We start from the raw sequence: 1,153,433 nt of genomic DNA on the forward strand, positions 1-1,153,433 counted from the left end.
TGAGTGTAAGCATGAGTGTAGGCAAGTGGTTCCCTTTAGAGCAGCCTCCTGCCCCTCTCCCAGTGTTAGGGAGACACCTCTCCCCTCTCCCACTATTGAGTGGGAGACTTATTCTTCCCTGCAATGACATTATGGGAGGTTTTCAGACTGGGCCCTAGGATTAGAAAATCTTTTTCTCTCTCTTTAAAGCCTGGCTTTCAGGCCCCTCCTGGACTCAGGAATTCTAATTGGAATGTCAAGTGCTGGACAGTGACCGTTCTTTGCATTCCTGTTGTTAAAATTCTGATTGTCTATGAGACAAGGATGTCCCTGGTTGTAGAGTAGACCTGTCCCTAGAAATGGAACACAAACAGGAAAAGAATACAGACATTTCAGACAGTATCACTCCCCTGTGTCACACATGACACAGGTCTGCAGGCCACTACAGGGCCCCTCTCTGCATCTGATACAGTCTCCCTCAGCCCTGACAACTGTACCCTAAGACCTACTCTAGAAGAAATAACTCAGGGTGGAGGATCTTCTTCTAGGAGAAGAGGGTGATGGTTCCTGCAGGGAGAAGGGAGGTCTCCCCATACATAGTCACAGACACAGGAGGCACTTTCCAGAAATGTTGAGTGGACACAGTGGCAGAGGGTTAGTGACTGTGCCTGGGGTAATGATGTGGGGGCCCAGGGAAGACTGTGGTCCCTTGGTTGCTGTCCCCACACTGCAGCATAAAGTATTAGCCATTGTCCTCTGCAATTCTCTTTAATGATCTTTATTGATGTCCAGCCTTCAATCCCGGGTCTGGTACAGCCTTGTGCGTTGCCTTGTCTGGAGTTACAGCCCCTGAGATCAAACCCTGGCTTCCTGCTCACCAGCTGAGGAAGCTGCCAAGCCCCTCCAAGCTTCAGTTCATTCATCTGTAAGGTACAATAAGGGGTATTATGGTAAACAAAGGCCATCATCCAAAGCAGAGCATTGGTGAGTGAGCCATACATCCCAGTTGTCTACTGGCTTCAAGAAGCCACAAAGACCAGAATTTTGGATGCATTTTTCCCCTTTTTTTGCTTATCTGTACTTTTAAAATTTTTCATAACGACTGTTTTGGTTTTTTAGCAAAAAAAAGCGGGGGGGAGGGGGGAAAGAAAAAGAAGAAGAAACAGAAGGAACCAAAGAAAAAACAGAAAAAATTCCCAGAAGGACAATGGCCAAGGTCCCTCTGAGAGTCCTTGAAAACAGCCACTGCCAAGTTGTTCATAAAAACTCTAATGAGACGAGACAAGCCAGGGTGACAATGCGCTTACTGTCCCATCCCCAGGGGCACAATATAAAGAATGTGTGACATTGTGGTTCATGAGCCAGGTAACTGGTTGGCTAATTGTTCCTCTTGGGAATAAAACAGCCACATACTCTATATTTACAAAAAACCACTGCCTTTTCCATTAGATTACAAATAGGTCAGGACCTAGAGACTGAAATTTTAAGGCAACTGTTCACTCATATTTGTTGGCAAGTTCAGTTTGCCAGGACCAATTGGAGAGTGGATCCACTAGACACCTACAAAGTCATTTTTCACTTGCCTGTTATTTTTCTGAAAACATGCAAGAGAAGAGGGGGAAGAACACCAGATTCCCAGATGGATCACCGATGACCAAGGTTCACCAAGACGAGGCCTGGACTCAGCATTGCATTTTGCCAACAGTCTGCCCACAGTTGACCTATTTCAGTGCGTCGTGCACATTTGGGGGCTCCACAAGCAAGGAAATGCTGGGGGGGAAGCCATGATGATGGAAGCTGGTTTGGTTGAGAGTCTCCAAGGTCACCTTAGTCCTTCACTCTCCATCCAGCCTTGAGCACAGAGCACACCGGAGGCAGCATGTTGGCATGGCTCCAGCTGAGACTTATGGCCTCGTGTCCCTAATCCTCTGTCCACCTCTGCTGGGTCTGGTGACCTCAGGTGTTCACCCCCTGCCCCACAGCCCTCAAGGGCTTATCATGTGTCCTATTGTATCTGGACTGTCTGATATTCTAAAACTTTCAGTGATATATCTTAAGATATGACACCAACAAGGATGTTTTGATGATAAGAGCCCTCTTAAATTCCAGAACATCATTTAGCATAATAATAGTAGCTACATTCTAGGGATTGTATGCTGACCACCATATCCTCTATAATCCTTAGAAATAGACATTTTTTATTCCCTTTGACAGGTGAGACTATAGACCCTCCAAGGTGAAGTGTCTTGCCAAAGTTACATGACTGTTGAGAAGCAGAATCAAAATTTGAAACTAAAACTGTTTTGCTTCAAAATCAATGGCCTGAATTAGTAAATATTTATTTACATATCATGTCTCTTGCCTGCCAACCACCATGTTCACCACTCACCTGATATATGATTGGCCTAAAATAAATATTTGTTGAATGAATGAATGCTATCTCCCCTCCAGACCTAGGGAATGGAGGCATAATGGTGGAATGACAGATCATTGTTTTGTTTTGCAGTTCATTGAACTATTAGGGCCAGTTGCCTATGGCTCCAAGGAGTCCAGCCAACTCCATGGTGCCTATAAAAGGGGGGATGCCTTGTTGCATTGCAGAAGTACGTTAGTTCAAAACTTCTATAAGATTTCTTTTTTCTTTATCTGCACTCTGCATGTTAGATTCATTAGCTCTAGCTGTTATAAATCCAAAAAATTCTGAATTAAGTAGAAAACATGAACAAAGAGGCGCCTGGGTGGCTCAGTGGGTCGAGCATCCGAGTTCAGCTTAGGTCATGATCTTGCACTTCCTGAGTTTGAGCCCCGTGTCAGAATCTGTGCTGACATCTCAGAGCCTAGAGCCTGCTTCGGATTCTGCGTCTCCCTCTCTCTCTGCCCCTCCCCTGCTCACGCTCTCTCTTAAAAATAAACTTAAAAAAAAAAAAAAAAGAAAAAAGGAAACATAAACAAAATGATTTTCAAAAGGGAAAAAACTAACTCTAGCTCAAATGGAAGTTCCTTGCCCAAAATATCACTTCCTCTAAAAAATATGGCTAGCTTTGTTTAAGGTCATCCGTGGATTGCTGACAACTTTCTAGAAAGGTTTTTGAATGTTTCTTTTGGCCACTGGGGACAGAACTGCTGAAGCACCAGGGAGCATAAAGGAAATGGTCAGATGGAGGAGGCTGAGGGAAGCGGAAGGCCCAGCGGTGATCCCTCAGGGCTGTGTCAGCATGATGAGAAGGCGGGACCCACATGCCCCAGGCAGAAGGGCCTGTCCCTCCGACCCCACGCCTGGGAGAAAGGACTTGACTTTCTCCCACAGATGAGAGTCATTATTAATTACATTGGAAGTGCAGGATGCATTTCTGCCCCTTTCTCCACCCAACCTCCCACAAATAGAAGCCTCAGGTAATAGTAGCTTGCCCTGATACCAGGAGCTAGTTCAGTCAAATGTATTTTTAATTTCAACATCTCCTGAAAATCCTGGCACACTCCCCAGCTAGTTACGTTTCCAGTTGTGTTTCTTAAATGCTTAGTTACATAAATTAATATTCATATATAAACATATTTTCCTCCATTGAAAATATTCTTACAAACTGCCATGGAAGTCCTGGCATTACATGTAAATTAAAGTAATAACCACCGAAGTAAAAGTCATTCAAGCAAATTTCTTAAATCTAAAGAAAAACATGTCGGATACTGAGGAACATAATACTCCATAACACAGAGAGTGGGAAAGAAAAAGCAGTTTCTACATTTTGCCTTTCTTTTATTAAGCCAGATTTTTCTGTAAATGACACGTTTCTGTCAGTTCTGAGGAAAGAAGAATCCCTGCCTGGGGGAGGCAGGACAGGAGCCTTACCAAATGCCACGCCTTCCCCGGACACCCCTCCCCGTCTGCCCCTTTCCCTGAAAGGACTTGAGCCTTGCCCAGCGCATGCCCCGTGTGGGGCACTGTCAGCCCTCTCCAGATTCTTCATAACCCAGGGGCATCCCATCCTGATACAGTGATAACACCTCCCCCTGCGGGCTCTGCATCCTCCGCCAACCCTCCGGGAGATTTTAACCCAAAACGCTAGAACTAAAGGACAGGAAGGGTGACGCTGAAAACCCACTTGGGGCTCCCTGTGAGGTTCTTTACGTGAACCACCTGCCAACACATAAATTCGTGGTAATTAGTTGATCCGGGTCCCCAGGGAGACGCCGGACCCCTCCACGGGGCTGTCACTGGTCCCCCGGCTCACCTCCCCCGGGGCCACTGAAGCAGGTAGGGCCTCCTCTCTGGGACAATTGATCCAGGCAACTCACTCCCCAGGCGAACAGAGCTCCAGGGCACAGAAGCCCCGCCCACAGGCTGGCTCAGCCACTCGCAGCCTGAGCAAGGCGAGCAGGGCGGGGCTGGCCGGGCCGAATCCTAGGTCTTAAACGGGTGGCTGCCGGCCCAGTGCAGGGCCTTCTGGACTCCCGGACCTGCACCTGTGACTGAGATTGCTCAGCTGCACCTACCACAGCTGGTCTGCCCCCCGCCAAACCCGAGCAGGGGGGCCATCCGAGGAACCAGCGAGGCCACCTGCCTTGGGGGTCGGAGGTTCGTGGCTCCCAGGAGGCGCTGTCCCCGGGCCTGACCTCTCCTTATGCGGCAGCCTGAGCCTCCGACGCCGCGCTGCGAGGCCCTCCCCTCCCTGCGCCAAGATCCAAATCCCTTGCCAGTGGGAGGCGGGTCTCAGGGAGGGGAGCAGGGCAGCAGGCCCCCAGCACATCCCACATCCTCAGCCTTCCTTCCCAGCCCTGTGCAAACGCTTGGGAGGATAAATTCAATTCCACCTTAGTGGCTCTAACATCTCAGAAGAAAGGAGGATGGCTTGCTCTAATTAGAAACTCATTTCCCTTTCTAGGTTTTGAAACATGCATCCTTCTCTCTTCCTGGCTGCCCTTTGCTTGGGAATAGCCTCAGCTGCTCCGCAACTCAACCAGAGCTTAGATGAACTATGGTCCCAGTGGAAGGCAACACACAGGAAGCTATATGGCATGGTTGGTAACATTTAAACTGCACAGAGGGACCCCCGCAGAGAACAGTCTGTGCTGGTGGGAGTTCATAGCAGGGAGTAGCTTCTTGAGGCCGCTCTTACCAAGGCAGTAACCGGGGCACCTTGACTGTACGTGGGCATATGTCCTGCTGTGTGGTTGCTGGAGTACAGCTTGCGGAAGCATCAGGCCATCCCTGGCTGTGGTTTCTCCTCCTCTCTGTGAGCACACCCGCTAGGTGCAGGTGAGTTGGTTTTAAATAGAAATAAAGATGATGAATTATATGTTTGTCTCCAGGATGAAGAAGGATGGAGGAAAGAGGTGTGGGAGAAGAATATGAAAATGATCAGACAGCACAATTGGGAACACAGCCAAGGGAAACACAGCTTCACGGTGGCAATGAATGGCTTTGGTGACATGGTGAGTGTGGCATGGATTGCTGACTTTTTGTGCTTCCTCTCCCCAATACTTTACCAAAAAAATCTCATGCTTGTCAAACATTGTATTCCCTTTTCCTTGAAGACCAATGAAGAATTCAAGCAGGTGATGAATGGCCTTCAAATGCAGAAGCACAAGAAGGGGAAAGTGTTCCAAGCACCTCTCTTTGCTAAGATCCCTTCATCTGTGGACTGGAGAGAGAAAGGCTATGTAACTCCTGTGAAGGATCAGGTGGGACAATGTTCAGCAGGTCCCTCTCAAGAGTAAAGGCTAAAGGAATCAGTGTCCTTGCTATGGTAGACTGAGAAACAATGTGCAGTTCGCCATGTTTTAAGAGTTTTCAAATCTGTGGGCTGTTGTCAAATCTTGATATTTGTTTTGTAGACTGAGAGCTTTATGATTTGTTTTCAGGGTCCATGTGGTTCTTGTTGGGCTTTTAGTGCAACTGGTGCTCTTGAAGGACAGATGTTCCGGAAAACTGGCAAACTTGTTTCACTGAGTGAGCAGAACCTGGTGGACTGCTCTCAGGCTGAAGGCAATGAGGGCTGCAATGGTGGCCTAATGAATAATGCCTTCCAGTATGTTAAGGACAACGGAGGCCTGGACACAGAGGAATCCTATCCATATCATGCACAGGTGAGTGGAGCTCTTTACCTGTCATTCCAGTTCTGTTTTTTAGAGTTAAATACATTTGAAGAAAACAGATACCACATTTAATATGTGCATTTTATTTTTAACGTTTATTTATTTTTGAGAGAGAGAGAGAGTGGAGGAGGGGCAGAGAGAGAAAGAGACACAGAATCTGAAGCAGGCTCCAGGCTCTGAGCTCTCAGCACAGAACCCAATGCGGGGCTCGAACTCATGAATCATGAGGTCATGACCCGAGCTGAAGTCAGACGCTTTAACTGCTTAACCGACTAAGCCACCCAGGCATCGCTTAATATGAATATGCACATTTTAAATTGTAGACTCTAGATCTGCAAACTGTCAGATCTGTCATTAAACTGTATCGGCCGGGCACATTTCTCTGCTTAGATCGTTACCATATAGCTGTTCCTATTTCTATGTTTGTGGTGATATACATACCATTCTATATATATTGCAAATTTCTCCAGAGCAACAAAATTCTTATGGACAGGTAGACTGAGAGTGTCTCATTAAATACACACCAGCGAATATTTCCATTTCAAAACAACCAATAGCATTTAAACTCCTGGGATGTGTTAACAAACCTGACTTGGAAATCTTTTACCTGTAAGCTGTCTTGAAGTCATGTTCCCAGTGGATGGTAGTGATTAAGTCTTTTCCCCTTCACCTTTGAAAGGATGAATCCTGCAAATACAAGCCCCAGGATTCTGCTGCCAATGACACTGGCTTCTTTGACATCCCTCAGCAGGAGAAGGCCCTCATGGTGGCTGTAGCAACCAAGGGTCCCATCTCTGTTGGTATAGATGCAAGCCATTTTACCTTCCAGTTCTATCATGAAGGTAAGCTCTGTCTATGTAGAAATTTAGGCAGAAAAATGGGGAAACCACCATAAGGTACAGCAAGATTGACTCTTTGTTATGTAGAAGTCGATGTAGAATTTTGGAGGGTGTAGATTTAACATCATTCTGTACATGTAATTTTTGTGCCTGTTGTTTGTTTGACATGACTTGAACCACATCCCCACAATTTTAAGTACGCCATAAATATATTTAAATGGCTATATAGTTCAATTGGCATACTTTAATTTACTTTCTTCTAATTGTTAGACCATGAAACATTCCAAAGAATTTTACCACTGTTGTTGAGATTGGACAGAATCCCTTGGCTCAAGTAATTTAGTGTTCTGTGCTGTTTCCTTAAGCTGACATCCTAAAAGTCAAATCACAAGGTTTCAATGAGTGCTCTTTTAAGCCTCTTGACAGGTTGTTTTATGCTTCTTGCCAAATTGTCTTTCTGCCGGTACTAGATGAGAGCCTCAATCCCTAGCCTAGCTCAGAAAAGATCTGCTTCTAACTCTTATCTGGTGTTATGTCATTTCGCTGAAGGTTGAAATGCCTCCCTTACTCTGGTTGATAGGCTGGGTTGCTATCACATGTCACATGGGAATCCTCACCCTAGCATTGAGTTTCACTTTTCCAGGCATTTATTATGATCCAGATTGCAGCAGTGAAGACCTGGACCATGGTGTTCTGGTGATTGGCTATGGCACTGAAAAAGGACAGTCGATAAACAATACATATTGGATTGTCAAGAACAGGTATAAGAAGCCAAAAATACTTATCTTTAAAATTGAAAAGGGAATCCTTTCCGAAATCAGTGTTTGGAGGCATGTTCTCAAACCCTTGAGCACACTTCTGAAATCACAGAAGTCTTTACCCTACGTAGGGGAAACACAGACATATTCATTTCATGACAACATGAAGACACTGTCTCAAGCTTGCTAAGGTAGTGCTATAGTTTTGGTACCACTGCATTTCTAAATTGGAAATTTTTCCTTATTTCAGAAACACATCTGATCCCAAGTGCTTTGGGGTCTCTCATTTTGTGGGCTGTGAAAGGTCTGGGGATAGAATTCTGTGCTGGGTTAGAATCCAATCATGAACAAGAATGGCCTCTCCTGATTCTTCCTGAATCTGCCGTAGCCTCTGGTGCACTGCTCAGTATCGGGTATTGTTGTTCATAAAGATAAATGTGTTTGTTTGTAATAAATGGCAAACCCTGTCTTCTTTCAGCTGGGGTGCAAATTGGGGCATAGATGGCTACATAAAGATGGCCAAAGACCGGAAAAACCACTGTGGAATCGCCACCATGGCCAGCTTTCCTGTTGTATGAGATGATCTCTGTAGAAGGCCTTGATTGGGAACAGAATACTACGAAGAAGAATTTTATCTTACAACTGACCACACCTTATTGTGTGGAGCAAAACACCTGGAGCTCGAACTTGTGATTTGATTCTGTGACATTTTATACCAGTAAAATGTTACTTCTTTAAATACTGCTTTGAACAGCTTTGTGTGATTGATTTGTCTAATAACTTCTGAATGTTTATATTTTGTACTGATGTATAAAGTTTTACCTTTTAAAATAAAACCATTTCAAAGTAGAAGTGGGGTCAGTTTTCAATATATTAACTTTCTGTAGAATCAAGCTGTTAAATAACAAAAACTCAACCAAGTAAATTATAAAGAGCTAATTGGTTCAATGAAGGATTTATGGTTCATGAAGGATTCATGAAGGATTTATGAATCAGGCAGCTTCTCATCTATCTAGCAAGTAGAAGAGAGCTCCAAGAGCTACAGAAAAAGAAAGGTTTGTAAAGGTAGAGAGGGAACAGAAAAAAGGAAATTATTAGCAAAGAATCTTATTTTAGGCAAGATCACTTTCCTAAGAAGAGAAAGAGTCTGTTGATGTATTTCCTAGTGCTGACCAGGACATTCCCATTATTACTGGTTAAAGGTTATATTTCAGTGGGAAGGGAGTTGAAACTGCAGTTAGGTTAGATACTGAGTCTTCATTTGCTGATTTGCTTCATTTAACTAAGTGCTACCATATTGGGCCTGTAGCTCAAAAGACCTAACAATGTGCCCATGGTCCACTAGGAGAATGCTGGGTGGGGTCTGGCTCTCGTAGTTGTAAATAGGCACATGTCATCTCAGCTGCCCTTTGGCTGTGTCTGTCCCAACCCTTGAATGGAGCAAATAGGAAATACATTTGAGGGCAGGAGGCAAAACTAGTGGAAGATGAGGGTTATTTAGGAATTGTGTCTGCACAGAGATGTGTTCAGTGCTGTCTTCCAGCCTCCAGTGATCAGGATGTTCTCTTGCTGGAAACTTTCTCAGGGGAGAACACCTTTCTCAGGGAAATTTTATGACCTGCTTCTGGAAAGGGGATGTCAGAGAGCCCTTCCTGCATCTATCTGCTGCTTCTCAAGTGCCTTCATCTCAAAATAACCAATATGCCACTGTGGCTTATTTTGGAGTAGCGTGTCCTGAACCCCTATATCCTTATTGGGTCATTTGAAAGTCTTAGGAGCAAAACTGAGGTCTCCAAGGGAAGAAGGAATTCGGCCTCAAGACTGTGGCATAGGGTGTGTGTCTGTGTGTCTGTGTGTCTGTCTGTGTGTGTCAGGGCAGGAAGGCTTGAATCCTATTGGTTGTGTTTCTCTGGAGAACTCAGACTGGTACACAGACCCATCTTATAGACCCACCCACCATGTCCTACTTTCCTGCATATCTTTCTCATGCCATTTCCCCTTCTTTGCAAATAATAATAATAATAATGATAGAAGATGGTTAGATTTCATTACAGGAAGTGAATACAGAGAGTAAAGATGGTGTTGTCATCAGGTTAGGTGGAGCAAAAGGGCTTAGCATGGTGCCAATATATTTATTTCTTTCCACATTTGTCTATTGTGATGTCCCTTGAACTAGGGAAGGGATTTATTTCCATGTTCATAAAAGCTGGAGCAGGTTTCTAAGTAATTCGCAACTTTCTCAAACCACTGAAGAGCTTTCCACAGTCAACCATCTCCCTACTGCTGGACACTTCGATCCTTCCCATCTTTTTGCTCTTACAGACAATATGTAACTTTAGAAAGGCTCATCTAGGTTTTCCTGCTGACCCGCAGGTCAGAGGGCCTGCTTATCTAAACTTCGCAATGTCCACAGAGCTGCCACATTGCCGTCCCGTGGCTGTCCTGTGATCTGTCTCTCCAGCAGGCAGAAGAGGGCCATGTCCCAGCACCTGAGGACATCTGAAAGGATCAGTCACTGCTGTTTATTGTGCATCTGCTAAGTGAGAACAGATGGGCCATGTTCTTCTCATTTCCTGATCCTTAGGGAGTCTCACCATCTTCCCACTAGTTTATAGACTATTTGTATTTTTCTCTTCACAAACTGCAGTTTTATATCCTTAGTTTATCTCTCTGGGGGGGGTGGTTTATCTTTTTTCTCTTAATATGTATGATCCTTAATGTGCCTTTTATTACCTGTCACAAACATTTTCTCCTGCACTTTGGAGTGACTTAACTTTGTGTGGGGGATGTTGTTAAATCGCATCTCTTTCCTTTATACATTTTTCTTGCTGTCTTTTGGTCCCGTTTAGGGTCATAAATATATCCCTTTCATACTTCCATTTTTTATGTTTAATTCTGGAATCCGTCTGTAATATGTTTTGCAAATCCACTTCTATTTTTTTCCCAGACGACTAGCTAATTATCCACCATTCTCTTCCCACTGATTTGAAACAGCATGCCTTCTTCTTATTTTTAAAAAACATCTATTAAAATAATCATATGGCTTTTTTCCTTGTGTTAATGGCTCTGCCTTCCAGTTGCTGAAGCCCATTTGCCCAGAGTACAATGCAAACCAGTGAATAGTCCCACCTTCCCCAAGTGGGGCCAGACCCATAAAGAGTACTTTGGGAAATGCTAGAGAATGGAAAGCAAACCAAGGGGCGCCTGGGTGGCTGAGTTGGTTAAGTGTCCAATGTCGGCACAGGTTATGATCTCATGGCTCATGGGTTCGAGCCCCACATTGGGCTCTGTGCTGACAGCTCAGAACCTGGAGTCTGCTTCAGATTCTGTCTCCAACTCTCTCTGCCCCTTCCTCTCTCTCTCTCTCTTACTCTCTCTCTCTCTCAAAAATAAACATTATTATTATTATTATTTTTAGAAAATGGAAAGAACACCTGGATCCCCCCTGAGACAGGCCCAAACATTTAACCTGGGAAGGCAATCAGGAGAGAATGAGAAACCAAGAAGAAAGGGATCCTCAGATCACTTAGACCAGAGATCCCACCAATAATTCTTCTGTCCCCTGCCTATGGAAGGACAGTCACTCAGGCACCATTCCACCAATTCCCTCGAATCTTTGATATGTGGCCTCTGAGAATGGAGTGGGGGAGTCCTAAGCTCTTCCCAGCTCCTTGTTTCAGGATTTCACTTACAGGGACCCACGGTCTCAGCCTGAAGAAGGAGGTGTATGAATGGTGCATGGATCTTCTGAGCGTCCGCCACACTTATCAAAGCAACACACACCATGACCGAAGGTGCTGTCTCTCACCTCTGTTTCCAGCAAAACCTTCTCCTCATGGCTGTGCAGTCTTTAGACCAGGTGCTGTACGCTCACCAAATCAAAGTGTTCCTAAGAGATTTTGAAGTGAAGACTTCAGTTGGGATCTTTGAGATAAACATTTCAGATGAAGTCTATAATAAAGTAGCCCATTGGTTAAAATCAGAATGTTTCTTAAAAAAAAAAAAAATTGATGTGTCCTTTGGAGAGGCTGAAAGCATTTCAATTACATATTAAAATTTTGCGGCTATTGTTACTGCTGCCAAGCCATATTTAGCTGAGGAACAACGCTGAGTCCTGAATTATACACATGCTGACATCTGCATTGGGTTGTATGAACCACCCACCCAAAGCCACAGTGAGAAAGGAGAGCCTCGCTTCTGCCCATGGCTCCTCCTAGTCCCCACCTCCCCACCACCATTGCCTAATGCATTACTTTAGTGGATTTTCTAATGTTAAGTCACTCTTGAATCCCTGGGTTAAGCCTGATGTTGTCCTGATGCATCTTTGTTTTAAGTACTTCTGGATTTGATTTGTCAATATTTCATTAAGGATTTTTGTCCTCTGGGTCCATATACATATATAGTAATTCTTGTGAAAACAAGCTGAGGTTCCTGATGTATATGCCACCCCAATCGCAATGCTGACATGATTTTGAAAAATGATTGATATTTAACTATGCACTCTGGTCAGGCCCTAGGATAAATTAAAATCTTCTCCCCAAAATGAAAATTCAAAGTTAAGGGGTTGAGAAAAGTACGTATTAATTTTTAAATCTTAACTCTGTTTCATATGTGGCTTAGTCAACAGGTGACCACACCTTTCTGTTCAAACAATTATTGGGCATCCAAATCATCACTCCCGAAAAAGGCTCAATCTGAAGCTTCAGAATTTAATAGCCATAAGATTTCTAACTCAAAACTTATCCAAAGTAAGACAAAAGCTCTTCCGTAACTGCCAGCCATTTAAGTACATGTAAATATACATTTAAATATAGAATATATATTAAATACGTTTATCTCTTTCACAAGAAAAGAAATGAATCACTACAGGATAATACATTAGGTTCAAATTATAAGCCAACCAAGACAAATTCTTAGCTAATCTCTGGACTTTTTGCCGCAAGTCGGTAGTTGCCAATTCCCTGGCTGGCAGACTTAGAACTATATCTCTACTAGCTGCCGCCCATGAAAGAAGACAAATCAAAGTTGTTCTTTTCACACGTGGGTTTTTATTTTGAGCCCTTTACACTGAGCACAGAACCGCCTCTAGGGTCTGGATCTGTGACAAGCAGTTCACTGCTGTTCTGGATGTGACTCAGGAGCTTTGCCTTTTGTTACTCGTCACCATTGTTTCCACTTATCGTTTATTTAGGGCCCTTAATAGAAGGGACAAGGCAAAGAGAAGACAGCTTGCAGGGTCAAACCCACTACCTGCCTGCCTGGCTTTTCTGTACACAGGTGAGGTATTCCTGCACATCATCCGGGGACCCTAGAATGAGGGGAACTCGTTGGTGAATGGACTCGGGCTTCACATCCAGAACAGGCTGGGTGCCTGTGGTCGCCATGCCTCCCGCCTGCTCTATGATGTAGGACACGGGATTGCACTCGTACAGGAGCCGGAGCTGTGGAGAAACAGAGTCAGGTGGACAAGCTTGGCAAGCTGCCAAAAGTCCTATGACACACCCCTAAAGCTCAGTGAAGGAATTACAACTGCTGAACTTCTGTCTCATTAGCATGAGCACACTGGGCACCCCAGCAGAGTGGGCTTCCTGAAGTCAGGGCCCTCCAGAAGGCTGGGTGCATCAGACGTTGTTCATCATCACATCTTTGGGGCACTGCTGGTCAGTATCTACCCATCTTGTGACCTTTGTGTTCATAGGAGACCTGCCTCCTTGTCTGGAAGTATGAGATCTAGATACTAGTTTCTTACAGTTTGGCAATGAGGCAAATTGACGCTGAGGCCTGGTCAGGAGCCTCTGTACGTGAGGCCTTATGACTAGGAAGGAGTCCAGCTTGGGTGGGATGGGAGGTCACCTGGAGAATACTAGGTAGCCTCTCAGGATAACCTCAGTGTCTGAGATCATATGGAGGAATTCCACATCTCAAGCATCAACTTGACGAGGTAGGTTGCTAGTATTTAAATGGTCTTTTCTCTTAGCCCCCGAGACTGAATTAACTTCTACTGCTTGCACTCCAATAGCACATCCCTCTTCATATATTTGTCACACTGAGCTCTGTTTAGTAACTGCCTTCCTCCTTATATGCTCCCCCTTGAAGGCAGCAACAGAGTCTGTCTTGGTTGGTCATTGTGATATCTCCGTTCCCAGGACTTGCTGACACAAGGAAGTGTCCAAACAAGGCTACTGCATCCGTTACCCAAGGGTTCCCAGTGGAGGGCCACAGGGGGCAGGGTAAGGAGAGTAAAGTCAGCCTTTGTCCTGCTTGCCAAGTTGTGCGTGTGGACCCAGGGCTGAGACTGTCCTGAGGAAGGGCTGCCTTTTCTAAGAGGCACTAAGGGAACTAGCAGGTGTCTGCCCTGCATCCAGTGAGTACTTAATAAGTTGAAATGAAATGGGCTGGACCGAATGCTTTTTGGGATCTATTTCTGTGATTATGTTGTGATTCCCTCCTCCTCACCACCCCCACCCCCACCAGACACACACACACATATCACATTAGATCCAGGGGGATGGTCCAGCTGCATGTTCTACCTCAATATCGTACCACCTTCTCCTTCCTTCCCCAATAGGTATAAAATTTGCATTTAAAAGAAAACCAGTTCATTTCTGTAATCAGCTTCCAAAGTGGTTGGCCCAGCTCTCTGCAGCTTTTTCTTTTCTATTCTTTTCTTCAAATCGATTCTGAAGATCATTTGAAACTACCTTGAGAAGCAGTCATATTCTGTGCTGGTTTTTGAATTATTATTATTTCACAGTGAGGAGCAAAAGATCTCTGGTCTAGGTTGGAGAGCCGGACATTCAGGAGACAGTAAGTTAAGATTCCAGAGGGCATTTACTGCCATTTTGGTAAAACAGTGTATGCTGCCCTCTCCCTAGACCTCTAGCTCTCAGAGTTGTGGGCATCCTAGCAGAGTGCAAAGAAGCCCCAGTGGGTGTGGACACACTTGGATTGGCTAGTTTTGTCTCTGATCATCCACAGGAGGGACACTGGAAGCCAATCGGTCCTAGGTCAGCTTATAGACCTCAGCCCCTTCTTCCCTTGCCTGGGAATTTGGGATGTCAGCAATAAAGTCTCAGACTGTAACCAAGTAGCCTTTGTTTGTACCATGTTGATTCAGATACTTTAAAAAAACAACATAGGATTCTCGCATAAAGTTTGTCCAAGGCTGCCCTTCACCTTAAGTTTCCCTTAGAGTAAATCCATCTTAAGACACAATTCTCAGGTTTTCAGAGTTTGGCCTGCTGTCCTCATGATCTACTTTATTCTGCAGTTAAAATCTAAATGGATAAAAAGAGACAAGCACACATAGGAGGAAAGGTGTACACAACCACCCCACCCCCAAAATACACACCAGTGTGGTCACAGAGACCACAAAAGCTAAAACACTGAGTTCAGGAACCAATGGTATTTTCAATAGGGATGATGGTTATGGTGTTATGAATATAGATCTATATATGGAATTATATGTACTTACAGAAATGTCTAGGTCATTATATGTGGATATTTTCTGACTTATTTTAAATCATTTTATTTTGTTTTACTTGTATTTAAATCCAAATTAGTTAACATATAGTGTAATAATGATTTCAGTAGAATTTGGTGAATCATCACTTTTAAGTCATTTTAACAATTATTAATAATTAGCCTAATGTTTTCTGTGTTGAACTGAGTAGGCAGCAAGAGTGGTTGTATTTAAGCATTTCCTCATTTTCTGGATCTCATTCAATCCTCCAGGCCAGCACCTCTCATGCAGACTTATCTGTGATTCTTACTCCCAAAGGTTATAACATACATGAACTAAACACTCGCATGAAGAGAAATTCTGATACACCAATCTGCATATTAAAAATCTTCCTTCTGGTCCCATGTGCTCTGAGATTTCTTACCATGGCTTTGAATCCGGCATTCCAATAATTCAAATTGCACACCCTGGGAGACATATATACATGTGGCTAATTGTTGCTGTGCCCCAAGAATACAGTAGATCTGTGTTTTGATGTGTCTACTTACCTATGATTTCTGTGATTGGCTAAAAAACAGACACGTTTCTATGGGAGGGTCTATTCAAGACAGATGCACTTGGATCATAAGATTCCCACCTAATAATACAAGTATTTTGGGGTTTGTGTCATAAACTAGCAGTAAGATCTTCCAGGAGCTACCTTTGTAGAAATATTGAATAAGTTCTGATCAGTTTTTATTCTAGAGTTTGGGAACTCTCTAGGGGCTTCATGGGTAGACTTCAGGTCATCTGTGAACCCCCTAAAAACGTATGTAGTGTGTATGTTTATGTGCATTTTTTTTTCTGGAATGTGAGTCCATACTCTTCATTAGATCTTTAAAGGATCCTTAATCTAGAATCAGGTGGTGCTGAAGCTACAGGTCAGGCACAATATGTAGAAAGTGGTAGATGAACACAGCTGACTCATGGTGAGTTACAGGCATGAGGAAAAGGGGAAGTGAAGGCCAGTGAAAATTGCCAACAACGACAATTTTCGTCTCTCCACAGCCTCAAATTCATTAATGGGAAATAGCCCTCATTTCTCTTCCACATGCCCACTCACAAGTGGACGCGAAAAGGACAGAGCAGTAACTAAAAAGCAGACGTGAAGAGAAAGGGAACTCCAACTGGCTTACTGACCAGAGCCACTGGACAAAAGAGAATTACCTTGCCCTTAGGACTTTTCTGGTTCGCTGGGTATAGGAAGATCCCTCCATACACCAGGGTGCGGTGCACATCAGCCACCATGGAGCCCACGTATCTGGCCCCATAGGGAGCACTGCCATCCTAAAAGGCAGAGAGAGGAGATAAGATGCTCATCTGAATTAGATACTCCATTACCAAAGTATCCTGGTTTAGGAAGTTTGCAACGCACGGGAAATTAACTATTAAAGGCTTCTAAGGAAAGAGGGAGACCCCAAAAGCATTTAGGCTTGGATTAGACAGCAAGAGAAATTCACCCAACAAAACAAATTGGAATGCAATAAAAACAGGCACTGTAGGTGATTCCAAACCCTGAATATTAGATGCAATGCAAAATCTGCAATATGCTCTCCTAGATAACAACATGAGTAGCCATGTTCAGAAATCTTGTATAAATTCAGCTCAATAAATAATTTTCAGGGGCACCTGGGCGGCTCAGTTAAGTGTCCAAATCCTGATTTTGGCTCAAGTCATTATCTCACGGTTTATGAGACTGAGCCCCATGCTAACATGGGGCCTGCTTGGGATTTTCTCTCTCTCTCTCTCTCTCTCTCTCTCTCTCTCTCAAAATAAATAAATAAACATTAAAACAATTTTTTTTCAGCATCTTCTTTATACCAGGCACAAGGCTGGGCCCCGAGGAGGCCAAAATTGGGAAGACAGTCCCAAGGAAATCACCAACTAAAGGGGGAGACTAGCATACATAAATGAGTAAAAATAAATGAATTTACAATTCAATGGTAAGAAAATGAATAATCCAATGTTACAAAAAACCGAAAAGCTTACCTTATACCATATGACAAATTAACTCAAAGTTGATAGATGACCTAAACATAAGAGCTAAGACTCTAAAACTCTTAGAAAATATCAAGACTTTTTGGGGAAGAAACTTGAAAGAAATGATATTAAAATTATCTGCCAAAGTAAACCTGAACATTTATGAAAATGAAGAACAAGAGAAACATATGTATCTCTACCAAATCTAAGAACATATAGTGAACTAACAATGTTTACATATTTAAAGAAGAAATGCAAACACCAAACAGTAGATCAGAATAGAGCATGGTCCTGGGCCTAAAGATAGACAAGAAATTCATTTATGGTTAACATGACCTTCCAATCAACATGGAAGAGCACTATATAGAGAGCAGCACTGGGCTAGCTGCTTAGAAAACAGGTGTGTAAGACTCCTACCCTCATTCTTGACAACCAAATTACTTCAAGATGGAGATAGACTTAAAAGGAGAAACTCACAAATAATTTAGAATAAGGCTGTCCAATGAAATTCTTTGTGATGATGAAAATGCTTTTTATCACCATGTTCAACTGTTCAACATGGCAGCCCCTGACCACATGTGGCTGTTGAGCTCTGGCAATGAGACTAGTATAGATGAAAATGGAATTTTACATGTTATTTAATGGTAATTAATTTAAATTTAAATAGCGACATGTGGGTAGTAGCTATGTATTGGACAGCACAGAAGAAGGAAACATGAATACGTTAATTTATAATTTGGTACACAAAATCCATTAGATATAACAAAAAATAAATATATAGAAAAGACCCTGAATAGCCAAAGCAATCTTGAAAAAGAAAACCAAAGCAGGAGGCATCACAATCCCAGACTTCAAGCTATACTACAAAGCTGTAACCATCAAGAAAGTATGGTACTGGCACGAGAACAGACACTCAGATCAATGGAACAGAACAGAGAACCCAAAAATGGACCCACAAATGTGTGGCCAACTAATCTTTGACAAAGCAGGAAAGAATATCCAACAGAATAAAGACAGTCTTTTCAGCAAATGGTGCTGGGAAAACTGGACCGCGACATGCAGAAGAATGAACCTGGACCACTTTGTTACACCATACACAAAAATAAACTCAAAATGGATGAAAGACCTAAATGTAAGACAGGAAGCCATCAAAATCCTCGAGGAGAAAGCAGGCAAAAACCTCTTTGATCTTGGCCGCAGCAACTTCTTACTCAACACATCTCCGGAGGCAAGGGAAACAAAAGCAAAATGAACTACTGGGACCTCATCAAAATAAAATCTTCTGCACAACGAAGGAAACAATCAGCAAAACTAAAAGGCAACTGACAGAATGGGAGAAGATATTTGCAGATGACATATCAGATAAAGGGTTAGTATCCAAAATCTATAAAGAACTTATCAAACTCAACACCCAAAAAACAAATAATCCAGTGAAGAAATGGGCAAAAGACATGAATAGACACTTCTCCAAAGAAGACATCCAGGTGGCCAACTGACACATGAAAAAATGCTCCACCTCACTCATCATCAGGGAAATACAAATCAAAACCACAATGAGATGCCACCTTACACCTGTCAGAATGGCTAACATTAACAACTCAGGCAACAACAGATATTGGTGAGGATGCGGAGAAAGAGGATCTCTTTTGCATTGTTGGTGGCAATGCAAGCTGGTGCAGCCACTCTGGAAAATAGTATGGACGTTCCTCAAAAAACTAAAAATAAACCCTACGACCCAGAATTGCACTACCAGGCATTTATCCACGGGATACAGGTGTGCTGTTTCGAAGGGACACATGCACCCCCCATGTTTATAACAGCACTATCAACAATAGCCAAAGTATGGAAAGAGCCCAAATGTCCACCGACGGATGAATGGATAAAGAAGATGTGGTATATATATACAATGGAATATTACTCAGCAATCAAAAAGAATGAAATCTTGCCATTTGCAACTATGTGGATGGAAGTGGAGGGTATTATGCTAAGTGAAATTAGTCAGAGAAGGACAAATATCATATGACTTCACTCATATGAGGACTTTAAGAGACAAAACAGATGAACCTAAGGGAAGGGAAGCAAAAATAATATAAAAACAGAGAGGGGTACAAAACGTAAGAGACTCATAAATATGGAGAACAAACTCAGGGTTACTGGAGGGATTGTGGGAGGGGGGATGGGCTAAATGGGTAAAGGGCACTAAGGAATCTACTCTTGAAATCATTGTTTCACTATATGATAACTAATTTGGATGTAAATTTTAAAAAATAAAAAATCAATAAATAAAATAAAAATAAATAAATATAACATGAAATTGTAAGCATCTCTATAGGATCAAAAGTTGAAAGTCCCGATATATTCCTAATATGAATAACACACAAAGGCTATTTTCCTTCATTTACTAAGAACTTATACAAAGCAACAAGAAAAAGATAAATAATACTAATTAAATATTTGAAAAGATAGAAATAGGCAATTTACCAAGACAAAAGTAGATGCTTAATAAATACAAGCAAACATGTATGACATAAATCATAATTACACACTAGTCAAGCCACAAGGTTCATTGTTTACCATCAGATGGACAGAAATTTTTAAAGATTCACCATATCTAGCACCATCAGGGATGCAGGGAAACGGGTACTCTTTCATATGGCACCAGAGACTAAATTGATGCAACTTTTGTGGAAGAGTATTTGATAACATTAACATGTTAAGTGCTCATATACTTGGATCCAGTAACCCCAGTAAGCAATGTGCTGTGCATATCTACTTGCACAAGGTCACGAGTGTACACATTTGGGCATCTCCATTGCAGCTCTGGGTCTCCTGGTGGAAAATCAGAGGCAAGCAAAGCTTTTCTCCATAAGGAATTAGCTCATTCTGTCCTCTCAACACAAGGCTGGGCAGCCCCTTCAGTCAATGCCACAAATCTGTCTGTGCTTGTGTAGAACAATCTTCAAGTCACGAAAGAGAAAATCAGGTGAGACTAATATGCTCTACCTGATCTTAAGGGGTGAAGGGGTAGATATGGAGATGGATGTACATAATCCCTCCCGCTGTCCCAGCTCAAAGAATAGAAGCAACACTAAGCAGTGGTCATCCCTGGAAAGAGCAACTTGGCTGGGGGTATGGGAGGGGGGAGGCTTTTGCTTTTAATTTTGTATATTTCTGTATGTTTTACATTTCCTCATCTTAGATCACATTTTAAAATTGAAGTAAAATTCACATCAGATAAAATTAACAACTTTAAAGTGCATAATTCAGTGGCATTTAGTACACGTTCATAATGTTGTGCAACAATGACTGTCAGATTACAGAACATTTCCATCAGCCAAAGGCAAACCCTGTACCCATTAAGTAGACCCTGCCATCCCCTCCCTCAGCCCCTGGCAACCACTAATCTGACTCTATACATTAACCTTGTCCTTGCATCTGGCTCCTTCTGCTCAGCATAAATGTTTCTGAGACTCACTCATGCTGTGGTATGCAACAGTACTTCACTCCTTTTTGTGACTGAATAATATTACCGTGTGTGGATGTACCATCACTTATTCATCCATTCTTCAGTTGATGGACATTGAATTGTTTCCATCTTTGGTTATTATAAATAACGTTGCTATGAACATTTGTGTATAAGGTGGGGCTTTGTGTGTGTGTGTGTGCGTGTGCGTGTGTGTGTGTGTGTGTGTGTGTGTTTAAATCCCTGTTTTCAGTTATCCGGGGTATATACATAAAAGCACAATTGTTGGGTCAGATTGTAATTCTATGTTTAACTTTTGAGATATATTACTTTTTAAATTTTGTTAACAAGAATAGAAATCAGAGTTTCAGTCAAGTAGAAACATTGCAAACTATTTTTTGCCTTCTTCTTTGGACCTTTCTTTTTTGTTTTTTTTTGTTTGTTTGTTTTTAATTTTTATTTCTTCATTGGGGGGGGCATGAATGAGAGAGGGGCAGAGAGAGAGAGAATCCCACGAGGGGCAGAGAGAGAAAGAGAGCAGGAGGGAGAGAAAATCCCATGCTGACAGCACAGAGCCCAAAGCGGGGCTTGAGCTCACCTGATGAGGGGCTCTAGCTCATGAGATCATGACCTGAGATGAAGTTGGATGCTTAACTGACTGAGCCACTCAGGTAACTCTGGGCCTTCCTTTATTTAAAAATAGTAAAAAGTACTTAATAAAATAAAGCAACAGCTTCAAGCCAACACCCATCAGGCCAACCTCTCCTGCTTTCATCTCTGCCCCTCTCTCTTCACAGAGAATTTTTGAGGAAGGGGGCACAGATTATTTTCCCTAATTTTCTTTTAATTTCTTTAAGGGATCCCTGCAAACCTCCACTACAGCCAGGAGGATGCCCACCACCCTGTTGAGTGTATTCCCATTTGTCCAAAGTCAAAATTCCTTTTTGTATTTTTAGGTAGAAATTCTGGGACCCAACTCTAGGTTTCATTCTGTTCTTCTGATCAGTCAGAATTGGACGCTCCCAAGACCATCTGGCACTTGAGTCAAAATGGATCATTGTTTTTACATCCAGAAGAAAGTACCTCCCTGGACTCTCAAGCATTGCCTGAGAAAATTATCAAGCATTCACACTAGTTTCCAGCCATTGCATGTAGACTAAACTTTCTGAAGCCAGAAAGCGACTTTCCCTAACAACTAATCCCTAGTCTTCAGTTTATGGAACTTGTAAGGGATTTTATGTAAAAGTAGCAAGCAAAACCAAAACGTCCTATAGGCAAAACAATGCCTTTTATGCTAAGAACAGATACATAGTAAATCTCAGGTTTCACATTAAAAGGCAACTGGAGGATTCTGGAGATTTGCTTTATATTGGGAAATAGGTACCTTCCTTTGCTGTTTAAAAGGGTCTCATCTTTGATTCCGTATAGAAATATTGGTTAATATGTTGGGCTCAGCAGTCTACCATTTCTGTGATAAGTGAACACTGACTTTTTAATTCCAATGACATGCCCCAGAGTTTGGTGAGAGAGGGTCCCACTTGTAAACAAGCTTGAGCCCCTCTTCCAACTTAGACCAGAATTTACACTTCTGGTCTAGAAATTCTTTGGCTCTGCTCCCATGCCTGTCTTAAAAGCTCTCTTAGTATGGTGGACATACTGACTAGAGTGTTTGGGCTGCATTAACAGCCACATGAAGTCTAGAACGTGGTAATCCCTTTGAGAGACAAAAAACGTCCTAAAGCTTGGGGTAAACACAAGGCCCTGATATTAGGGCATATGAATGGGACTTTCAAATAGAATTAATTATTCCATCTAAAATGGAATGACCAGGGGCGCCTGGGTGGCTCAGTCGGTTGGGCGGCCGACTTCGGCTCAGGTCATGATCTCGCTGTCTGTGAGTTCGGGCCCCGAGTTGGGCTCTGTACTGACCGCGCAGAGCCTGGAGCCTGTTTCGGATTCTGTGTCTCCCTCTCTCTCTGACCCTCCCCCGTTCATGCTCTGTCTCTCTCTGTCTCAAAAATAAATAAACGTTAAAAAAATAAATAAATAAAATAAAATGGAATGACCAGAATCTACATAGGTGGTAGCTCAATAAACAAATGACTTGAGAAGTTCAGGCCTGAATCCTGAATTTTGAAAATGTAGTCTGTCTTCTTCATAAACAATGTCTCCTAAAAAAACTAACTGGGGAATATTATCTTGAGTAGGTAACTTTAGCTATAAAAGACTTTGGTCATTTATGAAGAAAGGCAGGGTCAGTCATTCTCATACCAACCAGAGCCATAATCAGTGGCACCGACCTCTGTCAGCCAGGCTCCCAAAGCCACCACCCAAACAGGGATCCAGTGAGGCAGCATTCTCCCTGCTACTGTGTTAGGCTTCCTTCACTCACCTCTGGAAATTTCTTCTTCTTCACATATTCCGAAGTGCCAGCATCAAAATACTTGGCATAGCCCTCATTCAGACTGAAAATCTTTCCTTTCTTTTTTATCTTGACATCTTTTTCCACCAGGATAAATTCACCGAGAGCCTAGAAAGATGAAGAGAAACACCTGGAAGAAGAGAGAAACCAGGAAACAGAAGCCCACAGCACACTGCCGAGCAATCAGAGAGCATCAGAAAATGTGGGACTGCTGGAGGAACCCAGGGGTGCCACATCCTTCCATAGCTCCACCAGCAAGAGATGAAATAATTCAAAGGAAAGCAGGAACGGTTCCTTGGTAATGTTCACTGCCTGCCCAGTTACTCATTTATAGGGAAGCTTGCAGTATTTATCCCCCAAGTTCTCATCCCCAGTTAATTCCTAATGTTTCAAGGGAGTTTTGGGCCATAGACAATGAGAGGAAGAAGTTTCACGGATTGGATTTGTCATAAGGGTGGGCGATGCAGTTCCCCTACCAATGTGTGGTCCATTTATGTAAATGACTCAGTCTTAGAAACCATTAAAAGTTCCTGATATCCCAGTGACTCTTACACAAGTTAAGGAGGAAATCCCTTCCATCAGAAACTGTATTCACTTGGCATAAGGAGTAAAATGGATAAAAATTTTTAAAATCTTCAGAATCATTAATAAAAATGTGGCAGTGCCCCCACTGTGGTTGCTCTGCAGGATATCCCCAGTGTACCCCTTTATCTGAGTGCTGGTATTATAAGGACATCCCTCAGGTACCTGTTTATCTGAGTACTTATGGATGTGATTAGGTGGTTGCAGGTATCACTTTGAAAGGCTAGATATCTCTCTAAGTCACTAAGAGGAAAACCAGGCTTGGAAATGTAATCAGCTTTAATGAACTTCAAAGACTAAGAAAGTGAAAATCCCCCACGATGACAGCTCACAGCTGGCAGCTAGACTAGAAGGTTCCTAATAAACATAGGAATTTACATTCCAAGAGTATAAAGAGGCAAGACCATGTTGACCATGTCTGAAATAAGACAATGATAAGAATACTCAACAGCCACAAAAGTAACTAAGCATCCCTCTCTTCTGTATGTGATGATTGCTTCTTTCCCAATGAATCTCTACCCTCACTTTAATCTTCCCACCTCCTAGATAAAAATTATTGATATACAATCATTAATTGTGCCCACTTCTAGACAACTCCCAAACCAGAACTAACCCTCTCTTTCTTGAATCCTCCTGAGATCAAGCAAAAGCCCACTTGCTATATAGTTAAGTCCATCCCAACTCCCTCCTACCACAACACTCTACAGTTCCTCTAGAACACATCCTCCCTTGTTCAGTAAACCCAACTTCTTTTTATTAGAGGCAAGTTCTTGGTGGTTTTTAGTTCATTAAATTTAATAACTTGCTGTGGACATTTGTTGCTTTGGAACAGCCCAGTGTGGAGTAATACTTCCTAAAAGCAGCCTGACTCCCTTTGAAGAACTAACTCTCCTCAGTGGATGCCAATCTAGGAAGACTAGACTGAGCCTCCTCTAGCTCAGTTCATGCATTTGACTTATCTTGGCAAATTAAATTCTCCTCCCTGGCAAGTGAACCTGGAGTGAAAGACACAGAATCAGAGGTAGTGTCCAAACCAGACTGGCCAAGCTGCAAGCCCATTCCTGTGACTCCTGCTTCCTGGTTCTCAAGACCTGCCCATTTCAGCTTTCATTTTGAGCTTTACCATTAATGCAGTAACATCCTTTACTTAATTGGGAAGAACATGTATGTTAGAGGCAGTCCTACAAACCCAGCTGTCCAATAGGGTAGTCACTTAAGTTAATTAAAATAAAATAAAATTTAAAACCCAGTTTCTTAATCACACTAATCACGTTACAAGTATTCAATAGCCACATGGGGCCAGTGGCTACCAAATTGGACAGCACAGATTATAGAACATATCCATGGTCACAGAAAGTTCTATTGCATGGTGCTGCTCTAAAAAGTCCATGTTACTGTCTAGACATTGGCAACATTATGATTTTTTAAATCATTGTATTCCCATAAGCCAAAGAGGTTTAACACATTTTTAGATTAGAAACTCCTTATGGACAGGGTCTGGGTTGATAAGACAGACCCCTAAGAACCCTTCAAATGTCCTCCATTACACAAAAGTCTTTAACGTTTTTTGATGTTGGTGTTGGCTCACCAACTAGACTCTCTGGCCCCAAAAAGCAAGTATTAAGAATGACCAGAAAACTATCCCAGGGGACTGGAATTAAAGCACAGAGGCACATGGAGTCCTAAGTACTGATGCTGCCATATTGGGTACCTACAGGGTCAAGCATGAAGAGGTCCACTCCCTGCCCAGTGGAAAGAGCCACGAGGGTTGCACTGCCATAGAGGGCATAGCCCGCAGCCACAATATTTCGACCTGGCTGCAAAGCATCCTTTTCGGAAGGCTCGTCGTCTGAGGTCTGCGGAAGAGAAAAGAGGAACACGGTGTGTTATTGTCTCTGGACAGAACCCTTTGCCAGAGGCCGCTGGCACTGAAGGAAGCGCAGTTCTCAGCATTTTGAGCTGAAGCACATGCACCTGGAGGGAATGACCTGCCATATTAATGAACAGTTCTACCTGAGCCATTTTGCAAAGGCCATTCTTGGACTTCTCCCTGGTTTCTGAACACATTCGTCTGCATCCTGCCAAGAAATCACTCAAGATGCTAAAACCACAGCCTCTCTTCATAGTCATAAGCAAGAGGGAAAAATCTTTATCAACTCCATTGTGTAGATGAAGCACTCAGAATCTAAATGTTTGGATAACTCACCCGACATCAAGAAGCCTCAGAGGTGGAGTCAAACCCAGGCAGCCTGGCCCAGGGCTCTTCCCTGTTCCATGTGTTGTACCTTGAAGGCCTAGTCCTTGCCTGCTCCCCACCTCCATCCCCACACCACAATGAGCCCATGTCTACAGTTCGGAACATTTTCTTCAGGAAGCCTCCCCCTTTGCCATGGCAGCAATGCAGGTGTGAGTGAGAATTCAGAGACAGGACAGGTGGGGATGCCAAGGAAGAAGCAACAAATATTCTCGATGGAGGGATAGAGCTGCAGCTGAGACTCTATTTCATAACCCAGTTTCCCCAATACCTCTCGAAGGTTCCTTCCCTCCCCACCTCCTTATGCTCTAAAAGGCAAGTTTATCAAAACTTATGAGTTTGGTGGGGCATCTGGGTGTATCAGTCGGTTAAGTGTCCAACTTCAGCTCAGGTCATGATCTCATGGTTGGTAAGTTTAGGCCCTGCATTGGACTCTGTGCTGATAGCTCAGAGCCTGGAGCCTGCTTCGGATTCTCTCTCTCTCTCTCTCTCTCTCTCAAAAATAAACATTTAGGGGCGCCTGGGTGGCTCAGTCGGGTGAGCGTCCAACTTCAGCTCAGGTCACGATCTTGCGGTCCGTGAGTTCGAGCCCCGCGTCGGGCTCTGGGCTGATGGCTCAGAGCCTGGAGCCTGCTTCCGATTCTGTGTCTCCCTCTCTCTCTGCCCCTCCCCCATTCATGCTCTGTCTCTCTCTGTCTCAAAAATAAATAAATGTTAAAAAAAAATTTTTTTAAAAATAAATAAACATTTAAAAAATTTCTTAAAAATAGAAGAGATGGAGGTCAGGGGAGGTACCCACACAACATCTTGAAACCAGTGAGTGATAAAGCTGGGACAGACCCACATCTCCCAATGCTAAGCCAGCATCCTTCATCCTTCAACACTGTCACAGAACATGGGGCTAGTCTGACCGTTGCAAACAATATCCTAACAACTTGATTATAATTACCAAACCTTACCCTTCTTTAAAAATGGCATGTTCCTTTTAATAGTTTTTCCTTTTCCCATCTTACATTCTTTCAAATAACTTTTTTTTTTTTTGCAAATAATTACATTTCCATCTGACTTGGACACATATTCAATAAATTGGCCTTACTTCCAGATTTACTGGTCACATACAGATTCTGAGAACCAGACCCCAGAGCAGATTCTCAAAGTGGACCAGCAGCATCAGTATCCCCAGGGATCTTGTTAGGAGAGCAAATATTTGTCCCCCCTCCTCCCCCAATCTGGCTAGGCCTACAGAATCAGAAACTCTGGACCTCCAGAGTCAAGCTTCCAGGTGATTCTGAAACATGATAGTTTGGGAACCACAGCTTTAAAGAATGAGCTCTAAAGACTTTTCAGAAAATTGAAAGGTTTTTAATTAAAACTTTTAGTCTTCACCATTGATGCTCCTAAAACACCTCCATTCGGCCATCAGAAGGACCACATTTTCTGTGTATGAAACTAGGGTTCCTTCCCACTGATTTTTCCCTGACCAGAGGCTGTTCTATCTTTGAGCTGTGATCCTGTAGCCCCTGCACAGGGTACCACCCTCTCCATGGCCCTCTGGCCTCTTCCCCATGGCTGGAGGAGAACCACTCCTTCCCCTTGGCTTCACTAGCTTTTAATAACAGGTAGAACTCTCTGGTCTAAAGAAATAACAAAAAATACATTCCAGATCCCAAAACTTCCCTCTAGCCATTGCCCTATCTCTGTCTTCATGTAGATCCTGGAGTCTGAAATGCCTGTCTACAGTAGCTGTCTTTCTTCTCCTGCTACCACCGCAGGCTACCAGCTGTCCACTCTATCAGGAGCACACTGTCCAGTCCTCCTGACCTAACCCCTGGGCAATGTTGGGTCCCTTGACTACTGTCACCTTTTTAGGTCCCTTGACCACTGTCACCTGCTTGGGTCTCTCCTAAGCATCTGTCCACTTCCCTCTTTTCTGGACTGCAATATTGTGATTTATAAGAAATATGTATTTGCTCCTTCAGATGACCAAAATGCATTTCTCCTATATATTTGGTTTTTGCCCACAGTCCCTGGCTCACAACTTCCAAAACACTCAGACTTTCCTAAGTGTTAAGAGTGATGAAGGTGTCTTTGTCATGATGATGAGTGACTTTGGGACAGCACCTAAGGAGGAGGGCTGGTTGCCCAGAGAATCAACCACGTGATCACATGATTAGAAGGCTGAAACTTTCTTCTTCACCCTCTGACCTCCTGGAGAGGTGAGGAGATGGAGATTGAATCAATTGCCAATGGTCAGTGATTTAATCAACCATGCCTATGTAATGAAGCCTCCATAAAACCCGAAAAGGACAAGGTTTGAAGAACTTCTGGATTGGTAAACATCTGGAGATACAAGGAAAGTGGTGTACCTGGAAAGGACAGGGAAGTTCTGCACCCTTTCCCGCTTACCCTGCCCTAGGGATCTCTTCCATCTGGCTGTTCCTGAGTTATATCCTTTAATAATAAACTGGTGATCTAACAACATGTTTCTCTGAGTTCTGTGAGCTGCTCTAGCAAATTAATCAAACCTGAGGAGGGGGTCTTGGGAACCTCTGATTTATAACCAGTCAGAAGCACAGGAAAAACCTCGGCTCTCGACTGGCATCTGAATTGAGTTGCTGGCAGGGGCAGTGGAGGGAGTCATTGGAGCTTTCAATCTATAGCATGTTGGTCAGAAGTACAGGCTTGCCTTGTAGGACTGAGCCCTTAACCCCTGGAATCTGATGCTATCTCCGGATAGATAGTGTCAGAATTGAGTTGATTTCTTGGACACCTGCTGGTGTCTGAGAATTGCTTGATGCTATGTGGGGACCCCATGGCATCCCCATGTTGGAATTGGGTCCAGGAACCTTTCATGGACTTCTTTTGAACTCTCTCGCTGTGCGTTCTCATTTGTTTTTGCCATCCCCTATTCTTCTGATCCCTTAATGCAGGTACTCCTCCTGGTTCTCCGCAGTGCAAAATGGACTTTCTTAACTGCCACCCTATCCAATGTGGAGACTCTGAATTGCTGTGAGACAGAAAAATTTAATGAGGTCTGGGGTAGATGCCTGACCCAAACTTCCCCAATCACAGTCTACCCAGAAATCCAGATTTGGGGCTAGAACACTCTGGTTTATGTCAACTTGGGAGCTGTGGGATGGCACCTTTCTTCTGCCATTGGCCAAAGAAGCAGAGAAAACTTGGTCCACAGAAAGAAGAAGTGAACTGGCCACGTGGCAGGAAGGCAAGATAAGAGACTCTTTTCTGGTCCTAGCTTTCCCTGAGGCTGGCCATATTCCTACCTTGGAGTTTCCTAATCCATTCCTGCCATTCCTGCCATTTGCACCAGAGCCCTAACTAATAAAGCTCTCTTCTTAGTCTGCACACTGCTCGGTAATCTCACCCACAACCAGAGTTCAAAGCCCTACACACACTCCCAGTCCTCCATCTTCATCTCCCCTGAGAGCCCAGCCTTGGAGTCACCTGCCCACCAGATATCCCTAGTCAGGTATCCCACAGATACCCCAAACTCAATATCATCTAAGATGGAATTTGTCTGCCCCATCTCAACCCCAAAATCCCTGCTCTTCTGCCATTGCTTCCTGTCTCAGCAAATGGCGCTGTCATTTGCCCAGTAGAAACCTCAGGGTCACCTGCCCCTCCCTTTCCCTGACCACCCTCCTTGCCCTTACCCCATGCCCTCCACTCAGTCACTGAGCCCAGTCTCTCCTAGCACCCACTCTTCACAACTCCATGGCCTCCTCTCCATCCTTACCATCACCGCTTGGCCCCAAGTGACCTTTACCTCCTTCCTGATCCCCCAACTCCACCCTTGCCCCACTCTGGTCCATGTCACTTCTCGCTTAAAACACGTTATTGACTTCCCACTGCCTCAACGTCTGATATTAACTCATTTTACCAGGTATTCCATGATCTGTCCCCCATTGGTTGACCAGCCTTGTCCAACACCATCCTCCACCCCACACCCAGGCCCCACACCGCAAAAATACCGAGCTTCTTTTCTCTTCTTGAACATTCCACCACCCTGCATCTGAGCTCCAAGAATCTGTATATGACTTTCTTTCTAGCCAGCATGGCCCAATCTTTTCTCCTCACACCTTCTGCCTGAGGAACTCATAGTTAACCTTCACATCCCAGGTGAAGCATCATCTTTCCATGGAGGCCTTCTCTGACCTCTTGGTTAGTCTTCCAGGTACTTAGTGCTTCTCCTGGGAAGCTCCCAACACACCTTCATTAGTGCTGTTTAATGTCTGCCTTCCTAAATAGACTGTAAGCTGCATGGTGGCAGGTGCCAGTTGTCTTGTTCAGGCCTGTTTTCCCACCATGAGGTGCAATCTGGCACATGGTTATGGCATTCAGTTGATTCACACATGCAAACATCCATGCAAGTTAATACATGTGCATATATATGCATGCATACATACATTTTCAGGAGCATGCTGGACAGGCAATTGCAAGGCATTCCCAAATTTCATCAACCTCTTATATAAATTTAGACTTTCCTGAATTTTAACCTTTTATTTTAAAATAATTAAAGATTCACTGGAAGTTGCACAGATAGTACAGAGATCCCATGTACCTTTCATCCAATTTCCTTCAATAGTTGCACTGTAAATATTTTGCTACAGTACAATATCAAAACCAGGAAATTGGCATTGGTATTAAGTCTGTGTACCACTCTGTGCCATCTTGTCACATGTGTAGACACCACATAAAGACACAGAACTATACCATCAGGCACAGAAGTCTCCCTCATGCTACCCCTTTATGGTCATTCCCACCCTCCGCCCCTCCCTGCTATCCCTAACCCCTGCGACCACTGATCCAGCTCTATAAGTATGCCTTTTAGAGAATATCACATAAATGGGATCATAAAGTTTGTGAACTTCTGAAATTTTTTACTCAGCATGAAACCCATGAGATCCATCAAAGTTGTTACATGTATTGATAGTTTATTCCATCTTATTGCTGAGTGGTTCCCCATGGTATGAATGTATCACTATTCAACCATTCATCTGTTGTAGGACGTTTGGGTTATTTTCAGCTGTGGGCTATTACAAATAAAGCTGCCATGAGCAATCACGTGCAGGTTTTTGTGTGGACATAAATCTTCAATTCTCTGGGAAAAATGCAAAAACTGCCAAACTTTTCCTGAGTGGCTGTGTCACTTCACATTTCCACTAACAATGCATGCCCTTGTAGCAGTTGGTATTGTCACTGTTTTCTATTTCAGGGGTTCTATTAGGTATGTAGTGATGACTCATCATGGTCTTACTTTGCATTTCCCTAATGGCTAGTGATGTTGAACATCTTTTATGTGCTTCTTTGCCAAGGAACTTCTTTTCACCTGTTTGGTGACACGTCTCTTTATGTTTTATGTTCTAATTGGATTGTTTCGAGTTTTTTACTGTTGAGTTTTGAGTCCTTTGTCAAACTCTCATTCTGTAGCTTGTGCGCTCATCCTCTTTACAGAGTGTGCTTTTTGAAGAATTGCTCATCTAACTTGTCCAATTTATGCAGGTAGAGGTGTTTATAGTATTCCCTTTTTATCCTTTAGATGTCTCCTTTTTTTCAATATCAAAACAACTCTGAGATGAATAGTCTAGTGAACAAATACATGTTTCCCTGATTATTTTCCCCAGAGAAATTCCAAATAATGAAATTATTGGGTGAAAGACTTTTGATATATATTGAAAAGTTGCCCCTCAGAAAGACTGCATTAACTTATAGCTTTACCATCAGTGATAAAAAGCATTCACTTTAATTCAACCTCATGAACATAAAAGAGCACTATCTTTTCAACTTGGCCAATTTGGTGACTGAAAAAAAATGATACTTCTTTTGTTTTAATTTCCATTTTTTATAGTTAACAAAGTAAACTTCATAGCCTTCTTGTCCATTTTTATTTCTTATTTTGTAAGTTGCCTGTTTCATATCTTTGCATATTTTTCTCTCAGGGTGTTTGTATTCTTGTTGTTTATTGTAATACCTTTTTACATATGAGAGATATTAATGCCATATATTTGTTACACCTATTTTCCTCAATTGTCATCTGCTTTTTAATTTTATTTACAGTGTCCTTTTCTTTTGCAGTGCAGTTTTTCTAGTAATTGAAATTATTAACTACAGCCCACATTATTTTCTTCTCTTGTCTTTATGGTTAGATAGAATTTCCCCTACATCAAAACAAAGCCAGACAAATATTATTCTGTTTTTGCTCCAGTTTCATCTCCCATCTCTCCATCAAGTCCATTAAACCATCTGTAATTTACTTTAGTGCATGGAAAAAAGAAAGGCTCATTTTTTTCTGGTTCTGAGACTTCAAAAATCTACTTCACATTAGTAATCTCTATTGCCATGACACTTCTCTCAGAAAATCTCAGAATAGTTTGCAAATGATTTGGTGTTATCTTTATCAGGTGTTTTTTTTTTTAATGTTTTATTTATTTTTTGAGAGACAGAGCACAAATGGGGGAAGGGCAGGGAGGTAGGGGGACAGAAGATCCAAAGCAGGCTCTGCACTGACAGGCTGACTGCAGGGGGCCTGATGCGGGGCTCGAACCCATGAACTGTGAGATCATGACCTGTGCCAAAGTCGGATGCTCAACCAACTGAGCCACCCAGGTGCCCCTCTCGGGTCTTTTTATTTCTTCCTACCCCAATAAAATATCTAAATCTGTCACGGGTAAAGGAAGGGATGCATCATATGGCAACTTACCAGTAAAGTTAGTGACAATTGCAAAGGCTCAATGTGTTGGTGGTAGAGGGTATGGAAAAGTAGACTATTTTTCTTTTTGTTGAGGTATAACTTAAACATAGCAAAGCACACAAATCTGAATTGTTCAGTTCAATGAATTTTTACATACGTGTAGTATATATTCATGTAACTACTGAGATTAGCTTGCAGAATATTTCCAGGGCACCTGGGTGGCTCAGTCGGTTACACATCTGGCTCTTGACTTCAGCTCAGGTCATGATCTCACAGTTTGTGGGTTTGAGCCCTATATTGGGCTCTGCATTGACAGTACAGAGCCTGCTTGGCATTCTCTCTCTCTTCCTCTCTCTCTGCCCCTCCCCTGCTCTTGTCACTCTCCCTCTCTCTCTCTCTTTCAAAATAAATACACTTTAATTAAAAAAAAAATTACAGAACATCTCCAACAACCTAGCAGTCTCTGGATACCTCTTCAGTCATTATCACAGCCTCCAAAGGTATCATGTGGACATCAAAAGGATAATCGCCTTTGCCTGTTTTCATATAAATGAAATTACAAAGCATGTGTTCTTTTGCATCTGCTTATGTTTCACAACATTACGTCTTTGCAATTTTATCTATGTCTTTGCATTCAGAAACTTCTTGTTCTTTTTCATTGCTATGTAGTTTTCTGTTATATGAATATATCACAATTATTTATCCATTCTAATGTTGATACACACTTGGGCTTTGTTTTCTAGTTAGGGGCTACTATGAATAATTTGTGCATGTCTTTGGGCAGTCACAAGTGCTCGCTTATCCTAGGTGAGTACCAGCAGTAGACTTGCTGGGCCACAATGTATTACTACATGTTTATCATCACAGGTGCCATGCCAACCTTTCCAAAGTATTTGTATTACTTTTTACTGCCATCAACAATGTACAATTCCAGTTTCTTCATCAACACTTGGTATACATTTTTCATTTGAGCCATTCTTGTGGGGATGAATGATGTCTCATTGTTTAACATCCATTTCCCAGATGACTAACGACTTTGAGCATCTTCCTTGTGCTTATTAACCAGTTGTGTGGAAAATATCTCTTTAGTGAAGTGCTTATTCAAGCTTTTGCCCATCCCTTTGATTATACTGATGGTATTTTTTTATTGATTTGTAGAAGTCCTTGATTTATTCTGCATAGGCGTTCCTTGTTGGAAATATGTATTGAAAATCTTTTCTCCCAGTCTTTTCACTTATCTTGTCTTATGATGAATGAAAGTTCTTAATCTTAATGAACTACAGTTTATTAGCCTTTTTTTTCATGGTTAGTGCTTTCTGTGTCCTATTTAAGAAATATTTACCTTCCCCAAAGTCAGGAAGATATTGTCCTATGTTATTTTCTTTTTTTTTTTTTTTAATTTTATTTTTATTTTTTAATATATGAAATTTACTGTCAAATTGGTTTCCATACAACACCCAGTGCTCATCCCAAAAGGTGCCCTCCTCAATACCCATCACCCACCCTGCCCTCCCTCCCACCCCCCATCAACCCTCAGTTTGTTCTCAGTTTTTAACAGTCTCTTATGCTTTGGCTCTCTCCCACTCTAACCTCTTTTTTTTTTTTTTTTCCTTCCCCTCCCCCATGGGTTTCTGTTTCGTTTCTCAGGATCCACATAAGAGTGAAACCATATGGTATCTGTCTTTCTCTGTATGGCTTATTTCACTTAGCATCACACTCTCCAGTTCCATCCATGTTGCTACAAAAGGCCATATTTCATTTTTTCTCATTGCCACGTAGTATTCCATTGTGTATATAAACCACAATTTCTTTATCCATTCATCAGTTGATGGACATTTAGGCTCTTTCCATAATTTAGCTATTGTTGAGAGTGCTGCTATAAACATTGGGGTACAAGTGCCCCTATGCATCAGTACTCCTGTATCCCTTGGATAAATTCCTAGCAGTGCTATTCTGGGTCATAGGGTAGGTCTATTTTTAATTTTCTGAGGAACCTCCACACTGCTTTCCAGAGCGGCTGCACCAATTTGCATTCCCACCAACAGTGCAAGAGGGTTCCTGTTTCTCCACATCCTCTCCAGCATCTATAGTCTCCTGATTTCTTCATTTTGGCCACTCTGACTGGCATGAGGTGGTATCTGAGTGTGGTTTTGATTTGTATTTCCCTGATAAGGAGCGACGTTGAACATCTTTTCATGTGCCTGTTGGCCATCCGGATGTCTTCTTTAGAGAAGTGTCTATTCATGTTTTCTGCCCATTTCTTCACTGGGTTATTTGTTTTTCGGGTGTGGAGTTTGATGAGCTCTTTATAGATTTTGGATACTAGCCCTTTGTCCGATGTGTCATTTGCAAATATCTTTTCCCATTCCGTTGGTTGCCTTTTAGTTTTGTTGGTTGTTTCCTTTGCTGTGCAGAAGCTTTTGATCTTCATAAGGTCCCAGTAATTCACTTTTGCTTTTAATTCCCTTGCCTTTGGGGATGTGCCGAGTAAGAGATTGCTACGGCTGAGGTCAGAGAGGTCTTTTCCTGCTTTCTCCTCTAAGGTTTTGATGGTTTCCTGTCTCACATTCAGGTCCTTTATCCATTTTGAGTTTATTTTTGTGAATGGTGTGAGAAAGTGGTCTAGTTTCAACCTTCTGCATGTTGCTGTCCAGTTCTCCCAGCACCATTTGTTAAAGAGACTGTCTTTTTTCCATTGGATGTTCTTTCCTGCTTTGTCAAAGATGAGTTGGCCATATGTTTGTGGGTCTAGTTCTGGGGTTTCTATTCTATTCCATTGGTCTATGTGTCTGTTTTTATGCCAATACCATGCTGTCTTGATGATGACAGCTTTGTAGTAGAGGCTAAAGTCTGGGATTGTGATGCCTCCTGCTTTGGTCTTCTTCTTCAAAATTACTTTGGCTATTCGGGGCCTTTTGTGGTTCCATATGAATTTTAGGATTGCTTGTTCTAGTTTCGAGAAGAATGCTGGTGCAATTTTGATTGGGATTGCATTGAATGTGTAGATAGCTTTGGGTAGTATTGACATTTTGACAATATTTATTCTTCCAATCCATGAGCAGGGAATGTCTTTCCATTTCTTTATATCTTCTTCAATTACCTGCATAAGCTTTCTATAGTTTTCAGCATACAGATCTTTTACATCTTTGGTTAGATTTATTCCTAGGTATTTTATGCTTCTTGGTGCAATTGTGAATGGGATCAGTTTCTTCATTTGTCTTTCTGTTGCTTCATTGTTAGTGTATAAGAATGCAACTGATTTCTGCACATTGATTTTGTATCCTGCAACTTTGCTGAATTCATGTATCAGTTCTAGCAGACTTTTGGTGGAGTCTATCGGATTTTCCATGTATAATATCATGTCATCTGCAAAAAGCGAAAGCTTGACTTCATCTTTGCCAATTTTGATGCCTTTGATTTCCTTTTGTTGTCTGATTGCTGATGTTAGAACTTCCAGCACTATATTAAACAACAGCGGTGAGAGTGGGCATCCCTGTCGTGTTCCTGATCTCAGGGAAAAAGCTCTCAGTTTTTCCCCGTTGAGGATGATGTTAGCTGTGGGCTTTTCATAAATGGCCTTTATGATCTTTAAGTATGTTCCTTCTATCCCGACTTTCTCAAGGGTTTTTATTAAGAAAGGGTGCTGGATTTTGTCAAAGGCCTTTTCTGCATCGATTGACAGGATCATATGGTTCTTCTCTTTTTTTTTGTTAATGTGATGTATCACGTTGATCGATTTGCAAATGTTGAACCAACCCTGCATCCCAGGAATGAATCCCACTTGATCATGTTGAATAATTCTTTTTATATGCTGTTGAATTCGATTTGCTAGTATCTTATTGAGAATTTTTGCATCCATATTCATCAGGGATATTGGCCTGTAGTTCTCTTTTTTTACTGGGTCTCTGTCTGGTTTAGGAATCAAAGTAATACTGGCTTCATAGAATGAGTCTGGAAGTTTTCCTTCCCTTTCTATTTCTTGGAATAGCTTGAGAAGGATAGGTATTATCTCTGCTTTAAATGTCTGGTAGAACTCCCCTGGGAAGCCATCTGGTCCTGGACTCTTATTTGTTGGGAGATTTTTGATAACCGATTCAATTTCTTCTCTGGTTATGGGTCTGTTCAAGCTTTCTATTTCCTCCTGATTGAGTTTTGGAAGAGTGTGGGTGTTTAGAAATTTGTCCATTTCTTCCAGGTTGTCCAATTTGTTGGCATATAATTTTTCATAGTATTCCCTGATAATTGTTTGTATCTCTGAGGGATTGGTTGTAATCATTCCATTTTCATTCATGATTTTATCTATTTGGGTCATCTCCCTTTTCTTTTTGAGAAGCCTGGCTAGAGGTTTGTCAATTTTGTTTATTTTTTCAAAAAACCAACTCTTGGTTTCGTTGATCTGCTCTACAGTTTTTTTAGATTCTATATTGTTTATTTCTGCTCTGATCTTTATGATTTCTCTTCTTCTGCTGGGTTTAGGCTGCCTTTGCTGTTCTGCTTCTATTTCCTTTAGGTGTGCTGTTAGATTTTGTATTTGGGATTTTTCTTGTTTCTTGAGATAGGCCTGGATTGCAATGTATTTTCCTCTCAGGACTGCCTTCGCTGCATCCCAAAGCGTTTGGATTGTTGTATTTTCATTTTCGTTTGTTTCCATATATTTTTTAATTTCTTCTCTAATTGCCTGGTTGACCCACTCATTCGTTAGTAGGGTGTTCTTTAACCTCCATGCTTTTGGAGGTTTTCCAGACTTTTTCCTGTGGTTGATTTCAAGCTTCATAGCATTGTGGTCTGAAAGTATGCATGGTATAATTTCAATTCTTGTAAACTTATGAAGGGCTGTTTTGTGACCCAGTATATGATCTATCTTGGAGAATGTTCCATGTGCACTCGAGAAGAAAGTATATTCTGTTGCTTTGGGATGCAGAGTTCTAAATATATCTGTCAAGTCCATCTGATCCAATGTATCATTCAGGGCCCTTGTTTCTTTATTGACTGTGTGTCTAGATGATCTATCCATTTCTGTAAGTGGGGTGTTAAAGTCCCCTGCAATGACCACATTCTTATCAATAAGGTTGCTTATGTTTATGAGTAATTGTTTTATATACCTGGGGGCTCCGGTATTTGGCGCATAGACATTTATAATAGTTAGCTCTTCCTGATGGATAGACCCTGTGATTATTATATAATGCCCTTCTTCATCTCTTGTTACAGCCTTTAATTTAAAGTCTAGTTTGTCTGATATAAGTATGGCTACTCCAGCTTTCTTTTGGCTTCCAGGAGCATGATAAGTAGTTCTCCATCCCCTCACTCTCAATCTAAAGGTGTCCTCAGATCTAAAATGAGTCTCTTGTAGACAGCAAATAGATGGGTCTTGTTTTTTTATCCATTCTGATACCCTATGTCTTTTAGTTGGCGCATTTAATCCATTTACATTCAGTGTTATTATAGAAAGATATGGGTTTAGAGTCATTGTGATGGCTGTATGTTTTATGCTTGTAGTGATGTCTCTGGTACTTTGTCTCACAGGATCCCCCTTAGGATCTCTTGTAGGGCTGGTTTCGTGGTGACAAATTCCTTCAGTTTTTGTTTGTTTGGGAAGACCTTTATCTCTCCTTCTATTCTAAATGACAGACTTGCTGGATAAAGGATTCTCGGCTGCATATTTTTTCTGTTTAGCACACTGTAGATATCGTGCCAAGCCTTTCTGGCCTGCCAAGTTTCAAAGGAGAGATCAGTCACGAGTCTTATAGGTCTCCCTTTATATGTGAGGGCACGTTTATCCCTTGCTGCTTTCAGAATTTTCTCTTTATCCTTGTATTTTGCCAGTTTCACTATGATATGTCGTGCAGAAGATCGATTCAAGTTACGTCTGAAGGGAGTTCTCTGTGCCTCTTGGATTTCAATGCCTTTTTCCTTCCCCAGTTCAGGGAAGTTCTCAGCTATAATTTCTTCAAGTACCCCTTCAGCACCTTTCCCTCTCTCTTCCTCCTCTGGGATACCAATTATGCGTATATTATTTCTTTTTAGTGTATCACTTAGTTCTCTAATTTTCCCCTCATACTCCTGGATTTTTTTATCTCTCTTTCTTTCAGCTTCCTCTTTTTCCATAACTTTATCTTCTAGTTCACCTATTCTCTCCTCTGCCTCTTCAAGCCGAGCCGTCGTGGTTTCCATTTTGTTTTGCATTTCGTTTAAAGCGTTTTTCAGCTCCTCGTGACTGTTCCTTAGTCCCTTGATCTCTGTGGCAAGAGATTCTCTGCTGTCCTGTATACTGTTTTCAAGCCCAGCGATTAATTTTATGACTATTATTCTAAATTCACTTTCTGTTATATTATTTAAATCCTTTTTGATCAGTTCATTAGCTGTTGTTATTTCCTGGAGATTCTTCTGAGGGGAATTCTTCCGTTTGGTCATTTTGGAGAGCCCCTGGAGTGGTGAGGACCTGCAGGGCACTTCCCCTGTGCTGTGGTGTATAACTGGAGTTAGTGGGCGGGGCCGCAGTCCGACCCGATGTCTGCCCCCAGCCCACTGCTGGGGCCACAGTCAGACTGGTGTGTGCCTTCTCTTCCCCTCTCCTAGGGGCGGGATTCACTGTGGGGTGGCGTGGCCCGTCTGGGCTACTTGCACACTGCCAGGCTTGTGGTGCTGGGGATCTGGCGTATTAGCTGGGGTGGGTAGGCAAGGTGCACGGGGGCTGGAGGGGCAGGCTTAGCTCGCTTCTCCTTAGGTGATCCACTTCAGGAGGGGCCCTGTGGCAGCGGGAGGGAGTCAGATCCGCTGCCGGAGGTTTGGCTCCGCAGAAGCACAGAGTTGGGTGTTTGCGCTGCGCGAGCAAGTTCCCTGGCAGGAACTGGTTCCCTTTGGGATTTTGGCTGGGGGATGGGCGGGGGAGATGGCGCTGGCGAGCGCCTTTGTTCCCCGCCAAGCTGAGCTCTGCCCTCCGGGGGCTCAGCAGCTCTCCCTCCCTTTGTCCTCCAGCCTTCCCGCTTTCCGAGCAGAGCTGTTAACTTATGACCTCCCAGACGCTAAGTCGCGCTTGCTGTCGGAACACAGTCTGTCCGGCCCCTCCGCTTTTGCCAGCCAGACTCGGGGGCTCTGCTTGGCCGGGGAGCCGCCCCTCCGCCCCGGCTCCCTCCCGCCGGTCCGTGGAGCGCGCACCGCCTCGCCGCCCTTCCTACCCTCTTCCGTGGGCCTCTAGTCTGCGCTTGACTCCTGAGACTCCCTTCTGCTAATCCTCTGGCGGTTTTCTGGGTTCTTTAGGCAGGTGTAGGTGGAATCTAAGTGATCGGCAGGACGCGCTGTGAGCCCCGCGTCCTCCTACGCCGCCATCTTCCGGAACCTCTGAGCTTGATACTTTTGAAGTGATCTTAAAAACATCTGGAATTCCAGGCGACCTCGGGATGCCGCCAGCATGGGCGTTTCCTGAACACCCCGGACCTCGGGAGAACCAGCCAGCCTCTTCCGGTCCTTCCAGAATCTGTCCTATGTTATTTTCTAGAAACATATTGGTAGTTGCCAGAAGCAGGGGTGGAAGGATGAGGGGGAAATGAGTGAAGGTGGTCAAAGGGTACAAACTTCCAGTAAATAGATGAATAAATCCTAAGGATGTAATGTACAGTGTGGCGACTATAGTTAACAATACTGATTGTATGCTTGAAAGTTGCTATGAGAGTAGATCTTAAAAGCTCTCATCACCAGACAAAAATTTTGTTTAACTAGGGTGATTGATGTTCATCAAACTTACTGTGGTTATCATTTCAATATACATATATTATATATATCAAATCATTATGTTGTTCACCTATTCTAATACAATGCTATACATCAATCAGATCTCAGTAAAATTGGGAGTGGGGGCAAGGAGCTATTAAGAGCCATGATGGCAGAGTTGGAGAGCCTGTTTGAATTCTTGTCCTTCACGTACCAACTGGTGATTTTAGTTGAGTTACTTAACTTCTCTGTGCTTCAATTTGTTCCCTAGTAAAAAAAAAAAAATGTAAAAAAAAAAATGGTAGCAGTGTGTGCACCTGCCTCATGGGCTGAGGTGATGAGTGACCCAGGAGCACTGTGCTTGTAGGTGGGCAGAAGAGTTCCTGACTCATGCTCAACAGTCAACAGTATTGGCCACAATGAAAAAGCCAATGTTGAAAGCTACCTCAAAGATACAACTGGTGTCTTTTTTCAGAATCTCATAAAGATCATACCACCTATCTCTTTATTTTTATTTCCAAGCTATACTTCAAAAAGAGAAGTAACGTTCCTTTATACACCTATCTCATTTTGGCTTAACCTTCAAATATCATATTAGTCTTTCACTTTCTCAAACACCAGAGAAAGTGTCTTGGGTCATTTTCTCCTGCTCCCTCAGCAAAATTCTCCTTTTCTCTCTTCACAAGAAAAAGAGAGAGACAGAGAGAGAGAGAGAGAGACAGAGAGAAACACCAATTGGGAAACATTCTCAGAATATTCTAGCCTGGGCTGGCTTGGCTTACATTTGGTTCTCCAAAACAGAAGTAACAGAGCCCCCATCCTGCTCCTTGATTTTCTTCACAGAAAGAAAGTTTAGGCTAATTCACATATTCTGCTAAGGTTAGGTTTCTGCTAAGCTTTTGCCCCTGAAAATCAAATTCTGGCCTCTTTCTTTGGACAACCGTCAGCCAAGCACAAATAATCTTGCAATATCAATATCTACAGACAACACACTGGGCGACATGGGATGTACCCAATCCTCCCCCACATTTATAATCTAAGAGCATGAAGGAAAACACTCATAGAAAGTTAATTACATACACATTACATGATTAGTGCCAAATTGGTAGCATAGAAATCAGTGATGCCTGTGTGTGTTTGATCATAGTTTAGTAGAAAGAATGTGTGCTGTGGAGCCAGAGGTATGGGCCTCTAAGACCAGCCCAGAGGGCAGATTACCCAACCGAACAATCCTTAAGACCATCCAGAGCCTGTAGTGTCCCTTCGGCCTGACAGCCCCCCTGGGGAAAAGGCTCAGCCATTCTGATTAGAGTGAGGACTGATCTCAAACTGAGATATACTGTGGACTATGTTGTGTGACATGAAGTTTCTGGTAATACTGGGTGGTCACCAACCCACCCATAAGATCCTCTGTTGGCAGGTATGTGGTGTATACGCGAAATGGCCCCAAACAGGTCCTAATGCCCAGAGTCTGTGACTAGGTTGCATTACATGGCACAAGGGACTTTGCAGATGCAATTAGGGTCACTAATTTAAAATAGAGAGTTATCATTGTGGATTTTCCAGATGGGCCCAATCTAATCAAATGAGCCCTTAAAAGCAGAGAACTTTCTGTGGCTGAGGACAGGGGAGACAAGGCAAAGTGGGGATATCAGAGAGATTAGAAGCCTGAGCAAGACTTGGCCTGCCTTCACTGCCTTGGAGGAGAAAGGAAGCACAAGCCCGGGAATATAGGAAGCCTCTAGAAGCTGAGAATGACCCCAGTATCAGCCAGAAAAAGAAAAAAAAAAAAAAAACAAAAACCAAGGACCTCCATCCTACAGCAGAATGGAACTGAATTCTGCCAACAACCTAAAAGAGCCTGGAAGCTAATTCCCCACCCCCCAGCCTTTCGATAGGAAGCCAGACTGGCTGACACCCAGATTTTGGCCTTATGAGACCCTGAGCAGAGAACTCAGTCATGCCTTTCAGACTTCTGACCTACAGAATGGTATATACTAAATGGGGGTTATTTTAAGCCTCCAAATGTGTGGTTATTACAGCAGCAATAGAAAACTAATGCAATAAGATTTGAGAAACATAAAGAAGAAACAGAAGAGTCCTCAAATGCCACCTGGAACCTAATACTCTATCTGATATTTGTGCCACTCCCATTTTCTTAAAACCAAGACTCATCTGTCCTCTTATTTTACCTTCCCACCCATGCAGTGAAGAAGGCAGATGGAAAATTACCGTATCAGCTCTTCCAATGAGGAGCCCGAGGCCAGAGTGAGTTATGGTTTGCTTACAATGGTGGGTCTGGTCAGTGGGAAGATAGAGGCTAGAACTCCAAACTTGTGGCTCCCAGGCCAGGAACCTTCCAGAAGCCACCAAGAGGGAAAAGGCATTAAAGATCAGACTCACCTTTCTGTAGATGGCAAAGATGGTTCCAATGGAGGCCAGGCAGTCGATGTTAGAAGATCCATCCAGTGGGTCAAAGCAGACCACGTACTTCCCCTAAATGCACAGAGAGAAGAACCACCTGATTGGTGCCCTTCCAACCAATACACTCTGTGAAGTGGCAGTGCATGGTCGGTACCACTACATCAAAAGTGACCCAGAGCAAAGGGATATCCTTACCAAAAACTGCAATTACTTAAGGAGGGCAAAGTGTGTCAGCATCTATGAATCCTGAGCTCAGGGCCAACGTGCCCATAGACAGATGAGTCGATGCCCACATGGGGCGGCGGAAATCCCATCCACCTCCGTGCCTCCTCTGGCTCTGCCCTTCCCTCCAGGGTGGGCCCATGGGGGCCTCATAGCAGTGGAGGGTGTGAGAGGAAACCATGTCTGAAACTGGCACCTGGCCGGGAAGAGATAGAGGAGCTGAAGATAAACCTGCGCGAGCTCTACCCATATCCACAGTAAAGTCAGTAAAGTCAGTTATGGATTTATTCATGATTCTTTCTGAACCTCTATGCAGACAGGCTTTTCTCACTGGGGAGCAGTTTTGCCAAAAGACTTCAGAAAATCTCAGAACAATGTCCCAGGGCCTCTGGATCTGTCTTATTAAGAGAGCTGGCATGTATACATACGTCAGGAGAATAAAAATACTGTCCCAGGTTTTGCTGCATCCAACCCACCTGTCCTGTGTGAAGGCCAGAAGACAGATCTGGATCTTTCCAGCCCACCCACACCGCTGTCACAGTCTGCTCCAGCCAACATTCCACGGGAAGAAATCATCAGATACTTTTTACAGGCCTCCTATGTGCAAGGTTCTGGGAGAGCTTTAGTGATGGGGACCAGAGTTTCCTGGCTAATTAGGCTAATTAAATACTGGTAATATAACATCAAGTAAGATGGAAGTCATTTCTCCCACCACTAAAATTACTTTTCCCTGACTTTCTGGTGACTTAATGCCCTAGCTTAAGCTATTTTTTTTTCCCCTCTCTCACTGGGGGTGGAGATGGGCTAAAAAATGGGATAATCCATAAGTTTGGAAATTTCCCATTCTCCCTGTGGATAATTCAACTGAACCCATTCAATCATTCATGCATTCATTCAACAGATATCTTTTGAACATCTAGCATATGCTGGAAAATGTTCAAAGAACTGGTGTGGAAGTAGGCATAGAATATTCAAGAACCAGCACTAAGACCTGTATAGATCAGGCCAAATGGGGAAGAAAACAATAGATTAGATAGGAGAGATGATTGAGAGGCATGTAACAGTGGGAACTGAAAGTTGAAAATAATAGGTGTGATTTAGCTTAAATTGTGTGAGACAACAAGAGTAAAGTGCTTTGCACAGTCCCTGGTATAAGGTAGATGTTTCATACATTTGCTTTTACCTTTTTCATCCTCTCAGCTAATTATGAAGAAATGGTCTCCAACACCCAATATATAAAACAAGGCCCAGTCCCAGTATTTACTTTGTATCACAGCTGGACATGGGTTGAATTGTTGGCCACTAGCAAACCTCTGACATTAATGAACTGTTTTTGTGAAACCAGAGTAGCTACAGACCCTGCCTGGTCATGCCCTGCACTAACCAAGTTTGCCATTGTATTAAGGCAAGAGGGCACAATCTTTACAGTTTCTTTTCTATATTGGCTAACAGTTTGTCAGGAATGAAGAAATCTCTGATGAAACCAGAGCCCCTTGGAGAAGTGTGTGTTGGGGAGAGGGAGAATAGAAGTGGGGATGGGAAGAGTACAGGTCTGCTCTTCCCAGGAGCTCTAGTTTTTACTGGACTCGATGGTTTTGAAACCACAAAAAATGCAGCACTTGTTCCTGGCAAATGAAGACAAAACCCCACCCACTGAGGCATTTTCAGGAAATTACTCTTTACCCTGAATGAATCACCCCCCTGTTGTGGATTTTTTTTTTCCACTAGACAGCGTAAGACTTCTAAAAAAGTATGCAATCTCCCCCCCCCCCCCCCCCCCCAGAAAATAAAAGTTAAGGAATAGGAATATCCCAGGAACTAAAGAAAAGCAACCAGATTCTTCCCAACTCAGTAGTACCATCTACTGGTGGCTAGGGGAACTGCATCCCGTCCCCACACCCACCCTCTTCTCCTTGGGGGTGATAATCGCGTCTTTATTCTCCTCAGAGACCAGGACACAGGTGCCGTAGGAGGACTGGAGCATGTTGATCACCAGAGAATTGGATAACACGTCCAGTTTCTTCACCTCATCCCCGGTCACATTCACGCTTCCCGCAATTCCATACCTAAGAAGACGAAAGACTGAATGAAATTGTTAAGGGAATCCAAAACTCCATCAGAGAAGCCCAGATGGGGGTGGCGTGGGGGGGGGGGGGGCGCACCCGGGTGGCTCAGTTAGTTAAGCATGCCACTTCTGCTCAGGTCATGATCTCACCGTTTGTGCGTTCGAGCCCCACATCAGGCTCTTTGCTCTCAGCACAGAGCGTGCTTCATTCAGATCCTCTGTCCCCCCTCTCTCTGCCCCTCCCCTGCTTGCACTTTCTTTCTCTCTCCCTCTCTCTCTCTCTCTCTCTCAAAATAAATAAACTTTAAAAAAAAAAAGGCCCAGACACCATTATTATAAGCCACTTTTCCCTTCATTGCTGCCAAATCTCCAATTTATACAGACCAAGTGCAACGTGTCTCAAAGCTGTGATTCTCAACCTTGCTTCCTTTACACCGTGAGGATATTGTCATAGCCCCGTATTCTCCCAACAACGCTAACTGGAATTCAATCTTATAAAAATACAAACCTGCAATGGGCAGTGGGAGGTGAAGGGAAAGAGCCAATTCATAAAGTCAGACATGTTGCCATCATTACTAACCCCAAAACTAAAGGACCATGGCTTCCCAGCACAGGAATTTCAAGTATCACCCTCAAATAATGGCCTGGTGGACTGAATGAGAAATTTGCCCTGTGGTGGCTTTGCATTACTTAAGATGGAAATTTGGGGACAGACTTAACTAATTTAATTTTTTTCTTCGTTACCATTTCAAGCAACGTAAGAAAAATTCTATCTCGCTTTATGTTTTAGAATATCAGTATGCAAAGGTCTCCTAACTTCCACCGTCATGGGCAGGGTCCTTCTTTTTTTTTTTTTTTTTTTTTTTTTATTTTTTAATATATGAAATTTACTGTCAAATTGGTTTCCATACAACACCCAGTGCTCATCCCAAAAGGTGCCCTCCTCAATACCCATCACCCACCCTGCCCTCCCTCCCACCCTGCCCTCCCTCCCACCCCCCATCAACCCTCAGTTTGTTCTCAGTTTTTAACAGTCTCTTATGCTTTGGCTCTCTCCCACTCTAACCTCTTTTTTTTTTTTTTTTTTTTTTTCCTTCCCCTCCCCCATGGGTTTCTGTTATGTTTCTCAGGATCCACATAAGAGTGAAACCATATGGTATCTGTCTTTCTCTGTATGGCTTATTTCACTTAGCATCACACTCTCCAGTTCCATCCATGTTGCTACAAAAGGCCATATTTCATTTTTTCTCATTGCCACGTAGTATTCCATTGTGTATATAAACCACAATTTCTTTATCCATTCATCAGTTGATGGACATTTAGGCTCTTTCCATAATTTGGCTATTGTTGAGAGTGCCGCTATAAACATTGGGGTACAGGTGCCCCTATGGGTCCTTCTAAAATACCAACAAGATCACTCTGGTCTCACCCAGAATCCCCAAGTTCCCCATGGTGGACTTAAGGCCTCACCAAGCAAGCCCTGTTCCCATGCTGGCATTGCCTCTTGTCCCACTGACCTCACTCAGCCAGTCTCAGCCTCTGGAATCCACTAGGCACACACTTGTCTTACACCGACCCCTCGGTTGGCTGCCCCATCCCCGCACTCTTCCCGCCAAGAGTGGCATGGCTATACCCACTCAAGCCTTTTTCATCTCAACAGCCACAAAAGTCCTGTGGCCACTAGTACCCAGAAAGATGCTCCTCTCTTCTTCACCCTCACTTATGGTGTTCACTCCACAGGAATGCTGTCTGCCTACCATGAGCTTCTCCCTACTCTCCCTCCTGATCCATTCCAGAGGCTTCCTTGGCCCCAACACCACCAGGCACACCCCTGTCATCTTTCCACAGCAGTTTGTGATCTGTTCATGGGAATACCTTTCCTGGTAGATTATCTGCTCACTGAAGGCTAGAACAGTGGCTTATTATACTGGTTTCCACAGCACCCAAGGATGTGGTAAATGCTCAATATATGTTCACTGAATTATGAAGAAAGCATGGCAGGAAAATAATTTCTCTACATCCCCACACCTTTTTTTTTTTTTTTTTTTTTTATTTTTATTTTTATTTTTTTTATTTTTGGGACAGAGAGAGACAGAGCATGAACGGGGGAGGGGCAGAGAGAGAGGGAGACACAGAATCGGAAACAGGCTCCAGGCTCCGAGCCATCAGCCCAGAGCCTGACGCGGGGCTCGAACTCACGGACCGCGAGATCGTGACCTGGCTGAAGTCGGAGGCTTAACCGACTGCGCCACCCAGGCGCCCCCCCCACACCTTTTTTAAAGCCATGTATTTGCTGAAGGAATCCTCGGGTGGCTCTAACAGGTAGCCCGGTTGAGAACCACTGATGTACCCTAAGCAGGGGACAATTCTCTTCCCACCCTCTTCCTTGACTGACAACCTTCCTCCAGGTGCCCTTTACCCTTAACCCCCATTAGCACCCCTCCTTCCAGAAAGAATGGAAGCACATTCATAATGAGATCTGTCTGACACCTGCTCCAAGTTAGATCATGGATACAGCAGAGCTTTATAATCCACAGGACAATATCTTTTACTATTTTTTGAAAGCTTTACTGATAATTTTTGAATGGGATATTCTACCACTTTGGCAGAAACCCATGAAGATGCTTCCAGGAGAAGGATTTTAGCATTCCCTTCTTCCTACAGCAATGAACAGACAAAAGAGAAGAAAAAGCATGAACATTTTTTATCACGTTTGCATTCATTGAGCTTGTGCCTAAAATGTCTTCCCAAAAAGAGGAAGCAAAGAATGAGGGGCTTGAGGCTCCCTAGATGAGAAAAGGGGCAGGAGCATGTGAAAATCCTATTTTCAGGAGCAGAATTGTTCCAGGACAGAGAACGACCTTTTAGCAATATGAGAAGCAATTCCAGGGTCCTCTTAAAATAACCTCAGCATTTTGTTAGAAAGAAGGATTTTCCAGGCAATGGGCATCTCACACTGCCACTTTGGTGTTTCAGTGAGGGGTCAGGAGAAGGATGACATCTGAATTGGCAGAATGTGGGGCTTCTGCCAGCCTGAGGACCCCGGCCTCAGCCTCTGAGAAAATAGTGGATCCTGAAGTCTTGATTCCATGGGCTACACCTGCCACCTAGTGGACATTCAGCAGCATGGAACAGCCAGCGGGCAAATTTCCCCAGATCTAGGCTTGGACCCACTGTAATAATGAGCATTTACTGAGCATTTATTATGGATCTGGCGCTGTTGAAATTATCATCACATGGAGTCAATAAGCTTTACAACAATCCTATAAGTTAGGGGCTATTCCCATCCCCTCTGTTTTACAAATGGGGAACTGAGGTCCTAACAAGAGTAGACAGTCACATGGAAGGCAGCCAAGTTAAATGAACACATTATCCAGTTCCTGAGTCTACTTCATCTGGACACTCGACAACCACGAAGTTAGAGTTCTGAAGCCGCGTAGTACAACTGTACCACCGCATCCACTGCCTAGCTAAGCGTCCTGCACAGAAGATGAGCACATTAAGGCGGGTAAATAATACTGAAAAGCAGTGGAGATGCCCAGAAAATGGCTCTAAGCATAGCAGAGCCATATGCAGGGACAGGTGAAGTCACTACTTAGTGTCACTCAGCACAGCCCATCACCTGGTGGGATCAGGACAGAGGCAAATGGCTGTACCTCGCGTTCATAAAGACCGTTACAAGTAAAGGTTGGCCATTATTGGTCTATGAGGCAATACAGTTATAGCAATACACAGAGATCAGGGAGGGCCGATCATAATGCGTCTTTAAATTGGATGTCATTACTGGGTTACAAAACCTTATCCGTTATAAATAAATCCTATAGTTATCTTGTGAGAATTACATCTTGTGATATAACGCTATCAAATTTTTGGTTCAAAAGTACTAAATTGTTAAGAATTACTATTTTAAATTATTAGACTTTATTTCTTCATTTGGGGGAATAATAATAATGGGCCCCTTCACCTTTGGAGAGGACCTTTGCTACAAAAAAAAAAAAAAAATGGAAGTGCAAAGAAAGTCAGCTTCTTTTCAGCACAGACTTAAACTGGACTCTTGGCTGTGTGAACGTTAAGGAAAACCTCACTAAAATTGAGTCGGGAGGCCAGAAGGGGGAGCCCTCACACTGTAGCACTGGAGGTCATTGCAGGAAGTGTCAATTCCAGACTAACAGAAAAATCCTCCGGGGAAAGAATCATCAGTTAGGGGCTCCTAGAAGGAAGGATGTACATTGCCTCTCCTGCAAGAAATTGACTTGCCAACTCAGCCAATAAGAAACCATTATGGCCCTGAACTCTTGCTTTTCACCAATGGACTTTGGTTCAAAACAGCTCCTGCCAATGTCCTCCTTCATAAAATAAACTTCTTCTCCTTTGTTAAACCAGCCTATGGTTTTTGGCATAGTTCACTTGTCCCATATTGTAATTCTCTTACTATTCCCAAATAAACTCATTTTTGGGGGGTAAAATAACTGACTTATTGGGGTATCTGGGTGGCTCAGTCCGTTAAGCTCAGGTCATGATTTCAGGGTCATAAGATTGGAACCCACATTGGGTTCTGCACTGGGCTTGGAGCCTGCTTAAGATTCACTCTCTGCCTCTCCCTCTGCCCCTCCTCCTGCGCTTGCTCTCTCTCTCTCTCTCTCTCAGTAAAATAAAATAAAATAACTGGCTTATTTTTTAAGGTCAGCAGCTGTGACATTCAGCAGCCATAGTATGAACTTGGCCTTCTTCTGTGCTTGGATAAAGTACTGAAGAGAACAAAGTGGAAGAATGCTCTTCATTTCCTCCTCCTGGACCCAGAACCTCCCAGCTTCCTGCACACCAAGTAGAGAAAAAGATAATGAGTCTCAGAGAAGAAATAAAAAATTGTTTTGAAAGCAAAAGACTCCTTCCCTCAGTAAGGACAGAGACGCAGGGCAGGAAGTCATTTTGTAAATGATTGCTAGCTCCTAACACAATGGCAAAGTTCATGGCAATAAAATGCTACTACCTGTAAAAATCATAAAGCAAAATCTCAAGTCCTATTTGCTGTTTCTTTGTGCCATAAGAAACAAGCTGGGATAATACAGTCTATGTTTTTAATGCAACCAGCCACTGAGCTTCTCATCGTTATAATACATGGCAACTGGAAAAATTATATATTTTTTTCTTCATACCATGTCTCCAAGTATTTCGTTCCTTTCTGGAAACAAGTCAACGGCCCCTTTATCAACAGACAGAAACTTTAAAAGCGTCTTCCCTCCAGAGCACAGAGGCAAATAGCTTTTAACATGGTCGCCTGCCCAAGTGACCTGCACCTGTGGCTTTGCCCACGCCCCACCTGGGCCCGAATCCCTATACATCAGGGGCAGGTCTGTGCACCCACACCTACTCCCCCAGGACTCACAGGTGGGCCAGCCCGGCCTTGCGCACAGCCGAGGATATGGCTTTGATGGCTGTCAGCATGGAGTTCAGCAGCTGTGTGAGCTCCCCGGTCCCTTTGGCCTGACGCCCCTTTTCCATAACGTAGCGAGTCAGGGTGAGCATGTCCGTTTCAAAGGGGCTGCTGTCTGACATGGTGGCGGATAAGTGTTCAAAATCTTCTTCTCCTGGAAAGCCTTGTTTATCTCTGAAATCTGTGGCTCTTTGGTATCAGAGCTGGTTTGCGCTAGCCCTGCCAGGACCTTTAACGAAAAAGTGCCCCAACCCACGTGATTAAGATAACTGGGCAAGCCCTCAAGGAAATCTCTCTGGCAAGGTTGATGTTGAAGGCTGCCAATGCACCATAAGCAAGCTGTAAATAGAATCAGGCAGCCCAGAAACACACCTACTTTCTTTTGATGAACCTTTTTATTTAAAGATCCTAAGAAGGAGCCATTTAGAAACTGGTGGAAGATGAGAAATCCAGCCACTAAAAAATGATCCCTAGAACCCTCTCATTCAAGGACTCAGAAGGATTCTTTGCATATATCTACTGTAGAATCCAGTTCCCCAATCACTCTAAGAGGCAGACTGGCAGATCTTACCTAGGGTATAGGTCACACAATAAAATATGGCAATCCTGGGACCTCTCAGCCAGGGGTCTTTTATGTACTTTTGCAAAGGATGCTTTTTATTTCCAAAAAGACATATGCCTGAGTGGATATCCTTAAAAGCCACCCAAATCTAGAAGAAAAAAATTACATTCCTAGCACAGTGCCTAGCATCAGGTTATTTTTATCAATTCCTTTAGATTTGCACATCTAATTCAAAAATACTACTTTCTTGGGATGCCTGGGTAGCTGAATAGGTTAAATGTCCGACTTTAGCTCAGGTCATGATCTCGCAGTTTATGAGTTCAAGCCCTGCTTCGGACTCTGTGCTGACAGCTCAGAGCCTAGAGCCTGCTTTGGATTCTGTGTCTCCCTCTCTCTCTGCCCTTCCCCCACTAGTGTTCTCTCTCTCTCTCTCTCTCTCTCTCTCTCAAAAATAAACATAAAAAATTTTTAGATACTACTTTCTTACTGAAAAGGAAACACTACAGAAGTATATAAAAGAAAAAGTGAGAGTCCTCACCACCAGCCCATCTCCCAGCCTACTCTCTAGAAATAACTGAGCTGGTGGGGGTCTGTACTGGTATTAGGCACTGGCAGGGGCCTGGGTGGCATAGACCAAGACCTTTCTCTAGGGGCACATAGACCTGGCACTGAGTCCCAACCTAATTATCTGCTAGTTGTCCTGGGAAAGTTCCTGAAGCCTCAGTTTCCTCTCCTATAAATGGGAATAGAAGTAAAACATCTATGTTATAGAGTGGTTTTCAGGATTAAAAGTGATAAGATGTGCCTGGCACAGAGCAGGTTCCCAGTACTTGGTAGTTATTACTACCCTTCCAAATTTTTGATGCATATATAATTATTATGTATACATATATAACTCCACTTTATAAAATAGAGGAATATGCATGCTGCTTTGTAGAATACATACATTGGTCTGCAATATGATTTTTCTTTTGATGGTTATTTCAATCAGAATGTGTTCAGCTGCAAGTAAGAGAAACCTCAGATGATTTAAATATTGTAGGGGGTTATTTTTCTCATATTTTCTCATGCGTTCACGAGGAAGTGGCTGCTAGCATTTATTTAGCTCTTTAAAGACTCCATTTTAGGGGCCCCTCTGTCTCTTCTGTTACCCTGGGTCAGCTGGCTTCTGCCTCCAAGCTGAAACATCTTATGAGCACAAAATGGCAACTACCATTCTGCCCATCTAGCCCACACTGAAGGCCCAAAGAAGGGAGAAGGGCACTCTAATCACATCAGTTCCCTTTTATTAGAAAAGAAATATTTCCTCAGAACACCCCCCCCACACACACACACACACGCACCAGTGGATTTCCACTTCCATAGCTTCGGCCAGATTTGTTTCACATGGTGACCCCTCACTGCAAGAGTTGGGCACTGGTATTGGATCAACCAATCTAAGGTGGCTGCCATAGCCTACCATCTTGGAAATACACATCCATGTTGGTACATAGAGGTATGCTGCATTCTAGTGTGTGAACAATTAATTTACTTTGGAAATGTGCATCCTTGAGATAATGCTTCCACAAGCTTCCTTATCTTTGTGCATGCTCTTGTGTGAGGACTTCAGTCAGAACATTTTCATGTTGATATCACCAGGATCTAAACCAGAAAGCTCTCATTCTTTTCGGAAAGCTTCAGGGAACTGTAAGAACTATAGAAGGGAACTTTCTTTGATCCTGATGTGTCATGTTGCCATTAACAAATAACTAAGCTTTGTCTTTCAAGTGAGAGATCAACAATGATTCTTCTGACATAATTATAGGAAGACCAGTGGCTGCATGTTAGGAGTTCTGGGCCAGTAAGTGAATATAAGAGAAGAGGGTGTCCTGCTTGTAGGTTTCCAGGTTTCCTTTGAAGTACAACATTGTCTTCAAAGGATTTGAAGGTGAACATTGGATTTGAAGGATTTCAAATCCTTTGTACTTCAAAGGATTTGAAGTACAACATTGTCTTCAAAGGATTTGAGAGTGAAAAACAATGCCAGTTGCAGTGGGCCTTTACATCTTTCCTAAAGAAATGATTATGTATATTCACACAAACACCCATTCACAAATATTAATAGCAGCTCTATTTATGTAAGAGACTGCAACCTCAAATGCTCTTCAGTGAATGGATAAGCAAACTGGGGTAGATCCATAAAATGGACTACTATTCAGCAAGAAAAAAGAACAACCTTGCTACACGCAGCACTAGAACGAATCTCAAAGACATCGTGCTAAGTGAAAGAAGCCAGTCAAGGTGGCCGGGGTGGCTCAGTTGGTTGAGCATCCAACTCTCAACTTCAGCTCAGGTCATGATCCTAGGATCGTGGGATCGTGCTCTGCATCAGGCTCCATGCATAACATGGAGCCTGCTTAAGATTATCTCTCTTTCCCCTGCCCCTCCTCCTGGCTCGTGCTCTCTCTCTCTCTTTCTAAAATAAATGAAAAGAATTTTTAAAGAAAGAAGCCAGTCTCAAAGATTATATATGGTATGATTCCATTTATATTTTGAAAATACAAAATTATATACAAAGAGAACAATTCTGTGGCCATGTGGGGAGGGTCAGGACAAGGGAGGGTTTTTTGGCCTGATGGAACTTTTCTGTATCCTAATTATGGTGATGGAAATTTGAATCTATTTAAAACCCAAATAATTCTACATTTTTTTAAAATTCATTTTACTGTAAAACAAAATGCAAGGTGGATCATGGACAGTCTGCAAACTGTACTAGGCCATGACAAAGTTAGTAGAAAAATTGGCAGTATTTAGAAATTTCTATAGCAACTTCTCTGTGTTACATTTGCTCTGACTATATTAAAATGCAATTTAAATCTAGCAATAAAATGTCATTTAAATTTAAATGAAGTTACAACCTAACACTAAACAGTTGGGGCCTGCCTTTTGTAGGTAATCGTTTTTTATTTCATTTTTCCAGGTTTTCTTTTTGGACCATTTTAGCCATTTTTAAGCATACAGTGCAATGTCATTAAGTACATTCACAGTGTTGTGCGACCATCACCACCATCCATCTCCAGAACTTTTTCATCTCCCCCAGCTGAAACTCTGCTTAAACAATAACTCTCATTCTTGGCCTTTCCTGTAATTCTTTATATTACATTCTATAAAGTATCTGTTAACAAGAGATTGGAAGTGAAACCAACCAATCAGTGCTTCAGCACAACTCCCTGGAGAAGCTCTGGGCCCAGCACACTACAGATGCTAAGAGTAGGCAGAAGACTGGAGAATTTGGAGACCAGGAAGGAGAAGTATTGGCTAGTGTCATTTATAAGCGGTCAATTACTCATCTTAAAGGGAACTGGGGAGGGTCTGCTATTTTTGCCACTGTCTGGCTTAGGCTGGCAGCTGGGTACAGCAATCATACCCTTTTGCAGCTACATTTAAATGTTAGAAGTTCGAGTTACCCAATGGTCTAAAATTGCAACTGATGACCTTTCAGCAAATGCCAAAGTTCTTTCAGGGCACACGACAGGGTGGAAACATAGAACAGCCGTGGAGAAAGCCTGGAGAAAAGGAGAGAGCATCCAGCTTACATTTATTTCAGGGCCACTGATACACCGGGGACCTCAAAGCTCTCTATGGCCTTGCTCCACTTTGGGAAAGATGCTCACAGACCTGAGTCAAAGTGAGTAAGGGCAAGCAGACCTTCCTGATAGTTGAGACAATCTTGCTCTTACATCAGATCTGAAGACAAAAGCAGGGATCTAAAATGTGACTTAGGGTATCAACAGAGGGACCATTCTTTGTTAGCCAAACTCTTACTGAGATAGTTTACGTACACTCTCTCAGGCAATGTCAACATATGGGAGGTTTTTTTGTTTTTTTTTTTAGTTTTCACTCAGAAAAGATTTTATTCTAAGAATGATGCCATCAGGTAAAAATGAAAAACAATGCAGTTGTGGCACAATGTTTAAAAATATCTATACCTCTTCCCTCGTAGGACTGCAGTGTTTCCTATGTACCTGAGCATGGAACACGGAGCGCCCTTATAAGCTGCTCCACGTGGGGAATCTGATTCCTTGCAGGTCAACCTACTTTTCCTCATGTACTAATGAAATCGGCTTAAGCCTCAACTTTGTAGGATTAACAGAACACAAAGATGGAAAATCAAGAATCCAATTTCTACTTTCCTGTAATATGGTTATACCAAGTCCAGTCTTCACTGTATAAAAAATACATAGGAAAGTGCTGTATACATTCTTCACATGGAAAAAACAAAGTTAAAGCAGAGCTGACCTATGTCAGACCTGTATTTTAGTTCTGTGGTGACCACTGTGCCTCATGCTATGCATTTAAAAAAAAATTAAGACTTCGTTTTTTAGAGCAGATTAAGCTTACAGCAAAATTGAGAGGAGATACAGATTTCCCATTTCCTCCCACACCCACACATGCACAGCCTCCCCTGTGACCAACATCATTCACCAGAGTGATATGTGTGTGTGTGAATATATATATATATATATATATATATATATATATATATATAAACAAATGATGAACACATCATTATCACCCAAAGTCCATAGTTTGCCTTAGGGTTTACTCTTGATGTTGTACATTCTATGGGTTTAGACAAATGTATAATGGCATACATGTATCATTATAACATCATACAGAGTATTTTCACTGCCCCAGAAATCCTCTGTGCTCTTCCTACTTATCTGTCCTCCTCCGCCTATCCCTAGTAACCACTGATCTTTTTACTGTCTCCATTGTATAACAGAAGGTCATATAGTTAGAATCATACACCCTGTAGCCTTTTCAGATTGGCTTCTTTCACTTAGAAATATGCATCTGAGTTTCTTCCATGGCTTTTCATGATTTTTGAGTGCTGAATAATAGTCCATTGTCTAAGTGTACCACAGATTATTTATCCATTCACCCATGGAAGGGCATCCTGATCGCTTCCAATTTTTGGCAACTGTGAATAAAGCTGCTATAAATTACTTTCTGCAGATTTTTTTGTACAATGTAAGTTTTCAGCTCCCTTGGGTAAGTATCAAGTCCTGTGATTGCTGAATCATGTGGGGAGTATGTTTAATTTGTAAGAAACTGCCAAGCTGTCTTTCAGAGTGTCTGCACTACTTTGCACTCCCACCAGCAATGGATGGGAGGTCCCCGTTGCTCCACATCCTCGTCAGCATTTGGTGATGTCAGTGTTCTGGATTTTGGCCATTCTAAAAGGTATGTAGGGGTGTTGCTTTAATTTGCATTTCCCTGATGACATCTTCCCATATGCTTATTTGCCATTTTGCCATCCATATATCTTCTTTGATGAGGTATCTGTTAAGGTCTGTGGCTCATTTTTTAATCAGCTGTTTTCTTATTGTTGAATTTTTAGAGAGTTCTTCATATATTTTGGATAACAGTCCTTTATCAGATATGTCTTTTTCAAATATTTTCTCCCAGTCTGTGACCTGTCTTCTCATCCTCTTGACACTGTCTTTCCCAAAGAAGCTTTTTATCTTAATGAAGTCCAGCCTATCAATCATTTCTTTCATGGACCATGTCTTTGGTGTCATATCTAAAAAGTCATTGCCACACCCAAGCTCATCTAGGTTTTCTCCTATATTACCTTCTAGGAGTTTCACATTTATATTTGTATTTATATTGAGTTTAATTTTTGTGAGGGCTGTAAGTTCTGTGTCTGGATTCATTTTGTGCATGTGGATGTCTGGTTGTTCCAGCACCATTTGTTCAAGAGACTATCTTTGCTCCATTGCATTGTCTTTATCAAATATCAGTTGACTATATTTATGGGGGTCTGCTTGTGGGCTCTCTATCCTGTTTCATTGGTCTATTTGTTTATTCTTTTACCAATACCACACAGTCTTAATTGCTATAGATTTATAGTACATCTTAAAGTCGGTAGCATCAGTCCTCCAGCTGTGTTCTTCTCCTTCAAAATTGTGTCAGCTATTCTGGGTCTTTTGCCTCTCCATATAAACTTTAGAATCAGTTTGTCAATATCCATAAAGTAACTTGCTGGGAAATTGGTTGGGATTGCACTGAATCTATAAATCAAGTTGGGAAGAACTGACATTTTGACAATATTGAGTCTTTCTATCCATGAACATAGAATAACTCTCCCTCAAGTTCATCTTTGAACTTTCATGCTTCAAAGTTTTGTAGATCTTATACATATTTTGATAGATTTATATCTAAGTATTTCATTGTGTTGGGTGCTTCATCTAGGGATGAATCCTTCTTTGGCTTCTCCAGCTTCTGGTGGCTATTGGCATTCTTTGGTTTCTTTGGCTTGTGGAGACTCTAGTCTCTGCTTCCATCTTCACATTGCATTCTCTGTGTGTCTCTTCTAAAAACACATTTCATTGGATTTTGGACCCACCCAGGTAATTCAGGATGATCTTATCTCAAGTCCCTTAATTAAATCTGCAAAGACCCTCTTCCTAAATAAGTTCATATTCACAGGTTCCAGAGGTTTGGATGTGGACATGTGGGTTGTTTTTTTTTTTTTTTGAGGGGGGTGGGCAGAGGGACACCATTCAACCTGCTATAGTAATCTTGAAATTATTTCCAATTCTGAAGCTGGGGACCACAGTCGCTCTGAGAATTTTGAGAAACAGTGATTTTCATCCTCAGTTTCTACTCTTTTCCTGGTCAGTCACAGGGTGTCCTGTCGAAAGCCCAGTAGCATAGCATGGTGGCAAACCATGGCAGATAGGTGCTTCAAGTCGAACTGGACTTAGCTTTGGGTGAAAGACACAAAGCAGCAAGTATGTCATTGTGGAGAAACTTCTCTATTGATTTACTTTAAAATATTTAGAATTTAAGCTTAACTCCAGGAATGGTTTCAACTTGGAACATGAGGAGTAAGGCTATGGAAACTCTAAGTACCAAAGTCAGACCTGTAGGTGGCAGCAGGGAGGCGTGGGGACCTCTACCAATCCTGCTAATGATGTTACTGAAGAACCTAACAGAAAATCCCTAGCAGTCAAATATTTGAGTTAAAGGGGGGTTAAAGGGGATGCTTTCCTTTGCAAAGAGAACATTATGTGTTTTGATTAGTAGGAGAGAGCTCCCATTTTAGGGACAGCATGACATGAGCCTGAGAACCAGCAGACCTGAGTTCCTGCCAAGTCTCTACATAATGCACCACAAACACCATCCCTTCGCCCTTATCCGTGAAGGGCATCTCAGGGTTTCCAAGGTCAAATCCAACTTTGAGATTCCATGGATCATCAGAGGAGAATCACTGTTCATGCTGCTGATTCTGTGTCTGTCTTCCTTTCTCAGAGAAAAAGAGAAAGACTCGATGCATCCATAGCAGAAAACAGGCACCAGATGAAAACTCTTAGTTAAATAAGCCAACGGCCCCATCGAAAGACACCATACAGAACATAAAACAAAAACAGGGAGAAGGTATCTTTTTGTGATTTTGCTTGGCTTCCTCACGGCAGCGGGGTAGGAGACTATTATCTCCCATCTAGCTGTCTTTATAGTAAGAAATGGCTCCCAGACCACCACATCTCCCTCAGTGCTTCGAGAACCAGAAGTTACAAGACCTAAGCTACAAGGTTAAAAATCAAAAGGTGCTTTGTGAGTTCAGGAGACTTCCCTGAGAGGTCCAGCCACAGCTGGAGTGGGAAAAATACTAGCTTTGGGTCTAGTCAGTGGACAAAAGTGGACCCAATGCTTAAACTCAAACTAAGTTCCTTGTTGGAAAACACGAAATTGGCAGGGATTATTTGGAGGGAAAAGAGCAGGATTTACAGACACATATTTAAACTTACAAGTAAAAATATATATATATTTATCTATTACATATCTATATTTTATTAATACATTAAATATATTAAGTAAAATATTAAATGTTTTAATATGGTAAATATGTTTGATAAAATATTTTACTGTATCAATATAATTATGGATTAATATAGCAAATAACATTTATTATATATTAACATATCTGTTTAAATCTAGAGCTCAAGAAAGCCCACAGATGTTTTTTAACATATAACTTGCCATGATCTGGGAATTCTAGTCCAGGGTCAGCTAAGGGAGACACTGTTTATACAGTGAGCCTAGTGAGAAATAGACTTGCTTGCAATAAATTGTATTTCCTTAAATTACATTTTATGATGAATCTTTTTACTTAAGGTAATTAGACCTTAGGAATTATTAGGCTTTGTTGTTCAATAGAGTGCTATGTTTTTATTGAAAAGTCACTACTGAGTGGCAACATAAGCCTTTAGACTCAGAAGGTTAGGTCATAGATGGGTGGCCCCCTAACTTTTCACCTGTCCAGTTCCCAGGAAGGCATAAACAGCTCTCTCTGCTCAGGTTAGTTCTGCTCACTCAGACCTGAACGGGCAACACAAAGAACAAGGGACACATTAACTGTAAGTTCAGTGGCCAGAGTACCTGGGCTTGTATCCCAGCGCTGCCGCGCATCGGTTGGACACCTTGGGCAAATTACTTCACCTCTCTGTTCATTCCATCACCTGTGAAATGGGTCATTTATAGATGGTGCCTAGTTGGTAAGGTTGTTGTGAAGATTAAATCAGCTATCTAATTTCTATGCATTCACTGTTATTGTTATTATTATCACTACTACTATTGTTTGACACAAAGCAAGGACGACTCTTTTTTTAGAAATAGAAAGAAGACGTTTATTTCTCTCCTATCCACTCAAAACATGCCATCCATAGCATTACTGAGATAGTAAGGCAGCACCAAGCACCACACAGCATTTGACAGTGAAACTATGCATGCTTTTTATTTCTGCTGTTTAGGAATGTATGATGCGCAGTCAGAAAGGGGTAGCACCGTGTGGGATAAAAGGTCCAGGTAAATGGCACTTCTTTCTGGTGTGGGCAAGGCCATTTCTTCATTTGGCAGCGTGCTTCTTATAGATCTCCAGGAACTCCTTCACGTCTTCAGGCGACCCCAAGATGATTGGCGCCCTCTGGTGGATCTCAGTGGGAACAATGTCCAGTACAGCTTCCTTGCCAGTGGTAGCCAATCCTCCAGCCTTCTCCATGACGTAGGCCATTGGGTTACATTCGTAGAGCAGTCTCAACTGAAAAAAAGAGCCAAGAGCAGCGCCCTCACACCAGAATATTACATAGAAAAGGGATTTGTTCTATACCAAGCTAATACAGAGCTAGTGGGAGTTTCCAAGGTAACATGTAACTCTCCCTTTCCTTCTATGAGGTTGTAATATCCCCCACCCCCAAGGCTGCCTCTAAGACCAAATGGTTAACTTAACCATTTGGTTAAATGAAGCCATTCATCAAGCCAGAGCCAGAGCCAGCAATAGATGGCCTGATGCAAGTGGGAGACAGACCACCTGGACTCAGGACTGAATGACATTTTGGCAGAACTGATGGTTCCCTTCTCTTTATAGCACGGAGACTGGACCTAATGAGTGACTCGGTGTGTGTTTTGGATGGAGCTTTGCCTATTCTAAAAGCATTAAACATCCATGGTAGTGTCTGGCTGCAGACATCTGGAAAGCAGACTGGCTCCTCCAAACAGTATGATATTGTTTGCAGCGCTGTGCACGTTCCTTTTACAATTCTCCAAAGGCTTCAGGGTTGGGATTTAGTATGTTATACATCTTGGCATTTACTTTTAAATATTAACTTTTTTATTGTGTTCATTTTCATGCAGTCTGCCTATTGAGCAGACAGCTTTTTGCAGGTGTTTCCTGACTCTATTTCCATACAGGTGTCATGGCCAGATTTGCAAAATTGAGGGGAAGAAAGGAGGCACCTCAATATCTGTGTTCAGAAACAATTTTTTGAGGCATTAAAGAAAAGTGCTATGGAGCAGGCTAATCACACAGGCTGAGATGCCTGACGTGGCTGTGGCAAGGGCGCTGTTTTAAGCAAATAAGAATGCCTTCAGCAAACTGGACACCACCAGCTGTAAACAGAGATCTGAACATATCTGGAACATATACACTTCTAACTATCCTAAGGGGATTATTGTTCCCATTCCTTTTCTTGCATTAAAAAAAAAAAAAAAAAAAGACAGTCTGTCTATCGGGGAAAACAAAGGGACAATATTTGGGAGGGAAACACACTGTCACTGTGTAGAAGAAAAGCGGGGCATCCCTCAGCCAGTGTTAAGCAAGCACAGCTCACCCCATGGCTTCGGGACTCTGTGGGCATTAGACCAGTGCAGTCAGTGGTAACAGCTTCCCTGAAAGCTCTAGGTTTCCCCAGAGAGTCTTTCTTTCCCTAGGAAGGTTTCATTTTCCAAGCAGCCAATGTCAGCTCATTAGTTATTTCTATTTTATGCCTCTTGAAAACAATCAAAGGAAACCTCTACTTGGATACATATTCGATTTTTCTGCCTTGGCAATGAAGCTGAACTGTTTCATTTCACATTATGAATGGCATTCATTTTTCCCAGGCCAAACCACGCACCCACTGGAAGCACCTGTCCTCACCATAACACTATTACTTATCTTTAGCAATGGAAGGGCTCTCAAGAGACCATTTTGAGCTGATATCACCTGGCTTTAATGAGGACAACCTCTAATCTAGGAAAGAAGATGCCACACATATCCTTAGCATCCTACTGCAGAGCACAATGGCAATATAATAGCTACTGTCATCTTTCTTTCTTCCGAAGTCAAATTCCCTGGGCTGCAAAGGAACTCCAGTGCCTCTCAATCACCTTTCAGGGGATTTGTTTACCTTTCCATTGGGGCTCTTCTTGTTAGCTGGGTACAGAAAGATCCCTCCATAGACCAGGGTGCGGTGGACATCAGCCACCATGGAGCCCACGTACCTGGCGCCATAGGGCGCTGTGTTGTCCTGCAAGGTTAAGATTAACAATAATTAGGGTTGCCGCAAAGAAAATGAGTTCTGTGTCCTCTATGCTCATCTGATTCAACAGTCATTTAATGAACACCTACGAGGCGCTTATTTGGGGCTATGATAGGCAATGTGATGAATATCCTGTTCCCAAGGAGCAGAAACGAATAGCCCCATTCTTACACATCTCACAATAGGTCAAATTACCTGCAGAAGCCCCAACCGGGGACGGGTTGATTCTGGTTATGGGGTTGGGATGGCCATCACAAAATCATACGTTTTACCGGGACATTGCAGGCTGAGAAGGATTTTGCCAAGCTAAGGAGCTGGGCAAGGGGGGAAGGGAACCGCCGAAGCAAAGTATGGCAACACAGAGAAGGCAAATGCAAATGCTGTCCACCAGGGGTCTGGGGAGGACCCTGGTGCAGTGCGTGTGTGCAGGCTTCAGTGGTGGGAGGGGAATCCAGGGTAAGGTGGAAAGAGAGATAGTAAAGCTGGAAAGAGAGCCTGGGGCCAGCTCTGAGGCCCTGAATGCCAAACAGTATCTGGGCTTCCTCCTCAGTGGCATTTAAGTAGGAGTATGACAAAACTGGATATTCCTGCATAGAACCAACTTTATAAACAGCCATTCCTTCTCTTTGTATTTGGTAATTTGTAACCTCTTCAGAAAGATGCCAAGATGGACACTCTTAATCTTGAGATGGTGGATAGAAATCCATTGGACACCACAAGGTGGGCACCTGGGTACGAGAACCACATTCTGTGCCATCTGAGATCAGGGACTACAGAAGTGAAATGTTTCACTGCCATGAACGAACTCATTCATCCGGCGACTTTATTATCCTAATTTTCTTCTGCCAAGAGAAAGTAGCTAAGGCTGATACGGACCCTCGGACTTTGACTTCTGAGGGCAGGGGCTCCAGTGCCCAGGACTAGGTGGGAATTTCATCATGGGGTCAGTGCACAGTGGAATCCAAGGCCCTGTGATCCCTGCCACCTTTAGCCTCCAGGCTAAATCATGAACCAACAGATCTGTGCATAACTCACGGGCCCTTGCCCAGAGCCCTCACTTACCGGGGGGAACTTCTTCCTCTGGACATACTCAGTGACAGCAGGGTCGAATTCCTTGGCATAGCCCTCATTGAGGCTGAAGATATTTCCTTTCTTTTTGATTTTCACGTCCCTGTCCACCAAAATGAACTCTCCAATGGCCTGGAAACAGGAAGGAGAGGGAGAGGTGATGAGCTGCCTCCTCCAGGCTTGTGTGAGGGCTGGGCTGGGCTGGGCTGGCCTGAGCTGGGCTGAGCTGGGCTGGGGGTCCTGAGGCTGGGGGGCACAGGATGCTTCTCCTGGAGCTGGGACACTATGTCCCCAGCCTGCCACTTCAGTAATGGCGAACAGGACAAGGGAAGAGTCAGTGGGCGAAAAGGAAAGAAGAGAAGAGGCTGCTGCAGATGTTAGGGGATCAAAATTTTTGGGTTTGCTTTCAAATGGTTTCAGTAAAACAAGAGAGAAACCAGACAAAAACAGGGAGGGGAGAAATAGGTAAAACAGCAGCAAAACCTGAGGGAGATTAAGAATTGTGTGTCCACTCATATGTGGAATTTAAGAAACAAAACAAATGAGCAAAGGAAAAAAGAAGAGAGAGAGAAAGACAAACCAAGAACCAAACTCTTAACTACAAAGAACAAACTGATGGTTACCAGAGGGGAGGTCAGTGAGGAGATGGGTCTGCAAAGTGTTTCTCAGAACTCAGTCCTGCCACCAAGTCCCAGTGCTGAGTTGATGCCTTTAGGGCTGAGGTACTTTAGAGGAGATGGCAATCTGGAAGGAAAGTGTCACCTAACTCCTACTGCTCTGGACTGAGGGTTGTTTGGGGCTCCTACATGTCCTGAGAAGAGGGCGCTTGAAGATCTGTCCTGTGGGGAGGGGGCTGTTCCATGGAGGTGAGAGGGAAGAAAGGAGGTATCAATACACCTGTCTCCAGCCATTTACCTCCCCCCCAGCAGAGAGTGGTTCCTGCAGACAGGGAGTGTGTCTGACCTAGAAAGAGAGGAATAGACGGAGGAAAGGAAGGCAGAATGGAAGGAGAACAGGAAGGATGAGGAAAAGGAGAAAAAGAGACTGGAATTAACAGTGGTCATTGGAAGGCTTCATTGTGAGTGATTCTTCTTTTTTCCTTTTATGCTTTTTTTTTCCCAAAAATTCTGACCACAGTTATGTAGAAACATTCTTTTATAATCAGAAAACTAAATAAATAAATAACTATATTTAGAAAAGAATTCTTGAGGGGCGCCTGAGTGACTCAGTCAGTGAGTGACTGGCTCTTGATCTCAACTCAGGTCAGGATCTCATGTTCATGGGATTGAGCCCCGAGTTGGGCTCTGCATGGAGAGCATAGAGCCTATTTAGGATTCTTTCTCCCTCTCTCTCTGCCCTTCCCCCTCCCTCCCTCTCTCTCTCTCTCTCTCTTTCTCTCAAAATAAATAAACATTTTTTTTAAAAGCATTTTAAAAAAGAAAGAAAAAAGTCTTGAAAACAAATCCATCACACAACAGGTGCCGAGAGCTCACGAAGCCATGCTTCCAGATGCCCTGCCCTGGTACCTGGCCAGAGCATGCAAGACATGAAGGAGCAAAGTCTCTTGCAAGTGCAGACAAGAGACTAAAAAGCCTTCTGAAAGTTAAAGACTGCTGGAAACGCAGAGAGAGCTGTCTCAGTATTTTTAGCAGAAACCATCAGCCAAAATGAAAAGAAAGCGCTAAGGGGGTCCGAGGTTCGCCCCACAGGCACCAGAGAGCAGTGGGTTAATGAGATGGTGTCCCCAGCAGGGGACCATTACAGCAGGCGTGCACCATTCTTCCAGACACCGAGGGGCCATTAGGTCTCAGGATGGCAAAAGACTATCAAATACACAGAAACTTACTCCCAGAAACACCGGTCTACGATCTGGAAACAAGAAAAGATTTCATTTTTTCTACACGTCCACCAACTCAAAGGTAACAGAGAAGTCACCAGAAGAATGTCTGGGGGAAGCAGTACATCTCTGGCAAAACAGTAAATCTGCAAACATCAGTGATTCCAGAAACTGTCCGCTGGGCTCCGGGTGAACTTTGCTCTGGTTCTGCCACTATTTTCCCCTGAGGTCACCTCATTTGGAGGCTTAATCTGGTATTGTTCCCTTAGCCTCGTCTATCTATTAAGCACCGGTTCTTCCAAGGAGGCAAAGTCCAGTTGTGCAAGATTGTAGGGGGCCAAGGCAGCCTACGTTCTCATTTATACCATCTGCCATGCACAGAGTCCAGGGCCTCACCAGGAACAAACTGTCTCCCGCCAGGTGCCAGCCAGGCATCTATACCTTGTGTTCAGTGCGTCAACAAAAAGCACCAAATAGATGAAGTTTCGTTACTGTCATAGGAGGACCCGTCGAAAACTAAAAGGTATTTATAAGCCCAGTTCTTTTCCCTTTGGGGCACTGTATCGAATGCACAATGAACGTGCCAACCTACTGAATTCTACATTCAACAGTAGGTTTTAAGTGGGCCAGATATTTAAAGAGATTTCTTTCCCCAATTCATCTGCTTTGTTGAAACCGTCATCTACCTGAATAAAGAGATAATTCTAATCAACAGGCATGTGGAAGGAATTACCAACAAATTAAAACTGTTAATATTTTCACGCCACCTTGGACTCCTATTTGTAAGGTAGCTTTTCTCTATAAGGTGGAAGGAGGAATTATCTTCATTTCCTTCTTTAAGTTCTCTTCCTTGAGTTTTTCAAAGCCTTATCAAAACTGCAAGGGTTCACAGAAGGTGTGCATGCATGAGCACAACAGCAAATGAATTAGGTAGCTATTTTTAAAGAAATGTAAGCCACTGCATTGGGACACCCATTCACCTCTGCAAAACAAGCTAGTTAACGGAGATACTCAGTGGCAAACAGACCATCTACAGGCCCTATCTGGTCCATAAATGTGTTTTAGTTGGCTAGCACGTACGTTTTTTAAATCCAGTGTTTCTTGAAAGATTGGAAGCCTTGGCAAGACTGGGCCCCTATTCCCAAATAGTAACAATTGCTAGACCTCTCCAGCTAGCTTTCCCCATTCCCCACCATTGCCCCAGTCTTCTTTCCCCAGCACACTGCATTCACTTACGTGGCCTGCCTGGACTTGGTGGACATTTGAATCCATTTGGTAATGTCTGTTCTAAAGAATTAATCTTGGAACAAAGTCCCCTGCTTATGCTCTGGACAAATATTATTTCTCACCTCAGTAGGCTTCTCACGATATACACAGTGCCCCCTCCATCTCCCTCACTCTTTCCCCACTCCATCGTCTCTGCCCCACTGTGGGCCTCATTTCCCACCTCTACATACCCCCCCCCTTCACCCTCCCACACAAATAACAGACATTTGCAGTCACCAGCCAAGCACCTAACTTCACACAGTGTCTCTCACCGGGTCCAGCATGAAGCAGTTGACGCCATTCGCCATGGCCAGGACCAACATGGTGGCACTGCCATACAGGGCGTAGCCGGCAGCCACCAGTTTCCTGCCTGGCTGCAAAGCGTCCTTCTCAGAAGGCTCATCAGCTGAACTCTGGGATAAGAAAGAAAACACAACATGTTTTTGTTTTGTTTTATGTTTCCTTTTTCCAGTTCAATCATTAGCAAGATGCATTATCAAGGTACTCTCCTAATACAACAGGGCATCTTCCTAGAAGGGCCTTCCTCCACACATCAGTAATATCCTGATTACATTACCACAGCAGCCTTCCCCCCATACTGCAGATTTCCTGCATCTGGATCCTTCTTCCAGGCAGGGGCCTCCTCCAATTTTACTAATTTGATATTCCCTCATTTCTCCATTATCACTTTCGAAAAAGAGCATGCCTCCTTGCCAGCTCCCACTAATTTAATCTTATTACAGGCATCAATGTCTTTCACCTGCCTACTCCATCTTTATTTAAACATATTAAGGCTGGGCTGCAGGACTGTTAGTCTGGCGAGGAAATCAATTTTGTGGGCTTTGGCCAGTTGCTGCGCGTGCCTTAGTGGGCAGTGTGGCCTATTGCCTCACACATCCAAGCAATTCTCAGAAATACGGGAATTTAGAAGATCTCTCCAGAGTCATTCCAGGATAGGGCAGTTGCTTTCCATTTTGTTGACCACATCCCACAGTAAAAAAATACACTCACACCACAAACCAGTACCAACACACGTGCACATGCACACGCGACTACACAAATTTAATAAAGCAATACTCACACTTAGAACATTACATGCACCCTAATCTTTTCATTTTTCATTAAAAACATAGCCCACCGGGTCATGTGACCATAGTTTGATACTAAGGAAGGGGACGCCTTAAGGGGATCTTCTTTATTAACACCTGATTGGCTTCTTCAGTCCTCAAAACAGCCCCAGACAAATCTTTCAGCTCAAATACTCTCTACTTGGATTCAAACAGAATAAAAAATGAGCAATTTCTGCCAATTTCATTTATTCCTTCCCCAATCAGAGATTCCAGTAGCTGAAAATAAGTACACACACCTGTATCACAATGCCGGAGATGGAAGTCATCCCAGCAAAAACATCCCTGGTAATTTTTCCCTGTAACTTTGACACTGTGGCCCAGAGGCCATCTGCATCAGAATCACTCAGTACACCTATTAAAAATGTGTATTCTGGGGGCGCCTGGGTGGCTCAGTCGGTTAAGCGTCCGACTTCGGCTCAGGTCATGATCTCGTGGTATGTGGGTTCGAGCCCCGCGTTGGGTTCTGTGCTGACTACTCAGAGCCTGGAGCCTGTTTCAGATTCTGTGTCTCCCTCTCTCTCTGCCCCTCCCCTGTTCATGCTCTGTCTCTCTCTGTCTCAAAAATAAATAAATGTTAAAAAAAATTTTTTTTTTAAATGTGTATTCTGGGGATGCAGCCTAAGCTTACTAAGCCAGACTTTCTAAGGGGGAATCTGCATTTTACTGTGCACCATACATGACTCTTGCACTGTAGTTTATAAAAAAGGAAGAGTCCAAAAGCCATTTTTTCTCCTTTTTCCCCTCATTCCCACTCCTGTGTCTAATAAATGGTTTTCACTAAGGCGGTTTGTTGGTTTTTTGGCTGGATTGGGTCATGTTATTTGATTTAGTTTGGTTTGTGTTCATAGAGCAGTGCATTGCATCTAAACACAGACCAAACACGCTATCAAGATTTTGAGTTGTTTTCCCAAACTCCAAATTTTGCCAGTGTCCAACCTGAAAAAAAGAACCAGCTTTCTTCAAAGCCAGTGACATAGGGGAGGACTCAGTCCTCCAATTATCCTCTATCACAACTACTTAACCCTGCCAATGCAGTGAGAAATCAGGTAACAGCAATATGTAAACGAATGAGTTGACTGGGAGCCACTAAAGTCTTGAAATAATCAGTTCTCCAGTAAGAAAAGTCCCTCAAAGACCCATCTCACCCAGAACCATCTGTGCCTGCCTGTGCCAACAGTGCAAGAGTAAACAGCTTTTCCTGAAATGTCGCCACCTGAAAAACTTACCCTCTGACTTCCATAGAATAAGAAATGGTCACGTTGTCTATGATCCACACACTCAGAAAAAATAATGCCATGGAATCATGGATTAGGAGGAATTCTTTCCTAGCCTGATCTTTCTAATGCATGGGTTCCCTCCTTCAAACCCCAGCAGTGAAGGCCTTTGTTCCAAGGGATCCATCACATTCCCATGCAGATGCTCACGGACCCACCGATGAGCCCTAGGCAAAATTAGAGAAAGTCTCTAGACCCTACCTTTCACTACCTATCCCAGGCCCCCACCTGCTGCAGGTATGGGTTTGTTTTACTCCACACCACCTCATGAGGAAGACATCATGGAGTCTGGAGACTTAAGGCAGTGGAAGAGAATATCAGGCAAGAGTGGAGCTATGCTATCTTGTCACTTATCTGGTCTTCCCTCAGAGGGGCAGCCAAATCCTCCTCGGAAGGGCTCACAGGCATTTGAGAGTCCCCCATAACTCAGCCAATATTGCTCATCTACTATTACACTAGACAACCTAGCCTACAAAAAATAGATAAAACAAAGCCCCTGCCCTCTCAAGGGGTTTATAATCACTAGTGAACATGGGTAGGTTTTGCCTGGTCAGCAACCACAATCCTTCTGATGATAACTGCACTCACTGTTAATCTCCTTAACATACTCCCGGGCCCTCAGCTCTGGGGGGGGGGGGGGGGGGGGACATGACCCTGGCCTGACCAACAAAATCATCGCCTCAAGCCATAGTGATTAGTTGAGGGATGGCCAGGTGATCAAAGCCAAGCCAATCAGACCCAATGAGATGACATTCTTATTGCAATTGTTGGAAAAGAGGCTTCCATCTTCTGCTCGACTTAATTGAGAGGGATGGGTGTGAGCCTGGATTTGCTAGGTGCTGTTTTGCCACCAGAGAGGAGGAGCGCAGTAGAGATGGAGAGGAAGCGTCTCCTGGTTGCATGGTCTGAGTCCTTGAACGCAGCTGCACCTGAAGCAAATCTATCCACTGGGCTTTCTACTTATGAGAACCAATAATTTTCTTCTACTTTCCTTCCTTCCCTCCCTCACTCCCTCCCTTTTTTCATTCCGTTCTTTAGTTTGAGTTCTGATACTTTCCATTGAATGTTCACATACAAACCAAGTAATATTAATAGCTAACATTTATCAAACACTTTTTTTGTGCCAGATACTATTTTGGGGGCATTATTTTTAAGTTTCAGTACCTCCCCTTTACAGATAAGGAAACAAGAGGTACAGAGAGTTAGTTACTTTGCCCAAGGTCCTATAGAACTGGTAAGTGTCAGTGTTAGGAAGCTGCATTCCATATGGCTATTAATTAATAAGTCTCCCTGTGCTCAGTTAAAGGACTTGAATTGGATTCTGAAACTGCCCGAGCACTTGTGAAACTACATTTAGTTGTGGGTACTGGATATTTCCAAAATCATCTCATATGAAACACGTTTAGCTTAAAAACATTTTTTTTTTTAAGGAAAGGAGGACAGGGCAGGGCAGGAAAACCATTTCCAAACATGTAAAACAAAAACAACCTTATTTTCTGAAGCTTTAAAAGGCCAAATGAGGGGCACCTAGGTGGCTCAGTTGGTTAAATGTCTGACTTCGGCTCAGGTCATGATCTTACAGTTGGTGAGTTTGAGCCCCGCATCAGGCTCTGGGCTGACAGCTCACATTTACAGCAGTAAATGTGTCACTTGAAGCATCAGACACATGGATGTTTACCCCCCACCCCAAGCTCTCAAATGGTTTCAAAGAATCAATAAGATGTTTGAAAATTGAAATAACATAAAGGCAGGTGTCACACTCATCTTTTCTTTTTTTTCTTTTTTTTTTATTTTTGGCTTTTAAGAGAGCCACTTCAGGTTTATTAAGAGCATGGAGACCTGTTGTTGAGTTTTAGCATTCATCAAGCTGCTGTTGCAAGCTGCTTTGATTTTGATATATATATATATATATTTTTTTTTTTTTTTTTTTTTTTTTTGGTTGATAGCTAGTTTTCTGGCTCTCAGTTTTCTAGGGATTTTTTTCTTTCCTTAAAAGAGTCTTTATTTAGGGTTTTGAGATAGAGACTGTGGCTGGCAAACATCAACACTCCTTTAGTTTTGGTGAAGTCATTAACCAGGAAGGAGTCTACCATCATAGGAAGAATTTTGCTAGAAACCTCTCTTGCTCTACTGTGGATTCGATACTTGATAAGTAAAAATTACCTCCCTCCATGTCTTTAATAGGAATGTATGTTTCACGGTATGACTTGGAAAATAACTGAGTTGTTGCCTTTGCCTTTTTGTTATGAGCATTAGAATCCTCTATTACCCAAACTGATTTTGATGTGGATCTGCCTCTCAGCCAAGACAGAAAACCAAAATCCACACCAATGATGAAAGAAAACCATCCCACGGTGGTCCTACTTTCCATGTGTTCAAAAGGAGATTATGGGCAACACCAGACAAATCACTCTGAGAAATAAGGTGCAAACTGTGGTCCCGCCTGTCAAGCTGTGGCCTCCCTCTGTCTCCCGAACAGGAAAGCTGGGAGGAAACTCAGAGGTCAGCTGAATGAAGCTGCCTCATCCACTGAGATGAAGGAATGGGCTCAGGCTTTACTGAGGTTTTATTTCTAAAATAAACAAGAGGGGCAGAAGTCAAGATGACATACTTTAGATTTCATAATGTTTATGATGGGCAATGGGGACCCATTCTATTTTTTACCAGTCTGTGTACTTGAGTTATTACACACACACACACACACACACACACACACACACACACACCGAAAAAGAAGGAAAGAGAGGCTCTGGAGGTAGAGTTACCCACCCAGTTCACATAAGCGAGAGACCCAGGCCAGGAGTCTGGGGCCCCATGCTGCACCAGTGTGCAGCAAACCCTCCACAGAGGGACAGAGGGTAAACATTCTAGGCTTCACCATCACAATCGCCATCACAACTACTTTACCTTGCTGGTGCAGCTCAAAATCAGCCAAGGGCAATATGTGAGCAAACGAGTTGACCGTACGCCATTAAAACTTTATTTATGGACAGTGAAAACTAAATTTTATATGAATGTCATGGGTCACAAAATGAGTGTTTAGATTTTTTTTTTCAGCCATTTAAAAATGCAAAAGGGGCTAGGGTGCCTGGGTGGCTCAGTCTGTTAAGGGTCTGGTTCTTGGTTTCAGCTCAGGTCATGATCTCACAGCTTTGTGGGTTCGAGCCCCACATTGGGCTCTGTGCTGGCAGTGCAGAGCCTGCTTGTGATTCTCTTTCCCTCTCTCGCTGCCCCTCCCCCACTCGTGCTATCTCTGTCTCTCTCAAAATAAATAAATAAACTTAAAAATTTTTTTAAATAAAATAAAAATGCAAAGGGGCATTTTCTTCTCACAGGCCATACAAATCAGGCAATGAGCTGGATTTGGCCCCAGGGAGTCATGGTTTGCAGACTCCTGATTCAGGGTCTTTAAAGGACAATTTTGACATAACTATTACTTTATTGTTGTATATATAATTCTCAGTTCACATAGTATGATCACTGTGACAAATCTATATTGATCCTTATTTTTATTCTCATTTTCCTTCATAAAAGAAAGCAAGATATAGCTAAAAGAGAGAAATAGCATTCTCTTCCCACCCACCCATGTTTTCCTATATTTTCTTTTAAACGACTTAATGGATCATCATCAAGACGTTAATGCTGGAAAAGTGGGAACTTGAGATACAAACCCATTTCAAGCCTCCCAGTTTCCATGATATACATTCTGACAGCTCCACCCATAGAGAAATAGTACTGGGTGCTCAACCTTAACTTTTCTTTTTATCTCAAACAAGGGGCTTGACATATTACATGTTACCTTTTTATAGATGCCAAAAATTGTTCCAATGGACACAAGGCAGTCAATATTGGAAGATCCATCGAGGGGATCAAAACAGACCACATATTTACCCTGAGCAGAGAAAAAGGAAATACAACTTTACTTTTAAAATTATAGCAAAACAACAAGAATACACTAAGGGGATAAAACAAGGGACTCTAGGGGAAAGTTCAAGAAATGTGAGTCATTTATCCTCTGTCATGTAAGGGATAAGGTGGCATACAGAATGAAAACAACAACAACAAAGTATGCATCCCAAAAGATCATTAGGCAAAGAAAACAGAGAATAACAGGTCTAGATGAAAATGATGAAATACAGATAAATAAGTCAAAAATTCCTACACCGTTGATACAGATGGATCATGATTTTGGTTTGAGTTTCCTGGCAGCCAGAGGAAAAAAAGAAACAAGGTTAGTCACTTATTTTTCTTTATTCATAAGGGCAAAAAAACGTAACAATTCCTTAGGTGAAGCAAAGACAGAATTAAGATCTGTAAAAAATCTTCTCGTGCAGATAAATAATGATACTTGAGGTTATAGCACACAGAGCTCTCAGCAATATCCCTACTGTGATTCCCAAAGGGCATAACTCTCTGTGGTAGTTGGACTATCAAAATGTCACCCTTTGAACTGGATTTTCAGCGGTGTGCTGGAGCTGGTCCCTATGGGTGCCCAAGAGCTAATGGTGCACATCTCTTCCCAACTGTGCTTTCAGTGATGTCATGTTGGTAGCTTGAAATAAACTATGGGAGTATTGACACAGTTGAAATTGGCATGTGCTACACATCAGAGATTTTTTTTTTTTTTTAAGAGAGAGAGAGGGGCGCCTGGGTGGCTCCGTCAGTTAAGCGTCCAACTTCGGCTCGGGTCATGATCTTGCGGTTTATGGTTTATGAGTTCAAGCCCCACGTCAGGCTCTATGCTGACAGCTCAGAGCCTGGAGCCTGCTTCTGATTCTGATTCTGTGTCTCCCTCTCTCTCTGCCCCTCCCCTGTTCACACTCTGTCTCTCAATAATAAATAAAGGTTAAAAAAAAAAGTTTTTTTTAAAAAGAGAGAGAGAGAGAGAGGGAGAGAGTTTACCAGTACACCACTGGGGATTTTCCATCTCCAAATCCACCACTTTAAGATGTGGTTTTTAAATGTTCTGCATCAAATTAAGAGGTTTCTCTGATTCCCTGACCTATTGCTCTTAACAAATCACCCTGGCTGATGCAGAGGAAGCTGTCATCTGGAAAACAGAAACATGCCTATTATCAAGGCATGTTACAGTCAGGGAAGTTTGAGGTAACTGATAGAGGATATTAAACACAAAATTCAATCCACATGCCTAAAACTGCCAAGTACCTTGAGAAGCCCAGCAGAGAAAAACATGAACTTTGAATCTGACATGATGTGGTATTTTAGGAATGATGTAAAACAAGTTAATCCGATATGGCTTCCCACCCCTCTTATAAAGGTCAAAACTGGGTAGCAGGCAACCCCTTTAAATTAATCCTCCAATTGCTTTTTTCTAATGCTACTCCTTCCTGTCCCCAGTTCATCTCAAACAGGGAAAGGCAGAAAGCCCATATAAGTGCACATCACATCTCAAAAGGTTTTTTTTAAATCATGATTGCTGTTCTTCAAAAACTGGCTATACTCTTTCATTCACTTCTTCAACAACAATTTATTGTTGAGCCCCTACAAGCTGCCAGGCAAGATGCTGGGATACATAAAAGAATATAACCCATCAATGCCTTCAAGAAGCAATCAAATCAATGGGATCCAAATAGATTATAATGCATAAATCAGTGATAGGAATTGAAAGCAATTTTTTTAAGTGTATTTATTTTGAGACAGAGTGCACAAGTGGGAGAAGGGCAGAGAGAGAGAGAGAGAGAGGCAGAGAGAGAGAGAGAGAGAGAGAGAGAGAGAGAGAGAATCCCAAGCAGGCCCCATGCTGTCAGCATGGAGCCCCACACGGGGCTTGATCCCACAAACCGTGAGATCATGACCTAAGCTGAAATCAAGAGTCAGACACTTAACTGACTGAGCCACCCAGGCGACCTGAGCTGTTTAAATTGGCAAGAAAGGTGAGTGTGAAGGTTGGCTATTTGGTGGGTGGAGATGAAGTGAAAGAGGTAGTTAACAGAAGCCAGACTTTGAAGAGCCTTGAACATGACAACAAAAATTTAGGGTTGGGGATGAGTAGGAGTACATAAGAGTCTCTCCAATGTATGAGTTCAGTGGTGGGGTGGTATTGGCATGAACTATGGGGTAGACAGTAAATTTCAGATACGGAAGTGAGGTGCAGTCTGTGAATGATGACTGATGGTTTGAGAAGAAGATAGGATTCCTAGGAATCCAGCTTGGCTGAACAAGTGGAGCCATTTATAAAGCTAGGAAGAAAATGGTTACATTGAACCCCTCAACAGTAGAAATGCAGACCCACCCTTTTTTCGGGCTCTACTATAATGGCATGCTTATCTTCTTCTGACACAAGAACACAGGTGGCAAAGGATGACTTTAACATGTTAATAACCAGGTCATTGGAGAGGACATCCAGCTTCTTCACTTGGTCACCTGTCACGTTGGTAGAGCCAGCAATTCCATAGCTAGAGGAAAGAAAAGCCACAAAAATATAAGCCATGGCCACCAGAATATGCTAATGCACCTATAAACCCATTGGAAATGGGTATTAGTAGGATTTAGAAGACAGGAAGGAAGACACATGGTTTGGGAGAAAAAAAAAAAAAAAACAAGAAGAACGGTCATCTCCCTGGATTATTCATCTGTCCAGTACCTATCAAGTTTCCCAGCACACATTTGTGGTTACATCCATGTTTCTCAACTGTTTTTTAATGGCCCCTAGGAAGGCTTTTTAGCTTTTTTTCCTAATCATACTCCTCCATGAAATTTTAATTTGAATACTACAAATATAGTGTGTATCTGTGCTTTATATATTAAAAAGACTGATCTTTCTCACTTCCCCCCAAAACCAATCTTTACCTCCCGGAAGCACAGGTTTAATGCAGAATGAATCTGCTGAGAGGTACAGCAGGCAAGGGAAACTTCTGGGGGGGGGGGGAGGGGCGGGGAGCCTTAGATATGAGCAAAGACAAGGGATGCTATGATTTTAGAGCTGTAAAGCTCCTGAAAGAAAATATTGACTGGTCGCATCACCTCATTTTATAGAGAAGGAAGCTCACACCCAGACAGCAACAGGCTTGTCTGAACCAGAGAAGCAGAGCAGAGGTGAGAAGCTGCAGGAAGTGGAAAATCTGGAGTTTCTACTTTATTTTCAAGGTACCTGTAAGTCCGTAATTGCAGAATTCCAGAAGCGGAGTGGCTTGTGCAAAATGCAGCCTAGTTTGGTAGAATGAAGTAAGAGGCAGGTTGTTCTAGCCCAGTGTTGAGCAGGAACACTGAGAAGAGGGAACCGTTTTGGAGAAAATGCACAGTCCAAGAGAAGAGATTGCATGTGGGGAGGGCAAGTAGGAGCGTTGAAGACACCGCCAAACAGCTGAGAGTGGGTGACAAGGGGCACAGTGGCGGCCCTCGCTGAGGCTGCCAGGAGCACTTGCCTGGGAACCGGTGGTCCCAGGAGCCCCTGCTTCAACTCCTGCAAATTTGTTTTCTCTAAACAGAACTCACATTTCTCTGGCTGGACGGACAAACCTGAGCCAACACTGGGAACCGTGCCACCCAAAACGCCTGGCCTGGCCTGACCTGGCCTGACCATCTCCAGAAGGTAACTCCGGCTTCCCAGCAAGCCCACCTCTAGTGCTGCCTCAATGTCATTCACCTGCCCACCTGGGGATGGTGTCTCATCCCACCAGCCCTCTGCCCACTGCCACCCTTCCCACCGTGTCGCTCCTCGTTCATAAGTCAAAGACGGAGAGATCTGTCAGACCCACAGCTGTAGCCCGTGGTCCGGGCGTTGGGTCCTCTCCCCACATAATCTTTCTCTCACCTCAACGGTGAAGCCGATGCTGCTGGAGAAAGAAGGCAGCCAGATTCTGGGTGGAACGAGAGGGGCTTGGCAGGGCCACCAACCCAAATATACCTCCCTCCCTAGCCCCACTGGCCCTCACTGCTGCTCCTTCTAAAGTCACTATGAATTCAGGCAGACAAACAGGCTGTGGAAAGGAACCTGAGCTCTCTAACAGAGACCCAGCTCACACCTCACCTCTGCAAGTCGCTTTCCTCTCTGTGCCTCCTTTGGTGCATGAGCCCACTGAGGGCAGTGATACCTTGTGCGGTGCTAGAGGATTCCATGAGATGAGGCACGCAAAGGGCTTAGCACAGCCTTTGGCATGTAGTAAGAAAAAATGTTAATTATCTTGGTTGCTCTCTCAAGGGAGCCCTCATTAGGGATCTGCACCTGCTGAGGGAGGTGAAGCGGGGGTGTCAGAGAGCCCCCAGGCTTCATCCCCCATCATGTTAGCATGGATGGTTTATCCTTCACTCCTGTGAGGAGGACGACAGGGGTATGTTTTCCTCCATTGTGTCCCGGCTTCCAGCACATAGTAGGCCCTCAATAAACACTTGCTGCATGAATGAATGGCATACACCCAGGAGAGCAGAAACCTGAGCCTGAAGGAATGAGTATAGGAGCAATGGACTTTCAAGGTCATTCCACGCCTTACAATGCCGGGGAAAGCCACTGGCACGGTCTCCAGAGGGGCAGGCCTATGGGGACAGCTCCACAGAGGCCTGGAAGCCTGGGGCAGAGGGACGAGGCACCTGAGGTAGGCATGGGAAAGGCCTATTTCACACTTCGGCCTATGTCCCACCTGCTCAGGTACCTCATCCAGCAGTATGGGGGAAGAAGAGTCAGACTCCAAGGCTTCCTAGAGGCTCGTGTGAGTGTCCATTCATTTCACAATATTTATCATGCCCCCAGGAGATGTTCTGAGTGCTGGGGGTACAGTGTGGAGCAAGACAGATGAGACCACTGCCCTCATAGAGCTTATATTCAAGTGAGTGAGACAAACAAGAAACAGTAAGTGCTCTGGAATGGTCAAGACCACCAGCCTGGTTCCTTACTGGTTCCCGAGTGTTAAGCTCCTGCTCTGGGTCACAGCGGGTGGCACCACCTTTCTGTAATGGGTGTCAGGTGCACCATATAACACTCTGGGGACACGTGCTACACCTGGCACTGAAATGGCCATGTTCCCTGCCAAACCAGTGCAGGTAACTGGCCACCTCTCTGGCTCCAACTCCCTGCAAGGTTGGGTGGTTACCTTTCCCTTTCTCCTCTTTACGCCATTGAGGGTCCCTCCTCTGTTCTAACGAGAAGGACCCTTTCCCAACTATCCTCCAGTTGCTTGTGAAACATGAAAACAAAATATATGGAGATATAATGTTCTAGGCCCCTCAAACTCAAAATTCAGGTACTTTACAACTTTCTTAGGTCTTCTTGTGGCAGGGTTTCCCCTGGTGACGCCTGGTGTTTAAGAAAGTCTTTTATAAAGGCATAGGAAAGTGATTCTGAGGTAGAATCAGGATTCAGGAGAATGAGTTCCCAGACTGCCGCGTTGATAGTAATTACAACCAAGTTCATATCCTATCACTGGGTGTTCTTTGCGTTTTGTCTTAGCACACAAAGTTACCCTGACTCGTGTTTGTCCCCTGCATTATTCCGCTCAGGGATGATAAGCCAGGCAGGACAAATGCTCAGTCGGGCTTCTCCCAACACACCACAGGAGGGGCCCTCAGAAGAGCTGCAAGATGTCCCTGAGGGAACACATTTCCACAGCCCAATGAAAAGCCAGAAGCATGCAGGGCTCCTGCAACTCTGACAGAGGAGAAACGTCCTCAGAAATACCCTCAAGGAACTAATTAGCTGAACAACACATGGAGCTTATTTTCTCCCAAGTTTTCAGAAACCCTCTTGAAACAAGAAATGTCTGCCTTCTGATCAGTCATCATTCCTCAAAGGCCCCAAAAGGATAGATGACAAAGAGCCTTCACTGTGTATTCTGATGGCCACAAGGAAAGAGCAGTGTCACCCGCCTTTGAGATGGACAGCAGATGTGGGCCTTGGCTTCTAGTGAGGCGGCCCATGCTTCTGCCCGGACACTTTAACTAGAACTTGGAAAGTGAATCAACTGTGTTCCCCAAACCAGAATTCTAGACGGATTCCAGAAGAGCCCAGCAGAGGCCAGAAGCCTAGCCTGGTGTAGAAGCAACTTTCGTGCCAGCTGTTGTGAACAGGAGGGCACGGAACCAACTACCCTTTAACACACCACCAGGCTCTTTCTTACATCAGTTCCCAATCTGCAGTTCCCTGGGGCCAGAATCAGGCAGCAAATGAGGCTGCAAGGTTGTGGGGAAACCATAATACAACTCTGTCAAAAAAAGCCTTCCAGAGTCCAACTATGCCTTACGATCAGTGGAGAAAGAGAATCAAGCCAAAAGGTGAAAAAATGGGTTGCCCTAAGCAAGCTGTAAACCTCTAGGCTGAGCTCCACCCTCCACCCCACCCAGAGGACTCAGTTGGGCACTGATCATGCAGAGATGGGGTCATCAGTTGTGACCGACCGAGCTAGTCATTTGATCTGCCAACGAAGCTTTTCCTAAATGCAAGTTATCACAGAGGGAAAGGGAACACATCATGGGCTTGAACTCCACATGATGAGGGAGCATAAGTCAAGCTGAGGGGCAAGCACCAAGTAGCATTACCCCTGCCCTCCCCAGGTGGGATATGTGTGACATTCCTCAGGCAATCCTGGCTGCCCAACAACAAAGGAAAGGACAGAAAACAGATGGCTGGACTGGTCAGAGTCTCCATCAGTTTACAAATCTCTTAGTCAATTACAAGAAAAAGGCAATTTTATCAATAGCCTAAATCTCCAGAAACCTATACACTCCCTTTCCTGGAACCCCAACACCACCCTCTCCTCCATAGTGATGTGGGGGAACAAAGGAAGGAAGAAAATAGCAGATAAAATTGAATCTCCGTATAACCTACAGCCCATTGACAGATACTTGAGGCAGGCAGAGTAAAAGTTTCTCCAGGAACTCCCTACTGGTCTCAATGTTAACACTTTGCTAGAGGGAAAAACAACCTTGGCCTGACAATAGCTAGGCCTCCAGTAATCTGTGAGTCTTTAGCATATGAAAATCTCTTTGGAAACTTCCCTTTTGACATAACCTCCCCCAGCCCCAAAGTATATAAAAAGCCACTCTTCACAGCCTTAGTGCAGCTTTCTGCCCACAGGTCCTGTCCTCATGCTTTAATAAAATCACCTTTTTTGCACCAAAGACTTCTTCAAGAATTCTTCCTTAACCGTCAGCTCCGAACCCCACCGTCACCCCAAAACCTCATCACACAGGTTAGGACTCTAGATTACTGGAGTCCAAGTCCTGGCTCTGTCACAGGCTAAGCAAGCCAAGGAAAGTCACTTAGCATCTCTAACCTTTGGTTCATCTGTAAAAATGAAAATTAAGTACATCTACTTGGTAACATATGGGGGAAGCGAGGGCCAATGAATTGATACAGGCTTAGAATAGAGCCTGGCATATATAGGTGAGTAGGCAAGAATTGGTATCATTCCATTCCCATCCCTAATTTTCCTTGGAAATAATACACCCACGCTAAGAACCAGGGTGGGTCCTGGCAAGAACACTGCACCAGAGACACCGGAGTCCAAATTCTGTCTCTCCTTCCGAGTATTTATCAAGGTGCCTCAATTCCCTGATGGATTGTTTCTGCTTCTACATTTTGTAAGGACGAGGGTTAATCCACCAATGCACCTGGTTCACAGTAGCCAAACGGCAGCCATGATGTTATCAAGCAAGCCCCACAGGCATCCACTGAGTAAATGTTAGTTGATGATGGGGGAGGGGCAACCATGACCTCTAAACCAGTTTTGCCTGCAGCTTTTGAGAAGTCAGCCAGTGCAGAACTGTGTCACAGGTAACTGGCAACAAAAGAAAGTGCTCAAAAGTTTGCATTTGAAGAGTCTTAATGGGGATAGTATTACATTTGAAATACCTTCAGATGCACTCCATTTTTATTCAAATTGTTGGCCTTGCAGTCTAAGTAATCCAAGGGTGGGAAGCATCCTGTCAGGGTTTGAGTCCTTGTGAATTGTTCCTTCTCTTTTTGGAGGTTGGGGAACAAAAATCAACTTGAAAAGTATCTGCTTTCACTAGCACTGTAAACCTCCCTGAAAATTTGAAAAAGCTACATTGCTTTAATTCATATAATAGGGAACTCCTTAAAAGGATAGGCTAAATTTGGCCAGTATTTTAAAAGCCTTAGACATTTGGATTAAATATTAGCATTGTGTTTCAAATTTGCACATGACTTCTAGAATGGATGTGCCATTTCGCAGCCATAAAGTTTGTGATTTATGATGATCAGGGGAAAGCCGCCTTTAGCAACATTTCTGTAGCACAGCCCGAGAGACCAGGATTGGAGCCAACACCCCTCTCAGGGAAGAACTCTCCAGAGCATTTCTTCCTGACGTCAACAGGACAGCAGACAGCAAGCAAAAGAACCAAATGAAAGAGCTCATTTTCAGAACACCCACCTGAAGAGAAAGGAAGACAGATTACTATTTACTCCTTATCACTGCAGTGGAACGTAATAAGACCTGTTATTGATTGATTCTGAGGTAAATGACCAACTGTTCACCCACACAGGGATATCCAAGGGTCACATTGGAAGTTTGTTGAAAGGGCGCCTGAGGGGCTCAGTCGGTTAACTGACTTCGGCTCAGGTCATGATCTCGGGGTCTGTGAGTTCAAGCCCCACATCAAGCTCTGTGCTGACAGCTTGGAGCCTGGAGCCTGCTTGGGATTCTGTGTCTCCCTCTTTCTCTCTCCGCCCCTCTCCCCCCCCACTTCAAAAATAAACATTACAAAAAAAAAAAAAAAAAACTTTGACACAAATGCTTAGAGCAAAAAAAAGAAAAAGAAAAAGAAATTCGTTGAAGAAGAGATGCCAACCGGAACAGCGTTCAAAAGTCACAAACCCCAACCTTCGCTTGTGTTCCTGCCAGTCAAAAGCAGACAAATGGGATTCTCTGTGACTGGCTGTGCTTCTCATATGGAAAGGAAGTTACAGTTCACTCTCTGGTAATAAGGAGAAGATAATTTAAGAAATATAAAATAAATCTGATAAAGTTTGAAAAATTCAATATCATAAACTCTGCAAATTTGAAAATAAACATGTTAACTGATCTGTAATTCCAAAATTAAAACTGAAGTTCCTTATTATTTTTTTCCATCAAACAACCAAGAGAACCCCATATGTAAAAGCAACTTTTATGGGGCACCTGGGTAGCTCAGTTGGTTGAGCGTCCAACTTTGGCTCAGGTCATGATCTCAGGGTTTGTGGGTTCGAGGCCCGTATCAGGCTCTGTGCTGCCAGCTCAGAGCCTGGAGCCTGCTTTGGGTTCTGTGTCTCCCTCTCTCTGCCCCTCCCCCACTCGTGCTCTGTATCTCTTTCTCTCAAAAATAAAAACATTGAAAAAAAAATTTTTTTTAAGTGCTATTGGGGCACCTGGGTGGCTCACTCGGTTAAGTGTACAACTTTGGCTCAGGTCATGCTCTCACAGTTTGTGGGTTCAAGCCCCACATTGGGCTCTGTGCTGACAGCTCAGAGCCTGGAGCCTGCTTTGAAGTCTGTGTCCCTCTCTCTCTGTTCCTCTCCTGCTTGTGCTCTTCCTCTCTCTCAAAAATAAACATTAAAAAAAAAAATTTTAAAGCAACTTTTCTGGATACCACATGAGCAGTATAGGAGATTTCCTGTAATCGACCTGATGGTGCAACGTTGCTCTTATAACGTTCCATCCTGAAATACATGCCTGGGAATGTATGAGTGCACATGGGTAACTACTATGGATTGAAAGGCAAAATAGAAAGACATACCAGCTTATAACAAAAATAATAATAATCTTCAGCCTAACAAAGTAATGACGATATTGGTACCTGTTTAATGAACACAATTCATCCTTACACAACGTTCTGAGGTTGAAGAAAAACAGTGGTCTCCATCTTATTAAGTGGGAAAACTAAGGCTCAGAGATATTCCATCAATTGCCCAAATCCTCACAGAAACTGAATAGCACAGCAGGACTCCAAGCCCAACTCCACTGCTCCCCAAAACATGCTCTGAAGTCCTGCATGTTCTGTTAAATCCAGTCCTGATTTTCTTCCCCTCTTCCTCTCTGCCTCAGGGCAAAGGTGCCAAAATCCAGTGGCCAAACCGTGAGGCAGGATTTCTTGCCCTAATCCTACACAGCCCATCCAACAGCAGGCTGAACAACACCTCCAACTGGATAGCGCTCCAACATAACAAGTTTAACATTTCCAAAATGTTGGAATCACCTTCTCATCCATCCCCAGCCTCTAAAACCAGCTTCTGCTTTGGAATTCTGTTTTGGGGTTTTGTTTTGCTTTGTTTTTGAATGGCATGGCCCTACTCTCAATTGCTAGAACCTTCTCTTTGAGAACCTCACTGCCCTTTCTCACCCAATCCACACTCAAGACTTCCCTGGGGTCTCTCTCCACTCCCCTCCAATGCTCCAGCTCAGCTCAGTGCTTTCCTCACTCCCCACCCTCAATGACTTTTCCCAATATTTCAGCTGCCTTCCAAGTCTAGACTTCCAGCCATATCTTCCCCAGATTAATTGCTAATCATGCCACTGACCCACTCAACAACTTGTACTCACTCTCTCCCCTTTGCATACACCCGCAAAATATATTCACCCCTGCCATTGGATGCTCCCAACACACTCAGATTTAACATCCACAAATGCCCCACCATATGTGCTCCTTGATTTAGTCAAACTAAATGAGCATATTCTCCAGAAATATCTTCCCACCACCCCTTACCTTCCCTCACACAACTGCTCACCTCAAAATGCTCTCTAGCCATCAGGACTTGGGATCATCTTTCCCTGCTCACTGCCAATGCCCATCTCAGTGCCCCACAATCCTTTGCATCTGAAAGGCCTGAGAAAATTGAAACTTAAAAGCTTAAGTTAAGGGAAACTGAAACCTAACCAAGCTTAACCAGCTTGTTCCGCTTCTGTACAATTGCTTGGCGCGCCCATGTATTCCTGATCAATCATTGTTGCCTGGCACATCCATATATTCCTGATCAACCATTGTTACTTGGCACATCTGTGTACTCCTGATCAATCATTGTTGTCTGGCACATCCGTGTATTCCTGATCAATCATTGTGATACCCGTACCCCCGGTTGTGGTCTGACCTAAAGGCAGGAACCAATCGAATACTGTTAAGTGTCCAACTTTAAACACCAACCAATCGCAGCTCTGTAACTGTGAAAAATTCCTGGTTTCCCCATGACTTGTTTGTACCTGTCTATAAAAGGGGTGTAAAAACCTCTCTCAGGGCCTCTTGGCGTCACCGGCAACGGGGGCGCAGAGGTCCAGGTTCGAACCTGCAATAAATGACCCTTGCCGCTTGGCTTTGACTTACGACTCTGGTGGTCTTTTGTGGGAGGTTTCAGAACTTCGGGCATAACACATCCATCCACATTGTATTTTTGGCATCTCTATGAAAGCATCTTTCAGGAACTCTATTGTGTTTTGTAACTAATTCTATACTTGTCTTACAGCATAAACTCTCTGTTGTTCTCATCCCTCAATCTCTCCTAGAATTCTGCATGTTGTGGGTGTTCAATAACGTTCTGTTGAATTAAACAGAACCAGCGAATTCTTCAGGCAATGATTTGGAAACACGTACAAAGGGAAATCAACTTCATATGCCTTAAGCAAAAGCCTAAACCACTGGAGAACCACTTTCTCCCAAAGGAGTGAAAACAAAGACAAGAGCAATCACTTCAGTTTGAACCATAAATTCATCAGATCCACTTACAGGCTGCTGACTCCTCTCCTTGGGAGAACAGAAGGTGGGTTGCCCCTTGTATGAATGGCATTACCTTCGCTCCAGAGAATGGATGGAGGGGAGGCAGAAGCACAGAGATAAGCCTTCAAGAACAGGTTTTATAGAAGCACAATGGCTTCTTGAGGTACAATTCTTAATTTGCATCAAAAATAAAATTAATGGGTAAGGTTTAGAGTCAGATGAGCTTTAACTGACTTCGGAAAAATAAAGTCGGAGCCGCGTGGTATAAAGACTCCCAGCCTGGGCAACAGGTCTATGCATCTCACCCTCAGCCCTCCCCCCGCGCCCCCCCCCCCCCCCGGGCCCTCAGGGCCCTCATCTGTACAAAGAGGGGCTAGACTAGGTGACTTCTGAGTCTTTCAAAACTCTGTGATTCTATGAATATCTTATCAACTACAATGAAGCTGGCTACCACAGCAACTATCAGTTGAAAGAGAGAGACAGACAAAGAGAGAGAGAGAGCAAGAGAGATATCGCACTCCAGGCTCTACTTTTAAACTGATGTGTCCCTGGTGAGACATGACTGAGCTCTATAAACTGGCTTCTGTGAGGTTCCTACAAATTTGCAATCATGTTGTTCCTCTGGGTACATGCCCTCCTAAGGGCAAGTCTTCAGCAGTAACAAGTTATTTGCAGGCACAGCCTTTTCATCAAAGCCTATAATGAATGTAATTTGGAGGCCTGGCTTGAGATCTTGTCTTACTGCTGCCTGCCCAACTGACCATGTCATACTGAGATAACCAAGTTCTTATTTTCCCACAGGGGTTCAGAAGTGTCCAAGTTCCTGGTCCTCCCATCAACTACCCACACAACCAGGCATCAACCCCTATTCTATAGGTACAACACTGCTTGAAACAAAGACCTGTGTAATGCCCTACCATAGAGGAAGGGTTAAATAGCCCATGATACACTAAATAGCTCATGAAACACTACACAACAGTTACAAAGAAGGAGGTGGATTTATATGTCCTGACATTGAAGGCTTTTCATTATATATGTTAAATGACGGGAGCAAACTACAGAAGAATATATTAAGTGTGATGCCATTTTGTTTGCTATATTACATATAGGCTATATACATATGTAAATACATATCCATATATAAAATTGTATGAGTATAAAGAAGTATCTGGGAAGATAACCAGTAAATTATTAATAGTTGATACCCCAAGAAATGGATATGAGATGGGTTTCACTTTTTCCCTTGTGTTCTTTTGAGTGATATGAAGTTTTGTCAAGGAGTACAACTTATTAGGTAGCTTATAGTAATAACAGCAACATATTTTTTTCAAGTATGTTTCACGCCTGACGCAGAGCCCAGTGTGGGGCATGAACTCACAACCCTGAGATCAAGACCAGAACTGAGATCAAGAGTTGAACGCTCAATGGACTGAGCCACCCAGGCGCCCCACAACAGCAATATTTTTTTAATCTGGTATTTACAACTATCTGGTCTAAAATACACACGCTAGGGGTGCCTGGGTGGTTCAGTCAGTTAAGCGTCCGACTTTGTCTCAGGTCATGATCTCGCAGTTTGTGAGTTCGAGCCCCGCCTCGGGCTCTGTGCTGACAGCTCAGAGCCTGGAGCCTGCTTCCGATTCTGTGTCCCTGCTCATACTCTGTGTCTGTCTCTCAATGATAAATGAATGTTAAAAAATTTTTTTTTAAATATACACTCTTATCTAGCACCCTTTTGTCCAGGTCCCTCTAAGGCTGAGGCTATTTTAAAGGTGAGAAAGATACACATCAGAGCACATCTTGGGTTTCTGAGTCTTTTGAGGATTTTGAAAGGTACTGACATGTTTTTTAAATAATACAAGAAATGCCAAGCACCCTTTTTCACAAAGCTCCCTGGTCCTCAAAGGCAAGAAAGGTGGTGAGGGCACCTATACTTGTAAATTAAATCTGAACGAAGATGTTAACTGAGTATTTCCTAAAACAAAGGCTCCTTTGAAACATATTATTAAAAGTGGCTGTAGGTGAAATAGTAATGGAACCACCACCTTCCTAACATACTTGTTCCAATCCCAGCAAGGCCCGTCTCTGCTTATCATCTGAATAAACGTGATCGACATCCCCCCCCTTTTTTTAAGAATTAGCTCCGCCAACCCACTGTATGGGACCAAAGCCAGACAGCTCACTAGAAAAGGAATCCAGGTTGTCCACATTATATTTTTTCAGATCAGCTATGAGCATCATACACATTTTTACAGTATTCCTAAGTGTAGGAAACATTAGGAAGCAGTGTGGGCAGAGGACCAATCTAAATATAAAGTACCTGTGCACACCAGAGTAAACCGAAGGGTATCTGTGTTACTTACAAAAGCCTCATAAAAAGGCGCCCTTTGAATCCCATGTCCCATGATTCCTCTGCTACACACACAACATGATGTGCAGATTCTCAGCATCTGCACCACCTACCGCAGAGCTTCTTAGAAATGCAGACTCTCAGACACCCCAGACCTATAGCAGCCCTTTGCTCGCAATCATTGCTACTCTTGGGAGCTCTGGGCATGCAGGCTTCCTCCCAGCCTACCTTGGGTTTCCTTTCTTCCTAACGGGACTTGTTTAGGGTCAAGGAGGTACTACTAAATCAGAAACCTGAGCTTGGGACCCCAATTCCAGAGGAAGTGAAGGAGGTCAAAGAAGACAAAGGGAAAGGAGGCACCTGCGCCAGCACTCTCCTGTAGGAGGCCCGGTTGCGTATGGTGGGCAGGCCAGGTGCTCGGCCTGGCTAGCCAGTTTCACCAGGGAGAGGCGGAGAGTGGGTGCAAAGCAGGTTGCTCAGCCCAGAGGAGAGGGCTGCAGAATGGAGACGGCTGTGGACTGTGAGCCAGGTCCAACCCCCCCTTGGGGCACCCCCAAGCTCAAGGGAGGGGAGCCAGGGCATAAGTGCAGTTGGACAGGCTTTGGGAGAAAGAGGCTACCAGGAAAAGGGAAAGAGAGAGACAGACTCCCATCTGTCAGACAGACAGGCAGGCTGGCATTAGGAGGAAGGGGACCACACATCCCCAGCGGAACAGACAGGACGCTGCTGCCCGATGGCCAGAGGCCTGACTCACAGGTGCGCAATGCCCGCTTTGCGCACGGCGGTGGAGATGGCTTTGACCGCAGTACAGAGCGAGTTGAGCAGCTGGGTCATCTCGCCTGTGCCGCGGGCCTTCCTGCCCTCTTCCATGACGAAGCGGGTCAGGGTGACGATATCCGTGTCGAAGGCCGCCCGGTCCGTCATGCTGAGGCCGGGCTGTGGCGGGCTGGGCAGCAGGTGCAGGCAGCAGGTGCGTACGGCTGGACGCCGTGAGAGGACTGAGCAACCGCGCAGCGCGTCGGCACCACTCGGAGCGTAACTGGCCAAGGCCAGGTTCAGGCGGTGTGTCCTAGGGGAGCCTATAGACACAGATTGCCGCCTCCCGCCCCCGGGAACACCTCCGCGCCCAGGCCTCCGCCCTGCTCAGATTGCGGCTCCGCCCACGCCGACCCGCGGCTGACGTCCGGGATTCTGGCCGCAGGCTCTGCCTCCAGGCGCCGCCACCTGTCCTGCCTCCGCCGTCGCCTCACCACGCTTGCGCGCCGCCTGCCCAAGGCCTCCGACTTTGCGGAGCGGTCCTCAGGCCCACCTGCATGATCTCCGCGAGTCCCCGCAACGACCCTGCCATGAGGTGCAGCCCTGAACACCCCTCCCCTCGTTATAAAACGGAAGTTCGGCAGGTTACGTTAGTGCTCCCTGCGGCGGGCTGGTGGGTGCGCGCTCTAGGCCACTTGCGGGTGTCTGCGCTCGCGCTCCTACCGGCTGCCGCTCGCCGCCCCACTTGCCCCCTGGTCGCCAACCTGCCCCCTGCCCTCTACCAACCTGCTGGGCCTGTGATCTGGCTCTTCTCACCAACCTCCAGAGAAGTGGCTTCCCTGTGCCTCACTTGTCTGATGGCCCTGGCTGGTTCCTTCATTCGGGCTTTGAGGAGTCCTATAATCCCAGAGCTATTGGCAGACCAGTTTTCAGTGTCTGCGTGTGGCAGAAAAAAACAGTCGCCGACACAGGGAAATGCCTCCTGAATGCCCCACTGAGGCCAGAGACTCAGTAGACCACATCCTGATCTCTTTGTAGCCAGGAGCTTTTGTCTTCAGGCAGTTCATACACTGATTCGTGGAACAACATTTATTGAACACCTATTACGTGCCAGGCACTGTCCTGTGCTGCACTGGGGACAGAGCCTGAACAAAACAGACAAGACTCCTGCCTTTTTTTGACCTTACATTTTAACAGCGACGATTAAACATAAACAATAGATGGGTATGTTAGATGAGCCATAGGAGCTGTAGAGAAAAATGAAATAGGAAACCAAGACAGGGAATGTTGAAGGTGAAGGTTAGAGTAGCGAAGGAAGGCTTCACTGAGAAAAAAGGCTGGGAAGTGAAATACTTAAATATAATATCTGAAACGTAGCGACTACTTCTTTGGCCTAGAAACCAGCGCCATTCAAGGGTTTGTGGGGTTCTGTGTCAGAAACTTAGCCCCCGGGACATCTCACGTTAGCTAGGACCCCAGAAGTCAGCTGGTCCAATCCAGTGCCTCTGATGTTTAATCCTTTGGAAACTGGCCGTGGTGAGTGCTCGAGAACTCTGGATTGGGGTAGTCAGGCCTGCTGGATTCCCAGCTCCAGCCTCACCAGCCCAGAGACCTAGGCCAGTTACCCAATCTCTTTAATTCCAGTATATTTGCCTGGTAAGCGAGATGACCATTTTAGCTGGCAGGGGTGTCACGAGCCTGACGTGAGATGCTGTTGGCAGAGTGCTCAGCTCCAAGCCAGACACAGAGGATACGCTAAATACACGCCAGAGACCTCTCTGTCTAGCTCGGTTGCTGACCCCTGTCGTTGAAGGATTTTTTACTGCAATACCCAGTGTTCGTTGTCTCGCTACTTGGAAGAATGACGAGGTGGGCACCAAATGGGCAGCAGGCACAAGTTTATTAGAGTATAAGATCAGAAAGGAAGAATAGTATGAAAGCTCTCTTTACAGAGAGAGGACATTCGAAAGTGAATGCTTGAGGACTGTAGGCAAGGGTCCTGTTTTATAAGGTCCTGGTCACACCGCCCCATCCCTTCCCCGTTATTCCTTCTCAGGTCCTACCCTTACTGACCGGGTAGCTCTCCGTGCTGGGTTGTCCATTCCTGATTGGCTCGTTTCCATCGTGTTGGGCTGGTGGGGGGGGGGGGCGCATCTGTGGCCGTCCATTCCCGATTGGCTCATTCTCACCGTGAGGACCGTTCCTTGTGGGTCATACGTTTTAAGGTCTACTTGTTTTCAGTTAGGTCTTTCGTCAATTCCTGAGGGAACCTGAGGGGGAGTAGGTGGTGTCTGTTACATTCTTAAGGGGAACCTGACGCCCGAGGGGGTTTGCTGTGGTCAGACCCTCCCAGCATTGTTCCAAACTATGTGTTTTTCCCCACCCAGGGACCTCAGGTCTGTCCTTTCCCTCTCTGCCTACTGAATCGTATCTTTTCCTATCAGACTGTCACCACAGTGACGGGAAGCCCACCGTGGACAAGGCAAACCATCCCCCTTAGACATAGGCCAGTTTGCATGGCGATCGAGTACGCACTCCGGAGCCAGACCGCCTGGGTTACCGTCCTGGCCTTGCCCGTCGCCGGTGGCATAAGCCTGTGCAAGTTACTAACCTCACTGAGGAGCATTTCACTCATCTGTAAATGGGGGGTAATGATGCTGGCCACCGCATAGGATTATACAAGCGACACCGGTGAAGTGCTGCAGAACCGTGCCCAGGCTGCCGTGAGTGCATGCCGTGTAGGTGTTTCCTTCTTTGTATGGATAGTGTCAGCTGCTGTTGTCATCTGAATAGAAGAAAGAAATTTCCCTTGCCGTCACAAAGGAGCAGAAGGGACATAGAGATGATAGCCTCAGCCTGTATTTACCTATTGTGCAATGGTGTCCCCTCTGTCATGTTGGCTGACTGTGACCAGCTCTTTTCTGGGTCAGGATGCATAAACCTGTCACCTGCGTGTTAGCCAGAGGAAGGAAGGTGCAGGACCAGCGGAAGGTGGGCTCCTCTACACACAGGGCCTCTCCCTCCCTGTTCCACCCACCCCTGTGGCAGAGCTGCTCCCAGCAGGACCCCAGCTTTCTCCTGCTGCTTCATCACAAAACACACTCAGCTTCACACAGTAGTAGCGCAGATTGGAGTGACGTGTGCCATATTGGGACTCTTGTAACGGCTAGGAGTCCTGCGAAGAAACCGCTCACTGTTTCCTCACCTGCCTCCAACCCCAGGAGATCAGCTCTGGTTTGTGTCAGTGGCAGGAAATGGACAAGTTACAGTCTAGATGGTAACTCACGACCCCCACCCCCACCCCTGAACCCAGGGAACTTCTGCTTGCTTCTTCCGGCCCCCAGGGCAGTTAGTGTGACAGGGAACAAAATATCAGCTGGTTGCCTGGGAAGGGATTGTGGCAGCATGGTCCCCATGTGAGTCCCCAGCTCTTGTGGCCTCATGGAGGTAATGGCAGTAGGACCAGTAATCTCTGAAGCAACAGAAACTGAACAGCCAAACTGCAGAGCTAACATCTATTGAGCACTCGCTAAGTGCCCAGCACTCACTGAGGGCTTCCCAAGTTTAGTCATCCCAGTGCCCCTAGGGAGTGGTTTCAGCTCATACTCCTATCCTTACAGATGAGAGAACTGAGGCTTTTCAAGGTCAAGGAACCTGTCCGAGGCTTGTGGCCAGCTGGGAATTGGCAGAGCCAAGATGTACACCCTGATCTATCTGACTGCAAACCCCACATTCCCAGTGGCCTGCTGGTTCCCTGCTAAGTGACATTCACCTCCATGGTGAGGCTTTGAGCCTGTCAGCTACAGCTTCAAAAGTCTGCTCTACAGATTGTCCACCTCTCAGCTCTAGAGCTATTTTTGAGGCCTGTGCTCATTCATTATTTTACTCAACAAATAGTTATGAGCACCTGCCGTGTGCCAAACCCATACCACATCCTTTAGGTACAGTGGTGAAGAGGACAGACATATCTCTTTTCATGTCAGGTTTGCATTCTCTATGAGAGATAGTCAGGAGACAGAATCACATAAGAAGCAAAGATGCAAAACCATCTCAGTAAGCAAAGAGTCCTAGGAAGGACACAAAACAGGGCAATGAGGTAGGGACTGAACAAAACAGGGAAAGGAGTGAATAAAGAGCTCATAGAAGAACAGCCAAAGAGAGCAGCTGGTGCACAGGTCCTGAAGTAGCAATTGGCTGGTGTAGCAAAACCATCTCAGGAAGCAAAGAGTCCTAGGAAGGACACAAAACAGGGCAATGAGGTAGGAACTGGTTAAGGGAATATTTCTTACGAAATAACCTTTGGTTCAAGACTGAACAAAACAGGGAAAGGAGTGAATAAAGAGCTCATAGAAGAACAGCCAAAGAGAGCAGCTGGTGCAAAGGTCCTGAGGTAGCAATGGGCTGGTGTATTCAGCGAACAGCAAAAAGAAGGCCAGTGCAGCTAGAAGAGTAAGTGAGGGGAAGATACAGTAGAGATAAGGTGGGAAAGTGAAAGCAAGAACAAGATTAGGAAAGACCTCCACATCATTGAAAAGACACTTGTGTTCTACAAATAGTATGGCAAGTGGCTTCTGGGTAGCCCAGTCGGTTAAGCATCTGACTCTTGATTTCAGCTTAGGTCGTGATCTCGCAGTTGTGAGATCGAGCTCCATGTCAGGCTCTGTGCTGGGAGCCTGCTTGAAGTTTCTCTTCCTGCCTCTCCCCTGCTCAGGTTCTCCCTCTCTTTCTCTCTCTCTCTCTCTCTCTATCTCTCTCAAAGGAATAAAAAAGAGTATAAATAGTATGGTGAAAAGCCACTGGAGGATTTTCAGCTGGAGAGCGATATGACCTGATCTGAATGTGTGGGAATGAACTGTAGAGGGTCAAAGGGAAGACCCAGCAGAAGGGTTTGATCCAGCCCCTACTTGATTGCCTGTAAATATGTGAAGAATGCGGTCATAATCTTCCCAAATCTCTCCTTCTCTACCAAATATTTTCACTTCCTTCACCTGTTTCTCCTGTGGCAAGGTTTTGAAGTTCTCCCTATCCTACTTTGGACCCACTGACTTCTTGAAACTCCTTCCCAAACCATGTTCTAGTTCTGTGGTTCCTCCTCTTCTCCAAATCTGCTCCACCCCATACCCCAGTGGTCCATTCTCCTATGTAAAGCAATTAGCCCTATTTCCTCACCCCTCCTGAGAATATTAGCAACAGGCTGGTTACCGCAGCACCAGGGTGGGCAGAGGGGAGAAGCTGAGCCACGGTGCGGTTGCAGTAAGGAGCCCAGCGGGCCCTGCCTAGAGCTCTAAGCTGGGATGACCCTTCAGAGTTGTCCTGGGTTGGGGGCAAGAGGGCCAGCAATTACATCCCCAGGTCAACCCATCATTAGCTATAGGCTGCCCTGGAAAGGGGCATGACACAGGATAGGTGGCTCTCTTCTGCCAAGGCAACAGTGCCAGGGGCTGGAGAACAAGTTTTTTGTCCTCAGTGAAGAACCGGGTGGCATATCCCAGCATCCACTAGAATAAGCAAAGAAGACCAGGACTGGAGGCAGGGGCTGTCCCTGCATTGCTCAGCTTCCCTCTCCTCTGTGTGTTACCACTTTCAGACATCCCTCCCCTTACAGTAGCGCGTATGACCTCAGGCATTTCCAGACCCAAGTTCTATCAGCTGAGCTCTTCCCCCTTGTTCTAGCAAAAATTGGTGTTGAACTCTTACTGGCCCAGATAGGTGACCATTCCTCAGCTGATGATTGTTGTTAGAGCGAGAACCCTGGATCTGCTCTGATTTATAAAAGATGTTACAAATGTTAGTAACTACCTGTTACATAGATTCAGTGAAATCGTGAGTAAAAGCACAGGGCCTGGAAATTAGGAAATCCTCAATCTACATCTGCTGCCGCTGCTGTTAGAATTTAAATAGGCATCAAGGGTTGGTAGCCAGGATGGAGCATTCTAGGGCCAGGGGAACATGAAATAGCCTGAGAAAGCTGAAGATGAATCTGAAGGACAGCGAGCAAGCCAGATTGACATGGTGGAGCGTGTCAATGAGAGACCAATGGCCAGCAAGCCTGGAGCGTAGTTTGCCTGAGGGTTTGAACAAGAGGGTAAGGAGTTGGAATGTTGTCCTGTAGACCACTGCCACTGTGGGTGGCAGTGACTTTGCTCTGCAAAGTCGGTTGTCCACCCATAACAAATACAGAATCTGAGCACAAAAAGCCATAGCAATTTGACAGAATAAATTTATGTCTATTGAATCTGATAATAAATATTTGGGATGTATATTTTACATCTTTTTTATTTCATTTTTCTGGAAATTAACTTTTAGGGTATTTTATGAAAACAATGACCCATGATGGACTGGAAATGTTTTTTAAAACTGGTCCTTCACCCCGGATAGTTTGAGAAGCAACACTGAGGCCGGCAGAGGGCCATCAGAGTTACTCAATGATGAGTAACATGTGCAGGATACTACTTTTCCTAGTCGTAACACGTAGGGTAGATTGAAGTGGAGAGAAAATGGAGCAAGAAACAACAAGCAGGAGGCTCCTGTGACCATCTGGGTTAGAGTCTGTACCAGCCAGTGGCAGCAGAGACCTTGGGGAGGAAGGAATCAGGGCGGGGACTCCTTCTCTACCAGGGTCTTGACTTCATGGAGCCTTTATGTGCAAGGAGAATTATAATCTTCGTAGGTACTGACCTACCTAGAGGCCCCCACAGTCCAGACACCATGTGGAGTAAACCTGGGACTCCGAGCAGGATCTTTGGACAAGATGACATTGCTACCTGTCTGATGACACAGACCCGCAACCTCAGCGGAGTCTTGACCCTGCTGTATTCCTGGGCCCCACACCCAATCAGGCCACATTTGTTCTGCTTCTGAAACAGCTCTCCCATCCCCCTACTTCTCTCTAGTCTCCTTTCTGTCATCGTCCATCTCTGCCCTTAATGCTTTATCTCCCCTGAAGGCGCTCAAATCTTGTCACTCCCTCACTCCAGAATCTCTCATGGCCCCCCCACTGTCTGGGAAAAACAAACCCAGCTCTTGAGCAGGACGTGTAAGACCACCACTACATGTCACCAAACCCCACAATTCCTTCCAGTGAACTGCCTCTTCTCCCTCTCCCAGTGTTCCAGCTGCTGCAGAACAGCTTCCTGCCCTTTTCCCCTTCCTCCCACATCTCACTCTGCAGCAATGAATTTGTACCTACTATATTGAACCAACTCCAAGGCCACTCCCCGAACCAAAGGATACATAGGGAAATTTGACCATTTCATGGTCTGCCGGGTTGCTCACCTGAGACCTGGCTTCTGTGTGACGGCTTCATCATTTTAGCTAATGAGAAGAAAGGTCACAAAGGAGGCATAAGGAAGCTGCCTTGGCTGGGTTTCTTGCTGGTGTCCTAGCTGCCTGTCATCTAGTTTAATCCCTTCTTGAAAAGGAGGGGATCAGGGCAGAGCCTCCTTTTTTTACCAGGATTTTGGCTACGTAAGAGTTTCAACGTGTAAGGAGAATTATGATGAATTGGGTACTAGGTGCTGATCTACTCAGGAGGTTCCCACAACATAATGAGGTGTTTGACCCAATTTATAGCAGAAGTTTAGACAGGTTTACTGTGGTGTCTAATACCATGGAGTAGTAAGTAGCAGAGTGGGGATTCGAACCCAAACACTATACATGTTGCTTCTTTATCATCAGATGAGACCGAGAAAGGAAACACCCAGATTCCAGGACCAGCTCTGCCAGAAACCAGCTCCCCTTAGGAATGTCACTTAGTATCTTTTATCAGAGTGGGGATTTGAGCCCAAGCACTAAGCATATTGCTTCTTTATCATCAGATGAGACTGAGAAAGTGAACACCCGGATTCCAGGAACAGCTCTTCTAGAAACCAACTCACTTTAGGAATGTCACTTAATTTCTTTGAAAAATAAGGAGGTAGAACTACATGTTTTTGCAAGATTCCTTCCTTACATTCTTTGACCCTGTGTAATAATAATAGCTGCTATTTGTTGAGTGTGTTTTACACACCTAGCATCATGCTAAGTGTGCTTTCAAACCAATTATCTCATTTGACCCCACAAGGCCTTGTGACTAAGTGCAGCTGTGATTGCCCTTTGACAAAGGAGGAGATTGTGGTTTGGAGAAAAGTCGCTCTCCCAAGGTCACGCAGTTAATAAGCAGGGGAACCAGGTTCTAACTCAGACGGGCTGACTCCAGAGCCCATGCCCAGCCTGTCTGGCTCCCAGACTTTCCAAATCCAGGTCTCATGTAAGGCTTGGCTCTCTCCAGCCTCAAGGCTGGACCACCCACTGCCTCCTCACTGAAACCATCCACCCACCTCCACCAGCTCTAGTCCTTGGTAATTTCCTTCCACCAGACAGGTCTCCAGAGGCCCAGCCCCTGTGCTGGGTCAGCTACCCTCTTGTGGTCCCTCCTGCTGCCTGGATCTCCTCCATTATTTTCTTCCTACTCTGCTCTTTCCCTTCTGCCCTCCACACTGGTCTATAAGCTCCAAGGACAGCAGGAACTGCCTTTGCTTCTCCAGGGCATGGAACAACACACTGTACTGTGAAAGAAAATGTGTTCACTTAAGAGCAGGACTTGCTGAGGAGATAGCAAAACTGAATGCTGCTTCCCCTCAACTGGTTCTCACCGGCTGATGTGACCCTAGACCCTAGGCCCATAATGGCAGTCACTGAAGACTCCTTTGTGACCAAAGAACAATAGGACTTTTTTCTAAACCATCCTATCCAGGGTACTATTGTCAATCCTTAATTAGCATAGCCACCTTGAAACTGGTTTTTCCTTTCTTTGTTTTTTTTTTTAAAGGAGAGGATGATTCTTTTTTTTTTAATTTTTTTTTAAATGTTTTTATGTATTTTTGAAGGAGAGAGAGACAGAGCATCAGCGGGAGAGGAGCAGAAAGAGAGGGAGACATAGAATTTGAAGGAGGCTGCAGGCTCTAAGCTGTCAGCACAGAGCCCGACGCCGGGCTCGAACTCACGAACTGTGAGATCATGAACTGAGCCGAAGTCAGACGCTTAACTGACTGAGCCACCAGGTGCCCCTGATTCTTTTTTTTTTTTTTTAAAGCTTATTTATTTATTTTGAGAGAGAGAGAGAGAGAATGAGTAGGGGAAGGGCAGAGAGAGAGGGTGACAAAGAATCCCAAGCAGGCTCTCTGGCACAGACCCGGGTGCGGGGCTCAATCTCACAAACCGTGGGATCATTACCTGACCCTAAACTGAGAGTTGGACACTTAACTGACTGAGCCACCCAGGTGCCCCTGTTTTTCCTAATTCTTTTTTTTTTTAATTTTTTTTAACGTTTTTTATTTATTTTTGAGACAGAGAGAGACAGAGCGTGAATGGGGGAGGGGCAGAGAGAGAGGGAGACACAGAATCGGAAGCAGGCTCCAGGCTCTGAGCCATCAGCCCAGAGCCCGACACGGGGCTCGAACCCACAGACCACGAGATCATGACCTGAGCTGAAGTCGGATGCTTAACCGACTGAGCCACCCAGGCGCCCCTGTTTTTCCTAATTCTTAAAACACAAACCCCAAGTTTCCTCCTCCCAGAAACCATGTCAGTGAATTTCTTCACTGGTGTGTTCCCTTGCCTGGCAAGTAAAAAACCCAGCATTATTATGACTTATGGTTATGATTAATCATTCTATTTATGAATGGCTCTGATAACTGCTTTAGTCTTTGGCAACGTGTAGTAGGTTCAGCAAAGTTTTGTTGAGCATCATAAACACAAACAACCACTGCCTTGGGTGAGGGCTAATATCTCCATGGATGCCTGAAGAACCAGGGGGGAGGCAGAATCTCTTCTCCCCAAGACAACTGGGGAAACATTCACAGAGGGAGTGAACTCAGGCTTGCTCGTCATCTTTTATTTTTTCCTAATCCAGTTCTTTGTTCCAGCCTTCCTTTTCCATCATAGATCCCAGAAGGCATCAATTCAGCATCCTTCTTGGCAATATTCTCAACGCCTTACCCTCCTGTCTTCCATCACCTCCCCCTAGATACGCTCAACCATCTGCTCTCCCCACTGGGCACCGCTGGAGGTCACACCAACTGGATACCTGGAGTTCACCATAAATTCATAAGGCGACACTTTTCTCTCAACACTGTTGGACATGTCTCCACCCAGTTCACTCACCTATTCTAAAACTTCCAGCCACTCACCTCGTCCTTCACTGATTTACTAAAAGCCTCAGCTAGAAATCTAACTATATCTGCCCCAACCAATTCTTTAACTTCTCCTGCCTCAGCTAGAAATCTAACTACATCTTCTGCAACCAGTTCTCCTTCCCTCTTGTAAAGCCAGTTCTACATCTGAGTTTTGGAGCTGATCCACTGACCTTCTCAGTAAACTCTGCCCCACCTCCCCTTTCTCCTTCTTGCATATTCACCTACCTCCTCTCAAATGGATCCATCTCATTATCAGTTAAATATGTTCAAATCCTTCACATCTTAAAAGCAAACCAAAATCCTTCTCTCCCTCCCTCCCTCTCTCTCTCTCTCTCTCTCTCTCTCTTTTTCTTTAGTAATCTCTACATCCAGCATGGAGCTCAAACTCACAACCCAAGATCAAGAGTCCTATGTTCTATGGACTGAACCAGCCAGGCACCCTTCACAATCCTTCTCTTAACCCCCTTACTCCTCTCCAGCTACAGTTGCACGGTCAAATCTCTTGAGAAAATGGAAAAAGGTTACTTTCACTTCTATTCACCCATTGAAAGAACTCTTGCCAGGGTCATGTCACTGATGACTTTCATGTTACTAAACTTAACAGATAATTTTCAGTTCTCCTCTTGACTTCTTAGGAACACATACCCGACATACACCCTTTTTCTTGCAACTCTCAGAGTTTGTCACACCCTCCCCTGCTTTTCCTGTTACCTCTCGAGTTCTTCATGGACCCTCTCAGTGGGTGGTCTCCCAAGGCTAGCTCATGATCTTAATTACCATCTGTTTTCTTATGGATTCTAAATCCAGTCTCTATCTTACATCTCCCCTTAGAGCTCCAGATCCATATATCCAATTTCTCCCCTGTTTTGCTAAGCCTATATCTTAAAGCTGTGTTAAGATCACAACAAAATTGACAGGAAGGTATAGAAATTTCCCATATACCCTATTCCCCACACATGCATAGCCTATCCCATTACAGCATCACTCACCAGAACAGTACATTTGTTACCAAGGATGTACCTACATATACACATCATAATCACTCAAAGTCCTTAGTTTACCTTAGGGTTCATTTTTGGTATTGTACATCTCATGGTTTGGACAAATGAATAATGACATATATCCATCATTACAGTATCACATAGAGAATTATCACTGCCCTAAAAATCCTCTGTGTTCTGCCTATTCATCCCTCCCCCCCAACAATTGATCCCTGATAACAACCAATCTCTTTTACTGTCTCCACAGTTTTGCCTTTTCCAGAATGCCATATAATTAGAGTCATATGTATGTAGCCATATCAGATTGGCTTCTTTACTTAGTAATATTCATCTAAGCTTCCTCCATTTCTTTTCATGGCTTGATAGCTCTTTTCTTTTTAATGCCAAATAATATTGCATTGTCAGGAAGTAGCACGGTTTATTTATCCATTCACCTACTAAAGGACATGTTGATTGCTTCCAAGTTTTGGCAATTATGAATAAAGTTGCCATAAATGTCCTTATGCAGATTTTTGGGTGGACCTAAGTTTTCAACTCCTTTGAATAAATACCAAGGAGTGTAAATGCTAAATTACAGGGTACGAGTATGTATAGTTTTGTGAGAAATCACCAAACTGTCCTCCAAAGTGGCTGTGCCATTTTACATTCCCATTAGCTACACATGAGAGTTCCTATGGTTTCACATCTTGTCAGCATTTGGTGTCATCAGCTCCAACTGCTTCTTGACTTCCCTACCTAGATGCCTACCTGGATCAAACCCAAGACTGTACTCATGGTCTTCCCACCCCCTCCACACCAAACCAGATCTTCAGCCCATCTCTTGGATGATGACATGACCAACAAACAGAAACCTAAGTTTCTTCTTTGATACCCTCCTCCCTCATTCTCTGTATTCAATCCACCCCCAATTTTCTTATTCATTTTATCTTCATCATGCCTTTTGGATTGGTCCAGTTCTCTTCAGCTCCTCTGGTGCCAGTCCAGCCCAAGCTGCCATCTTTCATCCAGGCTATGGCAAAAACCCCTAACTGGTCTTCTTCTATCTACCCTATTCCCTGTGTGGCATCCAAAGTGATGTTTCCAAAACCTTGAAATGATCACGAAACTGCCTTGTACCTAGTGGGAGCTTAGTAAATCTTGGTAGGACTGAACTGAATTGAATTGATGCTCCATACTATTAATCAGAATGCCATACCAACTCCACTCTGAAATATGTCTTGGACTGTCATTTACTGAGCAGAGAACTATGTGCTCATTGTTATGCTGAGTGATTTTCATGTGTTACCCGATTTAATCCTGAAGACATTATGAGATGGATATTATTTTATTTAATTTTTATAAATGAAGGGGCTGCATCAGTTCAGATCTCTATGGAGATCTCAACTCCACTCAACTCAGGGTGATTTCAGAAGAATTACATAAAGGGACTCTTGACAAGGCTTTGTGCAGGGGAAAAGTAAGACACAAGAGAGGATGCAATACTCTAGGGCAAGTAAGGACTGGAAGGACTTCATTACTATTCCTAGGCCTGAAGGTTACCAGGACCTCCTTACCACAAAGAGGGCAGGGTGGAGGAGGCTGCCAGTCAGGAGCTGAGACCAGGGGTGGAGGGATGACAGTGACCCTGAAGGAACATGAATAAAATGCCCCAACATTACTTTCCTCCCTCTCTCTACAGTGACACTACATTGACTGAACCCAACTGGAAGCCAGAGAGCAAGGGAATCCTTGATACTGTATTATAGTTCAGCTTCCCAAGGCCTATAGCAGCTGGGGAAGGATGGAGAATAGAGCTGGAGATGCAAAACTAGAAACACACAGCACGAGTCCCAAGAGCACAGCCCTCAGAGACAGAGCTCTCTTCCCCCTAAGGTCTAGGCTGCCCACCTCCAGAGCCCTCAGAAAACATAGACTCGTTGTGCACGTAACCACCTTCTTGGAATGGAGATCAGAGAAGTTGAGTTCTTCTGCCAGCCAAGTAATGATGAGTTGATATTCTGAGACTGAGTCATTAACTGGGACAACATGGGCGGTGGTCCAGGAGATATAGGAAGTACAGAGAGGACATATCAGGGTGGTCACCAACCCAGCAGGTTCCCAGTATCCATGTCTAGGAGGACCCAGAGGAAGGGAGGAAAGAAGAGTCTATCCTGACCTTATTCATCCACAGGGTGGAGGGAATATGAAATCCAGACACTTTTATGACTCATGCTATGGATCCAATCCTATACTTTAAAACAGGTCATTTGAGAACAGGCTAACTCACCTAATGTCCATTTTGCCCTGATTTAAATCTGGCCACTGTGGTTCTTATGACACATCCCATACCCTTAGACTTCCCCAGTGGCTCACTCTCCAAAATGAGGATCAGAGAACATGGGGACATCCCACACTTGCATAATTCTAATGACCATCTGCAAAGGAAGTACAGTGAGCTGTTATTATCTATTATGAGCATTCTTTCCAACATCTTCCTCTTTCTATTTTCAACGGAAACTTTTTTCAGAACATTATTTATTTATTTTGAGAGAGAGAGAGAGCATGGGAGAGGGACAAAGAGAGAAGTGAGAGAAAGAATCCCAAGCAGGCCCCACACTGTCAGCACAGAGCCCAATGCGGGGCTTGAACCCATGAACCGTGGGTCATGAAACCAGGAGTCAGATGCTTAACTGCCTGAGCCACCCAGGCTCCCCTCCACAGAAGCTTTTAAGACTAGTAGACATCAACCAGCTGAAGGAGAAATACAAAAGTTATTAACCAAGAGGCACCAATTCTGGCAAACTTGGCTCAGTGCTGACAGTTGCTCCTTCTACTTCCTTGATAATTGAATACAACTCCTGCTGGCCACACATTTTGTTGTTGTTGTTGTTGTTGTTGTTGTTGTTATGGTGCCACAGGCTGCTTGAAAGTTTTACTTCCTTGTCCAGTTTGCATAAATTTGTCATCAATAAATTTTTGTTCTCAACATAGCCCCTCCTCCCACCATAGCAAATTATTGGATGCATTTTTTACATGGCTATGTTGAAGAAACGTATTTTCAGACAATATGAAAATGTCAAAATTCATCATACCTTTTATGCTACTCAATAGACAACTTGAACTTGTTGAAGCTTGACCAAATGTTGACATCCAGACCAAAATATGAGGACAATAGCACTAAAGAGGACTGTAGTGGGTTGAATGGTGGCTCCCTCCAAAAGATATGTCCACCCAGAACCTCTGAATGCGGCCTTATTTGGAAAAAGGTTCTCTGTAGATGTATTTAAGGATGTTGAGATGAGTTCACCCAGGATTACCCAGGTGGGCCCTAATGCAAGGACAAGTGCCCCTTCAGGAGAAAGGTGGAAAGAGATTTGAGACACACAGAGAGGAAGGTGATATGAAGAGAGAGGCAAAACCTGGAATGATGTGGCCACCAAACTGAGGAGCATGCAGAGCTGACTCCTTCCAGGAAGGGTTCTCCCCTGGAGCCATTAAAGGAACCGCAGCCCTGCTGACACCTTGATTTTCAGATTTAGTCTCCACAAATGTGAGGAAGTACATTTCTGTCGGTACCTAGGCCATGGTACCTTGTGATGGCAGCTACAGAAACTAACACAGGGACTCTTCAAATCCCCTGATTGAATTCCTTTGTTACAGATGAGGAAAATAACAGCATTCACAAGTATGAAATGTTTCACATAACTGATCATGTTCAGTCTCTCTAGCAGCTCCGCGAGGTGGCCATTCCTGCTCAAGAGGGAACTTAAGCCCGAAGAAGTTCAATGATTCATGCGAGAAGAAGTAACTGGGCAACAGTCACAGCAGGTGGGTTCTTCCTGCAAAGCTGATACTTTTCCTACAGAACTTCCATGCCTGGGGTTCAGAGATGTGCAGCAACATGTCCATATAACACAGGGGATGAGAAATTGTCTAGAACACAGATCTTTTTTTTTTTCTCCCCACAGCTGCTGTAGGGGTCTACCCAGGTATGACAGCTGCATCTTAAGGTCAAAACTGTTGAACAGTAAGTTAATTTGATTAAATGGGATGACTTCAAAGCTCATTGCTTAGATCCTGGGGCTAAATAAAAATTGATGCCTCCAAACGCAGGGGTAGTAAGCCACCAGTTATTTGAATGGGTGGTACAGGCTATTCATTTGTTCATGAAATATGCTTTAAGATTCTCCAAACACTCATAAAATCAACATAATCAACAGTTCCCCAAGGCCAAGCTGGTTTGGGTGACCCTCCCTTCTGGTTTGTCTTATAAAATGCTTTATTTACGTGCTACAAGGGCCCCACTTCAAAGTCTCAGTGGTTCCAATGGTAATGAGTGAATAATCCAGTTGAGCAAGTAATCAAAGAACAATAACAATTGTTCTAACCATAAAGCCCCCAGTTTGCAATTACTTAGCAGTTTAAATTCACTTCATTTAGAAAATTTTGCCTCTGAGGCAGGCTGAGACTCTCATTCAGAGGCCAATTAGATTAAATTAGGAGTGACACGTTAGCTGGGGAGACTTAATTCATTTTGGGTTATTTGTAGCTTTAATTATAATCCAGACACAGCCAGAGCCACATTTTGGAACATTTTCTTGCCTCTGTGGGTGCTGGAGGTGATTGGATCCCTGGGAGAGATGTTCCAGGTGGCATGTGGCCAGCCAAGTGACCGAAGGCTGCTTTGTCATCAGACTCTGCTCTAGACCTATTCTCCCAGCTGCTGTTGAAGACTCACAGGAAGTGAGCTTGTCTACAAGATCTTCCTTTTTAAAAAGTAACTTTATTAAGATATAATTAACAAAACAAACACATTTAAAATACACAATTTGGTAAGTTTGACACATGTATATACCTGTTTAATTATTCTCACAATCAAACTAAATAAACATATCCGTTGCTCTCCTAAATTGCCCCATATCCCTTTGTAATCTCTCCTACCTCGACCCCACACACTCAGGCAAACACTGGTCTGTTTTTTGTCACAATAATTTGTATTTTCCAGGATTTCACATAAACAGAATCATACGATAGGTACTCTTATTCTTTCACACAGCATGATTACTTTGACATTTGCCTAAGTTGTTTCTAGTATCAATAATTGATCCTTTTTTATTGTTCCATAGCATTCCATTGAATTGATATACCACAGACTGTCTCTCTATTCAGATGTTGAGAAATGTGGGCTGTTCCAGGTTGGGGTTGTTACAGACAAAGACGCTACACAATTTATGTGCATATGTTTTCATTTCTCTCGGCAAAATACATAGGAATAGAATGGCTGGCTCATATGATAGCTATATGGTTTGTTTTTCAGAAGCCACCAAACTGTTTTCCAAGCCATTGTACCATTTTACATTGCCATCAGCATTGTATGGAAAGTTCCAGTTGATCTACATTTTCACCAGCACTTGCTATAGTTAATCATTTCAATTTTGCTTCTTCTTTTTTTTTTCTTTTGAGAGAGAAGGGGGGAGGGGCAAGAAGAAGAGAGAGAGAGAGAGAGAGAGAGAGAGAGAGACAGAAGCTTAAGCAGGCTTCACGCTCAGCACAGAGCCCGACGCAGGGCTTGATCCCACAATCCTGGGGTCACAACCTGAGGCAAAATCAAGAGTCAGATGTTCAACTGGCTGAGCCATCAGGGTGCCCCTCAATTGTAGTCATTCTAATAGTGGTATCTCATTGTAATTTTAACTTGCATTTCAATTATGACAATGATATTGAATATCTGTCTTTTCATATGCTTATTTGTCAACATGTGTCTTCCTCTCCCAAGTGTCTGCTCAAATCTCTTGCTCATTTTTAAAATTTAGCTGTGTTTTTACTGAATTTTGAAAGTTCTTTACATATTATGCATACAAGTGTTTTTATCAAATATATGATTTGCAAATATTTTCTCCCAGACTGTGGTTTGTCTTTCCATTCTCTTAACAGTATCTTTTGAAGGGTTGAAGTTTTTAATTTTGGTGAAGCTCTGTTGACCAAGTTTGGTTTTTTTGTTTGTTTGTTTTGTTTTTTATGGATTGTGTTTTGGTGTCCTATCTAAGAAAATCTTTGCCTAGCCTAAGCTTGCAAAATTGTCTCCTATGTTTTCTTCTACATGTTTTACAATTTCAGGTGTGCCTTTAGGCCTACTACATTTTGAGTTGACTCTTCTTTTTGGTGCAAGGTACAGATCCAAGTTGAAATTTTGGCATGTGGAAATCCAGTGGTTTGGTACCTTCCCTTCTCCACTGAACTGCCTTTGCAACTTTGTGAGAAAAAAGTTATCCGTATATATGTGCATCTCATTTCTGGACTCCATATTCTGTTCCATTGATCTGTTTGTCTGTCTTATAGCAATACCATATGTTTTGAATATTGTATCATTAAAATAAGTCTCGAAGTCAGGTAGTGTTAGTCTTCCAACTTTGTTCTTCTCTTTAAAAGCTGTTTGGGCTATTCTAGGTCCTTGCAATTCCATATGAATTTTAGTTTATCAATTTCTACAAAATCCCACAAGAATTTTTTTTTTTTTTGAGAGACAGAGAGAGAGAGATAGTGTGAACAGGGAAGGGGCAGAGAGAGAGAAGCAGGCTCCAGGCTCTGAGCTGTCAGCACAGAGCCTGATGTGGGGCTTGAACCCATGAACCATGAGGTCATGACCTGAGCTGAAGTTGGATGCTCAACCAACTGAGCCACCCAGGCACCCCACAAGATCCCCCAAGCATTTTGATTGACATTTTGACCCACAATTACAGCAGCATGTGTCTTGATTTATCTAGCTATTCTTTCATTTCTGTCGGCAGTGTTTTGTAGTTTTCAAGTTACCTGATTTGTTCATCTTTTGTCATATTTAGTCCTATTTTATAATTTGATGTTATAATAAATAGCATGGTTTTTTGTTTTAATTCAACCTCTGATAGTTCATTGCTAGTATATGTAGAGGGAAAAACTGATATAATGTTGTGTCTGACCACCCGTTGTTTTGTCCAGCCTTTTCCAGGTATTTCCAGGTATATTCCCCGTTATTCCCTGTTATTCCCTGTTGGCTCAGAAGTCCTCTTTGAAAGTTCCTAATTAGAATTTGGATTCCTTTCTTCTCTTACATGGCTGTATCCCTTTCCATTCCTAGCACCTGACTGCCTTTTTATTATATCATAATTATTATCATTACCATTATGACTATTAAGCTTCAAACTGCATTGTAATTTCTCATTTGCTGTAATTACACCCCAGAACCAGAACAGATGTCAGGCAGTTGAGAAGGAACTTTTGCACTAGGGTAAAGCCTTGATTCTCCATTGTTTTAAATCTCCTGTTACTGAAAATTCCCATAGGGTAGTTTTCCTCAAATTCTGGTGTGCATCAGAATCATCAGAGGAGCATATTTTTAAAAAATAGATTCCCAGCAGAACTTCTGCCCCACCCAAGGAAGCTGAATCCAGGAAATCTGTATTTTTAAGCCACTACACAGGAGAATCTGTTATATACCAAAGTGTAGGCACCTCTGTTACAGCCAAGTCTTGTGAACCACCCGGTTCAGCCACTTGGAAAACCACTGAGCTGTAAAACTTGTCTCCTCGGTGTTCCTATTCTTCATTTTTTCTCTACTCAGGCTCTTTGGTTTCTCAGTTCTCTCTCTAGCAAAGCAGACTTCGGCAAATTATTTTCAAGTGTTGTTCTAAGGATATCATATTGGCATGCTTTCTCACACTTCCTTCCAAGAGAAGTTACACAGTCAACAGCCCCTCCTGGCCTAGGAGGCCCTGTGACCCGGCCTCAACCCAGTCCCCCACCAGCCACAGCTTACTGGTTCAGGGTAAAGTAAACTGGAACAGTGGCTGGCGCTGGTCTCCTGCAAGGGCAGTGTCTAAGCTGGGCCAGAGCAATTCCTGCATTCCCTGCCCAAATGTCCAGAACGGGTAAATCCATAGAGACAGAAATCAGATGGTGGTTGCCGGCGGCTGTGGAGAGAGGGGTGGGGTGTGGCTGCTTAGGGTTATGGGGTTTCTTTGGGGGCGATGACAATGTTTTGGAACTAGATGGAGGTGATGGTCACACAACATTATGATTGTACTAAACGCCACTGAATCGTTTACTTTTGAATAGTGAATTTCCACCAAAGAACAAAAGTCTGAGCAGTGGGTGCTGGGGTGGTGATGTGAGCACCCCAGAGCTCCCAGAGGTCATGTTCCTCAGGAGATCCTAGAGGATTCACCTTCTGTGTCAGGGATGGTGAGGGACACCAGGATCACTCAGAAGTTCTATATGATCACCTCTGCAGGCAGGGGCGAGGGTAGGAGAGAAGGTCATGGAGCTTGGCTCTCTCAGAGCAGTGGGGCTTGCACCTTAGACTGGAAGCAGAAGGTCAAATGGCAGGGCCCCAGGTAGATGGAAAGGGAAATTCTGTCTCTGTGCCTTCTTTTCCTTGGCCCGGATTTTGAAGAGTTAGGCTAGTTAACGACATCCCTGAATGATAAGGAAAATGGTTCCAGCCATGTGCGGGCAGGCCAGCAGCCAGGTCCAGAGGCTTCCCTGTGAGGCAGTAGGTCCCAAATGTGGGTGTGTATCAGAATCTACTGGAAGCTTCAAAATATTATACCTACCCCAGGGCTTCACTCCCAGAAAAGTTTCATTTCAGAAGGTGGAGGAAAGGAAGGGCAGGTGGGAATCATATTTTCAAACATCAATCCAGGGGAATTTAAGGCATATTCCCTAGAAGAGAGCAACTGCTAGGAACCCTCGGGTGCCACTGAAGATGAGTAAAACACAGACCAGCATGAACAGAGTCCTGGGTGGTGGAGAGCAATGCAGAGCCACAGTAAAGGGTTTAGATTTTATCCCATTTGCAAAAGAGGACATTGGAGCATTACAACTGGGAAATGATAGGATCTGACTCACACTTCAAAAATTATTATCTCAGAGCAATTAAAATACCATGATACTAAAGGGTTGATCTTATCCACTTGTAGAAGAAAGGCAAATTGTAAGCTTTTAGGGTTATGCAGGGTAACTTCCCTTCGTGTCTCCGCTGTCTGCCGAGTTTTATCTAAAGCAAGTGTGAGTTGGTAATTCTAACATTTTACCAAGGAATTCGAAAAATATTGGCTTGGCAAAGACCTCAAGAGAACATGTGGTCCGACCTGCAGACTTCCAGGTAGGTCCAGACATAAATCATCTCAGAGAGATAAATACCCAAATCACATGCCAATGCTGATCCTGAGAAGCAGCTTCCCATCTTCTCTGGTCTGACGAGGACACTCATCACCACTGATTAGAGGTTTGAAAATGTTCTCGTTGTTCTAAAGAAATTAAACAACAAGAAAAACAGGAAACTAAAAAAATATGGGATACCTTTAGATGCTCAGAATCTGGTTTCTTCATATCCCCCCTCAGACCACTGCAATCTATCATTTGACTTTTTCCATTGAATGCATTGATTCAATTCACATCCAGTCCTCAAATGTTGGTGGAGCACCCAGTAACTGCATGGTCCTCGGAGGACACAGGACGGTCACTGACACCTAAGACAGGGTCCTAAAAAAGGCAAACTCGACCTCTTAAAAATCACATGAAAAGTGATATTTATAAGCATGGACACATGATCTCTGTATGTTAGTATGTAAAAATAGTAATGCAAATGTAAACAATGTAAATTTTAAAAAAGAGGGAAAGACTGGAATAATTTTCTTTTTAATATTTATTTGTTTTTGAGAGAGAGAGAGCACGAGCTGGGGAGGGGCAGAGAGAGGGGGACAGAGGATCCCAAGTGGGCTCCGTCACGGACAGCAGCGAGCCTGACGGGGGGCTCGAACTCTCAAGCCACGAGATCATGACCTGAGCCGAAGACGGCCGCTCAACCGACTGAGCCACCCAGGTGCCCCTAGAATAATTTTCAAGTTACAAGTTTAAAAGAAAAACAATAATAAAATGTATGACTGTATGCGCAGCATTCTTCAGCTTGTGTTTTAAAAGCTGTATATAAGGGATTGGAAAATCCTATCACAGGACTTCTTGTTTAAATCACTTGCTATTATAAGAAAAGGCAACATAATAAAGAGCAAAACAAATCAAAAAATAAAATAAGGCTGCTTGTGGTATGGCAGGAGGCAAAAAGAAACACTGGAAAAAATCTGCCAAGATCCACATCATCCTGATGTTCTCCGTTGTTTTCAGACACCCTCCCAGCAGTTTTGCTGTCTCGGGCACGTATCGACACATGCCGGTAATGGGAGCGTGTTAGAGCAGCAGTACTCTGAGGAATCCGTCCGGCTTTTAAATGTGGTTCCATTATGGCATTACACGGCGCCTCCGAGTCCCATGGCCACGTGCAGAGGATAGGAGACGTGACCCAGGGAACTCGGGCAAAATGACAAAAGAGACCAGTCAGGCTCTGTGGCAGCAGATAACATTTTCTTCTTCCAACAAACCACAGAGCCTTTTAAAAAACAAATAGAATAATGATGTGGGCGAGAAGTACCCCTCCCTGGGATCAGCAGATGGAGAGGAAGAAAGTAGAAAGCAGGTGAATTGCCAAAGAAAAGGCAGGAAAGTGAAAAACATTAAAATTTCAGAGTTAATTATATACCACTGCTCAAGAAATGAGAGATAAGAAGCCAGAAAAATACTAATTTAGTGAGGGTTGAACAAACAATTCTTCTCCCAGTGGCAAAGAAAGGAAGGAGCAAGCATTTCTAAACGCTGGCGATTATACAGATGGCAGAAAGAATAAAGACGAAATTTCATTGACGACGCAAGCCCACATAATAAGGGAGAGTATTAGGAAGACAACAGCAATCTGAAGTGTTTACAGTGTTGAGTGCAGCAACAGCTCAGCAAGCACGTAGAACACATTATCTGAGTTGTGAAAAATTACCCTCAGAAATCATGGAAATTAATCCAGAAGTTAAACATTTATTAAAAACAAGATTAGAGATTACAGGAGAAAGGTCGAGTCTGAAGGGTCAACGAGAGCTGCATCAGCTGGTTTCTGCACCGCCCGCCAAGTGGGTTGTGTTTGATTGGGAGCGCAAGGTCCAGATGGAAGTGGAGCTTCTGGGGGCCCCATCCTCTTGGGGGGCCTCCAGTCTGCGCACGGGGAAATCGCCATTGGTGTCAGCCGTTCTTGCAAAAAGCGGATGATGCAACGAGGACCCCTGACCCCTGATCCCTCCGTGACGTTCGTAACCTGGGAAGGGAAGTCAGCCTCTGTGTGTGATTAACTGCGTGGCTTGAGTACTGGACAACATTCAAAATTGAACCCAGCCCCTTCCAGCACTCGGCTGCCAAGGTATTGACTCCAACGCCCAGGTGAATGAAGCACTTTGCTGTGGGTGGCAGAGTTTTTGCCTCCCATCCTTTTTTGTCAAAAGCGTCAAGCAAACAGGAAAGATCATTTGAATAGACAAGGGAGAGTCTGATGTGTTTCTTAGCACAGCACTGGAAACGAGGGATGTTGCAGGAATGCGCACAGAGCCATTCTGTGGGTGCAGGTGAAGAACAGGTTTTCTTGATGACTAATGAGTTTGTACCATACACCCGTCTGCGTGTGAGTTCTTTCCACGCCAAGAGTGAGATTCACCTAGCGTCAGGTCCTCTTGAAGCTCTGCAAAAATGTGAATGGCCCAGAATCCTTAGGTAGTCGAGAGAGAAACAAAAAGGAAAATTTCCTGTCCTCCTACTTTGGTCTAATTTATTTTCTTGTGGGTATGCATTACTGGCTCCTTCCCCCTAGAACTCCATGGATTCGGACATATATAAAAATTTTACATGACCCAAATTTTCATCAGGAAAAGAAATAAGATTCAAAAGAAAAAAAAATCCATCCCCTTAACACCCTTTAGTTACATTAGAATTTGCAGCCCACAGCCTGAACTTCTCAAAACTCCGTGAAACCCTATTCTCTCCAGCAGGTGCTATTTTGGGAGACAAAGTTGGAATGGTTATGAACTTGGGAGTCAAAAAGGTCTAGGTTTTCAAATGCTAGATTTGTCAGTTACCAGTTGTGTGACCATGAAGGTGTTCAATCTCAGTGTCATCAGTTGTAAAATGGAAACAATAACATCTACCTTATGGAAACATCCAATGCATGAGATAAAAGGCGTTTTAGCACAGTGACTGGAGCATAGGAAGATGTCAGTAAATAGCAGTTGTTGTTGCTCTTATTATTATCATTATTATTAAAATAAGCTAGAATTTTGGAATAAATTTTTTCTCTAAATGATTAACTTTAAACCATTACACGGACTTTAATACAAACCACTTTCTGGGCCAAATGTGCCATATGAATAAATGCATGCTATACTGTGACAAAGCAAGAAAGTACTCAGCATTAGAAATATCTTATGGCGCACCTGGGTGGCTCAGTCGGTTGACTGTCCCACTGGCTCAGGTCATGATCTTGCAGTATGTGAGTTCGAGCCCCGCATCGGGCTCTGTGCTGACAGCTCAGAGCCTGGAGCCTGCTTCGGATTCTGTGTCTACCTCTCCCTCTGCCCTTCCCCTGCCTGTGCTCTCTTTCTCTCAGAAATAAATAAACATTTTAAAGAATTTAGAAATATCTCATACAAATATTAAGAAGAAAAAAATTAGGGGCGCCTGGGTGGCTCAGTCGGTTAAGCGGCCAACTTCAGCTCGGGTCATGATCTCGCGGTCCGTGAGTTCGAGCCCCGCGTCGGGCTCTGTGCTGACAGCTCAGAGCCTGGAGCCTGTTTCAGATTCTGTGTCTCCCTCTCTCTGACCCTCCCCCGTTCATGCTCTGTCTCTCTCTGTCTCAAAAATAAATAAACATTAAAAAATAAAAAAAGAAGAAAAAAATTAAATGTTCCTATCCTCCAGTAACTCTTCTTGAGTCAGGTGTGTTTGTTCTTTCGCCAGGCACCCTAATTTCAAACTGAATGAAACCTCTGGTATTTCTCCTGATGCCTAAAGTTTTGAGATGTGACAATGTTTGTATTCCAGTATCCTACCATTCCAGGAAGTTCAGGTGATGACATAATATAAATTCTAAAATAAGAATACATTGTGAAAAATGTTTGTGTTTCAAATAATGTGCATTCATATTCAGAGAGAAAAGGAGAAAAATGGGTCTTCACAGAGCTCCTCCTGACCATGATTAATTGTGAATATATGCCTCACACTTAGGAGAGTGAAATGTATCAGCAGCAGAAAATAGAAGTGCCCTGGGCACTTGAAGCACAAAAGGATTTAATGTTATGTGAGTTATGTGCTTACCAAATTATCAGAAAGATAGGAGGAATCGCCTTCCAGGAGCTGTTTGTTGCCTCGCCATCGTCAGAAAGGTTGGGAATCGAGAAGCTGCCTTCTGGGGTACCTTTGATGCGGGTCAGGGATCAGAAAGCCTCGTGATCTCAACTGTTTCCCCAGAACCACACCTCTTGTCCTCCATCTGCACTGGCAAGAGCAAGTGTTCTTCGCCTCTTGACTCCCACGTGGCTGTGCTGTAGCATCTCACCTCCATCTCCAGGTTTGCCAACAGAAAGAGTAGAAATGTGCTCTGTGCTAACTTCTACTTTCAGACATCCTGGGAGCACATCTACTCCAAGTAACCCCAATTGTATCCAGAACCCAACTATAGGGGTGTCTGGAGAGGAGCTTACTTCTGAAGGAGGTGCAGGTGAAGGTGTGAAGGAAGGCTTGCTAGAAGGGGTTGGAAATGATGATGAGTAGTATAACCACCCTCATGTCCCATGTGGTGTGGAGCGGGACTGGGTCCAGAAACTGAAGAGCCACATATGACCCCTGACTCTGCCCTTGCCAATAGCTGTGTGGTTGCGGTGAAAGCTTTTGGTTCCCTCACAGGTAAAACAAGGAGGTTGGGCTACACCCTTTCTAAGAACCCTGTCAGTTCTTGAAGCAAAAATGCACTTCTATAAAAAGCATGAGGAGAAACCATCTCCTCTCACCATCCTCCTGCCCTTACTTCCCAAATGTAGCATTGTTTTTGTCTTCGTGGTTCTTGTCTTTTCTTGGAAGCTGATAGTGGCAGCTGGAGGTCAGCTGTTCTCTGCTTAGAAGATTCCTCTAGAAGTCCTCCAACAGATCCCACCTTGGAACTTTACAATATGATGGAGTTGGGTGTAGGTAGAAGTAGGAATAGAGCAAGAAAAAAAAAGTTGGCAGGGCCGAAGTTCTCTGATTTCACACCTGAATTTCCAAGAGTCTCTAGATAGCCTCTGCCATCAGCCAATATTCTTTGAGCCACTTTTGTGAACAGAACTGAGCTGAAGACCTGTTTCAGGGCCCATAGGTTTGGCATTGGGCCTCCACACAGCCTAAGACAAATCTTTCTTCTTAAGAAACTCAGAGCACTGCTTCTCAGACTTCCATGTGTATGCAGAGCCTTAGGATCTTGTGAAAATGCAGATCCTGAGCCAGTGTGTGTGAGGAGGGGCCTGAGATTACACATGTCTGACAAATTCAGGTTCCACTACCACTGCTTTGTAGACCGTGCTTTGAATAGCAAGGTTTAGGTTTGCATGCACAACCCTCCCACCAGCCTCACCCCACGTGGGCTGATTTAAATGCAAATATCTGGGATAGACTGTCATAAATTGAGGATTCTGTAAAGAACCCTGAAGATAAGGAGCTGAGGGATTTTTTTCCCCAGTAAATATTAAGTACCGATCCTGATGTAATAGGCACCACACAATGTGTTGCTCAGAGACACATAGACCAATAGTCCTGGTCTCACAGTTGCTCCCCTTCCCATATCATCACTTTTTCCTTGCCCACCCTTTCTTCTGAATCTAGCTCTCTGGGTTTGGGCCTCAGGTTCCTCATCTATAAAATGGGTAGAAATATCTGCCTATAGAACTGGTCAGAAGAATAAGTAAGATACTACATGCCAAGAGCACCTGGTATATTACTAGAAGCTTTGAAATGTTACTTGTTTCCTCATCATTATGGGTGTCATTGCCTAATCCTGCTTCACCCTGGCACCTCTCTTCCCTCAGGTGTAAAGAAAGATACTACTCACAGTTGCTTGTCTCATCTTCATAACATGGAAAATCTGCCATTCACTCTCAAAGGATAAGGGGGAATATTGATTGAATGGTATGAAACAGAGTTGTAAAAGCTTGAAAAAAATATCTTAAGTTTATTTATTTATTATGCGAGAGAATGAGCAAGCAAGCAGGGGAGGGGCAGAGAAAGAGGGAGAGAGAGAATCCCAAGCAGACTCTGCACTGTCAGCACAGAGCCTGGTGTGGAGCTCAAACCCACAAACTGTGAGATCATGAGCTGAGCCAAAACCAAGAGTCTGATGCTTAACCAACTGAGTCACCCAGGAGCCCCCAAAAGCTTGAAAATTTTTATTCTAAAGTGTTACCCTGTGAATTTATAGAACTGCTTGGCCTAGTAAGTTAGGGTAAGAAAAACAGAAAAAAGTAAGTGACAAAAAAGAAGAAATTGAGCAAATGATCAAAATATAGGCATAAGTTAAGAATGAGGATGTTCATGGCAGCTTTTTATCTAATGACAAAAAAATTAGGAACAACCTAAATGCCCAGCATTCCAGATACGGGTGTGTAAAACACTGCATATCTGTACACAGAATATTGCGTAGCCTTTAATGTTTACTTTAGATTTTTAGAGGCATGAAAAAGGCTTTTAACATGATGTTTGGAGTAAAAAGAAAATCAAGCTACAAATTTGTATATACCAAATGAAAACATACAGAGAAAAAAGGGAAGAAGGAAACATGCTATAGTGTAAATCGTGGTTGCATCTGAGTGGCTGTGGTTTTGTTTGTCTCCTTGTACTTCTCATACTTCTGAAACCCTCAGTAAAGTAACCACAGTGTATTATGAGCACAAGTGGTGGAGCCAGATTGTGGCTGTACTGGTGTTTTACCGTCTTTGCCACCTACCAGCTGGGCTAGTCACTGCACACAGTTCTCTCCATGTCTCTATTTCCTCATCAGTAAACTGGGGATAGTAATAACATTTAACTGTTGGAATCCTGTCAGGATGAAATGAGTGAATATGTATGAAGTACTTAGAGCAGTGGCTTACACAAAATAAGTGCTTTGCAAGTATTAGCTCTTATTATGTTCATTGTTATTCATATCATCAAAAGAAAATCAGTAAAAACTGAAAGAAAAATCAAGAATTAGAGAAAGATCTATAAATATTAGCATGAGATCTGTTTTAAGTCGACATTTTATTTTGAACTAATTTTAGATTAATAGAAAAGTTGCAAAGAGTTCAGAGAGACCCCATATATCTCTCACCCAATTTCCTTGATTGCTAACGTTTTACATTAGTATAGTATAGGCATCAAAACTGTGACATTATCATTGGTACATTACTATTAACTGAAACCCAGCTTTTGTTTGAAAGTCACCTATTTTTCCATTTATGTACTTTTTCTGTTCTGGAAGGGTAAAATTTCTGAATTCTGACTAATGTGGCTGGGTTGGTTTTAATTGTGAAGCATACATAAAAGCTTATAAAACAAAAATGCAGTGTTTAAAAGAAACAAGAAATAGAACACCACTAGTACCTTTGAACCTCACTTGGTAGCCTTTTTCCATCACATTTTCCTTCCACCTTTCCACCCCAGAGATAATTATCACCCTGAATTTTGTGGCAATAATATCCTTGCTTTCCTTTATAATGTTACCATCCAGCTGTGAATATCCCAATAAAATATTTTTGCTTCTTTTTGAACTTTATGTACGTGAAATCATATTGTATATACTCTTTCATTCAACATTATTTTGTGGTTGGGTTTTGTGTGTGTCTATGGCTCATTCAGTTTCATTGCTATGTGATACTCAACTAATGTGTTTTTTGTTATTTCCTTCTGCTCCCTACCCTTCCCTGATCAAATAGACCTTCTGCTTTCATGCCCTAAGGATGGCAATAAAACAACAGAAAATCAGATTAAAATGCTTTTTAAAAAATTATTACTTCAAAAGCCCAGATCTTCAAAGATTTAAAGCTTAAACGATTTACTATAGGATTTCTCTGCCTCCACCTTATAGACATTTTAGTCCAGATAATTCTTTGTTGTGGGAGTTGTCCTGTGCATTGTAAAATGTTTAGCAACATCCCTGGTTTCTATCTACTAGATGTTTGTAGTACCTACTTCATCCCCAGTTGTGACAACAAAAAAATATCTTCAGACATTGCCAACATCCCTGAGACACACCTGAGAACCACCAGTTTCGAAGACTAAGGAAAGAGCCCATGTAAACTGCTTGAATCACATGAAAATTCTCTAGGTGGGAAATTAAGAGAGTGAGAAAGGAATACAGGAGCATGGAATGAGATGCCTGTGAGATGGGCTCCATAGTCAGTCCCACCCCATGACCAGATCCTGGGATACAGGGTCAAATGACCAAAGCTCCATGTTTATTGGGGACTCCAAAGGAATTCATATTCACCATGTCCAGGAAGAGCCCAGGGTACATGTTCTCCTGTTGCCCATCAGGGCAAGAGAGCAATGTTATGTTTAAGCAGACAGATCTAAGACAGTCTCAACAGAGTTTCCTGCAACCAGAGAAACTTGGGAGCTATTGAATGTTTTGTGAGTACCCAAGGGCTATAACAAGGTAGCACAGAGAGCTAGAAATCTGAGAAGGCCAACAGCTTGGGCCAGGAAGGACAAAGCAGTGCTCTCCATGCATCAAGGGCTGAACACTCAATAGAAACAGGAATGAAGGTGGGACCAAGGACCAGCCACTGCTCTCCTCTATTGATAACTTAATTCCGTATAAGCTTCCTAAGAAATTAGGCACAAGTCCAGAAAATGCACAGCAGATCCAAATTGATAATTATGATTCCATGGCTTGGCAAAATAGAAGCTTAAGAGGAAATTATTGTTTAAAAATAAAGTAAATCCAGGCTAATTAGATAAGAAAAAGAAATAAAAGACATCTATATTGGTAAAGAAGAAGTAAAACCATCTGTATTCACAGATCACATGATTTTATATATAGAAAATCCTAAGGAACACACACACACACACACACACACACACAAACACACACACGACCTATTAGGACTAATAAACAAGTATATCAAGTTTGCAGGATATAGGTTCAATATACAAAAATCAATTGTATTTCTAAACACTAGTAGTGAACAATCCAAAAAATAAGGTAAGAAAATTTATAATTTAACAATTAACAAAATTCACAATTCAATTTACAGCAGCATCAAAAAGAGTAATTATTTAGGAATAAACTTAACAAAAGAAGTGTTGTAAGACTTGTATACTGAAAACTACTGTTAAAGAAACTAAAGACCTAAATAAATAGAAAGACATTCTATGTTCATAGATCAGAAGACTTCATGTTGTTAAAGTGGCTATTTTTTTCAAATTGTTATACAGATTCAACACAGACTATCAAAACCTCAGCTTCCCTTTTTGCATAAATTGAAAAGTTGATACTAAAATTTATGTAGAAATGCAAGAGATCCAAAATTACCTAAATAAGCCTGAAAAAGAACAAAGTAGAGGAGCTCACACTTCCTATAGCTATATAGGAAGCAAGCTATAGCTATAGCTATAGCTATAGCTATAGCTATATAGGAAGCAAGCTATAGCTTCCTATAGCTATGAAGCTACAATTATCAAGACAATAGTATTGGCATAAGGATAGACATATTGTATAAATCAATATAATAGAATTGAAAGTCCAGAAATAAGCCATTCATTTATGGCCAACTGCTTTCCAACAAGTGACAATATAATTCAATGAGGAAAGGACAATCTTTTCAACAAATGATGCTCAGACACCCAGATATCCATGAGCAAAAGAATGCAGTTGGACTCCTACCTCACACCACATATGAAAACTAATTCAAAATAGATCAAAGACCTACATGTAAGAGCTAAAACCATAAAACTCTTAGAAAATGTAAGTGTAAATCTTTGATTTTAAATTAGGCATTAGATATTACCCCAAAACACAAGCAATTTTTTTAAAAAATTATAAATTCAACTTCATCAAAATTTTAGTACTTTTTTTCTATAAAAGACATAATTTAAAAAGTAAAAAGAATGCACAGGATGGGAGAAAATAATTGTAAATCATATATTTGATAAGGGACTTGTATCAAAAGTATACAAAGAACTCTTACAACTCAACAGTAAAAGAGCAAATAACCCTACCACTAAATAGACAAAGGGTTTGAAAGACCTTTCACCAAAGAAGACATACAAATGGCCAATAAGCACAAGAAAAGATGTTCAACATCATTAGTCACTAGGGAAATGGCAACTTAAAACCACAATGAGATAACACTTTACACAAATCCGGATAATTATGATAATAAAATAATAAGTGTTACCAAGGTTGTGGAAAAACTGGAGCCCTCATACACTACTGGGAGGTATGTAAAATGGTGCAGCCACTTTGGAAAACAGTATGACAGTTACTCGAAAAGTTAAACAGGGTTACCATATGACCCAATAATTCCTCTCCTAGGTATATACTCAAAAGAGTTGAAAACATATAGCCACTTAAAAACTTTTACACAAATGTTCATTGCAGCATTATTTTATTTATTTATTCTTAATAGTCTTTTTTTAATGATTCATTTATTTTGAGAGAGAAAGAGAGAGAGAGAGTTGGGGGAGGGGCAGAGAGAGGAGAGAAAAAGAATCCCAAACTGACAGCACAGAGCCAAACACGGGGCTCAATTCCACGAACTGTGAGGTCATGACCTGAGCTGAAACCAAGAGTCTGACACCCAAGAGCCACCCAGGCATCCACTCCATTATTTTAAATAGCCAAAGACTCCACTGATTGATGGATGGATAAACAAATGTAATGTATCTATGTAATGGAATATTATTCAGCAATAAAAAGGAATGAAGTACTTATTTATGCAACAATATGGAGAACACTTGAAAACACTGTGCTAAGTGAAAGGAGCCAGTCACAAAAGGTCACATATTATATGATTCCATTTAAATGAAATGTCCAGAATAGGCAAATCCATAGAGACAGAAAGTGATTAATAGTTGCCAGGTGCTAGATGAAATGGAGTGACCCTTAAGGAGTATGAGATTTCTCTTTGGGGTGATGAAAATGTTCAGGAATTAAATAGTTGTAATGGTTGTACAACTTTGTAAATATACTAAAAACCTCTGAATTGTACACTTTAAGAGAGTGAATTCTATTGTATATAAATCATATTTCAATTATTCTTCCAAAAAATGTTTCTCAGGTTAAGCATTAATAGTAAATAAACCACAAAAGCAAAAAATTAATTGACTAATTAAATATGTCCTATTTCTTGCAGACCTGAGTTTGTAGCCTGAATATTATACTGGCCACAACTATTCTGAGACATCTCCTATTTTAATTTTTTGTCTATTTTTTTTTCTTAGAGGGTGAGCATGAATTGGGGAGAGGGGCAGAGGGACAGGGAGAGAGAAAGAGACAGAGAATCTTAAGCAGACTCCATGCTCAATGTGGAACCCAGTGCAGGGCTTGATCCCACGACCCTGGGGATCATGACCTGAGCCAAATCAGGAGTCGGACACTTGACCAACTGCGCCACCCAGGTGCCCCTCCCCTATTTTAATTTTGAAATTTGCTCTCTCAGTGGTCTTAGCTGCCCTGCGCATCCTCAGGGTTCGTGTGTCCGCCACAGTCTCCCCACACATCTTCATCTCTGGGGCCCCCTGAGACTGTGCCAAAAGCACCTTGGAGATGCCACATGATGGGCTTTGTGGATTGTGGTATTTTATATAAATATAAACTCTCTATTTGTGACCCTCTTTGTGACAAAAGAGCAACCCTACACTTGCTCATCTCTTTGCCAAGATTCCAAAACCTGTATTTCCATCCCTGACCTTGGAGTCTTCAACTGCCCACAGGGGCATTCACAATTAGCTATTCCACCATCACTTTCCCTATCCAGGTAGATACTTCATATTTCATAAAACCAAGTGGTGAAGAGAGCCTCTCTTCTCTCTTTCTGTCTGTCACTATTAACAGCCTGTATTTCCACTTTGATGGAAGTTTAGTGTGTACTCTCATACAACCTCCTTGGACTCACAACAAGACCTTTGTGAGGTTGCCCTTACTGCTCTTTCCATTTTACACACGAGGAAACTGAGACTTCAAAGAGGTGAAGGATGTGGCAAATCCAGGACAACCAACCCAGGTCTCAAATGTCCACACCTATGAGGAAACATTCTGTCCTCCATTTCTTCTAGCCTTCCACAGCCATTCAGCAAGGTGTAGCCTGTGTGAGCCAAGGACTGACTGAGTGGACAGAAAAGTTTAGCACTGATTCATCCTTCATAACATTTCACCAGGTGGCCCTCTCCATCCCTACTTCCACTGCTAGATGGTTCTCAGGCTCCATCATTGTCTGGGGGGCCTGTTAAAACACAGATTGCTGGGTCCCATCCCCAGAGTTTCTGATTCAGTAGGTCTGGAGTACAGCCTGAGAGTTGGCATTTCTAACCCCATGGCTGGCACTGCATTTCCCTGCTCTGGTCCATCCTGCACACCACCATCCTATTGACTTGCCATCTTGTCTTTCTTCCCAACTAGACTGTGAGTCTGAGGAATGAGGCTCATTCCTCTTTGTCTCTTTTCTGTCTCACCCATTACCCTGCACAGGCCTAGCATGTAGGCTCCTCCTAGTCTCACCTGAGCCCTCATCCTGAATTCAAAATCCTGCCTGTGGATAATTCCTTGACCCTGGAAAGTCACTCAGCCTTTTCAAAGACAGTGTCTACCTCTGTAAAAATGAGATGATAAGAATGCCTATATGTGGGGTTATTGAGAGATTTAATGAGAATAATGTTGAAGGGCTTAGCACAACCAAATGGACTGTAGGTGCTCACTAAACACTATTATTATTTCCCATTCTGCCCCTTGACCATGGCATGCACCTTACCCCTCTATGCCTTTACTCATAACTCTCTTCCAGCCTAGAATATTAGCTCTCTTCAGCCCCTTTTCTCCACCTAGGCTCTTTCCATCCTTTCAAATTCTGCCTCCACCCTATGCCTCCATTGATTTGTCCAACATGTGGGGTTCTGTCTTGTAAATTTGGAGCCCTTAGCTATCTTTATCCCTCACTAGTCCAGACTCTCAGACTGCCTTATACCATCCTTTTCACAATTGTATTGGTTAATTGTCACATATTTGCAACTAAATTGTAGGAAGCTCATACAATGCTTGCATATTAACGTCCATAGCCCCAACCCCAAATCTCAAGGAGTATTTGTGGAATGAAAAGTTCTGTTCTTAATGGACTCGACAGAGAATTAAGGCATCCAGTTGTATGCCATGTAAAGAAGTAACAAGCAACATGAGAATACCAATTGTTAAATGTTTTGGCTTCAAGGTTTAATTCAGCTGTTAGCACTGGATCTGTTTTCATTGTGGCTTGGAATATTTTTTTCTTAAACGTGAGTTTCTTGGCTGAAATGCAGTGTGTTGCCGCTCTGTAGTGAAACTTGCAACCATTCAATATAAGTGAATTCTATGTTGAGGGGAAAAGTCAAGAGCCTGATCTGGGAACTTTGATGCTCTTATCTCCCAAATTTAAAAGAACAACCCTGCCCCAGTGAGACAACAGATGGAGGTGTGAACTTTTGCTCTAGGTCTACATGATATTTTTTTTAAAGGTAGAAACAAGGTGGAGTAAATATTTCCAGCATTCTCTGAATTCCTGAAGCAATGTTGAAATAGACATTTTCCCGAGGAGCTGTTAGAAGCTATTGTGTTTGACTACTACAGAGTGAGTCTTTTCCATCCAAAGTTATTTAATTCTTGCTTATTATTATTCTGCAGAAATATTTTTGGATCCCATCCTATCCCACCACTTTCATGAATATAGTCATAACAGCTGCACATCACTGTTGGACCAGGATCCAAGTCTGTCACCACATCCAAGTGTCTGCCCTGTTTCCTTGTGACCTACTGATCACAGGTTCCTCATCATTTTGTAGATGATTAGGAGCTCTCTGGTCAATGGCTGAGCACTTAGGAGTTCCCATCATCTTTTCCCTTAGCAACCATTTATTTGAATACTAAGGTTTTTAATTCATTATCCTGTTTCATCCTCAAAACAGCTCATGAGAATGTTGTATAATTGTCTTCATCTGACCAAAGAACAGAAATGAGACTCAGAAACCCCCAAAGAGCTAGACGGCACAACCCGGAAGTAATGGGCATTTGGACGTCTAGGGATGACCACTGAGATGCAAGAGACAAGATGGAATTGGGAAGTGGGTAGGTTCTACCTCTGCCATGGAGTTGTAACCCTTCCAGAAAATCCCCCTTGGACAGTGGATGTGCCTGCCTGCCGTACAGTCTGCTGGTTCTCTTCGTGGGTCATTGTGATGTCATCACGTCTCTTCTTTCCTTACAGCTCCCTTTTCTCTACCCCTGCTGCCCTAGGTCTGCACCTCCCAAATGACATCAGCACTTTCATCCTTGCCTCAGGCTTCACTTTCTTGAGGACCCGGGTTAAGACAATTATGTTCTACTCCCAATTTAAAAAGTTAGGTTATTGTTTTAAAATGGTTCAGTGAAGCCTGGAGAGAAAATGGAACACAGTAACATAAACTACAGTTCAGAAAAGCATCTCAAATATAAGCAGTGGGTAGGACTCCCTTATGAATATGGAATATGAATCTGTGTAGATCAGACAAGTGATTACGTCACATAAAAGTAAAAGTCAAGTTGAACACGTATTGTCTTCTTTGAGGTTTTGTCAAACTTTTGCTTTATTCTCACATAAAACATTCTGGGCTCTCTAGTAGAACAACTGAGTTTTTCTAGAATGAGTACAAGACAATGCTTTCCAGTATGCAATTTTGTTGCTAAGGCCTAAGAAGAGACAAAAACCATAGAGACATCATTTGAACTCCCACTCCTTTTTAGTAAAAACAAGTAGTTTACTTCTCTGCCAAGATTATTATGAAACCAGCCCCAAATTTACAAATGTTATGCCAGGAGAAAAAGCAGAAAAATTTATTCATAAAATTCCTATATAAAACATCTCTATGGACATCACATAAAATTCAATGGCATAAAATGTGGAAAAGCCATTACTATCGTATGTGTATGAGCAGATATTTTACTTTATAGCTGGATAAAAATGCTCATGTCCAAAGTATGAGTCAACTTTTGGCCTACATACAAGCCAAGTTAGACTGGACTACATGGAGCAACAAATAAACCCTGAAACCACGCCTTTATAAAGTCTGATGCAGCTGGGTGATCCCCTCTTGTATTGTAGCTGGGCCATGTAGAACGAGGGTCTTCCAAGATCATTGCAGCATGGAAAGAGTTGGCAAAGGCACACCAGCTCTTAAATACACTGGCCTGGAAATGACACCATTGGGAAATGCTGGGAGGAAACAATGTGGGGACATCATAACACTGTCCTTGCCATAGTATTTGTATGAGGGAGAAAAATTAATGACTTTATCACTGCTGATTACCAATAAGAATCCATGCTATGGGGAAATGATGTGTGCGTGTGTGTGTGTGTGTGTGTGTGTGTGTGTGTGTGTGTGATTAAATAACCTGAGCAATGTCATGTGACCTGGAAGAGCAGTCATGTGATCAGTACTGATGGGGTGTGAGTCTTATGTCCACAAGAGGGGCCATTACTAGGTAAAGAGAAGAGAAATGGATACATTCCTAGAAACACATTACCTCCCAAAACTGAAGCAGAAAGAGATAGAACATTTTGATAGACTGATTACCAGCAATGAAATTAGATCAGAAGTGAAAAAACTCCCAACAAACAAAAGTCCAGGACCAGATGGCTTCACAGGTGCATTTTACCAAACATTTGAACAAGAATTAATACCTCTTCTTCTCAAACTATTCCAAAAACATAGAAAAGAAAAGTTCCAAATTCATTTTATGAGGCCAGTGTGACCCTGACAACAAAACCAGATAAAGACACTACAAAAAAAAAAAAAAAAAACTATAGGCCAATTATGTCTAATGAACATAGAAGCAAAAATGCTCAACAAAATATTAGCAAACAATACATCCCAACAATACATTAGAAAAATCATACACCACAATCAAGTGGGATTTATTCCCAGGATGCAAGGGTGATTCAATATTTGCAAAACAACCAATGTATCCATCACATCAATAAGAGAAAGGATAAAAACCATATGATCATTTCAGTAGATGCAGAAAAAGTTTTTGACCAATGTGAGACCTGAAGGCATAAAAATCCTTGAAGAGAGCACAAGCAGTAATTTCTCTGACATCAGCCATAACAACATTTTTCTAAATATGTCTCCTGAGGCAAAGGAAATAAAAGCAAAAAAGATCAAAATAAAAAGCTTCCACACAGCAAAGGAAACAATCAACAAAACTAAAAGGCAACTTATGGAATCGGAGAAGATATTTGCAAATGACGTCTGATAAAGGATTTCTATGCAAAATATGTAAAGAACTTATATAACTCAACACCAAAAAACCCCAAATAATCAATTTTAAAAATAGGCAGAAGGCATGGACATTTTTCCAAAGAAGACATACAAATGACCAACAGACACATGAAAAGATGTTCAATATCAGTCATCTTCAGGGAAATGCAAATCAAAACTACAATGAGATATCACCTCACACTTGTCAGAATGGCTAAAATAAAATAAAAAAATCCACGAAACAGCAAGTGTTGGCATGGATATCGAGAAAAAGGAACCTTCATGCACTGCTGGTGGGGATGCAAACTGGTGCAGCCACTGTGGAATACAGTATGGAAGTTCCTCAGAAAATTAAAAATAGAACTACTCTACAATCCAGGAATTGCACTAGTGGGTATTTACCCCCAAAATACAAAAACACCCATTCAAAGGGATACATATATCTGTACATTTATTGCAGCATTATTCACAATACCCAAGATACAGAAGCAGCCCAAGTGTTCATCAATAGATGAATGGACAAAGAAGATATGGTATATATACATACACACACACACACACACACACACACACACACACACAAAATGGGAATATTATGCAGCCATAAAAAAGAATGAAATCTTGCCATTTGCAATGACATGGATGGAGCTAAAGAGTATAATGCTAAACAAAATAAGTCAGAGAAAGACAAATACCATATAATCTCACTCGTGTGGAATTTAAAAACTGACACAAATGAGCAAAGGATAAAAAGGGAGAGACAGACCAAGAAACAGTCTCTTAACTATAGAGAACAAACTGGTTACTAGAGGGGAAATGGGTGGGGGGATTAAAGAGTATCATGATGAAAAAAATAAAATAAAACAAAGAAAAGAGGCTACATATGAATGTCAATCCACACTCAGCGTTATCCCCAGAGAACAGCCAGTAGTCGATAGCATATTCCTGATCTTGAATCAGTATTTAAGAAAACGGAGAAAATTCCACCTGTAATCCAAATGCATGCACCTTTTTTTCAGTATATATGTTTCAATTATAGATGCAATTTCCACTGTGGCAAGAAACAAGCAGCAAATACGAGACATTGCTTTTCCAAAATGAATTATGACAGCTGTCAAAGTAAAGAAGGCTCACATGAAGTTTTGAAGTGAAGGATGATAATTTCAGCAAAGATCATTTCTGTGATTTCAGGAAGATTATTCAAGGGACATCTGGCAGCAAACTTTTCAGTATCTTGAAAGACCTGAATCAATCACTTCAGGCCCAAACTAGAAAAATTCTTAGCATTGAGAATAGGCTATCCAGACTTCATTAAGACAACCAAGCCGAATTGCAAACAACTTAGTCCCTGAGAGCTGGACTGTTCTCAACTCTAGGTGATTTCCTTCGCTTATCGGTAGAGTAGATTGATGGCATATTGTTGGGCATACTTAAAAACTCAAGCCCAAATGTTGTGACAGAACATGAAGAAATTATTTCTAGGAACATATGCAACCCAAGAATGGATTAGGTACCCAAGCATTCAGGACTACTTTCCAGGCTGAAACATTCCATCTTTCAGCTTCCTGTCAATATCACAATTGCAGGGTGCTATGAGGTGTCCTAAGGAGAAATCTCCCCATAAAGAAACTCTGACAAAGTCACCACACATTTGCCATTCTCAATGACCTATGCCCTTGAGATAGGATGCTCTAGAAATACGGAATAAGAAAATAACAAATGGGGGGGGGGGTGTTCATCTATGCACAAATCCATTTTCCTCCTAGCCAGATACATATTTCTGGTGAAATAGTATAAAAATATTATCCTTGTCACTAATATGAAATATATTATCTAAAATGTTAACTGCTTTTATTTAAAATCATGATGAATCTTTTAAGTTTTCCTGAAATTGCCTGCGTATCATTAAATGGCTCATAAATGAAAAGATGTTCCAGGAATATTCTTAGCTGCTCCTGTGAATAGCCTTTGAGGAGTCAGTACAAGTGTAGGGCTTATCTTCTGGCTTCTGTTAACTTCTAGGCCCCAGGGGAGGCTGGGCCAAGAGGAAGTCATAGTCCCCGACTCCCTGGTGGTCTTTTTACCTGCTTCTGTTCCCTTTGTCTCCTGGTCCACAGGTCTGAGCAGGGATGTCCAAACACTTAAGATCCAGATGGTGAAATTCCATCCAGATACGAGGAGACAGTTACTAAAGGGCTGGAGACAAATAGCAGCTACTGGCCAATGGAAAAGGTCTCTACTCCATGACCTTGAGCACTGGGAAAGCAGGAAGGTTTTACTGATGTTGCAGGCTGCCTATTATCATGGTGTTTCTCAATTTTTTTTTTTTGCCTACATTTTTTGGTAAGAAATATAAATGTATATAATATATAACTATATATATAATGGAAACAGAAATTTCCTAAATCAATATTTTCCCCTCCCCTTTGAAATATGCTTATTTTCTCTCATTTTCTATTCTGCTCTATTCTATTTCATTTCTAAAATGTCGCTCAGATGGAAAACAAATCTGTGGTTTCCAGGGGTTATGAACAGTATGTCTGGCAGGAGGAGACAGTGACTATAAAAAGGTAATTTTGCCTTTCGTGGTGAGGGAGAGTTTTGTATCTTGATTATGGTGGCAGTGATCATACACATATATATGTATGACAGAATTGCACACACGCATAAAGGTGTGCTCGTAATAATGGGAAATCTGAGTAAGGCCACTAGTCTGTAGTAGTTAAATGTACTGGGCCAGTGTCAGTTTCCTGGTTTTGATAAGGTGCTATAGTCAGCTAAGATGTGTCTATTGGGTGAAGCTGGGCGATGGGTACACGGGACCCCTCTGAACTACTTTTGCAACTTCTTGCGCATGTCTATTTCAAAACAAAAATGTTTTGAATGTTACTCAAGACCCATTAAATTACTCAAGGTCACAATCCGTAGTTTAAAAATGAAACCCCGGTTCACCAAGAGTGGATGTTGGATCAGCAGCAGCTGTGCCTACATAAACTGATTTGTCTGAAGAGATACATCGGCCTGTGCAGACTGTATTTGAACTGGCTGGGACTCCACAACCTTAAGTCTCACTAACCCCCGCCTCAACCCCTGCCAGTGGACTGGGAAGCTAGGGGTTGCACAGAGTAGACAGACTTTTATTTCATTTTCTTTGTGTGTCATCCTCTAAATGTCCCTACCCTATCCCTCCCCCATTTTTTTTTAAAGACACTTGATCCTGGGGCACCTGGGTGGCTCAGTCAGTTAAGAGTCAGACTTTGGCTCAGGTCATGATCTGACAGTTCCTGGAACCCCGCGACAGGCTCTGTGCTGACAGCTCAGAACCTGGAAACTTCTTCGGCTTCTTTGTCTCCCTCTCTCTCTGCCCCTGCCCCGCTCATACTCTTTCTTCCTCTCGCTCAGAAATAAAAAACAAAAAAGTTAAAAACACTGATCCTCATTTCACCGCTCGGACATTAGAGCACTGTTTCTCAAAGCGCTGTCGTTGGCCCCCTGCCTCACTTAAGGCTATGAATGCAGATTCCTGCTACTCACTGAAACTCACTTAATTAGATTCTTTGGAGGCGGTGTTCAGAAATATACACTTTTAAACAAGCTTGCCAGAGGTTTTTATGTGCACCACGTTGGCTTGAGAAGCTTGTTGAAACCCGATCCGTGAATATGCAGGACGTCAATTACAACACTGGAAGTGAATTTGAGTTAAAAAGTTCCTCTGTTGTGAAGATAGGATTTCTGAGGTTAGCTTTCGTTCCAACTTATATGATCTTTGAGCAATAAAGTTTCCAATGTTGACATAAGCCATGTTTCCTGCCTTTTATGACAAAAACATTACTTTGGTGACTCAGTTTCTCCAAATGTGAGGACAAAAATTCCAGTAATCTCCCTAATTCACAGCACTTCCGTAGATAATGACCGTTTGTTCTCAGATGGAAGTAATTTCATTAGCATAAGTGGATGCATATTTTATAAACACAGACGCATGTGTTTCATATTCTTCTCATATTTATTTACACATTCTGTAAACACATGTATACACAGAGCCACATGGACATTTTTAGAGGAGCACATGGAACGTTTTGCACATGTAAATACCACGGTTGATGCCTCCGGGGCTTTTTTTCTCAGGTGGCAAATCGGTTACCACTCAGAGGCTCTCAGTTACTACTTTTCCCAAATAAAAATACACCCAGGTCAGCCTCTGGACTCTTCTCAATCTCCCTCCTCCTCTCGGAATGTCCTGGCCTCTAGAGCGTCTAATTTATTGGGGAACTGATGCATCCTAAAATGGTAATGATTTCTAGTAAGTCAATATCATGGCTTTCCAGATAACATCTCTAAATGTACCCAGCCTTAAAGAAGAGAAGTTAGATTGACGAGGCGCCTACTTTCCGCCAAGATTTTATAGCTCCCTCCTATGAACACCAAAGGTCTTGGACATACTTGGAGTCAAGTTAAAGTGAACCTTGTCCTGGAAATTCAGGCCCACACAGAGCTTGGTGGTGGAACGCGTGGAATGGCAAAGGTGGAAAAGGTACTCTTAGATGTTAAAATATTTTCTTTCGGGGCACCTGCCTGGCTCAGTTGGAAGAGCATGCAACTCTTGATCTCTGGGTTGTAATTTCGAGCCCCTCGTTGGGTGTAGAGGTTACTTAAAATGAATAAATTTTTAAAATAATAAAATAAAATGAATAAATAAATTTTGGAGCGCCTGGGTGGCTCAGTGGGTTAAGTGTCTGACTTCGGCTCAGGTCATGATCTCACCGTCCATGAGTTTGAGCCCCACATCAGACTCTGTGCCAACAGCTCAGAGCCTGGAGCCTGCTTTGGATTCTGTGTCTCCCTATCTCTCTGCCCCTCCCCCTGGTTGCACTCTGTCTCTCTGTCTCTCTGTCTCTCTCAAAAATAAAATAAAAACATAAAAAATAAATAAAAAATAAAATTTGAAAATAATAATAAAACAAATGAATAAATAAATTAAAACTTAAAAAAAAAAATAGTTTCTCTCTACTGAGCCTCTTACACGAGGCTGAAATAGACCCAAATGTTATCTCCTGCATCAGAAGCACTCAGTTAACTACAATCCAGTGTCTCTTGAACTAAATTTTATTTTTTTCCAGATACTAAATATAATGTGAGAGGGAAAAGAATATTAGGTAGAAATGATGCTCTACCAATGTTCTCTTGATTTAAACAGTGTGTTTTGGTCCAGAGACCGTGTGATCCTGTTTTCCCCCCTCTTTAAATTGGTTAAGTTTTGGTTTTTTTTCTGATAGTGAAGGCAAAAATAATAACTGTCGCCTGCTAAGGGTTTATGTTGCACCAGGAACATCCTAAACCCTTTTACATTCATCCTTGCAAAAGGGCTAGGGGGTTAGTGTTCTTGTCCTCATTTTATACGTGAGAAAATGGATGCTCAGAAAGAGCCAATGGCTTGTTCAAGATTACACAGCTAATTAGTAACTGATTAATAAAAAGATGTGAATCTAACACCCATGTACTGGGTTGGATAGTGTTCCCCCAAGTTGACCTATTTCCCAGAACTTCAGAATGTGACCTTATTTGGAAATAGGGTCATCACAAACATAATTAGTTAAAGTCATAGTGGAGTAGGGTGGGCCCCTACTCCAATATGGTGGTGTCTATAAAAAGAGAAGAGACACAGAGCTCCGGGAGAATGCCACGTGATGACAGAAGAGGCAGAGATTGGGGTGATGAGGATGGCTGGTAACACGTGAAGCTGAGAGAAAGACACGGAACAAATTCTCTCCTAGAGCCTTCAGAGAGGACATGACCCTATTGACAAGTTGCTTACCGACTTTCAGTTTCCAGAAGTGTGAGACAATAAAATTTTTGTTGTTTCAAGCCACCCATTGTGTGGTACTGTGCTACGGTGGCCCTTGGAAACTAATACAGCCCATGACATACTCTCCAACCTGTTTACTGTTGAAATTTTGGAAAATTTCAAAGAGAATTTACTTGATCTCAAGTTCCAGAGCCAACCACTGTGGATTGTTACATTTCAGGCTCCCTTTACTTCCTCCCCACCGCCATTCCACCCGTTTCTATGTTTTAAAAATAGTACCAGCACTATTGTGTATTTTCTTCTCCTTTGTTGTTTGGTCAGCTGTATTCTTTACGGGATGTGCCTTTAGGATAGTGAAAACAGCTGTGAACGCCAGCATCCTCTGTGTTCTATCATCATCATCAACAACCTCATCCTCATCATTTCAGTTCCTGGAAATTGGTCTGGTTGAGATGATGGTGGGACCCATCTGTGATGTGGAACATTGGCATAAACAATGGAACAACTGGCTATGCGTGAGGTCCCCAGAAGATGGCAGTGTGCATCATAAAACCATGCCATCCACATTTGGCCACTTAGCCACCAGCCTGTGAATCCTGGTAGATGGCAGGCGACAGGCCTTAGGCTCCGGGAACGACCTTTGTGAAGGATACTGGAAACAGCAATCAGACCGCTAATTAGCCTGAGAGGCCACTTGGAGTGAATATTTTCAGGCTTTGCAAGGTCTTTCTTGTTTTGTTTTGTTTTATAATTAAATTGTTTTGTTTACTTTTTAAGTTTATTTATTTTGAGAGAGAGAGAAAAGATGAGGGGGGAGGGGCAAAAAGAGAGGGGGACAGATAATCTGAGGCAGGTTCTCTGCTGACAGCAGAGAGCCCGATGTGGGGCCTGAACCCACAAACTGTAAGATCATGACCTGAACTGAAAGTCAGATGCTTAACCAACTGAGCCACCCAGGTGCCCTGCAAGGTCTTTCTTGGTAAAGAGAGAAACTGAACTGCCACTCTAAGCCCTTCGCTTGAAGAAATTTCCCATTCAGACATTGGAGATTGTTGTCACTAATATTTTGATGTATCAACTACAATCTCTATAATCTGTCCCTTACTGATCTAAGGGTTTAAGGCAGGCATCTCAGTTCCCATGTATATAGACTGTGCATAAAAGAAGGGACAGCTCAGCAAGAATGAAGCAGGGAAAGCTTGCAAGGAGCAAGGAGACAGAACACCAGGACACTATTTCTTCAGTGTTTACTAGCTGTGTGATTCTGGGGTTCTCACTTAACCTGTCTGAGCCTAAGTATCCTCTTGTTCTGTTTTTATTTTGTTTTTCATAGGCAGAATGTCTGTTCTGCTGATCCTGCACTGTCATAGCATAGCTCAAATGAGAAATGACTATTAAAGCTATAAAATATTTTTGTTTTCAATTATTTTCATAGCAGTAATTCTCAGACATTATCTTAGATTAGAATCACGGGCAGAGCTTACTAAACCATGGATTGCTGGGCCCTGCCCCAGAGTTTCTTTCTTTTTCTTTCTTCTTTCTTTCTTTCTTTCTTTCTTTCTTTCTTTCTTTCTTTCGAGAGTGAGCATGAACAGGGGAGGGGCAAAGAGGGAGGGAGACAGAGAATCCGAAGCAGGCTCCGTACTGTCAGTGGGCAGCCCAACATGGGGCTCGAACACACAAACCACGAGATAATGACCTGAGCTGAAACCAAGAGTCGGATGCTTAACCAACTGAGTCACTCAGGCGCCCCACCAGAGTTTCTGATTCAGTAAGTCTGGGTGGGCCGGAGAATTTGCAGCCCAGACAAATCCCGGGGGGATACTAATGCTGCTGTCAAGGAGGACACCTCGAGAGCTCTCGAAGACACCTCTAGGTTACTTCTTAATGCAAATTAAAGAAATTATTTTCAAAACATTGGGAAATGGTGTCCTAGCCTTTATCCTGTGTGTATGTGTGGTCAGTACCTAGATGTAGTCAAATATGTAACTATCTTTTAGATCGTGTCTCTTCTGCTGGTCTATAATTTGCAAGAGGAGGTGTTTTTGCCTTATGGTATCTGCCATAGTCCACCCACCATGGCTGCCACCACCAGCTAATGGTTGCTGCATGCCTAGTGGGACCAATGTGGCCCACAGGGTATCCTCAAAGGCCAGAAGGGAAGCTCAGTGAAGACAAGCACCAGTCTTGGGAATGCTACCAGAAGTGGTTGGAAGTGTTTGGGTCACTGCTGGCTCTCTAGCCCCTTACCCTGCTCTATTTTCACCATAGTACCCCAAGTCTTATAATACAATTTTCTCTTGTTTCTTAGGTTTATTTCTTGTTTACCATCTTTCTCTCTGCCCCCAAATATAAGGAGCAAGAGTTTTGTTTACTTCAGTATGTCCCGAGAGCAGTGGCCAGTGAATAAGAGGTGCACAAACATTGCCCTGCATGAATGGATAAATGCTGGCCATGCCCTGCCTTTTCCAGTCACTCCTGATTCCGCAAAGCACACATGAGCCTACTTACCGCCTTCCAGGATGACCACAAGGACTGTGGCATTGTTTTAGGGAAACACACACTAACCACAATGAACTATAAAACCCAGGTACTCAGTTCACGTTTAGAGCATGAGGTGGGGTTTACTGTATTTAGATTTTACCAAAAATGACAGTGCTGCTGCATTTTCTACATTTTATGGATTCTGAGGTCAAGACTAGGTAGCTATTATTACCAGTTTGAGATTCTGTTTTTTCTGATCCTATAACTTGTGATTTGGGTTTTGGGATGGAACTGATCATAAGGTTGGTTCAAGATGATGATTAAGATTCTGCACTAAGAGCCTGAATAGACTAGGAAGTTGTAAAGAGAAGGCTCAGAGGAACCAGAAGCTCAGAGAAAGTATAACCTGAAGAAAAAAGATATGCACACCCAAATAAATGCTCCCCAAGTCCAGTTAAAAGGCAGTACTATGGGGCACCTGGGTGGCTCAGTCAGTTATGCATCTGACTCTTGATTTCGGCTCTGGTCATGATCTTACCATTTGTGAGAATGAGCCCCGCATTGGGCTCTGTGCTGACAGTGTGGAACCTGCTTGGGATTCTCTCTCTCTCTGTCCCTTCCCTGCTTGAGTGTGTGCTCTCTCTCTCTCAAAATAAATAAATAAACTTTTTTTCTTTTAAAGGCAGTATTAGTGGAACTAGCAACCATTGAACACTGACAACGTTGCAGGTGGCAAGCCAAGTGCTTAGTCTTCAGGAACATTTAATTCCCTACCCTATAAAGTATATGCTAGGCTGTACCATATGAAATTGTCATTTTTATAAGTCAAAAAAAGGTTGAGCACAGCAATATCATTTGCTCAAACTAAAAATTATCATCCCCATCTTATAGATAAGGAAAATGAGCCTCAGAGGGGATAAATAACCTGTCATCAAGCATTTGGCTAGAAAACTATGGAGTAAAAGATTTTGAACCCAAATCTGGTAGTCTCCAAAGACCATTCCCTTCCCACTATATTATGAGGCTCTTGAAAGAAGGTGAAGCTTAGGAAAAGCCATAAAAAGCCAGTTTGTATTGTACTGGTCAACATTTCTTTTAATAACTTATAGTTCTTTACTCTTCCTTTATAGTCATAAATAATGCACTTCAGGAGAACTGTATGTACAACGTTGAAGGAGCCTGAGTACTGAAAGAACCACAAATGGCTGTTTTCAGGTTATCAAATTTTAATAACATTATTTTGTTGCAATACTGCATTGAGCCTTTTAAAGAGAATGTTCCAAGAACTCATTATGTGATTATAAAATAATAAGCCTGTTTTTACAGAGTGATGAACAAGAGCCAGTCCCTCCTTGTGACAATATTCAGAATGCCCTAAATTTTTTAAAATCCTAAGCACATAATCCTCAAGCAAGAGTAGATAAAGCACAAAGTAATATAAGCAGAGAACTAAACAAAACGTGATCAAAATTAATCTGGTACATATTAAAGACACTCTTTTTTTAATGTTTTTATTCATTTTTGAGAGGCAAAGCACGAACGGAGGAGGGGCAGAGAGAGAGGAAGACACAGAACATGAAGCTGGTGCCAGGCTCTGAGCTGTCAGCACAGAGCCTGATGTGGGGCTCAAACCCACTAATCGCGAGATTATGACGTGAGCCAAAATCAGACGCTTAACTGACTGAGTCACCCAGGCGCCCTGTGACACTCTTGATCATATCTCTGAATGATAATAGTCTAGACGTTGGTGATTTTTCAGGTAACTGTGATGGGAATCTTTGGGGTCTTGTCTTCATTGTTCTGGTTTCATTGTTCTAAGTTTTCCCTTATAGTGTGTTGTTTCATCCTAAACGCACACATTTTCGTGGCACTACTTAGAGGCTTAATAAATATGGCACAAGTAAGTGATGTTGAAAGACGAACATCTTGGTATCATTTTATCAGACAGGTGGTAACCACTGTGCTAAACACCGGGATGAAAATAAAGCAGCATTAGACATGTTTCTGGCTGCTCACATTATATGTCTCCAGATGAAACTTCTGTGATCCGACACTGATTGGTGGATGAACAGAACAGAAACAGTTTTGGACTTCATGAGATTTTGACACTACAGCAGTAAGAGGGGTAAAAATGTGAGTTGGTCAGTTTAGATGTCCTCATTCACATGCAATGGGTAAAAATCCTGCTATTTCCACAGTATCAATACCCACTCTCCAATAACTGGCTTTTTCTAATTGTGACAAGTTGTAACAAGACAAGATGGAGGCACACAAGCAGCTGTGCCAGAGGGTTAAATGTATAAGGAATGGGGTAAACGGATTATAATGGGGATTCTTATGTCCAACTTCACTTAATGAAGGATCCTGACCAGAATCAAATACATACGATGCTTCATGGTATCTGTGGTGTCCAGTGTCACCTTGTTTAAGATAAAAACCTGTTGGGGTGCCTGGGTGGCTCAGATGGTTGAGCATCTGGCTTCGGCTCAGGTCATGATCTCACAGTTTTTGAGTTCGAGCCCCGTGTCGGGCTCTGTGATGACCGCTCAGGGCCTGGAGCCTGTTTCAGATTCTGTGTCTCCCTCTCTGCTCCTCCCCTGCTCGTGCTCTCTCTCTCTCAAACATTAAAAAAAAATGAGAAAAAAAAGATAAAAACTTGTTTCCCAGAATCTCCTCCCTGTGTGGTTCCAGGTTAGATTAGCTCAAAAGAGGAATTTACATGAGGAAGTGAAGCAACAGCCATACCTTTTGGAAGGTCACAGTGGTTAGACGCAGTGACAGACATTCTTACAGGTGCTGGAAGATTCCAGGTTTTTCTGTCTCCTGTGCTCCATATCTCACTCTTCTTCCTGGCTTCCGGCCCCACTGACCGATGGCAGCCCCCAGGGCCATCAATCAGATGCCTAGCTGTGTAGCCCCAAACACAACAATTTCTCCTCCAGCTGCTTCTTGGTGGTCTCATCTGGGGGGTCTGGATGTGCTTGGCTTCTGGGACTGATGATGCCAGACTCCTGTGATCCCCTGATCTTCCTTTTAAGCCTTCACTTCTCAACACCTCCCACCATTTTGTAAGGCCAAATTCCTGTAACAGAACTTTCATAACTCAAGATGGTTCCCTTTTCCTCATTGGACTCTGACAGAAATGGCAACAATTTAATTTGTAATAGCTTTGTTGTTTGAAATTGAATACACATTCATAATCTAAAAAGTTGAGCAATATACAAAAGTATAAGGAAGAAAGCAAAGAAATAACCCCAGATCCCATTTACTTAGTCTCACTAACCAGAAATAGATTCGGTGTTAATTTTCCACCAATTTACCTTCTATCCATCCACAGAAAAAAGGAGGAAATTGAATGGATCTGGGTAAATAATTAAGTTTCATGCCATTGCCAGCCTGAATCCTGTATGTGGATTATTTTTTGGATTGAAAAATAGATGTGCTTATTTCTCATTCTACGAGCCTGCTTCATAAGCATATATGTGAAAGAAAATTTTAAGTGGCATTTCTCCCTCATTTTAATTAGGCTCCATATATAAGACATTTTTGTTCCAATTGTAACTATAACTACAAATACCTCCCTTCCTCAACCCAAAGAAGCAGAGTTGAGTGTAATTTGTGGCACACTCCATTTCTAACTTGAGTATCATTGCATTTTTTCCCAGAAGAGCAATCTCTTGGGAAAAGAGTCAGGATACTTTGGGTAAGATGTCATAGCAACAGCTTAAATGGAGAAAAGATTGTGGAAATATATCTTCCCACACTTTCCAAACCCAGACTTATGCTCCATTCATGCTTTTAACCATGAAAGACCCAAATAAAGCATGAGAAATTGAAATCATTTTTATTTCTTTAAAAGCACCCCTTAATTTCCCCTCCAGAAAACAGGTTGGAAGAGAAAATTTGGCCCTTGGCCCTTTGCCATAGATAGATCCCAAGACCTTCCAACTCTGCAAACCCTCCAGCATGTACCACAGGATGGAACAATGGGATTGAGCTGAGCTGTGGTTGCTGGACAAGGGGACAGCCTCACTCACTAGTTTGGGGGCTCCCTCCTACAGACCAGCTTCCCAGAACAGAGGATTCAAGGCTGTGCCAAGGCATAAGTGTCAAGCTACCGCACCACTTGAAATAGCTCAAAGCTCAAATATTGACTCTGCAACAACTAGGAGTAATGCAGTAATACATTTCACTTCTGGTCTGAAGATCCAAAGTTTAGCTCCAGCGCAGACACACATGTGATCTTACGTAAATTACCCAAACTCTCTGTTGTACAAGGTGGAGATAAAAATGACATAATATCTGAAAACATTTTGTGAATTGTAAAATGCCATGTGCACTTTATAGAGTGTATCATGGCAATCCGAGGGACTGGTATGAGAAGGGACCATTCACTCCAAAGCATTTCCTGAATCTTCCACAAATTCTCCAGGCTCTGTATTCTCAGTGTCATCCCTGGCTTCATCCTTCCTTCTGCTTCCTCTGAGTCCCACTTCTGTATCATTTCAGATTCCCTACTTGCTGTTCCTGCACCATAATGTGGCAACCCAGATGTGGAATTCAGGTCCTTTCCTCAGTTTTTCCCCCCAAAACTTCACACAAGGCCTGTGCCCATAGCAGACTTTGCTAAAGTTTTTAAGGAAACAAAGTGGGTTTGCAGAATCTCCAAACAACGTAAAACTGAGTCACCGAGTGAAGTTTCCCTCCCTGCTCTTTGATCTATTTCCCTCACAAAACCAACATTGCTGACACTCTTTCTGGTCTCTTGCTACACTGCCTAAGGGACCTCCTCCTCCGTATTTAACCTGTGCTCCCTGCACTCGATCCAGGCAAGTCGCCAACACCAGGTGTCTCCCTTTCTTTTTCTTCACCCCAGTCTTTGCAGGGGAAAGGGAGCGATAAAGAAATTTTATCTTCTCCTGGAGGATAAAGTGTGTGAACATCACCCCTCCCCCTTAGAAGACAGAAGCAGCTATGTAGTCCGTTTGTTTTTAACAATTTTTTTCAACTGTTCATTCATTCAATGAGTATTGAATTCCTTCAATGTGCCAGGTCCTGTTCTAGATGCTGAGATGCAGCCACAACAGACAAAAATCCTGCCATTGTGGAGCTTCTACTCTAGAGCAGGGGGCAGGGGAGACAATAAACAAACGCATGATTAAAAGGAATGTATATCCAGGTATGAGAAGTAGAGAAAGATAAAGCAAGATAGGGCAATAGGAAGAAATGATGGTGGGAAGGTAGCTTGCAATTTTATGCTAAGGAGTCAAGAAAGGCCTCTTTGAGAAGGAGCCTTTTTAGCAAAGACCAGCAACATGCTTGGGAATGGATCATGAGATCAGGGGGGATGATGTTGCAGGCAGAAGAATGAGCCTGTGTAAAGGCCCCGAGGCAGCTTGCTATCACAACGGTATTCTATCTCCATGAAAGATAAGATTTCACTTTTAGCTTAGCTCAATGTTAAGAGTTCCTTTAGGGTCCCAGAAGTTCCTCAAATTTATCCTTACCTTCCTTTTGTATATCCTTTTGGTTGTACCTCCTAAATATATCTTGAGTCTATCCCTTCCTCTCCATCTGACTTACCACTGCATTCATGGGTTCTCCCCTGAATTACAGACATTGCTTCCCAACTGGAGAGTACAGCCCATTTCAGTCCCCATCCGAGTGATTTAGAATTCAAATACAAACGCATTGCTCTGCTGCACTAAATAGCTCAACCAACTCCCTCCAGCTCCCATACACTTACAGTAAAATCCCACCCTCTCAGCATGGCTGCAGCAAAGATTATCAGGGCCCTACTCCTATCCGCTAGCACTGGCTGTTCCAGGATATGCCCAGAGCATCCTAGTGTAAGCACCTGCTGCTCTTCACTTGAGGGAGTTCTTAGTTGTGAGCAATGGAGCATAAGTGCCAGGAAATTAATGCTCCTGGGCAGCAGGCTTCAGTCAATGATAAATGGGAACTGAAGGATGAATTCTCCATCTTCCTGGCTCCTGGGGCAGGGAAGCAGGGGAAGAGGGAGAGAATAACTGAGGTATTGTCCATGATATCTCCCAGATTTTCCCAGTGGAATAGACCCCAATGGCCCACAGGAGCAGTCTGCTCCATAATGCACATTATTTTTGCTTCCTTCCCTTCTCTGTCTTGCTTCCCCACTCCTCCACCAGTGCTTCATAGAATCACCCCTCCCAAAAAAACTACTTGTACTCAAAACTTTGTGCTTTTGTTATTGTTGTAAGTTGAATTGTGTTTCCCAAAATCATATGTTGAGTTCCTAACTCCCAGCTACCTGTGTATATGACCTTATTTCTTTATAGATGTAATTAAGATGAGGTCACACTTGATCAGGGTGGGCCCTAATCCATCCAATATGATGTGTGTCCTTGTGTGTATTTGTGTGTCTCTGTGTGTGTGTGTGTGTGTGTGTGTGTGTGTGTGTGTTTAGTTACTTTAAGACAGAGTACGAGCAGGGGAGGGGCAGCAAGACAGGGAGAGAAAGAATCCCAAGCAGGCTCTGCGCTGTCAGCTCAATCCCACAAACCGTGAGATCATGATCTGAGCTGAAATCAAGAGCTGGTCACCCAACCGACTGAGACACCCAGGCATCCCAAAGTGTGTTCTTTTAAGAAGAGGGGAGACACGCACAGGGAGGAGAAGGCCATGTGAGGGGAAAGCCATGTGTGACAACAACACAGGGAGAATGCCATGTGACAAAGGCAGAGGTTGGAGCGATACATCTACAAGCCAAGGAATTCCAAGGATTGCCAGGAACACCACAAGCTAAGAGAAAAGCAAGGAACAGATTCCTCCATAGAGCCATCAAAGAGAGCATGCCAACACATTGGTTTCTGACTTCTGGCCTCCAGAACTATGAGATAGTACATTTCTGTTGTTTTAACTACCCAGTGTGTGGTACTTTGTCATGGCAACCCTAGGGACATCAATGCAGTTATCTATTGCTGTGCATAACAACTGCCTCAGAACTCAGTGACAAAAACAATGGCCATTTTGTTTTATCTCACAACTTCCTGGGTCAGGAATTTGAGAAGGACTCAGCACAGTCTTCTGTCCCATGTGCTGTTGACTGAAGTTACTCACTGGTATTCAACTAATAACAGGGCAAGTCCAGAGTATCCAAGACAGCTCGTTCATGTGTCTGGCACTTGGGTAGGGATTTCAGGGATAGAAGGCTGGACTCAGCTGGGACAGTTGTCCAGAAGGTCTCCACATGGTCTCTCTAACATGGCTATCTTAGGGTTGTCATGGTCCATATGTGGCAGCTGAGGGCTCCCAGAGAAAAGGTGTTCCATGAGACCCAAGCCGAAGATGCAAGCTTTCTGTGACTTGACATCAAAAGTCCCAGAAGGTCGCAAATGAATAAATAAACAAAAAGCAGAATCAGACCTATAAGTACAGAGAACAGACTGACGGTTGCCAAAGGGGAGAGCGATGGGGGGATGGGCAGAATGGGTAAAGGGGAGTGGGAGATACAGGTTTCCAGTTGTAGAACGAGTAAGTCACAGGGAATATAGCATAGGGAATATAGTCAATGCTATTGTAATAGTGCCATAAGGTGACAGATGGTAGCTACACTTGCAAATATAGCACAAGCTATAAACTTGTCGAATCAGTTCGTTGTACACTTGAAACTAATGTAACAATGTGTGTCAACTGCACTAGAATTAAAAAAAAAATTTTTTAAAGGATGGCACTTCTAACGCATTCTATTGTTCAAGAGGGTCACTAAATTCAGTCCAGATTCAAAGTGTTGGGAATAAGATTCCCCCTGTCTCAGTGGGAGAAGTAGCAAATCTACTCACCTGTCTCACCTGTCTCAGCGTCTGCTGCTGGGGGAACCCAACCTGACACAACAGCCTACAAGAGCCTTTAGCATCTGGCCCCTGATCATCTCTAGGGGCATCTCTGGCCCTCACATTCACCTTTGGTACCTGATATGCCAGATTCCTCACTCTTTTCTAACACCCCAAGTTTTTGTCTTGCTTCCATGCCTTTACTTCATTTTTTTATACATAAAGTAAAAAATATGTATACACAATAGTTGTTCTTGCTCTTCTCTGCCCAAAATGTCTTTCCCCCTGATTTTTGCTCACCAGGCAGGTGAACTCCTCCTTCAAGACCTAGATTACTGGACATCACCTTCATCCCAGCAAGGTCACACATCTCTCTTCTTGCTTCTGTCTCAACTGCTGGGTAAATATCTGTTTGCTTGTCAGTAAGTTCCTCAGGAGAATGGACTCTTCTACTCTCTATCTCTGTACATGCACGTCTGTTGATGGATGAATGATCTGTGGGCCCTAAGAACCCCAGGGTAAGTATCCAATCAATTAAGCAGATTGCTGAAGTCTTATATCAGTGTTATGCCAATTCTTGAGTGATTTTCTTGATTTCAACCAGCTCAGTGTAGGAGATGGTCCTCAAGCTGTCATGGGAAAAAGAGACATAGGTGAGAAGACAAATCAGAGGAGATGGGGGGGGGGGGGGGCGGGATGAAAGAGGTGATGGGGATTAAAGAAGTCACTTGGTGTGATGAACATTGGATGATGTATGGAAGTGTTGAATCACTACAGTGTACACCCAAAACTAATATTACATTGTATGTTAAGTATACTAGAATGAAAATTAGAAAAATAAAAATAAAATAATGGGACAGCACATGCACTGGATTGTCTCTACACCACCATTTAATTCTCCTTGTTCCCTAATAGGCTTTGTTGACATCTTGAGAGAGTTGTCTCTTTCTTGTCCCATGTCCAGTATAAAGGAAGTCACAAGGGCTCCCAACAGGGAAACTTTTGTTCATAGATTCTGTCAGTCCTACTGAATATAAGCTGGAATAAAGCACAAAGGCAGTGCAGGCATTGGTAAAATCTTTCTACATAGGGATCAATAGTAAATATTTTAGACTTTGTGTGCCAAGAGGCAAAATTGAGAATATTTTGTGTAGATGCTTATATAACCAATTTAAATGCAACCTTTGAAACATTTTTTAAAAACATCCTTGAGCTGGCAGTCAGTGGGCCAGATTTGGACCATGGGTCACGGTTTGCCAAGCCAGGGTGTAGCAGATTGGGAGCAAGATTTGAGGCAAGGAGAGCTGGGCTCAAGCCCATACCTGGTCACTTATCACATGATCCTCGGCAGCCTCCTCTAGTGCAGAAGGCCCCATGGAGATTCTACAATATAGAGTCTCTGCTTCTGAGAGGATGGAGTAGAGTTAGGAATCCTGGCTAACCTCCCATGTTCCAGGGCCAAAGGGAGCTCCAGATACTTGATCCTAGCAGAGGAACAGAGAAAAGGAATATACTTAGAGCATTGAACCCCAGGGAACAAACTGTGAGCTTAAACCCCACCTTAACACCATGTTGAAGGCCTAGTTATGCTGGGCCATGGATTTTGTAAAGGGACCTATATGGTGGACCTCCAGCCAATGCAGTGACAGTGGTTCCAAGCAGAGGTCCCCACCCAACATCCCATCCATTTGCATGAAGGCCCAAACACGCCTCTCACAATCCTGGATCCAGTTCTTTTGTTAGTTAGGGATTAACTTATACTCAAGTCCCATTATCCAGGAATTCAATAAGCCCAAGTGTTCTCAGCCAAGGGTTGTAGTGTGCTCCTGCAGCATCTGCAAATGTGCAAAGGTGTTTCTGGTCAGCCCACTGGCCTTTAGGGAAGCGCATTTGCCAGAGATGATACACATTCTACAATTCATGGAACAGACCCACACAATGAAGACATGTCCTGACCAAATGCCATTAACACTTCCATTGAGAAACATGGCTACTGAGGCACTCCAGCCTCTCTGGGCTGTTGGAATGGGGATAGGCGAGACATCCTCTTTATCTTTAACTCCAACGAACTTCACCTTTCTCATCTAAGCTCACAGATGCTTGCAAGAATCAAGACATTATGCATATGAGAGACTTTTGTAGAGTGGCAAATGTTAAAAATCTATCAACCATTGTTATTGTTATGAACAACGGTGTTCTCAGGTAGCTTCTAAATATGATGCCCTTTTTGAAAAAGTAAATGAGATATAACCTACATGCAGTATTGTGGACAAATCTTAAGGTATAGCTCAATGACTTCTCACAGGTGTGCATACACTTCTTTACCACCCAGATCAAGATATAAGATATTCCCACCACCGCTAGAAAGCTCCCTCATGCCACTTTTCAGTCAGTACCCCCTCCCAGAGGCAACCACTCTTTTGAACTCTCCGTAGATTACTTTGCATATTCTTGAACTTCGTATAAATGGAATTACACCACATACACTCTTTTGTGCCTTCTTTTGAGACTCAGCCATGTTACATTGCTTGTATCAGCAGTTTATCCCTTTTTATTGCTGTATCATGACATATATCTTTTTTGGGTTGAAAGGAATTTTTTAACCTCACACTTAGAGCAGAAGCAACAAAAAATCATTTCCTTCCCAGCACGACTTCTGATCCTGGTCTCTTTACCAGCCTTGCTCCCATGCTTGGGGAATTATAAAGTCAATTAGCTTTCAGCTGCATTAGATTCAGACCACACTGTCATCCCTAACAACGACAGGGTCCTAGAGGGGAAAAGGATCTGTTAGCTTAACATTCATTAATCTATTTATCTGTCCTTCCAATCAAAATTTGTTTGTCCCATAATTAACTGTTTTATTTACACAGAAATAAGAGAGACAGACTACTCTCTCAATTTGGGAACATGGTGCCTTAACACAAAAAGTACACATGCTGCAAACAAGACATGGGGAGTGGAATGGAAAACTCCACTGAGTGCTTTCCTGGCTTCTTGCCATTCTGTGACTACTTAATGATATATATATATATATATATATATATATACATATATATATATATGTATATATATATATATATATATTTTTTTTTTTTTTTTTTTTTTAGCCAACTGGTCTCACATTTAGGCCAATTTTTCTTTTACTAACATGGTCTTTTTTGTCTTCGATCCAAAACAGATTGAGAATCAAGGAAGATATATTCTATCCATAGTTTTATTTCAATAGTCTGTTCAATTTCCACTAATGACAATCATTTATATATCTTTAAATATAATATTGGTGCTAAAGAACACAAGGCAAAGGCAACATTCGGAGCCCAAGTTGAGTAAGAATTCCACAGAGATGCAGGTGAGGTGGGGTTTTATCAGATTGGTCAATTTGGTCTGCTAATGCCCCTTGCTGGAAACGAGTGCCCCTCAAGGAAACGAGTGAGCCCATAGGGAAGTGTCTGTCAACAATCTACAGGTTTACGTATATGGTGCCTAACACATATTGTCAATGGTGCCATATTAAGTTGAATCTGGACTCCCTTCAAGGCTGAAAAGAAACTCAGGGAGAAATGACTTTACATTACCCCTGCCCCCACTTCTTGTCACTGACATCACTGCACCAATCAATATTGCCAGTATGAGTCTTTGTATTTCATTGCTCTGTCCCAGGGCTCACCCCAGTTTTGTTCTCAACTAACCCAAGAGGTGATTAGGAAAATGTTATTGCCACACTGAGAAGTTTATGGGGCTAAATGAAGCCTGTAAATAATGTAGTTAGCAAGTGGAGGCGGTTCTGCCCCTTTTCCTCTTCTGCCTCCAGGTCATTCAAGCTGCCCTAAGGAAAGCATCAGAATAAGCCCTTCAGAATATTTCGTAAAGGCTAATTAAAAGACAGACTCCCGGGGCGCCTGGGTGGCTCAGTCGGTTAAGTGTCCGGCTTCAGCTCAGGTCACGATCTCGCGGTCCGCGAGTTCGAGCCCCGCGTCGGGCTCTGGGCTGATGGCTCAGAGCCTGGAGCCTGCTTCCGATTCTGTGTCTCCCTCTCTCTCTGCCCCTCCCCCGTTCATGCTCTGTCTCTCTCTGTCTCAAAAATAAATAAACGTTAAAAAAAAAAAATTTAAAAAAAAAAATAAAAGACAGACTCCCTATTTTCATGTAATTAAATAGAAATCTTGCCTGTAGAATCAGAATAAAGTTGCTTCACTTGTCCCACTGAACTGACTAAAAATAATCAGGTGTTCTGACTTACTGTCTGTCTTCTCTCCCACCACTAAAAAATAAGCTCAAATAGGACAGTGACTTTGTTCAGTTCACCATTATATGCCTGGTGCCTAGACCAGCGCCCGACACGTAGTAGATAGACTACACCTACTTGTTAAATAAATGAGGGGTTGTAGAAAAGAAAGAGGAAGGAAGGAAGGAAGGAAAGAAAGAGTAAAACTGAGATAGGTGAAGTGCCTCGCCCAAGGCCCCATAACCACAGTAACCTGGGTATTCAAGAAAGATTGACTGTAAATATCACCTCTTTGTTAAATCTTTTCATTTCTTTCTTCATATCTATTGGCAGTATTCATGGTCTTTAGAGGGGATAAAAGAGGAGAAGAGTTGTCACTTTTCTAGATAAACACTTGTAATGAGTCATCAGAGTTACTGTATATCATACATGAGAAAAAGAGCAATAAAGATGCTTTGGGAGTGAATACTGGTGACTGGCTAGGCCCAACAACCAGCCAGTAACTTGCTGACTTACAGCATATGATTCAAATCCACAGGTCACAACATATCCGAGATCTTAGCCAGGCTAAGAATGCTGTAATTGCATGGGTATTAAAGGTCTGGGTAGTTAGTTGCCCCAAGGGTCTTCTATTCAATCTACTTTTTTTTTTTAACCATATAACCTAAGATTCTTGTGTATCACAAGACATGCCCATAGAAAAGGTAGAGTTGAGAGCTGATGCTCTTTTTCTTCATGCTTAGGGTATACGAAAGAAATATATCTGTTCACAAATATGCAAATAATTGACTTAAAGTCCAACTGATTTGTAAGAAAGTTCTTGAATCACCTCCTGGTGTTCTAGGAATTCAGCATTTCTCAGTGCAAATATCAGACTCCTACTCAGATACACCAAATGGAGACTTGGCTGCTTTTGAAGCATCTATTTACTTAGAAGAATAAAGCCCACACTTAAGAGAAAATGTGCCTTATTTTATTTGATGTTCCAAATGCTTCTTTGCTTAAGGATTACTCCACAGAGATGCCAGCACAGACAATGCAGCTTTATAGTGAAAAGTAGATCCAATCCAGCTCAATATTACCTATTCATATTTCACAAAACTATAAGGCTCACAGCAAGGAGAAGGAGGAACCAACACAGAGAGAAAGTGCTCCTGCTTCCTGGAAAAAAAGGAGATGCCAATATGGGGATGGTACCACATAGCATACCTTAATGCCTTTTTAAAAATTTATGTGTGTACCTTTCTCCTTCTAGTATGTGTTCTCAAGATAGAGAGCAAATCTGTGGCTTTACAATGTTTTCTACCAGCAGAAAAATCACAGTAACCAAGCATACCTGAAAGCTCATAATTTTCCTGGCCAGCCATCTTTAGGTTTATTCCTTTCATTGCATTAGAAACGGAGGCTAATTAAGGCAACTGGGGAGAGAGCAAGCCAAATTGGATTTTTCTTATAGCTTTCCCTTCATCTCACAGAATGATGTCATTAAATGTTCAGACTATGAAATGCCAAGGACAGCCTATTTCCACCGTACTATGGGTCATGCTGGAATGCCAGGGAAATATGCCACAGAATGTCATAAAGCTTTACAGCGCTACAATAAAACCTACATGGAGGCCAAGCAGAGTATGGGCATTTACTTCTCTTTGTAAACAGACTCCATGAAGCCAGAAGGAACCTAGGTGGGAAGCAGTGCAGGAAATAATGAAGTGAACAGCATTGCATTGCCACTCTGCAGGCTTTTTGGTCTGGAGGCCTCTTGAATGACTCAAAGGCTTTATGTAGAACTGAGGATTGGGACTGCCAAATCACACACCTTCTTGGCAGATATACTTGACCACAGGTGGCTCTTGAGTTATAGGGCTCTATTACGTGGCCCCTTGATACCTCTTTATAATTGAGCAAGCTCCAGTGGGCTTTCATAATTGAGATATATTAGTCAAATCGGTTTACCTCATTTGTTTGCATGAACCCTGTGATTTGAAGAGTTAAGAGTTAGGTTATAATCCACTAACCAAGTTTGCTTCATACAATTGATTTCCTTAAATTAGGATAGCTTGATTTCATTCTCAGGTGAAAATTATGTAGTCAGACTCCTCTGCTTTTATTGTTTTCATGTGTCTAAGCAGCAGTTGAGTCCTTAACCTTACCCAGATATAACCATTTGTGTTGATGTTGATCAAAACATGTGACTATTACCAACTACCCAGCCCATATTACTAATCTGTACTGTGTGTAAGGCATGGCTCTAAGTGCTAGGAGATAGCCATTGATCCAAAAGCAATAACACCTGCTCACAAAAAAATAAACTAAACACACATTAAGATGATTAATAACATAAGCCTATGAAAAGGGCAGAGAAATGCAGCAGTTTAAATTAATAACTGGAAGAACATGAATGGAAACAAGGTCAAAAGGGGTAAATATAGCTTATGAAGATCAGGGAAGATGTAAAATTTAAGGGCGGTCACCTGTAAGGATAGTTAAGCAGAGAAAAGGAACAAACAAGTGGAAACTGTTACCAGACATCTGACTAGAATAAAAGGTTGGTTATGTTCCTCTTATGGACTATCTCAACTGCAAAGCTGAGGAATTTAAACTTGTTTTTATAGACAATGGGGAGATATAGAAGTTTCTTAACAAGGGACTTACATTACCTGGGACTATTTTATCATGAGCAACAGAGAAGCCAAGTTGACCTGGCCCAAACAATACAGTGACTTTCTTGGCTTACAGAATGGAAATATCCACAGGTGATACTGGCCTCCAGTGAGGCTTGATCTAGCGGTCCCAACAAGGACATCAGGGGACTTCTCTATGTCATCTCCATCCTCACATGCCATACTGTCTCTCCTTCCCATCCCATCTGCCTCACTGGCAGCTCCAGGCTACTTGTGGTAGCAAAATGGCTGTAGCAATCCCAGACCCCAGATCCCCTCCCACATCTTCCAGGGGAAGAATGAATATCTTTTCTGGTAGCACCTGTGTAAGATAGAGGTCTCAATGTCTCCTTGTGCCTTGATGGATCTGACTGGGTTACTGGCATATCTGGGAACCAGTGAAAGAAGTAAGATAAATGAAAAAAGCTGAGTCTAAGCCAGGAGAAGTAGGTGGGGTCTATCCCCTCTAAACCATAAGGCTCAAAATGAGGAAGGAGAGATTTCATAAAGGAATATCCAGGTACTGTTAGGAAGAAAGAATGGCTACTTGGTAGCTAGAAAGTGACAGATGTCCACTAGAGGGAATAACACAATAAAAGAAGGATTATGTGATAGGCAAGACCAGTCTACCAAGGTGGTGATTTCAGACCAGACCCAAGGGTGATTTCTCAAGTAGAAAGAATTCTTAAAATTTTTATTTGGAAATAAAGGAATTATCTTTCTAGAGATGTCAGCATTATTCAGAAATCATATCCATAGTTTTCAAGTTTATTCTGCACATTGACCAGCCAAGAGAAGGCAGTGGGCATTCAGAATGCATGCGAAAAGCATGGTCGGCCTTGAAAACTGCCTTTTTGTGTGTGTGTTCCTTTTTTTAAACTATTGGGCTCAGCCCTTTGGCCCTCACAAAAGCAAATTTTGACACTGACTTCAATAGAAGAAGGAAGCCACATTTTCAATAGAAGGGCATTTTTTTTGTCTGGCTTCAGTCACTGCAGCCGGAACCCATTGTGAACTACAAAGCTATCTGCGCACAAATTAGGAGCACACCCACCAGGCCTTGCCAGCTGTTCTGCCTTCTTCAATGAAGTCACAACTGTCGTTGCCACCATAGTTCAATGCCACAGCAACAATTGTGAGGGCTTAGTGTCTGTATTTCTCAAAGTTTCTTGGGGTGGGGGAGGGAGACAGGTGTCCCCCACCTGGCTTCCTACAACAGAGGCTCACACTCCCCCCAACCCTTACTTATCTGCTCTTTGCAAACGAATGCAGTCCCAGGTCTCAGGACAGTGTGAAACTAGGCAGTGCTGGGAGAAAATCCTTGAATGAGAAGGGTTGACTGAAGGAAGGACAGCGAATTCTAAAGAAGACAGTTTGATGGTGATTGGAGATGTGTCCCTTATCAAGTGCATCTGAGCTTGACATGATTCTCTAACCCTAAGAGGAACTCCTTTATGTATGGAAGGCTTTTAATTCACACAAACAGGCTGAACCATCACAGCTCTTGATTGGGAAGGAAAATGTAAGTTCAAGTCAGAAAGAAAAATGAGGAGTGAAGCAGGAGTCTTCCACTCCCAGCCTAGGCTTGTTGGTACTCATTGAACAGCTGGACAGAGAGGGATTTATTCTTATCCTCTCTGGCAGTAAACACACTCAGAATGAGGAACGCTAATTTGATGCTAAGACCAAAGGCTCCAGGTTTAAAAAAAAAAAATCGTCTTCCCCATGCAGATGGCGCGCCCTTCTTAAACACAGCAGCTGATAAATGACCCATTGAAGATAATACTGTGTGTCTGAAAAAATTCGATACCGATGAAAAGTGAAGAGAAATGAACATCTGCAAATTGCTTAGTGTCAAATAAACAGGGCCTAGGTATAGAGAGGCAGAGAATGAGAACAAGAGGAAGCTAGGAGGCCCGGGATGGGTGACACATGATAGAATGTTTTTCCCCAAGTGTATCAAGCACTTGGTCAGTACTAAGGTTTTTGACATTTAAAGCTAGTGGGAGCTATTTCCACTACTGATGGCACCAAGGAAGTGACCTTGGACTTGTTTCTTCCCTTTCCTTCCCTTTCCCTTGTTCCCTATTCTAAAATATCTCTTTGCTAAGTAGCTTGAGCTTTGCCAAGTAGTTTCTAAGGGCCTTGAGGCACAAAACAAATGCAAACAGCTCTAATTCAATTTTCTGAAAGCTCACCAAACAGATGCCACTAATGACATTGCTCACTTTTGCCTAAAGAGAACAGGACAACCACATCTTTGTGCCACAACAGCAACATCTTTTTCTTGACTTTTTATCAGTCTGTGCCCATGACAGTGAGTGACACAGAGCAGCTCCTGATAAAATCAGTAGTCTTCCCCACAGCCCCCCTCATTCTGCTCCAGTCATTGAAAAAATAAAGTGATATTTCTGTGTTTAGTTCTTCTGGCGGTTTCTATCACAACTCCGTATTTTATGCTTATTTCTCAATTTCTTGACTTTAACATGAGACTTTTTTACTAACTCTGGTAAGAAAGATGATGTTTCAGTTGACTTTTGTCTCCCCCATCACTTCTTTCTACTTCTTTAGTGCTTGAGAGTTGTTAGATGGTGATTATTAGATCTTCTACGGGTGATTGTTTAACTATAAATAATATACTATACTTAAATATTATTATAAGATAATAAATAGTATACTTGAATCTCTAGTTATTCCAGCAACTTCCCCTTTTATAAGATGAGGATGTTGCCTAATCGGGGCTTGTCTCCTTTTCTCCCCACTTCTTGCTCTCCGCCTTCTGTTGGCTACAGCCTTTCCATCATATCACCAAGATGTGGCCTAAACCTCCACCATGTCTTCTGTGCTTTGACTGAGACTAGTTCTCAAACTGGAAATCCAATGCACAGAGGTGACCACTCTTTTACTCTTGGTGCCTGCCAAAGAGATGGATTCCTTTCCAAAGTCAACTATATTACCAAGCACCAGCTCAAAGAGGCACCTATTTGATTGGGGGAGACAATCATAACAGAGACTTTTAGCATCCTACTCATTTTCCTGGCCTGAGAGTTTCAAGATATAACCTTGAACCTTGCTTCTTCAGTCATTGTTTTTGTGTAAATTAACACCACTTCACCTGCTAAACAAACCCACCACCCAAGGTTTTCTGATGCAGGGAACAAAGCACCAAACTACAAACGCACAGAACTTTTGGCAGTCAAATGCCCCATTTTAATTGTTAATGGTGTCAAAGTGTATTCATCAACATTTAATGGTGCCCCTTGAGCAATCTTCTAAATATGTAGAACTCAAACACACCTCTTTCCAGTAATGGAGATCTAAACGTGACTAGGGTTAATAGGAATAAATTTGCTTTTTAAAATATAAGCTGGAAAAATTTTCATTGCAACCCAACGTTTCTTGATAATTGACAGAAAACAATCTTCATATGTTACTTGAAGTTTAAAGTAAATGCAATAGTATAGCAGTACTTAACTTTTTCTGAGCAGCTGCTAAGATGGCCAACTGTCCTAGTTTGCCTGGAACTTCCTCAGGTTTAACACTGAAAGGCCCACATCCCAGGGAAGCCCTGAATCCTGGAAAAGCCTGAGATGGTTGATGCCCCTGCATATGGTAACAATGATGACAGTAATATTATTTGTGTTCATTATGGGCCAGGTGCTATGGTAAGTGATTTAGATCGTTTTCAATTTTAACCTTCATAATAACCATGCAAAGTAGGTATTACTAGTATCCCCATTTTAGAGTTGGGAACACTACAGCCTGACAAAGCCAAATTACTTCCCAAGCTTGCAGAACTAAGTGGCTGAACTAAGATTCAAACCCAGGTTATCTGAGTCCATATTCGCTCCCATATTAAAACAAATTCCATCGCATTTTAGATTAAGGTTGTCAGATAAAATACAAGGCACCAAATCAAATTCAAATTTCAGAAAGGCAACAAGTAATTTTGTAGTGTGTTCCCAACTGCATGGGACGTACTGATCCTAAAAAATTATTCATTGTTAACAGAAATTCAAATTTAACTGGACAACTTATAATTTATTTGCTAAATCTGATGGTCGTAGTTTGGGGCAATCACCTGTTCCAATAAAAATAAATTTTTATTGATGCTTTATGTGGCCCAGTATATTTATGGGCTGGTGAGATCTAGCGAGACAGGTTTCAAATTAAAGGAAACCAAATAAATTAGAGCAAAAATGCATCCACGTGTTGTTTTATTTGAGCAACCTGGTTGATCTAAATAGCCTCTTTCTGAGATAGAGTCGTAATTCTGATATATTTGGCTATGAGAATGGAATGAAAGTAGGGGACATTTACCCATTCATTCATTCATTCATCGTGTGTTGAGTGCCTACTATGTTCCAGGCACTATTCCAGATATTAGGTTACAGCCAAATAAAACCAACTCCTAGTTCTCCTAGAGCTTACATTTTCTAGGGGGGAAATGGGCACTCAATAGATACACTAGCAAGTAACATGGTTTCTGGGAGTGGTATAAACCATGAAAAAGAATATAGCAGGATAGGAGGCCAAAATGAAGCGAGGTGTTGCAATAGCTATAGTCAAGAGAAAGTATCCAGTAAGGAATAAAATCCTGAATGAAGAAACTGAAGCCCTGTGTATATGTGGGAAGAAAGATGTTAAGTAGAAGAAAGAGCAAGTGCTAAGACCCAGAGGTGAGAATGTGCTGGGCATGTCAAAGGCATAGCACAGAGGCTGCAGACAATTAGGTAAATTGCAGAGTAGGAGGCAATGAAGCTAGAGAGAAAGAGGCAGGGGTTAGTCACGTAGGGCCCATTGGCTGTGGTGATAACCTTGGATTTTATTCTAAGTGTGAAAGATTATGAGCAGGATGTTAAGTGATCAGGTTTATACTTCAGATTCACTGTGGGTGCTGTGCAAATAGAGATACTGTTGCAGAAGTAGAGGAGAGAGATGCTAGTGGCCTGAATTAAGATGGGAGCAGTAGAGAAGGGGACTGTCACATTTAAGCTATATCCAGACGGTGTGACCCAGGCAAATGTGACATTTAAAATCATTACCAGTGTCGTCACAAGGGAATCTCCAAGATTAAGGAGCACTGCTACTTTACATTATGATAAGTCATTTGGACTATTAGTTCAGAGTTTTTCAATGTGGTTGCACTTAGTAAGCACCCAGGGGACTTAAAAAATACTAACGCTTTGGTCCCATCCTTTGAGATTATGGGAGTACAGGCCTGGACATTGGGTTTTTGTTGGTTTGTTTTTTATTTCTTTATTTTTAAAGAGAGAGTGAGATCCCACAGGGGAGAGGGGCAGAGAGAGAGAATCTTAAGCAGGCTCCGGGCTAAGCATGGAGCCCAATGCTAGGCTCAGTTCCACAATCCTGGGATCATGACCTGAGCCAAAAGGAAGAGTTGGATGCTCAACTGACTAAGCCACCCAGGAGCCCGACATTAATTTTAAAGTCTCCTTGGATGATTCTTATGTTCAGGCAAGTTGAACATCTCTGATCTAAGAATAGTGGGAACGCTGGGGTGTGAAGAGATAACATTTCAGGGCATGGGGCAGGAAAGGAACAAGAGTAGATAAATGAGGGCAAGGAATTCATCAACAAAGCTTTGTTGTTAAAGCAAGTCCTATTAAAAACACGCAGAGATGAAAAAAGGATGGGGGAGGTGCCTGGGTGTCTCAGTCGATTAAGCATCCGACTTTGGCTCAGGCCATGATCTTGCAGTTTGTGAGTTTGAGCCCCGTGTCAGGCTCTATGCTGATAGCTCAGAGCCTGGAGGCTGCTTCAGATTCTGTGTCTCCCCCTCTCTCTGCTCCTCCCCTGCTTGTGCTCTGTCTCTGTCTCTTAATAATAAATAAGTGTTAAAAAAAATTAAAACAAAACACTCAGAGATGGCTCTAACCATGTATGGTTCCAAAGCCTCTGGCTCTGGAGAGATAGGACAAGTGTTCTGCATGACTACAAACTTTGGGGCTGCCACAGCCTCCCCCACTTCCTGCTTCCCTTTCCCATATACACTCAGAAGCAGATCTGGTCAGCAGTAATTATTGTTGCCTTGCCCTCAAAGCCTGCCATGGCCAGGTGGTGACCTAACTTGCAAGTGTCATCTCCTTCATCAATTTTTGCCTAGGCCAATTCAGTTTCCATGGGACTTCAAGGTCTTAGAGATTGCAAGATAAATTGGGAGGTGCCCAGACCGCAGTTCTCTTTTGTTCCTTTCCAGGGAAGGCATATGGCGACCATTCTCCTATACTCTCAGGAGCAGGCCTGAAATTCCCTTGCCATTGATGGGAAAACTCAAACAAAAATCAAAGTAATAATCAATGTCACTTAGTGAATTAGTGATGGAGACAGGAACAGAATCCAGACTTTCTAACTTGGGGATCTCCTGCTTTTAAGTCTAAATGCTTTTTATTTTAATCCAGCTGTGCTGAGTTAATAAGACTTTGACGAAATCCAGCCCTGTATTTTGTAGAGTTAACATATTTGATATTTACCTCAGCTATTTGTTGTCTGTTTAATAAGTTTTGTTTGTCTTCCCAGATGCACACTATTTGGCAGTGTATAATCACATACAATTGTTTACACCATTTACTGTTTGCTTTCAAGTCTTGCCAAGCAGGACTCGGTGTAAACTAGCTGTCTGCAGCAGCCACACTAAGTTAAGCCTTTAAAAGGGTCTAATCGGGCCTATATAAATAAACAAAATGATATGGAAAATAAGCCCATACAAATTTACTCCGTGCCTGGCCAGCTGGTAAATATTCAGACCTTTTCTCCTACGGAACAGATGGGATTAAATCTTACTCAGGACAGTACAGTCCCTTTGTAATGATTACAGATAGCTATTTAAGTTTTAATTTAGAGCTATAGCCAAACCCTACATGCACACACATGCACGCACACACACAAACACATACACGAGAAATCCTTTCTGTGGAAATAAATTTCAGTCATGTGATTAGCAAAGCTTCACTCTTATTTTCAGAGAAAATGGTCAGGGAAGCAAATTTCATAGCTGCTCATTAGAAGGCCAATGGGCAGGTCATGACAGCTGGGGAAGCACAGACAGTTTGATCATCTTTTAAACTAATAAAGGAGATCAGCAAAAATTCACCAACTAACTGCTTAGGCTTCTGAAGGAACTCCGAGTCTAAGGAGAGCAGTTTCTTTCTGAAAGTGTCCAGTGCAAGCCATCCCTTATTGTAAAATAGCTCAATGCTTACTTCTTCCCAGTAGTGGTTGCAGGGGTCCTATGGCATAGTCTTTGTGTATGAAAACAATGCAATATCACATAGGAGTTTTCGAACTGGCTGCGAGTTAATATTAATAGTCCCTTGGGTAAAAAGTGAGTTTTACATTCATTTCTTCAGTAAATGTTAGTTGAATAGCCACTGCATGTCGGACACTGTGCTAGGTGTCACAGGCCAGGGCAGCAGATTTGCAAAGATGGAAGGCCTAGTCTTTGCTCTTGAAGAATAAATAATTTAGGAGATTTTGTCTTCTTCTTTTTTTTAAATTTTTTTAATGTTTTTATTTTTGAAAGAGAGAGAGACACAGCACAGGCAGGGAAAGGGGCAGAGAGAAAGGGAGACAAGGAGTCTGAAGCAGGCTCCAGGCTCTGGGCTGTCAACACAGAGCCCCACACAGGGCTGGAACTCATGAACTGCAAGATCATGACCTGAGCCGAAGTCGGATACTTAACCGACTGAGTCACCCAGGCGCCCCAGATTTTGTCTTCTTTATGCCTTTGTTCACGCTCCTTCCTCCAGTGAAAAGCCCTCTTCTGCTACTTCAGAAGAGGCACACATCCTTCAGAACTCTTTGATTGCTCAAGCTATGTGTACACTCATTCATACCTGGTTCCTCCTGCTTTGAGTCACATGTACTTGGATGTAAACCTGTATACTCCATAAACCTCAAGGGCAAAGGTCAGATCTTGTCGATCTTGGTATCCTGCACCTAGCAAGATGGGCATTCAATGAATACCCGTTGAATCAATGAGTAAGTGAACAATAGTAATATTTCTTTGAAAAATGGCAAGCTATTTGAATAGTTGATTGGTGTGCTTGAATTTACCTCCCCTGAAGTGGTAACAGAATGGTATTTGAACTTGTCCACATTGTGTAATTAATACCAGAAAGGTTTCTGCTGGCTAAAATCCGGGGAGAGCATTTCTATTTCATCCAACAAATTTTATTTAAAGTGCCTTTTTTTGGAATTGCTGTTGATTTTGGAGCGTGTGTGATGAGGGCATTGTGGTTATGTTTAAAAGGGAGAGTCCTTGTGTGTCAGAAGTACATACTGAAATATTCACAGATGAAATTAGGTGATGTCTGGAATTTGCTTCACAATAACTGGGGAGGGATAAAGAGTAGGAATTAAAATGAAGAAAGACCAGCCACGAGTTGATTGTTGTTGGGATGATGGATACATGAAGGTTTGTTAAACTATTCCCTTTACTTTTGTATGTTTTAAATTTTCCACATATAATTAAATTTTTTCTTTACATTACAAAAAAGAATAATCCTTTTTAAAAAAATGTTTATTTATTTGGAGGTGGGGAGAGATTGCACAGGGGAGGGGCAGAGAGTGAGAGAGAGAGAGAGAGAGAGAGAGAGAGAGAGACACAGAGAGAGAGAATCCTAAGCAGTCTCCATGCTGTCATAGCAGAGCCCGATGTGCGGCTTGATCTCACAGACCATGACATCACGACCTAAGCTGACATCAACAGTCGGATGCTTAACTGACTGAGCCACCCAGGAGCTCCCAGAAGAGAATAATCTGATGTAAGGATCACAACTGGACAACAAGATGTAAAACCACAGATCAAAGTTGCTTCTGCTCAGAACACCCACAATGCTGTAGTTTGGGGATGAAGTAAAAAAAAAAAAAAAAAAAAAAAAAGAAAGAAAGAAATGTACACTTGCTTCACTTCTTTAAAAGATTTTTTTAAATGTTTATTTATTTTTGAGAGACAGAGACAGAGTGTGAGCAGGGAAAGGTCAGAGAGAGAGGGAGACACAGCATCCAAAGCAGGCTCCAGGTTCTGAGCTGTCAACACAGAGCCTGAGCACAGAGCCGGAGCCTGGGACGCTCAACCAACTGAGCCACCCAGGCGCCCCTACACTTGCTTCACTTCTGACCATGCCATTTCTTGACCCTCAGAAGTTGTCACTTTTCTGAGGGCCAAGATTCATTTTCAAGGATTACAACCTGACCATTTCCTCTTATAAGCACATTTGCTATAATTATTTATGGTACACTCTGAGAACCTGTGTAGACAAAGGAAAGAAGTGTATGGTGATGCCAGGATCTCACCCCAGAAATACGTTGAGCTCAACTCTGGAACACCTCCACTGAGGATGAGTAAATGAAAAATCTTCCACCTCCTACCCCCATGCTGTGCTCCATTCTAGCAATTTTCGTGAACCACGTATTTCTTGGATAGCGTTGTTAGATAAAATATAATTTTAAATATATATATTTTATATTATATATACTATTATATTATATAATTATATAATATAATAGTATATAAAATATAATTTTAAAAGTTAAATTTGAATTTTGGGTAAACATTAAATAATCCTTTATTAAATAGAATTATGTCTCAAATACCCATGTGGGACATATTCATTTTTGTTTGCTAAATCTGACAACCCTATTCTTGGGGTTTATATGGTGCTTATAGCTCCAATAGTTAGATTAGTTGATTAATTAATTAAAGGATGATTTTCCATATTCAGTTGGTTTAATTATCCTGAAAAGCCTTTCAGCCCTGCCCTTCAGTAAAACAATGAACTGAAAAAGGCCCAACTTTACTCAAAACCACCAAACTGTGTAGAATACCTGTATTTTCAAATCTATCTTTATTTTAAGCAAAGAACATATATACATTGTTAAAATCAAATAACACTAAAAGGCTGATAATAAAAAAAATATTAGGCTTCTGCGATCCACTCACTCCTTAGAACCAAGAGTAAGGTGAAGTCATCAGTCCAGTGGCTACCTTCATATCACTAAAAAATAGCCATATTATGTTATTTCAATTTTTGGCATTATATATTGAGTTTCCTTTTAATACGTAGGGATTTCACTTCTTTCCCACTATTCTCATTCTGTCCTTCTGGTTTTATTACCACTTTTAGGGAAATCAATAATCACATGTTTGCATCATTGTCATTATTTCTATGGAATGAATCATGTCCTTCAACATTCATATGTTGAAACCCTAACCTCCAATGTGATGGTATTTGGAAACAGGGGCCTTGGGAAGTACTTAGGTTTAGATGAGGTCATGAAGGTGGGGCCCCACGTGGGGTTAGTGCCCTTACAGGAAAAGGAAGAGAGACCAGACTGCTCATTCTCCTCTGTTTCCATGTCTGTCTCTCTCTCCCTACCCCCCTTTTCTCTCCCTCTCCCCCTTTTTCTCATCATGTGAGGACACAGTGAGAAAGCAGCAGTGTACAAGACAGGAAAAGAGCTCTTACCAAGAACAGAGTCTACTGGCACCTTGATGTTAGACTTCCTAGCCTCCAGAACTTTGAGAAATAAATATATTTGCTAAAGCTACCCACTCTGTGGTATTTTGTTATAGCAACCTGAGTAGACTGATATAACCATACATATACTCACTGCAGAGCCAAATAATGTATTATGATTACATTTTATTTCTTTTATTAATTTTTAGATAAGATTTTCTTTGTTTTTTTTCTAGCTTTATATCCTTAATTATTTGCATACATTCTATTATAGTGCAATTCAAAGTATGGCCCCACAGACCAACAATCAATACCATGTGGGAACTTATCTAAAATGCTTAAAATATTAGATATCCACATGCAAAAAAATATATTTAAAAAAATTGTCCAACTGTTTTTCAAAGTAGTTATACCATTTTAAATGCCACCAATAGTGTATAAGAATTCTAGTTCCTCTACATCCTTGCCAACATTTGATATGGTCAGGTTTTTAAAAATTTTAGCCATTTCAGTAAATTTGTAGTGGTACAATGTTGTGATTTTAATTTGCATATCTGTAATGATGTCAAACGTAATGATATCAAAATTGACTAATGATATCAAACATATTTTCATGCCCATATTTTCCAGCCATATATCTTCTTTGGTGAAGTGTCTGTTGAAATCTTTTTCCCATTTTCTCTTTGTTGTTGTTTATTTATTTTGAGAGAGAATGAGAGAGAGATAGAGAGCAGGGAGGGGCAGAGAGGCTCACCACTGTCAGCACAGAGCCCAACACAAGGCTTAATCCCATGAACCATGAGTGAGATCATGACCTGAGCAAAAATCAAAAGTCAGATATTCAACCAACTGAGTCACCCAGGAGCCCCTGAAATCTTTTGCCAATTTTCTATTGGCTTGTTTCCTTATTACTGAGCACTTTTTATATATTCTTGCATAAGTCTTTATCACGTATATTCTTTGAAAATATTTCTCTAGTGTATGACTTGTCTTTTCACTATTGTAAAGTGTTTTTCAAACAGTGTAAGTTCTTAAATTGATAAAATCCAATTTGTCAATTTTATTTTGTCTAACGGATCATGTTTTTGTCTTTAAAAATTAAACACATGATACAGGCATCCCATTTCTAGGTATTTACCCAAAAGAAATGAAAGTGTATGTCTACCCAAAGACTTGTACATAAATATTTGTCACAGCCTTATTTGTAATAACTAATAACTGACAACAATGCAATGTCCATTAATAGGTGAATGGATAAACAGATTGTGGTATACCCATTCAATGGAATTCTATGTAGTAATAAAGAGAAATGAATTACAGTTTACCCTTGAATAACAGGGGTTTGAACTGTATTGGTCCACTTACATGTGGATTTTATATATATATATATATATATATATATATATATATATATATAGTACCATACCATAAATGCATTTTCTCTTACTTATGGTTTTCTTAATAACATTGTCTTTTCTCTAGCTTAACTTTATTTTAAGAACATAGAATATAATGCATAAAATATACAAAATATGTGTGAATCAACTGTTTATGTTGTCAGTAATGCTTCCAATCAACAGTAGGGTATTAGTACTTAAGGTTTTGGGGAATCAGTTCCCATAACCCCTGAATTGTTCAAAGGTCAACTCTCCTAACACACACTACAACATGACTGAATCTCAAAATAATTATGCTGTCAAAGAAACCAGACCGAGAAAGAATACATACTGTAGGATTACATTTATGTGAAATTCTAGAAAATGCACACAATCTATAGTGACAAAGAAAAAAAGATCAGTGGTTGCCTAGGAAGGTAGAGGAGTGCGAGAGAAGAGAGGATCACAAAGGGACAAGATGAACTTTCTGGGATGACAGGACGTCACAGGTATGCAAATTATCAAAAAAATACCAAATTTTACACTTTAAATATGTGTGCAGTTTGTCATATGTCAATTATACCTTGATAAAGCTGTTAAAAAATGCTGACTGATAATCATGGCGTTATGTGGGTTGAGGGGAAATGTGGGGGGCGCTTTTCTTGGGCAGCTTCACAGCAAAGGAGATTGTTTTTGTAACTCCTAGAAGCATGATGGTACTGTCAAGAAACTAAAGTATCAAAATAAGTTCATGGAAAGGGCAACGCACACTGAGAAATGTTAGCTGCTGATGCAGTGGGTCTGCAACAATGCAAAAACTGCAAACTTTTCATCAAGGTAGAAAATAATGCCATGAGCTGTTCGTGTGTTCGGTTGGCGGTGACAGTCTTGCTGTCTATGTGACCCAGTCCACCCCTCCTTTAGTATTGATTTATAGGTGCATGTTGCCACTTACACAGTTTTCCATCTCTTAGTGCAGGTTTTTCATCCCTTTTCGGTTGTTTAAAAATTTTAACCATGATCATGTGTAGTTTCTTTCTTGGAAACGTCAGTCAGTTGAGTATGATATCAGCAAAGAATTATTCCTTGAAATCTTTCAGTGCCCCTACCTCTCCAGTATCTCTGCGAATTGTCTTTGTCTCTCCTCTTTTCTATCATTACCTCTGCCCTCAAATTGTTGAGGATATCTAGAAGGTTCCCTTGGCTGGTTCAGGACCACTGAACCTGTGATTTTATAACATTGTCCCACCCTGCCTTTCATGCAATTTTTTCTTGTGACTCAAGACTGCCTAGTTTCACCCTAGGTTTGCTGCAATATAAATTGATTCCAGAGAAAGCCTCTCCAGGCTGGTCACAAGTTATCTGTATCCTCATGGGACATTAAACACTCTGAAGACTCTCTTCTCTTACAATTGGTATTTTGTACTAGTTTGAGTCAACAACAGTTTTGGAGTAGTTTAAGGTGACCATAGTTTTCTTCCACTTCCAGGTACCTTAAAAGCCTCCCTCCCCTAAGTAAAAGAATTCCCTAGGACCCCAGCACACTAGGAATGCTAACAATATGCTGGGACATTCTAGAGTTCTGTGTGTTCACACACAGACAAAATTACACAGATGCTCCTTTAATTAAAGCCATGGGGACTTATTTGAACAAAGTTCAGAAGTCAGTGGAAATCCAAGACTGGAATAGTCAAGGTGTCTTCAATCAACTGTGCAGTAAACTCTACTCCTTTCTGGAAGCTGGCATGGCTCAAGCCAAGCCATCTGTTGTTCCCTCTAAGAACGACTAAAGCCACCCTCACTGTGTCTGCAAAAGTAAAGTAGATTTGCAAACCTTATGAAAGATTCAAGTAGGACACTATATTGTGCCGTTGGATAGGTACTTTTAGAAAAGCCACCAAACGCATACCACTTTCAAAGACTGGAGTTCATGCTCAAATTATAATTTGAGGCATAAAGCCCACCCATGACATGTTTGCCAAGATATGGTCTTTTAAATAGAAAATGTGAAATAAAAGATGGTGAAATTATTTATGACTGTAGCTAGAGATTTGGCAAGCTTTACTTCATATCTTGATAAATCATCCAAACACTGAATAGCATTTGTGTTCAATGGAGATAGAACTAGAATTAATAGGGTAATGTCATCCAAGAGTGTATATTATTAATTCTTAATGGTGTGACATTATTTTCACTGATGGAGATATTTAATGTCCTGGAATCAGAGCAAAGAGGAATATATTAGAAAAGAAGTACTATTGCTCTATCTTACCCCCATATAGGGCCACCTACATGCAAAATTGTCATCTTTCTCTTTCCATCATTTGTTTCTGTTCCCTCTTTGAAGTTGTCACCTTCTACCCAAAGTAATGGACCCATTAGGAGTCATAAATGGCTCCTTTGTACCCATTGGTACAGGGCCATGTACTCATTAAAGTCTCATTAAATTGATCTCAAAATAAGGGAAGTTTTTGGAAATTCTCCAACTGCTATTAAGACAGGCATAGACTGTACTCGTTATGAGTTGTCTTAATTTGGGTTCCCCCAACAACAGACCCTGAGACAGGGATTTAAGTGCAAGTAACTTATACCAAAGCTGATCAAGCACTGAGGGAGAATTAAGGAGGGAGGAAGGCCAATAAAAGGTAAATTACTGATCAACTTATCTCTGTGGGCAAGTAAGGCTAATTTCTACCAGGGACCCTCTGAGAGACTTTGCACAGCATACCTCAGAATCACCTGAGTGAGGGGTGAAGAAGCTGACCTTTTCATTTACCAACTCTTGTCCTCACTGGTTGAGGGTCACTTCTATGAATTAAATCTCTGTGCACAGGTCAAGTGGGTGCCAGTAACCAGAGAAGACCCTCACGCAGAGATATCCAAGAAGCCTGTGGGGCATAGAGGGAGACTCTTTGCAGGTGACCTCCCAGGTGAGTGTGTGGGGGCTGACTGAAGGGGGCCTCAGAGGTGGGTGTGAGGGGGGTCATCTGCAGGTACCCTCCTGGTGGGCCAAGGGGGTATTGGTGGAGCACCAATCACATCTGCTACAAGAACTCTGGTCAGGCCGACCTCAATTCAAATCCTCACTCTGAAACTTACTAGCTGTTTGGTCCTGACTAAGGTGGTTCATCTCTCTCAGCCTTGATTTCTTCATCTGGGAGGATAATAATAATTGTGCACACCCAGTGGCAGTTCCAGATCCCAGGGTATTAGGAAGGAGTGCTTAAGGACTTGTCTAGAAGCTGCATTTCCATTGTAAGCACACTGTTGCATTATAAGAATACATGTTTAGGGGCGCCTGGGTGGCTCAGTCGGTTAAGCGGCCGACTTCGGCTCAGGTCATGATCTTGCGGTCCGTGCGTTCGAGCCCCGCATCGGGCTCTGTGCTGACAGCTCAGAGCCTGAAGCCTGTTTCAGATTCTGTGTCTCCCTCTCTCTGACCCTCCCCCGTTCATGCTCTGTCTCTCTCTGTCTCAAAAATAAATAAACGTTAAAAAAAATTTTTTTTAAATAAAAAAAAAAAAAAAAGAATACATGTTTATTTGGGGTGCTTGGTAAAGATTACAAGGTTGCTAAGCTTCCCTAAAGCTAGTTCCATTGTACTTACCTTAGAGAAATACTGTAAAGATAAAATGCCTATAGGGCAAATGTGATTGCATCACTCCCTTATTTAAAACTCCTCAATGGCTTTGCATTACCTTCAGGAAATGCCTTTTTTTATTTTATTTATTTATTTTTTTTTTAGGGAAAAGACCAACACAAGGCACAAGACCATGTAAACCTGACACCCTCCCTATTAACTGAAGTCTTCTTTCCTATCTTTGTCCTCCTCTCTTCTGTAAGTTTCTTGGATGTACCTGTCTGCCACAGGATCTTTGCATATACTGTCCCTCCTGGAATGCTACTCAGTCCTCACATCCTTAGACTAACCTGAACTTTCACCACTTAACTCTTCTTCTTACTCTTCTCCTTGCTTGGGCCAGCTCTGCCTTGACCCCACAGTACCCTGGCTCTCCCATCACCCATTATCATCACTGGATGGCAGGGGGTAATTTCCAGGCACCTTAAACTTCAGCTTTCCAAGAGAAAATCCATTCTAAAGCTAGGGAGATAAAATGCAGAACACGAAGACTTCTTGGGATGGGGAAAGACAGCTACTCCCCACTCATTCCTACAGCACTAAGAAGAGACCCCAAATTAATATCCTACCATAATCATCTCATCAAAAGCTGGTTTCATATCTTACCCATATCCATTCATTATTAATGTAGGAAAAAAATTGCTTACTGCTTGAAGTTCCTTTTATACACATGTTATCTTTTCAAAATATTACTATATTTCCCCGTAATGAGGAACTTCACAGTCAACAGCTGCTTTGACCATTGGCCTTTTCTGAGTACATTTCAGTCAGTGAAAATACTTACTCATGTCTGCTTTTCTTTTAATTTAGCCAGAAGAAAATATTGAATTATCAGTTTCTCTGGATGAAAACCCAAAACACCGATGGAGAATAGGAGATATGGTGGAACATATTAATGTGTTTTTTTTTCCTGTGTTCAAAAGAATCTCTCAAGAGCCTCTGCAGTGTGACTCTGTCCCTGGATTCCTGCTCTCTAAAACTTAGTCAGTAATAGAAAGCTACATGTTTTTTTTAAATCTATAAACACCGCCAACCAGAACAGTGAATGTTCACGTTGTCCCACATGCAACTTCATCACAGGGTACCTTCCTCTGAAAAGGCTAAAGGTAGGTAGAGAAAGATTGGTTGTGATTCTCCTCAACTGATTCTATCTTTTCCATTCTTGAGAATTAAAAAAAAAATTTCCTCTGAAATTAGGTTTTAATAACTTAAAAGAGACTAAAGCTTATGAGAAAGAACATAGAAATAGGCCAGACTGTATAATCTCTATTGATCTCCGTGATGTGATTAATCACATTAGTTTTCTGGCAGCAAAAGTAAAACAGTGCTCAGTGCAAGAAACTTTTCTGAAATTCTTGTGCTATTGTTGGTCTTATTTACAATGAACACCACGGTTATACAGCCCAAGGGGTATGCAAGCATTTAACTTGGGATCTTATCTGGTGACCTGCAGATTTTAGTCAAGCTTTTCCGGGGGTGCAGTGAAGGATAGGAGGCAGCAATACTGTCCAGCTGCCAAGATTTATCTTTGTCCTCTCTGTAAGCCAACATTCTCATATTGCTATACGATAGGCCAATGATTACCTAGAGCCGGGTGTCTAAATTTTATCTAAAAATTTGCATGATTAGCATAGGGATTTGCTTCATCTGCTGGGTGGGGTATTTTCACACTCCTGGCAATTAAACATGAGACTTGGGGATCTCTCTCCCCCCATCCTCTTCCAGAGAAGGCTACTCAGCAGTGATGTTTGTGTTCCCTGGCCAGAGATGAGTGGATTAGGCATACACACTTGACCTAAAATGGTCTTAATCGTGTTCTTTCTTTCAGTGATTTGGAATTGGAATTAAGAGATCTGCTATCTCTTAGAAGGAAGAGATATAAACTTGAGTATTCTGAGATGACCATCTTTGCTTATTACATGGCTACAGAGCAAGAAAAAGTGTATCTAGGAAGAAAAAAAAAAAGAGAAAAGCAGAAATACTTGAAAACAAGAGAAGAGAGAAGACAGCTCTACAGGCTTCCCATGGTTCCTCTGACCCAGATGCATTCCTGCCTTTGGGTTCTGTGAGTCACTACTGTGTTTTTATAAGAAATTCCCTTATATGATACTTGAAACCAGAGTCACAACTAATACAAGCATCCAGCCAGTGCTAACCTTTTGTTATAAGACAAGAGATTAGTGTTTATCAATCCTTTTATGGAAGTGTTTATATTTTAAGTGGGTTTGAAAACCAGTTATTACTGACAGTAATGGAACTAGAAAAAATTAGTGACTTTTGAAGGGCTTTCAATCAAGTTGAATCCTACAGATTCTTAGGAATATATCTCTCTAGGTTGAGACAAATAGCAAGTTTTTGCATTCAGATAGAGTATGAATGTGGGATGTGCAGACAGAGAGGGGGATACAGAATCTGAAGCAGGCTCCAGGCTCCGAGCTGTCAGCACAGAGCACAACACGGGGCTTGAACTCATGAACCACGAGATCATGATCTGAGCCAAAGTTGGACACTTAACAGACTGAGCCACCCAGGTGCCCCCACCCATTCTTTTAATAAATAAACATATTGAGCACCTCTGGATGAGTCAGAACTGGGTGTTGAGATCAGCTGCTCACACTAGCCTGAGGCTGGCAAACCACTTAGTCTCTCCCATTCTGTCAACCACAACCACAACCACAAAAACCATCCTAGGGTCACGCAGGCTATCTTCCTTTGACTTCTTGCACTCAATCTGTCTTCAGCTTTTTTAAAAAATATAATTTATTGTCAAATTGGCTAACATACAGTGTGTAAAGTGAGCTCTTGGTTTTGGGGTAGATTCCAATGATTCATGGTTTACATACAACATCCAGTGCTCAACCTGGCAAGTGCCCTCCTCAGTGCCCATCACCCATTTTCCCCTCTCCACCACACCCCCAGCAAACCTCAGTTTGTTTTCTGTAATTAAGAGTCTCTTATGGTTTGCCTTCCTCCCTCTCTGTTTGTAACTATTTTTTCCCCTTCCCTTCTCCCACAGTCTTCTGTTGTTTCTCAAGCATATGATATCTATCTTTCTCTGACTGACTTATTTCACTCAGCAAAATACCTTCCAGTTCCATCCAGGTTGCTGCAAATGGCATGATTTCATTCTTTCTTATTGCCAAGTAGTATTCCATCATATATATAAACCACATCTTCTTTATCCATTCATCAGTTGATGGACATTTAGGCTCTTTCCATAATTTAGCTATTGTTGAAAGTGCTGCTATAAACATTGGGGTACAGGTGCTCCTATGAATCAGCACTCCTGTATCGTTTGGATAAATTCCTAGCAGTGCTATTGCTGGATCGTTGGGTAGTTCTATTTTTAAATTTCTGAGGAACCTCCACACTGTTTTCCAGAGTGGCTACACCAGTTTACATTCCCACCAACAGTGCCAGAGGGTTCCTGTTTCTCCACATCCTCTCCAGCATCTGTTGTTTCCTGAGTTGTTAATTTTAGCCACTGTGACCGGTGTGAGGTGGTATCTTAGTGTGGTTTTGATTTGTATTTCCCTGATGATGAGTGATGTTGAGCATCTTTTCATGTGTCTGTTGGCCATTTGTATGTCTTCTTTGGAAAAATGTCTATTCATGTCTTCTGCCCATTTTTTTCCACTGGATTTTTTGTTTTTCATGTGTGAGTTTGGTAAGTTATAGATTTTTGGATACTAACCCTTTATCCATTATGTCATATGCAAATATCTTTTCCCATTCTGTCAGCTGCCTTAGTTTTGTTGATTATTTCCTTTGCAGTGCAGAAGCTTTTTATCTTGATGAGGTCCCAATAGTTCAATTTGCTTTTAATTCCCTTGCCTTTGGAGATGTGTCGAGCAAGAAATTGCCTGCTTTCACCTCTAGGGTTTTGATGGTTTCCTGTCTCACATTTAGGTCTTTCATCCACTTTGAGTTTATTTTGTGTATGGTGTAAGAAAGTGGTCTAGTTTCATTCTTCTGCATGTTGCTATCCAGTTCTCCCAGCACCATTTGCTAAAGAGGCTGTCTTTTTCCATTGAACACTCTTTTCTGCTTTGTCAAAGATTAGTTGGCCATACTTTTGTGGGTCTAATTCTTGAGTTTCTATTCTATTCCATTGGTCTATGTGTCTCGTTTTTGTACCAATATCATGCTGTGTTGATGGTTACAACTTTGTAGTAGAGGCTAAAGTCTGGGATTGTGATGCCTCCCGCTTTGATTTTCTTATTCAATATTACTTTGGCTATTTAGGGTCTTTTGTGGTTCCATACAAATTTTAGAATTGTTTGTTCTAGTTTTGAGAAGAATGCTGGTGCAATTTTGATTGGGATTGCATTGAATGTGTAGATTTCTTTAAGTAGTATTGACATTTTAACAATATTTATTCTTCCCATCCATCAGCATGGAATGTTTTTCCATTTCTTTGTGTCTTCTTCAATTTCCTTCATAAGCTTTCTATAGTTTTCAGCATACAGATCTTTTACATCTTTGGTTAGGTTTATTCCTAGGTATTTTATGGGTTTGGTGCAATTGTAAATGGAATCAATTTCCTGATTTCTCTTTCTGTTGCTTCATTATTGGTGTATAGAAATTCAACTGATTTCTGTATCTTGATTTTCTACCCTGCAACTTTGCTGAATTCACATATCAGTTCTAGCAGACTTTTGGTGGAGTATTCTGAGTTTTACATGTAGAGTATCATGTTATCTGCGAAAAGTGAAAGTTTGACTTCTTTGCCAATTTTGATGCATTTGATTTCATTTTGTTGTCTGTTGCTGATGCTAGGACTTCCAACACTATGTTAAACAACAGGGGTGAGAGTGGACATCTTGTTCGTGCTCCTGATCTCAGGGGGAAAGATCTCAGGCTTTCCCCATTGAGGACGATATTAGCTGTGGGTTTTTCATATATAGCTTTTATGATGTTGAGGTATGTTCCTTCTATCCCAACTTTCTTGAGGGTTTTTATTAGGAAAGGATGCTATATTTTGTCAAATGCTTTTTCTGCATTTGAAGCAGCCCTGAAGCCCAGGAATGAATCCCACCTGATCGTGGTGAATAATTCTTTTGATATGCTGTTGAATTTGATTTGCTAGTATCTTGTTGATAATTTTTGAATCCATGTTCATCAGGGATATTGGCCTGTAATTCTCCTTTTTTGTGGGGTCTCTGTCTGGTTTGGGAATCAAGGTATTGCTGGCTTCATAGAATGAGTCTGGAAGTTTTCCTTCCATTTCTATTTTTTGGAACGGCTTGAGAAGGACAGGTATTAATTCTGCTTTAAATGTCTGGTAGAATTCCCCTGGGAGGCCATCTGGCCCGGGACTATTATTTCTTGGGAGATTTTTGATAACTGATTCAATTTCTTCACTAGTTATGGGTCTGTTCAAATTTTCTATTTCTTCCTGTTTGAGTTTTGGTAGTGTGTGGGTGTCTAGGAATTTGTCCTTTTCTTTCAGGTTGTCCAGTTTGTTGGCATATAATTTTTCATAGTATTCTCTGATAATTGCTTGTATTTCTGAGGGATTAGTTGTGATAAGTCCATTTTCATTCATGATTTTATCTATTTGGGCTCCCTCTCTTTTCTTTTGGAGAAGTCTGGCTAGGGGTATATAAATTTTATTTAATTTTTCAAAAAACCAGCTCCTAGTTTCATTGATCTATTCTACTGTTTTTTGTTTTGTTTTGTTTTTGGATTCTATATTGTTTATTTCTCCTCTGATCTTTATTATTTCTCTTCTTCTGCTAGCCTTGGGGTTTATTTGTTTTTCTGCTTCTAGTGCCTTTAGGCGTGCTGTTAGATGGTGTATTGGTGATTTTTCTTGTTTCTTGAGATAGGCCTGGATTGCAATGTATTTTCCTATTAGGACTGCCTTTGCTGCATCCCAAAGCGTTTAGACTGTTGTGTTTTCAATTCATTTGTTTCCATATATTTTTTAATTTCTTCTTTAGCTGGCTGGTTGACCCATTCATTCTTTAGTAAAATGTTCTTTAACTTCCATGCATTTGGAGGTTTTCCAAACTTTTTCCTGTGGTTGATTTCAAGTTTCTTAGCATTGTGATCCAAAAGTGTGCATGGTACTATCTCAATTCTTTTATATTTATTGAGGGCTGTTTTATGACTCCGTATGTGATCTGTCTTAGAGAAAGTTCCATGTGCACTCGAGAAGAATGTGTATTCTGCTGTTTTAGGATGAAAAGTTCTGAATATATCTGTCAAGTCCATCTGGTCCAGTGTATCATTCAGGGCCATTGTTTCTTTATTGATTTTCTATCTAGGTGATCTGTCCATTATTTTAAGTGGAGTATTAAAGTCCCCTGCAGTTACCACATTCTTACCAATAAGATTGCTTATGTTTGTGATTAATTATTTTATATATTTGGGTGCCTCCAAATTTGGTGCATAGACATTTATAATAGTTAGCTCTTCTTGATGGATAGACCAAATAATTATGATATAATGCCCTTCTTCATCTCTTGTTATAGCCTTTAGTTTAAAATTTTTTTTTAACGTTTATTTATCTTTGAGACAGAGAGAGACAGAGCATGAACGGGGGAGGGGCAGAGAGAGAGGGAGACACAGAATCGGAAGCAGGCTCCAGGCTCTGAGCCATCAGCCCAGAGCCCGATGCGGGGCTCGAACTCACAAACCTCGACATCGTGACCTGAGTCGAAGTCGGATGTGTAACCAACTGAGCCACCCAGGCGCCAGACAGCCTTTAGTTTAAAATCTAGTTTGTCTGATATAAGTATGGGTACTCCAGCTTTCTTTTGACTTCCAGTAGCATGATAGATAGTTCTCCATCCCCTCACTTTCAATCTGAAGGTGTCCTCAGGTCTAAAATAGGTCTCTTGTAGACAGCAAATAGATGGGTCTTTTTTTTTTTTATCCATTCTGATACCCTATGTCTTTTGATTGCAGCATTTAGTCCATTTATATTCAGTGTTATTATTGAACTATTTATATTCATTGTGTTATCTGTAGGTTTCATCCTTGTAGTGATGTCTCTGGTCCTTTGTGGTCTTTGCAACATTCCACTCACAGAGTTCCCCTTAGGATCTCTTGTAGGCTGATTTAGTGGTGATGAATTCCTTCAGTTTTTGTTTGTCTGGGAAAACCTTTATTTCTCCTTCTATTCTGAATGACAGGCTTGCTCGGTAAGGGAGATTCTTGGCTGCATATTTTTCCTATTCAGCACATTGAAAATTTCCTGCCACTCCTTTCTGGCCTGCCCAGTTTCAGTAGATAGGTCTGCTACTACCCCTATGTGTCTACCCTTGTAGGTCAAATCCCGTTTGTCCCTAGCTGCTTTCAGAATTCTCTCTTTATCTCTGTATTTTGCCAGTTTCACTATGATATGTCATGCAGAAGATTGATTCAAGTTACATCTGAAGGGAGTTCTCTGTGCCTCCTGTATTTCAATGTCTGTTTCCTTCCCCAAACTGGGGAAGTTGTCAGCTATGATTTGTTCAAGTACACCTTCTGCCCCTTTCTCTCTCTCTTGTTTTTCTGGAACTCCTATGATACGTATATTATTATGTTTCATTGAATCACTTACTTTTCTAATTCTATTCTCATGGTCCAGAATTTTATTTCTCTTTTTCTCAGCTTCATATTTTTCCATAATTTTATCTTCTATTTCACCTATTCTCCCCTCTACCTCATCAATCCTCACTGTCACTGCTTCTATTCTGTGCCTCACTTACAGTATTTTTTAATGGATCATGACTATTTTTAGGTTCCTTGATCTCTGTAGCAATAGATTCTTTGCTGTCTTCTATGTTTTTTTCAAGCCCAGTGATTAATCTTATGACTATTATTCTAAATTCTTGTTCAGTTATATTGTATATATCTGTTTTGATCAATTCTTTAGCTGTGATTTCTTCCTGGGATTTCTTTTGAGGATAATTCTTCCATTTTGTCATTTGGCTAGTTTTCTGTCCCTTATGTGTTTTACAAGCTTGTTATGTGCCCTGCACCTGTGAGCACTACTATATTAAAGAGGGGTCATACACTGTCCAGGGCCTGGCCCTTCAGGAGGTGTTTTTTGGAGAGTGTTATTTGCTCTCTGTTTTTGTGACTTGGATGACTTTATCTCCCTACTCATAGTGATGTTTTGGACCCTCCACCAGGTGTGGTTTGATTTGTTTGCTGAAGTAGCCTTGGAAAGGAAAACAAACAAAAAATAAACAACAACAAAAAAAACAACACACACACAAACAAAAAACCCAAAAACAAAAAACCAGAAACACCAGCTACAAGTAAACAGCAGGCTGGGGGTGGCGCTGATGGAAAAGGTCTTATCCCATACAAAGATAGAAATGACAGAGGCAAGGAAAAATAAAATAAAATAAAATTGACCAGACAGAGAAACTATACGACTTAATCCAGAGAGTGAGAAAGGAAAATAAAGAACGGGGTGTAGAACAGGTATAAAGAGAATAGATTAAATATGTCTGCTTAAATAAACCAACAACCAGAATAACCAGACTAGAGGAGAGGAGAGATAATAAGGAGAAAAGGAAGGAATAAATATATATATACACAATATATATAATATAATAGAACATAATAAATATATTATATTAAATTATATATTATATTATTGTATATTATATTTTATATAATATATATTATATTATTATATTTTATATAATACAAGTATATTATATTAAAATATAATAATACAATATAAAAGATATATAATATTATATATATATAAGAATTGTCTGAGAATGAAATCAGGCCATGCAAAACTGCTGGGTGCCTTGGAACCCGTGGCGGTGCTGGTCTGGCTCGGAGGAAGGGCTGTCTGGTTCCTCAGCATCAATCCCACTCTTAGATGCGGAGTTACAAGGGGCAAAGGGGCGTGGTTTGGTGCAGGCGGGTACCGCCTCCCCTGTGGGTCCCCTGTCCCAGGCCCACCTTGTTGGTGATGGGGAGAAAAATGGAGACACCCAAGTCTCTCCTCCACAGACTGGGTGTCCAAACCACTGTGTTCATCCCATTCTCACTGTGCCTCAGGCACCAATGAGGCAGTTTTTCCTGCTCCACCAACTCCCACGCCTGCCTGGTGCTTGGCTGGAATTTAAACCCCGATGTCTTAAAGGGGCGCACTTGCGGGTGCAGATAGTCTTTGTCCTTTGAATGGTTATATACTTCTTCCCACAGCACTCCAGGGAGGGGATCGCTTTCTCCTACTGTGGATTGCGCCTCTGAACTAGTTACTGAGCCCAGGGCTGGCTCCCCTCCTCCCCAGGTGCGGGAACAGGGCAGCCAGTCCCAGTCCAGAGATAGCTCCACAGTTAGAGATTGGGTCTATCTCCAATCCCCGTCTGTGGGTTTTCTCTTGTCCAGATACAGTCCTACGCTTTCCAGCCTCTTTCTCTTCCCTTTGTCTCTCTGCGGAAGGGCATCCTTCCCCTCCGTTCCTCCTCCGCTCCTCCTCCGCCCATTTTATCTCTGCCGGTTCGCAGTCACACACCCATGGCCTGTCATGTTGTCCCAGTGGGTCCCTGGAGGCGTCTCTCTCACTCTGCTGCCCGGACTCTTGGAGTTCAAGGTCCTTTGGCCTCAACACCGCTATGTTTGAGGGACAGGGGAACTTCGGTTCTGTACTTCTCTGCCATGTTGGATTGTCTTCAGCTTTCTTGGTTTCTCAATATCCATCTCTCTTCCCCAATTTTATCTTCATGTCCTGGTTTGTCTTTTTCACCATCCTGGCTTTGCTATTTGGAACCCACCTAGGACACAATTCCAGAGCTCTGATCTCTAATGAAATATACCCCTTTTATCTCCGCAATAGCCTGGAAGTTCTTTGATGTCAGGGACATATTTTTCATCTTTGTATCCTCAGACCCCAGAAATGTACCCAATTCATGGCAGCACTCAGGAAATGTTGCGAAAAGAAAAAGAATGAATGTGGCTATATGACACACGTCCAGTTAGCAAGGAATGTATCAATCTTATATCTCACATATCCTCTTTTCCATTGAACATACTCCTGCGTTAGAGAAGAAAAGAGAGACCAGAGATGAGTGTAGAAGGACTTTCTTTTCTAGAAGCCAGAGGCTCTGTGCCATCTATGGCTGAGCCACTTTAGTGTTTGCTTTCACTGGAATCCTTTGAAAACTGTTGTTTCCTTCTCTGGTAGAAATAAATATTTTATCATGAACGCCACTCTCTTTCTTTCTAGGAATCACTGTATTCCATCCATTTTGACAATACTTTGATGGCTTCCTGTGCCTTTTTTTCTTACTTTTAGTAAAAGGATCATCATTTTCAGTTTTAGTGCTCTTGGAAATGACCCTGTCACTCTAAGCCACAGGATCTCTTCTGTGTTTACTTTTCACATCAGCCTCAGTGTGGCAATAAGATCTGTGGCCTAAACTGCTATATGACTATAAAGTTAACCCTTAAACAACTTGGGGGTTAGGGGCACTGACCCCATCCCCACCCTGTGCTGTCAAAAAATACACATATAACTTTTGACTCTGCCAAAACTTAGCTACTAATAGCCTACTGTTGGCCAGAAGCCTTACCAATAACATAAATTGGTTTTATTGATATATATTTATATGTTATATGTAATACATACTGTATTCTTCCAATAAAGTAAGCAAGAGAAAAGAAAATGTTATCAAGAAAATCATAAGGAAGAGAAAATACACTTCTTACGTTACTGAACTGTATTTATCAAAGAAAAAATCTGTGGTAAAAGGACCCACACAGCTCAGATCCCTGTTGTTTGATTGACTGTATATAAAATCTATAGTAATCTCTTCAATCTATATTGACCAAGTCACTGAGATGACCTGTGGCCTATGTTTGTTAGGCCTGTCATTATATTCAACTTTCATTTACCAACCATCCTTCTCTGGTATGATTTTCCTTTTAAAAACTTGCAAACATTTCGTATCCTGCATTTATATTTTGACACATTCACCCCACCTGTCTCTCATCAATCCATAGGGATTTTTAGAGAGAATTCTTTTTGCCACAACTCCTGCCTTAGGCAATGATGGCATGCAACCCATGCTGGGTTCTAACATGCTCACTCCCTTACGTGTGACATGTGGCTGGACTATGGTGACATTAAATGGGCCAGAGACATGCACACAGGCTTTAGGCTAATTTCCTTATTCTTTAAGAATTTTTTTTAATGTTTTCTATCATTTTTGAGAGAGAGAGACAGTGTGAGCAGGGGAGCAGCAGAGGGAGAGGGAGACACAGAATCCAAAGCAGGCTTCAGGCTCTGAGCTGTCAGCACAGAGCCCGAGGCACGGCTTGAACTCACAGACTGCAAGATCATGACCCAAGCCAAAGTCAGACGCTTAACCAACTGATCCACCCGGGCGCCCCTAATTTCTTATTCTTAAGGAAATTCTATTAAGAGTTTAGAGGCTTATGTAACTATGTTTGGTAGTTAGGGGAAGTTAGAAAAGTAGAAATTTGAAATTAAGAAAAAATGACAACAAGCATGAAATCATTTAGTGACATTTTCTCATTATACAAATGAAGAAAATGCAAACTCAGACAAGATGAATAAGTTGCTGGGGCCATGCAGATAGTGGCAGAATCAGGGATAATTATGAATTTTCCTTTAGTGGATGGGAATTTAGTAGACCACTCATACCAGAAATCCTGGGGCCTCTTATAACAAGGCAAAACACAAACTTTATCTTCTAGAGAACACGAAGACCCATTTCCTTTCTGTGAACTCCTCATAGTTCATCCTAAAATAGTGGTAATGGCTTATCAAAAACCGCACTGGTATTAGAGCTAGGCAAAAGGGTATTGTAAAGATTGTTTAAATCTAGTGTACAGTAGAGTAAGTTGTGGATAAGTGTTTATTTAGCACATTCAAAGAGTAAGATGGTAGCAGTGACAAAAACAAAAACAAAAACAGAACAGGAGAGGGGCACCCGGTGGCTCAGTCGGTTAAGCGTCTGACTCTTGGTTTTGGCTTAGGTCATTGTCTCACAACTCATGAGTTCAAGCTCTGCATCGGGCTCTGAGCTGACGGCACGGAGTCCTGCTTGCAATTCTCTGTCTCTGTCTCTCTCTGTCCCTCCCTTGTTCATGCTCTCTGTCTCTCTCAAAAATAAATAAATACATTAAAAAAAAAAAAAAAAGCAAGAACAGCCATAACAGCAGAAGCATCAGCACGGAGTACTATTTAAACATGGAAGAGAAGGTTTGGTATAGAAAAGAGTGAAGAGGTAAATCTACAACCCCCCAAATGCTGGAATTATCCGCCCCTTTATTTTCTTTAAAAACATTTTTTTAACATTTATTTATTATCGAGAGACAGAAATAGAGCATGAGCATGGGAGGGGCAGAGAGAGGGGAGAGACAGAATCTGAAGCAGGCTCCAGGCCCTGAACTGTCAGCACAGAGTCCAATGCAGGGCTCGAACTCACAAACTGTGAGATCATGACCCAAGCCGAAGTCAGACGCTTAACAGACTGAGCCACCCAGGCACCCTTATGCCCCCTTTTTAATTGCACACAACAAAAATTAATTGCACCTAGCAGCAGCAGCAACAACAACAACAAACTTTACTAATGGGCAAAAACCAGAAACAGTATTGTTTACTAAGAAGTCCAAAGAGATATCAGGGTCAGCATCTCAATGTCAGCAATGACTCAGGATCCGCTCTCTTTCTCCTCCTCCTTTGTCAGCACATTGGCTTTTCATCCTTTCTTAACTTTTTTTTAAAGTCTATTTATTTAGTTTTGAGAAAGAGAGGGCACGAGTTGGGTAGGGACAGAGAGAGAGAGGGAGAGAGAATTCCAAGCAGGCTCCGTGTTGTCAGCGCAGAGTCTGATGCGGGGCTTAGACTTACGAACTGTGAGATCCTGACCTGAGCCGAGATCAAGGGTTAGACGCTTAACTGACTGAGCCACCCAGGCACCCACCTTTTCATCCTTAGGCTTACCATCCAAGGTCAAGATGGCTGCCACACTCCAGCATCTTTGCCCTCAGGCCAGCTAGCTCTTCTTTTATGACTATCTTTTTGTTAGAAAGGTAAAATCTGTCCCGGGAGCACTTAGCAGTCTTCCCCTTCCTTTTCATTGCCCAGATGGTCCCACATGACGTAACTTAGCTGTAAGGAAAGCTGGGACCATGAGGAAGGGCAGAGAGGAACCGGATTCCATAACCAGTTTAGATTTGTAACTGTTCATCCATTGAGACTGAAGGAGGGGCCTACCTTCTTTGAGGTCAATGGATTTTCTTCCACAAAATCAGGGTTCTGTTACCAGGGGAAATGAGGGATATTACGTAGGATACGAGTGAGGCTACAAGAGGGAAGTATCTGATTTATCAAGAAACTGAATTTAGGAGTTAATGCCTTCAGACAGTATCTCTTACAGGCCTCTGTTATGTTCTCTCAGGGGCTTGGGGTTACAAAAGTGAGCCTCCACTTCCTCTGAGAGGATTTTTCTTTTTGGTACTCAGGTCTACATTCAATCCACAAATGCGTTTACTGTGTATTTTTCTTTTGACCCCTAGTCCTCATATCAGTTAGTTTTAGTAGAAGAAACAAACCCAAAATAAAGTGACTTTAAAAAGAAAGCAGCCTATATTTCTCTTGGTACAAGTGCAGAGATGGATAGTTTAGAGCTGGTATGGTGGTTCTGTCCACAAAGTCCTCAGGGGTCTGGACTTCCATCTTGGTGCTTTTCCTTAAGGTTCTGAAGATTGAATTATAACCCAAGATAGCTACTGTGGGAATAACCAAGGCGCCTGGGTGGCTCAGTCAGTTAGCATCTGACTTCCGCCCAGGTCATGATCTCATGGTTCGTGAGTTTGAGTCCCACATTGGGTGAGCTTGAGCCCTGCTTCTGGTGGTTCAAGCCCAGGTTTGGGGGAGCCCCGCTTCTCTCTCTCTCTCTCTCTCCCTCACTCACTTGCATCCTCTCTCTCTCTCTCAGTAAAAAAAAAAAAAAAAAGGAATAACTAACACATCTGTGTTCCACTCAATGGACAGGAGGATGGGAAGAACACAAACTATGTCCCATCTGTTTTGAATTTTTTTATGTTTTCTTATCTATGAGAGGGAGAGAGAAAGAGACAGAGCGTGAGTGGTGGGGGTGGGGGGAGAGGGAGACATAGACTCTGAAGCAGGCTCCAGGTTCTTAGCTCTCAGTACAAAGCCTGACACGGGGCTTGAACTCATGAACCATGAGATCATGACCTGAGTCAAAGTCAGATGCTTAATTGACTGAGCCACCCAGGTGCCCCTGTCCCATCTGTTTTGAAAGGATGGTTGCTACATTATACTTACTCTTACTGCCATTATCCAGCACTTAGTTACAGAGCCACATCTAGCTGCAAGGGAGGCTGAAAGGTAGTCTAGATACTTTTTTAAATATTTATTTATTTTTTAGAGAGAGAGAGTGTGAGCAGGGAAGGGGCAGAGAGAGGGGGAGACACAGAATCTAAGGCAGGCTCCAGGCTCTGAGCTGTCAGTACAGAGCCTGATGTGGGGCTTGAACGCACAAACCGAGAGATCACGACCTGAGCCAAAGTCGGACACTTAACCCACTGAGCCACCCAGCTGCCCCAGAACTGTCTTTATGTTGAGTGGCCATGTGTCTGGCTAAGATAGGATTTTCTATTATTTAAAATTTGAGGGTTCTATTATTATGAAAAAAGAGATTAGATATTGAGGAATAGCCAGCAGTCTCTGTCTTCCCCTCCTCTATTGTACAGAGTTCACCTGAGCCAAGCCAGAAATTCCCTTGAAAATGTTCCAGTGCACTAAATCGCAGTGGATATCAACAGATTTCATGGGCTGATAGCCTCAAGGGGAAAAACAGTCATTAATGAAAAGCATATCTGCTATACGCATTCCAATTATTCCAGAATTTAGGAAATACCTCTGCTTGCGGCATGAATAAATACTCATAAATGTGAGTTTTATAACTGAAAGACCAGCTAAAGATTTTCAAGAGTTACTGAATAAATACAAGATGTTGACTCTGTCATTTTGATTCTGTGGGGTGATGATTTTGTATATGTGATCATAAACCTTTAAATCAAAATTATACCTACATCAACAATTTTATTAAAAAAACAGTATTTTCTAGAAAACTGTTTTTTAAATGGATTATGGCAGCATTCAAAATAAACGTCCTGAACACTCTTGGACCCAATCAAAATACTTGCTTTTTCTGAGAAATTTCTTGAGAGACCTTTGAGATTTATCTTTAAGAAATAACACACAAGTGGGGTGCCTGGGTGGCTCAGTTGGTTAAGCATTGACCTCAACTCAGGTCATGATCTCATGGTTCGTGAGTTCGAGCCCCATGTCAGGCTCTGTGCTGATAGCTTGGAGCCTGGAGCCTGCTTTGGATTCTATGTCTCCCTCTTTCTCTGCCCCTCCCTGACTCATGCTCTGTCTCTCTCTCTCTCTCTCTCTCTCTCAAAAATAAATAAACATTAAAAAAAAAAAAAGAAGTAACATGCAAGTTAAGGTAAGCCAAAAGCAGGGATGGGTGGACTTCTCCTTCAGTTTGGTGGCCTGGATACTTCAGCTTTACAAGCTGAGGGATTCTTTTCCATCAAAAGACAAATACCGTATTTTAAAATATCTAAAGACTGAAGCTACAAATGTAGAACTAGGAACAGAGTGTTTAAAAAGGCAGTGAGTTTGATTCTTTAAATATTCATTTTTAATCTATGTTTGTGTGAAGAGTGAAAATTTGTTGACATTTACAAAATCGTGTTTGAAAGAAAACATTTATCACATAGCTGTTTGTGTATGAAGAATATAAAGTGACTTAAAAATATCTTTGTCTATGTATTTTGAGATATGAGAAATTGACACAAAAATATTTGGACTTTTTAATGTTTCAGATTTAAACGCATCTTCTGTATAGGAAAGATGGCACTTATGTAATTATAGTCTTAACTGTTGTGCAAAGAGTCTTCACAGAACATACCCACTTGACATAGGCCAGAGTCAAAACCTAGAAATCTATTCCTTAAAAAAAAAAGATTCCATCTTTTCATAATAACTTACTTTGTAAAATATAATTTATCCTATATAAACATGAGAAACAGGTGGGAAGAAAAAAGACAGTGGAAGGGGACCTTTATTCTTATTCTTATGAGTAACAAACAACAATATAATTGGTAATGCATGAATAACTTAGAAAAACAAGATAGCTTTTACCATGTGGTTTGTTGTCTTGGCTATAGTTGTTGGTTAGCTGCCATACACAGAGTTTTAAGTGAGTACTTGTCCACTTTTCTGAGTTCTTTTTACTCTGAATCATCAAAATGAGAAAACTCTTTTTTTCCCCCTTTTTTTAGATGGGTGGGGGGAGGAGGGGCAGCGAAGAGGGAGAGTGAGAGAGAGAGAGAGGGAGAATCCCAGGCAGGCTCCATGCCCAGTGCAGAGCCCAATGCAGGGCTCAATCCCAGGACCGTGAGATCATGACCTGAGCTGAAACTAAGAGTTGGATGCTCAATTAACTGAGCCACCCAGGCATCCAAAAATGAAAAAATTTTGCATGTAAACCAACTTCTAATGACTGTTAATATCAGAAATCACCATACTCTCAACTTCAACTCCAGGTTTTAAAATTCTACTCGAAATCTTTAAAATCAGATATTAAATTCTTTAGAATAAAAAAAGGGCAAATTTCATCATGCTATTGAAATGCCATGTTCGATTTTATATAAAATTTGTTTCTTGTTTTTCCATTGTACCAAAATTATTTTTACTGGAATCAGTTTCAGTTTATTTACATATAAACTTTACACTAAAGTTAAAATTCAGTATTTTTTTTCTTCATGAAAAATTATAGCCATTAGAGCTTCTGGTATTATGAACTTTCTTTTGCGGTTAATTAACCAAGACAGATTTTTTTCTGCACAAACCTTGTAGATTTAAATTCTGTCAAGAATATTTGTTTTCCCATCAACATTTAATAAAAGAGAAATTGCATTTGCCATGTCTGTTTTTCTCAATTTTTCCAGTTTTCAATATTACCAACCAGTAGCTTCTTTCATTTTTTATTCTGTAACAAAACTGTGTGTAGTTTTAGCTATTTGTTAATTTCATTTTGTATTGCTTATTTTAATCAAGTCCTTTTTTTCCCTGTTAACCTATTCACAATATCTTTGGTATTAAAACAGCCAGGCAAAAACCACAAAAAAATTCTAGGCAGTGATTGTGATATGTTTGGTGGCTTTAGAAGACAGAATTTTACAAATGGAACAGATCTTAGAAATCAACTAGCTCAATCCTCTCATTTTACAAGTGAAAAAACAGAGGCGCAGAAAGGTTATGTGACTTTCCCAAAGAGAGATACAAATGCTTCATCAAAGGCAGTAGTCAGTTAAGAATGGAGGTGATGGGCAGATGTGATAAATATTGAGAAGATCAAGGTCAGCACATGTTTAGTTGGACTGTGGGATAAGGGAGAGATACAAGTCTGGGATCATCCTGGATTTTAGGCTTGGGTGACTTGGTGGATGTTGATACTGTTAACAGAGACAGAGAATAACTAAGTAGGTTGGGTTTGAGGGTGAGGGTAGATGATGAGTTCAGTTTTAAATGTCAAGTTTGAGATGAGAACTGGATGTCTAGGTGAAGTTTGAGTATTTCGATAGGAAATTTTAGAAAGGCTTGGGTGGAGAAACAGACTTGGGAGTTATCAGCTTACAAGTTGTAGTCCCACAAGAGTAGATGAAGTCACCCTGCTGGGAAAATATCCACCAAGGAGGCAAAGTTGTAGCCTGCAGATGTGTTTTGTTTGGTCCAAAATAAAAATTTAACAAAATTTGAATTAGTGACTAACATTTAAAATTTAAGAAATTTTATGTAAGTATCTGTATATTTATCCGTATATTGATTTATCTTTAAAAATGAGAGGATCTGACATCACCAAGCCAGCACTCCTGTTTGGCAAAAATCATCTAGAACTGAGTAGGGACCATGAACTCCATTCCTCCATAGTCTCCATTCGCGAGCTGGCCCATAATTTAGGAGTAATTTTTGACACCTTTCTTTCCCTTTATCGCCTTATGTAATCCATCTCCAAGGCTGTCATCTCTAGCCCCAAATTATTAAATTTGTCAACTTTTCTCCATCATTCCTTACACCATCACTGCAAAAGCAATTGTCTCTTTGCATCCTTTCTTGTCTTCCAATGAACTACTATAGACAATATCGTTCATTGTATACACAACAGCTAGGGCGGTTTTATAAAATCAGATCCTGTTACTTGCATGTCTAAACCTCTTCACTGTCTACCCATTACACTTCAAATAAAACCCATGCCACTTATGATAACCCAGAAAGGCTCTGCAATATCAGGACTCTCCTTGCCTTGTTGTTCTCATCTTCGGTTTTTTTCCCTACCCTACTTTCTCACTTTCTCAAGGGCACCACATTTTATTTCCTCCTCATAGCTTGCGAACATGTCAACACTTCTCTTGGTTGTTCTTCCTCCAGATCTTGACAGAGCTGGCTTCTTCTCAGTTCAACAAGTCTCTTCACAGTTACTTCCTTAACATCTCAAACTAATAGGGCACCCTCTGTCCTTTAGTTTCTGCGGCAACTTTTTCCCTCCACACACTTCTGATCTCTACAAATGCATGTGGATTTGTTGAGTTATTCAATATGTACTTTCTCAACTAGAAAGGAATCTCCACAAAGAGATTACTGTTTTGTGCACTGCCGTACCCCAGACTGCTTGCCGGGCACATAGTTGGATTTTAATAAATTGTGGTGGAGTGAATATGTACACTTACACTCATATATAACAGAGGCCGAAAAAAAATAAGGAAAAAAGTGCACTACTGTAATTCGGTAACTTTTCCTTTCCTAAATACTTGTAAGACTTTGCAATTAGAAACAATCGAGAAACAAGGGCAACCCCACACTTCCCAAAACCAGCCGAACATTCCCCACCAGCCCACGCTCGCCGCAGCTCTGCGCTTGCGCAGACCTCCCCTCGGAGACTCCGCCCAGTCTTCCTGAAGGGGTGGGCCGGGCCGGCAGCGTCCCGGGCGCGCGTGGATGACGTCACTCGACGCGGCCGGGGTAGCCCGTGGTAACCCAGAGTCTGCGGAAGTGGAGACCGGTGGGCAGGCGACTGAGACAGGTAACATGTACGCTCCCAGTTGGGTCCTTGCCTTCCTCTCCTTTCGCGCCGCGATGGCGGCGGGGACAGCAGCATCCTGTTCTAGAGGCGACCGGGAACCCTCCTCAATCCTCATCTTCCGTCGGTGGGGTACCTATCCCTTCTGAGTCGTCTCAGACTCCTGAGGCTGAACCCGTCCTGGGGACTTGGGCTGAGCTGCCACTTCTCTCCGCCTCAGCTCTTGGGGTGGCGATGGGCACTGACCTCTCCTCTCCCCACTGGCACAGACCCTTCTTCAGCCTGCATTTGTCTCCTTCTTTTGCCTCCAGGCCCACTTCACACCCCCCCCCCCCCCCCCCCCCCCCGCTCCTAGCTCCACAAGACTCATTTCCAGTCGTGTTTAAGGAGACAAAAACAGTTTACAGGTCTCTTAATTTCCACTTGCAGTGAAGCCCAACCACCTTCCCTGCCCCCCAACCCTGTACCACCCCCAACACCCGCCCCAAGAATCCTTACTGAGATCACCAAGCTTTGAATTTGGGTGTCCCTAAAGAGCATTCTTTCTGTCAGTCAGTTTTACTCCTTAACGCACGTATTTGTTGAATAAGGGAATGGCGAAGGAATGTGAAAATCTAGTGTGATAATAAATGATCCACATGGGATCCAATCAACTGCTGAGATGGATGGAACAGTTACAGCATCTCATTAAAATATTCCTTATTCCTAGTTTTCTTTTTGGTTTTCAAGCGGTGGTGACAAGTACCTTTGCAAAGTTAGTCAGCAAAATAAGTATCAGAACCCCACTGGGAATGTGTAGACAGCAAAAAAAAAAAAAAAAAAAAAAAAAAAAATTCATATTGTTGATAGTGGGACACCGGTTGTTACAAAACCAACCAGAATAGATATGGGAGGAAAGGCAGGATTCTGAAATCTATGATCTGGTGATGGTTTGGTTTTGTGTTTGTCTTTAAGTATGTTCCATTTTTGAATAGAGCATATCTTCATATAATTTTGAGAAGCCTGCCAATTACTTGCTAATTGGTAAGATTAGGTTCTTCTAATATTAGGGGGACAAAGTAGAATAAGGTTATGGAAATAATAGTCACTCATTGTTAACCATCTGCTGTGTCTCAGGGACTTCATTTGACACTTTGCATATGTTTTCTTCTTAGCTCACACAACAACCTTGTGTGAGTTAGGAATTACTAATCCTCAATTTACAGAGAAGGAAACGAGCGCAGGTATGTGAGGTTAACTTGCCAAAAACTCTAACTAAATGCTGGAGCCAGGCTTTAAGTTCAGGTCCGTGTATGACTTCAAAGCATATACCTTTTTTTTGTTTGTTTGTTTTTAAATGACTCTACTATAAATGACAAAATTCCAGCCTTTTCACAGTAGTCACATCTAATTGTGTGAGTTTATTCACTCATCTATCTAAATGATTTGACACTTTGTAATATCTTTAGTATTAAGTTCTTATATACCTGGAATTAAAATGCCTGGAAAGCTTAATTTATGATTCCCCCTAGACATACACACACACACACACACACACACACACACACACACACACACACAATCCTTAAGAATGAGATAAGTGGGAAGCAAGATTGCTCAGTACAACCCTTCTTCCTTCTTTTTAGACCCCTCAGGGAATGTGTAATTCATGATTTTGGAAAGTTTTACCCCTTTAAGAATTGAAAACCCTATTGACTATTTTGGATAGAAAAATTTTAAATGTCCTAAACAATTCCTTGCCTTCTTAAATACTAAGTATACTGATGTATTTTAATCTTTTCTTAATGTCTTAGAGCAGTCATTTTATTTATTTATTCTTTAATATTTATTTATTTTGGAGAGAGTTCAAGCAGGGGAGGGGCACAGTGAGGGGGACAGAGGATCTGAAGTGGGCTCTGTGCTAACAGCAGAGAGCCCAATGTGGGACTCGAACTCACAAACCATGAGATCATGACCTGAGCTGAAGTCTGACGTTCAACTGACTGAACCACCCTGATGCTGCTCAGAGCAGTCATTTTATTTTTTTAATTAAAATTTTTTAAATTTATTTTTTATTTTTATTTATTTATAATATAATTTATTGTCAAATTGGCTAACATACAGTGTGTGAAATGTGCTCTTGGTTTTTGGGGTAGATTCCTGTGGTTCATTGTTTACATACAACATCCAGTGCTCATCCCAACAAGTGCCCTCTTACTGTCCTGTGTTATAATTTGGTAATTTCCTCAGAGATTTTATTATATTTGACCACCCAAACTGCTTTGCATTTGGAGTTTACCTATACTTTATGTATTCCATTCCTCACTGTCACCAAGAGATAGTAAACCATAGTGATTAACCATAGGGATGGGGTTGGGGGGAGCGTGGGGTGGCTCCTGGGTGGCTGTCATGATCTCACGGTTTGTGAGTTAAGGCCCCTCGTTGGGCTCTGCGCTGGCTGCGTGGAGCCTGCTTGGGATTTTTTTCTGCCTCTGCCTCTGTCTCTGCCCTTTGTCTCCTCCTCTCTCTCTCTCTCTCTCTCTCTCTCTCTCAAAATAAATAAATAAACATTAAAAAAATAAAAACATTCAGGGACTGGGGAACCACACTTCCATTATTCAGGTCCTAGCTCTGTCACTTACTAGCAGCTCAGTGAGCCCAGACAGGACAGTTGACCCCTCTACACCTCAATTTGCTCATTTGTAAAATGGGAATAATAAGATACTTTTTATCAGAAGATGTTGTGAGGGTAAAGTGAGTTACTTTATGAAAAGGGCTTAGAACAAATCAGGCATATTGGAAGAGCCATGTAAGTGTTTGCTAATATTATTAGTCTAGTTTGGGCCTTAGGTTCTTTGAAAATTGCATTCTAGTTCTCTGAAAATTGTCATTCTTTGAATGATATTTGATATATAATATTTATGACTTTACTGGAGAATTAAATTATCCTAACTAGAGTGCCTTAACCTTAGCCATTCTGGGAAAATGCTAATTTATTAAATTTACTTTCATTTCGTCTTTGAAATGCAATATGCTTTTTGGTTGCACTGTTTGGAGTGAAGACTTCAAATATTTCATGTTATTATATGCATCAAAATAATAGACCTTTAATTTCTGTTTTGAATTTGGGGGATATTTCAGTGGTTTAAATTATGGTTTACCAATATATGGGAACCCACTCTACTTTTGAATTGAATACCAGTTGATTTATATATCTGTTTATTGTGCTCTGCACAGGTATGCTGTTGCTCTCATGTTATGATTCTATGTGGATAAATACCTCCTCATAGAACTAACCATTATGCATTGGTCACATATAAAGCTACCTTCTCAGTGTAATTCTCTTTTTCTGTCTTCAATGAGCTAAAAAAAAAATTGACTATACGCAAAATGAAATAATGTTCCTTATTGAATTTACAAAGTGTGTACCCATTTTCAAGCATGTATTTTAAACCAAGTTCAAGCTAGGAGTTCATATTGACTCCTTTGGTATCCCTAGTCAGGAACTTGAGAATAAGTGATCTACTTTTTTAATTTTAGTACCATTAAAGCTGATACTCATGTTAAAACTTCCTGTTGAAAATGTAGGTTGTATGTTTTAAAGATTTTGATTGTGGTAAAATATTCATAATATAAAATTAACTATTTTAACCATTTTTAAGCATATAATTCATTGCAATTAAGCACATTTGTAGTATTGTTTAATTATCACCATTATCCATTTCCATATTTTTTTCATCATTCCAAACAGAAACTCTATACCCATGAAAAAATGATTCCCTATTCCCCTCTCCTCCTCCCCCCAGCCCCTGGTAACCTCTATTCTACTTTCTGTTTCTATGAATTTACCTATTCTAGGTGGAGTCATACACTATCCTTTTGTATCTGGTTTATTTCACTTCATATATTTTCAGTGTTCACCCATGTTGTAGTAGAGTTCATCTGTGTGGTAGCATCTATCAGAATTTCATTCCTTTTATGGCTGAGTAACATTCCATTGTATGTGTATAGCATATACTATACTTTTGATGCATATTGAATCATGCTTTTATAGACTTCTCATTCCATATAGTATGAATTTAATACTTGGTGATTTGGTTTGTGAACTTCTAGAGGATGGGAATGGAAATACTTGAAATAATGTTATTGAACAGTAAACAAAATGCCTGGTAATAGTGTTAAACTGGAGCTTGAGCATGCATTATAGTGTAATTTTTCTTCTCACCTATTATTTAGTCTAAATATAATAAGGGAAATAATAATCATGATAACATTACATAGTATTTCTACAGTGTTTACAGCATGCCCGGCATTATTCCAAGCACTTTACCTGTGAAGTAGGTACTATCACCATTCTCTTTTATAGATGAAGAAACCAGGCACAGAGAAAAGTAATTGAATTGTTAAAATTGCAAGGCTGGCAAAGTGGTGAAATTGGGATTTGAACTCAGGCTAGGTGGCTCCAGAGTTGATTTATCCTATGTTTTGTGTTGACATTTGGCTCACTACCAATTTTGCAACGTAAATTCTCTTGCCTGCCACACTCTTCCTCTACCTTCTCTTTTTATACCGTTTTTAAAATAGAACATTACTTCTGAGCTCAGTAGGTAACAGAAGAGCCTCTGAACCCAAATTGTCAAAAGGATGACAGGTGCTTCTTATTTGGCTGGGCGATAACATTTGAATGACATTCAAACTGCGTTTTCAAAGCTTAGTTCGTATTATCTTTCTCTGAGAGCCTGTCTTTGAAAAAACAGATTTTGAAACGTTTTAAGATCTCATATTGCATATATATTTTGTTGGCATTGACTTTAGATGTCTCACAATTCCTGCACTCTTTTTCTGTGTGTAAAAAGAGTTTTTTGTTTATAACGTTACTGTCAGGATCGTTTATGGCACATTCATTTTGTTGCTAACTCATTACTCTGCATGGTTTGATTCCTGAAGAAATTATCTTCAGATAACATTTTTATATATATAATCAATTTCATTATAATTTTTTCTTGGCTTTTTCCTTTGTTTACATTTTATTTCTTTGACACTTGCAGTTGAAGGTTTGGTTTTTGAAACTGATGGGAATTGGGATATGCTTGATAGATTTTGGCAGCAAAAGAGAGATATATCAGCCTATTTCATTTGCAGTAATAATGTTTTGCATATGTAGCAAGTATGGTGCATATTTGGAGGTATCAACTGTCTGAGTAATGTCTGGCGGAAATAGAATTATAGAATGAATGTTAAGGGTGCAAAGGGTCCTTAGATATTTCTCTCATACCCTTCATTCAGCAGTTGGGAATCTGAAGCCTGGGATGCTTAAATGATTTCCCTATATTCAAACAGTATTAGAATCCATTTTTTTAAAAAGAGTTCCAATGTTCTGTGTTCTTTTTAATCATACCTCATTGTACGTATGTAGCATCCTTACTTGTAAGAGGGACTCCCATTTTTACTCATATGTACTTAATCTTATAATACGTTCTAGGTGAGAGAGAATGACTTGAATTGGATAGGTTGCCAAGAGAATGAATTGATATGATGGATTCAAGAGGTATTCAAGTTAAATCAGTAAGACTTTGCAATTGTTTACGTGTGGCTGAGAGTAAGAAATCTGGGGTACTTGGGTAACTGAGTAGATGGTGGTGTTGTTCACTAGGAAAACTTAGAGGAGATCAGGACTGGGTGTATGAGGTCAAAGTGAATAGAGCATGGATTGCACATGAGAAAAATTGAAGCTAGAGCTGGAGGACACACCAGCATCTACGAAGGGGGAGAAGGAAGCACCAAATTGGCAGGAAGGGATAGAGGAGAATGGTATCACAAATACCAAAAGAGGAGAGAAATTTAAGGAGGGTACAGTCATGTGTGTTAATGCTCCAGAATTCAGGACTGGAAGAACCTACTGCAGTTGATAAATAGGAAGTCATCTGCCTCCATTGTGGAATTTTTGTGGCACGGTAGGATGTAAGCAGTGGACTGGAAGGGAGATGGAATAATGGGGCTGGGAAGTGAAGACAGTCCCTTTTAGGAATTTGGCTGTGAGGGGAGAGAGAGAGAGAAGAGCTGGAGGGGAATGTGAGAGTAAGGAAGGGTTTTTGTTCATGTTCCCCCCCCCCCCCACCCCAAGAAGAGATTGGAACAATCACTTATTACTGAGATGTAAAGGGTGGAGAGAGAGAGGATGAAGTTGAGGGAGGGGCCTTAGGGGCTGGATGATTGATGAAGCAGGGTTCCAGAGAAGGCCAGTGGGAGAGGATGTCACAGGCTGTGATCAGGGAGTCCTGGGACAGGAAGGACACTTACTCCACCTTCCTGGAAGGGACTGCTTGGGGAAGGGTGGGGATAAATGTGAATAAGTTTGTAGGTGGGGAGGGAATATGGGAAAATTCTTGCCTGATGGTAGCAAACTTTCCTAAATGAAGCGGGTAAATTTGCTGATATTGAGTGCTGATTCGGTGGAGGATTGGGGATAGAGGTAAAAGTTTAGAGTAGTCACTGAGGGGAAAGAACAGGAGTTGAGGGAGCAACTAGAGAGAGACACATGAAAGGTTGCCTGCCTGGTAATGCTGGGGGTCTCATTGAGGTTGGAATCTGTGAATATGTAGCATCCACCTTTTGCATGGTCGTGTGATATTTATTTAATAATTTATTTCTTTAGCTTTGGTTGAGTTCAGTACACTGACTTTAGAAGTAGAAAACTTGGGTGTTCAGTTGGTTGAAAGGTTTTATAGAATAGGTATCAGAAGGATGAAAGAACAAGAGAATTGAGGTTAAAATGTTCTAAGAGTGATTGAAGAAAGGAACCACATTATCTAAAGAAGACCACAGAGTAGAGATTCTCAACTTCAGAAATGTAGAAGCTGTGGGGCTGTTTTGTGCGGTGTAGGATGTTTAGCCTTCTTGGCCTCTACCTACTATATGCCTCCCCCTCTAGTTGTGACCATCAAAAATATCTCCAAACATTGCCAGATACTCTCTGAGGGGCACTCCCCGATTGGAGCCTCTGTCCTAGAACCAGAGGGAGCAGATGCATTGAAGATAATGGAAAAGCTGAGGGACTGGAGTTTCAATATAATAAGAGTTGGTGAATAATTAAGAGAAAGAATAGGGAGAATAGGAAGCCATGCTCTGATATAAGATTATGGAAATGAAGTATTTAAGTGATGGAACTGTTCCAAGTAGTGAAAATGTCAAGAATGGACCATTGGTTCACCGAATGGAGTGAAGGCAAAGGTTGTTGGCACTGAGTAGGTAATTTGGGGAGAGAGAGAAAGCCTATAGTTACGGAACAAGCTGGGAAAGCAGCTGCCAGAACTGATTTTTTGGATGTTTGTTTCTTTACTCTATCCATTAAGTGTTTCTCAGTTCTTTTTCTAACATTATCAATTCCCTGACCATGGACCTTCCTTCTGTAGTGTTTTAAAAAGTCATGGTGGGGACAGCGGGGGCACGTGGGTGGCTCAGTATCCGACTTCAGCTCAGATCATGATCTCATGGTTTGTGGGTTCTGGCCCCGCATCAGGTTCTGTGCTGACAGCTTAGAGCCTGGAACCTACTTCAGATTCTGTCTCCTTCTCTCTCTGCCCCTCCACAGCTCATGCTCTGTCTCTCTCTCTCTGTCTTTCAAAAATGAATAAATGTAAAAAAAAAATATTTTTAAAAAAGTCATGGAATTTATTCAGCTTGGTTTTTGTAGTATTTTTTAGGTGAGGAGTTCTTTTTTGTTTCTTTTTCAGTATTTTCTTGATCTGATTTTGTGATCCTTTACTTATAAGTATATTACTTTTCAATAAGCCCAGGTTCTGTGCTGTGTGACCTAATCTCAGGGTATTTCTTTTGCATTTGGGCACCTCATTATGAAGTCTGCTATCTTTGGCAGAAGACGTATCAACATATCCTTAAATCTTACAACCTCTTAGAGATGTTCTTCTTTTCCCTTGCCTTCCCCCACCCCATTGTTTTCTCTTTTGCTCTTTATTATTTCATATTTATTATTTAAAAAAAAATTAATGTTTATTTTTGAGAGAGAGAGAGAGAGAGAGAGAGGGACACAGAGTATGAGCAGGGGAGGGGCAGAGAGAGAGGGAGACACAGAATCTGAAGCAGGCTCCAGGCTCTGAGCTGTCAGCACAGATCCCCACGTGGGGCGCGAACCCACGAGCTGTGAGATCATGACCTGAGCCGAAGTTGGACACCCAACCGACTGAGCCACCCAGGCGCCCCTGTTTCATATTTATTTTTAAGCTGTGATTATATGTATGTGTGGTGTTGATTGACAAGTAATTACAGTGGACTCAGTAAGCTGGACATATTCATAGAATATGCCTTTAGATGCTTTTCCTATGTAATAATGCTTACTTTGCATTATTCATCAAGAAAGTGCAATAACTCCCACCTCTTTTACAAGGCATTAAAAAAAAACTTATCCACAGATATAAGCTGATGTAGGTTTTATTGTAATATCTCAAGTATTGTCTTGCAAAATAGGAAGTAAGTAGGTGGCATTAAAAGCCTTGACATTTTTACTTGATTCTTACATGAATTATTTTTTGTGAGTGCTGATCTATTTGATCAGTATTATACTATGTTTGATCTAGTATAATAAGTAGCTCTGTCTAGGAATATCCTATTATGGCTAAATCCCCTAATGGTGATGAACTGATTTTTTATGACCTTATTTCTATACTTAAATATGAGGATTTCCAAGAAAAAGATTAATCTGTTACTTCAATAAAGAACGATGAGCAGTTTTTCTTGAGGACTTAATTTTGGTATTTAGGATCTAACACCTCAAAGGAGAAATGAGTTGTTCTCTCCAAACCACGAAAACGGACATTCATCCTAAGTACAAAAGCAGGCCAGAAACATTTTATCGCAGAAGTTGTGCTTTAAAAAGCAGCAGCATTACATCCCCATCGGTTGTTCTCTAGCGGCAGATGACACTTGACGATTTTTGTGCTCAGTCTGCAACCACATTCAGTATTGGACAAATATAAGATTCTTCAGTGATGGCATTCGAACACACGTATGCCCAAGGACTTTGTTGTTAGTAACAAATCATTTTGATTCTGAACATGGTTTAATGACTTTTCTAATAGAGTGTTTTAGGTTCTGGAAATACCATGGTCATAGAATATGTTTTGTTTAGTCATTTTCTTACAATGATTTAAGAAAGTCATATTTTTCACACTCCTTGTAAATTGTTAATGTTATGCAGTATTTGCAGCATTTAACCAGTTTGTGGCTAACATTTTAAAAATATCCTTCCAGCTTTGTGCAGTGGCAGTATCGTAGCCAATGAGATTTATCCGAGGCGCGATTATTGCTAATTGAAAACTTTCCTAAAAATATCCTTCCCTGTTGGGGCACCTCAGTGGTTCAGTTGGTTGAGCATCTGACTTTGGCTCAGGTCATGATCTCGCAGATTGTGGGTTCGAGCCCCGTGTCTGGCTCTGTGCTGAAAGCTCAGAGCCTGGAGCCTGCTTTGGCTCCTTCTCTCTCTGCCCCTAACCCACTTCCATTCTGCCAGTGTCTGTCTCAAAAATAAATAAACATTAAAAAAATTTTTTTTTAAATATCCTTCCCTGTTGCTATTGTTCTGTATCATTCTCCAGGTCTATACTTTTTCCTTAAGCATATATCGAAGTCTCAAAGAAAAATGAATTGTTTTTTTTTTAACGTTTATTTATTATTGCAAAACAGAGAGAAACAGAGCAAGAGCATGGGAGGGGCAGAGAGAAGGGGAGACACAGAATCTGAGGCAGACTCCAGGCTCTGAGCTGTCAGCACAGAGCCCGATGCAGGACTTGAACTCACAAACCACAAGATCATGACCTGAGCCGAAGTCAGATGCTTAACTGAGCCACCCAGGCGCCCTGAAAAATAAACTGTTTAGCCTGCCTTTTAAATCATCCTAATTAATTTTAACATGGTCTCCAATTACATATGTTCAGTTGTATATTCAAATTGAAAAGATAATGGAGATCCTGGAGATCTTCTAAGATATTGAAGCTATATCAAATATGTTTTCTTTATTATCTTTCTCCCAAATGCTTTTCAGTTTCTAGGAATTAGTTGAAATCTCTTTTCTTGGGAAGGATGAACTGCATATATGTTCAGTTCACCACTGAGACCATGATAATCACTAGGAGTATATTTTAAACCTCAGTGAGATGGATTTGAAAGCCATTTACAGAGAATGGGACACCTATTTGTAGTGTGTAAATTGTGGACCTATCTCTCAATGGAGAAATCTGTTATATATTTATTCCCATGGAAGAGCAGAGTGTAAATATTGAGATCTGAATGCTATTTCTAAAGAATCTAATTTTGTCAAATTTTGCCTTTGGGTACAGTACTCCTTTCCTTGTCCTTGGTTGTCTGTAGCTGTAGCCCTGTGACAATCACCAAATAAATCACTAAGTAGAGGGAGTCTGTCTTGATTTCTGGCTAAAGGAAATGTAGTTTCCTAACACAGGAACAGAGTGACCTCTTGTCCTTCCTACAGCTTTCCTGCTGTAGGAAGTATGGTTTCCTATAGAGGACAGAAAGGTTGTCCACGCAGGGTAGGAAGTGGGGGCTGTAAGGTCAGACAGAGTCCAGGAATTAGGGGAGGGATGTGAAGGGTATTTATCCCTGCAGATGCCAAGAAAGGACAAACTTTTCACCCATACTACAAGTTCTGAATGATGGAAACTTCTTGAAGATACTGAGAAGAGTCTTACACAAGAAGCCCTATGGAAAGTGGTTAGAGAATTTGCCAAGTGGAGCCATTTTTTAGCATCATTGAACTCCACAGTGAATCCTAAACAGTGTTGATTGGGAGGAGACCAGAGTTACTATAACCAGAGTTAGATTAAGCCAGTGGTTCTCGAAGTCTGGTTGCTAGACCAGCAGCGTCAATATGGAATTTGTTAGAAATGCACATTCTTGGAGCTCACTAGTTGGTATTTTAACAAGATCTTATTATTATTATTTTTTTTTTTACGTTTCTTTATTTTGAGTAAGAGCACATGAGCAGGGCAAGGGCAGAGAGGGGGAGAGAGACAACCCCAAGTAGGTTCTGTGCTGTCCTTGCAGAGCATGACACGGGGCTTGACCCCACCATGATCATGAGATCATGACCTAAGCCGAAATCAAGAGTCAGACGCTTAATGGATTGAGCAACCCAGGTGCCCCTCACCAGATCATTCTTATGCATGTGATCCTCAGCCTACGCTTTGAGAAACACCGTGCTAGATCTTTGAGAAGAGCAGTAATTTATTGGATTACAATTTTATCCTTGAGGAGTTCTGAGATACAGATGTGTTCCTGAATTGCTGGAGATATTCACAGATATGAATCTTAATTGCTAGCAGTGAAGCTCTCTGAATATTTAATACTCACTAGTAAATTGTATAGAGATGCTTGGGATAAAGTTCTAGAAATCATGAGTATCCTTCCTAGGTTAAAGATGCCCCCCAAAGGCCAGTTGGACAGTATAACATTATAACACAAAACCAGTCAGATTTAAAAATTTGTTGTATATAGTTCATGTTTTCCAAATAGTCTTTAGGAAGCCTACGTTTATAGTTATGGGGCTACATATTAAAACTTTATACAGAAAAGGAATGGATTTAGTTGAGAAAATACTGGAAAAGTGTATCTTTTTGCAGCCTCCAAGCCATGTGTTAGAAGCCAAAAAGGGATCAATAGTATTAAGAAAATACTGTGTCAGTGTGCCTATAGGCTAGTACCCTAAGTTCACTGTTGGGGCAGGAGTAGATTTATCTAAAATGATATATGATTTTTTACTGCATAGAATTATATAAAAATTATTTTATCTAGTTACCAGAAAAATGATTCAAGAACAAAAATTGGGGCAGGAAGCATCTCTCTCTCTCTCTCTCTCACACCCTCCCCCTTCCCTCTCCCAGTTCTCTTTGGAGACAGCCTCAGTTACCGGCTTTCTCTATGCCTCACTACCTAGGACTCAGTTAGGGCTTCTTGAAATGAATAAGAATAAAGGCAGTGACTTATAATTGTGTCACTTATTTAGGATAGATAACTACAAAAAGAGGTAGTCCTCTTTGCAGTGTGAAAAGGAAGTGAAAAAAAAAGTGGTTAAATATCCAGTGTCTTCAGGGTGTTTTTTTTTTTTTTTTTTTTTGAGGGGTGTGAGGGCATGGTATCATGACATCCCCCATCAGGAATGGGGGTAAGCTCCTTTCAGGAAGCTGTTTCAAACCACCTACGGTGCTAAAATTTCAGAATGAAATCTAACCCATATGTCTTCTAGATGGGAGGAACAGGTGTGGTAGAGCCCAGACTCTTTCTTTGCCCTAGAATACTACTTTAGGAGTGGGCCCTTCTGCAGGCTTTCAGTACTGGTGTTGGCAGGAAGGAAGCAGGATAAATAAAAAGCCCTGCCCACCTGTCCATTAGGCAGTCGGTCTTCTGCCAAGTTCAGCTCTGTGGCTGTAGCAAGAACCCAAGAATTTGTAAAGAGGACCTAGCATCCTTGTTCTTTCAGCTGCTTCCCTCATGGAGGCCTACTGCCTGCCATCTTTCTGTACCATCCACTCCCGTGTTATTCTCAAATACGTTTTCTTGGCTGAATGCCAGCCCTGTGGCTCCCACTGATAATGTGCCTTCATAGAGTAGGACAGTCCTAAATTTTGCTGCAAAGTGGCTTTTGAACATTCTGATTTCCTTAACAGTTTTTAAAGTATAGATACAGATATGTTACCAGGCTCAGCTGATTTTTTAAAACCAGTGTTTTCTTGACTTGTGTGCAAGATGATTTAAAGTGGTACATGGATAAGCATCTTTTGAATTTTAATAGTTATGTGTCCATTTTAATATACGGTGGAAAAATGTAAATTAGCCAGTCAAACCCATGATTTCATGGATATTATAAAAGTTGAGTCAGTGGTAAAGTGGATTGAAGAAAAAGTATTTAATAAATAACAAGGTGGTATGAAGATGGCAAAAATACTGAAGGTGGTACATACATGACCGAAGTTTAGGAGATACTCAGGGCTTACACTTTTTGAAATAGTCTTTAAAACAATATACAAAATAAATTCTGAGGTTGAAATGCCATGCCATGTTGGAAGATGTGCACTGGGTGTAGCATAGATCTTTAACTACAAGTTCCTATTCAAGTCAATGTACATCTCTTATTTAAAAAAAATTTTTTTAACGTTTATTCATTTTTTGAGAGACAGAGCATGAGTGGGGGAGGGGCAGAGAGAGAGGGAGACACGGTATCCGAAGAAGGCTCCAGGCTCTGAACTGACAGCACAGAGCCCGACATGGGGCTCAAACTCACAGACTATGAGATCTTGACCTGAGCCGAAGTCGGATACTTAACCGACTGAGCCACCCAGGCGCCCCAATGTACATCTCTTTTAAATGGCCCTTTTAAAACATGAAACTTATACTAATCCTTGCTAATATCATTGATACGTTTTTACTGAGTCTTTTCTAAATTATGTAAGATTTTCTATCTTCTGTAGGACATGGGTAAGAAAACCACTGTAAGACTTTGTTAAAACAGTTTGCTGTTCTTTTTTGCCACTTTTAAAAATAATAGCTTTGGGGCATCTGGCTGGCTCTATTGGTAGAGAATGCAACTTTTGATTTCCGGGTCATGAGTTCAAACCCTAAATTGGGTGTAGAGCCTACTTAAACAAATAGCTTTGTTGAGATGTAATTTACATAAAATTTAGCCTCTAAAACTGTATAATTCAGTGGCTTTTAGGATATTCACAGAGTTGTGCAGCCATCTCCTCTGTCTAATTTTCAGGTATTATCATCACTCCAAAAGATATTTTGGACTCCTAAACAATATTTTAAAATGCCTGAGGTCTTTGGGGCACTTGGGTAGCTCAGTTGGTTAAGTGTCTGACTCTTGATCTTGACCCTGATCATGACCTCCCAGTTCATGGGTTCGAGCCCCATATTGGGCTCTGTGCTGACAGTGCAGAGCCTAGTTGGGATTCTCTTTCTTCTCTTTCTCTGCCCCTATCCCACTCTCACTCTCTCTTGAAATAAACTTTTGAAAAATTAAAAAAAAAAAAAATTAAAATACCTGGAATCTTTGAATAGCTACTAGATGACTTCTGTTGGTGTGTTGTAGAGGAGCCTTGTGCAGTGAGTGGGAACTGAATTTTGAGTCTCTTGTTGTCATGGATTCAAGGAGTCTGTATCTGTCATCTGTTTTTGCTAGTAAAATGTATTTTCCTATGAGCCAGAGCAGTGACTTTTTCTCTGTAGCAGAATGTTCATTAATAAACTATTTTCACAATTCCTTTTTAAGTACTGAGTTTCCAAAATAGTTTCTATTTAAAAATAGTGTTTTTCTTTTTTTCTTTTCTTTTTTTAACGTTTATTTATTTTTGAGAGAGAGACAGAGCATGAACCGGGGAGGGGCAGAGAGAGAGGGAGGCACAGAATTGGAAGCAGGCTCCAGGCTCTGAGCCATCAGCCCAGAGCCCGACGCGGGGCTCGAACTCACGGACCGTGAGATCGTGACCCGAGCTGAAGTCGGATGCTTAACCGACTGAGCCACCCAGGCGCCCCAAAAATAGTGTTTTTCAACAATTCTAGAAGAGGAAATCTTAAGGAAAAAGCTGATATTTTTGTCTATATTTTCTTTTCCGATTTCTTTATTTTTACCCTACTGAACTCTGTAACCCAGCTCTATTAATCTAGATCTTGTTTCCACTCTATGAATATTTATAGATAATAATAAATTATATTAATTCTCTTAATGGAGTTTGAAAAGTTTTGTTAACTTTTATCCTAGCACAGAAAATTCCTGGGTGGTCTGATAAAACCCTCATCTTTCTTAAATATTAAGCCAGTTCTTTTAATTAATTATTATTATTATTTTTTTTTTTTTTGAGAGAGAGAGAGAGAGGGTGCAGTGAGGGGCAGAGAGAGAGAGAGAGAGAGAGAGAGAGAGAATCCCAAGAGGGGCAGAGAGGGAGAGAGAGAAGCGGGGCTCACCCAAAGCAGTGTTCGAGTTCACCCACTGTGGGGCTCGAGGTCACCAACTGTGAGATCATGACCTGAGCTGAAGTTTGATGCTTAACCGACTGAGCCACCCAGGTGGCTTTTTATGTTTAAAGGCTGTATTAACTGAATTATGTCTACTAAAATGTTCAATAGTTATTTATCTTGGACCTGTAGTGTACAAAGCACTTCATGGAATAATAGCCCTTCCTTTTGCTTCTGCTGAAGTCCTGCCTGATTTCAACCATTGTACTCAAATTCTGCAGTGAGGACAGCGAATGAATTTGAGCACGAGCTGGGATTATGAAGGTTTTAGAACCATTGTTGGGTGAGTAGCAGGTGAAAGAACTGAGCTTGGAAGAGAAGACTTGGGCAGTATCATGAGGGCTCTCCCAGCCATTCCGAGTTTGTCTTGTTCTGGAGAGTAGTGGGGGAAGTTGGTGTGAAAGACGCATATGTCAACAAGGCTGGAACTTCTGCCAGCTGAGGAGGCCTACAACATGAGTTTGTGTTCTCATGTTCTAATTTCCATCCTTAAATACCTTTCCACCATCTTCCAGTTCCTAGAATATCTTGTCCAGTGTCTGATGGTAAGAATGGTTTCTGGACAGCGTTTTGGCTATTCATGGATATATGGAATGTTACGTTATTACATGAATGCATGATTTTATCTTTAACACATAGAATACAAACATGTAGCATTGTTTGGTATAATGCAGTTTTATGTAGTTGTATTATTAGGTCAGGATTTAAATATACTTTGCATTTGGTGTATGTGGAAGATTTTGTTGCTCCTTGAAATGTAGGATCTATAGAATAGTATAAACCCTCTTGCCCATAAACAACAGAATATGGTGTTAAGAGTGGTGGGGAAGACTCTGGTAACAGTGGGTGTCCATGTTTGTATGGGGATATGGGGATAGTCCTTGACCTGTTTCACTGTTGCTTGTGTCATTCAACTTACAGGGTTAGGATCTAACGAGCTTTGCTGCACTTGAAATGGGTATTTTTGATCTAGGCTTGGACTGTATTTGAGGTAATACAGTATAGTGCTGATCTAGGGTCTAGAGCCAGACCATAAGAATCTAAATTTCAACTATGGCATCTAATAACTGTGAACTTAGGGAAGTTATCTTAACCTCTCTGGGCTTCAGTTTACTCATCTGTAAAATGGAGATAACGGACCTCACTGGATAGTGAGGAGTAAATGAAATTATGTATTTAATATGCCTTGCTTATCTCATAGCAAGTACCCAATAGATGTTAGATGCAGTTGCTAATTGTTATTCATACTGGGATATAAAGGTCAAGTGCCTTCTCAAAGATTTCTAAATAGTCCAGATGAGTTCTGAATTGACTGAGTCCCCAAAGGAAAAAGACTCTGGTCTTCTTGGTCTTTCCAAGGACTTTTAGATTCATGTTGCTTGTTTGGGACCAACGCATTCTAGGGAAGTTTTGGGTGAATGGCATTCTCCTGGCTGGCGATAATCTGGATATCTTCCATACTTTGTTCCTGGAACCTCTGAAACATGGAGCGTTTGTGGGATGGGAGTTTCTCTGGCATTTTTTCAAAGTCCATGGCTGAATGTGCAGATACTCCAAAGAAATATTGCAAGAACACTTTGAAATATATCAGAGCACTTTGAAAAATTGTACCACCTTATGCTACAGGAGAAAAGCAGTATATTTGTCTCAAGGGAGATATAGTAAAGGACACAAAGAGTTTAAGTTAATAGGATGACAAAGTGTACTATATCTAAATCTTCATGAGTGTCATAAAACTATACTCAATTTTATAAGATTGAGGTATTCATTCAACAAGTGTCGATTAAGCACTTATTCATACTGGTTAGCTTTGAGTGTTAGTTACCTAGGAGAGTGTTAGGAAACCCCTTGGCTTTTGTTGCTAAGACTGCTTCTCAAATCAAGGTAGGATCTTCATGCTCTTTTCCTGGTGGCAGATTTCAGGGGCTTATCCTGGTTTTCTCTCTCAGAACTGCCTCCACCCACTCCTTTCCTGGGATTTTATTTTTCCCAAGACTGGCTGCAGATAGGCTACACTATCCTTAGCTTTCACCTTTCCTTGTTGCCCCTATGGTTATCTTCAGATCCTTGTGGGATTCAGGATTTTACTGCTAATCCTTATGGAAAAAATAGAAGGCGGCTAACAAATGCAGAGTTTAAAGATTTGGTGTTTTTACAATTATAGTTACCAATTCAGTGCTAAGATAGTAACTGTTACAATTAAGACTGAAAGACAATTGAAAAATAACTAGGGCTTCTCTTTTCCTTATGCTGAACATGAAGTTCACCAAGTATATTCTATTCTATATTTTTTGTTTCTTCTACCCCCTTGAAAATCCTTTTTCTATCTCTTCTATCCCCCGTGAAAATCCTTCTTTCCAACAACACAGAGATTGATGGAATCAAGAGAGAGCCTTAAGAATCCTCCCTGATATCAAGTATGTAGTTTGCATTCCCAAAGAGCTCCTAATAGGATGATAACATGTTTTAACATGGACCCGGCATTTGTTTTAATCAGGTATGATCAGGTGACAGACATGGAGATGAGTTGTCTTTGAAAGAAAAGTTTCTTATTTACAGTTCCCAAGAGGAGGGGCATACCCCTAAAGCCACACATGGGAGCACCAGGGTTGGTCAGGAGGCAGAAGAGCAAGGGTAGAGCAGGAGCCTGAGCCTTTATTGTGGTTTCTGGGGAAGACCAGGCAGGGCAAAGTCAGCAGACTTAGGACTGGCTAGTTTGAGTCCTTTTGGAGGGGTCTGGGCTTTTGGGGTGGTCCCTAGTCCTTGATAGCTTGCCCTGGGAAGAATTGGGGCTGGGGGAATATTGGCTTGGTGTATGAGTATTAAAGGAGGTGGTTGGGAGCAACTTCTTACTCAACATGTCTCCAAAGGGAAGGGAAATAAAAGCAAAAATGAACTATTGGGACTTCATCAAGATAAAAAGCTTCTGCACTGCAAAGGAAACAATCAAAAAAACTAAAAGGCAGCCAACAGGATGGGAGAAGACACTTGCAAACATATCGGATAAAGGGTTATTATCCAAAGATCTATAAAAAACTAACCAAACTCAACACACTAAAAACAAATAATCCAGTGAAGAAATGGGCAGAAGACATGAATAGACACTTTTCCAAAGAAGACAGCCAGATGGCCAACTGACACATGAAAAAATGCTCAACATCACTCATCATCAGGGAAATACAAATCAAAACCACCTTGAGATACCACCTCACACCGGTCAGAGTGGCTAAAATTAACTCAGGAAACAGCAGATGCTAGTGAGGATGTGGAGAAATGGGAGCCCTCTTGCACTGTTGGGAATGCAAACTGGTGTAGCCGCTCTGGAAAACAGTGTGGAGGTTCCTCAAAAAATTAAAAATGGAACTACCTTACAACCCAGCAATTGCACTATTAGGAATTTATCCAAAGGATACAGGAGTGCTGATTCATAGGGGCATGTATACCCCCAATGTTTATAGCAGCACTTTGAACAATAGCCAAATCATGGAAAGAGCCCAAATGTCCATCAACTGATGAATGGATAAAGAAGATGTGGTTTATATATATCCTGCCATTTGCAATGACGTGGATGGAACTGGAAGGTATTCTGCTGAGTGAAATAAGTCAGTCAGAGAAAGATATCCTATGTTTTCACTCATATGTGGAACTTGAGAAACTGAACAGAAGACCATGGGGGAAGAGAAGGGGAAAAAAATAGTTTCAAACAGAGAGGGAGGCAAACCCATAAAAGACTCTTAAATACAGAGAACAAACTGAGGGTTGATGGGGGCTGGGGAGAGGGGAAAATGGGCGATGCGCACTGAGGAGGGCACTTGTTGGGATGAGCACTGGGTGTTGTATGTAAGCGATGAATCATGGGAATCTACCCCCGAAACCAAGAGCATACTGTATGCAATGTGTGTTAGCTAACTTGACCATAAATTATATTAAGAAAAATAAAATAAAGAGAAAATTAAAAAGATAAAAAGAGGTGGTTGGGGATGTGAATTCTGGATTGGTTGATTTGCATATCGGCTAGCCCTGGAAAGACTTGTCTGTCTGGGGGCAGCAGGGCCCCAAGATGTCAAAGCATCATCAAATACAGAAAATGAAAACCATGATTAACAGATCTCCTGTCTGGTAGACCTGTGCTTTTATCACAGAAGGGACTCTTTCAGCAGCGTTTTACTGACTGATACAAAACATGGTAACGTGGCTCCCTGACCTTCAGGAACTTACAGTCTAGCTTAATAGAGAAAGCCTGCACGCATCAGTGACTGGTCATGCAGGGCACAAGGTTATGTACTGGGGAGATCTCCAGAGTGTCCTGGAAGTTCAGTGGAAGGGGAGACAGAGTGTCCTGGAAGCAGTAGAGGGCAGTGGTTAGGAGGATGGGCTGCTGGGTTCATCCGGCTTTGTCATTTATTCGCTGTGTGGTTTTGAGCAAGTTACTTAATCCGCATGTTTTAGTTTCCTCATCTGTAAAATGAGTTTAATAATAATAGTACTCATCTCATAGAGTTACTTGAGGAGTAAATTAGTTAATACATGACAAATGCTTAGAACAAAACCTAGCACTTAACAAGTATTCAGTGTTAGCTGTTGGTAGAGCTGTGGGGGAAAGTTTGATTGAGTAGATAGAATTGATTATTTACCATAAAGAGAAGAGAGAAGGGAAGTGTTCCTTTTTTGGGGGCATGGGTTGGTGGGTGACTGGAAGGGAGCCTGACAGTTCAGGAAATGAGAGGTTAGTCTGGTAGGATAAGACTGAAAAAATAGGTTGGTAAGAGTTCTGAATGCCAAGGAGTTTGCATTTTTCTTTAATAGAAATTCATTCAAGGTCCTTTTTTTTTTAGTAGAGCTAGGATATTAAATTCACACTTCAAGAATCAGTCGTGGTAAGTATGGTTTTAGAGAGAGGAGAGGCTTGGTACAGAGTGTATGAGTCAGAATAGGTTAAGTTAGCATAGTAACAAATAACTCTAAAATCTTTGTGGTTTTAACAAGGTAAAGGTATGTTTCCTGCTAATGCTGCATGTCTATCACAGCTCAACTGGGGACTCTACTTATAATCATCCAGGCTGACAGAAAAGCCACCCTCTCATGTTTTGTTTGCCCAAAGAGAGAAGAGAGCACTCTGGAAGGTCATGCACTAGCAATTAAATATTAGGCCTGGAAGTGACACTCATGCTTCCATTTATAACTTATTGGCTAGAACTAGATGGCAGTCACAGGCTACCAGAAATTGCAGTCCTTCTATGTATGAGGATTAGGGACTGGGGAAGAAGAACTGGGAATATTTGTAAATAGCACTAATGACTGCTCACCACCCATGGAGACTCATTTAGAGGGTTGTTGTATAATAGTTCAAGTGTGTGGTCTTAGTGTATGGATTAGAGTTGTCCCAGGCAATGTGGAGAAGAGCTGGATAAAAGAAAGAATTTGAAGGAGTAGAATTTAAAGGTTGATAATTGATTGGGTAGAGTTACAAAGGAGGGAGGAGTCAAGATGAGGCAGAACTCTTAGACCCAGTGGAAGGTGATGCTGCCATAGCAGACAGAAGTGTGGAAGTTGGTGTGTGTTAGGGAATGGTAGGGGCCCAGTCCATGCCCTGCAGGCCTCTGGAGCAGTGCTCCTTAAGGAGTAGTCTGCCAGCCAGTGCTCAAACAGAGAGTAATCATTTAAAAACTATTATAGTGGGGTGCCTGGGTGGCTCAGTCAGTTGAGTGTCCCACTCTTGATTTCAGCTCAGGTCATGATTTCATGGTCCTGAGATTGAGCCCCATGTCAACACGGACGCTGCTTGGGTTTCTCTCTCTCCCTCTCTCTCTGCCCTTCCCCCTCTCATTCTCTCTCTCTCTCTCTCTCAATAAATAAACATTAAAAAAACTATTATAGTAATTATTTTCTTCTTTCCCATGTTATGGTTTATTCTGGTTGCGCTTATGTTAAATCCGATGATAAAATAATCAGGGCTTGTGTTTTGTAGGGTTTTTTTTCTTTTTGTGATTTGTTTTCATTATGTTTTACAAAAGTGTTGACCTGTAACGGGAAAAAATAACTAGCCCTTCGCCACAGATAGTTTGAGAAGTATTGCTTTGAAGGTAAGGACAGGGACTTAAAGACAGAGCTGGAGGTAAGGAGCTGAGTCCTTTCCATAGGGAGGTTAGTTGAGTACCAGAGATGTGAGCAAAAGATAGATTCCAGAATGAGAAGAGGGCCCAGGACTGTGAGCCTGGGGGACATCCAATGTCTGAGAGCAGAGATGTAAGAGGGGGTGTAGACAGTATAGTCTCCTAGGAATCATTGGAGGTGATGGGAGATTAGTAGTGACAGATGCCACAGAGAGTCAAGGAAAAGGACTGAGGTCAAGCTAGATTTGGCAAGAAGAAAATCCCTGTGAATGTTTAAAAATAAACTTTTAGTGAAGTGGTATGGTCAGATACCAGATTTCAACATTGTAAGAAATGTGTGATCATAAAATAGAAGAGGGTATGGGCTATTGGCTGGGAAAGTTTGATAGTAAGACAGAGGCAAAAGCTCGAATGGTACTGTTGGGCCAAGTAAGGGAAAGCATATTTTGCTGTTACTGGGGTTTTTTGTTGTTGTTGTTTTGTTTTATTTTGTTTTGTTTGCTGTAGGAGAACCTGAGCAGCTTTAAAGGCTCCTATCAGCTGGGAGGTGGGAGAGTAGATGTGGGAAGGAAGGAGGCGGTGGCCGTGTTCATAGCAGGAGCAGGAGTGGAGAGCAGAGGTCATGAGTGAGCCTGGGGGGGTGGGAATGGGCTCTGCCTGAACAGGAATGGAGCATAACCCAGTAACTGCTGGTAGATGGCAAACTGAGGGTGGTTAGCAGGAGAAATGGATGGGAACTCGCAAGTCTCTGTGGCTTCAAAACCGAAAATGCATGGTAGGGCATTACAGGGGTGAAACACTGATGTGGTCCGAGTTCAGTGAGCAGGGACTCAGAAGCCCTGGTGAGAGCATTGGTGAAATGGCTCGAAACAGCATGGGTCCAGCCTGGGAAATTCAGCTTCATACTCCAATCACTGCTCAGTAGATAGGAGTTACTGAGAGACAGAGTCCTGGGGAGATGGGGAGTGGGCGTCATATAATCCCCATCATGGTTCAAAGAAGAATAAAAATGTGGTAAGAAATGGACTTAACATAAAATTATTTAATTAAACTTACATCTGATATTTAGAAACACAATTGTTATTCATTAAAAGTATGAAAAAGTACAAGTATGTTTTAGGTACTGTAAACATTATAATATTTGAAATGCACCTTAAAACCCTCTACCTGTCAAAATCATCTGTTAATTAATTTCTCATTTTCATGGACTTCTCTCTTAAGTATTAGAATGGGGGAGGGGCACCTGGGTGGCTCAGTTGGTTAAGTATCTGACTCTTGATTTGGCTCAGGTTGTGATCTCATGGTTTGTGGGTTCGAGCTCCACATCAGGCTCTGTGCTGCCAACACAGAGCCTGCTTGGGATTCTCTCTCTCTATTCCTCCCCTGCTTGTGCTCTCTCTTTCTCTCTCTCTCAAAAAAAAACCAAAACAAAACAAAAAACACAACAACACCAAAAACAACAACAACAACAACAACAAAACAACTTAAAAAAAAGTATTAGAACGGGACAAGAGCTGGGCAGAGATGCAGTGTCTGTTGTTTGTCCTCACCCCTCCCTTCCCTGACCTAATTTTGCTCCCTTCATACTCGTGTACCCAGTTCTAGGTTTTCCCCTCACCTCCGCGGTTTTCTATGATGGGCTTCTGTTTGGTTTTACCTGTGACATTAACACGCGGTGGCATGCCGTGGTTACTCTGTAGGATTGCCCTGCAGTAGAGGGCAAGAGCACTCTGGAGTCCAACTACTTGAGTTCAAATCTTGGTAATCTTGGACACTTAGCTTCTCCCCACATCATTTCCTCATCTGTAAAAGGGGATAAAGAATAAAAATAGAATAGAATAGTATTACAGTAAACATCAATTATTTCTTCTTCTAGATAGATTATCTCTAACAGATGTTTTCATTGCTTTTCGCTAGTGTCCAGTTTTTCATAAAGGCACTTAAAAAAAAAAACCTGACAAATCATGGCCTTTGCCTCTGGATAATGGAGAGTTGTCAGTATATGTTAGTAGGTCTTGTGCCATCAACAAGACGGCAAAGAACACAGGAAGGGGGAAGGATAAAGGGATTCTGTGAGGACAAAGTCAGCTTGTCTGGAGAGGTGTATCCACAACAGGCCACGCTATGATTGATGAGTTCTTTGTTGTGTTCTATTGACATGTCTAACAGTTTTGACACAGAAAAGCTGTTTTCTAGTTTTAAAGTTTAGATGTTTATATGAAACCTTTAATTGTTGTTAGTGCCAGGAAACAAATCAGTGTTGATGAAGATACATCTCCTAAGGAGGAATGAGATGTTGCAGTTCAGCAGGTAAAGAACTTTTCCACTGCCTTTGCTGGTCAGTATGACTTCTTGAAAAAGGAGTAGAAAAGTGAAATTTCTATTTTCTGTAACTGTAATGTGTTCTAGGAATCCTTTTGCGATCACTCTGCTATAATTTAGTTTAAGTGGCACTTTTAGAAAACTGGAACAAGTTCTACTTTGCAAGCAAGTAGCAATCAAAGGGATAAATTCTTTTCTCTTTGAAAATAGAGTGAAATCACTTCCAATCTGATCTTTGCAACCCAATGCCTGCTGATACTGTGAGCATAAACACATTAGGCACCAGAGAGGAATGGCATCTGGATGCTGAGATGGGATCAGAATAGCCAGAATAAACACAAGCTGCCATCAGGGAAGCTGAATTCCATCATATCACATCATGTTCAAACATAATTCAGGGCAGTCATATACTGATGTGAGTAAAATCAGTTTTTGTTTTCTGTTTTCACATGTTAGACCTCTCTCCCTCCCCCCTCCCCCCTCCCCCCCTCCCCCGCCCCGACTGGTTATAATATATAAATCAAGCCACAGCTGACAGTGATTTGCTTTCTTTATCCGGAAAAAGGCCTTTGACTCTAGTTCTGACTTGGCCTCACTGCACTGATCTTCATCACAGGCACTTTCTTTAATTCCCACAACAACATTAACTCCAGTTGTTGTGTTTTTTCCCCCACATATACATATCACAATAGCTCTTTCATTGCAGGATCACAAATTATATGCAGTCACCCTTATATGCTTCATGAAAGCAGTAAATTTAAAGAAAAGAGAGTCTATTTAAAACTTGAGACCAGAGACCATAGTTTATCTTATTTACAGTTTGGTTTAAAGATTGGTATTTAATCTTTATTAAATCATACATATCATACCACATGGTAATCCTGAAAAGTGCTACATATTTTTATTTATAGTTAAGGGAATAAAGCAAAATCCCCTTTTCAGTATGTTATCTTGCATTATTTACTCAGTGATAAATGACATTGCCTCACAGGTATGAGTTTTGCAATGAAAGACCCTATTGTAGCATATATTTATACCACGGGCGGGGTGGGGGTGCAGTGCAGGCTGTTAGAATTAGGGTTCCAGAGGGAATTTAAACTCTGAATATCCTGGTAGTTTGTTCAGTTAAAACATATAGCTTAATGTTGTTTTAACACTGCATTTTTACTTGAAGTAGAAGAAAAATAAAAAGAAATGAACAAAAGGGGAAAGCTTAATGTTAAAATGCTGGAAACCAAATAAAGTGACTGAAGGCATATTGGCATATCCTAAACTCAAAGATCAAAACTGTACCAGAGATAATGGTGATTATCTGATTGGCTTGTTTCTGCTGTTTAAAAATAACTTCAACTTTGAAAGTTTATTAACTGTTTAAGGCATCAGTGAACCATTGCTATCAAATTGGCAAGGTATTAAAATGAGCAGCTGAGGGGCGCCTGGGTGGCTCAGTCGGTTGAGCTTCCGACTTCGGCTCAGGTCATGATCTCACAGTTTGTGAGTTCGAGCCCCGCGTCAGGCTCTGTGCTGACAGCTCAGAGCCTGGAGCCTGCTCCACATTCTGTGTCTCCCCGTCTCTCTGCCCCTCCCCTGCTCATGCTCTGTCTCTCTCTGTCTCTCAATAATAAAGAAACGTTAAAAAATTAAAAAAAAATAAAAAATAAAAAAATAAAATGAGCAGCTGAAAGAAGAGTTCTGAGGGGCCAGACACTTTAATAGCTACTCAAACTTTTGGGTGGAAAACCTGCTCCATGCTATGTCAACTTGTCCGTGATTCATGAGCATTTCTATTGAGAAGGAAAGAGCCAGGTATTTTGGAGAGAGGATTAGTCTTTTAGAGTATACATTTGTCTTTAAATACAAAGAATTAAAAATTTAAAAGTAAGAGGAAATACCAATTTTAAATTAAAGTAGAAATTGGTCCAGGCCCCCTTTATTCAGAAGTTTGGATAATTTAAGCGGAAATGGGTTGCCGTCATGCTAAGCACAAAAACAAGAGCTTCCTAGTAAATTGTTCTTATAAAATAAATAGTATTTTAGGACTAATATATTTGAGGCAAATGTGCTTCCCCAAATTCATTAAACACTTACAAGATATCATTCCATTGTTTTCTGAGCTACCATGATTTCTGATAAGTGTTGTTCTGATGAGACGCCAGATGTCATTTGTGTCATTTTCCTCCTGTATGTAATATCATTTTGTTCTGGCTAGTTTCAAGATTTTTTTCCTTATTTTTGGTTTTTAGCAGTTTGTGTCACACCTAGCTGTGGTTTCCTTTGCATTTATCTTGCTTGAGTTCTCAGATTCTTGAATCTTTAGATTTATATCTCTCACCAAATTTGGAAAATTTTAACTGTTCTAAAAATAAATGGTTTCTTTTGTGATACTTTCAGATTTACCAGAAGATTTGCAAAGATACTATAGAGTTCCCATATATGTATCACCCAGCTTCCCATAATCTTACATAATCGTGGTGTATTTGTTAAATTATAAAAGTAAATTGGCACAATGCCACTAATAACTACAGTTTTCCCACTAGTGTCCTTTTTTATTTTCTTCTTTTCCTGTTTTGGGATCCAGTCTAAGATACTACATTACATTTTATCATCATGCCCTAAGCCTCCTTCAATCTGTAACAGTTTTTCAGATTTTACTCGCTTTTCATTGTGTTGACAATTTTGAAGAATACTGGACAAATATTTTTTAGAATGTCCTTCAGTGTGGGTTTGTCAGATGTTTTATAATACTTAAACTGAGCTTATGGATTTGGAGAAGAATACTACAGAGGTCAGGTGCCCTTCTCAATGATTGAATCATAGGATGGGATAATGATACCAGAATGACTTATCACTGGTGATACTAACCTCGATAATGTGGTTAAGTGTATGTCTGCCACATTTCTCTACTCTAAATTTTGTAGTTCTTCTTTTCCATTCTCTATTCTTTGGAAGTGAGTCACTAAGCGGAGCTCATACTCAAGGGGAAGGAAATTAAGCCTTACCCCTGCCTTTTGGAAGAGGTAGTATCAATTTCTGTTATTTGGAATTATTTAAGGAAGATGTTCCCTTCTTCCCCATTTATCAATCATTTGTTTTTATCAAAATTGAGTTATAGGTGTTTATTTTACTCTTTGGGTTCTAATCCAATACTGTCATTATTTATTTTCCTGCTCAGATTGTTCTACTTTTGGCTATTGGAAGCTCCTGCAGTTAGTTCCTGTGTCCTTTTGAGATGCCCATTCTCCCCCACCCACTGCCTTTTTTTTTTTTTTTTTTTTTTTTTTTTTTTTTTTTTAAGCTTTCTTACTTTTGGGATCTATATGATGCTGTAGGCTCATCTTCTGTTTTTCCTGCCCCAGTCCTAGAATCAGCCCTTCCTCCTAGGAGTTCCTTTCATTGGAAAATGGTATTTAGGAACCGTAACCTGGGTGCTGGTTGTTGTCACTGCTCATTATTTTTTAATGTATTCTTTGCTGCAGCATTCTTATTCACCTGTTCTTCTTGGACTTCAGTTCTATATATGTTAAATCTTTGACCCAAAGTACCTGGGACTCTGTTCATTGATTCATATTTTTTCTCCCTGGTCTTCAGATTGCTAATAATAATATTTGCTATATAAATATTGCCATATAAATATTTTTGCTATATAAATATTTTCAAGATTACTTATTCTTCTATAATCTCTGTTAAACTTCAGTGGATTTTTTATTTCAGACATAGTATTTTTCAGTTCTTAGAATTTCCTTTTTTTTTTTTTTTTTTTTAAGTAATTTCTTTTTCTCTGCTGAGTGTACCTTAGTTCATTCATTATGGTATTTGTGTCCTTAACTATGATACTAATAACTGCTTTAAAGTCCTTGTTTGCTGTTTCTAGCATTCTAATATTTGGGTCCACTCATGTCAGTTTCCATTTGATTGCTTTTTAAGTATGGGTCATATTTTCCTGTTTCTTTTTGTGTTTAATAATTTTGGATTTTATCTTGGACATTGTGATTGATACTTTAGTAGAAACTGGATTTATGTTCCTCTGAAGAGTATTAATGTTTTGTATTTGTATTAGGAGGCAATTAACTTGGCTGAACTTAAACTTTCAACTTTGCCTTCCCTGAAGTGGGCAGCAGCAGAAATCTTACTTCAGTTCATTTAGCCATACTTGGACTATTTGGTCTGCCTCTAAATGCATGGTTCAGGGGTTCCATAGAAAAGTAGGCAGTATATATGCAGAATATGGGCCTCATACCTTTTCTGAAGTTTTCCTTCTTTACTTTCCAGGTACTGAGTCAGTCCTGAACTCTGTTTTCTGATTTTTTAGCCAGTAAGGTTGCAGGTCTCAGTCTGAATTTTAGTAGTATAGTGCCAACTAGGGTCTGCCCTCAGATGAAAAGCAATAACCCAGGAAACTCAGTGCCATTCCCTTCTCCCAAGTGTTAACTCCCTACAGTTTCTGTCAGCTTTCTGTTCATTCTCATGAACCTTCAGATTTTTATTGTTGATGTCTAGAGTTTACGAGTGCTATCAATAAGAGGATGGGTTTGATATAAGCTACTCTGCTATTACCAGAAGTGGTACTCTCTTTCATTTAAGAGGAAGAACAATATTAATTAAACAATCAAACAAAAAATGGAAAATGAAAACTATAGTGCTATAAAGAAGTATACAGTGCTATGAGATCTAATAGGGAAATTGACTTAATCGGTGAGGTCTGGAAAGTTTTCCTTGAGGACATGGTTGGGAGAGAGAAAAAGGTAATAAAGAGAATAGAAGAGGATTCCACATAGTTGTTGAATGAATGAGCAATATGGTCCAGCTTTCTTTGCATCTTGGCTTCTTTGCATGTATTCTTATCCCCTCAGTCTTTAATCATCTCTCTAGGCTTCTGTGATGATGAAAGGGAGGGAATCTGTCGCTATGGTGCCTAGAAAGTTATACAGCAAACCATGGCCTGCATGAAAACTTCTTAAGCCAGGGGACTTGTGGCTGTGGACCATTTAATTGGTAAAGTGGATTTCGTGGGTTTCTGGTCAGTATGATGAACTGAATTATGAGGAATTCCCCACCCCCCCCTTCAAGTATTTAGAAATGCTGGGGGCATCTGAGTGGCTCAGTTGGTTAAGCGTCCGACTCTTTTATCTGAGCTCAGGTTGTGATCTCAGGGTTGTGAGTTCAAGCCCCGTGTTGGGCTTCATGCTGGGTGTGGAGCCTACTTAAAAAACAACAATAACAAACAAAAAACTTACCAAGTATTTAGAAATGCTGGACAAAGTATAACACACACACACACACACACACACACACACACACGCAGATTCACAACCAAGAAAGAGTTATCCTAGTTAACCAAAATGGAGAGGGAAAATGTAGGCTTAATCACAAGGGGGTTGGATCCTGATATATACCAAGGAAGAGGTGTTTGGCCATAGACCTAGTACCTGTGGAGAACTGAAACTGAGATACCTGTATAAAGCCAGAAGCCATGAAGGGGCAAATGGAGAAAGAAAATTCCATTACACTGTCTCAATAGAGAGGCAAGGAAAATTTCTGTCTACTTGGCGTTATACATGGAAAGAATTCCTCAGACTAAAGGAGCACACTGAATCTTGAGCAAGCCATATAAAAATAAATTCACATTTAAATACATCAAATGAGACAATAGAACATCGAAGATAATGAAAAAGTATAAAAGCCACTAGGGAGAAAAAAACAGATACATATCAAGAAATGCAGATTAATATCAAATGCCTTATCAGCACAAAGAAATGTCAGAATATAGTATAGTAATATGTTCAAAGTACTAAGTGAAAATAACTATCAGCCTAAAATCTACACTTAGTTAAGTGATCATTCAATAGTGAGGATATAATAATGACATTTTCAAACATATGGATGTTGAAAGTTTACTACTCATGGACTCCTGAAAGAATTACTAAAGACATACTTAAGTAACAAGGAAATTGTGACAGAGTGTATTTTCCCAAAATGGCCATAACAGTGTCTACCTTCTCACAGGCCACTCTGCAGTATGACCTAGCCACTCTCCCATCAAGACATGAAGTTGAGTTCCCTCTCCTTGAATCTGGACTAGCTTAGCTATACAACTCTTTTTGAAACCAATAGGATATGGTAGAGTGATACCACAGTGACTTTTGAGGCTAGGTCAGAAAAGGTCATTCAGCTTTCAACGGGTCCTTTGGGACACGTGCTCTGAGGCCCACCAGTTGCCATATAAGTTGTCCAGCTCTTCTGAAACCTCTATGTTAGATGGGCTGTGTATGACTGCTCCTGGTCATCAGAGCCCCCAGATGAGCCATCCTCTTACCACTGAGTGCCGTAGTCATTTTCATAAGATTCAGAAAATGGCCCAGCTGAATGATACCCAAATTCCTGACCCACAGAACAGAATCAAATGGTTGCTTTTTGAAGCCACAAAGTCTTGAGTTAATTTTTCAGGTAGCAATAGCAACTGGGACAAAATTGAACCCTGACAGGATGAATGGAATGCATAAATCAGTCATGAGTAAGGAATCTGGTAAACAAATACAAGTAAGTATTAACTTTTTTTTTTTTTCCTAAGTTGGATGAGGGTTGTTAAAGATGTGATATTGGGCTGCCTGGGTGGTTCATTCATTAAGTGTCTGACTCTTGACTTCAGTTCAGGTCATGATCTCATAGTTCATGAGTTTGAGCCCAATGTTGGGCTCTGCACTGGTAGTACTGAGGCTGCTTGGTATTTTCCCTTGCCTCCCAGTCTCTCTCTGCCCCTCCCCCTCTTGCATGTATGCCCTCTCAAAATAAATAAACTTAAAAAACCCCACAATGTGATATTAAGGCATTAGCAACAATAATGTGGAAGCTGATATATCAGAGAGTGGGGAAGAGGAGAGACTGAGGGTAAAACTTTCTAGGGTCTTATTATTTAGAAGACTACTAGAGATTGACTTTAAGTAGGCACGTTAAAGAAATAGATTGTATAACTTATGAAACAGTAGAGGGAAAAAATATTTCAGAAATGCAGCAAAAAGCAGAAAGTAAAAGCTAAGTAGCAAAGAAATCATGGTAGATAGAAGACACAAAATAGGGGCACCTGGGTGGCTCAGTCAGTTAAGCCTCTGGCTTTGGCTCGGGTCATGATCTCACATTTCGTGAGTTTGAGTCCTGTGTCATGCTCTATGCTGACAGCTCAGAGCCTGGAGCCTGCTTGGGATTTTGTGTCTTCCTCTGTCTCTGCCCCTCCCATGCTCACGATCTGTTTCTCTCTCTCTCTCTCTCTCTCTCAAAAATAAATAAACATTTAAGAAAGAAAGAAAGAAAGAAAGAAAGAAAGAAAGAAAGAAAGAAAGAAAGAAAGAAAGAAAGAAAAAGAAAGAAAACATAAAATAAATTGGTTGAGATGAGATCAGTGCTGTTATAGCAGTAATCATGATAAATGTTAAGTAAATTAACCTCAGTTATTAAAAATGATAATTATATGTTTTAAATACAGCCAACTGTTGCTTTAAAAGGATACTCAAGGCAAAACAACCCAGAGCAGTTAACAATAAAAATAAAGAGATAAAAAAGATGTATCAGTTAAAAACAAACCAAAAGAAAGTTGGTGTGGCAATACTAATCTGAGGCCAAATGGAATTTCTAGGTGTTTCACCCAGGGAACACTTGCACCAGGAGACCTATATAGGGATGTTCATTGTAGCATGGTGTATAATAATGACAAATTTAAAAGGATTTAAGTATCAGTAGGGAAATGTGTAGATAAATTGTAGAATATTCATATAGGGACACTAAGCAGCATTTACAAGACATGAGCCAGATTTATGTGTATCTACATGGCTGTATTTCAAAACCACTGAGTGAAAGAAATAAGTTACAGAGTAATATGTCAGTGTGACATTTCTAAATACAAAATAATACATTTGTGCTTCTAAGATTCCTTCTAATTCTGAAATTATTTTATCAAATTTCACAGCAATAAGCTATGTTCCTATGATTATATGCATTTGAGTGTCTGAGGAACTGTGCCCAGAAACAGTATACTTCAGCAAGTAAACTGGCTGTCATTAGAGCAATCACTGTATTCTACAGAAGGAACACACTTGGAATAGCAGAAAGCTATCTTCCTCTGAACAAGTAGTCTGTAGAATGAAATATTTTGTAACCACTCATAGTGTGCTCAGTGGTATACGGTAAATTTCTCCTTTTCCCTTGACTTGCTTACAAGGAAAGAGATGTGGCATAAAGAGGGACAGGTATGAGAAGAAAAAGTGAGAACCATTTGGAGAAAGATGTTTTTTAAGCCATAACTTTCTACTAGAACCTATGCAAGCCAGAATCCCTGCTCTGTAGATAGCTAGACATAGAAGTCATAAATGACCTCAGATGTCAATTCCACAGATATTTGCTGAGAACCTACTGTGTACGTTCTACTCAACGTGGCCATGCATACAAAGATGAATCAGGAATCTCTAGTTGTTTTTAGACCATGGAAGGGTAGAGGTAACTGCAGAATGAGGCAGGATAAGGGAAGGGTCATGAGAATCACACATGTGGCTTTGTAGCTTGAAAGGAGAGTGAAATTATTTTCTTTAGAGGTATCTGGAATGGCTCTACAGAGGCTATTTTACACATTTGTAGGTGTGTGCACTTCTGTTTGGCGAGTGAAAGTGGCAGGGCAGTTTCTTCAGTGTGCCATAACTGTTTAGCATTTGATCCTCTCTTTTGCCCCCTCCTCCCACGTTTCTCAAGAAAAATATTGCTGTACGTTAATCCTTTTGAAGCCTTTACTGGTGTTGCTAAGACAATCATTTAAGCGTTTAAAATACATACCACGCAGTACACTTATTTTAGAGGCAGCAGTGGTTAGCCACTGGAAACTAACCATTGGGTTTGATAAAGGGGGGAATTTTATATGTTATGGCTTATGACAGAGAATGGAAAAATGCTTCAGTGAGACAAACTGGCATTTTAAATTGGAGCACAATAATAGCAAAAAGTGCTGAAGTCAACAGACTGCTTAGAAATATGGTTACTATTTGCTGAGAGAAGCCTTACAAGGTGGCCACGTACTCTCATTTGCAACCACAGTTAGTTCAGTTCTTCCCTAAAAACGTGGGGCTGTGACCCTGATTGACATCAGTGAGAGTTGTGAACTTGTCGAGAAAGGAGATTCAGGTCATCTAAGAATCCAAGGCAAGGAGGAAATAGGTGTAATAAGCAACGAGTTTAACAGACTTACATACATATTGTACACAGCTTAGGTTGGAAACCATGCAGAGGTGACCGTGATCTTCTGAATCTTCTGGGGCTGGCCTAAAAATTCTCCTTTCCCCACAAAGCTATTACAGTATGAAATGAGTCTAGTCCATATGACTTTAAGGATAGGAATGGGAGCATGGGAATACAGGAAGACAGTCTTAGGAGGTGACATTTGATTTATGACTTGGACAACATAAAGAAAATGGCCACAAGAGCTGGAGAATGAGAATTGCAAGGGAAAGAATTGGCAAGGAGAAAAGCATCAGAAATGAGTGACCTTGGCACATTGCTTTACCTCTCTGGGCCTCATTGTCATGATTTGTAGAACTAGACAGTTGCACTAAGCCCTAAGGAATCTGTCAGTTCCAGAATGCAAAGAAATAAAAACTTAGTTAACATAGGCAGCAGGGTCGAATGTTTTTGTTTGTTTTTATTTTTTTCCAGTTTAATTGATGTAATTGACATACAACATTGTATTAGGTTAAGGTGTATAACATACTGCTTTGATATGGATATATTGCAATGTTTGTTTTTGAAGATGGCAGCCCCTGGGAGTGTTTGAAACATTGGGAATAGGATAGAAACACTGAGAGGAAGAAGATGTTGGCAAGAGAAAAACATTTTTTGTCAAATGTAAGAAGATTCCAAATTAGTAGGAGGAGATAGAGTTTGAGGGAAAGCTTCTTATTTCTGATATTTCCTGTCTTGTGAAGGGTGCTTAATTACTGTAAAATTCTTGATCACTTTACTCCTTCCCTCTTAAAGGAGGTGGAGCGGGAAGAAGAAATCGAGCATGTTCTGTTCCTTTGAGTTCCTCCCTTTTGCTTTTAGGCCAGCAGTCCTGACCTTGGAGGGCTATTCTCCTTACTTCTCCAGGCCCTAATTCTTACCTGGAGAGGGTACCTTTTGTGGGAGCTTTGACCTGATCCAGTGTTTCCTGTGACCCTGGGGGTAAATCTATTGAATTTTGGGATTGAGTTTTCAGGTACCTTTGGCTCCCACACTAAACCATCTTCTCCAGTTTAACCTTCACCTGTAATAATAGTGATATTTTGGTATCCCTCTGCCATATCCTCATCTTATATTTCAGTGTGTTCAGAATTTGAGTGGGCAAGAAGAGTGCTATTCATTTGGCCCTTTCATACCCCAGAAGCTAGGATTCAAGGGGAAAGGAATTAGCTTTGGGGAGAAGGGATACTATTGTTTTCTTTGAGTCAAAAAGGAGAAGGCAATAGTTGTGAAGAACTACAGATACTTGAGCCATGAGGGAGTTTCAGAGATTTGAAATAATCTCAGTAAAGTGGGAGGCCAAATAGCCGAGAATGAGTCAGCAGGCATGGAACTGGAAAGTTAAAAGAAGAAAAGATTTAGAACTGCAGCTATGGGGAGTGTACTCAAGAATCCCTGGAAGAGAAGCAAATGATTCCAGTTAGGGTGACGAGGTGATGTTAACAGGCTTGGATGGATGGGATTCTCAGGCTGCCTTATTATCGGCCACCAGGGACAAAAGTGGTGACAACTGCTCTATAGAATACATTTTATTCTTAAATTATATTAATTTTTACAAGTAAATGAAAGGATCTATTAGGGTTAGACTATGAATTATTCTTTACATGACAAGTTCAATTGCTTTCATGCAGAAAAGAAAACACTCTGTCTTCCTCCCTTGGCCTATTGATTCTTCTAGAGCCCAGGCGAGTGCCAACTTCTTTATAAAGTAATCTCAAAATATTCTTTGCATCCCTGATTTCTCTCAGTTCCTATTACTTTTAAAGTCAAACTGTATATTGCCACATACAGTTTGGTGAAGGGTGGGAGAATAGAGAGTAAGGAAGGATTTCAGGAGGTGATTGCACTTGAACTGGGTGTGGAGACAGAATAGAATTTGGCAGGTGGCTATGGGAACACTCCAGGTATGGCCACTGCCTAGTCCAAAGAGCAGGTCATATTTAGGGACAGACTGTTGAGCAGGCCCTTTGGCTAGAGGACACGGATGCAAAGGGAGTATGGTCTCCGTGCCGGGAAAATAGCTTGAAACCAGATTGGACAAGGATGCAGGAAGCCAGGTTTTCCACCCCCCTCCCGCTTAGGGTAGGTAGGATTTTCCTGAGGAAGTAGCCTGTGGAGAGGTAGAAAATGAAAATTCAATAGGTTTGATTTCTGGAATGAGATTCTAAAAGGAAGGAAATAAGAGTCTAGTAGACAGGCAGATAAAATCTGAGGGGAAGTGAGGAGGAGTTAAACAGAATAAAAAGGGAGGGTTCAGTTTTACTTGAAAAGTCAAGCAAGCGATGTTTTGTAGTTGATACAAGAATACCTCCTGATATGTAGAAATACAAAGATTATTTTAAATATATCTACCCTGTCAGAGTTGTTATTTCTTTCCCCCGTTTTCATTTTTGGTAAAAGAATAAAAAATAAAGAACAGCATATGCTGAAAGAAATTAGGTACACAACAGGGACTGAAATAATTTCAAATAATTTTTCTTATAGCCGGATTGCTATTATAAAATAAGAATACATTTTGATTCAGAACTTTTATGAAGAACTTGAGCATTTTATTACAACATCTGTTTCTACATTTTAATTTCTCTTTTTCCTTTTATAGGTATTTGCATACTATTTTTTTTTCAAGTGAGAAGACCTTTTTGTTTGCCACAAGAAGGCTATTATCCAGAATGTTAATGGGTTTTCAGCTATTAAGATGTAATGATATACCTTGAGTATTTAACTATAAATTTGAAAAATCTCCATGAACAATCTCAAAGGAATACTTAGAATGCACTCCTGGTAAATTGGCTCATTTTCCTGTAATTTACTGGAAGTGCTGATATGAGAGCAGGCCTAATGTGAAAAGTACATTAATCCCTGGAGTTACATTTTATGTATTAAATTATTACTCTCAAAGAATAAAACGTATGAGGCCATTTAGCCTTCGTTCACATTTGTTACTTAGAATCACAGTAGAGAAACAATCACTTATCTTTGATGCACAAAATTAGAAATGATGCATTTAATATCTTTTAAAACAAGAGGCGCAGTGATGCTCAGTTATGCTTTTGCATAACAATTGCTCTTTCCCAGAACAAGGACTGTTCTAGTTAAGAGCAAGAATCTTCAGGCTTTGTGGAGGCCCCTTTCATTCCATTGGTAATTGAAATATTTTTAGAAACCCATAATGCAGCCTTCTTTGATGTCAGTCAGAAAGATTAGTCTGCCTTCTAGCCATGAGCTTCTACCACATTGGGGGATTATTTAAGGAAGGAGTCAGTTTGCTGAAGTGAAGCAGTGGTTGTAGGAACATTTAGGGTCTTGTTTGGAATTTTGTCTAATGGTGTTTTTCTTCTTTGCCAGGGGACTGAAAGAGCCATAATTATGACATCAGGTGTTTTTTTGGTAAGCGGCCATTTATGATTCCGGAAGATTAAGGCAGCTAGGAAGCCCCTTCTGAGATTTTAACAAAGCTCTCGAACAACAACCAACGCCATGGACACAAAGCTGGACCCTTCCCGGGATGACCTACCTCTCATGGCCAACACCAGCCACATACTTGTGAAGCACTATGTACTGGATTTAGATGTGGACTTTGAAAGTCAAATCATCGAGGGCACCATAGTGCTTTTCTTTGAGTCTGGAAACAGATTCCAGAAACAGAGTGGGTCCACCAAGGAACCCTGCCGATCAGAGTCAAACGAAGCCTGCAGATTTAGGATGCCTGAACCCTGCCATAGTCCTGTGACAGATACAAGGACCTTCTCCTCTAAAACAAGATCTAATGATTTTACAATCTGTGGTAAAGGTGAAAAAGATACTTCTGGTAAAGATGGTAACCATGACAACTGGGAACAGGCTTCTGGGATTTCTAGCTCAAAGTACTGCTGTGACACAGGGAATCATGGGAGTGAGGATTTTTTGCTAGTGTTGGACTGCTGTGATTTATCTGTGTTAAAGGTTGAGGAGGTGGATGTTGCTGCTGTGCCAGGTATTGAAAAATTGACAAGGTCTCCCAAGCTCACAGTTGTTTCTGAGGAGCTCAGGAATCAGATTGTGTGTGAACTTGTGACTCTGCCTGCAGATCGTTGGAGGGAGCAGTTAGACTATTATGCTCGTTGCAGCCAGGCTCCTGGCTGTGGGGAACTCCTGTTTGACACTGACACTTGGAGCTTGCAGATCAGGAAGACAGGGGCTCAGACAGCTACTGACTTTCCTCACGCCATAAGGATACGGTACAGCACCAAACCCCAGGGGCGATCAGTTACCTGGACCTCAGACCAGAGTGGCAGGTAGGTTATCTGGGCGCCCCACAGCCCCCTGCCCGTTCATCTCACACACTGGGAGAGGAGCCTTTGCAGGGACACTCTCAGGAGACAGTCTCTGCAAAGATGCTCCTCTTTATTCTGTGGCATTACCCATCTAGCCTCAAATCCCTAGACCCACGGTGAAGCAGGTAAATTCCCAGGCATGCTCAACTCTTAATGGGATTATTTCCCTTAAGTCAGGATGAAAAGATTACCTTATTAAGCCCCTGTATTTCTGAGTTAGGAGATTGAAAGGCAAGCCTAATGATTAAATCCCGAGCCTACCTCTCTGTTGGGATCTCTGCTGGCGACTTGAGTGCTGTAGATGGAAGCGATATGTGGCTCTGAGCAAATACTTTCTCAAAGTTCCTTCAGATTCCCCCTGAGGGAACAAACTGCCGCCAAGCTTTGTTGGTGTGAGGCCTGCTAAAGTGGTTCCAAATAACGCCAGCTCTGCTTGGGGACTTTTCTTACTGTACCTGTGTCTTGGCAGCTGTGCCTCCCAGACTGTCAGTTGTCAGGTAGCGTGAACCCCCACAACACTGGAATGGTGTGTTTTTGTGGGGTGTGGCGGTCCTGCTGAGACTGCACACTTGCTCCTTTGGCGCTAATTCTTCATATTTGACACCAGGAGCCTCTGGGTTTTTCGTGTGGAGAGAAGGAATTGATGAAGCATCAATTTCCAAGGGCACGTTAGGTTAGGCAGCCATTTGTTCTGTTCTTCTTGCCCTTCCTCCCACAATTGTTCGAGGTTTTTAGAATTTAAGGATTTTTAAATCAAACTTTTTTGATTCCTCATTATTTTACTTATGTCTTTGTGCTAATGTACTGCAAATCGATAGGAATGCTGATCTCCATGATCTTGTTTTGAGCGCCTTCTTTTATGGCATCAGACTCCCTTGACAGAAGTGGTCGTCTCTGGAAATTGCTTAGATCTCTTCCCTAACCCCCTTCCCCCTCAAACCTTTTAGATTTGCTTTTTTTAAAGCATCACTTTAATTTTGGGCTCTAATTATCCTATTCCTTGCCTCCAATCTTACCTCTCTGCTCTGGTCTCCCACTCTACTTACAATGAGTTCAGTTCTTGTCTTATTTCTGTTGGAGTCTGAGACAGTCTTTGGGAAATTGCAGGGTTGGTACAAACTTACACCAGTACAAAAGCATACTGATTTATGTATAGAATAACTTATTGGATATTCTTGGGAAACCAGGAGAGAAAGAAACAAGTGTTCTTTCTTTTTTTTTTTTTTTTCTTTTTTAAGTTTATTTATTTATTTTGAGACAGAGGGAGAGCGCCAGCAGGGGAAGGGCAGGGAGAGAGGGAGAGAAAGAATCCCAAGCAGGCTCCATGCTGTCAGTACAGGGCCTGACGCGGGGCTCAATCTCACAAACCGGGAGGTCGTGACCTGAGGAGAAATCAAAAGCTGGACACTTAACTGACTGAGCCACCCAGGCTCAAAGAAACAGGTGTTCTAATTGTATCTTTAAAATTTTTTGAAATTATTAAGGATAGGGTTTTCAATGAGATTTAACAACATATGGTCTCTGAATACTTGATTAGGAAATCGGTTTTTAATACTCCTAGATATTTCATTTTTGAAATAAAATAATGGGGAAGAAGAATCTATTAATAGTAATTGGAAGAAATATTCATTAATGGCCTCACACATGGCTTCCTTCTCAGTGCTCACTACACAGAAAGAGATTAGATTTTTGAATTACGTTCCATGTCAGGTGTGAATTACGTATGGATAAATGCTGCTTTCTGTAAAGGAACTGAAGGGGTGCTTGGGCACATCTTGTTCCTGCAAAGGTTGTCTTGGCAAATTTACTTGTAATGTTTCCTCTTCTGATAATTCAATAAAATGCATGATCATAGCAGGAGTTTAAACTGTATCCTTGGAAATTTGTGATTATGTGTTAGTAAATAAATGGCATTTATGCAGCCTTACGAGGATAATAAATTTTGTTTTAAAAAAGAAATCCTCAAAAGATGTTTCCTCTCCCTTTTGTCCTTTTTTGGGGTAATTTATGGCCACTAAATCTTTTTAAACTCTCCCACATGCTTAAGAATAAATCTAGGTGTATATTGGTAACTGTTTGGATAGTTTAAGGACTTTAAAATGCCTAAGGATCCCAGGTTGCTAGACAGAAAAAATTCCTCAGTGATAAGAAGTTAATCATCATCAGGGTTACTAGGCTTTATGAATACGATTGTGTGAAAATAGAAAATTTTACTATTGTATGAAAAATATAATTGGGTAGAGCTTATTTTCTCCAAGGCATAGAGTCTGCTTTTATTAAAACTAACATTTTATCCTTGAGTGGCAGAATACTATCTGCATACCTACCATAAATTCTTAGTCCTGGATAAGAAATGTTTTATTCTCATTTTACAATTAGGAAAATTGGATAAAGTTACTGAAAGCTCCTAGAAAAATCCATGTTTCAATTATAAGAGGGAACTATGTTTCTTACTTTTGATCTTTACCATGTCCATTTTTATGTGCAAAGATTTCAATATGTTTAAAAAATAATTACATTAGTTTTCAATAAATTTCTATTTTTAATCAGTAGAAACTTAAGAAAATCTCTAAATTGTTAATACCTTCCCTTTTGAGTTCCATCAGTACCTTCTCCCCTTGTCACGCTCCCCCTGCCCCATGTTGAAAATAAAACTTAAATTATTTAATTTGATAATATATAAATAATTATCATTTAGGAGATCAGAGGATCCCAGGCTGGAATGCACATTGTGACCAAACAATCTAACTGTATTAAAAATGTATGAAACAACCTCGCTGGCAGGGGTTGGGGGAGAAGGTGCTGACCTGTCACTTTGGAAATGAGGGGAGTCTGTAAAACTAAAGGCAAAAGGCAGTGCACCTCAGTACTGTGCTGTAGTTGATTAAGGTATTTCCCATGGGGATACAGGTTAACAAGTCCAGGACCACTATACATGTCTACTGGAATTGAGCAATTCAGTCAGTTATGTAAACCTGGGAACCAGGTTTCCTACTTTTGAAGTGGGAGGTTACAGAGAGCCAGGGGAGGACCCTAGAATGATCTATGTGCTGATAGATTAGAATTGGAGGCATCACTGTAAACTTATGTTTGGCTTAAGAGGGATACAGATGGTTGTATGTAGAAATACTGTAATTATAAGTAGGTGTTTTCCAAGGGTTAGCATGAAAGCATAAATTTCCTTGCTTGTCAGCCAAGAGGGTCTAAAAGCACAGTGCCTGGATCTTGGTTTTTACCATTCTCCAGTAAGGAAACCAGGGCTTCTTGGAGGAATGGCTAGGACTGGAGGAAATAGACAAGATGAGCCCTGGACACCTTGTAGTGCCAGAAAATAAGGAAGTGCTCAAACAGCAGCAGTAGTAGCCTGCAATTGCGAGTATATGCCCAAGGTCCAAGGAGCCATCTGAAAGAACTCCTAATGAACAAAGCTGGGCAACAATGTAAAATAGTTTTGGATGATGACCTAAAGTATAAAATAAATATTCATGAGTTCACATTGATATAAATATTTGAATAAACAAATGGAGGCGAACAGACAAATCTAAGGTATAGAAGTTGTCCAAATTATGTAGATACTCTATCCTCAAGGAGATGGAACATAACTCCTGGCTCCTTACCAAGTATGGACTGAGAAAAATGAGTAACTTTACATTAGAAAAACCTGACAATCATGACCTGTCAGTGAGGAGGTCAAAATTAACATCAGTAGTGATGAGTCATGTTGATAGTGTGTACCCTTGGTATGATGTGATGAAATGACATCTTTGTGATTGTCCTCCCTCCAAACCCATCATCCCAATGGAACCAAGAGAAAAACGTCAGATAAATCCCAGTTGAGGGACATTCAAAAAATACCCAACCTGTACTCCTCAAAACTCTCAGGGCTAACATAAACAAAGAAAAGAAAGTCTTAAACTGTCACAGTCCAGAGGAGCCTAAGGAGACATGAAGGAGATAAAAATAGTATATCCTGGAACAGAAAAAGGATATTAGGGAGAACCAAGGAAATCTGAATAAAATACAGACTTTAGTTAATAATGTATCAATATTGGTTTATCAGTTGTGACAAATATACTAACGGAAAATGTTAATAAAAGTGAGTATGGGGTAAATGGGAAATCTATGTATTATCTTTTGCACTTGTAAAAATAAATCTAAACCTGATCTAAAATAATGTTTATTAAAAAAATAAACTACAAATTTGGAAAGCAGTCACCATCTTTATACCTTAAAACCTCCTTTTTGTAAGGGAGATTTTTATCAAGTGACCGTGTTTTCTGGGGAACTGAAAATGTATTTGAAGCTATAATAGAGTATTTCTTCCAATAGTTTTCAGTAATTTCTTCTTCCCCATTATTATTCTAGTTCTAAAGTGAGATATCTGGGGGTGCCTATGTGGCTCGGTTGATTAAGTATCCGACTTCCGCTCAGGTCATGATCTCACCACTCGTGAGTTGGAGCCCTGTGTCAGGTTCTCTGCTGACATCTTAGAGCCTGGAACCTGCTTCAGATTCTGTGTCTCTATCTCTCTCCCCTTCCCCCACTCATGCGTTGTCTCTCTCTCTCTCTCTGTCTCTCTCTCTCAAAAGTGAATAAACATTTAAAAACATTTTAAAAAAATAAAGTGAGATATCTGGTAGTGTGAAAGCTACAGTTTCCTACCGAGGTTTAGCCATTGTGGGATTATGGAAGATCTTGAACTGAAATGCTCTTTCTTGCCTCAGTCATTACAGGTGACATTTAAAAAGGACTGCCAAAACAAACATGTATGTAACAATTTGATACAACATGCTTCTTGAAAACCCTGTTTACGTTTTGTAGTGTGAATGTGTGTGCCCTCTCAAACTATTTTGAAGAACTATTTCAGAACAGGGACTGAGTCAAGAATGTGTTAAGGAGTTATTGTTAAGCTGGGAAGGAAGGGGACTTAATATCTTTTTGGTTCTAGATCCCTAGTATACCTAAGAAAAAAACTTTTAGAAATGAAAATCTTTAAGGGTGGTGCCTGGCTGGCTCAGTTGGTTAAGTGTCAGACTCTTGATTTCAGGTCAGGTCATGATCCCATGGCCATGAGATCAAGCCTGAGTCTGCTTAAGATTCATTCTCTCTCTCTCTCTCTGCCTCTCCCCTCTAGACCTCTGCCCCTCCCCTGCTGGAGCGCGTGCATGCTCTCTCTCTCTCAAAAAAAAAAAAAAAAAAAAAAAAAAGTCTTAAAAAAAAAAATAAAGAAGGGGTGCCTGGGTGGCTCAGTCAGTTAAGCATCTGACTCTGGATTTCAGCTCAGGTCATGATCTCACAATTTCTTGAGTTCGAGCTCTACATGGGCTCAGTGCTGACAGTGTGGAGCCTGCTTGAGATTCTCCCTCTTTCTCTGCCCCTTCCCCACTGCACTCTCTCTGTCTCTCTCAAAATAAATAAATAAATTTAAGGGAAAAAAAAGAAATGGAAATCTTTAATTCAAAGTTTATGTACGTTTCCATTTACTTTTCTTTTCCACTGAATAAAATGTTATTTAAAACCAAAGCATTCTCTCTGGTAACCCATTCTCTTTTCCCTTAGGATCATTATAATAGTCGTGGAACCAGCCAAGTGGTGTAGATAATCTGGGTTTAAGCTGATGACATCACTGAACAGGAGTTGGAGTTGAAATTCAGTTAAATATAGGAAATTTATTTTTAAAGCCCCACTTACTTGGATCATCGTTAAAGATAAGGAAACTGATTAGGAAAATACACTATAATTTAAAGTAATATTAAAAGTTTTTAATTCCTTACATCACTATGATGTTGTTTTAGACAAGACCAGAATGAAGTTGGCAAGATACTAAAGAGAATAATTTTTTTCAATTATGTTTATTATTTAGCTATTGGACCAAGGAAAATGTAGACTTCAGGAGTATTTTTAGTTTGATATCCAAACCAGATGTTAAAACATGTTTCCCCTCCCCCACTGAAGTAGTTTCATTGTTTAATATCTCACTATAAAGGAAAGATTTAAGAGAATTGAGCAGATCTTTTGGAAGAGATTTCAGGTCTGAAAGAACATTTCTACAGCTAATCCTTTTTTTTTCTTGCTTGCTTCAAGAAACCAATACAAAATTCATGAGGACTGAGGTAGGGATGCACAATAATGCTGTGATACCATTGTAAGAGGAGGAAGTGATAGTCCCAAACTTAAAAGTTTGCAAGCGTTCTACTCTAGCCTCTTTCTCCCCTTGCTGACATTCTAGATCTATCTCTGTTTCCTAGAATCCCAGGAGAAAAGGCAAGGATGGACTGTCTTAATTTACAAAAGTAACCCAAATGACTAACCAACCAAACAGAAAAACCCTGAATAACCAAACATCAGTAGAAAATAACAAATCACAATGACCTATACCAAAGAGCATAGTATGTTGGAAAGAAGCTGGAAAGTGAGAGCCAGGAGACCTGAGGACTTGTCCCTTGTCCGAGCTGTGCTGCCCATTAGCTGTTTGACTTCAGATAAGGCATTTTACTTCCCTGGAGCTTAATTTTCTCATGTGCTAAAAAGAGATTTCATTGTAGGATCTCCAGATGAGACTTCCAGATGAGAAATACTGTCTTTGCCTTTATAAACAACTTGCCTATTCTGTACCCAAAACACTTGTGCTGAAAAGTGGGGAGTTTCTGACTCAAAGCCACTTCCATTCAGTCCAGTTCATTTTGTACACAAAATCTGAGTCAAAGTAGCATTCTCCTTGTACCTGCCACATGTCCAGTATGATTGATGGATCCTGGTTTCAGTAATTATGCCATGAAGGAGAATATAATGAGGAAGGTGTGTGTGGAGAGTTGAGGGGAGAGAGTGAGTCATAGTTGACATTTCCTATTTTAGTAGTTCGGTGCTTGGTTTTTGTGGCACAAGAAAGCAAGAGGGTTGCTTGCCTATAACTTGGGTTTAAGGAGAACATGGAGTCTTACAAAAGATCAGGTGCTGGAAAGGGAAGAGATGGTAATGAACTGAAAGAGGCCTGATGACTTTGTCACCCTGGCAAGTTTATGAAAGAATCCGACCCACCGGCACTGTTAACATCTGCGGCCCCCTAGCCTCCAGTGACCAGATCAGTATCTCATTATGGGAAAACACCCCAATAAGCTACACTCATGGCAGCTTCAAGCTCATCACCTCCTGCCTGCTTCTCCTGAAGCAGCCCTCTCCCCAGTCACTGAACCAAGTCTCTGAAAACAGGTGATTTTATGGAAAGCGGTGGAATTTGAAATGTTATTTAAAATAAGAATAACCCCCTTTTCACACTGACTGCAAAAAGACAAATCATATAATCATCACCTGAAGAAAAAGAAAATATGTGGTTTGAATCAATCCCCTTCAAGTGTTCTTTCTATCTAGAAGTTTATCTTCTGTCTATAAGGTGGCTCCTTAAGACAATGAGCAAGCATGGGAGTGTTTGCCGACCTCTTACCTTGGAAGGCATAGGTCATAGTCCATTGGGCTACTATAACAAGATGCCACAAATTTATTTCCTACTGTTCTGGAGGCTGGGAGTCCAAGATCAGGGTGCCAGTGTGGTCAGGTTCTGATGAAGGCACTCTTCTGGGTTGCAGACTGCTGATTTCTAGCATGGGGGAAGGGGCTTAGGAGCTAATGGTATCCGTCATGTTCATGCAATCCTTGTCCTCATGTGACCTAAGCACCTCCCAAAGGCCCCACCTTATAATCCCATCAGTCACATTGGGCATTAGGATTTCAACATAGGAATTTGAGGGGACACATTCAGCCCATAGCAGCATAGTGTGTCTCACCCTTGTTTGACCACTCCACGAACACAAACGTGTCAAACTGAAGTAGTAGCCATTCTGACAAGTTCTTCCTCCACTTAGAAGTTCTCTTTTATTTATTTATTTATTTATTTATTTATTTATTTTATTTTTTAACGTTTATGTATTTTTGAGAGACAGAGAGTGACAGACAACGAGCAGGGGGAGGGGCAGAGAGAGGGAGACACAGAATCTGAAGGAGGCTCTGGGCTCCCAGCTGTCAGCACAGAGCCTGACGTGGGGCTCGAACCCACAAACTGTGAGATCATGACCTGAGCAAAGTCAGATGCCCAACCAACTGAGCCACCCAGGCACCCCCAACTTAGAAGCTCTTTAATGGCAGCAAGTCATGGGGCCGCTCTTACGCTGTCTTACCCTGTTCTTTTTCTGATTTTCAGTGTCTTCCTCCACATTCCCACAACTCCTGTGCAGTTAACTGAGCTCTCCAGGAAGTCTTTCATTGGGTGGCTATCCCAGGGCATGTGGGATGAGCCCTGGTGTGGGAGAATTTTCCTTTGCGTGCTAGAAGGAATTTTTCAGTCTGGAAATAATGAAGTTCTAAGCATTGGAGACTGGCGCCTGCACATCTGTCCCGTGAGCGTTTTAGCAACATGGCCGAGGTGCAAGGCTGTGCATGTTGAATAAACACAGCTGCATTTATTTCTGTGATTACACATCCAGATAGCTGCATAGCATGTTTATAAATGCACATAGATTTTCCTCCCCTCTTGGAGCACCAGGGGTGGGGGACAGGAAATCAGTTGTCTGTAGTTCTTGTTTGTAGGTGTGCATGATGGGAGCCATCTTTACTCTTGAATCACTATGTGGGGAGTAAGATTTTCATGATTCAGTGAAGTCCCTACATTCCTTATTCTCCACTTTTTGTTGGATGCCCCAAATTCCACCATTAGAGTTTTATCCAGAGGTTAAAGTTTTCATCTCTGTTAAAATATAGTTACTTAACTTTAAATTGTATTAGATATTTGCACTAGGGCATGTGACATGCATAAGGATACCAGGTTGTAAAAGCTCAAAGCGCCATTGCTTATAAAGTCCCTGGTGCTTGGTTTGGGCATGTTGGGAAGGAAGGAGAGAGGCTGCAACTGAGAAAGAAGAAAAGGCCAAGAAAGGAGGAGGCTGAGAGCACGAAGATAATCTGCGATTTCAAGAAATTTTGCCTAGGACCTCCCTCTTTGGTGATTATTTTCCTATTGGCGAAAACATTCCAATAAGAAAGCAATGGTGTCTTCTATTAGACGTGGCTATATTTATGGATGGGGCTTCTACACTTTCAGAGTTACTGCTCTGGAGACCAAGGGGAAAGTGTGGTGTTTCTCCTAATCAGATGGTGCGGGGGGGGGGGTCCCCAAATGTGGGGCGTCCTGATAGGGTGGGGGCAGGCAGCATGGGCAGTGAAAGAATTCACCAAAGGCAGAGCAAGGGAGATAGAAGTTTACTGAATACACTGCAAGGGAGCCCAAGGGAGGACAGCAAAGGACAGACTGTCTGCATCAAGGCTGTGGTTGGGGCTGTTTTTAAGGGGGAAGGTGAGGACATAATGGGGACATAAGGAATTTTCCCCTTTTTTCGTACCTGCGCCTGGTTGTAAGTAGCTCATAAGTCAGTTGGGGCCTGTGGATATTTTGAGGTTTGTCACCTGATGAGCTAGGTGGTTGCCGTGGGCCCTTTTGCCTTCCTCTCCATTCCATTACTGAAGCCTGTTGCCTAAAAGTGGCCTCTACAGAAAATAGAAAACACATAGATTAAAGAAAAAAAATGTTTAATGTTTATTTTTGAGAGAGAGAGAGAGCAGGGAAGGGGCAGAGAGAGAGGAAGACACAGAATCCCAAGCAGGCTCTGTGCTGTTGGCGTAGAGCCTGATGCGGGGCTTGATCCCGTAAACTGTGAGATCATGACCTGAGCTGAAGTTGGGCGCTCAACTGACTGAGCCACCCAGGCGCCCCTAAAACACATCGATTCTAGCAGCAAGGATGCCCCCGCCCCCATGTAAAGAGAAGGTTGCAGAAGAGGATTGTGAGGACAGTGGGGGGGGGGGGGGGCGGGAGGCAAGAGCTTTCTGGGGACCTGGCTGCGTAACTAATCTCCTTGATGGGAGAGTCCTGGAACCCAGTGACAATAGGACAGAAAGAGCCTTCAAGAGGATGCCAGGGAGGTCAAGACAGAATTCTAGAATAAAGTATCTAGAACTAGACCATTTAGAGGATAAATAATGGAGAATGGGAGAAGAAAGAATGGTGATAACAGTGCTTTTTAAAAATCCAGCCAATGGAAGGATTTCCTTCCCCACACACTCCCTGATTTGTGGGTGGTACCCAGACTCAAATCTGCCAGCAGCATCAGTAGTTAGTTCATAAACCCATCATTCCTCAGTTTTCTAAGATCGGTCTGATTTCTAACACTCAGTCCCATTGCTGAACACTGTACTGTTTGTGGTTAGAAAATCATGATCTCTGTGCCCATACAAGTGTCCTCTGCCATAGAGTGTGTAAAGCCCTGTATGGGCAAATTAATTAGGAATTCTTCTTCCTTGTCCCTTCCTGTGACCTTGCTTGTCATCTTGAGTTTCCTTTCTTGCTTAATAGCTTTGCAATCCATCTTATCACCTGAGCCAGAAACCTGAGAAAATTCTCTTATCTATTGCTGCATAACAAATTACCCCAAACTTAACTGCTTAAAAGAACAAACATTTATTATCTCACAGGGTTTCTGAGGGTTAAGATTCTAGGAGCAGCTTAATCGGGTGGTTCTGGCTCAGGATCTCTTACAAGGTTGCAGTCAGCTATCTGTCAGGACCACAGGCATCTCAGCTGGACAATTCTCTTCCAAATTCATTTGCATGGTTATTGACAGACCTCAGGTCCTCCCTGACTGTACACCAGAGGTCTCTATATTCTAGCACATGGGCCCCTCCAGAGACTGTGTGAGTACTGTCTTGACATGGCAGCTGGGTGCCCTCCAGAGCAAGTGATAGGGAGGGAGGCAGGCGGGGGGGTGGGAGGAAGGGAGGGAGAGAGAGACACTGAGAGACCCTAAAATGAAAGTCACAGATTTTTAAATTCTCTAATCTCAGAAATGACATCTCTTCTGCCATATCCTATTGGTCACACAGACCAACCCTGCTACAGTGTGGTTGGGGACTCCATAAGGGTATGAATACCAGGAGGCAAGGGTTATTGGGGGCCACCTTGGAAGCAGCTATCTCTGAGTGGCTCCTTTCCTTCTTCTCCTTCAGCAGATCATTAAGTCCTTCTGATTCTTCCTCTACAGTGTTTTTCAGACATGACAGCATCTGAAATCTGTTTCTTCAGGGAAGAGGCATGGAGGCTGATGGAGGAAGCCTTGGGGACCACACACCTAAGGGCACAGGGGGAATATATAATACTATGCTCCAGCCCAAACTTATAGCAAGAAGGAGAGCATACCTCTTGGCAAGCCAGTCTTTTGGGGAGGATTCATTCCCTGTGCAGGGAAGGGGAGACATGTAACACTAGAGTCACCCTACAGAAACCAGGTGCTGAGCACAATAGCAAGTGAGCACGGGTGCTTTCAGACTTGATCTAAGCACCTAGGATTTAAGACCATAATATGACGTCAGCTCCCCCTTTGCATGAGGCAGAGAAAGTCTTTTTTTTTTTTAAATTTTTTTTAATGTTTATTTTTGACAGATTGTGAGAGAGGGAGAGAAAGAGAGAGAGAGAGAGAGAGAGACAGAGACAGAGACAGAGCATGAGCAGGGGAGGGGCAGAGAGAGAGACACAGAATCTGAAACAGGCTCTAGGCTCTGAGCTGTCAGCACAGAGCCCGATGCGGGGCAGGAACTCACAGACCACGAGATCATGACCTGAGCCGAAGTCAGACACTCAGTCGACTGAGCCACCCAGGCGCCCCTTGGGCAGAGAAAGTCTTAGGAGATCTCCAGTCAAAGGTCTGTCACTTCCTTGTAAATATCACAAATAGGTTTAACTCCACATGTCTACTTAGATTGGAAGTGGCTTCCTAGAGCTCTTGAACTGAGAAAAGTTGTGGGATCCATTCTGCTTCAGTGAGGAAGAAAGCCTTGATTCTCAATGTCTACCATTGTCAGAGGAAACGAGTTTATACCTGCCATTTGGCTGGTGGGAATACACCCCATTTCCACTGATGATACCTTTCTTCCTTGAGACCCTCCTATAAGATGGGCTTTGGGGGAAAAAGCAAAACAGTTAGTAGAGTTTTCAGAAGTAGGCATACCTTGAACCCCAACTCCCATGAGCTACTTGAGCTGCTACAGCACTGTCCCACCATGCACCCACCACTACCAGCCCCACCTGGGAGGAAGCTGGGAGAACCTCATTAGGTTCTTCAACAGTCTAAAGCTGGATGGTTAACCAAGATTAAGTCAACTGACTAAGGGTCCAAGGAGGCCAAGGTGGGAGTTCAGAACTCGTTGGTGGGAGATTCTGGGCCTTCTATGAAAATTTACCTTTGTTCTTAGATTTATAAACTTGGGACCAGAATCATAAGTTTATGGCCCAGAATAGAGGTCGGCTCTCCCCTCCATCGCCGTTTGACTTGGGACTCGGAGAGGTCAAGGGACTTTCTCACAGTCATTTGATAAGTTGGCCAGGACCACGGGCTCCTCCATTTCTAATCTTTCCCTGCCCTGTGTTGGACTTGCGAGCACACTGGCATGCACACTGCCTGGACAGAGAGGCTCCCGCTGCCTGTTTGCTCTGACATCCAGTTTCTGCCCTCCTTGTGACCTCTGAATGACAAGGAACCTCATTTCCCAGGCTGCCTTGTCTTCTGCCTCCTACTAGGTTTGGCCCACGGTTTGGGGCACTGGTGGAAAATTTGAGAGCAGGAGTTGGTGAGAAACAAGGTATTTCTTCCTCCCTCCCTGCTTTCTTTGGCATCTCCAGCAGTGACTGAGTCTCCCCTGGTCCCAGCACCCGTTGGACAGTCCCCACTGTGCCTCTGGCTTCTGCCACATGACCCCTTGAGCTGCAACCCAGTAATTCCCAGTAACACCAGCTCCCTCAGCCTGAGGACTCACTGCTGTTTACCCCTTCAACTAATCCCCGGGTTGCCTCATTTTCCTCTGGCTTCTCAGCTCTTCTATTATTTGTATAGCCAGTTGCCTATGTTAAATTACTTATGTTTGGTAAGATCTAGACTGGTGTGTCCTTTCCTTACTGGGCCCTGAATGATGGAGTAGGACCATCATTCTGTGTTTTCCCTCACATTATAGGAACACAATAAATGTTGAGTCATAATCATGTTAATGAAAAAGGAAAACCAGTTTACCCAAGAGAGTTAGTGCTCTGCTCTATTCCTTTACTCTGTAAATCAAACTGATTAAAACTACATCATGTTGTGCTCACTTCGGCAGCACATATACTAAAATTGGAACGATACAGAGAAGATTAGCATGGCTCCTGCGCAAGGATGACACGCAAATTCATGAAGCATTCCATATTTTTGGGTAAGGGGCATCAAGGAATCTACCCCTGAAATCATTGTTTCACTATATGCTAACTAATTTGGATGCAAATTTTAAAAAGTAAAAAATAAAATTAAAAAAAAAAACCCTACATCATGTTTGTCATAATTCCTGAAAAGCAAAAAAGTGGAGACATTTTCTTAAGACATTTTCCTGAGGGTCAGTCGTGTGCCTTCAACTCTGGTGTCAAAAGAATGGATTTCTTTGATCTCCTGGATCTTTTCCATCTCTGTCCTCTGATTTAATCATGGAAAGGATCGTTCTTGGTATGGGTGGGTCTGTAATTTTTAATTGTTGCAGAACGAGCCCTAACGTCATACTATTTGGTTTCCTCCACTCGCTTTGGTAATGACTCTACACTTGGCCTTCCCATCACAAGCTTGGTTGTTGTGACCTACGGTCCTGTTTATATGCCAACCCCTGTTCTTGGCCTCCACACAAGGATTCCCACAAGGGTTCCATTTGAGATGGTGGTTTCCAACATTGGGGATATCTGCCCGCCAGCAACTGGATTTGAGACCACCAGCTTGTTTTTCCAAACATTAATATCTCAGTGATCTCTAAACATATTTTCTTTTCCAGAATGTTTTCCAAAAGGTTTGTAAGAATGTCTCTAAACCTTTTTGTTTTCTTCTGAAGGTATTAAGGGCCTAAGGGGAGGGGCATGGGTAATATAAATTTTAAATTGGCAGAATAGTGGGGCACCTGGGTGGCCCATTCGGTTAAGCGTCCCACTTGGTTTCAGCTCAGGTCATGATCTCACAGTTTGTGAGTTCAAGCCCCACGTAGGGCTCCCTGCTTGGGATTCTCTCTCTCTCTCTCTCTCTCTCTCTGGCCCTTCTCTGTTTGTACTCTCTCTCAAAAATAGATATATAGATAAACTTAAAAAAAATAAATTGACAGAATGGTATTTAAAGCTATATCCAAAAATATATTCTTCCCTTAAAAAAAAAACAAAAAACAATTCTCTTTACATATTTAAGTAATTCATTTGGGAGAAGTTACTACCCAGCTATTCACATAGCCAGCCCTTGGCAGTTTTAGTTCAAAATGCTTTGAAACCAGTCAACTACAAAGCCTCAAATGTTTTCTCTTTAAAAGCTCAACTTAACCTTCACTATGGCGGTGGTGAGAAAAGTGACAACTCATTTAAAGATTCTCCCCTTTTGTTTCTTTGTCTTTCTTCTGCAGGCCATGTGTTTATACTATGGGATCTCCCATAAACAACAGGGCCCTTTTTCCCTGCCAGGAGCCACCCGTTGCCATGTCAACATGGCAAGCTACAGTTCGAGCAGCTGCATCTTTTGTTGTTTTAATGAGTGGGGAAAATTCTGCCAAGCCAACACAGCTTCGGGAAGGTACCGTACATGTGTTCTGTGCTTCTTTCTGTATTGCGCACATGCTGGACCCAGGGATCCAGTACGCAATGTTTTTCTCGACTTTAAAGAGCTCCTTGATTAGTTGGGTTGGAATGAACCTACTAAAAACATTTTGCCAGAGAAAACAGCAGGGGATGGGGAGGGGCACTTGAGAGTCTGGACAAAGCATGCGGGGCTCTTCATGCCAGAGTTATCAATTCCTAGATTATTTTAGCAGTTGCTTTCACCTGGTGGTTTGTGGGCCATAAGCGGGTGGTCTCAGCTGAAGACTTTTGGGCAGGCAAATGTGTCACAGAAACACTGTTACAGTTGGGTTGTCTGGAGTTCAGTCATGGAGCCTGTACCAGGTTATTTGTTGCACTGAGCAATCGAACTCCTGTTGGCTGACCCACTGGAGATGCCCTGCTAAGGCATCTGTTCTACACACTGTTTGCCGATTCGGTTCTGAACCAAAGGTGTGTAAGAAAGATGGAAGGCAAGTGCTAACGCATCAACGTTTTGTCTGCGAGTCACGTGCCTATTGCACTAGCTAACATTTTCAGTTAAGATCCAGAGTGTGTTGACGCCAGGTAAAACTTTTGTAATTATAATATATATTATTTCTTCATTTAAAATATGGTGTCTCCTCCTATGTACTTATTATAGAAACTTTAACACTTATAGAAAAGCAGAAGTAACACAAAATAACTTTAGAGAAAATGGTTGCTAACATTTTGCTGCATTTCCCCCCAGTGTTTGAAATCAGTATGTATAATACGTGTTATCATTTCAAAATTGTCGTCGCAGCATGTAAGAGTTTTATATTCCACTCTTTTCACTTGTACTGTATCTTGAATTTTTTCAGGCCACTAAGTATTTTTCAAAAATATGATTTTAATGTCTGCATAATAACTTTGTTGTATATATATCAGATTTTATTTAACGTTTCCACAGTATCAGGCATTTTTATTATTTACAGGGTGTTTTTCCTATTACGAATAAAGTTGCATTAAATTCCTGAGGAGATAGTGTGTATAAAATGAGATAGTGTGTGTTGAGTCAAAAGTTTTGAACGTGTTTAAGGTTGTTGGTACATATCTCAAGTTATTTTCCAGAAAGGTTGCACCAATTTCCATACCTATCTAGCTCTGAGGTTAACCTGGAGCTTCACCTGTCTGACAGGCAAGAGAAAGTCTCTCTTTAATTGGACCGCTTCGGTTATCAGTGAGGTTGCACCTGTCCTTGTGGGTTTCTTAACCATTTTCATTAACTATTCACTTCCTTTGCCCATTTTTATTCTAATAAATAAGCCTTAGTGAAGCTTTTCGAAAGTTTGTTTCACCTTTTAATTTGATTGGGTCTTTAAAAAATAAAGATACTCGGGGCGCCTGGGTGGCTCAGTCGGTTGAGCGGCCGACTTCGGCTCAGGTCACGATCTCGCGGTCCGTGAGTTCGAGCCCGGCGTCGGGCTCTGTGCTAACAGCTCAGAGCCTGGAGCCCGTTTCAGATTCTGTGTCTCCCTCTCTCTGACCCTCCCCCGTTCATGCTCTGTCTCTCTCTGTCTCAAAAATAAACAAACGTTAAAAAAAAAAAAAATTATAAAAAAAAAAAAAATAAATAAAGATAGTGGAGCCTCCAAGTTGGTAAATGTGAAGATGCAGAGAGAAGGCATGGATGTTTCATACCTCTTCCCACGTCCCTTCTCATATGTGTCTCTTCCATCTAGCTGTTCCTGACTTGTCTACTCTTCATCAAACGTAGCAGAGAAGTACACTGGCTGAGGGTTTCTTTGGCTCTTTGTTTCCTTATGGGGCCCCCTCATCACATAAAACTTATATTAAACAAATCTGTAAGCTCATCTCCTATATAAAAGAATAAAATAAAATAAAATTATTAATCTCGTATGATATTTGTGGAAGTATTTTTCCCAGTTTATAATATGCCTTTTAATTTCATATAATGTTTTTGACCTAGAGGAGATTTTAATTTTTATGTAGTCAAATCTGTCAAGTTTCTCTTAGAAAGTCTTTTGTTGCTCTGAGATTCATCTGCTTTGTTCTAATATTTTTACTTAAATTTTAGTTTAATTTTTGTAATTTAATCTGTTGGCAGTTTATTCTGGTCAGCTGTATGAAATGAGAACTAAACTTTTTTTTTTTCCCCAAATAGGAAACCAGTTGCTCCAAGATCATTTATTAGATTTTGCTGACTTGTAGTATCTCCTTTTTTAAAACAAAAAAATTATCTTTATTTTTGAGAGGGAGTGAGAGAGAGAGAGAGAAACTGAGAGGGAGAGTGGGGGAGGAGCAGAGAGACAGACAGACAGACAAACAGACAGACAGACATAGAATCTGAGGCCCAAGCTCTGAGCTGTCAGCACAGAGCCCCATGTGGGGCTCAAACTCAGGAACCATGAGATCATGACCTGAGCCAAAGTTGGACGCTCAACGGACTGAGCCACTCAGGCTCACCCCTCTCCTTTTTTTAAGTTTTTTATTTTAACGCCAGTATAGTTAACATACAGTGTTATATTGGTTTCAGGTGTAAAATCTAGCGATTCAACAATTCTCTGCAGTACTCAGTGCTCATCATGACAAGTGTTATCTTTTGATTTGTGAGATCTCCTGTGTCAGAAACTAGTTTTATGCATGTACTGGAGGGTTCAGTGACTGTTTACTTGATTCCCAAGGTCAAAGCCAAACAAAACAAGCAATATATTTAAAAATTTTATTTGTGAGGCAACTGGGGGGTTTAGTCGGTTGAGCATCTGACTTTGGCTCAGGTCACAATCTCACGGTTTGTGAGTTCGAGCCCCACGTTGGGCTCTGTGCAGAGAGCACAGAGCCCGCTTCTGATCCTCTGTCCCCCTCTTTCTCTGCCCCCTCCCAGCTCACGTTCTCTCTCTCTCAAAAATAATAATAAAAATAATTATAATTTTAATTTAAAAAATAGTAAGTAAATTTTTACTTTTAAAAATTGGTCACATTTACGTGGCTCATTTGGAAATGAACAAAGGACCGGGGTGCCTGGGTGGCTCCTTTGGTTAAGTGTCCTACTTTGGCTCAGGTTAGGATCTCACAGTTTGTGAGTTTGAGCCCCACGTCAGGCTCTGTGCTGACAGTTCAGAGCCTGGAGCCTGCTTCAGATTCCATGTCTCCTCCTCTTTCTGCCCCTCCCCCACTCACACTCTGTTGCTCTCTCTCTCTCTCTCTCAAAAATAAATGTTAAAAAAATTAGAAAATTTTTTAAACAAATGAACAAAGGACAAGAAAATTGCAATAAAGTTACCTTTTTTGCTCCTAATTTCCACCTACCCAGTAATTGTCCCCCAAGGCAATCAAGGTGACCAATTTTCTTTGTGGATGGTATAGTTTCTCCTTTTTTGTTGCACAAATCATAACATGCTATACACCTTTTTGTATTATGCTTCCTCCTCTAGAATAAATGTGTCTTATAGCTAATCTTATATCTGAACATAATAACTTCCTCATTATTTTTATGACTACAGAGTATTCTGTAAATGGATGTTTCACAATTTAGTTAACTGATAGCTCTTGACTTCACTCTTTATCAAATAATAAATTTAATGAGCATTTACTTCTCTCCTCTTCCCTCATCCACATTCCCCAGTTTTAATTAATACAGTTTGTGGTTTGGGACTGATATTATCTTTATATTTTGTTTTTGTATTATACCTTGTTCATTTAAGCCTTGTTCATGAGGTGTGACAAATATATATCTCTGTGTAATTAATCAGCCCCCCTATGAAGACATAGACTCTTTCTGTTCCCCTGGTAATTCCCCGGGCCTTTGCCATCTCTCCTTAAGTCATTTCTCCCCAGCCGCACACCAGTCTCCCACTGCTCTGATTTCCATATCTCTGCCTCTCCTGTGGATTCACATAAATGGACTTATTCTTTCATGTTGGGCTGCTTTTGCTCTGCATGTTTGTGAGTTGCATCCATATTGTTGTTGGTGTCAATAGTTTACTTTTTTATTATTTTTTTTATTAAATTTTTTTTTTTAATCTTTATTTTTGAGAGAGAGACAGAGTGTGAGCAGGGGAGGAGCAGAGAGAGAGGGAGACAAAGAATCCGAAGCAGGCTCCAGGCCCTGAGCTGTCAGCACAGAGCCTGACACGGGGCTTGAACTCACGAACCGTGAGATCATGACCTGAGCTGAAGTCTGACGCTCAACTGACTGAGCCACCCAGGCGCCCCAATATTTTACTCTTTTAAGGAAATTGGTGGCGGGGGGGGCCTTGGCTGGCTCAGTCGGTGGAGCATATCTCTAATCTCAAGGTTGTGAGTTTGAGCCCCATGTCGGGAGTAGACTTTGCTTAGAACATTTTTGTTTTTTTAAATAAGATAATTGATGAGTAGTCACCCATTATATGAATGAACTGCACGGGTTTTTGTTTGTTTTTTGTTTTATCTGCCCACCTGGTGAGAGACATTTGAATTGTTTTTGACCATCACAGAGCATATGCTGTGGACATTCAATTATAAGTCTTTTTGCAGATACAGGTTTTTATTTCTGAGTAATCGTGGAGTGGAATTGTGGGATCATATATGTATATTTTAACTCTGTAAGTATCTGCCAGACTAGTTCCAAAGTGATGGAGTCATTTTCTGTTCCACCAGCAGAACACGTGGTGTTGTCAGTCCTTTTAATTTTAGCCCTCCAGCTGGTGGTAAAAAACTTCTCCTTGTGGCTTTAATTCACATTTCTCTGATGGCTAATGATGGTGAGCAACTTTTCATGTGCTTATTGTACATTCCTATATCTTCCTTTAAAAAAACATCTCTTCAACTCACTCATTTATTAAATGTGGGTTTTTGGTTGTTTTTATTATTAGATTGTAACAATACTTTATATACTCTAGATACAAACCTTCTGTCCGATGTATGTATTGCAAATACACTCTTCCAGTCTGTATGGCTTGCCTTTTCATTTTTTACTAGTAGTCTATAATATAACACTGATTTTCCTTAGAGACGTTTTGTTCTGTAGTAATTCCATTACAGATTAAGTTGTTTCTGTAACAGTTTCTTGCAATCCTTCCTCATCTTTTTTATCTCATTACTTTGTTGTCTTTTGATCTCACTATGTTACACTGTCTCAGCCTGTTGCCTTCGCGTGGTTTTTTACTATTTTTTTAATAGAAGTTATATCTCGTATCATAATTGGAATGCCAGTTTGCTGAACTTGTTTGGGGTCTAGTAAATTGACTTCCAAGGCTTGTTCTTCCTCTGAGTCCTTAGAACAATGTTTTCTTTGACCTTTATTTTGAGGTTTTTTGTTTTTTGTTTTTTAATAGTGTTCATGGCTTTCCTCTCTGCTATGTACCGACAGGATAAAGTCTATGGATTTCCCTGCATTCCATTCACTGTCTACTTATATGCTGCCTAAAACCCTCTCTCTGTTAATCACAGGAGAGGTTACAAAGCACACCGCTCCTTTATCCAGGCTCTGGTGCCTTCTTGCAAGTTGTCTAATGAACTTCTGCTGGGCTCACACAGGGTCTTTTTCTACCCTCCCTATGTGGTTCCGTGACATGCTGAATTGATTGAGTATATGAAATGCCACAGCCTCAAGCAGGCACTGATACCTGAACTCCTCCAGCCTCTGTGGCTGCCTATTGTGGTTTACTTGTGATAACTACACTTCCTCAGATGCTGTGTGGCTCTCCCTCCTCCCACTTCACCACGGCTACATACTTCCTCATTCATAATTTGGCTCTGCAGTTCAGATATAAAGGCTGTGTTTGGCAGTGTTTCTCAAACTTGAGTATTATTTGTCTTTTTGGAGGGGAAAAAAAAATCCCCTGATTCACTGGAGTTGACTTAAATTACTTGTTTTAGAATGATATTTTAGAAAGTATAAATGGAAGACTGGGTATAAACTTTTACATAATATATGTTATATTACATTATGGATATATTATTGATATATATTATTATGATATATGTGATATGGTCAGTATATTTATTATTATATATTTCGATAATATTTGTTATATATGTTATTATTATGTAATAACTCTTACACATCTATAAAGCCAAAATCAAATATAAACTAAACATAGACCAAACTATTAAATCAATAAAATTCAAATTAGCAACTTAATTTAATGAAAAGATTATTATTTCGCTGAAATGAAATTGCCCCTCACTATAACTGTAGTGTGGACAGCTCCATGAAGGTTCTGTTGAGATTATTGTGCGTCTTCTACCCTGAGCCACACAAGGATCTTGTCCTCCACCGCTTTTCTTCCACGTGTTGTAAAGCTTTTGTTTACACAGCATACTATTATGTCATCTAGTCCTTATTCACCAAAAACATCATCCATATGTTCTTTTCTTGTTATCTTTCAATAATTAAAGCAGTTTTGCATGTCCCTGTGCAATCATATACACTAATGCAGATGTAAACTGTGAAATTGTTTACCAGTACTCAGTTATATCTGGATGATCCAGCCTGCTTGCCAAATCTGGCCTGCTACCTGTTTTTGTAAATAAAGTTTTACTGAAACATGGCCATCGCCTATGGCTGCTTTCGTGCTACAGTGGCAGAGCTGAACTATTGTGATAAAGATTGTATGGCCTGCAAAGCCTAAAATGTTTATTAACTAGCTTATTACAGAAAAAAAGCCTTCTGACCCCTTTCGTATCTGTCTATAATTGTCTATTTGAAGATTATCAAAATTAGAACAAGAATTGATTTTAAAATTTTCATGGAAATTTTTCATGCCTGCAGGAATATATCTGAGAATCTTTTTTTCAGAATTAACCAGTTCAGGGCAGAGTTGTAATAAAGGAGATGCCTACTGGGATTTGCTTATGTTCATACCACTTACACTTACGTGATATCATGGAGTAGACTTTACCAATTCAAACTGAGAAAAGATTGAGTGAGACAAGGAAAAATACTCATACTAATACCTAATACTGCAGTTCCCCTACAGACCACAGCTGAGGTTTTCCAAAGGACAACCGGAAAAGAGTACTAGCAAAGCTCTTTGCTAGTTCCAAAATGGCTATCTTGAGGATGGAATAATGCCTCCAAATTTCTGTGCGCTCCCTAGAGAAAAAGGGTATGTGGCTACAAGATGATACTACTTCCTTTCTAAGTTATGTTTTCTAGATTGTAGAGTGGTCTCCTAGGTCCTCCACTCTGTTGTGCACAATGCCCTTTAAAACGATGAGCTCCCCTCCAAAACATGAGCGGAAAACTGGGCCCCCAAGTCACAGTTGCCATCACAGTGACACATCAGTGTGATTAGCACATTTGGCAGGCACCAGCTGATTTCTCGAAAGAAGCAAAGCACCTGGGAGCAGCATAATGTAATGAGGCAGATAACAGCAACAGAAATGACAGCAGCCTTTGGGCAGGGGACAGACATCAGAAGATGGACCTCTGAGCCCTTGCTACAGGAGGGAAATCATTCCTCTTCGCTCTTTACAAAAAGAAGGCTGATGGTTTAGATTGCAGCATGATGACCATCATAAGAATTTTATTAGCTCAGAAGTCACTAGCCTTTTTTTTTTTTTTAACGTTTATTTATTTTTGAGACAGAGAGAGACAGAGCATGAACAGGGGAGGGGCAGAGAGAGAGGGGGAGACACAGAATCCGAAACAGGCTCCAGGCTCTGAGCTGTCAGCACAGAGCCCGACGCGGGGCTCGAACTCACGGATCGCGAGATCATGACCTGAGCCGAAGTCGGACGCCCAACCCACTGAGCCACCCAGGAGCCCCTCACTAGCCTTTTTTTAAGAAGGCTACATCAAAGCTATCAATTTAGATTGGCTGGTTTGGCCCCTTTATTATTTAACTTCCCCAGCATAATTTCATTTGGGCAGATAGAAATGTTAGCTTGTATGTTACGGTTGGCCTCTGTTGCCTGCCAAAATGTAGCTCAACTATTATGCACAGAGACCCATTGCCCCCCAAAAGTGCTTTGTATGTAATAGGTGCTCAGTACTTGCTTTAAAAAATGTGTTCTGTATTATCAGATAGAAGTTCATGGAAGGAGCATTTAAAAGCACTACTGAATAGTAACAAAAAAGATTGCGGGGTCATTTCTGTACTTATGCTTCTGTTTAGAGTTTATGCCTTTTTTCCTAGGCTCAATAGATAATAAAAGAAAAAAGAACGACACAACATTCTTATTTTTCCCTGTTCTGCAGTTCTTTTGTTTAGTTTAGTTTTATTTTATTTTTGTAGAGTCTAATTTAGTTTTATTTTTGTAGAGTCTAATTTAGTGTATTCCTACTTACTAGATAAATAAAACATTCCACTTATTTTTCATGGAAAGCCTGATGTAAATGAATAAAACTAACCTAAGCTGCTTACAAAAGTAGGAGAAGAAGCATATGAACAAGAGAAAGGTGTTAAAAACTCTATGTGCCCTCGCATAGTATCTGATTTCATTTTTCTGTGCAAAAGTAAGAAACTGTAGACATTACTTCATCCTGGGCAAAATGCTACTCTGGCCTGCCCAATAGACTAAGTCTCTGACATTCTCTCTCTTGACTCTGTGTGGGGAAATTCCAGGAAAAAGCCAGGATTTCAGGGTCCAGACCCTCCTGTGTGCAATTGAAAGCCAACTTTCTTTCCTCTTGATGGCTCAAAATGAGCAATACTACTTAGACTGCTCCCACAGTATGCAACCAGGAATTACGTATAAGGAAATGATAAAGTAAAAGACGTTTAGGAATGGTTATGATTAAGAGTTTTCACCACAAAGAGAGAATGCAACGTAGAGAAAGCTCCTTGTTTCTAGAACTGAGGAAACTGTATTCTGAGCTAGCACACATACATATGTTTCAAGGGATAGGAGTACAGAGTGAATGCATTCACCTTTTTCTCTTTAGAAAGCTCCTGGTGATCGAGACAGTGTTGTGCTCCGTTACATCCCTCACTTTAAGGCCTCACATCATGTCTCAGCACTTTCTAAATCTTTGTCCATTCATTCTTTTCATTGTGACTTGCTTCTGACTGGCTCTTGCTTGCCCTCCTAGTGCTCTACTTACCATATTTGGCATACGGGAAGTCATCATGATGTCTTTTGGCTAATGATGATTACAACAGGCATGGACCAATTCTTTTTGCTATGGATTTTTGTCTTAGGCTTGACATTCATGAATTTTCTCATGTGAATAAAGTTCTCAAGTGTACCTGTGACCATCTGCAGCAGTATGATTTGGTGCCTGGTTTGCTGACCCATTTTGTACTTAAGTTTAAGGGGAACTGGGTAATCTGTGTCACAGGTCAGAATGGTGGGTGAGATGTGGAATAACAAGCCTGGTGAAATGCGATGTATTCCTTTAGGTATTCGTTAACCGCGAGGGAAAACCTCAAAACCAATGGAGGTACTTGTGTTCTCAGTTCAGTAGGTGGCGCTCTTTTACCTGGTTCATAAGAATGATCTTGAAGGTCATTCTCTTCGGGGAGTCCTGTGCCGCAGGCAGTACCATGTTGCGGGGAAGGAAACCCGAAGCCCTGCTGGGTGGCATCAGTGCCTGAGAAGTGGTGGCATGACCTGGCACTTGGCCCTGGTTAGGCAGTGCCGGTGCATACCAGCCCAGGGCATTCTTACTGTCTCCTTTGTTCTGGTGCCAGTTCCCGCCCTTGAGCAACAGCAGAGAAGAACTAACGAAAGACAGTCACGCCATGGGTATTCAAGAGGGTGGCACTAGCTCATAAAACCAGAACGTGTAGACTCAGCAGCTCAAAAGTACTGAAAGAGAAAGGGCTGGGGTTTGCTGAAAGACCCAAGCACTGGACAGGCAAGCCAAGAGAGGAAGAGCAACCCAAACCGGGACCTTTCCCTCCTTTTTATTTATCTGTGATTATTAAAAAAAAAACAACACAACACATATATAACCTGCGCATTGTGTATGGTGTGACTATCTCTTACACTTAAAAATACACATTTTCCTTTATACACGTGTTCCTATACACCTTTAATTTGTAATACAAAGATACTGCAAAATCATAAAATAGCTTGATACATGGAATAATTTGGGCAGGAAATTCTGAAATTAAGAAGAGGGGCTGGAGAAAAAAAAATCAGTCGTGAGGTAGGAAACAAGCAGGGGCTACAGAAGAATTGAGGAAAGAAACCCGATATGTTAAGTAAAAGCATGTATCAATCTGATGTTTCCAAATGCTTCATGTTATTTGTCTAACCTACAGTGGAAGGGTTTAAAAGATAAAGTGAGAGCTTTTAATAGGAAGAATTTAAGTGCCTGTTTTAATTTTCAGGGAAAACAATAACTCCTTAAATAACAAAAAAATTCTGTGAGATGTTTAACTTTGCAAAGATAAATTATCTGCCTTTGCCTCTAGAAGCAGGGTGGTTGTGGATGGGGTGGCTGTATTTTTACAGTGTGTTTTGTATTTCCAAGACTCCCCTAAGAATAGGATAATGACTTTCCATATATTTTGTATTTAATTTACTATTCGTGGGCATAATTGATGTGTCAAAATGACTACAGTATCTTAATTTTCTTCTGGTTTTCTTTTTATAAAAGTGATCTTCCCAAATAATGAGCAAGGTTTTTTACAGGCTTAGTGTAAAAAAGTTCTTTCTGCTTCCATGGGCTGATTCCATCAAATTCTTCCTTTTTCCTCTTTCCTCTTCCGATGGAGGAAGACTGAACCTTTAAAACTATTCATAGGATGGTGTCTTAAAATGTGATAAATAAGAAAATAATTAAGGGAATTGTTTTAACACTCCAGTTATAAGAATTTTTAAAACTAAACTTTGAACTGCCTCTTATGATTTAAAAAGTGACCTATTTCAAATCCTTATCATACCTACAAAAAATACAATCATCTTCAAAGAAAATTTCAATTCCATTCTGGACACGAACAGGTCTATTTGGATCTTATAGCAGCTGCTATTGTGATCATAAGAACAATACTTGATATGATGTATCTGTCTTACTCGTGAGACCATCGGAGTATAAGAATTTTCCACCCTTAGTAAGTTCCAGTTTGAGGAGGTGGTGAAGGGGTATTCAGGAGCTTTCTGAGGAGGCCCAGAAGGGAGGCAAGATGGGTGGCTGCTCAAGCCTGCTTGGTTAGGGAGTGCCACTTCCTCTGGGCCCCTTCCTACCTCCCCCCTCCCTGTTAGTCTTGCTAATGAATCCGGCCTGGCCGTGAAATCATCCAGTGGTGTGATGGGCTTCTGGCCTTTGCAGAGGAAAAACTCTGGGTTAATTCAAGTACAGCGTGTTCTCTTTGTTTTGCAGCTGGTGTAGCAAGGGAGTCTAGGGCAAGTGGATTGAATCAAAAAGGAAAATGAAGGCATTCACTGTCTGTTTCATCGAGGATGGCTCATTTAAAGTAAACACCATTTAAATAGTCTCCAAATGGCCCATTCTATATGAAGTCATACAGGATGCCCCCTTTGGGCTGTCATTCTCCTTTAAATGGATCGCTTTGTGTGCACTGCGTTTTAATGCCATTCAACCTTAAACCCCCATATGTGGGCCTCATCAGGCCACAGGCTTTGGTGCACATGTGGCAGCCATACCTTCAACATTCTTTGTCTCTGTCTCCAGACAGTCAGCCCAAGCAACAGGGGGAGGTAGTTGTAAAGACAACAGCAGTTAACATTTCTTCAACACTTATTATGTGCCAATTACTATGTCGAGTGATTTCTATATATATTATCTAATTTAATCCTCACATAATCCTATGAGGCAGATACTATGATTATTCCCTTGTTATAGATGAGGAAACTGATGCATAGAGAGATTAAGCAATGTGCCCAAACTGGTAAGTGTGGCTCAGGGAGTTGGACCCCAGCAGTCAGATTCCAGAGCTGGAACTTAATCAATGGACATATTCAGAAGAAATAAGCTCTCATCAATTCTCTTTGCAAGGTAGGCTTATCCCAAACAATAGATAATCCAGAAATTATTTCTCTTTGTCTTTGGAATGCATGCTCTGCTTTCTGGGGCAGTATTTCCACCTTGTTACTTGCATTTTTTGCCGTTGGGTTCGAAGATGAGATCAGGTATTCCTTGAGCAGCTAGCTCCCTGTGGCAGTGGGCAGTCTTCATACAAGATTGGGCTCAGTGGAATAATCCATTAACAGACAACCCCAATGAGACTTTTCTACCAGACATGCCCTCATAGTAAGAAACTAGTAAAAACCTCCCCCAGAGAACTGAAAGCGTTCAGTTGTCACAGCGGTTGCTCCAACATTCACCCAGGGTTGGGCAAGAAGCCCAGGGCTGGACAGCTTTGGGGAGCCTCTGTGAAGGGTCCAACAAGGGTCTTTGGGAAACGCATTTCTAGCCAGTTTTTATTTGGCCCAGCGCATTGATCCGCCCCTGTTTAACCATCACTTGGTAGCCTAGAGAAACTTTTTTGCTGTTAAGGCTCGAAATATGAAACAGTTTATTCTAAATGACCTCCACTAAGTAAAGGAACTTTAAGAATCTTAAAAAATGAAAAATCCTGAGGATCATATAGAAGAAAATCATCTTGAACATTTAAGATATGGGTTTGAGTGATATTTTCAATACATCCTGCCCCCCAAATCCTTTCTTTCCATTGTTTAACTTCAGAGAAGACTACAAGGGAGCAGTGGCAGTTTGGATATATTTTTGCTGGGCTTGACTGAGGTTCTGCTATCACTTTTGCTATCTCACTCCCAAACTTCAGGTCGTTTAAGGTTTCTGCCCGAAAAAAAATAAAATAAAATAAAACAAACACATTGATCTCTCCCTCTTCCCTGCCACATCTCTTTATGGCTTCCAGTGCCCTCCCCACATCACCTCTAGGATACAGACATTCCAGTAAAGGCCCTGGGACAGGATGTGATTGGGCCCTCTCTGTGACCTTGCATAGCATCTAGCAGAAACCACTTATTCCATTAGCACTGTTCTCTCTGGAAAGCAGTTCTAGTTCTTGCTGTTTCCAGAAGCCTCCTCTTGCCCATGTGCCAGTTGTATGGTACAAGAACCAAAGAGACAGTAAACATCAGATCAAAACTTCAGTGCAGAGCGTAGGGAGAAAGCCTGTTGTGTACACGGTTTCCTCTCTTTTCCCTCTCAGCTTTACTGAGATATAATTGACATATAACATTGCTTACGGTGTACAACGTCATGATTTGATATCTGTATATACTGCAAAATGATTACCACAATAATGTTAGTTAACACATCCATCACCCCATGTAATTACATTTTTTTTGTTTTAAGAACTTTTAAGATCCACTCTCTGATCAACTTTCACATATACAATACAGGATTGTTAACTGTAGTCACCTTGCTGTACATTACACCCTGTGAACTTATTTATCTTGTAACTGGAAGTTTGTTTCCTTTGACCACCTTCACCCATTTCTCTGCCACCTCCCCTGCCCCCCAACCCCTGGCAGCCACCAATTTATAATCTGTCTCTGTGAGTTTGATGATTTTTTTAGATTCCACAAATATGTGAGGTCATTCAGTATTTGTCTTTCTCTGTCTGATGTGTTTTACTTAGGATAATGCCTCCAAGGTCCACCCATGTTGTCAAAATGGCGGGATTTCCTTCTTTTTTTATGGCAAGTAGTATTCCGTTGTGCGCGTATACTTCACTTTCTTTATCCATTCATGTGTCGATGGACACTTAGGTTGTTTCCATGCCTTGGCCTTTGTAAAGAACATTGCAATGAACATAGGAGTGTAGAAATCTCTTTGAGATAGTGATTTCATTTTCTTCAGGCACAAACCCAGAAGAGGAAGTGCTGGATCGTATGTTAGTTTTATTTTTAATTTTTTTGAGGAACCTCTATACTCTTTTCCACAGGGCTGCACCAATTTACACTCCCAGTAACAGTGCACAACAGGCCCCTTTCTCTGTTCCACATTCTCACCAAAACTTGTTGTTTCTTGACTTTTTGATAGTAGCCATTCTGGCAGGTGGGAGGTGATCTCTCACTGTTGTTTCGATTTGCATTTCCCTGATGACTAGTGATGTTGAGCGTGGTTTCATGTACCTGTTGGTGATTTGAATATCTTTGGAAAAATGTCTATCCAGGTTCTTTACTCATTTTTAATCGTATTTTTTGCTGTTGATTTGTAGGAGTTCCTTATATGTTTTGGATATTAATTCCTTATCAGATAGGTGGTTTGCAAATATTTTCTCCCATTCTGTAGGTTGCCCTTTGATTTTGTTGATGATTTTCGTGGGTTGTTTTATTTTTTTTTTCTGTGCAGAAGCTTTTTAGTTTGATGTAGTCCTGCTTGTCTAGTTTTGCTTTTGTTGCTTATGCTTTTCATGTCATATCCAAAGAGTCATTGCCAGTGCTTTATTCTTAGAAGGACTTTCTAATAGGTTAGTACCTCTTCCTTATCTCTAAATTGCCTCTTACTTCTGAGTTGTATGTTATCATTTCAGTATAATCTTAGGACCAAAAATATTGTTCTTTTTTCATTAGTTGACTGATTATTTTTATTTTTTTATACTAAAAAGGCACATATTCAAAGAGTGAAATAGTTCTATTGGGTTTATTATACTCCTCCCCAAAATACCTCTACTGTATTTCTTCTGTTTCAGAAGTAACCCCTTTCACATCTTTTAGCTGATTATCTGATATATATGTCCATGTTGTTCAGTAAGATGCAGGACTGTTCAGGGTTGATCTTCCCACTCTGGCAGGTGAGGATTTAGCTCTCTCCATGCCCTCGTAACACACATACCCCCTTCCCCAAATCCCATCGTCCCGATGTAATAAATTTCATAACCTTGATTAGATCAATGTTCTTCACATCATTATATCTATGTTCTTAGAAGCTGAGTCTTGTACAGCTTTGATTATGTTATTGTTTCTGTACATGTTAGTTTTTCATGGCGTTAATCATTGTTTTATTGTTTGTTTTTCCTATTTGCTTAGTATTTACCAACCCCAGAGGTGTTGAAAGTTGTTTCAATCTTCTAAGGTGCTCGAATACATCAAGTTGCCTATCAATTTCCTCCTGAAGCAGTCTTTCCCAGGGTCCTGGAATCTGCTGAAGAGCTGGGTTACCCTCTCTGCTGGGCGCATAGTTGACGCCTGGGATCACCCTTCTCCATTAGTCTACAGATTCCCTGTGCTTCTCTCTTGTATTGGCTTGTCTGCCTTCCTCTTGGTTTACTATATCTTTGTGAAGCATATTTTACATACTTAAGTAGCTTCCAGAGAATAGGATACGTGGGAGGTGAATTTTTTGTGAAACTGCATGTCTGAAAATGTCCTTATTATATGTTGATTTTTTTCCTTCTTTTTGGAAGCTTGTGGAATCTTGTCTTTGTCCCTAGGGTTCTAAATTTCAAAATGAAGTATCTTGATGTGGATTGATTTGTATCTAGTGTCCTGGGTTATGTGCCCTTTCAATCTGGAAACTCATGGCCCCTTAAATTTGAGGAAATCTTCTCAAATTTTTTAACTGATGATTTTTTTTCCCTTTCTCTTTTCTCTGTTGTCTTTTTCTGGAGCTTCTATTACTTGGATATTGGGCCTGCGGAACTGGTTTCTATTTTTCCCTCTTTTTTTTTTTTTTCTTCTTTCGCTACTTTTTGGGAGATTTCCTCAGCTTTCCATTCCATCTCACACCTTTATTGAATTTTTCTTTTCTTCTATCGTGGTTTTAATTCTCTTTACTTTGGAATGCTCCTTTTTTATATTATACTCTTCTTATTTCAGCACTGCAATACTTAGCAGTGTATACTTAGTGGGTATATGTTTGGTGTTCTTTGAAGTTTTCTTCTCCTCACAACACCACTGACCTTCAAGTTGCTCGTTTTCATCTCTGTTTCACGTCAGAGGCTTTCTAGATGTCCTGGAGGTGCTTGATTTGTCTGTAGGCATTCAGGAGTAGGGACTAAAATACTGACCGGAAGCTCTGTGCCCACGTAGGGCTTCTCAGCTGTGAGCTAGCTTCACCATAGGCTGATCATAGGACACCTCCAACTTAAGTCTCCTTAGTTGCCTTCTCTTGGGCTGTTCAGCTTTTTCATTCCTCTGCCTGGAGGGTAAAAGACTGATTGCCTGCACTCTGGGAACCAAATGAGAAGCTGGCTGGTGGTCTCAGCATCTGATATGCGTATGTTCATCTAATCCCATTCATTTGCCTTCAACTGTGCCAGTTTCCTCCCTTCTTCCCCACCCCCACCCACAGCCGCCCCCAGTCTAGAGGCCTTCTCTCTTACTCTCTATAGAAAACAAATCTCCAGTTATTTGCTGGGGTGTTGTGGGGGGCAGTGTGCGGGGGAGCTAGCACAGGTGTGTGGAGTAGGGGAGTCCATCTGGGGATCTAAGCCCTTCTTAGATGGTCATTCAGCCAGGCCTGCTTAGTTTTGTGCTTCTTCCACCCCCAGCTTTCTGGGGTTTCTAGAGGATAAAATGAGGTGGCTCTTGTCTTTCTCCGTTGCCAACTCAGGATTCAGATCGGCTGCGTCTTTAGCCCTGCCTCCATCCGCATGGTAGCTTCCAGTATTTTGCAGCTCCTGTCTCCTATTTTATTCTCCCTGTTCTTCTTGGTGTATGGATTTTTTTTTTTTAAATCCTTTTACGGGGTGCCTGTCTGGCTCAGTCATTGGAGTGTGCGACTCTTGATCTTGACATTGTGAGTTTGAGCCCCATGTTGGGTGTAGAGATTACTTAAAAATTTTAAAAATCTTAAAAAAAAAAAATCCTTTTACTGTCCTTTAATTGGGCTTTGAGAGGAAGCAAAAGTAGCTTCATGTGTTCAGTCTTCCATTTTTACCTGAAAGCCTCACCATTGCTATTTATCGAATGCCCAGTGTCTGAAGTTTTTAAAAGGAAAATTCAATGGCCCACGGTAAACACTGCAAAGTGTACATCACAGAAAGCATGACCAGACCACAGCCCTTTGATTAAGAGAATTTTGTTAGTCAAGATTTTTCTTTTAAACCGAGGCTGTTCCAAAGATTTAGTTCCTCACCCACAACTCCTTTCCTCTTCTTTCATCTCCAGCCTCCCCTCAACCTCTCATCGTGTTCAGTCCAAACTGAAGGTCTTCATGGAGCAACCATGGGGCGGCATCAGGTTGCAGGGAATGAGGTAGTTAAGGGAAGGTAGAAAAACGAGGGAGGTGGGCTCAGTGCAGCGTGTCCTGCTGAGTCCATGTCATGCTTTTATTAGGTCTGCTGTGACTGTCTCTACCCTCTTCTTACTGGCTGGGGATCAGAGCAGCTGTTCTCTTTAAAGCTGTGGCTTTCTTTCAAGCTGAGTAGAAGCTACACACATCACCGGATTGGCTCCAACATCACTGGATTTAGTTGTCTCTTTAAAGAGGAGTGTGCCTTTAGCTTCTTAGAGTGGCCGTTCTGACTCCAGAAGCAGGATGAACTTACAAACAGGTTTGGGAGCATGGCTGCCTCTGTGATGGGTTTCCAGTAGTTCTGAGTGTGCCCTTCTATATTCTTTCATCAAATATCTCCTCCAGTGACTTCCAAACTTCATGTCCTATCATACTTATTCAAACTTGATATCATAGTTTTTCTTTATGTTTAAGCCTTTGTTTTCTATTTAAATTTTTTTCTTAAGATTTTATTTTATTTTGGGGTGCCTGGGTGACTCAGTCGGTTAAGCATCTGACTTTGGCTTAGGTCATGAATCTCACGGTTCATGGTTTGAGCCCCTCATCGGGCTCTGTGCTGACAGCTCAGAGCCTGGAGCCTGCTTCAGGTTCTGTGTCTCCCTCTCTCTCTCTCAAAAATAAACAAACATAAAAAAAAAGATTGTATTATTATTTTTTTAATGTTTATTTATTTCTGAGACAGAGACAGAGCACGAGCAGGGGAGGGACAGAGAGAGAGGGAGACACAGAATCAGAAGCAGGCTCCAGGCTCTGAGCTGTCAGCACAGAGCCCGACATGTGGCTCGAACTCACAAACCGTGAGATCGTGACCTGAGCCGAAGTCGGTCGCTCAACTGACTGAGCCACCCAGGCACCCCAAGATTTTATGTTAAGTATATTTTGAGAGAGAACGGGCGCGTGCAAGTGGGAGGAGGGGCAGAGAGAGAGAGAGAGAGAGCTCTGCTGTTAGCACAGAGCCCGATGCAGGGCTTTATCCCACAAGCCATGAGATCATGATACAAGCCAAAATCAAGAGTTGGACATTTAACTGACTGAGCCACCCAGCTGGTCCAGATTTTATTTTTAAGTAATCTTTACACCCAACGTGGGGCTTGAACTTACAACCCCAAGATCAAGAGTTCTGTGCTCCACTGACTGAGTCAACCAGGTGCCCCTAAAATTTTGTTTCTTTGGATCTAAGTTGGTAGTTTCAGGGGATAATAAATAATGACCCCTCTAGCTTTTGGAGTTTCAAATGAGTTGAGAGACAGAGAAGACAAGCATAGGGAGATCGAAATCTAACCTTTATTATTGATTTTTACAGGTAAAAAAACACTTTGAAAAATGTCATGTTAGGTCTACTGGCCAATGTGGGCATGTTAACTATTTGACTCTGAATTTGACATCTTATCCACTCACTGATCATATTGGACAATCACAGGCCACTCCATGAGTGTATGGCCCTCTAAAACTTTTAACAAGAATGACAAAGGGGCGCCTGGGTGGCTCAATTGGTTAAGTGTCCGACTTCGGCTCAGGTCATGATCTCACGGTCTGTGAGTTCGAGCCCCACGTCGGGCTCTGTGCTGACAGCTCAGAGCCTGGAGCCCGTTTCAGATTCTGTGTCTCCCTCTCTCTCTGCCCCTCCCTGTTCATGCTCTGTCTCTCTCTGTCTCAAAAATAAATAAACGTTAAAAAAAATACATTTACTTTAAAAAAAGAATGACAAGAATAGCTCCTGCAAAAGAATTAGTATGGGGCTGAAAGAGAGACTAGGGCTATTTGAGTAATGGAAGTTCCCTACATGGAACATGAGGAAAGGAGAAGTGTGTTCCATAACAAGAGGTGATATGAATTCTCCTTAAGCACATCATCAATTTATAGCAGATGCTCAGGAAAAAAAAAAAATACTGTATTAGATCAGGTTGTAGGGTGCATTCAGATATCAGAAACAGTGAAAGCATTTTCCCATCGTAGAAGTAAGAAGTATAGTGTTATAAACTATCAGTCATTTGTTTTTTTTGTAAACACCTTCACTATGTTTTGGCCTAAGTGGAACACACACCCTTGGCTGGGGTGGGGAGCCTCAGCTGAAATTCCAGGCCTGTTACAAACTAGCTGGGAGTCCTTGGCTCCCCTGAAACTCTCTAGGCCTGGTTTTCATCTGCTCCTTAAGGAATGGGGGAGGAGCCCAATACCTGTACAGATAAAAAGGATAAGGGATAAACCTAAGCTTCCAGAGCTAATTAGTTTCAGAGTTGGGACTAAAACCCAGGTATCTTCCTTCCCTGGTCTCTCCATTCTCTACCATATCCATTTTAGATGGACTTAAATTGAATTTAGACAAAATAGTTTAGCAGCACAGTAGTGATCATTCATGTGTTCATTTCTTCATCTATGTATTCAGCAGAGCATCTTTTTTTTATGCCAAACACTGCTCTAGGCAATATGTATGAACAAAAGATGTTCTTGTTTCTATAGCAGCATACAGCCTGTGCCCTTTATGTGTTTGTAGCCCTTACGTGACCATCTCAAGTGCCACCCTTTATTTATAGCCTCACTTGAAGTGCTTCAAACTGATCCCTGGTCTTTAAGGAGATACAAACTTCCTTAGCTGCCCTGAAACCGTCATCCCTCTAGGCTCTGCCTGAGAACTGCAGTGATGCCCCTTGAGTAGATATGACCCATCTCCAGGAGTAGCTCATGCCATCTTATCACACAAATTCTTTAAGTGCCTAAAGCGAAAAGGTACAGAGTGACGTCCAGAACCATTCATTGGCCTCATTACGGATTTTCTCCTTCTGTTTATAGGGTGCTCAAGCTGGCATTACTATGTAACCATGCCAATGCCGGCCTCCACCTTCACAATCGCAGTGGGATCCTGGACAGAAATGAAGCCAGAGACCTGCTCATCCAATGATCTGGCAGCAGAGAGATCTCTGTCACCTTCCGAGGCTGACTTCAGGTTCGTATTTGGGAACTTGCTGAAAAACAAACACTTAAGGGAGCAGTATGATGCATTTATTCCAAGCACTGGGAATGTGAGTCATCCCTGCTGAGAAACTAAACCAAAATATGATTAATCAAAGCAGGAAAACCCTACTGGGAGGGAAAGGGAGTTGAGAGGCAGAAATGTGGGCATATTGTTTATGCAGAAAGAAAGAAAAGAAAAGAAGTATATATGAAATCCTCTGTGAAGTCAGGTGAAATATTTTTATGTGTTTGGTTAAGTCAACAGAATCCTCAGATTCAATGCCTTCCCTCCTTCTACACTTTTTAATTTTGGTTTTCAATGCCAATTTGGTCAAAAACACAATAAAGAGGAGTTGCTTGTCTGCTGGATTACTTCGTAGGCCACTCTACTGTTTTCGTTCCAAGGACTGCTGTTAGCAGTGCGTTTGTAGGGGTGGCCCTCCATCAGTGGGGCTTGTCAGTCTACTTTGGAGCACAGGACACAAGGTAGCTTGTCACAAGGTCATGGTTACAAGTAACCTCCTGGGTTAGGACTCCATTAACTTGAGTAGTGATTCCTTCTTTTTCAAAGTGGACCAGAGAAAATCAGTTTAAAGTGTTTAAAAATCAGCATAGGCCATTGGATATTCACTTGCAGCTTCCCCAGACCTTCAACTGTTTCTAGCTTTGAGAACCAAAAGGGAGGAAGGGAATGGACATAGGAGGTACGAAGTGTCCAAATTGTGCATTATTGCATCATGCTTCATTCCTGGGACTTGTACACCCAGCTTAGTTTAACCACTTTTCCTGTTTATACACAGTCACTATGTCCAGTACCTTCTGGTAGAGAAAGCCCAGAGTAAACCAACCAAGATACGCTTTTAGTGCAAATTCCCTTGTGTTGGTTGTGTTTTGCCATGTTGTTTTCACTCTTACTGCAGTGGTTGCAGTGGTGGTTGGTACTGTTAGGACATAAAGCCATTGAGCCCTCTCCTATGACAAGCATGTCTTACCACTTGCATTTTGCTTTTTGGAGGAATAGAAGGGATTTCCACTTCCTGCTTAGTAACTTGCCTATTTTGGACTAGTCTTCCCTGAGCTATACACAGTATCCTAGATTGCTTATTGGATTTTACTTATGCACTCTTGGGAAGAGGAGAGTTGTGGATAGAAGTGACACATATTACTTTCACGTGGGAATACTTACTTGCACGTGAGACCCTTTCCTGCCACTGAGCTCAGAGTAGGCCAATGTGGCCTACTCTGTTTTGGGTGGCAAAATTTCTGCATAGGGAGGACAGGTGCTCTAGAGAGTTAGTGCGATCCTCAGTGGACTTGTTAGGAACAAGAAATAAACTTTTTTCTGTTGTTAAGCTACTGAAACACTGAGGATGTTTGTTATTGCAACATACCCTAGCCTATCCCAAAATGATAGAGAAGTCATTGGATGCTTGAAATCAGGAAAAGTCTTGACTTAAATGTCATCTTGATTAGTCCTGAGGATAAGCCTATAAGATAGATAGGCTTTATTATCTCCATTTTATAGATAAAGGTATTGAGGTTTTAGACAGCAATATGTCCGTGTTCATATCTCTACTGAGTTACAACACCTGGATTCCCATCTGGGCTTGATCCCCTATAGAAGTGATTCAGAATCTTTCCTGGGGAGTTTTAAAAACTGTGTATAATGTCCATGCCTTACTTGGAGTCTGATCCACCTTCCCACCTGGAGAGTCACTGCCATGTCTGAGTCACTCTTATTGATTGGAATGAGTCGCCTTAGAACGGAAGACAGAAATTGAGAATTCTGCCTTTGAGCATGAGGGTGCTGTCCCTACTGGTTGGGTAGGTTTCCTGGGGCAAAGCTGTACTGTGCTTCTCTGTAGAATAAAGACTGCTTGGGGTTGTCAAATTCTTCATGATGAAGAAGCACTGTGCTCTTCACCTACAGCCTCAGGGCTGCTTGACTGTTAGAGGAGGTGTGCAGTTGAAAACCGTGCGCTGTAGTGCAAGGCAAAGAAAGACATTTGTTATTTTTTCCTTCTAGCCATATTCCCAGGGATACGAGGTTGGGGAGTGGGCAGGACCACTTCTTATGTGCTCTTTCTACTGCCCATAGCAACAGAGATGGCTTTTCACTTTGTGCCCGTAATTGTGAAGGAGGAAGCCATGGCCATTTCCATTGGGCATTCTGGGAAGAGATGGCATCTGAAATTCCCGTTGGGGTTCAGGGGAAGGGGATGTTGTCCTTTAGAGTTTACAGCCAGCTGAGACACCATAGAAGGAGAGCACAGTAAAGGTTTTGTTACTGACAGAAGCTGGACTTGGGAATACTCAGGTATACAGTCACAGTGGGCTTTCTAATACTCCATTTCCAAACTAGACAAACTTACCCGTCCAGTTACCTGCCTACCTGGACTGCTTCTGGCCTCCACAACACAGATACACGCAGCCTGCCTCTTGGCCAAAAAGTACACCGTCTGTGGGCAAGCAGATAGGAAAAGAGGCAGCCCAGAGTGGCCAAGCCAATCAGAGCAGCTGGAGAGAGGTCAGAGGTGCCACTCCAGGGGAGCATGTCCTTGTGTGGAGAGACCTGAGGAACGGAGTCCTTCCCACACTCCCTTCCATGTCTGACATGCTATGACTAAGTTTTCCCTTCATTTATCACTGTGCTTGTCTATCAAAAATGTACTGCTGATAAAATAATAGCTTGCATTTGCTTAATCCTTCCCTGGCTGCGTGCTTCATGTGTGCTGTCTTTAGTCATCAGAGGGTAGCTTTGTGTTTTTATCCATTAAATCTCTGGCTCCATGCTACGTTTGCCAACAAAGGTACTCTGAAGTGCCAACTGCAACAGTGTTTTCGGTTATGTTCACATCTGGTCCCCTTGCTTTCCCCACCCCCCTCTTCTACTTCAAACCTTCCCAAGACCACCAGTTCAATGCACGTAAATGTAACTTTTATAGGGGCCTTATATACCACAGGCTTTCATTTACCTAAAGTGTTCATCTGGGTCCCAGAAATTTGGCCAAAGTATTGGTCACTGAACTTTTGATCACTGTTCATGTGGGCTAAATTATAGGAAGAACATTCCCTCTTCCAACTCAATTCCACACGTGCTCCAGCCCACTCTGGGTGAGCATTTTCATAAATACGTTAATTAGAAGGCACTTAGGTAAACCATTGAAAGTTTTATTAATTTTCTTCGGCTGCAATATAACCTTCTCTGGCCACAGAGGAATCTTTTTATTATGTTTAACCTCTGGAGGCCTTTGTTAAAGCATTGTCTTCACTTTGGGCCCATACAGTTTAAGCATGACACGGAAACTTGGATAAAGTCCAGAGGAACTCAGGAAAAATGATTAAAAGCGTGGAAAATAGGCACCACAAAGAAAAGGCATTGAGGTTGCTCATCCTAAAGAAGGGAAAGCTTGGGTGGGGGCAGGGGGGAAGCAGTTTTCTTTAGAGTTGTGGGTCTGTGGAAAGTTGCCTTGTGAACCTAGCAGAGTGAGGCCCTATTTCTGTGTCTTTGGAAGGCTAGGAAAGAACGAATGATATATAAATCATAGGGGAAAATGCCAATTTCCAGTACACGCTTTGCTGTAGAGAAGCCTTTCCAAATCTTCTTGGCTTGGTTTGATTTCTCCAGCTCTAGCTCCCTGGTATATTTCAGCTTTCTGGCTTTTATTGTACATCCTGCATTTTGCTTTGCATTATACGAGAATTCCCCTAGGAAATGCATCCAGCTTTCAGATACGACTGCATCACTGCGTATGTATTGTCATCATTGCCAACAGCTCACTGGTGGCTGGTGGTGGCATTTTGAACACTTGTGATCTTTACGGTATGAAAGCATCTACTCTGCTTGCTAAAATATGTTAATAAATTGTCCAAACATCTTAGAGTGTCGTTGTATGTACCAGAATTTTAAATTTTTTCTTCCATTAAAACTGTAAACTCTTCAAAGGTAGGGTCAGAAATTTATTCCTATGTGTATACGTGGCACACCTTTGGGGTGCCTCGAGTAGAGCAAGAATGCAGGAAATCATTACTAAATGATTGAGTTGAACTGTCAAAAAAGGACCTGCATCCCTAAGGGAAATTTTGGTGATTCCTTTTGAGCCTATGACAGGGAAATGTCTTTGTCAGCTAGTTTCCATACATCTCATTCTGGAAACAAGAGGAGGACCAGAGGAGAACCTCTGTAGGCAGTGTCCAATCTTGTGATTCTGAATAAAACCTGGTCACTCTTCTTCCTTGAAAGACCTCATGTGAAATGATTTCAGCCTAGGAATCGCAGGAGAGGGAACCAGTGGTCTGGTTCCCATCATTTATCAACCTAACATTTATTTCACCAGTTCTTCCCACTCTTGGCAATATTAATGGGCAATATCGACAAGGAGGAACAGGAAACCAGAGAACCACAGAGCAGCTGAGCTCAGCTTCTAGAAAAATCTAGGATCCAAATTTACTCAAGAAGATTAACGGAGTATGTGGGGAAGGAAGGTCGGGAGGGAGGAGCTTGTGATGACTCACGATGTGATGAAAAGAACAGTTCTTATTCCTCAGGAATGCTGTGTGGATTAATTGGGATAATGCACATGAAGTGTTCAGAACAGTTCTTGGCACACAGTGAATGTTCAATAGCAGTTGTGGTAGGAGTTATTGTTTACTATTCTTAATTCTCATCAGTATGGATTATTTATAAATAACAATCAAGCATTATTATTAATCTTTAACTATTAAAATGTTTACCCTGATTATGAGCCTGGGCACAGGGAATAGCTATTTACAAATGCTTGACTTGTTGATGATACTAAGAGTGGGTTGGAGCAGGCACAGCTATAGAAATGAACGGTCGAAGGTGAGTGTGAGAAGAAGCATCTTTGAGTTCATACTGCTTTCATAGAGGACTATTCATGACTTCATAAACGTACAATATGAAGAGGGGCGAGGGCCTCATGTGGAGAGTTGTCAGAGAATCACAGTACCAGAAGAAACCTTGGAAGCCATGTTTTTTGTTTGTTTTTAACGAAAGTATAATTAACATAAAACAAAGTGCACAGATTTTAAGTCTGAGTTTTTGCCAATTGTTTACACCCTAAACTAATAGAGGACGTTCCAGCATCCAGTAGTTCCCTCACCTCCTTTCCAGTCAGTTCCTCCCCTCCCCCTGCAGCCATTTTCATGAGACCACATTAGAGACGAGAAAGGAGCCCTGGGCACTGAGTTGCTTGCCTCACATCACAGTTAGCCCGTGTGAGAACAGCCACTGAAGCCCAGCTTTCCTGATCCCAACGTTGGAACTTATGTGTGGCCTTCCCTGATGCCACGTACATTTTTATTGGGAGAGCCTTAATAGTCTCATTTATCTATAGGTTGATTACCTTAAAGTCCTGCATTTTCTCCCAGGCTTTGATTATTAAAAAATGGTGCTAATACACACAACTGGAATAACCTTCATTCCCCCTGGCTAGTGCCATTCATGTCCAGAGAGAATTTAACTCACTTTTTCTCTTCAACAAGTTGACTTTTTTTGATACCTCAAATTATTTTCTGATCTTTCTTGGCTGCAGGAAATAGTCTGGCCCCGTGGTATGTGTCTAGATAGGCCAGTGGAATGCCTCGTTGCGAAATTGTGCTTTGACACATAGAATTTAAACTTATGCCCCACATTTGTACTGAAGATGCCTCCGCACCTCCAGTTTCTCTATTATTTAATGTGCTCTGAAAGTTTTTCAGGAAGTGTAAGCTTTAATTATTATAGCCCATTATGTCCCTATGTAAATATCTTAGGTGGTTAACTCAATAAATGGCTTTCTTTTTTATTTTATTTATTTAGAGAGACAGAGAGCACGTGAGCAGGGGAAGGGGGTTGGAGAAAGAGAAAGAATCTTAAGCAGGCTCCATGCTCAGCGTGGAGCCCGGTGTGGGACTTGATCCTACTACCCTGGGATCATGATTTGAACTGAAATCAATAGACACTCAACCAACTGAGCCACCCAGGCACCCCTTAATAAATAGACTTCTTTACTTAATGAGACCTTTGAATGTATACACCAGTACAGTACTTGTCATTAGGTGGACATTTGAAGCCTTTTCAGGTAAATGTTTACCAACAGGCACCTTTAGTCACTTTCTCCATAAAGCAAGGTTATCAACCCAGGGGCTTTGGCTAGCATTCAATGTCAATAATTATATTCTCCCTGTTGCCTTATCCTGGCAGAAGTGTTTATGGGTCTCCACCCATTTTTCTTACCCTCAACAGCGGTAAAATGTCACTGGTGCTGGAAGCTGTGTTCTATGCACCAAGCTGTGGGAGGGCAAGGCTCATCTCCATAGCTGTGTGGATCTCCTTGGGCAGTGCTGGCCTTGGATAAGTGAAAGCCACTTCAGAAACTTGGAGAGGAATTATTGTTGTGGCCTGACCCTATTGGGACATGCCAGCATTTTAAGGTTTTTCATTATTCACTGTGAATCCAACAAGCACCCATAGGTAAAATTGTAATTTGTAAATTAAAATTAGAGGGGTTTTCCATTGTGTTTGAATAAAGGACGTGCTAACAGGCAAAAAAATAGAGTTCCCTTTGATGTGGGTTTCTTTGGGTAGATGAGTTCTCTCGAGGCCTGTGAGTCAAGTTCTAGGAATTCTTTTTCAGCTCCACCTTTGACAGAATAACTGGCAGCGATCAGATGGTACAGGCTGAGCTCTGATCTGTTTCCTTAAAAGGTTGATTCTGTTCAATTTGTATCAAAAGTGGATTGGGGAAAATAAAAAAGTGTCTCTGTATTCCATAAGAGCACAACTTCTGATGGCTTTTAACATGAGCATCTGGATTACTTTTTTAGTAAAATGGACTGGGTTCTTTTGAAAAGTCGAAACCTGTCCTGTCATTTGGTTCATTTTTTATTCTAGGAAATTCTAGAATGGGATCTTTAATTTGGCTCTGCACCATCCTTGCCTTTCTAAGTTATGAACTGTTTCTGATTTGGAGATTTTTTTCCATGGTGATACTTGAAAAGCACATTTCTGAGGGGCAGAAATTTTGCTTTTTATTTTCGGGAGGGGGTTGTTTTGTTGTTTTGAGGCTTGGGAGGTTTTCCTTGTTTACTCTAAAATAAGTAGGAAAATCTACTTTCACTTAGTTTAGATTGAAGCTACTCGGTCAATTCAGCACATCAGTAAGTATTTTGACCTATAGTTTTTCACTGCTGCAGAGAAACAGACAAGCCAAGAATTCCATTGAACTGTCTTGATCGTGAGCCCATCTGAACTGCCATCTCTTAGAAGTTGTGCATGTCTGTGAGAGTTCCCCAGCTCCATGGCAAGAATAAACCTGATTTACCATAAAGTGCATCTATTTATTTCGTGTTGTTCCCAGGTATGTTGACATTTGTGGTCACATGGAATACCCCTGCCGCTTCCAGAATCCTTCTGCCACCACCCAGGAAATTATTCCTCATCGGGTCTTTGCCCCAGTGTGCCTCAAGGGTGCCTGCCAAGAGACCCTTCTGCAACTGGTCCCTCCTTGCCTCTCAGCAGCACACCGTGTCCTGGGAACACACCCGTTCTCCAGGCTGGACATACTCATCGTCCCCGGCAATTTTCCGAGTCTGGGGATGGCCAGGTACGTTGTTCTATTGTGGCACTTGGATAACATGCTTTGGACATCCTTTGACTATTTCTTGCTTTCCCTGGGCTCTGTCAGGGCTCCGTTAGGATGGAAGGGCCACAGTTGCTCATGCTTGGACATCTCATTGCTGCCTCGAGGGACAGTTTGTGTGTAGCCTCCACCACGCGGGAGCCTTTGGGTGTCGTGGGCTCAATCAGCTGCTCTGAAAATAACAAGCTCACATTGTTGCTTGGATTGAAAACACATTGTGCCCCCAGAGTGATGTATGTTGGATCGTGGCTGATGAGTGACTGGTTAGCTTGTGGTGAGAGCATAATGCTAATGGGCCCAAGGTCACAACTCTGGGCAGAGGAACACAACTTAGTTCCTGGGCCACAGGCTGCTCGCCTAATCCTGACCAGCTGTCTCATCCATTCTCGCCATTGGTCATAAGGGCAACGACTTGAGAGCCCCTGTGTCAGAGAGACTGTGGATGGATCAGTGTAAATCCATCACCACTGCTGGAAAAACAGCTCAAAGCAGATGGCTTACCGGGGGGTGGGGCAGTGGGGGGGGGTGTCACTTGTCTTGCTAATATTTTTTAATGTAATAAATGCATTATTCTTAATGTTTTCTCACTTTAGTTCTCGTGGATAATCCAGGCCTGCAAGGTGAACCTTTCCCTATATATTATTGACACCTAAAACCCATTCGTTAAAGCTATTGTTCCTTCAATAATAGGTACCTGTGTTCCACTCAGCATTTTACTTGTTACATACTCAGGATTTCACTTGGTTATATTTCTATGTGAAAATCTTAATCATTAACAGTGAATATGCTTGACTGAAGATAGGAAAAATAAGCTCATCAAAACATGTGACTTTAAGTTTTTCCCTATTAGTCAAGGAAATTCCTGCTGCCAATTAATTTCCATGCTTTTGAACAGCTGTCATTTGTGGTGTTTTCCCTGAAAACTGCATACATTCTTAGTAAGACCCATGAGTAGAAAAGAACTGACCAGAACATTTGCTTTTGATCTTTACTACATACGTATACTTTTTAAAGCTGGCTGGCTAGTCTTAATCCTTGAGGAGGTCTGAGAAAGTCATTTTGGCTGATTTTTATCCTGTATTTATGAAGATAATGAGAACGTAGAAACTAGGATAATTATATATATTTGGTTATGTGCATCAATATTGTTTTGGATGTCTATATATAGAATTTGTCTTAACAAGGGGGATTCTTTGGTCCCTTTGAAGAGTCTGCTGGACTTAATTTAAGCAGAATTATTGGCGAAGAAAGGGTTGTTCATTAAATGTTTCTCATTTGTACCTAGTTTTGAGGGCCTCTATTTATTTGGGAGTTTTTAGCACTTTATGAGAGTTGTAGCTTTTCAGGGCATGTTTGCTAACAGTTCCAAGTTCTGACGTGAGGGGACCAAAGGCAGAGTATTTTTCGTACAGAGGACCTCATTTTCTGTAGCTCCTTCCTGACAGCAGTCTGCCAAAACCAGAATTTGTTGACCTGCAGGCCATTCTGGAAAGCCTCTCTTTTCGAGTTTGCGTGCCCAAGCAGGTAGGCAGTGGGTTTGCTGCTCTTTGAGATATTTAAAGTGACTTAAACATGCTTTGCTCTGTATTTTGAAAGTAATAAGCCTAAGAACCCTAAGGCCAAATGGTACTGGGCACAAATGTCAGAAAATGTGATGGTTATAACTCAGCAGCAACAAGACCGTTTTTATGCTTTAAAAACAGGAGACCCGTACATTTAAAATTTTGTGGTTGGTTGTCAAATATCATTTTCCCCCCATTTTTTTCTTTCCTTTTAGACTGTGGAAGTAGTCTGCCCTGGTCTAGATGTTTTCCTGGGCTTAGTTACGGTTCCCCATATTTGAGCTGTGGAGGGGGGATTGTGTATCTTCCACTGCCAGCCAGGGGTGGGGGGAGCACTCTGTTTTTCCTAACTCTGGCCTAAATTGATTCCACTTGCTTGGCTTGACTCTCGCGGGATCCCAACACCTTGAGCCACATGCGAGTGAGTGGGGTTTATGACTCAGCTGGCTCCGGGGGCCCTGCTGCCTTATTTATGGTCAGGGCTTTGCTTGGGGCTCTGTAAAAGCAAAGCTGGAACAAAAAATGACAGTCTTGTAGGTCAACCCTGTACCCTAAACAGGAACAGAGAAATCCCAAGTGTAGTAGGAGCCATCCAAAAAGACCTCTGCACTGAAACTTGCCATTGTCCTGTTAATTGCAATGCACTAGAGATCAAAGGATTTCTTGGTAGATTAAATGGTTCTTTGCCGAGTCCACATTTATAAACATGTAAGCAAGATCATAAATTCCATACCTCTGGACTTCTCGAGTGATTAGGTCTTAATCATAATGAATACCATTTTTTACCATTGTAGTATTCTTTTTTGGTGAATGGCATTAAACATTCCCACATGAACTAAAATGGGTAAATTGTTGGTAACCATTTTCAAGAATTTTCAAAAACTTTGGATGATATCCATAAAGATTCTACTGTATTTCAAATATTACATATCGTAGTTTGTATGGAAAAATCTTAAAACTCTCCTCTCTGAGTCTGTTTGGAGCCTGATTCTGATATTTCAGTAAAGTAGGGAGAAACACACTTGTATAATATGATACTTTGAACGTATGATAATGACAAATCAATTTATAAGAAGGCAAACAACACGTACACATTGTTTTAGAATTTGGCGGGCTTTTCAAACATAGCAGTAACTAGAACATCTATCAAAACCGCACCTCAGAGGGGGACCTGGGTGGCTCAGTCAGTTGAGCGTCCAACTTCAGCTCAGGTCATGATCTCATGGCCTGTGGGTTCAAGCCCCACATCAGGCTCTGTGCTGACAGCCCAGAGCCTGGAGCCTGCTTTGGATTCTGTGCCTCCCTCTCTCTCTGACCCTAACCCACCCACATTCTGTCTCTGTCTCTCTCAAAAATAAATAAACATTAAAACAAAAATTAAAAAGAAAAAACTACGGGGCGCCTGGGTGGCTCAGTCGGTTAAGCGTCTGACTTCGGCTCAGGTCACGATCTCGCGGTATGTGAGTTCGAGCCCCGCATCGGGCTCTGTGCTGACTGCTCAGAGCCTGGAGCCCGTTTCAGATTCTGTGTCTCCCTCTCTCTCTGACCCTCCCCCGTTCATGCTCTGTCTCTCTCTGTCTCAAAAATAAATAAATGTTAAAAAAAAAAAAAATTAAAAGAAAAAAGAAAAAAACTGCACCTCATTTTTTGGGTCACCTTTAATATAATAGGAGCCATTACTTATCAACCTCCTTTTCTCAGTCACTGTTCTGGGGAGAGATGCTTTCATTCTCTTCTGATTCTGAGAAGAATCACCGGTTTGCCCCTGAGACACTACTGACTAGTTCCATTCCCTTAATTTTCTCACTTGGTGCATGTACGCTTTCTCTTTGTTTCATTTTGCTTGTGCCTTCCATAGAGGTTGAATCTGCCATATAAGGAGTATACCTTTCTTGGATTGAGTAATATGGTGTCTAGCCAAAGACGTGAATGCATTTTAAGTGAATCTCCAATGTATAGATCCACTCTCTTTGTGTGGGTATAATTAGTGTTCTGCCATTTTCATTGTGTCCTCATGTTTTTCTCAGGTGTCTCAGCTAGAGATTGACGAGTAAGCCTCGTTTCCCAGGTATTGAGAAATACATGAAAGGAACTCATCATCGTGCTTACATTCTTTGTTATAATAATAATAATGTTAATGGAATAATATCCTGGAACCAGATTGATGACAGTTGCTTAAAAATTAACACCTCAGTCTTACCTCTGTGTGTGTTTATAATAAATGCTTTGCTTTGCCATTTGTCTTTCAGCGGTTCACAATTACATGTCACGGGGCATAATTAGGTTGGCAGAACTACCTTGCTGACATCCAAATACATTCTTTTTTTTCCTCCTCTATTTGAATTTCAAGAATCTTCTGCCATCATTTCAGAGCGGTTTTGTGTTTAAAGCACTGGAAAAAAAAAAAGCTGTGTTTTCTGTGAGTCTCCTTCTCAGATCTACTGTTTGCATGTAGCTTCACCCCTGGTTCCGCTTGGAAAGTTGAAAAAAAATACAGTGGCATTGTGGTTGACATTAGGTGATGATTCTGCTTTGACTTGTTTTTCCACTGGTTTCATAGCAGATTGTCTTGTTCGTCTGACCATTGTTTGCCTATTTATTTATCTGGTCATCCTTTCAGTAAATTTCTATTAAGCACATACTGTGTACCAGGTAGGATTTAAGATGCTGAGTCTATGGGGGTGAACAAGATTGATGAGATCTCTGTCATTGCAGAACTTACATGCTGGTCAGGGGAGAAAATCGTATACTTAAAAACAAGAAACTAAGATGTGTGCTATGAAGAATGAAAACCAAGTAAGTGACAGGGTGATCGTTAGGGTGGAGAGGCAAAGACTTCTTTAAAGAGTGATGTTTGCTATGAGACAGAAGAACAGAAAGGAGCCAGCCTGTGACGGTCTGGTGGAAAAGCAACCCAGGCTGAGGTAGTGCAGGTCCAAAGGCCCCGAGATGAGAACCACTGAAATGGGCTGGAGGGGCAGAAAGAGAGCAGTGAGCTTTTAGAATGGCTTCTCTTAGCTCCTTCCATAAAGTCATTTTGGGTGCCAGGAGATTCCATGGTCCCTCAGTGCTTGGGTCACCAAGCCACCTGCACACCCTCATGAGGAGCACTAGCAAGAACGACCAAGAAATGGCAGAGATTGAGTGGGGATTGATGGTTCCAGGCAGTGAGGTGTTATGGAGAGAGAGCTGCAAGAGAAGTCAGATCTTTTCTCCGTTTTGTGAGGACCAACAGTGCCATACCATCTTGTGACTGGCTAGTTAGAACCTGACTTGGCTTAGCATTTGCTGTCCTTGAGCAGAATTCTCCATCGCGGGGCATCAGAACACCTGGCAAGGACTGCCAACTCTCCTCTTGTGGAGAAGAGAGAACACAGTCTCAGGCCACCACATGGCCTTTCCCAATGGCTGATTGATTCCTTCCAAGCTTTTTTGACACATTGGATCCAGGGAAGGAGGCTGTGTTTATATGCTCTCATCCTAATTTTATTTATTTATTTATTTATTTATTTATTTATTTATTTATTTACTTACTTACTTACTTACTTACTTACTTACTTTGAGGGGGAGAGGCAGAGAGAGAGGGAGGGAGAGGAAATCCCAAGCAAGCTCCACACTTGGCACAGAGCCTGACACAGGGCTCGATCCCACGAACCCATGAGATCATGACCCAAGCCGAAACCAAGAGTAGGACACTTAACCAACTGAGCCACTCAGGTGCCCCTACTCATCCTAATTTTTAAGTTTTTCAAAGACTGAACAAAAATAGGATTGATAAAGAGCATAGAGAAATAATCACTAATTACTTAAATATCTTCAGTGCACTTCACAGCAGAGAAAAACTATAAAGCTCCCTATTATACATGGCTTATCCTAAAAGATGTGATTGTGCAATAAAAGGCTTCTGGGTGCTTATACTAGTTCCTGACTGTTGCAGGCACAATTTTCTCAAGTACCTCAATTTGGGAATGAACGGTGTGCACATACATGCCCAAGAATGAACGTCACCAGCTTTCCCTCCGCCCCCTCCTCCTGGGGTTAGACAGGGTGTTGTCCTGTTTATTCTTATCTCCCAGCCAGTGTGTAATAGAATAAGCAAAACATAACATGCTGGTACAAAGGGCCTGTTGTTTTCAGCCTTCTAATTGTGCTCCTTTTTGCTGGGGAAGGAAGCAGTCATAAATTTCTGTCATTATCTTAAATAGCAAGGTTTCACAGCTTTGGGAATTTTTCTTTGCTTGTTCTTTGTTGGCTTCTACTTGAATTTTTTCACCCCCTCCCCCCAAACTGAAACCGCCATATTTTTAAATAGCCCTTTAAATTTTAGGGGATGTGACCCCATGGTTTCAATGCAGGATGCAACTGTAGTGATTCTTCCATTCAGGAATCTGATTTGAGCCGTAAATGAGGGCACCTTTCTGTTCACCAAGGCTGCCAGCTCTTCCCCTCTCTGATGTGCTGAGGATTTGGGGAGTCTGTGTGTGGGTTTTGTTTCTTTGTTGTTGCTGTTTGTTTCCCAAACTCTCAAATTCTCAAATTTCTTTCTGAGTGGATTGGTTTTAAAAATGTCTTGAAGGGGCATTTCGTTCCCATGTTTTCTAGTATAACGCTTCTGTGTTTTTTCAAGTAGGTGGGTGTGAATGATAGAAAGCAGCTCGAACCATCCTTCTCTTTTTCCTGAAAGACTTTAATCCTGTGTTTACTGGCACGCCAGCCCTTGCCATAGTGATGAACAAGCAACATGTGGGTGAGTGGTGAGGTCCCACGCAAGGAGGCTTAGCTCACAAGTGTCCCCTTTGTGGCTTCCTTTGTGTTCATTCCTCCATTTTGTTTTTGATCTCCATTTTTCTTCTTGAGAAAATTATCTGACTTCTTTTCCCTACTGTCTTACAGAGAAGGGTCTAACATGTTCTAGTTCTTCTGTTTTTCTTTCTTGAAATAGAAACTGGTATTCCTACAGTCACATTCTTCTGAGACCTTGAAAGCCCTTGGCCGTGATTATTTGGTTAGTTTTGACACTACGAGTTTATACTGAGTGGGGCAGGTAGTGAGAAGGTGTATGTATGCTCCGTTCTTCATGGCACAGGTGCAGGAGGATCTATGATGCCTCCAAGTCACTTAAAGCCAGCATGTCAGAGAGAGAAGTAAAACGGCCTCATCACGGGATGGCTGTCAGAGTCTGGGGTTCAGACTTAGGTGAGTGTTTTCTGGAACCCTCTCTGAGGTGTATGTATTTGCTTCAGGGTCTCTTCCTGGGAATCCTAGTGTCATGGAGTCTACCTGAAGGTCAGCTTTTCACCGTGGGCTCATTTTGAGGCAGCCACAGAGTCTGGGTAACCAGGCAGATTCCTGGATCACATGAGTAAGTTGGGGCCAGGCTCTCTCTCTCTCTCTCTTCTGTTGGAACAACAGCAGAGTGAACTCACAGCTTTTGGCTTAGCCAGAATCTTCTTCTTGCCATCAAACAGCTGTGCGGCTTGTCAGACCCAGAAGTAGCATTTTATCATCATTACGCCACGATTCCTCACCCTCTGAAAGATTAGGCTTAAGTGTTTTGTTTTCTTTGAACTGTTCTCCACACACATAGACTGACAGTCCTACCTTCACAGAACACTGCTGGGGCCATCCTTCAAGAGAAGTTGTCAGGCCTTTGAAAGGCCTTCCTGAAGCAATCATCCCTCTGCCTACATTTGTAATCTTCTTCTCTCCATAGGCCCCTAATCTCTTCCAGCCCTTGAGCCTGAGATGGCCAGTCAGCACTACCTTCCCATTTTTCCACTGCAAAGAAAAGGCTTTTATTTTTTCCCCCTCCCACTTATTTCTCCACAGAAGCGTCATTACTAAATAGAACATACACTCCCTGGCTGAAAAAGAACAATGGAATTCAGTGCGCAAAGTTGCCTGAGTTGGAATGTTCCCAACCTTGTGGGTTCTCACTCCTCAGACCACTACACAGAGTGAGCAAATGCTACCAGCTTCTGGACTGTATTATATATGTATGTGGGCATGGAGTAGACTCCTTTGGGGGAAAACACCAACTCTGGAAACAGTCCTCAAGCAAGGCACAATGCATGAATAACTCTGCTCGGTGGGAACATTGCCTCTGCTGTATTACAGCCAATATGCACCTGCAACCCCCCGACATCTGAGCCACAGAGGCCTGTGTGCATAAAGTGGGTGATTGTCACTTTACCCCACCACTGAAATGTAACTGGAAAAGTGTGCTAGCTACCTTTTATAAAAAGTAGTATTCACTTTAAAAGGCCAAAGATGTGATCCTTTCGAAAATGGATTACTTTTTAAGAAATTGATTGCTTAGTGGGACTTGCGGGTACAATGCAAAAGTTCACCTTGATTTAACCCGAGTGGAGCTCAGAGTAGAGCATGTTATATTTCTTAGTTAACTAACCATGCTATTTATAGAGGTGACTCCTCAGAAAGTCTAGACATTGTTCCGGGAAGACAGAATGCCAGATCTGCCCTTCACTTTCCCAGTTAGCTTGCTGAAAATAACCACCTCCCCTTCTCACCAGAAAATGGAAAACTTAGAATTCCATTTCAGGAAAGTGTGAATGATACTTGGGCTCCTCAGCCAGGATTTGGGATGGGCAAAGAAGAGGGGGTGCTCTTGTGATCCTGGGGGCCCATCACTGGGCCTTTATTCCTTAGAGGCCAGCTTGCTGAGTTGTGGGGACTGTGGTTGGCAGATCCTCATATTTGAGTTGGTCCACTCCAAGAAGAGACCCTGAGAACCTGCTTTGAGAATGAGCCAGCTGCAGTTCCTGGCTTTTATCACACATGTGCAATTTCTGAACATCCTATTGAAAGCTGGCAGGTGGAAAGGCCTGGATGGGCAAAGCCAAGAATTCATTCAGTAGATGCATATCAATGGACAGGTATGATGAATGCTGGTGATTCTGTGGCTGCAAGGAAGTAGGAGACCTTTAGTCTAAATTAGGGTTTTCTACAGTAGGTTCCAAGGAAGACTAGTTTTGTGGAATGTTAATAATGTGGGAAAAGGAACTGTGGCGTAATTAATTCAGGAAATGAATGGATTAAACAGAGTTAAAATGGAGTCTTTGCTGGAGGACTTCTAAGAAAGCCTTTAATATCCTATTATCCTGATTTAATATCCTGGTGTATATGTGCCTACTGAAGATGGGCCAGAAGGTGCAGTATCCCTCCTTATGTGCCCAGGGATTCTCCTTTACAGTATACATTCCTCTTATGGTCTCAAAAAAACCTCCTCAAAACAGAACTTTGAGAAGGAATTCTATTCCAAAATATCTTGGAGCCCACTGTACAGCTGGCTGTGGAATCCACCTTTCATTGTGTCAGTGTCAGTGTCAGTTGAGGACCTGCCATGTGTCAGGCACTGGTGAGAGCCTTGCTTTATCGCAGTGAGGAAGATGGGCTCACAGTTTAGTGCAGGAGGCCCTACACTTTTCTGATTCTACATCTCTTTTTGAACTGTCACCCGCACAAGGAATTTACAGGTGTTTATAAGTTGTATACATTTCATACAGCGTTAATATACTTGGGCACACTTTAAAATGCACACAAAAATGGAAATGAGATAGGATGAGAAAAATTTTAAGGAGTTTCTATTTCTCCTTGCATCTAGTGGGTTGGCTAGAGCCCTGGCATCCCTAGAACCTGGGTTCCACCACGGAGACTCAGATTCGGTGGGTTTGCAGTGGGGTCTTGCCATCAGCAAATTTAACACGTCCACACAGGTGATTCTGCTCAGGTGTTAGAGAGCAGTGTGTGCACTGGGGACTGTGCAGGGTTGGCAGGCATCTCTGGACAGGTTAAATTCTCCTGGGAAGCTCTGAGACTCCACACCCTGCCATCTTCTCTCAGGTGAGAATGTCAGACTGAGGAAAGAGGATAGCAGGGATGCTCCGTGGTAAGGCTCCCTGCTTGTCTGTTACTCGAAAGGAAGGGGTGTTCTGGAGGAGCTGAACCCAGTGACAGGCCAGGATCCCAGGAAAAAGGAAGGGGCCGATTTATTTATTTATTTTATTTTATTTTTTTTACTCTGATTTACTTTTTATTGGAAAATAAAATTGAGGTATACATTATAATTAGAATTATTTTTAAAATACTACCACTATTTGATTACTTGTACTCTTTTTTTTTTTAATTTATTTTTTAATATATGAAATTTACTGTCAAATGGGTTTCCATACAACACCCAGTGCTCATCCCAAAAGGTGAAGGGGCCGATTTAGAATCGCCTGCAGAGTGTCTTAGAGCCCTAACCTTCATTGATTTAATTAGGTTTTTATGCTGAGTTTTTATGCTGAACAGGAGTGGAGGTGATTCAATTTCATTTAGCAATTTACATACACATATATTTTCTTTTTGATGTAAGAGCGAGTTAGTCATAAGCTTGGGATTTTCTTGTACTCCTTGGGCACCTAGGCAGCAGTGGGCGTTTAAATTTTAGGCCCGCAAGCAGAAGGTTCAGAAGGGGCCTCTCTTAGTCCTGGTTAATTGCAAAATAAACAGATCTCAAGGGCAAGGGCCCCTTCCTTTCATAATAACCGCCTCTGCTCAGCACACCGTCAGTGCAAAACAGCGTTTCCAAATACCGCATCAGGAGCACGCTCCGTGGATAAAGGCCTTCATCCTCCAGCCCAGCCATTTACAACTAAGACCCCCTCCCCTCACCCCCTCTGAGATGGCAGCTAACTTGTTCCCCCACCCCTTGTTTTTAGCCTCCAGATACCTCCATTTGCAAGCTAATAAGTTGCACGTACATATGTTTGAACAGTTGTCAGGCTTGTCTGCCGCTCAAACTGTGCTTTGGTTTAAAACAAACAACAACAGAGAACCCAGAGGAGGGGATGGATGAAGACATTTTAGTTGTACCTGCAGGTGGTGTTGTTTTGACCTTGACAGTCAGTTTTAAACGACCTGTCAAGCACCTTTGTGTGCTTCTGGGCACACCCACCTGGAAGATATTATATCCCCTAAGCTTTATGTGCCCCAGCAGGCCAGCCCCAGGTCCCTGGATTTTGTTTTCATCGATGGAGGGTTAATGCATGCATGGCAGGACTTTACTGAAAGGGGCCCAGCTACAGACACTGTTTTCATTTAATTCTGATTTCTCTTCTCTCTTGTCCTAACCCTCCCCACCCTCAGGCCCTCCCCACCCATCCCCTCCAGACTCCCTCCACCCCCAATCAGCCTTTCCTGCTCTCTCACCCCTCTGTTTGGCTTCAAACCATTTCTTCCTGGCTTTGATATCTTCTTGCAGAGCTGCAAGCAATCAAGAGATTATGGGCCCCAGAGCTCAGCAGGGCACACTGCCTGGTAGGGGGCTCAGGCCCCAGGCCACCGCAGGAAATGGGGCCCAGAAAGCCTGCCAGCCTCCAGGACCCTGCAGCCTGGCCCCCTTCCCCAGGGCAGGGGGCGGGGGCACCTCCTCATCTTCAGTGCTATCTGGGGAGACATGTTTGGGAAGGAGTCTTACCTTACCTATGTGGTCCAGGGTCACCTCTGTTGTATCTGTTTGAAATTTATCTTTTACAACTTCGAGTCTCCCCTCTGCTTCTGAGCTGTGCATGGTGGTGCTGGAACTTGGGGTGAGAGTGAACGGACGAACAAAAGGAGCCCATTGGATCCAGCCTCGTGCCTGCCAGCACAGGGATAGTTTCATGTTATTTGAGGATACAGATGATGGCTCTTCACCTGGGGAATGCCTCTTCTGTGGCTTCCATGTCTGAGGCCCCAAGTTGTTGAAGGAAGTCTGTCCCCCCCCCCCCCAAAAAAAAAAACGATGAAGAAGGCAGCAGAATAGAACCGCCAGACATTTTTGGTTCAGGTCAAATTCATTTCTAAAAGAAGAGATGACAAAGAAGGTGCTTGTTGTCAAGACTCAAGACCAAGTGTCTATCTTCTCACTCTGTAATACTTCCTCCAGAGGCCCAGATCTAGACAGTCACCTAACCGGCATTGCCACCAGCACGATGTGTTCACAGAGGTGGACAGAGGAGGGGGTCTCACCGAGGTCTGACTCAGGGTCTGAGAGGAGACTGGTGCTTGTCAGCCTGTCCTCCTCAGACCCCAGGAACCTTCCCAGGCCGTGGCTGTACCTCACAGTGCCTCCCTCCCACAGCCACGTGCTACTCATGTTCGTAACTTCTCCCCCGAGGCACCTGTGTACTGGAACCTTAAGATGGGCATGAGTTCCTCCCTGGGATCTCCCAGTCGGGGATGAGGGGCAGAGGGGGCTGAGGAGTGTGTGGGGTGGGAGTGACCCGGCTGGGTCTCCATTAGCAGGAGGAGCCTGGTCTCAGATTGGAAGAGGAGCAGAAATCTGGGCGAGAAATGGCATTCATGTGTGCCCCTGCTCTTCCCGTGGGTCTGCGAACCTTCCCACAGAGCTCTGTTTGGTCCAAGCTGGTTGAGTTGGTTTTCTGTCATTTACAACCCAGGGCCCTGACGAATTTACAAGGGCTACTTCTTTTTCACATGTACAGACAAAGTATCATTAGACCTTAGGATTGCAAAGATGAGTCAGTGGCTTTGAGCAACTTGGGATCCTTTCCCTTCCAATTCTTACATGGTAATACCATTGACCAACTCTTCCCAGCTTGCGGAGGGTCTTCGTGCATATATTCTGTCATTTGATCCTCACAGACAAGCTCTCAGCCCTGTAATGGCCCAGCTGTCACAGGCTCCCCGAAGCTACCTTCAGGACCAGCCCGCTCTCCTCATGGAATCCCTCCTACTCAGAGAGGCCTGTCTGCCCAGCGCCTGTCATGATTTTCCATTCTCCCCCCGTGCCCCGGCAGGGCAAGCTCTGCTTTCTGCTTGGCCCAGGAGTTTATCTTGTGGGGCGATGAGTCTCAGCAGGTGCCGACAGCCAGGATCAGGACCTGGGCTTCTGTCACTCTTGGCCTCTGAGGCATCGGGCAAGTGGATTCTTTCTTTTTTTTTTTTTAATTTTTTTTTTTAACATTTATTTATTACTGAGAGACAGAGAGACACAGAGTGTGAGCAGGGGAGGGGTAGAGAGACATGGAGACACAGAATCTGAAGTAGGCTCCAGGCTCTGAGCTGTCAGCACAGAGCCTGACGTGGGCTCGAACTCACAGACTGCAAGATCATGACCTGAGCCGAAGTGGGTCGCTTAACCAACTGAGCCACCCAGGCACCCCAAGGACAAGTGGATTCTAATGGTGGGTTGTTTGCTTGAGGTGAGGAATAGAAACCTGTAGACCCATGCACAGACTGTGAGCTTAAGCAAGGGCAAGACGTGCAGTTAATATCCTTTCCTGTGGTTTATTTCTCCTTGGTTAGCCTTTTGAACCATTGTGCTGTTACTGCACGCTTTTTCAGAGCCTATGTCAGTCCTTCCGTCCTTGGGACGTAGATGATGGAAGGAGACACAGATTTTGGAGTGAGGAAAGACTGTGTGTCGTGCAGCTGTGCCACTGACTGTTGTGACACTCGGCCCAGTTAGTCGTTTGTAAAATCTCTGTGGCTGCTCACCTCCGGGACTCCTGTTTGCATCAGATAAGATCACGTTAACAGCTGGTGCATAGTAGGCTCTTGGCAGATATCAGTCCCTTGCTTCGGTAGGCTTGGAGACATTTGGTAGTTTTATGGATCAGAAAGCACCTCTGTGATTGGCTGCTTACTAGTATGAATCACAAAATTTAAGGTTCCCTACCAACCCAGGATGTCCATGATTCTCTGAAGTAATAGCTCCAGGGAAAAAATAAAAATAGGTGTGATAAGTTACCATGGTACTATGAAAACATGAATGGTTTGTTACAAAGAGTTATTGAGCCCAGATTACTCAGACCGTACAAATGGAATTTCTCAATTCAGTGGAGCATTTTAGAGTAGCGCCTACATTCTTGTTAGGTCTCCCTTCAAGGATGTAGCTGAACTTTAGTAGTTCACATATTAACTTTTCTCCTCCTCCCCAAAAAAGTTGAAGATGGCAGCAGAATAAAACCAGCAGACATTTTTGATTCAGGTCACATTCATTTCTTAGTTCCTTTTCCACATCTAAAAGAAATCCTGAACTTCTGGGGATTTGGGATCCCACCCGGACTCAGCTGGACTGTCCGAGCCCCCTGGGGCTCTGGGTCCAGCAGTTGGAGAAAGCTCTGTGTCCTTGACCCCTTTTCCTGTGGCTTTTGGATCAGAGATGGAGCCCTGTTCACTCCTGAGGCAGCAGTGTCTGGTCCGTTCTCGGTGGTATCGGAGGCATTATCTGACCTACGCTTGAAAGGACTATGTGATGGAAACTTCCAAAAAAACCCTGTGTCACCACCCCTGCCACTTCCAAATGGAGCCAGAGAGGCTCCGAATCAGGAAGAAGGCCAGGCTGGAGAGGGGCGAGCAGCGGCGGGGCGGGGTGATGTCCTGCTCTGCTCTGCTTTGAATGCCAGCCCTGCTCAGGCTGCCTTCCCAAGGCCCCTCTCCCAGAAGCCCACACACCATTTTGTAAGTAGTACTCTCCTGTGTTGGTTGAGATAATCCTGTAGGCCAGAATGGGAATGGCTCAAGACACTTTTGCAAAGGAATCAACCTTAAAAGGCCTTTGAATAGTAAGTTTCTATAGTGAAATTGTTTTCTATTTTTGTTCCTAACCTCTGTTCCCATATACCTCATTCCTCATTCTTTAGGTACTTTTATTAGCTTTTTATATAACTTCCTGTGTCTCTTCATGCAAATGCAATAACACCCAGTAAAACTATATGGATATTACCACCCCTCCCTTTCCTTACACAAAAGGAGGCAGCACACACACACCCTGTTTACTCTGTACTTTTTATCACTTCACATTACATCCTGGGCTGCTTTCTACCAGTAAGTCCTAGTAAGTTTTCTCTCTCTCTCTCTCTCTCTCTTTTTTTAAACTTAGTGGCATTGGTGTTCTACTCTGAGGATGTTCCCTTTTTATTTTTCCAAAATACAGATCTTTGAGCTTTCCCCCCAGTATTTTACTGTTGTCAACAATGCTGCACTGAGTATTTGGTGCATTTTGAGGAGTCAGTAAATGCACAAAGATTCCATCGATTTGCCTGCTAGTTGCGGGAATTAGGGCTGTGCCTGCATCTTATTCATCCCCCACTACAGGTGGGACCGCATGAAGTTTCTCAGGAAGTTTCAAAAGCAATCAAATGTCAGCACTTTCGTGTGGCTCTCGAAAACTTGGAGGAACCTACATGCAATAAAGCAGGGATGGAAACGAGAATAATAATCTTCACCTCAAACCTAACATTCCATGGTGAGGCTTTTGTTCCTTTAGACCCAAGCCACAATTGATGATCCCTTCTCAGTGTTTGGTAATGATGTTGTTTTTCAGATTTCTTAATTTCAGCAATTTTAAAGATGTATTCATCCCATTCTCAGTAACTTGGGAAATTGAGAGAGAGCCTCTTTTTTAAAAATGAACCTACATGTTTGACATTTTTAAATAGCCCATTTAATAGCTATCTCTTTTCAACCGCATTAAGAAATGCCATTTATTTTTCTGGTTAAGAGAACTAAATATTGTTTATACAATTTGGGCTGTTGGTTTTATTTATTTGGGTTGTGCCCTGGTGTTGAGTGAATGGTTGTAGCTGGTGGAGGGACCCACAGCTGGGCTCTCGGCAGCTGGGTGTTTACTCCAGAGACACAGAGGTGGGCAGGCAAGGGGCCGGGCTGAGCCCAGGCCAAAAGGTCAGCAACCCATCTTATAAAATAGTGCTGCTGTGTAGGTTTCAAGTCAAAAAGTTTGAAAGAGGAAAAGGAGAAATATGCTTTTAACCTTGTAAGAGAGAAAAATAAAGGGGAAAGCCAATGCGGGCTCTTTTTTGTAAATAGGAGGATGTTGAGAAGACAGAGATTTTTAATGGTTTTAATCTTCAGACTTGGGCAGAAAGCCAAGCATGATCCGAAAACAGAAAAAGTGGAATGAAATGCCAGAAAGGGAAGTGGAAAGTAGTGGGATATGGAAACAACCAAACGTGTCCGAATTTCCCGGCTTCTCAAGGAATGGGTTGAATTGTGGCAGAGTTGCTGAGACATGTTTTTCTAAGTCCAGATGAATGTCCATTTACCACCCCCCACATAATTCTAGAGCATGTCACCCAAAACTCAATTTTAAATAGTGAGCAGAGGCTAGGCAGCTACCCCATTATGGTTTCATGTTGGCTAGAATAATCTAATTTTTTTCAGTGACATCAACGGGAGGTAAGCAAGGGATGTGATTTATCTCAGCTTTAATAAGGCATGACACTGAAGAACAAATTCAGAAGATGTTCTTTATTAGCATAGCAAATAATTTTTTTTAATCTCTAAAGGGCAACCATCTTAGTGGATTCAAAATTGATACGAACTGCAGGCCTTTGCGCTGCGTGTGTGCAGACACACACACACAAGCATTCAGCCTGTTGACCTCCCTGGTACATATTTACCAGAGATACACAAAATACAGTGATCCTGGCTGGGCAGGACACTGTATTTTGTGTGTGACACTGTTAAGGACAGTCATCACTTGAGGGGAACAGACAAAGAGAGCCATCACAGAAAGGCTCAGAGAGCAGGGTGAGGGGAGCTACTGGCCATTTGTGTTACTTCCCCTACGTGGCAGGACCCCTAGGCCCCTTTAGGGATGTGGTGATCTTGTTAGAAGCCGGAAGGTCATTTTTCCTATGCTCTCAAATGGATGTCTGGTTTGGTGAGAAATAGACTTGTGCTTGTCTGACTCTGAGGCCAAGGGAAATGACTCTTCATAAAAAGAAAATTATAAGCGAGTCCTTTTCTATAGCTAACCCTTGCTCCTCTTGCTGCAGCAACATACGTCCTACCATGACCGAACTCCAGCAGCAGAACAGCTGGTCACCCCATGCTGAATAACGGGGTGCCTTACTGCTGTTTTGCTTTCTTGCTAAGCCTGTTCCAGCTTTTGCTTTGCCAGCCTAGATAATCCCAACAGTTTTACCGAGCTCCTTTTGGTAATTTCTGTTTTCCTTTTCTTTAATCATCTCACTTGCCTTCTTCTGGATCACTTTCTAGTTCTCTTCATTGCCCAGAAATTGGAAAGTCCAAACCAGGCCCAGGAAGCTACAAAAGTGTATCTCCTTGGTGAATATAGGATCGATTTATGGAGCACTTAATTCTAGGCCCAGCACTTGCTGGGGACATTTCATGTGTGTCTGTCTCATGTAAGCCTTACAACCGCTTCTGGGTAGAGGCTAGTATTATTGGCATTTGATAGATGAGGAAACCAAAAAGACTAGTTGGGTCTTGCTCAGTCTCCCAAGTTACAAGGCTGAAACTCAACCAGGGTATCTGACTGTGTAGCCTGCGGTTTGAGCCATGTCTCCCCGGTGCCGTGATTTCATTCACTAATCCCAGGTCCTTATGTTTGACAACTGTGCTGGGTAGCTGTCTTGCTTTCCATTTAAAGATTGTTATGGCCACCTTTTTCTACTTTATTAGCACATGGGTCTTCATTCCTTACTTCAGACTGGTCTGCACATGTTCCTGGAAATTCATTTTATTTAACTACTTTTCTAAGCTCTTTGATGCTCCTTGAATTTGAATTCAAGCCTTTCAAGAAGCTGTTTAACCTCTCTTAGCTCGATTGCCTGGAGGATCTAATGAAGTCTCTTACCTGGCGAGTGCCTCCTGGGAGTCTTGGGTGACCAGTGCCCTCCCTGATGTCACCCGCACACTTCCCTTGGTCCTTCCCTGGGTTTCCATGGCATATGGAATGGAAGGATGTGTAGCGTGAGCCACAGTGTGGGCTGCCCAGTCCAAATTTGGGAGAATTTCACAGTAACTTCAGACCTGGGGAAAACTAACTTGCATTTTGTTTCAAGGCCAGGGTTATCATGCACTCATGGCTCTCACCAAGAACCTGGGGCACTGCCAAGATAGCATTTTGTGGAAGCCATGCCTTTGGAATGAAAAAATACCACCTATGAAAAATATTCACCTGACGTTGAATTGTATCACAGCCAGCACGCTACACAGTACCAGGCGTGTAGAGGACATTCAGTTGATTTATTTATTATTTATAAAGTGAAGGAAAGAATGAATGCCCGTAGGGATAGCAATAGTGATGAAGGTCGTTTTACTTTTGGCAAAGATAGCTAGTGTAATCTCCCCAGTGTCTGGACAGCAGTTTAAGCAAGAGAAGGCAAGACAGGAATCACCATTACAGTTATCTTCCAAATTACAATTAAAGTAAAAAAAGTTCTCGTAACACATATTTTAGGACTAGCAGCAGCAACAACAACACGTCAATGTTCCAGAATCTCCTCATGCCCCTGAAACAAGGATTTCGAGAGTCTCTGGTCTTTAGCTTTTCTTTCCTTCTCTCCTTCTCTGGTTTCTTGCCCAAAGATGTTAAAATCCGCCAAGGATGGTCTCCTGCAAATCGCTTGCAATTATACCCATCATTACAAGTACAGTGTCGTGTCTACTGCGTTTAAGAGCTCAGAAGTACTTGGAAACACTGCTGGGAATAGTTGCTAACTTTCAAGTGGAACCAGAAAATAAACAATTCCTTTTTTTTTTTTAACGTTTATTTATTATTGAGAGACAGAGAGATGCAGAGCGTTAATAGGGGAGGGGTAGAGAGAGGGGGAGACACAGAATCCGAAGCAAGCTCCAGGCCCTGAGCTGTCAGCACAGGGCCCGACGCGGGGGCCTCACAAACTGTGAGATCATGACCTGAGCCGAAGCTGGTCGCCCAACCGACTGAGCCACCCAGGCGCCCCAACAATTTCTGCCTCCACGATTATGCTCTTCCAACTGTTTGTCACATTCAGCTCAGAGCAGGATCTTGAGTACAGAATATTTTTTCTGGTTGCCGCGTGGCTCACGGAATCTGTAAACCATGGGAGTGTGTTATTGAGAGCACTTGCAGAAGGGTGGGACCAGGAGCTTGGGCTGGGAAGGCTTTTCGTTATTTACAGGGCAAGGCAGTGAACCCCGAGACTTGAGTTCCCTGTCTCCTCCAGGGAACTGAGGGTGCATTCCTTTACCTTGATGGAGGAAGAGAATTAAAAAGAGAAAACAACCATTCTTTTACATCTCTTTTTCCTCTTTCAATTTCACTGTCTAGTTTTTGTCATTTACCCTTCTCAAGTCTTGAAAATACAACTGCTTCCCATTTGGTAAGCTATTTTTTTCCCCCTTTTCCATTTGGCAACAGCATTTTCCTGTGTTTTCAATGGCACCAAAATTAACATGGCTGTTTTTATTTAACAGGAACAACTTCAAGTTTTACATTACACGCCCAGCCAAAGAATCTTTGATTTTGCCCTGGCGTTTCCCAAGAAGTTATCGTGGCTTTGAGAACTGGGCTGCTTAACTGCTCTTGCAAAGACAGCGGGGGCAGGAGGGCAGGTTGGGGAGGCAGGAGGGAGAGAAAGAAGGGAGGAGATGAGGGAAGATTGGCCTCCCCCAAGTTGCTATTTTTAATGTTTGCTTGCCTACTGAATAGCTCGATTTACCAATCCTACTGGATATCGTTTTGACCTTCCCCAGTTTTCTTTCCTGTTGAAAGCGTGATGGATGCGTTGCTGGGACACAAACCATTTGTTCTGTAGATTTTGCCATGTGCCTGCTCCCTTATGAACACCAGACCCTCCACTCCCCTCAATATGGGATACCCACATGGTCAAAGGCATCATGCGTGCGGGAGGTGTCCAAGCCCAGAATTTCCTAGGAGGTGGGATCTGAAACCCCAATTAGAAACACTCCAGGAAACACACATCTTTATTTGTTAAACAAATAGCCTTATGTGAGCCTTGGCAAAGACACTCACTTATTTTAAATAAGTGAAGTAAACATTACCGTGCAGGGGAGTGCCTCCTTAGGCAGACTGTGACTTTGAAGCCCAGTTTTAAGGTTTTAAGTTGGAACATGCACTGTTCTTTTTTTCCTTGGCTTGGGTTCTAGAAAATGTTGTTTCCTCATTTAGTAATTGGAGAGTTAATGGGGTTCTTTGTGATGCTACTGTAGAAGAGAGACTGTGTTTTATTCGATTCTGGGACTGTAATTAAAGTGGCGCCCATCGGCGTACTTAGAGTTAAGGTTGCTTCAGCTTTTCCAATATAAACTCATATTTCAGGGGTTTATAACCAGCTATAAAAATTTGCTTCTAGCTACAGACCTGGCATATTCAATGTCAGCCTAGGAATAACCTTTACGCTTTAAAAAGTCTTAAAAAGGATAATTAAAAATTCAGTTTAGCTGTTTATAACTGCTAAGTTACAAGGATACAAGGAAATAAAAATAGCTTCTTTTTATTTTAGCAAAAAGTTGTGACCCATTTTTAAAAATGTGGGCAAGGTTCTTTGAGATTTGTTACGTCTTCAAAGGAAAATACGGCAAAATCTCTGTGAAAGATACTTTAAACGGATATTGTTTCAGTTTTCCTCATGGCGACAGGCGGGGCACTAGTAAATGCCTGCCTCGTCTTCCAAGACATGAGCCTCCCATAGGAGTCCTGGCAAAGCTGTTTTGCCATTGGACTTCAAGTCATTGGAACAGAACTCCTGGCTGAGGAGTGCACAGCAGCCTCTTGCTCGCATCTGGAAACACGGCCAGTCCTTCCGGTTACGAGGCCGGGGCTACTCTCGCATCCCACCCAGCCCTAGCCTTCTGGCCCCTGCATGTGGGGATACGGTGAGCAGCCCCAGTACAAAACCATGTTAGAGATCCACTTGGGGGCCTGAGAACCGTCTCCCAGCCGTTGCTCTGTGAGTGTAGGGAAGGGGAAGAGGGAGATTGCCCCTCTGAGAATCTCTCTTAAGCTCATTGGCAGTTGCTGCGGCAAGTAGCTTTAGGTGGGGCCATTTTTGTTCCTGCTGAGAGATGGGTGTGATCCTGTTTTCACACGTGATTCAGAAGTCCACCAAATAGAACCTTCCTTAAGGCTTCATGCTAAACAGCTTTACCTTCAGTCATTCCTTCTTTAGTAGCTGGGGTTTTGATTGATGCCCTGTGGTGATAATGATGGTAGTGGTGGTTGTGATGGGGGAAGGTCCTGATGATTGGGTTGATGGTATTACTAGTGGAGGAGGCGATGGCCACAGTGGTTGTCGTGGCGGTACCAACACTGCAGTGATGGTGGTGATGGCAACACTGGGAGTGACAAACTTCTGCCTGCCCAGGCTCTTTGCAAAGGCAGTGGCGTTGGGAATCTGTTTGTTGTGCTTTCCCAACACGTAGTATGCCCAGTGGAGCCAACAACTGGCTTTTGATAGATTTCGCCTTCCAGCGAACAATGAGTTTGGTTTGTAGGAGAGGTGATTACACGCCCTTTTTAAAGGGCAGGTCTCCCTTTGAGAGCCAGAGAACAACTCATCTTCTTTTCTGTGGCTCCCAGTTTAGGAACTTTAGAACCCTAGACCTGTTACTAGAGACACAGCGGGACATAGGTAATATTTCTACCAAAATTGAATTGCTTGTTATGTCCCAGGAGCTACGCCCTGTGCTTTCCATGCATTGTGTCTGTAAATCCTTTCAACAACTCTGTAAGGCAAGCTTTTATTATCTTTGTTTTGCAGCTTAGGAAAGTGAAGCAGTGGCTCATAGGTAGCAAAACTGGGGCTTGAAAATGGTGATTTTTGTGACATCAAACCCTTTTTACTTCTTCCTCCACTGTGGCCGCAAGATAGCTTTTCAGTCCTCCTAGGACTTTCTGGAATATCTCTTATCTTTCCTTAGGTAAGGGTATGGGAAGAAATTCATAAGAGATTATTCTATATTTGGTTTTCTGCTGTAACTTAGCATGAGTGCAGAGAATGTCTTTGCTCCCTACATATTTCCTTATACTCATCATGTACTCAGATGACCCTGTTAAGATTCATATGGGAACTGTTTGGAGGCTCTTCCCGCATGTTTTCAAGGCTAGAACTGTGGAGTGATCTTTTCCTGACCTGGCTGGTCTTTGGCCAAATAGGACATTGGGCAAGCCAGAAACCAGGCCCCAACAGAAAAAAGCAAATAGAGATAAATATTTATCCTCATCCCAGTGGGATCCCTCCATTTTCAGGATCAAAGGCCTACTTTGTGTGTGTCTGTTCGTGAGCCTTGGGTAAGTACACAGAAGCGGGCGACCTGTAGTATGGCAAAGACTCTGTGGTACCCAGGATCTTTAACCCTCAAACAAATTCCCTGGTGATGTTAGGAAAAAAAGAAAAGAAAAGAAAAAAGAAAAGAAACACAAAAAACCAGAATCCTATTTATAAAAATAAAAATATAAATTGCATTCCCTAGACACAGAATAAGAAAAAGGAGGAATGGGGTGGGAGCAAAAAGAAAAGAAAGATGAGAAGAAATGGAAAAGACCAGAGACAGAAGGCTAGAAAAGAAATGATGGAGAATAGTGGTTTTGGAGTAGGCGCTGGGGAATATTTTTATAGGAAGCATGGAAGCAGGCGATAGATGTGTATTCCTCCTGTTGTGTGCGTTGTCTTCTCACTTGTCTTGATAATATCCTTTGAGGCATAAAGGTTTAGTTTTGATGAAGTCCAATATATCTGTTTCTTTCTTGGTTGCTCGTGCCCTTGGTGTCCCATCTGAGAAACCATGGCCCAATCCAAGGTCATGAAGATGTGCACCCGTGCTTTGTGATAGTGTTATAGCCTTAGCTCCTACATTTAGGTCTTTCATCCATTTTGAGTCAAGTGTTGTGTGTGGCATGAGAATGTCATCCCTTGCATGTAGATGCCCACTTGCCCTAGATTCGTATTCCTTCATGTAACAAACAGGTATGACATACATATTGTGTGCCAGGCATTGTGAAAGATGCCAAGGAGAAAACCGTCAACAAAATAATCATCAGTGTCAGAGTGTTTCAGAACCTGGGGACAAAAAAGGCAGTTTAAGAAATTTGGGGGTAAGGTAGACTTTCAGAGGACTTAGACTTTTGAGCAGAGTTTGTTTTTGTTTTGTTTTATTTGGTTTTCCAAAAAAAAACTGGGAAATGAGGAAACCTGCATTAGGATTACCTGGAATGCTTGTCAGGAGAGCAGAGTGATTTTATATACATGTGATTCTTCTATGACTAGGTATAAGATACAGTGCTTTATTTTTTAAAATTTGTTTTAAACATGTGTTCATTTATTTGAGAAAGAGAGCGCTCATGCACACACACGGGGAAGGGCAGAGACAGAAGCCCAAGCAGGCTCCGTGCTGTCAGTGCAGAGGCCCACGCAGGGCTCAGTTCCACGAACCATGAGATCATGACCTGAGCTGAAATCAAGAGCTGGACACTCAACCTGACTGAGTCACCCAGGCGCCCCTAAGATACACTGGTTTGTATTAGAAGCCAGCTAGGCCTGGTTATTATTTCCTCTTAGATTATTATCAAATATCTGAGTAACATTGATTTATATATTTTAACATTAAAAAAAAAAATCAGATCTTTTTTGTGGTCTTATTTTGAAATCCAAAGAAGTGAGGCTGTTGTCTAACCACATACCAGACTGCAGTTGTGGAAGTCATTCTCCTAAAAGCCTATTGATGAAGAAATGTTTTAGATGGGAAACATGATCTGTGTCTGGAAAGGGACGTTAGAAACTGTTCCCCATTTCTAAATTGGATGCACTTCACAAAACAGGCCATGCCCATGATGCCAGGGCACTGGGCAGAGTTTCCCTGAGCAGCTGGCTGCAGCTGCTCATTCAACCAAAGTTCTTCTTTCTTCCACAAAAACACCCACAAAAGGACTGTGCGAGTACCCCCAACTCACCCTGGCCGCTTGGCAGATCCCGATTGGCCCTAGGTAGAATTCATTATTCCCTTGCTCCTAGATTTCCTTTGCTGTTCATTCCCTGAATAGAGATGGAATAAAATGCCTTGACTCTAGCTCTCTCTTGGCATTTGAGGCACTTGGTGGTTTGGATTTCACCTGACGTTATGACTGCAGGTGACAAGGGGAGCTCCGTAAAGGAAAACACAATGATACATTCACATGCATGTCTCTGTGCTTTGCCTGCACAATCCAAGGGATCATGCGTGTGAAAGAACAGCATTACCAGAAAGACTACGTGAACTACATCAGACGTTTGACTTTTAAAAAGAGAAATTAGTTGCTTACAACTTGTGAATTGATTGGATATAAGACTGTTTTTGTATATACTCTAAGGGACTGAGGGCAAAAGGGTGAAGATCATTAAAAATATTGTGTTAAGTTCTAGAAGAAAAACATGAGTGAATTCCTTTTTTAACCTCAAGCTGAAGAAAACTTCTGGGTTCAAAATAGAGAACCAATAAAACAAAACATTGATAAATTAGGGCACCTGAAAACAAAATGCTTTTGCATGTAAAAAAAAAAAAAAAAGCAAAGCAAATGACTCATTGGGAAAAAAAAATATCTGTACTTTATGCCATAGACAAATAAATAATGAGCTTCTAAAAATGAAAGAGGAAAAAAAAAACCCAATAACCATATAGAAAAATGAACTACAGATATAAACAAACAGTTCACAGAAATCAAGTATCTCTTAAAGCTATGAGAAGACACTCAACTTTGCTCATCATAGAAGAAGTGTACATTAAAACCACTATCATTTCTTACCTATCAGGATAAGAGTCTGACAACATACACTGCTGGTGGAGCTGCAGGGAAACAGGCAATTTACATTGCTGGTAGAAATGCAAAACAGTTTAACCTCCATGGAGGGGAATTTACATATCTAATAAAATTAGATAGTCCTTTTCTTCAACAGTCCAGCTCGTAAGAAATTATCTTACAGATACATTGGCAAAAACAGGAAAATACTCATGTAGAAGGTTATTTATTGGCACAGTAAAAGACCAGAAGCAGCCCAAATGCCCACCAATTTGACTACCTTAGAGAAACTATGGTACATTCACACAATGGAGCACTATGCGGCTATAAAAAAAAATTGCAGACTCTCTCAAAGGCCATGTAATCTTTATATATATTGTTACATGAAAAGAGCAAGGTAGAGGAAGTATGTACAGTATCAATTGTTAAATTGATACTAAACATCAATTCCTTTGATATTTAACAAGAACAATGGAAATATAAATGATAAAAGTTTTTAAAATGGTTACCTTTGGTGGAAGGGAATCAGATGATAGGGACAGAGATAGGAGCTAGACTTCTTTTAACCACACCTTGTGTTGGAGACTTCACTTTGGAACTGAGAAAATATTATACATAATTGTAAACCTATGGTATTTTTTTAAGGAATCCCTAAAAATTGAAAGCAAAATGAAACAAGTGAACTTAACTGTGTTTCAGATTGGCAGCATGACTATACAGAGTAACTATTCCAAGTACTTTAAAGTACAGTAGTTTGATTGTATACTTCCAGTGGAGTTACTCTGTTCTATTATATTGTGAGTGGTAGTGATGATGTTAATTTGAGGCTGTTGTCTGTTGTAGGATAAAGCAAATGAGTAATTATGTTGGGGTCTTTGAGGACTGAGATTTAAGCCATTGGAGAAAGAAGATCCAGATGTAAAATTGATGGAAGTTAAGTAAAAACTCCATAGTTATGAATTTGAAATGGAAGTGTTTATGGGCTTATCATGTAGTTCATGTTGAGAAAAAAAAATTTCCTATCTGTGTCAACTGAAAGGCCAAGGGATAATGTAGCAATGAGCATCTCTAGCACATAGTTTGTGGTTTCTAAATACCATTTCTCACTAAAGGGAACTAGTACTCCTAGTAGAAATGATTGTTTCCAAATTTGGGGCAGGAAATGTACAACTTGTGCTTGAAGGTTTTTGGGTTTTTTTTGTTTGTTTTCGTTTTTTTGTTTTTTTTTATCATACCAGAAAGCAAAGAAGCTGTCAAAGACAACTGGAGCCACAGTCAAAGGACTTGAGAGCCAAACTGAAGACTTTGCCCACTGGGGCAATTTGAGCATTAATAGGATAGTAACTGCAATGGTTTAAAATACATCAAACATGTTTAGATCCATGAATTAATAATAATAAAAATAAACTCACATAATTGCTCATCCTCTAATGGTGCCAGAGAATGAATTCATTATTTTGAAAACAGATAAACAAAGAGAAAGAATCAAGCATTTATCCTGTCTTTCCTGCATGAGCTGTATCTCAGCATAATCAAATTGTTAAGAAAGGGAGTTTCTCTTTATAGAAGAATTCCAGCTCATAAATTAAGAAGTGATGATAGAATGGAGTATTACCATTTTGCAACCCCTGCTTAATTAATGGATGTAGGCAGTGATCATTTAGGCCTACTAATGGGGGGGACAAAGGCGCACACCTCTGTTGAAATTTTCTTAGCCAGCTAAAACCAACCTAAAGTTGCTCAAGCTTCTAGATGTGATTATCAATTTACAGGAAATACAGAGGACAGAGAAACAAATTAAATGACAGACACTACAGGCATATAATGAGCAAAATCCGGGTAATCTTAAAGACTAACAATCTGGTTTTTCACATAAATTGCAGAGAAGAGGGGCATTGGAATCTAAAAAGAAACTTAGAGAAATACCAACCAGTTCTAATTATGGACCTTATTTGGATTTCAGTGTAGACAAACCCAACTGTAAACAAGCATTTATGAGATAATTAAGGAAATTTTAACACTAGGTAGTTGATGATATTGATGTAAATACAATATTTAAGGTATAAGAATAGTATTGTAGCTTTGTTTTAAAATGAGTCCTTTTAGGGGTATCTGGGTGGCTCAGTTGGTTAAACGTCTGACTCTTGGTTTTGGCTCAGGTCACCATTTCATGGTTTTGTGAGTTCGAGCCCCATGTCAGGCTCCGTGCTGACAGTGCAGAGCCTGCTTAGGATTCTCTGTTCTTCCTCTCTTTCTACCCCTCCTCCACTCGCATTGTCTCTGTCTCTCTCTAAATAAACTTTAAGGAAAAAAATGAGTCCTTCTGGAGCTACATACTGAAATATTTATTTGAGGGATACAAAATGTACATCATGAAACAATTATAACGTGTTATAGTGAATGGTATGAGAGAGCATATATTGAATTGTTTTTGTCTGTTTACTTGATTCTTTCCTAACTAGTCTGTAAGTCTCTGGGCAATGATGACCCTTTATTTTCATTTCTTTCTCCTCGTGAGGTGCCTACCACCATGCTTTGCCATGGTAGAGCCTCAGTAGCTCTTTGGAATGAATATTGAATCACATTTAAGGTTGGAAGAGTATGATATTGGCATGTATTGTAAGTATAATGAGAACTATAGACAGTGAGAGAAGAAATCTTTTGATACATACAATTATCAAGGAATGCTTCATGGCTGGAGAAGGGCAGGCAATGTTTTAAGGATGGTAGGAGGAGCATCCTAGGATGACAGGAAGAGTGACATGGATCCCCAGGATGATAGGGCAGCGCTGATAATGCTGTATTCAGGGAATGGAACGGGGGTGGGGGGGTTTGGGGGGGCAGGGAGGTGGAGTTGAGGTAGGTCCAACTGAACCTGAAAGTTGTTGGAAGTACTTTGTTAAGAATGGAAATTTTATACTTGTTTTGATGGACAATGAGGAGCCATTATAGATCCTTGAAAAAGGAAGAGACATGGTAAAGGACAGGGGACAGGGATGCTATAAGAAGACCCACAAATAGGGGCACCTGGTGGCTCAGTTCAGTTGAGCATCTGACTTTGGCTCGGGTCATGATCTCATGATTCATAAGTTCGAGCCCTTCATCAGGGTCGCTGCTGTCAGCACAGAGCCCGCTTTGCATCCTTTGTCTTCCTCTGTCTCTGCCCTTCCCCTGCTCCTGCTCTCTCTCTCAAAAAAAAAATAAAATAAAACCTTAAAAAAAAAAAGACCCACAAATATATGGTCAATTCATTTTTGACAGAGATGCCAGGTTACTTCATGTAGGATAAGACAATCTTTTCAACAAATAGTTCTGGAACAACCAGATAGCCTTTTTTAAAAAAAATTAATTTTTTTCAATAGAAAGCTTGGACTTTGGTTTTATTAAAACATTTTTTTTAATTGAGATATATAATTCACATATAATGTTATATTAGTTTCAGGTATACAACATAATGATCAGATGTTTGTGTATATTGCAAAATGGTCACCACAGTAAGTGTACTTAACATCCATCACCATACATAGTTATAAAATTTTTTTTCTTGTGATGAGAACTTTTAATTTCTACTCTCTTAGCAACTATCCAATATATAATACAGTATTATATATTAATTATAGTCACCATGCTGTACATTACAACTGCAGGACTTTTTTTGTGTTTTATATAAATTTATATTTTATATTTTACTATTTTACTATTTTACAGCTGGAAGTTTGTACTTTTTAACCCCCTTCACCCATTTTCCTCACCCCCACAACCCTAGATTACTGTACTAAAAATGAATAGTGCCCTTAACCTCATGCAATACACAAAAATTTACTTAAAACAGATCATAAACCTAAATTAAAGGTAACATAGAACTTCTACAAAAAAACAGAAGAGAAAATCTTCATGACCTTTGGATAGGAAAATATCTCTTAGGATACAAAATACATGAACCATAAAAGAAAATATTGATAAATAAGAATTCATCAAAATTGAAAATTTCTCCTACTTGAAAAATATAGTGAAGACAATTAAAAAGGCAAGCCAGAAGACTGGGAGAAAATATTCATAATACATATGTCTGACAAAGGACTTTTATTCACAATAAATATAATTCTTACAACTCAATAAGAAGATAATCCAATAAATAATTGACAAGTATTTTTTAACAGATACTTTAGAAAAGTAGATAGACAGATTGTCAACAAATACTTGAAAAGGGATCATGCAAATTGACCCCCCAGTGATACCCCAGTTGACTTCTACATATTAGAATGGATAAAATTAAAAAGACTGACTGACAATATCAAGTTTGGCAAGGATATGGAGCAACTGAGACACTCCTACATTGTTGCTGGGAATGCAAAATTGTAAATAACTCTGCAGAACAGTTTGGCAGTTTATAAGTTAAATATACATTTTCCAAATGACTCAACCATTCCACTCCTAGTTAGTTCCCCGAGAGAAATTAAAGTTGTAAATGTCCACACAATAACTTACATACCAGTATTCATTGCTGCTTAAACTGCAAACAACCAAATGTCCACCATTATGTGCATGGATAAACAAATTTGGTATATCCATGCTATCCATATAATGGAAACCTACTCAACAATAAAAAGAAATGATACATCTAGCAACATAGTTGCATCTCAAAAGCGTTATGCTAAAAGAAGCCAGACATGAAAGAGTATATATATGGGATAATTACATTCATATGAAACTCTAGAAAAGGTAAATCTTTAGTGACAGAGAGCAGATCAGATCTCCTGAGTTGGGGCACAAGTCAACTTTTTGGCAAGATGGAAAATATTCTATATCTTGACTGTTGGGTGGTTATGTGGGTGTACATATTTGTTAGAACTTATCAAAATGTACCCTTTAAACCAGTGCATTTTATTGTATGTAATTGAGTGAGCAGAATAGATTGGATGGGTAAGAGTCCAGCTAGGGGAGTGCCACCACAGGATGTACAGGAGTGAGTCTGTCCTCTGTCCCCCGCCCCCCACCCCAGCAATGTGTATTTAACTCTTTACTAAGGGTTCATGGAGTCAGAGTTTTTCTTTGGCTCAACTGTTGCCTGTTGTGTGGTCATCCTTGGTCTGTGCCTTCCTAGCTTTAGCCAATATTTTCCTTTAGTCTCTACATCACTAGAAACAACAGGACACTGGGGAGAATTTGGTGATTGATGGAAGAGAGCACAGAAAATATTCCACCATCAAATGAGCCTCTATTTTTTCTCCTTTAAAACTGGGGCACCTGAAACAAAACATTAAAAAGAATGTTTTTAAGGAGTGCCTGGGTGACCCAGTCAGTTAAGTATCTGACTTTGGTTCAGGTCATGATCTTGCAGTTTGTGTGTTCAAGCCCTGCACTGGGCTCTGTGCTGACAGCTCAGAGCCTGGAGCCTGGTTCAGATTCTGTATCTCCCTTTCTCTCTGCCCCTCCCCTGCACACACTCCATCTCTCTCTGTCTCTCAGAAATAAGTAAAACGTTAAAAAAAAAAAAAAAAAAAAAAGCAGGGCGCCTGGGTGGCTCAGTCAGTTGAGCGTTTGACTTCGGCTCAAGTCATGATCTCATGGTTCGGTTTGTGAATTTGAGCCCCACATATGTCTTGCTGCTGTCAGCAAAGAGCCTGCTTTGTATCCTCTGTCTCCCTCTCTCTGCTCCTGTCCTGCTAATGTGCCTGTACTTGCACTCGTTCTCTCAAAAATACATAAACAAAAAAAGGTAGTCTAACTTACCCTCATGGTCTCTAACTTAATTTCCTGCATTTCTCAGTGACTTAAATTAGAGGTATGAAACTTCGCTAAGAAATGCATTAAGACTCCTGCTTATTTAAAAAAAAATGTTTTTAATGTTTATTTATTTTTGAGAGAGAGGGAGACAGAGTGTACCTGGGGGAGGGGCAAAGAGAGAGGGAGACACAGAATCCGAAGTAGGCTCCAGGCTCTGAGCTGTCAGCACAGAGCCTGATGTGGAACTTGAACCTGGGAACCATGAGATCATGACTTGAACCGAAGTCGGATGCTTAACCAACTGAGCCACCCAGATGCACTGAGACTTCAGCTTATTTTTAAATTTTGGTCTATTAACCAGACAAGAGCAAAGACTTTGACACAGAGTTAGGTGAGTGCTTGAACTTTTTTCTTTTTGCTTCAGTTGAAATGGTATCTGTGTAAAATCCCAAAGAGCAGGTGAGTGGAGGGAGTAGACAGCCAAGGCAATTCTGTATTTATGACTAGTCCCAAGTGTGTCTTCCAAGTGATGAGTTCAGAGGCTCTGATGTTTTAGTGGGTTTTTCTTAATTCTTCTATTGTTCCTTGTTTTTGCCTTTGTTCTCTTTGCATCCCCAAATCAGTCAATCCCAATTGAGGGGATCTTGAACTCAGAGATGTAGTGGTGTAGGGGAGGGATGTGTAGCTGGACATGTTTATCTGCAGGAGAAAGCACCTTGATGAGATTGCACACATTTGGCTGACCTTTTCCCCTCGTGGCTTGTGTGCGTGTGTGCACATGTGTGTGTGCATACATATATATTGCAAGTGCATACCTTTTCCCAGGAAAAGGTAATTGCCACATAACTTAAGACGTGCATAGAATTTCTACAAACATTCATATACAGGTTTTTGTAGGAGCATAAGTTTTGATTTCTCTAGAGTAGATACCTAGAAGCAGGGTTGCTAGGTCATATGTTAAGTATATGTTTAACTTTTTAAGAAACTTCCTAACTTGTTTTTGCAGTATTACCTTCCCATTAGCAATGAACAGGTGTTCCGCTTGCTCCACATCCTGGCCAACACTTGGTATTGTCAGTTTAAAAAGTTTTAGTCATGGGTCGCCTGGGCAGCTCAGTTGGTTAAGCATCTGACTTCAGCTCAGGTCATGATCTTGCGGTTTGTGAGTTCGAGCCCCCTGTTGGGCTCTGTGCTGACAGCTCAGAGCCTGGAGCCTGCTTCAGATTCTGTGTTTACCTCTCTCTCTCTGCCGCTCCCTGCTCACTCTCTCTCTCTCTCTCTCTCTCTCTCTCTCTCACACATAAATAAACATTAAAAATTTTTAAAAAAATTTTTAGTCATTCTTTTAGGTAGATAGTGGTATCTTATTGTGATTTTCATTGCATTTCCCTATAGTTCATGATGTTAAACATTTTTTTATATGCTTATTTTCTTTGGTGTAATGTGTGTTCAGATATTTTACCTATTATTAATTGGATTGTTTTCCTACTGTTGAGTTTTGAGAGTTCATAATTTATTTTGAATAGAAGTCCTTTGTCAGATATGTGATGTGCTAATATTTTCTCCCGCTTGTAGCTTGTCTCTTCATTCCCTCATATTGTTCATGATATTGTTCAAGTCTCTTTCAAAGAGAAAGTGATATTAATTTTGATGGAGTCTAATTTATCAATTTTTTCTTTATAGATTCTGTTTTGGTGTTATGTCTAGGAATTCTTTGTCTAACTCCAGGTCATGGAGATTTTCTATTATGTTTTTTTAAAAAGTTAATAGTTAGGAGCACCTGGGTGGCTCAGTCAGTTGAGCATCTGATTTTAGCTCAGGTCTTGATCTCACGGTTCATGGGTTTGAGCCCCACATGGGGCTCAGTGCTGACAGCTCAGAGCCTGGAGCCTGCTTCAGATTCTGTGTGTGTGTGTCTCTCTCTGCCCTTACCTTACCTGCTCATGCTCTGTCTCTCTCTTTCTCTCAGAAACTAAATAAACATTAAAAAATTTTTTTTTTAAGTTAATAGTTTTATGCTTCATGTTTAGATCTGCGATCAATTTGAGAAAAAATTTTTGGTAAGATGTACTGTTTAGGTCAAGGTTCATTTTTTTGCCTATGTATGCCCAATGATGTTTTAACATCATTTGTTGAAATACTACTCTTTCTCCATTGGATTGCCTTTGCACATTTGTCAAAAAATCAGTGACCATATTTTTGTGGTCTATTTCTGTACCTTCTAATCTCTTCCATTGATCTGTGTCTAATGGCATACCTGCTTTGATTCCTGAAGCTTCTTTATAATAATTCTTCAAATTGGGCAGTATGATTCCTCCAACTTTCTAATTATTTTCAAAAATTGTTTTAGCTAGTATAATTCTTCTGGCTTTCCATATAAATTTTAGAATTAACTTATCTATATCTGCAAAACATATACATATACTGGAATTTAGATCATTTTTGCACTAAATCCAGAGATAAATTTGGAGAGCTGACATCTTTACTGTGAGTCCTTACTTTGAGTCTTCCAATTCATGAACATGATGGTGTATCTCTCCATTTTTTTTAGGTCTTCTTTGATTTATTTCATCAGTGTTTTGTACTTTATAGCATACAGATTCTATACTTGTTTTATTAGATCAAGTCCTAAGTGTTTCACTTTTTACAGTTACTATAACTGGTATTCTTTTTAAACTGTGGTTTTCAGTTTTCATAGGTAGTACATATACATACAATTGCATTGACTTTCTATTTGCGATCTTATTTCTCATTTATTAGTTCTAGGAGTCAGAGGAAAAGGGTGGTTCTATTTCTTCTTGTGTACTTTGTGTGACTTTTTTTTTTTTTCTTGCCTTATTGCACACTTAGGACTTCCAATACAATGTTGAAGAGGACTGGTATGGGTAAACATCCTTGCCTTGTTCCTGATCTTAAGGAAAGTGCATTCAGTCTTTCACCATTAAGTGTGATATTACCTATGGGTTTTTGTACATGTCCTCTCCAGGTTGAGTATACTCTCTTCTGTTCCTAGTTTGCTGAGAAATTTTAACATGAATGGATGTTGAACTTTATCAGATGCTTTTTTCTGTGTTAGCTGATATGATTATCTGGGTTTTGTTCTTTTTTTTTTTTTTTTTCTGGAATGTTTATTTATTTTTGAGAGAGAGAGCATGAGTGCAGGAGGGGCAGAGAGAGAGGGAGACACAGAATCCGAAGCAGGCTCCAGGCTCTGAGCTGACAGCACAGAGCCCGATGCAGGGCTCGAACTCATGAGCCATGAGATCATGACCTGAGCCGAAGTCGGAGGCTCAACGGACTAAGCCACTCAAGTGCCCCTGGGTTTTGTTCTTTAGGTTGTCAATATGGTGGATCACACTGATTGATTTTCAAATATTGAACCACCTTTGCATTTCCAGGACAAACCCACACTTGATTGTGGTATATGGTTCTTTTTCTATACTGCTGGATTCAATTAATTGATATTTTGTTGAGGATTTTTGTATCTATGTTCATGAGCTATATTGGCCTACAGTTTTCTTATATTATCTGACTGGTTTTGATATCAGGGTTATTCTGGCTTTATCAAACTGAGCTGGGAAGTGTGGGAGTTTTTTTTGTTTGTTTTGTTTTGTTGTTGTGTTTTCCTCTTCTGTTTTCTGCAAGAGATTATGTAGAATTGATGTTATTTATTCTTTATACATTTGGTAGAAACCACCAGTGAAACCATCTGGGCCTAGAGAATTTCTTTCTTAGAAGTTTTCTAACTACGAATTCAGTTTTATTAAAGTTACAGTACTATTCAGGTTATCGGTTTCATCTTGGCAGAGTTTTGGATGTTTGTGGTTTTCATGCACTTGTCTTTTATCTAAGTTGTTGAATTTTTGTGTGTAGAATTGCTGATAGTATTCCCTTACTATCCTCTTAATGTCTGCAGAGTGTGTAATGATAATTTCATTCCTGATATTGGTAATTTGCTTCTTTTGTCTTTATTTATTTATTTGTTTGTTTATTTATTTTTGTCTTTCTGAGTAGAGATTTATCACTTTTATTGATCTTTTCCAAGAACCAACTTTTGGTTTCTTTGATTTTTCTCTGTTGTTGTTTTTTCTGTTTATAGTTTAATAGATTTCTGCCCTTATTTTTATTACTTCCTTCCTCTGCTTGCTTTGTATTTATTTTTCTCTTCTTTTTCTAATCTCTAAAGATAGAAACTTAGCTTGTTGATTTGAGACCTTTCTTTACTCATATAAACACTTTATGACATAAATTTCCCTTAGGCACTGCTTTAGCTGTATTCCACACATCTTGATATATTATGCTTTCATTTTTGTTCACTTCAATATTTTTTAATTTCCTTTGAGACTTTCTCTTTGACCCATGGGCTGTTTAGAAGGTGTTGATTGATTTCCAATTGTTTGGAGATTCTCCTCTTTTATTATTGATATCTAGTTAATTCTGTTATTGTCAGAGACCAAATTTTTTGTGGTTTCAATTTTTTTTTTTTTATTTGAGGTTTTTATGACCCAGGATATGTTGTGTCTTGGTGAATGTTCCACATGCACTTCAAAAGAGTTTCTGTTCTGCTGTTATTAGACAGAGTTCTATAAGCGTTCCTTTACCTGTCTCTCTTGTGTTGTACTTGTCTTGTATATAACATCTGCAAAGATTGTAAATCTCACCAGACAGTGTTATATTTACTTCCAACTGTCAAACATATTTTAAAGAACTCAGTAAGAGAAGTATTATATTTATAGAGACATTTGCCATTTCTCTTGTTCTTCCTTCATTTCTAATATTCCAGATTTTCTTCTGGTGTCTTTTTTTATGTGTTTGAAGAACTTTTTTTTCCAATTTTAGAGCACATCTGCTAACAAGAAATTATCTTAATTTACCTTCATTTGAGTGTGTCATTATTTTATTTGAAGGATATTTTCACATAGACTCCTGGGTATATCTTTTCTTTTAGCACTTTAAAAATACTGTTACTTCCTCTGGCCTCTTTAGTTTCTGATGAGAAATCCACAGTCATTCAAATCATTGTCCCCTTATAAGTGATTTTTCTGGATGCTTTCAGGAGTTTTTCGTCTATAGTTTTCAGCAGTTTGATTCTGATTTGTTTTGGAATTGATTTCTTTCAGTTGATTTTGCTTAAACTTGCCCATCTTTTTGAATCTGTAGGTTTATATCTTTTGGCAGATTTGTGGGGTTGTCAGCCATCATGTCTTCAAATATTAAAAAAAAATTTTTTTTAATGTTTATTTATTTTTGACAGGGAGAGAGACAGAGCAAGAGAGGGGCAGAGAGAGAGAGGTAGTCACAGAATTGGAAGCAGGCTCCAGGCTCTGAGCTGTCAGCACAGAGCCCAATGAGGGGCTGAAACTCACCAACTGTGAGATCCTCAAACTCACCAACTGTGAGATCGTGACCTGAACCGAAGTTGGTCACTTAACTGACTGAGCCACCCAGTCGCCCCTCAAGTATTTTTTCCTGCACTGCAGTCTCTCTTCTCTTTGGGACTTTAAATGACACAATGTTAACTTTTTTAGTGTTATTACACAGGAACCTGAAGTTTTGAGCATTTTTTTTAACTTTTTTTTTTCTCTTTGTTGTTCAGCTTGGATTCTATCACTGTATCTTCAAGTTTACTGAATCTTTCCTTTGTCACTTTTAATCTGTTATTGAGCCTATCCAGTGAGGGTTTTTGTTTGTTTTTTTGCTTCTGCTTTGTATCTTCTATTTCTTTGCTGAAACTTTCTACCATTTTATTTCAAGAGTGTTCACCCTTACTTCCTTGAGCATTTTACAACTACTTTTAAAGTCTTTCTCAGATAATTTTAACGTCTCTGTCATCTCTGCATTGTCATGCATTGACTGTCTTTTTCATGTGACTGACATCGTCTTGATTCTTCACGTGACAAATAATTTAGGATTATATTCAAGACATTTTAAATTTTAATGAGATTTGTGTCTTGTTTAAATCTATGAATAATTTCTTTTTTTTTAAGCATGCAACCAGTGCAGTTAGGTTTAGGCTAGAAATTCTGACCAGTCGTTTGTAGATTACGGTTTCAATGTCTGCCCTGTTTTAAAAGTCTTTGCACTGCTGTTTGGATGTGTCCATCCTCTGTACCACCCTGTGGGAAGCCTAGTGGTCTTTTGTGCAGTTCTCAAACTCTTTGGTATGCTGTTTATGGTCAGATCCCCACATACATGGCTTGGGTTGGGAGTAAACTCAGAAGTTTATAAACAGTGTTATTGGGTGCTGGGCCCTTCCCTCTCTGCAGTCTTCCTTTACTATCTGGTTACCTGGGTCTCCTTTTTTTTTTGGTCCTCTGACCAGAAAGCTGGGGCTTTAGTTGCCCCCTTCTGTTATACACTGCCCACATCTGTGCCCTTGTCCAGGGTCAAACAGCAGAAGTATTGACATAGGAAAAAAAAAAAAAAAAAGCAATAGGTGTTTACCCCAGCCTTTTGGACCAAGGCTTCAAAGGAAGCTTACCTCCCTCAGTTTTAGGTGCTTTCCACCACCCCTCCTCCCCCCCTGCTGTCTCCACTGCCTGTCACCACAGCCACTGTAGATTGTCTCGGGCTAGGGAGTGAGCAAACAGAGAAAAGAAAAGAAGAGGAAATGGGGAATTTGTCATCTGCCCCCCTCCCCGCATAGATCTTTAGTACCTTATCATTGCTTTGAGTCCAGCCTGGGGAATATTGCGTGATAAATGGAGATTTCACTGGTTCCATAGTATTTTGAGTTCTAGTCTTTATCTACAACTTTTTCTGCTATTTCTTTTTCAGAGTCTTCAAATAGTCATTCCATGCATCTGTCAATATCTCAGATTTGCCTTCATTGGGAGAGAGGGGGTGATGGGAGCTTATTCCACCTGACTTGCAACCAGAAATCCTCTGGGCCTGTGTTCTTTTCATTAACATGTGGGGCCCCTGTGTGGACCAAGAGTTTTCCTCAAAGGACTTTATGGTATTCTTAACTTTTGCTTGTAGTTTGCATTGTAATGACACTAATAAGAACTTACTGAAATTGATTATAGTGGTAGTTTAGAAGGTTAACAATTTATTAATTCTTTTTTATTCACCAAAACTGGATAAAATTCCAAAATGTTTTCATATTATGACTGAAATGTTTATCTTATATGGAAGTAATAATACTGAAGAAGAAACAAACAGAGGTAGTAAGAAAATGGTGAAGTCTTCAAAAATTACATGCTTCCTTCCAAACAACTTACTCATGTGCCAGTAAACTTATTGCATTGTTTGAAGGCTGTGGGGAGCCAAGTCCTGTGGTTTTTCACTTTCTCTCAGCAGGTGAGGTCAACTATGTCACTTCTGCTTTATTTACTGTGACCTTTGTGTGGTGCAACAAGTGTAGGGGCACAGTACCAGGGAAGCAATGCCCTTGACCCTGTGAGACCAGATCTCTCCAGAGAGGCCACAGGCAGGGCTGTCCCACCTACTTTCTCCTCAGGCTGGCTCTGGAAGTTCCAGAGAACAACCGGAGTGTAATGGAGGCCCCACTGCCACGTTCCGGCCGAGGTGAGTGCATGGATGCACCAGTTCTTTAATAGTTGTCACCTTCCTCCCTTCTGTCTTCCCCTCTTCTCTTTTGGTTAGTGGCGTTGCCATCCACTCAGTGACCGAGGTCACAAAGCTCCACATGAGTCTGAACTCTTGCTGACCTCCCACTCACTCCATCAGTCAGTCATCAGACGCTTCCTGCTTTTCCTCCAAAGTATTTCTGAGCCCTCTCTTCTCCCTTCTGAGGGTGTTTCCTGATTAGAAACCCTGTCATTTCAGTTGGCCTTTGAGGAAGCCTCCTCCTGGGTGCCCCTGCCTTTGGCCTTGCTCCCCTCAAAATCTGTTTTCTTCACCATAACGGAACCGTCCTCCTAAATCGCAAACCTGATTATCCAACCTGCCTGAAAAGTGACTAGAATTGGCTGCTGATCACCTTAGCACAGTATACAAGGCCCTTTCCTGCCTGCCTGTGCCCAGGTCATAACACGGCACCCCACAGAACCAGATTTCTTCTCAGCTCAGATTCCTCCCCCATCCAGGTTTTTTGGGCCTCTGCATCTTCTTACATCTTGTTCCTTGGGCCCAACTTGTCCCTGTTTCCCCACCCCCACCCCCTTTGCTGCCTGGCAAGCTTGTACTCATCTCTGAAAAGTTGCTTCAGGAGTATCATCCTCAGTGGTCCATCTCTGATCCCTCAGCGTGAGTTCATCCCAGCCTCCTCTTTTCCCATGGTACATTCTACATGTTTCTATTACTGTACTTTTCATTCTTGTGTTGGTCTGTGTTCATGTTTCCTTCTCGTAGGCCCGGTTCTCAAGGAACTCACAGTCTACTGTGTCTTATTTGTACTTCTGTCCCCGGCGCCTGGCACAGTGTCTGGCATCTAGACGAGGCTCAACTGTGTATAACTAGTTTGTTATTGTTGCCATTCTTGCTCCTTCAGTCTCCTGGGTAAGTTGAGTACCAGACACAGAATGCCTGTGAGTCTTTGAAACCAAGTTTTTTATGGAAATTATAGATAAAATTTATTCAATTTAACCAAGACTCTCTTTTTGCTTTGTCTGATATTGCTGTAATGATTATAGCTTTTGAATACTCTATTACTCTTCAGAACAGAAAAGATTATGTTGTTCATAGTTTTGGGGTTTTTTTTTTTTGTTTTTTTTCCCCCCTCACAAGCCAAAGTTTAGATTTTACACTTGGCTTTTTATTTCCCTCCAGTATACCTTCCCTTCTTTTTTTATGTGCATCTCAGTGTTATTTTTTTCAACTATTACTATCTCAGTATTGGTAAGATCTATGCTATGGAAAATAATTTCTGATAAATCTAGGTACAGTATTGCTTTATCTCACTATAGCTGGGTTATTTATTTTTCCTCCCCAGAGTTGCCAAGTCATACCGGGCATATTATTTAAATCTGTAAACACGTAGTCAACAGCCACTTGGTGCCAGAAACCCTTAGCACAGGGGATGCAAGTTAATGCAGAAAATGTGCCCTGGAGGAACTCACGGTCCCCAAGGACAGATGGGCCTGCTCTGAGGGGCTAGGGTGGGGCTGCCTGTGGACGTGGAGTTCAGGGGGAATGGTGTGAAGCCTGTTGGGCCAGGGCATAAGTTACCTGTGCCAGTCAGTGAATACCATGTAGAAACTTAAAAAGTGTCCATTTCAGAAAAACAGTAAAGAAGCCCAAGAATTTAGTCATCCATGCAGTCTGTCAATTAACAAATACTTGTTGAACACTTACTGTGTAGTACATACTGTTCTAGTTGTTCAAACCAGACAAAGTTCGTTCCTTTATGGAGCTTAAGTCCTGTTGGGGGAGACAAATAATAAATGAGTGCGTATGTGGGGAGATAATGAAAGTGCTAGGTAGAATAAAGCAGGGTAAGGGCACTAAGAGTATGGAACTTGCTATTTTGCAAATGGTGGTGGTTCTACTTCTTCTTTTCCAATTTGGATGCCTTATATTTCTTTCTTATATTTTCCCTAATTGCTCTGGCCAGGACTTCCAATACTGTGTTGATACAGTGGTGTCGTGGGCATCCTTAACTTTGTCTTATTTTGATCTTTGAAGAAGAGCTTTCATCTTTTCACCATTGAGTATGATGTTGGCTATGGGGGGAAATTGCTATTGTATATGGCCAGTTCAGGGGGAACTCTCTAATGATGTGATATTTGAGCACAGACTTGTTGGAAGCAGCCGAGCGGGCCAGGTGAAGCAGAGCCCCTGAAGTAGACATGTATTTAGCAAGTTGGAAAAACTGCCAAGAAGGCCAGGTTTCTTATGCTGAATGACTAAAGGGAAGAATGGCAGGAAGTGTACATGGAGAAGTTGCTGAGGATCCAGTAGTGTAAGGCCTTCTAGGTCTTTCATTTTGCGTGGTAGGGGGAACCGCCTGAAGGTTTTGTGTAGTTAGTAACATGATTTGATTTATACCTTGAAATGGTCATTCTGGATGGATGCCTGATATTTTGGTTTGGGGGATAGGGACGGGTAAGAGCAGAAGCAGGCAAACAAATTAGAAAGCAAATGGAAAAATCCATGTGAGAGAAAATGATAGCTTGGACTGGGGTGGTGGTAGTGAATGAGGTAAGTAGTGTTCATATTTGGGATATTTTGAAAATAGAGCTGATGAGATTTTGGAGAGGATTGTGTGTAAGACAGGAAAGAAAGAGGAGACCGGGACCACTTAAAGATTTGTGGCCTGAACAAAATGTTGATGCCATTTTGTTGAGATGGAAACAGCAGGGAAAGAGTAAGGTTGTAAGAGAAAATCAAGATTGGTTTTAAGTTCGTTGATTTTGAGATGTCTAAGTGGAACTGTCACTAGAATTCAAAGGGAAGCCCCTGACTGGAGATATAAATTTGGAGGGTGTTTAGGATGTAGATGGTACTTAAAGTCATGGGACTGGAAGAGCATGTTGTGGAAGGAGGTAGAAAGAGAGGATAAGAGGTGTGAGCACTGAGATGTGGTGGGCAAGAGTGTGAGCCACTGAGAAGTGGATTACATGAGGACTGTGGGATTTGGTCCAGTGGAGGTCACTGGTGACCTTGAAAAGAGCAATGGTGATGGAATGGTGGAAAAGGACGCTTACTTGCAGAGAGTTAAGGAGAGGATGGGGGCAGGAAGTTGAGACATAAGTACAGGAAGCTCTTTCAAAGAGTTCTGTTGTAAAGAGGACCAGAGGGCTGGGGAAGTTGCTGGGCAACCTGCGAAGTCCCGTGAACATGTTTCAAGGACGGACTGTATCAGAGCACACGTGTGTGCTGATGAGAATGATCTGAGTAAAGAGGAAGAAGTGATGAGAAAGGAGAGAAAGGATGGGTGATGGTGGCACATGTGTGGTTGTGGCACAAGGGATGGGGGTCCAGAGTTAGAGCAGAGTGGACCTTCGATGAGAGCAGAAGAGGCTCATCTCCCTGTCAGAGAAGAGGAGGCAAACATGGAGGCGGGTGCAGGTAGGGTGGTAAATTTGGTGGTGAAAGAGCGAGGGAGTCCTGTGTCGATTGCTTCTGTTCCCCACATGGGACTAGGTGGAGAAAGCCTGGGGGCAGGAGGACATTCAGAGGCCATTGCTTGGAACAGGTGGCATCTCTCTTTAGTTCTTTATGCTATTGATTTCTTGTTAACATCTACTTTTTTGAAATTGAATAGATTCTTATAGAAGATTGAAGAGAATGAAGTTCATTCAAAAAGTAATGAAGCAGAACTGTGTTATTAGGTGCCAGGCGAGGAGCTGATTTCTTTAATGGGTTGAATCATTAATGGGGTGGGAGATGGGGGCCTTCTGTGCGGTAAGAGAGGAAACAGATATGAGTGGGAGAAAATTTGAGTTATGTTGGAACCGAAACAATCTCATTAGTTACTCTTAATATCCTTAGACATTCTGTAGGGACAGTTGATATCCTTTAGCAGATGAAGAATGAGAGCCCAGGGCATTTCAGTAACTGCCCATAGCATCCAGCAAATTAGTGATAGATCCAGGAGTTAAGTGGTGTCCTTGAACTTCTAGTTCATCACTTGGTCCCTGGACTGAAGCAAAGTGCTAAATCTTGACTGTAAACCACCTGCAGGATCGGGGACATATCCTCTTTAACGTTCAGGCCCTCACTGCTTCACAATTATTCTTCACAATAATTTCTACAATTAAGATGGGAATTATTTGGCTACTGGCTCCAGGGGAAATGTGATACTCCAATTAGTTGTTCAGTTCCCAATTTAAGGCCCTCTGTAGAAGAGAGCATCTCATCAGCATACATTTGGTTAATGAGGGTTAATGAGTAAAACATGGAGGCTGACTCCATGATGGCTGTAACTGCTGTGTTTCTTCTTTTTTTTTTTTTTTTTTTGGATTTATTTATTTGTGATAGAGACAGAGCACAAGTCGGGGAGGGGCAGAGAGAGAAGGAGACAGAATCTGAAGCAGGCTCCAGGCTCCGAGCAGTCAGCACAGAGCCCAGCATGGAGCTCGAACTCACCGTGAGATCATGACCTGAGCCGAAGTCGGACGCTTAACTGACTGAGCCACCCAGGCGCCCCCTGTGTTTCCTTCTTTATGCAAGTGCACTTCCAACATCATAACCGGGCAGATACATACACACACACACACACACACACACACACACACACACTCTACTATAGTAAATATAAACATTGAATGTAAGATGCATTCTGATTTTAGCAATGTTAAAATAGGAGTAGGGAAGAGAGGCAGAGGAGAAAACATGTCTTAAAACTAGAAATTAGGTAGCTCAAGTTTTCATTTGATGTTGTACTGTGGAAACATTAACACTTTGAAGACAAATCTGTATTTTGTTTGAGGTTAGCTTTAAGACAGTTTCACTGGTAGCGATGCCTGGATGGCTCAGTCACTTGAGTGTCTCTTAGTTTCAGCTCAGGTCATGATCCCAGGGTCATGGGATCGAGCCCCCACATAGGGCTCTGTGCTGAGCATGGAGCCTGCTTGAGAGTCTCTCTCTCTCTCTCTCTCTCTCTCTCTCTCTCTCTCCCTCTCTCTCTCTGTCTCTCTCTCTGTCTCTCTCTCTGTCTCTCTCTCCCCCTCTGGCCCTGTATCCTGCTCACGCACTCTCTATCTTTCTCCAAAAAAAAAAAAGTATTTTACTGGCAAACCTGACTCCATGGATTGGTTTTAGGATTAAATGAGATAATGTGTGTAAGGCATTGATAGCAGTCTCCAGCACATAGTAAAGGCTCAGTAAATACTCATTGTAAGTAATAATAATTATTGTATTTCTCTTAATATATTTTTCAGTGAGCAATAGATTTTTTGAAGTATTTGTAATGGTAAAATGTTACTTTTAGTCAGTAACAGCTTTTGCTAGCAATAAGAAGAACTGTACCTTTTGGGGTGCCTGGGTGGCTTAGTCGGTTAGGCATCTGACTTTGGCTCAGGTCATGATCTCATGGTTTGTGAGTTCAAGCCCTGTGTTGGGCTCTGTACTGACAGCTCAGAGCCTGGAGCCTGCTTTGAAATCAGTGTGTCCCTCTCTCTCCCTGTCCCTCCCCTGCTCATGCTGTGTCTGTCTCTCTCTCTCTCAAAAATACACATTGAACATTTTTTTAAAAAAGAAGAAATTTACCATTTAATTAAGTTATTAATATGCAAAAAATGCACAAATGAATTATTGAACGCCTAATTGACCATGGTACTGGGCTCAGTACTCATCAGAGAGAAGTCTTCTCCCCCACAGATCTGGTCCCTGCCCATTAGGTGTTTATAATCTATGACAGATGCCTTGGAGGTGAAGATGACCACTAACGTTGATTAAGCCTTAATGTGTGCCAGAGTCTGTTCTAAGCACTATACATTTATTCCTGCCAGCAGCCCTCTTAGTTAGGGACTCTGGTTATTCCTTTTTCAGAGAGAAGAAACTAAAGGCTGCACATTCAGGTAGTCAATGGTCCAGTGGGATTTGAGCCCACTGCCTGACTCCCTTGGCCACTGTGCTCTGTAGCCTGTTTCCAACATGAAGTAAGTACACTAAGGCTGACCCCATTGATTGCCTGCCTAAAATCCAGTTCCACTGTCTTGCTTGCTGGAAGAGCCTTGATTCTGTTTGGTTCTTTGCCCCTCTCTATGTTTCTCAGAGAAGATGAATCCTGTCCACATTTCCCTTAGTAAATCCTGCTTCATCTGAGCCAGTCATGGTGTCCTCTTTCCCCTTGTCAAGAATGTGGTTAGGCAGGGGCATTTTACAAGATTCTGGCCAAGGACTATGAGGGGTGACTTTTTGCATACTTCCGAGAAAGAGAAAGGGGTTTCTTCACTGAGAGAAATAGACACATAAGGAAGGACACCTCTCTTTTTCTCTTGACCTTTCTTGATCACATTTGGATGTGATACCTAGGAATGTGGCAGCCGTCTTGCCACTGACCTAAAAAGGAAGCCAATACCCAGAGTAAGGCACTGCAGAGACCGTGGCTGAGAAGCAGAACAGGACCTGACATTCTATACCTGGAGGCACTTAGCTCCTGCCTGTCTTGTTATATGAGAGAATAAGACCCCTCATTATTTAAGTTAGTTTGAATTGGCTTTCTGTTACTGGTATCTAAAGGCATCCTCATTCGGAGCATCCCCACAGGTGTGCCATGGCATGCTGGTGTTCTGTAGATGTGTAACAGGTATGCTGAAATCTAGATGCCCTCAGCTTTCAGGTGGCTGGGAAGGACCAGGGGCAGCCAGAGTCCCAGACCTATTACCTTTAGCCACAGGCAAGCTTGGTGTTTAATCCAGAGAATTTACAGATATTTTCTATGTGTATCGTGGCATTGAAAAGGTTGGGAGGATGAAAAGATGCCCCACGTCACATGTCGTCAGGGAAATGCAAATTAAAACAAAAATGAGGTGCATGATTAGGATGCCATTAGGAGGTGCACATCCCTATTAGGATGGCGAAACACCAGATGCTGGTGAGGCGGTGGAGCAACAGGGACTCTCATTCATTACCAGTGGGAATGCAAAATGGTACAGCCACTTTGGAAGACAGTTTGGCAGTTTCTTACAACACACTCTTACCATATGACCCAGCAATCACACTCTTTGGTATTGTAACCAAAGTTGAAAACATGTCCACACAACAACTTGCACACTGATGTTTATAAAGGCTTTCTTCATATAATTGTCAAAAGTTGGAAGTAACCAAAAGGTCCGTTAGTGGGTGAATTGGATGAATAAACTGTGGTACATCCAGACAGTGGAGTGTCATTCGTCACCAAAAAGAAGTGAGCTATCAAGCCATGAAGACATGGAGAAACCTTAAATGCATATTACTAGGTGAAAGAAGCCAATTTACAGTATACTGTATGATTCTGACTACATGACATTCTGAAAAAGACAAAAAAAAACCAAAAAACAAACCATGGACACAGTAAAAACATCAGTGGTTAATAGGGATTGAGGGTGGGGAGGGATGAATAGGAAAAGTGAAGAGAATTTTTAGGGCAGTGAAACTGTCCCATATGGTACTACAATGGTGGATACATATCATTTTACACTTGTCCAAACCCATAGTATATAACACCTGGGGTGAACCTTAATGTAGACTGTAGACTCTGTGTTATAATAGTGTATCAATGTAGGTTAATCAGTTGTAACAAATGTACCACTCTGGTGCAGGGAAGCTGATAATGGAGGAGGCTCCACCTGTGTGTAGGGTTAAGAGCTATAGGGGAAGTCTCTGTACCTTCCATTTAATTTTGATGTGAATCTAACACTACTCTAAAAAATAAAGTCTATTTTAAAAAGTCAAAATACACAAAAAGCCTTAGAAGTAAGATGAAAATGTACCTATGGCTGTGGCAGTTAGCTATATTGGTTGGAAAAAAAGGTTGGGAAACCCTGTCCTAAGTTATCAAAAATATATGATAAAAGTATTTTGGGGGCCCCTGGCTGGCTTCGTTGGGAGACACGCGACTCTTGATCTTGGAGTCATGAGTTCGAGCCCCATGTTGGGTGTAGAGATTACTTAAGTAAATAAAAACTTAGGGGTGCCCAGATGGCTCAGTCACTTAAGCATCGGACTTTTGGTTTTGGCTCAGGTCATGGTCTCACAGTTCGCTAGATCAAATCCCACATCAGGCTCCATGCTGACATCACAGAGTCTGCTTGGGATTGTCTCTCCTTCTCTCTTCTCTCTCCCTCTCTCTCTCTGCCCCTCCCCCTCTTGCTAGCTACGTACGCTTGTGCACTCCCTCTCAAAATAAATAAACATTAAAAAAATAAAAACTTAAAAAATATATTCTGCATCAGTGTGTCAATAATAAAAATATATTTAAAAAAATTTGTTTGAGAATGAGTGGGGGAAGGGCAGAGAGAGAGGGGAGAGAGAAGCTTAACCGACTGAGCCACCCAGGCACCCCAAGAATAAAAGTATTTTAAAAGATAAACATATGTTTCTAAGAAAACATCCTTTTTCCCTGTTACTCTTCCAGTCTGATGACACCCTCAAGACCCTGTTCAAGTAGAATTTCCTCCAAGAAGCCTTCCTCAGGCCTTTAATTGCTCCCTCCTCTGTGTCCTATAAAAGGTTTTTCATATTTCCATTGTAGTACTGACATCACTGTGATTTAAAGATTGGTTTTTCAAGTCTGTCTCTGCCAGTAGACTGTAAGTTCTTGAGTGAAGAGATTTCCCTATTGAGAATGGCTGTCAGGAAGCCAGAACCGAGCTCAGTAGTCGTTGCTAAATGAAGCTAGACGTGGTCATAGAAAGATACTTCAGGTCCCACAGTATTGATTCTCAATCTGGGCTGCTTTTTAGCAACACTTGTGCCTAGTTCCCATCCCCAAAGGTGATGATTTATTGGGTGTGGGTTGCGGCCTGGATGCTGGTACTTGAAAGGCCCCAACGATTCCAAAGCGCAGTCAAGTTGAGAACCACCATCCTGGAGGGAGAGAAGAACAGCCAGAGGGAAAGATGATGAAGGCCATTTGAGATCTGTGGCAACAATAGGTGTAAAAGGCACCAGCATCAGTAGGTCCACTAGCCAGAGAATCCAGCAGGGGGCTTGTCACAGTAGCCCTGATGAGAGATGGTGATCCCAGCAGGTGGGTGAGAATATTCAGACATAGTAATGGACGGGCCACTATGGGAGATGCCTTCGAGCAGTGCCACCTATGGCAGCGATTCTTATTCTGCCTACGTGTCAGAGTCATTGGGGAAGCTTTGTAAAAACATAAGTACTGGGGCCTCATCCCAGAGATTGTGGTCGAACTGATATGGAGTGGAGTCTAGGCAACGGTACTGTTTAATCTTTTTAAAGCTCTCCAGGTGATTCTAATGAGTTGCCGCGATTGAGAACTACTGCCTTAGAGAAAGACCAATAGAATTTGACCACACTTCGATATGAGAAATTGAGCAGAGGTTATCCCAAGCTTCCTGACTTGAGATGTTGTGGGTAAATTTGCATAGACCAGGGGTGGTGAGAGGACTGGCTGGAAGTTGGACATAGGGTAAGGGATGAGGGGAAAAGATATGAAGATAACTTTTTCATGAGGTTCAGCTTGAGTTGACAGTGGGTCTGAAATCCATGACAGTTTTTGGTGGAGTGTTACATAGACCCAAGTCAAGCTGGAAGTCTGAGAGCAGTTTTTCAGTGTGGCTCATCTGGATCTCCCCACCCCCATTCCATTCTGTCAGGTGGTCTGCAGGTGCTTTGGCAGTTCTGGGGGATAAACCAATGAAGTCATTTTATTCATACACATTTTACTTATTAGAAATAATATTATTTTCATGGGAATCCTGTTCTTAATAATCTTTACCCTCTTAAAGATAGTATCTGTGCTAGAAAGACTGTCAGTCACTTTGTCTTAGACAATACTTGGTCAGCTGAATGAAGTTCATCTCAGCTGACATGTTTTTATTTCATCTGCCATTATTGTTCACATAAATTTTCATGTATCACAGCTATACGCCAATTTGAAAAAAAATGGCTCAATGGTGAAGGGAAAAAGTAGAATGGAATGAGTCATATTAGCACTCAGAGTAATGTTAGAACTTTAACAGTGAACAGGACACCAGTGAAAATATAGAATATGTATCTGTAGCTGGTGGGACAAATGATTCCATGAGTAGGATGATTTAACGTACGTGACCAAATAAGGATGAAAAGCATGCTGATGGATATCTAAAATTAGATTTTATTGAGACAGCCATCTCCTCAACCCTACCTCATTGTAAACTGCCCTTTTTATCAAATAGTGGCACGACATGACTGAAGCTTTTCTGTCACTGACTGAGACAATATTCGGTGCCCCACTTCATGTAGAGAAAAGCAGGCACAAATCACACTACTGTTGAAGAGTTCATAAGGGTTTCTCCCAAGTTAGTGGCGAGTATAATTCTCAAACAAAGCAGACTAGGGAATTTGGCAAAATTCTCTTATGAAATGGAAATTACAAAACATCCATGGTACAAATGTGTAAAAGCAGTTACTATTGGATGTACATGTTAGTAGATCTTTTACGTCACATTTGGGCAAAGCCAGTGATGTGCAGATTAAGAGACTCTTGGCGTATATGCAGTACTTATATGAAACGAATTGCTTGAAGAGTTTTTGTTCATGAAAACCCGTGTCACCAGAAAAGGTTTGCTTTGGTTAATGATAATGTTGTGAGCCATGAAGGGCAATGAAAAAGGTAAGGAGGGACCAGTAGTGACAGATTCGGGAGGAAAAAGAACACCACCACATGAATAAAAGAAGTTACACTAGAATGTGATAACATTATTTTATTCTCAGAGAACAGTTTGTGATCTGTAACATGCCTCTTGATCCTGATTACAGTTGAAAAAAAATAACAAAAAGTGTGACAATTTCTCATAAATGAAGAAAATGGGCAGCATGTAGCATATTGGAGGCAAAGGTCCCTCTCAAAAGATTTTAGAACATGATATGAGTTATAAGCATGTCTTCATGACCCTGATTAGTGTCTGTAAAAGCCATTTCTATTATTTAGGTGGCTTTTTCAAGTGATATGCTATTTGGGGGCTGAACATTAAGATATTTAATGTTAAGTACAAGAAATCCTGTTATCTTGTGGATATATGAGGACAGAGACCCTATCTTGTGACCCTAGTGCCCAGCAGTGTCCGCAGTAGCTCAATAAATACTTGATGAGTGAATGGATCTTTATTCCTTAGAGAAAGAACTAATGGTGTATTGTAAGTTACGCTTTAAAGCCATATCCAAATGCTGCTACATGCTTGCCAAATGCAACCAAAAAATAGATTTGACATCTATCGGCTGCTCTCTGCCCTGATGGAACATTCAGCCCTATGTTCCAGCTCTTGGATCTGATGTGCTCATCAGTTTGTGTTTACCAAGCCCAATTTATGTTTCCTTGGTGAGAAATCACCCCATAATTTTTAGGACAGTGCTGAATCTGAATATCCAAATGTATCTAACAGAGCTACCAAACACTTGTAGCCCTTTCTGACAGTCTCTACATACAAGGATTCTGATTTAGTAGAAATACAGAATAAGAAACTACGTAGAAGACAGCTCAAACTATTTGTCATTTTATGTCTGACAAATTAGTTTGTCATTATAGATATAATGTCAAATATACATTAGGTAAATACTTATATACCATATCATCCCTCTCACTGATGTGAACTAATTTAAAATAACTTTGTGGGGCTCAGTGGGTGGAGCATCCTTCTTTGGCTCAGGTCTGTGAGTTCAAGCCCCGCATCGGGCTCTGTGCTGACAGCTGAGCCTGGAGCCTTCTTTGATTCTGTGTCTCCCTCTCTGTTCCTCCCAAGCTTGCACTCTGTCTCCCTCTCTCTCTTTCTCTCAAAAATAAATAAACATTAAACAAAATTTTTAAAAAATGATAATTTTGTAATATGCTTTAGTTTATCTTTAAAATTGTAATGAATCTTATTTTTTGTTGTTTTTTGTTGTTTTTTTTTTTTTTTTTTTTGAGAGAGATAGAAAGCCGGGATCAGGGGCAGAGGGGGAGAGAGAGAGAGGGAGAGAGGGGAAGAGAGAGAGAGAGAGAGAGAGAGAGAGAGAGAGAGAGAGAATCTTAAGCAGGCTCCATGATCAGCATGGAGCCCAACGTGGGGCTCAATCCCACAACCCTGGGATCATGGCCTGAGCCAAAATTAAGAGTTGAACGTTCAGCCAACTGAGCCACCCAGGCACCCTGGAACATTTTTTAAGAACAACATACATGAGAGTCTGGCGCTCAACCAGTCGGTTGATCCACCCGGGGTCATGAGGAATTTTATTTTTCATATACCTAGAACTGTTGGTCGATGTGTGGGTCAAATGCCCATTATGTTTGATAAATAATGGCCTAGAGATAGATAAAAAGAATGTATTTGCAGTTTATCCTTATAAAAACTACATTATACAAAGTCACAGGTGTCCTCCTCTTGGACTCTGGCGTGAGACCCAAAGAATATATGAGAAAGGAGAGACACTCTCTTGTCACCAGATGTTCATGAGTCATCACCGAAGAAACATTAGAATATAAACCTGGCAAAGGGGCATGTACGTGGGGTTCATACCTTAGGGTTACACACCAAAGTTCTTTCTACCTAAGGCCAAGAAGCAAGCTCCTGCTAGGGAGGCTGATGCCCTGGGCATCAGCTCTGGAGTAGGGGCACAGCAGCAGGAAGGTCAGTGCCCCTGAGCACTGCAGCTGGGCACACACCATCTAGTGATACGACTCAGGCCACATGCTCACAGACCAGTATGCACGAGCACACCCACCCAGCATCTGCTCCTGTCAACACAGGCTGCTGTCTTCAGGGTGGCTGATAATAACTCAGGTGTAAAAACTGGATCATCTCAGTGAAAACAAGTTATTTGGCCAAATAGCTATTTACCACCCAGGAGATTAAAGGGAGACCAAGGGTAAAGGAAGACGCAGGAAGATGACGAGATGCTACATCTGTTTGAACATCATATTGAAAAGAATTGATAAAAAGCAATCAGCTTGAAATAGCTCATTATAGAATATGTCTACAGTGCTTAAATATCAATTTGCCTCTAAGAAATAAAAGGTAATTTGCCATTATTTAAGCTAGTAGACGCACCTCTCACGTCTGAAATCAATGTGGAGGGGCAGAGCACACAGCACCAGAGGAGGGTCGAACAGACCTGAGTTTGAGCCCCAGCTCGGCCACTTGATAGCAGACTGTCCTTGGGAAACCCTTGGTGGCTTCAGTTTCTGATACATAAAATGGGGCAGTTGAGCTAAATGATCTTCGGAGTTTTGTTTCGTTTTTTACTTTCAAAATCTCATGACAAGTGAAGTGCTTTATAATATATCTGACTGCTTCCCAAATAAGCTCTGGGCTCTGTGAGAATCATCTTTGCTGAGATTTTCTTACATTGAAATGTCCTCACCTTCCTGCCCTGCCCTCTGTCAAGACTCAGCAAACTTGAACCACTGCACCTAATTGCCTCAACCATATTTTCTCACTCCCTCTCATCTGGAGCTTTCTTTATGCTCTCTTACAGCAGTTCTTATGATCATCGTTTCTTCAACCAGATTTTAACTGCTGTGAATTCACCTCATGTATGTTCATCTTTAACTGCAGAGCCATATTGACAACAGCTTTGAAAATTTCCGATTTCCTTTGGCAGGATTAATTTCCAACGACTTAATATCCTTTTCCCATCTGGAAGCTCTGAACGGAATAATAGCAAGATGGCTGCTCCGGCAAGAGGGCTATTATCCCTGTCCTCTGGGTGGGAATATTGAGGTTATGTTAAAATGTATTTCTTCACAGTGTGTCTCACCTCATAAATATTATTTGACTTCTTTTATAATGTTAAAATGAGTCATTGGAAATTTATATTTCTAGGCATCTTGTCTTACAAAATTGTAGATTGTCTTAAAGCAGCGTACGTTATCTGTCTGCCAAATCCGAACTAGTAATATATGAGGCAGGACCATGACCAAGAGGCAAGCCGAAGGACGAATCTGAAAGTACAAGGCCTTTACTTTCATGGAATTGAATTCTCGAGCTATTCTAAAGCAGTTGTTTATCTATTATAAATGTTTTACTGTATTATGTAGGTGAAAACAGAAGATCTTCATGGATCCTAAACATTTTGGAAGCAATACTAAGACATTGTTCACTTTGGTTTTTATACAAGTCCTCAGCTTTGAGGCATTTTACCCCTAGTGGTCAGTGGTTTCTTCTGTCTTGCCTTACAGTTTTCTCATTCCTCACTGCTAATTCTTGACTTAGGGCGTGTGTGGTAGAGGTGGTGCCACGAGTGCCATGGTGGAGCCATGTTTACCTGTGACTGAACAGTGTATGGCACAGTACAGACGGGGGATGTTGGGAAGGGGTAAAACTTTTCCAGATGTAAACCGCTGCGTTTTAGCAAGGTAACGTTATGGACTGTATACTACTTTCCTTGGTCTGCTGTAACAAATTGTCCCAAACTTGGTGGCTTGAAACAATGGAAATTGATTCTCTTATGGTTCTGGAGACCAGAAGTCTAAAATCAGTATGACTGGGCTGAAATCTAGCTGTTGTCAGGGTTACACTCTTCCCCCAAGTCTATAGAGAGAACCTGTTTCTTGCCTCTTTCAGCTTGTGTTGGTCACCGACATTCCTTGACTTGTGGCTACATCACTTCACCATTCAAGGCCAGCATCTTCAGATCCCTTTCTGCTATATTTTCATATCCCCGTTTCTTCTGTGTGTCAAATCTCACTCTGCTTCTCTCTTTTAAGGACAGTTGTGACTGTATCTAGGGCCTGTCTGGATAATCCAGGATCATTTCCTCATCTCAAGATTCTTAGCTTAATCACTTCTTAAAGGATTTTCCCCCTTATTCCTCCCTTCCCTTCCCTTCCCTTCCCTTCCCTTCCCTTCCCTTCCCTTCCCTTCCCTTCCCTTCCCTTCCCTTCCTCTCTTTCTTTCTTATGTATTTGCCATATAAGTTAACATTCATAGACTTCAGGAATTAGGGCATGGATATCTCTTGGGGTGGGGGGGGGTCATTTTTTAGCCTATCCCAAACTCCATTTGTTCCAAATGAATCAACTAACCTTCAAGGCTCCTATATCTTCTCTCTCTTCCCATGCAATCTGGTAAGTGTTAAAAGCAAACATATATTAATTCACCACATATTTATTTAGGACCTACTATGTGCCTGCCACTAAATTCTTTGGCTACAATGATGAACAAATAGATGTGGTCCCTTGCCCTCATGGGGCTTATAGTCTGGTTGGGGAGATGGACATTAAACAAATACTTGAAAAAATACAGTACCACACACTGGTAAATGCTACACAGAAGGGGTAGCTTCTAGCAGGGTCCTGAGGAAGGTCCATCAGAGGAAGTAATGTTTAGGCTGAGGTTTTGAAGGACAGTGAGAAGTAAGCCAGGCTAGGAATAGAAAGGAGAGCATTTCATGCAAAGGGCCAGCCTATGGCTGGAAGGAACTTGGAGCTTTGGAGGAACTGAAAGAAGTGTTGGTAGAACTTACAAAGCTGTGGGAAGACTGGAGTGAAATGAGATTGGAGATGTCATCAGGGGTCAGACTAGGCAGGGCCTTCTAGAAATGTGAGCTTCATCGAAGTGCACTAGGAAGACCGGAAGCTTAAGTAGTGGCAGGGTGGGAACAGGTGGGCATGGCATGATCTTGTTTATGTTGTTACAGAATTACTCTGCCTTCTGGTTGGAGAATGGGTTGACAGGACGAGGGTGGTGGCAGTGGCATGGTGAGATCCAAGGTGTGACCATAGTTCCAGACAAGAGGCAAAGTTGGCATGGACTGGGGCTGGCGATATTGATGGTGGAGAACGTTGGAGAGATGCAAAATATGCCCCGGAGAAATGACAGGAGGGTCTCAAAAACTCAAGAGTTTTATGTGAGGGAGTCATGAGGAAGAGGGAGGTGTCAAGGATGACTCCAGGCTCCTGGCATAAGCAGCTAGATGGATGAGGGGGTGCCATTTGATGAAAGCAGGAGGACATATGGAGGAGCAGATTTAGAGAAAAGATCCTGAGTTCAAGTTTGTATATGCTAACCTTGAAGAAGTCAGTTGGCACAGTGCCTGGCACAGAGCACACTGGAAATAGGAGCTTCTGTTTTAGTCATTTTAGAATCATAACTGGCCTTTAAGTCTGTACATTTAGGTTCTAGCCCTGGCTAGGCCACTTCAGATAAATAAACCTCTCTAGGCATTAGTGTCCTCATCTATAAATTGGCAGTTGAACTGGATGCATTTTGTGGTCCCTTTCAGCTTTAATATGCCTACGATGCTATGAAATTCTTTGGTCTTGACCACCTGGACGCTGCTCTGGCCAGCTGGATCTGCTTCAGAGAGGCCGATGAACTAGAACCCTGCACATGGGTGGCAGTTTCTGGTGGAAGCTGACGCAGGGGGAGCCCTGGCCAAGGCAAACTGTGGCTAGTGAGGAGGCCTCATGACGAAGGGGAAGGATGTGGTTTGAGGAGACCAGCAGCTGCCTGCTGTCACCAGACAAGCATGAAATTTGCTGAGCTGCAGAGGAGATTGTGGCCGAGGAGGGCTGCTTATTAATTGGTGAATTAATGTGATTTGGGGCATATGGAGAAATGGCGACGGGCAGAAAAGAAGATGAAGTCAGAAAGAAAATCTTATTTCCTTCTTTCCTGTGCACTTGTCTGTTCTTGGCAGAGTGGGTTTCAGGGATAGATCATCTCGAGTCCAACTCCTTATCACTGACAGATAAAGAAAGCAAGGTCAACACCAAGTTCCTCAGCCCCAGAACCATGCCCGCCCTCAAGTCTTTTCACACCTGGCCCGTGCTTTCCTGCCCCACCAGGATGCTAGGGATGGTTTCCAGGAGCCATTTTAGGCCCAATTTTGGAAAAAGGGTCAAGTTTGGTTTCATTCGTCTTAGAGCCCACCCCTTGAGAGATTATTCATTCCTCCACACCCCCAGATATAAAAACACTGTATGTAATTTGCTACACTTTGGGCTCCTCTCCTCAGTCAGTGCTTTATTACTCAAAGTAAACCTGGCTGGGCCCTGATTCCACAGGGCTCCTTCTGTTCAGCTGATCTCGTCTGGGCTCCTTGGTGGCCATAACGGCACTTGCTCTCCTGAAACACATCCTGTGAGGGAAGCCTGTGTCCAGGTCTTCCATTAGCTTCGACAGCGCCTTCCTTTTCCTCAGGTGTTGATTGGTTGATTTTTAAAAACTGAACAATGGCTTTGTTTATGAGGAACAGCTGAAAGGGAACTTATTAGGAAAGTTGCTGCTTCATCCTGTGATTGTGGTTAGCTTGTGAGTAATCTAATTCCCTGGCCTCTTCTTTGGAAGCAATGAGCGGTCAGTCTGTGGCTTTATTGTTATTTCACAACGTAGGAGGCACAGCACCCTACCCCTACCTAACAGTTTAATTTAAAACACCTCATCGGAGGATGTAAGCAAGACTTCAGATGGGTCTGTTGTATGGGAGGAAGCACATTTCTCTAGAAGTCACTACTGGGCTGAGGTCTGAGCAGAATCCTTAAAGAAAAGCAGGGGTCCTGGGCCTGAGGCATATTGTAGAGGAGGCTCAGGGGACTTGTAAGCAATATCAGGCATGTGTTATATGCAAGGCAGGGAGAATCTGGAGCAGAGATTCCTCTCCTAAATGGGAGGAGGGGGGTGAATGGTGAGGTGAGCCATCCTTTACGAGATCCTCTTTAAGGCTGAGAGACCACATTCTGAGAAACGGGAGGGCTTGGTTTCCAGAGGCCACACATCTGGTTGACCTCCTTCCAGTCTCCTTGAACATGTTGTGCTCATTACTGAAACAGAGGCTTCCCTGCTGTCGGTCCCCACCCGGGGGACACCCAGCCCATTTCCACCGCTTCTGCAGGTTGCCCCTCTTGCAAGTCTCACCTCAAGGGCCAGTTCATCCCTGGAACCTTCGCCAAGAACCCTTGTCTTCACTGGCCCTTTGGTTTCTGCATTCTTTCCACAGTTGCAGGCTTAGCACATAGTTTCACTTTGTTTTTTGCTGCTGTGTGTTGTTTCCTCTGGGTGGCTGTCGGGAAGATGGGCAGGTTGTGCGTGTTCATTTTCACTGGCTAAATCACTGACATCTTAAGGGGAAGAGCTAAGTCTTGAATTACTCTGTATCCTCTGACAGTATCAGACTTAATTCTGAGGACAAAATACGTGCTCACAAGTACTTGCCTACTTGTTGGTTGTCAGTGTTTTTGTCAAGTAATAGATTTTTTCAAGGCACGTGTAAAGTCTACCTGTGTCTCATTTTCCGAATTATTTTCAAAATCATATTGCTAAGATTTAATGTGGCTGCATGAGACAGAAAACTGGAAGTATGACTTAATTAAGATAGGACATTCTTTCTTTTTCCATGCGATGGAAGGGCAGAGGGAAGAGTCCAGGGTGGGTGGGACCCCACAGGGCAAGCACCCAGCCCTTAGCCTTCTCTTTCTTGCTGATCTGCCCCATAACAAGTGATTTTCATTCTCAAGATCAACACATAATCTACAGTGGCTGATTGAGCTCCAACCATTTTAGGAGTACATTTTAGGCAGGAAGAAGGAGAGAGGGAGGAGGAGGAAAAAGGGACAAAAGGCTCGCATCAGCTGCCTCCCAAGGAGCTTTCCCTGAAGCTGCTGCAGAATGCTTTTGTTTGCATCTTATTAGTTCAGACCTAGTGACACCTAGCTACAAGGGAGGCTGGAAAATGTAGGCTTTATTCTAGGTGGCCATGTATTCAGTGGAAACTTGGGGGTATTAAGGAAGAAGGGGAAATACAGCTAGAGACTCTGACACATGCGACCAATTAGATAAAGTGAGGTACACAGGAATAACTGAGTCCTTTTAGCTTTGTCTCATCAGACCGTTCAAGAATTCTCCAGTGCGCCACTCTTTGCGTCGACTGTGTGCCTGTTACTATGCTGTGTGTTAACAGTAGAGAAGAGAACAAGACAAATGTGGTCTTTACGTTCAGGAAGTTTACATTCAGGTTGGGGAGACAACAGTAAGCAGGAGAATAAATAAGTGAGCAATAAATAGTACTGAAAAGAAAATAAAATCACATGGCCTTGGTTGGTTTTAAAAACTATCCATCCATTGGGTATGCTTAGAGTTGTTTACTACATGAAGGAAACAGTCTTCTTCAAAGCTATTTTGGTTTCTCTCTTGGATTGTGCTTCTAAATCTCTATGAGCTTTTTAGGTGAATAAATGTGTTAAAATTGCTTTGCTAGACCAGTCATAGGAAGATTTATTTAGACTGGATAGTTTTAAGCTCACGTTTCTAAAAAGTTTATATCTGAGTATGTTTATATTAATTAGGGTTTTATTTATATAATGTAAATGCACATTTTCAGGAGCCATTTATTTAAACATGTAACGACCATTAAGCAAAGTGTTGTCAGTTCTAGAAGAGACTTCTGATGCTATGTGTTTAATAAAGCTGTGTAATTTATAAAATACTTAGAAAAATGTTAATGTTTTATACTTTTTTCCCCAAGGGAGGAATTTTTGTTTCCCTATGTTCCAGACACAATGGTATGATTAAGTTATTTAAATTTTATAATAGGTTGCCATCAGAGTAAGATATGTCTTTGCAAAGGATTTTTTTTTTTTTAAGTGAATAAAAAAAACAAAGAGCCATCAGCAACAGTTGGGTGGCTTTGATTTGATGTGCTTTGTAGCAGTCCAAGCTGATTTCTCAAATCCTATGGTAAGATTGCTTAGGGTTAAAGAGACACTTGGTGAAACTTTCATTGTGTGACTCTTTTATTAACCCATACTTGAATAACTTTCTACTTTCTAATAGTAATTTTCAGCTATTTCAGGCCACGGTTTATCATCTTCTAATTATGGTCAACTCCTCAATCTGAAGAAGAAAGAGAACATCCACATTGTTTAGAGTATCTTTAAGTAAAAAGTCCTGGAGACCAGTTCTGGACTGGACACGTAGGAATGTTAATCAGCAGCAGTAAACTGTGCGCTGAAGACGTGTTTAAAACAAACCAGGGCTTAGGGAAAAACAGGAAATTTGACCAAACAACTCTTCCTCGTAACAGGTTTTGTGTGTCTTTGTTAAGATCATCACAGCTTGTTTTAATTCTTCTTTAACTTCCTTTCCAACATGTGACGTTATGTTTCTTTGCAGTTTTATATACAGCTTTCATTTAATAAGCGCTCTTCCCTTCAGACAAACCAGGTTCCTATAACAGGAATTGCAAATGAAAGGAATCTATAATGAAATTGCAATGCTGCGTATTAGTCCGTAGGCAAATTGGTGTTATAGACTGCTCATTAACCAGTCTTACGCTGGGATGGCGTTTAAACAGCCTTCCAGCCCAACTTGTAAGTGGTGACATTATCTGGCATTTGGAAGAATGGGAACACATTTTGCTTACCATTCCTAGCCTTATTCTTATATTCTTAATTTTAAACTTGACCCTTTGTTGTCATCGTAATGTAAGAAACCATTCCCATTTAATCTGGGACAGACAGCTGCAGATGTTTAGAGACTGTAATGCATAAGTTCTCACAGAAACCTGACCTAAAACGGACAGATGTTTGAACTCCTATGTAAAAATCTACTCTAAACATTCTGGGCTACTGCTAGACAGGAATGCCAAACATTCCCAACCACAAATTATACTTGATAATAACCACCTTGATAACAGAAAGCAGCAGACCCCCAGTTCCATTACATGATCTGGAGGAAGATAACAGGGCTTTGGCATTTTAGCTTGGCTTTGGTATATTTATAGATGATTAAGACCAGTGCAAATTGCATCGTTGTGAAAGTTAGGAACGATTAATTCATAAACAAAAATTCGCTGAGCACAAAGGTGTAGACTCTCTTCTCCATGTAACTGGACGGGAGCAGCGAGTCAGTCCCTGACTGTGAAGCAGAAACAAGCCTAAAACCTGGCAGGCTGAGTACACAAAAAGCCATATGGCTCAAGAGAGGAAATGGCCACGCGTTCCCTTTTCAAGGTTCTGAAATCAGTGTATTCCTGAAGAACCATTTAAATAAGCTCACCAGCATGTTTTATTTTATGAAACGTGGGGTGTGCCGGTTATGAAATGGGAAGCCTGAAATGTGATACATCCATCTTAACCAGCTCAGGGTTTTTATTCAATTCTTCAAGCTTTAATCCTATTAACTCTCATGCACAAAGGAAATGCAGGGCTCCTCTCTGCCCAGGCCTGGTGGCATTTGTAAACCAAGTCTTGAATTTTACAAATAAAGCCTATTGGTTGATCAAAAATATAGCAAGCATCAGTGAAGCCACTTTTCAAAAAAAATTATCTTAGATTGTTTACTTTAAGAAAAACCCTTAGGAGAGATTGATGACTTAAATCAGTGTATAGATTTTGGATTATTTTGTTTTTAAAGCAGCTCACTTGGATATGCAGATTTTTGTGGCTTTTTTAAACCAAGTCTTTCGTTGATTTAGGAAAGCTCATTGGTTGATTAAAAATATAAGCAGCATCAATGTAACCACTGTCCAAAAGGATTTTTTTCTTTAGACCTTTTACTTAAGGAGTTTTGAAGGGTCTGGTGATTCACCATCAGTTTATAAAATCAAGGATTGTTTTAAAAGCAACTTTACTTAAGTAAGTCAGAATTTTGGTGTGAAGTGCATCATACTTACTTCTGGCTGTATGTCCTTTGGATATAGATCTAACCCAGCAAAATACCAAGATCTGATTATGATGCTGTTGGGAGTTAATCTCATTGTCGTGAACATGGGCTAATAACACATTAGTCCATATTATATTATACCCTTTCCAGCCTGTGGCCTGCTGTTTTGATTAAATTTGGTTCTTGCCGTTCAGATTTGAAACCTCAAAGTCCTCCTGTTACCACCTATCCCGTTTATAAAGCCTTTCTCTAAAATTTTGAGCTATTTTAGATCTCTATTACTTACAAAATTGTATCCCAACGTAGAATGTTATCACTAATGTAAAATCAGAGAGGGTATTTCCATCCATCCATCCCCTTTGTGTTCAGAAATACTTGCTATTTACAGGTGGCGGGTTGTCATTAGCACAGCCTGCCCTATGCTGTGGTGGCCTGGAATGTCTAGCATTTTGGTTTACATAACAGTTTCACTGGGGTGTTTGCTTTCAGAGGTCACTTCAGTGTCAACCTCACCGGCACACACATAAGTCTGCCTGTTCCATGCAATTGGCCAAGGAAAAAGAAAATATTTTATCCAAGCATTCCCCCCTACTTCATTTCCTTAACCTAAATTATTTGAATATACATTGAAAGAGTGATAAAATTCACCTCATATTCTGAAGAGTAGGTTTATTTTTCTGTCTGATTTCCTATCCTGTCTGACTCTTTTCCTGCCTGGGAGGCACCTGGCCTATTAGCTAGGATGGCTGACTGCTCCCTTTCCAAACACCTTGGCCTGAAGTTAGGAATGCCACTAGGTCAGTACCCCTTAAGACCGTCACCAGAGTCCTCCCAGCTCTGATAGGATCCATTCTGACTCAGAACACCAAGGAACATTCTCTTGGTGAATGAACCTGGGTACTTATGTGCTAGTGCATTGATTTTCCTATGGCTGGGTTTAAGCCAGTTGCCTTTCATTTCAAAAATGCCAAAGTATCACATAAAGGTATGACATCAGACCAGCTAGGAAAATGAGAGTTAACATGTTTATAACATAATATGATATGATATAATATAATATAATGTAATATAACATAATATAATATAATATAGTATAATATAAGTATATGTATGCATATACATATACGTATACATATACATATAAATATGTGATGTTTATATAAATCCTTCTTGTTTTCCCAATCCTTGCTTCCCTGGCTGTTTTCCATTTTGACAGTCAGAACACTCTGGAGATTTGCCTACAGACAGTGGCCACCAATTTAAGGATTTGTTGATTATTTATTAAGGAAAATTGCAAAGCTCAAATAAACAAACCCGTGCTGGGTGAAACAGTTGACCAAAATTAGCAATTCCCAAGATTCATTAGCATTAATGAGCATAACAGCCAGGGTGGGCAGGCCTTTGTGTCACTCAGTCCCCAGGAAAGCCACAAGTGGCTCCATCTTTTTTCCAGACCTAGCACAGTTCTGCAGTGTGGGCAGGGCAGTCTGCTGTAGTAAGAATACCTGCCGGTCCTTGATCTGGAGGACTGTGCTTTCTGCACTTGGAGAAAATGTTTCAAAACGTTGATTTTCCAGTCATTGCGATTACACATCACATGTCTCTCAGGCTTCTGAGCCATTTGAGGAATGTTTGTGAAATGCTTTAAGTAGGATAAATGAAGGTAAAACTGATTCTTAGCTGGGAATCTGAGGAGGCGCCCGAGGGAGTTACCAGCAGCCCAGAACTAGGCCTCTAAGCCCCACTCTGCTTAGTGTGCACTTCTGAGTGTTCTTTCTCTCTCTTTCTCGCCCTCCTCCTCTCCCCCTCCCTCCCTCCCTCCCTTTCCGGCTCTCTCACTCTCTCTCTTTCTCTCACACAGAGGTATTCAAGGTAGCTTCACCACAAAGTATGACCATAACTACTTAATGACATTTGGGGAAAAGGTGGTTCCAGAAGAGAATGTGATTAGCATTACCAAATAACATTAGGGAAGGAAGGATATATTCCAATTAGATTCTTGCCTTCTCTTTAAAATGGCAGACTCGGGCACCTGGCTGGCCTAGTGGAGTGTGTGACTCTTGATCTCAGGGTTGGAAGTTCAAGCCCTATGTTGGTTGTAGAGATTATTTAAAAATGTTTTTTAAATCTTGAAAACTAATAAAATGGCTGACTTTTCTTTTTAATTTTGCTGTCTTTCAAAGCATGTATTCAAAACTCACACAGTCCAAGATGCTATTCAGGAGTTGCCCTTAAATACAGATACTATCAGTTAATTGCTCATTTGAGACTATTAGAAACCATACTTCTTTGGGACAGAAGTTGGTAGTTAAGTATTCCCTGGACTGGCTACATAATTGGTGGGGCTCGGTGCAGAATCAAAATTCAGGGCCCCTTATTCAAATGCCAGGAGAAAGGTATTAATATAGAGGACTTTTCCTTTTATTCCTCAGTCTTGGTCTCAACTTGTTCTATGTTTTATTTATTGCTTAATGTGATTTTTAAGTAAAGAAAAATTTTACAAATTTAATTATTATTACAACTCATCTTTATATTATGAAAAGCCAATTTTAAAAGCTTTTTAAAAATTTTTATTTATTTTGAGAGAGACAGGGAGAGAGAGAGAGAGAATGAGCCCATGAGATCTGGGAGGGGCAGAGGGAGAGAGAGAGAGCAAGAATCCCAAGCAGGCTCCACACTGTCAGCATAGAGCCCTACAAGAGCTTTATCCCAGGAACTGTGAGATCATGACCTGAGCCGAAATCAAGAGTCAGACTCAACCGACTGAACCACCCAGGCGTCCCTAACTGATTTTTAATGCAAATATAAGAACATTCAACTCACATGCAAAGTCATTGAAATCACATAGCTCTTTGTAGCATATACATACCTAGATTTTCTTACCAGAAGTGGAAAGGCTGCAGAAAACTAGCTCACTCTTTTTTATTTCACTTCTTGATGCATGCACATTCTACCAACACTGTCTACTTTTGACTTCCTGATGACTGAGGAAGAACTAAGAAGAAAATGAACTATATAGCTCACCCTATCCTACCCTTTTCTTCTGTCCCATCATTTTCAGCATCTGTGGTTGGCTAATACAGGGAAGTAACAGGAGTAAAAATGATTAGCTGGGGTTCCTCAGTTGTTAGTGTTTCTTAGAACTCTTTTTGATTTCTGGCTTCAGATTTTCCGAAGAAAATTCTGGCTCAAATGGAAAGCAGAGCCTCTTGGGTAATCCCACTTACTCAGTCTCAGCCATAGCACAGCTACCTTGTGCTCACTTTGAGTCTTCCTGAACTCCCATGCAGTGTGGGTCCACCAGAATTCTTTGTTCATGGGCATTGTGACTGCTCTGTGCGGATAGAGTGGCAGGGACCATAGTCAGACACATACGATGCACATAATAGCTTCTCTGCTCATGTGCATGCTCCATTGTCCCATTGTCTTGGCTTATAAAACACAAGTTCAAAGATAACATTATTTAAGAATTTCAAGACTGAGACATTAAACCAAGCACAGGGAACACAGGGCCTGTGCACAGGTGGCACACCCATGAAGTTTGCCCTGAGTACTCCTGTGCTTTAGCTGACTTCCAGTGTAGACCAAGATCCTAAAAGGTGTAAGGCTTCATGCTTTACCGCTCTCATTTTTTTTTTTTTTTTTTTTTTTTTTTTTGCCTGATGGGAAGGTCTAGAGAACAAGAAGATGCCAGAGGCTGATGCCCTACCCTGACCCAGGTTGCCTCCATCAACAAGTGATCCAAGGGGGGGGGGGGGCCATCAGGGGGGTCTTCTTCCCTTTAGCTCAGCTCTTATCAAACCTTCATCCAGTCTTACTCCCCACCCAACCTAGTGAAATGGAAATAAGAATTGCAGAGGTCCGTTTTATTATCACTAAGAGCTTACAGATATTATCAGACTTTATTTCTCTCCTAGGTCAACAGCTTCCCACCATGGAATTATTTTTATTTTTTGTATTTTCTTAGCATGAAATATTTCAGAAATAGAAAAAGATTTAGAGAATTACGTAAGTATCCAAGGGCACCCATCATCCGAATGAGACCTGAGATATTACAAATACAACAGAAGTTCCCTGTGTTACCTTCCCCAATTTCATTTCTCTCCGTGCCCCTCCCTCCAGCAACCCCTATTCTTTCTCATTCTCCTTCATTTCTCTACAATTTTACTTCATATGTATATACTCTCAAAACATTTATTTAGTATTTCTTGTCATGTTTTAAAGCTTAACATGAATGTGAATTCAGTTCCTATCTGACAGCTTGTTTTTTACCCTCAAAAACTGTATGTTTTTGAAATGTGTCCATGTTGCTGTGGCAGCCTTTGTGTCCAGTTTAATTTTATGTTTCCGAAGTTCCAAGTTTTTGATCTTGTACAGGGTTGTTGATTGTTAGTGAATGCCCTATTTCTAGCTTGGGTGGATTGCATCTAGTGATTAGCCTTTGAAACTTTATGTAACCAAAAATTTGTTTGGAGGCTTGAGTCATCAACTCTTATCTGTTCTATTGAGTTTTCCATTCAGCCTATTGTCTGGGCAAAATATGTGTTGGAAAAGTTTACTAGTATCTCTTGGCAGTCGTTTGCTGTGGATGGCACAGCCGTGTAGAATGAGCTGGGTAATTTTTTTTTAATCACACCATTTACCTTTAAATTAGATTGAATTAGTATAAAAGGAAGTATGTAGAGATACAGAATCCAAGCCAGATAAGACTCATCTCACCTAAAAGCAGAATGAATGATTACTCATCTATAGAGTGCCATTTGGGGACAGCCTATCTGCTGTGACTATCTCTCCACAGATTACTCTTTTATGTAATCATTGCCCAATACCATTATATGCATTGCTTTTTAAAGTCTGTAATATTGAGCATCGTCCTTTGATATGAGTAACATTACCAAATTGATTTCTCTCCTGACAGGAAAGATAGAGCATGATAAGGGCACTCAGCACTTGGGCAGGAGAAAGCCATGAATGTTTTTTAAAGGGAGACGAAATGGTCAAAACACGATTTTTTTTTTAATTTTTAAATTATTTATTTTTTTAAAGGACAAGAGTACAGTGAGTTGATAATAATTGTTTCCATTTCTAGAGTACCAGTTACATGCCCAGCACATACTAAGTGTTTTACATGCATTCAAATTCCACTGAGTCCTCATAGTGACCCTGCAGAATAAATATGTGTTTCATCATTTGATAAATGAAAAAAGTTCAAAGGCATTAAGACAGTTCCCTCCAAGTCCCAGAATTGGTAATGGGAGGGCCAGAATTGGACCCGGATGTATGTGTTCACAGAGGCAGGGCTCTTTCCACACTCCAGTAAACCAAGCTTGCTGATGCCACAGTTTAGCAACAACCCAGCCCTGCCTTAGGCAGGAATCACCACTGGTGCCTGGCACAGCACGATGACTGCATGTATGCCGTGTCTCTTGTGGATCGGGAATATATAAGCTGGATGTGTGTCCTCTCAGTGGGAAAAGAAGTAGAATGTTAGTGGTTATGTGGTTTCCAAGGAAGAGCCAGAAAAACTAAAAAGTCACTGTGATTTGGGTTTTTACAGACCCGCCTTTGGCCTGGAAGGATCCCTGCCCTACTTGAGGTCTGTCTCAAGTAGCTGGCTGGCTTCTGAAGGGTGGTCGAGCCATCACCCGCCTCTCTCTGCCTGCATTGGGTTAGGCCAGTATCCACTGCTCCAGCAGAAATAATGGCCAGCCGTTCCTCTTACTCTCCATCCCTCTCTCGGCCTTCTGCCCCAACTCTTGAAACCTGGGAGTAACTTCCAATTCCATTCTCTAAAAAGGTCTGTACGCTGGAGTGCATTCTGGTGCCCCACCCTGACATCATATTTTTGAGCCTGTGTCAGCAACTTTTCTACTCACTCTCATTATAGCTCTTTCATATGACCTTGATTCATCTTGCTATCTTTAGCTTTTCTCTCTTAACCATAGCCACAGGTAATGCTGCGACTCAAGCGATCACAGGATCTCTGCGCCATGGGTGCTTTTCGGCCTTTCTGTTTTAAATGTGTCTTTCATTTATCATCCACCCAGGAACCTCTCTGGGTTGATGGCATAATTTTCAGACTTCCTGACATCTGAATGCGGCACGTACACACCCTCCTTAATGTTGCCTGATTTCAATCTTCTCGGCCACAATAAATCTGACACATACCTCAAGCCAATGGCATGCTTGTCTTGATATTTTGATCCTTTTTGCTTTACCACAGTGCTTGCTTGATTTAAGAAAGTAGCTCTGGCATGTACTATTTTTACTAACATTGATGTGTCAAGTTGGGCTTGAATTTCTGCGACCCCTTACCAACCTGATCATTCCAGACTTAAAAGTATTTTGCCTATCTGATATTTGCTAGTATGACAATTAGGTTTTTTCCTTGTCTTGTATCTCATAGAATAATAATAAATATGATGAGTTGAAGTTTTTTTTACTAGTTTTTTATAGTCCAACAAGATAGGAACTAAATGGTTCTACGACAGTAAAAAGTAGACTCTAGAATTTTCATATGACTTTTCATCCTCTCTTCTCCAGGTCTTGTTTGGGTGGCATATCTTTGCAAATCTGAAAAAGTGGTCCTCTGAATGGGGCATATGTTTAGATAGATTACACTATTCCGATTGAAACGGGGGTACTGATTCTTTACTCTTGGTTTTTTTTTTTTTTTTTTTTTTTTTTGGCTTGTTTGGTTTTTAAATGTCATCTATCCAACTCCCTCATTTTACAGAGGAGAAAACCAAAGCCAAGAAAGGTTGACCTACTCATGGTTTTTCATGTAACTCATAGCAGAAATGAGCTCAAACCCAGGGCTCATGAGTTCATACGTGCAGAACTTCTAGGAGAAATTTTGAAACCTCACTTCCACATAATATTGGGTCACTAACTGATGAAGCAATAGAAATGACTCTTTGAGGCCAGAGTTCTATACTCTATTATTTATCCTCATAGCTATGTGTTTCCTATATTCTCAAGTAAAAGAGTTTAAATATCTAAAATTCATTTAACCTCAAATCCTGTTACCCCCAAAGAGGCCATCACTTATTTCCATGAGATATGTTCACTGTCCTACTCAATCAGTGACCATTTGTTCAAGTGATACTGCGTGTTTTCTGAGACTTAGCTGTACTATTCCCTGTGCTTGAGTGGAAAGAAGAGACAAAAAAGATTATAATTTGGAAATGCTCATTTGGAAAGAAAAGACACAAAAGATTATCTAGCAGTAATAAAGTGCTAATTGTGTGGTACCAATCATTAGTGCCATGGAACTTTAAGGGAAATGAAAATCACTGCAAGTTGGAGCAGTCAGGGAGGCTTCCGGAGCGGTTTCTCACTTGCAGGATAGTTAAGCTTTCCACAGGGAAGTTAAGCAGCAAGACAGGAAGATTTGTCAAAGAGGAACCCACAGGTCAGGAGAGGCAACAAGAACAGAAAACATATCCAAGGGGGTAGTGAGTTATAACACAAATAAATAGATCAAGAAGGATAGCAGAGGTATGGACGATCCAAAGAAAAAACCAACAAGGAAGGGTGGGAAAAGGAAACGGGAAAAAAAATGGGGAAGAAAAAAAAGATGAAAATGAATCACCTAATTAATGGGTGGGAATGCTGGCTGATGGTTTCCAGGGCCACTGTTTCCAGGCCAATTATCTGTCAAAAATGCTTTGGTTTGGTGGCCAAAGGAAACCGAGGCGAAAACTCCCTGCGAAAATACTTGAATGCTTTCCCCAAACCTCGACTTTTATTTCTCTGATTTGAAAGAAGGCGTTACACTATTTGCCCAAGAATATGACTTGAAAGTTCTGATTCTAGAATTCTTTGGAATTAACATACGTGTGGTGTGGTCTTTATCTCATCACTTCGGGAAGCACCTGACGTCTTTGGAGCCAAAGCATAACTTAATAAATTACAGTTGCCTGGGTGGTTAGGAGGTAACTCTGCGAAGGAACTAGGGACTTTGGCCAAGTTGGAAGAAGGAACAAAGAGGAGGGGAAATTGCTGCTCTTCATTTCACTTTTCTCTCCCATATTTGGTTCGTTCACAAGAATTCACCAACTCGCAGAACCTAGAGCAATTACTTGGGGACCATCAAAAACTTTTTTGTTTTCTTTATTCTGTTTGTTTGACTTACATGCGTTATACACTAACTTAATAAAGGCCAAGAAAATGCTTAGTATAATTGTTTTCAAACTGCTTCTTTGAAACAGTAATATCTTCTCTGTCTCACCAGCATGGCTATAAAACGTTGTAGGTAGTAAATGCTAAATTCCTGACATAATTCAGTGTAGTCCCGGCCACTGTGCTCAGTGAAGTGATGAGATAACATGCCCTGCTCTCAGTGGAGGGTGAGTAAACCATTAGTAGTTGACTGAGGACATTCCGTCTTGTGTGCGGCCTCGACGAGGAACACAGCTTCTCTTCAAAAACAGAAGGTACAGCCCGGAGCATGTAAAGAATATGAGAGAATTATGTTCGATTTTGTGACCATGGAGAAATATGGGTTCCCTCTAAAACTAAATAGAAAAAAGGTGGAAAACTGTGATTAGAAAATTACTTGTTAAAGGTCATTGATATGATTATTAAAAAATTTTGAGTGTGTTATACAATTCTCCAGTGTTCCCATCCTGGCATTCTCAAAGGCATTGCTCAACCACCTACTCCCTTTTTTTTAATCCTAGAAAAGTACTGATGATTTAATGTTCTTCTACAAGAATATCCTCCTTTTGGTGGTTTTCATTATTTTTTTTAATTGGTTATAAACAGCAACCAAAAGAACATTCCTGTTTAAAGAAAAAAATAACCACAGGAAAATAGAGTTATTTTTATAATGATAATACTTTATACAGATCTGTGGTCTTTCATCTCAAAACGTTCAAGCACTTTTCAAATGTTGACTCATCACTTAGAAGATTGGGCAGTAATTCTGCTTCCATTTGATTTCAAAGAACTCACTGTGTCCTAAGACATGTGGACTCTCTTTTTTCTTTTTTTTCCTTTCATCCTCCCTTCCTCCCTCCCCTTTTCCTTCCTTCCTTCCTTCCCTCCCTCCCTTCCTCTCTCTCTCTCTTTCTTTTGTTCATTTGTTTGTTAAAAGCCAGAAGAAATGTGGCTTTATCCCAACCCACTAGGCACTCTATGGATGAAGGAAGGAGCCATAGAAAAGCTCTTCGAAATTCTCAATAACACATGCTACAACTTAAAAACCAGAGACGGAAATCTCTACACGTTTTTGAAGGTCCAGAAAGGCATTCAGAAGATTTCAAGGCCTGAGTTATTCCAAGATTCAGAAAGCAGACTGCTTTCTGTTTCTTATTTATTTTTTTTAATAGGGCAGTTATGTTATTTCTCATAACCCTGCCAAACATGAATTTATGCCTTTCACCTGTGTAGGGAAAGATGATCAAGGATGAATTCTTGGCTGAAGAATATTGTAAATATTGTAAATATTTCTCAGGCCAAGGATAGGAAAATAAGCTGCCAATAATTAAAAGGCTTATGAAGTATACGTTAAGATTTTGTTGACTAACAGTCTCAAGATTTAGCCTTTATTGTCTTACTGATTTCCTGTGGTAGGTAGATTTCAATGGCCCGTCTAGCTACTTGTAAGTTGTTAAAGTAGAAGACTAGGTTGGGGGCTCTTATTCAACTCAGGGTCCATAGTTTTTCACCCAGATGCTTTTTAACTCCTCCACTTCCAGTTCAAGAATAGTATGAAAATATTTTTATGAGTATGGATCATTAGTATGAGAATAATAAAGTAATGGGAATAAGGTAGTTACTTCTAAGTATCAGAAAAATATGTTTCTCTCTCGTCTATGTGTCTAGCATAAGTATACTCCTATGAAATAATTTAGGTCAGTGGCAGAAGATATTAGTTAAAAATTTTAAACGTGAATTGAGGGTTGAGATAGAGATCAGGTTAATATTGTCTGACATACTAGAGACCATATAGAGAAAGTGAGAGGAGAGACCCCACAGAATGATGGGTATTTGAGACCTCCATCCCAGGTACAGGCTCTGAAAGCTGGGACCTAGGGCAGCCTTCTGGCCACCACTTTATTTCTCAGAACTACACCCGAAGATGGAGGCACTCAAGGCTTAGAATTTCATGAGGAGCATCACTAACTCATGGTCATCCTCTTTGGGATGCAAATTGCCACCTGGATCTTCCTTGGGGGCCTCTGTCTTCATCGCACTAAGCAGATCACAAGCCCAGGAAAAAGCCCTTCCCCTCTTGGTCTGGAGAGGGATGGAGAAAGGAAGAAACCAAAGAAACCATAAAATCCCTTTTAATGCTGCTGTTTACTTCTTCCTTTGTCTCAGATTTCCCCCCATATATTAGCAGGTAATATTGCTAAATAAAGATGCTTCAGTGAGGCTTTGAAATCCATACCCAAGATAAGCTGTTTTACCAACTAAAGAATGAATTCTTAAGGAATTGGCTGTGGCACCCCAACTTGACTTCTAGGAAAGCTGAAGATGAGATTCTCTTAGGCAGTTAGGGCTTTCAGACTGGACATATATTTAGGCTAACCTTGAATTATCACAAAATATGAGACATGTGTTAGCAATTCAAAAAGAATCAGACTGAGCACAGACACTGGAGTTGGAACTTCAGGGTGCTGACTTCAGCCCTGCCATTTAACCGTGTGATCTTAGGGAAGTCACTTAATCTCCATGCATCTCAGTTTCCTCATCTGAGAAGTGGGGACAATAGTACCTATCTCACAGGGTTGTCATGATGAAAGAAATTAATGCATGTATAGCTCTACAATCAGGGACTGGCACAAAGTAGATGCTATAATAATATTTGCTGCTGTTACTATTGTCGTTGTTTTAGATAGATAGATAGATAGATAGATAGATAGATAGATAGATAGATAGATAGCTTATACTAGTTATCTACTGACATTCAGATCGTTGAAGGGGAAAGAGCATGGAGTATACGCAGGAAGCTTTTATGAGCTGAGCCCTGGTCATGGCGAACATCACTCCTATTCATATTCCGCTGGCTACAACTCAGTCACATGGCCACAGCTAACTGCCCGGGAAGCTAGAAAATATAGCCTAACATTGAGAGTCCAGTAACAAGAGGAGAGTGGATTTTGGTGAAGAGAATCTTCTGCCACAACCCTAAAACCCATCAGTAATCCCCTAGCTTTTTTTGCTTTTTCAAGAGATCAAGTGCGTAAAGTACATGTGATACATTTAATAAAACATGTATTTTGCTAACTAAACATTGAAATATGTGGCTTAAATTTTTTACTTGAAAAGTCTTACAAAATCATCAAAATTAAATTAGTTTGGTTTCATATTTAAAGAGTTATGTTAATTGAAAAGGATATCAATGTGTGAAATCAAAGCAGTGCCAGAAGATGTGAAACACATTCTTTTTTCGGTAACAACTGACCCACCATTATAATAAAATCTACATTCACTCCATTGGCTCCACGGCCAAGGTCAATGTCAGTACAATCTGAGGTTAGTGCAGTTGAAACCAGAAAGTATTGGTGAAAATTAAAACCACAAAGCATTGTGGAAAATTGAGAGATCTGGATGGAATACAAAGGTCAGAACGGTAGAAAATTGTCTGATGAAAAAGCTAACCCCAAAGAAAAGCAAAAGTAATGTGCATCTGACAGGTGGTAGGCAATGGAGTTTCTTTGGCAGTTATTAAAGCATACAAATAAAATATAGCCAAGAGCCAGATGTGCTTTGCTGGATGTATAAACACTTTTGAGAAGATGTCTATAAACTGCATTTGTAGAAATCCAGTTTTAATGCTTTAAAAAAGATACCTATGGGGCACCTGGTAGCTCAGTCGGTAAGCATCCGACTTCAGCTCAGGTCATGATCTCATGGTTCATGGGTTCAAGCCCCGCATTGGACTCTGTGCTGACAGCTCAGAGCCTGGAGTCTGCTTTGGATTCTGTATCTCCCTCTTTCTCTGCCCTTCCCCTGCTCGTGCGCACACTCTCGCTCTCTCTCTCTCTCTCTCTCTCTCAAAAATGAATAAACATTTAAAAATTTTTTTAAATAATAAAAAAAGATATCTATGTAATCAAGTCCTACAAAAAAGGCTAAACCTTTTATTTCCATGGTCTATTAGCCTAAGTAGTTACTCATTTTTTGAAGTAGGTCATCCTATCAGGTCACGTTATATGTGTATGAAAGCAAACTTGTGATAATTTAAAAAATCTGGAATAGACATGGGCTGACTTTATGCTTTTTTCTTTTCAAATATATCAGTTTTAAAAGAAAAGTAAAAAAGAAGGTGATATCATGCAAAATTTCTTTAAAAAATGGGTTTAAACTGATTTCCTACAGTGGGATTGTTCTTTGCTCCTTAGTATTGTTGAAATTTGTGGGACAGTACAGTCAGTTTTCGACAGGGTTAATACAACACGTTATATTAAGTTTTGTAAGTCCCAATATTTGAAATTATCTTTAAAATGCCTTAAAACATCCATAAAATATACTATATGTAGATATGTTTATATAATCTATCATGTAATAGGAATGTATAATGCAGATTAGTATACAGTGATGAAATACACATGCACGTATTATCTCATGGTACTATTTAAATTATTAGTGTCTGTTTTTTCTTATGTGTGGGTGTGGTTTAATCCATGTAAATTAAATCCATGAAAGATGGAGTTCCATGGTGTAGAGGAACAAATACTGGACTTGAGTTGGAAGTCCTGACATTTTATGACCTTGGGCAGGTCATTTGCTCTTTCTAAGCCTTACCTCTGTTGCCTGTAACATGAGGCTACTACTTATTTCGTAAGTTGTATTAAAGATCAAATGAAATGGTATGTAAACTCTAATGTGCTATACATATCAAGAGGTCCCTACTAGATTGAGAGTATCAGAAGGGCAGGCACCATGTCAGTCTTACTGCTAGTGAATTTTCATGAGTCTGTGCTGGAAGTTATGTTGGATGACCAAACCAGGGAAGTAGTTCAGTCCTGTGTTTTCTGCCCAGGAACAGACATAATCAGATGGACTTATGCACAGAACAGTGTTAACATATCTGAAGTAATGAGGGCAAACTAGACTCTTTTCTTGAACTTCAGCCTGTACAAAGAGAAGCTAGAGCTATTCATGTTTAAGTGAAATAAGTCCATAGAGAAATCCAGTATAAACACTGGAAGTTTCCCTCATTAGGCTGTGAGCAGTGGGTTTTATTGGGAACGGATTTGTCATGCTGAAAGTTTTCTAATCATAAGGCCATTGTTTGCCTTGACGGACTGTTAAAAATATGTCTGTTCACCAGACTTTCACCTTTTTTCCAATATTACATCTTAAAAAGAGGATTACTTTAATTATAGTAGCATATAATTAATGACAAGGAAAGAAGTAAAAATGAAAGTGGACAAAAAATCTATTATTAACAGCTGAGGTGACAGTGTCAACCAATTAGAATTTTATTCCCTTCTCCATAAAAATGAGACTTTAAGCATTTTTGGCCATGGCGCGTAAGTAAAGTTAATCCATCATAGAATAAATTGAGACGAAGCACGTGTGTGTGTGTGTGTGTGTGTGTGTGTGTGTGTGTGTGTGTGTGTGTTTTATTTTGAAATAATTATGGAGTCACAGAAAATTGCAAAGAAATGTACAGGGATGTCCTATGTGTGTATCACTCAGCCTTCTCCAGTGTTAACATCTTGCCTAACTGTAGAAAAAACTAGGAAGTTGACATTGATGCATTACACAGTTTATCCAGATTTTAGCAGTTAGACAACTGCCCCTTGAACAATGTGGGAGTTGAGGGCACTGACTCCACACAGTCAAAAATCCACATGTAACTCTTGACTCCCCAAAAACTTTACTAATAGCCTGCTGTTGACTGGAAACCTTACAGATAAGGTAATTAGGTGATTAACACATATTTTGTCTGTTATATGTATTATATACTGTATTCTTAAAGTAAGCTAGAAAAAGAATATTACTAAGAAAATCATAAACAAGAGAAAAATATATTTACAATACTGTATTTACTGAAAAGAATCCACATATAAGTGGACCCACACAGTTCAAACCTGTGCTATTCAAGGGTCAGCTGTACATACATTTATTTCTCTCTACATTTGTGTGTGTGTTTGTAACTCTCTGCAATTACATTCTGTATGTAGTTTCCACCATGTGTAACCACCATCACAATCAAGGTACTTAAGTATACCATTACCACAAGGCTCCATTGGTGTTTCTTTATAATAATGTGTCATTTCTCTCTGACTTTTTTCAAGATTTTTTCTTTCTCTTTGCTTTTCAGAAAGTTAATTATGATGTGTTTGCGGGTTTCTTTGGCTTTCTTATTTGCAATTTACTTAGCTTCTTGAAACTATAGATTTATGTCTTTTGCCAAATTTGGGGAATGTTCAATCATTATTTCTTTGAATATTTATTTTTTAAATATTTTTTCAGTCCCACACTCTTCCCCCTCTCCTTCTGAGGCTTTGATGATATGAATGGTAGAACTTTTGTTATTTTCCCATGGAGCCCCAAAGTTCTATAGTTTTATTTTTTTATCTGTTTTCTAACTGTTCAAATTGAGTAAATTTTATTGATCTACCCTTCAAGTTTACTGATTCTGTCTTCCATTATCTCCAATTACTGTCAAGTCCATCCAGTGAGTTATTGCGTTATTGTGTTTAACATTTTAGTTATTGGGGTTTTTTTTCAACTCTATAATTTCCATTTATTTATAACTCCTCTTCCTTTGCTCAGATTTTCTATTTTTTCCAATTTATTTCAAGAGAATTTTTAATTAATTATTGAAGCATTGTTTTATGGCAGCTGCTTTAAAATCCTCGTGAGATAATTCCAGCATCTGATTTTTCTTGGAACTGAGGGGAAATTAATGATCCCAACCTCAAAACATTTTAAAGTCAGTGGTGAACTGAATCAAACTAAAACAGCAACAAAACAAAGCTGCAGTTAGACTACAGGGTGTATTGATTTAGCCTGACAAAGAAAGGGGAATAGCTTTTCCTGGAATAAATATTATCTACTTAAGTTTTTACTTTTCTTATACTCTCAGTTGAGTATACAGTAAAAAATAAAATTATGGGAAGGAAGGAAGGAAGGAAGGAAAGAAGGAAGGAAGGAAGGATGGAAGGAAGGAAGAAAGGAAGGAAAGAAGGAAGGAAGGAAGGAAGGAAGGAAGGAAGGAAGGAAGGGGAATAAGAAATCAGTCATTAGAACCAGACCACAGAACAGCCAGTTGTTGGGTTAGCAGACAAGGACATTAAAATGACTGGATAAATATGTTAAAGGATCTCATAGAAAAGGTAGACAATGTGAATGAATAGATGGGGAATATCAACGACAATAACAAAGGACACTTTAAGAAAGAACTAAATGGAATCTCCAAAAATTAAAAAAAGTGACACATTTATATAATGGGGTAAAGAATAGACTACACACAGAGGAAAAAGGATGAGTGAACTTAGGAACAAATCAATAGATTTTATCTGAAATAAAATGAAACATTTTTTCATTTTATGAATGGAGCATCTTAGAACTGTAGAACATTATTAAATGGTCTGACACATGTGTAGTTGAAGTTGCAGAATGCAAAGAGAGACAGAATGAAGAAACAAAATATTTGAAGCAATAAGGGCCAAAAATATTATAAAACTTATCCAAGAAATTAACCCACATATCTACTAAGATGTTCAGCAGATCCCAAGCAGGATAACAAACTACAAACAAAACTGCATCTAAGTATATCATGTCAAAATGCTAAATATCAAAGATAAATAGAATATCTAAAATGCAGCCAGATTAAAAAGAATTATTACATTCAGAGGAACAACATTAAAAATGATGACAGACCTCTTCTTAGAAACAATGGAAACTGAACACAGGGCAGTATTGCTGTAAGGATGACAGATGAATGGAGCAGAATACAGAATCTAGAAACTGACCCATACACATATGGTCACTTTGTTTTTCACAAAAATGCCAAGGGAAATCAGTGGGGAAGTGGGCTGAAAAAACTAGATATCACTATAGAAACAAATGAATCTAAACCCTTCCCTCACCCCAGAAACAAATATTAATTTGAGTTGGATCAAAAACTACATATGAAAATTAGAGTCCTAACTATTCTAGAAGAAAATATAAAATATTCCTGTGACATTGGAATACAAACAGATTTCTTAGGACATAAAAGTGCTAACAATAAATGATAAAATTAATAAACTTAACAATTCTAATTATGAATATTTGGAAATGAACAGGTTAGCCATAGACTGGGACACAGTTATTCACATTATAAAGGGCTTGTATTCAGAATATATAAGGAAGACAACTCACTTTAAAATATGATAAAAGGCTTGAATAGTCACCACCCACACATACACAAATTAGAAATGGTCAAAAGGACATGAAAAGATATAAAAAAAATCGTCACTCATCAGGAAAATGCAAATTCAAGCCATTATGAGATAACATTTATACCCACAAGAATGACTAATGGGTGGATAGGATTATGTTAGCAAGTATGTGGAACATCTGAAATCCTTATCCATTGCCTATAGAATTGTAAAATGATACAGCCACTTTAAAAAACTTTTTGGTACTTTCTTACAAAGTTAAAAACACACCTACCATATGACCTAGCAATCCTGCTCTGAAGAACTTATAAAAAGAAATGAAAATGTATTTATAAAAAGACTTGTACAAAAATATTTATAGCAGCCTAATACTTGATAGCCCCAAACTGGAAGCAACCCAAATGCCTCCTAAGAAAAGAATGAGTGAACAAATTATGGTATGTTAGTACAATGAAGTACTACTCATCAAGAGAACATGGATGTCAAAAACATTCTGCAGCACCTGGGTGTCTCAGCTGGTTAAGCGTCCAGCTCTTGATTTTGGCTCTTTTCATGATCTCGTGGTTCCATGGCACACCACATCAGGCTCTGTGCTGACAACATACAGCCTGCTTGGGATTCTCTTCCCCTCTTTCTCTGCCCACCCCCTCTTTCTCTCTCTCTCAAAATAAACAAATAAACTTTTTTTTAACCTTTATTTATTTGATAGAGACAGAACATGAGCAGGGGAGGGGCAGAGACAGAACATGAGCAGGGGAGGGGCAGAGACAGAGGGAGATGTGGGGCTCGAACCCACAAACTGTAAGATCATGACCTGAGCCAAAGTTGGACACTTAACCGACTGAGCCACTCAGGTGTCCCAGAATAAATAAATAAACTTAAAAAAAAAATCTGGTGAGCAAAATCCAGTTACTAACGAAGGCATATTATATCATTCCACTTATATGAAATTCAAGAACAGAGAAAATTAATCTAGGCACTGGAACTCAGTAGTTATCTTTGGGGTGGGGGTGAGATTGACTGGAGCAAGGCATGAAGGAACTTTTGGGGTAATGGGAATATTCTAAATTTTGATTTGGGTGGTTGTTACTTGTGTGTATTCAATTATCAGAAATCATCAAACTATTTAAGATCTGTTCATTCTATTGTATATAAAATTTAATTCAATTTAAAAAAAAAACCCAAAGCTCACTAAATATCTCAGAGAGACCCAAGTTCTAGGCTTCACCTGTACCATTTACTAACAGTTGCTCCTTCAGCAAGGTATTTAACCTCTCTGAGATTTCTGTCCTCATCTAAAAAGTGGGCATTAAAGTAGTATCTACCCTATAAGGCTGCTTGAGGTTTAAAGTGGTTTAATACATATAGATCATTTAGCATAGTACCTGGCAGATAAAAAATATTCATTAAGTGTTAGTCATTATTTTCTATTGTCCTTTTTTTTTTTTTCCCAGTTGTAAAAACAGAATGGTTCACCACTTCGCCCAGGGACACCGGTTGTATATTTAACAGGTGGCGAATTAATCCAAACAGGTTCATTCCAGAGTGAAATTTGTATATCAAATTGTTTTAGAAGAACATGGAGAATTACTTGTGATTGATTGTTTCATTGGTTGGTTGATTGGTTAATTAAGCCAACACAGAGACATGATAGGCAGTTAATCAATGTCATCATATTGAACTGTACGGTAGGAAGATTAATCTGGCAGTGTTGCATATGATTGATTGGGTCATACAGAAACTGGTTAGTTATGAAGCAATTAGAGTTGCCCTGAGAAGTGGGTGATGCAAGCCTCAGTAAGGTGGTAACAAAGGGAATAGAAATGAAAGCATGGATTCTAGACGGTGGAGAGGTAGATTCTTGATGACATGACAATTGATTGAATATGGGAGTTGAGGGATAGGATAGAACCAAAGAGGACTCTGAGAAGGATGGTAGGGGCATTAAAACAAGTAGGAACATCAGGGAAAGGAATTGGTTATGGGTTGGGGGATAGGGAAGTCAAAATATGAGCTTCTGTGAAATGAATGTGTGCAACCAGCACAACACCCAGATACATTGTGTATCTGTCAGCACAATGCCTGATAAGTGGATGTCTGTGGCTGCTCTGGAGAGGTGGGCCCAGAGGGAGCACATTTTAGAGACACATGTTAGTGACAGTTGACATTCTGTGAGTGAGTGGAGCAAGAAGGAGGAGTGAAAGCTGAGGAGGGCCTCGGTGGAAGAGCAGAGTAGAAACAAACTATGGAACAGGGTGGTTTTTGACGTCTGTGTAGAACAATGGTGCTATTGTTGCTTTACCAACTGGATGCATGTTTTATGCTGTTTCCTTCATGTGATTGCCTCTCTTTCTCCTTCATAGAATCAAACATAGGACAAAAATGATTGCGTTTCTTAAGCTTTGAAAGGGCTTTAGTGTGCCCTTTTAGAAAACTGAGCTCCAGAGATGTAAAATTAAATAGCTGAAGTCACAAGAACGTGATATGGTAGAATGTCAACCAAAGTACTAGTTTCTCTGAACTTTTCTCTTGTTGATACAGCAGGTGTTTACTGAACATTCTTCTGGGTACATTGTAGGATAGAAAGGAATGTAAGATTCTCAAGGAGCTTTTTGTTTTACCAGGAAGACAAGAGATATAATAAACAGCTGGGTAACAGTACAAAGCCCTTTAAATCACATGCCAAAATGATTCTAGTCAATGAAAGTCACAAGACTGGAGACTCAGTAAACTCAGATGGCCTGATTTCATATATGAGTGAAGACTTGAGCCTTAAAAGATGAGTATAAAATGAGCAGAAGAGAAGACATTTAAGAAACAAGAAGAGTATACAACTAGGTTTTTAACAACCTACATACCAAATCCCGTTTTAACCTTTTTATTGACACATTTTACCATGGATCGCTATGAAGCAAATGGCTTAGTAGTCAGTCAGTCTTGTATTGGTGTGAAGAGAAACTGTCTAGAGCCAGTTAACCCCAGAAAAATAAGCCCACTGAATACAGGCAGCATTCATTCATTAATTCAATAATTCAACACTTACGGAACAACTGTGTACCAAGCATAGTACCGGCTGTTAGAGATACAAACATGAGTCACATAGGTCTCCTGATCTAAAGAAACCATTCATAAAGAAACAACTCTATACTGTTCTTAGAAAAATGTGAAGTGTATAATTGTTTGCTTTATTTTATTTATTTATTTTAAGTAGGATACATGCCCGGTGTGGAGTTTGAACTCACAACCCTGAGATCAAGACCTGAGGTGAGATCAAGAGTTGGACACTTAACCAACTGAGCCACCCAGGTGCACTTATAATTGTCTGCTTTAAAAAGTGTTCCTAGTTCATGGAACATTTATAGAAACTAATCATATTGGGACTTACTAAAAATGTTGATCAGTTCTTCAAAAGAAATAAGACTATCTCTGATCCCAATGCAATAAAATAATAAATTAGGAAACCAGAAAAGAGGACCAATATCTCTCTCCCCTAAAATCTTCTTTCTTCACCTTTGCATCAAAGAAGAAATTAAAACCTAAACTGCAGAGAATATCTAGAAATCACATGAAACACCATCTAGCCCAATTTAAGGGATGCCACTAAAATTGTTCTTGGTGAAAAATTTGTAGCCCAAATCACTCCTTAAGAGTTTAGAAAACAGTGATAAAGTCAACCTAAAGAACACAGAAGAGGCAAGGGTCAAAGCAGACACGAATTAGAAAGCATGAAAAAGAAAACCAAAATTAATGAATGCATCCAAAAGTTGCTTTTTTGTCAACACCAATAAAGCAAAGATAACATTGGCTAGCTTACTTAAGAGGAGAAAGGGAGGAACTAACACAGAAGATTTAGAAATGAAAAATGGCAAACAACAACAGATGGCAAGGAAATTTTTTTAAAAAATCATATAGTACTCTCTGAACTTTTCAGCAAATAATTTTGACAATCTGGGTGAAAGAAATGATTTTCTAAGAACAAATGAATCACCAAAAATTGATATCAGAATAACTATCACTAGACAATATCCATGGAAGAAATAGAGAAAGTTACCTGAGATTTCCCTGGGAAAAACACCAGACCCAGGTGGGTTTCATACATGAATTTGCTCAGATTTTCAATAAACTGGTAAGTCCTAGTCATAATAATATTTCCATAGAAAAGAAGTCTTTTAAATTATATATATGAAGCCAGCAAAATACTAGAACCATAATCTGACAATTTAAAATAATCATATACTATGAACTGTTCTTATTTGTGAAGATGGATGTAAAAATCATACACAGACTATTAACAAGTGTAATGGAGCAATACATAACATATCAAAAGCATGATAAACCAAAACCAGGTGAACTTTATACCAAAAGTATAAGAATGGTTACATCTGAAGAAACATATTAACATAACTTACTGTATTTATAGGTCAAAGACATCAAAGCTCAGTAGTTGCAAAAAAAAAAAAAAAAGGCAGTTAACAAAATTCAACAATATTCCTAATAAATACTCTTAGAGAAAATAGGGCAAGGTGGATTTTGTAAACATTATTTAAACTATGTGTACGTATGTGTGTATTTGTGATCAGATGCTAGCATTATGCTTAATAGTAAAACAGAAGAATGTGCTGTTTAAAATGAAGATTAAAACAAGGAAAGGTACCCCCCATCACCATCATTATGTAACATAATTTGTATTCTAGGGCAGTGGTTAATAAATTATACCACCTGTGTACCAACTGCCTGTTGTTGTGAATAAAATTTTATTGGTGAACAGTACTGCCCATTCATTAACATTTTGTTTCTGGCTGCCTTCACACTACAATTCTAGAATTGAATAGATGTGACAGAGGGTACATGTGATAAAGCCCACAATATTCACTATCTAGCTCTTCATAGAAAAAATTTTCTCATCTCTGTTCTAGATAATACAAATAGATAAGACCAAGTGATATATAAATATTGCAAGGGGGAAGCAAAACTATCATTATTTGCAAAAGATACATATAAAACCCAAAATGATCATCTGAACAGAAAATAAAAATAATAGGAAAATTCAACAGGACGGATGGTTACAAAATAAGTTTCTTGAAAATCATTGCTTTACAAACAATAAAAAGTTACAATGGAAGAAGAGCTTTAGAAAATCACAGAAAAAAAAAATTTTGGAATATGGAAACATGTGAAGGAAAACCTAAACTTTCTTGAGGATCAGAACAAAAGAAAAAGGATAGAAAGACTTATAAAAATATTTCTCATTGTCACTTATTTTACATTAGCCTTTTATAAAAAAACAAAAACAAAAAAATCCAGCCCCAAGTCATCTGTAAATTCAATTTGATACCAGTTAAAGTATCAGTAGGTTTTGGGTTGAACTGATGGGGGAAGAGGGGCTTTTAAATGATATTAAATATTATGATACAGATGGGTGCATATGGAAATACGTACATATACATGGATTAGTATGCACACTTCCATTTCATGGTTCTGTCAGCTCATAGGACCTAGAAGCCAAGAAAACCCCAGCAGGAAAAATCATAGTCAGCATAGATTTGGGCATTAGTAATAACATTTTCCTGGGGCGCCTGGGTGGCTCAGTCGGTTAAGCGTCTGACTTCAGCTCAGGTCATGATCTTGTGGCTTGTGGGTTCAAGCCCTGCGTTGGGCTCTGTGCTGACAGTTCAGAGGCTGGAGCTTGCTTCAGATTCTGTGTCTCCCTCTCTTTCTGTAACTCCCCTGCTCATGCTCTGTCTCTCTCTCTCTCTCTCAAAAATAAATAAACATTAAAAAAATAAAAATATATATATTTTCCAGTAAAAGGAGCCATATTCCTCAGGGAGAAATGGCTGATTCTAGGGCTAGGACTGGGAATATATAAGACAAACCGATAGAAACCTATAGAATGCCACAAACTAAGGAAGTACTGAAAACATCAAAGCCCCTAAAAGTGATGTGGTTATGTCAGTGGGACGCAAGAGCCAACTGAAAGAAGTCTCACTGTCCAAACCTGGAATAATTTGAGCAATAAACAAATAATGCAGTATTAGATTATAACCCAAAGTACAAAATAAATACCTTTAAGTCTGCACTGATATAAATAAATGATTGAACAAATAAATGAGGGAGGAAAGACAAATCTTCTGTGCAGAATTCCAAATACCTTATACTTTAAGTAGGTGGATCATAATGCCCCACATCTTAAGTGTGGACTGTGCATGGTGACTTCCTTCCAAAATATCACATGGCAAGAGGCAAGAAGGAAGTTTACAGTGGAGAGACCTGACAGATTGTCCTAACCACTTCAACCCTGTGATCAAGGCCAGTGTCAACAGTGATAACTCATGTTGATATCGCATCTTTTGATATGGTGTGATGAGAACAGCACTTTACAGCTATGGTCTTCCTCTGCAAAACCTGTAACCTCTCTCTAACTATGAGGAAAACATCACACAAACCCAAGTTGAAGGACATTCTTTAAAATACCTGACCACTTAGGGGCGCCTGGGTGGCTCAGTCGGTTAAGCAGCCGACTTCGCTCAGGTCATGATCTCATGGTCCATGAGTTCGAGCCCCGCGTCGGGCTCTGTGCTGACAGCTCAGAGCCTGGAGCCCGTTTCAGATTCTGTGTCTCCCTCTCTCTCTGCCCCTCCCCTGTTCATGCGCTGCCTCTCTCTGTCTCAAAAATAAATAAATGTTAAAAAAATAAAAATAAAATACCTGACCACTCAGAATTGTCAAGTTCTTGAAAACCAAGCAGTCTGAGAAACTGTCACAGTAAAGGAGGCCAAGGAGAGATGAGAGCTAAATGTAATGTGCCCTTGAATAGGATCCTGCAAAAAAAGAAAAAAGGGGGGACATTCAATAAAAGCTAAGTTTGTTCAGTCTGTGTGAATTATGGACTTTAATAATAATGTATTAAGATTGGTTCATGGTACTAGTATACAATTGGACCAATACCTTTACAGCTGCGTATACATTTTGACAAATGTACTAATGTAAGATGTTAACAATAGGGCAAACTGGATGGGGGTTCTACTGTCTCTCCAACTTTTCCATAAATCAAACAACTCTAAAATAAAAAGTTTAAATAAAAAAGTATACAAATTGAATGTAAGAAATAATAAGGTATGTAGCTCAGCCTCAATAAATTTCCCATGAAAATAATATTTTTAAAAAGAAAAGGAAGAAAAACACTAAAAGTCATCTGAAAAAATAAACATGTGAGAATGAATGGGGAAACATTTTTTAAAGATTAATAAAGGATTCTAGTTCTATCAAACATGAAAACATGTTACCAAGATACATTAATCAGAACAGTCTGTTACTGAGATGGAACTAAACACTTGAAATGTGATAGAATAGCACTAGGAACTAGATTCAAATACATTGAGAACTATTTTTATGTGAGAAAGGTAGCGTTTCAAATCAGCAAGGAAAAGATGGATTGATCAGTAAATGTTAGTGAAATAACTTATAAGCAATTTGGAAGTTTAGCTGCACACCATATTTTCTTTCACAAAAATCCAGATCAAACATCAAATGGAAGCAAATAAATGAACAAACCACATCAATATACAAACATGACTATTTATGCTCTTAAAATGTGGGAATCCTTTTATAGTCAAATGATAAAACCCAGAAACCAGAAAGAAATGGTGATAAATATGTTTACATCAAAATTTTAAACTTCTTTATTGAAAGAAATGCCATAAACAAGACTGGAAGAAATAAAACAAAAGGGGGTGGGGGATATATATAATGCATGACAAATAAAGGGTCGGATTCCTTATTTTTTAAAGTATTCTAACAAGTACTTTAAAAATCTCTCTCCCCAAAATGAAAATCTAATGTAACCCAAAAGAAAACTGGGCACATGAACTTGGCATTGACTTTTTTTTTTTTTTTTTTTTTTTTTGTGGGAGGAGAAATTGCTGTAATTACTTTTAAGGCAATTTGGCAATATTTACCAAACTTTCAAAAGCATATTCTCTTTGACTCAGCACCTCCACTGCTAGGAATTTCACCAAAGAATGGGTGGGTGAATGGGCGAGAATGTTCAGTTTAGTATTGCTGGTGAAAACAAAACTCTATAAGCCATCCAAGTGTCCATTAGTAGGGCCAGGATAACTGCATGCTGCCACACCATTCAGTGGACTTTTCTATAGCCTTCCAAGGAATAAGGTAGAAGAACTACAGTGGGAGAAGCTCCAAAACACGGTATCATCTTAAGAAGCAAGATGCAGGAGGCATTATGATTTGTCCTATACACCTGAACATATTTTCTGGAAAGATTCACAATAAGTTTTTAACACTTCGTCTTGGAGAAGAAAGACTCAAAGGGGAGGACTGATGAGAATTTTGCTCATCGTTTGTTAATTTTTTACACTGAGATCTTTTTACGGTGCACATGTTATTCATTATTAAAATTACAAAAACAAAAAATAGAAACAAATTACAGACAACCGTTTTCGATAAGTATCACAGAGTGTTAAAACTTACATTGCTTGAGTCCCAAATTACTATCTAACTAGAATCAACAGAGTTAAAATAAATTTAACGAAAAGCAGAGACTTGGCGCTTGAATCTGTGTTGTTTTTTTTTCTTTTTTTTTCTTTTTACCTCCAGCAAATATATGGATTCATTTGAATCTGAATATAGTTTCATTTGAAATACTGAACATAGTTTATTCCCATGGACTTACAGGAGTCACAGGGGTCTGGGGAACCCAGGATGGGAACTGCTATTATAATATGAAGAGCCCTGGACAGGGAGTCAGGACAATGAATGCCACCACTAACTACTAATTGCGACCAGCTTGCTCACTGTGGGACTTTAGCAAGCACCTTATCCTTTCTGAGGTTCTTTTTTCCTTTGTAAAATGAAACCACTGGGTAAAAGGTGGTGCAAAAGTCCCTTCCAGTTATCAAATTCTGTGGTGTACGTACATTCCACTCTGTAAACTTTTAATGCCCCCAAAGCGATTGTGATGACTACATTAGCTAGCTAACGTAAACATTATTCTTCAAAGTGCCCCTTTCTTGGGTTTGAGCCCTATGTCTGGCTCTGCAATGACAGTGCAGAGCCTGCTTGGGATTCTCTGTCTCACCCTCTCTCTCTGCCCCTCCCCGACTCCCGTTTTCTCTCTCTCTCAAAATAAATAAACTTTCAAAACAAACAAAAAGACACACGCACAAAAAAGCAAAGTACACCTTTAACGGACAAAAACAATAGTATCCCTAGACCCTTGCTGGTATCTTATGGAGGGCTGGTGGTTCTTCACACCTCATGAAGGGGAGTACAGAGGTCCCTTTTCTTACATTTCTGGGCCTTTCAGGACTTCCCTGTGCTTTCCTCCCTCTCCAGAGAATCTCTTGTGTTGTTATCATCTTCTTCCCCATTTCTCACTGCACTTGCCCCAGATTGCACTAGGAAAGTATTTTATGGTACTTGGATAGAAGATAATCATGGGACACAAGCTATCACTTCTGTCATAGTATTCAGTACTGATAATTCTTTGAAACATTTTTCTCTGCATATCTGTATCTTCATCAACTTTCAGGTTTCTCCCTAAGAGAAGAGAATGGGGAGTGTTGATCATCCAAATGTCATCTATATTTGGCTTCAGAGTGTTTTCTACTTAGCTTCCAGTTCTGGATATATCTGAGATTCTGGGAACTGACTTTAAACAAAATCACGAAGCTTCGCTGTGAGGATACATCTGACTCACAAGTTAAGTGGGATGCTTCCCAGGTGCCCCGTTTCTTAGACCTTGCTCAGGTCTTTCCTACAATAACTCCATACTTGGATTAGCTCACTTTTTCTCAGATCTTGGCAAAACTGACCTTTCTGTATTCCTTAATGTCAGGAGGTGGGTACCATTTGGGCTTCTATTTCTAATCCATGCAAAGTTGAGTAACTAGTACAAAATATCACTTCACTAAGTGGTTAGATGGGAGATATCATCAAAACAATTAAGTAGAATGTGGTACTCACGGTCAACAAGCAGGAAGTCAAATGTTATAATCTTCCCTGACTCGTGTGGAGTTGGCTTGTATTTATGGCAAATTCTACCTTTTAATGGGCAATGACAAAAAATAGAGTATTTGGATTTGCTCAGATTAAAAAAGAATTGATTGCTTCCTCCTCTGGGCCCCCATACCTCTCAATACATTCTTTCATTCTTTCAATTCATTAGCAATTTTAATAACCTAACCTAGTATAGTGTAGTGTAGTAAATGTTAGTTTTGTTTTTCATTTTTAACTGAGATATGATTGGCATATAACATATTAGTTTCAAGTGTACAACCTGATGATTCAGTATTTGTATATATTGTGAAATGATCACTGTAATAAGTCTATTTAACATCCATCACCATATATAGTTTTTTTCTTGTGATGTAAGTTTTTTCTTGTGATGAGAACTTTTAAGATGTACTCTTATAGTAGCTTTCAAATATACAATACTATTAATTATAGTCCCATGCTGTACATTATATCCCCAGGACTTATTTATTTTATAACTAAAAGTTTGTAACTATTGACCACCTTCACCCTTTTGGTGATCCCCCCCACCCCTTGCTTCTAACAACTACCAATCTGTTCTCTGTATCTATGAGTTCAGTTTTTTCTTTTAGATTCCACATGTAAGTAAGATCATAAAGTATTTGTCTTTCTCTGACTTATTTCACTTAGCCTACTACTCCCAAGGTCCATCCCCATTGTCACTAATGGCAGGATTAATTTTTATGGCTGAATAATATTCCATTTGTGTGTGTACACCACATTTGCTTTATCCATTCATCCTTCATGAATGTTAGGTTATCTTAGGTAGTTTCTGTCTTGGCTATTGTAAATAGTGCTGCAATGAACATGGGGGTACAGATATATTTTTGAGTTATTGTTTTCATTTCCTTTGGATAAATACCCAGAAGTGTTATTACTGGGTCATATGGTATCTTTTTTTTTTTTTTTTTGATCATATGGTATTTCTTTTTTTAAGTTTTTGAATAACTTCCATAGTACCTGCACCAATTTACATGTCTTTCAACAGAGCATAAAGGGTTCTCTTTTCTCCACATTCTTGCCAACACTTGTTATTTCTTGTCTTTTTTTTTATAATAGCCATCCTATACAGGTGTGGATTGATATCTCATTGTGATTTTGATTTGCATTTTCCTGATTATTAATAATGTTTATTAGCACATTTTCACATACCTATTGGCCATCTGTTGGTTAAGTGTCTGACTTTGGCTCAGGTCACGATCTCATGGCTCGTGAGTTCGAGCCCCACGCTGGGCTCTGTGCTGATAGCTCAGAGCCTGGAGCCTGCTTTAGATTCTGTGTCTCCCTCTCTTTCTGCCCCTCCCCTACTCATGCTCTGTCTCTGTCTCTGTCTCTGTCTCTCTCTCTCTCAAAAATAAATACACATTAAAAAATTAAAAATATAAAAGAAGAAAGAAGAAAGCTCTACTTTCTTAAGATTTCTTTGGCTATTTGGAGTCTTTTATGGTTTCATATGAATTTTAGGATTATTTGTTCTATTTCTGTGAAAAATGCCATTGGAATTTTAGTAGGGATTGCATTGTATGTAGATCACCTTGGGTAATATGGACATTTTAACAGTATTAGGTTTTATCATCCATGATAATGGAATGTCTTTCCATTTATTTGTGTCTTCAGTTTCTTTCATCAATATCTTACAGTTTTCAGTGTGTAGTTATTTCACCTCCTTGAATAATTTATTCATAGGCCCAAAGCAATCTTGAAAAAGAAAAACAAAACTCCAGACTTCAAAACAATTCCAGACTTCAAGTTATATTACAAAGCATTAAAAAGTATGATACAGGCATAAAAATAGACACATAGATCAATGGAATAGAACAACAACAACAAAAACAGAAATGCACCCACAATTATATGGTCAATTAAACTTTTAACAAAGGAGGAATGAATATACAGTGGGAAAAAGACAGTCTTTTCAACAAATGGTGTTGGAAAACCTGGACAGCTACATGCCAAAAAGTGTAACTGGACCACTTTCTGTCACCATACACAAAAATAAACTCAAAATGGATTAAAGAGCTAAATGTGAGACCTGGAATCATAAAAATCCTTGAAGAGAGCACAGGCAGTAATGTCTCTGACATCAGCTATAATAACATTTTTCTAGATATGTCTCCTGAGGCAAGGGAAATAAAAGCAAAAATAAACCATTCAGACTACATCAAAATAAATAACTTTTGCACAGCAAAGGAAACAATCAACAAAACTGACATACAACCTGGGGTGCCTGGGTAGCTGACAGTGTGGAGCCTGCTTGGGATTCTCTCTCCCCTCCTTTCTGTCCCTCCCTTGCATGTGTGCTCGCTCTCTCTCGCTCTCTCTCTCTCTCTCTCCCTCCCCTTCTCTCTCTCAGAATAAATAAACATTTATTAAAAAAAACTAAAACACAACCTACTAAGGGGAGAAGATATTTTCAAATGATGTATCCCAATAAAGGGTTAGTATCCATAATACATAAAGAACATATACAGCTCACCACCCAAAAACCAAATAATCCAGTTAAAAAATGGGCAGAAGACATGAACAGGCATTTCTCCAAAAAAGACATTCAGATGGCCGACAGACACATGAAAAGATGATCAACACCACTCATCATCAGGGAAATACAAATCAAACCACAATGAGATATCACCTTACACCTGTCACAATGGCTAAAATCAAAAACACAAGAAACAAGTGTTGGTGAGGATGTGGAGAAAAAGGAAGCATCATGTACTATTGATGGGAATGCAAACTGGTGCAGCCATTGTGGAAAATGGAATGGAAGTTCCTCAAAAAATTAAAAATAGAACTGCCCTATGATCCAGGAATTGCGCTACTGGGCATTTACCCAAAGAATACAAATACACTAATTCAAAGGGATATATGCACCCCTACGTTTATTGCAGCATTATTTACAATAGCCAAACTGTGAAAGCAGCCCAAATGTCCATCAATAGATGAATGGATAATTGCCATTTGCAACAACAGGGATGGAACTAAAGAGTATAATGCTAAGCAAAATAAGTCAGCCAGAGAAAGACAAATATTATGTGATCTCAGTCATGTAGAATTTAAGAAGCAAAACAAATGAGCAAAGGAAAAAGAGAAAGAGAGACAAACCAAGAAACAGATTCTTAAGTATAGAAAATAAATTGGTGGTTACCAGAGGGGAAGTTGGGGGAAGGGAATGGGGGAAATAGAGGATAGGAATTAAAGAGTACCCTTATCATGATGAAAAAAATAAAATGATTTAAAAAAATTTATTCCTAGCTGTTTTATTTTTTCCAATATAGTTGTAAATGGGATTGTTTTCTTAATTTCTCTTTCTGATAGTTTGTTATTGGTATATAGAAATGCAATTTATTTTTGTATATTGATTTTGTATCCTGCAACTGTACTGAGTTTATTTATTAGCTCTACTAGTTTTTTGGTGGAATCTTTTGGATTTTCTTTATGTAATATCATGTCATCCGCAGTGACAGTTTTACTTCTTCCTGTCCAATTTGCATTTCTTTTTCTTACTTAATTGCTTTGTTTAGGACTTCTAATATTATTAGAAGAAGTCTAGGACTCCTAATATTGACCAAAGTTGCATTTTTGTCTTTTTCCTGATCTCAGAGGTAAAGCTTTCAGCTTTTCACTGTAGACTGTGATTTTAGTTGTGGGCTTGTCATATATGGCCTTTATCATGTTGAGGATACAGTGAGTGTTTTAAATGGAAGGACAGGCCCTATGCATATCATCCTTAAACCCCTTCCACTTGGCTCAGTGTTCCATATGTGTCCAGTATTCCTCTGATTGTTAAATGTGAGTTTTATCTTTTGAATGTGGGATTAACCCTGAGTCCTTAGGACTAACCCCCACCCCCTCCAGTGTCTCACACCCATATTGCTATCCATAAGAGATTGAAAAAAAAAATCTGACTTCTTCAATTGATTTCACTTAAAACACATGTACTTTTCACTTAGGAAAGTGCTTCTAAAATTTTAATATGCGTATAAATCCACTGGGAATCATGTTTAAAATGCAGATTCTGATTTGGCAGTGCTGAGGTAGGTCCAAGATTCTTCATTTCTAGTAAGCTCCCAGGAGATGTTGATGGTCCTCATTCCAGACCACATTTTGAGTGTCAAAGTGTTGCAGTTGAACTTGTGTGTGCTGTTAATTGTTTAATCAGGAAAGAAAGTCACGTTTCAATTTCCAGTGAGTATGTCATTTATTGTTTCTTACACACACATAAATGAAAAGGGGTGAAAAAGGGTGAATAGGGTTACGTGTGAATGATGCTCAGAAAGTGAGAAAAAAAATAATGAAGCTGGCTAGATTTTGCTTTGTGTGTCGTTGCTTCAGCTCCTGAGGAAGGTGAGCGGGTCAGCTGCCAAAACACAGGTTAGTGCGTGGGCAAAACACAGCAGCTGCTCAGTGTTTTCCCCAACAGCATGCCCCCTTTTAGGAGTGGAAGCATAGACAGGTATTGTATCCAAAAGAAATGACAAGGAATGGGACTTTAAATAGGCAGGTGGCAATTGCCCAATTGGGAATTTACCCAACACATTAGTGGTGTGATTTGTGTAACTTATCTTCGACAAAGATATGTTTGTCTACCTCTTTCATCACAATTTAGGCACATTTTCTGGCCCTGAGTTTCCTACGATTTTCTTAATGTGTATGTATGCGCACGTGTACACACACTCCATTTAGGGAAGAAAATTGGAAGCTCATTTTTATCTTTCTGTGATAACTTTTCGTATTTCTGTTTCTTGAAGTAGTTCTGCTTGTTTGCTTCTGTTTTAAAGATTGTAAAAGGGCAGCAGGCCCCCGTGCTGGGGGAGAATGGTAGCAAATGGATCTGTGGTCATACACAGCAGGTGTCATCCTTACCCTGTCTTTATGGTAATTGAATTGGTTGAAGATACATGGAAATCCAAACTAGATACACTTTTTAAAATATCAGTAAAACACTTGAGATTGCCATGTGATTGCCATTTGCTGCGATTTGACTGCACACCGTAACTACACAATTTAGCCTTCTTCTTGTCCAAAATGGTGCTCTTTGCTATATCTTCAGTTGAGTGCCCACAAGCCCAACTAAATTAATCTCTCTGAAAGTAAAGGGGGTAAAATGAAATGATTTGAGGGAAGTCTGGCCAAGACATTCATGTATCAATATTGTACATGACTTTGGAAATCCTTACAGCTTCCCTGCCAAGGTGGGTGTGATGTCCATTTTAGAGATAAGAAACTGCAGCCCAGAGAGGTAAAGAACTTGGCCTGAAGTCACACATTTATCATGCACTTGAACCAGGATTTTTACTCAAGTTCTGTCTGGCCTCAAAGCCTGCCAGACCCACTAGCTCTTTGACTACTTCACTGAGAGTCCTCTAGGGCACTGGGCATCATCTGAAGCTGTTTTTTAAAAAAATCATAGGAAACGTCAATGGCTCTCTCTCTCACACACTAAGTATAGAGCCCCGCCTCTCAGCATCACCCATTCCCTTTTCTCTTCTGGCTTTTCTTTTTAAAATCTGCCGTAATGCGGAATATGACAACCTCAGTTGAAATATCCATTTTATCAGGGCATCTGGGTGCCTCAGTTGGTTGTGTCTGACTCTTGATATCAGCTCAGGTCATGATCTCATGGTTTGTGGGTGCAAGCCCCACATCGCTGAACAGTGTGGAGCCTGTTTGGGACTCTCTCTCTCCTTGCCCCTCACTTGCTTATACTCTTTCTCTCACTCTCAAAATAAATAAATAAACTAAAAAAAAAAAGGAACAAATTAAAAAGTACGTGTCCTTTTATCATGATCAACAATAAAAATCAGGAAGATCCTTCCATTGTACATTTCAGACCTTTAAGAATTTCATTTTGCTCCAAGTGGTCTTGTTGAACTGAGTTCTAAGTCTTCCCTATGACTTCCATTTTATTTTTCAAATTTCTTTTTTTATCCACGAGGAATCCATGTATTTGGGTCATGTATGCCACCACTCTTTACTACAAATAGGTGTCTTCATGGAAATTCTGATAGTTTGGAAGCAGTTGAATGTACTAAAATCACAGCCAGTATTTCAGCTGCTATTAGCATTCTAGCTAAGGAGAGTTTATTGTTCCAGTTTTAGTCATTATAATAGTCCTGTTTAATATTGCATGATCCGTGGGTTGCCATAAACTTGGTACAAATTGGAGTGCTGATATAACATGAAATGAAGCGCCTTGTCTGAATGTTGCTTTTGTTTTGCATTTAACAAATTAGTATGTTGACATTTGTCACTGATGGATTTCATTATTTGCTGAAAGGGTTTTAGGGGGTTTGACAGCATGAATGGTTTGTCCTACAGACTTTTGAGAATTGATAAAAGCATCTTTGTTCTTTGTACAAAAGCACAACAGATATCTTATTGATGGGTACACAAAAAGGGATGGCTTGTGTAGCTGCAACATAAAATAAACCAAGAAAATAATTTTTGAGTTGCTACTTATGCTTTTATGTGCTGTTTTCCCTCTCATCCTTTTTTTCCCCCCCTGATTAAAGAATGCATTTCATTCACCACAGGAACAAGCTCCAGAGCGATCAGTGATCTTTTAGTAAACTTAAAATATTGGTTTCTTTATGCTCCACTTACATATTGTTTAAGAAAAGTGGTTTTAAAATGTTATAAAAGCAGTTATTATGTAGGGATTGCATTAAATAACTGTCCTAACCCCTCCAATAATAGAGGTAAGAGGAAGGAGCCAGCCTTTGTGGATCAAGAAACTAAGAGTTGCATATAGAAAAGAAAAAAGATAAAAATTTGATTTAAAAGTCTAGTTTAATCAAAACAGTAAAAACACATGTTCTTCTGTCATCTCTTTTCTATAGTTACATGTACAGGGATAACCTTGTTGTTCAAATGCACCTTCTGTCTACGCATCATCGAGCCCTTATTGGAAAGTTGCTCACCTCACACTTTTGCCCCAACCATTTTAAAACTTACCATAAAACGTATTCTGGGAAACACACACACACACACACACACACACACACACACTTCCAGTAAACGCCATGATAGAAAGCTACACATAATGAAATCTATCAGTGATCAGATAATAATGTCCATCACTAACAACTGCCACCACTCAAACTAAAGCAGTCAGACACTGTGCAGAACCATCCATCATCACTGTCATTTCCACAGGGAGTGGAGATCAGGGCCTCTGAGGGGAGGGCTACAGAGGCCCTTGAGCAAGCAGAACATAAAGCAGGTGGGGGGTGCAGATCTGATTTTGCACCACAAAAAACACAAACCAAGGGAGGGAAAGTAAGTACCACTTACTGAATGTCTCCCCTGCTAGACTGTGATCTCTCTGACCACCCCAGCCTCTGCCCCTTTTGTTCATGAATGTATCCCAGGCACCCAGCACAGAGCCTGACACTTAGCAGGCTCTCAGTAAACATCTGCTGAGTGAATGGATGGATCAGCACCAGTGTCCACCCTGTGTGTCCTGTTTGTGCAACCCAGTATTGAACCAAGAATTTCTGTTCCCTGAGTGAATTCACTTTGTAGACCATGGAACCAACGCTGGTCCTACTGCACACGTGTCCAGAGTCCAGTTAGAAAGAGGAGCTGGGCGTGAGTTCCAGCTCCTACCCATGTGCTTGCTGTTTCAGGTCAGTCTTTTCCTCTCTCTGAGCCTTCATTTTCTCCCCCGAAGGGAAAAAATCCACAATCCTCACTAAGCTGTTAAGGTTCAGTTAAAAAGAGAAAGAACAGATGGATGTGAAGGGCCTTTTAAAATTATAAGGATATTGCAATTTATTAATTGAAGAATGTCTCTTTTGGGAAGTCACTGATGGGAGAGTTAATTTACTAAAGAAAATACAAACACATTTGTGAGCGACATAATGGTATTTTTAAATCGGGCTTATTGATTTCCCAACACACAGAGTAAAGCTGAACTTGCAGCCTCGTGTGGAATGTGTGGACAATGCTGCTTGGTGACTTTTGCATGCTGCTTCCCAGTCGTCCCTTAGCTGTCATCTTAGGGTTCTTTCTGCAAAGGAGAAAGCTGAAGATCTGAGAGATCTGGTGGTTGGCCCCGGTCCCCACGCAGTATGGTCTCCCAGAGTTCCAGGGTGCAGGGGCCACTGCAAAGTGTGCTCAACCCCACACATCAGGTTGTTATGGGCGAAGGTGTGCCCCTTACACACACACATCCCAGCCTCTCCAGAGCTTCTTCCCAAGCAAGATCTTGGGCCTCAGAGTATCAGTGGGACAGGACATTTCTCCCTTCAGTCATCCATGAACTTCTATTGAAACAATCCCTCTGCAAACTGGAGTGCAAGGTATTTTCTCCTTTGAGCCACTCACAAAGGTGTAGGTAGGCAGCTGGCTTTGTGACAGTCTGGAGAAGGAGCTGCCCTGGACATCCAGAAGCCAAGACTCAGTCCCCAACCTGCTCTGAGCCTCAGTTTCCTTCCTTGCTGTTTGGAAGTGGTAGTTGCCCCAAATGACCATTAAGTGCCTTTCCAGCACTAAGACTCTTTGAACTCCAGGTTTCTTCCTTTCCAACTTATGGAAATTATTTTCCCCACTTTTCCTGAGAGGGGAAGTATAGACCCCAGGCTGTCTCTGACGACTGCCAAAGCGGCTGGTTTTTAATGGAAAGTCAGCTTCCTTCTCAGGTTGCTTAACATAGCAGAAGCTTCTCGAGAACAGAGAAGCCCAATGTTTCCCTCTAGCTTTTTGACGTCATTTGCCTGTGGGTGGGTTCCCGTCCGCCGCCACCTCTCCAACCACACCAAATTTTATTGCACAGATTTAAAAAACACACCTCGGTGTGGCAGGCCACCTCAAGAAGCAGTTTAGCTCAGGAACCCCTGCCGCTAAGCTGTGGCCGAGAGAGCTAGTTTCAGTCCAGCTGTGGACTGTGCCAGCATCCCGTCTGGAGGAGTAAATTAGCCATCCTCTCCCTCTGGGCCCCCCGCCAATAAAAGCGGACTGTTCACTTTACACTATCTCATGGGGGATTTGAAGAATCAATTCTAAACACGGACTTGAAAGCACTTAGCGGTCTAAGAGACAGCATAAGAAGGAGGGACTAACATTTGTGGCAAGTTTTCTGTGTGCCGGTACTGAGGTAGGCACTTGACTCTTATTCTTTATTTAACTCAGCTAAATAATCATCATATACAAAACTGTCAAAACAGTTTCTTTTTAGGCCACTATGAACCTAAAACTTTTCAGGAAGACAGTGGAAAGAGGGAGAAAAGGAGAAACCAGACCTACCTTAAGCCCCCGAGAAGCTGAATGTGTTTGCCGTACGTTAACACCATCCACACAGAATTAAAAAATCTAGTTATGTTCATTCGCAACTCCCACATATGAGGCATTGAAAATACATCCGCTAACACAAATATCTTGCCCTCTTTGTGCTTTCAAATGTCAGAGGGTTCAGCTGAGTGATTGCATCTCTAGCCACTGATAAATCACCAGGAGACATTAATCTTATTCCAATATTTTCCTTTTTAAGTTGAAAATAATTTTGCCAACCCTCCTAGTATATGTTTAGGTGATTAGTCTTAAATGTGCACTAGGTGGTAAATTCAGGAGAACTGAACTTGGTCGCCAAAATAAGCAACGTTGCCCATGACATTATGGAATAAAAACACACACTCGACTTGGTCTCGCCTGCTTTGAGGCTTCTCTCGCCTGGTAACGTGAGCAGTGTTCACGGTGAGGCTCATGTGTGGAAATCACGCCACACAAAAACTGTGAGTCAGGTCTGTTCTCAGAAGAACTGAGGTAATGGCTATTAATATTTTATTTCATACGTTACAGTGTTTGCTTTTGCAAACACTGTAGTTAAGGTTACCTGCCTTGACGCTCCATCATAACCCAGTTTTTCTTTACGCCAGGCTTTCTTTCCATAGATGTGTTCAACCCAAAGGTCAGCTGCAGAGCCTTAAAAAAATGAATTAAAGAACAAGAGAGAAAATTTGAAAACAGTAAAGTAAACCGTTAGTTACACACTGAAGGTATGACACCTTTTATACCAAGAAAATAGCATGGGGTGTTCTCTTTTTCTTGTTTGTTGTTCTTTTCCTCCTATGTGAAACTGGTGAGCGGAAAAAAAAAAAGAAACCAACAGACAAAAACAATGTGGTTGAAGCTTTCCTTCAGGGTAGCCCTCTGTCAGTAGGAGAAAAAGCCAAATCTTACCAGAGGGCGCATCCCAGTAATCAGTGGCTGTTAGGTGGGTAACATCCATCTCAGAAGCATTTTGTGACCATGGCTAGAGAAGATGGCGTCCACCGATGTCTGCCCTCAGTCGCCACGAGCTTTGAGTGAGACACCAGTCTCAGGCAAGGGGGCTTCGCTGGTTCTGCTGTGACTGGGATTTCGTGAAACACTTTAGAATAAAATGTCTGGCAGAATTGGGTCTGACGTGAATTAGCTGTGGCACAGGCAGCTCTCACCATGTGGAATGAATGAGCTCGCTCTCTGGGTCTTTGTGTTCTCATATGTAGAATGGGGAGGGGCAGGTCTCTAAGATCGCTTTTGGATGGACTGTCCAGGGATTCCAGAACCAGTCTCATACCTTCCCCAGCTTCAGTGTTAGCTCATCTCCCTGCCTCAGCCCGTCTCCCACCTGTGAGCCAGATTCTACCCAGGCCTTTGAATCCCGTGTTCCTGCCCCGGATCTGCTCCTCTTGCTCACCCCCATGACCCCCATGGGCTGAGTTTTTCTCCTTGACAGTGCTCCCTGTGCTCACCTTTCCTCCCCACCTCCAGTCCTCCATCAAAATGAACCTGTTCTCTTTCCCAGAGCCCTTCCTGGCAGCTGGCTAAACAGCGCATGCATGTTCATCCTGTGCACAGTGGCTATGAAACAGTGTGCTGTCTATCTCCCCCTGGGCCCTGGGACCATGTAATACCTGAATCCATGGGGGCTGACTCTATTACGGAAGGGTCAGGTGTCTTTGCGAGGCTGGGTCACTAAAATCACACCACTCGGTTGCGATTCCAGCTTCTCTGCCATGGCACCCCAGCCTCATTGCCTCTGGCTTCCGGGCATGGGTCTTAGGTGGCCGTAAGGCACCCAGCACATCAGCTGCGGATACACTCGGCTTCCCTCAGGGCGTGGGAGTGATCGCTGCTCCAGTCTCCCTGTTCTGGCCCACTCCTGCTTTTGCTTTTGACTTCAGGATCTGCTCCTGACCTGAGATGCCTAGCTTCACACTGAGTTGGCCTTGGCCAAAGAGGGCTCTGATCTGGGGCACTGACCTAGGCAGGGTCCACCTCTTTCTGAGGACAACTCAGTGTCATTTGCCCAGGATCTGTCATCTGCACTTTTCCGCAGTGGGATGCAACAGTGTTTCTAATTCCCTGCTGCTTGAGAAGTATGGGAATTTTCCCAGATCTCGTGGCAGCTCCTGACATTGCTGCAGAGCAGGATCTTGGGTGGGGGAGGGACAGTCTATAGGATGAGCCATATGAGATCGCCCATCTTTGGACGTTGAGAATGGTCAAATATCAGCAGTTTCATGTGGTTCGTCCCAAAAGTTGTAAAGATGGAGGAGAGTCAGGGCCTTGTCCTGTTTTTATTTGCCTAATCAGCATGCTGGGTTTTGCTTGGAGTGTTACATTACAGAAATGTCAGTATTCTACATCGAAGGATATTAGTGTAGGTTCTACTACTACTGCTACTCCTTATGCTATTATTATGATGACTACTACTGGAGGTCACTTGAGAAACAATTGATAGCAGTAGAGGGAATGCTAACCCACCCCCTAAGAGTCACTGCGGGCCTGGCCTCAGCCCCTGGTCTTTTGCCTTTGGAACTAGTTATTTAAAACGAACTTTCTCCTAGTCCCGTTCTTGTCTTGTTTGGCCAGTGTGGTTAGTTGTGGCGATAGGGGACGTTGGGTGATCAATGGCCTCCGACAGTGTGGCTGCCACAGTTTCATTTTCAAAATGTCATGGCAATAAAAAAGTCATTTGCTAATAAAAGGTGGGATTCATTGCGAGTGGCGTTCACATCCATGCTGTCACTGCCTCACCCAGGTTTCTCAGAGCGGCCGCTGGCTGAGTGTCATAGCTGTATGATGTCATTTCAATCATAACGTAATTTTCCAGCTGGCCAGGATGGAAAAGGGGCTTATTATTGTGGCATGTTTTCCAGTGTGTCTGAAAGAAAATGAAGCAGACATGGATATATGGCAGTATCAGTTCTGTTTTTACAGGTGTGTCTGAAGGATACAAGGTACCTTTTACTTGCAATAGAAATGTGACTCTATGGCAAAAGAAATAAAAAAAAAAAAAAGTCTTCTCGAGAGATTTAAAATATATACATAATTAGTGTTGGAAACTGGCCTGGACTACATTCAGCTTAAAGAACTAGGGGAAGGCTTCCCAGTCTCTGGTCTCGTTCCTGTCGCTACTGATGGGACTCTGGCTTAATCTTTGCCTTGATTTTTCCAAGAAGAAAATGGAGACCGCTCCCCCCAAGATATTCGTCTGCTTGTTTTTAACCTTTCACTGAAGGACAACACATTGCAGAAAAGTGCACAACTTAAGTGTACAGCTCATCGAGCGTTCACAAACTGAATATAGCTTTGTAACTAGCACCCTGATCAAGAAGCAGAATGCGACCAATGCCCCGGAAGAACCCATGCCCCCCTCCTTCCAGTCACCTCCCTCCTGACACACACAAGGCCCAATGTCCTGACTTCTAAAAGCAGTGAGACCCATGTCAGACTTCTGACCTGAAGAATGGTAAAATGGAGATTTGTGTTGTTTTAAGCCTCTAAATTTGTAGTGATTTGTTATAGCAGCAACAAGAAACTGATACAGTGTTGCTGCTGGTAAATGGGAGAACCATGAGTTAAACCCATGGCTCTGTCCCCAAAGCTTGAGTTCTTAAAAACCAACATAATATATAGATAGCATTGCCTTTAGCTTGAATGGGTTTCAGTCTTCTGTGGAGGATAAGAAGGTAAAATAAAAGTCCAGATGTCCGCCAGCATCAGGGTAAGTTGGGAAATAGGTAGAATATGGCCTTGAAGTACATACTCTTGCCCATCCTGCAGTCCCTGCATTCAAACTGCCTCCTGTCTAGAAAAATATGAGATACATTACTAACACTTAAGGGTGAATTCTTTTAGCACAGTAGCTCTTCTGAAAGTATTTGCATTCTAAGAGACCCAAGGAGTGGCTCTTTAACATCTATGAGAAGGACGGCTGAACTCGGGTGCTGTGGCTGGCCCTACACCTATATGCAAACCCCTTCTTCCTGCCCACCTCTGCCATGGAATCAGAAAAAGCCAAAGAGACTCTTCCCCATGCTGCTTTACAGCCTTGGGTAACCAGTGAGAGGAAATCAGCTCTGGGCTTTCTGGAGCAAGTTTTGCTTTCTTGATGAAAGGAATAGATATTGCTGGCACAGCACCCCTTTTCTCCTGCCTTTTTGTTTTATGTTGAACATGAATGTGATGCCTGGAGCTGCGGTAGCCAACTTGAGACCATGAGGTGGCAGGTGTGAGGACGAAAGTGAAAATAGGAAGGATGGCTGGCAGAATGGGATGATAGAAAGATCTAGAGCTCTGACTGGCATTGCTGAGTCACTGAACCAACCCCAGCAACCACCCTCTTCCGGACGTCTTGTTATAGGAAAGAAGAGAACCCCTCTTCGTGTGTACCAGAGTGAGTTGTCTTTTCTGTTAAATGAAAAGCTTAGTTAAAAACCAGAAGACTGAAGAGTGAAACCTTTTATTTGTTTATTTTTCGTTTCTGGTGCACTTTATTACCTTTTAAAGGGAAATGCTGTTAAGTTCAAAACCTCTGAGAATGACCCTCTGCCCCATACTTTCTAGGACCACCCTGGAAAATATGAGGCATATTGTCTGTTTATATCCTCAAGCATGCTGTTAGTCTATTTGTGGAGTCAAATAAAGATTAGGGAATATGGCTATTGTTCTTAAAAGCAAAGTTATTTATGAGCCTCCAACAGTCAGGTGATCCCTTGTCCTTAATGGCACTTACTGATGCAGATGAGTACTTTCAAAAACTCAGAGAGACATTTACTTCGTGAGCAATTACTAAGAAGATCCCTGACCGGATAAAGACAACTTGAGCAGGCTAATCCTTTCAGCAAAGGTGGTGATATATATTGTGGCAGCTGAATGCTCTTTTACAGCCTAAAGAGAACAATCAGCGAATTCATTCATTTAATTCATGAATTTCCCTTCTATTTACACTTTAAACAAACATGCCAGTTGTTTGCTTAGCTAACAAGCTCTGCCTTCATTATAAGCCATTAGTGACTAGTAATAATTGAAACTGTGTTTGGATTTCAAAAATACAATCAACCTGATTAATTCCACTCTTAGTAATATGGAATTTGTAGTGAATGGCTTGAGCGAGGCAGGAGTTTGTGTCTTTGTCCTCTCCACGAAGCAAGAGTCTGCTAAACTGTTTTATAGACACCAACAAGTTTGACAGTAGAATGTTTCATGAAAAACTAAGAGATTAAATCCACATGCTTATAAGGAGTGAGGCAGCAGATGAAAATGAGTGCATGGCAGAGGATTCCCTAGAACACTTCGTCTTCTCTGCCTACTTTTAATAGAGACGCAGGTAGAAGAAATATTTCACTTTGCCCTTAATCCTGCTGTAAGAAAGGGGGAGAAAAAACACACAAGTGGATTCAGCCAGTGGTGGGGAGACAGAAGGGAGTGGTGGGGAGCTGGGGTCTGAGGGCCCAGGCTCCCACTCAAAGGGTCACCTGCTATTCAGCTGCAGTTGCTACATGGGAATATGGGTCTAGTGTGGCCAAATCTTTCAAATTTTCAGTATAATTAGAAAATCTGGATCTCAAGGTGAAATATTCCCACTTAGAAATTTTGACGGTGGATTTTTTTTTTTTTTTTTTTTTTTTTTTTTTAATTAGAGCAATACAGCCACCACAATGTAAATCAGTGGCTCTCCGAGTGTGATCCCTGGACCAGCAACATCAGCATCACCTGGGAACTCATAGAAATGTAGAATCTCAGACCCCAACCAGGCCTGTGAGTCAGACTCTGGAGGTGGGGGCCCAATGATCTATTCTAATGAGCCCTCCAGGTAGGGTTGCCAGGTTTAGCAGATAATGCACGGGGCATGACATACCCTAAAAAATTATTCATTGTTTATCTGAAATCCACATTTAACTGGGTGTCTTGTATTTATCTAGCAACCCTACCTCTGGATGATTCTGAAACACACTGATGTTGATCAAGCAAAACACATACATAAGCCAGGCTGCCTGTGTTTGAGTCAGATTTGACATCTGCTATGGGATCTTGGACCAGCGATGTAACATCTTTGTGGCTTGGTTTATTTGTGTGTAAAATGGGGGATAGTAATATCTCCCTCACGGGATTGTTAGAATTGAACGGGTTAGTGAATGTAAAGTATTTAGAACCATGCCTGGGTGAGAGTAAGCAAGGTCTTCAGAGTTTACCATCATCATTTTGTTTTTCCTCTCATTTTTCTCCACTACCACCACCACCATTGGACCAACCAGCAGGGAGTACTTGAACTCAGCTTCCTTTAATTCTGTCTTCCTGGATCTACCTTTGATTTAGAGATCTGAGTCTGTTACCTCATACCCTAAGGCAGCTCTGGTGCTTGTTCCTACACAGAGTACCCTAGTGCTTTGGAAGCTAGCTGACAGTGTGGCTGTCTGGCAGGAGGACCCTGTGCCTTCTGCACAGATCTGCTTCCAGGAGTCATTCTATCAGTTTGCAGCACCCTGCTGTGTTCAGGCCTATCGCTGTCCAGACCCACCTTTTTGCCCCCTGTATGCTTTCATCAGCCCCCTGCACAGCACTTAAACATATTCCTAAGTACATCTTGAGGTTTCAGATTCCCAGAGTGCCTCTCAGTGGTGGAAGCAACGGATGACCTCCCCTCCACCCCAGTTAAATTTCTAAGTACTCTTGGGGAAATTCCCGCAATTTCTTTCTCTAGACAAGGAACATGGGAGGACGTGGTTTGTGGATCCAAAGAGTGCTCACACCATATTTCAAGGGAAACCCATAACCATGTGGTTCTTACTGAGGGTGGTGCAAACTGCCTGAACATATTCCTTCATCGAAGCAGCTTTCCAGGCTTCCACCTGGCCACGAATGACAGACCTGTACACGCAGCAAAAACCGACTGGATGAGATATTATGGTGCTGAGTAGCACCATTTTGTTGCTAATATGAGAATGAAGCAAAATGCATTATTTTATTAAATAAAATTTCCCCTGTATCACAGGGGAAGCTAATTTTATTAGCTCTTTTTATGGGAACAAACATCATCACCCTGGTTGGGGAGGACGGGAGCAGGGGGTAAAGGAGTGGAATCACATTTTGTCATCCGTGTGCTTTAGTGGAGGCTGCCAACATGTTTTAATTGGTAATTACTTACCAGGAGAGTTCTCCATCCTGCAGAACACAGCTCTTGGTTCATAAGTAATTTAGTGATTTCAAAAGACATGCTCAGCTACAACAAATATTGTTCATGTAGTTTTGGTATGGGTAGGTCCCCGGTGTCCAAAACATCAGAGTGTTCAGTAACTTCAAAAAAACCTGTTTCTTGGGGCGCCTGGGTGGCTCAGTTGGTTAAGCGTTCGACTCTTGGTTTTGGCTCCGGCCATGATCTCACGATCTCATGGTCTGAGCCCACGTGGGGCTCTGCACTGATAGCAGGGGGTCTGCTTGGGATCTTCTCTGTCCTTCTCTCTCTGCCCCACCCGAGCTCATGTGCTCTCTCCCTCTCTCTCTCAAAATAAATAAATAAACTTAAAAAAAGAAAAAAAGCTCTTTCTTTGTTTTCGTCTGTGAAAATCCAAAGACTCCTTAGGTAGACATTGCACATTAGGATTCAGAAGGAAAGGAGTCCAAATCTGGTTGGATAATTCAAATACTAGTTCTACCTATGATTCTTAAGCTTTACTTGTGGCTTTATTTAGCTTTTAGATCAGCATAACCACGAGATACCAACCGCCACCACCTTCCTCAGGCAGGGTTGCCCCAGTTAGATGTAGCCAACTCCTGATAGCTCATTGCTAGCCCTGTCTCCACTTTTCGTTCAGGGCTGAGGTCTAGACAGCATTCCCAATGGACTGATTGCCCAGCGGTGCAGGAGTACGGTGTCTGTTGCTCTGCTTTTTGACAGCTAAGCACTCTGCCAAAGACAATCTCTGTTTTCTCAAGTCGGAAGTGGTCTTTGTGTTTGCTGGAACGAGAGGTGGTCTCTGCGTTTTGTTGCTGCCATGCTATGATTTTTCCCATTAGCAAGAGGCCAAGGCCAACACTAAACAAAGTTGTGAAGCGGGCAAAATGTTTTGGTGTCCCCAGCGCCAACCCTTTTTCCCTCCTTGTGCCTCACTTGGAACCCCATCTCTCTTCCCAGCTGTCATCTGTGCTCAGCTATTGAGCCTTTCTCTGTCTTCCATGAGCCCCATACTGAACCCTGGTAGGATACACACCTCAGTGTGCAATGAAACCATGAGCTTCTTCACCTAAGGTTACTGCTTTAAACCAGAGAGGAGAAAGATTGTAGCTCCTGTCCATAGGTTTATTTGCTTTGACCTGGGGTTTGAAAAAATTGCTGCCTATTTCCCCCTATTGTTTTCTACTTCCATCTTGTAGTTACCTGTTTCCCTATATTATTATCCCCCTCTAATCTACTTCCTTCGTCTTGTTATTTGCTTCCCATCTTGTTGTCTATTTCCTCCTTCCTTTTGTAATCTGCTTTTCTCATTTGATCTGTTTCCCCCTCTCCTTGACTCCTTCCCCCTCTCCTTGTCTATTTCTCTATCTCCTTGTGTGCTCCTCCCATCTTTTTGTCTACTCCCCTTATCTTTTTATCCATTTCCCCCGTCTCTGCATCCCTCATTGTATTATGTTCTTGGCTCCTGTAAACCTTTGAGCTTGCGACCTGCTTTAAACCATCTCTTCTTTTTTTTTTTTTTTTTTTTTTTTTTTAATTTTTTTTCAACGTTTTTTTTTTTTTTTTAATTTATTTTTGGGACAGAGAGAGACAGAGCATGAACGGGGGAGGGGCAGAGAGAGAGGGAGACACAGAATCGGAAACAGGCTCCAGGCTCCGAGCCATCAGCCCAGAGCCTGACGCGGGGCTCGAACTCATGGACCGCGAGACCGTGACCTGGCTGAAGTCGGACGCTTAACCGACTGCGCCACCCAGGCGCCCCTAAACCATCTCTTCTTGAAAAAAATTTCAGAGGATTGTTGCAGGCAGTGAACCTACTCTGTGTGATGCTATAATGGTGGTTACATGTCATACATTTGTCCAAACCCATAGAAAATGCCTCACGCCAACAGTGAAACTAATGTAAACTGTAGACTGTGAAAATGATGCATCAAGGTAGGTTCATCAATTACAATAACAAATGCACCATTTTGGTGGGGGATGTTGATAGTAGGGGAGGTTATACATTTGTGGGCAGAGGGGTATATAGAACTCTCTGTTCCCTGCTGCTCCGTTTTTGCAGAACCTAAGTTTTGAACCTAAGACAACTCTAAAAAATAAAGTCTATTTAGGAAAAGGAACATCAGGAGTTAGCAAAAATGGGTGGGAGATAGAAGGCAGGGAGAGTCTGGCGTGTTCCTGGCCTCCTAGGGATGGGCCTAAGCACCTTTGCACCTGCTTATCAAAGCATCCCCTTGTGGTGGTCCACGAGGGACTGCTGGCATAGGGCAGGGTTAGAAAGAATGAGGTGCTACATTCAGGAATTTAGGCCCTTTGAAGGCATCAGAAGTGGAGTGGTAATGTTTTCCTCGCTTTGCCCCCTGTCCCTTCCATCCTCACCTGCTTTCCCACAAGGAAGAGGCTGAAGGTCTACCAATCAAAAGTCTGGTAACCCTGGCCGGTTCTGGCTGTGACATACATTTAGGGAACAGAGGTCCCAGGGCATGGCTGGTGGCTTCCCTTGGGTGGACTCTGAAGATGGGGCTCCATCAAGGACATTATTGCACCACTGGGCTTGAGCTAGCACAGAGGGATGGGAGCCCAGAAGTTGCAGATCTAAACCAAATGACCCTGGGCAGAGTTGGGCAGAGTAAGGCTTCAGGGTCAAGACTGTATGAATAGAAATACTCCATTACTTGCTCGCTATGTGACCTTCAGCTAGTCATTTTACCTTTTTCTACCTCACTTTCAGAATCTGTAAAATGGGGATAATAATAAAATCTATCTCCTGAGGTCATGAGATAGATCAGATGAGATGATATATATATCATATAGTGCCCAGCACATAGGAAGCACTCAAGCAATATGAATCTTTAGAAGGAAGATTTGCTTTTGGTAGAAGCCTCTGGAATGTGGCCTGGGGATTCTCTTAGTCACTCTCTGCTGTAGTTATGTTGGTAGTTTCAGCCAAAATCCATTTAGGTAGGATTGCCTGGGTGGCTCAGTTGGTTGAGCTTGACTCTTGGTTTTGGCTCATTTCATGATCTCACAGTTCATAAGTTCGAGCCCCATATCAGGCTCTGCGCTGACAGCAGAGTCTGCTTAGGATTCTTTCTCTCTCCCTCTCTCTCTCAAAATAAATAAATAAAAACTTAAAAACCTGAATTCATTTAGGAAAATGAGTAGATGTTTTGCCACCTGTTTGCTATTCAGAATTTTTAAAGGAAAACTTATACTAATGTTAGCCTTTTCTCCCAAACCTAGATCTCAGTGTTGATCAGATGTAGTAGGTTTTCGTCAAGGTTTTAGAGCTGGTTTCTACCTCAAGCTCCTGAAAGTCCCATATCCCTGAAAGAACATTCCCTCATCTCCTACAGGTCCAGTGTAAAGACTACCTTGTGTGACCACAGTGGGATGCCAGATGGGGCAAATGAAGCATAACTAGTTCCTACTGAGCAGTCTCGGAGCCAGATGGGAGCAGGGGCTCTCCAGGTCATCTGGGCCACCCCTTTGCCTTTGGGACCACAGATGCCTCCCCTACATCAGACTGCATGCCAGAGATAGGGACTACAGGATTTCATTGCAGAGAAGAGGGGCTCCAGATTGAGCATTTTTGTTTGTGAACACATTGGTTGAAGTGCTTGACATGTATCACGCTAACCTTAAGGATGAAAGAGAAAACACATTCTGAATCTTAGGGAGTGGTAACTAAGATTTGGTCTCCCTTTGCAGATTGCCCCAGGCTACTACGAATTTACTTTTAGCTGTCCAAATTAAATTCGCAAGTAATTAAGTCATGCAAGCAAAAGCTGCTTTCACATGATTATGAGACCCTTAAAACTATCCAGGTTGACTTTGCAGGGAAAAGAGCCTCTTTCCTGGTTTCTTCCTTCCTCCCCATAATGGGACATTGGAGTCCACGTATTGTTGAGATTGTGAAAAACTGAACCGCTAAGAAGTTCAAGCTCGAAGAGTATAAATCTGTTTCCTGGATGCCCCTCCCAAGGATCTGTAGAAAAAGTGAATCTGCTCCTCCTCCCCCCACCCCCCCACCCCGGGGGAATTGGGATCAGCTCCAGTATGATGGGAGGGGTGGCCTTAACCAAAAGCCATTTCCTGTCCCGGTCCCACCCGCAGCCTGCTCTGACCTGCTGGGCGGTAGCGTGGAGCTGGAGCCCCTAAGTGCTGTACCTCTCCCTGGGCAGCAAGATGGGCCACGCTGGTCACGTCTCCCTGGACAAAGCTGAAATAAATCACACACCAGCCCCTGCTTAAGATCTGATGAAATTCTCCATTTCCGTTCCAAATTGAATTCCTCCCGAAGGATTGGAGCAGCTCTTGAGAGTAATGAAGGCACTCCTTCCTCCTCTGCTAGAAGCATGTTTTACATTAACAGACACAGCCTTCTAATCTGGATGGAGAGGTAGCTTTTAGGAACAGTCCTGGGAAGCTGTTTTCAGGCCAGAAATGATATTTTTAATCTCGAGGGGCAAGGCAGCAGACATCCACCACCACGTGGCCTCTGTCGGGAGCAGCCCCGCTGGTGGTCTCCTGGGAAAGAATGGGAACACGTGTCCTGCCGTCGCTCTGTGCCGCCCCCCTCCTCTGCCCCCTGTCCTCCTCCGACCACTTGTAGCAAGGGAGAATTTATGATACAACCCAGGAGGCTTCTGCTTTTTGAGAGTTGGAAGTATTACTTTTCTGCCCATCTCTTATTTGGGAAAAGTGATAAACTCTGTGAATTTAAAAAGAAAACAGTTTTTAGGATGAAGATATCTTTGAAGTGATTATCTTCATCCTTTGCAGTGATGAATCGACAATTTGGCATATTGTAGAGGCAGCTGACACAGGCCCTTTTAGGGGGAAACAAGACAACCTGTTTTCAAATGGGCCTTGTCAGAGTGAAGACGGATGACCCGCTGGCTGATTAGGACCATGAATAAGGTTCTGAGAATGCGGGAATGTGTGAGGAGCCCAGGGGTGAAACTTATAAATCAAGGTTAAGGTAGAAGTAGAAAATTCTAAACATCCATCCTGTTTTGAAGGTGGGCAGGAAGTAGATTATCTGCCGGTAAAGGAGTATTTAATATTACTCCTTAAAGTGAGTTTAAGAGCATTATACTTTTCCTCACTCACTGTTGAAAAAAAAACAACAGGGTAAAAATCGTACGTAACACGAGCAATTCTGACATTTAGGGTCGAGAGGAGGAAATTCTCCTTGAAAGTAAATTCTATTGGTCCTTTTGTGTCAGAATTTTGTTCATAACCCTTGAGAAAGACTATCAAAACCTTACTCCATTTTTAATCCATGTTTTAAATTTAGTTTTAAGAAAGAAGCCATTTCCTTCATAGGGAAGTACCACCCCAGAGTCGCCCACAGTTAAAAAGCCAAGCTCAGAGTGCAGACTCCACTGCAGGAGGATTTGGGGTCTGGTTCTCAACTGGAAAATTGCTTTTCAGGGAGAAGGTCATGTTTTCCACTGATAATAGGGTCACTTATATCAAATGAAACACCCTTCCTTCCGACCCAGGAGGATGTTTAAGCTTTGATCTTTCTCCGAAGACAGTAGGAAATCCATTTATTCCTGGCTAGGAAGAAGGGCCTGGGGATGGGAAGTGGGAACGTAGGATTCCAGCCACGCCGGTCCCGTCCTGAGCCCGGCCAAGACGCACGGAGGCCAGGCCGGGTGGAGTCTCCAGAGCACTGGCAGGTGGGGAGGGAGGTCTGGCGGAGACAACAAAGGCCCTAGGAGGGAAAAGATTAAAGGGCAGGAAAGCGCACAGCCACCCCTCACCCCCCACGCAGCTGCTTTTGTGCATTCCTTCAGGCTCTCTAGACTTTGATATTTGCATAAATGGGCCTTGGCTGGACTTCCACGTTGGGACAGAACAGCGAGCCATCACCGAGGACGGGGCAGGCGTTTTCTTCGTGGACAGTCTGGCCGTGACTTCACAGTCATCAGCTTGTGTAACCTTCGTGGGTTGAGTGGACGGGTCAGTCGTCCAGTCTCTGTAACTACGTGCGCACCGTCTGTGTCTCTGGCCAGCAGACCCTTCCGATGCAGACTCCTCTTTGAGCCTGTTTACAAGGCCTGCAGTTACTTCTGTTTTGTTTTAGCCAAAAGGGCCAAGCGCTGCCAGCAGTATGTCTGGAATGTTATTTACTTGGTACATTTCTGTGGCTTTCCTTTGTAGCGCTGCACATGCCAGAGCAAGGGGTCATTTACTCGAAAATGCCAGGTTTCACAGTTTGTCTTCTCTATGGGGTGACTTGCTCAGTAAGAAGGTTAGCTCCTGTGCCTGTCAGTTCCTTCCTCCCTTGCTTCCATCGGCCCTCCTGTCCTCCCTTCTTCCCTGCCTTCCTTTTTTGTTTTCTGACTTTGTCCTCTGAACTACTGCTGGTGGCTGCTGCATTGCCCCCCTCCCCCACCCGCCGCATCCTAAGTGCCCCAACCACACGTTTTAATTCCTGGGGTTTCTGGTGGACTCTGCTGAGGGCCTGGCAGACACTTCATTTGCGTGCTTGCCCTGTTATTATTTCACATGAAAGCTGTCTATTTTGGCACACGTGGCTCCTACGATTTCAGTGGAGCTCTCCGAGCTGAATGGGCAATGTTGTGCAAGGGAAATACAGGTGGGGTTTTCTCTACTGGTGGCCGTGGGGGCGGAGGACAAATCTGCGAGCAGTCCCGGCTTGTGCAGAGCCGGCGTGGTAGCAAACAAATGGCTTTTGAAGGAGGGAACCCGTGTGTACAGTTTCTTAATTTGGGAGGTTTCCCAACTGTTCTTGTCCAAATGAAGGAGGAGGGATTTTTTTTTTTTTAAAGCAAATTCTTCATTAATAAAAGTGTAAACAAGTCCTGGATAAATGAAAAATGTGGAAGGTGGAAGCAGAGGAGGTTTTCTATCTGCCTCTTCTTTTTTTCAGCCTCCCTTCCTCCCATTTGTCTATGCAATCTAATCATGGTATTTGGGGTTTTAAAACAAGGTATGGAAAATGAGATTAGATAAATCTCCCCAGCTGGGGCCAGCCCTGGGGCCGTTCGCACACCTGGGAGTGTTGGCTCCCCCTACCCCCTGCCTAATTTTGTTATGTCATGTGAATGTATAAGCAGCTACAGATAGGAGATGATACCTTTGAAAATCTTTGCCTTGCAGAGACTGCGCCTTCATCTGAGTCTCTCAGCAACCTCACCCATCCACGGCACCTGTTGGTGTGTTAACTCCATAACCAGCCCCAGTCCGAAATGGAAAATTTTTGCTTCCATTCTTCTCGGCCTTTCCTGTCCTTCTGCATGACTTCTCAATTTGCGTGTAAGCTGCTCGGATTTTTGGCTGAAGGGGCTTCTTTGATCACTCTCTTGACAGCATGGGCTTCACAGTCTCACACCTGCTCTTCTTTTACAGTCCAGATTTTAGAGTAAATGCTTCCATTGCCTTGTAATTTCTTCGGCATAAAACTTTGGTGCAGGTTACTCATTACAGGTAATAGCCGTTGGGTGACGGAGACGACTGCTTGGCACAAACGGCCACCTGAACCGCTGCCAGAAACGTAAACTGCCACTTTATTTGTTTCTGAAAGCATCTAAGCTGCAAGCCTATCCGTCATGATCTGGCATGCACATGATAATAACAGGCTCGCCAGGCTGAGAAAGCCGCCCCATGGGGCAACCACGAGGGCAGGCTCTAACAAGACTCCGTGTGTTTTCTCCCCCATTATCCACAGCCCACACATCATCTTCCTCTCTCAGAGCGTCTTGACGGGAAACAGCCATCTCTGTGGGACCCGTCTCTGCCATGAAATCGCTCACGCCTGGTTTGGCCTAGCCATCGGGGCCCGGGACTGGACGGAGGAGTGGCTGAGCGAAGGGTTCGCCACTCACTTGGAAGATGTGTTCTGGGCCAAAGCACAGCAGGTAGGTTTACAGTGACCCTAAGCATTTCCCCACCCAGAGTCAGATTCTCTTCACAGGCATCTGTTCATTCAACAGATATGTAGAGGGCTTATTGTGCACCAGGACTGTGCTGCTTGCTGGGGAGAGAGCTGTGTAAACAGAGAAAAGTCCCTGAGCCCTGGGGGTTCTCAATGCAGGGATAGGAGAGAGAATGGGGAAACAGACAAACACATCTGTAACACGTCAGGTGGTGAGGACTGGAAGGCAGATGAAGCTGGAGAGAGTGGTGGGAAGCTGAGTTTTAGAAGGCACTAGAGGGCTCTCTGATAGTGGACATTCGAGCAGAGACTAGGAGCTCGGGTCAGGCTGTGGCATACCCAGGCACTCCCTTGTGGTTATGGTTGTGGTGATGTTGACTGTGTATGGTTTTGGTTCTTTACTAATAAGATAAAAATTTAAATCGGGAGTTGTCATCTCAGATGTCTGCTGGCAACTAATGAAGACTGAAACGCGGCTGGTGTAATAGGTTAGGGAGCGGTGAGGACTCAGGCCAACTGGGAGCTGCGCATCAGTGAGGGCCAGTTGTCATCGTGTGGACGGGAGGGCTCAGGGGAGCCTGGACTCGTAGTTGTTTAAAGGAAGTTCTCAATCTGGATTTTTATGTGAAATTTAGTAATTTAAAGAATACTATGCCAAGCGAACATACCCAGAGGTATGGGCAACACTTTCCCAGTTTACAACCTCTGCTTTAAAGAATTGGATGCCAGTGCTAATGAGGATATGGCAGCTAAACTGGTTCCTGCTTATGTTTTAGTTCCGAATATTTGGTCACTTCTCTTCCCTGCCCTCCCCACCCCTTACACGCTTACTGGACTAGTTAACATTTTCTGAAATCTTCAAGTTTGTGCATACCTGTGTGGTTTTGTTCGAGTTCCTTCTGCCTGTTGAAATCCTGTTTGTTTTTCACTAACCAGCTCAAGATCACCTACTCTGAATAGCCCAGACTGATCAGTCCACTCACAATCCAATACTTACTCTTCTAGAAGCTTGGAACTCCCCCAGTATTTGGTACCTGCCTCTTTTTCCCTCACTTTTTTCTTTTTCCCTCGAACCTCTCAACTAGACTGTGACCTCTTCCCGAACGAAGCTACATCTTACTCGCCCTCCCACCCTCTCTGCCCCTTGGCCTGCAGCATGCACCCTGTGTCCCCTGCCACACAGTGAAGAGCAGCCACGTGGCAGGTCTGGGAAAGGCAGCTGGGTTTGGAGTCAGACCAGGTATGGAATCCCACCTCTGCTGTTCACCAGCTCTATAAGTGTGGGTAGTTTATGTAGCCTCCCTGAGCCTCAGTTTCCTCATTTGGAAAATGGGTATAAGAGTAAACATTTGCACTGTGAATGGGAAAATTATGAATGACACATGGAGCTTGTGCAAGAAATACCAGTTCTCCTTTTCTGCTCTCATTCTCTTTGTATTTTCCACCATCTGACGCACAGTAGACATTTAGCAAGGGTTAAATAGGCTAATATCAATGAGTCTCTATCAACATCCCTTTTCTCAGGTGCTTCTGTCCTGAGACAATCAGATTTGTGCTATTCTTGATAAGTGTGAAATTTATTTCAGGCATGTAATGATGATCTCTCTGTTCATCATCTCCATCCCCATGAAGTGCTCCTCCTTTGGCTTTGCCCCTGCCCATAGTTCCAGGGGATCACGCCTGAGTCTCATCGCATGGGTCCTGCCTCTTACTGCCCTGAATATGTCCATCTCCACTAACAGAGACATGAAGCCAGTCTGGCCTCATCTCACAGCTGCATACCTTCTGTGTGTCCATCTGTGCTAGACCTGTAGAGATAATAGGATGGGTAAGACACAACCCTGCTCTGAAAGAGGTCATAGTTGAACTGTGAAGATAAGAAAAGCACACAGCAGACAACAAGTTAGAAGAGAGAGGTAAACACCGAATATTGTATGGCTTCAAAGGTGGGAGAGGTCAGGTCTGAGCTGATCCAGAAAGTCTTCTTGGAGGAGGTGACTTCTGACATGGGCCTCAAAGGGAAAGCAGGAGTTGAGGATTCTTTATCCCTCCTTTCCCCTTAACCTGGCGCAGGAGACAACCCACCTCATCACCCTCTACTGTCTGGGCAATAACTCTTCTATACGTGAAAACACTTTGGTCTGAAATAAAGTGGCCATTCCGGATTTTAGCACAAAGTTTGGAAACATTTCCAGAGCACGTGGGTCACTCTAGCTCCTTCCTTGAAGGGAGGTCTGAGTGTGTGCAGCAGACCTCCCAAGCATGAGAGGAGGGCTCTTTGGGGCAGGGAAGGGTGCACTGGCTCACAGGACTCTCCTGGCCAGCAGTGGATGTCACCAGGGAAGAGGTCATGAGGCACACTGGCCACTTGGCTGCCCAGATGACTGTGCTGTGCAGCACTGAACATTAGCAAGCAGGGCAAAGTGGGGAGGGGGAAATCACTGAATGAGGAGATAGAAAGTGGCATTCCATAGGGAGAAGTGAATTGAGTTAGCTGCAAGATTGTATCATATAACTTGTCATCAACCCTGATAAAAATCTAAACTCCTTCACAGGTGTCTTAGCTCAGGCTGCCATAACACAATGCCACAGACTGCGAGGCTTAAACAACACTTGTTTTCTCATAGTTCTGGGGGCTAAAAATCCAAGATCAATGTGCTGACAGGCTTGGGTTCTGGGGAGACCTTTCTCTCCTAGCTTGGTGATGGTCAGCTCTCAGTATGTCCTTCCATGGCCTCTCCTCTGCATATGTGGAGAGAGAGCTCTGGCGTGTCTTCCTCTACTTGTAAGGACCCCATTCCTGTTGGACCAGGGCCCATCCTAATAACTTCATTAACCTTAATTACCTACTTAAAGGTCCTGTCTCCAAATAGAGTCACATTGGGGGTTAGGGCTTCAACATACGAATTTTCCATAGCAACAGAGCACACAGAACCTATTGATCATCTGGCCTCTGCTGGCTGCTTGGCACCTCTGTCCCTCCCCAATAATAGCGTGCTCCCAGCCTGACCATATCCTTCACCATTCTGTAAATACATCACACTCTTTCTAGGCCCCATGAACCTTGCACATGCTTTCCCTCTGCCTGAAATTCCTCCTCCCCTGGCTGACTCCTCCTGTCCCTGGGGACCAGCCCAGGCCCCAGCACCTCCTCAGGAAAGCCTTCTGACTCACCTGGCTGGCCAGAGGGCATCTAGATTCTTCCTTAACCTCTACCATGACTGCACTCTAATGGCTGGTGTTCTTATCAGTCTTCCTGGAGTACATGCTGTGTCCGTAATGTACCCAGGACCTGGCAGAGACTCAGTAAATATCTGTTGAATGAACCATTAAGGCTCTTTAGTTTCCAGAAATGCCTGTTGATACTGACATTTCCCTCCCTAGTGGATGTTCTGCTGCCCTCCCTTACAGAGACTTTAGCCGCAGGGCCTCATGAGCCCAGTGACAGCCGCCGATTCTCACTAGCAGGGCAGGGAGTGATGGTGCTCCCCTCCCCCAGACTCAGTCCAGGCAGTACACTCTTTCTGGTTATATGCAGACAGAATCATCTGGGCTGCATTAGCAGGCTCCACTGTAAACAGCCCTTAACAAAACTGAGGGCTGGGAAAAGTAGGAGGTAAATGGAGGGGACCTGCCCCACCCTGTGCAGAAAGACAAAGCAGGAAAGGTCTGGATGGAATCAGACTGGAAATGGCCCCCTAGGGAAGCCTGCTCTCTTGGGGCCAGGGTTGTGTGAAGGGTGGGTCTAGGACCAGGGGGCGCTTTCCAAACAGCCAGGCCCAGCTCTGTCACCAGCAGAAGAGTGAGCAACTGGCTCTTTGAGGACCCGCCAGACCCCCTCTGCCCTCTGACTTTTCTGGTGGGGCACAAGGCACGGTGGAGAGACCATCACCCTGAAACTGAGCAAGCTGCTCCTTTGGGCAGCTGTGACCCACACAAGGACAACAGTGACCTTTGTGCACATGTGTTTGTGTGTCTGTGGCCCAAGCAGCTGGACCCCCATGAGGCCCAGGAGCAGCAGGAGCTGAAGGCTTGTCTACGCTGGTGTCGTCTCCAGGACGAGGTGCGGAACTCCCCGGAGGAGATGCAGGTGTTGAGGTAAAGCGCCAGGTGATCTCTTTGCCTTCTCATCCTCTGCCTGCCACCTCCTTCCTTCTCTCCTTCCAGCCACCTCCTGGCCATCTGTGAAATCTGCTGCGTTTCCTTTTTAAATCAAATTGGGTTAGGTCACCACCACCCTACCCATCCCAGGGATGTGATTGTTGTGTTTTGCGTCTTTCAGGGCTTTGCCTTCTGACATTTTCCTGGTGTCTCTGGCCAGGAAAAAACTAACACAAGGCCGTTTCCAGGACCAAATTCTTCATTTGACGTTCTAAGAGTCACTTTATGTGGTGGCTGAGGACTCAGACAAGGTTGGGGTCTGATGACCTGACAAAATAATAAATAAATAAATAAATAAAGCCAAAAAAAAAAAAAAAACCTTTAGGAAAAACTTGATTCCTAAGTGTTTAGTAATAACAGATGTTTGTGTCAATGGGGCCTTTTGTTTCCCGTCTTCCCAGCAGGAGGCCGCTCCCGTGTCTGGGGAAGATTCTACTCCTAGCTCCTGAGTTTTGTTTTCAGAGTGTGACTTGTAGCACTTACTTGTAGGATTACTTCTTGCGCTTTTTCCATTTTTGCCCCTCTCTGCTTTGCTCATTTCCTTCACTTCTCTAAATAGTTGTTATTCTGAAACCCGAAGCCTAGGCCCTAGGAACGCCACGATTGCTATGACAACAGAAGCTTTCATCCTGCTAGAGCCAAGCATGTGGAATCCTCAGTCTGACAGGTGGGAAGGCAGCCATCCAGCAATAGCCCCTCATTTTTGATGATGACCCTGAAGGCCAGTCCGCCTCCCCAGCAGGGCCGGCCTGAAATGGTTCAGTTGTTGTTGTTTTTAAATGAACACCCCCACTCCACAGTGAGTGTCCACTGAGGCTAAGTCTGAGGGAAATGCACGGGGCCCAGCCTGACCCCAGGGAGGCTGGCTGGTGCTTTTGAGCAGCACTGCAGCCTGGGCGTGGCCACTCTTCCCACAGACAAGTCCCCCCAGCTCGCACGCAAACCTCTGCGGTCCGCTGACTCATCCATTGTTTAGGAGAGCCAGAGCCAGAGCCAAAGCCAGAGCCAGGAGCCCCGTGTCCCCCACCCAGCACCACTGTTTGTACACCTCTGCACTCAGCCAGTGGGACGGCTATACCTCCCGTGGGACTGATATGGACAGCATCCCTGATCTCGTGGAGCTTCGACTTAGCGGGACTCTGTCATATTCACAGCTAGTTATGCTGAGAAGTGGCACGAAGGGAAGGTGTCTCTGAGGACCATGAAGGCTTGAAGTAGGAAAGGGCCTGACATGCTGGTGCCGGAGGGATGGTGGGGCCAGATGGGCAGAGAAAGGCAGGCAGGAGTCAGGTCCGCAAGCCTTACTCCAAGTGCCTGCAGCAGGGAAGGGTCATGATCTGTCTTGTGTTTTCAGTGCTGCTCTGGCAGTTGGGGGGGTGGGCTACAGGCAGCAGAAGGATGGCAAGGAGAAGGGTTAGAACCCGCAGTTATCCATGCAGGAGATCCTGGGGGTGGGGGGCAGATGCAAGGAATAGACCCATTTGAGACAGGTTTGGGTGGTGGAGCTGCCGGATCTTTGGTCATTGAATGTGGAGAAGAGGGAGATGGGAGTGTCCAGAATGATTCCAGGCTTTTGACTTGAGCAGCTGGGCAGACAGCCGAGATACCGGAAAGAAAAATAAAAATCCTTAAGTTTGGGATGCCAAATAGATACTCAATATTGAGAACTCAGTGGGGTCTACAAGTCAGCAGCTCACTGGAGAGATTGGAACATTCAGACTATAAATACTTAAAACTGAGCACATTGAAATCACCAAGGAGAGAGGACGGCAAGGGAAGAGGTTGGAGGAAGGTGGGGAGCCAGCAGAGGAACTCTGGAAATCAGTGTGGAAGGGGGGTGGGGCATCGTAATGAACGTGAGTTGATGAAATGTGCTCCCAATTTATAAGCAGGCCAACCGCACACAGAGAAGTCATCACACACATGAGGAGAGCCTTATCTCTGCACTCCATGGGGCTGTGATCAACCCAGCCTCTGAGGGCCAAGAGCTTTTCCTGTGTATATAGAGCCGGGAGAAGAAATACACTATATTTAGACCCTTGTGCTGGAAAGCTTATTATGGCATTTGTTTTTGTCTTAGTATTCCGAAATCGTGTTTGCCTAAATTTAGGCAAACCATGAAATGGCTGCATTTGAAAGATTTGTTGCACATCAGTATAGAAACCAGGGCTATCAGATGTGCTTATGGTGGAGATGAGATGTTTCTGAACCTGCCCCGAGTTACATAGTCTAGGTTTAGTTTACTCCCATCCTGTGGAATTCTCCCTTAAATGGGAACGGAGAGCCTAGAAATAACCGAAAGTGAAAAAGAAAAAAAGAATCAGAGTTATGAGAATTTGTTCTCAGGTTTTATTTTTGTTTAATATGCAAAGAAATCGCTTAAGACAAGACCATAATCAAAGACGCTATCTTTCTCCTCCCTCTCTTTCAAGATACCCCATGGTCTTGAAGTGATGGACCAACAATTTAGAAGTTTGGTTTGTGTCTTGCTACGTTCCTCATTCCTCGGCGTTGACAGACAAAATGGAAACTTTTCTTACTCATCCTTGCAGTAGCTTTCAACATGGTTGACCACTCCCTCCTTCTAAAACCACTTTCTGCACTTGGCTTCTGTGTGTCACACTCTCCCTGATTTCCTTCTGCTCTGATGCCAACCCTTCCCCACCCCTCCTGCTGGCTATTCAACATCTTCACTTAGATGACTCACAGCTCAGAAAGAGAGATTAAGGTGTCCAACATCATACAGCTGATAAAGAGCAGAGCAGAGATTGAAACCTAGGGATGGAAACGACCCTCTTTTCCCTAGTCTCTCTCTCTCTGCTTTCAAGGAACTCGGTATAGCATTTAGTTGCATTTTAAAAAAAAAGACAAAAAACAAAAAACAAACCCTGAAGGTATCTTGAACCATGGAAGGATACAAAGGTTAGGGTTAAAAAAATTATCATTAGGGGCGCCTAGGTGGCTGAATTGGTTAAGCATCTGACTGTTGATTTCGGCTCAGGTCATGATCTCACTGTTGGTGAGTTTGAGCCCCGTGTTGGACTCTGCACTGACAGCGTGGAGCCTGCTTGTGATTCTCTCCCTCCCTCTCTCTCTCTGCCCTTCCCCTGCGTTCTCTCTCTCTTTTTCAAAATAAATTAAAAAACTTAAAAGAAAAAAGTATCCTTGGGCCAAGCATCTTTGTCTTTTACACATGAGTGCATGTGTCTGATTATTTCAGTAGCTATAAGAAAAAAAAAAACCTCAACATTGTGTTGATTATAGATATTGGAGTATTAACAAAGTGAGAAGAGAAAAACTAAAATTGTATTTGGCTCTGACATGCTAATGTTATAACTGTTTCCCAATTGTGTCTTCCATACACCCGGTGTTGAACATGGCTCTCATCGGATATGTCCTGGATTGACTTGGTTGTAAGATTTCATTTGGTTACAACAGTTCCTGTGTTTTCCTTCTCAGCGTTCCTTGGCTGGGGAGCCTGTAATGTGGCGGCAGGCTCTTGTGGCATGACGATTTGCTCATAGTTTCAAAATGCTAGGGGTCACATTACTCACTCCATGTCTTTTCTCATTTGTTAATTATTAAAGATGCTTTTCCCATAGATGAGAGCCCGGCAACTCTCCCCAGACTCCCCCACCCCCCCCCTCACCTGTCCACTGACCCTGGACAGAACTGTACGAGGCAAAGCTGATCTTACTGCTGTCCTACTCTGCCTGGCCGCCACCACTCTGCTCTCCTGTTGTTTCCACCCCCGCCCCACCCTTGACTGTGCAGCAGTCGTGACTCTTGCCAGGGAAGATGCAAAGGGCCTTCTGTAAGACTCCCATGCCTTTGGTCCCTGGGGCGCTGCTGGATTCTGGCATTCTCTCTCTAAAGAGCTTTACCCTGTGAGTGTTAGTATATTCTGACAGGTCTGCGGGACGGAAGAGCTACAGTGGCAGGGTCAGGAGAAATCTCTGTTGGTTTTTATTGTTTGTGATTTATTATCACTTCCCCTCTTTTCTGGATTCATTGTTAAAGTCAAGCTCATGCTGAGAAAAACGTGAAAATATATCATGTTGAGAAGGCGCTGACAGGCCCAGAGTCTGATGTGGCTCTTTCTCCTAGCTGCTGCCTCCACAGACGATATAATTCTAGAGAAACACCAATATCTTTTCCTACTTTCCTCATAAATGTCTCATTCCCTGGTCGAAAAGACATCCCATAATAATGGGGGGAACCCCACGTATGCAGCTGTCCACAGCCAAGACGAAGTGTGCATGCCGTGCCGTTGGTTCTATGGGTTTGCGTGACACCTGAACACTGGATGTTCCATTTAAAACAGTAAGACTTTGGGGGCACCTGGGTGGCTCAGTGGGTTAAGCGTCCAACTTTGGCTCAGGTCATGATCAAACGGTTCTCGTGGCTCTCACAGTGAGTTCGACCCCTCCCATCGGGCTCTGTGCTGACAGGTCAGAGCCTGGAGCCTGCTTCAGATTCTGTCTCCCTCTCTCTCTGCTCCTCCCCTGCTTGCTCTCTGTCTTCTCTCTCTCTCTCTCTCACTCAAAAATAAGTAAACATTAAAAAAAAATAATAATAAAACAGTAAGACTTTTGAAATCAGTCTATGTGTACACCTCTGGTATGCATGAAGCTTTTGCCTTTAAAGTTTTTCTCAAAATTTTTATTTCTGATCCTTGAAGAACACAGCAGTCTTTTCCCACCCACATGTGGGAACTCAGCCACTCGTAGCCACACAAAGCTGCCTCATGGGAAAGCTCCCGTCCTTCCAGAGTCCCTTGTTGCCGTCACGCACCCACCTCCAGCCCAGAGGCTCAGCCTCCGCCGCTCCTCCTCCTGGGGCCAAGACTCCCAGCATGCCCACCTCAGTCTCCACCGGCCCCACAGCCTGGGAACAAATCTGTTCACTCTTTCCTGGGCAGCTCCCTTCCCCATGGTCTTCAGTGTTTATTCCAGACCTTTCCTGCTCTCTCTTCTCTTGCCTCCTGTCCCCCAGGGAAAACTGAAGCCATCAGCCATGTTCTCCCTTCAATTCTATAAATGCATCAACATCCATTTCTCCCTGACCTCTCAGATGCCTGAAGGCAACCTGTCAGTCTTAATACAGTTACAGACAAATTTCTAGTTCCAGAGGTAGAAGTGGAAATGCATGTGCATCGACGCAAGTCTAGAACTTGCATATACCTAGGTGAGCTTTAAACCTTCTGCCCATAAGGAAGAAGGGAAGGGGGGGGGGGGTGGGAATCCATATATGAAGGGAGAATGAAGTTGCCATCACTTTGGGCCATGGGCTGGGGTCATGATTCTAGGGAAACTTTTTTCCTAAGGCCATTTTGCCCTTAAGATCACCAGATTCTGTAAATGTATTCCAGTCTTTATATTATTGGAACTCCTCTGCTTTGTTTGATACTATTGATAACTCTTGCCTTCTGGGGATCTCAGTCGCCTGGCTTTCCTGGTGGCACCTCTTCTGGCTCTTCTTCAGAGTTCTTGTTTCCTCGGGGGCTCCACTCTTAGAGTAGTCTCATCCCTCTGGAGTAGTCTCATCTACACCCCCTGCCTTAGGTGGGATTCCCCAGAAGCAGACCCCGAGACAAGATTCATGGGGAAGAGATTTATTAGGAAGTATTCCCAGGAGGGGAAGTAGAAGTGAGGAGAAGGAAAGGAGGCCAAGCCAGGGTATTAAGTCAAGTCACATAGGATTGCTGTGGAGGCAGTGCGGGTCAGTCTCAGAGTTGTCCCCACCAGGGTGTGGCTCAGCGTGTGTATACCCCTTTGCCTGTCCTCATTGCTTGGACAGATGTACATCCCGAGGTACTTCTGTCTCTTGTGTTTACAGGTAGAAGAACCTCAGGCAACCAGAGAGCCACATCTGACAGAGTCATGGAGAGCAGGACAAGAGTTAACGTGCACACAGATAAAAAGGCCCCACAGAATGTGAGTGGGGCATGGGCACTGCTGACTATACCTCCTCTCTGTGCTGGAGGCTCCCACATCCCCAGGCCAGCCCCACTCTCTCTTAAAGATCACATGTGACTGCTTAGCTGCCCACTTGACATCCTCTTTTCCTGCTGGCCCTACAGCCATCTCACACTGGTAACCCTGTCCCATGGGCCCCATCTGCTCACCTCCTATGGTGGTGAGCCCATCAGTGGTGGCTCAGGTTCTCACGTTCATCCCAGGTCAAAAATGGGGGGTCTTCCAATTCCTCCCTCCTCTCTCCTCCTTGCCCTGGGAGGGTTTAAGTCATCACTATGAACTTTTCTCACAAGTGTTCTCAGTTGGGCCCTTCTCCACTCCTAATACTGCTGTCTCCCTGGTTAGAACTTAACTCGCTGGCACCAATCCAACAGCTCCCGAATTGTTCTTTCTGTCTCTAGTCATCAAGTCCACCTTCCTCACTGCCACCGTGGAGCTTTCCCTGAAACACCTTCTAATTCTGCCACCTTCTTACTTAAAACTCTCCAAAAGCTTCCCTTCACCTCCAGGAAAAACTTCCAAGTTCCTTAATACAGCAGGCACAGCCCTGCACGCCATCACTCCTACCTGTGTTTTACAGTCCCTTCTCTTGCCATTTTTTGCTTCACCCCAGCGCCCTCACTGAGGTCATATAGAACCCTACAGTATTAGTTTGCCAGAGCTGCCATAACAAAATATCACAGACTGGTATGTGGAAATTTATTTCTTACGCTTCTGGAGGCTAGAAGTCCAAGATCAAAGTGTTAGCAGGTGTGGCTTCTTCTGCAACCTCTCCTCTCTGAGCCTACACTTGGTCTTTCCTTTGTGTGCCTGCATTCCTGGTGTCTCTCTGTGTGTCCTGATCTCCTCTCCTTGTAAAGGGTACCAACCAAATGCCTCATTTTAACTTAACTAGCCCTTTAAAGGCCCTGTGTCTAAATCTAGTTGCATTCTGAAGTAGGGCGGGCTAGGGCTTCAACATAAAAATTTTGGAGAAATGTAATGCAGCCCATAACATCTACTGTATGCCTGTTCTTTCTTAACCTCCTTGCCTTGTTTTCATGTGGTCTCTATTAGAATGTCCTCCTCTTATTGCATGACCCCAAATCGTCATGATTCAACACAGATATCACCACATTCCAAAAGTCTCAGGCTCTCTCCTGACAATATAAGCATGTGACCCTCATCTGTAACCCCTAAATGCTCTGGTTGTATCTCCATCCCTCATCTTACTACATTATTTGATAATTAAATTCAGAATGAGCCATGTTATATTGCCAATTATCGACCCTTTTTAACCTACAAACACATTAGTTTCATATGGTCCAACCTAATGCATCTTTCTTCTGAGTCATGAGCCTTGTGAATCCAAGGACTTCTTCACCTCTGTATACCACAGGGTTTGGCACTAAATGGATACTCAATAAATGTTGAAGAAATGAATGTCCTAGACAACATGATCTCTGTCCCTGAGGTTCTTTCTATATTATTTGCAGCGTTGAAATATTGGTCAGAAGACAGTAGATAGAAAAACCCTAGGCTGTATCCTCAGAGTTCTAAGGACTGGGATATTACTGTTGGCAGGTTTAGCTAGAAAGGGTGGCTGGGAAGATGTGAGGTTTGAACTGGGATGGAAAGAAAGGCTAACATTGAGACTGGGAAAGAGCTGGAAGGAAGGGAACTCAAGGAGCAAAGCATGGCAGACGTGAACAGTGAATTAATTGTGGAAATGGACATTAAAGTGAGAATGAGCTTCCTGGAAAGGATAGCCATCAGGAACCCCATGAGACTGAAGGGGGCCAGGGAAGGACAGGCTAAGTAATGGAGTTCCTTAGATGCCAGATTCAAAAGTTTGCACGTGACCATCCAGGCATTGGGGAGCTATTTTCAGTTCCAAGAATGACATAATGAAAATGAGAGTTCTGGGAAGATTACCCAGCCTGTGAGATCACACATGATCAGAGAGACAGAGACTAGAAGCCATTTCAGGAACCCACACCTGAATTTAGAAGAGCTTAGGATCCTCTTCCTGGTTGGCCTAGGGCTCTAAGTGGCTCATTTGGGGCTATTCAAAACTGGTTGGAGAGTCCATACAACTTCAGAGAAGGCTTCTAATAATAGGATGTAAAGCTTTCTCTGATTGCAGATAAGGATTGGATTGACCCACTAAAGGAAGTGGTTGAATATGTGGGCTTTGTGAAGTTTGTTATGACTTTAACAGAGTGAAAGGCAATAGTCCCAGCTCCTTATTGGCCAAAGCCTGGTCTGTCCTGCCTCATTTTAGAGAAACAACAGCTGCGAATGAAGGCCTGGACCCTCTCCAGAGCTTGTCAGTCTTCAGGTCTCAACCCCGGAGAGTAGTCTAGGGTTTAGGAAGCCAGAGTGCCTGGATTTGCATCCTGTTCTGACTCCTCCACTTGCTGAGTGACCTTGACAGAGGTACACAGCATAATAAGCTTTGGTCTCCTCACTCTAACATGGAGATGATAACACAATGGTTTCTACTTTATAGATGAGTAAGAGGGATAATGTGATGAATATGTACAAATCACTTAGAACACATATATTGGGTTGAGTCACAGAGAATTGCCATTTTGGTAGATCTAAAATGGCTCAGTAGTGTCAGTTTCCAATGATTCAACCTACATTAAACACTCAACACATGTTAGGTACTGTCATCTAGACCCTCTGACACTTGGTCAATATTTACCCAACGAGTGACAGAGGGCACAAGGACACAGCCCTCGCAGCCAGCCCCACTCTCTCTCCTGGTTTGTTCTGGTTTCTCTCTTCTCTCACTGCTGCCACCCTCCTCTGGTGAACACAAAGGCACCCTTCTCCTGTCTCTTTAACAACTGGAGCCTGGAAACACTACTTTTCCTCTTGATTAACTTGGAATTGGCAAGAATGTTCAAAAAGTTAATTTATAAACTTAAATTTTTTTCATTATTTATTTTTGAGAGAAAGAGACAGAGCGGGGGAGGGGCAGAATCTGAGAATCTGAAGCAGGCTCCAGGCTCTGAGCTGTCAGCGCAGAGCCCAACATGGGGCCTGAACTCGCAAACCATGAGATCATGACCGGAGCTGAAGTCGGATGCTTAACCGACTGAGCCACCCAGGCACCCCGAAAAGTTAATTGTATTAAGAAGTTAAGAGGATTTTTTTTTAATTTTTTTTAATGTTTATTTATTTTTGGGAGAGAGACAGAATGCCAGTGGGTTGGGGCAGAGAGAGAGGGAGGCACAGAATCTGAAGCAGGCTCCAGGCTCCGAGCTGTCAGCACAGAGCCTGACACGGGGCTCCAACTCACCAGCTGTGAGCTCATGATCTGAGCCGAAGTCGGACACTCAACTGACTGAGGCACCCAGGTGCCCCAAGAAGTTAAGAGGATGTTTAAAGAAGGGGTGGGGGAGCAAGAATGCCTGGTTACCAATGAAAAAGATGGGATTAAAAGCAAAAACAAACCCCCCAAAAAGTTTGAACATTAGACAAAGATGCTTAAACTAATAGCTTGAGGCAAGAATTACCTCGGCAATGCTTCTAAGACAAATGGAATCTTCATACCTTCCTGGAACCTACTTTTGGTCTCATCTGTACATCAGGGCCACACTGGTGTCCCCTCTGGTGCTGCTCACTCGGTACAGTTCCCCTGGCATTCTGTGCAGAATCTGACCACAGCCCTGAGGAGAAAACAATTCTGGCCTCTATGGCTTCAAGCGTTCTTACCTGAGTTCTGACCGCTGGCACTGGCCTGTGCACTTCCTGGGATCTCTACATACATACCTTGGAACTCCTACCCTCTACTCCATCCCTCAAGCCCGGAACCCCCTTCACCCCATTTTTTCTGTCTTGTTCTCTTTTTTTGAGCTGCGCACACTAGCAAGCTAGCTGTATAGACGGTTTCTACCCTTTCGTGACAGGATGGTGCTGTACCTGTGCCAGCATTTTCTGAAAAACCTTAAGGCTCTCCGCTAGCCAGAAACAGACTCTGCCCTTTCCTGTCTCAAAGGCCAGCTCCCTCCCCCTGAGCTGCCCACTCAGTTCCTGTTTCCTGTTGGAGGGACACCCTCAGTTCACACTTCTTTTACCCGACAAAGATGATAGACATGTCCTGAATATTTGAACTCAAATAGCACTCCCTGTTCATCTTGCTGAACCATTCCCTGGTTACTCATCACTCAGGTATTTCTAAGGGAGGGATAGAATTCTCCTTGATAGGCCCCTAATTACATATTTACTGTACATCGTGTTTCATTTTTACAATTACATTTAGTAGGGTTTTTTAAATATAGAAAAACTTAAAGAAGAAATAAAGCAGTTCATAATCACTGCTTAGTTAACCATGGTGTGGGGGTGGGTTTGTTTTGTTTTGTTTTTGTAATAAAAGTACTAAGAGGAAAACCCAGACAGTTTAGAAAGGTGTTAATTCCATCCCCACCATTCCAGTCTTCATTCACCCTAAGATAATCTCTGCTAGCATTTTCTTGTGAATCCTTCCAAAAATAAATTTTGTAAGTATACACGCATACTTCTGTATTGCTCCCCCGTGTGCGACTGATTCATTATAACACTGTTTGCCTGTGAAATATTTTCCTAAAACATAATGCTAGTCCTGTATAATAATAATTCATGTATATAAACCAATCTATAATAATTCACTCTTATTTTGCCTCTGAGGATATCTCACGCACTCAGCCAATCCTAGCATGATGTACACTACATTCATGGCTAGTGAGTGTTAGTTGCCCGCTCAGAAAAACTCTCATCCTCCCTGTACACTTCCCCCGAACACCACCATTTAGTTTGTGTTTTGGCCAATAGTTTTGACCAAGAATGGCTGACAAACAATACAGGTATTTGACTGGACTGCTGCAAGGACACATAAAAAGAATCTTCTACATGTTAAGTTTTATAAGGGCTTCTTCCTCTTTCAAGTCAGTGGTGGAGGAGATAAAGAATAAAAAAGAGGGATTATACTTCTGTTCAAGATTGCACTGGAGGTTCTAGCCAAGGCAGTTAGGTAAAAAAGTGAAATAGAAGGCATCCAGATTGGAAAGGAAGAAATAAAACTATCTCTTTTTGCAGGCAAAATTATTTTATATATAGGAAATCCTAAGGAATTTTCTCTCCAAAAAACTGGCAGAACTAATAAACAAGTTCAATAAGGTTGCGGGATACAAGATCAATGTACACAAGTCCATTGTGTTTCTATACACTAGCTATAAATAATCTGAAAATGAAATTAAGAAAACATTCATTTGCAATAACATCAAAAATAATGAAACAGTAATAAATTTAACAAAAGAAGTGCAATACAGTGGAAAGTACAAAACATTGTTGAAGGAAACTGAAGAATGAAGTAAATGGAAAAACATCTTGTCTTCATGAATTGGAAGACTTAAGATTGTTAAAATGGCAATGCTCAGTGTCAAAATTCCAGCTGCCTTTTTTTTTTTTTTTTTTTTTTCAGAAATGGACAAGCTGATCCTAAAGTTCATATGGAAATTCAAGGGACCCAGAATAACCAAAATGATAAAGATTGAGGACTCATACTTCTCAATTTCAGTACTTACCACAAAGCTACAGTAATCAACACAGTGTGATTCTGGCATAAGGACAGACATATAGACGAATGGAATAAAATTGAGAGTCTGGAAACAAACTGTTCTTTCTGTTTATGATCAGCTGGTTTTTGACAAGGGTGCCAAGACCATTCAATGGGAGAAAGAATAGTCTTTTCAACAAATGGCCATGGGGTAACTGGATAACCACATGCACAAAATGAAGTTAGACCCTCTGCTTCATACCACATACAAAAATTAACTCAACATGGATCAAACCCCTAAATGTAAGAGCTAAAAACATAGGTATAGATCTTCATGGCCTTGGATTAAGCAACTGTTTCTTAAACTAAAGAACAAGTGACCAAAGGGGAAAAAAATCAATAAATTGGACTTCACCAAAATTAAAAACTTTTGTGTGTCAAAGGACTCCATCAAGAAACTAAAAAGACAACCCACAGAATGGGAGAAAATATTTGTGAATCGTATATGAGGGACTAGTATTCAGGATATATAAAGAACTCCTATAACTCTTATAACTCAAAAGACAACTCAAATTAAAAATGGGCAAAAGGGGGCACCTGGGTGGCTCAGTCAGTTGAGCATCTGACTCTTGATTTTGCCTCAGGTCCTGATCCCAGGGTCATGGGATCAAGCCCCGTGTCAGGCTCCGTGCTGAGTGTGGAGTCTGCTTGGGATTCTCCCTCTCTTTCCTTCTGCCCCTCTCCCCCATTCATGTGCTCTCTCTTGCTCTCTCTCTCTCTCTCTCTCTCTCTCTCTCTCTCAAATGATTTTTTTAATGGGCAAAGGATTTAAATAGACATTTCTCCAAAGAAGATATACAAATGGCTAATAAGCACATTAAAAAATGTGACATTATTAGCCATCAGGGAAGTGCAAATCAAAACTTCAGTGAGGTATCACTTCATACCTACTAGGACAGCTATCCTGAAAAGTCAGATAGGAACAAGTACCACAGAGGATTTGGAGAAATTAGAACCCTTGTACATTGTTGGTGGGATTGTGAATTGGTGCAGCTCCTTTAGAAAGCAGTCTAGTAGATCCTCAGAATGTAGCACATAGGGTTCTCATACAACCCTGCAACTCTACTCCTAAGTATTTACCCAAGAAAAGTGAAAACATAAGTCCAGCCAAAAACGTGTACACAAATGTTCATAGAAACATTGTCCTTAATAGTAAAAGTAGGAACAACCCTAATGTCCATCAGCAGATGAATGGATAAATAAAGTGTGTTATATTCGTGCAATGGAATATCATTCAACCATAGAAAGGAATGGAGTACTGTTATGTGCTACAAAAATAGATGCCTCTTGAAAACATTATGTTAAGTGAAAGAAGCCAGTCACAAAAGGCCATGTGCTGTATGATTTCATTTATTGGAAATATTTGGAATAGGCAAATGGATAGAGACAAGAAGTAACTTAATGGCTGGAGTGAAGGGAAAAATGGAAAACCACTGCTAGTGGGTGTGGGATCTTTTTTGGGGGTGATGAAAATATTCTGCAATTAGGTACTGGTGATGGTTACACAACCTTATGAATATACTAAAACCAGTGAATTATACTTGTTTTTAGTTTTTTTTTTAATGTTTAATTTTGAGAGAGAACACAAGTAAGGGAGGGGCAGAGAGAGGGGGACAGAGGATCTGAAGCGGACTCTGTGCTGACAGCAGCAAGCCCGATGTGGGGCTCGAACTCACAAACCATGAGATCATGACCTGAGCCCAAGTTGGCCACTCAACTGTACTGAGCCACCCAGATGCCCCTGAAGTTTTTTTAAATGGTGAATTTTATGATATGTGAATTATATCTCAATTTTTTTTAAAGAGAGAGATTGATGGAAATCATTGCATATTTTATAACATTTCATAACATCATTTCAGCCTTAGCAGGGTTGACCAGCAGTGTCTGAAGGAGAGATGGAAGATGAAGTTATGGCAGAAGGCAACTGGTTTTCTCAGGGCATTGGATGAGCCCCAAGGAGCCATATCTAGCACTGGATGCCTGGAAGATATCTCCATAGGGTTTGTGGTATAACAACCCCACCTAGAGATGAGTCACTTCCAAGAAAGCATCCCTCAAGTACAAGTATATACACATGAGTGAGTGTGTGTGTCAATTTGTTTCCACCACATACCGTCCCTTCCATTGTTCTCTTAATAACCTGAGGTGCCTGGGTGGCTCAGTTGGTTGAGCATCCAACTCGATTTCAGCTTAGGTCATGATCCCAGGGTCATGAGATCAAGCCCTGCATAGGGCTCCATGCTGAGTGTGGAGCCCGCTTAAGATTCTCTCTCTCTCTCTCTCTCTCTCTCTCTCTCTCTCCGTGTGTGTGTGCGTGTGTGTGTCTTCCTCTCTCCCTCCCTCTGCCCCTCTCCCCTGCTCACACACTCTCTCAAATTAATAACCACAATAAAAACTAAAAAAATAATAATAATATAGTCCTGACTCTAGTTCTATTATCAACACATGTAGGTTTTGTTTTTTTTTTAACTACTGCAGAATATTCCAGGATATGAGTGTCCCACAACCAACTAACCACTTGTCAACCACTGGACATTTTGGTGATTTCTAGCTTTCTGCTTTTCCAAACAATACTGTGGTGAATGGTCTTACTGTTAATGCACAGCATGTTAAATATAAGACCTAAATAGTACTCAGTTGCCCGCAAGGCTGAGAAGAGAGCTCTTCTCCCAACTACTCATCTTGTTTTACATCCTGGTGCATACTGGGCTTCAAACCCAGGCAAGCCCTCCACCCCCCTGTGGCTACCAGTCCTCAGCTCTGTGCCATTCTCCACCAAGGAGGGAAAGTCCTTCTCCAGCTCCCACAGACCATCTGTTCCTCTTTGAGTCATAAGATGAGACGAATCTTCCCACCATCTCAGCACACAGCAGCACACATGCTGTTGGTGTTCAAAAAGTGCTTCCAGCCCCCCTTACAAAATGAAGCCAGTGTTTGTCTCATTTGTCTCTTTCTGGGATAGTGTCGTGGTTTTTTGTTTGTTTGGTTTTTTTTTTTTTTGATGCAGTACAAAAAAGTTTTCCCTTATTACCTTTTCTCCTGAAATCACCTCCTGTAATTTCCAAGTTCTCTGTAGTCCTATGTTCTGAATGTGTATAGCTGACGGACAGCTTGCCTTTCGTCATGATCACCCTAGCCCTGAATAGAGTATGCGGCTCCTTTTAACCTGGATTCTGAGGATTCCAGTTCAGGTTTACTGCATATGCACCTCTCTTGCCTTCGCCCTCTCTCCTAGACTACAACTCTGTAAAAAATATAATGAAAGCCTCTTATGCTTGGATCATATACTCTTACGCTACATCTATCCCCAAATATATGTGGTTGAATAAAATTAAGTTTCCTCTAATTCATTTACGTGTGTGTGTGTGTGTGTGTGTGTGTGTGTGTGTGAAGTTTATTTATTTATTTTGATAAAGAGAGAGAGCAGGGGAGGGGCACAAAGGGAGGGAGAGAGAGAGAATCCGAAACAGATTCCACACTATCAGCACAGAGCCCAACACGGGGCTTGAACCCAAGAAATGTGAGATCACGACCTGAGCCCGAGTCAGATGCTTAACCGACTGAACCACCAAGCTCCTTGTGTGCTTGTTTTAATCAGAATTTTTAATCAGAATCACCCTTGATGCTGATTTGGCATGACCAAGGCTACATAGCAAACCTGTTGACTCCACTATAGTGGATGAATAATGTTTTACATCTAAATACTGCAGCTTAAATAATTCTGGGTTATTTTATCTTCTAAAATCCTAGAACATTAGGGTCAGAAAGGACCTTGAAAGTGATTCTGCCTAACCTTCTGTATCCCTGACAGACAGCTACCCAGCTTCTACCAAAGGATTTCCAGGATCCAATTCTCCCTGCTCTGGCAAGCAGCAATTTCCCTGTGGGTATGCCCACCTTAAAATGGCCTTCCTCAGACTGGGCTGGAACTGCCTCCTTGTAAGTTCTTCCAGGTCATCTTCTTTACCTCCAGAGTTACACAGGATTTGCCTTGTTCTCACCCAAACAAATCCACATGTGTGAAGACCATTGTCTTTCCTTTCCTGGTCACTAGGTCCCAAGATTTGGAAATCTGTCATACCTAATGCAAGGTTGGGAGAACCCTTGCCTTCCTGGGCTTGGTCCTTTGTTGTTGTCTTCATTGACAGTGACTTTCTCCAGATATGACACCTGAACTGAACACAGTGCTGTTTGCAGTTACACCTTTGAAGAATTCAGTGGGACTATTCCTGCTTCTCTTGTCCGGCTAGGCCAGAAAAGAATGGACAAGTACTGATCAAGTTGGATGCACTCACATATATACCATATTTCGTTTTTAAACCAGTATCCTACACCTTCTAATGGTGGTCCTACCATTCCAATCCCCACACATTTTTCTCTCCTCAGTAACGTTTATTGAGTGCTTCCGATGTGCCAAACACTTTTCTAAGCACTCTATGTACATGATCTCATTTTGTCCTCAAAATGGCCCTATGAGATGGGTTCTGGTACCATCTTCTTTCCCATGTGAGAGATGAGGAAACCAATGCATAGGGGTGTTAAGCAGTTGGCCACTTTTCTACAGCCAGTGGGTGGCAAGCCGGGATGCAAGTAGAGGAAAGTCTGGCTCCAGAGCTCAGCTCTTGACCACTGCTCTGGACGCTGTCTGATGCCCTCCCCAGCAGTACTTCCAACTACCTTCTCGTTGCTCCTGTTGAGCCCACCTACCAGTGTGGTTATTATTTTGGAAGTCACATCAATCGCTGTTGAGTTTATGGGGAAAGACTTATTCTTTCAAACCTCTTTGTTCTTATTAACTATTGTCTTATTAATTTTGGATCTTCATGTCAGCATGTGCTTGCTGTTCTTGCCTGTGGATGCTGTCAATCAACCAGCTAGACTCCCAGCTTGGACTAAAATGCAAATCTGTTACACCAGTACATCGTCATTCCTGGGGCTCAGCCTAAGTAGTACTCCCTCCTGGTTCTAGCCAGTAATTAATCAACAGCCTTGAGTTCTGTTTTTTAACCTAAAAGGCATGAAACAACCACTATGCACTCACCACTGCTACATCCATTCTGCCAGCTGACTTCTGTCAGGATGCCTGATGCCCGCAGTGAATTTATGGAAGTGGCCCTCCAGATTCTATGTTCACTCCTATAGTTCCTCATTTTCTGTTCTAAGAGCTCACAAGCTCTGTGTGAGTCACAGTCACGAATTTCGTCTTTCCTCCTCTTAACCCCTCTTCCTTAGCAAATGAGAATAACATTTGTCCCCACCAGTCCCTTTCCTGTTGTCTCCGTTGGTGATGTCCCCAGAGGTCTATGATTGCCAATGGAAGCTTTCAGAGTTGTGGCATGTCCCTTACTGGGGCCTGGCGTCAGAACTCTTCAAGGAGGAGGGAGCCCCCGTCACCTGTCCCAGGCATCAGTTCCCACAGAACAATGCTGTTCTTCCATGTGCAATTTGAAAATCATTCTCCTTGGCAGGAAAGTTGAAGCAAAGTGGGAGTTCAAGTACTTCTGTTGGTTCCGTTGTGTCTTCACACCTGGTCTTTTTTATGCTCCAAACAATCCCTCTAAAGCCCCTTTTGTTGTCCTAAACATTCTCCATTAGCATCAGCTCCTTCTGACTTTTTGCCTTCCTGACAAGGATTTTATACTTCTGGGCTCTTATATTTAGCTTTGGTTTTTTTCTCTCTCCAGCATCCCCCACTTTCATCTTTCGCACATGGCCTCTGAAAATTCACCTCATCGGAAACCTCCTGGGCAGCCATCTTGGTGTCTTTGCTCTCTGTTGTCTTCCTTATGTCCTTTGAAGACATGTCCAAATTACCTCTGGCTCAGACCATTGTATTAATCTCTATTTTATTTTATTTTTTTTCCTCTGGGATTTTGTTTCCTAGGGAGTTCTGATTTATGGGCCCTCAAAAACCTGGGGACTGTTTTGGTTTTGTACTGATGCTCATTGCTTCCCGCTTTTCGAAATTTCATCCTTCATTTTCCTACCCTGCTTATCAGAGCTGGTGGACTTTGTATTTTCTACAGTTCCGCTAACTACAGATCTTTCCTTGGTCACCTTCAGCAGCTGACCTCTCTTTCTATAGGTTCTGACCACTGGCTCCTTTCACCATCAGGGGTTACAACATACGTCTGCACTTTTCTCTGGCTCCTTGGAGGGAAGCTTCCTTCTGTCTTAAATCATCTTAGCAATTGCCTTTTTCAACACCAGAGCAATATCCTGCTGTGTCTGCTACAGGATAATGGTCCCTGATGGGGAAGAGAACCTTCAGGCTGGATAACTGTTAAATCCATTGTGAAAAGCACACAGATAATCAAACTTGCCAAACGGTAGCTCTGACACAACACAACTTCATTAGTTAAAGGTGTGCACAACTTTCTGTCCACTTCTCTCTGGTAGCACAGTCCACAGTCAGGTCGGTGGCAAGGATGCACATTTTATAGATGGGAAAGTTGCTGCAAAAACAAATGGAGAATATAAGATTCCTGTACTTTGAATTATTTGCGCCTTCATTTTTTACCCAGGATTTTAGAAATCTTCTCACAGAGTGGTGTAGACTATGGGCTTGTGTGTCAGAAATATGCCCAGACCTAGCTCACAAGAACTTTAGGCAACACCTGAAATTTGTTGTTTCTTTTTATTCGTTTTCTGCTGATTCTTCAAGGAGCAGATTTAAAGACTGACCCCTGCAGGGTTTACACTCAAAATTGGGTTTCTCAAAGGGAAGGTGTAAGTCCTCATTACTGTGCCGTACCTTCTTTAAAATACTTTTTATTTTGCAGTAATTTTAGACTCACACGAAGTTATTAAAACTAGAGGTTCTGTGTACCCTTCGCCCAGCTTCCCCTAGTGATAACGTGTAGGACCACAGAGTGAGGTCTTTTGTTAATGCCTTTGCCTGTCATAGGCGGGGTCAGCTGGTGTTCCCTGAACTCCAGTCAGAATGCATTATGCCGATGACAGCATTCATGCTGTGCTTACAAAATGCCAACAGGAATTCTGGCTAAGTGCTACTAGATGCTACAACAGCCTGATGAGGTGTCATGGTCACGATCGCTGTCCCCTTTTTTACAGATGAAAGAACAGGCTTCGTGGGGTTGCTTGACTTGCGTGGTTCTTAAGCGGCAGAGTTAAAATTCACACCCAAACTCTTACCCAGTGTTTACACTGCTTCCTCTGTAGGTCCCACATGCGCATGTGGGGCTCAGATAAGTACCAGGAGGCCAGTTTCTGGACAAAGGTAGTGTTTAACTTCCTCCATTGTGGTGGCATGAGTGAGGCCCAACTCCTGGCCTTTCACACCTGGCAGGTCAGCTGTGATGGATAGACAGACAAGCATGTTGAAAAGCTAACGGCCTGTGGTCTCATTTCTTTCTCTCTCATTTCTGGGATGCTTAGTTTCTGGCTCAGGCACAACAGTGGAGAATTTATAGATGAAGATATCTCGTGGCTCTCACTTCTACTGCCAAGGGGTAGGAGATGGAGAAGGCTGGCAGACGGCCCGTCTGGGCGGTGGCAGAACAGGAGGTGTTCAGACCCAAGCTGACACGCCTGAGCACCTTTCGGAGGCATTTTCCCAAATCCCACCTTTGGTGATACTCCTACAGAATTGGTCCTTTCTTCGGGAGGTTTGAGTCTAAGTGAAATCACTGTGTTATCAAAGATCACTGCTATCTGACAGTTCTTTCAATGTCCATATTGCTTCTGAGCGCAGCGGAAAAGGAAGGAGGCAAGGAAGGGAAAGGTCATGCTAATCTCGGTTGTTGCATTTGGTGCCAGGTCCAACAGAGACCAAGGACATTTAAGCCCAAACGACCTTGGTAACTTGATCTCCCACATTCCATGTATTCCAGCCAAGGAAATAAACACTGGTGTGTCATGTTAGAGAGATGCTTAACACTTTTGTGTTCACAAAGTGCCTTCATGTTATCTGAGCGTCATCACGCTCTGGATAGGTGAGGAAACTGAGCTTCAGGGAGGGTAAGCCACCTGTCCCAGTTTCTCCACTTCTATTTGGCGCATCCACCACGGGGGCCTGGATCTTGGGGACACCTCAGAGTTCAGCAAGGACTTCAGTGTTCCAGCCTCAACTCTGCCACTAACTGGCTTTGTGGTCTTCCCCAGGCCTCACTTTCCAGCACTTTAAATGGACATAATCATAGTACCTGTCCCAGCAGGTTCTTGTGAGGGTAGAAGGATGTCATATGTAAGAAGAACTCTGCAGAGTACCTGGCACAGGAAATGGTAGCTGTTAGTATTAATTCCATTCTCCATCCATCAGGAATGAATCTGGCTACAATTAATAGAATAAAGCGATTTTGGCTTAAACAAATGAGGGTTCTTTTTCTCAGACAATAAAAAGTTTGAAGGCAGTCAGTCTCGGGCTGGCCAGCAGCTGAATGATACCATTAAAGACTATTTATGTTATTTCTTTGGTTGATTCTAGTCTCCATAGCATATTGACTTACTGCCTCCAGGTTGCAAGGTGGCTGCTGTACCTCCATCTTCCAGTCATATTTCCCTCTTTTGTAAGGAAAGCAAAAGCTTTCCAAGAACCCCACTTCAACCACAGTAGACATCTGCTTTTGTCCCATTGACCTGGACCGTGTCTTCTGACTATTCATAGCTGCCAGGACACTTGGAAAGTGAGCATTTAACTTTTCAGATTTAATTGTATAAGAGGCAGGAGAGAAGGTGGATGAGAATGGGATTGAGCCAAATTACATTTGCCACAGCTCTTCCTGCCTCTCACAGTGTCGTTTGAAAAACATACTGCAGGGGCACCTGGGTGGCTCAGTCGGTTGAGCCGCCAACTCTGGATTTCGGCTTAAGTCATGATCTCGCAGTTTGTGAGATCAAGCCCTGAGTTGGGCTCTGCACCGACAACACGAAGCCTGCTTGGGATTCTCTCTCTTCCTCTTTCTCTGCCCCTCCCTCCCTCTCTCTTTCTCTTTCTCTCTCTCACTCTCTCTCTCTCTCTCAATACGTAACTAAACATTAAAAAAAATTAAAATAAAGAAAAATGTACTTCATTGGTCCTCAGGTGTAGAGGGCTTCGTTAATGCTAGTCATGTGTTCTCAGCACATGAACAGCAAACTCCCTTTCTACACAGATTCCCTTTTATTCTCACAAAATGTGTACTGCTTCACGTGCGTCTATTTTTTCTTAACTTTCTAACTGAAATGTAACATGCATGAAGCACACAGATACTTCTAGATGGCTCAGTATATTTTTACCTATGTATCCTTGTGGAAGTACCACTGAGATCAATATATAGAATGTTCCCAGTATCTCAGAGACCCTCCTCTTTTTCCCTGCTCTGTCAATACTTGCTCCCAAGGGTAACCATTGTTCTGATCTCCATTCTCAAAGGTCTGTTTTGCCTGTTCTTTGACTACAATTATTTAAATGCAATCATACATTGGCATGTGCTCTTTTTAGGTGTGCCTCCTGTCACTCACCCAGGAGAGTCATCTGTTTTTGAATGGAATGGTAGTTCCTTTGTTTCCTGCTTTCTCTCTGTGCTTTGTCTCTCTGCACAGACCTGGGGGTAAATGGCATCATGAGAACCGAAGTAGGACAGCAGAGCAAGTCACCTTCTTCCCGCTCATGGAGTATCTTTTCCTTGTAAAAACCACTCCCTTTGATTTCTCACAAAGCTTGCCTGCACACTGCTCTCTCCGCCACAACGTCTACTTTAAAAGGAACCTCTTGGAGACCTGTACGTTTGCCTTGGATGCTGTGAGCATAAAAGAATTTTCTTGAACACCTCTTCATTTGGAGAAGGTGGAAGAACAAAGTAAGAGAGGGACGCTTTCTGGGAAGACATTTTTAGGCAAAGGAAAAAAGAAGCACCAACTAAAGGCATCATCAGGGGCGCCTGGGTGGCTCAGTTGGTTGAGCGTCCGACTTTGGCTCAGGTCATGATCTCACGGTCTGTGGGTTCGAGCCCCGCGTCGGGCTCTGGGCTGATGGCTCAGAGCCTGGAGCCTGCTTCAGATTCTGTGCCTCCCTCTCTCTCTGCCCCTCCCCTGCTCACTCTCTCTCTCTCTCTCTCTCAAAAATAAATAAACTTTTAAAATAAAATAAAATAAAATAAAATAAAATAAAATAAAATAAAATAAAGGTGTCGTCAGGAACTTGAGCTAGAAGGCAACCTTCAGAGCAGACATTTACATTGGTCTTCTGTGTCCCTCCCCTTCTGATAGTCTCAGTTTAAAGTTTAAGGCCTAAGACACTCACAGCCAAGTCTGCCTCTCTTGGGGCTGGGAAAGCTGGTTTGAATTCAAGCCGACTCTGAGAAGCCTTCCTCCTGCCAAGGCTGTGGGTGGTGGGCTTTCCCTATCAAAGCCAGTGCGGCTTTCTTTATAAAAACGCTCAATCCCAGGACAAACTTGAGAGCAGGAATAAAGCCGATGCGTTTCAATGGAGTCTTAAATGAAGATGAAAGAGACTAGTTATAGCCGCAAGTATGGTCATGTATGTAAGTCAGGGATCAAGCACAAAAATGGAAACTATGCAGTTAGCTCCATCGGCCAGTTGTTGTCTCTCCTTTAGGAATCTGCTGGTCCCGTGCCTTGTGTCTGCCGGGATAATGTACTGGAATATTCAGCAGAGACTTAATCAGAGGTTCTGGCTTGGCAGCTTGAACACACTGCAAAGGTACTGACCGGCAAGCTGGGCCATCCTCAGATACTTCCATTTGGGTACAGCGTCCTTACACCCTTGTGTCTGTGAGCATATGGATTGCATGGGTGAGCCACTGAAATCCGTTGCCTCTAATATCAGATGACCAACCTTGAATTTAGCAGTATTTGTTGCTTTCAAAGATTTTATTAAGTTGATTAATTATTGTATCCCTGGCCCTTGCTAGGGGCTTTGCATGTATTTTCTCAATTATTCTCCATAGGACCTGGGGAGTTAGGTAGGATTAGTCCTGGTTTGCAGATGAGTAAATTGAAGACAAGAGAATCTAAGTAATCTGCCAGTAATTAACAAGTAGTAAGAAGTGGGGTTGAGATTCGACACCAGGTCTCTCAGATTAAAGGCCATGTACCTTGAAACACCACACTACTTTGGAAAAATAAGCGCCCCCCTGTCTGATATGTCAGCCCTCTGGTCAGCCCTTCCCTCCCCTCACCCCAAATCATGCTCTTCAGTGTGTCCAATAAGTGACTGGTTTTAGAACAGCTGAAGGCTGCAAATACCTTGCCACTTATTTTGATTTTAGCTAGTTGTTGAACCTTCTTTGTTATGCACTTATATTTTTAAAGGGATTTTTAAAAAATACTTGACACTATAGAGCAAAATGAAAAACACCCTGGTAGATAATAAGCAGACATTGGTTTCAATGCTGATATCACCACAAGTCGAAACAAGCTGGGAGACTGGGGATGCAGACTTAATTTCGGTGTGCCTCAGTTTCCCTCATTTGTGAAGCAAGAAGGTTAACATGTAGGATGTCAATGTCTTCCAGTTCTAAAAACGTGGGCTTCTACAACTTCTGTTTTTGTTTTTGAGATTGTAAAATGGCCTCGGAGTACAAACATTTCTTAAGCCTTGAACTACTTAAATGCAAATTAAGAGAAGTGGATAACATTGGGGCTTTCAGAATTTTTTGAAAATGATATTAATTCTTTATCCTTCCAAGTAAAGCTGCATTTTCCATTGCATTTCCCAGTTCATCACTCCCACTGAAAGAAAAGCCCATCGGTTCTTAAATAATTCATATTGGAGCTCAGATTCCTTGAGGGTCTGGCAAGCTTTAATCTTGGATAAGATGATGTAAAATATTGCCAATAGCCAACCTCAGGTTGCCAACCCAAATATAAATCCCTCCTTGTTTAGTACATGAATTTATAATATAAACTGTTTTAAATTATACCTGGTACAATTGAACAGAACTCAGACACTGTTGAGCAACTTTGAAAATAAGAAATAAGATGATGTTACGGTTTAATTAGTTCAGAATGTGCATACTTAAAATTTTTCTGCATCATTTTAGACCCAATAAAGAGAAGACTGGCCATGTGAGTGACTCAGGATCATCTGTCGTCAAACATGGGCTCAATCCTGAGAAGGTCTTCATGCAGGTTCATTATTTAAAGGTACGTGTAGCAAGTGGCAGAGGCCAGTTGTTACGGGGCAGCACTTTTTAGGTTATACATGTAACCAGGGAAGACTAATCACATGGCTGGTGCCAAACAAAAACATTATCCACATTGTAATGTCATTTGACTGGGAAGATATCTTGATTGTCGCATAATTAAAACATGTCATACCCCCCAAATGAGACATGAATCAAATTCCCTGCCCTGCACTTCCCTTCCCTCTGCTTCCTGTCACTTTTGAAGAACAGAATCTTGAAATTGCTGTTAGGTTCCAAGTAGAAGACAGGAGTAATAAGGAAGTATTTTACATTGCAAAGGCTTTTCCTCATAGCTGAGGGTGGCAGGAGCTGGGCCCCTCTTCACTTTTGGTCCATGATGGACATCAGGCTTCATGTAAACAAAGGAAAAACAAGATGGTGATACCATTAACCGAAGAATTGCAAGCAAAGTAGGCCTTCCTTAATTTCCAGGACCCGCCTTACTGGTAAGGGTATGGAAGGCAGCCCAGGACAGGCCAGAAAGAACACTTTACATGTGCATAAAGCACTGGTGGGTGAGTTAGAGTTGGCTGTGTTTTCTCACAAACCCCTGACAGGCATCTTTTTTTTTTTCCCCCTCCTTTCTTCTAGGGCTATTTCCTTCTCCGGTTCCTTGCCCAAAGACTTGGAGATGACACCTATTTTGCATTTTTAAGAAAATTTGTGCACACCTTTCATGGGCAGTTGATTCTTTCTCAGGTAATTTATGAGTCATCATGAGTCCATGATATATAATTGGAGGGAGTGTGGTATGTAGGGACTAGGTTATGTGAGTATTAAAAAGTAGGGGAAAGATTTACGATTTAATGCAGTAAGAAAAATAGGAAGTTAACGAAGTGGACACAGGGCAGTGTTGTTTCAGGGAGGCTGACCTCCCTATAGCTTTGGGACAGGCTGTAACCCAAAGCTGTTCCTGTGCACAGTGGTGTGGATAGTTGCACCTTAAGTGACCCTAAAAACAGAAGCAGCGCAGTCCCTCTCTTCTCTCTACCTGGAATGATCTTTGCAAGCAAAGGTGCACCCACCGTGTTATTCTTTCCCCTTTGCCCTTATCATAACCTTCATTGTCATTCCCATTATTTATAATTATATTTTCATTTGTGGGTCCATTTGCTTTTTTCTGTCTCCTCCACTCTGTGTATAAGTTCAACAAGGCCAGACCATGCTCTTTACGTCACCAGTACCTAATATACAGTTGGTACAGTACATGTGCCATATATATTTTATAAACAAATAGATTAATAAAAAGATACACTGACATAGTCAGGTAGCCTGGCCACAAAACTATCAGAGAAAGACACTGTCAGCTTATACTGGCATGAGGCCGGGCTGCACATAGCAAGAAAGTTAACAAAGAGGGAGAGGCTCTGAAAACAGCACTCATAACTGATAGAGAATAGAAGATGCAGCCTCAGCACAGATTGGTCTGATGGGTATTTTTGCTATTTGACAGTGGTGCTCATACACAGTCTTGAAGTCACATTGCCCACAGTGTTAGATGTAACAGATGTGCATGCACAGTCTAAACACTTGTGAAGGGAATAGCATGATGTGACAAGACTGGATGGCTGTTCCTTGCTTCTACGTTCTTTTTTTTCTTTTGGTTGCGGGGGAAAGGAAGGTGTTCCTAGGCATGTATTTGGAAAGACATCTCGAAAAGGGGCTCAGAAGTCTTATATGCTTGGTTGACTGATTAGCCCAAACTCCTACTGCTTAAAACCACTTCTCACCAAGATACTGCATTGTTAAATGAGTGCCTCACATTTACCGTGACTTCGGAGGTTCCGATTTCAACTTCCCGTGAAATACTTAGTGCCCCCCTCCACCAAATTGCTCGGTTTTTCTGTTGTTTATCTTCTGTGAACAACAGCTTTATTTTTTCACATAACAGCTTTATTGAGATATAATTCACATACCATAAATTTCACCCTTTTAAAGTGTACAAGTTGGTGGTTTTAGTATATTTGCAAGATCGTGCAACCATCACCACGCTGTAATTTCAGAACATTTTCATCACCCCCAAAAGAAGCCTCCAATCCATTAGCAGCCCCTGCCCCGTTTCCATCTCCCCCCAGTGCTAGGCAACCACTAACCTACTTTCTGTCTCCATGGATTTGCCTGTTCTGGGCCTTCCGTGAAAATGGAGTCATATCATATGTGGCCTTTTGCGCTGGATTCTTTCATGTAGTACAGTGTGTTCAAGGTTCATGTTGTAGCACGTAGCAGTACTTCATCTTTCTTTTTTAATTTTAGTTTTTACTGTTTAAACTTGGGTAAAATGTACATAACAACATTTACCATTGGAACCATTTTGAAATGTGTAGTTCGGTGCATTAAGTACATCCGCATTGTTGTGCAGCTGTCACCGCCATCCATCTCTAGAATGTTTTGATCTTCCCAGATTGAAACTTGTATCCATTAAACAATAACTCCACATTCTTTTCTTCCCCCAGCCCCTGGCCACCATCATTCTACTTCCCATCCCTATGAGTTTGACTACTCATGAGTTTGAATCGTACGATACTTATTCTTTTATGTCTGACTTATTTCACTCAGCATAATGTCTTCAAGGTTTATCCATGTTGGAGCACATGTCAGAATTTCCCTCCTTTTTATGACTCAATATTCCATTGTATGTATCTAACCACATTTTGTTCTTCTATCCATCTGTTGATGGATGCTTGGGTTATTTACACCTTCTGGTTCTTGTCAATAATGCTGCTTTGAACATTAGTATACAAATATCTGTTTGAGTCCCTGCCTTCTTATCTTTTAATTGTATTTGAGGAACTGCCATACTGTTTTCCACAGCAGCTGTACCATTTTACATTCTTACCAGCAGTACACAAGGGTTCCTATTTCTTCCCATCCTTACCAACACTTGTTCTCTTTTTTGTTTTGTTTTGTTTTGTTTTGTTTGTAATAGCCATCCTAGTGAGTGTGAAGTGGTTTTAATTTGCATCTTTCTGAGAATTAATGATCTTGAGCATTTTTTAAAGTGGCTCCACCCTCAAGACTTGAACTCATGACCCTGAGATCAAGAGACTGGTGTTCTACCCACTGAGCCAGCAAGGCACCCCAATACTGAGCATCTTTTCATGGCCTTTTGTGTATCTCCATTGGAGAAATGTCTATTTAGATTCTTTGCCAATTTTTCATTTGGGTTGTCTCTTATTTTTGAGTTTTAAGAGTACTTAGTATATTCTAGATTCAGATCCCTTTTCAAATATATGATTTGCAAATGTTCTTTCTCATTTTATGGGCTGTCTTTTCACTTTCATGATAATGTCCTTTGTAGCACAAAAACTTTTAATTTTGATGAAGTCCAATTTATCTTTTTTATCTTTGGATGCTTATACATTAGCTATGATATGTAAGAAACCATTGCCTAATTGAAAGTTGTGAAGATTGACTCTTATGTTTTCTTCTAAGTGTTTTATAGCTTTAACTCTTACATTTAGGTCTCTTATCCATTTGAGTTAATTTTTATATATGGTGTGAGGTAGGGATGTAACTCCATTCTTTTGCATGTGAATATTCAGTTGTCTCATGACCATTTGTTGAAAAGATTATTCTTTCCCTCCATTGAATTGTCTTGGCATCCTTGCTGAAAGTCAGTTGACTTTATTTTATCTATAGTTTATTTCTGGACTATTAATTCCATTCCATCAATCTCTATTTCTGCCAGTACCACAATAAGTTTGGAAATGATGGCTTTTTCACTGACACATACTCATTATAAAAAAAAATTCAAGCAATACATAAAAGTACAAAGAAGAATGTGAAATAATATTTAAAATCCCACCACCTATAAATACCCATAATGAATATTAGGTGAACTTCATTCCAGGAATTACACTCTCTATTTCTCCCTTTCTATATGTTATAGATGATATGTATACATGTATCTGGATGTATATCTGTATATAGTGTATATATGTGTGTGTATGTGTGTACACATGTATAGACACAAAGATATATTTTTAAATAATTTTATAGGGGCGCCTGGGTGGCTCAGTCGGTTAAGCGTCCGACTTTGGCTCAGGTCATGATCTCGCGGTTCATGAGTTCAAGCCCTGCATCGGGCTCTGTGCTGACAGCTCAGAGTCTGGAGCCTGTTTCAGATTCTGTGTCTCCCTCTCTCTCTCTGACCCTCCCCTGTTCATGCTCTGTCTTTCTCTGTCTCAAAAATAAATAAACGTTAAAAAAAATTAAAAATAAAATAATTTTATAAAAATAGGATTATATTGTATGTGCTTTTTAATGAAGTGTTTTCAACTTTATTTTACTTGAATTTAACAAATGAAAAAGAAACTAGTGAATGCAAAAAACTTTCCTGAACTTCAGATACATGTAAGAGAGAAAAGAGTCTTCTATAGTTAAGAAGGATGATTACAAAAAAGTCTTTGCGGTTGAAATTATTTTTTTCTCTTTAGCTATTTATTTTCTTTTTAGAAAGCATTTGTTTATTCACTTCTGTAAAAGCTGAAGAAATTAGCAGTTATGTATTTCTACTACTTTTCCCCCAATTTGAAACTTTTCTTAGTGAATATTTTCACATAGTTAAGGTTTATATCCTTTACAGTATGTGCTGTAGCCATACTTTTCACAGTTGTATAGTCTTAGCTCTGTATGTAAAGGACTTCACTTTCACCACCTGTCACTGTTTCATGCTTATGTATTTAGGAGTGCCATATTTTGATTTGACTTTTTGTTGGCTGGACTTGTTATCAAATTGATGTTCAAGTTGAAGACTCACTGCTTCTGTGATTTTTGAGTTCGTATGTGCTTGAGAATGTTTGTTGCCTTTATAGTTGAATTACAAACTGGATTGGTATAAGATTCTTGGGTCACGTTTTCATTTCCTCAGAACTTTGTGGATGTTGCTTAACCTGCCTCCTGACATTAATAAAGCTGTAGAAACTACTTTTTCCTCTATATACCACTCAGATGAAAGAAGGATTCTTTTTCTTTTATCTGTGACATTTAGTAATTGACTCAGAAAATAGCTCGGTGTCTATGAGTCTGCATCAGTTTTTTGTTTTTGTTTGTTTTTCCCTAGAAAGGAGTGTGCACTTCCAGTTTTACCTTCTGTTCTTCCTTCTTTTAGTAAAATTGTCTTAGCTGTATGTTTGAACACATTTGGGTTTTTTTTCCCTTGAAGGGTCCTGAATTTCAAGGTTACCAGTTATCCTTATGTTACATCATCTTTGTTTTGTTTTTTGGGAGAGAGGATGCAAGTGAGCGAGGGCAGAGAGAGAGAGAGAGAGAGAGAGAGAAGCGGGCCTCTCCTGAAGGTGGGGCTTGTGTTCACCCAAAGCGGGGCTTAAGATCACCTGATGTGGGGACTTGAACCCACAAACCATGAAATCATGATCTGAGCTGAAGTCAGATGCTTAACGACTGAGCCACCCAGGCACCTGCCTCTATTTTATATCATTCTTGCCTTCCATATCTTTTATTTTCTAATTGCTTCTGTCTTTTTGTTCTTGATGGCCTGTGTTTATCTCAAATGATATTATTTTTGTTATTAATGTTGTTATAACATTATAGCAATTTTTTTTCTTTAATGTCTGTTTTTATTGCTGTTTCTGTATTATTGGTGCTCCTGTACTGGTATTATTTTGGTCCTTAATTTATTTTCTTTGCTTAGAAATCTCTCTTTTCATCTCATTTCATTGGTTTGTCATCTTGTGTCTGAGCTTTCATTTTACTGACTTTATGTTCTTATTATAATATTTAAATTATTTTATAGGGTAAATGTTCATAGAGAATTTTCTTCTGTTCCTTGGATTAGGTTTTCTTCAAGACTGGAGTCTTTGTCTTTTATTTTATGTTTCTTAGTTCTTTCTCGCCCTTTATGTGGGTTTTTGTTGCATTAATTTGCATAGTTGCCATACTTTTCTTGTTGCTTATTCTCAGTATAAGTAGCCCTGTCCTGACCTTTTATTTATTCTCATATGTATTAGAACTTTGTTCTTGATTTCTTTCCCAACTTGTCATAGACATGTTTTCTTTCCCTCTGAGCTACAGTTTCAACCTTGGGTGTTAATGCATGGAGAGAGTGAAGGGCAAGAGCTCCACTTGGAGCTACATACAGCTTTTGTTGCAAAAATTTGGCTGCACTAACTCTTGAAATTCTGTTAAATGTCCCCAGCAAAGATTCTCATCACCTAATTTGGGTGCAGCTTTTTCCCACTGCAGATACTCTCTCAATAGTGTTTCTCCAGTTCTGCTTGGATCTCTAGAAGCTATACAGTCCATCAAAGAGCATCCTCCTCAGTTGTTTATTTCCCAGGTTTTGCTTATCTCTCTCTAGTAAACATTTCTAGTCCCTTCATGGTCAAAAAGAAATATAAAATAAAAAATAAATAGAAGAAGAAGGAGGAAGAGGACTCGGTGGTGGTGGTGGTAGAGGAAAGGTAAAGATAGTCCTGTTTCTTTCCAAATGTGTGGGTATCTGTGAGAATTTTCAGGGTTTGGGCAATTTACCAGTCCCACTACTGCTAAGCATGAGGTTGCGTGGTGCAGAGGGAGGGCTTAAGGCTGTGTTGGATTCTTATGTTTCTTTCCTTAGTATTGTCTCCTTTTCAAATTTATGCCGTGACGCTGTACTTCTTTCCTTGTTTGGATGCTGCCGGTGCCATTTTTTGTCTTTTTTTTTTTTTTTTTTTTAATTTTAATTTTAATTTTTTGATTTTTTTTTTTTTTTTTTTTTTTTTTTTTTTTTTTACTTTTTAAAGATGAGTAAGGCTGTGATCCAGGTTCTTTGCTCAGAAGTCCTTCAGGGGTACCTGGGTGGCTCAGTCGATAAAGCATCTGGCTTCGGCTCAGGTCATGATATTGCCCTCTGTGAGTTCGAGCCCCGCATCGTGCTCTGTGCTGACAGCTCGGAGCCTGGAGCCTGCTTCGGATTTTGTGTCTCCCTCTCTCTCTGCCCCTCCCCCGTTCATGCTCTGTCTCTCTCTGTCTCAAAAACAAATAAAAACATTTAAAAAAATTTAAAAAAAGAAGTCCTTCAATTTCTTCTTTTTCCAATTTACTTCTTAATCATATCCCTTGTGAAACCCCACCTGTCCAATATTTTATGGTATTACCATCTTCCCAGTCCCCACTACATGTTAACAATGACTTCTTGCTGACCAGTTCATTTCTCAGTTCTTACCCTGCCAACCCTGTCCTTGCTTAAATTATTTGGTTATTTGTTTTGCCTCTCCTACCTCCCTCTCCCCATGACCATGGTAATTATTCATAAAACATCTGAAAGAAATCACTAGTCCTGTGCAATTATCAAGCCATTGTCAGTTTGTCTGGTAGAATATATGTGTACCTGCTTTTTATTGAATATTTTTACCCGGATTAAAAAAAAAAAAAAAAAAGAAATTACCAAATTAGCCTTGTGCCAAACATTAGTGTATTTTTTTTTTAATCATGCCTAATTCACTGTTATTAGGTATTAATCAAACTAAGCTATCTGGGACTGACCTGATTATATAGGTTATTACAAGAGTAGGAATACAGATTATTATGACAGTAGGAAATGACAAAATATTCACAAGGAATGTATTTTTTGATTGGGGTGAGGGCTTGTAACAATTTCCAAGGATCCAGATAAAAGTTTATCCTAGCCCACTGTCAAAACAACAGGGGTTTTGGGCTTTGAGTTTGGTTTGGTTTGCCTTTGGTTTTAATCTTTTTTTCAGGCATACTGTAGAGGTGACAAACTGGGACTCTGGCATTTGTTGCTAGCTAACTTTGTCAATGATCCTAGAATCAGGCTTTAAGGAAAGTCCTCCTTGTCCAGTTAAGATTTGTAACTTAAAATTCAGCCAACATGTTGAAGGGAAGAAAGAAGCTGGATGGAAGAATTGAAAAGAGGTAGTGAAGGAAAGAATAACCATAGGAGACATTTTTCCTTTTATATTCTCCTGTTGTGAGAAGAGGGGGAAAGCTTCTGTCATGAGTCCACTCTGGGGTATATGCCAATTTCCAAAAAGAGCCAGGAAAACTAGCAGGTTGTGGTTAATGATTAGGTCTATAAAAGGAGTAAGAAGGACCAGCAGGGTTGATTCCATTGATACAGCAATGGGGCCAAGAATGTCTTTGGATTGGATGGATCTAGCACTGTGGATGGCATTCACACAGCCCATGGGAATACAGGCACCATGACTTCGAGATGCTCGAGGTGTTGGGGTTTTGTGATCCATCGTGATCCTCTAGACCTGTTGTCCCCAGCATTGGTTGGAAGCTGCCAGCCAGCTGCCATGTGACCTGCAGGTCTCAACCCTGAGGCAGGATGAGGCAGATGACGACCTGCTTTCTCAAAAATGAAGCAAGGTTTCTTGGAGACCTCCTATACTTTTCCTATATTCACACAAAATTCTGGAACATTGTGTTCTGTAGTCCTATAAAGAAAGATCCAATTGTGATTGAAAAATGCAAAAGGGAAGAATTAAAGTTAACTCTGAATTACCTGCTTCTCCTGCAGTTAAATTCTCCTCCTTGTCATTGAGTTAACGTCACTTTCTCTCCTATATAATTGAGCATAAATTACTGAACGAATATGGGATGAGTCAGTATGGACTATAAGGAGATGATGAAGCAAACTTAGTAAATTATAATTATGGCACTCAGATTAAAAAAATTTTTTTAATGTTTATTTATTTATTTTTTATTTATTTATTTTTTTAACGTTTATTTATTTTTGAGACAGAGAGAGACAGAGCATGAACGGGGGAGGGTCAGAGAGAGGGAGACACAGAATCTGAAACAGGCTCCAGGCTCTGAGCTGTCAGCACAGAGCCCGACGCGGGGCTTGAACTCACTGACCGCGAGATCATGACCTGAGCCGAAGTCGGACGCTCAACCGACTGAGCCACCCAGGCGCCCCAATGTTTATTTATTTTTGAGAAAGAGACAGAGCGTGAGTAGGGGAGGGGAAGAGAGACAGAGGGAGACACAGAATACAAAGCAGGCTCCAGGCTCTGAGCTGTCAGCACAGAGCCCGACGTGGGACTTGAAACCACAAGCTGTGAGATCATGATCTGAGCTGAAGTCTGATGCTTAACTGCCTGAGCCACCCAGGCATGCCTCAGCACTCAGATTTTTAAGAAGCAAGAATACTATCAGTAAGCCAATGAAAGAAATATTTGCAAAGTAATCAGTATACCAGATTGTGACAAATTAATTTCTAAATTAACTTTTTTACAAAATAATTATTTAAATTATAAAACTTTGGCTCAGGCCATGATCTCATGGTTCACAGGTTAGAGCCTGCATTGGGCTCTGTACTGACAGCTCAGAGCCTGCTTGGGATTCTGTGTCTCCCTCTCTCTCTGCCCCTTCCCTTCTTGTTCTCTCTCTCTCTCTCTCTCTCTCTCTCTCTCAAAAATAAATAAACGTTTAAAAAAATTAAATTATAAAAATAATGACTTTAAGAACCTCAAACAAAAATAATTCCTCACAGGGACACCTGGGTGGTTCAGTCGGTAAGTGTCCAACTTCAGCTCAGGCAATGATCTCACAGTTCATGAGTTCGAGCCCCGCATCGGGCTCTGTGCTGACAGCTCAGAGCCTAGAGCCTGCTTCAGAGTCTGTGTCTTCCTCTCTCTCTGCTCTTCCCCCACTCACACTCTGTCTCTCTCTCTCAAAAATAAATATACATTAAAAAAATTTTTAAATAATAATTCCTCACATTTTAGATATTACTCATTTCCTCTTTTTTCTCCATATATCTACTGAAGGTGCTAGGAAGGACTTTAGATGTGAGGCATTATTCTGTTTGGAGTTGTCCTTTTCCATTCTGACTACACAATACATTTTTTTAAAAATTAGTTTTGTTGCTCTTTGTATCATTTATTGTAGGTGAAGCAGCAGTAGACAAATAATAACTTGGAAGGAGAAGGGAGGTTAGGAGAAATAAACCTTTCATTAGTATTCCAACTAGAGAGACTTTGCCTGTGGAAGAAATGGCCTTAACCACCTGTAAACACAGAAAGGGATGGCGGCTATGCTTGGTGCCATGATGGAGAGAGAACACCTTGTCATACAAATTGTTTGCAGATTTCCATTCCTCTGCAGTTCCATCTGTTTGTAATATGAAGGTCAGTGCTGCTTCCATCTTGCACCATGACTTAGATGGATCTCATCAGAGCCCCGAGCTGACCCTGGATCTGAAGACTTGGTTCTTGGGGCTGGGGCAGAGGGTGGGGCTTCTTTCTGAAGAGAGTCATTTGGTAGTGTCTTATTTGATCAGTTGGACTCACACACAGGTCCCTCTTTAAAGGACCTGTTGTAAAAGATTGTTTTCAATTTATTAAAAGAAAAACTTCATGCGTAGACCTTGTTTATTGTTCAATATCAAGTCCCTAGAAACTTTAATATTCATCTTCTCTCTTTCACGTTCTACATTTATCCAAAATGAATATTATCAAACCCTGAAGATAACTTAGGGTTAACACTAGTCTGGGGTCACTCAGCAAATAAAAATGCATAACATCCACTTACATTCAAATTTCAGATAAACAGCAAATAATTTTTTAGTGTAAGTATGCCCCCAATCTAACTGATCATCCTGTATTTTATCTGACAAACCTAGTTGAGACCAAATCGAGATTCTAGAATTAGATGGGCTGAAAAGATTGGTCACAGTACTTAAGGTGCCAATTAAATATAAATGTAACTTTGAACATTTATATGTGAAATTTTTAGGCCTATGATATTGTGATTATGTTTTTATTTTTATTTTTTTAATGTGTGTTTATTTTGAGAGAGAGAGAGGGAGAGAGAGAGAAAGCGAGCTCCTGCCTGAGAGCAAGGGAAGGTCAGAAAGGGGTAGAGAATCCCAGACAGGCTCCGTGCTATCAGCGAGGAGCCTGACGAGGGGCTTCATCCCATGGGTTGTGAGATCATGACCTGAGCCAAGATCAAGAGTTGGCCACTTAACCGACTGACACTCAGGTGCCCCATGGCTATTTTTTTTTTTAATGTTTGTTTATTTTTGACAGAGACAGAGACAGAATGCGAGTGGGTTAGGGGCAGAGAGAGAGGGAGACACAGAAGCAGAAGCAGGCTCCAGGCTCTGAGCTGTCAGCACAGAGCCCGACACGGGGCTCGAACTCACGAGCTGTGAGATCATGACCTGAGCCGAAGTCGGACGCTCAACCGACTGAGTCACCTAGGCGCCCCATGGCTATTTTTTTTTTTTTAAGAGTCCTTATCTTTTAGAGATAATTTATTGAAACATTGATTGATGCAATTGTGTAACATTTGGGATTCACTTCTGAATAGTACAGGAGGCAGGTAAGAGGTTAAGGCGGATTGGCCGTGGGTTGATGGGTACGTGAAGGTTAATTATACTCTTCTCTACTTTTGAGTGTGTTTGAAATTTTCCATCATAAAGGGAAAAATGGGTGTGTCTTAAGTCATACCTTTAGTTTAGAAAAATCTATTAGTGAAAGATCCTAAATGTGAAATAATTGAGGATTTCACAGCGGCATGGAAGAGGCTGTGGAGGCATGGGCCCATGAACCATTTTGTAATTGTGACATCTTTGTTCCTCCACTGGGGTTTTAATTGTCTTGATTTTTGTCTTCATCTTTTTTTTTTTTTTAAGTAATCTTTACACCCAACGTGGGTCTCGAACTCACAACCTTGAGATCAAAAGTCACATGCTCCACCAACTGAGCGAGCCAGGTGCCTGTCTTTATCTTTCCTTAGAGTAATGCAAGAATGTTGCAAGGTAGTCACTAGCCCCTTGGCCTTGTGATTGTCCAGTTGTAACAGGATCTCTAGGGAAAGCTCATGACGAGAATGTGGTTGAGTAGAGAGAGGATGGTGCCTTTTGAAAATAGTTAAACATGAAATAAAATAAATTGGTGGGTTAGGTCAAAATAACAAACAGTACATTTTTCAATTTGTTTGTGGGTTTTACAAAACAAATCTCTTTAACTGATTGGATTGAAGCCCTGGTAAATTAATAAATACAATATATCATATAATAAGTCAACATAGGCCTGGCTTCCCTACCAGGTAAGCTGTCAGCAGCTGGGAGCACCCGGTCTCTGGCATGATTCCGGACAGAGTTATTTATTGATGGACATCTTTAATGGTTTGCTTTTTTCTTATTCCAGGATTTCCTTCAAATGCTGTTGGAGAACATCCCAGAAGAGAAAAGGTGAGGACCAATTTAGGAATTAAGAGCCCGGTTTTACTTTTAATGTTAAAAAAGGATCCTGCCATTGTTTGGCTTGTTACAATCTAGAAAATTCAATCTTCCTCCCTTAACTAACTCCCTCCCAGGCGGAGGGAGTCCCAGGACAGTCAACCAGACCGAGAGTGAGGCCCAGGTGGGTGTTGGGAGTTAGGGCATGCAGCCTTGGGAGGGCCCAGAATAGATGAGCCCTGAAAGTAGTGTAAGAGGCAAGCCAAGGACACTTTGTGGCCTTAGTTACTGTGAAAAAGAATGGAGGAGAGGAGAGTTCTAGGTTAGGGTTCTCTAGTTAATGTAGCTTAATATAAGGAAATACTGTTTAATTGAAGGTAAAAGCATAGTGTAGTAATAAGAGCCTGGGATTTGAAGTCAAGTTCTCCTAGGTAGGTTCTTACATCACTGTGGCTCCTTCCTAGCTCTGAGATTCAGAGCACGTTACTTCATGCCTCCAAATTTCAGTTTTTCACCCTTGGGAGGATTAAAGGATATAATACCTGTGAAAAGTAGGTGCTCAATCAATGATTGATACAGTTAAAACAATAGTCATGTTCTGTGCATCAGTCACTGTATATAGGATCTATATGCAGTAAGTCATTTAATCCTTATGACAGTCCTCCACCACCACCACCATCATCATAATGGTTATCGTTTTATTTTTTTAATTTTGTTTTAGACAGAGAAAGAGCAAGCAGGGGAGTGGGGCAGAGAGAGGGAGAGAGAGAATCTTAAGCAGGCTCCATGCTCAGCACAGAGCTCAACATGGGGCTCAATCCCACAACCATGAGATCACTACCAGAGCCAAAATCAAGAGTCGGATGCTCAACTGGCTGAGCCACCCAGGCGCCCCATCATAGTGGTTATTGTGAGCCAGCACTCATTGGAAGGTTTCTATATGCAGACACTCAGTTAACCTTCCATCCAACACCGTTTGGTGCATTACATGCCTGCCCTATTTTACCAGTAAGAGGACTGAGGCACGAGGAGCTGACCACGTACAGGAGGAGGAGGTTTAGGACCTACATCAAAGTTTAGACTAGGTTCATTCCAACCCTCTCCTTCTAATTTCCTGTCTTCATTTAGACAGTAAAAGTGAATACCCTGAAACATAATTTCTAATAGCAAAATTGGTATTTAACCTTAAAGGAGGGCATCTTGAGAAATCAAACATTTCTTTGAAGCGGAGCCAATGTTCCTCTCGTTTCTGACCCACAGATTTAACTATGTTTTTATGCTCACACTGGGTCTCCAAATGTGGAAATGAATTCTTTCACACAGACACTACTTGGACCCACACAAGGTCATCTTCCATGTAGGTGGGCCAGTCTTACAGGCAGTCCAGATGAATGTCTTAAAGGGAAGGTGGCAGTGTTTATGCCACCAGAAGATGACATATAGGTTCAGGGGAGTTTCCAGGGGCTGTGAAGACATGAAGATTTTTTTCTAAGTGTTAGATTTTTGCCTGCCCTTTTGTCTTAACTCCCATCTTTCAGATTTTTGCCTGCCCTTTTGTCTTAACTCCCATCTTTCACGTTCTAATTCCAATTCCAATTCTACTTCTAATTCCAATTAGCCACTTACTTTTAAAAATTAGATGTGGGGGTGCCTGGGTGGCTTATGTGGTTAAGCGCCTGACTCTTGGTTTTGGCTCAGGTCATGATAGTGCGGTTCGTGGGTTTGAGCCCCGCATTGGGCTCCGTGCTGTTAGTGCAGGGCCTGCTTGGGATTCTCTGTCTCACTCTCTCTCTCTGCCCCTCCCCTACTAACTCACTCTCTCTCTCTCTCAAAATAAATAAACTTTAAAAATAAAATAAAATTAGATATCAATACACACACATAAAGCAAACCAGTGCACCATACAGAATGAACATACCTCTATTATTTGATAAATTCCTTTATTTCTGCCTCTTCATGTTCATGCCTTTTGATGCTGTAGGAAATCTTATACGGGGAGATTGCATGGAGCTTAGTAATTGGCCAAGATAATTAGCTTTTCACGAGGCTGCTCCTGAAGGAAGTGTGGTTTGTTTTGGAAAGTCTAAAATGTTTCAGATTTACAATCCTTTCTTTTAAAGCAGAGATATGGGTTTTCTTTATGCAAAAATCACATCAGATGTGGCCATTATTCCTAAGGTCAAGAACAACAGTATGTGTATATATATATATATATTTTTTTTTTTTTTCTTTTCTTTTCTTTTTTTCTGTACCTCCCTGAAATAAGTTTTCATGCCCTCTGGTAGAATTAAGCAGTTTCCTTAGAAGCTAATGCAAGAAAAAAAAGAAAAGAAAATTAATAGAAATGGTGTATTGCTGTTACCGAAGTCTGTTACTATACATTGTTTCAGAAGAACCTCTTAGGGCACAAATACAGCAAATTTCATGGAAGCAACAAAGTGCATTTTTGGTTTGGGAGGTCTTTCTTTTCATCCTCTTGCTACTAAGGTTATGAAGTTCATTTGGATGGCCCTGAGCCCTCTGGCTCCAGGGGACCTGGATTTTATCATTGTGAATATTTATTGAGAGACATTCTGTTGGACCCACAAAGAGACTTTTGTTGTGATTGTGGAAGAGCCCCGTCTGTTTGATAGTGGCCACCGACCAGCAACCTTCACCATAGGAGAGGATGCCTCTCCCAGTTAGGATCATGTTTTGGCTAGCAGGTTTAAGCTTCTTTGTGAAAGTCCCCTTAAAAGTTAACATCATTTCCTCCCTACAAGGAATCTGTTTCAGCAAGTATACCAGAATAGTTTTTGAGACTCAAACATCTTCTTTCCTGCTAACTAAACTGAGAATCTAATTCAGCTATTAAAACAGACCGTTTGCCCTTTTACCTATGCAGCATATTGTACCAATTTTATCTGGGTCTCCGAAGGCCCCACACCTACCCCCAGAGCTTCTAATCTGTGGCTCTGCTGCAAACTGATCCCTGGGCACATCTGTTAGGCACGTGAGCCATTCTGATCGGGACAAGGTTCTTCAGATTAGACCAGTTAGTGTTCAGGAGCCAGCATCCTGTGTGTCATAGTGCTTTTGCATTGTTCTTTTGCTTTGATTAATTTAACATTATCTATTGAGCACCTCCCATACCAGGCTTTATATAAAGGCTGGACACTAGGGGACGGGAAGGAATAGATTCCATGCCCAGCCCGCAGGGATCTCCTAATCCACTGCTGAAGATACACGTGAAACAGATCATTGTGACTCCTGGGAGTGCTCCTGGGAGTTTCAGACTCCTCGGTATACAGGGAAAGGCCCCCCATGTCCTAGCCTCAAGCCTGGAGGCAAGGAAGTACCTCTGAAGGTTTAAAGTAGGAGAGTGCCATCAGCAGGTTTGAAAGATACTGGGGCGGGGGGCGGGGGGGGGGGGGGTTGCTGTGGAAGATAGATGTGGGTGGGAGGGACTGGAAGTCCACCAATGAGAAACCAAGACAGCTGTTCACCCAGCAAGATCTAGAGCTGGAACCCGGCAGGGGTTGTGGCAGGAGGGTTTGAGAATAATGAGCAGATCTGAGGGATATTCCAGAGGGGCCACAGGTAAGACTTGGTTGGTTGTTTTTGGAAGTTATAGGGAGGAGTCCAGCACGACCTGACCTACCTTTCTTGGCCACTCAGTTATTCTCTGAGGTAGCGCTGGAAACATAGCTCAGAGAGGGGAGATTTGTCTCAGGAACCAGTATGGGGCAGAGGGAGTGAAAGGGAGAGGATTTGAAGGTGGAGGGAGGAAGGTGAGGAGCTGTGTTTCACACATCTTCAACGTGAGATTTCTGTTTAAATGCTAATGTTTTATGAGACCAAGGGAAGAAAAAGCTGAAAGGGCTTAGAAGGAAATCCAAACGGATCCTAGGTGCCACCCAGCCCTGATACAAGAGCACCCTGCCCACCTGATACTGCAGCCGTATCAACAGTGGGTCTCATCAATTATTATGTCTGTGTGTGCATGTTCCTATGTTTGGTTTAATTCACTACCCTTCCTCCCCCACAGAGCTAGGGAGTACTTGCTTATAAATGTGACTTCAGCAATCTTCATTATCTACCCGAGCACAAATGACTCCTTTTGATCAAGAAACAAGTAACCATGTGCACGGTTCTGAGATGCACACTATTTGTATCTACTGTAGAGAGAAAACTTAAAGACAAATTATCGGGGTACCTGGGTGGTTCCATTGGTTGGGCATCCAACTCTTGACTTCAGCTCAGGTCATGATCCCAGGTTTGCGGAACTGAGCCCTGCATTGGGCTCTGTGCGGACAATGTGGAGCCTTCTTGGGATTCTCTCTCTCTGCCCCTCTGCCCTGCTCACGCTCCCTGTCTCTCTAAAATAAAAAAAATTTAAAAACCAGAACATAAATTACTAAAATTTGAAAATCCATGCAGAATGTCAGTCATGTGCCAAACAAGGGCATTTCCATTTTAGACCAGAGCACTGAGGGTCCCGGTGCTTGAGTGCATCTCGTACCTGCACTTCCAAAGTCCGTCCCATATGCAGTTTAGTTCACGTGAAAGTTGCAAGGGGCTTTAGAAAGTTGCGCAAGTTGTGCTTTCCTTTAGAGATATGGAGAGTGTGTGATCTTTGGAACCTCAAGAGGCTGCAGGTGGGAGCCAGAGTGATAAAGACATCTCTTCTGGTCAGCAACAAGCTGAGAGGCACAAGTGGCAGAAACAGCTGATGGTCAGCCCACCCAGCCTCGTCACTCCACCCTCAGATATCAACTGAACAAGCAATACCACAAGCGCAATACCATTTTCACACAAGCCTGGGTCTATTTCTATGCATGTTAACCTCACAGAGAGAAGAGCCATTGCCTTTAAACTTTCTCAGCTTTAAACACAGCTTTTTTCTCTAGCCAGCATTATGCCAGGGCGTCCAGCATATTCTTTCTCCTGCCGTGTTAACTATGTGTGACCACATTTATAGCTCAGAGGGACTGGAGACAGATGCCTGAAATGCAGAGTTGCCTTACAGGATGTAGGAGTACAGAGAGGGAACTCTCCCAGCCGGAGGGTGAAACAACCTGCTGTTCCAGATATCCAGGAGGCCTGGGTAATGAGGCAGAAGTACCGCTTGCTAGTACAAATATGGGGGCATGCATCGTGGGCCTGTGTACTTTTAGCTATCTGTATAAAATCAATTTCCATAGTGATCAGACATGCAGAAGAGTAATTTCCTGTAAGTCCTGGGTCCCAGCGAAGTGGAATTGCTTCTGCTTGTTGTTGTGATGCTTTAAGCCACATGATCTCAGAGGGAAAACATTCACCACTGGCTTAGACTCTGAGCGTCTTGATTTGAAAAAGCCAACTTTTGCTTTACCATGGCTGTATATCCAAATCCAAACCTAAAAATTCACCGGCACTGTCACCCCAATAATTATGACAAAACAGCAAAAACTACATAATTGTCACTTTTTCCCTCCAAACATGCAGTCCATTTCTTCCTTGCAAATGAAGCATTATTGGGGCACCTGGCTGGCTCAGTCGGTAGATCTCTTGATCTTGGGGTTGTGAGTTCAAGCCCCATGTTGGGCAGTGAGCCTCCTTAAAAAAAAGTAGGCATTAATCACACATCCCTTATAACTTCTTTGGGAGGTAAAGCCACTTCTAGTACCTTAAAAAAATAATGGTTTTTTTAGCAGCTGCAGTTACTGCTTTTATCTTCCTCTCGTAGTTCAGCGTCCCATTCCCCACTAGCAATTCCCAAATAGGCATCAGTGCAGTTTGACATCTGCATGGCACTGGGAGTCGAGAAACCTGGGTCTTTTCTTTGGCCCAACTTTGGCCAGTCTTCTCATGCTGCAGTTTCTCCATCTGCTAGAAGCCACACACAACAATTGACACCCACTTCACAAGGATATTATGAGGAATGAAGTGATAATGGTTATAAGATGCTTTGAACCTTTCCAAAGGAAAGTGATCTGAAAACACATGTTCTTTTCATTCAAGGAAGAGTGTCTTTTGCCCCTGGATGCAGCTGAACAATGAACTCTCCTGCCCTCACACTTTTGCCCCTCCTAAGGGTCTCTCCATCTCTTCAGAACTGAAATCGAAGGGCAGACAAACAGGGCGACTACAGCAGGGGCCAGGCCACCTTCAGCAGGAGAGACATGAGCAAGAAGGCAGGAGTGTTTGGAGCAAGCACAGGCCCTTCTTTTCCACAGATTTGCCTGCACCAAAAGTCACGACCAGCATATCACGATGCCTAGGTTCAGCATAGAAAGAAAAGCGGGGGCTTTGTAGCCAGGCAGCATAGACTTGGATCCCAGCTCTTCAAGTACCCTCTGTGTGGCCTTGGATAAATCCCTTAACTTCTTGGAATTTGTATTTGCTCATCTCTGAGATGGGGATAATAGTATTGGTCTTGCACAAATGTTGTAAAGTGTAAATGAGATTTTCGCTACAGTGCCTGGTACATAGTAGGTGTTCAATAAATAGTAGCTGCTGCTTTTATGCCTTTACTTGATAGTGGACAGAGTTCTTATTTGCTTTGTTTTTGGTGCCATGGTATAGTAGTACCTGTGTGTGCAAATACTAAATATGGCAAAGCAAAATTTGCCTTAATACTTTCCAATGGAATAACCCACACAGTTGGCCTGGTCTGTTGTTCAGGTTGTAGACCGTAGCACAAATTGTTCACCAGCATGTATATTCATTCCATGGGGAATCATCCTGCAGAGAGTGATGGGGCCCAGTGTCTGCACATGGTCTCTCACTCATCCAGTGCCACCCTCCACATCCATCCCCAGCACACCACGTCTGTCTAATCCTCTTCACATAGCCTCTCATGTGAACACATTCACGGCCTCCACTTCGGTCTCCCTGCCTCCAGCCTCTTTTCCCTCAGGTGCTCTTCCTTGACTCCATTTTGTTTGTGCCATTCTGCAGCCATATTCAGTGTCTCTTTGATGAAGCCCAGGCCCAGGGACAGGGTTTCAGCGTTCTCACATGTTACCCCTTTTCTTCCCTCACCTCATTCTGTGTGCCAGCCCAGGTGACCATGGCTTTGCGCTTTCCTGCTTCAGCTCCCTCTACCTGCATGCACTTTCCTTCTCTTTTACTGGTCCTGCTCCATCACTGGGCATAGCACAGCCTTCCTCCATGACGTGGTCCAAGCTTTGCTTCCTTTAAGAAGACTCCTGGCATGCCTGAGTGGTACAGTCAGTTAAATCAAACTCTTGATTTCGTCATGATCTCACGGTTTATGGGATCGAGCCCTGTGTAGGGCTCTGCACTGACAACACAGAGCCTGCTTGGGACTCTCTCTTTCCCTCTCTCTCTGCCAGCAGCCTGCTTGCATGAGCATACTCTGTCTCTCAATATAAATAAATAAGCTTCAAAAAAAAGGCTCCCCTAACACACCTCCCACTGTCCTTCTAGCTGCCGCACTTGATGCAGCCGGTGCCCCTTCCACACATAGTCCCACCTCTCCGCGCAGGCCCTGGCAGCACGGTGACTATGTCTGTTGTGTGTCCCTACCGGACAGGCCCCAGGGTTTCCGATCTGAGCCTTCCCCAGAACCCTGTGCCCTATAGATCTATGCAGGGAACGAACGCCCGCAGGCAGGAGGCACTGCCTGTTCTTCAGTTTTCTCTGGTGAAGACTGGGCCTTGCTCAGTAGCATTCCAGGACTCAACTCCTCAGCCCCTCCCCATGCCACCCCTAACAACGTGTTTTTAAGCTAAAATTCCCTGAAGGAAATTTATGTCTGTGCTCTTACTCCTCCACGGGGAGGCACAACAGCTGTTCGCCATCTTTTGTAAAATCACTCAAAAATGGCCATGAAGTCACTCCCAGACTTCTCTTCTTCAGGACATTTAATCCCAGTTCCCTTGACCTCCCTTGCGGATCCAATGCATTCGGCCCTTTGATCCTCACTGCCACTCTTGTCTAAATCCTTTCTAAATTCCCTGTCTTCCTCTCAAGTTGTGCAAGGTTTAAGAATGCCTGTTTTTCTAGAATGCCACAGCACAACAGAGCTCAGGTCAGAGTGAGCCTCTTGCTTTGGCTTTCCTGAGTTCGCTGGAAGGATGGCGACAGGAGCTTTTGGCCCCAGGGCTCCAGACCCAGGAAAGGAAGCAGATGAATGGGCGGCTTAGGAGAAGCTTCAGCAAAGCTTCTGGGAAGGAAGGACAGGAAGAAAGCAGGCATGCCTCTCAATCAGGACAGACAACTTAGAGCACCAGCAGATTCCCCCCCCACAGCTGTTGAGGCCCCAGGGCAGGAACCCAGCACCACCAAATGACCCGCCCTCCTGAGTGCCAGACAAGGTGGGGATGGTCTGCATTTGTTCCAAACGAGCAGGCCGTGCATGGAGCACCTTGTCTTCCGTGGAAATTATACAGTCTCTGCCTTTGCAGCCCCTCACATTTCCTTAGAAAATAAGACCACTTTGAGTTTCCTCAGATACTTCTCCAAGAGGCCCCTTCAGCCCTGCCTACTCTCCCTAGCAGATCAATCAGGCCTGTTACAGGGCATTTCCAGCACTGCTCCGTGCCACCAACCAAGCTCAAAAAGGAACAGTGACCTGGATTTAAGGTGTTCTGGGAGCCACCTCCTCTCTTCCAGTCATCCACCCACCCCTGCGCCACGTGCTGCACACACACACACAGGCACATGAGTGCACACGTGCATGCACACACGTCTCTACACTCTCATGGTCATGAGGGGGAGCTTGGCCACTCACACCTGGATTGATGCTGCTAACTGGCCACAAAGAGGTGGGGCAAGGCTCGGGGACAGTGGCACCCGGTGGTACCTGCACACGAGGCACATCCAATAATTCCACTGAGTCTGGGAACCTGGATGAGCCCAGGGTGAGCAGCCTTGGGAGGTCGTCACTCTCCCCTTCTCCACCGCTGGCCTCTCCCCTTCCCCTGCTGTTCATCTCACAGATGGACATCACCTTGAAAATGAATCCAAACCGCTTTGTCTGTGTAGTCCCTCTTGCCCCCTGTTTTGTTTGGAAATACCAACAGCTGAGCCCTTTGGCAACCTTGGCTTTTGCTCTGGCCCCGGGAAGACCAAGGCACCCAGCGACTTGCTTCTCACTGGGGAAGAAAAAAGAAGTGAAAATATCAGCCCAGCCCCCTCTTCCCCACCCCCACCCACTTTTCCCTCCTCCCCTTCCCACCACTTCCCAGCCTGGGAGGTGAAAGGAGCTCTGGCCTTCAGTACCTTCACAATGCAGACAGCACTGTATCTTTCCACAGCTTCTCTGTAACCCCTAAAGGGAGGGAGGAAAGGGATATTCTATATATATACAGTTTTTTAACGTTTTGGAGCCTAACACCTTGGGAATCTCTTACTGGGAAAGGTAATTTTTAAATTAAAAGGGAATATTTTTTATTGAGTCCACTGTGAAATGTGTTTTCACTCATTCCAATAAAAAATACCAGTGGGAATCGTCTTACACCAGGAACTGGTCTCCGTTCTGGATTTAGAGAAGTGAGTAAAACAGACATTAGACCCTGATCTCAGAGAGCTTCAACCCAGCGAGGGGACAGGTAAAGGGCAAGTGGTTAAATAAATGACAGTTACAAACTGATGAATGCTGTGGTGCAGGGGACAGGGAGCACAGTGGGTGTCACACACAGCCTGGGAGAGGGCTTGGGAAAGGCCTCTGCGAGCAGAGATACGGGGCATGAGTGGGAGTTATCTAGAAGTGAGCTGGGGTTGCTTTAAACATCATTAGCCCAGGAAGACAGGAAGACACAACCTAAGGTCTCTTGACCCTAAATATACTGGATATTTCACAAATTTAAGAAGTATTCAAATCAGCAGGACCTGAAACCAAAAGAATTTCAGCTGGGGCGCCTGGGTAGGGCTCAGTCGGTTGAGCGTCTGATTTCGGCTCAGGTCATGATCTCACAGTCCATGAGTTCAAGCCCCACGTCGGGCTCTGTGCTGACAGCTTGGAGCCTGGAGCCTGTTTCAGATTCTGTGTATCCCTCTCTCTCTGCTCCTCCCTTGCCCATTCTCTTTCTCTCTCCATCTCTGAAAAATGAATAAATGTAAAAAAAAAAAAGAATTTCAGCAGACTTTGGGTCAGACTTAACAAGCAACTGTAATGTTTCAAATAAAGCAGAATGTGGGCCTGCTTAAAACAGAGGCATGGAAACTGTGTGCACTCTTGCAGCCAAGCCCGTCTGTGCTCTGACAGTGAATTGCACCATTTATGCCTGTCACAGCCCCTCGTCACGATAAAGTTCAAATGTCACTTTGGTGTACTAAGTGCTACAGCATTCGGATTTCACTGTGCCGCCAGCTCTGGGGGAAGCAGTCACGCCTGATGTGTCCTGTGGACATGCCCTATCGTCCGTGAATCGGTACTCCCAACCAAACAGTTCCTGCCAAGGCATTGAGAGCACCTACGATGGTGTGCCTCTGATGTTTAGATTTCATGGTGCACCTTCCTATTGACCGAAGCTGTCCTGAGTGTGGCTGGGTCCCCCCCTGTACTTTAACCTGGGACAGAGTTGCTTTCTCCAGAGAGCAGCTACCTCTCTGGAAGACGGATGCTGTGAGGTACCATAGAAACGTGCTATGTAATAAGTGCTCTGTACCTTTTTAATCCTTTCCTTTTCATTTTATTTTTAAAGGCTTGAGTTGTCTGTGGAGAACATCTTCCGAGACTGGCTTGAGAGTTCTGGAATACCCCAGGTGCGCCCAACATTGCTGCTCAGGAGAGTCTGTGGAGGATAGTAAAGCTTGCTGCTTGGTGTATTGCTTAGGACAGTGATTTACTTATGTGTGTAAATATAAAATTAATCATCTGGCTGAGTTGGAGTATCCCTGAGTCGGGAAAATGACAGTCTCCCACCCTTGTCAGCCTGCCATCATGACGTGTGTCTCTGGCCTCTGCCTCAAGTGGTGCTGTAGGAGGGCGCCTGGTTGACCTTGAGCGGTGTGTTAAATGAGATCTTGCAAAGTGTGGTGTATGTTTTGGGTGCTGTCACCAGGCAGCACTTCGAGGCTACCAGTGGATTGAGCAGGTGGCCTCCAGCTCTGCTCTTTGGACACAGCCGGATGAATGAGTGAGCCGGCTCGCCTGCAGCTCTCCTCTGACCTGTTGTGCCCTCATTCCCCATCATTTCCCCGGTGCAGCTAGCCCCTCAGCTTCCTCCTCTGGCTCTGCATCCCTGCCTCAAGCTGGTCCTATCTGCATGTGCTATTTAGATTCATCTCTCTGTCTTAGGGACCAGGACCTGCCCCTCCTGAAGGTTCTGCTGTCTCCTCCTCTTTCGGCCCATGGGCACCTCTGTGGGAGAGACGTTCCCACCCAGCCCCAGCTCCACAGGAACTACCTGGCTTGAGGCCTCCTCTCTCTCCACTCTTCCCAGGTCCTGTGCTTCCTGGAGCCTGAAGGGCAGCCCCCGAGTGCTGACCCTCACTAGAGCATGGGCCCTGGGAAGTCGAGGGAGGCATCCTGCGTGGGGCTGGTTAAAGGACTCTGCAGGCCTGGAGCTTCCCAATCTGGGCTGGTCCCCCGAGCAGCTGCAGACCCATCACAGTGGGCCCTAGTGTCTGGGGGTGGACCCCCATGGCTGTGAGAAACTCTGCCCTGGGTCCAGGCAAGCAGCCCCCTTAGCTTGCTCGTTTCTAGTTTCATGGCTGGTTATATGAGCTTCCCCTTGGGAGTGTCTGAATGTCAATGAATGTCTGTGAACCATGAAATTAAGGAACAGGAGGGGCTGCTCTCCATTACCTTTTCATCCTCTCTTTGCATCTTTGTCCTTTCTGTCCCACGGGGGGGATGTCGGCCACCAGCCACCATGAACTCATTCCTAAAAAGGACGCATTGCCTTCTGTTCGGGGATGCGTGGCACCTGTTAAAAGTTATTTGTTTGGCCCAGTCCTTGGGAGCAGAAAATAAAATCCTGAGGTCTAAAAAGCAACACAAAACAGGGGTGGATAAGGCAATACCTTGTCCTGGGAGCCAGTGCTCTCACCTCCTAGGTATTGTAATGAGGTTCTGTGACTTCCACGGTGGTGGAAGTCATTTGCCGAAGTCATTGCCAGTCCATTTGCCGACTAGAAAAATCTCAAAAACAAAGTTAAGGATTGTCTGATCCCAACTAGCCAAGCGCTGCCTTCTTGTTTTAGATGGGGGCAGAGGGCATTCGCCAAAGCTGCATGCCTTGTGCTCCGAGGCCAGGCGGTTGCAAGGCGCCCAGACATTCTTTCCGCGGCCTGGCAGCTGGGAAGAGTGGGGAGCTCAGAGAGCAGAATCCTGAAATTTCCTGGCTCCGAACAACAAGGCCGCTGTATTCAGCAGTTAGCCCTCAGGGAAGAGGAAAGAAAGAGTCCTTAATCGGGTGCCCAGAAGCAGGCGCACCCTGCTTGGGTTGTAACACTGGGACTGACCCTCTTGGTCCCAGGAGGTTCCCTGATTTCCCCTGAAGAGAAGGAGGCTGTGCCACCAGCAGGAGGCTTTTGCTTTTCATTAAAAGTGGGAGGGGTGCGGCGAAAGGGAGATTTGCCTCTAAGCGGTACATTTTTTCCAAGGTCTAGTTGCGTTTGTGACAGCTTATAGTGTAGACAAGAATTTCTGCTATAAACTGACGAAACCTGCTGTCAAAACACAGCCAGGTGCAATGAGGCCAACCCAGCTATAAATTGTCTTTAAGACCCAACTGGTATTTCCTTGGGCGCTTAACTGTTCAGTAAAAACAACAGCATCAGACAGAAAATACCCTGATTTAGTGCATATCTTTCCATTGGTGAATGATCAGACGACATCGTTTCATCTCTGTACCCATTCTCTGCCATTATGTATATGGTTGATGCTGATTTACTTGCTCACAGCCCTTTTTGTGCTCCTTGAGAGTTCCTTCTCCCTTCCACCGCAGTGAAAGGTTCTGCAAAGGCCCGGGACCCTCTGGTTGCAGGAGCCTGGCAGTGAATGGGACACCTTGTTCTTTGTCCTCATCATTATAATATAAAGTTACTAGTGTGCTTGGCCTGGATTGACAACCAGGGCACTGAAATCGCTTCGATGCTCTTTGTTCTCGTTAAAAATTTCTGTCCACCAGCAATTGAAGTCATTCATGACAAAAGAGTCACGTTCTCCTGGTAAAGTTTTCATTCCACAGGTTACAGAGGCTTTTTGTCTCCTCTCAGGAAGGCTTGCCTTGTGGTTGGCCTCGATTTTCCTTTTTGGCCACACTGAATGGAAATCATTAAAAAAAATGTGGAAATCACTTCAGCAGCAATAAAAGTAAGCATGAGCCCCAAAGAAGTAAAAGAAATTGGATCCAAACCTCTTTAAAGAACACCCAACCCTGTAACCTTTGGCTTTGCAAACAGATTTAAAATTGATTGTACCATTGGTATTATAGGTTATTTCCTTTTATGACTTTTTTCTAATTATAGAAGTATTACATATTTATTTTAGAATATAAAAAAATTGTAATAAGAAAATTAAAATGGCCCAGAGATAATTTTTTGGGATAAATCCCTTCAGTCATTTTTTTTTGATGTATGAATACATAGTTTGACCTTTGTCTACCTTTTTATTGTTGTTTTTGTTTTGTTTTGTTTCTGAGAGAGAGAGAGAGTGCATGCGTGAGCAGGAGAGCAGGGCAGAGAGGGAGAGAGAATCTTAAGCAGGCTCCACACTCGGTGTGGAGTCCAACATGGGTCTCAATCCCATGACCCCAGGATCACAACCTGAGCCCAAATCAAGAGTTGGATGCTCAACCAACTGAGCCACCCAGGTACCCTGTCTCCCTTTTTAAAACTCAAAATAAGATGTTCTCTGTAGCAAGTTCAAGCAGTAGCAAAATATAAAGAGCAAAAGCCCTTGCCCCCTCAGTCTTACTCCCCAGAGCACATCCACGCTTGCTAACCACTTAGTATGAGTCCTTCCACACATTTTATGTGATATACAGAATGTAGGTGCATATCTTAAAAAAAAAAATGTTTATCTATTTATTTTGAGAGAGAGAGAAAGAGAGAGAGAAAGAGCGAGGGAGGGCAGAGAAAAAGGGAGAGAAAGAATCCCAAGTAGGTTCTGTGCTGTCAGTGCAGGACTCTATCTAACAAATCACAAGATCATGACCTGAGCCAAAATCAAGAGTTGGAGGCTTAAGCAACTGACCCACCCAGGCATCCTTTTTTAATGTGCATACCTTTTTTAAATAAAATTGGAATCTTTTTATTCAAACTGAAAGTTCTCATTTAAAAGTATATCTTAAGCAGTTTTCCATATCCTTTGATATAATTTAAGAGCCATAATTTTTAACAGCGGCATAACTTTCTCTTTTTTTTAATTTTTTAAGTTTTGAGAGAGAAAAAGAGTGTGAGCGGGGGAGGGGCAGAGAAGGAGACACAGAATCTGAAGCAGGCTCTAAGCTTTGAGCTGTCAGCACAGAGCATGACGCAGGGCTCGAACCCACGGTCTGTGAGATCATGACGTGAGCTGAAGTCAGAGGCTTAACCGACTGAGCCACCCAGGCGCCCCTGCAGCTGCATGGCTTTCTAACAAATGGTACTGTAATTTAATTTACTCAGATTCCCTCCTCGCCCCCACTGTTGGAATAGTATACATTATTTCTTAGAAAGTCACCCATTCTGCTAATTTGGCCATTCTATAAATAGATTTTGATTTCTTTTCATGTCTGCCCAAAGGTCTCCTCCCGCCCCCTACCAGCCCATATGTACACATATTCCAATCTCCTTTTAAAACATTTATATGCAGATACATTAGAAATAACTTTTCCCATCCAGTCTTTCATCTCTACTTCCTTATTTTAGCTGCTACAGAATTCTCTGACTCCTCTTTTTCTTTGAATTCCTGGCCACATTGCAAAGTCCTGGTATCCTTATGTACATATTTATTAAATTTTGAATTTTCTTTCCTTTCCTAGCACCTCCCCCATTGTTTCATTGTATTTTGCTTGGACTGGTTCAGTAACTAATTGGTTTTTGTTTTTTTTTTTTAATTTTTTTTGTTTAACGTTTATTTATTTTTGAGACAGAGAGAGACAGAGTATGAACGGGGGAAGGGCAGAGAGAGAGGGACACAGAATCGGAAGCAGGCTCCAGGCTCTGAGCCATCAGCCCAGAGCCCGACGCGGGGCTTGAACTCACAGACCACGAGATGGTGACCTGAGCTGAAGTCGGACGCTTAACCGACCGAGCCACCCAGGCGCCCCTCTAATTGGTTTTTTAGCCACCAAACCGTCCCCCATCTATTGCTGCATCAATACCAAGTGAATCTTTCCAAAAGACTCATCCTCACCAGGAACTTTTTTCCCCACTGACAGTGGATTGAGAACAAACTCTTTGGTCTGCTATTTGAGGCTATCAGCAGAACTGCCCCAGGCTGTCTTTTTAAACTTTAATTTCTACCCTCCTAGGCGTATGTCCAACCATAATTTCCAATCTCTACATGATCGTTTCTTTGCCCCCAGCCTTCCTTTGTGCATGCCTTTTTCTCTCCCTGTAATGCCTTCCTTTCTGTGTCCTTAGCAAGTGTGGTAGCCTGCCTTACATTGTTGCTGTTTGCGTTGTGCCTCATCCACAGGCTGCCCAACCCCCCCGCCCCCACCAGAGGCAACAAGGGCTGTGTCTGACTCATCCTTGCCTTACCTGCTGTGATGCACATAGTAGGTGCTCAGGGTCTATGGCAATATGGCAGCTGCTAGCTACATGCAGTTATTAGTGCTTGAAAAATATTTAGTGTACCTGAAGAGCTGAATTTTTAATTGAATCTAAATCTAAAGTTAAAAGAATAATTCAGTTTTTGTTTGGAACAACTTTGGGTATGTGAATGAATCTACTTTTTTTTTTTTAATGTTTATTTTTGAGAGAGAGAGACAGTGTATAAGCTGGGAAGGGGCAGAGAGAGAGGGAGACAGAATCTGAAGCAGGCTCCAGGCTTTGAGCTATCAGCACAGAGCCTGACGTGGGGCTCAAACTCATGAACCGTGAGATCATGACCTGAGCCGAGGTCGGACACTTAACTGACTGAGCCACCCCAGCGCCCTAATGAATCTACTTTTTAAACTAAATTTTATGAAATCTAAATACAGTTCAAGCATTTCTGGTTAAAATTTAGCACTTGAGGTGGACTGTGAAAACTCATCAGATTTAGATTTAATATAAAAAAATGAAGGGTAAATATCTCTTTAATGTTTTTTAAAATATTGTTTACATGTCAAAATGATACTATTTTGGCTACATCATAACCCAATGCATATATACCCAGTAAAAAATACTATTAAAATTAATTGTAGCTGTTACATGTTACTTTTTAAATTCACCAACTAGAAAATTTTAAATGACAAATGTGGCTTGCGTATATTCCTATTGAACAGTGCTGCTATAAAGCTATTAGTTGAATTAAAATCTGAGTGCACCATGCCTTAAAATCCCCCACCAAATAAATGTAAGTGAAAACATCTATATTTTTGTCAGATGTATGGATAAAGATACAGCTTGACCAACCCATACACGCCCTTCAATCTGCTCTGACGGCACAGATGATTATAATGCATGGATGGGAGCGCTTATTCACAGTGGACATCCAGAAGGGCATGAACTAATTACCAGCCTCACTTTAGCTCCTCATTTCAACTCCCAGGCAACCTGTTTTCCGAGGTACTATTAAGTAGCATACAGACGCCAGAGCGCCTCACGGCCCATCTCGGGCTCTGTCTGCTCTGGGGAAAGTGCTCAGCACATGTGACATGGCAAAATCATAGGCAGCAGTGGCACCGATGAGGATAGAGAAGATGGGGGAGAGCTGATCACATCGAGTGTCTGGGAAATAGGCGGGAAGCAGCTCAAGCTCCCAGACTTGCTCCTGCATCCCAGAAGTTACAACAGCAGGCTATTGTGTCGTCTTGGAAAACACCACTTCTTTTTAAGCACACATCTACAAGTTGCCAAAGGCCACACAAGCAAATGATAGAAAACTCAAGTCTCCTAGGGAAAGTGGGCCGGTTACAAAACAGGAAATTTGATAAGATGTGGTGCTTGTAGCACAGAGAAAGTCAGTGGTTCATTAGGCGAATAACTTGTAGGCTTGTTTTTGCACAGTTTAGGTAATAACACCAACATTATTTTTTGTTTGTTTAATTTTATTTTTTATTTTTTAAAATTTACATCCAAATTAGTTAGCATATGGTGAAACGATGATTTCAGGAGTAGATTCCTTAATACCCCTTCCCCATTTAGCCCATCCCCCCTCCTACAACCCCTCCAGTAACCCTCAGTTTGTTCTCCGTATTTAAGAGTCTCTTATTTTGTCCTCTCTGTGTTTATATTATTTTTGTTTCCCTTCCCTTACGTTCATCTGTTTTGTCTCTTAAAGTCCTCATATGAGTGAAGTCATATGATTTTTGTCTTTCTCTGACTGACTAATTTCACTTAGCATAACACCCTCCAGTTCCATCCACGTAGTTGCAAATGGCAAGATTTTATTCTTTTTGATTGCCGAGTAGTACTCCATTGTGTGTGTGTATGTATGTATATATATATATATATATATATATACATACATACACACACACCACATCTTCTTTATCCATTCATCCATCGATGGACATTTGGGCTCTTTCCATACTTAGGCTATTGTTGATAGTGCTGCTATAAACATGGGGGTGCATGTGTCCCTTCGAAACAGCACACCTGTATCCTGTGGATAAATGCCTAGTAGTGCAATTGCTGGGTCGTAGGGTAGTTCTATTTTTAGTTTTTTGAGGAACCTCCATACTGTTTTCCAGAGTGGCTGCACCAGCTTGCATTCCCACTAACAATGCAAAACAGACCCTCTTTCTCCACATCCTCACCAACATCTGTTGTTGCCTGAGTTGTTAATGTTAGCCATTCTGACAGGTGTAAGGTGGTATCTCATTGTGGTTTTGATTTGTATTTCCCTGATGATGAGTGATGTTGAGCATTTTTTCATGTGTCGGTTGGCCATCTGGATGTCTTCCTTGGAGAAACGTCTATTCATGTCTTTTGCCCATTTCTTCACTGGATTATTTGTTTTTTGGGTGTTGATTTGATAAGTTCTTTATAGATTTTGGATACTAACCCTTTATCTGATATGTCATTTGCAAATATCTTCTCCCATTCTGTCAGTTGCCTTTTAGTTTTGCTGATTGTTTCCTTTGCTGTGCAGAAAAAAGCTTTCTATTTTGATGAGGTCCCAGTAGTTCATTTTTGCTTTTGTTTCCCTTGCCTCCGGAGACGTGTTGAGTAAGAAGTTGCTGCGGGCAAGATCAAAGAGGTTTTTGCCTGCTTTCTCCTCGAGGATTTTGATGGCTTCCTGTCTTACGTTGAGGTCTTTCATCCATTTTTTTATTTTTTGTGTATGGTGTAAGAAAGTGGTCCAGGTTCACTCTTCTGCATGTCGCTGTCCAGTTTTCTCAGTACCACTTGCTGAAGAGACTGTCTTTATTCCATTGGATATTCTTTCCTGCTTTGTCAAAGATTAGTTGGCCATACGTTTGTGGGTCCATTTCTGAGTTCTCTATTCTGTTCCATTGGTCTGAGTGTCTGTTCTTGTGCCATAACACCAACATTATTTTAAGGCCCGTTGGGATACTCCATCTCAGTGGTGTCTATAAGAATTCTACATTTAAATTCTTTTAATGTTTATTTTTGAGAGAAAGAGAGAGAGAGAGAGAAACAGAGCATGAGTGGGGGAGGGGCAGAAAGAAAGGGAGACACAGAATCCGAAGCAGGCTCCAGGCTCTGAGCCATCAGCATAGAGCCTGATGCAGGGCTCGAACTCGCGAATTGCAAGATCATGACCTGAGCCGAAGTTGGACGCTTAATCAACCTAGCCACCGAGGCGCCCCAAGAATTCTACATGTAATGGTCATTCAAGAAAACCGAGACTGGTTGGTTTGTTTTTTACAAATTCCAGAGAAATTGTATTTTTCGAATTATATCTGCTATGAGAGCCTTAGTTCTTTTTTTTTTTTTTTTTTTTTTAATCAATAATAGCATTTACCATTATGAGGTGAGCTTTGGGGGCTCCTAATAATTTTGCTGTCATTTTTGTCCAGTGGTTTGACTCATGTTTTCTAAGTGAGTAGACATCTTGTAAGGGGTACTTTGAGATACATTGACTAGATTCTCTGGCCTCAGTTTGGGCAGGGCCTGTAATGTTGAGTCACCATGGTTTATCGAATAAACCCCTCAGAGTGATACACTGTTCCACAGTCACAAGAGACGGAGAGTTTTCGTTTGTAGCCTGATTTTACATGAAGGCGTCTGTGCCTTCATGCTCGTATTAGTTCAGGCTGCCACAACAAAATCCCACAGACTGGGAGGCTTAAGCAACAGACATTTATCATCTCACAGTTTGGGAGGCCGGAAGTGCAAGATCAAGGTGTGGGCAGGTTTGGTTTCTCCTCAGGCCTCTTTCCTTGCTTACATACAGCCGCCTTTTTGCTTTGTCCTCACGTGGTCTCTTCTCCTGTGTTCGTACAGATCTCTGTCCTAATCTCTTCTTATAAGGACACCAGTTGGATTATATTAGAGCCTACTAATGTGATCTCATTTTACCTTAATCACCTTTTTAAAGGCCCTATCTCCAATACAATCACATTCTGAGGTATTAAGGGTTAGGACTTCAACACGTGGATTTTGGGGAGAAAACTTCAGTACTTAGCAATGTTTATTCCCAACACTTCCCTGATTAGTTCCACATTTCTTGTGAATCCCTTCAAAATGGCCAATAAAAATCACTCAAGTCAACCTCACTATATTTTATTCCCCTAGGGATGTATATTTTGGGTGTCTATAGTTTTGGGAGGGTCCCAAATGACATTCTGTCTTGTGGAATGAGAGAGAAAGAAATATGGGAAGGAAGGGTCTGTTCTCCCAGAGAGTACTAGGCAACTGAAGGTCTGTGCTGGGCATTGCGTGTTAGTGGGGGCATCTGATCTGACACTGTCTAAATGCATAAGGCACCATGAGGAAACAGGAGACATTTCCCTTTGGTATGCCAATGAAAGCTCTGTGTCCTTCCTTCTTTTCTCTCCCTTTCAAAACCCGATTTCCAGAAAGAATTTGAATCTCATTCACAAGAGTCTAAGAGGAGACTCCAAGGGAATAATAAGGATGAAAAGTGTCTCCTCTCCCTTGAAGATTTCCTTTGTAACTGTGTTGGAGCCTAGGCTTCTACAGAGCTGTGAAGCATCCCAGGCCAGATGGATGAGATTTGTGAGAGGAATCTTCCAGGGTCTGAAATCATACCTACTCCAGTGCCTTCCCTCTCTGTCCCCTCCCTTCTTCCCACAAATAAAGCCTGTACGGCTGTCCTTTATGAGGGACTGTGGATGACTCAAAGATGAGAGAACACAGGCTTTGCCCTCAACATGCTTAATAATTCAGTAGGGAAAACAGATACACAAATAACCAACCTAAGGCAGAAAGCAGTAACTTGTGAAAAATGAACTAAAGTTTAGCATTTGGAAGAAAGAGGTCATTTCCCATGTGTGGAAGCAGGGAGGGCTGAAGTACCATTTGAAGGCAATCTTGAAGGACACGTAGGAGAGAAGGCCATTCCAGGCAGGAGGAGAGCCGTAACCAGCGTCTGGTGGTAGAAAACTGAGCATGTATGTTGGAGTCAGAGCTCTATGATGGGGAGGCGGGGCTGAGGAACCAGTTTGTCATAAGCATGATTAAGGCTCGGTGGGTAGTGCCCAGAGGAATGGAGGAATGGAGGCAGTATCCCAGAGGAATGGAGGCAGTATCCTGATGGAAGGGAGGGGGGAAAGCAGCTTCCTAGTGAGCCTCACTGTCACTCCCTGCTCCCTCCCAGCCTCTGCCACATTCTAAACAAGGTCATTCTGCCCGCAGTAATAGAAGGGTCAGTGCATTTTTTTTTTGTAGCGATAAAAAAATGTAATTGGTGAATGCATTTTTTTTCTTTTTAGAGAGAACGTGTGCAAAAGCAGGGGAGAGGAGCAGAAGGAGAGAGAATCTTAAGCAGGCTCCATGCTCAGTGTGGAGCCCGACGCAGGGCCCAATCCCATGACCCTGAGCTGAAATCAAGAGAGTCAGACACTTAACCAGCTGAGCCACCCAGGGGCTCTAGGTGAATGCATTTTGGCCACAGTTTGGAATAGTGATCTTTCCCCCTTCCATTTCCCTTGTCAGGGACAGGTTTATTGTTGCTTGCTTTTCGTGGAGAGTGGGATCTGCAAAGGGCATTGATTAGTTAGGCAGGACCCTGCCAGACTGCACAGGAACTTGGATGTGATGCTGGAGGGTTCCCACAAGATTCAAGAGCCACTGAGGGCCGCCAGAGGCTTGCAGATGTGCAAGCAGCCTGGCTAAAAGGAAGACTCCTGGATGAAAGGCCAAGCCTCACTCCTCCATTCGGGTTCTAGGGAGTTTCAGGAAGTGAGAGGAACAGTGAGGGAGTGACTTTCACTCCATAGTTTTTAACTTCGAACTCTTATGTCCAGGAGCTGTTCATTTACATGGATGCTTTTTAAAAGCATCATTCAGTATCTGGATGGCCAATGGTGTCTCCCCAGAAAGCACATGCAGTGGGCCAACAAATATCTACAGGTGCCCTCAGAGAAATAAGTAAGAAGCCATGTGAAACAGGCACAAGTTCATGTAATGCAGATAACATGCCTGAATCCTGCTAAGTGATGAGGGAAAACACTGAAGATATTGACCTAGACTGAGGCCTGCATCCTTTAGGATCTCAGATTGGACATCTATTTTTATTTTTTTTTAAGTCTATTTATTTTGAGAGAGAGAGTGCACACATCTGCATGAGCAGGGGAGGGACAGAGAAAGGGAGAGAGAGAATCCCAACCCTCCCCCACCAAACTGTGAGATCATGACCTGAGCTGAGATCAAGGGTCGGACACTTAACAGACTGAGCCACCCAGGTGCCCTGGACACCTATTTTTAAAGTGAGCTCAGGAAGGCATATGGGAATGGCTCTCTCAGGTGGGTAAAGAGCATTTAAGAACTTGTTTCTTTAAAAAGAATAAAAACTCTGGGGGCGTCTGGGTGGTTCAGTCTATTAAGCATCCAACTCTGGCTCAGGTCATGACCTCACAGTCCGATCTGTGAGTGTGAGCCCCATGTTGGGCTCTGTGCTGACAGCTCAGATCCTGGAGCCTGCTTCAGAGTCTGTGTCTCCCTCTCTCTCTGCCCCTCTCTCCCACTCATACTCTGTCTCTGTCTCTCTCTCTCTCTGAAAAATAAATGGTGAAAAACAATTAAAAAAAAAAAGAGTAAAAATTCTGAACTGGCCCAGAGGGACACTAACATGATCAGGGTGTGACACTGTGGAGAGAAAAACAATATTTGCTTCCTTTTGAACCAGAAGGAAAAGGAAGCAGGAGCCCCTAGCTTTGAAAAGTCTATTTGGCCCCATCCAGTTGATAGAGACAGTTGGTAGGGGCCTGTCTACACACATGGTTTTTAATAAAGAGATAAGTGTGGGTATTTTCTAGAACCATAGCTTTGTGGGCTTGGGTTAGAGATCCTCAAGTCCACGAAGCCCAGTCGTGCTGAGACCTGGTTATCAGAATCATCCAGGAAGCTGTTTAAAACTACGGACCCTGGGCTCAGACCCTACCTAGTGAATGATGCTCTCCATAAGTAGGGCTGGGACCAACTGACAGAACTCATAATTAGGTCATATTCTGGAATGTATTGAATCAAAAGAAGTTTTCTTATTCACTGAGTATAATCTAGGCTCTTAGGATCCTTTAGTCTTACATTCCTCCTGGGCAATCCAATTATTTGGCAGTATGGTTCGGGTTTATTTGTTCAACCATTATGCCACACATTGTGCTAGACAGTGGGCTTATGGAGCGGAAAGGACACAGCTCTGCTCATGAGCCCATGGCCCATGGGGGCATCTACAAACCAACCATTTTTTCCAGGTGTGCAAAAGGGGCCTCTGCCCTGAGTTTGAGACCTGAGAGGAATCAAAGAGGTTGACTTCTTTGCCACATTCAGCTAGGAGACTAAGTCCATTGGAAGACTGCATGCCTGGAGGCAGGAGACTCAGCTGTGCCCCACTGGGTCACAAGTCAGCCAGCTCATGTGCAAGGGAGCCAGTGTGACTGGCCTCAAGGTATAAAGTCTGGTAGTCCATGTTTGGATCTACAGGTGTTACTTGTTTTTCAGGCTCATATATACTGTGCACCCATGAGAGAGATTCACCTAAGTAAGGACATCGCAGCAATCATAGTGATACCACTTATCAGGACTTCATTGTAATGGTGCTTTATCTATTTCATAGAGAGACATCTCTGGAAAGAAGGAGCAATGTAAACTCAAAGAATTAGCACAAAGATATCAGCTTTAGGTTGTAAACCTTTATGTCAATAGAAAAGCATTTGATTCTACTTTTGAAGAACTGCCCCTATTCTCTGTTTTATTAGCCTGAAGGCATATTCTTGTAGACTCTTTAGCAAAGGCTGGTTATTCTGTATTTGCCTTGTACTCTTCCCACATCTGGGGAAAGCCCTGAGACCCAGTAGTGTGGCGACTTGTGCACTTGTTGCACACCCACACACCCACACACACACAGGGCCCCTTGGCACTTTGACATTGCACAGCATTGTTGCACATACTGATGTTCAGCTCTGCATCCCATGCCTCTGGGCAGCGGCTCTGATGGCCCTCCACAATGCTCACAGGGACTTCTGCCAGCACCTGCCGCCAGAGCACCTGCTGACAAGGAAAGCTATTAGGAACACTTGGCTGATTTTAGGCCACAGGCCTTTTTTTCCCCTTCTCTTTTGTGGAAAGACATTATGTCGTACAAAATAGGTGTATATTTACTATGCGCGTGGTATGTGCTTCTTGGGTGTGGCCTCTATTGCTTCCTGGTTAAATATTAGTCTCTTCTGGTGTTGCACAGCCTTCAGTCTGCTTTAGAATCCTAGACAGGAGCAAGTCTTGGTGAGGAGCTCATTTTTTCTCCTATGGGGGAGCTGCACCCCAGGAGTGGTGGCCTGATCTGCCCAAGCTGATAGCTCTTGTGGATGACAGTGCCACAGCTCAGCTCTAGGACCCTCAATCGTCTGTCCATCCAAGTAAGGTATTTTGTGTTTTTAGCAGTGTTACTTTTAATCCAAATCAGCTTGATCCCATCCTTGTCTTCAGTTTTACAAGACTTATGAAGAGATAACAAATGAATACAGCAGGGAGCTCTGAGCGGTGGTGATTTTTAATGTAACTAATGACTGCTCCTTTTCCTAAATCTGTTCTTTATTCTTTAGTGGGCAAAAATGTGCCTAGTGCATGCAGTAATATGAACCTCACTTTCCAGGGCTTTTTGTAAGTGTGTGCCATGGTGTATATACATCCTTCTTCCAATGGATGTTTCTAAATAGTAGCCCTGTGTATCTGACTGACTACTTTGCATGGGAAATTTATGGCTTTACGGCATTTTTTGGTGTGAAAAATAGGAGTGTGTGTAGAGATGAGTTTAGGTCTTTGCCTTTAGAAAGACATAGCTATGCCTCCCTTGAAATGGCAACTAAATTAGGTAATAAATATCAGGTCACCAAGATAACAAATGAGAAAAAGCAATTGGTCTAACAAAAATGTGTGCTTATGTACTTTCTAAAGCATTTAAGGGATGCATCCTTTATCTTCTTACTTGCATTCAAAAGCAAATTCCAACTAGAGTCCCTGGCTTTTGCCCTTATTTTGTCCCCTCCACTTCCCCAGAGCAGGAGAGCATTGGGGTGCACGGCCCGATGGTGACCCACCAGCAAGTGTATCGCAGGTCAGGATAATAGTTCGTGATTGTCAAACTTCCCAAATCCAAATATGTGTTTAAAACAGGACAGCATGTCACACACATATCTCTGTATGACAGTTGTCTGTGATTTATTGGCACTTGGCAGTGGGTGTGTTCGGCTCATTCAACAGCAGACCCTGTCCTTCCAGGTCGGCCTTCCAGCTTGGGCCTTCACAGGCTCAGTGTTTCTGCTGCTGATCCTATTTATAACTACCACCACCATATCTAAGTGGGGTCCAGACAATTTGATGCATAAAATGCAAGGCTGCATTATTTTGAGGTTAAGGAGCAGGAACAGAGGCTGGGTGGGAGAGGAGAGTCAGTTATGGTGTATCCAATTTGCTGTTTTCACAAAGCACGCTGTAGTGAATTTTTGTTCTGCAAACCTAATCCTATATTGGATGCAGGAGGCAACTGATACATTAGATGCAGCTTTGCAAGCAGTCCTGTACTGCACTAAGCTGTGTGGCCTTGGGTGAACCACTTGCCTTCTCTGAGCCCTTCCTGCTTCTTTGGGGAATGGGGGGCACTGGCTTGGGTGAAGGTCAGAGCCACTTTTTTACCGTATGCTGTGCCCAGTACCTGGCTGAGCTGTGAGCTCCAGATGAACCTGGTGGCCTCTGAGAGGAGCAAAGTTGGGATTTGCTTTTCCTCTAAGCATCTTCCTTTCTTACCTGGGAATCTGTGGAATTGCCCTTAGTTTGGAGTGGTATTGGGAGAGTTTTCATATGTTTCCTCCTGAGTGGTGTTTTACAAAGGTATACTCTCAAGAAATCTTGTGTGTGCATTTCTTTGCTCTTCAGTTGGCACATTGCTATTTGAAATGATTATTAGGAGAAATCATAGGTAATAATCAATCTGCAAGAGCGTTTAGGCTGGCTGATCATTGAAGAATAGGCATTTACTTCTATTGCAAATCAGTTATTCACAGACCTGTTTGGCCAGCAGGAGGTGAAAAAAATTTTTTTGCCAGGGTTGTCGATGTCTTGAAATGCCTGCAGATCAATAAAAGCTGCAGGTGAGTTTACCTTAGACAGAGGCAACTATTATTTTTAGGACACATTTTGAGCCATAAAAATAAATATTCACTTATGTCTGTTGTCCAGATGACCTTGGGGGGAAAAATGTCCAGTGAGTTCTGGGAGAGGAAGACATTGGGGCCAAATGGTCCAGAAGGAGCATCTCATTTTTTATGCTGCTTTTATATTTAAATCTGTAGATTATTTACCACTTTAAAAAATAAAACCAAGCAGAGCCAGTAATGAAATGTTTATGAGAAATTGCTACAGTGATCGCTGAGCTTGTAACAGAATGTTGCAATATTCCTTATATTGACAAAGTAGAACCTATTTGGCATTGAGGTATAACAAGAAATGATCAAACCCAGATGCTTTCCTAAAATTATATTTTCAGTGCATTTATATGTCTGTTACAAAGTGTGCTACATGCTAAAAATATTTTCCTTTGTAGGCTAAGGGAATTTCAAACCACATTGAGAGCTACATAGATCAGATGGTTTTTCTTAAAGAGCATTTAGGGCATCCTGGTTGTCATTAGTCCTGACCTTGCAATACGACATTATTTATGCCAGGAACCTTCACAATTCACTTCTTAATCTCAGCAACTTTATTGGCATGAAAATGCATGGAAGGGAGACCAGAGTCAATACATCAGACTTGGGGGCTAAGACTCCAGGGCAACAAGTGATAATAGGGTTGAACTGGAGAGAAAGGCCCTCACTCCCATGGCCTGTTTATGGGGAGAGGTTGTCTTCCCTGTTGGCAGCTCCTCTGGTCTTCATCTCCTTTGCTCTGTATTCTCTTCCTTTTTCCTCAGTTGTGTGTGCAGTCACTTTTCATATTCCTTGTGGCCAGACAAAGATACGTTCTCTGTAAGACTCTTCCTGGTTATACTTATTGGAAAGTTGGCTTCTCCAGAGTTCTTGCTGAGTTTCTCCTCCTCAGATTGTATTTCTTCATCGCTGTCGGTGATTTTGTGACTGAAAGATGTCTGCCTGAGTTTTGTATAAATGCATCTAGTGAATGAAAGTGTAAATGGGGGCGCCTGGGTGGCTCAGTTGGTTAAGTGTCTGACTCTTGATTTCAGCTCAGGTAACGATCTCACGGTTTGTGAGGTGGAGCTGTGTGTCGGGCTCTGTGCTAACAGTGCAGAGCCTGCTTGGGACTCTCCCTTCTCTCTCCACCCCTCCCCTGCTCACTTTCTCGCTCTCAAAATAAATAAGTAAATAAACATTAAAAAAAAAACCTGTAAATGGGTAAATCCAAGAACATGTAGGTTAGATAGCTCTGTGTAGAATTGTATTTATCAATTTAATCTTTCTCTCTTCTTAATTATTACATTAGCTTTAAATGCACGTAGCTACTATCAGGATTTTAGATGTTTTTGCATCTAACACCTGGTCATATTGGTACCTTCAGAGAACAATTTGGAAATATCAAATTTCATTTTACAATATTCTTAGAACAACAGTGGGCTTATTGTTTTGAGAGAGATGGGACCAGAAACAGAATGATCCCCTTTATAATAAGGCACATGAGAAAGAGAACTTGCTTCCTCATGTCCACCAGTCCTTTGGGAAGGGACAGGCACTTGTTCGTTGTAGCTCAGCCGTGCCATATCACCGTAGGCCCCATCAGTGGCATCACATCTGTGCGGTGGTCAGGTGAGGCTTTGTATCATGATGTCACATCTCATTGATTTGATACCTTTGAAAGTTTACTTAAGTTCAGAATATCAGACATACGGCCCAGGCTTTTGTTCTGGGGCTGGGGGGTGGGAGGAAGAGGAAGGGAATTAGCATCTACCGGCCCATCTTTGTGCCTCTTGCTTTATGGGCTATTTCATTTCATCCTCAGCTCTGCAAGACAGACAGCATAATCTCCTAGAGGTCATGTGACATGCCCGAGGTTACACAGCTTCTAGCTGGCAAGGATGGAGGTAGCTGAGGTCTAAATTCTGAACTGTATATTTCTTATTACACATGGCTTTGTACAAAGATTGTTAAGCCACATTCATAAGACAGCACTTAAAAGCAACAACAGCATATCTAGTGGTATATTAGCCTGGTTTCCAATGCTCTTGGACCTCAGAGAGCAAGGCAGTGAGGTAAGAAATGTTCAGATGGAAGGCAAAACTAAAGCAGACCTCAGTATTTATGGTATAAATTGAAATCCATAATTGTAAAGACAGAAATGACCAGCAGATTGTTAGGTTTAAGAGAATCTAACATACGTAATGTTAATATGAATATGAATTCCCTGGGTAGATTCTTAAATTCTGCATATTAGGTGCTTATGATGAGGCTAATAAAGCTTTAATGTTCTTTGTGGTTCTTTTTCATCTCTCCTACTACTGAGCACAAAAGCTGTGTTGTATGCAGAATGGCTGGGTTGATCCCTAGTAGAGAGAAGTTATGTTTGGTATCTAAAGAACAATGAGAGTTTGCTGCTTGGCTGATCAATGCTGGATCAAGTTCACATTCCCTGGCTCCTACTCTCCCACCTACACAGGCAGGGGGGTGGAAGTGGAGCAAAGGAGGGAGGCTGGGTCCTTTCTTCACTGAGAAAGAGATGTGAGCTTGGGCTTTCCTAATATGGACACAGCTGAGCCTGTGTAGCATTAAACATTGATTTAATCCACTGCTGGAGGAAACATCCTACAAAAAGTGAAGAGATTAGCAGCCAATTAATTCCGGCCCTTCCCGTTGTTTTCCTGGAACACCTCTTCTATGGATCTAAATGTTTGGTGAACAAACAGTCTGGAAAATAGCTTTTTCTCATGTATTATTTATATTTGGGACAGCCATCCTACCCACCCTCCCATTGTGATGGATTTTACTTTCCTTACTCTGTGTGGTGTGTGTGTGTGTGTGTGTGTGTGTGTGTGTGTGTGTGTGTGTGTTCTTACTTCTGAACAGAGGTGGGATGATTTAGGCCCATTGTGCTTGTTTGCAAATTGTGACTTCATTGGGTTCTCTTGGGAGGCCAGATGAGAGGCAAGCCAGTCTGAGTGCCAATGTTTTTAAAAATAGACATGCTGGGGCCCCAGACTCCCAATGCATAGCCTCCTTTAAAGGTACCATGAAGCACAAGGCACTCCCAGTGCAAATATTTACAGGTACCACACCCACTCCACATTAGGGAATAACCAAAGGGACCTAGGCATGAGCATTTGCTTTTCAAGCTACTGAAATACTAACATATATGTTTATGCTTTTAAAAAATAGTAACTAATATCTTCTGTAAGGCTTGTTGCCAGAGTAGTTTTCCTATAGCATCATTGTAGTGTGTTTTTCTAAATAAGGAAGCCCATCTGGTAAGAGGATGGTGTCCAACACTAAGCAGGATCAACCTGGGTTGCTTCCTGTGCAGAACAGTAGCTTTTGCACATAACGAAGGGTCTTTTCCATTGGTTCACACTGACCCTTAATCATGGCCAGAAGTCTTCCAAATGCAAGATATTTGTTTCCAGGGAATAGGTGGCAGCCATCGACATAATTAGAACATTGTCTACAGGGGATGAGTGGGGAAATAACCACCTCATATATACAGCTTTCCAGGTTCCCTGAAAGGCAAGGATCTATGCTGCTTCCACTCAGGATCCAGAATTGTATTAACTGCGAACCTGGAAAAAATTCTGAAAAGCCAAATACCCATCCATTCTTGCCTCCCTTCTGGTTAGTGTTGAGATCTTCCATTTCTTTTCAATCTTTTGTCTATGTGTGTACTTAACTAATCTTGCTGAGAAGTTCATCCCTATGTGTAAACTATAGGAAATGCTACGCTGGGTCAGGCTGACAGCATTGTGTCTGCTGACTACCCAGAGACTTATTGAAATAGAACTTAATAGATGGCTGTTCTCTGTGGCACTGACCTTGAAATTTAGATGTCTCCCAAACATCTGGAATTTCTTAATAGTAACTTGTTAGAGATAGGTCATCATTAAAATGATCTAAACCAGGGGTTCTCACCACTGGCAGTACAGTGGAATCACGGGGGAGGCATGGGGGTGGAGAAGGCTTTAAAAATGACTGATGCCAGGGTTCCACTCTCAGGATGTGAATTTAAATGGTCTGGAGTGCCACCTGGGCATTGGGATTTGTAAATCCTCCTGGTGATTCTAAGAAGCAGTCAGGGGACCCACTGATCTAAAGCCACACCTAAATAACTTTATATTTCACCTGTGAAACTCTTTAAGGTCAAAGTGTCCGTGAATGTTAAGCTTCTGTAAAGAATTGCAGTCATACAGATGCTGAAGGGGTATACAATATCTGTTTTCTGAAATGGCCATTTCAATGGATTTTTATGGTATGGGATAATATTTTATGGGCTGTGTTTTGATCTGACGTTGATCGGATCCACATAATAAGCAACTATTTTAAAGTAAGACAGTCATGCTAGATGTTCCTTAAGCTCTCATGCTAGAGTAGAAAGAGTACTACATTTACAGCCAGGAGATCTAAGGGCCACACAATATTAAGTACTAAATACAGGAAAATTTAGGGCACCTGGCTGGCTCAGTTGGTAGAGCATGTGATTCTTGATCTTGGAGTTGTAAGTTCAAGTCCCACGTTGGGTGTAGAGATTGCTTAAAAATAAAATCTTAAAAAAAAAAGATACAGGGGCACCTGGGTGGCTGAGTCAGTTAAGCGTCCAACTTGATCTCAGCTCAGGTCATGATCTCAGGGTTCATGAGATCAAGCCCCATGTTGGGCTCTGCATTGACAGCATGGAGCCTGCTTGGGATTCTCTCTCTCTCTCTCTCTCTCTCTCTCTCTCTCTGTCTCTCTCTCTCTGCCCCTCCCCTACTCTCTCTCTCTCTTACAAAATAAATAAACATGAAAAAAAATTTTTTTAAGGTCCAAAAATTCCCCAAGACTCAGTTTCTTCATCCTGAAAATGGGACTGTGTGGGAAACAAACAGAATGGCCTACATGTGGAAGCACTTTGCAAGCCTTACAAAATTGACCACCCTGGTTCTTTCTACCAGTTCTGAGGTTCCGTCATCTCTGATATACGTAGCAGTTCAGTACTTTTTGTGTCTTAAGGTCTCTTCTGTCCAGCTTCTAGCGATGTTGTAGTCTTAGTTTTAACAGTCTAGAATTTGATAAATAACAACTGCACATCACATGTGTCTCTCGATTTTCACAACTCTCTAAGAAAGGAGGCTTAGACCTCACACGATGGATATATGGCAGAGCCTGGATTCAAAGGCTGTCTGCATGCTCCTGCTACCATGCCGTGTCACTGCCTGGTCACATGTGTGTCCTGAGGTGAGGGACCGTGTCTTACTCATCTCTGTGTTCACAAGCTAGTGTTCTGTTTTGCAGTAGGCTCTCAGTACATTTGTTAAGTGACTAACCTGTCCATATGTCCAGTCTACATTCTTCTTCTGGAGGTCAGAGCTCATTTCCTCTGGTTTTGATATCAAAAAAGATAAAATACTTGGTTGGTTAACATTTTTATAGTATTTCAGTGTGATGTCTGTATAGCACTGTATTTACTTTTGTTTTATATTTTAACAGTTTTTTCCCTTGAATTTTATGACTATAATCATACGTCCTTACCTTTTGTGCTTCACTTCTAAGTGTTTTTAATGGAGAGAAATATTAGAACCATAACATTTTTTCCAGACCCCCTTCCTCTCCCAGAAAAAAAAAAAAGAAAATTAAAGAAAGAAAAAATAAACCAAGAATATTTTATTTATTCTTATTCCTCCTTGCCCAAAACAGAGTTAAGACAGCTTCCAAAGCAAAATACAGAATGATAAAAATAAATTAAAATATTAAAAATGAAGCAATGTGAAAATAATGGCAAGAAAATAAGATGGGGCCAGGAATTAAATTAGCATACAGTATGCACTCCCTGCAGTTCCTATGCTTGGTTTAGTGTAAGGTCACAGAATTTTCTAGAAGAGGGAAAAGGGATCAATTTGCAGTGTTCATGAGGTAAAACAAACCAGGTGCCTCAGTCCAGCTATTCCTGATGTTGATACCAGGGAGAAGTTTTTCCTGTGGGTCCTCTCAGAAAATTACTCTTTAATGTAATAAACAATCCTCTGAAACCATCCTTACGGTAAACATTGTGATGGATTTTATGGGGCTGTTTCTTATAATGTGCCTCAATAAAGGTTGATGGCTTCTTACCAGAACATAATGCGATAAAAGGAATTTCACAGAGCACCAGTAAGATGTAGTTCCTGCGCCAGCTGTATGGTGGTCTGCTCTAATCCAAAAGGATCTTAGAGTATCTAGGGTAAGGGTTTGGTCAATCAGAAAAATCTGTAAACCTTCTGACAATTGATGTGTGTGGAGGAAGTGGGTAGGGGACCGTGTGTGTTGTAGGGGTATTTTTTTTCCTAGGGTGCCAACAGCTGATAGCTAATGCTTCAGATTCTCAGAGGGGATCTACCAATGCAAGAACCAAGCATGTTCCCTCAGGCACGTTCCGTAAAAGTTTCTAACAGTTTGGGGTTATGATAGCTGAGAGAAAGAGGTTCTGTGAGCCCGTTCACTGCAGAACAAATGTGGGAAGGATTTCCTTTTTTGAAAACCATGCTTTATAAGGATTCCACTAAGAGGTCCATTGGGCAGGGCCAAAATCCTTGTGAGAGAGAATTAGGCATTCATTCTTACAGAGACACAAAATGGGCAATAATAGAAATTATAGCTTTTCTAAAATCAAACAAAAGATATCATAAAGGAATGCTACATTCTAAAATGGTAGAGCAAAGTTTAAAGACATAGACATATGAGAACTTTGACCCCAATCAGGATTACTTCCTTGTTGTTATTTGCAACTTAAACTAGCCTTGATTTTATTTCCAGTTTTGTGTAGATGCTTACTTTTCCATTTACCCTTGATATATGTTGGCTATAGATCCCTTCTGAAACCAGCAAAAGCTTCTGGACCTCTCTACCTTGTTTGGTATTAAAAGGTCTTTTGACTTCTTACAGTAGATAGTTTTTCCTCTGCTGTGCCCAAGGGAGTGTAATTTGCCATCTGAGGCTGTTTGGACTAATTAAAGGGCTCCCCTTGTCTGCCCTTTCGGCCTTCTAGGTGACTAAGAAAGTGTGCTGCTGCTTCTCATTCCTCCGGACTATAGCTCATCATGAAACAGAAGCACATATCCATCCTAACAACACGACATTGATATCACTATCTTATTCCAGTGAAAGGAGTCATTTCCTCTTAACAACAACAACAACAACAAAACCAAAACAAACAAAAAAAACAGAAAAAGGTTTTCTCTCCAAAAGTAGTCTCCAGCCACTAGATTAAGTAATGCTTTTATTCTAAAGCAATGGCATTTTCCTCAGCCTCTGAAATTGTCTTCAGCTATTATAAACTGCATTGACAAGAAAGTTTCTTAGAACAACTTCCTTTCAAAACTTGCATCTCTACTAGACGAAACATTTTTCAAAACATAATTCAAATAGAAAACATCTGTTTTTAAAAGATAGCTTTAAAGTGCTTTCACCACTTTCTTAAAGATAGTTATTAGACTATCCATCCCTGACTACGGAATTCCAATTTTTAAAAAGTGGTCTTCTTCCAGTTTCTCCACACCTTACCTTTGTCAGGGTCAGCCCATGAAGAAAGAGAGATTCAGGTGGGCAAAAGGAGAAATGTGTGGAAGTTATATTGAACACAAAAAAAGAATTAAAATTTTTCTAATAATATTTTCCCAATAATTTTGAAATATGTTACTGTTTTATTCCAAATTAAATTCAGCTGCTAGCACCATTTTAGAATATAATTTTTATGATTAATATTAGGGAATTAGGAATCTTTATTTCTCATTTCTATTTTTATTTTCTTTTTGCTTTTCTGTTTTTATTTTTTTTAAGTCATTTTAGAAGTACCCTAGCAATGAACTGAGGTCCATGGTCTTTCTCTTTAAAAAATGCACAATTTTGTGCTCTTTACAAAACAAGGTATTTTAGTGGAAAAACAAACAGGAGCTAATTAGAAAGATCTTCATCTTGAGACTCTTCCCCTTGAAATTTCATACGCTATTCATTCAGCCATTTGTTCCTATGTCTTCCACTCACTTACTTAACATACGTATTTCGTATCTACTATGTGCCAGCAGTGTTTTTATTGACTGGACAAAAATCAACAAGAAAAGAGACAGTATCTCTTTCTTCCTGGACTTTATTTTTTTTTCTTCCTGGACTTTAAAGCCAGTTGGGGAGATAGACATTCAACAAATTAATAAAAAATAGCTCTAATAGAATGTACAACACAGAGCAAGCCCTAATGTAAACCATGGGCTGTAGTTACTAATGATGGATCAAATATTGGTTCATGAATGGTAACATGCAGCACAGTAATGCAAGATGTTAGTAACAGAGAAAACTGTGTGTTATGTTGGCATATGAAAACTCTGCTTTCTGCATAAATTTTTCTGTTAACTGCTCTAAAAAATAAAGTCTTAATTAAAAATAAAAAAAAATTTGATAGCTCTAAAAGATAAGCAATTTAAAAGAAATAAACAGGATGCTATTAGAAGGAATAGCAGGGGTGACATAATTTGGATTGGGGAATAAAGAAAGACCTTTCTGGAGTTGTTGTTAATAAGTAGGAGCCAGCCAGGCAGAGAAGAGAAAGAAGTACATTCTTGGTGAAGCAAAGTGATATCATTTGAACTACCTTTGGAAATATTCTTCTGACTTCTCCATGGAGGATGGATCATGGGTGTGGTCATGAGGGTGCATGAGTACAAAAGAGACAAGTTAGGAGGAACTTAGAATGGACCATAGCTTTTATCTACTCAAAGTAGTAGTAGAACAGAATGACAGTAGGATTCTTTCCTTTGCTCAGCTTATGCCAGAAGCCATTAGGTTCTCCATGAGCCACAGGCTAGGAAGACAGAAGACTGTTAACAGGCAGCAAGACGGGGTTCCCAGGTCTCCATTCCTAAGATCTTTCCAGCAGCTCAGTGGGATTTTTAGAATGAGGAACAATCATGTGTGTGTGTGTGTGTGTGTGTGTGTGTGTGTGTGTGTGTATCTGAGACTACAATAAGATGAGAATTATAAGGGAAAACAAGCCTTCAAGTACTAACTATCCAGCTGTAAAAACAGATTTTCATAGAAATCTGTGTCGGATTTAATTTTCAATAGTTATCCATTCCTGCTACTGGATTGTTGGAATTTATTTTGTTTTTTGTTTCTTTTAAGGCTACGTGTCAAAAAATTTTTGATAAGTCAACAAAAAGGATACTTAAGGAAGGTCCACTTTAGGCAGGGTGCTGTTTTAATACATCAGTGTTGAACGATTTGTAGCAGAGTTCTTAGGGATAGTGAATTCCCAAGGAAAAAAATTCTAGTGAGTAAAGGGAAGTGTTTACCAGTATATAGATTTCTATTGATTCTGGAACTGTAATTAGCAGCGTGGAAGCTCAAATAGTTCAAGGTTTTGTTTCCATTTAAAATTAAGCAGCTCTGAATATACATAATCCACTTCATCATTTGTAACTTTTATCTGCCTATGTGTACTGTGCACTGGAAATTTGCAAGACATTCACTATTTTTATGCATTTCTTTTACAGTGAAAAATTGTATATGATAGTTGTACATTACATAAGGATTCACCACCACTTTGAAAAATCTTTACCAAATGAGCATGCATTTCATAGCACTTAGCTAGTAATGATACAAAATGGCTAATATGCCTATCTAACTCTATAGAGTGACTTTTTTTTTTCTTTGTATTCCTGGAAGCACAAACACTTAAGAATCCCCCATTTGAGCAGACCTGTTGTTTATTTTAGGACATATAAGTGCATCATCAATGTAATTTTAAGTAGTCCAGTTATGAATATGGGATGAAGGGATAAAATAAAGTTTTCCACTCTGATGTGTCCATTAAGAAGCTCCTCTTTGTGTAAAATACTCCGTGGCAAAGTTGCTTCTATTTAAAGTAGTGAGTTTGATCTTGGCTTTGATCTAAAGCTTTTGATCTTGAAAGAAGGATGGGGTAGCAATAAAGAGAGGGCAAGACAGATTTTCTTTAAAGAAATGCGATAAAGTTAAAGGGATGGTCAAGATCAACAAACAGAAATGCTACCCGACTCCTCTCCCCAAGCGCTCACCCCCATTCTGGTTCAGCCAACTTCTGATGCGGATGGGAAGAAAGTCTTTTGGGGGTCGGCGGAAAAACTTGGAGTATCGCAGGCTTTTACAAACTAAGGGGAAACTTTCCCCTAATAAGGAATACAGAATGTACCCTTTTAAATTCTCCCCCTGTCGCTGGCGGGGGTGGGTTGGAGGTGGGGTTCCATGGGCAGAACGCGTGCGGTGCCTACTGCGCTTAACCGGAGAGTGTAGGCTCCGTCGAAGCGCGGGCGGTGCGCAGGGCTCGCCTTTACGCGCTCCCGGTTTCTCCCTGGGGAGGTCACCTGCCACAGCCCCGGAGTCCGGAGGGGCCACTGAAAAATGTCTACTTAATGGCGTCTAATCCATTCCCGGAAAAAAAAAAGTCCACTAGGAAAGTTCCTTTCCGCTCCGCATAGACCATCTGGACACTTAGGTTTCTGACCGGAGAAGCGAGGTGGCCTGGCCGCGGGGGTGGGGGCACTTCTCAAGCTAAGCCCTTTCTCCTGCGGCCGGGCCGCGCTCCGGCACGCTCAGCGGCAGAGAAACCCTTTCGCGGGTCCCCCGGAGCCCGCGGGGGTGGGGGCTGGAAAGGTAAGGCGTGCGCGCCCGGGTCGGTCCGCGCGTGGGAGGACGCGGGAGCGCGGGCGCGGGCGGGACCCGGGGAGAGGAAGAAAGACGTTCGCAAAGAGAACAATAAAATAGGGACGCGCCGGCGGGGGCGGGGGCGGGCGCGACCTGCGGGGAGGCCGGCCCGGCCGCCTATACCTTTAAGGCAGGCCCCGCCTCCGCCCCAGCGCCCGCCCTCCGCCCGCGCCGCCGCCCCGGCCCCGCGCCGCCCGCCGCCCGCGCTGCGCCTTAGGTGTTGCGGGCCCCGCGCGCCCGCTGCTCTCGAGCGGGCTGGCCGGGCGGCGGGCGCTGGGCGCGGGCGGCGGGGCCCCGGCTCCCACCCTCACCTTCCGCGGTCGAGGTAGTGGGTCAGCGCGCCGAGTTGGTGGGGCGCGGGGGAGGGAGGCTGGGGCGGCTCCCGGGGTAAACTTGACTCTGTCCCCTTCCCCCGCAGCCGCTGCAGAGGGAACGCCAGGCCGGGGCGGAGTGCGGGCTCGCGCGGCAAGTGAGCGTCGAGGTGAGTGCGGGGGGCGCGCTCCCCGCGCTCCCGTCCCTCCTCTCCCTCCCTGGGGCGGTGGGTCCGGCGCCGCATCCCCGCCGCGGAGTCCCCGCGGCGCGACGCGCGACCGCGGTGGGTAAGATGGCCCCGTTCGGGGGGCTCCGGCGCGCACGGGCGCGGGGGCGGGCAGCCGGGCCCGTGACCGGAGGGAGCGGCCCGGGCGAAGGTCACGGCCTGGGTGCGTCGCACCCCCCGCGCGCCTCCCGGGCCCCCGGCACTGAGGCCGCCCAGCGGGCCCGGAAGGTGCCCGTGGCTTCCCCAGGTGAAGCGCAAGAAGGCTGCGTCGCGAGGCGGTCGATCGTTTCTTTCTCACGCCGAGGAAGGGCCCTCACGACCCGTCGTCCTGTTTAAAATGCTCTGTGGTTTTTGAACTTCAGGTCGAGAAATGGATTCGAATGAACCGGAGACCCCGAAAACGGAAGCGAAGGGAGACCGAACAAGTGTTTGAAAAGGTAGGGCCCCCGAGAGAGAGCACCGGGTGGAGTTCTTGAGAAAGCTCCCTGTCCGCCCCAGAGGACTTGGTCACAACAATAGAGTAGCGTTTGTTTTTTTTTTTTTTTAAGTTTTAATTAAATTTATAGTAGGCTGTAAATTAACCTGGATAGTTAACACAGAAAAATTGGTTGACAGTGCTAATGATTATGGACGTACTATGTTGTCAGGAAGAGGATGACCCCGGATGGAGCTATGTTTCATGTCCATTAAATAGAGCAATGGGACATAAGCGGGTTCCGTTATTATGTTAGACCAGTAGTAGTTATTATGGCAGTTGTTAAGGTACTTCTAGACGGGCGGGGGCGGGGGGGGGGCGTTCTGAATAAATTGCCCACAATATCGGGTTTCTCTGTTCGGTTGTGATAGACACAGCACACTCACTTAGCTTTGGGACTTTAAATTAGAGTAATCTTAAAAATGGAGGGAGACGATGGATTTCTTTTGAAACCCTAGGAGGGATTTTATTTACTGTAAAGCACATGAAAAACTTGTTTTTCTAAATTTAGAATTTCAATATGTTACTTTGCAGAAGTTTGGACTACCTATTTTCTCCTGAAATTATATTAAATTAAAACTTGATTTGTCATTGTAATAAATAGTATGAAATAAGGTAAGTATAGTCTGTTGTTTTCTGAGTGACTTTTATTGAAAGCTCTTAAAAGTGAATAGCGTTTTCACAAATGTTATAGCAGATACGATTTTTGTTGCGCCTACTTAATTACTGTACTGTTTTTTGATTCTTGATAGCACCAGGGGATTAAAATAGATGTGTGTTGTTTTTCTGCTGCTAGAATGTATGATGAATCACTCCTGGTTCTGAAGCCAAGTTCTTGCTGATAGCATTGCTGCTGACTTCTGTGATGTGTTGCCTTAGTATGGGCATTGCAGCGTCCGAGAATGTGCACAAAGCACATCATAATGAAGGTGATCCCAGAGTTCCAGAGTGCATGTAAGGATACCAAGGCCAGCTTCTAAGAGAATGGGGAAAAGAACTGGCCTAGGATCCTGGTCATTTGTAGGGAGACATTCAGTGTGTGAAAAGTGGCACCCCAGCCCTAACCTTTTTAAACAGAGTCATATCTGTCAGTTCAGTTAAACAGTAATAGAAAAAGGTGTCATTTTGAAGAGACTTGAGTTTTCTGACCATACCTCGGCATGCTGTGGAAGGTTGTGTTTGTTTAACTTTCATGCTCTAGGTGTTTTAAAAAATGTAAGGTGATGAATCTGATCATAAAATGTCCAAAGAAGGGAAAAGTTTTATGGCTTGCTTAGTATTGCAAAAAAAAAATTTCCAGCTATGATTTTTTTAAGCCAAAAATAAGATTACTCAAGTAGACCATATGCCAGGCGTGAATGAAGGGAAGCCGTTACCTTTGTGGATTACTAGGTACCATCACTCCCCAAATCTGAACTTGAAGTATTGTGACGCCTTCAGAGAATGAGAAGGGGGTGCTGAGGATTTCACCTACCAAGAAAATGGGGTTCTTTGCTGAGCCTTCTCGGCTCCGTAGAGGCTGTGTATTAGAGCTTATGGGCAAGGTGCACGTTTGACTTTTCTTAGAAAACGTGGGCAACAGTTTTAAAGAGGATACGAAAATGAAGTAGGTTGGGATCAACACACTGAACTTCATTTCAAAGAATGAAGCTGAAAGCTGAAGCTTTGAGGGAGGAGGTAGAGAGGTCAGAAGATGGGAGATTTCAGAGTTGGATCAGAGAATATTAATTATCAGCGTGTCCAGTCTTTCTTCCTGGCTCTGCGAGGCAGCCGAGCCCTTTGCCCACTGTTTTGCCTGTGTTACAGCCAGGAGAGGGTTAGGAGCTCTCTGAGGCAAAGCCTGCGATATTTTCAAGGGCAAGGTGAAATGGAGTGTGATCAGTGACCAAGGGCATCAGAGCAAGTTCTGAAAGGCACAGAGGCCACCCTGCAGCTGGAAGCCAGGGTGCCGTCCCCTGATTGCCTGAGTGTCTATTCTGAAGTACAGATCAAATTCTGTGTGGTAATGAGTATTTAAACCGAGGTCATATGTTAACCTTTTGCTACGATTTGAACCTGTTAGTAGGAATCTCAGTAGTTAACTCTCTGTTGAGTTTAGTAAGGGTTTTTAAATGTCTGCCACGCGACGAGTAGAGGCACGTTAGCCAGTTTCTCCTTTTTCCTGCATCCGCTGTCTATTTCTACAGCATTCAAGTAACACTGTGGTATTTTCAGCTTTTATTCATTTTGTATTACTGTAAAATATGAAAACGAGTGGTAGTCATTTCTGGTAGGCATAATTTTCAGTCTACCCATCGCTTTTATTTGCCTACTTTGTTTTCTTTGCCCCGTCTCTCCCCCACGCCGCCCTTCCTCCATCCCCCAAGTCTGTATTTACATCTTCCAGGCTCACGTGGGATTCAGCCCAGATCTGACTGAACTTGGTTAACTAGTCTGTGTTTTACTGTGCTAGGGTCGGAACATTTCTCCTGCAGTGTTTACTGACTTGTGGAGAGCAGAGTCTCCTGACCTGCCCGCGGAAGGAAAACCGAGCAGCAGTGCGAGGCCACAGTGTGGAAGCGGGCAGCGGGCGAGGAATTATAGGTGGCGAATGTAATCTTACAGGAGGTATTTGTCCCCCTCACCCCACCCCCCGTAAAGAAAATCACGAAGGTGCTAAGTGGTAGGCACGGCCTGATCTAGGAGTTGAGTTTTTCAGTGAACTCAGAAGGGGAAGCAAAACAAACTTACCCTGTTCTCAGCTGTGGGTTAAAATAACGAATAATGAAATAAAGTAAACTGGGTGAGTGAGAGGTTCTACCGGGAGAAGTGATTTAAAATGCTCTCCTGGCCTTTCCCGGCTGTTCTCCTTCCTGTGCGAGTCCTTGAGTCCTTCCCTCCCACCCAGCCACCGGAGGCCCAGTGCTGTCTTACGGGTTTCGCTTCTCGTCTTCCTGAAGCTCATAGTGCTGTCTTATGCGTCTTCTGTCTTCCCTGATATTTACTTTCATTTTATTTTCTCTTCATACTTTAGCCCCCTTTCCACTAGGTGCAGCTCAGATCCTTTTTACTGTTCTCAGTCTTCTTCATTTTAAATTACAAACTCACCTCTCTTTTGCTTCTGGTCCTCAGGTGTTTTCTCCTTACGTTATGATGTTCTTCCTTTTATGTTATTTCAAGTTCCTGTTATTTAGTTTCAATAATTTGTGCAGCAGAAAGGCAAGGAGAGCAGGAACAACTACACAAAGAACAATTAGGGAGAATGGCTCAGCTCTGCAAGGGGCAGTGAAACAATGGTGGTTGCAAAAGTGAATTGTATGTGTATTTTTTTTAATAATGTTAATAGATTTTTCTAAATGGCTGTTGGTTTTGGAAGAGGAACATTTTTTTCCCTGCTTTTATCTTTCACTGATTCAAAAATAAATTCAAATTATCCATCACATTCGAAGATTAAGGAAAAACATACTTTTAAAATATATGTGAAATATAAAGATTTTAAATAGTGTTGTTTTTTTTTTTAATTTTAAGGGTTAGTAATACTATACTACACAATAATAAATAGTATATTGAGGAAAAGAATGTGTGAATGACGTATGATTCCTTTAGAAGAAGAAAATTCCAATTTTCAGATTGCAGAGAAGCACCTGAAATCATGTTTTATACGTACCTGATAATGTACAGAGGATAAATTTTAAGATCCTCTTTTCTGGTCATCATCGAGTATATATGATGTCACAGGTATTCACTGGCAAACTTTCAGAACGTTGAAAATTCAGTGATACTAAGGTTGACTATTATTATTGACAAGCTATCTTTTATGTGTGTTAGTTTGTTTCCAAGCTAGTGGTCTTGGCGAGGGTGAGTGTCTGGCCTGTGTTACGATTAGTCATAAGGAACACGAGGTGCAAATGGTTTCTAACAAAAGCACCCTTTAAGGTTACCTTAATTGTTCTTTCCTGCCAGAACCCTAAAAACAATACTCCAGAGCATAAGATTGTTAAAAATGTGGTGAAATTTTCCTTGAAATATCGAGCGAGACATAAAGATCTAGAGAGATGGTTGTGAAAATGTGGATTTTATAGTATTTGGTCGCCATCTCAGAGTCTCTGAGAAGAGAAAATGCGGACAGTTTTCTTTGTGATCTGGAGCATTTTCCCTCAGTTTTACTTCATGTGTTCTTTCCTCACATTTGATTCTGAACTGCAGTGATTATCTTGGTATGAATAATAATTTACAGATTAAAAAATGTGTATAGAACCCATTTTGGCTTATGCATTTTGCCACATTTATTGCTCCTTTTAAAATTTTATATGTTCTAAGAAAATGCGTTTATTACAATTCTAATATTGAAATATTCAACACGTTAAAGGTAGGTACAAATTTTAAACTATTTAACAAAATGCTTTACTGCTGTTTGTCTTTTGTGACAAAGGTCTGTTTTATATTAAGTTTATGATTTCTGGAAAACTATTTAAGACTAATAAAAATTATCTGGCTCTTTCTTGGACCTGTAACAGCAGACGGTGACCGTGTTAGGCTTGACTCTGGAGCGATCAGGATACAAAGCTTTAGAAAATGGCACAAGACGAATTTAAAGAGTGCTGAACCAAGGGTCCCTTCACTTTACAGGAGCTACCCCACATTTAGCAAAATGGTAGGCTGCAGGCAGCCACTCTTATGCAACTGAGGCAGCATTGGTGTTGAGTGGTTTCCCAGGCATCGGTGCCCTTGCCTCTTTTTGAAAATGTTCCTGCCCTGTGAGAATTCATAACTAGTCTACATTTATATAGCTGTAATCTCTTACAATAGCTTCATTGATACTTGATCTCCATAGAAAAGCTTTATGGGTTCTAATGAGTCACTGCTCTTGAGGCACCAGCCGCCCTCCCTATCTGTGAGTGGCTTTGTGTCCTGTGTTGTACTGATTGTGCCTTTGGATGACAACTTACTTGAGTGATGGAGAGAGGCAGGGTAATTTATTAAAAGTAATTACAAAGAAACCTAACAAAAAGAGTAATTACAGTGCTGTTAATATGCAATTCGTTATTTTATTGCTGCAATATTTAGAACTGGGTCTTATTTGTGGGTCTCCCTTTTTTCCTTGTAAATCTCTGGCAAATACATAATTTATTAAATTCTCTATACCTAGGTCTCAAAGTAGATTTGGTTTTACAAAATCTTGGCTTTTTCTGCCTTTTTTTTTTTAAACTGGACCGAGGAAGAATGGCTGAGAAAATGTATTTTTGGTAGCCTCAGGAAAGGAGGCTGATCTGCATAATTTTATGCCATTAAATTTTCATCTGTTCCATAGATTTATTTTTTTTTAAGAATCTGCACCTTTAAGAAAATGTTCTAAGAATTTTGAGTGTACTGAAATTCCTTCCATTTTCAACTAGCATAACGGAGAAAATTAAAGTACAGTCATCCACTTACCTCACGCACTTATTCACGTATTTTAAAAAGAATCTGTGAATGGGACTATTAATATAATAATAGCTGACACTTGTCATGTGTCAAGCTCTATTCTAAGTGCTTTGCATGTACCCGCTCATGTAAATGTACCATTAAAGTAGTACCACCAACCAGCAGTGTGCTATGAGGATGTTGTAGACGGGGGCAAACGCTTTGTGAAAGTAGGTGAGGTATAAACAAATCAAATAATTGCTGCAGAAAAGAATGCTTTGGGCAAGATTTAAACAAATTTTTTTAGCCCAGGCTATTGATAGCCCTAGACCACGAGCATAAAGGACGCATCTCTAAATGAGGAAAATCCTAGCCAGCGAATGTTTTGAAAACACATGAAAGTGTGCAGATAATTACACTATTGTTGATTTTAGCAGATCTGATGCCAGCAGCCAGCAACTCTTCTGTGCCATGAAAGATGAAAGCCATTTTAATATAAAACATGAGTGTGGCTGGAACAGGGAGGCGGGCAGAGAACAATCTTGTGCCTTTTTAGTTACTTTTATAGGAAGCATTAGTTACATTCCTGTGATAGAATGCTTTACTTGGCCATCATTCTCATCTCAGGCGTTTTAATGATTGCTGTTTTGCGCCTAGCATCATACAGCAGTAATAAGATGCGTTATTTTAGTAGGACCTACTGATGTCAGTGTCGTTTAGGACCTGTGAATGTTTCCATTCATCTTCTATTTCAGGAGGCGGACACTACTATGTGTCTTTAGGTATAGCTGACATGTATTTCACGTACGTTTCTGGGTCTCTGAGTGCAGCAGAACTGACACTCAAGCCTTTTATTTTATCTCCAGCACTTAGGGAAGGACCTGATTACATGCAGCCTTGATTACTATTTGTTGAATGAGTTAGATGAATGATTCCCACACATGGCACTTACCTTCCTAAATCATACTTGGCGATTACATTTTTTAAAAATTGTAATGTCCCAGTTCTTGTTTAATTATTTTGATCTTTAATGACAGAGGTTTTCACGAAGGCACATTGGGGAGAGCTTTCCTGGTTGTCATGGGTCATCTTTTTCATCTCGTCTATAAAGAGAGCTCAGAGCCAGGAAGACCTGACCCTGGTCCCAACTCTGCCACCCAATCATGTGCTCCCTGAGTTTGTCACTTGACTTCTGCTTTCATCTGAAAATCCTTTCATTTAACAGGCCAGTTAGGCCAGTGTACCTTAATGATAAGATTAATGTGTGTGTTTGGCCTTGACTCTTTCTTATACTTTTATGATGTAATTTTTCTTTCGTCCATTTTTGGTATTTAGGAGGCTTATATTTTTGTTCTAGTGGTTACTTTGACATAATAATACATTTTGGTTTCTTTTCTTCACTTTATTTATTTTTTTGCTCTTGTGTATTGATTTCCTGCTGTGAGCAGTAGTGAAATTAGATGTTAACCTTTTCTTGCCCCTCCTCTTTTGATCTTCTGTCATGTGACTTGAAATACTGTTTTTTTGCTCCAGTTAAACACCTTTAACACAGCCAACAAGCTGACAGTATTTATACAGTCTTCCCATTTCCTCCTCTTTTTTTTTTTTTTGGTAGTTGTACTAGATTTACAGTGTCAGCGCATGTAGACATAGTATACCATATGCTTTATAAAATCACATAGTTTTAATTCTGCAAGTAAATTTATAATGCTCATCAGCTGCCCTTATATAACTGATCTTCAGCAATTGGGATTTTTTGAAGCTAGTTCCAGAGTAGATTTCTCAGGAAGAGCTTGGGGCAACTATATTTCCTGAGGTCTTGCATTTTAATAAGTTTGTGCTCTTTCCATGTGAGGGTCAGTTCAACTAGACACAAAATTTTGGATTCATGTTTTCTTTGTTTAAGTGTCTTGAGTATGTTACTCCATTGTCTTGCATGAAGTCTTCTGCTCGTCTCAATTCTTCCCCTCAGAGTGACCTGGTCTTTTCTCTTGGACATCCAGATCATTTCTTCTTTAAATTCCAAAAATGTTACTTGGGTATGTCTCATTGTGGGCTAGTTTTCACAGTTGTCCACTGGCTTTTGAGCTTTATTTGCCTCATTTGTAAAATGAGAATAATGGTAACTTTTTTTTTTTTTTTTTTTTTTTTTTTTTTTTGCTACTCAAAGTGGATTTGAAGACCACCTAAGATACTGTATATAAAGTGCTTTACATTTATTTTAGTTTCTGTGACTCTTCAAAGTCCCCTGTTGTTAGGAACTTTAAAATTTAGAGTATTTTATGGGCATTTGGACTTGAGTTGGCTTTATATTTGGGATAAATCTAAAGTGGATTCTCTGAAGTCTTTTGTCTGCATTTTAGCGATGTATAAATGCATGCCGACTCCTTGTGGTAAGCAGGCGGTCTGTGCCCATGCGTGGAGAACTTCTGGCCTAAAAACAGTGGTGCTTTTTGAAAGAATCTCACGTAGAAAACACTTCCTCCATTATATTCTACTCACACTCTTCTCACACTTAGTTTCCCACATAAAACTGGGTTTACATGACCGTGGTCTACGTGTAGAACAATACACAGGAAAAAAAAATTTTGTTTTTCAAATAATGAGGGCTGAAAACTCAAGTCAGTTCTCATCAGCCAACATGTTTTCTTGGATTTGCTGTACATAAGTCCTATGTAAGAAGCTGCTGGAAAATACCAGAGACACAGGAGATGTCATTTCTGGCCATGGGAGATAAAACACACACATATCAAAGATCATTTACAAAGCAGCATGTGATAAATAAATTCAAACCAGTGTGGCACAAACTAAGGACATGAGTATATGATGCATTTTACCTGAGGCTACCCTGGACTCGAGTTTCCACGCCTGGGCCGTGTTTTGATAAAGCAACCTTTACACATGCAGCCTGGAAGTTGCGGTGGGAAATTGGGTAACTGAATTAACTGAATCCATTTTAATGCTTTTACATGATTTGTAAGCACAGATAGGGGTTTGATTGACGTACATGTAAATAGTGTTAGTGTCTTTATTTGAAAATGTGATTCTTAAAAATAAATTCATCCATGTTTTGCAAGTAAGGCTGGAACCTATCATAGAAATTCTGCTGACACTTATGAACCAGAATCATTCAAAAACTCAAGGCTAGAAATATAATACTGCCTATAATTCCATGTTTAACACATTCCTTATTAAATTCTATTTTTATTTGAACCATTTATTTACTGACTTAACTGCATATCCACAGCACACAAAACCCCGAATAAGGACTATGCATAAATACAGAGATGAATGGAAAACAGGCCTCAACTAGTTTACAGTTAGGTGTGAAAAACTGTATAAAGTGGGAAACAGAACTGAATCAAACGTCTATGAGTGGTAACGCAGGTATGTGCACAGAGTAGTTTGGATATCTGTAAGGAAAGGGAACCCTCTCACTTTGGGCATTTTGCATTATCCGTAAGTCTGGTCCCGGATGATAGGGTATAAATATTTGTTCGAGTTTATTCAGCTTTTGTTACTTTGTAGAATTGAGGGTACCAGCATTTCGGTTCTCAAGATTCTGATGGTCTTCCCGAGAACATACTGATGCTGCAGTTAGCACTTCCCTTCAGCTTTTCAAAGTGCCACTGCCAGGTCATGCTATCTCTGGGCTTGAGGACGTCAGGTTTTCAGTCTGTTTCACTCTATTTTTGCCCTTTTATTTGCATCGTTAAGTTTTGGAGTTTTTTCCTTCCCTAAACTTTTGGTTTCAGAATCAGGGATGGTGACTGCAAGCTCTAGAGCCCGTTTCCTCTTGTGATTCTTGAACGTTGGATCGTGTTATTCACAAAGCATCGCACTTGTTTCAGCACCAGAAATATAGCATGACCTTTAAAAAAAAAAAGTATTAAGGAAATAATTCTATGCCCCTTTTACCTTTCTGATGATGAGCACAGACTCATCGAACGAGCTACAGAATGGCATTAAGTGCACATCCAAATCATCAACATTTTAAATGTCTCTCTACAAATCAAGAAAGGTTTGTTTTTCAGAGTGTTAAATTCTAAATCATAGGTATGTGAAGGTTCAGACTTCATAGACACGAAGCAGGAAAACAACCTGATTTGCAGTGGTTAATACCAAGGAAACTATGTAAAGTGGGAAAAGATGGTCTTAGAATATGTTTGTACTTCCCTGGCATTTTCGCAGAAAACAGGAACAGTAGCCCTCTTAGGCAGCTGCCTTTATAACTGAAAGACAGAAAGCTTATGCTGTTCGCTTTCTGTGGCCATTTTCATTTGATGTCCAAGGAAAGAAATTCATGGTCTCCATGAGGAGCAGGAGAAGTCAAAAAGGAACAGCACAAATCTAGAAGAGAAGCAGGTCACAGCTCTGGACTGAGTTCGTGTACAATTTGGTTTCTCACTTTTTCTCCTTAACTGTCAGCCACACAAACTCTAGTTTTCAGTGTCGAAGGTACGGTGTGAGCGTTTATTCCTGACGCTAATGGTAAAGGATGCTGAGTGCTTCCACAGACAACAGAAGATTATGGTTCTGATTCTCTCTTTTAACAGTTTCATTGAATTTAATGTCCTGTGTCTTTTATATGACATAAAATTCACCCACATACAGTTTGTTGGGTTTTAAGACACTTACACAGTTGTGCAACCATCATCACAATCTAGTTTTAGAACATTTCCATCACCAAAACGTTCCCTTGTATCCATTTGTGGTTAATCCCCATCCTGACCCCTAGCCCCAGGGAACTACCAATTTGCTTTCTGTCTTTAGTTTTGCCTCTTACACAAATTTCATATAAATGGAATCATACACACTTTAGTCTTTTGGACCTGGCTGCTTCCATTTATCATCCTGTTTTGAGTATCAGAAGTATTGCGTATATTTGTGTTTGTTCCTTTTCATTATCAAGTAGTATTCCATTGTGTGGGTGGACTGCATTTTGTTTATCTGTTTACTGCTTGATGGACATTTGGGTTTTTTGCAGTTTTGGCTTATTATGAATAGTGTTTAAGTGTCTTTATGTAGACCTACTTCTTTTGGGCATGGCTTGGCCATAGGGTAAGGGTATGTTTAACTTTTCAAGAAACTGCTAAACTGTTTTTCCAAAGTGGCTGCAGCATATTTCCACCAGTAGTGTTTAAGGTTCCCAGTTTTTTGTGTTTTTTTGTTTGTTTGTTTGTTTGTTTGTTTTTTATAGAGAGTGAGTGCAAGCTGGGGAGAGGGGCAGAGAGAGAATCTGAAGCAGGCTCCATGCTCAGCGTGGAGCCTGATGCAGGGCTCAATCCCACAACCCTGGAATCATGACCTGAGCCAATCAAGAGTTGATGCTCAACCAACTGAGCCACCCAGGCGTTCCTAAGGTTCCCAGTTTCTCTGTCTCCTCATCAGCCCTTGGAATTGTCAGACATCTTTATTTTAACCATTCTCATGGGAGTTGAACTATGCTTTCTATACTTCTTTTATTTCTTGTGAGGATCTCAAAGTATCTCTATACCCCAATATGCTTGTGTCCCGCATTTTACAGATCAGAAGGCAGTAGAGCAGTACCTGGAGAATCTAAATGTCTCACCCAAGATCCCCAAATGAATCACTGAGCTTAGAGTCCTCATGCAGCAGTTGGGGACACAGCAGCCTGTTTTCCAACTCGTGGCTCCCTGTGACTCAGGGCCTTCTTTGTCCTCATAGCTTTGTTGGGTGTGGCTTTCTTTTGATCTTTGTAGAATGATCATTCTTATCCTCTGTGGAATTTTGTCTGATGAAATCCAGTTGTTTTCTGCAGAGATGTACTAGTGTCTTGGAGAGGTGCTCCTTAGCTGCAGTACACAGGCTTTTGTGGCTCAGGCCTGGCTCCCAAGGTGGGCCCTGTGGACTGTGCCACCACGTGTCATCCTGTCAAAGGGGGTAGATGCTTGCCTCACCAGAGCCTTGTGGGAGTCAAGTGAGGTGACTTATCGAAAACAGCTGGCATGTACTAAATATTTAATACATTTTACAGCACCTCTTCAGATGACTGTGAAGGGCTGATTATCTTGTGGTGTGTGGATGGTAACACCACTCGTATGGTTTTTTTTTTGTCTGTACAGTGAGGCAGGAAAACATTCTTAAATTTATATACTAATTAAAAAAAATCAGCCATGGTTTCTTATTGTTCTTTGGTCTGCAGCAAATGTAGCAGTAGTACTTTTATAAGTTTGTATGTTTAGTCCCTGTCTTTTGGCTTCACTCAAGAAGACTAATCCTACTTCTCAGAGCTACTGGATCAATTCATGTGTGTCTCCCTTCGGTTTGTCCACTCTGGTAGAATAAGGTGTTGTTGTTCGTGTTCCAAGTTGAAGTGCTCAAAGTGTTCTTTAGGCTATAAGATCTGTGTTCTAGCAAAGTTCGGCTTTAGATCAGTCTATAATCATTTCTTACACTCAACGTGTCATTGCTTTTGTTTCTTTGGACCAAAATGTTCTGATATGAAGTTCCTTTGAAGGCTGGTGGGGTTTATACAAATACCCAGCTAATGAAAAGCACTTAAATATGGGGCACACCTCCCCACTCCATTGTCACTTTGCAGGTCATGTTGAAGAGAAGGTTCCAGTTAACCTCTGTTGCCTTTTGCTGGCCAGAGTTATAGTGTTTATTTCATGACAAAAAGTGAATTCTAGGTAGTTGTCTGTGAGATGATTATTTTCTCTGAAATGACTCTTGGTCACGTTGAGTTTCTAAGTGTTAAAAGGGAACGTGGTTTTTGGATCTGTGAAAAATTTCATCTTGGTCTCTGGCTGCCACACAGAACAGGAGCTAAAAGGTTGAGAACTTCAGAAACTAGCCTCCCCACCCCCAAGGAGCTGTCTAAAATGACTGGAGGAGCGTGTGCGGGGCTGTAATGTTATGAGAGCTACTGGAGGTCCTAAGCGCGCAGGACCATGAGGGGGGAAATGGAGGGGAATGTCCCATGGAAAGTTGAACAACTCCAGCTTCAACTTATTTGGGAGGCCATACGGGATGGAGCTGTTAGACATAGGGAAGACCTTACGGCTTCTCCAAGGCCAGCCTTTCTGCATGTGAAAACACGGGGGCCTTGAGAATATTTCGGTCCCAGGCTGGAGTGCCCGCCTGGAACCAGAGCCCACGTCTGTCCCCATTTTTGCTGTCTTCACCTGGGCACTTCCCCCAAAGCAGGGTGTGGGGGCAGAGCGGCTTTGGGCTCCAGGTGAGGAGAAGTGGGTCGCGCTGGTCTTTGTTTTGTTGTAGGGCATGGACAGCTGAGGGAGGCCTGGAAAGAAGGTCTGGGGGACTCAGAATGTCCCTACAAGGCCACTCCTTGTCACCTAGAAACACATCCGGAGTGAGGGCCCTTTCCTAGCATACAGAGGCTTGGGTAGGCACGGGCCAGGTCTGATTTTGAGGGCTCAGTCATTTCCGAACGCAGAGAAAGACTTCATGGTGAGACAGCTGGGTGTCTGCAAGGGTGGACGTGGACATTTGCTTTTCATAATAAATGAGTGAATTTTACAAGGCACAGATTATTTGAAGTTTTTGTGATGCTTATCACAGGCCAGGCAACTGCAACACGAAAATGTTGTTGGGGTAGTTTTTTTAATCAGACATAAGTGTGACCAGATTACTAGGCATTTTATTTTGGAATGTGGTAAAGGCACACCCACAAATGCCTTTTCTTCAGTCTGTGCGGATATCTTCAATGTTTATTCTAAAATGCAAGGCTGCTTTCTGTGTTTCTACATATTCCTACCTCGATGTATCGCACATTTAGAGTTATGTTTTTCTTCAGTGTCTCTGACTTGGCTTGTGGCTTACAGGCCAAATCAAACCACCTCCACCTCCGAAACAGTATTGATAAAACCAGTGCTGAACTTGGATTATGAAAGGTTTAGTTCCCAGAACTTGCTGTACTGTTGGCAGGGCAAAGTGAGTAGGAATATTATGATCTAGGGGAAAAACTTCTTGTGTTTTATCTGCAACACAGCTGGCAGATACAGAAGGATAGTGCCCCAAATGGGCAGACGAAAAGGGGGAGTGGGTACTGAGCTGCCTCAGACTTGCAGAAGGCACCCTGTCCCCTCACTCCCAGCAAAATGAAAGGGGCTGGAGAGAAGGCACGGGATGAGATTCCTGCACTGCTGATCTGGTATACTTTGAGTCTTCTTTTGAGATTAAGTCCCTGGCTTGGTCAACAGTAGCATTACCCAGTCCTAGAGCACCAGATTATCATAAGACAAATTTCGATGATGCTGAACTGTCCTTCAACAAAGGATTACTGCTGCACCCGCACGCACATATAACTTGGTTGGTATGCATGCAGACGCACACACGCATGTGCACACACATTTACCTGTTCCATCGACCTCTGGCCTCCAAGCAGGGGAGGTTAGGGCTGAGGCCTGCTATTGTGACCACTGTCTCCCATCTCAGAGGGAAGCTGCAGACTCTGTTTCCACAGCTGGCACTGTTTGAGTCTGACTCATGCTCCCTGTGCGTAATGCAAAGTCATTGTCATTGTGAGCCATCTGAGGGAGAGGTTTGGTGGAAAAAGTGACGGTGGAGCAAAGCAGGCTCCAGAACAGGGGGTGAAAGATATGTTTTTTGTTTAGTTTCGCTGAACTTGTAGTCACTTTTCTGAGAACTGCCGTCATCCTGCTAGAGTTGGAGATGCTAGAAGAGAGATCTGGCTTATTGCTGCAGGACTCCTCACTCTTGTGTTCACATTCTTAAAACAGGAGGAGGGGAGGAGAGTAAACTAAGTGATTGTTGTAGATTTTGAACATGTATCCATAATTTCTCAGTTTCCAGTTTTTTGTATCGAGCCTGTTTTGTGATCGTGTACTGTTGCAGAGAAGGGGATGTACTATAAATATGTGCAAACTTCAGTGTTCAAATTATTTGTATTCAAAAGGAACTTCCAATAATCGGGAGGGTGAGACATGTCATTTACAAGAGGGTTAAGAATAAAGAAGTTATCTCTATGCTATTTTTGATGGGACTTTTTCCTATGAAAAACAGTTACCAGCATATGTGGAAACACTTCCTCATTTTTTAAAGACCATTCATTTTAGTATCAGAAGTAGTTGAAAATCAAAATAAAGTGGTTATTTTAATAATAGCTCAGTAGAAAGAGTTCATGTGTCAAGAGCATTTACCTCCCAGTTTTCTGACTCTAGTTTTCTTAGCAAGAAAAATGTTAATCTGTTGTGGATGGACACTTTTTTTCCCCTCTTCTCAGAACATGTGTGGTTTCCATTAACTTCTTTCTCCACAGAACTTTGGAGATGGCCACCACTGATGCCTATGGGTCATCTGTGCTCCTAGAATTGAACTGAAATGGTACAGTACATTTCTCCCCCTCTATTGTCCTTCACGACATGGAATTCATAGTCAGATAGATGAATTGAAATCCCATCTTTATCCCTTACTAGCTGTTTTACCCTGGACAAACTAGCCAGTGTAAGCCTCAGTTTCCTCATCCGTAAAATAGTTACTATAAAGCATTTAGCAAAGAGCTGCCACTAGATCATTGTTCACTGATACTAGTTATTAGCATTATTGGTGATAGGCTTTTCCAATACCATCGTCAGGGGTGAAAGGCATTTATCATATGTGGTGTATTGAGAGAACAGAAGGAGCCCTGAGAAGCAATAGGATAGATCAAGAAATGTAGCCACAGAAGAATGGCCACGTTGGGAACATCAGCCTGGCATCTCTGGACCAGCTGGAGTGTCCCCAGCATTAAGACCAGGGAGGCAGCCCAGTGACTTCTCTGGCAGGTCTCAGCTACGCCTAAAGGTACACCTCTCTCCCAAGCTGACCCAGGAGTCTGCTCTGTGGGGCCACTCTGCTTTAGACAAATGCTGCTTTGGGTTCTGTTGGAAGTTTCCACTAGGCTCCTCCGAGACGGTTTTAGTTGGAAGTCCTCAGAGAGGTTTTATTGATTTGGGTTGAGGTCTTACGTAAAGTCATCTCAATCATCAAAAGGTCTGGCTATCCAGAAATACAGTGCTGGTGTCTGAGCACGGTAGAATTCCAGGAAGTTATCAAAAATAAGCGTTGAGATACCCCCGCCCCCCAGCAACCATAGAGGTCTGAGTTTACAATAACTATTATTCTTATGTAGAGCTGGCTCCAAATAGTGAGTTTCCCCAGGCGCAGACTTACTAATAGAAACCCACTTAGACACTGAAGAAATGGGCCCAGTGTTTTTCTCAACTATAAGTAATGTATTATGCATGATTTAAAAAGGCTTCTCAGAATGTCCTTGCTTATGTAAATCAAGAATCAATATTTTTTAGAAAGAAGTTTTTATAGATAAGCCATCACATTATTTGATAATCAGACATCATTTTCAAGTAGTTAAAAGGGTCATTGGACAAAACCCAGTGGACTGACTTTGCTCCCTAATTGCTAAGGATTGAAACTCCACATACCCTCTAAATTATGAACAGGCTTGAATTTTTTATGGGAAAGAAATTATTTTTTTATGTAGGATAATTTTCATGTCAACGTTATATTAGCCAGCTAGCTCTATCAGGTTATGCACGTTGCTGCTTTTACTCACCTGATCCCTACTTTTCCTCTGTGAAGTTTATTTTAAATAAGAGATTCAAGAATGAGAGAGAAAGTAGGTTTGGAACGAGGGGAATGAATCATGGGAAAACACTGCTGGTCCTTTTCATTCGTCCTTGGCATTCTTGGAATATTCTTACCTCTGTTGACAGAGAGCAGCAGTTCAGCTGCAAGGCTTGCTAGCAGTAAGGGGCATTGTGGGGCCCCCTGAGGAGGCGGTCGCTGGAACATTGTCCCCGTTTTCTCCCAAGCAGTGCCTTACCTCTCTGTGAGTGGCGAGAGCCACTGGAAGGATTTCATGGGGGGTGGGGCAGGGGGGGGGCAGCTCAGCAGAGGGCAGCACTGTGACCCCGTGTGAGTGCTGACTGCCCCAGAGATGGCATGTTCCTATACTCTGGGCCAAGTGGGGGCCCTGCCGGCCAGTGTGTCTCCGAGTACAGGCAGATTGCTGGTAGGGGGAACAGTTTTATTGGTTTTATTGCTTCTGAAAATAGAGGAAATACTCAAGAGTGGTGGGAGAGAGGAGGATAAATATAGCGTTTCCGTTTTCCTGCTCATTCTGTTCTTCACAGCATTTCATTTTTCTTAAGATGGATTTTTATCCTGCCAACTTCAACAGAAGATAATTGCCTACCATTTCTATCAGATTGGCCCTCTCATCACTCGTGTACTTACCGTTGTTTGTTTATTTTTCCTACTCAGAAACTTTTGTACAAGGTGGTCCTGAAGGTGCTTGTCCGTAGACGTGGCACAGGTATCGTGGGTTGTGGCGGGACCTCCCGTGAGTAGATGGCAGGAGCAGTCTTGGTGTCCTGGCTATGGATGGACAGAGATTCTGGATACTGACTACCTTGTTCTTGTCCTTGTTTCTTCCATGACCCATTTCCTAGAAGGCTATTCCATGTGCTTGTCACCCTGCCCCTTCCATCAGCCCACAGTGCCCAGAACCTGTTTCTTGTGCACGGGAACGGTGCCGGATGCCATCCAGCGTGTTACCTTGCTGTGAAGGCAGCTAGCACCCTGGCTGTGAGGCACTGCCCAGCTGAGCAAAGCAGTGAGTGTATTTAGGAGGTGCTTGGCAAAAGTGGACTCGGTAGGAGATGGGAGGGGAAGGCAGGCTAGGTCGTCTTAGGGCATCGTACACGGTGTGCCTGTTTACCAGACTGAAGTTTGTCGTTATGTAAAATTATTAAGTAGGTACCCATTTTAACAAATAAAACTAACTTTGAGGTTTGGGAGGTAAGTGGCTTGTGTTAGATTTTCGGCACATAAACTGAATATAAGCATTTCCCTAGTTTCTCATTTCTTAATAGTGTCCATTAGCATGCTTATCCTAGTGCCTGGCCTAGGTTTGCCCATTACAAAGGTCCTATGTTCATAGGGCAGTGGACTCTGCGTTCCCAGGCCCCAGCACAGTCCCCGCCGGCAGTGTGCAGTAATAAGTAAGCTACTCGTAGTTACCGGCTAATAGGGCCATGACCCGGTTTGAACTCCATAATGAGGAAAGAGCAGATTTATTTGCTCCCCCTGTGCGCCTCCCTCCCTGCCATGCTCCTTTATTATCTTTAAGAGGAAATTGAATAGCAAAATTCTGCATTCTCATAATGTTAATGGCCTGATGTCATCTTTTCCAGTCTGGAGTCAAAAGAGAGGGATGACCAAAACACAGATTTAACATTTCATAGCTGTCCAGAGCTTCAGCTGTAGGCTCTATGGGTATATGTGTGTATATGTTTTCAACAGCTTGTAAGGTGTAATGTAAATAGTGTGAAATTCAGTGTATAATTCATTGGTTTCTAATAATTTTGCCAAGTTGTGCGGTCATCACCAGACTCCAGTGTTAGAACATTTCCGTCGTCCTTGAAAGATCCTTGGTGCCCATTAGCAGTGGCTCCCTCCCCGTTTCCCCCCACCCCTGCTCCCCAGCCATGGGCAACCAGTCATCTATTTGCTCTTCATATAGATTGGCCTTTCTGCACATTTCCTATCAGTGGAATCAATGTGGTTTTAATACATTTGCCTTCTTTCACTTAGCATAACGTTTTTGGGGTTCACCCATATTATAGCATGTATCAGTAGTTTGTTCCTTTTTATTACTGAGTACTATTCTGTTGGATGGATATACCACATTTTGCCTGTCTCTTCACTCTTTGATGGACATTTGGGTTGTTTCTGGTTTGGGGCTATCATAGATGCTGCTGCTATAAAGACTCACAGAACTTTTTGTGTGGACGTGTGTTTTCGGTTCTTTTGGGTAGGTGCCTAGGAGTATTACAGTAAATTTATGTGTAACTTATTAAGAAACTGCCAGATTGTTTTCCAAAAAAACTATATCCTGTTACATTCCCAGAAGTGAGTGATGTATGAGGGTTCTAGTTTCTCCACACCCTAACCACAGGCTATATTTAAGGAATAACCTTAATTTTTAACTTTTATTTGATATTCTATGCATAAAAGAAAGGTAGAAACTGTTTTAGTGTTTTTGTAACTTTTCAAGCATTGTTAACACAATTTAACCGAAATTGTAGTCCTTGGTACTCTGTCTTCTCCAATCTCCGGGGTCTACCACCAGTCAGTGGTGCAATAGTTTGCAGTAGTTTTACAATGTTCCATTTAATTACGTTGTGTGTGTGTGTGTGTGTGTGTGTGTGTGTGTGTGTGTGTGGACTTGATATGAAGTATGCAGGGTATGTGTGTATGTGTGCTGTTAATTGTCTCAACATTAAATTAGTTTACTTTGAGAAGGGATTTTATTTTTTGGACTTTTCTTTTTAGTTTCTCTGTTCAGACAAAAGGTTATAAGTTTATATTTCTTTTTTTTTTTTTTAAGTTTATTTATTTTGAGAGAGAGTACACACAAGTGGGGGAGGGGCAGAGAGAGAGGGAGGGAGAGAGAATCCCAAGCAGGCTTCACGCTGTCAGCACAGAGCCCGACTCAGGGTTCGAACCCACGAACCGTGAGACCATGACCTGAGCAGAAGTCAGGAGTCAGATGCTTAACCAACTGAGCTACCTAAGCGCCCCAAGTTTATATTTCTAACTATACAGATTGTCTTAATATAGAGTAGACACATGTGTTGTAGAACCATGTTTTATGGTACTTTAAATAATCAAATGGTAAGTTTCTAGTTTATAGAATTAGGTAGCTTTTAAGCATTCTTTATTAAAAATGCAAGTAGAGGTTTTTGTATTAATCTGGACCATTTCCAGAGGCATCACAAAAGTTGTGCAGGAATAATTTATCACATAATTTGACATGGCAGGTATTTCTGTGCACTTTCAAGACCAAGTGGTAAAAGTTGCTTATTATTTTTGTGTACTCTAGGATTTGCAGGTGTGTTTTATTCTGGCAGTGAGCTTATCAAATAAGCATTTTTCTAAGCACATCCTAGTCACAGCCAAGCTTCCTGGGTGATGTCTGTGGCTGCTCCATGGGTGCCTCGGGACACCTGCAGGCCTGCTTGTCTTTTGAATTTGTGCTTGTCCAGAGTTGGCTTTAGCAGTGACTGGATAAAGATAACGGTTTTTCAGGGATGAGAGCACCTGACCTCCCAAGAAGAAAGGATGAGAGGGGTACCCAAGTGCCAAGTGACAGAAGTCCGTGGGAAGGAAACAGCAGCAGAGATGTTCTCCTATGTCCTGATGGCTGAAGAGACCACCGCAGCTGAATACAATTGGCATGAACTGTCCTAGTCTCCATATCTGTTCTGGCACTTTGACATGTGGGAGCAGTTTGGTATAAAGGAGTAGTTCTCAAGGGGCAGAATCGCCCCCATAAGGATGATGTGGTTATCGCAGCAGTTGGGGGGCACTGTGGCCATTAGTGGGCTGCGTCCAGGAACCATGTACCTACAGTTGTAGTTCTTCTCAGGGTGGCGAGGAATCAGCTGCTTTCCTCAGCGTCTAGGTGCCTGCTGGAGAGTTACACAGGTGAAAATCCTGGCTCTAATCTAACTCTTGTATACACAGTTTTAATATTTACCAATTTTCTCTAGGAATGTGACTGCCAAGTAAATCTGTGAGGATTGTATGTTGTTGAATTTTCCCCAAAGTGCTTGCCATTTCAGAAAACTTTGTCCTCAGTGGGAATGCTTTTGTGTCTGAGTAACTACACAGCATGCTTGATTCAGTTTGCATTAATAGCTGTGTGTTTATGGGGATTCTTCAGGCCTCTCATTGCTTCATTATGTCTTTTAGGGTTCATGGGTTTGTAAATACCGCAGTGCACATTACTACATTTGGACCTGCTTTCCTTTGACTTCTCCTTTATGTTACAGATGGGGCATTCTGTTAAGTTCTCCCTCCCATTATTTGTGGTATGTGTGTTAGGCTATCTAAGGATTTCTCTTTGAGTTAGTTTTAAAAGCGAGGCATTGTTTCTGATACCATGAGAGCCATTGGCTCCACGTTCCAATAGGCTTTCAGTCCATGTTACAGGTGTGTGTGGAAGGGGGTGTCCCAGCTGATGGGAGGTGCAGGGGGAGCTGAGTTTGCAGATACCTGTGGAGGGCAGGGTGCTGCATGTCACTGAGCTGTGCTCCTTTGCTGTAAATGGATTCTCCTGTGGGCTCTGTAGTACTCCCTGGGACTACTTGCTGTCTCCTCCAGTGCAGAACCCTCCCCTCGGTAGGGAAGGGGGGCGGGGGGATGGTCACGAGGCTAGTCACATATTTCTGAGAAGAGATGCAGAGTGGAGAGTGAAGAACTGAGCTGTCGGGCTTCATGATGACATTACCTAATTCCTTAGGGGCGCTGCATAGACGCACACATTAAATCATCTTACCAGTCTCAGTTTTCACAGCCTTGGCCCTTCTGTCTGTGTGTGTTCCTGACAAGGAGCTGTGCCCCCTGATACACACTGGAGCAGCCCCTTCGGGCCTGTGTTTTCTTAGCAGGGCAGTTAGTTACTCGGAGCCCTCACCTGCAAGTGTCCTTCTCCCTGTGAGTGACAGTTTCCCCTCCTGGGCCCTCAGACACCTGCCAGCCTGTCATCACTCTGGGCCACTTTGTGCCATGCCAGTCCCTCTTCATCCCTGGGTTTTCGAGACGTGATATTTGGCCGACTCCTAACGATCTTAGCACTGATTCAAGTTTGCAGATTTTCCGATACTAATTATTCTCCTTCTAATTGTTACTGATATTTTGGGCATTTCAGTGCTTATAAGTGCCTTCTCCAACAGCTTATTAGGGACACAAGGAGGGAAAAAAATTAATTCAGCTTTTTCATGGAAGCTCCTGAGAAAGATTTACTGGGGCAGGGACTTGGAATTAATTTTAATTTAGTTTATTTGTAATAACCCAAGTCCACTGTTAATAGAACAACTTGAGTTTCCACTAAGCCATGCGTACGCCTTTGAGAGTTTCTTGGTAAAATCTGAATGACATTGCAGGGTAGCCTGGGCCACAGTATGCCCGCCCCACGGGGCTGATTGGGTGGGCTCTCTGGGGATCCCAGTTTATGTTGCTCGAATTGTTGGACATCTAGATCGAGTGCTGAGCTAACTGGTGCAGAGTGGTATGTCCCCAGTTTCTACACAAAGTAACTTCAGTTTGTTCTCCTGTGTGGCACCTTTCCTGTATTTTTACTTCAGCATGTTTAACTCTGTTTCTCGTTTCAAATCAACGTGAGCCAAGCAAATCAACATTTTTTTGTTGCAAAAGTGGTATACTGTCAATTAGAGAAAACTTAGGAAATACAGGAAAAGATCAAGAAGAGGGTTGAAAACTGACAGTAATCCAGTCATCCAGAGAGCTACTTACTCTTAACATTTTAGTGTTTGTCTTTTAAGTCTCTTAGTGAAAAAACTTATTGAAAAAGAATGGGAGTGTGTTTTGTGTTTATGACTTCAAAGGTGGTTCATTCAGGCTACTTTTTATTTTTTCCTAATTAACTGAATTCAGTGATTTTGAAATTCTGCCTTTTTGGAAAGGTCTGTTTTATACCTTTCATAAAAAGTTAACTTGCTTGACAGTGAATGCTGGAATCCTGGCTTTCCCAGGGACTTGTGTACCTTAACTAAATCTGTGTGGAAATGACCCTGTGTGTACTAGAGTAAACCTTTGTAAACGCAATTGTCACGATCTCACGAATGGATGCCGGGAGTGGGTGTCCAGCGCTTGTGGGATACTCCTTTTACCTTTGACTTTCTGCGTGTGGCCGCTGGTGTAAACAGTGGCAGCAACATGCTGTGTCTCTGCTTCCTCTCTCATTGTGAATCAGACAGACATCCATTTCAGGATCTGAGGGTATGCTACCAGCTCGCCTCATGACTTGTGGGTCGAGCTTGCAGTCACAGTATGGGAACTATGGAAGATGCCTCTGTTCAGCAGTTAAATAGGGGGCTGTTTCTGTTCCACTTCAAGAGTTATGCTGAAATTGATACTCCCAGCTTGTTTCTAAGGAATATGCAGTTACACAGCCATCTTCTCTTTTCTGGCTTCTATTAAAATGCAAATAGTCTTAACTTCAAAGTAGTATAATTGAGTCCTGAACAGGGGTATAACTGATGCCGTGCCTCTCTGGGTTTTGTTTTTGTTTTTGTTTTTTTTTTGCAGCCAGGCTGGCTTTTCTGGCTATCTTGCTCTCTACATTGGTGAAAACCCCTCCCAGAGAGGCTTCGTCCCAGGCTAGTGGAAAGTCTGGCATGTGCATTGCCCATTTCATCCTTGGGGTGTGCAGGTACACACGTGTGCGCAAACACACACACATCGTCACGGGCCTGGTAGTGTTACCACACAAAGTGAATGTCATACACAAACCTGTGTGGGTGAATAGTGGCGATTATTTTGGCGATGAATGGATTTTTCAGTATTTACCAGTATTGGCTTAAATGGAGTCAGTGTGTCTGTCTGCTTTTGCTCTTGGTGCATCTACTCTTTTTAGTTTAAAAAGAGTGTCATGAGTCTTAGGTAGGCTCTCTTTTGTTGCAGGACATATTCTGGTTAGGCACGGCCCACATGTTCCCAGCATGCCAGAATGTGATGTCTGGTAGGTCTTCATTTTAACATGAGAAGAAAGCAAGTCCCTTAGAAAAATTTTACAGCAGCTGATACCTGCCGAGTCGTGGCTCTCCGTGAAAGGTCAGGTGCACAGCTCCTTGGCAATGCCCTAACAGTGCCAGCTGGTGTGGAGCATGACGTCAGAGCTGCACAGTCATGAAAATGAAAGGGGCCACTGGGGTTTAGTCCCCCAAGGAACCAAAGAATTGCAGAAGCTTCCCTGTGCATCTTGAATACTCTTCCCAGCCCAGCTCCCAGAGGGTAGCAGAATTAAAACACGAGCTTCCTAAACTGTTACTCGATCATGTCATTGAGGGTCATTTTTGGAAATGTATCTCCGTTCCAACAGGCAAATGCTATCTGCTCCCCCATCTTGCAACTTGTCCCCAGTATTTGGAGGATTATCCTGTTTGTGGACCTTGTGCCACCCTGAGGGGCTTTGGTGTTCCACAGCCCCCACCCTTTCTTTTGATTACATGTGTTTCTGCTAAAGACGTCTTTTTCCAGCGCTTACAGGGGGCATGAATAAGTTGCTCAGTCCCCTGTAGTTTTTTGTACTTTGTGGTTTCTCTCATCCTGTTGTGTTAACCATAACATGGAAAGGGGCCTGATCAGAAGGCACAAGTCCAAGGATATCAGACTCATGTGTAGTGGCCCAGTAACTCTCCAGTGTGCCTGCAAACACACTTTGTTGTGTATGTCTGAGAAAGCCCCATTGGTCCTGACCAACCAGGGCCAAATGCTTCTGTTAGTGTGGCTTTCCTTTTTGGGTCACCCCTCTTGGAGCTGTAGGTGCAAGTCCTGGCCCTCCTGGGGCGCTGGGGTTGACCAGGTATTCCTCAGGTGCGGAGGAGCTGTTCCACACCCAGCAGTCTGTGGGGCCTTGTGGCTCATCAGAAAGCCTATCCCTTCTGGAGCAGAGTGGGCTTTTGCCTCCAGGGAAACAAGAGGGTCCCGTAGCCCTGTTTTTCAAACATGCCTTGTGGGTATGTTCTCAGTTAAGTACGGTCCGCCGTTCTGCCATTCAGAGGTATTTCTATTGACACAGAAGCCACTGGCTAAAATCTGGAGATGTTTTTCTCTGTCCTTGGAAAGACAGCGGTGTTCACTGTTCACCCTCACCTTGGGTGTCCAGTGGGACTGGTCAGAAGAGTTGATGTTCCTCCAGCATACTCTCTGCTCTGTAGGTCTTTCTGAGGCACGGGATTCAGTCGTGGCACATTTCAGGAGTGCCAGAGGCTAGTTTTTGTAACCAGTAAACAGTAGGTGCTATTGAGGAATAGAGACACATTCTCTGAAACAAATCGGTAAATACATGGCTGAATAGAGTCAGGGCAGGGTGATTTCTTGTACCCAGTTGTGTGCTGTGATGAAATAGCCTTTACTCTATGATAAAATAGCCTTCTCACTGATTTTATAGGCTGTGCTGCCCTGAAAGATTCCCAGAGGTCTTTACTGACTGTGGATGTACGTGTGCATGTGTGTGTGTATAATGGGGACGGGCTTTCCTGATACTGTGCCAAGTGCTGGAACACCCGAGTTCATTTTAGAATGGCTGTTTTTTAGAGCACCAGTGTAGTTTCTGAGGAGATTTCAGTTAGAAACAGTGGAGTTAGAGGAACGCCTTGCGTGGTTTGAGGGCAGGTACCTGCAACTCCAGTCAGCACAGATCGCTAAGAATAGCCCTGCTACCATGTGCTGTTAATTTCAGAGGCAGTTCTCTCCTACTGGGTCACAGAGGCTGGAGGGTGGCACGTCCAAGGTGTCCACCTAGTGTGTCCTCATTTCACCCCTTCTTTTGATACCTTTGTTCCCCTTTCTGGTGCTAGCCTCTCCCCCCACCAGTTGATTTGGGTGGCTCGTCCCCTCAGGGTGCCCAGCATTCCTCTCTCCATTCTCCTCTCTTATCCCTGCTCCCCTGCACCCCACATGGTGACTCCTTCCGTCCTGCGGAATCTACTTGTCCGGTTTCCCTCTCCTTCCACCCAGTCATGTTCCACCAGACGGCCTTGTTAACCCAGTAGCACTGATGGGCTTACATGTGTGTGGTCCTCTCTGTATCGGTCAGTGACTCTTCATGTTAACTCCATAACTCAGTTTCCCCTCTTTGAAAATGAAATACTAGGTTAATTATCTGACACTAATTAATAATAAATTTAGTCTACTAAATATTCCTTTCACCAGAAGGATCCCGTTGGGAATATTTGACATTTAGGAATATGAGCTTTATGTTGAATCTGGCAAGATTCAGTGAATCACAGTGCTGTTTTTTGTATTGTGCCATATCAGAAATGGGACTGGAGTATGAGTTACATAACAATTTAATATACAGAAATAATAAAAATCATATAGCCAGAAGTTAAATGTCCAAAGTTCTTCGTGTTGGGCATTAAATTTAGTATACTATACATAGCAGTTTATAATGTCAAACCGCATCATTTGCTTAATCAAGTAGGGGTTCTAACGTGTTGTATGTTCTCTGCCCATTTTGCTGTCACCTGTGTTAGTTCAGTTCTGTCCCCTAAATTAAGAGACTTGCTTTCTATGTGACCTGTTGGTGACACGTGTCCCTGCTTTGTCTTCTGTTTAGAGATTTGGTTCCGAGTCCTGGCATTCATGTTGTTTTCTCTTTAGGGTGCATATTTGAAAACCAGGGGTTTTCAGTTATATTTGAAACTTAATCGTACTTTTACTTCTTTTTCAAAGCCAAAATGTAAGTAGTGATTACTTCATCTTTATTCTTATTACACTTTTGAATAAGAGCTTAGGTATCTTCATAAAGTGGATCCTTCACAAAGGAGAATGGGTCCAGACAACCACTAAAACATACTTTTTCACCCCCATTTTCTCCCTCCTGGTAATATAGGTCGATTTGAAAAATAACATCAAGATATAAGAAAGGGCAAAACTGGTAAATACAAATTGAGTTTTCTGACACAGATCAAAGAGGTGAGAGAATTTGAGACCATGTTCCTTACAGTTTGAGACAATAAATGGGGCAGAAATGGCATAAATGGTGAGGGTGAAACAGTTGAACAGTAAAGATGAGCTAGTATTGAAACCGTACTTGGGCATTAATAATTTCTCCCTTAAACCATGCACTGTGGCCTGTGAGGCCTCCTTTGGCTCATCAGTTTTTATGTGGGCTAAAGGCACTTGTTTGGAAGATGTAAATATCCTCATGTTTTTTTAATGGAGAAAGGTTGGAACAATTATGCCTTCAATTCTGATCAACTGACAGTCCTTGATTTCACATGAGCCACACTGAGAGAAAGCACATACTGTTTCGGTGATGTAATACACATCTCTAGAAAGAGGAGCTTGACAGGCAGGCCTTGCTGTGATTCTTGCTAAAGGCTAGATTGGATTGATTGATATGTTTCTGGTTTTGTTATGAACCTGGGAGGGAAGCGGGAAGACATCCTATACATCTAGCATTTTGTTTAATAATTTGGAAGAAAAACATTTCTAACAATAGTCACACTTCATTTTTTTCCCTGAAACTGGACATTAATTGTTGGCATATTTGAAAAATCTGCCCCAAAGATGCATCCTGTGAGAGCAGTCAGAAACTAACTCAGGTTGAGGACCAGTTGGAACACCTTGAAGATCTAAGCAGTAGTAACTCTCTAAGGAATTTCCTTTGAACTGGTGCCTTGCTATTTTTAAAAATGAATCCCGTTGACACCAGATTCACACAATATATATATTTTAATTTTTTTAATGTTTATTTATTTGAGAGAGAGAGAAAGAATGTGAACAGGGGAGAGGCAGAGAGCAAAGGAGACAATCCGAAGGAGGCTTCAGGCTCTGAGTGGTCAGCACAGAGCCTGATGCGGGGATCGAACTCATGAACCACGAGGTCATGACCTGAGCTGAAGTCGGACGCTTAACTGACTGAGCCACCCAGGCGCCCCACAATATTTTTTAACGTTTATTTATTTTTGAGACAGAGAGAGACAGAGCATGAACGGGGGAGGGGCAGAGAGAGGGAGACACAGAACGGGAAGCAGGCTCCAGGCTCCGAGCCATCAGCCCAGAGCCCTACTCGGGGCTCGAACTCACCGACCGCGAGATCGTGACCTGAGCTGAAGTCGGACGCTTAACCGACTGAGCCACCCAGGTGCCCCATTTTTTAAAAGAAATCAGTGCGTAGCATAGCTTGTCTGTCAGTAAGAGCAGGCACTGCCCTTTCATCATTCATTGACCCAGACTCGCCCCCTACACCACATGCTTTCAGATGCTTCATCCAGAAAATGAAAATGAGAGACTGCAGACCCCGGGGAGAGGCTCCTGTGACGTTGGTCACACTGAACTCTCTTGAATACAAAAGACTGTACAAATACTCGTGTTTTAAATCTCCCCAGATTTTTGCTATCTCGTAATTGAGGTGTCTTTTAAGAATTCCTGCTGTGTTTAAGGGTTCCTTTATGAGGATGCACCTGTGATTTTGTGTGTGCACATTTCATGTAAGCCTAAGCTTCTCTAAGCTTGAGGGCAGTTGGAATCTTCCAGTGAGCTTGCTTGCTTTTGCAAGATCTTACTGGTTTCTCTGAAGGACATTTTTTGTAATTTAATTATTTGAAAGTATGAAAATACAATCTTTTGATTTTATTATCTGAGGTTGTAATTCTTGAAGATGGAATTTGTCTGGTAGGCTTCACTTGATTTTTTTTTTTTTAATGTTTGTTTATTTTTGAGAGAGACAGAACACAAGTAGGGGAGGGGAAGAAAGGGAGGGAGACAGAGAATCCCAAGCAGGCCCCGCCCTGCCAGGGCAGAGCCGAAACCAAGAATCAGACGCTTAACCGCTTAACCGACTGAGCCACCCAGGTTCCAAGGTCCTTGCTTTTAATTGTCACCTATGGAAAAAAATCCTAAATTTTAAATAACTTTCTAAGAGTAGCAACCCTTAAAATGACAGGAATCATAATGGAGGGTGGGGGAATGTCCTTCATCCCTTATAAAGGTATTTAATTTTTTTGTCAAAAATCTTTCCTTGCTCCCTAATTAGCTTAATACATAATTGGCCATAAAACGTGTGTATTTACTTGCTCTTAAAAAACAGAAGTATGGTGTTGTATTCCTTTCAGCAGCTACCAGAATGGTGGGGATTTTTTTGTTTTAAGCGGGGAGAACACTAGTTTGTTGCAGACGTCACCAGGCGTGACATAACCGAGAAGTGGAGGAAACCTGGCCCCGGGAGCTCCACGTCTGACCTGGAGACCACAGGGCTGGAAGTCAGCCGGGGTGGGGGCAGGGCTGTGGCTCTGAGAGCCCTTTGACCTCCTTGTCCCAGCCTGGCCACAGCTCACTTTAGCAGTCCAGGCCCTGAATGTCCCTCCCTTGCCAACTCAACTGTTAGGGGATCAGATGCTCACTGCGTTTGGGCAGGTTGCGCATTCTGAATGTGCTACTTGCAGAAAGTGGTAGCATCTGTTAAACTTTTCATTTGAAACCTGGATGCCGCTGTTTTGTTGGAACATCACACATGTGTGAGGTGTCTCCAGCCTTACTGTGGGCATGAAGATTGTAGAGAGCCTACAGAGGCTTTTGAAGTTTTTTACCAGCATGACCTCAGAACGGTATTGGTAGTTTGGTTATGAATAACTGTTTTATGATGTTTCAGGAAAAATGTATTTATTTGTTCACCTTTGTATTTTTTTGTTCGCCTTTAAGTTGGGGGGAAAAAAGAAAGGATTTTCTTTTATCAGTGTCTATTTTATCTTAAGAATTTTTTCTGAAGTCATCCTTTGCTTATTTTACCCAAAAGCTGATTAGAGTTCATTGATAGAAAATAATAGGCTATACAAGTAACTACAGAAAATATTTGTGTCCTTAGGACATATAAGTCATCAGAAGTATTGCCACATTTGGTTGTAAAGGTTGTACAGGGTTTTATTGTTTGAGATTATAGTATAAAAAATAACACCGTATCTTGGGCCCCAGAGCTTGATGAATTCCGGTGTGCTATAGAAATTTAACTTGCATTTTTCCCTAGAATATTCACCTTTCTTCTCCACCTCTCAGTTTGTGGAGTAAATAAGGCATCATCTTTGTTCTGGGCATAGTGCCTCCAGGAGATGGCTGAGGGACGGGGACAGGATGGTAAATCGTCCAGTTTGCTAAACTAGAAAGGAAAAGCCCGTAAGTGCTGTTTATTTCTCTTCAGCTGCTCTCTGCAGGCCTTCAGACGCTCCTGGAGAAGGAAGTGCTTAGTCCTGAAAACTATGGCAACATTATAAGTGATTTATCTGTATAGTGTAGCCCATTACCTGGCAGACAAGCTCATAAATTCCTGAACGTTTATCTGGCTTCACTTGCTGATTTATCGTTATCCTGAGCAGCATTATTACTGGGCCCCTACTTACCGAATGTGACCAGGAGTATGGTGCCTTGGCGGGGAATGTTGGCACCTCTGATGTGTACAGAATACATGGAGCTCTTTCGGTGAAAGTTGCTCGGTGTGAAGAATGCTTTCAGTGTGAGAAACCATCCATCCATCCATCCACCCACCCACCCACCCACCCATCCTCACTCTGTGCAAGGCCTGTATCTCTCAAAAGTAAAGCTACATGTATGTACTGTCCTGAGACAGGAGAAGGAACGGAAGTTTCCTAAAGAATAAAGTACATTCAAGCAAGGTGGAAAACAACACTGATTCCTGTCATTATACCAAAGGTGATGGTATAAACTAAACCAAACGCTCTGGAAAACTAGATCCCATCAACCTTGAATGACAGAGCTAGATAGGAATGAGCCCAGCCCAGAGTGTAGTTGGGAGAACATGCTGTTTCCAGCAGCTGCAATTTCACATACATCAGACTGTGAATTCTTCTGTGCTTTGGTTTCTAGGCAACTTGCACAAATTTTAAATCTGAATATAAACACATAAACTCTCCCCTCCCCTCCCCAACCAAAAAAAACCCTCCTGAATACAATGATAGAAAGCCTAATGACATAACCCCTGTTTGCCACAACTCTTGGTAACTACAGCAAACAAATCCAGGCCACTACCTGGCTATTTAGAGATTCTGGTGGTTAAATCTAGGAAGTGAAGACAAAGCAGCTGTAAATAACTCCTTTTGTTGCAAAATGATTAATATTTCTACGGTACGAACAAATCGTGGGTATTCTGCTTCCAGGATCCCCTGCAAGAGAAGGGATCTCCTCATGGAAATGGTTTCTTTCATTAAGGGAGATTTCTTTTCCTGTATTTTTAATTTGTCCTGTATTAAGATTGTTAGAAGTCGTAGATCTCTTTATTGACAGCAGCATGTTTTGTCCATGAAGGGGTACTGGATGGTTTCTTGAATACTGGCTTATCTTACCTTTTCCTGTAGCGGCTCTCAGGACTCACGGAGTCCTGTTTGGATGGATCAGGGCCTACACTGCCACAGGGAGGGAAATGATAGGAGCAGTCCCTGAATCAGTGTGGCTGACTGTTGGTGTTGGGGATTTGGACTTCAAGATAACCGTGGCGAGTTTATAGGTGAGGCAGGTTTAATAAAGTTGCCAGTAAATGTGGCAGTCGCAGTGATCTTGGTAGACCAGGCACTGTTTAGATTCATGTGGGAAACTCCCAGCCCTAGGTTTGAAAGCAGGGTTATTGTGGATCCACTGGGCAGACAGAAGTTGAATGGGACACCTGTGGGGATTTGCCCAGTGCCTGTAAATATTTAGTAGTGTAATGGCTGGGAGGGGATCAGACAGTATGCTTTATGCACTTTGGGAGTCTGCATCTTGAGGAGTGTGGATCAGTTGGGAAACGTCCAAAGAGAGGTAATATTAGAGAATAAACATTAAGATCTATGAGGAGAGTTTTTCTGTCTAGTAGCAGCAATGTTTGAGGCTTTGGGGATGAACTGCCAGCACGGTTCTAGCTTTTGTGCCTCTGGACAAGTCACTGAGTGCCTCTCAAAACTCTCCTGTAGTGAGGAAGCCAGACATCCTGCCATCTTTGTATTTTGTCCTGTATTCAAAGGAGGTGTCCACAAGATAATCTTTATTTTCACAGGACAAAAATTAAGTGATTTAAACTGCACTGGCGGGTTTAAGAGTCCTACTTTGCAAATTATAAATCAATATACTGTGTTACTAATAGAAACAGTTAATAAATTCATATTTTTACACAGCTGTATCTTGATCTTAGCTCAGATGTTGATCTCAGGGTCATGGGTTCAAGCCCTGCACTGGGCTCCACACTAGGCTTGAAACCTACTTAAAAACAAAAAGAAAACCCACAACATTTTACTTTAATAATACTTCTCCTAAAGTCTTTAGGGCAGGCTATACAATAGAAACAACTTAAGAGTTTACTAATTTGTTTACCCCTGCTATGGACATCATGTTTGTTTATTGTCATTCCTTCATTTTTCATGTTATTAATTTTTAAGTCTTTAAAATGGCCCCTGGTGTTATTTACTGTCAAGAACAGTGACTTGTAACGGCAGACTAAGATTGCTGACATTATTTTTTATTTCTCAGAGTTTGTAAAAACTTTTCAGGATGTTAAATTTCTTAAGTTAGTACATGATTGATATATTTCCTTTTCCCACAGAACTAAAGCATGTTAAGGATGCTATTTTAATTTAATTTAATTTAATTCTGGGAATATAATAAGAATAGCATTAGGGGCTTGTAGGAAGGGCTAGAAGAGGAAGCACGGGTCTTGTTAGCCCTCCTCGAACACAAGCAGCACCAGGTGGAGACGGTTTCTCCTCAGTTCCAGAGGACCTCAGGAGGGGAGAGGAGCACAGGGGTCAGGTGGCTTTGAGGCCACATCTTCACCAGAGGGCCCTGCTTCCCCAAGCCCTTCCCATAGGCTTGTGTCTACATTGATAGGAATAACCGTCCGTACATAATCAAACATCAGTTACTTTCCTGTGCTTTGTAAAATTTAATGCCTGGCCTCTTTTTCCTGTGGGTTTTTTTCCCCTTTAGAATTACATTGCCATCAGGAATGGTTTTCTGAGAACTAGGGACGAAGGAGGGCTGTATTTCACGGTGTGCAATTCTGCTAATAAAAATGGATGGTCAAACACAAAGCCAAGTTTAGCTTCCAGCTAAATGCTTCCAGCATTTAGACCATTGTACAGCCACATGATAAGCACTTTTTTCTAAAGAAGAATGTCAAGGCCCAGGTCCAAGTGTGTTTCATCTTGGGCTGCTTCCCAGTGCCTGAGGTTCCACATTTTCCAGTTCTTCTCCAGAACCTGCCTCCATCCCTGGGATTAAAGAGCAGGGAGATCTGACTCCTTTGCTCATTTCTGACCAAGTGCTCCAAGAGACACCTACTGGTAAGGATGCTTTCCCCCTCCCTCCGGTTGAGTGTTCATGGAGGTGAGGCCATTTGTGACAGAACTACCCCTCCCCCCCTCAGCCTTCCTCTCTTGCAGGAGGGAGGGTCTTAATTTGGAATGATTCCAGCTCCTCTCCTGCTGGTTTAGCTTCACAGACCAAGTAATGCCAAAAGAGAGCCAAAGGTATTTAAAAAAAAACACTGATCCAAGTGAGGTATGATTGGAAACAATTGCTTTTCTAATATAGGACATGGCAAAGAATTACACTTCTTCCCTCAGTGAAGAGTTTACCTGGAAAGATACGGCTCATTAATTCTCTTTGGAAAACATAAAGTGTGAAATTTGGAAAACATAATTGGGCAGTTCCGTGATAAAGTCTGTATACCATAAAAAAAAAGAAATTAATGGCACTGATCTTGTGGACGTGTGGATTGCTCTGTCCTCTTAACCTGTTCCTTTATAGCTCAGGCATTTTGTCTGGCTTCTGCAACCACACGGTGTCAGGCCATTCCGGAACTTGGCCAGGTTTAGCACACCTGAGTGAAACATCTGGGGCAAAGGAAAACCCCTTCAACAGCAGCTTTGTTCCCTTTGAACAGTGGAAGAAATGGCCTTAGGAAAAGATTGATTTGTGCTAGAAAAATAGAAACCATGGGGATCTATTCAAAAATAACTTTGTGTTTTAAATCAATTATGTACTAAAAATCTGATACGGGCCAATTGTAATTGCAGTGCTGTGTATTCAGATTCCTCGATTGTGTGTATATATGTTTTGGGGGGAGGGCGAGTGAACATTTCAAAAAACTATAATAAACTGGGCTGTGATCTCACCATATGTGTTGAATTGAACACAACTCTTCTGCTTTTAATGAAGACTTTAGCCTTTAGGGGTAAATAAAACATCACTAAACAGGGATGGCCTGAATATTTTTTACTGGCTGTAATAATTAAAGCCATGAAAAAGGTGGTGGGGTTATGTTACTTATTAACTTGAATCACTCTTAGATTTGATCAAGACGTGGTTGCCCATGGCGTTTTGTTTCATGTTTGTCCTTTGTTTCATTGACATGCTCTGCCCTGGCCTCCATGGCACTAGAAAAGCAGTGAAGCAGTTAGGAACCAGACCCTAAAGGGCTTTTAGACCCCCTATCCAGCTTTCTTCTCATCTCAGCCCACCGACTCCAGCAAACTTCTCAGCCACTAGAGTCGAGCCTGAAATTCCCTATGAAGCTGTGTCCTTGGGGATGAGGGGAGGGCCCAGCAAGGAATCCTCCCCTCTTAGGAGGAAACTGATCAGAGTGCAGGTGTAGCCGAGAGCCTTTAAAGAATGTTTTTATCTTCCTCACATATTGAGCCAAACACAAACCAGCAGTGAGGTTGATTCTAAGAGGAACTTAGAACCCACATGTATTAGTTTCCTGTTGCCATTGTAACAGATTACCACAAATTCTGTGACTTATAACAACGCAGATTTATTACATAACTACAGTATCTGGAGGTAAGATGTCCAAAATCATTCTCATTGGGCGAAGTTCAGGGTGTCAGTAGGCCTTTCTGGAGGCTCTGGGAGAATCCACTTCCTTTCCTTTTCCAGTTTCTAGAGGTCCCTGCAGTCCTTGGCTCATGGTCTCTTCCTCCATCTTCAAAACCAGCAAGGCCCGGCCAGTCTTTCTCACGCTACTGTCTCTCTGGTTCTCTCTTCCTTGCCTGTCTTCTTCACTTCTAAGGACCTTGTGATTACATCAGGTTCACTCGGTAATCCAGGATCATCCCAGCTCTAAATCGGCTGATTAGCAACCTTAACTCTCCCTTGCCGGGCAACCTAAAGTACTCACTGGTTCCAGGGATCAGGGTGTGGCCATTATCTTGTTTACCACACTAGAGAGTATTGATAATGTAAGAGATTAGTGAATTAGGAGTTCATAGAGTTGGATAGTAGATACAGGCTGTGTGGTATTAGAAGTGGGTTTTCATAGCTTCTTACTAAGGTTTCTTGTAAGTACTATCTGGAAAAATTATATATGTACATGAACACACATGGTATGTAACACCAATAAATAAAAAGATCTTTATTTTTAGCTTGAGTGGGTTTCTATTTTACTGTAATATCTAATGTCAACTAGTAAATATAAAGACACTTTAAGTGTGACATACACATATTTATAATTTTAGTTTGGGGGGAAATGTCATTTCTCTATTCAAAAGAATGATCCAATTATAGTTTCATTGACTTGAGAATAATTGAATTAATCATGTTTTGTCTTGTGAATTTTTTGTTATAATTTGTCATTAACACCCCACTTCATAGGAGAATGTCCAATGAAAATGATACTCTATTTAAAAAACAAGGATACTCTATTTTTAGCACTATAAAGATCCTTTTGGTGCTCACATCTGTAAAAGTTTTACATAGTTTTAAGCACTGTGTGCATTTCTTGTGTGTAAGTGTCTTGACTTTTCTGTGGGCCCTTGCCCCAGTCATCTCTTTTGAAGGCCCTGGGTGGTGTGAGCCCATGTCTGCAAGGCCATGGCAAAATCAACTGAGATAGCAGATGTGTGAAGTTCTCTGGGAGAAAAGCGCCATCTGTATTTGCATAAAGCAGAGCTGCAGTGGTTAAGCTGTCAACAGCTTCCTAGTAGAAAATGTCCCTGAAGTAGATATGACATTTACCTGTAATGGCTTTCTTTGCCTGTGAAATTAACGGTGTAAGGCTTAAAGAAAAAAATTATCTTTGAATTTCTGTTTTAAAGTTGATCCTGTTTTAACAAATTTTCGTCATTTTAGTTGCTAAAATCAGTGCTAATGGGCACAAGATTGAAACTTTGATCTTGCTGCAAGTCAGGTTACATTAATTCCGAATCATGTAAGTTGGCTGTGCTGGGTGCTGAGGGTGGGGCGACTGAAAGAAAAGACCTCCGGGGGCCCTTCCAGGAGCTCAGAAGCTCCGTGTGTGCACAGCAGCACTGACAGTTCTGTTATACGGCAGAGCGGGACTACCCACGTGGGAATAGGTGAGAGAATGAAACCCAGGAAGCACAAACCGTTTCTGGAAGGGTTCTTGAAAAAGGTAGCCCCTGAAAAGTGATTAGGGGGATCCGAGGGCATTCCAGGCAGAGGGACTGGTTATTAGCAATTCATATCAGTTTGCAAAGAAAGTTTGACCGGCTGAGAGGATTGGAACTGGAAATGAACGTATTGAATGACACACATTGGGGCATACAGGTCACTGTGTCAGAGAACAGAGAGAAGAGGCGGCCAGAATCAGAGTTGTGCGTAAGCGACACTCACCTGCCCGGTGGGGTTGGGCAACATGGGTTTATAATCCAGATCCATGCCGTCACGCAGGCCTGACGAGGCCCTGGGGCCCGCACAACGGGAGGCGCTACAAACCACGGAGGGAGGGAGAATGAAGAGCTGCTTTGGTTCACGTTTGGTGGTTAACTTTGGGAGGGTCATTGGTTTCACTCCGTGCTCTACGCTCCTTGTCTCCTTGTGGGCACAGTTGGTTCTTGGGGAGCGTGAGGGAGGAGGGTGGGCCGTTGTAAATTCACGCCAAGGACCAAAGTGGGTCACGAGCCCAGAAGTGCGCTGGCCAGTATTTCTTGACACCCTTAAGAGTTGTGTAGAGTTTTTGGGGATGCGAGAATGGAACTCGCAGTTTGCGCCCAAGGTCATTAGGCAAGTAGACCCGGGTTCTGACTCGCCCGCTGAAGGCGCCCCTACTGCCTGCTGTTTGTGTTCGGAGGAAAAGGACGCTCGTGTTTAAAGAGAGGCAAGGCAGTCTTACCGCCTGCACCAGGCGAGAGCCGCAACCCCGCCCCGCCCGGTGCAGCCAGGTGCGGGAGGGTGCCGCGGCCGGGTAGACACCTGCAGGGCTGAGGGGGGGGGTGGGGGGCGGGGCGGGGCCGGCGCGGAACCAGGACACCGCCCCCTCCGTGAGAGCCCCGGCAGCCCGCCCACCACCCGCTCTCGGTAGGTTGACCCCTGCGGCGCATGGGCCCACTCTCGGGCTGCGAGGCCGCGCCGACACTGGCGCGGGAGCGGACTTTATCTGGGCTTGGCGGTTCGTGTCGCGTGAGGGTCCGGGTGGGGGAAGACGAACCGCGGCCGGTGGGGCCCCAGAGCCAACACGACTTGCTTTGGTTGAAACTTTCTTGTATTAGGGGTGCTCCGGGCTTCGGATCCAGGCATTTGGGCACCCCAGAGATTCCCTAAATCCCTTTTCTTCTTCTTCCCTGCGGGGACCGACTGCTCCTTCCTGGTGGACTCTGGGTGCTCGGTTCTCCCGGCGAAAAGGCTTCTGTGCGTATCGTGGAGGCATCCGGCGTGCTCGCCCAGGGTCTCGGCTTCGTAACCGGAGAGCGTTATTCGCGCATTGATTCTACGCAACAGCCGTAGGCTCCTAGGAGCTAGGTACTTTAATTTTGTGCCCCCCTCCACCCTTCATAATTTGTTGTCCCCGTGCTTTCTAACTTAGGTCATTCTTTGCTTCAGAGACAAATGTGCTCGGGGACAGATGTCAGTGTAGTCCTACCTGGTTTTAAACTTAGGTGAAGTTGGTTGACAGCGTGGAGCGAGACGTGTAGAATTCGGGCAGCATCGTCCAGCGGGACCTGTGGAATTGATACTGGCGTTTGGGGACTTGCTTTTGAAAACCCTTGGAGAGGTGTCCCCCCCACTCCCACCCCACCCCGCTTTGAAGAGAGGTGGGAGCGCAGGGTGCTGCGCAGGTGGCTTCGCAGTGCTGGCCCTCAGAGGACAGCGCTCTGCTTAGGAAGGGGAGGGGGGAGCAAACGTTTCCTAAATACTGCTTCTTCCCCCCCCCCCCCCCCAATAAATAACAATTTCATGGAGTAGGGCTATTGATTTGGCTTCCAAAGGGGGAAATGGTAATTATAATAATAGCTTGAGCAAATAGTTTTGGAATCAACGAGAAATGAAATCTCTGATGTTGAGAACTCTGCCTTAAGTGGAGATACTTTCAGGACGGTATGTGTATTTTATTTTAACTCTTGCTCTTTACCTTGCAATGTAAAGCAAAATTGCAACTTTGACTAATAGCTTAATCGACAGTAGCTTTTTGCTTTTAAAAATAAATGTTAAAATAAGTTTGTGTCAGCGATGAGGCTGATAGCATGGGTACTTGGCTGTTAGAGGTTTGCTTTTATGAGTCATTTTGGTATATTTTGTAAAAAATTTTTATTCTTTTCTGTCTCTTATTGCGGAATATTTATGTTTATTATTTGAAGGAAGATAACATGGATTTTTCAAACAAACTTTTAAAAAAGTGTTATATTGAATGATTTTTACGTGCTTACACTTTTGAAAAGCATATTAATGTTCTTAACTAATTTAAAGGAGGCTGTCCTGTCTTGTACGCAAAGAGATTGGCTTAGCTAAGGAAGACTTTAAAGCCATTTAAATATTTAGATGTTGGCTCAGTGGGGAATTTTGGAAGGATAAGTTTTGGGGGAAATATTTTTTTTTTCTGAAAGAGGTTTCTCTCTGTGTTGGTTCTCAGTTGCCCACTATGTTTATTTCATCTGCAGAACAAGTGTTGGGAAGTCCTTTCTATGTATTTCCCAAGCACCTGATCTACTTTAAGTGTTTAATTAAGAATATCATCTTATATTCAGGGCTTTATCCTTTTAAACGGGGTAGGCACATTAGCATTTGAAAGTGTTTCCATTTGGTTTTAGTTGTTTCTTTGTTTTAACTTGGAATTAGTTGTTTTCCTTGTTAAAAGAGATTAACTTTTTAAATGATTACTACAATGAAACTAAGTTGTGTTCAGGTATTTGTCTTAATTAACATCTAGAGAGGCAAACAGCTGCTAAACAAAAATCACATTTTGTAACAAACTAAGGCACTAAATTAGTGTTTCATAATGTGAACAGTTAAGATTTCCTTCATTTAAAAATGGAGAAACTTTCAGGCATATCCTGGTAAATGCATGGAGTGGAACTGAAAATTGTACTTATGCCTGAAATTTTGAAAAACTTAAAATCTGTGTTTGGGGGAAAAAATGTAATGAAAGGGAAAGACTTGAGACATATACCCTATTTTGTGCAACATTTTTGTAGTGGTTGCTTTTATTTCTCCAATAGTTCATTGCCTTTTTTTTTTTTTAAATCATTCACGTAAACTTCTAAGTTGTTGAGTAATTCTTCTAAAATGGATGCACATTGCTTTAAAGATCAAATTAGTACTGGAAAGTAAAGTAAGAAAGGCTTTTTTGTTTTTCATGTTTTTTAAAGTCTTTCTAACACATACTTTACGGTTATAATTTTACTCGTCCTGAAAATTCCAGTGTACATTTAAGCTAGCACAAAGAGTTTAATACCCAGAAGAGCTGTGAATGGGCTATTATAATTTTCTAGGGAAAACAGGCCTGATCACATCCCTTCCTGAGAGTTCCTTGGGTTTGGGGCCATGTTATCTTTTTGACTTTATTGTGAAGTATATCTCTCTTTGAGAAATGCCTTATTCCTGATAAATACATTTCCCCCAATCTTTGAAATAGTTACTGTAGTTGATGGTAGTTGCAGTGTTTGATTTTGTTGTTGGAATCTGTTCTGGTGACCTTTATCTACTGGGATTGCTATAAGATTGGAAAAAAGACTGGCCTCTTGTGTGCTGTTGAAATATTCTGGTTGTTTCTGGCGAACATGCCAGTCATTAGGCATTAAAGCTTGTTGCTCTTGCACCCAGGATACAATCCTGTGGTGTTTTCCTCCCTTGGATAGGAAGGTAGCCATTCTGCCAATATTAGTATGAACAGTTAGCAACCTTCACCGGTACTAGTAAAGAATTGTGCAGATTGCTTGCTAGAAAGATGCCCCGTGTACTTTGTTTCCCTTTCATTCATATAATCTATAAACTGTTAGAAAAACAGTCCTTCCACGTCTCTGTACATCTTACATATTTCCAAGTGATCCAAGAACGTTGGTTCTGCAGGAGGGATCAAACTTACAAGTTTAATATTCATTTGTTCGAAACGGGGGTGTTTCTTTTTCTTTTGTTACATGTAGCTGGTATGTGCTGGTGTTTTTCCACAGAAATGCTGATATCTTTGTGAAAGGGCATGTATACCAGAGGTTAAACTTTTTTTTTTTTTTTTTTTTTTTTTAAGTACAACGTTCAGAGAGAAAGTCTTCACATTCTATAAATTAGGGGAAAAATTGCTACAGCTATGATTGCCTTTGTTCTCAAAGCCACTTGAATTGCAGGCTGTGTTGGGACTGGTTCGTACATTGTTTAACTGCTGAGACTAAGACTTCTAATTAGAGTAATTACCGGGCGGGAGCGGACTGGCGGGGCGGGGCGGGGCGGGGGCCAGGGGTGTGGCCGGGCCGGGGCGCTGCGCGCTGGGAGCCGGGCCCGGACTGGCGGCGCGAGGCGGGGCGGGGCGGGGCAGGGCGGGGCGCGGCGGCCGGCCTCTCCGGGGATTGGCCGCGGAGGCGGAGGCGGCGCGCGGGGCGGCCGCGGGAGATAACAGCCGGCGCCGGGACCCGTCGGCGCGGACTCCAGGCTCCGGCCCACGTCCCGACAGGAGCCTCAGTAAGTAAGACGTTTTCCCCCCGGCAGGTCGGCGGCCCCGCCCGCCGCATCCCGGCCCGTCTGACAGCTGCGGGGGCCCGGGCCGTCAAGTGGTGTTCGTTAGGAGAATTGGAGTGGTTTCTTCCCCTTCTACCAAATCCCTTCTTGCTTGCCTCTTTTTAACCTCAGTCTTTCCACCAGATGAGCTTTAGCGGGAAAGAAAGCCAAGTTTGCTTTACTGTTACTCGTTCTGCTTCATAATCGTGCCCTTATTTGCTGACAGCTAGCAGCCCATTCTGTGGAGTTTGCATTCCCACCACCATGGTGATAGCGTTCCGTGTGAATGGGAGCTCTCCTTTGCCTTCAGAAATGCTATAGGGGGCTTCTGACGGGCTGTTTGTTGCCTTTGTTATCCTGCCTTTGTAAGTCGCTGTAAACATTTTAACTTTCAGAGTGTGTTCCATGGCCTCTGCGTCGGTATTGTAATTTTTGGTGTGTTATATTCACCAAGCCTTCAAGGAAAAAAGACCAGGTAAACAAGTGTGTTCGGATGCACACAAGAAAACTCATTTAAAGGACAAATCCATCAGGAAAGGAGTAACAAAAATTACTGCTTCTGGCTGGAGCCTTCTTTAGAAACGTTCTACAGGGTAACTTTAGTCTCTAGAGAACTGTTCTCCTTTTTCTTCTTCTGTCAAGGGTGTGTGCTGATCCAGAAGGGTTCTGGTCTTTGAATTCCTAGCAGGCATTCTTGGATGGAAATGTAGACTTAATGCTGGGCAGCTGACCACAAACAATTTTTAAAAACCTGCATTTTAAATATTGACTCTAAAGAGAAGTTTGTTTGGGTTGCCCAGGAAGGAGCAACCTGTTTTTTATTTGTGTCTCAACTATTCCTTAACAAAGTTCTGAGATGAGACCCTACGTTGTGACATCAGCGAAGAAATAGTTCTCAACCTGTAAGGTTGCATTTAGTCATTAAAAAAAAGTATGTGTATCCGTTTTTCTTTTTTCTTTTTGGGGGAATCTGTGAGGACTGTTTTTTCAAATTAATTTATTTTAAATAAGTCAAGCTTCACTTTGATATAGAATGTGTAGATTATGATTGGTGTGTTGTAACTTTGATATAATGACAGTAGCAAAAATTGTGTTAAAATGTTGAGAGTAAATATTTTTTTAAGTTCTTTTTAGTTTTAATTTTGTAAGAAAAAAATTTTGAAAATGTCTTTTTTTTTTTGGTGAAGATAAATTCCAAGTTAACTTATACAGATAATTTAGGATACTAGGGGGAAGGGAAAGTTTGCTTTTCCAATGGACTATTTTCCACTGAAATTAAATAAACAGAAAACTTAGAAATGTCTTAACATGTTCTGTAACTTCCAAGAGTTGTTCTGTGCTATTAAAATGTATTACTCCAATAAAATAATATTGATATTTTTTTTACATGAGCACATTATACATAAATAAAGGAAAATCTGAAACAATTTTTATGAAATTTCTTTAGGAATCTATTAGGGATAACTCGCACATCCTTGAGATTTTAGATTACCACTAGAAAGCACGTTGTGGGGTTTAATCATGTTCGTGCCAACACGCATTAGAAAGGTCTCTGACCTACCAGGATTTTAGATCCATGGTTAGTATCTGTTTGCATCTTTGAAGACTTACTTCTGTTGGATTGACTTTCCAGTACTTGAATTCAGATGAGAAAATATTTCCATGGCAGGAAACAGGGCCGCATTTCAGATTTCCTGTTCCCATATCAGCTTCAGGCTGCCCCCCGGGGGCGGCGAGCCTCAAGTCCCAGCTGGAGCTCACAGTAGATTTAAGATTATAAGTGTGTGAACTCTCCTAGTGATAAAGTGGGTATTTTGCTCCAAAAGAACATTTTTATTAAGCTTACTATTTTAATCTACTTGTTCAGTTGGGAATAGTTTCTGCTGTGATGAGAAGTACATTAATTTGTGAATTACTTGACCATTTGTACAGAGCATGCAACTTGGTGTGAACAAATCTGGCATCGATGGTGTCCGTGTGGTTTTATTGTTGTTTCCCATTCACTGTTTCACCTTCTTACATGATGTGCAACCACAAGACATCCCCTTCTCTTTATACAGAGCTCTGACCTCTAGGGGTGTTGCTTCCCTCAGGTGTTAATATGGAGGAGGGGGAAAAGAAGTTAAAAATGAAGTAAACATTTCTTGAAAGTACGTGAAACTTGTTCTCTACCTTTCTTTCTCTTGAAGTTCTTAAGTCCATTGTTTTTCAAGAATACGAATTGCTGTAATTGTCAAAGTGACCCTTAACCAGTTCATCGTTTATTCTTCATAAAACTTTTCAGAGTTAGTCGTGGATATAAAATGTCTGGACTTGAATCCAGAAGTATACAGAATTTGAGTGAAATCTGATTCGTGTGCTTTATATAAATTCTGTCAAATAACCCTGAGACATTGGACAGTCCATTGAACTGTACTCTCAACGCATTTTTATTAGGTAAAAATAACTTTTTGTTTTATTACCCCAGAGTCATTCACACAGTCTGGCTCCCCACCCTTGTCTGCCTCCCACTCCCACAATGCCTCCTTACTTGTGGTTGGCTATACATATATCTAGGGATATGTGTCATGTCAACTTCATGACAGAAACCGCAACACATTGTAGGCATGTGGCTAAATTCATGCTTAGTTTGAATTTGGTAGAAAATATAGAAAGAATATTAGAAAATAAAGTCTACTTAAAATAAAAAATATTTCTGTTGTTTTGACTACATGTCTGGGAAGAAGAAAGGGCAGGAACTAGCAGTAATGGAATGTGAGCATTCTAGACCAGAATAAACACCCAAAGATGAAATTGGTTTATAAATTACGTTCTGCACTTTAAAAACACCAATGTGTGTGTCCCTCTGTGCCTGAGTCGGTTTGTAAGCTGAGGCCAGTGGTTGACTTGGTTTCTCCCTCCTCCTGTTTCTTGTTTTCTTTCTCACCTTAAAGTCTTGTTCATATGTATCATTGTCTCTAAAATGATTTTGTGGCTTACTTTCTTTTTGGCAGGTAATTTTCTAATTTGAAAAAAAATCTTGAATAGCAAGTTTTAACAAGGAGACTGGAAAGCAAAAGGCAGGTTTCTCTTAGAGATGCTATCAAGTTTTTGCACGTAGAGCAGAACGGGTTATTGCAATTCCTCATACAGCGTAACTTACTTTTTAGCTCTTTAAGAACATTACAGAGCCATCATTTCAGTGAATACAGTCGATTACAGTTGAAGAGGCATTTGTACCGTTTAAGAATCCTCTACTACGTCTATTATTATACAGAATGCTTGAAAAAAACTCTTTAAATTGATGTATTTGAATGTTTGTATTTTTTGGATTTGTTTTAGTTTAGACATGAGAATCACTCCTGGCTAGAATTTTCATTTGTAGCTGTAAGTTTTTTTGTAATAGATTTAAATCACCAAATCGTTGACTGACAACCATTCTTGCCATCATTTTTACTATGTTACTCCACCTACTACATTGTACATTAAGTCCTTTGTTTAAATTTGATAAACGTGCATGTTAGGCCTGGGGTAGATGGTGCAATAAATGAGCACTGTCGGTTCCAGTCTGAAAGGAGTTGCCTTATTAGACTTTTTACGGAAGTTAAAATATAGTTTTGTTTGAACTCGGCTATTCTTTTATTAAACTTATAAGGATCTTATTTTTGTCCATAAAATACTGAAGAGAATATTTTCAGTAACTTAAGTTTCTCCCCCCCCCCCCCTTTGCTAACTACTTGTTTAGAGGAAAAAGTATGTTTTTAGACTGAATGTTCCTAAGGGTTACATATTTGTACTTATGAACACCTTTTGTGCATGTTACATAGATCGATCACTCTTTACCAGGAACATAGGGCTACATGAAATATATTCAACCAAATGTTACAAAGAGGCATTAAAGTTGATACAGTTATTATTTACTAAAGTATTTAATTTGTAATAAATAATGTTCCACAGACTATCTGATTTTGACATTTGAGGGGTAATACAGGAAGTTAGAGAAAGATGGGAAGAAAATTCTCGGTTTGAATGAAATTACTGTTTGCTTTTTTCTCTTGGAAAAAACTGAACGTATTTGATAGTTCATCTGTGTTGTAAATGACAACATAAAAATCTGAGCGTGCAGCTGTTTGATGCAATGCCTTATATACAGAAAGCATTTCAAGGTTGTAGAATTCTAGCCGTTGGCTTGCACAGAACTAACGTCTTATATTTAACGGTGCTAGCATTCATCTTTATATAGTAACGTTGAAATCAGAACTTTTGAGATCTGGGTTATTTTCAAATATTGTCGTTATGACTAAGAGTAGAGGGTTACCAACAGGTTTCTTGTGACACTCGTGCTAGAGATTCTGCCTGTACTGACTGAACCTCTTCACAGAAGCCCCCAGTTTCCAGGTGCAGGCTTTGTTAGAGCACGTGCTTCAATCGTTTATGCAGTTCAGTGCTTAGATTAGATTGCTGTATTGAATTTCTTCATAAAGTAGATCTTCTCTTTATTAAGTAAATTGGGAAATGTTTTTTGACTTAAGAAAAACAGTTCGCTTCAGCGGGAGGCAGAAAAAAGGGAAAAGACCAAGACCAGGCAGTTCACGTACTGTACTTTTGAGTCATGGGTGGGGTCAGTACCTCCAAAAGTGACCCCACAGAGACTAAAACAGACACCATCATTAGCAAATAAATGGTATCTGATATAATTTACTGGCGTAAGTCAGTCTCATGTGTACACATTATATAAGAGTCACATTTTCATGTGCTAACTTAATGTCACCAGCTTTTATAAAAGTATTATCCAGGCTATATGCTGACATAAAGCCTGTTATTTAAACTACATAAAATGCAATCCTCTCACAGCTTTTATAAACATGTACGTTAATCATTTATGGCATTATATATTTTGGAAAAGAAATCTTTGTAAACACTCAACGTTGAAAATTACCAGAATTTTACCAGAGTGCTTAGGATTTTTTATGTCTGTTTCCCCTACCCAGGAACCTGCCAAATCAGTAACCAAAGGGGCCACAGGGTGACCATTCCTGATCTGAATTTTAGGCTTCTCAAAAAAATCCTCACTCGTGAAGAAGAAACTATAAATTCCTAAGTGATGCAGTCTATTCACTCTGCCATGACAACAGTGGCATGCTCAGTATAGGGCTTCATAAAGCTTTCTAAAGAATTTGGAACACTTGAAAGTATCAGAGAATACTTCTAACTTTTCTTGCATTTGCAGTTTTTTTTTTTTAACAGAAATCTTTTTGTTTCCTTGGAATTAATTGTCTCACTTAAATTAATAATATTGTATTGAATAACTGATGTCTTTGTCTTGAATAAGTGCGTGTGTTTTATGAGCTAGAGTTCCTAACTTGTACATAGTAATAGCTTCTAACTCAAAATTCTAGTTGCATATGATTTTATGACCCCCTAAAGTCCAGCATGCAAATACCTTTATCATGAGAACTGTCAGCTGGTTTTGTACATCAGATTGTGGCCATGGTATATAACCACATAATGGAGTAGTATGCAGCTGTTAAAAAGAATAAGATGGAACTGTTCCCGTAATGTGGTAAGATGGCAAGAAATGTGCATGAGGGGAGTTACTGTATTTTTGTTTTGTAGTAAATACGCTTTTTTTTTTTTTGGTGTGAAATGAATTATATGAATAGTTGCTTCTGCTTAAATTTTCTTATTAAAATTTGACCACAGACCTACTCCCTAAAGATGTTTGACAATCAAAACTGTGCTATATGAATTTTTATTTATAGATAGATTGCTTTCTTATTTTGAAGGAAATTATTTTTGCTTTTAATTATTTGGTGATTTTCATTTGTTGGTAAATCAAGTTCATGTCCCCAATATTATATGAACTATGACTTCTTTTCTTAAATTTGGCAGTTCTTTAAAATGTATTCAGTTTTTGCTTTAGCATGTAGGGGATGGTTTTTCTTTTGTAGGCTTTGTTTTTAGTTTTTCAGCAGAAATTCAAGCCAATTGTTTTTCCTCTACAGAAGTTACCAGTTTAAACTAGAAATATTTTAATTCTATCATGATACTTTAGTTGATAAAAGCTCTTAGGCAGAGACTTTCCTGTGTAAATGTTATTACATAATTCATTTTTGTCAGCTAACAACGTTTATCATTAAGAAGGTGACAGAGGGGCGCCTGAGTGGCTCAGTCATTTGGGTATCTGCTGTTGATCTCGGCTCAGGTTATGATCTTACAGTTCATGGGATCAAGACCTGTGTCGGGCTCTGCGTTGACAGTATGGAACTTACTTGGAATTCTCTCTGTCTCTCTGCCCCTCCCCTGCTCATGCACGTGCACGCACGTACATGCACTCACACACACGTGTGCGCCCTTTCTCTCTCTCAAATAAACTGGAAAAAAAAAAAAAAAGGTGACAGATGAAGGAAGATTATATACTAATGATGTGAAGACCATAGTCCTGCCCAGTGTCTGGAGTCTATAAGGTCAACTTCACCAAGGTTCTGATACTCTTACGATTTTGTGTGTCTTTTGGGGTTGTAGAGAAGGAGCATTTATGGTTTGAGGATTTTTTTTTTTTTTTTTTTTTTAGTATATCTTAATTTTACCCATTTCCAAAAATCATCTTACGAAAATTTATACAACTTAGAGATTTTTGTTTATTTTGTTTCATTTGGGGTCAGAGCACTGTCTGAAAGCTGACTTAAGTCTCCATCTTTGTGTCCTGTAGTCAGTCCCTTGTTGCCCTTAGTGAGAAAAGTGCATGAAGGGGCACTGTTGTTCTTGCTCGGGACTGTGGGGACACCTGAGGCTATGTAGTGTGGTGTGAGTTTTCTGGGAAGAATGGAAAGGAATTTGGTGGACTTGTGGAGAAATCTTACAAAAATGACTTTTTATATCTATGAGTTACCTTTTTAATCCAAAGGCCAGAGAACTGCTGTCTCTATTGTGCCCCTATGCCCCAGAGCCTGTGACTTTGAAAGGTCAACAGCTTCAATTCTGGTTGGACCCTGCTTCTGTTGAATTTCAGCCAGAAAGTCTCCAGCATACAGGAGAATTTGAGATTTTTCTCCCTCCCCCATTTCTTCTGTTTTTGTTCAGTGTAAACAGTTCCTGCCGTAGTAACATAGACAAATATAGCAGAGAATGCTTTTCTGGAAGAAGAATGCTCCCTAAGCATTTTTTAACCATTTTTGGGAAGAATTGATCTTTCTGTGTATTTCAGACACACTGAAGGAGGGAGGTTGTTGCTGTAAATTGAAGTGACATCATATGTATTGCCCCCATTGATCCGCTTTTAGTCTCCAGCCAGGATAAAAGGAAATGGCAGCAGGGAGGAAGCATGCTTCATTTAGGCACAGATCCAGAGTGATAATGGGGTAATAATAGAACTCACGCCACTGTCAGTCGGTGGCTGCCTTAGTCCCAGGCTCATTCCCCGCCTGGGAGCCTCTCAGAGACTTCCTTCGTGTGCGGCTGCAGCCTGGCCAGCTGGGCCGGGAGGGGAGGTGCCTTCCTTTTGAAGGGGTGCAGGCGGTGGGACTTGGACGTTGGTGGCACCGGGTTCCTTGTGTCGGTTCCTGCCTCTGGAAGGTCAGTAGTGAGACGCATTGGTGACATTTTCTGATCTAGGAGGCAAGCTGGCCTTTTCTGCATCCTGCTAATGGAAGAAATGGTGGAGGGGCTCAGTTGCGTGGGTGGTCCTCTGGGAGCCAGGAGTGAGTGATGTCCCTGTGACAGCAGTAAGGGGCTTCTGGAAGAGTCAGGGTTTGTTTGCTTTGTGCTGCTTGTAGACTAGGAGGGTGGGTTAGGAAAATTCATATTTTCTTTCCAAGAGCCTATGTGGAAACTCTTTAAAACCATTCCGAGTTGTGTGGCTTGCCTCAGTTCTTAAGTTGACTGGGAAAATACCAGGTAGACTCCTTTTTCTTTGTATGTTTCTGGGTAATTAGCAATTATGGAATCCTTTCTCTTTAAAATAAGAACACAGACTTTTAAATCCTTAACAAATAGCATTTGTGTTGACTGACCCCCCTTTACCGTTTTATTTTTTGTATTTGAGTAAGTTTGACAGTGCTGTGAAGTTCTCTTTCGCACACAAAGTATGCACATGACTCGGGCACCCCATAGTCTTATTTTGTCGGAGTTTCTGTGGCAGATGAATTTTTAAAATACCGAGCCGGTTTCCCTATGGAAAAAATAATTACCCCGTCATGAATTCCTTGTTTGTGCAAAAGGAAAGGACCTTCTATTCTTGTCACTGTTGAACTGTGGGTGTAAGCACCATTAGACCCTCAGAAGTAAAGGCAAGTTCTTTTCAGAATGTTTAGAGCTGCTTTCTCAGGAGATAACGCTCTGAAACATGTACTTTATTTTTCTTAATTACTTCGTAGTGCAACGGAAGCTCTCAGCACTGCTGCGTTAAAGCACGGTTGGCATAGAAATCACGTGAAATCTGATTTGATTTGTACGTGGGTGGAAGTGGAGTGACCCACGCCACGTTTCCCACTGCTCCGTGCCAGCTGCCGGACCGGTGGTGCCCAGCACTGCACTGGCTGGTGTGTGAGCTCTGAACCGCTGTGCAAAACATTTCGCTTTATTACGTAGTGCTTCTTTCTCATTGTAGGGTGGCTTTACGGGGAGTAAATGTTGATTTTACGATGGGAAATGTGCTGTATTAAAGTGAACAACTTACCACATCTTTGCTTTAATATCGTCGCTTCAAGGTCTGTAATGTCATGTAAAAAAATTATGTCACGTTTACTTGTGAATGAAAGACCTTTGATCAGTTTTATTGTCTGTGTACTAAAGTAGCATTTGATTACTGATTTTCTCTAGTTTTCCCATTGTTTAGAAACTACAGTTTTCCTGGTGAATTAGAAGAGCTGCAGCTGAAAGCCAGACGGCTACAGGTTGTTTACTAAGAGAGAGTCATCTAGAAGAGTCCATCCCGAAGCGTAGGACTCGCAGATCTCCCTGTGTTAGGAATGGTCTCAAGTCTCTGTGTGGGCCCTCGTTGCCGGCTCTCTCATCAGTAGGGGCCAGGGGCAGGGGGCGCTCCCTGGCGGGGTGTGCAGCTTGCTCTGTGCCTCGCCCCAGTTAGAGGAAATGAAACGTATTAGAGAGCCCTGAAGGTTTCACACACACACACACACACACACACACACACACACACACACACCTCTCCCTAATCCATCTCTAACGTCTGTCTTAAAGCAGGGGGCTTGGCTTTAAGTATTTTTCCATTGAGGAAAATTTGGAGAGGACAAAAGCTTTCACTGATCCTTGTGGTTTTGTTTCTGTGTGGATGTGTGACCTTTCTGCTCAGAAGAAAACTGCAAGAGATATAAAAGTGTGAATCCAGGTATCTTGATAGATTCACGTTAGTAATTCTTCATTTGTAAATTGGAGTTGTGTTTGTTGGTTAAACCCAGTTGGGGGTAAGTTAAGGACCAAGCGACTCGTCTTACTCAAGGGTTTTTTCCTCCCTGGGTCTCTGTACTTTAAACCAAATCCCAGACTTGAGTTGTAACAATAGGCGTCTTTGTACGTGTGTGCACATAATAAGGAGATGCTTTCCTTCTTGCTCTTTCCTTCCCTGTAACTCTGCAAATTGGCAGGGCTAGTTTCTGCTGTATTTAGTTAGCGAACAAGTCCCACACCCCCAGCTGATGAGTAGTGTTCTATGCTGTATCAGGTGGGCCCCTCCCCAGAAGCCCTCTTCCTGTATCCAGAGTGGCCTCGACATGAAGCCATCGCTCCTGGTGTTGGCTAGCTGTGGAAGTGCTGTGGACCAGTTTTGAGAGTGCCTTTTGGGGGGAAGGAGTGTAGGGCTGGATGGGCCCCTCAGTCAGTCTGGGGCTCTCCCCTCCACAGCCCCCACAGAGTCAGATGCTAGGCTAGGTCACCGCCAGGTGGGGGCCACTGGGGCACACTTTGTAAAGGAAAGTAGTGAGGGGGTGGGAACCCTGATGGGGCAGAAAGGCCAGCTCTCTGAAGAGGGTTCAAATACAGGAGGACAATTGAGGAGTTGACCTAAGGTGCCGTGAGGGGTTGTACTCACGGCCAGTGCTGAAGGATTAGCCTCCACTAGAGAAGAGCCCTTCTTAGAATGGGGAAGGAAGGATCCAGAGAGGGAGCTGCAGCATGCTGTGGGTGGGAAGGAGGGCTGACAGAGCCTGGGTACATGCAGGGCCTAAGGAGATTGCTCGTGGTGTGAACTGGTGGGTGAGGAGGCTCCCTAGAGGCTGGTGGTCCTGGATTTGGGCTGTTTTAGAAACAAATTTTTTGAAAATATAAAAGTCTCGTGTCTGAAACTATAAAAAATGAAAAACTGGCGTTTTTACTTTTTGTTGTTACGTAGTGATTTGATCCCTTAGAACATCTTAAAGGCACATGACTTAATAATGAAAGAAAATGAAGTGTTAGCTATTCTTTGAGTCTTCCTACAGGACCTCACAGGTCAGTGCTGGTTGTAACCCTCTATTCTTGCTGAAGGCACCTTGTTCTGATCCTGTCAGCCTGAGAGAGGATCCACAGCATGACTCTAAGGTAGATGAAGTGCTGCTATAAAATACAAATGCCAAGGAATCAAGTGATGTGCTTCTGTGTCTATCTGTAGGAAAAGTGGGAGTTTTATTATCACTTAGAAGGGCATAGTGAGAAAATACAAGAAATGCTTTCCTTGTGGAATTGCCTGGTGAATGTTATGCTTGCAGGCTGCTTGATGTTCCTCCCCATACATTTTGGACAAGTGTATGTGGTGTTTGGGAGTGAGGGTAGGGCGGAGTGCCACTTGGAGACAAAAAGGCAGAAAGGTAGCTAGAGAAGCCAATGATTTTTAAATTTTCTTCTAAAGTAACAGAAAGTGGGGATTAACATCCAGGTGGTGGTATGAACATGCTGTTGATCTAGAATTGACTTGCACACCGAGAAGATCGAGTTTGCTGACAGGGATTATCTGGGTGCAAGCAAGGAGGGAGGGCATCTTAATGTGGAGAATAATGGAATTCATAATAGTTTTAAAACCTTGACTTTAGAATGGATATTTTTCAGTTCCTATAAGATGTACCTGAGATTAATTTTGTCCTCCTTTGTTTGAGTGCTGCTCTTTGATAGAGGCTGATCTAGGCATTGCGTGCAGTTCAGTTGTGAATAAAGACATTTTTCCTTGGATTTCACAAATATCGTTTGCTCACAAATTAGTTTTTGTTGCTTTTATGTTGTATAAAAACATTCTTTCCTTGCCTTTAAGTATTAAACACCATTCTTTTGACCCATCCTTATGAAAAACTCAGGAATAAGGGTGACCTGTTGTGTGTGTGTATGTGTGTGTGATGATACGTACATATGTACATACATACATGTATAAAATCACGTGTACAATCATTTTAAAATTTTGATGGAATAATAAACTTACAACTTTTATAATGGAGGATTGTGAGATATGGTTCTCCATTATGTGCTTTTTATTTCTTGGTGTGCATTTGCAATGTTTAGGTGATAACAAAGGAAATCTGAAAGCTGCTTTTTAATATCAAATGGCTTCTTGAATCTTTACCTAGGTTAAATGGCATTTTTTGGCATATGCCAAAAAGAAAGAGGTTTAATAAACCATGATATTGTTTTATTAAGATAAGTACAGTTTTTGTCATTTCAGAGTGTATATGTATATTAAATTGTCATGTTGCACACCTTTAAAAAAAATCACATTGTACAACCTAAAAATAAAAAGATAAACACCAGATCTTTTGATCTGCTCTAAATATAGAACTGACATGAAAAGCCATGGAGAATAGGGCTTAATCAGGCCCCGGAATGTAGTGTCTTTGGGAACACAGTGTAAGCCCTGAGCTTTTACCAAGGTCAAGTTTGTAGTCTTTTCACAAGCTTTTTGGTTTTGCCTTTAGCTCCTTCCAGACCAGCTTGTCTTACTTCTGGAGCATCTCTTGGAGCAGAAGACTTTGAACCCCCGGACTCTTCAAAGCCTTGAAAGGGCATATCGCCTCACCCAGCAGGATGCAGAGGTAACCAGGAGCGCTCTTGGAGCTTAGACGCTGGGCCCTCGCTGTTGGGGAAGACAGGTAGTCCCATCGCCCCCATGCTGCTAAAGCTGCTGTTTCCATCAGCAGCATCCTTGCTGTGTGGTTATGATGAAGAGCAGGTACTTGGAGCCGAGCGTAAGCTGTTCCCCTGGTTGTGTTTGCTCCAGCAGGGGGCCTCTGCTCCTCATTTCACCAGAGTATCTTGCCGTCCTAAGTTTTCCCTTTTTACTTCTCAGATCATGAGGATGGAATAAGTTTCCTAAAGGAATGAGCAGACAGGGTGCGGTGTTTCTGAATTATAACTCAGGCGGTCATTTTGTGCACGATGTGCGCCCTCCCGCAGCACGTTTGAGGAAACTTGGCTCAGATGTGCCACAGCTTCTCAGTCGTGTTCAGTTAGGACAGGAAAGGAGCCATGTGTGAAGGAAATGAAAACTAAATCTAACAGCCATGGTTTGAAAAGCAAAACTGGATGCTTGTGGAAAGCAATATGATGTGGTTCATAATATCTTCTAGCTTATTGTGAAGAATGCAGTGTGAATCCTAAGGTGAATTCCAGGAGTTTTTATATATAAAATAGTAAATAGTTATTGTAGTAAGTCATCTGAAGAAAAAAACAAGCACACAATCAAAACGAGAAAAGCTCTTTTATGTAAAACCCTTAAAATACAAGTAAGTCTGGTTTGTGTCTGGTTGAAATAACTGAACATTTAAAAACCGTCCGGTCCAGCGTGGCAGCCTTCAGTCACATGTGGCTCTTGAGTAATGGATACATGGCTGTCGTGAACTGGACGTGCTGAGAGCGTGAGATGCACCCTGGATGTTGAAGACGTAGTGTGTAAAAAAGCAAATTATCTTATTAATAATTTCTTATTGTTTTATACAATGTCAAAATGATATTTTGGTACGTTGGGTTAAATAAAATATTATTAAAACTAATTACAGTCATTAAAATGGAGTAAATTGAGAAAAGCCCACTCATTATTAGATTAAAAGGTAAGATGGACATTGTTATGCATTTTAAAGCCGAGAATTCGAGAATTAATTCGAGAATTAATGGAAAACTCCAGAGAAGACCCATGTAGCTTTTTACCCACCTGAGCACAGATCACACGTGCAGCGGTTGCTGTTTATTTCAACTCTTATATTTTTGTTTATGGGAGTTTCCAAATGCCAGCGTGTTATTTTTAATTAGTATTTAAAAAACGTTTTTATTTATAGGCATGAGGTTATGTTTTAATCAGAGCTGAATGCTGCTGAAATGCCAGGCCCCTGTGACCGGCAGCGGCCAAGGCGAGGGCAGGCGGATCACAGCAGGCGCCGGGCACCTGTCACTCTCTGCCCAGAAGCCAGGAGGTGGGAGACCCTGTTTTCCCCCTTCCTTTTGGCATAAAACACATCGTGTTCTTCACTTACAGCTCAACGAAGTTGTTACCTGTAACCTCTTAAACCTATGAGAAGTAGGACAGGTTTAATTTGGTTACTTACAATATCTCACAAAACTTATAAACCAGGATACCTGAAGCCAGGGCAGGCTTTCCAGCTTGGGTCTCTGTTGGCGAGAGTCTGGGGCCTGAAGCCTGCTTTAGTCCGTTTGTATAACTAGTACCGTCCCTGTTGCTCTTTGCAGATACTTAGCTCTGCCAGGCACTAGGGTAACAGCAGTGGTCATGAGCAGCGAGGGTCACCGTTAGGAAGTTTATAGTCTTCTGGAAAGACAGCTCATAAGTAAATGAATAAGACCATTTCAGGTCAGAACTATGCAAGAGATACACAGGATGAAGCCGGGCTAGGTGTCTCTAGATAGAGTACTCCAGAAAGGCCACGCAGAGAAAGTGACATTTGAGCCAGGACCTAAGGACAAGAAGGAACTGGCCATATCAAGCCCAAGGGCCAGGGGTGATTTCTATACAGGGGTGACCACAAGTACAAAGGTGTGAACTCGGCATGTGCTAGGATAGGGGTCAGCAAACTTTTTCTGTAAAGTAGATATTCAATATTTCAGGCCATACGCTTTCTCTTGCAGCTGTTCAACTTTGCTGTTGTAGTCCAAAAGCTGCCGTAGATGGCATGTAAGCAAACATGTGCCGTGCACGGGTAAAACTTTTTGTGGACCCTGAAGCTTGAATTTCATATAATTATCACATGTCCCAAGATACTCTTTTTGTTGTTGTTCTTTTAAAAAGCCATTTAAAAGCATACACACCGCTCCTAGCTGCAGGCTGATCTGGCCTGCCTTATCCGGAGTTTGTTGACCCCTGTGCTAGGGCCTGCAGGGCTGAGGTCAGGGGTGGGCAGGGGCCAGATCAAGGAGGGCCTTGGGGCCGTGGTGCGCGGTTGGGATTTTTTTCTAACAATGTGCCCTCGCCTCGCCCCCTCCCCAGGTTCTCTGAGGTCCTGGCATGTAGTTGGTTATGCTGACAGCTTGTCTCACTGTGAAGTTTCCTTGAAATGTCACTCAGAACCAGAAAAGCAACAGGATTTTGGCCAACCAGGGTGTTTTCTAGAAACTTCATTAGTTAAGTGTGATTTCTTGTGACATTGATTAGCAGGAATTTAGTTGAATAACCATCTGCCTTTATTTTAAATGACAGAACATTTCATGGGAGAAAGAATTGTTATTTGGTTGGAAGGGCTTGAGGATTCTGACTTTATTCTCAGTGTTTCTCCTTGACCTAGATAAATAAGGATAGTCCTCTTTGGTTGTTATCGGGGCTTTTAAACATGAAGTAAATAGCAGTCGGTGGAAAGCTGGCGGAACTTGAGTGTGGCAGGCTGTGTGTGGAGCACACCTGTGGGAAAGGGTTCTGGATGGGCTTCCCCGGGAGCAGTGTAGGCTAAAGCCCCGTGATCCTTGTTCAGGGTGCTGTGACCTTGGGATCAAGACTTGAGCCCCAGGAACGGCCGGGCTCTATGGCCCACAGCAGGGAGTGTCATCCCCCATGTTTCCAAGGTGTCTCCCCTTATTCTTGAACAGGACTTTTTCCTGAAAGCGTATGTGTAAAGTCGTCTTGGACAGGGGAGCCCACTTCCCTGGGCTTTGCTGCTACAGTGTTTCCACAGCTTGCGGCGGTGGGGTCTTCAGCTGTTCATGCCCCTGATCACTGCAGCCCTCCTTTTTTGGCAGAACAGCACGTCCTTGATGCATCCCACCAGAAGATTCTCACCTATTTAAGGCACCTGTCTTGCCGCGAATGGGGCCCCTCTGTTCAGTAGCTGCTTCAGCTTCTTCGCTGTCACCCTCCTTGGCCCCTCCCTCCTTCCTTCCCTGTGTGTGGACAGCCTAGTGCAGGCCCACGAGGAAGTCTGTGTCTCATTGTTCTCTCCAGGTAGCTCAGTGTCGGTGCCTGTTGTGCAGCTTCTGTGTGTCAGCTGTGGTAGAACGTCTGCTCTGTGTGTCAGGGTTTCCGAGCATGGTGCCGTCTGCTCACCAGGGTGTTGGTGTGTCAGATTGGTGGGTGTCGGCCTTCTGACTTCCCTGTGCCCGTGTCACCTGTGGCGTGAATACACGGGTCTGCTCCCAGCCTTACAAGAAGAGCGCCGGAGCACAAATGCGATTGGAAGCTGGGCAGTCCTGGGTGTCCTCCTAGGCCACTTTGTGCCTTGCCTGCCCACTCTCGTTGCCATCATCTGAAACGGGCACTGGTGGTGGGGGAATGTTTGCCTTCCTTAGCCTGGAAAGTATCGTTGAGTACAAGGGTCACCCATCTTTTACATCCTTAGCTACCGAAACTACTAACCTTATTGTGGGGCTGCTTTAACCAAGATGGAAAATGAGCTGAGGGAAAATTTAGTTCACAGAAATATGATGTCTACACTTTTTGACCGTATTGGCCCAAATAAAGAGCTATGGAAGTTTACAAATACAAGTTTTAACTGATTTCTTGAAACAAAAGATCTTTTTCTAAGTTCCTTTCTAAGTGAGGACTTTCCTGCCCTCTTTAGCAGGTCTCTCAAAAGTGTAAAAATAGCTGCTGTGGTAGTGAGGTGAGGGTCCACGCAAGGTGGCTCTGGGACCTTTCTCCCCAAGAGCCCCACAACTGACCTGGAAGTTAACTTCTTTCTAAACAAGTGTTTTGGTTTTTTTTAAAAAAATTTTTATTGTTTATTTATTTTTGAGAGAGACAGAGACAGAATGTAAGTGGGTTAGGGGCAGAGACAGAGGGAGGCACAGAATCTGAAGCAGGCTCCAGGCTCTGAGCTGTCAGCACAGAGCCTGACGCGGGGCTCGAACCCACGAGCTATGAGGTCATGACCTGAGCCGAAGTTGGACACCCAACCGACTGAGCCACCCAGGCGCCACAAAGTTAACTTCTTCCTACAGACTACAGCCAAGCACTTCAAAATTAGGGGCACACCTCCGATGAACTTTCAGGAAATTCAGAATCAGCAACTCAGTATCTTATGTGTCTTAGGTAAGAGTGGGGGACGTTAGAAAGGTCTCCAAGGTGTCATGCCCTGTCCTGGTGCTTCAGTTGGTAGATTGAGCCAGAAAATTAATTCTTGGGAGAGGCCATGACCAGCATCAGCTCCCCCCATCATTGCGTTTGGGGAAGTACTGAAGGCTGAAAGGAGAGGTCTCCTGGGTTAAGTTGGAATGGGACAGCTGGGCGCCAGCCCTCAGTCTCCCTGGATGTGCTCCCATGACTGGCCACACGAAGGGAAGGATGGCGCCTGTTCCTGACCTCAGGAGCCACTCTCCATGCCATGATCTCCTCTTAACACCCCCGCAGAGCATCTGGTACTGGCCAAGACACTGACTTAGGAACGAGCTACACTCAAGTGCCAGGCCCCCAAGAGGCTGCTGACCACAGCCAAGTCGTCCCCCTGCTGGGTCCCGTCTTCGTGTCCGCACAGTTGTTGCCGGGACCAGACTTCAGGTGTTCCAGCTTGAATGACCACAGCCAACTGGCAAAAAGAGTTTCACAAAACCGGTTTTACTCTTACATTGTCTATTATAATTTCCTATTTTGCTTTCTTTTAAAACGTGCATTGTGATGCAGTAAACTTAGTTTATGACCCACCAAATGGGTGCCAGCCACAGTTTGAAAAATGCTGGATGAGATGATGTCGGGGTCCTCACCAGCTCCCCTGCTTCCGCCCTGCGGACTGTGGACGACGATCCTGTGCCTCCACCTTCTCAGGATTAAAGTAGAGCCATGAACCCCTTCTTCATGGGACCATCAACAACATGCTGTGAGAAAACGTCTGTGAGCATCCATGGCTTTAACGTAATGTGTGTTCATGTAAGACTCACAGTCTCTCATTTGTTGTGAAATGGTCAAGTTATGTTATTTAGCTTGGACAACCTTTGTATTCTCTCCTTCCTTTAATCTGTCGGGGAGAAAGAAAAGAAGCATAGGCTACCTAACTGCTGGGAGCCCCTAAGCATCTGGTCACAGAATTCTTGATCTGGGGGTGTGGTGGGCTTGTGGGGTACGATGCCGGGGAGAACTGGCTCTGAATCACAGTTTGCCAACCTTCTGGACTGTGGTGGGGTGGCCTGGGCATTGCAGGAACTTTAGCATCCTTGGCCTTCACATGCTACCAGGAGTGCTGCCCACGCACCCCTGATCTGGCAGTCAGAAATGTCTCCAGACATACCCAAGTGTCTTCTGGGGGGCAGAGTCACCCCATTTAAGAACCCCATCTCTATAGCCCCAACTGATTCACAAAAGGCATTTTTTTCCTCTCATCTAATAAAGCGTCTGATGAGTGGTTACAACGCAACATGGAGGAGCTAGAAAGATCGTTAACAACATGTAAGGGCCATCCTGAGTCATCGTCCTCATGAGGCTCCAAACAGCGTAACCTTGGGAGAGGTGAAAGCAAAATCTCTTACAGGGAAGAAAAAGAAGGAACTTATGACTAAAGTGGTAGTAGCAAATAAAGCCGAGGAAACAGATTAGCAAAGAAGGGCAAACCTGTTTTACCACTAGTGTGCAGAAAAAGCCCTGCCAGCATCCGTGGGCTCTGCTCCGAAAAGGACACGTTCAAGGTTGATTGCAAATGGGAAAACATCCAACCTTGCACGCCTTTCCCACACCGCTGCCTTTCCTCTCTTTCCCGCTGAAGAGCCCTTGAACCCTCTCCCACGGTGGGCTTTGCCTATGCAGGGAGGGCATGTATTTGCATACATCGTTACTAAGAGAATTTTTCGTTTGCTTGAACAGAAAACAGGACAGGCTCTCTTTGAAGTCCAGAGGTAGACAGGATAATTCCAGGAATGCAAGGGTCTGACAGCTCTGGTGCCCATTTCTGATTTCGTTTGGGCCCAAAACATAGTTTCTATGAATTGAGAGAATTTCATGGTTCGGAGACCTTGACATGTTATAAAAGGGCAGAGAATAAAAGTTTAGTGTAAGGTGTTATATCTCTCAATTCTGAAATTGATCCATAGTTGTGACTCTGCCCATTCCTTTTAATGCTAACATTCCTTCCATTCAAAGTTACCATCTTCTGCAGGGTGTTCCTGTCTGTTCCCTGTCGTGCAGAGCTCCCAGTACCCCTTTCCTAGGCTGCTTGCTTTCCCACAGTATTCCAGCTACAAAATAAATAAAGCACTCCTATTTTGTTTTCCACACAAAACAGTTTAGAGGAGAGATTAGATGTGATCACTTAGGTCTTGTTGCCGCTTCAGGCTGCTCTGTCAGTTGCATTTGTTAAAATGCAGTCCACTGAACTCCATGCCTCCTTCTGCTCTGGCTCCACGCACAATCTAAGCAGCACGAAGGCAGATGCTGTGGCCTTGCTGACATCTGGCCCCGTAGTCCTGGTGCCGTGTGAGAGCTGCATGGTGCAGGGACACTGGGCAGGACCAGTGCCGGGGCTCAGCATGCCCCACCCCCGCCTGCAGTGACACCCTTCCTTCCCTCCCTCCCTCCCTCCCAGAGGCTGCTCTGCTGTACACGTACCCCAGGACGTCTCCAGGTCCTCAACCAGCATTGTCAAGAGGCACCATCCTGGCCCAGAGACCCACGAGGCAGTTTTGGGATTAAACGTGAAAGAGAGACCATTATGGAGAGTGAGAATGGTGTGGTAATAATTAGTGAGATGGTTTACCAGGGTAAGATATGGGGCGGGAGCTTCCAGAAAGGCAGGTTGGCATCTGCCATATCCAGCATTGGGCTTTTTGTCATAGTTTTTTTGCAGGGACAAGGGGTCTGGCTTGGTGGCCCCTTTGATGTGGTTAAGCTCAGGTTGCAAATCAAGAGGTCAACTGCTAATGAACCCAAACTTTAGGATGTGAGCTATAAATAGTGTGAAATAATACCCACTTTTTAAAAAGCCAAGACTGTGCTTGTGGGGGACGCTCAGCTGCCCCTTTGACACAGCATCATATTTCCTTTTCTAGTTTTCAGAGCTGGGTGGGGTACAAGTTGAAAAAAGAGATCAAGGTAATTTTCTTTAGCTGCTTTAGATATATACCTGTCTTTAAACTTTGGGCCTTTTATGATGTGGGAAAGAACAGAGCTCTTATATGATTCTTTAGTTATATTTTTTTCTTTGTTGTATTTGGTTTATGAAACAATGTTTTAGAATATTTCCTTCCAAGTCAGGAAGATCTCTCTAGGTCTTTCTTGGAGTTTTCTTGATTATTCAGTTCAGTGCCTCTAGAATTTTCCTGGGGAAATCTTGCAATGACTAGTTTCCCCTGCTATAGTGTGATAAAGGAACTTTTCAAAAAGTGATCTACAGTGACAGAGTTGAAAGACTTTTATTTTTTAGATGAATATTCCTCTTTGTTTCTGAAGGCAGGGATTGTGTTTTATTTACCTTGAATTGTTACAGTATGTTGGGGCTGCTGAAATATGTGTTAAATGATGAAGATAAAGGAAAAAGTGAGCCACTTAATGGCATAGTCTCAGTTTTTCTTCTAAGGACCATTTAAATAAACACTTAACATCAGTTCATACTATTTATAATTTATCTGTAAATACAACAAAAAGGAAAGGAACATTTAATAGAGGGGTGGTTAGCCATAGGCTCAGCCAGACTTGATTAGAAAAGTTCCTGGTCTCTTCCTGTTCTTTGTTTTTGGCCATTTGGTGCTCAGCAGCAGGTCTTGTGGTATGGAAACTTTAAGGAGCATCATCTAATCTTGCTATGTACCTCTCCACCCCCAATCTGTACAGATTTTCTCAGCAAGATGCAGAGATTAACACATTTTCTGGGGTTACAGATAACATTGCCCTAATGCTCTTTTGGTAGAGCCCAAAACCCAGCTACAGCTCATGTCGATTTTGTCTTTAAAGGGCTCATGAGTGAAATCACTGGGGGGTTTTGTTCGTTCTTCTGGGCTCTTTATACCTCCAGTAGTTTACATATTTTTGTATTTCTGTGCTGAAATCCACACCAAAAAAAGCACTGTATTGTCTGTGAACACTGCCCTTTTTTTCCCCCACAACTATAAAATGAGCCATGTTCACACATAAAGTGTCCCATAAGTGCCCTAAAATAGAGGACTCACTTTTGCCACTTTCCAGATCGCTTTTCTTCCCTCCAGTGCCTTGCCTGGACACTTTCCTTGCTCTCTAGTTCCATGGCACATCAGGAGTTGAGGTTGGGTTAGTAGCCTTTGAGCTGTCAGTACCTATGCACCACACACAGAACACAGCCTCTCTCAGGGGTGTGCAGGGAGCCTTCCCCAGGACAGCTGCTGCAGGCAGGGGGCAGTGTTCTGTGGACCCCACACAGTTTCCTGGCAGCGTGTGCCTCTCACGTGCGAATGTTTGTGCCCGTACCTGATGGCAAAGAGAAGATGATGTTGGATTTAAATTGTTTAAAAATTTAAGAGTCCTCGTTTATATGCAAATGATGGCATGTGTTTTGTGTGTGTGTGTGTGTGTGTGTGTGTGTGTGTGTGAGAGAGAGAGAGAGAGAGAGAGAGAGAGAGAGATTTAAAGATCAGCTAAACCTTATGGGGTGGCATTGTAACTGGTTCTTCTAAGCTACTTTGTCTGCATGTTGCTGCACTGCAGCCTTGAACCACGTGGACCCATGTTCGGTAGACCAACCGTCTCGCCCCTCTGTAGGGAGAAGCAGCCCACCGTGCTGAGCACAGGCGGAGCCTGCCATCCGGGAAGCAGTAGGCCAGAGCCGGCCCTGCCCCAGCCCTGCTGTCAGGACACCAGGTAGTTCCCTCAAGAAGAGATCCTGGGGGCACCTGGGTGGCTCAGTCAGTTGAGCTTCTGACTTCGGCTCAGGTCATGATCTCACAGTTGGTGGGTTCGAGCCCCACATCAGGCTCTGTGCTGACTGCTTGCTCAGAGCCTGGAGCCTTGCTCTGGATTCTGTGTCTTCTTCTCTCTCTGCCCCTCCCCCATTCACCCTTTGTGTCACTCTGTTTCTCAAAAACAAATAAATGTAAAAAAAAATTTTTTTAAAAAGAAGAGACCCCATAGTAGTGCCCTTTGCTGAAACAGCCTTCCCCAGTTGGGCTCTTGAGTTGTTTTTAATAACAGCTCTGAGAAATAATATAATTTATAATACATAAATATAAAATATTTATCATTTATATATTATTTATGTGTATGTTTATTATTTATATGTTATATAAATAATATAATAATTTACTCATTAAAGCAAATAGTATATCCACAGGAGAAGCAAGAAGGGTTAGAACTTGCCCGAGAGAACTCTGAATAGGGCTGCCTCCTTTATAATCCTTGATGTCTGTCATACATTTATCCTCCCTGTCACTCTCTGTGGACGTGTCCAGTGTGGGGGTCCCCACAGCCGTCTGAAGGATCTCTGTTTTGCAAGTTGCCTCAGCATGAGTTGTATTTGGCTGTAACCAGTTATGACCGGTTTTACATAACCAGAGCGTGACGGATGGTTGGTAGGCGTGACGGATGGTTGGTAGGAGCCCCGAGAAATTGCTGAGAGCCTCTGAGGCCTCCCATGTTGCCTTTACCCTGGGCAGAGGGATCTGCCCACCTGGCTTCGTGATGTCAAGTGCAGAAACTTTTCATTCCTTTTTGTTTCAAAAAATCGGGTAAAGACTTCAAGAGAAAAGGAGAAGTGCTAGGGGTCCTGATGTGAGGGCCACACGGCTGAAGGATCTTCCATGTTTCCTCGTGAGGGAGAGCGGACGAGGTGTGTCCGGCCCCAAACAGAACGCTGGTCGAAGATGCCGTCTGTCCCGGAGTCGCTGCAGAGGCTTTCCTGCCGTTGCGCTGCTGGGCAGGCCTCCGTCACCAGCCGTGAAGCCACTTTAAAGCAAAGTTAAATCTAATTTCAGACACAAATGGAAAAAGTAGTTTCATTTATTGCTGTGTTAGACTTATTAACTCCCAAAAGCCATGGGCCTTGGTCTTTCTGTTTACAGATATAAAATGGAACTCTAAATGAGGTTTAATGGGCTTCCCAGATCATGTTCCCCAGACAGACTTTTTCCCCTTTAACAGTCAATTTTGAAATCAAAAGGACTGAGAAGAAAGGGGAGTACTTCCTGTCATAAATAGGATGGGTGGTATTCTTCACAGCGTTTTACAGCTTCCAACTGCGCCTTATAATTCCAAAGTTGCTGGGAAGCATTTGAGTCTTTAATAGTGATTCATTCATTCAGAACGGTTTATCAAGCGTGTACTGTGTGCCAGGCACTGAGATGAGGTCATCTAAAGATGACCTGAAGGCACCCAGGCCCCTGCTCTCACTGAGCTTGTACACTGCACAGGCAAACAAGGAGACGCAACCTGTTCCATGAGGCACAACACCGAGTGGCCAGTGGTGGTGGAGTGCTGATGAACTTGGGCCACAGAGGCAAGGTCAGGGATGCACATGTACAAGATCCAAAGAGCAAACAGGTGTGCTGGGAAGAGTGGGACCACAGCAGGGCCGTCTAGTGTCACAGCAGAAGTCCTTGTCCCCTCCCCTCCTGTGTGCTGGCCCCTCACAGCCTGCTTGTTAAAAAGCCATAGTCTCTTAACATACTTTGGGACTTTCTGGGACACACTGAGACTTTACATTAGCAGGGGAGCATTCCCTGCCGTTGTTTTTAAGTGATGGTGTGCGGGCTGCACTCAGCGAGCAAACCCAACAGCGGCAGGTAGGGAAAAGGAGAAATGCAGAATACTATATCCATGTTGAATGCTGCTGTTAAGATCAGAAATGAATTTGGCTGAATGGTTAGAATTTCATGTTCATTGGGTTCTCCATTTGTGCAAACTTAATGTGTTTATAATTTTTAAACATTTAAAGATAAAGCAAGGGAAGCAGCTTCCTACAGGAGCCATAGGTGCCTGCTCAGGCTTGGATGTTGACGTGCATCAAACCAAACCCTGGCTCCCAAACCACAGCAACAGAAGCAACATGGTTGACTCACTCTCTCACCTTGACTGATGTATGGTGTTGGTGACACAGTGGCTATCAGAGCCAAGTCTAAGGGTATTAGCCAAGTTACTGGAACTAATCTCTTACATATACAGCAGTCTCTGCTCATTCTGTGTGATTCCATTTATTTTTCAGGCACAGTAACTCCTCTGTGAGACTCTGTTTTTCAAACTCTGCCTGCAAGGCCCCACAGAGTTTACTGTTTAATTTAAAGGTGTTTCCTACCAGACACAGAGGTTCAGACTGCTTGAAGAACCACTTAAATTCTTTTCTCAAACTGGTCTTTAGGAGGTTCCAGAGTACACCTTTTTTTTTTTTGAGAGAGAGAGGGAGAGAGAAGAACATGCACGTGCAAGAGGCGCAGAGAGGGCAGAGAGCGAGAATCCCAAGCAGGCTCCTACTGTCAGCACAGAGCCCGACACAGGGCTCAATCCCAAGAACCGTGAGATCATGAGCTGAGCTGAAATCAAGTCAGACACTCAACTGAGTCACCCAGGTGCCCCAGAGTACACTTTTAATAAAAGTTAGAAAAACTACGTTTAAGAAAAGTTTAAAAATCACTTCAGAAAATTAGTCTGTTAGATAGTAAGCAGGCTGTCAGGGAGCATTCCCATAGAAGAGTTTTTTGTTCTTTGAAATTAGCTTCATGGAAAACACTCAAATTGAAGTAAGAAAAGAAAGAAAATTAGGTAAAAGCTGTAAAAGAGCCTTGGGAATTGTGAAGCGTTAGCAAGCATGGGATCTGGGGTGTGTGGTGATTCACAGAGGGGAGCCCCGGCAGTGTGGGGAGATGAGCGAGCTGGTTGAGGGGGTCACTCTTCCTAAAGACCTCATTTCCTCAGTGTCCGGTCACTCACCCATGCGTGATGCCTAACCATCCATGTTTGTGCTGGGCCCACCGGCTCAAGAGACGCTCTATTTCAGAAGGAGTTTAACTCAGGCAAAATGGGACTCAGAAGCCCCACATTCAGGAACATCCTAGATTTCCGGGCAGGACCGGGCTGAAGCAGGCCTGAGCCAGCTCACGAGGACCTCCCAGCTCTGTGTTCTGTGACATGGTGCAGGTAGATTTGGAGGTTGAACATTTTACCAGCACACTCAGACCTTTCCTCACTCCAGGGGCCTGGGGTTTGGGCTTCCTTCCATCCTAGAGCAGGTGACCAGTCTGTAGCATGTAGCCATGCCAACTCAGCCCACCCTGTTTTTGTAAATAAAGCTTTATCTGAAGATAGCAGATCTCACACCATGTATTTACATACTGTCCAGGCTGCTTTGGCAGTACAATGGCAGATGGGCTTTGAAAAGCCAAGAAACACTCACCCTCTGGCCCTTGACAGGAAAAATTTGCCAACTCTTGTTCAGAGTTCAATACAAAACTGGTTCTGGATGCATGAAAATTGTCAGGTTGAAAAGAGATTGGGGTTGTGGGGGGTGGGCTTCTTCTCCAGCAATCTCTCTTTGCTGTTTCCAGGAGAGAATAATTACATGAGAGGGAGCACCAGCACGTCCTAACAAAGGTCATGGTCATATCACAGGGAGGCCCCACTGGGTCATGGGACTTGTCCCCTTGAGTCTGAGACATGGATTGGGAATACAAATGACCCTGTGAGGCAGGTGCCAATTTTTGGGCACTGCTGGAAATCAGGGGAGCAGGCCAGAAGCAGTTCAGCTTGGCCAAGCCCTTTGGGTAGTAATAACTTTCTTGAAATGGCAGAAATGCCAGGGGGCTGGGGCACAGCTGAGGGTTTTGTTTTCACAGGTGGTTTGGGAAACTCCCAGGTGCCTGGCCCTTCCGGTGTACTTCCGGCAGGACTGAAGAGCCAGCTTCCCTGGGCCTCTCGGCCGCTCCCTGGTGGTGCCCCTGCTGCTTCTCCCAGGGGGAGTCTCAGACTCCTGAATCCCCTCCCCAGCCCACCCGAGAGAGCCCAGCCCTCTCACACACCTGCCTTCCCTCACACACCATCCAGGCTGCCCTCTCTACCTTCAGCACAGGTGCCTTGCTCTGTCATTTCACCAGGTAACAAACACTTCCTTGGAAATGATACTCCCAAGATTTCATAATTTCAATAAATAACAGAACTTCTGAAGTAGAAAAAGCCAGACACTGGCACTCCAGCTAAAGTGACAGTATATGGGACTCTTCGCTACTCACAGTGGGTGACCTCATTTTCACAATAGCTCAGAGGGGACGCACACTTACAACCCATCCACCCCCACCCCCCACCCCGGGGAGCAGGGCCAAGCTGATGGAGCTGCTCAGTGGCAGACCTGGGTCTCCAGCCTGGGGCCTCAGGCTCTGTGACTCAGGGCCCAGTGGGTCATGAAATCAATTGAGTACCAACTAGCATAAAGAAGAACAAAATAACCTGAGTAGGGGAAAGGATTAAGAAAAGAACCATGTTTCTGTCTATGTGCACGTATATCCACATGTATACACATCACATGCAGGGGACTGTTTGGACACCCAGGCCGCATGTCTACCACGTCCCCCAAGGCTCAGGCCTGTTGCCACAGACACAGCCCATCCTCTTGGAGAAGTCCCTGCTGAGGTTCAGGGATCCACCATCCTGGAGCAGTTATGTGGATTATTGGAGGGTTTTCATTCTCTGTCACCAAAAGTGGGTCTGATGAATCTGCTTCTGCACACCTACCCTTCATTGTCCACCCCCCCCCCCCAAATCCCAATTCTAAAACCTGCCCATCTGGACCCAACCCCAAAGGACCAGTCACGTTGTTTTGGCACTCTGGGGAGAGCAATGATGTCTGTGCACTCATCGTTGTTCGTGGGGGCTTTGGAAACCTGGAAACTTCTGGAATCCATTTCCATTGGTGCAGATTAGCATGTGTTTTAAAACCCACCTGTGCACTGAAGCATCCACATCATTTTTCTGTTCAGAGTGTCCTTTGAGCAGAACTCTAGAAAGCAGATTTTCAGACTAATTTTTATCGGACCAAAGTATTTGTGGGCACACAACCGTATATGCATGTCTGTCTACCACAACTTCATTGCGACATTTCGGGAAGAACCAGGAACCTAAGTTCTCTTTTTCCATATCCTCCGTCAGTCCCGTGCCACATGCTCTGCTAAGTGCTCTGTGTATGTGCTGGGAAACCCCTGTGTGGCTGTTGTGGGGTGTGCCTGCTTGTCCCGGCACTGGTAGGGGAGGTGGGCCAGGACCCATCCTGAACACGCAACGGTGGGGAGGTAGACACGTCCTTGGAAACAAGGCCTCCGGTACCCTCCCACACACACTAGGTCCCAGGCAGCCAGAGAGAGGGCACGGGCACTCAAGGTCCCTGGGACTCCCCTCTTTGCTGCCGTGCGCAGCTCTGTCCCTTTTTCTCATTCTCTTCAGGTTCTTGGCCTTTCCTTCCCTCCCCACGTGGTCCTCACCCCTACTTCTCCATCCGGCCTGATCACATTGACCAGTGTTTGAGGCTAACCTGTTGGCTGACTCCCGGTTTTCAGGTGCTTCCTATAGGGCAGGACTGGGAGTGATGTGAATTTGAGTCTAGTTCAAAAGGTCATTAAAAGTTTTCATCTCTATCAGCATACCTGCGGTGTAATAAAACGTGACTCTTTGAAGTGTAATCTGGTCAGTGTTGGCGTGTGTGTGCACCTGCAACATTGGAACTAAATGAGCAGAGTCGAGAAGCCACAGGTGCTGTGGGAGGGCTGCTGGGCCCGCACTGTCATGTACATGCACGATGTTTATTTTTCATCTCATGGAGGAAGTTAAAAGTCCAGGTGACCACTACCCCCATTAATTAATTAATTAGAAATAAGAGCAAATGTACAGGATGGACAGCTCTCTCCTCAGAGACCTGTTTGAAATTCTCTGGCTCTGGCTCCGCAGCATGGAGAACCTCACTTTCCCCATTTCCAGAGGGGGCAGGAACTTAGTACGAGTATGTGACAGCCTCTGTTAAGGACTGTTCAAGTTTCTCAGTGATCTGGAGAAGGACTATTCTGGCAGTGCCCACTATGGAAATAATTGCTAGGAAAAATTAAGACAGGTGTGACTTTGGTGCCAGCTTTTCAGCAAGACCCCATTACGTATGGTGGCAAGTGGCCATGCAAATTGGGTCCTCAAGTTTAGGGGATAAAAAGTGAGGGTTTTCTTTGTCAGCGAAATACGAAGAGAGGTAAAAACCCTGTGCGCAAGCAAGAAATGTGTCAGGCCCTTAGCCTCACACAGCATGTCTGTGATGTCTTTTAAACATCCTGTCACTGAAATATTGAGATGCACTGAGTTCTTTTGTAAAGAAAAGGCTTGTTGTTTTTTCTGCTCTTAGAGGGGAGGGGAGGGGAGCCTGGGCTGTGCTTCCTGGATGCCATGTTGGCCCTCAGGGGTCAGAAGACTAGATCGCTTATTAATCGTGACAATAAACCCTTTTTAACAGTAAGAGAAGTGGCAATACTGACTTCATGTTGGTGTGAAGGAGCCTTCACTTGGGGCTCCTGGACCTTCACCCGGTGTGGTGGGACCACCCCACCTTCCGCCAGCCTGGCGGGTCTTACTTTGCCAGGAAATAGGCCCTTGTTTAGGCCTTGTTATCTCTGTGTAGATTGGGAGAGGAGAGCACGGGAAGAGGAAATGAGAGGCTGAACCCTCCATTTCAAAATCAGGTCTAAAAAATATAGCCTCCCCAGGTGTTAGAGTGCAGAGAGGTATGGTGTGGGCACGTCACACACACCTAGGCAGTCAGGTCAGAGCACTTGGAAAGCCGACGGAGCTCTCCATCACCCCACCAAAAGCTGGTGCAAGCCTTCCAGTGTGCAGGTGTGAGAGGGGATTGCTCTTCCCCAGGGGGCATCCCACCAGGCCACACCGACTTGCCGGTCCTTCTCCTGACCTTGGGGAGCTGGCCCCCACTTTCACCAAGCTCTCAAGATATGGCCAGTGGTATCTGAGGTGTTTAGGTTACCGTGATAGGGAGAAAACGGGGGGGGGGGGGGGGAGGGCGTGGCGTCTAAGGGTGCTGGTCAGGTGCTCTCCAGGGCTCAGCCTGTGGTACTCGAACCAGAGTGTGGGAGCAGGGGTCTGGTGGTTCTGGTGGCTTCTGATTACTGTAATGGGACAAGCTGGCTTCTTGGAGCTCTGTTCAGTTGTCTCTTTTGTGAGACCGTTTTAGGGGGTGCCCTTCATGGTCTGTTCATTTCTATTGGCTGTATAGGAAAGAACATTCTGTGGAAGATGGAAAGATTGCCAAGACCAGTGCAGTCCAACCTCTTCCCATTTCTTGTGATGCTCTGAGGCCATTAGCTCATTTCCATGCGCCTCTGAAATTCCTTCGTAGATGTAAATTCACTGGCATCCTGTCCTTAGAAGTTCAAAGGGCTCGGCTGCCCACAAGCAAAAAGCAGCACCACCAGATCCCCCGAGTTAACACCCAGTCTTGGAGAGGACTGTAGCCCAGGGGAAGGATTCTTCCCAGAAGATTTGTTTCTTCATACTTACTTGTTTGTGTGCAAATCTATTTATAGTAGATTAAAGGAGAGATCCGGCCAACAGTGGGTAATGATATAATTTACAGGGGCCCCAGTCAGAATGTTGAAATTGCTTACATTATCCCATTGCCACAAATGGATTACTATGCAGGGTCTCCCTTTTTCAAAGACAATGAAAACAAAGAGGGAAGGAAGGAAGTTAGGTGCTTGTAATCACTTCCATGTATGGCTGATGTTGAGCCAGGAATGGAATAGAAAGTGGTGAACTCCTCACTAGGGATAATTGAGAGGGCTTTGAGGCATTGGCCTGCAACTAGATTCTGAAAACCAAATTCGGGTAGACTCTCCGGCTAAAGAATGTGCCAGCAGTGCCAAGAGCTGGCTGGGGCTCTGCCTGCATCAGCAGAGCTAGCTAGTGCTGGGACTAGACCCCCATATTGTCTGTAGGGGCTGGAGCTCCTGGCAAGTGCATTCTGGTAAACCTTTAGTCAAGTGGATCTGGACTGAACGGCGCCCACATTTAGCTCGTTCATTGGCGGCAGGCTGCACAGACCTGCAGCACAGTGCCCTGCTCTCCTTCCTGTCCCCGGGCGCCCTCCCCAAATGCTGCAGAGGTGAGCTGTGCATCTTCTCGGGAATGTGGAGAGCAGTGTCTTCCTGAATTTACCTTGTTTATTGTTAACAGTCAGCAGCATTGAACCAGATTGGTTATTGCAGGAAATTAAGCAGTTGCAGTTTTAAAGGGAACCTTCACTAGTGGCACGCTGGAGGACAGAGCAGTCACCTGGCTGGGATGTGCACTTCATTTCCCACTTATGTTTTGCATTTATCTGTTTTGTCTTGCAGAATTGCACTTAAAAACATCAAAACACCTAACTAAAACGTGTATTTTGCTCTCCTAAAATTGACAGCCTTCCAGTGAGGCACATGGTTCCTTTCTTTGCAAAAGAAATTAAACTAAAATGAGATTTGGAACGAAGTATCATTAATATTCTTGAGAGTGTAACTTTTGCTAATACAAATTCTGTCATTAAGATAGGCTAAGGAAACCCACCAGCTTGTTGCTTACTGGATTTTCTCTCCTTCCTTAAGGTTCGCCATCGGTGGTGTGAACTCATCATAAAGCATAAATACACAAAAGCGTACAAAGATGTGGAGAGATTCCTCCAGGAGGATCAGGTAATTCTTTTAATTACCTGGGAATTCTTTTAATGCTGTCTCCTGACTGTCCAGTGCATTTACTAACACAGGGACCCAGGTCGTTAACATCTTTTTCATCACAAATACTTAAGCATTTTCCAAAGATTTTTAAGAAGTAGGTAGGAGCTTACCTAACACATTTTGGAGCTGATTCCCCATCTCCCCCCACTTTGTCCCTCTGAAGCATGAATTACACCTCTTAAAAGCTTTGGTGGTTTGACCCAGCTGTGGACCACTGTCATTACTAAATGACACACATGCAGACCTCACAGCATCCCCAAATCTCAGGTCAGGCCATGGCTTAGCTGTCACGGTGTGTGTTCGTGTCTTTAGCGGCTCTTATTTAAAGTATGCGTGGACATGAGACTAGTCAGGGAGAGCCGGCCTGGCTAGGACAGTCTGGTCTATACCTGTACCAGCCACACCCTGCCACACCTCACTGTTCACCAGGGGAAGGCAGTCACCTTCCAAGGAGCCTGCAGGAAACATGTATGCGCATGAACGTGTTGGGGGGTGTCTGCCTTGCGTCCTCTGCACCACCCACGTCTGCCCCGCACGGCCGTGCATGGTGATGTGTGTTCTGTGGGTTCTGTCAGCTGCTGGAAGGCAGCCTGCAGCTGGTTGCTCTTAGCGTGACCATTGTGAGCGAGCTTTCCGCCGGGTACTGTGGGCTGAGAGAATGGAGCCATGCTTCAGTGGGGGTGGGGCAAACAAAGGGACTTTTGATAGGGCCTGAGTATGGGGGGCAGCCGGCAAGTAAGGGCTCGTTCTTCCCACAAAGAAAAGTACATGACTTTGTACCAGGAGAAATGTCACATTTGCACAGTTGGAGCAGAGGTGTTTGGAAACACAGACAACAAAGACAAAATATAAGAGCAACTTAAGGTCTGTTCTGAAAACCAGAAGTAACTCCTTTTTAGAGCCAAGACCGTTGCCAAATAAGGATGACCATAACTCAGCTTTTTAAGGAAAGGATTTTTGAGCCCCATACTACCAAATTTTTATCTTGTGCTAAAAGGATCTTTTGAGATCCGCCCTCTAATTTGCTCCAACAGACTGTAACCCGTGGCATAAGTAAGCTTGGAATCAGAGAAAAGGCAGAACCAAAGGGTTCTTTTGGTCTTCCAGAACCTAACTGGCTGTTTGTAAAACTGTAGGAAAAATGCAGATGTGCATGTCTGTGGACCATTGTCAGTACCAAATGACTCACAGCATCCCCAAGTCTTGGGTCAGGCCGTGGCTTAGCTGTCACAGTATGTGTCCATGTCTTCAGTGGCTCTAATTTAAAGTATGTGTGGAGAACATTGTTTTGGGAACTGAAGAGGCGGTGTTTGCTGCCACGGCAGGGATGGTTGAGGGGCTCTGTCGGGCTGGGCTGACGCAGCGGACATATTTCCCTGGGTGGGGTGACGTTCTCCCCGCCGTGATGCCATGTGACGTGCTGGTCTTCATTCCCCAGCCGCGCCTCAGGGCGTACTTCCCTGAGAGAGGTCCTGCAACCCTGTGACACGCACACCACGCCTCGGAGGCCACTTTCAGCCACGCACGTTTCCGTGGTGGGCATTGTGGGGACCTCCCTGACTCTCCCTGGTGATACCGACACAGTCATCCCTGGAGAAATGCTCGTGCGTCATTCTGTCACCGATTAGATTGCCACCACAGTCCTGTTGATGGAATTGATTGTTAAGAATTCCAGGGGGCTTCAGTGTGAACAAGAAAGTGAAGGGATCGAAAACTGTTGGCTTCAGGAGGACAGCCACTCGGCCGTCTTCTCTAGGGTCTTTGTAGTTTCCACACGGGCAAGTGTGTGTTCCAGCAGCGCAGACCGTGTGCATGTGGACGTGTCATTTCTTTCCCTTCCGTGCTCTGTGCCCCACAGGCCATGGGCATCTACCTCTACGGGGAGCTGATGGTGAGCGAGGACTCCCGGCAGCAGCAGGTCGCCCGCCGCTGCTTCGAGCTGACCAAGGAGCAGATGGACAGATCCTCAGCCCAGGTGGTGGCCGAGATGTTATTCTGAAGAGGTGATTCTCTCTCTTCCCTTTCTCCACTGTTCGGTTCTAACCAGAGATTCCTCGTAGGAGCCACGTGAGTCGATAAGGAGGCGCTGAGCCACGGTCCTCCACTCCTCAGTGGCTGGTGGCCTGGGAGTGCAGGCAGAACTCACGCTAGGCTGGCCAGGTTGGCCCCAGGAGCAGAGGCTGCCCACCCCGGCGGAATCACTTCCCTGGGCACTGCTTTGGCCACTTTAGGTTTTGTTACTTGTAGGGACAAAAACGCAGGAGAGCATTTGGAATAGGTTTGGACGGTGGAAGCACTGATCCAGTCTTCTGGTGAGGGCTCACACGGGAGCACGTTGCTGGGTTACCCCGAACCTTGAGCTCCGTGCAGGCATCTGGGTCCATCCCCAGCCCACCATCTGTATGAGAAAATGAGGGGTCTGACCAACTTGAGGGCGTCCTGCCAAGGTGTGCCATGTGCTCCTCGACCCCGCTGTGCCTGGTTTATTTCTCACCTCATGTTGGAGTGGAATCTCCTCCTGGTCTGCGCTGCAGTGCAAGTCCTAAGTTATTTAAGCTGCTTCCTGTTAATTGTCTTGGAATTGACCTATTAGATGTACATTCTAGGAGTGTTTAACTGTGGGTTTCTGCATTTCACAAGTCACGTAGCAGGGGTATGTGCAGCTTTGTTAAGTACAGTTGTGGGACTGTGGGTGTATTGTCATTTGTTACCTTCTCAGTGTTTCTTCACAGTTTCACATGAGGTAATGGGGCCCGTCTAATTCTGTCTTTTTTTAAACTTCACATCAGATCTCAAGCATTTTTCATGTTCTACAGCTTATCGACAGGTAGAATTCTTAATGGTTATGTAATATTTTATGTTGGTATTCGTAACCCAGTGTCAGATTTTGTTTGCTTCTGATGTTTTGCTGTATATTAAGACCATTTCTAACTTGTGTTAGTGTCTTAGTTATTTGAAAGAACTCTGATATGAAGGGGAGAAAAGGGATTTTTAAAGTAGGATCCTCTTTTTCCATAAGAGTGCAGGAACCACACTTCCCAGGAAACAGAGTAGTGGAAATGATTGCCATGGCTGTGCGTCCTGTATAGCTGGACCCAGACCCTTTCCTTGGTGGCTTCGGGTCCTTCAGGGCCGGGCCAGTTGAGAGGGACCGGTTCCCTTGCGGTGGGCCCCCTGTAGTAAGAGTATAGATCATATTTCTCTTTAGATTTTCGGTTTCATGGAGAGCTTGGGGTTCTTGAAGACTGAAACACAGTGGGGCGGGCTGTTCGGCCCACTGTCCCCTGTTCCAGCTTGTGGAGAACCACAGCGGGCACCATGGGTCTCCGTTCCTCCTCGTGAGTTTTCGCGGAGGTGGTCACGAGTCGGCTCCTTCCTGGGAACTCTTCCCGTTCCTGCCCCTTGTGGGTGAACGTGGGGGCCCCGTGCGTGCCCCGCCCCTCGGCCGGCCCTCAGCGACGACCGCACCGGCCGGCCCCGCGGGTGCAGACGGCAAACCGCGCAGGGGCAGCCGCTCGTTGCCTTTTTAATTTTGTGCTCCAAGGCTGCACAGAGCCCTTTCGATTTAAGACACTGGGCCTCTGGGACGCCAGGTAAACGCGCAACAAGGCGAAGTCAAGGCCACGCGGGAGCGGGCGGAGCGGTGTCGGCGCCTGGTGCGTGAGGAAGCCAGCGCGTGCGGTGCGGGCGGTGAGCAGGCGCGGCGCTGCTCCGAGTGCTCTGGCTGCTTGGGTTCCTGGCATGCTGATTTGTGACTTCAGATTAAAATCACATTGCCAGGGATTACCACGCAACCACGACCTTGGCTGCTCCTCCGGAAGCCATAGTTCTCTCTCTCTGCAGTTCGGAGAACACGCTCATCTTGTAGCTCTTCTCCAGAAACGGAAGAAGCCGACGGCTGTGGAAGATGCTCGCCGGGCCCCCCCAGTGTGCCCAGCCGACGACCTCTCTGACGAGGTGCAGAGCTTAGCTGATTGGTGAACAGTGACTGGTTTCCGCTTTGTTCACAGTGGCTAAGTTCTGCACCTGAAGAGAAGGTGAGATGGGGACAGTTAAGTTGGAGCTGCTGGGGCAGAGGCCGCCGCCGGGTGGTCCGCTCAGGCACCGGGCGCCGCTCCGGACGAGGCGACACCCGCGTGGCTCCGAGGATGCAGTTTCTCCTGTCGTGAATGCATGAGTGTACCGAAAGTCTGTGGGACTATCAGTCCACTGATTAGACACCTGTCTGAACGGTCAAATGTATTGAAAGCTGCAAAAATTCTTCTTACATACAAACTAAAGCTAAGTGCGCCGGCAAAAAGTCCAGTCAAAACTGTCAGCAGTTGGTTGCATGTGAGTAGGGCCGTTGCTTTCAGAGGAGACCCCTGGTTGCGGTCTCCCCCTCCTCCCGAGCATGGTAACCTCTCTTTTGTGTTCGCAGCCCCGCAGGCCGGCGCAGGAGCTCCCAGCTGAGGCACTGCTTCCGGGCTGTCGATTGGACCCGCCCTCCGGTGCCTACTGAGCTGATATCAGTTCTCATTTTACACACTGGCTCAGTTCAGCAGGAACAGGAGTCGAGCCCTAGAGCAAAAAGCCTTCCTGTGTGTAAGTGCCCGGAGGCTCCGGAGCTGGGACTGCGCTCACCGAAGACCGCGCGCCTGGACCCCCGGCAGCGGCGGCGCCCGTCTGTATGTGGCCCTGGGGTGTGGATGTTGGTGGCATCGTAGTGATACGTTGACATGCAGGGGACGAGGGGACGGGCTTCCACTCCTAAAGGCAGAACGCGGTTAGCGCTTCACGGGACCCAGGCCGCGCTGCCTCCTTGTGCGCTCGCTGGGTTCAGGCTGCGGAAGCAGGTGCAAGGAATGGGGCCCGGGTTACGGTCGCTGGCTTTCACAGCCGTGTGTGAGCAGTGCGGCTGTGGACCCCACTGTGGGGTCGTGAGGTGCGGCGGGTTTCATCCCATCCTCTCAGTCTTGTCTCCAAAGTGGAGAGCGAAGGCACGCAGCGGTACTGGTTTACAAGAATTCTTCCGTTGTTACCAGGCTGTAAATTTTATTGCTGTTTTCTTTGCAGGAAAGATCACAGCGAGATTCTTTTTCATGCATCTACTCCTAGCCCTGGTGGGACCGGGATCACATTGACCCTGGACATCAAAGGAAGGGTATTGGGGCTGCTAAAGCCATCAGCCAGCAGCGTCCAGGCCTTGGTGCTTCTCTTTCCAGAGGCTGCTGTCCCTGGAGTTCACGGACCGCGTGGTGCCTTTGTCCCCCGCCCTGAACTTGCCACCCCAAGACACGCAATCTGAATTGGATCTCTTCTGTGAGGTCAAGGCAGTTCTTTCACACAAACGATGAAAGCTGTCTGAGAAAAAATCAGAAAAACTGCTGAACTTGTTGCATGGATCCTCTCAGCATATGGCTGCACTGGATGTTTTTTAGAATTCCAGGAAGTCAGAGATTCTGTATACTGGGATCAGTGAACACCATTTGGTATTCTTCTCTGGGTCATTTCAGAAAGATCCTACAGGATTGTCTTGATTGCTAGGTCTTGTTCTTTAGCTATTTCTGAAAGGGCAGGGTAAGAATCCAAGATGTGTTCATAATAAAACATGATTGCTGTTTTTGTATTCCTGCATGCTTCTGAATTTCATACTTTTTATTATTATTTTTTAATACTGTTTAAAAAGAAAAATGACGTTACCCCAGGGGTATTCTCTGCAACCTGATACCGTCCCTCCTGTCCACCGGTTGGTCTGTCACCCTCCCAGGTGGCCATGGGAGCGTGAAGGGTATGCTCCTGCTCTGATGGCGCACACGTGCGCACACGCACACGGAAACCAAGCTTCCAGGCGCTGTTCTGGAGGGAGGGTGGTGTGAAACCGCGGGAAGCCCTAGTGGTTGGTACCATCCCGAGATTGTGCCAGAGCCCGAGCTGGACGAGAGCAGCCTCAAGCGCGGCTCCAGGCTGTGTTCACCCGGCTCTGAATCGGGCTTGTGGGAGGAAGCGTGGTTTTAACACATTCTTTCATTAAAAGCTCTTGGTCTCCAGAATTCTTTTAACGGTGACTGTTACTCTAGAAGGTTTCCTGGGGGTTTGCTCTTCTCTGTTACATGAGTTGCATATGATTGTATGTGCTTTGTTAGCCATAGTGGTACAAGATTCAAATTTTGGGGGCCCCCTGGGTGGCTCACTCGATTGAGCACCTGGCTCTTGAGTTCAGCTCAGGATCCCGGGGCCATAGGATCGAGCCCCTTGTCGGGCTCCACGCTGAGTGTGGAGCCTGCTTAAGATTCTCTCTCTCTCTTTCTCTCCCTCTCTCTCCCCCCCGCTTGCGTGTTCTCTCCCTCAAAAAAGATTTTTATTTGTGAATTTGAATAAATGCAAGAACGCTGCTTCCTGGGAAGCGTTGGGATAAACGACACTGTCTCCCTCTGGTCTGTGTGAGTGTTCGGCCGTCTCGGGTGGAGCGGGAAGGGACCCAGAGGCACCGACAGCGCTTGCCCACCTGGCTGTGTGCACACAGCCACTCACTACCTCCTCGTGGGCTGTGGGCAACCAGCCGGCCCAGTGCTTAGCCTCTTCTTGTGAAAGCCTCCTTTGTCCTTAGAAACCACTGAGGCAGAGCTGAGCTACCGCACGCACGGGATTTTGCACCAGACAGCTAATTGCCTTGCTCCCATGATCCCAAGTCCTCTGGGGTCATCTGAACTGACGCCCCCGGTCACGGCTTCGGCTGAGTCCCGTGGGTTGTTTGCCTTCTCGGCTTGCAGACGCGGGCATCCTTACCTGTGTCGGGTGTGGTCCCGGACCACAGGGACCACGGGGAAGGTGAGGGAGGAAGAGTGAGTGGGCCTCCACGGAGACCTCCTGTTGGTGTTCCGACCACACCCCGTTATCCACCCCTTCCGAGTTTCTTCAGAATCTCGAACAGGTTTTCCTAGCTTGCACCTCAGCATCTCCTAAGAGGACGGCAGCGAGGGTGCAGAGGAGGAGCCCGTGGCCAGAGCCTGGCGGGGCTGCTGGATTGCAGAGTGGCCGCCGTCAGCCAGGAGGCAGGTCTCTAAGGCCGGCATGCTACTTTTTTAAATGTTTCATCTGCTTGCAGAAAAAAGCTTCACGCTGGTAACCGTGGTGGGTCACCTAGGGCGTGTAGTAGGATTTGAGTTAGAAAGCACCCTGCCCTCCCTGGGCTGCTTTTCTTCACATGACCACGTGGCACCTCCCAAGAGTGGCCTCGGTCCAGGCCGGAGAATTCGCAGAAGACCCAGGAGCCCTGGGGACAGAAGATGGGCTGTGGTGGAGACCAGGATCTGGGTGTGAGCCTGTCCTATCCTGGTTCCCACTGTGGATCTCGCCTCGATGGGTTTAACAGGCCAGATCCCCGAGGTGTCCTACTAAGTGACAGGCAACGTATGAATGTGGGTCCACATGCCTCAGGGTTTTCCTCCCTGGGACTGCACCACATGCTGTGGTCCGTGCACTCAGTGCTGCACTTGTCAGGGACGGCCCACCTCTTCACCAACGGGCTGAGGGTTGACAGGCCTCACTCTTCATCCCATTTGCTGTCAGAATGGGCCTGGGCCAGGGTGGGGTCAGGTGACCCCAGGTGACCTGCTTTGGGAAAATGGCAACTTGAGTCAGATGCACTCAAGTCACCATGGAGGAGTCACAAAAATCCTGTCTGCATGGCAGTCTGGCACACTTTCTCGGTGCCACAGTTTCTGCTGCCTGCTCCCCCGGACCCCGTTTCTGGCCTTGGTTCCCCTGACCCCTGCCACGATTCCCACGTGAAGCAGATGTGACGGGATGAACCATCCCCAGAATGAGCGTGGGAAGTAAACCAAGAGGAACGAGACTCTTACCAGCAAGATCGCACATCCCCAGCAGAGGGTCCCACAAATCCCCATGGGTTCCCTGGTCTAGCAAAGCAAAGAAACACCTAGCAACCGTGGTGCCTGCCCCTTACGGCTTCCTTAAGTGGTAACTCTGACCCCAAAACACTCAGCCTTTACTGGCTGTCAGGAACCAGTCGCTTCACGGGGGCTGTCGGGGGATCCCCACCAGGAGTGGAGTCTGTAAGCAGTCTCCCTTCTTGGGAGGAGCCCAGGCCCGCCAAGCCTTTGCAAGGGATGTGGGGGACGCTGCGGGAGCCCGCCACCACCCCAGCCAGGCGGTCAAGCACAGGACGGGTGGCGTTCTACCAGAAATTATCCAAGAAGCAGTCTTGTTCTCTGAGTTGACTGGTGCACTGCCAAACACCGTCCACCTCTCTAGAACCAGGGGGACAGGAGCCCATCTCCCCGGTTCACCTTGGCTTCCAGCATATTTGGCAGCGGCCAGGCCTCTGGTGTCCCCTGGGTCCTCCACCCTGTGCTTGGCCTGGCTGGGGCCTGGCTGCCACCCCCTGGCCAGCCTGAGGTGGTCCTGTGCCCCCTCTTCTGCAGTTAGGCTGAGGGGCCGAGCTTCAGAAGGAGGAGGTGTGGGAGCCCCCCACTCCCACCCCCACCCCAGGAGCCCCCGCTGCCTGTCCAGCTCCCACCACCCGGCTTTGGGCATCAGCCAGGGCCGAAGTGCTGGGAGCTCTGTCTGTACCAGGACTGGAAATGGAGGTGGGGGAGAAACAGGGAAGAAATACAAGGGAAGATGTTTCAGTTCTCCCTCTTGGCCTCTATTTTAGGATTACAGGGTTTCAAAGCATTTATTTTTATTGGAATTTCAAATCAAAACATCGAAGTAATAGTCTCCATCCCAAATGAGGTACAGACATGTCACAATAGCAAGCAGAACCCAGTACCCCAAGTATAGGAACCAGAAATAGTAAACTGTGTCCCTAACCTTCCACCATCCCTTTAAAATGAAGAACAGAGCTCCAAAAGAGAGGCTTCAGACAGATGTTTCCAGTGCGTTCTGGCTTTCTTCCCTGGCCTGCCTGGTTCAGTGTGGACACTTGGCAAAGGGTGAGTGCAGGCTGCACCTCGGCCTGGGTTGGAGCTGTGGGGAGCCGCGTGGGGCGGCCCATCTCACAGTGCCTGCCTTGACCTCAGTCGGCCTCACCAAAGACACCTGAAACCCACCGGGCAGCTGGAAAGCAAAAGCTGAGTGAGCTGTGATTAAGGGCCAGTGTTTTTAGAGCTCTATGTTCTGGGCCAACCACTTGCTCATTCAGTAGATGAGCGGCCGGGTAGGAGAATGAGGGGCATGAAGGGGGTCTGCCCACCCCTTCAGCAGGGCAGACCTACACTGGTGAGTGAGTAGTCTGTCCCAACGCGCCTCCTGCTTGACAGATCTTTGGGCACCCCAGGCCTGTGGCCTCTGCTAGCCACCCTGCCCGTGGTGACAGGGCCCACCGCACCCCATTCCTGAGAAGTAAGAGAGGGGCTGCTGCAGCTGTCACAGGCAGGTGACAAAGTGCAGCTGCTTTGGGGTTAGATGGTCCCTTGGAGTGCCCTCTCCTCAGGACACCTTGGGCTGAACCGGCTCCTGCTACAGAGGGGGAGGTGGGGGGGCTTCAGTGCGGGGTGGGGGTGGGGTGCCCAGCTATGGTAAAGACTCCATACCTAAGGGAGCCTAGACTTCTGGAGACCCTTCAGCCCAAGGTCGGGGCTGGGGGGGGGGGGGGGGGGGGGTAGAGAGAAGCCTGAGGGAGGTGTGGGTTTAAAGGGCTGTCTGGACCTCCCAGGGTGGTGCCCGAGGCCAAGCTCAGCGGGGAGGGCATGAACTCATGGCCCCCGCCCCAGGCCACTGTCCTGAGGACAATGACCTGGGCATTCCCTGGCTGGGCCCTGGGGGTTTACAGGGTGGAATGGGAGGAGAGGCGGATCCGGGCTATTCATAGGCGGGGGTTTTATAGATCTTTTCCCACCCTTTGGTGCTGTCTGGGAGATTGATCGGCTAATAAGGCATTTCTGTTCCAGTCCAGAGGGTGTGAAAAAAGAAGGAGGCGGCCATCAGCCGAGCCTGGGGGCGGAAGGAAACTCCGGTAAAACTAGACGTTCCCAGGACCAGCACTAGTAGCTGAGAGCCTCCTGCCAGGATGACGGGTGGGGATCGGGCACCCTGGTGTCGGAGCACGGGTGCAGAGGACCTGCTGGAGCAGCCCACGCTTGGGAGCCGGGCCTGGGAAGGGCTGGTGACAGCAACAAGACCGGCGTGTGTGTGCGCGTGTGTGCGTGTGCGCGTGTGCGTGCGCGCGCGCATGCGTGATGCAAAGCAGAACGCAGAAATGCAGGTAAAAGCCTCTCCGGCCGCAGATTTTCATCTGTCCCACACAGCGCACGTGAAACTGCCCTGGTGGAGATAAAATGAGCCCAGGGCTTTGGCTCCTCAGCCCCCAGGTCTGGGAAGAGACGGAGAACTCTCAAAAGGCTCGTCCCGCCACCTGCTCCAGCTCCCTGAGTCACTTCCGACGGCTCTGCCACTTTACGCCGCTGTCACACTGAGGGGGTGCAGGATGCCGCGGTTTCTCTTTTCTTAAGCCTCCTTGTGCTCCTTCTGCCGGCCTGTGGCGGTGGCTCCTCTGCCGGAGCCCAGCCCAGGAGGCGTTCCTGTCTGTGGGCGGTGCGGGAGGTGCCGGAACCGCATGTGGTTGGGCCCTGGCAGTACTGCCAAGAGCCCCGTGTTCCAGAAAGTTCTTTTCCGTTCTAACAGTCTTCCCTTGTTGCACCAGGTCTGGCAGAACAGGCCTCGGGAGCAGGAGTGTCCTAGGACTGGAGAGGATACTCCCGGAGATGGGAAAGGCAGAAGGAAAGGAAGCCCTCTGGGTTAAGACCTCAGCCCTCCTCAGCCTGATGCTTCAGGCTCCACCACCGACCGCCTGATTTCAGTCTCCCAGGACTTGAACATCAGGTATGGTAAGGAGAGGCTCTCAAAGGAAGTGTGAGTCATGGGGATAAATGAGAGGATAATTGGGATGGTGGGTCATGGCCCACACCCTACTCCCACCGGGGATGCTCGGGAAACCCCAGTCCTCAGGCCATCTTCCCTGTAAGTCTGGCATCTGGATGCAACCAGGTTGTCTTTTACTAGAAGACTCAATGTTCAAGGCTAGAACATAAGTCCCTTAAAGAAGCTGTAAAATGGCATGGTGCTGAGCAAAGTGTGGGAAATACCAGGGAGGGTGTCCCCTTGTGCAGCTCCAGGTGGCCCTGAACCCCCGTTCCCTCCTAGCACCGGTTGACATAAGCCTGTCTTGCAACAGGCAAACCTGAATCCACCTGTATGTGTTGCTGAATACAATTTTTTTTTTCTTGGTATACATCAAAGATGCAAACAAATAGAAACAATATGTAGAGCAAAAAGTAGGTTTCCCGCCACATGTTCACCTGGTCCCTTCTCCAAAACCTTCACCATTAGGAGCTTGACGGGCCTGGCCCCGCACAGACTGACTCCACAGATGCGCTCCGGTAAGCGCACGTCCACGCCCCCGGCTCTGTGCCCACATGGGAGCAGAGCGCACACCGATCTTTCCACGTGACAGCCTTTCAAGATTGGCTCGCAGGAGGAGCTTGACTTCTGTTTGGACGGCTCTGTGGTCTGAACATCACACCCTTCAGGAGGCAGTAGTGGTACATAGCTGGTGGGCTCCTTTGCTCAGAGCCCGGCCCTGCCAGACGTCATCTGTGCATCTTCCTGGGTTTGTTTCCTCATCTGTAAACTGGACAACTCTGTTAGGTGGTTGTGAGAATTTGATGAATGAATTGATGTAAAACCCTGATAACAGGGCCTAGCATCAACTGTAAGGGTGTGTGTTCCTCTTTGTTCATTTGTTGGTCTATTTAACCGTCCCTTTACCGCGGGGCCTTCGAGCTGTTTTCAGTGAGTGCCTATTTGAAACAGTGCTGCAGGAAGTCTCCCTGGGCATTCTGGGTATTCACGGCACCAGTGTGTCTGTGGGAGGGTTCCGGCGGGGTCCGTGCAACCCGAAATGGAAAACGGTGGCTCTGAAGAACTGATGTTTGTTAATGGAGAACAGGATATGTAAATTTTTTTTTAATATTTTAATTTTGGAAAATTTATATAAGAAAATTTACCGTCTTAACCATTTTCAAGCATACAGTGCAGTGACATTAAGTACCTTCCCAGTGTTGTGCGACCATCACCACCGCCTGTCCACAGAACTTTTTCATCTCCGCAGGGTGAAACTCTGTCCCCATTAAACTCTAACTTCCATCCCCAGACCGCCCCCTCCCTGCCCCTGGCAACCTCCATTCTGTCTCTATAAATTTGTCTACTCTGGGCACCTCTTAGAAATATTGTGTGTAATCACACAGTATTTGTCTTTTTGTGTCTGGCTTTGTTCACTTAACAAAATATTCTCAAGTTTTGTCCATGCTATAGCAGGTGTCAGAGCCTCATTCCTGGTAATATTCCTCTGTCCGGATAGACCCCTATGTTGATCCACTGATCTGTCGATGGACCCTTGGATCGTTTCCATCTTTGGCTGCTGTGTAGAGCCACAGGGAACATGGTGGACAAATACTCCTCTGGGTTCCTGCTTTCAGTTCTTTCAGGGATACACCTAAAAGTGGAATTGCTGGATCATATGGCGATTCTGTTGCCACACTGTTTTGGGGATGTATACATTTTATTTTTTAAATTTTACTTAAAAATTTTTTTTAATTTTATTTTTGAGAGAGAGAGAGGCAGAGGTCGAGTTGGGGAGGGGCAGAGAGAAAGGGAGACACAGAATCTGAAGCAGGCTCCAGGCTGTCAACGCAGAGCCTGATGTGGGGTTTGAACTCACGAACCACAAGATCACAACCTGAGCTGAAGTCAGATGCTTAACCGACTGAGCCACCCAGGCGCCCCAGGGATGTATACATTTTAAATATTACAGCATGACCACTTGTCCTTCTCTCTGTATGTGGGACAGTGCCTGTGTCCCACCCCTCACCCATCTGGCCATGTCAGTCCTTTTCGCTTTTCCAACCATATCGATATGGGACAAAAAATTGAGTTTCTCATAGCCGTGTTAAATATTTTTTAAAAGTCTTGCCAGAGTCCTTTGTATTTCTCCTGTTAATTGTGTGCAGTGTTTGTATCACTGGCCCATCAGTCTCTGGGTGGGAGGCCTTCTATTGATGTAGAAGAGCTTTTACAGTTAGAACTTAGTTATTTGTCATGTGTTGCAAATGATTTCCCCCAGAGTGTTATTTCTATTTAGATTTTTGGTTATTTTGTTTTTAAATTTTTATTTTATTTATTTGGGGGGGGGGTGCAGAGAAAGAGGGAGAGAGAGAATCCCATGCTAGGTGTGTAACCTGACATGGGGCTCTATCTCACAAACCATGAGATCATGATATGAGCCAAAACCAAGATCAAGAGTCAGACAACCAACTGAGCCATGCAGGTGCCCTGGATTTTTGGCTAAAGTTTCTGTATGGTCAATTTTATTTGTCTTCTGTGGTTTCTGGGGTTTCTTTTTTAAAAAAATGTTTATTTTTGAGAGAGAGACAGAGCCAGCAGGGGAGGAGCAGAGAGAGAGGGAGAGAAAGAATCCCAAGCAGGGCTGCACTGACAGCACAGAATCCGATGCAGGGCTCAAACCCACAAACTGTGAGATCATGCCCTGAGCTGAAACCAAGACTGACTGAGCCACCCAGGTGTCCTGGTTTCTGGGTTTTCTTTTTTATTTTTTTTATTTTTTTTTTTTTTAATTTTTTTTTCAACGTTTTTTATTTATTTTTGGGACAGAGAGAGACAGAGCATGAACGGGGGAGGGGCAGAGAGAGAGGGAGATACAGAATCGGAAACAGGCTCCAGGCTCCGAGCCATCAGCCCAGAGCCCGACGCGGGGCTCGAACTCACGGACCGCGAGATCGTGACCTGGCTGAAGTCGGACGCTTAACCGACTGCGCCACCCAGGCGCCCCTCTGGGTTTTCTTTTTTAATGTTTATTTATTTTGAGAGAGAGAGAATGTGAGCAGTGGAGGAGCAGAGAGAGAGACAGAGAGACAGAGAGACAGAATCCTAAGCAGGCTCTATGCTGTGAGCACAGAGCCCAACTCGGCTCAATCTCATAAACTGTGAGATCATGACCCTAGATGAAATCAAGAATTGGACACTTAACTGACTGAGCTACCCAGGTGCCCGTGGGTTTTCTATCTTACATAGAAAGTGCTCCCATTTGGCTCAAGGGCCCCAAATGGAGAATTTGTGGAAGTTTCCATGTGATATGGGTGGGACCTCGGGCCCTCCCCACCTCGGGCAGGGAAAGACCCCTTCCCTCCTCCCTGGCCTCCCCACAAAGGACTAAGAGGCCTTCTTGGAAGCTGTGGCCCCGGGACTTCGACTTGCAGACCCAGGCAGGGACGTGGGTGGGGGGGGAGGGGGAAGCAAGGAATTCTAAATGAAATAGAAAAACATTCTTTCTACATCAGGGAGGTTCTGCTTCTATAAATGGCTTTTTATTTATCTTAGTAATAGGCTCTCTTCCCAGAGTAGCAGCAGCCTTCCTACCACCCAGTTCCAAGCAGAACTGCCAGAGCCTTCTGTGGAGAGAACCCCAGCCCAGACTTCAAGATGCTGACATTTGGTAAAGAAAGAGGGTTGGACATTTTATTTTGGAATGTGCCTTTTCATCAAAGAAGTGGAGATCCAACTGGATTTCCCGACATCATCTTTTCCCTGTTGATCAAAATGCTTTTATCATATACTAAATCCCTTTACAGATGAATTCAAAAAATAATTATTGGGCATCTTTGATATGCCTGCAACTATTTCAGGCACCTGTAGTGGAGACAAGAATAGACAAAAGGTGTAAGTAGATTACCTGGTGTCTAGGAGTGGTGTGTCAGGGACAAAAGCCAAGGTAGTGCAGGGTGAGGAGTGGAGTGCGATTGTCAATGTCAGGGAGGCCTCATGGAGACGGTGACCTGTGAGCAGACAAGGGAACTGGCCTGCATGTCTAGGAGGTTCAGGACAGCCCGTTCAAAGGCCCTGATGTTGGAGTATACCATGTGTGGAGTCACTGTTGGGGGCCCATGTGGTGGTGGTGGTAGGTGGGTGAAGGAGTTGCAGAGAAAATTAGGAGAAGTCAGAGAGTAAAAGGGGGTCCAGATTGTGTGGGGCCTTAAAGCCATTTTAAGAATGTTGGGTTTTACTCAGCGTGAAGTGCGGAGCATTTGGAATGCCTGGAACAGCGGCATGCCATGTTGCACTGGAGAGAGATCTCTGAGGCTGCTTGCAGCAAGGTGGGCAGGAGCAGGGAGGCCAGGCAGATGACGGTGTCTAAGAGTGGAGGGCAAGAAATGGTCAGAATAATCTAATGGCTTGGATGTGGGAGTGAGAGAGAGAAGAATCAAGAGTAACTACAGAATTGGGTCTCAGTCACTGGAAAGATGGAGTTACCATCCACTGACGTGGGAAGATCGTGGGTTTAGGGGGATGGCATGGAACTGGTGGCATCGGCTTTGCACATGTTAATTTGAGATGGGCATCCGACCTCCAGGGGATGCCCAGTGGGTAGTGGGACGTACAGGCCTGTGGTCCAGGAGAGGGTGTGGCCCCTCTGCACAAAGATACTACGTGAAAGCCCAGTGCAGGGAAAGTACACAGGGCAGAGGTGCAACGATGAAGCCTGGGAGCGCTCCCCAGGAAAAGGTCAGGGGACAAGCAGGGACCAGCTCTCCAGCTGAGGGGAAGCCCTTGAATGTTCTGCCAGCCAAGGGAAAACTGGCAGGGAGGAAGCAGGGACTGACGGGATTAGAGGCTGCCCAGGCCTGTGCGGGACCTGAGGACTTCTGGCTGGGTCCATGAGGAGGGGCTCGCCACCCAGATGGGGGTCTCTGTGTGCAGCTCCCTTGGTCCTACCACACTGCGGTCACACTGCAGCCTTAAAGCACATGCCAGTGTTTGTTCCATCTCTTTATACCGCATTACACTTTACTTTCAGATTTTTCCTGCCTGTTCCTGATTGCTTATTTTTCCCTAAGAATTTTGGATTCAGATTATCTAGTTCTATTAGGATCCTATGAAGTCTAATTTACATGTCTGAAACTGTGTTTCTCTCCAGGATGTCTTTCCAGAAACAAACCCCCAGCTAGAGCAATGGTTCTCCACCGGAGGGTGAGGGGGGTTCCCCCCAGACGTTCTGGAGAGAGTCTTGTCACCGCTGGGCTGGCACGTAGTGGGGAGAGGCCAGGGATGCTAACACCCTCCAGCGCACATGACGCCCCACATGGATGCAGCTGCCCTACACTGTCAATCGCACCACACTGGAGAAACTCGGCCTCAGGTGTCTGCGCACTGGCTCTCTGCCAAGGGCCCTTCTCTACCTCTTCTTGATTAGTAGTCGGGCTGTTTCATGGTACTCGACCTTCTCGAATGCTAAAGAGTAGGTGATACGTATTATGGAGTTTTTATTCTCTCTAGCTGCCTAGGCCCTGACCCCTTCCTGTAAGTAGGAGACCACTGGTATCCAAGGTGTCCAGTAATGTCATGGAAGCAAAATAAGCCAGACACATGCTTTTCCAGGTGCCCTTCCAGCTAACGTACAGGTTGTCAGATGCACTAGTGCCCCAGAGTGGGGACAGGGACTGTGCCCCTGTGGGGGTGGTGGGCCTCGCACAAACAAGCCACAAAGGTTCTATGTGGCAGGATTTGGTGGCGACAGCAGGAGGTTCCTCACAGGTCATTCTGAAGCCAGGTCTGGGCACTGTTGTTAGCTGCCTGGCACCAAGTCCTGTCTGCCTGACAATTCTGTGGGCTTTTAGATACTTTTGATCAGTTCCCTTTTACTTTTAACATTGTGTCCAATCCTGTGGCTTGCCACCAAGAATCCCGGCTGATATCCGTGGATTCGTCATAGTGAGGGAAACACCAGAGGCCAGTGAGATGTTCAACACTGATTTAACTCTGCTTTTCTACAGAAAAGTTAAATGTGAAACTTTCCACATAAAAGAATCCGAGTGTCCTACCCAAAACCCCAAATACAGGAAGTTATCATGACTATGTTGCGACTGGGGAAAAGGAAAGGCTGACATTGTAGACTTCATTACCAGTCTGTGTATGAGGGATAGGATTTGGACTCACAGTATAAAATTGTGGAATTGGATTTAAGAAGAAGGCCTTACCACACACATACTTATTTTGCCTTGCTTTTGGTTCTTTAGGAGTAAAGTGGCTTGGTGAGGAGTAATAAGTGACAAGTGTTTGACAGTCTGTGGAATCCATGTGAAAACCAGTGTCAGGCAAGGAAAAGGCTATCGCCAGCACTGCTGACGGGGCAGGGCGGGAGGGAGGGAGACAGGAGGGAAGAGAGGAAAAGAAGGGAGAGAAGCACAGAAAATTCATGTCTCTGCTTCCCTGGAAGCAAAATCAATTCGCATTCCTTGTCAAACAAGGACCAGTGTTCCTCACATTCGCCCCCTGCCCCTCTGGGTAACAGGACAGGCTCCGTTCTGATCTCCTTCACATCTCTGGCCACCGCGGTGGTCCCCCCCTTTCAAGCCCCTGCTCGTGACTTCTCCACCGTGACAGAAGGTATGGCTTCCTCCTGCCCTCTAGACATGTTTCCATTTTTGTCCCAGCATCCTTGTCCCACCAGTGAGCAACGGGGCCGAGAAGTGCTAAAAATGAACAATGACATGAACAGCCCAGGACAGTTCAGCAAGGGGTTTCTTCAGACACATCTTGGCCACCTGCCCCCTGCTTGGTCAGGTGCCTCTGGCCGATGGAGAGGTGCAGGGTGGCACATCAGGAAGCAGAGCGACCATCCAGGAAACCCATGCCAGCTGTCTGACTGCAGAACCAGGGTGGGCTGGGTCCGGCAGATGCCACTGAATGGAGCTGGGGGTGGGGCGGGGGGATTCCATCCCATGACTCCTAGGGGACCCTGTGGAGGCTGCAGCACGAGGGTCACAAGTCTGTGAAACAGTGGTGCGCACAGCGGGTGTGGGCTGTGCTTTGTCGGACGAGCTCCATCTTTAGAATCGGGGAAGAACAATGTATACAGGCCAGTTCCATTTACACTAGGTGGTAGTATGGGAGGCTGGCTTACAGAAGAGAAAGACATGTACAGTGCACGTCGTTTTGTTTCAGCAGCCCCTGCCAACTGCCTCCCTGCAGCCCCCTCCCTTCTTCCCTGGCTGTGGGACCCCAGTTTGTAGGTATCTGACAGCAAGATTCTCAGGCCCAAAGGCTACGCCAAATTGGTCTTTTCTAGGGGCAGGTCTATACAGGTTTTGTGTAGCCTGAGCTTCCATAATTGAGGAGAGAAGGGAAGCTTTTTTCTAAGAAAGACTGTACTCTTTAGTGAATACAAACTCACATGTATTGTGACTTTTTATTTATAATGAAAAAATAAATTACAGATTTAAAAGAGCTAACATGCCACAAGCCATGAAGTACCAGTGGGTGACAGCCTTTGCATTAATACGTGGCCAGTCATGCCTTTCCTCTCCAGTTTTTGGCAGCTCTGTCCTCTCTGATCACCTCTTGTTGGCACAGTGATTTTATACATTCCCACAGTCTCTCCAGCACGCTTACCTAAAACTTCATTACTAAGACTTTAGAAAGCTCTACTCAGCTTCCCGGCTTGCTGTGGGGAACCCAGAATTGTAGAGCTGTTGTCAGGTCTCCGAAAACCTCTATCAAGTTCGCCCCAGACCCAAGCCAGAGGTCTTGGAAGGACTCTTCACACTTCCCTCATTGTTGCTCCTGTGCACCTGCGGGCCTGTGGTGGCACAGGCCACCCTTCTGCTGTGCCAAGGCCCCTGGGCCAGCACCAGCTGAACTGGTCGGGCTGGTGCTGGCATTCTTGGAAGCTGGTCCTCCACAGTAACTTCACTGTGCCCCAAAGTGGTGCCGAACCAACTTGGCTTCCCTCAGCTGGATCGCAGAAGGTGCACACTGCCCAGGGGCAGGGGGGACAGTAGGAGCACACGGAGACATTTTTGCCAGTTGCAGTTAACGTTTCTTTACAAATTTTACAAAACAGACGACCATGGGAGCACAATGCCAGGGCCTCTCCCAGGGCCTGGGGAGGGGCCAGGTGGTGCAAGGCCCTGAAGCTCAAGCCTCATTAGTGTCCCGATAAATCTTAGCAACAGGGTGGCAGCAAGCCCCATTCTGCGGCGGCTGGGTCTGCCAATAACATGAGGGTCTCGTGTGGGCTTGCGAGCAGAGACACGAGAGCCTTCTTGGAGGCTGTCAGAAAGGCCTGGGCTTGGCAGCTTTCTTGAACTTGGAGAGAAAAGCCAGAACTCCAGTGAAGCTGATCTGCAGCCATGACATTGTTGAGTGGCTGAATTAGCCACCTCTCTGGGTTTTGTGTGTCTGACACCATCAGGTGTCTTGCCTGTTTAAGCCACTCTTCACTGGATATTCTGCTGGCGGAAGCCAAAGGCACGTGCCTGGCACAGACCCTGTGCTGGAAAGAAACCCAGTCTGGTCAACCCCACATACAGCCTCTGGGCCTCAGCCCTGCTGCATAATGCACGCCGTAGGCCTCCGTGCTCCTGGCTCTCCAACGGGGGGAGGGGGGACAAGGCTCAGTGGCCTACAGGGCCTTCGCTTCGCTCATGCCACCTGCCTTGATGTACATTCTCACCAGAGCCCTTTTCTAGCGAGATCTTCTTTCAAGAAACTGAAGAACGCCCATGTCTCCAGACTTTCCCCCCCAAATCCAAGGCAACTGAATGAGGAGGTGGAGTTTCCAGCCTGCCCCTGGCTTTCTCTGCCCTGACTGGGTTTCCTTACTGGTAGCTGGGTATGGGCTTGCTCGGGAGTGGAGGGAGCACAAGGTGTCTGTCTTCTGGGGTTGTCAAGTGGAGGGTGTCACTTCCCACCTTTCTGCCCTGTGCGCCCCTCCATCTGCCCTTTGGGAGGCTCCCTCCCCCTCAGAGAAGTGAATGGAATGATGGGGTAACCCCTTCTAAGGTGATGACCAGGGCCTGACCGCCTGTGAGGCTTTGCAGCTGCCCCTCCAGTTTGCGGAGCAGTCCTATTTTCCTTGGTTTCCCCCGTGGAGCATTCTCCCTCTTGTTAGTGGGAAAGGGCAAGGAGAGAAAACAAAATCAGTACACAAACCAGTGCCTGCTATTCCCTTCATGAAAGCCTTCACAGACAATGAAGGTTCACTTGAGACCCAAGAACCGCTTGGCTGCCAGATCAGATAGTCTGGTCAGGTGCTGACTCACATGTCCAAGGCTTGAGAGAACTTAGAGGCTTTGTAAAGGAACTGAAGATACTACAAACAGGCTGAGGTAAGGTCAGGACAGGAAGGAACCTTCCAGAAATGCAGCTTCAACAGTCTGAGGTGGGTAACAGGTCTTGTTTATATTGTTTGCTGTGGAATACAGCATGACTGGATTTCTAGTGGGAGCACACCCACAAGAGAATTTGATTCCTGGTGGGAATCAAACTTTAGGGACTATTCACAGCCACTAAGCAGATTCCCTTCTTCATGCCCCCAAAGGCTGGTCACAGCTTCCATGGCAAACAACATAGGAGAGATATCCTTGACTCTAAATGAAGCCTAAAACTCCTTTATCAAAACTACTACACATTTTGAGGAAGACTTTTTATATGAAAGTAAGAATGCTGGTAGTCATGACTAAAGTATTTTATCAGTGCACTGTTCAAACTGCAGTATTTCTCAAAAGTTAAAAGTTCTTGAATTTTTCAGATCTTTAGGTAGATCCATATACCGAAACGGAAACTCCCCTAAAACCACGACCTCTAATACAACAAAACGCTACTCACACCTCAAATAGGAGCTCAAATTGCAGGAGACTCAGAGATTACTAACACATAAATCAAAGTAGCCATAAAAGTCCTGACTGATTCGACCCACACAAAAGAGTGTGTACACACAAAAGAGTACACAATCAGTGCATATGAAGAATAAACTTGAGGAGCACCTGGGTGTCTTGATCTCTGCTCAGGTCATGATCTCATGGTTTGTTGAATTTGAGCCCCACGTTGGACTCTGCACTGATAGTGCCTGCTTGGGATTCTCTCCCTCTCCCTCTGCCCCTCTCCTGCTTGCTCACTCACAGATTAAACTTTAAAAAAAAAAAAAAAAAAAGTGAGGTCCTGGGAGGATTTTAGTTCATGTAAGAAAAAAAAAAACAAACTTGGAAGGGGAAAAAAATTTTCAATTGATGTGAAATAAATATTAGGGTTACCTATTCTTTTTTTTTTTTTTTAATATTTATTTATTTTTGAGAGACAGAGAAAGAGCATGTGCAGGGGAGGGGCAGAGAGAGAGGGAGACACAGAATCAGAAGCAGGCTCCAGGCTCCAAGCTGTCAGCACAGAGCCCAACGCGGGGCTCGCTAACCCACAAACCGTGAGATCATGACCCGAGCTGAAGTCGGATGCTCAACCAATTGAGCCACCCAGGCGCCCCTGGGGTTACCTGTTCTTTATTAGGAATTTCTAATTCCCACCTCAGTTAATTAGACAACTGAAATATGATGTCTTCTTCCAGAACATATCCTATATTCTCACATCAGTCCTCTCTGAGGCAACGTGACCTCCCTTGGTGGGAGTGTTTAGCAAACAGAAAGCAAAAAGAGTTAGCATTGGAACCGGCTTTATTTCATTGCTAAGCAGTGCTGTTCTCCACAGCCGAGCTGGCTTGACTGCCCACCACAGCAGTGGCCCCAGTCACTACCACTTGCTACTGGGCCTGATGGCCTCTGCTTCTCCTCGGAGGTGCCCGAGAGACTCCTTAGTGAAGAATTTCTTAGGGAAGCAAGAGTGTGGCTTTATCTCAAAGCCCTGTGGATTAAAAGAAACACCAATAACAGTAGCCTGATTTCTGAAAAAAGAGATCTGTGGAAAAGGACTAAGTTACTTCTAAACTGATCAGTGGTTCATAACCAATTTCTCGGTCCAAAGACTTTGAACCACTCAAGTAATAGTTGTGTATCTTCATTTGATATGAGGAAAAAGGGAAATGAAAGTGTTCTCCTATTCAAGGCTTTTCTTCAGTGATTCTCTGACAGCTGGACTGAGCAGGTAGGGAATGCTCAAGGCACAATCTAGTCATGAACTAATAAGCCAGACCGAGTTTGGGCTAAGGAATTTGTCTTCTGACTTCATAAAATATGTTCTAGCAGCTCTCACCAAGATGTCTATGGCTCATCCTCACTACTCGTTCCACGACGAATCAGTCTCATTGTTTCGTCACGAGATCTCGGGGAGCCTGCTGCATGCACAGCAGCTCCATGTGCAGCCGGCCGATGCTGGATGTGAGCATGCAGCTCAGCCAGGAGCTCTCGGGCCAGTTTTCTTGACCTAGGGGCTTCCAGGCAGAGGCGATCCCATCTGTACAAGGTCTGGTCAAGAAAGCCAGCAATCTCGTGGCTTAGCTCATCGGTTGGAGCCATCTGCAATGAGTACAGAGGAGAAAGAAAACTAAAACACTAACTAGACAGATTCATCTCTTTGTCCAGTGGACCAACCGGACCCGTCCTTCCCCGAAAAGCAGCTGCATTCCTGTTAGCTTTCAATGACTCTCGTTTTGTTTTCAAGGTGATGAGCAAAGCCAGTCTGTTCTCAGAGGTTGGCCATCCAGGGAGCAGAGTCATTTCCTAATGATCACCCTCTTCTGACAGAATGGCCCCAGACTCACAAAGGCTACAAATAAGCCCCACATTTCCTGGAATGCCAGTCACAGGCTGTGCGAGTATTTGCTGTGGGGAAGCAGAGGCAAGCCGTGCTGCAGCCTGACTGTCTGCAAAAGGCTCACACGAATATGAGAACTGGAAAGTGCTGAAAGGAAAATGCCACCTGCTTTCACACAAACAGCTTTATAAATGGCATTCTTGGGCTAGCAACCTGGGCCCACTTGCTTTTTAATAGACATCTAAGGTTTTAACACCTGACTCTCAAGGGAAGCAGGAAACACAGGAATTGTTAGTTCTGCTAAATACAGCCTCAAGGCATTCTTAGGTGTATTTTCCTAAGAATTTCAGCTCAGCAAAAAGGGAAAGGTGGGAATCTCACAACTGAATTGTGTTGAGTTTGCTGTGATTTTTTTAGACACAAGCACATTAAGAAGCCCTGATTTTGACAGTAATCTACATATTCATTTTGTGTGTGACAGTTTCTATAGACCAAATATTTGATTAGCCACAGCAGCCAAAGGTCAGCTTCCTCTCCGTCGCCACAGAGGGCCTTCTGGTAGGGTGACCAACCGCCCTCGGACTATCGCGTGGCCCTGGATACCCTTCAATCCAGGGCCACCACCTCTGACCGGCAGTCAAGGCACATGCTCAGGCAGCACAGGATACCGTGGGGCATACCTTGATGGCATTAGCTCTCTTCAACCTCAGCTGGGAGGGGCTCTGCTGGGGGGTGGGGGGCAGGCCACCAGCCTAGGTGGGGTTCGCTGTGGCTCTTGGTGTCCATATTACCACTGCATGGTTTTTACTCAGAATCACAGATGCTGTGGGTAACCTCTGTCAGACACAGTCTGTCTCTGTGGATGAAACTGCATAAGCCTACCTGAGACACCTTAAAAGAGTTAATGTATTTCCTAGACCCCAAGTGCAGAGAGACTGCCATTGATCCCAGGGCCTCCATTGGGCTGGAAGCACCGCAGTGGCACAGCCATGACAGCTGACTGTGGAGGCCGGCCGCTTGGACCTCGTGTCATCTTTATGAGACAGCTCAACCTCCATACTGTTCCACTCATGGTCTCTAGTCACACGTGTCCACCTCCCTGCAGCTGAAGTAGGCAATCTGCATTGTTGGCTGAATTTAAGTTCATCTGAGTTCAACAACTACAGAACTTACCTCTGCGTTTCAGATGCTAGCTAACTTTTTACCTGTGACTGCTGTGGTCCAGCAACAAAGACAGAAGGAGGAGGAGGGAGAAACATGAGCTCAGAGCAGGACAGAAGGCAGAGAGAGCAAGCCTCAGGGGCAGGAGGAAACCGAACAGCGCCTGAGCTGCTTGTGCCTCATCCGGGTCAAAGAGGTGCAGAGGAAGGGAGCACGTGAAGATGGCAAACAAGTGAGTGGGACAAGAAACGTAGGAGCCAGAGGAGGAGAAGACTGCATGAGAAGAGGCAGGGCTTCTGAAGAATGAGTTCAGTGGAAATTCTCAGAAGCCCAAGGCAGGCAGAAGCTGATCGCTGGGGCCTGTGCGGGAGGCAAAGGAAGTGGTTCGTAGGGAGTGCCCTACGGCAGAGGCTGGGGCATAGGAACATATGGAGGCCTCAAGAGACAGGGCTCAGACACGCAGCCCCCTCTGTCCACAGCATAGAGTGCTCCCCAAAGCTGGTGCTGGGAGAAGAGGGATAAGATAGGGCACAGGCCCAGGAACTGCTCTGCTCGGGCCTGAGTTCACATCAAAGCTGGGTCAGGGGTGGGGTCCTCAGGGCAGCTGGAAGAGAAAGGCTGTCCTACCAAAGCCAACACTTCTACCATCTGGCCACTGCCTGCTCCCGGCCAAGCAGCCTGGCCCAGGGCTCCTGCCAGGGTGCTTCCAGAGAGAGGAACTGATGAGATGGGGGGACGAGGAGAAACCCATGAGAAGCTGGCACCGTGTGGAGGACTCCTGCCCTCTGTTCTGTTTGTAGCTGCATTAGCCAGGCTGTCTTCAACCTGTCATGGGGCCACTGCAGGAAGCCTTCCAGTTAAGAAGTGTGGTATGTTACTAAAAATAGTTTCAAAACACCTGCAAGGACAGTGTCTAGGAGGCTCTCTCGGCCATGATGGGCTCCAAGGTGCCCAGACAGCTAGCATCTGCTAAGAGGCCAATGTGTAAAGAGGAACATTGGTGCTTTTCCTTCAATGATTTTTTTTTTTTTCACCTGAGCTGACTTACGATACTTTATGAAGATTCACCGGGTTTTCAAACTTCCCTCAGCCTCACGCACAGGTCTGCAGCTGGACTATTTTGTGAGAATGCACTGCACAACCTGAATTTGTGAAATACTCTAGCTCCTTATTCACAGTAGCTTCTCTGTGGGAGAGACTTAAAGGTGGTCCATTCTGAATGTGACTGTTTCCCCAGAATGGGTGAATATGTGACTGGAATAACTGGGTATCTCTGAGGAGCATTCTCTGGGCCACTTTCTTCCTTTCACACCCCATGAGCAAGGCCAGGCCCACCATCATCTCTCTGGCCTGTAAAGCAAGGCAAACTCCAGCAAGAGTCTGCTTCTCCATTCCCAAGGTGACAGAATTGGAGACGAGCAGAACAGGAGTTCCCCAGGGAGAAGAAGGGCACAGGCTCCGGGAGGAAGGGTTTGAGTCCCAGCTGCCAGGCTTGAGAAGGCTCCCCTCAGGGCTGTGGTTCCATCCACAGGTATTGAGGACAAGGACAGAAGGTCAGAGATCAGGTGACAAAAAATGCCACCAATGCTTTCATGATTCAAAAGTGCCTGCTGTTGACTTAGAATGTTGAAAAATAATTAGTTGAAAACTAATATCCTATCAGTTTCAGGTTTACATCATAGTGATTTAATATTTTTATACATTATGAAATGATGTGGTATCTAGTTATCATCTATCATCAAAGTTATTACAATAATATTGACTATATTTCCCATGCTGTACATGACAGCCTCATGGACTTTATTCATTTGTTTTATTTTTTAGATTCCCCATATAAGTGAAGTTGTATGATATTTGTCTTTCTCTGTGTGACATATTTCACTTAGCATTATACCCTCTAGGTCTACACATGTTGTCACAAATGGCAAGATCTCATTCTTTTCTATGACTGAATAATATTCCATTGTGTACATATTATCACTTCTTTATCCATTCATCTACTGATGGACTCTTAGGGTATTTCCATATCTTGGCTATTGTACATAATGCTGCAAAAAACATACAGGTGCATGTATCTTTTCAAATTAGTGTTTTTGTTTTCTTTAGGTAAACAACCAGTAATGGAATTACTGGATTGTAAAATAATTCTATTTTGAAATTTTTGAGGAACCTTCATACTCTTTTCCACAGTGGCTGCACCAATCTATATTCCCAAAAACAGTGCACGAGGTTTCCTTTTTCTCCACATCCTCACTAACACTTGGTTTTGTCTTAATTTTAGCCATTCAGACAAGGTCTAAGGTGGCATCTCACCGTGATTTGGATTCACACTTCCCTGATGATTAGGGATACTGAGCATCTCCTCATGTCTGTTGGCCATCTGTATGTCCTTCTTAGGAAAAATGTCTATTCAGGTCCTCTACCCATTTTAATTGGATAATTTGCATTTTTGGTGTTGACTTGTGTAAGTTCTTTATATATTGTGGATATTAGCTTTTTATCAGATATCATTTGCAAATATCTTCTTCCATTTAGATTACCTTTTCATTTTGTTAATGGTTTCCTTCACTCTGAAAGCTTTTTACTTTGGTATAATCCCAATTGTCTATTTTTGCTTTTGTTTCCCTTGTGTGAGGAGACATATCTAGAAAAATGTTGCTGAGATCAATGTCAAAGGAATTACTACCTATATTTTCTTCTGGGAGTTTTATGGTTGTAGGTCTCATATTTAAGTTTTTGATCCATTTTGGGTCTTTTTTTGTGTGTATGGTGTAAGACGGTGGTACAGTTTCATTCTTTTGCATGTAGTTGTCCAGTTTTCCCAGCACTATTTAGTGAAGAGACTGTCTTTTCCCCATTGTAGATTCTTGCCTTTGTCATAGATTAGTTGACCATGTAAGTATGGGTTTATTTCTGGGATCTCTGCTCTGTTCCAATTATCTGTGTGTCTATTTTTGAGCCAGTACCATAGTGTTTTGATTATTATAGTTTTGTAGTATATCTTGAAATCTGGGACTGGGCTTTGTTCTTTCGCAAGATTACTTTGGTTATTCAGTGTCTTTTGTGGTTCCATACAAATGTTCAGTTTATTTGTTGTAGTTCTGTGAAAAATACTATTGATATTTTGATAGGAATAGCACTGAATCTACAGACTGCTTTGGGTAATATGGACACTAATTCTTCCAGGCTATGAGCATGGTATATTTTTTAGTTTGTGTCACCTTCAATTTCTTTCATCAAAGTAGTACTGTTAGATTGTTTGAGATCTTTCATTGATGAAAGTAGTTTTCAGAGTATAGGTCTTTCAACTTCTTGGTTAAGTTTATTCCTGGGTATTTAATCTTTTTTGTGCAACTGTAAATGGAGTTATCTTCTTTTTCTTTCTGCTACTTTCTTGTTAGTATATAGAAATGCAACAGATTTCTGCATATTAATTTTGTATCCTGAAACTTTATGGAATTCATTTATTCTTTAATTTTACTTTTTAAAAAATGTTTAATTTATTTTTGAGACAGAGAGCACGAGCAGAGGAGTGGCAGAGAGAGAGGAGGACAGAGGATCCAAAACGGGCTCTGTGCTGACAGAAGACAGCCTGATTGATGCAGGGCTCAAACTCACAAACTATGAGATCATGATCTGACCTGATACTTAACAGACTGCACCACCCAGGCACCCCTCATTTATTAATTCTAATAGTTTTGCTGGTAGAGTCCATGGTTTTCTATGTATGGCATCATGTCATATGTGCAAACTGTGACAGTTTACTTCTTCCTTATCAATATGGATGCATTTTATTTCTTTTTCTTGTCTGACTGCTGTAGATAGGACTTCCAGTACTATTTTGAATAACACTGGCAACAGTAGATGTCCTTGTTTTGTTCCCAATCTTAGAGGAAAAGCTCTCAGTTTAACTTTCTCTATTGAGTATGATGTTAGTTGTGGGTTTGTCATTTACTGAGATACCTTCCATTTAAACCTATTCTGTTGAGAGTTTTTATCATAAATGGGTGCTTAATTTTGTCAGGTGCTTTTTCTGCAAACATTAAAATGACTATGATTATTATGCTTTATTCTGTTAATGTGGTATATCACATTGATTGATTTACAAGTATTGAACTATGCTTGCATCCATGGCATATATCCCACTTGATCATGGGGATTGTACTTTAAAAAATTTGTTTTTAATATTTATTTTTGAGAGAGGGAGAGGGAAAGGGAGAGGGAGAGAGAGACAGAGAGACAGAGAGACAGAGAGAGACAGAGAGAGAGAGAGAATGAGGGGGAGAGGGGCAAAGAGAGAGATAAAGAATCTGGAGCAGGCTCCAGGCTCCAAGCTGTCAGCACAGAGCCTGACGCGGGGCTCAAACTCACAAACCACTCAAGATCATGACCTGAGCCAAAGTCATGGCTTTGACTGAGTTTGCCATGACTGAGCCACCCAGGCACCCCATGGGAAACTGTACTTTTAATTCTGTTTTATGGCCTGATGTGTGATCTGGACAATGTTCCATGTGAAACTGAAAATTCAATTCAATTTGCTAATATTTTGCTGAGGATTTTTGAATCTATGTTCATCAATAATATTGGCCTGTAATTTTCTTTTTTTTGTGCCTTTGGTTTTGGTATGAGGGTAATGGCCTCATAGAATGTATTTGGAAGTTTTCCTTCCTCTTCCATATTTTTGGAATGGTTTGAAGAGAACAGGTATTAACTTTTCTTTAAATGTTTGGAAGAATTCACCAGTGAATCCATTTGGTCATAGATTTTTGTTTGCTGAAAGTTTTCTGAAAACTGATTCAATTTCATTATAGTAATTAGTATGTTCATATTTTCTATTTCTTCCTGATTCAATTTGGGAAGATTATGTTTCTGGGAATTTATTTATTCTAGATTGTTCAATTTGTTGGCATGTAATTTTTCATAATAGTCTCTTATAATCCTTTGTATTTCGGTGGTTCTGATTGTTACTTCTCCTCTTTCATTTCTAATGTTTATTTATTTTTTTATTTCTGAGAGAGAGACAGAGCATGAGTGGGGCAGGGGCAATGAGAGAGGGAGACACAGAATCAAAAGCAGGTTCTGTCAGCATAGAGCCTGACAGGGGCTCAAACTCACAAATCACGAGATCATGACCTGGGCCAAAGTTGGGTGCTTAACCAACCGAGCCACCCAGCTGCCCTGTCCTCTTTCATTTCTGATTTTTTTTTATTTCAGTTTTTTCTTTTTCTGCCTAAAGGTTTACCAATTTTGTCTAACTTTTTAAAAAACTAGCTCTTGGGTTCACTGATCTTTTTTTTCCTTTCCTTTCCTTTTTTTTTTTTTTTACTCTCAATTTCATTTATTTCTGCTCTGATCGTCATTATTTCTTTCCTTACACTAACTTTGGGCTTTGTTCTCTTTCAAGTTCCTTTAGGTGTAAGTTTAGATGGTTTGAGATTTTTTTTTTGTTTCTTACAGTAGATCTGTATTGCTATAAACTTCCCTCTTAGAACTACTTTCACAGCATCTGAAAGATTTTGGACCATTGTGTTTGCATTTTGTCTCTGTGTATTTTTCTGATAGCCTCTCTGATTTTCTTCATTGACCCATTGGTTGTTTAACAGCAGGTTGTTTAGCCTCCACATTTGTTTCTTATTTTTCTTTTCATTTTTTCTTGTTATTGATTTCTAGTTTCATACCATGGTTGTTGGGAAAGATGCATGGTATGATTTCAATCTTCTTAAATTTACTGAGACCTGTTTTGTGGCCTAACGAGTGATTTATCTTGGATAATGTTCTATGTGCACTTGAAAAGATTGTGTATTCTGGTATTTTGGGGTGTGATGTTCTGTATATATGTAAGTCCATCTGGTCTAGAGGGTCATTCAAAGACACTGTTTCCTTATTGACTTTCTGCCTGGATGATCTAGTTATTGGAATAAGTGGGATATTAAAGTCCCCTACTATTATTAGCAATTTCTCCCTTTATGTCTGTTAATATTTGCTTTATGTATTTAGATGCTTCAGTGTTGGGTACATAGATATTTATAATTATTATACCCTCTTGGTAGATTAATCCCTTTACCATTACATAATGCCGTTGTCTCTTGTTACAGTCTTTGTTTTAAAACCTATTTTGTCTCATATGAGTATTATTACCTCACTTTTCTTCTTTTTTTTGTTTCCATTTGCATGAAATATCTTTTTCCATTCCTTCACTTTCAGTCTGTGTCTTTAGGTCTGAAATGAGTCTCTTGTAGGCAGCATGTAGATGAGGGTCTTGAGTATTTTTAAATCCACTTCATCACCTATTGCCTTTTAATTGGAGCATTTAGACCATTTACATTTAAAGTAATTATTGATAAGTATGTATATATTGCCATTTTGTTCATTGTTTTCTGTTGTTTTTGTAGTTCTTCTCTATTTCTTTCATCTCTCCTTCTCTTTCCTTATGATTGACAGCTTTCTTTAGTGTTATGCTTGGCTTTCTTTCTCTTTATTTTTTGTGTATCTACTATAGGTTTTTAGTTAATGAGTACGATGAGGTTCATGCATAACATCCTAGTTATATAGCAATCTATATTAAATTGATAGTCCTTTAGTTTGAACACATTCTAAAAGAACTTCCTTTTTACCATCCCATCCAAGGTTATATATGTACTGCTACTTTTTGCTACTTTTGTCTCATAACCTTCAAGTTATAAGTTATTGTTCTACTATCTTTACTATGTTTCCTTTTACTCATGAAATTTTTTCCTTTTATAATTTTCTTATCTCTGATTATGGCCTTTTATTTTCCACTTAAAGAATTCCCTTTAACATTTTTTTGTAAGGCTGGTTTAGTGATGATGAACTACTTTGACTTTTGTCTGGGAAACTCTCTTTCAATTCTGAATGATAATCTTCCAAGAGAGTATTCTTGCTTGTATGTTTGTTTTTTTTTTTTTCTTTTCCCTTTCATCCTTTTGAATCTATCATGCTGCCACTCCCTTCTGACCTGGCAAAGTCTCTGCTGAAAAGTCAGCTGAAAGCCTTATGGAGTTTCCCTTTATGTTACTAGTTGTCTCTCTCTTCTTACTTTTAAAATTCTCTCTTCATCTTTAATCTTTAACATTTTAAATTAGTATGGTCATGGTGTGGACTTCCTTTGGTTCATCTTGTTTGAAATTCTTTGTACTTCCTTAACCCAGATGTCTGTTTCTTTCCCCACTTTAGGGAAGTTTTCAGCTATGATTTCTTCAGATAAATTTTCTGCCCCTTTCTCTCTTCTGTTTGTTCACTTGATGTTATCCAAGACAGCCCTTAACCTCATTTAAAAAAAGTCTTCTGTTCATCTTGGGTGTTGTTCTATTACCCTGTCTTCCAGATCACTGATCCATTCTTCTAATCTACTGTTGATTTCCTCTAATGTATTTTTCATTTATTTATTTTTCATTGATTCATTCTTTAAGTTTATTTATTTATTTTTGAGAGACAGAGAGAGAATCCCAAGCAGGCTCTGCAATGTCAGCATGGAGCCCTAACCCATGAACCGTGAGATTGTGACCTGAGCTAAAACCAAGAGTTGGACACTTAAACAACTAAGTCACTCAGGTGCCTCTGATTCATTCTTTTTTATATTATCTATGTCTTTGTTAAAGTTCTCAGTAAATTAACTGAATTTTCTCTCCATTCTGGTGAGTATCTCTAGGATCATTACTTTGAACTCCTTATCAGGAAGACTGGTAATCTCCATTTCATTTAGCTTTTTTCCTGAGTTTTGTGCTTGTTATTTTGTTTGGAGCATATTTTTCCATCTCTTCATTTTGCCTGGCCTATATTTTGATGAATTCAGTTAAACAGTTAATTCTCCTCAACCTGAAAGAATGGCCATCTTCTGTGTAGACAATGTAGGCCTGGTGACTTTGGCTGGCTGCTTAGATCTGTGTCTAGGTAGGTTGCAGTCCCAAGATGCTCAGTACAAGGGGCTCCTGATGGGGCAGCAGAGGCCAAGGTGGGAATAGGCTGGGAGGGCCCAGGATGCCCTGCACTGGGGGTATCTTAGCAAACTGTCTGGAACCAAAGTAGTGCTGTCCTGCATCTGTGTCACCTTGGTGAGATGGCTAGAGCTACAGTGAATGCTGACCAGGGGTACCCTTGTCGGCACTGTGCTGAGGCCACCTTGGTGGGAAGGCTTGGGTTAGTATGGGCTAGGGACCCAGGCTCACTGCGGTGATAGGCTGGCTGGGGCACCTGGACCCTGCTCCCATCCATGCTACCGAGGTGGAGGGGGAGTGTAAACCATGGCACTTGCCAGGCCCTTTGATCCAGAGAGTTCCACCAGACCACCCCTCACCCCCCCCCCCCCCCAAACACACACACTGGCAGGGTTCTAGAGCTGGAGGCTTTATGTTCTAATTGTTCTTTTAAACCACAGGTTTTTGGTTTTTGTTTTTTCCTATTCCACAGGTGTCTGGTGCTGTGTGGGCTAGAGGCATGGGGCTTGCTGAGGTGGCAGGCTGGCTGTGGTGCCTAAATACTGGCCAGTCTATGCTATGAAGATGAAGGGAGAACGTAAATCATGGTGCTCACCAGCCTCTCAAACCCAAAGAATTCCAGCAGCTCCCCCACCATTTGGCAGGGGTCTAGGGCTAATTCCTCTATATTTTAGTTAGCCTTTTAAACCATGACTTTTTTTTTCTGTGCCCCAGGGCAGATGAATCTACTTATGGTACTGAGGGACCCTCTCCACTGTAGTTTGCAGTGTGTGTTCCCTTTCTTACCATGTCTCCATCTCTCTTGCCATTCTCTATGGCCTATCTTTTGTTGTGCAGAAGCTTTTCAGTCAGCCTTCAGTTTTTCAGGAGGAATTGCTCTATAAATAGGCATAGGTTTGGTATGTCTGTGGAATAGGTGTCTTCCTACATTGCCATCTTGAACCAGAATTTATGACTTACTTATTTTATAATTGTAAGTTTGTACTTCTTAATCCCCTTCATCTACTTTGCCCCCCCCTACCCCACACACACACTCCCTAACCACCATTCTGGTAACTATCAGTTTGTTCTTTGTATCTATGAGTCTGTTTCCATTTTTTCTTATTCATTTGTTTTCTTTTTAATTTTTACTTTTTTCTTAAATAAAGACATTTTATCTATCTATCTATCTATCTATCTATCTATCTATCTAAGGTAAGCTCTGTGTAGGGCTTGAACTCATGACCCTGAGATCAAGAGTTACATGCTCTGCCAGCTGAGCCATCCAGGTGCCTGTTTTGTTTTTTAGGTTCCACATATAAGTGAAATCATCTGGTATTTATCTTTCTCTTTTATTATTATTTTTTAGTCTTTCTCTTTATTATTTCACTTAGCACAATACCCTCAAGGTCTACCCATGTGTTTGCAAATGGCAAGATTTCATTTTTTTTCATTTTTTTATGGCTGAGTAATAACAGTCCATATACATACCATATATAACCTTTTTATACATTCATCTATTGATGGACACTTAGGTTGCTTCCATATCTGGGCTATTGTAAATAACGCTACAATGAACATAGGGGTGTGTGTTATCTCTTTGAATAGATGTTTTCATTTTCTTCAGATAAATACCTGGAAGTAGAATTCCTTGATGGTATGGTAGTTGTATTTTTAAATTTCTGAGTGACTTCCATATTGTTTTCTACAGTGGCTGCACCAATTTACATTCTTACCTACAGGGTATATAATGTTCTCTTTTCTCCATATCCCTGTCAACTCTTCCTTTTTGTCCTTTTGATGACAGCCTATCTGATAGGTGTGAGGTGATATCCCATTGTAGTTTTGATTTGCATTTCCCTGAGGGCTAGTGATGATGAGCATCTTTTCAAGTGTCTCTTGGCCATCTGTATTTCTTTGGAAAAATGTCTTTTTAAAAAGTCCTCTGCCCAATTTTAATCAATTTTTTTAAAGTTGTGAAAGTTCTTTATATATTTTGGATATTAACCCCTTAGCAGATGTATGATTTGCAAATATCTTCTCCCATTCAGTAGGTTACTTTTTCATTTTGTTGATGGTTTCCCTCACCATGAAAAGGCTTTTTTAAGTTTGACATAATCCCATTTGTTTTATTTTAGCTTTTGTTGCCCTTGCCTGAGGAAACTGGTCCAAAAAAATACCACTAAGAATGATGTCAAAGAGCTTACTGCCTATGTTTTTTCTTCTAGGAGTTATATGGTTTCAGGTCTTACATTCAAGTCTTTAATCCATTTTGAATTTATTTTTACATATGGTATAAGATAGTGGTCCAGTATTCCCAACACCATTTATTGAGTGTCTTTTCCCCATTGTATATTCTTGCCTCCATTTTTGTAGATTAACTAACTGTATATATGTGGATTTATTTCTGAACTCTCTATTCCATTGATCTATATGTCTGTTTGTGCCAGTTCCATACTATTGTAATTACTAAAGCTTTGTAGTATAGTTTGAAATCAGGGCATGTGATACCTCTAGTTTTGTTCTTTCTCAAAACTGCTTTGGCTATTTGGGATCTTTTGTGGTTCCATACGAAATTTAGGATTGTTTGTTCTAGTTCTGTGAAAAATGCCATTGGTATTTTAATGGGGATTGCAATGAATCCGCAGATTGCTTTGGGTAAGAACTGTAACAATATTAATTCTTCCAATCAATGAATATGGAATATCTTTCTATTTATTTGTACTGTCTTCAATTTCTTTCATCAGTATGTTATAGTTTTCAGAGTACAGGCCTTTCATCTCTTTGGTTAAATTTATTCCTATGTATTTTAGTCTTTTTGATGCAATTGTAAATGGGACTGTTCACTTTTTGATGTTTCATTTCTGTAGGGTAATTTTGTATCCTGTGACTTTACTGAATTCATTTATTAGTCTTAATAGTTTTTTGGTGGAGTCTTTAGGGTTTCTTAAATATAGTATCATGTCATCTGCAAATAGTGACAGTTTTATTTCTTCCTTACCAATTTCGATGTCTTTTCTTTATCTTGTCTGATTGCTATGGGCAGGGCCTCTAGTACTACGCTGAATAAAAGTGGTGAGAGTAGGCATCCTTGCCTTGTTCCTGGATCTTAGGAGCTGTATTGCTATGAACTTCCCTATTACAACTGCTTTTGCTGTGTGTCATAAATTCTGGAAAGTTGTTTCCATTTTCATTTGTCTCATAGTATTTCATTTGTTTCAGGTGACAAAAATGGCTCTAATACCTTCATGATTCAAAAGCACCTGCTGTTGACTTTTTGGTTTTTTTTTTGTTTTTTTAATTTTTTTTTTTTTTAACGTTTATTTATTTTTGAGACAGAGAGAGACAGAGCATGAATGGGGGAGGGGCAGAGAGAGAGGGAGACAGAACCGGAAGCAGGCTCCAGGCTCTGAGCCATCAGCCCAGAGCCTGACGCGGGGCTCAAACTCACGGACCGCGAGATCGTGACCCGGGCTGAAGTCGGACGCTTAACCGACTGAGCCACCCAGGCGCCACTGCTGTTGACTTTTTGAAATAGCTTTTAATTTTAGAACAGTTTTAGACTTCTAGTTTACTGAAAAGATAATACAGAAAGATCCCATATCTCTGACATCTGGTTTTCCATTAACATCTTAAATTAGTACATTTATCACAATTAATAAACTGATATGGATGCATTTTATTAACCAAAGGACAGACTTTTTCTGATCTCCCCAGTTTTTCCATAATGTCCTTTTTCTGTTCCAGGATAATATCTAAAATACTACATTATATTTAGTTTTCATGTCTCCTTATGCTCCTCTTGGCTTTGACAGTTTCTAACACTTTCCTTTCAATGATGGCCTGGACAGTTTTGAAGAGTGCTACATAGGTATTTTTGTCATTTGTTTTTCTCATTATTAGACTGGGATTATAAAAGTTTAGGGGAGGAAGATCACAGAAGTGCCATTTTCATCACATTATATTAAGGGTACTTATAGTCAACATGTCTTATGACTGTCATGTTGACCTTGATCACTTGGCTGAGATAGTGGCTGAAAAGTGACTATTATTACTTATAGCTGGCCAGAGGTAATGTTGGTTGATATCAAGGTCTATGGACACATGGACATTTTTTCAGCTCTTAGCCTTCTGTCTGAACATGAGAGGCAGGACTAACAGGCTGGCTGCTGTGGCCTGCCTGCTCCATGCTGACTGTTTTACCAGGACTGAGGAGAACCTCCTGGGTGCTAGTTTCTGAGGTTCTTGGCAGTCCTACTTATCACTGGGACTCTCTCCATATTCACATTCAAACAGAACCTGCCCAGGGAAAGGAGCAAGAAGGGGCTCTCTGGATGCTGAGAACATTCCTGATTTGGTTGCTGGCTGCATGGTTATTTATGGTTTATGAACATTAATCAAGCTGTATGTTTTCTGTATGTATATTATATGTCAGTAAAAAATAAAAACAAAAGCAAATAAAAATTCCAAAAGCTAGCATGTGGACGCTTTTTAAATTTGGTCTTTTAACCCTTTTGAAGTGGACAGTTCATTGGCATGAAGTAAATTCACAATATTGTACAACCATCACTACTATCCATTTCTAGAACTTTTTTTCATTATCCAAAACAACTCTCCATTCCTCTCACCTGCCCAGCTCCTGGTAACCTCTATTCTACATTTTGTCTCTATAAATTTGCATATTCTAGGTACCTCATAAAAGTGAATCATATAGCATGTGTCCTTTTGTGTCTGGCTTAGTTTACTTAGAATAATGTCTTCAAGGTTCATCCATGTGGTAGCATATATCAGAATTTCATTCTTTTTTAAGGCTCCCATTGTATATACAGACCATATTTTATTTATCCATTTATCTGTTGATGGACACTTGGGTTGTTTCTACCTTTTGGCTATTGTGAATAATGCTGTTATGAACAGGGTGGCCAAGTGTTTAATTCTATTAATTCTTTTACACAGAAGTAGAATTGCCAGATCATATAGTAATTCTATGTTTAACTTTTTCAGGAACTATCAAACTCTTCCACAGTGGCTGTACCATTTTAGCATTCCCAACTGGAAATATAGGAGTGTTCCAATTTCTCTACATCCTCACCAACACTTGTTATTTCCATTTTGTTTGTAATAGCCATCCTAGAGGGTGTGGAATGTTACCTCATCATGGGTTTTAATTTGCACCTCCCTAATGGCTAATAATGTTGAGCATTTTTTCAGGTGGTTATTAGCTATTTATGATCTGTTGTCCATTTTTGAATTGGGTTTTTGCTGTTGTTGAGTTGTAAGAATTCCCAATATATTCTGGATACTAACCCCTTTGTCAGATACGTGATTTCCAAATATTTTCTTCCCATTCCTGAGTTTGTCTTTTCACTGTCTTGCTTGTATCTTTGATGAACAACATGTTTTAATTTTGATGAATTTCAGTTTATTTATTTTTTGTTGGTGGTGCCTGTGCCTCTGGGGACATTATCCAAGAAGTCATTGCCTAACCCAATGCCATGAATGATACTCACTTTTGACTTGGACCATTCTTTATCCCTCATGTCATCTGGGTTTCAGAAAGAATTCTTTGTAATTAGCAAACACTGTTTTTAATTAACAAACAAAATTTTTTGGATTGCTATAGTGAACACTTCTCACTGAAGTCTTGTCCATCTTCATGACGAATGTAACTGAAAGAGTAACTACATGGGAAGACAGAAGACCTAGCTTTACTATGGACTCTGACAGTAATTGTGACCTCTTTTTTCAGAGCCTCCATTTTCTTCCTTATTATAAAGGTGTCACAAGGGGCAGGCTCTGGGGTCCATCCCAACTTTCAACTTCATTGCCTGTCCATCCATGTTTGGATAGCACCCTGGTACACATACTTGTCAAAGGCCAGGCAATCCTCATACCTGGAATGCAAATGAGAATTAGCACACTATTAAAGGGGAGACTTACAAGGGTGATGACTTCTCGAGCAATCGCATGGCCTCCAGGAGCCCATAGCAGGAAGTTCAGGAGGAGGTGCCTGATCAGCTGTTGACATGAAGGTGGTCTGAGGTCTCTGTCTTGGCTCTCTGCAGCTGCTGCCTGTAGATCCCTGGCTGAGAGAGTTGGACTTCTGAGCAGCTTCTTGAGGTGGCTGAGCACTGCCTTTACCTCTACCTGGGAAGTATAATTTCAAAGGTGAGAGATTAGGGAAGAGTCAGGACCTGTATGGTTCTAGGATTTATTTGGGACTTTGAAGCAAGCCCTAGAAAGAGGAGAGGACTGGCGACCTAGGGAAGGCAGACAGAGGCGACTCATGTCTGAGCTTATACTCTGTTCCACACAAACCCAAATGGGCGTAATGGAAATTTCTTGACTTTCTTTCGTCTTGCTAAGCAGCCAAGGCACCACGCCAGGAATTGACCTTTTTTTTTTTTTTGTAAGAAAAGAGACGGAGAAAAATCCTCAGCAGAATGTAGTCAGATTTTTATATTGTGGGAAAAGGAACAAAAGGCTCCTTGAAGACTCGCTCTCTATCATAGCCACAAATCAATTAAAGCCCCATGCAATTGGACCTCCACTGAGCCAATGTTCTGATAAGAATGAGGTTTGCCTTTTGCCTTTTGTTATCTCTGAGGGGAGGAAACACACACATACACACACACACCACATTTGTTTTGTTTTAGACACTGGGACAGTGTTCATACATGTTGAAAGCATAAGCAGAGGTCACAAGTCTGTAGAATTCACATAATGTGATTGTTATAGATCTGTGGGTTGTTTTTGCATAAAAAATACTTATTTCATGCTGAGACTTCTGCTTGCTATAAGAATAGTACATCAAGATGTGACGTGGAAAACAAAGAAAAACTGAAAGCCATAGATCCAAAATGCCACATGGAACTCATGAACAGCTATGTTCCATCATTTTCGAAAGAGTACTTAGGCCTATTCTGAGAATTCCCATGACCAATTTTATGGATTTTGTGTGAGTCGTCTTTTTTTTCCCCTGGAAGTTAAAGCCTCATTCAATGAAGTCTGTCATAAACTCCAATACACTAGGAGTGCTGTGTGAGCTATTCTGACCACAATCCAAGACCGTGAGAAACTGTACCATGGGGCTCTTCCACGGAGAATGGCAGCGTTCCAACAGGAGAGGGCTACTCTCTCACCACCTCCTCTGTCAGCTGGGCCCAGCCTGCCCTCATCTGATGGCATCTATGGGAGCCCAAGACCATCTTACCATCTAAAAGGTCTGCAAAAATGTCAGGGCTTAGGAAGCTATGCCTTCATATCCATTTTCTTCTTGACTGGCATTTGATTTTCTACCCTTGTTCAGTACTCCCTAAGACTGGTTGTCTTCATCCCAGACCATCTTTCCCTTCAAATGCCTTCCACATCCATAAGCTTTCACCTGACATGCCAAAACTTTAAATGCTTTTTAATTTGTTTTTAGTAAAAGAGATAAGCTTTCTTTTCTAAGGATTACTTTTTATCCTGCATTATGAAAATTTACATATGTTCACTAGAAAGTCTGAACAACAAGGTATGATGTACCTCCACCATCCAAATGAAAGATCTGATCTAACTTAATCTCAGGCTGGTCTTGCTCCATTTTCTCCAGGGGAGATGGAGGAAACCAGGTTCACAACCTTCTCATTTGTTCCCCAGGCCTTGTGAACCCAGAGCTCACTATGCGCCATGTTTGCTTACAGTTCTCACAATGCACTGTAAGTAATTTCATGTATCTATGACATAAAGTCTTTGAGAACATGATTTTTCATGGCAGAATGTTAGTCCATGGTTAGAATATGTCACAATTTATTTAGTCAGTTCCATACCATTGAAAGTTTAGGCCATTTCTAACATCTGCAATTACAACAATGCTGTAATGATATTCTTATACATAAATCTTTGTATGGATCTCTAATTACTTCCCTAGGATAATTCCTAGAGGTGGAATAACAAAGTCAGAGTATGAACCCTGGCTTAATTCTTATGGGTATTCAAACACAGGCATTTTGTGTTTTTATCATGATTAAATTCAAAGTTAGCAAAAGAAGATGAACACTGGCTGGCAGCAAACAGGGTCTGCAGAGAGAAGGGCGCGTCTTTGTGCGGCAGTCGCCCTTGCTCCCCCGTTACTGAACCTCAAGGATGGCCAGTGGAGGCTGGCCCACAATACGCTGTCAGGGCTGAGCGATTAACCAGGATTTAATGACACCTTTTGAGGAAAGGGCACAGATGTTGTCAGGCTCATTCAAATCTCACAATAAACATGCGTTCAAAGGCAGCTCACAGTTTGTTTCTCAAGTCACCCAACAGACCATCAAAGGGATTTAAAGTTCACAAAACCCAGGAGAGAAAGAGGTATGTATTACTAAACTAGGAAAACTGGGCCCACTTCCTCCCCAGGATGTCACACACACCAGTGCCTCAGGTTGGGCACCAAGGAGGAAGAGGCTTTAGGCTCACAAACATGAAACGTGTCTTCAGTCACAAGACAGATAGCCCCTCTCACAGGATAGCTAAGAAGGAAGCGAACATGCTGGTGCTAAACTACTCTGAGTGAACTGATCTATTTTTATCCAGTATGCTACAGCATCCCTGCAGTAAGAACTATGTACAGATTAAAAAAAAAAAAAAAAAAAAAAAAAAGCCAAGGTAAGTATTAGACATGCCAATGCAGAACTTTCTAGAAATTACCTTTCTTTTGGACAATTTATTTCTCTACCTTTCAAAAGTGAATCTCTGTCCATTTCAATGATTGATCAGGAATTTAACATATAACTTACCAACTTAGCTTATAAGGAATCAAATATAAAGTATATATAACAGGGCTTTGAAAATCATTAGTGCTATATACATTTTAACTATTATCACTAAAAATAAGATAATGAAAACATAATTAGGATTTCTCTTAATAAGTTTAAGTTTAATGTGATATTTTAAAAGGGAGATAGAAAGCTTTCTTCTTAGTCATAAAGCAACCCTCAAAACATACGTGGATTATGATAATTTCTTAAAAACGTATTTTTGATCCAAAATAAATTATCACCAAATTTCAACTTTTTAAAATCTAAAACTCTTTCTTTCCTTTGCCATGCAAGTATTCGTTCATTTTTTTGAATGTTTATCCATTTCTGGGAGAGAGAGAGAGAGAGAGAGAGACAGACAGAGACAGAGACAGTGTATGCAGGGGAGGGGCAGAGAGAGAGATGGAGACAGAGAATTTCAAGCATGACATGGGGCTCAAAACCACAAACCGTGAGATCAAGACCTGAGCCAAAATCAAGAGTCGGACACTTAACCAACCGAGCCACCCAGGCACCCCATGCCATGCGAGTCTTTAAATAAGAAAAATATACAGACATATCTGTACTAGTCTCTGCTTTTTTCAAACAGAAAACATGAAGCAAATAGGAAACTTACTCTCTACATAAAGAAACTTGCTCCCTTTAATTATTAAAAATAGCAAAAAGTGTTAGCAGCTAAAGTTTTAAAAACCGGCAAATAAACATTTGCAAGGGAGGTGCCAATGCCTTTAATCAAAGCACTGCTTCCTGTAGTCATTATACTCTGCATAAAATAAAAACTCGATTTGCCATAGACAGCCAGTCCTGTATTAGCTGCTCTGTTATTTAGGGAATGCCCAAGTCCTTTTTCAGAAGCTAAGGGGTTAATATCAGATTACTTTAGTAAGAGTGCTAAACAAAGCCTGTAATGTGAGGATTTGTTGTCTGATCCAAGAAAGCAGTAAGTCAAGACGGAAGCAGACAGGGACAGGCTGCTGATCAGAGAGAGGACAGTGCTCCTTAGAGGAGCGGTCAGATTCTGCACGGCAAATGCTAGAGGACTTGGCCCCTGGGCCAGGGCTGACTGTAAACAAGGGCATTGGTGGCAGCTGAGCAAGAACAGATAAAACAATGTGGGGGACAGAAGGGCTATGCCTCATCTCTGTGGTGCTTCCCAGGAAAGCAGAGTGGCAGTTTCCCATGTCTAGTCAACTCTGTGAGGCAAGAAGACGCCTCCAACCACAAACCTAGCATGCGTGCACTCACCCATCTGGGTGGATGTGTACATGCTACCACACGTGAGCACAGTGAACAGCCAGTGCTTAGGTGCCTGGGGGTTACTGGAGGCCAAACCCACCACAGGCCCCTTCCTGCAGCATCTTTTCTGATCCCAAGAGACGAACCCAGAGCACCACACACAGCACGTCCTGCCACCCACCATGGTCTGTGCTCGCTGCTGACTCCTGTCACGTGGACTGTGGCTGAAGGCCAAGAGCCACAGCAGGGCTTCCGGGGGTTCAGCTTCTGACATCACTAACTGCTCAGCCGCGATGTCAGCCCATCCTCCAAAGTGAATGAACAAAAACCAGCACTCAAAGGGGCCTCCGTAGGACCTGGAACAGAACCAAAACACATGGCAGCTGGGCAACTTGACTTCTTTCTCTTTTCGGTTCTTAGAGCAGCTGTAATGTCTGCGAATGGTTGGCTTAAATTGTTCTTATCCACTGAGGTACATCTTGCAAGGAATACAAGTTAGATTTAAAAAATAGCTCACAATGCCATTCTGAACCCATCACAGGACCTTCAAAGGCAGGTCTTTCAAAATCCCATGTGTCCCGAGGACTTTAGACACTTAAATCTTTATATCCAAGGACCATGAGTGGCTACAGGCTTCGACAAAGAAAGGTTCTGGGCCATGACCAACAGGGATGCTACAAGATGAGAGCTTTCAGGCCCCCTCTGCTTTCTGCAAGGCCTGTACAGCTGGGCTGCTGTGAAGAGGGGGCCTCCCAGCCCTGAGGCAGCCACCCAGGTAGCTCCAGAGCAAGAAATGAGGGGGCTCCCTGGGGTCCAGATGGAGACCAGGAAGGGATGCAGACAAAAACATATGTTATTTCCTTTCTGACAAAACACAAGGTTCTGGTCAGTATTTTGGCAATGATGAACTTTGAATGGGCTGCATACTGTATATTCTTTCCTGTCATGTATGGGAAGCTGAAAAGTTAGAAGCTTTTATGAAGCTATCCTTTTGCCATGCTGGGAATGGACAGGCACACTGGCTATTTAAAAGATAGACTCTGTTCAAGGAAAGGACCTATTAATATGCACAGTGACAGTGTCAGCAGCTTAACATCTCCCCTGGGGAAAATGGAGTGGGACTGGCCTAAGATCAGAACTTCTCTTCTGAACCGGGGAGGTTCCTGGAACAGGAGAGCTCTGGGCCCCTCTTGGTTGGATCTGGGTCTGCTATGTCTGTTCTGAGAGCAAGTGATTAAATGTTTTAACATCTAGCTTGTGGAACAGTGGAGAGAAGAAGAAAGGGGAGTGAGTATTAATCTTACTTGTCCCACAAGAGGAAGAACTGGTGCTCTGTGGGCCACATTAGCGATCTGCTGGGTTATGATGGCTGAAAAGCCAGGAATGGGTTCCACAGAGGATCTTCCCTACAGACCTCACTATAAGCTGAGCAGCGGGGCTCTCTCACACTCCCTGGACAGAGGCTACAGGGCCTACCTTGCAGAAATGGGCCGGGTTCTTTTTCCTCTTTTCTACAGTAACTGAGTATGTGAGGCAGTCCTAGTGGCTGGCTAAGAAAGCACCGGAACCTGTTCACTGGCCCTTCCCTGCAGGTGGACCCAGAAATCTAGTTAAGGCAGATCTAAGTTAGGTAAGAGTCCCATGAGGCTTTGCGTTGAGGTCCTGCTCTTCACCAGAGACAACCTGAAAGCATGCACATGGGACTGACAGGTGTTACAGGCCATTACCATGCTGATACTCTGAACCCCACTTGGCTGCCAGTTCTTTTTGCCTCCTTTATTGGTAAGAATCTTGAGTGCGGGGTGGTGAGTAACCGGCACCAAATGTGCATCAGTGATCATGAACATAAGGAGCACCAACCGTAATATGTGATGGCTCAGCGAGCAGATTACAGAGAATTTCAAGAGGGAATAGTGGCAAAAGGAACAAATAGAGATGGTCTTAGTAAGTTAGTACAGACAACAAATAAAATATTTGTACTCTAAAAAAAAAAGTAAATCAAGAGGAAGGTGCAGGGTGTTATGTCACAAAGAAGTTAGTAAAGCCTAAATGGGATTGCTTTTAGGAAAATTAACGCATGAGAGTACTTAATATCATGTTAGAAACTAATTTATGTTAGAATATAATTCTAATTTTAGACAAATTTCTATTTAAAATTTTTTTTTTAAGTTTATTTTTGACAGGGAGAGAGAGACAGAACATCAGTCAGGGAGAGGCAGAGAGAGGGAGACACAGAATCCAAAGCAGGCTCCAGGCTCTGAGCTGTCAGCACAGCGCACGATGCAGGGCTCCAACTCACGGACCACGAGATCATGACCTGAGCCAAAGTCAGACACTCAACCGACTGAGCCACCCAGGCGCCCCTAAACAAATATTTATTAAAAAGAGGAGGAAAAAGGGACATTTTACCCTACTGTGCAGGAGAAATTTAGAATTTCCTTCCCTAGAGAGCACAGAGGAAGGGAGAAGACCAAGGGACCCAGAGAGCACGGTCCTCTGCATGGCTGGGGGTGGTGGCAGCATGCGGGCTCTGCTGTTTTCCTAGGGTCTGCTCTTCTTCTCGTTATGCTTGTACATCTCAAGATCCAATACCAATACTACTCAGGACAGTTTCTATACAAGGTATTTACATATGCACTGCTGCTGAGCTGCTCAGAGTGACACACGTGCAGCTATGTGCTTCTTCCACTTCTCACTCAGCAAGGTGCTTACCTGTTTGGGCGTGGTCACAGACCAGTAATGCCTTCCCCTTGGCCCTCCTCAAACAGATGATAAGGATCAAGAGAAACCACTGTGAGACGGACCTAGGCATCATTAGGATTTGCTTACCCATGAGTCTGGTCTTCAACTATTTCTCTGAGCATTTCAGAAATATGTTTCAGTGGCTGGTGCCACAGTTTTTGTGGGATATCTGTGGGTGGAGAGACAAACCAGAGGGAGCTGAAGAAAAGTAAAACCTATTAGGATCGTCTGCAGCTAAGACCAAAAGAGCTTTGGAAAAAGGCTATATTTTTCCTGGCCCATGGGACCCATACCACTGGTCTCCCGCTGTTCCCAGCCAGCATCCACCCTTTAGGCCTGGGAAGATCCTCAGTGTTACACAGAACTAAACTTCAAAGGCTCTTTAACTCAGGTACACAGAAGTAGACAAACTCCATAAGCAGCCCACCCTAGGACTGAAAATGTTACGTTGCAGATACCTCACGTTTTTTCTTTTCTACCCAACCCCTCACTCCTTATCACTGACAATTTGTGATTTCAAAGTACATGGAGATGGTAATAAAAGTCAACAAGGAACTAAGGAGAGGCTGCTCAATTGTTTTTCTATGACTGTGCTGAATTCAGAATATGATTACAGGTTTATAGGGAAGAATGGGCCAGAAAAATAATACATGGGTATCATGTGAACAAATGTCTTTTCTTAGTTAGTTTTTCTGGTTTCATAATTATCCCAAGGTTTTAGATACGCACGTATCTGCAGTTCTAAGTAATATCTGAAAAAGTTACCACATATCCATACAGTGATAGATTCTATAATTAAATACACGAGAAGATAATGTAAGTGATAAGGCAGCTACTGTAACTACCCCGTAAGTGTTACAGATGAAAAGATCATCTTTCCCTCCTCTGAATGCCCATTACTCTTGATTTGTAGCCTTTGAAAGCATTTTTCATTTTCTTCTTTGTATTAATTATTTAGATACTTATTTCATGTCCCCCCACTTGTAGCTCTTGGATAGTCAGGACTTGTAAGTGATCTATCTTTTATGCCCCACAGGACTTTACTTTTATGTCCCACAGGGCCCCAATCAATTTCTGATGAATAGAAGATTCTACTATTAAAAAATACTTCAATTTGTGAATTAAACATTCATTTTTTCCAAAAAGAATAGGCTGAAAAGTAGCATAGGAGCAACTTCTGCTTAAATTTACTTATTTATTTTTGGACACAAATCTAAGACCATCACACAAAGGAAAAGGTAGTAAATAGGTGAGTTCCATGCCCAAGGTACCCCCTTAGTCTTGTGTTTATAGGTTTCCCAACTTACAAAATAATAACTCCAATATTTCTTCTGGAGCTCATTCAGTTCTCACGTAGGCTGACCTCAGGCTTCTCTAATCTGACCTAAGCTGTAAAGTGTACTTCTAGAAAGAGAAATTTGTTATCCAAGTTTTCCCACTGTGTTCCCACAGGTTAAATTTCACCAAACTGTTGATCAGAGGTCCCAGCAGCCTCACTACCACCTCCACCACTAGCATCTGAGAGGACAGTGTCATATGGGTCATTCTGGGTAAAAACCTACATCTTTTAGAAAAACAAAGAGAAGGGGTGCCTGAGTGGCTCAGTCAGTTGAGCGTCCAACTCTTGATTTCAGGTCAAGTCATGATCCTGGGGTTGTGGGATCGAGCCCCACATTGGGCTCCAAGCTGAAGACTAAAGCCTGCTTAAGATTCTCTCTCTCTCTGCCCCTCTCCCTGCTTGCTCTCTCTCTAAAATAAAATAAAATAAAATAAAATAAAATAAAATAAAATAAAATAAAATAAAATAAAATATAATAAATATTTAAAAGAAAATGAAGAGGAATTTGAATTTTGTAAAATACTCTGAAACTTGAAATACTCTTGTAAAATACTCTTGAAACTTTTCTCGAATGAATCAATCTACTCAGGAAAAAGGCAAGTAAAAATGGCATGAAAAAGGAAATATCACTGGCTCTTTCCCTCTTTCCTTCCACAGTTAAAATGCCTTCTTCTCTGGCACAGAGCCAGTGCTGTGTCAGTGCTGCCTTTCCTTCAGATTCTAGGCTTTAGTGGAAGGGGAAGGACACCTTTATTCTCTATGCCTGAAATGTTTCCTAAACACAAGTTCTCAGACATGTTAACAGACCAATGCCAGTTGGATTAAAGATGGGATCATCAATTTCCCAACTGGATGTGGCCAATGGAAGGCTGGCAAATGAGACCAGAGAAGGCCATGATTTAATACACTTACTGAATTCTTTCAAAAGTCTTTTTCCCTTGGCTTGGTTAGGAGAAATTTCCCCTAAATTTCCTTGGCTTTGTTCATCGTTTTATCTTTTCTTCTGTAACAAGGGGCACAGAGCGGAAAGAATGAAATACAAATAAATGTACTGTTTTAACCTACCTCAGCCAAGTCTTAGCCTGTTCTTGGCATTCAGGTGGATCTAGCTGGCACCAGCATAAGCCTGGGTTATCCTGAGCAGGCTATCAAAACCTAACAAGAGGACATTTTTTTTTTTTCTTTCTTTTGGTAAGTAATGGTAACTGGGAAGTCCAGCAAATTCTCATATCAAAATCCCACAGATGTGAGACCCTGGGAGCTTAAAAGGATGTTAGAGATGACTGATTCCATCTCCCTTGTTTTACAGAGAAGGAACTGGTAGGGAAGGGTTATGATTTGTCAGCCCTCTTTCTCAGAAATTATTTTAATATAGGCAGAATTGACTTTCACATACCTTTTGGGTGTTGAAGCAGCACCATAACAAGAGATGGAGAAGCATAAGGAAAGTAGGTCTTGAGTGTAAACTTCAGCTACAATAATTCAAAACCAAATGAATGTTAGGGTTGAAAGGGGTATTAAGAAAGAACAAAATCTTACATCATCTGCCCCAAAATGACTGCTTAGTACTAACATGGTCAGAATGTTTTCTTAAACATTTATTTAAAAAAAATTTTTTTGGGGGGGCGCCTGGGTGGCTCAGTCGGTTAAGCAGCTGACTTCAACTCAGGTCATGATCTCGCAGTCTGTGAGTTTGAGCCCCGCGTCGGGCTCTGTGCTGACAGCTCAGAGCCTGGAGCCTGCTTCAGATTCTGTGTCTCCCTCTCTCTGACCCTCCCCTGTTCATGCTCTGTCTCTCCCTGTCTCAAAAATAAATAAACTTTAAAAAAAAAAAAAATTAAAAGAAAAAAAAATTTTTTTTTCCAATAAACTTGTAAATATGTTCTAGAAAAATGAACCTTTTTGAAATCACCTTCTGGAGCTTAAGAAAAATAGAGTTATCCTCCTGATGTCTTCACAGCAGGTCTTTACCTCAAATGAACCAGATTATGCACATAAATCCATTTAAGTGAGAGTTTCCAAGGCAGTTGTGATATTAGATATTCCAGCATGATTTTTTAACAACAAAAATAAGCATGAAACAACAATGGTGCTCACTATACTTTGAGGGCCAAAGAGCTATAGTTATTTACGCCTTCAGAAGGCACAGAGGCTTTCAAGTACTTTGTAAGAAATTGAGGGAAAATCTAGAAACAGTGAAGTGCATAGGCTTTGATGAGTTTTGGTAAATCTGTAAATCCATGTGACCATCACCCCAGTCAAAATAGAGAACATTTCTATCACCCCAAAAAGTTCCTTTGTGGTCCCACCACTCCCTGGCAACCAATACTGTGATTTCCACAAAAGAGATTTGTTTTGCTTATTCTTGGATTTCATATGAATAGAATCATAGAGTATGTATTCTTTTGTGTCTGGTTTGGCTCAAACTTTTTTTTTTTTTTTTTTTTTAGATTCATCCATGTTAATGTGCATAAGTAGTTCATTCTTTTTTTATTGTTGACATAATCATTTTATGAATATACCATAATGTTTATTCATTCTCCTATTGATGGGTACCTGGGTTGTTTCCAGTGTGAGGTTATTATGAATAAAGCTGCAAATTAACATTCATATTTATGTCTTTTTGTGGACATGTGCTTTTTCTTGGGTAAATACCACAGGAATGGAATTACTGGATCATGGAGTACACGCTGTTTAACTTTATAAGAAACTGCCATGTAGTTTTCTAGAACGGCTTGTACCATCTCACACCCCTACCAGCAATTTATGAGAATTCCAGTTGCTCCACACACTGCAAACATTTGATATTTTCAATCTTACTAACTTCAGCTATTCCAGTGGGTATGAACTGTCACTACTTTATGGGTTTACTATGCATTTACTTGATGGCAAATGATGTAGAACAATTTTCATGTGTTTATTGCCAACTTATATATGTTTTTTGAAGTGTGTATTCATCTCTTTTGTCCATTTCACAAAACTGAGTTGTTTCTTAGGGACTAAGAGATTTTTATTCTGGACACAAATTCTCTGTCAAATATATGTATTAAAAATAATTTCTTGGGGAGCCTGGGTGGCTCAGTCGGTTGGGTGTCCAACTTCAGCTCGGGTCATGATCTCAGAGTTTGTGAGTTTGAGCCCCAGGTCAAGCTCACTGCTGTCAGCCTGTCAGTGCAGAGCCAGCTTCAGATCCTCTGTCCCCCTCTCACTACCCCTCCCCCACTCGCGTGCTCACGTGCGCTCTCTCTCTCAAAAATAAACATTAAAAAAAAAAAGAAAAGAATTTCTCTCAGTTAGTGCTTGCCTCTTCACTTTCTTAACAATGTCTATCAGAGAACAGAAGATTTTAATTCTGATGAAATCTATAATTTACCCATTTTTTTTGGATGGTTTGTGCTCTTTTTGCATCCCTCCTAAGAAATCTTAGATCGTTCCAATATAAAAAAGATACTCTCCTATGTTTTCTTCTAGGAGCTTTATAGTTTTAGCATTTACGCTGAAGTCCATGATCCACCTCAAATTAATTTTTGTGTTGGTGAGTTAAGAGGTTCATTTTTTTCTCATTTAGATAATTGGCTGTTTCAGCACAACTATTCAAAACTTTCCCTATTGAATTGCCTTGGTGTCACTCTCAAAGATCAATTTACTACACACATACACACACACACACACACACACACACACACACACGTATGAACTTTGTATGGATATATCTCTCTGGACTTTTCACTTCCACCAATCTATCCTGTTGCCAATACCTCACTGGCTTGTAGCTTAAAGTCTTGAAATCAGGTAGTGTGAGTCCTCTGATTTTGCTCTTTCCTTTCTTTTTTTTTATTGCATTTGTTTTTCAAAGTTGTTCCGTTGTTCTGGAACTATATGGGTTCTCTCCTTACATATTCAAGTTTCTTTAAGCAATGTTTTATAGTTTGCAATGTAGAGGTCTTATGCACTTGTCGTTAAATTTACTTCTTAGTATTTTACAGGTCACTGTGCATTTGTCTTTCTCTTCTTACTTCTGTCAATTCATGTATTCATGAATACAATTCATGTATTTTGAAACTGTTATTAAGCACATATCCATCGTTAATTGGTATTTCTCCTGATGACCTGACCATTCTGTGGCATTAGAAAATGTCCCTCTCTGTCTCTGGTCATACCCCTTGCTGTGAAGTCTATGCCATTGGCTGCTAGTAGTGCCATCCAGCTTATTATTTGCACAACCTAGCTCTCCTTTCTTTTACTTCAATCTACGATTTTATCATTAGAATGAGTCTCTTGAAAATAACATACAGTTGGATCTTGGTTTTTATCTACTCTGACATCTGCACCTTTGTACTAGCATATTTAGCTAATTTTTATTTAATTTTTGTCATTAACATACTGTTAGTATGTTTGTGTTTAAGTCTATCTTTTGACGTTAGTTTTCTTTTTTTGATGTTAGTCCTTTTTGTTTTGTTTTGTTTTTGTTTCTGTTCCTCTGGCAGCTCACGGCCCTGTCTGTTGACACCTCAAGTCAATCAGATTGTGCCTTCAGTTCTGGGCACCCCTGGCCCCACACAACCCCCTCCCACTCCTCACACGAGCAACCTAAGGAGACAGTTAACAGAGACCCCAATGTGGTTTCCTTTTTCAAAGCTTAAATCTCCTGTAGTTTCCATCTGCTTTTTTGGTTGTTCTCTAGTACCTTCAAATAGTTTTTAAATATATCTTGATCAGACTATAATTTTCTTTTGGAAATTTAGTCTAATACATTATCAGACTCGGCCACTGCTGGAACCAGAACCTGAAGTGATTTGCTGTTTGTACTGAGCCATTTTGCAAGTTGACAAAAAAGTGGTTTGTCGTGGCAACACTAGTTCAACTGGGCACATTGACGGAGCTGCACCGCACTCATCAAATACGACAGGTGCGAGGAAGGGACAAAAAGAGAAGGAGAAGGACTGAAGATAAACATTTCTGACAATGGGAAAGAACATGGATGAAGGGGATTTCTCACGAACTGCTGGGGGGAGTATAAACTGACACAACCACATCTGAAAACAATTTGGCACCATCTACAGAAGCTGAATCTTCTCATACCTAATAACCAGCACTTCCACTCCTAAACATATCCCAGAATGTCCAGAACGACACCATTTCTAAAGGAAAACAAAATCTGGATGCTTACCACCACTTTCCCAACAAAGTATTACATGGCACCACCCCACCATGGCCACACACAACACAGAGTGATCACAGGGAGTGGAAAAAGCAAGATTCAAAAGACTGCATACAGTATACTACTCTTGTTTGTTGTTTGTTTTCTCAAGTGCAAAAAAGCAAAGAAAGCATGGTTTGGGAAATCATATATATGTGATCATACTATTTTCAGAAAAAGCAAAGGAATGACAGACATAAATTCAAAACATTTATGGCTAAAGTGGAGGAGAAAGGCAGGGCTATAAAACAGAGATGGGCTACATGGATACATATTAAGTTGTTATTACCAGTCCAGGTCTTGTTTGGATATTGGATTCATATTCATTTTATTAAGAATAAATACATGAATGAATGAATAAAACACAGAAAGGAAAGAGCGTTACGCATGGATCACACAGGACACAGGGTGTTATGCATCAAGGATTATGACTAATCTAAAATGGGCACTTGAGAAGGCAGGGGATCAGTGATGAGAAACGGCCATCAATTAAAAAGGCAGACAATTAGGAACAGCCCTAGAAAGGGAAGTGATATAATATACGTATATGAAGCCCTGTGCAAAGGTAAGAGGTTATTGCCTTCTTATTCTGAGTCCAAAGTCAGGGCAATGAATTCTTTTTTTTTGATCTCTGCCCTGCTTTCCACTGGGACTCAGTATGTGCCCCTCCACACCACTAAACCCATGTACCCTGAGCAGGGTAATATTCTAAATGAAAAGCAACAGAGAAGAGAAAAAGCAAGAGAGGAGAGGAGAGGAGAGGAGAGGAGAGGAGAGGAGAGGAGAGGAGAGGAGAGGAGAGGAGAGGAAAGGGAAACAGAAAAGCAACAGAAACAGAGGAAATAATCTTAGAATTTGTATGGAACCACAAAAGACCTTGAATAGCCAAAGCAATCTTGAGAAAGAACAAAGCTGGAGTCAGCATACTCTCTGATTTCAAACTTTATTACAAACCTACAGTAATCAAAACAGTATAGTACTGGCATAAAAACAGACCCACAGATCAATAGAACAAAATAGAGCCCAGAAATAAACCCACACATATATGGTCAAGGAGCCAAGAATATACAAAGGGGAAAGGACAGTCTCTTTAATAAATGGTGCTGGGAACACTGGATTGCCACATGCAAAAGAATGAAACTGGACCACTATCTTAACAACATATACAAAAACTAAACTCAAAATGGATTAGAAACTGGAATGTTAGGACCTGGAACCATAAAGCTCCTAGAAGAAAACAGAGGTGGTAAGTTCCTCAACAATGGTCTTGGCGACGACTTTTGGTTCTGACTCCACAAAAACAAAGGGAACAAAAGAAAAACTAAGTAAGTGAACTACATCAAACTAAAAAAACTTCTGCACAGGGGAGCCTGGGTGGTTCAGTCAGTTGAGCATTCGACTCTTGACTTTGGCTCAGGTTATAATCTCACGGTTTGTGGAATTGAGCTCCGTGTAGGGCTCTGTGCTGACAGTACTGAGCCTGTTTTCGATTCTCTCTCTTCCTCTCTCTCTGCCCCTTCTCCTACTCACACATGTGCATTCTCTCTAAATAAATAAATAAACTTAAAGAAAAACCAAACTTCTGTGCAGCAAAGGAAATCACCAACAGAATGAAAAGGCAACCTACTAAATGGGAGAAAATATTTGCAAATCATATATCTGGATCAGAGGTTAATATCCAAAATATATAAAGAATTCATAAAATTCAATAGCAAAAAAAAAAACCCCAATCTGATCAAAAAATGGGCAGAAGATATGAATAGACATTTTTCCAAAGAAGGCATACAGGTGGCCAACAAGTACATGAAAGGGTGTTCAGCATCACTAATCATCAGGGAAATGCAAATCGAAACCACCATGAGATATCACCTCACACCTGTTAGAGTGGCTATTTTCAAAAAGACAAGCTGGCAAGGATGTGGAGAAAATGGAACCCTTGTGCACTGTTAGTGAAAATGTAAACTGGTGTAGCCACTGTGGAAAACAGTATGGAGGTTCCTCAAAAAATCAGAAATACCATATGATCCAATAATCCCACTACTAGGTATCTACCAGGAAAAATGAAAACATTAATTCAAAAAGGTATCTGCACCCCCCACATTCACTGTAGCATTGTTTACAACAGCAAAGACATGAAAACAACCTAAGTGTCCACGGACGGATGAATGGATAAAGAAAATGTGTTCTACACATTCAGCCTTAAAAAAAAAAAAGTGCTATCTTGCCATTTGTAACATGGATAGAACTTGAGAACTTATTTCATTACTAAATGAAATAAGTCAGACGGAGAAAGATAAATACCATATAATCTCACTTACATGTAGAATCAAAAAAACAAAACAAAGCAATACACCACTTGAGCTCACAGATACAGAGAACAGATTGGTGGTTGCCAGAGGCAGGCTGGGGAGTGGGCGGAATGGATGAAAGTGATCAAAAGGTATAAACCTCTAGTTAACAAATAAGTAAGTCTTGGGGCTGTAATGTATGGTATGGTATACAGTTAATAATACTGTATTGCATATTGAAATGCTGCTAAGAGAGTGTATCTTAATAGTTCTCATCACAAGAAGTTTTGTAACTCTAGTTACAGATGTTAACTGGACTTATCGTGATCATTTCACAATATATATAAATATCAAATCATTATGTTGTACACCTGAAACTAGTATTTGTTAATCATACCTCAATAAAAAAAAAAAAAAGACTGAAAAAAATAAGAACAAACAAATCAATTAAGGGGTGCCTGGATGGGTCAGTCAGGTAAGCATACGACTCATGATCTTGTGGTCATGAGATGGAGTCCTGCATCAGGTTCTGTGTTTACAGTGCAGAGCCTGCTTAGGATTCTCTCTCTCCCTCTCTCTCTGCCCCTACTCCTCTCTCCGCTTACCCGTGCACTCTCTCCCTCAAAATAAATAAGTAAACATTAAAAAAATAATAATTTTAACAAATTAATTAAAAGCAACTGTAACTCTAGTCCAAATCCACAGTGCCCAAGGCCAACAGTCAGGAGCAAGGCTGATAAGAAAAACACCCTTAAGCTAATGCTTTAACCAGTGTCATCTGCCCTAACCTAGGTGTCTTCAGGACTCAAAGGGGCAGGTTTTTTAGAGGTTGGTTCCTAACTGAATTACAGAGAATGTATAGGGAGGATAAAAGATGTTTATAGTTATGCCTCAAAATAGGTGTGAGGGCCAACAAGTGCTTTTCAGCAGAGCTCTCCTCCCATATTCTAGGCTGGGTATTGAAATGCGGTTTGCTACAGTCTAGTTAACCTCTCTAGGGAAAAAGGATGAGAGAAAATCATAAATATTTATGATTGTCTTAAAAAGCAGAACATCTGCTAAAACCTGAGAGATTTCTTTGGTGTAGGGATGTGTGGGATTGCAGCAGGGCCAAGCATCGCACAGCACTGTTCTCCTATGTGAGGCTGTAGAAAGCCACCACGAGGGGACCATGGCCCACCTCCTGGGGAGCTGCAGTGGACCCCACACACAGTAAAGGTCAGTTAAAATATCCCAAAGCGAAAGCTCTGGTAGAAACGCTGTTTCATAAGGTCCCTCTAGTCGGTCACTGGCCCTTGGCAGCAGCTGCCTGGTGTCTGCTGAGGGGGCCCTGCAGTACAAGCCTTCCTGCAGCCCCCCACGCGTGGCTTCTTACTGACTGTGACCACCTCACACCTCTTGGTCATTGTCATTCCTAGCTGCTTCTCTATAATCATTCAAATCTCTCCTCATCATTCTCACTGGCTCCTTTCTCTCCTGGATCCCAGTTCACATTTGGGTTCCTCCCAGGCAGGGAAACTCTGATGATTAAGAATGTCCAGCACTGCTCTGTACTCTGTGGCATTTCCTTCTTAGCACATGCCACATACACTACTGCTGGCCTGACAAGGGCAGAGTCCCGCTCAGCAGACAGCATACAACACAGGGCCTGGAAAATGCATCCTCCAGGGTGGCACATGCTGGCATGCCAGTTTTCTTACACAACAGTAGATAAATGCTTCCGGGTACCAGGGCGTAGGGCAGACAAGAACTATCTGGATTCATTTTCAATTAAAATGGTTTTACCTTTGCTGGGGCATTCATTTGGAAGCTTTCTTCATAAGCAAAACAGTCTATCAAAATCACTAAAAATTAAGTGCTCCTTTCTGGTGATTAGCCAGATACTCTTAACAGCCTTCCCCCCTCTACCCCGCTTGGGGGAAATGACTAATATGTGCAATATAACAAACCTGCTTGTTTTGTTTTTCCAGAGCTTCCACAAAGCACCATGTAAACACTTGAATAGCGGCTAGTACTTCTGGGGCTCCATCGGTTTCCAGGAGTGCATACCTGAGCAATGCAAAGCCAGATTACACACGTTTAATGATTAATCTGGTAAACATGTGACTCTGAACTGTAAAAGGGAAGAGTGGAAACATTTTTTGTGTGTGCCATAAGCTTCAGCAGTATCCTAGCTCATTAGATTTCGGTCCTTGTGCGTCACTCCTTTCCGAAATACTTTCTTTAAAGTAGCAATCTGCAAAGCTTCCTTGCTTGGTTTTTAAATTATGAAGCACTGCACATCCCTTCCATATAGGCCTGAGTGCTCTCTAGAAGTATTTGTACACTGTATGCCCAGGCATGCAAAATCAACAGACCGTTTTCTTTTTCAAGTGGAGAAAGAGCTCCAAGGGGGTAAACTGTCAGGGTCAAATCTACCCAGTAAACGGTGGAAGAATCTGTGTGTACCTGGATTGGTTTCTGCGCATTTTCACGAAACTAACTTTATATTGAAACAAAAGAAATCAACTCAAACCTTGCCTGCTTTAAACTAAAAACCGCATTGTGACTTATTCCTATGCTCATTTAGCTTGAAGCTGGTATGTTTTAAGACCAACTTAAGGGCTGCTGTAAAAATTCCTTTCCCCAGGGTTACTGTCTGCCCTGGAGGCTCTACTGGTGAATGCCAAGGGGGACGGGTGGGGGAGGGTGAGTACCAGGGCCGCACCAGTACCCACGAAAGAGGACAGAAACCCTCTCTGGGTAACAAGCTCCCACTAACTGCCAGCCATGGTATCCACGGCCTGGTATCCACTGGGCTCTCACCTCTCATCATCTATAAATCCAACGTACTTCCCAAGAAGTACTCACATTTGCAAAATTAATGTGTCAGAGGATAACACGCATAGTTGATTTTGCCTTTCAGAAGAGCTCTCTTAAGAATTGCCTTACTTATTTTTCTTGGTTTTTCTTAGCTTTAAAATCTTTTAAAAAGATTGGTCAGCCCTCATGTGGTGAAGGGAGTACACTGCTACACTTTATTTTGAGCTGAGAAAAATCCTACATGAATATTTAATGATTTAATATCGAATTCAATTCTGCCTTTCTACCACTACTAGAATTTTAAATGGTTAAAAAAAAGAAAGTTATCTTAATTCTTAGGCATTGGCTTTTAAATATACACTGGCATTTGGGTTTTACCAAAGAGCTTGGATGGGTAAGACAGAATCAGAAACTAACTTCCCCATGGTATAGCCAGAGACTACCACAAATTCTTTTATTCATATTTGGAAACTGAGCATTTCTAGGCCAATTATTAGCAGAAATAGCACACTATTTACCTGAACATTTCATCAACAATTCTGAATATGGCAGGGTAGCAGGCTGCTTCAGGCTGTAAAAGAGACCAAAAGTAAAATATCAGAAGCATTTCACTGATAACATAATGACTGGTTATTATCGGGGAGATGAGTTGTCTAGAACTGCTCGTGTCTAGAAAATGGGCATATTTCTTTGGGTTAGAAAAAAAAAATCCAAGTGCATGGAGCAAATGGGTTCTCTTGAGGCAAAGAGATCATGGACAAGCTTTATTTCCTCGTTATACTCCTGTATGTTCCACATTTTCCACAATAAGCCCATACGATCCAAAAAAAGAGTCAATAAGTATCATGGGAAAATAAGTATCATGGTCAATAAGTATCATGGGAAATTTAAAAATGCCTTTCACCAGCATGTTGTAGTGAAGGCAGAGCTTGTGTGCGTTGCCAGTTTTACACAAAGTGCCCATGGGTCTGACTACCTCCCATGGCCTAGAAGTGCCTCAAGGTCAGGTCTGGGCCTGCTATCTTTTCATTCCTCCTTACTGAGCAGTGACAACATAGTAATTGAGGATTATTATAAGGAAAGCAGGGACTACCACCATCCGGAACTATATATGAATTTAGTGGGGTGCCTGGGTGGCTCAGTCAGTTGAGCGTCTAACTTCAGTTCAGGTCACGATCTCACAGTCCATGGGTTCGAGCAATGCGTTGGGCTCTGTGCTGACAGCTCAGAGCCTGGAGCCTGCTTCACATTCTGTGTCTCCCTCTCTTTCTGCCTCTGCCCTGCTCACATTCTGTCTCTCAAAAATAAATAAAACAAAACAAAATTAAAAAGAAAAGAATTTAGCAGCTTCTATTATTTACAGTGGAAAAGGGGTTAATGAACACAAAATATAGATATCATCATCTTGAACAAGGGAAGTGATCTAATTTATTCTATGAATATTTTTGTGATGGTTCTGATGGTTCAAGCCTGCAGAAGTTGACCCACCATAGCTTAGGTAGGGCTTTAATGGGCCTGACTCAGGTTCCCTGTCTTTTCAGCCAGAGCTCAAAGCATGAGAGTTAGCCAGATGAAAAATGCCATTTGTGAAACAAACACATATTTTACAGTAGCATCCAAATGTGAGTGAATTAAGGAATTTCTTTGAGTCATACCGCACTTGATATGACCAGCTTTGGCAAACATTTTTTCAAAGCCCCCTCAACAAAAAAAGAAGAAAGGATATGCTTTGCTTCTCAAGTTTTCTGGACCACGCTGAAGAAAGAATGGAACCTATCTCCACAGATTTTCTTTTCTACTCTCTGGTTTGAGCTGGGCATTTTGAGTTGTAACATTGAACGTGTGCCATCTAGTGTTCATACACCGTCACTACAGCCTGCCACAGAAGGCTCCAGGCAAGAGCACCACCACTTATTAAAATGATGGGATAACTTCCTTTTAATTATTGGAAGAGAGAGATTTGTGATTTGTAAGTTACAAATCTCTACTCTCTAGGTAGAGTAACCCATGCTCCCTCATCCTTCACTGATGTGAATTTTTATCTAAAAGAGACCAACTAAAAATTCTCATAGGTAAATCCATTATGTACTCAAAAAATAGTCTGGCAGGGCCACAGTTCAACAGAAGAGATGCAAGTTATTTCTTGGCTTTGATCTCAGGCAAGTCTGTTAATCTCCTGGAGTCTCAGACCCACTGTAAATAATAACAGTTACGAACAGGTCACTGGATAAATGCCCAGAAAATACCATAAAAGTTTCTACGTATTCATAATGGAAAAATCAAACAAGAAGGGAAAAGCACACTGTATGTCTTTTTTTTAAATGTTTATTTATTTTTGAGAGAGAGAGAGAGAGAGAGAGAGCGAGTGGGGGAGGTGCAGAGAGAGAGGGAGACACAGAATCTGAAGCAGGCTCCATGCTCTGAGCTCTCAGCACAGAGCCTGATGTGGGGCTCAAACTCATGAACCATGAGATCATGACCTGGGCTGAAGTCGGATGCTTAACCAACTGAACCACCCAGGCACCCCCGCACACTGTATGTCTTAAAGTGATTCATCAAATTCGCCAAAAATTTTTCAAACTTTCGTAGATGGACAATATGCCTCTTAAGTGTTTAAGACCAAATACTGTCAAATGCCCACAGGCAGACAGATACACAGAGCCTGAAAATGCACTGATAGAAAACCAAAACTAGAAATGGTAAACAGAACCATTCCTTTTGAGAATGGTCTAACGAATCTAGAGCCACTCTATACATTTGATGATAGTAGAAAATCATTCAACACTGATCACAGATTTCTAAATGGCAAAGGAGAGGATGATCCACTGTGTAGAACAGGGCTACTATGAAACTCAAGGGGGAGAAGAAAGGACGCTGTAACTCAATTTATTAAAAGAGAATTCGAGTTTGGACATACTTCTATTTTTTTTTTTTCAACGTTTTTTATTTATTTTTGGGACAGAGAGAGACAGAGCATGAACGGGGGAGGGGCAGAGAGAGAGGGAGACACAGAATCAGAAACAGGCTCCAGGCTCCGAGCCATCAGCCCAGAGCCTGACGCGGGGCTCGAACTCACGGACCGCGAGATCGTGACCTGGCTGAAGTCAGACGCTTAACCGACTGCGCCACCCAGGCGCCCCTGGACATACTTCTATTTTATGCAGTGTTTTCTATCAAAACCACTCAATCCAATGTTTTAAATGTCTCCAGAATGTGTGGAGAGAGCTGCCTGCTCTCTCCATGCCAATGGACTCTCTTAGAGTTCCTTCTGTCTAAATATTTCAGACTTTTGGTTGCTCTCAACCTGCTTCTACAACCCATTTCAGCTTTTACAACAGATAAGATGCCAGGAGGCAGGGAAGCCTTGCTGAAACAGCAGTGGCAGAGATTTTGATTTAAAAAGCAGTCTTCCTTGCTGTTCCAGAGCCGTGAACAGCTCTTTCTCATCCTCAGCCCTTATGGATGGTTTTTAAAACAAGACTCTTTACACTTCCCGAGCACATAATTTCAGGGTCAGTGAGTCCCCTCATGAAGCCTGGAGTGCTCACAGGCCAGGCATGTGTCCCAGTGACATCAAATCACAAAAGCAAACTTAAGCTGCTTTTCCTATCAAGAGAATCCTCCAAATAGAATTAAAGTCTTAATTTATGCTTCTTTGGAAGCCATAAATTTCCCTTCTGAATCTTTACAGCATCCTTGTGAGGGAAGAGGCAAACATTTAACCCTTCTGTGTCCTGGCTTATTTGTGGAAGGGGATCCTACAGTAAACACACCACAGGCCACTCTGCAACCTAGCTCGAACCCTAGCTCTGAAGCCCTACAATCCAGGGGATTATCTTTCCTGTAAAAATGAGGGAAAGAAAAACTTTCTTGGGTTCCATCTGTTTATCTGTTTTTCTCCATCCTACCAAAATCTGTTCCTTCTCAAGCTCTGCTTGCTCTTTTCCAACTGGCCTAATGATTTTCCATGTTCAGATTATTTCAAATCTAGGGAAACTATGTCACCAAGAGGCCATCAATAACACATGTTTTGCCCTTCTCTCTTCCCCTCACACCACCCCAATCCTTTCAGTGAATGTCAGAGGACTAACAGAGGATGATGATGGAGGGCTCCAGACTCTGACTTCCTCTTCCTACGGACCAGATTGTTCTGTTGGGTGTCTATCCCCTTCCCATCTCCCACAGCGATTCCAAAATGCCCTGTGTATCTCCTCTCTGCCTAGGACAGCCCATTCCCATCCCTCAACAAAACAAGGGATGACAAAGTCCACACAGAAGAAATGTGTGGCGGTGGTGTGTTCTAGTCCTGTGTCGTGGGGGGAAGGTGAGGGAGAGGCCAACTATCCTTGATGTCCAATCTGTTATTTCCATCCCAATTTATCGAGGATTATTACAAGCCACTTGTCACTTAAGAGAGGCCTGAGAACATGGAAGAACATAACTCTCATGGAAGAAATCTTTCCTCTTTTCTATCATTTTCTGATTCCTTGCGTGTGTTAGACAGAGTATGGGGAGGAGGGGAAAAAGAGAATATAAACCAAAAAGGGATATTATAATATGATTTGAGGTAATTCACAGACAAAAGTGAATGCCTCTTAAGAAAAGGGCAGTGAGGAAACCAAAAATTCTGAAGACTTTTTCATTTATCATCCTTCATAGATATTTTTATCTAAAAAATAAAGTGGGCAAACTGCAGGTGAGAGGTCAAATGAAGTACAGGAAGCCTGGAACAGATTCTCTTTCATGGTCTATTTTAATATAGTTAACTATTTTTACTTAGGAATGGTCATTCTTTTAAAAAGAAGTGGCTGATTAGAAGATCCCCCTTGAGTTGACCCAGCAGCCTCCAAACCCTGATAGGTGGGAACCCTTGTGTTAATACATGTATATAATTAAAGGGTGACTGTATTTATCAAAAAATAACTTTGCTCTTTTAAAAAGGGGATTCTTCATAAGATTCATTTCAATAGTAAGCTCCTTTATTGAGTTGAAAAACAATTTGGTTTTTAAAATATCTACTTATATAAAATCTTCGTATCTATTGTGTAAAATAAGGCACCTTTATAAATATGTATGTTTTATGATGCCATTTTCTTCTTTTCTACTTCCAAAATGCTAAAAAGAAGACTGCAAATATCCCTTTTACATTTCAGGACCCATTTTGCTTCAAAACACTCAAGTTTCTTTCAATAAATTTGAGCTTGGAAAAATTTTTCTTTCTTTTAAATCTTTACCAGATGTTGTTTATACTACAAGCAACTTTTTTCCATATTCCATAATGTAATTATTGTTTAATTAGTGATAAATGTATCATTTCTGGGCTTAAAGAAAAACTTAAGTTTTTAAAATTTTAAATTTACCCATGCTCTCCAAGGGCGTTAAGACAAAGGGATGCCAGCTCTGGATGTTGAACAAGATCCATAAAACCTGAAGTTCTTTGTAGCCTCGCCCAGTGGACTCTATATAGTTAGCTTGTGCAGCTTGAGCAGGAAGATGGTCCCTCAACCTGAGAGCTGCTTCTTGGCTCAGTGACTAAGTGGCACTAAAACCCCAGGTCTAACACTGTGCTTTTTTTTGTTTTTTCTCTCCCTTCATTTGACTGGTCCATTGCAAAGTCCTGAACCCCCCAACAGTAAAGCAGCACTTGCAATCTGGGCCTCCTTTGCAGAGACAATGCTGGCGGGGGGTGGGGGGGTAGCGGGGTCTGGTGCCCCCCAGAGGTCAATGATGGGAAGTGCAACTACTGTACGAGATGCAGATTCTTTACTTTTCTGTTACAAGCATAAGCCACCACACTTTCAATTTGATCACTGCTAAATTCATGCGCCACATTAAAGCACTCAAAAAAGAAATGCTTAAAAAACTGCTAATGAAAAATATGGAAAAGAAAACCCTAGAACGTTGGTAAGAAGTTATTCAAGTACAGAAAACTGACATCATCTGGGATCTGGAGTTAATTCTTTAGTATAATCTTTTATTAATGGGGAACTGTGCTTGGAATTTTGTGTAAAGGAAGTTTTTCTTTTTGAAGTGGCTACAACTGCTCTTTGGAGGATGAAGACAAGAACATATTCTATCTCACATCAGGGAGGTTAACAAGGACACTGAGATACCTTCATGTTTTTTATTCTTAAGTTGTTATTAGATTAAGAATTAATTTTCCCCCCAGCTTTATTGAGGCATACTTGACAAGATAAAGAATTTTAACTGAGCTGTGAAGACTTTTGGGTAGGAGAGAATATGAGGAGTATTTTCAGATTTAAAATCCGAATAAACAAAAACAAAATGAACCCAGTCTCCCTTCCCCCTCTCCTCCCTTTCTTTCATGGGCAAATCTATCTGTGAAGATGAGGGACCAGCTCCTCTGGACCCAGCTGGAGGGGCAGGCGGCATGTGGGGTCAGCCAACAGAGGAGTAGAATGAAAGGGCATGGGAACGAGGGTACATCCCGGCCCTGGCATGCAGCAGGGCAGCCAAGCACAGTGCCACTGTGCCACCCAGCCAGCACTTTTCATTCAAATGTGGAATATAAACAATAGCTTTCTGGGCTCCACAGACAGAATTGTAACTAGAAAACATAACATCCTTCTGATTTGGGTCAGCCTTGGGAAACCAGTGTCAAAAAAAAAAACCCTGTATAATTAGCAAGTAGTTTTCACTGCTTTTGGTGACATTAGTTTTTAAGGTAGGTCTGAAGCTATAGATTATGGTCTTGAAGTGTGTATTCTGTCAAGGAAAACACAAGACCATCTGCTTTGAAAGGTGTCAGTCTGCACAGTAAATGACAAACTGAGGTTAATACTGCAATTTATTTAGGAGCCACCACATGTAGCAGGTGGTCATGAACTTGGGGCCAGCCCAGCCCATGGAAGCCAAAGGGTGAGTCTCAAAAGTAAGCAGGTTTTGAAAACTTGTTTTTGTTTTGGAAGTCAAAAAGATATATATGCATTTAGAATTCAGGTAATATTAGGTTGGTGCCTGTCTTAATGGAAAATAGCAGGCTTTCCAATATACAAACTTAATGCAATCCCTATCAAAATACCAATAGCATTTTTCACAGTACTAGAACAAACAATTCCAAAACGTGTATGGATCCACAAAAGATCCTGAATAGTCAAAGCAATCTTGAAAAAGCAAAGCAAAGCAAAGCAAAGCAAAGCTAGAGGTATCACAATTCTGGACTTCACATTATATTACAAAGCTGTAGTGATCAAAACAATATGGTACTGGCACAAAAACAGACACATAGGTCAATGGAACAGAACAGAAAATTCAGAAATAAACCCACAATTATATGGTCAATTAATCTTTGACAAAGAAGTAAAGAATAAAACCAATGGGAAAAAGATGGTCTCTTCTATAAATGGTGTTGGGAAAACTGGACAGCTACATGCAGAAGAATGAAACTGGACCACTTTCTTACACCACACACAAAAATAAATTCAAAATGGATTAAATAATTAAATCTGAAACCTGAAAACATAAAAATTCTAGGAGAGAATACAGGCAGTAACTTCTTTGACATTGACTACAGCAACTTCTAGACATGCAACTTCTTTCTAGATGTCTCCTGAGGCAAGGGAAATAAAAGCAAAAATAAACTACCTGGACTACATCAAAATAAAAGGCTTTTGAACAGCAAAGGAAACAATCAACAAAACTAAAAGGCAGCCTATGGAATGGGAGAAGATATTTGCAAATGACATAACTGATAAAGAGTTAGTATCCAATTTATAAAGAACATATAAAAGTCAATACTCCAAAATGAATAATCCAATTAAAAAATGGGCTGACGACATGAACTGACATTTCTCTAAAGAAATACAGATGGCCAACAGACACATGAAAAGATACTCATCAGAGAAAAACAAATCAAACACCTCACACCTGTCAAATGGCTAAACTCAGCGACATAAGAAACAACAGGTGTTGGTAAGAATGTAGAGAAAAAGGAAGCCTTGGGCATTGTTGGGGGGTATGCAAACTGGTACAGCCACTATGGAAAACAGTATAGAGATTCCTCAAAAAGTTAAAAATAGAACTACCTTATGATCCAGCAATCACACTACTGGGTATTTACCCAAATACCAATTCAAAAAAAAAACACCAATTCAAAAAAAAAATATATATATATATGTATATACATATATACACACAATTACACACACACACACACACACATATATATATATATATATATATACAATGGAATATATTCCATTCAGCCATAAAAAAGAATGAAATCTTGCCTTTGCAATGGCATGGATGGAGATAGAATAATGCTTAATGTATAATGTCAGAGAAAGACAAATAACATATAATTGCACTCATATGTGGATTTCAGAAACCAAACAAGCAAAGAGGGAAAAAAATGAGAGAATGAGAAAAAAAATTAAAAAACAGACTCTTAACTCTAGAGAACTGATGACTACCAGAGGGGAGGTGGGTGGGGGATGAGTTAAAGAGGTGATAGGGATTAAGGAGTATACTTGTGATGAGCACAGGGTGATACATGGAAGTGTTGAATCATTATATTGTACACCTGAAACTAATATTAATACTGTCTATTAACTACCTAGCATTAAAGTAGAAACTTGAGCACCTGGGTGGTTCAGTTGGTTAAGCCTCCAGCTTTGGCACAGGTCGTGATCTCGCAGTTCGTGGGTTTGAGCTCCACATCGGGCTCTGGGCTGACAGCTCTGGGCCTGGAGCCTGCTTTGGATTCTGTGTCTCCCTCTCTCTCTGCCCCTCCCTCACTCGTACTCTGTCTCTCTCTCTCTTGGAAATAAACAAACATTAAAAAAAATTGTTTTTTAATAAAAACTTAAAATAATAAAAAATGAACTACCAAAAAAAAAAAAAAAAAAGGAGAAAAGAAAATACCAAGCTTTCAAGTCACCGAGAGGCCAAAGAACATTTGGGGAGATCATTTCCCTTTGTACAACCTGTACCACACTTTTATCTTTTGTTTTTGCAACATCTTGTAACTATAGAATTTCCAGGGCTATTTCTGGACAGTCCCAAAAGATGGAAACATAATTAACAGTGCTCCATATAAAATACAAGTTACGTAGACCATCACACTTTAATTACTCTCAGAATCCAACCCTAATGTAATAGGCATCAAGTTTCTTCTGGAGGCAAACACAGCAGGACCCTGCTAGCAGAGTCTAGGAGATCTCTCTGATACTTCTGCATGGCCTTGTCACTGCATGGAGATACATGCTGTGATAAACGAATGAGATGATGCAATTAGGAAGCAGGTTCTTCAGGTTACCCTTCTAATCACTCAGTCACGTCATAGCCATCTTCCAGCCTGCCTGGTTTTCTAGCACTGCAGCCCCAGGATGCCTGAGGAGAACAGCCCACGCCAACCAGGGACTTGCAACTCTGCACTGTAATTACCTCCTTGAACGATAAAGCATACAGAGGTCACATCCTGCCAATGCCACAATAAATTAAACCAAATAACACCCTCTGGAATCCTCCTCTGACCATAATGGAAGCTCTGAAATCTACACACATGATCCTGATAAATACTTTTGTAGATCAACGGCCTTCGAAGCTGTCTGCCTAGGGGAGATCAAACTATAAAAGTTGGAGACTTGAAGGCTGTGTAAGGGCACTGTCTTGTGGGGGTGCCTGCTTCCTGGCTCTCAAGCCTGAGGGCTCAGGTAAAAAGGACATGGGGGAGGTTCAGAGAAGAACCACAGGACAAATGAAGGGCCGCAGAATCAAACCAACTCAGAATGTCGATAGAACTGGAATTTATCTACAGGGAGAGGATCTAAAGACAATTTAATAAGGACCCTGACAGCAAGGAAATAACTCAGGTACTATATTTTGCCACGGAAAAAGGACTAGAGAAAATTAAATTATACCATCACATTTACGTTAAAAATAGAAATAGAGATTTACCTGATAATAAAAGTAATGTTTGAAATGGGCTATATAAACAAACACCTTTGTTCATTTTGAATTTTACTATAATTATTATTATGTAAGGTGCATTCTTATTTCTCACCTAGTAAGGTACTATGCAACTCTTTTGAATGGTGAGGTCAAGCAGTCATTTTCCTAAAAACAAAAAACCTCTCTGCTGCTCTCTTAGTCTTCTGTCCCTATCTTCCTTCCTTCCTCCCTTCCTTACTTTTTTTTTTCCTGTCAAACACTGCAAACTTCAAATCAGCTGGGTTCAGTTTGTGCCACTTAACTTACAGGTCCATGGCCAACGGTGACTATAGCACCATCCACAGTCACCTGGGAGGCCCCAGAACATGAAGGCAGAAAGAAGCCTATGGAGTAAGAGAGAAAGCCTGGACAGTTACATATAAGAGCTGGGGGGTACCTACAAGGAACAATGGACATAGGAAGAAGGCAACTGTTTCAATTAGGATTCCCTAACACAGCCTCCAATTTGAAAGAGAAAGAAAACAGGACGTTCCAACTGAATTATAAAAAATAGAAGGTGTCTGGGAGGTGGCATTGTGGAAACTGAGCCAACCTCAGAGCTTCCCCCTTCCGAAGTCTCAGCTCAAGTGGGGAGGTGAATACACTCTCCTGCCAGTTTTCTTGCCCCCAACTGAAGATCTGACTTCCCCATCTCTGAACTAATTTTCTCCGTCTGTACAGCAGGAAGAAAATCTCTGCGCCCTATCTTCCCCAGGTTATGACAGCTAATGAGAAAGCATGTTAGAAACCACAGGGGTTCTGGTAAAACAGAGGCACAGGGAGCAAGGCACCTCCCTTAGTTTTTGACTGGTTTTTTCAGGCAGCATTGGTCTTTATTCCTGCTCTTACAAAAATGCACATAAATTCCACAGAGTTGCCTCCTACAAAAAGAAAACAGCCCCACCCCTCAGGTTCTGGGGGCTGCCTGTGAACCCTGCCACCTAACACTGGATTAGGCAATGAGGCCATTCCATTTGGCCCACTGAGCCCCCAAATTCCCAGGCCCAAGAAGTCCCAGGTACATGGGAGGATAGGCGAGCCACATCGGGGGAGGAGGGTTCAAGGCTGGAAGGCTTATACCAAAAGAAAACTTACAGAGTTCTTCCTTGTTTTTGTTGCTTTAATATTTCTTCTAGGGTTTTGTTTTATTCCTCCTCTCATTCATAAGATCTTCATTTTTTAAAACTAACTTTTCATATGGAAATAAGAAATATCGTTTGAAAACAGTGTGCTCTAATATCAATTCTTGTGAATATGCAATAGAAGGTGCATCAGTCAAGTAAATCTAGAAGCCCCCATTTTCAATACATGCTCCAAGTATGCAGAAAAGCCCGGCCACTGGTATTTCTACAACAAAATGCAGATACATTAAAATTCTGTTTACATTTCCCCTTGCTTTGAGAAAAAGAGATGATACCCAGCATCCTCTTTAAGGAGTTTTCTCCTAATCAAAGCCCAGCACGTACCAGCAATGAATCTTTCAAAAAGCATTCGATCCTTCTCAGGAAATTTCTCTCACTGGAGATTAGCTTTTCAAAAAGATGCAGTGTTGCTTTTTCAAGGCTGGGAAGGTGCCGAAGCCAGAGGCAGATGACAGCTGATGTGGGGAGAGAAATCTTCTTCCTTTCAGCAAAAAACAAACAAAATTTTAAACAGAAAAGGGTTACTGAGAAAACAAGACTGAGAGAGATCAAAATGCAGTCACGAATCCAGCTTGTGAATCTTTTCATCATGGTCAGCAGCAGTTAATATTTATAGTATCCATGAAATTCACCAAGTGTCCATTTGCAAAATAATGTGAATTTGCTTCCAATTCAACTCAAGAAATCAGAGAAATGCTCAAAGGAAAAAAAATGCTTTCAAAAAGGATAAACAAATATCAGTGATGGAAGAAAGTGATAAAAAATAAGATGGAAAAAGGCCTTGAGGTATACATCCCTAATTTAAAAAAAAAGTTATGTTTGGAAGACATTTGTTGGGATGAGCACTGGGTGTTATACGTAGGGGATGAATCACTGGATTCTACTCCTGAATCATTATTGCACTATATGCCAATGAACTTGGATGTAAATTAAAAAAAAAAAATTATGTTTTAAAGTACATCATAAAGATTTAATATGTGTAATCAGACCTGGGTTTGAGTCCCAGAGCTACCACCGACTAACTGGATGGCTTTTGAGAAAATTATTTAACCTCCAAACCTCAGCTTACTCATCTGTAAAATGGGCCTATCTCCCTCATAGTGTTCTCAGAGGTATCAAATGCAGTAATTATACATGTACGAAGATTAGCACAATGCTTGACATCTAGTAAACGTTCAGTAACTGTATTTGCAAATCTGTTGCTTGAAAGTTAAAAAAATTTTTTCCTTTAGTAACAATTTCATATATGGTGGTTATGACCTGGTAGATCCAGAGTTGATCCCTACCATGGTACTCTGCGCCCTGAACATTTTGTGGAGCTGTGTTTCCATAGAAGAAGGTATGTGGAGGTTCCTCCTGTGTCAGGTCGGTGAATCAGGGGTTCTACCTCCTGGGAGGTAGAGTGAGGAGACACCTGTCTAACTCTGAGCCACTGGTGGCCGTCCCCACAGGGCCCTCCCTGTGAACAGTGGGCCTGTTCTGGCCTGGTGAGACTTCTCTTTCTTCTTTCAGCCCTACTTTCCCAAGGAAGGCCTCCTGCCTCTTCACCTGCAGCACCACAGACAGCAGAGTGCTTTCCAGGTTCTGCCAAAGATGTTTACTGCCTTTAGTAAGAAAAACAAAAGCTGAGGGCACAAAGCCTTCTTATTACCCAAAAACCCCTTCAGGGCTTTCCCTTCACCATGGCTTCTGGGCCATTTCTCTGCAGGAGCTGGCGTGAAGCCCAGGGAATGGGTGCAGGAGCAGGAAATGAATAGGCGGAGTCACGGTGCAATTTCTCGTGATTTCTCTTTTTTCTTCTCCCTCAGCATAACTCCTGCAGACCTCTGTCCTGGATTAACTCTGGGGCAAGGCTAGACAAAGCTGATGAGTTGGAACGAGTCTCACAGAAGCAAACAGAGGGCAGGATAAAGGACCCCCTCTGACTCTCTGATCTCACATTCTCACCCTGAGCTTCAACTCTTCTGGGAAGTCCCGCTGGACCCCTTTCCCCCATCTCCCCACGCCTGGCAAAGAACAACTGCCATGGTGCCCCCACCCCTGCATCACCTGGCACATCTGGGGGCCACACCATGGATGCCACCGGTGCTCTAGGTTGCAATTCCCATGCCACCTCCCCTGTTATACTCAATGGCAAGGAGATGGTGGTCATTCACTCAAGGAAGATGACGGAACACTTCTGTGTGCCAGGTACAGGCCAGAAAACTGGGAACAAAACAGACTAGGTCTGTTTTGGGGCCCGGTGGGAGGTACACATCACATACACACACCAAAACTGAGAAAAAGGCATTAAGAAAAAGGACAGGCTGAGGTAAAACAGAATAAGAGAAGTGTCCCAATTTAGATTGGGTGGTCAGGGATCGCCTCTCCAGCTGAGCTGAGATTAGCTAGGTGAAGAATAGCCGGAAGGGCATTCCAGCTGGGGGAACGGCAGCTGTGATGGTCCCGAGACAGGGAAGAGCAAGGTCAGAAGAAGAGAGAAACCCCAGAGTGCAAAGGTGAGGTGGCCTGTGATGAGGCGGTACCAAAGGAAGGAAGGCTCTGGGATTCTATTTAGTGATTATTCTGGCCTGAAGGACTTTACACAGAGGAGTGCCAGGATGTGAGTTACAATCAAAGATCACTCCAGCTGCAGCACAGAGAACGGAGTGCGGGACTAGAATGGGTGCAGGGAGCCCAGGGGGAGCTGGTAGCTGGCGTGACACAGGTGGCAGTGGAGAAGTGAAGAGTATCTGGAATGTATTTTAGCAGTAACATCAAGAGGAACTGGCAATGAATTTGATGAGAGGTGGTGAAGGTGAGGTAGGAATCAAAGTTGTCCCAGGTTTCCTGAGCAACGAGCTGGATGGATCTAGCATTACTCCAATGGAAAGAAGGAAAGAGAAGATTTGTGAAGGATTTATTAAGAGCTCAGTTTGGGGTGTACGAATTTACTTGTTTTTTAAATGTTTATTTTTGAGGGAGAGAGAGAGAGAGAGCATGAGCAGGGGAGGGGCTGAAAGAGAGGGAGACACAGAATCTGAAGCAGGCTCCAGGGTCCAAGCTGTCAGCACAGAACCCGACATTGGGCTTGAACTCGCCAACTGGGAGATCATGACCTGAGCTAAAGTCGGATGCTTAACTGACTGAGCCACCCAGGTGCCCCATTTTTTTAAATTTATTTTTTAATAGAATTTAGAATATCTGAGGAGCGCTCAAAAAAGAGGGATAAAGTAGGCCCTTGAATATCCAAGTTCAAAGTTCTGGGGAGCTATCTGGGCTGAAGATACATATTAAGGAACCGTCAGCCAGCCTGGAGTGACACAAGAGTGGAGAACTCCAAGGGCCCATTGGGGAACTCCATCGGGGAAGAAGAGGGCCCAGGTCTGTGCCCTGAGCAGTGACAACAGGTAGATAAGGAGGAGTTGCAGACGGAGGAGGTAGGAGATACACAAGCAGAGAATAATGTCATCCAGGAAGAGAAGGAAGGTCTGGCTCTGATCAGCACTGCTGAGACTGAGGACATGGGAGGGGAGGGAACCACACGCATTGCACTGGACAGGCCCCCTCTGACTTCCCCAAGGTCATGGTTTTGATAGAAGCCAAGAGCAGTCAATGAGAGAGGATGGAAGTGCAGCCATTACTGGCGACAGGTCTTCAGAGGGACAGCTGTGACAGAAGCAACACCAGGAGGCTGCACAGAGGTGTAGTGTGCGGGACAGCAGAGCTGACTGGTAAGCCAGATGCAGAGGAACAGGAGAGGCTTAAAGACTGGTAGCCACCATTTATTAAGCATTCACCTGAAACCATGCTAAGCATGTTAACTGTAGTTTAATCCTACAAAACAGGTACCATTATTATCCTTATTTTACAGAAAAGGCTACTGAAGTTGGAGAGAGACCAAGGACTCACAGCTACAATCTGAACCCAGGAGGTCTGATCCTGGAGCTGGTTGTCTACCTAAGGTTATACACGAGCCTCTCCACTCTGCAGACTGAAGAGTGGAGGTGCTGCTTGGAACAGGGGCCCGGGCCCAGGGGAGCAAGCAGATGGACTTCCCATGTAAGCCAGATGCCCAGATGCCTGGACCCTGTGTTCACTCCCTCCAGTATTTAGGGAAGTCTTTTCAAAGTCTAGGCTGTCAGCCAGTTTTAGTCACATTAGTAGACCCTTGGGAGCGGTTTCCATCCAGCTTTCTAAAGTAGAACACTACTGGGCAGGGGCTAAGGGTATCTGTAGCCTCTGTCATGGAGCCAGGAAGCCCCCAAGAGGCAGGAAACTCTGAGGTGCAGAGGGAATATGGCTGCTCAGTGGCTCCTCCCTTCCCAAACAGCAGGGATGTCTTTTGACCTGCATTCACCACATGTTATCTTTTCTCAGGATCCATATGAAATAATTATGTACATCATTAGAGAAGTTTCTCACTTCAGTGACAGTTTTCAGGCAGCACCATTCCTAGGCTCTCAGAGCAGCTGTGTGCATTAAATGTGATTTTTACCATCAGGTCACAGTGGCTGAGTGATGCCTGGCAGCACAAAGGTAGGAGCTGTTGGGAATGAGCAGTAGATAAACATGAACACATGTAACAAGGAAACTAGGGTAAAATGGTAGTTCCACCAAATATCTGAAATAAAAGACATTGCTTAAAAATTTATATAAGATCTGCAAAATTACACATTCAAGTCAGCAAATACATAATGCTTTTGTTCTATTCTCACAGTTTAAAAAATGTGTATGTTAACAATTATCTTTTATTGCCTCTGATTCAGACTACACTCGATTATTTGCTGTGAATTATTAAATTTATGGACCCATGTTTAATATTTGAATGAAAACAATCTATTTTGCCCCCCAAACACCAGAAAATAACTTTTTATAATCAATACTGGTTGCAGAAATCACCAAATCAATATGATCTTAATATATTTGCATAACAGAATTTGACTGGACCAACATATTCAGATTACATAAAATGTTCTAAAAGTGTACCAGGTTGGTTTTGAAATAAAAAAGGCAAATTACATTATATGTCAATTATATCTCAATAAAACCAGGGGGGAAAGGCAAATTACCAAAGAAGAAATGCAAAAGGCCAATAAAAATACGGAGATTTCAACCTTGTTAATAGTAAAGAAAGGTAAACTAACATAGCTATCATTTTCATCCTCACACATCAGTAAAGTTTCAAAGAATGACATCCATGCTGAAGTAGGTACAGGGGACATATGTTCTCAGAGGTGAGACAGGGAATGGTTTTGTTCATTTGGTTGTGTCATACCACATAATGAACTGTGAAACAGACATCTTCCTGGCCTTCATAACCATACTTTTGTGACTCTGCCTGGCAGAAATAAAAGCATCACTGGGAGGATATTCACTGCAGCAGTACTATAAAAACAAAATTAAAAACAGTTTGAATGCATCCGTTGACAAGCAGCTGAATAAATTAAGGTCCATTCATATCAGGGAATATGTTCCTATTTTATAAAAATGAGCTGGATCTATATCCCTTGAAGGTTATCCAAGATATATTGGTTAAAAAACAGGTTCCAGAGTCATGTGTAGGGTGTGATGCTGTTTTTGTTTTTTGTTTAATTAACTACTTAAAAAAAGAGAAAAATTGTTTTATACAGATGTCTATGTCTCCAAGAGTATAAGGTATGGTTATCAGAAGTACTAGAGGGTGATAATGAGGGGATAACTAAAGTTTTCTGCATACACATCTGTACTATATTGTCTGACCAGATAAAATGAATATACGTTTCTATGGAAATTTAAGAAGCCAATATCAGTATCTAGCCTGGATACTGATCAAAATAATGGATTCAAGAAAAACATGATAAGCTAAAAACTTGGCTCTCTCAGACTTCTAGCTAATCATGGGAAGTTTTCTGCATTATAGCTATGTTTTAGGAAAATGAGATTGGGTGTTTGGGACTTATGTGTGGTACATTATAATTTTCTCATTTAAAATACGAGGAAGAGGCTCCCAGTCAGTGCTTTCATGTAGAACATCTGAGCCTTAGTAACAACTTCTGACACAAAGAAGGGAAGCCTGACAGGGCACTCTGCTGTGTCCAACATCTTCTGCTATTAGAGTCTTCTAGATAGATGGCCCCTTGGCATTTAGAAAACTGTACTTTGTCTCTCCAAAATACTGAGACTGTTGTTTGCCCCATCTTTTCCAAAAAGAGGCGGTATAATAAAGAAATTAGTTCAGGTGCTTATTAAATAATTTTGGCTCCAAATGTTTTTTAATAGCTGTAATAAAAATAGAACGCGGAATTCAATTCTCTTCAAGAACAGTTCCTAATGAGGGCAGTGCCTGTCGGTAGGGAATGCCAGAGAGGCAAAGGGAAGGAAGAAGCTTCCTCACTCAAGACAAACACAGGCAGTATTCACCTTTCCAAACCAGAAAGAGATCAGGGCCATTTGGGTTGCCAGAGAAGCCCACAAAAATTGGGGTCAGCTTTTCTGGATAACTACTTAATTCCAAGGCACTAGAATGTATTCTTTCCCAAAGGTGTATTTCCATGAAAACTTGATCTAAGAAGCATGCCAAATTTGAGGACTGTGCCATCATCACCACTTACATGTGCAGAGAGATTACTTTTCAAAGCAAACAGCAGCAACACTAAGCAAACACAAACCCAAACACAAACCCAAACACACTGTAATGTCTATTATAAATCAGTTATCAGCAGGTTTTTATTTGAAAAGTCAACTTTTTCAATGACTAATTTTGTTATCCTATTAATGTAAAAAAAAAAGAGGCTCTCAGGGAGTCTCAATAAATAAATAGAAATGGGAGGTTCCGGAAGATGGCGGCGTAGGAGGACGCTGGGCTCACCGCGCGTCCTGCTGATCACTTAGATTCTACCTACACCTGCCTAAAGAACCCAGAAAACCGCCAGGGGATTAGCAGAACGGAGTCTCCGGAGCCAAGCGCAGACGAGAGGCCCACGGAAGAGGGTAGGAAGGGCGGCGAGGCGGTGTGCGCTCCACGGACTGGCGGGAGGGAGCCGGGGCGGAGGGGCGGCTCGCCGGCCAAGCAGAGCCCCCGAGTCTGGCTGGCAAAAGCGGAGGGGCCGGACGGACTGTGTTCCGACAGCAAGCGCGACTTAGCGTCTGGGAGGTCATAAGTTAACAGCTCTGCTCAGAAAGCGGGAAGGCTGGAGGACAAAGGGAGGGAGAGCTGCTGAGCCCCCAGACGGCAGAGCTCAGCTTGGCGGGGAACAAAGGCGCTCGCCAGCGCCATCTCCCCCGCCCATCCCCCAGCCAAAATCCCAAAGGGAACCAGTTCCTGCCAGGGAACTTGCTCGCGCAGCGCAAAAACCCAACTCTGTGCTTCTGCGGAGCCAAACCTCCGGCAGCAGATCTGACTCCCTCCCGCTGCCACAGGGCCCCTCCTGAAGTGGATCACCTAAGGAGAAGCGAGCTAAGCCTGCCCCTCCAGCCCCCGTGCACCTTGCCTACCCACCCCAGCTAATATGCCAGATCCCCAGCACCACAAGCCTGGCAGTGTGCAAGTAGCCCAGACGGGCCACGCCACCCCACGGTGAATCCCGCCCCTAGGAGAGGGGAAGAGAAGGCACACACCAGTCTGACTGTGGCCCCAGCGGTGGGCTGGGGGCAGACATCGGGTCGGACTGCGGCCCCGCCCACCGACTCCAGTTATACACCACAGCACAGGGGAAGTGCCCTGCGGGTCCTCACCACTCCAGGGACTATCCAAAATGACCAAACGGAAGAATTCCCCTCAGAAGAATCTCCAGGAAATAACAACAGCTAATGAACTGATCAAAAAGGATTTAAATAATATAACAGAAAGTGAATTTAGAATAATAGTCATAAAATTAATCGCTGGGCTTGAAAACAGTATACAGGACAGCAGAGAATCTCTTGCCACTGAGATCAAGGGACTAAGGAACAGTCACGAGGAGCTGAAAAACGCTTTAAACGAAATGCAAAACAAAATGGAAACCACGATGGCTCGGCTTGAAGAGGCAGAGGAGAGAATAGGTGAACTAGAAGATAAAGTTATGGAGAAAGGAAGCTGAAAGAAAGAGAGATAAAAAAATCCAGGAGTATGAGGGGAAAATTAGAGAACTAAGTGATACACTAAAAAGAAATAATATACGCATAATTGGTATCCCAGAGGAGGAAGAGAGAGGGAAAGGTGCTGAAGGGGTACTTGAAGAAATTATAGCTGAGAACTTCCCTGAACTGGGGAAGGAAAAAGGCATTGAAATCCAAGAGGCACAGAGAACTCCCTTCAGACGTAACTTGAATCGATCTTCTGCACGACATATCATAGTGAAACTGGCAAAATACAAGGATAAAGAGAAAATTCTGAAAGCAGCAAGGGATAAACGTGCCCTCACATATAAAGGGAGACCTATAAGACTCGTGACTGATCTCTCCTTTGAAACTTGGCAGGCCAGAAAGGCTTGGCACGATATCTACAGTGTGCTAAACAGAAAAAATATTCAGCCGAGAATCCTTTATCCAGCAAGTCTGTCATTTAGAATAGAAGGAGAGATAAAGGTCTTCCCAAACAAACAAAAACTGAAGGAATTTGTCACCACGAAACCAGCCCTACAAGAAATCCTAAGGGGGATCCTGTGAGACAAAGTACCAGAGACATCACTACAAGCATAAAACATACAGACATCACAATGACTCTAAACCCGTATCTTTCTATAATAACACTGAATGTAAATGGATTAAATGCGCCAACTAAAAGACATAGGGTATCAGAATGGATAAAAAAACAAGACCCATCTATTTGCCGTCTACAAGAGACTCATTTTAAATCTGAGGACACCTTTAGATTGAGAGTGAGGGGATGGAGAACTATTTATCATGCTACTGGAAGCCAAAAGAAACCTGGAGTAGCCATACTTATATCAGACAAACTAGACTTTAAATTAAAGGCTGTAACAAGAGATGAAGAAGGGCATTATATAATAATCACAGGGTCTATCCACCAGGAAGAGCTAACTATTATAAATGTCTATGCGCCAAATACCCGAGCCCCCAGATATATAAAACAATTACTCATAAACATAAGCAACCTTATTGATAAGAATGTGGTCATTGCAGGGGACTTTAACACCCCACTTACAGAAATGGATAGATCATCTAGACACACAGTCAATAAAGAAACAAGGGCCCTGAATGATACATTGGATCAGATGGACTTGACAGATATATTTAGAACTCTGCATCCCAAAGCAACAGAATATACTTTCTTCTCGAGTGCACATGGAACATTCTCCAAGATAGATCATATACTGGGTCACAAAACAGCCCTTCATAAGTTTACAAGAATTGAAATTATACCATGCATACTTTCAGACCACAATGCTATGAAGCTTGAAATCAACCACAGGAAAAAGTCTGGAAAACCTCCAAAAGCATGGAGGTTAAAGAACACCCTACTAACGAATGAGTGGGTCAACCAGGCAATTAGAGAAGAAATTAAAAAATATATGGAAACAAACGAAAATGAAAATACAACAATCCAAACGCTTTGGGACGCAGCGAAGGCAGTCCTGAGAGGAAAATACATTGCAATCCAGGCCTATCTCAAGAAACAAGAAAAATCCCAAATACAAAATCTAACAGCACACCTAAAGGAAATAGAAGCAGAACAGCAAAGGCAGCCTAAACCCAGCAGAAGAAGAGAAATAATAAAGATCAGAGCAGAAATAAACAATATAGAATCTAAAAAAACTGTAGAGCAGATCAACGAAACCAAGAGTTGGTTTTTTGAAAAAATAAACAAAATTGACAAACCTCTAGCCAGGCTTCTCAAAAAGAAAAGGGAGATGACCCAAATAGATAAAATCATGAATGAAAATGGAATTATTACAACCAATCCCTCAGAGATACAAACAATTATCAGGGAATACTATGAAAAATTATATGCCAACAAATTGGACAACCTGGAAGAAATGGACAAATTCCTAAACACCCACACTCTTCCAAAACTCAATCAGGAGGAAAGAGAAAGCTTGAACAGACCCATAACTAGCGAAGAAATTGAATCGGTTATCAAAAATCTCCCAACAAATAAGAGTCCAGGACCAGATGGCTTCCCAGGGGAGTTCTACCAGACGTTTAAAGCAGAGATAATACCTATCCTTCTCAAGCTATTCCAAGAAATAGAAAGGGAAGGAAAACTTCCAGACTCATTCTATGAAGCCAGTATTACTTTGATTCCTAAACCAGACAGAGACCCAGTAAAAAAAGAGAACTACAGGCCAATATCTCTGATGAATATGGATGCAAAAATTCTCAATAAGATACTAGCAAATCGAATTCAACAGCATATAAAAAGAATTATTCACCATGATCAAGTGGGATTCATTCCTGGGATGCAGGGCTGGTTCAACATTCGCAAATCAATCAACGTGATACATCACATTAACAAAAAAAAAGAGAAGAACCATATGATCCTGTCAATCGATGCAGAAAAGGCCTTTGACAAAATCCAGCACCCTTTCTTAATAAAAACCCTTGAGAAAGTCGGGATAGAAGGAACATACTTAAAGATCATAAAGGCCATTTATGAAAAGCCCACAGCTAACATCATCCTCAACGGGGAAAAACTGAGAGCTTTTTCCCTGAGATCAGGAACACGACAGGGATGCCCACTCTCACCGCTGTTGTTTAATATAGTGCTGGAAGTTCTAGCATCAGCAATCAGACAACAAAAGGAAATCAAAGGCATCAAAATTGGCAAAGATGAAGTCAAGCTTTCGCTTTTTGCAGATGACATGATATTATACATGGAAAATCCGATAGACTCCACCAAAAGTCTGCTAGAACTGATACATGAATTCAGCAAAGTTGCAGGATACAAAATCAATGTGCAGAAATCAGTTGCATTCTTATACACTAACAATGAAGCAACAGAAAGACAAATGAAGAAACTGATCCCATTCACAATTGCACCAAGAAGCATAAAATACCTAGGAATAAATCTAACCAAAGATGTAAAAGATCTGTATGCTGAAAACTATAGAAAGCTTATGCAGGTAATTGAAGAAGATATAAAGAAATGGAAAGACATTCCCTGCTCATGGATTGGAAGAATAAATATTGTCAAAATGTCAATACTACCCAAAGCTATCTACACATTCAATGCAATCCCAATCAAAATTGCACCAGCATTCTTCTCGAAACTAGAACAAGCAATCCTAAAATTCATATGGAACCACAAAAGGCCCCGAATAGCCAAAGTAATTTTGAAGAAGAAGACCAAAGCAGGAGGCATCACAATCCCAGACTTTAGCCTCTACTACAAAGCTGTCATCATCAAGACAGCATGGTATTGGCATAAAAACAGACACATAGACCAATGGAATAGAATAGAAACCCCAGAACTAGACCCACAAACGTATGGCCAACTCATCTTTGACAAAGCAGGAAAGAACATCCAATGGAAAAAAGACAGTCTCTTTAACAAATGGTGCTGGGAAAACTGGACAGCAACATGCAGAAAGTTGAAACTAGACCACTTTCTCACACCATTCACAAAAATAAACTCAAAATGGATAAAGGACCTGAATGTGAGACAGGAAACCATCAAAACCTTAGAGGAGAAAGCAGGAAAAGACCTCTCTGACCTCAGCCGTAGCAATCTCTTACTCGGCACATCCCCAAAGGCAAGGGAATTAAAAGCAAAAGTGAATTACTGGGACCTTATGAAGATAAAAAGCTTCTGCACAGCAAAGGAAACAACCAACAAAACTAAAAGGCAACCAACGGAATGGGAAAAGATATTTGCAAATGACACATCGGACAAAGGGCTAGTATCCAAAATCTATAAAGAGCTCATCAAACTCCACACCCGAAAAACAAATAACCCAGTGAAGAAATGGGCAGAAAACATGAATAGACACTTCTCTAAAGAAGACATCCGGATGGCCAACAGGCACATGAAAAGATGTTCAACGTCGCTCCTTATCAGGGAAATACAAATCAAAACCACACTCAGATACCACCTCACGCCAGTCAGAGTGGCCAAAATGAAGAAATCAGGAGACTATAGATGCTGGAGAGGATGTGGAGAAACAGGAACCCTCTTGCACTGTTGGTGGGAATGCAAATTGGTGCAGCCGCTCTGGAAAGCAGTGTGGAGGTTCCTCAGAAAATTAAAAATAGACCTACCCTATGACCCAGCAATAGCACTGCTAGGAATTTATCCAAGGGATACAGGAGTACTGATGCATAGGGGCACTTGTACCCCAATGTTTATAGCAGCACTCTCAACAATAGCCAAATTATGGAAAGAGCCTAAATGTCCATCAACTGATGAATGGATAAAGAAATTGTGGTTTATATACACAATGGAATACTACGTGGCAATGAGAAAAAATGAAATATGGCCTTTTGTAGCAACATGGATGGAACTGGAGAGTGTGATGCTAAGTGAAATAAGCCACACAAAGAAAGACAGATACCATATGGTTTCACTCTTATGTGGATCCTGAGAAACGTAACAGAAACCCATGGGGGAGGGGAAGGAAAAAAAAAAAAAAAAAAAAAAAGAGGTTAGAGTGGGAGAGAGCCAAAGCATAAGAGACTGTTAAAAACTGAGAACAAACTGAGGGTTGATGGGGGGTGGGAGGGAGGGCAGGGTGGGTGATGGGTATTGAGGAGGGCACCTTTTGGAATGAGCACTGGGTGTTGTATGGAAACCAATTTGACAGTAAATCTCATATATTAAAAAAATAAATAAATAAATAAAGACGGTTGCTAGCCCCAGTTGGCTTCTCAAAAAAAAAAAATAAATAAATAAAAAAAAATAAATAAATAAATAGAAATGGGAGTTTTAGTTATTACTATACTTCTTTGCTACCTTTCTGTCCATGGTATTACACTAGCCTTTCATTTATATACATTCGCCTATATTATTCGACAACACTGAAAGCCTGAGTTTTCTTATCTGAGCTAAAAAAGCACATTCACAGTCGCACCGTGAGGCCAGTTGGTTCGTCAGTCCTGCATCCACTCTTCCTTTGATTTGTTCAATTGATTCATTCATTCTATCATGTAGGAAAAAACTCTCCATCCAGTCATCAAACTTCTCAATATTTTTGAAGCAATGGATTTAGATTTACCTGAGACGTCAGGTCATGCTGAATTACTTACACTCCACAGACTTATGGAAGGATTTCAGCAGCTCTCCCAGAAAGGTTTTTTGCAACCTGCAGCCGGCAGGGGGCTGTGATAGCAACACCAGGGATAGACTTGAGAAGTTAGGTTTGATTTTTAGGCTAAGAATAAGAAATTTCTTCTAGGTTATCTAAACCACAGAGAGGGACAAGCATCTGCTGTTTAAAAGAACACAGGCAGCCCATTTCTGAAAATACATGACTGTATTTGGAAGCCAAGGCCAAAGACACCCGGCCAATGGTAAAACATGAAATTCCACTGGTGTACTGTGGTAGGCAAATAGTTGGAAGTCTAAACATAGGGCAGGGTGCACTGGTCAAAGAAAGTATGTAGTTTCTAAATGACCACACAGCACATGTGGGGAACTGTTCAAGGGGCAGGGAGGGGGAGAAGAGTTGGGTGTGGGGGTGGTAATCTGCACTGACTGATTGAATCAGCCTCCCCATGGCAACATGTGGCTGGGATGCTCAGTCCATGGGAAAGTGTCCATGGAAAGGCTCCAGCCCTTACGCCACTGCTTGGGGAACTTGCTGAGCTGAAGCCATAGGAATTGGACAAGTTGAAGGCCACCCAGCATTTCTGGACTGTCTGTCCCCTTTGGATTAGCAGACACAATTTTCCAAACCAAATAAATTTTATTAGTTGCTGAGGGAGAACATGCTATCAGAAGTAAAATAAACAGCAAAGGAATTCAGGCCCACTCATGAAGCCACTGCCCTCAGCTTTCCATCTGAGCACTGTGGGTGGAGCAAAAGTAGCTATTTTCTGAGCACGTTTCTTCCTCACCAGTAATTTCTGAAACAGCTTTGAGAGATTTCACAGGGAATACCTAGGGGCATTCTCCTCCCATTTCCCTTTAATTAAATTCTTGCTGAAAAAGGCTGAAAGTATAGGTTGCTAAGACCCTATAATTTGATGAAATGTATTACTAAATAAATCAGAAATAGAGCTGCCATGGTGAAAGACAAAGAGCATTTTACTTAAAAATAAATACTTTGAAAAACTGCTTTGGAAAATGAAAGCTGGTGGGGTAAGCCATTGGAGACTGAAGTATGAAATGGTATGAAGGGCACACACATGTGGAGCACATTTATCACATTATACAAGCTTTTAAACTGATTATTACTCAGTCTTTTACATAAATAACAAAGATAACTGATCAGACTCCTTAAGGAAACTCACTTTTTGGGTACATTTTGACAGAGGTTTAGAGTAGATAGAAAAAAAGACTGCATATTTTAACCATGAGAATTATGTTTTGACTTATTTTTCAACATCAAATAATTTAACCTTCTATCTCTTTTTCTAAGACATTACCTTAACAAATTCCTGTACTATAACATTTCATGTAAAATGAAATTAAAACTTATATTCTTACATTAATTTTTAAGAGTGATACATGAAAAACAGCATATACTCCACTGGTAACTACTTCCTTTGGGTTAACTGAAAGAATGATGATGGTTTTGAGGTGTTATTTTCCAAATATGATGATATAATAAAAATCAATTTAAAGTTGGAAAGAAGATACACTTATATAGAGCAAAAAAATCCCCCCAAGCCCCAAAACTCAATAAAACCTTGGGAGTAAAAAATGCCTAACACCTATATATGTGGAAAATATTTAAAACACTCTTTTAAGATCAAAAAGTAAATCTGAACAAACCAAAAGACATAAGTGTTCTTGGATAGGTAGACGAAAGCCTTAATGTCAGAAAGATGTCAGTCGTCCCTCAGTTAACCTATATATTTAACATAAGCCTCCCCCAAATAACATTAGCTATCTTTCCTAAAGCTAGGCACACTGGTTTCAAAGTTTATTTAAAAGATAAAACAAGCAAGAATTGTCAGAAAAATCCTGAAAAGTAAGAGAAATGGAGAACTAGCCCTATTTTATATTAGGTATATTAGAAAGGCTCCACCATTAAAACAAAGTGGTACTGGTGTGTGAATATACTACAGGCCAAAAAAAAAAAAAAAAGAGGGAGAGAATAGAAAATAACAAAATAGGCCCAAATGCACACAGAAATTGAATGTATGATTAAGGGAGAGAGTAGTTTGCATCTTTTATTACACTGGAGACGGCAGAATGCTCTATAATCTGACAGTGGGGAAAAGTAACCATATTATTTCAACAAATACTTTACAAAACAAAAACAAAGAGAAATTGGGAACCTACAGATTGAAAGAGATTTTTGAACCTATCAGCCAAATTCAGCTTTGACCTCTGATTCCAAAAGAATCAACTGTAAAAAAAAAATGGGGGACAATCAAGAGAGTTTACTGTCTGACTAAATACATGATGGTGCTAGGGGCGCCTGGTTGGCTCAGCCGGTTAAGCACTCGACTTAATTCAGGTCATGATCTCATGGTTTGCGAGTTGGAGCCCTGAGTTGGACTCTGTGCTGACAGCTCAGAGCCTGGAGCCTGCTTCAGATTCTGTGTCTCCCTCTCTCTCTGTCCCTCCCCCACTCACATTCTCTCTCTCTCTCTCTTTCTGTCTCCCTCCCTCCCTCTCTCAAAAAATGAATAAATGTTAAAAAAAATTTTAAAATAAATACATAATGGTGCTATGGAATTAGTATCAATTTTTAAATATAATAATGGTATTGTAGTTATATAGATTTTCATATACGGCATATGGAGACTTCCAATCTCCTGTTGTGCATGAAAGGACCTTGGAAGTGACCACTCTGTCTTAACAACAAGTACAAAGCAAAACAGACTGAAAAATCAACAACTCTTCTTGCATCCTTAAGAGAGGGTCAGGACACAGGACAAATCTTGGCCCCCAAGACTGGAAAGACGATAAGCAAATACAGGAAATTGTGACTTACTGGAGTAGAGATCCACAAGTGGTAACTGCCATGGGAACCAGTGCCCAGGTAGGAAAACCTGAGTTGTAATTAGTGAGTGGTTGGAGGCCCAGTGTGGATAATTCGAGAGTTAAAAATTCCAGTGGGATCCAGTTATGGAAGGGTCCCACAAAATTATGAAATTTAGGAGCTTAACCAGGTCCTCACAGTAAACAGTGGGAGTAATTCCACTTCTACTTTAGGTTTTGAATACAATAGAGCACTCCATTCTTAAATTGTTTTCTTTTAACGTTTATTCATTTTTGAGAGACAGAGACAGAGCATGAGTGGGGAAGGGGCAGAGAGAGGGAGACACATAATCTGAAGCAGGTTCCAGGCTCTGAGTGTTAGCACAGAGCCCAATGTGGGGCTTGAGCCCACGAACTGTGAGATCATGACCTGAGCTGAAGTCGGACGCTCAACTGACTGAGCAACCCGGGCACCCCTAGAGCACTCCGTTCTTAACAAGGCCTGCCTTCAAGGGAAACTAGTTAATCAGAGCCTAACCTCATATGGTATTATCAGAACCTAACAGACCTAGGGGAAGGCAAATAACCAATTCCAGTCAGCTCTGGACATCTAAGTTACGTGGAGAAAAAAACCTGAGGAATCTCATGAAGTTCACAGTCCAGAGGCATAAGCTCACTAAAAGACTGAGACCTAATTAAAAGACTATAGAACACTTCCCCTCCTCTCATATCTCACCACCAAAATACAAAAGCCTATTCACAGCAGTTACTATTACCTAGCATATCTAGCTATCAAGAAAACAATTACAAGGCATAGCAAAAGGAAAACAACAACAACAACAACAACACAGTTTAAGAGACAAGGCAATAATTATAACCAGACATGCAGAGATGTTAGAATTATTAGACTGGGAATTAAAAGCAACTATGATTAATATGCTAAGAGCACTAATGTATAGACAGCATGTAAGAACAGATGGGCAATGTAAGCAGAGAGAAGGGAATCTTTAAAAAAAAGTAGTATTAGAAATCACTAACAGAAATGAAAACACTAACAGAGATGAAGAATGCTTTTGGTGGGCTAAATAGTGGACTGGCTGAGGAAAAAATGTCTGAGCTAGAGGATATATCCATGGGAACCTTAAAAACAAAAAAAACCCCAAAAAACCAAAAACAACAACAAAAATACCCGAAAAAACAAGAAACAAAGATTGAAAAAAACAGAACAGAATATTCAAGGAATGTGGGACAACTACAAAAAATATATGTGTAATTGATGTACTAGAAGGAAAAGAGGGAGAGAGAAAAACAAAAAAATTTTGAAAAATGATGGAGAAATTTCCCAAATTAATGTCAGATACCAAATCACCATTCCAGGAAGCCCAGAGAATACCAAGTGGGATAAATGCCAAAAACTGCTCCTAAGCATATCACTTTGAAACTACAAACAAAAAAAAAAAGAAAAAAAAGAAAAAAAAAAATCAAAGATAAAACGTCCTGAAAGAAGCCAGAGGGAAAATACATCTTAACTATAGAGAAAACAGATAGGATTATATCCAACTTCTCAGAAACCATGCAAGCAAGAAGAGTAGACTGAAATATTTAAAGGGTTGTGAGAAAAAAAAAAAAAAAAACACAATCTAAAATTCTGTACCCTGTGAAATTATTCTTTAAAAGTGAAGGAGAGGGGCGCCTGGGTGGCTCAGTCGGTTAAGTGGCCGACTTCGGCTCAGGTCATGATCTCGCGGTCCGTGAGTTCGAGCCCCACATCGGGTTCCATGCTGACAGCTCAGAGCCTGGAGCCTGTTTCAGATTCTGTGTCTCCCTCTCTCTGACCCTCCCCTGTTCATGCTCTGTCTCTCTCTGTCTCAAAAATAAATAAAAACGTTAAAAAAAAAAAATTAAAAAAAAAAAAAAAGTGAAGGAGAGGGGCACCTGGATGGCTCAGTTGGTTGAGTGACCAACTGTTGATTTTGGCTCAGGTCATGATCTTGTGGTTTGTGAGTTCAAACCTCACATCGGGCTCTGTACTGACAGTGTAGAGCCTGCTTGGGATTCATTCTCTCTCTGTCTCCCTGTCCCTCTCCGCCCCTCCCCTGCTCCCACCCTCTCCCTCTGTATGAATGAGTGAATGAATGACATGACACAAAAACAGGTGCTCAGATCAATGGAACAGAATAAAAAATCCAGAAATGGACCCACAAACATATGGCCAACTAATTTTTGACAAAGCAGAAAGACTATCCAATGGAATAAAGACAGTCTCTTCAGCAAGTGGTACTGGGAAAACTGGACAGAGACATGAAGAAGAATGAACCTGGACCACTTTCTTAAACCATACACAAAAATAAACTCAAAATGGATGAAAGACCTCAATGTAAGACAGGAAGCCATCAAAATCCTCGAGGAAAAAACAGGCAAAAAACTCTTTGATCTTGCCCGCAGCAACTTCTTACTCAACACATCTCCGGAGGCAAGGGAACCAAAAGCAAAAATGAACTACTGGGACCTCATCAAAATAAAAAGTTTCGCACAGCGAAGGAAACAATCAGCAAAACTAAAAGGCAACCGACAGAATGGGAGAAGATATTTGCAAACGACGTATCAGATAAAGGGTTAGTATCCAAAATCTACAAAGGACTTATCAAACTCAACACATAGTAATCCAGTGAAACAAATAATCCAGTGAAGAAATAGGCAAAAGACATGAACAGACTCTTCTCCAAAGAAGACATCCAGATGGCCAACAGATACATGAAAAAATGCTCAACATCACGTATCATCAGGGAAATACAAATCAAAACCACAATAAGATACCACCTCACACCTGTCAGAATGGCTAACATTAACAACTCAGGCAACAAGAGATCTTGATGAGGATGTGGAGAAAGAGGATCTCTTTTGCACTGCTGGTGGGAATGCAAACTGGTGCAGCCACTCTGGAAAACACTATGGAGGTTCCTCAAAAAATTAAAAATAGAACTACCCTAAGACCCAGCAATTGCACTACTAAGTATTTATCCAAGGGATACAGGTATGCTGCTTCGAAGGGACACATGCATCCCAATGTTTATAGCAGCACTATCAACAATAGCCAAAGTGTGGAGAGAGACCAAATGTCCATCCATGGATGAATGGATAAAGAAGATGTGGTGTGTATATAGTGTGTATATATATATGTATATATATATATACATACATATATACATATATATACACATACACATACACACACACACACACACACACACACACACACACACACACAATGGAGTATTACCCAGAAATCAAAGAGAATGAAATCTTGCCATTTGCAACTACGTGGATGGAACTAGAAGGTATTATGCTAAGCGAAATTAGTCAGAGAAAGACAAAAAGACAAATACCATATGATTACACTCATATGAGGACTGTAAGATACAAAACAGATGAACATAGGGAAGGGAAGCAAAAATAATATAAAAACAGGGAGGGGGTCAAAACATAAGAGACTCTTAAATATGGAGAACAAACAGAGGGTTATTGGAGGGGTTGTGAGAGGGGGGATGGGCTAAATGGGTAAGGGGCATTAAGGAATCTACTCCTGAAATCATTGTTGCACCATATGCTAACTAACTTGGATGTAAATTTTAAAAATTTTAATTAATTAAATAAAGACATAAAAAAGAGAGAAGAAAAATAATATAGATCAGATATTCAGATCTACATAAAGAGCATCAAAGAAAAAATAATGAAGGCAAAATAAAAACTTATTTTCCTATTTTCAATATTTTATTTATTTATTTATTTATTTATTTATTTATTTATTTATTTATTTTATCTATCTATCTATCTATCTAGTTAGAGAGATTGTGAGCAGGGTAGGGACAGAGAAAGAGGGAGAGAGAGAATCCCAAGCACACTTCACACCCAGCATAGAGCATGATGCAGGGCTTGATCTCACAACCATGTGATCATGACCTGAGCCGCAATCCAGGGTCAGACGCTTAACTGAGCCACATGGGTAACCCTATTTTTCCTATTCTTAGCTGATGTAACAGAAAACAAATTGTTCAAATAATATTAAATAGGAACAAGGTACTCAATTATGTGTGTGTGTGTGTGTGTGTGTGCACTTATGTATGCTATGTATAAGTGAAATGTATGATAATGATACAAGAGACAAAAAGGGGGAGTTAGGATTATTTGATTATTGAATAGTACTCACACTATCTGTGAAGTGGTGTAGTGTTATGTGAAAGTGGATTTAGATTAGCTATAAATGTATATTTCAGACACAAAAGGCAGTAAAAGAGTGGAAGACGAAAAGAGCAACAAATAACAAGAGCAACAAATATAAAGCAGTAAGGAATATAATTGATATTAATCCAACTATGTCAATAATCACGTTGAACCTCAGTGGTCTAACTGCACCAATTTAAAGATACAGACTGACAGAGTGGATCAAAAAACAAGACTCAACTATATATACCTTGTCTACAAGAAACCAGCTTTAAATATAAAGAAACATACAGATTAAAACTAATGGATGGAGAAAAATATAACTAACACTAATCAAAAGAAAGCAGGAATAGATATACTAATTTTAGAGCTGGCTTCAAAGCAAGCAAAGTTATCAGGAATATAGAAGTTCATTACATATTGATAAAGGTCTAAATTCTCCAAGAAGATATAACAATCTTTAACTGGTATGTGCCTAATAATGGAGTATAAAATTATATGAGTAAAAAATAACAGAATTGCAAGGAGATGAATCTACTATCATAGCTGAAGATATGTCAACATCATTCTATCAGAAATGGACTGATCCAGTTGACAGAAAATCTGTAAGGACATAGTTGAACTCAAAAAAAACCATCAATCAACTATATATATTGCCATTTGTAGTCGACTTCATCCAACCAGAGCAGAACACACATCCTTCTTAAGTTCACAAGGAACGTTCACCAAGATACACCACATTCTGGCTATAAAACACCCCTTTCCAAATTTAAATTAATAGAAATCATACAGTATCTGCTCTAAGACCAAAAAGGAATTATAAACCAGAAATCAGTAACAGAAACATAACTTGAAAATCCCAAATTATGTAGAGATTCAACAACACACTTCTAAGTAACCCATGGCTCAAGTAAGAAACCTCAAGAGAAATTTAAAATTATCTTGAACTAAGTGAAAATGAAAACACAATTCATCAAAATTTGTGGTATGCAACAAAAGTAGTGGTTAGAGGAAAATTTATAGCACTAAATGCATATTCAGAAAATAAGCAATATCTAAGATCAACAACCTAAGTTTCTACCTCAGGGAGCTATATAGATAAAGAAGAGCAAATTAAGCTCTTAATTAAGATAAAGAAGAGCAAAGTAAACAGAAGAAATAATAACAACACGGAAAACAGGAAAGCAATAGAGAAAATCAATGATTTTCTTGGTTTTTGGAATAGATCAATACAATCAATTTAAGTCTCCATAAAGAGAACATAAATTGCTAACGTCAGACATGAAAGAGAAGACATCACTACATCACTATGGGCATTAAGAGAATAATCGGGGCGCCTGGGTGGCGCAGTCGGTTAAGCCCCCGACTTCAGCCAGGTCACGATCTCGCGGTCCGTGAGTTCGAGCCCCGCGTCAGGCTCTGGGCTGATGGCTCGGAGCCTGGAGCCTGTTTCCGATTCTGTGTCTCCCTCTCTCTCTGACCCTCCCCCGTTCATGCTCTGTCTCTCTCTGTCCCAAAATAAATAAAAAAAAAAAAAAAAAAAAGAGAATAATAAAGGAACTCTATGAGCAACTCTATGGGGATAAATTTGATAAACTTAGAGACCAATATCTCTCCTTAACATAGAAACAAAAATCCTCAACTAAATATTAGCAAACTTAATCTAACAGTGCAAAAAGAATTCTGCATCACAACCAAGTGGAATTTGTCACAGGTATGCATGGCTGTTTTAACTTTTGAGAATGAATTAATGTAATCAATCACATCAACAGGCTAAAAAAGACAAATCATGTGATCATATCAATAGATGCAGAAAAAGTATTTGCTAAAATCCAAACCCATTCAATACAAAAACTCAGTAAACTAGGAACAGAGGACAATTTTCACAAACTGATAAAGAATATCTATAAAAACCTAACAAGAATTAATACTGTTAAAATGTCCATATACCCAAAGCAATCTACAAATTCAATGCATCAACTATCAAAATTCCAATGGTAGTTTATAGAAACAGAACAAACAATCCTAAAATTTATATGTATCTCTGAAAGTCCCCAAATAGCCATAGCAATCTCGAGAAAGAGCAAAGCTGGAGACATCATGCTCCCTGATTTCAAACTATTTTACAAAGCTATAGTGATTAAAACAGTATGGTATTAGCATAAAAACAGGCATACAGATTAATGTGATAGAACAGAGAACTGAAAAATATATCTATGCATATATGCATTTTATGACAAAGGAGCCAAAAATATAAAATGGAGAAAGGACAGTCTCATCAATAAATGAAGCTGGGAAAGAACACGAAAAATAATACTAAAATTTGTATGGAACCACAAAAGAACCTGAATAGCCAAAGCAATCATGAGAAAGAACACCAAAGCTACAGGTATCACAATCCCAGATTTCAAGATATACTATAAAGCTGTAGTAATCAAAACACTATGGTACTGGCACATAAACAGAGACATAGATCAATGGAATAGAATAGAGAGACCAGAAATAAACCTATGCTTATATGGTCCTTTAATCTGACAAAGGAGACAAGAATATACAATAAGAAAAGACAGTCCCTTCAATAAATGGTGCTGGGAAAACTGAACAGCTGCATGCAAAAGAATGAAACTGGATCACTTTCTTATACCATACACAAAAATAAACTCAAAATGAATTAAAGATCTAACTGTGAGACCAAAACCCACAAAACTCCTAAAAGAAAACATAGGCAGTCATCTCTTGGACATTAGCCTTAGGCACATTTTCATGGGTATGTTCCATTGGGCAAGGGAAACAAAAGCAAAAATAAGCTATTGAGACTATACCAAAATAAAAAGCTTTTGCACAGCAAAATGAAAACACAACCTGCTGCATAGAAGATACTTGCAAATGATATATCTGAGAAGGGGCTAATATTCAAAATATATAAAGAATTTCTACAACTCATCAGAACAGATATACCTCAAAAATTAAAATTAAAATGACTCTATGATCCAGCAATCCCATTAGTGGGAATATATCCAAAGGAAATGAAAATGTATCTCAAAAAGATATCTGTACTCCCATGTGTACTGCAGCATTCACATTAGTCAAGATATGGAAACAACCTAAGTGTCTATCAGTCGATGAATTAATAAAGAAGATGTGGTATATTTATGTAGTGGAATATTATTCGGCCATGAGAAAGACAGAAATCCTGCAATTTGTGACACGGATGGACCTGAAGGCATTAAGTGAAATAAGACAGAGAAGCACAAATACTGTATGATATCACTTTATGCAGAATCTAAAAGAGCTGAACTCACAGAAACAGCGACTAGAAAGACGGTTGCCAGGAACTAGGGTGTGGTGAAATGGGGACATGTTGGTCAAAGAGTATAAACTTCCAGTTAGAAGATGAATAAATTCTGGGGATCTAATGTACATTATAGTGATTATAGTTGATATAATTTTAGTTGAAACAATATTTAAAGTTGCTAAGAGAGTAGATCTTAAATGTTCTTGCCACCAAAAAGAAATGGTGAGTGTGTGACATGATGAACGTGTTAGCTCAGCTATGGTGGTAATGATTTTATAACATAAAAAGTGTATCAAATTAACTTGTACATCTTGAGTTTACACAATGTTATATGTCAATTATATTTCAATAAAGCGGGGGGGTGGAGGGGATGTAAGTAAGTAAATAATTAAGTAGATAAATAACTAAACAAACTGATATTTCCTCTTGTACCTACATGGAAACATAACAGGAAGCAAGTACACTTTATTGTCTAGTTTTGCAATAATACTTAAACATTTTTGGAAAACTCTTCTAAATTTTATCTAAATTATTTTAGGTGTACATATACTTAGATATTCTTCAGAAATATATAAATATGACATTTTTAGATTTTCTCATAATTTGTTATCTTATTCAAAAATAAAATTCATTCATAATATATTTTCTTTTTATTTTTAAACATTTATTTATTCTTGAGAGAGAGAGAGAGAGAGAGAGAGACAGAGCATGAGTGGGGGAGAGGGAGACACAGAATCTGAGGCAGGCCCCAGGCTCTAAGCTGTCAGCACAGAACCCGATGCGGGGCTTGAACTCAGAAAACTGTGAGACCGTGACCTGAGTTGAAGTCGGATGCTTAACCGACTGAGTCATCCAGGCACCCCTATAATATATTTTGTTACACTTAAGAATGGATCATTGACTTTATGAAGGAGAATTAAAATGTTTGCTTTCTCATCTCCAGCTGTTTGTGAAAAGATGAAACCACTACATCAGGTATTTCTTTTGACTCATGACAGGGAGACAACTACTCCAAAGCAACTGGACTAACCTATAAATGAAAGCAAATATGAGGAAAGTGATTCTTCCCCTGGCTTCAGAGAGGTTAATAATTTACCTCATTGTGCCATATTCAATAGAATGCTTCCAAATTACTGTTGTAGTACTAGTTAACTGTGGCACCAATTTGAGACCAATCATTCAGAGTCTAAAAAAGAGGAATTAAATAATTCAAATATAGATGTAACACGTTAATATTTCATCAAGAGGATTACACTGCTGCCTTAAAACTGAATCTCTAGAGATGGAAGACCTTGCTGTGTTGCTAGTATTCATCTGGTATCAACAACAACAGGTATCAACAGGAGTTCTGTTAAGAGAACCGGGCAGTACGCACATGTGGTAGAGAAATATCAAAGTGTTGAATAACTATTCCGAAGCTCGTGGCTTTTCCTGGGACAGCCGTGTTGACATTTGCACTCGAAGTGCAGCAGCACTAGTGAGCAAAACCACCGTGCCCAGCACGAGTCAAGCAGGGAAACGGTCACTGTGTTCTTCACTCTGTGTACAGTAGTAACACTGCCAGTTTCACACAAAACTGTGTTTGATGAAGCAGCGTCAAATATTAATTTCACTGAATCTTACACTGGCGAATACTTTTGATTAAAAAAAACATTGTGTGTGGGGAAAAGGAAAGCATGCATAATGCCCTTCTGCTGCATGACAAATCCGGATGGTTGTCCCCAGGAAAAGCACTTGCAAGTGTAAGAGCTGCAAGATCAACTACACCTTTTTGTCATGGAAATTTACATGGAAGAATGGCAAACAGTGGCTGCTCAGAGTTGAGTATTTGGCATACATTTTCTCAAAAATTAGTGAAATGACCCTTGTACTTCAAGGAAAACAAATGACAGTATTTTGTAGCCAATGATAAATGTGAGTGTTTAAGCAGACTTTGAATCCTGGAAAATTCACTCCTGTCAGTGGGAGCTTGACAGCTCCCCAACACCTGAACACATTTCTGATGGGCTTGGTGCTGACAAGAATGAATGTAAGTTTTGATACTATAAAATGAAATATGTCAAGGTTGAAAAGGTCTACATAACTTAATAAACCAGTATTTTCCAAATGAACCATGCATAAGGCTACAAGATCCTGCTTGGGCAAAAGAGCTTTTAAAAGTATACCACAGACATCCAATGGGTTTTAATGTAACAGTATGAAAAGCTCATTGTTATAATCTCAGATTCAGCATAGCAACTAACCTTACAACACTACCATTTTCAAAACATTTTGAAAATCCACAATTATCTGAGATGGCTACTGCAGTATTCCTGTCTGTTCCAATATATCTCTATGAGGCTGAATTTTCTACACTTCAATGGAAACAACATACCAGGCTGTACCAGGCTGCACACAGAAACATGTATGAGAGCCCAGCTGTCTTCCATCAGACAATAAAGAGATTTGCAAAAATGTAAAATAATGCTGCTTCTGGTATACATATTTTCTTGGAAAAGATCACTTTTTAATAAAAATATGCTATTTATGTGAACATGTAATCAATTTATTATTTGAAAATGAATACTTTTAGAATATCTGTTTTATTTTCAAATATGATAAAATATTGATAAATACAATGCACATTTTTTAAAAAAAGAACTCACTGGGATCCTCAATAATCTCTATGATCATAGAGTGGTACTGGAACCAAAGTTTGAAAACCGCATTTCCAATATGCTGAAGTATTCTAAGAAAAGGAAAAACAATGCTGGATGAGAGAGTAAATGGTATCACTTACAGCAAGAAGGCCTCATTCACAGCATCAAAGAATTCAGGCCAGAGCACCTCCTGAGGTTCATGTCCATGGTAGGTGAGCAGAGCCTCCACCAGTGGTTGGATATCTGGCAGAGTTACAAGTGGTACACAAACTCGCGACAGGAACCTTATCTTTTCAGGAGCCATTCTATGGAATGAATAACAAATAATTATCCAAATCTTAGAAAATCTTCATGCTAAGATTGACAAGTTACTTGCTTTGTCCCTCACATAAAGGGGGCTACCCTAACACCATCTATGAATTCTTCTCTTACTCCATTCTCTAGAAGAAATCCTTTAGTCCCATTTTAACACCACTTATTCTCAAGACTTTGGCATAACTATCTAGAGGCACCTCCAATTTACCATGCCCAAAACAGAACTCTTGAATTCCTTCCCCAAACATTCTTTCCCCAGTCCTGACAATCTCATTTCCTCAGGCTTTGAAGGCCATCCTTGATTCCCCCCTTTCTCATGCCCCTTACCTAATCCAACAGTAAATACCGTCAATTCATCTGACAACTTCTCTACATGCGCATCACTACCCCCTAATTCACCATCACCTCCAGCCTAGGTTACCGTGGGAGCCTTCTAAGTTCTCCCTGCTTCTGTCTTCACTTCCACTGTTTATCATTAAAACAATTCCAGAAACTCTTTAAAAATTCAGATCACTTCACCTGTCTGCTCAAAGCTTTGCAATGGCTTCCCACCTCAGAGAACTAGGAAAGTCTTATACTGGCTGCTGAGGCCTTCCATGACAGGGCCCCTTCTGTTTCTCTGGCTTCATCTCCTTCTACTTTTTCCCTTGCTCATCCTACTCCAGTCCTCTAGGCCTCTAACTACTCCAGGTGGGTCCTGTTGTTCATTCTGCCCAGAACTCATGGCTAGCTAGCTCCTTCATTCCATATCAATCTCAGCTCAAATGCTGCTTTATGTGACGGCATCCCTGACCATCCCATTTAAATGTACTTACCAATATGGTAGCAATCAGCTACATGTGGCAATTTAATTTAAATGAAAGAAAATTCAAAATTCCTGTTCTCAGTTGCACCAGCCACATAACAAATGTTCAACCGGTACATGAGGCTAGTGGCTGATGGTACTGAACACTGCAAATTTCCAGAACTTGTCCATAACTCCAGGAAGCCCCAGTGGACAGCAGAGCTTAATAGAGAAAATGCCATCTCACCCCACTGTGTATCTCTGATCTCACTTACCCTGTTTTACTTTTCTTCAGAGTACTTTTCATCACCTGACCTATAATGTATTTATTTATTTATTGTTCATCATCTGTTTCTTCCTGTTAGGATATCAGCTTTATAAGGACAGATACTTTTTTCTATTTTGATCTCTGCTCCGCTTCTAGCATACAGGAAATGATTCCTTACACATACCATATGCTCAAGAAATAGATGTTACATGAATAAATCAACTAGAGATCAATAAAATGAAAGTTTGAGATGTACGCTATTAGAGCTTTTCCTAGCTATATTTATATATAAATCTAGAAATTTAGCATGTGCTTTTTGAAACACAAATGGAACCATAGCAGAGAACATAAAGCGGTCCCTCACTTTTTTTTTTACTTGCTGCCTCATATTAAAAAATGTATGTTCTAGGGGCGCCTGGATGGCTCAGGTTAAATGTCCAACTTAGCTCAGGTCATGATCTCATGATTCATGAGTTCGAGCCTGCATCAGGCTCTGTGCTGACAGCTTAGAGTCTAGAGCCTGCCTCGTTCGAATTCTGTGTCTCCCTCTCTTTCTGCACCTCCCCCGTTCGCGCTTTCTGTCTCTCTGTCAAAAATAAATAAACGTTAAAAAATTTTTTTTAAATGTGTGTTCTATAATTTAACAAAGCCTCTATTTATAGGCATTTAGGTTATTTCCAATTTTTCAGTATTACTGCTGAGAATTACTGTTACTATTACTGCTATAGTTTATTACTAAAAACACTGCTGCAGTGGTATCTATGCATATGTCTATCAGTGACCCTGTGTGAGTATTTGTATATTAACTGCATTCCAAGAGACTACCAGTTTACTTTTCCCCAAACTCCAACCCAAGTGCATAATCTCCTTGCGATACATTCAAATACATCTGACATACTACCATTTTCATCATATTAAAGAAATTTTTCCTAGAACCCTCTGACCTGTTCCAATCCAGGCAGATTGCTTTTTATTCCCTCTGTACAGTTAACACCTTGGTCTCTGTCATGGGGATTTCCTTCACTTCTCTCCTGAACCCCATATCTTTTTCTTTCTTGGTTCATTCTTCTTATGTGGAAAAAGGTACATGAGTGATAAAGTACTTGAGACCTTGCATGTCTGGAAATATCTTTATTTTACTCTCACACTTGATTAACACTTTGGCTGAGTATAGAAATCTTGTAATTTTCCAACAAAATTGTAAGGGTGTGGTTCTAATGCCTTCTAGCTTCCTCCAGTGTTGTTTCTGAGAAGCTCCATGCTATTATGAATTTTCATCCTTTATATAAGTCCTGTTTTCACTCCCTGGAGGCTTTTGGAAATCCTCTTTGAAATTTTACACTGATATGTTTTGGTATGGATTTATTTTTATTCATTGTGGTCAGCACTCAGTGGATCTTAAATAAGAAAAGTTCTATTAGATTGTTTCTTTGACAATTTCCTATCCATTTTTCAATCTGTTTTCTATGAGAACTCCAATGATTCTGGATATTGAATTTCCTGGACACTTTGCTGTCTTTTCTTTCTTATTTTTCATCTCTTGGTCTTTTTACTCTAGATTTAAAAGAACTTTTCAAATTTATCTTCCACTCCTTTTATTAAGTTTTTCATGACAAATCTCTCATGATTAATTTACAAGAACATTAAAAAAATTTTTTTTAAGTTTATTTTTTTTGAGCGAGAGCATGCGAGAGTGAGTTCAGAAGGGGCAGGGAGAGAGGGAGAGACAGAAAATCCCAAGCAGTCTCCACACTGTCAACATGGAGCCCAACATGGCTCAAACTCACAAACCATGAGATCATGACCTGAGACGAAATCAAGAATCAGACACTTAACTGACTGAGCCACCCAGTTGCCCCACAAGGCAGGAGTATTATAATGGCTGCTTCATATGTGTGTATTATCTTTTGATACAAGATCAAAACTCAAGCACTGTCCACCCCGGCTACTGCAAGCCTGTCTAGAAATGCAGGTACAACTGTCCACCACGGGTCTAGGGGATTGGTTATGGGTAGTCTCTACCATGGTAATAGCTGAAATGAACAATTTACTGGCCAAGACTTCCCCCAAAAGCTGTAAGCCTTCAAACAGACTTCAGAGTTCCAGAACAGTTACATCAGACACAGTCTGTCAGTAAAATTTTTGTCTAAGTAAAGGATGGATTCCTGGTACTTCCTCCTCCATCATCTTCCCTGACATCCCCTTCTGATCTCTTCTATTAAGAAAAAGAAAAACAAAAACAACCCCTCACCTTCTTACTTTCTACTACTCTGCCCTTTTGTATTTTAACCTAGGAGAACTATTTGGCTCAATCTTTGAAGTCATTACTTGCTATTCAGCTGTATTTCCTATTCAGTCTTTTACTTTTTTTTTTCTTCGTCTATGAGTCCCCTCTTTTAAAAACATAACCAATTTATTTCTATTTCAAGGATTTGATAGTTTCTCTTATTTTTAAGACATTAATTATCATCCCCCCCCTTTTTTAACCATTTGCTTGTCTTAGGTAATGTATCTTCTGTTTTGTGGCATTTAGTTCATCTTTCCTTATGGTGTTGGTTTTCCATGAATATCTAGGGATTTTTGTTTCCCCTCTCTGGAATTTGGGATTTCCCACTAGCCTCTCCATGACTGCTTTTTACCACAGCCTCCTCTGGTACTTGCGGAGAGGGTCAGGATGTATTCCTGGTTGGGGTTGCCAATAAATTGTACTCTGGGCATTGCAGCACCCCCAGAATGGCTGGGAATTAATAGCCATTTGATGCTCATTCCTCCTCCAAATCTTCTCCCTCCTTCCTGATGGAAACAGGACACTTCTGTTGTCTCTTGTTGGAAGACAGCAGATAAGGACTGCATGAGGGCCTAGCCCTTAGCTGGCTTCTGTAAATTGAGGCAGTGCAACAGGCTGTCTTGTTGGCTGCCAGGTACCTCCTGCTCCATGAATCCACTCCAATGTTACTTTTACCTTTTGCAGTAGTTTTCTCTTGCAAGCTTTTTGGGCTGTGATATTTTCCTTCAAAAATATCCCATAACCTGCCACTTGAAGTCTTTCTTGTAACTTGTGGGTCATCAAATGCCTTATTTATTAGTATTTATTTAGTATTTATTTATTAGTATTTATTAGTATTTATATATTTGTTAAAATTTCTCCATCATTGCTAAGAGTTGGGAGGATAAAGTGAATGCTAGGCCATGCATGAATTTAGTTCACCACTTGATTTTGTCTCTTATATTACATTTTCATCTTACTCTCTTGCACTTTAATCTTTAGGATCTGGCCAAGTTCTCTACATTAGAGCTACTCAAAATATGGTCCTCAGAATCACCAGCAACAGCACCCCTATGAATGGGGCCAAGAAATCTGTTCCTTAACATCTTAACATCAGGTGATTCTTATGCCTACTGTAATTTGAGAAACACTGCTCCACACTACTTCTTCAGTAGCAGTCCCGAGAACTAGATGATTATCAATCTCTAGTAACAATCTGAATACTTTAATAGACATGATAGAACTATGTTTTAGATTTTCTGTTTTGTCTTTTTTGTTTTAGTTTAGCTATATTTTCTTGATAATTAACAATAAAATTCTCAGAGATAAATTTTTTGTCAAACTCCACTAATGATTTCTTGTGTGCAGTTTGTCTTTTCTCCTCAAATAATTACCTTTTGCAAAATTCACTTCTTGTTCTTTACCACTTTCCTAAATGACTGAGGTCTCTTCAACCACAGGTATCTTCCACTATGCTTTACTGTCTTTCTCTAACCACCAAGGTGGTTTTAGATTTAAAAATAATTGTGTTTTTGAGTCCATTATCTAATTTTAATGAAAAGACATATTTGGCTTGAGTTGTAAATACCATAAAGTTTTGGAATTTATGAACTTATTGGGTGGGATTGGAGAAGGGAAGAGTTGTTGTATGTCTGTAATGTGGACTGTTTTTCATGTATATTTTGCACAGAATCTAGCAGAATATTTTGCATAGAGTATTAAGAGCCTGATGTGTATCTGAGAAATGGAAAAATAGTTACATGTACTCAATAAATCTAGAACTCTGAATGAAGCAGGGAGGTGTTGATCTTGCCCTTCAGCAATCCTCTCTGGAAGAACCGGTTAAGTCCAACTTTTCCCTCATTATCTTAAAATTTTTACCATTCTCTCATTACTTTAGAAGAGAGGGCTCAGAGACTATCACTGGCTACTAGGGGTATGGAAAAGACAATCCTGGCAACAAGGGCATTTATTAAGCACTGAAATTTATGGGATGCAGACTGTATCTCCCAATCAGGCTGAAAAGGTCCAAGAGAATTTTGTGAAAATTTCTAAAGTCTTTTGGGGTGCTTCGGTGGCTTAGTTGGTTAAGCATCTGACTCTTGACCTCGCTCAGGTTTTGATCTCAGGGTTGTGAGTTCAAGCCCTGCATTAGGCTCCATGCTGGGCATGAGCCTACTTTAAAAAAAACCCTAAAGTTTCATATAAATTTCAGTAGCTTGTCAGTTGACCTACCTAAATGCAGGTCAACTGATAATGTTCTGAAAGGCTTCAAGGTGCTCACAGCCTTCATGGCTCCCTCTTTTGGTCTTGAGCTTGCCAGAGTGTGGAAATCCAACTTCAACTAGAGTTAGGCAACACTTTCCAGACTGGAGTACACTAAGTATTATGTCTTGATTAATTGCCAGAGCAACACTTCCAAATGATCTTTGCACAAGAATTCAACTGCAGAAGGTTCAACAGTAACCATATACTGCTAGAAACATCATTCTCATGTGGCTATGTTGAAGTTTCCAAACCATCTGCAGCAAACCACAGAACTAACTACAAGATAAACTGATGATGCTCAGAAAGTCCAGAATGTCATTCCTTCTAGACGGTTTATAGCAAAGAACAGGAGAGAATTTAAACATTCTGTCATTGAATTGTTGATTTTAGTTGGTGGCAAGTGAAATTCTATTTAAAATGCTATGACAAGACCATTTATCAGGCGTCTAAAAAGAATGCAAAAGGAAACCAAACAGATTTTCCTATGTTTTTTGTTCCTCTGACATTTTATGCATCAAAGTTATGAGATTTTTATATTTTCTAAGAGACTTTTGAGTCTTTTGAAATGAACTTGAAACATTCAAGTAGCAAAAAGTGAAAAAAATGTACAGATGCCCTCTTTAAAAAAAAAAAAAACAGAGAAAAACAGAATAGCATTGTTTGTATGGTGTTTAAGTTTGAGAGGCCCTTGGCGACTTGAACATTTCAAGTCTTCCAAGCAGAAGGTAAGTAATGATAAAATTCAAGTTTCATAAATAATGGGAATATCTGCATTCAAGTGTACTGGAAAGTAGTTTGCCCACTATGCTATATTCTTATTCAACTTTTTTGATTTTTAAATCTTAGAAATGCACAGATAACTTCATATATATATAGCAAATTTATATTGTTATGACGCATATTCTAGTTATTATTATAAGTTATGACAGCAACAAATATAATGGCTCCAGCATGTTTGGCAGCTCTTTCAAATGTTATCATGATGGCATTTCACTACCTGATTTCATGAAATCAGTTTCTAACTGAGACAAGAGAACACACTTGGTTGGATTTATAATTCACTAGAGAGCTGTAGATGTGGAGTTCTGAGTCTCACATAAGCTTTAAGGGATCCAGGTTCTTTTATGGATGGAGAACAGAACTTCCTGGCTTCAGGTCTTAAAAGTAGAACTTTAAACGCTCATAAAGAGACTCAAAAAGAATGCTGAGCATCAAATTGCTTTTTTAAATTCAATCTTCTGATAATTATAAATGAACTTAATTTAATTTCTCTAAAAATTCAACACATTCAAAAAAATACCTGCAAAAATTTCTTGTTGAATTCTAAAATTCATTCTAAAAATTAAGACTCCATAGTAAACACCATTCAAAAGAGCAAATTAGGAATGTATCAGATGTATCAGTGTCCAAAGGACATTCTACTAGCATATGCACCTCATATTCTTGGTAAATTCAGTTAAGAGTTCTACTAATTACATCAATGATTTGCTTTGACTAAAAATGTTTTTAAACTATTACCAAATTAATCACCATGTTATCCTTGCTGCTACTGCCAGCTGGGTGCCAGCATGGACATCCTTCAGAAAACTGCTCTGCGCCAGGGAATGTGCATATTATTTTTTTTAAAAACATACATCCTTACTGAAGAAGCAATCATAAACTCGGGAATTAACCTGCCCCACAAAATGAGCCAATCTGGCACAAATGGAAATTTCTCAGATGTAAAGAGTATATTAGCTAATAGTTTCCAGCAGGCTTTCCTAATTGTGGTCAATGGAGTTTAGATGCCTTTCTGAACTGCTGTCCTCTTCTGTCCTGAGGGTGAGAAAATGAAAAGTACACATTCTGAAGAAAGAATCTGAAAGACCAGTATAGTCAAATAATGGGTACAGTGCAGAAAGACACTGTAAAGGAGAAAAAATACTGCAGAGTGCAGAGAGGAATCAATATTAAGCAATCTAAGGCTGATTAAAAATGATTTTTTTTCATGAACTACAACTGCCATTTTGGAAATAAGACCCTGTGGCAGGAAATTATTCCTTTATTATGAATATTCTCTTTTAAGTTTTGGTATGTTGCCAGCTAGCACTGTATTTTCATTTTTAAAAAGTCTAATTATAAAATTATGTATAGAAGAACATAGGGAATTACTATAACATCAACTGTGCACTCATTGCCATGATTTCACAATGCTAACATTTTAGTGATATTTCTAGTTGACGTTTTAAAGAAATAAAAATGTTTCAGTTACAGTTGAAACACCCTCTCCTGTCTCATTTTCTCTTCCCCTTCCTAGGAGTTAGCACTCCCCTAATGATGGGAGTCCTCTCTGTCTAGTTTTTTTTTTTTTTTTTTAATGTTTATTTTTGAGAGAGAGAGAGAGAGAGAGAGAGAGAGAGAGAGAGAGAGAATGAGAATGAGAATGAGAATGAATCTCCAGCAGGTTCTGAGCTGTCAGTTCAGAGCGTGATGTGGAGCTTGATCTCAGGAACTACGAGATCATGACCTGAACTTAAATCAAGAGTCACTCAACAGACTTAGCCACCCAGGCGCCCTCTTTCTGTCTAGTTTTAACACTTTTACTTTATATGTGTGTATTGTTTTGAGTGTTTTAAAACTTTATGTAATGATGACATTACGGGTATCTTTTTGCCACTTCCTTGCTATTCTGTTCTGTGGGTCTTTGTGTCTGGCTTTATACAAGTACCAAAGTGGCTTAATGACTAGCTTTGTAATATGTTTTGAAATCAGGAAGGGTGAGGCCTCTAGTTTTGTTTCTCTTTTCAAGGTTGTTGACTATTTGGGGTCTTCTGAGATTCTATATGAATTTTAGGACTTTTTTAAAAATCTATTTCTGCAAAAGAAAAATGCCATTCGGATTTTAATAGGACTGCATTGTATCTATGGGCTGCTTGGGGTAGTATGGACATTTTAACAATATTAAGTCTTCCAGTCCCTCAACACGGAATGCCTCTTATGTATTTGTGTCATGTTTAATTTCTTTCAGCAACATTTTGTAGCTTCCGGCATATAAGTCTTTCATTTCCTTAAGTTTATTCCTCAACATTTTATTCTTTTTGATGCTACTGTAAATGGGCTTTTTATATATAAAAAAAATCTCTTTGTAAAACTGCTCACTACTAGTGTATAAAACACAAGTGATATTTGAGTATTTATTTTGTATCCTGTAACTTTACTGAGTTAATTTACTAGTTTTAATAGTTTTTCTGTGGAATCTTTAGGGTCTTCTGCATATAACATCATGTCATGTATAAGCAGAATAAGAGGTTCTTTAAAATTTGGATGCCTTTTGTTTCTTTGTCTTGCCTAATGGTTCCAGTGCTTCTAGTACTGTGTTAAAAAGAAGTGGTGAGAGAGGGTATCCTTGCTTTGTTCATGATTTTAGAAGGAAAAAATTTCAGTCTTTCACCATGGAGTGTGATGTTAGCTGTGGGCTTTTCACACATTGTCTTTATTTTGTTGAAGTATGTTCCCTGTATTCCTACTCTACTGAATGTTCTTATCATCAAAGGATGTTGAATTTTATCAAATAGTTTTTTCTGCTTTAATTGAAATTATCATTTGTTTTTGTCCATCATTCTGTTAATATGGTGTACTACACCAATTGGTTTTTGAATGTTGAACCAACTTTGCATGCTAGGAATAAATCCCACTTGACCATGATGCAGAATCTTTTTAATTGCTGAGTTTGGTTGACTTGTATATTGCTGAGGATTTTTACACATGAATATTCATCAGGAATATTGCTTGCAGTTTTTTTTTCTTGTAGTGTATTTATTCTGATTTTGGTATCAGTGTAATGCTGGCCTCATAAAATGAGTTTTGAAGTGTTCCCTCCTCTTCAATTTCTTGAAAGAGTTTGAGAAGGACTGGTATTAATTCTTTAAATATTTGGTAGAATTCTCTAGTGAAACCATCCAGTTCTGGGCTTTTCTGAGCTTTCTCCTTCCTGTTGTAGATCTGTTCAGATTTTTAAATTTATGAGTCACTCTTGGTATGTTTATAAAAAATTTATCCATTTCTTCTAGATTATCCAATTTGTTGCAATATAATTGTTCATAGTAGTCTCTTTTTATTTTTCTGCAATGAGTTGTAATGCCTTCTCTTTCATTTGATATTTGTTATTTTAGTCTTCTTGCTGATTTTCTTAGTCTAGTTAAGGGTTTGACAGTTTTCTTGATCTTTTAAAAAATCGAATTCTTTGTTTTTTTCCCATTCTCTCTTTAGTTTATTTCTCCTGTAACCTTTACTATTTCATTGTTTTTGCTATCTGTGGGTTTAGTTTATTCTCCTTTTTCTACTTCCTTGAAGTATAAAGTTAGGTTGCTGATTTGAGATCTTTTATCTTTATTTTTTTAAACGTTTATTTTTGAGAGAGAGAGAGAGAGAGAGAGAGAGAGAGAATGCACGCACAAGCGGGGGAGGGACAGAGAGAGAGGAAGACAGAGGAACCGAAGCCGCCCGATGCAGGGCTCAAATTCACAAACCATGAGATCATGACCTGAGCCAAAGTCAGGCGCTTAACCAACTGAGCCACCCAGATGCCCCAAGATCATCTTTTTTAAACAAGATGTTTACTGCTATGTACTTTCCTCTTAGTACTGCTTTTCCCTCATCTTATACATTTTGATATACTGTGTTTTCATTTGTCTGAACATATTTTCTAATTTCCCTTGTGATTTCTTCTTTGACTCATTGTTCAAAATTGTTGTATAATTTGCACATATTTGTGAATTTTCCACTTTCCTTTTATTTTTTTTCAAGTTTTTTAATGTTTATTCATTTTTGAGACACAGAGAGAGAGACAGAGTGAGAGCGGGAGGGGCAGAGAGGGAGAGAGAGAATTTGAAGTAGGCTCCTGGCTCTTAGCTGTCAGCACAGAGCCTGATGCGGGGCTCAAACCCACAAACTGTGAGATCATGACCTGGGCCAAAGTCAGACAGCCAACTGACTTAGCCACCCAGGCACCCCTCTCCTTCATTTGTGAAGGATACTTTGCAGCATATAATAATCTTGATTGGCAGGTTTTTGTTTTAGCACTTTGCTATGTCATCTCACTCCCTTCTGGCCTTAATGTTTCTGCTAAGTAATCCACTGACAATCTGGAGTTTCCTTATATGTGCTTGTATTCTTGCTACTGTGAACATTCTCTGTCTCTTGACAGTTTAATTACAACATAACTTGCCATGGGTCTTTTTGGGTTTATTTTAGTTGGGAGTTTGAGCTTCTTGAATTTGGATGTCTAATTCCTTCTTCAGATTTGATAGTTCTCTGTCTTTTTCTCTCTCACTTCCTCTGTGACTCCCACAACACATACAATTGGTCCACTGGATGATGTTTCATAAGCTCTATGGTTTAATTAACGTTTCATTCTTTTTTCTTTTTATTCCTTGATTTGATAATTTCAAGTGACATGTCTTCAAGTTAACTGCTTGATCAGTCTATTGTTGAACCTCTCTAGTGAATTTTTCAATTCAGTTATTTTTTTCTTCAGCTCCAGAATATCTGTTTGGTTGTTTTTAATAATTTGTATCTGTTGATATTCTCATTTTGTTTACACATTTTTCTGATTTAATTTAGTTGTTTATCTGTATTCTACTGTAGTGCATTGAGTTCCTTTAGGACGATTATTTTTAATTGTCAGGTGGTTCATTCATAGCTCTCCATTTCTTTAGGGTAGGTTTGTGCAAATTAATTTTGTTCCTTTGGGCCATGTTTACCTGTTTCTTTGTGTGCCTTATTTTTTGTTGTGTTTTATGCAATTGAAGAAAGCCACTTCTTCTAGTCTTTATGCACTGGCTTTGTACGGGGGAACTTTCACTAATCAACCTGGTGAGAGAATCTGGGGGTCCTTTGAATCTTTTCTGGGGATGTGTCTTCTCTGGGCTTATGTAATTTCCCAGAGAGCTTGCCAGTTTTTCAGGAGTTTGCAATCTCTTCCTCCCTCTGGTGTTTGTCTGTGGTACTGCAGGTTCTCTGGTGCCACAACAAGCCACTAAGTTTTTGTTCTCTGCAGCCCCTCTGACCTTCAAAGTGGGCTGCTTCAAGTCAGGGGAGACAAAAACCAATCCCTAGGGTAGCCCCTTCAGAAGCTGGAACATTAGATACACATTCTACTCTTCTTTCCCACCCCCCAACCCACCCAGACAGAAGCTGTGAGTTGGGTGTTTTCTCCTTACACCAACCTCCATCTGCAGCACTGCCAGCTCCCTGGGGCTACAAAAAGCAGCGTAGGGCTCTCTAACATTCACGCTCTCCAGGTATTGAAAGTCTGCTCATTCCCCATCAGTGGTCAGAGTCAGGTAAGTTACCTGAGGCAGTCCCTCAGGCAGCCCCCCCAAAAGCAAGAACACTGAACATATTCCATTCTTTTCTTTCTCCCTCAAGGGACAAGCTACAAGCTAGAATTTTCCTCCCAGTCCCACCAAGCTGAGCCAGCTTAGGGGAAGGGCTACAGTGGTTGGTATAAAATGGCTTTCTTACCCATTTCAATATGGCCATTTTTGACTTTGAGCTTGCCTGGAGTATTGTAACTTCTTAATTGGTTTCTGGAGTTTTCAAAGGGAAACAAGAACTGGAGCTTCCTATTCTGTCTTGCTGACCTCACTCTTGAATTTTTTAAATGTTTATTTGTTTAGTTTTCCTCTTTTGGTAATAACTTGCTTATATTTCTTGTCCATTCCTTTAAAAACATTTTTTTATTGGGGCACCTGGGTGGCTCAGTCGGTTGAGCATCCGACTTCGGCTCAGGTCATGATCTCACGGTCCGTGAGTTTGGGCCCCGTGTGGGGCTCTGTGCTGACAGCTCAGAGCCTGGAGCCTGCTTTGGATTCTGTGTCTCCCCCTCTCTCTCCCCTTCCCCCCTCATGCTCTGTCTCTCTCTCTGTCAAAAATAAACATTATAAAAAATTTTTAAAAGCAGGCTTAAAGCTCTGAGCTGTCAGCACAGAGATGAAGGGCTCGAACTCACGAACTGTGACATCATGACCATGTCAGATACTTAACTCACTGAGCCACTCAGGCATCCTTCTTGTCTATCTCTATACTGGAGTGTATGCCTCTTTATGACTGATTTGCAGGAGGATTACTATACTTTGTATACTAATCCTTTATCTGTTTTACAGGTTGCAAATTATCTCCCAATTCTGTGGCTGATGTTTTCCACTTAACAGTGTTTTTGTTTTATTGTTTGTTTGTTCTTAGTTGAGTTTTTAAAAAAATCGTCAACTTGACATATTTTGGGAGGATGGTGTAGAGTACATACACATTGCCTCTTACTGATGTTTTAAGTCTCTTACTAAATTTGTTTTTAAAGAAAATTTTTCAATTTTTTAATTATTTTTTTCAATGTTTATTTTATTTTATTTTTGAGAGAGAGAGAGAGCACAAGCAGGGGAGGGACAGAGAGAGAGGGAGACACAGAATCTAAAGCAGGCTCCAGGCTCTGAGCTATCAGTGCAGAGCCTGACATGGGGCTCAAACCCACTTGTGAGACCATGACCTAAGCCAAAGTCAGATGCTTAACTGACTGAGCCACCTAGGTACCCCTCTTAATAAATTTCTATTATTCAACATTCATCTCAAGGTAAAATCAAAGTCTGCACCCGACATGTAAATAAATGACTGTAAATGTTTTCTATGTCCCCCTTTGAATTCTTCTTATTACTTTTTAGGTATAATTTATATATGGACAACTATTACCACTAATGATCCACTTTTAGGACTTTTCCATCACTTCAAGATCTTTTGGGCTCATCTGCAGTAAATCTCTGTTCCTATCTTTAGCCCCAGGCAACAACTAATCTACTCTGTCTCTATAGATTTGCCTATTCTGGACACTTGGTAAAAATGAAATCATATAATATATGGTCTTCTGTGACCAGCTTCTTTCACTAAGCATAATGTTTTGAGGTTCACACATGTTGCAGTGTGAATCAATAGATTGTTCCTTTCTTACTGAGGAACAGTATTCTACTGTGTGGACATAACATATTTTGTTTATCCATTCATGAGTTGATGGGTATTTGGGTTGCTTCCACTTTTTGTTTATTATGAATAATGATATGAATATCTGTATACAAGTGTTCACATGCTTATTAGCCATTTGTATATATTTTCTGATGGCATGTATTCCAATCTTTTGCCTATTTAAAAAAAAATTTTAATGTTTACTTATTTTTGAGAGAGAGAGAGAGAGAGAGAGGCAGAGTGAGAGCCGGGAAGGGGCAGAGAAAGAGGGAGACACAGAATCTAAAGCAGGCTCCAGGCTCTGAGCTGTCAGCACAGAGCCCGGTACGGGGCTTGAACTCACAAACAGGGAGATCATGACCTGAGCCAAAGTCAGATGCTCAACTAACTGAGACACCCAGGTGCCCCTGCCTATTGTTTTAACTGGGTTGTCTTATTACTGAGTTTTTCATATATTCCGGATAGGAACCCTTTATCAGATGCATAATTTGAAATTACTTTCTCACAGTTTATAACTTGCCTTTTCATTTTTTAAATGGTGGTAACAGACAATACTTATTTGTTTAATCCATCCAGTTAAGGTGGACCTTTGGATCATTTCTGGTTTTCAACTATTACAAAATTAATATTTGTATGAACATTTGTATACAAACATTTGTATAGAGGGGTGCTTGGGTGGCTCAATTGGTTAAGTGCCTGACTTTGGCTCAGGTCATGATCTCACCGTTCATGAGTTCAAGCCCTGTGTCGCGCTCTGTGCTGACAGCTCAGAGCCTGGAGCCTGCTTGGGATTCTGTGTCTCCCTCTCTCTCTGCCCCTTCCCTGCTCGCATTCTCTCTCGCTCTCTCAAAAATAAATAAACGTTAAAACAATTTTTTTAAAGAAATATTTGTATAGCAATATTTGTGACTACCTATGTTTTCATTTGTAGTGAGTAAATACTCAAGAATAGAGTGGTGGGTCATATGACAAGTGTATATTTAACTTTATAATAAACTGCTACACTGTTTACCAAGTGGTCATACCACTTCACATTCTCACAGACAGCAGATGAGAGATCCAGTGGTTCTAGATCTTCTCCAACACATATTGATGTAAGTGTTCCCAATTTTAGTCATTTGAGGGAGATACACTTGGTATCATTTTTGGGGTTTTTTCTTGCTTAATTATTTGATTGTAGTAAAACATACATAATTGTTATCATTTTAATCATTTGTATTTGGTAACCATTCAGTGCCATTAAATACACTCACATGCTGTGTACCTGTCACCATGATCCATACCCAAAGCTTTTCAGTATCCTTAACATAAACTATAGACCCATTAAACAGTAACTCCATTCCCTCCAGCCCCTGATAACCTCTGTTCTGCTTTCTGTCTCTACTGAGTTTGCCTCTTCTAGGTACTTCATATAAATAGAATTACACAATATTTGCCCCTCTGTGTCTGGCTTATTTCACTAAGCATGGTGTTTTCTTTTCTTTTTTTTTTTTTTAAATGTTTATTTATTTTTGAGACAGAGAGAGACAGAGCATGAATGGGGGAGGGTCAGAGAGAGAGGGAGACACAGAATCCGAAACAGGCTCCAGGCTCTAAGCTGTCAGCACAGAGCCCGACGCGGGGCTCGAACTCACGGACTGCGAGATCGTGACCTGAGCCGAAGTCGGTCGCTTAACCGACTGAGCCACCCAGGCGCCCCAGCATGGTGTTTTCAATGTCCATCCATATTCTTGCATACACAAAAATTTTATTCCCTTTTATAGCTGAATAGTATTTTCTATTGTACTTATATACCTTGTTTTGTTTCTCCACTTCATGTTTCATTGATGGGAACTTGAAGTGTTCCCACCTTTTGGCTATTGTGAATAATGGTGCCATGAACACTGGTGTATGGAGAGATATTTGTTCAAGTCCCTTCTTTCATTTCTTTTGAATATATGCCTAAGAGTGGAATTGTTGGGTCTTATTTTAAGTCTATGTTTAATTTTTTGAGGAACTGCCAAGCTTTTCCACAATGGCTGTACCATTTTACATTCCCATCAGCAAGACTATTCTTTCAGGAATCATCTTTATAGTTTGTTACATTCCCACCAACAATGCACAGGGCTCTACATTTTTAACTTACTTGCCAACATTTATTATTTGTCTTTTTTGTTTGTTTGTTTTTTAAATGATAGACCACTCTGGTACATGTGATGTGGTACCCATTGTGCCTTTGATTTGCATTTCCCTAATAACTAGTTATGTTGAACATTATTTCATGTGCTTATTGGCCAGCTCTATATCATCTTTTGAGACGTGTTTAAACAACTCTACTGACCATTTGGAGTTTTTGTTTTGTTTTGTTTTTTATAATATATTTTATTGTCAAATTATTGCCCATTTTTGAATTGAGCTTTTTGTTATTGTTGAGTTTCAGTTCTTTATATACTCTAGATTTTAATCCTTTATTGGATACATAACAAAAGTTTTCACTCATTCACTAGGTTGCCTTTTTGCATTCTTGATAATATCCTGTAAATTCATAAAAATTCTTAATTTTAATGAAGTCCAATTTATCTACTTTTTCTTGGTTGCTTATGTTTATGGGGTCATTATCCAAAAAAAAAAAAAAAAAAAAAAAAATCACTGCCAAACCTAATGTCATTAAGATTTTCTCCAGTGTTTTTGTTTAAGAGTTTTATAGTTTAAAGTTCAGATCCAAAGGATTCTATAAGCTGAAGGCAAAGACAATTTGTGATATAGCTTTAATTGGCAATAGCTTTACAAAAACAAAAAGGGACAAAAGTCCCTTGTTCCCAGCTTCTCTTAGTTAATAATTCGTTAAAAATGAAATGCTCACCAATGAAGACAACTTTGAATTCTCTTACACAGTGAAGAACATTTTGTAATGTGATTAGTTGCCTTTTAATTTGTTTGAATCTATTTGATTTGTTTAGTCTAGATTTTGGAATATTATGTTTCTTTTTTTTTAAATATAATTTATTGTCAAATTGGCTTCCATACAACACCCAGTGCTCATCCCAACAAGTGCCCTCCTCAATGCCCATCACCCACTTTTCCCTCTCCCCCACCGCTTATCAACCCTCAGTTTGTTCTGTTTTATGAATCTCTTATGGCTTGCCTTCTTCCCTCTCTGTTTGTAACTTTTTTTTCCCTTCCCCTCCCCCATGGTCTTCTGTTAAGTTTCTCAAGATCCACATATGAATGAAAACATATGGTGTCTGTCTTTTTCTGCCGGGCTTATTTCACTTAGCTCTAGTACCATCCACATTGCTGCAAATGGCCAGATTTCATTCTTTCTCATTGCCAAGTAGTATTCCATTGTATATATAAACCACATCTTCCTTATCCATTTGTCAGTTGATGGACATTTAGGATCTTTCCATAATTTGGCTATTGTTGAAAGTGCTGCTATAAACATTGGGGTACATGTGCCCCTATGCATCAGCACTCCTGTATCCCTTGGGTAAATCCCTAGCAGTGCTATTGCTGGGTCACAGGGTAGTTCTATTTTTAATTTTTTGAAGAACCTCCACACTGTTTTCCAGAGCGGCTGCACCAGTTTGCATTCCCACCAACAGTGCAAGAGGGTTCCCATTTCTCCGCATCATCACCAGCATCTATAGTCTCCTGATTTGTTCATTGTAGCCACTCTGGCAGGCATGAGGTGATATCTCAGCGTGGCTTTGATTTCTGTTTCCTGGCTGATGAGTGACATTGCGTATCATTTCATGTGCCTGTTGGCCATCTGAATATCTTCTCTGGAAAAGTGTCTATTCATGTCTTCTGCCCATTTCTTCACTGGATTATTTGTTTTTCGGGTGTGGAGTTTGGTGAGTTCTTTATAGATTTTGGATATTGGCCCTTTATCCAATATGTCATTTGCAAATATCTTTTCCCACTCCATCGGTTGCCTTTTAGTTTTGTTGATTGTTTCCTTTGCAGTGCAGAAGCTTTTTATCTTGATGAGGTCCCAATAGTTCATTTTTGCTTTTAATTCCCTTGCCTTTGGAGATGTGTCAAGTAAAGAAATTGCTACGGCTGAGGTGAAAGAGGTTGTTGCCTTTCTCCTCTAGGGTTTTCATGATTTTCTATCTCACATTCAGGTCCTTCATCCATTTTGAGTTTATTTTTGTGTACGCTATAAGAAACTGGTCTAGTTTCATTCTTCTGCATGTTGCTGTCCAGTTCTCCCAGCACCATTTGTTAAAGAGACTGTCTTCTTTTCACTGGATATTCTTTCCTGTTTTGTCAAAGATTAGTTGGCCATACATTTGTGGGCTCAATTCTAGGTTCTCTATTCTATTCCATTGGTCTATGTGTCTGTTTTTGTGCCAATACCATACTGTCTTGAGGATTACAGCTTTGTAGTAGAGGCGAACGTCTGGGATTGTGATGCCTCCCACTTTGGCTTTCTTTTTCAATATTACTTTGGCTTTTCAGGATCTTTTGTGGTTCCATACAAATTTTAGGGTCGTTTGTTCTAGCTTTGAGAAGAATGCCGGTGCAATTTTGATTGGGATTGCATTGAATGTGTAGATTGCTTTGGGTAGTATTGACATTTTAACAATATTTATTCTTCCAATCCATGAGAATGGAATGTTTTTCCATTTGTGTCTTCTTCAATTTCCTTCATAAGCTTTCTGTAGTTTTCAGCATACAGATCTTTTACATCTTTGGTTAGGTTTACTCCTAGGTATTTTATGGTTCTTGGTGCAATTGTAAATGGGATCAGTTTCTTTATTTCTCTGTTGCTTCATTATTGGTGTATAAAAATGCAATTGATTTCTGTACATTGATTTTGTACCCTGTGACTTTGCTGAATTCATGTATCAGTTCTAGCAGACTTTTGGTGGAGTCTGTCGGGTTTTCTATGTAGAGTATCACGTCATCTGTGAAAAGTGAAAGTTTGACTTCTTCTTTGCCAATTTTGATGCCTTTTATTTCATTTTGTTGGCTGATTGCTGATGTTAGGACTTCCAACACTCTGGTAAACAACAGTGATGAGAGAGGATATCCCTGTCCTGTTCCTGATCTCAGGGGCAAAGCTCTCAGTTTTTCCCCAATGAGGATGATATTAGCTGTCAGCTTTTCATAAATGGCTTTTATGATGCTTAAGTATGTTCCTTCTATCCCAACTTTCTTGAGGGTTTTTATTAAGAAAGGATGCTGTATTAAGTCATATATGCACATCAACTATCTGTGGCCTTGGAAATACTGTTTGTGTGTGTATGTATACTGTATGTATAACACAAACACATACACACACTCTCTGAACTGAGTCCTTCCTTTGTTTGTGTATCCCTTACTGTATGTGTAGGGATTTTTACTCAGGGTCACAAGGGACGTTGCATGATTTACTGCCCTAAAAAGCTGAAAGAATAGTGATTTAAAAAAGAAAGTTTCATAAAATTCACAAATTTGCCATGTATAAATAATCTCTTCACACAGAATATAACTGTAACTATGACATGATTTTCCTAAGAATTATAAATTTTTTCTCTCATAACCAAACTGATACATTTTGAAACTTGAGAAGGGGGATGTTTAGTTTAACACCTACCGCCTTTGAGTGTTAAATCCATTAAGATGATTCTCTCGGAGTTCAGACACTAATGATAAAACCATCTGTAAAACAAAATCAGTTGCAGGTTAACTCACACTGCAAAACAGGATTACATCAGTTCTATTTTTCTTGGTGTGAGTGATATTTCCGTTGAGATTCCCTACTCTCCCCTACCCGTCCTCTCCTTGTTTTACTTTGTCAAAATGAAAAGAAAGCAGTGCCAAGTCACATTTACAAATAACCTGGATTTTATTTTTAATGTCTGTTATTCTGCATTCCAATGTAAGCAAATGAATAATAGATCATTAATTTCCTAAGAAAACCAAACCCGTTAAAAAAAAACCACATTAAAGTTAGCTTATTTTTTCTTGCCTAATTTAGTACTTTATCTTTTAAAAATTCTATTTATGTATAAAGTTTCCAAAAGACCAGAAAAGTTAACAAACATTATTTAGAAGAGTTATGTTAAGATCATAAATTAAAATTTCTTGAATTTGGCTAAAATTCAAGGCAGAAGAAAACATAGCTTTAATACTAAGATGAGAATATATAACACTATTTACAACACTGTCATTTATTGAATTTTTTGCTTTAACATAAATTCCTATCAGGAATTTTAAATACAAAATGCGTCCAACAGTAAAAGGGTGTGTTTACATTGTTTAAGGAAATCTCTTCTTCCAAAAATCTTTGAGAGAATAAATGAGATCTGTTAAGAGAAGAAAGGGGTTGGGTGATTTAGAATAACCTCTCCTGGTTTCCCTCTTTTTTCTCAGAATCTCCCACCTCAGGTTTCTTCCTTATATGGCTATAAGTCTGCCCAAGGTAAGAAGAGATAAACAGAGAAAAGTTAAACATCTCTCCTGGAAGAGTGAAATATTTCCATTTACCCTTTTTGCTGATGGTACATTAAGCAACAAAAATTTCAATACATTAAAAATACTCACATTTTTAAGCAAACCAGAATAGTAATCTGCAGGTGCATATCCAAGACCTTGAATAAAAAGACCAACTTCTTTTGTATCAAATTTGAATGCTGACAGTACATGAGATAGCAAGCCCTTAAAAACATAAACAGAAAAAGTTATTAAAAGTGAGTGCAAGTGGCATGTGCTTATTACATATAATGCCTAGAACCCATGTCCTCTGTAAATGCGGTGATCTCTATGAAAGGAGTAACCTTAGTTTGTCCAAATACCCAGTTCATATGGATTCAAGATATAAAGAAATAAGTTGGCCTTAAAATTATCATATTAAAATAGGTCATTTATTTTACTATTCTATTTTTTCTCTTTATTTTTATAGAGAGCAAGAGAGAGCACACAGGTGGGGGAGAACATCTGGGGGGGTGGGGAAAGAGGGAGAGACAGAGAGAAGGAGAGGGGGGGATGGAAGGAGAGAGAGAGACAGCCAAAGAGAGGGAGAGCCAGAGAGGGAGAGGGAGAATCTCAAACAGGCTCCATGCTCAGGGCAGAGCTCAACACGGGCTCAAGATCAAGAGATCAAGAGTTGGATGATCAACCAACTGAGCCACTCAGGTGTCCCCAAAATAGATCATTTTAAACAAATGTTAACAGTGAAGCAAAAATAATGAATGAACAATGCTTACCCATATTAAGAATGTGATCTTTATTGTTTTTAACTCAGCAAAATATTTTTATCAAAGTAGATACAATAATTTAACACATGACAAGGAACACACCACAAATTACTAGGGAAAGATTATGAATTAATAAATGGTGCTCTGGGAAAAATATTTTAAAAAATTAGATTTGTACCTTATGTCATTCATTAAAATATACCTGAACTTAATGTAAATTAAAGGGATCAATGTAAAAATGAAGTAAGGGGTGCCTGGGTGGTTCAGCTGGTTAAGGGTCTGACTTCGGCTCAGGTCATGATCTCATGGTTTGTGAGTTCAAGTCCCGTGTCGGGCTCTGTGCTGACAGCTCAGAGCCTGGAGCCTGCTCAGATTCTGTGTCTCCCTCTCTCTCTGCCCCTCCCCTGCTCATGCTGTGTCACACTGTCTCAAAAATAAATAAACATCAAAAAAATTTTTTTTAAAAAATGAATGGGGAAGAACTTTGTAAACTGAAAATTAAGAGAGCAAATCATTGGTTGTTCTAAATAGAAATAAAATCTTGTGTCTTCAGAAAATAATATAAGCAAAACCTAGGAAGAATTTTAACAATAACATATAACCATAAGTAGTCAAATTCTTGTGCAAAATATCATATGACAAACACTAAGAACACACATAAAAAATGAGTATGAACAGATAATTCATAAGACAAAATACGAACGTGCAAGAAACACATGGATAAATTCTTCACCCTCATAAACTCAAAGGGTAAATTTAAGCATTAACATACCATTTTTCACTTAATGAATTAAAGATTTTTACAGACCTAAATACCAAATGCTCATCTGGGTTCTCTGAAACAGGTACTCTGTGTGAGCTATTAAAATATAAATGGGTATCCATATATCCTGCTGCTGTGAACCACACTGAGGCACCCCCAGAGAGTGTGAGTGGGTATAACACAGCCTATAACCCACCCCAAGCTTGGACTGCCAGGGCTATGTCTGCCCAGAGGTTTATAACCTGAACAAAGGCGCCTTATAGATTAATAGAGGCCTGCCTTATAGAGATCAACTTGAAAATATATATTAAAGGTTTTTTAAAAGCATTCAGAAGTTTTAATGTACCTGGCACACATTTAAGGAAATAAACCTAAATATGACGATGGGGATTATACTCAAAAGATGTTCACTACAATGTTCTTTCTCAGTGAAAAATGTCTAACAGCAGAGACTAATTTATCATACCCTCATTCAGTGGCTCATTGTAAACCATTAAAATGTTCATAAAGAATTTATGAGAGCATTTTAAATGGTTATACTACAATTTTAAATGAAGAAAGGAAGATGCAAATTTTAATACACAGAAACAATCTCATCAATTTAAAAATAATCCACACCATACATGGAAATGAAAAAATAATGAAGAAACTATCATCAAATATTAATAGTCTCTGTGATGGTACTATTATGGACATATATTTTTTCTTTCTTTCTTTCCTTTTTTTTTTTTTTTTTTTTTTTGTTCCTTTAAGAGAGGGAGAGAGTGCAAGCAGGAAGAGGGGCAGAGGGACGGAGAGAGACAGAGAGAGAGAAAGAGAGAGAATATCTCAAGCAGGCTTCACGGTCAGCACGGAGCCCGACACAGGGCTTGATCCCACAACGCTGGGATCACAGTCTGAGCCAAAACCAAGAGTCTGACGCTCAACCCACTGAGCCACCCAGGCACCCCTATATTTTTCCTTCTTTCTATTTTGGTATATTTTCCAGTTTCCTATGCATGTATGTGTACTATTTTTATACTCGGGAAAAAAAATTTACTTTTTGAAAAAGTGTTATACTTGGAAACATTTTGTTTTTTAGTAGTAGCTTTATTGAGATATAATTCATATACTATTAAGTCTACTCTTTAAAGTATGCAACTCAGTGGTTTTTCATATATTCACAGGGAAATAAGCCACTTTATTTTTTTTCTTAACTCCTGCACTGCATTCTGTAAATACACATTACAAGATAAAATAAACTTGTGTATGTGCATCTAAATTTGTGAGTCCATACACATATACTTAGATAGGACTAAACCTAGGGAAATAAAATAATATAATAAATTTCACCTACCATCACACTTAATAAGCATCAAAAACACCAAAGGCTGACTCTCCCTCACTGGCTTGTTTGAAGCTACATAGGGCTGTAGGCTCTTTGGCCCCTCAGGACTTTACGATGTCCTACTCTCTCTGCCATGAAGGTTCTTCCAGACCTGTTTAAATGTCACTTCTTGAGGGAATTCTAACAGTTAAGACAACTAAAATTTACTGAGTGCTTTCCATGTGTGAAATATTGTGCTAAGTTCTCTAAGTATGGCATCTCAGTTAAAATCCCAGAAATCAAATTTTTAATAAAAATTCAATTAAGCAAGTTTCAATTAAGCCACCTATAAACAGGTGGCTACTATCATTATAATTCACACGATTGACCCTTAAAAAGTTAAAGCACAAAGTACTACAGACCTAGTTGGCATAAAAAGTAATGCAGTGTATGTACAATAGAAGGAAACTGATTTCAAGGCTGCAACAGTTAAGAATCAGTTACGACTGTAGATCCTAAGGAAAACCATGCCAAGGCTTTCCCCTATAAATCCAGTGCCTCCCAGAAGCACTCACATCCTGGGCCTTGGACCAATGAGTGGAGGCTGGCTTCCCAAAAGTGCACGAGTTACTTTGGTAGCTGAGCCAATGAAAGTTTAAAAAAAAAAAAAAAATCTAGGACATTCAATAGATTCAGAGGGGGTGACCAAGGATTGTAACTAATTCCTGAGAATGTTTAAAGTAGCCATAAACAGTTCCCTAGATAGTATTCACAATGCCTGTATTATGCAACACCTAAGGTCTTGGAAAAATGAAAACAACCTAATTGTCAGACCTGTCCTGGCCTAAATTCCCAAAATGATATAGGTAGAAACTGATTTTTAAAAAATCAAATGCTATAAATATTAGTTCCCCACCCCGCTGCTTGACCTGTTTAAAAAATAAAAACAAACAAAAAAACCCATACTGTAATATTCAGTGTTGGCAAGGATGTGGTGAGAAGGGTACTCTGCTGTTGTTGGGAGCACAAATTTATAAAGCCTTTCTGGGAAGTCACTTGATGTTATGTAGCCAAAACCTTAAAATTCATATCCTTTAACCCAGTTATTTAATTTCCAAGAATATATCTTAATGAATGTTTTAGGTTCATAAGCAGGATTACTCATAACAGTGAAAAACTGCAAGCAACAAAAGTACTCCACACAACACTGAACTGGTTGAATTCATCATGGTTTATCCAACAGTGTGAATTATGTTGTAAAAAGATATTTAATGACCCAGGAAAAGACAATGTAACAATTTAAAAAGCAAGGTGTCAAACTGTGTTTGATGTGATTTTAATTTTGTATGGAAAAAAAATGCTAGGAAGAAATGTAACAAATAGTTAAAACGGATTTTTTTCTAGTAGCGATTTAAAATTTCTTCTTTAAACTATCTGCATTTCCAAAGTTTCTACTATTACCAAAGCTGGGGTTACTTACTCTATGGCCAAAACTTATATAAGGAACCTCCCTATATCCACTCTGCATGAGGCAGCTTGAATAGTTTTTTTTATCGTAACAATGCAAATCTGATTGGTCTTCAGCTTAAGATCCTCTACGGCTTACTTTTTATCATAAAAAATGTTTTGTAAAATAAAATGACATGCGGGGAGCCTGGGTGGCTCAGTCTCTTGAGCGTCCAACTTCGACTCAGGTCATGATCTCACGGTCTGTGGGTTCAAGGCCAGCGTCGGGCTCTGTGCTGACAGCTCAGAGCCTGGAGCCTGCTTCCAATCCTGTGTCTCCCTCTCTCTCTGCCTCTCCCCCACTCTCACTTTGTCTCACTCTGTCTCTCAAAAATAAATAAATGTAAAAAAAATTTAAAAAATAAAATAAAATTACATGCTTTAACTTATGTCTGTTTTTCCCATAATTCCCTAATACAAACTGCTATGGAGGGCCAAGAGAGTTTTATTCCTGGATAAAATAAGCATAGGTCCTGAGAAACAGCATACTGAGGTCTGGCTATGGTTACATAACTTCCAGACACCTCAAACTTTAGACCTTCAAATCTCTTCTTTAAAGTAAACTTAAAAACTGACAAGCACTTCTCATTGTTAAGAATTTTTTTTACTGCCACCTAGTGGCTACCAGAAAACCATTAAACACAAAACCATTCAAGATTCTGGAGGCATCTAACGCCTGGACAAAAATTCATTCCTACAGTCGTATGATAATTGATTCTTTTGTAAATGCCAACAGAGCAGTCTTGGAGATTCTCTATTTCAATCTTCTCATTTTACTAATGAACTTATGAAGAACTGGGTTTCTGAATACAGGAATCAATATCAACAAAAAGGACATGAATGTAAACAAACAGGCTCTGACTTGAAGGGCTTAAAGAAAAAGTGCAAATCATTCAATCATCCTGGCTGTGGTCTAAGATCCTTCAAGGGTGGAAGGTGCAGTAATGAACACAGCTGTGGGCAAAACATCTGAAGTCCAATTTTGATTCATGCAGGAGTTTTAAGAACTCTGCTAGTATTTAAAAAGCCATTTTAAAAATGCTTATACCATTTATGGTGAACTTTCATTAAGGAGAGACATTTTAAATAAACCAGAGGAAAATCCACTGCCCTTGTTTTCAGGTGCTCTTTTTGTCCTCACCTCACTGTATCTGCTCTATCTTGAACAGGCAGCACATTCACAAGCGGGTTAGGAAAGTTGGACCAATGAGGCTGTGGTTTGGCTCACTGTTGGGTTGTGGAAGAAGGGCTGTGGTTTCTGCTCAGGCAGAGGGTTAGGAGAGCCAAACTGTGGTCAATCTTCTTGAACTGAGACAGAGCACATATTTCATGCTTCTCCAAACAATTTCTTCATCTGATCATTAAAGTCTTTTAGAATTTCCATCACTTTGGTCTCTATTGCATCTAGCTCTTTATACATACTATAAATAAAAAACTGTTTAAACAAAGATCCCTTATTCATTCAACAAACATTTTGAGTATGATCTGTATTCAAGCCACTCTCCTACGGTATTGGGAAATGAAGCCCCTGCAGCCCATGGAAGGGAGATGGAGATGGAAACAGCCGTAATAGAAGACAGAATGCAGTAAGTGCTACAACGAGGGGGTAAGACAATCACTGTGGGAACAGAGGAAGTAATGATTAATTCCAACTGTAGGGTTTCAGAGTGCTCCCAGAGATGATGACTTCTGGGCTGATTCTGATAGCTGGGTAAGGACAGCAAGAGTGAGGGGAAGGAGGCAGGGAAAGAGAGAAGATAGGCTGTGTAATGGGACGGACAGAGAAAACAACTAGGGAAAGAGAGAGAGAACTGGTGGGAAAGAACTATGGGAAAGGCCATAGTAGGCAGAGCAAAGACACATGGCAAATACTCCTGTCAATCCTCCTGCTCCCAGCCCTTGCTGGATGCCTCAGCACAGCTCACCCCCTACCTCTCCCGCCCCTGCACCACACAGGGCTTCAGCTCACCTGGCCAAACTTACTTCTCCTGGTCTTTCTCTTTGATCTCTGCATTCTGGTGACAGCAGGCTCCCTGCTGGTCACCACATTCATCCTCCCCTTTCCCACCTCCATACCATTTCCTTATCCTGAGAAATCCAACAACCTCCACACATTTCTAGCTGCCAAAATTACACATATTTTTCAAAAACCCATCTTTCTCCAAACTCCTGTTCCAGTGCCTGACAGGATGAAATCGTACTCTCCTGAAACCTCCATGGTATCCTATTTGTAGTTCTCTGACAGTGCCTACCAAGTTCTGCCTTGCACCATAGTTACCTGTTTCCTCTTCTACTCATTAGCCCACCGGCTCCCCAAGAAAGGGACAGTCTTACTATCTTTATATTCCTTAGAGCAAAAGCTAGCCCACTACATTGCACATAATAGGCATTCAATAAACACTAGCCTGGGGCGCCTGGGTGGCTCAGTAGGTTAAGCGTCAGACTTCTGTGGGTTCACCACCTTGGGCTCTGTGCTGACAGCTCAGAGCCTGGAGCCTGCTTCAGATTCTGTCTCCCTCTCATTCTGCCCCTTCTCTGCTTGCACTTTGTCTCTCTCTCAAAATAAAATAAAGACATAAAAAAAATTAAGAAAAAAAATAAAAATAAACACTAGCTTAATAAAAATAAATAGAATGAATTGCTCATTTACAGTTACTGAACAATATAATCACTGCGGGATTCCTCTGTGACCTCATTACAGGATAAAATAATAAATTTTGACCAAAAAATTTAATCCTCAAGGTATAGCACAACATGTTTAATCTTATCTTCTCTCAAGCCTTTACCAAAGCATCTGGTCTATCAGTTGTCGGCCAATAGAACTGCTACCATTTTGAATACTTGGCAGGTTCCTTTATTGTATAAAAATACATGTGCCCAAATACTGAATTAGTCACTTTTTTTTTATATTCCCATGGCATTTTATGTAAATATCTAGTAAAACATTTATGTTATTATCCTGTTTGTTATACTTAAATAATATTAAAATTCCCAATTAATTATATCATTGCAAGTGATTTAGTTTCCTAAATTAGATACCATAGTGAAAACTGGCTAATTTTCTTAATAACACAATCTTAAATTATCATTGCCCCCTGACAAGAAACACAGTCTAGAATCTGGACTAACATCTAAGCACCACCTAAATATATTACTTCACTGAAAAAGAAGAAAAATCCTCTATAAAGTAAAATGGACCAGCAGTGTTCTGTGCATAGTACTACACGACAAAACAACAAAGAAGATAAATGTTACAAAACTTTAAAAAGCATATATTAAAGACCTGCCTAAATGGAAAGATATACTTATAGCCTCAGCAAGAAAAATTCAATGTCATGAAGAAGTAAATTCTCATACAAACTCAATGGAGTGCCATTAACAATCCTAAATAGGTTTTTGTTTGGTGGAACTTCTGAAGCTTGTCTAAAACTCACAGAGAAAAGCAAGTATTCAAACATATGCTAAGGAAAAGAATAAAATTACAGAAACACACAGCATGACTCCATTTCCATGAAGTTCAAAAGCAGGTACACTAAACAAGGTGCTATTCAGGGACACATACACAAGGGGCAGAACTACAAATTCTGCAAATTACTTCTGGATAAAGGTTCTAAGAGACAAAGTGAGATAAAGCGAATTAAATATTTTACACCATTGTAATGATTCTGTGCCTGTTTGTCTGAAGCACCCATAATACTGAGATTTCTCAGGGAAAAAATATCATTGTGGTGATGTAGTTTCACTGCTAACTTTTCTAAAATCTGAAATCCTTATCTAAAATTATAAGGCAGACTGTTTTCATATTATGATATAATGCATACCCACTGTTGTTGATAAAACTAGAAAGAAATAAGATACAAATGCTTGAAGTTATTTAGAATTCTGTAAATTAAAAACACTTTACAAGCTTCCACAGTATTTTTTTGTTATTTCTATAAATTAAGAATTAAAAAATATTTCAAAATGCAACTGGCACACGTAACTGTCATACCATCAGATACTAGCATAATTTATAATCCAAATCAAGAAGAAATTGAGTCCTAAGTTAAAGATATGGATTTATTTCTAGTATGTTCTTTCTAAAAATCAGATGTTTAATTTAACATAATTTTGAGGGGCACTTGGGTGCTTCAATTGGTTAGGCTCCTGACTTGGTTTTGGCTCAGGTCTGATCTCACAGTTTGTGGGATTGAGCCCCATATCAGGCTCCCAGCTGACAGTGTGGAGCCTATTTGGGATTCTCTCTCACTCCTTTCTTTCTGCCCCTCCTCCACATGTGCACTCTCTCTCTCTCAAAATAAATAAATAAACTTCAACACACACACACACACACACACACACACACACACACACACAAAACTATTCCTTTAGAATAAAAGTAAAGTTTTAAAAATAAAGAACTTACTACATTATTTCTTTCAACCCAAAACACTAGTCTGAATAAATTAACCTAAACAATGCCAGTATCCAACTTGGAACACGACAATTTGTTTCCAACAGTTAACAGTCTTATTAGTCTCATTTGGGTATGAAAGGTTCAATCTAATAGATCTGCAATTACCATAGTTCCTTTTATTTCAATTCAATATTGAAACTATTAAATGATTTTTAATTTTCTAGAATGAGTATCTACTTAAGCCAAAGTGGACAAAGTCTAATTTAGTGAGCAATTTACTATGAAAGAAAATTAATCATACAAAACAGGTACTGAGAAACACCTTTCCCTATTACATGGGGAAGTATGGTTCAAGAAACTAGGAAGCAAGATTCAATAAGTAGTCATTGATTATTTTGCCATTCTCATAAACCATACACTGTGAGGTATTAAAGTTCAAATATGACTCCAAATCAGGGAAGAGGATAGAGTACAATTGCTTTTTTCCTGAGAAAACTTGAAATTCTACCATTTAAAACTAATGGATTTATTACTCAGCACTCTTTTAAGTAAAGGTTAGTGCTGAGAAACTATGTACTGATCTAGCCCCTTCATGGGGTTATTGAAAATATAAAGCAGACTTTGTACTTGATATGGAAGAATTACAGAAGTTAGTATTATGTGAAGAAAGTAAGTTGCAGAATAACACATGCAGCATACTTCCATTTATGTGAAAAGAAACATAAAAAAATAATGTATTTTCATATATAAATGCAAAGATTAGAAGGACCTATAGATCTTCCATGACTTACAATAGCATTATGTCCCATTAAGTATATCATAAGACGAAAAGCGCATGTAATACCCCTAACCTACCCAACATCACAGCTTAGCCAGAGCTACCTTAAATGTGTTCAGAACACTTACATTAGCCCACAGTTGGGGTAAATCACCTAACCCAAAGCCTATTTTATAATTAAAAGTTGACTATCTTATATAATTTATGGAGTGCTGTACTGAAAGGAAAAAACAGAATGGTTGTCCATGTGGGTAGAGAATGTTGGTCAGTGTACGGGGTTGTTCACCCTCACAATTGCTGGCTGACTGGGAGCTGCCACTGCCCAGCATCACAAGGATCGATCACCCACTGATACCCTCGGAAAAGATTAAAGTTCAAAATTCAACGTATGGTCTCTCCTGAATGCGGTCATTTTTATACCATCATAAAGTCAAAAATTGTCAGTTGAACCCTTGTAAGTTGGGGACTATCTGTACAGTCAGTTGATACCAGATATTTCTTCTGTGGAGGGATATGAAGGCTCCTATGTTTGAATTGTTTTCTGTTTGTTTGTTTGGTTTTTTTTTTGGTCTGTGAGACATTTACACTGATGTATTATTTGTATAATTTTAAAAGGAAAGGAAGGAAAAAGGAAGACTTTGATTTTGATTCTAGCTATATGATCCTGGGGTAATTTTTTTTTAAATAGCCTCCCCAGTTCCCATTTCTATTAAATGCAGATGATAAAGTTGATTGTATACATTTGTTACAAAATTAAGATAGGTACATGCATGGGAAGCAGCCAGCACAGAGTGCTGGGCTCATAGCACATCCCTGATCATTGGTAGCTGCTCTGTTGTAAATCTCAGTTTGAGTTACGATGGAATATAACAGTCAAGTAACCCAGTTCTTGGGTTTGGGGTATCTTTAACCTTCTCTGTCTTCATTATCATGGTCAAGGTCCGCCTTTTGCCCTCTGAATCATCACAATGCTGGGTCTTGCATACATTCATCTGACAGTGGGGCTATCATCTTCAGGTTTATCATCTCATAATCAAATAAGAAACAGATGAAGAGACCGAGGAAGAACCAGTGAAAATGAGGTCGCCTACCTCAGTGTTTCTCCTGGTGTGATGTGAAGACACTTCAATCAGAATCATCTGGTTCTCAATACCATGTAGACATTCCACTGAATCAAAACCTCTGGGTATAGAGCTTCTCCAAGAGGACCACCACCCACCTCACTGCACTGTGAAGTTTAAGGATCACCACTCTAGCAGCTGACCACAACCTGAACACCTGTGTATTTATCTTTTATGCACTGGGGGGAAAATTGAGACAATAGACAGAAGCCCACATCTTCCTATCACCTCCCTACCTTTGCTGGAGTTAATCCTTCTCTGATCCAAAATCTATTCTAACAACGATCCAAACAAGCCTTACACCATCCCATGTAGTAAGATTACTCAAGCAGCTGAATGAGAATACGTTCAGAGTGGAAATATCCCAGAGCGGAACTTGGAGTCAGACACACTTAGGTTCACCTAGCAGCTCAGTTGCTCAATGGAGAAAATCATTTACTGTCACTAAGCTTCAGTTTCTAAGATATCTTTGAAATGGAGAAAATAATACCTCTCAAGGTTAGGAGGACTGAAAGAAATCAGGTAGGAAAATCACCCGGCTAGAGATCTGGCTCATAGTAGGTGCTAAATAAATGTTAATTCTCATGGTTCAGTGCCAGGGCTGACCCAATTTCTTTGAGACAGACCGAATATCTACAAGTTGCCCATTTTAGGAAGAGACAGAGACAGAGACTGAGAGAGAGAGGAGTCTTTGATGCATTCTGTTTCATGATCTGCCTACAAATCAAACATTAACAATTGCTTCTATCAAACTTAAATATTTTCAATGTCTCCAAATTAGAGACATGATTTGCACTCTCTCTCCCTAAGGTCTGTCTTCTGGGGTTCCCAGGAAAGCAAGTGTGGTGTCACTGTGGCTACAGCTTCAGGATGCACGCAAGCTGGTATTTTTCATGCAGGCCTCTCCATAAAAAATTCTCATTGGCTCTTGCCCCACCTCCCTCCTATCATGACTTCATTTTCAAAATACCCTCCCTCCCACCTCAGCTGTCCTTGCTTCTGGGGAGAGGACATTGTCAGAGAGTCCACAGGGCCAGTGAAGGTCAGGGTTCCTGGAAGGCAAAAATTCCTGCCCAGTGAAAGGAAAATGTTAGTTTTCGTTGTATTTTGTATTCCTGTCCATACTTTTAATCTTCATAATCAATACAACTTATTATCCCTGTTGTTATCTGGCAGTATGAAACAATGAAATGTTTGAGTCTGTTTTCTCTACAGGTTATCCTTTGTTTCCTACTAACTTCTACTCCCTGTGGTGCTCCCGGGTCTCATGTCTAGCTTGCATACCCCAACTAATAATCTTTCCTGGTATGACTTGTGGTCCTGGTCCCTTGTCCTAATGCTTAATCCACCCTAATCCTTTTCTCATTTCATTCTGAACACTCAAAACTATGGTCTGACATGCCTCTACAATTAAAAAAATAATGTTATAAATAAATTGAAAATCAACTTCTAAAAGAGAATTTCTTTTAATTTAAAACTTGGTATATGCAACACTGTCATGATTGCATAGTATTTGGACATTCTGGTGTGCTATTATTCAAATCCTTTGTAGATCAATTAAACGTACCAATTGATCTCAATTAAGATGAAGCAAAGTTACTCACATCTCTTTTACACTTTCACATCCATAGCCAAAACAAATTACTACAGACAGATTTCTGTAGCTTTTCCTTCAAAATCCTGTTTTCAGGGTTTTTTTTTTTTTCTTTTTAAAATTTATACGTCCCACTGCAGTTTCAATGAAATGATCTACAATAAAAACCTAACTGGCCTGGTATTTTTAGAGCCCTTTTTACTATGAAATAAACACTCAGAAATCTGGAGAATTGCAGTGGTTAAGTGTGTTAAGTGAGAAGGAAGGCTGCTCATTCATAGAACCGCCCAACACCCATTGTTTACATAGCCTATTCCATGAGCAGGATGCTGACATAACACAATTCACAGAATTTCCAAACACAGGTCCAATCATAACAAAGTCTTCAACTTTTACTTTTGCTTACAGAACCTCTTGCTTGCTCACTGCGGGGGGAGGGGAGGCAGGGGGAGAAATACAGTTGGTTTTCCAAAAACCAAAATCAAAAGGCTTTAGAAAATAAGCCTGAACTAAAATAGCAGTATGAATGATTCAAACAATGGCATTGAAATATATCTATAATCACATACTATAGAAAGACATAGGTAGGGAGACATAGAAACGTACGCTTTATACTTACTGTAAGCAGGTCACGTGTTTAATAACCATGTTGCCAAGCTTAAATGATCACTCCTTTGCAAGCACCCTCAGTTCCCTGCTTGCCACCCTCACCCTGACGTGAAGTACTTGCCTTGTAAAATCCCAACCCTGTGAACCCATCTCTACCTTGTCTCCACCAGACCCCACACACCCGATACTGGTGAGAACATCAGACACCTGAGCCACCTGCTCTGGCTCTGATTTCATCACCACACACCACGAATGGGCTCAGCATTGCCTCACAGCCCTCCTATGCTTGTGGTCAATTTGCTCCACAACTTTCTGAGCAATTATTTCATATCTCCTCCTCTCTCATCACACCACTGCCCCCTTTCCACAACTCCTGGCTAAGGACCTCGTCTCATAGTTGAGAAAACAGCAATTAGCCTGGAACTCTCTCATATCGTCACCAACCAGTTCATAAACTTACCTATACGAACAGCCCCGTTTTCTGTCTTTCCCCGTATTCTGAAGGGGAGAAGTGTGTCTCTGTTCCTACAAAGTACAGGTGTCCAAGTGGGCTCTGACCCCCTACTACCTTCTTCGCCAGGACTCTCTATAGCAGTGATCCTCATGCTCTCTGGAATCATCACTGCACTGTTCACATCAGTTCATAAACATGCTCTAAGATCTAACTTAAAAAAAAAGTTCTCCTTAATCCAACATCTCCCTCCTAATTACTGCCTATTTCTTGCTCCTTGTTTAGCAGTCTCCTGAGGAAGCTGTCTAAACTTGCCTTCTCTATTTCCCCACCTCACATTTCTTCCCCGGTCTTCTCTAACCTGGCTTCTACCATTTCACTTATCCAAACTCCATGATGCAAACCAACGGACCCACCTCTATCCTTAGACTGCTCACCTCCTCAGCAGCATCCTAGGTGTTGGCTCTTCTCCCAGAGCCACCACCTTCTACACACACCCAGCACATGCCACAGTGGGGTGGGGCACACAGCCGGTGTGGGCACACTGTGTCCCCGGCTTCCATTCACTTGAAACATTTTTGTTTTAGCTGGTGGCATACTACACTATACACGTTTCTCTCTTCATCCAGTCTAATTTGCTGGTACTTTTTCCTCAACCTGATTTTTAAGTTTTGGAGCCCTCAGAGCTCATTGTGAACCTCCAGGAGATCTTTTCTAGTTCTATCATTTTAGACACCGTTTACTACTGAAGTCTTCTGTTATAAAGAGTTTAAATCCACTTTTGATATCAGATTGCTATGAGCTTTCAAGTCCCACTGCTCCCTTCCCCCTTCTGCTCTATATCTCAACAGCTAACAAGGAAGCTGATAAGAAAGCCTCGGTGCTCTTTCCTGTGGCTTACACATGGCAACTCCTGCCCAAGTCCATCCTCTAACCACCATAAAAGTCAAACCAGTCTCCTTTCTTCCTCTCTCAAGTCATTTCTGGAACAGCTGTGGAGCCAGCTCTCATCTCCTTAGAAAGCCCCATTATATGAGTACTAAATCTTTTCAAACCCTCTTAGTATGTGTGCAGTGCCCTCTTGGTTTAAGTGTGAGCCACTGATCTCCACATCAGAACCAAATTTAGGGAGGGCGTCAGGAGGTCCATCTCACTCTTGTTGGGTGACTGCAACACATTCCAAAATTCTAGCTCCAGCCCTGCTCCCTCTCCTATGCTCCAGATTCATATATGCAACTGGCTTACTTGATGTCTTTGAATGTGGAACAGATCTCTCAAATTTAACAAGTCTAAGACTACTATTATTCCAACCTTCCCCAAACCACTTTTTCGTCTTTGTCATCTGAGTAAATGTCACCATCCACACGGTTGTTCAAGTCAAAATTTTAGCTGTTACCTTTGATTCATCCTTCATACCCTTTCCCTCACCCTCCATATCTGATCTATCAGCTGTCCTGGTGTCCTTCTCTCTAGTACCATTTCTTTCTTTCTTTCTTTCTTTCTTTCTTTCTTTCTTTCTTTTAATGTTTATTTATTTTTCAAGAGACAGAGAGAGAGAGAGAGAGAGAGAGAGAGAGAGGGAGGGAGGGAGGGAGAGAGGGAGGGAGGGAGAGAGAACGCAAGCCAGGGAGGGACAGCGAGACACAGAGGAAGAAAGAGAGAATCCCAAGCAGACTCCACACTGTCAGCATGGAGCCTGATGTGGGGCTCAGACTCACAAAAACCGTAAGATCATGACCTGAGCTGAAACCCAGAGTCGGACCTCAACTGACTGAGCCACCCAGGCGCCCCATCTAGTACCATTGCTTTCACTCTGATCCCGTCCACTATGATCTCTCACCTAGATGCTGTCATAGCCTGCTACCTGCTTTCCCTCTTTTTATTCTTGCCTCCTCCCCCCAGATCCATTTTCCATAAGGCAGCAAGAAGGGGTGTCAGGATATAGTCTTCTCAGGGGCAAAACAATATTATAGCGAGAAATTCTGTGAGTTTTGAATGCAGTAACAGTTTTGATGAGACTGGTTTCCTAATGGAATGGAGATCCAGGGAACAATGAGATCAGCCCCTAGAATGTGAAAATCAGAAGCTCAGTTACCACTGTGGTTCAGCTAAACCTAGGTAAACAGTTCGCTTCCTGGAGCTAACAACAGGAGGAAATCACTAGGTAGCCATCACGTGGTTCAGAGCATTGACCTGGCAGTAGTCACCTTCACTTACTCCAGGATTCAAGGACAAGAAAGTCTGTTCACTCTCTAGTTCCTGCCGTAGATATTTTGAGTTGAAACTTGACACCCAATAATGGGAAACCCAGTAATAAAACAGAAAGTGGACTACACGTCCAAAGACCCAAGTCCTGGTTTTCCAACCCAGTCAGCTTTCTAAATGTTTCTTAACATTTAGAGCCTTGCTTTCTCATTTTCAAAATGAAGATATATTTGTCACAAGGGATTGTTAAATGCATTTATGTATGACCAAACTGTAGAACACCACACAAATGTGAGTTTTTAACATAACCCCCTTTGACATGTCCTTTAAGCAAAAAATACTTTTGATGCAACTGAACTTTTTATTACTAACAATTACAGAAGTGACAGAGTAAAGATCATTATGGAAATTTCAGAGATACACAACTATGCACACAAAGTGAAGATTCTTGGAACTGCCCTAAATACAGAATTCTATTCCCAGCTTGTTTCCCCCCAGATGTCAGTCTTTTCCTACACAGTTTCATTTTCCACCACACTCCCTGGCCTCCCCTCATCCAAAGGTTACATGTGAGAATGGATTTCAGTAAATAACCATAAATTCATATATTGTTAACACCAGTGGAAAAACAAGAGTCTCTTGTGAGAGAGTTGCTTTACCATTAAAACTCTACCATAATGTATCCATATTCAAAATAAGTTAGAGGGCACTGAGCACCTACTATGTACCTCACTTTGGAGATGTAACAGTCAACAAGCCAGTTTAAGTTGTTGCACTCATGGAGTTTACCTTCCAGTGAGGAGAGAAGTAGGAAGGAATGGATAAATAAAATACACAATGATAAGAGATGATGATCAGGATGCTGTGACTAGAAAAAAGGGGAGAAAGAGTAGGCTTACTGTATATAAGGAAGGGAGGCAACTCTGAAGGCTGAGCATGAGACCAAGGCCTTAAAGAAAAGGAAGAAATAGCATTTCAGGCCAGTAATCAGCAAGTTCAGATCAATGGCAAATAAGAAAGTACACTGTAGAACCCCCAAGAAGGCCAGTGTTGCCAGGCCGTGTGAGGAGGGGGTAGAATGGGATGCTATAGGATGGAGGTAAAACAGGGTTCCAATCACATAGGATCCTGAAGGCTGTGGTAACAGGAGCTGGGGATGTCATTTCAAGCATAACAGGATGAAACTAAAGGGTATTTAGAATGAAAATGATCTGATTTATATTTTTAAAACTATTAAATTTAAGCTTTATTTTGCAGCTAATGAAGAGCAATGAAAATGTTTCTGAGGAGGGTATTGGCATAAGCAATGCTTTATGAAGACTGGGTTGGCAACACTATGCAAGGCATACTAGAAGAGGAAGAAGACGTTGGAGGTTGCCGTTAACAGCCAAGTATCACGTAAAGTCAAAAGGCAGCAAGTGCCTGAAGTGCCCTGATAACAAAGGACTGAAAAGAAAGGATGAAAGGGAGACATACCACACAGGTGGGATGCACAGGACTTGGTTTGAATGAAAGAGAAGAGGAGGAACTGTGGGGAAGTTTTCAACCAAGACACATGAAGTATAAAGGCAGAGGCCCAGGTAAAGGAAAGATTCAATTTTAGCCATGATACCACTTGCTTCTCATTCTACAGTTACCACTCTGCTACCTCACTGTATTATTCCAGCCCAACAACACTAGTTGTTCCTTACCCAAGGCTGGGCATCAGTATCATCAGACACTAGGCCACACATCAAACCCCCTGAAGAAGGACATGGAAACTATTTTTTAAAAATCCCACCAGTGATTCTGATGTGCGGCCAAGGCTGAAACTCACTGGCCCAAACAGAGTATAAAACCAGAATTGATTTTGTTTGGTGATAAATTCTCTTGCTTTTTGTCTGAAAATATCTAATTCTGAAAAGAATGACAGCCTTTTCACCCCCACCCCTCAGCATTTGAAGATCTCATTACACCGTCTTCTAGCCTTCATGACTTCTCTGAGAAGTCAGTAGTCAGTCTAATTGTCAAAGCCGGTACCACAGTGACAGAGGTAAGGCACTTGCTTTTAGTGTGAAACTGGATCCACTGCCATGTTCCTACCCAGCAACATATGAGTGATCCACTTCCTCGTCATCCTCACGAGCATTAACTGCTCTATTTTTGAGTCATTTGGACAGGTGTGTGGGGATATCTCATTGTGATTTTATTTTTTGCATTTCTCTGATGGCTAATGATTTGAACATCTTTTCATGTGTTTAATTTACCATCTGTACTTCCTTTTTGTGAAATGTCTGTTCATGTCTTCTGCCCATTTTCTAATTGAATTGCTTGTGCTTTTACTGTTGAGTTTTGAGACTTTTGTTCCCTTCATGTACTGTACTTTCGGTAGTAAGTCTAAGAACTCCTTGCCTAGCTCCAGTTTCTAAGGATCTTCTATTTTTTCCCAAAAGTTTTATAATTTTACATTTTATGTTTAGGTTCCTGATCCATTTTGAATTAATTTTTGTGTAAGTTGTAATGTTTAGGCTGATGTCCAAGTACACCAGCACCACTTGTTGAAATTCCTCCACTGAGTTGCTTCTGTACTTATTAAAAATGAGTTGAGCCTATTTGTGTGGCTGTATTTCTGGAGTCTATCCTGTTTCAATCATCTATGTGTTTATGCCTCTGCCAACAACACCTGATATAATTACTGTAGCTATTATAGGAAGCCTTATGATTGAAAAGAGTGATTACTCCCACTTTATTCTTCTTTGTCAAGATTGTTATACCTATTCTAGGGCCTGGGCCTTTCCATATAAGTTTTAGGATAAGTCTATGTGTACAAAAAACCTTGCTGGGAAGTGCTTTAAACTTACAGATCAATTTGAAGAAAACTGACATCTTTATTATGTTGAGTCTTTCACTGCATGAATACTATATGTCTTTCTGTGGATTTAGGTCTTTTTAAATTAATTTAATCAGCATTGTATTATTTTTATCATTTTTAGATTATACAGACCTGTTTTTGTTAAGTATATAACTAAGCATTTCATTTTCTTTAGGGGTGACTATAAGTGATATTGTTTTTAATTTCAGTTCCCACATGTTCATTGTTAGTATATGGATATGTAGTTGACTTTTGTGTGTTGATCTTTTATTTGGCAATTCTGCTGAACTTACTTATCAGTTCTAAGAGTTGTTTCCTTTTTTCTTTTCCTTTTTTTTTGTTTGGTAGGTTCCTTGGGGTTTTCTATATTGACAGTAATATCATTTGCAAATAGGGATAGTTTTATTTCTCCTTTTCAATATAGGCCTTTTATTTCTTTCTCTTGCCTTATAATAGTGGTTAAAACTTCCAGTGCTATGAAAATAAACACCCTTGCTTTGTCACTGATCAGAGGGGGAAAGCATTCAATTTTTCACCATCAAGTATGATGTTATTAGTTGTAGGTGTCTGGTAGATGCTCTGTATTAAGTTAATTCCCCTCTATTCCTAACTCACTGAGAGATTTCTGTCATAAAAGGGTACTAGATCTCCTCAAATGTTTTTAACTTGCATCAATTGATATGAAAACATGATTTGTCTTCTTTTGCTTATTAAAATGGTATAGCACATTGATTTAGTATAAGCATTTAAAAAAAAATTTTAATGTTTATTTATTTTTGAGAGAGAGACAGAGTGTGAGTAGGGGAGGGGCAGAGAGAGAGGGAGACACAGAATCCAAAGCAGGCTCCAGGCTCTGAGCTGTCAGCACAGGGCCTGATGTGGGGCTCAAACACATAAGTGAGATCATGATCTGAGCTGAAGTCGGATGCTCAACCAACTGAGCCACCCAGGTACCCCAAGTATAGGTATTTTAAAGTCTGAGACTTATAATGCCAGTATCTAAAATTCCTATGTGTCCATGTTGCTGTCTTGTTGTATCTATGGATTCAATTTTGCTGTTGTGACTCTTTGTGTGCCTAGTTATTTTTATTTTGTGCCAATTATTACATTTACTAAATCTTGGTAGAAATAATTTGAGGTACCAAGATGATATGAGCTTCTTCCAAGGAGGCTTCTACTAGACCTGAAGCACGAGCAATTCAGGATCATCTTAATCCAATTTCAGCAAACTAAGATGATCTGAAGCAAAGCTGCACTCCTTGTGAGGACCTGTCTACTTCAGTTCATACTTACTCTCAAGGTCCCAACCTAAAGTGAAGGGCTCCACAGGCTTCCTCACTGGTAGCCCATGGACTCTAATTCGTATCCTCCTCACCCCACAATGCTGTTAAAAGTATCTTGCTCCTTATTAAGTTGATTCCTCTGGAATTTGTGGACACCTTCAGCCCCAAACAATGGGTTCACCTCCCTTGGCCTCTGTCCTTACTTGGATCCTGATATGGTAAGCCTTTACTATTTTATGGGCTTTTCCATGCCTTCAGGCATGTTTTTAATATATTGTCCAGGCTTTCTCATTCTCAGGAGGAGAGTTTTTGAGTTTGCAATAGCTAGAAACAGAAGTTCCATATGACCTATTCTGAATATCTGATGAAAGTTGTGAACACACTTCCAGGAAAGCTATCCATACCAATAACCTTTTAATACAATTTCATGGAATTTGCTGACCTTATGAAGCCCATCTGTGAACTCCCAGGTTCAAAGTTCTCAAGTTAAAAAGCCAAATATAGTAAAAAGAAAAAGGAACTGCATGCTAATCAGAGTCCACAGGTACTGACCATTTTGTGTTAGGCATTATGCTAACAGCCCTACAATCGTGCTTATTTTTGCACACACTCACAGTCTCTGCAGGAAGCATGGCTTGTTGGTACTGAAAGTGCTGGGCTGGCTCCTTAGGAAAACCAGTGGTGCATGGACAGGAGAACTTTCTACTGCTACCACTGCTGCTGTAACGCTGAACCCTGAGTCAACATAAAGGAGCTACTATGCAGAGGCCAGAAAACAATGTGTAAATCTGGGCACATTTTAAACTGATGGAGCCATCCATGGGGCGCCTGGGTGGCTCAGTCGGTTAAGTGTCTGACTTCAGCTCAGGTCATGATCTCACAGTTCATGAATTCAAGCCCCTCGTTGCGCTCTGTGCTAACAGCTCAGAACCTGGAGCCTGCTTCAGGTTCTGTGTCTCCCTCTCTTTCTGTTCCTTCTCCCACTTGCTCTCTGACTCTCTCTCTCAAAAATAAACATTAAAATAAATAAACAAACAAACAAACAAACTGGTGGAGCCATCCAAAGAGACCTTCCTGGTAGGTGGAACAAAACAGCAGAGGTTGCCATAGGACCCCAAAATTATAGTGAAGTGGGCAACAATGACCAATTTCTGGAGTCCCTAAAGGAGAGGCCAACCTCAGGAAGGTAGATGGCCTACAAGCAAAAATATAATCAGAGGTTTGAGACTCAGACCCCTAGAATGGGCACAAGGCTTCAGGCCAGATGCAATAGCCATAGCTTTGTAGGTCTAGAGATGGACTAAAGGTACCCAAAGCCAGCACTCACAGCAGTAAGACATGCTTCATGACCCAGCAGGAGCTAGGGATGATGGAATTTCTAAAACACTACCACACTTGACTGGCATTAAATACTGTAGATATTAGGCAGAAAAGGGCTGTAGACCAGAACAGTGGTTCTCAATGGGGCCAATCAAAACCCACCTTTTTTCCCCTCCCAAATTTGTGGCTCTACTGGTATTTACTAGTCAAGGAGGATTAGAAATATGTCTTGTAACAGTGAACTGTCAGACACAACTTTCATATGTCCCACTGTACTTTCAGGTATGTAATACCTACCCTTAGAGCCTAAATTTATTTTACATATAAACACAAAGCATTTTTTGCATGTTTTGACATCCTCTTACTTCTCAAAAAATTAACTTCCAATGTCTATCAGGGGAGGTTTTAGTGCATTTTAGTCAGAGCTTTGTCAGGAGTTGTCTGTCATTTTGGAAAATCACCCTGCAGAAGGCAAGACCACTCGTTGTATTTTCCCCACTGCCACATCACTCTCTTATATCAGTCTACGTTTGTGGTGGTTACATTCTCATATGTGTGTGTGTAGATACATACCTCAGATTATTTATTATGTCTTCTAAGGTCATGTCAAAGCACTTACATTTTGAAATGTATATTATTTCATACATTTTATAGTAAAGGTGACATACTGTGTGGGTTTTTTTTGTTTTTGTTTTGTTTTGCTTTGTTTTGGAAGAGTATGAATTTCACTTCAGGATAGCTAAGGAGACATTATAAAATGTCTTCTAAAAAACTGGCATTGAGTCTAAAAGTGTTGAGAATTCTGCTATGTACCACCGTCCTTAAAACAATACTTCATTCAGGCCACACTTTCAAAGTCCCCACAGTCCTTAAGATCCCTTTCCAGTGGGGTGCCTGGTTGGCTTAGTAAGTTAAGCGTCTGACTTCCTCTCTGATCATGATCTCACAGTTCATGGGTTCAAGCCTGGCATCAGGCTCTCTGCTGTCAGAGCAGAGCAGCTTCGGATCCTCTGTCTCCCTCTCTCTCTACCCCTCCCCCGCTAGCACGTGCTCTCTCCCTCTCTCAAAAATAAAATAAACATTAAAAAAAATATATCCCTTTCCAGTATGTAGGGTTTTTATTTCTTTTTCTTGCCTGGTAACAGTGGCTAGAACCTCCAGTGCTATGAGAAAAAAGGGGGAAAACATTCAACTTTTCACCATTAAATATGACGCTCTTAGTTTAGATATCTGGTAGATGCTCTTTATCAAGTTAAGGTAATTCCCCTCTATTTTTAACTCATTGAGAAGTTTTTGTAATGAATGGGTGTTAGATTTAATCAAATGCTTTTTGCTGTGTTAATGGACATAATAATGATTTATCATATGATAATATGATTTTTCCTTGTTTTTTTCTTAAAAGATTTTATTTTATTTTTTTTAACGCTTATTTTTGAGAAAGAGAGAGAGAGAGAGAGAGAGAGAGACAGAATGTGAGCAGGGGAGGGGCAGAGAGGGAGGGAGACACAGAATCTGAAGCAGGCTCCAGGCTCTAAGCTGTCAGCACAGAGGCCAATGCAGGGCTTGAACTCATAAAGTGTGAGATCATGACCTGACCCAAAGTTGGACACTCAATTGACTGAGCCACCCAGGCTCTCCAAAATATTTTATTTTTTAAGTAATCTCTACACCCAACATGGGGCTTGAACCTACAATCCTGAGATCAAGAGTCACATACTTCATCTACTGGGCCAGCCGGGCACCACCCCTTCCTTTGCTTACTACTATGGTAGATTACAGGGTCGCTGGGTCTGAGTCAGCACTAACTGATGGCAATCTGTGCCCTGGACAATATACTCCACAGGGCAGTGCCTGGATCAGTTTGAGTGCCACTGTGTGTTCAGCATAGCACAGGTAGGGCCTAGTGTCCATAGGCACACCATTTGGAGAATGAAGGAGGGGAAAAACACTGGTCCCTGGTTTCCATTCTAAGAATGAGCATTTATAGGGGTGCCTTGCTATGGTTCAGTGGGTAGAGCGTCTGACTCTTGATCTCAGGGTCATGAGTTTGAGCCCCACATTGGGCATGTAGCCTACTTAAAGAAAAAAGAAAAAGAAAAAAAGAATGAGCATTTACTTCCAGGTTTTGAAAGGTGCACATTCACCTTGATACAGTGACTCTTGTTTAGATGAGATCTTTCCATATTTTACTTTCCCTGCAAAGTTTTATATTATAAGAACCTTCTATACAAGAAAATGGTCATCTATTAGGTGAAAAGTTCTCACAGCTCATATGAGCTTTCTTTTTTCCTTAGGAAACACCTGTTTTATTTTTAGGATGGTTTATACTAGTTGACATCTATCTACTCCATGTAGTATAGCTACTGATAATAGCATTTAAAACTGTTTTTCTTTATTTTGGTATAAATCTAAAGGATAAAATCTCTTATTTCTAAATTTTCATTGTCAAATCTTCAAAATTACAGACAAATGCAAACAGATGCTATCAGAAATATCAGTGAATATTTGGTATTTGAATACCTGTGCAAATGAGTCACTATCGAGAGCTAATATAGTACAGCGGTTAGGAATCCTGAATCTTAGACATTATCTCAAAGTGTGTGTTACTTTGTAAACAGTCAAAAAATGTGCATTATAAAAAATAGCCCTGTTGTTCATCCACATGACATCTTATAAAATACAAAGGAGGTGTACCCAGAAGCCAGACTGGCTGTTTCACTTTCATAGAAGCACAGTAAGATGTTTAGTGGAGTACTTTCACACACCAAATGGAGGGAGGGGGAGGAGTTCAGGCAAATTCCTTACATGTCTTATCTCATCTAAAATATGGATATAATTTTACATGTCCTGCAGGTATCATAGGGTCGTCCTGAGAATTAAAGGAGATGTGGATTTGCTTTGAAATCTACAAAACAGCATCAAAATCTAAAGTATTAATATAAGTTATTTTTATTAGAATCTAGTGATTTCTCAAGTAACATACATGTATAATAAGCAGATCACATATAAATAGCAGATTATTGTGTCATTTTAAAAAGTTTTTACTTATTTATTTTGAGAAATAGAGCAAGTGCACAAGTGGGGAAGGTGCAGAGAGATGGAGTGAGAGAATCCCAAGCAGGCTCCATGCTGTCAGCACAGAACCCAATTCAGGGCTCAATCCCACAAACCGTGAGATCATGACCTGAGCCGAAATCAAGAGTCAGATGCTTAAGCGAGCTACCCAGGTGCCCCAAGATAACTTTTTCTTAAAACATACAACAATCTAAGGAATAAAAGCCACCTGAAGAATAAGCCTGCTTCAATCATGAATGTAATAGTCAAGTGTTCTTCTGGATTTAGACAATCAAAATGTACTCTCTAGAACAAGTCACCTGAGATGATGCCAAATTGTAAAGTATAGTACTTCTCCCAACAAGAAAGCAAATCAATATAATGCAATCTAGTACTCTGTAATATAAAAATAAAATTAGTTGGGGCGCCTGTGTGGCTCAGTCGGTTAAGTGTCCAACTTCGGCTCAGGTCATGATCTCACAGTCCATGAGTTCAAGCCCCGTGTCAGGCTCTGTGCTGACAGCTCAGAGCCTGGAGCTTGTTTCAGATTCTGTGTCTCCCTCTCTCTGACCCTCCCCCATTCAGCTCTGTCTCTCTCTGTCTCAAAAATAAATAAACGTTAAAAAAAAATTTTAAATACAATTAGCAAAAGAGAGGTCATTTTTGAAAGCTTTAAACTTTAGTAGTATAAGTATAGTATTAAGCATTTTAGAGTTGTTTGATTTGTTTCCTTTTTCAGCAAGAGGCAAATGTTAACTCTGCTAATGCATTTTTTTAAATAAGTCAAGAGGGAAAAAGCTACATATAACACATTCGTCCCCCCTGCGCTGCTAGTCTCTCATCAATTCCAGCTCAGTTAACCTCTGTGAAACTAGTACAGGAAAAATAAACTGTGCTGCTACTGTGGCTGAGACCACACAACTTTTTAATGGAACTGTTCCAAGGCCTGAAGTTCCATTTGAAAGTCACTAACAAAACCTTTGGAAATGTTAAGGAAAAAAAAAAAAACCAAGCCAAATAACTGGAGGCCTGGCAAGCCCTAAAGCCTGTGCTTATCCACACTCACAAAATGTAATCACAGGCCCAGTCAGTTCTGTCCTTCCTTCTGCATTTTCCTTCAAAGCAATCCACTAACAAAATTGCTATTTCTGTTTTCAGTTAAAAAAAAAAAAAAAGAAAGGAGGAAAGGAAAGGAGGAAGGAAGAAGGAACAAAGACAGATTCTATATAAATTAAATGTGGAACAAAACCACATTTATGCCACCACATAACAAGAACTACAATAGTTCTTAACTAATCCACACTGAAATCTGTTGGTTTAGCACCTAGTGATTTAAATTTGTTCCCTTTGCCTAAGAAACACCACACTCTAATACCAGCCAAGACACAGAAGGCCACCTGCTTAGACAGTTGTAGATTCCTTTTTAAATGATAGGTAATAGCAGGTTTAAAGGTTTCCAAGTTTAAAAAGATTTCCAGAAACCAAGTCCCTTAATATACTCCAAACCTCAGATTAGCGATGTTGCATTGCTTTCTATAAGATACACACCTACATTCTGCTTAAAGAAGCATTTGCAGCTGCACTATGTAATACAGAAGACAGATGTCTCTTGACTACTATAATCTTGGAAGAAAACTGAAAAAATTAATTAGATATTTGGCAGAACTCAATAAACAGCATAGTAAGCTCATTATCATGCAAATCACCTAAAATGCCAAATATATAAAACTGCTGTATTAAGCTCAGAGAAAGAGGAAAACTTCCTCCCCAACCATGTGACTGGAGACTCAATGGAAGACTTCAGGGGTGCTGCTGGCTATGAGGAGAATTGGGGAAATCTACCCAGCAGAAGTGGGGATTTCTGAGCACAGAGGACAGGGGGTTAATTGGAGAAAGGCTGGTCTGAAGAAAGAGCCAGCTCTCCCGGTATGGGTCAGAAGTTTCACAACTTCCTACACAAATAGTGAATCCACCCTGCCATAATTTTCCAAGGCATAGTCTGTTTCTGGAAGATAACTTGGAAGATAAGCAATCACTTGTTCTAAAGATTTATGGCAATTCTAAATAGAGGCAATGGAACCATGCGAAATCTTACCTATCTCCATTTTCAATACAGAAGTTTGCTCCATGGGGCAGTTAGCCCCTCCCAAGTCAAAAGTAATCACATTCTAAAGGATTCATTTACAAAGCAAGATAAACTAAAAAGAGAAGGTTTAAAGTAAGAATAAAAGCAAAAATAATGGCTATTTTGCCAGTTACTTTCTTTTTCTTTTACATCCCTAAACTGGAAATCAATAGAAAAATTTTAAAAAATTCAGGTAACTGAGACAAATGTGGTTAGAAATATCCCAACTACATCTAAGACTGATGTATTCTACACTTATTTCAATTGCTATAGATTCTATGATTGCCAAAGAATTGTCATGAAAGATGGCAATCTATGTTTGTTAAAATAAAAGCCATGTATTAAAATACAAATGGGTACAGATGACGTCAAACTAGAATGAATTATCAGTTAAATACGTGAAAGGGATCATAACTATGTTACCTATAGCTCCTTCTTAAATTTATAAGAGGACGCTGGAAGTTTTACTTGATAGATATTTCATTTATAAAAAGACACGTCATGAAAATGTCCTGAAAGTGTAAAGTGGACAGTTAATACCTCATGGCTATGGGCTAATTTCATATGCTTTACAGGCTCACTTGGATCAGACTCTCAGAAAAACCAACAGAGTATTAATTTGAGAGCCACACCAATAGTCCCAATATCTATAATAGCAGTTCTTAAATTTTTTGGTCCTATGATCCCCAAAGAGATTTTGTTTACATAGGTTTTATCTATTAATATTTACCCTATTGGAAAATAAATCTCATAAATATTTACAATGTTATCTATTAATTCATTAGAGATAATAAAACCCTTTACATGTAACAATATTGCTTATGAAAATACTATATCTTCCAAAACAAAATAATTCTGAGTTGAGTGACACAGTTTCACATTTTTTGCAAATCTTTTTAATGTCTAGCTTAAAGACAACACCTGTATTCTCATATCTGCTGCTGCATTCAATCTGTTGTGATACGTTCCTTTGGCTCAATATTTGAAAAAAATTCAGCATCACAAAGATACATAGCTAGAAAAGGAATGCTATGGCAGATCTCTTAGAGACCAAAGCATCATTGGACCACACTTTGAGAGACACTAATCAATAACACAAAACACAATGATGAATACTTACACTTATGGTGGAGTAAGGGTAACACAGAACTGCAAACATCACTGGGAGCATATTAAACACCATGTTGTACTATGTCAGTATGTTCTTTATAGACCAAAGACCAGGAAAGGAAATTAATTTCAAGAATAGTAATCTAAATTCATTTAATATATTCACTTTAATTTCATTCAAGAAACCCCAAAAAGTATATAGTACATCCAGTCTTTTAGTCTTCATATTACTTCTGTCTCTCATATTGCTAAGCATCTTTTTTATGAAAGGCATTCAAGGGGTACATCTATATATACCCATGAATCTCTGCTATGAGGACATTATCAGCTTAATTACATACTGGTAACTAGGGAAATGTTCTGAAAGCACATCTATGAATAGAAACCTGCTGAACCTTCATTGGGTCTCAAACAGGCCACTCCGTGGGAACCACAACATGTGCCTGAAATGAGGCATTAAGAACTCTACGGCACATTTTCTGCAGAGGAGGGTTTACCCTGGTGTCCTAAGGCAAATTCTGAGACCCATCAGGAAGCTCAGGGAAAGGGAGACTGAACACTCAGTCTTAAGTATATGTTAACCAGTACTATTAAAATAAAAAATGTCAACATCCCTGCTTTTGATATAGTTACTAAGCTCCAAATGGTAATTTCTCAAACCAAAACCAACCTGCCTCACCCGTACTCCATTTAAAATTAAACGTAATCCTTCAATTTATAGATGAAAGACAATTCCAAAAGAAAGTTAAATTCAGCATCGTTAACTTGTCCCAGTTGCACCCAGACTCTCAAGTTCCAATCCCCTCTGCCAGAGGGTCCCACATCAAACACAGGATGGCTCCCCATATACAGACTGTAACGTACCACAGAACAAAGGGTGCCCAAAATAGCTTCAAAATACCAAAGGGGATTAGCCAGCAATTTTTTTCTTAAATTAAGCCGTGGTGATCTAAAGCTTGGCTAGTAGCATCAGAACAGAGAATTAGATTAGCTTTATCATAAATGAAAATGACTGAAGTATTTTATAAGTGCTTTCATGAAAAACAATTAAATTCTCCAAAAAACTACTATAGCAATGGATTTTTTACAGGTATGACTTTAAAAGGAAGATATTCCTTCTAAAGTGTATAATCATTCTGCTTTCTCTTTAAGTTGGTTTTGACAATGTCATTAACAATTATAATTGTAGGCAATTTATTTATAATCAGTTTATGGAAAAAAGTACAGTATGACTTTATTAGGGACTATATCTTATGAAATACAATTGCAAACTATTTTCTGGTTTTTTAAAAATCTCCTTTATATTACTTAATTATGTATGCTAATATAAAATAGTATAAAGTCTTGTTTTATAAAAAACAAACTGAAGACTAGGAACAGCTGTTTATAATTTTAAGCCATAAGACATTATCCCCTTAAGGAAATCAATAGGGGTGAGGAGGTAAGGGTATACATTTGTAATATTAACTGGTCTCCTATTAACATATCTATTTTTCCAAGGCTTTCTTTTAAAAATCACTCTTTTAGGAAGAAAATGTTAAAGCTTCATATAATACATTACCATTTATACACTTTATCATTAAAAATAACTCTTCCCCAGGAAAACTGACCAAAGCTTTAATAAACTCCTAATTCTCATGGACAAAAACTAATGACTTTGCATTTCCATCACTTGCTTCTTTTGTTAATAATTCATAAACACTAAGGGCTAGGTAATAAAAGCTTATAAAAGGGGGAAATGGATTACTAAATATCAAAACAGGCCAGCAAGGACAACATGTTTTAATAAGGAAGAAAAAACTTTGCAAATGATTCCGATTTTCATTCAAACAAACATCAAAGGAAACAAGGGAGAGACATTGAATGTTTTAAAAATAAAATAAGGAAATAAACTGATTAAATTCATTTACCAATGCTTTCTAGTAGAAGTTGCTAACTTGTAATGATCACCATATCCTACAGGTCATTTTCAGCTTTTGTGCTGAAAGAAAATTTTGAAGTGTAAAACATATAATTTTGAAAAAAAAATTTAAGTCACTGGACAAGGAAAGCAATAGCATCTGCCTCCTCTGATAAAAGCAAACAATTTAAGCAACAAACATTTAGAGGAGGAGTCTAGAAAAGGAGAAGAGAGAGGAAAAAGCAAGCTAAAAAGAAATGCTATCCTTTCTCAAAATGAAAATCCTGAAAAGCCTGTGGAATGCTGTTTACTTGAGCTCTGCCTCACAATCCCTCTCGAAAGGGGACTGGGCTGCCTGAAAGGTCTGCGGACCGTGACCACCCACACTATGGGAAGCACCGTGATTAAAGAGAGTGCTGTACTCCAGTATCTGCCAGAACAGTCTGCGCCATGTTGTAATTATTAAATTTGCAGTCTTTTTATAATCTGTTGCATGTGTTGTGGCAAGTCCCCTACATAGTCTAACAAGAAAACCACTGAACATGAATAGCAAGTTATTTTTAATGTGCACAAACGGCTAGAAAACTGGATACTTTTAATATTACAATTTCAACTTTCACAAAAATGGTTCAACTAACCATACATCTAACACTACCATGAAAACAGATATGCCACACCAAATTCCCTTTCAATCCTCTTAAAGAAGATAAACAGCCCAAGTTAAATTCCTTAATAAGTAGCTAAGATGTAGGTTAAACATATACTAAGGAACAACTTATCCTTACTTCTGTCCAATGATTAAACACACAAAAGAATACTAAGGGATACAGGTATAAAACTCTATTTACCCCAAACTTTTGTTTTCTATCAAAAATTTGCTTTCCATTCTGTGTAATTGTGTTTACGACAGTAACATGGCTTTAAACACATGCTTTTCGAGGAGTGTTATTCCCAGGTGGTGCTTAAATATCAGTCAGGACATCCAAGAACAGGCATTCAGAAAAGGATGGGAGTACACCCAAATCCTGGCTCACCAACCTACCTGACCCCACCCTCCCACCCTCACTGAGGGAGCTGTCACCTAGGAATGGCAGGTCTTCTCTGTAGGAGTAAGGCAATACAAAGTTTTTCCTAAAAGTCTTTTTTTAAAAAGGACAAGTCGGGGGCGCCTGGGTGGCTCAGTCGGTTGGGTGTCCGACTTCGGCTCAGGTCATATCTCGCGGTCCGTGAGTTCAAGCCCCGCGTCGGGCTCTGTGCTGACAGCTCAGAGCCTGGAGCCTGCTTCCGATTCTGTGTCTCCCTCTCTCTCTGCCCCTCCCCCGTTCATGCTCTGTCTCTCTCTGTCTCAAAAATAAACGTTAAAAAAAAAATTAAAAAAAATAATAATAAAAAAAAGAAAATAAATAAAAAGGACAAGTCGGCTCTACCAGAAACTGGCAGGTAGGCCTGCCCCAAAGGCGGGTAAGTAAGACCTCCAAACCTCCACCTAAACTCATCTACATCAGGGCCCTGGCCCTTGGAAGGAAGGGGTGTGTGAGTGAGCTCACACAGAGAGCTAGCAGTGGCTTCCATCACTAAAAAGGAAAGAAACCAAGAAGAATTAAAGAAAACAAAACAACCATAAGAATTTTTTTAAAGATCCTTTCTAGAAGCATAAAATCAAAACAACCAAAAAATTGTGACCCATCTCTGTAACGTTCCTGCCAAGACAAGCCTTTCATCTGGAAGACAGATGACAGTCTCCCTCTTCCTAGTGATCAAAGTCCTTGAAGATTATTTGCATAGGTTAAGCAAGGAATGAGGATCCTTCTTTCCCAAACATACCTCAGAAAGCCATAAAATCTCCCAAAACCACAAGCCCGAGACTGAGAAAACCAACTTTGAACTGTGCTGGCCTCCAGGAGCCTTAACATTTCCATCTCTCTCCTGGACGTATGCTCCCGTGAATTGCAGATGGCTCCATTACTCAGTGCTGGGGCAGGGACAAGAAGGGGTGGTCCCAAGTATCTCTTTCACGGTGTTACAACCTTCCCCTACTTACTTCATTATATGCTTTATCTTTGGCAAAATGCTACAAAGTAAAAAATGACACAAAGCTGTGTGAGCTATGCATTGACCTTAACAACCATAAAGCAGTTTATGTTTAGAGGCTTAATGTAACAAAATTTACCCTGTTCCAATGAATGGAGAAAAAAATATACATATATATGTTCATAAAATTATGCACTTGAGTTAAATGCCTCAGGCTGATTCACAGTTCCTTTTCAATGTTATTTTAGAACTTTACTAATAGATTAGACTACATTTATAAGTAGGACACAAACCGCTCTGATTGCAGTCAGGCTCTTCATCTCCACCTTCTACTAAACTTTTCAGGGAAGAGGGAAGGGATTCAGAGAGGAGCAAAGCATTAAACTCTTTAAATGACTCGTGCTAACCCACAAGCATTTTAAGATAAAAATCATCCATATATATTCTTTACTACATGCCTTCTAATATGGAAGCTGTTTTCTTTCCTTTTGATAAATCTGATACAATTTCAAATTTAAGAAGTTTGCAATAGAGCCACTGGTCTTGGGCTCATAAAGTTATTGTTCCCACCCTACTTAGCTTAAAAAATAAAAATAAAATGGGGGGGGCACCTGGATGGCTCTGTCTGTTAAGCATCTGACTCTTGATTTCAGCTCAGGACATGATCTTATAGTTTCAGGAGTTCAAGCCCTGCATGGACTCTGTGCTGACAGTGCGGAGCCTGCTTGAGATTCTCCCTCTTTCTCTCCCCCTCCCCCACTTGCACTCTGTCTCTCAAAATAAATAAACTTAAAAAAATTTTTTTTAAATAAATAAAATGGGGATTAGAGCTTATGCATACTTTAAATATGTCATTTATACACATTATACAGAATACACTAAAATCCATACATATCTCCTGAATTTTAAAGTGCCTGATTTATGGACACAGAGATAAAAGATTAAAGTGTATTATGAGCCTTTAAGTGTTTTCTTGAATTATATACTGGCTTCAGTATAAACTATAACAAAAATAATACCTGCTACATTTGCAAATTGTTTACTTTTTAAACAAGTACTGCCCCCCCAAAAAACCCCACCTGTACACTTAAATCTGGAGGTGATACTGGTGGCATTATCATCATTATCATCATCATCTCATCATCATTACTGTTGTTGTTTCATAGATAAGAAAGCTACTCAAGTTGCCCGTGTGACTCACCTGTGAGCACCAAGTTTGTGGCAGGTATGTGTGTACATGCACACATGTGTCCTATTCCCTGGAGTCTATAATACGTTTCTTTATAAGGCAAAAGGGAACTGAGGTTGCAGATGGAATTTAAGGTGCTAATGATGAGATTATCCTAAATTACCAGATGGGCTCTGTATAATCATAAGGGTCCTTAAAAGTAGAAATAGGAGGCAGAAGCGGGAGAATCAGAGAGACGGCAGTCTGAGAAGGACTTGTTGGCTCTGAAGGTGGAAGAAGGGGCCATATGCCAAAGAAAGTGGGGTAGCCTTTAGAAGGTAGAAAAGGCAAGGAAATGGAGTCTTTCCTAGAGCTTGCAAAAGAAACATAGCTCTGCCCACACCTGAATTTAGTCCAGCGAGACTTACCTAGATTTCTGAACTGCAAGATGAAAATGTATCATTTAAGCCACTAAATTTGCAGTAATTTGCTAAAGAAGCAATAGGAAACTACTATGTAGCTCATTTGCACCAGGGCCAAGATTCAAGTCCACAGCTTCAGACTTGGTACTTACCATGTCCCTTGGCATATAAATTATTGTTTTCTACCTCTAAATGTCAATGCATTTAAAACTTAAAAAAAAAATTATGTTTATTTATTTTTGAGAGACAGACAGAGTATGAGATGGGGAGGGGCAGAGAGAGAGAGGAGACACAGAATCCGAAGCAGGCTCCAGGCTCTGACCTGTCAGTGCAGAGCTGGACGTAGGGCTCGAACCCACAAACCATGAGATTATGACCTGAGCCAAAGTCAGACACTTGACTTACTGAGCCACCCAGGCACCACTAAGTGTCAATGCATTTAAAATTACTTAAGTATGAATAAAAGACCTTAATGGGATCATACTTCACCTATCTGAAACTTAGCTAACTATTAACAACTTCCACCAACACAGTTCAGTACTAGATGTATTCAAGAGATAACAAGTCCAAATGTTAGGATATTCCTGAGAGCCTTTTGAGTCTTTATTCAGTGTCATTACATATAACTACAAACTACTTAGTTCTTACTATGTTTAGATCAGATCTAAAGCAGCATATTGGAAACAGAATAATGCATTCTACAGGCAAGCACCGTGACATTAGGAATGGCAGCTAATGAGATAACCATAAAAAAAGGAAAAAAGAAATACCCATGTATGAATTAAAACAAAATAAAATGCCTTATCTGTTGGGAGCAGTACCCATTTCAGTAAATGCACCTCCACTTAAAATTTTGGGAGTCGGGGCACCTGGGTGGCTCAGTGAGTTAAGCATCCAACTGTTGGTTTTGGCTCAGGTCATGATCTCACAGTCTTGTGAGTTCGAGCCCCAAGTCTGGCTCTGTGCTGGCGGTGCAGAGCCTGCTTGGGATACTCTCTCTCCCAACCTCTGCTTGGGATTCTCTCTCTTCTGCTCTCTGCCCCTCCCCCCACTCCCACACTCTCTCTCTCTCTCTCTCTCTCTCTCTCAAATAAATAAAACTTTTTAAAAAATTCTGGGAGTCATCCTTGATGTTCCCTCTTCCTCACCCTGCTCCCACTATTGTGAAATGAAATGTCAACACCTGTTGATTATATTTCCAAAATGAATCTGAAATACACCTGCTTTCCTCCATCACTTAACAACCATTCTGGTTCAAGCCCCTATAATCCTTTGCCTAGAATACTGCAACAACTTACTTCCACTCTGATCTGCTCCCACAGGCAGCCAGCTGAAGATTACAACCTGAAATTTCTGTTTCTAGACATGTACTTAAAGAATCTCTAACTCAGGAGGCCTGTACAGACATACTTAGAGCTAACTGCGGGTTACAGCAAAAACCTAGAAATAAGGAAAATACTATACAGCAGTGAAAATGAAGGCACTATAGCTTGATGTACACCAGTACAGATGAATCTCAAAAAACAAAAATGAAAAAACACTGAGCAAAACTAGTGGAAGAATACATGTCATTATATTTACATAAAATTAAAAAAGCATGAAAAATTATATGTTCTTTATGACTCAATATGCAGTCAAATTATGTTTTATAAAGCAAGGCAATCATAAAAAGAAAATTCAAGGTAAGAGATAATGGGAGTTGAGTTGTATGGATGACTTTGAACATAATAATATTCTTTTGCTAATGCTGAATGGCAGATACAAGTATTCATTATTCTTTAAATTCTACAATGTACATGTTAAAAAAAAACAAGGGATGTTCCAATTAAAATGGTGAAAAAAATTCTGAGCTTTAAAGGAATAAATCTTAATCTAATCAGAAACTTAGTACAATAATTACAACAATGAAATAATAACTCACATTTGTTGAGCACTTAACGTCAAGCATTGCTCTTAAAACTTTACACACATACACTCACCATATATAATAGTTTAATCCTCCTAACAATATTATAAGGTAGCAAAATTGTTTTTGCATGTAGATGGGAAATTGTACTTCTGAGAAGTTCTGTGACTTGTCTCAGGTAATACCAAACTAGTAAGTGGTAGATCCAGGATTTAAACCCAGGGAGTCTGTTGCAGAGTGCCTGTGCATAATCATTCCGCATTACACAGTCGCAAAACGTTGTAATTCCTGTTTGATCTGATCTAGAGGCCCAACAATTTTTTTTTTTAATTTCACAACCTTAAGGAAGGACAATGATTACAGAACAAAAACAAAGACTCTTAAAGTATTTCCTGCACATTCTGTAAACTCCTACAGTTCATATGCTAATGAACAGGTTACAATAGAGCTCTGTAACCTGAAAATGTTAACTACACAGACAGCAAGTAGCATATTAATACATACGCTAATCTGTAAAACTGACTTGTCAATTTCCTAAACTCTTACAAATTTGTTCAAGGTTTTTAAAGTACTCCAGTTATCTTCCGGACTTCTAATCCTAGGCAGCTATTGCATTTATTCTCTTCCTTTTACCAAAAAAAAAAAAAAAAAAAAAAGGAAACTGGACAAAATGTTTTCAGACATTTGACAAGAGGAAGCACCAGGCTGCCTGATCCCTGAAAGTAGAAAAACCAATGAGGTAAGTCCTATGATTGGCTGGCTTTCTGCCTGGATGCACTTTCTGAAGCATGGAGCAGGGAGAGCCATTTCAAGCAGAGCACAGAAGCCTAAGTTAAGGAGACTGATAATGGACTTTGCCCTAAAATTCCAGCTGCCTTTGTGTTTCCAAAGAAGGGAGCCAGACAGAGAAAAAACTCCAGAAATCAACATGGATGTTGTACCTTTGGTTGAACAATAATTCATGTATATACAGGTGAAAATCAATAAGGGCAAACAAAAAACTGCCAGGGAGTGATAATGATAGGGAAAAATTATGTTATAAGGTGGCTGACAGGACTGATCAGGGGATTCCAGTCCCCGCCCAAAGACTCCCCCTTCCAGGTTCTTCTTCCTACCCCACTTGCCCAGCGCACGCCAAACTACTACTAATGTGGAAGTAACAGACTATAAATTGTCCTCCGTGCTTGAGTTCGGAACTCAGACCTTTGGAGAGTGATCTCCTATGAGACCGCCAGTGTGAAATAAACCTCCTGCCTTCCAAGATCTCTGAGTGCCCCTGGGTTCTTCCACCAGGTGATCCAAACCAGGTTCCATAACAATAAGATAAACAATTCCCAGATATCACATAAGACTGGGAGACATTGGAATTCTGTGTTCAGGCAATCATTAGACACTCAGAAAGGGTCCCATCTTAATAGTAGGCTAAAATTAGCCCTGGAGGAAGGTTACTACAGATCCACCGCAATACAGTTTAAATAAAATGAAGCCTGGGAAGGACTGACCTAATCTTCAAGGAACATAAATGTCTGTCAAAACAAAACAAAACTAAACTAAAAAGAAGACAACATAATCAAAACATGCAACAATGTAACATTCACAATATCTGGCATCAAATAAGAGGTTACTAGATATGCCTAGAAGCAACAAAGTATGACACATAACCAAGAAGAAAATCAGTCTAAATAAAGAGGTTGAAAATGACAGAGATGATGCAATTAGCAAGCAAAGACCTTAGCAGGTATTTGCATATATTACAATTATAGATGTTAAAGAAAATTATGAACATCATAAAGGGAGAAATGGGTGGTTAAAAAACACAGGCATACCAGGACGCCTGACTGGCTCAGTCAAGTAGAGCATGCAACTCTTGATGTTGGGGTAGTGAGTTTGAGCCCCACATTGGGCACAGAGCTTACTTTAAAAACAACAACAACAAAACCAAGACATATCTTGGAGATATTGTGAGTTTGGTTCCAGACCAGTGCAATAAAGAAAATACCACAATATAGTGTGTCAAATTAATTTTCTGATTCCCAAGTGCCTATAAAAATTATGTTTATACTATGCTGTAGTCTATTAAATGTGCAATACCATTATGTTTAAAAAAATAATGTACATACCTTAATTTTAAAACACCTTATTGCCAAAAAATGCTAACCACCATCTGAGTTTTCACCAAGCTGGAATCTTTTTGCTAGTGCAAGGTTTTGCCTTGATGATGTTGACGGCTGCCGAATGATCAGGGTGGCAGATGCGGAAGGCAGGGGTGGCTATTCCAATTTCTTAAAAAAGACAGCAATAAAGTTTGTCGCATCAACGTACTATTGCTTTCATGAACAATTTCTCTGTAGCATGTGATGCTGCTTGATAGCATTTTGCTCACAGCAGAATTTTCAAAATTGGAGTCAATCCTCTGCTTTATCAAGCAAGTTTATATAATATTCAAAATCCTTTGTGGTCACTTCAACAATCTTCACAGCATGTTCACCAGGAGCAGATTAGATCTCAAGAAACGACTTTCTTTGCTCCTCCTCTGTAAGGTGCACCCCCTCTTCCCTTCAAATTTTATCATGAAATTGCAGCCATTCAGTCACATCTTCAGACTCCACTTAAAAAAAATTTTTTTTTTTGATGTTTATTTATTTTTGAGAGAGAGAGACAGAGCCAAGTGGGGAGGGGCAGAGAGAGAGGGAGACACAGAATCTGAAGCAGGCTCCAGGCTCTGAGCTGTCAGCACAGAGCCTGACGCAGGGCTTGAACTCACAAACTGCGAGATCATGACCTGAGCCAAAGTCACACACGTAACCAACTGAGCCACCCAGGCCCCCCTTCATCCTCCACTTCTAATTCTAGTTCCCTTGCTACTTCTATCACATCTGTTGTTAATTCCTCCACTGAAGGCCTGAACCCCTCAAAATCATCCATGAGGGTTGGAATCAACTTCTTCCAAATTCCTGTTAATGTTGATATTTTGATCTCTTCTCATAAATCATGAATATTCGTAATGACATCTAGAACGGTGAATTCTTTCCAGAAGGTTTTCAATGGACTTTGTCCAGACCCATCTGAGGAAGACTTGAAAATTGGAATTACTCCTTGATCCATGGCTACAGAATGGATATTATGTTAGCAGGCATTAAGAAAAAACATTAATCTCACTGTACATCTCCATCAGGGCTCTTGGGTGAACAGGTGCATTTTTAATGATCAGTAATATTTTGAAAGGATTTTTTTTTCCTAAGGAGTAGTTCTCAACAGTGGGCTTAAAATATTTAGTAAACCATACTATAAACAGATGTGCTATCACCAGGCTTTGTTGTTCCATTTAGAGCACAGAGTAGATTTAGCATAATTCTTAAGGGCTTATGACTTTTTTGGAATGCTAAATGAGCACTGGCTTCAACTTCAAGTCACCAGGTGCCCTTAACAAGAGTTTCAAGTCTGTCCTTTGAAGCCAGGACTTCTCTCTAGTTATGAAAGTCCTAGATGACATTTGCATCCAATAGAAAGCCGTTCTGTCTACACTGAAAATCTGTTAAATGTAGCTACCTTCGATATTTTATCTTTGCTGGATCTTCTAGATAACTTGCTGCAGCTTCTATATCAGCCCTTGCTGCTTTAGCTTATACTTTTAAGTTATGGCTATGGCATCTTTCTTTAAACCTTACGAACCAACCAACCTCTGTTAGTTTCAAACTTTCCTCCTTTTGCTTCCTCACCTCTCTCAGCCTTCATAGAATTAAAGAGAGTTAGGGCCTTCCTTGCTCTGTATTGGGCTTTGGCTTAAGGAAATGTTGTGGCTAGTTTGATCTTCTATCCAGACCAGTAAAACTTTCTCCATATCAACAATAAGGCTGTTTCACTTTCTTATCATTTGTGTGTTGGTCACTGGACTGGCACTTTTAATTTCCTTCAAGAATTTTTACCTTGCATTCACAACTTGGCTAACAGTCAGGTGCAAAAGGCATAGCTCTGGGTTTATCTCAGGTTTTGACATGTTTTCCTCACTAAGCTTAATCATTTCTGGGTTTTGATTTAAAGTGAAAGACCTGTGACTCTTGCACACTTACAAGCCTGTAAGTAGGGTTATTAATTGGCCTAATTTCAATATTGTTGTGTTGTTGGGAGGTCTAAGGTGAGGAGGAAAGATGAGGAACGGCTGGCTAGCGGAGCACCAGCACCAGTGGAAGTTCAGTATATTATATGGGCATGGTTCAGGGAGCCCCCAAACAATTACAATAGTAACATCAAAGGTTAATGATCACAGATCTCCATAACAAATACAGTAACAATGAAAATGTATAAAATCTTGCAAGAATTACCAAATGTGGCCAAAAAAACCCACAAAGTAAGCAAGTATTACTGAAAAAATGGTGCTGACAGACTTGTTTGATGCAGAGTTGCCACAAACCTTTAATTTGTTTTGTTTTTTTAAATGCAGTATCTGTGAAGCATAACAAAGCAAAATGCAGCAAAATGAGGTATTCTTCTAGAGCTTCAATACCTGAACTGAAAAATACACTGAACTGAGTTAAAGCAGATTAAATATTGCAAAAGGGAGATCCCTAAACTAAAAGACACAGCAACTGGAACTATCCAAAATGAAGCAGACACAGAGAGAAGATAGGATAACTCATGACAAGAATCTCAATGGCCTTTGGGAAAATATCAAGTACATTAATGTATAATGTATCTAGAGTCCTAGAAAAGAAGGAAAAGATACAGTAAGCATTTAAAGAAATGATGGCTGAACTTCTTTCAAATTTGATAAAAACTATAAATGCACAAATACAGGAAGCTCAAAACATCCCAACTAGGATAAACACAAAGAAAACCATACCATGATACATCATAATAAATTTTCTGAAAACCTGTGATAAAAAAAAAAAAATCTTAAAAGCAGCCAGGACAGAAAAAGACATAGATAAACAAAAAGATAAGAATGTCAATAGCTTTCTCAGAAACTATGCAAGACAGAAGTCAATCAAATTACATCTTTAAAATAAAAGGACAAACAGCCTACCAAAACAGAATTGTATATTCAGTGAAAATGTCATTCAAGAATGAAGATGAAATGACATCTTTTTCAGACAAACAAAAATGGAGAGAATTCTCAATAGCAGACACACGCTCCAAGCAACATCAAGTTTAAAAAAAAAAAAAAAAGTTATCAAATGAAAATGAGCATCTACACAAAGAAACAGAGTGCTGAAAGTGGCAAATATGTGTATTAATAGAAAAGATTTTTTTAAGTTTATTTACTTATTTTGAGAGAGAGAGAGAGAGACAGAGCACACACACAGGAGGGGCAGAGAGAGAGGGAGAGAGAGAATCCCAAGCAGGCTCCTCACTGTCAGTGTGGAGCCCAATGTGGGGCTCAAACTCACTAACTGTGAGATCATGACCTAAGCGGAAATCAAGGGTCAGGTTGCTTGACCGGCTGAACCACCCAGGCACTCCTAAAAGATTTTTTCTTTAGTTTTCACTTTTGTTAAAAAAATAATTGACTGCTTAAAGCAAAATTAATGACAATGTATTCTGGGTTCATAAAATTTTCATAAGTAAAATCTACCATAACGATCAACAAAATCTAGAAGAAATGGATGTAAATTGCTGTAAGGTTCTAATATACACATATATACTATATGTATATATTATACTTTCAAATAAAATAAATACTTATATGATACAAAATATTATAAATCCTGGAGCTGTGCTGCCCAATACAGTAGCCACTGTATTGCCACCTGTAGCAAATTGAAACTTAAAACATGACTTGTCTGAATTGAGATTTGTTACAAATAAGCTACATTCTGAATTTTCATGAATTAGTATAGAGAAAAAAATGAAATATCTTGTTTGTAAATATGGATTACATGTTGAAATAATAATCTGGTTGTATTATGTTAAATATAATATTTTTATAATTAATTTCATCTCTAATTAATTTTTAATGTGGCTATTGAAAAATTAAATTTACATATAGAGTACATAATTGTGATTCACATTATATTTCTAATAAACAGTGCTGTGTTAGAGCAACCACTACAAGATAAAATAAAAAGGTATAGCCATTAAGCTAATAGTAGAGATAAAATGGAATAGCAAAAATAATATTTTTTAAAGTTAGGAGTATAGGAAAAAGTGATGAAGATCAAATGAGAAAAAGAAAACAAGAAGCAAGATACTAGACATGGCAGTCTTCAAACACAGCCCTAAACATCTTTGATACTCTTCACATTGAGAAGTGGGGTTTCTGTCTTCTTCCCTTGAATCTGGTAGGGGCTTGTACCTGCTACTAAGAGATTGAAGTGAAAGTGCCATTGTGTGATTTTTGAGAGGAAGTTACAGAGAACAGGCAGCTTCTACATGGTTCTTTTGGAGATATTTTCTTGAAACCCAGTCACCATGGTGTGCGGAAGCCAAGATGCCCTATACAGTGGCTGTGTGTAGATGGTTTCCAGCCAATAGCCCCAGTTGAGTACTAGCTAACAGCCATCATCAACCACCATTAATTAACAGGGTAAGCTTTGAGATGATTCCACCCCAAGTCATTCAATTCAGTTACTAGCAGCATTCAAATCTCCCCACCTAAGGCCCCTGACATTGAGAAGTGGAGAAAGCCATCCCCATTGTGTTCTCTCTGAGTTCCTGACTGATAGAAAACAAAAAGGAATTAAAATGATTACTATTTTTTGCTATTAATTTTGGGATGGTTTGGGACTTAACAACAACAACAAATACAAAAGATTTAAGCCCAGCACACCAATAATCAGGAGAAATATTTAAACATTCCATGAAAAGGCAGCAATTGTCAGATTGGATAAAAACCAAGAACCAACTATATGTTACCTACAAAAAACCCACTTTATAAAGGCACAAATAGGCTAAAAATAATATGATGGAAAAGGATATACCATGCAAACACCAATCAAAAGAAACAAAGTGTGTTTTCTGTTTTTCTCTCTAAAATCAAAGTATACTTCAGAACAAAAATTATTACCAGAAAAAAAAGACATTTCATTATAATAAAAGGGTTGATTCATCAAAGATGTCACAATTCTAAATGTGCTTATACCCAATCACAAAGCTTCAAAATAAATGAAACCAAAAAAAATGACAAAATTGAAATAGAAATAACTCACAATTATAACTGGAGACTTCAACATCATCTCTTAGTAACTGGCAGAAAACAGAAAATCAGTAAGGCTACAAAAGATTTGAATAACAGTGTTATTGGGAGACAATGCTCCTTAAGTTTCTTGCATCTCTGCACATTTTGTAAGCCAAAGCAGTGACTGCCTTTGTGCTATACAATCTTTTCAAGGAAGCAAACAGCTTTGGAAGAAAAGAGGTAGGGTCTTAATCAGAAGCAAAGGGCAGGTTTGTTTACTTCTAAAATAATATCTCCCTCCAGGGTAAAAGGAAGTTTATGTGCAGCCTATTACAGAAGATTTCACCTTCACAAGCTGAAGGTTTCTCAGCTCTGACTCATATCCATATATATGAACAGTATGTACCTGGAACTCTTCATCCCCCCCCATCAGAGAACACAGGGGACAAAGAGAATAGACACATACATCAAAGTCATATTCTTTGTTAGGAGTAATATAGCTCTTTGTTTCTACCAACAGGCATTAAAAAGTGACAGACTGGGGCACCTGGGTGGCTCAGTCGATTGAGCATCTGACTGCAGCTCAGGTCATGATCTCGCACTTCGTGGGTTTGAGCCCCGTGTCGAGGCTCTGTGCTGACAGTTCAGAGCCTGGAGCCTGCTTCTGATTCTGTGTCTCCTCCCTCTCTCTCTGTCCCTCCTCTGCTTATGCTGTCTCTATCTCTCAAGAATAAACAGACATTAAAAAAAAAATTTTTTTTTTAAAAGTGACAGACTAACTTCTTAGGATTCAAGGAGGAAAAAAAATCTCAGACTTTCACAGTCTTCAACAACTATCAACCACCTTGACCCAACTGACATCTACAGAATACGCCATCCAATGTTACTATGAACTTTACATAGAAGTAACCACAACACACCAAATCCAGAACCATAAAACACATCCCAGAGCATTAAAAATAACTAAAATAATACCAATACTTTCTCAGACACAACAGAATTAAATTATACATTACTAAAAGAAAGAAATCTGGGGGCGCCTGCGTGGCTCAGTTAATTAAGCATTCAACTTCAGCTCAGGTCATGATCTCATGGTTCACGGCTTTGAGCTCCGCAATGGGTTCTGCGCTGACAGCTCAGAGCCTGAAGCCTGCTTCGGATTCTGTGTCGCCCTTCCTCTCTGCCCCTGCCCTACTCACACACACTCTCTCTCTCTCTTAAATAAAGTTTAAGAAACTTTTTTAAAAAGAAAGAAATCTGAAATATCCTCATATCTTTGAAAATTAAACAAAACATTTCAAAATAACCAGAGTCAAGGAAAGTTATGAGAGAAATTAGTACATATTTTGAGGAAAATTAAAATGAAAACACAATGTCCCCAAACTCAAGAGAAGTAAAGCAGTGATTACAGGGTAATTTATAGCTTTAAGATTTAGGTTTCAAATGAAGAAAGGTCCCATTTAAGTTTCAGCTTAACAGTTAGAAAGAAAAGATCAAAGTAAATCCAAAATAAGAAGAAAGGAAATAAGAAATACAAAGGCAGAAATAAAAGAAATTTAAAAAATATACAAACAAGAGATAAAAATCAGTGAGGCCCAAGACTGGTTCTTTTTAAAAACTTAGTAAATTTGTTAAACTCTAGTCATGGGAAAAAAAGGGAGAGGTTGCAAGTTGTAAAACAAAACAAACAAAAAAAGATGCAAGTTCTAATGTCAGAAGTGAAAGTGAGAGAAGACCACTGCATATCCTATAGATATTAAAAAAACATTATATATAAAAAAAAATCATGTCAAGAAAGGTGCAATGGATAAATTCTTTAAAAGACAAAAGTTACTGACTCAAGATGAAATTGAAAACCTTAACAGAATTTACCTAGTAAAGAAACTGAACTCAAAATTTAAAAACTTCCCACCCAAAAAGGGGCGCCTGGGTGGCTCAGTTGGTTAAGTGTCCAACTCTTGATTTTGGCTCAGGTCATGATCTCATGGTTCATAAGTTCAAGTTCCATGCTGGGCTCTGTGCTGACAGCATAGATCCTGCTTGGAATTGTCTTTCTCCCTCTCTCTCTGTCCCTCCCCCACTCGCTCACTCTCTCTCAAAATAAATAAACTTTAAAAAGATAAATAAAAACTTCCCAGAAAAAAATATCTCAGGACCAGATAGTTTCAATACTGATATTAAGCAAACATTTAAGAAAAAATTCTACATTCACTTAGAAAATAAAGGTGAATTTCTGTGGTATCAAAGCCAATGAACACATTATTGGAAAATGAGAGACAAATAATGCACGTGAACATAGATGCAAAAATCTTTAACAAAATTTTAGCAGTAGAAAGCAACAATATATAAAAAGGAAAACATTACATCACTAAATGGGGTTTATCCCAGTAATGAGAGGTGAAGTTAACAATCTAAACTGCAATGATGCGAGGTGCCTGGGTGGTTCATGGTTCAGTCAGTTGAACATCCAACTCTTGGTTTTGGCTCAGGTCATATCTTGTGGCTCCTGGGTTCAAGCTCCACCTCGGGCTCTGTGCTAATGGCAGGGACCCTCCTTGGGATTTTGTCTTCCTCTCTCTCTGCCCCTCCCCCACTCACTCACTCTCAAAATAAATAAACTTTAAAAAACAAGAAAAAAATTGCAATAATGCAATATTCGCTATATTAGCATTGATAGTATAAAGAAGAAAAATCATATGGTTATCTGAATTGATAATAAAAAGCATTTTTTACAATATTCAAGATTTGATGGAGTAATGCCATCAAAACAGCAGACTAGAAAGTTCCAGGCCCTCATCTCCCCCAATGTTAATATCAAGAAAATAGTTACCGACTAAAACAACTTTGTGGGAACTCTTGAAAAGCAGTCAAGGATTTGCAGCACCAAACAAATACACAATCAAGGAAAAGCCACACTCAAAACAGTAGGAAATTTCATGATGTTTTTGCTTGCCCTTGTCCCACCCTCTCCCTGATGCAGCTGAGAAGGAAGTGATCCAATTTCTAGTTTCCTCCTTCACAACAACAGAAAAAGAGTGAAACTTGTTCGTAATATTAAGGCCTGCCTGTGGCCTGTCCGAGGGATTGCTTTCTCTATTGCCTGACTCAGAGCTCAGATGCAAATGGTGGTACAGTTTGGATTTCAGGTTTAAAATCACAGAAGGCAGTTTTTACTACAACCTGTAAAAACTACAGAAGATGGGAGACCTACAGACACCTAGAGGTAAGATTGTAGGAAAAGAAAAACAGTAGAATGTCCAACATCCTATACTGAAGCAGGAATGAGACTCATAAAAATACTAAGACATTTTAAAGAAGCCATGTATATAGAAAACTTGGAAAAAGGAAATGTACAGGTCCAGAAAAAATGCATCCAGAAAAGGCCTAAGAAAACCTTAAGCCTTCATGCCAGGCTAACTAGTGAAGGTTTTCTCTCATGCACAGCAAATCTGTTAAGATTAAGAAAACTGGCTTTTTGAAATGACAAAATTCCAACAAACATAACCATGCATGCAAAGAAAAAGGGAAATATGGCCTATTTAAAGGAACAATATAAATCTCCAGACTGATCCTAAGAAAACACAGACTTTGGACTTCCTAAAAGAAGACATAAAAGCTGTGTTCAATATGCTCAAGAAGTTAAGGAAAAACAACAAAACTAAAGAAAATCAGAAAAATTGCAAATGAACAAAATGAGAATATCACTATAGAGATAAATATCTCATTAAAAACCACAAAGTAGAAGCTCTAGACATGAAAAACAGAACAGAATTGAAAAATTTGCTGAAGGGATTCAATAGCAGATGAAACAAGCAGAATAAAAAATCAGGAATTTAAGGAGAGGTCATTTGAAATTATTGAGTCAGAGGAACAATAACAACAAAAGAATGAAGAAAGTAAAGAAAGCCTATGGAATACCATCAAGTAAACCAATATATGCGTTAGGGGAGTCCCAGAAGGAGATGAGAGAGAGAAACAGGCACAGATAATATATATAAAGGTCAAAAATTTCCCAGCGGAAGGAATTGGAGATCCAAATTCAAGAAACATAAAGGACTCCAGCTAGGATGAACCAAAAGAGGTCCACAGTGAGACATATAATCAAATTGTTGAAAGTTAAACACAGAGAATCTTGACAGCAGCAGGGGAAAAAGGAACTAACCACAAATAAGGAAGCTCCCATAAAATTATCAATGGGATACTCAGGAGAAATATTACATGCCAGAAGGGAGTGGGTGATATATTCAAAGTGCTGAAGAAAAAGCTGCTAACAAAGATTACTGTATCTGGCACAAATATCCTTCAAAACCAAAGGAAAATTAAGACCTTTCCAGATAAACAAAAGTGAGGGGAATTCGTTTCGAGACCTACTATACAAGAAATGCTACAGAGAGTTCTTCAAGTTAAAACGAAAAGATGCTAGACAGAAACTGAAAACCATATGAAAATACAAAGTTCTACAATAAAGTTAAATACATTGACAAGCATAAAATCATGTATTATTGAAATTTAGATATGTATATCCACTTTAATTCTTTCAGAAAATTTGAAAGAAGCATAGAAAATAAATCAAAGTTAATGGGCACACAACGTATAAAAATGTAATTTGTGATATCTATATCATAAAGTGAAGAGGCAGAGTTATAAAGGAATTTTTGTATGTGACTGAAGTTAAGCTGGTATCAGTTTACAAAAGACTCAACAAAGAAAATACCTATAGAATCTGAACCAAAGGAGATAAGAGGGGAATCAAAACACATCACTATAAAAAATCAACTAAACACAAAAGAGGAAATAAGGAACAAAAACTTATGACATACAACAAAAACATAATGACAACAGTAAGTCCTTCCTGTAATTACTATAAATGTAAATGGGTTAAACTATGTCTAAAGACATAGATTGGAAGAATGGGTTAAAAAACAGAAACAAAAACAATGGGATCCAACTATATGCTGTCTAAAAGGGACTCACTCTAGACCTAAGGACAGGCATAGTTTGAAAGCAAAAGAATGAAAAAAATAATTTCATGCAAACAATAAGGAAAAGTAGAAATACCACATTAGACAATATAGACTTTAAGTCAAAAACTAATACAAGAGTCAAAGGACATGATATAATGATGAATGTGCCAACTCACCAAAAACATAACTATAAATATGATGTTTGATGCACCAAACATCAAAGCTCCTAAAATTATAAAGCAAGCAAACACTGACAGAATTTAAGGGAAAAATAGCTTAAAATAAGAGTAGGAGACCCCAATATCCTACTTCCAATAATGTACAGATTAACCAAACAGAAAAGCAATAAGGAAACACAGGACTTAAAAAAACACTATAGACTAATTGGACCTAAGAGACATATACAAAACATTCTTCCCAGTAATAGAATACACTTTTTCTCAAATGTTCATACAATATTTTCCAGGATAGACCACCTGTTAGACTACAAAACAAATCTTAATAAGTTTTAAAAGACTGAGATCATACTATTTTTTCCAATCACAATGAGACAAAATTAGATGATAATGGTAGAAGAAAAACTAGAAAATCCACAAATAATGTGGAAATTAAACAACATACTCTTTTTTTTAACAACACTCTCATACAATCATTAGTTCAAAGAAGAAATCACAAGGAAATTAGAAAACATTTTGAGACAGATGAAAATAAAAACAAAACATATGAAAACGTACAGGATATAGCAAAAGAAGTGGTAAGAGGGAAATTTATAGATGTAAGTGTTTATATTTTAAAAAGGGAAGTATATTAACAACCTAACTTTAAACTTTAAGAAACCAGAAAAAGGGGCGCCTGGGTGGCGCAGTCGGTTAAGCGTCCGACTTCAGCCAGGTCACGATCTCGCGGTCTGTGAGTTCGAGCCCCGCGTCAGGCTCTGGGCTGATGGCTCGGAGCCTGGAGCCTGTTTCCGATTCTGTGTCTCCCTCTCTCTCTGACCCTCCCCCGTTCATGCTCTGTCTCTCTCTGTCCCAAAAATAAATAAAAAATGTTGAAAAAAAAAAAAAAAAAAGAAACCAGAAAAAGAGGAACTAACTCAAAGTTGCCAGAAGGAAGTAAACAATAAACATTAGAGTAGAGATAAACAAAAAATAGAAAAACAACAGACAAAAATCAATGAAATCTAGAGTTTGCTCTATGAAAAGAACACAAAAAGAACAAAATCTGACAAATGTTTACCCTGCTTGAATAAGAAAGAGACAGAGACAGAGATGGAGAGAAGACTCAACACAATCAGATATGAAATAGAAGACATTTTATATAAATAGGATTATAAAAGAGTGCTCTAAACAACTGTATACCAACAAATTGGATAATTTCGATAATACAAACAAATCCCTACAACAAAACCTATCAACTTCATTCTATGAGGACCAGTATTATCTTGACACCAAATCCAGATAAAGACACTATAAAACAACAACAACAACAACAACAACAACAACCACAACAACAACAGCAACAACAACAAAACTATAGGGGTGCCTGGCTGGCTCTGTCAGTAGAGCATGTGACTCTTGATCTTAGGGTTGTGAGCTTAGCCTCATGCTGGGTGTAGCAATTGCTTAAAAAATAAATAAATAAAATCTTTGGGGCACCTGGGTGGCTTAGTCAGTTGCGTGTCTGACTCTTGATCTCAGCTCAGGTCTTGATCTCAGGGTCAGGAGTTTAAACCCCACTTTACACTCTGTGCTAAGCATGAAGCCTACTTAAAAACAAGCAAACAAATGGGGTGACTGGGTGGCTCAGTCAGTTAAGTGTCCAACTTTAGCTCAGGTCATGATCTTGCAGTTCGTGGGTTCAAGCCCCTCGCCAGGATCTGTGTTCACAGCTCAGAGCCTGGAGTCTGCTTCTGATTCTGTCTCCCTCTTTCTCTGCCCCTCCCCTGCTCGTGCTCTGTCTCTCTCCAATAAATGTTAAAAAAAAAAAACAAAACATTTTTTAAATAAGCAAAAAAAAAAAAAGTAGAAATTTGGAAACTACAGATCAACATCTCTGATGAACACTGATGCAATGATCTTCAACAAAATACTAGCAAACCAAACTGCAACACATTAAAAGATTACACACCAAGACCAAGTAGAATTTACTCCTCAAATGCAAAGATGATTCATCATACAAAAATCAATTAATGAAATAAACCATATTAACAGAATGAAGGGGGAAAAAAAACCCCATGATCATGTGAATTGATAGAGGAAACCTGTATGATAAAATTCAGTATCTCTGAATGATAAAAACACTCAACAAACTAAAATACAAGAATACTATCTCATAATAAAGACCATATGTGAAAAGTCCACAACTAGCATCATACTCAAAGATGAAAAACTGAAAGCTTTCCTTCTAATCTCAGGAAAAAAGCAAAAATGTCCTCTTTTGCCACCTCTATTCAACATAGAACTGAAAGCTGTAGCCAGGGCAATTAGGTAATAGAGAGAAATAAAAGCAATCCAAACTTGGAGTAGTAAAATTATTTCTGTTCACAGATGACATGATGTAATATATAGAAAACCCTTAAGATTCCACCAAAAAAAAAAAAAAAAAAAAGATAGAAAGAAAGAAAAAGAAAAAAATAAAGAAAAACAAACCCTGTTAGAATAAATGAATTCAGCAAAGTTGCAGGATACAAAGTCAGCACACAAAATCAATTGTGTTTCTCATGACGTGAACAATAATCACCCAAAAAGGAATTAAGAAAACAATGCCATCTACAATAGCATCAAAAAGAATAAAATATTTAGGAATAACCTTAGCCAAAAAGAAGAAAAACTTCTAAACTGAAAACTACAAGACAGTGCTGGAAGAAATTAAAGCTTCCAATAAATGAAAAGGCATCCTTTATTCATGAGTTGGAAGATTTAATATTATTGTCAATACTACCCAGAGCAATCTACAAATTCAATGTAATCTCTATCAAAATCCCAATCTAGTTTTCACAAAACTAGAAAATCTACTCACAATTCAAATGGACTCTCAAAGGTATCTAAATATCCAACATAATCTTGAAAATGAAGAACAAAGTAGAGGTCTCCTGCTTCCTGATTACAAAAGCTACTACAAGTATGCATTAACCAAACTATGGTGCTATGGAACAGACTAATGGCACAGACTAGAAAGCCCAGAAATAAACTCTCACATATATGTTCAAATGATTTTCAAGAGGAGTGTGAAGTACATTCGATGGGGAAAGGGCAATCTTTTCCACAAATGGTGCTGGGAAAATTGGATATCCACATGCAAAAACAACAAAACAAAACAAAACCCACAAAAACTGAAGCTGGACCCTTATTCCATAACATAAGTTTACTGAAAATGATCAAAATTCTAAATTTAAGAACCAAAACTACAAAACTATTAGAAGAAAACGTTGAGGAAAAGTTTCATGACATTGCATTTGGCAATGATTTCTTAATATGACACTAAAAACACAGACAACAACAAAATACATGATGTGTGCCTCACTAAAAAATTTAAAGCTTATGTGTGTCAAATTACACTCTCAATATAGTAAAATGCAACCACATAATAGGAGAAAATATCTGGAAATCATATATCTGAAAAAGGGTTAACATTCAGAATATATAAAAAATTCTTACAACTCAGTAACAACAATACAAACAACCAAGTTAAAAAAGTGGGCAAAGAATTTGAACAGACATTTGTTTAAAGATTTATAGATGGCCAATAAGCACATGAAAAGGTCTTCAACATCACTAATTATTAGGGAACTGAAAATCAAAACTACAATGAGAAATGACATTTTACCCACTAGGATGGTTATTGTTAAAAAGAAGCAAACAGAAAATAAGTGTTGGGGAGGCTCTAGAGAAAGTGGAATCCTCATACAATGCAAATATATGCAAATATAAATTATTCCAGTCAATATAAAAAACCGTATGGCAGTTCCTCAAAAAAATTAGAGTGTTACTACATGATCCAACAGTTCCATTTCTGGGTATATATACAAAAGAATTGAAATGAGATTCACAAATATTTCTACACCCATGTTCACAGCAGCGTTATTCACAAAATACAAAGGTAAAAGCAACCCAAATGCCTCTTGACAGATCAGAGGATAAACAAAATGTGATATATACATACAAAGGAATATTATTCACCCTTGAAAAGGAAGGAAATTCTAACATATGACACAACCTTAAAGACATTATGCTGAATGAAATAAACCAGTCACAAAAAAACATTGTATGATTCCACTTCTATGAGAAACCTAGAGTAGTCAAATTCATAAAGACAGAAAGTAGAATGGTGGTTACCTGGAGCTGGGTGGGTGGGGAACGTGCTATTATTATTCAATGGATATAAAGTTTCAGTTTTGCAAGATAAAAAATTTTCTGAAGAGGAATGGTAGTGATGGTTGCACAATGTAAGCATATTTATGCAACTGAAATGTACACTTGTTAAAATGGTAAACTTTGTTATGTGTATTTTACTACAATTTTTGCAAATTAAGTAAAAGAAAAAATAAAAAACATTCAACATTCATTTATCATAAAACTTTCAATAAGTTATAAATACAAGGGAATTCTCTCAAGTTGATGAAGAACATCTATGAAAAACTCACTGTTAAGGTCATGTTAATGTTAAAAGGCTGAATGCTTCCCCCTAAGATCAGGAAACAGGCCAGGTGTCTACTCTCAAAGTATGTATTCAACATTATACTGAAGGATTTTTCAAGTTCAATTACATAAGAAAAAAAATTAAGGGCATATAGACGGGGAAGTAAAAATTAAAATATGACTATCCACGTACAAAATCTTGAAGTCTATGAAAAGCTGGTAAGTTTAGCCAGGCCCCAGGATACTAAATCAATAAACAAAAGTATATTTCTATGTACTGGCCACAGAAAACTGTAAAATAAAATAAATAAGCATCCAAAAATATAAAACTTAGATATAAATTTAACAAAATATGTGCAAGAAATGTACAGTATAGACTTCTGGGAAAGATGGCAGAATAGGAGGACCCTAAGCTCACCTTGTCCAAAGTACACAACTAGATAACACCCATGTCTGTGTAATTAACCCAGAAGGCAACCCAAAGACTGGCAGAACACTCTCCACAGCTAAATGTAGTGAAGAAGCCATATTGAAGAGGGTAGGAAGAGCAGAGAAGCAGTTAGGAGACAAAGATATGCATGGGATGTCTGCAGGAGGGACACAATGGGCACAGTGTGGGGAGAGGAGCAGATCCCCATGCCAAGAATAGCAGGCAAAGGGGTCCCACACGGGAAAGATGAATCCCTGTATCATTTGGCTTTGAAAACCAGAGGGGCTTAACAAGCAGTGGGACTTAACAGCTGAACTTTAAAATTCACTAGGTTTGACTCTGGGAGATCCAGGAGGGCAGAGTTCTTGCTTAAAGAGATAGTACAACAAACATCCCCACTGAAATACAGCATAGAAGCAGCAGTTTGAAAAATACATGGAGTATACAGGAAGGAGATTTATTTACCAATCTTGAAGTGTGTACTGGAAGGAAGGGATCTCTGAAAGACCCGTGCAAGATTAAAAGAGCTAGTGGGTACCATTTCCCTGGCCTGCCCCCAGTCTAGATATATGGAAACCTGTGAGAACCAGCACAGCACCAACACTCTCTACCTAGCTTGCTAACAGTGAGCCCAGTCCCCATACTCCTCTTTGGACTTTTTCCATCATGGCCATAGTAAGAGTTTTTCTTAGTGACTGCAGGTCCCCTACCCCCACAGTGGACCATCACGACCTTGTTGATACCCCCTCCCCCACCACCACACCACATTCTCCTATGAACCTACTCACTCCAACCTGCCAGGTCTTGGCAGGATCTTTCCCAGGCAGCTGTAGGTCCCCTCCCACAAAAAACCAGACTGACCTTGCTAGCACCTAATATTCTGTCCCTGTGTTTTCCTATGAACCTGCACCAATATGCCCTTGGCCAGAGCCTATCCAAGGCAGTGCCACAAGCCTGGCAGTGATCAAGCAGTGGCCAGCACCACCACAAAGTGACTCCTGTTCCAAGAAGAGGGGAAAATAATAACACACACCAGTCCAACTGCAGTCCAGGAGTGGGCTGCAGGCAGGTATCAGATCTGACTGTAGGCTCTGCCTGCCAATGAAAGCTTTTCAAAGGACAACACAGGGGGGCACCTGTGTGGTTCATTCAGTTAAGCATCGGACTCCAGCTCACATCATGATCTGACAGTTCATGGGTTCCAGCCCTGCATCGGGCTCTGTGCTGACAGATCAGAGCCTGGAGCCTGCTTCGGTTTCTCTGTCTCCCCCCCACCCCTCTCTCTGCCCTCCCCTGCTTGCACTCTCTTTCTCAAAAATAAATAAATAAACATTTGAAAAAAGAAAATAAGGACAACACAGGGAGAGCACCCTGCAGTTTGCATCTCTGACAAATACATAGTATGATTAAACTCAAGCCCAAGGCAACCCCAGACTGGCCATTAACACAAGGATCAAACCCTGTCCACAACAGGCAAAGAGAGCTGCTGCAGATGACTGGAATGAAGGCAAATAAATGCAGCTCAGCCAAAACAACAGGGTGCATGCAACACACATAGCATATACCCCTGAAATGCCAGGTTCTGGTAAACAGGGAACAATGCATTGCAGGGCATTACAGGACCTCTTCTTCATCATAAGGTTGCTACTTTCAAGAACAGAAGACATAGAAACAGAGAGTTAAACAGAAAGAGGAGACAGAGGAATATGTCACAAATGAAAAAAAAAAAAAAAGACAAAAATCGTAAGAGACCTAAATGAAATGGAAATAAGTGCCTGAAATGGAAAAATGCCTGATAGGGAATTTAAACAAATGGTCATAAAGACAAAAATCATAAGAGACCTAAATGAAATGGAAATAAGTAATATGCCTGATAGAGAATTTAAACAAATAGTCATAAAGATACTCACTGGATTTGACAAAAGAGTGGAGGACCTAAGGAAGACCTTTAACAAAGAGACTAAAAACATGAAAAAGAACCAATCATAGATGAAGAACTAAATAACTGAAATTAAATATAGACTGGATAGAATAAATAGTAGACTAAATGAAGCAGAGGAACAAATCTGTCACATGGAGGACAGAAAACTGGAAAGCAATCAAGCTGAACAGGAGCTAGAAAAAATAATAATAATAAATAACAACAGACAAGGAGAATTCAGAGATACCACCAAATGTATTAACATTTCAATTACAAGGATCCTTAAAGGAGAAAAGAGAGAAAGGGTGCATAAAATATATTTCAAGAAATAATAGCTAAAGACTTCTCAAATCTGGGGAAAGAAAAAGAAATCTAGATCTGGATGCACAGAGAACCCCTAACAAAATCAACCAAAGAAGGTCCATATCAAGACACACAGTAATTAAAATGGCAAAAAGTAGTGACAAAGAGAATTTTAAAAGAAGCATAAGAAAGTTACATACAAGAGAAACTCTATAAGACCATCAGCTGGTTCTTCAGCAGAAATGTTGGAAGACAGAACAAAGTGACATGATTTATTCAAAATCCTGAAAAAAAAACCCTGCAACTAAGAATAGTCTATCCAGCAAGGCTATCATTCAGAAAAGAAGGAGTGATAAAGAGTTCACCGGACAAAAAATGTTAAAGAAATTCATGACCATTAAACTAGCCCTACAGAAATGTTAAAAGGGACTCTTTGAGTGGGGAAAAAAGACCGTAAGTAGGAGTAAGAAGAATAGAAAGCACAAAACCAGTAAAATCAAGTATGTATATAAAAATCAGTGAAAGGATTCACATAATAAAAAGATGTAAAATATGACACCATATACCTAAAACGTGGAGTGTGGGAGGAGCAAAGAATAGATTCAAACTTAAGCTACCATCAACTTAATATAAACTGTTATTTGCATAAGAGGTTTTGATATAAAAACTTAATGGTAACCACAAATCAAACACTGGTAATAGCCAGCAAACCATGAGAGAAGAGAGCAAGAGAAGAAAGGTACAGAGAAGAACTACAAAACAAAAACAAAAACAAAAAAACCCCTAAACAAGTAACAAAATGTCAATAGCTACATACCTATCAATAATTACTTGAATGTAAATGGATTAAATGCTCCAATCAAAAGACACAGACTGACAGAATGGATAAAAATCAAGACATGTCTATATACTCCCTTTATTTTTTTCTAATACTTAAAAAAAAATTTAATGTTTATTTTTGATAGAGACAGAGAGAGTATAGTGGGGGAAGGGCAGAGAGAGCGGGAGACAAAGAATCTGAGGCAGGCTCCAGCTGAGCTGTCAGCACAGAGCCCAACATGGGGCTTGAACTCACAAACTGCAAGATCATGATCTGAGCTGAAGTTGGACGCTTAACCAACTGAGCCACCCAGGCACCTCTACACTGTCTTTATAAGAGACTCCTTTCAGACTTAAAGACACATGCCCTTTGAAAGCAAGGGGATAGACAAGATAGAGATAGAGATAGAGATAGAGATAGAGATAGAGATAGAGATAGAGATAGAGATAGAGATAGAAAATATATATAGCCACCTAGGTGGCTCAGTCAGTTAAGCATCCGACTCTTGATTTGGGCTCAGGTCACAATCTCACGGGCTCATGGGATTGAGCCTGTATTGGGCTCCATGCTGACAATGGGCCTGCTTGGGATTCTCTCTCCCTTCTCTCTCCCCTCTCTCTCCCCATGCTGGTGTTCTCCTTTTCCCTCAAAATAAACACTTTAAAAAAAAAAAAAAAGAATATACTTATGATGAGCACTGAGTAATGCATATAATTGTTGAATCACTGTATTGTACACTTGACACTAATAGAACACTGTATGTTAACTACACTGGAATTAGAAAATAATAATACATTTTTTTAACTAAAAAAGACATACTATAAGCTACAAAATACTGATGAGAGAAATTAAAGAAATACAAATAGACAGCTATAGCATGCTACTCTGTTGAAACACTTAATATTAAGATGTCAATTCTCCTCAAATTGATTTATAGATTCCAATCAGAATCTTCTGAAGCATTTTTGAAAAAATTGTTAATAAATATATCTGGAATAACTAGATATCAATTTAGAAAATAAATCTCTACCTCTACCTCACATCCATATGAAAAAGTTAACTTGGGGCACCTGGGTGGCTCAATTGGTTAAGCATACAACTTCAGTTCAGGTCATGATCTCACAGTTCATGAGTTTGAGTGCCACGTTGGGCTCTATGCAGACAGCTCAGAGTCTGGACCCTGCTTCAGATCCTGTTTCCCTCTCTCTCTGCCCTTCCCTTGCTCATGCTCTGTTTCTCTCAAAAAAATAAATAAAACATTAAAAAAAATTTTTTTAAGTTAACTCAAAGTAGATTATACATCTAAATATAAATAAAAGCTAACACTATAAAACTTTTGGAAGAAAACAAAAGAAAAATCTTTATAAACTTAGTACAGGCTAAAATTTCTGAGGACACAAAAAGTTAAGATTCATAAAAAAAATAGACAAATATAGATTTCACCAAAATTTAAAACTTATGGACTTTGTAGTGTATTATTAAGAAAATGAGGGGCGCCTGGGTGGCTCAGTCGGTTGAGTGGCCAACTTCGGCTCAGGTCACGATCTCATGGTCTGTGAGTTCGAGCCCCACATCGGGCTCTGGGCTGACAGCTCAGAGCCTGGAGCCTGTTTCATATTCTGTGTCTCCCTCTCTCTGACCCTCCCCCGTTCATGCTCTGTCTCTCTCTGTCTCAAAAATAAATAAACGTTAAAAAAAAAAAAGAAAAGAGAAAAAAAAAGAAAATGAAAAGGCAAGCCACAGATGAAGTGAATATTCTTTTTCTCTCGTATATATATCTATATATATGAGACATATATGTCTATACATATAGATATATATACATATGTATATGTCTATACACATAGATATGTCTATACATATATATGCACATATAGATATGTCTATACATATATACACACACATATAGATATGTCTATATATATATGTGTGTGTATGTATAGATATATATATACATCTGACAAAGAAACAGTATCTAAGATATTTTTTCAAAAGCTCAGTCATTTGGGCCCCCAGCTCTTTGATTTCGGTTCAGATCATGATCTTACAGGTTCGTGGGATCAAGCCCTGAGTCGGTCTTCATGCTGATGGTGCACAGCCTGCTTAGGATTTTCTCTCTCGATCTCTCTCTCTCTCTCTCTCTCTCTCTCCCCTCCCCCCTCTTTCTCTGCCTCTCCCCATGCTGGTGCACTCTCTCTCTCACTCACTCTTTCTCTCTCTCTCAAAATAAATTAAAATAAACATTAAAAAAATAAATAAATAAAAGCACGCTGAGGTGCCTGGGTGGCTCAGTCAGTTAAACAACCAACTCTTTTCGGCTCAGGTCATGATCTTGCGGTTGTGAGATGAGCCTCGCATTGGGCTCCACACTGAATGTAGAGCCTGCTTGAGTTTCATTTTCTCTGAACAAACAAAACAAACAAACAAACATTTTTTAAAGCATGCTTACACTTAAGGCAATTTTTTCTTAGGCAAAATATTTGAATAGACGCTTCACAAAAGAATCATGTGCACATGAAAAGATGTTTTAACATCAAGTCATCAGGGAAATGCATATTACAAGCACAAAAGGAGACCACTATACAACCATGACAATGACTAAAACAAACACAAACTGAGTATACTGTGTTGCTGAGTATATTAAGTATACATATACTAAGTGTATGTTGAATATGTGGAGCTATTGGAACTCTCATGCAGTGCTAGAAAAAGAATGTGAACCATGTGGCAGCTTCTTATGCCATTATGTATATGTGTATCACACACAATCCAGCAATTCCAATCCTAAGCATTTATCCATGAGAAATTAAAACATGACTATGCAACACTTATACAAGTATGTTCATAGCACCTTATTCATAATAGCCAAAAATTAGAAACAATCCAAACTGCTATCAACACATAAATGGATAAACAAAATGGTGTACTGATACGAGGGAATACTAGACAATAAAAAGGAATCAACTACTCAGATAAACTACAACATAGAAAAAATCTGAAAAACATTATGCTGAAAGAAAAAAGCCAGACAAAAGAATAAATACTGTATTACTCTGTTTATATGAAATAATAGGAAAAAAGCAAATCTGTGGTGATAGAAAAAAGATCAGTAATTGACTAAGGCCAGGGTTGAAGAGTGATTGATTGTAAATGGGCAATAGAGAATTTTTTGTGATGACAGAAATGTTTTAATTCTTGATTGTGGTGGTGGTCAGAGGGATGTATATACGTTTATAAAAACTAGCAAACTGTATACTTTAAAAGGATACATTTTATTGTATGTAAAGTTTGCCACAATAATGTCAATTTTTAAGATAATATTATAACCACAATACATTATCATAATTCAATGAAATAAAAGCAACAAATTAAAAGAAATATTAAAAGGAAAAATCCACCCATATCCCATTATCCTTACAAAGCTTTTTCATTTCTGCTTGTAATCTTAGTCAATGCATATATATTTTGCACAGCTATTATTGTTTTGTATAAATAATTTGACATCCAACATTTAATTTTACAATACACATTTTTCACATTATTTCTTAGGCTATACAAAATGACAACATAGTATTTCTTCAAAAGATATGCTATAATTTAGTTATCCACTAATCTTTAGACATGTACATTGCTTCTCATTTTTTTCCAAATATAAAAATTATTGAAATGAACGTCATGTATAAACTTCTTTTCTTAATTTGCATACTGTTTGGGATAAACTCCCAGGAGTCATGGCTAACTTTTTTTTCTTTTTCACTTGTCAAATTTTGTATTAGTTGGCTAGGGCTGCTGTAACAAAATACCACAAACTGAGTGGCTTAAACCACAGAAATTTATTGCCTCACAGTTCTGGATGCTAGAGTTCTGAGATCAAGGTGACATCAATGTTGGTAGTTTCCTGACAATTTTTGGTATTCCTTGGCTAGCACCCCAATCTCTGTTTTCATATTCACATGGCATTCTGCCTTTGTGCATGTCTGTGTCCAAATTTTCCCTTCTTATAAGGACAGCAGTCACACTGGATTAGGGGCCCACCCTACTTCAGCTGACTTCATCTTAACTAATCAATTCACCTGCAAAGATCTTATTTACAAAGATCACATTCTAAGGTTCTGAGATTTAAGACTTGAATGTACATGAATTTTGGGGGAACACAATTCAACCCAAAACAGAAGTTATACTTGTTACTAAAAACTCAAAAAGCAGAAAAAAATATAACAAAACAGTAAAGGCTCTTCTCAGTCTCTACTTTCCACACGAGTAATCGCTATTAACCCCTTAACTATTCTAACATTTGAAGACCAACTTGGCCTCTCATAAACAGCATTTGGTGTTACTGATGTACCAAAGACTAAATCCAGCATGAATTTTTTTTTAATTTTGTTTTAATATGTTTACTTATTTCTAAGAGAGACAGAACGCGAATGATGGATGGGGAGAGAGGGAGAGAGAGAGACACAGAATCAGAAGCTGGCTTCAGGCTCCAAGCTATCAGCACAGAGCCCGACATGGGGCTTGAACTCACAAACTGTGAGATCATGACCTGAGCTGAAGTCAGACACTTAACTGACTGAGCCACCCAGGCACCCCCCAACATGAAATTTTAGTTCACTATAAATGGTAAACGGGTGATTTTTGAACACCTAAACATTTGAACTTTCTTTTTCCTCACTTGAAGGATCTCTGCAGGGTCCCTAAGACATCTCAGAATCATAGAATCATAGATTCCAGAGCTAAAAAGCCTTAGAGATAGGCTGGCTTAAGTTTAGGTGGCGGCAATGTATTTTTTGAGTGGCTTTAGAGTCAGACCTAGCTCCAAAATGGTCTGCCACTCATTAGCCAGTAAGTTACTTCTCTAAATCTAAACTCTCTTGTCTATAACAAAGGGTAATGATACTAGTCTTCATGGAGTTGTGAACATTTAGTAACATAATTCATCTAAAACACATACTAAGCACTCAACTAACAGTAACACTATCCATTAAAGTTTCTTAAAAAAATTTTAAATTGTGATAAAAAACACGTAACATGAAATTTACCATCTTAACCATTTTCAAATATATAGTTCAACAGTGTTAAGTATATTCACATTATTGTGCAACAGATCTCCAGAACTTTTCTTCTTGCAAAACTAAATTCTATACCCATTAAGCAAATCCCTTTTCCCTTTTCCATCCCGTTTCCATGAATATGACTACGTTAGAAACTCCCATGTTCTACTCTGTTTCCATCCATTTGACTACTTTAGATATACCCCCATGTAAGTAGAATCATGTAGTATTCTCCTTTTTTAAGATATGGAAACAAGGTATATAATTTATGTAATATTTCACTAGCAGAGCCAGAAGAGATCTGGATTTCCTGATTCTTAAAAGAGTGACTCATGTGAGGTTATTTTTTAGTTCCAGTTGAGCTACAAAAGCTGCCTGATAGCCAGCATTTTTGTAAGTACTGCTTACGTCTACCATTGAGTGAAGGACTACTTAAACCACAAAGCCTTTAAAATACCTGGAAATCAAGATTTATGGATTTAAATATGCCTGGTTCTTTTGCTATGCTGCTAATTTATAGAAACTCCAATGTTGTCAATATTAAACAGAACCAGATCTGATAGGAACAACAGTCAAACTAAGATAAAGTGTAACAATCTCTAGGTCAAAGAGAGTAAGCCAGTTATAGTTACCAGCTTACAATGCCTGGATCTTGGGAGGGATAGATGTCAGCCTCCTAAAGAAATGCACATGTGGTCTGGGAAACAACTGAACTTCAAAACAGATGTACAGATCATGTCGCCACATGTAGTGCAGACATCCACATGGCCCTCAATGGTGGCTATTCACTAAGAAATAACTCTACTATAGACATTACTGTTTAAATTTACTTTTCATAGGGATTTATCCCAAAATAGCCCAAGGAGCACTATCCAGAAAATTTAGATTGAAACACAGTGAGCCTATATCTTAGAAACATATATTATACCTGTAACACACAGACCTAAAAATTCCCCTTTTACTCCAGACTGAGGTTGGGGCACAACAGGAGAACTGGGTGAGGGGGTTGTAATAGGGAGAAGGCTGGGAGTTACAGAAGGGGATCTGGTCAATGTTCTATTAACCAAGCCAAGTCAATTAAAGTTATAGTTTAATGGAAAAGCCAACATGATCATAAAACAAAAATAAAACAAAATAAACAGAAAACATAAAACAGGTCATCCGGAGAACATCACCAAACATCTCAAACATCCTGTTCCTAATTGGCAATAAATGTCTTGATCTGGCCTATTTGAGCAGCAGCATCTTACTAAAAAACAATCTGCTACAATTTAGAATTAGAAATCCACCTAAATGAAATGAGAAAGAAAAACCTAGCCAAGAACACAAATGGTATCTCATTTTGCCCTCTCAGAGGAAGCAAATTTTTATTCCAGGAAGTTCAGTGTCTTCACATTAATGATTCAGGAGACAGTTACCACTCCCTAAAATACAGAAAGATAAACACTGACAATTCAACTTCGTGTGTGTGTGGAATGAACAGCTGATCACATCGAATGGATGTAAAATACTTGGGAATAACAATAGCAGGGTTTGCACAGTTTCCAGAATGCTGCAAGATGCTAAATACCATATTTATATTGCAAAACCATGAAATGCTGAGGAAACTTTATCAGACTAAATAAGAACATGATATTTAATAAGCCAGATGCTATTTCATGGAGTTACTGAAGTACCTGCTGCCAGTACCTACTACTAGATATCACTGCCCTAACACAGTATGGCAGACAGCTTCAGTGGTTTCCAAAAGCCCTGGGGAAAACACATTTACAAAGCTATAAAGAAATTTTCCACGCTTTCCCTTTTTCAGTTGCGTGTTCCCAGCCAGTTCTATTGAATAACAGACAGGAAAAGGAAGAGGACTCAATTTGTATTACAGTCTCTGCATTATGTAAGTCCCAAGAGGTAAAGGGAAACCAAATGACAGTGAGGAAGGCAAGAGAGAAAACAGGGCCTCTGCATGCCATGGTCCTGGAAGATGGTACAGGACAGGAATATGCAACAGCTGCTGGGCTACCAGATCTCCTCCTCCTCCCTCTTGTACATTCTTAGTTGGCTTATTTTAGGGATTCTGCCACATCTTTCCCTTATATTTCTCAGTTAATGGTCATACCATCCACCACGATGTTCAAGTCAAAAACCTAGGAGTTCTCTGTTAGATTAGAGGGAAACAAATTGCCCATCCTCATGTTTCCAGAGAAGAAAGAATGTCCACCTCACTCCTTAGGTGCAAAAAGCTTTAGGAACAGTTTGGGTATCTGCGAAGGATGTTGTGATGTCACATCCATATCATTCTTAGCCATCTCTGCCTTGCCCAAGGTCACACCTCCTTCCCACAATGGCCACATTCGAATGATTGATGGAAGCAGAGGCATTAAGGCCCAGCCCTCCTGTCCCAAAAGCAGGCAAGCTCTGAAGGGTCTCCTATCTCTGTCCCTGTAGTCACAGGGGAGGTCTCCACTGAGACTGCACTATAGCTGAATTTTTTTCCTCTGCACAATCCTGCATCCCTCCTTTCCCCTCCACAGCTATTACCCCCTGCACTCTCCATCTCAAGGCCAGATTTCCAGAAAGCCCAACCTATGACATCATCTCTCAGTCCTGTCACTCTCTTCTCCCCAAAAGAACTGAACTAGTTGGTCAATTTGGGAGAAGAAACTAAAAATGCCCAGCACCACACATTCCTCTCCCGACTCTCTGTCTTTCCAACTTGCCTTACCTGCACAAAGTATGTGTTCTGGTCTACTGCTGCACCATGCTTAGCCAGGAAGGCTCATTCCCTGCCAGGTAGGTCTATTGTGGTCCATCTTAGCTGTGACTAGCTGACTTGGCTACCATAGGTAGATGGGCCCGACTGAACCATAGACATAAGCTACATTCTTAAATCTGTTTTAAGAGTTAAGGGACTAATGTTTCATAACCAACTACCTAACTCTGATGTATCTCAACTAGTTCCTAACTCAGAAGATGGAAGTGTTATTTATTACTCCCTTAAAATCTCAACATTATCCTTAACTGCTCCTCTATCCATTCCTTAACAACCAATCAGTACCAAGTCCTGCCCTCCTATACTCTCAAATGTATTTTCAGCATTTAAGTCACTATCTAATTCATATTCATATAAGTGTCCCTCACTCCCAATTTAAACCCCTCCAATTAAAATCCTTGCTTCCCAGATTAAGGACAGACATTCTTTACTGTGGGCCACTTGAGCCCTCAGGATCTAGCCCTAACTCTCATGCCTAGTCAGTATATGACACATGGGATAGCCCGTTCTTATTATCATTACCAGGAAGACCTTTTCTAGCTTTTTCTTTGCCGCCTCTCCTACATGCATCTCATATCACTCTCAGTTCTTCCAGTTCCATGTATGCCCCTGGCCTCAACTGTCATCTTCTGAAAGCCTTCTTGGCCAGCCCTATAAACCTCCCCAGCTCCCAACAAGGGTTTTTCTCCTTTTCTTTGGGCTACCACAGTACCTTCCATATGCTGTTCGTCTACTCCTTCACTTGTTACATTACAACAAAACCACATGATCTTTCAAGGCAAGGCCTTCATATCCCAATATCTGCTTGTACACAGTAGGCACTCAGGATACATTTATGGAATAAATGAATGAAGGATTGCGAAAGACTAGAGGAGAGCAAGGGAGAAAACAGGGAAGCATATGAATCACAACAAATGCCCCTCTCCCAATGCCACAGTTAAAATACTTTCAGTAGCTCCTTCCATTGCCCTATGCTAATTTATGAACGAGCTCACAAACTGGCATTCATGGCCTTCCAAAATTTTTCCCAAACTGTTTTTTTTCTAACCTTAATTTCTGCTTTTCTCCCTAAGCTTTTTTTTTCTTCCCAAGCTTAAGTGGAATAATCATTCTTTTTCGACTATACCCAACCTTCTGTCTGTTCACTATCTTCTTTCCAAGTGGAACCCCACCACCACTAGCATTTACCATCTAAAATCATACTCATTTATTCACTTATTCAGCAAATAATCACTGAATATTTACTACGCGGCAGATACTGTTCTACACTTTTAGAACAAAGTCTCTACTCACATGGGCCTTGTAACCTAGTTGGGAGAGAAACCTGGACTTGTACAAGGCTCTGGCATCTGTGGGTATCTGCTTAAGTCAGCGTTTTCCAGGTGCCTCTGCTGTGGGGCTGAAGCCAGTTCACAGGCTCCAGCCAGGTCCACAGCCCAAACTGGGGTCTGTCTGTCCTATTACCTGATACAAAAGTGGATGAGACTCCACTTGGGTCCCTTGGCATATGCTACTGGATCTCACAGCTCCCACACAGGCATTTCTGTTCACGGAAAAATGTCGAATTTTAAATGATTAGCAGGAACAAAAACAAGAACATCTTATGCTGCCATGATGCTGCCATCTTCTCCCAGGATGACTTCTTTAACACACATCTTCATAATCAGTGGTGGTGGAAAACGACTCTGAGCCAAGTATGAATTAAAGCAACTTTTAAGCAGCTGTAAATATTTTGTCAAATTCACTATTTATTCATAGTATCCTTTGAGGAAATAAGATTTTTTTTCTTTTACAACTGCGTACACATATACCTGAGTTTCGAAACCCTTCAAAAAAATAGTTTATGAAGACCCCAAACAAGTCTGTTTTCTACATTAGGATGTTGTTGGCTGCTAGAGAAAAACAAAACAAAACAAACCTCTAAACCAAACTGGCTTCGACAGGAAAGGGAATGTATTAGAGCACTGAAGTCCAGGAGTGGCTTGGTCCTGGGCCCAAACAAAACCAACCCGAACGCGACCCTCTTTCTCCTTTTTTCAGCTGTGTTTCCTCAGGACTAACTCTTTTCCTAGGCAGGCTCTGTCCTCGTGGTCCCACAATGACTGACAGCAACTTCAGGGACTATGTGCTACCTAATTCATGTTCAGCAGTAAAGATACAAATCTAATTCCCCAACCATTGAAACAAAAGGTGTAGGACTGTCTTTCCAATGTGGGCTATAAGTCCATCTTGATCAATCACTGTGGCCAGGGAAAGGGGAAGGGTGGTCTTGGTTAAGCAAGGTAAGACTAACCTTAAGACCTTGGTGCAGTGAGTCTCACCTCAGATGCACAGTGCACAGCTGAGAAATGCAGGGTACTAGAAGAAGGTAAGAAAGGAGGGGCGCCTGGGTGGCTCAGTTGGTTGGGCGTCCGACTTTAGCTCAGGTCATGATCTCACAGTCTGTGAGTTCAAGCCCCACGTCAGGCTCTGTGCTGACAGCTCGGAGCCTGGAGCCTGTTTCAGATTCTGTGTCTCCCTCTCTCTCTGCCCCTCCCCTGCTCATTCTCTCTGTCTCAAAAATAAATAAAAACATTAAAAAAAAAAGAAGAAGGTAAGAAAGGACAGAGATAGATACTGGGAAAGCAATTAATTACTGTCCACTGTATGTGTGAATACAAAAATTCAAAGAAAAAGATACTAGTTCTATGTTTGTTACTTTGAAAGTAAAACCAAAACAAAAGAGATCACAGTCATACAGGATTGCCAATGTTTTTCCAGAGTAGAGGTATGGAAGAGAAATCTCCAGCATCTCCAGCCTTGTCCCTGAATTTTACCTTGCCTCTATTGTCTTACTAACTGACCTCAAGAAATATGATATTTTCCCTTTTAAATTGCCATTTAAAACTTGGGCAATAATTCTTTCCCGAGGTTTCAACATCTGAACTGAGCCAAGCTAGCATTTTCAAATCCCAAACAACACGAAAATGAATAATAATAGAAATTATCTACAATGTAGACACAATCACATTTCCCAAGTACCAGTGTCTGTCCCCTGGCTGGCCAGTCCCAAGTGCACTTGTTCCAAACCTACTTTCTCCTCTAAGCCCCTTACCTGTCTTGCAACTTGCTATATACAATACCAGCATCTCTGAAACCACTAGTTTTCTAAAAAGTCAGGACTGTAGAATGCCTTGACAATGATGTGTTACACCAAAAATAACAAAACATACAATTTGGGGTTCACTTAAAAAACACTGTTTATTAGATTCCAATACAAAGAAAACCCTCAGAGGAGGGTTTAGCCTTTTTGGCTAATTGGATGAGATACCCACACACATTAGGGAGAATGATCTACTTTACTTAATCTATTTAAATGTTAATCACATTCAAAAATACATCACAGAAAAACCCAGAATAATGTCTGATGAAATATCTGGGTACCCCATGGCCCAGTCAAGTTGACACAAAATTAATCATCACAGATCAATGAGACCAATGGAGAGATTTAGAATATGTGCAAATACAAAGATGCTTGACTTATGACAAAGGTAGCACCATCTACCGGCAAGGAGAGAACTCAATAATGGTGTTGGGACAGTGGGTATCCGTGTGGAAGCAAAGTGAAAATGGATGCCTATTTAGACCATACAAAGGAACAGTTACAGGTGGACCACAGACCTAAATGGGAAAGGCAAATCAATACACTTTTAGAAAATAATATGGAAGGTCTTCATGACCTTGCAGTGGGGAAAATTTTCTTAAGCAAAATACAAAATTATTAACCACAAAGGGAAAGATTGATAAATTTGACTACAATAAAATTTAAAATGTCTTCCTTAAAAGAAAATAAAGAAATGTAAACACAAACCACAAGGTGGAAAAAAATAGTCACAATAAATATAAATTAAAAAAGTGCTTAGATTCAGTACATCTACAGAATTTCTACAAATCAGTAAGAAAGACAACCAAGTAGAAAAGTTATTAAGAAATCTGAACAGGAATTCCACAAACACGTGCTCAACTTCAGGGAAATACTTCAGGGAAATATTAAAACCATAATAGACACTACCACATGCATCTACTAGAATAACTGAACTTTAACAGTCTGACAATGCCAAGTGACCAGGAAGCTACGGAACTCTTACACATTCATCATAGCAATTTAAACTGGTACCACCACTGTGGAAAACAACTTAGTAAGAGCTAATACAATTAAAGATATACATATTAAATAACCTACAATTCCACTTTTTTTTTTTTTTTTTTGCATGCTCTTTATTTTGACACAACAGGGCATGTGCAAGGCATGTTCACAAGTATTTGTTTGAAGTTATGTACAAAACACATCCTTTCCTTCTCCAGCTGCTCTTCTTTTCCTCTGTAGTTTTTTATAAAATACATGCTTTGTGGGGTGCCTAGGAGGCTCAGTCGGTTAAACATCTGGCTCTTGATTTCAGCTCAGGTCATGATCTCATGATCATAATCTCACAGTTGTGAGATCAAACTCCACATTGGGCTCCATGTTGAGTGTGGAGTCTGCTTAAGATTCTCTCTCTCTGCCTGTCCCTCTGCCCCTCCCCCTGCTTGTGCATGCTCTCTCTCTCTCTCTCTCTCTTTCTCTCTCTAAAAAACAAAACAAAACAAAAAATAGGGGCACCTGGGTGGCTCACTTGGGTAAGCGCCGACTTTGGCTCAGATCATGATCTCATGGTTCATGGGTTTGAGCACTGCATCAGGCTCTGTGCTGAGAGCTCAGAGCCTGGAGCCTGCTTCAGATTCTGTGTCTCCTTCTCTCTCTGCTTCCCCACCACCCCCCCCACCCCCCGCCCCAGGCTTGTGCTCTCTGTGTGTGTGTCTCTCTCTCAAAAATAAATAAACATTAAAAAAAAAAATACATGCTTTGAAACTTGGATATACAGGAAAGAATATTACAGCAACTCTGTTCCTAATTCTCCCCAACCAGAAACAAATTCCCATCAAAGGTAGAATGGATAAACACACTATAGTGCATTGATAAAATGGAATACTCTACAGTAGTGAAAATGAACAAGTGACAAATACATCCAAGATCATGGGTGAACCCTACAAACATCATACTGAACAAAGTAAGTTAAGCACATAACAATATATTGCATATTATTTCATTTATATCAAGTTATAATCTTAAGCCAAACTCCATAATTAAGTGGTAAAACCATAAAGCAATGTAAATAAAAGCTAGACTAGTGGTTACCACCAGAGGGGGAGAGAGGAGCACAGAAGCAGGAAGGAGCACCTGGGGGCAGGGAGCTTATAAGAGGCAGGTAATGCTCTATTTCCGGACCTAGGTGGTAGTTACAAAGGTATTTATTTTGCAATGATTTTTAAGCTTGGCATTTATGCTTGATGCACTTTTCTGCACATGTGTTAGATTTTAAAATTTAAAAGTTATGTGGGGGCACCTGGGTGGCTCAGTCGGTTGAGTGTCCAACTTCGGCCTGGGTCATGATCTCCCCATTCGTCAGTTCGAGCCCCACGCTGGGCTCTGTGCTGACAGCTTGGAGCCTGAAGCCTGCTTCAGATTCTGTGTCTCCCTCTTTCTGCCCCTCCCCTGCTCATGCTCTGTCCCTCTCTGTCTCTCAAAAATAAATAAATGTTAAAAAAAAAAATTAAAAGTTATGTGGGTTTGTTTGTTTTTTTTTTTAAGAGGGATGAAGTAGAAGACTAAAGCAATACATGTAGCATCTGGATACTGCTTAGCATTACACTTTGAAAGGGAAAAAAGACAAAGTAAAACCCTTTTAACTGAACTTACCCCTGGTATTCTGTTGTTTTCTTCTCTTCAAAATAAAAATTACAGAGGTATGGTCTTGCCCAGAAGGACAGGTATCTCCTAAATGTGGCAGGCCTGGAGATCTGCCCCTTGGGTTATAAACTCTCAGAACAGACTATCTTTAAATCCACTACTGTATCCTCAGCTTCTGTTACAAACAGTAGGTGCTCAAAAAATATCTGTTCAATTGATTCACCAGTAAAACTAAGTTTTACAAGAATCAAGTATTCTGAAAAGATGTAAAAGAGTCCTGTGACTTCAATAAATCTCTAAATTTTAAGAATAGCCACTGAGGTAGTTATTTGATGGTACATTTGAGGTTACCAGTAAAACTTCAAAAAAAAACACCCCACATTGTATTAATATATTTCCAACATAACATGTTAACATATGCTAGCATATGGCCAGCAAGTAATTTTAATTTCATCTGTTCTTTTTTTTTTTTTTTAAAGATTTTATTGTTGTAAGTACAATATGGGGCTTGAAAGGACAACCCCAAGATAAGAGTCACACGCTCCACCAGCTAAGCCAGCCAGGCGCCCCTTATTTCATCTCTGCTCTAAAAATACAACTTATACAACTCAATCTAACATTTTCAAATTTAATAATCTGAATTTTACTAAAGTTTAGAGTTTACGGAAGAAATTCTTACTTTTTGACTTAGGCTGTTTCAATCACACTTGTGATGCTCCAGGAATACAGAATGACCCAAGATTTTATTACCACAATTAGAACTGCTTAGCACATGTAGCAGGCACGAGATAAATAAATGCTCATTGAGTGAACTAACAAATGTTATTAAAATATGACTTAAAAACTGAGAATTAACTGAGGGTTGATGGGGAGTGGGGGGGTGGGTGATGGGCATTGAGGAGGGCACCTGTTGGGAGGAGCACTGGGTGTTGTCTGGAAACCAATTTGACAATAAATTTCATATTAAAAAAAAGAAAGCAAATAAAGGTATAGAAAATCAAAAAAATATATATGACTTGTATAATTTTCAGAAGGATATTGGATGACAAGTTACATATACTTAATGTATAATATGTCCTTCTAAAACTTTTAGGAAGAAAATGTCACTTCTAAGATAAATGTATATCCAAGACAAGTACAACTGATTCATAAACCAACAAACATCTTCTGTCTTACTGCAATTATGGCCAAAAAATATACAACTGTGTGGGTACTGATTTGTGATAGGTATATGCAATTAGCTTTAGACTGTTAAAAGTTAAACAGTATTATTCTTATACATGTTTTTATCAGGTAATATTACAGGCATGCCTAATACGTTGAGGAGGGAAACTTTTCCCAATTTCATATGCCCTCGACCCCTCCCTACTAGCATTTTCTCTTCAGGGTAAAGCATATTCAGGACTTCTCAATTTCAATAAAGTCAACTGTATGATCTGGTCTGGCTACCACCTCCTATCTCCCTCCTTCAGGGCTAAGTTTCTTCAAAAAGTAACCAAAGTTTATCATCTCCACTTCCTTACCTTACTACCTTCATTCCTCAAACTATAGCAATCTGGCAACTTCCTTGCACCTCCCACTCAACCCATTCCCACCCAGGTCATTCCTCCTAGAGGCTAAATCCAAGCACTGCTTTTCAATCCTTACCTTGCTTTATGCTCTAAGCTGCCCTGTCCAATACAGTGACCACTAGCCACACGTAGCTCCTGAACACTTCAAATGTAGTGAGTACGATGAAGGAAGGAAGTTTTTAATTTTTTAAATTTTAATTAAATTTAAATTTAAAAACTGACACTTGGTTCAGTCATAAGTTTCTCTGTAACAATTTGGGTATATGAACCTACTCTTTCAACTGTAAATTTTGTGAAACTGAAATACAGATCAAGAATTTCCAGGGAGGGGCACCTGGTGGCTCAGTAGGTTAAGTGTCCAACTCTTGATTTCAGCTCAGGTCATGATCTCACAGTGGTGGGATCAAGCCCCGTGTTGGGCTCTGTGCTGAGAGCTCAGAGCCTGCATGGGATTCTCTCTCTCCCTCTCTCTCTCTGCCTCTCCCTCATGAGTACCAGTACTCATAGTGGTACACTGTCTCTTGCAAAATAAATAGACAAGCATTAAAAAAACTCCCAGTGAAAATTAGGATGTAACATGTAGATGTAAAATGTAAGTGTAACACACACACTGGATTTCCATGACTTAGTGCAAAAAGATTATAAAATAATCTCGTTAATAATTTTTATAGATTATATGTTGAAATGATAGTATTTTGGAAATACTGAGTTGCATAAAATATTATTAAAATTAATTTCATTTATTTCTTTTTGTTTCTTAAAGCAGCTACTGGAAAATTTAAATTATCCATGTAGTATGTATTTTATTTGCATTGGACATTGCTGCACCATAGCATCAGATATGAATGACCACTCATTCCTTCTCAAAACACTGCTGCTTCTCTCCTTTACTTCTTTGACTCCCTGTTTTTAACCTACAGGGTAGCTTATTCTTCCACTCACTCCCTGAATGCCAGTGTCTCCCAGGGTTGTCCCAGGCCTTTTCCCTTTCCCATTGCCCTGGGCAACCTCACCCTCACCCAAGGCTCCACTGTTCCCATACCCTGAAGACTGTCAACCTTCTAAGTATAAATCAGCTCTTCTCCTAAGAAGGGTATGCTCGACTCCACCTACACTTAAGCGATCTGCACTTAGCCTGCCATTACACCTTTTGAATATTTACCTCATTCATATTATAAATCTGGCCCCTCTTCTCCATTTCATTCAGGCCTGCATGATTTCTCACTTGATCACTACTATAGCTTCCAAAATGCTATCCCTGCTCCTTCCAAATCAACTTCCCTTTGCTGTTAAGCTTCTAAAATTCACACCTGGCCAGATGATTTCTCTGTTTAAAATACTTTGGTTTCCCCACTGACTCAAAATAGAAGAAAAACTTATTATTATACATAAGGTTTCATGCTTCATCACCAGCCTTACAAAATCCCAAGCTCAAGCACATCTAAGTACCTGTAGTTCCCTGAATATGACATTGGCTTTCTTGCCACCATCTTTGTGCATGCTCTTTCTGCTGACAAGAATATCCTTTCCTAAAGCTCTATTCCTGCTCTCCTAGTCATCCTTCAAAATTCAGTTGATATATTACCTCCTGCAGGACACATCTCCAAACCCCGAAGTCTGAGCAAGTGTCCTCTGTGTCACCATCACACCTATATATAACTCTGGTTACCAGTCTATGAATTCCCTGATGCAGCAGGAATTAAGTCTAATTTAACCTTCCTCTGCTATACTTTGATATGTACCTATTGATAAATGGATGCAGTATTAAGGGAAATCCACAGAATAAAATATAAGGTAAAAATTTTAAAATAGGCTAATAAAGTCATGAGTTTAAATGAAGAAAGTTAGTCCGATCACCCTAAAAACACTTTATTAGATGGCCTATTTCAGAACTTCATAAGCTAGCGAATACAAACATATATTCTAAATAATCATTGAAACATCAACTATAAAAGCAACAATTAAAAAGATTAAAGACTAAATACGTTATTCTGTTGATACAGCCTTGTTTTTCATAGCTTTTCTTCCCTAATTCTACTTAAATCACCTTTCTTCAGTTCTTTACAGTAACTTACCTTCCAGTTAAAGTCTGCACACTTTCCTTCCCTGATTCAAACCTTTTCACTTCTACTGTCCCTTCAATTCTTCTTTCAATCTAACAGTAAAATACCAACACTGTCTTTGTCAGCTCAGTCGGCAATTTTGTATAAAACAAAGGAATAGTAAAAAGCAGTGAATGGAATGATATCACCAGTCAGACTGATAGACAAAACCATATGCACCTGGGTGGGTGATTTCATAATACTAAGCAGCTAATCTGAACCATATGCATACTAAGTGGAGTCTGACAGGCATCAGCAAGTCCTTAGGGTTGTTACAGCAGGACAGTGGGGGGCATGAGAAAAAAATCAGGCAGCTTGCTAGTGGTGAGGGCAGCCACAGCCCAGCCCTACAACATTCGCCAACTTGTGCCTGCCCTTCAAGAGACAGCAGAAACAGACAGGGGGGTGCAGGAAGCTGTCAGCTACATGCACTAGCACATCTGACTGACCAATTTGACGGTGTAAGCAGCAGTAGCCAACAAGCACCAGGTGCTAGTCTGAGCACCCTGGCCTGGATACCAACTTCAGGACATAAAGGCAGCAACTGAATTTTCTGAATTTTTGTTTTACTACAGATTAGATTCCAAGAGACGCAGAGAAGTACTTAGAAATTATGTAAGTATTTAAACTAGGTTAGTAGGAAAAATAAATAAATAAATAAACTAGGTTAGTAGGGAAAAACAATTTTTGAAGTATACCAGTTGCTTAAAGGAAAGAGAGAACATTCTTTTAATTACCTGAAAGTAACTTTACAAAATCACACATTAGTTAGGTCTTCCAGGCAAGGGAAAGTTCACCTTAAAGTCCACTATCTTCTGGAATTAACAATCAAGCAAAAATGAAATCTCTTGAATAACTTTACACCCAGCAAGATAATGGGACAGTGAAGCCTGTATTTGAAAAATTTTCTAAAATGTCACAGAACTGCACTAGTAAAGCAGCACATTTAAACAATCAATTTAATGCAAAGCAGTGCAGGACAAGATTTACTCTTACCCGTGTCCAGGAGTTCAGTTTCAGTTCTTCAGAATTCTGTGGTTCTTTATTAATCAGACAACATAAGCACCATAGTAGAATTTTTTGGCTTTCATCTGCAAAAAGAAAAACTAAAATTAGGTTTTAGCAAATACAAAAAGATAATCAGTATAAAAAATTTTTAAACATTATACTAAAGGAAATATATTTATCATATTTTATGAAAATATCAAACTACTAAAGTTACTGAACAAGCATCCAGGACCATGTGTGAAACTTTACTTTGCAGGGGTTTTTTATTCTTGTGGTTTTGGGATCACTTATGCTTAGCTCTTGTGTGGTCAATCCCTTTCTGATAAAGCCAGAAAAGAATGATGGAAATAACTAAAAGAACTGGGCTTTTCTCAAGATCATTTCTATCAAAGCATATTTCAAACCATTAGTAATTTCAACCTTTTTAAGGCAATACAACTGTTACAGATAGTAGTCTACATTTCTGTCTTACTCTTTTAATTTTCTAATTTCCCAAAATACCCTCACTTGTTAGAAAAAAATTTAACAAAATGATCATTTTAAAATATATTCTGTTTAGCACTAAATGGCTTGGATAAAATAGAAGCCTCTTACATGTTCCTCATTCTTTACTCTAAAATTGAAAACGTTACCAAATATGTATTGAAAACACTGAACTTGGAAATCTTATACTTGGCAAGAATATTTACTCAGTGAGCCATTTTCTTTTTCCTCTTTTGGTAACTGAGTCCATTCCAATTGGAGATTTCACAACACAACTGGGAAGCAAGAATGATGCCTCAAATGGAAGATGTCAGTACCTAAACTAGAGCCAAGAAACTATGGCCTTTATTGGACAGCCATTGAGTAGAAGAAGCTGAGGAAACCAAGCACCTGGACTCAATCCACTGCAGAATCACCTGCTGCCCTTGACCTTCTTACCTTCTGCAATCTCATAAACACAGCATTTCTAAGGGTTACATTAACAAGAAATAAGGAAAATACAAACTACAGCAAGCTACCTCTGCACTTTGAACCACACACCAAAGGACATTAATAGTAATTTTTAAACCCATTTTTTTCACCGTAAACATCATAAGTTTGTGCTCTTCTGGTAATACCTCTGAACAAACTTTATCAGGCATTATTCTGAGGGACATTCATTTTTCTTTTTCCTAGTTTTTATTAGCTCAAATACATCACTGGCTTGCCTATTTTAAGTTTATCTCACAAATCATGTAATTTAACTTTTGAAGGTCCTAGGATTCTTGAGGTTGAACCAATGTCACTGATTAAAACTGTGACTGTTGTACTTCCAATGCTTTAAATATTAGAATAAATTCTAATTATCTTCATGTCACAGGGTATTGGGCAGATCCCATGATATGCTTACTACATAAGGCTTCCCCTGTTAGAAAAAATGCAACCCAATGGGGAGCATTTCCAAAAAGCAGACACTCACCTCTAAGAGAGGAGGAGGAGGAGGGAGAGGAGGAGGAGGAGGGAGAGGAGGAGGAGGAGGAGGGAGAGGAGGAGGAGGAGGGAGAGGAGGAGGAGGAGGGAGAGGAGGAGGAGGAGGAGGAGGGAGAGGAGAAGGAGAAGACAAAGAAAGAAAATGTTATTTTATGGAACTTAAATCTAATAGAATCTAAAAATGGAAGTTTTCCCTAGGTGTTGAGTTGAGTCTGCACATTTAGTTCAACAAATGTATCATTTTTTAATTTTTCTCACAAAAACAAAAAAGAAAGAGAGCAGCCAGAGAAATGTTCACCCAATCTTTAGGAGGTGTCTTACTTTGCTCAAAGTACTGAAATTCACTGAAATGTACTGCTAATGAGTTTACTTTGCTTTAGGTATTTACAGGTAGGTGCAAGCCATCACTTGCTATTCCTGAGTGCCTCCAACACTCACTACAGGGGAGAAGGCATCTGTCAGGCTCCTCCCCTAGATCCAGAGTGGACATCCTGCAGGGCAGTTAAATGAAATGGGAAAATGCCTGGGATTCATCATGCAAGCAGTCACTGACAGCAGATCTTCGTGCAAATTTGGATTCTAAAAATGAGTGGAAGGGAAAACAATATACCAACATACATTTGCCACCTAATATTTTATTTTACTTAAGTTTATTTATTTTGAGAAAGACAGAGACAGCATGAGTGGGGGAGGGGCAGAGAGAGAATCCCAAGTAGGCTCCATGCTCTCAGCACAGAGCCCATGCAGGGCTTGACCTCACAAAACCGTGACCTGATCATGACCTGAGCCAAAACAGAGAGTTGGATGCTTATCCCGACTGAGCCACCCAGGCGCCCCTATTTTTTGATATCTTGAATTAAAATTCCAAATGAAAAGCTAAATTAATTCTGTAAACTTTATATCTGTAATTTAAAAGTGTGAAGGTAGCATTTTTAAGACAATAAATATTTATTATTTTAAGCTGCCAAGCTTAGGTGCAAATTGTTATATAGCAATAAATAGCAAATAGTGAGGTTATAACTGTTACATGCTTAATCGTGAGGGCAGAACTAGAAACAACCGGCCAGAATTCCAAGAAGGTGAAATCTGTAATTTTATGCAGAGAACAACCCTGAATAAAAGGTGTACCCTCCCTTTCTATTATGTTTTTTCTGGTCTCTTTGTGGTGTCTTTACATTTCCAAATTTCCTCCTTCCTTATTGTCTTTATCTCTGATCCAATTCTCATTTAACATTACCAGAGGTTTACTTCTTTCTTTGATAGAAACTGTCACATTTCCTGTATTTAAAAAGTGATTTTGATAAAATTTAAAACCATAAGAAAAGATCCTTTCCTGGACAATGTCCAACTAGCAAAACAAAAGTAGCAACATAGGCAAGACTTGATTCACCATGGAGTTCTGTTGCCTGTCAGTCTCCACTAAGCTCAGAACCAAAGGCACACCTCAAGCAGGAAGCTCAAAGTTCAAAACATAACACAAGCTTTGAAACAAAAAGAGATGGAGAATTTGTTTCTGGTTGTCAGAGGGGCCCAATGTAATGAGGATAGGTGCTAAGGAAAGACCACAGACACTTACAAGTTTAAGGCCATAGGGATAAATCAGTCTAGCCTCTCACTTTTACAAATAAGGAATCTGAAACCTAGCAAGTCTGGCAGCTTGTCTCAGAAAAATCCCATCTCATTTACTGTCCCCTAAGAGTTGGCCCCAACTCAAACTCCTTTTTCTTTTAGCTCTTTGTTCATGGCTCCACAACACAAGCCATGCCTGAGTCAGGCTGATTCGCTGAGGTCTCTTTTCTGACTGGATGCTTCCAGTGGGCAGAAATTATGAGCCGTGTTTTCCTAGGCCTGGCATATTGGGGAACAAAAAAAAAAAAAAAAAAAGCTTAGCAAATATCTGCCCAGTGAATATATACTTCATGTGAGGCTGGCTAGTGTTAAAGCCAGAACTAGACTACTTCAACCACAATGGTGTGATCCACAGGCCAGATCATCACAACAATGCAGGCTTTAGAGGGGTGGGATCCTGGCTTTTATCAGTTTTACATTATGGGGAAAGTGATTTACTTACTCTAATCCATAATTGCCTATCCTGCAAAACTATCAAGGACTCGGGGCACCTGGGTGGCTCAGTTGGTTAAGCGTCTGACTCTTGATTTCGGTTCAGGTCATGATCCCATGGTTTCCTGAGTTCGAGAGCCACATTCAGCTCTGTGCTGACTCTGCAGAGCCTGCTTGGAATTCTCTGTGTCTGTCTGTCTGTCTGTCTCTCTCTGCCCCTCCCCACCTCACACTCTGTCTCAAAATAAATACACAAAACTATCAAGGACTCAGATCCACTCTGCAATCCACAGAGAACAGTGCCTAGCACAACATCAGCAATGCCTCTCATTCCACTTCTTTATTGTATAGCACAAACTTTCCCACATCTTAACATTTCTGAATTAGAGTTGTATTCTACATTCACCATATACACTTAAAGGATGTAGTATTTATTTTTCTAAAAAGTGGCTATTCAATGTGTGAAGTATCTCACAATGGATGGTGCCTTTAAATGGAGGAAAGTCAACAACTTCTTTTCCTTTCTCCTGCCATTAATATCATTGGTCTAGCTCAGTGTTTTTCACATTTCTGGTCATGACCCATCCGGGGGGTTGTAAAAATAATTTGGGGTCATGAAGACTATTTTTAAAATAGTATAGTGAATGTGGCTACACAAAATCAAAACAAGCATCCTTTCATGAAATGTGTGTGTGTATACACGTCTGTGTGTATGTATGTATGCGTATATACATGTATACATGTACAGAAAATGTATTTCTGGTCAAGGATATTTGAGAAACACTGGCCTAGTCAAAATATATGAACTTAGGGCAGGTATGTATGGCCCTGGTGGGCAAATACAGTGATGACTCGGCCATATTAGATCAAGAACTTCAACAAGCTGGGGAAGGGTAGGGGAGGAAGCGTCCACTCAAAGGGGAAGGGAAGCAAGAGGACTAAGTGGAGAGGAAGAGGGACAGATGAGGGTTGGGACAGAGTGAGTGAGTTTGTGTAGTGCATCCATGTATATATGCTCCCGGGACCTAATGCAGCCCTGTCTCTTCCCCACTGAGTTCATGTTTCTTATAATTATTTATAATAGGCTAGGAAAGAGAAATTGTACAATTCTTTAAAATATCATAGGGTAATACTGACTTTGTTTTTTTATTCTCATCTCATTATATTATGCAATTAGTCTTTGACTTTAAACAATATGAAAAGTAAATATTAAACTAGCCAAGTCAAGGCAATAAACCTCAACTGTACACCTTCAGATGTGCCTCCTCCACCCTGTTGTAGGCCCTAGGATGACAAAAAGAACTAAAACCACAGTTCCTGCTCTTGAGAGGCATTCAGTCTTCCAGGACATCAGACAGGCAAACCAATAATTACAAAACAGTATAGTAAGTTTTATGGTTAAGGGGGATGTTATCAGCTACGAAGAGACTTAAAGAAGCTCCTAAAGCAGCCCCAAGCAAGACTATTTCAAAGAAAGTTTAAGAGGACAGGAGATGAGAACAGAGCTCCAAACAAAGGAATCACATGTTGCAGGCCCTGATATCATGTGCTTTCAAGGCACTGTTAGTAACTTGACCTGGCTACCATGTGTGTGGTGTGGTTGCAGAGGATTATATAGGAAATGAGGCTGGACAGGTAGACAGGAGGTCAGGGAAAGAACACCTCCCCCAATGTGTCCCCAGGTTCCTCTTCACCTTAGGTAAAACCAAAATGTTACCCCTAAATAATGTCAGGGCCATAGGAGGATTCAGATATTAAAGAATGACTTTACACATGGAAAACAGTAGTGTGCAAGTTAATGTGAAATTGTGAAACAAGAAATTATTTCATTATTATAACCATTTTATACTGAATTAAAAATGAAGTTATGATAATCATCTCGAAGAGTCTACTCTATAATATAAGGAGTCCTATTTTCTTACAGATCTGTGTGTGTGTGTGTGTGTGTGTGTGTGTGCGCGCGCGTGTGTGTGTGATTATCTATCCAAACATATATGGACAAGAAAAGGATGCTATCTTTCTAATGGAACAATGAATACATTTGAATAGCTGTTTCATAAAAAATAGGAGAAAATTTATAATTTGAAACTCTGTATTTTGTTAAACAATGCAAAGATTAAAATTATCATTAGAAGTTTATATTTTGAGAGGACAGGCTTTGGATTCTTACCAAATGCTAAAATATAAGGATTCCAACAAGTTTTTGCCAACAGTTGACCTATTGTGGGAAATCTTTCAATGATCATATTTGAATCCTGTAAAAGAAAGTTACGTTTTGGTCAATAAAAAGACAATATGCAACTTAGAAAGGTTGAACTGACACTACAGGTTGAGGGAGTTTGAATGTTTAGTATGTATTTTGGAAAAGTAGGAGATTCAAATAAAATTTAACAAGTAACCATCTTATTTCATCCTTAAACCACATCACCAAAACTAAAATGTACAGCACATTTATGTAAAATCTTGATACAAATTAACTTTATTTTACTCATACTTAGGAAAGGTCAATTTGTTTAAAAATAACAAAGACTGCATAACAGTGAACAAAATATTGTGAGCAATTAATAGTTCTATGATCCCATGTTTTCAACCTGGTTTTTCACTCTAACATAAGAGAGATTCCTAACTCAGCTTCACTAGGGCTATTTCAAAGAAGGTTTGGGAGGACAAGAACTCTGGAACTTGTAAAAAGAAATAAAAGCAGCCCAAGCATAAAGATATATATCTCTGTTCATTACCATTTCAGTTGCTACATGCTTAATGACATCATACTTAATCTACAACAACCTAAAACCTGAGATGAAAAAGATCAACCAAATAGAAAACAGCTTAAGATTAAAAAATGTACATGCTGTTATACAACTGGCCCTCTCCCCACTTCTTTACCTCTCAAGAAAGTTCAAAAATAAGACCTAAATGAGGTAACATGTACATAAGCTGAAATGTAAGCTGCTGTACCAATAAATTCTTCACATTTGTCTTAGCATCAAGGCCAGCCCTAGACTTTCTGGGACCAATTTAAAGCCAAGCTGCAGAAGTCGAATTATAGAGAAACAATTTTAAAAGTTAGCTTTGGTTGATCACACAGACCATATCTTTCCTTCTAGTTGCTAAAGACATATGAACTCATATCATCAACATGAATAATTCTTAAAATTTCTGACTTGCTTCTTAGATTAAGAGAAGAAAAATGTAACACAAGAACACTTACATTAAATGACAATTTTGCTTCTCATTTTGAAATTACAAAGTAGGTGTAAAACAAATAATATTTTCATAATATGAAAGCATGTTAATTCATAAAAATATCCACTGAAGTAAAAATGAGAAATCATGTCAAAATGAAAATATATCAAATTTTGAACAATACATTATACAACAATAGTGAAGATACTCAAAATCTTAATATTCACCAGAAAAGACCACTTAAAATATTCATAAGAAGAGATCTTAATACCTATTACCTCTTAGTAGAACCTTATCTAGGACAGCATTAAAGAACAACATAAAGAAGCATTTCAGAAAACTTTTCAATATTTAATAGATGCAAAGGTCTTTAAAAGAATCCCAATTCTTACCTGACAACGATTGTCACAGTCTTGTTTTTTTTTAAAAAAAACACAACTTTACTGGTCAGGAAGTCTCATGTGACAATGTAATTAATCAAGAAGAAAAGACTGAAATCATAAGAAATCAGAGATAAGGAAACCATCCTGTCCATATCACTTACAGGTAATTTGTCTTTCTAATCCATCAGGTCAATACTACAAGTTCCTGACCCTAGATAACATTCAAGCTTGGTGAAATGTAGTAGAGATTCATTATTTTGGTCTACTACCTACCATCTCTTTCAAGACTTCATACATCTGCCTCAGGAATTCCTGAAATCGAGGCAGATGAAGGCAGGTGTCTTTCTGGGTTTCCAAAGTGGAGGCCTGGTCCCACAAGGAAAGTTTCTGCATCCAAAATTGGTAATCAGAAGAAAAGCCTACTGAATCTTGAGCCATCTTGGAAAAAGGGAAAAGGTGATGTATCTTCACAGCAGCCCGCCAAGCACTGAAGGAAACAGTGGGCACACATCAAATCTATAAGAGAGGGGAAAAATGAAACATTATTTAAGGGATTTTTATTGGTGACTTCATGTTCTACTGACAAGTGAAAGGGGGAGTACAAGGGACTAAAGTAGCGTGATTTTATGGAGTCACCTTTGAATTATTTTAAAATGTGTCACCCAGCTGTAGCTCCAATTTTTACCATCTGAATTTTTTATCAGAGTGATATTACACTAGAAGTCATTATACTTTCACAGACACATGCTAATTATGCACAAAAAGCACAGCTGATAATACTTTATATCTTCTTTTCAAGATAGAGCTATTTTTAAATGTTCTGAACATGAAGTTCATTTGGATATTTTAATGTAATGGGAAATCAAAAACATCCATGTGTGTTAATAATAGTCTATGTCTAAAAAATGTTTTTGAAGTTCCCATGTTTTATATGCATTTCTGGCTTCTCATTTACGTGTTAAAAAAAATCTCTATGCATTACTGTCCACTGACATTTCTTCCCAGTTTCTCTTCATTTTTTAGAAAAGAGTAAAATAATTCATTCCATATGGATCAATTTGAACAATCTATTTCATTAAAGACTAGTGTTTATGCTTGATCTCAATTCTTTCACGAGAAGAAATACTTTAGTGAAATATGAAAAAATGCAATTATTGAGGAGGTGTACTAGTCCTACATGACAGAAAATAGCTCATAAACTTGACCTACCACATGGGAAGTACATGTTAAAAAGAAGAGTGGAGTTGTGAAGTGAGCAGGCACCTCAGGCAGAGCTAGGTAAAGAAACCGCAGGTGCCCCCCCACCATCCCAGCTCCTCACCGTCCTCACCTATAAGAACCACACCCGGCAAAGAAGGGAGGGCTGCTTCTCATCAGGTGCAGGCTTTTACAAGTTCTCCTACTTTCTAGGGGTAGGGGTGATACTCAGTTTTCTGATTTCAAAAGACAGCTCTGCAAATGGTGAGTGAGTTCAAATTCTCAGCAGCAGTAATTAACAGATAAAATGGTCCCAATTAAGTGCCAAAAACATCAACAAAGGGAGTTTCATTACTAAATAAGAAAGCAAAAAAATTTAAAGAGATCATAAAATTTGGTTGCAGTGCAAAAAATTTGAGACCAAGTACTAAAAAAATTGTACTAAATGGTACTAAAAATTTAGTTTTATAAAGGACCATGAGGTAAAAAAAAAAAAAAAAAGGTTTAGCAATAGTGACAAACGGCACATAATAGCCATGAATCTAGGCCTTCTCCCTGATTCCTCCCTTTCTCTCACTGACTTCCTGATCTAAGCCATCAACACCTGTCAATTCTACCTCCAAAATAAATACATGATCTCACTCAGCTTCATCCACTTCTTTCCAGCTCCACTGCTGCCATCCTATCCTATCCCATCCCATCCCCATCCCCATTCATTTCTTCCCTAGAGGCTTCTACCTGGTCCCACCTGGCCCTCTGTAATTTATTGTCTACAGTCAACAAAACCAACTTTCCCAAAAGGAAATCAGACCCAGCACGCTCCTGCTTAAAACCTTCCCACCCCAACTTCAATAGCTCCTTGAAAGAAATCCCAACTCCCTGTAGAAAAGACCCCAGCTCCTTGTTGGAGTCTCTAAAGTCCTGCAAAAACATGGCCCACACCCTCCCATTTCCCATGCTGCCTCTCCTCTGCTGCTCACTGTCCAGTCCAGGCCTCTCCTCTGTTCCACCAACACAGGGAATCCTTCCCTGTTTCCGGGGTTTTCTGTTGATTCCTCCACAGCTCTTATCACATCAGTAATTATCCTGGACATTTATTTGCTCATTTAGTTACTGCTTCTTCCACCAGTATATAAACTCCCTGTCTCTTAGAATTTAACATGGGCCTGGGGCACCTGGGTGGCTCAGTCAATTAAGCGTCCAACTCTTAGTTTCAGCTCTAGTCATGATCTCACAGTTCATGAGTTCAAGCCTCGAATCCAGCTCAGAGCTTGATTGGGATCTTCTCTCCCTTCTCCCTCTTCTCTCCCTTCTCTCCCTCACCCCCCCCCCCACCACCTCAAAATAAACAAACTTACAAAAAAAAAAAGATTTAACACATGCCTGGCAAACAATAAATACTGAGTAAAGAAATGAATAATTCACTGATATTTTTCAAAGTATAGTTCTAAACTGCTATAACAAGATAACAAAATGCTTTTCCAGATAGAGCAATTAACTTTTTAAAAGATAACTTCCCCAGAAAAAAAATTTTAAAGGCATATCTATGGGAAACTTAATTACTAATATCCCATTTTATAAATATAGTAATAGCTTTTACATACATACACTTACTATGCTCTTGACAATATATTAAATGCTTTATGCACATTAGCTATGTTAATCCTCATAGCAACCCTATGAAATGGGTATTATTATTGTCCTCATTTTACAGAGGCACAGAGAGATTATGTAATTGCTCAAAGTAAGATTATGTAAAAGCCCAAAGGAAGTAACTGCTAGTAAATAGCAGAGCTACAGGTTGTGGGATTTGAATTTAGAGAATGTGGCTCTAAAGTCTGTGCCCTTAATCAAAGAAATAAACTGAAGAAACAAATTAATGAATTTCGTATATATTTCATACAGTTCTAGATGCAGGTCTGTTTAGATATTTGGGGGCACTAAACTGAAGACCTTTTTGGTAGAGGTGACAGGAAACAAACATTATTTTATTATAGCCAAATTACAAACAACATTTTGCCTAGCAATGGGGATGCATCTGATTGTTTTAAATGCAAACAGTTTTAGAGATCATGTAGTGCAGTGGTCCTGATGGGCTGTTCCACAGCATGTCTAGGGGGGAGATGGTGATAGCTGGGAAACAAGTGGTGCCCTGATTGTGAAGGCTAGCAGTGGGGGTGCTGCTGACATTTAGTGCCCAGAAGCCAGGGATGCTGAACATACTGGCAATACTCTGGGACAGCAGCTCACGAAGAGAAATGGTCTTCCCCCAAAGGCCAATGACAACCCTACTGCTGCTGACCTAATCTGAACACTCTGGAATGGGGCATCTGTTGATTGGCTGGTTGCGTATTCCTCCTCCCTTCTTTCCCTTGAGGAAAGAACCTCTCCTCCCTTCTACAAGTCTTGATGAGTCTATTAATCAAGGCACGTTGTGGCATCAGCCAAGAGGTGAGGCGGTGATTCAAGTTAGGCAAACCAGACTCTGTGCTGGGAATCTGAGTCTTGAATATATGGACATAAGGATGGAACTAAGTCATTCCAAAGACTCTCTTAGTCTAGATCCCTAAGGCTACCCTACATCACGTCCTTAACAAGGTATAGTTTTAAGCTCTCTTTTTTTTTTTTTTTTTGAGATTTTATTTTTAAGTAATCTCTACACCCAACAGGGGGCTCCAACTCATGACCCCGAGATCAAGAGTCACCTGCTCCACCAACTGAACCAGCCAGGCACCCTTCAGCTCTCTCTTTAATTCTGTCCACTACCCAGGGGCTTGCCACAAAATCCTTTTTTTATTTTTTCTTAAATTAACCACCATTGACTTCTGTGATTTAAAAAAAAAACTCACAAATTAATATCGTCTAATATATACTGATACAATATCTAATACAAACCAGATAGTGGGCTGCAGGCAGCAAAACTTTGAAGAAAGAAGGAGAATTTAGAACTGGTTACTGGCCCAAATCATGGAAAATGGCAGGGAAACTTCTGTTCATATTAGGGTATTGGAAACCAGAAGTCCATGGAACAAGAAGGTAATGTAGATCAATGAGGTATTGCCTATGATCAGGGCCACTACCTCATTATACTCTTCTAGTATAAAGTGAACCCAAGCGAAAGCCACTGGATTATCAAAAAACAATGTCTGGTGATTTGCAGAAAACCCCACTTCTCCAACCAAGGGACCAGTGAGTCTTAGTCAACGATATTAGGCTATCATAAACATACTCAAATGGTGACTCCAGCTCAAACTGCACTTTCAGATATGGATCCCAACTGGATCAAATTAAAACCACCCTAGTCACCTAGAATGCAGTTATGAAGCTGGCAGTAAATGTATTTCTCCATAAAGATAACCAGAAGATATGAGAAAGCAGTTCACTTTTAACTCCCTTGGAGGTATCAACTCAGGACACGGTGTTACTACACTGGTCTACCACAGTGAAGTTAGCTGCTAACAGAACCTGGAAACTAAGGAGACATAGGTACCTTACATGTATTCCAGATGGTGGGATATAAATCCCATAAACATACAGGGCCTGCCATTTCAGGAAGTCTCCTGTGATCCAATGGTCCGTGCCAAGTCAGGATATGCCCTTTAAAATAATGATAAACAACAGACTAGTGCCAGTGGTTGCCTCCGATGTGGAGACCTGGGTAGCTGAAAGACAGGTGCAGAAAAGAAACTTGGGTTTTACCATACACCTTTTTGCACCTTTTCAATTTAATTCTATGTATACTAATTACTGACTCAAAATTGTAACCACGAGCAAACAAAAAAGAAAGTGAATAATTGCTATACCTCACACCTGCTAAGAGGCAAAACATTTGGCTGATATATTTGGGATTCTGAACATAAACTGTCTGGGCTTTAGACTGTTTATCTGCTTTTACCTACTTGTCAGGCAATGAGAAAATATGGGAAGGGCCCAGAGCAAGAATCACTGTACAGCTGGTCCATGCTGAAGCGCTCTGCCACTAAGCACATATGACCCAGCAGATCCAATGCTGCCTCAAGTGTGTGTGAAGATCTGGATTCTGTGAAGAGCCTACAGCAGGCCTCAGTGACTTGGACTGATCGCTCAAGCCACAAAGCCGGGTGTGCCCAGCAGCACTCCATCATAATGTGCAAATTATGCCTGCTTGGGCAAAATGCACAAGTGAGGTTTTTGGATGCTATCTGTATGTCTTGCTTTCTGTGTCATATACTGTTTTTTAAATTCCCTTCCCTTTCATTTTTCCCTCTCCTACTAGTGAACCTAGAGAGTATATCATTAGTAGATAAATTTTCCAAAGTCTATAATTGACAGACTATAACAGAGATAGGAAGAGGCACTGACATTATCCAGAATTCCTGGACCTGAAGTCAGAAGCATCAACCAGGCATTACTTCAGATTATCTCCCTTTTTGAAGGAAAAGCTAAATTATGTTAGTTGGAAGTGTTTTAAAAATTCTTTGTGTAGAAAGCAGTAGGTCTGAGTGTACTGAGTAACCAACAAGTGAAAGGTAGTGGAGTTCTGTGGTTTTTGCCCACCTAGCACCCTTTTCCTGTTCCTTCAATATGAGCTCACCCTACTTTTGCTTCTTCCTTTTCCTTCTTCCTTTCCATACAGTCTGAGACTATGGATCAAGGTGTCCACACAGGTCTAACAGATAAGACTAACAGGAAAGAATGCTGTGCAAATAAAATGAAGTTTGTCTCTTTTTCTGACACCACTCATACACAGCAGACTTTTACCCAATAGAGAGAACAGCTTATGATGGTCTCACTTAAAGCACAGGCTATGTTATAAGCGAATTTTGTTTATGATGTTTCTTTCTCATAACTATTTAATGAGTATTTTTAAATTTACCAAAAAAGTAGACAAAACAGCCAAATGAACTCCTATGTATCCATTAACTAGTCCAAACAATTATAAAAAATTTCCATTTTAAAGCACATCACAGACATCACACCACTTTATCCAAAATACTTTGATTTCTCTTTTTTTCTAAGGATTTAAAAAAAAAAAGAAACCTGAGTACACTCTTTCACACCTAATAAATCCAGCCAAATAAACACAATAAATATCATCCAATGGCCCATCTATGTTCAAATTTCTTTAAAATTTTCCTTCATAATGGGTTGTTTATATTATAATCCAAACAAGATCCACACATTACATATGGCCAGTATTGATATTTCTCCTTTAATCTGTAACAAAATAATGTAAAAATAAGTCTCCCTTAATCTGTAACAATTGCCCCTCTTTTATTTTTTAATCTTTTCATATCATTTATCCCCTGAAAAAAAAAACCAAGCAATCGAAAAGGCTAATAGAATCCATTGTATTGACTAATAGAACGTTTCGTACTTGTGTATTTGGCTGATTGCATTCCTGTGGTGTTAGCTTGTTTTGCTCTCCCCTATACTGCGTACAAACTGAGAGCACAATTTAGAGGTTTTTTTAGATTCAGGGTCAATCTTTTTCCAAGAATACTTCATTTGTAGTGGTGTGTCCTTTGAATTAAACAGATCATCTGTTTCAGGTACTGTCAACCTAATCCATCCATTATACTTTCCTTTCACTATCAACTCTTTCCTGAATGGTCTTAGGATCCACTGATGATCATTTTAGATGCATCAGGGGTTGAAAAATAGTGATTTTCTAATTTTATCCATTGGCTTATTTTTATGATATTTCTAGATGTATAGAACCCTTACAGATGTAGGTAGTAGGAATAACAATCTTTTCCTATGGAAATCCAATGTATGTCTGCCCAACCCCGTGAAACTGCCAAAAGAGTTGCTAACTTCACTGACTCAGTAGCATAGGCCCTCTTGCAAGTTCTTGGGTCTCCCCTAGCTTCTCCAGAAATGGCAAATTGCCCTAAGGGTGAAAAGCTGCTAAAGAATGTCTACTCAGTGCTCTGCACTTCCCTTCACTGTCAGGGTCTTAACCCCTTGAGTACTGGGCATCTCTGCAGTTTTCCCATGGCTTCAAAAAATGTTTTACCTGGTTCTTCTAGCCACTCTAAAAAGCTGGAAGTAAAAGTCTATGTAAGTTTTCTTGATTAACCAGGATGGGTGAGGTAAACAAAAGTACAGAATATATTTAAGTGTAAACATACTTAGTAAAATTGCATCCAATTTCAGTTCTACTTCAGATAACGGTAGACTCTGTAATTGAAACCAACCTTCCTGATGAACACTATTTTATATGGTTACATGAAGTATGGAAGTGTAATAAAAAAATCATCAAGAGGCACCTAGGTGGCTCAGTCAGTTAAGCATCTGACTTCGGCTCAGGTCATAATCTCACAATTCATGAGTTCAAGCTCCACGTCGGGCTCTATGCTGACAACTCACAGCCTGGAGCCTGCTTCAGATTCTGCATCTCTCTCTCTCTCAAAAATTAATAAACATTTTTAAAAAATTTTAAAAGATCAACAAAGAATCAGAAAGACAGTGTTAAATTATTTGAGAAAGATCTTGACACATGGGGTTATACAGGCCTAGGAAGGCATTTCTGATCCTGAAGAGGTGGTTAAAGGCAAAAGTTAAAAAGCTTTTTTTGCAGGCATTACTTGCCTGAAAGTAAAAGTAGGAGCCCAGGCCTACCAAAGTGAGGTCCTGGTAAACCACCCCACACTTAGAGTTGGTGCCTATGAGGGTACACCCTGGGAGGATAGGTGAAACCAGAAATGAACCAACCTGCGTATACTACAGTCTAACTATGAAACTAAAGCTAAACTAAGGTGGTCCCTGGTTTCTAGGTCTGCTGCCAGGTGCCTGGAAGATGCAAACAAAAATCCTCTCTGAAGGAAAATAACTTCAAGGTTTCTAACTATTTCTAAAAATAATTTTTCAAGTTTTATTTACTTGTTTTGAGAGACAGAAACGGCAGATGTGGGGGAGCGTAAGAGACAGAGGAGACAGAGAATCTCAAGCAGGCTCCATACTGCCAGCACAGAGTCCTATGCGGGGCTCAAACCCACAAAACCTTGAGATCATGACCTGAGCTGAAACCAAGAGTCAGATGCATAACCCACTGAGCCACCCAGGTGCCCCCCAAAAATAATGTTTCAAATACAACAAAAATTATATAATGAAAGACAATCAAGCACACAGGAAGAAAAGAACACACAAGAAAGAACCCCAATGGAGGATAACAAAACAAAACAAAGAATACAGTAGAAGTTCTAAAACTGGAAGAAAAGAAAAAAGGAACTGAAATTAAGAATTCAACAGATGAAGAGGCGCCTGGGTGGCTTGGTCGGTTAAGCGACTGACTCTTGATTTCAGCTCAGGTCATGATCTCATGGTTCATGGGTTTGAGCTCCACATCAGGTTCCACACTGACAGCATGGAGTCTGCTTGGGATTCTCTCTTTCCTTCTCTCTGCCCCTCTCCCGCTCACTCTTTCTCTTAAAAATAGATGAATAAACTTTAAAAAAAGAATTCAATACATGGGTTTAATAGCTGATCAGACCCAATTGGAAATAGAATTAATGGACTTGGAAGATACATCAGAAGAAACTACCCAGAATTCACATGGAAAGTAAAAACAATGGAAAACACAGAAGAATGGTTAAGATACATAAAAATACAGCAAGATGGCCAGAAAACATACCTTCAATACAGTCAAAGGGGGAAAAAAAATGGCCAACCTAGAATACTATATCTAACTAAAATATTCTTCAAGATAAAGTGAAATAAAATCTTTTGACACATTGAGAGAGTTTGATGCCAGTAAGCCTAATCTAACTAAAGGATGCTCTTCAGGAAAATGGAAAATGATCCCAGACAGAATTCTGCAGGCATAAGAACAAATGAAAAACAACAAAAATGGTAGATACATGAAAAAATTTAAATTAACATTTATGATATAAAATAAGAATAGTGTCATTGGGGTTTTTAAATATATACAGAAATTAAAATATATAAAAGCAATAGCATACTTGGAGAAAAATAGAGTCAGAGTTCTAAAGTCCCTGCATTTTCCAGGAAAAGGAAGATAAAAGTGTTAAATAATTCAAGTATGCATACTATAATTTCTAGGATATCCACTAATAGAATATCAACAGGTAGTATATAATTTCCAAATTATCAAAGGAGAAAAATTTATAGTAAAAAAATGGCAAGATTGGAGAGAAAAAGGAATACAGAATGGACAAGATTTAAAAAACCACAGGGGTGCCTGGGTGGCTCAGTTGGTTAAGCATCTGACTCCTGATTTTGGCTCAGGTCATGATCTCACAGTTGGTGGGTTAGAGACCCACACTGGGACTGTCTGTGCAGAGCCTGTTTGGGATTCTCTCTCTCACTTTGTCTCTGCCCCTCCCCACTCGCGTGTTCTCTGAAAAAATAAGTAAATAAACTTTAAAAAGAATTTTTAAAAAGTGCACAGTAAGATGGTTGATTTAAACTAAAATATATCAGTAATTATACAATATGCCAATGACTTAAATTCCCAAGTACATCCCAAAGATTATCAGGTTTTTCACTTTTTAAATTTATTTTTTATTTATTTTTTATTTTTTTTATTTTATTTAAGATTTTATTTAAATTCCAGTCAGTTAACATACAGGGAAATAATTAGTTTCAGGTGTCCAATACAGTGATTCAACACTTCTGTACATCAGCTGGTGCTCAGCATAAGTGTACTCCTTAATCACCGTCACCTATTTAACCCATCCCCAACCCACCTCCCCTCTAGTAACCATCCGTTTGTTCCCTGTAGTTAAGAGTATGTTTCTCAGTCTGTGTCTCTGTTTTTTTCCCCTTTGCTCATTTGTTTTGTTTCTGAGATTCCACATATGAGTGAAATCATATGGTATTTATCTTTCTCTGACTTATTTTGCTTAGCATAATACTCTCTAGCCTGCAAATGGCAAGAGTTCATTCTTTTTCATGGCTGAGTAATATTCCAGTGTGTGCATGTGCGTGTGTATGCGTGCGTGTGTGTGTGTGTGTGTGTGTGTGTATCACATCTTCTTTATCCATTCATCAATTGATGGGCACTTGGGCTGTTTCCATAACTGGGCCATTATAGACAACGATATCAGTTTTGAATTAAAAAAAGAAACAACTACATGTTATAAAACACACATCTAAAACATAAGAATATAGTGATTCAGAGAGGCTAAAAGGAAAATAGGAAAACAACAACAACAACAACAACAACATACAAACCTAACCAAAGGAATCAAATAAAAAAACAGTATCAATTCAAATACACTTTGGGGCAAAAAGAATTACCAGAGGTAAAGAGGGTCACTTCATAATGATAAAGTGTTCAATTCACCAGGAAGATTAAACAATTGTAAATTTGTATGCTCCAGTAATATGGAAATATAAAACAAACTATAAAGCTCAAAATATAACACAGAAATTGATGTAACTATAAAAATAAAGTATTCCATTCATACTGGGAATTTTCACACATCTCTCTCAGTAAATCATAATCATACAAAAATCCACAAATTACAAACTCTCCCTCAAAGAACACTCCAAGCTTGTTAAGTGTTTATGAACACTAGCAGAATGTTCACTGCGGCATTATTCATAACAGACCCAAATTGAAAAGAACCCATATGCCAGTCAAGAGTAGAATGAATAAACTAAATGTGATATATTCATATAAGGGAACTCTATGCAGCAATGACAATGCAGGACCTACCACAGGCATAGAGATGAATTTTCAATCATAATGTTGAGAAAAAGAAACCAACCCATAAGAATATATAAGATGTGATTCATTTACATAAAGTTCAAAATCAGGTAAAACTAAACTGTAGTGATTACTCTGAAAAGTCAGGAAACCTATTACCTTTAGAAGAAGAGAAGAAGTACTATCGGGAAGGTATACATGAAGGGCTCTCAAGATGCTGGCAATATTCTATTTCTTGACCTGGATGCCACTAACGTGTGTGTTAACATTTTAATAATTAAAAAACTGTAAGTCATGTTTATGTGCTTTCCTGTATGTATTATTTTCCATTACACACACACACACACACACAAATTCTCTAACTTCTAGATATACATTTACCACACACATATTACCTCAAAAGAAAAAATAAAAGCTGTCATGGCTTATAAATGCTAATCAATACATAAAATACTTGATGAATACAATTAAAAATTTTAATTACCAAAAAATTCTGTAAGTATTTTCTATTTTCTAGCTGAGTCTCTGAAAATATTACAACTATCAGAACTGGCCAGCGATACAAACCTAGGGTTTGTTTTCTCTTCTTCCTTCCCATCCTCAAATAACGGCTCCATCTTCCTAGCCCCGGCTCCTAGGAGAAGTAAATCCACAGGCTTCTCTATCTGCTCCCACTTTCCCCAAGCTATGTGGCTACTGCTTTGCCCTGAGAGGGCTATTGTCATAAGGAGGAAGAGACATCCAATTCATCACTCAGGGAAGGATAACTAGTGAGAGGTCTGTACTCAAGCAGATAAAATAAGGCGGTATCCAGGCAGCTTTAAAAAAAAAAAAAAAAAAAAAAAAAAAAAAGCATGCCTCATAAAAAGACAGGATTCTTCAGATTGATGGCGATTTTAACTTTTTTCACAAATGCATTAATTTCTTTATCCTAGTTCATCTGCACACTTATTAGACAACTGAGATCTGACTATACATTTTTTGATTGATACCAAATCCTTGACTTTCTTAGGACTCTGCTTAGTGTGCATGCCCTCACATGGATGTCTATGCCCATATCCATTTCAGAGGAGCAACTAGAGAAATACTGTTTAAGCATCTTTTAAGAGCATTTAAAAAAAGGTGGATGTCAATCACATTATTTCCTTAAAACTTGGGATTTTAACAAGCATTTTGTACACAAACTGTATATATTAATGTAGCAAAAGCAAATGGCATGGAAAGTTGGAAGGAAATCCCCATTTTCCATTTCTTGAGTTATTTCTCTTTTGGCACATTTACCCAGTCCCAAGGAATCAAAACCAGGATTTCATGTTCTCCACATATACAGACTAAAAATAACAAAAGGTCTTAGTCCCCTCACTGTATATTTCCAGGAGAAAATAAAATGGTCTTCAGAAATTGCCATAGAGAAAACATAAAAAATGTCCTAAACCTGCGTGCAAACCACTATCCAGTGAAGGATGCCCATGTGCTTGTTCACATCCTTGTTTCCCGCTATTAGAGGAGATCCTACAGAAGGAGGCAGAAGGAAGGGGGATGAAGTGGCAGGGAAATCCAGCCATCAGAGCTAGCAATCAGAGACACTGAAACAGGGCTGGTTCAAAATGGTGTCTGCTTAGAATCACTGTCTCTCCCCTCTTCTCTCATTTTTAAATTGCTTGAAAGTTACTCTACTGCTTGCAAGTACTGTTTTATGAACTCAAATCACCTTGGCACAAAGATACACCACTGTCCATGAGAGTTCACAGTCTGAGTTGCTAGGATAGCATGGCTTGGATTCACAGTACAGCGGGTGAAAAAGGTAATGCTTCAGTGCTAAAAGGTTCCCTATTTTGGTGATTTACATTCTTTGGGAAAAGGATATTCAAAAACTTCATGGAAATGTGCTTCACAAAGAACATGGAGTTTACCAAGCACAATTCATGAGAGGTGATAAAGGAAATAAAAGTATCACAACAACACTTGAGCAGTGTCTGAAGAAAATAATTAAGAAGAAAGAAACAAGCCTGTCATTACAAACTGGGGCAAAGTATCTGAATTCACTGAAAAACAAAACAACACCATTTCTCTTAATTTTTTAAAAATTTTTTTAATGTTTATTTACTTTTGAGAGAGAGAGACAGAGAGAGAGAGAGAGAGAGAGAGAGAGAGCAGGGGAGGGGGAGAAAGAGAAGGAGACACAGAATCCAAAGCAGGCTCCAGGGCCTGAGCTGTCAACACAGAGCCCGATGCGCGGCTCAAACTCACAAGCTGTGAGATCATGACCCCAGCTGAAGTCGGATGCTTAACTGACTGAGCGACCCGTGAGCCCCCCATTTCCCTTACTTTAGAAATCAACTGTTAAGACAACAGCCCCTAGCAAGGGACAGCCCCTAGACCAGTGGTTCTCAAATTAACTTTCAGAAAGCAAGGTGGGTTCCCAAAGTTCCATGTTGACACTGAGCATTTAAGCAGCCCTGACTTCAAAGAGTAAACCCTGCAGGCCCAGGCAGGCCCATGCAAGATGTCCAGTCTACCACAGCACTGGAAGTGACCAGTAATACATGAGCCAGCAACTCCAGCCTCTCATCTGACATTATGTGACATTATTATCCTCTCCTAATTTACGAAGTTTCAGGATGGAAAAATCCCTTCTATAATTTAACCTGCAATTTTCTGATCCTCCATTAGTACTGCTGTTGAAGGCACTTCTGTGTCTCAAAAGGCTGTCCCATCTAGAGACAACTTAGAATTCAACTGTTTTTAGATTTTATGAAGAGTCTAAAAAGACTCCTTAATCAGCTGATATGGTGAGGAATCTGGTGCCTGTAAAGTCCTGTCAAAGGCTACGATTGCCACAGATGTAAAGGAAAAATATTTTAAAAATCATTTAGTCTGAATCATCATTGTTTTCTTCCATGGCAAATAGTTGGTAACCTATAAAGCCATGTACACAAGTAAGAGTAGCCAGGGCTACATTTTGAATAGTGTGAGAAATTCAAAAGTAGTTCTTATAAATTACCAAGTAATTTATAATATGAGGTAATTATCCAAGTCCTACCATCCATATCTTCTAAACCAGTATAGCAGGTAAACATCTAGGATGAGGTCACAAAAGTGAGAATGGCAACAATGGCACAGAGCTTTAAAGCTTTTTAAAAAAATCTTTAGTAAAATGAAACCTTGGGGTTTTTTTGTTTTCTTTTGTTTTAAGTATGCTCCATACCCAGTGTGGAGCCCAATGCAGGGGTTGAACTCATGACCCTGCTATCAAGACCTAAGCTGAGATCAACAGTCAGATGCCTAACCAACTGAGCCACTCAGGCACCCCTAAAATGAAACCTTCCATGAAAGTTCAACATATAAAATGGACAGACCTCTGGAAATCATATATGAAAGAAGAGATCAATATCCAGAATATATGAAGAACTCCCACAATGCAATGACAGAAAGAAACAAAGGAAGAAAGAAACCCCCAGTTTTAAAAAACTGGACTAAGGACTTAAATAGGTATCTCTCGAAGATAAAATGGCCAGGAAACATATGAAAAGATGCTCAAATCATTAATCATTATAGAAATGCAAATCGAAACCACAATGAGATACTATTTTACACCCATTAGGGTGACTTACTTAGAAAATACAAAAAATAGCAAGTGATGGTGAGAGTATAGAAAAACCAAACCCCTGCACATTGCTGGTGGGAATACTAAATAGTGTAGCTGCTGTGGAAAACAGTATGGCAGATCCTAAACAGTTAAACACTGAATTACCAAATGACCCAGCAATTCCACCTCTCTCTTTCTCTTTATACACTTACACACACACACACACACACACACACAAGATTTGAAAATAGGAACTCAAATGGGTATTTGCATACCCATGTTCATATTGGCATTATTCACAACAGCCAAAAGGTGGAAACAACACAAATGTCCATTAAGAGATGAATAAATACACAAAATAAATATAATGGAATATTATTCAACCTTAAAAGGAAGAAAATTCTGATACATACATGCATGAGCCTTGAAAACATTATGCTAAGAGAAATAACCCAGACATGAAAGGACAAGTATTATATCATTTCACTTATAGGAGATACCCAGAGTAGTCAAACTCACAGAAGCAGAAAACAGAATGGTGGCTGTCAGGTGCTGGGTGGGGAATTATTATTTAATGGATACGGAGTTTCTGTTTGGGAAGATGAAAAGGTTCTGGAGATGGATGGTGGTGATAGTTGCAGAACACTATGAATATAATTAATGCTGCTAAACTATATATTTAAAAAACAGTTAAAAGGGTAAATTTTATGTCATGTATATTGTGCTACAATTACAAAAATAAACACAGACTTGGAGTGGCTCTGGTCAAAGCAGGGCCTGGAGTATATCCTATGTCCCTGCCATGTCCTCTTCTCCAAGCCCCTCCTCAGAATAGTCCTGCACACAATGCTGTTGTCTACCTGACAGCCCTAACCCTTCCAACTGCTTCTTTGTTAACAGAATCAGTTTATTGAGGAATCTCACAGCATGAGTCTTGGGGAAGCTGGGATGTGCCCCAACGCCGTGGGTGAACATCTTGATTAATGTAGACCAGCAAATCAAAAACATTTTCAGGATCCTTTGATATCCTTAAACATTACTAAGGACATTACTGAGAGGCTTTTGTTAATGTGGGTTATATTTATCAATATTTACCACATTAGAAATTAAACCTGAAAAAAAAATTTAAGACCCAAAACTATACACACATACATTCCATTAGCTGCTAGAGCAATGAGATCATCATACATCATGTAACCTTTGACTCCACGGTCGATTAGTGAGAAAATGAGAGTGGATAATGCAAATAATGTCTTAACATTATCATGAAAATAGTTTTGTCCTATGATCCTCGTGAAAGGGAATCAGGGATACCCAAGGTTTCCTGAGTCACATTTTGAGAATGGCTGGTGTATGCAGACCAGTCATGGCATTTCCATTTGCCCTCCTACCAACTGCAGGAACAGCCAATGTTAGTCTACATAGAACAATGAGAACTGAGCTTCGGGCTGGAAGGTTTCTGACAGAGTCTTTCTCAACCTAGAATAAATTCACATTTTTTTTATATTAGACACTGTGGTCTCCATGTGACACTTAGAATGGCAGTAGTTGCCTTGGGACCCAGCAGTAAGTAAGCCTGAGAGCACAGCTGAGGCAATAAAGTAGTCAACCTTGGAATTTTATTTTCCTTTTGGTTTAAGCCACCTTTTGTTGGGTTTTCTGTTACTTGCGGTCAAACACATCTTAACTGGTATATCTCCTCAGAACCTAGGAGTTCTGAAAAGCACTGCTGTACACAGTACCTGGCACACAGAAACTCAATAATATTTAACAAATGTGTGAATATAAACCCACTAAGGCTACTGCAGAGGAGAGACTAAGATAATATTTGAACTGATTTTGTGTTGATGGAAGCCCGTGTAGCTCCCAGATTGTCAACATTTCAAACAAAGCTCATTTAAAACCTCGTGGTATCAAAATGGATGTGTATCATACCTGTCAGGGGCCAAAAAAGTTAGAAATTGCTTTCCTTTGGTCTGTCCCATCTCCAAGCCAGAGGTATGAGAGGTTAAGTCTATACATGCCAAATATGGCCCATAATCAAAGTAGCAACCTGATTAAAAAAACAAAAACAAAAAAAAAACACTACTTTTTTTCCATTTCCTCTGAGCATGAATCAACTGAAGTCACTTCTCCCATGAAGTAAGCACCAAACAGATTTAAGGACAGAATGCTACAAAATACACTTTATGAAAGAAGAAAAAGACAAATTAAATACCTAGCCTTCAATTAATGTCATCAACTAGGGGCACAATGCCCTTATCAGGAAATATTTAAAACCTCCAGGAATATAATCAAATCTAAAATTAAGAAATTTATGTTCAACTATGCGTAAGGTTGACAACATTCTTCCTCTGCCTTACTGAAAGCCTGATACCAGTATTTTTAATTTACTAAAAAGTAATGTTTCTTTGCTTCACTAAGTAAGAGTGATCAATTTGCCCCTGTGTTTGTAACTTTTAAAAAATCACAATAATATATTCTTGTTTCCACATGAAGGGCTTAAGTAAGAAATGATATTTTCCCTCCAAAAACAATGAGGTTTTAAGAAAAGTTCCACTAGGAGGAGCTGGCTTTTTCTCTGTTGAGTCAGCAGTGTTTCTCCTCGAGATGGTCTAATCAGAAACACAGACGTGAAATTTGCAGATAATTTCAAACAAACCTCAGTCATAAACAAAATCTAGGTCTAAGGAATCAGAGGAGTCAACTGCAATCCAGGTGCACAGTGTACGCACTCCTCAGATGACTTTGCAAAGAATTAAGGAAATTTAATCTAGCAGATAACTGTCTAGGGATTTATGGAGGTCCATTCTCCAGCCCATGTCCCCAGTCATGTGAAGAAAAGAGCTGCTCTCTGGACCTAGCTTCCAAGGAGAAACACCCCTTCATGATAGTGTGTGTTTTTTGGATCTACTAAGACAGAGACCCCTGACTTTGTTCTCCATCAGAGCACCAAAGAGCAACGAATGGGACTCAAAAAAATACCAGTCTTGGGGCACCTGGGGGGCTCAGTCAGTTAAGCGTCTGACTTCAGCTTAGGTCATGATCACGCAGTTCATGAGTTCAAGCCTCACATCGGTCTCTGTTCTGACAGCTCAGAGCCTGGAGCCTGCTTCTGATTCTATGTCTCCCTCTCTCTGTGCCCCTTCCCACTTGTGCTCTGTCTCGCTCTCTCAAAAATAAAACAAAAAACATTAAAAAAATTTTTTTTTAAATGCCAGTCTTCCCACATACATTCTGTTAGGAATAAACAGTGGTTATTTCCTTTCCTTGCATTCTTGTCCTCAACTGTCTTATATTACAGCAAGACTATGGTGTTCAATGAGACCACAAGTTTAAAAAATGGGCTGAGGGGCACATTAGATATTAAAATATTAGAAATCTTCTTACCTTTGTCACTGGTGACTCAGCTCTAAGTTATTCTGCCTCTTCCCACCCTTGGTTGTACTCATAATTTATTACTAAATAAACAAAAACAAAAAATCCCACAAATTTATTGGGAGACAACTTTATGACAGAAACTCTCAAAAACATTGAAAGTAAAAAGATGGCAGTATAATTCGTTGCTCTCAAGCAACCTGTTGCTAATGAGAAAATCAGGATCTATAAACAGAAAAAACATAATCCCTTAGGGGAAGGGCTGGGAAAAAGGAAACAGGGTGCTACAAGGAACATTGAGTAGGGGCATTTCACCTGGCACGGGGGTGTCAGACGCTTCCAGGTAGAAAGGATGCCTAAGCTAAGTAAAACCATGAAGTATGAGCAGGGGTGAGCCAGGCAAAAACATAAAAACCAAACACAGGATGTTCCTACACTGCATAGGAAGAGTTAAGTTACCCCTGATGCCTGTTTCTCAAACTTGAAGAAAAAAACTGCTGGGGGCTCTCAGAGCTGTTTTAGACGGCTTTTAAAAGATGCTTTTTAAAAGCTAATTTAAGGGTGCCTGGGTGGCTCAGTCGGTTGAGCGTCCAACTTCGGCTCAGGTCACGATCTCGCGGTCCGTGGGTTCGAGCCCAGAGCCCCGCGTCAGGCTCTGGGCTGATGGCTCAGAGCCTGGAGCCTGCTTCCGATTCTGTGTCTCCCTCTCTCTCTGCCCCTCCCCCGTTCATGCTCTGTCTCTCTCTGTCTCGAGAATAAATAAATGTTAAAAAAAAATATATATATATAAATAAAATAAAATAAAAGCTAATTTAAAGATACTTTTAAAAAGCTAACTGAAAAAGAATTTTTATCCTGTACTAATAAGTACAAAACTAGTAAAACCATTATGCTTATATAGCTCTTATACATCTACAAAATCTTTACATGCACAATTACCAACAAATCTACAAAATGAATAAAATTTCAATCAACAAAATGAATCCAATGTGATCAATGATTCAGGTTACTGAATCTCACTTGGACTGGTCATGTAAACTTGGTACTGGCTACCAAAAGCTACCAGCAGCTTCTGTTATTTGCTGGTCCTACCATATGTGGGGATGCCTAAATTCGCCCTTTTCTCTTTTTGAACTACTGTGAAACAGCAATCTCTCACTCAGCTCGAACGTATTATTTACCTTTTTACCTCTGTTTGTTTTCAATATCTAAAAGTAGTGCTATTTAGTGCCACTACAAACACAGCTGCAGGCACTGACATCTTAAGACACTATTTAGTTAGAATTGTGGGCATTTAGGTGTTTGGGAACAATTGGATTTTTAAATTACCATCCAAATGAAAAATAAAAGGTGAAATCCTTGCAGAGAAACATAGAATCCTAATAAATCCCACCTGCTTAATCCTACTCATCTTTTGGGGTCTACAAGGCTCTGAAGGAGAAGTTTAAATAACCGTATGCTATGGGTCACTGAACTCACACAAAAAAGCATTTTTGTGGGTAGCTTTTAGTGCTATGTAAAACCAAATATCTCACTTTATTTCCTTTAATCCCTCAGCCCACATGACTTCCAGTTAAGATGGCACAGTAAATTTACTCTGATGGATCCTCTCTACTCCAAACATATAGCACAGAGAGGGGAAACATAAGAAGGGAAAACCAAAAGGATGCAGGCAAGCTAACAAACAATATAACTATTGCTGTAAAAAAGACATGGGGCAGAAACTCAAAGAGGAAAGTCCTCGAACTGAAAGGCTTGAGCCTTCTAAGGTCACAATTCAGGCACTAAAACTGGAAATATGAATCCTACACAGTTCTGAGGCCAAACATAATCCACAAAAGAAAGAGTCAGACCTAGCATCGCTGTGTGACAGCACAGTCAAAGTGATAACTGGAGGAGGAGACCCCTCCATTCCTGAAAGAAGGTTGGCAGCTCCTTGTTTCATATGGAGCAGTGACATAAGGAGGAAGGAGAACACAGGCCAGCCAGCGATCAGGAACCCAATGAAACAGCCTGTGATTGCCCAAGTATAAACCACCACTGCAGGTCTAGGCTGGGGCTCTGTAGAAGCCACCCAAGACAACTCCAAAATAGCTACAAAGAGTGAGAAAAGAGGAAAAAAATGGAAAATAAGTAAATGAATAAAAACAATACAAAAGAGATCTCAAACAAATCATGCCCTTCAACCAAAGTTCTAAAGTACATGAAGAAACCTAATGCTAATAAAGGCAACTAACAAAATGAGTCATCAGGCCACTAATTCACTTCAGATGAAATTAATATTACAAAACAGTCCAATAAAATAAGTATATTTAAGATGCTTTTAGAAAGCTAATTGAAAAATAATTAAAAATTATAAAACAAAAAGGCAGAATTAAAATAAGAGATGGTTAAAAAGAATCAATTAGAAATTATGTGAAGGATATAGTCATAAAAGTTTAAAAACTCAGTAAACAAGATACCTCAGACTGAACAGAATTGAATAAAGACTTGGTCAATCTGAAGATAATATTAAGGAATTCACTCAGAATGCAGCCCAGAAAAAAAAAGAGAAAAAATGAAAAGCAGTTAAGAAACCTGAGTGATAGCTCCACAAACACCTAAGACGTGTCACAGAAAAAGAAAGTGAAGAGAGTTCAGAAGAGAAGCAATATTTAGAGATGAAAGCTAAGAATGTTCAAGAAATACCTGAGTTCTCAGATTAAAAGCACATTCTGAATACTAAGATAATTTTAAAAAACAAGCAGATAACTAAATAAGTCATTAACAAATCTACACAAGTTAAAGTATTAATTATAAAAAGAAAATCTCAAAAGCTACAAGAGAGTGTCCTGAACAACCATTGGATCTGCTGGGTCATGAATCTCAAGAGGCTGGCTGCCAGCACTGCAGTCAGGGCCAGCTAAGTTCAATGGGGAGACAACAGGAATCAGCAGCTCAGATGAGCACACCCAGCAAGCATTTGCCTCTTACTTAATGGCTGGTAAACATAAGGTGAAGCAACTGTTTTTCACTTTTAGAGACAACCCCAAGAAACTTCCTGAAAAAGCAGAACCCTAAATATTTTTGGCAACTACTGGCAATAAGAGATTTGTCCTGCTTGGATAGCTGGATTTAAATTTCTCTTCCTTGCCCACTACACTTCTGCCAGCAGCACCAAATGTGGACTTTACTGGATACCTTGCTCACCATCATGATATTGCAACCAACTCCGAACAAAAGATCTCAATATATAAGCAAAAGAAGTGAGGCAAAGGACTGATGCCAACCAGGTTCACTCTCAGCTATAGTTATCACTGGCTGCTATTTGAACTCAATGTTTTTCATCCATATTTCTTCATCAATTACAAATTTCTCTACCACATATTTAATTTTATTGCATTTAATTTTACATTTAAATTTAACTATTTAAATTTAATAAACTTCCTTTACTGAAGCTAAAGGAAAGGAAAACAAAGAAACAAGAATGATAGCCTGAGTTATCTGGAAAGGAACTTGATGTGGAAGTCACCGATGATTTACAATTAAAAAAAAATGGTCATAGAAAACTGGTAACACAACACATATCATGGCTGTTTGAATAAAAACTAGAGGCACAACATTTTTGAAAGGTTAGTAAACCCCTCAGTTAGGTTCTCCTGGAAAGCAGAGCTCAGGTAGCTTTAGAGAAGGTACAGACCTGAATTCACCTCATTTCCAGACAAAGGAAAAATCTCTCACAAAAAGCACCCATATGCTGCTATCCAAGTGATGCACTTGGCAGTGACCCACAGGATCAACAGGGACAAGGGCCCTAGAACTACCCACCGTGGTCTCAGAACCTCTCTAAAAACTATGTTACGTTATGGCACAAGAGCACCACCTACTGAAATAGTTCCAAGGGTTAAAAGGGTTAGTCCATTTGTTTAAAAAAAGGGTTATATATACCTACCTCTACCCAACTGTCTACCCTGGCTTCAAAAAAATATGACCATGGAGGGATGGATGTCAAATTATTTCAATATAACTGGCTGTCTCTTTCTCTTAAAACTTTAACCTCCTCAGAAAGAAACAGTATGCCTTCTCCTTGCTCCTCCCATTTTTGCTTTAATAACCATAGTAAAACAAATCTTTCCAGTACAATGTCCTCTTTTCCCTCCTATGCATCTTCAGTTATCTTAGTGAATACTGCTACTTCTAGATCTTGTCCCCTACTGGTTTTCCAAGAGGCTGAGAAGAACTCAAGGGGAGAAGCTGCAGTAGTTCTAACAGATCTGGGAAGGATATATGTAAAGTCAAGTCCCTCAGTTAAGTCTTTCATTTTAAGCCCAAATGGGGAATTGTGCTTTTTCAATTCACTCAAAGATGGTTATAATATAGTACCCCCCCCCACACCCTGAAGGAGTTTAAGATGAACATAAAGGTTCTACACCAGCAAAGCTGGCGGCCAAATAATCTATTAGTAAACAGGAAATAGTATGTAGGGAAGATGATTTATGGGATAAGTAACACTCAGGGTAGAGTGGATTGTTTCTGCTATGCTGTACACATATAGAATACAACTAAAACCATGGCAAAAAAGAAAAACCAAACAAACAAACAAACAAAAAAAAAACCAAAAAAAAAACCAAGAGTTCCTTCTAGAGCCCTTTATGGCTTGTGTGAAACACCAAGGTATTGCCAATTACAAGAACACTGACATAGACTGACTTGAACAATTCGTATAAATTCTAGCCTGTATGTCATTCGCTTTGTTATACTTTATCGATCTGCTGGAGGGCACTCTATTTATGAGCCATTATATGCATGACCTCTACTATGCCTTAGCTGTAATAAAAAAGCAGCAGCTTGTGTTTATTCCCAATCATGTTGCACACCCTCTCATCCAGTCCTAGTGAGGATTTCCATTACACCCAGAGCACTCTCATGAAAATAGGGAAAAGATCTCTCTACACAGCACAGTCAAGGAAGAAAAACATATACCCCCCAAAATACCAGTCATCTGATACCTACAGAAGTATAGATTTGTTCATATGTAAATCACAGAAACTTCGAAACAAAATAAATGTCTGTATTCTATTTCAATTACCTCACAAGGGGGTAAAAACACTTATAAAAACTCCAGTCACAGTTCTCTAGTGCATAAACGGCGATGCTAAATGCAGTTTGTACTACTCTGTGTGTTTGCTAATGCCCCATGGCAAGGGGCAACCAAGAGCGTTGCAAGGAGGATAAATCTACTGAATGTGAAAATCTCAGGGAAGAGACCTATTGAAAAAGAATGAAGTTATGCAGGGACAAAAATTCTAAGATAAGGAGCAACTGGTAAGTTGGCATTAATATAGCAAACAACAACAACAACAAAACCAACAACTTGGGATTCATGGCCCCTTAGGATTTTTTTTTTTAAAGCATAATATTGGGTAAAAGACCATAATATTAGAATACACTAACAGAGATCTAGCAAAATTTAGCAAGCCTGCCAGGTTTGACCCATTTTTGGTCCTTATTAGAATTTTAGGTGTAGTAGACATTTGTGGTTACCTGTCTAGCACCCATTATCTACCTTCTTGCTTCCTAACAAGACTTGTAATTTTCTAGCCAGCAGATTTTGGGGAGACAAAAATGGTTTCTGATTGGGTTAAAGCAGTGATTCATGCTACAGCACACTAAGTAAATCACTATAAGATAGTATTTCCACATTATGTTTCAGATAAAGAATGGAAGTATTCTTGTGATCCTATGGAACAAAAAGGTTTAAAAACTGGTTTTAACTATGCCATCTCATTTGTAGTAGGCTAAATAGTGATGCCCAAAATTTACATCCCTGTCCTAAGCCCCACAGCCTATGAATATTACCCTTAAGAAGTCCAGGAGCTATAGGTAGAAATCAGTGATCCAGCCCAACCCTTTCATTTCATAGAAGAGGTAATAGGGTGCAGAGCGTTGAAGTACTTTCTTAAGACTATCTCCATTTGGTTGGAGTCCCAGCAAGAACAGAATCCAGGTCTCCTAGCACCTACTTCAGCAATCTCCCTGAGGTTATATAAAGAAACTAAAGAAAACTGTGATAACTCAGGAGGCAGAAAAGGACAGAAATTTTTACTGTTTTGAGAAAAGATGAAATGATATAGGCATTCTTTAGCCTAGAAAATGGAAGAGTAGTGAATGAGTTAATAAACGCCAGCAGGTAAAGAAAACATTGACAAAAGGCTACTCCATATACACTTACTTTGCACTGATAATCAAACCTTGGTTTTCTATCTCTCTTTGTGTCTTACAATCCAGAGTCTTCAAGATTTTAATTCTATAAGAATCTATTTTACTACTGGCACTACATCTCAGTTGTAAAACAAAAACCCACACAATGAGATTGAGTCAAATGGGGAAGGGAAATGTTATGAAAATGCTACAACAAAAGATCTCAAGGATACTCAAGGAAAGAAAACAAAGTTAAGCTGGACCAAATGAAAATTGGGACTAGAAACTCCTGTCACTATTGCTCATGGGTCTTCACATGTGTCCTCCACTGTCAGCTCCTCTGTGTAGACCACCTTCCTCTACTGACTCATGACTTTTGATCCCCCTGGTTTGCACATGTTGTTAAGTTATGTAAGTTTATGGTATAGTTTGGAGCCTGGTCACAGCTCTAGGTGATCTTTCAGCACAAAGATTCATCATCATTTCATTAACTCAGTATCTCAAGGTCCCCATTTTCAGGGAAGAGAATCTAATGGGCTCAATTCAGCCAATGGAATCTCTAGATTGGTTTCCACCAGATCACTTGCTCATCTGGCAAAGATTGGTGATCAATGGGTAGTAAAGTCTGGGCAGATTCTTCAAAAAGGGGTGCAGCAGGGAGGAAATGATAAACATGTACATTAAGGTACCCAAGAAATATATAGCTCTTTTAGGTAAGGTTATGTAGGAAGAACATACCATTTCTGTATTTGAGATCTGTACAAGAAGTGACTGTAACCTGTAAACAGAGAACAGGAACCATTTTTAAATTTTCTTCTAGCTCTATGGGGCTAGAGCAAAACCTTGCTACTTAGGGCTGTATTATCAGACTTTATCACTTGTCCAGAAGTACCTCTAACTAGCAGACCATCAAGGAAATCTCAGGAAATAAAAGCATATCTCTTTTATACAATATACGCTGACATGCTACCATTTGGAGAAAGAATGGAGAGAAAGGAATAAAAGGAAGATATCAGCAGTCCTTGCGTTAAGGACCAACTCTTTGAACTACATTATGGTCAAAGTACATATAGTTCTACAGTTCAACACAGTAGTGAAATTATAACAGAACTGGTTCCATAAGTAATTTTAAAAATAAAAGCAAAAGGCTCACAGAGGTGGAGGGGAGGATGAACAGGAAGAGTACAGAGGATATTTAGGACAGTGAAACCAATCTGTATTCTATAATGATAGGTACATGTCATTATTCATTTGTCTAAACCTATAGAGTTACCACCTCAAGAGTGAACCTTAAGGCAAACGATGCACTTTGGATAATTATGATGTGTCAATGTAGATTCATCAATTGCAACAAATGTACTAGTCTGGTACAGGATGTCAATAGTGGGGAAGTTATACATGTGAGGGGGACAGGATATATAGGAACTCTGTACTTCCTGCTTAATTTGGTTGTAAACCTAAACCCACCACACTCACTCCCATCTGTAAGAAAAGGGTATTTAAAAAGGCCATGGTGGCAGGGCTACTCTGGACCAACAAAATTCAAAACTACTCTAAACTCTGTGGGCATAAAGAACAGAAATATCAGGAGGAGACTGAGAAAGATCTCAACTACAGCTGGCAGGAGCCACAGCCCTCACACCCTATATAATAAAATTAATCAGTTCTCTGAGTTCCAATTTCATACAGCCAGATGCTTGGTTTCTCTAGACAGGATAATTCACAGAGGTTGCACTGTGAGGTATTATCTCCTTCCAAGTCTAGAATGTGAACTCTTCAACCACCAGGAAATTAAATACAAAAGTTTTTATTGGTTCTCCCCCTAACTCTACCCCCAAGTAATATGCAATTTTCAATGTCAACTAAGAATTTCAGAGGGGAGATCTCCTCTCACATCTAACATATGAAGTTTTTTTTGTTGCTTTGTTTGTTTGTTCTTAAAGAAGTTCTCATCTTGACTTAGACTATCAGATAATCTAACAGTACCATATGGCCTCCGGCATTATTAATTCCACAAGCTGACTTTTCTTTAAACTTTTCCTCTAATAGATGCTTCTCTTTCTGTCACAGGGAACCTGGTCTTTCTCTTACCCTACCCTGCATCATCTTCAAGACCACTCATTTAGGGGCAAGGTAATCTTAAGTAACAGCTTGATTATGTATGTATGTATGTACATAGCCTAAGTCTTAATAAAGTTCTACTGCTCATTCCTTGTTATACCCCAAGAACTATACTTGTTCTGGCAATCTTCAAAAGGTTTAACTATATCCACTTGGGGGGGATTTCAAAAAAATAACTAAGAAACAGTATGAGTTACTTTGCCTACTAACTGTGAGGAAAGATGTTGACAAATGTCCACTAGCTAAAATAGCATAATTGTAACATTTGGTTAACTAAAGTTAAGTTTTGAGAATAAACTAGTCCACACATAATTTTGTCTACATTTTCTCGTTTCTATGCTTCCTTCCATATAGTACAGATTTCCTCCTTTAAGTATCTGGGAAGAAAAGATCCAATGAAAGTACAAAATGTTTACATGGTATTTTCCTGGGTTTTACCCTTTATTTGCATTGGAAAAAGAAATTTACCAAACCATACTCTCATTCAGCTAAAACAATTCCCAAGCACCATTTCTGAGAGATATTTATAGGGACTCCTTAGTCAAGAGATTCAGGGGTCAAGCGAGGGTTCTAATTCTATGCTGTAACCTCTCTTAGGGCATCTCAGGACACTTAACTTAACTCTGAGAAGTCCAGCATTCACACGGTCATTCAAGAAACATTTGTTAAGTGGATACCATGTGCCAGGCACTGTGCCAGAAATTAGTGATAAAATCTCAATCCTAAGCATAGTCCTTTGCCTCAAGGAGTCTTAGTCTAGATACTGTTTTTTAAATTGCAAGTTGTGAGATCAATTAATAGCAACCAAGCAATTTTTTTAATGAAGTAAAAGACAGAACAGAAAATACTACAGTATATCATCCATAGAAACAGCAAGTGTGCTTGGTGAAACTTTTGTAAAAAAATAATACATACATGTATGTGTTCAAGATAGGATATATGTATATTTCTTATGGAACATAATTGAAAAATTTTTAAAAACTCTGCTCTAGCAGAAGAACTATATTACACAAGAAATGATAATATAATGTATTTTACAAAAGAGTAAGTAGAGGATACTATGGGACATCAAAGAACATTCCCCAAACTTTTTTGAGCCTAAACACATTATCACTTCACACTAAAAACCTATGGAAAAAAGGATCTACTTCCAGCATGACAGTGTGAGGAGTTCTGCTGACCTGCTCCCACCGAAACTGATGAAAACTGTTAAAACAACAACTATTTAAAGTTTCTGGAAATGGTCCAAGGACAAACAGCAAATGAAAAAAATGTATCTATTCAAGAAAATCAATGAAAATTTGATAAGAAAAAGTCTGTGATATTTGAACCAAGAACACTTCCTACCTCTCTCCTCTCAGTTCAGCAAGAGGCCACTCCACACTACAACAGCCAGAACAGCTCCCTCTCCCGCCAGCTACTAGCCAGAAGGGCTTTCTTTCAGGGGAACTACTGCCAGCCACCTGTTACTGAGGCTAAGTCCCAAAGGAGAATGACTATTAGGTGGAGGCTCCCTTCTTCCACCCAGACCCCACTTGTGAAATGACAGCTCTAACTTGAGTGTGTCACACTGAAAATAATGAGGCCCTAAACACTCCTGCCCCCGTGGTTCCACATCAGGACTGGCAGCTGACTAGACCTCAGGCTGCTGCACCTACACTAAGCATTCACCTCCTGGAGCAAGAAGGTCACTCAGAGAGAAGCTTTTCATTATCACCACCCCAGCTCCAGAGCCCTGGCTCAGAGACTTTGCCAGAAGGGGGAAGCAGGCCATAACAGATAGCTTCTAAACCCTACCCAAAGGAACTTATTTCATTTGCAACAAAGTGTAGAGAAGTTCAAGCCTAAGTGTGTTTGCAAAACAGTAAAGACTGTGGTGAAAGGCAACTGGGAGGAGATTCAAGATACACGCTAAACTGCAGGCCAGCTAGTTTGCAGGAAAGAACTGGAAATAAGTTGAGAAGCCCTCCTGGGGTTGGAACAAATATCAAACACTGACCTTAGAAATGATTCCTTCAAAGAAGACACAATTTGACAGGATTCATTTATAGAGCAATTTATATCTCCAAGCATTATTAAAAACAATAGGGTAATTATCCAGCTATCAGTGGAGCGCAACAACTGGGTGAAGTCAGAGAAAGAGTTTAGGAAAGCCCTACCATTATCACTATCATCCCAGGGCAACTATGGACATATCCAAAGCCGCTGAGGAGCAACATAAGAGACTTAACACTGTAGGAAGTGAAACAGACTAGCCAGTTAATAAATAAATAAACAAACAAATAACATAACAAGTCCTGAAAGGGAGCAGTAAAGGACAACCAGTGCCCAGGACTGGTACAGTATATTACATGAAATGTCCAATTTCCCACCAAAAAATTATGAGGCATGCAAACAAACAAGAAAGCATGACCCATACCCAGGGAAAAAAAGCAAGCAACAGAAACAGCTTGTGAGAATAATAAGATGTTGATTTATCAGAAAAAGATTTCAAAACAATGATTATGAACATATTCTCAAAACTACAGAAAACAATAGTTAAAGAAGGAAGGTATGATGACAATATTGCATCAAATAAATTATATCAATAAACAGATAGAAGTTACAAAAAAGAGCCAAATGGAAATTGTGGGGTTGAAAAAATACAGTAACAGAAAAAAACAAAAAAATCTCTTTAGAGTGCTTCGACAGATTTGAATTGACAGAAGAACAAGCAAATTTCAAGATATAGAAATCAAGACAGAGATAACAGAGTAAAAAGAATGAAGAAAGATGAAGAAAGCCTCAGAGGAATGTATGACATCATTAAATGCACCAACATACTTGTAATGAGTACCACAAGGAGCGGATAGAAAGAAGAGGAAAAAAAAATCATTCAAAGAAATGGTTAAACCTTATCAAATTTACTGAAAAAAAAAAAAAAAATCCAAGAAGATCGACAAACTCCAAGCATTATAAATACAAAGAGATTTACAAATGGACATGTCATAATAAAAACGATGAAAGTCAAGGACAAGAAAAAAGTCTTAAAAGGAGCAAGAGAAATATAACCCATTACTTACAAGGGAACTCCAATAAGATTAACAACAGACTTCTCAGCAGAAATGATACAAGTCAAAAAAGAATGGGATAACACATTCAAAATATTCGAAGGAAAATCTGTCAACCAAAAATTTCATATCCAGCCAAGTTATCTTTCAAAACTTTATATGAAAAAAAGACTTTCCTAGATAAACAAAGACTGAGATAACTTGCTCCTAAAAGACGTACCTTACAAAAAATAAGAAAGTAAGTTCTTAAGACTAAAAGCTAGTAACCACAGAAGGTAATATGAATCCACATAATAAAACAAGAACACCAGTAAAAGTCATTATAAATGCATATTCTTCCTGGATATCATAACTGACATAAGTATCAACTGTATGAAACACTATGTACATGTCATTAGGCCAGTAACATACAAAAATAAGATATATGTGATATATTTGCCAATACCAGTGCAAATGAGGTATATAGGAACACAGTTGTATGAGGCCAAAGAAATTACTACATATGGTAAAGTAGTATCTATAACAATACATTTTTGGGTTTATAACATTAAAAGATGCAATGTGTATAACTTTTTGTGTTGGAGGAGAAGGGAGCAGTGCTATACAGGAATAATACGTCTATATACTGCTGAATAGGAATTAATCTGGTATAAATTGGAAGCTGATTTTGATAAGATATATATGGTAAGCCCTAGAAAACCACTAATAAAAATACTCAAAAAGTATAGTGAAAACACCATTTAAAAAAGTTAAAAGGCTATATTTAAAAATATTCACTTAAGGGAAAAAAAATGCAATAAAGGACAAATAAAAAGGACAAGAGACATACAGAGAATACAAAGTAAATGTGTCAAAAATAAATCCAGCTATGGTTGACCCATGAACAACATAGGGGGAGAAGGGATAACACATGCAGTTGAAAATCTGCATATAACTTCTGACTCCCCCAAAACTACCATTGACCAGAGGCCTTATAGACAGCATAAGCAGTTGATTAACACATATTTTATACGCTATATGTGTTATATACTGTATTCTTATAATAAAGCAAGAAAAAAGGTTATTAAAAATCATAAGAGAAAATACATTTACAGTATTGTACTGTATTTATAAAAAACACACCTATAAGTGGACCCATGTAATTCAAGGTCAACTATATATGGGTAACATCACTGAATGTGAATGGAATAAACAATCCAACCAAAAGTCTGAGATTATCAGACTGTACAAAAACACATAAAAAATCTATATGCAGCCTACAGAAGACATACTTTATAGATTCAAAGATACAAGTAGATTGGGAGTAAAAAAAAAAATGGAAAAGATGTATCATGAAAACATGCAAAAACAAGAAAGGTGGCATGACCACACTGATATTAAAGAAAACAGACTTTTTTTTTAAGATTCTATTTTTTAAGTAATCTATGCATCCACTGTGGGGCTCAAACTTACAATCCTGAGATCAAGAGTTGCATGTGCTAACAACTAAGCCAGACAGGCACCCTACAAAACAGACTTTAAAACTTAAAAATGTTAATAGAGATAAAAAAAGATATTTATAACGATTAATGTATCAATTCATGAGAAATATATAACAAGTATAAACATGTGCAGCTAACAGAGCACCAAAGCTCATAAAGCAAAAACTGACAGATATGAAGGGAGAAATAGATACTTTAATGTTAATAGTTGAAGACTTCAAAGCTTCACATTCAGTAATACATAGAATAACTAGACAGAAGATCATTAAGGAAACACTAAAATAACACTATAAACCAACTAGACTAAGAGCCAGTTATAGAGCACTTCACCCACCCAAAGGATATATACATCTGAAGGTCACATGGAACATTCTCCAGGACAGACCACATGCTAGGAAATATACCTCTCTAACAAAAGACACACACACACACACACACACACACACACACACACACACCTTAATATATTTATAAATGGATAGGTAATATAAAGAATGTTCTGTGACCACAAAGAAATAAGAAATCAGTAGCAGGAAAAATTTGGAGTAATCAAAAATACGTGGAAATTAACACAATGGTAAATAACCAATGGGTCAAAAAAATCAAAAGGGAAATTAGAAAATGATTTGAGATAATGAAAATGAAGACACAATATATCAAAATCTATGGGATGCAACTAAAGCAGAACTCAGAGGAATATTTATAGCTGTAAATGCCTATATTAAAACCAATGAGGAGAGGAGGAGCTGAGATGGTGGGACAACATGGAAGTATTTTGTGTGTCGCGCGTCCATGAAATACAACCAGACCAACACTAAACCATCCTGAACACCTAGAAAACTGATCTGAGGATTAACACAACAATCTGCACAACCTGAACCACAGAATTCAGCAGGTACACAGCTTGGAGAGGTGAACTTGGGGAGAGAGAAGTCACTGAGGACAGGGAGATGTTTTGCTTGTGGACAGAGGACAGAGATGGGGAGAGAGTTCAGGAAAAGCACCGCCCCCCCCCAAAAGCAGCTGCAAAGAAAGTGGAAAAGTGGAAACAGCCACAGGGACTGAACTAAAAAGGGAGAAAGGAGAAAGCAGAGGGTTTATATTCCATTAAGACTGTGAACAGGGGGAGCACAGAGTCTGGAATCTCCACAGCTCAATACCTCCTGGTGCTCTGGTGGGAAGGGCGAATCCCCAGGAGCAGAGTGGGGTCCAGGAGGTTCTCGGGCCACACGGGGAGAAGTGGTTCCACTGTTGGAAGGACATTTGGTGGAGGCTTTGAGGCCACCTGGGCCCAGCAGACCCCAAAGAACAGCCACAGTCACTGGTGCTGGAACAAGGTCGTTGGGGGTGAAGCCTGGTGCCAGATGTGTGCTGTGATTTTCCATAATCCCTGAGGGCTGCTGCTACACTATCTCATGAACTTTTTCTGGGGCGGGCTGGCACCCACAGCAGTGCGGTCCCACAAGCATTTTTGGGTGCAGCTGGCACCTGGCCATTGCTCAGTAAGGGGCAGAGTAGGTCAAAGCCACAGTCCCTCAGAAGTGAGGGGCCAGGGAAGGCAGCTGCATCTGAGACAAAACTTGGGAAGGGGGTGCTGCCTGGGGCGTGGTCACAGACAGTGTGGAAGTGGGGAGTGGGCAGAAGCCAAAGATGAAGGACGGGTGTGCAATTGCTGATAGGGGATAATGGAGTTCCATTACTAGAGACTGGGTAGCTGGGTGACACCATTTTCACCGTTTCTGCGCATGCACATAGGCACCTACAAGTGCCACAACAATCCACCGCAGTAGGGTAGCAGCGCCATCGGGTGGAGAACGGAGCTGTTACACTAAACCTGCCCAACTGTGTCAACCTCACTCTTCAAGAACACAAGTCTCACTGCCTGCTTAGTTTATAGACTATAAAGCACTTAATAGTTTGACTTCTAGGTGAAATCGAAGTAATTTCAGTCGTATTTCAGAATGTTAGCTGGTCCAACTATTCTATTTTTTCTTTCTTTCCTTCTTTCTTTCTTTCTTTTTCTTTCTCTTTTTCTTTTTCTCTTTTTTGTTTCTTTTCTTTTTCTTGAATAAAGAAAGAAAAAATTCATTTTTATTTTCAATTTTTATTAAAAATATTTTCTTTATTTTTTCTACTATACTTTTTACTTTTGTGTAACTTTTTTCAAATTCTATTTTACTTCCATCATTTCATTTTAGTCTACTTCAGTATTTTTTTCAAATTTTCAAACAATTTCCCTTGTTCTTCCCCCTCCTTTTTCCTCTAATCTATCAAGCCACCTTCAACACCCAGACAAAAACACACCTAGGATCTAGCATCATTTATTCGATTTTGTGTGTGTGTTTGTTTTTAATTTTTTAATTTTAATATTTTTTTAATTTTAATTTTTCTACCTCATTAATTCCTTTCTCCCTTCAAAATGACAAAACGAAGGAATTCGTCCCAAAAGAAAGAGCAGGAAGAAACGACAGCCAAGGACTTAACCAAAACAGATACAAGCAAGATGTCTGAACCAGAATTTAGAACCATGATTAGAATACTAGCTAGAGTCTAGCCTGCTACTTATTCTGTGTCTCCCTCTCTCTCTGCCCCTCCCCCACTCGTGCTCTGTCTCAGAAATAAATAAACATTAAAAAATTAAAAAAAAAAGGGGCACCTGGGTGGCTCAGTCGGTTGAGCGACCAACTTCAGCTCAGGTCATGATCTCACGGTTTGAGTTCGAGCCCCACATCGGGCTCTGTGCTGACAGCTCAGAGCCTGAAGCCTGCTTCTGATTTTGTGTCTCCTTCTCTCTCTGCCTCTACCCCACTCATGCTCTGTCTCTCTCTGTCTCAGAAATAAATAAACATTTAAAAAAATTTAAAAAAAAAAGAATACTAGCTGGAGTCCAAAATAGATTAATTTTTTTTAACGTTTTATTTATTTTTGAGACAGGGAGACACAGAGCATGAACACGGGAGGGTCAGAGAGAGGGAGACACAGAATCTGAAACAGGCTCCAGGCTCTGAGCTGTCAGCACAGAGCCCAACACAGGGCTCGAACTCACGGACCAAGAGATCATGACCTGAGCTGAAGTCGGCTGCTTAACCGACTGAGCCACCCAGACGCCCCCAAAATAGATTAGAACCCCTTTCTGCGGAGATAAAAGAAGTAAAAGCTAGTCAGGATGAAATAAAAAATGCTGTAACTGAGCTGCAATTTCCAATGGATGCTGCAGCAGTAAGGATGGATGAGGCAGAACAGAGAATCAGTGATATCGAGGACAAACTTATGAAGAATAATAAAGCATAAAAAAAGAGGGAGATTAAGGCAAAAGAGCACGATTTAAGAATGAGAGAAATCAGTGACTCATTAAAAAGGAACAACATCAGAATTATAGGGGTCCCAGGAGAGGAAGAGAGAGAAATAGGTGTAGAAGAGTTATGTCAGCAAATCATAGCCGAAAACTTTCCTCACTTGGGGAAAGACACAGACATCAAAATCTGGGAAGCACAGAGGACTCCATTAGATTCAACAAAAACCAACGATCAACAAGGCATATGATAGTCAAATTCACAAAATACTCAGGCAAGGAGAGAATCATGAAAGCAGCAAGGGAAAATAAGTTCCTAACCTACAAGGGAAGACATATCAGGTTTGCAGCAGACCTATCCACAGAAACTTGGCAGGCCAGGAAGGAGTGGCAGGATATGTTCAATGTGCTGAATCAGAAAAATATGCAGCCAAGAATTATTTATTCAGCAAGGCTGTCATTCAAAATAGAAGGAGAGAGAAAAAGTTTCCCAGACAAACAAAAATTAAAGGAGTTTGTGACCGCTAAACCAGCCCTATATATGTATATATACATATATATACACACACACCAAAAGCAACAAAGATTAGAAAGGACCAGAGAACACCACCAGAAATTCCAACTCTACAAGCATCATAATGGCAATAAATTCATATCTCTCAATACTCACTCTAAATGTCAATGGACTCAATGCTCCAATCAAAAGACATAGGGTAACAGAATAGATAAGAAAAAAAGATCCATCTATAAGCTGTTTATAAGAGACCCATTTTAGACCTAAAGACACCTTCAGATTGAAAATAAGGGGATGGAGAACCATCTATCATGCCAATGGTCAACAAAAGAAAGCCAGAGTAGCCATACTTATATCAGACAATCTAGACTTTAAAATAAAGACTGTATCAAGAGATGGAGAAGGGAATTATATCATTATCAAGGGGTCTATCCACCAAGAAGACCTAACAATTGTAAACATTTATGTGCCAAATGTGGAGGCACCAAAATATATAAATCAATTAATCACAAACATAAAGAAACTCATCGATAGTAATACCATAATAGTAGGAGACTTCAACACCCCACTCAGCAATGGACAGATCATCTAATAAAAAAATCAACAAGGAAACAATGGCTTTGAATGACACTGGACCAGATGGACTTAACAGATATATTCAGAACATTTCATCCTAAAGCACCAGAATACACATTCTTCTCCAGTGCACACGGAACGTTCTCTAGAATAGACCATATACTGGGACACAAATCAGCCCTAAGTACAAAAAGACTGAGATCATACCGTGTATATTTTCAGACCACAATGCTATGAAACTCGAAATCACCCACAAGAAAAAATTTGGAAAGGTAACAAATACTTGGAGACTGGAGAACATCCTATTAAAGAATAAATGGGCTAACCAAGAAGTTAAAGAGGAAATTAAAAAATATATGGAAGCCAATGAAAATGATAACACCACAACACAAAACCTCTGGGATGCAGCAAAGGCGGTCATAAGAGGAAAGTATATAGCAATCCAGGCCTTCCTAAAGGAAGAAAGATCTCAGATACACAACCTAACCTTACGCCTTAAGGAGCTGGAAAAAGAATAGCAAATACAACCCAAAACCAGCAGAAGACAGGAAATGATAAAGAATAGAGCAGAAATTAATGTTATCAAAACCAAAAAAAAAAAAACAGTAGAACAGATCAATGAAACCAGAAGCTGGTTCTTTGAAAGAATTAACAAAATTAATAAACCACTAGCCAGTTTGATCAAAATGAAAAAGGAAAGGACCCAAATAAATAAAATAAAGAATGAAAGAGGAGAGATCACAACCAACACAGCAGAAATAAAAACAATAATAAGAGAATATTATGAGCAATTATATGCCAATAAAATGGGCAATCTGGAAAAAATGGACAAATTCCTAGCAACATATACACTACCAAAACTGAAACAGGAAGAAATAGAAAATTTGAACAGACCCATAACCAGTAAGAAAATCAAATTACTAATCAAAAATCTGCCATAAAACAAGAGATCTATAGACCAATTTCCCTGATGAACATGGACGCAAAAATCCTCAACAAGATATTAGACAACCGGATCCAACAACACATTAAAAAAAATTATTCACCACGACCAAGTGGGATTTATACCTGAGATGCAGGGCTCATTCAAAATCTGCAAAACAATTAACGTGATTCATCACATCAATAAAAGAAAGGACAAGAACCATATGATCCTCTCAATAGATGCAGAGAAAGCATTTGACAAAATACAGCATCCTTTCTTGATAAAAACCCTCAAGAAGGTAGGGATAGAAGGATCATACCTCGAGATCATAAAAGCCATATATGAACGACCCAATGCTAATATCATCCTCAATGGGGAAAAACTGAGAGCTTTCCCCCTAAGGTCAGGAACAAGACAGGGATGTCCACTCTCGCCACTGTTATCCAACATAGTATTGGAAGTCTTAGCCTCTGCAATCAGACAACACAAAGAAGTAAAAGGCATCCATATTGGCCAGGAGGAGGTCAAACTTTCACTCTTCGCAGATGACATGATACTCTATATGGAAAACCTAAAAGATTCCACCAAAAAACTGCTAGAACTGATTCATGAATTCAGCAAAGTTGCAGGATATAAAATCGATGCACAGAAATCAGTTGCATTCCTATACACCAAGAATGAAGCCACAGAAAGAGAAATCAAGGAATCAATCCCACTTACAATTGCACCAAAAACCATAATATAACCTAGGAATATAACCAAATCTAACCAAAGAGGTGAAAAATCTATACACTGAAAGCCACAGAAAGCTTATGAAAGGGGCGCCTGGGTAGCTCAGTCGGTTAAGCGTCCGACTTCAGCTCAGGTCACGATCTCGCCGTCCATGAGTTCGAGCCCCGCGTCGGGCTCTGGGCTGATGGCTCAGAGCCTGGAGCCTGCTTCCAATTCTGTGTCTCCCTCTCTCTCTGCCCCTCCCCCATTCATGCTCTGTCTCTGTCTGTCTCAAAAATAAATAAACGTTAAAAAAAATTTTTTTAACAACAAAAAAAAAGAAATCTTATGAAAGAAATTGAAGACGACACAAAAAATTGGTAAAAAGATTCCATGCTCCTGGATAGGAAGAACAAATATTGTTAAAATGTTGATACTACCCAAAGCAATCTACATATTCAGTGCAATCCCTATCAAAATAACACCAGCATTCTTCACAGAGCTAGAACAAATAATCCTAAAATTGATATGGAATCAGGAAAGACCCCAAATAGCCAAAGCAATCTTGACAAAGAAAACCAAAGCAGGAGGCATCACAATCCCAGACTTCAAGCTATACTGCAAAGCTGTAATCATCAAGACAGTATGGTACTGGCACAACAACAGACACTCAGATCAATGGAACAGAATAGAGAACCCAGAAATGGACCCAGAACTTATGGCCAACTAATCTTTGACAAAGCAGGAAAGAATATCCAATGGAATAAAGACAGTCTCTTCAGCAAGTGGTGCTGGAAAAACTGGACAGCGACATGCAGAAGAATGATCCTGGACCTCTTTCTTACACCATACACAAAAATAAACTCAAAATGGATGAAAGACCTAAGTGTACGACAAGAAGCCATTAAAATCCTCGAGGAGAAAGCAGGCAAAAACCTCTTTGATCTTGGCCGCAGCAACTTCTTACTCAACACGTCTCTGGAGGCAAGGGAAACAAAAGCAAAAATAAACTACTGGGACCTCATCAAAATAAAAAGCTTCTGCACAGCGAAGGAAACAATCAGCAAAACTAAAAGGCAACCGACAGAATGGGAGAAGATATTTGCAAATGACATATCAGATAAAGGGTTAGTATCCAATATCTACCAAGAACTTATCAAACTCAACACCCAAAAAACAAATAATCCAGCGAAGAAATGGGCAAAAGACAGGAGCAGACACTTGTCCACATGAGAAAATGCTCCACATCAGTCATCATCAGGGAAGTACAAATCAAAACCACAATGAGATACCACCTTATACCTGTCAAAATGGCTAACATGAACAACTCAGGCAACAACAGATGTTGGCGAGGATGGGGAGAAAGAGGATCTCTTTTGCATTGTTGGTGGGAATGCAAGCTGGTGCAGCCACTCTGGAAAACAGTATGGAGGTTCCTTAAAAAAACTAAAAATAGAAGTACCCTAGGACCCAGCAATTGCACTACTAGGCATTTATCCACAGGATACAGGTGTGCTGTTTTGAAGGGAGACATGCACCCCCATGTTTATCGCAGCACTATCAACAATAGCCAAAGTATGGAAAGAGCCCAAATGTCCATCGATGGATGAATGGACAAAGAAGATGTGGTATATATATACAATGGAGTATTACTCGGCAATCAAAAAGAATGAAATCTTGCCATTTGCAACTGCGTGGATGGAACTGGAGGGTATTATGCTAAATGAAATTAGTCAGAGAAAGACAAAAATCATATGACTTCACTCATATGAGGACTTTAAGAGACAAAACAGATGAACCTAAGGAAGGGAAACAAAATAATATAAAAACAGGGAGGGGGACAAAACAGAAGAGACTCATAAATATGGAGAACAAACTAAAGGTTACAGGAGGGTTTGGGAGGAGGGGATGGGCTAAATGCGTGAGGGGCACTAAGGAATCTACTCCTGAAATCATTGTACTAGATGCTAACTAATTTGGATATAAATTTAAAAAAACAAAAAATAAAACAAGTTAAAAAATAAATAAATAAATAAATAAATAAATAAATAAATAATAAAATTACACTGCCATCAACTAAAATAGACTGTTATTTACACAGGCTATTTTAAGTGAACCTCAGAGTAACCACAGGAAAAAAAGTTAAAGTAAATACAAAAAGAAAAATGAGACAGGAATCTAAACATAATATCAAAGCCATCAAAACACAAAGAAAGAAGAAAGGGAACAGAGAGGAATTTTTTTTAAAAAGGCCAGAAAACAATTAACAAAATAGTAATAAGTACATGCTTACTAATAATTACTTTAAAAGTAAATGGACTAAATTCACCAATCAAAAGACATTAGAAAGGCTGAATGGATTTAAAAAAAGATCCACCTATATGCCGTCTGTAAGAGACTCACATCAGAAGTAAGAACAAACATAGACTGAAAGTGAAGGGATAGGAAAAAATATTCTGTGCAAGTAAAACTGAAAGAGAGCTATAATCACATCAGACAAAATAGACTATTTTTTTTAAGTTTATTTATTTATTTTGAAAAAGAGAATCCCAAGCAGGCTCCACACCATCAGCAAGGAGCCCAGTGTGGAGCTCAAATTCGTGGAACTGCAAGATCATGACCTGAGCCAAAACCAAGAGTCAGCTGCTTAACCAACTGAGCCACCCAGGTGGCCCCACAAAATAGACTTTAAAACAAATACTGTAATAAAAGAAAAAGGAGGGCATTACATAGTGATAAAGAGATCAATCCAGCAAGAAGACACAATACTTACACATGTACCCAGCAGGGATGCACCTAAAAATAGGAAGTGTATATTAACAGACCTAACAGGAGGAACTGAAAGCAACAGAGAAGACCTTAATACCCTCCGTTTATTGATGGATAGATCATTCAGACAAAAAAAAAAAAAAAAAAAAAAAAATCAATATGGAAAAGTAGGCCTTAAACAACATATTAGACCAGACGGACTTATGAGATATATTTAGAACAATCCATCCAAAGCAACAAAATACACATTCTTCTCAAATGAATGTGAAACATTCTGCAAGATAGATCACATTATGGGCCACAAAACAAGTCTCAATAAATTCAATAAAACTGAATCATATCAAGTATCTTTCCTGATCACAATGGTATGAAACTGGAATTTAATTACAAGCAAAAAATGGGAAAAACCAAAAAACATGGATATTAAACAGCACACTACTCAATAACCAATGGGTCACTGAAGAAATCAAAAGAAAAGTAAAAAATGCCTAGAGACAAATGAAAATAGAAATATGACATAACAAATATGACAAAAATGAAAACAGAAATATGATATCTATGGAATACAACAAATGTGATTCTAAGAGGGAAGTTAGCAGCAATAACAGGCCTACCTCAAGAAACAAGAAAAATCTCATGGTACCTGGGTGGCTCAGTCGGTTAAATATCCAACTTTGGCTCAGGTCATGATCTCACAGTTTTTTAGCTCAAGCCACACATGGGGCTCTGAGCTGATAGTGCAGATGCTCTGTCTCCCTCTCTCTCTGCCCTTCTCCAGTTTGCGTTCTCTCTCTCTCAAAACTAAATAAACATTAAAAAAATCTTTTTAAACAAGAAAAATCTCAACTTTATGCCAAAGAGAAGAACAAAACCCAAAATTACTAGAAGAAAGGAAATTAAATAAAGATCAGAGTGAAAAATGAAATAGAGACAAAAAAAAAAAAAACAGAAAAGTTGAATGAAACTAACAGTTCGTTTCTGAGAAGATAAACAAAATTGCCAAACTCTATGCTAGAGTTACCAAGAAAAATAGAGCTCAAATAAGGAAAATCATAGAATGAAAGAGAAATTACAACTGATACCACAAAAATACAAAGGATCATAAAAGACTACTATGAACAATTACATGCCAACAAGCTCGACAATCTATAAGGAATGGATAAATTCCTAGAAACATATAATCTTCCATGACTAATCATGAAGGAATAGAAAATCTGAATAGACTGTAAGGAGACTGAAACAGTATCAAAGAATTCCCAACAAACAAAACTCCAGAACCTGTTTCACTCAGGTGAAACATTTTAACAAACATTCAAGGCAGATTTAATACCTGTCCTTCTCAAACTCTTCCAAAAACCTGAAGAGGAGAGAAAATTTCTGAACACATTTTAGGCCAGAATTACCCTGATACTAAAACCACAGTCAGACACCACAGAAAAAGAAAATTATAGCCAATATCCTTAATGAATACAGATGCAAAAACCCTCAACAAAATATTAGCAAACCCAGTGCAACAATATATTTGAAGGATCATCATCACAATCATGTTGGAATTTATGCCAGGAATGAAAGGATGGCACAACATTCACAAATCAATCAACATGATACATCACATTACAAAATTAAAGATGAAAATTATATGATCATTTAATAGGTGAAAAAAACCACTTGACAAAATTCAACATCCATTTGTGATAAAAACTCTCTACAAAGTGGGGATAGAGGGAACATACCTCAACATAATATAGGCCACATATGACAAACCCACAGCTAACATCATACTCAATAATGAAAAGTTGAAAATGTCTCCTCTAAGAATAGAAGCAAAACAAGGATGCCCTTACTCTTACCACTTTTATTAAGCATAGTATTCAAAGTCCAAGCCACAGCAATTAGGCAAGGAAAAGAAATAAAAGGCATCCAAATTGGAAAGGACTAAGTAAAATGTCACTGTTTGCAGATGAGATGAGATGATATATACAGAAAACCTTGAATATTCCACCAAAAAAACTGTTAGAACAAATAAATGAATTCAGTAAAGTTGCAGGATGAAAAATCAATATACATGGGCACCTGGGTGGTTCAGTTGGTTAAGTGTCTGACTTTGGCTCAGGTCATGATCTTGCAATTTGTGAGTTCAGGCCCCGCATCAGGCTCTGTGCTGACAACTCAGAGACTGCGGCCTGCTTCAGATTCTGTGTGTCCCACTCTCCCTGCCCCTCCCCTACTCGAGATCTGTCTCTCTCTGTCTCTCAAAAACAAATAAAAACATTTTAAAAAGTTAAAAATGAATCAATATACAGACATCAATCCCATTTACAATTGCATTCAACAAAATGAAATATCTATGAATAAATTAAACAAAAAGGCAAACGACCTATATACTAGAAGACGTAAAACTATACAAACTACACAAAAGACCTAAAACTATAAGACAATGAAGAAAGAAACTGAAAAAGATACAAATAAACAGAAATATATTTCATGCTCATGGATTAGAATACTATTAAAATGTCCACAACCACCCAAAACAACCTATAGATTCAATGCAATCCCTATCAAAATTCAAATGGCATACTTCACAGAACTAGCACAAATAATTCTAAAATTCGTATAGAATAAGAGATTCTGAATAATCAAGTAATCTTGAAAAAGAACAAAGCTGGAGGTACCATGCTCCCTGATTTCAAACTATACTACAGAGCTACAGTAATCAAAATTGTATGGTATTGAAACAAAAACAAACATAGAAATCAATGAAACAGAATTGAGAATCCAGAAATAAAGACACACATATATAGATAATCAATGACAATGGAGCCAAGAACATATGATGGAGAAAGGACAGTCTCTTCAATAACTGGTTCAGGGAAAACTGGAGAGCATGTGCAAAATAATGAAACTCAACCACTGTCTTATACTATACATAAAAGTTAACTCAAAATGTATTAAAAACGTGAATGTGAGAGCTGAAACTATAAAATTCCTAGAAGAAAATGTAGGCAATAAGCTCTTTGACATCAGTCTGAGTGATATATCTGACTCCAAAGGCAAGGGAAACAAAAGCAAAAATAAACAGATGAGACTACATCAAACTAAAAAGCTTCTGCACAGCCAAGGAAACCATCACCAAGACAAAAAGGCAACCTACTGAATGGGAGAAAATATTTGCAAACCATATAACCAATAAGGAGTTAATATGCAAAATATGTAAATAACTCATATAATTCAACAAGAAAAAAACCTGATTTTAAAAATGGGCAGAGGATCTGAATAGACATTTCCCCAAAGACAACATACAGATGGGCAATGGGCACATGAAAATATGCTCAACATGACTAATTGTTAAGAAAATGCAAATCAGGGGCGCCTGGGTGGCTTAGTTGGTTAGGCATCTGACTTCGGCTCAGGTCATGATCTCACGGTTCATGGGTTCGAGCCCCGCATTGGGCTCTGTGGTAACAGCTCAGAGCCTGGAGCCTGTTTCAGATTCTGTATCTCCCTCTCTCTCTGCCCCTCCCCTGCTTGCGCTCTGTCTCCCTCTGTCTCAAAAATAAACATTAAAAAAAATTTTTTTTTAAAGAAAATGCAAATCAAAACCATAGTGAGATATCACTAACGTCTGTTAAAATGCCTATTATCAAAAACAAAACAACAACAACAAAAAAAAAAACAATAACCAGTGGTGACAAGGATTTGGAGAAAAGGGAAGGCTGATACACTATTGGTGGGACTGTAAATTGGTGCAGCCACTATGTAAAACATTCCTACAAAAATTTAGAACTGCCATATGACCCAGGTATTCTACTTCTGCATACTTTTCCAAAGAATAAAAAACACTAATTCAAAAAGTTATACTCTCTCCTATGTTCATTGTAGCATTATTTATAATAGCCAAGATATGAAAGCAACATTAAGTGTCCACTGATACATGAATGGATAAGGAAGATGGGGCACATTTATACAATGGAATACTACTCAGCCATAAAAAAAAAAAAAAAAATGAAATCTTGCCATATGCGACAATTTGACCCCAAGGGTATTATTACACTAAGCCAAGTAAGTCAGACAAAGAAAGATAAATACCATATGATTTCACTCATATGTGAAATCTAAAACATCTAAGAAACAAAACAAGACAAAAACTCATAGATACAGAGAATAGACTAATGGTTACCAGAAGGGAAGACAGTAGGCAAAATGGGTGGAGGGGGTCAACTGTATAGTGATGGATGGTACTAGACTTTCAGTGATCATTTTGTAGTGTACACAATGTTGAATTATATAGCTGTGTATCTGAAACCTATTTAAATTTTTTAAAAATGATTTCTCTCCAGAATGTTTGGTTACTGAGTAAATACCTATCACTCATTCTCACATTTTTTTTATCTTTGGCCAACAAGTCTTTCCATTTATTTCGCTTTCTCCTAGATATCAAAATATTTTTTTCCTCTCTGTAGGAGTTATTCTATTTTTTTGCTTTTTGCTCCCCCCACCCCGCCTTGCTCCTTGGCTCACACTCTTTAGTTTCTTTCATTGTACTTGTAGATGGGAGAGAAGAGGGAGTCTTAAAACTCAGAGAAATGACCATCACTGTGACATCAAATTGGACACTGGTCTATGAACCTGGGTTATCATTAATTGAAAACATTAGTTCCCTAACAAAATGTCATCCACAATCAACAGCTAAATACGTGGCATACCAAGAGCAAATGGAAAAAAAAGAGAATCTGTCAGCATTTCTTATATACAAGGAATATAACTTAACTTTTAATATCTTGAGAGATGACCTTTTTACCAATATATTTTAAGAACAGACTCCAGAGTTCAAACAATCAAATAATAATTTTCAACATATCATAGTATAGAAGGCAAAAACTAACCAGATTTACATTTCATTAAAAAAAGGAGGGGTGCCTGGGTGGCTCAGTTGGTTAAGCGGCCGACTTGGGCTCAGGTCACGATCTCGTGGTTTGCGAGCTCAAGCCCTGCATCGGGCTCTGTGCTGACAGCTCAGAGCCTGGAGCCTGCTTTAGATTCTGTCTCCTTCTCTCTCTGCCCCTTCTCATGTGTGCTCTGTTTCTCCGTCTCTCAAAAATAAATAAAAGTAAAAAAAAAAAAAAAAAAAGAAAGAAAGGAGGGGTGCCTGGGTGGCTCAGTCGGTTAAGTGGCCGACTTCAGCTCAGGTCATGATCTCCCAGTTTGTGAGTTTGAACCCATGTTGGGCTCTGTGCTGACAGCTCAGAGCCTGGACCCTGCTTCAGATTCTGTGTCTCCTCCTCTCTCTGCCCCTCCCATGCTCATGCTCTCTCTCTCAGTCTCTCAATAAATAAACATTAAAAAAAAAATAAAATAAAGGAAAGGAGATGAAACTGTCTCAATCTTTATGTATTACCAAATTCAAGGGTGGCCTATACAAATAATTAGGTCATAAAATCATAGTTTTTGAACTGGAAGCAACTTTAGGGATTGACTAAACTCAAATTCCCAGGTTCACAAATGAGGAGACTCGGACCCTGTATCAGTCACGTACCCAACTAAACCTAGAATGATTTAAGGACAGTCAAAAGCCATGTATTGTAGGGGCACCTGGGTGGCTCAGTAAGTTGTGTTTAACTTTGGCTCAGGTCATGATCTTGTGGTTCATGAGTTTGAGCCCCGCATCAGGCTCTGTGCTGACAGCTCAGAGCCTGGAGCCTGCTTCAGATTCTGTATCTCCCTCTCTCTCTGCCCCTCCCCCACTTGTGTTCTGTCTCTTTTCTAAGATAAATAAACGTTAAGAAAAAACAATTTTTAATGCCACGTATTATAGAGCAATAAAAACACACTGAAGAGAGGGAGATGACCTTGACCCAGCCCTGTCATTGCCACACTTCCAGTCTTTATTCTATGCTACTGCCTTAAATTTGAGGTACACCTCCACTGGGGATCTACAGAGATTTTCTAAGGAATACACAGGCACAATTAGTTTTAAGATCAACTTCTAGTTCTTCACCTTTCTTACGTACTGTTACTCTGTTCAGGTGACTGTTAAAAAAATACCGCAAATGGGGTGGCTTATAAATAACAGAAATGTATTTCTTACAGTTCTGAAGGCTGAGAAGTCCAAGTTCAAGACACCATAGATTCAGTGTCTAGCGTGGGCTTACTTCCTAGTTCACAGACAGCCATCTTTTTGCTGTGGACTCACACATTAGAAGGGACTATGTGGCTCTCTGGGTCCTCTTTTATAAGGGAGTAATTCTACTCATAAATGCTCCATCTTCATGACCTAATCACCTCTCAAAACCTTACCTCCAAATACCATCACTTTGGGGATAAAGTTTCAAAATATGAATTTGGCATCATTCTCTTTCCTAAAAACTCTGCAAGAACAAGTGAAGTCTAAGCCCCTGTTTTCCTCCCTCTCCTGTCATAATCATTTCTCTCCTACTTTGCAGAAGAAAGTTGTGATGCTATACTGTGAAGTAAGAAATATGTTTTTTGGTCTTTATCCAATGTTCCTGGCTCACAACTCCCAAACCCTTGGAATTTCCTAAGTGATAAGAGTAATGGGAACATCTTCTGTTCTATTTGGTCTCTAGTTCTTGGTTACTGAAATAGCTTCACAGACATAAAGGTGAAATGGGCGTCTTGTTATTTATAATAAGCCACATTCAACCATAGTTGAGTTTATGTTAATGCTTTTGGAAAGCTCCTGAGGATAGAGGCTGGTTGCCAGGGAAACCAATCATGATTCACGGGTTGGAACTTTCAGCCTCACCCCTCCACACATACCTCCAAGGAGGAGAGAGGGGCTGGAGGATGAATCAATCACCAATGGCCAATGATTTCATCAATCATGCCTCCATAACAAAGCCTCCATAAAAATCCCTGAACTTTGGGGTTTAGGAGAGCTTCCGTGTTGGTAAAGAAGAATGCATCCACGTGCCGGAGGGTGGTATACACCAAACTCCACAGAGACTGAAACTCCTGTACTAGGCACCCTCTGGACCCTGCTTGTCTCTTCATCTGGCTATTCATCTGTTTCTTGTTATATACTTTGTAATAAACTAGTAATATGGCAAGTAAACTTGTTTTCCTGAATCCTATAATCTGCTCTAGCAAATGAATCAAACCCAAGGAGGGGGTGATGGGAACCTTCAATTTACAGCTGGTAGGTCAGAAGTGTGGGTGACAACCTGGACTTGTAATCTGTCCGAAGGGTGAGGAGGAAGGGCAATCTTGTAGGAGCCAGCTCTTAACCTGTGCGATCTGACACTATCTCCAGCTGGTGCCTGAGAATTGCTTGGTGTGGGGAAACCCCTACACCTTTGGTGCCTAGAGTGTGAGAAGTGAAATAAAGTATTCTGTGAGTACAGTATTAACAGCAGAGGAGAGGTAAAGGAAGGGAAATGTGTCTTCCCTTTACAGAAGCCATTCCTATTACTCCACCTGACTCTCCCTGAGGTACATAATAGTGCTAAGATGTCAAAACCAGGGCTCCAAACAGGGACCACTCAAAAGATTAGCACTGACACATTTCTCAAGGAAAATATCACCACCATCCCATCCATCAAGAGCTGCAGTTCACATAAAATTTTATTTTTACATTTAACAGATTATTTTCAAAATTTGTAAAATTTTTACATCATTTTAATCAACTGTGCATTAGGAATAATTAAAAAGATAATTCAGAAGAAACTTTAAATGTATAATCTTAAATTCCATGCATTTTTATTGCAGAATCTTTTGAAACTCTATTATGTGTATTTTTTTTAACGTTTATTTATTTTTGAGACAGACAGAGACGGAGCATGAACGGGGGAGGGTCAGAGAGAGAGGAAGACACAGAATCTGAAACAAGCTCAAGGCTCTGAGCTGTCAGCACAGAGGCTGACATGGGGCTCGAACTCATGGACCGTGAGATCATGACCTGAGCTGAAGTCGGACGCTTAACCGACTGAGCCACCCAGGCGCCCCAATTACGTGTATTTTTGTATTCACTGTATTCTACTCAGTCAGAGGCAGTTTCTCCACCCTTTGAACTGTCTAGAATGTCAACTTCCCCACACTTGCCTCATTGTCAGCTGAAACTGCACCCTTCCCTGAGGGCTCTGAGACCCCTGTCTTTTCCCACCCATGCTCTACTACTCCTATCTTTTCCTTCCCATCTCTTTTAAGACTTTTCTCCCTATCCATCATCTCCTTTTCTCTTGGCCTATTATAAACTTTTCTTTCCCCATCCTAAAAAGAATAAAGCGAAAACCTTTTCTTTGATCATGTCATCCTACTTCCTACTTCCTTCTTTTCCTTCACAGTCAAGCTTCTTGAAAGAACAGTCTACACTCACTCACTGCTGTCTCCATTTCCTCAGTAATTGTTCCTCAGTTTCCAGAAATGACTTCTGCTCCCACCATCATGTTGAAGATTTGTGAACAAAGATCAACAGCAACTCTGTGTTACTAAACCTCCTGGGACAAGTCCGGTATTAACTGTTCAGGCCTTACCTTGTTTGCCTTCTCTGCAGCAACAAAGAGCTTAGTACTTGCCCTACACGGGCCCTCCTCCCTCGGTTTCATGAACACCACTCTTCCTTTCTCCAACAGCTCCTTCTAAGTCAGTCCTTCTGAGGGCTCTTCTTCCTCTGGCCATCACACAAAACATGTTTGTCAGGACTGATTCTCTGTCCTTGCAGATCTTCAACTGTGTAAAACATCCCACCTCTACACACACAACATACCACAAAAGCCTATCACCATGCCATTTTAAAAACTTAGGCTGACATTCTCTCCATGTCCTTGCCCTGGAAGAATGACCTTAACCATTACCAAAGCAAAAGCTCTAATTCTAAGACCAAAAGGGATATTAAGAGACGCCTCTGCAAAAGACAAAGAATAGGGAGAGATTTATGTCTCTGGATCCCTCTACCCTCTACGTGTTACTTATGATCCTAACTCCATATTCTCCCCCAGGCCTGCTAGTGACACCTGATTACACCACACACTACTGCCTTGGGAACAAATGGAGAATCAATTGTACCACACCCGAACTGACCAATTATTATCTGACCAAGGGCCACTTTAAGCAACAGACTGGCAAACTGGCAAAACTGCACAATCCGCTATTTTCAAAAACTGGGTTGGAATTTTCACTTTAATCTAACTCGTTTACCTCAGTAGTTTTGATGACAATGAGGAGGACTGGTACAGGACACAGGGTAATATTAAATGCCCAAAGATGATAAACTACTCACTAGATTTCAACCATGGGAAGAAGGGGAAGGTGAGATCAAAACAGCGGTCTACAATGAATCACTTCCAATCATTCACCATTATCATTATTAGCATGTCACTGGTGGTAAGTTGGGCCAAGACTCCTCCTTCTTGGAACTAGACTTGGCAAGAGAACAAGACAGAATGATGACAGACAGACAAGGATGAGAAGGAAAAATCTCCTGAGCTTCAGGAAGGAGTGAAGAAGCAAATCTCAAAAGTAACCCTATAGCCTGGCCTTTGATTTTTTTTTTGTTAAATGTAAATGCCCTAAGAAAGGGCGTCCCATACTTTTAAACATTAATATGAATATCTTAGAAGGGACTTACTGACAGTGAGTAAAGATGGTGGGGTACCCTACCCAGTAATGGGAAAGGCAGAACAGACCAACGTGCCAGTGGTGGGTGAAATGAGAAGGTGTCAAAGACAAATTCTGCCTATAGCCAACCTGGGCAATTTCAAAATATTCAGCCTGCCACTTCTGAAATATTCAGTGATAAGGATGGAGTGCAAGACCAATAAGGCATGGTCTACACTGCTTGATTATTCTGTGACTATTACTATGATTCTGAATCCACTCTTCAAAGTTTTGTTTTAAACACTATCTTTCTAGTAGGTCATTTTGTTTACTGGAAATGCAAGCTTACCTAAATTTATATAAACACAAAAAATATGATTTACTCATTATGTTCCACCATAAGATTAGATACAAGACAACTCATCCTATATGAGTTAAGAATTTAATGAATGGTAATTACTTAACTATTTTGAGCTGCTACTAGGCATAAAGTCAAACCTTTCCAAAAACGTGAACAGCTATTTATGAGTCACCTATGCCTCCTTCTTTCCATCTAATAAATGCCAGTATAACAGAATGATGAAGGAGGCTGACTCTGGAGGTAGACGGCCAAGGTCTGAATCCCCACTCTGCCATATACTAGCCCTGTGACCTTGAGAAGTTATTTAACCTGTCTGTTCTTTAGTTTTGGGATCTGAAAGATAGGAAAAAACCTAATACGACTACTGTGAATTTTTTTTTAATGTTTATTTATTTTTGAGACAGAGACAGAGTGCAAACAGGGGAAGGGTACAGAGAGAAGGAGACACAGACTCTGAAGCAGGGTCCAGGGTCCGAGCTGTCAGTGCAGAGCCCAACATGGGGCTCATGCTCACAAACCGTGAGATCATGACCTGAGCCAAAGTCAGATGCTTAACCAACTAAGCCACCCAGGCTCCCCAGGGCTACTGTGAATTTTAAAATGGGTCGATATAGAGAAGGACTTGGATCTGTGCCTGGCACACTGTAAACATTCAAGCAATGTTAGATATTATCATTTCTAATAAAAAGCAGCTGATGGTTTCTCCAAAATTTCTCCACTAGGTAGAAATAATATCTCGTCAAGCCTAAATGTCAGCAAAACTGCTCATGAAAGCAAGGGAGTCAACAATGAGCATAAGCATCAATATCCTGGACAGGCTGTGCGCCATACAAACCTGAATGCCCCAAAATTGTTTATTTTATTGTACCACAAATATTAGAGTAAGAGGTTTCAAGACTTTGCTAAGCCAGTTCCTGCTACATTCAAAATATGGAAATATAAGATGGTTTGGTCAGCTGTCAAGTCATGGGTTGTATAAACATTAGTTTACAACAAAAATTACTACAAAAGTGCTATGGTTCTTATTGGTTTATTAAATTATATTTGAGGTCTTTTATTTTTCTAGCTGCAAATAGGGAGAAGAGTCTACTTGAGAACAAGAACCAAATTTAAATAAATTATAAATTTCAACATAACTTGGGAACCTCAGCTCACCTTCTTTCTACATGCAAGACCAAACACAGTACAGTTTATAATGTGAAATCCAAACACATCACTAACAAACTAGGTTCCAATCTCAACTCAACCACTATTAGCTGTGTGGCCCAAAATATTTCATCTCTCTATAAAAGAAAGGGGTATTGATACTAATCTCATAGAACCAAAAGAGATTAAATGAGAAAAATGTTAATAGTAAATAGTAATTATTACCATTAATAAACAGGAAAATGTCATTTAGTCAATCACACACACACACACGATTACAGTAAAAAAGAAAAAAATCTAAGCCAAGAAGTAAAAAAATAATTTTAAATTCTTTCTATATAGATTTTATACCTGGAAGAATGTGAAAATCAATAAAATGTTATGTTGCCAAAGCAAAGAAGTATGGGTAGGAGTCACAGACATAAACTAAAGAAGATGAAGGAATCTGGAAAGAAATAATTTATTTCTCATTCAATATCAAAGGTGAAATCTATAGCCAGTAGGATGTTATGATGGAATAACTTGTCACAAAAAGAAATGAAGGTTCAACATGAAGAGTAACTTTTGTTTGTTTTTATTCGTGTCAAAAGCAGAATTCTTCAGAATATTTGGCTTCTTTTCTTGCTTGAGAAGGAACTATCATTTTATTATGAGCATTTGCATTCCTCACTTGTGTCCACATTGCTTAATTCCTCCCTTAAGTCTCTCTAACAGCCCCATCCCACCCCATCCCATCCCATCTCATCCCCCCTCCTCAGCGCAGTCTCCTGCTAAGATCTCAGTGGGACCTTCCAACAGTGAGAGGCTATCTCTGTCTACTGTTTCTGTTTACACATCCCAAGTTTACCCACCCAAACTTCAATAGGGAAACCACAATGTCTGCCTCTGCCAAAGGATAAAGGGAGCAAAGTGTTCTCCACACAGTTTAAAAGAATTCCATTTGTCAAATCAATCCAATGATGCTAGATGAACAGAACACTTCCATCTCACTACCTTACCATTCACTATTTAATATGAAATTGCATAATTTCCAAAATGGAAATCATTCAAATTTTCAAGGAGTTAAACTAGAATTTTTTTTCTTTTTTGTTGACAACAAAAAAGCAGGCAATTGTAAATAAGAGACACATATCTGCAATATGCTCTTTTTTTTCCTGAATAAGAATTTATTTCTATTCCCCTTGTATAAAAATTCAAGATAGATATCCAAAATAAGGGTTTGGCATAGATTTTTCTCTCCCATTGCCATATAGTAGTAAAATCAGTTTTTCCAGCTGATTAAGTTTCCCTCATTCACCCAAGTTCAATTCAAAATTTCTCTCAAGACCTCTGAAATTTTAATTCTCAGCTGAAAAGATTCATGTTCCAAATTCTTAATAATCTATATATTAGAAAAGGGATATCAAACAATACCAATGCTTAGCATTTAATATTAATGGATGGGATAAGGGGCGCCTGGTGGCTCAGTCGGTTGAACGTCCGACTCTGGCTCAGGTCATGATCTCATGGTCTGTGGGTTCAAGCCCCACATCAGGCTCTGTGCTGACAGCTCGGAACCTGGCGCCTGCTTCTGATTATGTGTCTCCCTCTCTCTCTGCCCCTCTACCACTCGTGCTCTGTCTCTCTCTCTCAAAAACTAAATAAACATAAAAAATAAATAAATGGGATAAGAAATTATTTTTTTTGAGAGAGATAAAGAGTGTACATAAGCATGCATGCAAGCAGGGGGAGGGGAGGAGCAGAGAGAGAATCCTAAGTAGGCTCACACCCAGCACGGAGCCCAGCATGGGGCTTGAACCCATGACCATGGCAAATTCAAGAGTCAGAGTCTTAACCGACTGAGCCACCCAGGCACCCCATTTCTTTTTCTCTAAAAACATTCTTGCTTTCTCTAAAACACAGACTAATGCTCCAGCAAAAAAGTACAATTTGTAAAGTAGTGTTTTGTTTACAATTTCATTGTCCATGCTGATCATGTCTTCTTTACATAAGATAATCTGTCTTGACTAAGACCATATATAGAAGAAAATTCAACTTACTATGGCTAGGGTAATTTTGTTCCAGAAGTATTTTATCTGCCCACGTACTTAAAAACCACTGGACCATTTCAAGGTGGTGACTTAATCTTAGCGTGCACTGATCCAAACTCCACTGGCAAGTTGTACTTTCATGCAGGCATTTATGGTTTTGTGTTTTCCATAAATTTCCTTTTGCATGTTCTCATAATAGGTAATAGTTACAGTATTTAGCACATGGATTCAACGTGTTTAAGTCTGGTCCCTGATAGCTTGAATTACCAAGCTCTTGCCATGACATACATTTCTATGCTCTTCCACCCTGAGTACAGTTTGTTGAGTATTTACATCTCCTGCCTCCATCTGATTAGTCCTATAACTTTTCATTCTTTTTCTTATTTTCAGTTGTACTTCTCTTCACTGTTCTCTGTTCATCTAAAAGTTTTATTTCAATCTATGGTTTCTCCTTTTATGTTATCAGTGTGTCTCCTAAAGTTTCTCGCAGGTACTTCAGCTCTTCTTTTTTTAAATTTCCTGAACCTTTAAAATATCTGGCGAGGTAAATGCTCAGAAGCGTATGTAATTCTTACATATAGCATTATCTGTCTACTGACGGTGAAGTATACATAAATTAACAAGTAAGGTTTTCACATCATCACTATATATCTGCATACCCACTGGGTTAGGAGTGGGAACCGAAAAACTACCCAATGGAACCTTGAAGAAATACTCATGAGTATACTATAAAAACAGCACTCTACAGAAAGGCCGTTCGTTGTCTTTCAGAGGGGTATAATAATTTCATGCATTAACACCGATAAGTTAACTTAAAGCTTATGATCATGCTAAAATTCATAAATCATTCCTCTCTACAAAACTCATATAAACCCCCAATATTCATAAATTCTCTGTTCTTTCAAATTAAAATTTTTTTTTCATTTTAACCTTAACTGTAGGATATTCCATATTTCAGAATGGAGCCTGAACATGCCTGAAGGTTAGGCCTGCTAAGACACTGCTCCCAGAAAACTAGTCTTCATGTGTACCCAGTCTTGCAGTAAACTCTGAAGAATGTCTGGGGATTGCTGTTCATCAGTTACTCCAACCGCCTGAGTGGGCAGGCATATTACTGGGTTCCAGAGCACTAACACTCAAGCAAGGGGTGGGGAGGATGGCCAAAAATGTATAAAACCTCATGAGAACAGCTGGGGGTGGGGGCAGCGCTTCTCATGCATGGTAGATCCACCATTTGGGAAACTCTGGGGGAACTGAGAAATCTACATATCTGTCTGGGATCAAGTATGCTCTATCTTGATCCACAGGTTTCCAAAATCTTTCACCATTAAGGAAACTGAACATCTCCCAAGTATATCTTTGTGTCACCCAATACACACACTAATCCACAGATCCTGGAAGCTTAATTAATCCCTAGAAAGATAAATGTCTTATTTTGGGTTCCCTCGAAGCAGATGTTGAGAAAAAGATTTCAGTAGAGGTCATTTATTTGGAAGGTGACAACTGTTAGGGAAGTAGAGAAGTGATGGAAGAAAAAGGGAGCTAATAAAGAAAGAGTTATTAAGCCAACACCAGGGTGGGTAACTTGGGCTCAGTCTAAGAGCATTCTGTGGGAAATGGTACCAAACACACTCCTTAGAAACAAAATATATAGTAAAACTGCAGAAAACTAAAGGCAAAGAGGAAATCCTAAAAGCAGGAAGTTTCAATATTCTGGATGAAACTGGTGACCTACAATTCTATACACAGCAAAAATATTTTTTAAGGGTAAAGATGCAATGGAGACATTATCAGGTAGATTTTAAAAGTGGGAAAGTTCACTCCTGCAAAGAAAATTCTGAGGAATGTTCTTTAGGTAGAAGGAAAATTACCCCAGGAGGAAGGCAGAAGGCAGAAGATGTAACAAAGAAGAAAGCAATCATGTATACAATGTAGAAAACTGACAACAGCAATAGCACATAAGCTAGCAGGTGAATTGCTATAAAGTGTTTATATGGTCTGAGAGAAAAGGAAAGGTAAACTTTGGTAAATTACACATGCATGCTGCAATTTCTAGGATAACCATGAAAGAGAACATAGCATAGGGGTGCCTGGGTGGCTCAGTTGATTAAGCGTCCAACTTTGGCTCAGGTCATGATCTCACAGTTCGTGGGTTCAAGCTCCATGTGGGGCTCTGTGCTGACAGCCCAGAGCCTGGAGCCTGCTTCAGATGCTGTGTTTTCCTCTCTCTATGCCCCTACCCTGCTCTCACTCTTGTCTCTCAAAAATAAACATTTAAAAAATTAAAAATAAAAAAGAGAGTATATAATTTTGAAACTAAGAAATAAACTATGGAATGGCTTTTTAAAATCATCAAAAGATACAAGAAAGGAAAGAAAATGAAATGTAGAATAGTTGGAGTTAAAGAAAAAAGGAAATAAAAAGCACGCTTAAATCCAATGGTATCACCAGTCATGTTAAATACAAATAGACTAACGGAGAGGTGCTTGGGTGGCTCAGTCGGTTGGGCTCCCTCTTCAGCTCAGGTCATGATCTCACAGTTTGTGGGTTCATGCCCCATGTTGGGCTCTGTGCTGACAGCTCAGAGCCTGAAGCCTGCTTCAGATTCTGTGACTTCCCCTTTCTCTGCCCCTCCCCTGCTCACACTCTGTCTCAATCTCTCTCAAAAATAAACATTTAAAACTATTAATAAAAAAATTAACTCAAAATGGATCAAAACCTTAATATATGGACAAAAACTATAAAACTCTTAGAAGAAAACATAGGGGAAAAGCTGCACGACACTGGATTTGGCAAACAATTTTCTTAGCTCTAACATCAAATATACAGGGAACAAAACAAAAAGAAACTGGACTTCATAGAAATTAAAAACGTTTGTGCATCAAAGGACACTATGTAGTGAAAAAACAAACAGAATGAGAAAAATATTTGGAAATAATGTATCTGATGAGTTAATAACCAGAATATATTTTTAAAAACTCCTATGACTCAAGCAACAACAATAAACAATTTAAAAATAGGTAAAGGTCTTGAATAGATATAACCCCAACAAGATATACAAATGGCAAATAAGCACATGAAAAATGCTCAGCAACACTAATCATTAGAGAAATGAAAATCAAAACCACAACGAGATACTACTGCACACCCATTAGGACGGCTACCATCAAAACAAATAAAACAAAAAATAACAAGTGCTGGCAGTTTTACAGAAATTGGAACCTGTAGGCACTGCTGGAGGTAATGTAAAATGGTGCAGCCACTGTGGAAACTGGAAATACCTCTGAATGTATATCTAAAAGAACTGAAAGCAGGGACTGAAACATGTACACCCATGCTCACAGCAGCATTATTCACAAAACCCAAAAGGTGGAAACAATACAAATGTCCATCAACGAATGAACTGACACACATAGTGAACACACACACACACGAAAATTATTCAGTTTTAAAAAGAAATGAAATTCTGATTCATGCTACCACAGGGATGGACCTTGAAGATAAGATATGCTAAGTGAAATAAACCAGACACAAAAGGACAAGTATATTATGATTCCACTTCTTAGAGGTAGCTAGAATAGTCAAATTCATACAGTAGAGTGGTGGTTGCCAGGGGCTTGGCAGGGGGATGAGGTAAAGAAGAGCTGTTATTTTATGGGTTCAGTGTCACTAGGGGAAGATGAAAGTTTCTGAAAATGGATGGTAGTGATGGTTATATAGCAATGTGAATGTACCTAATACCGCTGAAAGGTACACTTAAAAATGATTAAAATGGTAACTTCTGTGTTTATGTATATTTTATAATAATATTGTAAAATTAATCAGTTAGGTATCCATTTCAAGAAGGGTTTTTTTTTTTTATTGTTTTTTCAGGGGCACCTGGGTGACTCAGTTGGTTAGCCTATGACTTCAGTTCAGGTCATGATCTCAAGGTTCGTGTGTTTGGGGCCTGCCTCGGGCTCGATCTGAAGCAGAGCCTAGAGCTTGCTTCAGATTCTGTTGTCTCCCTCTCTCTCTGACCCTCCCCTGCTCACAATCTCTCCCTCTATCAAAATTAAATAAACATTAAAAAAAAAAGCCAAGTCATATAAAATTCTGCCATTAAAATCAACTCAATGTTACATAACATCATTACTACAGAAGCATGGAGCATCCATTTACTGAACTAAGAGGTATCAAAGTGATTCTAAATGATGAATGACAGTGCTTTACATTACTATTCATGCTTTATGGCTGCACCCAAGATGAAACATCCAAAAGAGCATGCTATAAACTCTTAATTTTATTTTTTTAAATTTACATCCAAATTAGTTAGCATCTAGTGCAACAATGATTTCTGGAGTAGATTCCTTAATGCTCCTCACACATTTACCCATTCCCCCTCCCAAAACCCCTCCATTAACCCTCAGTTTGTTCTCCATATTTATGAGTCTCTTCTGTTTTGTCCCCCTCCCTGTTTTTATATTATTTTGTTTCCCTTCCTTAGGTTCATCTGTTTTGTCTCTTAAAGTCCTCATATGAGTGAAGTCATATGATTTTTGTCTTTCTCTGACTAATTTCATTTAGCATAATACCCTCCAGTTCCATCCACGCAGTTGCAAATGGCAAGATTTCATTCTTTTTGATTGCCGAGTAATACTCCATTGTATATATATACCACATCTTCTTTGTCCATTCATCCATCGATGGACATTTGGGCTCTTTCCATACTTTGGCTATTGTTGATAGTGCTGCGATAAACATGGGGGTGCATGTCTCCCTTCAAAACAGCACACCTGTATCCTGTGGATAAATGCCTAGTAGTGCAATTGCTGGGTCCTAGGGTACTTCTATTTTTAGTTTTTTTAAGGAACCTCCATACTGTTTTCCAGAGTGGCTGCACCAGCTTGCATTCCCACCAACAATGCAAAAGAGATCCTCTTTCTCCCCATCCTCGCCAACATCTGTTGTTGCCTGAGTTGTTCATGTTAGCCATTTTGACAGGTATAAGGTGGTATCTCATTGTGGTTTTGATTTGTACTTCCCTGATGATGACTGATGTGGAGCATTTTCTCATGTGGACAAGTGTCTGCTCCTGTCTTTTGCCCATTTCTTCGCTGGATTATTTGTTTTTTGGGTGTTGAGTTTGATAAGTTCTTGGTAGATATTGGATACTAACCCTTTATCTGATATGTCATTTGCAAATATCTTCTCCCATTCTGTCGGTTGCCTTTTAGTTTTGCTGATTGTTTCCTTCGCTGTGCAGAAGCTTTTTATTTTGATGAGGTCCCAGTAGTTTATTTTTGCTTTTGTTTCCCTTGCCTCCAGAGACGTGTTGAGTAAGAAGTTGCTGCGGCCAAGATCAAAGAGGTTTTTGCCTGCTTTCTCCTCGAGGATTTTAATGGCTTCTTGTCGTACACTTAGGTCTTTCATCCATTTTGAGTTTATTTTTGTGTATGGTGTAAGAAAGAGGTCCAGGATCATTCTTCTGCATGTCGCTGTCCAGTTTTTCCAGCACCACTTGCTGAAGAGACTGTCTTTATTCCATTGGATATTCTTTCCTGCTTTGTCAAAGATTAGTTGGCCATAAGTTCTGGGTCCATTTCTGGGTTCTCTATTCTGTTCCATTGATCTGAGTGTCTGTTGTTGTGCCAGTACCATACTGTCTTGATGATTACAGCTTTGCAGTATAGCTTGAAGTCTGGGATTGTGATGCCTCCTGCTTTGGTTTTCTTTGTCAAGATTGCTTTGGCTATTTGGGGTCTTTCCTGATTCCATATCAATTTTAGGATTATTTGTTCTAGCTCTGTGAAGAATGCTGGTGTTATTTTGATAGGGATTGCACTGAATATGTAGATTGCTTTGGGTAGTATCAACATTTTAACAATATTTGTTCTTCCTATCCAGGAGCATGGAATCTTTTTACCAATTTTTTGTGTCGTCTTCAATTTCTTTCATAAGATTTCTTTTTTTTTGTTGTTAAAAAAATTTTTTTTAACGTTTATTTATTTTTGAGACAGACAGAGACAGAGCATGAATGGGGGAGGGGCAGAGAGAGAGGGAGACACAGAATTGGAAGCAGGCTCCAGGCTCTGAGCCATCAGCCCAGAGCCCGACGCGGGGCTCGAACTCATGGACGGCGAGATCGTGACCTGAGCTGAAGTCGGACGCTTAACCGACTGAGCTACCCAGGCGCCCCTTTCATAAGCTTTCTGTGGCTTTCAGTGTATAGATTTTTCACCTCTTTGGTTAGATTTGGTTATATTCCTAGGTTATATTATGGTTTTTGGTGCAATTGTAAGTGGGATTGATTCCTTGATTTCTCTTTCTGTGGCTTCATTCTTGGTGTATAGGAATGCAACTGATTTCTGTGCATCGATTTTATATCCTGCAACTTTGCTGAATTCATGAATCAGTTCTAGCAGTTTTTTGGTGGAATCTTTTAGGTTTTCCATATAGAGTATCATGTCATCTGCGAAGAGTGAAAGTTTGACCTCCTCCTGGCCAATATGGATGCCTTTTACTTCTTTGTGTTGTCTGACTGCAGAGGCTAAGACTTCCAATACTATGTTGGATAACAGTGGCGAGAGTGGACATCCCTGTCTTGTTCCTGACCTTAGGGGGAAAGCTCTCAGTTTTTCCCCATTGAGGATGATATTAGCATTGGGTCGTTCATATATGGCTTTTATGATCTCGAGGTATGATCCTTCTATCCCTACCTTCTTGAGGGTTTTTATCAAGAAAGGATGCTGTATTTTGTCAAATGCTTTCTCGGCATCTATTGAGAGGATCATATGGTTCTTGTCCTTTCTTTTATTGATGCATGTTATAAACCTAAGTTTATTTACTTTGAGAGAGAGAGCAAGTTAGCAGGGAAGGGGCAGACAGAGAGGGAGAGAGAAGGAATCCCAAGCAGCTCCATACTGTCAGTGCATGGGGCTGGAACTCACAAACTGTTCAACTGAAATCAACAATCAGATGCTTAACCGACTGAGCCACCCAGGCACCCCCACTGAGGCATTCTTAAAACTCCACTTCATTAATATATCACAAGTGATGAACATGTCAGTTAGCAACTTCTAATATTAGACTACTTCACTAGAGTTATGGACATCACACATAGCTTACTCATGTTCTTCATCACTGTCTTTGTCTCCACCTTTGTCACCTGTGCGGAGCACATTTCCAGACTATAACATCTTCATCTTCTAGAATGCAAAAGGAAAATTGTCCCTAGCACTATGATGGATTGATGCTTCACATTAAATCTGTGTTACACAAAGAAAATCAAATCATGTCTTAAAATAATGAAATCAAACTGTACTCACATTAAAATTTATTTCAGGAACTGACAAGTACCTTCAATACTGGATATTTTGCGTCTGTTATCCAGCCCTGACTTTCTACAGAAAGATATTTACATAAAGAATAATGAAATTCTTCATATCCTCAGAGCACAAATGAATCACCTACCCAACTTCCACATTCTCCCACTCACTTGAGCAATTTTCACACTAGTTAGGGTACTCACTGAAACAGGTTCACCAACTTGATGACTATCATGGACTCACTGTCATTTTAGTTCACAACCACAACTTAATTAGACATCCTAGTCTTCAATTTACCCAAAACTTTACTGTTCACACCAAGAACCAACATTTCCTTAGATCTTAATGTTATTTCTTCTCTTTCATCAAAGGACTAGCAGTTGGCTTTATGAAACCATGAAAAAATGCTTTATTGTTTCATAAGAACTAATGTATAAGCTCTGATTATGTGTATACAGCAAAGGTACCCCGAGAGGCAGACTCTGAGGGGTATGGTAGGCTTACTGACTATCTCAATGTCCCATGCCCCCAAATCTGTCTTATCATACCTACTACTCAAATATGAGACTTAGCAAAATCACAACTTAGTGTATGTCATCAATTTTTTAGATCAATTGCAAGCCGTCAAAACTGCATGAGGTAAATCTGAAAATATCAAGAGTCTGCTGTATATTAAAACCTCTCTATATTAATTCCTATTTAAAATGATACAACAATAAAAATATACTGATTTAATGTATGAGGAGGCTTCATTTCTAGGAAAATAACAAAGAGCCAGATGTCCTCTGGATGACAAAGACGGCTTTGGTAAAGTAAGTAGAAAAGAAAATCACATTTGAAAGAACTATTTGGGCTCCTGGGTGGCTCAGGTGGTTAAGCATTCAACTCTTGATTTCGGCTCAGGTCACAATCTCACCGTTCACAGGTTTGACCCAGTGACAGGCTCTGCTCTGACAGCACAAAGCCTGTTGGGATTCTCTCTCCCTCTCTCTCTGCTCCTCCCCCCCATCTCAAAAATAAATACATAAACGTAAGAAAAAAAGAATACCAAATGTGAATACTGGCATTCACATTCAAGACATTCACAACTGGACTCAGATTGGCTGGCTCTCATTCACAGAATATCTGATAGTATGGTATATCACAAATATTTCAAAATTGTAATTAAGTTTAAAGAAAATTCATGGCTTTAGTGGTGGAGTGGAGAAATGTCTCATGATTCTAGTCAATCCTCTGGAAAACATTCCTGAAACCCCTTTCATCTCAAATAATAAAATTAGTCATATCAGTGAACTTAAACCATAAACTAAAGCTGCAGTATAAGAAGCATTCTATGGCACAGGACACTCAGCAGAGCACTTAACCTAAACTTGGGGTGTCAAGCAAGGTTTATAGGGAAAGAGACCTGAACCATATACAGGTGTTCAAACAGTAGGTAGAATATTCCAAGCAGAGGGAAGAGCATTTGTAAAAGACTGAGGTAAGAGGACCTGTCTTCAGACAAAGCATAGATTAATAAGACATAATGCAGTTGTTTTACAGTCTTGCCAAAACCAGAGATTGCTCCCTTCTCTGGGAGACGCCTACACTGACTTCTTTTTTAATAATGAAAACAAACATTTTAGGGCATCTCAAGATAGAGACCAGCAGAAGGACTACTCTATTAATGCTTTTGTACTATGACCTCACCATATTTATCCCTCTACTGGTGACATTCGTTCCTTTGTTCCTTCCTTCTTTTCTTCCCAAGACTTTCAGGAATCCCATTCTCTTGGGCGAGAAATAATGTACCTTTCCTACAGTCAACCTCTGTTGGCCTGTTTGAAAACCTGCTTCACAAGTAGCAGATGGTTAACTCTTTTATTACTTCTGGGGAAAAATGACAGGCTGTGGTGACATCTAATCACCTCCATTACTTTATCTCAGTCATGATCAGCAGATAGATTCTCTATAGTTTGTAATAAAAACAGCATATCAAGCATAACTTCTAGATGGAGACTTCTCAGAGGAATCTGTCAACATTACAACTACCTGCTGCAATATGCATGATTTATCTTTAGGAAGAAGGGTGCACAGATCTGACAGGGGCTTACTAAGGGACAATAGATCACAATAAAATTTCATGAATGGTGTTAGAGGGACTTCAGACTATAAAAGCAATTTTTTTTTTTTAACTTGAAAGAGAGAGAGGGAGAGAGAGATTGCGAGCAAGGGAGAGGAGCAGAGAGAGAAAGAGAGAAAGAGAGAGAGAGAGAGAGAGAGAGAGAGAATCCGAAGCAGACCCTAACCTCAGCATGGAGCCTGATGAGGGACTCCATCCCACGACCCTGGGATCATGACCTGGGCTGAAATCAAGAGTTTGACATTCAACAGAGCCACCCAAGTGCCTGAAAAGCAAATCTAATCAAGGTTGTCACCTCGCTCAGGTAAGCAGATGAATTTGAAAGGACCTTATAAGATGTGGTAAGGACCTTGGATTTTCCTGTAAGAGCAATAGGAATGCTCCTGTAAGAGCAACTGAAGAAAGTTTAGCACCAAAGTGATATAATCAGATTTGTGTTTTAGAAAGATCACACAGAAGCAGTGTAGAAAATGGGCTAGAAGGGGAAACAGAAAGACCTATCTTCTAGTTACCCAAGGCCTAGCTGAATGGCATGAAAAAATGGAGAAAAGTGCCTAGATATGAGAGACACTTATAAAAACATTTTTTAAATGTTTATTTATTTTTGAGAGGGAGAGACAGAGTGCAAGCGGGAGAGGGGCAGAGAGAGAGGGAGACCCAGAATCCGAAGCAGGCTCCAGGCTCTGAGCTGTCCACACAGAGCCCAATGTGGGGCTTGAATTCATGGATCACGAGATCATGACCTGAGTTGAAGTCGGACACTTAACCGACTGAGCCACCCAGGCACCCCAAGAAACACTTAAGATGTAGGGTAATGCAATATTTAGTGTCTGACTGAACACAGCAAAAAAAGTATACGGAGGAATTAAGGATGGTGCTCAGGTTTCTGATTAGAGAACTAGGTGTACAGTACCATCATGCACTGAAGGAGGGAACAGAGGAGTAAGGATTTGCTTGGATAGAAAGATGAGTTCAGTTTAGGACATATTGAGTACAAGATACTTGGGACCTCCAAACGAAAATGTCCAACAAGCAATGGCCTATAGGAGACAGATCTGAGCTAAAGACATAGATGTGGGAACCATCCACACATAGAAAGTAATGAAAGCCATGGAAATGGATGACATAATCCAGGGATGATAAGAAAAAAAGGCTAGGCAAAGGACAATAGGGATGTAAGAACTACGGAGGGTTTAATTGACCTGTAGACACTTAATTGAAGAAACAAGGAGGGGAGAGGGGGTTAATCATGGCAGTATTATGTTAAGGAGCAAAGTCTTAGACCCCGAGAGAACTCACACTAGTTCTCCCGGGAAAAATTAGCAGACATGTGGTAGAGAACAGGAGGGGCGCCCACCCACTCTGTTCTTGGCTCTAGTTTCCAGGTTCAGTCTGCCACCTTTACAGTGACTACAGTCATCCAAAATAAATAAAAATCAGTAAAAATGAACTGGCAAATCATTGTTGTTCTAGTTTTCTTTTACTTAGTAGATTCAAAACTGATACCATCTGTGCAGTGTATGCTACTTAAATACAGGAATCATTCTTGTACCACTAATGCAATCCAAAACTGTATCAGGACAGCACAGACATAGTAATATCAGATGTAGTTTTAAGTTCTATAAAACAAAATGATTCTACATTTTGGATCCAGGTTTTAAAAGCACTATAGTATATGTGGTTTTGTGTAAGATTCTAAACTATAGTCAAGTTCTTAAACTAGTTTTTTTCTACTCAGGTGCTGACAGGAAAAAATATAGTTTTAGTCTGACCTTACAGGCACACACCATTTACCCTACTTTTAACTTGATTTAAACCTTAAGGGTACTCTTGCAAAACAACAAAAATGTGCAGAACTGAGGTCAATTAATAACTAGTTTCTAAAATCTACTGAAGTTTTCGCTGGACAATATCAAAATTCCCAAAATTTGCAATGAGCTATAATAAAGCTTGAAGTTTTTCCAGTTTTAACTAGGATTTCCCCAAAGAAGAAAAATATGTTATTTTAAGAAATTCTGATTCATCTGTATATCTCTTTAAATGCTTCACTAATAATTATTCTATTGCTAGATATGTTACATATAATAAATAACAATATTCCAGCCACATTTTAAAAATAAAAAAAAGTAAAAACTTATGCAGTTCAGTACTAAAGTTGTTAGCTATATTTAATTGTCTTCTGAGTACAAAACCTTGTTTTCCAAGCCCCAGAATAGGTTCTTTCCCGTAGTCAATATTTAACCTTTCTTCAAATAAAAGTTAACAGTATAGCTCTATTTATCACCAACATAAAACATCTCTATATGCTGAAAACTTACCTGCTTCTGAAAGCCTTTCCATTTTTCTCTATCAGCCATTCACAATGCATCTCCTAGTACAGTTTCTCCCTCACATGTTGGTTTACCTTTGCTGACATATTTTTCTTACACTTCCTACGTGGCCTGCTCCTCTCTCCCACAATGCATCCTGAACTCCTAGGAGGTAGGGACTTATCAGTCTTCTTTTTGTAAGACTGCATTCAAAAACCATTTGATATTAGTGGCTAGCTTATTCTATGGTCTCTCAAACACAAGGAATCAAATACTTTGTTTTGTATTAAACAATTCTCAGGTGGAGTATTTACCTCCACCTTCCTCACCTTACCCTCCCTGTCCCGAGCCAATGAAAAATCAGATTAGATTCAAGCAGAAGGAAAATCAGATTAGCATAAGGCTGATTTAAAAAAGAGAAGTCCAGGGGCGCCTGGGTGGTTCCATCAGCTAAATGTCCAAGTTGGGCTCAGGTCATGATCTCGCAGTTCATGAGTTTGAGCCCCGCATTGGGCTCTGTGCTGACAGCTCAGAGCCTGGAGCCTGCTTTGAATTCTGTGTCTCCCTCTCTCTCTGCTCCTCCCCAGCTCATGCTCTGTGTCTGTCTCAAAGATAAATAAACATTAAAAAAATTTTTTTAATAAATAAAATAGAGAAGTCTAAAGAATCACAAAGGGGAAGATAAGAAAAAATGATCAAAGAAAAATGGCTAAAAGCAAAATTTGAGCCAAAGATAATAAAAGGGAATAAAATAATAATAAGGCAATAATACCAGACGATGACCAAGAAAAAGAAGCCTGTAAGAAATAAATTCAATCTCTCCCTTAAGTAGATCGCTAAACCACAGCTCACAGGACAACTAACAACTTTTAAATCCCAGGCCAGGGATGTGTGGTTATCCCACCCTGGTACTTGTTATGCCAAGTATTACTGCTGACTTGGGGTGCTCCGGAGTCAACCGAGAGGACCACCATCATTTCTGTTCCCTGCCAAGAAACACATCAGTGACTGGGGGCTGGAGGGAGAGCCAGTGGCAAAGACAGCACAGCAGCAGGCCAAGGACTGCACAAAACAAGTCTGGTATTGAGGTTAAAATTAAATGAAATGGAAGAGAAATAAAGACAAGGGAGGATGAGAAGAACAAACACAGCATCAGACTGAGTTCTTTCTATATGCAGGGAAAAGCAAACATCTGGAATTATTTGGTGCTGAGTGCCACCAAATTTAAGACTTTGTTCCTGTCTTGCAATTGTTTCTCACTAACCCCATACAAAGAAAAAACAGACCTAGAGGCTAAAATGGAGAAGAGTAGTTAAAGTGGGTATAACAATAACCATTTAAAAAACAAAATACATTTTTCAAGTAACAGAGCAGTTAACTACAAAATGACTATTCCTGACCGACTTAGAGAGATGTTCATCCTAACTTCCTAAGTCAAATGAGGAAGCTGCAGACAAATATGTATAATACATGATATGTGTCTGTATAAGCAGGGGAAAATGATTCCAAAATAAGTGCTGGTATAATGAGTGATTCTTCTCCTTTAAAAAAAAAAAAAAAAAGTTTCTCTGTTTTCAATGTAATTAAAATAAAAACAACAATGATCCCTTAAAATAAAAGGATAAATATCCCTTTCTAGGTCATTCAGTCTTTACCTGGAGTTAAATGTGTTCGGAATTTACAAAGAACCCCTTTTATAAAGAACACAGCTTTGAGAGAGCTATTTCCCACCCAGTGGGGAGATGGGGCCCCTGGCCAAGTCCAGCTGCATTATGGTGGAAAAAACACAAGCTGTGAAGACCAACGGAAAGGTTTGAATCCAGCATCTCTGTTTACTAGCTTGGTGACCCAGGGCAAATTATATGAAATTTCTGAATGCTGCCTTCACTTGGCTTCAGAAATGAAATAATACCTACCTCACAGGGTTGTTCTGAGGATTCTCAAGAACAGCTCCCATATACGACATGGACTGGTAGAATGGGGTACCATGGAGAATTAAGAGGCTTCTGACCATTATTTTACTTACTATCTCATGAAACAATCTGTTCCAAACAATGCCAGATCATTTGCAGCTTTCACTGACCTACCCTTGGCCTAGGATTCCTCAGACTAACCAGTGCTCACAGCAAATCAGCCTGGTTACTGATGCTTCCTGTTTATCACTTCCAGGAGAAAAAGAGGAAAACAGGTATCAGAGAACAAATGTGTGCTTATCCAAGTTCTTTGTCCTATGGATATATAAGCAAACCCATTAGAGATAGAAAACATCTCTTTTAAAGGCACATACTGCAGAAAAGTGACCAAATGAATAGCATGATAATCGCAGATACTGTTATAGACTCTGCTTGACATATTGTGCTTTAGCCGAATTTGCACTGCAACTATTGTTCATTTCTTAGTGTTGTTTTAAAATTTTTCAGAAACCCATCAAAAATCTTAGTAGTCAGAAGTATGCCTTGAACCTGGAAAAGCTCAGAACCACCAAGACAGAAAATAAAGAAGAGAGAATTGTTGTGAAGCAACAATCTAGAAAAGTGCTGCCCAGCAAGACTGTATGCAATGATGGTAATATTCTATCCATGTCTATGTTATCCACTAAGATAGCCACTAGCCACATGTGGCTACTGAACACATGAAATGTGGCAGGTACAAGTGAAGAAATGAATTTTTTATTTTATTTTATTCCAATGAATTTTGAATTTAAATTTACAGAAGCAAATGTGGCTACTGACTATGATACTGGAAGGCACAGATCCAGAACCCTGGTTTAATAACTTATGCTAATTCAAAAAGGGTGGTATGGGGATGAGTTAGCTAAGTAAAAAGCAAACAGACAAAAAAAGTATCCAGCAAATCACCAAAAATCAACAGAAACAGAAACCCAGTGCCATGTTAATATTCTCCTGCTCCACACAGAGTTCACCTTGATAAAGCTGAGGTCCTCATCTGATCCCAATCTGCCTTACGCTGCTCAGGCTACCATAACAAAAACAGCGTGGCAACACTGTTTATTTTCTTAGTTTTAGAAGCTGGCAAGCTCATGATCAAGGTTCTGGATGACTCGGTTCCTGGTGAGGTTCCTCTTCCTGGCTTGTGGATGGCCACCGTCTCTGTATGCTCACATGACCTCTTGTTTGTGCACATGCAGAGAAAGAGATCTCCCTTCCCCTTCCTTTAAAGCACTAATCCAGATTCTGACCCCACCCTTATGACCTCATTTAGGCTTAATTACTGCCTCTAAAGGCCTGATCTCCAAACACAGTCACATCAGGGCTTCAACATATGAATCGGCAGGGAATAGATGGAGGCAAAATTCAGTCCGTAGCATAACCTTCCACTCACCCATAATTACCTTTTTTATCATGAGTTCTAATATTCCGTGGAATATATTTCTCACCCTGAATTCATAATCTTCTAGAAGGTTATTAGTCGTTTGCCTGCACTTACCACACCACCAGTTTACACCTGTGCAGGACTCTAACCCTGCCATCAGACACCTTTGCAATTTACCAAGGTTAAAACTTAACTTGGACCCTCCAAATGGCTTAACTCTTAAAATGACTGTGCAAAAAAGAATTAACACAGCAGGCCTAAAACTCATCTCCTCAGAAAGGAGTGTTTGTAACACTGGCACTCGGCTAGACTCTGGGAACTTGGATACTGAAAGAGTTCCCACCTCCCTAACTATTAAGAGGGACTCACAGTGCCTAAGCTGTACAGACAATGTGATTTATGCTGAACATCTACTTTCCTACTAAGGGTCTGGAATTTGGTACCTGCTAGGCAGAGGATGACTATGTGATCAGCCCCCAGTAAGAACCTTGGGCACTGATTCTCTCTAATGAGCTTCCCTGAGGGATGACATTATACACGTTGTCACAATTCTGCTGGAGGAAATATGTCCTGTCTGACTACAAAGGGAAAAGACTCTTTAGAAGCTTGTGCCTGGTTTCCTCCGGACTTCATCCCATCCATCTTTTCCCATCGCTGATCTTGCTTCGTGTCCTTTCCCTGTAATCAATCATAATCATGAGGACAACTACATGCTGAATTCTATGAAGTCTTCCTAGTGAATCATCAAAGCTGGAGTAGTCTGGAAGACCTCTAACACTTCAATCAATGCACTTTCTTAACTCACATCACCAAACATCTATCCCTACTAAAAGAACTCCATATACCTATATGTTAATCTTCCCAGGTTCCACTCCAACCCATAATTCTTTCAGCCCTGGCCTTATCCAGTCCATTTTCTACAATTATCACAATCAGGCTAAGATGATCATCACCTCTCTATATATCAGGGCTTCTATAACTGGGGTGAATATTCTCTAAGAGATAGGGGCGGGGTTTTTTTCTTAATATAAAACTGTTTGTTTCCTAAATCTTTTAGTAAAAATAGTGTTCCCAAGCACTTCTCCATGTTCAGCCTCATTTTACTTGATCTTTCTACAAGGGAAGAAGCTACAGAGCACTCTATCTGCCTGTAAACTTCTTCCTCCAAATACCCATAAATGTTAGTGATCCAGGGGGTTCCATCTTCTGGCCTCTTTCATCTCACTTTCCACAAACCATTCCATTTACTTTCATAACATGAGCTTCTACCGATGATCCATCCACCTTTAAGTTCAGCTCTATCACCTGTCCTAAGCCCCAGAATCTTACTTCCAACCACTTAGAGGACAAATATATCTATGGAGCCTACCAATCACTCAGACTGATATTCTTCTTAACATGTGTGTTCAAAAAGATCATCTAGGTCTGTTTGCTTTACAGTTCAATTGATATGTCTACAGCTACTATATCATAGCAATCCTAAGTTCTAGAAGACTCTGAATTCTTTCTTTAACATGTCTTTTTGGTATTACAGCCTACCCTGTTCTTATTTAGTAGTTCACTATTATAGTAGAGCCTGGTGCAAAGCTATGCACAGACCAGATATTTAATAAATATTCATTCAATAAATTAATATCATCATCCATCTATCAGACCTGCAGCAAACAGAATGGAACACCTTGCTGGTAGCATGGCTGCATATAGAAATGTCACTACCGGTAATCCCAATTTATTAGTTATATATGAATCAGAATTTTCAAAACACAGTTTGGAATAACAAGCAAGCCATTTTAGGGAGAAAATATATACAGAAAACATATATTTAAGAAAAAAGAGAGGTGTTTGCTGGAGGAACGTCCAGATATAGATGGCCAGACTAATAAACACAGGTTTCAATCCTTCCTGAAACCCTATAAAGATGACAATAAAGAAATTTACTTTTCTTTTTCTTTCTTTCTTCTTTCTTTCTTTTTTTTTTTTTTTAAGGCATAAACTTACATGGATGAAGAAAATAGAAAAGGAGAAAACAGTAATAGAATTTCACAAGCTAGAAAGCAGATAGACAAGTGGTGACTGACTTAATAGACTGGAAAAAACAGAATCCCAGAGGGACAACAAGAAAGCTAAAACCAGCTCATTGTACACCCCATTTTATACTGCTGGACCACTAACAAGATCAGGAAATAAAGAAATCTGGGACATCTGGAAATAGGGATGAAGGACACCAAAAATAAAGTCAACTGGTTTGAAGTCTATCTAAGAGGCAGTTAGATATCCACATTTCCACATCATTCCAACTCTTGGCAGTCCAGCCCCAACCTGACCAAAAAGAGGTGATTTATTTTCTGGAGATGATAAAACGTAGGGTCTCTGGACCAGGAGTCAATAGCCACAGTTGAGAGCAGAGCTACAATTCAACAAATGGGGGCAGTGAATGGGGTGGGGTAGAGGTACAGGGTTAGGAGTTACATAAAAACATGTAAACTGGGATACTGAATGCTGAAATCTGCCCCCTCCCCAAATTTCCTACCCCACTCAATCTGACTTACAGTTGACAAGCAACTCTGATATGCCTACTGATATGTGAGAGTTCCCCAAAACTTGGCCAAACCTGACCATCTCAATGGGAATCTGAGTCAGTTAAGTGTCTCCCATGCACTCAGAATGAGATTTTTAGTTCCCTGTTGCAAATATAAGCATACAACCAAGGACTGATTACCAGACATCTGAAGAAACCTCTAACATAAAAGAGGAAACCAAAATATACAGATAAAAAGCAACATGGAAGTCACAAGGTGGGGTGGGGGAAAGGAAAAAGACTTTAAAATCTTTTTCCAAAAGTCTTAACGTTAACATTTTCAGAATACAGAAGAAATAACACTATACCCATGACATAAGGACAGAATATTAACAAAAGAACATTCAGAGAATGATTCTGGAAATTAAACATACCATAGTAGAAATGAAAAACTCAATAGAAAAAAAAGAATTTAGGGGAGCCTGGGTGGCTCAGGCGGTTAAGTGTCTGGCTTCGGCCAAGTCATGATCTCCTGGTTCATGAGTTCGAGCCCTGCGTCAGGCTCTGTGCTAACAGTTCAGAGCCTGGAGCCAGCTTCAGATTCTATGTCTCCCTCTCTCTCTGCCCCCCTGCCCCCACTGGCACGCATGCATATGCGCGCGCTCTCTCTCAAAAAAATGAATACACATTAAAAAAAATTTGTTAAAAGAAAAGAAAGAATTTAAATTTGAAAAAATTTCTCATAAGTAGAGCAAAAAGACAATGTGAGAGAAAACAGGAGAAAGATAAGAAAATCAGAGGATCAGTCCTGGAGATCAAATTCCAAACAAAGGAGCTCCAAAGAAAATGGAGGAGAGGATACAGTGAAAACAAATTTTCTCAGAACTAAAAGACAAGAGTCTCCAGATTTAAAGGGCAAACCAAGTACCCAATACATTGGATGAAAGGAACATCATAGCACACCATAGCACACCACATAAAATTGTAAAAACATTGGAAGGTAAATGGAAACGCAACAATGCCTTCACAATTTTGAAGGAAAATTGTTTCCAACATGGAATTCTATATTCATCAAACTATCAATCAAGTGTGACTAGAATAATGATACATTCAGTAGGCAGTGACCAGTAAATAACTCACCTTTCACACACCATTTAAGAAGATACTAGAGGATATCCACCACCAAAAGCAGGGAATAAACCTAGAAAGAGAAACAAGAAGATGTGGTATCAGAGAAAGGATAGAAGAATAGATGATAATAAAGGAAAATCCTAGAATTACTGAGAAAAGTTTTAAAACAGGAAAAGAAGCTTTTGTATCTGCCCAGATTTCCTTCCCAAAATGCAGAATTTTATGTAAATGCTGAAAGAATTCAAAGAAACCTCCACAAACTCTTAAATTAAAAAGAAAAAAAAAAAAGGAAAGAAAAAAGAAAGGAGGAGACAAAAGCAACAGCAATCATTGAGGTATACACCAGTCTTCTATACTGATAGAAAAAGCCAGTTTTTCTGATCAGCTCTGCGCTTCCAGTTACCAACTTTAGGTTACAACATGGTATTTGACAATGGTTGGCTTCAATTCTCCAGATCAGAAAATGTTTAACAAAAATTGAAGAACTAATGTAAATAAGGGAGAGTCAACTGCCTCCTCTTGATAAAATTGTTGCCTCTTTTTAATTAAGGACTAAGGATAGTTTAGCAATAATCATTTAACTGTTCTATTACCCAAATTAGAGGCTTCCTCAACAGTCCAGTAGAGTAATTCAGTAAAGGCAAATGGAATTTTAAAACGCAGTCATCAATAAATAAGCAAACAAAAGCAAAACAATCACACACACTCCCAGAACTATTTGACCCAGTTCATTCAAAGAGCTTCCAGTGGACTCTTGTATACTCTTAAATTTGACACAAAAAAATCATACCAGATTTCATAAGAAATCAAAGCACAGAACGTAGCTCTAGAAAATACTATATTGCTCAACTGATACCCCACCAGTAACCACACTTAAGTGGAAAATAAGGAGAAAAACAAATTAGAGCAGTGCAGATTTTGAAAACTTGTCCTACCGCAGTCTAGCTGAAAGACAAGACCACAAGAAACATGCTCAAAATCATTTAGAATAAAATTCTTCCCTTAAATACAGCATTCTAAATTGTCAAACTGATATAATTCTAAAATACCAACTCCTTTTACTTTTTTTAATTGACTAAGGCAATTGGATTCCATTAACAGCTAATTTTTGCCAAACTTAATTCTAACAAACTAATTTAAGAGACCTTAAATAAAGAATAAAATACTTATACCGTATTTTTGCATTCCTACAATTTAAAAGCAATAGGATCAAGTTTTTTCAGGGTGTGAATAAACATGCCACACTTCAGGTTAAAAACATATTCTATTCCAAAATTAGGAGTGAAAATAAAGCTCAAAAAGAAATGACTTCCCAGCCTTGAATTCAGTGGCATTAATATTAATGACAATCCCACTCATTTCAAAGGCATGTCCCAGAGTGTTTATATTATGAAAAATGGCTCTGGAATGTCATCTTCAGTAAATTTTAAATTGTTTAATCTGAGGTTTTGCTAGATTTGTAACAGCTGCACTTGTGTTTACAACTATAATAAGATCTTTACAGCATGGCACTCCTTTACAGATTTTTTAGATCTGGTTGGTACAAACATGTTGTACTGATCAATGGAAATGAGTTTGGTATCTCTCTATAGCTACAAATTTAGTCAGAATAAAGTTTTGTTTTGGATTAACATTGTACAACAAATGCATCATAGACCTTAAGAAGTTTTATGGTATTGGTTACAGAAGGATAGGACAGAAACTTCCATTCATATACAAACATTTAGAAAATGACTCAATTTGTGTTTGTGGAATTCAAATTTTGTTTGGGGAGAAAATATGCATATCAAATACACTGTGGATCTAATTTACTTGCTGGCATTCACAGGGTCTCAGGGCAAGTTACCAAGCAGAAACTGGTTGGGCAGTATTCAAAAAACTACATTTCTTCTAATACCTTTATTTACACAGGAGAAAGATGCAACAAAAAAAGTCTGCCAAAGACTTGGCTCAAGAATATTCCAATAGGGAGCATCAGCAGTCCTTGGCCATGGGGCTGCCGATGCAATGAGAAGAGCACCAGACCAGAGTCAGTTTCTGGGGGTAATGATCAACAGCTTTGCCACTAACCTCAGTTTCCTTCTCTGTAAACATTTCAAAGAGAAGTTATTATTGAAGGTGAATGTTTTCTGCTAAAATAAGTTCAGTATGGGTAACCAGAAATGCTCGGCTCCTTTAGAAACTGAAAAGGTTATCATGCTGTAATAACTAAGACATATTCAAAAATCACAAAAACAGAAGTAACCCCAGAAGTTCTTCAGCACTATCCTCTTTTTGGGTCATCTCTCAGGAACTTCTAATCCTGGTCCAAATTAATTTTTTTGAGAAGCCTCCACTCTATTTTTCTTCTTTTTTTAATGCTTCTCTTACCTTGGCACATGTGGTTACTATCAGAATCAAATACAATCTGTATGAGAATAATTTGGAAAGTGCAAAACACATTGAACAGGGCTTATGACCAAAGTACTACTACAAATGAACCAAGAAACCAAAAGAAATTAAAAAAAAAAAAAAATCCATGCTTATAAAATCAATTAATTTTTTTAAAAGCCAATAGGACAAAAGCTCTGATTTCTGAAGGATATATAGCATATTATTGTTCAGGAATAATAAAGTTTCTACAGTATGAACCTTGAACTTACCAGAGAACAAAGATTATTGTAGCAATTTCCACAATAAGTATGATAAATTTGTTCAGAATTACCCATTTTCCCCCCTAGGTATTACTTTGACAACTGAATGCATTTCAAAATGATTCAAGTGTTACTAAATTACTTCAGACAAAGGTCATAAATTAAAATAACCAGAATGGGTAAGTTAAATGAGTAAAGCAATCAGATGGGCTTGAGGCTACTGGAAGACAAGAGCACCATCCAAAGAAGATAGCCAGAACTTAGCTCCTACCAGCTGCTGCCAAGAGAAGTCAGATGTAGTTGCCAGACTGCCTTAATAGAAACCCAGAAAATACGGATTTTTAAAGGTGAAATTGCTTAGGGTTTAAATGTTTGTAAATGACTCAAAAAATCTTAAACATCAAGCAAGCCACACAAAACTTAAATGCAAAGCAGATATGCTCTCTGCCTTATCATCTCCACCATGTTTTATATGGATTTACTTAAAATACCATTACAAGGTAGACACGAACTTTGGTGACTTTTTTTTATTATTATTATTTTTATGAGCAGCATGTGCAAGAGAGGCAGAGGGAGAGAGAGAAAATCTCAAGCAGGCTCCATGCTCAGCACAGGACTTGACATGGTGCTCGATCCCACCACCTGGATCATGACCTGAGATGAAATCAAGAGTAAGATGCTAAACTGACAGAGCCAACCAGGCACCCCTGGTGACTTTTTTTTTAATGCTTCAATCATACTATGACTTATGTTAATATATTCCACAAGGTTTGCTTTTTTTTTCCTTGAAGTAAAATTGGTATGTAATGTTATATTAGCTTCAGGTATACAACATGATTTGCTATTTGTATACACTACAAAGTGATCACCACAGTAAGTCTGGCTACCATCCAGCACCATAAAATTGCCCTGTTCACCCATTTCATCCACCCCACTACTGTCTTCCCCTCTAATAACCACCAATTTTCCATATCTATGAGGTTTTTATTTCATTTTTTTGGATTCCATATATAAATGGAATCATGTACTTGTCTTTCTCTGACTGACTTATTTCACTTAGCATAATACCCTCAGATCCATCGATGTTGCTGCAAATGGCACAATTTCATTCTTTTTTATGGCCAAGTAGTATTCCATTGTATATATACCACATATTCTTTATTCATTTACCTATTGAATATTTTAGTTGTTTCCATATTTTGACTACTGTAAATAAGAACTACAATGAACACAGGGGTACAATATATTTCTGATAGTGTTTTCATTTTCTTCAGGTAATAGATCATATGGCAGTTCTATTTCCAATTTTGTAAGGAACTTCCATACTATTTTCCTTAGTGGATGCACCAATGTACATTCCCAACAGCAGTGCATAAGGGTTCTCTTTCTCCACATCCTCAAAAACTTTTTTTGATAATAGCCATTCTAACAAGTGTGAAGTAATATATCACTGTGGTTTTGATCTGCATTTCACTGATTAGTGATGTAGAACATCTTTTCACGTGCCTGCTGGTCTTCTTTGGAAATATGTCTATTCAGATACTCTACCCATTTTTTAATCAGAATGTATGGCTTTTTTGCTATTGACTTGCTTGAGTTATTTATTTTCAATGTTATCCCCTTATGAGATGGATGATTTGCAAATATTTTCCCCCATTCAGTAGACTGTCTTTTCATTTTGTTGATGGTTTTCTTTGCTGTGCAGAAGCTCTTTTAGTCTGATGTAGTCCCATTTGTTTATTTTTGTTTTTGAAATCAAATCCAAAAATTAAATGTTAAGACCAATGTCAAGGAGCTTACCACCTATGTTTTCTTCTAGGAGTTTTATGGTTTCAGATCTTACATTCAAGTCTTTAAACTATTTTGAGTTCATTTTTATGTATGGTACAGGATAGGGGTCTAGTTTCATTCTTTTGCATGTGGCTGTCCATTTCCAAAACCATTTATTGAAAAGACTTACCCAGTTGCAACTCTTGGCTCCTTTTCAGAAATTAATTCACCATATATGTGTAAGTTTATATTCTATCCCATCAATGACTGATTTTATGCTAATAACATACTGTTTTAATTACTATAGCTTTGTAGTATAGTTTGAAATCAGAAAGCATGATACCTCTAACTTTGTTCTTCTAAGATTGAGTTAGCTATTCAGGGTCTTTTGAGGCCCATACACATCTTTAAATTATTTGTTCTATTTCTGTGAAAAATGCCATGGAAATTTTGATAGGGACTGCACTAAATCTGTAGATTACTTTGGGTTGTATGAACACTTTTAACAATATTAATTCTTCCAATCCATGATCATGGAATATCTTCCCATTATTTGTATGTTCTTCAATTTCTTTCATTGATATCTTATAGTCTACATTGTACAGATATTTCACCTTATTGAATTTTTTCATAGGTATTTCTTTTATTTGCAATTGTAAATGGGATTTTTTCTCTTTCTGCTACTTCATTATTAGTGTATAGAAACAACAGATTTCTGCATTTTAATTTTGTATTGTGAAATTTTACTGAATTCATTTACTGGTTCTAACAGTTTTTTTGGTGAACCTTTAGGGTTTTCTATACAGTGTCACAGCACCTGCAAACAGTGACATTTTACTTAACTCCTTTCCAACTTAGATGTCTTTTAGTTCTTTTTCTTGCCTAATTGCTGTGGCTGTGACTTCTATTCTATGTTGAATAAAAGTGGCAAGAGTGGGAATCTTTGTCTTTGTTCCTATCTTAGAGGAAAAACTTTCAGCTTTTCCTGTTGAGTATGACGTTAGCTGTGAGTTTGTCATATATGGCATTATTTATGTTGAGATACATAACCACCCTCTATTCCCACTTTGTTGAGAGTTTATCATAAATGGACGTTGAATTTTTTCAAGTCCTTTTTCTGCATGTATTGAAATGATTATCTGATTTTTATACTTCATTTTGTTAACACGGTGTATCACATTGATTGACTTATGGCCACTGAACCACACTTGCACCCCTGGAATAAAGCTCCTTTGATCATGGTGTATGATCCTTTTTCAATTTGGTTTGCTAACATTTGTTGAGAATTTTTAATGTAAGTTCATCACAAATATTAACCTAGGATTTTCTTTTCATCTTGTTTTTGTCTGGTTTTAATATCAATGTAATGATGGCCTTATAAAATGAGTTTGGTCCTATTTCCACCAGAACTAAGCACTCTATGATCAGTAGACTTGGTGCATGTCGGCAGTGGGGGCTGTGTTGGTCCTCTGGGGCAGAGGCCAGCTGCACTGGCTCACACAGTCAGACTTGCCCTAGCAGGGTGCAGGGGGGTGGGGTTTGGTGTAAGAGGCTGCAGCCTCCACTGAGGGCACTATGTTGCTCACTGAAGTCCACCTGCGCTGGTGCAGGAAGGGAAGATGGCATCACCCCACTCTCCTATCCCTAGGGAGGGTAGCTTGCACCTGCCACTGTTCAGGGAGTCCAGACAAGCAAATGATCTCTCCTTCTGTGTCCCAGACTTCCATCAGAACCCTGCCCTCAACCCTTCTGTGCCTGAGCCACCGACACACACACAGCCACAGCTCTCCTGTGTTTTATCTCTGGTGTGCAGCCAGGATTCAAAACTCCAAATCTTAAAGGAGTTAAAGGCAGACTGCTGCCCCCCTCCAGAAGAGAGCCTTGCAGCACTGTGCTTAGCACCATTCTGTCCCAGAAAAGTAGTCACACAGCCACAGAGCTGCCTGGAGTTTACGGTGAATGACAACAGAAAGCTGCAACCAGATTATCTGCCCTCTACATGTGCCTCTGTCCCTTGCTGTTGAACGGCTGCTCAAAGGCACCAGCTGGGTCTTTAATCATTGGAGAAGCAATACACCCTCTTCCAAATGCACTCTGGGAAGGGGAACATTCTCTCCCAGTGCAACCCAGGGGACCCCAACACCACGCTATCTGCTGTCCACTCCCAGGGCCCTGCCCTTCTCCCGAGAAGCACAGCTGCCCACCCAGATTGACTTCAGCTAATGGTACAGACTTTCAAAACCTCCAGATTTGAGCTCCACCATTTGCAAAAACTTGTGATAGTTCCTCCTGATTCCCCAGTCAATGGTTTTGGGGGAGTGCTTCTCTTGTGTGAACCCAACATCCTGCTCTCTTCCCCCCTCTTCCTTTTCCTCTCCACAAAAAAGGCTCCCTCCCTTCTGCAGTACTGAGGCTTTTCTCTCTCCCAATTCAAGTTTCCATACCTGTACCTGCCAAGTTTTCTCCCTCAAAACATGCAGATTGTTCTCTTAATCCTTCAATCAACTTCCTAGATGTTCAAAATGATTTGATGTTGATCTAGCTATTTTCAATGGACGAGGCAAGCCCAGGGTCCCCCTATTACTCCACCATCTAACTCCTCCCCTCATAAGATTGGAAACATTTTTCCAAATCTTCAATTTTTTGAGTCTGAGAAGGACAGGTATTAAATCTACTCTGAATATTTGGTAATTCACCAGTGAAGCTATCTGGTCCTGGGCCTTTGTTGGGAGTGCTTCGTTTAGAGATTCAATCTCCTTACTAATAATAAATTTATTCAGATTTTTTATTTTTTCATGATTCAGTCCTGGAAAATTATGTTGCTAGGAATTTATCCATTTCTTCTAGGTTGTCCAGATTATTGGTACATAATTGTTCACAGCAGTCTTTTATGATCCTTTGTATTTCTGTGGTATTAACTGTAACTTCTCTTTCATTTCTGATTTTATCTATTTGAGCCCTCTATTTTTTCTTGGTGAGTCTAGCTAGGGTTTGGCGATTTGGTTTATCTTTTCAAAGAACTAGTTCTTGGGGCATCTGGGTAGCTCAGTCAAGTGTCCGACTCTTGATATCAGCTCAGGTTATGATCTCATGGTCATGGGATCAAGCTCCACGTTGTCAGGTTCCAGGCTGACAGTGTGAAGCCTGCTTGGGATTCTCTCTCTCCCTCTCTCTCTCTGCCCCTCCCCCATTTGCATGTGTGTGCACACTCTCTCAAACTTAAAAAATAAAACAAACTAGGAGCGCCTGGGTGGCTCAGTTGATTAAGCATCTGACTCTTGATCTTAGCTTAGGTCATGAACTCATGGTTCATGCGATCAAGCCCCTCATCAGGCTCTGTGCTGACAACACAAAGCCTGCTTGGGATTCCCTCTTTTTCTGTCTCTCTGTCCCTCCCCTCCTCACTCTTTCTCTCAATATAAATAAACTTTTAAAAAATGAACTCAAGTGGTTTAACTCGTCTTTAAAAAAAAAAGAACCAGTTCTTAGTCTCACTGATATTTTCTATTTTTTTCTTTAGTTTCTATTTCATTTATCTCTGCTCTGATCTTTATTATTTCATCCTTTCAACTAACTTTGGGTTTTGTTAGGGCTTAACTTTTACTCTTCTTTCTCAAATTCCTTTAAGTGAAAAGTTAGATTGTTTGATATTTTTTGTTTCTTGAGGTAGGCCTGTAAATAAACTTCCCTTTTAAAACTGCTTTTGTGGGGCGCCTGGGTGGCTCAGTCAGTTAAGCATCCACCTTCAGCTTAGGTCATGATCTCATGGTTCGTGGGTTCGAGCCCCACATTGGGTTCTCTGCTGACAGCATGGAGCCTGCTTCAGATCCTCTCTCTCCCTCTCTTTCTGCCCCTCCCTGCTTGTATGTGCTCGCTCGCTCTCTCTCAAAAATAAATAAAAGTTAAAAAATAAATAAAACTGCTTTTGCTGCATCCCACAGATTTTGCAATGTTCTATTTCTGTTTTTATTTGTTCCAAGGTATTTTCTAATTTCCCTTTAGATTTCTTTGTTGAGCTAATGGTTGTTCATTAGCAGACTGTTTAATCTCCACATTTTGGTATTGTTTCCAATTTTTTTCTTGTAACTTATTTCTAGTTTTATACTACTGTGGTCAGAAAAGATGCTTGATAGGATTCCAATCTTCCTAAATTTTGAGATTTGTTTTGTGGCCTAAAATGTGACCTATCTTGAGAATTGTGCACTGGAGAAAAATGTGTTTTCTGTTGCTTTGGATAGAATGTTCTGTATATACGTATTATGTTCCTCTGATCTGATGGGTCATTTAAGCCCAATGTTTTCTTCCTGGTTTTTTTAGGGGAGCTGGATAATCTATGCATGGATATAAGTAGGGCATTAAAGTTCCCTACTATTAATGCATTGCTGTCCATTTCTCCCCTGAAGTCTATTAATATTTGCTCAGCTCAACTCCTATGTTGAGTACACAAATATTTACAAATGTTATATCTTCTTTTCTTCTTAATGTTTTCTTTATCTTCTTTTCTTTCTTAATGTTTTATTTATTTATTTTTGAGGGCAAGGGAAGGGCAGAGAGGGAGGGGGACTGAGGATCCCAAGCAGGCTCTGTGCTGACAGCAGTGAGCCAGATATGGGGCTCAAACTCACAAACTCATGAGATCATGACCTGAGTGGAAGTCAGATGCTTCACCAACTGAGCTACCACCAGGCACCCCAAATCTTCTTCTTAAATTGACTCCTTCATCACTATGCAATGCCCTTCTCTGTTTTTTTTATCACAGTTTGTTTTTAAAATCTACTTTGTGTGATAGGAGTTTAGGTAAAATAGTTTCTTTTTGTTTGCATTTACATGGAATATCTTTGTCCATCCCTCTACTTTCAGTCTGTACATTTGTTTAGATGTGAAGTGAGTCTTTTGTAAGCAATATACATAGATGAGTCTTGTTGGTTTTTTTAATCCATTCAGCCACTCTATACCTTTTGATTGGAGAATTTAATCCACCTATATTTAAGGTAACTATCAATAAGTATGCACTTATTGCCATTTTGTTAACTGCTTTCTGGCTGTTTTGTAGTTCCTCTCTCTTCCTTCCTTCTTCTCTTGCTCTCTTCCCTTGTGGTTTGATGACTTTATCCATAGTATCATATTTACATTCATTTCTCATTATCTTTTGTACATATACTACAAGTTTTTGCTTTCTGGTTACCATGAAGTTCACATTAACAGCCTCTCTATATACATATATTGATAGTATATTTTATGTTGGTAGCAACTTAAGTGTAAATGCTTTTTAAAACTCTCATTTTTACTACCTCTCCCAACATTTTATATTTTGATATCCTTTTTACATCTCTTTATTTTGTGTATCCAACATTTAATCATAATAAGAACTCTCAACAGTATAGGAAGGAAAGTTCTTCAACCTGATAAAGACCATTAATGAAAAATTTACATCTAACATCAGACCTATTGGTAAAAGATTAGATGCTTTCCCCTTTAAGATCAGAAACAAGTCAAGAATGTCTACTCTCCCCACTTCCATTCAGCAATGTACTGTAAGTTTTAAGGGGCAAAAAAAGCATCCAAATGCAAAGGAAAAAATAAAATTGCTTATATTGACAGATAACATAACAGTATATGTAGAAAATTCTAGGCAATTCACAAAAAAACCTGCTTGAAGTAATAATCAAAGTTGCATGGTACAAGACCAATATATAAAAAACAATTTTATTTTCATATACTGGCAATGAGAAACCTAAAAATGGGATATGAAAAAAAAATTTATACACAAAAGCATCAAAAAGGAAACACTATAAAATAAAGATAACAAAAGGACAAGACTTGTACAATGAAAATTACAAAACAATGCTCAAATAAATTAAAGATCTAAACAAATGAAAAGACATTCCATGTTGACATTACAATTTTATTTCTCCCTCAAAAGAGACCTACTGAGTCAATGCAATTTCTACTAAAATCCATCACAGCAGGCTTTTTTCCAAAAAAAAAAAAAATGACAAGATGATACTAAAACTTGCATGGAAATGTAAGGAAATCGGAATAGCCAAAACAATTTGAAAAAGAATAAGAATACCAGACAGCTTCTACTCAATTTCAAACTTTACTATAAAGCTACCATAATTAAGACAGTGTAGTGCTGGTATAAGAATAGGTGTTCAGATCACTGAAACAAAAGTGAGTCTAGGAATAATTTATGGCCAATTGAGTTTTGACAAAAGCAGGGAAAAGTATTTTTTTTTTTTTTCCCAACAAACAAAGCTGGCACAAGTGCATATACACATACAGGAAAGAAGATGAATTTGGATCCGTATCTCATACCACACACAAAAGTTCATGGAAACTGATCATAAACCTAAGATCAAAAAAAAAAGGAAAAAAAATTGATACATTGGACTTTCTCAAAATTAAAATTTATGTACTTCAAAAAATACCATGAAGGAAATGAAGACAAGTGGAAAGAATTATTTGCAAAACACATGTCTGATAATGGGCTTCTATTCAAAATATACAAAGAATGTTTACAATCCAATAATAAGGCAAACTACTGTGAAAATGTGTTAAGGAAACCCAAGTCAAAATCGGAACTGGGAAGTCATGAAGGGAGGGCTCTCACATACATATCATTCATTACAGCTTGCTTAGTCCAGCAAGAAAAATGAAGATTTCCTCTCTGCATAGCAATAAGCTGCAGGCACCCAACAGCAACCATTCTCCCCTGTGGCCAATGAGAGGCTGTCACCACTTCACTCACCTACAGCCAATTAGAAGCCATCAACATTTTGAACTCTCATTTTCTTCCAATGGACATTGTTCAAAACAACCCCTCCAACCTCTTTCCCTCTATAAAAGGATGCTCTCCTCCTTTGTTCTCAAGATTTGCCTATGGTTCATGAACGTAGTTTTCTTGAGTTTCAATTCCTCTGCTATTACCAAATAAACTTGATTTTGCTGGTTATCATTTATATTTTTCCTTTAAAAAAAACTGACATTTCATGGTGTCAAAAGTGGGATTCAAAGGCAATGAACCCGCAAGGAACTAACAACCCCTAGTACTATGTGTGGCACCAATTTGTGCTCCTGTGAGTTGTCTTCTCCCTTTCAGTTTGATAAGTCTTCTCTGAGATTCAATCCTCTAAATTCTCTCAAGACAAGTCCTCCTTCTGGGACCCCGGCCAGTTTTATGTTAAAAAAAACTACAGTCCCTCCTCTTGTTCATCCTTAACTAAGTGTAACAACTTGGCCAAAGATAACTTAGAACTCCAAACGCCATCATGGGGAACTTTCAACCACCCAAACTTGTATTTTTTAGAACCAAATTAGAAGACCACAGCTTTGAAATTAAACAGACTGAATGGGGTGCCTATTTTAATTGATACCTGGAGGCTTCCAAATGTATCCAAGATTCTAAAATCACCTTTTTACAAAATACCATTTCCACATTAACTAAGTAAGGTAAGCAAACAACTGAAAGAAAAGTCAAAAAAGTTTCTAAGGCCTCTTCTTCCCCCTCCCTTGTGCTCTTTGTCTCTGGTGACAGCTTCTTTCCCTTCTGCACTATCCCCACCTCCTTTATATCCTCGGCTTTCTCATTCTGATCCCTTCACTGAACTTTCCTTTTTCTCCAAACCTCTCCCCACAACCTTCTGCCCTGAACCTATTAAAACCTGCCCCTTTAAAATCAGATCTCGTGCCAATCCAAATGCTAAACCTTTAATTTCTTATGTTACCTGGGCTAAAGGTGAACTACAAGCCATAGTCAAAGATTTTCCCAAAGTAACTGAGGATCCCCATAGATTTGCTGAGGAATTTAGTGCAGTTGTTCAAACTTATCAACCTGGTTTCTCTGGTTTGTATCAGCTAGTCTATATGCTTGTTAGCGAAGGCAAAGCCCAACACTGGATGAAAACTACCAAACGGAATGATTCCAAGAAGTCTAGAATTACAACATGGGGACAAAGAAACCCTTGCTGCCTTATTACATAATCAGACTTGAGGAACTGCCAAGTGACTCCTTTTGGTAATTCTCAGGAACTTTCCCAAAGCGAGCTGACTGGAGTAAGACTCAGGCTTGTACCCAGAAGCCCAATGAGCCCATGCATGACTATTATATATTATGCCAGCTCCAAATTATCTTTAAAGAAAATTCTCGTCTTCCTTTGGATGTTGAGTTCACCTGGATAGCCTTTAACGCTATGTTCATTAACAGGCTGAACTGGGATCTTTTTATTCTAATTAAAAGGATCAGGATGGAATGAAAAACTATGTCTACTCCAGACTGAATTAATTTAGTAAACAAGGTCACCTACATCCTAGATGATTCAAATAAAAGGAAAAGCACAAAAACCTTTCATTTGAACCCCAACAAATGAAGTCTCCTAAACAAAACTAAAATCCTCCTGGTCTCTGCCATTATTGCAAAAAGCCAAAACATTGGAAGAAAGACTGCTATAAGCTCAAGTGCTCCAGGCACCTTCATGCAGCCCCCTAACCAGCCTTTCCAATGTCCTCCTAACCCCAGTGAAGGGACTCCAATGAACTTCAAGACTTTACCCAGTCCTTTCCTTTAGTTGACCTGGTGAAACCACTCTCCAGATTAGGAACCGAGCTCTCTCTGTCCTTACTGATTCTAGAGCTACATTCCCAGTGCTCAACTCCACTACCATTAAACATCCTCTACCTCAGAGTACTAAAACAGTTCAAATAGTGGGAGTCTCTAATAAATCTCAATGGGTTCCTATCTCTAACCCTATCCCTTTTTGCTTAGGCATTTCAAGATACCCACCCTTTTCTCCTTGAAGTTTCTCTGACCCTATTCATTTATTGGGCCAACATTTCTTAGAAAAATATCATGCTGGGAGTTCTCTCCCAAAAGGGGGAAATAATTCTAGAATTTGATAACAGCAACCAAAATAGCCAACTAGATAAGTCAAATGATGCTTCAACATCTTATTTGCTCTGTCTCTGACACCAATATAGCTAATTCCAAGGACACTAATCATTTGTCCCTGATGGATCAGCTATCACCGTCCCTGTGGGCAAAACCCTCAACTGATACTTGCAGAATCCACAGTGCCCCGCCTGTTAAAGATCCACAGATTCCTCAAAAATTCTCCCCAGAATTAACCAGTACCCTATAAATAAAGAGGCCCTTCATGTCATTAAGTCAATAATAGAAGATTTTAAGACCCAGGGCCTCATTATCCCCTGCAACACCATTTTACCTGTGAAGAAACCAAATGGCCACAGATGGAGGCTCATCAGACCTCTGAGTCATAAACAATATTGTCATTGCTTTGCCACTCTGTTGTCCCCAATTCACCTTAGTAACCTTCATCCGTACTGAGAGCAAATTGTCTTTCATGACTGATTCATGTAGTGTTTTCTTCAGTATCCCAGTAGATTAAAACTAGTCAATATCTTTTTGCCTTTACTTGGAAAGAACAGCAATTAACCTGGACAGTAATGCCCCAGGGTTTCATGCAAAGTGTTAGGGTCAGGCGTAGGCTAGGGTAAAGGTAAGAGTCAAGAACTAAAATTTTAGCAAAGGCTTTATTGGGAACTAAGGTCTCAGGCTAGGTTCCGTGACTCAGGGGGAGAGAGAGAGAGAGGAGTCAGGGAAGTCGCGCCCAGGTGTGGTGGGGTGGGGTTTTTAAGCTGCAGCGGTTCCGGGTTTAGGTCCCAGTGGGCCTTTTTCGCATCAGGTCGTGCTGTCGCTCGGTGATTGGTTGACCTCCAATTCATTCTGGCGCGCTACTCGGGGCTTTCCGTTGGGTTGCGCTGGCCCTTGGTGATTGGTTGACCTTCAATTCATTCTGATGCGCCGCTAGGGGCTTTTCATTGGGTTGCACTGGCAAGATGGCGGTCCCCTCTACTGTAGTTCCAAGGACATCCTAACAGAAAGCCCTTCTTATTTCCTCACAAACTTTAAAGGCTGATCCAGATGATATCAAGTTCCCTGGATGCTCCACTTTAATATAATATGCAGATGACTTCTCTGCTCCACTTCCCAAGCCTCCTCACAAGAAGATAGCATCCATTTGCTATAATTCCAAGCCAAAAAGGGATATAAAATCTCTTTAAAAAATTAGTTTGTTCAGGGGCACCTGGGTGACTCAATGGGTTAAGAGTCTGCCTTCAGCTCATGTCATGATCTCATGGTTTGTGGGTCTGAGCCCCACATTGGGCTCTCTGCTGTCCATACAGAGCCCACTTTGGATCCTCTGTCCCCCTTGCTCTCTGCCCCTTCCCCACTTACGTGTGCTCACTTTCTCTCTCTAAAATGAATAAAAACAAAAAAAAATTACAATTTGTTCAAACTCAAGTTTGATACTTAGGATATCTAATCTTACAACAAAGACTGCATCTAGATCTAGACAGGCTTCATGGCATCCTAAACTTCTCAAAGCCCAAACAAAACCAATGTCCCCTGAGAGGTTTTCTCACAGTGGCAGGATATTGTTGCAGATGGATCCCAAACTTTTCCCTTATGGCCTAACCTTAATAGACCTTGTTAAAAATGTATTAATCAATGAAGACTGAGATGACATGGCTTTTCAGATCTTAAAAGATCTGGTTTAATAACAACCCCCCACCCTTAGACACCCCAATTATCAACGCCCTTTCTTTTTTGTATATGGAAAAGGGAATGCCCTTGAGGTACTCACCCAAGAGCATGGAGATCACCACTGACCCGCAGGATATTAGAGACAACAACTAAATCCCATAGCCCAGAGATATCCACCCCCCCTTATAGCTATACCTGCTACTGTCCGTCCTGTAAAGCCACTGAAAGAATGATCATGAGATCCCCTTTAACCATCTCTGTGCCACATGTTGCCAAAGCTCTTCTTAACTTTCATCATACTCAGTATCTTTCATTAAGCCCTTTTACTTCCCAGGACATTGCCCTGTTAAATGCCCCTTATGTCACTCTTGCTTGTTGTAATAACCTTAACTTGCTACTCTTCTCCCCTCCTCTACTTATGAAAGCCCCCACAACTGCTAAATACTGACAGATCACCTTCTGATCCATGTGATTATTTACATAAAACTTCAGATGTTGATTTTTCATAGTTCACTGATGGTTCATATTGGAAAGATGAAAATAGTAAATATTGTGCTGGATATGCAATATTGACCTCTGAAATAATTGAAGCAGCACCTTTGCTTTTGGTTACTTCAGCCCAACAGACCAAATTATATGCACCGTTACCGGCCTATATCCTAGCCAAGGGCAAAACTGCAACATTTGCACTGACATGCCTTTGGAGTGGCTCATGATTTTGGAATGTTACATAAACAACCTGGCTTTTTTTTACTTCCAGCAGAGATAACATTAAAAACAGCCCTTACTTTCAGTAATTATTGGATGCCATATTCTTACCTGCTGCTTTGGCTATTATTAAAGTCCAGGAGCATTCTAAGCTTCATTCACTTGAAGGTAAAGGAAATCGCTTCACTGACATGTCCACAAAAAAATGCTGCCTTCAAAAGGTCCAAAAGTGAAACCTCTGTTACAGTCCAAAGGAACTCACCTCCAGATGGTTGTCTGGAGAAACTAACTAGAGACACACAACAATCTCCACCAGAAAAGGAAAAACAATATTGACAAACAAATGGTTGTTGATAGGATAAAAAGAGAAACATGTTCAAGACCAAATAAAAACCCAGTTCCACCAGAAATTCTTTAATTCTCATTTTTATTCCCCTTTTTAATTAAAGTACAATTAACATACAGTGTTTTATTAGTTTCAGGTACAATATAATACTTCAACACTTCTAGACATTATTAAGTATTCATCAAGAGAAGTTTACGCCTTTTTAAATGTTTATTTTTGAGACAGAGCACAAGTGGGGAAGGTGGAGAGAGAGAGAGGGACCAAGGATCACTGACAGCAGTGAGCCCAATGCGGGGCTCAAACTCATGAATTGCAAGATCATAACCTGAGCCAAAGTATGACGCTCAATAGAGTCACCCAAGCACCACAACTTTAAAACATACTCTTAATCTCGCTCTTTATTTCACCCACCCTCCATCCACCTCCCCTGTGGAAACCAACAGTTTGTTCTCTGTACTTAGGAGTCTGTTTGTCTTTTTTTCTTTGTTCATTTGTTTTTGTTTCTTAAACTCCACATAAGAGTAAAATTATATGGTATGTCTTTTCTCTGCCTGATTTATTTCACTTAGCATTATACCCTCTAGGTACCCTCTAGGTACGTCCATGTTGTTGCAAATGGCAAGATCTCTTCTTTTTTATGGCTGAGTAATATTCCATTGTGTGTGTGTATGTATGCACACAAATATATCGTCTTCATCCATTCATCTATCAGTGGACACGGGCTGCTTCCATATCTTGACTATTGTAAATAATGCTGCAATAAACATAGGGTGCATATATCTTTTCAAATTAGTATTCTCATTTTCTTTAGGTAAATAACAGTAGTGGGATTACTGGATCAAGTGATAATTCTATTTTTAATACTTTGAGGAAACTCCATACTGTTTTCCACAATGGTTACACCAATCTACATTCCCATCAACAATGCATAAGGGTTCCTTTTTCTCCACATCCTCATCAACACTTGTTATTTCTCGTCTTTTTGATTTCAGCCGTTCTGACAGGTTTGAGGTGCTATCATATGGTGGTTTTGACTTGCATTTCCTTGATGGTTGGGCATCTTTTCATGTATCTGTTGTCCATCTATAGGTCTTCTTTGGAGGAATGTCTATTCAAGTCCTCTGCTCATTTTTTATTGGATTATTTTTGGTGTTGAGTTGTGTAAGTTCTGTATATATTTTGGATATTAACCCCTTATTGGATATGCCATTTGCAAATATGTTCTCCCATTCAGTAGGGTACCTTTTGTTTTGTTGATGCTTTCCTTCGCTGTAGAAAAGCTTTTTATTTTGATGTAGTCCCAATAGTTTATTTTTGTTTTTGTTTTCCTTGCCTCAGGAGACATACCTAGAAAAATGTTTCTATGGCCAATGTCAAAGAAATTACTGCCTGTTTTCTTCTAGGAATTTTATGGTTTCAGGTCTCACATTTAGGTCTTTAATCCATTTTGAGTTTGACTTTTCTTAATGTTTATTTATTTTGAGAGAGTGCACGTGCACGGGCACACACAAGCAGGAGAGGGGCAGAGACAGCAAGAGAATCCCAAGCAGGCTCTGCAATGACAACATAAATGTGAGGCTCCAATCCCACAACCCTGTGACCATGACCTGAGCCAAAATCAAGAGTCAGATATTTAACCAAATGAGCTACCCAGGTGCCCTCAATTTTTTTTATTTTTAAAGTTCCCATTATTGACCACTGTACATGCATTAAACAACTGGTCTATGGATAAAACGATAAGGTTTCTGAATACTAGTGGGGAGAATAGTAAGAAAACCACAAAAAAATGTCTACTCTGATCATCCCACCTGCCCAAAATACAATCCAAGGAAACCTATCCTCACTGCTACTGGGTACTTTAAATTGCCTAATGGACCATTCGAGATTTGGAAAATTGGCTTTATTCAGCTACCCCCATCTCATGGATACAAATATGTCCTGGCAGTGATTCACTTCTTCCCACTGGGTCAAAGCCTTTCCTTGTAGACAAGCTACTTGCCTCTTCAGTAGCTAAAATCCTGCTTGGGGAAAAAAAAAAAATCATACCTACTGGAGAAACCCTTCTTAGCTCCATAGTGACCAAGAAATTCATTTTATTGGCGGATTATTACGGTGAGTCTATGCTGTATGACCAGTTCTGTAGCATTTTCACTGTCACTTATCATCCTTCACTCATCCTCGGTCTTCAAGACTAGCTGAACAAATCAACAGCACTATCAAAACTCAATTGGCAAAATTTGTTGAAAACCTCCAAACACCCTGGCCAAAAGAACTGCCTTGTCCATCCTAATCTCAGATCCACCCCCTTTGGAACCCACAAGTTTGCACCTTTGATATAATTATTGAGTATCCCATGCATCCAGCTTCATTCTTTTTTGACCTACAGCTAATAAAAGAAGGTATATTTCAGGGGCGCCTGGGTGGCTCAGTCAGTTCAGCATCTGACTCTTGGTTTTGGCTCAGGTCATGATCTTGCAGTTCATGGGCTGGATCCCAGCATCAGGCTCTGTGCAGACAGTGCAGAGCCTGCTTGGTATTCTCTTTCTCTCCCTTTCTCTCTCCCCCTGTCCTGCTCATGCTTTCTCTCTCTTTCTCTCAAAATAAATAAATAAACTTAAAAAAAAAGGTATATTTCAGTATTGCAAAGGTCTCATTACATCCCTTGAAAGTAATCATGCGCTTATAGGGCAATGTTTTCATGGCACATTCCCAGGAAATGAAGACCCCAAGCACCACACCCTGTAACCTGAAGATTTCATCCATTGGAAAGGACGTCTTCAAAAAGACTCTCTTCGACCACACTGGAAAGGCATATTCCTGACCAATTCTTGTGCCATCAAAACTCCAGAGTTGACTCCTGGACCCATGTGTCTCATCTAAAGGAAGGCCCAAATGCTGACTAAACCTGCACACCAACAGTGACCTAAAATTAAAGATTTCCAGGAACTGAATCAAACAACAGCTGAAACAGTTTTCCCAAGATGATGAGGTTAGACCTGTATATTCTCCCCTTTCTGCTTTTTCTCAATTTATTTTCTTCTTCTCTATGCTGGAGAGACAATGACCTTGTTTGCATTTTGTAGAGGTCACTTTTAGACAACAGACTTGAACAATGGAAACAATCAAGGCACAAGGGCCCACAGCAACCACCTGGCTAAATACAGACAGGCCCTTTACTCCAACATAATATCCATAATACCCATAAGCCCTAACTGACCAATGGGATACTTACAATAAGGCACAGGCAATAAATTTGGGAAAATTCCATCTGCTCATACCTCCTCACCACCCCCCTTTAAAAACAGCCTGCATCCACTACCTCATAGCAGACAATCTCTCCTTTGCTATCCTGCCTGCCCGATGCTCCCTTGCAATGTATTCAATAAATGTCTCCTTTGTTATGCCTCAGGTGAATCTTTCCATTGCCTACACAGCCAGCTTCCACCCCATCGGGTGGCCCCACATTTTAGGGGCCCCATCTGATCACGTGAGACACACCATAGATTTCCCAATCCTTGGCCAAAGGAAGAAACATTTCTGTTAGATCTGTCCTCAGAAACCCTGATCTGTCCCTGACAGCTGTGAACCTTTAGTCTTCCCTGTAGCAAACTTCTCCCTCATCTCCAATGCCACCATCCCTTGGGAGATTTCTGAGTCAAACTTCTACAACCAGGTTTTCCTGTACCTTGCTTTGACCTGTCCTGTCATAACTCTCAATGCAACTAATCATACCCATTCCATCTACACAGTTCCTCATTCTTACTACTACCTTAGGTCTACCTACTGCAGCAAAATAACCCCCCTTTGTACAGCCTTCAAGAACCAAGTCCACAGAACAAGATGGTTTCTCCCTAATTATTCCCTAAACACCTCTGACCCTTGGTTCAAAGGGGCCAATTAAATAATCCCAATTAACATCATTATTAGTGATCAAACCCTAGCAGGATTATTATGTATGTATGTGTATACATACATTATGTATGTATGTATGCACTACCTGGTTTTATCTTTCTCTGTGGTGAATCACTGGTCCTGTGAATGTTTAGACCACTGGGGGATTGTAAGACAATGCATACTAGGAGTTCTAACTGTCCCCAGGGACATCCACAATAAATCTAAAGTCTTTCAGGTTTTCCCCATTAAAACTTCATCACCACACTAAAAGATAATTCCCAGGAGGCATATGTGACTCTGGATTTGCCTCCATCAGAACGGCTGTTACCCCTTTTGTGGACTTTCATGACAACGAACAAATGATTAGAAATCTCCCTCTGGAATTGGGAAAACTTGCCAACCCCAGCCCTAAGGCAACGGCAGCCCAACAACACTTAACTCACTGGCTAAAGTACAAGTATACCTCATTTAATTGTGCTTCACTTTAATGTGCTTCACAGATATTATATTATTTTATTACAAACTGAAGGTTTGTGGCAACCCTTTGTCAAACAAGTCAATCAGTGCCATTTTTTCAACAGCATTTGCTCATTTTGTGTCTCTGTGTCACATTCTAGTAATATGCTACTTCATGCTCTTTCATTATTATATTTGTTACAATGATCTGTGATCAGTTATTACAACTTGCTGAAAGTTCAGATAGTTAGCCGTTTTTTAGCAATAAAGTACTTTTTAATTAAGATATATATTTTTTTAGACATAATGCTATCGTACACGTAATAGACTGCAGTACAATATAAACATATTTATATGCACTGGGAAACCAAAACATCCATCTGACTCACCTTATTGCAATATTTATTTTACAGTAATATTCACTTTATTGCAGTGTTCTGGAACTGAACCCACAATATCTTCAAGATATGCATATAGCCTTTGATTACCTACTTGCCAAACGAAGCATTTATACAATAGCAAACACCACCTGTTGCACATGGACAAACCCTCCAAAGTAGAAACCCAATCACGTAAAATTAGGGAACAAGCACACTGACTACAATAAATTCCACCTGAAGATCTAGGTAGGGTCCTTTGCTCCTTTTAGCTTATAACCTTGAATGGATACAGATTTCGGATGTAAAATACCTGAGAGTTCCCCCTCCCACTGTTTCTTGTTACTCAAACGTGGCTTCCATGATTTCCAATCTGTGCACTTCCCTCTGATGTGGGACATGACATTCAGGAAGTGTCCTTCCTGACACTGAAAGACAAAAACAATTCTAACGAGGAACAGATGACCCAACTCTTGATTGGTGAAGAGTTGATTGGAAGAAAAGTGTGAAAATATGATAAGGAACCCTAACTGAAAACTGGAGTTTGGAAACCATGAAGAGATGACTAATACACATATCATTCATCCCAACTTGCATACTCCCAGCAGGAAGAAGGAAGGTTTCCTTTCTGCCCAGCAACAGTAAGCTGCCCTCACCTACAACCAATTAGAAGCCACCACCACTTCAAATTCTCATTTTCTTCCAATGAACTTTTGTTCAAAACAGACCCTCTCAAACTCCTTTCCTCTATAAAAGGACACTCTCCTGCTTTGTTCTCAGGACTCGCCTAAGGTTCACCATAGTTTGCTTGTCCAGAATTGCAATTCCTCTGCTGTTCCTGAGTAAACTTGATTTTGCTGCCTGAATCACCTTTTACTTCTTAAACCTTTTACTTTTAAAAGGCTGACATAATCCAATTAAAAAATGGACAAAATGTTTCGACATTTCAAAAGTGACCTAGAAATTGCTAAAAAGTACATGAAAATATAGTCAACATCGTTTGCCAATAGGGAAGTGCAAATTAAAACCACAATGATACTACTTTCACACCCACTGGGATGGCTATTTAAAGAGACACAATTAACAAATGAAGTCGTGGAAAAATTAAAACCCCCATACACTGCTGGTGGGAATATAATATGGTATAGCCACATTGGAAAAGTCTGACACTTTCTTAAAAAGTTAAACATGAACTTACTATACAACTCAGCAATTCCACTCATAAACACCCCCCAAAAATAATAAAAGCATATGTCCAAAGACTTACATATGAATACTCACAGAGCATTATTCATAACCAAAAAGTAGAAGCAACTCGTGTCCACCAACTGATGAACAGATAAACAAAATGTGGTAGAGACATACAATGGGATATTATTCAGCAATAAACAGGAACAAACTATCGATACATGCTACAAAATGGATGAATCTCAAAAACATCATGCTAAGTGAAAGAAACCAAAAGACAGCACTTTTATGAATCTATTTATATGAAATGCCCCCAAAAGGCTAATCTATAGAGACAAGAAAGCAAATCAATGGTTGCCTGAGGCTGAAAGCCAGAGTTAGGATTGACTATGAATTTGCACGTGCAAAGCTGCTAGGGTGTTGCAAATGTTCTAAAAATGAATTGTACTAATCACTGCACAATTCTAAAAATCTACTAAATTTACTAAAAGCCACTGAATTCTTTAGAAAACAGAGTCTACATAGTATACAGTTTCAAAAAAGGTAATTTCCTTTAAAACTCTGCCTTCCTATAACTAGAGAAAGGTACCAAGATTATAGATGTTCCTGTATCACTGATCTTAACAGAGAAATTTCTACACGCTCAGCAGGACTTATGAAGAGTCTAAGAGAATGGACCAGAAAACTTGCAAGGTCTCTTCCAGAACACAAAAAAATAATAATAATTGATATTTAGAAAATAAAATGCTCAAGACTTGTAGTGTTATCTAACTTTTCTGATGAATTTTTAAGTTTTTTTCTTCTCAATTTCTACTACATTTTTATTAAAACACTGCAAACTCAATGTACTTCTCCCATAGGTGCTCTTTCATATTAAAATCAGTCATTCAGGGGCGCCTGGGTGGTTCAGTTGGTTAAGTGTCCCACTCTAGGTTTCGGCTCACATGATATCAGGGTTTGTGAGTTCAAGCCCACATCCAGCTCCATGCTGCCAGTGCTTGGCATTCTATCTCCCTCTCTCTCAGTCCCTTCCTTATTTGCACTCTCTTTCTCTCAAAATAAATAAAATTGAAAAAAAAAAAAGTCAGTCAGGATCCATAAACAAGAACAGAGAATATTCATACCCCAGACTAAAATTTTACAAATCCATTTGGTACTGATTTCCAGCCTGATATGAGGCTCCACCACTTGGAACTGCCATGCCATGTGAGATTTCTCTGGTGCTCTCTGTGGCCTAGGTAATCAATCCAACTTTCTACTGGCCAGGCTGGCCTCCTTGTAGCTGGTTTTCATAAATACAAAATTTGTATAATTGTTACTGGAACTACTTGCTGAAATATGGAACTGGTTTAAAATACCATTTATTTAAAAATGTACATGCACAGTTTCACATACATGCAGCAACACATCTTCCACACCCAGCCAATCAATCAAGTTAATGCTTTTTATTAGAGAACAAAAAATTCCAATATAGAGTTTGCCTTTCTTTTCTGGACTTCTGGTAAATGTTTTTCAAGAAAACAAGAATAGGACTGAATAATGAAAAAATGAATTAAAGTGTAATATATACTAAAGTATAATTAGTCCAATTCTAAAGAAGCAGGACCTAACTTTTACAGGAAAAGGCCTCTGATAAAACTAGGAAAAGCAAATTGTTTTGATGCGGTCTTTCTTGTATACACATATGAATGCTTATTTCCATGTGAATCTGGCACAACCCATTATTTTGAAACATCAATTTAAGTTTAATGGATAAAGTCACAATGAACATGTTTTCTATATGTTTATGTAATAAATGATCCCAACACATGGTATGAATTCTACCATTTGTAACAACCTTTCCTCCCCTCCTGAAGAGGATAGTGAGAAAAGGTTCTGAGCTGCACATCACTGAGGGTGAGTGACATCCATAAATAGCTGAAGTTGGGTGGCCCAAAAGTGCCCTGCTCATGTGATAAATGGTAAGTCAATCATATCACAGTTAAGATGCACTAAATGGGACAGAAGTTACAAATGAAAGCTGGAGCACGGGAGTTTCAGATTAGGACAAAATCACTGGCACATGGGGGTCTTTGCTGGAAAATTCCTCGGCCTCTTTCGAAATTCTGGTCCCAAATTTGTCATGTTTCAAAAACTCCTAATCTTTTGCCCTCCAAACCTTTAGCCCATATACGATGACCAGAGAGGGTTCACGGTTGTAAAAGCGCCCACGTAAATACAAAAAAGCAAGCCAACAAACAACAACCCCCCAAAATATCAGGGCTTTGGACGTGATTTGGCCTGGCGGTCAAAGAAAGAAAGTTGCAAGGAGACAATCACCCATGAGAACCTTCCTGCCCTTCAGCGACAAAAGACCTGGAAAGCAAGAGGGGTTACAGGCTCGCCCCCTCCCAACGCCCTAGAGGCAGGGCGACGGAGAGCAAGCGGCCAGCTGTAGAGGGTGATGGGGTAGAAGAGGAGAGCTTTTCACAGCTCCCACGGATCCGGGGCGAAGAAATTCACCTTTGCTCCTCTCCTTTTAAGTAGACATAGCTGCCAGCACTCAATGAACCAAAAGAACCAAAGCGCCTATTCCCAGTTCTCACCGTTCCGGGGGCTCTCTTCCGCGTGACCCCTACGCCGGACCCACCCCCAGGCCTGCCCACTCTTTGGCCACGCCCCTCGCCCGCCGCTCCGCCCCTCCGCGGGCTGGCGCCACCTCAAGCCCCTACCCACCTCCTCCCCTCAGCCCCTGCACACGGCCGGGGCTCAGCTCACCTAACTAGATGCGCAAAGCGCGGCGAACGTTCTCGCGAGTCTTCCCTCCCTACCCTCCCCCTACCCTACCTCCACCCTTCGGCTGACGTGTCGGCCAGACCCCCGAGGGAATCAGCCGTCTTTGCTCTCGTTCTGCGGCCTCTCGCTTACCGGGTGGTCTGCGCCAGCCAGAGCTGCTTCAGCAGTTTGGGCAGTGGCAGAAAGGACGCCTCCGCCCGGGTTCTGTGGCTTGCAAGTTTGGCTTTGCCCCGTACTGGTTTTTTGTTTTGTTTGACTTTTTTGGAATTTTCCCGCGGTCGCTCGGCAGTGGAGCCGCGCGCACGCGCTCTTCCCCGCAGTGCACTCTGGGGCCTGGCGAGCGGTGCCGCGCGCCCCCGCGGCATCGCGGGAAAATTGCGACGAATCTCGCGCTTGTGGGGGCGGGGCGGGGGCCAGCCCCGGCTCGGCCGGAAGTTAGCCGAGCGCGCTGCAGGACCTGTGGGGGAAGAGGCGGATGTCTTAGTTTTCGCGGGATCGCTGTTGGGTTCACGGCCGAGAACCAGACGGCAGGAAGGACCGGGGAGGAAAAACTTGGGGTTATTAATCAGGTTGCTGCCCAGGTGTTGCAAGACTCAGCCCAAAATGCGGAAGAGGTAAAATGGGAATCGTTTTTTTAAAAGAGAAACTGAGTCTTTGTCCAGGGGTAAAACCTCTAAACACGGACTAGAATATGGTTTGCTAGCTGTGGTCATACAGAAATAAGGAATCTTTGGGGGGCTTAATAATCCTACCCATCCCCTCCCAATCAATTCCATACAGTGTGTTTGTTTTCAGATCAGTTCAACGAAACCACTTAAATAAAAACATTTTCGGTAAACTTCATTCCTCTTAATGTTACCTCGTCTTGGTGAATTTTTTTCTTTTCATTCTTTAACTTAGAAGTGTATGGAGGTTTTTCATAGGTGTTTAAATTGTAAGAAGAAATAATCAGGGATCTAACCTTAAGCTTTAGATATTTTTTTTAAATCAGTGCTTTATAATCTTAAAACTACAATTTAATAGTTGCTTTCAAAACAACTTACTGCAAAGCAGTGTATGCATGTAATGAAAATACTCAAGCACTTCCAGCCTTCTATGATGAAGGAATACCCATTTTACCTAAGAATAAATTGAATACAGGGATTAGGTAATTTAGCAAGTTTACACAAGTTGTAAGTGACAAAGTTAGCCTGTAGGTTAGTGGTAGTGATGTGGGAAACAAAAGCAGAAGGAAATGGTAGATAAAATTAAATTTATTTATAACCTGCAGCTCTGACGAATACTTGAGGCAGGCAGAGCGAAATGTTTCTCCAGGAACTCCCTACTGTCTTAATGCTTTGCTAGAGGGAAGAACAACCTTGGCTTGGCAATAAGCTAGGCCTCCAGTATCCTGTGAGTCTTCTTTAGCATATGAAAATCTCATTGGAAAGTTCCCCTTGACTTTACCTCCCCAACTCCTAAATGTAACCTGTCTCTTTGCAGGGTCCAGGGCAGCTCTTCCTGCCCATGGGTCCTGTCCCTGTGCTTTAGTAAAATCACCATTTTTGCACCAAAGACGTCTCAAGAATTCCTTCTTGGCCATCAGCTCCAGACCCCATGAACCCCACTATCACCCCAAAAGCCTCATCAGTAGCAACAATCTTTTTTTTTTCCCCTCCCATAAAGGGAGATCCAAAAGGAACCCAATTGGGAATTTGAGACAAAATTGGCAGGATCTGCAACTGTATTAAGGAATTCATTCTTGAAAATATACCCTTCCCGCTAAAGAGGTCTGTGCTATACTAATGTGCATAGTTCTTTGTGGGTAAATCCAAAGCAGAGCCTGTGTTAGATACATGCTTGAATGACACTAATCATGCTACCTTGGCCATAAGAAGAAAGTCCTTGTGTTTGTGGGGACAAATGTGAGCAAGTTAATGTTTAAAGACTTGCTTCTACTGGCAAGGGAAACAAGCCATTTATTTCTTTAGAGAAAATATCTATTGTGGTATTCAGGTCCTTTTCTAGTATTTATAGTATTAATGAAGTCTTGCCATATTGCAGTTATATGTGGTTTTGATTCAGTGGTTAATAAAGCGTTGCTAGACTAATTCAACTTTACAGTAGATGAAAAGATGTCATGTTTAGGCCTAGTTTAGACCTAAATTAGTAACATGTATAAATACATAAATGTAAATTTATGGAGACTTATAAATACTCATTTTATTTGGCATCCGTATGCATAGAACTATCCAAATACTTTAAGCAGTAATGAAATGAACTTTTTGTAAAATGCCTGAAAAGTTTCCTGAGAAACAAATACCTAAATAAAAATCCTAGTTTTAATTGGCACACAAAATTGAGTGTGTGTACCTCTAGAAACCCAATTGTTTGGGTCTAGAAACAATTAGTACAGAGTCTAATCATAAATAATGTGGCAAAAATGAAAAATATCATGTGTAGGTGAAAATTACTTCATTCCTAGAAATAATTAGAATTTATTCTAATGGGATCTATCCATTAGAATCTTTATATTCTGGAGGGGAAAACATCACAGCTGAGTGCTGCAAAGTTCCTTATATCAGAGGCACCTGGTGGCTCAGTTGGTTAAACACCCGACTCTTGATTTCTGCTCAGTTCATACTCCCATGGTTTGTCAGTGAGCCCTGCTGACAGCATAGAGCCTGCTTGGGATCCTCTCCCCCTCTGTCCCCCTCCCCTACGTGTGTTCGCGCTCTCTCTCTCAAAATAAATAAACTTTAGCTCTTTTATTTATTTATTTTTTTTAACATTTATTTATTTTTGAGACAGAGAGAGACAGAGCATGAACGGGGGAGGGTCAGAGAGAGGGAGACACAGAATCTGAAACAGGCTCCGGGCTCTGAGCTGTCAGCACAGGGGCCCGACGAGGGGCTCATACTCACGGACCGCGAGATCGTGACCTGAGCCAAAGTCGGCGCTCAACCGACTGAGCCACCCAGGCGCCCCAAATAAACTTTAAAGAAATAAAGTTCTTGATATCAAATCTTTAAAATTCAACAACAAATAGAATCAACTGTCTTGGATTGTAGCTATTGTAGTAAGACTCATATTTCCAGGGTTAGTCCAGACACGCACCTAGTTTTCAACTTTCGTTTGATGCCTCGACACTGTATTGTCCCCTGCTCTGATACTTGCCTCTGGTATTTCAACTGTGAATATTTAATGAGTGTTTATTAAGTCCCAGGCACTGGGCTGATTCCTTAGGGTGATTATTTTCTTATTACCGTGATCTTATGTGGTAGGTAGTATTCCAATTTCCCTGATGCAGAGCTCTACTTCCTGCTACTCTACTAACAGGTGTTGCACCTTCAGATCCAGATAGATTTACTCTGGTGCTTTGCTTATTACCACTTGCTGTGTTCTTGCTTATGCCCCAGGCTGAGAACTAGAGCACTTTTCTAAGTTCTTGGTGGAGCAGAAGTGGGGGAGGAGATGATGTGACCCTGGAGGCTTATATATGGTAATCACCACATTGCTTTCCTCTTAAAGCATTCTGTTTTCGAAAATGTACGTGGAATTAGAAGGAAACAATAAGAATGTGCACAAAATGCTTTAAGAAATGGTGCAAGTAATAGTGAAGGTCTTTGATCCCCCACCCTGATAGGGGAAAAGCACCTGAGATCAGGAAACAGAGGGCAGCCAGAGGTGGAAATTAATGGAAAAATGGAAATGTATTTTAACTATTGCGGGTACATCTCCCTCCCCTCACATGCTCACTCTCTAGGGGCTGCTGAAAGACTGCACCTTAGGAGGACGCATTTGTACTAATTGCCTCACTCCTTGCAATGGAATGCTAACCCGACCCACACTGATTCAATGAAGCTATTGCTGGGGAATTTGGAATGGCAGAACTGAGAGACTGTACCTCTTCTATACCACAGGAGCCAAACCCCCATGCCAACCAAACTTACTGGGGGAAGAAAAAATATGTAAGGAGTAAAGAAAGTTGGTTCACCAAGAAAAGCAAAAAAAGTTGAAAGGCCACATCATGCCATGAGAATATACAGGTAGCTTCCATTCCTAACTTTTTTAAAGCCCAATTGTAAGGCGAACTATTTTTCTGTTCATAGCTCTCCACGAGATTCCCCCATATCCTCACAACAATTACTCCTTTAATCTTTCAAAGAGTTTCTCTCACTTGCTGCAGAGTGTTAACGTTAAAAATAAAACTGTCAGTTATTTGACCAGAAAAAAAAAAGTTTATTTGGAAACAGCAGAGAACTGCAATTTGAAACATGCAAGCTTCTGCAAAACCATAGGCAAATCTGAAGAACAAAGGAGAGAAAGACTCTTTCATAGAAGAAAGGAGGGAGGGGGAATTAGGAGGTGCTGTTATAAATAAAAAGTCCAAAGTGGGAGTTCCAAGTGTAGTCACTTTTCATTGGTTGAGTTGCGACAGTCTCTCATTGGCTGGATTGTTGCTGGGACAGGAGAAAATCTTCCTCCTGTTGAGGTAAGAAACTATAGGCTTAGTTCTGTTGGGGTCTGCAATAGAGGACAAATGGTAGGGTGAGAGCTCCCCCTTCTAACCTACTGATTCCATTTTAAGTCCTTTTTTTTTTTTTTAATGTTTATTTTTGAGAGGGAGACAAAGTGCAAGCAGGGAAGGGGCAGAGAGAGAGGGAGACACAATTTGAAGCAGGTTCCAGGCTCTGAGCTGTCAGCACAGAGCCCTACATGGGGCTTGAACTCATGGATAGCTAGATCATGACCTGAGCTAAAGTCAGACGTCTAACCAACTGAGCCACCCAGGCACCCCCGACTCCATTTTAAATGACGTTTATTCAGTTTCACAAAAGAAATCCCTAAGGACCTGGAGGTGGCAGCTCCTCTGTCTCTAAGCATTAGCACTGGCTGAGGCTACTTCATAAATTAAGCACTAGTGAGAACTTCTAAGCAGAAGGCATGAAGCACATAGGCTATGTTGAAGACAGATCCATCTGAGTATCTTGGAACCCAGAAATCTAGGTCACCTATACAGTCCCAGGAATTCCGTAGATTTTTAATTTCTTGGACCAGTAAAATGTCAACAATACTAGAAGACTAACAGTTAACAACTTTTTATCTGGTCAAGTAAAGACTTTAGGAGGGAAAAAGAAAATTACCATCATTTCAGTTTTTAAAAAACATTTTAAATTTAAGAAAAGGGGGGTATAAGTATCAAGGAATATTCTTGTTAATTCAATAAATTTGCTTCACAAAAAAATTATTACATTGTCCTTATTGATCTCATTTTACCACTTCCTCCCCTTGTTGGTATGAGAACACTACTTAGCAAGGCAAGGTGCCCAGTTTAAAAACAAAACAAAACTACATTTCCCAGACGCCCTTGCTATTAGGAGGCCATGTAACTAAATTGTAGCCAGTGAAAGATACAGGGAAACTGTTGGAGACCTTCAGAAAGGCTTCTTGAAAGGTAGAAAAGGGCAAAGAGCTTTTTCATTTTAGCGCTTTTCCCCTTTCAGCTGTTTCCTAACTAATGTCAGGCAAGATGGCTGGAGTTCCAGCATTGTTGGAACATAAGGTATCCTCAAGGATGATAGTCATGGAGTAAGGATGGCAGGGCACAAGAAGTAGAAGGATTCTGGGTCCCCAGTAATCATGGGAGTCACCTAGTTTGCCTAAAACTGAGCTCTTTTACAATAAAGAAAAATAAATCTGTTTCCACTAGCATTATTTTAGATCTCTGTTGCTTGTAGCTGAACTCAGCTGAGGCACTATAGCAGGGTCTGGGATTAACATGGTGAAAAATATATATATATTCTCTGGTCTTGTGAAGTTTATTCTAGGGAAGAGAGTCTGCCTTTAATTAATCAACACCTTGTTTTCCAGCAACATAGGTCAATAGACATATATTTGTTAAAATGAGATTAACTCAAGAGAATAGCACATTTCAAATAAAGGTAGGGGAGGGGACCTAAACCACACCAAGAGAGAGGAAGGCAAGGGACTCTCATAACCACTTGCTTAAATTCTGTCAACATTGTAGAATGGGGAAATGACGTTATCATTGTACAATCTCTGACACAGAATTCCCAGAAAACAAAAATCTTTTTTTCATTGAGCAATGATACATTGTGTTTCAAAAAGTATACACATATTAAGGCAGTGTTAATCTGATTTTCTTTAGTTCAGTAAAAATGCATTCCTATATGGAACATGCATTCCCACCCATCATGGTATGTTGTAACTAATATAGCATATTTTTATTGCCTGCAGAAAGTAATAAATTATATTTTTAAATGAGCACATGGCTTGAAAATATTTTTCCTCATATTTCATAATGATTCATTTAACATGAAATTAATATTAAAGAACTGCTAAGAATAGGTGCTTTAAAATTCCAAATGAAAAGAAATTATGCACATTTATGATTCGATTAATTCTGGCAACTATTAAGTCAAAAATAAGTAAGTTTCATCCCATTCTTTTGTCTGTTTCAGACTGAACCTTTAATTGCCTAGTGTTTTCCAACAAGACTAGCTAACTTCATCTTTCTATTTATTGATGTAGTAAATTAAGATTTCAGTACATTCATGCCATACAATAAAACAATTGCATGGGGTAGAGGTAATGAGATGTTAGTCAAAGGGTACAAACTTCCACTTGTAAGATGAGTAAGTTCTAGAGATCTAATGTACAGCTTGGTGATGATATTTAACAATACTGTTTTATATACTTGAAAACTGCTAGGATAAATCTGAAATATTCTCACCAAAGAAATAAAAAAAGAGAAAAGGTAATTATGTGAGGTGATGGAGGTGTTAACTAACCCTATTGTGTGTAGTAATCATTTTGCAATATACACATGTATCACATCATCACGTTGTTACTTTAAACTTACACAATGTTTTATGTATCTCAATCAAGCTAAAAAAACTGCTGTATGATAAAAAAAAAACAAACTTCAAGCATGACAACAACATGTATAAATATTATGCTTTTATTACTCAAGATCTAAGCTCTGTAAGGACAAATAGAAGGGAACTAACATTTAATGAGCACTTGCTATAAGGCATTTTGCTAACCACATTAACATTTATTGTCTCTTTTGATTTAGTTTCTCTGACATAATTTCATCACATGGCAGTGTATTAAAAATGTCACTCCTATTTTGCATGCAAGTCAATAGAGATTTGGTATATCACAAGAAATCATTTTAACTATAAAAAATATTCTAGACAGCAAGTGACAAGAGCATCATAAATAGAAAACCACTTTCCTCTGTTTATGTTTGAGACTTAAAAAATTTCAGAAACTTTCATACTTCATGTCTTCTGTATCTCTTTGTCATCTGTATTAATTTCCTATTGCTGCTATAATAAATTACCACAAACTTAATGGTTCAAAACAATACAAATTTATTATGTTGGGCTTCTGGAGGTCAGGAGTCCCAAGTAATCTCAATGGACTAAAAACAAGGTGTCAGCAGGGTTATGTCCTTTCTTGGGGTCCTAGGGGAAAATCTGTTTCCTTGTCTTTTCTAGCTTCCGGAGACTGCCTGCACTGCTTGGCTCATGGCCTCGTCCTCCAGTTCTCCCTTTCTGACTCTGATCCTCCTGCCTCCCTCTTATAAAGACCTTTATGACTACATTGTACCACCTAGATAATGCAGGATAATCTTCCCACCTCAAAATCCTTAACTTAATCATGCCAGCAAAGTCCTACTTACCATATAAGTTAACACATCCACAATTTCCAGGAACTGGGACAAGGACACCTTTGGGGGGGGGGGGGATGCATTTTTCAGCCTACCACACCCCATCTGTTTATTCAAATGAAGTTTTGTGACTCCATTTTTCAGATAATGATCATAATACCATTTGTATGTTTCCATAATACTGAAGACAGTTGCAAACCATACAATATTTAGAAAATCTTTTTCTTTCTGCAAGACTCTGTTTCTTGTAGTATTCATGACAGATTCCACTAATATTTGCAGATGAATCTATTTTTTTTAACATTTATTTGTTTATTTTGAGAGAGAAACAGAGTGTCAGAGGGGAAGGGGCAGAGAGAGAGAGGCAGACAGACAGAGAATCCCAAGCAGGCTCCACAGCTGTCAGCACAGAGCCCACCGTGGGCCTCAAACTCACAAACCCATGAGATCATGACCTGAGCTAAAACCAAGAGTTGGACACTTAACCAGATAAGCTACCCAGCACCCTTTCTTTCTTTCTTTCTTTCTTTCTTTCTTTCTTTCTTTCTTTCTTTCTTTTTTTTTAATGTTTATTTATTTTTGAGAGAAAGAGAGACAGTGTGAGTGGGGGAGGAGCAGAGAGAGAGGGGGAGACACAGAATCTGAAACAGGTTCCAGGCTCCACACTGTCAGCACAGAACCCAACCTGGGGCTAGAACTCAGGACCAGCGAGATCATGACCTAGGCCTAAGTCAGATGCCCAACCGAGTGAGCCACCCAGCTGCCCTGCAGCCCCCCTTATTTCATAAACCAGAATTGCCTCAAGTCACTGTTACCTACTTAACTATCAAAGTTGGTACTGAACAGCAATAGCTCCACTGTCTATCCATCAGCACTAATTAACCCATTAAGACAAAATAAATAGCTATTTTCCATCCATAGGACATTTCTACAAATCATAAGATTCAGCTCTGGGATAGTTTCTGCGGTCTGACTGGGGCTTGGTTTCATAGCCTCCTTAAGCGGCTTAGATCTTTTTTTCCTCACACTTGCAGACACACATCTTTGCATTGCTTCCTGGCTGTCTCATATGCATCCGTCTTAGTTCTCAACAAGGCCACACTTATCTTAGTAGCTGAAACCAGGTCCTTTTTTAAAACATCTCTCCAGGGTCTGGCAAAACACTGGACCAGAGAGAGTAAGCAAGCACCCCGAAGTTCGCATCTGGCCAACAGACTTATTTTAGCTTGAAGGATGCTTGGAAAAAAATTAATGGAAAATATAGAAGTTAGAGGATTTCACACACAAAAATTTCTATATCCCAATTCTCTTTAAGAAATTGGACAGTATGGACACTCTGTGCCAGCATTTCTGCCTGGGAACCATCAGCTAGAGTTCAAGAGCAGAGTGCACTGTCCACACGCAGAAATTCTCCAGCCTAATGGTCTCCATTGAACCCAGACTGATGCCTATAAGCACTTGAGTTTGAGATTCCTGTACTAGGTACCTTGTGGAAATCTGTAGTGATCTAGCATATCCCTTCATTTTTCAAGCATGGAAACTGTTTGTTAAACCCATATTTGGTCCATGAACTACTTGAGGGCATATTCACAAAAAGTTTCTAATGTGTAAGTTATCCTCTAAAACCTTGCTCATCAATGGATAAACCACAGACCCGCAGCATTACTGTCAACTGGAAGCTTGTTAAAGGTCTTGTAAACCAAGGATCATACCCAGGTGATTTTAATATATATTAAAATTTGAGAAGTACTGCTTTAGATGGAGTTTATAGCTACCATCACACGTGTGCACTCACACACACACACACACACACACACACACACACACACCACTAAGGCCAGGCCTAACTCATTTATGTGTCATGGAAATAATACTTTGAACATTATTAACATGCCATTCTCTTTTGCCTGTCTAAGTGCAGAATCAGAGGCATTCTTCTACATGGATAGAAAGAGTTTTAAAATAGCAAAGAATATCCAAATGAAAAAAATGCGGTAACTTGGCTTAGGCCAGGAAAACCCAATTTACCTATGGAATTTACCTATCACTCTTAATGTCAGAAAGAGAGTATATTATAGGAAAATGAATAGAAAAGCACAACCTTTTTTAGCACCGAGAACTGAGGAAAGAATACAGAGACATGAGAGACACTCAGTCCGGGATGTGAGCCGTCTGGACTCTGTAAGGCCCTCACTGAAGGCACAAGGGTCTCTTGTCCTCATACTTCTCTTAAAATCTGCCTGTAACAAAAGGACAGGCAACATGATTTAAAAATGGGCAAAGAACTTGAATAGACATTTCTCCAAAGAAGATCCACAAATCGCCAATAAGCACTTGAGAAGGTGTTCAACTTCATCAGTCAGTAGGGAAATACAAATCAAAACCTCTTCATACCTACTAAGATGGCTCTTATTTAAAAAAAATTACAAAAACAAACAAACAAAATAACAAGTGTTGATGTGGAGAAATTGGAATTCTCATAAATTGTTGGTAAGAATATAAATCGGGGTTCCTGGGTGGCTCAGTTGTTCGAGCGTCCAACTCTTGATTTCAGCTTTAATGATGACCCCAGGGCCGTGGGATGGTGCCCCGCATCAGGATTTAGCCCTGAGCATGGAGCCTGCTTAGGATTCCCTCTTCTTCTCTCTCTGCCCCTCCCCTGCCTGCATGTATGTGTGTGTGTGGTCTCTCTCTCTCAAAAAAAAAAAAAAAAAAAAAAAAAAAAAAAAGAATATAAAATGATGCAGCTGCTGTGGAAAACAGTTTAGCAGTTAGTTCCTCAAACAGAGAATGACCATGTGACCCAAAAATCTGCTACTACCCCAAAGAATTCTTACCCCAGAGAATTGAAAATGGGGACTCAATCAGATACATGTACACCAGTGTTCACTGCAGAATTATTCTCAATAGCCAAAGGTGGAAACAACCCAAGTGTCCACCAAGAGATGAATGCATAAACCACATGAGGTATATACATACAACAGAACATAATCCAATCATAAAAAGGAATAAAGTTCCAACACATGCTGCAACATGGATGAAACTTGAGGACGTTGTGCTAAGTGAAATAAGCCAGACACACAAAAGAACAAATATTGTATGACTCTACTAACAAGAAATATCTAGAATATCTCTATTCAGAGAGATAGAAAGTAGGTGGGAGATGACCAGGGGCTGGGGGAAAGGGGAAATCAGAATTTCTATTAGGGACGTTGAAAAAGTTTTGGAAATAGTGGTCATGGTTGTATAATACAGTGAATTGAATTAATGCTACTGAATTTGACATTTAAAATGGTTTAAACGACAAATTTCAAGTTATATATAATTTTACCACAATAAAAATTGTTTTTTGCCACAACACATTTTTTGCCTCTGGTGCTCCCCACACCAGTGTGGGGTGAGTTAAGACTTGAATGAGTGGATAGTAAGTAAGCAGTAAATAAGCCTGCGGCTGCCGAGCCCAAAAGATGGAAGGACAACATGGCACAGACCCCAGGATCTACAGCTGGTGGAGGCCAGTGTGATTGACACCAAGTCAGGAGGGAATCACCCCAGACTGTGATCAAACTGACAGAGACCAAACCAGGGATGAATGACATCTGGGGGAGTTACAGAGGGACTAAGAGCCGTCATCCCTGGGCCAGAGAAGTCAAAGGACTCCTCAACTGGAGCCCCCAGCCCTTCTCTGTCATAGGAGTTGTAGAAAGCATACTCGACCCCCTACAGTTCAAGATACCACCTTAAGAAGAGAAGCAAGGGGGGAGGGGTGGGGCAAGTGAACAAGTAAATATTTCTATCTGAGAAGGCCAAGCCCACCTAAAAAGACTGACTACACCAAGTGAACAGATGAGAACCTTTAAGCCAGATAGAACTAACAGTTCCTTTTTTTTTTAAAACTCTTTCTCTGCTCTGTACCCCCACCACAAACCAATGGGTAGGGAATCATGAAGGAGATCTTATTAAGTAGACTCAAAGAAATTGCAGGAGCGCTCATTACCTCTTTTCGCTTCTCTGCTTTTGTGTTAAAAGTCAGGCCCTGCAGTGATTTGCTTTGGAAACTGGATGTGGGCTCCAGGAGCTACCTCACCTGCAGGTGCAGACTCTGACGTTGAACCTTTGCTTGGTTTCTTCCCCTCTCCTGTCCATCCTCCATCCCCTCCCTGGTTTCTTGAGGGGCCTCCTTAGTAAATCACTTACACACCAGGCCTGTTTCTGGATAACCAACCTAAGACGTGCATTTTCTCCGCCCTCCCGAGTTATAATATGACTGAACAGTTTCAACCTTGCCACATCTGTTACTTGGCTGACCCCAAAAGTATTTGAGTCTGTGGCCCCTGTTCTGGGCGTTCCGCCTTGTTTTCGGGAAGCACTGAGCCAGCTCTGTGCTGGGAGCACCTCGGGGAGGGAAACTTTGAGTAAGGTCTGCAGAACCAGTTAATGAGCAAGATCACAGAGGTGGGCCTCCTCCTCCTTCCTTCTCGCTTTAACCACTCCCTCCCCTCAACCCCCGTTCTGCTACTATATGCCGAACTCTGGGCAGGTGAGGTAGTTCTCAGGTTCACGTCCAGTTTTCCAAAGTGACTCACAACAGGACCTGACCCTAAGAGCAAAAGCAAGCTCTTTAACATTTAAAAAGTAATATGGGTTTATTTGAGGAAATATAGACTAGTCAGAAATAAATAAAAATAAATTCAACAAATTCAAAGCTCTGTTCTTTTTTTTTTTTTTTTTTTTTTTTTTAGCATTTCTTCATTTTTTGAGAGGTGGAGAGAGACAGTATGAGCAGGGAAAGGACAGAGAGAGAGGGAGACACAGAATCTGAAACAGGCTCCAGGCTTGGAGCTGTCAGCACAGAGCCCGACCTGGGGCTCGAACTCATGAACCATGAGATCGTGACCTGAGCCGAAGTCGGACGCCTAACTGACTGAGCCACCCAGACACCCCAAAGCTCTGTTCTATATGCCTGAATCCATGAACTCTGTTCTCTGTTCCTGCTTTCCATTGGATGCTCTGAGATTTCTTCTGCTATTTCAGTTATACAATATTTTTGCTCAGCAGCGGTTGTACTTGTGGTACAACCACAAGTACCAACGCGGGGCTCGAACTCACAAGCTGAGCCATGTGATCATGACCTGAGCTGAAGTCAGACGCTTAACCAACTGAGCCACCCAAATGCCCCGCAGCCACATGGTCATTTTATTTATTTATTTATTTATTTATTTTAATAAAAGCTTTTAAATGTTTATTTTTGAGAGAGAGAGAAACAGAGAGTCAGCAGAAGAGGGCAGAGAGAGAGACATACACACAGAATCTGAAGCAGGCTCCAGTCTCTGAGCTGTCAGCACAGAGCCTGATTGCAGGGCTCAAACTCAAAAACCTTGAGATCATGACCTGAGCCAAAGTTGTCACTTAACCAGTTGAGCCACCCAGGTGCCCCACATAGTCATGTTAAAAGCCAAAGTGGGCATTCCTCTACCGGACCTCCTCCAGTGGTACCCTATATTTATTCAAATAAAAGAGTCAAAGCTTGGCCCACAAGGGCCCTTAGGGTGTGAATTCTTGCTCTTGCTCTGCCACTAGCCCCTATTAAACCCCTCTTAGCTTGCTGTACTCCAGCACACTGGTCTTTTTCTCTTCCTTCAACATGCCACGGAAGGTCCCACCATAGAACCTTTGTACTAGCTGTTGCTTCTTGTTCCTCTCGCCCCTTTCCTGTCTTTGCTCAAATGTTCCTTCTTAATCAGATATGCACTGATCGTCTTATTTAAAATGAAAACAAGAAACAGCAAAAAACCCTTCCATGCTCCCAATACCCTACCCTGCTCTATTTTTTTTGTTTTGACCAAAGCATGGATTGTCTCCCAAAATATAATTTAATTATTTATTATGTTTATTGTTTATTTTATGACTCCTCCAACTAACATGTGAAATCTTAGAGGGCAGAGATCTTCTACTGGTTTGTTTACTGCTGTAGCCTGAATATCTGGACCAGTGTCTGGCACAAAGCAGACATTCAATGAGTATTGGTTGACTGACTGAATGAATGAATGATGCTCTACTTGTCTTATAATTCTTCTTCTAATTTTCTAATTGTCTTTTTTCCTTTTAATTACTGGGATACTTCTTCAACTTTAGTTTTGAATATTATGTTAAAATTTACATTTCTGCCATCATATATTATTGTCAAATGCTTTCTTGTTTTCCAAACATCCCATGTTTATAATCTGTTCGTATCATGGATGTAATACCTTCTTATTTTGAAGTTTTCTTGAATTAGCTGTTTTCTCTGCATTTCTGTTTTTGTTTTTATTTTCCATACCAAAAGATCGTTTCAAATTTATGACAAACTTTGTCTATTCATATTTAAGACTGAGGCACTAGGGCTTATAGGAAACTCCACATACCTGGGTGGAACCTATTAGTGAGTGGACCCCAGTGGGTCCTGATAGGTGTCAACCTGTCCTTTCCATAGGGGAACCTCAAATATCAGTATCTACAGAATTGGGAAAAGGGGGCTGGCTATTTTCCCAGCAGACTGTAATAAGCTTAGCTCTTGCCTGGGAGCATACCCCTGGCTGCCAGTTTTAGGGGACGTGAGCAGGGGATAGGGGGCTGGGGGTCTCTCAGTTCCGTGTGTACATTTACACTTGCGTTTTTCAGGACAAACTTTATCCCTGCCCTAGGTTGGATGGTGTGTCCCCAATATCAGAGTCCATGTGGTGAAACCGCTCTTTGTCTTCTGCCAGCGAAGGAGCGGGGGTGATTCTCTGCCTGCGTGGGGGGCAGGGGATGCAGCGCCGCTTGAGGGTCTATTTCTCACAAACACCACCAACTTTCTTTCCACTTTTAGCCCTGCTCTGCATTCATGCTTCTGAAGTACCTAGCACCTCCGATTCCTGAGCCATCCCAGGGTTTACCAGTGCAAACTTGTTCATTGCTGATCCTCCCAGCAGGCGGAGATTTTACTTTCTGGTTTACTATGACAGGTGCCATCCACCGATTTGCTTTCGGGCTTCCAAAGTTTTGTGGAGATCTCGCCTTTGTTACCTATTGCTGCTTTCTTTATTCTTCTGGGTTCATGCCTGCTTAATTTATTTTGCCCTGTTTTAGTGGGGTTTTGAGAGGAGGCAAAAATGAAAATGTATTAATCACCATATTTAATTATGTCCCATATAAATAATATTTATGTAAAAAAACTTTCATTTTTCTTTGAAGGGTCATTTTTCAGATTTCCCATCTCTTTGAAAACTAATTAAAATGTACAGTTGACACGACTTCTAGAAAATAGGTATAGTTTGGACACCAGACATAATCATAAGATTATGATCCATGTGAATTTCAGTTTTTGGTGAAAATAAGAATCAGCCATAGGACAAGGTTAAACTAGAGCAGTTGGTTGTAGTTATTATAAAAAACTGCTCGAAAAAAACCTGCTCGTTTTATGAAGATGAATCACTGACTTAATTAAAATTAATATCTGTATTTAAGGTATGTAATTTTTAGCACATAGTTATATATAATGACCCAGGGATTATGGAATTGAGTTAATGTGAGGACACTGATTATTGAATGGAACCAAGTTTTACTCCATATATATTTTTTATACAATACTATCTTTTAGTTTATCTTACGTATCTACTCTTTAAAGACATTTAAACATGGTTAAATGATGGGTGGAAGCATTGTGATTTGACCCTTTACAACAATCCTTCATTCCACTGGGTCACTATTTCCCAACATTTTTTTAAAATGTTTTATTTTATTTTTGAGAGAGAGACAGAACACAGGCAGGGGAGGGGCAGAGAAAGAGGGAGACACAGAATCTGAAGCTGGCTCCAGGCTCCAAGCTGTCAGCACAGAGCCTGCTGTGGGGTTTGAACTCACAGAACTGTAAGATCATGACCTGAGTCCAAATCGGAAGCTTAACCAACTGAGCCACCCAGGTGCCCCTGTTTCCCAACATTTTAAAACTCACATCTCTTTTGGACAAATATAAAACTCACCATTTCCCCCCATCCTTGCCATTTCTGATGAATTTCCTTTTCTTTTTTATTATTCGAGTATAATTAACATACAGTGTTATATTAGTTTCAGATGTGCAATATGATTCACCAATGTTACACCTTACTCAGAACTCATCACCTTGTGCATTCTTAATCCCCTTCTCCTACTTCATCCATCCCCCCTCTGCAATGTTTCTCTTAAGAGCCTAGAAGATATTTGTTAAACTGCATCTTTTATGTTTTGAATTATAAAACTAAGATTTTATTTTTATTTTCAAATATAAAGTACTTCAAATCACATTTTCTCACTTTTCCTGATTCTAATTAGTTCCCCCTTCTGGGGGCGGGAGGAAGGAGAGGTGACCTTCCCAGGTTGATATTACTAGGTTCAGGATAATTTTAGAAGTGATGTTCCCTCCCCTCCTTATTCATGAACAACTGTTCTGTGAAATTTGGGGCAAGGGAAACAATTGTCAAATGATATGAGTGTGTTACTATTTATGGTGATTTTCAGAGGAGTCCGTTCCCTTTCAGATTTGACTAAATCATTGTGATAATTGAACTGCTGACATAATGTGGATTTAAAAACTGAAGTTGACTAGGTATACACCTTTATCATGAAAAGCAGTCTCATAAGTTACCATTATAAAATCAAATGTGTTGCATTTAACATCTCCACAACTACAACACAATTGTTTCATGTTTTTAATAACTTATTTAATTCACTACATGAAATTAATTGGTGGAAATTTTTTTTGTTTTTAGAGAGAGAGCATGAGTGGTGGAGAGGAAGAGAGAGAGAGAGAAAATCTTAATCAGGCTCCACACTGTGTGGAGTTGGACATGGGGCTCAATCCTACAACCCTGGGATCGTGACATGAGCTGAAATCAAGGGTCCCATGCTCAACTTGCTGAGCTACCCAGGCACCCCTGGAAAAGTTATTTTTAAAATCCAATTATAGAAACACAGAGAAACATACAACTGGGGAAAGAAAAATTATATAAATGAGACTTTATCAAGAATTAAAACGCTATGCCAAGTGATATCATCAAGAAAGAGAAAAATCAACTCTGACATAACGGGAGAAAATCTTTTCACATGATATAGCTGTGAGGGACTTGTATCTCGAATGTACAAAGAATTGTTACAACTCAAAAACAGATAAATAAAGTAATATAAAAATCAGCAAATTATTTGAATAGGCATTTCTCTAAAGAAGATATACAAACATCCAATGAGTGCATGAAAAAATTCTCAATATCATTGATTATTAGGGAAATGCAAATCCAAACCACAATAAGATACCACTTCATAGTTACTAGGATGTCTGTAATAAAAAGGTATAACATCAAATGTTGGTGAGTATGTGGAGAAATTTGAATCTTTTCACGTTATTGATGGGATGTATAATGTACAGCCACTTTGGAAAGACAGTTTGGTAGTTCCTCAAAATGTTAAAATGAACGTGCCATATGACCCAGCAATTCCACTTTTAGTTATATACCTTAAAGAACTGATAATATATGGCCATATAAAAACTTAGACATGAATGTTCATGGTAGTGTTATTCATAATAGTCAAAAAGTGGAAACAACCCAAATGTCTGTCAGCTGCTGAATGGATGAACAAAGGTGGTATAATCCGTACAAAGGAATATTATTCAACCATAAAAAACAAATAAAGTACTGATACCATGTTACATAAATGAACCTTGAAAGCACTACGTTAAATGAAAGAAGCCAGACACAAAAGACCACGTATTGTATGATTCCATTTATATGAAGTGTCCAGAAAAGGCAAATCCATATAGAGAGAAAATAGATTAATTTTACTATGGGTTGGGATAATGGGGAAATGGCCAGTGACTCTTAATGACTATGGGATGTTTTTTGGGGGGTGATAAAAAGTTCTGGAATTAAATAGGGGTGAGTGGTATACAATATACTGACTATACTGAAAATCACTGAATTTTACACTTTTAAAGTGTAAATTTTCTGGCATGTGAGTTATATCTCAGTAGAGCTATTATTGAAAAATAATTTCCCTAGGAGTGCCTGGGTGGCTCAGTCGGTTGAGTGACTAAATTCGGCTCAGGTCATGATCTCTCATTCACGAGTTCCAGCCCCACATCAGTCTCTGGCTGACAGCTCTGAGCCTGGAGCCTGCTTCAGATTCTGTGTCTCCCTCTCTCTCTGCCCACCACCCTCATACTCTCTCTCTCTCTCTGTGTCAAAAAAAAAAATTTTAAAAAACCTTAAAAAATAAATTAAAACACAATAATAATTTCCCTAAATATCTCAAAATTCTTTGATTTACCAGGTAGTTGTTGGAATCAAGATCTAACAAGATCCACATGATTTGGTTGGCTGATAAATCTCTTCAGCCTCATTTATTTATTTATTTATTTAATAATTATTATTTTTAGTATTTTATTTTTGAGAAAGAGAGAGCGTGGGGGAGGGGCAGAGAGACAGGGAGACACAGAATCTGAAGCAGGCTCTGAGCTGTTACCACAGAGCCCAACACGGGGCTCAAACCCACAAACCTTGAGATCATAAACCTGAACCGAAGTCAGATGCTTAACGGACTGAGCTGCCCAGGTGCCCCATCTTAAGGCTCTTTTAAAACATCCATTTCTCTTCTCTTTCTCAGGTCACTTATTTGTTGAAGGAGCCTCTTAATTACTGCATCAGGGTGCTGTTGAACTTGCATTGGAGTGGTAGAACTATATAATAGTGAATTTCCTTTATTTTAAATTTTCTCTTAGCCCCTTTAACATTCCACTTTCATTCTGGAAAAAATAAGTCTGGTCTCCTGTTATGGGAAATTCCCAAGTTTTCAAAGACTTAGATTCTCATTAGCCTGCTTCTCTCAGCATCCCCCCTAATCATCCCCTCGACCTCCCTCATAGCTGACCTCTGCCTGTTCTCCATTACCCTTCGGCCCAGCCTGGCCTCCCCAGGGTGGCACACAGAATTGCAACTCCAGATGTGGACTGACCAGAGACCCACCTATTGGGATGATTATTTCCCTTGATCTGGACGCCATCCTTCTGTTAATATAAATTAAGATCTCATTAGGTAGTTCATTTGCCAGCTCACACTTTTGGCTCATTTTCTCCTTGAAATCAACTAAAACATCTAGAGTGTGTTTGCACATGTGCATGTACATTTTTTTCATATAAAATTCTTATGCTAGTTTGTGTACTTTACAGTGGCATTTTTCAGCCTAAATGCAGGTTTTTAGTTTCATTGTTTGCATTACGTTTCATTTTGTTGATTTCTGACCAGCTGTATAATCTTGAGAGATCTTTTTGAATCCTGAGTTTTACATACTTTACAAATCTGAGAGGCACACTTCTCTGGTGCAAGGTCAAATACAGAACCCTAGACCTCTCCTTTACAGACCTTCCTTTCCATGTAATATTAATACATTGCTCCTTTGCTTCAGCTATGAATCCACCAAACCATTATCCAGGCCTTAGTTTTCCCCATATTCCACAAGAAAATTGCGACAGACTTTGAGAAATGCCTGTCTGAAACCCGGAAACTGTTCATTTATTTCCAGACCTGTTTAATTTTTCCTCACCTTTCATTGTACCTCACTAAATAATACAGGAGTCTCCTTGATCTCCAGGATGAAATGAGCCCCCCAAATTTCAGGACTAGATTATTTTGCTGACATTTTTGATATTCACATTATTCTGCTCACAAAACTATAATTTCTGGTCTTTGAAATTTAGTCCTCAAAGATTTTTTTAAGTTTACTTATTTATTTTTGAGAGAGAGAGAGAGTGTGTGTGTGTGTGTGTGTGTGTGAGAGAGAGAGAGAGAGAGAGAGAGAGAGAGAGAACAAGCAGAGGAGAGGCAGAGAAAGAGGGAGACAGAGGATCCAAAGCGGGCTCTGTGCGGACAGCAGAGAGCCTGATGCAGGGCTCAAACCCACAAAGCATATTATGGCCTCAGCTGAAGTCGGATGCTTAACAGACAGCCACGCAGGCACCCCTGACATGTAGTCTTTAAAAAAGTGATCGCTGAGTTGTTTTAATAGACTTCTGCCTTTACTGATATTTTCCTTCTTTCACCTTGTCTGTCTTTGAGTTTTGTCTTACCCATGTGACGTTTTGGACAAAATATTTATTGACCTCACTATTTTCTTTTCAGAAAAATATTTTCTAATATTCTAAAATTGCTTGAGAGTATCTTTATATTTATTTAAGCTCTCTGGGATGAGTCTTATGATAAACACCATATGCATATAGGATATATCTTAACTACTTATTCATTTTTACATCCCCTAGTTGGCAAAGGCATGCTTTAATCCATACACTGCTCTACAGAAAATAAAAATGCAAAAAGTAACTGCTGAATCCAGCCAGGGATGCAGCGAGTTGAACTCTAAGGCAACTTGAGAGACTCAGAGACTTCTTCCTGTCATGTTCCTAAAGAAAATCCCACACTCCCAATAAAATGATAGACATTTATGGGAGCCCCACAGACTGTGAACGGTTGGAGAGTCTTTCATTTCTATGACTGGCACTCTTGTAGGACCACATAAGGCTCTGCATCTGAACTGGCCACATTCAGCAATGTGACTGTGGCCAGGTGAACTCCATGCTCTGCCATTTGCACTGTCATTCATCCAAGGAAATTTGTATTCAGGAAGCTCTGGCCGGTTTAGGATTGTGAGGAACTGGCAGTGCTCCCTCTGCTTGATGGGGTGATCCCACTGTAGGAAGATCTCACGTTTTTTTTCTCAAGTGGGGCTAGCTCTGCATTCCAAGTGGAAAACAGTCAAACTCTGGACAGCAACACATGGTTTGGTCTTTGCAAGATGCACACTTACCCTGCTCAGAGAATTTTCCTCCTACTAAGATAGGAAGCAAAGCAGTAAATAAAGCAAACATTCTGTAGGAATCTTAATGTGGAGTGTGTGGGGAAGGCTGGTCTGCCCAGAGCTGACATTTTAGAAACATCTTCAGCCTGGAGGATACGTATGGCTTTTGAGTTATTCAGCCCAGTAATGAATAGACTGTGCTTCAGGGAGACATTCTAAATGTAACCCTATTAATGGAGCTCATAACTTTACTGGTAGATTAATGAGGATCTGAAAGATAGGGTAAGTCTGATCTGTTACTGGATAATGTGGTGATTAATGTTTGTGATGTAATAAGGAAGCCCTAATTAGGAAACTACAGGGGGAAAACCCCAACAGGCTTTTTCACTTAACCAGAGCTTCCACCATCGAAAGAAATTTTGAAGTGTCATTTAATAAGCTTTATGGACTCAGGATGTAAAAATCAGCAGAAAGCCTATTAAATGTTGAATTGGGAGTGAGCAACATTGTGATCCACTGAGACTTTGTATCTTTCCTTATGAAAATTCCTGTATCAGAACAAATTATTGTAAAAATATAATTTGTGGTTACAATAATATACTGTCCTATGTTTGTAATGTTTCAACTACACTTTATACTCTGTTCGTTTAAGAACATGGGACACATATGACACCATTTTCAAGGGACACCCACGTACAATCCAATTTTCATCTCACTGTAACTTTTAATAAAATCATTCCCAGTATTAAAGACAAAAACAATCACTTCCATTTTTTAAAGTGAATTTTACACCCTTTTTTCTTTGGGCCAATATAAACATTTTAGGATGCCAGATCTTGGTAATAGTTTTCTCTACATAAGGTAGTATATTTATGTCAAATTATTCTTTTGTTTTGGAAGAAAATCCCAGAAATAAAAATGTAGAAAAACTTCAATCCATCATGTATATACTTAGACAATAAAAGAGAGACATTTTCTTGCATTCGAACTATGTGTATGAAACAATTATACAACCTTTTAAAGAATACAGGTAAAATGCTTTTTTGCATCCTACTTAGCTGTTTCTAGAGGTTAATGACCAGATTCTAGAGGTTAATGACCATCTGAGGAGGATCAATGAACCAAAGCTTTGTCAGAACTATTAACCTCAACCAATCATTAATTGCTAGAAATGTCTTGGGTCTAAGAGGTTAACTATAGTACAAGATTAAGGAGAAGGAAATATAAACTCTTAATACTATCTTTATGGGCTATGCCCTTTAATTTGGAATGTACATGGCAATTATTGTTTTGTACATTGGCCCATCAGATGGTTTAAACCATCATTCAGCATTCTGCCCAACAGTGCTATAATTAAAGGTCTTGTGTTTTAAAAGGACATAGGTCTATTAATTTCTGTCTACTTTAGTTGTTTATGATTAGAAAAGTCTAGCCATCTGTCTGTAAGTCTACTTGGGTACTCAAAATGATCCGGGACAAAGTCAAGAAGTCTTCCCAAACCACTGCAATTTAAGCATTTCTCATTTCTCAGGTCCCAGAGAACTCCCCCTGAATCTTTCAATTTCACACTTGTCACTACAGGCTTTGTACTGGGACAGGAAAACACCCTGGGTCTCTTCAGTATACACTTTATTTTCAGCACACAGTAGGCCCTCAAAAACATATTGATTGGACTGTGTAAATGTGAACCGAGTCTCCTTGTATGTGTCTTTGAACACAGGAGGCATTCTTAGTTTCAAATGCCATGCAATGCAGCTGTTCAGAACAGTGAGGCCCATAATATATTACTAAGTGAAAGAAGAAAGAATATGAATTATTAAACTATTTTTAAAAAGAATAGAAAATAGTCTTAAATTATTTGAATTATTAAATAAAGCCAGAAAACTATGAAGTTTGCAATTAGGTGTCTCTCTTTTGGAAGAAATTCCAGGTTTCTTAGAGAACAAGTGAGTTGGGAAGCTTTAGGCAAACAAAACAAAAGTCCTCATTCTACATAAACATTCTATGTAACCTTGCCCTATGTCAATCATCCTTTCTTATGAACCTCTCACCCTTAGAAGGTGTTGGGGACAGGGTGGAGGGGAGTGTGTGGTAGGCTTGGGGATGAGGAGACAATTATAAAATGCAAATCAGATAAAAGGGGCTACAGCTTTAACAACCACTCAGCTTTCCTCTGAGACTCTCAAAGTTTTTATAAATGCTATCTCCTTAATCCTCTGGGATGAGTGGGTGCTAAGATCCTTGATCTTTCCTTGACAGATATTTTATTTATGACAGAGAAAACTAAAATGCCAGCAAAGATCTTAACAGAAAGCAGTTGGATAATGAGAAAGATTAATCTTAATGTATGCTTGCAAGTACAATTCAGAGCAATCTACCTTCACTTTTGATTTTTAGCTGCATTTCTTTGCCTCTTCTAACGTGCAAAGGTCCCATGTGGTAGAATTCCCAAGAAACTGGTCATAGTGGTTGCCTTAAGGGAGAAAAATTTCACAGCTGGACAGAAGGATTGAAGAAGGGAGGGATTTTTTACTGTATACTCGTTTGTATCTTTTGGATTTACCTATTTAAAATATTAATTAAAATTTAAAGATTAATTAAAATTTAAAAGAAAGTTAAATTAATAAAAATTTAAAGATTAATTTAAATATTAATTAAAATTTAAACTAATTAAAATTTAAATGACAAGGTAATCTTCCTCCTTTTCCTGATTTCACCCTGCCTTCAATTCCTTATCAACTTGGTCTTGATTAAATAAAATACATGTAGGGTCTTAGGTTGACTAGTAATGAAATATAACTTTATAGTAGAAACAAGGAAAGAAAGTAATCAAGGTAACTGGTGGGGGGGTGGTGTGTGAGAAACATACTTAATGACTGTGTATATACAATTTTGCACCAACCTTCCAGTGTTTGAAATTTATCCCAGTAAATCCCAAAGGTAGCATTGTTTCCAGACAGACCGTATCTTCCAGCCTAGGACAGAAGCGCTCAGGGCCATTTCCCTCTCTGACCTCTGTGAGTTTCAGGGCAGTGCTTCTCCAACTTTAAAGTGCATACATATCACTCCTAGAAAATGAAAGTGCCTAACTTTCTTGTTAAAATGCAGATTCTGGTTCAGCTGATCTGCAAAAGGGCCATAGATTCTACATTCCAACACTGGCAGGTGATATCCTTGCTGCTGGTCCATGGGGCACATTTTGATTAGTGATTATTTGGATAGAACTTGTGTCTATTAGAACCAGATTCAGTTGCATAAACTGATTATTCTGGCACCAACAATTAAGGGTGCCTTTTTCTCAGGTAACAAGTCTATAGATTGGCAAGCTCAGGCTAATGTGGCATTTCCACGATGCCATCAGGAGTCTCAGATCCTTTGACTGTTTGGGCTTCACTATCTTTCATGTGTGATTTTCATTCCCATGTTCAAAATATAGTGGCTGTCCTTCTGGGTATCATGTTGATTTTCCAAGCGGAATGAAGAGTTAATGGCAGAGGGCAAAAGGTACACACCAGCTGAATCTTCTTCTTTTAATCAAGAAAATAACAGCTTTCTTGGAAGCCAGAATGTTACTTCTCATTGGCCAGTAGACTGCTAACATCTCATTGGCCAGACTATGTCACATATGTAGCTTCAAGAGATTGAAATAAATTTTGAAGCCAATCTTATCGTCTCCATGAACAAATATATACTCTGTCAGAAAGGAATTAGGAGAGAATGGAGATTGGGTAGATGTGGTATGCAGAATAATGGCTCCCTAAAGATGTCTGTGTCCTAATCTTTGGAATCTGTGATTATGTTACCTTACATGATTAAAGGAACTCTGCATATGTGATTAAGTTGAGGCTTTTCAGATGGGGAAATTTTCCTGGTTTATCTGGGTGGACCCAATATAGTCACAGGGGTGCTTAGAAGAGGGAGGCAGGAAGGTCAGAGTCAGAGAAGGAGATGTGAGGATGAAACAAGTCCAAGTGATGTGGGGCCACAAGCCAAGGAACGTGGTCAGCTATTGGAAGTAGCGAAGGGCAAGGAAATGGATTTTCTAGAGTCTCCAGAATGAATGCAGCTTTGTGACACTTTGATTGCAGCCCAGTGAAACATACTTTGAAATTCTGACTTTCAAAACTATAACATAAACTTGTGGTGTTTGAAGCCACTAAATTTGGAGTCATTTGCTACAGCAGTCATAGAATACTAATACAGTATCTAATAGTGTTGTCTGCCACAGAGCTCAGAAGGAGAAGGGGTGAAGAGGGCTGCAGTGAGGAGACAGAAAGAAGTATGAGAACATAGTGCCGTGGAAGGACCATGCTCTGGTCATGTAACACACACAGACAGCTCAAAGGGTAGGTCATTTTAGGGTGAGTGGTTAAAGATCAAGAAGACAGAACACAAATGCATTCAGCAACTGAAGACAATTATCCTGAACTATGAACATTTTTTTTAATTAAAAAAATTTTTTTATTTAAATGCAGGTTAGTTAATGTATAGTGTAATAATGGTTTCAGGAATAAAATTCAGTGATTCATCACTCACATATAACACCCAGTGCTCATCCCAACAAGTGCTGTCCTTAATGCCCTCCACCCATTTAGCACATCCCCCCCCCCCACTGATCTCTCCTAGCCACCCTGTTTGTTCTCTGAATTTAAGAGTCTCTTATGGTTTGCCTCCCTCTCTGTTTTTATCTTATTTTTCCTTCCCTTCCCCTGTGTTCATCTGTTTTGTTTCTTAAATTCCATATATGAGTGAAATCATATGGTATTTATGTTTCTCTGAGTTACTGCAGTTAGCATAATACATTCTAGTTCCATCCATGTTGTTGCAAATGGCAAGATTTCATTCTTTTTGATCACCAAGTAATATTCCATTGTGTATATATGCCACATCTTCTTTATCCATTCATCAGTGGATGAACATTTGGGATCTTTTCATAATTCGGCTATTATTGATAGTACTGCTATAAACACTGGGGTTTATGTGCCCCTTCAAATCCACATTTCTGTATCCTTTGGATAAATACTTAGTAGTGCAATTCTGGGGTATAGGGTATGGGGTATAGGAAAGTCAATACTGTTCTCCAGAGTGGCTACACCAGTTTGCATTCTCACCAACAATTCAAAAGGGATTCCCTTTCTCTACATCCTCGCCAACATCTGTTGTTTCCTGAGTTGTTAATTTTAGCCATTCTGACAAGTGTGAGTTGGTATCTCATTGTGGTTTTGATTTGTATTTTCCTGGTGATGAGTGATGTTGAACCATGTGTCTGTGAGCCATCTGAATGTACTCTTTGGAAATGTCTGTTCATTTCTTTTGCCCATTTATTCACAGGATTATTTGTTTTTCTGGGTTCTGAGTTTGATAAGTTCTTTATAGATTTTGGATACTAACCCTTTATCCAATATGTTGTTTGCAAATATCTTCTCTTGTTCTGTGGGCTGCTTTTAGTTTTGTTGATTGTTTCCTTTGCTGTGCAGAAGCTGTTTATCTTGATGCGGTCCCAATAGTTCATTTTTGCTTTTGTTTCCCTTGTCTCTGGAGACATGTCAAGTAAGATGTTGCTGTGGTCAAAGATGTCCAAGGTCAAAGAGGTTGTTGCCTGTTTTTTCCTTTAGGATTTTTTTTTTGATGGTTTCCTGTCTTAAATTTAGGTCTTTCATCCATTTTGAGTTTATTTTTGTATGTGGTGTAAGAAAGTGGCCCAAGTTCATTCTTCTGCATGTTGCTGTCCAGTTTTCCCGACACCATTTGCTGAAGAGACTGTCTTTTTTCCATTAGATACTTTTTCCTGCTTTGTCAAAGATTAGTTGACCATACACTTGTGGGTCCATTTCTGGGTTCTCTATTCTGTTCCATTGATGTATGTGTCTGTTTTTGGACCAGTACCATACTGTCTTGATGATTACAAGCTGCTTTATAATACAGTTTGAAGTCCGGGATTGTGATGCCTCCAACTTTGGTTTTCTTTTTCAACATGGCTATGGCTATTTGGGTCTTTTCTGTTGCATACAAATTTTGGAATTGTTTGTTCTAGCTCTGTGAAGACTGCTGGTGTTATTTTGATAGGGATTGCATTGAATGTGTAGATTGCTTTGGATAGTGTAGACATTTTAACAATATTTATTCTTCCAATTCATGAGCATGGAATGTTTTTTCATTTCTTTGTGTCTTCTTCAATTTCTTTCATAAGTTTTCTATAGTTTCAAGCATATAGATCTTTTACTTCTTCAGTTACATTCATTCTATTTTATGGTTTTTGGTGCAATTTTAAATGGGATTGATTCCTTGATTTCTCTTTCTGCTTCTTCATTATTGGTGTTGAACTATGAACATTTAAAAATTTGTTCATTTTATTTTGTATTGACAATAGAATATTTCTTCAGAGGAATCATGGACTATAAGGGAACCACAGTGATCAGCTAGGTCAAACCCCTCATTTTATACCTGAGGAATCAGGCCCAAAGTTAAGAATTTTATCCCTGTAGTCACCTGTCTCCTCTGAGAGTGCTTTCTGCCACACCCCACTGCTTCAGTGTCTAGTTAAATTGCCAGATACGACACAGAACACTCAAATAAAATTTGAATGTCAAATTAATGACAAATAATCTTCTAGTATAAGTTTTGTATGACTTTCCCTATTGTTCCTGTAACAAATTACCACAAACTCAGTGACTAAAAGCACAACATATTTATTTAAAAATTTTTAACCTTTATTTATTTTTGAGAGACAAGAGCATGAGTGGGGGAGGGGCAGAGAGAGAGGGAAACAGAGTCCAAAGCAAGCTCCAGGCCCTGAGCTTTTAGCACAGAGCCTGACGCGGGGCTCGAACTCGTGGGCTGTGAGATCATGGCCTGAGCTGAAGTTGGACACTTAACCAACTGAGCCACGCAGGCACTCCAGCAAATTTATTACCTGACAATTCTGTACATCAGAGATTCCACTGGGTCTTACTGGGCTAAGGTCAAGCTGTTGGCAGAGCTGTGTTCCTTCTGAAGGCTCTAAAGGAGATACTGTTTCCTTGCCTATTCCAACTTCTAGCATCCACTTGCAATCTTCGGCTTGGGAATCCTTCTATCTTCACAACTGACATTGTAGCATTTTCCAATCTCTTTCAGTCTCTGACCCTCCTGCCTGTCTCTTACAAAGACGTTTATGATTGCCTTGGGCCCTCCCGGATAATCCAGGATAATCTCCCCATTTGAAGAGTCTTACCTTGATCACATTTGCAAAATCCCTTTTGCTATGTAAGGTAACACACTCACAGGTTCCAGAGATTAGAATGTGGACATCTTCATGGACCATTTTTCAATCACAAGTATGTCCCAAATATTCATGGGACATACTTATACTAAAAAATGATTCAGTATTTTTCTGACATTCAAATTCACTGGGCATATTGTATTTTTATTTCCTAAATGTAGCAACCCTGTTTTTAGGGAACATTAATAGAGTGTATCTTCTATGGCATGATAAATATTACACAAAAGACTCTAGCAATAAAAAAAAAAATTATTTTTGCACTGGTGAACTGCTTTTGAAATAAATGGTTTCCATTTTGTAAAAATGGATATTAGCCTTTTAATACTATGTGCCATATTTTTAGTGGAAAACTGCTATGTAATTTCTATTAAATTCATCTTCAGTATGGACATTTTACCCCTAAAAATAACTGGACATATTGTAGCAGTCAGAGAATAAGGATGTCAGATATTTATTTTAAACATTTCCAGTTTTTCCAAACACCAAATGGTTCGATTCTCTCAACCAGATCATTAATAAATCTGTTATTCAAAAATGTGGGTCTAAACATGGCTTAGCTTGGCCGTACTTAATTACTGAATGTATAGAATGTCTTTCCTTTTTAACCAAAACACATTATGGGTGAGAAAGGGACCAGGAGGTGGGATTATTGCAGGCTAACATGGGTTCAGAAGTGATGTTTCTTTGACTGGCAGTGTTGAAATAGGCCCTGATTTCCGCTCCAGCTGCTTTCTGAATAACCCCCTGGAAAAGTCATCTCTGTGGGTGCTGGAGGCCCAGGCCTTCTGCTTTCTACTGGCTTCTCTTGTTTCTTCTCTTGTCTGACAGTAGCAGGGGACCTCCCCTTCCAGTGAAGGGTGGCTGAATTGATTTACCTTCCCCTCCAGAAATCAGTCAAAATGTCTTTCTTTGAATAGATTTCCTCAAACCTCTTCTAATGACTAATTAAAACTGGTTGTAATTAGCAGTATTCACTGGTATGCAAGTTCTATAAGGTTCAAGTCCACCTAGAGAAATCTCAAACTGTCTTAAATAGATTGTTAAGAAAAACATTATTGAAAACTTAGAAAGAAAGCCAAGAAGATAGCCATCTTTTTAATATCATACTAAAGCATTCTTTAACAGGCCCACCTAAGGACTATTTAATTCTCTAGGTCTAGGAGGTTGTACTATTATTTTACTTTTCTTGCTACTGTTTTGTTTTGTTTTGTTTTTTAAGTAGGCTTCACACCCAGCACAGAGCCCAACGCAGGGCTTGAACTCACAACCCTGAGATCACGACCTCTGCTGAGATCAAGAATCAGATGCTCAGCTGACTGAGCCACCCAGCTGCCCCTGCTTGCTACTATCTTTTTTTTTTTAAAGACTCAGACTCTATGCAGACTTAAGTATTAACTTGTGTCCTGTCCAGTAGACAGGCAAGTCATTTCTCTCAGGTGGAGAAGATAACCCCAAGGGTTATGATTTCATTGTCCCAAAACACATTAACAAGTTTCATTTCTAATCAAGTACTGTTCTTTTAGTATCCTTTTTATTTTTTTAAATGCCTCTCCTGATGAGCTATATAAACCCTTGTCCCTCAGATGCTCTTCAAACCAGTTTGATACTCTTTACACTATTAGTGGATTCCTCATTAATTAATGAACTGAATAGACTTTTTGACATGTTCTTATCCTATATTTATGTGAGAGTCATGTTTTAACTTACTGAAAATTATGCTTTGACACTGGTAAGTCCATCTGACTTATGCTATGGATTTGCTTTACCAACTTCTTTGCTCATAGTTTGAAGGTCCAAATTTCTTAACTTGACATTCAAGGTTCTTCACATTCTGGTCCCATCTGTCATCTCCTCTTTGGAGAAGGATTCCCCAACCTCGTCTTTCCCACTCACACCTACCCTTCCTCAGGCAGAATCAGAAGTCCATCTCTCCCCCCCACCACCCGGCCCATCCTTTGCACCAGCATCTCCAACCAAGTGTTTGATAAATTGAACTATTTTCCTACCCTTGTGGTTGACATGTGATCTAGAGGTTAATTCAGATAATACATTTCATCTCCTAGCCACAGTAATTGTTGCATGGCGGCAGGAGGTCTTACGATCCGTGTTGGTTCGGTCAGCATTGTGCTCAGGACATTGAGGGGAAAGGTGTAACAATACCACTCTTTTTTTCCTGCTGGATGTAGACAAACTGTAGCCCTAGAATCTGGTGGCAGCCATCTTGGAACCATGAGAGGACCAAATCTCAGGGGAAAGCAGTGAAGGGTGTTCAGCTTTGAGAATGAGAAAGAAGCTGAGGCCTTGGTAACATGACTTAGCTTCTGGATCAAGCCTTAAGATAGCCCTGCTTATAGACTTTTCAGTTCTTTGAGCCAGGATATTTCAGTGATCATTGAAGCCTGTTTGAATCAGGCTTTCTGTTATTTCCAGCCAGAAGCATCCTAGCTGATACATAAACCTGCATCAGTTACTTGTATATCCATCAATGTTTCCTCAGTAATTTTGTATCTGCTTAACTTTTGCCAAAGAGAAACATCTTCGTGATCCCAGCACCTCACACAGCTTCTGGTTCAATTGGACCCAATAAGTGTTTCCTGAATTCATTATGAAAACACTTTTGGAGGCTATATCTTGATATTTCTACAAGTAATGAAATAAAAACCTACTTTCCTCACCTTCTGCAGACTCCAGTGTTTCCAAAAGTTCAGGGCTTGATAATGTTTTCTGGCATCCCTTTCCTCACACCTGGAGCCACATGAATCTCTCCATACCTATATCCCAGTGTGCCCAACCCTGCCCACTTCCTCTGGAAATTTTCCTCTGAGAGGAAATGCCTGGGCAGTTAGCCAGGCTGGCAAGCTGTGGGTCTAATGGAGCCCTACATAAATATGTCCACATCCTATGTCAACAAGATGCACTCTGTCACTTTCCTGATTGTGGAAACTCAGCATGAGATGTGGAGATCTACTCTGGAGGCCATGTACTCCACCCCCTGTACACCACCACTTTGAGACCAGGCTAGAAAATCACCGGGGCAAGAAGTTGTGCTAGCGGAGTCAGAGGGCCTGAGAGTGAATCTCTTCTCGATGACCAGGCGGAAATGCTGGGAAACACTTTGTAATCATCTTTCCCAACCACATTTACAGTGTCTCCATCTGACAAGTGCACTTGTCCTTTCTGAATAACCACGTTTTGACAGCATGCCAATTTTGTTTATGGTACTTCTGGCATCTCATTGTGTGAAGAGTGAGAATTCAAAATATGTGTGGGCAGAATGAGCCTGGAGAATTATTTTGTACTTAATATATTTGCATACATTGACAGCAGCAAGGAAAAAATTCTTACTTGGAACAGGTTCAAGTAGCTAGGAGCCAGATAGAATTGGTTATTTAAAATTGAAATCCAGTAAGTTCTTAAACATCAAGGGAGGGAATTTGTCTGCTTCAATTTGTAAATAAAATTGGTATCAATTTTAAAAGAATTGAATGACATGGAGCACTTTATGCCAGTTCCAAATTTCAGATGTTATTTACGTTGTTTTAGCTTCCCAGAACCCACAGGGTCTGGGGCAAACCATTGCTAATAGTTTATATATGATTTACTGTCTCTCCATGTTGAAATAGAGTTATATAACCAGTATCAACCTGGTTTTTATTCCACAGGCCAGAAACTTCTTTCCTACTCACCACCTGGGGTCACTTAGGGGTGTGGTGTTACCATTTAAACATGCAACACCCTCAATCCCTATATTTCTTTCTCTTTCTCTTGATTCAGGAAACACCCAGAGGTAAAAATAACAAGTAGGTATGTGAGGCAGTCACCCACACAAAAAAGCAGAATTTATGATTTGTGTCTTACAGATTTGTTAACAGATTTGCTAACACTTTTTTCTTTCATTGACTTGGTACTTGATGCTATCACAAGCATGTAATTAGTGGACTCATGGTGTTCCCGGTTGAGGTGTAGCTGCTGGAATACAGCAGGTGGACACCCATAAGTTATTTTTTAACAGTAATGACCTGCCCCACACGGTCACTGTGGACTTTGGTTTTGAAAGGTGAACCTGAAATATTTCACACCTTAGTGGCATATGACTCCATTCACATTTTAATGAATGTTTTCTGCCCTCAGATTGAAAATGTTTAAAGGAAACAAGATTAACATTTTAATATAACAGAAGGGCAGCTGTTATCTCCATATTGTCTAAGATGCTCCCATTTTTATTTTGGCAACGTCACCATCACATTCTCAAAAAATTAGATTATCTCAGTGTGTGTCAAAGAACACAAATTTGCAAAGCTTAATGATAACTGTGGGAATTGCTCAGTATAAATGGAAATTCTAAGTTGAGAAGTCTGGGTATCTGTCCATCGATATGAATTTATTAATTCACAAATACATATTCATTACTCATTCCATGCAAGGCTGGCAGGTATAAGGGGAGCTGAGAAATATAAGGCACGGTGCTTGTCTTGAATTGCTTATAATTTAATAGACGATAAAATATCATAACATTAAAAAGCTTCATATTCATTCTTCAAGCATCAGTTCAAGACTGTCTTTCCAACCTTCTTCAGGTATTTCTTCCTTGAAAATGTTAATAACACCTTTTTCCGAACTCGCCAATACTTTTCCTCTGAGCTCTGATGGCTTCTATTGCTATCTTCTTCCCCTAACAGCTATTTTTGTAGTCCCCTAGTATAGAGCAGCTTACCATGTGTTTGAAAAATGTAAATTAAATAAACAATGAACAAAGTCAATGTGGAAAAGAAAAGAAAAGAAAAGAGAAATAAGAAAAGAAAAGAAACAACCTCATAGATACAGAGAACAGAATAGTGGTTGTCAAAAGCAGAGGATGGAAGTGGGAAAAATGGGAGGTAAATTAAGATCTTATAATTTTTTTTTACAGCTTGAGTTATAACTGACTTAAAAGAAATTACACATATATATATACTTGTGAAACCATCGCTACAATCAAGACAATGAACATATCCATCACCCCAAAAAAGTCTTCCTGCCCTTTGGTCATTCCTCCCTCCTGGTCCTCCCTATGCCTCTCCCCCATTCCCAAGTAACCAATGGTATTTTTAACACTATAGGTTAGTTTGAATTTCCTAGAATTTTATAAAAATGGAATCATAGAGGGTGTACACTCAACATAATTATTTTGAACTTCATCCATGTTGTATTATATCAATAGTTCATGCCTTTTTTTTATCCCTGAATAATATTCCATGGCATTATATATATATATATAATATTCCATGAAATAGCATCACAATTTTTTAATTCATTCATCTATTGATTTTTATTTCCATTGTTTTCAGTTTGGGATTATTATAAATAAAGCTGCTATGCATATTCATGTACAACTCCTTTTATGCTTTTATGTCCTCTGAATAAATTCCAAGAAATTTAGATCTTAATCCCTAGAAATCAAATGGCTGGGTCTTACAGTAGGTATCTGCTTAACTCTGTGAGAAACTGCCAAACTGTCTTCCAAAATTGGCTGTGCATTTTATATGCCCACCAGAAAGGTAGGAGAGTTTCAGTTGCTCCTCACCAACACTTGTTGGTATGTATTAGTATCTTGTGATTTTAATTTGCATTTTCCTAAAGACTAATATGTTGACCATCTTTTCATGGGCTTATTTGCCATCTGAATATTTTCATTAGTCTGTTCAAATCTTTTGATGACTTTTGAAGAATGGATTGTTTTCTTAGTTTTGAGAGGTTTTTTTTTCATATTCTGGATACAAATCCTTTATCAACATATAATTTGCAAATGCTTTGTCCCATTTTGTGGCATATCTTTTCACTTTCTTAACCTGTCTTTTGAAGAGTAGAAGATCTTAATTTGATGAAGTTTAGCATCATTTAAAAAAAAATGTATTATGCACTTGGGTGACTCAGTTGGTTGAGTGTCGGCCTTTGGCTCAGGTCATGATCTCATGGTTTGTGAGTTCAAGCCTGGCATCGGGCTCTGTGCTGACAGCTCAGGGCCTGGAGCCTGCTTTGGATTCTGTGTCTCCCTCTCTCTCTGTCCCTCCCTGCCTTGTGCTCTCTATTTTTTATAGGAACTAATAAAAATTAACTTGAAAATGTAAAAATAAATAAATAACAAAATAAAATAAAAAATGTGTTATTCTTTTGCTGTTTTATAAAAGCTTTGATCAACCCAAAGTTTCAAAGATTTTATTCTAGAACGTTTATAGTTTTAGGATTTAAATTTCAGTGTGTGATCCATTTTATTTTTATATATTGTGTAAGATATAGATTGAATTTCCTTCTTTAACATATCCATAGCCAACTGTTACAGCACCATTTATTGACAAGACAATCCTTATCTATGGAATCACCTTTGTACTTTTGTTGAAAGTCATCTGATTATATCTATCTATCTATGTCTGGACTCTATTTTCTTCCATTAATATATTTGTCTATCTTAATGTTAATAAGACATTGTGTAAATTACTGTAGCTTTATGAAGTTAGGTAATATAAGTTCTCTATTTTGTTCTTTTTTACTGTTGTTTTGGCTATTCTAGGTCTTGAGCATTTCCATATGAATTTTATAATCCCCTTATCAATCTGAACAGCAAAAAAGTATGTTCTGGGATTTTGATTTGTATTGTATTGACTCTACAGATCAATTTGGGAATAACTGTCATTTTAACCATCTTCTGTCTTCCAATCTATGAACATAGTATATCTCTGTATTTTTTAAAGTTTTTATTTAATTCTCTTAACCATGTTTCATAGTTCTCAGTGTATAAGTCTTGCACAATTTTGCTAAATGATATACCTATATTTTCAATATGCTTAGATGGTAAAAATATGATGATGAAAAAGAGACAAGGAGATACATGTGTGATGTTATGCCAGCCAATGAAGACCTTAGACCTAGCAGAGTGAGTCTTTTTTAACATTGAGGTTATAGAGAGCATCTGCCACCTTTTTCATTAATTGCTCTGCATCTTTTCTTTTGGGGGGAACCAGGCCAGAACCAGAACTGACCAGAGTTAGCTCCTGCCACACTGCTGGTAGATCCGTCATGCTCAATATATGCAGTACAGATGGAATTTCCTGTGTGGACACCTCACCTCCACCCCATCATGGTGATTTGATTCATAGTTGCTTATTGGATTCAAGCCAGGCCAATGAGTCCCATCTTTGAAAGCCTGGCTAGAACGATTAGGAACCAATATTTTCCTTTTAGAGGATTACCAACCATGAGAAAGATGTCATAATCTCAGATCTGTAGAAGGCCACTTTTGTCACCTGCCATCGAACCTACCTGAGAAATCTAGAGAACATCAGATTAGGTATAGAGTGTAATTTGTGATAACCAGCCTTCAATCCAGCCTCCAAGAAAGTCTCTTAGATAGTCCCTGGATGATTATTCACCCTTGTGGAGGCTCTACTTTGAATAGAGCTGATCTGTGTAATGAATAAGATATTACAGAAATAATGGGAATTCGAATTCCAAAACTCAGTCATCAAAGATATTGCAGCTTCCACTTTGCCCTCTTGCTTGGGATACTTGCTTGGGGAGAAGCCAGCTTCATTTTCTAAGGACATCAGTGGCTTTGTGGAGACTCCCCTGAAGGGTGAAACTGAGGACTCCCACAAATACATGGCAGATTACTCTCTGGCCTCAGTAGAGCCTTCAGATGACATCAGCCCCAGCCAACACCTTCACTGCGACCTCATGAGAGACTTGGGGCCAGAACCACCAACTAAACTTCTTGATGAACAGAAGCTGTGTGAGGTAGTAAATGTTTATTTCTGTTTAAATCCACTAACTTTTGAGTTAATTTGTTATGCAGCAGCTAATACACAGTCTAAGAAAGCGCGCTCAGGTTTGCCTTGGCTTAAAGACAATCAATTTTCTCCTGACTCTTCTTATTTTTATTTTCCTATGGGTCAGCTCCTTCTGGACCATGATTGTTAGGTTTCGCCTTTTCTTAATTATGTACCTCTATTCCTTTTCAGAGTCCTGTTGCCTGAAAGCTCTTTTGACTCGTGATATACAATCGTTAAGTTCATTTCTCACAACAACAGACCTCTGGTTCTGTAGTACCTGAACTATTCCCATGCTCTCATTTTAAAAATTTCTTTTCTCCCTGTCCAATTCCTCTCTTTCCAAGAAGCTCTGCTCTTTGCATTATGCTTTTCTTGTATCCTCCATTATTTTTGTTCTAACCACCTGTCTTCTTTCTCTCTTCTATGATTATATAATTTTCCAAATATACCATTCCCTAAATATGCTGACTTTTTTACAATACTGGTGACTTTGTCTATGCTATTTGTTATGTTCATCAATTCATTCATTCACTCATGCATTCTTTCGATAAATACTTCTTGTGTTCCTACCATGTGCCAGATCCTAAGCTAGTTACTGAAGGTACTTCTGCCTGAAACCTTCTCCACTTGCCTCCAAATGCCTGTTCTCCACTTGAACTTCCACTTAATCAAACTATCTTTGCTTATAAGCTCATTCAAGGTCAGACACTGTGTATGTGCTTTAAGTCTCAATTCAAATCACCATCTCTTATAAAACTTCCCTTTTCCTCCAGCCAGTTAATTGCTTCTACCACATTCTGTGTTGGTAACTTGAATAATGTTTTGCTTGTTCATTTGTTTATTCATTTATTATTTCATCAGGTACTTCTGAGAGCCTGCTATGTGGCTGACACTGTTAGAAGCTGGAGAAGCCATGGTGTGAGGTAAGTGCCAACAGACGTTTGTGCCTAGTGCGGTGGAAACTAGAAGGTGGAGCAACTCATTGTGTGTTCTAATTGTTTCCGTTAGTCCCTGTGTTCTTCGTAGAACTTGAGCCACCTGAGGGCATGGATTACATCTTCTTGTTGTCCCCAGTACCTAGCAGAGCCTCCGGAACAGGGCAGATGCCTATTCAAGTCTTCTTGTGTGTTGGAAGAACACCACCACGCTGTTTGACAATTGGGAATCAGCCACATTGGATCATCATATAGCCACCAAATCAATGATCTCTCCAGGCCCCACACATGTTGCCTTGTGCCTTTTCTCAAAGCTGATTTAAAACAAAAGCTCACTGGGGTGCCTGGGTGGCTCAATCAGTTAAGTGTCCTGACTCTTGATCTCAGCGCAGGTCTTGTTCTCAGGGTCTTGAGTTCAGAGGTTAGGGGGCGTGAAGCCTACTTGAAGTAAATAAATATGTAAAAAATAAGAATAAAACAAAAGGTCATCTACAACTCAACTGTATTGCAGATGCTCTGCCTTGGTCAGGCTGGTGACACTCCAAATCCATATTTCCAGGAGATCTCTAGGAGAAGGCAGGTGGATTGGGAGGGGTGTCCCAGAGCGTGGGGAGTTTAAAGAAAGGTGAAGGGAAAAAAATAACCAGTTGGAAGAGGGGATGGAGGCCACACACGAGGCTTGTGTCTCTCTCTCCATTTTCCTAGGGCCAGTCAGCCCTGATAAACCTCAACAAGTTAGTTTCCGTCTGGGGTCTGATAATAAATGAAGCATTCTAGATGACCGAAAACCAAAAAAATAACTGAATAACATTTAAAAAGATGCCCCCAGCCCTGGGTAAAGTATTGCAGTTGCCGGCCTGCTGAGGTCTGCATCCTTGCCAGCTTCGGATTGCTGGCATTGCTTTGCTCATGGATGTATTAAGAGCTGATGAAATAACTTGCAGATTTTCCACCTAACAATGCAAATATTTCCTTTATTCGTAGATAATCGGATATGCTCAGAGGAGTCTCATGAACTAGTTTTGGAATGTCATCAGATTTTGTGGTTTAAAATCTATCTCCAGTTACGTGGTAGTCAGGGAGGCTCTTCTCTAGGCCGATTAATTCATGAGATGAGATCACAGTAAGCAGAGAAATATTCCACTGTTTGGAAGACTTGCATTCCAAAGTGGATATTAAGGTAATTTGTTTATCTTAATCCCATCTTTGTATTAACCTGTGTTTCAAAATGATGATGTGTTTTGGAATCTCAGACCTCCCTATGGAGAGTTCAGGCAGAACAGAGGGGCAAGACGCCCTCAAAAGCATCGCTACTTTGCTAAAAATAAATAAAATAACCCTATAATAAATACACTATTGTAGAAATCTCTTGTGTCACAGAGTCTCAAATGAAAGCATTGACCCATTTATTTATCCTAATTATATTTGAGGAAAAATGATTTCGGGGCTCCTGGGTGGCTCAGTCAGTTAAGCGTCCGACTCTTGGTTTCGGTTCAGGTCATGATCTCACAGTTTTGAGTTGGAGCCCTGCATTGGGCTTTGCTCTGACAGTGTGGGGCGTGCTTGGGATTCTGTCTTTCTCCCTTTTTCTCTGCCCCTCCCCTGCTTGTGCAAGCTTGTGCACTCATTCTCTCTCTCTCTCTCAAAATAAATAAACTTAAACAAATAATTTAATCAACACAATAATTACATTGATCATAACTCAGAAGTTACCTCCAAATTTCGAATTCTTTATCAGCAAGTTAATTTATTTTACTAAAATGGATTAGAAGAGACACAGTTTCATTTAAGCTAAATTGACCTGATTACTTCTGCTCTTGGACGATTTCTTTTGGAGGATTTTACGCATCCCTGGAAATACCAATTAAAAAAATAATACAAAGGTACCTGGGTGGCTCAGTTGGTTAAGCATCCTACTCTTGACTTCAGCTCAGGTCATGATCTCAGTTTTGTGAGTTTGAGATCCACAGTGGGCTCTGTGCTAACAGTGTGGAGCCTGCTTAGAATTCTCTCTCTCCATTCTCTGCCTCTTTCTCAAAATAAATAAATAAACTAAAAAAAAAAAAAAAGGGAACACATCATGAAATATTTTTTCCCCCACAGTGGACAAATTTGTCTACCCATCTGGGAGGAATACTTCCTCTGATTCAATGCTCTTTCTCTCTTTCTTTGTCCATCTGGAGAACATTCACTCACCTTGCCAGAACCAGGCCAAAGGCCATATTATCCATGAAAACTTTCCTAATTCCCTGCTTAACACTGGAAGAATTACATTCCTTCCTCTATGTACATTTCTGTCTCCTATTACCATGTGTGCACAAATATTTTTAAATTTAATTAAGCTTCTAAATTTTGAGATAATTGTAGATTTGCATATACTTATAAGAAATAATACAGGGAGATCTGTATAGTGTTTATCCAGTTTCCCTCAATGGTAACATCTTTAGAAACTATGTACAGTATCACAGCCAAGATATTGATGTTGATACAGTCAAGATACAGAACAGTTCTACCACCACAAGGATCTCTTCTGTTGCCTTTTCGTAGCACACCATGTGACCTCTCCACCCTCCTTGACCATTGGGGATTGTTGTGGGGTTTTTTTTTACTCAGCACAATTCCCTGGGCATTCATCCAACTTGTTGCATGTTGCCTGTATCAATAGTTCCTTCCTGTTGCCCAGCAGTTTTTCATGATATAGATGCAGCAAAGTTTGTTTAACCACCCACACCCTGGCTCTTACAAATATAGGGGCTACCTACGTTTATGTATAAGTTGTGTGTAAATAAAATGTCCAACAGTGCAATTGTTGGGTCATACAGTGGTAGCATGTTCAATTTTGTAAGAAACTACCAATTTGTTTTCTAAAGCTGCTGTAAAATTTTACCTTCCTACCAGAAATGTATGGGTGATTCAGTTTCTCCACATCCTTACCAGTATTTGGTATTCTCATTATTTTTTATTTAGCCAATCTTATAGGTGTATAATAATATTTCATTGTATTTAAAATGTTTGCATTTCCTTGATGGCTAAAGATGTTGAGCATCTTTTCATATGCTTATTTCATGGGCTACCTGTATATCCTTTTTGGGCAAAATATCTGTATCTTTTGCTTATTTTCAATTGGATTCATTTATTTGTTTATTTTTTCATTTATTTATTTTATTGTTGAGTTTTGAGGCTTCTATATACTCTAGGTACTTGTCCTTTGTCAGATAGGTGATTTGCAAATATTTTCGCCCAGTCTGTAACTTGTCTTTTCATGTTCTTCACAAGGACTTTCACAGAAAAAAAGGTTTTGATTTTGATAATGTCCAAATGATCAAATTGTCCTTTAGTGTACTGTGCTTTTACAATCAAATCTAACAGTTCTACGTCTACCTCTAGATCCTAAAGATTTTCTATATTTTTCCCCAAAGTTTTATTGTTTTACATTTTTCATTTAATTCCGTGATCCATTTTGGGTTGGTTTTTGCATCAGTTATAAGGTTTATGTCTATGCACAAGGGCTTCAGCACCCTGTTGAAAAAGCTATCCTCCCTCCATTGAATTGCTTCTGTACCTTTGTCAAAAATCAGTTGAGCATATTTGTGTGGGTCTAGCTCTCTATTCTGTTTTCTTCATCTCTGTGTTTGTGCCTCTGCCAATATCACATGGTCTTACTGTAGCTACTATGGTAAGCCTCAAATAGAGTAAATCTACCCACTTTATTCATTTGTCAAGGTTGTTTTAGTTATTCTAGGGCTTGTGCCTTTCCATATAATTTTTATGACAAACTTGTCTGTGTCTACAAAAAGTCTCATGAAGATTTTAATAGTATTTCATTAAGCCTATAGATTAATTCAAGGAGAAATGACATCTTTACTATATTTTTCAATTGGGAGCAATTCACGAATATAGTATGTATCTACATATATTTAGGTTTGTTTTGATTTCTTTCATCAGTATTTTGTAATTTCCAACATACAAATTCTGCACATGCTTTATGACGCATATACCTAAGTATTTTGTTTTATTTTCAATGATTATAAATGATACTGTGCTTTATTTGCAGTGATTATAATTGATACTGCATAATATCATTTTTCATAGGTTCATTGTTAACCTATGATTGATATTTATATATTGCTCTTGCATTTTACAACTTTGCTGAACTCACTTATCAGTTTTAGGAGATTTTTATAGATACCTTGGGCTACATAGCCAATTATATCATCTGCAAACAGTAACAGTTTCTTCCTTTCCATTCTGTACACCTTTTATTTCATTTTCTTGTCTTATTGCAGTGGCTAGCACTTATGGTACTATGCTGAATAAGATGGGTATGAACTGTCATCTTTGTCTCGTTTGTGATCTTAGAGGGAAACTGTTATGAACTTCACTATAGAATATGATGTTATTTGTTGCTTTTTTTGTAGATATTTTTACCAAATCATGGAAGTTCCTTGTATTCCTAACATGCTGCAGGTTTGTTATTACTGTTTTTTTTCCTTTAAAGTAAACTCCATGCCCAATGTGGGGCATAAACTCACAACCCTGAGACCAAGAGTTACATGATCTACTGACTGAGCCAGTCAAGCATTCCTAAGTTGCTGAGAGTTAAACCTGAAGCCAAGAATTTAGTTCAAAGTGAACCAAATGCACAGATGCGTGGCAGATGCAAACTAAAATTCTCTCTGGAAGAATGTACCTTAAATTCAGTCCTCAAATAATTTTTTAGATAAAATTATAGAGAATGTGAATCAATTTCTTTTCAGATTTTTATATCAATTCCAGTTAGTTAACATAGAGTACAGTATTAGTTTCAGGAGCAGAATATAGTGATTCATCCCTTACATATAACACCCAGTTCTCATCATAAAATGTACCCATTTTAATATCCATCACCCATCTAGCCCATCCTCCACCTCCCTCCCTCCATCAATGCTGTTTGTTCTCTATTGTTGAGTCTCTTATGTTTGTTTTCTTCTCTCTCTCTTTCTCTTTTTTTTTCACTTCCCATATGTTCATTTGTTTTGTTTCTTAAATTCCATATATGGGTGAAATCATATGGTATTTGTCTTTCTCTGACTGACTTATTTCACTTAGCATAATACACTCTAGCTCCATCCACATTGTTGCAAATGGCAAGATTTCAGTCTTTTTGATGGCTAAGTAATATTCCAGTGTGTGTGTGTGTGTGTGTGTGTGTGTGTATCACATCTTCTTTACCCACTCATCAGTCAATGGACATTTGGGCTCTTTCCATAGTTTGGTTATTATTGATAATGTTTCATTTTTTTTTAAATCAGAAAACATGTAAGTAAACAAGGTACCATGAATGAGAGTCTGCAAAACAGCAAACAGTAGAACCAGACCAGAGAAGACATCAAACATTAGAATGATCACACACAGAATATACAATAACTATGTTGGATTATATTTGAAGAAATAAAAAGGGCTATTAAAAGTATGAGTAAAGAACAAAAGTCTTAAAAATGACCAGACTTAGAAAGGAAGTGATGGGAGGTGAGCCTGTGATGCACATACTGGCATATGTGGGAGCCTCAAATGCCAGGTGAAGAACGTGGTCCTTTGTATAGAGACCCAACTGAATCGCTGAAATCTGCAGAAGTGAGACTGATGTATGCTGAGTGGGGTTTAATAACTAGGACTAATCTGATAGCTATGTGCAGAAGAGACTAGAGGGAGAAGGTGGCACAAAAATCGGTCAGCAAGTCCATGGCAGGAATGCCAGTGTGTGATCCTAAGAAAGATGAAAATGGAAAGAATGTGTGGAAGAGAGAGAGGCATTATGATGGAGAAACCAACAGTATTTGGTGCCTGGATGTTGAGGGAGTGGAGAGGATTCTAGTCTAAACTTCAGAGTCTCTAATTAACATCTTGTATTTCCTTCTTCTAGAACTTCCTCCAGACTCAGCTTCCACTCAGTCTCTAAGAGTGCCCATCACTGGGCATGAGCAATGTGTGAGCAGAGGAGAGCTGAGGGACCATGACCCTTCTGGAGGCAGTAAGCCTCCACCTAACCAAACACATATGGACTTCAGACAACTCTGCTGACACTGGGGTAATAATAATCGTGTGTTAAATATTACAAAGCCCTTGTATACACCTTGTCTCATTTGATCCTTGAAGCAATCCTCGACATGGACTGACAAGACCTTTTATTACTTACCTCTGTTTTATGAATGGTGAAACTGAGGCTCAGTACTATGAAGGAACATCCCCCAAGACCCACAAGTGGCTTCGTAGTAAAGCCAGGACTAGACTCTGCCAGGCTAGAACTCTTTTAATTCTTCCATATCTTGGAAGAAGAGATCTCAAGATGGACCGTTGGTTTTCGTTATGTTCCATTGTATTTGAGTCTTTGCATGGATACCGGGCATACAAAGAAGAGAAGTTGCTGGAAACTTTAGTTCTAGCTGGTTCACAGCTATAAAGAGGGAATTGTGTAATGCAATGCATTTTGCAATTTCTCTGACGCTTTTGATCATAAGCAAGTAGGATATGGGGGAGGGGTTCTGTTGTTGGGGGAGGGTTGAAAGAGAGGAATGGAGTTGCTTAGAGAGATACAGTTGTAAAGGGGGATAGCAGCTGAGTTTCTGACACTAAATTTTTTGGTGCCCTATGGTGTTAATTAGACATTTCTTTTCAACCTGATTGACAGTGCATTTTAATGAAGAAATAACAGAGCCCAGCAGAGCCTGGCAATATATTCTTTTCTTACAATTTACAAGCTGAACTTCCCTTGGCAACCTACATCTGGTTTGCTCTGCTAGTAAGTCTGTCAGTAGAACAATGTATAGGCTCTTTCATTTCAATAGGTTTGCTGTTATTAAAGCCTTCTGCATTTTCCTCAGCTTAATTCATTAGGGCTGTTAAATTTCATCAAATTACTTTCTTTAAATTATAAAAAAAAAAAGCAGCACAGTTTTGACTGTGCTGAATAAAAATAGGATAGTATGGAAATGTGCAAGTTTTTAAAGGAAGAGGCTGTATGTTAAGGCTTGTATAATGGAGGCTTCATGGGATTATTTTTTTAGTATTTTTTTTCTCCCTTTAAGTGGGATATTTCCTGGAAAATTAGAATAAATCCTAAAGGATCCCCTAAGCCTCCTGTGACCAATTGGAAGCAGAAGGTCCCCATGCACTAAACGCCTTGACCACCTAGGAGGGCTGATACTTGCCAAGTGTTTGGGAGTACTTATTTTTCTAAGATTTCACCTTTGTTTTACATTTACAAACAGACATTTAAAAATAAATACATCTTTTGTTTTTCATTCCTAGCCAGGAGTAAATGCCCGTCTCTGCCAGAGACTAACAGGGATCCTTGCTCTTCATAGATGAGCTGGTGACCAGTAAAAACAGGCAGGAGAGGCTGGGTGGACATACCTTCCCTCTGCCTGAGGACAGGGTTGGGAGCAGGGCTGAATCTACAAATTGGGGGTTAAGTGACTCCAGTAGAGGGCTGTTAAAGGCAGAGAGCCAAGCAGATCATTACAAGCTACTCCTCCAGGAAAATGGAAGCCATTTAAAAAATTCCGGGAATTGCTTGGAACACACAGTATTCTGAAACAAAGGACCTTTGTGACATTCAGAATTACCAAATTTAGGAGAGGAAAAGACTCACACCTCACCTGCCTCCTTTACCTTGGTTTCTACCACTGCTTTGTCTAGATTAGTTGAAAAGACCCCCAAAATGGTGGAGTCTAGCCGCAGTTCTACATTTTTGCAATGAAGGCAAAGGGGGGTTGTACCTTATTAAGGATTCTGTCCAATATGCTATTTCCAGGTGTTTGCCCACCTGGCTTTCACGATCTTTAGTTCTGTCTTAGTTTTCTTAGGTAAGAGAAATGCATGAATTCATGTTTCATACAAACTCTTCCTATTGCTACAGGCGAATAAAGTTAAAACCCACCCAGTGACTTCTGTTCACATCTTATTAGAAGTGGGTTGTGTGACCAGCCCAGGATGCAAAGGAAAGTGAGTGATTTCTGGGCCCAGTGCTGCCGCATGTAAAGTCTCAGGCTGATGGTAAGGGACAAGGAGAGAATGGATATTGGATGGACACTCGTAGGCTCTGTCAACTCGCCATCTTTTGGAAATTGGGGCATTTCTAGTTTCTGTGAACGAGTATAGCCAAGACTGTCATGAAAGTCTTACTTGTCCTTTATTATTCAGTAAGACAAAGTCGTTGTAAAAAAATTAAAAATTGGAAAGTGCAGTTGAGATCAAACAGAAAAAATACCTTTAATCTATTAAGTAGAGAGAACCAGTATTAACCCTAAAATATTTTTCCTTTCAAACATGAACACACACACTCACATACACAATACTTTTTTAAAAAACAGTTGGTTAACTCTCAATGCCTCTATTTTTATTCCTGGTATTGCCATACTGTTTGCTTGATTTTATTTTATTTTTTTAAGTTTATTTATTTATTTTGAGAGAGAGAGAAAGAGAGAGAGCAAGCAGGGGAGGAGCAAAGAGAAAGAGAGAGAGAGAGAGGGAGAGAGAGAGAATCCTAAGCAGGCTTCACACTGTCAGTGTGAGCCTGACTCAGGGCTAGAACTCACAAACCGTGAGATCATGACCTGAGCCAAAATCAAGAGTTGGACGTTTAACCAACTGAGCCACCCCAGTGCTCCTATTTGTTCTATTTTAAGGCAGAGTGTTGATATGACCTCGGTCAACCTAAAAGGATGCTGGTATAATTTGAACTGACACATCAGTTCATCTCTCTCTTTCTCTTTCTGTCATATGTGCATGGGTGCACACACACATACACACACATATCACTTTAAGAAGTTGCCTTTTCTTGCTGGCTAGACCTCTCCCTCTCTCTATATATTTTTTGTGGTAAGAATATTTAAGATGAGATGGACCCTCTTAACCTGTTTTTTTTAAGTGTACCATACAGCATTGTTACCTATAGGCCCAATTATTGTATGGTACATCTCTAGAACTCATTCATCTTACATAACTGAAATTGTATACCTATTGATTGGCAACTCCATTTTCACCCCCCTCTCAGCACCTGGCAACCACAGTTCTATTCTTTGCTTCCATGAGTTTGATTAATTTAGGTAATCATGCATATTTGCCTGTGACTGGCTTATTTCTCTTAGCATTATGTTCTAGGTTCATCCAATGTTGTCACATATTACAGGATTTCCTTAAATTTTAAGGCTGAATAATATTCCACTGTACGTATATACCACATTTGTTTTGTCCACTCATCCATCAGTGGACATTTAGGACCAGGTTGACTAGAGGCTCTGTGATCACAGTGACTCTCCATCTGGGGCTGTCCACAGCCCCTCCTCAGACTTAGGGTGGCTTCACTTTGTCAGCTGCTGGTGCCAGCTGTGAGGACTTTATGGCAGCGGCATAGGAGATTGGTGCTTGGCAGCTGAGCATAAAAGAAAGGATCCTTGGGGCCAAGGAGGTTCTCTACTTCTGAAAATGAGAACAGCAGTGCCCAACTCATATTACATGTGTATGTTAGAAAACATGATAATACAAAGTCAATTTATGTGTTACATATAAATTGTTACACAACTAGAAAGTAATAGCATAATGATGATTTTTGTTGTCAGTGTTAACAATAATACTAATACTTATTGAGCACATGTTATATGCCAGGCACCGGGCATCAGGTATACATGAATGATCTTATTCCTGGGTATTATTATACCCATTTTTAGAGATGATAATACAGAGGCAAGGTTAAGTGAGTTGTCCAAGGTCACAACTGGTAATTTATAGAGCTGGGCCTGTAACCCAATTCTGTTTAACTCTGAACCCTGTTCTCCTAGCTAATCTAGGAATGATTATTTTGTACGGTTTCTAGATCTTTCATTTTTCAGGCTGTCCTCTTTGGCTGCTTTCTGGTTTATTGATATCTATTTTAAAATTCATCACCTATAACTGAAAAAATACCCCAAATATGGCCTGACCATTAAAGAGTACAAGGGGATCATCACCTCTGTTGTTTGAGACATTCGTTATGCTTTTATTAATGCATCCCAACATCTTATTGGCTGTTTGAATAACTAGGTTGCCCTAATGGCTTAGCTGGATTTGAAGTCTCCTAAATTCCCTAAGTCCTTTTCTCTTAAATTGTTGGTAAACCTGGTCTCCCCTTCTCCAAATTTTTACAAATGAAAATGAATGTCAGGCTTTAATACGCTGCCTTGATTGAAGCTCCAGGGAGTGTGTGAACTCTTAAGAAATCATAAACTATTCTTCTTCTGAGTGTTCTAAACAAGATTCTCCAATGCTAATTATTATTGTTAAATGGGTGAGTCATCTGAAAGGGTTTCCTTTTCACGTTGCATTGCATCATATGGGAACTGTTTTAAATAGACCACCCTGTACACAAACATTTTCATCTTAAAGCATTCAGGCACCATTTCCATGTAGGAAGAGATTAATTGTCCTCTCCACCTAACAGAGGGGACGACTTCCCAGACAGCACAACGTGAGGGCTGCAGTGAGGCCAGGAGCCCCTGCTTCTCTTCCTGCTTCATTTCCAGAGGGTTAGATTGTATCTTTTCATAAAACGGAAAATCTAACAGGAGAGAGAAAAGGGACTGTGCAATCCAACCAGTTTTCCACCGAATTAAAAGCAGGCTGTTCGTAGAGTAAAGGGGATTCTTTAAAATGGGGTTAAAAAAGGAAGACAGATGGGATAAGAAATCAAATTAAGGGGCGCCTGGGTGGCGCAGTCGGTTGGGCGTCCGACTTCAGCCAGGTCCCGATCTCCCGGTCTGTGAGTTCGAGCCCCGCGTCGGGCTCTGGGCTGATGGCTCGGAGCCCCTGGAGCCTGTTTCCGATTCTGTGTCTCCCTCTCTCTCTGCCCCTCCCCCGTTCATGCTCTGTCTCTCTCTGTCCCAAAAATAAATAAAAAACGTTGGAAAAAAAAAAAAAAGAAATCAAATTAAAATATTTTAAATGTTACTTTTAACACGGCAGGGCAAAACCAGAATGAATTCCAAACAGTCCTGGAGGGGAGAAAGACGGTGATCCTAGAATAAGTGTGGCTAGGAGGTGGAGAGAAAAAAGGGCCTTGGCTTTTGCAAAAATGAGAGAATGTAGGGATTCTAGTTAACTGGTTAATTTGCAGACAAATAAGAACAATATGAATTTCACTGTTTGGATGAGGGGGAAGTCTCTTCTTAGGAAAACAAAACAAGACAAAACAAAAGCAAATCTTCACCTCCCCGTGCATATTTTCCTTCTCTGCAGTGATGAAAGTGTTTGCACTAATTTTCCAGGGAGACCAGAAAATATGTATGGTCTGTTTTGTCTCCGGTGGCATCCTGGGTCACTGAGCACCGTCATTCAATGAGATTTGTTGATGGATAGATGGAAGAATCAAACCTTTCAGCATTTGGGGAAAAAAAATAACCAGAAGCTAGCATCTATCGGAGCCCCCATTAAAAATAATTTGAAATGTTAAATCTAAAAATTACAGAAAATGCCATGCCATGGGAGGAAACACCCTGTCACTGGGAGAGGACAAGCCAGTTCCATTTTGCCTGGGTTGGATAAGATCACGTTTCTAGAAGCTCAGTGACAAAAACGGAGTGTTCCATGTGATGTTTGAATGGACCAGATTCGGGAGCTCCATGTCAATTGTGTGCAGGAAGAAAGGCCCAAACTGCTAACTGGGGTTGCCCAGAGAACCAGTGAGCTGCGAGTGGATGGGGCAGGAGGTGGGGGAGGGGCGGGGGAGGAACAGATAATTCTCTGCTTGGAGGGGAAAATACTCCACCAGCTCATTCCCAGCTGAACGCAGAAAGGGGACACATCCGGACACCCCCTCCAGTTCCCAAGGGAACCAGAGGCAGCCTAAGCTCTCTCCTCAATGCCTCTTGGGTCATTGAATGCAGTGGCCTTTTCCCTGGGGCTGGGGTGAGACCCCAGGCAGCACCCTCCGTGGCCTGCTGCGCCTTGGAAGGCTTGTCCGGTTGATTCTATCCCTCACTGAAGGCCCCAAGCGGCATCCTCTCTGAGCCAGGCTAAGCCCATTTCCCTGACCTTATGTAGGATGTTGAGAGCAAATCGCCCTCATGGGTGAGGGCGGATGACTGGGAATGGGAAAGAATGCTCTGTGAGCCCTTGCCACACACTAGCCTGTGCTAAATGCTTTCCAGCAATTCTTTCTTTTACCCTCAGTTTACACAAAAGGACGTGAAGGCTCAGGGACAGTAATTTTCAGAAGTCAGATTCTGTCACTTTAGTGGTACAGCAGGATGGTAGCCTGCCTCTGAGTCACATCTTCAGGAACTTAAGAGAATGGCTTTGGCCCAGAAAAGCACCAGCCCTGGGCCTTAGGAAGTAAATCAAGGCTTCAGGTATGATGCTTTCATTTTCACACTGAGAGGGATGATGTCCTCAGGCCTAAAAACCTTACATGCCAAGAGAATCTTACCTTCGGCATGAAAGGAGGCCAAAATCTGAAATTAGACTTCGACTTTGTTCCAGGTTGGCCTCCCAGGAAGCTGTCTCTAAGGGATTTGCATACTGGTGCTCTGTTGGGGAGTGTTCTCGGGATTTACATGCATGGAGGGGATCCCCCAGGCAGGATTGGGCAGAGGGAGAAGCTGAGGTGCCCGGCAGTCTCAACAAAGGCCTCAGCCAACTCCCAGGCAGCTCTGGGGCTCAAAGGCCTTTCACACCCCTCCCCCACCATTCTTCCATGCAAGCTGTTCTGGGGAGGGGGCATGAACTTGGGGAAAATGTCTCTTCTAAGCCAAAGGCAAACCATAGGAAAGGACTCTGTCAAGAGCTGTTGGCAGCTGACAGTACAGCTGAGGGAGCAAGGTCCTCAGACCCTGGAGACTGCTTTCAGTAAAACAGCTGTATAAAAATACTGAAACCAGGGGCACCTGGCTGGCTCAGTTGGTTGCACGTCTGACTTTTGATTTTGGCTCAGGTCATGATCCCAGGGTCGTGGGATGGAGCCTTGCATTCGGCTCCATGCTGAGCATGGTGCCTGCTTGGGACTCTCTCTCTCTCCCCCTGCCCCTCTCCCCTGCTCATACATGCTCTCTCTCTCTCGCTCTCTCTCTCTCTCTCAAATAAAATTTTAAAAATATGTATATATTGAAACCAATAGGCCCCAGATGGGACATGTGGAAAATCAAGAAACAAGGTATTTAAAGTTTCCCTCGGTTGAAAGATGCACAGTCTTCATATATTAATATTTCTGAACCTGGCATGCATCTTGCAATTCATGCCAAACTAGGCTTGCCAGTCACCCCTCCTCTGCCTGATTCAAAGTTGTTATTAAATTAATATTGGGTATCAGAATGGATGATCTTAGAATTGAGGAAGTACCCTATTTAATCGACTGGTTGATGGTGGTAAAGGGATCTTCCAGTCTGCAAATTGCCTAAGGAGAGAGTGTCCTTACTCCCACTCACAGCAGGGAGGTTAAGTGTTCCCATTTCTTCCTTCCTGCTGAGCTGCTTTCAATGTTTTTGTTTGTTTGTTTGTTTGTTTATATGGTTTCAGTTTGAATCTCTGAAACAAGTAAACAAATAAATGAGTAAAGATAAATTGCAGTGTCTGTTATGTGTGTCTCCAGAGCCTCTTGAATTAATAAACTACCTTACTTAGTAAATGGCTTCAGATTTGTTTTCAAGTTGCTCTAGAAACATCCTTAGAAGGTTGAACTCTATAGTTGGAAAGGCTGTTACCTTGTAAATACAATTTAAAGTCCACAACAGTTTTTAGGTAATTATTATTTTATCAATGTGGCATGTGTATAATATTCATAAAGAGAAATAATAGTCAATAGTTTGTGCCAAAGCACGGTGTTTCCTGCTTTCTTCATACTCCATTCCTTTCCTCCGAGCAACTAGTTTCAACTTTTTAAGCTATTTTTTCCTGGCATTTACATGTATGTAATTCTAATGTGTGTACCCTACTTTTCATTCATCCATCTTATCTACTCACCTCATATTACTGTAGCGGATCCATCCCTTCAGCCTTCCCTCCTCTGTCCCCCAATATAATTACGTTACAAATTTTAGGATTGGTTAATATGTTGTATTTACATTATTATGATTATGTAAATATTATCATCAGCTGAGTATTTTTTAAAAAAATTTTTAATGTTTATTTATTTTTTGAGAGACAGAGCATTAGCAGGGGAGGGGCAGAGAGAGAGGGAGTCACAGATTCCAAAGCGGGCTCCAGGCTCCAAGCTGTCAGCACAGAGCCCAATGCGGGGCTTGAACTCACAAACCACAAGATCATGACCTGAGCCAAAGTCGGATGCTTAACCGACTGAGCCACCCAGGTGCCCCATACCCTCAGCTGAGTATTATAGAGTACTCTGATCATGGTAGTTTCCTTACTTTTCCTTTTTGAAGTTAATGTTGCCTTTCATTTTCTTTTCCTTAGTTTTCTTTCCCACACCTGCCTCTCAGTACAACTTTCCACAAGAAGTCCTAAGGCTTCCTTGTGAAGGGATTTGTTCCATTATTTAGTTAGAGAATTCCCTCCTGCAGACCTCCATTCTCCATCTGGGCCTTGGAATTTCCTTTCTCTGGGATTGTATTATCTAGATCCTAGATCTTATATCTTCTCAAAGGAGGAATGGAAAGGAGTGGGACAAAGAACAGATATACGTATACACATACACACATATATTTGTATACATACACATACATATATCATGTGTTAAGTTTATTGAGATGTCACTTACATCCAGTAAAAAGCACAGATCTTAACTTTATTTCTCCACAGGACTTAACAAATTAATATCTCTGAGTAAGATATAGAAAGTATCTATCCCTGGGGTGCCTGGGTGGCTCAGTCAGTTAAGTGTCTAAATTCGGCTCAGGTCATGATCTCACATTTGTGAGTTCGAGCCCCACATCAGGATCCACACTGACAATGGGGGGCCTGCTTGGGATTCTCTCTCCCTCTCTCTCTTCCCCTGCCTCACTTGTGCTTTCTCTCTCTCAAAATAAATAAACTTAAAATAAATGTAAATAAATAAATAAGTTTCTATCCACCAGAAAGCTCCCTTGTTCTGCTACCTAGTTTATCCCACCCCACACTCTCAAAGTAACCACTGATTTAATTTCAATCACAATAAATTGAGTATGTTTTGCCAGTTCTAGAATTTTATATAAAAAGAGTTTTTGGAAATCTGGCTTCTTTCACTGAGCATAATATTTTTAAGATTCATCCATGTTGCATTCCTTTTGATTTCCAGAAAATGTAACTACTAATAGCCTGCTGATGACTAGAAGCCTTCCCAATAACAAACAGTCAATTATGCCTGGGAGGACAAGCCAGCCTGACCCATGGCAAGTTGGTTACAGAGAAGGGGGCATGATCATGAAGTAGATACCTTTTTTTTTTTTTTCAAATAGACTTTATTTTTTAGCTCAGTTTCAGGATCACAGCAAAATTGAGCAGAAGATACAGCTATTTCTCAGGTATTCCTTGCCTCCACAGAAGCATAGCTCCCCCATAAATAGCATTCCCCATCACAGGAGTACATTTGTTACAATTGATGAGTCTAAATAAATACATACTTTGGGTTTGGATTTGCTTCCCAACTACCATGTTTCTTCTAGCAATTGCATTCATGGTCTTACTGAATTCCTTATGCATCTTTGTGCTTTTGACAAAGAAGCTCTCTCCATAAAGAACTAAGGCAATGGAAAAATGAAATAGGTTTCACTTCCCACATATTCAAAAGCATTTCACTTTACAACAAAATAGCCAATTAAAGATTGAGTGTGTTGCCAACATCTTATGAGGTTGGCATGTTGTCTTAAGGGATACATTATATACTCGGAATCAATGACCAATAGTGTGGTTTTTCCCATTGCCAGAATTAATGAGTTGAAGAAAGCATGACACCTCTCACTATTATATTTATCACCCACTTCATTTTTTTTTCCTTATTGTCACTTGCAAAGTTTGTTTATTGGCTTTGCTACTTTAGGGTCTCTTGATTTAGAATCTTAATATTGAAGAAAGGAATGCTTCCAATGGGTACACAACCACTTAATTGTTAGCTACTACTTTCATCTTGATCATTTGAGGCTACTATAACCACTAAGTAATCAAGAAAAAGTTAGATTAAGCATTGGATGGGTTGATTTATTCTGATTTTCCAGGGGAATAGGGTTTATGTCACACAACAGGAATAGGGAAGAGTGTGAGTGAAAGTCAGAAGACCCATCTACTGGTTTGACCATGTTCAATGGTAAAAAATTAGTGGAAGACCACAGAAACCCTGTGCAGTGAGACAAAAGGCTTAAATTTCTGTTAGTAAAGATTTGGGTCAGTCCATTGGATAAAGAACCCTGGAAAGTGAGCTCTCCATTAAAAGGAAACATAGACTGAATAGAGGAATTGGTGTGGGGAGAGGACCATCAGTACCAGTTAAAATCTTACAACCTGTTATGAAAATGAGGATCATAACATCAATCTCCTCTTTTAGTCTGAGCTGGCATCACTTTAACCAATATGAATTTAAAAGCACTATAGATTTCTATGTATTTCATTCCACTCCGTGGCAAAAGTCACAACACAGTTCTTTTTGAGGTACTTCTTTCTCTCTGGAGTTAATTATTGTTAATTAGGCGCATCAAACTGTTGTGGAACCATGCACCCTTTGGGCTCCTAGGAACTCTGTTATCTAGCTTAAAGGGTCTTCTAGATGCCAACTTATTTGTCTGCATGGAACAGGAAGTTATAAAACATGGGAAACATGTTACACATACAAAAATGAGTTGGTGCACCTGGGTGGCTCTATTGGTTAAACTGCCCAACTTTGGCTCAGGTCGTGATCTCATGGTTGGTGAGTTCAAGCCACAGATCAGGCTCTCTGCTGTCAGCATGGAGCCTACTTCAAATCCTCTGTCTCCCTCTCTCTCTGCCCCTCCTTCCCTCTCTCTCTCTCTCTCTCTCTCTCTGTCAAAAATAAATAAATATTGAGGTAAAAAATGAGTCTAACAAAACTCGTTGAAGTAAAAAATGCTTTAATAAAATCAGTAAATAAAATACTTGTTTTAGAAGACAGAATCCATGAACTGCAGTACAGAACAGAACAAATTATCCAAAATGTAGCATAAAGAAACAATATGAAAATGGAAAATATAGAAAAGAAGGTAAGAGCTTAATGTACTGAGAAAAATCTGACATATAAGAATTTTCTAGAACTGACTAAAGATATGTATTCACATATTTAAGAGGCACACTGAACCTCAAACATGCTGTATTCATTTTCTGTGGCTGCTGTAAGAAATTATCACTAATATAGTGGCTTAAAACAATAACAAAGGAGGGGGATCCAACATGGCAGAGTAGTAGGGGGACCCAAAGTTCCCTTGTCTCTCAAACACAGTAGTGTTGCCAAAGGACTTTGAATTCCAAGAGTGACAGAGACGCCTCCAGGGACTCACCGGGACAAGCTGGCAGGCCTTGGGTGAGTGCGAACTGGGAGAGATAAAATGGGCCAGGTATGAATGGAGGGAAGAGATCCCCTTCTGCGGAGAGACAAAGGGAAGAGAAAAAGAGGCTGGGGAAGTGTAGGGCTGTATTTGGACAAGAGAAAAGCCACGGACCAGGATGGAGAAAGATCCAATCTCTAACTGTGGGGTTTCCTCTGGACTGGGGCCAGCTGCCCAGTTCACACACCTGGGGAGTAGGGGATCCAGCCCTGGGCTCAGTAGTTCAGAGGCGCAGTCCACAGTGGGAGAAAGCGATCCCTCACTGGAGTGCTGTGGGAAGAGGTATGTAACTGTTCAAAAGACAAAGACTGCTGTGCCCACCAGCCGGAGACCATTTATGGACGAGGAATGGCACTTCCCCCAACCAGGGCACATGGAGCAGGACCCTTAAAGACATCGGGGTTTAAATCCCAGCCAAACACTAGGGAGGTGTGGGAGTCCGTGGAGCGGGGAAAAACTCCTCATTCGAGCCTGCGGCACAGTGAGGACAGACTGAACAGAGTGGTTTGGGACACCTGGTTAGTGGAGGAGAGACTGGGATGTCACCAGGTGGGGCCTCAGGGATGGACAGCAGGCCCACAGGGAAGGCAGGACCTGCCTACACCAAACCACGCCCCTCTGTGCCTGGTATCTACTGGAGAGGAATTGATGCTAATGAACCAGACAGCCTCTCCTCCCAAACAGCTTTGTCACTGGTTCCAAGGCACCCAGTGGTTTTGCATTTTCTGGATTTAATTCCTGGACAATTCTTATTATATTATGTATATACATATATATATGTGTGTATATATGTATATATGTATATATATATTTTTTTCCCTTCCTTTTCTCTTTTATATTTCTTTCCTCCTCTAGTCTGGTTATTCTGGTTGTTGGTTTGTTTAAGCAGACATATTTAATCTATTCCCTTTATACCTGTTCTATATCTCCTTCTTTATTTTCCTCTCTCTTTCTCTGGATTAAGCCATTAACTCTCTGGATAGAGTTTCTTTGCCTGCTCAATTTTCTTTTCTTTTCTTTTTCCCTGCCCCTGTCATTTCTCTTTTTGTATCATATAAGGCCTCTTCCATCAACAACACCTCCACCCTGTTGTTTTGCTGCAGCTGGTGTTTCTGGCTTTTTGTTTTTGGGTTTTTTTGTTTGTGTGTTTGTTTTTGTTTTTGTTTGCTTGTTTGTTTTCCTTTCCAGGGTTACTTCAATGAACAAATCAAAGCACATCTGGCGGAGGGTCCAAAACATCACTACAAGTAGGGAGATAAAGCAACCAACCAGAGACACAACAACAGAGAGCAAGTAACACACTGCAAAAAACACATCCTGAAGGGCCAGGCCCTGGACAGTGTATGACCCCCCTTTATATAGTAGTGCTCACAGTTGCAGGACACATAACAAGCTTTTAAAACACTAAGGGACAGAAAACTAGCCAAAGTGATGAAACAGAAGAATTCTCCTTAAAAGAAATTCCAGGAATAAATGACAGCTAGAGAATTGATCAAAACAGATAAAAAAAATATATAACTGAACAAGAATTTAGAATAATAGTCATAAGATTAATCGCTGGGCTTGAAAAAAGCATAGAAGACAGAAAAGAATCAATTGCTGCAGAGATCAAGGAACTAAAAAATAGTCATATGAATTTTAAAATGTTGTAAATAAGGTTCAAAATAAACTAAAGGCAGTGACAGTGAGGATTGAAGAGGCAGAGAGGAGAATAAGTGAAATAGAAGATAAAATTATGGAAAAAGATAAAGCTGAGAAAAAGAGAGATAAAAAAATTCTGGACCACAAGGGGAGAATTAGAGAACTAAGTGATTCAATGAAATGAAATAATATCTGTATCATAGGAGTTCCAGAAGAAGAAGAGAGACGGAAAGGGGCTGAAGGTGTACTTGAACAAATCATAGCTGAGAACTTCCCCAATCTGGTCAAGGAAACAGACATTGAAATCTAGGAGGCACAGAGAACTCCCTTCAGACATAACTTGAATTGATCTACATGACATATCATAGTGAAACTGGCAGAATGAGTGTATTATGAAAGCAGCTAGGGGCAAACGGGGCCTTAACCTACAAGTGTAGACACATAAGGGTAGTAGCAGACCTATCTATTGACTCTCTTGGCAGGCCAGAAAGGAGTGGCAGGAAAGTTTCAGTGTGCTGAATAAGAAAAACATGCAGCCAAGAATCCTTTTTCCAGCAAGCCTATCATTCAGAATAGGAGAAGAGATAAAGGTTTTCCCAAACAAAATCTGAAGAAGTTCATCACCACTAAAGCAGACCTACAAGAGATCCTAAAGGAGACTCTGTGAGTGGAATGTTGCAAAGAGACCACAAAGGACCAGAGACATCACTACAAGCATGAAGCCTACAGATAACACAATGACTCTAAATCCATATCTTTCAATAATAACACTGAATATAAATAGACTAAGTGCTCCAATCAAAAGACATAGGGTATCAAAATGGATATATATATAAAAAAAAGACCCATCTATTTGCTCTCTACAAGAGACCCATTTTAGACCTGAGGACACCTTCAGATTGAAATTGAGGGGATGGAGAACTATCATGCTACTGGAGGTCAAAAGAAAGCTGGAGTAGCCATACTTACATCAGACAAACTAGATTTTAAACTAAAGGCTATAACAAGAGATGAAGAAGGGCATTATATCATAATTATTGGGTCTATCCATCAAGAAGAGCTAACGATTATAATGTTTATGCACCGAATTCAGGAGTACCTAAATATATAAAGCAAGGAATCACAAACATAAGCAATTTATTGGTAAGAATGTGGTAACTGCAGGGGACTTTAATACTCCACTTACAACAATCGACAGATCATCTAGACAGAGAATCAATAAAGAACAATGGCCCTGAATGATATACTGGACCAGATGGACTTGACAGATGTATTTAGAACTTTTCATCCTAAAGCAGCAGAATATACATTCTTCTCAAGAGCACATGGAACATTCTACAAGATAGATCACATACTGGGTCACAAAACATCTCTCAATAAATATAAAAGAATTGAGAGCATACCATGCACACTTTCAGATCACAATGCCATGAAACTTGAAATCAACCACAATAAAAAGTTTGGAAAACCTCCAAATTCATGGAGGTTTAAAGAACATCTTACTAAAGAACGAATGGGTCAACCAGGCAATTAAAGAAGGAATTAAAAATATATGGAAACAAATGAAAATGAAAACACAACAGTCTAAACCCTTTGGGATGCAGCAAATGCAGTCCTAAGAGGAAAATACATTGCAATCCAGGCCTATTTCAAAAAAACAAGAAAAATCCCCAATATAAAATCTAACAGCACACCTAAAGCAACTAGAAGCAGAACAGCAAAGAAACTCCAAACCCAGCAGAAGGAATAATAAAGAGAAATAATAAAGATCAGAGCAGAAATAAACAATATAGCATCCAAAAAAAAAAAAAAAAAAGAAAAGAAAACAAAACAAAACAAAACAAAACAGTAGAGCAGATCAATGAAACTCAGAGTTGGTTTTTTGAAAAAATAAACAAAATTGATAAACCTCTAGCCAGGCTTCTCAAAAAGAGAGGACCCAAATAGATAAAATCATGAATGAAACTGTATTTAATACAACCAAGCCCTCAGAAATACAAGCAATTATCAGGGAATACTATGAAAAATTATATGCCAACAAACTGGACAACCTGGAAGAAATGGACAAATTCCTAAACATCCACACACCACCAAAACTCAGACGAGAAGGAATGGAAAATTTGAACATACCCATAACTAGTAAAGAAATTGAATCAGTTATCAAAAATCTCCCAACAAATAAGAGTCCTGGACCAGATGGCTTCCTTGGGGGAATTCTACCAGACATTTAAAGCAGAGTTCATACCTAACCTTCTCAAGCTATCCCCAAAAAATAGAAATGGAAGGGAAACTTCTGGACTCATTCTATGAAGCCAGCATTACCTTGATTCCCAAACCAGACAGAGACCCACAAAAAAGGAGAACTACAGGCCAAAAGCTCTGATGAACATGGATGCAAATATTCTGAACAAGATACTAGCAAATCAAATTCAACAGCATATAAAGAGAATTATTCCCCATGATCAAGCGGGATTCATTCCTGGGCTGCAAGGCTGATTCAATATTCACAAATCAATCAATGTGATACAACACATTAGTAAAAGAAAGGATAAGAACTGTATGATTCTGTCAATAGATGCAGAAAAATCATTTGACAAAGTACAGCATCCTTTCTTAATAAAAACCCTCAAGAAAGTCGGGGTAGAAGGAACATACTTAAACATCATAAAAGCCATATATGAAGAGCCCACAGCTAATATCATCCTCAATGGGGAAAAACTGAGATCTTTCCCCCTGAGATCACGAACATGACAGGGATGTCCATTCTCACCACTGTTGTTTAACATAGTGTTGGAAGTCCTAGAATCAGCAATCAGACAACAAAATGAAATAAAAGACATAAAAAATGTCAAAGAAGAAGTCAAACTTTCATTTTTGGCAGATGACATAATACTCTACATGGAAAACCCAAAAAGACTCCACTGAAGGGCTGCTAGAACTGATACATGAATTCAGCAAAGTCACAGGGTACAAAATCAATGTTCAGAAATTGGTTGCATTTTTATATACCAATAATGAAGCAACAGAAAGAAAATAAACGGATCCCACTTACAATTGCACCAAGAACCATAAAATACCTAGGAATAGATATAAAATATCTGTATGCTAAAAACTATAGAAAACTTATGAAGGAAATTGAAGAAGTCACAAAGAAATGGAAAAACACCCCATGCTCATGGATTGGAAGAATAAATATTGTTAAAATGTCAATACTACCCAAAGCAATCTACACATTCAATGCAATCCCAATCAAAATTGCACTGGCATTCTTCTCAAAGCTAGAACAAACAATCCTAAAATTTGTATGGAACCACAAAAGACCTTAAATAGCCAAAGTAATATTGAAGAAGAAAATCACAGTGGGAGGCATCACAATCCCAGACTTTAGCCTCTACTACAAAGCTGTAATCATCAAGACAGCATGGTATTGGCACAAAAAACAGACACATAGACCAATGGAATAGAATAGAAACCCCAGAATTAGACCCACAAAAGTCTGGCCAACTAATCTTTGACAAAGCAGAAAAGAGTGTTCAATGGAAGAAGACAGCCTCTTTAGCAAATGGTCCTGGGAGAACTGGACAGCAACATGCAGAAGAATGAAACTAGACCACTTTTTTACACCATACACAAAATAAACTCAAAGTGGATGAAAGACCTAAATGTGAGACAGAAAACCATCAAAACTCTAGAGGAGAAAGCAATTTCTTGCTTGACACATCTCCAAAAGCAAGGGAATTAAAAGCAAAAATGAACTATTGGGACCTATCAAGATAAAAAGCTTCTTCACTGCAAAGGAAACAATCAACAAAACTAAAAGGCAACTGACGGGTTGGGAAGAAATATTTGCAAATGACATATTGGATAAAGGGTTAGTATCCAAAATCCCTAAAGAACTTACTGAACTCAATACCTGAAAAACAAATAGTCCAGTGAAGATGAGCGGAAGACATGAATAGACACTTTTCCAAGGAAGACATCCAGATGGCCAACAGGCACATGAAAAGATGCTCAATGTCACTCATCATCATGGAAATACAAATCAAAACCACACTGAGATACCACCTCACATTGGTCAGAGTGGCTAAAATGAACAAATCAGGAAGCAACAGGTGCTGGCGAGGATGTGGAGAAACGGGAAATTTTTGCACTGTTGGTGGGAATGCAAACTGGTGCAACCGCTCTGGAAAGCAGTGTGGAGGTTCCTCAAAAAATTAAAAATAGAACTACTCTATGACCTGGGAATAGAACTATTAGGAATTTATCCAAAGGATACAAGATTACTGATGTATAGGGCCACAGGTACCCCAATGTTTATAGCAGCACTTTCAACAATAGCCAAATTAATGAAACAGCCTAAATCTCCATCAACTGATGAATGCATAAAGATGTGGTTTATATATACAATGGAATACTACTTGGCAATGAGAAAGAATAAAATCATGCCATTTGCAGCAACGTGGGTGGAACTGGAAGGTATTATGCTGAGTGAAATAAGTTAGAGAAAGACAGATATATATTTTCATTCATATGTGGATCTTGAGAAACTTAACAGAAGACCATGGGGGAAGAGAAGGGGAAAAATAGCTACAAACAGAGAGGGAGGGAGGCAAAGTATAAAAGACTCTTAAAAACAGAATAAACTGAGGGTTGATGCGGGATGGCGGAGAGGGGAAAATGGGTGATGGGCATTGAGGAGGGCACTTGTTGGGATGAGCACTGGGTATTGTAAGCAATGAACCATGGGAATCGACCCCAAAAACCAAGAGCACACTTTACACACTGTATATTAGTCAATTTGACAATAAATTATAATTAAAAAATAATAAAACAACAAAAGTTTATTATCTCACATTTCTGGAGACCAAAAGTTTGAAATGAAGGTGTCAGTAGGGCTGCTCCCTCTTGAGGCTATGGGGGAGAAGCTATTTCTTGAGTCTTCTAGCTTTTGATGGCTACCACCACTCGTTGTTCTTTGGCTGATAGACAAATCAGTTCAATCTCTGTCTCCATAGTCAGATTGCCTCCTCTCCTGTGTGTATGTCAAATCTCCCTTTGCCATTCTCTTATGAGAAAATTTGTGGTGGCATTTAGGGCCCACCCAATAATCCAGGACAATCTTCTCATCTCAAGATCCTTCATTTAACTACATATGCAAATATTCTTTTTCCAAATAAAGTAACAGGGCACATTCCAGAGATTAAGACATGGACATGTTTTTGGGGGTGATTTTCCACCTACAACACATACTAAATAATCAAGACAATTTCTTTCAATGGATTAATAGTTAGACTGAGAAATCATCTGCAATAATGAAAGTCAGAAGTCAGAGAAATGACACTTTTGATGTGCTGAAAGAAGGTAACTATTACCTAGGGGAAAAAAAACAATCTTAGAGAAAAGAATTGAGAAATCTTATAACAAGCACACACTTATTAACTTTAATTCTAAGGGATATATTTCAGGCATAAGGAAATTGATCACAGATGGTAGGTGTAAAATGCAAGAGAGAATGAAGAGCAAAGAAAGTGGTAAAAATATAGGCAAATTTAAATGGATTCTGATGGTAAAGAAACAACAATAATGTCTACTTTTTAAAAAGAATAAATAGAATAAAATATAAGGCAACAATAATATGTTGGAGTAATTCATGAAGTCAGAGTGTTCAAAGATGGTCTTATCATTCATTCATTCATTCATTCGTTCAACAAAAGTTTTTGAGCTTCTTTTATGTATCTGGCAGTGTTCTCGGCACTGGGAATGTAATGATCAACAGACAAATCCCTTACCTTTATAGAGCTTACTTACACTCTAGTTAGAACAAGGAAAATGAAAAAGAAATAAAAGCAAAAAATTCGTCTTGTAAAGTGATATGCATAGGAGTAACTAAAGCAGAACAGAGGAATATAAAATATTGGGTCTTGGCTTTTAAATTACAGATGGGATAGCTAGGTAAATTTGCACAAAGGAGGTGACTGCTGAGTCAATCTGAAAGAATTGAGAAGCAAGCTATGTGGATATCTGGGGTGTGGGGTGGGGTGAGTATGTGAGGATGGTGGATAGAGGAATAGAGCATTCCATGTAGAAAGAAGAAAAGCTGCAAAAGCTCTGAATTGGGAACATGCCTAGAGTGCTCAAAGATCAAGAAGGATGCTAGCATGGCTGGATCTGAATAGAGAGGGAAAGTAGTAGGAAATGAAGTGAGAAAAGAAATAGGAAATCAGATCCTGTAGGGCCTTTTATGTCATGATAAAGACTTGGTAAGGTTTACCCTGAGTAAGAAGGAGGCTTCAGAGAGTTTGACGTGATCTGACTTGAGTTTGAGGAGGACTACTTAGTTGCTTAGGATTACTTAGTTCAGTCAAAAGATGATTGTGACTTGGATTAGGATGGTGGTAGTGGGAAGGAGGGTGGAGAGAAATTGTCAAGTTGTGGATATATTTAGGTGGTGAAGTCAATAGGAATTGATAATGGAATAGATGTAAAGCATGAAGAAAAAGAGGAGTCAAGTACATATTAAAGTCATGACTAGTTACACAATTTTCAGGGCTCAGGGAAAAATAAAAATTCAGGGCCCCCTCTTCAAAATTTATAAAGAATTTCAAGACAGCCACAGCAGGCACTAAACCAATCTCACTGCTCTTTTATTGTGGGGCCCTGTGTGACTACATAGGTCACAAACCTGTGAAGCCAACCCTGATCAAGGTTTTAGGCCTGCACAATTGGAAAATGGAAGTTATCATTAACTGAGACCGGGAACACTGGAGAAAGCTTGGAATAGTATTTATTAACTTTATCTTTCATCAATTAAATATGCTCATTGTAATTTTTTATATAACTATAAAATAGAAACATCTATAACGTCTAAGCTAGCAAAAGAAGAAAAATGAGAGGGATATAAAAATAGTCCATGAGAAAAACATGGAAGAAAGTTCAGTAAAATATGCAGGAAAAAGTGGGATAAACAGAACACACATGATAAGGTTGTATATTTAAGTGAAAATATGCCAATAATTATAATAAATATAAATGAACTAAATTCTTCAGATAAGAGAAAAAAATTATCAGTCTGTCGTATATTAAAACAAACACTCAACTATATGCTGTTTAAGAGAGACACATATAAAGAATGGAAAAACATATACCATACAAGTATTAACCAAAGAAAGCTGGTGTAGCTTTATGAATATTAGAAAAAATGGACTTTGAGGCAAAGGGCACTCTGAAAGATGAGGAGCCAGTTCCTAATGATACAGACTAGACTTATAAGAATAATAATTTTAAATTTATAAATACTTAGTATAGACTCAATATATTTAACTAAAATTTAGCAACTGAAATAAGAAATGTACACACTCATAATCATGGGAGGAAATTTAAAAACATATCTCTCAGCAGATGAAAAAAAATCACCCTATAGAATATTTGAGCAAAGGGCTGTCTCAGTCAGTACAACATGCAACTCTTGATTCCAGGGTTGTAAGTTTGAGCCCCAAGATGGGTGTAAAGATTACTTAAACGTAAAATCTTAAAAAAATAAGATTTGAGCATGATCAACAAACTCAACCTAAATTATATATGGAATCTGTCCCCAGCAACTGCAGAGTACACAGTCTTTTTCAAGCAAATTTGAGACATACAAAAATTGACAATCTAGTAGGGCATAAAAACAAGTCTCAATAAATTTTACAGAGGAATATTCTTTGACCACAATGAAATTATGTTGGAGATTGGTCACTAAAAGTTAAATCAATAATTAAAAGAAATAATTTCTAGGGGCACCTGGGTGGCTCAGTTGGTTGAGTGTCTGACTTCGGCTCAGGTCATGATCTTGCAATCTGTGAGTTCCAGCTCCGAGTTGGGCTCTGTGCTGACAACTCAGAGCCTGGAGCCTGATTGGGATTCTGTGTCTCCCTCTCTCTCTGCCCCTCCCCCACTCATGCTCTGTCTCACACTGTCAAAAATAAATAAACATTAAAAAAATTAAAAAAAAAAGAAAGAATTTCTCTTTGGTTGGAAATGATGATAAAGACTCCTAAATGTATTGAGTCAAATAAGAAACAACAGTGGAAATTAGGAAGTATGTAAGCTGAACAAAATAATACATATTAAAACATAGGGAATGTAAAACATATTAAAATAGAAAAAAGTCTAAAAAAACAACTGAAGTACGTTCTCAAGAAGTTGAAAAAGAACAGTGAAGTAAACATGAAGAGGCTTGCATGAAGAAAGACATAAATATAGGAACAGAAGTTAGTGAAATACAAAATAGACATATAAAATGAGGATCAATAAGATCAAAAGTTGGTTTTTTTAAAAGATTGATAATTTACAAATCCCTGGCATGACTGCTTAAGAAAAAAAGACAGAAGGCACAAATAACAAAAATCAGGAATTTTATGAAGAAACATCTCTACAGATGCTGTAGACATGAAAAAGATTATAGGGGTGCCGGGGGGCCCAGGCGGTTAAGCATCAACTCTTGACTTCAGCTCAGATTGTGATCTCACAGTGATGTGATCGAGCCTCATGTGGAGCCCTGTGTCAGGCTCTGTGTTGGGAGCCTGCTTAAGATTCTCTCTCTCCCTCTCCCTCTGCCCCTCCCCTGCTCTTGTGTGTTTGTGCTCTCTCTCTCTCTCATTCTCAAAAATAAATAATAAATAAATAAATAAATAAATAAATAAGATTATAAAAGAATATCATGAACAACTCTACATTAATACATTTGAAAACTACAAGGTAGAAATGTTTCTAGAAAATGTATAACATTAATTTTGATATTAAAAAAATAGAAAAAAATTGACTGTTCTAGAATAGTGCTGTCCAAGAGAAATATAACATGAGCCAGAGAATGTGAGCTATCTGTGTAATTTGAAATTTTCTAGTAGTCACACTTAAAAAAGTAAAAAGAAACAGGTATGATTAATTTTAATAATGTAATTTATTTAATCCATATATTCAAAATATTACCATATCAACATGTAATCAATATAACAATTATTAACAAATGTTTTTCATTCTTCTTTGGTACCAAGTCTTTTGTACTTAAGTGTATTTTAGACTTAAAGCACATCTCAATTTGAACTAGACACGTTTCAAAGGCTACCGTTCTTTTTCTTAATGTTTATTATTTTTGAGAGAGAGACAGACAGAGAGAGAGAGAGACAGAGAGCAAGCAGGGAAGGGGCAGAGAGAGAGGGAGACACAGAATCCGAAGCAGACTCCAGGCTCTGAGCTGTCAGCACAAAGCGTGTCGCGGGCTGAACTCACAGACCACGAGATCATGACCTGAGCTGTAGTAGGTCGCCTAACCCACCAAGCCACCAAGGTGCCCCAAGGGCTACTGTATTTAAGTGCAGATTTAGATCAAGGTTAGATATGCTACTCTACCATATATCATAAATTTATTTTTTTAGTGGTGTAATTATGACAGTGTAAACTTTGTGCAGAGCTAGACAAATATACCTATGGTTGTTTTATTAATAATCAGGAAATGCAAATTAATATCACTCTGGGTAATACTACTTACCCACCAGATTTCTAGAAATGGAAACTTCTGATAATATTAAATGTTGGTAAGAAAATGGAGCAATGTTTTATTTAATTGCCTGGGAGGCAGTTATTTACATGATCAATTTATTTTTTTAACTGTTTATTAATATGGAAGCAACACGAAAGAAAATAGAAAATAGAGATAAACAAAAACCAAAAACAAACCAAAATCTTATTTCTACTACCTAGAGATCACCACTGTGGCCTGTGTGTGTGTGTGTGTGTGCATGTGCGTGTGTGTGTTGGAGGGAAGGGGAGATAGGCTTGCTTTTCAAAAGCCTCAGGGATGCAGTGAATAGTCTGGTGTATTGAAAATATTAAAACTGTCAATAAGGCTGGGAAGGTCTTAAATTAAATCTTTACATTCATCAAGAAGGGTTATCTGAAATAGAGTATGTAAACAATGAGAATCTAAATGCTAGATTGTATGCTTTATAATTTAGCTCATTGACTTTCATAAAGAAAAATTTTTAAAGTAGTTCATGGGCTCCTTTTTGTATATAATTGTTCTATTTTTAAAAATAATATTAAAAAAATACTAAAAGCATGCAGAATATAAAAATTTCTCCAACTATATAATTTTGGTATATTTCCTTGCAATTTTTAGTGTGTGTGCATTTAAAATAAATTTGTGCAGTTTTGAACAAAGCAATACACATGCACTAAAAAAAATTAGAAAATGTGGAGAAGTATAAAAAAATCATCCATAATCTCAAAAGCCAGTGGACCCCTTCCAGCTTTAATCATTTTGCTTCTTTATAAACTTTTAACTACAACTCAAGCAAGGGAGCTTTGTAGCTGTACATTTAAGATGAGGGGTAGTGAAGCATTTCTCCACTTCAATGAAACTAGGAAATCGAATGGGGTCTACCTCACCCAGTCAGTGAAGGAAGCTGGAGCTGCATAATAAGACCCTGCAGTGGCATGTATAATTAAGGGGCTCTGTTGGTAAATGTATGATGAGCAAGAAAAATTACAAGATTGAAGGAGTTGAGCATGATGGATTGCTTCAGAGCAAGCTGCTTACCGAGAGTGGCCTATATCATGTGCAAGACAATCTCTGCAAAGAAAATCACATTGTTGAAGATCCAAAGGAGATGTATATATACATTTAAAAATCCCTTGGATGGACATCCGATTTGTGTTGCCCTCTTTCAGTTTCAGAATTTCCATCTTTTTATTCAAGTCCTTGAATGCTATATAGACACAGTAAGTGCCCACAGTTGAAATAGAAATTGGAGGCAGAAAGGCAGCAAGGAACTGAGTGTCCAGCTATCTCGGGTTAGAGCCTATGTCAGAGTCACTTCCTCTTCCTATAGTCCTTAGAACCGTTCCTGAGCTTGTGCTCAGAATATGTTTGTTGATGGACTGAATGAATGAATGAGTGAATTAGTGTGCGAGCACATTGAGTTGCAGGCTGTGCTATAGATTGTTTGGTGTAGCCTATGTGTTTTGCTGAGTCACTGATTTTATGACTGTGTGGCACTCACTCAAAAACAAAAAAACTTTTTAAAATATAAAGTCAACAAATCAACAACTTTACTCATGGATCCGTGCACACAGACTTTTTTTTTTTTTACAGAGATTGTAAACACAAAGATGGATAAATCTTCATGTGTGGAACACGTTGCGATGAGATTAAATAACAAATGAACATTAAATGCATTTGTGAATACTGAGAGCCATGGGAACATTCAACAGCTTGTAATTGAAGACTTACCTTACTCCATTGTACACCAAAATTAAAAATAGCGCTTTTTAAAAAATGTTTATTTTTGTGTGTGAGAGAGAGAGAGTGCATGCATGTGCACGTACATGCGGGGGGAGGAGGAGAGAGAGAGAATTTGAAGCAGGCTCTGTACTGTCAGCGCAGAGCCCCATGTGGAGCTTGAACCCATGAACCTTGAGATCATGACCTGAGCCGAAATCAAGAGTCTGACGCTCAACTGACTGAACCACCCAGGCGCCCCCAAAATAGTTGTAAATTACTATTATTTTGACATATTTCACTCTCTCCCCCTCTATTAGTGCCATCAAAGGTCAAGCATTTCTGCCTACTTGGTACACATTGGGGTCAGGCTGACATGAGCAGCTGGACGAGACTTGATCTGAAGTTTTGGTTGGATCAATTTTCAAGTCCCACTGACCCAGAATTGTAGGGATGATTCCACCACTCACATTCTGCTTGATTATTAAAATCATGGTTTACTTACTGGGACACACAGACTTAGTCTAAGGGGCCAAACTCACCTGAAGTGAGGTAAAGTGAAAAACTCACATTTTATATCAACATGACTTTGAAAGAGTCAATGAATTTGGTAATGAAAACTCAAGCCCAAAGAGTCTTCATGTCTGAGAGGTAATGATGGCTGCCTGAATCCAAATCTCTCTTTCTATCCTTATACATCTATTTCCCAAAACATAAACTTACTAAGAAGTGCAAATAAAACCATGCATGACCCACTCTCTCAGCATTACTAACACACAGAGAATTCCTTGACCTTCAAATTACATGTAAACAAAGAAATAAATACCAAGTTCCGGGATACTCCCACCACTGCTGTGGTGGTTAGAAAGAAGAAGACTTAAGTGACCCATAAAAAATAAAAGAGGGAAAAAATGCAGTTGAAGCATAGGCAAAATCACTCCAGAGGAGTCCAACAATAAGTGTCAAAATACTGAACACATGTCTGGGACATCATAATTCAAAGCACCAGCTATAGCAGAGGAACTTAAGATAAGCAGCACCAGAAGTGGCATCATTGAAGAAACATTGCTGCTTCCATGGAAAAAATCAAACAGAAAAATGAGAATTGTGCCTGAAGATGTTGCCAAGAAGGACAAGAAGGAAATGAGAGGGGAAGTCAAAGATCATGCAAAAATAAAAGAGAAACAAGATGTTCAGGAGATATAATGGCTCACAAAGACTGACAGCATCTCTTCCCAAGTCTGTGTTCAGCAACATCCCTTTGGTAGTTTGAAATCCACCATGGAGGGAGGACATGCACCACAGAAACTGGCAACTGTTAGAATTCAGACTATTTCTCCCACTGGAGATCTGGTTGTTAAACATTTATCACTACACTATTGCACCAATCAGTTCTCCACCCCACCCCGCCACCACCACAATTGTCAATATCATCTATTAAAGAAGATACACTTTAGTAAATTGGAATAAAATAACTGCCCCCAAGTAGTTAGAAATTGGAAAAAATCAAGCAGACTTCCTATGAGACAGTTAGTTATTAAAAGAAAACAGAGCATGTTAATCATCACATTTGAGCTAATGAAAATTCTCCTCACAAAAACTATTCACAAAGCAGAAGAAAACTTAACACTACTCTCTAAACTGAATTAAGCATCCTAAAGCAAATACACGTACATGGAGATAGATTTTTAAATTTTATTTATTTATTTATTTATTTATTTATTTATTTGAGGGAGAGAAAGACAGAATGTGAACAGGGGAGGGGCAGAGGGTAGAGGGAGAGAGAGAATCCCAAGCAGGCTCCACACCCAGAGCAGAGCCCAACATGAGGCTCAGTCTCACAACTGTGAGATCATGACCTGAGCTAAAGTCAAGAGTCAGAAGCTTAACCGACTGAGCCACCCAGGTGCCCCAGAGATAGATTTTTTTAAATCCTCGAATCATAAAATTAAAGAAAAAAAAAAACCCCTAAGAATAGAAATGGTTGTAAAACAAGAAGGGCAACATGAATTAATTGAAAGATACTGAAGAAAAAAATGCAATTATTGGGAAATTAAGAACAAATTACAAAAAAAAAAGAATAAATTACAATCCCAGTGGAAAATAAATTTCAGTGGAAACTTATTAAGGAATATCAAAAAGGAATAGACAATCAAGAGAATTAAAATGAGATAAAGAGGTTAAAAAGACCTGAGACAAAGTGGCTAAAATGGAAGGCAGATAACAAAGGTCCAATGCATGGATAATGTGGTCTCTGAAGAAACAAACAAAACATTGTAATGGAACTAGTATTTAAATTTATCATCCAAGACAATTTTCTGGAAATAAAAGAACATTTCAGTCTACATATACAACCACAGTGTAACTTTGAAAACTGATATGAGATAATTATCTCCAAGACATATCCTAGTAAAACCATTAGACTTTAAGACAACAAAAGAAAGAAACAAACAAAAACAAAAACAGAAGACATCCTCAGAGCCTCCGGGCAAAAAGATCCAATTACTTACAGGTTAGAAAATCAGGCAGGGTATTGGCTTCTCATGAGCCATGTACGAAGTAAGGCAATAGTGAAACAGCATTTTCATGACGCTCAAGGACAGAAAATGCTAGTCAAAGATTTTATACTCACCTAGACTATCCAAACTGTGGAATAAATACTGTTGCATATGCCCTTCCTGAAGAGTATAGCAGAGAATGAACTTCATCCAACTAAGTGGTAACAGAGGAAACTTAAGCCAAATAACCGATGATGAACACTTAATATAGTTAATTGCAGATCTGGGAGTAAATTAGAGAGCAAATATGGGTGGAAAGCATAAATATTATATATTCTGACAAAGTAGAAAGAAAACAACTAAAAATGCAAGGAGACAGGTCAAAGAGGGGGAAAGCAGCATAAAATCGTTATGTATGGTGGTGAGTGGGAGTAAGAAGATACCACTGAGGAGTCACATAATAAGAGAATAAGCAAAAAAAAATGGAGTTAAGGAAACTATAAAATGTATAACTACAAAGGTAATAACTAGAATAAAAAATTCTTTGGGGCACCTGGCTGGATCTGTCAGTAGAGCATGGAACTCTCAGTCGTGAGTTCAAGCCCCACATTGCGCATAGAGCCGACTTAAAAAAAAAGGTTAGAACAAAAATTCTTAAATACCAAAAAACCTTTAAAATTAATATAGATCATAGACTTAATAGAGAAAGAAGCATAGCAAATACAACTTTAAAAATACAACTTTAAAAATATGACAAAGTTGAGACCAAACATAGGTCATCTTGTTAAATGTGAATAGGTTTAACTTGTCTATATATGAAAATATCTTCAAATTGGCTTATATAACAAAACCCAACTCCATGCTGTGATCAAAAGACACACCTAGGGGCGCCTGGGTGGCTCAGTTGGGTGTCTGACTCTTGAGACAAAGGACCTAAAACACAGTGAACCAAAAAGAGTAAAAATACAGAGATGGGCAAAGATTTACCAGGCTAATGGAAACAATAAGAATTCAAGGATCATCACTATGATTTAAAACAAAGTAGAATTTAAGCCAAAAAACATTAAGCAAGATAAAGAAAGTCACAATAAATTTAAAACCATAATTCACAGAGGAATGGAACCTGTATTAGAGGGGAAAATGCTAGGAAGAATTGGGATCACTGTCAAAATTGGAATATGGACTGTAGTTTAGATTAAAAGTGTAATATCAAAGTCAAACTTCCTAAATAAAAGAATAGACTTGCTCTTAGGAAATGTACACAAAATTATTAAGCAAGGGTACATGACATATACAACTTACTCGTGACTAGTTAAAAAATAAGTAGTGAATTTGGGAAAAGGGCAAATGAGAGGTCTTTGTATTATTCTTGCAACTTTTTTTTAAAATTTGAAATCACTTTTTTAAAAAAGACAAATTGTATGCGTTGGTTAAAATTCATCAAAAGGTCCACTTAAGATGTATTCATTCCTCCGTATGTAAATTTTATCTAAAAAATTCCACAAACCATAAACAAATACTGAATTCTAATTAATAGGTGCACACTGAAGTGCTTATGGGTAAAGAATACCAATGTCAGCAACTTCAGAATCTTATAGAATAAGATGGCCTGATGGACATGTGAGAGGGATGGATGGGTGATTTCATACATGATAAAAGCAGATGGAACAGAGGCATTTGGGTGGCTCAGTTAAGTGTCTGACTCTTGATTTTGGCTCAGGTCATGATCTCACCATGTCACTGTGGGTTGTGAGATCGAGCCCTGTGTGGAGCCCCGCGTCTGACTCCGCACTGGGCTTGGAGCCTCCTTGAGATTCTCCTTTCCTCTCCCTCTCTCTCTTAAAAAAAAAAAAGCAAATAGAGCAAAATTTTCATTATAGAATATAGATCGTGAGTATCTGATTCTTTCAACTTTGTTTTTCTATATGTTTGAACATGTTCATAATAAAAGGAAGGAAGAAAAGTAAGTCAGTAGTTTGATGTTGTGTAGACTTTATTAGTAACTAGACAGCTGACTAGATCTTCCACTTTCCAACACTTTCTCTTTTTACTTGGCCCCTGTTAGCTTCTACCATCCCATTCTGTCACATAAAATCTTGGAAACACCAGGAATGAAACCACCACCTGTCTCTCACCTGGGTCCTGCCACTTTGTGGATGGGCAAGTTATTCACCTACAGAACTGGCCTTCACAAATCTAGCTCTGTTTTCCTTTTTCTCTAGCTTGAAATAAATTAGGCCAAAGTTCTTCATACTTTGAAATTGCTTCCTTTAACACACACACACACACACACACACACCTGTCTTCGCCTGGGTGAGGCAAAGCTAGTTCTTACTGCATGGAAGTCTGGTTCTGGTTTATTTTTTAGGGAAAGAAAAAAGGCCATTAAAATTCTCTCTGATGGTTGAGTCAGTCCTTGCAGGGGGAGGGGAGAGACGGAGCCAAGGGTAGAAATTTCCTGGTAAGTAAAACCCCACTTAAAAATTTTCCCTTTCTTTCTTTTTGTTTTTCCTTTTTTCTCTCTTGAAGCGGCTCTCCCTGGAGTCAAAGCATTTTGCAAAAACAAACCACTCCAAAGCTTTTAAGTCCAGGGAAAGCTCAAGCAAAGTTAATTAACATGAAAGTTCTCACAAAAGTTAATTAACATGAAGGGACTCACAAAAGCTGTCTGTTGGCATCTGCTCGCCTCCCATGTGCTGCGGTCCCTTTGTCTGATGGCAGACCCCAGCCCGGCCCTGCCTCACAGCATCTCCCAGGGACCAGGCTGCCTTCGTTTCTCCCAGAGCATGTCTGTGGTCATCACGAAGTTCTAGGAGGCTCCTTGCTTCCATGATGATCCATGGGTGCTTGTGAGCAATCCCTGAAGAAAGCTAGTTTTCAAAATGCTAGTTTGAAAGGGGAAAAGAGGAAAGATGGGTGGGTGGGGGAGAGGGACAGAAGAGGGAAAGCAAGGGAGGAAGGAAAATAATAAAGTCTCTCTTCATAACATGAAAGCTGTTTTTTGCAGAGTAATTAAGACATACAGATTCACACGAAACATAAAATCACCTGAAACAATGATACACTGAAGTGACATAACAGAAGAAACAGTGAATAAGGCAACACATTAAGTAATGACATAATAATTATTAAATAATATTACATTAATATCAAGAAATAATATTGAAAACTATTTGTAAGAATCACATCATGAAAACGTACTCTCTCTCTGACTTTGCCTCTGCTGTCAAGATAATTTTTTTCAGAAAAAGGATTATAATGTACATACTTTTTTGTAATCTTTTTTATTAAAAATTTTTTTTAATGTTTATTTTATTATTTTTGAGAGAGAGAGAGAGAGAGAAAGTGTGAGCGGGGGAGGGGCAAAGTGCAAGAGGGACACCCAGAATCTGAAACAGGCTCCAGGCTCTGAGCTGTCAGCACAGAGCCCGACGCAAGGCTTGAACTCAGGAATGGTGAGATCATGACCTGAGCTGAAGTCCGGCGCTTAACCAACTGAGTCACCCAGGCGCCCCTGTAATCTCCTTTTTTTTTTTTAAGTTTATTTGTTGTTTATTTTCAGAGAGTGGCGGGGGGGGGGGGGCAGCTGGCAGGGACAGGGAGAAAGGGAGAGAGAGAGAATCCCAAGCAGACTCCACACTGTCAGCACAGAGTCCGATGAGGGGCTCAAACTCAGGATCATGACCTGAGCCAAAGTCAGGTCTTAACCAACCGAGTCACTCAGGCGCCCCAGTAATCTGCTTTTTAACTGACCATGAACTTTTTCCAGTGTCAGTAAACATATAATCTCTTCAGACCCACAAGGATTTTTCTGATCTTACAGAAAATCAACTTGTTCCAAATAAATATGTACATAGGTCTTGCTGTGTGACTTATCAGTCCTCATATGTATACAGCCAAATTATATACGTGTGGTATTTACTGAACAAGCCACATGAAGCAAGGTTATTTCCCTTAAACAAAGACTTACTGTGGAGATTCCTCCCCAGAAAGAAGTTGTACAATTGTGCCAGAAAAATCTCTTTGCTTAGATTTATGGAGTTATGTATCATTTACCTAGAACTTTGATATTGGGGATATTTGCCAGGAATGCTGATTTGGTTCTCTCTAGAGACCTTAAAATGTCTATTTCTGAATTCCTCATGGCTACAAAGGAACTAAATTTCATACTGACCCATGTGTAAATCTTTCCTCATTCATGAACTGCCCACCTAGCTAGCCTAGGTGTGTTCACTGGGATTTACTCAGGAGTTTTGGGGTGCAGGGGTGATGTGACCAGGACACAAATAGAAGATCCAAGAAGACCTGATTCTCCTTACACTGTTGCCAGAAGGGTTTTTGTTTGTTTGTTTCTTTCCCAAATGCTTCTTCTCATTCCAAGTATCACTAAGACCACTAGGTTTAATTGCCCAGTGACCCCTTTGCTAGCTTCCATAAACAGAAGATTTTGGAGTGACTGGCTCAGGAAGAGAGGGTTCCACATAATCGCAGCCTCCACCCAGTGCCTGAGGCCATGTGAGCAGGTAGAAACCCAGTGGGTTGTTTTTATTTGCTCCTGGATAGGTGGTTTCAGAGAAGTCTGAAGCCAATGACAACAATGAAAGCTGTCTATAATAGGTGAATGCAAATTTAGATAGTAAAGACCAGGAATATCTCTAGACAAGGCCCAGAAAAAAAGTCCCAAATCTGAAAAGGGAGGAAAGACCATTCTGGATCATGGGAAGTGTACTGTGGGGGTTAAGAGCCTGTCATGGATACTGGCTTTGCTCTCTAATGGCTGGAGGACCTTGTATATTATTGTGGTGGATTGATGCCTAACATCCATCTTACATCTCAGAGGTGAGGAACTGAAAGCATTTCCCAGGCCCCCTCGCAGCCAGGAGTTAGGATCTGATTTAGTCTCACCCATCTGGTGCAAAGAAGACAGAAAGCAGAAGTGAGTCTGGGGACATATTTGTGTTGCTTCTGGTGTTTTTCCTGGGCAGCATGGTTGTGGCGGCTTCAGTCAAGAGCTGTCAAGAACTGGCCGGTTTCACTGGTGGCTTCTTGATCTTATTTAAAACCTTTTTTTTTTTTTTTTTTAAGTTTATGTGTTTATTTTGTGAGAGAGATCATGTGCAGGAGGGGCAGAGAGAGAGGGAGAGAGAATTCCAAGCAGGCTCTGCACAGTCATATGTGGGGAGGAGCCAGATGCGGGCTCACACTCATGAACCTGTGAGAACATGACCTGAGCAGAAATCAAGAATTGGATGCTTACCAACTGAGCCACCCAGGTGCCCCAGCTTCTTGATCCTAAAAGAGGCAGAAACCCTCTTGGTAGTCTGCCTCTGTGGCTTTGGCAGTGCTTCTCAGAACACAGCTCCCAGTTTTTTTCTCCAGCCTTTTAAGTAATTGTTCCTATTCTCAATCATTTGTTACCTTGTAGGAAATCTCTTTTGGCTTAAACCAGTAAGAATGGATTCTGTTCTTCATAATGGAGACAACAGAGTTCCTTAACCTTTCTGTGGTGACTTCTGATGTGTCTCCTTGTAAAGGCTCAACTACAGTCCCCAGCATTCTCTTTCATTAGTTTCTGCTTGGGTTATTCTCCTTTGAGAATTGGGGGGTTGGAAAGGAAGCAGTGGCCTTTTTGTAACATGCACGCACCTTCTCTTAGTATTTAATGAAACACTAACGTGGGTGCGGCTGTGAAGGAATATTACAGCTGTGATTACAATGCCTAATCGATCACCTTTAAGATGATTAAAAAGGAGATTATCATGAGTGGGCCTGACCCATCAGTTGCAAGGCCTTCCACAGAGGGTACAGGCTTTCCTTGAGTTTAGAGATTCTCTTCAGCTTGTGCCTCTGGGGTTCCAGCCTGATCACTATCTTCCCTTCCTGTCCTCCCTAAGGAGGACCTTGGACTTGCTTAGCCAGTCCCCACAACCGCATAAGCCAATTTCTTGTAGTAAATCCGGCTGTGTCTCTACCTATCTAACTACCCATCTATCTATCATCTATCTGTCATGTCTTTTATTGGCTCTGCCTCTCTTGTTGGACCCTAACTGACAGACTCTCTGAGCCTTAGTATAATTAATTGTGTGATTGGACTTACGGTTTCACACTAGGCTGGCTCTAAGGGTTACCTAAGAGAGGGAATGTAAAGCCCAGCACCTGGCAAATATGTCAGCTCTATTTTGGACACTCTCTCTACTCCCATCTGATCTGAACATTTATTCATAGGGTGCCAATAGCTCTGCCAGATCGGTGACCTCAAAAACCAGTCCTGCCTCCGGCAGAAATACCAAAATGACCCTGCCAGTTCACAATAACACTTCATGCTTCTGAATTTCTAGGTTCTGCTTACCTCTTCCCGAAGTTTAAGCTGACCTGCCATTTAGTATCCTTTCTCATCTGATACACAGTATCATGCATCATTTACTCCCTCCCAGCTCCCACAGAGGAACTTAAAAAGATTAGGGCATCTACTGGATAGATTGACTCCAACTCCAGATTCTATCATAAGCAGCATAATACTCTTTGCAAGTAAAATATGTACATTATTAGGATCAAAGGACCTGTTCTATTCTTCTTTTACTCATCCCACCCCCAAGAACAGGTGGTGACAGGAAAGGGTGGGGATACAGCTAAATTCATGGCTACCCTGTGACCAAATGGGGTTATCTCTTTAGGACTGAAGATTTGGAATCTGAGAGGTTGTCATTCCTTAGGATGGTCATTTGTTTGGTTTTATTATTATCATGCATTTTTGGATGGGAAACACTCCCAATCTTCCTGTAAATGTCTCCTCAAATGATTAAACAAACAGATATCCCGCATGACCCAGCAGTACCCAGGAGAAATGAAAAAAGATGTCCATACAAAAATTGGTACATGAATATTTTTAGGAGATAATGAATAGGACGCAAATGTCCATCAGCTGGCTGATGATAAAAACAAACAAACAAACAAACAAACAAACAAGCAAACAAACATGGTATAGCCATGCAGTGGAATCTTATTTGACCATAAAAAGGAGTGAAGATTACTAATACCCAGAGGAACCTTGAAAACACTACGCTAAGTGAAAGAAGCCAGCCACAAAAGACCACATGCTATATGATTCCATTCATATGAAATGTTCAAAACAGAGCAGACAATACGTTAATGGTTACTCAGGGCTGAGGGGGATGGGAAGGCTCTAGAGGAGTCACAGCTAGAAGGAGGCAAAAATGTGCTAAAGTTGGCCATGGTGATGGTTGTGCAACTCTGTGAATACACTAAAAACCATTGACTTGTACACTTTAAATGAGCGAATTGGACGGTATGTGAATTCTATCCCAATAAAGCTATTAAATGAAAACAGAGTAGAGAGGAAATTTATGCAGAAAGCATACTCTTGTTTCTGACGACTTTTATGTTTTAGTCAGCCAATACACATGCTTCAAGTACACTTGTCTTATGCCCAGATTCCAGATTCTTTCCTTAATTTAACTGCTCATCAACTGATTAACCCCCACCCAACTCGTCTGCCACCACCTTAAGTTCCTTGCCCACAAATGATCACAGCCTGGCACAGAGGGAATATTTGTATTTGCTATTAGTATGACTATCTTGGAATTTGCATCACTGCCTGAATCTGCTACCTCTTTAACTGCTCCTCATTTCTCCCTTCATAGTTTCTTTTTCTTCTCCTTTCTCCCTAAATGGGGAACTCCTCAGTCTCCATCCTCCTCCCTTTCCACCTCCAATCTCTCTTGGCAGGTGCTTGTCAACTCTGCTTTCTATTCCAGTGCTCCCTAGATAGATGTCAGTCTGGACCTCTGGGAACATCTCCTTAAATGTTTAAACAGAGGTTTAAACCAGTTCAAAACTGCCTCCACCTTCTCCCAGATGCATCAACTCCTCCTCCCTCCCTCATTTCAACTGCAGGCATTCCTGTCCTCACAGCTGTGCACTAGGGCAGGAAACCTGGATGTCATGAATGCTGGGCTGCTCCTTCCGCACCCAGATTCAGCACTCTTCCCCAGCTGTGGGGTTGTTGGTGGCTGATGGCTCGGCTCAGTCTCTCTTTGGGAGTTGCACTTGGTGGAAGAAAGACACCTGGCCCAATATTATGCCCCTTTTCTGGAGGCAGCCTATATCCAGTGACTGGTCAATGTGAGAGTGTAGAGCTCTGGCCTCCTTGCTATAATTTGATCCAACTCTGAAGGGCCATCTCAGTCCCCATAGGACCAGCTGTGTGGCAGTTCGACTTCTCCCTCTGCTCAGTGTTGCTTCTTTCACTGTCTCCAGTGAACATTCCCCCCTACCCTCCGCCCCCACACATGTCCTTCTCAGAGTCTGCTTCTCATGGAATCCAACCTGCAACAATGTCAATCACGTTTGGCTTCCTCAATCTCTTCTCTTAGCGACAATCCCAAGTCACTGTCCTGTGAATCTGTGGCTCCCTTCATCAAGCCCAATGCCATGCTAAGTTTAGGTCATTCAGGACAAAAAACCCTGCCTCCAGTTGGCCAGACCACAAAGCCTTTCAGAACTGAAAATGTTGAGCTTTAGGTACAGCTTGATCCAGGGTTCAAATGAAGGAAGCAGTTTTGACTTCATCCCCTTATTTCCTTGACTGTGCCTTCTTCCACTGTACTGGCTCCTTTCTCAGAAACGCAGTCTTCCACACCACTCACAAGACAGGTGCATGTTTCCCATTGGGTAGCACATCTTCTCAAAGCACATCTACTCTTACAAGTTTCAGATGAAGTCTCACAACATCTAACAGATCCTAATTGGTTCCTGCTCCCGTCCTTGAACCAACCAGTGTGGCCAAGTAATTATGCACGTATTGGATAGTCTGAGTCAATTATAAACCCTGGACCTTGGACAACTGTACCTGCAGTGAGTAGGCTGAGGGTCGGGAAAGGGATGGTTCCTCCAGATGAAAATTGGGTTATGGGAACCCAACGAGTAAATGGATGGTGGGAGACACAAACAATGGATTGCTGCTGTAATTCCATTTTACAGCCACTGCAATAGCTTCCTATGCTTTTCCTGCTTCAAGGTTCTATTTCTGTACCTCTCACCCATCCTTCAGAGCTTTGAAACACAGGCACAATCAGGTAACTGTTTAACAGTTTTCCAGAGGGCAAACAGATAAGGCCATTATCTGTAGGCTAGCTTTTAAGGTCACTTTCTTCCCATGTGTCCTACATGTGCCCTTCCTAAACCTTTGGGAGCTTAAGAATCACCTGGAAAGGGGCGCCTGTCTGGCTTAGTTGAAAGAACACAACCATTGATCTCAGAGTTGTGAGTTCAAGCCCCAAGTTGGGTATAGAGATCACTTAAAGAAATACAACTTTAAAATAAAAAAGAAAGAAAGAAAGAAGAAAGAAAGAAAAAGAAAGAAAGGATCACCTGGACAGCTTCTTAAAACTGATTCCTGGGTCTCCAACCCAAAGATTATGATTTAGTGGAGCTTGGGGTGGGGGTGGGGGTTTGCTGTGAGTTTACATTTCCAGCAATTTCCCAGGTCATGTTGAAGCCACTAGTCCTAGGACAACACTCTGAGAACCATAGCTCATGGACGACATCTGCTCCAACAAAATGGACCTCTCATTTTTCAGACACACCCTCAATTTCTTATCTTCTGGGACTTAGCTCAGCCTGTTTCTTTTATTGATAATGTCATTCCCGCAATCTCTACCTACTGAAATCTTATCTCTCAAGGGCAAATTTGAATGCCATCTCCTTCATGACATCTTTCCTGATCTATTCATCCCTTGGGTCCCATTTTGTTTGATTTATTCCTTTTTTAAAAATGATGTATCATATTATATATTATATTTGGTTGTATATCTCTCTTCATTTATCTAACATATTTCATTCTAAAATTAAAAAAAAAAACATTTGTTTCCTTTTTTTGTTTTTTTTTAAAGTTTATTTATTTAAGTAATATCTACACCCAGCATGGAGCTCAAACTTGTGACCCCAAGATCAAGAGCCATATGCATGCTCTACTGACTGAGCCAGCCAGGCACTCCACCTTTTTTTGTTTTATTTTGAATAATTATAGGAAGGTTTGCATGAAAACATATGAGAAAATAAATACACACACACACACACACGCACAAGTCAACTTTGGGACAATCAGGGGGCTCTAGTATGAATTGGGTATTCTGTGACTTAAAGGAATTATTGGCAATTCTGTTTGGTGTAATAATAGCAGGGTGGTTAGTTTGCCAGAGAAGGAGAGAGGGAGGGGGTTGGGTAAAACTGGTGGGGTGGGAGGTATGGGCTTTCAGTTATGGAATGAATAAGTCACATGGATGAAAGGTACAGCATAGGGAATAGAGTCAGTGGTATTGTAATACAGTTGTATGGTGACAGATGGTAGCTAGCAAGTAGTGAGCATAGCATAATATATACAGTTGTCAAATCACTGTTTTGTACACCTGAAATTGATGTAACGTTGCGTGTCAACTACACTTCAATAATAAAAAAAATCCTTCTTGGTTAGAGATACGTAATGAAGTATCTGTAGGTGAAATGGGATGATGTCTGGGATTTGTGTTAAAGTACTCCAGTAAACAATGAGAAACTGGAGGAGGACAGACAAAACGGAACTGGAGAAATGTTGCCAGTTGTTGGAACTGGATACATGGGGGTTCATTATCCTATGCTATTATTTGTGTACGTGACATTTCCTGTAATAAAAAGTACACTAAAACAAAACAAAAATGCACGTATATGTGTCATTATATTTATATATATTCGTAGGGAAATAGAAATAGAGTTTAAGGTTCTTTGTATCAGGGACTGTGGCCCTGTTACTCTTTTTATCCTACCCAGAATCTGGAATGGTGCCTGAATCTAGATAGGGTACTAGGCTCAGTCACTAGTCATGGCAAGAATGCACAGTAGAGGCAAAAAGTAGCAATGGAAAGAGTTCCCACTGGTCATACTTAAGCCTGGAGGCTCAGAAATCCATTACTTGCATTATAATTTCTAGCAAGTCTCGTAACCCCATAGGGACTTAGTTTTCTCATCCATAAAATGGGAATAATTATAGTAGGTACTTTGTAGGGTTCATTCTCTTAACAAATACTGTACTTGCATGGTTCTAGCCTTCAGGGATACAGTAGGAAACACCAGAGCCAAACATCCCTGTCCTCAAAGAGCTAACATTCTATTAGGGTAAGAAAGACAATAAACAGATAAGTTGGCAAAATATAGAGGATATTAGGAAATAATGGTGTGGAGAAAATTAGGCACAAGAGGGAGAGAGGTGTGCTGGGGGGGAGGTGCGGAGTGTATTTGCAGTTTTAAAGTGGATGGCAGGGACCCCCTGAGAAGGTGACGTTTCAACAAAGACTGAATTCGATGAGGGACTGAGCCTGTGTCTGTCTGGGAGACAAAATGTCCAGTCCTGGTGGGATGAAGAGAAAGTGCAAATGTCCTGAAGCAAAATAGTGCCTGGCCTGTTTGAGGAATAGCAAGGATTGACATCATTGTCTGTACAGTGGTCAGAGTGGACACCTGATTTGATATGGAGGCATTATATTCTAAATCAGGAGTGGCAAGCTTTTTCTAAATGGCCACATAGGAAATATTTTAGGCTTCATAGGCTCTATGGTCTCCGTGACAACTGCTTAGCTCTGCCACTGTGGCATGAAAGTAGCCATAGACAATACAAAAGTGAATGAACATGTCTGTGTTCCAATAAAACTTTACTTACAAAGACAAGTGACAGTCTGCATTTGGCCTATAGGCTGTAGTTGGCCTACACTACATCTCTCACTCTAAGATTTTGGAAAGTAAAAGGAAGAGGAAACAACGAACACATACAACAAAGGAACTGTTCTTTTATTCTCTGTCTTCTCTCTTGGTTTCAGATTCACCACTATTCTCAAGAAATTACTTTGGTGTGGGTGAGGGACTCCTATCATGGCCTCGACTCCTCAGATGATGCTTCTGACTCAGGCTTTGCCTCTGTCTTCTCTTTCTTTCTTTCTTTCTTATTTAAATGTTTATTTATTTTTGAGAGAGAGAGAGAGAGAGAGAGAGAGAGAGAGAACAAGCTAGGGAGGGGCGGACAGAGAGGGAGACACGGAATCCGAAGCAGGCTCCAGGCTCTGTCAGCATGGAGCCCGATGCAGGGCTCAAACTCAGGAACCGTGAGATGATGACTGAACCACCCAGGCGCCCCTCTGTCTTCTCTTTCTTAACTCACCACAGTCATTCCTCATGTCTCTGTGGCTTCATTCCCTCCTCAGCTCCCTGCTTTATCTCTTCCTTCTCTATTTCCCCTATTTCATTGTGCACTCGGAGTCTCTGTCGATGTCATGTGTATCGGGTTTGTTCGGTGAAATAACCAATGGCCTGACACATGCCGAGCAAGAATACCAGTATTACTGCTCCCCAGGCTGGGCCTCCATCAGTAGCAACTATCTGTACTCTATCCAGACTTCTCTTGGCGTTACTGTTGAGAGTCTGACTTGACCAAGTAAGGGAGAGAAGACAAGCCTTCTCAGGGGAGAGAGGACAAGAGAGAGGGGAGGAAATTCGGAAGGGGTCAAAGTTGGCAGGTCGGGACTTGTTACATGTGTGGGTGTGTTTGGGCTAGCGTGTGCAGGCATGATGTGTGTTTTGTAGTCCCAGGTGGATGCGGGCTATGTCCTGAGCAGTGGAAGAATAGGTCATAAATCCAGCCATCCTCCCTTACTTACACTTTGAAAATCCCACCCTAATTGTGTGTGCCTTATGATTACGAGCCATTAGAGACCATTAGTAAATGAACTATGAGATTTCAATCATGAAACGCAAACTCTCTTGTGAAATGCAAACCTAGCTTCACATATTAATTGCTTCTAATTAAGGAGGAACATTTTAGCCAATTAGCTTTTGGAATTTAAGTGTAATCAGAAGGATAATTCAGAGATTTGCTAATTGCTTCGTCCATTGCAGCTGTTTGCCTTCAGTGCAGACATACACTCTCTGTGCACAGGACTGGGCACACACATGGGAGCCGAGGTGTCCAGAAGCTCTTCTGCTGTAGTAGTTGTGTAGCAGTCACCCATACCTTTGAAAATAACACGTAAAACAAATGGCTGGGAAATGAAGGCAATGGGAGAGAATAAGAACATCAGACCGCACCAGATCTAGGGCCGAAGCCTGACTTGACTACTGAAGGCATTGGCTAATGTTAAGAATGTCATATCACTTCTCCAGATTTGTCCAGTCCCAGAGGGTAAGGACTCCTATGGCTTTAGCCTTCCATGATCCATGACAAATTGTCATGATTCATGATAACCTTCCATGATTCCACGTAAGGTGGGAGCTGAATAAAAAAAGAAAAAGCATCCATCGGATGAAAGGGCCAGGTGTGTTCATTGACGCTTTGGTCACAATGGAAGTATTATGGGCTGGCAAGTGCCCTTGCAGCCCGTGGACGTTTTGAAGAAGATCTTCGTATCTCGGTGTTCTATTCCTCTCTTTTGTCATGCCCCTTCCTCATTTTGACGGTCTTTTCCTAGTTTGGGCGGCACTTTGGCCTTTTCCACGGTATTGGCCTCACTCTGGACATCTGGCCGCGTGCCCTCTGATAGATAGCTGTTTTCTCTCCCAGTGCGAAGCAGAGGGCCTCCTGCCTTTCTCCATTCCTGCCTCATCTTGCTTCTCCTCTTGCTGCAAAAGAGGCTCTCACCAGGAGGCTACCCACTGCTGCTGCTGATTGAAATTTGTAATTACAAAGATTATTCTTTTGGCATCTTAGTGTGGGCTTCAGGCTGCAATCCTCCTATAATAATAACTCACCAGTCAGAACTTGCTCATCAATTTCCCCTCCATCTACATGATTTTTCTCTTTATAAAAATAAAACCGGTTCTTATCCCCCACCCCCTTTTCCACGAGAACACAAGCTGTTGTCCACTGTGTACAAAGATGGTACTATTGACAGAGGTATTTTCTGGGCTTGCTTTAGTGTGAACTCTTATTTTGCCTTTTTTTTTTTTTTTTTTTCCTTTTTGCCCTCATCGATAACTTACATCACACTCCTATGCCCTCAGTCTTGAGTCCTGTAAATAGGAAGCAGATGAATGAAGAGAACACACTCCAGGAAAAAGGAATGTAAAGGGGTTTGGTCGACTTTGAGAAAGATATGGCTGTGGTTGCCTCTTCTAGATTACACTGCTTCCTAGGCAGTGGGGGGTGGTGGTGGGGGGTGTCTCATTGTCAGGGCACAGGCTCCCTCTCAGTTGAAAAGCTTGTTCTCTTTGCCCCAAGAAAAGAAATTCCTGAAGAGTTGGTGGGAATCAATGATAAAAAACACCCTGCCATGTAGAACGCCCATGCTTTGGCCAGGACAAACTTAATTTGGGTCATCTCTACTGATCACTTCTTCATGGAACAGAGACCCCTGGGTCCCTCCATTTTCCTGAGGTCTACCGAGTTCCTAACACACCGGAATGTCTCTTCAAGACCCCTGTAATGGCAGTTGTTGTAATTTCCCGGCAGGGAACTGAGGCAGAAAATGGCATCCAACAGGCTCTGATGTGAACGATTAAACAGATTCATGTTCTAGGCGTGTTCTCATTAGGTGCAACCTTCATTAAAAGTAATTAAAACTTGGCAAATATTCTTTTTGGATGATTAATAGGCCATCTCCTCTTCTCCTTTTGGGAGGTCAGATGCCAGTTACCAAAAATGAAACACCTGCCTTTACATCAACGTGGCTGCTGCCCGAAATTTAGCAGCATGCAGCATTCCCAAAGCTGTTAAATATGCCCATCGTGCCAAAAATAATGGGGCCTTATGTTTACCTAAGTCCTGAATAAATATGGTGGATTTTGGGACACAAATCTGATTAAAAACTTCTCCCTAGGCCAACATGAAAAACTAAACTAGCTTACTTAGTTAGGTATATGTAATTTTAAAAGAATATAAAATTGGATGGTAATGAATGGGCATTTGGTGGTATAAAACATGTCTAAAAGAAAGCGTCTCTCAATTTGAATTCCAATTAATGCAATTAATATTTTCCATGCCAGTTTTAGGGAGTACCAACTCCTCATGACTTTTGAATGAACCAAATGAGCATTATGTATGAAATTTACCACTGAAGGGCTTTAGGAACAGATTGCTGATTAGACCCATGGTAGGAAGATGAGGTTATAAGATAGAAAACCCTGCTTAACACTTTATGACTTTTTTTTTTTTTAGATAAAGCATCTATCAAGGAAGACATTATATTACCCAAGCATCTTATTCAGTGTAGGGTCCACAGAGATTCCAATTCTTTCAGTTGACTCTTACTGTCCCCTCTGGGCCAGACCTCATCACAACCATCACAGCTTTTGACCTTCAGATGTCTGTAAAGGATATGCGTTATCTTTAGTTTATATACGGATGAGGAAAAAGAAGCTCCAGGGTTTCAAGAGAATTGCCCAAGTCAGAGTTGGTCACCTGTACGTAACCCTCTCAGCAGGAAGGGTGGATGAGGGTCTGAGGCCTACACCCTCCACTGAGGTCCTGCCCCACAGCGGTAGTAGAGCACCAAAAAGGAATTCCTCTCTCTGGCCTCCCAGACACAAATGCAGTTGACAGGTCTCCTCCACTGTTTCCCAGGGATGAACATGCGTTTTTGCGGAAAGACCACCCAGAGGAGTTGGGATGTCTATGCTGTTTTCAGATCTGGCCTGCATTGGCTGTGTAGCCTGAGTCGAATAATAGAACCATGGTCACATTCAGCTGGAAGGAATTTAGGGATTGCCTCTGCTCGTTCATCAGAACTATGGACAGCTGGTTAAAGCACAATTCCTGGCCTCACTCCCAGGACTCAGTAGGTCTGGGGTGGCAGTGAAAGTTCTGCTTTTCTAGAAAACTTCCAAGACACTCCAATGCTGCTGATCCATGAGCCCCACTTGAGTATCATCGGCCTAGGACGACCCTATCTTAAAATGGATCGGCAAACTCTTTCCCAAGGGCCACTCGGTAAATTATTTTAGGCTTTGTAGGCTGTACACTTGTCACAACTACTCAACTCTGCTACTGTAGCTGGAAAGAGGCCATAGGCAGACAATCTGTATGTCAATGGGTGTGTCTGTCTTCTAATAAATTTTTACAAAAACAGGAGGAAGCCCATGGACTGCAGTTTGCCGACCTCTCACCATGTGTTTGTAACAGTTTGGGTCTTGAGTTCTTCCCCACCGCTCTTTGCTTTCAGATCGCTACGATATTCCTGGTCTTTTCTCCATGGCTCTAGTAAAGATGGGATGTAATCATATAAACATTCAGAAGAAAACATTCTAGATCAGGTTCAATCAGTCCCGTATCGTCAGCCCTCCTATTTAAGTATGGCACCTCCATTTATTTTAATAGTCATCAAATTTATCTTTATAAATGTTCCCTCTAATTATTAGGCATCACAAAGATGTTAAGTGATGAGGAGGGGATCACTTTGAATGGTAATTGAGGAACTTTCTCGGTGTCAGAAAATAAAAACCTAGAACTTTTCATATATCAACAATGCCTCCATGAGGTAGAACAGGAAAGGATTCTTTAGCAATGTTACTAAGACAAATCAACAAAGTTTATGATGGTCTGACGTGCTGCCTACATAAAACACTGTAATAAAAAACATTCCATGAACAAAGACATAACCAACAAGTTATATTATTTTTTATTCATGTTAGAATTTCTATCAGTGTTTGAACATTAATATTTAGAGAGTTTGTACATTTTTGCCTTCCAAGGTTTAAAATGAGAACCACACTAGGTCACAAATGGTAACTAATACACAATTGCATGAATATTTACTCCATCTCACTCTCTTAACACTGTTAAGCATTTTCTTTTCCTTGCTGTACTTTACAATGAAAAGCGTGCCCCACTCATGTCTCAGCAAAGTTCCAGACATCATGGATTCATCACATATAAATTCTTTAAAAATATACTTCTGTCAAAAGACTTGATGACTACTATGTACACTACAAAAATAAATTTTCATATAAATAAATTATATGGCATACTTTTATCTTTGTAATTGAAATGACACAAACCCATTTCTGCCAAAATTGGCAGACAATGAGACCCAGTTTGAATATTTATTTCCTTTAAACTCCTTACACTAAAACCTACCATGAGTCTTTAATGAAGATGTTATATACTCTGAACTATTTAACATTAGTAAGCACTCTATACAAATAAAAATTCTGTTCAAAAGTAAAACATAGCTGTAATAGTGTTTCCAATAGAAATAAAATCCCTGCATTTTTTGTTATAAACTGGCATGACAAATACTGTAGGAAAACATTCTTATGATACAAAATTATAAATATCAGCAAAGATTTAAAAAAAATTAAAACATCCAAATGAACAAACAAGACAGACAAAATAAAACTATTTTAAAGAAAGAGAGAGAGAGAGAGAGAGAGAGAGAAATTCTAGTTGCCTGCCAGCCCCCGAGTTCTCCCTTTGCCAATGTGACTACGGGAGAAAGTTCTACACTGTGCAGAAAGCAGGGCTGTGCAAACTGTCATGCGCCACACAAGCTGGGCTCAGGAAAGGAGCGAGGAGGGCATGCCACGAGCCAGAGGGAAGCAGACCTCAGAATTTTGCATCATCTCTCTCCTGAACGCAGGACCTAAGTTTTCTGAGCAGAGCTGGCTATTAGGTGGACAGACAGTGTGGCTGACAGAGGCACCAAACAGTAGACGTGGGCCCGTCGGGGCCCCTGGCACATTAACACACACACCTGGCGGCCACAGGTGGCTTACAATTAGTATCTTACAGTTTTGTGGCAAGTTTTAGGGTCTGAGGTCACTATACTGCTCGGTACTACTGGGAGCCCATTGACTTTTGACTGAGATTTTCCGTGTAAAACAGGAGGGCACAATGGAAGCTGCCATTTTTGTGCTCCTACAGTAGCTTAGTCCGGGTATCCACTGCTTCCCCGACAGTTGCTGGTTTCTGGCTAAGAGCTGAGGAAGACCAAACCTCAAAGCAAGACAACAGAATCGATACAGAAGCAAATCTTTAAAAATAATGCCTGGTTGATAGATCTGCCTCCATATACATTCTTCAGTGGGGTGTATGCAATTAACATCTCCCTGCTCTTCGATCAATGTCACATTGAAAGAACACTAATAAGGTTGAGAGGAGGGACACAGTTTATTTAGGAAGTGTGTACTCATAATGTTAACATTAACGCACTGAGAAGGATCCTTCTGAAGCTCTCATCCTGTAGAACTTCTAACTCCATACCACCACACTGGATGCTCACTACTTATTTTTAAAGAAGATACAAAGAGATCTAGAAAGCCCCACCAACTGTGCAATTTAGGAAGAGGGGAGTTTAAATTGTAGGAACTCAAAACATCACCTCCAGGTTTATTGTGGACCCAGAATCAACAGGTTTTTCCACTCATAGCAGGATCATTGTCTCCAAAAGATTTCCAATCTGCTCTTGAACGTTTGAGGGTGTGTGGGCGTGTGTGTGTGTGTGTGTGTGTGTGTGTGTGTGTGTGTGTGTGTCACGAGAGGTACAATGATGCTGCCTACTCTAGAGTAACATTCATGGCTCAGGTGAGGCTCACCACTAAGCACGTTCTAGAACTCTTTAACACCAATGAAGATGAACAGATGTTAGCTCTAAACCCTGAGGTTCCAACGTCCACCACAATGACCCACACAGCGGAGCCCATCTCCTCTGAGGCATGAACTAGGAGTGTCTGGATAGCAGCCAATGATCGTAAGAGACGCCCCGTACCTGAAGCAAGTCGGGCAGAGGGATAAGGCGACATTCAGGGCTAGCTTTCCACCAGCACCAAGCTATAAAGATATCCTGACTCTTCCAGCCTAACTAGGACGGAGCCCACGAAGGGTTACAGACAGTAAAAAGAAACAAAAAAAGAAAAAAAAAATCACAGTACAGTACATTGGGAAACCACACACGTGTTCACACGCACAGCCAAACAGAATCGCATCCAACTACACCTGGAGAAGCCACCGGGGTTAACGTACTTTCTTCATATCTGCTCATTAAACAACAAAATTATCACGCATAGCGTGTTTGAAAGTTAACAGTAACATTTCATACTACCACAGGGTTGTGATATGCAAATTTAAAATATTTTAAACAGAAACCTTTACAAAATAATCCTATTTCATAAGCAATATTTGCATAGAATTATACAGGTAAATTATACAATATTTAAGCAGCAGCAACATATGCTGAAATTTAAGACTAAGTTAAGCTTGGTTGTGGCACAGAGACCAATGTACAAATCAGGAGGGGCCCCGTTGTGGCCTCCCCACCGCCCACTCGGGGTGTAGGAGTGGAGAGAGCCCAGATCTCACTACTTTACATCGGTTCCTTCGTATATTACATATGTGTACACCTCTTAAATATTTATAGAACTATTTCACAAAATAATACAGTCGGTTACAGTAACACTGAACTGCTCTCCCGGTGCGCACATCTGTATAACTCTTAGCAGTTCTCTTCAAGCAGTTCGGGGGGGTTGGGGGGGGGGCTTCCAATCTTTGGCCTCTTTGCTTCAGATTTTACTCACCCTTTGAAAGAAAAAAAAGGAAGTCAAACTAAGCAATGGGTATATGAGTCTGTATATTCAGAAAGCACAGAAGTAGGCAAACTGCTCAGTGGTATTAGAACTCAGGCTGGGGGTGCTGGGTGGAGGGCATGAGAGGCTGATCTGGGGCCTGGCGACACGGATGTGTTCACTGTGTAACCGACGCATCGAGCTGTATGTGTGGCATACATACCTGTGGCGGGGCTTTATAAAGCCTGAAAACCAGGTGAAAGGTGCAGCTGTTAGCGTCTTTGTTAACTTGCACTAACCCTCAACAGGTGAGCAGCGAGGTGAGACACCCAGTTTGGGGCTCCATGGGTTCCCCGAGGATGGCAAAGCTTGGACGTGGCATCCTTGCCAGGGAGATGAGAGGTCCCTGGGGCTCAGTGGGGGACATGCCAATGCCGAGGGGCTCACCAAGGATGCAGCCTAAAGAACCCCCAGGGAGCTCTACCCTCCGTGCCCCTGGGTGCCCCTCCATTGCTGCCGAGGCCCACCCACCGGCCGCACATACCTCAGTTGGAGCTCCTGCCCCGGGGCCTCTCCTCACATTCCACGTCCTGCAGCTCTATGACTTCCACCTTGGAATCCCTCCTCTCGCACCGGACGTTAAAAGGCACGTGGGGGTCCTCAAACAGCCCGTGGTCAGTCTCAGAGTAGTCCCCGTAGCCCGGGCAGAGACCCCCTCGGGGGTTCCGACCGGACCCGGGCCCGGGGGCAGGCGGCGGGTGCACGGCAACAGTCACGGACGCCGAGGCCGTCACAGTGGTGATGGGCTGGCAGTAGCTGGGCGCAGAGCTGCCCATGGCAGTGAATGCTGGGTGCCGAGGGTTGTTAGAACGGGCTCCCCGGGGGCCCGCACGGTCCCTATTGCTAGGGCCAGAATGCCCGTCAGTAGAAATTTCAAAAGCGTCTCTGCGCGGTCTGTAGGGGGGTGGCCGTGAGCCTTCTCTGGGGGGTTCTCTCCGGGGTTGCTGGCCTGGCCGTCCTGGAGGCAGGGACTCTGAGTCCAGGTGGGGCTGCTGTCGAGGGTTTGAGGGTGGGTGATGTCTCGCTTCGGGATGGACCACCTGCAGAGGGCGAGGGCAGGTTAAAACAGGCGGGGTGCTAACCCCAGGCAGGGCATCGCCCCCCGCCGCTCCCAGCCTTCCCTTCTTGGCTCCAGTTCCCGCCGGCCACCCACACACAGCTCTTCACCAAGTGCTCAGTCAGCCCCACAAATGGCTGGGAGAGGCCCCCGGGAGCCAACTGGGCCTTCCACCCACAAAAGAAAAACTTGTTCTTTTAGAACCTCCACGACGTGGCAGAGGCCTTATTTGGACCCTATGTCTAGGCTTTCTGTAGCACAGCTGGCCAGACACATACAGCTGCTGCCCATAAATGCAGGGCTGTGGTTGGAGAGCACCCGGGCTGCCCCCCTCTCGGTTTGCCACTCCACCCTGTGCCGCACAGTCAGATCCCAAGCTCGTCCTCTTTGTGAACTGCTGAGCATCTGGCTCCGGCTCGCGCAAATGCAGCACGTCGGCAGGACTGTCTATACCTATGCTGTTGAGGGCGGTAGCCATTAGGAGCATATGCCTATTTGCATTTAAATTAAGAACAATTCCAAATTCAGTCCCTTCGTGGCACTAGCCACATCTCAAGTGCTCAACAGCCACATGTGGTGAGTGGCTACTATACTGGCAAGCACAGAGGGAGCGTTTCCATCATCGCAGAAAGTTCCATGGGGCAGTGCTGCTCTGTCCGGTTGTTAGGAATCTGGTTTCTGGGTCTCTATACAAAGCATGGAGCAACACAGTGGCCACATCAATCAAAAGGACCGTGACCAACTTCAAAGTCGTTCAGCTTGTACCTATTTTTAGGCTCCCGCTGAACAAAACCAGATTCACACTGCAGCTCAGCAGGCATCGTCACGGGGGGTAAGAGGAGGAAAATTTAGGTTATTTGGTTGGCCTCTCTCTCTTTCATGGAAGGGCTGCTCTGGCCTGGGACTGGAATACCCATTTCCTGGAGGGACAGCAGGAGGCCCTGAGTTGGAGCAGCACGCGCCTTAGAACCTTCCTCGGGTTTTGTGTGCTGTGCTCTAGGCCTGGGGGGCTAAGGACATCCTAGGGAGCATGGCTGCGGCTCTTAGAGCCTCTGAGAAGGGGCTCCCAGGCTGCTTATGGCTGTCCTGAATTACTGAAGGCTAAGCTTCTCTGCTCCCTCCAGCTCCTTCTGGTAAAATCTTGGACATTAATAATTGAAATAATTTTGTACCAAGGGCAATTAAAAGTAACAGAAGTGAGAGGAAAAGAAAATCATTCTGTTGGCAATAAAAATACCACTACATTAAAAAAAAAAAAGTATTATTCTAAAATGATATACGGCTTAAAAAAAAAAAAAAAGCAAAGCATGCTTTACCTCTGGCCCTTAAACTCAAATTATACTTAGCCCAAACAAGACACATACCAATGCTTTTTGTAGCTACTGTTACTGACCCCTGCCCTTTTTAACCTATATGAGATAGAACCACACGCAACTCATGTTTTTATAGTTGGAGTCAAAGATTGGCAATTTCATAGGATTCTACCTAACCTATACTTTATTTTTAAATCCTATCTGTCTGGGATTTGCTGCATAGAGGAGGCAGGGGCTGGCCTCTAGGGTGACTTACTGTAGAGCGGGCAAACACAGGGTTTTCTGTGGCTTCCACGATCACTTGGTGGGCAGGGCCCCTGGTGCCCTGCTGGGCCTCATAGTGCCGAAGCTCTTCGCTGATGCCCGACACTGTCGTCTGAGAACTGTACTCTGAGTCAGAGGAATCGGACCCATTGTTTGCATGACCGGGGGGCACGGCAAACCGGACCACGCTGGGGGGCGGCTCAGGGGAAGGGGTGGGCAGTCGGTTCAGCCCATTGGCTGGAGACACCTATTGAAGGAGATTCCATGTTAAAAGTGTGATCATCCATTTACCTGCTGGTCACACTTAAAGTGCAAAGCACAGTATTTGTTCAGGGGTCTCTGCACCCATCCCCCGACTGCCCCAGCCTCTCCTGCTATCCCCTCCCCCACTCTGCCACCTCGAGGACCATCAGGCCTGACAGCTGGAGCAAAAGAGCTGCCCTCTGCTTTTACACTTTGGAAAGGCAGGCTGTGCCCCTCTTCCTTTGATTCAAGCCCAGATATTCATCTTGAGTGGAAAATGCTTCACTGATACTGAACTACACGACTCAGGCCGCCAATCAGTTGGTTTAAAAAACCCAAACAAAACTAGTCCTGCATCTCCCAAACTATTAAATTGAAGAGGAAAAAAGCCATAGTTTTTCTATGAAAAACTTCATAATTACTGAAATATTTTGAAAAAGTAAACAATCGGCAATGTGGGTCTGCCTAAAGATCTAAACGAACAGTGACACAAGGAAAAACAGCATTCAGGTGGCCTGGGGACTGTCCATTACAGCCCGGCATAATTACTGACCTCAGGATACGGTCCAAAGAAGGACAGCAGGACTGGAAGCAAAACCAGTCCATTGAGAACACCCAGGATTGTTAGGATTGCCAGGACAGCAAAGAAATACCTTGAAGATAAAAGGGACACAGGAACATTCACTGTGGCAAAAGTAAGAGCAGCAAGCCTTCACGTGCCCAAATATTACACAGCGCGTCAAAACCCAAAATTAACAAAACCCACACAGTTTAAAAGACTGTGGTTCAGAACGACATTAGTTTTTTTTCTCTTTTTACCTTGTGACTCTCGAGGACTACATTCCACAACCCAAAGTGTTAGTTCGTGAAGGGAAGAGAGAAAAATTAGTTTGTTAATTTGCTGAAATCTCCTGGCATGTAATGTTATTTATGAATGTGTTACACAAACACAAAAATATGGAATGTGAGCTGAATGGCTGAGCAGATTGGAAGCACAAATACAATGCAGAGGGGCCCCGTCCGTGAAAACCCAGCAGAAGCAAACAAATGAAGTGAAGGGTGTAGAATTTAAACAATTTAGCTCAGGAGGAAAAGCAGCCCACTTCTGCAGGCAGCTAATCCACTGTGAAATGCTTCAGCATCTTAGAGCAGAATCTCTAATTAAGTCTCTAGCGTATCAGGTAAGGCTTTCCCTGGGCTTTCATTAATCACAACTTTCTGCCTAGAATTCTGTGAGTTCCAGTTTTACCAAACAGCTCCAATTGCAACCTTTTTAGAACACAAGAACCAGCTTTCTGCAGAGAAAACGCTGCCCATTCTGTGCGGGGGAGGGCGGTCCACAATGAGGGGGCTGCTCTGCGGGCCAAGCTTTTGTTGAACAATTTAGCATCTCTGAATACTCTTGTTTTGCGTCAGCCAATTCAAACATAAAGGCCGCAGCACCATGAAGAAGGGGAGAGTGCGCAAGTGGCCCTGCTTTCCCACCATTGAGGGCTAAGGTCTGGGATCCTTCATGAATACCAAGGTAAACCTGTCAGCCCGGGAGAGCTGCTAGAGGACACTCCACACAGCTGGAGGGAGTGGGCTCCACGCAAACGTGCATTTCTGGAACTGAGTGTAGGGCGATTTTGCTGCAAGGAGGGGCTGCGGTGGGGGGCGGAGAGCTCAGGATGTTCTGGGAAGAGGGAGGGCAAGATATCTATCTGTTAAGGGTCCTCTTGATCATAAAACAGAACAGGCACCAAACTTTGCCATGACTATATATGTTTCGACATTAGATGAAAGGAGAGAGATTCCCTATAAAAACACAAATACCTTGCAGCTATTGTAAACACTAGAAACTTCTGAACTGCATTAGTAAAAACCAAGCCGCCAATGTCTTGCTCTAATGTAAACTGCTGGAACTTTAGGCTGAAGCATATATCAGCAGCAGGCATTAAGACATTTGCATCCCATCCATCTAACTGTAGAATAAACAGACCAATTAGATTTCTGACGGCTTAGCGTATACAATGTCTGCTCATTTAGTTGACCTCAGTGAGGGCTTTATCAGGTTAATCCATCCAGTTCTAGAAAATGGGAAGCCCTTTTAAGTGCTTGAAACAAGAACCCTGATATCTCTGGGAGAGAACAGGAAGCTATGGGTTGGATGAGAGCTGGGATTCTGCCCTCCATCGTGGTTCCCAGCTGGTTGCTCTAATTCTGGCTACGTTTCCCCTCTGTGTCTCACTTGGCGTCCCCACAGGGCTGAGTTAGATCCTCTGAGACCCCATCACACTCAGTGTTTCCCATGGTTCTGAAGTGCCATGAACTCTCTCTCCCCCCAGAGACTGTAAGCTACATGGAGGCCGTCGGGGTCCACATTATTCGTTGTGTAAAATGGCACTGAGGTGCTTGTAACTGCATTGTGTCGAGTGAGGAAAAACACAGAAGAAACTCTGCTTGACACGGGTTTTATACCATAAAGAAACATCTACTAATGCCTGAATATGTGTGTGCTAAGAAAATAAAGGAAAAGCCAAAGTGAAGTTAAGAGCTGAAAATAAAACTCAGGCCAAAACCTTGATCTAATTTAGGCATACATCTATCTACCTGGTATTGGCAAACAAGAATGTACTAATTGGCTTGTCAGGTGATTAACAGTGTGTGCAGAGAAGACTGGCAGCCTGGGTTATCACCTGGGAGCTGGCTGGAAATGCCAATCCCACTCTACACGCTCCCTGCACCCAGTGCAATCCGACCTGCATTTGCAGAGAGCCTTGGATGATTCATAAGCACTCTGTGGTGTGAGAAGTACTGGTCCACGATGCAAGAGCTATTTTACCTCTTCATTTACCCTGTACTAAACTACACACAGTAAACTCCGGCACTCCTTCAAGGAAGGCTAACTCTCTGTTGCCGAACTGCCCAACGGGTTATGGGGTATGCCACAGACCAATGGATAGATCTTTTTTCTGTAATAAGGGAACTTGGGCTGAAACTTTAAACCCTCTTCTTTTTACTTGAAAATCAAAGACCTATTACAGGCATGCACACCAAGAAAGCCTTTTTCTATTCTCTCTCCAGATTATTTGAAGCATCCCAAACAATGCAGTCATGTCTCACATTTGGTTCTGCTTTACCACGGTTCTAATTCTGGCCTTTCACTTATTGATGATTCTGGCCTTGTCCCTCCACAGAGCAGCACTGTCACATCCAAGAGTAGCTACTTTACGATGCTGTGGAGGCTCTTCAGACAAGAAAATGGTCTTTCCCTGCAGTTGTCAAGTTTTTTTCAGAAGGAAACCTTGGCCCTTCTTTTCTACCTCACAAACTCGCATTCTTCATAAATCTACCAGAAACTGCCTGCCTTGGGTTCCAAGGAGAAGTATCCAAACTAGGCCTGGATTTCAAACACATGGCACCAGAGTCACATACCCAAGACTCCCTAAATCTTAGTGAGAACTTGAATGTGAAATCTGGGCATGCCACCTTTGCTTCTTGAAAGAATGAAATGTAGGTGACAATTTCAGGTATTTTTAAGTTTTCTATAGTTTCGGAAGAGAAGTCAAGATCAAAATTGGGCAGTTGAGGGGAACCCAGGTCAACGCCGGGGTGCTGGGTGGCCCTCTGGTTTCAAGCTGTGGAGCTGTCTTCGCTGCTGGCCACAGACTCTCCGTCTCTTCTCCCCAAGATGTTCCCTAAAAGGCCTCTAAAAAAGACCTTTTCCTTATACCTCTCAGCATATCTCTGAATTAATAAACGCAAGAGAAAGTGGAGTCACAGACTGTGGTAATCATTTCACAATGTACTGGTTGGCATATCAAAACATCATGCTGTATACCTTAGACACTACGATTCTGATTTGTCAGTTATACCTCCATCAGTCTAGGGGGAAGGAGAGTAGAGTCACAATGAAGACATGCTGCTGTCTACTGGACACACAAGGAAGTAAGCAACAGAGATCCTAACAGTGGTAACAATTCTTAAAAATAAGGATTCTCTCCCCTTCTGCTTACCTGACAATGAAATCAAACTCAGATCCTGCCAGCATGAGCACTCCCAGCAGAGTGGAGACAGCGCCATCCAGGACAGGTGCAAACATGTGCTCCAGGGCAAGCACGGCCCTGCGGTTCTTATCACCAATGGCTGTTAGGAAGGCCTGTGCAAGGAGAAGACGTGGGGTGAGCAGATGCCCGGACTGGGCCTGGTCCATGGTCAGCTTGGTCCAGCATGCTACATACAAGCTGTTTTAATTGGTCTGTATGGACCTGTACGGACCTCCTCACAGCTTCCCATTTAGCTCCTGGGCTATTTAATCAGGGCTGCTCTGGTACCTAAATCTAGGCTTACGCTAAAATGACCTGTTCATGATATTGCATCATATTTGATATTGACGCAAATCTTGAACAATGAGAAAAAAAGACAGAAAGCATATTTACTTTAAATTAAAAACCAAACCAAAACTATACAAAAAGGAGCAAAATGTCCCTTTATTCACTGCTACTCCCCTTGAGTTCCCCGCCCCCCCCCCCCCCCCAACCTGAATGAGCACACAGCATTCACATGGGAGAGCTGTGGTGTGAGAATGACAGCATTCTTTCTGATTTTGTGGCAGGTCAAGATCTTACTTCCGAGTAGGCTTAGTTGAGGGTTGCGTGCAACTGGGTGCTAAGTACATATTTCCTCGTGGATGACGTGGCATTTCTGTTGCTGTGTTCTCTAAACACCATGGAAGTATCACAAGAAAAATACAGGACTTGAAATTCAAGCCTATTTTGGGGCGCCTGTGTGGCTCAGTCGGTTGAGCATCTGACTTCAACTCAGGCCATGATCTCGCAGTTCGTGGGTTTGAGCCCCGTGTCAAGCTCTGTGCTGACAGCTCAGAGCCTGGAGCCTTCTTCAAGTTCTGTGTCTCCCTCTCTCTCTCTGCCCCTCACCCACTCATACTCTCTCTCTCTCTCTCAAAAATGAATAAACATTAAAAAAATTAAAAAAAAAAAAGAAATTCAAGCTTATTTTAACTCCATGTGGTTATATCCCCACCTCCTTTACCTTCTTAAAGCTCTGCTAGGTCAAGAATGCTGTTGACACCAATCAGACTATTGGCTTGACAGTGTGACCCAGGACCATTTTAACATGAGTCAGTTACTGTTATACCCTGCCTGGCCTTTCAGCGGGGCCCCAAAAGAGAGGACTGAGGCTGGCACAAGTCCTTTTTTTGCCTGAAAGTTAAGGGCTGCCCTGGGACATGCCGAGATGACATAGCTCGGGCACACTGCAGGTCACAGCCCCTTAAAAATCAAGGTCTAGGGGCGCCTGGGTGGCTCAGTCGGTTAAGCGTCCGACTTCAGCTCAGGTCACGATCTCTCAGTCCACGATCTCTCAGCCCCGCGTCGGGCTCTGTGCTGACAGCTCAGAGCCTGGAGCCTGCTTCCAATTCTGTGTCTCCCTCTCTCTCTGCCCCTCCCCCGTTCATGCTCTGTCTCTGTCTCAAAAATAAATAAACGTTAAAAAAAATTTAAAAAAAAAATAAAAAAAATAAATCAAGGTCTATAACACACTGGGGGCATTCCCATCCCTTGGGTAGCCTGTGGAAGAACACTAAGGTTGTTCTTCTGAGTAGATGGAGAAAGAAACGTTTACAAAAATGTGCTATGAGTGTCCATACTTTCTCTAAAGTGTATCTGCTCTTTCAGAGTGGGGTTGACTTTAGGGTCAACACAATTACCTTTCTTCTTTTGGGAGAAAAGCAACAAGATGGTTTGGAACCATGTTATTTTGTGCCATACTTGGGCCATGAGGCCACAGGGGTCAAGCAGGGTTTTATCATCTCATGTACAACTTAGGCTGTGGGAATAGCTAGCTGACAGGAACCACTGATTCCCTGAAGAGTGCTCCTCACCAACCTTATTCCATCATTTTACACACCTTGGAAGAGCAGTAACTGCCTGCTTTAAATAGATCTTCACATACAGGATCAGGTAGGAACACCATATCCTGAGTGTAGAGAGTGTCTCAATGAAAGTGTGGGCTACCAGCACTGAGTGGGGGGTTACTGCTCGCAAAGCTGAGTTGGCTCTTGAGAGTCCTTAAATTCTTGGAATTAAATCTATACAACTGGTAGAAGCAGTCCTCAATTGTTTACCCAGCACCGGTATGGACATTTATGTTCACACTACCTCACGTGTGAGGCCCAGGGCGCCACAACAGTTTGAAGGCTGCAGTTTTCATTTTTACTGTAACAACCTGTTCTAGAATGCTCTTATTTGCATTGCTAGCTACCAAAGTTTTTTTAAAAAGGTGATTTTCATTCACATCAGAATAAAATGACTGGTGGATTCTTAACTCTCAAGGTTTTCTCTTTTTTGAAGAAATGATACTAAGAATTATTTACATTCTAAGCTCTAGGTTAGTGGGCTCTTCTTTTTAAAAAAAAAATCCCCTCTCAGGGGTGCCTGGATGGCTCAGTCTGTTAAGCATCGGACTTCAGCTCAGGTCATGATCTCATGGTTTGTGGGTTCGAGCCCTGTGTCAGGCTCTGTGCTGACAGATCAGAGCCTGGAGCCTGCTTCCGATTCTGTGTCTTCCTCTCTCTGCCCCTTCCCTGTTCATTCTCTATCACTGTCTCTCTCTCTCTCAAAAATAAATAAACATTACATAAAAAAAAAAATACCCTCTCCCTCCTCTCAGATCAATGGAGGAAAAAAATTTGGGTACGCTCCAAATTTAGAGAATATTGCTTCTGTATTATCAGCTGTTCCTTATACACTGAGGAAAAACAACAACCTCAACAAAACATTTTTTTTGAAACACAAAAGTTTACAGTCTCCAAAGTGCATAAAAATGGCCCTGAAAGACTCCTGTGGAGAAACTAAGAAGGTACAAGACACAGCATATGTGCAGATGCGCACACATATACGCATGCATATGCCACGTGTTGAGCCCAAAGAAAATCAATGCTAGTGACTGAGAAAGCAAGGCCAAAAGGACTTTGACCCAAGCTCAGTGCTAGGTTTCCTAGGTAGGGCATTCCAAACATGAGTATTTACTCAGTCAGCAACTATTTATTGAGCACCTATCAATAACCCCAAGGATGAGGGTGTAATAAGTGCGAGTGTGCACAGGACTCACACACTGCTAGGAGGCTTTTGAATCATTTTCTGAGAAATATACACAATTGGTTTGCCTCTTGGATTAAAGACCCTGACGTTTAACTTCCTCCAACAAACCATTCACGGGACTAGGCACAGAATGAGAGAGTGGGGAGAAATGCCATTGAGAACAACCCCAGTTCTCTTACTTTCTGCTTTCATGAATTTGGAGGCCAGGAGGTGGAAGGAACTGGGTGGGCTTAACGGGGAGAAGGAGTTCCTCTGCCTTATCGGCCCCAGGGTATCTCCTTGGCTGCTGACCTGCCTCACCCTCAGTCACGCCATCCCTGCCAGGCCTATGAGTGTGGTCTCACTTTACCCATGCATATTTGTGTGTGTGTGCGTGCGTGCACGCGCGCGCACACACACACACACACACACACACACACACACACACACACTCTCTCTCTCTCTCTCTCTCTCTCTCTCTCTCTCACAGCATGGAACTTAGGAACCAAGGTGACAACTTATGGACCTGACACTAAGGGCACCAAATAAGCAGAATCCTTCCTGGCCCACGCTGACCCTGCCCAGTATTCTTTCACCTTCCGTGCCCTTCTCCTTAGTGGGCCTCCCCCCTTCCCAGTGGGGAAGGACACCGCCTAGATTTCAGCCTGTCCCAGCACAGGACTGCCTGTGCTCTGAAGCCTCTTCACTAGGACATGTCATTATGTGTGTTCCTTGACACTGGAGAAAATGGAAAGGTTTCCAACTTGGGAGACTACAAGAGCAAGAGGAAACACGCTGCCTCTTCATAAAGTTCTCAGTGAAGAGGTCCACCATACCAGAGCAACGTGAACGGTGAACTCCACTCCGATGCCCACGGAAGCGATCAGGATGACCACAGGCACAGCACTCAGCTTGATTCCAATGAGGCCCATCATTCCAAAGAGCTCGACAGTCATCAAAGCCAGGACCGTCACCTTCAGGAAGATGCACAGCATGAGTGGATGGGCACACACACACACTGGAGGTGCTGAAGACAAAGGAGGGAGGGGCTCGCTGCAGGTGGGGCATGGACAAACACCCGGAACCCAGACAGAAGGCAGGCGCTGACTTGCTTTAACTTGGACACCTGCCTTTACTTCACCGTGCCCCTGCTGACAAGGGAGATTTTGGGACAGTTTTGGGACATCAGCCTGTACAAGGAGTACATAGAGGCAACGCTTAGTATTCTACCATGAATTGTTTTTCCAACACACCTGCTCTAGAAAGCGAAAAAAAAAATGACAATTATTCCATTTTAGGCATATAAGAATTACACAAACATGGACTTGTCACTAGCTACAAATCTAATACAGTTTAAAACAAGGTATTTCCTTCTGTTTTGATCTTAATCATCAGAAAGTGTCCTTCCAAACTTACAACAGAGTTGAAACGTTAGTGTTTTGGGTTTCTGTACCCTGCATCCTAAAGAAAGCAGACAGGACGGGTGAATAAAAGTTCTTTTACGCAAAGGCAGCCTTGCTTTTGTTTGGAGAGCCCATGGGTTAAGAGAGGATGGCTAGGGAAAAAGAGGACCTTCTGGTCAGCTGACATGGGTCAGGTTACAGGCGCCTTCACTTTGAAGAAATGAGGAGAGAGGCGGGTGGACACGGCAGACAGTTAAATCCAAGGAAAAGCTTTTATTTGCCTTCCATCTGCCTTGTAAAAATTTGCACAGAGATGGAAAGAAAATCTGTGAGGTAGACACTGGAGTTTCTTGAGTCAAAGGGGAGAAAATCCAAATAAAATGGTAAACTTTCCCCGGGCGGAAGACAAGGAGTGAATGGTCTTTCCTTGTTGGGGGTGGGGCAGTGGGCAGTGGTGGCGGGGGTGGGGAGCAAGTACGATAAAAGTTTCCTTTGCTTTCTTTTAGTAAGCTAATGAAAGATGGACAACATCAATTGCTTAAGTACCATGAAAACCCCTGCAGACTAAACATTTACCTTTTAACATACCTGCTGCACAGACTTATGGTACAGAAACCAGCCCTGGTCTCTGTTTTTATAATTTTGGCATTTTGAAGTCTATACCACAGTTCATGGAATTTAAACACTGCCATGATTTTATTAGACTCTCTATGAAACTTACTTCAAATCTGAGAGTATTATACTTGGAAGAAGGATGCCAAAAAATTGGTCAGCAATACTAGTTCATCATTATCCTTCAATGTTTGAAACACATACCACCCACAAAACCATCTCAAAACCCATTTTACCTCTGTACCCCTGGTCCTAATTTCTCTAATTACTCCCCCTCCCCTGTTTTAGAAGAATCTTCTCTATGTTAGGTCTGGGATGTAGTCACAAAAAGGCCCTTTAAGTAAAAAAAAAAAAAAAAAAAAAATTAAAAAAAATTAATTACATTTGTATTTAATAAATGCTCAGAGTGTTTGTGTTTAATAAATGCTAGGAGCTGCTATAGAACATGTGTTTAAAAACTCCCCTATCTTTACATGGAAAGTTTAAAGTCTTAGGAGAAGGGACACAAGATGAAGGCCATTAAAGGCTCTACTACCTAACCACGAACCTCGCCACCTCCAGCAGAATAAATATAGTAAGAATGATGCAATCTATACCCTCCTCCAGAGGCCCAGACATAAACACAACTTCCCGGCTGCAGCAAGAGCTAGGCTGAAAGGAATCCGACTTCCCCAAAAACCCTCCGAATGAACTCACAATGATCCCGGCCGTCCAGGGGTTCAGGAGGAAGACGGCGCACACGAGGAACGTGCAGGCCAGCACCACGCTGATGGATAGCAGGAGCCAGTGGCGGAGGCCGATGTACTGCTCCCAGAAGAGGAAGGGGTAGCCGTTGGGGTAGCTGGAGAGCCCCAGGCTCGTGTAGTTGTTGCAGATGGTTCTGACCTTTTCGATTGCTTCCACGAAGTCTGAGGTGTCCCGCAAGCCGTTGAGGTAGAAAGGGAACTGAGCGTATTCAATGGGCTCCGCTGCTGGGACTGGACAGACAAGACAGGGGGAAGGGGCTGTGGCTGAAGGCTCTGGTCAACAGGCATGCCCCAGGCATGGAAGAGACGTGGCAAACCCTGCTGGCGGCCATCCCCAGATCTGTATCCCGCATTCTCCGCCACGGCAACGGATAGACAGGGAACTGTGCAACAGAGTTCCTCACTGCACTTCTCCCCTAACGAGCTACCGAGGGCAGTCTTCGGGCCTTTACAGTTTTAATCTTTGGTTCAAAAAGGTTTCAATAATCAACATTTGATTTTTTTTTTTTTTTTAATTTGCTTAGGGAGAGGAGGAGCCCAGGATCTGTGTATTTATTTAACCTTTGATTTTAATCTTCTAGAAGCAGTCACTTTTGTAAGAATTCAATGGTGGGAGCATTTTTTTTGTTCAACTGACACAAGAGAAAATACGAAGTTCAAACTGTTTTACTCAATCACTTATGAGAACAAAATAACTCAAAAGTCATGCTTTACTGAGAAAAACGCTTAACTTTCTTATCCTTTTAGTGATCTAACACACTTAAACCTTCCATGCTTCTTTTTTAATGCAATGCTAAGTCTTCAGCAGCAGGGGAAGAAATCCTCACACAACAAGCATTTAGTTACTGCCGTTGTGTGTTCCAGACCCTTTGGGGTCATTCAGTTGACTTGCTAAACATGATTTGCCCTATTATAATCTCAACTATAAATTTTCATTAACACAAGCCTTGGCTGCTTGCCACAAGGCTCTGGGGTTTAGATACAGAGAAGCACAACCCGCTTCCTCTCCAGCCATGTCTGCAAAGGGACCGGTCTTCTTTGTCACATCCTCCCTCGGCCTCATATCCAAGGTATAAGCTACTAACGCCTCTAAACATAAATGCAAATTAAATCCGTATGGGACCACCTCTCCAGGTCGGGGCTGAGAGAGGAAAGGAAGAGGACGCTGCTGTGTACAGAACTATTCTGCTCCAGTTTCAACAGATTTGACAGAATACAGGTGCTTGGTGGCTTATAGGAATGACCCAACTTGCCAAAAATCCCTTCAACGCCAGAGTTGACAAAGTAAAGATAAACATATAATCCCCAGCGATAAAACTCTGCAATAGTAAAATACCACTCAACCTGGAGGCGTCCCCAGCTTTCACATGGAACAGCTGGCATTAAAGAGAGCTGCCTGGTGGACATCCTAGAATGCAAGCTACAAACGGAGGTTAGGGGCTCTCACGTCCCAACGTGACAGAGCACGGGTTGTATCCTATTACACATCCTCCTGTGTCTCCCAGAGTTTTAAACTCAAAGAAATATATTGTTCTGTTTACACTTTTGAACCCTGGGTAGCGTCAGCAGATGAGGGCCATGACAGAGCTTGGGAGAGCAGGGTAAGGCCCTTTGCCGGCGGGCCCCACTGGAGGGCTACTTACTTCTGAGCCTGGTTTCCGGCATGTAGTCAGCTTTGTCGTGCACCCACTCAGGACGGTGAGGCCGGATGTTGGCCTGGGAGGCGGCATAAGCCACGGGGTCATTGCTGACCCAGGCGGTCAGATAGATGTAGAAAGCACTGGGGTTGATGATGCCGTCTGCATCCACCAGGCGCCGTTTGGTCAACTGTGAAATGGGAAGAACAGGGGTCCTTCAGAATGGGGCTGGAGGTAAACATACTCCTCCCTGGAGGGGTGGGGGGAGCAGAACCCTGCCCCAGCATTTGCAATAATGACTAGAATGCCCCTTCTTTGAACATGTACAAAATCCCATCAGAGCACCTTTGCTTTCTTTCAAAACGCACTTATCAGAGGGTGCAGTAATCGGTGTGTTTATAACACACACACAGTCCTGCAGATGGTCCAGGAATTGACTGAACCAATTAAATCTGAATGCTAAAAGACTGTCTGCAGCCAAGGCAGAGAATGAACAATCTGGAGAAACATATTTATAGGAGGGGAAGGGGGAAAAAAAACCTGGCAAGAATCCCCATACACGTCTGTGTGCAGTTAACCTCTGCTGTTAACACTGAAGGAAATGCCACCCAGTAAATGGAGGAGAGCTATAAAAATAAAACAACATCTGTATAAATTTTGCTAACACTAGCCTCCTATGACCTGTGTATTCACAAAATGCCCATCGCCAGAGAGTGGAAGGGGTTGTGCACGGCTCCGTTCTTTCTGGGTAACCTGATTTCTGAGGGATGTGGTCACGCTTAGCATGCCCCATCCCGGGCATGGCAAATACTAGGTCCTGTGGGCTTTGCTTAGGTGAAAACACTGTGAGAGAGACACACATACACAAACACACAAATATATTGTTCCTGTTTACTTTAGGTGCAGGCCTGATTCCAATGCTTTGGGCCTTCTTAACAAAATGAAAAACACCAGTGACAGCAGTTAATAGAGAAAGAGTGAAGGAAGAAAGAGTAGAGCAAGAAAACGAAATTTCAGGGGTCTGGATTCAATTAATCCCCGGGATATGTAACAACTGCATGTCTTCAAGCCGTCTCTGGAATTACATAGCACAGCTCATGGCCTCCGTGCACGCAGCACGCTTTTCTCCCTCCCAGGCAGAGGAAGTGATATCCGGGGGCCTGGCCCAATCAAGTTTGCTCCTCCCTGTCCCTGGTCCCTAAAGCCTGGCCCAGCCCCTGGGCATCCCCCTGCTATCTCTCCGACAGGCTCCTCTGCCCACATCCTTGTCAAACCTGACAGCCTGCTGCATGCGGCCATAAAGCACCAAGTTCACACTCCATAATAACTCTGAACAATGTACTTTGTAAATCTGTCACCTTTAATGCCAGCAAAAAAGGGGAGACAATAAACAGAGCTGCTGGGAAGATCATTAGCATGACGGTTTTCTGCCTGAGGGAAGCAAGTAAGCTGCAAGGAGCAGAGGGAATGGGATCCGGGGAGAGCCGGTAGTAATGCTGGACTCATGTGAAATCTGAAGGGTCCGAACACACTCCCAACACGCCCGAGGAATCAAAAGGGATATGCCGGGATGCAGGCATCGCCGAAGATGCAGATGTAGTTGCAGAATACGATCGCCAAATTGAAACAGCTCCTATTAGCTAGCGGGGTGATCAGAGCAGTGGGTGCGCTCAGGGTCCAACAGCCGTCATTTCTGTTTGCCTCACCACAGAGCCACATGCCTAGCCTCCTCCTCTACCTGCTGGGCCAGGGTGACCCCAGGAGTCGAATGCAACCAATCCTCCCCTCTAGTAACCTCTCTGGTCTCCTAACTTACACATCCGCCCCAAATTCTGCTCATTCAAATGACTGCTACCAGCCCTCCAAGTCGGAATATAATCAAGACCAACATGGTAACAGTACTATTTTCAAAAGAGAACAGTACAACACAGCTTTTCTAGGATCCAAAAGAGCCTGCACTGCCTTGAGGGTCCTTGGTTAGAACAACTGCCCCCGAGGGAGGGTAACACACTTGTCCCCACTTGACAGAGGAGCAGAGCGAGGCACTCTGCCTGCGGTCACACAGTTAGCTGATGGGATGAAGTGAATCAGAGCCAATTCAGTATTCTCTCAGCCCCTGATGCCTCAGGTCTCCAGACAGCGCAGGCTGGGATGGTAGGCTGTCGAACAGTCTTCAGTATAGCAGCTTCCCCAAAGCTCTGCTCAACGATGCCCTCTGAAACCCCCAGGGTGTCAGGCCATGAGAGTACCTGACTGATGTCGATGGGTTTATCACGGCTGCCGGTTTGCACCAGGAGTTTGTAGGCAAGGACTCCATCATCGGATCCATTTTTGTAATTGTTTGGCATGATTTTCCCAGTTTCCCAGTCACTGTCAAATGCATCCTGAAGTCCTAGAAAAGGCAAACGTGTATAACACATTACACTTCTTAACCAAAACGATCCACGGGATGGGCTGAGGACGCTGAGCAGGACAAGGAAGTACTTGACGTCAACCTCAAAGACTCTCTGTTCTACTTGTTTTCCTATATCAAGTTCAAGTGACACTATTAGACTTGTCATGAGTGAACTTCAGGTTGCTAACAATCCCTGCTTCAAAGGCGGAAGAGGGGAATAGTCATTTCTGGGAATCAAATATACGTGTTTTACCTTTACATAAAAAAAGAAACCCCTGCTTCTCCCCCATGGCTATTTGGAAAGAAAGCGAGAGAGAGAGAGAGCTTGGGAGAGCCGGCTGGCTGGGTGAGGACGACGCATGGGCTCATTGGCCACTTCATGCCACGGTCAGGTGCTGAAGCCGTGGGTTCTTCAGTACATTCAGAGAAGGAAAAACGCATTCAAACTCACAACTTCAAACAGCAACTCAGCTGCTTCTCGAGCTCAGGGTGAGTGAACACGATTCTGTCAATTTGTTCCATCTGTTCGGCTTGTGGAGCTAATACAAGCTGTGGGATCGGCTGCCAGGTTGTGTAAAGATCACAGCCAACACCTATTCACTCTCGACTGTTCCTCTTTGCCACCCTTCCTCAGAAGGGGGGTGTGGGGGAGGGGGAGGGGAGGGATCTCGGGTGCGCCTGTGTGCGCAGGGAAATGCCTCACGGGGTAAATTTGGATCAGATTGAGAACAGGAAGCCACAGGCCAATACAAGGGGGCTCTGTGAGAACAGATGACAAACCGCAAGCACAGGGAGGGGAAGGAAAGGGCTTTCTGGGGGTGGGGGATGGGCGAGCCCACCAGCCCACCACACACAGCTGTGCTTGGCCTCTGTAATCAAAACCATCATTACAGACCTGATGGTTTGGCTACAGCTGTAAAGAGATAAGCGCGCTGGAAGAGAAAACAGGGCCCTGGTGACCCGGCCTTAGGGGCTGAGTGATCCCGTGTGCACACACTCTCCCCCCACCACACCCTCCTGACACCCCACCCTCTTCCCACTGCCCTGCTTTCCCCAAATCCCCTCCCAACTAGAACTCCCCAGCCCTGGCAGCTCAGGAAACCACATCTTTTGAACAAGCTGCGTATGCACGGGTTAGACATAGCCAGTAAGAAGGGAGAAGGGTTCCTTTCATTTCACGACATGCCTCGAGTGACTTCAAAGACACCACCCCCCAAAATACTGGCTCCCTTAGTGCTCAAAATAATTAAGCTCTTGGGGTATGAAGTAGGGTGAGAGGGCGGCACAGGACCCTGTCTCCTTGTCTCTCTCTTTAAACCTTCCTGCTGACATTGCTGTGGGCATTGTTTTTACATGAACAATGTGGGGATGAGGCCCGTGGGCTCGGTGGTGAAAGAAGGCCCAGTGTGGAGGAGCGGTGGGCGGGGGGGACCACCGGAGCAGCCGCGCTCCCAACTCTCACACAGACTGTTTTTCACAGTGAGGCATGCACACAACAAGCCGTATGGAACAGATGTTATTTTATTACCTAAAGCCTTTTTTTGTTTTTGAAAAAAAATAAACAGGAGAGGAAAATCAACCCCTCCTCTCCCCAGAAAAGAGACCTGGTCTGTTTTCCTTGCCTTAATAGAAATTTCATCACTTCATGGCCTGTGTGGTACTTTAACCCTTTCCCTCTTGATCCTTTAATCCTAGGGAGCCACTCGTGCTCAGTGAGCACTGAGCTGTCTCGCATTTTACACTGATCACTGCTCATGTAATTCTTACAACCACCTCATGAGACAGCCCTGTTAGCATTATGGTTCCACTCAGTTTCCTCATCTGAGGCTTGGAAAGCAACTTGATGAAGGCTACCTAGCAGGCCAGGGCTGGAGCTAAGCTTTGGATCCAGGCAGCAGGATCCAGAGTTCCAGGGTTGGCTTCAACCGTGGATGCTCTAAATTGCCCTGAACACAGTAAGGTGCTCAGGAAGTTATTTGCTAAAGGCAGGAATAAGATCAGCAGAGTTATCGTGGGCACCGATGATGTCTAGTGGCAAACAGGGTGTTCCAAAAATCTGAGTGTAAGTTTAAGATACTTATGCACTAAGGATCTGGGGACACCCTACAGTGAACCAAAGTAAGAGAGATTGGATTTGGGGAGGTCAACCCTGTCGGCAACTCAGCTCAACTCATCATCCATGCTGCCGGCCTCCCCATGCCATTCATTCTATTTGGGAGTACAAACACCAATGAGAACTAGTCACTGACCTCATAGAAAAGTTAAGTCTGTATACTCAGATTATTTTATTTTCTGACTAATTACTAAAAAGCTTGAGTAACAATGAGTTGGCCTAAGATGCATGTATAACATATGATTCTATACACAAAACGAGGCACACGGCTTTTGCCTCCACTGCCATCTTATAGCAAAACGTAAAAGTTTCAGCTAGAACCTGTCTCATTTTAAATTTTATACTAAATTTCATTTTCTAGTGAGAGTTTTGAGCTAATTATCCCAATTGTCAATTTCTCCTTGATATGGAACCCTAAAAAGAAAACATTAATTTAAATTTTATCTGCATAATTCAGTGTGAAATATAAACGAACACCACTTGGACATGATGTACAGTGTGGTTTTTACCTGCAACTTAGCCTTCCTTGCATGTGCATTTAAAGATAACATGTGGTATTACCATTATGTATTTTGTATGAGTTAACTACTCCTCCCAAACTACTGGAATGTCGATAAAGATTAACAGCACGACATGGTTTTTAGTGATAATTCCACTAAAAACCAACAAGGTTCCCAACACTTAACAATCGCACAGTAAGTTCTGAATGATTCAAGGAGAGCTGATTCCTTGCAGGAAGTGTCCAAAGACCCAATCAACCACTTGACAGGCCTGAAAAGTATCTAGGCAACCCAAGTGTCCCATTATCTGGCCATTCTGTGTCCAGTGCTCTCTGCGAGACCTCCTAAGAGTCACAAGCAGAGTTCTAGAGCTGGCTGGGACCCTGACTTGGGAGCATGAACAGGTCTCACTTGGTTTAGGTGGGTGCTGTTCAGTTAGCAATCAGAACATGATTCAATGGCACCTTTAAAAAAGTGTGATTATCAAGTCCAACTGCTTTAGGTCTTTAAATGGATGAAAGCATAGGGATAATTTACAATACGCTATAAAAAGGTTAGCCCTCAGCACTGCCTGCAGACAATACCCCTCTGCCCTCTTCCCAAGCTCCGCCTAACATGCCATATTGAGCTTCCAAAGGAATGGCTGAAGACACTGAAATCAATTCTACAACAAGCCTCCTTTGCTCAGATACTGGCAGTGCACTCTTTTGTCATTCGTGGCAAGCTATTTGCATGTCTTTGGCCAACGGAGGAAAAATGAAAAGCAGGGAATCTCTCAACTGTCTGGTCCTGTTTTGACCCATTATCTGAAAAACACTACCTCCCAAACTACTGTCAAAAATAAGACTTGGAACAAATTTGAGTTAATCTCAGAGCATGTTAAAAAATAGTATTAAGATCATGTGGTTCTCTTTGCCTTCCTCAAAAAAAGAGGTCAAATCTGGTATATACGTATGAACAAAACTGTAAGAACAGAAGTCAAGGCCAGAAAAACTGTACTGAAGAATTTTCAATCAAACTCAAGTTGTTTACCATTCCATGCAAACTCACAGGGAAATTGGCTGCCTAATCTTTACATACAAGTGTATTGACTTAAGACCAAAAAAGGCACTCAAATCTGTGTTTAAACAAGCCTAATTAAGTGGGAAATTAAGACAGTCATTTGGATAACTTAAGCCAAAAAATGTTGGGGGCCATAATTATTTGGGTATTTCAGTAAAAGCATTTTTGCTTGAATTGTGTGGATAATTATCTTGATTCCCCACTTCACTTTGCATGTGTCAACACGGAATAAATGAACAGATGTTCTTTGAATCACTGAATACATTCATATTCAGTCAGCAGTTAGGAGCATATTTAAGCCATTTTTTTTCTTCAGCTGACTACCGTTTCCTAGAAATGTTTCTAAGAACAAGGTAAGAAGTAAGAAAGGCATTTTACAGCAGAATTTGACTCATTATTACAGTAAGAAGTACTGTGAGATGTGGTTAAGCACTGATAAGTTTATTTCATACACCAAATCAAAAGACGGTCAAAATATGGAATTTTACATTATATTCACCAATGATGCAAAATCCGCTGGTATAGTAAGCCATAATCTGACAAGAAGTCAGTCTAGAAATTCCATCACTCTGGTTTCACTTGGTCATCCAACTGACCACCATCCAAAAAAGAGCACTAGAAGCACCCAGCTCCCTATTTTATAACATACTTTCCCATTTTCTAATGTGCACCCATAAATTCTTACGGAAGTTCCTGAGTCACCCGTGTGAACTGTTTGCATCATTTAATAGGTGAAAGCCAGATTTGGGAGGCTGCCCCAGAAACAGTCTATATAAGAATTTTAAGCAACACTTAGGAGTCAATGAAACACGTCAGTGTTACATTATAATCTAACACTTTAATTAAGCAAACAAAGGGAACTTGTGGACGCTGAACACACCAAGGGCCAAAGGGTGAGTTTACAAAGGGCGAACGCCCTCTAGCAGTACCTTACCTTGAAGCCAGTCTCTGAAGTAGTGCAGCCACATTTTGGGAAGCTGTTTATTTTCTTCCAACATGACATACTTCACGCTGCTGAAACTCTTGTGAAGGTCGTAGAGTAAGTGCTGGATATTTGGGTAGTCTGCTTTCTGGGTGACTATATACATGTTGTAGAAAGAAAAGTATTTGAACTGTGCAGCAATAAAGTCATATTCTCTGGTTTCCCGAGGCACAATGTCTGTAAGGTCCAGCCCATCGCGCACTCGGGTGGTCCCATAAAGGCTGACCCCCAGCAAGCCCAGGAAAAGGAAGATCACCACGACCTGTAACACAGTAAAAGGCACAAGATCAGAGTCAGAGGATGGGATCGACTCTCCCTCAACAAAAGCAAGCTGTTTGGTTTAGACCTCACTTTTTAATTTTTAATTTTTTTTTTTTTAACGTTTATTTATTTTTGAGATGGAGAGAGACAGAGCATGAACAGGGGAGGGGCAGAGAGAGAGGGAGACACAGAATCTGAAACAGGCTCCAGGCTCTGAGCTGTCAGCACAGAGCCTGACGCGGGGCTCGAACTCACGGAGTGTGAGATCATGACCTGAGCTGAAGTCAGACGCTTAACTGACCAAGCCACCCAGGCGCCCCAGACCCCACTTTTATCACCACAATGGCCTGGATGCAGCATGTAGGGGTCATTCTCCCGCAGGGAAAAACAAGTAATCATAGTAAGCATATTTTAAAAATAAGCTCATGAAGAATGAAATGTTTATAATGTAAGAAGTTGAACTAAATTCACAGAAGCACTTGCTGCATAGAGATTCACTGCTGTAGAAGATGAGCTCATTAAAATGGCCTCACATGCTAAATGGATGGACTCTTTAGAAGGCCTGAAAGAAGCGACACCCAAAGAAGCAACCTGATGAATTCCAAAGGAGACTGTTTTGCCATTTCTTGAAGACAAGAATCTTCTGTTTTGGTAGATTACCTTGGCTTTTGGTTTCAAGAGAAAAGGAGCATAGTGTTTCTCGGCAAAAGATGAAAGTGTCCACTTGGTGCAGGGGGGCTCAAGGCAGTGAAGGCTGGAGTCTGAGAACTGGGAAAGCAGATCCCTCGTGGAGCTGGTGCTCTCGGGGCTCTGGCAACTGAGGGTATCCTGGGTCATGGTGACGGGCTGCACGGAGATCTCAGAGCGTGGTTCAGCAGTGGTATAGTACACATGCGTGTGGGGGTCGTACTCTGTGCGAAGCTGTACTGTGGACTGCATGGTGATCTGGGTTTCGTGGGTGAAGCTGTGGCTGCTGTAGGGGGGCGGGGGGCTGTAGCGGGTGTTATCGTGAGTCTCCGTGTAGGCCTGAGGTTCAACCTGAATCACTCTGCTGACGCAGGGGCTGAGAGGGAAAAATATGTTGTAGTGGTATAACTGAAACAGGGAAACAAAGTGCTTTCATTTTTGCCAATGACTGACAAGATCCATTTTACATAGCTCTGATTTAGGAGGAAAATATCATACTGCTCAACTTCACACATGTCACCTGATTTAACCATCTGGACATAGTAAGTCCATAGTAAGTCAAAGGAAGCCAAATGGATGGCTGAACCTGAATTTGGCTGACAAAATCAAGTTACACGCTGATGAACCCCTTCAAAGCATAATTCCTAAAAACTGCCCCAAAACACCCCCCCCCAATCCCACAACACCCAAAGGGCTGTATTTTTTCTGGATGGTTGGTTTTCAAACCTTTGTTCTGCCTGAATCCATACAGATATGACACACTCCTGATAATCAGCAAAACTGATCCACAGGAGAAGTAATGGCCATGCACATCACAACCCTGGGGCTGTGATTGCGTCTTCTGTTGGCAGGGGCGGGGCGGAGGGGGCGGGGAGAGCCCCAGTCTTTCGATATCCCTAAAAAAGCATCCTCCGTCCATTATCTCCTCTGCCTCCATCACGCTGGTACAAGCCCTGTTGATTACATTTTCTTCCAAGTCCACAGACTAAAGACCTCTCTAAACCCTACCACTTTGTACCCAACAAATAAAAGTCACAGCAGCCAGAAATTGTACCTTGTAAAACAGCAGAAAATATCCAATCTCCTGTCTTCCCGTCGATACAAATCCATGCTGAGAATTGCAGGAAAAATTAGCAGAACCATAGCAAAATTGAATACCACTACTACAGCCGCCTAGAAGCAGGGGAAAAAAAAGAAAAAAAAAAAGCAGAGGTCACCAATATGCCAGAGGACTGCTCTGAAAATAAAGATGTTTTAAACAACATCTTTCTGGGCGACCTGTGTGGCTCAGTCAGTTAAGCATTCGACCTCGGCTGAGGTCATGATCTCACGGTTTGTGAGTTCGAGCCCCACATTGGGCTCTGTGCTGACAGCTCAGAGCCTGGAGCCTGCTTCGGATTCTGTGTCTCCCTTGCTCTCTGCCCCTCCCCCGCTCATGCTCTCCCTCTCCCAAAAATAAACAAACATTAAAAAAATTTTAAAAAATTAAACATCATCTTTAAACACTTCAGTAAGGAAATGAAAGAAAGTTGAAATAGATGTTGGAGTTTCTCATCCTTTTGCTTCTCTTCCATCATTAAGAGACCATCTGACTAGAACAGGCCCCATCGTTCTGATCCTTTCTATCTCTTAGAATTTCACGAACCCATGATGTACAAACACAGGAATGAAATGAGTGTCTTGGTAGCAACCTAACCAAACCAAATTTACAAAGGCAGAATACAGAATATACTTGAGATGTTTTAATTTAAAACAAACATTCCCCTTTCAGAACATTTCTAAGAGTTTCACGCAACTCTGATTTTATACTTAGAATATTTATATGTAAAGTGGATTGGGTATATCAAAATGTCACCTTTAAAACATGAAATAAAATTTCAAACACATCCCCTGAGGTTTTTAATAGGCACATTCCAAATAGCCTCTGGAGCAGCCTGTGGGGTATGCGAGCACAGTAACATAAAAGGTCAAGGAGAGTAAGGCAGAAAGAAATTCCTGCGTGTGATTATAGTATGCAGAATAAATAAGTACAGATTCAAAAGTCACTCCATAACCTAGAATAAACATGGGGCTAGATTCTGTAGTGCTTTGGCAAATCTCCTGCTGACCTAGTAAAAATTACACAATTGGGCTGTTAATAGGGGAAAGTCAACAGAGGACAGTTGAAAGGGCTCTCCCCTTCAGAAAAGCATGGAAAGAAGCGGCACAATAAAGAAAAAAAGCAACTGGAATGCTAAGTAACCAAGAAATCATCAGAAAATTTTTTGCAAATTAAAAATTCTTAGGAAGCTTTCTGAAGAACTACTTAGTTCTAAAACGTTCTCCAACTGGGTAAATCTCCAGGTGAGAAAAGAAAACCTGACTGATTATAACTGATACCTTACAGAATTAGAAGAGAACTTTGCAAAAAACTTTTCATAGTAATTGTGAATTTATGCTCAAGGCGAGAGAGCAAGTGTAAGTTCTGGAAAGGGACCTTCAATAATTTATTCCCTGTCAAGTCTACAAAACTGAAAAATAATCAAGTCTTCTGCTAAAAATTACATAACTTCTCTCTTCTTAGTCTGCTTTGAGATTCCTCATCAACTCAAAACATATGAAACCTGTGGACTTAACCACTCTAATGTATGGAAGGTCAGACTTGTTTTAATAAGCAAATCACTATTTTGCCTGGAGGATTCATCCAAGAGGCAAATACTTTCAAAAGAAAAGGCAAGGTACTGAGCTGGGTACTAAAGACAAAAAGAGAAATAAGACAAAATCCTGGTGCTCTCCAAGGACCGACACAGCCAGACCTTTAAACAAATTATGATTCAGGCTGATATATACAGTAGTAAAAGCTTGCACAGGGTTTCAGAGCAGCTCAGAGGAGGAAAGAACGTGCAGGTGCGGGTGCGTGTGGGGATGGCGGGCAGAGGGTGGTCAAGGCAGGTACTTGGGAGGTGTAGAAGACAAAAATAGGACTCTGGGGGGCAAGGAGGAAGGATGTACCACGTGGAGGAAACTGACAAGCAGTGTCTGAGGGGGGACACGTAAAATTCTGTGGAGGGAAAGAGAAAGGAGTAAAAGGGGGAGTAATGAGAGACCAGGGAATTAACACATGATTCATCTGGTCTTCACAGCAACCAGGTCAGCCATTATTACTGCTGTTGACACTATTACCTAACAGAGAGTCCGAGGTGCAGAGGATGGTCACCTGCCTCAGGTTATGGAGTAAACAGAATTTAAATACAGGCTTGATGTCAAAGCCCTCAGCCTGAGACCTGGGAGTTGTTGTCACCTGGTCACCTCCTGAGGGGATGAATGTAGGTGGGGTTAGGACTCCTGACCAATCTGACCACAGGGGTATGGGAAGAACGGATTTGATTCTCAAGGAGATTTTTCAGGAAAATTCAGTCCAAGAGGTGGAATCCCTTCAGCTTTTCTTTCTATGATAAGCATGTTCAGAATTCAGGGGTGGAATGCAGATTGAACACTCTGGGCCTCACTCTGGACAGAAGTTCCTGAGGATGAGGAACGCAAGTGGCCCAGGTGCTCTGGGCCGAATGACACCGATGCTTCCACAGTGACTGTGGAACACATCTGGTATCAGCCATATCCACTGGAGGAGTCTGTGGGGGAAATGAAGAACCCCAGAACTCCAAAGTGTAGCATCTCGCCCATGCTTACTGTCAAGTGGCATATTACATACATAGGGAGCACATATTCTGACAAGAAAACGACACAGTTTCAATGCCCTGTTCAAGTGCACTAAAATAGTAAAAATAAATAAATAAATAAATAAATAAATAAATAAATAAATAAATAACTGCAAGGTCTCTCAGCAAGGGACATGTGTCATTGCTGGAGCAAAGGGGAGTTTAAGAAATTGTAGAAAATCTGAAAAGATGATGGGGATGATCTGCACTGTCAATCAATTCTAATTCCGGTGCTTAAGGGAAATGTCCCCATCCTCTGTGTTCCACCCTGCCCCCTGCAACGCACCCATGGTGGCCCTGCTGCGACACGAAGACAACTGGGCCCTGCCTAGGGGGGCCCTCATTGAAACCCTCATACTGTCTGGAACAATAAGACATTCTGTTCTGGGAGTTTTCACTGAAGAACAAACACCACTCAGTTACCAGCAAAGCCCAGTGCGGGGCACTGGTTACCAAAGCCACTGCTTTCTGGCACAGAGGTGGTATTTGGACAGATGGATGGACATTGACAAGGAAGTCTAAGATGGTTTCTTTGGGGAAAATTTTTCTATTTATTTGTGTAAAGTTAGACAGTTGGAAAATTTCCATAGGGAAAAATCCTAAATTAACATGGACTTATTATTAGGCCGAACCACTGTGGATCTCTCTCTTTTGAGGCTTAATCTGTAGTATCCTGAAAATATAAACACAAATGAATACCCAGAGGCACAACTTAATGTCATTCACTAAAAGAAAGAGAAGAAGCTACATAATGGTCAATTTTGAATGTCAGTGTATTTAAAAGGAAACCAATGTAAATTTCTGATGGCTACTGCAAAACACATTCTCTCTCTTTTCTTTTTACATTATCTTCTTCTTTCTTTCCTTTTCTTTGCTTTTGTTAGTTTTTTGACAGAGCATGAGCCAGTGCTATGGCAGAGCCAGTCTTTAATAAATGAAGACTCCTGGAAGTCCTCAATTTTCTAAAGTGGTACCCCAGTGGCTCAGAATAGAAATGCAAAACTCACAGTACTCCTCTCTTCTTGGTAAGGTGCTTACCTTGGGAGAATTTAGCGCACTGGATTTTCTAAAAGACGTAAGGAAAACTCATGTAGCTTTTCAGCACCACACCATAGGATATCATTAAAGGAGAGTATGTCCTGATGAATCAGTGTATACTGAGAGAGGAGAGGAGAAAATGAGAGACACACACAAGAAGAAAAGAAGGAGTGTGAGGCAGAGCGGAAATAAAGAACAGTGAGAAAAAGGCAAGCAGAAAAGGAGACAGGTGGGAGACAGGGTCCCACTGTCCAAGGAGTACAACAATTTTTCAATACTAGAATCTGCTCTATATGTAATAAGAACGGGAGACAAAATGCGGGGGCGCAGATGCCCATGCAAAAAGGCATTCTAGAACTTTGGTTGCACCCATAATTTAGTGGCAATGTTCACTGATCTTCCACATTACTGAGCACTTATATTTTCATTTTCCTGTGCTTTGGTCATTAAAGGCTTACCTTTATTCATTAATTCACTTACTGCTTCTATTTTTATATATATTTTTGTAATAAACCCTTTTTCTTTTGGGGGTGGTGGTCATAGTGACTGGTATAAAAATTTTTTTCATGTCTTGTCTTACACTAAATATTAAGTAAGTCTAGCATCCCAAATGCAGTAGCATCATTACTTGCTTAGGTCTTTATTAGCCATTAGTGAAGTGAAATTCAAATATGAAGACTACAGAAGAGCGAAGCGTGTTGACAAAGTATAAAGAGAAACATAATTTATCATCTGTCCGTTTCTCTTCCTGGTCACAATCACCTTTTGGTGATTTACAAGAGTAAAGCAACATGAAGAAGACGGATGTAATAAGGCTTAAAAAGTGACACCAAAGGTAGTTTCCTTTAAAAACCTGGCCATCTCATAAATTACGCATCACACTGTAAGAGAAAAAGAAAGGTAAAATTTGAATTTAATTCACAAAACTGCAATAACGTCTTTGAGACATCAAAACCCAAAACCATCTCGGGCTCAGGAAGGCCACATCTCAAACTGGGCGGTGAGCTTTCACCTGCTGTGCTGATCGATTTCCGGATCCCTGGGGGCTTCAAGCAGCTGAAGGGCGATACCGGCACTGCAGGCCAAGCATAGAATGGACCATTGCTGTGGCCCCAGCCCAGGGAGCTCTCCATTCCTACCGTTCACATAAGCTGGCTCTTTGTTCAAAAAATATCTTGGTGCTTTGAAAGGGCCTAGTTTGGAAGGAGAACAATGCAGAAGCCAAACTGCTCCGCATAAGGAAGGGAAAGGAATTCTGAGTCTTTTTGTGCAGCCTGAGAGGGGACGAGGAGACCAAAAGAAGGCAGAGGAGAGGACAGAAGAGACTGTGGGAGAACTAGGGAGAAAGGTGGCAAGCAAGGGCCCACCAATGAACCCCCTGCAGGCAGAGGGTGGCCAATACATCTGCACAGTGGAAGCTAATACAGCCGGCCCTTGAACAACTAAAGTTGGAACTACACAGGTCCACTTGGAGGCTATTTTCAATAAATAGAGTACAGCACTGTAAAAGTACTTTCTCTTCCTTAGGATTTTAATAACATTTCCTTCCCTAGTTTACTTTACTGTAAGAATACGGTATATAACACACGGAACATAAAATATATGTTAATTGACTGTTTATGTTATCAGTAAGGCTTCCAGTCAATAGCCGCTATTAGTTAAGTTTGGGGAGAGTCAAAAATTATACGCAGGGGCACCTCGGTGGCTCAGCAGGTTAAGCATCAGACTCTTGATTTTGACTCAGGTCATGATTGCATGGTTGTGAGATTGAGCCCCATGAAGGGTTCTGTGCTGGACGTGCAGCTTGCTTAAGATTCTCTCCCCCTCTCCTTCTGCCTCTCTCTCTCTCAGAAAAAAAAATGTTATGTGTAGATTGGACTGCAGGAGTGGGGGAGGATCTGCACCCATTATAACCCCCATGTGTTCAATTCTAAGTGATCACCTAGCCTGGTCTATACTGCAAGCTCGTCTTCATAGTCAATGAAGTGTGTTCTGTACAACTGCCTTGTGTTGAGGCTGCTTTAGGGAAATAGACAGAGGGTGGCATGTTGGGGTAAGCACAGAAACTGAGTGGGATTTCGAAGCAGGGATGGCCAGAAGCTGGCCACACTGTGGATGAGACCAGAGGACTTCTGGATATCTGGAGCAGGGGCTTCCTGGCATCCTATATGGAGCAGCTCTGGTGTCATTTTAGTTTAACTGTAAAGGAAAGAGCCGCTCCCTAAGGCACCAGGTCTTGAGGACACCCAGGCCACAGGCATCTGGGCTACAGGACTAAAAGGAAGGGAAGAACCCTGGGCTGTATTTTAGGGGGACTGTGAGGGTTATGGCTTAAAGAAGCACCCACCCACACGAGCTCCATATGGTATATGCTACAGTAGGACTGGAGGCGTGTTAATGGAGAAAAGTCAACGTGGGGTGCTCACCATAGGTTTCATCACTGGAGACTCACCTGTAGAGAGAACGCCCGCAGAGCGGGAATCGGGATCAATGCAGCCATGAAGAAGGCAGTGACGTTGCTGATGGATGTGAGGGCCACGCTGGCTCCCGTGCGCTTGAGGCACTCCCCAGTCCTGTCCTGAGCATGAGAAACCACAGTGCTGAAAACTGCACAGGGCAGGGTGTCCTCAGAGCACAGACCGTGTGAACAATTCACATACATGACAAAGTAAGACAGCAGAGAGTCGATAATGCTGACTTTGGGGTATAAGAAAGAAAGGGCGATCTCTGCCTTACCCCCTAACACTGGCATTGAGAAAGTTCTCAGGATTATCTACATGGTTATGTGTTGTTCATGGCTCTGACATCCAAAGCACAGAGCTGCAAGATAATGATTTAAGTAAAATTTTCAGATTTAAAAGGTGTGGGGGAGGGGCACCTGGGTGGGTCAGTCAGTTAAATGTCCTCACTTGATTTCAGCTCAGGTCATGATCTCAAGGTTAATGAGTTCGAGCCCCACACTGGGCCGTGTGCTGAAGGTGTGGAGCCTGCTTGGGGTTCTTTCTCTCTTTCTCTCCCTCTGCCCCTCCCTCGATTGCTCTCTCTCAAAATAAATAAACTTGAAAAAAAAAAAAGGTGTGGGGGAGGGTGTGATGGGGACAAAGTGAGACACACACACACACACACACACACACACACAAAACAGAAAAGCAAATTTGGGCCTTAGAATAAGTGTTCTGAGATTCTTCTAACTTCTTTTACTTATTTAGAGCCAGTACCACATCACTGACTTGGGACTGAAATATTTATTGGGCCAGATTACAGAAAATTAGAGGACAAAAACTCAAGAACAGAGGGGAGTTTGGCTGTCCCCAAAGCTTTCTTCTTTTTCTTTTCTATTACCTCAAAAGGGATTCTTTTATTCTGTCCTGTTTCACTAAATGCATGTGCCAGAAGGAAAACATCATCCACACCAACACCAAGAGCAAGAAATGGCAAAACCTGCAGCAAAAACAAAGGGCAGCAGATTAGATGCGTGAAGCCCAATTCTGACCACTCCCGAGCCCTTGAAAACACTACCCCCAGAGCCCCCCCCCCCCAAGCTCCCCAAAGGACAGCTCACACCATTGAATCTAGTTTTCTCTGAGGCTTAAATCCCCCAGATCGAGCTGTTTTAGCGCACAGGAGATCTTGTGCATTTCTATTTCTAAGCTCCGTTATATTTTTTAAAATTAATAAATGAGAAAGAATCTGACTCATGGAAAGCAGCAGATCTCAGAGCATGAGCCCTGGACCAGCATCACTGAGAAGTGATGATTGGAAACTCTGGGGGTGGAGTCGGGCAGTCTGAGTTGTCCAAGCCCTCCAGGTGACTCTAGCAAACACCTAAGTTTGGGAACCACGGCTCTAATAAATGGTCTTAATTTCACTGATAAGTGAAGTGCCTCAACCAAGCAACAAGCACACTCAGACCCACCCCCCCACCCCCCACTGCCAAGAGCTCCACTTTGAGGCAGCAGCCCCCTCCCCCGAAGTGTGGCATCTTGGTGGCAAAGGACGGAAGACTCTTTAGGTGACAGGGACACATAGGAGGCCGCAGGGCTAAGCCTGGGGAGGGGTGTTTGTCAATAAACAGTGGATGGATGGCTCCTTTAGTACCTGAGTTGTTGCAGCGTTAAAGGAAATCCCGATCAATGAGCACAGGCCCAATCCTGCAGCCACTGACAGTGCAACCAACAGGACGCCAGCCAGCCCCACGGCACCCTGGGACTTGGAGCAGTCCCAGCGCAGCATGGTTAAACAGGCATAGGCAAGCTGCGAGCAGAACCACAGGGTGGGGGGCAGGTGAAGGAACAAGGGGGGATGGGGGGCGGTGGGGGGAGACACAAAACAAAAGCCAAACATTAGAATGTGTAAGGATTCTAATGTTTTCCCCCACCCATCACCCCAAATCAAAAAGTAGAACTTATTGAATCCAACAACAAAAAATTTACATTACAGACATCACATGAAATGATATGAGTCAGAGATGGGCAAACTACAAATGGGAGAAAACGCTTTACACGACCACTTTTGAAACCGTTATGAAGCAGAGCTCTCTCTGTCTTGGATGCACGTGTGTGTTAAGAGCAGTTAAAAAGCAGGAGCGGTCATGGAAAGATAAAAACTAAAAACCAAACCAACCGCCCCATCCCCCAGGAGAACTGAATTGACTGTTACCATCAGTAAGTAGCCACTGGCCACTCGGATGACACTGACATCAGAAAAGGACTTGAGGATGTCGTCCAGGGTCGTCGTGGTAAAGGAAAGCACCTTCTGTGTGGAGTTCGGGGCGACACTTTGATGAACTACCTGTGGTCACAACATAAGGATAAAGTCCGACACGGAATTAAAGCTTCAATGGGCTTTGACAGCACAGATCTTGGGGGACATGCCCCCTCCACTCAACCCTCACTTTTTTCTGATGCATTAAAGAGTTCTACATGATCCAGGTTTGAACTTGGACTAACACGAAATGACCCTGGGCCTGGAACAATGAAGGCCATTGCTAATCAGGTGAGAATCTGGTGCTGCGGTGAGCCAGAATCCTTGAAGCCCACTCCAAGCTTTATTTACTCCACCCATTCACCTCTCTGCCACTGTACAACTGATCTGTGGGTCCCCTCGGCTCCCCACTAATCTAAAACAACTCATTCCTGTGGTGACTCCTCCCCACTTTGTTTGCTGGCCACTTTTAAAAGGTCACATGCAGCTCAGCAGAGGTCACTGCTTGGGAAACAAAGGCCAGCTCCTGTCATATGACCTAACCAAGGGGACTGCAGCTGTGAATAGATTCTATGCCTTGCTAATGTTTTCCAGACACCTTTTCTTGCTAACCAAGTGTTGTTGTTGTTGTTTTAAACACTGTTATGCCTTAGTTCTGGAGTTCACAACTGGTTACTCAGAATATTTCAGGCATCCCAATTAGAATTAGCATCACCCAGACATTAAGATTTTCAATGTCTATCTAGGAAAGGAAGAAAAGTTTCCATCCCACCAAGTACCCAAAATGACAATTTGCTTTGAAAATAAATTCTAATAAAAAAAAAATGTTTTAAAACATTACTACAATGAAGTATTTAGTAACTAAGGGGTTTGTACCCAGATTCAAAGGTAGGCGTCGGAATACTGGCGATTTACCTCCACGTACGTCCTCTGCCAAGCCTCCAGGATGGCTGCTGCCTTGTCCTCGTTCCAGTTGATGTGTGACACATACTCGTACCCCTTGAAGTGTTCGTACATTTGCTTGGGAGTCATTAACTGAAACATGGTCTGCAAGGCATGGGCACTGTGATGGGTGGTAAAGACACAACATCAGCATTTCCAGGAAGTAGTTCTCACTGCTTAGAATCACAAACAAGCACCCCCAACTCACTTGTGGCCATTCTCTCCTTCTATGTGAGCACATGTTTCCATTAAACAGGACCTGATGGTTATTTTATTTAATAGATTGATGTACCATATTAAAGGTGTAACCTTACAAAACCTTTTACAGATATACCCCGAAATTAAATTAATAGGCAATTTCCTTTCTCAGTTTCTATTCAGTGAAACAGGAAGGGTCGGGGAGTAGATAGCTTGACCAGATATGCTGGGCTCAGCGCTGCGTGCTTGCCTGTGCAGAAATCCCAGACGACGGCTCTCCCAAGGGACAGATCTCAGACGGAGAGCCTGACGCTTGCCGGAGCAGAGTCCGCCAGTGCACAGAGGATCATTCTTGTTTAGCTGTCACAGCATTTCACCCCACTGGCTATGACCAATGTTTTCTGCCCACTTTACACTTGTCCTGATCTTCTACCTGACAGGTCTTCTAAAAACCTGTAGTCACTAACTAGAGTCTCAATGAAAACAACAAATCTCCTCTTGAAAAATTCCCCACAAGGTGTTCTTTCAAGCTGGTCTGGTCCAGTAATATTTCCTAAGATTCTATTACACCAGGCGGCTAGCTAGGATAACAGTTAGGTATTAATGCAAATACACTTGCAGATGTCAGAAGGGAAGTGGTTTCTGAGAAAAGGACAAAAAATAGACGGCTTGGATTTTTCCTCCATATGTTGGATTACCTGACAAGCTTCCCAGTGCTATTCTTGACTGTGCCACCCACAATCAGTTCCTCCTGCCAGTGCATATACTTTCTGGATAATCCATGACATCCACCGTTCAAAACAAGGGCCACATCAAGAGGCTAAAATAAAAAGACAGCCACATAATTACGGGAATCAGTAGGCAGGTCACATGCCTTGTTAAAATCCAGTGCTTTAAGGGCTTGTTTGTTTCAGAGAGAACATTAATAACAAGGCTAATGAGAGGCGTATGGCAAATCTTACGGCAAAATTTAGCTCTATAAACAAACTTAGCTCCATAGACAAAAAAAGTCGTTGAGAATCAAATCTTAAAAATGAAAATAATAGAACTCCAAATGGGGGAAAGACATCAAGTTTTTCTCTCTCAGGGAAGAATCGAGGACTGTACTCACTTTGGTTGCATTTTTGTTGGGAGCTGTGGCAGGGCAGTCTGGATCAGCCGGGTTGAGGCAGGGCCGGTCCATGTAACCATGACCAACTTGGGCCTTATTCAGCATTTCCTCCCAGCTGTCCACTTGATAGTTTATTTTCTTTAACTCTTCTAGGAATTCCAAAGGGTCAAAGTTTGTCCACTGCAAAGGAGGCTTACCTCTGTGAAAGAAATTAGGAGGCGAGACCATGAAAGGAGGCTTCCAAGCCTCTTTCCCAAGCCTCCAAGACGGCGTATATTGTATATATTGTGTCTGGATTGCATGAGGCTTTCTGGTTGTGCTGCAATTCTGGGACCCTGGCATACAAAATAAATGCTCCTTTCCAGTGTATCTGTATGCAAACCTGAGTCAGGAAAGTAATTCATGAACAAAAATGCCAAGCAGAGAGCTTGTAAATTAATGAAGCGATCAAAGAATCTTTACTGGCTGATATGTCATATTTAATACCTACTACAGAATTAGCCAAAGGGCACTTCCTAGCAAAAGACTGAGATCCAAAATTAGGGGGGTGGGGGGGTGGGTGGGAGAAGGAATCACAATGTCAAATTAGCACTTGCCAGCCTAATAAATGCTTTGTAAATGTCATCAATCAAAATATTTGATCTCCATTACCTTTAATAATCCCACACTTATGAGCTCTCTCTGACAGCCTGGCAGTCGACCCCGAAAGCCCCCCGCTGCCTCTGCCATCACCACCATCAAGACCACTTCCCCCCACACTCACTTTTGAATTTGTGCTGTTGACAGACCAGAAAGGCTTTTGGCTGCCTGTTATGTGGTTCAAACCACACTGTAGCTGCTTAACCAGGCTGAAGTCATTATTCAGAATCTCCCAACCAGAAAACACAAAACCCCTTATTTCCCATCTAAAACTGTACACTGAAGGTCAGGGTATGGCCACTGCAAATTGCTTTTGCAGATATGTGCAAGCTAGGACAGAAACAATAACCCAAGCACGAACTCTTGCATAATTAACTGAAAATGTCTACACTGATTAACAATTATTCCTTAAATGACGTGGTATGTATAATATCCAACTGCTAAACTGTGAAGCATCCCCTGCCACGGCCTTCAAAGATAGCGGATTTCCCCCTTAAATGCCATTAATGTGATCCAAAGAAAGGTTAGTATTTTACTTCACAGGAAGATCTTGAACTTTAACTCAATATGTTTAATTCTGATATGCACACACTAATAAATTCTCTGCTTAAAAAATAAACTAAACCTATGGAAGGGCTTGGTCAGCAAAACTGCAAATATCTTATTAAAGAGTTAAAAATCATACATACTCTGAAATAATTTGCATTTTATTTGCATATAAATAGGTTGGTAAAAGTGAATGAAATTTAATGATGCCTTCAGAACTTTTTTTTTTTTGAAAAGAGGAAAAACATTCTGCTAAAGTCCCCTCTCCCCCAACTATTCACTCAAAACATGCCCATGGAATCTCAATGTTTTTATTTCTTGTTCAAAACTGAAACAGAATAAACAATGATGAAGTAACATCACAGAAACCTTCTAAAGTTCAGAAATCAGACATCAGAAAATGATATCACACACTTACAGTAGGTACGCTGTCCCAGACTGTAACTTTGCCCCTTCCCAGAAGCAATCCAAAGGTGTGATAATTAAACAAGGGTAAAGATATTCTATTATCTGTCAAAGTTAAAAAAAAAAAAACAAAAACAAAATCAGGCCACATATTAGGCTAATGCATACCATTGAGGAATTTTTGAGAATTATATGCAAAAAAAGAAAATATACCTGATCCATGTAACCTGTTTCTGTGATAAGTTCTCCAGATTTGTAACACAAATGTTCCAATTTCCACTGCCTGTTAAAATAGAAAGGAGAGACAAACATTTCTCACTGTAATAAAGTATGGAAATCCATGCAAAATCAGGACTACAGAACATATAGAAAGAACTGCAATTTTGATCACTTTCAGGTATCTGTCAAAACGAACACAACTTTTGGCAAGTAAAGACTCAACAAGCTTAATTTAATGAATAGATAATACTCAATTGTAATTAACATGTGGGTGTTTATGTAAATGAATGCTACCAAAGTACTTGAAAAGTCCTGTTTTCTTAAGTGTTCTCCCAATAATCTTGTTTACGCCATTATCTGCTTTTCTACATACACTGCACAACTTCAGGGCAGATAATTCAGTTGAATTATCACAATTTCAAAATACGTGGAGACTAATTAGTAAGGTTTATAATGTATTAACATATATTTAGGTGGGAAAACGTAACTGACTTATTTTTACTGGCAGTTAACGTCCTTATTAACAGTGTTCCAAACGAATTCTGCTCTGAACCATGAATGCTGTAAACAGCATTGCCAGGTAGACAGATTTCCTACTTTACAGTTTTTTTATTCTTGTTCTATAGAAATGTTATTAAATATACTGATCACCAATTATCTCTATTATCTATCATCTATCTATAGAATACTATAGAACTCTGACATCTCTAGAAAAATGCTCTATAAGCACATGCCTTTCCAAGTGTATCAGGGAGTTTAACTTGAAAAAGAAGAAATTTGGAAAGTATAGGGATGGGAAATCCAAGAGAAAAAAATTTTTTTGAGTCTCTCTAAATTGCTCTAGTTTATTTATTCATCTCCTTTTTCTTTTTTTTTATTGGTCACCCAAAGCAATGTTCTGGACTTAGCCCTCTTCCCTGTGGAACCTTCGCATCTATCCCTCAGGGTCCTCACTGAAATGCCACACCTTCCCACTAGGCTTTTTTTTTTTTTTTTTTTTTTTTTGCCCAGGGCTATTGAAAATGACCCCTTTCTCATGAACCACAGAACACTGCTGGTCTGATCTGTCTGATATGTGGAGCACCTGGACTTGGGAGTATCTGTGTTTGGCTTCGTACATGCCCATCTATGGTGTGATACTTTCCTCTTTCTAACTAGACCATCGGCTCCTAATGCAGGGCCCAAGTTATCCATCCATCCTTCCATCCACTCACCCACCCATCCACCCACCCACCTACTCATATATCTATGTGTATGTTTATATTGAACTCCACATAGCATCAACACATACCATCTAGCCTGAGTAGGTTGTCAATATCACTTGATCAGTGAACTCATTTACACTTGCTTGAGAGGTCATGGCTGTGCCTTAAAAAAGCCCCTGGGCTTGGAGCCAGAAGAAAGGGTTTGAAAACTGGCTCTAGTGTTTAAAAATTGTATGAACTTGGACAAATGGTCCAGTTAATCTAATTCCTGGTTTTCTCGTCTAAAAAATGAGATGGGTTTAACTAGGTGTTCTTTAAAGCTCATTCCAACACATAAAAGTTCTCTGCTTCCATCTCAGATTAAGAATATAATTTCATTGTACAGACACTCACATCTTCTCCTTAAGTGTCTAAGTGACAAGTCCTTCAAGGTAGGGTCCCATTGTGTTAAGAATGGGTCACAGCAGCTTTCAGTGGCCCTGGAACTTATTTATTTCCAAATTCCCAGCAGGGCCTCTACTTGAAAGTTCTGCAAAACCGCCCTGGGGAGTTGCTTCCACTGCAGAATGGGAGGGATGTGCTGATAAGATCAGGGATATGCTCACTAGCCAAGTTTGCTTGACAAGAGTGCTAGAATACCTCCTTACGTTTTCCTTTTCATACATTATATATCTCGTTCTCAGAACCTCCTGAGGATAATAGACCACACTTGATCAGTAACTGACTTTACAGATGAGGAAACAAGAGCATGTCAAAGATATGTGACTCATGCTGGACCTTAGGGTGCTGTCTCCAGCTAGATGGGTCTTAGAGACAATCCAGTGAAGACCATGGGGAGTGGAGGTTACCGTAGCAGGGACAAGTACAGATTTTCCTTTTATTTTCTCCCCTCATTCTCCCTGGCCTCTGAATAGGTATACAGTGGCACTTCCTCACCTCCCCTGTGAAAAACTGTATCATCAACCAGTCAGTTAAGAGGTGAGGGACAGGTTGGGGTTAGGCAAATGCCAACTGAGTAAGCAGTCCCCTGAAAACAGGGTTTAGTGACAGTCATCCCAATACTTCAGGGAGAAGATCCAGTTCAAATGTATCAATCTAGGCAGTTAGTCAATCAACAAATTCTGATCTAAATGCTGGGGGTGGAAGAACGGACATGATGTGGTCCATGCCCTGAATAATGCACTGTTTAAATAGAGAAGGACTGTCAATTTTGTTCCAGAACTCTTCATATGCTTTTATTATACCCACAGCACTGTTAAGTTAGTTTTGAAGCTAAAGGGAAATATTTTGTGAGGCTGTATTATAATTCCACCATATCTGCCTACCCGTCAGTAAGAAATCACCATAGTGACTCAACCGCTATATGCTTTGTGACACATGCTGTCAATATCTGTAGTGAATACAAAGTAACCATACGTAAAGTCTTTCATTTTTCTCATTCTTTTCAAATTTTTTTCATGTTTATTTATTTTTGAGAGAGAGAGCGTGAGTGGAATAGGGGCAGAGAGAGAAGGAGACAGAATCCGAAGCAGGCTCCAGGCTCTGAGCTGTCAGCATAGAGCCTGATGCAGGGCTTGAACCCACGAACCACAAGATCATGACCTGAGCCGAAGTCAGGCGCTTAACCAACTGAGCCCCACCCAGATGCCCCTCTTTTCTCAGTCTTTTTGACTAAAGGCAATTCAAAATGTAACTGCTCCAAAAATAGCTTAAGCAGGAAAGATCCTCAGAATGGCTGTATAGCCACCCAAATGGCTGCTTGAAAACTCATACTCATTTGGGTATATAGTGCCAAGATACTTAGTGAAAATACATTATAACATATTTGATCTGTTACCAAACTCTAGAAATGAAATTCAAGATTTAAGAAAATCCCACTTATCAGAAAACTACTTGAACACTGGAAGCATATTTCCAGCACAACCTTATTTAGTAAAACCAGCCGCTTCTTCCCGCCACCTTACCTGTTGTACATATATACATGGACTCTGCTGGCCTGGAGGGCGGAGTCCAGGTGTTGTCGGAGAGCTTCCGTGGTCAGGACGTTAGCACCTTCTTCTTTCGGGGTCTGAATCATGAGCTGAGGATTAAACATAGCCTCCTCTCCAATCTTCTGGCGAGTATAGTTTAATTCGCGACTTACTCGTCCACCAACTGACAAACATGTACAGGTTTCAATTAGAACAGAAATATCCCCGTGAATTCATGTTCTGTTATCTCACTAAGAGGTGCAGGATACAGGATAAATTATCTCTGGTCATGAAAATGCAGGGCTGATGTTTGGGGGATAACATTCACTTTATTATTACTGGCAATGTTCATTTCACCAATTAAAAAAAAAAAACACGGAAAAAATACTAAGGCCATGAACAACTGTCCTGTCTGTTGCATATGCAAACCTAATGCATACGTGCTTTGTGCACCTTCTAACTAATGTGCCATATGTATAAAGGGGGAAGGGGAAGGAAAACTTGAGACACCTTTTCCTTGCAGACCAGACCAAATACCCCTGTTACAATTTCTTTCACTTGTGTAAACAATGTGCCCCTGCAGCACATTTCAAGATAAATGGCTTCAATTTACACTCTTCTCCTAAATAATCTAGTAAAGGTAACAAGGAAATGTTTCTCCCCGTTCAAAAAGAAACAAAGAAAGGTGGCAAATGTGTGCTCGGCAGAAAACTTGCCAGGAGAAGATAAATAATGTGATTTACATCAGATGTACTTGAGAGGAACCAAATGTCTCAGCTGTGGCCAGGACAGCCAGTCTCTGGATCCTGGCTCTATCAGACTCACCTGGTCAGCATCCGGAAACAAAGGTACCAGGTTCTGAGTTGCCTGTGAGCAGGCAGCCTGTGTTCCAGAAGCTCCCCAGGGATCCTGAACCTGCTGCAAGCCCAGAAGCCTTGCCCCAGTAGCACCGGGCTCTCCAGGAGGCTGGCCACAGTGGGGCATGCTACAGGCGAGGGCAACAAGGTACACTTTTTGTTTTGTTTCTCAGGTCTTAGGTTATACTTCAACTATGGCTTTAGAATAAGCCAAGCTCAGAATGCTGGACCTGGCTGGGAGGTATGGGGGGGCGGGGGGGAGGGAGTGTCACTTCCCAACAGGGTAGGTGTGCGGGGATGCAGTTGGGAGTGCTCTGGAGAGCATGCTTTGATCCAATATGGTCACAGGGAAGGGGCTGTTCCAGAAGGGCCCAGGAGGGCAGCAGAGAGACAATCCTAGAGCAAGCAGCACCCCCTACCCTTCTCCCCCTCCCTACACACACACACACACACACACACACACACACACACACACACACACACACACACACACACACACTCCAAGGCCAGCTGATGAGTCTGAACAGTGAGTCTGAAGAGTTCCTAAAGTCACTGGTAAGTTGCATGTTTACTGGAAAACAGGCCTTCAGCTACAGTGTAGAAAGAGCCTTCAGCAATCATGGTAAGCTTTCCCACGAGGAGGAATCCTTTTTCTTCAAGTTTAGCATTCAAGGACATAAACATTTGGTTTGGGCAAGTAAGGAAGTACTGGGAACAGCGGGCTGTTTAGTTCTCTTGGCATATTTTATAAACAAGGGGGCAGGCTAAAAAGCAAATAATGCCCTCATTAGGAAAGCTAGTCCAGATTCACAGACTGGCAGGATCATGTGTGTGGGTCCACGCAGATGGCCAAGGCCCCTGTGGAATACTGTGAGGTGAGGCCCAACATACTGTTGGGTGTGTCCAAGAGGAGAGAGGAGGGGGAGGATGAGGAAGAAGGAGCGGGGAGGGGCAAGGAGAAATGGGGAGGGGCAGAGGGAAGGATATTATCAGTCAGTTACAGAAAGTATTAAGATTTCTTGTGCGGAAAACTTTGACAAATGCCCTGGGGAATTGCCCAGGATACTGCAATCAATTTGAAGTTAAAGAAAGACCACAGGAAAACATAGGAAACTTGCAACAAAGGATAAATTTACATGAAGTCCTAGGCCTTTTCAGGATGCTCTTATAAAGCTGCCTGCAGGCAGGGTCTGGCTCCTTCTGGCAGGAATCACAATGTATTATTTCAAGCAATTAACTAGAGAACTGAATTAGACTCAATCCACATTCTCTGGAGATAAAAAGGCTGTTTGAGGCTAAAAAGCCAATTATTAGTCCAGAGGTCACTTCTGAAAAGCTACAGACTGCCATGCCAAGATCTCCAAATAGCCTTTTTGAAAAAAAGCTCAACTCCTTCCTTTTTTCTGGCTATATGACATCAATACCCCACACCTATAAATCATTTATATTTCTACCAGCTCCTGAAGCATTGGCACAGCACACGATCCCTCATTCTGCTTACAAAGTCCTACTTCCTTTATTTTTCCTGACGCTTAGAGCTTCAGGTGAATTCAACCATGAGGTAAAAACAAACATCAACAGAGTGGGACCACAGACACTCCCTCCCACCTCTCCTGCTTTATAGCAGCTGCCTCTAACTATAACCCATAAGGTGAGGATCCAAGAGACGAGTGCACACAAAAATAGAGATCAAATGCAAGGTTCATGCTCCTGAAAAGAACTATCTACATCTTCCAGACCAACCTCACATTAGAGCAATTATTTTATTACAGGGGTTTTCAAAAATGATGCTATTTCCTACAAGATATAAAACGTACCTCAAGGGCTTTATAGTGTCACTTTTTTAGATGTTTTAAAATGTATATTTAAAGATGTATATTTTTTAATAAAGGTGTCTATCATGTCTCTGGAACTGAAAATATTTTTTTCTTCCTTCATTTCTTTGCTCTAGTGATAAATGTAATATTTTGCTAATGTGACAATCATTTTCAACCAAGACAAGACTCTCATCATAGGTAGATTGAGCAACTGGAGATCAAAAACCCTGAATGGCCTCCAGCACCTATGCTGTATCCTACTTTTCAGTAGCGTTCAATTCGGTTTTACATATGACATGGCCATATTTTATTTAACATTCCATCTATTGTTTTTGCAAAACTATTTGGTAACTTTTTAAAAAGTTTCGTCCACTTTACTTGACAAAGAGTCCTAACACTCACCCAGTGAGCATATGAAGGTGCCTGCTGTGTGCTACACAGCGGGGTGCTATGCGGGGTGAGAACCGGTGCGTTCTCCAAAAGGCTTGCTGGCCAGTGAAGCACACAAGCAGTAGACAAACAAATCAATAGGATAATCTCATGGGATGACAAGTGCCTTGGAGGAAACACAGATGGTAATGCCAGGATAGTTACTGGGTGGTGGGGAAGGGGAAGCCCCCTTCAAATGGAGTAGCCTGGGGAGACCTAAATGGAAGTAACATTTAAGCTGACTGTGATGAGCTGGGGGGGACAGTGTCTGGGCAGAGGAACCAGCAACTGTTAAGCCCTCATGTCTGGCTTGCTGCAGGAAGAGAAAGGAGGCCAGTGTGGCTGGAGCTTGGTGAGACCATAATTATGTCATTCATTTGGTTGCACTGGTAGACTTAGCTCCTTCTCGGGTGTACCTGTGTCATAAGCTGCTCAGCGTTCGTATGGTCTTACATCAGTATTCACCCAAGGTGCTCTGGAACAAGCTACCAGAAACAGAAACCTCTCTGGACAGAGCAACTTTATGGACTCCCCTGATTTTTGCTACCCTAGCAAATGCCTATCCTAAATCACAATGGGGTGACAGCCCAAAGCTGTTCCTTTTCTTGTGAGCCTTCCTCATCACACATCAGCGTGATGCTCCATCAGCAGGAAGCCCCACAGACCCCATTTCAAGCGACCGAAGTTACAGGTGCAGTCTGGGGGAGATGGTTTTTCTCCCTTCTCTGTCCCATGTTCAAGGTCAAGGTCCTTTCTATTTAAAAAACAATCTGTTCATGAAATACTGCATAATTATTTCCGACTACTGAGCAGAATGAACCATACGATCCAGTATTTGTGATGTAGATGTATGAATGCTGACAGCCATGTGAACAGCTACTACTGCTGTGTGGTGGTTTATGGATAATATTTACCCATTTCCCTTTTTGAGGGTTATCACTACTTCTTAATTTTTCTGCAAAGAACCCATATAATTAAAGACTTCCATGTGACAAAAAGAGAAAAATAAGAAAGCTACTTGGTAGGGATCTGAATTAAAAAGCTCAACGCAAACAAAACAAAACATGCATATTCATTAAATTCTAAAGTCCTCTTATATTCTTTTCCTTCTTCCAAATGCAATAACTTTTAACAATAAAATAACAATCAAACTCTTTGAACAAGACTCATGAAAAATGTTATCTCAGGATCCTGGGACACGAAATAGCCTTTTACATTTGTGTATGTTTTTCATCTGCAAACCCATTTCCCACTCATTCTTTACCTAGTTATAAATATTTTGCTCAGTGCGGTGCTGTTCCCTCATCAAGCTGGGGCAAGCTGACTGGACAGTCAGGTAGTGGGAACCAGGACCAGAAAGGCAGCACTGAGATTTGGGACGAGTCCCTGTGACATAATTGGGCTTCAGTAACCTTCTCTATGAAATGGGATGAAAATGATACTACTAACCTCATAAATTGGTGTGAGTGTTAACAATGTGTTGTGAAATTTCCCAAACCCTGAACTCATCCACTCATTCGGTTGCTTATTCATCACAGGGCATGTATCATCACCCTTATTTTACAGAAGAGGAAAAGTAGCTGCAATTGCCCAAGGTCCCCCAGCTGAGAGGAGGTGGAACCAACCCTCAACCCTAGTCCAACTGCCTGGAGAGAGCCTTGTGGCTTCTGAGCACTAGTTGAGGATATGAGTTTAGAAGTCCTGAATTCCATATACCAGACTGTGTCAAGCTCATAGCTAGAGCTTTTAGAATGCACCTGCACCAGAGTATTACACAGGACAACGGATGGCATTTTTGCTTAAAGGACAACATTGCTTCCCACAGTGTTTACTGCCACTGTGAGGAGATAGTTTTTTCAGTAGAACCTCATGGGTGGCAGTACCAGCCCCCCATTTTCCTTGGGGTCCCCAGAGGGGCCTGATTTGGAGGAGGGGGTTAGAGAGACTAGGGTACACAGCTTTAGGCCTCTTTACCTGCAAATTCTCCAGAAATCTGAGGCTTAAACCAATTCTTTGAAAGAGCTGGGGTAAAAAGCATCACTTCCCCAAAGAAGTTCTTGCTCAAGCTCTGCTGATCCTTTCCTCCCTAAATCAAACCATTATGGTTTTCCAAGGTGAAGAAGGGCCAGCACAGGTGAGAAACCATTCCACCCAGGGGTCCATACCTCTGGGCCAGTGCTGTTCCATTCCATGGTAGACAAGAGATGTTCCCCTCATGATGCTCTCCCACCTTGTACCATTCTTCAGCATGGCCCCTGCACAGAGCTTAATAAACGGCTGCAGCATTCATGCACAAGACTTTTAGCAAAAGCTTATTGTGATCCACATAAAGGTGATCTGAGGGACCAAACGAAGTATTTTTCCCAGTAAATTCCAAGTCCTTTCAGGGAGGCACCGCTCGCTGCCCACTTATCTCGGCACACCAGGCGCATGCGCACACTCAGTGTGTCAGAGGAATAAATGAATGAACAGCCTCAATACAGAGCCTTGGGAACAGGCAGTCATCTGTATAAGATATTAATTCTCCCCAAAGCCTCAAAAAGTCAATCAGTCAAAACAAATGACCCTTTCAGCCTGAAAAGTACCCACTCAGAGTCCAATTAGGAAAATGGGGTCTGTGTATATGCAAGCGGAGCATTTGCATTTGATTAATCCCATGAATTATCTAACAGCCTCTAGAGAGATTTTTTTTTCTTCCCCTTTAGTTACTTCAGGTCCTTCTTTCAATGTTGCGATTAGTTATTGTGAGGGTGAAAAACTACAAATCTCCAAAGGGTGTAACTGCAAAATTATTAGCACCAGCTCGTTTTCTAAATTGAAAAAAATGAAGATTCCGTAATTTGGGCAATTGGCTGAAAACTCCTGAGCTGTGAGTTTTAGTCAGTCTTCCAGCCATCTCTTTTATTCATGACTAGCCAACTGCTGCTTAAGCTTCAGGGCTGTTTTTCTCCTCGTGGGATTGTGCCCTTGGGTGTTGCCATGGGAAAATGCTAGAATCAGATAGCCCAAAGAGAATTTGCCTTCATGAAGTGAGCCCAGTGAGTGAAAACCACAAAAACAAGACAAGAGCAGGACACATCCCCACACCTCCCCAGGGACAGCTTGAGAGGGGTGGTGGTGGTGAGGAGGGCGGAACGTGGTAGAAGGGGTAGCAGGCCTGAGCATGTGCCCACCACAAGCCCCCACACCAGCTGTTTGTGGTGCCATCTGTTACCGCCCAGGCTGCTTCTCTGAATGGCTTTCCCTGAAGCTGCCCGCTCACCCTGTCGGACACGATCAGGTCAGCCCAGCACTGTGCCCACACTGGACCTGCTGCCTGCCACAGCTCCCCCCACCTGGTATTCTCTCCAGGGCCAGCAGCTCCCAAGATCACACTGCATCTGTTAGGAGACCCATTCTTCTTTGGTCACTTGCTGCTGTGGCAAATGAGGGCTGCGGTCAACCCCCCCCCCCCCCCCGCCCCCTCAAAGACAGGCCGAGTGAAGCCACAGCCTGTGGACTCAAGAATGTTCCTGGCTTCCGGCAGGCTGGAATGGGATGGAGACCTGCTCTATCCCTAACTGCACACTTGCCCCACTGGGAACTGTCCCAGGCGCTACCAAGATTCACCTGAATGCTCCAGTCTATAAGCAAGTAGATGCAAACTCAAGTCCTGTCCTTTTGCAGGAGCTGAGCAAGCCTGGGAGGGTTCGACACAGAGCAGCATGCTCAGAGGCAAAGCTGGACCAAGAAGCAGAACCCAGGGACCAAAGACAGTGTTGTTATCAAGTTTTAAGTCCTTAGTTAAGGCCTCCTAAATTCTTCACTCAAAAAATAAAAACAGAACACAACACAACCACGACAACAAAAGCCAAGTGCCTTCCCCGGGCTGCGGGCTCTCTACCCCAGCATTCGGGCTGCTGCATAACATTAACCCCAGCTCCCTTCTCTCAGCTTCTGTGGGGCTGACATCACCTCTCTGCTCTCAACAGTCTTCTTGCCATTATACGGCCTGGGCCTCTTGGCACCGGCCTCCTACTTGAGCACGCACAGGGGAGAAGACAATGTGAGTCCCCACCTCCACAGGCAGGCTCCCAGGGCCCTGAGGAACATCACGCTGGCCTGCTTTATCTCCCACACCCTCCCTGGGGGCCACTTTCATGATTTTGTTGCCATCAGGATTAGCTGGATTAGGGACTGATGCATAAGGACCCCCTGGTGCCTCGAGGAAGTTTCATCACCAGGTCAGCATGGTGTGAACTATATTCTGTCACCACCACTGCTCCTTATAGCCACCAACTGAAAAAAAGGGGAGGGGACAGCAGAGAAAATTCATGAACTCGTCACAGCCATAAATTCCCCCATCATGCATTCCCAAGGGTGTGAACCATTCAAGACTGTCCTCCTTTCCAGCAAGAGCCCTACTGATTCTTTTCTTATCTATAAAGGATGTCATGGGTCTGATAGTGGCAGTGAAGTGGTGAGCAGAGCTGCCCCAGAAAAACAACACAAAGGAACTTCTAGTCCTTTGCTAAAACCAGTCAAGCAATTTGGGAAGAGAGTCTTGCTGTTGGAACCTTATATTACAGTCCTATCCCATGGGGTGGGGGTGGGGGAGGTAGGGGTGTTCCCATTTAATTTGAAGGAAAACAATGTGGGCAGGAGTGGGGGGGGGGGGCGGTCAGCAAGAGGATGGAAAGAAACAGAACAACTCTTAACGCCTTGTAAGAATTCAGTGACTGAAACTTTTCCTCCCAGAAAAATCACTTGGTCCTTGTACCTCCCCAAACCCGCATCCTGGCTGCCGCTTACGTGCACCCTGCATGAAGTAAACACGATTTGTAGAGAAAGCAACGGGATTTCTGCAAGTGTGTGCAAGGGTGTGTGTATGTGTGTGTTTTATAGAACAGTCCTTCTTGCACAGAACTGGGCTGTTCCATCAAAGCCGTATCTGTTATATTTCTGTCTTTCTCTTCTGTTTGGCGTATTCACCAACAAGAGAAAAGGAGGTAAGCTTTGGCGGCCCTGACCTGCAGCTGGAACACAATACTTTCGCACAGCCCTGCCGACCCCTGACATAAATTTTACACCGCAGCTGGCATTTACACACTCAGCATTACCATATGTATAGCTGCTCGGTGCTAATTATGCTAATCACCTGTCTAACTCGCTGCTGCGAAAAATGGTTGTATTTAGCAGTCCAGTGCCTACCAATGCAGCTTACTGTGTGGCTGAAATGTACATTCAGACGGCCCTGAATGGCAAGATTTTTCCACGTTGCTGGCTACATTCAGGCCTCAGAAAAATTTATTCAAGTCAACTGGTTTCGGTCCGCAACAAAAAAGTTACGAGAAAAAAGTGAGTGTGTTCTTGCCCTAACATTCTGGATCTGCTTGCAAGCAAAATGATAAATCAATTGGTGTGGGAAACAAAAAGGGAGAGAGATTTCTTTTGGGAGCCATGTGAAACTGTAGCCTATTTAAAAAAAAAAAAAAAGAAAAAAAAAGGGTCATCCTATTCCCCAAATCTCTAGAAAGAGCAGTTAATAGATATTTAGCCCTAATCCCAATTCTCTCAAATTGCAAGCTTTGTTTGCAATTAAGCAACATATTAAACGTGCAATTTTTTTTTTCTGGATCATGTGTAGCCTAAAATGATGGCATCATATTTATCATTTTTAAACTTAGTGCAACAATGTATGAACCTCATGGAGAAAAGTCAGGTAAGAGAAGAAATAATTTCTTAGGCAACTAGGGAAAATTCTTTTGTTATTCTCTTAGAATGCTTTTATTTCAAAAGACACTGTGTGATATTTATGTCTATTTTGTGAAATTTCCTGGTTTCCCCACTAAAGGAGCAAAGGAAATCAGGGAATGGGGGTGGGGAGATGGGAGAGTTCAAAACAGAAAAAAAAAAAGTGCTGGAGGGAGGTGGGGGAGAGCCAGAGTCAAGAAGCCTGCATTTTCCTGAATCTCAAAACGCCTGTTTCCCATCCCTGTTTCTAAAAGCAATTTTCTCAGATCACTCTACAGAATGGATTTCTAAAATCAGGATAATATTATTGCAGGTTGCAAGTTGTTTTAACAACTCCCCAAATTCAAACTGAAACCCCATTTCCTCCTAACTCCCAAAATACCTTCATATTAATGTTTAAACATCCTAAAGTTAGTAAGGCTAAGGACTGCTTAGTATTAGATTATTTGGATGTACAGCTAATGCCTAGGTGTTCCAATTTCCTTGGGTTGCCCGCAGCACTGTAAAACAAGTTGTACTTGGAGGGGTGGCTCAAAGTGTCCAGTTACTTTCTTACCTCCAAATGAACATCATTAGTAGCTGCTTTACTGAAATCTAGGAACTGGGAGCAAACTGGAAGGCCATTTATTCTGCAACATAGATCTTGGGCTACCCCCCCCCCCAACCCCCCCCCCCCCACCCCCCCAGTGCTACAAAACACCAGAGAAGCTTTGTTATACCTCTTAGGTTTACACACAGAAGGTGCACCAAGCCAGGAGGCTTTCTTATACACGGGAGACGGGGGTGAAAGAAGCTGGTCTCTCCCTGCCTTACTTCACTCACCTTTCAATTGAGCTCACAGCAGATGAAAAGGGTGATGCTCACAGATGCTGCTATGAAAACAACAGCTTCGTTCCTATCAGCCCCTCCCCATTTGGTTCAACATTTTATAAACTTATCTGACCCAATGAAGCAACATTATCCAAGCCACATCGTGCTCTCTTTGGCATCCCAATTCAAGCTGCTTTTCTTTGCCAGTAAAAAGTATTAATTCATCTAGGTTTTTGTACTTCCAAATCTTGACTCTGCAGCCAAAAACACAAACAACACGACCACAACTGTGCCACTGCAGAGGGCTTACCTCTCTTTCCCTCTCAATCTCTCGCTCTTCTTTAATAGGAGATGGACCACCCTGCCTCATGGCACAGAGCAGTGTTTACATTGCAGTACTTGACTGTGTAATACATCTGGCATTTTTGGGCAGGATTCCTGAGCTAGGGGCCAGAAGCCCTTAAGCAATGATTTAAGGGGAAAAAAATCATGCACACTGACTTAACAAAGCCTACTTCCAGTTCCTTTTGCTTGCTTTTGTACGTGTTTCATCAATAACTGAAAACTATGTTGGTTGATAAATTGGGGAAACCTACTGCTTCTTTTCATTTATCCTAACGAGAATAAATCAAGCTTGTGCTGTGGTACGGAGACTTGCTTCTCACTAGCCTCACCTTCATAGCCAGTGGTGTTCTGGGACCCACATGCAGTGTGGACTATCTGGGTCAACTCACAACTGGGTTTCTAGAAATAGGGCCCTACATCCACATTATAAATCTCCCCAACAACTAACTTGTCACTCATGAGCAGGTGCCTGACTGCCCACAAACGACACAGTTTCCCTAACACATGACAGCTGTTTTTCCAGCTATGCTCTGAACCCAAATACAACAAAATAGTCAGAGTCTTGAAAGGTTGTGGACAGGATGCATCTTTCCTAAAAATCTCTATGACAGTCAAGCAGTTTCCCAATGCAGCATTCTACTGTTTTGGAAGATGAAATTATTTGTGTCAAACCTAAAGATACATACACGTAGGAAAACAAACTGCCATTTAAAGAAAAACACAATCCTAAATCCAGTTTAAGAGAAACAAATCCAATAAATAGGTCTTATGATGAAGGGCCCAAACTCAAAGTTCGAAAGCAGAGAACAAGTAATAAAAGTGCTTATATCCTGACGACCCTGATGGTATCTGTGTAGTCAGGGAAGCTTCCCACTAAGAAAATCCCAGGGAGCTTTCTCCGTATGAACTGCTGGAAGTGCCTTCATGAGCAAAACCCTCTGCTCTCTGGGACCTCTCATGTGGGATGGACCATCTAATGCTGCCGAGTCGGCCAAAGTTTGGATAAGGAAATCTGTCCTCTTCCATCTATGCCCAAGCACCATGTTCCTTTTGCCTTTGGTGAGGGTTCCATCCATGGAAAGCCTGAAGTATGGTGCCTGGGTTGGAATGTATTGGCTTACATTTCACTTACCATCTCAAGAAATGCTAAGGGGCCCAATTCTTCATACTCCATACAACACATTAAACACATGGGACCAAGACTTATTTAACACTCCATTTGTCAATGAATTCTAAGGCACTTCAAAAGTCCATAGGATGCCATGACTCTTCAACAGGGGAAGTACATCTTCTGCTGACAAGACCCAATCAGAGAGTAAGGTCCGGGTACCACCCATTACCAAGACAAGAACCTCAAGGATGTAAATGGCAGCTTGGGATTTGGTATCTCCCACAGCTGGTTTGAAATAATACATGTTCTAATTCCCTCCTGTCAGTTTGTGATTAACCAGATTTACTACCATTTCAGATTTCACACTAGTAACTCCAGAGATCTACTGGGAAGAAATGATTAGGGCAGTTTAGGAGTCTGTGGGGGGAAAGAAGGGTGGGAGGGAGCAAAGGGGGGTTGGGAGAAGAGGTTCTGGGAGCCAGTGAGGGGCAAAGGAAATAGTGTTATAATAACAGAATCACACAGGTATGGCGATTATTTAGGGATGTCTTTTTTTCAAAATAGTATCACACTAGTGTTGAGTCAAATACTATACTTCTGCAAAACGGCCCCTATTAGATATGGTGTCCTTTAAAGTAAGTTTAGGGGCACCTGGGTGGCTCAGTCAGTTAAGCGGCCAACTTCAGCTCAGGTCATGATGCCACGATTTGTGAGTTCGAGCCCCATGTCAGGCTCTTTGCTGACAGCTTGGAGACTGCTAAGGATTGTCTCCCTCCCTCTCTCTGCCCCTCCCCCACTTGCACTTGGTCTCTCTCTCTCTCTCTCTCAAAAATAAATAAAACATTTAAAAAAAATTTTAAGTAATTTAAAAACATTTCCATATTTGTTTTAAAAGCCAAAAAGACTTTTAAAATCAAACCCCCCTCCACCTCCCCACCTCCTACCCTCATAAAATAAGAGTACTTTTCTGGGGCTAAATCTGGGTGAACAGCTGGCATGGAGCTGGGTGGGGGGTGGTAAACCATGAAAGCAGCCCCTTCCGCTGCACAATTGTGACCCCCCAACACGAGAAGAAGGGCAGACAAGTTACAGCTTGGCCTGAGTGGACAGAGCTCTGGGGGTCATGGGGAGGTCAGCTTTGAAGGAGAAATCCCAATGAAATATAAACACAGCATTGTGGAAACCAGACAAATCTCCCATAGCTTGTCCAGCCAGCGTTAATCTCGCCATCAGCTGTGGTGCATAATCCAAACAAACGGATCCGGCGGTTCGTACATCTGGAAGCTGTCATCTTCTGGAGCCTCCAAGCGGCGGTCCGTGGATCTGAAACACCCCATTGCCCAACCTGGCTTCTACACTCCTTGGCAGGATCAAGAGTGGCAGGCAGTCAAGAGACAGGGAAGATTCCCAGGGTCAGCTGCCCTGGGGAGAAGGCACCTGAGGCTATTTGGTATTTTCAAGCAATTATTGTTGGATGTAAATTTTTCAACTATTTTTCTCCTGATGTAAAAGAAAAACCACAATTCCTTGCACCTGTATGTGTGCGCCTGCTATTGCAATCTAATCAATACCTAGCTAATAAACATATTCTTAATTTTTCAAAGTGCTTAGGGGACCAAGGAGAATACGCTGCATTTCATTAGGTCTTGTGTCCCTTGTTCCTTGTGAAATGCACCCAAACTGACAGCCCTGCAGAGCAGAAACTGGCAGTAAAATCAGAGCTCATATTGCCCATATGGGCTCAAGGTCTCAGCCCCTCACTATCCCTTTGGTTCTGCTGCAAAAGGGCACCCGGGGAAAAGCAGTTTGTCATAGGAACATCTGGAGGAGAGCTAGACCACCGAAGAGCTAATGTACTGAGCGGGCTTCCAAAAGGAGCTCTTATTTCAATATGAACTAAGTTTAGTGGTGTCTTTTCCTGCTTTTTACAAAGTCACCTTCATGCTAAATAAAACTTTCATCCTACGCTTCTTGAAATGCAACAAGGTCTGTCTTCAAAATTAAGTTACCTGAAGAAAATCTATTCTAATATAAAGCTTTCTCTTCCTTGCATAGCTGGCCCCCACCCACACAGTGTCTTCCCCACCTCCCTCACTCTGTCAACTTGTCATGCATTTTATTTGATATTTAATGTAATTCTAAGAAAAACAAAAAACTTAAATTATTAGCATAAAAAATTAGTTACCTAGATCAGTAAATATGGAGATGGGGAGGGGACATTATCTTAAAGAAAAAAAATTCCTTTGCATGTAAGGCAATGCATTTGCAGCCACAATGTCATCATAATAAAAGCCCTCCATTTGCACAGCATGAGTCTTCCAATTGGAATCTATTATCTAAACCAGTGCTTCTCAATTGGGGTGATTTTGTGCAGCTCCCCCCCCCCTCCCCCCGCCCTGCCACATTTGGCAACGACTGGAAACATCTTTGGTTGTCACAACTGGGAGGCTGCTACTGGCATCTAGTGGGTAGAGTTCAGAGATGCTGCTAAACATCCTGGGGTGCTTAGGGCAGCCCCCATAACACAGAATTATCCAGCAAAATGTCAAGAGTGAGAAAACTTGCTCTAAACTTAAAGAAAGGTGGTGGAGCTCATTTATCTCCTACAACTGCCTGAGTTCAAGCCAAGAACAATGAAACCATCATACCAGCAAGAAACAAACTTGAGAGCACTTATAAGCATCAAGCAGGCATTAAGAACATCTTTTTAAATTTTCCTTAACAAAAAAAAAAAAAAAATCAGAGTCACAACTTGTGCCTTCTTCCTTTGATGTTAATAACCAAACACAACGCAATATGGATTCATTTCAAGGCTGTTATAACCCCTTGCAGTAAAGGACACCAGGGGCTGGGCAAAGCTTGAGGGGAAAAACAAATCTCAAAGAGATAAATGAATGTTCTGCCACTGGAGAGTTGTGACAACAAACTTGCATCTGAGAGAGGGTTGGAGTGGGGGGTAGTAGCTATTAAGGGAGACAGGAAGATATGGGTGCTAAGCAAAAAAGGAAATGCCAACAGAGAAATGGGCAAGATTAAAAATAAAGTATTTCCCTTCTGTGCCCAGAGGAGAGAAATCCAGCTGAAGCACTCCAGTCCCGGGAGGGCACTAGAGGCCAAATATGCTAGCACAGATAATGAGACAGGCAAAGAATGACTAAAAGGAAGAGCTGGTAGCCCCTCAGCCGAATGCCCTGCACACAGCAGAGACCATTCTGCCATGCAGCTGGGCCTTCCAGGCCCCAAGGCTGCCTCAGACCGATGTCCCAACTGGAGTCAAGCACTGGGAGTTCTCCTGGAGGCCACACCCCCAGCCTCTGAGCCTTTGCAGGAGCTGTTCCTCTGTTCTGGAATGTCCCAGCAGCACCCCCACCTCTCCAGCCCTTGTGCCTGGCTCAGACCCCTGTCAGGGCTGTCCTGGGAGGCGTCCCTGCCCTAGTGCCAGTGGTCTATGTGCCTGCTGGGTGGAGGTCCTGAGGGCAGGGACTGTGGCCTTTCACTAACATCTCTCTGGAGCTTCATGCAATGCCTGGCACAGAGCAGGCATGGAGAACATGTGCTGAATATTTTTATTTATTTAAAAAGTTAAAAAAATTTTTTTTAAAAACAAATATTGACAGAGAGAGACAGAGCATGTGCGGGGGAGAGGCAGAGAGAGAGGGAGACACAGAATCCGAAACAGGCTCCAGGCTCTGAGTTGTCAGCACAGAGCCTGATTCGGAGCTCGAACTCACAGACTGTAAGATCATGACCTGAGCCGAAGTCAGACACTCAACCGACTGAGCCACCCAGGTGCCCCTAAAAATTTTTTTTTTAAATGTTTGTTTATTTGGGGGAGGGGGGGGAGAGGAGCGACAGAGAGACGGAGACACAAAATCTGAGGCAGGCTCCAGGCTCTGAGCTGTCAGCACAGAGTCCAATGCAGGGCTCAAACTCACAAGCGGTGAGATCATGACCTGAGCCAAAGTTAGACTCTCAACTGTCTGAGCCACCCAGGTGCCCCGAATATTTTTATTTTTAAATAACAATTAGTCTCTCCCAGACCTTGCCACCACTGGCATGTGCTTCAGTAACAGCAGATGTCCACAACATCATTCCACATATTCTTTTACTAAACCTCATGACTCTATTCACAAGTGAGCTAAATTTGGTATTTCTGACTTGCAAATACTCTAACCCTGAGACCTAAGCTAACATCTAATGTATATTGAGTTTCTTAAAAGAAACTGGTTGCTGTTACAATGATGACAGCAATCGTTGTACGAACATTTTAACAAGAGAATCAAAAAATTCTTATCACCAATGAGATAAAAATAGGACAGAATCTTATTTATCTAGCTTATATTGGTCTGCACATTGTGGCCAATGTATTCAAACTGTCCTTATAAAGCCACATTTCCCCAGCATGTTAAAAGCATGAAAGTCAAATCAGTGATGTAGCTTATCAAGTGGATCCCTTTAATTTGCCGGCTATATTAAAAAGATAACAATTATCTTGGCAGATACAAAGATAGATGTAGTAAGTCTATGTGTACACACAAATACAAATATTAAGTGGAGATATATGAACAACACAGGTTTGAACTGTGCAGGTCTACTTATATGCAGATTTTTTGGGGATATAAATACTCTACCATATCTATATATTTTCTTCCTCTTGATTTTTGTAATAACATTTTCTTTTCTCTAACTTATTTTATTGTAAGAATACAGTAAATGATGTGTGTAACATTCAAAATATGTGTTGATTGACTATTTATGTTATTAGTAAGGCTTCCAGTCAACACAGGCTGTTAGTAGTTAAGTTTTTGGAGAGTCAAAGTTATACATGGATTTTTAATTGTGGAGGGGTTGGCGCACCTAACCCCACATATTGTGCAGGAATCACCTGGTATATAATATGTATTCGTGTGTAGGTATGTAGATATATGTATCTCTAGTTGCCTTTGTATATTTATCTATGTAGTGTGTGTGGTAGGTCATATTTTTAAATATCACAAGGGAAATAGCATTTTTTCCAAGCTGTCCCTCAGCATTCCCCTCCCCTTAAAATCTCTTATGCTTTCTCAGTCTGTTGCTTTTTAACTAGGGAAATACGCAATCTCTATTCATTTGGTTTATTTAGAGTAGTAAGCACCCATGTTTATGTTCAGAACATTTACAGTCTCCATTAAGAAAACAACCATCTAACAGACTTCTTGTGCTCATAGTGATGAAGAATTTATCAAAGAGATTAAAGTACAAATTAACCTAAATTCTGAGTTGCTGCTCATTTTAATCTGGTACAGTGTAGGACAGCAGGAAATTCCAACTCCTGAAAACAAATGCTTACACTATTTATTGCTGATATGAACACCAAGCTCACTACACCATAAACAAGACCTCCTCACTGTTACCTCTTCTTTGAATTTATGTTAAAATTATAAGATGGTATGGTGGCCTCATGGGATCCCTGGTGGGGTTTCCTTGCATTTATGAAACTATTGCTTCTTCTACCGGGAAGAATCTAATACCCAATGAATGAATGAATGAATGAATGAGTGATGACAAATCAAGAAATCAAGAGGCCAAGTTGACTTAAATCATTAGTAGGCAAAGTGGACACTTTGCCATTGTAAAATGGAACAAGAATTCAGCTATTACATGTAGAAATACCACATACACTATCATGTTATAAAAATAAATATAATAGATGGCTACTTTATTGAGTTGTAAGGCTTGTGATAATAGATAATAAACAGTAATGGCAGTTGCTCAACAAGTGATAGCATTAAGTAAAATAACATTTGCTTAAAGAACTTGTGAGCCACGCTGAAAATACCAAAACTCAGAGGCCCAAAGTTGGCAAACTGAGTCCTGAGTGTCTGAGGTATCACTCCTTAATACTCTCTCACTAAGCGGCAGCTCAGGGACACTGCCCCTAATCATGTTCCTCCTTCTTTCAGGACTTGCAATGAAGTGTGTAATGCAGAAACACAGTTGCTTCCAGAAATATACAATGTTAAGAAAATAAATCGCATCACTTCTCTTTACATGTATTAAAGGTCTACCTAAAAGTCTTGCTCAAAATAGCAAAAAATTATCTTTTGTCATCGTCACTGATACTGAGCAAATCCACTGGTCTGAGTGGTGCAGTGTGAACATATGGACAGAGCTGGGAGGCCCCTCTGCTCATCCCTTGTTTCGTCCAGCTCCCCACAGCCTAGCCAATCACATCATTTCTGAACTACAGCCCTGCGCTCCAGGGCACACATGAGCCACGGCACCCTATTCCCACTACACTAGGGGCCTCCACTCACTTGGGCTTTGCTTGACCCCCTTTCTGAGCTCTTGTGCAGAACTCCCTCTCTCCTTCTCTCTCTCTCCAGGTCACCCTAATTTGCCTCACTTCCGCAGAAGCTTTTTTTCCCCATTTGACTTTCATGGCCCACTTCAACTGTGAGCTCAAATTTACTGCAAGCCCATTCAACTCTAGTATTTTGTAAGTGAGTGGATTTGTGCACAGAGAGTGTCTCACAGACTTCAGTGACCCTTACAGTACCTAACACGTGCTGGGGACATTATTGGTGCTCAGTAAGCTTGGTGCTAAGATATCATAGGTGTTCAATAAAACCCTTCTTTTATCTACCAATGATGCTGAAGTGCTCAACTGAGGTAAATTACCCCATGGATTCAATCCAAAGAATACTTTTGTATTAATTATCAAGCTACTTAAAGCAAGAATGTTTTCTGGCCTTAATTACTTGGACTATTATTTTAATTGTCACTTCTCAATTAAAGACTCCACCATATGCTTGCAAAACACAGAGAGCTGAATCTTCATAAACAAGGCATAGTTAACAAAATATTCTCCAAGGTTAGTTCTCAGCATCCTAAAAGGAATCATTCACGTAATTACACATATAACTCTTAGGCTTCCAAATTTTGGGTTAGGTAGCTTTCCCTAGGAATGCTCAAGATATTCTGTTTTGAAAAATCTGCATAATTACCTCAATCCTTCCTTCCCATCCTATTGTCAGAGATATCCAAGGCAGTGTTTAGGGGTTAAATGTTTCCAAATAGCAAATCTGTTACTTTCCAGAAAATAATTAAAAAACAACCACCAATAACACCCCCCCCCCAACAAAAAAGCCGTGCGACCAAAAGAATGTAAAATGTTTCCGTCGTGGGGGTGGGGGTGGGGGGATCTATTTTAAATTTACAACTGCTTAAAAAAAGACACTTCGAGAACCCCCAAATTGAGGAATGTGTATAAAAGACTGGCAGAAAGCCTTGGAGAGCTCCCGCGTGGCCCCGCCCTCCAAACCCGCGTTCTTAAAACTCATTTCTTTCAGCCTGCAAAACGCAGCCTTGCCCCCAAATCATACTATTTAAAAAGCCCCCACCCGCGAGGAAACATTAATCTACTTTGCAAACATGCGTTCCAGTCTATGCTTTACTGTTTTTTTTTCAACTCCTTTCCTCCCCACCCCCACTTTTTTTTTTTTTTTTTTTTTTTTGTACCTTGAGACAAATGTTTTTTTCCCCCAGAGTTGAAAGCTGTCCAAAAACAGGACCACACACGCCGCCGCCTCCGCAGGCCCGCGCTACGCCCGCCCCCCACCCTCCGCGGCGCGGCGGCCACGGCCGCCGGGGGCGCGCGCACTCCCTCCAGCCGGAGGGGTGGCCTCTCTCTGCCCCCCCCTTCTTTCTCTTTGGACGTGGTGGGTGGGGTGGGGGAGGGAAGGACGCCGAGGAAGAGAGCCAGGAGCCGAGAGGCCTTCCTCCGACCGCGTCTCCGGCGCGGCGGAGGCGAGCAGCGGCGGCGGCAGGCCCCAAGGGTCCCCGGCCGCGCGGAGTGGTCCGTCCCGCGGAGGGGCCTGGCGCCCCCGCCGGCCCGCCCTCGCCACTCTCTCCCACAACACCTAGCAAAGCGCAGCGCCCCGAGTAGATTACAGCGCGGCCTTTGTCGGGCGGGCCTGGCTCCCAGCCAGGCGCCCAAACAATAAACAATTCCCCCTGGTGCGGGCAGGGGGTTCTCGCTCGCCACAGAAAGGCTCTAGGTGTACGCTGGCAAATATCTTTATCAGTTGGAAGGAGGACGGGAAGGGGGCCTGGGCTGGGGGACGAGAGGGCGCTGCGGCGGGCGCTAGGTCTCTTACCTTCCACCCACAGCTCTTCCACGTTGGTCTCGAGATTAGCTGCCTTTAATCCCACAGCGAAGGCCCCAAATATGAGGAGGCCCACAACCAAGAACTTGCCGCAGTTTTTTTGAATGTAACAACCCAGTTTAAACAAGAGTCTCTGAAACTTCGCTCTCAGCCACAGCGGCGCTTTCCGGCCAGTAGCTTTCCCCTGAGGATGAAGCAGAAGGGAGGAGTGAGCGCCGGGGAGTCGCGGCCCGCGCGCCCACGCCGGCTTGCGCGCACCCGCCCGCGGATCCCGCGACATCCGTGGGTGGGGGGTGCCCTCGGGACTGGAACCCAGGCTGGCCCCGGGTAAGGCGAGCGGCGTGGGGGGCGCCTGGACATAAATCAAAGTGGGGCTGCAGCGTGGGAGCTGCACCTTGGCGACAGCAGGGACAACCCCCCGCTCGACCCGCGCAACATCCCCGAAGGTGTCTTGGGGGCGTTGGGGAGAAGGGCTGCAAGAACAGGGGGAAGGGAAGCCGAGGCAGAGAGGAGAGAAATCACTCATCACAGGCAATATTCACCCCGGAGCCGGGAAGGGAGGGGCTGCTCAATGTCTGCGATGGAGCCCACCATTTAAGAACCAGGAAGCCAAGGGTCCCTTCCCCGCAAGTCAAGCCCCATCTTTTACCCCTCTCGGGGTGCCCCGGCAGGGATGGGGGCTGGGGGGCGAGCGCGCTCTGGGAACAATGTATTGCGGGCTCCCCGAGCCTGACCCCCGCCCCGCGTGGTAGTAAGTGGGGATCCACGTGGTGAGCGCGGCCGCCGGAGCTCACTCGCGACGCATTTCCATAGCGTTGGGAGACGCTGTGTGAGCTGAATTAGGAAGTGGGGCAGCCATCTGCAACTTACGACAACATTTGTGATCGGAAGAGGGCAGCCACATGGATCTTTCCCTCCTCTCCCTTCCCATCTGGTTAAACGTAAAAAGTAGCCAAGTGCACAGGGTAAGGGCCCAGGCCGGCGCAGGCGGGGGTCCTGGCTGGGCGCTGGCTGCTCCCGGCGGCGGCGTTTCCCCGGCGCTGGCCGCTGCCCCGGCGGGCCCCCGTCTGGGTGCTCGCCTTCCCTGGATTCCACACATTTCAGCGAGCCTCGTAAACACAATGAACCCGGCCGCTTGGCAGACAAGTACCGCGGATTTAAGGTGGCAATTTGTTTACAACTTTCCCTTTCCCCTCAGGCTCTGAGAAGAGGTGGCTCAAAAACTAAAAAGGAAGAGGGGAGATGCCCTCTTCCAAGGATAATTTTTAAGAGGGTAGAGATCTCATGTTCAACAAAAGCAAAACCGGCTGCCAAAAGAGGAAACCACCTTTATTTCGGCTCCCTCCCCCCCCCTCCTTCCTCTCTCCGCCTCTCTCCACTCCGCCTCCCCCTCCAAGATGTTAAGAAATGTGGCAGCATTACAGGGGTTTAGGTTGCAAATAGGGGCAGGGGCGCGGGAGCAGGGGGCTACGGGGCTGGGGGCACTGGGCTGTGCCGCGCTGAGGCCGCCCTCGAGGTGGTCCTCTGTGGACCGCTTTCCAGTGCTCCGGAAAAGGCTTGCCGGGGAGGGCGCGTACACACACACACACACACACACACACACACACACACACACACACCCTCCACCCCCTGCGGACCTCAGACAGCCCTTTCCTCCTAGGACCGGAGGGAGGGTTTGAATTTTTCAATCCCCACTTGTCTGCTTCTTTTCCTGGAGAGGTGTGTGTGTGTGTGTGTGTGTGTGTGTGTGTGTGTGTGTGTGGCGGGGGCGATCCCAAAGAGGAAGAGGAGGGAAGAGAGAGTGGGAGGAGAGGAGAGAGTCTGAAATGCACCTTGGAAATCTGCTCCAGAGCGAAGGCGGCGTCGCAGTAGCTGGGCCGGTGCAGATAGTCCCGGTCCAGCGCGGCGTTGCGGCGCAGCCCCCCGGTCCGTCTGCGCCTCCCGCCGCCGGCCGGCCGGCCCGGGGCCCCGCTGCAGCTGCCGCCGCCGCCGCGGTCCTGGGGCTCCGCGGCGTTACCAGCCGAGGCCATGTTGCCGCCGCCGCCGCCGCCGCCGCCGCCGCCGCGGGAACCGAGGCTTCCCGGGCGGCCCGGCGCGCTGCTGCCGCCGCCGCTGCGGGCTCCCGGCGCGCCCGGGCGCTCGGCTGGCGAGGACGCTGCTGGCCGCCGGCTGTTCGGGCTGGGGTTGACAGACCTGCTGCTGCTGCTGCTGTTGCCGCTGCTGCTCACACGGCGGGCGCTGCTGCCGCTGCGGCCGCAGCCGCTGCCGGGGAGTCAGACCCTGCGCCATCCATTGCCACATTGCGCGGGGGTCCCGAGGTCCCTGCGGCCGCCGCTGCCCACATCCAGTTCTCGGGAAGGCGAGAGCCGGCGCGCGGAGCCAGCCTGTCCTTCGGGCGCTCGCGCGGAGCTCCTCGCGGTCCCCAACTCCCCCTACCCGCCCCCCGCCCCGCGCCGCGACCCCTTCACTGCAGAAAGCGCCAGCAAATCCCCGCCGCTCCCGCCGGCCTCGCAGTCTCCCTCGGCGCCTCCCGGGTCGCCCGAGCGGCCGCGGAGGGTAAGCGCAGAGCCACTGCCGCAGGGTCCGTGGGTGCCCGGCGGGTCTCAGCGCTGCCGGGCCGGGGCAGCCGCCGTCGCCGCTGCTCCCGCGGCGGCTGCTGCTGGCGGTGGCGGCTCCTGAAGCTGCTGCTCGGGCTGCTCGGGCTCTGGCTGCTGGGTTCGCGGTGGCTGTTCGGTCCCGGACTCTGCTTTCTTGTGCTCCTCGCCGACCCGCTGGACCATTCTGCCCCAGTGCAGCGCGCCTCTCTCGCTCCCGGGACCTGGGGACTCCGCTCTGTGTGTGTGCAGCGGGCAGCGGCCGCAGCAGCTCCTTGATTCAATAGATGAGATGGAAGAAGAAAAAAAAGAACTCTCTCCATTTGGAGAAAGAGGAGGAGGAGGGGAGGGGGTGGAGGGGGAGAGACCGAGCGAAAGAGAAAAAGGCTGGAGCTCCCGCCCCCGGGGCTGTCAGATGGCTTGGGTTTCTGCGACGCGATTGGCTCGCGGAGGGCAGAAATTACTCAGCAAACATGACTATTATTAGCTGCTTAGCAACAGCTCACCAAAGTAGAGAGACCACCCAGGTAGGCAACCCCAGTGTGTGCATCCCCGGCTTCGGGGGGAGCCTCCGAGAGCGCCAACCTTCTCGCATGCAATACTTCCATTAAGGAATGCTCCCCCCTCCCTTTTCTTTCTTATTTCTTTTCTTTTCAACAGTGTCTTCTTTTTGTAAGACGCCTTTTGCGCGCGCACACACACTCTCTCACACACACACATCCACGAGCATTTGCCTCGCGATAGACACGGGGGGAAATGTAATATTTTTTTAAGCGCTTAAACAATTTCTGAAATTCCTCAAAGAAAACCCTTTCAGAGGCACCTTGGCCTCAAGCTGCAGCAAATACTGGGAGGTCCGGCTTGAATTCCCAGGCCTGCACCAATAATGACAGGGTGGTGGATAGTGCGCCAGTGTGTGCCAGATTTTTTTTTTTTCTCCTCTCTTTTCTTTTCTAACTAAAGAGAAGACTTAGGCTCTCGCAGGGAACAACGCCTCGCATTAAGATAAACAAAATGGAAAGTTAAAGAGGAAAGTAAGGACGTTGGGGAAAGCCACCCTTTCTTAAAATCCTCCCCCCCACCCCACACCAAAACCCACGGCAGCACAGTCGCCGTTTGAAGGAGTCAGTGTTTTAAAAACGTGGAATCCAGACACCGAAGTAGTCTTGTGGAGGCAGAGGCGTTTTTATTTGAATCTTTAATATGACATATGCAAAAGAGAAACAACAGAATCTTTTTAACAATCCGGAGCAACGGAACTGTTTCCTTAAGAGAAAAAAGTTTTCCTATTTGGGGTTCGTTTGGACGCCCCCCTTTTATTACTCATGTGCCTTTGTTTACTTAAAGTCTGTTTTTAAAGTTTTATTATTTTTTTCAAAAATTGGTACGCATCCTGTTATATTTAATAATAGCGTGACGTTGGGGAGAATAAAGGCTTTGATGTTGGATTCATTCGAAACAAATTGTGCGCTGATTGCGAGGACTTGTCAGGACACTGCGGCCAGTGTCACCGAGACATCCCGGGGATTCGCTTCCCGTTGGGGAGGAAAACACGCGACCCTCTGAAGTAGATCCTGGGGCCACAAATTAAACTATCTACACAGTTCCGCTTTTTATTGAAAAATAGAATTTTTGAGGAGTGTAATTTGTTTTTCTTAAGTTTGCAAGTTATTAAATTCCTCCCTGAGATAGGGACCAGACCCCGCAAATTCGATTCTGCTTCCTTTTAGTATTTTTCTTTTGTAAAAACGTGGTTGAACTGCAGAGGGGGACCCCGCGGCAGCTAGAAGCCGACCGCAGCAGTGAATTGGAGCAGTGTGGCTTTAAGATGCACACGGTGTGTGTTCATTGAAAAAAAAGAAGAAAGAAAGGAGAGGAAAGGAAAGAAAGAAACCCAGATGGAGGGAAAGGGGGAGGAGCAGGGAGAAGGCGGAGCCCATGCGGCCACGTGACTCAGGGCCGGGCCAGCGCGGCGCGCACTCGGCTGCCGGGAGGCCTAGGCGCGCGCGTGCCTCCGCCTGCGCGCGCACCTGAGCTCCGGGACTCCCCGCGCGGCCCAGGCGGAGCAGGTAGGGAAGTCGGTGCGCTTGGCTCGAGCCGGGCGGACTCCAAGTCTCCAGCGCGGCCTCCCGGGAGCCCAGACGAGGCTAGCACCCCGCCGGCGCTGACGGACGTGCCGAACGCGCCGTAGTACATTCCTGAAGGCGGTCCGGCCCCCTTACGTTGCCCAATGTCCGCGCGGCCTCCCTGCAGCCGGCCAATGGCCGAGCGCACGGGTTCCCTTCCCATTCAGCTGCCGGGCGTCCGCGGCCCCTGCCCGAAGGGGACTGCAGCGGGGCTCGCCGGCCACCCGGGCGGCCCACGCGGTTCCTGCGGGGGGCTTGTCGGCAGCCCTCCCCGCTCTTTTCCTTCCTCTTTGGCGGTTTCCCCCTCCCTCCTTTCCCTTTTCCTTTCTTTTTCCTCTTTCACGTGAACCCTTTCTCCTCCCTACTCAGCCTCCCCACCTTCCTTCTAGCTTTTTCTCCGTCTTGGTGTCAGTGGGAGGCCCTGTCTCCTGAATCCCAAACCGGCGGAACGTGTGGGGGACCCTGGGCGGAATAGGGTGGCTCGTAGAATAGAGACAAAGACAGTAAAAGTGTCTTGAGGATGTTTTCGAGATCAACAGGAGGACCGGAGCACTCGGCTAGCGCGGAAATTCAAAACCCAAAACTCTGAAGGAGCACGTGATTTTGTGCGCAGCTCTGGGAGGGCTGCTAAAATCCAGAAGGGAAGGCAAGCACCGTGCAATTAAAATGACACTACCTTAAAATATAATATCAAAGGAAGATTGGGCTCGACACATAGCAAGTTTAATCTTGAAGCGATATCCTGATCTTTATTCTGTTTGATAAAGAACATAAAGCAGGAAAGGTGATTCATTCTACCTTTTTTTACTGACTGGTTCTGCAGACGTTTCAAGTCAAACTCTTAAGTGCTTGCCGCTGGAAATTATTTTTCAGAGAATTGGGGGTTGTGCCCCTAGTTTTACATGTCAGTCTTTTGATATTTGAGTCGTGCTGTATGTATGTAGCAAGGTAATCATGTAGCCATAGGTTGCTATTGCTATGTTTGTCTTTTCACATTCCTTTACAGCGTTTGAGACCAGAACATTAGTTGTGCCTCCTAATCTTTTATTTATAGCAATTTTAGTATAGCCACTTGGATTATGGAATTCTAAACTGAAATTATAGGCTATGTACACATCATGGTTACTTATTACTCTCTGCACGCAGCTGCATATCCTCTCGTTCTGACTGCTTCTACATGTGCACCATTTCAATGGTAAAGCCTCTTCCACTCGGGCTCATTTCCCTCAGTTTGACTTAATTCCTAAACGTTTTGAACATTGATCTCCCGGGTTTTCAGCGCCCTCAGCCTCCTCACCCGCTGTTTGATAGGTTAACTTTTCAGCATCTCAGACAATAGTCCAGGCCTGTAAATTCTACCCATCGGTTCCAGGACGCAGTCCCCAGCCTGGGCTCTAACAAGCGCTATCTTAATCTCCCCACCCCCACCCGCCGCTTCCCCTGTGGTCTGCTTTTTTCATACACAGAGATGAATTACTTTGAGGATCTAATTGGCCTTGTTTCTGTAACGTTTTAAGAAAGGGAAGAGGAGCCAGTGTAAAAGCCTGCTCGACTTGGGTGGTCAGGGCTGAGGCTGCCCCCAATTTGCCTCATTGCTGATGCATGCGAGTGCGACATTCCCAGCGATAATGTTGTTCCTAATCAATCTGCCCTTATTTACATTTGTAAGCGTTGTCGGCTTTAATATGCATGCCCTGTGCAGGGGACTGCTGTGCCACACCGGGTTTGTTAACTTCAACTAGCCATAAGGATTCTCCAGACCTGAAATGAGGCTGGCTGAAGCAGCCAGGCCTGGGAAGGTGTCTGCTAGGAAGACAGTCCCTTTTGGCCTTTCTGCAGGGTGGCTCCCCTCCTGAGAGTTACCAGATAAGTGAGAGCTTGGGGCCTTTTCAACCAGCAGGAGTTGCTGGCCTTCTTTGGAGCAACAGTTGAGTGCTGTCTTTCCCCTTTCCAAGTAAAGGGGGAATGTATCGTCTCTATCAATTGTCATTTGGGTCTCCCCATCATTATCCAAGACTTCATAGGAGTCTGTAGTTTTCAAACAGATATTCTTAAACTTTTAAAATCTGAATCCTTCATATATTTTCCCTTCTCCATTCCAATACTTCAAATATCCATGGCCACACCACACACATCTCAAAATTGACATCCAATTATCCAAGTGATAACACTGGGAAATGAAATCTCTGCCCTTTGTATCTGGACATTGCAATGATAAGCAGTTGTGGACTTGGCTGAGTAATGAGAAACCATAGTGAGATTTGACTTTTCACTGGTTACTCAGATGAGACTAAATGGGTCTTTAAAATCTAGTGTGATTTAGCTAGTTTTTGCAGAGTAGAAATGAATAAAGGGGTAAATGTATTCCAGTCAATTGATCTCTGGGCCATGTTATAATTTTGCCTGAGTTTAATATTCTTTTCAAATGCAAAGAAGTGCAAGTATTATATTAAGTCCCACAGTATGCCTGTTGAGAGACTGGGATGGGGAGAGGAACTGGGGATTTGATGTAATGTCTGTTTCTGGGTGGGGAGCCCAGGGTGCAAGATGTGAGTGATGGGCCAGAGCCTGAACAGTTCAAAGCAGGTACCTTGGATAACTAGTCTATTCTATTCGAGCAAGTATGCCACCATCCACCACATTTTCTTGGCTCCCTAAGAATGCCTTATTATTTTCTCATTGGCAGCTTTTGTATTTATTTAAAAGGTGATGGTAGAAAATGAGTCTAAAAGGTTTCAGGGGTGGGGGTGAAAAAAAAAGACTCAGCAGCCACAGAATGTGAAACCCCTAAGTATGACTCCCCTCCCCTTCCCCTTCTACCTTCTGTTTCCTCCCCTATTCCCCCCTCCCCAGGACTGGAGGAAAGGGAACAGCTCTAGCCAACTTGTCAAAATAATGCTGCTAATTACCCCTGATCTCCTTTAATGGGAAGCTGCTCCCAATTCCACAAAGGAGTAAATGAGGGGTCTACAGCACAAACCCAGGAACACTGGCATTTTTTGAGTCTGTAGTGAGCCTGGGGTGGGGTGGCAGAGGGGAGATATCCTGAGAAGATCCCAGAAATCTCCACATTTATTACTCCAGGTTCAAATACTAGTTTGAAAAGGGGAATTAGACTTTATGCAGCAGAGAAAATGTCCAGAGCCTACAATGAACTTGAAAGAAAACACAGCATTGATCCTTGTATTGATTCCCCCCTTCTCAAGTATCTTCTTACCCACATTGCTCCAGTGGATAGAGATGTATTCTGGAAAGACCCAGACTTTGAACATTTTTTCCTCCATCTCTCTCTTGCCTCATCTCTATCTCCCCATCTAATATATCTGTATCAAGCTTTGCATTTGGCAGAAGGCACACCATTCATTTCAGTGATCTCTGCCATTGGGTCTTGCATGAAAAAGAAGCTGAGCAACATGATCCCTTTGACCCACTGCTGGAGCAACAAATTTATTAGAGATATAGGCATGAGAAATGAAAGGGAAGTAAAACAATTCCAGCTTATTGTGTGTCTTTCTTTCATACTGCTAATCCGGTTTACACATCACGCCTACATGTCTCAATAGGGCTTTATACACTGTGGCAGAGGCGGGAGAAAATAAAAGGTGTGTGTGTGTGTGTGTGTGTGTGGTGTGTATGTGTGTTTGTGTGTGTGAGAGAGAGAGAGAGAGAGAGAGAGAGGAATGAGGATAAAAACAGGGAAGACAGATATTTTAATCCATATTGTTTTGCTATCTGTAGAAAGTTGAAGACAATTTGTAAAAACAGCCTCCCCCCCCCCCCCCCCCCCCCCCAAATCATTCCAAATGGTGTGAACTCCTATTCAAATAGCTTGTTAGATTAGGACTAGATTATAACCAGAAATTAGATACACTTCTCACAGTGAGTTTGAAATGAAGCTAATACCCCAAATTGAGAATGGGTCTATTGGTGTCCACCTTGATTCAACATTTTAATATAAAAAGGACTTGGACTCAAAGGCATTTTACAGCCTTGTGGAAGGAAGCTGGGTGACAGCTGGAACACACACAAACTCTCAATTGAAAGCCCCTTGTTTTACAACATGGGTGCACAATGCACCTGAGGCAACAATTTATCCTGAGGTACCACCCAGAAATAATAAGTTACAGTAACAAAGGATGACACCAAAAAGCATTGTCTTTCTTTGTGGAGGCAATTAATTGCATGTTGAACTACTGGAGGAAAAACAAAACAAAAACGGAACACACACAGAATGCAATAGTCCTGAAAAAGCACTATTGTATTTCAAGACCTCAGTTACACAATTATTAAAATTTAGAGCCACCCATTGTGGGTCTTTATTTCTGTCTAGTCCTTTTAGATTTCCCCTCCCCGGGGAGGATAAAAGCGGAAGAAAGTAGTCTTCTCTCCCAGGTCTAGGAAAAGATTGGTCTCTGGGTGTCTTCCATAGACAACAATCCATATGGTTCTTCTTAGGTGTTGTAAATTGACATCTGAAAACTTTGGACTGATTGCTCATCCACACACTAGGAGTCATTTTTAGCATGAACTTAAATACCTGGAGGCATAGCACATGTCATCCCAGAGGTACAGTCTCTGGAGGTCCTGTGGGCCCAGTGTGGCATCGGGTCTAAAGGGGTTTGAATCAGCCCACCCCACTTCAGGACTCCCCTGAGGCCACACTCAGCACCCGGCTAGCCGGCGACCTCTCTAATGGGTGGCAGGCACCAGAACGCCCGATTCCGTGGGCGCAAGAGTCAACACGTACCTCTCTCCCACCCGTGCCCCCTTCCTGAACTCAGAAAAGCACCTCTGGCCCTTTTTCCCACCTACGGCGGAAGGAGGGGGGAATGTGTGAGCTCCGGGCTTTTAAGGTGCTTCTCTCCTAGCCCAGGGTGTCGCACTCCAGGCGTCCGGGTGTGGGTGCGGGAGCGTGCGCCCGTGCCCTCCAGCAGGTCTCCACCAGCGCCTCCGAGACGAGAGGACTAGGTCCGGTGCGCGCGCTCCCGGCCCGCACCCTCCCCCCGGCGCTGTCACTCTCCGCACCAGCCCTTCCGACCCAGCTCTGCCTCAGCTGGCGAGTCGGGAGCCACCAGCAGGCTGCGGAGCGGAAGCCAAGGTGGCGACCCTTTCAAGCGTGAAAATGGGATCCCAGGCGACCCCCTCCGTGAGAACTCCCCCCGGAGCCGTTCCCCGGCCGGGCCCGCCGCCGCCGTCGGCCCCCGCCCCGCTCCGCGGGGCCGGCCTCGGGGGGCGGGGGCCCGGAGCGAGCGAGCGAGCGTGGAGACGCGGGCCGGCGCTCCCGCGCCCCGGCGGCGCAGCCCACCCAGCCCCGCGGCCCGGCGCGCCGCCCCCACCCCCCCTTCCCGCCCGGCGCCCGGCCCTCTGTCCGCCGCGCGGGGCGCCCGGCCCCGCAACCCCGCGGCCCCGGGGGCGCACGCGGCGCGAGGGCAAGGCGGCGGTGGCGGCGGCGGCCGCGCCGGCTGCACTCACCATAGCCGGCCGTCAAGCCCTGCCCGGAGCGCGGGTGCCGATGGCGCGGACGCTGGGCTTGGATTTCACATCAATTCCTTTTTTCCCCTCGCCCCCCTTTCCTGGTCCTCCGCTCCTCCGTCTTCTCCCCGTCTTCCCTCGTCTCCCCCTAGCCTTGTCGCTGCGGGTCTCTTTGTCTTCCCTGTCGTCTTTTTCTTCGTCTTCGTCTTCGTCTTCTCCTCCTCCTCCGTCTTTACAAAAGGAACGGAAAGTGTAAAAACCCCGGCGCGCTGGGCCGCCGGAGGCTTTCGGCGGAGTGCAGCGCGGACTCACAATTACAAGCCTGTTTCTATTAAGCAGTTCCATGGCCCTCGGCGTGGGTGGTCTGCCGCGCCATAGGCAGGACCTGTCAGGGTCACGTGACAGATCCGAAAACTTTACCCCTTTACAATAAACTCAAGGAAAGCAAAGTAAACTCGAGGAACGTGCTATCAGCACAGCCCTCCTGGGTAAACAGGCGCTCCCCTCCCCGCCTTCCTGGGAGGCGCCCAGCCGCGCGAGCTCCTGCGAGCCCCGGCCGCCCCCTCCCCGCCCCCCGCGGCCCTGTCTGCGGGGGGCCGCTGGGCGGGGGGTCTCGGCTCGCCACCTCGCCTTCCCCACCCCACCTTGTGCTCCGTCCCCACCCCCACCTTATTTGCTAACTTTTAGCCACTTGCCCGAACCCGGGGGCGGGGGTTGCTAGGGGAGCGGGGAAGCTCACTGCAGCATCCCCAGCGCTCCGGGAAGTGCGGGGTGCCCAGAGCGCGGCCGAACACCACCACCTTGCCTGTCCTCAATTCTCAAAGCCCTTTCCTGCTCGCATTCCCACGGAAGCCCTGAGAAGCTGGGATCATTCTGGTTGACAGGCCCACAGGCTGACAGGGAGGCAGAGAGCCAGGGAAGCCGGGCAGATAACAAGAGCCTCCCTTGGGGAAATGTTCAGTGCACCAAGATGTATGTAGATTCGCGTCGTTTCTGTCCGAGGTCCCTGGGAAGCTGCTGCTTCTGAAGAGCCCAAGGTGGAGTCCCTCGGAAACCAAGATTGGTAGCTGGCTGAGGAATTACTAATTGATATTTGCTTTTTTTCCCTTCCAATTACTGTGGTTTTTGGGGTATGCCACCCAAATGCTCCCACCCACGCTGCTTTCCCAAACGAGGCAAGCTTGGGTGATGGGGTTAGACGGAAGTGCCTCCATGCGGAAGGGCTCTCAGCCTCTTGCCCTAAATGGAAAGTCCTATTCCGGAGAGACCCTGCTACAGTGTTTAACATTTCATCTGCTCAAACCTGCAGGCTACACTTGTGTTTCACACACAGATGAAAGGTGCTATTTTAAATGGTCCACATTATGAATATAGATGAATTACAGATGAGGGGGAGGGTAAGATAATTTCTTGAAAATATAAAGAGTTAACTAGCTGCCCTTTAGGTAAAACCAGCCTTTTCTCACATCATTCTGGGCTGACAGTGTGATTAGGGAGGGGTGTGTGTGTGTGTGTGTGTGTGTGTGTGTGTGTGGTGTTATTTAAAAAAAAAAAAAGCATACAACCAACCTAAGAGTCACAGTTTGTCTCCTTGTCCCAAAGATGATATTCCATTCTTTAACAGGGTTATTTGAGTTTCCAGAGTGCTTATGTTTGAGACGCACTAGGTAATTAAGCATTGGAATGCTGGGCAGCCCTGTGAATTAGGCTGGTCCAGAAAGTCACTTCATACCAATGGACTTAAGTAAAAAATGGTCTTAAATAGATATTATCTATTTATCCAAGCTGAGCAGGAATCCCAAGAGTCATAATAATAGGAAAAACAAACCCACCAACGTTTCACTCGGAAACACTACATTTTGGTGTCATATCAAAAGACTCTATTCAGAACCTCCTATAAACTTGGGTGGGGTGAGGAAGAGGAAGATATAAATACGTCTCCAAATAGAGTAGTCTAGAATTTGAAAGAGAAAGGGGGGGGGGGGAATAAGAAAAAAGAGAAACAGCTTAGCAAAGGATATTTAAAAGGTCCACAATATAAAGTCACTAGGTATGCTAATTTTGCAGAGAAATTCCAGCAGACCTTGTGAAGTTTGCCTTTCCTCATTAAAATGAGCCCCTCTCCCCACCCTCAGCAAGCACACTTGGCCACATGATCCTTGAGCATGTGGCCAAGGCTGATAATCAGGGGTGGATCCACGTTTGGTGGGGTCTGAGCTTATGCAGTGTGGGATGGGGGTGCTTCTTTAGGGACTCAAAATTACAAACACAAAAAAAACAGTCCTTGGCTTTGGACGGGGTCTGTGCAGGGAAGAGCCCTGAAGCTGCATGAGCCTCCTGTCCCCCTTTATAGTGCAGAACAGGGAGATTACAGACCTACCCAGATTTTGTGGTCTTACATCCATTAGTTAATACTGAATGTGTTCATATTATGTTCTATTTCAGTCAAATGCTTTATAATTGGAGCAAAGACAGTTTGAGTGTAAATAGTTTGAATTGGCCAGTGGTGATGTAAAGAAACAGGGAGAGAAAGCCTGTGGTGTTGGAACCTAAAAGGTCAGCAAGGAGGGGAACTCACTGGAAATCCTTTCTCCCAAGAGCAGGAGAACTCCCTGCCGTCTTTCCTTCCTCTGAAATCAGCCTTTGAAAATAATCTCGGTGCTGTCCCCCTCTTCCCTCTACTCCTAGATGCTAGAAATGTTAAATCATCAAGTCTGAAATATGTGTGTTCTGCAGGGCCCAGAGCCCCATATGTTGTTACCTTCTGGCATTTCTCTGAGACTCCCCACCAGGGCAGGCTCTTTGTCACCAAACAGTTGCCTCCACCCTTCTAAAGTTGTTTGTGCCCCATCCCTTCCTGCAAAACCAGCTCTAGCACTGTCCAGTCTGATAACCCACTTGGTATGGAGGTGTCAATGACTGACAAGGCTTCCAGGCAACAGAGTTCAGCTCTAGCCTGTGAGTCTGATAAGCCAATTGGCATCAAGGTGTTAATGGTTGACAAGGCTACTAGGCAATATTTTTGCAAGTTAACTTGGACTTGTGGTCCCATATCCAGAGAAGTAATTCTAAAGTTGGAGATTTGAGGGCATTAAGGCAGGACCAGAGGGAACATTAAGGACACATCAAAAGAGGAGATAACAGAGGGACTTCTTTAAACAGGTCTGAAACAAATCACATGGGCGTAATCAAATCTGTTGATGGGCAAGGTCATCCCTGGCTCTGCCTTTGTGACTATCTGTCGCCACTTGAGATTAAGTTGTTAACCTTGTTACTTACACACACACACACACACACACACACATATGTATGCACACAGACAAATTCTTTAGTTTTTAATGCTTGCATTGTAACTTTTTAAAAATTTATTAATTTTGAGAGAGAGAGAGAAGGAGAGGGGCAGGGTGAGAGGGAGAGAGAGAATCTCAAGCAGGCTCCACGCTGTCAGCGCAGAGCCCAACACAGGGCTCGATCGCACAAACTGAGATCATGACCTGAGTCCAAATCAAGAGTAGGACATTTAACTGAGCCACCCAGGTGCTCCCAGACACATTCTTCACTGTGTGTTCCCCTCTTTCCTGGCTCCCGCTAAAAGTGGGTGCCAAACATGTTCACTCAATCCCTCCCTCAGAGCAACCTCCGGCGACTGGAATGCTTCAGATGACTGATTGAGGGTTCAGAAGAAACATTTGTCCACATCTAAGAAGCTATCCACCACTCCTGCACAGTCACCTCAGGTGCAGCCATTCTTTGATCCTGGATAGACAGATCGAGCTCTCATAAAAAGCAATTTTGTTCAGTGTAGGGATCCCAGTTCTGAAATGAGCCACCCCCACCTTCTGCCTCCTTCCTGTCAGGAAGATACCCACAGCCAAGCCAACTTGAAGAGCGGGGGCTTTGAAGCCTGGAGGGGTAAGGAATATTTAAAGGTGGTTGGTTAGAATAAGGAGACTGAGTGAGCAATTGAATAGCAGTGCTGAGTATGCTGAAATAGTAAAAGGAGAATTGTTTAAACAGCAACAAGAAGTAAAACGGGATTGTAGAATAGAAGAATCCAAACAAACAGTTTAGAAACAAAAGGGGTGGGGTGAGATCTGTAAAGTGTGAAACCAAAGGCTCCAGGGGACCCCATTACTGAGTGGAGAGGCTCATGTAGGGCTCCTGTAGAGAGTCCACTTAGGACTCCTGATGACAGTCCCCTATGTACAAGACCTGCAGGGGACAAGCCTTGCCAAGGGAGAATGTGGTAAGAAATGAACTGCCAAAGGAGATTTTTAAGCTGTGGGAGGCAGGTGTGGCCAGGCTGGCTGGTGGGGAGGGTGACGGTGGTGGCTGATGGGTCAGGGCCAGGAGAAACAGCTGATTGCAATCAAGCAGGTCCAAAAAGTTACCATGAGGTTCTAATTGTACCTAGGAAGACTAAAAGAGATATTAAATGTGGTATATACAAAACAAACAAACAAACAAACAAATAGCCTCTGTCTGACACAAAGGGCTGTTTTACACAATTGGCATTATTGCTACTCAGAATTCATCATTTGTCATGACTGAGACCGGTGGGAAGAGGCACAGAACCGAAATGCATTTACCTAAGCTACGTGCTTCAAAATCTGGGGGCATGAGCCACAGTTCATTTTTCACGCTGTGAGTGAGAGAGTTTGTGTGAATCAAGGCTCCGTGTGGGTGAGCTTTTAGGGGGAAGGGTTGAGGTGTAAGGGGTGAAACGTTCTTGAGCCCTGTCACGGTGCTGTGCTCTGGGGGGCCAGTCAGCCACAGGCGGGACTGTTGGTAGCTCTGAAGACCCCTCCTACGTATAGACAGTTCTCCTCCTTGTGTTTGTGGGGTAGACCCCTCTGAGGAACAAGGGCCTGGAGTGAAGGTACGTTCTGTTTCCCAGCAGCCCCATGGGGAGGGCCCTGGGGCCAGTGGCACCTTCTCCTGCAACCATGACCAGTTGTTGATGGAGGCCTGTTTTGTGGGAGAAGGGAGTGGGAGCCTGGGTCTGCCTGCCCTGCCATCTGACCCCACACTTGGAGCCTTCCCATCTACACCTGTATCAGATTGCTAGGGCTGCCATAACCAAGTACCACAGACTGGGTGGCTTAAACAACAGATTTATCTTCTCGCAGTCCCAGAGGCTGGAAGTCCAATATCAAGGTCTTGTCCAGGTTGGTTTCTTTGGGGCCTTTCTCTTTGGCATCTTCTTAGGTCATCACGTAGTCTTCCCTCTGTGCGTGTCTGTGCCCAAATTTCCTCTTGTGAAGACATCAGTCATATTGGATTGGGACCCACCATACGGGACCTCATTTTAATTTAATTACCTCTTTAAAGACCTTAACTCAAAACACAGTCGCATTCTGGGGTACTGGTTAGAGCTTCAACACAGGAATTTGGGGGGTATATAGTTCAGCCCCTAAAAACACCCAAACGTTGAAAGGAGCTGGCTTGGATCTGAAGGGCAAGTTCCTGCAACTATCAGAGTGGGGAACAGGGTGGACAGGACCTGGGTGCTTCTTGGCTTCTGGGGCGAGGAGGACCTGACCCACCACTTCCCAGGAACCTGTGCACACCTCCGCCAATCTGACATGGGGTGACACATTTCCGAGGAATGCTGGTGGTCTAAGAAAATGGCTTTAGGCACGCAGCAGAACTCTAATCCCCCCACAAAGAATGAGCCCTGTTAGGCTAATTATAAATCTGTCTTCTTTATTTATTGCTGCAAGTTCCTTCAGGCAGTGGTTTCTAAGGCTGGCTGCTCATCAGAATCACCTGGGGAGTTTAAAAACAGAAACGAAGAAACAAAACGAGATTCTTTGCTCCCATCCCAGAGCTATAGAATCAGAGTCTCAGCCCTGGGGAACTGACATTCTTCAAAAGAAACTCCTTAGAGAAAGTGTGGTAAAATGCTAATGGTAGGATCCAGGTTGGGTATTCACTGTAAAATCCTTCCAATTTTGCTGTATGTTTGAAGTTTTTCATATAAAATGTCAATGAGAAAATAAAAGGATACCTGGGTGATCCTGATACGCAGAAAGATTTACAAATATGTTCTTAACATTCTCGTCTCTACTGGCACTTGTCACCTTGCATTGTTGCTGTTGATTCATCAGATAACAGATTTGTGAGCTCCTGCTGCAGAGTCTTCTGTTGGGTGCTGGGAATTGGGGAATGAAAAAGCCATCTTCCTTAAAAATGCCATGAAATACTATCTCATATCCATCAGATTGGCCAAAAAGTTAAAAGTCTGACCATATCAAGTTTAACCAAGACTGTGAGTAGTGGGAACTTTGGGGCACCACTGGTTGGAGTGCAGGCTGGAAAATTGCTTTTGGAAAATAATTTGGCATCCCCTGGAAAGGTTGAATCCCATTCCTAGATATATCTATGCGAGAAAGATGAGGCCCTGGAGGTGCATTCAAGAACGTTCATAGCATCATCGTTTGTAATAGCATAAAATGGACATGACTGAAATGTCCATCAAAGTAGAAAAGGTAAACTATGGAGAAATCACACAATGGAATTCTACCAAGAGGTGAAAATAAACGAGACCTAGCTACCTTAGAGCAACAAGGATGAATCTTACAAATGTTATCTTGGGTGAAATACCTAGGTCAGATGCAATTCTCATAAAAATGCATACATAAATTCCATTTATACAAAGGTCAAAACCAGGTAGTACCTAGAAAAGCAAGAGCTTGACAAACCCTCTCAGGGAAGTGGTTACCTCTAGGGGTGCAGGAGGCAAAGGGATTGGGAAGCTTCAAAAATGATTCACTTTGGGGTGCTTACCTGCCTCAGTCAGTAGAGCACACGACTCTTGATCTCAGGGTCGTGAGTTCAAGTCCCACCTTGGGCATGTAGCCTACTGAAAGAAATTGTAAAAAAATTTCATTTTATTATTGTTCTTTAAAATGTACATACAGGTGACAAATATACTTTCGAATGCATGATCTATTTCATAATAAAAACATTTAAAAAAAGACATTATCCTGGTCCTAGACAAACTCATAGCAGAACAGGGTATGAAGAAGAACAATTAACTGTAGAATAACATGACTGGTGTAGGACCCAGGAGCACAGGGAATGTGAGTCTGAGCCCTGTCTCCTGAGAGGGCAGGGTCTAGGGAGGGGGATGCTGAGAAAAGGAAGAGGGTTATTGACCAGGTCAAAGGAAGAGAAAAAGGGCATTCTTGGGGGGTGGGGGAGGGGGAGAGCCAGAGGCACCTGAAAGAAAACCCTATTCTTAGAAGTCCTTATTTCTGGACCCCGACTTGGTTAAGCTCTGAGCTACCACCTTCATGCTTTTCCTGTATCAACATGACACCCTAGGTAAAGACTAGAAACCCGAGCAATCTTTTCCAGGGGAATGAGGCTATACAAGCTGAAAGTCAGGAAATGTGTATAGTTGATGGCACTATATGGGCTCAAACCTGGATTAAAAAAAAAAAAAAAACGCTGCATTATATAAGTCAACCAACTCTTTGATGCGATCATCTTACAATGACATTTCAGTTATTCTTTGTATGTAAGGCAATGTTATTAATTTACTATAAACACTATGAGGGGTTCTAAATGTGAGTAATAGTAAAAATCCATAAAATGGCGACCTCAACTCTCTTCCCTTGTGAATTTGCATGTTGATAGGATGTTTTATTAAGAAGTCACTTAGCTATGGGTAAAATGACAGACAGACTGCTTAAGAAATATTCAGTTACAAACAAGCATTGGCCTGGAGGAAGCCAAGGAGAAAGCAGCTTATGGATTGCAGTTCATTATTTGCTTATACAGGTGAACACTTCTGTTTAACCTTCATGATTTGAAACAGGCTACCAGCCCACCCACCACTGAGTGTTCCACTCATATCCCTGCCCCCCACCTCTTCTGCAGACATACAATTCTATCTGGCCCCACCAATCACTTCTTGATACTCTCTCTTCTGGTGTTTCTAGTGCTTTCCAACGTTTTCATGCCATGATGCACATAGAAAGAATTGGTACAACACAATGGAATAAACCGGCGGAGATGTGAAGGCACCTATCTGTGGGGGGCTTGGAATTTTTACATCTTTTTATGTTATGCAATTATAACAAAGATAAGTAACTAGATAAATAAATAAAAATTTAGGGAAAACATTATATATGAAATTTGTATAAAACTTTCAAATGAAAACTTTTCAAGTGTTTGACTGAGAAACCTGGACTGCCTTCCATGAATACCACTTTTAATGTCAGCTTTTATGCCTGAAATGACTGAGTAAGATTAAAATAATGGTCTCTTCAAGATGTTTAAATGATGATTTCTTAAAATTCTTCCTAGTTACCATGTTTTAAAACTTTGCATGAGCAAGTGGCAGAAATTTAAAACTGTTAAAAATTTTTTTTGTTAATGTTTATTTATTTTGGAGAAAGAGAGAGACAGAGTGCAAGTGGGGGAGGGGCAGAGAGGGAGACACAGAATGTGAAGCAGGCTCCAGACCCTGAGCTGTCAGCACAGAGCCTGATGTGGGGCTCAAACTCACGATCCGCAAGATCATGACCTGAGCCGAAGTCGAATGTTCAACCGACTGAGCCACCCAGGCACCCCTAAAAACATTTTTTAAGCATGCAAAATTTAGGGGCACCTAGGTAGCTCAGTCGGTTAAGTGTCCGACTCTTGATTTGGACTCAGGTCATGATCTCACAGTTCTTGAGTTTAAGCCCTACATCGGGCTCGGCAGACAGTGCCGTGCATGCTTGGGGTCCTCTCTCCCTCTCTCTCTGCCCACCCCCCCCTTGCTCACCTGTGTATGTGCACTCTCTTTCTCTCTCAAAATAAATAAAATAAACATTAAAAATTTTTTTAAGCATTTGTACCTGTTGAAATGAAAATCGGAACCACAATGAGATATCACCTATGTGTGAGGGGTTGGGATGGCTATTTTCAAAAAGGCAAGACATTACAAGTGCTGAAGAGGATGGGGAGAAAATGGAACCTTCGGGCACTGTTGGTGGGAATGCAAGCTAGTGCAGCCACTGTGGAAAGCAGTGTGGGGATTCCTCAAGGAATTAAAGGTAGAACTACCATATAATCCAGCAATCCTACTTCTAGGTATATGTCCAAAGGAAATGAAATCACTATCTTGAAGAGACATCTGTACTATCCCCATGTTTGTTACAGCATAATTCACAATAGCCAAAGTATGGAAACAGCCTAAATATCTGTTAATGGATGAATGTATCAGGAAAATGTGGTGTATATATAAGCAATGGAGTATTATTATTCAGCTTTTAAAAAGAAGGAAATCTCTCTCTACATAAAATAAAATAAAATAAAATAAAATAAAATAAAATAAAATAAAATAAAATAATAAAATAGAAGTGGTGCCTGGGTGTTTCAGTCCGTTGAGTGTCCTACTCTTGATTTCTGCTCAGGTCTTGCATGATCCCAAGGTCGTGGGATCGAGCCCTGCATCTGGGTCTGCACGGAGCATGGAGCCTGCTTGAGATTCTGTCTGTCTGTCTGTCTGTCTGTCTCTCTATCCTTCTACCCCCAGCCCCACTCATGCTCTCTCTCTAAAAAAAAAAAAAAAAAAAAAAAAAAAAAAAAAAAAAAAAAATTAAGAAGAAAGAAATCTTGCTATGCGGGACATGGGCAGATCTTGAAGGCATTATGCTAAGTAAAACAGTCAAAGAAAGACAAAAACTGCATAGTAACACTTATATGTGGAATCTAAAAGAATAAATAAATAAAAGTGGAACTCCTAGAAACAGAGCAGAACAGTGGTTACCAGGAGCTGGTGGGTAGGGACAGTAGCACAGAGCCCAACGCCGGGCTTCAACTCCTGAGCCATGAGATCATGACCTGAGCTCAAGTCCAGTGCTTAACCGACTGAGCCACCCAGGCGCCCCAAGGAAGCTCTTTTAAGAGAAGTAGGAAATTCAGTCAATAAGAGGGGGGAAAAAAAGACGTATTTTAACCCAAAAAATTCAATGTTTTTGGGTGGTAAAAAATATAATAAATTAAGTGGCCAGAGAAACACAAGCTTCTCTAGGGGAAACACTAGGGAGTGATAGTGTTGCAAACTGCTGCGTCCTGTCCAGAAGGACCGGCAGCTACTGAGTTCCAGCAGACAGAGTTTGGTCGCGCAGGGGTGTGGGTGCTGTATGGCCACACGTTCTGGTCCTTCAATTCCTTTATAACTCAGGACTTTTATAATCTCTATCTCAGTTGTCATGCTCTAGCCAAAATATCGCTCCTCTCCCTCCCATCCCCCACCCAAAAGGCATCAATGTCTGTCCATGCCTGGCACTCTATGTACACTCGTGTTTTTATTCTTTTCTCTTGGCCGGCTTACTCCCTACCCCCATTCAAGCAGTCGCACGGCTCCCTCCACCCCACCACCCCTCCCGCTGTCCTTTCGCTCATGCTCATTCTCTTCCTCACAGGTGCCTCTTGGCCCCCCGGCACTCAGGACTTCTCTCACGACTATTATAGTCTTCCAGCTGGTTCTCATGCATGATGACAAAATCCCATTCTTCAGGCACAGGTTTTTCAAGCAAGCCCTATGCCAAAAACCTTCAATCGGTCCCAGCACTTTCTGAAGGAAGGCGAATGCCCAGCCTAGCTGCCAGCACCTTCCTGTCAATGTCCATCCACAGCCTTGTCTAACTCAGTGCCTGCTCACTGACTGGAAGCCCTAACCCCAGGTGCTTCCCCTGGGTGACCTACTTTCTCAACTGTGCTCATGCCCAGACACCAATAATCGCTGCCTGGGTATTGCGCCACAGAGCCTGTAGGTTAAAACAAAACAAAATAAAACAAAACTCTAGGACTTTCTGGGGCTTTGTAACTTCCTGTGCAAAGGACAAAGGAGTTGGTGGAGGCAATGCGGTAATAGCTTTTCTCCAGACTGTTAAGCATTGGAAGTGTATGTAAATCTCACTCTCCAGTTTCTGCGTTGCTGAAAAGCGTCTGCTCGTAGGAAAGAACTTTTCTGTATTCTCATATTATCATGGGAAACCTTGCAACCGTTTTGTAAACAATTTTTAAAACAATTAGGCTTACAGATATTTAAACACTTTTTAAAAATCTTCATTGTTAAAAGTGTGGTAAAGTACACATAACCTAAAACGTGCCATTTTAGCCGTTTTTAAGTATTTGGTTCAGTGGCATGAAGTACATTCACACTGACGCGCGACCATCACACCATCCATCCCCAGAGCTCTTTTCATCTGTGAAACAGAAACTCTGTGCCCATGAAACACTAACTCCTTAACCCCTCTCCTCCAAGTCCCTAGGTACCACCATTTGACTTCTTGTCTCTACGAATTTGGCTCTTCTAGGTATCCCATCTAAGTGGAATCAAACGGTATTTGTTCTTTTGTGACTGGCTTATCTCACTTAACGTAATATCCTCAAGGTTCATCTGTGTTGTAACCTGTGATAATTTCATACCTTTTTAAGGCTGAATGGTATTCCGTTGTATGGATTTACCACATTTTGTTTATCCATGCATCCATTGATGGACACTTGGGGTGCTTCTACCTTTGGGCTATTACCGACCACACTTACATGAACATGGGTGTGCAAATATCTCTTTGTACGCTCGAAGATATTTTACATGTTCATCAATATGAGTTTTGGTCGAGCCAGTGTTTGCTGGTGTCAGTTCTTCCATAATAAAGCTAATTTTGTTTTTTATTTATTTTATTTTCTTTAAAAAAATTTTTTTTTAACATTTATCTATTTTTGAGAGGTAGAGAGAGACAGAGCATGAGCAAGGGAGGGGCAGAGACACAGGGAGATACAGAATCCGAAGCAGCAGCTGTCAGCCAGAGCCCAGCACGGGGCTCCAACTCACAAAAAGCAAGATCGTGACCTGAGCTGAAGTCGGATGCTTAACCAACTGAGCCACCCAGGCGCCCCATAATAAAACTGATTTTAGAAGATAGATTCTGATCCAATTTGCATTATTTGAGGGAGTTCTGTCTACTTCAAACGCTTAGATGACTTTACGATTTGAATTAGTCTTCACAATGTATAGCTAACAAACCTTTAGAGTATTTCTGCCTACTCACCCAGAACAGCTTTGGTAAAAATTTTATGCCACTTTGTGAATGTTAGAGTTCCAAAAATTATGAAGATTAGAAAGAATAAGTGAGATGGCATAGAATCTGGATTCATTTTAAGAAAACTTAAGACACTGATAAAACACCACTGGGGGGGGAGGGGATGTTGTGGGAGAATATTGGTTCCCCGAAGAGGTCCATATACTAATTCTGTGAACTTGTGAATATGTTACATTCCCTGGAAAAAAGAGACATTGCTAATGTAATTAAGTTAGGGCCTTGAGATGGGGAGTTTATCCTGGATTTTTTGGATGGGTGGGTCCAAACTGGAGTCTTTAAAAGCAGAAGAGGGGGACAGAGAGGTCAAATGCCATTTGGGAAGGACCTCACCTGCCATTGCTGGCTTTGGAGGAAGGGGCCACAAGTCAAGGATTATGGGCAGCTTCCAAGAGCTGGAAAAGGCAGGTAAACAGATTTTCTCCAGAGTCTAGAGAAAGAAACACAACCCTGCTGACACTAAATTTTAGCCCCGTGAGACTTGAGTTAGACTTCTAATCTACAGACAATAAAATAATACGTGTGTGTTGTTTTAGGTAAGTTTGTAGCTAAAAATTTAAGAGCCAGGTTTGATAGTCTGTGAGTGGCTTCCAATCATCTGATGTTGAAGAGTACTTTGAGTCAGTTCAGGTCAAAGAGGAGAGTGACATAACTGATCAGTAGTGTTTTCTATGAGTGGGATGACAGCACAGGGACCTCGTGTTTGCCACTGCTGTTCTGGCCTCAACATTCACCCTTTTTTTTTTAACTCTTTTATTTCCTGTGTTGCTTTCCACGGATCCTGCTGTCACAACTTGTAAAAGCATAAACAAAGCTCCTGGTCAGATGCTGCCCCAGAAATGTTAGGAACCATCCACAGGTATCTGCCAGAGACACCCAGCGATGGTTGGTAGGTCACTACATTGACCTCAGAAATGGATGCCAGGAGGGGAGGCTGGGTGGGTCAGTCCGTTAAGTGCTCAACTCTTGCTTTTGACTCAGGTCACGATCTCATGGTTTGTGGTTTCGAGCCCCGCATCCAGCTTTGTACTGACAATATGGAGCCTGCTTCGAATTCTCTGTCTCCCTTTCTCTCTGTTCTTCCCTGCTTGTGCGCAAAAGTGCACGCGTGCGCTCTCTCTCTCAAAAATAAATAAACATTAAAAAAATTTTTTTTAAAGAGTGGTTGCCAGCAGTGCTCTGTCGTACCTCCATGACTCATCAGTGTGTTCTTCAGTTTCCAGCTGCTAGAATCTGCATCTCTGCGTGTGATATTGTACTGGAGCATATTTGGACTTTGCACAAGAGCTTTTAGAACGCTTGGAATTTTCTGAGTGACAGTGGTGAGAAGAATGTCTTATAATAAGCCCCTTTCAGTCACACCTGAGTTTATGCTAATGAGCTGACTCTTCGTGGGCCCCAGGAGGGCATTAGGGAGGGGGCTGGTTGCCAGAGGAACCAACCCTGTGATCAGAAGGCTGGAAGTTTTGGACCACCAGCCTCCCTGCCTTCATTTGTATCAGTAGCGTTTTACAGCCTGCGAGGAGAGGAGAGGGACTGGGGACTGAGTTCAATCATCAACGGTCAATGATGTAATCAAATGTGTCTATGTGATGGAAGCTCTACAAAACCCCTAAGTGTGGGGGTTTGGGGAGCTTCTGAGTTGGTGAACATATCCATGTGCCAACTCCATGGGAATAGAAACGCCCGTACTCCAGACCCTTCTGGACCTTTCCATATGTACCTCTTCACCTGGCTGTTCATTTTTATTCTTTATAATAAATTGGAAACAGTAAGTAAAACAGTTTCCTGGGTCCTGAGAGTCATTATAACAAATTGAGGATAGGGCTGTAGGAACCCCACACAAAGGTGTGCATGACCTGGGGACCCACTGCTTGTGGTTAGCTTCTGAAGTGGGGGGCAATCCTGTGGGGCTGAGCCCTTAACCTGTGGGATCTGTGCTAATTCTGGGTAGTTAGGGTCAAAATTGACTCAACTTGTAGGACACCCAGTTAGTGTCCATGGAGAATGAGAGACTTGCTTGGTGGGGAAACCGCACACATTTTGTGTCAGAAGTGTTGTGAGTAGAAACAAATCATAGTACTGTGCCTGAAGATTCTTCTCCCTCCCAGGAACCAAACCCACACTGCCCCACAGGGCCCAGGAATCAAACCCCACCCTCACCCCCACCCACGTAGCAGATCAAAGCGGCGTCTGTTTCAGACAGAATGCTGGAGGATGGTGCATCAACACCCCGCTATTTCAGCTTGGGTTGGATAATTCCGAGGCTTGTGTTTTGTGCCCAGAGTTTCCCTGCAGGGTTAAGCTTCATTCTCCAATCACTCACCCACCCAAGAGATAAATTTGCCATCTCCAGACCTTTAACTTAATTACATTGGCAATGTCTCTTTTTTCCAGGTAACGTAACATATTAATCAATAATTAATCTCAGGATTAGGATGTGGGGAACCAGTATTCTGCCTCTCACCAACCCCCCCAAATTAGTGTCTTATCAAGGTCTTAATTTTCCTTAAAATGAATACTAATTCCATGCCACTTATTCTTTCTAATCTGTGTAATTTTTGGAACCCTAACATGTGTGAGGTTGGATTTTCTGCTTCTCTGCTCCTGCTTTCTTTTTTTTTTTATAATAAGGAATTTCTTTTTTTTTTAAGTTTATCTATTTTTGAGGCGGGGGGAGGAGGGGCAGAGAGATTCCCAAGCAATCTCCATGATGTCATCAGAGAGCCCGACTCAGTGCTCGAACTCAAGAACCGAACCATGAGATCATGACCTGAGCCAACATCAAGAGTTGGATGCTTAACCAACCGATGCTCCCAGACACCCCTCTGCTCCTGCTTTCTAAACAGGCTGTGCATTTCCAAATATTCAGTATTTAAAAAGAAGAGATATATGGACATGATAAAAAGCCAAGCAGCATGAAAGGGTATATAGAGAGAATGAAAAGTGTCCTTGTTCTACTCTTGACTTCAAATTCTCCAAATTACCTGCAGAGGCAGATGTCATTTTAGGATTTTATCTCTTAAAATTTTTTTATTTTTATTTTTATTATAATTATTAATGCTTACTTTTTAGAGAGAGAGAGAGAGAGAGAGAGAGAGAGCGCGCGCAAGCGGGGGAGGGGCATAGAGAAAGGGAGGCACAGAATCTGAAGCAGGCTCCCGTCTCTGAGCTGTCAGCACAGAGCCCAATGTGGGGCTTGAACCCATGAACTGTGAGATCATGACCTGAGCTGAAGTCAGGTGACTGACTGAGCCACCCAGGGGCTCCGGATTTTTTTAAATATAATTAAGCCTGTATACATATATGCCCCATTTTTATACAAAAGGTAATGTATCAAACTGCTGCTCTATCTTGTACATTAAAAAAATTTTAAATATTCCTTTCCATATTAATGTACATAGTTTCTAATGTTTTGCATTATCTTTTATCTGCTGAGCTTGAAGATAGGGAATTGCTTTTCTTTAGGTATGAGGTAAACTGCAGCTTTACCCTCACTCATTTTTAAAAAAACGAGTCTCTTATTTCTTAGCATCTTTTTTAGCACAGCCTAGTGCTTTTATGGCCACATCTGTGCTGATATGCACAGGTGATATATTTGGCTGGCACAAGTCACAATCAAGACAACATTGATGATGGCGATGCCAATACCTCATGATTTTCCCCATACCACAAACTCTTCATCCACATTTATTTTTCTGACTGAGGTTTTATGAGTTAGGAATTATTATTTCATGTGAAGCCTAACCAGTTCGTCTCAAAATTAGAGCTATTCCACTGCTTTACGGAGGAGAACATTTTAGTAGAGAAAGGGCATCCTTTACATTTGAGCATGAACCACAGTGCGTTTGAATTAGTATTCAGAAGAGTGTGTCTCTAAAGGAAGCCTGCTGTGGCTGGGAGAAAAGGAGATGGTCCTTGGTTAAATGGGAGAGGACATCACAGAGACCTCAGGAGTCCCCACCACTGCATTTATGAAACAGTCATTCCTAAGGCCACGTTTTGGTGGTTTCCTCCCAAGGGTAGCTAAAATGTTCTTTCATGCTACTACACACTGGCCTTTTTACAACGTCTATGTTAAAAGAACAAACCAAATTCCCTCTAGAAGAGGTGATCTCAGGGGACTCCTTATCAGCTGGAATTCAGAAGACCCTAATGTTTCATGATCTAATTTGATTTTCAAGTTGTTCCAGATGCCTTTCTGCAGTAGCACTTCTAGTAATTAATTGTCACAGACAGTGGGGTCCGCTCACACTTTTTTTTTTTTTTTTTGGCCTCTTGAGAATGCAAACTGTGGTAGAAACTTTGCATGACAGAGAAAGTTAACAGCATCTGGCAGAACCTGGAAGATTCCTTGGGTCAGCTGAGCTCCTAGCTCCTGCTTCTCCTAAACATTTGATCTTGTATTGGATGCGATTACCTTTTTAGTTGTTTTTTAATAGTTTTGTAGTTTTAAAAAGGATTATGGGACAGATTATTATTTTTTTCTTAGTAGTGGGCTTTCCATAGAGTCAAAGAATTTAGGGAGATTCTTTAAGCAATTATAAAAGAAAAAGTGAGGATTCTGAGAAGTTAGAAGTATAACTTCTGAATAATTCAACTTTTTTCCCAAAACAAAATAAAAATGCTATGACTTTAATGCATAAATGCATAGGAAGTTATTATCATACTTTCTCAGGAGGATGGAAATTTGGTTGGTTCAAATTCACTTTGAGTATACACAGCAAGTTCCATCAAATAAACCCCTTTATTACTGTAACAGTCTATTAAAAGGAGGCTATTTTAGGTACATGGATTTTTCTCTGTTGGAGGGAAAGCCTCTGAAAATAATTTCATGGTCTAGATCAATGCCCTAACTGGTCCAATTTTGTCGTCATGATCAGGGACTGGGGGATAGGAAGCATTTATGATGTGATTCATTGTACAATTACCAGCTATTTCAGGAAATTCCTTTCCAACTTCAGATAACAGTTACTTTGTGCCCTGAGCACTGGGACGACCCCCTTATAATTGTATTCAAGCTTGGGTGGTTCAGGCGCTGCTTTTAGTCATACGCCATGCAGATTCATTAGACCTTCTTTCTCGCTGAGCACTTGGCCACACGGAATGTTCATTTGGAAGTTTCAGTGAAAGGCCCATAGAGCTCTGCTACCCTGCACAAAGTTGTCCTGTATTTGGTCAACTGACTGTTGAATAATTGGCACAGCTCTCGATGCCAATGTGAAAGAACCAGTAAAGGCAAAGAGTGCAATGGCCCGACGGTTAGGAAGGCTACTCTGGTCTTGCGTGAATTCCATGGTGTAGGAATGGGTGGTATGTGTATATTTATTGAGGTGCAGGGATAATCCCTCCAGCATAGGGTAGTGGTTCGGAACTTAGACTTTGGAGAGGTACATTAGTGCATGACCTTGGAGACGTTCCTACCCTCTCCTTTTAGTTGTAAAATTATCATAATAATATCTACCTCCCAGGGCTGCTGTGCTTTGGAAAACGAAATCATAAATGTAAAGGACTCTGCCCAGAGCAAGCACTCAAGGCATAGGAATTATTTCTGTACCATTCATCAGCGTGGCAGATGCTATGAACGGGTGCCCCTGCTCTATCCTCTGTCCCTACCCCAGTAGAACATGCTAGCCCAATCCAACTGTTGGTAGCTGCATTATCTCTGCCAGAGGGCTTTCTCTGGCCACCAAACCTGCTCTGTTGCCCTCACAGCAGGCTGGAGAAGCTGAGGGATGAACAACTCTGGAGGTAGCCTTCTAGTAAGGTCAGACTGGTATATACATACCCCAGATCTCCTGCCTTTTGACTGGAATAAATTAGAATCCCATGCTTCTGCCTGGCTCTGGAATTCCCCAGTGGGACTGAGTTCCAGTAAAACACAGGGATGACTTTCTTGATAATGGACCTTTTGCTGGCTGTCTTCCCTTCTTTTTCTCTCTACTGCACTTCTCCACTTGCCACTCCTAAATAAGCTACTTGTACCCAAATCCTTCCTTAGAGTTGCTTCTGGGGAAACATACATTAAGACGTTCACCTTGAACATGAGGAAAGACTTTCGTTGTCAATGTTGGACTGAGTTATGCCTATTTAGACAGGTCCAGGTCCCAAAATTTCTACAAGAAACCTTCTTGCCAGCAGGATTTGAGGCCTTTTAACCAATTGAGTCATAAATTGTTTTTTTTCTTCTTCTTAATTAGCACAACTGATCTAAAGGGCAACTCTCCAGGGGCTGCTGCAGTGAAAAGACTACCCATCTCTTCCAGATTTGTTCTCTTGACATAGTAATTCTTGATGTTCGATTTGCCATCCTTCTTACCTTGCGACAGAGTTATCTGTTGTCAGGCAGCTTTGACCTTAGAAGGTGGTGCGAAAAACATCACAACTCTCTCTCTGATTAAACAGAGTATCTTTTTTTTTTTTTTTTTTGAGGAAGATAGGAAAAATAATAAATATAAACACTGAAGATTCAATCTCTGGACACTATTTTGAACTGAATGCCTTCTAGTTATTTTTGAAAAAAGAGGAAACATTTAATGAAAGTTTTGAAACTGGCAGTTATTTATTCCAGGAGCATTTATTGCTAGTGGGTGGTGAGCATGTGGGCCTGAGCCCTTGGCAATAAAAAGATCAGTGAGTCCTGCTCCCGCTATGGCTGAGAAAACAACCATGTGAAACACTGACTAAGGTATATAGGTATGGGTTCTTTAAAATATATTTACAAAGCTTGCCTAACACTTTTAAAATTCTATATTTAACCAGCAATATCCTGATTAACTTTCCATAAAGTTATATGGATTGTTCAAAGCAACATTAAAAAATATTTTTTTTTATTTTGACTTTAAAAAGTGTCCATATTATGTATTATGGTAAGGAGGGAATGAATTAGCTTTTGATTTGCCATTTCTCATTGATTCCTTCTTTTTAGTGACAGAATGTTTAAGGGGAGGGACTCTGACATTTTTACATGAGTATTGATCTAGTTTTTCACTTCAACTTGAAAGGTTAAATCAGATGAATCACCAATAAATAAATGTTTTTGTCAAGGAGTAGGTGTGGGCATAGCTTGTATAATAACTGAGGTAGGTGCAAAAACATGTGGTACTTATGTTTTGGGTGATATTTTTTGGTTAATAATTCCCAATCCTCCCAAATATCCAAAATAGACATTGTAGAGAAAAATGCACAGACCTACTCATGCATTTATTACTTCAGTGGATATTTATTAGCAGCTACTATGTACCAAGCACTGACCTAGGAGCTGGGTGTATAATAGGGTTCAAGAAACTGATATGAAGGCTTCTGGGTGGCTCAGTTGGTTAAATGTCCGACTTCGGCTCAGGTCATGATCTCATGATCCGTGGGTTCAAGCCCCACGTGGGGCTCTGTGCTGACAGCTCAGAGCTTGGAGACTGCTTCAGATTCTGTGTCTCTCTCTCTGCCCTTTCCCTGCTCACATGCTCACTCTCTCTCAAAAATAAATAAACATTTAAAAAAATTAAAAAAATAGAAACAGACATAAGACTTACGGTCCAACAGATATTATTTAATTAAACAAATGAATGTATAATTATATAGTGAAGAATGTGTATAGTTATAAAGTGACACGTGTTCTGACGAATAGCAGTAGAGTTCCGTGAAATCCCCTAATAGTGGAATCTGACCTAGGCTGAGGAAGGAATGTTTGTGCTGAGACATGAAGGATAGTAGGGTTACCAAGGCCCAAATGGGTTAGGTTACAGAGTGGGGGCTGAGATAGTTCCAAATGGAGAGAATAGCAAGTGCAAAGACCCTGGGGTAGGAGGGGGATGGTGTAATTAGATTCTGAAGGGAAGTCTGAGCCCAGAGCAAGTGTGGGCAGTGGGCCAGTTGAGATTGGAGAGAGAGGCTGAGGCTGTGTTTTGAAGGCTTTCTAGGTCACTTAAGGAGATCTGTCCTTATTGGGTGAGCCTTGGGAAGCCAATGAAGGGTTTCATATAGGAGGGAAATGTGACAGGTTTGTGTTTTGAAAAAACAGAAATACTCAGATTGGCACCAAATACACTGGGGTGGAGGGAGGAAAGGTCAGAGACAATACGGGGAGGGATGGAGAATTACTAGGCTGTGGGGGAAGTCCAGGGGGCAGATGGCAGTTCCTTGGAGTAGCATGGAGTGATGGGGGAGAAAGTGACTTGGCTCTAGAGGTAGGTAAGATGTGAAGCTGACAGGACTTGGGGATAGTGTAGCTATGACAAGCAGGAGGGAGGGAGGTGTGGGAGATGGCTCCCAGTTTTCCGACTTGTGTTTCTGCATGCACGATGGTGCCATTCACCAGGAGTTGGGGGCAAGATCATAAATTCGCTCTTCAACATAATAATTTTGAAGTGCATTTGAGTCTTCTAAATGGAGGGGTTTTTTTTTAAGTTTATTTATTTATTTTGAGAGAGAGAGAGAGTGTGTGCACACAAGTTGGGGAGGGGCTGAGAGAGAGGGAGAGAGAGAATCCCAAGTAGGCCCTACGCTGCCAGCACAGAGCCTGACGCGGGGCTCGAACTCACGAAATGGAGATCAAAACCAAGAATCAGACGCTTAACCGACTGAGCCACCCAGGTGCCACCTAAGTGGATTTCTTGAGTTGGCACGAATACATAGATCTGGAGACCAAACTGTTCATTTTTATTATTATATAATTTGTTCTTTCCAAGTTTTTAAAAATTAGATGAAACACTAGGAGTTTGTGTTTGCAAGGGCTTGTGTGCGTTTCTCATCCATTTGTAATATCCACGTTAACTCATAAAAATCAGTTGAAATACATAAAATGGATTTGTCTCCCCACTGTAGATTAAGAAAATGCTTTTCTTGTGCTTTATTACTCTGGAGGTAATTGCATGACGGGAAGTACTGAAATTATTTTTTAAAATTTTTATTAATTTTAATTTTGAGAGAGAGTGTGTGTGCCTATGCGGGCAGAGGAGAGCATGTGGGGAGGGGCAGAGGAGAGGGAGAGAGAGAATCTTAATCAGGCTCCATGAGCCCAATGTGGGGCTGAATCCCATGACCCTGGGATCATGACCTGAGCTGAAATCAAGAGTCGGACGCCCAACTGACTGAGCCACCCAGGTGCCCCAGTAAGTACTGAAATTGTGATGTGTAATTTTAACTGGCAATTCCTTTGTAGTTTCTACTAAACTTGAAATATAAAGTTGGTGTTGGCAGTGTGAGAAGTGGAGATGCCCAATGAGTATCTGTTTCAATGTGACTGTGTGTCCTCTGGCAACTTCTTATTCTGCATTTCTACCTAAACAATTCCCTCACTCCCATAAACTTACTGCTGTTCACCTGATAGTTACTTATGGTGTGCACTGGTCCAGGGGCTGGATATAGAGCAGTGAATAAAACACATAACAATAGACAAAAATCCATACCCTTAAAATGCTTGAAAATGAGAATGAGTCCCAAGTTCATGCTCAGCTCAGACTTCTCTTTAAAGATTTAGACACATCTACATCTAACTATTCTTCAAATTCAGGATACCTACAATCAAACTCCTTATCCTTTTGTTCTGCTATCTACTCTCTTGAATTCTGACTGTCCAACAGCCTGTGCATCCATCCTTCCACCCAGTTGCCCAATCCGGAGACCTGGGAACCACCCTTAATTTCTCCCTGTCCCTCACTCCTGAAACCTGTCAGTAATCCAGTCCTCCTAATGCTTCGAAAATTGTTGCCACATTTGCCCTTTTGTCTGGCTCCCAAGTGCCCCTGCCTAATGAAGTTGGTTGGCTCTCACCATCTCTTGCCTGGACTGTAAGAACTACCTTGCTGGTCTCTCTGATTCTGTATTATATCCTTTAAATTCTTCCTCCGTGCGGCTGCCTGAAGGACTAGTTTAAAAGCAGATCTGGCTGTGATCCTCTTTAATGACTCTAAGCTCCTTAATGTGGCATTCAAAGCTCTCCACGATTGTCTTCTGCCCACATCTCCAGTTCACCTCCTCCCACCCTGTCCTTTCTTTGAACGACAATAACAAGGAGGGGCCTGGGGTTACAATTCCCCAAACCTAGAAGGTCCTTCCCGGGATTCTTCATGCATCCCTGCTTCATGCATCCCATGCATCACTGCTGCTCAGCCTCTAAGACTAGGCTCATGTGCCATTTCTTCCATGAAACCTACCTTGTCCTCTAACTCCCTCCCCAGGACCGGGCAGGTGGCTTCCACGGCGTCATGAGAGCGGTCCTTTATGTGCTGTCTTGAAACTTCCCACCAAGCATTGGGGCTGCCTGTCTTCCTCATGTTTTGAAAGTAAGAACTGTATCTTGGGGCACCTGGGTGGCTCAGTCCGTTGAGTGCCTGACTCTTGATTTTGACTTAGGTCATGATCTCACAGTTCATGAGTTTGAGCCCTGCGTCGAGCTTTGCGCTGACAGCTTGGAGACTTCTTGGGATTTTCTCCCTCTTCCTCTGCCCCTCCCCACCCTCTAAATAAATAAATAAATAAATAAATGTATGTGTGTATATATATATATATGTAAAAGAACTGTGTCTTAGCCAATGAGTATAGCCTCAGTGCCTACCGTAATATCTGACACACAGGCCAATAATCAATATGTGTTGAACTGTGCTGCTAAATGTACATTAGAATACTTTTCTATTGGGGAATTTTCAAGAATGTAATGTGTGATTTTTCTTTTCGTGGGAGCACAAGTGTAATGTAGAAGAGGCCCTTTAATCTAAACTATATTTGAAATAGAAGGAGAAATAAGACTTTCTGCAAGAAAAAGCTCTTGTCTGTGGCTAAAAAAAAAAGGTTGAGACCATGAAAATGCTTTGGTATCTAGAAGTCACAATATGCTATTGTTTTTCTTTAAAAGAAAATTGACTTTTACAAATGTCTCAAATGTAATAGCAGCAGACGATATAGCCAGCAAGGGAGTCACTGATTATTTTACATTCTGAAAGCTTCGGCTTCCAGACAGGCTCACATTGTACTGAATCTGGCGTCGTCCTCTCTTGACAAAGATATGTACACAATTGATTCTATCACCTAGTTCTTTCCTGTCTTCAACTTATTTTCCTACAACAAAGGATGGAAAATATTCACAACTCAGAACATATGTGTATTTGGAATAGTTGGTCCTTTCTGGGTTTTTTTTTTTCTCTCCTCTGAAAAAATGTACTTTGATCTTCAGTGTATCACATGAAGGTCCTTTGAATGCACTACCTAATGGGGAAAATAAATAAGCCAAGAGCTGCTGTAACTTAAGATGTTTGCCTTGAGAACGACTGGTCTTTCTGTCAGTCTGTCAGCCTGCCTGTGTTTGTGTGTGAGACTCTCCATTTTGACTGCCAGTGTTTTGTGTAAGTAAAGATTTTCTTTTAATATCTAAACACTAGCTTCTCCGTGCCCTTGCCAGTTGCTGTACAATTCTTTTGTCCCTTAGCAAGGACAAATTTTCTTTGTTTCTTGTTCAGCTTTGCTTGCTAGAGCTATTAGACAGCTAAGGAAGACCTCTTCACAGACTACAAAGGATGACTTTTATCTCTCGATTGATTTAGTCAAAACATCTTCAAATTTCACATTGATTTGGCGAACATGGGAACATTTAAGGTAGAGTGGATGCTGTCGTATGCTGCCCAATTTCCCCCTTCAAGACAGGGCACTCATTCTCCAAGCTGCCAGGAATGTTGCTGATAACAACTCACAGGGAAGTCGCTCTCTGGGAATTGATGTCAGCCCAAGAAAGCTGCCTGAGCAAGGTATGCTGCTTCCTTGACTTGCCCACATATATCTGAGTCCCAGAAGTCTTTCCTGAGAAATCCAGCCTAAGACACAGGAATCAGACAATGAATCAGTTCAGGGGAAAGATTGGTATATTAGCCAGAGTTCTTCAGAGAAATATTACCAGTTGGAGAAACATCTATATCTTAATATATGTTTCATATAATGTATATCTCAATATGTTGGATATATATCCTTGTATATGCCATATAATATATATCCTTATATATGTAAATATCATATATTCTACATCATTCCATATATACTATTGACTTTGTTTCTCTGGAAAATATACAGTTGACCCTTGAAGAACACAAGATTGAATTGGGCAGATCCACTCACACGTGGATTTTTTTTTCGATAAATACAGTATAGTACTCTAAATGTACTTTCTCTTCTTTATGCTTTTCCTAATAACATTTTATTTTCTCTAGCTTACTTTAGTGTAAGAATTCAGTATATAATATATAATATATAAAATATGTGTTAATCAATTGTTTATGTTATCAGTAAGGCTTTTGGTCAACAGGCTATCAGTGGTTAAGTTTTGAGGGAGTCAAAAGTTATACACAGATTTTTTTATTGAGTGGGTGGTGAGTACCCCTAACCCCCATGTTGTTTGTCAACTGTGTATATATATAATATATAATATATAATATATAATATATAATATATAGGTAGTGTATACATAACAAAATATACATGTAGTACATTACATACATAATACATGTATGTAATAAATGAATCTCTATCTAGCTTGCTAGCTAGCTATCATCTATACAAATCCATGCCTGGAGAAGGGGATGGCTAAGCAGGGACCAGGAAGACTCCAAATGTGTATAGGGTTTCTTTGAGGGACATTGGAAATATTCTAAAATTAGATTGTGGTGATCTAATTCAGTATATCTTTGAATCAGTGTAAGTGTCATGTCAAGCACAATTGCCTTTTTTCAGCTTAGCTTTTTGGAATGTTTGAACACAAACATTGCCTTGGAGATCATCTGGTAGCTTTCTGACTAGAAACAAACCATGGATTGAAAAAGTAGCAACTCTGTTGATTGGCTGAGACAATGATGACTGAGAAGAGAGCACTGGAGACTGAAGAGTCCATACTCTTTTTTTTTTTTTTTTTTTTGGTGGGGGGGAGAGAAGGAGAGTGTGAATGAGGAGAGGGGCAGAGGGAGAGATAGAGTTTCTTAAGCAGGCTCCATGACCAGCGTGGAGCCTGATGTGGGGCTTGATTCCGCCATCGTGAGATCATGACCTGAGCCGAAATCAAGAGTCGGACGCTTAACTGCCTGAGCCACCCAGGATCCCTGAAGAGTCCATAGTCTAAGGTTGTTCACTCACAAAAGCACTTTCAACTCTGAATTTTCTCCAGTTCCTTCACTTCTCTATGCAGGTACAGAGAGTGGAGGGAGATAAAGCCTCGCAGGACCAGCCACAACGCATGGTGAATAGCACATAGCCTGTTGTGTTAAGGATATGCTATTTCTGCTTTATTCATGGTTTCCGGTATCCTTCTAGACCAAACATTTGAACCTGTTGGTCCTTTTAGCTGTAGCAGCATGTTGGGCTAATATGCTGGGGGAGTAGTCTACTAACAACAGATATTTATGGACCATTTACTGTGTGCTAGGCACTATTCTAGCTGCTGTGGGTTTCTGGTGAACCAGTTTGATTACGGATTATAGAGTCAACATTCGTTCCCCAAAAACCATGTTTTTGGATGGATTGTGTTTCATGGATTGTGCTAGGCTCCAACTAACAATGAAAACTCACAAACAAAATCGCAAGTATAGAGAATCATGTTTTAACGAGTTGTGGAGTCAAATAAACCTTAGCTAGGCAATCCCAAACTTCACCTCTTACAAGTTGTGTGACTTTGGGAAAAATTACTTAAGCCAAGAAACCTCAGTTTTCTCAGCTGTAGAAGGGATATAGAGTGGGGCAACCACCTGTGTCATTATAGCTTGTAAAATTTTATTGAGATAACAGATCTCACTGAACACCCAGCTCAATGCTGGTCCTCACTATAAACAAATAATAATTCCCTTTTAATTTTTAGCTTACTCCCATGGATTTGGATTATGGTGTATGTAGAAAGCCATTTTATCTATTTACTTATGTATTTATGTATCTATGTATCTTTCTATGTATGTATGTATCTACCTATCATTGTTAAGAGTCTAACATAATTCTTTTACTTATTTATTCATTTTTATTGAAGTATAATTAACATACATTATTATATTAGTTTCAGGTATACAACATAATGACTCAACAATTCTATACATTACTCAGCGCTCACCATAAGTGTAGTCATCTTCTGTCATTAAACAACACCACTCCAATCTTACTGATTATAATCTCTATACTGTACTTTTCATCCCCATGACTTATTTACCTTGTAAATAAAGTAAGTTTGTACCTCTAAATGTAGAAACCCATTTTATTTTATCTATTATTATTATTATTATTATTATTATTAATGTTTATTTATTTTTTAGAGACAGATAGTGTGCAAGAGCAAGTGGGGTAGGGGCAGAGAGAGAGAGAGAGAGGGAGACAGAGGATCTCAAGCAGGCTCCAGGTTCCATGCTGACAGCAAAGAGCCCAATGCAGGGCTTGAACTCATGAACTGTGAAACAATGACCTGAGCCAAAGTTGGACGCTTAACTGACTGAGTACCCAGGTGCGCTTATTTTACTTTATTTTTTATTTCAAAGTTTATTTATTTATTTTGAGAGAGAGTGCATACGTGCAAGTAGGGGAGGGGCAGAGAGAGAGGGGGAGAGAGAATCTCAAGCTGGCATCACACTGTCAGCACATAGCCCAATGTGGGGCTTGATCTCATGAACCATGAGATCATAACCTGAACTGAAATCAAGAGTTGGGTACTCAACTGACTGAGCCAGCCAGGCGCCCGTATAAAGTCATTTTATTTTATTTTTTAAAAGTTTTTTTTTAATGTTTAGTTTTGAAAGAGAGAGTGAGTGGGGGAGGGCAGAAAGAGAGAGAGGGAGAGAGAGAATTCTACGCCAGCTCTGCACTGACAGTGTTTGAACTCACGAACCATGAGCTCATGATCTGAGTTGACACCAAGAGTTGGACGCTCAACTGACTGAGCAACCCAGGTGCCCTAGGAGGCCATTTTAATAATTCGTAATTCAACTTCCTCATTTGTAGGTGAGAAAACATGTGCCCTGGAAAGGTTATGAATCTTACCTAAGGTCGCATAAGCAGTTAATGACAAGGTAGCACTGAAGGCCGGCTCAACTATATCAATTCCCAATTCAGTGCTCTTCTACCACAGCACAGTAACTTAGGAGATTTGTTTGTTTCCTGTCTCTGTTACTTGCATTCTTATGAGGGCTTAGCATTATCTTTAAACCTGGATATTTCACTGTGGAATTTCAGAACATTAAAAAAAAAAAATAAAGTCACTCAAATCTTATGCTGATACCAATCCCAGGAAACTCCTACCTCTACCTCTTCTCTGTCCCAGGAGGGGCTCATTTAATCTTTATTTTCAGCCTTATGTTAGTTCTCAATCCCTGACAGATTATTTATCTTGTTCCCAATGTAGCTTAGTTTTGCAGTTCAGGTGTGGTGTCTAGAATGTCTAAACAGGATGGCAGGGCCCCTTCTGAATAGAAGAGCTCCTTGGCCACACTCAGTGGGTTTATCTCAGAGCCCAGGATGCTGGATGTTGCTCATTGGGCTTGCTTCTCGTGGGGAACACACCCAAGAGGGCACACCCAAGACTGTGCTCTGTTTGAGCTGCCCTCTGAGGATCCAGGGCATGACTGTGAGGATCAACACAGGCCTGGTTACTTTCTTGCATGGGGGAGAGGGTTAAAAAAAATACACTTAATTTAGTATCTCAAGATATTGTATGGTCACCCGTAACACTTTTACATGGGTAATAAAACTCTAAGGCCTAGAGATGAGTAAGTATTGCAATACAAAGAGCTCTGGTGAGTTTGTGTCTTCTTTCTTGCTCAAGCTAGATATGAGAATGAAAGATTTTGTTTTAGGGACACCTGGGTGGCTCAGTCGGTTGAGTGTCTGACTTCATCTCAGGTCATGATCTCAAGGTCTGTGGGTTTGAGCCCCATAATGGGCTATGTGCTAACATATCAGAGCATAGACCTGCTTTGGATTCTCACTGCCCTCCCCTGATCACACTGTCTCTCTTTTAAACATTAAAAAAAAAAAAAGAGTTTTCCTCAGACCCCAGAGGAAAGAGTACTCAGAATAGAGGGACAAAGGAGTGAGCCATGGTGCTTTGCCGTCGATGGGGAGGGGGTCTTTAAATAACCGTGGCTGACATTTGGGGAATGCTTTGAAAGAATACGGGTCTCCTTAGATAGACACATCACATGGACATTAAAATCTTGTAACAATTTGAACAGCTGGCCACGCTGGAGTCCCGAAGCATAGTGCAATCACTCCAGTTGTGCAGAAGCCTATGGAAAGCAAAATCAGAGCAGTATGCATTCACGAAAGGTCTCAAAACTGGCCCGGCAGCAGGAGCAGAGCTAAGATGATCATGTGGAGGGAGTGTTTAACAAGCACAAAAAAAGCAACCTTAGTTATTTTCTCTGAGCGACACCACATCACCAGGGAGAAGTGAATTTACTGGTCCAAGGAGAGCATCAGAGCCTGGAGAAGAACCCAGGTCTTGGACAACTTCCCTCAACTGCTCTATCAGCTACCAGTGTTCCTCCACTTGAGCCACACGTTAGAATCCCCTGGGGACCATTAAAAAGTATGAATGCCCTGGCACCAATTCAACCCCATTAAATCAGAATCTTTGAGGGAGGGGACTGAGTTTTAATTTTTTTTAAGAAGTTCCCAGGTGATTCTAAAGTGCAGCCAGGGTCCCAAACTGCTGTGCCACACCCAGTCATCACGTTGTCCCCTGTGCCAGCTACCTCATTGACCTGCTGATCCCGTCACACCTGCTCGCCTGACTTCAGAGCCTTCATTTAGCTGCTTGCTTTCTGGCTTCGTGCCCCTTCCTGTTTCTCTCCTGCTTCTCCCCTGCTTCTTACACGTGTGGGGTTGAATTCTTACTATGTGCAGTTACTTTGTGCTCGACATCTCACTTTATCTTGGCAACACCCTCGGGCTGCACTCCTGCTTCTCCCAGGTGGTGGAGGCTGTAACATCTACCATTTATTGTGGGCTGTTGTCTCTAGAAGTGTCCCTTGGATGGGATGAATTGTGGCTCCCAAAAAGATATGTCATATCTTGGAATGTCATATCTAAATGAAGGCTGTCCAGAGGAGATCATCCTAGGTTTAGGGTGGGCCCTAAGTCCAACACAAGATCCTTATCAGAGACACCTTAGAGAAAAGGAAGAAGAGGCCATGTGAAGCCAGAGGCCGAAACTGGAACCACAAACCAAGGAATGTCCAGAGCTGTGGGAAGCTGGAAGAGGCAAGGAAGGCTTTTCCCCATGAGTCTTTGGAGGGAACATAGCCCTAGTAATACCTTGATTTCAGACCACCAGCCTCCAAAAGATGAGAGGATACAACTTGCTTATTTTAATCCACTTAGTTTGCAGCATTTGTTAAGGTAGCCTGAGGATACCAATAAAGAGGCTTGCTTTCTCAATACCCTGCTTCTTGTTTGGTTGTGTCTGTGGCAGACAACCATCCAATTCAACATGCTTCCTGTGGAATCATCAAGTTCAGCCTTTTATTACTATTAAATCCAGAAAGTTTTGGGGTGCCCACCAGGACAAAGCACTCCCCGTCCTCTCTCCCTTCCAGTTTTCTCTTCCTTATCCAGACTGAACAGCACCCATGAAGGACCACCTCAGAATGGTCATATCCCAGCATCTTCCAATAATTTTACAGGTTTTAGTTTTTTCATACCATGTTTCCTTTATTTTTTAAAAATTTTTATTTATTTATTTTGAGAGAGAGGAGAGAGCAAGAGAGAGAGAAAGAACATGAGCAGTGGAGGGGCACAGAGAGAGAGAGGAAGAGAGAATCCCAAGCACGCTCCCCGCTGTCAGTGCAGAGCCCTATTCGGGAGCTCAACCTCATGAACTGTGAGATTATGACCTGAGCAGAAATCAAGAGTCAGACACTAACTGACTGAACCACCCAGGTGCCCCTCATGTTCCCTTAAAAGGAACAAAATTTATGCCTGGTTATAGTACATAGTTGCAACAATTTAGAATAACTTCTACCCTTGCCTGCTGGCTTCCTCTATCCTCCCTCCCATACCCACCTATGATGACCACGGATAACCAAGGACAGTCTGGTGAATATCCTGCAATCCTTTTTCCCAGACAGATTTTTTTGCAAGCAATAACTGACTGACAGGGAACATAAGCTCTGGGACGCCTGGCTGGTTCAGTTGGTAGATCTTGCAACTCTTTTTTCTTTTTTTTAATTTTTTTTTAACGTTTATTTATTTTTGAGACAGAGAGAGACAGAGAATGAATGGGGGAGGGTCTGAGAGAGGGAGACACAGAATCGGAAACAGGCTCCAGGCTCTGAGCGGTCAGCACAGAGACCGACGCGGGCTTGAACTCACGGACCGCGAGATTATGACCTGAGCTGAAGTCGGAGGCTTAACCGACTAAGCCACCCAGGCGCCCCAGAGCTTGCAACTCTTGATCTCAGGGTTGTGAGTTCAAGTCCCACATTGGGTGTAGAGACTACTTAAAAATAAAATCTTAAAAACGAAACAAAACAAAAAAACAGAAGCTCTGACACAGATGGAAACAGAACTTACTTGTTCAAGCAAGCAGGGGTGTGTGTTTATCTCTCTGAAGAACCCTCAGGATACAAGGAACAAAGACCAATTGGAAACTACTGTCTTAGCCCTCTTGGGGTTCTGGTCTTGGGAGCCAAGTTCTGGACCAGGGTGAGGCAAAATTTAAGGAGCTGCTCACTCTCAGGGCTATGCATACCTTAAATCTTCAGGTTGGATTGCGAAGATCCCATCAATGGCAGAGGAGGGGTCCTGGCTCTCTCTGTAGCTTCTGGGGTTTCAGAAGGAGGAAGAAGCTGCAGCAGTTATTTCTTTTAAAAAAAAAAAGTTTACTTATTTATTTTGAGAGAGAAAGAAAGAGTGCAAGCAAGGGAGAGGCAGAGAGAGAGGGATAGAATCCCTCAGGGGCTCCATGCTGTCAGCACAGAGCCTGATGCAGGGCTCGAGTCTATGAACCCGGAGATCATGACCTGAGCCAAAATCAAGTCGGAGGCTTAAGCAACCGAGCCACACAGATGCCCCTGCTGCAGTTATTTCTGGCTACATACATCAATCACACTGGGCTTGAAAGCCTCCAATGTCTTCTCATTTCACCTACAGTGAAAGCCAAAGCCCTGCTGGCCACACACAATCTGTCCTCCACGCTGCCTCTGACCTTATTCCTTCCATCTCCCCATCACTAGTCCCAGCACCTACCCGACTCTAGTCACCCTGGCCTCCTGCTGGTATTTTCCTCAGGGCCTTTACACTTGCTGCTCTCTCTGTGCGTGCAATGCTCTTTTCAGGGATTCTGGAGACTCTCTCCCTTACTTCCTCCAGATCTCTGCTCAGATGCCATCAAGTCAGAAAGGACTTGCCTAACTATTCTGTGAAAACAGTTCTGGTCAACTTCATCACTCATTGTCCCCCTTAAGCCTCTTCCTTTTCGTGCATAGCACTGGTTATCACCTGACTTTGTAGCTATAGTCAGACTACTGCAGGTTTTATGAAAAATGGTACAAAAATAAGCCAGATGCTCTCTCCCACCGATTTCACTGAGGGCCGGCTGCTGAGTGCAGGATCCACTTTGTTGATTTTTGTTCCCATATGAAAAGCCCCAGAGATCTTTTGGAAATAGGATATAGGGAAGCCGCACATCCCTGAAAGTGCTGGTTCATATGTTTGTGAACTTTCTATTCTAAGGTGCTAATTGTCTATCTGTGGGGCTTCCTTTTTCTCCTTGGCTTCCAGGAAGTTTGGGGCCAAATCTGAGATGGAACGATAACAACTTTATGGGACTTGAATATCTTATTCTCTCGTTGGGAGTTTCAAGGCTTATTGACATTGCCCCAACCCTAATTGCTCCTATTATGTTATGTTATACTGTATAGCTTGTTCTTTTTTGCAATCCAGGGATGAGGTGGGAGAGAATAAGCTAATTACTGAGGACACAAATGACTATACATGCGTGGTGCGCAGGTGGGACGCTGACCCAGCAGGCATTGCTGGAAATTTAATATTACTTGGGACAGGGAGGGAAAAGATGGGTGGAGACAAGTAGCACAGTTAAGTCTTGAGGTCCAGTTTTTGCTCACATAGTCCTTACATGTAATAGAATACGAATAATGTGTACCCATAAATTTATAGAATTTCTGAGCTGGAAGAAATTGTTGGTAAATCCAAATGCTTCCTTGTAGAAATAAGGAAACCGAAGACCAAGCAATTTGCGTAAGGCCTCAAACTATTTATTGGCAGAAGTGAGAAGAGAATCCTTCTCTCTCTCGTCCTGGCCCAAAGCTTTTTCCAGGATACCACCCACAAAGTTGCAGTTCTTCCCATTTTGTGTATTAAATTTTTTCATTTGAGATCCTTGGAAAATGCGTTAAGAGGTTATGCTTGCATATGCATAATACTTTTTCCTTCACAGACTTTCCAAATTCAATAAAGCAATGGAAGCTTACTGCCCCCTGATCATTTTCCTCAAAGCCCACCCTGATTGTAACTCTCCAGCTTAGGAATACACCCTTTCCGGCAGCTTCCCTTTGCTTATGGGGTTATAGATGGGAGGGTGAGGTTGAAACACAGAACACACTCCTCTGGCTGGTGGGAAACAATCCGGGCAACAATAAGGCTTGGGAAGCTTGGGGTTGGGGACTGGCTGTGAGAGGACTCCAGGTGGCAGGTGGGATCATCAGAGTAAGGGGGTTTTCAGGGAAAGCTGTCCGCTCGGTCCAGGAAAGGAAAGATAGGGATTCCAGATGTGCCCAGACATGTCTGGCTCCAGTCAACATTGGAGGAATCCTGAGCACAGGTCCTTGAAAAATCATAGAACCCAAGAGGGGTTGAGGAGCAGGCAAAAAATAAAGGGAAGACCCCACCGCGTGCAGATATCACAAGTCTCCAGGGAACTGAAGCACAACACAACACAACACAACACAACACAGGCTTCTTCGGTGAGTAGCATTAGGGATTAGGACCTAACTTTAAGAGGCAAGTGGTTCTGATGAATGGGTATATTTGGCTAGTTCTGGCTGAGTGGTTTTCAATGGTGACTTCAGCCCAGCAGAGTTGATCGGCAGCCTCCCTGTTATCACCACTGCTTGCATACCATTCTGTGAGGCACAGAGCCCTGCGGGTGCAGGTGGGGGTGGGGAGGGCACCTGGGAGAGGCCTGGGGCCCAGGAGCTGCTGCCCAGAGAGAAAGCTCTGGGAAGTTCTCTGTTAGAGAGGCAAGGAAACAATGGGTCTGCGCATTCCATCCGCCTGCATTTCCCTAGAAAACCAGTCTTTCCAGCAGGGCACAGCTGTACTGGACATGGGTGCTTGCAGATTTAACACCTCCACCAAGATGGGCCTGGTTTTCTATATCGCACATCGAAAGATCATGGCCCTTCGCACCTGACAAATAAGCAACGCTGAGCCCAGTGATGATTATAAGGCCACTCTTTTAAAAGCTACAAAAGTGATCAAATGTAGTGAAGAAACTCTGCAATGGTTAATTTTCTCATGAGACACACAGCTGTGACCTTAGAGACACTGCAGTACAATTCTGAGCTTCTCCCTCACTTTGTTTCTAAGTTTACTTAAACTGTTGCTGGGTTGCAAGTGGTCTTTGTATTTCTGTCCCCTACCAATGGGCTCCATGCCTGGATCAAAGGAGGGCTTGAAGGAAGGATCTTGAAGCCCCCGAGCCCTTCATGCCAAAGCGATAAATTGGGAATCTGGGTAAGCTTTCTGACTGTCCCTTAAAGTCCTTTCCAACTTTGAGGTTGTCAATCTTTATTTTCCCAAGTCTGGCCTGAGGACCACCTGCCTTAGAATCTCTCAAGTCCTTTGTTAAAAGTGTAGCTTCCTGGGGGCACCTGGGTGGCTCAGTCGGTTGAGTGTCCGACTTCGGCTCAGGTCATGATCTCATAGTTCGTGAGTGATCCCCGCGTCCGGCTCTGTGCTGACAGCTCGGAGCCTAGAGCCTGCTTCGCATTCTGTGTCTCCCTCTCTCTCTGCTTCTCCCCTGCTCACACTCTGTCTCTCAAAAATAAATAAAAATTAAAAAAAAAAAGTGTAACTTCCTGGGCCTGAGTTATACTCTTTGAATCCTCTCTGGGTCTCGGGCTTGAGAATTGTTATTTTTAGGGGCGCCTGGGTGGCTCAGTCAGTTAAGCGTCTGACTTCGGCTCAGGTCATGATCTCACGGTTTGTGGGTTCGTGGGTTTGAGCTCTACATCGGGCTCCATGCTGCTTGGGATTCTCTCTCTTTCTCTTCCTCTCTCTCTGCCCCTTCCCCACTGTCTCTCTCATTCTCTCTATTCCAAAACAAAAATAAGTGATTCTTATGCATATTTAGTTTTTTAAAACACCGTTCAATATTTACCCGAAAGCAAACACTTATTTAGCTACCACACTGGTCAAGAAATCGAACTTTATCAGCAATTAGAGACCCCCTCATGGCCCCACTGCTCCCTAAAAGTAACTAGTACCCTGATTTTATGACAATCACTTTCTTGCTCTTTCTTAGGATCAATAGGATCAATACATTTACATTTAAGCTTGTATCCCTAAACACCATAGTTTAATTTTGTCTGTTTTTTTGAGTTCTGTATAAATGGAATCATATAGTTTGTGACTTGAGCATCTGACTTTTTTTTTTTTTTTTGCCTCCTCATCATTGAGTTTGTGAAATTCATCCTTATAGTTGTGTTATACTGCATGACTAAACCATAATTTATGTATCTAGCCTACTGTTGGTGGTCACCGGGTGGTTTCCAGTTTAGGACTGTTATGAATAATTAAGTATTATTCCTGCATTCCTGCACATGCGTCTGTTGCTTATACAGTAAGAGTGGATTTCTGGATACACTTATCTGTAACATTAGTAGATAATGTGAGCTGCTTTACAAACTGGTTATTGCAACTCCAATTTCAAGGACCGTTATCTATATTTTTGAAGACTGGCAGGTGGAAACAACACAGAGTGAGCAGTATATGTAATTAGTTGTCATTTCTTCCCCCCAGCTTCTGGAGGTACTGGCCAGATCCGTTTTTCAACCAGAGTTTTCTTCATTTAAGTTTAATTCCCCCTTTGTTGCTTATTGCTAAATCCTTCTGAATTAATATCCTAAGCAGCTTTTTGATCTGTCCAGAAGTTAAAATGGATACATGTAAGAACCTGCTATGTGCCAGGCACAATGTTACATTCTAGGAACACAATGGTGAATAAAATAGGGAAGGGTCAGTCTTTGAGAAGCTTAAAGTCTAGTGGGGAAGTGACATAAGCAGGATAAGATACGAGTAAATATATGATTACAAACTCTGAGACAATCTGTGGGAAAAGAACAGGTGTTGGGAGAGTATAAGGGGCAGTGGGGTGGGACATACCATGAGGTATGGGGATATGGGGGAGGGGGTGGGAGAGAGCCTGGCTTGAAAAGTGGCAGTTAGCTCAGAGCTGAGTGAATGCCACAAAGAGTCAGGGAAGGACATTCCAGGCAGATAAGATGTTCTCCTGTGTGGGCTCTGAGAAAAAAAGGAGGTTGGCCTGTAATTAATGGGAAGGGGAACGTGATGAAGCATGGTGGATGGTACTGAGATGAACCTGGCAAGGTGGGCAGGACCCAAGCAGGGTGTGGAGGCAGGTGTGGCCTGCTGCCCTGTGGCTAACGTTGGCTCTGGCTACTATGAAGACAATGGCTGGTAGGAGGCTTGGCAAGGAAGCAGGCAGGCTGGTCAGGAGGCTGCTTCGGTTGTCCAGGCCAGAGATGATATTCAGCTGGACTTTGACGTTGCCAGAAGACTTGGAAAGACATCGATGAATTCAAGAAACATGTTGGAGCTGGAACGGAGAAGTTGGGTGATGGATCATCTATGAGAAGTGAGAAAGGGACGGGAGTGGAGAATAACTACCAGGTTTTTGCCATTGGTAACTGAGCGAGAGGAGCTATCCTTTCCTAAGATGGTGAAATCTTTTTTATGGATATCAAATTCCTTTTCTAGTGCTTAAAGCCTTCTTGTCCCCATCCTCCTGACATCGTTCTCTACTCAGGCTCAAAATAAGAGACATCTAGTTTTTGTTTACAAACTCATACCTTCTTCCATAATTATTATTTATTTACTATTTATGTGCTCTGTGCCCAGAGCTTCTGGGTCATGGTTTTCACGTGTGACTCAGTGAATGAGTTTTTTTTTTAAGTTTATTTATTTATTTTGATGTAGAGAGCAAGCAGGGAAGGGACAGAGAGAGTGGGAGAGAGAGAGAATCCCAAGCAGGCTCCACACTGCTAGTGTAGAGCCTGATACAGGCTCGATCTCACGAACCATGAGATCATGATATGAGCCAAAAATCCAGAGTTGGATGTTTAACTGACCGAGCCACCCAGATGCCCCATGAGTTCTTTTTATTATGTAAACCTATAGCCCTAGGTCAGCTTCCAGATTTTAAATAAGGTAAGCTGCCCTAATAGGGAAGGTAGCAGAGATAGATATGTTCTCAGAATAAATGCAGTTGCTTAAAAAAAATCTTTTGAGGAGAACCTCAATGAAACATGGAAACCCTATGTTAAAGCCTAATAAAAAGTTCTGAATTCAAAGATGTAGAAGAAGTGACAGGGGAAAGAAAAACAACTTATCAAACTCTTCACTAATGAATTGGACTGCATATTTTCCTTTAAGTGTTCTTTTTCTTAAAAAAAAATTTTAACTATTATGAAGCTCATTGAAGTGGGCTTCCTGTATAAAATATAGGATATGATTAATTTCTTCAAGATAGGTTCCTTCAAACATAAAGATATCAGCAGTGTTTTCAGGATAGAGTTTGTGAGGAAATTCTGAACTTTTCACATTGGTCTTTCTAGTGTATTTTAAAGATTAGGTTCAGGTCTCTTAGCTGGCCCATCAGAATCATCTTTCAGATGATTCATCTTTCAGAGCCTTATCTGGTCATGTGGAAGCACTGGAGAAGAGAGAAAGATATGAATGGATTGTGCGGCCATTCCCTGCCACCTCATTGCCTGGAAACCATGAAGAGGCCAAGTTTTCTCAAAGGCAAACAACAGAATCCACCCAGCTAGTTCAAACAGAGTTAGTACAGAATTTCTGGTAGGACCAGGGAGCTAAGCTTGGACACTACATAGTCAGGAATAAGCAACCAGAAGAAACACCAACCACACAATGAGACTTTTCTAGCAGAAACCTCACTGCCCCCACTGCCAACTAACCAGACCACATGCTGCTGGGACCATAGAGGAGACCTTGGCCATGGCTGCCACAGATCCTTCTTCCCTCATGAGTGCTGCCTTCCATCACTCACTGACGCTTTCCAAGTCTCTCATGGATGCATCTGTTTGGTATAATCTAGAACGCTTGCTTACTCCCATAAAAATGCAGACAATAATCGGATCCAATTGGAGAGCAACAAATGCTTCTTCAGGGAGTCTGGGAAGGGTGGATTTCCCCCTTTTAAGCCTCTATAGAGCAGGGACCTGTACTAGACAGAGTAGGAGATGATGTTTGAAATAATATGCAGTATCTGCCGCAGACAACTAACAAAATTACCAAAAGAAACGGTCTTCTCGGATCACTGTTCTCCTCCCAGCACTAATTCCATTCAGAAGAAATGTTTACCTGGGTCTTGCTTGCATTTCCCAAACATTGTCCTTTCAGGCATTCCCTCTGCCAGAACCAGTTGCGTCACTATGCACAGAGCACACCAGTTAAGCATCCATGTAAAGCCAGTAGACTTTGACGATCCCTACTTTCCATGAAAGGCCCTTGGACACCAAAGGGTCAAGCACTTACTTTTAGCTCAGTGGCCTTTATTTTCCCTGATTTCTGTTAGGTTTTTTGATTTAGGTCAGATCATGGATCAGAGGGTATTTTTTATTTCTCAAGCATATTTCTAGAATGTACTCTAAGATAACATAAAATGTTGGGTGTAATGGAGGGGCGCCTGGGTGGCTCAGTCAGTTAAGCATCCAACTCTTTGTTTCAACTCAGGTCATGATCTCACGGTTTTGAGAGTTCAAGCTCTGCTTTGGGCTTTGTGCTGGCAGTATGGAACCTGCTTGGGATTCTCTCTCTCTCTCTCTCTCTCTCTCTCTCAGTCTCTGTTCCTCTCCCACTTGTGCTGTCTCTTTCTCTCTCAAAATAAATAAATAAACTCAAAAAAATGTTGAGTGTAATGGAGATAATTATTTGTAATGAAGCTGTTATAATTTTAAAAGTCATGCTTTCCCCACTCGCTGCAACTTCCCCAATACATTTCAAATAAGTACATCTTAAAAACAAAGATAACATAAAATGTGGATGGTGGTAGTCATGCTCCCTGTCTTGTTTCATGGTATAATGGTGGAGACAAAGGGGATTTAAAAAAATTCTTGGGACTTTCTGCTTCCAGCTCTTCATGGAAGGAGCTTGAGGCCACCACTCCATCCTAAGAACAAGTGAAAACCTGAACAGACTGGAAAATCAACAACTCTTCTTGGATCTGTAAGAGAAGTGAGGACACAGGGCAAACTAGAGCAGAGCCAAGTAGAAGCTGTATGGGAACCAGTGCCACCTGGGAGAGCAGGAACTGGAATTGGTAAATGGTGGGGGGCTCAGAGTAGACAAGTCTAAGAGTTAAAAACTCTCCAGGGGGAGAACTCTCCACAATTTTGTGAGATTTACCTCCAGGAACTTGACCAGGTCCTCACAGTAAACATCAAATATCTGGGAAAAATTCCCTTGCCCAGCAGGGGACAAGAAAAGGAGCCATTCTGAAATAGGCTAGAGCACTTAGCTCTTCTTAACAGGGCCTGCACTCAGTGGAAACTATTTTACCAGAACCTGACCCTGGGAAGGAAATACCCAACTCCAGCCCACTGTAGCCATCCTGTCCCATCTAAGGAGAAAAAACTGAGAAACACTTGTGAAGTTCACAGTCCAGGGTCATAGTGTCACTAAAAGGCTTAGACCTAAGCACAAAATTATAGAATGCTTCCCTCCCACCCCCCACCCCCACCCCCTGTGCCTCACCACCATGTTACTAAAGGCCTATTTATGGCAGTTCCTTTCATCCAGTACACTATGTCAGGCTATCAAGAACAAATTACAAGGCATAGCAAAAGACAAAAAACACAATATAAGAGATAGTGCAAGCATCAGTAGCACATATGGAAGGGATGTTGGAATTATCCAGCTGGGAATTTCAAAAAATTATACTAAGGGCTCCAATGGATAAAGTAGACAGTATGCAAGAACAGGTGCAAGTGGAAAGATGGAAATCCTTAGAAACAGCAACAACAACAAAAATAAGTCAGAGACCAAAAATACAGTGACAGAATTAAAAAAATCTTGTATCCCATTGTGTCAGAGCCCCCAGTGCTGAGGCTGTGATGCAGTGGTTCAAGCAGTACTAGCATTTCCTCATCTGATAGGAAGAGAACAAGACTATGTGGGCAACGATTGATTTCAACTGGAGTTCAACCAAGAAAGATCTTGATGGCTCAAAATATTAATACCTCCATGATCTCCTCAAGGATGAGTCTGATGTCAGGTTTGAAAATATCACCATATATCCCAATATGGCTCCATAAATTTCATTCCATGAGATAGATGGGACAGTAGCAAATGTCTTATTGATCACTTCAAGCTTTTGAACCAGGAATGTGCTCAAGTTTATTGGCTCATCTTATTGAGATGATCTCATCTCATCTCAGCTGGGTCCGTGGCCGGCAGTGGAAATCCTCGATCGGATTTAGAAACATAAAGAACGATAAGACCAGTGAAGATCCAAGCTATTGAGACAGAAGAGAGAGATCTTTGGTAGCCTCAGTCCTGACTTCCTATGTCTTAGTCATGGTTCAGCTTCCAATAAGACCTGAGCTCTGACATGTCTCCTCCCACCCTAACCCAGTTTCACTGAAGAGTTGCATCAGGCACTGATGCAAAAACCAGAATTGCTGCCAGGTTTCATAGTTGGGATGCCCAAGGAGAAGGCAGACAGGGCTGGGCCCCTTGAAAACAGTAAGATAAACTAGTTTTTCTATGCTTGTGAGAGTGGGGGATTCTGGGGACAGGAGGTAGTTGAAAGTTGATATACAGCCTTTTTGGCTTCTGGAAATAAATTACTGATAAAAGTTGCTTACTATTCAAAAAAAGAAAACTTGCAGGAGGAAGAGTCTTAGCAAACTAATAAATTTGGCTATCTGGCTATCTGGTACATATTTGGTATGTTCTCTTATTAACAAAAGTAGTGGTAATTAGGAAGAATTTAGGAAGGCTGACAAATCACATGTTATTGGATGTAGAAAGTCAAACTTGAAGGACACAATGTTCAAGGACTGAGGAGTCATAGTGCCTAATTCACCACATTTTGGGATGTGTTTGATTTTAAAGTCTGTATTTTAAAGAATGGCTTCCACACGGGGGCAAAGGTGGAAAAAGTGAACTCCTCTAAAAGCATAGTCTAGCAGAAACTCTTTGAATTTCCATTCCAGTTTTAGAAAAGCAGATGTGTTAAATCTGCTACAAACAATTCTTCATAAGCCATTGCTGGCTCCTATGACCACCTCCTTTGGTCTGATTTTTCTGCCCTAGAATCTTGCACAAAATAGAGTCAAAGTTCACAAGGTGGTAGGATCCACGACCTGCCCACCCTCATAAAACCCAGACAAAGATTTTCTATGTCTGTATTTTTGGCACTACTCCTATGTTTCACAGTTCCTCAGAAATTGGTGGCAGAGACTTAGTGAAAAATACCCATGTTCTCCTAGTCCTTAGGGTGTATGTCTTCCTCCAGGCCTCTCGGAGTCTCTCATCTGTGTTCCCAGGTTCTTTGGACCCCAGGACAGGAAGTGCATTCAGGCTGGCTGAGGTAGGTGAGAAGTATTGAGCCCACCATGTTAGTGAAGGAGCCAGCCTCTCGGGAGGTGAAAGATAGCGATCTGGGAAACACTTGGGGCTCCTTCCCTGATGCAGCATTGTTCCTGAGAGCACCAGCATCTCTTCGTGAGTGTTTTACATTCTCCTTCGTGGCCTTTCTCTCAGCCTTTCCTTCTAATGGTCTCTTCTTGCTCCTCTTTTGTTTACCAACCAGCTCCTCTCCATTCGGCTCATGTTGTCTTCTTCCTCAAAACGTGGCTTCCTTGTAACTTCAGTTTGCTTATGGCCTCTTGTGGCTTCTACTGTACTTCATGTGTCTCCTCTCTCTGCATCCCTTCGGCTCGGGTTCTCAGCTTGGATTCTCTTGTCTCTCAAGTAAAGTTTGCAAGAGTGAGGGAATCTCACTGGCCCAGCTCCTTCTCACTTGGCTAGTCCAAGGAGTGGCTACACCCAGGTCCAATCATGTGGATGGTGGGGGTGGGAGCCTGTGATACAACATATGGCTCCTAGGTCTTTGGAGACAGTGGGTCCTGTGTCAGCACTGGACATTGGGATTCCTCAACCTGTTATTGCTTTGAAGCTGAGTCCATAACAATCCATAGACCAGTGTTGATGACAGAAAGGAAAACTAGACAGTGGGCCATAGTTTTCTAACCTAACCGAAAAGGGAGCAAAAGGTAAGGTAGGAATACTGATGACCTTATTCTCGATTCCTAGAGAATTTGGGATCAGATCAACCTCTTCATTTTCCTGGGCTTCATTCTAGTTCCAAGAATTCACCCTTCCCCGTGCTCATCTGCTCAAACTCAAAGTGTAGGTCTGTTGATTTTCTCTTGGGCACCATAAGTGCTCTGTTGGAAGGAGCCAGAACCCGTTCCCCACTACATGTCACCTTGGCACTTTCCTACTGTGTTGGCCCAGCTGAGTACACTGCGTTAGAAACTCCCTGAGATGAGGCTTGGGAAATCTTGACCTGCAAGTGTCTGCAAAGGGAGACTAAGGTGGGAGTTTCATATCATTTAGGTTTTAGTTACCCTCATCTGTCTGTGGCTCATACCTGACACTCACAAACACTCGACGATGTCTCTTCTTACCTGTGGGCATTAGTTTCCCCCAATATCTCCCAACCCGGTCCTGCCTTTTTGTTGCTGTAAAGGCTCCTCCCCTGACCTGACACATAGTTTTTCCATTGACAGAGCAATGAGCCAGTCTGCAGTGTTCAGCCCAGCAGGGAAAACCTATAACTGGGTGTGTAATGTGCCGGGGAGGAGAATTTATTAGATATACACGATCTTTTATTTCTGCTTTCCTCCCGAGCTTCTCCCCTGCATTCGCATCGCCTGCTCCACCTGAACTATCTGTGTTACTGGCTACCTGCTGAGTTGCTTGCACGGCTAAGCTTTGCTCCTGAGTTCTGTCTGGGACATATTCTCATTCTACCTGACTTTTTTCAGTCTTAGATGTTGCTTCCTCTGAGAATCCTGACCTGATTCCCCTCTCTTAAGACTGGCCTGAATTCTCCGCCACCTACACCCATGTGCTCCTGAGGCACCTAGCACCTTTCCTTCTGCTGGAACTGCCGCTCCTTTCCTGGAGTGAGTACTCCTGGAGTGCAGTACCAGGAGCGTTTGGTGCATGGAAAGTGCTCAATAACTCCTTGTAGACGGCTGAGTGTGTGAGTGGAGTCTTCTTGTTCATTCTGGATTTGGGATGATATCATGCATTCTGGTGGGAATGCCTCATGGTGCTTCTTTAATAACGGTAGTCAATATTTCTAGAACAACTATTGTATACCCTCAGTGCCCCATTAAGTGCCTCTCTGAATCATAGAATTTTATCTCTGTCACTCTTTTCAACCGGTGAGGTAAATACTATTTTTAACTCCATTCTACAGACTGGGAAATCGAGGCTTAGAGAGGGGAAGGGAATAGCCCAGACCACCCAACAGGTAAGAGGCCAAGGTGGAGTTGGAACCTTTCCGCCTACAGTGATGTCTGCTGCCATCAAGCCCCTGGAGCTCCTAGACTCGGCTCAGAGCTTAGGGACCCACAAGAGACTTACAATGAGGCTCCCGGTGTCTTATAAGTCTTTTGCTTTCCACTAGTGACCTTGAAAGTGCCTTCGGCTTAAAAACACACAAAATACCAGGGCATCCTGCCGACTGAGGCATGACGTTCCAAAAAAAGTTGTAATTCTTATTGATGTGTGTAAATCCAATTTCTTTTTTCCCTCCTCTATTATTTTTTCTTGCCTTTGTCATTTTGCAGGTAATACCAGAGTGAATTTTTCTTTCTTGGAGAGTCAAATGAATTAGGAATACTGTGAAAAGCCTCTTCATCACTGGCTTCTCCTCACTGGGGATTCCATTTCCTTTTTCAGAGATAACAGTTGTTAGCAGTTTGGGGTGGATCCTTCAAGTCATTTTTCTGTGCATTCACACACATAGATGTGGCCATGGAATAAAGTTCTCTTTCCTCAGAAGTGGGATGATAATCTGTGCATGGTTTTGTCACTTGATTTTTTTTCCCCGCTGGACACTAGATTTCGGAGATGAATCTCACTTTATTTAAGGGCTCATAGTATTTCCCATCTTTTAACTCTTCCTTTAATGATGGAAACGTAGGGACTTCCCAGAAAAATGGCAAATCACAGCTTGCCTCTCTAAAAAAGTGTTCATTTTGCTTTAAAAATGCTTGAGAAGAATGCTCAGCTTGTTTTGGGCTTTCCTGCTCCTTTTCACACACTCATACAATCGGTGCTGCTCACACTTTCTAGAATGTGGAATGCAGTCCACTTTGTTTTGGTAAAATTCGTGACTCACAATGTCTTCCCCCTTCTCTTTACCCCTCCCAGCTGAAAGAGGCCCAGCCTATTGTGCTCTTGGAAGTAGCACAGGATGTTGTTACACTTGGCTACCCAGTGGCACAAAGGTCTCCGAAATTAGGCCCCGCACTAGCTAAGCCCTTGTTCACTCTTCAGATACTGACCACAGACTGGCACAGTGGGGTTGCTACCTGTGCAATCAGGGCTTACGGGCACATGTGTGTATGTGTGGTATGTGTAGTGTGTGTATGTGTGCGCGGTCTGTGGTATGCGTGGACACGTGGTATGTGTGGTGTGTACCTGTGTGTGTGTGTGCGGTGTGTGTGTAGGTGTGGTGTGGCGTGTATATGTGGCATGTAGTGTGTGTGTGGTGTGTGAATGTGTGTGTGGTATGTGTATGTGTGTGCTTATGTGTATATGTGTTGCTGTATATGTGTATACGTGGTGTGTGTGGGGTGTGTGTGGTATTTATATGTGTGTGGTGTATGTAAGTGGTGTGTCTGTGTGTGTGGTATGTGTGTGTGTGGTGTGTATATGTGGTATGTGTTCAGTGCGTGTATATGTGCTGTGCGTTTAGTGTGTGGTGTATATGTGTGTATGGTGTGTCTGTGTGGTGTGTGGAGTGTGTGTGTGTGACGCGTATGTGCGTGGATTGTGTGTGTGGTTGCGTATGTGTGCTGTGTGGGGTGTGTGTGGTTGCATCTATGTGGGGTGTGTATATGTGTGGTGTTGTGTGGTATGTGTTATGGTGTATATGTGTATGTGTGGTATGTGTAGCGTGTGTGTGATGTGTATGTGTGTATGTGGTACGTGTGTGTTATGTATGTATGTGTGTGGTTTATATGTGTGGTGTGTGTAGTGCATGTGGTGTATTTCTGTGTATGTGGTGTGTGTGGTGTGTATGTGTGTGGTATGTGTAGTGTATGTAGTGTGTGGTGTGTGTGTGTGTGTGTGGCGTGTAGTGTGTGTGTGTGATGTATATGTGTTTGTGGAGTGTGAGTGTAGTGTGTGTGGCTGCGTACGTGTGGTGTGTGTAGTTTGTGTGGTGTGGGTATATGTGGTGTGTATGTGGTGTGTGTGTGTGTGTGTGTGTATGTGTGTAGTGTGTGTGTGGTGTGTGTAGTATGTGTGATGTGTATGTGGTATGTGTGTGTGGTGCATGTACACGTGTGGTCTGCCTATGCACGCACTGTGTGTGTGGGTGTGGATGCCGGCCCCTCCTCTGTGTAGGCCTACTTGTGTGTGGGGGGGTCCAGGGGAAGGAGGGCTCACAAGGAGTGACGCAGTAGAGGGACGTTGCTCTAGGACTCACTCCATTTCATCACTCTTTTAACAACTATTTCCAAGTCAAGAATGTACAAAGAAATTAACGAACAAGTATTTCCCTTTCTGTATAGAACGTTCTGTAAGGATAATAACACCGACTAATAAATCTGCCAATATAGGATCTCCTTGTGAGAAAAGCTTGAGAAAAATGTCTCGCTAGGAGGTATCGCTACAGAGGAAACACTATGCAGCAAGTAGCTTGCCAATGAGTTTTGGGGATTAATTTCACTCAAATCTGTCGCTTGGACATTTGGCTTCAAAGGCCTGTTGGCCACACTGTTTTCTGTGATTAGAGAGATACACTCTACTGATGTAACTAGCTCGATGCTGATCTTTTTTCTTAATTTGGTTCATATTTACCATTTTCTCTTCCATTAGCACCTAGAATTTTCCATTAGAAAATTTCCTTTCCGCTGGTGTCCGGAGATGTCCAGATGCCCATTCCATTAATATTTAGTGCCTGGAAGCCACAGCTGAGTCCACGTGCCGCTGAGGGCACTTACTTAAGGACCACTTTCCATCTCAGGCTCTTAGGATTCTAACTCTGAGGTTGGGTCCATTATGACACCAGAGCGATCAATCTTTTCAGTGAAAAACTATTGAGAATTTTACTTTGGGATTATAGTGACACAATTTTTAAACTTCCTTCCTTCTCTCCCTCCCAACTTTGGGATACTGTTTCTTTTCTCCAAGAGTCTAAGTGTTTACAATTAAGTGTTGCTGCTTTTTCGTTTCTTTAAAAACAATTTTTTTCCTATTACATAAATAATTCGCCTCATTGTTTTAAAAAACTGTAGAAACACATAACATAGAAAGTGAAAACTTTTATCTCTTTCAGAGATGAGTTTGTTGTTCTTGGGTTTTATCTACTTTACTTTCAATTCTCTCAGACCATGAAATTTGAAAATAATCCATAAAGAGTACAGACGTAAATTCATGTATTAATTTAAACATTCATAACCCAAAATGCAAGTTTCTGGGGCGTGAGTACCTTCTGAAATAATTATCAAGAGAAAAAATAGTGTACTGAGGTTGATTTCAGGGACTTTTCAGTAAGTTGAAGCATATAAGTTTCCTTGTATCATGTATTGAGGAAAGCGGAATTCTTTGTTCTATTTCCCTTTTGGGCTGGTAACTGAATGACAAAGCACCAGAAATCAGATGAGGGTGAAAAAGGCAGTATCAGCTTTAGTCCTCAAAACACAAGGCTTCGGGAATAGCTTTAAAGGCAGCTTCTTGGGGGAAAGCTCCATCTGTAGGGCAGACCCTGACCATCAGAGCTCAGCCTCCCATGGGGAGGGTCTCCTTCGGGTCTTAGTCTGCGCATCTAGGCTCACAGAACTGTCAGGGCCTTGGCTCTCCCTGGTGACCTTACTTCCCATCTGGGAGCAGACAGGCCTGTCTGCCCACTCTCGACTACTGTCACCCAACACGTAAGCCAAAGCTTCTGGAAGGGTGCCTCCAAGGGTCTCTTCTGGAAGAGATGTCTTCTTTCTTGAAGGGCCCCTGGAGCAGGGCATGACAATGCCCCCAGAGGTATGGTTTAGTTTATCAACTGAGTCGGAAACCATCAGCTTCATAACCCAAGACCTGACACCAATCTCTGGTTCCTCCAGCTTGGCTTCGGGGCTGAGCGGGTAGCTCTTTCCTCCCAGAGCGCCTGCATTTTTTGAGGATGGAGTGAATGTTTGTGTTTTCATGAGGCCATGCGAAAGGAATGTGAATATTAGAAAAGAGCCCTATTTGTTAAAATGATAATTGCTAGAATGCTCTGGAGCCGTCCATATTCACTCTTCCATGGTCTCATGAAAGCCCAAGGAATAGGGCAATGTCTGACCCCGATGACTTGGACTTGCCAAGGCCCTTCCAGATGATAGAAATTTGCTGTCATTTTGCTTATAATTTTCACTAACGACTTGGATTTCCTTTTGGCCACCAAATATTTCAAAGCAACTGATTTTTACAGCATCCAAGAGCTGACTAGCCCCATGGCACTTGCCCAGGCTAACTACATGGAGCGAGCGTGTGAATAAAATAATAAATGAGTGTATAAACATGCATAATTTATTTGAATCAATATTCATGCCTGATTACACCGTGGGCCGTTTCAGATGTTTGAAAGCCGGGCCTGGCTGGCCCCCGCAGACACCCCCTGCAGTAATTCCCTCAGGAAGTGAGCTCACCTCCCCTCCTGGAAGAGCATTTATAAAATGCTTGTGTTCCTCCTGGTGCCAACTCCACAGGCTTGGGGTCAACTACGAGTTTCAATTACTCCTTAAAACTACTGAGAGAGTCCTTGGGAACGAGCTTGCCTTCTTGTGCCTTGAAATTTGCTTTCTATCGTGCAGATAAAGTGTGGTGCCTGGACTTTCCAATTAGTAGGCACAAGGGGAGAGGGGAAGGGGAAGAACACGGCAGTCTGTGAGAGCTTGGCCTCTTGTGCTCTCCCTGGGCCCAGTGAACTGTCGGTGCTATGGTTTAGGGGAGATGCTCGGTGGATTCAAACATCTGCTTGTCTTGGCTTTAATAATCTGAAGGTGTCAGCCTCCATTAACTGAGATCTCCATGCCGAATGGCAGCATGGCCTGGTGGTCAAGTGTCAAGCCAGGACAGATCAAATCAGACAGACCTAGTTTGAATCCTGCCTCTACGTCTCACCAGCTGTATGGCCGTGGGCCACTGATCTAACTTCTCTGTGCCTTAGATTTCCCACCTGCAAGATTAAGATGGCGGTAGGGCCTTCCCCAGCATGTTGAAAAGAGTTTAGAGGAAGGCTGGACTCATAGAAGAACAAATGGGGAAACTACCAGGAATCATGAAGTCCCATCTCCACAAGGCTCTGTGCGTGTACACAATGTGCGATGTGCCCTGAGAAGAGAGGGTGGAGAGCCCCTCGGATTTACCCGTGACTGGTTCAGAAGTTTAACACAAGCTATTGTGTTCTTTTATGGGCTGGCCATCTCTCACCCTGGTATTTTTTTTTTTTTAATCATTTTATTTATTTATTTATTTTTTAATGTTTATCTATCTTGAGAGAGAGACAGAGAGAGAGTGTGATGAGAGGTCACTCTTGAGAGAGAGAGAGAGAGAGAGAGAGAGAGAGAATCCCAAGCAGGCTCCACACTGCCAGCACAGAGCCCGACGCAGGGTCTGATCTCAAGAATCATGAGATCATGACCAGAGCTGAAACCAAGAGTTAGACGCTTAACGGACTGACCCACCCAGGCACCCCACTCACGCCAGTATTTTTTACATTTCTTCTGTGGAGTATCAGGGGCAGTAGACAAGCTCTCATCTTTCAACAAGTTCTGGATTCTGGCCCAAGCGTGGCACCCAGACTTTCAGAGGCTTACATTCCATCCCATTTCTGGGTCATCCTAGCGACCCGTGTCTTCCCCCTATTGCAATAACGTAGCAAAAACATCTCTCCAGCATACAAATGGGGGTTGTGTTTTCAATGGCAGGCTGCTCTCTCTCAGTTGTCCAACATGCTTTGAGATCCCCTCATTCTTTTACTCCCCCTCTTCTGCGTTTAGGTCTCCCTAACCCCTCACCAGTGAAACAAATTTTCTTTCCCTAAAGCTCAGTGTTTCTCAACCTTGGCACTACTGACATTTGGGTCAGATAATTCTTTGCTACGGGGAGCTGTCCTGTGTACTCCAGGATACTTAGCATGACTGACCTCTCCCCACTACATGCTACCAGCATGCTTAGCCCTAATCGTGACAGCCAAAAATGTCTCCAGATATTGCAAATATCCTCTTGGGCAGCAGAGAGTCCAATCACTGTCCTAAAGGAATGCAAACTGCATTTAATGTTCTCCTAAACACAAAGACTGGTAGCTGGTAGCTATATGTACATATGTGTGTGTGTGTGTGTGTGTGTGTGTGTGTGTGTGTGTGTAGGGGGTTGTGCCACAAAAATAGCTCTCTGATGCAATCCAAAACCAGATGGTTGGAAGTTCTCTTATTTCCATTCTCTTCCTTTCTTCCACCCAGCCCCATGTTCAAGCAAGTGGCATTCTGAAACCAGGTCAAGGACAAAGTAGAGTCCTGAAGATCATAAAAAATGGGACCACTGCGTGTGTGTGTGTGTGTGTGTGTGTGGCAAGTTTTGAGTTGCAACTTTAGGAGGATAGTGGCTGTCTCTTTGTTCTCTTACTCCCCCTTCTCTCTTTCCTCTCAGTGTGGCTGGTGAGGTAAGACTCTGGAGACACCTTCAGCTCTGGAAAGCCAGGAAGGCTGGCTGGGGCTCCAAGAAAAGGGGGTCTAGAGTGGGCAACGTAGGCAGGCTCTTCCCTCACTTTGTCCTCCTGCCTGGAGCCCGTTCTGATGAGGGGACCTCCATCAAGGTGGTGGAGGGAGCGCTCCACTTCGAAGAGGTGCCATAACCTGGAGAGATGCCCACCTCCCCACCCATTCGGCTCCTGTCAGATCAGAGCTGGAATTGGAGGCAGCCAGTGGAAGGGCGGGGGGTATGGGGAGGGTACACTTGGAAGGAAGACAAGAATGAGAAGCCATGAGGCAGAGGAGCATGGGGTATGACGCGAGGAACAGAGTAGACAGTAGCGGTGGGGACTCAGGAGCTGAGTAAGGAGACAAGTGGTTTTGAGAGTCTCCCTTGACCATTTGATTTGCTGCAATTGCTGACCAGCAGGAGCAGGGTTCCTTTGCTCACTGAAGTTTGACTAGATGGGTTCTTATAAACTCTCACTGTCCAAGTCAGTGCTTCTCCAAACTGCAACCTATGGGTCTCTGGAGGTCCACACACATATCTTCTGCAGTTTGCAAGCTTTCTGAAAGTAAGCCTGGCTTTTGGATGAGTTGATCATTTCGAGTTATGTGAATACCTGTAGCCATTGTCTGCATATGGCTATAGAGAACTTGAAATGTGGTTAATAGAGATTGAATTGTAATTGAAGTGTAAAACACATTTTAAAGTCTGAGTAAGAAATAAGTACATAAAATATCTCATTAGGAAGTTTTCATACTTGTTATCTGCTGGAAGATAACATTTTGGATATACTGAATTAAATAAAATATATTATGAAATTAATTCTACCTGTCTCTTTTTATTTGCTTAATATGGCTAATAGAAAATTTAAAAATTATATGCAGTATGCGGCTTGTATTAGATTTCTGTTGGGCAGCACTGATTTAGATTATGCATTATCAAAGGGCATGATATTGTTCCTTAGGGGGTAAGAATTGATTCTTAGAGGAGTGTGATGAAAAATTTGTAATCTTTTAAAATCTTTAACTATACATATGGCATATAACGGATATACCGTATGTCTGTGGTATTAAAATTTCATGGATGGGATTAGGAGAAAAATATGTCTCAAGAAGCTCATTGAGTGGGTAATAATGAAAAACTCGAGAAACACTGATCTAGGTCAACACCTTATAACCCAAGAACTACTGTGTATGTATAGGCCTGTGTCTGCATTTATGTTTGGGGTCATATTAGTGCCAAATAGAATTTTCATTACCTTGAGTTAATAGGGCAAGAATTGAGGTAGTCTTATTAATGATGAATTTGTACTCAATGAAGGCAAAATGATACCAAGGTCTACCTTTCAAGGAAAGTGTCAAATTGGTAGGAAAGAGAATGATGGAGTGGGTGGGGCTCCCTAGGGGACCATGCCAACAAGAGCGCCAGTGGTTTAATGTCTAGGAGACAACAGAATCCATCTCTCACATCATGTTAATTAGTGTTGCTACCTTGAATTCTATAGATTTTTATGTATAATTTGTTAATTTGTGTAGCATATTCCTATAGCATCACGTACTCCAAACTCAGTGGAGGAAGAGAGGTGTGATTCACACCAGCAAAACCTAACAAGTATAGATAAAGCAGGAGTCAGACAGATGATCAAAATGTCAGCTCTGTAACGATACAAGGTAGATGGGAGGTTGTGGCCTGGATGTGTTACATGTCACCCCAAAATGGAACTTGGCCACCTGGCCTTAGACTCAGCTGGACAGCATCACAGATGCCGCAGAGCAGCAACCCAGCCCCTGCAGACACCTTCAATTCCAGCAGATGGGGGGGCAGCACCGAGCATGCCCAGTTCTTCCCAACCAACCAACCCTTTCCCCTCCCCCGCCCCAACCCTTTCCAGACCAGAGCCAGGGACTCCCAAGTGTTAAGCTAATGGATGAGTCCCTGGTTTTATGCTTGTACTTATTTATATAATGTAAAAGAGGTAACTCAGGTTGTCATTTAGGTTTGTAAGACTTTTTTTTGTTTTTGTTTTTGTTTTTATTTAAAAAAATTTGTTTAACGTTTATTTATTTTTGAGACAGAGAGAGAGCATGAACGGGGGAGGGTCAGAGAGAGAGGGAGACACAGAATCTGAAACAGGCTCCAGGCTCTGAGCTGTCACCACAAGCACAGAGCCTGACGCGGGGCTCGAACTCAGGGACAGAGAGATCATGACCTGAGCCGAAGTCGGCCGCTTAACCGACTGAGCCACCCAGGCGCCCCTGTTTTTGTTTTTAAAGCATTTATTCTGGGGCACCTGGGTGGCTTGGTCCGTTAGGCTTTGGACTTTGGCTCCGGTCATGATCTCGCGGTTGAGATCTAGCCGTGTATCGGGCTCTGTGCGGACAGCTGGGAGCCTGCTTTGGATTCTGTGTCTCCCCCTCTCTCTGCCCCTCCCCTACTCAGGCTCTGTCTTGCTCTGTCTCTCAAAAATAAATAAACGTTAAAAAAACCCAACATTTATTCTGAGCCACTGTCCAATCACAGGGAGATTTGGGCATACTTCCTGTCAGTGTGAACATGCATGACTTACTTCTCCGTGGAACAAGCCCCGCTTGTCTTGCTCTCCATCCTGGCCTGGTGGGGCCTGCTTCTTCTCTCCACTTCAGTGATTCTTTTACAGCCTCACCCCTTGAAGTCTTTAACAATATGGCAGAGGGAAATGTGGAGGGACGAGCACACGTGGGTTTGGAATTGACAGCTCCCTGTTCAAACCTGGGTGTTGCCATTTCCAAAAGCTGTGTGATTCTGGGTAAGTTACTTAACCACTCCCTGCCTCACTTTTCTCACCTAGAAAGTGGGCTGATGCCTTTGCATCAGAGCTGTTACATGGCTGAGAGGAGACCACATAGGTTAACTCATTCAGTGTTCAAAACCCTCTCCTTTCCCTCCTTCTAGACTGAGTTTCTGGGCCTTTTCTAGTGCTGCATCTGTTCAACTTTCAACTCTTTGAGTGCTTATTTGCTTTACATAGGTATCCGACTAGCAGCAGCAGAAGGAAGGGTCTATGAGATGAGCCAGGATCGAGCCCTAGGAAATTTCAAAGTATCATTTTCAAAAAGTTAAAGGACCCTCCTACACACATTGAGTGTGATTAAATAAATCTTTGTGTTAATGAGAAAACCAAGCAGATAGTAAAGCAGGTTTGAGGGAGGATAGGAAAGACTGGTGTATACAGTCAGTCAAAGAAAATAGTGCTGAAATCATATTGCCAAGTTAGCTACGAAACTGGTTAATGTCCTACAGCCCAGCAAAATGGCAAGCTTTGCAGGTATCTTTTTTCCTGGATAGAGATATTTGCTTTTTTAGTGGACAACACTAATTTTCAACTCTACAACTTAATATCTTACTTTACAGAGTCTAGGCCCCAAACTGTAGTAAATATTGAGTCAAACATAGATTACCAACTTCAGAAATCAGGTGGGCTGGTTAGATAATGCTCTGCTATGACATTGAAAGAATAGGAGTTATGATTTTGCTTTAAGTCCTCATTATGGATACTTTTTTAAGAAGCATAAGTGAGATTTGATAGCAAAAATCAACGGTGGGGAGGCTATTAACGGGTTGGCATGAAACCTGCAGTTATAAATCTTAGTGATGCTTAATGAAAACTCTTCTTCAAAAATGGAAGAACCACCCAATTGCCACTTAAACTAAATTTCCCTATGGGGCCCAGTGATTCTAGCACAATTTTTCTCTCACAAATTGTGTTCTACCATTCTGAACAGTGTCTTTGGAGAGTAACAGCAGATTCAGTCACACCCTACACTTGACAGTGATGTTTTAGGACAATTCCTAACCGCTAGAATCTCCAGGGTGTAGGGTCTTGTCTTGAACCATATTTGAACCTTTTGGTATGAGAACCCTGCTGTTGGCTGGCAAACCATAGCTTCCTGGTTTTTAGAAAAAAAGGCTCAAGAGAGGCGCCTTGGACTTCAAATGACTATTACAAAACAACATTTTGATGAGTTAAGTGTAAATGAATCAGAAGCATATGGATTTAATTAGCCTCCAAACACAGCCATTTCAAAATTCGGAGAAGGAAAAAAGCATGCTTGTGTCAAAACACATCTTGGGGTTTTCCTGCTAAATTCAAAATGATGGAAAAACAGATGGAACCATCTGCCAAACATTCAGGTTGTACTCTCCACACATACTATCTTATCAGGGAACACAGAGCAATGGGAAATTTCTACCACAGAAATGGACAGCCTTTCGACGTCGTGTTTGCCAGCCCGTTTGTGGCCTACAGTTAATTAAACCAGGCCTACGCATGGCTGCAGAGCGTGCAACTTCCATGTTTTTGAAGAGGGTCCAGGGCGCAATCCACATGGGACCATGTGTGTGGTCTTCTTTTACAGCTGAAAACCTCCATATTATTCTCCTCATGCCCCTATAAGTTTTTCCATGTTACCCTTCAAGCTGGCCACGCAGACGTCCAAGTGCTGAACACAAGCTACTCCTGTTGCCTGTTCTTGGTGAAAGTGAGTGGTGTCAGGCAGAGAGTCAAGGAATATACATGCGTTTTCACTTAAATGTGGAGCTGTTCTTTCTCCCCAATGAGGAAGGTGCTAAAAGTTCAAGGGTCAAAACTGCCTTCACATTGAGTGAAAGGAGGGGCCTGGTGGTCTGAAAAAGGACATGCCTCAAGATGAAGTCAACAGAATGGAAATACGGGGGCAATTTTTCCCATAACTTTGCTAGAAATCACATATCAGATCTGAGCTTTTTCATGCAATGAGGTTGCCCAGATTTGCTGCGGAATGGACAAATAACAACACCACCGCCCCTTTGTTGGACGAGAGCCTACAAAGTGCTTTCTCTTACATCAGTCTTTGATCTCCACAACACCCCCTGTGAATGGTGGGGAATCACCCCCATTTTACAGAAGAGGAAATTGGGTTAATTGAGGTAAAGAGATCTGCCCAAGTCCTGTCAGTTAAGGAGGTGTAGATTTGGACTTGGATGCTGGTCTTTTTAGTTCTAAGACCAGCGCATTTCCCACATTTTCCACTATTCCATACCTACCAAGCAGGAATATGGGACTTACCACTTTTATTTAACTGCAGATCCTAGACTTTCACTTGCAGCCAAATATGACTTCCAGTTGGGGAAGCAGAATGTGCCCTGGGCTCCTAAACTGATGTCACAATTTGCCTGGAACATCCTGGTTTGTGCCAGTTGTCCTGGCTTAATTATTCATAGTTCCCTGTTTCACTTTCAAAAGTGTTCCAGTTTAGATGATAAATTGTCTGGATACTCTACTATGAACCCAGTCTCATAGGATTTATTTGGATAAGTCACTGAACCTTTCTATATCAGGTGCTTCCTGCGTTTTTCAAATCAATGTTTTCCTCTATGGAAGAGGAATGTCTGTGTTTTTAGAGTTTTGGGGTCCCCAGATATAAATACCTAATGTAGAATAGAAGCCTTGGTTAGATACCCACACAATCCTTTGCCATCTAATTCTGACCAGAAATCCTACAAATCGTGCCAAAATGTCCCCCAGATTGTCCTCTGGGCTTCTATAACCTCTTCCATCAGCCCTCACTAAATCTCTCACTATATCCCATTAAAGGTCAAATTTTATCAACTTTATTGTCCCCAGACATACCTTAGGAAAGCGACAAGATGTCCTTATTTCTGTTAATCCTCCTATGTCCCTGTTAGTGGAGATGTTTGGGACAAGAGGACATTCCATTTGTTATTTAAGTCACAGAGTTCACACATAAGGCCAATCCTTATAGGGGATGGGACAGGAGAGAAGAGACAGAGTCACATTTTTTTTTAATGTTTATTTATCTATTTTGAGGGGGAGGAGCAGAGAGAGAGAGAGAGAGAGAGAGAGAGAGAGAGAGAGAGAGAATCCCAAGCGGGCTCCGATCATGACCTGAGCTGATATCAAGAGTCAGACGCCCAACGAACTGGGCTACCCAGGCGACCCAATCACATTCTTATTCCAAGGGCAAGACAGTCCATAGAGTCTGAGAGTCACAAGTGAGAAGTGGAACAAAACTGCAGTATGGCCTCCCTGAAGAGGCATTTCTTTTTGTATGGGCTTGCCCCAATCTCTTCCACAGAGCAGCCTCCTCTGTGGCTTCACTGTTATGTCCCTCCACGATGCCGGCTGGCACTCAGACAATTGTGGCTCTCATACTCTCTCTCTGTCTCCTTTCTACACTCTATCACTTATGGTTCTTTGCTTGAAAGCAAAAGAAAGCAACTATAGTTAATTTACCCAAGAAAGGAATATTTTGGGAGAATATGGGGTATGTGTTTGGTAGGTTCTCTCAGAAGCAGACTTTGAGAAAAGGATTTGGGTGCAAGTTTTTTTTTTTAATTTTTCTTATTGAAGTATAGCTGACATGCAGTGTTTCAGGTGTACAATATAGTGATTCGACTGTTCTATACATTACTTAATGCTCGTCATGATAAGTGTAGTTACCCTCTGTCACTGTACAACCTTATGACAATATTATTGACTATAGTCTCTCTGCTGTACTTTTCATCCTTGTTACTTATTTATGTTACAGTTGAAAGTTTGTACCTCTTAATCCCCTTCACCTGTTTTGCCCATCCCCCCAGTCCCCTTCCCTCTGGAAACCACCAGTGTGTTCTCTGTATTTATGAGTCTATTTTGGTTTTTTTGTTTGTTTGTTTGTTCAATTGTTTTTAAACTTATATAGTATTTGTCTTTCTCTGCCTGATGTATTTTACTTAGCATAATACCCTCTAGGTCCATACATGTTGTTGCAAATGGCAAGATCTTGTTCTTTTTTATGGCTGTGTAATATTCCATTGTGTATATAAACCACATCGTCTTTATCTGTGGACATGTAAGTTGCTTCCATATCTTGCCTACTGCAAATAATACTGCAATAGATGCAGGGATGCATATATCTCTTCAAATTAGTGTTTTCTCAATTTTCTTTAGGTACATACCCAGTAGTGGAATCACTGGATTATACGGTATTTTCTAGTAATTTTTTGATGAAGGAAATTAAGGATGAGACAAGCAAATGGAAAGGTATTCAACCCTCATGGATTGAAAGGACCAATATTGTTAAAACATACATACTACCAATGCAACCTACAGTTTTAAGGCAATCCTTATCAAAATACCAATAGTATTTTTAATAGAACTAGAAAAAATATTCTGAAATTTTTATAGAATCACAAAAGACCCCGAATAGTCAAATATTGTTTCCCACAGTGGCTGTACCACAGTCTAGATTTCTGCCAATAGTGCATGAGGATTCTCTTTTCTCCCTATCCTTGCCAACACTTCTTATTTCTTGTCGTTTTGATACGAGCCTTTCTGACTGGTGTGAGGTGATGTCTCGTTGTGGTTTTGAACATCTTTTCACGTGTCTGTTGGCCATCTGAATGTTTCCTTTGGGAAAATGTATATTTATTAAAATGTCATCTGCTTGTTTTCATTGTTTTTTTTTTTTTTGGTGTTGAGTAGTATAAGCTCTTTATATATTTTGTATACTAACCCTTTATTGTATATATCATTTGCAAATATTTTCCCATTCATCAGGTTGCCTTTTTGTTTTGTTGATGGTTTCCTTTGCTGTGCAAAAGGTTTTTATTTTGGTGTGGTCCTATTTGTTTATTTTTGGTTTTGTTTCTCTTGCCTTGGAAGAGGTATCCAGAAAAAAGTTGCTAAGAGATTACTGCTTGTATTTCCTTTTAGGAATTTAATAGTTTCAGGTCTTACATTTAGGGTTTTAATCCATTTTGAATTTATTTTTATATATGGTGTGAGGAAATGGTCCAGTTTTATTCTTGTGCATGTAGCTGTCCAGTTTTCCCAGCACCACTTATTGAAGAGACTGTCTTTTCTCCATCATATATTCTTGCCCCCTTTGTCAAAGATTAATTGACAATATAAGCATGGGTTTACTTCTGGACTTTATAACCAGTTTCATTGATTTATGTGTCTATATTTGTGTCAATACCTTATTGCTTTGAGTACAATACCTTTGTAGTATATGTTGAAATTGGGATTGTGATATCTCTGTCTTTGTTCTTCTTTCTCAGGATTTCTTTGACTATTCAGGTCTTTTGTGATTCCATAAAAATTTTCAGATTATTTTTTTTAGTCCTGTGAAAAGTATTATTGGTATTTTGATAGAGATTGCATTAAATCTGTAGGTTGCATTAGTAGTATGTATATTTTAACAATATTGGTCCTTCCAATCCGTAAGGGTGGAAATATCTTTCCATTTGTTTTTGTCTCATTCTTAATTTCTTTCATCAGTGTTATAGTTTTCAGAGTACACGTCTCTTACCTCCTTGGTTAAATTTATTCCTAAATATTGTATTATTTTTGCTGCAATTGTAATTTTTTTTATTTTTTGTAATTTTTTAATTCATTTTTGAGAGACAGAGAGAGACACAGTGTGAGTGGGGGAGGGGCAGAGACAGGGAGGCACAGAATCTGAAGCAGGCCCCAGGCTCTGAGCTGTCAGCACAGAGCCTGACATGGGGCTCTAACCCACAAACCCTGAGATCATGACCTGAGCCAAAGTCGGACACTCAACCAACTGAGCCACTCAGGCGCCCCTTTGCTGCAATTGTAAATGGGATTGTTTTCTTAATTTTTTCTTTCTGCTACTTCGTTATTAGTGTACAGAAATGCAACAGATTTCTGTATATTAGTTTTGTATCCTGCAACTTTATTGGATTTGTGTACTAGTTCTAATAGTCTTTTTGGTGAAGTTGTTTTTTTTGGAGAGGAGATCTCAGGAGGTGCAGGTAGAACAGTGGGGAATTGAGTTGGAGAGGGTAAGGCAACCACTGTGGGTATGGCAAGAAGCAGGTGTCTACTCTGGGTGATTGTGGCTCAATCACTCTGGGGACTATGCAGATTCTACCTCTGATTTAGCTCAGTCAAGTGTGAGGAAGTTGCAACATTTAGACTCCCTTTGAGTTGCAGTTAAGAACTGCTCCTGGGAGTGTGAACTCTCTGGAATGCCATCTGCCATAGGCAGGTAATGTCTCAAATAGAGTTGTCAGTGCTTGAAGTAAAAAGCCAGTAGCTATGGGATGGTTTGTCTCCAAGATGGCTACCCTCCCTCAATTTGCTCTTTCCCTGTATGCATACATCCCCTCATGGAGAGATGGAAGGTATTCTATCCTTTGAGTCTGAGCAGGTTGGTGGCTTTTGAGAAATAGAATACAGTGAAAGCAATGCTTTGGCACACTCACTCTGGGAGAAACCAGCAGCCATGGAAGAATTCCAACTTCTCCAAGATCACCATGCTGTGAGGAAGCCCAAGCTAGCTATCTGAAGAGGCCATAGAGAGAGAGAATGAGAGATGCCCAGCCAGTCTCAAGCGTTTTCAGCCATCTCAGACCAGGCACCATGCAGGTGAGTGGAGAAGATTTCAGATGAACTTAGCTTCAGCTATAGGCTGGCTACAACTGTATGAGGGACCTCAAGTGACAGGTAAGGTGGGAAAGCTCAGGCACATGTTACAAAAACCTAACTGTGCCTCCTGGCAGGGCCATGGGTAGGGCAGTAACCTGCAGAAGAAGGTGTGACTGGGCAGGCATTCTATATTGGCCACATATGCAGAGGTTATAACCACAGAATTGAGGCTGAGATCCCAGCTTTACCCGTGGCAGGACTCTGCAGAAGCTCCTCAACTGTAATGGCCAATTAGCTTGTCTGTAATCACAGCATCTTCCCATAGGTTTGTTGGGAGAACCAAATAGAAAGCATCTACATTGCCTGATACAAAAGCTTTTGGTGGTGATAGTACATCATTTTATCTAAAGATCAGCCACCGTGTATGATGCTCAATCATTAGGAGGACCAGAGCCCTCCATGCAGAGGCTACAGCAGTTGCTGTGTCCACCTTGCCCATACCCCCTCACCCTTACCCTTTTCAGTGCATGTTCATCTCATACTGCCAGCCCTGGCCTCTCTTTGCCTGAGGGCTTTTTTTGGTCGTCTGGAGTGAGCTCTACTCAAGCAGGCCCAAGTGCAGGGAATTCATGACCACTCTTCACCCCCAACAGCCTCCAACCAGTGATTGTTGGAAGTTGGTGTGTAAAGTACCCCAGTGCCCTTGCACGTCAAGTGAGATGCTGTGGAATCATGTGTTCTATGGTATCTTCCAGAATTCCCCAGAGACATCAAGCTCCAGTTGTTCACTGTGGTAGCTTGCTTGACTATGCATGCCTAATGGATGGCCTATCTTACTCCATCTCACTTCTCCACTCCCAATTGGTGTTTCCTAGGATCCCCTACTAAGTAAACTGCTTGCGTTTGAATTCTTATCTCAGGGTGTGCTTGGGGCAGTGGGGGAGGGGGGGCTCAAACTAAGAGAGAGAGGAAGATTCCCTGATCTACTACAAGAAAGGTCCTGACTCTTGCTATTTATCTTATTATGGCTCCTGTACCTCATCGGGATAATTCTTGGAACACCTGGACTCCAATCCTGGACCCTGTGTTCCTCTGAGCAGCTTCCTGTGCTGCTCAGCTACTCCCCACCCAGGCCTCTGCAATATTAGCATTAATTTTCTTCTTTAGGCCCCAACTCCTTCCTGGCTCTGTGTTTCTAGGGGATGGGCTATGGCCCACTAAGATGCTTCTCAAACTTGACTTCTGGAGGAAGGGATGCACCTGCCAGCTGTGAGACTTCTAAAGGGATACGTTCAAAATTTGTTGCATTGTTCCATCTCTCTATAAAGGTTTATGTGAATTTTACATTTAATACAAAATAAATAAATGCATAATATTTTAAGTACATACATTAGGTGTGTACATTTACAGAAAATTAAGGTATGCGTTAATATTTTCAAGTGCTTACCATCAGATAAATTGATGGCTTGATAAGATGGTCCACACTTACTCTTAGAATTGAGGGTTTTCTGGTAGTTCCCAGCTTCTCACCTTGACCTGTTGGGGAATCCTGGGTCATCAGGTAACTTGGGACCTAGGTCTTTTCCAGGCTATTTACTGTTCAAGATGAGAGCCAGACAAAAAGTGGGGTTTTTCAGTTCCATGGCCCTGTGTGGGGAAAGCTGAGCCAGGTGATTTGTTTCTTGGGCGCCGGTGGTGGCCCATAACTCATTCCTCCCAAGTCTCAAACTCAGCTCTTTGCTCCAGGCAGACATTTAAAGCATGAAAAGTAACAAAGTCTTCATATTTCCTCTTTCCAGTACTTTCTATCTCTTGGAACTACTCGCCTCTTTTGAGGAGGATTGGGAGAGGAGAAAGATGAAAGGAGAATGTGGTTTCCTTGGTGACTCAGGGAAGCTCTCAGTAAACCTGCCTTCCTTGAAGACCTTACATTAGCATCCCTAGATATGTTCTGTGAGATTTAGCCCACTGTTGCTCTTCTCTAAAGATGTATAAAAGTCGCCCTTCCTCTCACTTTCTGAAAGCAGAACACCAGGAAAATTTAGTATTTGTTGAAAAAGACATTAATAAGTTCACGACATCCCTTGTCAATGCCTGGATGACTGGGAGAAAAAGGTGAATGGGAAGTATGCCTCCGCACGTCACGGGTGTGTGGGAAGTGTTAAATCAGATCTGGGGACTTGAGAAGGTATCCTGTTTCTTAAAAAATGCACCCAGACAGCATGTTTAACTGAAGTCATTACCTTTTAAAATTAATTCAAGACGCTAATAGGATTTAATTCCGTGTTATCCTCACACAGCCAGAGCCGAGTCTTCTTTTTCCAGTTTCCACCCCAAATTTCATTCAAACATAATGTGCCAAAGGAGACAAAGGACAAAGGAGAGAGAGGGTGGGGTTGATGAGCAAATTAAATGGCCTTTATCCCTTTAGTGGGCTGGCCAATTTACAGCTGAAACTTCACAACAGGGGCATTATTGCAACATCTGTATTTTATAATGTGCCCTGTGACAGCGGCTCTACCATTATCTGCTGTGTGTGTTAGAATATGTGCTGTGCCGAGCGCCCAAGGCATGGTCAGGGAAGGCCTTCTTTGCACAGTGATTAGATTTATGGCCCTGGTCTCCATCTGAGGAGAGATTAGCCCGACTAAGGCTGTTTAGTTTGGCAAAGACGAGAGGAGCAGGGGATGTGATAGGTACATTATAGAAAATGATAAATGAAGAAAAGGAAGGCTTTGGGGGCCCCTTATTTGCCATTGCAAAGACACTTCACACACTCGGGTCCCCACCCGGAGCATGTCATTAACCCGGGTGGTTGGAGGCTGTGGAGGGGGCAGAGGCGGGAGAGCCGGCCTCGGGGAAAGGCGCTGTGCTGATGGGAAATGTCTGGGTGGATGTATTTATATGAAATAGCACCTATGGTTACATTAGCGAGGATCGGCTTACCGGGGCCATCCATCCTACTTTAGGGCATGGTGACAAGGCTGGCTGTGCTTCCTGCTTCCCCGGGGGAGGGGGCCCCAGACGACTTGGCACCAGTCCCCTCCACGGGGCGTCTGGGTTTCCAGCAGCCTTTTCTCTGTAGGAGGCGGAGAGGGAATCCAAGCATTGAATGGATGCAAATATTTGGGGGGCTGCGGGAGGGCATGCCGGGATGTTGCCAGTCCTTAGGAATTCAGTAAGGGTCGGTATCAAAGTGGGCCACCGAGACAGCCCGCCTTGAATGGAAGGGGCCTGGAAACTACTGGATTTTTATTATTCACCTGGGACTTCCTGTATCTCTGGCCGCAGAGAGAACTGTCTCTTTCAAGCCCTGGGGCGTGCAGGCCGGCGGCTGATGACAAAGGGCAGTAACCTTTGATGGCTGGTGTTAGTAATGGGTCTTGGCAGAGTCGCGGAGCTATCCCCACTTTCTCCACTGGCTCCTTTTTCTTCCTCAGTTTCCCCGCGGCAGATTGCCACCCCCCCCCCCCCCCCCCCGAGGCTCCACGAGGCTGGGGGTGGCAGGGGCGGAAGGATCAGTATGTTAATGTCAGGCCGGCACTTTGAAGTCTGCGCCGCAGGGTGCACTGCTCCCGCCCTGGGGGCTCTCGCGGTAAACAGTTCCAAAGTGATCCCCGGCCGGCAGGGAATTCTTGGGCTTCCACCCTTTCCCTCCCAGCAGCTCCTGGAGCAACTGCCCTGTGACCTCTTTTGCAAAACAGCTTCCTGGGACTTCCCCTGCTCTTCTTCCTCCCTTCCTACATTTCTCTCCGCCCTCTTGCCCTGTTTCGTCTCTTTCTCTCTTTTTCGTTTTCGGTCATTTTTTAAAATGCAACGTTGTGTTAAGAATCATAATTCAGAACTTCCTGTTGTCTGTGTACAGAAAGTCTTTTGTGTAGTGCGGCAATCAGTGGGGTGGATGGATCTCCCCTCTGAAGTGAAAAGCCAGCAGTATCCAGGTCTGAATAGGCGCTTCTCAGACCTCCAGTGTTCTGAGGACAGCAGAAGGGACAGTAGGAAGAAAGCATTTTATTTATTTATTTATTTGTTTATTTATTTAGGCTTTTTTGTTCTGTGGCTTTGGACAAGTCTCCTGACCTCTGGGTCATTCTCTTCGCAAGAAGGCAAAGGCTCAAGCCCTACGGGATGCCTTGTCAGGCAGGGTTCCTCAGAGCCCCCAGTGGCACCTGTTCTGAGATGCTGAAGGGAGTGTAGGTGGGGAATTAGGATGTTGAGTGCAGGGTCTGGCAGACCTCAGCTGAGAGTAGATAAGACAGATTATCTGCACAGCCAGCCACTACTAAGTGCTAAATGGCTTGGGAAATATTATTTTAATGTATACCTCCATGTGTTATTTATACGAATTCACACAAAATAATATGCTACTGTGCTTTTGTAAGTGGCAGAATTGAAAGAGGCAGTCGTAAAGTAGATTTCATAGGTATCTGTAACCGAACTGAAAAAGCTGAATGAAATGCGTTATGTAAGGGGGCAAAATCACCAGGCGCAGAACACTGAGATTGCCTTTCATCATCATAGGCTCTTGGCATTGGGAGGGCCTTTAACATCTCCTAATCCTGGTCCTGTCTTAATGTATTTAAATGTGGTGTTTAAGGCCTCAGACTATAGGGGGAAATAACAAAAAATGTTTCCTTTTAAAGGACCTGCAGAGAGAAAATGTAAATGTCATTCCTGATCTTTGTCCTCGTGAAGGTGTAAGGTGAACTAAGAGTGTCATTTCAAAAATAGCCCAGACAGCATCCTGAGCAACAGTCAGTAGGTCTTGGCTATTTGATTTTGAATACTTTGACATTTTTTTAGAGCCAAAACTCTTGGTTTTGGCTCACGGTTCATAGGTTCAAGCCCCATGTCCAGCTCTGGGCTGACAGTATAGGGTCGGCTTAGAATGCTCTCTCCTGGTCTCTCCGCTCATCCCCCACGCACAGGCACGTTCTCTGTCTCTCAAAATAAATAAATAAATTTTAAAAAAAAGTCATGGTCACGATTGTGGTTAAATCTCAAGTCATATGTTGAGCTCCATTTATACAAAATGACAGATAATGTTAACCTAATTGTCCTCTGCAGGTACCATGTTCCTCAATAGAGAGGAACAGTATTTCAAGAGACAAAGTCTCCTTTTCAAGGCATTTCTACATTCCCCTTCTCAGTTCTGTGTCCGTCCTCCTGGTTCATCTCTGGGGCCCTAACCAGGAGTCCAAGCTGGGGCAGGGTGATGGAAGTGTGACGGGGACCTTAGGAGCCAGCTGCCCCATGTTCTACTCACAAGGGGTGCAGGGCCTCCTGGGCCACCCACCCTGGTTTTATTTACTTCCAAGCCACTGTGAGGTCTGGGGAGTCACTCCCAGGCGGGGCCCTCTCCCTGGCAAGCAAGTCAGCTGAGGGGGGTGGGAATCGCCCAGGGCAGTGCCTTTGAGAGATGTGGCTGACTCTGTCTCAGTTCTCCAGGGTGGTCAGCCTGTAATTTCAAGATTTACTGGCCTCACGGAGATAGCCACAAATGGGGCAACAGCAGTAATTACAAGAGGCTGCTCTGCTAATCCCCAGTTACAAATGCTAGTTAGAAGCTAAAGAAGCTTCATGCAAGTATTTCCTGGACTTGCATGGGCCTTGTGTCCTTTAGCTTTTATTTTCCTTTCCTTAAAGATGGGAGAAAAAGTAGAGAGAGAGTGGGAGAGATTGAGACAGGGAGTGAGAGAGAGAGAGAGAGAGAAAGAGAGAAAGAGAGAGACTGATTCTTATTTAATTTCATTGTGGCCACTAGGAATTAGAAAGAGTCTTTGAAGTACAATTATTTTAATGCTTTTTTGGTTTGTTTTATATTTGGAATTGGAAAAAATTAGGAAGCTGGATTCCTAAAGCTCATGAGAACCATGTTGTAGGTTCTGCCAGTTGTGGCTGAAGATGGGCTGAACAGAATGATTTGGGGGAAAATGTCTCCAAACTGAGCAAAAGAAATGAAACTTCTGGGGGCTCTTCCCTCCTTGGAGAAGCCTGGAACTTGAGTGAGTCCTGATTGCTGTTTCCCCCCCTTCAAGCCCAGTTGCGGGGGGGGGGGGAGAGGGGGAAGCCCTGTTTCATATTGCACTCATTATCCTTGGAGAATCTTCCCTGAGTCAGTAGGAATGTTAACCCCATGTGCTGTGTGAAAGTAACAAGAGACGCCCAGGACTTCTGGAGACGGTTCATGCCCTTTGCCAGACCACTTGCCCTCCTGGTCTTGGCCTCTCTGGAGGCAGTCAAAGGTCATTCACTGGACCCAGGAGGGCTCTGAAAATGGAACTGACCCCAGAGGAAGAGAAAAGCATCGGCTGCTTGCCTCTGATTCTTATCTTAGTTTCCAAATGTTTAAACTCACCCCAGGCACTTTTGATGTGCTTCTGAGGGCTACAGAGACCCACCAGTGAGGCTGCTTCACAGCACAGGGAAGAGTGGGAAGCCACCGTCATAGGTCAGGCCATCTGCACTCCCTTCCCTTGAAAGGTCCATCTCTTTAAAATACTTGTAGTCTAAGGCTCACCTCTAGAGATCCCCTGTGTCCACCTTCTGCCCTGGAACAGGTCTCTTCCTCTCTATCCTTGGGTCCTCCTCTGCAGAGCAGAATCCTGACTCCTGCTGTGGGCTGCCTCGCAGAGAAGCTCTGAGTTCAGGTTTTCTTCTCTCCCACAGAGAGCTCTTAGGTGGGGAGCAAGGCAGTGCAGTTACCATTAAAAACAGCTGGTATGACAGTCAACCTCTCTAGCACGTCCATCTGATTCTGGAGTAGAGTAAGCATACAGGAAGGGGACAGAACTTCCCTCAGGTTGTTTTTTTTCCTCTGTAACTTTGGACGATACACTGATGGACTAGAATAAAAAAAACATTTTTTACTGAAATAACTGATGTTTTTCCTCTGCTCGACTGAGTAGGTTCCAAAGTGGCGATTACTAAAACCTGAGCCCATGCATATTTATTTCGTCTTGACCAAAGTGAGTTTGTGGAAGGTCTTAGGGCAAGATCTTAGCCCTGATTTGGGGTGCATTTGCCAGATCCTTGGAAACCAGGTAGACATCTTTGGCATAGAAATGAAGGGACATATTTTGCGGATCTGAACTCAAGTGTTGACTCTATCACTTATCAGCTCAGAGATCCTGAGTAAGGCACTCCAGCTCTCTGTGCTTCTATCTCTGTCTGTCATGTGGGAATGATGGCGACTTGTGCATGGGGCACTGTGAAGATTGCAGGAAGTGAGCAGATGAGATTCCAGCACATTGCCTGGCAAGCAGCAAGCACTTAATAAATGCCTGCTGAAACTTAGTTTGAATGAATGGGTGACCCTTCTCTCATGGCCTTCTCGTACCAAATATTGGAAGTCTAATGTCCCCTGTATGGATTTTTCTGGTTTAGGAGGGCGTCCCAGGCTGCACATTTAATAACAAATGAGTAAAACCCATGCCAAACCCTGAACCTCAAACCTACTTATTAATAATGAGGCTGAGTCACTCACCTCTTTTTAAACTTCTTTTCTTTTTTTTTAATTTTCAACTTATGATGCACTTATTTATTGTGAGGCATCCCCATTATAAGTTGAGTAAAATCTGTAGTTATATAATACATAATTAATAATACACATACATTAATTTATAATATATATTTTTAAATTTTATAATTGGACAACTCAAAGTTGTGTGTGCATACAGTCTCATGAATGCATATATTTTCGATGTACCTAAGAGTCATTACATTTCTTTTTTTTTTTTACTTTCTTTTAACTTTATTTTTTATTTTTAAAAATTTACATCCAAATTAGTTAGCATATAGTGAAGCAATGATTTCAGGAGTAGACTCCTTAATGCCCCTTACCCATTTAGCCATCCCCCCTCCCACAACCCCTCCAGCAACCCTTAGTTTGTTCTCCATATTTATGAGTCTCTTCTGTTTTGTCCCCCTCCCTGTTTTTATATTATTTTTGTTTCCCTTCCCTTATGTTCATCTGTTTTGTCTCTTAAAGTCCTCATATGAGTGAAGTCATATGATTTTTGTCTTTCTCTGATTGACTAATTTCACTTAGCATAACACCCTCCAGTTCCATCCACGTAGTTGCAAATGGCAAGATTTCATTCTTTTTGATTGCCGAGTAGTACTCCATTGTGTGTGTGTGTGTGTGTGTGTGTGTGTATATATATATATATATATATATATATATATATATATATATATATTTGTGTATATATATATTTGTGTATATATATATTTGTGTATATATATTTGTATATATATATATATATATATATATATATATATACCACATCTTCTTTATCCATTCATCCATCGATGGACATTTGGGCTCTTTCCATACTTTGGCTATTGTTGATGGTGCTGCTATAAACATGGGGCTGCATGTGTCCCTTTGAAACAACACACCTGTATCCCTTGCATAAATGCCTAGTAGTGCGATTGCTGGGTCGTAGGGTAGTTCTATTTTTAGTTTTTTGAGGAACCTCCATACTGTTTGCCAGAGTGGCTGCACCAGCTTGCATTCCCTTCTTTTCTTTTCTTTTTAAGCTACCATTTACTGATCACTGTTTGCCAGCCCCCCTCCCCCCCCCCCCCCCCCCCCCGTTTTTTAAACGTTTGCAAATAGTGTCTCATTTAATTCTTAAGTAGCACGTGTGAGACCTGATGGTTAACTTTACGGTCAACTTGCCTCGCTCATGGGCTGTCCAGATATATATAATCAAACATTCTGGGTGTATCAGTGAAGGTGGTTTTGAATGAGTTTAACATTTAAATTAAAACTGAATAAAGTAGATCACTCTCCCTAATGGGGGTGGGCCTCATCCAATCATGAAGACCTGAATAGAACAAAAAGGCTGACCTTCCCCTAAGTAAGAGAGAATTCTTTCTTCCTGACAGCCTTCAAACTGGGACATCAGCTTTTTATAGCCTTCAGACTTAAACTGAAACATTGGTTCTTCCTGCATCTTGAGCTTGTTGGCCTTCAAACTAGAACTACACTAACAGCTCTTCTGAGTCTCCAACTTGCCACCTCACTCTGCAGATCTTGGGACTTGTCAGTCTCCCTAATTGTGTGCCTCAATTCTTTATAATAAATCTCTTTTTGCATGTCCCATTTGTTCTGTTTCTCTGGAGAACCCTCACTAGTGCATGAAGTTAGAACCATAATGGGAATGTGGATTCAAATCCTGCCTGCATCACTTCTGAGCTACATGAGCCAGGGTAAGTTTTTCACCTCCCCTTGCCTCAGTTTCCTCATCATTAAAATAGATACTTATCTACTTGGCTTATCATGATATTAAATGCTGAGAACAGTGCCTTGTACACGGGAATTTCTTAGTAAGTATTAGCTGTTATGACAACTGAGAGGCTCGGAGAGGTTAAGTTAGCTTAAAGCCACACAGGTTCTGACAGAGCTGTGCTGGCTGATTCAAGAACATTCCCTCTCCTTTTGACCAAATTCACTTTCAAAGGCTCCCCTCACCATGGAATGACTGTACCTCATGAAGCAGGCTGAGACAGAGCCGTGTTTGAATCCCCATCATTCAACTTCATGGCCATGTGGGAGGCTTTGGTACAGGAGCAGCTGTTACCCATGGCCACCACTCTCTGTAAGGATGAATGTGACCATGAAGCTTGCCTTTGCCCTTTTGGCGGCATGCTTCTGTTTCTTCGTCTATCTTCTGCCCTCTCCAAAGCCCTCCATCAGCCTTGCTGTTCACCCTCTGGGCAGCCTGCTCGAATGATCTCCCAGCAGTAGTATCTGGCTGTGCCCCTGAATGACCGTGTCTGGGGCGGTATGGCACGTGGATTGGGTGGCTCAGGACTGGGCATACAACAGAGGGCCAGGTCCTGGGGTTGTGTGGAGGGAGGAAAACATGGTCCAGCTCTTGAGGTGCCACAACCAAATGAGGGAAATAGGGCATGCCCAGAACAGACCTAAGAATAGCATTTAGCATCTGGGGGCACATAGGCATAGAGCATGGCAAATTTTCCTTACAGATAAGTGATAGGTAAAGTTTTATTAAAGGCACTGAAACTAGATATGACCAATCAGGAAGGATACCAGGAAGAGGTGTGCTGAGGACTGTTCTTGAAGAATGGATATGGTTAAGAGTAAATGAGGATGCATGCATGCAAATTTCTTCAGTAATTATCATTTTCAGCCTAAAGCTAATAGTCATAATATTAATGTCCACTTATTAAACACTTGCTATGAGCCAGGTATACACTGTATACCTGTAAAGGATCTTTTATGCTTTAATTTATTTAGTCATCTCATTCCATACAAATGCCTTCAGTTATTAGTTTATGTTCATTAGGGGCACCTGGGTGGCTCAATCAGTTAGGCATCAGACTTTGGCTGAAGTCATGATCTCACGGTTTGTGGGTTCGAGTCCCACATTGGGCTCTGTGTTGACAGCTCAGAGCCTGGAGACTGCTTTGTCTCCTCTCTCTGCCCCTCCCCTGTCTCTCTCTGTCTCAAAAATAAACAATAAACATTAAAAAAATAAAAAAAAAAACCAGTTTATGTTCATTAAAATAGCAGTAATAATGATGACCTTCTTTGATCAAGCACTTGTGGTAGACCAGATGTCCAAGACTGTGTTTGGTATCTTTGCATGCAGTATCACATTTAACCAACATAGTGGTCTGGGGGATGGGGATTAGTACCTGCATTCTATATATGCAGCTCCTGTCGCACAGAGAAGTGGAGTGACTTGCTCCACATCACACGGGTGATAAGTGGCAGAGCCCAAATTTGACCTCATGGAACTGGACTCACAGGAATGACCTAACCTACCTCTTCTATAATTTGCCACTCTTGTTTTTGAGAATTACCACATTGCAAAATGTGTCATTCATGTATGCAAATTGTATGCAAGGTGGCGTGCTTGTGTTGAGTTGTAAGAAGATTATCTTTGTGCTCAAAGAACTTTCCATTTAGTTGTGGTGCTCGTGATGAGCATCATTGCTTTAAGTTGAATAAAACCATCAATAGAATAGACATTTCCTTCCGGTAAGTTTTTTTGGCATATTAAGACCTGGATTTACATGAAAAGTATTGACAAAGAGCTTCATTGATAAGTTCATTTCCTGAGTAGAAATAACTTCCTTGTTTTTCATTGTTTATATGCACTAAAGAAATGCCAGTCAATGTTGTGTGGGCTCCCACCCCCCCTCCCCCCAATTCCATTTGGAAGCACTGGACCTGCTTGTGGTGGGCAGTTTCTGTCATGACCTGTAATGACCCCCTGCCTCCTGGTACTTATGCTCCAGTGTAATCCCTCCCCTTGAGTGTGGGCTCAACCTAGTGACTTGCTTCTAACAAAGAGAATACAGCAAAAATGCTGGAATGTCAAAAAAAAAAAAAAAAACCCCATAAAAACAAAATGACATACAAACCAAAAAGTGCTGGGATGTTACTTTTGTGATTAAGCAACAAAAAGCCTGACTTCCATCTTGTCAGCTCTCTGTTCCTGGCCAACAGCCAGCGGGAACTGAGTCCTGCTGACAACCATGCAATCAAGCTCCTTCGTCCAGGTGAGCCTTCAGATAAGACCACAGTTCTTACACCTTGGACCCAACTGAGCCATGCCCAGATTTGTGACTTTTAGAAACTTTGAGATGAGAAGGTTGTTTCAAACCACTAAGCTGGGTGTAATTTGTTATGCAGCAGTAGGAAGCTAAACAGACCCCAGAGAACCAGGTACTATCTCTGGCTGCATGCTTCGTTATGGCCCTTACCCTTGTCCCATAGCCCTGCCCACCTGTGCCCCTCTGCAACAATAAGGAATATAGAGAAAAAAGCCTTCTTTTTCCATGTTGTGATATCTAAAATGATAAGCTCCCTCCTTGGGCAATTTGCCAGCGGTCAGACCTTGGCCTTCATCTTTCTTGACCTTTAGAAGTGATTGATACAATTGATCACTTGGTCTTCCTCCACACACTTTCTTCGCCTGTCTTCAGGTCATTGCACAGTCCTGGTTTCCCTCCTACCTCACTGGCAACTCCGTCTCAGCCTCATTTCCAGGTTCAGTTTCTTCTTCCCAACCTGTTGATACCAGAAGACTCCACACCTAAGACCTCGGGCCTCCTGTCTCCTCTATGGACACACTCCCTTGGGGCTCATGTTCCATTGCATGGCTTCAAATGCCATCTAGTTGGTAAAGATTCTCGATTTATATTTCAAACTCAGGCTTTTCTCTGGAATCTAGACTTGTTTATCTAATTCTTTACCCGAGAGCTCTACTTGGAAGTCGAATAGACATTTCAAATTCAACGTGTCAAGTGACTGTTGGTCTTTCCCCAACTTGTTCCTTCTGCAGCTGTCACCAGGGAGCTGATGACAACCCTAGCCTTTCACTTGCTTAGGCCAAAAACTTTGGGCTCATCTTGGTTCCTCTTTTTTACACTGTCAATGAATCTTGTCAACTCTGTTTTTAAAATATATGTAGAATTCTGGGGTGCCTGGGTGGCACAGTCGGTTAAGCGTCCGACTTCAGCCAGGTCACGATCTCGCGGTCCGTGAGTTCGAGCCCCGCGTCAGGCTCTGGGCTGATGGCTCGGAGCCTGGAGCCTGTTTCCAATTCTGTGTCTCCCTCTCTCTCTGCCCCTCCCCCGTTCATGCTCTGTCTCGCTCTGTCCCAAAAATAAATAAAAAACGTTGAAAAAAATAAAATAAAATAAAATATATGTAGAATTCAATATCACTATCACCCTGGATACTGCCCTGGTCCACTGTCACCTTTCTCAGGATTACTGCATTAGCCCCCAGCTAACCTCCCTGATTCTTTCTTTACCCCTTTGGAAGGTTCTCTGCACAACAACCTCAGCAATCCTTTCCAAACCGTAAGTCAGGTGAGGCCACTCTTCTGCTCCAGCCCCTCCGATCACAAGACTCTATGTGGGACGTCCTTGCTATTCTGCTGCAGCCACAGTGGCTCTGGCTGTTCCTTGAGAACTTGCCTGTCACATTCTTGCCTCTGCTCTTTACCCTGGCTGTTCCCACTGCCGGGATGTTCAACCCTTGCAACTCCATCACTTCCTTCAGGTCTTTCTTCAAATGTTCAAATGTCACCTCCTCACTGACATTAAAAATCACAAATTAAATTTGTGGCAATTTAAAATCCACTGGCAATTAAAAATCACAACTCTAACCCCCAGGAACCCCATACTCCTTATCTGGATATGCCTTTTCTTTTGCTTTAAGTTTATTTATTTATTTTGAGAGAGAGAGAGAGACAGACAGAGAGACAGAGAGGAGCAGAGAGAGAGGGAGAGAAAGAATTTCAAGCAGGCTCTGCACTCTGAGCACAGAGCCGGACATGGGGCTCCAACTCATGAACTGTGAGATTATGACCTGAGTTGAAACCAAGAGCCAGACGCTGAACTGACTGAGCCACACAGGCACCCCTGCTTTTTCTTTTCTCCATTGTACATGTCACTTTCTAACATACTGTGTTGTTTACTTTTTAAAAATTATGTCTGCTTGGGGTGCTGGGTGGCTCAGTTGGTTAAGTGTCTGACTTCAGCTCAGGTCATAAACTTGCAGTTTGTGACTTTGAGCTCCGCGCTGGGCTCTATGCTGACAGCTCAGAGCCTAGAGCCTGCTTCAGATTCTGTGTCTCCCTCTCTCTTTGTTCCTCCCCTACTTGCACTCTGTATCTCTCTCTCTCTCTCAAAAATAAGTAAAGAATAAAAAAAAAATAAAAATAAATAAAAATTATGTCTGCCAGAACAATTAAGCAAGGAAAAAACAAAAGGCAACCAGATAGTAAAGGAAGTTGTAAAACTATCTTTATTTGCAGATGACATGATATACAGAAAATCCACTAAAAAACTATGAAAACTAATAAATGAGTTCAGTGAGGTTGTGGGATACAAGATCAATATAAAAAATTATTGTTACCTAACTTGAATTTAAATTTAAAAAGTAAAAAAATTGTACTGGACAATCCAAAAATGAAATTAAAAAAAACAATTCCACTTACTTAGTGTCAAAACAAATAGAATACTTAAGAATGAATTTAACAAAGAAGTGCAAGACTTGTACACTGAAAGCCAGAAAATAGAACTCAAAGAATTAAATGGAGAGGCATCTCTTGTTCCTGTCTGGAAGACATCATACTGTTAAGATGAAAATAGTCCCCAAATTGATTTATAGACAATACAATCTCTACCTGAATTTTAACTGCCCCCCCCCTTTTTTTTTGCTGTATAGATCCATGGGATAGAATTGAGAGTCCACAAATAAACCCCTCTATTTATGCTCCATTGATTACAACAAGGGTACCAAAGCAATTAAATGATGAAAGAAAAATCTTTTCAGCAAGTGGTACTGGGACAACTGAATATCCACAGGCAAAAGACTGAAGTTGGACCCTTACCTTATACAGTATGCAAAACATTAACTCAAAATGCATCTTAAACCTCTACCTACATGTAACCGCTAAAGCTATAAAACTCTTGGAAGAAAGCAGAGCAGTGAATCTTTGTGACTTCGGGCTAACAAAGCTTTCTTATTTGATACCAAAAGCACAGATGGCAAAAGAAAAGTAGATGAATTGCATTTCATCAAAATTGAAAAAAGCTTGTACTGCAAAAGATGCCATCTAGAAAGTGGGAAGACAACCCACACAGTTGAAGAAAATATTTATCAAATCCTACAACTGAGAAGTATCCAGAACTCTTTTAACTCAGCAGCAAAAAGACGAATGACCCAATTCAAAAACGCTGAAAGGACTTGAGCCGTTTCTCCAAAGAAGATGTACAAATGGCCAACAAGCATGTAAAAAAGATGCTCAATGTCATTAGTCATTGCAGAGATAGGAATTAGAATCCCAGTGAGATACTGCTTCTGACCCACCGAGATGGCAATAACAGAAAAAAAAAGAAGGTAAGTGTTGGCGAGGGTATGGAGAAATAGGAGTGCTCGTGCATTGCTGGTGGAAATGCAAACTGGTGCAGTGACTATGGAAAACAGTTTGGTCGTTCCTCAAAAAGTGAAACACAGGGTTACCAATCCTACACTCAAGAATATACCTAAAAGGATTGAAAATAGGTCCCCAAACAAATACATGTATATGAGTGTTTACAGCAGCACTCTTCATGACAACCCAAAGGTGTAAACAATCCAAATAAACATTAATTTGTGAATGAATAAATCAAATGTGGTATATCCATACATTGGAATATTATTTGGCTATAAAAAGGAATGAATGATATATACCCCAACATGGATAAACCTTAAAAACATTAGGCTAATGTTGAAAGAAGCCAGTCACAGGAAGTCCCATGTCACATGATTCCATTTATATCAAAATATTCAGAATAGGCAAATCCATAGGGACAGAAAGCAGATTAGTGGTTGCCAGAGGCTGAAGTGAGGGGGAGGGTTGTGGAATGGGGACTGACTGCTTATGTGAATGTGGTTTCTTTCTGCGGTGAAGAAAATGATGGCTGCACAAACCTCAGTATAATAAAAACCATTGAACTGTATACTTTAAATGGATTTTTCTGGTATGTGCATTATATCTCAGTAAAGCTCTGTAAAATAAAGTATGCTTGTTTATTGACTGCCTCCTCTAATAAGAATTTAAGTGACATGAGGACAGGGACCCTTACCTGTTTTCTTTTTTTTTTTAGGTTTATTTCTTTATTTTGAGAGAGAGAGAGAGTGCAGGGGAGGGGCAGAGAGAGGGGGAGGAAGAGAATTCCAAGCAGGCTCCACACCATCAGTGCAGAGCCCAATGTGGGGCTTGATCTCATGAACTGTGAGATCATGACCCGAGCCAAAATCAAGAGTCTGGATGCTCAACCACCTGAACCACTCAGATGCCCCCTTATCTATGTTCTTCACTCACTTATTTCCAAGCACATAGAACAATGCCTGGTGCTCAGTAAATATTTACTATATGAAGGAATACAGGAATGTTTTGTGTTGACTTTTTCATTTCCAAAAAACATAAATACCTCTGCATTGGGCAATAGTGCTACCTTGGCTCATCATATAAACCTACCTGTAAAGGAATTAATTTACTACCTCCTTCAGATGGAATTTTGATGAGAAATAGTGGAGAAAATAAGAAAACTCTGGAAGGTACATGGCATCCATGGGAGAGGAGGCAGGATGGGTTATGGCAACGAGGACTGGGCTCTGTTCCATGGCAAAGGCAGACTCAGGCATCCTCTATGTCAGAAGGTATAGACTGGTCACCCAGGAGCCATTCTGGCCTCTGACATGTTTCTCTGGCTCCTGGCAGTACATTTGACATCTATGTGTGAATTCCAGAAAGGTGCTTTGGTCTCTGGCTGACACCACTCTCACTCAAGTGCTGTTAAAGTGGGCTTGGTGGGAGAAGCTAGGCTGGATTTTACCCTCCACACATTCTATCCCTTCATGGATGTCCTTGAAAAATGGACGTGATGTACAACCTTATACAGTGGCTCTGGGCATTAAAAAAACCATTAGTAGGTTTCAAGATTCAAGTGCATAAAGCTTATATGGGAGGTGATTCCAGAAAACGCCAGCAGAGGATTATGGACATAAGAGAGAGAAAGTTGAGAAGACAACTAAGGTCCATGATCAAACTTTTTAGTGATGGTCCTTTCTCCTGGTGGAAAGTCCGGGAAGCACTGTAGGATACAGGCCTCGGAATGATCCCAGCCTAGAGAGAGGGAGCTGGGGCATTTATACACCAAGTCCTATCAGCTGGTGAGGCCTGCTCCTGGGACATTAACTCCCTGATAATTCCAGCCTCTGCACACAGACAACAGGGCCTTCCAGTGCTTCAGAGAAACTCCCAGGCCCAGAGATGCTGTTACTGGCAGCTGGGAAGTCAACTTGCACACACTGAAATGGTGAGGCCCTAGGATTTGAGCATAGCACCCACTGTTTCTTTTTGGTTGCCAAAATTTTAAAAATGAGAGCTTTTATGCAAAATATGAATTTCTGGTTTCTTTTTTTTCTTTTTTTAAATGTTTATTTATTTAAAAATTTTTTTATTGTTTATTTATTTTTGAGACAGAGAGAGACAGAGCATGAACAGGGGAAGGGGCAGAGAGAGAGGACGACACAGAATCCGAAGCAGGCTCCAGGCTCCAAGCTGTCAGCACAGAGTCCGACTTGGGGCTCAAACCCACGGACCAAGAAACCATGACCTGAGCTGAAGTTGGATGCTTAACCAATTGAGCCACCCAGGCTCCCCATTAAATGTTTATTTATTTAAGGGAGAGAGAGAGAGTGGGTGAAGGGCAGAGAGACAGAGAGACAGAGGATCTGAAGCAGGCTTCGCACTGTCAGCACAGAGCCCAGTGCTGGGCTTGAACTCACAAGCTGTGAGATCATGACCTGAGCCGAAATCGGACACTTAACCAATTGAGCCACCCAGGGGCCCCAAATTTCTGGTTTCTTGAAGAAGAAATGTGAACAGCTGGCAACAGTAGGCTGACATTTCCACTTGTTGGAAGTGGATTATATTCCAGTTCTTCACTAGCTCTTTCCAGTCTCCTGCACTTGGTCACATTTCTGCCATGGCCCTGGTGGGTGCTTACATTTGTGATTCTTGCCTGAGACCACACAACTCCCAGCCCAGGGTGCATAAGTAATGGCTGACCTGATGTACCCATGAAAAATGGCATAAAGAAAAATAAGATATAAATGGATTTTTTTCCCCACTTCTCCCCAGAGAGCTATGACCTGCACATGCTTGGCTTGTGAGAGTACTGAAAACTCTTGCCATTATTTTCATATATGTAGTTCCTTCTATCCTCCCTCAAACCTAGGATGGGCCAGGACTTTGATCCTGGGCCCTTCTCGCATGACCGACCCTCGGACTTGCATGACCAAGCCCGAGACACTTGAGGACTCAACAGGCCAGCCCTTGTGTGAAGTCTCTGGTCTGGGCCTGGCCTGGGGCCAAGGCTTGGTGGTGCTGTCTGCTGGAGAAATATGCTGACACTGCGTGACCTGGGGCCTACAAGCCCAGAGAGGGGGCCAGGCTGGGGGTCTTGTACAGATTTGAGGATACCTATTAGTAGCATCACAGTACTCAGTTGCCATGGAAACCAGTGACAACAGTCACTTGTATAGACTTCACCTTCCCACCTTGAATGCAGGACAGGCTACCATCAAAGATCATCAGAACAATTGTTTAGTCTCTGCAAATATAGAAAATCTGATTGTAGGTTCCTGTGGTTTTGGCACTGGCCTCTATCTGTGCAGCCCTATCTTGGGTTGCATGTCAGTACTCTAAGGGTGGGTCTTTTCCTTAAGCATCTCTATCTCTACAAGGTCTTTCCATGGGGACTCTCTAGCATGTCCATGTCAGAGCGGTGGGACTTTTTAGAGAGAGGCTCAGGGCTCCTAAGAGGCAAATCCCCAGAAGGAGAGACCCCAGAGATGCTCTGTCACCATTTATGATCTAACTTTAGAAATCAAGGGGCATCACTTCCACAGACTCTACCAGTGTGAGCAGGTTCAAGGCTTGTCCATCTCTTGGTGGGTTAGTTGCAAGGTCCTAGAAAAGCATGAGAAAGGAAAAAAATGTTACAGCCATTTTTGGAAAACGTAACGTGCCACCGTCTCCTAACTGGGCCCTGGTCTATGGGGTGGGGTGCAACTCCAGGGATTCTGCAAACTCTGGAACTCTCATGAGCCTCTTGGCATTATTTGTTACTGGAATTAGCCAGCCAAAATGAGACCACCATTTATGACTGCTCCCTATGCTCCTGGGTGGTGTGGAGGTGTTTGGGGTTTGGGTGAGCTACCAGAGAGTTCTGCTTCAGAGATCTCTAAGTGAATAAACGGAAGAAACGTCAGATTCCAGTCAATATTCATCAAATTTCTGGGGTTTATTAGGTGATAGACCCGCTCCTAACATTTATAGGGCTCAAAGCAAATGTACACATGGTGGCCTACCTACCAGATGTCTGAACATTTACAATTTACAAATACATACATTGTATTTATAAAATTTATGAACTAATTCTTTTTTTTTTTTTATTTTTTTTCAACGTTTTTTATTTATTTTTGGGACAGAGAGAGACAGAGCATGAACGGGGGAGGGGCAGAGAGAGAGGGAGACACAGAATCAGAAACAGGCTCCAGGCTCCGAGCCATCAGCCCAGAGCCTGACGCGGGGCTCGAACTCACGGACCGCGAGATCGTGACCTGGCTGAAGTCGGACGCTTAACCGACTGCGCCACCCAGGCGCCCTATGAACTAATTCTTAAATAAATATCTTACCTTGCCCTTTTGTCAAATACTCTTCATAACAACCTGGAAGGTTACATTTGAATTGGGATTTCTTGGGATTCCTGGGAGTTCCTGAGTGAGGAGAACAAGTCAGTCCTCAGCCCTCAGCCCAAACCCTGCTTGCTTCACAGCCCAGCTGTTCCCACCACACGGGCTTTGAATGTGTGAGGGTGAACCTGCCAGTTGGCATATTCAAGCCTTATCTGTGCCTCCTGCAAACAGCCACCTCGTGGTCATTTCTTGGGCTTAACATGTATGCACAGGAAGCAAAAGTCATCATGGGAGATAAATCAGGGAAAGAGACCCACAGGCCCCAGAAGCAGGCATGAAAACTCTTTGGGCAGAGAAACCGGGGTCCCAGTTACCAAGAGTGTAGTTTAGAAAAAGAAGATCTGGGCTCTAGGTGGGCCTGTCCTGAGCCCGTGGCCTCTTCACTCCATGTGGAGGACGGGGAGGCGCAGGGTGGTCAGAGAAGGGCCAAACGAGTCCTTTGAAGTGTGAGAGGCACAGGGCCCACTGGCGTCCAGCTTGGTGTCTATCCCAACTGGCTGCAGGCCTGCCTCTTCTGCCAGCCTTGAGGGTGCTTTCTTTGGGTTGATTTGGATAGATTTCCACAGGTAGGTGGAATATTGCCCTTGTATGTCTTTAGGGTTTATGAAGATGATCTGTATTTTGTTTTCAGTTCCAATAAAAGCAGGGGAGATAGGAAATTGGAAGGATTCTTGGACAGCAGTACCTGTTATTGCACGAAATTTCCTCCAGAACTTCCTAGGTATAATAACTGCCAGGTACCCAGGCACTGTGTGAATGCTGTCCATGCACCATTTCCTTTCATCTTTACCACAACCCTATGAGGCAGGTTCCATTATTTCCCCCAATGTACAGACGAGAAAATTGGGGATCAGAGAGGTTAAGTAACGTGCCCAACATCACAGTTTCAGGGTTTGAACCCAGGTTTCCTTAATTCTAAAGCACATGCTTTTGACCATTACACTTGAGGAGATCTTACATAAACAACATCGTTTTTCTTTGAATTGTTAACTAGTGGGTTCCTGGGAGCCTCTTCATCTGGGGACGGGATATCCCTGATGCAGGAAGCGAGCCACCAACCAGTTTTCCTGCACACCGCAGTCTGAAAGTTGTGTTTCACATCTGGGCTTTCCCTTAGGCTGGGGCTTCCGTGAGAAGAAGCTTCAGAGCTGAACCTGACCGCACAATGCTTTTGTGATGTGGAAATATGCCAGCTAAGGAGGGGAAGGAATTTTTTCTGTTTGGTTTGTTGCCAAACCAATTCAAGACATCCATAAAATTTAAGTCTTTGATTCCCCTTATTTTTGTTCCCCCTCTGCATTTGGCTTTCCCATGAGCAGCCTTTCATCCCTTTTACTACTATCTTTGATTGAATTATGAAACAGGAAGAATTTGCAGAACTAGCCAGAGTAAATGGGTCTTGCTAATCCTGTGGTTAGAAGGTCAAATCAGCAAACACTTGGGTGTGAAATGTCCAGGGCCAATTTCCTTATGGCCTCTATTTGTAAAACCCGGGTGAGAAAAGTTATATTAATAACCATAACAGGATACCTTGAGTGGTTTCCCTATTTCACTTATCCCAGCCTCCTCTACGGCACACTGCAGAAATCCAACCATCCTGTAAGAAACTCGTCTACCTCTGTGACCCAGATTTCTCATCTGGAAATGTAATTCTTTTTTTTTTTTATTATTGTTTTATTTATTTTTGAGAGAGAGCATGAGTTGAGTAGGGGCAGAGAGAGATGGAGACAGAGAATCCAAAGCAGGCTCTATGCTGACAGCAGCAAACCTGATGCAGGGCTTGAATCCACGAACCGTGAGATCATGACCTGAGCTGAAGTCAGATACTCAATGGACTGAGCCACCCCGACGCCCCTGGAGATGTAATTCTTTATTCAACTTCACAAACGTTCTGGGTGCATTAGCAAGTCAGGTTCAAGGCAGCAGCTCTGCTTCCAAAGAACAGAGTTCCCCGGCCATATTCGATCTTGTCGTTACTGACTTGCAAAGACTATGAACGCATGTGTATTCTCAACTGTGAAATGTCTGACACCATGTGACATTGCTATAGAGTAGAGTCAAAGAAAAGCCGATATGGCCGATTGCAGAATTGTTCCCATTTTTTTTTTTAACCTCTCCTTCTGTGTATGTCCTTTTCCTTTTGACTGGACATGGTGACTGTTCTCCTGCTCAAATGATGTAGGGTTTGGCCCCGTGACTTGCTTGGCTAGTGGGCTATTTAGCAGATAATAATACAAACAAACCAAAAACTTGAAATGCGCTTGTGAGATTAGATCTGTCCTCTGGTGCTTCTTTTGTCACCATGATAATGTGTTCTGGAAATCTTGTTCATCCCCAAAGACAAGGAAATGTGAGAAGCAGAACCAAAGCGAATCTGCAGCCTGGACTCAGGCTCAGCACAAAGCCTGGCTGACCACAGAAATGTGAGCTGGAAGGCACAATAAATGCTTATTGTTGTAGCTACCAGCTGGAGGCGTTTTGTTTTGCAGCGACACTGAGAAAGCTAACAGATACAGTCTATCAAGGTTCTTGAGAGAAACAGAACCAATAAGATATATATATATCTGTATCTATATCTATATATCGATATCAATATAGATATCGATATATAGAAGATGGTTTGTTATGATGGATTGGTTTGGGTGATTATAAAGGCTGAGACCTGCTACCATGGCTGTCTGCAAGCTGAAGGCTCTGGAAAGTCCGTGACACTGTGGTTCCAGTCTGAAACTGAAGAACTGAGAACTGGGCACCAATGTCCACAGGCAGGAGAAGAGTGATAGCTCAGCTCAGGCAGACAGCGAACTTACCCTTCCACATCCTTTTTGTTCCACCCCTTCCTCAGTGGATTGCAAGATGCCCACCTGTATTGGCAAGCGCCATCTTCTTCACTCAGGCTATGAATTCAAATACGAATCTCTTCTAGAAACACCCTAGCAGACATACCCAGATATGATGTTTCACCAGCTATCTGGGCATCCTTTAACTCAGGCAAGCTGACACATAATGTTAAATATCACAGAGTCGTTAGAGATGAGATTTGTGCCCTTTATTGCATTAACACAACTCAAGAAAGCATGAATGCCCACGCCACAGCTTCACCATGTAGCTTGGAGGAGTCTCCAGTTGACCCAATCAGGCCTGCAGTAGGACTGTTCGTGCAGAAACGCAAACGATGAGATCTGATAATACAGAATTTATGGATAACTTTTAAGGCTCAGCAATGGCCATCTAAGAAAGCTGGCCTGGCAAGGACCGGAGGGAATGAAATGTAGCAGTCATGAACGGGGCTGTGAAGTTCACGGCTGAGCTAAAATCATGAAAAAAAATACTGAGAGAAAAAAAGGAACATTTTATGTATATTCTCCAGGACTAAATTCCTCAAGACTACCTTCTGGGAGAGGAGTGAATGGTTTGTGTGTGTGTATGTGGGCTGTTTTTGTTGATTTCTTTTCTTCACTCTCTGGCTGTGGATTTGTTAGAAAGGATTACTTCTTTTGTAAACTGGTATTTGAATAACCTCTTAAAGCCACCCTGTGACGACATGTTTGGCCTCTGTGCCTGGGCCTCTATTTCTCTTTCCATATTCACCCTCTGGGTGATCCCACTCAATTCCATGTCTATAGATCCCATCTCGAACCTGATAAATTGAAATATATCAGTTTTCAGTCAGGGCTGTCCTCAGAACTTCAGTCCTATACAACTGTTAATTTGAGGACTTTACTGATAAGTATAATAGTTCTCACCCACTAAGCATGCCCAACATTGAACTGATGTTAATTTTCCAAAAGAATCCTTGGTTCCTCTTCCATCTTCGTGAATAGAAATTTCATCCTTGGGGCGCCTGGGTGGTTCAGTTGGTCAAGTGTTTGACTCTTGATATTGGCTTAGGTCATGACTTCACAGTTTAATGAGTTTGAGCCCCACGTCAGGCTCTGTGCTGATGGTACAGAGACTGTTTGGGATTCGTTCTCTCTCTCTCTCCCTCTCTCTCTCTCTCTGCCCCACTTGTGTGTGTGCACTCTTTCTCACTCTGTCTCAAAGTAAATTTTATCCTTCTGATTGCTCAGTCCGAAACCAAAGAGCCACTTTGATTTCTCCCATTCTTTCACTCCTTTATGTTCAATCTGTTAACAAATCATGTGGACTCTGTTCAACACGTAGCCAGAATGCAACCACTTCTTTTTTTTTAAATAGCTTTTTTTTTGTTTATTTATTTTTGAGAGACAGAGTTCGACCGGGGGAGGGGCAGAGAGAGAGAGACACACACACAGAATCCGCAGCAGGCTCCAGGCTCTGAGCTGTCAGCACAGAGCCCGACGTGGGGCTTGAACTCACAAACCGCGAGAAAATGACCTGAGTTGAAGTCGGACGCTTAATCGTCTGAGCCACCAAGGCGCCCCAGAATGCAACCACTTCTCACTGCAAGCAAGGTCACATCACTGGCTCAGGCCACCATGAACCACTAACCATCTCTCTGCTTAAACCCTGGACGCTGTTAGTCTATTCTCAACACAGTGGACAGAATGTTTCCGTTCGGATGTAAGTCAGATATGTCGTGCCTCGGCTTCCTATTTCACTCACAGCAAAAGACAAAGTTCCTGCTCTGACATATGCAAGTCCCCACGTCCCCTTGCTCACTTCATTTAGTTGGCTGGGCTCCTTGCTTCTCGCAGACTATGCCTTGTCTTTGTGCTTGCTGTTCCTGCTGCTGGGAATACCTTTCCTTCCCCAGGACTCAGTGTGGCTCCCTCGCTTCTTCTTGAAGGTCTTCACTCAAAAATCATATTCTCAGGGCAGAAGGGACACAATAAATACCTGTAAAATGAATGAATGAGCTAGACGCTCAGGGAAAGTGTATTCTGGTGAACGCCACCCTGTTTGTCACACTCTGCCCTGGGGATGGATCCAGCTTGTCCCACACAGCCTCTGTCAGCATCAAGTCTGATGTTGACACTCTACTTACCTGTGCCAAGCGCTTCCTCTCCTCTGTCTCATCTAATTTTCCAACCTCCTCAGGAGTCAGATGCTGTCACCCCCAACGCTGGGGGTGCCCCTAGGCCGAGTCCTGGGGTTTCCCAAGGCCACTTCCTGAGTTCTTCTAGGCTTAGAGAGTCCTTCCCTGACACTGTAACCCCAGCTTATAGAGAGATGGAACGTTGTCCAATCTGACCCTTCAAGGGTCCTGGGCAATTTGAAGTCCTGGGGCACCTGGGAGAACAAGGGCCCAGGACTGGAAGTGACACCCAAGAGGTCACAGGAGCCTAGCTCAGTGCCTGGCTCTGTGTTTGCTGACTGAATCAGTGAAGAACCTCCCCTCCCGGCCTCCTGGGAGCCGCCTCGGCATGGGACAGCAGAAAATGAGTCAAAGGGATGAATAGAATTAGATTGATTTTACGGGAACAATATTTGGTCAAAGTTGGAGTACTTTAAAAACTAGCCCAAACAACTGGAGGGTCCTGGGTGGTCTCTGAACTCAGAGGGATATAACTACATGTAATGGGGTGAAATTGAGCAAAGGAAAATGCTCTCACAGGAAAGCTGATTATATGGTGCCACTGGGTCCCAAGGAAGTGGTAAAATCCCTTCACTGAAGTCAATTTTGACTACTTCGGGGAAAGTATTCATCAGGCACAGAGCGGAGGTGGGGGCTACCCTTGGGGGGGGGTGTGTGTGTGGCTTCCTCCGACCCATAGAGCCTCTAGAAGGCAGCAGGGCCTTCTGCACTAAAGAACCCTAGTTTAGGGCCAGGGTTGGGAAGTTTGACCTGAAAAAGCATTTTGAGGAGATTGTGTGGGAAACCTTTAGTATTTCCTGAGTTTATGATCAGGAAATAGGAATGAGTTCATTTCTTGCCTCTGTGAACACCCTAGAAACATCTCAGTGCAGATGGGGAGACAGCAAGCCTCTGGACCCCCCAAGTCAGCTCAGAAATGCAGATGGAGTGTGTGTTTGGAATTCCTCTTACATGGATCAGAGTCTCCTGGGGTTCCCCTGAGAGGTTTCTGGTTGGGTTTGGGGAAAGGACAAGGGACAATGGCAAAGAAATATCCCCTTTTCAGTAAGCATGTGGGGGTACATGGCAGAGGGGATTTTTTTTCTTTTTCCCAACTTGTTCAAGAAAACAAAGGACTTGAAATGACAGCTCTCAGGCCAAACTCAGTCGCAGACGTGTTTTGCTTGGCCCATACTGGGTTTTTAGAAAACTCTGAGCCAACATTTAAAAATCGGGTGATTTCACATAAATATCTGCATTTTGGAATGTCCTAACAATTCAGGAGGCCTAGGCATTCCAGTCCACACTCCAGTGTGGCAGCAGCCAGGGGCGCCCCTTTGAGATGAGGCCATCACTCTCCAGCCAATCTCAGTCCCCACCAGGGGGGCCTTCTGTACTGCCATTCGCTGCCTTCTGGATTTTGTATTTTGCCACTCTTGAGATAAAGTCATCTTTCATTTCAAGAAGCAAGCATGGGAATTTGAAAATTAAAGCAATTGCTTCATAGCACAAATAAATTGTACAGCAGACCAAAGGCTGTAAACCTGAGAGTAACGCCTCACTGGAGTCTATGCGGGGATGGAAACAAATAATTCCCTGTCTTCGCTTGGGTTTCCTAGAAGCAGAGCCCAAGCCAAAGATTCTTGTGCAAGGGATCTGTTTCCTGGCGGTCTCAGGAGAGGGGGGCTAGGGAAGCAGGGCCCAGGGAAGGATCCCGGCCCCAGGGGACTCTGGAGCTGGACTTGCACAGCAGCACTGGTCCACTGAGGCAGGGGGCGCCCTTTCCCACTCCTGTGTCAGTTGCTGGGGAGATAGATGGAAGATGGGCGAACACCCAGGGCCAGCGGCTGGCGTCCAGGCTGAGAAGGCTGTAAGCTGTTAGCGGACACGGCTGGGATGGGTGGGTGTGCTGGCTTGACGAATGGGATCCAAGTTACTATACCTTCTACCACCAGTTACAGGAGTAATTCTTACTATAGGGGAATTGACAAATATAGGGAAGGTTAAGGAAAAATGATTATTTATCCCACAACTTAGAGATAATAATTGTTCCTTTTTATATACCTAATTATCCTTTCCTCTTTCCTTTAACTCTGAGTGAAAGTTACTTGGGTCCTCATCAGTTCGAATTGGGGGAATCCAGTGCCCTTCTCAGTATTCCCAGCATTCTGCGTGTGCAGTGGAGAAGGGGGAGCTAACTGGCCAAAGGCCACCCTCCTCCTCTGGGCTCTGAAATCCATCACAGTGGTTGTGCTGAGGCGGCTTCCAGGACTCTGCAGGGCAGACCTGTCTGGAGAGAGCCCGACAGCTGACTGGCTTGAAGACTCCCCGAGGGCCTTGCCTCCCTGGGGCTGTTCCCACCCAGCTCTCCTTCCCTCTTTCCTCTCTAACCAGTCCGCCTTGCCTTGCGTCTGCTGGTTCTCCCAGCCGCCTCCAGCTCAATTTTCTCTCTGGGCGTTTCCCTAACAAAATCCTTGCATGTTTCATCCTGTCTCGGCATCTGCTTCTCAGACCTGTACCAACACAGGTACTTACGTCCTCTTAGGGGGTAACTGCTGCTTCCTCCACAATTTGTGGTTGTCTCTGGCCATCTCGGCTTTGGCCCCAGCTGGAGCATTCTGCAGGCAGGGGCTGGAGTGTCCAAAGGGAGAGAAGAAAGCAGAGAAAGAGGCCCCAAGGGTTCAGCCGGCTGCTTGACAAATTTCTGGGGGCCTTCTTTTTTTTTAGGATTCCTCTCTCAGGTGCTGCGTCCTGGCCTCCCTTGGAAGCCCGCCCAAGAGGCTAAGGAAGGGCAGGGCCAGGAAACAGAGGCTGTACCCCACAACCAGACTGGGGAGGTGTAGCAGGTCTTGACCCTGACCCCGCTGATCTTATCTCTTCTATCATGCCTGGGGTCCTCATTCTCCATCTTGTAAGTTAAAACTTGATGTCAAGGTCACTTTCTTTTTCTCTGTACCCCAGAGTGAGCTCCTCACCCAGCTTTCTGATTTTGACACTGACGTTTTGGTTTCCTTTTAGAGTAGAGGCTGTCCGTGCCCTAGCCACTTCCCCTTGACATTCATCTCCATGCACCAAGGCTGCACATAGTAGACACCTGTGAAAGCTTTTTCTGGTCATGGGAGATGCTCAAGACTGGCCAGAAGTGCTGTGAAGTTGATGTTCCAAAAGACAGACAAGGCATCGGATAAATGCCCTAGCTTCTTGCCTCTTGGTTGGGATAATTCTGAGGATGCTCCACACTGCCTCCAAGGTTCCCCCAGGGATTGCCTTCTGGAATAGATGGCTTAAGCAAACCTTTTACTGCCTCCTCTACTGATTCCCCATTTTCCGACCAGCATCTCTTGGAATTACCTCCCAAGTAAAACAGTAGCACTGGAATCGTTCTCTTGAGGTCTGTTTCAGGACAGCAGAGCATGCTATCTCCTCTTGGTCACTGCTGCTCTGGGTTAGATCTTTGGCTGAGTGAAAACCCTGAGGAGCAGGGGTGAGAGAGGCACATGAGGACCTGTGCTGTCCTGCAGGCCTGCGGTGTCATTGCTGAGAACACAGAAGAGCAAACCCCCTCTCCTGGAGGCCAAAGGGACAGGAAGCACAGCCTAAGGATCCAGATGCAGGGGTTGCAGAAGAGAACCCTTGGATTGGACTTGGCCCATGGGATGATTTTGTTTGGCCTGTAATTTTTTGAACTTGATTTAGTTGCCAAACCCAGAAGAGTTCACATAAAAGTCCACATTTTGTCTCGTCTGGAAAAGTTGGAAGATGCAGCTGATGATGCCAGCACTTTCTCATCATGCCAACAAGCCACCCTAACTGAGCAGCTGCCGCCCCCTTCAGATGGGGCTTGTGTGTTCCAGGTTTCTACATCTCCACTGATCTGGTTTGGTTGGTTTCCTTGGCTTGAGGAGATCCTGTCTAGAGATGGCCGGGGTCCTAGACTTGGGGCAAAGGCATATGGCCCTGTGCTAAATCACACTGACAGAATGGTGATGTTGGGGCTGCTGAGCTCTGGGCTTGCTGTTAGGTGATGCATGGACTATGATTATTTCAGGAGCCTGGTGCCTTCTTAACTGAACAAAGCCAAAAAGGCCAACAGGCCCTTGAGTATGAAGGTTCTAGTCCAGTGGTTCTGAACCCCTGGCCTTACTTGTTAAAAATACCAAGATATTTCAGGGTGTCTGGGTGGCTCATTCAGTTAAGCCTCCAACTTCGGCTCAGGTCATGATCTCACTGTGAGTTTGAGCCCCACATGAGGCTCTGCGCTAACAGAGTGGAGCTTGCTTTGGATTCTCTCTCTCTCTCTCTCTCTCTCTCTTTCTCTCTCTTTCTCTCAAAAACAAATAAATAAACATTTTAAAAATACCAAGATTTGGGCCTTATCCCCAGGGATTTTGGTTTGACTGGTCTGGGGTTGGCCCAGGGTACTGATATTTTTTAAGACAGCTGGTGCATGCCAGAGTAGGCTTTTACAGCTGAGAGCCCATGGTGTGTCTTTTGTTGAAATGGACTGTGGTAGAAGTATTTACACCACAGTGACCAGAGCTCACTCTGTGTCTCCAGGGAGCCTGTTGTTAGACATTAACCAGCACACCCCTAAAGAGCCCCATGTCATTCTAATGGGAAATGTGACACGAGCTGTGGCCTTCAGAGGGATTAATATTCCCAACGTGAGATTTGTTGCCCAGTTTGAGGCAGAAAACTCTGCACACAGAGGGCCTTAAGTCCAAGCTGGTGGGGGCCTCATGGAATCTTTAATTCAACTTGAGAGTTAGAATTTCCGTTCTTCTGATCATTAACTGTGTGACCTGGGATAAGATGTCCTCAACCTCTGGGCCTCTGGCTTCCTGTAGATTCAGTAGGAATAGCACTGTCTACCTCTCAGGAGGGTCGTAAGAATGAATGAAATCCCACAAACCGGTCATCGCCACAGTGTCTACCAGAGTCACACTCCATAAATGCCATTTGTCTCTCCCTTTGTCTGAAAAGGTACAAAGTACACAGTGTAGTTTCTAGAGCCTTCTTCAAGGAGCTGTGTCATGGCTGACCGCTGATCTGAGTGGGTATTGGAGAAGGTCCACTTGGAGGCCATCTGGGAAGAGCCACAATGGACTGGTTCTTCCATGGCTGGGCCTGGGCCCCGGGGGTGGTGGAGTTAATTTTTCAGGTGGAAATGACTCTTCCAACTATGACTGCTTTCTTTGATACAGGAGAATCAAGGGCTGTTGTCCATTGAAAGAAAAAAAAGAGCTACATTAATTACAGTCTCACCCATGACAATTTACTCTGACTAAAATCTCGCTGCTCACCGTTTCATATGATCTCTTTTAACCTGAAAAGCAGCTTTTTTTTGCTCCCTTTCTAACCCAGACCCAGTATTTAGCAGGGTAATGGGATTTATGATTTTGTTTACATCGGTCTCCGTGGCGATCCACCATAAAAGATCAGTTGCTTGGCAACTTGGCATTGTGGCGTTGCAATGGAGGGTGGAATTTTTTGTCCCTCTGAAGCGAGGGCTTAAGGAAGAATGAAAACTTCTGCTCATACTTCTCATGAATGCTTTTATTTTCAAGGTCAACCAAATGTTTTTTCAGGAAAGACTAATGCACTTTTCTTCAAGCGATACACCGTAAAATGTTTCTCCAAGATTATCCTGTCTCTGAGCCGAGGACAACCGGCTCTCAGTGCTTTTATTCTGTCCTTGCTGTTGCAAAATTAGGTTTGAGCAACCCTGAGACCATCATAATGGAGGGGGTCCTTCTCATTTACTGGCATTTTCTGCACTCATTAGCAAATGCTTTTTTTTTTTTTTTTTTTTTTTTTTTAATGAGCTGCTACACACTCTGAATCACTTCTCCTCTTAGAAACCAGTTTCGTTTGGTTTGCAGTTGGTTTACCACGATCCCTTTGATGATGGGGTCACTCTTAGCAGAGGCCTGGAGGGCACAAAACAGGACCCCAATTTCCCTCTGAGGTTCCTATTGACGATAGGCGTTTCTACAAATGATCAAAGGGCCTGTTTTAAAACATGCAAATGCCCTTTCCTGACCTCTTTCTCAACACGGGTACACACGAAGGGGAGAAGTTGACTCATACAGATGTGCATGGACACAGCCTGTGCTGGATAGTGGAGGCTGTTGTGGAAATCACAATGAAGGTCACAGGAGCTAAATGAACACCTGCCATGTGCTTTACATATAGTACCTTGCATGATTCTTGCAACGACACTCAGCCTCATGTAATCTGCTGGGAGGCCAGTCACAGCTGTCTTATCAAGGGAGACCACCCCTCAAATCAGTAGCTCCATCCTTGGCCCATGCTTCCCCCACTGCTGTCTCCCACCACTAATTTCTCCTTACCTTTGTTCTCTCAAGCTAAATTCAGACCCCAGCTCCTCATGGTGAGTGATCTCCAGCTGCCCGGGTCACAGGTGCATCCTTGCCCTAAGTCCACTTTAACCTAAAGACTCTTCTGCATCTTGGTGAGGTGTGTTAATAATCTACTTGTTTGTGACTGACAGAAAGTATGCTAGGCCATGACACCTGTGAACTAGCAACTCTCAAACCTGAACGTGCATGAGAATCACTTGCAGGTATTGTTCACATGCTGATCCTCACCCTCAGAGATTCTGATTCAGGTCTGGTGGGTCCAGTAAATGTTTGATGAGATACTTCGTGATGTCCAGTTTTCATCTCACTTCTTGCCAAGGCCTTGGCAGCTTTACATTTGTGGACTGTTGATAATTTACATGCCTTGCATTATATTTGTGGAGTGATCTATAATTTACATGCATTATGTCATCTGGCCCAGTGGGGAATGGTTTTGCCCATTTTACACATTAATAAATGGAGGCTGAGATGGGAGCTTACTCATGCTCAAAAGGCTGGGTATAGACTACAAGCCAGACTTTTGGGTGCGGAGTCCCAACCTGTTCACCCTGACTCCATTTCCTGTCATGAAGTTGCCCCAGTGCTGTGAGGCAGTGGGACACACACACCTTAAGGAGACAGAGAAGGAACCTTGGTGAAGAAAAGAGTCCCCAAATAGAGGCTGAGAGCTTGAGGTCCAATCACTGAGTTGGCACCCAATTCTCCATCCATTAAACAGGGGTAATAGTACTTCTATCTCAGAGGTTGTGCCAAAGATTAAACGTGTATGGTGGGTTTGTCCCCGAGTAAGGTGTTACTAGAATTCCCAGTAAATAAGAGAAGATACTAGCAGTATGAGGATAGTGAGGCCACTTCTCACATTGATTTTAGAAATTTCACAGGCAAAGACACACTCTTGTGATTTCTGTTTAACTCTGAAGTGCTCATACAATTTGCAGAACATTATTTTTTGGTGGAATTAAATCTTGGTTCCGAGGTGGTCCTCCTCATTTTGGAATATGACAACCTGTGGTTGGAGTTCATTTTGTTTCTTTTCTTCTTTTGACTCACATTAAAGCATTTGGAAAGGGTTTAAGAAATTGGTTGTTCAGCCGGCTCATGGACACACATGTTACTGAAGAGTCAGGGGTGTTAGAGAAAAAGAAGAATAGATTCCAGTTATCAAGCACTGACCATGCACCAATCCCAGGGCTGGTGCGTAGAGGTGTGAGGGAGGAGGAAATTGAGGCTCAGATCAGAGATACTGTGCTCAAGCTTGCGTTGGAGCTCACACGGCTCAGTCTCCAAAGCTGGCTTCTTTACCACTCTGCTGTATTGCCATGCCTGTCAAACCCAACCCAAAATCTACCCCTGATTTATTAAAAAATTTCAATTTGGGAAGAAAACTTTTGCCTTCTTTCTATCACAGCTCAGGCTGTTTTCTGAACTGGCAAGTCCAAGGGCGTGATTCATTTCATCTTGAGTTTCTTGCCTCGAGACACCAATGTATGAGCGAGGGGCAAGGGGCAGAGAGAGGCTAAAGGCAGAAAGCCTGAGCTACTGATGCTTCAGAGAAGGCCTGTGGCACCCAAGGCCATACGTCCCCATAGTGTGGCTGGTTGGAAGGCCATGGGTGGTGGGTGCTGCATGGCCAATAAGCTTCTCTGGTGGTAGTTTGGGGTTCATTGGGGTCCTGGTGCCTATTAGGTGAATTCTCAGGCCTGATGTAACTGTGAAGCATCTGCAACTCTGCCTGCAAAGTTCCCTCTGTCAAGGTCTGGAAAGTTCCTGGGTTGACCCCTAAACTGGATAACTTGAGCCCCCCTGCAGATGCATCAGCTCATGATGTCATCAAAAGAGCAGCTTACTCTTCTCAGATACTGGTGTAAGGAGACACCCTGCAAGGTAGCTAGAATTAACTGCATTTTCCAGACATGGAAACTGGGGCTTATGGAAGTTAAATAAGATGCCCAAGAACACACAGCTGGTAAGTAAATGGGCTGGGTGAAAGCATCTACACCTAAATCTGCCAATTCTAAAATACATGTCCTTTTCGCTGTTCTATGATGGCTTTCATGGAAGGCCCAGCCCCTGGGAATCTTCTATAGTAGGAATGGGCCGGTGAGAGAGGACTCCTGTGGAGTGGCTGTGGTGTCCCCAAGCCCACCTCCTCAGGCCACTTGGCAGAGAGACTGGTGGGTATTCACAGGTGTGGAAAGGTGCTGGAGGACACTCCTGAGCCACAGTGGGCATGTCCTTTTATCTGGACTTAACTGGGACCCAATGTGGATTAAGTAATGCTGTTGAAGCAGTGTTGACCCGGCCTGAGTGAGAAAGAAAGAGCAGGAACATGGTGAGTGGATGAGCTAATGCCATGCAACGTCACGGTACTTGGCTCTGCTTCAAGAAGTCCAGGTGGAGGGTACAGTGGCTTTCAACATGGATGGACCCCCAGGATGCTTCTCTGAGTGAAAAAGACAAATCATAGAAGGGTAACATACCATTTATGTAAAGACATATAATTCACACAAAAATGCTATAAGGTTTCTGAGAGCATATATGTGCACACATGTGCATGTATACGTGTGTGCACACAAGTATCTAGAAGGAGTTGCTCCTAACTCTGGCTACCTCAGGGGGTGGGATTGGAGTGGTGGATTGGAGAAATATCCAAATACTTTAATTGTTAAAAGTAGAGTGGATTTGTGTGTTATTTTTGCAATTAAACACTAAATTAAAAATGATGGTTAAAAGAGAGAAAGCAGCTCATTCTATGATCACTGGTTGAGGGGTGCTATTTTGACAACTCTGCATTGACCATCCCCTGAATAACTGAGGAGCAGAGGATTCTTGCTGCAGTTCTGTAACTTCAGTCTTTGACTCCGAAACAAAACAGGTGGAGGCTCTGCCAAGTTCCCATTGCTCTTATGGTTTGGGCCAGCAGCAGCCTTAGTAAAGTAGGGAAGTCCTTCCCCAGAGTTGGTGGCCCCTTGCTTTCTCACAGGCTTTTTACTCCTTCTACTCTCTCATTTTTAAGTGTCTTTGATCAGTTTGCTACAGGAAGAATAAATAGTAAAGGCTTAAAGAATCTTCCTTTCCATACACATCTAGGTTTCACTAAGGAGTAAAGAAGGCATTCTGGAGGAAAGGATGAGCACAGTCCGGGACACTGGCAACCCAGTTTTATGCAAGTGATCCCATAGCTGGCATTCGAATCTGGCTTTGCCTCAGGCCAAAGGGAGAAAAGAGACTTGTGGTCTGTAAAACAGGCAGATTCGTTTTAACAGAGAATTCCTTCTCAACTCATTAGCCATGGGATTAAACAGGTACCCTTTTTTCCCTTCTCCTTAATCTCTGATAATCCCAGATAATCTCCCTACTGAAGATGACAGTCCTCGGGTTGACTCATACATCATCAAGGTTTGGGCAGCCAGATGCCTGCTGAAGTACAAGCTGTCTCCCTCTGGTGCTGACTCCAGTGAATGGATGGGACCCTGGAGCTGGCAAGTTGATCTGGTGTCAGAGTAAAATTTTCGCCTCTCCCTTGGCTGTGTAATAGAGCTCCAGTCTTCATATTCCAAGAGTCCAAACCACACAGCCTAACAGAGGGTGTTGGAGTCTGGATCTCACGTACCTTTTCTTCCTTCCTTCCTTCCTTCCTTCTGAATGGTAAGACCAGCCAGAGTTCCTTGTTGGGCATTGAAGTCACACAACACAGCAAAAGATTTGGTGAAAAATTATCCTTTCCTTGATGAGACAGCCTGGTGTAGGGAAAAGAATATGGATTCTGGAGGCAGGAAAACCTGAGTTCGAATCTCACTTCTCCTACTAACTAATGGTGTGATCTTGGACAAAACATTCATCTCTCTGAGCCTCAGTTTCCTCACCAGGAAAACCAATCTTATAATGGCCATCTTACATGGCTCTAAACCTTAGAGAGAATATATGTTTAATCTGCCTGGCACATACTACGTCCTCAATAAATGGTAGCTACTATTAACATATCATCATTTGTGCTGCATTAGTCAGGATTCATAGTCACAGTGACGTCAACCTTTTCACAATAAGACATAAGCAAAAGGGACTTCACTGGTTTATCTAACTGTAAAGTCTAGAATTTCAGGCATGACTTAATCTAAATGCTCAAACTGATTTTCATGAGAACTCAGTCTTTCTTTTTCTCCACCTCTTAGGCTGCTTCCCTTTGAGCTGGCTTCATTCAAGTGAGAGCAAAGATAGACATCAATAGATCCATATTTATATTCTAACAGTTGAGCAAACTTGGGAGAAAAAGGACATGTTTTCCAATTGCTTAGCATATTTGCATATTATTCTTTTAAAAAATATTTTGTTAACATTTATTTATTTTTGAGAGAGAGAGACAGAGCATAAGCAGGGGAGGGGCAGAGAGAGAGGGAGACACAGAATCCGAGGTAGGCTTCAGGCTCCGAGCTGTCAGCACAGAGCCCGACAAGGAGCGTGAACTCAAAAATCACTATTTCATGATCTAGGCCGAGGTCAGATGCTTAACTGACTGAGCCACCCAGGCATCTCACATATTATTCTAATGTGAATGATTTAGGTATATTATCTTCCTACCTCTACTCCAATTATTGTGTCCAGAATATTTGACTATGTTTGTCATGCTGTGGTCGCGTGTCTGACCTTGCATCCAGGGACTGGTAAACTCACATGAACCAGAAGGAGGCTTGGGGGGATAATCCTAAGGAGAACTGCGTTGGGTGTCATTATCAGAAGAAGGGATAATAGATATTGGGCAGGCACAAACAAAAGACTCCTATTACAAGGGCATGGTGTCAGTAGATTCTCTAATTGCATGATTGACAGCTTTGGAAAATTACTGTTCCACAGAGCGTTGCCATTAATCGCTGTTTGTAAATTTTCTGATTCTCTAGTTTTTCAGAAATGCAAATGAGTGAGCAAATTAACAAGTACTTCTTAACGGATATGTAGGATTATAATTTGAAAGTGGACAACATCCTAAATTTCCATGTGAATGATCATGCTGCAGTTTTGTTTTGTTTTTAAGTAAACTCTATGCCCAACAAGGGACTTGAACTCATGACCCCAAGATCAAGAGTTGTATGCGCTACCAACTAAGTCAGTCAGGTGCCTCCATGCTGGAGTTTTAAAAGCAATTGGAATGGACTTCTAGAAAATGTTTTTCAGTTCTTACAATCAATGTGGAGGGAACTTGGACACCCCAGGCCCCCAACCTGCTTTAGGCATATTGCCCCAGGACATACGCCATTCCTTCTGTATTAATTGAGCACCTTTGAAAGTGGAAGTTCCTATCATGCTAGAAGTTTCTCCTGCCATCACAGAACACTGGGTTTGATTTGCTCCACTTCCACAATGATTGAACAGCATAACTCAATGACATAGAGACACAAACCCTTACTGAAGGGCACAATAAGTGCACAAACGACTGATGCAAGACAGAATATGAATGCTACTGAAAATATATAAAAGGCTATGGGGGATTCAGAAAAGGATAAATGTTTTGGGAGCTGAAAACCACTTCATGAAGGATAGGAAATTGAGATGGACTTTGAAGGGAGTGGTCATGTTTGGCGGAAGCTCTTCTTGGCAGAAGGAACCTGACCAGATGTCATGAAGGGTTGTTTCCTGTTGGTCTCTGCCTATAAATACTGATGCTATCAACTAGGAATGCCTGGGAGTGCTGGAGGGTACATAGCATGCCTGTGGGGCAGTGAGGTGTGGGGTGGAGTGGGGGAGGGAGAGAGAAAGAGGGCGAGCAGACCTGGGGTTATGCCATTATTGGGGCTGAGGGGTTGGTGTCTAGGGTTTTGCAGGTTCATTGGTGAATTTAAAACATAAGAGTGGAATTAAGCCATGGGAAGGGAAGAGTGGGGTCCCTTAAGTGATCTCCTATTTAGTTCATCCAGGGCTTTCTAAACAGGGAACCTCACAGGTGGGGGCAGCCTGGCTCCTTATCTGCTTGTTTCACTAGTAGCTGTGTCACACAGCTGGCAATACATTTATTTGAGATGTTGTCTTTAAAATGGGTGCCTTGGCAATCAAAGCTTAATATCAGCCGCTTACACTCCAAGGGTTCAAGCCTCCAGAGGAGTTCTTCTTTCACAGCCCAAAATAAGAACTGGATTTCAAAGAGTGCTGTTGAGCTCACAAAATGCCCTCACAAGCATTTTCTATGGATCTGAGAGCAAGGTCTCCCAACCAGTAGACACACTCTAACTGCTTGCTTTGGATCTAGGGTTGTGGTTCAGAGGTGTGACCTGCCTTATAATGAATTCATTTCTCTGCCCCTAAAACTGGCCTTCCTGCTCTCCAACCTTTCCTTGAGCTCTATGTAGAGGCTTTGCAGCTTGATCTGGGAGTCAGATCTCACCACTGCAATTTTCAGAATCTCAGCACTGCTAGCACATCAACATTATATGTGAATGGATTAGAATTCATTAGCAAAGGCAGAAAAGACTAAACTCTCTCCTTCTCCAAGCAGATGGGAACCCAGTGTCCAGCAAGGCTCTATCTGAGAGATGACTCTCTCAGAATCATACAGACAGGAATTTTCAACAGCCACTTAAATTGCTTCCTTCACCCCATATTTTTATCATGGCCTGTTAATTTATGCTCTGGGAAGCCTTTTAAAGATTAAAACACTTTTTTTTTTTTTGAATTTTACTTGGCTTCTGTTCTGTGTTATAATTTAGCTGAAAGGCAGGCCAGAGAGCAGGCTGTTTTGAAGGTCTAAGATTAGAACCAGGGTTCTGGGCTGCTGGATTTTAATTTATACCACAGCATGGCTGCCTGTTTCTGGCTTTGCTCAGCTTACTTTTGCTTTTTTGGTGGCCACCTCTCCATTCCTGAAAAGAGCTCCTATGCTGGAAACAAACTCACTTACAGAACAGGGAAACTTTCTTGCTCTCAGTTTCCTCTTTCAAAGACACTGAGTTTGGTTCACATCTCTTGGATGGTACAAAGATGAGTTCCAGAAGAGAAAAAAAAATCCCTGCCAGGTCAGTGGGTGATTCAGGGCCCATGAGAGTCTTCCCTGGGGATCATGTCTTGACATTGGTCATTAGCAAGTATCGTCTCTTCTTTCCTTCACTGGCCAGGCTTTGGCTCTAAGAGGCATTTCCCTTGGCAGTATTAACATGAGGGGGAGATACTCATGGGAGAGGGGAGGTGTTTATCTCTCGCTATCTAGATTTAACTGGAAGGGAGCAGTGGAGGCTGTCTGGCATCTCAGGGAGTGTCTGAATTCATAGACCCCATTGCCACCCAAAAAGGGGAGAACTGGTTTTAGAATTGACATTGTTGGCGTGCCATTTGTGACTGTGCCAACCTAAACACCTTTCATATAGAAACCCAAAACATTCTACCCGTGAAAGCCACCAACCTAAATAAGAAGGATTAGAGACCTCCTGATATTTGGAGATGTTTAAAAAGAGAGAAGTGAAAGCGGTATGCTCAGTGGGTGTTGGCCCCCAAAAGCTGTAGCCACAATAAGGTGCCAGGGTGACAGGATTACACCAGGAAGAGAAAAATATCTGTACCCACAGCTTGGGTGGGAGAACTGTCAAAGGTAAAGAGGAAGTCTGTGATTGGAGGAGTCTTAGCCAAGTGGGGAGTCTGAAATAAATAGCTTTGCTTGGTGGTTCTTTATATCTCCTGTTGGCAGAGTTTGGGAGTGGGGTGAGCGAGCTGGGCTGTGTGAGGAAGGAAAATCACCGCAGATCGCTCTTGGCTGCTTCGTCAGTGGCCATCTGTGAGTAGAGGGTCTTCCCTGGGAGAGGTTCCATTTGATCCACTAGGAAATTTCTGCAAGAGTTGTTAGAAGGAAAGATTATCAAGAAGGAAATCAAGAATACAGGATGCCAGTTTTCCTTTTATTTTTGCTTTCTGTGTGTGTGTGTGTGTGTGTGTGTGTGTGTGTGACAGACAGAGAGAGAGAGAGAAAGAGATGCATGGATTCCTCTTCAGCTAGTGAAAAACTGTGATGGTTTTTCCCTGCCTTGCTCATGGGGGCACACACTAAGGTCATGAAGTGTCAGGCAGCTTACTAAAGTCCTTGGTGAGCTCCTGGGGTAAACTGTACTCTGGATTCAAAGGCAAGAACACACACCTTGTGGGGCAAAGTGAACTTATCACTGTATTAACAGTGTGGAGAACAGTTCAGATCCTTTCCTAGACCTCATTCCATCTGATTCCACAATACTTCCTGGGGTGGACAAGGTAGGCATTCTCCCCATCTATGGCACCAAGGTGCAGGCAGTTTGGGTCTCCAGCCAAGGGTATGTGTACCCCTTGGCAGAATCCTGTTCTCACCTCCTTTATAGCTTATGAGCTCATGAAACAGCTTTGCTGGGGAATTGGAGCTACTTGAAAGGTAGCATCTCGATTAGCAGTTGTGATTCCGTGGCCTGAAGGTATGTAACTGACTTGCCACCTCTCAGGGAAGGGCAAGCTCAACAAACACAAAGCGTTGGGTTAAGGTGTGCTGGCTTTAAGGGAACAAACTCCACACCTATAACTCTCACTGGGGTCAGGCAGCCCTTCTCAGCTCTCCTGCCATGTGACTCCTTACTCAGCCCTGATATCTTGGGATCTGGAAAGAGTAGAGCCCAAAGCAGACAAGAACTCTCTGTCCGAATGGCAAATGATGCAGGATTTTAAAAAAAATATTTATTTATTTTCAAGAGAAAGTGAGTGGAGGAGGGGCAGAGAGAGGGGGGGACAAAGAATCTGAAGCAGGTCCTGTGCTGGCAGCAGAGAGTCCGAGGTAGGGATCCAACTCATGAACCCGTGAGATCATGACCTGAGCGAAAGTCAGATGTTTGACTGCTTAACTGACTGAGCCATCCAGGCACCCCAAGGGTGCAGGATTTTTAAGTAAAAGTGTGGAGTATCACATGGTGGTAGGTGCTGTGAAGAGGAATAAGAGCAGGAAAGTGGGAGGACAGACAGGAAGAGCAGGAGTTGCATTTTGGAGCAGAGTGGCCAGAGAGGTGCTGCCAAGGGGATGCCATGCGGTAAAGTCACGGAGACAGCAAGGGATGAACCGGGAAGGTACCTGGGGTAGAACACTCCAGCAGAGGGAACAGGAAGGAGGTCACATTGCTGGGACCGAGGGGGGAGGGCTATGGAGGCAGAGTGGGGCAGTGATGCCCATTGTTCAGGGTCCAAGGGCCATCTGAGAGGAGTCTGGCTTTTCCTTTCAGTGAAATGGGAACCTGTTAAGCGTTTCACCAGTGGAGTCCTGTGCTCTATAATCACTGGCTGGTGTTGAGAAGAGACACAACAGAGGCAGGGGCAGAAACAGGAAGACAGTCTGGGAGCCAGGGCACTAATCAAAGGAGAGATCACAGTGACTGGGTTCTGATAGACTTGATGGGTTTTGTGTAGGGTGTGAGGGAAAGCAGAAGTCAAAATGAACCTAAAATCTCCCCAGAGAACATAAGATGGTTGCCATGAACTAAGTCTGTGGAAGGACAGGTTATTTTGGGAGACTCTCTGAACCCCCTTTGGACATGTTAAGTGTGAGAAGCCTTTTAAACACCCAAGTAAGAATGTCCAAAAGGGCCAGCGGATATACACGATTGGAGACTGGGGGCAAGGCTCAGGCTGGAGATGTACCAGGGCCAGCCTGTAGCATATGGATGTCATTGAGAGAAGAGCTGTGCACCTCCAGCATTGAGAAGTCACAGAGAAGAGGGGGACCTTGGGGAACATTTTCTGCTATTTTGGAAATGAGTTTGTCAAGACAGAGCTATAGCTGAAGAGCTACTGACAACTTTACTTCCAATCATCTGCCTGTAAATGAGGTTCCTTTTAGCCTGGGACTTTGTGGGTGACATTGGCCTGTGCCTTTTCATTCTGTTGGGGCGGCATGGACCTGATGCTTTGAAGAGCCAGAGAAAGACTCTGGACACCTGAGACCTGCACAGAGCATCTCAGGCAGGGGCAGGTGAGGCACGCAGCCAGGTGGGGGTGTGACTCTCTTCTCCCCTTAACCTGCTGCAGAACACCTCCCTCCAGCAGCATCTTGAACTTTCCAAGCCTGGGTTCCTCATTGGTAGAGACAATAATGGTATGTGTGTCATAGGATTATTTCAAGGAGTAAATAACGATGAAGGTTAAAACCACTTAGTTGAGTGTCTGAACATAGTAAGCTTCAATAAGCATTAGCTACTATTGTTTTTATGTAATATTACCTTTCTTTAAGAGTACTTTGAGATTTGAAGTGAAAATTGGCAAAAAGGAGAAAAGTACCATTGACAATCAGGAGTTTGAGATAAATTTAAATGTCAATTGGACCATATTTTACTAACTCTTAAAGACTAAAGCTCTTGAATGTTCATGTAAATTAACCATTTACTAAAATCTATGCTTGGGAAACCTGGATGGCTCAGTCAGTTAAACATCTGACTCTTGGTTTTGGCTTGGGTGATGATTTCAGTGTTGTGAGATCCATCCCCATGTTGGGCTTTGTGCTGAGTCTCTCTCTCCCTCTAATCTTTCCTCTACCCCCTCTCATGGGCATGTATGCTCTCTCTTTCTCTATCTAAAAATCAAATCAAATCAAATCAAATCACATCACATCAAATCAAATCTGTGTAAACTAAAGGGGGAAAATCTAAGTGCTCCAATATTTCTCCAGTATTTACTTCAGTTAAATAAAATTCTATTTGATAAACAGCTGACAATATTTACTTTATCTAAGGAGACACTGAGATTTCAAGAGTTAAGTAATAAAAATCATCATTTCCCTTTTTCAGTGTGACTGAGTCTAGAGTCTGCCTTCGCTCTCACTGCCTCTGGGTCATTGGTTTCTTTACACTCCCCTCATTCTTCCCTCCTTCTCTTACAAAACTGTGAGTTTCTTGGGAGCATGGTCATCTACACCGGGTAGATGTCAGGTGTCACTCACCCATGGACCCTCAGTTCATAGAGAGTACTCAGGACATGTTTGTTTGAAAAAAAAGTTATTGGTGACTGATTGAGTAACTGATTGACTGGATGAATGAATGAATGCATGAATGAAGCTCAGTGCTTTCCATTAAGCTCTCTGTGAAATGGAGAAGAAAGGTGTTCACATGGATCAATTAAAATATAGTGTGTGATTATTAGGGCAAACAACGTGTATAGGAAGGAGTTTTGAACTGCAAATCCAAAGGCCTTCCAGGGTGTATGTGGGCTGAGCTGGTTTTAAGGGAATCAAATTCAGATGCTCAAATTCCACATTGGCTGAAAAAATGGCTGCCTATCACCTTCCTCAACTCCCAATTCACCTGGCCAGAGAGAGGTATGGGCTCTTACTCATTATGAGTCTCTCCATGGGGTCTTGCACAGGGGTGTAAAAGTCTTTGGGGCAGTAAAATTATGATTCAACATATTGGTGTTGGCAAACCTTCTGTAACTGGACACCACTGACCTGCAGAGAACCTAGTGTCTTTGTGTTATAAGCTGAGTTCTCCAGAAGCAGAAGCTGAAACAGAGTTTGAGATGCCAGCTATTTATAGGAATCAACACCTGCCATAGGAGAGGGGAAGAAACAAGATTGGGCAGAAGTCAAACTGAGATGCAGGCCTGACAAAGGCTTGGCAACTCTTGGGGAGCTCTGGAGCAAACACTGGCCACCAGATGGGTCCTCACTGGGCAGGAAAGGCACACAAGGCTGGCTTTCTTGAGGCTGAGGCCAACCCTGAAGGAGCTGACAGTTGCAGGCCATCTGCTGGCTCACTTCCCACACTTGGGCAGCCAGGGTTTCCTTGGAGGGGATCTTCATGGTGCATCGTTATGTCTACCACACTTTTGCTGTGTTGTATGCAGTTCTGCTAAGGGTGAAATGTGATGCTCAGAAAGGAAGTATTTGGGCCTGTGAATTTAGATGTTTTGTAGAGTGAGGCAGTGGGGGTGATGAGGATTTCTGCTCAACAACTTCTCCTCTTCCATCCTCAAAATAACATCAAAGGATATATACCTCCTAAAGAAAGAGTCTCAAACATGAAGTAAAGGGGGCACCAATAAGCAATAACAGAGGCCTATTTCCTCAAGATAATTCATGACATGGTGCCGTGCCTTCTTGATTGGACAACTGGTCTACCATTTATTTGCCTATGTATTGATCTCTTGTTTCAGAATTCAAATTCAGAAATAAGGTTGTTGGCTAGGGATGCATATTAACACATATATTTGAAATTGAAATCAGCATTTTTCTAACTGAAACTAAATCTGGTTTGGCTGCTTGGCTTGACAGTGTGGACTACTTTGCTAGACAGGTTATATAGGAGACATTTCCCTGAACAGAATCAGCTAAATCTGAAAATCCAAGCTTTTGAAGCAAATATATTTAAAGCATGTGATTTTATTAAAAATTGTTTTGGCTGGAGTTGGGGGATGGGCAATGAGGAACAGTACTCATAAAGTGTAGGAGTTCTTAATTGAGTTGATGAAAATGTTCTGGAATTAGATACTGATAATGACTGCATTACTTTGTGAAGACACTAAAACCCACTAAGTTGTGCACTTTAAAGGGATGAGTTTTATAATATGCGAATTATATTTCAATTTCAAAAGTAAAAAAAAAATATTGTATTGGCAAAGTTGTATTGAAATAACAAGTATTTTAATTTTCTGAACCCTTTCAGTTTAAACAAGAGGGCTCTAAGTAAATGAGTAGCAGGTATAATTAGCAGTCATCTGAGAAGTTTGGGTACAGTCTTTTTGGTGTATTTCCCAGAATCAGGAAAACAAATGACTAATGACTGGGTAACAAATGTATTTTCAGCTCTTATGGTTTCTAATTCTTTTCTTTCAACAAAATTTAAGGATCAAACTGGTTTGTCAGCTGATAGGTCACTACTAACTTTAGAGATTGTCATGGAATTTTTGGCATCATAAAACTTCTCATTCATATCTTATTTTGGGGAGAACAATGTTTCTCAGAGTTTCCTCTCTAGAAATTTTTTTTTCCATTGTTACTTTTTAAATTTTATTATTTTATTATTTATTATTTTTTAGTGCGGAGCTTGATGCAGGGCTCTATCCTATGACCCTGAGATGACCTGAACTGAAATCAAGAGTCGGATGCTCAACTGACTGAGCCAGCCAGAAGTGCCTCGAGAAATATTAAATAGGAATAGAAGTGACTCTGAACCCTATCTCATCCTGGTAATAAATGTTTTTCATCCATGGATACATCTAATTGGATTAAAAAAAGTGCCATTTCAATTCTTTAAGATGTGAATTTTTAATAAAATTTACCTTTGTGCTTAATGGTTATTTACAAATAATTATTGAAGTTATAAGTTGGTGTAGAAAAAGCTGCTTAAAACTCACAGACTTATTTACAGTGATAATGAAATTAAAATTTCAATGTATTTACATTTTCTGTTCCAGAAAAGAATGGTACAACGATCACTTGTGAAAAAAAACATTCCAACATGAAAGTATACGACAATTGCTAAAATGTACAAAGAGTAAATAGAATGGAAATGTGAGTTCAAGTAGAAAATGGACCAATAAGTTGATAAAGAAGACTTTTCATGAGCGCGCCTGACTGGCTCAGTCAGAAGAGTGTGAGATTTTTGATCTTGGGGTCATGAGTTCCAACTCCACATTGGGCATAGAGATTGGTTAAAAATAAATAAAGAAAATAAATAAATAATAAAAACGAAGACTTTTCACGTATTTTTAAAATTGATAAAGTTTCGGAGTGTAGAATTGCTCGGATACCTAGATCCCTTTGGCAACATTTAAAGAGCAATGTAATAATTTTATTTTAAAATGCTAATATTTACAATACTAAGGAAATGACATCCTCTGGAACTATTTAAACTTCCAGTAAAAGTTTTTTATGTCATCTTAAAACTGTGTGAGAGGGTGTATGGATATTCAAACCGCTTCTAGGGAGCACGCAAACCAAAAACTTAGGAGGCCACAGCTCTTGGGGGCCAGACAAGGGGCAACTAGATCTGCTCGGATGGGTGGAGCTTTAAGAGGGAGTGATGTGTGAGATGGACCTAGACAGATGGCGGAAGGTGTCTGCCAGGCGGAGGAGGGCCCTTGGCAGCTGCCAGCCTGGGGAGGCTGATGTTTTATGGGCATGAAGCCAGCTCCTGACATTTTCACCAGTATGCCCATTACCATAACTTTGAGCCTCATGAATGTGAGAACTAATACCTTGTCCCTTTTATAGGGACCTGAGTGAAAGAAGAAGTTAAGTGATGGGTCCACAATTTAGCCTCCAGGAGACACTGCCATATGCTGGCAGATGTGCTAAGTATTATTCTCCACTTTCTCTGCCCGTTGACCAAACTGTAGCACCTTTTCATTGTTCAGCTGTGCCCTGAATTAGCTTGGCTCCAACCTCATTCTTTCTCTTGCCCTCAAGTGCAATCTTAGGGTCCACAATATATCAAAAGAGCAGCTACTCATCCTCAGCCTTCCACAACTCGGGGCGGCATTTTCCATCCCTGTGATCTGTGGGGTCAATCTCAGACTGGATTTGGACAATGGACAAGAATAAGCTCTCAAAGAGCAGGAGCAGATCTTTGGCTTCTCCTGTCTTAGTGGGAAGAAAAACCTTTGGCAAAGTGGGGGGGATGGGGTGGGTATGGGTCTTGGGTTGGAGAGTTTCCAATGAACTTGAAGAGAAACTCAGGCTTTTTTTACCCTCTGAGCTGAGTTCAGAAGTTTGTAGATGTCTTTGGGGGGAGAAAATTTGTGCTGCAGACCTCAAAATTGTATTTGTGTTAAATGGGGAACCACAAAGCAGGTATGATATTCTAACGAGTTCTCACACTTCTCGAAAATGCTACAATTAGAGCCTGTCCAGGGTGGCTCTCCTTGGGGAGGAAAGCAGCTTTGGGTCAGGGTCCACCCAGAGAAGAACCTCAGAGGCCCTTCCCACCACCCCCCCCCCCAACTCCCCTCAGCTTGGATTCTGCTTTTATGCATATTTATTTTAAAGTGTGTATACAGATGTGTGGGTTTTCTGGAAGGAATCTGAGAGGCGGGAAGCAAATGTGGCTGTGCAGAATGTTTTGAGCTGCAGCCATCGAGACCCAGAGGAAACGAGTTTACTTTTTCAAACTTGCCCAGATGGGCCGTGCGTGTGGGTTGTTAGCTCTGGCACCAGCTGCCAGGCTCTGTAAACACTGCATGGCCTCTCCCCCAGGACGTGTGTTGACTGTCATGCCTTACTGCCTAATTGGTTCTTGCTGAAGAGCTACGGGCTGCTTCTTTCTGGACTCCCTTGTTCTGTGGGGAAGCTTTGGGGGTGGTGATGGGCGTCAAGTTATTTGGTTCTGTCCCTTTGTTCATTTGTTCACTTCCCAGTGGACCCAACTTAACAGCTAAGAGGGACTTGCCTTCTCTTCAGAAGACCTTTGAAGCATCTGTCCTATGTGTCTTTTGGGATGGAAAGGCAAGTTGAATTTGCTGCTTTAAGTCAAGTCTCAGTCCATGAGAGGCTTATTACCCTCCAGCCATTTCCTCCAGCAACCCGTCCCCACAATCATGATTTTTGCTCCTTTCTGGGTTCCATTTTAAATTTTCCCTCTGGATGAGTGCGTTTTCTTTCTGCTCCTTTCATTCTAACTGCCCAGATACTGCTGTGCATAGGGGCGATACACGTGCATGCTGAGTTAAGTCAGCATGGACGGATGCCAGGTGCCAGGCTCCACAACCAACAAATCACACCCTCTCCACAGCCTCGCTACAGCCCTTCAGAGACTTATGTCTATAAATTGCGCCATGACAGGTCGCCTGGAAACTTCCTTTGCTGCTGGCAGCTCCACACCCATGCATTTCCTTTTTCCTGTAAAAAAATCCATTCCCAGCTCCAGCTCAAGACAGAAGGTCAGTTATATTGACACCTACTGCACACAGACACTGTATTTCAGGAAAATATTTTCACCTTTGAAAATTTTCATGTTGGGTCCCTTCCCCTCCCAACCCGCTGCCTAACCCCTCAAACCCTTGCAGTAACAGTCAACATAGAGGCCTGTCTTACAGCTGCACACCCCACCCCCAAGAGGATGTGTATCTTGGGAAATTTTTCCAATGGTAGTGAGGGGCTCTGCAGATATACCCATGAATTCTCCCTTCGATAGGGAGAGATGCCTGAGTTCTTTGGTGCATGGCAGGCAGGCTTTCTGCTTAGCTGATGATCTTGGGCAGGGTTTCTCTCTTCCCTGCCTGCCTTTCTTCATTTGTGAAATAGGAGACTAATAATTTCCCAGGAGGAAATATACATACAGGCACCTTGTAAGTTTCCAGTGTTGGGATGTTTTATGGGATGGTGCTCTCTCCTTTATGATGAAGCCAAGGGACACTTTCCTGCTTTTCCACGGATGTCAATCTGTCTCCAGGAGCCTTGGGTTAAAATCAAATATATTAACTTAGGGAGGAGGTGCGGTGGACATTTGTTATTTTTGCTGTTCCCCATTCATACTAATAGCACCCCATTTCCTTTCCAGGAAATTACCTCATCCCCATTCTGTGCATTCCAGGGAATTAGCTCACCCGAGTTGGTAGACTGTCAATCACAGTGCCCCACTCTCCCCAGCCAGGAGGTGGGCTTGTTGTTCAAGCTGGGATGGCTGGATTCTCCCTGTTAGGTGTCAAATCTGGAGCAGTGTCACGAGTGAGGACATGTGTTGGAGCTGATACATGCACTCCCTCACCCAGCAGCCATGGTTCCTGTTCATTTTGGCTCTGAGAAAGACTACAGTTAATGTTTCCTATTGGCCTGGTGCTAAATTAGCAGGAAGTAGAGTTCTTCTTACCTACCTGAATCGGTGAGCTGAGGGGAGCAAGTTAATCCTCAAATAGTGGTGGACTGAGGGAGAATATGAGTTAGAAATACTGGGAGAACTCTCAACAAATAATGGGATACTGGATTCTGGCATGGCCAAATATACACGCCTTTCTGCATTTGTGTCAAATAAGGAAGATAGGGCATGAACCTCTTCTTCCTATTCTTCCTTTTCCTCTTTTTCTTTTTTGTTTCTTTCTTTTAATGGACAAAGATCGGCCTTTTTTTGTTTGAGGCTACAGTTCTTTGTCCTAGTGTATCTATTTAGCTGAGGGAAGGGTCTCTGTTTATATCTGGATGATCAGAGTTTGAGGGGTTCAGCTTCCATAACTGGAGTCTGAAAACCAAATTTGTCATTCTGAAGCAGGTTCTCTGGAATTGAAGCCAGTGCTGAAAGTATGTCAAACCAGTTGAACAAAACAAGCTGAAGGACCTAAGTCATGGCGTCTCTCTCTTTCTTCCATCACCTATGGCAGACGACATAGTTTTCTTGCAGTCAGGCGTGAATCTTCCTTTGTTCCACCTGGGCTTTGGAGAGACACTTTTCTTTCAAAACAACTTTTCATTGCCTGAGCTCACTGGCAACCTTGATGTGAGCTGTACTTACCTCAGCAGAACTGCATGGGGCTTACAAACAATGTTAAAGTTCCAACAATGAAAAACTGTGGTAACCATATGAGCTTTTCAGTGGAGAGAGCCACATTTGAGATGGGTCTCAAGGACCTGCAAGTCTGGACAACACAATCCCAGAGAAAAGATGGACCTTGTCTCATAACTTGGTCTGAGAACTTGGGTAATGAGTTATAAGTTGCACTTTTTCCTGTATGTGTGGAATAGTAAATAGCTTCTCTTTCCCAGAACTCCAGTAGCATAGTGGCTACTGAAATGGTTAGCAGCAAATTTTCACTATTCTTTCTGTTTTCTCTTTGTATTAGTTAGAGTAATGATAGCTGCTGTAACAAATATCCCCAGATTCCAGTGGCTTAATACTAGTTCGTTTCTTATTCACTCTGTGAAGTCCATGGCAGCTGTCCTCCAAAGCAGTGACTCTGAAATCATCGCGTGACTTTGCTGTCTGGGCCAAATGCTTCTAGTCATGTGAGCAGAAGAGAGAAGATAAAAGGAATACCAGATACTTGATCACTTCAACCAGAAGTGCTAGCTCATTGGCCAAACTAGTCATGTAATCAACTTAACTATGAAGGAATAGGGGAAATAGGAAGGCACATGTGGATATCAGTGAGCACTAATGCACTCTGAAAGGTCTGCAGTAAATGTCGCTCTCACCTCCTGGTGAAACTTCTCCTCTGCAATAAGTCTTTCAGGAACGGTTTGAAACCTACTCGATACTAAGATACAAAAGTAACATGGCCTCTTCCTAAGGAATTCTATAATATTTTTTAAAAATTAAAAAAAAATATTTTAGAGAGAGAGAGAGCATGAGTAGGGGAGGGGAAGAGGGTGAGAGAGAGAATCTTAAGCAGCCTCCATGCCCAGCGCAGTGCCTGACATGGGGCTTGATCCTAAGACCCTGGGATCATGACCTGAGCTGAAATCAAGAGTCAGATGTTCAATTGAGTGAGCCACCCAGGCGCCTCAGAAATTTTGTATTTTAGGGAAGGCTAAACTTCTTAACCTTAAGGGATTAGGGAGAGGTCTTTTTCTAGCTTTATTGGTTGACATTGGAGTTTTCTTCATTTCCAGGCCCCTGAAATTTAGGCGAATGCATGTTAAGGATGGCTTGCTGCACTGTACTCAACCCTTGCTCGAAGAGCCATCACTCTTAGAAGAAATCAACACAGAAGGAAGTTTCACTGGTGATACGTTGAATGAGGGAAAAACTGCTAGGCACTCATCTTTTGGGTCCAGAGCTTGTCTCATTTGCCTTTTAATTTTCTAGTCAGACTTATGCTTGGGGCTTTTCAGCTCACAAACAATGGGAGTGATTTCCATTGGGTGGTTCTGTCATCTGGTAGGTCACCCTGGAACTTTATTCTTTGTGTTCTGATTGAGAACAGAAATAAGCTAAAGAAAGAAAAAGGGCAACAAATCTTGACTCACAAGTATAATGTGAATCAGTAACAAAGCTCTACGTTTGGTGTGTGGGATAAAACATTGCTTTCTGTCCATCTATTTCCTGGTTCTAATTTCCAAGAACCAAGAAAAGAGCTTGAGAGAATGAGGAAGAAATAATAAAACTGTGGGGAAACTTGAGAGACATAATCAACCAGAGGCTGAATTCAGTATGAAAATATCAGATCGAGGTTACAAACGGAAGACCTGGAGGCCAGCTCCAGTCCCCATACGTATTTTGATGGGCTTCTGGTTGGTTGGTCCACACAGCATTGGGTAGACAATCTGAATTAGTAGCCAGTATCTAAATACTTGGAGATTTCACGTAAAAAGGCAGATTTACGACTTCTTTTGAAAAATCAAAATTTGAAGCAACATTAGCAAAGCAGCAGAGCAATAGTTGGTCTGAACTAGTGAGTGGCTGTCCCATTTGGGTAGGACAGTGGCTGTCCCCTTGCAGTTGACTGTGGTCTCACTACTCCTTATTGCACCCCCAACTCTAAGCCCAGTGTCTATCTTCTTTATCTACTACCTGCTTCTTCCTAGCAAGTCTCATTCATTCACGCCCCCTGCCTGGACACTGTGGGTATTCGCAAGTCATGCCCTAAGGGGCTTCTATGCTTCAAACTCAAAGTTGCTGAAAGACATTTAAGATAAGGAAAGACTGATCTAACAGATATTTAAATACAAAAGAAGAAAAGAGGAATAAAAACCTTGAAGGCTGTAAGAAAAACTCAGGGAGTCTCATTGCTTCCCAGATTTAGAGCTCCTTGATAGTCCTGTATTAGGATGATAAACTGGGACTCTTTCTATCTCAGCTGTGACTAAAGCCCAAAGGCCAAGGATAGAGGATACAGTAAGTGCCAGGTACCACCATGTTGTAAGTGAGGGGTTGGACATGGTCTGTTCCAGGCTTGCAAAGGGGAAAACAATCAAATGGGGGTGGGGAGAATGGAGATGGAGTTTAGACAACTTTTTGAGGAGTTTTGCTGAGAAGTGGAGCAGAGTGAATTGGGGCAACAGTTGAAAAAGATGAGGTCAACTTTTGTTTTTTAAGCTGAAAGATAGCCCAGTATTTGTTTATTGATTGGAATTATTTAATAGAAAAAGGAAACTGATGAGCTAGGCCCTTGTTCGAGTATAGGTGTGTGGTCTCTGAGTCAGTGACAGAGAATGAAGTTGCACCTTAAGTTAGAAGCCCAGATGATCCATACATTAAAGTCAGGAAGAAGGTGGAGCATAAGAGGCAGGCGCAGTGACGTTGGTAGATTTAGACGTTAAAGTGTGGAATGCTCTTTGATAATTATAGCCTAGTCATCTTCTTTTCAGCTATTGATAATCAGCATAGTGAAATTTGATTAAATTTAATTTATTGGGTCTTATCTTCATATAAGGTTGTGTAAGTTGTTCACTCCACATAGGGCACCTGGCTAAGAGGATGAAGTGAGACAAAAATTCAGTCCATGCTCTCTGCTCACAAGCAGTGGGAGCAGGAGTAAATCCCCTTGGAGTAGGGAGCATCTCTGTTTTCCAGTTTGCACAGAGCATCTGATGGGCTAGAAGAACTCTCTTTATTTCGTTCTCTGGTTGCATGATGTGAGTCAATCCTGTCTCAGAAATGGGAGTGTGAGATCCTTGAAGGAAGAGCCTGTCTCATGTTTGTTACCACCAACAGCACCCAGACCAGCATATGGTCCATGGGGCACTTCTATAATATTTAAATAGATATTCTATAACAAAGAAATCCATGCAGAATTTTTTTAAAAAATAAGGGGGGGTGGGAATCTGCAGTGAAGACAGTCAGTCGGTGTCACAAAACAACCTTGAGAAAAGTAGCATTTACACCCTCCAGTCATGTATCACTGGGCTGAAAGGTGCCCACTGCGGTCATCCTGCTGAGGCCTCTGCATGGAACACCCCTCCTGGAAGTCTGCGGTGATGTCTCAGGGCACTTAGGCTCATAGGCAAAAGATGTTCCTCTGGCTAATCTGAGTACTCCAAAACGGTTTATGTTACTCCCAAGAGTGAGGTTTAGGCCCTGGAGCAATCTGACTCAATATTTTCCTTCACCAGGAAGGTAGTGCCTGTAAGATTCACTGCATCATTCTCACTTCTTAGCATATCCAGAACTCTTTCATCGCATTTAAACTCCTCCCAGATTTCTCTCAAAACCATTCTAAGTTTTTTCATTTTTATTCTTCTCTCCAGGAAAGAGCAAAACTGGAAAACAATAAGCTATCTTTCATGTGGATAAAACTGTGGTGATAGTATCTCTCAGGGGTACTGGTGTGAGGTCGACTTCAGTTCTAATAGTTGTGTGGCCTTAGATGAGTAATTAAACCTCTCTGGGCCTCAGCTTCCTCATCCAAAAAAAAAAAAAAAAAAAAAAAAAAAAAAGGGAGGTGGTACCAGGACTTTTGTAACAATAAACAAAGTAAATATTGGTAAAGTACTTAGGGCTTGGTTCATAGGAAGTGCTCAGAAAATAGTGTCATTGTCACCATCATCACCTTGGTGCAAAAGTCTAATCTTGATACATATCCTTGGTGCAAAATTCTAATCATAGTCAGACTGCACTCCCTCTTTCTGTCTTGCAAACTTTTACCTGTCCCCTCCCTCCAAATGCCACATATATCTCTCATCTTCTGACCTACCTTTCCCAGATAGACTTATCTCTTTCAGAAGAATGTGAGAGCTCATTAACAAACCTTGCCAAAGATGGGCTTAGATCATATTTAGCGCCCAAGACATCCCTGAGTACGATCCGAGTCCTCACATGTTCTAGGTGTAAGATTTTCTGCACGCAGTCTTGCCTGATGCTCACACTCAGAGCCCTGGAGACACGGAAGGATGAATTAAGGCCCAAGTTTGAGAGCCTCTGGTGCATCCTGCTTCCTGGAGGCAAGAGGGCAGCCAGAGCTCCTAGACATAGACAGCTTTGTCTTGTTTGGAGACCAACGGGCACCCTCATTCTGGTCATTTTTATAATTCCTCTCAGTCTCTGTTCTCCATGCAGAGCTGACAGCCTCAACCAGAGTGCCCCAGGGAGGCAAAGGCCAACACTCGCCTTTGGAGAGAGCTGCATTCTCTCCGCAGGCCTTTGAACTTCCCGGGAGCGTTGCTCTGGCCTGTAGATCTTATCTGAAATGTTTTCTTCAAGAGGCCCATTCCCTCACCCGCAGCAGCAGCAGTGCGACACGGGCCACTCTCTCATCTGGTTCCCAGCAGCTGGAAATGTGAATGTTTGCCTCCCGGCCAGCACACACACAGACTGGGGCTGCCCCCCACATGTTCTTGGAGAACTGGCACTCAGGCCCGTTTTCTTGATGCTTTGTTAACACACACTTCAAATGAGTGGGCAGGGCTTGATCTTAATCAAGTGTCTCATTAATATCTGCCCTTGGCTTAGCTCCAATTCCCGAGTGCTGTGTGTGAGAGGCATTTGCATAAACACGCACATACCCTCACACATGTGGCCGTACCACCCACCGTCATGACATGAAGGTCCCAAGCATATGATGAGCCTATTTTTTCAGCAGAGATGGTTTAAATAAATGGATAGAATAAATACTTCCTCTCCCAGCAGTATGTGCTCAAGGTCACCCAACAAGAAGGAAATGGGATAAAAGTTCCTGACTTGATAGTTAAGTCCAAGGCAAGCCCTATTCGCAACATGTCTTTTTTTCTTTTTGCTTTTTTTTAAACTCATGAGTGTAGATGCAATGGGTGAGTGTTTGCCTGGGATATATCTGGATATTTGGACCCAGATGACCATGTCAAGTTCTTCTAGCCTATGAAGTAGATGGCTGCTCTGGCCTGTAGATCTCATCTGAAATGTTTTCTTCAAGAGGCCCACCAGAAGGACCTCATGGAGACACAGTTTGAGGTTAATGTAAGCTTCAGAGCCTGAAGCTAGGTTTTTCCATGCTGAGTTCCCACAGTTGCATGCTGTTTCTCTAATTTTGGTTGGCATGCGTGGAAATTAATGGGGGCAGCGTTGGAGGTACGGGGGTCCTTTTAAACCCAGTTCCTGAGTCTCATCTCCAGACCTATCAATCCAGCAGGTCCAGGATGGGGCCAGGAATCTGTGCTTTGACAGCCTGCTCCCCATATTCTGATATGGCTGGTTCTCAAAGATGGAGACCCTTTGAGGGCACTCGTGGATGCTCCCCGCCCCTGAACCCCTGAATCCCGCCCCTTGAGGCCCCCTGAACATGGGAACTTGGCTGCCACTTTGCCTTCCTCATTCTCGGCAGCCTTGGCACAGTCAGCATTGGGGACAGGCCCTGCCTGTCAAGGTGTGGACGCTTCCTGCAGAGACCCTTCCAGGGGATGCCAAAGCATATTCTGTCCTTTGTTTCATTTGAGTTTTCTCTGATAGGATGATGACAAGTGCCACAGAAATGTGTAGACCACAAGTTCTGAATAGAAACGAAAATGTCTTGAAGCTCAAATGAGATTTTCTGCAATTTTTTAAATTATTTTTTTAGAGGTTTTTGTTTTTTTTTTTTTTTTTTTTTTTAAGTAGGCTCTATGTCCAATGTGCGGCTTGAACTCACAACCCTGAGATCAAAAGTCACATGCTGTGCTGAATGAGCCAGCCAGGCACCTGAGATTTTCATCAGTTTGAAGCCTAGAGACCTTTGTTGTTGCTATTGCATTAAAACAGTGCTATAAAACCAGGCATGGGGTGGGGAGGAGGCCACCTCTCTGATGGTTTTGTTGCCTCTGGTCATGTAATATTTATCAGGTACTAGTAACAGGCACGTGTCCATCATGAACAGTTCATTATTCTGTCAGACCCATCCTAAGCAAAGTCCTTTTTCCTTTTTATAACAGTTTTTGTTTTTTTAAAAATGATTTTAAATTTTTATCAAAGTTATATATGTTCATACTTCTGAAAGTTAAATAGCACCACAAGGCTTATAACAAAAAAAGTAATATCTCCTGGGAAATTTTTCCTCACTTTCCTTGTGAATTTCCTGTCTTGTTCTTGAACTCCCTTGCATGTTGAATCCCCTGGGTTGATCCTCTAAATTCTTTATCTTTTCTCGTGTTCATCTCTTTATCTTTACACTCATCTAAGGGATTCCTTTGTCTTTGTTATCCAATTCTCCATGGACATTTTTACTTAGCTACCATATTTTCTAATTTTCAAAATACTTTTCTTATTAATATTTACAGTATCCTGGTATTGCTTTATGGATGCAATATATTCTAGTAGTTCTCTGAGGTTTGTGATTTCTGAAGTTTTTATTTAGCCCTCTAAATTGCTTTTGTTTCTTCCAAGGCCCTAAGAAGGACCCAATCTCTTGAATTGGGGCCAGAGAAGAGACCAACGCTTATTTTTTATTTTTATTGAAAAAAAATTTTTTAATGTTTATTTATTTTTGAGAGAGAGCCTGAGCGTGCGTGAGGGAGGGGCAGGGAGAGACAGAGACACAGAATCTGAAGCAGGATCCAGGCTGTCAGCACAGAGCCTGATGTAGGACTCAAACCCACAAACCGTGAGATCATGACCTCAGCCAAAGTTGGCTGCTTAACCGACTGAGCCACCCAGGCACCCCAAGAGACAGGTGCTTATATTCTGGTTTTGGGGCAAGAGGAAGCTGGAATGCAGACTTTTATTTAAAACTCCTGTTCAGTTCAGTTCAGTTCAGTTCAGTTCAGTTCAGTTCAGGAACTGAGACTGCCATGTGCCTGTGTCTTTGAGTTCAGGGGTTTTTGGTTCCATTGCTCTAGACCCATGCTGTCTAATACCATCATCCCCTGCTACATGTGGCCATGAAGCCACAGAAAAATGGCTGGTCAGAAGTGACATGTGCTGTGAGAGTAAAACACAAACATGAAAGACTTTATGAAAAAAACTAAAATATCTCATTACACATTTAAAAATACTGATTACATATTGAAATAATAACATATTGGGTTAAGTAAAATGTATTATTAAGATTAGCTCTACCTCTCTTAATGTGGCTGCTGGAAAATTTGAAATCACATCCGTGGCTTGCATTATATTCCTATTTCCACAGAAGAGCTGTTCTTCTGTGGTTGCAGGGATGCGACCCATGGCTACACTGTTACTGTTTCAGCCCCACGTGTTAATGGGAGACATTGCTTCCAGTTCCCACTCCTTTCTGGGCTGTGCACAACAAATCACTTGCTTCTCCTCAGTGTAGGCTCTTGGTTTCAACGGCTTCTGCTTCCTCTGCTCTGTTTAGGTCAGTTATTCCCCATCAGCTTTCCACCTTAAAAAAGTTGATTGACATATCTCCTCTCCCATTCTTCTAGCATTTATGGGTTGGATATTTGTCTTTCCTGTCATTTTAGTAGGGTTTGGAAGGGAATGGCAATAAATACATACAATCAATCTGCCATTTGTAAGTTCTAATGGCCCCTTGACTTAAAATAAACCTGCAACTTTAAGGACCATGATAATTTCCCCTAAGATCTCTGTGCCAGCCAGCCCAGACTGCAATAATGAAATATCATAGACTGGGTGGGGGCTTAAACAATGAATTTATTTCTCATGGTTCTGCAGGCTGGAAGTTCCAGATCAAGGTGTTAGGTGATTTGGGTCCCTGGGAAGGAATCTCTTCATGGCTTGTAAACAGTTGTTTTCTCACTGGGTCCTCACATGGCAGAAAGAGAGAGGAAGCAACTCTCTGGTATCTTTTCTTATGAGGGCACCGATCCCATCATAAGGGACCTACCTCCATGACCTCATGTAAACCGAATTAGCTCTCAAAAGCCTTATTTCCGGGGCGCCTGGGTGGCTCAGTCGGTTAAGTGTCAGACTTCGGCTCAGGTCATGATCTCCCAGTTTGTGGTTCAAGCCCCGTGTCGGTCTCAGTGCTGACAGCTCAGAGCCTGGATCCTGCTTCAGATTCTGTGTCTCCCTCTCTCTCTGACCCTCCCCTGCTCATGCTCTGTCTCTCCCTGTCTCAAAAATAAATAAAAACATTAAAAAAAAAAGCCTTATTTCCAAACACCATCACACCGAGGGTTAAGGGCTTCAACATACAGATTTTTGAAGGGACATGATTCAGTCTAAGCAGTCCCCATTCTGGCTCATGGTGAAAGATTTTAATCAAGAAAAGCTTCTAATTGCCCTTGACACACATGTTGTTTGCTCCCTTTATCCCCAGGCACATGCTTGCCACCAGGATATTCACCTCAAAGTTTGTTTCATCTTTCTCATAGCAAAGCCTTGTTCCATCACCTTTAATATATTGCTGGAAGACTTTTATCCAGAAATTGAATAAGACAATTATAAAATTTATTTGGACAAGCAAAGGACCAAGGACAGCCCAAAAAATCTTGAAAAAGAACCAAGTTGGTAGACTCATGCTACTTGACTTCCACACTATTAATTAGATTAGAGTATTGATGACAGGCTGGACATGTAGATCCATGGGGCAGAATAGAGCATCCAGAGATAAATCCACAAATATATGACTAAATAGTTTTTGATATGAATGTTAAAGTGATTTAATGGGGAAAGGAAAATCTCTTCAAGGAACGGTACTGGAACAATGAGACTCATACGTATATGAATATCCTATTATGTGTGTATCTTATTATGTGTGTTCTACTTTATGCAGAACAATCAACTTGACATAGATGTAATGTCTCCATGTAATGTTTAAAACAATAAATCTACTAGAAGAAAACCTAGAGGGATATCTTCATGACTTCAGGCTAAGCAAAATGCATTGGAAAGGATACAGAAAGCACAGATCATAAAAATAACTTAAGTTAGAAGGAGCATGAGGATACATTTTGGGGGGGCAACAGAAATGTTCTGTGTCTTGATAAGCATTTTTCAAAACTGAATGGTACATGTAAGATCAGCATATCTACACTGTATAAATCATGCTTTAAAAAAGGAAAATAGGGGCGCCTGGGTGGCTCAGTCGGTTAAGCGTCCGACTTCGGCTCAGGTCATGATCTCGCAGATTGTGGGTTCAAGCCCCGCGTCAGGCTCTGTGCTGACAGCTCAGAGCCTTGAGCCTGCTTCGGATTCTGTGTCTCCCTGTCTCTGACCCTCCCCTGTTCATGCTCTCTCTCTCTCTGTCTCAAAAATAAATAAATGTTAAAAAAATAAAAATAAAAAAGGAAAATAATTAAAATATAAAATGCTCTTAAAGTTCACTTACTGGGTTCCATTTTATCAGAAGAACCTAAAGAAGTTACTCATCTCACTTCACCTACTTCCTTAATTTACACATTCTTCTAACTGGTGTAAATTGAAATATTTCTTAGTTTATTTGTTATTAAATTTCTTTCTCCAAAGATATTTCTGTCTAGATAAGATGCTTGGCCTGCCTAACTGGTAACCTGGAACTAAAAACAGGAAAAGGAATTTCTTACAATGTCCCCCAAAACACTTGGATTGTTAACAGCTGAGTTACACATCTCTGCATATGCTCTCCTTTATGGCCAAGTTGCTCTTTTCAGAATTCTTATTCCATTGCATCAGCTGACAGTACGCTTTGACAAAGCATCTTTGTTTATGTATCTGTATCACCCAGGAGGCTTTCAGCTGTGTGTATTAAAAAATTCATCCTGGAATGGCATATTCTTTAAGAAAAATGTATTATCTCATGTTACGAGAAGTTTGCAGAGAAGACATGTCCAGAATGGGTTACACTACCAGCTCAATAATTCATCAAAGTCTTCCTTTTCTGCGATTCTCAACACAACCAGCTTTGTCCTGAGGTAGTAAGTATTCCTATTCATGGTTGTACCTCATGGTTTCAAGACAGCTGCTGCTGCTCTAGGCATCACATCAAGAAAGAAAAATCTAGAGCATGAAGATCCATTTCTTATTGTCTTTTTTCTTTTTTTAAGCAAGAGGATCTTTCTCAGAAGCCACTCAGCAAACCTCACTTGGCCATCTCATTGGCCTGACATGCAAAGGGAAATGGGACTGTCATTGTTGAGTTAGACTCACCAGGCCCTTCCCCTGAGGGTGGTACTTGGGCCACTCTCCTTGAAGTCATGGGCATATACTGTAGGGTTTACACCTGGCCATAATCAATGTCTGTTAGAAGACTGGAAATGGCAGTCTTGATGGATATTGGGTTGGCAATTAAAAATATCTGCTACAGTGACATTTGTGTTTGTTCTGTTTTCCTCAGAAACTTAAACTTGAGGATAGAGACTCTTTGCCCCATTTCCCTATATACACGATGAATAGCCTACTGTGTACTCACAGCAGGCCAGCCCTTCATAGTATTGCTTGATTGATCACATTCCAGAAAGAATCTAATTCTTCTCAAAAGGCACTCAACAAATAATCTCAAAATGTTTCATGATCTCAAAATGTTCTAACTGATGGGACAAGTTTAATAAGAGTACAACTGAAATCATATAAAAATGATGTATTTTTAAGAAAAATGGGATTTTATTATACAACCAACTAGCGTATCCTATTTTGGGGGGATTTTCCTAAGTTTCCAGGTTATCCTGCTTATCTTGGTCTTCAGTGTGGCCATTCAAGAATACGAAAGAATCAGGAGAACTTTGGCTTTTTAAAAATTGATGTCCCTGCTTGTGGAGTGGGTTTGATGTCTACTTCTTCCGGCCTTCATTAGTGCTATCACCTGTCATCTAGAATGATCCAATTCGAAGGATACCGCCTTGATGCGTTCACTATATATGGGACCAGATGTTATTTGAGCTGGGAGCTGGTTTTTCTCTGGAGTCAGGGGGAGCTGGTAGCTCTCTGAGATGCCCGGAATATCTGATGCCCAGTTTACAAAGCGCTTTATGACAGCAGATGGAGGTGTGTGGAACAGGGGATTCCAGAGTGGTTCGATGTCAGCACCCCTGCAAGGAGGGGGGTCTTGTTAGTTGACCTAAGAGATTCCATTCTAATGTGCTGAAGATGGATTTTAGGCCTGGCCTTTGCTGAGGCTAAGAAAGATTCATTGCAAATTTCTGTTTACTTGTCTGGCTTTCGTGGGATAGCCAGTGTTTTCCCTTGTCTTAGGTTATCTTTGGCTGGAGGGCAAGAAAAATAGTCAGTGATGTCTTGGAAGTTTAAGTCTATACTATATGGCTCTTCTAAAAACTATTTGGTTATCCAGCAAGATATTTCTTGTGTTTCTACATCTACAATTTCGCTGTGGTTTGGCAATATCATAGCTTTTCATGGCTGCCAGTCATATCTTAATTGGATCACCTTGTGGAAACTTCAGAGACGTTTCCTAGAATTTGTTTCTAATTTCTGATGCCGACCCAGCTTTTATTATTTAAGGTGAGACAGACATGACAATCTCCTCATTTCCTTTTCTTTAAAAGAACTTGTGGCATTTTCCAAAATATCTCCCAGAGAGTGCTCACTGGGGGGTAGCATTCTCCTTTCTTGGCAAAAAATGTTCTTGCTAGCTCTGTGACCCCTCAAATGATGGTAACTTATTTTTTTTTTTTCAAATCTGACTGAGGAACTAGGTAGCCAAAAATTCAAAGGGGGAGAAAAACTTTACTTTGTACTCATCCCTGAGCCCATTGTGCTGTTATTTTTAAAATTCATGCTTATCTACCTTATTCTATCTTGTATTATGAGCTACAAATGTCCTTGCTTCTCTAAAAAATTTTTTGCATATGCAAAATTATAAGCTCCTTGAAGGCAGGCAAAACATTTAATTCCTCTTTCATGTTTCAACATCAGCCAGAAAGGCTAACATGGAATAGGTAGGTGCCTAGGACATACTTATGGTTAAAATACTTGAAATACACCCATGGAAAACACTTCAGTCAGTATTTGGGTCTTAAAATCTTTTTTCCCAAAACATCTAATGGCATGGAGAAAAATGGTTTTAATGAAAAAAGCCAGGCACAAACGTTACCTATAACGGTATTTCACTTTTTTTGTAAATGAGCATAAATATGTAGACACAGGAGAAAGACTGGAAGGAAATATGATAAAATAGTAAGCATAGTAATTTAGGGTGATGAGATTAATTTTAACGCTTCTGTGATTTCACTTATGGTCAAATTATCTACAATAATAATTTTATAGTTAGAAAAAACTAAACTTGAAAAGTTTTGCACAGTTATTTTTATTTTTTTGAATTTTATTTATTAATTTAAGATTTTATCTATTTTTAAAGATTTTATTGATTGAGTGACTGATTTAAAAAGACAGTTTTTAAAAAAATTTTTATTTGGGTGGGCTGGGGGGAGAGGCAGAGGGAGAATCTCAAGCAAGCTTCACGCCCAGCCCACTGCAGGGCTTGATCTCACGATGGTGAGATCATGACCTGAGCCTGAATCAAGAGTCGGTTGTCCAACTGACTGAGCCACCCAGGCCCCCCTTTAAGCTTATATTTTTAAGTAATCTTCAAATCCAACATAGGGCTTGAACCCAGAGCCCTGACATCAAGAGTTGCATGCTGTACTGACTGAGCCAGCCAGGTGCTTCTGTGCAGTTATTTTTAAAAGATCATTTTCTTTAGCTATTTTAAACCAAAACATTGCAATATTTATTACATTATGGCAACATTTTGTATCTAGGCTGACTGTGTGCCAGGCACTGTGTGGAGTGCTTCACATTATTATCTCTTACAGTTGTTACTTAATGACCTTGCTCCATGTATCTTACTATCTCCATTTTATCCATGAGGCAGTTGATACACAGAGAGGCAAAGGGGCAGCCCCACAGGAGGAAAGGGTATCTGGACTGGGTCTGGCAGATGAAAAGTCTCAGCCATTAACCACTCACTCCACTTGCTCCCAGTTGGACATCACACGTGGATCTCCAGCACAGACCTTTGGCACCTGTCAAATTTATGCTATTCTTTTTGCCGCTGGCTCACGTATTAAAACATGTCACGCTGGCTCACGTATAAAACATTAAAACGTATTCTGAAGTTTTTAGTCCTTTGTAATTTATGAATATATATCAATGTAACAAACACTGATAACACAATTGTAATGGTAAAGGTTATCATATGTGTAGAGAAAGTGAACCAATGGGGAACATGCCCCACACTTTTGATGAGAGTTGTCAGGGGAAATTTACTTTCCAGGTAAAACATTACTCTGTAGTGTTTTAATTTTGTATAATGAACATGCATTATTTCCAGTGCAAGAGGACAATGAAAATATGAGAAAAGATGGAAATAATTTGTAGCTGAAAGCAGGGTCAGTAAATTTTTTTCTGTAAACGGCCAGGTTGTAAATAGCTTCAGATTTGCAGGCCATGTGGTCTCTGTCACACCACTTGACTCTGCTAGGGTAGCAAAAAACAATCAGCAACATTTCATAAAGGAATAGGCAAGGTTCTGTTCCAATAAAACTTTATTTACAAAAAACAAGCAACAGACCAGATTTGGTCCATTGGCCATCATTTGCCAACTCTCGTGTATTAGTCTTTTCTTAACATTGTAGTGAATTACTGCAGATTAGTGGCACATAAACAACACAGTTTTCTTCTCTCACACTGCAGGAAATCACTACCACTAGGCTAGAGTCAGATATCAGCAGGGCTGCACTCACCCTGAAAGCTCCAGGGGAGATTCAGGTTCCCTTCTCTTCTGGATTCTATGGCAGCAGGCTTGGCTGGTGGCCACATCAGTCCCTGCTTCTGTTGTCACTTTGCCTTCTCCTCTTCTGTAGGTACATCTCCCTCTGCCTTCCTCTTACAAGGACACCGTGATTGCATTTAGTGCCCACCTGGGTAACTGAGGATACTCTCCCCATTTCAAGGTGCTTAACGTAATCATTTATGCAAAGTCTCTTTTGCCATGTAAGTACATTTACAGGTTCCAAGGATTAGGATGTGGCTATCTTGGGCGCCATTGTTCATTCTCCCACTTCCCTGTTCAAAGTAACTGGAGGCTTGGGGGCTGCTGTAAAAAGAAGACCAATTTAGGATCCAGCTCACTTGAGTTGGGCCCCAGATCCAGAACCGTATGTATGGCCTTTGGAGGGTCATTTTACCTCTCTGGCTTTTAGCTTTTCTCATTTATGATGTGAAGGAATTAGACTATATGGTCCCTACATGCTTTTTGAGCTCTATCATCTTTACATTTTATGATTTTGATAAAGAATATCTTTTAAACGTCTGCCTTATGTCACAGTGACCTTTATGGTAAGTAATATAAATCCATTCTAGGCAACTTTGTGCTAAGTTGTATCAGGGAAGATTCAATACTTACCAGCAAAATAAAGGAAGAGATAAATTTTAGCTATTCCCAAGTTAACATAAGCATAGAGGAATTATAAGCCAACCCTCTCATTAAGAATGAAACAAAAATTTTTACATGCCGCTCTGCACAGAAAAGCATTCAGAGACTCCACAAAAGTACTTTAAGAACTTGCAGGTAAAGAATAATAAACTCAGGATAGTGAGAGAGATAAGACTGAATTACTATGTGGAACTAGATCAAGGGAAAATATGTAAAGCCATACGCTTAGGGCTTGTGCAATTCCTAAAGGTAGGCTGTAATTCTGTCTCTGAGTTTGCTAGTGGCAAGAGCAAAGAGGGAAAGATGATCATGTAAGAATAACATTGTTAATAGAATTTTAAAAATTGCTAGCAATGCCTGCAACATGAGTGATGTTTCCCAGCAACCTCCCTAAACAGGGAGACTAAAGTTGTTCTAACAATATGAGGTCATTTACTCATGCATTCAACAGGTATTCAGTGATTGCCTAGTACCTATCCGGCTCTGTACTAGTCAATTAGGAAGAGAGTTGTAAGCCAGAGAGAAATGCCTCTGTGCTTTTGGTGCTCACAGTCTGCCACTGGGTGCAAATATTGACATGTGCAGTGAGTACCAAAGAAGTGGAAGAACAGCGAGGCACAGGGGTCTAAGAGCAGGTAAGGAAGTTTCCAGGTAAGGTGGAGATAAGGCTTGTGCCCATGTTAAGGATTTTGGACTTTGCCTTACAGTTTATGTAAAGTGTATTAGTGTACTGTCAGCTGCTGTAGTGAATAACACCCAAGATGTTGGTGGCTCAGTGCACACTCTAGTGTACTTAGAACCCTCATAGTGCTCTGACACCGTATTTCTGGTAGATGGGCAGTTTTACCTCAGATGGTGACTCTATTGGGTGTCTCCTCCATCTTCTGCTGATAGTGGGGGTGAAAGGGAAGTCGTGAGAACATAGGTATGTCTTAATCACCTTGGCCTTGAAAATGACTCCTATTGCTTCCACATAATTCGCTGGTAAGTGGTAAGAAGTTGTCCCAGAGTCTCCCCTACATGCCGGAGGAGGGGGGAGTGGAAAGATAATCCCTGGCTGGGCAGCCACTTGGCAGCAATATCTCCCCACTCTGGAAGGGGGCGTGGGATTTGGAGGACAGTCAGCTGTTTCTGCTGCAGGAAGCCCCTGGAGAGTTGTTAACAGGGTCGTGGTATGCTCAAGTTTGAATTTTACAAAGGCCATCCTGACCGCAGAATGGAGAGTGGATTGGAGGGGTCAAGACCAGACACAGAGACAAGTTATATTGTGCAATAGAATCAATAGCAACAGTTACAGCAGAGTTCCTTAGTGCATCTCTCAATGACAGCCAAGGACATGATGCCAATGTGCACGTCAGTGAAATCCAGGGTGTCAGGGGACTGTCAGTTAAGAATATGTTCAACAAAGGGATTCTTTTTTCTTTTATAAGCAGAAGTCTGTAGGTAGGCAGTTGATTGGCTGATGCCAAATGTGATCAAATGTGCCCCAGGAGCTGGTTTCCTTCTGTCTGCTGCTTCACTGTCTTTAGTGTGTGGTTTTTATCCTCAGGGTCATGGGATTGTTACTGCAACACTAGGCCGGAACAAGGTGGGGCAGACTGACCAGTAAGAGTTGTTTCCTACTGACATTTTATTCAGGAAGGTAAGACCATCCCAGGGACCTCCACATCTCATGGCTCACTTGACATCCTGGGAGTCTGAGAAGCTGAGTATTTTAGCAGTGTGTATGCAAGCACGTGCGTGTGTGGGAGTGTGTGCGTGTGTGTGCTTATGCACATGGATGTGTAGGAGGGAGACTTGACCAAGCATTGTAGGGGACACACTGGGGAGGAGCCATGAGACTGGAAAAGTCTAGATTGCTCCTAAAGACTAGCCTTATAGCAGAGGGTAGTATTCTCTGCTGAAAACAATTGTTCCATTGAGGCTGGGAATGCCACTGCCTTTACTCTTGTGCTGACTCTCTAAAGTCCTACAGATGGTTTATAAGTGATCTTCTCCTATTCATAGTGCAGTCACAACACCAGTGTGAGGAATCTGTTTGAATGTCAGGGATAAACATCTGAGCCCTGTGATCTGGATGGCACCAGCTCACTGCAGCAATTCCACCATCCCAGTCCCAGGCTAGGAAGTGACACTGGGTTACCCCAGCCTCCCAGATGCCGCTATGGGAGAAGGGGGGGTATGAAGATGAGTTCAGCTCTGGTTCTCTCCCTCCCAAACCACCTCTGCTGCTGAGAAGGGAGGGAACAAAGAAAGAAGAGGAAAAGGTGAGGGCCGGTCAGGAGATCTGGAGGCACTGGTCCCAAGAACTCTCTTCTTTACACGTCCACAAGGTTAGTGCCTGGTCACCATGGCTCTAGTCAGACCTGTGGTAGTAACACCTCTGCCATGTAATATGTGCGTAGCAGTGACTTTCAAAAGTCTTCTTCTGGGATGATTCCTCTTGAAAGGAGTTTCAGGTGATACTAAATGTGTTAAGAGGAGTATTTTGGGGAAAGAACCCCTCAGCCCCTGAAATAGTATTAGACATGCAGGGACAGACTCTGCTTTTTGCAGCCTTGTGCTTATCCGTGGATTCCCTTTCCCTGGCTGTGGCAGCTGTCCTCAAGATGGCATTTCAACTCGCTGTTTCTGCACAGGGCTCCCCCTGCCTTACTGGCTTCCTCCTACTTCCCATGGTGTTTGTTGCTGACTGCACCTGCGTTCTGGCTTCCTTGTCTGGGAAAAGGGGTTATTATTTATCATGCAGGTGGCCATATGGCTCACCTGCATTAGAGGAAAATGAAAAAGAATTTTACTTCCATCTCATTTACTCCACTTACTGTTGCTTAGATTCCCTGAATGGCATCTTGGTTTGGAATGCAGGCATTCTTTTTTTTTTTTTTTAATATTTATTTATTTATTTATTTATTTAGAGAGACAGAGCATGAGTAGGGAAGGAGCAGAGAGAGCAGGAGACACAGAATCCGAAGCAGGTTCCAGGCTCTGAGCCGTCAGCATAGGGCACGATGTGGGGCTCAAACTCACTAATGGTGAGATCATGACCTGAGCCCAAGTTGGATGCTTAACCGACTGAGCATCATCGGTGACCCAGGCACCTGGAATGCAGACACTTTATCCTCAATAGCACAGTCTTAGACTGTATTTCCTCTAATCTCTGAAATCAAAGGGGTTCTAAGTGCCCATTGATCAACCATCTATTGAAGGATGAGGTTGATTTCCTTCTTTCAAAACAAGTGATTGGTTATGTTTCTCAAGAGGACTTGAGTTCCTGATGTCTTCTGTGCCATCAGGCTGCCACCCTGCTGCTGATGCTGACCCACATTCAGTGACACCTCAACAGCACTGTCCTGTATTTCCACTTAGTCTGAAAGACCATTTGTGTAGATCTTCTCTAAGATACCAACTTATGGGTAGGAGGTGTTTATCAAGATGTAAGCATCCATTTCTTTTTCTGACTGACTGGATACAGAAACCCCAAGAAATAAGAGGACACATTCTGAGTGGAAAAGCTGTAGATCACCTCTCTCATTATAAGCTGTTTCTCCTGCAGGGGCTAAAAGAGACTTATCCCTTGTGAGATGTAAGTGAGATGATTCATTTTCAGAAATACCGGATAAAAGCTGTGCTGTCTGTCTAGTTAATAGTAGGTTTACAACCTATTGGAAAGATGTATGAACCCATCCCCCCCCCCCCCACAATGGAGTCCCAAACCCTTAGACACTTCACTTCCTGGTTCTTCCCCTCTCCATTTCTTGGGCTTATTTTTCACGGGCTTTGCAATGAGTAGGCACCAAAGAACTGAAGTGTCTGCATCACCACGAGGAATGTACATTTGTTCCAATCAGACTACTTTTTGGCCTTATGTGGGCATAGGTGACTTCTGGATGAGGCTGTAACCTCTGTAGTACTTAGCCAATGAGGAACCAGGGGAGGGACTTCATGCTAGGAGATAAATTGCCTGCTGTAATGGCCTGGAGTATGCCTGTCCATGAGACACCTGCTCTTGCAGGAACGTTGATTAAAACCTTGCTGCACTGTGTCCGAGTCTCCATGTCCCCGCTTTGATTGTGGCAATGGACTTATTTCTCACACCCCTGCTACACAATTTGGAACTGAACATGGTAACAGCAAAATGTAACTAAGAAAAGGAAATGAGTTACAGGTGGTAAGAGGTACTTAGCAGGTACTGCACCATGGATGGAGAATATGATGACAAACCTCTGGTACCTTGACTGAAAGAAAGCTTTCCTCTGTAGCTAATAGGACTACTAGTTTTGGTTTTCAAAATGTCCCATTCCAGCCACCAGACATTATGTGTGTCTCCTGACAGAAGCATGAAACACCACCTATGCAGTATTTTTGCCAAAAATTCAAACCTGACATTTTGTCAAGTCTAGATTTGATATATCAATTTATAGGATACAGAATGTAGTATAATAAACAAATATATCTAGTGTTTTTCCCTGTTTCCTGTCTCAGAGCTTCAAAAACTCTTGGAATTCACCCAGCTAAGTGTTTTGTTATGCTAATGAGGCAATCCTGGTTACTCCTAGATGGTTTCAGGATGGGACTGGTCACTAGAAAGACCAACTATGGGATTGGTTGGAATCCTGCTGTAGCCTCTGGTGGGGCTTTCCTTTTTATATTAGCATAGTTAACCACATTCCAAGACTGCAAAACTCTGCAGAAGTGAAATGCATCAGCCAAGTTTGACCCAAGGTTTCCCAATCTATTGGCCTGTGGAACACTTTATTCTTGCCATTCATATTAAGCTCCATGGAAAAGCGTTCTCTAAATTACTCATTTGGGAAACAAATTATCCATCTGGTTTAGCACAAAAATTTTCATTTAAAGAATCTTTTCTGAGAGGATAAAGAAAAAGAAAATACAGGGTTCTTCTGGCTCTTATGAATTACCAAGAAATGAAATGCACTGATTTAGAAGAGATTTAAGAAGAAATTAGCCTTTTCAAAAGAATGTCATTTCCTATTATGTTCTGTTGTACACTGGGCAATATATCCTTACCTGAATAATTTGGAAATGATTTACTAAGTTTACAAAACAGTTTTAAATTTTTAGCTTTGGCTTTCACTATTTTTAGGGGAAAAAAGGAATCAAAACTTGATTATTAAGAAAATTGAATAATTTTTAAAATCCTTATCTTGTTAGTTGGTCCTTTGATTCAACTTGATATAATTTTGGACTCTGATAGTCTGCCCATCATCTGAGATTTTAATAAATACGTAGTCTATGTTTTCATTTATATCATTAAAAAATGTTAGGGACACCTGGGTGGCTCAGTTGGTTAAAGTGTCTGACTTTGGATTTTGGCTCAGGTCATGACCTTGAGGTTTGTGAGTTTGAGCCTTGCATCAGGCACTGTGTTGACAGTGTGGAGCCTGCTTGGAATTCTCTCTCTCTCTCTCTCTCTCTCTCTCTCTCTCTCCCTTTTTCTTTGTCATTTTCTCTCTCTTTCTCAAGATAAATAAATAAACTTAAAAAATTAAAAATAAATAAAAACCATTGAACAAGACAATTCCCAGGTCTGAATCTTGTGACGTATCACTAATGAAACGAATGAATTAATTGATTCAGTCATACATCAACCCACTCATCACTATCCCCATTCATCCACATTGCCCACATTTTATCATGATTTTGTCAAATGTTTTTTCTGATATCAACATTTTCTGCATCAACCACATTTCTCTAAGCTACTAGTCTAACAACCATTTCAAAAAAGGAAATGAGGTTAATCTAAAATGGCTTGTTCTCAGTGAGCCTATCAAAGCTCATAACAATCACACTGGTCTTTAAATAATCTGTTCATGTTGCTTGCCTGAGATTGAAATCATATGGTATTCAGAATATGCCTTTTTCTTCTTTCTGGAAATTGAAATAGCATTTGCCCATTTCTTGTCTTTTGGCCCCTCTCCTGGTCTTCATTATTTTCCAAGGTCATGGCTAGGCATTGATTCTACCATTAGCCTCACGTATGATTTATCTGGATCAGAAGACTAGAATTCATCTTAGAGTGCTACAGAGTTCAATTCCCTCTAACCAATACTCTTTTTGCTAAAGTAATGTCTTTGAAAGAGAATACAAACTCATACTTGCTTTTTGCCATCCATCAACATTACAATATAGGTTTCCATGGAAGATCTACTTCTTCTATACATGTTTTTCAAGCGAAGTTGATATGATCCATCATAGCTTAGAACTGCAAAAAAAAAAGTTTATGGCTACTTTTCAGAGTCAAATATGTATTAAATTAGCAGGATACTCAGTTCCTCTGGAATACTTGCTTAACCCATCTTCCGGTGACAGTTTTTCAAGATTTCCAGGGTTTTAGCCAGTTCAGGGTGCTATTTTGTTTGGTGTACACACTGTTGGAGAATCTGATTTACTCACTAGCTCCACTTGCTCCCACACCAGTTTGTTACCCTTGTGCACTGCTGGGATGGTGCTTCTGCTAGTTCAGTGCCTCTGAGATGGACAGTCCTGGCTCCCGAAGCATTATACTCCATTCTTGGTCTTCCAAGGTAAGAATCTTTGGATTTACCCTCCTAAGCCATTCACTGTCCAAAGTGGTCTGAATACCAGGGTGGCTGGGTCAGAAGGTCCATCTGAGCTCAGCCATACTTTGGCCCAGAAAGAGTTCTCTTCTCAAGATCACCCAGACTTTGGTGTGAGCCCATATCTCCAGCCACATTCCTCTCCCTCATGATATATTCTTTTGTAAGGCCCTTCATGCTTTTCTTGTAGACATCAGTGAGAACATCCCAAATCCAATAAGGTGGGGGTTGAGTTCTTTGTCCTGGTCTCCAGTACAAGTTTACCAGTTTTTCAGGTCTCCAAACCACAGGAGAAGAGGCAGTCTCTGCCATGCCACAAAAGCCCCATCACGCTCCCTCCCAGGGCAAAGGGGGCTGGGACTCCCTAAATTTGAATGACCAAGACAGCCATGACCACATTATTCTGTCCTGCTTGAAGGGGTCTTCCTGTCCTTACCTAAAAGACAACAGTTTTTGTTTTTGTTTTATTTTTTTTTGAGAAAGAGGGAGAGACAAAGAGAAAACAAGAGCTTTGATCTAGGGAGAGGGATGGAGAGAGAGAGAGAGAGAGAGAGAGAGAGAGAGAAAATCTCAAGCAGTTTCCATGCCCAGTGCAGAGCCTGATGCGGCGCTCAGTCTCACAAACCATGAGATTGTGACCTGAGCCGAAATCAAGAGTTGCACACTTAACCGACAGCCTCCCAGGCGCCCCTCTGCCTAGAAGACAACTTTTGAACTGCAGTTCCTCTAGCTAAAGCTCTGCCTAGTCAGCTCTTGCTGCATGAACATAACTAAAGGAAGACATTTAAATTGCCTTCAATGTTTTTTCACAAGCTTAGTTCATTTGAAAGTTTTTCTTTCTTCCTTCTCTTCTTTTAGAACTCTGATAGATGGAGCTCAGTCATGGACTAGTGGGAGAAGGAGGGACCGTATCAATCTGGGTAGGCTAGGCTGTGGTAACAAAGATATCTAAATATGTAATGGCAACAATATGGAAGTTATTTCTCACTCACATGATGGTACTAGGCTGGTCAGTGAGGCAGTGGGACAGTCCTCCTGAGCAGAGCCACCCTGGGCCTAAGCTGATGGAGACTGTCATCTTCAACGTGTGGCATGTCAAGAATGTATCTTACACCTTACTTTTTTATATATATAGCTTTTTAATTTTGAAATAGTTTCAAACTCAGAGGAAGTGGCAAAAAATAGTACAAAGAGTTCCTGCACTTCCCTTAGTGATTATATCTTACAGAAACAGAGTACATTAGCAAAATGAAGAAACTGACATTGATACAATACTATTAAGTCAGGTGCGGACCTAATTTGGCTTTCACCAGATTGCACCTGCATTTTTGAAAATATGCCTTACTTCTCACCAAATGAGACATTATTGTGCATGCGTGTGTGTGAACGTGTGTGTGCGTTTCAGACACTGTGGTAGACTTGCTTCCAGAGGCTGTCTGGATAACTGAATGGCCTCCATCACTGCCAAGTGTTTCTTCCATCTAGCCGGCAGCTAACCATATGATCTCACTTCTTTTCCTGCCTCCTTATATCTACATCCAAATGCATTCCAGTGGTATTCAATCCTGGACTCACATAGATCCAGAGGAGATAATTTTCTCAATGTCCAGTTACTGCATGGTTTAAAGACAGCTGTATCCAATGTACAGTATACACCTTTCCCTCCCACCAAAATTCTGGTGTCAATTCGACTGAAAATCAAAGTCTGTGTTTTTCAAAATTCGTGTTCGGTTTCTTCTTCTGCTTATCCAATAGCCCAATAATTCTTAGAACAGAATTGGCTCCTCTTGAAGCCTCTGGTGGATAATGGCAGCATTTTATTGTGTTTTAGTTTTCATTTTCAGCTTAATACAATGATCTGGAGAAAATACTTCCATCTGTATTCGCAGCTCTATGGCACCTCCTTGCCACTGAAAACACTGTTCTTAAACTGCACAGGAGAGTTTAAACAATTGTGAAATTCCTAAAACTGCCCATTTGGTTGCCAAGAAATCTTCTTCTGGCTGGTGTCCAAAGTGGTGGCCTCAGCTACCTTTCTGGAGCCCGATTTCCGACATGGCACTCTTTTACTCTTAATAAATGGTTTGAACATCTAAAGTAGCCACAAGGATTCCTGGCATTTGTCAGAGGCGGAAATCCGCATGGCAGACTGAGAGAGTCATAAAATCTTTGTTTTAGTTTGGACTCGTTTAAAAACTGGAATGAAATTAAAAACGTTTTTTTCTTATGTGGTCACAGAGGTTTCCTCTTAAGAGATGGGAATTCTACCAGGATGTAATGTATAGGGAAAATGACTATTGGAGTTTCGCTTTTATACTTTGTTTTGCTCATCTGTGGAAGTATGAATCTGCTAGCCTTCTTCTGAGTGCGCTCGAGCCCCTTCCCTATAGTCAAAGCCCTTTGTCTCACATGTATTCTTACTGGTGAGTTTTAAGTGTTTTTACACCATGGTCTACAAATATGCTTCCAGAACGTGCCCTCCTTTGTGTGCAAACATCCATTCCCACATTCTCATGTTTGCGGATTCTCTTTGTCTTCCAGAAACACTAGTGTCTGTCCAAACCTTTCAGACCAAAAGGGTGTAACTTTTGGTTTGTGGTCTCATCTCTCAGTGTCTCTCATTTCAATAGCACACAGAAGCTCAGAAAGTTCTGCTGGAAAGGGAAGAAACGGTCCCTCATCCCTGTTTCCCAAGTTGCTCTATTTTAGACACATTCAAAGGCATGAGAATAGAAGGCATTTGGTGTGGTGATCCTCTAGTTGCTGGACAACACTGATTGATTAGAGACCTGAAGACTATTTATAAAACCATAGTTTAAACTAAGAAATATGTCAGCAGATACAGCTTCAAGCTTGAATGAAATTTGATCTTGAAGTTAAATAAGAAGTGATTCTTGTGATGAATAAATTCAGTTTTTTGAACTTTAATGCATCCAAAGCCAGCTGAGAGCCATGATTGAGATTTTCTCCTCCACCAAACCCTCCATGAATGTCTCCACCTTTGGCCAGATGCTGTGTTTGTTTCCAGGGACACAGTCCTGATAGCCAGCCCTCAAGGGGTTCCTGGCCCTGGGGTGACAAGCACGACACTCACCTAACACAGATCTGCATCCTGAGGACTGTGAACATATGTACAACAAGCAGGTGGGGGCCTGGAGAAAGACTGGGGAGGGGTTGGAGATGGGAAAGAGGTGTTGGAAGCTGTTTTCAAGATGAAATAAATCATGGCCTGAATCTTGAAGGTCAGGGAGGAGTTAGCCTCATGGGCACGATTAAGGATGGGCATGTTGAGGCAGGGAGAGTGCAGAAAACACAACTGTGTAAGAGAAGAGCAGTGGGTTGAAGAGAGAAGAGGTTGAAGCTAGGGGGGCTTCCATACGAAGTCAGCTTAAGGAGTTTTAACATTTTCTTCTGCAGGCACTGCAGAGTGACTAAAAAGTTTAAGCACAGACATGTTGTGGGCCAATTTGTGGTTTAGAATTACCTGCATGTATGTTATTTATTGCAAATAATAGATGGCCCATGTGATACAAAAATAAGAGGACAGTTAGGCCAACCTGGTCCTTTGGAGGAAGACTTATCTGTTAAAGCACCTTGAAAACCTTAAGTGGTTTATTCTTTCAACGTAGGAGTTGTGGATTAAGATGTGCTTCTAGAAAAAAAGTTTCCTTTATGTTCCCATGTGCAACAGTGAAATTCACTCCACTAGCTCTCCAATTGCTCCTTGCCCCTTGGTAAGTGGAAATCAGTAAAACTTTATTTTGAGTAGAGGTTAAAAAGAGACTATAAAAGCTTGGGTGGAAATATTTACACATTTCCATTACAGAAATTAGAATTGAGAATATTCTCTGGCTAGCAGAATTTATATACTACTTACGTGTAGAGAAAAGTTTTCTCAATTAAAAATATTATGGTCTATTGAGATGCCTTGAAGATGCTAATGCTTTAAGACTTATTAACCACAAAAAGTGACTTTGAAGAAGACTGCTGGCAGTTTTATAAAAAAGATAAAAGGTAATACCAAAACCAAATTGAAGAAAGTATATTTTTCAGACAAAAATATTAGTGGCATGACATTCAAGAGAGAGCTAGCTAAGAAACTAATTAGAGCAAGGGGCTATGCACCAAGAATAATGCTACTTATGTTACTTTCCAGCACTCAGATAATCAATATGAAGAAGTTTTCAAGTTTGACTCCACAGGTATGTATTAATTATTATTTTAAAAAGTTTATTTCTGGAAACAGTTCTTGAACTATTTTGTAGATCCATCAAAATAGTAACACCAATGCTAGTCAATAAAAAATAGTTCAAAATGACATAACTTTAATTGTTTCAATGCCCAATTCCCTCCAAAAGTGTCCCAGGTGGGGTAATAAATTGCTTTGTAATTCTTTTTACTTTTTGTACTCATTAGGCTTAGGTTTCCAGGTTTTGTTGTTTTTCCCAACAGCAGCGGCCTCAGCAAGGGATTGGCTTCTGTTTCTCTTTTTTGTAAAGTCTGGGGCCGACCGTCCAGGGCCTGCATGCAAGTCTTGCCCCTTCTGTCTGACTCATCCAGTGTAAGGAGTTCCCACTGCCAGGTCTGGCTGTTCCAGCCTCAGCCCCACAGGAAATCGGCAGTCAGCCAGAAGGAAGGCAAAGGGAAAAGAAAGATGGGCCATTTGCCAGTTGTCTTTACGGAAAATTTCAGAAATTGTCTCATCACAATTCATCTTTTGTTACCTTGGCCAGAATTTAGTCACAGAAGCGTGCTTAGCTGCAAAGGAGGCTGGGAAATCCAGAATTGGGCATGGCTGGTGACGGATCAAGGTTAAAATGAGGGATGTAGGGGCACCTGGGTGGCCCAGTTAGTTGAGCATCCGACTTCTGATTTTGGTTCAGGTCATGATCCCAGGGTCACGGGATCAAGCCCCATGTCAAGCTCTACACTGAGTGTGGAGCCTGCTGAAGATTCTCTCTCTTTTTCCCTCTGCCCCTCTCCCCTGCTTGCATGCTCTCTCTCTCTCTCTAAAATAAAACATAAAATAAAATAAAATAAAATAAAACAAGGAATCTATTACTCTGAAAGGACAGTACATAACAGCAGTTCCCAGCACACACCCTCCCTGCAAACCCATGCCGCCCTCCACCAACCCCACCGGCTGACTGGTTTGGTTAGAGAACACTCTTGTCTGTGCTTTGTAAGTATGCCAAAGACAGGTCCTTAATACCTAAGGCCTGAATTAGTGTTCCTCATAACATTTCCTTGAATCTCTCCTTTCATTTGAAGATTCATGCAAATTTTGGTATTATTCTATAATATTTCTGTATTTGGTTTAAAATATAAATTACGTTAGAGTTTGTTAGGGTAGAAAAAACAAACACTTTAGGAAAATGCACCTATTTTGTCTGTGTACACATAACTCTGGCTTGAGGAGAAACTGTTTCTCTAACCTTGGATGGCTCAGCTATCCAAAGGGTATTTGCATTTTAACAGGGCTCTTCAAATTCTAAAGAAACACATTTATTCTGGTGGAACTGAGGTGACTAGGAAGGTACTGTGGTCACGTTGTGGGGGGGGGCTCCCCAGCCCTCTACTCAGACCTCCCAGATAGACACCCCTTGGCCACGAATTTTGTCTGTGTCTGCGACTGGTCCGGGGTTTTGATAGACAAGGGATTTACTTCTTTAATTCTCTGTTAAAAAAAAAAAAAAAAAAAGCAGAGGCAAACTAAAGTTCTAAACGAGGAGGCCTGGAAACCACGTGTTCTCTATGCCTTGTTCGTGTCAATATTTAGAATTCCTGTGTCAATTATTTGGAACTTCAGTATATGAGCCATACGCCCCTTGCATCCATCCACTAATTATTATCACACTTAGCCACAGCATGCACAGCCTTCCTAAAAAGGAAACTGTACAATAATTATAAGGCAGTATGTCTAACATCCCCATGTTGCGAGGCCAAGATTAAATCTTTAACTAATGTTTAGTTCCCATTAGAACGTAATAGATACGCTATAGAGATATCTATCTGGAATTCTGAATGTGGGTGGGAGATAATTATTCATTCAAAGAATTTCGATCATGTGCCCACATGTGCCACTCCTGTGCTGAACACTGAGGATAGATCAGCGACCCAGAGTGAGTGTGGATGTCAGCCCGGTCACAGACCAGACACTCACGTGAGATTTAATAAATTAATTGTAATACATGCTATGAAGGAAAAATACAGTCTGTTGAAAGACTGCATAATAAAGATACCTCAGTTACTCTGAAGGTCTGGCAGGCCTTTCAAAAGAGCCCCACCCACAGGATGACAAACTTGGGGAACGGTGTTTTCAGGGCAAATGGATCGCCTGTGCAGAGGCCTCTGAGCTGAAAAGATCTTGAGTTATTAAAAGAACTTCACATAGGCCACCTTAAGGAATTATTGAAGGGTTTAAGCAGAGAGATGATGTAGTTAGATGAGCCTTATCCAAAGACCCTGGGGGTTGGTGACATTGGCTTGGGTAGGAGGGCAAATGGCTCAGGTGGAGTAGAGGCTGGAAGTGGAGGTAAAGACAGGTAGGTGGAGATGTAAGGAAGGATACAGGACATAAAAGCGACAGGGCTTGCACGTGGATCAGATGTGGGTGTGCCGGGGGATGAGGGGAACCTGAGAGGGGAAAAGTGACACTGTAGGTGGTGGCACCAAATACTGCAACGGGGGTCACGGGGGAAGAGAAGGAAGGGCAGACTCGAGGGGAGTGTCATGAGTTCGTAGGATTTAAGAGGTCAGTAAACGCAACCCTTCATCTGACAGTGGCAGTTACTCAGGCCCAGAAATAAGAAGATGTCTCCATCTGGGGTGGCCTTTCTCCTTCAAGTGTGAGCCAGGGACCAGCAGCATGGGCTTTGACTGGAAGCTTGTTGGAAATGCAAAATCTCGGGCCCTCCCAGAATTACTGAACTATGTTTTAACAGGATTCCCCAAGTGATCTGTATAAATAAGATTTGAGAAGCACTACTCTAAGGAGCTCACTACATTGCAGAGGCGGATTAGTACTAAACTAAACATATGATTTGTAATAACTTTCCTTGTTTGTATTAAACTTTTTCTATCTACGTGGGTTAGGAGAGATGCCCAAGTTAAAAAAGTTAGGTTGAGGGCTGCCATAATTTAGGGATACTTTATTTAATGGACAAAGGGCTCCTAATGCTTTACCTGTAATATTAAGGAAGGAAGGAGGGAAGGCAGAGAGGCAAGGAAGGAAGGGAAAAGAGAGAGAGAGAAGGAGAGAGAGGGAACAGGCAAGACCTTCAAAGGCCACGTATGCAATGGATTGTTCACAATGTGAATTTGGGATGAGAAAGAACTGGCCCAGTCCACTGAGCATTACATATTGTGGACACATGCTTCAATATATTCTTAAAAAGGGAATCAAAACTCCCAAATTCCTTTTTCTTTCATGAGTTTCTTTTTAAGGAAAGGATATCGGTAATGATTGTGGATTTCTAAACATTGCTCACATAACCAGCACTATAAAAACTCCTCAGCAAGATAGTTCCTTTTGTGTTTGCTATTTGCTAAACCCCACTGGGCAGAAATTCCAACTCGCACTGTGCCACGTGCCAGTGTGCCGAGCACATTGCTGGTGCTCAAGTCTCAAACCTCAGCACAGGTGTAGAGTTCAGAAATGACGCATAGCAGTGTATGGCGTCTAGTGTTGTGTGACAAATTACTGCAAAACTTAATGGCCTAACACAACAAACATTTCTAGTCTCATAGCTTCTGTGGATTAGTAATCTGAGTTGGCATCACTAGGTGCCTCTGGTGCAAATCTCTCATGAGGTTGCTGTGAATCTGTTGCCTGGGGCTGAGGTCAGGTCTGTGGGGGCCACCTTCTCTGAAGCCCACCCAGGTGTTTGCTGGCAGCCCTCGGTCCCTTGCCACATGGGCCTTTCCATGAGGCTGCTGCCTCATTTCCCCAGGGCAAGCAATGCATGAGAAAGAAGGTAGGTAAGGCAGAAGGCAAAATCTTTTTATAACCGAATCCCAGACTGGTCACCTGATCATTGCTGTCATTCTGTCTTTAGAAACAACTCATTAAGTCTAGCCCACACTCAGGGGGAGGGGGGCTGCACAGGGTGTCGCTATGTGAAGGTGGGGGTTCCGAGGGACCTGTTAGAGGCTGCCTACCACACAGAGCTATTTTCTCCTTAATTTATATTCTTATCAGAGTGATATGATACTTAAAGCTTCTTTTCCAATGAATCATTTTTTCTTTTTTTAAAAAAATGTTTATTCATTTTTGAGAGGGATCTTTTTAACAGATGGGATGTGCTCCCATCTGTTAGCACAGAGCCCAACATAGGGCTCGAACCCATGAACTGTGAGATCATGACCTGAGCTGACAAGTGTCAAGCACTCAACTGACTGAGCCACCTAAGGCACTCCATGAATCTTTTTTTCTGAGCAGCCCAGGGTGTTGGGTTTTCACCCCAAATGTTCCAAGGAGAGACCTGGTTTACTGCTTTTTGCCGGTGAATAAGACAGGACCAGAAAGTCTGCTGAGGAGATCTGAAAGGGCTAGGAAGGAAGGGATGGGCGACTGTCCTGGCTGGCAGGCCTCTGCTGCTCTGCGGGCCACCTCTCACATTCCAGGACCTTGCATGCAATAAGGAAAAGGTCTTCTCCTGTCCATTTCTTCCCTCCTCTCTGCCTTCATAGTTGAGTACATTCTAAACTAGGCAGACCTTTTTAAGATCCCTTTTTAAGGCAGATCCCTTACTCCCTTCTTTGCATTTCTGAAAGCCCAACTCAAAGTACCAGCTCTGCAGCAGGGCTCATTCCCCACCCCATGCTCCTCTAGACCTTCATGACTGACAGCCTGCATATGCCTCCCCTGGGCAGGGTGCTAAGCACTCCAGTGTAGGCAAAAGGGACCTGTTCCCTGCCGTTAAAGACCTCACAGTTCATTTGGAGAGACAGATACTAATCAAATGACCACATGAATAAATGTACAACTGCTACAGAAGAAGTGGACCAACAGTGCAGAGACCCAAGCCAGGCTGGGGGTTTGCACAAGGACTCCGAAGGGACATTTATGCAGAGTCTTAGGAGGGGAGCAGAATTGGCTGGGTGTGGCAGAGAGGAGAAGTCATTGAGTGGAGGCAAGCCCAGGGCAAGGTTAAGCGTAGTCCTTCTGAAAACGGAAAGAAGGCCTGGGAGCCTGGGAGCCTGGGAGCCTGGGATGAAGATCCAGTGGCAGGGGCAGGGGAGAGCAGCACACGGAACATAGGCTGTGACACAGAGGTGGGGCACATCATTTAGTGTGTGTTATGGAGAGACAAATGTGGACGACTGAAGCAGCCCATAGCTCAAAGCCAGCTTGGGTGTAGAATATGGGATTCCCAGCTTCCCAGGAAGGTGACAGATCTCAGAAGGTTGAGGCCCCCTGGGACTTTTTGGGCCAATTCAGGAAGTGAAGTGGACAATCTTTACACCTGAGCTCCTCCCCTACTCCCTTTCCCCATCACTGTCCCCTCTCTCCAGAGCTGAAAACTCCTCCTGGACCACCCCATGGAGTCCTCCCTCAGCTCCTGGTTGTGCCTTTTCTTCTTGTCCCTCATTCCAGCCTCTGCCTTGATCAGAGTTTCCTGCCATTGTCAGCTTTCTGTTCTGTGAACACACTGAGCTTATGCCCACCTCAGGACCTCTGCACTTGCAGCTCTCCCTCTTTGGAATAATCCAACCTCTACTCCAAATGCCCCTTCTCAGAGCAGGACCAAGGATGTAATTTGTGGGGTTCAGTGCAAAATGAAAATGTGAGTCCCTTGGTTTTAAAAGCAGGAAACAAGCTTGTACCTTTCTTCTTCTGGTCTCTTCTTTGACCGTCATGGGGTTTCTATTTGCTATTTAATGTCATGCTTCCTTGGGCATGAAGAAAGTTGTAGGCCAAGTGCAGACCCTCACAGGCTCCTGGGGGTCACGCTTAACCTCGCGCCTCCTTGCACTGGTGCCACAGCCCTTGCTGGGCACAGACCCTGAGAAACCATCCTCGAGCATATGCTCCATTACCCATCAGACGCCACTTACAAAACACAGAGCTAAAGATAGAATTACCAAGAATTTTAATATGGCAACTGCAGGGTATTAATCTCAGAGTGGGGGGGCCCCTTTGAACATAGGGTCCTATGTGACTGCATTGTCTCAGGGACCTGCTCAGATCCCAGATCTAAAATAGCCCCATTCCATACACACTGTGCAAGGCACACCATATCATATCACCCTATTTTATGTCTCTTATAGCAATATTATGTTCCAAAAGTATCCCTTTAATCTGTTTTCTCTTTTTGTTGTCTGCCTCCACCACGAGAATGTAAACTTTACAAAAGCTTGTCCTAATTATCTCCATGCCTAGTGTGGGAGCTGGCACATGTAAGACCTTCAATAAATATTTGTTGATTGAATAAATAAATGTAAAAGGGAATTTATTGTGCATAGTTTTAAGTAAACTTGCTGTTTCTCCTAGCTCATGCAAACTGGCAACACGACAGAACCTTCTAGCTAATCATTTCTCAGTCCTTTATTTGGAGTTACTGGTCAAAACCTGGATGTTCCTGCCCACATCATGTCCATGTAAAGACAGGTCCAGTCTACCTTTGCCTTGAAACTTGTTCCTGAATTCCTCTGGCCCCTGGGTGTTTTCTCTTTCTGTTGCCTTCTCCTGGCCTCAGCGCTGACAGAAGGGCACAGGGAAGCCTGGTCTTCACAGTGACCTGTTGTTTCTTTGTTCATCTATGCCACGGCTGGCCTTCCTGGCACTCCCATCCTCCCCTTCTTGGTCTCTCTGCCCACAACCTAGGAGGCTCTACCGCCTGGGGCGCCCATCCAGTCACTGTGACGACAATCACCTCCCATGTTGCTGAGCAATTGCCACTCGTCTACAATTAGGCTGGATTTTTGGAAAGCTTCCTAGTGTACCAAGATCTCCTGTTCCTACTGAATATAGGCAGTAATTCATCAAGATGAATTCTAAGCAGCTTAAACTATAGCTTTTAAAAATTATATATTTAGTGCATTATTTCTGACAAGTGTGCCATTAATGGAGCCCTGAAAGTTTTCTTAGTTATGTAGAGAGTTTTATACTAAAAAATAATGCAGCATGAAAACTACCAGAAGGGTGGAGAGAAAAGTGTCTACACTGTAGTTATAAATGATTTCAAACAGCTCTATTTCATATATGAGATGAAAAAATATAGAAATGAAATAATCCTCTATTTTTAAAAGCAACCTTGGATCTTATTTTTTTTTTCTAATAAAAATAGCAATATTTTGGGCAAATTCCCACATGTGGTGTGTATGTGTATGTGTTTCAATTTAAAATGTGGTTTAGGTCTTTTTCTGTGGGCTACTCAATTTGACCAGACATATGAAACCAAACTATTTATTGCATGCATAAATATGATTTTTTTCCTGCTTTTTTAATGGAATAAATATTAATGGCTAATCTTTCTGGAGCAATTTTCCCCTCTGAACAAAACATAAGAGTGGACATGTGCTATATGTGTGATGAAGCATTTTTTTTAAAGTAAGTCTTTCCACAAACCAGCATCTGGCTTTGTTGATTTTCTGTATTGTTTTTTTTTCTATTACTTTGATTTCCATTTTTATCTATATTCTTTCCTTTCTTTTCCTTTGTCCTTTCTTATTCTAGCTTCTTAAGGTAGACACTTAAATCACTGATTTTAAACATTTTTCTTTTCTAATATAGGCATTTAAAAGAACACCTTTCTCTCTAAGGATTGTTTTTGCTGCATCTACATACAAATTTTGACATGCTGAGTTTTTATTATCATTCAGTGTGAATACTTTCTAGGTCTCTGATGACTCTTTCCTTTAAAAAAAACTATTTGTTATTTAGAAACGTGTCATTAATCTCTAAATACTTGGATGTTTTCTAGCAATCTTTGCTAAAAGCATCATATTATTGATCTCTGATTTAATTCCATTGCGGTCAGATTTCAGTCCGATGCCATTTACGGATACTTGCTTTAGCATGACATATGCATCTTTTTTTTTTTTTTTTTTTTTTTAATTTTTTTTTTCAACGTTTTTTATTTATTTTTGGGACAGAGAGAGACAGAGCATGAACGGGGGAGGGGCAGAGAGAGAGGGAGACACAGAATCGGAAACAGGCTCCAGGCTCCGAGCCATCAGCCCAGAGCCTGACGCGGGGCTCGAACTCACGGACCGCGAGATCGTGACCTGGCTGAAGTCGGACGCTTAACCGACTGCGCCACCCAGGCGCCCCGACATATGCATCTTTAATGAGCCTCCAGAGCACTTTTTGTTTTCAAATCTCACTTCAAATTTCTCTCTCCTCTTTAAACTTAGCATGGAGTCTAGCTAGAGTGAACATGTATGCCCAACAGATAATGCCAATGTGGGCTCTATTTCTGTTAGAAAGATGTTTATTTTGCAATTAACAAAGATTGGTGGGCTTCCCCTTAAAATGTTGACTCCAGGGCACAGATTTCAAATATCTCTCCTGAAATCAAGTAATGAATACAAGAAAAATGTGGTCATTTCTGTGGTTTCCAGTGAGTTACCTTTGACAAGCAAGAGACATCCAGTGGGTTGCAGCCTAGTACAAAGTGTAGGATTTGTCACTAACATTCAGTATTTAAGTGTCCGTGTCATTGTCCCATCATTCTAGTTCATTGACATCCCACATTGCCCTCCCAGTCTTGAGTATGGCAGATACTCAAGAAATTCTACTTCATTGAATGGTGAATAGGTAAGGAGCATCCTCTAGCAGTGAAATGGTGACACTGAGAAAACAAATTTATGAAAATGGACATCCCCATTAGACACTGGACTGAAATCTTTAATGAAATTAATGAATTGGATGTTGCCAAAACACTCAAGTCGTTGTTAAGTAATACTACAGCTTCTCTGAAACTATAAAGACTTCATTAAAAATCACAACTATTGGACTCTAAAATCAAGCCCCCAAACTTTAACATGAACATAGTGAGGAGCTTTATTTATCAATTAAGAAGTAAAGGGTTGAATATAGCATCACAGTATAACATAACAAAAGGCAGAGTTGATGACAGGTGAAGGCAGTGGAGAGAGGTAGTTTTCTCTCTTATAGGCTGGCTGGTATATTTACATTTGTTGGTGGATTAAAGAAATGTCTGCAAGACAATTTTATCCTTGTGATTAAATTTAATCTTGTATGGAGAATGGTGTGCCAATTATATTTTTATGGTTTTGTTTACCAGATTCCAAAAGAATGTGTTGATTCAGTACATTTAATTTTCAAATCAATGAGTATCATGTACCCAGATTTGCTGAATGTTTGACTCTTTCTGCTAATAACTGGTTATTCTGGTGTTGCACTGTGCCTAGCATATTATCTGATACATAGTAGATGCTCAGTACATATTCTTGGATTTAATTGATTTTTCATACAACTGGAATGGAAAACAAAGTAAAGCCTTGCTGTCATGAATGTTCATTTTTTATTTAGTGGGATTGACTTAGACTTAGAATCAATAGCTAAAGAACTAAAGAAGATCCTTTTCTTTCTTCTATACCACCCCCCATTTCAACAACACTCCTTGTTCCATTCAACCTTGCTCATGACTTTGTAAAACTGATTTTCACTTTTCACCCCTCTTGGATGTGAGGGCATTTTTTGTTTTTAGAACCCTGACTGATGAGGCAGAGTTGGGCTTTGCTAGGTGTTAAGTCTGGTTCCCTGGAAGGAGACTCTGAGAGAACATTTGTGAGCAGAAGGTTTATTGGGAAATCCTTTGACAAAGAAGCAAGTGAAGCAGGATGGGGCCGAGGGTGAAGGTACTGTGACACAGGTGCAACCAAGGTCTCAGCCAGCCCTACCAGACTCTGGAGCTGGGCTTGTTCAGTGTTATCTGAGGTCAAGGCTAGGGAGCCAGGCTTCTGCACCCCTGTCATGGATGCAAGCTGCCCTTGGAGAGGGGCGGTGGTGGTGGTAGTGATGCTTTGGACGATTGGACAGGACAAATCCCTATTGCCAAAAGCCATTCCCAGAAAGCAGGTGAGCTGTGAGTCTTCAGGCAGCAGTGATTCTGGCAGCTATGGGACCATGGTCTCCATTCTAAAGGGTAGCGGGCCACAGCGCCCGCTGCAGCTGGTGAGTATAAGGTGAAGCAGGGGCAAGAGGGGCGAGGAGAGATTCAAGAGGGTGTGCATAATGACAAATCCTAGATTCTAGGTTCTAAAGAGAGGTGTGAGAACGGGACAGTGAAGGCAGACCAGTGGACCGTAAGCCCTGGTGGAGTCCTGGAGCAACAACACTACACCTGCCAGCACTGGACCTTAGGGGTTCCGAGCGCCGGAAACAGAGACCACAGATTTCCGAGCTGGTGCCGGTGAGGGCGGAACACAGGACGCGAGGGAACCAGGAGCGTCATCTACAGTGACAGGAAACTCACTCAAAAGGTTGGTTTAAAACCACAGGAAAATACTTCAAAAAAAAAAAAAAAGATTCAAATGTCTTTTATTGTCCTTTTTTGGTATTTGAAAGAAAAAACCATTAAAAAGTGTGTGGAGGAAGATAAATACATGTTTTGTTTAAAACAAGACCACCAGTTGAGTCAGATTTTAGTTCCTAAATGAGATTTCTTAGGATCGAGGAGCCCTTTTCCACTCTCAGGCTGTGGCCTTTTTTCCTCTTTGGGAGCTGCTGCAGCCACCTCGGACCTCTCGGAGCTGTAGAGTTGTAAACCAGTCTGTCCAGATACTCCTCTCTGCTCCGTTTCACTGCCCTTCTCCTTGGGAGGTTCATTCGTAACCATCTGCACATGGCTCTACCGTTCTCTGCTGCCTCGCTCGGGGCCAGCTGTGGCTGCCAGATGTCTGACCTCCTCTCAGGGAGAGAGCTGGGGTCACCTCTTCTGCCTGGAGGCTTTCAGCTTTTGTGTCATTCTCTGAACCTGGTCTTGGCTTCCAGCTACTAGGAGAAAGCCAACTTTGATCATGCTTGGCTTACAGAACACCATTAGAAGTTGGAAAGTGCTATAAATTTTATTTTGGACAGAGCATTTTAAAGGCTAATGAATGAAATTGAATGCATAGAATTTTGTTCTCTCTCTCTCTTTTTGTAGATTTCTGAAAAAAAATTCCACTCTTTGCTCATACTTAACATCTAGCTATCTAGATTCCCTACTCTTGGTGTCTGTTTCTGCTGGTCCCATTTCTGGGTCTGACTCAGATTTCTTTCCCCATGTTGATTTTTTTTCCACCATGCAAGTAATCACTATTTTGAATAATCTACTCTTTTCTCCTCTCTTCCTCCTCTTCTCCCTTCTTGCAATATAGTATCTTCATTTTTCTAATACCCTTTCCTGAACAATTCCCAACTTAGAGATAATTCCCTCTGTGGTGCTTCATTGGTCTTTAGCCTCATACTTAAGGCTTTTTTTTGTCAAATTAGTCTTAGAATACCGTTGTGCCGTTCCAAAAAGGCTGCTGAAGCAGTTTTGCTATTGTGGTTAGGGACCTTTAGGTGGTCCGAGGCTACTGCTTGAATTTTGTGAGATGGTTTCTAATTCATTAAATTGGAACATTTTAAAGCATTTAAGTTTGGTTTGTACGTGGAATTCATGTTGCTTGGTCCAAGTATAATGGTTCCCCATGACTCTAGGGACATTAGTTGGACGGTCATCTATCTCTGCTTTCTCAACATCATTGTCAGCCATAGATTACTGAGTTTCCTCATCATATGGGTCAACAGGAGGATCTTCCCCTAATAGCACATAACATGCCCTAATCACTACTATTGTCAAAACCTGGCATGAATGCTTCAGCAGTGTAGAAAGTGAACTTTTGTCGCTACAATTCCAGGACATCTTTTGCAAGTAGAGTTTTGAGCGTCTATGTTTTCCTTAATTATTATCCAGTTAATTATTCTTATCCAGTTAATTAAAAATATAAAGTATTTCTCTGATTATTATCCAGTTGATTAAAAATGCAAAGTATTTCTCTGACTATAAAGTGAATAGGTGTTAATTGCAGAAAAATTAGAAAATGATGAAAAGTGTAAAGAAAAAAAATCAATTGATCTTTGATTGCACTGATTACAGAGAATCACTGTTGATCCCGAGGCAATTGCTTTCCAATTTTTTTTTTCTTTTCGTATTACCAAAGTGGGACCAAAAGAGATATATAGCATGTAAACTTTAATTCTTTTCATATTATGGGCAGTTTCCGTATCATTAAATGTAAGATAATTTTTAAATGACAGCAGTTAGTTATAATTTATTTTAACATTTCTGATTTGTCCTATATATTGGCTGTTTTGAATGTTTTATCATCACAAATTATGTTGCCATAAACACTGAACACTCCAGTAGAAGTGTTATTATTATTGGGTCATATTATGGTGTTTTGCAATCTGACAAAAGCTTGTAAGATGAAGGCAAAATTTCAAAATCAAATTTATGAAGATTTTACGATCTTAAAAGAGATTTCATTATTGTTTTGGATGAACAATTGGGTGAAGTCTCCCTTTCATTTCTTCTTTTTTGTAGTTTATAAAATCATTACAAAGACCTGCATGTGGAATGTTCATCCCCACCATTTTATTGGTGCCAAATGGGGCACAGTGAGTGAGGTCTTGAGGAGGGGCTCTGTATCCTCACCAAGCTAAAACCACCAGTGCAATCAGTGTGTCACAGTGGTCACGTGCTTTACTGAAAGCCAAAGAAGACTGTCGACCTCAAATTTGCCTGGACTTGTATTGTCTGACCCTGCAGTCTATAGCCCTGTCATCCAGATCCTAAGCCACCACTCTTCTCTCATGTCTATAAATCTATTTGTCACCACCATTTCTCAGCTCTGCATTTGTTGGACCAGAAGTTAAAGACAGAGCTCCTCATTTCCTGTGGCCATTAAGATCTCTCTGCTCTTCATTCAAGGGGTGACCCCATGGTGATCATTTTTTACTCCCTACCTTAATGCATCCTCATTCTTGTGCAACTCAGTGTATTTCTTCTAGGATGTCATCCCTTCTTCTGAAACAGTTAACTATTCTCTCTCTCTCTCATACTCTCCTTTCTCATTTGATAGTAAATTATGTTATGTGATGATTATTAGTTTACCTGCCATGCATTCCTCATTAGAGACTACCTATTTATCCTGATATTCCCTCTGTCTTCCCAGAACTTGCCAGAGTGTGTGTAATACGAGGTGCCCAAATATTGATTAAAAGTATGAATGAGTGCTAAGCTTTCCTAGCTGCCTACTTGTGTATAACTCATGGGATATTTAGAGGGGAATAGACCGTATTGAAAACTATTGTGTGTATGGTGAATGTAAGCTTTTTTTTTTTTCTTTCAGATGGCTTGTAACTTTCCAATGCATTAAGAGCAAATGGAAAGGTTTCACTAGGTTTTTAGCCTTTTACTCATAGGCTCTTGAACTTTTATAAGACTGTTTTTTATCCATAGAACTTTGGCTTATTTGCCACCATGGAAGCATCCCAAACTGGACCATTCTGCTCTCAAATTCATGAGAATTGATGGGAACACTTAACTGGATTTATTCCACTTGGTTATCTCCTAGTCTTTCTATTGTGTCTCTGCACTCCTCTTGCTTTTTAAACTCTGTAAATATACAGTATTTTATAAATGTGCCCGTGGATAGTGTGTATGTAAGAGGAGCTCTCATGATATGAAAAAGATGAACCAAGAAAAGACTCAAATAATTACTATTAATCTTTTACATTAGCTGGGATTTCAAATTCCACAACAAACACTGCTTCCCCTTCAGCATACATACTGGCCCTCTACAAAGGAATGGAATTTTGTTGAAACTTTGAGTCTTTGTGATAACCAAAAAAAATACACGAGTATATTTCCTATACATCAAATCTTTTAGGGAGAAAATTAACAAGTGGAAATATTTAAGGTAAATTAATTGGTTTTCTAACTGAGAAAAGTAGAATGGTATCTCTTCATATTGGACTATAATTAATTGACCAGTAGTTCTTAGAATATTTATTTTGTTTTGGAATATCCAAATTGCAAAATTAGGAAGAAAGATTTTACTACTGAGGACATTTCAAACATGTAAGCACGTTTTAAATTGGTTAAATAAAAGCATGTAGAAGTTAAAGGATTCGTTTTTATGTATCCATTTTAGTCTAATTGTCAGTATTGCCTTTTTAGATTTATAATATTGCTGAGCAAAAACACTTGGGTCATGCATTTTAAAACGGCCTCTGCAATTTTGACCCAGCTAACCAAATATCTGGGGATACACAAGAGTTAGTGAACTAGAACACTTCAACTGGCACAGGCGTGCTGCCACGCAGGTCAGGTACAAAATTCTACATAGTGTTCAAAACCTGCTAAAGAACCTGATGTTTCTATATAAAATTATTATAAACAAATAAAGCATAAGGCAATGTGAGGCTTGTATTTTAGCTGGAGTCCAAAGAAATAATATTCTCTAACTATGAGGCTAATGCTGCTTTGTTTAGTTTTAATTTTTGAAAAGCCCTGTGTTTAAAAAACAATTTACTTTTGTTGAAGTTTGATCATTAGTATAACAATTAGGCAGCTGCTAATAATCAGTTCTCTTTCTGGGGGTCTCAGAGGAAATGAACAGTTTTCTTGTTCAGCATTTTTGAAATAAAAATTGCAGGTCAGGTAGAACTTTCTGGGTCACTGTATTCCTTCTGTGACTTAGGGAAGGAGAAGAAGGAGGTGAGAAAATAGTGCTTATTTTACACTAATTGCTCTTCCCATTCCTTGAACACTCTGATGAGCTAACAAGATTCCCAAAAGAAGCTTGGGCTTTGGCTCAAGACCACTCAGGACCCACCATTCAGTCCACTCTCTGCACCCCTAAGACAGATGGCACAGTGATGTGTTCCACCTATAGCTTCATTGCAAAGCATAAGTGCACAAACCATGCTCTCTCTCACGTGAACCAAGCAGCCGCATCTACGTGTGCATGGACACCACTGTTCTCAAAACTGGCTCTGTGCATTGACCCCTGGGGCTGGTCGGTTGATCTGTGGCACAGCGGAGATTGCCATGGTGGGGGAGTGCTTGTACTAGTTCCGTGGCTGGGTGAGGCATGATCTGGCTGGGGCTGTTGCCACTGCCCATCAAAGAGAAAGAAGGTTGTCACTGCCATTCTTTCTACTGCCTGCAACCTTAGATTTTAGGGACTAGTGACTGTGGAGACTGCTGGAGTGCCCTCCAATAAAGATGTCCCTGGGTCATCTCGCCATGGGCTGATTAGGGCTTTATCATCCCATGATAGAGGGGGAGAGCACCCACTGATCATGGCTGATGGACTTTCGCCTCATCCAACCACGAGCTGCTTAGTGATAAAGCTGCATGCATCCCCAAACCTTCCTATAGACAGGTGGTTGTGCCAGGAAGGGCTGAGCAAGGTTGCTGCCTGTTAATTTAGTGGCTTTGCTTGCACGTTTCCTGTACAGATAAGTTAAGCATATATATCAGATATATAGTGTATCTGATCCTTCATGTTCAGTTGATAGTGGGCCTAAATGTCTCATTTCTTCTCTTATATTAGAGCGTGCGTTCTTGATTTACCAAATGCTTGAGACCTTGCTGTGTAGTATGAGATGGAGTGCTACGCACTGAGTAGAAGCATCATGGTCCCCCCACACACACACAACTAATTAGAAATGGTTATTGAGTTTTATCAAATGTGTCTTTAGGAGGCGGACACTGTATTATGCTTTCCCTAATTTCTTGGTATGGTATGCTATATTGAGAGCTTTTTTATGTTGAGTCATTCCAGAATGGTGTATACCAAGGGAGTCATAGTATATACAGTGACCCTTGAACAACATGGATTTGAACTCTGCAGGTCCACTTAGAGACGGATTTTTTTAATGAATACAATGTAGTGCTGCAAATGTATGTTCTTTTCCTTACAGTTTTCCTAACATTTTCTTTTCTCTAGCTTACTTTACTGTAAGAATGCAGTATATAATACATGTAACATACAAACTATGTGTTGACTATATTATCAGTAAAGCTTTCAGTCAACAGTAGGCTATTAGCAGTTCAGTTTTGGGGGAATCCAAAATTATAGGTGGATTATCAACTGAGTGGAAGGTTGGCATCTGTAAGCCCCACATTGTTCAAGGGTCAACTGTAATTATTTTATATGCTGCTGGATTCTATTTGCAAATATTTTATTTAGAATTTCTGTGTTTATACTAATTTGAAAATATTTTATTTAGAACTTATATTCATGAGTGAAATTAGTCTGTAGTATTTGTCCGTCTTTATCAGATTTTGGTATTATGACGGTCTTAGACCTCAAAATGAACGGAGGAACTTTTCTGCTGACCTAGAGTAGCAGAGCAGTGATCTGTTGTCATAAATCATTTCCTGAACTTCAACCTCACCTCTGCAAAATGAAAATCACAGACTTCTTTTTCTGTGTTTCAGAATTGCTATGAAGATCAAATGTAACGGAAATGTTTTGCAAATTAAAGCACGCTGTGCAAATGTTAATTATTATCATTCTAACCCAAAGGTTGAACTTGTCTGTGTATTTATAGCAGCATTGCCTTCAAATATCTTTACCTCATCCTTTCTCTTTTATGTACTTTGCAGGTTTTTGTCTAATTGACTTGGAAATCCACTACGATTAAGAACTCAGTTTGAATTTTTTTGAATGTTTTTATTTTAGACAGACAGCGCAAATGCACACACACACATACACATACACACACAATGGGGGAGGGGCAGAGAAAGAGAGAGAGAGTATCCTAAGCAGGCTCTACACTCAGCATGGAGCCCATTGCCAGGCTAGATCTCACCATGGTGAAATCATGACCTGAGCCGAAATCAAGAGTTGGAAGGTTAACCAACTGAGCCAACCCAGGCGCCCCAGAACTCATTTTAATCTTTGGTTCTGGCTGTACTAATTTTATGACCTTTCATCTAAACACTGAATATTTTCAGACTCAGTTTCTTTTTTTCTTAATTTTTTTAATGTTTGTATATTTTTGAGAGAGAGAGAGAGAAGGAGAGAGAGAGAGAGAGAGAGAGAGAGAGACTGCATGAGTAGGGGAGGGGCAGAGAGAGAAGGGGACACAGAATCCAAAGCAGGCTCCAGGCTCTGAGCTGTCAGCACAGAGCCTGACGTGGGGCTTGAACTCATGAACCATGAGATTATGACCTAAGCCAAAGTCAGATGCTTAACCGACCAGGTGCCCCAAACCTCAGTTTCTTTATGCGATGAGGATAATAGAACATTATCCCATGGGCTGTTGTGGGGATAAACCTACTTCAACCACTCTTTAAAGTTTACTCATGGGGTATCTGGGTGACTCAGTGGGTTAAGTGTCAGATTCTTGATTTCAACTCAAGCCCCACATCCAGCTCTGCATTGACAGTGAAGAACCTACTTGGGATTCTCTGTCCACCACTCTCTCTCCCCTTTCCCTGTTTTCTCTCTCTCTCACAAAAATAAATAAATAAACATTTAAAGTATACACATGAAAAGCATATCTTGGTGTCTGGCACAAAAGAAGCCTGAAATAAGTGTTAGCTATTATTACTATTATTAATAATACTACGTTTAGAGATCAACTCTGAATTCTTTGGAAGAGCTGGGTTGGATATATGAAGCAGTTTGACTCACTGAGAAGCTTGTTACTATCCTGCTGTTAGTAGGTGAAAAGGATTTCAATTCAAGTTCTTCCCTGAAATGACATTTTAAAATTTTTTATTATTTTTTTAATTTTTTTTTAAATGTTTATCTATTTTTTTGAGAGAGAGAGCACAAGCAGGGGAGGGTCAAGAGAGATGGAGACACAGAATGTGAAGCAGGCTCCAGGCTCTGAGCTGCCAGCACAGAGCCTGACATGGGGCTTGAACCCACAAACCGTGAGATCATGACCTGAGCTGAAGTCTGGCGCTTAACCAACTGAGCCACCCAGGCGCCCCAAAATGACATTTTTTTAAACGTTTATTTATTTTAGAGAGAGAGAGAATGTGGGGGGGAGGCAGAGAGAGAGGGGAACAGAGGATCTGAAGCAGGTTCTGTGCTGCCAGCAGACAGCCCGACGCAGGGCTTGAACTCACAAACTGGAAGATCATGACGTGAGCTGAAGTCAGATGCTTACCTGACTAAGCCACTCAGGTGCCCCACCCTAGATGGCATTCTGATACACACTAAATAATTTGGTTTTTTGTTTTTGTTTGTGTTTTTGTTTTTGTAAATCTTCACTTTAGCTACTGCAAATTGTGTGACCACATGGACATTTGGGGAAGAACTAGGTGATTTTCCACTATTTTGGTGCTCTGGGATTTGAAATGCAAAGGCACATATTTTGAACTGTGTTATTTTATTACATTTGGATAACACCCCAGACTGTATGCAACCCTGTTGAAAGATGGGGGAAAGAAGAAATCTTGAGAAGTTTTTTTTCCCCCAACTATACATCCCTTCTGCCAATCACTCCTGACTGATTGTATTTATGACTCAAATGTCCCCAAAGCAGGGCCCAACAGGATGGAAGAAGAAGCAATCTGAGAGTGGTTGCTTCTTTCCAGAGGTCACTCCTACCCTCAGCTTCAGATGGGTAAGATCTGGACACACAGCATGCCATGGAGAGTTGGTTTTCCTGAAAAACTTGAGAGAGGAATTTGTTTGTATTCCCCAAACAAACCTGAGGACATGTCCACTCAGTGTGCTGTCTGAGGAGCTGACTGCAAAGAACAAGCCTAAACCTTTAAGATGGTTTTTCTTAGTGAGAGTTTTACCTTAGTCTCAGCCATTGTGGTTATTTCTTCGTTCATAACAAGTCACCAGTGTTCTGAGTTGCAGCGTTGACTGCGAACCTTGTTTTTGTTCATTCACCAGAGTGGAAAATCATAGGGTTCATGTAATTAGCAGTCTAGAAAAATATCAACAAACAGATGTGTCTTCTGTGGCCAGAAAATTTTGAGCCTAGGAGACCACCCTGAGGAGTAAGTGACATCTCGGGGGACATGGTGTGCAGAAATGCTTGACTGTGCAGCAGTTCATAGGGACAGAGGGGATTGTGGCCACATAATTGCTGTTTTTCTCCAACATTTTATTTAGACTTAGGAAGGCTATTTTAATGTGGCTATAACACCAACCAAATGATGGATCTGCATGGTTTCCATCAAAAGTAGCTAAAAATATGTATATTTTTGACAAAGTGACAAAGATACCTCTTGTAACTGTTCCCCTACCCAACCCTACCCCAACCTTCATGTCTGACTTAATTTAGTATGTTTTGAGGTATTTTGCTATCACTTTGGTGGCATAAGTAAGGTATTCAGTTTGCAAAACTCTTATGAACATTACTCATTGTCAGTGGTGTGCTGGCACCAGCTTATACTGGTTTGTACCAGCTCATGAGGGCTGGCAACACACTCAGTGGCACCATGTTGGTAACTTGAAATGGGCCATGGTAGGAGTGTTTATACCATGGACATCAGCAGATGCTACCAATCATCTCTCCAGAATGCTGGCTGTCTGACACTTCCCAACACTCTGCCTCGAATCACTACTCTTTCAATGTTTGAGCAATTGAAACAGAGTTGTGTTTTAAAACTTACTTCATGGACTTCACAATCCATGAAGATATCTTCTATGACTGGTCCTTCTTGGAAAAGGGGAATTTCATTCTGTAGTGAATGTTTGGCTCCATGTGGAGCCAATATATTTTCTTTTTATTTAAGTTTTTCAGGGTTTGGTTTTCTATTGCTACAATCCAAACAACATTAATTGGCATAATGACGAATCTGCCAAGTAATTTCTTCCTGATATCATAAGAAGTATTATATTAACCCTGCTGCTAGCCTAAGGAAATCACTTCTAGGTCTCCATAACCTGGAATGACATAGTATACTTTACCCATTTTATAAGGGGCTAAAGGCATTTCTTAGATAGTATCATTTATTCATAAACATCTATTGCTCCTAATTTGAACACAAATAAAGAGTCTGGAGAATCTCAAATCAAGAACTCTTCATTTAATTTGCTGCCTCAATCTTTAGAAACAGGATGTGGTTCCAGGAAAAAAAGAACATTTGGACAATTCTATAATTCATCAGTGGTGGACACTCATGACAAACACTCTTATGATATTTGAACAGATCCCTCTAAGCCAAGGAAGAACATAGTCTTTCTGCCATTGCCCAAATTCGTGTGTCATTCAGCCTCATGGGGAAAACGCCCTTCTTTGATCTACAGAGGACACTGTGTTAGTGTAACCACAGTGTAATTCCCTACATTCTCCTTATTGGGCAAGAAAGATGAGGCTAATCCACTTGGATTCATGCCTTTCCCAAATCTCAGATTTGTCAGCATGTGGTGTGGCCTTGTACAGTACCTGGAACAGGGCAGGTTCTCAGTAAGTGTGCTGAATGGATGGCCAACAATGACCCTAATAAACAAGTAAATCACCTGGTACTGCGAGGCACGCAGGATACAAAAATAACCTGTTTATATTAGTCCACCTACTTAGGTACATTCTGAAATATTATTAAATATTTGTTTCAGCTTTAAAAGAATAAAGATCTGTTAGAACACAGGCTTTTTCTTTAATTGAAAATTTTATTCACATATTGAAAAAAAGGTTTTCGATACTTTTATTAGTACATTTATTAGTCAACTATTTCCCTGCAGTTGTAATTTTGCCTATTTCTCTTGTTACAGGAAAAAGGTGAGGTTCTTAACTCATTGTTGCTGAAATAAATGCACTTAGCATCTCCCCTTCTCTCCCGAATCCCAATCTGGACTCTCTCCTGTGACTAATTATGCTCACTTAATGACTCAATCAGCTGGTTTAATTGCATAGCAGAGTTAGCTTTAAAAGAGAGCTGGTGGCTTTATCTATTAAATCACAGTAATCACAGTGATCAGAGTGCTGATGAGGTCAAGGTAGTGAGGTAAAACCTGAACAAGGCAAGTAGTTTTATGCAAAGTAAAACAAGAAAAATTTCACTATATCCTAATCAGTCACAGAAAGCGACCTCAAACCTGGCAAGGCTAGTGGGTTTTTGTTTTGTTTTGTTTTTGTCACAAGTAGACAGGGCAAGATAGTCCAACCCCATTGTCGTGTCTCCCTGATAAGGCTTGTGAATGGCATCTGAATCTGCAGAATGGGGACATTTTATGTTGCAAGAAGCCACTGGTGAAACCCAAGGTAACAAAACAGGTCCTTTGAATTTCCTTTATGCAAAGAGTTCATTCTGTTAGGACTTTACATTTGTCTTTGCACTAGAAAACCAACAAAATCCTTGGAATCCAAAAGTATCCACCCAGTGGCCTACAGGTGAAATAGTTACTAAAAGAGCAATATAGCAGTCAATTCAATAACAGAATAGGCCAGAGATACCCAAACTTTTTTAGTTCAAGGCTCCTTTAATGTCACAGTAACTTTTTCATGGCACTCTAGGCCAAAAGAAATAACAAATAATTCCATTTATGGAGTCCAAACACCTTAAGATATTTATGTCCTAACAACTTAGTAACTGTTTGAAAAAATAAAACACATACATTAAAAAAATATTTTATTTCATTCTTTAATAACCGCAGTTACTACTGGGGTGTGTGTGGCTATTGATGCTGCATAACTTCTCAGACTTTGGAATTAGATTGGCCATCACCCTCTCATTTCCTCCTCCACATTGGTTTTCATGCAATACTGGCTTTTAATCATAGAAACCACAAAAAACCCAGTTTTGCAAAGATATGGCACCATCAAAAGGATGTCAAGTGGCTCCACATTTCCTTCAAAAATCTAACATATTCTGTTATGTCTTTTGGTGTTCACGGTAGCCTTGATACATAGTTTGAGAACCATGGATGCAATCAATAGTAATAAACACCCTTGGTTCATCATTAACAGTGACAATTTATATTATACTTCAGCAGTTATTTTGAAAACTGTATAATGTGTTTCATTGTGATTTTGTCTGAAGTTTAAATGTTTTGATCATCTGTAATACTTGTCTAGCAAAGAATTTCCTCATTGGTAAGGAGGGTCAAGACAAGTAGTTGTCTGTCTCCTATAGTTTTGAGAATGCCACCATATTTAAGCATGTATGGGTCAATTTTTGTTATAATTGTTCGTGCTTTTCATAAAAGGATATGTAGGAAAGTTGTTGAATTGAATTGCACTGGCAACTAAACTAGATGGGTCCAAAAGAATTTGAGTAGCTGGAGAAGGAAAGTAGTAAGAAGTAAAGCAATAAGATATAGGATGAACTAGCCTTTCAATGGAAAGATTGGAAATCCACATTCATCCTTGAAGACCCAGCTCATAGATAATCTTCCCTGAGAAGCTTCCTGACTCACTGTTACTAGGAGAAACTATTCCGTGTTGACCTCTATCGCACTATTGATCACACTGTTCTATGACTGCTGGCTCATACACTAGCCTCACCCACTCCATCAGGAGCTCTTTGTCTTTGTTATTCAAGAACCAAGAACAACACTTAACCATGAAAGAATAGATAAATCACAACATTAATAATAAAAGCTATAAGAGTTGGGGAAGAAAAGTACTGATAAGAAACAATATTGCTAAGAAAAATTATAGAGGGTATAGGAAACATAGGAATTCATAAGAAAGCAAAGGGGAGGGGCGCCTGGGTGGCGCAGTCGGTTAAGCGTCCGACTTCAACCAGGTCACGATCTCGCGGTCCGTGAGTTCGAGCCCCGCGTCAGGCTCTGGGCTGATGGCTCAGAGCCTGGAGCCTGTTTCTGATTCTGTGTCTCCCTCTCTCTCTGCCCCTCCCCCGTTCATGCTCTGTCTCTCTGTGTCCCAAAAATAAATAAAACACGTTGAAAAAAAAATTAAAAAAAAAAAAAATTTAGGAAAAAAAAAAAAAAAAAAAAAAAAAGAAAGCAAAGGGGAAGAGGAGCTTGGGGGAGGCATTGTAGGTAATCAAAACAGTAAGTGTGAATTTCAGCAGGTATGGATAGAAGTGGAATATTTGAAAATATATGAGAAGTTCTGAGGAGTTGAGAGGGCAGTGGATGTCTGGAAATGGTAGGAGTTGAGAATGGAGAGGCAGGTTTGGGCTTGAACATTAACAGCCTTTGACTGTTGTAAAGAGTGTGGGTTTAATCCATCAGACAAGGGGAGCCAATAGGGGATTCCAAGCAGGGCAGTGGAATAATCAGACCTGTGTTGGAAATAGAGTGCTCAGGCTGTGGGGTTGGGGAGTGAATAAAGGCATGCAGATCAGTTAAATGACTTTTCGAATAGCCGAGAAAGGAAAGGAGGCGGATGTCCTTCATAGGGCCTGGGTCTCTGACTCCATGGCCTTCCTCAGCCTTTTATGTGAAATGTGTTGATATGACATGACAGAGACATTTTCAAACTTTTCATCTTGAAATAATTTTAGACTTACAGAAAAGTTATAAAAATAGTAGCTATGGTCCTATAGAGTATTCACCCAGTTTTTCTTAAAGTAAACATCTTACAAATCCATAGTACAGCTCTAAAACCAGGAAATTAATGTTGACAAAATACCAGTAACTGATCTACACACCTCATTCGATTTTGTTTTTTCCCCATTAATGTTCTTTTTGTGTTCCAGGATCCCACACTGTATTTAACTTTCACGTCTCCTTATCTCTTCCAATCTGGGCCAGTTCCTCATCTTTCCTTATGTTTCATGATCTTGGCACTTCAGAAGACAATTGGCCAGCTGTTTTGAAAAAATTCTCTCAGTTTGGGTTTATGTAATATTTCCTCATGATTAGTTTGCTGTTATACGTTTTTGGCAGGAATACAGAAGGATGTTGTGCCTTTCTCAGTGCATAGTATCAGGAAGTACATGATACTGATATGTCTTATTATTGGTGATGACTGATGAACAACTGGTGAATATCATTGGTGAACATTTTAGAAAATCTTGGTTTTGAGCCTCTCTCCTGTCTTCTCTACCAATTTAGATCCTTTATTGCTTTTATTCATCCCTTCATAAAAACGTTCCGTGAATTCTTTGGTATAAATTGGTCTCTCTGGAGGCACCCGGATGGCTTAGTCGGTTAAACATCTGAACCTTGATCTCAGCTCAGGTCATGATCTCGCAGTTCAATGGTTTGAGCCACACATTGGGCTCTGTGCTGATGGCACAGAGCCTGCATGGGATTAGCTCTCTCTTTCTCTCTGCCCCTCACCTGCTTGTGCTCTCTCTATCTCAAAATAAATAAACTTAAAAAAAAATAATAAAGTTTAAAAAAAGTAAAAAAATAAAGTGGTCTTTCTGTTCTCAAACAGCAGTCATGTTACTGCTGACTTCCCAGTAGAACCCTTCTTTTCTTCCTCTTAGTAATAGACTACCCCAAAGTGCAGCTGAGTATGTGGCTGTCCAGCCGGGGATTATGTTTTCTGATCCCCATGAAACTAGGTGTGACTTGAGACCAAAGTGAGGCCAATGGAATGTGAGTAGAGATGACTCCTGCTCATTAGAGATAAAGGCTTTTTCCCCTAGACTTCCTCTGGGAGCCATCACCACCCATGCAGACTAGAGCTGCCACCTCTGTCCCTGACTAAACCACAGGACAAGGATGGCAGAGCTGCTCTGGGACTGTTTCATCAAAGAAATAATACCACTGTATTTGAGGTCTTTTCTGTCACAGCAGCTAGCCTATTCTCCATCACAGGTACATAGAGTTAAGAGAGCACAACCAAGAGGATAGGTGTATTTTTTCTTCATATGTTAGCCTTGTTTATATAGATATGTTGCTTGGGGGGAGGGCGCTAAAATTGCATCATATATTCCTTATTATTTTCCAGGGGGCATATTCCATAGCTTATGGATGTGAGTGTTCCAGGCTATTGCATTCTTTTATGGAGGTGGGAAATATGATAAGCTGTCAGAAAATTCTTCTGTTTCAGCTAGGTGTAGGTTTGCAAATACTAACATATGGGTTGCTACTCCCCGTCTTCTAAACACAAGACAGACATTGCTAATTGATCCCATTACTCTGCTCCTGAGTTGAGATACAGCATCATAATCTTTCTGAAATAAAATGCCAGCAGCTGCTACTTTTCTATTGCAATTGATTCAAAATATGGCTCTTGTTTGCCATCCTGGAACTAGAATTTTCATAGAAATAGTTAACCTTATCAAGTAGAATATCAAGTTTTCTCTATGAACAATTCTGTCATTTTACTATAAATAGTAGAGACTATTTTAAGTATAGATCAGATGGTAACTAAATACATAAAAGATTTTCCTTATCTTTTTCCTTCACATTTAAAGGGAAGAAACATCTCTCACCACTTTTCTTCACTTTTTAATTCCCCTGAGGCTGGGTTTACCATTCACCTGTGGCTATCTAATACTCATAATTGTTTTCCTGTCTCTCTCTCTCTCTTCCTGGGCTAGGAGTTTCTGCAGAAGAAGGATACTGTGTGACCACTGTGGTGTCCTTGGAGCCTGGGTACAGAGTGGACAACTGTCAACAGAGGTCCCATTACACCGGAATAGCAAACTCCCAGATCTCGCTCTTAATGAAAGATTCTCATCAAATGAACTGGGGCATGGAGGTGCCAACTTGCCGTCTGCCTCCACGGTTACGGATGTGTGGAGAAGGGAACGTGGGGAGTCACACACTAGCAGTTGGAACTTTCACATTTCATTGGTCAAAGCAAGTCACATGACCACTCCTCACTTCAAAGAGGCTTCCAATTTACAGTGAGATAGAAGAGAGATGCGAAATAGGATATTTGTGAAAAATCCTAACAACTACCACGTACCCAGGAAGTTGTTGGAAATGAATGCAGTCATGTCTGGCTTTTGCTTAACAACTGGGATGAGAACCTCAGAGACCACACTTTTCCCTCCCTACAGCTTGAAAAAAGCCAGAACAGAGAGACACTTACTCCAAACAGTACAGCTACAGGTCAGCAATATGAATTCCCATCATTATCTTTGTGTCCCCAGTCAGAAAGGAATAGATTTTCTTTTTAAAAAGGAGCATCAGAAAAAACTTGAAATTTTCAGAAGGGATTACACGTATTCTTAAAACACTTCAGCAGTGTGTCTCCCACAATTGTTTCAGATGAACTAATTTCAGTGAAGAATATCTCTTTTCTTCTTATAGAAATCCAAACCTATTTATTTATTTATTATTTTTTTAAGTTTTATTTTTTTAAGTTTATTTATTTATTTTGGGAGAGAGAGCACAAGTAGGGGAGGGCAGAGAGAGAAGGAGAGAGAGAGAATCCCAGGCAGGCTCTGCACTGTCAGCACAGAGCCTGATGAGGGCTTGAACTCACAAACCATGAGATCATGACCTAGGCCAAAATCAGGAGTTGGATGCTTAACCAACTGGGCCACCCAGCCACCCCTGGAACTTTACTTTTAAAACATATTTATACTGAGCATAATGACATTTTATTCATTAAATTCTGAACACTAAATATTAAATATTCATTAAAGAGCCAGTGTTCTTTTCTCCCATGCTGCAACACCAAACCTAGAGCATATGGGAGTCCAATAAAAATTTGGTGTTGAGTTGGTTTTTCCCTCTTTAACTTTTAACTTGGAGAAAACTCTTTCCTTTCTTTGTTTCTTTCTCTGTTGGCCAGAAAGACATTCTGAGACTATGGAGAGTTAATTTAATCCTTTTAGTACTTTAAAAAGATTTGCTAAAATTTTTACATCCTGATTTTCAGTGTTAAATGTAATAATGGTGCAAGTACTTATTTTAATTTCGATTTATTTTCACTAGTGTTTTCACTCATTGTCATTATGGCTTGGCTTGAGAAAAAAGATGAAAAGATCCCGCGTACTAGAATTTCTCAAACATGAAAGGCCGTTGCTTTGTTGAAAATCCTGTTTCTCATCACCATCCTCCTTTGGACCCAGGGAGGATGTGGTGCATCCCCATCACAAGTTTGTTCTGTAGCATGATGTGGGCAATAATGGACTGGGAACAGGCTGTGGGTAAATACCAACCTCCATGGCATGATATACAAGGCCTTACATAATCTGACCCCTCCCTACTTTCCCAGTCTTGCCTCCCACTGTTCTCTCTTTTCCAGAGTAGGATAATAAATGTCCCGTGGGTAGAGATTGTGCCTATTTCATTTAGCATCAGATCCCTAAAACCAACCACAGGAGGACTTAATAAACACCTGTTGGGTGAGGGACCCTGCTGTAGTCTGGGCACATGACTTGCTCTTTCCTACTACCATGGCTTCCCTCAAGCTGTTCCTTAACTTGGCAAAGTTAGGGAACCAAGTTCCCTAACTCCCCACCCTTCTTTCAAGGCTTGGCTCAGCCATCACCTCCCTTGTGCACCTCCTTCAACCCAGCAAGCAAAAGTGATTGTTTCTTTATTTCTGTGATGCCATGAACATGTCCCCAGGATGTGTTATTGCTCTATACCTGCCCGTCTCATTCACTGAATATACAACACCTGAACAGTAGGATATTGTCCTATTTATTTCATTTTTCCAGAACCTAGTTAACGTGTCCCTTTGTATTTAGGACTTGTTGGTTATAGCAGTATACCCTCATTCACACAGGTCTTAGAATCACACAACCAAAGACTAATGTTTATACTGACATCTAATGAATGCTTGCTGACATGAAATGAGAAGCAAGTATAAGATCCAGTGAACCTATATTTCAGATCTCAGGACCAATGTGATCGCTCCAGATCTGTGTTGCTGTGATGAAGCCTGTGCCCAAGTTTCAAGGTGACCTTCAACTCCACCATTGGGGGAGATGCTCCTTCCCACTTTTACTGTTTTTTTCCATATGGAGGGTGCACAGTTAGTGTAGGCTCCTGGTCTCTTTCTGCCACTTTATTTACTCCATCCAGGGACATACAGGGACTTACTTTTTTTTTTAAATTTATTTTTTAATTTATTTTGAGAGAGAAATGGAGAGAGCAAGCGGGTGAGAGACAGAGAGAGAGAGGGAGAGACAGAATCCCAAGCAGACTCCAATCTGTCAGCACAGAGCCTGATGCAGGGCTCGAACTCACAGACCATGAGATTATGACCTGAGCTGAAGTCAAGAGCCGGACACTTAACCGATTGAGACACCCAGGCACACCAAGGACTTACCTTTTTGATAAAGCTGAGAGGAATACATTGAGATTGTTCATTTCAGCCCCTCTCTTTTCTTTTAGATGCGCACAGAAGTATGTGTTTTCCTGTGCTCCTCCATGTCATAAGTTTCACCACGTTGGGAGCCCCCTGTCATCCAGTGCTTTCTTTGGCTGGATGATGATGCCTACCTAATTCTGGGGTTCACAGCATAAGCCCATGAGCGTATAAGTCCTGAAGCTGCATCCCCCCTCATCAGCTTTATCAGAAGGAATGTGAAGTTCCAGTCCCCGGCTCACACACGTTGGGTGGTGGGGTGGGGGGATTATTTTTTCTCTATTGGTTTAAGCTCAGGTCGGGGAGAGGGCTGCTATTTATTGTTTCTCCTCAAAAGACCCAAACAGCTTCCATGGTGTGACAGGGGGGTTCCAGGAGACAAGACTGAATCCACGATCCACCTCAGATCTGCTCAGAGCCCACCCTGCTGCCAGCTTTGGGCAGTCCAAGCATAACGTGGGTGGAGGTGAGGGTGGGAAGTCCTCTGAGGATCTCACTCTTGGGTGTGCTTCATTTTTAGCTGATTACTGGTAGCTCACCACGCAAGTATGCCCTGCCACAGACAATATTTCAAGCCTCAAAACTATTTCTTTCTTCTCCCTTCCGTTCAAGAACTAAGACCTATTCCTTCCAAAACTCCTAAGAAAAAAATCTGATCCATTTATTCATACTTAGGAATTAGAGTCCAAAGAAGTCAATTAAATGGATGATTATGCCCGGGGATGCCTATACTTTAAACATCTAGAAGGCAGAAATACATTAATCCAAAAGATTCAAACTGAAGAAATAAGCTGGTGTCCAGCTGGGAGCATTTCTTTCCTCACGTAATCTCTGGGCTTTCCATGTGGTCTCTCCAGTGGTCTCCCCAGCATGGTGACTTTGGGGTAGTTGGGCTGTTTACATGGCAGCTCAGGGCTCCAAGAGCAAGTGCCTCATGCTACATGTACATCCTAAGCTGGCACGGGCTCTGCCTGGGTAGGAGCTGCAAAGCTTCTTATGCCATAACCTCAGAAGTCCCATAACATCACTGCTGCTGCATTCTGTCAGTCCAGCAGTTTACTGAAACCAGCCCAGATTCAAAGAGGGGATAATTAGACTCCAACCCTCCATGTATTAATCAGCTGCCTACTTAAAATGATTAAAGCCTTGGAAAATGGCCTCTAAAAATTAAAACATATGGAACATGAAATATAGCTGAATTAGATTTCCAATCCTTAAGAAGTATCATTCTGATTTATTATCATTTTCTATAAAATCAGCCACTAGTAAGTAAGGCACTCTATTGTTCCACTTAAATTAGATATAGGGGTGCCTTCGTGGCTCAGTCAGTTAAGGATCTGACTCTTGATTTTGGCTCAGGTCATGATCTCAAGGTTTGTGGGTTCAAGCCCAGTGTTGGGCTCTGCACTGACAGTGCAGAACCTGCTTGAGATTCTCTCTCTCCTTCTCCCTCCCCCACCTTTCAAAAAAGAAAAAAAATTAGGTATATCCATGGGACTTTCTTTGGCCAAAAAATAAAAAATACAATAAAATAAAATAAAATAAAACAAAACAAAATGTAAATGTGACATGTCATTTCCAGGCAAAAGCTTTAAGAACCAATACATGATTCTCCATTTCCTTTTTTCCTACCCCCAGCGACTGTGGAAATGTGTATGGGATGGCGGCATCACCAACCTGGGTCCCTGAGGGATTACGATGGGCCAGGTCACCCACCAATTTAGGATGTATATGTAGCATTAGCAAGAAATAATCCACTGTTGCTGAAGCCCTTGAGACCACGAGGGTCATTGTCACTGCAGTGCGACCTAGACTGATCCTGACTGATACATGGTTATTCTTCAGAATCACAATCTTTCAAAAACACCTATCTTCTTGAAGCTCTGAGTCTGACATTTTTGAAAACATCTCACATCTCATGCAGTCCATGTTCTCTTAAGTAGTTGTCTAGAGAGTTCAGTTGTTTGTTTATAACAAGCATAGGCTTTTTTATCTTGAATTTGAAGGGGAACAAATAGCTCACTGTCCCATATCCAAGACAGAAGAACTGTCTTCTGTTTCTCCTGCAATTTGTCAGTGAATTGAACACACAGCTACCACCTGGAAAGCATTTTTGCTGCAAGTGGATGAAAACTCCCCAATCCATAGTTTAATTTTAGTTTTGGGAACTGAAAGAATACAGAGAACCACTGAGAACAAGTCCTCATCTGGCACTTTCAACCCGTATTTCCCTATTTTAATGGTCTATGTGTGCCTGGAGGTGTCCTGTCCTCTGAGGACAGGTCTACTAGTATGTAACCTGGACCAGGACAGGCCTGTGATTTTCTTCCATGATAATGAACGTTTTTCATGTGTGACAGCAGGTTCACCCATTTGAAATATTCATGGTTCCTGGAACCTTTTCTCCTTAGGATCACATCTGCTACACTCATTTACAGTTGTACTCCCCATCAGAATGCAAACTCTGTGAGGGCAGGGGCTCTTTCTGTCTCACAGCACTGAGTACAGTGCTGGCCCAGACCATGGACAGTGTCGTCAAATGAATGACTGAAGCCACCATCTTTTTAGCAGCAAGGTCTTATGATACCTGGCAGAGCTGTCGTAGGTCACAGAGACAACACCCAACCAAGGACTGAGAGTTATTACAGACAATTAAGTATTTTGTTGTTGTTAAATACTTAAAAAACCATTTACTGTAGAGCAATCTTTAAAAATGTTTTCATTACTACATTTACATTATTTGGTCATTTGCATTCAGACCATTTCTGCAGCATTTAGGAAGTAATATGGACATAAATTTATTTTCTTATTTTGATCTTCTACCCAGTACTTATTTCCTGAGAAATGTTGAGAAAGAAGAACTTCCTATACCCTTCTGGGTCCATGCCCTGAACTCCATATATGAATAAAGATACTCTGGTCTTTGACCTACAGGGTCCCACACCCTCTCTGTCCCAGGGTGCTTCTCTCTATCCTGCTGGAGGTAAAGGGAGGGAGGATCCTATCAGCAAATAGATGGCTTTAATAACAAATTATAATATTTACTCCATCTGCCAGGCTTGTCCACTCTGTTGTGCCTGGCACCTATGTGAGCCCTGTAGGTTGGTGGGTGGTGGCTGTGATGGACACCTAATGTCTTTGTCAGTCCAACTCTTTTTCCCTTTCTTCAGAGAAGTGCTGCTTTCACTTCTCCAGCTTGTCGGTTCAAGTGAGGGCTTCCAAGTTTTTACTCAATGCCATTTCTTGGGCTAAAGAAGTCCCCTGACCAACTTTTCATCAATCCTAGTGCTCCGCTCTCACACATCTGGCCATAGCTGATTGACTACCTGATCTAGTTTTGACCAATCAGTGCCCTTCCCTGGCAGCTTTTTAAGTGCAGCTGTGGAAAATGGTTGGACCACTCTCTGATGGTGATGCTGAGGGATAAAAGGTATAGCAGAGCCTGGAAGACATATATATTACCAAGTAGAGAAGGCCAACCTGAATGATTTAAGCTGAAATGCAGAAAGAAGCAGAAAAGAGAGGGAGAGTGCAAGAATCTTGTCAGGGTTCACCCCATATTCTAGTTTTTTTGAGCCCCAGCTCTTTCTCTGTCCGATGACTGGGTTGTTCAATTCTCCTGTAGAGTCTGTGAGATAAATCCCACATTCTTCCTGAGCTAAACTGGTTCCTGTGGCTTATGAGCAAAGGATCTGACCAATCCAGTGTTTCCTTTGACTTCCCCATCCCCATCAACTCCATTTCTCAGGATATGTGATCAAGAATATCTGAGAATTTCTAAGTTTTGAAATAAAAGTTCTCACCCATGTGATATCATAAGGGAATAATGAACAAAACCATTGTGGAAAGTCCCTCAGGTTCATGGTGAATGGGTCACTGTTTCCTCCCTCTCTCCTCCTGTTGCCCAAGTAATGCAGAGTTACTTAGGACAATTTGTCTTCTCCTAAACGGGAGGAAAGTTTCTTAGGCCAACTTATGACTCCACTATATCTATATACTTAAAATGTGTGCATGTCTGGTGCCCAAGGATTTGGGGATATTTTGCTACCCTCCTTTGGTATACAACTCTTTTTATGTTGAAGAACTTTTAAAAATGGAAACATCCATAGTTCCTAGGATAATGCTGTACACTTTGTGGTCACCTCTTGGTGTCTGCTTATCAAACAACTAAGAAATCTCTACTTCTTGTGGATTTTTAGAAAGTTCTTACTCGATACCTGTGCATCCCTCCTGTCCTGACGTGAACCTGCCAGAGGACTGAGACTATGGCCTCACTCTTGTCTTACCATCATACTCATTGGCCTGAGCAAGGCATACAATGACTCAGATTAGGCTTCAAACCAATCAGCAGCAGGACTGAGAGAAATCTGGTCATCTTGTCCTTTGGGCAGGTTTTGGTGGGAATTGGTAATGGGGTGAAATTCAGTTTGTGCCACAGAACCACCATGCCTGAATTTTTTGGAAGATGACATAGTTAACTGCAGGTGGGGGCAGCTCAATTCAATGTAAGGTCAAAGTTGACACTGTACAAGTGTTCATTTGGCTAAGAAGCTGCTGACTATATTCATAAGAACGTTTTCCTTTCAATATGGGAATGATTATATCCTCACTCTTGTTTTTCTCTCTTTCTTTAGTTTCTATTTTTTTCCTACTTTCATGCTCTTATGTTGGAGGTTTTATGTTCTTTAAATTTTTTTTAATGTTTATTTATTTTTGAAAGAGAGACACAGAGTGTGAGCAGAGACAGAGAGAGAGGGAGATACAGAATCCAAAGCAGTCTCCAGGCTCTGAGCTGTCAGCCCAGAGCCTGACACGGGGCTCAAACTCACAAACAATGAGATCATGACCTGAACTGAAGTTGGACGCTCAACTGACTGAGCCACCCAGGTGCCTCAGAGGTTTTGTATTCTTATAAGCCAACTGAAATCTTTCTTGGAACAAGGCAAGTGAAAATAGATATACATATGTGAGTGTTTTCACAAAATAAGTACCAATCAATATTCTTTGTGGCCTTCAGGACTGAAAAAAAGGGAAGGGATTGAGATCCAAGCTGGGAGGATTTGGTGGGACATGGAGAGGTCTGTGCTCTCTAAGAGATAAATTCATGAGCAACCTTAAGAACAATGATTCGTGTTGTCCCCAAAGATTCGTGATTCTTGTGTAGGACACACATGCTCAAGGTCATGTGTCGCTTCTTAGGTTTTTTAGATGAAGTCATTCACATCTTTTCTGACCAAATCCATGTGCCAGGGGTACAGATAGGAAGACACAGTCCTGCCTTCAAGGAGCTCATGGTCAAACACCAGAAACATACATAAAACAGATCATCACAAAAAAGTGCGATGTATACAATAATAGAGATGGGCAAAGAATTATGGGATCCCAGAGGATGCTAAAAGGATGATATAAGAAAGACATGATACACACACACACACACACACACACACACACACACGCTAGAATATTACACAGTTATAAAAAAATGAGATCTTGCTTTTGTGACATGGATGGACCTAGAGGGCACAATGCTAAGTGGCATAAGTCAGACACAGAAAGACAAATACTATGTGATTTCACTCATATGTAGAATCTAAAAAAATAAAACAAGTGGATAAACAAACAAAAACCAGAAATAGACCCGTAAATACAAAGAACAAACTGATGGGTGCCAGAGGGAGGGAGGGTAGAGGGATGGGCAAAATGGGTGAAGAGGAAGGGGAGATATAGGCTTCCAGTTATGGAATGAGTAAGTCACAGGAATATAAAGTACAGCATAGGGAATATAGTCAATGACCTTGTAAAATAGCATCATATGGTGACAGATGGTGGCTACATTTGTGGCGAGCCTAGCATAAGGTACAGGGAAATTAAATCACTATGTTGTATACCTAAAACTAATGTAACATGTTGAGTACACTCAAAAAAAAAAAAAAAAAGAAAGAAGAAAAGAAAGGCTCTGTGATAAGTGGAGAGGGCTTAAGCTTAGGGTCTAAGTGCATTGGTTTTAACAGTATACTCTTAAAAATTTTTTTTAATGTTTATTTACTTTTGAGAGAGAGAGAGAGGGAGTACAAGCAGGGGAAGGGCAGAGAAGGGGAGACACAGAATCTGAAATAGTCTCCAGGGTCTCAGCTGTCCACACAGAGCCCTATGAAAGGCTTGAACTCATGAACCATGAGCTCATGACGTGAGCCGGTCTGATGCTTAATCGAATTAGCCACCCAGGCGTGCTTTACAAGTAATACAAGTCCTTTCTCCTCAGGGCAAATAACTATCATCTTAAACACTGCAAGCCTCTTCCCGTAAACCTGTTGTCTGAGACACAAGGTAAAGATGCTACCATCTGAGGAAGAGCATTGAAGAGCAGGATACAGCAGCACACACCTTTCTCAGCACACAAGGCATTAAAAAAGAGAGGGCAATAAAGCTTGTGTTGTCTAAAAAAGGAGAGGGAAAAAGAGAGGAACAGGGAGGGAGGGCAGCCAGGAAGAAACCCAGGTGACAGAAAGCTCAGAGAAAAGGATGTTGAGAGGGAACAGTGAGGACACAGATGAAAGAGATGCTGGCTTTATCTCTCAGGGGTGTGTTGCTTGTGATGCTCAGCCAGGGTGGTGGCCTGGTGCAGTAGCACAGGTTGCTTATTGCACCAGTGCACTCAGCCAAAAGGGAAAGGCGGCTGAACCAGAGCCTGCACCCTGAGCCATGTGCCTCCATGCGGGGCTGACTCTGCTGGTGGGAAGGAAAGGCAGTTTTCTAAATTATACAGAAGATTTATTAAGCAGTGGCCTTGAGTACAACCCTCTCCACCCATATGTTTCTGCCTTTAAATGAGTGCTAGCCTTGGCTTTCATAGCTATTTAAACAAAAATTTCATACTATGCTTTTTAAAAACAATGTTTGCTACATGGCTTTAACATCATAAAAGCAACGCATAATCTTCAAAGCGTGGTGTGGTGGAAAGAGTGTGGCTTTTGGAGTCGAACAGATGTTACTTCGCATCTTGGTTCTCTCATTAACTGCTCTGTTATCTTGGACGAGGTGACCAATCTCTCTGTACCTAAGTCTGCCTACCTGTACAAGAGGGATCAAACTGACCTTGACTTCTGTCCTGGGGATGAGAGACCATATCCACAAATGGTTTACCATTGGGCCTGGCACACATGTGCCCAATAAACAGGAGATATTATTACATGAAATCTGGAAATTATAGGAGGAAGATGGGGGGAGCAAGGATTATGCTTCATCTTTCTACCCAGTCACAGCCAACTTTAATATGTTAACATATTTTCTTTTAGTCTTTTCTCTGTGCATTGTTGTCTCTGGTACAGAGTTGAGATCACAGTACGTGTGTGTTGTACTGTTTTTGTTACAGTACAAGCCATGGCATTTTCCTATATTCTTAGAAACACATCACAAATGTCATTTTTAATTGTTGCATAGTGGGCATCCTGTGGCTATACAGACTTTACTTAACCAATCCCCGATTGTTGGCCCTTTGAGCTGTTTCCAGTTTTGGGGTTTTTTTTCACAATTATAAATCCCATGCCTACTTTTAACTGCTTACAGGTTGCCAACCCCTTAGCATGCTGTTGTGTGGAAAGAATGCAGGATAATTTACAATCCAAGCACTAGACCAATGTTCAGATTATAAATTTGCCCGAGAAAGGCAGGGGATAAGTAGCTAAAAGAGAGCCCAATGATCCTTCTGTGGCTGACCCAGAAGATGAGATCTTCCAGGTGATGAACAAAGAACCAAATCAACGATGCAGGTGGAAGTGAGAAGCATTAACAGGAGATTCAGCTCAAATTTTTACTGTGACAAATGCCGTGCCTGCAGAGCTGAGAGAGTCGCTGAACAAACTCTTAGAGCAAATGAAGTAAATCACAGGTAAGCCCTGACTAGGGCACACCCACAGGCGGTTTCATACATGAGAGACACCTTGGAGATGTTCGGGTTCTCAGCAGCCTTCTTACACAAGACCACACTCAAGACAGCTAAAGCATAACTATCTGAGAACCGGGTCAGACTGCCAGTTCCTTTAATGCCACGGCTGCTGCCCATGGAGTGCCATGTGCCAGGTGCCCCTGGCAGGCTCTGTTACCCCTCCCATCAGTACCAGGAGCTCTTCTTACCTGTTTTACAGGTAAGAACATTGAGGCTTAAAGAGATTAAGCAACACGCCCAGAGTCAATGACTAGTAGGTAACAGGGCTGAGCCTCTCCAATTCACAGCACCTACTGCCAGCCCTGTGTGTGGTTCCCTTTCGAGCCCCAGACCCCAGGGTTCGTGCTGGTAGCTTGTCCACCACAGGGGGATTTATGTCACAGGAGGCAGATGCTACAATTCAGGGCTTCTTTTGTTGCTGAGAGCCTTCTGTTCACCACTGCACTATTCTGCCATCCTACTAATTGCATGTGTCCATCAAATACATGCATTCCTTTCCTCATTGAAGAAAGGAAATAAGACAAATAAAAATGAGGCCTTTATCTATTCAATGATGGGACATCAACCCAATTATATCAAGTCAAACAGCTGATAAACTTAATTCTGAACCATTAAGATCACTGCCTGATTAGGGGCGCCTGGACAGCTCAGTCGGTTAAGTGTCATGGGTTGGAGCCCCACGTTGGGCTCTGTGCTGGCAGTGCGGAGGCTGCTGGGATTCTCTCTCTCCTCTCTCTGTCCCTCCCCTGCTTGTGCTCTCTCTCTCTCTCTCTCAAATAAATAAATACTCAAAAAAATCACTGCCTGATTGAATTCTTTATCTAGGTCAGTGTGATGTGGGAAACAAAGGCAAAAGAAACAATTAAATTCCTTACAACTTATAGCACATTGACAAGTCCTTGAGACAGGCAGAGTGACATTCTTCTAAGAGTTCAGCTGCTTCCATGTTGACAGTTTGCTAGGGGCAAAAGAGAATCTTAGCTTAACATTATTCCAACCTCCAGGATCCTGTAAGTCTACTTTGACATATAAAATTCCTTTGGAAACTTCCTTTATCTCTACTTCCCAAGATATATGTTAGCAATCATTGTCCAAGCATATGGCCCACTGATACACATCTGAAGGGTCTCATGACTGAAGTTTTATTAGATAATAAAAAATGACCTTTTCCTAACAGCAGCTAGCCCCCTCAAGGTCCTGGAAACCTTGCTTCCAAAATTCCTTAGAGACTTATGCTGTCCCTAACTCCCTCCCAACTTGAAAGTATATAATCAGTCACCGCTCACAACCCCAGTGCAGCTCTTTCTGCCCACAGGTCCTATTCCCATGCTTTAAGAAAACCACCCATTTGCACCAAAGATGTCTCAAGAATTCTTTCTTGGCCATTGGCTCTGAACCCCAACATTTCCACATCAAGTGGTCCTCAAAGTGTGGTGTCCAGACTAGCAGCATCACCATCACCCGAGAACTTGCCAGAACTGGAAATTCTCACAACCTACCCAGCCACTTGTGTTTTAACAGAGCCTTCAGGTAGTTCTGATGTTCACTAAAGTTTGAGAACCACTTTATTTTATTTTATTTATTTTACTTATTTATTTATTATTTATATATTTGCTTTATTTATTTATTTTCTTTCTGTCAACATAGGTGAAAAAGCACTTACTAGAAAAATTCAGTTCATATAAAACATGTAAAAATATTTTTCTGTAACTTTTCTTAAAAGATAATTCTATTTTTCTTGTTAATGTATGGGATAAAACCCAAGATACCAAAGCAATTCTAGAGCTGCTTTGTACTTATAAATTAATTGATTTTAAAGTTCAGACAAAGCATCAAGTCAACTGAATAGTGGAAGATCAGTTAACTGATTAGTTGTTTGGTGTTCACCATGCTGAGCTACTGGTTTGGGTCAATGCGGGGCTGAGGCTGACCCAAAAAGCTACTACAGCCAAAGCCAGAAGAGGTCTGGAAGGACAGAGCTTCTAGAGTCTTCAGGTATATTCATGTATGTGGAAGTCCTTGTAAGTGTTAAAAGGGTTGAAATTCTATATGGCCACTCAATCAGCAGGCATCTATTTTATGTCCTAGATGTTGCCCTCAGCACTGAGGATCAAAAGTTAGCAAGCACATCTTTAAGCTTGAGGAGGTCATGGCTAAGTGGCCATGACCCAGAGGTACCTTTATTAATCAGAGAGGCTTCATTTGCAAGACAATGGAAGCAGAGTTGGAGCTGCTGATGTTTCTCTTGGAAAGGGCCCTTGTTTGGATGGCAGGGGTGGGGGAGGTGGAATTCCAGAAGACACATTTTCCAAAGCTACTGTCTACGTCCGGAAAGTGGAGACTGTTTGCTTCATCTTCGCGCTGTCATCTTGGGGTGGCAAACCCTTTCCCCGCCCGTGAACATAAAGCACGTGTTGTCTCCGCAGAGTGCATCGCTGTCTTGATTTTCTCACTCGACCAGAAAGGCCTCTGACAAAAGGTCCAGAGCTGATGGAAAAATCTTGGAGTAGAAGTAATCAATCTCAGGAATACCAGAACAGTATTCCCATGGTTAGTCAAAATATACATACACAAACAGCATACATACAATTATGTCATTTAGATCGTCTGCATTAGTGGCTCCATTTGAGAAAGAATGTAGGGGAAATAGCTCCTCTCAGGTTCCATTTGTGGAAAGAAAAATGTTAAACTTCATCTACAGCAGAACATGCTATTCTTCTTAAGTACGAACTATGGAGACACCAAAAGTTCATAAAGCATTCTCGGCAGAAATCAGAAAAATGATATAGCAAGAGTGGAAATAGAGCTCACTCTTAGTTAATACAGTTATTTACAAAGTAGTTTATGAAGTTTATAAGGGTAACGATCACAGTTAATGAATTCAGCAGAAGCATGGAAATGTCATGTGCAAATTGCAGTAACTATGTCAGGATAGAGCAAAGACTAGAGTCTGTTTATCAAAAATGGTATGGACACAATTAGCAAAATATCTTTGCACTTGGCAATCTGACCGTCATCTCAAAAGATCAGTTCCCTGAGCGATTCTTCTGTCACAATGGCTTACTGAACACATATATCAAGACTTTTGCTGCTACTGCAGTTACTTTCAAAAATATCACAGCAGTAGAACCATAAGAGACTCTCTCCACACACACACACACACACACACACACACACACACACACACACATCCTGCTTGTCTTTTTCCACCAGGAGATTCCTGGTGATGAAGTAAGTGGCAGAAGGAGCAGATGGCTTGTCTAAAGCCACATTGAGCTTGCAACTCATAAACATGAAAATTTGAACTAGAAATTATATAGAAAAAAAAGTAGATGAGAAGTCCCACACTATCCCTTTTACAGAATTTCTTCATTTCCCCACTTCTGGCCTCCTAAAGCTGAGAATCACTCTTCCAAATCTTTCTGAGGTTGACTTTCCATGTGGGTGAATGTGTCCTGGTGTATGGGGTCTGGGGAGGTGTTTTCAGTCATCCATGGTTCCAAGCCACTCATGTATAGACCAGAGGCTCTAGAAGCAGACAGTCTTCAGTTTTAAAGTAGGATGAATGTAGGTCTTGGTCAGAACCCTGTGTGCCACCGCACTTGATCATTCTTGTTGAGCTTGGATTTGTCCAGAAGTTTGCTTGATGCCCTCCCAACTTTATTTTTATATTTTTTCACTAAATAATTGCAAGCTGTTTATAACAAATTCTTCTTGCTCAATCCTTGCATGAAACCATAAGAACAAACAACACAAAGGCTCTCCACAGACATGTTTCACATTACAAAGTGATTTAGGGCTCTACAAAGGATTCAAACTATGCAAAACAGCCCCCTGCTTTTTGGGAGGAAAAAGACTATTATTAGATATTCCATATTGTCATGAAGTATGATAATTGTGCCCAAAGGGAGCAAAGCCCTCATAGAAGCTGACTGCCTCCAGGTGAGTGGTCTATGTCCCATGAACAGAAAATGGACCACCACCAGTCAATACCATGGCTTCCTTTGACCACCATTCTGGGAAACTGGATGACATTTGACAGTCTCTAGTTGTACCAATTCCTAAAATGTTAGGTCCGTTTTCGGTATAAAATGCCACTGAATTGCTCCAGACTTCTGTTCGTCCCTAGCAACCAGAGTGTTTCAGAGTGTTTCAGGGAGTCCTTTGATGGAACATCCTTTATGTAATGCCATCGGAGTTGGTACTTTACATGATTTATCTTGTTTAAATATGCTAACAACTCTACAAGTTGGGTATGATTATTTTATAAAAGAAGAACGTGGCTCAGAGGCAAGATTTGGCAACCAGTAAGGAAGAGGAAGAGACGGGTTCCCAAACCAGATCTACTCGATTCCAAAGCCCATGCACAATCTCCTACACCAAGAAGAATCTCTCATTTCCGTGATGTATCTCCTTTCTGAATCTCTTTCTCCTATATCTGACACAGAGCAGACCCTCAATAAATAAGTATTCTAATACGTATTAGAATAGAGCCTCTTAAAAAATTGGAAATGAGTAAGCTAAGTGAGATAGAATCATGAACTCAGATTTGACCTATAAATCTTTAACAAGAAAATAATATATGCCAGTGAATTTTTGGTGAATTTGTAAGTACTATGAAGGCTTCCAGGTCAAGCTTCTTGGTTTCCTGGTTGGATTTAGATATTTTAGAAAGTAATTTAAAGTGTTACTTCCATAGTCCAAATCAGATCAATCTTCTGAGAACAGAGTCAGGTTGCCACAAATAGGCAACTATTCCCACCAGGTGCTGCACCCAGGGCCTAGCACAGTGCTGGTTACATTATCATTCTACCACAGATATTGATTGAAATCGTACAACACAATATAATAGCAAATAATATGGGTTTGTCCATGTTCACAGGAGGCAAACTGGGTACAGACAATTCCCTACACTCAGGTTTGGAGACCTAAATCTTTCCTCATCCCACAGAGGCTCATCCACAAAGGATCACCATCATCATCCAAAGTGATTAAGTCTGCATCAGTTTGGGAAGAATCTTAACATCTTACCTTTCCTTGTTGGGCATTGTTATGGCCAATGCTGAATGTAAAAAGTAGACAAAGGAAGTATCTCCTATCCTATCTTCTACTCTCTATGCCTTCCATTTCTTAACTGTGGCTAATAAATAAAAAAAAAATCATGTTTTTGGAATGGAAAAGAAATCCCCCTCTATTCTTCACTCAGTGTACTTATTATGCAACTACTGTGTGCTAGGCACTGGTTTAGGTGCTAGGAATACAACATTCAGCAAAATCAGGGTCCTTGCTCATGATGCTTATCTTCTAGTTGATAGGAAACAGATAACCAAAAAGAAAGATATTGTATGACAGGAAGCAATGAGGAGAAAAGCATAAACAGAAGAAGGACACTGAAAGGGGGTACTGAGAGAAGTGGAGGGACATTTATCTGGAGGGAGTCAGGAAAACAGCCCATGTAGTTGGTATTCTGGAAAGCCCCAGGCGGGTGGTCCCATGTCCAGGATCCCAGTAGGAACCTGATCTGTGTTTGGGCCTGGTATCCAGACCAGTTGTGGGGGCTGAGGGAACTTGAGGAAATGCTGTGGCAGAAACAGTTGAGGGCCCAGCTTTGGCTCAAGAACAATGGGTCGGTGCATGGGAGGGTGGCTCTGAATATGTATCATGATGTCAACTACTCACACTGTCCTCAGCCCAGCCCCAGGGACCACTGCTAAGTCCTGGGAAAGGAGGCTGCAATAGTCCTCCAAGCTCAGAGCTACACAGTGTGGGGCGCAGGCCTCACTGCCCTGTGTGACAGAGCAGCTGTGAGGCTGGGGGTGATGACAGTCCTTTCTCTGGGGGGTCTCTGTTGGAGCCACATGTAGCCAGCGTGCCAGATATGCCATTGTATGGACATATGGACATGATAGCCCCCAGGGAGCTTGAGTGGCCTCAACTGCAGGTGCCACAAGAGAGCAACAGCATCCTAAGAAGAAGATGGCAAATTTACTGAAAGGCTACATGTCCAGTATGTAGGAGAAACCCCACAGGTTTGTATGTTCTGAGGAAACAAGACCAAACTCGGCAAGAGCACTCTGCTTTAAGTCTCAGTTCTAAAGCCCCCTGGCTTTGGTGGAGCCCAGAGTGAGGGCAAGACTTACAGCCTCCAGGGTTCTTGACAAAGAAAGGCCTCCCCTCCAGCAGGCAGTGGGACTGATCTAAATGGCCTGCTGTGCCAAAAATGTTGTCATAGGGTAAAAGATTAGGACCTGGGAATTTGCATTTAATAGGTAATAAAATGATTATGAGGAATGCAGTAAAAACAGTCCAAATATGTGGCCAGGAGAAGCTAATGCCTCATGACAAATGTGCCACTTTCATGCTTGCAGGGTCCTCTACCCAACCTTTGGACAACAATCTTTAAGCTAAACTATGACCTATGACTCCGATTTGCCATAATTAACCTGCCAGGCTACAAGTTCATCAGGCATCATTTAAAAAAGGGAGAGCTTGTACTTCACCATACAGAGGTGCTCCTCTCTAAACTCATGTTTCCTTACAAAACACAGGAATCTCAAACTTGGAAGCTCAAAGGAGCCATGCAGGAGGTCTAGTGAGGAGAAACCAGGCCACTTGGAGACTCAGGGACACTCGGCACCAGAGGACACACAATGTATGAGAAAGTAGGCCATGTTTCTACAACTTTGAGTTTTTTAAAGAGAAGTTAGAAAGTTATTTTTAAATTTTTTAAATGTTTATTTATTTTTGAGAGAGAGGGAGAGGCGAGCAGGGGAGGGGCAGAGAGAGAGAGAGACACCGAATCTGAAGCAGGCTCCAGGCTTCAAGCTGTCAGCACAGAGCCCCATGCAGGGCTTGAACACACAGACTGTGAGATCATGACCTGAGCCGAAGTCAGACCCTCAGCCAACTGAGCCACCCAGGCGCCCCTGGAAAGTTATTTTTAAATGCAAATTCTCTCAATAAAATATTAAGGTTTTACATTTTCTCCCAATAAAAGTTCGCAATTACTTTTTGTTTTTTTTTTTTAAGTACAGTATGGACCAAACAAATATGTCTGTGGGCTGTTTAGGCCACCAGCTATTCTGAGGCCTCTGGATGAAAGGCTGGCTGGGACCCTCTGTAGAGCACTGTGCTCTTTCTGTATTCTTTCCTTGGTGCTCCCAGCACTTCCGTTAATAAGTCTTCCAAGGTGAAGTAGGAACCCTTTTGGCCAGGTTGTGCCTCAGGCCACCCACAGGACATGATCTCTGTCTGTGCCCTGAATCAGCAATGTTCAGTCCAAACTGCAGACAATTTGACTTTAACTGCAGCTATTATTCTACATCCTTGAAACTGTTGACAACTCTGTGCTGGCTGTGGAGGTGAAGTGTGAGGGGAAATGGCTCCTGGAAGAACAAGGAAGGAGTGATAGGACTCCAGCAACTTGTACATCCCAGTGATGTCCACCTTTCACCCAGAGAGCAGCCTGAAGATGGCACGAGTGTCAAAGTTAGAACTCAGAGATCTGAATTGGGATCACTGGCTCTGTGACCTGGGCCCCCAGTCATCCCAGCTGATGCCCCAGGCATCATAGAGCAGAGACCAGTATCTCCTGCCAAGCTCTGCCCAACTGCAGATTCATAAACCAAATAAATGACTTGTTTTAAGCCACTAAATTTTGGGGTGGTTTGTTGCTCAGCAACAGAGAGCCAGAATAGTTCTTATGACTATGGATGGCCAGGAACTCAGAGCTCTGAGAACCCAGGGCATTACAGTTGCCCCACACAGGCTCTGTGCCTTTTGACCCTTGTGGCCATGAGTCTGCCCTTGGGGTCCTCTCTTTCTGAGCCCCCCTACCTTCTGTTCTGTCTTCGAAATGCATGGCTTTCTTCATGTCCCATGTCTCCTCTTCAAATCCCCTTGAAAGAGAGGCTCTGATGAGCTCAGCTTATCATCTTGTGCCAGGCCCTTGATTGCTGGCCCACCTATAGATTAGCTTTTGTCCCATCAGATGCCACCCGTGGTATAGCTGTGGCAGGTGTCTCTGGGACCACACAATTGCAGGGTATGCCATTTCAGAAGGCCATGGGAAAGGATGTTGCGCTGGGAACGTGCTTTGGAATTGATTGATATGATCAACATGTCTAGAACAGAGATGAAAGGAAGAACAAATGGAGGTAGAATTCTGTGCAGTGGACAGCAGTCTTCAAGTAGGGTTCACACATTTTCCAAAAGGTACACTAGCAGTGTGATCTGTGATCCAGATCTGGATAGTTTTCAGAGTCAACTTGTATTGTCCTCTTCCTAAAACTGATCAGGAGATATTCTACTGCTTTTCTTTGCTCATCTTTACTTTTAAAATCAGCCTTCTCCCATTTTACAAAAGCAAAGCATATCCTTATTCTTCCTGAATATTCTCAAGTGAATTGCTTCAAGGTCTGAAAACTTTCAGAGTGACTACCAAGGTCATAGTTAAAATATTAGTGTCTCCTAATGTGGATCCTCCATTCTAGGGACCAAAAAACAAAATCTCCCTCCATCACAGTAAGAGATTCATTTCCAAAAAGTTACTTTTTTCTTTTTAAAGATCATCAAAATTAATATCAACATTTCTTTCAATCAATTGTAATAACAATGAAATGACAACTCAATCCAGACTACATTTTTAATTACTTGAAACCTTATGGTCCTAAGGAATGTTTTAAAAAATGAATTTGGATTTATGTATTTTTGCCACAGAGGAATAGGATGACCATTTTATTTTTATTTTTTAAATGTTTATTCGTTTATTTATTTTGACAGAGAGAGAGAGAGTACAAGCAGGGGAGGGGCAGAGAGAGAGGGAGAAAGAAAATCCCAGGAACCATGAGATCATGGCCTGAGCCAAAATCAAAAGTCAGATGCTCAACCGACAGAACCACCCAGGCTCCCCAGGATGACCATTTTATTTTGAAATGGCATTGTGATTGAATCTCTGGGAAGGGGATTGTGACATTGAGTTTTGTGTGCAGAAAGAATGTCCTCTGGGGGTCCCTTGAGAGGAACCTCAGTGGAAAGAAGAGGGGGAAAGCAGGAGTGGCAGAGAAAGTCAACCTGCAGCACAGTCCTGGTGCAGACTTGGCCAATCCTAAGGGAGCTCTGCCACTAAAAAGGTCTGTCAGCATTGCCTGCCCCTGCCCTATGCCTATCACAATCATCCAGAAGTGGTAGGTTGCTGGGAAGGACGTGACCTTGGATGAGGCAGCTCTGCAGCTGAGACAGACCCTGGCTGGGCTGTAGCACAGCATCAGGGGGTTTGGGGGCAGCAAGTCTTTCCTTGAAGGGGGATCTGGGTGGCAGCTCACTGCAACCATCACAAACATCCTATTTATAATATGCTAGGATTATATGCTTTCACAACTATTTTATACTTATGGTGAAAAATTTCAGGTGCAAACTTTAAAATGCAAAAGGGTACACAATTTGTGAGCACAGTTTTAGGGGGATATGAACGCAAATCTCTGGAGTCATGGCAGCAAGATTGTCCTCACCCTGATCACTGTTGGGAAGCTTCTTTTGGAACCTTTTGTAAACATTGACATCTGTGGCAAAGGCATGTTAAATGCCCATTAAGCTCTGCTTTCTTTTCCTCCTGGGCACCCAGATAGACTTCGTTTCCCAGATTTCGCCTGCAGACATGTGGGACCATGTGCCCAAGCTCTGAGCAGAGGATGTGGCTGAAGTAACATCCTTCACTTCATAGTGTGGTGTATACCACATGTAAGTACAGACCATGAAACCACCTGTGGAATCCCCTGCCCTCTTGTTCTTCTCTCTCCTCCTGCTCAGGCGTGGATGATCCAGTGGAGGCCTGCAAGGCCTGAGGGCATGGCAGAGCCACCACAAAAATGGTGCTTGGTCCCCAAATGCCTGGGGAAAGGGAAGCCTCGTCCAACCTGCTTTGAACTGTAATGTGATCAAGAAATAACCTTTATTTGCTATGCCCCTGAGAGTTTGGGATTTTTTTGTTGCAGTAATTAGCCTATGCTGACTGATACAAAATCTGTTGAAAAGAAGAAACTCCATGAACTCAGATGTTTAATGTTTTTAATATTATACATGGAGGGGAGGATGCTGCTTGATTTCCAGGCAGCTTAGGAAAATTAAAGTGGGAAAGATTCCTCTGGGTAGCTTTCACTGAGAAGGAACCCAGGTTGAACTGAATCAGAGGGTGTTTGTCACAGTGAGAAATCAGTGGTTTATTAATGGTACCCATGTAGGTGATCTTGGTGAGTGTGGATGGTACTAGGGATGTGTATCCCTTAGGGTTCAGTTCAGCAATATTTACAAGAAAACCTGTAACTGAAGCTTAAATAGCATCAAAGTTTATTTTTCTGTCATGTAACACACTTAGAGTTATATGGTCCAAGCCTTTATTAGCTCCATGGTGACTCAGGAGCCTAGATTTCTAATAACTTTCCACTCAGCCCTTCTAAGGGTATGGCCTCGTCTCATGCTCATGGTGACTAGAGTTCCAGCTGTCATGTTTACAATCTGGGCAGAAGGAAAAAGAAAAAGTGGAATGCACATGGATGTGTGCTGGTTCTGGTAGATGCTGTGATGCTCTGACCACATTCCCTTGGCCCCCTTTATTTCAGCCAGCTGTGTATATAATTCCATACACATTATAAGCATTACATACCAGCCACACTGCAGCATCTCTTTGCTTTGTTGGGGTCACAGAAGACTACTCAACCACAAGCAAGAACAACTGGTTAGTGTAGATCTCAATCAATGGAGTACAAAGGGTGCCAACTCACTTGTCCTCCAGTGAGATGGTCATGAGGCATGTTCTACACAGCTCCTCTTAGGGTCCCTAGTCGGACTGAGGCTACCACTGGCAACTGGCTCCCTAATGCTTCCTTCCTTTGCCCTTCTGCATTCCCCTTCCTACTCTACCTTCCATTTCTGTTTCCTGTGATCACTATCTGAGTAAACCACCTGCACCGAAGTCCTTATCTCAGGATCTTTTGGGAGAACCCAAACTAAGATACCAATTGAGTCCACCCCATTTAAGGGGCTTTCCTAGGAACACTTTCTAATAAGCTCCAGCCAATTCATTGGTCAGAATCAGGATGTGTGGTCATTCTGAGCTTCAAGAGAAATTGGGAAATAATACAGTTTCTTAGGTGGGCACTTTGGCACTTCCAACTAAATCGAGGTTCTGTTTCTATGGAAGAAGAAGCTGCATTTTGACAGATAACTAGGTGGTCCTTCACGGACACAGACACCTGTAAAAGTAAAGATAAAAAATGTTAATAGCAATCTTTTGGTGATTCTTAAGCATTAAATTGGTGAAAAAAATTATGGAAATGAAATATATAAAAGTATAAAAAGTATAAGCAATACAAAAATAGGATTTTTAAAAAAGTTTTTGTTTAAATCATAATTAACATACAGTTTCAGGTGTATAATTTAGTGATTCAACACTTACATACAACACCTGGTGCTCATCACCAGTGCCCTCCTTAATCCTCATCACCTATTTAACACATCCTCAAAATAGGGATTTTAGAACCCAGTCCTTGGTCATTAAGGAATCATGTAAGCTGGGAGTATTTTACGTAGTAAGAAAATGTGCTGTGTTTCAGTCAATTTATTCTTTGAGGACGGCCCCTTTGATTTACCATTGTGGTGACTGCAGCTTTTTGAGTTGGCTTTGATAAAACGTGTTGAAATAAGAACACATTAATTCTCTCTCTTCCCCAACTACCGATTGTTCCTTTTTACAGAAAACTTGATGTGGGTTATAACAGGATATAGTCAATAAAACAATAACAAAATGAAAACCATGTCAGGAAGAACAGGAAGACAAGCCTCTCCTGGGGTCATGCACTGTTACAGCTGTGGTCCAACATTGGATCTGTACTCCCTGGTACCCAAGGCTATGTGGATGGGACCATGCTTTACATTATTTGTGTTTGAAAGAAGACAGCATGCCAATTTCCCTACAGCAAGAGACTCTTTCCCAGCACTGAGCTCTAAAAGAAATCTCTCAGGGCTTAATTTTGGGAATAAGGAACAATGCATGGAAATTGTCCTCAAGAACAATTTTACAGCAAATCTCAATAATGGATTTCATGGGCTTGGGTCTTATAGTATAAGAGATTCCATGAGCATTTAAGATATACCACTAACATCAGTTAAGTGACAGTGATTCTGCAAAGGACAAACGTGTAATCCTTAGTGATTCAGCAACCTTCAAGGATAGATCTCAGAGTTTCTGGAGGAGTGGAGAGAATGCCTGACTCTCTTGTAAGCTCGATGAGAGATTAGTACTGATGGAGCCTGGAAGTCCTGGTTCTCTGCCTATTGAGGCAGCCACTCGTCGCTTGGCTAACACAACCTCTATTCCAAACCTCATTTCTCTTGCCTGTCTTTTTCTATAAAAGCCTCTTTTCTCTTCTTCCTGTTTTGAACATGGATGTGATGCCTGGCACAGTGGTAGCTATCATGGGGCAAAAAGTGTGAGACTGAAAAGCCAACTAGTGGAGGAAGTCCTTGAGAAAAGAGAGAGAGCTGACACTGAGCTGTCAGTCCAATCTTGAGACAGCCCACTAGTAGATTCTTAAGTAAACAATAAAGTAATAGCAATATAATAAGAAATCATAAATATGGTCTATCCTTCTGGCAGTGAGGCGTTACCTATTTCTTGCTATTGAAAGCAGTTCTACCTTTAACCTTTGTGAGGAGATAATCGAGGAGATAATCTGTGGACTTAAAAAAAAAACAAAACAGGCAGTTGATGAGGTTAGTATCCTGTTATGAAAATAAAAAGTCCAATCAGGGATTGCCAACTAAGCAAACAGAGATGGGACATTAGTAGAGTCAGAATTTTCCTCAGGAAATAATTTTGTGCTAACTACAGTATGGGAATCATTGCTTAATTGAGTTCTCAATATATGATGGCCTAAAACCTGGCTAAAGAGGTTTTGATCACTAAAATTTTAAAACAGGAATAATTAGTCACCCATTAGAGCCATGTAAGTCCTCAATATATCTATCTTGAACCAATTATTTTGGAAAAAAAACAAAACAAAAACATGGCTTCTCAGTGAACTTACTGGGATAATTGAGCTGGAGAATGTATCCCTGGATTACTGAATTGATTCATCTCCAGCTTGAAGTTAATAAATACAAATAGATTTGATTCTGGACACTGTTAAAGAAAATGCTTTTAGAGGCACTTGAGTGGCTCAGTCAATTAAGCATCTGACTCTTGACTTCAGGTCATGATCTCAGGGATTGTGAGTTCGAGCCCTGCGTTGGGCTCTTTGCTGTCAGAGTGGAGCCTGCTTCAGATCCCCTGTCCCCATCTCTTTCTACCCCTCTCCTGCTCTCTCTCTCTCTCAAAATAAATAAACAAACTTAAAAATTTTTTTTAAATATAATGATTTTAGCTTCCAAAAAGTTAATGCACTTCTAATGTCATTATTTCTGAAAAATAGCACTCAGTTCTATTCCTTAACAATAAAATGGTTCTTAACAATAGAAGTATTTGTCTAATTGACAATCAGGTAACATGCATGTAGTTCCTTCCAAATCAGTTTCAGATAATTAAAAGATAATTTAAAGGAAAGGGAAGATGCAGAACATCATAAGCCTGTTTAAAATCAGAGTTATTCTTTGATGTCCTGATGTCCTGTGAGTGTTTTCATGCCACTCTTGATTTTTATGATAGCTTTGTGTGTGCATCAATGACCAGAAGTTCATGTTGTTTTCATGCAACTTGACCACACAATTGTTATTATTACTGATAGGGGCGTGGAAAGCATTTCTAGTCCTGCCTCCTTCTTTTGTATGAACTTGCAGACTAGGTAAATACTTCAACAGAATGCCTTGGAATGCAAAAGACAGCTATGCTGGTATGTGCATGTATGGGAATGCTGATGTATTTGTTTCATTTGTTTCAATGACATAATACTTGTCATTTGTAAAAATTAGAATACTAATGAATTGAGGGGAAAAGGTTTAGTAATACTCCCTATGTACAATTAAGCCCTTAATATGCAGCCTGAGTAGACAAAGTGCCATTTCCAAATGTTTCCAATTATAAAAGGAAAATGAAATTGTTTTTACTATTCTTGGGTCTTTTTTGTTTCAAGTATAGTATTTTTTGAAAATGTGGGAGACAGAGAAGCAAATAACTGTTTTCTTTACAATCATCTGCTATAAAACTCCAAGTTTCTCTTTTGTTTCTGCTGGGTGTAATTTATCATTGCTAAAATTGTGTCAAAATTCATTTCTGTGAAATACACGGTGGAATGTCTCCTATGGTAAATGAAATAGTAATTCAACTTGTCATTGTTTGGGTCATAGCCTGTTGTAAGAGACCACTTTTTCTGGATCACCAGCAACATAAACAAAGGGTTTATCACAAAATAAATAAATGTAATCTACAGTTTTCCATTTAACTGTATCAGAAAACATTTGGAGGACATAGCTACATGCTCATTCAATTTAGTTTCAATAACATTATTGGCAAGACCTGGCCAACAAGTATTGCCAAAGTCAATACAGTAGGCCAGGATGTGCTGGGCAGGTTTCACAACGGTGGTGAGATTTTATGTCAAGAGCCTTGGTGTTCATCCAGGCATGGTCCTGTTTTGGGGCCTCCCAAATAAGGGATCCCCTGTTTCCAAATTAGATAAGAATTTGAGGATGCTGGGAAGTCTGAAAGGTTTGGGGGAGATAGAGAAGAAATGACTGAAAAAACCGTTTACATCAGTAAAGTGTTAAGAGTCCATGTGTGAAAGTTTGGGATTGAGAAAGTCAAAGAAACATCAATAAAACCTAATCTAGCTCTAACTCTCATTAACATTTTTAAATTACTACATCAATAATTATATTATTTTTAAAATATTTTTTAGACTTGTATTTGTTAGCTGCTGGAGTAAATCTTGCATGATAATGGTACATCACTAAAAGTTAAAAATGTGTATACACTGAAACATAAATCTTCCTATTGCTGCCCTTCAGCCACACATCTCCCCTCCCCAAAACAACTCCTGGGACCAATCTGTTAGAGATACTTTCAGAAACATCGCATGCATACACAAATGCACACATACATAAGAGTTGCTCTTTTGCTTAAAGATATAATAATCCTTGAGACTATTTCATATCAATATGTACAAACCTACCTCATTCTTTTTAATGGCTGCAGAGTATTCTGTTGCTTGGAACTTTCATTGCATAATAATATGTAATTTCTTATGAGATATTTTAATCTCCTATCCTTGGATATTTAGATTGTTTCAATTATATAAGATGTCACTTATAAATACCACTGAAAGATTATTTCATGAATGTGAAGCACATAAAGAAAATATATTTCTGAAAGTGGAATTATTGGGTCAAAAGAATTTTGTCAGCATTAAAGCTTTTGCCAAACTGTCCTCCAAAAAAGTTTACCAGTTCCCCCTAGAAATGCAGGGGAATGACTCCTTACAATTCACCAACACAGTACATTGTCAAACTCAGTCTAAAATTTGAATGGTCTCTTTTATTCAGACATTAACAGTAAGTCAGAGTCACACTATTTTAACAGCTTCTTTTGCTTTTAGGGACTATAACAGACCAAACAACCATCTATTCATCCGTGTAACAAATAGGCATTGAGTCCTTATTAATTCATTCAAGAACACCTTCTATGTACCAGGCATTCTGCCAGGCCTGGGGATACAGTGGTGATACAATGATCCCGGATTTTATTGACAATGAGGGAGAGAGACAAATAATCACATACAAGAGCTTGGAAGGAAAAGCACAGTCTGTGAGGGTGTAAAATGGGACAGTCTGCTCTGGTCAGCAATGGCTACAAAAACTTCCTTGAGAAATGCTGAGCAGAAGGATGAGGAGGAGTCATGGAGTGTGTGTGTGTGTGTGTGTGTGTGTGTATACACACAGGACTTTCCAGATAGTAGAGAAAGAGCATGTATCCTGCAGAAGCAGGGTAGAATGTGGAAGAAGGGAGGAGCAAAGAATGCAAGAAAGCCAGGAGGAAAGGTCTTGTGGGACACATTCCCCAACATCAAGGGGCTTGATACAGAAAGGATTGGGTAACATCCAACTGTAAATGAATCTAGTAAAGAATTGAATGGTAAGAGCCATTACAGAGGTAAAGTACAAGAGGAACTTAAGTGAATTCCTATGGTTTTAGTTGCCTTGTACAATTTGTGTGCTTGATTTGTTTATTTCACTTATTTGTTTTGGTAAAATAAATACTGTGATACTTCTTAACTCTTGAGTCTAGTCAGTTGTGGTTGCCTGGAATCCTCTTCTTATCATCTTATCCTAAAAGAACTAAGAGATTTGGACATTTCAAACTCCAGTGGTTTCTACATGTTCTCATCAGTGTAATTGAGAACTGAGTCAAGATGGATGGCCCAATCTACCTCGGGTGGGTCTCTAACCTCTCCAGGTATGTTATGGTGCTTGGAATATTGAGACAGGCTAGGTAGGTGGTAAGGCATCCAAGTATTTTAGAATATATGGAAGAGTAGTTAAGACCAGGAGAGCTGCCCTTTGACATTTTTTTTCTTCCAATTTCACCCCCTCCCCCCAACACCCTCCCCTCAGGTGATCATCAGTTTGTTTTCTGTATTTATGAGTCTGTTTTCTGTTTGTTCATTTTTTTTTTTTTTTTTTAGATTCTACAATAAGTGAAATCAAATGGTATGTGTCTTTCTCTGAGTTATTTCACTTAACATAATACCGTCTAGGTCCATCCATGTTGTCACAAATGGCAAGATTTCATTCTTTTTATAAAAAAATTTTTTTAAATGTTTATTTATTTTTTGAGAGAGAGATTGACACAGCATGAGCAGGGGAGGGGCAGAGAGAGAGAGAGGAAGACACAGAATCTGAAGCAAGCTCTAGGCTCCGAGCTCTCAGCACAGAGCCCCACGCAGGGCTCGAACCCACGAACAGCAAGATCATGACCTGAGCCAAAATCGGACGCTCAACCGACTGAGCCACCCAGTCACCCCAGATTTCATTCTTTCATAGGCTGAGTAATATTCTATTGTATATATACAGCACATCTTCTTTATCCATTCGTCTATTGATGGATATGTAAGTTGCTTCCATTCTTGGCTGTTGTAAATAATGCAGCAATAAACATACAGGTGCATAGATCTTTGTGAATTAGTGCTTTTGTTTTCTTTGGGTAAATGCCCAGTAGTGGAATTACTGGATTTATGATATTTAAATTTAAAAATTTTTTGAGGAATCTTCATATTGTTGGAATACTTGGAATATTGAGATAGACTAGGCTATAAGGCATCCAAGTATTTTACAATGTATGGGAAGAGAAGTTAAGACCAGAAGAGCTGCCCTTCCCTTTGAAATTATTTTTTTAATGTTTATTTATTTATTTTTGAGAGAGAGAGAGAGAGAGAGAGAGCATGAGCAGGAGAGAAGCAGAGAGAGAGAGGGAGCGCTCCCTCTTATAAGCTCGATGATCCAAAGCAGGCTCCACACTGACAGTGCAGAGTATTATGCACCCACAAAACATGAGATCATGACCTGAACCAAAATCAAGAGTCGGATGCTTCACTAACTGAGCCACCCAGATGTCCCTGAAACCAGCCACCCAGATGTCAGAACATCAAGCTTGGTTTATATTAACGTGATATAAATACCACAAGCAACTATAAATGAAATAATGACTAGAACTTGGGCTATTGATACAATGTACTTTTCAAAAAGTTAAAAACATGATGACTCTTTTATTCAAATATAAATTACATACATTAAAAATTGTATATAACTCATTAATTGGTGAGGGAACCAGTAGAATATTAAGACTTGTTCAAAGGAGATTGTGAAGAACAGCTTTATATATTCAGACTAAAAAATGCTGAAATAAACTTGCTAACAGAGTGAAACTAGTATTCTACAAAGTAATAAACTGTAATGTCTGGGGTTTGATTGGGGCTATCCTTTCCATTAGATGGAAACTGAATGCATCTCTACTGAGCACAATTCATTTGTGTTGTAATACGTAGGAATCATTTGCATTGCCCTCAAACAAGAATCATTTCTCATTGCTATCAGTGTTCTACAAGTTAATCTCTTTTCCTACAGAGCTGTAAAATAGTCTAGTCAATGGGAAGCCAAAGGGACATGCCCAGTAGCACTGCACTGATAGAACAGCCTATAATCCCCCTGCTTTTTTAAACATTGTATTCTAGGGTATTAACTCTGATGAAGTCAGAGCACTCATTTATTCCCAAGGATTTGATGATCAGATGATCACCTCAAGTCTGATGTTAAAAACTAGCATTCTGCTATTGCACCAAGATTGAAGAGAAGTGTTCAGATATCACATATTAATAAGAACTAGAAATTAGTACCTGAAGCAGTTAGGCTATAACCTATAATGAATTATTCTCACAGCACCAACTAGAAGGATCTCTGCTCATTGAACCACATTTATTATCTTTATTTCTACTACAAATCTTTTTTTTTTTTTAACGTTTATTTATTTTTGGGACAGAGAGAGACAGAGCATGAATGGGGGAGGGGCAGAGAGAGAGGGAGACAGAATCGGAAGCAGGCTCCAGGCTCTGAGCCATCAGCCCAAAGCTTGACGCGGGGCTCGAACTCACGGACTGTGAGATCGTGACCTGAGCTGAAGTCGGAGGCTTAACCGACTGAGCCACCCAGGCGCCCCTCTACTACAAATATTTGACTTGAAGTTTTCAGTCACAGAAAGTAAACCTTTATATTGTCTTTAGATTCTTTAGTAGTATGCATGTAGTGTTAAGTTACTTGCTTCCTTTTTTTTATTAATTTTTTTTAACATTTATTTATTTTTGAGACAGAGAGAGATACAGAGCATGAACGGGGGAGGGGCAGAGAGAGAGGGAGACACAGAATCAGAAGCAGGCTCCAGGCTCTGAGCCATCAGCCCAGAGCCCCACGCGGGGCTCGAACTCAGGGACCGCGAGATCGTGACCTGAGTTGAAGTCGTACGCTTAACCGACTGAGCCACCCAGGCGCCCCTCGCTTTCTTTTTGACCAGAGACCTTTGTCAGACACTGGTGAGAGGGTGAGAAATAGAAAAAATCTTGGACTTGTGGCAGGAGGCAGTATCTAAAGATGCCATTTTCAGGGCATGAGGTTCAAAGCAAAAGTGAAGGCTGGGAAGAAGCCCAATGGCCTGTGAAAGAAAACCAGAGTGAACTGGACTCTAATATTAGGGCAGGCCAATAGGAAATATCAGAATCTGAGCAGAAGAACACAAGAGCCAGGGTTCAGGGTTCTATCAGCCAGGGCTTAGAGCAGCTGAACGATGATGAATATCATGGAATGAAGAATTTAGTGTAGATATTGGACTTTATGCAATTGTGGGCAGAGATGAGGAAGCAAGAATCTGAAAATGGGAGTTGAAGTTTTGGTGAAAAGCCCTGATGCTGGTGAATGAGTCAGAGTTTTCAGGAAATCTTGAAGCAAAGCACATTCAGGTCCTGCACTGGGACTGAGAAGGGGAGTCCCTGGTCCCTTGAGGCTAATGGAAATGTGAGTTCATGGCAGTGTATTTGGTGGAGAACCTGACATTGCCATTGGATATAAGGGCAGCAGTTGGGAAGGACAGATAGATATGGAGTTGGGGAGGGGTGAGGAGAAACTGGAACCCACTGGCACTGCTTGCTCCACATTGAGCAATGACCTTCAGGAAATAAAAGTACTATTTCACTACTGTACCCCAAGTCTTGTGCAGTGCCATTTTTGGTCAACTCTAACTTGGAACCATAAAGAGAAGAGAATTCAAGGACACACAGTTAACAACAGAACAATCCAGTACACAGTGGGCAGATCTGAAATCATCTGGTGGGAATCAAGTCAAATAAAAGGCATAAATGCCAGATAACTTCTAAGAATCCTTTTGGAGCATACTTATGGTACAAAGACTTCCTCTGAAGAAGCAGAAGCTACCAGTAAAGACATGCCACGAGAGTACTGAAGGATCCAGCTGTGACATGTATGGGAGCGATGTCTACAGGCTCCTTGTGAACTGAAGAAAAGGTATTTTGTGTCCATCAACATGGGGTAGCAGTTTGGACTACTTGAACCGTGCACTAGTAGTCTCATGTGAATTTTTGTGACCAGTTCACAGCAGCTCATTGCTTGAGAGGAAAACATCA

General features: G+C 41.7%; 6 protein-coding genes, 1 long non-coding RNA gene and 2 other non-coding genes across 31 annotated transcripts; 4 read left to right on the forward strand and 5 right to left on the reverse strand.

Moving 5' to 3' along the window:
- Nucleotides 1-736: 736 nt before the first annotated feature.
- On the reverse strand, nt 737-4,277 carry LOC122205559. The gene is made up of 2 exons (XR_006196134.1): nt 4,209-4,277; nt 737-902 (listed from the first exon to the last, which is right to left on the reverse strand). It is a non-coding gene; the product is annotated as an uncharacterized LOC122205559 (long non-coding RNA).
- Nucleotides 4,278-4,354: 77 nt separating this feature from the next.
- On the forward strand, nt 4,355-8,413 carry LOC122204803 (procathepsin L-like). The gene is made up of 8 exons (XM_042912503.1): nt 4,355-4,552; nt 4,860-4,995; nt 5,287-5,409; nt 5,512-5,658; nt 5,839-6,063; nt 6,752-6,914; nt 7,555-7,672; nt 8,148-8,413. Exons 2-8 carry the CDS (start codon nt 4,870-4,872, stop codon nt 8,245-8,247), a joined length of 1,002 nt encoding a protein of 333 aa, XP_042768437.1. The 5' UTR covers nt 4,355-4,552; nt 4,860-4,869; the 3' UTR covers nt 8,248-8,413.
- A 4,299-nt stretch (nt 8,414-12,712) lies between these two features.
- Nucleotides 12,713-50,640, reverse strand: FBP2 (fructose-bisphosphatase 2). The gene is made up of 7 exons (XM_042912757.1): nt 50,385-50,640; nt 44,837-44,999; nt 42,691-42,783; nt 25,333-25,473; nt 23,006-23,143; nt 16,338-16,457; nt 12,713-13,110 (listed from the first exon to the last, which is right to left on the reverse strand). The coding sequence occupies exons 1-7, from the start codon at nt 50,552-50,554 to the stop codon at nt 12,916-12,918; spliced, it is 1,020 nt and encodes a 339-aa protein (XP_042768691.1). The 5' UTR covers nt 50,555-50,640; the 3' UTR covers nt 12,713-12,915.
- A 9,109-nt stretch (nt 50,641-59,749) lies between these two features.
- On the reverse strand, nt 59,750-89,278 carry FBP1 (fructose-bisphosphatase 1). 2 transcript variants are annotated; one of them, XM_042913479.1, is made up of 7 exons: nt 89,244-89,278; nt 74,667-74,829; nt 72,213-72,305; nt 66,282-66,422; nt 62,901-63,038; nt 61,707-61,826; nt 59,750-60,079 (listed from the first exon to the last, which is right to left on the reverse strand). In XM_042913479.1, the coding sequence occupies exons 1-7, from the start codon at nt 89,270-89,272 to the stop codon at nt 59,888-59,890; spliced, it is 876 nt and encodes a 291-aa protein (XP_042769413.1). In that variant the 5' UTR covers nt 89,273-89,278; the 3' UTR covers nt 59,750-59,887. The 2 variants fall into 2 exon arrangements, with proteins under 2 accessions (XP_042769413.1, XP_042769412.1); XM_042913478.1 differs by lacking the exon at nt 89,244-89,278 and adding an exon at nt 87,169-87,677.
- Nucleotides 89,279-181,251: 91,973 nt separating this feature from the next.
- On the forward strand, nt 181,252-523,508 carry LOC122204446 (aminopeptidase O (putative)). 11 transcript variants are annotated; one of them, XR_006195667.1, is made up of 19 exons: nt 181,252-181,315; nt 217,366-218,294; nt 232,824-232,990; nt 252,893-253,046; nt 260,416-260,661; nt 370,231-370,420; nt 374,429-374,535; nt 396,719-396,823; nt 398,166-398,268; nt 398,901-399,008; nt 410,441-410,484; nt 421,107-421,167; nt 447,445-447,507; nt 447,927-448,001; nt 499,759-499,875; nt 517,772-517,858; nt 519,759-519,903; nt 522,321-522,567; nt 522,956-523,508. XR_006195667.1 is itself a non-coding variant. In XM_042911920.1 (18 exons), exons 2-17 carry the CDS (start codon nt 217,498-217,500, stop codon nt 519,897-519,899), a joined length of 2,565 nt encoding a protein of 854 aa, XP_042767854.1. In that variant the 5' UTR covers nt 181,252-181,315; nt 217,366-217,497; the 3' UTR covers nt 519,900-519,903; nt 522,956-523,508. The 11 variants fall into 11 exon arrangements, 8 of the variants coding, with proteins under 8 accessions (XP_042767854.1, XP_042767855.1, XP_042767856.1 ...); XM_042911920.1 differs by lacking the exon at nt 522,321-522,567; XM_042911921.1 differs by lacking the exon at nt 522,321-522,567 and having other exon boundaries at nt 523,105-523,508.
- LOC122205759 lies at nt 190,557-190,701 on the forward strand. Its single transcript, XR_006196250.1, has one exon. It is a non-coding gene; the product is annotated as a U4 spliceosomal RNA (small nuclear RNA).
- On the forward strand, nt 231,506-231,612 carry LOC122205767. The gene has a single exon (XR_006196254.1). It is a non-coding gene; the product is annotated as a U6 spliceosomal RNA (small nuclear RNA).
- A 15,895-nt stretch (nt 523,509-539,403) lies between the features above and the next one.
- Nucleotides 539,404-807,947, reverse strand: FANCC (FA complementation group C). 8 transcript variants are annotated; one of them, XM_042913464.1, is made up of 17 exons: nt 807,770-807,947; nt 782,936-782,996; nt 711,953-712,195; nt 710,281-710,365; nt 704,586-704,680; nt 631,591-631,704; nt 630,641-630,705; nt 611,325-611,489; nt 585,363-585,519; nt 574,464-574,516; nt 573,093-573,192; nt 565,052-565,127; nt 562,404-562,485; nt 559,756-559,930; nt 555,493-555,699; nt 539,957-540,219; nt 539,404-539,608 (listed from the first exon to the last, which is right to left on the reverse strand). In XM_042913464.1, exons 3-16 carry the CDS (start codon nt 712,115-712,117, stop codon nt 539,965-539,967), a joined length of 1,794 nt encoding a protein of 597 aa, XP_042769398.1. In that variant the 5' UTR covers nt 712,118-712,195; nt 782,936-782,996; nt 807,770-807,947; the 3' UTR covers nt 539,404-539,608; nt 539,957-539,964. The 8 variants fall into 8 exon arrangements, with proteins under 8 accessions (XP_042769398.1, XP_042769393.1, XP_042769390.1 ...); XM_042913459.1 differs by lacking the exons at nt 782,936-782,996; nt 807,770-807,947 and adding exons at nt 716,367-716,473; nt 728,056-728,173; nt 729,511-729,573 and having other exon boundaries at nt 539,404-540,219; XM_042913456.1 differs by having other exon boundaries at nt 539,404-540,219.
- An 85,732-nt stretch (nt 807,948-893,679) lies between these two features.
- On the reverse strand, nt 893,680-956,954 carry PTCH1 (patched 1). Of its 5 annotated transcripts, none has more exons than XM_042912797.1 (24): nt 956,757-956,954; nt 954,916-955,108; nt 935,670-935,859; nt 932,495-932,564; nt 932,295-932,386; nt 930,692-930,890; nt 930,279-930,400; nt 929,356-929,503; nt 928,396-928,527; nt 927,835-927,990; nt 927,079-927,177; nt 926,189-926,314; nt 920,055-920,173; nt 918,974-919,376; nt 918,005-918,314; nt 913,250-913,392; nt 911,007-911,190; nt 909,314-909,594; nt 907,439-907,576; nt 903,519-903,661; nt 900,074-900,173; nt 899,270-899,524; nt 897,128-897,683; nt 893,680-896,596 (listed from the first exon to the last, which is right to left on the reverse strand). In XM_042912797.1, the coding sequence occupies exons 1-23, from the start codon at nt 956,952-956,954 to the stop codon at nt 897,129-897,131; spliced, it is 4,356 nt and encodes a 1,451-aa protein (XP_042768731.1). In that variant the 3' UTR covers nt 893,680-896,596; nt 897,128. The 5 variants fall into 5 exon arrangements, with proteins under 5 accessions (XP_042768731.1, XP_042768736.1, XP_042768734.1 ...); XM_042912802.1 differs by lacking the exon at nt 956,757-956,954 and adding an exon at nt 955,795-955,975; XM_042912800.1 differs by lacking the exon at nt 927,835-927,990.
- Nucleotides 956,955-1,153,433: the final 196,479 nt, after the last annotated feature.

This window comes from Panthera leo, chromosome D4 (assembly GCF_018350215.1).
Source record: "Panthera leo isolate Ple1 chromosome D4, P.leo_Ple1_pat1.1, whole genome shotgun sequence".
Taxonomy (NCBI): Eukaryota; Metazoa; Chordata; class Mammalia; order Carnivora; family Felidae; genus Panthera; species Panthera leo.

Coding starts and splice junctions, on each gene's coding strand:
- FBP1 (XM_042913478.1), bottom strand. CDS start 87,338: ATGACGGACCGGGCGGCCTTCGACACGGATATCGTCACCCTGACCCGC. Junction 74,830..87,168: donor AAAGCGGGCATTGCGCACCT/GTGAGTCAGGCC, acceptor TCTTTCCTCTAG/CTATGGAATTGCTGGCTCTA. Junction 72,306..74,666: donor TAGTAGAGCCCGAAAAAAGG/GTGGGTCTGCAT, acceptor TTCTCTGCTCAG/GGTAAATATGTGGTCTGTTT.
- LOC122204446 (XM_042911917.1), top strand. CDS start 217,498: ATGGACACAAAGCTGGACCCTTCCCGGGATGACCTACCTCTCATGGCC. Junction 370,421..374,428: donor TCTGGGCCAAAGCACAGCAG/GTAGGTTTACAG, acceptor TGGCCCAAGCAG/CTGGACCCCCATGAGGCCCA. Junction 399,009..410,440: donor GGCAGTTGATTCTTTCTCAG/GTAATTTATGAG, acceptor TTCTTATTCCAG/GATTTCCTTCAAATGCTGTT.
- FBP2 (XM_042912757.1), bottom strand. CDS start 50,554: ATGTCAGACAGCAGCCCCTTTGAAACGGACATGCTCACCCTGACTCGC. Junction 45,000..50,384: donor AAGGCCGGGCTGGCCCACCT/GTGAGTCCTGGG, acceptor TCGTCTTCTTAG/GTATGGAATTGCGGGAAGCG. Junction 13,111..16,337: donor AGAAAAGTCCTAAGGGCAAG/GTAATTCTCTTT, acceptor GTTTCTCCACAG/CTCCGGCTCCTGTACGAGTG.
- FANCC (XM_042913461.1), bottom strand. CDS start 712,117: ATGGCTCAAGATTCAGTAGGCTTTTCTTCTGATTACCAATTTTGGATG. Junction 573,193..574,463: donor ATTGTTGATGAAATGTTCAG/GTAAATAGTGTG, acceptor TGCATTGCTCAG/GTATGCACTCCTGGAAACCG. Junction 565,128..573,092: donor TGGAAAAACAAAACAAGCAG/GTTTGTTATATT, acceptor GAATTATTGTAG/CTGAAGTTTACACTCAAGAC.
- LOC122204803 (XM_042912503.1), top strand. CDS start 4,870: ATGCATCCTTCTCTCTTCCTGGCTGCCCTTTGCTTGGGAATAGCCTCA. Junction 4,996..5,286: donor ACAGGAAGCTATATGGCATG/GTTGGTAACATT, acceptor GTTTGTCTCCAG/GATGAAGAAGGATGGAGGAA. Junction 6,915..7,554: donor CTTCCAGTTCTATCATGAAG/GTAAGCTCTGTC, acceptor TCACTTTTCCAG/GCATTTATTATGATCCAGAT.
- PTCH1 (XM_042912797.1), bottom strand. CDS start 956,954: ATGGCCTCGGCTGGTAACGCCGCGGAGCCCCAGGACCGCGGCGGCGGC. Junction 935,860..954,915: donor GGAAGAGCTGTGGGTGGAAG/GTAAGAGACCTA, acceptor CATGTTTGTCAG/TTGGTGGACGAGTAAGTCGC. Junction 919,377..920,054: donor ATTTTCTGCTGTTTTACAAG/GTACAATTTCTG, acceptor TTTCCCTCTCAG/CCCCTGCGTCAGCAGAGTGA.